We start from the raw sequence: 1,022,937 nt of genomic DNA, 5'->3' as shown, positions 1-1,022,937 counted from the left end.
AATTGCCTCCCCAGATGAGAGAAAGGGTGCCATGTAGCACTTGAGAAAAATCCAGAAATCCCAAACCCCCGCTCACTTCAGTTAATGAAAGGAGGAGGGGAGGGAAATTACTGGTTTGAATAATTTCAAACCCTAATTTGGAGACCTCGGAAGGACATCAAAGTCCCAAAGAGAGGAAAAAGCTTCCAATCCCAACAGTTACTCTTATTTACATAAGGTAAACAAACGTTGGCAAATTCAGCTTCCAAATGTAATATAAAGGCGTGGGCTTGGGCCTCGGAATCCCGCCCGCACTGAATCTAAGATGTTTAACTTCTGAGCTGTCCTCTCTGTGATGTTCCCTTTCTCCTTTTCAACGTATTAGAAACATCAGCGCCCTGCCTTCACCCCACCAAGCTTAAGTTGGCCTTAGCTCTTGGTCTGTTACTTGCCGGAGACATTTTCTAGTTATGCTGGGGACGGGGGCACTTTGGAGACCTGCCTCGGGAGCTGGACTGCGGGGAGCCTGCAGGCCCAGCCCCTGCTTTGTGGGCTTCTCGCAGTTCTCAGACCGCACACTCCGCCACCTCTGGGCGATGCGACCTGCCACCCTCGCGTTAGGACGCGCGCGGGTTGGCGGCCAGGACAGCTGGTTGCCAGGGAAGGCGGACAGAGCAGGACAGCAAGCGTCTCGAGGTGACAAGTGCAGATAGTTCTTCATTGTTTGGGCATTTTCCCTTCCTAGCGAATAAATCTCCTGTTGAGCCCGGGACCTAAAAGTCAACAAAGAAGGCCAGCCGCCTCGTTACGGCTCCTGCGGCCCCGGCGGCCCGCGTTGCCGCGGCTGCTCCCGCTGCGTAATCCCTTCCTCGGAAACCTGGACACACAAACACCCGGGCGCCCTGGCTGGGGCGCCGCGCCCCTGGGTCAGGAAGAAAACATCTGTGGTTCCGAGGGAGTGCGGAGACCCTGCCTGAGCGCGCCGCCTTCCTGCGGCCCCCACCCCATCCCCTTTTCGTCTCGGTGTTTCCACATTTCTTCACCTCGCTAGCTCCCGAAGACCAGGGCCGGAAAGGGGCTGCTGACCGTCCCGCCGCGGTGCTCCTGCTCGCTGGTCTTAGGAATTTCGCCCGAGATGGGGGAGGGGTCCCCGGGGAGGGGAGGGAGGGGGCGAAGAGGGGCGAGGAGGGAAAGCCTTCCTCCTGACCCAAGTGTACAGCTCCGGTGGCCCTCGGACCCACCAACGCTACCGAGCAAACATTTTTACAAAAAAGAAAAAAACAAATGTTTTGGGAGTGAGCATAGGACAGGGGGGAGGGGAGGTGCAATTGTTACTCTCACCTTGCATTTAGGAACGGCAGGTATGAAACATTTTTAAGGTGACAAAAAGAGAACCAAAGATAGGGAAGAAGAAAAGCTCACCAGTTCTATTCAGCAAAAACTAAACGACTCACAAGTGTTCGGAAGTAGAAGGCAGCTCCGTCCATTTTCTACATGATGGCTAATACAGTGTTTACATCAAAGGCAAAATTTAATTTCCATTGTCCCTTTGTGATCCCCCTCATGCAGGATAAACTGATGAGAATTATTAGGGAAGGAGGGATTAAAACAAACAAGATCTTAGTAAAGCTCCCAACCTCTGTTTTCATTTTCTGAAGGCTAGATACCTAATTGATTTCACTGAAAGCATAAAAAACATTATATTTCTTAGAAGTCTAACAGATTTGAACGAGCCATAACAGAAAAGAAGTCCTGAAGTGATAAAAATGTAAGCCCTTGTTTTGGCATTTTAAAAAAATTGGTCTCAATTCCACAAACATGCTTAAGTTTCTTTGCAAAAAACTGCCGAGATCAATACAAATTCCTTTCAATGCTGGCCAAAGTAGAAGACCTGTCGCCCAAATTAATTAACCTTTCCTCAAGATCAATTGGTTTCCTGTTGATTTAGCAGTAATATTGTAGAACATTTAGCTATTATGTATTTTAATGTGATCCCTCAATGTCAACAGGAAAAAATTCGTTGAAAAATAAAATAGCTTAAAGAAGTTAATAGACATTTTATACATTTGTAAAAAATATTTTGCCTTCAAAAATTAAATACCAATTGTTTATTTGAATTGTAATAAAGTGTGTTTTGCAACTAAATGGAGTTAAGAGCATGCCTAATTACTCCAAGATAGTTATATGCAAAAAGGTGATTGTTTTAAAGATACCTAGAACTAAATAGGTAATCAAATTATGCTGAAATTTAAAAACAAAATTTTCTCAAACTGAAAGAATCGTTAGAATCAATAGATTCTCATGAGAGTAAGAATGTAAGAAAATGAAATGAAAAAACGTGAGTATTTCACAATCTTCCTGTTTATAAATAGAATCGATTTGGAAAGGTAAAGCGTTTCTTAAAGTAGCCACTTACACAAGTTTTATTTTCATCCACGATGTTAGTGTATCCAAATAACATTTAACAACAGATTACCTTAAATCTTGTGTTTTTTCTTCCAAATAGTTAAGTTTGGGGGCATAATAATTCCATTGGTTTTTCTCTTTTAGCCCCAGCCCAGCATGGTTCTTTGAACTTTGGCCAGCTAGGACTGCAGCCCTCACCTTTTTGTTCTCCACCATCATTTTACCAAGCAATCTGGGGCTGGAAAATACCCATGCCATTCAATTTTAACTTGTAAAATGCATGAATTTTCCTATTATGAATATTTTAAAACACCTGACAAGGGGGAAATCCTCACTTGCCACCTTTCTTTTTCTATTTAACTTCCTTATTTCTCCAATTATGTTAGCTGTGACTACAGTGTAAGAGCAAAGCGCATGGTGAGAGTGAGCACCCCTCCCCCTTGCAGACCCGGGAAATAAGGAGTCCTCCTTTTTCTAGGTGCCACTCCGTGATCTTTTGGGGTTCTCTATGTTCCAGTCAACCTACAGGACAGAGGCAAGATATTCTCCCTCAAAATCCAGGAAGGAAAGGGCTTAAGTAGAATCGTGCTCGAAATACATCAGAATCCAGGTGGAATGCGGGTCAAGCCACTGGCGAACTCAAGAACCAGGCCGGTGACACCAACGGCAGGCCTGACTCAGAATTTAAGTGTGAGGTTGCCTTGGTTTAACTTTTTACGTCTCTCAACTCCCCTTCAAGATTACACATCAGGGGCTTTTTCTTTTCTCTTCTTTTAATTTCTGAAACCAAGAAAAAAACAACCTGGAAATTCCCCCCAAAGCAGTGCCTGGAAATAGGGAACCATGAATTAAATTGGAAACCTCCTTAGCCAACCCCCCCCCCCCCACCACACACACACACACACACACACCTTTAAAAAGGAGTACATTTGTTACTGTTTTGCTTGCCTGCTCATATCCCGGGTCAGTTTTTTGGTTTCTCTCTCTTACGCCAAAGATTGTTGTAAAACACAATTTAATGAAAAGTCTTTAAGGAGCTCTGCGGCGGTTTATATCCTTTGTATATTTAATTTTAAGGCCCATTATGCACCAGAGAGGAAGTAGGCGCCCTCCTAGTCCGGTGCTCCTGGAAAGCGGAATTTCTTTGCATGATTCAGTGACTAGGATATTATTGGAAAGTTCCCCTAGCTCTGGGTCGCACTTGGGGGCTTTGCGCTTCACTACCGCAGTCCAGTTATACACCCGTAACCCAACAGCGGCTCAACCCTGGGCGCCAACTACCGCTGCGTCCTCCGCCGCTTTTCGCAGGTGGAGGCCGATTCATGAGCTCAAGCCGCAATGAGCCGTATTGTAGCGCAGGGCCTCGTCCAGGTTTCCTCGCCTCTCCCTGGAGTCACACCGCCTTCTGCTGACACGCGCTTCCTTTGTGTCATGCCTGGCTAATATATTAATGGGGCGGATAACCCGGATCCTTAGCGGAGGGGAGGAGGGGGTTGGAGATGGGGAGGGCAGGGAAGGGAACCGAACAGCTCTGGTTGCTGACCCTTGGGCCAAAGAGCCCTGGGGCGGACCAGGAGCGGGGGAGCAAATCAAGGTGGGGAAAGTTCACATTGGGGGCACTGAAAGTAAACTTAAATGCCTGAAACAAGTTTTAGAAAAGGTGACCTGATGCTAATGCTCGGTCCTGGGCACAAACTGCGCAGCCAGACGCCGCGGACGCCGGAGAAACTGCCCCTCCGGCGGAGCGGGCCGCGCGCCTGCAGCGAAGTGTCCGCCCCCACTACCCCAGCCTGGGCCGAGAGCCCCGCCGCGCTGCGCTATGTGCAGAGTCACGGGTGAAAAGTCCTAACTACGTGTCGCACGAAGGCCTCTTGACTAGTGCACACCTTCACGGACTCAGACTCATTAAGTTCTAGCTGAGCCAGTTACCTTAGATGCTGGGTCCTAGTGCTTAAAAATAAAGACCAGCCCGCTCCCTGCCCTCAAGGAGAAGCCAGCTTTTCCAACCCTCACCCCCAAAGAGTTGTGCGGCCTCCCAGTCGGACTCATCAGCCACACAGGTGGATCTCCTGCGCTACGCCAGGTGGGCGGGAGGAACGGCAGATCCCTGGCCGGAGGCCTGAAGCCCAAGGGTCCCCGCGGCTGGGTGCCGGCCTCATTCCAGCCCCGGCCTCCCGGGCGGAACCCCCTCCCCACCGGGCCCTGGGCCCCGCCCGCCAGACGGTGCCCGGGTGCCCCGAGACATATGCTGCCCGCAGGCCGCGCGGCCCGACGTAGTGCTCATTGCCGAGGCGGTTCTCAGCCCATCAAAAGCCCAGGCTTTCTTCGGCCGTATGGGCCGCGAGGTGAACAACAATGCCCGGGCCCCTTCACTTCAAAAGCAGCGATCAGGGGAAAGGCTCCCCCAGAGAATTTTTTTTCCCCCTCAGCCTTTCATTCCTGGTTTGAAAAAAAAAAAAAAGGCATCAGCAACTCCAGGGCCCGGGCGAGCCTAATGCCCTTTGATGGGGATTGAATTCATTATCTCCAATAACACAATTGTGCTTGGCCAACGAAAAGAGCAAAGCAGGGCTCTATCCCGCCGGAGGGGCCTGGCCGGGCGGGGCTGGCCGGCGAGCAGCGCTCCTGGGGACCCGCACACAGGCGCAGTCCTGGCCCGCCCGGCCCGCTGCGACGCCCCCTGGGCTCGGGGGGCGCGGGCACGCCCGAGGCTGCGGGACCGGTGGCGCCGCCCGCCAGGACCGCGCCAGGAGGGGCGGGACGGCTCTCTTGTCTGATTTATTTTTCCTTTCTCCCTTCGCAACTATCCCCCGAGGGCGGCCCCCGCAGAATGGGTATTTACTCTCCTCCCTCCCGGCCTCCAGCTGCGAAGCCATCCCTGGTGCCCCGGGCGCGCTGGACAGAAGGGCCGCCCTGCGCCCCTGGCTGAGCACGCAGGGCTCTCAGCATCCCGGCCGCGCCGCCCAACCCCGGCGCGGAGCTGGCTGTACCCGCAACCCGGCAAGGAAAAACTGGGCCCCCTCTCGCTTCCACGCCAGCCATTGCGGAAAAGCGCCCCAGGAGCCTAGGCGGGGACCGCGGGACACCAGGTCCCGCCCCCGGGTGCAGGGATCTGGACGCGGGGCGTGATGCTTTGTCCCCTCGGCTTCCGGGCCCGTGGACACTGCCTGGGACCGCCACCTGACACGAATGTCGCGCCCTCCCGGGTTCCACCGCCATCCCTGCCCTTTCAGCCACCTCCAGCCCCCGCCTTTTCTGCCCTCTTGATTGTACGGAGGTGGAGGTGAAAACCTACTAAGACACTGCGGGTCTTGACCTCGTATGTGTGTGTGTGTGTGTGTGTGAGAGAGAGAGAGAGAGAGAGAGAGAGAGAGAAAGAGGAGAGAAAGGGGGAGAGGGAGAGAGAGAGAGGAAGAGGGAAGGAGAGAGATTATATTTTGAATTTCTCAGACTCACGATCAAAGAAGACTTCATAGCCTGGTGTCTTAAATTGCAGTTCAAGGCATTACTGAGATGCTTCCTACACAATCTTACTCCTCCCTCTTCACCCCCATTACTGGGGAAAGTTCGGATTGAAGTTTTATTTCAGTCAGATAAATAATAATAATAATAACAATTTAAAGTACTTTAAACAAACAGAAGACTTATTGAAATGCTCTGCGGTAGTAACTGTGGATTGGTCGTTCCCCACTGATGAGTTATGACTATCCCAACCTCCAAGCAATGGACTCTTCACCTTTCTCTTCAGAGAATTAGAGCCAGCACACACATGCTGTAGGAGGTATATAGACAGGTAGACAGCTATATATATATATTCACACAAATAGATATATCGACTTAGAGGAGCATCCACAAGAATTTCCTATCTATACAACTTTCCTGAAAGCAAGGAAGCAAGAAATTGAGTAATATGCTGATTTGAGGTCAACCGAGAGAAGTGTTTCAGATTTGACTTTCAGCGAGGCATTATTTTCATCAGGAGATAAGGGATTAATTATTTAATTCTCTTCAGCATAGAGTAACCTTTACAAATTTAACCCATTGACTCTGACTACAACCTTCAATGTTGAGGCCTCAACACTGGGGGTTCCTCTCCAGTATGTAAGATTAAAAGACTTCAGTTCTTCGCTCCAGGCTTTCTTTCTTCCCCTTCGTCTTATAGAGCAGCATCCTGAATGTAATTTACATTAAAATATATATTTACTTTTGTGAAGTCTTTATAGTTTTCATTTACCTCAGAAAGGATGTAAAACACTTACCTTGCAGATATTCTGAGTGCCTAATAAAGAAGTGTATGGGAAATTCTATTCTTTAGATGAGTTTTAAACTCTGGATTCTACAGGTTGTCAAAAAATGAATGAATTCTCTTTTGGACCCTTAGCCCATTTTTTATTAACTTATTAAAAATAGGTTTGAATCTTGGTGGCTGGATCATTTACACTGTGGTGACTTACTTCAGTCACCTTTTATAAAATCTCTTTTGCAACATCAAGTGGAGGTTTAATCTTTGTCTTGAATTGTGCCACACACATCCCACACCTGGTGGACTGCTGCGCTTCCTTTGCATATTCATTGTCACATGCTTAGAAATACTGGGAAGAGAAAGATGTTTATACAGGGTAAAGATGGCAGTGAATTAGATTTTACATATTAACAATTTGAATAAGAGTTTAACATAATATGTATAATCAGAATAAGTTATATGTAGGTATAGCTATTAAGAATTTATTTTTATGATATTTTGAGGACGTCAGAGGACTCAGGACCCAGGGTAAGAACTATTCCCTGCATAACAATATGTTCAAAACAACCACCACAAAAGCTTTAATTCTGACATATAGTCTACCTGACCACAGAAGATAGAGGACAGGCCTGTGGTTTATCACATAAACAATTTATCTAGTGTCTGAGCACACATAAAGGATTATGTGGCTTCAGGTGAGCAGGGCCCCATAGGATGGATGAATTACTAAACAAAAGCTACTGTGATTTTCATGTAGATGTCTTTGGCCATGGAACAGAATTAGGAAGGAAGAAGATGTGAAGCATTTCAACAGAAATGAAAATTCAGTATTATCTAAAGTGCAACCCCAATGCCCATTTCAGCCTTGAATCATGAATCAGGAAGCCATGGAAAATGGTGATGGAAAAGACTCTTTATGTCTTCTAATTCACTCATCTTAAAGATTATTCTCCTCAGAATATTCCCAAGCCATGGTTTGAATAGATTTAAATGTCAAGAATTGAAGGACTCCCTTCCACTTCCTGAGTTTCTTGGAGAAATTATATTCATGGTGCAAAACATTTTGCCAACTGAGTATTTTCTTGGTTATTTATTAAGGTAAAATTGTCTTGTATTTTAAATATGCCTCTTTGAGGATCCATTTTTATTAGCTCTCAAACCTGTTTCAGATACCTGAATGCTTGTCTCTTCATTTATTCAGCCAGTCTATACACACTTACTTTATTTAGTTCCTACATAAGATCGATCCAAATAAAACGCCCAGGTGGGAAACTTCCTTTAATATGTATTAAGCATTTGCTTTTCTATTCTTAATACTGAGAGGGAAATAATAAATTTAAATCTCCAAATTCCTTTGAATGATACCAGCATTATAAACATGAGACTTGATCCATTTGTGAGATGTCACCCAAATGCTAAGTCATGAAGCCTCTTTGCCTTTTAAGTATAATTTATGATAAGACATCACAGGACTTCAACTTCTTAAAATATGGTAAATTCTTAAATTAAAAGAAAGAAAAACTCGAAGCCAATTGGGAGTTGGTTCATTGAGAATACAGTTCTTCTTACTGGAGAGATTTCAGAGTGTTTTTTCCTTGTGACCCAGAGGTTTACATGTGTCCTATCAGGAATGTATTATGTCAGAGTTTTCAACAGCAAATAGGCCAAAGCAGTTCATTATAAAACTTCCAAAGAGAAGTAAAACTTTTATATTTCAATTGCAGAGATTCAGAAGCTGGAGCTGGAGCACTGCATTACGATTTGGCGTCCTAGACTCAAAACCAGACTCTGGGCTCCCAATGCGCCAAAGGAGTAGCCCGCCCTCTGGACAGTGAAAAGCCAGGCCCAGGCTTAACCCTTGAGTCTGCACCTGTCTTTTACACTTCAGCATTTACACTGAGTCAGGCAATTCGGAAGGAAATGCTCCTTTAGTCTGACAGATAATTCACTTTAGAAGCATAACCATAGCAAGAACAGATTGTGAGGTAAGCAGAGAGAGAGGAAATGAGAAATATTGAGAAATGATCTCCACTGCATTCCATTCACCTATCTCATCTTATAAAATAGAATAGGTGAACAGGGAGAATGAGAATTGTAAGCAAAATGAAAGATTGTAAGGTCTCTGATGAGTCAAAGAGTGACATTGAGAAGTTGTGTAATAATAGTATAATTTATATACATCAATTGAATACAAGATTGCACAGATATCAGCTTCCTTCCAATTTGCTACGGTGTATTGAGAGGAGAAAGTTCTATCCAATTCTTGATGATTCATATGATATAGCAAGTGACAGTGTTGAGTTTTATTTAATTCCCTGTACAATGAGTACTACCTTAAAATATCCAAAGAGCCTTCTTAAATAAAGTAAGGTCTGCTTTTTTTTTTCAGGATTTGTAGTAAACACATATTTTAAAGTCTTATGTTCACTTACAGTTGTTACCAGGTGATGTTGTTTGTGGAATAACCTGAGATTTTAACACTAAGCACAAATTAACTTTCCCAGAGTATAACAGACTCCTTCCTATTTTCATCTTACCCTCAGCAACAGAAAGAGTGATGTAGTAGCCAGTGTTCAACCTGAAATATAAAAAAATGTAGAACATAGTAAGATTCTTCTCAACTATATGCAAGACCCTTACAATTGAATTTATCATTAGAGATAATAAACAATGATTACCATGCTTTGAAATAACATTTTTAAGTGTTTTTAACTCAGGCGGGTAACTTGTTTTCAAGAGGAACAGAAAACAGAGATTCCCAAGGAAATATAAGTGATGAAAAGATGAGAGAAACGGAAGTACCATAGAAGCAGCAAAAGGTATTAGGTCATGTATAGACTCACAGCCCAGGGGACTGAGGGAGTGAGAGCTGGGACAGAGGCAAATTAATAGCCGGAGAGAGCTAGACAGAGTGTGCTGAGGAAGGGCCAGGCGTGAAAAGATTTGGTGTCGTCATAGCAACGGGCTCAGCCCTGCTCCCCCTGAAGCCCATTCAGCTCTGAGCTGCCGGAACACGTTTTTAATTAAAGCGTATAAAAGTTGTTTTGTAAGGACTTCTCATCCGATAGATTTCAAAATGGTTAATCAGGCTTCATCTTTTGATGCTCACAAGAGCATGGGCTATAGCATGCACAGAAACTGCTGCTGCTGCTGCCGTTAAGTGAGTTATCTCTCAATCACAACTAATACCAGGAATGAGCAAGGCGTCTATTTATTTAGATACACAAAAACAGAGGATTCAAGTGGGAGTGGGGAGTCCATTTTTATGGAACTCAGTCTTCTGGATGGCCATGGTCCCTGGTTGATGTTCTATTTAACTTTTGAAAACAGCAAGATTTTTTTTTTCCTTTGAGAGACACAGTCCAAAAGCCAAAATAAAGGTTATCAATTATTTGTATCAATGAATATTTACCCTAGCATGGGTATTTCAAATAAAAGGTTTGTACCACTACTATATAAAAAGATGGTAATCTATCTCTTTTTTTTTGAGAAAAAAAAAGAACTCTCACTCCTAAATCTTTCATAAATTCATGATATATAGCAACCGTTGCATTTAGCTCTTTAATAAAATAGATGACTTAATAGAAAATGGCATCTTTTGTTGATTCACTAAACAGCCCCTTAGATGAGTTAAACTTTCTCCAGGCTTTTTCATCTCCCTTTCTTCCCAATCTTGACTGATGACCTTGTTTCTAACTTCACTGAAAAAGAAAAAAAAAAAAGAAAAAGAAAAAGAGAGAGAGAGATGATTTTACCTGTCATCTATTTCTTCACCTACCCTTATCCCAACTGAACATTTCTACTCCTATACCAATGTATCCTCCATAAGGTCGTGGATGAGAAGGAGTCCTGTCTCCTCTCTGAAGCAAACATACCCACCAAACGATTTTATTGAACACCAACATCAGACAAGGCCACTCTATAACCAGAGTGAAGTGAGACAAAACCAAGATCACTTTGTAATTTTGTCTAAGCACAGATGAAAACAAGATCACTATGTAAACTACAATTCTAGCAAGCATCCCCTCACCCCAGCTAATAAGAGTAACTGTTGCTTATTTACAAATTACAGCTGTAGCCAAAGTCCCACTATCTTGAACTCTCCCCTGAATAACCTAACACAAGCCCCAATCCTCTAATGTCCTTTCTAACACCCTCTTACTGAAATGCCTCACAATTCTCCATGATGTGTAGTCTCCCTTATTTGCAACAAGCTACAAACCCAACTTATTCAACTATAGATATGCCTCTAATGGTCTGGTGTGAGAACATTGACATGCTTTTCGTTCCTTTGTTTCATGGCTTGAATTATCACACAGCACACTAAAAGTTAACCCCTGCTCTTTGAACAAAACTCCCTTCTGATTTCTATACCGGTCTGCAAGGCGTTTCCATGATTATTTAATATATTTAAATTAAAGAAACACATTTCTTTCAGTAACAGGGCATCCCTCCTGACTTTTATATTTCTCTCAAACCCTTAGTCACTCAGGCTTGAAAAATTATAGTCATCATTGACTTTTCTCTCTTCTTGCCCATATATCTCCAGTTGATTAATATGCCCTGTCAATAATTCCCATTCCCAATCTCTATTTTCTGAACATTACAGAGGTCACAATTTTAGTCCATAATACTGTCCATTATCTGTTAAAATACCCTCCAGATGCTCTTTGGCCAATCTTGTCTGTACAACATTTCTAGTCTAATGTTCCTGAACAACAAGCTTCCAGTGAGTGCAGTTAAGTTCTAACCTCTTGAGGCCAGAGTTTTCACAGAGGTAAAATTAGAAATTATACAGGAATAATTGGCATGCTTTTCCTCCCTTAGAAAAGATAATGTCATCTCAGGCTGCACACATGAAATGGGGAAAGCAAGAATGCACTAGTCAACACAGGGTCATGTTTCATATGTTAGGACTTATTCTTTGAGAACTATAGGCCAGGCATGGTGGTGGCTTACACCCTTAATCCCAGCACTTTGGGAGGCTGAAGTGGGAGGATTGCTGGAGGCCAGGACTTCAAGACCAGCCTGCAAAACAAAGTGAGACCCTGCCTCTATAAAATTTTTTTATACAATTAGCTGGGCACGGTGGCATGTGCCTAGTCCCAGCTACTCAGAGATTGAGGCAGGAGGATCACTTGAGCCAGGAGTTGGAGGCTGCAGTAAGCTATGATCATGCCACTGCACTTCAGACTGGGTGACAAGAGAGACCCTGATACAAAAGAAAAAAAAAAACAACACACACACACACACACACACACACACACACAAAGGAAAAGAAAAAAGAAAAATAGAGAAACACAGAAAAAGCAAGACCTTTAGGAGATTGTGAATATAGATGAGAACTAAATCATGCCTTGTGAACGATGGTTTAGAATGGGGATGTTTGGCCACAGAATAAAATATTTCTGTTACAGTTGAAGGATATTACAGTTATTTCAAGCATATGTGAGGGAGACTAGAACCATTTATTGTATGTGAGTATAGAGGGTACAATTAGGGCCAGAGGGTAGAAATTAGAGACTTACAGATTACAGCTCATATGAAGACATCCATAACATGGTTTTAGATTGAGTAGGTCACCTCAGGAAATACTGAGCTTCTCAACATTGAAGCTTCAAGTGTATACGAGATGACCACTTGGATATACATTTTCCTCAAACTTATGCTTTATTTACTTAGCTCTAGTCATTCAACTTTCAATTACAATAGATATGTTTGTTTTGAATAAAATGAACTTTTTATTTCATGTATTCTATTTTTAAAATGCAGTCAATGTTCATTTGCTTTATCCCACATATTTATCCTTCCTGGTATATACATTCTTTCCTCTGTCAGTATGATCCATCTGTGACCACCTTCCTTTTGCCTACTCGACTTCCTTTAGGATTTCTTTTAGTGGAGCTCTGCTTGTGATACTCTCTCACTTTTTGCTGGGAATTTAATTCCAGGTTGTTGCTGTTGTTTTACTTTCAGCCCTTTAAAGATGCTATTTCGTTTTTTCTGTCTTCTGTTTCTCTGAGAAGACAGACTTACTCCTACTCTTTGGAAAGCCATATGTCATTTTATTCTTTTTGTTGTTTCTTTCTTGAGTCTCTAGTAGCCTCTAGTCGTTCCAACTTCTGAGTCACATCTGGGTCTGGTTCTGCTGACTATTTTATCTTTTCACATAGGTCTTTTAACATTTTTAAATGTGTCTTTTTTTTTTTAATTAAATGCCAGGTATGTTGTGTAGAAGAAGAGAAGACACTGAAGCAAATGTTCAAAGTGGGAATATCAATCCTTCCATCAAGCTATTAGCATGGGGCTGTTAGTCGATTTAGTCAGCATTTGCGGTAAATTGGGTTTTGTTGTAGCCATGGTTATTTTCAGTGTACAACAGACTTGAAATCCCTCCGGTGGTGGGCTGGGCTGCTCCTATTTTGTGGTTAATGTAAGACCTGGAGTGCTGGAGAGTGGTTGTTGTTTCTTTCCTCTTTCCCTGCTCCATCCTTTCCATGCTTTTGTTCTTTCTCCAACAGTAGATGGCTGTTGTTACCTATTACTAGACACAAGGCTTCTGGTGGGGGAAGGGGAGGAGTTTCTCAGTTCTCCTGCTCTCTTCTTGATTTTAGGCAAGACCTGTACACCTAAGCATCCTCCAGCAGATGATCTTTGCTTCCTATTCAGTGCAGGCTTTCTAAAACTGATAAACAATATGCTACTGAAACATGAGATTCTAAAAACGTAAAAACACACAGGCAGGTTCCTTGCCCCTTCCTCCAAATTCTACCTTGTACTGGAGTGTCTTCGGTGTGTATGAGTTTCTTGAACCTTTCTAAATGTCACCAATCTTTACCTAGGCCTAAGGCATAGGTTCTTGCCCTTCTTCCTGTGCAGACAGCTTTTGCCTCATGTTAAAGCAGGGTTAGATCCGGTGTATGGGCAGATTTCTTGCCTCTCTCCACTTGGTAGATGCTCTTTGCCTCTAATCAGTGGAGGACCCAGAGTGTAGGTGGGTTTTATACCTGTTCCTAGATGGATACCTGCTCATAGCTGTGGCCATTCACCAACCTGTATTCAAGAGGTCTGGACCTTGGGTGTGCTTCTCCAGGCACTCCTGCTCTAGCCTCAAACCTTGGCAGGCCCTGCAGAAATCTGCCATCAAAAAGAAGACTCTCTCAGGTCCCCGCTTTACTCTCAATTTTTCTCGTAAGTACCCAGTTGGAGGCCCATGAAAAAGTGTTGGTGAGTGTGGGCAAACATCCTCTGTGCTCTGGGACTTCCAGGGATTCTGAACTGTCACGCTAGTCCACGGGTCCCTTTATGGTTTTGTTAACATTTTCTTTCCTGCTTACCCACTTTATGGCTACTGCCTCTTTCTTCCATGCTCTGCCAAAAAATGAGACAATTAGTGTGTTTCATTTCTCCTCAGAGGGACCCAGTCTTCTTTGGAATTTAATTCACCTGGTTGCTTTGTAATCTCAACTCTCTGATAGGCTAAAAAGTTATGATTTTATACATAATAATTTATTTTCCTCATTCTTAGGCAGGTGTGAGTGACACTTTCTTATGGTTTTCTACATCCTAAGTGGAAGTGGAGCTGTCTCTCTGGTTATTTTGAAGGTTTGTCTATTTGTATTTGTTTTTTTTAGCAGTTTTACTATGATGTGCCTAGGGGTGTGTGTGTGTGTGTTTAGGTTTTTAGAATCTCATGTTTCAGTAGCATATTGTTCATCAGTTTTAGAAAATTCTTGGTCAATATCTCTTCAAATATTGATTCTATCTATCCCATTTTCCTTCTGTCCTGGGACCCCAATTACACACACTAAGTCTATTACTATGTTCTATGTATCTTTTACAATGTTTTATAGGTTTTTCATCTTTTTTTCTTTCTCTTCTTCAATTTGGATATTTTCCATTGGCCTTTCAGTTCCTGAATTCCTTTTCAGGAAAATTTCCTTTGCAGGAAATTCAGTTTCTGAATTTCCTTTTCAGTTCCTGAGTTCACTTTTCTGCTAGGTCTAATCCACTAAAACCATCTATTGAATTATTAACTTAGTTCTTATATTTTTCAGTTCTAAGATTTCCATTTAATTTTTTAAAAATTTCCATTTAAAATCCACTTTTGAGCATATTTGATTACAGTGATTATAATGATTTTAAAGTCCATGTCTGATAACTGCAATATCTGAATCACATGTGGATTTGTTTCTATTTTCTGTTTTTTTGTTTGTGTTGGTTTTTGGTAATTTAGTTTTAATGTCTGCCATGTTTGATAACTTTCAGTTGAATGATAAATATTGTGTATGAAAATAGTGGGGGTTCTAGCTGATATTGTTGTTTTCTACAGAGATTTTAATTTTTTTGAGAGTTTGAGAAGATCACCTTGGTATAGTTGAGGCTAATCTAGTTATAATTTGTCCTTACTCTTATGATGTAGATTTTCCAGGGTGTGAATCAAAAGCTGAGTTTCTCCTCTTTGGTGAGACTTGCACTCCAACTTTTGTCTCCTCAGAATCATGGAACTGACAGATTCTCTCCCCAGTTTTTAAACTTCCTAATAGGTATTTTTTTACTTGTTTTTTCTGTGTCTTGTCTTGAGTTTAGCCTGCTGGATATCAGAAAATGCCTTGAAGGAAAAATGTACATAGAATGTTGGTTTTAACTGTCCATAGTACTTTTCTCTAGATCTTGGCCCCTCGTGTAATAATTGCTTAATTTACCTCTGAACTCCATTTTTGGTTTCCTCAGCCCAGTACAACTGCCACAGGCTCAAGAATGCGCCATTTTTTATGCCTCTATGCCCCAAGCCTTGAATCAGCAAACATTCCAAGGCGAAACAGCTGTACTCAGAGCAGTACTCACTTCAATATGTTTTCCTTCTCTCCAGGATCTTGGTCCCTGAGGTCCTGGCTGCACTAGTTGTTCTACACAGCTTTCAGATTTTGTTTTGTTTTGCTTTGTATTTTGTCCAAGTTTTATGGTTGTTCTCAAGTTTTATAGTTATTCTCAGTGGATGAATTCATCTGATTCTAGCGACTCTGTCATAGCCAGAAGCAGAAGACCTTTCCTTATTATACTCTAAACCTGAGTCCTTAGCCATCAAGTCCTGGTAATTCTTACAATATCCTCTTAATTACCTGTGTTCAAGCCTCAAATTCACTTTCTTACCCATATTTTATGCATTCGCATATATTTGAGTCACAGTTATGGCAGAATTTATTTTTTGTAAACTTTGTGACTAGACAATTAAGATCATTTGGTTACATATTGTAATGCTAGAAGAGTTGAAGATATTGGAATTATTTCCTATTCTTTCATCTTCTATTTGCCAACAATCTTTAGCTTAAAATGTTAGTCACCTCTAGAACATTCTACATCTTCACTTCCACCAGCACAGCTTACTACCACTTTAGCTCTCTAAAACCCAGCTTAAAATCCATTTCTCAAGACTAGGAAACACAGATTAACATCATCATGAAGAGCAAATCTTCACACTTAGAATATAGATCAGTGTACAGGATTGCTATTGGAGTTTGCCCAGTTTGGATTAGATAATGCCCATAATGGAGTACTCTTACAGAGAGAAAGTTGAATACAAATTTATTTCAAATTACTATAGTAGTTAAACAATATATAGTAATTGAACAATTAAGTGTAGTGATACACAAATCTAGGTTAATCAAAAAACTCTCCTGGAAATGGATTACGAACTGGGTTCTAGAAAGCTGAAGTAATAGTAAACTATGCTGGTGGAAGTGAACACATAGAATGTTCCAGAGGTGACTAACATTTTAAGCTAAAGGTTGTTGACAAATAGAAGATAAGGGATTAGGAAAGAAATGAAAGTGTGTTAGTGTTGGTATTATACAGTTTTTTTGTTTTGTTTTGTTTTGTTTTGTTTTGAGACAGAGTCTCACTCTGTTGGCCCAAGCTGGAGTGCAGTGGTGTGAACTTGGCTCACTGCAACCTCCACCTCCCAGGTTCAAACAATTCTCGTGCCTCAGCCTCCTGAGTACCTGGCATTACAGGTGTGCACCCCCATGACCAGCTAATTTTTGTATTTTTAGTAGAGAAGTGGTTTTGCCATGTTGGCCAGGCTGGTCTTGGACTTCTGACCCCAAGTGATCTGCCTGCCTCGGCCTCCCAAAGTGCTGGGATTACAGGCGTGAGTCACTGTGGCCGGCCATATTACAAAGTTTTAAAATGTGTGTTGGAAGAGAAGAAATTTGGAAAGGCATATAATCTGAGTCTATGTTCAAAGAAAACACATGTAGTGTCGATTGAAAGAAGGAAGTCACTGGGGCTGAGTGAATCTTTTTAGAAAGAAATTGTAGCATGGTCACCAGCTAAGTGAGGTAGTAATGGACATAAAGTGGAAGAATTTGATTAATACTATAACTTGCAGCATCTTTCAGTGGAATGACAGAGCTGAGGTCAGGGAAGAGGTTAAGAGAATAAATATAAGGAAGATAAATGCCATTTTAAAAAATGCCATATAAAGACATTTAAGCTGAGAAGTTGTCAAACAGTATTCTTGCAGATAATGGCAGGAGGGAAATTCATGGCAGGGAGGATAAATGATTTGGGTGCTATCTTTGCCTTACAGAATTTCAGGGATGAATCTCCATTTGAGATTAATTTCTTCATTAACACATTCAGCACATTTGTTGAAAACATGGGTAAAGCATTGTGTTAGCTATTTATGGAGTTCTGTTAGATGATGCTTGATCTGGAGGAATTTATAATGTGATAGGAGTGATGAGATAACACATGAATAATTAGAAGAAAAAGAGAAAATGGCCAGTTTAGTTTCTGACACATAGTAGGTGCCCAACACAGGTTTGTGGAATGAACGAATAAGTGAATGAATGAATGAAAGACATAGGAAGCACATATAAAATAGTAAGAGTTGAGAAGAAATGTTATTTATATGTAGAAAGATAAAAAAAGTCTGGGTGCGGTGGCTCATGCCTGTAATCCCAGTACTTTGGGAAGCTGAGGTGGGAGGATTGCTTGAGCTCAGGAGTTCAGGACCAGCCTGGGCAACATGGAGAGACCTCATCTCTATGGAGAAAACAAATAAACGACAAATAAACAAAACCGTTAGCCAGGAAGTTGGTGCACACCTGTAGTCCTAGCTACTCAGGAGCCAGAGGTAGGATGATCACTTGAGCCCAGAAGGTCAAGGCTGCAGTGAGCTATGATCATGCCACTGCACTCCAGCCTGGGAGACAGAGCAAGACACTGTCTCAAAAAAAAAAAAAAAAAAAAAAAAAAGGGCTTTTATAGAGAATATGACAACTGAGCAACTGAGTAAAACCATAAATGTCAGACAGGATCTAGGATTTAGATATGAGATTGCAGTGAGGGACAATTCCAGGTAGAGTTAACAGTGTAAGAAATTGGAAGCCAGAAAGTTCAGGGTGTATAGAGCCCAAGGTGACACTGAAGCATGAAAGGGGAGGTCACAGAAAGATAAAAGCTGAGAAAGTAGGTTGGAACAAAAGTCTGAAGGGCCTTAAATGCTCTAAGAAGTTTGGTGTTTATTCAGTTAATAATATTTAACATTAGAAAGATAATGTATGGATGATAAAATATTTGAATCCCTTGAAGATATATGGTTAGAGGTATAAGGAGAATTTATAAGAAAGATAGAAGAGAGGAAGAAAAGAGAAAATTTCATCTGGGTGTATTTGGCAATTGAGACTGTGAAGCTCTAGAGTAGAAAAAAGAAATAGAATTGGGAATCAAAGATGTTCATAATACAAAGGTGTAGATATGGCCCTCCTTCAAGTACTGAGGCTCTTGATGGAAGGATTCATGTTATTGAGCTTGTACAAGTAGAATGCCATTATTTCACTAACACCCAGAAAATAATCCATTGCTATAATTAGCACTTAATTGTGCTATGTAATATGAAATTCCTTATTATATCTTTTCAGAGGCAGCAAGTAAAAACAGGTAGAAGGCAATTTCCTGGGAAAAGTGGTCTATATTTACTGTCTCCATTTCTACATTTTTCATTTACCTCTCAGTGCACTGCAATCTGGATTTTGTCTCTCATTTCAGTAGAAAACACTCTCATTAAAGTCACCAAGGACTTCTTAATAACCAATCCCAATGGCACTTAGTTCAAACATCATCTCCTTTGGGAAACCTTCCTTAATGTCACAGAAAGAGCAAGATGCCCTTTCACCTGTTCTGAGCCTATGTCCGTCATGGCACCTAACACAATGTATTACAATTATTTAAAGCTATGTGAATTCCCTTTCAACTGTGATTTCCATGAGGTCAGAGACTATGTCTTATTCAACTTTGTATCCCCAGCACCAGGTATGGTATTGCCTAAATAATTAAGAAATACAAACAATAAACCCCCCTCTATTATTTCATTCAATCCTCTCTGCAGGATATACTTTTAGACAAAATATTGAAGACTCTTTTTTTTTTTTTTTTTGAGACGGAGTTTCTCTTTGTCACCAGGCTGGAGTGCAGTAGTGCGATCAAGACTCACTGCAACCTTCGCCTCCTAGGTCCAAGCGATTCTCCTGCTTCAGCTTCCTAAGTAGCTTGGCACCCGCCACCACATCCAGCTAATTTTTGTATTTTTAGTAGAGACAGGGTTTCACCATTTTGGCCAGGGTGATTCAAACTCCTGACCTCAGGTAATCCACCTGCCTTAGCCTCCCAAAGTGCTGCGATTACAAGCCTGAGCAACTACACCTGGCCAAGACAAAATACTGAAGATTTCTAAATATAATCAAAACACAAATTGTCCCAAGGACTTCCAAATAGAACTAGAATGGAAACATTTCCTCTGAGAGCATTACTTTTACCTTTCCTTGTACTGTACATTATTTGTAAATCATTACATGATTAATATATATTGATAAAGCTTAGATGTTTTACAATTGGTCTTCTTATCTTCCTACCCCTCACTCATTGCCACAGTTTATTATCCATACTTCTCATGACTCTATCATGTTGTGATTTCATTGGGTAAGGACTATTTTGATTTAGCTAAACATTTTAAAGTGTCTCTTATAAGATTCAAAGATAAATAAGAATTGATAAAAATAAACAACTCTCATGAACAATTATTATTTATTTCTAATTTTATCTAACATGGTTTTGTCTAGTAATATAGCTAATGATTAAGTAATATTCCTCATGATCAATAAAGAAATTCAGTGTTTTATTATTCTAATGTTTTGTCAAATATTTGCATCTTTGAAATTTAACATGTGAAGACCATTCTTGTCTATATTTTTTATAAACACACACACTATTAATCTCTTTTTCATCCAATTTTGCAAATATTTTGGAATTTACCAACCTGGATACATATGACAGTTTAGAGTTAGTTTGGTTCTTTCTCTTCCTTTTGCTCCTTTATTGCTAAATTGTTTCTTCTCATCACCTGTAAAGCTCACACTTTTTATTATTTTCTTTAATTCTGGTTAACATTTGCCTATTCAACCTTATACTTACCTATCTTCACTTCTCCCATTATCTTGTTCATCTATTATTTTGACCATTTTACTCCAGTGAAAGGTCTTCCTACGACCTTCCTATCATATGGTAGAACTATCTATGAATAACTATACAGGTATCTACATATGCCATGAAGAAAATCATCCAGATCATCCTTGGAAAAAATTGGGGACAGCATTTAGTAAGGCATCAAGAGGAATAGGGCTGTCATCTTTTAAGAAAGTTTTATTTTTTTAAATCAAATTAGTATCTAATGCAGCACAAAGTCCAAGAGAACCAAAAACTTAGAGTCTAAGAGATAAAGTATTCAAGTTGTCAGTTCATTATTACCCCATATGAGTTTATAATTTCCATGAAGAAACTTGATACATATTATGAACTTAAATAACAATGAATGTATATAATCATGTGCTAACAAGTAGTAGAGACTAAACTTCAATGATCATTATATGAGGGTTGCTTGGGGTGGAACTAATATAAATAGATGGAACTGAGGTGGGAAAACAATGATATCTTGATTTGATATTACTTGCGATAAATGTCCCAGTCCCTTAAATGCATTATTTATATATATTCCATATTTAAAAAATGTCTATCAAACTAATTTCAATATTACCATTTAAATAAAATATACTGTGAGATAATGAAGTATGTGAGCAAAGGAATCTGTAAATGCTTTGTTCTAAAATTATTATTTTTGTTTTTGCTACGAAATTTTCAATTTAATAATGCTGAGGATAGTTATTTTGAGAGGGGTTACATACAAGTATATTTTAAAATTATGTTCAGTTTTGAAGAATAAATTAATACCTAAACATATTTGAATTCAGTTTCTGATTTTTCTTTAATGTAACAAAAGTCAAGAAAGGAAAATCATTTGGATGATTACATGTTTGTTGGTAGACACTATTAAAATATATTAAGCATTTATATGAAGCAATGTTTTTAAAATGTCAAATAAAAGTATTTTCTTTTTTTTATTATTGTACTTTAAGTTTTAGGGTACATGTGCACAATGTGCAGGTTAGTTACATATGTATACATGTGCCATGCTGGTGTGCTGCACCCATTAACTCGTCTTCTTTTTGAAATGCTTTCTTTGATGCTTATTAAACAACCAGGCTGTTATGCTGGGGCAGCAGTAATGGAGGTTCTGCTTTTGCTTTTGAAAAGGAGCGTTGGAGCATCTCTGGATTTTAGATACATAGGAAACCCTTACAAAGACTTTGCAAACAGACTGAAGGAAAACAGAGATCGAAAACTGGTCTTTCAAATAGTACCTCATCATTGTTCCTAGTGGAAACTTTTCTTACTTTTAACTATTTTTTACTTCTAATAAGGTGTAAACTATGCATATGTAACAATGTTTGCTAGCCAGAGAAGATATGCAGGAAATAAAATTTTTAGGAAATAAAATATTCTTTACAATGTGCCTTAAAACAACAAAATGAACAATGAAGATGTATAAACTGGCTGTGCATTTACCTAACCTTAAGGATATTAGAATTAATACATTACAAAAAAAAATTCATTCTTAAAAGCAAAGTATAATTGTTTGCCACAATTATTTTAATTTTTTCCCAGGATAAATTTTAAACTCAGGAAAGCAAGGACTGGAATTGGAAGAGTTAAAAAAACACGAAGCAACAGTAACTCCATTTAGATAAGGGGATAGAAGGGTGGAGCAAGGGAACAATACACTAAAGTACTTTTCTTTCACAGATCTTGGTTCAAATTAAGGTTAAATTCCAAAGGAGGATGTGTTTTCCCCATATGGAGTCTTAAAGGACATGCCTTTGTTTCCAACTTCCCAGAGAAGATATATGTTAACACAAACAAAGCATTTCATAATAAATTTAACTTTTATAGAGTGACTAATGCCTTGTGGAGATAAGGCGGACTCTCAGTCACCTGTGTTTAATCCAGGCTGAAGAAATTATGCCAAGGGCACACTGACAAAACTTTATTTCTTCGGAGAAGATGGCAGTAACTTGGTAGGGAGCAGAAAGGGTCTTGGTTTTAAAAGTCTTGTTGGAATGACTCTCATTCTCACTGTGAACCCAGTTTAGCATTTATGTACTTTGGAAGGACAAAGAGGTGAGGTAAGCCTGCCAAAATTTGAATCTGTGTTTCTGGGAACCTGTTAGTAGGTCAACTGTTACAAATGTAAGAGGAACTGCAAAGGAGCGGTAAATACTAGAAATTTGGGAGTTGGCCTGCAAATAGCTTTATTAAAGCTTGCATACTGTTTCTTCTTCTAGATCTCAGGGCAGGTGACATGATATTTAAAATGTCACAGAGTATCACTATTTCTCGATCCAAACAGGCTTGGGTGCAGGTAGGGTGGGAGGTAGAACACCATGTAAAGACACAACTGTTTTCTGCTAAAAATATTTTACAGTTAACAGAAACTGAGATCTTTAAAATTTTACTTGGGATCTTGCTAACAATAATAATTTATTAATCTATCTCTTCCTCCTAAGAAAGACAAATGGTTTATTTATGAAAATAGTACTTTTCTTTCCCCTTTCCCTTGCTTTTATCTCTATGTTGTTATTAACTAGAGGCCTAATTGTGAAGTCTTTATTCTTGCAAAATGTCACTGAATTTGTGGTTAGGTAAAGTCACTCATTGAATATACACATCCCCTTTCCATGTGCAAATTCTATTGACTTCAATTGAAGAGTAAAAGTTAGTGCTGTGGCATGTGAGGAAGGAATTCCTTTTGAGAAAAGGAAACAATCTATTTGCGTCAATCATATCAAACACACTTGACTATACATTATACAAGATTTGATTTATTTTTTATATTTATATATTCATCCTTGATGAAAGGCTTAGGCAATCTATATAAAATTTAAATAAAATAGAATACCAGTCTCCCTTCCTTCTCCATTCACTAAAAAATGGAGACACGGACAAAGAATAAACTTGATTTAGTCGCTATATGAGAATTTTTGTAACACTTCTTTAGTTTATCAATCTGCAGGTCACTAATATTGATTCTAGACAAAATTAAGCATTGTCACTTATTTTATACTTCTTATTTCTTTATAGTGCTCAAATTCCTTCTTGTGCTCTGAATAAGAAAAAATACCTTTCCTCTTTTCATGTTAGCCAGTGGCTAAAAGAAGATGACTTTTCCGACTCTAGCCTACTAGACAAGGGTAATGAGGTTTCTCTTCTCAGGCTATGTAATGCCAAATCCAAATATCAGAAATTAATTAACTGTCCCAAATTTCAGAAATTAACTTCTCAGAGACGAACACCACAAGGGGGCAGGTGAATCCAGGCTAGGTCCTAGGTAAGAGGGTCTCAGTATTGGGAATCCTGGTCAAAAGATAGGGAAAGGTTAGGTGAGAATTAGAAACAACTCTAAAGATAGTATTTCTTCATGAACATAAGCATTGGATCTGGATCATCCAAGTGCAATTTTATTTAGAACATCTCGAAGACATTAATTACAATACAGCAAGAAAATAAGTGAAAGATATCAAACCAATGTAAACAGTCACAGGTTGAAAGTGCTTACTGTGTTTAAGAAGGTCAATGGGATAATTTTACCGAGAAAAAAAAGACTGTATGTGAGAAGAAATCCAAAATTTACTACAGAGCAATCGGGGTATGGCTTGAAGATAAATTACAACCAGATAGGCAAAGTAGCAAGTAATTAAAAGACGACATGAGAAGATATCTTTGCTTCAAGGTGATCTTAATAACGAACAATTTTGAACAGAAGCATAAAGTTTGAATAGAGCTATGCTAGTTTTTTTTTTCTGAACACATAAATTAAGAAAATAATCTGAGGCACTTTAGGAAAGAGAAAATCTGCTATTTAAAAAGATTAAAGAGTCTGTTTTGATTTTCATTAGAAATTAAACTTAGCCTATGAATAGGAGGCAAAAGTTGATATTTAAAAATTAGTTCTCCTAAACAAATATATTAAAGTTGATACCAGTTATCCCCTGTGAGAATGTCAATGACAGTATCTTCTATGGCCAACATATACGCATACCTTCTATGCAAAACAGCCAGGATGAATTCTGTTTGGCAAAGCTGGAAATTATCACCAGTTTCTCTTTTATACCTCACTAACAAAATACATTTAATTATTTGATGTGAATAAACAGTATATTATCTTTTATAGATTAACAAAATTAAGCACACAGAATAGTGTAGGTTAATGAAGTACACAAGTTTTGGCTGTTACTAGTAATTTCTATTTCATTTCCAATAGCAATTAGAATCTTTAAAATGAGCTCTTAAGTAGCTTCTTTTGTTTATGATAAAATTAACTTCTTTTTCAGGCCTATACAATAATTTTTTATAATGACAATGTACAAGTCATTTCTTTTATTATAATTTTATTGATTGATGAGGTTATCTCAAAATACACTTTAGGGCAAGCCAGGTTTTAGAATGTGGGACTCCAAATTGATCAAACTTTCTGTTGTACCATGATATATTTTGGTTTATTGGTATCATAGGACTTGACACTAGTTAAACTAGTAAGCCTATTTTTAACGCAAAACTCTGGACTGAAATGTGAATGCCTATTCCTATTATACTTTAACGAAGGCTATTTCTCTCCAAATTCACTCATTCTTCTCATTGTATGTATACACATATATAAACACACACATACTATACACGCATACACATAAACTCATGTGTACATACATACATGTTGCAGTCCATTGGTGATATTTTAGAGCACTCTTTCTCCTCTTTTCACTCTGCGAATTCTCTTCTCTTCCTTTACTCCAAGTACTTGCAAAGTCCTCATATGCTTTGTCACCTTAAGGACATGGAAGCAGCTTCTGCAATGCTTGAAATAATAATGCTTTGATTTGTTAATGTGAAAAGTTGGATGGCTTTTAAAAGCTGACCAGTCCAGGGCTATTTGCACATAGTAGACATTCAATAAATATTTGTTGATTTGATTTATTCTAGGGTAAAGAACTGAGTAACAACTCTTTTTGTCTTCACTGATGTGCTATGGTTGAGCCTGTGTACAAATCCATTTATGAGTAAATATTAATGGTCATGGTCAATGAAGATGTTTTAGAAAAAAATCTAGATCTACAGGCTGTTAGAAACAGCAATGATTGGGAGCGTTTAATAAAATAAGTAGTTATAAAAGAATAGATGACAGACACTATAAAATAGGGGCTCACTAAAGAGCATTTTGAATAAATTATCTGGAAACAAAGTGGCTATTCCAAGAGTTTTACATTTTTGTTTCCATATACTAAGGCAAAGGACCTTTTCATTAAAAAAATTAGGGATAACATTTTGGTTATAAAATTTAGTGAGCATATATAAGCTACATAATATTTCCTTTGGTAGATTCTCCTTTACAATAGTCACAGAAGTGTTAATGTATGGTTTTACTGACAACTGAGAGGTCCTGAACATAGAGAATGAGAATTTGTCCCAAATTTCAAGCAATGTATAACTTTTAAGGAGTTAAACTCTATATTCCTATCATTCAAAAGAGCATAATTGATTTATTTCCCTTTCTGATCACCAACAGTAAAAACTGTTTCTGAACTTACAACATGTTAAATTTTGGCTCAAGGCAAATTTACAACAGCAAGGTTTATGATAAAATCTGTCAAAACATTAACCATGATGGCACAAGTTTCAGCTCTAAACAGCAGCAGATAAGGAAGCAGTATGGCTGACAACCTGAACAGCTTAGGGATGGATGCACATTTGCAATTCTAGCTCTCAAAATGCCTGCTTATGTCACATTATAAATGTTTTTCAATTCCTCTGTTCTCATTTTTCACAAATGTGAAGGTTTTATATAAAAGGACAATGTTTTAATTAAGTGGTTTCAAAGTGATTTAGAGATCCTAGAATTAAAGATATAATTCTAAGTAAAAAGTTATCAGCTAAGAGCACTTTAGATGTTCAAGACAAGAGGTAGGAAGCAATAGCGTTTTCATTTCTTCTGTGATGAATCTCAAGAAAAATTAAGTATGAACTAAGATAGTATCTTAACCTTTTTGCTACTTTAAGGCAAATATGATTCATTTGGCCACATGCTAGCATTTCAGCAATATTCATCTATGTAATTTTAATTTTTCAACATAGAAAACAATGCTGGAAGTTTTGGCTTCCTGTTCCTTCATGGTAAAAAAGCTATATTTCCTGGAAAATCACAAGCAAAATACAGTTACTCTTATCAAAAGTGAATCACTCTGCCAGCAGTCAATTATAATCAAGATAGTTAACTTTGTGTATGAGGTACACACTAGAAACAATATTGGAGAAGGACATACTATATTGAAAAATGTAATTTGATTAGCCACAGTCAGAACAGATTTATGAGAAGAAAATCTTCTTTAAGGAACTTAAAGTGTGTTAATGTCATGGTCATACAAGTAAAATGCAGTGAATATTCTTTGCTTGAGTGTTTCAGAGAGTCTTTGATACAACTGACCTATTTGTTGAAGAATGGCAGGCATGTTTTTAAGCTTTAGGATCATCATTCGACATGATGTTACCTGATGAAAACTGGTGGAGACTGAATCAGAGACAAAATCATATTAGTAACCAAATATCAATTTTTGAAGCTGTAGTTTGGTAGGTAATATTCATGCACAATTTATTTTTGCTCCCAAATATCTTAAAATACGACTTGGGTATTGAAAGAATAATATAACCAGAGAGTAAAATCTCAAGAAAGTATATCAAAGTCATAAGAACTCATATAACTTTGGTTGTTTTTAGAAAATCAGGGACCACTGAATTTGAAATCATGATTTAAAGTACATGCAGCAACATCAGAGGACATCCAAACAATTTACACTGGTTTATACATTGTTTGCATTCTCCTTCTCCTTGCCTGAATTTGGACAAGCAATGTAGTTATCACTATTGTTCAATAAGGATTTAAATGGCCTATTTTCTTCTCTGGAAATTTTGTATAAACTCTGTAGTCAAAAAATAAAACCAGACTTCATCATGGAGTGAAATTTCAAACTTTGGACTGCATGGTACCAATATTTAACAGCTACACAAGAAGTTTGGATTAAAAGAACAAACCAAGGCTGGGTGTGGTGGCTCATGCCTGTAATCCCAGCACTTTGAGAGGCCAAGGCAGGAGGATTGCTTGAGTCCAGGAGTTTGAGACTAGCCTGGGCAATTTCAGAAGACCCTGTCTCTACAAAAAATTAAAAAAAGAAATGAGCCAGGCTGGTGGCACGTGCCTGCAGTCCCAGTTACTTGGGAGGCTGAGGTGGGAGAATCACTTGAGCCCAGGAATTTAGGGCTGCAGTGAGCTATGATCACACCACTGTACTCTAGCTTGGGTGACAGAGTAAGACCCTGTCTCAACAAAACAAAACACCCAAAACAAAAAACAAACCACAACAGACACACCACACAAACACACACACACACCCAAACCAAAAAAATTAAACAACATCAAACAACCCCACAACAACCCTTCACTTTAAATTGATTAATTAATTATGGTTAAAAAGCTGCAGTATTCAGGTAAATACAATGTTTTACCTGATAATGTGCCAGGTGCTAGATAATTTGACATAATTGTATATTTTAATATCACTGATACAGGAAAAATATTTAAATTTTAATCTTTTAATGTCATATTTTTAGAATGGCACATCACACAGATGTTTAGAAAGTTAAAATAGTTTGAAAATTTAGGTTTCATCATTAAATAAGGATGATTATTCATCAAGTATTTACCTGTGCAAAGAAATATGAACAAAACTGAATCTCTCATCTTCAGGAGCTTGCATTCTAATGGGAAATAGTAAAGGAATACTGAAACCAAGAGAAAACTTAATAACTGCCCTAATAGATGAAGAAAGAGCTATATGGCAAACAGAAGGGAGATTAACTACAACTTGGTGGTGGGGTGACGGTGGGGAATTAGGGAAAGCTTCACGTAGGGGGTGGTACATAAGTGTTCTTGATGGATGAATTGGATTTAAAAAGTGAAGGTGGATTTGATTGAGTAGAGGGTTAAAAATGGCAAATGACTCAAACAGTGAAAATATAGGGTAGGAACCGAAATGGAGAGTATGCCTGGAGTACATGGTCTCAGGTATTAGTATGTTATGAATAAAAGTCACTTTTATTAATTTTCTTGCCATTCATAAGAAAACAAAATGTGGCACAGAACTTCTATGTATAATGTGGGAAATTGGTTCTTTAAAAAAATGCAATATGAGCCCAGACAACTTTCCTAAAATATAAAGAAAATAATATCTGCAATATGTAACTAACTATATTCCTTGAAAAGTTGTTGCAATTTATAAAATTTTTTATTTATAAAAGCAGAAACAAATTATTGCTGTGATATAATTGAAGCTTTAACTGAAAGGAAACTTCTGATTTCAAAAGCTTTTCCTCACTTCTTTTTGACAACAATTACTTATTCACATTCCTACCTTCCTCTATGTCACCTAAATAAAATTATATAACTACTCTTTATAATATGATCACAGTTAAAGAAAAGATGCAAAAAGCAAATCCAATTTTGCAAAGTGCTAAGACTGTAACATACTAAGACATTAGTAATCAGTGTACACATTTAGATAAAGTATAATTCTTCAAAGAAATAACACTGAGATATTTTATGTCAAATTATTATATCATTGTTCAAAATATATTTGAATTTTCTCCCACAGAAGTATCTTCAGAACTGGTTTATGAGTTAGAGAAGAAATTCAGTCTCTTGTCTTTCAGTCACTTGGCTTTTAGTCTCAAGATAGTATAGTTAGAAGCAATATGAAGCTCAGCTATTTTAAAGAAAAACTTGTTCTTAGCAAGCCAATGTGTACCTAATCTATATGGGTCTGAGAGACATTCTTTGTGACATTATCAGGAAGATCTCCCTAAGCAACAAAAAACACTGGCATGGAAGAAAGGGGCCACATGAGATAAAGTATACATGACTGGTGCATTTGGCAGTTCTCACCTTTTAAAAGTATTATACAGTTATGGTTCCTCTATTTTAGGCAAAGTTCCTAAGTTTTAAAACAGGTATACTTTTTGAAGTTTCTGCCACAGTATGGATGATTTTTGAAATGAAAGTTACTTCTTAATTTTTGTTAGTGCACTTTGGCTTATTTCTTTACTTTTCATGTATATATTTTAAAGGCTACCTTTTAGGGAGCAGTTGGTCTAGGGAGGCAAGAGCATCTTAGTTGCATGAAGACATATAAATTATATAATCTTATTATAAAACCAAAAATGTTGATCGCTGCTGTTTTCTAAGTCTTGCTTTACATGGAGCCAGTGTTAAAAGTTCGTTAGCTAGAGCTTAACAACACAATGGCTTGAAGGAATGGAGTTACCACACAAGTGTTTAAATTCCATGCCGGATCCCTAGCTACAACGGAGAAGAAAGTTCAAACAACAAAAACAGAGTTGCAAGGTCTGAACTTGTGTGTCACGGATACCTCTTACTCATCACCAGGCAGCTCTTATTCAGGGCAACCAGGCCCTCCCACGCAACATGGTTAATTGAATAAGGATTCTGAACCTTTTGGCTGCAGATAAACCAAAGTGGTACACGGCTCATAACTCAAACATTTCATTTTAGGCAGCTGTTAATTTTCTTGCCCAGGCTAATTTGGATTATTCAATCATTCTCTTTTCTTTAATGAAAAACTGCTTGTAGTTACTGGTGGGGACAAAGAGCTGCAATTATGGATCTTGGAAGGTAAACTTATTATCTGCTCATTTTAATCATGTATACAAGTGATACTAAATTCAGAACATTTTATTAGCAGTGCAGTTCTCTCTCTCTCTCTCTCTCTCTCTCTCTCTCTCTCTCTCTGTGTGTGTGTGTGTGTGTGTGTGTGTGTTTAGATTTAATAACATTCAACCTTGACTACGGTTTCCTGCTATGATGGACCTGGTACCTCCTGCAGTAAGCAACTAAAAATGTTGGATAGAAAATGAAAAACATCTTTTCAAATTCATCAATATGTTGGCAGTCAATAAGTCAATAATACTCTGAGGCCCAAACCTAAGTAAAATGTAACCCTAAGTGGTAAGTAAAGCACAAAAGGCACTTTTCATCTTGAAAGTGTTTGTCTTATGACAGGGGTAAAGTTGAGCTTGGGTTTTCAGGGCCTTGTAATGTAGCAGGGGACAAAGTACAAAGCCAGAATCCATCCGGGGAGAGAAATCTTGAACTCAGGCGATGAATGAAGGATTAAAAAAAAATTTCCCCTATGAATTTTATAACCATAAGCTAGCTCTTCTGTGGATTTTCCACCCAAATTAACATTACCTAAGTGGCCTAATGAAAGTCAAATTAAGATTTAAAAGTGATCCAACATGTTTTCAAGTGACTGGCAGAAGGAAATGTAAAACTTTATGGAGGAACCCACCTTTAACCCAGGCTTTGAAAAACTCCATAGAGAATAGTTCTAAGAAGATATAAGCTCACATTAATGAATCACCAAACATCTAAAGAAGTGATGCAAAATAAAGATAGCTAGCAGAAATAACAGACAACAAAATCAGAGCAGCAAATTCTTGACATGTCAAAATTATTAGAAATTAAGTATGAAACACATGTTTAAAACATGTAAGAAAATAAAAAAAGAAATTAAAAATATGCGATAGGAACTCTAAAAATGATCAAATGCATTTGGAGATGAACAAAATATAACCTCAATAAATGAAAATTATAATAAAGGAAATTTAAAACTCATTGGATTCCTGCTTTGAGACAGAACAGAATAGTTTGTGATAGACCAGTCCTCCTGCCAACAACAACTAGAAAAGCTGAATAAAGTACAAAAAAACAGTATTTGTTTAAAAGTGTTGAAGAGGGCGTAAAATAAAGACTAATAGAGGGACTAAGATTTCAGAAAGGAGAACAACAGAGAGGTAAACTGATGATCTGCAGCCACTTTTCCCTTGGATGCATTTGCTGGTTCTGGGTGAAGATGAGGGAATTGATAATGCGGGCTCTGTCCTAGGAGAAGATTGCTTCTAGGTATAGGAAAACTAGCAGAGCTTTGGGCAATTTTGCAGGGCTGGAGTGACAGAATTGGAGACCTAAAGGGCGTGAAACACATATCAAGTTTTCGTTTCAAGATACTTGGCAAATTCTGAGATGTCCTAAGTGAAAGATTAAAAAAGCTAAAATGAGAATTTCTAAAAAAGTTCAGTGAAGATATCACTTTCACCACTGAAGGCCCTAGTGACCTATGCAACAACAAAGGAGGCAAACCAGAAACAACTGATCGTTATTCAAACTGGAAGCCAGATTCAAGTCAACACAGTACCTTACTGGATAAAGGTGACTGGGTTTCATTCAGTCTTCGCATGGGTTTCATTCAGTCGTCGCAGGAGAGTAAAGGATAAACCCTCTTTGGAGGCAGACAAAATTATCTGGAGGTTCAGGTTATATTACATTCAATCAAGAATTAATAGGCATGCCAAGAGACAAGACAGACGATAGAGAAAGACCCAGAGGTAATTCAGACATTGGAGTTAATAGGCATGGACTTTAAAGTAACGATGACCAGTATGTTCAGGAAAACAGAGGCAAAGGGGGAAGAAAATAGATTTAGAAAGATGAGTATTTCACTAGAGAATCAGAATGTACAAAAAAGAAAAAAGAAATTGTAGAATTTAAAAATTCAAAACCTAAAGTTAAGAATTCAATAGATGGCCTTCAAAGTAGAAGACAGGCTTAGTGAAATAAAAGACAGGTAATTTTAAAAACTCAAAATTGTCCAGGCTCATCCCTGTAATCCCAGCACTTTTGGAGGCTAAGATGGGAGAACTGCTAGAGGCCAAGAGACTGAGACCAGCTTGGGAAACCTAGCAAGACCCCGTATCTTAAAAAACAAAAACAAAAACAAAAAAACAAAAATCAAAACTTGCACATAGAACTAGAAAAAAAGAATAGAAAATATGGGAACACAGTGAAAAGGTTAACATATATGTAATTGAAGTCTCAGGAGAAGAAAGAGATATCAACTAAAGATTTCCTAAAATTGAGAAAAGAAAACAGAGCTTTAATAAGGTCTCTGAACTCAAGCAAGAAATATAAAAAGAAGACCACATCAAGTCATAAAATAAAACTGCCAAAAAAACAAAGTAAAAAAAAAAATGTAAAAAGCAATCAGAGAAACAAAAAAGTTTACTTCAAGGAGACAGTAAGACTGACAGCTGATTTCTAAACAGGTAAGAGAGAAGCTAGATATTAACAGGATGACATTTTAAAAGATCTACAGGAGGACCTACACTTCTGGCTACAATGGAATAACAGGGACCAGATTTATCCTGCCACTGTCCTTAAAAAACTAAAAAAAAAAAAAAAACAACAACAAAACAAAAACCAACACCAACCAAATAAAAAGCAATACTGAAAATACATGAAACAATGTTTTTGGACTTTGGACAATAGGCAGTCCAGGACAGTGAATCAAACAAATGAAGTGAGCCCTATGATTGCCCCAGCTTGTGGTCTGGAGAATTTACAGAGAGTGGAGTGGGGCAACCAAACAGAGCTCGGAAGTCTCCCTGAGTTGAGGACACAGAGTTGAGAATCTGGGGACACCAGGGCAGACAGAATTTACAGCTCAGTGTACTGGAGAGGAGAAATTCTAAGCAGAGGAGAGGGCTGCACAGAGAAAAAGAGAGAGAGAGAGAGAGGATACATAGGAGAGCGAGTTTGGCTCTAGAGAGCTGTAGACCATTCCTTGAGTCTTTCTCAGAGTATTGATCTGTAGACCATTCCTTGAGTCTTTCTGAGAGTATTGATCAGCACACATATGTGAGCAAACTAGCAAGGCCAGGGTAAAAATCACCAGGAAAGAAAAGGGAGAACAATGACCTAAACTTACATATGGTCATCATATACTACAAAGAATATAAGGTAATATATTCAGAAACTCAAAACATTTTAAAGAAATACAAAAATATTCAGCACCCAACAGGATAAAATTTACAATAACTGGCATTCAATAAAAAGTTACCAGCATGTAAAGCAGAAAAATATAACCTATGGTAAGAAAAAAAAAATCAATCAATAGAAACAGGCCTGGAAGTTGCACAGATGACATAATTAACAAACATGAACGTTAAAACAGTTATTACAGCAATCTCTTCTTATCCATGGGGGACACATTCCAAGACCCTCAGTAGATGTCTGAAACCAAGGATAGTACCGGACCCTATATATATTTTTTCCTATATGTACATTTCTATGATAATGTTTAATTTCTAAACTAGGCATAGTAAGAGATAAATAATAATAATAAAATAGAATAATTATAACAATATACTGTGATAAAAGGCATGAGAATGTGGTTTCTGTCTCTCAAAATATCTTACTGTACTATACTTACCTATTTTTGGACTGTGGTTAGTTGTGAGTAACTAAAACCAAGGAAGTGAAACCACTGTATATGTTTTATGTTCCTGAAGATAATGTAAAGCATGAACAAGTTAAGGAGAGCCATAAGAAATTTAAAAAACTCAATTCTAACTTATAGAGATGAAAAATACAATGTCCGTGAAGAAAAAGGCCCTGGATGGGTTAACAACACATTAGACACTGCAAAAGAAAAGATTAGTAAACTTGAAGACAAAGCAATAGAAACTATCCAAAATGAAACAGGGAAAAAAACTGAAAAGAAATATAATAAAAATATAGTTAGTTAGAACAAATAAGATCTAATATTTGATAGCACAACAAGGTGACTACAGTCAATAATAATTTATTGTACATTTAAAAATAACTGAAAGAGTATAATTAATTGTAACAAAAAGGATAAATGCTTGAGGTGATGGATATCCCATTTACCCTGATGTGATTATTATGCACTGTATGCCTATATCAAAATATCTCATGTGCCCCATAAATATATACACCTACTATGTACACACAAAATTCAAAATTAAAAAAAAGAACGAAGCATGAACAAGTTGTAGGATAACTTTAAGTAGCCTAATATCCAGAGAATAGTAGTTCCAGAGAAAGAAGAAAAGAGATAGGGAAAAATATTGGAAGAAATAATGGCTGAAATTTTTGATAAAGACTGCAAACTCATGGATCCAAGAAGTTCAGCAAACCACAGGCACAGAAACATGCAGAAATCGACACTACACATCAAAATCAAATTGGTTAAAGCAAGTGACAAAGGGAAAATCTTTAAAGCAGCTAGAGGACACATAATGTACAGAAAATAAAAATAAGAATGACAGCAGGAACAAAGCAAACCAGAAATATTAGAGCAACATCTTTAAAATACTGAAAAATATCCACAAAACCCTGTTAACCTCAAATTCTATATGCAGCAATTTTTTTTTTTCACAGAATGGAGGCAGAAAAAGAGTCACATTTTCAGACATACAAAAGTTGAACCAACAGTTCTTCACTAGTATAGATGATAAATACTTTGGGCAGAAGGAAAATGGTAACAGGTGGATACATGGATGAATATACAGAAAATAAGGGCACTAGAAATGGTAAATACACGAGTAAATATCACATACGTTCATTCTTATTTTAAAAATTTTCTTAAACATAATTGACTTTTTAAAGTTAAAAAAATTACAATTATGTGCATATGTAGAAGTAAAATGTGTGACAAATCACAAAGGTCATAGGTGATGAAACAATAATTTAACAAAGTAATATGATAGTTCAGATATTACCAGTTTATAGAATTTTTGCCCCAAAGACACCTACTGCCCACTTCCACTCCATTCCTCTTTTAGTCATGTACTCTAAGCTGTAAATTCTAAGTTCACTCCAGGTGATAGAGTGCTACACAGTCTGTTTACATTTACCTTATCATGATTGAATAATCAAATGCAACAGAAACAGTGTTTTTAGATTTCAGCTGTTGACAGCAAAATTCCACGTACATATTCCAAAATGAGTAGAGGTGCTTTATGGTAGATTTGAGTCAGTCTATTATTATTATTATTATTATTTTTTTTTTGAGACAGAGTCTCACTCTGTCACCCAGGCTGGAGTGCAACGGCGCAGTCTCGGCTCACTGCAAGCTCTGCCTCCCGAGTTCATGCCATTCTCCTGCCTCAGCCTCCCAAGTAGCTGGGACTACAGGCGCCCGCCACCATGCCTGGCTAACTTCTTTTTTGTACTTTTTTTAGTAGAGACGGGGTTTCACCGTGTTAGCCAGGATGGTCTTGATCTCCTGACCCTGTGATCCATCTACCTTGGCCTCCCAAAGTGCTGGAATTACAGGCGTGAGCCATCGCGCCTGGCCTATTTTTTTAATTAAAATAATTTGATCTCACCTCTTAGGTTCTTTCTAACCATATTCACTAAAAACGATATTTCTCTTCAATATTTTATTACTATAATTTTATTTTATATCTAAATAGTTTTGAAAGATTCCTAAGGTACCTAACAAATTTGTTCCTATTGACATTTATCTTTATTAAATTTGTTAAGGAAGTCAGTTTGACAGTGAACTTAATCTGCTTCCTTACTGCAATATATTTTATAGTGCATATCTAGTACACTGGCTTCAGGATTGTACATTTATAAATTTGATTAAGATCGATGTATAAGAATTGCATTGAAATATGTACAGGATTTGCAATAGGGGATTTTATTTGAGTACAAAGTGAATATATATTTTAAACATTTGAGTTTGTGCATTAAAATACATCTTTGTTAATAATCAGATAGTCCAGAAATTGGTGGCTTCCAAAATACCAGCATACACCAAAACTATATTTAGAAGACAATTAGATTAAAAATTATGCATATTAAGACTTCTGCAAAGGAATATCATTGTATACATTTTAATGATTCTCAAAAATACACATTTATCATTGTCAAATTCTATTTATGAAGTCCTACATTAAATAATTCAACTTTTAGAAGTTTAACTTAACTTACACTAAAACATATAATAAAAAAGAAAAGTTTTTTTTTCTAATTTCAGTATATATGCTGCCGAAAAAAGCACAAGAAAAACTCTTAAAAAAAGATTATTCTAGTAAAAGGATTACAAAAAATTTGGTAACTTGAGATGCTCTTCTGGAACGTATGCTGCTAGTTTAAATGTGCAAGCTCCAACTTAACAAATGTTTAAAATATTTGAGTTTTTAAAACAGTGCCAAAACAAACCACATCTTTTCTAGAGATGACATATTTAGCTAAGCACGAGTAAAATAAATCTTTCAACCATTCCATGTATTTGTTTAAAAGCCTAAGAAACCACGTGCATTTCCAATAAAACATGAACAAAACACTGAAATCACTGGAGCCTAACAGTTCACTTATAAATCATTTTTTTAAAAGGTAAATGTATCGGTGTGTGTGCATGCATATATATATATATATATATATGTAAAATATGAATACATAGGTTAGCTGTAAATACTAGTTACCAACAACACAATAAAATCAGTAAAAAATTTGGGTTCCAAACACATCATATGTGAAAAGACAAAAATGTATAAGCCATGGCTATTTCATCATAAAATGCCGTATTAATCACAGGTATTTGAAAATAGTTTAAAAATAATTGTGATCTTTAAGAATAGTACATATAAAATGTTTTTCTATGAAACTATATTCAATATTAAAAGTATAAATCTTTAATATCCTAGCTTTTTAATAAAATAAACTAATTATATAAATAAGCGACCTGATAAGAAGATGACCGAATTTATTTGAATAAGGAAATATACAAAGGATCAACTTTATCATTGAAAAAAATAAGCAAAATATTTTACTCCATATTTAAAATACTTTAATAATTTCTAACTTATTTATAAAATTTTAAATTCTCATGTATTAATAATTAATAACTTTGCTTTAACTGCTTATACCTTGCTTATAACCAATAACTTTGCTTATTACTGGTTTTACCTCTAAATTGCTCTAGGAGATAGGGCAAGCCTTGAAGTTTAGACTACCATGTTATAAAACTAAGCTGATAGGTTTTAGCATCAGGCCAAATTAAAAATAGTACAAAGAGACTCATGTTATGTTTTATTAGCAATGAATTGTCACAATATTCCTAATTAGTGAAGGCTGACGCAAAGCATACTGCCACTCTAATACGATAGAGAGGTGCTAATAATGTGATGCTGTTTACACATGCAATTCACATTATTGTACTTCACTGAAAAAAATGTGTACAATCTTTTGATTATTAGGGAATTCGTATGTAGTATGTGAAAGAAATGGTATTATCACAACAGAAATTGCAAGAGTAAAATCTTTACTTTGAAATTTTTTTCTTACAGAGAGATTTAGAGACTCATAGTCGCATGGAGTGTGGTTATAAGATCTTAGTTCTAGGTCCTAGCCAGTCCTTGGCAAATTCCAAGGCTTACTGAGTCTGTTTCCTCATCTGTAGAATGAATATAATAATAATTATAATGACAGTAATACTAAAATTATCATCACCATCGTTATTATATGGGTTATATATATAATTTATTATTATTATGATTGTTGATAGGATCAAATGAAAAGAAAAACAGATGTAAAAGGACTTTGTAAATCATCAAGTGCTACAAATGTTAGTACTAGCATTTTGCCTGTCCTGTAAATTACTTATTTTTACAAGAAGAAGTGAATTCTCATGTTACTATAGGATTTAGAGTTGATGATGTGTAAAGCAAACTCAAAGTAACATTTCTCAGCAGTGTGGAATACTTCTAAAGTTGCATTATTGTTGAATATATAGAGAACCTATCTTCAGTAGGCAAGGCTATTCCTTCATACAGAAAAAATATATAAAGACCATCTGACACACTGTTGATGGACACTTTTAAGTGTAAGAAATTAATTAAGATAATATTTGGCTGTAATACTTTGCATTTGAAATTTTGTAGACAATTCATTTTCAAGAGGATGTGATATTTTTGGGAGATTACCTATACTGAACAATAGTGGATGTTAGAATTATTTTGCAAATTTAACTTTATAATATCATATTCTATAAAAGTTCTGCATATTAATTATACGAATTGGTTTTTCTAATTTGATCATTTAAGTGTAGAAAGATTTGTTTGGAAATTGTGAAATGTCTTTATACTATATTTTGTGTATTCTAAAAACTCAGACAAAATAACTCAAGAAAAGTTCATCTGTTTTCAAGATTAAACTGAAAATTCAAATTTACTTGTGATTTATTTTAAGTGAGATCAGGAATGGACTACTTTGTGACAAAAATTGTTTCTCTTTACTTACCTGCACCTCCCAGATGACTTTAAAGATGCTGTTTCTTCACACAGGGAGCTGTTACACGTTTCAAATAGAGCCCAGGGACAAGACTCCATGCATGACCAAATCATTACATATTTCTCTATTATAGAGTCATTGGTCTATGAGAGGATATAATTCTCTTTAGGACTATAGAGCAAATTAAATCAGTTTATTTTTAACCCCTGTTGTCCCTTATTTTCTAATTCTCATAGTTAAAAAAGTTACTTTAATGGATACAGATTTAATAAGGAAGAAATAGAGTTTGTTAGCATTATGATTCTTTTGTCACCTATGACAAAGTAGCTTACATTTTCCTGTGGAGTAAAAAAAAATGGAAATGGATAATCTGCTATGGTATACGAAAGAATGGTACAATAAATTGTCCTGAATGTACTTATCCTGTAAATAGGCAATGGTAGATAATTTAGCTCAATCTTAAAGATGAATTAAAAACATATAGACTTAGAAAAAATTTTACTTGCCTACAAAATTTTCACTAATTAAATCTCTACTTGTCTATTTCATCCTGTTCCAGGCACAGTCATTTCCTCTTGGTCTTTCGTCTCTCTAATCTAAAAATATAAAAGTATTTTGCCTATAACTAATTACATAAAAATCTCAGTTCTATTCATAACTTCATATGACTGCTATGCTGTAACTATCTTATTTCTGAAATAAAATAAAAAGCAGGTAACCTTAACCAAATGGCAAGTTTACTTTTTTCTAAATTCTTATATTTCTACATTACAATTGTGTTGTATATTATATATTAGATCCTCCTCCTCCACAATAAAAATCAAATGGCAATTAAAAAAAGATAAACAATAAGAATACTTAATAGGTTTGATGGTCTCTTTTAAGACAGAGGCACGCTAATTTTCCAGCAAAAATGACAGAGACTTATAGCTTAAGTAGAATTTAGATAATTATTCAGACCCAACATTAAAAAATACTGACAATGTGAATTTATAAGTACACATTAACAGTCTCCTCTTTTTATTGAAAACAGTTTGCATTATTTGTAGTGAAACAAAAATCATGCCTTGATGAATGTAATTTTAATATATCCATCTCTTATTAAACAAATTATACATTTAATTCTTGGCACCTATATTTAATATCTTTTAATACTAACAAAGATTACATACATGCATTGAAGGAAGACTACACACTCATGTTTAAGCCTCTCTCATCAGTTAAGAAATATACCCTATATTGAAAAATGCATGTATTTGAAATTTTGACCTAACACAGTGGATTAAAGCTTAGACAATATTTACTTTGCTGCACTTTGATTCAGAAAGGGCCATATGTGAAGATATGATCCTAACCAACTTTAACATGTTTCTATAATGATCTCTCAGTAAAAAGATTTATATTAAAGATATTGAGATATAAAATAGTTACAAAATAAGCTGTAACCTTATAGCTACCCATTGATAAAAGTCTATAGTTAATGTATTTGGATAAATAACTCAAGTCAGCAGCAAAGTGGTTAAACATTTGTGATTTGATTTTATCTCAGCTTGGAATGTGGTTGGAGTGTCCCACTTCTAACAACTGTTTGCTAAGTTAAGGCTTTAGTGTTTACACAGTGTTGAATGAAGCAGCCTGGTCACCAGATGTGATCGCTTCCCCAGACTGTCATTTTTTTTCAATCAGATCACTGTCCTCACGGTCCCGGTTCCAACCTTCTTCCTCAGTACATCCACCAGCCTTTCCAACCTAAGTTGGGGTTGGGATGGGGGTGAGAAGGGGGAAAAAAAGGGCAATTATTGTTAAGAATGTCCTGGCTGATAAAGGACAGTATTTGCCTGTGACCAAGCAGTCCTCACAGTTATGTTAGGAAACAAAGCATTACTGTGAGAGACACTGCTACAGAGTGCCAAGTATTTGAGGTTAAAAAAAACCAGCAACGACACAAACTTTAACCCAGATCCTTGAATTATGTCAGCATTAGATGCCACACAAAGTTTATAAGACACTTATTTCAATACATTTAGCTACCTGCATTAAGGTTGTGAATGAATCATTTACTATGCAATGACAGGATCACATATTAAATGTAAAATAAACTGATTTTTACCTAAGAAAAGCACATATTTCAAAACACAAATACCAGCAATGTTTCATCTGTTACTTAGTTAGATAAGTGATTCATTGGTTGGTATACTGTGTAACTTCTATGTACTAAATTCCCATCTTTTCATAGAATCAGCTGATAAAAATAAAGCCAGAAATTATGTGGTTAGGTGGGAAAAATTTCAAGTTACAGTAGCATGGAAATAATTTAAATATACACAATGATTTGATACTAATAAAACCAGACTTTTTGTTCTAATTAAAAAAACAAGTTTCTATTTCTGAGTAGCATGGATACACTAGAAATCACCTACATAGACTTTTTAGTCAAAGAAAATGATTTTTTTAGTTGATTCAAAACTAGTCAATTAAATTGAAAAGAGAGTCGAAAGTTCAGAAGTCCATTCTGCAGTGTTCTTAGACTACTCTATGAGCGGGAGGTCACATTCATGTGGATCAGTAAGAGTTTTACTTGACAGAAGATGATAGAATCAGACCATTAATTGGTTTTCTTCTTTATTTTCTTTACTGAAAGCATAAAACCTCAACCAAAAATCTTGCTTGATGTTATACACATAGAAATCTTCCTTATAAGTAAATATCATGCCTAGCAGTTTTCATATACACAATCTTCCTCTCTCAAAGACTGGTAAGCGGCACAGTCTAGTCTGCTTCACAGTTTGCCTCATTTATATGGATCCATGCATGAGGGTCCTCTGCAAATAAACACAGCACAGAGCTAGACACTAAAGGAATGAGGGTATTCTTAGTGTCATACAAGCTAGTTTAGACGATTTGGAAGTTTCACTGAGGAATGGACAAATCAACTGCATATAATGCTGAAAACTAGCTGAAGTTTATTGGATGATTTTGTATCTATCAAGAATTCTGTTAACAAAAAACAGGAAAATAAAACAAAATTATTCAGTGCATCAAAAAACTTTAAGAACACAGTAATGATCTTAGAGTAAAAAGGCAAATCTTGTCTAAGTTTATTACTACAAACTTTTCTAAAATGCAAACTATACATAAATGTTGTATATCCACAAAAACAGTCTAGTGGTACAAATACCTGAACTAGAAGAGTCATCAGAAAATTCACTGTATTCTCAGATTAGTCTGCAATACTTGAACCTTCCCTAGTGGTTAAAAACTAGTGCTAACTTATACACTCTGAATATTATGACTCATAGGACTACATGAATCTTTTAAGGCAATGTTTAATTAACTTGAGTTGTACAATGAGGGGAAAGAAAAATGTGAGTATGAATTACAGAACTACACTATGAAATTTTAAGTTTATTGTTAAAATCTGATAGTAACTTGAAATAACCATTAAATAGCTCCCAGCAGAAATCACTATAAGATATAAGTAGCATTTCTTTGCATATATTGTTAAAAGCCAGAAAATATTACTTGCAAACTGGCTAAATGTATCCCTTCTCCATAATATAATTTATACTACTAACCAGGGATAAAACCTTCTTCACAATATAAAAGTCAGCTCTATTTTGTCTAGTTATTATTATTGTTACTACAAATTCAGAATCAGTGGAATCCCAGATTACTGAGATGAATCTGTGTTGTGTTTCTTCTGGCTTCTCTTTTACAGACAGGATCATCTTACTTTTGTTTCCCTTTTCTATATTAGGACATCTTTCCATTTAGAACTCTTATATCTTGTTAAGGTAAGAGATTAGGAGGAAACAGTTACATATCATGTTTTGCAATGTCCTCATTGTATTTCAACAATTACCAGATCAACTACATTCTCAATTTATCCAGGTCGAATGATTTATGAAAACCTGATCTCAGAAATGAGAAAAATGTCAATTACTTAGTTTTGTGAAAGCTTACTGACTTCTGTAACACAATGAAGCACCTATTCCTTCCTGTAAGGAATGGAATACACCTGCCAAACATGGGCTGTGCCAACAGGAAGGTAGACGTGTGTGTCTGTTGAAGCACCTTGCAGGATTTGCCTGCAGGCTCTTCTTACTGTCCAAATCAATAATGTCCTTAAAAAATTATGTAGCTCACTAAAATAGGCTCCAGCTGCTTTAAATATTACTCAGTGATATCTTCCCAACAGCTTCATGAAACAGGAAAAGGGCTAGAGCTAGGATTAGGATTTCTCCATTTTAAATATGAAGAAACTGAAGAACAGACAAGTGAATCCTTATACAAAGTTGTGAGGAGGAGGAGACAAAGTCACTAAAAATGCTGCACCTGGGGTTTGCCATTAGTATTAAAGATCTTGCCCTCTTTCAATCAGAAGGATGAGAAGACTTTAAATATGTTTTTTGTTTCTTTTATCACTATGGTTGTTGTTTTGTTGGTATTTTTCATGTTGATGTATTTTATTATATTTTCTTTTCATTTTGCTCCCTTGATGACACTTAAATGCTCATGACTTCCAAATCTAGACCCCTTTCTCAAAATTCTCTTCTGAGTTTTAGACTCACTTATCCAACTGCCTTCAAGAAATCTCCTCTTGCTTATACCATTGGCCTATGATACTCAGTATATTTAAAACAAAACTATTTTACTTCTTATGCATGTTTCAGTATTTCTTATCTTGATTAATGTTGCCATCCATTCACTCACTCAACCTTTCAGCTAAAATATTTAAGAAAAACTTGGTATATTGTATTTTTTTCTTTACTTCAATTTGAACCTGTGAAAACTTTGTGATGAAACCACTGATGTAGACAGGGGAACACAATGAAAGGGTTTTAACTCATCTAGTAACATCATTTGCATTTTAGAAAGTTCATATTGCCAAGAATGCAGAGATGGGATGAAGGCATGTTGACCTGTAGGTCAGAAGACCACATAGCCTTTTATTTAAAAAATATCCTAATGAGCACAATGGTGTGAATGTATTTACTGCCATTAAACTATACACTTAAAAATGGTTAAGATGATAAATTTATGTTATGACATTTTACCACAATTAAAAAATATGTCAGGCCAGACAAGGTGGCTCACACCTGTAGTCCCATCACTTTGGGAGGCCGAGACGGGCAGATCACTTGAGGCCAGGAGTTCGAGACCAGCCTGGCCAACATGGTGAGACCGTGTCTCTACTAAAAATAAAAAAATTTGCCAGGTGTGGTGGCACATGCCTGTAATCCCAGCTATTCAGGAGGCTGAGACACAAGAATTGCTTGAACCTGGGAGGCAGAGGTTTCAGTGAACTGAGATCACACCATTGCTCTCCTGCCTGGGCAACAGACCAAGACTCTGTCTAAGCAAAATAATAAAATAACTAAAAATAAAAATAAAAAATAATCCCAGTGAGAGTCAAAGGCCTGAATTAGAGCTGTACCAATGCAGATGGAAAGAAGGAGATGCATTTGAAAGATATTTAGGATATGGGATCCAAAGGACTTCATGACCTCTGAGGATAGAATGAGGTGAGGTGGGATGGGCAAGATGGCTGACTCCCAGGATTCTGGTTTTGGTGGCTATGTAGATAGTGATGCCCTAATCAAGATAATGGAGAGGAAGAACAGTAGATTTTCGCTGGGGAGTATGTGTGTGGGTATGTGTGTGGGGGGAATACGTGTGTAAGTTAAGTCTTATACATTTGTGGTATCAGTAGGACACAAAAGTGGGGATGTTAACCAGGCACTTGGATATAAGAGTCTGTGTTAAAGAGAGAATATTAGGTCTATTTCAGTTCAATCAACAAGTATTTGTTGGGCAATTCCTATGTGCCAGGCATTGTGCTGGGCTTTGATTATTCAAAGAACAGGACATAGTCCTTACTCATAAGAAGCAGTAAGGTGGGAAAGCAGATCTTTATATGGATAACTCTAGTAAGTTATTGATAAATGTTATAACACAAACACAGGTATTAACAGAACCTACCTTGGGTATGGAAGGAGAGGAAAGGTCTGTAAAGGCTTCCTGATGATGCCTAAGTGTTGAAGGATGAGAAGGAAAGAGTTACCTCAAGAAAGGTGGGAATGGAGACAGGGCATGGATGTGCATTCCAGGCAGAGGAAATAACATACAGGTATAAAAAGTTTGATGTGTTTCAAGTACTGCCAGTAGTATAGTTGCTCAGAACAACAAAATAAGAGGTGAAAGATGGCAGGAAATGGGGGTAGACAGGAAGGTCATACTACATTTTACTTTCGATTGCAACTGAAGCCAGAGGAGTGGATGGAAATGTTTAGAGAGAGAAGAAATAAAAAAGGAGAAGAGAGGGAGGAAGAGGATAGAACCAAAATGACAACAAATATATAAAGAAAAGAAATTTTAAAAATAATTTGAGAAAGAATGGTCAAAGAAGTAAAAGATGAACCAAGAGTAGGACAGTCACAGAATCCAGAGATGAGAACTCCAAGAAGGGAGTGATCATCAGAGTTAAGTAGGTGCTTAAACAAGATCAAAGTGAAGTGTCCATTTGATGTGGCAGGAAGTGATAACCTTTTTTGAGTGCAATTGTAATGGTATGATAAAAGCGAGATAAAGCATGAATGGAATGTGAAAACGTGAAAACTAAGTATAGGCTGCTTTATAAGAGCTTGGGTAGGATGTAAAGAGAATTGTAGTTACAAGGGGATGTATGGCTGAAGAAGTCTTGTAAGAAATGGAAAACATGTGAATGTGTTGATAGACTATGGGAAAGGAGTCTATCGAAACATGCTAAGGTATAAGGGAGGAAGGAAATGCTTTTTAAAATGGGCCTCTGAGGAATGGATCATAAGCATAACTTGTAGGATTATCCTTGAAACTACGACTGGTTAACTTTTTCTTGCAGACTAAAAGAAAGGAGGTGGAAAGAATGTATCTGTGGATAATTCTGTAGGTGTGGAGGAAGGAAATGACAGATCTCATACTTGCTAGATTCAATTTTCCTCATGGAATAGAAAGGTAAGATCTCTGCTGAAAGCATAGAGTGAGGAAAAAGGCTGAAGAAGAATAGTGAGGGTTTAATAGGACAAGAAAGGGAGGTGACCAGGGATATGAAAAAGGATTTTTAGGTGGTATTGATGATCTAGCTAAAGCTAGACACTACAGTCTTGTAGAAGACATAAACCATCATAGTGGTATACTTTTTTCCCCCATCGGCTCTATACTCTGGGGGTAGATTTGGGGAAAGCAAGTTATAGAAGTAACTCAGAGTTTATGACTTACAGGGCAGTAGGGTGAAAAAGACGAGGACACAAGGAAACTGAGTGTCTTAGGGAGAAAATGATTAAACCCAGACTCCAGACTGAGGGGAGAAGAAAGCAAGCCAACAAAGGGCTGTTACTCTACTGGGAGAATGGAGGGAGCAAGGGACTGGATATCTTGATTTGTGTTGAGGCTAAAAAGCAAGAAGAGTTGGAATAAGACTGTGATTCCTGTCAGAGAGGCAACTTTGACCTTAGGATTTCAGATGTAGAAAAGTTCTGAGTGACAAGAAGATCAAGAGTGAGTAGTTGAAGTGAAAAGGTAAAGGTCATTAACATTCAGGAGGCAAATGAATAATGCAGGTTATTGACATAGATATTGAAGTTTGTCAGCATGAATGCAGAAGCTGGAGTAGAGAGGAAGACGCTGAATGAGATGCCTGAAACTTATATTAAATAAATGGCATTGATCAGGAGATCAGAAGCAATTACTGAACAAAAGGGATAGAGAATGATAGAAATGGATGATGTAAACCTCAAAGAAGGGGTTTTACATGGATGCAGAAGGTATGAAAGTACTAAAAGGGAACCAGAGCTTTCCTTCCTATTATATGGGGTAAGGGAGAAAGGCTAGTGTCTAGTGGGCTACTGGGAAAAAAGTGTCCTTTGTAAATTCAAGTTTCAGGTAAAATGTGAGTGTGACACATTCAGTGCAGAAGTTGTGGATAGACACAAGTAGAAACAATGGAAAGAAGGTTCGTGAAGACAGATTAAAAGGAGCTGAGGTGTAAGGACAAAAGGAGAAGGAGGGAAAGATGGGGAGGAGAGGAAGCACAGAAATGTAAGGAAGAGGACAGGCAATTGATCGGGCTTATCCATTCCTCCATGCAGAAGCTGTAATTAATGAAATAAACTTCTTGCTCAGTTTTAGCCACAACCGAAAGATACATATACAGACTATAAGGCACACAGATACATATAAAAATGTACATATGCAGACATATTTATGAATATATACAGACACTACCATATAAATATGAACACACACAAATATGCTCACAAAAGTACATGTAAGACATCAGGGAATATTAAAAAATGAAATTGATAAGAGAAAAGTAAAAAGACTTCGTATCTGAAAAAGACTGAAGAATGAATTCATACGTGAAAAGGTGAAGGCAGAAGTAGATGGGAAAATGGGTTGAAAAGTCACACAGAAAGTGAAAACAAGAACTGTTAGAAAGTGGTAAGAATGGTGTATTAGTCTGTTCTCACACTGCCATAAAGGGCTGCCCAAGACTGGGTAATTTATAAAGGAAGAATGTTGAAATGACTCACAGTTCAGCCTGGCTGGGGAGGCCTCAGGAAACTTACAATCATGAGGGAAGGGGAAGCAAACATGTCCTTCTTCACATGGCAGCAGCAAGGAGAAGTGTAAAGCAAAAGGGGGAAAAGCCCCCTCTAAAACCATCTGATCTCATGAGAACTAAGTCGCTATCACGAGAACAGGAAGGGGGAAACTGCTCCCATGATTCATTTATCTCCATCTGGTCCCTCCCATGAGACATGGGGATTATGGGAACTACAATTCAAGATGAGATTTGGGTGGGGACACAGCCAAATCACATCAAATGGGGAGCTGAATAATAACTATATCGTCAGGGAATTATTCCTTATTTTCATAGAGAGTTAGCCTCCTTGGCTCTTCTACCTATCTGCCTACACGTACCCTTTAAATCATTACCCTACTTGATTTCCTTTATGAGGTGTTGTCAAAATGTTAAGAAAATTGTTGTATCTTTACTGTGTTTTACTTTTTCTGAGGCTAACACTTCCAGTCCTCGAAGGGCTTTGTATAGGTTAATAAATTGCTCACCATTATTGGTTACTCTCTCTGCATGTCCAGTGTCTTTAAAAACATAGCGTCCTATACAACAATCCAGTATGGTCATTACAAAGGGAAATGGAACTTATGTCTCTCTCAGTCTGGGAATTTACTTCTATCTTAATGCTGCCATGTTTCACTATGGGCTTAGACTGAGCGTTGGGGCAAAAGGCTCACCCACTAATACCTGGGCCTGCTTTGCCAGCAAAACCAAGGCAAACTTCTCTTTTTTTGACATCTACAATTAATATTTCCATATCAGAATAAATCACCCAAAAGTCAGTAGCTTAAAACAACTCTATTTTATTTAATCATGTCAATTTGGGCTTGGCTCAGCTGGGCAGTTCTTTTTTTTTTTTTTTTTTTTTTTGAGACGGAGTCTCGCTCTGTCACCCAGGCTGGAGTGCCGTGGCGCGATCTCGGCTCACTGCAAGCTCCGCCTCCCGGGTTCACGCCATTCTCCTGCCTCAGCCTCCCAAGTAGCTGGGACTACAGGCGCCGGCCACCACGCCCGGCTAATTTTTTGTATTTTTAGTAGAGACGGGGTTTCACCATGTTAGCCAGGATAGTCTCGATCTCCTGACCTTGTGATCCGCCTGCCTCGGCCTCCCAAAGTGCTGGGATTACAGGCGTGAGCCACCGCGTCAGCTGGGCAGTTCTATAAGCCTTGCCTGGAATCACTCAAGCAGCTGTAGTCCACTGGGGCTGGGTGGCATGTGCTAACAGTTGGTCCTGCCTTCTGGCTAGGACTCCCTCTTGATGTGCGATCTCACTCTCAAGTAAGCTGGCCCGGATTTATTTACATGGTGAGCGCAAGTCAGCAAGAGGGCAATGCCAGAATCAGTGAGGCCTCCTGAGACCTTGTTCAGAAGTTGTACAACATCCCTTGCTTTCTTTTGTTGGTTAAAGTGAATCGTGGCCAGCCCAGATTCAAAGGGTGGAGCACCAGCAGCTGAAAAAAATTTGTGGCCATTTTTTATCCCACTACACTATTGATCCTAAATTTAAGATTTTTACATTTATCCCTGTCGGATTTAATCTTAGTAAATATAGCTCATTTTCCCCAGCAATTCATATCTTTTGGCATCCTGAATTTGCTATCACTTTTTTTTTGTTCTTTTGAGAAGTCTACTCTTTATGTTTTTAACTTAGGTCTTCAGAAAAATGTTGACCGGGAAAGAACCAAGGATAAAGTATAGAGAAAAGCTCTTACAGGCAATTTTACAGAGTATAATACATATTCTTTTTCAATTAGCTATAAATTCTCAGAACTGTGCAATCATTTCTTGATCTTTTACAGAAAGTTATTTTGAGACAGTTTGTGAAATGACTCCTGAAATCAAGACATATTAAAGTTCATTATTCTTCATTATCTACTAGCTATAGAGGTTAATTCCTGAAATGTAGCTAGACCAGCAAGGCTCATTGTATGGCAACTAGGACTGGTTTGGCTGTCAGAGCATACTAAGTCCTTAGTGAGTAGATCACTGAGTTATTAGGTCAGTCTGCAACTAAAGAATCTGTACCAGCTACAGGGTATCATCCAGAAGCACTTATATCTATTTCAATTAGAGTATTAAAGGGCTTAATTAGGGCTTTTACAGATATCCAAAAAAGCCTAATAACCTAATTTCATGATCTGTGACACGGAAGCAGAAGTTTCTAGACTGTGATGATACTTGGCAAATATGGAGTGTTAGCAGACCATTTCTTGTTGAAGTTGATATTATGCCTCGTATGGCTCACAGCATAGAGCATTTACTTTATTTTTAAATTTAATTTTAATGAGTGGTCTTTCAACATTGAATATATATTCACTGGAAAGCTATACTGAAGAGTCCATGAGTCACTTTTATCAAAGCCAAATCATGAATTTCAAAATACTACCAACCTAACAATGCTGTGTTTGGTATCATGCATTTTGCCTTATTAAAAATATATTTTTTATTGAACAGGTTCACTAATAAATGGATAGGAACTTAAAAATTGATCTTGTTTTACACAATTTTGAGACTAAAACATTTGTAATCTTATTAATAGAAAACTCAATTTAATAATGGGTTGTGATTGATTTGGCTGTGGGCATAATGTATTTACCTAGAATTGGACATTACAACAGTAATAAAGTGAGATTTCAGCTATAATTATACTAGAGAATATGCAAAAAAAAAAATGACACTAGCAGTGATGTAGAAAGCCAAAGTAACTATCAACTATGACTTATATCATACATATAAGTGTCTTCCTTGACAAAGGATAGTGTTAAAAATCTTAGCCTCGCTAAGGTGTCATTGAAAGTTTACATGGATATCATAATTAGAATCAAGCATCCTTCTCTTTGTTAATCTTCATATCAAGATCTTTGAGATTAAGTAGAAACCAAAGAATGCATTTTAAAAGGCCCTCTTACTACCTACTTGATCCACTGTGTTCAGGTATCTCCAATATCTTGTGATAGTCATGAGATTTGAGAATTTTCATCAGTACTAAAATGTTGCTAAATTTAGAGCTTTATGTAAGTTTAAGCAGAGTAGATACCTAGGTTTTGTTTAAATACATTTCAGTAAAAAAGCCAACTTTCAGCAAAAGCATTGATTGCATTATCATTCTAGTTTTTGACCTAAAAATGATGACTCCCAATTCAATACTTATGTACACATTGTTTCCACTACCAACCCCCACTATCCCAAACACAAGGGGATATTCAGGAAATGAAGCTTAGAAAATTATTATGGTTCTTAAAATGATTTTGGGCCACATTTTTTTCTTTCTTACACCTGATATCAAATAGTCAAAGTAACAATTGTTTGGGCTAGTCATGGGACAGAACTGTGAAAGTGGAAAGTTTGTCTTTATTTCTCAAAGAGCAAAGTCTAAAATAATTTGGTAGTAATAATTAAAATAGAATTCCAATAGTAATAGGGAATTCTAGAGAGAGTGAGAAAAAACTCAAAACAAAAACTCAATGCTTAGCAGAAATTTACCCGAATGATACTTCACTCATTTCCCATCAAGAATCTAAGTATCCTCATATTCTCCTCCTAATGATGCTTAGCATTTGCCCTGAACTTTATGATGCTGTTACGTGATTCACAAAAAGACATATCTACAATTTATTACAGTACAAAGCTTTAAGTCAAATATGGGAATATCTGATGGAGAAATTTCAGGTATCAATTGATAGATATCAAAATAGATGTATTTTGGGATTCATATTTTTCTCTTAAACGACTCCTGGGATGTGACTATCATCTCTGTCTGCATATAAGATTGTCCCTTACATGTCCCTCTTATTGTCAACTGGTATCATTGGCTGGATATACATGTATTTTAAAAAAGGGAGAAAAGCAAGAAAAACTTTGAAGATACAGCCAACAATATTTAGTTTTAAAGCCTCATTACTAATCAGGTATGAATTAGTTTGTTGATTTCTACTATAACTTCAAAATTAGTCAAATCTAATTCAGCCCTTTCCCCCAAACTATTTCGCTATGTAAAAAGTTATCAGCCAGGTATGGTGGTGCATGCCTGTGGTCCCAAATACTAGGAAGGCTGAGGTTGGAGGATTGCTTTAGCCCAGGAGATTGTGGCTACAGTAAGCTGAGACTATGCCACTCACTGCACTCCAGCCTGGGTAACAGAGCAAGACCCTGTCTCCAAAAGAAAAGAAAGGGACAATAAAGGAAAGGAAAAAGAAATTGAAAAAAGATAAAGAATTACTGGAATAAAGGATACAAAGAAATAATGTAGATAAATTAATTTAGCTCCTAAGATATGTAATTATACAAAGCACTGTCATTCATTCATTTATGCATACGTCTTAGGTAATTATTTTGTGAATAGCACCTTCTAAACACTTGTTCTACACAGCCTTTTAAGTGTTTCTACTGTAGATATACATCACATGAAGTCTTTTTACAAAATTCTCTGTAGGGATGGATTATAAAAGGAGTTTTCATCCATAGCAAGTTATAATATAGGGAGTTTCACATTATACCTTTTTCAAGTGGCTGAAAGGTTTTAAATACTGTGAACAAGAGAGTGTGTTACATAGGAAAACAGTGAGAAAGTGAGAAGAAGCTGTACTCAGATCTCACAATTCCTGGGTCATTTTATTTACCATGCTGCGTTAAGCTAGTCTTTTAGATTTACATTAACATTAAGAAGTTACTTCACGCCTTGAAATTCAGCAAGAAACTTGGATTTATTGTTGAGATTAAATAGAACACAGAAAAAACTTGATATGTGTATATTCAACTGTGCTTAGATTAGATATATGACATTCCTTTTTAAATGTCATTAATATCAAAAGTAGACAAGGCACCAAAAAATTACCTATATTTTATACATCGACTAACTACTATCTTTTAGGTAACCTTGAAAAATGAAGCTCACCAATCATATCATCAATTAATACCTACTTAGGTGAATAATAAACATAAAAGTTGGATATAAAAATTAAAATATGTGAAACTTTGTTTACTTTTGTTTCACCTCTTTTAAAAATGAGAACATAGAGATAATTAAAGCAATATTTCCTTCTTTATAGTATCACTAAAGTAATTTTATTTCAAGTTTTGGATTTTAAAATCCTACCTTTGATATAATTTTACTCAAGGCTTAATTAACACTTTGTAAGTTAGATATCTAGATTAAAATACTACCTTTGGTATAATTTTACCCAAGGCTTAATTAAGGCTTTGTAAGTTAGATATCTAGATTGTCCCCTGGATTCCAGTTGGCCCATGGCAGCACTAAGTGTATTAGATGATACTATTAGGAAAGTACGTAACAGAAGATAATGGAGTTATTTTGCTTAATCCTCTAACAACATTAGGAAGTGATTGAGATAATAGAATAAATTAAGATTAAATTACAATTTTATTGGGCTCTTTCACTTTGTCTATCAGGGGATATTTAAATCATATGTAACATTACCAAGAAAACTCAATTCCAATAACAAGCCCATGAGGTTCTATAAGGGTACGGACAGTGTGTTTACCACTGTATATTTGGCAACTAGCCTAACAGGCTCTCAAAAATCAATAGAATATTGCTTATGAATAAATATCACACACATATGTTGGGAATAACGAGTACATTTACATTTTCTATTCTAAAGTAATGGGTTGAAATTTTGCTGCTGACCTCCTAAAAGTAGGTTTCAAGAATAAAAGAAAGTCAATTAATTAATGTGAAGATTTGTAGTATATATTTTGTCAATAACCTTTGCAGAAGAACATTAAATGATAGAGCAGTTATCTAAAAAGAACAGATTTCTCTCACTTTAAATCGAAGGAGTTTGGGAGACTTGGTAAGAAATATGTTAGATAAAATTTCACCCTAAGTAATAACTAAGTAAAGGTTAGCCTTTCTGTATCAGGAAGAATTTATTTAATGTGATAACAATGAATCACTGCTTCTGGAAAACCAGTATTTCAGATCATCATCTTCTTCTTCTTCTTCTTTTTTTTTTTTTTTGAGATGGAGTCTCGCCAGGATGGAGTGCAGTGGCATGATGTCGCCTCACTGCAATCTCCACCTCCTGGGTTCAAGTGCCTCTCCTGCCTCAGCCTCGCAAGTAGCTGAGATTACAGGAGTGTGCCATCATACCCAGCTAATTTTTTGTACTTTTACTAGAGATGGAGTTTCACCATGTTGGTCAGGCTGGTCTCAGCTCCTCTTTTGATTTCATAATTTGTCAGAAGAAAAAAGAAGCTTGCAACGGAATGAAGTTGCCTTGAATGTGGACTGCTTATGCATCTTCTATGGAAGAAGCACTGGAGTCAAAAACAAGCAGGCATGTGACAGAATGTAGGAAAAAACAAATTCAATGTCAACCATTTCAATGATCCCATTTAAAATTATTTGATTTCTTTAAAGTAGTTTTTTCCAATTCTGTGAAGAAAGTCATTGGTAGCTTGATGGGGATGGCATTGAATCTATAAATTACCTTGGGCAGTATGGCCATTTTCATGATATTGATTCTTCCTACCCATGAGCATGGAATGTTCTTCCATTTGTTTGTATCCTCTTTTATTTCATTGAGCAGTGGTTTGTAGTTCTCCTTGAAGAGGTCCTTCACGTCCCTTGTAAGTTGGATTCCTAGGTATTTTATTCTCTTTGAAGCAATTGTGAATGGGAGTTCACTCATGATTTGGCTCTCTGTTTGTCTGTTATTGGTGTATAAGAATGCTTGTGATTTTTGTACATTGATTTTGTATCCTGAGACTTTGCTGAAGTTGCTTATCAGCTTAAGGAGATTTTGGGCTGAGACAATGGGGTTTTCTAGATATACAATCATGTCATCTGCAAACAGGGACAATTTGACTTCCTCTTTTCCTAATTGAATACCCTTTATTTCCTTCTCCTGCCTAAATGCCCTGGCCAGAACTTCCAAAACTATGTTGAATAGGAGTGGTGAGAGAGGGCATCCCTGTCTTGTGCAAGTTTTCAAAGGGAATGCTTCCAGTTTTTGCCCATTCAGTATGATATTGGCTGTGGGTTTGTCATAGATAGCTCTTATTATTTTGAAAAAGAGCCCGCATTGCCAAGTCAATCCTAAGCCAAAAGAACAAAGCTGGAGGCATCACGCTACCCGACTTCAAACTATACTACAAGGCTACAGTAACCAAAACCGCATGGTACTGGTACCAAAACAGAGATATAGATCAATGGAACAGAACAGAGCCCTCAGAAATAATGCCGCATATCTACAACTATCTGATCTTTAACAAACCTGAGAAAAACAAGCAATGGGGAAAGGATTCCGTATTTAATAAATGGTGCTGGGAAAACTGGCTACCCATATGTAGAAAGCTGAAACTGGATCCCTTCCTTACACCTTATACAAAAATTAATTCAAGATGGATTAAAGACTTAAATGTTAGACCTAAAACCATAAAAACCCTAGAAGAAAACCTAGGCATTACCATTCAGGACATAGGCATGGGCAAGGACTTCATGTCTAAAACACCAAAAGCAATGGCAACAAAAGCAAAAATTGACAAATGGGATCTCATTAAACTAAAGAGCTTCTGCACAGCAAAAGAGACTACCATCAGAGTGAACAGGCAACCTACAGAATGGGAGAAAATTTTCACAACCTACTCATCTGACAAAGGGCTAATATCCAGAATCTACAATGAACTCAAATTTACAAGAAAAAAACAACCCCATCAAAAAGTGGGCGAAGGACATGAACAGACACTTCTCAAAAGAAGACATTTATGCAGCCAAAAAACACATGAAAAAATGCTCATCATCACTGGCCATCAGAGAAATGCAAATCAAAACCACAATGAGATACCATCTCACAACAGTTAGAATGGCGATCATTAAAAAGTCAGGAAACAACAGGTGCTGGAGAGGATGTGGAGAAATAGGAACACTTTTACACTGTTGGTGGGACTGTAAACTAGTTCAACCATTGTGGAAGTCAGTGTGGGGATTCCTCAGGGATCTAGAACTAGAAATACCATTTGACCCAGCCATCCCTTTACTGGGTATATACCCAAAGGACTATAAATCATGCTGCTATAAAGACACATGCACATGTATGTTTATTGCGGCACTATTCACAATAGCAGAGACTTGGAACCAACCCAAATGTCCAACAATGATAGACTGGATTAAGAAAATGTGGCACATATACACCATGGAATACTATGCAGCCATAAAAATGATGAGTTCATGTCCTTTGTAGGGACATGGATGAAATTGGAAATCATCATTCTCAGTAAACTATCGCAAGGACAAAAAACCAAACACCACATGTTCTCACTCACAGGTGGGAATTGAACAATGAAAACACATGGACACAGGAAGGGGAACATCACACTCTGGGGACTGTTGTGGGGTGGGGGGAGGGGGGAGGGATAGCATTAGGAGATATACCTAATGCTAAATGACGAGTTAATGGGTGCAGCACACCAGCATGGCACATGTATACATATGTAACTAACCTGCACATTGTGCACATGTACCCTAAAACTTAAAGTATAATAATAATAAAATTTAAAAAATAAATAAAATAAAATTATTTGATTTCTAAGAATTGTAATGGGATACATCAGTGGTATTTTTTTAAAAGGATGTAGATTAGTGGCAAAGTCCCTCTTTCTGCCTTATTCTGGTGTTTGTGTTTTACTCCTACTCCCCATATGAGCATTTGCTTAAGTTACAACTGAAGGCTTACAGAGTATCTTGATTTCTTTTAGCCAGAAATGGAGTTTGTTGGTTACAACACTGTCTTATCTAAAACATCACAGTTTCACTATTTTTAGAGTGTCTTCTGTTAAAAATTAAGAGTGATAAGTTGTTTCCTTCTTAAATATTGTTTTGAAACTGCTCAATTATACTGTCCTCACAGTCTTTTTCTTATGGGGAATCAATCCTTGGTTTCAAGATAAGGATATAATAAATAGAAATCTGAAGTATAATTTCATTCATGGTATTATTGGACTTTCAGATAGTCACTGCTTCTTTCTGTCGGTTTAAAACTGCATGTTATTGGGCTTAGACATTGTATAAAGTCCTAATTTTTTTACATGAATAAGAGTGATTCATTTTTCTAAAACATCAAATTTAGTTGTTATATAACCATGAAAAGGCAGATTGCTCTGAAATTGTTACGATGCATACTCATCATAGACTATACTTTATTTAATTAGTATAATATCACAACATAGAATATAGAAAATGTTATAAAGCCTATAACACATATGCTTATATTTTCATTTATCACAAAATAGTGTACAAACATATACACTTTTTTTGTATTTTATAGACAAGGAATTCTGAATGCAGAGAAAGATTGAAGAATTAAGAGGTTACTCAGAACCATCCTACTCTATGAAATAATAAATGAACAAGAAAAAACATATATTAATATGTTACTAGCATGATATATATACATAAGCTAATAAGCAAATATTTACAGCAACTACTCATATTATCTAGGTGATTTACTCAAAATAGGTATTTCTACCAAAGTTCAGTAACAAAACACACACCAAAAGAGGTAGATACTGCACATTGCCCACACCTAAACTAATCTAAGGAAAAATAACAAATTACCATGTTCACATGTTGTGTTTCGTAGAGTTTCTGAAAATCCTTGAGGATTTTACCAGGAGACAGGTTTGAGACTATTCTCTTAGTAAGACTGTAAGACTGACTTTCATTTTTTTTCCTGATTCCTGATTTTCACATGCCACTTGCAAATGTAATTTTCATTCTTTAATATCCATTCACTTCACAGTTAATACTTTTCAAGCACCATAGATGACTTGAAATTAAATCACATACATCTTTCTTTTATGTGTTAAAGTGTTAGTATTAAGGATTAATGGGCCTTATTCTCAGTACCTAGATTATTCTTTGGTAGTAAGTTAGTAACATAGGAACACATTAATTCTTTCGAACTGACAGGACACTAGTAAACTATATCAGGGACTGAGCTACAATGATCTTAAGTGTGAATTACACTTATGTTTAAATTTATTTACTGTGAGTGATCACAGAGATGGACTTTTCATGTGATTTCCTTTAGACTTACAGTATTTGTACTGTTAACAATATATATAGATCTATATATTCTAGAAAACATCTGGAAATTGGCAGCAAATAATTGAGGCCTCATTTATTTATAATGATTATGATTTAGAGAGTTATGGAAGACACTTTGTCAATTTACTCAGAAATGGGTGAGTAATACATAGTCACCCTCCATCCCTTAATGCCTCTTCCTCTCCTTTTGAACAGATGGGTAATGTACGGCAGGCATGGGAGGTGGAAAGGACAAAAGGACTGGCCCACCATCTTCTCTGTCCCCCAAGACGACAGCTTATAGAGCAGAGGAAGCATATAGGTCCCCTTCTCTCCCCTCAATGTACCATATAGTCACCTACAGCGCCAGCTCTGTAAGGCCAATGAAAATTATTGTTTCATCTTAATTAGTAGAACAATTCTCATCTGTGTGCTAAGAGAATCGCCACAAACCTGTCTCCTGATAAAATCCTCAAGGATTTTCAGAAACTCTACAAAACATGACATGTAAAAATTGTAATTTGTTATTTTTCCTTAGATCAGTTTAGGTTTGGGCGATATGCAGTTATCTGCCTCTTCTGGTATGTGTTTTGTTTCCCAACTTTGGTAGAAATACCTATTTTGAGTAAATCACCTAGATAATATGAATGAATAGTTGCTGTAAATATTTGCTTATTAGCTTATATGTATATATCATGCTAGTAATATATTAATATATATTTTTTCTTGTTCATTTATTATTTCATAGAATAGGATGGTACTAAGTAACCTCTTAGTTGTTCAGTACAGGTAATACAGAGAGAAGGAAGGCTTCAAGGAAATTGAACTTGGTCCTGTAGAATGGGTGGGATATGAATAAGCAAAGAGGAAATAAAAGAGGGTAACGTAGAGGAAAAAAGCAGCATAGATGAAGCACAGGTACAAGGGCGAATATAATCTATGAGAGGAACTGCATAGAGGTCAGTCTGGCAGGAACAAAGAGAGGCAAATAAGCAAAGATTTACAACAACTATTCATTGTCCATCCTCATCATGTGCCTTCTTAAACAAAATAATTAGTAAAATTCTTTCTGGCTGGGTGCGGTGGTTCATGCCTGTAATCCCAGCATTTTGTGGGGCCGAGGCGGGTGGATCACATGAGGTCAGGAGTTTGAGGCCAGCCTGGCCAACATGGTGAAACCCCGTCTCTACTAAAAATACAAAAATTAGCCAGGCGTGGGGGCGGGCACCTGTAATCTCAGCTACTCGGGGGGCTGAGGCAGGAGAATTGCTTGAACTCGGGAGGCGGAAGTTGCAGTGAGCCGGGATCATGCCACTGCACTCCAGCCTAGGTGACAGAGTGAGACTCCGTCTTAAAAAAAAAAAAAATCCTTTCTACATGCAGCCTCCAGCTGCTTATATCTGGACTTTAAAATATTCACACATCAGGCTACTTCTGATAATTCTCAATCTGAATGACATCACTTCAGAAAGTGATCTGCTGTTTGCCCAGTAGAGGAGTTACATATTATTGCCTTCTGAAGGATGATACCTCAAACTGCAGCCTTGACATCTGGCCTATCTTTGAACGGCTTGAGATACAGCTCTTATGAATAATCTTTATCATTCAGAATAACTTTGGACATTCTGACTTTTAGCACTAAACTCCATAGAAAGAGTTTAATTATTTGGGAAATGGGGTTATACAATCTAAATTGCTATCATTCCAAAGAAATTCTCATGGGTATTTCTATTATTCCCAGAGAAGAATCCTTACAAGCCCTTCCTTTCTTTTCCTTGTCAGTTTCTAGAAGCCAATTTTGATGAGTTTTATATCTGCCATCTGGCCGTACTTTTCTCAAACTCAACTTAATATTTTTTCTCATAAGTTTATAAGTTAGGGTTACACAAAAGAAAATGAAATTAGTTCTTAGTATTGAAATAAAGACGTTCTATTAATGGCACTGTGTTTTTCCTATCTCTTATGCAGAGAACCTTAAGATGCTGAATTCTTTACCCTTCACATCTAGTTGGTCATTAAATCACATTTTGTCGATAATATTTCTGATATGAATTTCTTCCTCCCATTCTCACTGCTACCAACCTACATCAGCACATCATTTGACTATCTTAAAATACTATACTATCATGACGGCTTCTTAGCTGGTACTCTTACCTCTAACACCAACCTGATTTAATTAATCTTCCAATGCTAAGTGAGAGATTGATGTTCCTAAAATGCTATTTTCATCAAGTAATCACCGCTGCTTTAAAAACTCTACAATGGCTTCTTATTTCCTATCACAGGAAATCTAAATGTCTTTGCATACTTTTGAAGGCTCTCAGTAATTCAGACTAGTCTCGCTTATCTGATCTCACGCTCCAGGAGCCTCTGCTCCTGCCAGGGTGACCTCTCTGCAGCTCCTCTCATAGATTATATTTACTCTTGTACCTGTGCTTCATCTCTGCTACTTCTCTCCTCTGTATTACCCTCTCTTCTTTCCCCTATGCTAATTCATATCCCACCCATTCTACAGGGCCAAGTTAAATTTCCTTGAAGCCTTCCTTGTCGCCATATTACCTGTACTGAACAACTAAGAGGTTACTTAGTGCCATCCTACTCTATGAAATAATAAATGAACAAAGAAAATTATGGTAATATATTACTAGCATTATATATACACATACATATACACAAATTACAAGATGCCAGATACTTTTAAACTTAATTCTATTTGCAGGCACTTGAACCCTCTCCAAATATTTAGGTACAAGTATGTTTACTGCAGCAGTATTAGGAAACAACTCAAAACCAGTGGTATAAACTTCTCGTGGGCAAAGGAGGTATGAAATGCTTTTAATATATCCAACCAGTAGTGCTAAATACATGACAAAATTTTTTTGATTAGCTGTCTTTATATCTTGTAATAACAGTAACAGAGATGAAAATAAAATCAATTTTGTTGCTTTTTTCTTACACTAGACTACATTTTCCACTAAAATCCTACATCTTTCCAAAAAGTGATAAAATGTTTTAAATTCCATCCCGTAAGTAGTCAGACTAACAAGACATTTTTTCTATTAATGCTTACAATGAAATGGCAACAAGAGGTGTTGCCAACTGTAAAAAGTAAGTTGAAAGAGTTATTCATACTTGTCAACTTTTTGCCAAAAACTTCCCATAGGCATAGCACTTCGAATGCTATGTTCATATACCTGAAGATATAAATCACTCACATTAATCGGTCAAAAACTCTGGTCCACTATTTTGACATGCTTACTGAGAACAGAGGATGACTGACTATTCTCAAGGAAGTTACTAACTTCTGTCCAAACCTTCTCTCTCAGTCTGTGCAAACTATAGCAGTGAAGCTCTTTGATGGGACACACACTGCCTTTTTCAGCTTCACAGCTTTCTTTTCTATTAGGTATCAGTGTTTTTGAAAGTTATTAAAAAAGCATATTTAAAAAGTACAGAAATTTTGAATATAGTTTCTCAGTATTTGTACCATAAGTAAATCCAAATTAAATTCTAGCTATTACTATATATCTTTACAGCTTTTGCAACTTAGATCACTCTAAGAGAATATTATGATAATACACTTTATAATTAGACGGCAAGATGAAATGTTATCTTTCTGCTATAAAAAAGTACTATATTTCTCTCTTTTCCATATACTTGAAAGGAGTTAAAAATACACAGTTCCTCAAGGATATCTCCATAAATAGCCTAATTGCTTTTCTAATTGATAGAAACTTTTTCTAACAATTCTAAATATTCTTTAACTCAAGAATTCCATTTGCACAGATATGTGTAAATATCTAGCTGTAAGTATTTTCACTGCAGTGGTATTTGAAAATAATTAAATTATAGTACAATCATATAATAGACTTAAAGCCATTTAAATTGTTTATTCTTCATATGTAAAAGATTATATACAATAACATAGAAAGTTTTTCATAATATGCTAAGTGAAACAATCAGGTCATAATATTGTATGTATTGTATGAAAACATTTTGTAAAAATGCCAGGTTGCTTAGCTATATTTTAAACTTTTTCTAAAATGAATGTGTATTACTTTAGTAATTTGTAAAAATATGTATGATGGATGAAAAAAGCATTTTCTGATTGGCCAATCAAAAAGATATTAATATTTCTTTTGATCACGATAAACACTTGTATATAACTACTAAAGTGAACAAGAGGGTATTTAAAAGGTTAAAAAATGCAACCTTTTTTTTTTCATCCTATTCGCATTTATTTTTTGCTGAACTCTCCGAGGGTTTTAGGATCTTATGAGCCTGACAGAGAATTAAGCTCAAAAACTACATGTGGCTGTGTCGCTACAGGGTTTATACTAAATATATATATTATGCAGGTTTTATAGTTTTACTTGTTCATAGCTAGACAAAAATTAAGGGGACATGTGGTATACAAAGATGTTATTTTATTGTTCTTTTCTAACATCATAAGTCAAGGCCCTACAATTTTGATAATTAAGCATTTACAATATTTGAATGAAAAGAAACAGAGTTCTTTATACAGTTAAGGCTATCTCAGAGGCTTTCCTTTAATCTGTCACATCCAAATGAACCCAATCTAGAATCTAAGGGTTCAAACCTCTCACTGTGTTTTGATCCTGTTTGTTCTATCCTTGAAGGATATTTGCATTGGAAGAGAAGATTTATGACTGAAGAACTATGACAGCTTATTTGTTAAGATAAACAAATCTGAATTAGTATTAAGTTATAAAAACTATTACCTACTGGACTAATTAATAAAAATAACTCTTTTAAAAGGAAAAAATAACACAACGGCTAAGTTTACAAATAGTTCTAATGCTTTCTCTAGGTAATCATAAATGATAATAATAATAACCTCAAATAAGCAACTCAAAAGAAGGCAAGCTGTTTGTTGCCATAAAATACCACAATTTAACACAATTCTGACACTGCAAAAGAAAAATAAAGCTTCTCTGTTAAAAAAAACATGCAAAATTGCAAACAGGAAAAACTGCTTACAGTGCATATAATAAAAAGCTAATTTATTTACTACTCAAGAGTTTTTATAAATCAATAAAAATTGATTTATAAACAATTTTTTGTCCAACACAAAAATGGGAATGGTCAGGAATAGGCAGTTCACATAAAAAGAAAAATAAACTGCTAATACAATATTTTTAAAAGCTTCATCTTATTCCTAATAAAATAAATGCATATTAAAACAATATAATTTTTTACCTTTCACACTGGAAGGCTAACAACTTAATAGTAGTGAATGCTTACAGAAATAAGCATTCTCTTAGACATTGTTGTTCTCAAATATTGTTCACATATCTTTTTAAAATAACAATTTGGCAATTTTTATCAAAATGAAAAGAACACACATTTTTTGAACCTCAAAATGTTCATTTCTAGGAATTTATCTTACAGATTTATCGAAAGAACTACAAAAAATACGTTTGAGGAAGGCTGCTCATTTACAGCACTGTCTGTAACAGCAGATTTTAAAAATTAAGCCAGGCCAGGTGCGGTGGCTCACGCCTGTAATCCCAGCACTTTGGGAGGCGGAGGAGGGTGGATCACGAGGTCAGGAGATTGAGACCATCCTGGCTAATATGGTGAAACCCCGTCTCTACTAAAAATACAAAAAATTAGCCGGGCGTGGTGACGGGCGCCTGTAGTCCCAGCTACTTGGGAGGCTGAGGCAGGAGAATGGCATGAACACGGGAGGCGGAGCTTGGAGTGAGCCGAGATCGGGCCACTGCACTCCAGCCCGGGCAACAGAGCGAGACTCCATCTCAAAAAAAAAAATGAATAAATAAATAAAACCAAATTACTTTCTTTTGTCACAGAACTTGCACTCTGGTCTACAAAAAATTATATGTATAGAATAAATTTTTAAGATTCAAATAATATTTTTATAATATTTTGTATTGTCTGGAAATTACTAATCTGTTTATAGTTTTGAAGTCTATAAAGAAGTCTATAAAGTGTTGAAGACACTAACATTTCAAAGTTAATTTTAGCACTATGAAGATACACACATTTGTTTTTATCTTTCTTGGGCATGTCAACAAAAATTTTTATTCACAAATAGGCTAAATACTTCCCTTAAGATAGTGATTACATTCACCAAATTGTAAAGAAAGATGCTATGGGGAGGAGTCAAAACAGCTTTCATTTGAGTTTCAATGAGAACTGAGGCTCTAAAACAATTTTAATTGTGTATATATTTTGTTTTCTCCATTAGTGGCCCATCCTTCAAAATCTAGCTCGGAGGCCGGGCACGGTGGCTCACGCCTGTAATCCCAGCACTTTGGGAGGCCGAGGCGGGTGGATCACCTGAGGTCGGGAGTTCGTCACCAGCCTGACCAACATGGAGAAACCCCGTCTCTACTAAAAATACAGAATTAGCCGTGGTGGCGCATGCCTGTAATTCCAGCTACTCCGGAGGCTGAGGCAGGAGAATAGCTTGAACCCGGGAGGGGGAGGTTGCAGTAAGCCGGGATCGCGCCATTGCACTCCAACCTGGGTAACAAGAGCAAACCCCCCCCCAAAAAAAACAACAAAACAAAACAAAACAAAAAACAAACAAAATCTAGCTGGAGCCTGAAGCAAAAGGACATCTTTTCCAGAAAAAAAAAAATTACAAATCTCTCTTTCAAAAAGACCTTTCATGTGTGGCATTTGACATTTTCTTTTTACTTAACCCAACTAATATGTGGTTTTGCATCTCACTAAAAATAAAACTGGCTTGTCAGATTCTAGAAAAAAACTTTAACAACAAAGAGATAAAGTTTTGGAGAAATGTTGAAATATAAAAAGTTCCCAGTTGGGATAAATTTTTAATAACAGATTCAGCCTTGTCTGTTAAGTTACTACATCAACTGGTATTATAAAATAGCATATATATGGCTGGGCACGGTGGTGGCTCACGCCTGTAATCCCAGCACTTTGGGAGGCCGAGACAGGCAGATCACAAGGTCAGGAGATCAAGACCATCCTGGCTAACACAGTGAAACCCCGTCTCTACTAAAAAAAAAATACAAAAAATTAGCCGGGCGTGGTGGCGGGCGCCTGTAGTCCCAGCTACTTGGGAGGCTGAGGCAGGAGCATGGCGTAAACCCGGGAGGCGGAGCTTGCAGTGAGCTGAGATCGCGCCACTGCACTCGAGCCTGGACAACAGAACAAGACTCCGTCTCAAAAAAAAAAAAAAAAAAAAGAAAAAGAAGAAGTAAAAGTCCACTTTGCCTTTCCAAGTGCCTTCTCAATGTATAGTACAGCAATAATTCTAAACGCAGCATAACAAATTCCTTATCAGGAATAATAGTCATTCTGTGTAAAATGCATTTAGTTGATAGGTTTTGTTGTGTTTAGTATTTCCAAAAAAAAAAAGCATATATACAACTAAAAAAAAAAGCATATATACAACTACACTGACTAGAGAGGCTTGATTATGAGAGACTAATATTTAGTCAAATTATTAAGAAATCATATTTTGAGTTATCTATCACATTTTTGGTGATTCTTCTGTCTCTATAATTTTAACAACGTTTGGTATGCCATACTCTCTTAGAAATACTATGATAAAGAAGCCATTAAGAGTATCCTCTACTTTTTCCCATTGATTCTCTCCATCATTGAGGAATATTCAATACACACCATAGAGGAACAAATCTAACTGAATGAGTTCTCCTTAATTTCAACAATTAATATGGGCATAAAACAATGTAAAATCTTCACTGGGTATCTTTATTGTTAATTTATCAGGTCCAACTTTTTTTATGGACAAGTAGGCTATATGCATAATCCTTTAATGTACAATTTCAAAGTTCAGAAAGCTCTGAAAAACAAAAAGTACTTTTATAAGTTTGCTGCACTCCTGTTGCAGCAAAACCTGACTTGATTTAGGGTGACAATTCACATATATCTCATTGCAGAAATATTCATGTGTTTGATTATAGGGTGCTTCCTGGAACAACATCCTTTTATAAGATTTGGAAAATTCTGAATTATGAAACACATATAAACCCAAGGGTTTTAAGTGAGGGATATGTATCTGATTAGGTTCTGTGTTATTCCTTTATTAGGTGAACAATATTGTTCATGTGCCATAGCAAATTCAATATTTTAAAATCATATTTTTGGAGGGTCTAAAATTGAAGATATTATACTCTATGGTAGACCCTAAAAAGTAATCAAGACTTACAGCAACATAACCCAAAGAGTTAATGGAATATATGGTTTTCACAATGATAAAACCTTCCTTGATTCACCCAAGTTGGAGACAGACGTCCTTTCTAAGTGTCCCCACAGTACTACACACTTCCCCTATTATGATTGCTTTTTACTGGTCAGTATCCTTTGCCAGACTGTACGCTCAGTGATGTCAGATGCTGCTGCCTTGAATTATATTTTACCAGTAATTCCCAGTGCTTGCCTTGTGCTTGGTGCATAGCACATGCTTGATTAAAATAATAATTGAATTGGAAGGCAGAATAAATAAGTTTCAAAGAATTCTCTAAGTACCTTCAAATAACTCAAGGTAGGACAGGAACTACTCTCATTCATCTTCTATCCTTTCATTATTTAAGGACCCCTTTTATTCTTATTTCGCCAAAATATTTTAGCAGCTGTCCATTCACTGACATTTCTATTGTGGTAATAATCATGCTCATTTTATTTCCAGTTTTTTTTTTTGTAGTCTTTCATGTTAATGATTACACTTCCTTTGTCTTTTTAAAATAAGCTTCAGGCCGGGTGCGGTGGCTCACGCTTGTAATCCCAGCACTTTAGGAGGCCGAGGCAGGTGGTCAGGAGTTCAAGACCAGGCTGGCCAAGATGGTGAAACCCCGTCTCTACTAAAAATACAAAAAAAATTAGCCAGATGTGGTGGTTGATGCCTGTAATCCCAGCTACTCAGGAGGCTGAGGCAGAGAATTGCTTGACTCTGGGAGCCAGAGGTTGCAGTGAGCTGAGATTGTGCCACTGCACTCCAGCCTGGGTGACAGAGTGAGACTCCATCTCAAAAAAAAAAAAAAAAAAAAAAAAAGAAAGAAAGAAAAAGAAAAACTAAGATGTCAAAAAGAACATCCACCTGGATGTTTTATATACTACTGAAATTTACATACTACTGAAATTCAACCTGCTAAAGATGTCATTCCATTTCACTCTGTTCTTCCTCCAGTCTTCCAAATCTCAGTAAATGGTATTCCCATTTATCAGACTGTTCAAGACAATTATCTGGGAGCTCTCCTCAACACCCTGTATCTTTCCAGAAAGTCTACTGTCCAAATTTATCTCATCTCACTATTTCTCTCAATCTCCCCCACCCCACATCCAAGTTATCACAATTTCTCATCAGTTCTATTACTTCCTAGTGAGTCTCTCTATTTCTACTCTTGTCTCATTCCAATTATCTTGCTCATAGCAGTCAGTGTTAGTCTTTTAAAAATGCAAATCAGAATATATCCCAGATAGAAATCCATCAACAACTTCCACTGCTTGTAAGATAAAGTCAAAAAATGGGAAATAACAGACAAAAACCACAATGAAAGTTAAATGGTTCTATAAGATCTGACTCTGCATACTACTCCATCCTCCTTTTTTGCTCCAAGCAGCCATTATTTTGCTGCAAAAATCTTCCTTCAGTTTCTCCAACAAGCCAAGTTATTTGCTTTGGCTTCCATACAGAAGGCTTTTTCTCCTGGCTAATTCCTATTTATACTTCTGGTCTCAGCTTAGAGAAACACTTCTTCCTTTACCACAAATCTAAATCTGCCTGTTATACTTTCCTAGCATTCCTAGGAATTTTTCCTCATCATATTAAACTAAGTTATAATTATATACTTATGCGTATGAATATTTTAATATGTCTCTCCTGAAAGATTTACTTTATGAGGTCAAGGTACAGTGAGGTCAAGATACAGTCTGAGTTTGTTCATCAGTGCCTAACACAGTGCCTGGAACACATAGCAGATGTTTTAAAAAAATCTGTTGAATTAGGACATGAATACAATTGATCAACATCTAACTATTATGAAATAGAAAAACATTTAAATCATGACCTGTTTTGAATGTGCAACAATCTTTCTTCTTTTATCCATTAGGAATTTCTCTCTTTCATCTTTTTTATTTGGAATGAAATAGATTTGTATTTGAGATCTGAGAAGAAAATCTCTAATATTTATATTTGGCTTAGCTATTATAACTCATCTATTTACTTCCTGGGATATCTGTAATGATTTGTGTTTAAATTTTCACTTTACGATAACTAATTAGGACACCTAGATCACCATTTAAAAATACAAACAACCACTTCCAGTAGTCAAAAGGGGATATTTTTAAACGGACAAAATCTATCACAAAACAGTATCAAAGCTAAGTTTTATCATAGAAGTATGGACTCATTAAATAATTAGGCAGACAGATGGGCTAGCTATTATACTTAGAACTTGGGCCAAATTCTAATGAGTAATGAAACTTGTTCATTAAGCAGGAATTTTAAAAAAATAAGCAAGGTGACATGACTGCTAACATAAATCTTTGATGCACTGATCTGATTCCTTTCTAAAGACATTTAGAGTTTATTGTGTTTAAATTGTTACTTAAATGATATTTTAAAGTTCTTTATTTTTATTTTCATATGATATAGAAAATGTATGAAACCAATATTAAATTCAATTACTAAGGATAAAAATTGTATTAATGGGTCCCAGTTTCACTCCCTAAGTAAGAAAATAGGATTCATATCTATTAATTTGCCACTAACATGTAGCTCTCCAGAATAACTACTTGAAATGTATTCCTAGGATATAAACATTTTTATTATTTTACTATTCACTGGATTCATTATTCAAAAAATTATGAGCAATAGTACAACCAATTTATACTACACAATAAATGATGTATTCTATGAAAGTCAAATGTTTTCAGAGTCAATATAATCACAACATACTTTTTTTGGATTCATGTGTTCATTCACAGTTTGCTTTTAACTACTTCACAGAGATGGGAGTTTAAACATTACAATGAGGATTTATTGATTTATCGGTTACAGAGTATAATAAGCATTCTCAGTAAACTGGAAAAGCTAGCTCTGAGGCTAGTATCATACAATAGTAAGTTGCAGAATACTTCAGAGCAAAATCAGAAGGTTGGCATAAGGGAAAGATATAGAGTGTAAACTAGACTAGCAAAGACTAATATTTAGTAAGTCCACTAACACAAACAAATTAGGTTTTTAAGTTGTACACTTTGTCCACGATGGGAAAAATATTTACTTAGTATTTTATGTTATATGGTCAACTATTTTGTAACAAACTATTAAATTTCCTTTTTGGGAAAATGTTTTCTTATTTGAAGACGTGTAAAGTAACATTTAACATTAATATGATGTAACACATATTTTTTCTAGCAAACAAGTCCTTTCAATAATGTATCTGAATTTAGCTAACTCAGATAATTTGACTTTTGCATGTATTTGTGGGGTGTGTTTTGTTAAAAAATTAGTAAAAATATTTAAAAATATGGTTTTTAGTATTTTAAAATGAATACTTTTAGACAATAAAATGTGTTAAATTGATGAGAGTAAAAGGGTTGAACAAAAACTACACAATGAAATTCTCTAAAGCATCATGTAAAAATTTTGTAATTTAAAAATGTAAAAATCATGTAGCCAAAGGTGGTAATGTTCTCTGTTCTGTTTTATTTTTGAACCCAAAGAATATATATATATATATATATATATATATATATATTTTTTTTTTTTTTTTTTTTTTCTTTAGATAAAGTCTTGGTCTGTCGCCCAGGCTGGAATGCAGTGGCATGATCTCGGCTCACTGCAACCTCTGCCTTCTGGGTTCAAGCAACTAAGAATAAAATTTTTATTAAACTTTTTTTGCTTTTTAAAATGGAATAGTTTGAGGACTTCTGAGAGCCTACAAATGAGCAAAGTGGAGTACTGGAAGAGATCCGCAGAGCAGTTCATGACTCAATCAGCTGACTGAGTTGTTTATCATTCAGCTGAACAGAACTGGCCAACATGTTGTTTTAGAGCATAATTTTTTTCTTTGGTAGTTGTAACTTGTTTAATTTCCATCCCTAATAGGCCTTTGAAGAAGTAAAGCAAGCAGAAAGTATATGGATGTTGAAATACAAATTAATGAGGAACATAAAAATAAATCTGTAAATTCACCTCAGGATTCTCTTCATGAGATCTATAAACTGTGTTCATTTGATCACACTACTCACATTACCTATTATGTAGCTGCTTCTTAAAAAATGAAGTTAAAGAGAGAACAAATTAAAAATATTCAATTTAGTTTTTCATATACTGGCATGAAGGCCAAAACACCCACAATGTGCTATTTGTGAAAATATTCTAGAAAATAGAGGCTCTATCGTTTTATTTTAAAAGTAAAATGTGGCTGGGCGCAGTGGCTCACACCTATAATCCCAGCACTTTGGGAGACCGAGGAGGGTGGATCACCTGAGGTCAGGAGTTCAAGACCAGCCAGGCCAACATGGTGAAACCGCATCTCTACTAAAAATACAAAAATTAGCCAGGCGTGGTGGTGGGTGTCTGTAATCCCAGCTACTCCGAAGGCTGGGGCAAGAGAATCACTTGAACCTGGGAGGTGGAGGTTGCAGTGAGCCAAGATCTCGCCATTGCATTTCAGCCTAGGTGACAGAGTGAGACTCTGTCTTAAAAAAAAAAAAAAAAAAGTAAAATGTTAAGAATTCCAAATATCATCTCACAAGCAGTTATTTAATGTCATAATATGTTATTAAATTTTAATCTACTTTCTTATTTATATTCAGTCCCTAAACCCAACTTAATATTTCATTATAAAATTTAACAAATTGTGATTTTTCTTATATAGCTGAAGTCAAACATCATGTGATGTTACATATTACAAGTATTAAAGATTGTGTTAAATAAAAGTTATAAAACAATCAATGTAAATTAACTTCTTTATCTTATACCAATGCAAAAAAAGATGTTTAAAACACTGCCTAGAGAATATATATTGAAGAGATTCAAGAGGCAAGAAAGGTTCGGAAATGTTGCTTTAACATTGCTAAGGGTTTTGATCATTTTAAACCCAGAAAAGTTTCAATTAATGATGGAGGAAGTGAGTCACTGATTTTTATACTGCCAATGAAATGCAGCAAGCTAGAATAACTGGTTAGTTTTATTAAGGTATCTTATTAAGATGGCTTATTAAGCTACTCACTGTTGTTTTCATAGGGCTTTAGGCAGATACTAAACTTTAAAATGTAGGATTCGTTCCTTCCTAACTTTCATAAAAGTCATATATAATTAGCACTGAATGAAATTTTCTAATGTCAACATTTCAAATTTTGATTAACAGGGAATACAAATCAACCTTACTCAAGTTTAATTCAAAAGACAGGCAACATCCTTTGGGAGACTAGTAGAGATAATATATCAATGCAACTTCAAATTTTAGACTAAGCCATGGGCCTACAAAGTAAAAGTAATATTCAACTTATTAAGCTGGCATCATCACAGTCATTTTCCCTACCTGATTTAACTATGATTCATAAAAACCATATTTCTCATATTTAGATCAACATTTAAGGTCTAGAAGGCAATCAGGCCCCTGTTGATAGATACGATGATTGATCTACATAGAGTACAAAAGATGATTGAAATAAAGATAAAGTAACAGTTGATAAAAGTGGTACAGGTTCCAAACATGAATTGAGATATAGAAATTTAGACAGTGGTAAGGTTTATAGACACCATATAATTAAAAACCTGGCCAAATTCTGCAAGGTGGAAGAACCACTATTGTTCAAGTCTACGATATCACTATCATTTCTAAACATAAAATACCATTCAATAGAAATCATACAAGTCAGGATAACTTAGCAAGTTATCATTATCATTATTACTATTCTTAAAGAGAATAAACTAGGAGTGTCTTTTGTTCCCCTGGATCAGTCTTTTTTTTCCCCTGTAACAGTGCCTTTTTCATCTTTTATAGGGTATTCAAGGCTAGAACTAGAGTGAGGTGAATGAGGCACTCATCTCAGGTTAAAATTTAAAAGGATGTAAAAAAAAGTAATCAAGATGAGTAATATGTTAAGAAAAATAGTTTTAAAATCACAAAACAAAAACTTCATGAGAAAAATATCAAAATTTTAAATAAGGAAAGGATCAGTACCTAGTCTAACACCGACAGTCTCTAAAGCAAAACTTCTTTACATCGTGGTTTCTTTAAAAGATGAATTCTGATAAAGGGTTGAGTGGTTTAGGTCTATCTGCCATCGCTTACATAAGCACAGAATACATGAGTGAGAAAAATACCCAAAGTAAATTTTAATAATAAATCCCTAAATACTGTCCTAAGGCAGTTGCTATCCTAAATCCCTATGTCTAAACCCACCCTGATTTGTAAGCTCTAAACTCCTTGGTTATACTAAGTAAGCTCTCTCAAACTATTTAGACTGATTGATTCTAGTACCAAGGTTGCTTCTTTTAACTAATTTTATAGCTGATTCATAGTCTTTGCTTGAATTAATTTTACTGGAAGTTACAAGGTATTGATTTTCTAATCATATCATTCTCTCTACATCTATTAACTGACACTATTCTGTACAAAAGGCTGTTTCCTCTTTATCCTTCATCTCTTGTTTTTGAGTATGTTTGTACACTCTAAGATGCAAAAGTTCAATATTTTGTAATCAAAAAATTTATTTTTTGATTCACGAATCATCCCAAATTAAGTCAGTGGGAACCTTTTCACACTGGCTTATGTGTCCTTTCTATATAACCCCCATTAAATCTTTGAGCATTTGCTTGTTTCTTGGCACAAAAAGACATCCCAGACTACTCTGTATTTCCCCTGACCCAGACGTAGAAGCTTGGTACTTTTTAATGGGAAATGGTGCTTAGAAACTAAAATCTGGATGCTAGATGTATGTATTGCTTTTAAGCCCTTTTCAGTGGACAGAGCTAAGAAAAATATGTATATATTTAAAACCATGCCAGGCGCGGTGGCTCATGCCTGTAATCCCAGCATTTTTGGAGGCCAAGGTAAATGGGACACTTGAAGCCAGGAGTTCAAGGCCAGCCTGGCCAACATGGCAAAAACCTATCTCTACTAAAAATACAAAAATGAACTGGGTGTGTTGATGTGTGCCTGTTATACCAGCTACTCAGAAGGCTGAGGCAGAAGAATCACTTGAACCCGGGAGGCGGAAGTTGTGGTGAGCCGAGATCCCGCCACTGCACTCCAGAGTAAGACTCTGTCTCAAAAAAATTAATAAACAAAATCATGAGATTCATTTTAATATTTCTAATTCAAATTTAACATTACAGTTTCTATTTCCTAATTCCATTTATTTTATGGTGGAAATCTTGGTTCCTAATAACATTTATTTCTTTATTTGCTCAATCCAACAATATGCATAAAATCATTTCAAAATGTTAATACCAGTAGGACTAATAACTGTAAACATAGTGAGTAAACTTTAAAATTTCATTACATGTATTTCTGTTCTTAGAATATATGCCACTAAGGATGTATAGTCAAAGTATGATGATCAAAAGATACTTTTCTGTATCTTATCAATTTGCTATACAGTTAGGTATGTTTATTTCTATTTATAGTCACTTTTAGGGCTTTCTTTTTATCTTTTTAATTTGATTTCAATTTCTAAATATGTAAAAGATTTACATGGCTCAAAAGTCAAAACTATACAAAAGGGCATACTCAGAAAAGTTGCACTCCCATCCTTGCCTGCATCTCTTTCCCATATACCTCCAAAGGTAATCATTTTAGTTTCTGGCTGATCTTTCCTGTTCCTTTTATTCTTATTTCTCACACAAAAGGCAGTATATGAGAAGCACTTGATTTTTTTTCAGTTAGCAATCTGTCCTGGAAATCACTCAATATCAGTTTATAGATATCGTCCTTATTCTTTTTTACAGCTGCATTGTATTACACTATGTGCATGTACCATCATTTAACTACTCTCCTGTTTGGGTTATTTGTATTTGCTATTAAAAACAATACTGTGATTCTTATGTTGGTTCATATGCACGGAGGTTTATATTCAGGATAGAGTCCTAGAAGTGATTCTTCCTTAGTCAAAGGGCAAATGCATATGTACTATTGTTAGACATTGCCAAATTCTCCTCCATAGGAGTTTTACCATTTCCCGTTCTCACCAGTAATGTATGAGAATGCACAGAACCTCTTTACTTCCAGTTTCAAGATCTATGTAAAGAATCCCTTTCAAAAGTTACATGGTTCTTATGTAGTTTCTGAGGCTACAATATAATTTTTCTCCCTTTCTGTTTCCAAACAGGTGATCATAATGTTTTAATTAAAAATATGTAAGTTGAAGATATTAAACCGCTTATGTTTACAGAGCACATTATACTTTTCAAAGCACTTTTATGCACATGCATTTCATTTGATCCTTATAGCCATGTTTTGAACTAGATTAGAGCAAGTATATCTTCCAGATGAGAACACTGAGAGCAAATTTAATGATTTGTACATACCTAGTTACTGACAGTTGAGGGTCCTGTTAGTTCACTAATATTTTTACTAGATACTAAGTTGCCTCCCCTTTAACTTTGAATTTTAGTGTCTTAATTTTCTATGTTAGTGTAACTTTCTAGATAAAAGTATTAGGAATGCAGACCTAATCATTATATTTACCTCATAAATGCCAGAAACAAGAAAGCTATTATTGAGTTATTTGAGCTTGTATTTTACGTTTATTTTGGATAATAAAGCTTCATTTATTTGGTTTAGCTTAAATATTTTATGAACTACAAAGTGCTAACCGAGTATAATATAGTTTATTCTAAAAAAATACAGCATATTTCAATTTAAAGACTTAGTAATGTAAAATAAGTAACAGCTTAAACACAATGAATTATCTTTTAATACATAAGCAATTGCTGTACATTTCTAAAGTCATAGCAAATAAAGTAAAAAGTAGCCAAAAGGTAATTTCAGGACTGAATTAAAGTTCAAAGTCTTCCTTTGTACTAAACAATGTCTCCTTGCATTCTGTGAAAAGGTGAGAGAAAAAGTTCTATTCTGAGAATAAAATGTTTGAACTAAATTTTAATTAGATTGATTCATCCTTGAGAATGGCAACATATATTTATCCTATCAAGTATACTTCAATAAAATATTAAAGAATGACATTAACAAATATAAACTGAGAGTCCTCAAATCAGAAGAAATGAAATCATTGAGCATAAATATAAACTCTAATTTTGGCCTCTTTTTCATAATGTAAACTGTACTCCATAAAACACAATCTGTATGTTAAAGATGCCACTTATTTTTGAGGTTGAAAAATAACAAAAAGACTTTAGACCCACATATAAAAGGTACTCTTTTTATCTTTTTCTGAGACACTGACCTGTGTACTCATTTAAAAATGAACACCACATCTTTACGTTATTAATTCTTTGTTTTGATCTATTAGTATTCACCAAAGTGCCATTTTATAAAACCCCACACTGAATAGACAAGGCTGGAGGTGACCATCTGCAGCTTTAGAGTCTGCGTTTGAATTGATGAAAAGAGCTTTGTGTTTTCATTGCCAAGTTTGATTCTTCCAGTCATTAGGCATTCCCCTCAGATCGCATCAATGAAGCCGGACTCTCTTACACCCATGTGTTAAATTCTCTTCTCCTCATGGTTTCCTTTACCAGCTCTACTCAAGAATGACTACTGGGTCTTAGCCACATTCTTCTCACAGCTGTGTTAAAAAAGAGCATCAGAAAGTCTTCCTAAAACCCATATGTGTATCTGATCAGTTCTCTGTCTTAGGGTCACCTCACATTGTGGTGTGATTATACAGAGATTCATTCTTGTTCTTGAACTGTGCTACTCCCATCATTCTGGGAAAGATTTAGGCCCTCTGAGAGTCAGTACTAGAGAACTTCTTGGACGTTATGTGAAATACACATAACTTAGCTAAGAAGACAGATTAGGTTAACTTAAGAAAGATCTTTCAAGATACTAAAAATGTTTTATGTTATTTTTACCATTATATAGCTTGTTGTATGGCACATGGTAACAGAAAGAGATATAACATATGCTTTCACATATACACAGGATAGTGTTGTATGAGGCAGAGGAAAAACTAAAAAGATGATGACGTTCCAAGAACTATTAGTTTGTATTGTATAAATGCCAAAGCAACTAAAAAAATTAAAATTAGTTTAGTAGGTTCCAAAATATCATTTACATGGAATTTGTAGAATCTTTTTTTTCTTTCACTTTTGGTCAGTCTTCCTACAGAAAGACCTGCTAAAGTAGTCTACAATAGTATAGCTTATGTTTTTTCATTACATTTAGGTTAAGAAGTGAAAAGTGCCTCTGTTGAGTCGTTCAAGAAGGTACAACACTGAAGGAAGAAAGAAGATATGCTTCAGCTGTAACTATATTCAATATTGTTATGGAAAGTTTTTTTCTCCTTAAATGTAAATGATCAAGAATAAAGTTAATCTATGGACAATGTTTATGATTTCACCATCAGACAAAGTTACACTGAAACAAGCAAAGGATTCTTCATTCTGTAAATTTACCAAGGGGCAAATATGGACATCGGCAAATCCCTGACCCAGTAGGGATAATTAACCAATTACGGAATCTTAGAATCCAAGTGAAATTCGTATTTCTATGTGCTCTTGGGTTCAATTGAGTTTCTCCCAATTATATTTTGGGAATAAAATCTATACCTAGTATACCTATGTGTCTATTTAGGATAGCTGCACAACTGTGAAATCAGATTTTAGATGAGTATACCTGACCAACATGGAGAAACTCCATCTCTACTAAAAATACAAAATTAGCCAGGCATGGTAGCACATGCCTGTAATCCCAGCTGCTGGGGAGGCTGAGGCAGGAAAATCGCTTGAACCCGGGAGGCGGAGGTTGCTGTGAGCCAACATGGTGCCACTGCACTCCAGTCTGGGCAACAAGAGCGAAACTCCGTCTCAAAAAAAAAAAAGTGTATATTTTCTATATTAACCAGTAGATACATTCTATCTAATCTGTGTGTTTAATAATAGAGACAACAAAGGGGAAAGTTTTGAGTGAGTTATATAAAGTATCAAGTTAAACGATACGTTACATCAAGTCTAATGAGATTGAGCAATGTTTTTGCAGGAATGACTAAAACTTCTAAAAATCTAACTTCTACGATACCTTCCTTTTCACCTATTACTATAAAAATATTTTAAAGTACACTAACAATTAGTGTCATTTAGTAACCTTTTCCTAGGGAATTCAAATCACTTTATACATCTTATTTTTATCAATTCTTCAATGAATCTCAGGTAAGGTAGTTGAGTACTCCTAACTTCACAGAAGTACCCAGGAGCTATGTAGCCTGTCAAGTGATAAAAAATTAGAAAGCTTTTGACTGCAGCTAAGAACGGAAGCAAGGAAAAGCATACCTCTTAGATCATATATCCCTCTAAGGAACTTATATTTCATATAAAAGAGTTATGTGAAAATCACATGTGTGTGTCTCTAAGGTATAAAAAATGTGGTATTTTTCTCTATCAAATTTTAGTTAAAATGTACATGATCATTGTAAGTAGATTCTATAATTTCCCTAAAATAATAAAAACTCTGGTATTTTACTTTTAAAATCACTGTAGTACTGGCATTAATAAAAACCAAAACCCAAAACTCTTGCATTTTATTTAAACTGAAACAGTATAGATATCTCATATTTTGTCTTTTGTTCTTTTTCTTCCATTCCTCTCTATTGTGTTCGTCTGAAACATGTTTTATCTATCTGAGTATGCAGCAACATATAGTAGCTCAGCTCTAGTTCTAATCACTGGAAGACAGTCTCTGAAATGAAGAAGTACATGAAATGCAAAAAGCCATGTTGTAATTTAAAATTTTGATTCCCACTTTTATGCTCATTTTCATTCATTCCATAAGGTTAGTTACAAAAAGGATCTATCTTATTAGGGAAAATACAGAGTCTAGGTTTAAAGAGCCCTTTTTCTTCTTTAGCCTGGATCCTTCACTTTGCACTCCATTGGAATTCTTATATTCTGGGTTAGGCGCCAATCCTAATAATCCTACATTAATCCTTTCCTGGCACAAAGGAGTTAGCCAGATAATTAAAACTATGTTTCTTCTTCATACCAACATGAGACATTCCCCATAGTTAAGATATAAGCCCAACTTCTTTAGTTTTTATAAACAAATGAATATAATTATGTATTTGTCAAACATGTAGGTATATCTATGTGTATAATAAAATCAGCTCTAAAGAAACCTACTTTATATATACATGGATGGGAAAGGTGATCCACTCTACAAGCATATAATGGAATTGATGATAATTTTAATGAAATGCTTGTTTAACAGAGTATGAGATGACATATTTCACAAGTTAAATACGTAATCAGATAATTTAACTTTTATGATTAACAAATTCAGAATATTAAATTCTTTAAAAGCATATCGTATGTCAAAGAATAAAAATTAAGCATGTTTAGATGTTGTACATCTTATGATGACTGTTTAGGAGCCATCTGAGTCCATCTTCCATATACAGAAGATAATAAAGCTATCTCTAATTAGATTTAGAAGGTGCCTTCCAAAGCTAATTAGGGAGGGCATTTGTTGATAAACTATTACAAATAACTATTCGACTTACTACTTGCTGAAGTACATATATTTCACAGCTTTTAAATTTCGAACACAAGAAAATATTTTAAGGAGCAATTTCTAGAAGTTTTAGGTCTCTCACTTATTGATAGTACTAATAAATCAAAGTAACTTTCAACATTATATAAAATATTGATTTATACCTTCTGCTCAGTTGAGGAATTATGAAACTTATTCTTTGATTCAATCAACAAGTACTTATATTGTTCGGATATGTCTAATTTTGCCTTGACACTTACAGTCCAACAAAGAATTTATAGGAAAAATATCACAGGTAAAGTTGACAAGAACTAGAATAATTTTAATGAAAAGACAAGGAAATTATAAAAAAAAATTAACTGAGGCCTTTCATTTTTTAGCATAATTATTTTTCATTATAGTTAAAATCGGATTCTGGAGCCAGCAACAAAAGTAAAAAATCTAGTAAAATCTATTGATGAAAATAGCAGGCTTTTTTTTTTTTCAACTGAGAAACTTTAGAAATGCTCTGTTCCTCTTCCCAGCACCCACAGTCATCTATCCTGTTTTATAATTCAACCTGCAAACAGATTAAGCAGCTGAGTTTGTGGAAAGTATGTTTGCTCTATGCTAAGAACCCTTGTGTGACACTATGGCGACTCCCCTGACACTTCGAAGAGAACTACAGACGGTTCTTACTCATCAGCAGGAAAACCAGGCTGAGAATTCACAATTTCTTTGTAACACCAATTTCTTTACAGAAATCAGTATTTGGTCAAAAAGCAGAAAAGACTTTAAACAGCTATGTGTGTGTGTGTGTGTGTGTGTGTGTGTGTGTGTGTGTGTTTGGTCAATACTGCTCAAAAGATATAGGGTACCGTATATTTCAAGAGACAATCTACAACTTAAGAAAACCTATAAATTGAAATGTTTTAACCTGATCTTTGATGTTATAATTATGTTATAAAAATTTAAGATGAGCAGAACTCCTGTAAATTTTAAATAATGGATTTTTTCTTTTTAGAAAATTATGGAAAGCATGAAAGTTCTTGAGTTGATACATCTTTCCTTACAAATCTGTTTAAAAGTTTACAATTTTTTCTATATCTCTTTGTCCCATCTATTCATTATATAGTTACAGTATATAACTCTTTATATAGTTTATGAGGGAATTTGAATCATATCACTGTAAATCTGGCCCACAGTAAAAATGACATATGTCAAAAGTTATTTCAGTGTAAAACCCAGATCTTTGAGAGTTCTAACCTTATAAGCCTGGTTGTAATTACTTTTACTTTAAGTAACTATGTGGAGCTTAGGTATGCTAAGTATAGCAAAATGTATTTTTAAAAGTCCTTTGGAACTTGTTCCAGGCCACAAGAAGCAAGCATACTTGTAGATGGAAACGAAACTATAGCATAAGGAATCACAAAGTTTTAAATCTCTCATGAATAATAAAAACATCTTTTAATGGATTGATCTGTCAGTTTCCTCTTTAATAAATGGGGATTAGGGATAGTCTTTGATAAAACTATTAAGATAAGTTTTTCCTACCAAGTTCCTGTGCTCTTAGCTGCTCTTTAGTTCCCTTTAACTCAACATAACCCCTCTGTCCAAAACCAAGCACATTCAGTACCAGGAAAAGGCCAATCTAAAAGCTAAATCACAATGTGCTATTCATCCACAAACATACACATTTTTCAATAAAAGTACATAAAGAAAAGAGAATGAATTTCCACTGATAAAAGATTAGGCTTTATAACACGTGGGCCAAGAAGATATTTTTTGGTGATGAGGTATGGCACGCACTGACTTTTTCCCTGTAAGTGATGATATGCCTATACTGGCTAGCTTATGGATGGTAATCCTGTACAACTTGTCTTTCTAAGAATACTCCTATAGGCTGAAATATTTCAGAAAATATTAAAAATTTTTATGACTCTGAAAGAAAATAAATTTAAAATTCTATGAATAGCAATAGTAGATAGTCTCTACTATTACCAAAGATTTCAGGTCTTCTAAATGTAATTAAATTTGATGGAAGTGCATGGTTAAAATCTGATCAACAGGAAGCAAGAACTGCCAACTCCTCGGAGAGTGAAAGGTGTGGTGGTGGCAGTGAGGAGAGGGAGGGAAGGACCAGCCATAGAAGTCATGCTTTTCTATGAAACTAGTAAACTCTGGGCTCTGGGTTGGGAGAAAAAGTATTTGTCATGGGCCTAAAGCAGAGGGGAGTATATCTGAAATTTTCCTGTGTATCTCTAACTTGACCTGCTTTTACTTTATTCTGTTATTCTCCCAAACTATTAAATTGTTACAGTTGATTTGTTCATCGATTTACAGAGTACTTACTTTACAGCAGGTATCTGCATGAGTTTTTAGAAGAGATGGGGAAACAAAGATGAATAAGACACGGTCAATGTCCTAGGAAATCTGGAAGAGAGTTCAGTAGGTAGAAAATAGATATAAAAAATATACCACCTATGCCTGGTGCAGTGTCTCATACCTGTAATCCCAGTACCTTGGGAGGCTGAGGCGGGCAGATTGCTCCAGCCCAGGAGTTTGAGATCAGCCTTGGCAACATGATGAAACCTCATCTCTACCAAAAACAAAACAAAACAAAACAAACACCAAAAATATTGGCCAGGCGTGGTGACACATGCCTGTAGTCCCAGCTCCTGAGGAGGCTGAGGCTGCAGTGAGCCATGATTGTGCCACTGTACTCCAGTCTGGGCAACAGAGCAAGACCCTGTCTCATAAAAACCCCCAAAACCAAAACAAAACTATATATATACACACACACACATATATGTATGTGTATATATATAAACCATATATATACAGAGTCTATATCTATATCTATATACATGTAGTTTATAGATATGTGTGTATATATAAGCTTTATATATAGACATATGTATAGTTTATATATGTATGTATTTATACATACATATAGTCTATATGTATATATAGTCTATATGTATATAGACTATACAAAGATGAATAGACTATATAGACTACGTGTATATATACATATATAAACTACATATTGTGTATATAAACTATGTATGTATGCATATTTTATATATATAGTTTTCAGGTTGAATTATAAAACATGATCAATGACTGTGGGTGCTGGGAAGAGGAACAGACCATTTCTACAGTTTCTCAACTTTAAAAATGCCTACATATATGTACATATACATAGTTTACATATGTATATACACATACATATATAGTTTATATATAAGTATATAGATATACATACATGTATATACACACATACATGTATGTGTATCACATGTGCATGTGATACATATATGTATAAATGTATATAAACATGATACATATATCACATATAAGTACATATACATATGTACATGCACATATATAAACAATACATGTGTATGTACGTATATAAACTATAATGTGTATGTATATATGTATCTGTACCATATATGTACATATACATAGGCTTTTTCTAAAATTGAGAAACTGTAGAAACGTGCTCTCTTCCTCTTCCTAGCACCCAGAGTCATCTATCCTGTTCTATAATTCATCCTGCAAACAGATTAAGCAGCTGAGTTTGTGAGAAGTATGTTTGCTCTATGCTAAGAACCCTGTGTGACACTATGGTGACTCCCCTGACACTTCAAAGAGTGATATATACATACCACTCTTTGAGTCTGTGTGTGTGTGTATATATACACATACATACATACATACATACATACATACATACATTATATATATAAAACTCTCAGAATTGTCAGGGGAGTCACTATATACACACACACACACACACAAACACACACACTTATACACTAGATCCTAGATGATTAGTAAAGGTACGGATTAAATACTATGAAAACATTAAAGACAGAGAAAATAAAGAAATAATTAACTGGAAGAAGCCAGTAAAGGCTTTATTGTAGAGGTGACATTTGGGCTGGACTTTAGGAAGTAACAAAAATTTGGCCAGGCAACAAGAAGGGACAACTATATTCTAAGAAGAAGAAATAGCACGTGCAAAGATGTTGTGGTATGTGTCGTGGGAGAAAATGATACTAGAACAATGGGAGAAGGCAAGTGATAGGCCTCATATGCCATGTTAAATCATTTAACTTGTAGGGAATGAAGGGACCCTGAAAAATTTTAAACAGGGAAATAATATGATACAAATTACATTTTAGAAAGATTAATTGGTGGCAGTAAGGAGGATAAATTTGAAAGACCCAACGCAGGTCAGCTAGTTTTATGATTATTGCAACAGTCTAGATGAGTGATGATGAGTGTCTGAATGAATGCAATTACCAAGAGAGGATGAGGTAGAGGGAATCAGGAGATATTTAGGCAGCAGGCAAAACAAAGATTCGTGACAAAGTGAATGTGAAAGGCAGAAAAAAAGAGCGAGGAAACAAGGACAGCGTGGAAGTTGCTGAAGTCCATTAATTGAGGCAGGAAATACAGGAGAATGGGCAGGACTTTACTTTCAGGGGAGTGAGGAGTGAAGAGTAAAGAGTTTTGGAAACATGAGACTGGATCTCAGGGGACAGGTGAGTACTAAGATAAGTGTTTGGAAGTTATTTGGCTAATAAGTAGTAGTTGAAGCTTAAGGAAATAGATGACATTCCCGGGAATTGTGTAGAGGTAGAAGGAAAATAAAATCTTTAAGCAACCATTATGTTCGGATAGCTGGGAGATGTAATCCCCAAAAGAAATGGAGTAGGAACAGTCAGAGGAGTCATAAAGGTAGAAAAAAATGGTGCTACAGAATCTAAGAAAACAAAAGGCTTCAGGAAGGAATGATGAACAGTACTAAATGATGAGAGTTCAAGTAGGATAAATATTCTAAAAGTTGACTGCATTTGTGATCGGATACTTGCTAACCTTAAAAAAAATCCTAAAATAACATTACGTGAGCAGAGGAACCAGTATACACAAAGGCATTTAGTCCTGAAAAGGCAGAGACCTTCTGAGGAATGAGATGGTACAGTGTGGAGTGAAATGCTAAGAGAAGGAGGAATTACGTAACACATATTGTTCTAAAAGCAATTCATGTATTAGCTCATCAAATTGTCATGGCAATGTTATGAGATAGAAGCATTATTGTCCACATTAGCATAGTGTTTTATATCCAGGTTCACATACCTATACATTCTGAATTCAAAGCTTGAGATTTTAAACCACTATGCTATATTGCTGAAGATACATGAAAGTCTTTATTTTCACCATAAACGCATGTTCATTGAACAATAAAAATATCATTTAAAATGAGCCATTGAATTTAGTAGTTAGAAAATTACTGGTGATCTTAAGAAAAATTTCAGTACACAAACTAGCCATACTGTACTGAGTAGGAGAGGAGTAAATGGGAATTGAAAAATTAGAAGATGGTGAATATAGATCAGTTATTCCAGAAATTTGATTGTGACGGGAAAAGAGGAAAGTTATTTAAGAAATTACATTGTGAAGAAAAATTTGATTGTGAAGAAATTCCTTTAGTTTAAATGTTAAATTCCCTGGAATACTGACATATTTTCAAAGAACTTTCTAAAACATTTGCTAATAATAATGATTTCAGATTTTTAAGGAGACTATGAATACCATCTTACGAAGTCTTATAAGTTGGTTTCCTTTAAGAGGATAACATTTCTCTTAAACTCAATAAAATAGGCTAATATCCTCATGAAGATACACTTTGCCGAATTGACGGCAATTAAATATGAAATACAGTGGATCAAATATGAAAAGGAAAACCCGATAATACTTCATCTAGCTCTTACTGTTGGAAATCAGAAGAATAAGAGATTTAACATTTAATTCTTTTAATGACATAGTTGTGCTTAAACTCTGATCCATGGATTAGTGCCATTCCATAAAAAAGTTTTCATCTGTCTACGGTTAAATGCAAAAACTAAGGGAGAGACAGTGAATTTTCCAGAGTTAAAGTTATTTTATGTATTAATTTTTATTATACTTTAGGCTCTAGGGTACATGTGCACAATGTGCAGGTTTGTTACATAGGTATACATGTGCCATGTTGGTTTGCTGCACCCATTAACTCGTCATTTACATTAAGTATTTCTCTTAATGCTATCCGTCCCCCAGCCCCCCAGTCCCTGAGAGGCCCTGGTGTGTGATGTTCCCCACCCTGTGTCCAAGTGTTCTCATGGTTTGATTCACACCTACAAGTGAGAGCATGTGGTGTTTGGTTTTCTGTCCTTGTGGTAGTTAGCTGAGAATGATGGTTTCCAGCTTCATTGATGTCCCTGCAAAGTACATGAACTCATCCTTTTTTATGGCTGCATAGTATTCCATGATGTATATGTGCCACATTTTCTTAATCCAGTCTATCATTGATGGGCATTTGGGTGGTTCCAAGTGTTTCCTATTGTGAATAGTGCTGCAGTAAGCATATGTGTGCATGTGTCTTTATCATAAAATGATTTATAATCCTTTGGGTATATACCCAGTAATGGGATGGCTGGGTCAAATGGTATTTCTAGTTCTAGATCCTTGAGGAATCGTCACACTGTCTTCCACCATGATTGAACTAATTTACACTCCCACCAGCAGTGTAAAAGCGTTCCTATTTCTCCATATCCTCTCCAGCATCTGTTGTTTATTGACTTTTTAATGATCGCCATTCTAACTGGCATGAGTCAGTATCTCACTGTGACTCTGATTTGCATTTCTCTGATGACCAGTGATGATGAGCATTTTTTCATATGTCTGTTGACTGCATAAATATCTTCTTTTGAGAAGGGTCTGTTCATATCCTTTGCCCACTTTTTGATGGGGATGTTTGTTTTTTTTCTTGTAATTGTTTAAGTTCAAATAAATTATGTACATTCTGGATATTAGCCCATTGTCAGATGGGTAGATTGCAAAAATTTTCTCCCATTCTGTAGGTTGCCTGTTCACTCTGATGATAGTTTCTTTTGCTGTGCTCTTTAGTTTAATTAGATCCCATTTGTCAATTTTGGTTTTTGTTGCCATTGCTTTTGGTGTTTTAGTCATGAAGTCTTTCCCCATGCCTACGTCCTGTATGGTATTGCCTAGGTTTTCTTCTAGGGTTTTTATGGTTTTAGGTCTTACATTTGAGTCTTTAATTCATCTTGAATTGATTTTTGTATAAGGTGTAAGGAAGGGATCGTTTTAGTTTTCTTCATATGGCTAGCCAGTTTTCCCAGCACCATTTATTAAATAGGGAATTCTTTCGCCATTGCTTGTTTTTGTCAGGTTTGTCAAAGATCAGATAGTTGTAGACGTGCGGTGTTATTTCTGAGGCCTCTGTTCTGTTCCATTGGTCTACATATATGTTTTGGTACCAGAACCATGCTGTTTTGGTTATAGTAGCCTAGTACTATTGTTTGAAGTCAGGTAGCATGATGCCTCCAGCTTTGTTCTTTTTGCTTAGGATTGTCGTGGCTATGTGGGCTCTTTTTTGGTTCCATAAGAACTTTAAAGTAGTTTTTTCCAATTCTGTGAAGAAAGTCACTGGTAGCTTGATGGGGATGGCATTGAATCTATAAATTACCTTAGGCAGTATGGCCATTTTCACGATATTGATTATTCCTATCCATGAGCATGGAATGTACTTCTATTTGTCTGTGTCCTCATTTATTTCATTGAGCAGTGGTTTGTAGCTCTCTTTGAAGAGGTTGTTCACATCCCTTGTAAGTTGGATTCACAGGTATTTTATTCTCTTTGTAGCAATTGTGAATGGGAATTCCCTCATGATTTGGCTCTCTGTTTGTCTGTTATTGGTGTATAGGAATGCTTGTGATTTTTGCACATTGATTTTATATCCTGAGACTTTGCTGAAGTTGTTTATCATCTTAAGGAGGTTTTCGCTGAGACAATGGGGTTTTTCTAAATATACAATCATGTCATCTGCAAACAGGGACAATTTGACTTCCTCTTTTCTTAATTGAATACCCTTTATTTCTTTCTCTTGCCTGATTGCCCTGGCCAGAACTTCCAATACTATGTTGAATAGGAGTGGTGAGAGAGAACATCCTTGTCTTGTGCCGGTCTTCAAAGGGAATACTTCCAGTTTTTGCCCATTCAGTATGATACTGGCTGTGGGTTTGTCATAAACGGCTCTTATTATTTTGAGATACATCCCATCAATACCTAGTTTATTGCATAAAGTTTTTAGCATAAAGGCTGTTGAATTTTGCCAAAGGCCTTTTCTGCATCTAATGAGATAATCATGTGGTTTTTGTCATTGGTTCTGTTTATCTGATGGATTACGTTTATTGATGTGCGTATGTTGAACCAGCCTTGCATCCCAGGGATGAAGCTGACTTGATCATGGTGGATAAGCTTTTTAATGTGCTGCTGGATTTGGGTTGCCAGTATTTTACTGAGGATTTTCACAGCGATGTTCACCCGGGATATTGGTCTAAAATTATCTTTTTTTTTGTTGTGTCTCTGACAGGCTTCGGTATTAGGATGATGCTGGCCTCATGAAATGAGTTAGGGAGGATTCCTTCTTTATCTATTGACTGGAATAGTTTCAGAAGGAATGGTATCAGCTCCTCTTTGTACCTTTGGTAGAATTCATCTGTGAATCTGTCTGGTTTTGGACTTTTTTTGGTGGTAGGTTATTAATTATTGCCTCAATTTCAGAGCCTGTTATTGGTCTATTTAGAGGATCAACTTCCTCCTGGGTTAGTCTTGGGAGGGTGTATGTGTCCAGGAATTTATCCATTTCTTCTAGATTTTCCAGTTTATTTGCATAGAGGTGTTTATAGTATTCTCGATGGTAGTTTGTATTTCTGTGGGATGGGTGGTGATATCCGCTTTATCATTTTTTATTGTGTCTATTTGATTCTTCTCTCTCTTATTAGTCTGGCTAGCAGTCTATCAATTTTGTTGATCTTTTCAAAAAACCAGCTCCTGGATTCATTGATTTTTTGAAGGGTTTTTTGTGTCTCCATCTTCTTCATTTCTGCTCTGATCTTAGTTATTTCTTACCTTGTGCTAGCTTTTGAATTTATTTGCTCTTGCTTCTCAGTTCTTTTAATTGTGATGGCAGGGTGTCAATTTTAGATCTTTCTTGCTTTCTCTTGTGGGCATTTAGTGCTATAAATTTCCCTCTTAACACTGCTTTAAATGTGTCCCAGAGATTCTGGTATGTTGTGTCTTTGTTCTCATTGGTTTCAAAGAACATCTTTATTTCTGCCTTCATTTCTTTATTTACCCAGTAGTCATTCAGGAGCTGATTGTTCAGTTTCCATGTAGTTGTGCAGTTTTGAGTGAGTTTCTTAATCCTGAGTTCTAATTTGATTGCACTGTGGTCTGAGAGACAGTTTGTTGTGATTTCTGTTCTTTTACCTTTGCTGAGGAGAGCTTTACTTCCAATTATGTGGTGAATTTTAGAATAAGTGTGATGTGGTGCTGAGAAGAAAGTATATTCTGTTGATTTGGGGTGGAGAGTTCTGTAGATGTCTATTAGGTCTGCTTGGTGCCGAGCTGACTCCAAGTCCTGGATATCCTTGTTAACCTCCTCTCTCGTTGATCTGTCTAATATTGACAGTGGGGTGTTAAAGTCTCCCATTATCATTGTGTGGGAGTCTAAGTCTCTTTGTAGGTCTCTAAGGACTTGCTTTATGAATCTGGGTGCTCCTGTATTGGGTGCATATATATTTAGGATAGTTAGCTCTTCTTGTTGAAGTGATCCCTTTACCATTATGTAGTGGCCTTGTCTCTTTTGATCTTTGTTGGTTTAAAGTCTGTTTTATCAGAGACTAGGACTGCAAACCCTGCTTTTTTTGTTTTCCATTTGCTTGGTAGATCTTCCTCCATCCCTTTATTTTGAGCCTATTTGTGTCTCTGCACATGAGATGGGTCTTCTGAATACAGCACACTGATGGGTCTTGACTCTTTATCCAATTTGCCAGTCTGTGTCTTTTAATTGGGGCATTTAGCCCATTTACATTTAAGGTTAATATTGTTATGTGTGAATTTGATCCTGTCATTATGATGTTAACTGGTTATTTTGCCCGTAAATTGATGCAGTTTTTTCCTAGCGTCGATGATCTTTACAATTTGGCATGTTTTTGCAGTGGCTTGTACCAATTGTTCCTTTCCATGTTTAGTGCTTCCTTCAGGAGCTCTTGTAAGGCAGGCCTGGTGGTGACAAAATCTCTCAACATTTGCTTGTCTGTAAAGGATTTTATTTCTCCTTCACTTATGAAGCTTAGTTTGGCTGGATATGAAATTCTGGGTTGAAAATTCTTTTCTTTAAGAATGTTGAATATTGGCCCTTACTCTCTTTTGGCTTGTAGGGTTTCTGCCAAGAGATCCGCTGTTAGTGGGCTTCCCTTTCTGGGTAACCCGACCTTCCTGGCTGCCCTTAACATTTTTTCCTGCATTTCAACCTTGGTGAATTTGACAATTATGTTTCACGGGTTTGCTCTTCTCAAGGAGTATCTTTGTGATGTTCTGTATATTTCCTGAATTTGAATGTTGGCCTGCCTTGCTAGGTGGGGGAATTTCTCCTGGATAATATCCTGAAGAGTGTTCTTCAACTTGGTTTCATTCTCCCCGTCACTTTCAGGTACACCAATCAAACGTAGATTTGGTCTTTTCACATAATCCCATATTTCTTGGAGGCTTTGTTTGTTTCTTTTTACTTTTCTCTAATCTTGTCTTCCCACTTTATTTCATTAATTTGATCTTCAATCACTGATATCCTTTCTTGCACTTGATTGAATCGCCTACTGAAGCTTGTGCATGCATCACGAAGTTCTCCTGCCATGGTTTTCATCTCCATCAGGTCATTTAAGGTCTTCTCTACACTATTTATTCTAGTTAGCCATTCATGTAACCTTTTTTCAAGGTTTTTAGCTTCCTTGTAATGGGTTTGAACATGCTCCTTTAGCTCAGAGAATTTTGTGATTACCGACCTTCTGAAGCCTACTTCTGCCAGCTCATCAAAGTCATTCTCCATCCAGCTTTGTTCCATTGCTGGTGAGAAGATGTGATCTTTTGGCAGAGAAGAGGCGCTCTGGTTTTTAGAATTTTCAGATTTTCTGCTCTGGTTTCTTCCCATCTTCATGGTTTTATCTACCTTTGGTCTTTGATGTTGGTGACCTACAGATGAGGTTTTGGTGTGGATGTCCTTTTTGTTGATGTTGATGCTACTCCTTTCTGTTTATTAGTTTTTATTCTAACACTCTGGTCCCTCAGCTGCAGGTCTGTTGGAGTTTGCTGGAGGTCCACCCAGACCCTGTTTGCCTGGGTATCACCAGCAGAGGCTGTAGAACTGCAAATATTGCAGAAGAGCAAATATTGCTGCCTGATCCTTCTTCTGGAAGCTTCGTCCTAGAGGGGCACCTGCCTGTATGAGGTGTCTGTCGGCCCCTGCTTGGAGGTGACTCCCAGTTAGACTTGAGGAGTGTCAGGGACCCACTTGAGGAGGCAGTCTGTCTGTTCTCAGAGCTCAAATGCCATGCTGAGATAACCACTTCTCTCTTCAGAGCTGTCAGACAGGGACGTTTAAGTCTGCAGAAGTTGTCTGCTGCCTTTTGTTCAGCTATGTCCTGCCCTCAGAGATGAAGTCTATAGAGGCAGTAGGCCTTGCTGAGCTGCAGTGGGCTCCACCCAGTTTGAGCTGCCTGGCCACTTTGTTTACCTTCAAGCCTCAGCAATGGCAGACGCCCCTCCGCCTGCCAGGTTGCAGCCTCACAGGTGGATCTCAGACTGCCATGCTAGCAGTGAGCCATGCTCCATGGGCGTGGGACCCACCAAGCCAGGCATGAGAGAGAATCTCCTGGTCTGCAGGATGGTAAGACTGTGGGAAAAGCACAGTATTTGGGTGGGAGTGTACTGATTTTCCAGGTACAGTCTGTCACAGCTTCCCTTGGCTAGGAAAAAGAAATCCCCTGACCCCTTATGCTTCCTGGGTGAGGTGACACCCTGCCCTGCTTTGGCTTGCCCTCGGTGGGCTGCATGCACAGTCCAACAGTCCCAATGAGATGAACCAGGTATCTCAGGTGAAAATACAGAAATCACCCATCTTCTGTGTCAATCACGCTGGGAGCTGCAGACTAGAGCTGTTCCTATTTGGTCATCTTGGCCATTCAGTAAAGTTATTTAATTTAAAACATTATCTGAGATGATATTATTTCTACTTCTCGGTGTATAAAAATTGTTTTTTAAATGAAATGACGATGATAGTTGATGAGATCTAAAAAATAAAAGGCTGATAACACATCCAAAGATTTTTTGAAAATCGAATTGGTCTGTGCAAACCACTGTTTTAGGGAATTATGGTCATGTATAGACATTAATGGATTATATATAAAGAAAAATTTGAAATTTGTATCTATTTGTAGACTTTAAGCAAACAGAGCCAAATCAGATCCTGTCAAAAGTTACTGATTGTGATTTACAATGAAATGAGATCTACCTATACATCATAGTGTTCTTAGAATATTAACGGACATTGTGAATAACTGCATATAGTTTCTGACTGAATATAAACCCCATCTTTAAACTTACAAATATATATAATACCTACATAAATCAAAAGTTTCAAGGTACACTGGTAGTAAAGATTAAAATGCACAATTTCTAAACTGTTTTAAAATGGTCTAATTTAAAACTACTGACTTAAATAACTTTGGCTATTAATCAAAATATAACTTCAGGGATATTGAGGAAATGTTCAAGATGACATTTTCAAATAAGAAGTAGTGGGAAGCAAGAAACCTTGATGTGAGCACTGCTTCATAGTGTAAAACTGACATAAAAATTGTTAAGGAAAAAGGTATATCTTTGAAATTGAAGGTGACTAGATATGTGAATGCTGTAGTGCTGTTAACAATACATAAAGAAGGTTAAAATATATTCTATTACATGTGTTCTATGTATTCTATTACAGTGGTTCTATTATATTAAAGGTGTCTCAGAAAATTCTGCTACAATGTTCAAGTCCATTAAATTAACAAGTGACTTCTTTGCCTGGTAAGCTATTTGTTAACATTTTGCTAGCTGTCAAAAGGACTGACAGATTATGCAGCTTTATTTAAATTTTAATAAAAATGCAAAGATCATTCAAAATAAACACATATAATTATGCACTGTGAAAAGCAGTATTGAATACTTCAGAAGAACAACACAAGAAAATTAATTTCACCCTACTGGTTTTTATGCACCTACAAGTCTCAGGTTGCAATGTCACAGATGATCTCAGCTCAAGCAGGATTATTGTAAAGCTGAATGAGTTCAGGTGGTAACTTGACTGCCTCTTCCCCTTGCTAATAACTTTGCCTATTAACTTGTGACTGTGAAATGATTTAAATAGTATGGCCTCCATGAACTGATGATCAGTTATTAAATACAAATGGTTTGCCCTACATGGTAACAATGGTTCCCAAGAAAATGACTTTTTTGACCCCATATTTGGGGTCCAATCTAAAAAAGTTCACTGGGTTAATTCTACTTTTGTTCTAAACTATTAACATGATCAATAAACACATATTGTTTAGTTCCCAAAAGAAAGTGTTTCGTTTTGTTTCATGTGTTTGAAGTATTACAAGATCATTTAACTTACTTTTGAACTTTTTCATTGGCCACTTGGGAGGCCTCTATGGCATGTTGAAGTTGTAATTCCATATTTGCTCGCTCTGTCAGAGCTTGTTGCAGTTGAGTAGCGAGTTCCTCATTTTGTTGTTGAGTGATGGAAACAATGTTCTCTCTGTTTTTTAAAGCTTCTTCATATGTACTAAGGGTATAGTTAAACTGATCCTTCAGATTTTCTTCTTGAGATAAAGATTTGTGTAAACTGAGAAAATATTAAAAAAAAATTTAAAGATAAGTAATGTAGACTGAGTGATCTATGATCTATTTAACAAAAACCTCGATTTAGAATCTCTAGTTCTAAAAATCAATAAATACTTAAAAATGAGCAAATGAAAATAATTTTTATGTCACAACATTATAATTGATAATTTCTCTGCTTCTAGGCTGAAAGCTACCCAGACAAATGACTATGCTACCAAAGCATACAAAAAGATGCTGCAAGATGTTAATTTAATTATATCAGTGTAAATATTACATTCAATTTTCTTTAAAAGGAATAGCAGAGAACTGGAAAATAAAGTATCTCTAGGCAAATAAAATAATGTAATAAGCTGAAAGACGTGAGAAGAGAATGGGCATTGGTTTAGGAGATCGAGGGTCTATTCTGCCAAGCACTTAATGAGAATGGATGAGGTTTATGCAAACACTGACCAGCCTTCTACACAGCATTTTCTACTTGATTTTCTACTTGTCACAGTTGAGATATAAATGAATTTAAAATCACTAGTCAGACTGCACAGAAATAAAATGTATTCATATATACGTGTGTACATATATATTTTTTGGCTAATGAATCTCATAACGAATACATCTACTCATTAAGTCATACAGAGAAATAGCATATAAATTAAGACTAAATGAATGCAGAAGAAAATGCAGACAAATAGAATCCTAAAATGCTAAAGGTCAAATCTTTGATATGTCATTACACCTACCACCTGAGGTTATTTTGAAATGGCACCAAGCACCTCACTCAATTAAATAAAGACATTTTGAAAATATAAATATTTAATAAGAGAAATTTAAACTCCACACAGGAGATGTTCTTTTTTATTAAATATCATTTCAGTATATGCATACAAAGGAAATGTCGATTGGAGACATTTGAAGTAAAACAACTTAACTATATAATATAGATTGATAATGGGAAGGAAAGCAATATCATTATTAAACCTGCAAAAAGCTAGTTAGTGAACTTTGGCATTGTCCTAATATCTAGCCTGATACTTTCTTTAAAACTGTTCAAACTAATTATAAATTTCCTCTTTTAGTTTAAGTTACCTATAAGCCTTTACAGTATGCTTATTTTGGAGAAGGCGTCCCATAGAACTAGGATGGACATGAAACAAGGACAGTCAGCATACCAAATGAAATCATTTCAGGATTCAAACCCCTTCCTAAGAATACAGACTGTTACTAAGCCCTGGTCAATTGGTTACTACACAGAAAATTAGAATGGTGTGTAGTGCCACATTTGTGGAGTGCAAAAAATACCTTTTTTCAGGGTTTGCACATTGTTATTAATCTAACTAACCCTACTTCATTTCTTCTCAGTTTTTTGTACCAACCCATATGCTTAAAGACTGTCTCTTGCCCATTTTCCTATTTTTTCTGTGTCCTCTCACTTTCTGCATCTTGTCTGTTCCAAGTTCCAATTTTCTTCAGCTCACCCTCTTTATCTCCTTGAAAGATGCAAGAAAGAAAGAAATTAAAAAGAAACAAACTAAAAGCTAAACCTTAAAAAAGGTACTTGTTTATGTTCTTTATATTTAAAACATTAGTTATATTTTAATTGTTAATTACATTTTAAATTACACAAAGTGCATATATACAAAGTATTCAGCTTGAAAAAATGTGAAGAACAAAATACAGAACAAATGCAGAAATCTAGAAGATCCCCCAGTGTTCCCTCCCATTTTTTCCCCTCCCCAAAAGGTAAGTACTAATCCAACCTTTATCAAAATGTAAACTGCCTATTTTTAAACTTTTTGTCTGGCTTATTTTCCTCAACAATTGGTATGTGAAGTTCACCTTGCTGTTGCATATAATTCATTGCTTTTTATTGCTATAAAGTATTCTGTTATATACATATGCCATAACCTATTTAATCGTTCCACTGTTGTTGCTATGAATATTCTTGTACATGTCTTTTGATGGACCTAGGTATTCATGTCTAAAGTAGAATTTCTCCACAGGGTATGCGTTATTTTCAGGTTTAGTACGCTGATAATAGATGCTGATTTAGATTTAGATGCTGCTAATAGTCTTCCAAATTAGTTGTATCAATTTGCACTCCCATCAGCAAAATATGAGTTTCAATTGCTTTATATCCTCCCTCAGAATGGCATTGTCAAGTGCTTTTAACTTTAGTTATTGTAATATGGATGCAGTGATGTTTCATTCTCTTCATATCGTCTTATGTACGTGTATATTGATTGATTGGTTGAGACAGGGTCTCACTATGTTTCCCAGGCTGACCTTGAACTCCTGGGCTCATACAGTCCTCCTGCCTCAGCCTCCTGAGTAGCTCGGACTATGGGCATATGCCACCATGCCTGACTCTTCATGCTGTCTTTTGATGAAGGTAAGTTCTCAATTTAAATAAAGTTCCATTTATCATTGTTTCTTTAATGGCAATGCTTTTTGTAAACTGTTTAAAAAATCTTAGCCTACTCCATTCCCTTATATTTTAACTTTACATATATGGCCTAATTTAAAACTCAGTAAGACAGCTTCGTTTGGGAATTCTGCATTTGCCTATCATGCCTAAAGCAGTAACCAGTATACTGTAACCAATTACATATGAAGAATCAATTATTAAGTTTTAAAAATCTCACCATTATTAAAATTACGAGCATCCTGATTTAATTTCCTAATCACTCCTCACTTTCTAGTCTTCTATCATTTAATTTTTAGGGGGCAAATTTATACCTGATTTTGATTTTTCTCTCAGATGGACATGTTTGGATTGTACCCACAAGTTCAAAAGCTACTTAGCATTCAAAATGCCTTGGAAACCTGTTAATTACCATCAAGGCTTTCCCAAACAAGGGACATGATCTTTTTAAAAAGATGGAAGTAGACAGTCACTTAAAAACCTGCAATAGCATTTCCTTGCATTCAGAAAGCAGTCTCTAAAAATAATAAATGCTATATGTTAACTCACTAAATGTCACAACTTGCATGAGAAGTCCTATTAATATTCCTTTTTTCCTGATAAAAAATGGAAACAAACAGAGATAAGTAATTTAATACATGTAGCAGAGCCAGAATTTGAACCCACAGTCTTCATGTCTGCACTGGAAACCTCTTCTATACTTGCTGTGGTCGATAAAGCCCTGCATCACTGACCTCTCTACCTCCTTCCTCACCTTTTAGCTAGGCGTTCAGATTCTCAAGCGTGTCAAGTTCTTTCTGCTGAAGGTATTTGTTTGGAATGCCTTTCCATCCATGCTTCTACCTGACAAAGTCTTACTCATCCAGTAAGACAAAGCAAAAATATCACTTTCTTAGATACAGCTACGTGGGTCTTCAATCTAAATCTTGATTTTCCTCTTTCTTAGTCTGTCTCATAGATCTTACTCTTCCTTCTCAGAACTTATAATTCATAGTTCTTTTTCCATTTCATCTTGTGGTTTTCTTCCCAATTCTAACACATTAATACTTCATTTATATATAGTAATTTTATTTTATGGGAAGAATACATTCCTTAAGAACATCAGTAAATCAAAACATCTATAATTCCAAGGAATTTTCCAATAGGAATAAAGGTGAAGCGGGAGAGCTATATTCCAAGCATTTATAAATCTGTAACCACTGAAGCACAATTTTTGATTTAGTACTTCTTCCTCAGAATGGTCTTTCCTTAATTGACAACAGGGCCCCCTTGTTTAGCTTTCTTCACAAAGACATATTACATTTACCCTCTTTCCAAAGTTACTAATTTTCAGGTGCATTTTCAGCATAGTAGTAGTATTATAACTCAAAGGCACTTAAGTTGTACAGGAACATATTTTAAGTTACAGTAAGCATAAATGATGAAATAACAGCCAAAGAGTCACTGAATCACTCTCAGAAATTCTAAAGCATGTAATCAATAGTGCAGCTTACACAATATCCACATAGGATGTTAACTATTTCTGTTAACCAGGAAGTTAATGAGGTAATAAGATAAGCAAAGTTTAAATTTACTCTTCCAGTTTTAAAATTATATAATTCTTTATAAATTTAATTTTTATAATTTAGTGTAGAAAGTAAAACTTTAAAAATATTTTTACTTACTAATGTTTGATATGATCATATTTCTAACTCACATCAAATAAGCCTGCACATTGTCTCCTTTGTTGCTCACCACATTGAGTCCAATGGCAGGCCAAGGTAGAAAATGTCCTTAATGTGTATTACTCCAGTGAGTGCCATGTAATAGATTTCCTTTCTGAAGCGGTTTCTGTCTTGGTTTCTATGTTCCCTGGTCTATTACTTTATGTCTGTGGCCTTGATTATTTTCCTGGTCCCTGACTCTCTATGCCACCTCAGCTAAATATAACTTGGAATTATAAGGTTTATGAGCTACTTATATGTTTTGCTTGCAGATATTTATATTCTCTTCAACTTGTCTGCCTACCTGCTCATTGAACTCTCTCTTAATTGTAATGTTACACATGGATTCAGCTTACTTTTGCAATTAGTATTTTTCCATTTATACCAAGTTTTGATGCTACTTTTCCTGACTTCCTCTCTTATCTCCATGATCAGGTACTGGCCAAGTCCTTACAGGAGATCATTGTACTCATCATCCTACAATATGCACTTATTATTCTGTTTATGCTTCATTTATTTTACAGTAATTGCTCAATCATTAGTGTGTTGTATATATGCTATTTATTTTAATTGGATAAATATTTTTGGATCAAAATTTAGAGATGAGGTACAACAATACAGATCAGTAGGTCCTTACCAGGAGTAATTTTGTTTCTCAGAGGACATTCTGCAACATCTGAAGACATTTTTGTCACAACTGGTGGGGGTGGCGGGGAGGGTGAGATGGTACTAGCATTTAGTGAATAGAAGCTAAAGATGCTGCTAAACAGAGGATAGATTCGTACAACAGAGAATTATCCAGACCACTATGTCAACAATGCTGAAACTGGTGTAGATGAAGAGATGTTGGGTTGAACTTAGAAGATAAAGATTCAAATTTCAGTCTTTTCATTCACTCTGAGTGACATTGGGAAAAAAACTTACCTACTGAATATTAATTTCCTCAACTTGAAACCCATGAGAAAAATATCATGGAAATCATGTAAGAATGAAATGAGGTGATCTACATATGTGAAAATAACTGGCACAATACCTGCCAAAGAATACGCATTCATATCTGTAAAATTTTTAAAAGGAGTTACTTATATCTAATTAACTATGTACAAAATGTTACACAATACTCAAGTATTTTATAAACATTTTACTGAGAAAAACAACTGCCTGTTCCTACAGGTTTTTCATGAACTGGGAGAAGGAAACTAGTTTTCTCAACCTTTGTTCACTTACTGATAACATTCTTAAATCATTCTTTTTTAAAAAAATGGGCAGGTTTGGCTTGTTTTACTGAATTAAAATAAATAAAACCTAAGCAAATATGAAATGTAGAAGTATGTGCTGCTTTTTCCTAAGAATACATTTCTGAAAGGATAATGTCTACTTTTATTTCCTGGTTTACTACATCAATTAATTTGCTAAGACCCTTTCAAGAAGATAGTTGAAGCTGAGCATGGTGGCTCATGCTTGTAATATCAGCACTTTGGGAGACCAAGGCAGAAGGATTAGACAAGGAGTTCTAGACCAGCCTGAGCAACACAGTGAGACCCCATCTTAAACATTATTTTTAATAGAAAAAAGAAAATCATTGACTTCCTCACTTATTTTTAAGGAAATCAGCATATGCTCCAGTATAATAGGCCTTAATTCTGAATGACATACAGAGAGAGGGAAATATATTCAGAATGGATAAGAGTGTGGATGAGGAAATTTAATCTGCAAATCAGACAGTCTAGTAACTTCAATGATTTGCTTCCACTGTTGCTGCAGTTGGTTTAGTTTAATAAAATAACCTGCTAAAGTACTTTCAGAGAAAAAATAATTTCTTTATTATAAAGTAAGCCAATTAATACTGAACTTAAAATTTCAAGAATTTTGAACTGGATAAGTTGTCAATATATTTATTAATATTTATTACAAGTTTTCTGGCTGCTACATTTCACAATATAAATTGGGTTTCACTAAATATCTGTTGAATTCATGTTTAGAAATGTAACAACCTATACAAATAATTCTAAGGAAGCATTAAAAAAATCTAAATTTTTGGAGGTTTTTTGAGACAGAGTCTTGCTCTTTCACCTAGGCTGGAGTGCAGTGGCATGATCTCAGCTCACTGCAACCTTCACCTCTGGAGTTCAAGCGATTCTACTACCTCAGCCTCCTGAGTAGCTGAGACTACAGGCACATGCCACCACACCCAGCTAATTTTTGTATTTTTGGTAAAGGCGGAGATTCGCCATGTTGCACAAGCCAGTCTTGATCTCCTGATTTCAAGTGATCAACTTACCTCGGCCTCTCAAAGTGCTGGGATTACAGGCCTGAGCCATTGCACCTGGCCAAAAATATCTAACCATTAAATATACTACAGCACTTGGAATTAATGTAGGGCCAGCTCCTGATTATCTAAGAGTATATTGTGTGCTTCATAAATTTGGTGATGTGGGAAGCAGAGTGGTAGGAGATTATACTCACAAAGCCACTTATATTTATATACCACTGTATAGCTCTCAGGCAACAAAGTTTATCTTGAATTTTATCATATAACACATAAATATTATTGTATGGGCATCACTAAAATGAAAAAATTATACTGTCAAATTTAATAGAAGGGAGACTTCTGCTTTTGAGGAGATGGAAGAAATAGAAGATGCAATTAAGAAACAAATGGAGGATTTGCTGGCAAGATGGCCGAATAGGAACAGCTCTGGGCTGCAGCTCCCAGTGAGATCAACACAGAAGGTGGGTGCTTTCTGCATTTCCTACTGAGGTACCTGGTTCATCTCATTGGGACTGATTGGACAGTGGGTGCAGCCCATGGAGGGTGAGCTGAAGCAGGGTGGGATGTTGCCTCACCTGGGAAGTGTAAGGGGTCAGGAAATTCTCTTCCCTACCCAAGGGAAGCTGTGAGGGACTGAGCCTGAATAGCAGTGCATTCTGGCCCAGATACTGTAGTTTTCCCACAGTCTTCGCTACCCACAGACCAGGAGATTCCCTCTGGTGCCTATGCCACCAAGGTCCTGGGTTTCAAGCACAAAACTGGGAGGCCGTTTGGGCAGACACCGAGCTAGCTGCAGGAGTTTTTTTTTCCATACCCCAGTGGCACCTGGAACGTCAGCAAGACAGACCATTCACTGCCCTGGAAAGAGGGCTGAAGCCAGGGAGCCAAGTGGTCTGGCATGGCAGGTCACACCCCCATGGAGCCCAGCAAGTTAAGATCCACTGGCTTGAAATTCTCATTGCCAGTACAGGAGTATGAGGTCGACCTTGGATGCACCAACTTGGTGTGGGGAGGGGAGTTCACCATTGCTGAGGCTTGAGTAGGCAGTTTTACTCTCACAGTGTAAACAAAGCCACAGGGAAGTTCGAACTGGGTGGAGCCCACTGCAGCTCAGCAAGGCCACTGTGGCCAGACTGCCTCTCTAGAGTCTTCCTCTCTGGGCAGGGCATCTCTGAAAAAAAAGGCAGCAGCACCAGTCAGGGGCTTATAGATAAAACTCCCATCTCCCTGGGACAGAGCACCTGGGGAAGGGGTGGCTGTGGGCGCAGTTTCAGCAGACTTAAACGTCCCTGCCTGATGGCTCTGAAGAGACCAGCAGATCTCGCAGCACAGTGTTCAAGCTATGCTAAGGGTCAGACTGCCTCCTCAAGTAGGTCCCTGACCCCTATGTATCCTGACTTGGAGACACCTCCAAGTAGGGGCTGACAGACACCTCATATAGGAGAGCTCTGGCTGGCATCTGGTGGGTGCCCCTCTAGGACGAAGCTTCCAGAAGAGGGAACAGGCAGCAATTACTGCTATTCTGCAACTTCTGCTGGTGATACCCAGGCAAACAGGGTCTAGAGTGGACCTCCAGCAAACTCCAGCAGACCTGCAGCAGAAGGGCCCAACTGTTAGAAGGAAAACTAACAAACAGAAAGGGATAGCATCAACATCATCAAAAAGGATATCCAGTCAGAGACCCAATCCGAAAGTCACCAACATCAAAGACCACAAGTAGATAAATCCATGAAGATGGGGAGAAATCAGCAGAAAAAGTCTGAAAATTCCAAAAACCAGAATGTTTCTTCTCCTCCAAAGGATCACAGCTCCTTGCCAGCAAGGGAATAAAACTAGATAGAGAAGGAGTTTGATGAACTGACAGAAGTAGGCTTTAGTAGGTGGGTAATAACAAAGTCCTCTGAGCTAGAGGAGCATGTTCTAACCCTATGCAGTGAAGCTAAGAACCTTGAAAAAAGGTTAGAGGAAATGCTAACTAGAATAACCAGTTTAGAGAAGAACATAAATGATCTGATGAAGCTGAAAAACACAGCACGCGATACATACACAAGTATCAATAGCTGAATTGATCAAGCGGAAGAAAGGATATCAGAGATTGAAGATCATCTTAATGAAATAAAGTGTGAAGACAAGATTAGAGAAAAAAGAATGAAAAGGAACAAACAAAGCCTCCAAGATATATGGGGCTATGGGAAAAGACAAAATCTACTTTTGATTGGTGTACTTGAAAGTGATTGGTGTACTTGAAAGTGATGGGGAGAATGGAACCAAGTTGGAAGACACTCTTCAGGATATTATCGAGCAGAAATTCCCCAAACTAGCAAGACAGTCCAACATTCAAGTTCAAAAAATACAGAGAACACCACAAAGATACTGCTTGAGAAGAGCAACCCCAAGACACATAATCATCAGATTCACCAGGGTTGAAATGAAGGAAAAAATGTTAAGGGCAGCCAGAGAGAAAGGCCAGGTTACCCACAAAGGGAAGCCCATCAGACTAACAGCTGATCTCTTGGTAGAAAATCTACAAGTAAGAAGAGAGTGGGGGCCAATATTCAACATTCTTAAAGAAAAGAATTTTCAATCCAGAATTTCATATCCAGCCAAACGAAGTTTCATAAGCAAAGGAGAAATATAATCCTTTACAGACAAGCAAATGCTGAGAGATTTTTGTCATCACCAGGCCTGCCTCACAAGAGCTCCTGTACGAAGCACTAAACACGGAAAGGAAAAACTGGTACCAGCCACTGCAAAAATATACCAAATTGTAAAGACCATCAACACTATGAAGAAACTGCATCAACTAATGGGCAAAATAACCAGCTAGCATCATAATGACAGGATCAAATTCAAACATAACAATATTAATCTTAAATGTAAATGTGTTAATGCCCCAGTTAAAAGACACAGACTGGCAAATTGGATAAAGAGTCAAGACCCATCAGTGTGCTGTATTCAGGAGACCCATGTCATGTGCAAAGATGCACAAATGCTCAAAATAAAGGGCTAGAGGAATATTTACCAAGCAAATGGAAAGGAAAAAAAAAAAAAAAAAGCAAGGGTTGCAATCTTAGTCTCTGATAAAACAGACTTTAAACCAACAAAGATCAAAAGAGACAAGGGCATGACACAATGGTAAAGGGATCAATGCAACAAGAAGGGCTAACTGTCCTAAACCTATATGCACTTAACACAGGAGCACCCAGATTCATAAAGCAAGTTCTTAGAGACCTACAAAGAGACTTAGACTCCCACACAATAATAGTGGGAGACTTTAACACCCCATTGTCCATATTAGACAGATCAATGACAAAAAATTAACAAGAACATTCAGGAATTCAATTCAGCTCTGCACCAAGCAGACCTAATAGACATCTACAGAACTCTCCACCCTAAATTGACAGAATATACATTCTTCTCAGCACCTATTGCACTTATTCTAAATCTGGTCACATAATTGCAAGTGAAACACTCCTCAGGAAATGCAAAAGAATGGAAATCATAGCAAACAGTCTCTCTGACCACAGTGCAATCAAATTAGAACTCAGGATTAAGAAAACTGCACAACTACATGGAATCTGAACAACCTGCTCCTGAATAACTACTGGGTAAATATCGAAATTAAGGCAGAAATAAAGATCTTCTTTGAAACCAATGAGAACAAAGATACAACGTACCAGAAACTCTGGGACACATTTAAAGCAGTGTCTAGAGGGAAATTTATAGCACTAAATGCCCATAAGAGAAAGCAGGAAAGATCTAAAATTGACACCCTAACATCACAATTGAAAGAACTAGAGAAGCAAGAGCAAACAAATTCAAAAGCTAGCACAAGGCAAGAAATAACTAAGATCAGAGCAGAATTGAAGGAGGTAGAGACACAGAAAGCCCTTCAAAAAATCAATGAATCCAGGAGCTGGTTTTTTGAAAAGAAGAACAAAATAGACTGCTAGCCAGACTAATAAAGAAGAAAAGAGAGAAGAAACAAATAGATGCAATAAAAAGTGATAAAGGGGATATCACCACTGATCCCACAGAAATACAAATTACCATCAGAGAATACTATAAACACCTCTACACAAATAAACTAGAAAATCTAAAAGAAATAGATAAATTTCTACACACATACACCTTTCCAAGTCTAAACCAGGAAGAAGTCAAATCCCTGAATAGACCAATAACAAGTTCTGAAATTGAGTCAGTAATTAATAGCCTACCAACCAAAAAAAGTCCAGGACCAGATGGATTCACAGCCAAATTCTCTCAGAGGTACGAAGAAGAGCTGGTACCATTCCTTCTGAAACTATTGCAAAGAACAGAAGAAGAGGGAATCCTCCCTAACTCATTTTATGAGGCCAGCATTATCCTGATACCAAAACGTGGCAGAGACAAACAAAACAAAAAAAGAAAATTTCATGCAAATATCCTTGATAAACACTGATGCAAAAATCTTCAATAAAATACTTGCAAACCGAAACCAGCAGCACATCAAAAAGCTTATCCACCACGATCAAGTCAGCTTCATCCCTGGGATGCAAGGATGGTTCAACATATGCAAATCAATAAACGTAATTCATCATATAAACAGAACCAATGAGAAAAAACACATGATTATCTCATCAGATGCAGAAAAGGCCTTCAACAAAATTCAACACCCCTTAATGCTAAAAACTCTCAATAAACTAGGTATTGATGGAACATATCTCAAAACAGTAAAAACTACTTATGACAAACCCACAGTCAATATCACACTGAATGGGCAAAAACTGGAAGAATTCCCTTTGAAAACTGGCACAAGACAAGGATGCCCTCTCATACCCACTCCCATTCAACATATTATTGGTATTATTGGAAGTTCTGGCCAGGACAATCAGGCAAGAAAAAGCAATAAAGAGAGGAAGTCAAATTGTCTGTTTGCAGATGACATGATTGTATATTTAGAAAACCCCATCGTCTCAGCCCAAAACCTCCTTAAGCTGATAAGCAACCTCAGCAAAGTCTCAGGATATAAAATCAATGAGCAAAAATCACAAGCATTCCTATACACCAAGAACAGACACACAGACAAATCATGAGTGAACTCCCATTCACAAATGCTACAAAGAGAATAAAATATCTAGGAATACGACTTACAAGGGATGTGAAGGATCTCTTCAAGAAGAACTACAAACCATTGCTCAAGGAAATAAGAGAGGACACAAATAAATGGAAAAACATTCCATGCTCATGGATAGGAAGAATCTATATCTTGAAAATGGCCATACTGCCCAAAGTAATTCATAGATTCAATGCTCCTATCAAGCTACCATTGACTTTCTTAAAAAAAATGAAAAAACCTACTTTAAATTTCATATGGAACCAAAAAAGATCTGCATTGCCAAGACAATCTTAAGCAAAAAGAACAAAGCTGGAGACATCACACTACCTGACTTCAAACTGTACTACAAGGCTACAGTAACCAAAACAGCCTGGTACTGGTAGCAAAACAGATATACAGATGAATGAAACAGAACAAACAGAGGCCTCAGAAATAACACCACACATCTACAACCATCTGATCTTTGACAAACCTGACAGAAACAAGCAATGGCGAAAGAATTCCCTATTTAATAAATGGTGTTAAGAAAACTGGCTAGCCATATGAAGAAAACTAAAACTGGATCCCTTCCTTACACCTTATACAAAAATTAACTCAAGAGGAATTAAAGACTTAAACATAAGACCTAAAATCATAAAAACCCTAGAAGAAAACCTCGGCAATATCATTCAGTACATAGGCATGGGCAGTGACTTCATGACTAAAACACCTAAAGCAATGGCAACAAAAGCCAAAATTGACAAATGGGATCTAATTAAACTAAAGAGCTTCTACACAGCAAAAGAAACTATCATCAGAATAAACAGGCAATCTACAGAATGGGAGAACATTTTTGCAATCTATCCATCTGACAAAGCGCTAATATCCAGAACCTACAAAGAACTTAGACAAATTTACAAGAAAAAACCAAACAACTCCATCAAAAAGTGGGCAAAGGATATGAACAGAAACTTCGCAAAAGAAGACATTAATGCAGCCAACAAACATGAAAAAAATCTCATCATCACTGGTCATTAGATAAATGCAAATGAAAACCATAATGAGATACCATCTCACGCCAGTTAGAATGGTGATCATTAAAAAATCAGGAAACAACAGATGCTGGAAAGGATGTGGAGAAATAGGAATGCTTTTACACTGTTGGTGGGAGTGTAAATTAGTTCAGCCATTGTGGAAGACAGTGTAGCAATTATTCAAGGATCTAGAACCAGAAATACCATTTGACCCAGCAATCCCATTACTGGGTATATACCCAAAGGATTATAAATCATTCTAGTATAAAGACACATGCACACATATGTTTACTGCAGCACTGTTCACAATAGCAAAGACTTGGAATCAACCCAAATGCCCATCAATGATAGACTGGATAAAGAAAATGTGGCACCTATACACCATGGAATACTACGCAGTATAAAAAACAATGAGTTCATGTCCTTTGCAGGGATGTGGATGAAGCTGGAGACCATCATTCTCAGCAAACTAACACAAGAACAGAAAACCAAACACCGCATGTTCCCACCCATAAATGGGAATTGAACAATGAGAACACATGGACACAGGGAAGGAAACATCACACACTGGGGCTTGTCAGGGGGTGGAGGGGAAGGGGAGGATAGCATTAGGAGAAATACCTAATGTAGGTGACGGGTTGATGGGTGCAGCAAACCACCATGGCATGTATATACCTATGTAACAAAACTGCACATTCTGCACGTGTACCCCAGAACTTAAAGTATAATAATAGTAAAAAAGAAACAAATGGAAATTTTAGAAGTGAAAATACAATAACTGAAATGAAAAGCCCAGAGGATAGGCTCAATAGCAGAATTGAAGGGACAGAGAAAGAATAAGAGAACTGGAAGAGAGAACAGTAAAAATGATTCAATATGAATAACTGAGACATGGACTGAAAAAAACTATCACAGCTTCAGGGACCTGTGGACTGTAATAAAAGATCTAATGGCTGGGTGTGGTGGCCCACGACTGTAATCCCAGCACTTTGGGAGGCTGAGAGGGGCGGATCATGAGGTCAAGAGATTGAGACCATCCTGGACAACATGGCGAAACCTCATCTCTACTAAAAATACAAAAATTTGCTGGGTGTGGTGGCGCACTCCTGTAGTCCCAGCTACTCAGGAGACTGAGTCAGGAGAATCTCTTGAACCCGGGAGGCGGAGGTTGCAGTGAGCCAAGATTACACCACTGCACTCCAGCCTGGCGACAGAGCGAGACTCCGTCTCAAAAAAAAAAAAAAAAAAAAAAAAGATCTAACATTTGGGTCATCACAGTCATGGAAGGAGAAATGGAAGAGGATAGAGCTAAAAAACAAGTACTTAAAGAAACTATGGCTGAAAACTTTGAAATGTGGCAAGACACAGAAACCTACAAGAAGTTGAGAAAACTCCATATGGGGAAAACCCACATAAATGAATTCAAAGACACATCACAATTAAACTTGAAAAAACTAAAGCCAAAGACAAATGACAGAACTCATAGCTTCTTTTCCAAGGTTGACTAGTATTGCATTGGATATATATATCACATTTTCTTTATCTGTTCATCTGTTGATGGTACTGATACTTAGGTTGATTCCATAACTTGGCTATTGTGAATAGTGTTGCAATGAACATGGGAATGCAGACATTTCTCTGAAAAAATAATTTCAGGACAGTTGTGGTGGCTCACACCTGTGAAATCAGCACTTTGGAAAACTGAGGTGGCAGGACTGCTTGAGGCCAGGAGATCAAGACCAGCTTGCACAACATAGTGAAACCCTGTCTCTACAAAATTTTTTAAAAATCAATGCCAGGTGTGGAGGCATACACTCGTAGTCCAGGTACTCAGGAGGCTGAGGCAGGAGGATTGCTTGAGACCCTGAGTTTGAGGCTGCAGTGAGCTAAAATCATGCCACTGCACTCCAGCTTGGGCCACAGAGCAAGACTCTGCCCTTAAAAAAAAAGATTTCAAATCTTTTGGGTAAATATCCAGAAGTGAGATTGCTGGATCATATAATTCTATTTTTAGTTTTTGGAGGAAGCTGCTTTCAGTTATCCATAATGGCTATACAGTTGGCCCTCTGAATATATGGACATACAGTTGGCCCTAGAATACATGGATTCTGCAATTGTGGATTCAACCAACCATGGATGAAAAATATTTTTTTTCTTTAACGAAAGAAAGATTGTTGTTGGCTGTGCATGGTGGCTCACACTTATAATTCCAGCACTTTGGGAGGCCGGGGCAGTTGGATCGCTTGAGCCCAGGAGTTTGAGACCAGTCTGGTCAACATGGCAAGACCTCATCTCTACTAAAAAATACAAAAAATTAGCCAGGCGTGGTGGCATAAGCCCATAATCCCAGCTACACGGGAGGCTGAGGCAGGAGAATCGCTTGAACCCAGGAGGCAGAGGTTGGAGTGAGTCAGGATCATGCCACTGTACTGAAGCCTGAGTGACAGAACGAGACTTGGTCTTAAAAAAAAAAAAAAAGGTTGTGTCTATACTGAACATGTGCAGATTTTTTCTGTAGTGATGATTCCCTAAACATATAGTATAACAACTATTTGCATAGCATTTACATTGTCTTAGGTATAAGCTAGAGATGATTTAAGGTATATAGGAGGATATGCATAGGTTATATGCAAACACTACAACATTTTACACAAGGGATTTGACTATCCATGGGTTTTGCTATCCACATGGGGTGCTGATACCAATCCCCTAACAGATACTGAGGGACAGCTGAATTAATTTATGTTCCCACTGAGAGTATACAAGGGTTCCCTTTTCTCCGTATCCTCACTGACACTTGTTAACTTTTGTCTTTTTGAAAACAGCTGATATGGTTAGGCTTTGTGTCCCCACCCAAATCTCATCTTGAATTGCAATTCCCCAGGTGTTGAGGGAGGAACCTGGTGAGAGGTGACTGGTTCATGGGGGTGGTTTCCCCAGTGCTGTTCTCACGATAGTGAGTGAGTTCTCAGGAGATCTCATGGTTTTATAAGTTTCTGGAATTTCCCCTGCTTGCACTTCTCTCTCCTGCCACCATGTGAAGAAGGTCCTTGCTTCCCCTTTACCTTCTGCCATGATTGCAAATTTCCTGAGGCCCCCCTCAGCCATGCGGAACTGTGAGTCAATTAAACCTCTTTTCTTTATAAAATACCCAGTCTTGGGCAGTTCTTGATAGCAGCGTGAAAATGGACTAATACTACAGCCATTCTGACTGGTGTAAGATATCTTATTGTGGTTTTAATTTGCATTTCCCTATAATTATCAATTAAACATTTTTTCATATATCTACTGGCTATCTGTATGCCTTCTTTTGAGAAGTGTCTATTCAAATCCCTTGCCCATTTTTAAATTGGGTGTTTTGTTTTCTTGCTATTGAGTTGAGTGCCTTACATATTTCGGATATTAACCCTTTATCAGACGTATGGTTTGCAAGTATTTTCTCCCAATCCATAGGCTGTCTCATCATACTGTTAATTGTTTTCTTTGATGTACAGAAGCTTTTTAGTTTCATGTAATCTCATCTGTCTATTTTTTTCTTTTGTTGCCTATGCTTTTTTGGGGTCAGATCCAATAAACCAACGTAATATAGTTTCCCTCCTATGTTTTCTTCTAGTAGTTGTATAGTTTCTGGCCTTTCATTTAAGTCCTTAATCCATTTTGAGTTGACTTTTGTGTGTGGTGAGAGGTAAGGGTCCAACTGCATTTTTCCGCATGTAAATATCAAGCTTTCTAAGCACTATTTATTGAAAAGACTATCCTTTTCCCATTGTGTATTCTTGGCACATTTGTAAAAATCAATTGATGATATACATGAGCGTTCACTTCCAGGCTCTCTATTCTGTTCCATTGGTCAATAGGTATATTTTTTGGCAGTATCATGCTGTTTTAATTGCTACAGCTCTGTTGTATTATTTGAAATCAGCTATTATGATGCCTCTAGCTTTGTTCTTTTTGCTCATGATTCCCTTGGCTATGTGGTTTTGTTGTGTGTGTGTGTGTGTTTGTGTGTGTGTGTGTGTGTTGGGGGGGTCCATATGAGTTTCATGATAGTTTTTTCTATTTCTTTTAACAATGACATTAGAATTCTGATAATTATTGCACTGAATCTGTATATCATTTTGGGTAGATCATTTGGTGTGACATTTTAACAGTATTAACTCTTCTAATTCATGAACATGAGATATCCTTCCACTTATTTGTGTCCTCTTCAATCTCTTTCATTGACATTTTAGAGTTTTCATTGTGCAGGTCTTACATCTCCTTTTGGTAAATTTATTCCTAAGGTTTAATTTTTTTAGGGGGTAGCTATTGCAAATGGGATTGTTTTCTTGATTTCTGGTTCAGATAGTTTGTTGTTAGTGCATAGAAGTGCTATGGATTTCGGGGTGTTGATTTTGTATCCTACAACTTTACTGTATTTGTTTTTTGTGTTTTTGTTCTTTTAGAGATCTTTCTCTGCCACCCAGGCTGGAGTCCAGTGGTGCAATCATAGTTCACTGTAACCTTGTACTCCTGGACTCAAGCAATCCTCCTGTGTCAGCCTTCCAAATAGCTAGGACTACAGGCATGTGCCAACACGCCTGGCTATTTTTTAAAATTTTTGAATAGAGACGAAGTCTCACTATTTTGCCCAGGCTGGTCTTGAACTCCTGGCTTCATGTGATCCTCCTGCTTTGGCCTCCCAAAGTGCTGGTATTACAGACGTGAACCACTGCACCCAGCCTGGTTTATTAGTTCTAAGAGTTTTTTTTGTTTGTTTGTTTGTTTTTTGTGGAGTCTTCAGGGTTTATGATCCTGTTGTCAGCAAACAATGACAATTTCACATCTTTCTTTCCTATTTGAATGACTTTTATTTCTTTCTCTTGCCTAATTGCTCTGGCAAGAATTTCCAATACTATGTGGAAAAGAAATGGTGAGAGCTGGCATCCTTGTCTGATCCCAGATCTTAGAGGAGAGGCTTTTAATTGTTTACTGCTGAGTGTAATGTTAGCTGTGGGCTTCTCATATGGCCTTTATTTTATTGAGGTACATTCTTTCTATACCCAGTTTGGTGAGAGTTTTTTTTTTTTTAATCATGAAAGGATGTTGAATTTTGTCAAATGCTTTTTCTGCATCTAATGAGATAATCACATGGCTTTTGTTTTTCATTCTGTTAATGTGATGTATCAAATGTATCGATTCGCATACGTTTCACCATCCTTGCATCCCAAGAATAAATCCCACTTGATAATGGTGGATTTATAATGTGTTGTTGAATTTGGTTTGATAGCATTTTGTTGAGAATTTTTACATTTATGTTATCAAGAATATTGGCCTGTAATTTTCTTTTCTTGTGATGTCCTGGTCTGAATCTGGGATCAGGGTAATGGTGGCCTTGCAAAAAGAGTTTGGAAGTATTCTCTCCTCTTTAATTTTTGAGAAGAGTTAGAGAAGGATTAGTAGAAGGATTAGAGAAGGATTAGTTCTTCATTAAATGTTCGGTTGAATTCAGCAGTGAAGCTGTCAGGTCCTGGGCAACTTTTTATGAAAGTTTTTTTTATTACTGATTTAACCTCTTTATAGTCATTACTGGTCTGTTTAGATTTTCTACTTTTTCATGATTCAGTGTTGTAGGTTCTGTTGTCTAAGAATTCATCCATTTCTTCCAGGTTATTCAATTTATTGGCATATATTTATTCCTAATAGTCTCTTATGTTACTTTGTATTTCTGTGTTAGCAGTTGTACAGTCTCCTCTTTCATTTCTGATTTTTATTTGAGCCTTCCCTCTCTTTTTCTTAGTCTAGCTAAGGGTTTGTAGATTTTGTTTATCTTTTTAAAAAACCAATTCTTAGTTTCATTGATCTTTTGTACTGTTTTTCTAGTCTCTACTTCATTTTTCTTCTGCTCTGAGCTTTATTATTTCCTTCCTTCTGCTAACTTTGGGCTTAGTCTGTTATTCTTTTCCTAGTTCCTTGAGGAGAAATCTTGTTACTTATTTGAAATATGTCTTCTTTTTTGATATGGGCATTTATTGCTGTAAAATTTCCTTAGAAGTGCTTTTCCTCTATACCATAAGCTTTGGTATGTTGTGTTTCAATTTCCATTTGTCTCAAGATATTTTAAAATTTTTCTTTTAATTTCTTCATTTTGCATTGGTTGTTCAGGAGCATGTTAATTGCCATGTATTTGTGAATTTCCTAAAATTCCTCTTGTTCTTGATTTCTAGGGTTCATACTAATGTGGTAAAAAAAAATACTTGATATGATTTCAATATTCTTAAATTTGCTAAGGCTTGTTTTGTGCTCCAACAGGTGATCTATCCTGGAGAATATTCCATGTGTGCTTGAGAAGAATGTGTATTCTGTTCCTGTTTGACTGAATGTTCTGTGTATTTCTCTTAGCTCCATTTGGGCTAAAGTGTTGTTCATGTCCAATATTTTATTAATTTTCTGTCTGTATAATCTGTCCATTGTTTAAAGTGGGGGTATTCTCCAACCCCACTGGAAACAAAAAAAAATAAAGTGGTATATTGAAGTCCCCTGCTATTATTATGTTGCAATTTATCTCTCCACTGATCCTTTAACATCTGTTTTATATATTTAGGTATTCTGATGTTGCATGCATATATATTTGTAATTGTTATGTCCTCTTGATAAATGGATCTCTTTACCATTATATAATGTCCGCTTTGTCTCTTTTTTTTTTACAGTTTTTGACTTAAAGTCTATATTGTCTAAAACAATATTTACAACCGTTACATTCTCTTGATAAACTGACTCCTCTATCATTATTATAATGTCCTATTTTTTACAGCTTTTGAATTAAATTGTCTAAGAATAGCTACCCCCACTATCTTTTGGTATCCATTTACATGGAATATCTTTTTCTATCCTTTCACTTTCAGTCTATGTGTCCTTAAAAGTAAAGTTAGTCTCTTGTAGATAGCATATAGTTGGGTCTTTTTTTTTTCATTCAGCCACTCTACGTCCTTTTTAAAGATTATTTAATCCATTTAAATTCATGGTAATTATTGATAGTAAAGACTACTGCCATTTTGCTAATTGTTTTCCGGTGGTTTTGTTGATACTTTGTGGTATCTCTTGCTATCTTCCTTTTTGGTTTGATGGCATCAGATTTTCATCAGTAATGTCCTTGGCAAATTTGTCAATGAATTTCTCTGCTGCTTTGTGATCAGATGTTTTATCACCACAAATCTTTAAAAATTTAATACCATTCTTTTTCTCAGTTTCTGCAACCAGCCTGTTGAATATTTGCAGTTTTTCAATTTTCAGTTCATTGTGCTAGATCTTTGCTTGTTTCATGACCAGTACGCTATTACGTGTCATATATTCACTTCAACACTGATGGATCTACTCTTTCAATACATGATTGAGGTCTTGATTTTTAGCTTTATGTAGTATTCTATTTTTCATCACTTTAAGCACAGAACTTCAATGGCTTATCCTTCTGTGACACAGGTCATATATGGTAGTCATTCTAGCACCATACTCTTGTAAGACATTTCACACTTACACTGCTGTCCAGTTTCTCCAATAGCATGACTTTCTGAGCTACGGATAAACATAAATGCTTCTTTTCCTTATCATTGTTCCCAATGGGGCATCTGCAGACCATTTAGACATTTTCAACGATATCTTCATACCACAGAGCAGAGAATAAGCAAAGCAATAGAAAACAAAAACACGCAGTGATCAATGTATGTAAATCCTGGCCCCATGTGGGGCATTATAGTGACCTGCTGTTCATGCATCCAGCCTGCACACATGCCATTTTATTACACTTTGTAGGTGTGCTTGTGTAGGGGAATCTGGGTATGCACAGAAAAGATATATTGCAGCTGAATGGGCTGGGAGGGTCTTTTTCTCTTGAGGATGCTGAGTAAACTGTGTGTTGTGTCCCTGCATTTTGAATGTGACTTGTCACATAAGGTCAGGTGTGTTATTTTATACTTGTGATGTCATGTCAGCACTCAAAAAGTTTTACACTTTGAATTTTCAGATTAGGCATGCCCAATCTGTACTGATCTCAGGGACATTAAAAGCATAATAGAAAAATGTTATGAACAACTCCATGCCTGTAAATTTAATAACTTACATGAAAGAGATCAATTCTGTGAAAGACACAAACTACCAAAACTCATACAAGGAGAAATATATAATTCGAATAAACATTTATGTATTAAACAAATTCAATAAAATAATCAATAACATTCCAAAAATGAAAGCACCAGGCCCATTGGTGAATTCTACTCAATATTTAAGAAAGAAATGATGTCAATTCTCTATGATCTCTTCCAAAAAAATACAAGCAGAGGAAACGCCATCTAATTCAATTAATGAGGCTAGTATTACCCTAATACCAAAACCAAGTTAAGAGGCCGGGCACAGTGGCTCATGCCTGTAATCCTAGCACTTTGGGAGGCCAAGGCGGGTGGATAACCTGAGATCAAAAGTTCAAGACCAGCCTGGCCAACATGGTGAAACCCTGTCTCTGTTAAAAATACAAAAATTACCTGGGCGTGTGGTACACGCCTGTAATCTCAGCTACCCAGGAGGCTGAGGCAGGAGAATTGCTGGAACCTGGGAGGAGGAGGCTGCAGTGAGCTGAAATTGCGCCACTACACTCCAGCCTGGGCGACAGAGAAAGGCTCCGTCTCAAAAAAAAAAAAAAAAAAAAAAAAAAAAGAAAAAAAAGACATTACAAGAAAGTAAAACTTACAAACCAGTAAACATAGATGCAAAAACCCTAAACAAAATATTAGCAAATTAAATCCAACAAAATATATAAGGAATTACACACTATGACCAAGTGAGACTTATTCCAGGTATGCAAACCTGGTTTAACATTCAAAAATCAATTAATGTACTCCATCACAAAAGAGTCTAAAGACTAAAAATCATTAATCATATAAAAAAGAATTAGAAGCATCTGACAAAATCCATGCTCATTCATGATAAAAACCTCTCAGCAACCTAGAAATAGGGAGGAGCTATCTCAATTTTATATAGAACATCTATAAAAACCATACAGTTATACTTAATGGTAGGATATTAGATGCTTTACCCCTACGATCAAGAGAAAGGTAAGAAGTGCCCTCTCACTATTTCTATTCAACATCATACTAGAAGTCCTAGCTAATGCAGTAAGACAAGAAAAGAAAGTGAAAGGTATAAAGATTGGGAAGGAAGAAATAAAACTGTCTTTTTCTGCAGATGACATGATTGGCTATGTAGAAAATCCCATGAAATTGAAAAAAACATTCCAGACCATCCAATCAACCAACCAACCAAACAAACAAATAAAACAACTCCTGGAACTGTAATAATTAGTGACTATAGTAAGATTGCAGGACATAAGATTATTTTAAGGTCAATTGCTTTCCTATATAGCAACAATGAACAATTTTAATTTGAGATTACATTAGTGCCGAAAAGAGAAATACTTAGGTATACATCCAATAAAATATGTACAAGATCTATATGAGGAAACCTATACAATTCTGATGAAAGAAATCAAAGATGTAAATAAATTGAGTCTTGGATAAGATAACTCAGTATTGTTAAGATGCCAGTTCTTACCAATTGATCTGTGCATGCAACACAATCCCAATAAAAATTCCAGCAAATTATTTTGTATTGACAAACTGATTTTTAAAGCTTTCGTGGGGAGGCAAAAGACCACAAATAGTCAACTCAGTATATAAGGAGAACAATATTGGAGGACTGACACCACCTAACTTCAAGACTTACTATACCGCTATGGTAATCAAGATAGCATTGTGTTGCAAAAGAATAGAAAAATCGATCAATGGAGGAGAAGAGAGCCCAGAAACAGATCCACACAAATACTGTCAATTGATCTTTGACAAAGTAGCATAAGCAACCAAATGGACAAAGAATAGTTTCTTTTTTTTTCAACAAATAGTGCTGGAACAATTGGATATCCACATAAAAAAATGAATCTAGACAAAGACCTTGCACTTTTCACAAAACATAACTCAAGATGGACCACAGGACTATAACAGCAAAACACAAAATTATACAACTTCTTAAAGATAACAAGACAAAATCTAGGTGACCTTGGCCTTGATGATCAGTTGTTAGATGTATCACCAAAAACATGATCTATGAAAGAAAAAAACAGGTAAGTTGGACATCATTAAAAGTAAAAATTTCTGTGCTACAAAAGGCACTGTTAAGAGAATGAAAAGACAATTCACAAAATAGGAGAACATCCTTGCAAAACACATACTAAGAAAGGACTGGTATTCAAAATACACAAAGAACTCTTTAAAATCAACAATAAGAAAATAAATAACTTAATTTAAAAAATGAGTAAGCCTGTGATCCCAGCACTTTGGGAGGCAGAAGCGGGTGGACCACTTGAGGTCAGGAGTTCAAGACTAGCCTGGCCCACATGGTGAAACCCTGTCTCTACTAAAAATGCAAAAATTAGCCAGGCCTGGTGGTGCATGCCTGTAGTCCCAGCTACTCAGGAGGCTGAGGCAGGAGTATCGCTTGAACCCGGGAGGTGGAGATTGCAGTGAGCCGAGATCACGCCACTGCACTCCAGCCTGGGTGACAGAGCGACTCTGTCTCAAAAAAATAAAAATAAAAATAAAAATAAATGAGTAAAGGATCTCAACAGACACTTAAGCAAAGAAAATATATAGATGGTTAAGTAAGCATATAAGAGGCTCAACATGTCATCAGAGAATTGTAAATTGAAACAACAATGATATACTACCACACTAATTATTAGAACGGCAAAAATCCAAAAACCTAAAAATACCAATTGTTGTACAACATCCTCATTCATCTCATTCATTGCTGGTGGGAATGCAAAATAGTATAACCACTTTGAAAGATAGTTTGACAGGTTCTTTCAAAGCTAAATATAGCCTTACCATATGTATTAGTCTGTTCTTGCACTGCTAATAAAGATATACCTGAGACTGGGTAATTTATAAAGAAAAAGAGGTTTAATAGACTCACAGTTACACATGGCTAGGGAGACTTCATAATCATGGCTGAAGGTGAATGAGGAGCAAAGGCATGTCTTACATGGTGGCAGACAAGAGACTATGTAGGGGAACTGCCCTTTATAAAACCATTAGATCTCATGAGACTTATTCACTATCACGAGAACACCATGGTAAAAATCCGCTCCCATGATTCAGTTACCTCCCACTGGGTCCCTCCCCCCCCACGACACATAGGGATTACGGGAGCTAAAATTCTGCATGAGATTTGGGTGGGGACACAGCCAAAGAATGTCACCATATGATCTAGCAATCATGCTCCAAGGTTTTTACCCAATAAAAACCTATGTCCATACAAAAACCTGCACAAGTATGTTTATACTAGTTTTATTCATAATTTCCCCAGATTGGAAACAACCAAGATGTCTTGCAATAAGTGAATATATAAACAAACTATAATGTGTCTATACAATGGAATATTTTTTAATGATAAAAAAGAACTATCAAGCCATGAACATACATGGAGGAACTTTACATGCATATTGCTTAGTGAAAGAAGACAGTCTCAAAAGGCTACATACTGTGTGATTCCAACAATATGACATTGTGGAATAAACAAAACTGTAGAGACATTAAAAAGATCAGTAGTTGCTAGGGATTCAGAGGAAGGGAAAGGAATAAAAAGTATGGGCATGCATAAGAAGCACATGGGTATTTTAGTATGGTGAAACTCTCTATGATACTGTAATAATGAATATATGACTATGCATTTTTCAAAGCCATAGAACTGTACAATATAATGAGTGAACTTTAATGTAAACTATGGACTTTAGCTAATGATAATACATCAGTATGTTTTCATTAGTTTTAACAAATGTGCCACATCAATACAAGACATTAATAAAAGGTGAAACTGTGTGTTGGGGAGGTTATGTGGGAACTCTGTGCTACTTCCTTAATTGTGCCATGAGTCTAAACTGTTCTAATAAAGAAAGTCTATTAATTGAATCCCTGCTCCACCCCTACTCCCATTCACACACACAGAGTAGGAGTGAAAACTGGCTAACCAAATTCGGTAGGAATGAAACTTGACAAGATACAAAGGAACAGTCAAACATGGCCAGCAATAGTATAGTGTCTGTGTTCATTTGCTTTGTGTTGCTATAAAATAATACCTGAGGCGGGGTCGTTTTAAAGAAAAAAAGGTTTATTTGGCTCACAGTTCTTATGTCTGGACAAGTTCAAAATTGGGCATCTGGTGAGGGCCTCAGGCTGCCTCTGCCCATGGTGGAGCTGGCTTGTACAAAGATCATGCGGTGAGAAAGGAAGCAGGAGAAAGGAGGGAGGTGTGGGATGCTTTTAACAACTATCTTTAATCGAGAAAGAACAAATAGAGTGGTAACTAATAGAGTGAGAACTCACTCATTACCATGAGAAAGGCACCAAGTCGATCACGCAGGATCTGCTCCCATAACCCCAACACCTCCCACTAGGCTCCACCTCCCAGCACCACCACACTGGGGATTAAATTTCAACATGAGGCTTGTAGGGGCCAAACAGCCAAGCTACAGCAGTGTCTAAATTGGACCTAATCAGACCTGAATTAAGTTATGCCTGTTACAATTTATAATAGGGATACACTGAAGCACCTTCATAGGAGGGCTTACCAGGTAGTGAGTGGTCTGTAAAACATATTAGGTTTTACGGAAAACTGCTGAGAAAACATACTGGGCAGGAAGTGAGAAGAAATTAAAGGTCTATGATAAGTCTCTTCAAGTATTTGAAGAGGCAGTTCACAGAATTATGTGTTGCTTCAGAGAGTAACATAACCCAGCTAAGAATAGGACTTGTTAGAATTGTACAATAGGATGTTGATGCCTTACAAAAAAAAAATAAGATGCTCTCACTATGTTGATGTATTCCTGCCTAGTATTGAAGGCTAGATAAAACTATCTTTACATGATTTTTCAGTGAAGACACTTAGTTAAAAATAAGCTATCATACCATTTTTCATCTTAATTCTACTTAGATGGGGGTACTCAGTCAGAAAAGAATAGTGCCATCTACATAAGGGTCAGTTCTAGCCAAAAGAATTTTTGAGGTGCTCTGCACACTCTCACTAGTTAGTTTCTCCATAATTGGAAATTATGCCCTATAACATCAACATGAATATATTTTTATACTAAAAATGTATAGGCTGGTGCAAAAGTAATTTTACTTTTGCAAAAATTACTTTTGCACCAGCCTAATAATAGCAAATAATCAACTGTTCTTACATAGGGCCAATATTTTTCAATTTTATTAATGATCCCAACTCCCTCAGGAAAAGTAAATCAAGTCTTGTTAAATACATAGTTTTATTTTACATTATATATAGCTTAGGGACAAGCACTGATGCTGATTTCAGATATGAGGTCTAAATAAACTCATTTTATGAGACTATTACAAATGTACAGTGCTTGTACACAGCCATTTCTAAATAGCTACTTGATTAATTGAATTGCTGAATATAGGGTTCAGCTGGTACATGGCTACTGTAAGCATATGCTTTGTTTTACTTGAAATTGGGTCACCGCATTGAGATACCTCAGGCCCTGCTTCCCTTCCTCCTATAAATGAGTGACTACTATGTGCTGGGCGCTCTGCTAGGGCTAGAGATGAGTACTGACTAAACACGTGTTTCAAATTATTATAAATGCTACAAAGCAAAGGAGGTGACATTTGAGTTGTGATTTAAAGATAAAAGTAGGCATTAATTTGAAGGAGGCTGGATGAAAATTTTTCAGGTACAGGGAAGAACACATACAAAGGCCTATGGTAAGAGAAAGGATGGCTGAAGAGCTAAATGAATCCCAGTTAGGCAGTGTTCAGAGAGCATTAAAAAAAAGTGGTTGGGATCAGATCACATAGAATTTTCCTGAAATATAGAATATTTTGGTCTTTATCATAGGGCAAATGAGAAACTACTAAAGGATTTTAAAGAAAGCATAAGAATATATATATATTTTTGTTTTATTTATTTTTACCATTTCTGCAGCTTTTAATTTTTTTTGCATAGATTCATGTTTCTGGCTGGCATGATATTACTCCTGACTGAATAATTTTATTTAACATTTCTAGCACAGGTCTTCCGGCAGTGAATTCTCTGTTTTTGTTCATCTGTGAAGGTTTTTATTTTGCTTTCCTTTTTTTTATTATTATTATACTTTAAGTTTTAGGGTACATGTGCACAATGTACAGGTTAGTTACATATGTATACATGGGCCATGCTGGTGTGCTGCACCCATTAACTCGTCATTTAGCATTAGGTATATCTCCTAAAGCTATCCCTCCCCCGTCCCCCCATCCCACAACAGTCTCCAGAGTGTGATGTTCCCCTTCTTGTGTCCATGTGTTCTCATTGTTCAATTCCCATCCATGAGTGAGAACATGCGGTGTTTGGTTTTTTGTCCTTGCGATAGTTTACTGAGAATGATGATTTCCAATTTCATCCATGTCCCTACAAAGGACATGAACTCATAATTTTTTATGGCTGCATAGTATTCCATGGTGTATATGTGCCACAAACCACAATGAGATACCATCTCACACCAGTTAGAATGGCAATCATTAAAAAGTCAGCATAAGAATATTTGCATTTCAAAAAAATTGCTCTGGCTAGGGAGCAGTTTGTATAGCTACAAGTGTTCCCACTCTCTAATAAGACACCAGATTTCTAACTGCTAAGCCTCACCTCGCCCTTCTCTGAGTAGGATAGCTTTGGAATTGTAAGAGAACACGGAGATATACTGAGGCTCAAATCCAGGATATATAACAAAGTTCAGGAACTTATTTTTTTAGTTAATTGGACCAGACACACTACTTAGAAGATTTTGTTGTCGTTTTCTATCAAGGATTTTTGACTCACTAAATTATGAAAATATTCCTGTTTATTCTAAAAGATGGGATTTCTCTTGGACCTGGTTTGGGATCATCTCATTTAGAATCAAATTGTCTATGTTTGCTGTCTTTATCTTCTCAACTTCAATTCAAGGGTCTATACTCTTCTCTGTCCCCAAGTGTTCCAATGATGTTACTAAATACAAAAGACACTTAAAAATTTATTTGTATAGATTCAGTGAGTACCTGTGCAGTTTTGCTACATGGATACACTGTGTAGTGTTGAAGTCAGGCTTTTAGTATACCCATTACTGAAACAGTGAACACTGTAACCAATAGGTAAATTTTCAACCCTCACTCACCTCCCAACATCCCTCATTTTGGAGTTGCCAGTGTCTATTACTCTCTTTTGCATTAAAAGACACTTTTCAAGTATCTTATTTGACCTGAGACCAATTCTTTCTAGAAATGCCTTTTTTCCCTGATTTCCATGACAATACACTTCTGGTTTCTGCTTACTTTCCTTGATGCTTTTCAATCTTCTTTGGGGGCTTCTCGTCCTCTCCTCAACCTTTAACTCGTGTCTTCTCATTCTACCTACTCTCTCCTGATTGCAACCCACGCTGATGGTTTATTAGTCTGTTATCACATTACTATAAAGAACTACCTGAGACTGGGTAATTTGTAAGGAAAGGGGTTTAATTGGCTCACAGTTCTGCAGGCTGTGCAGGAAGCATGGCTGGGGAGGCCTCAGAAAACTTACAAGCATGACGAAAGGTGAAGGGGAAGCAGGCACATCTTCACATGGCAGAGCAGGGGAGAGAGAGCAAGAGGAGGTGATACACACTTTAAAACAGGTGTCATGAGAACTCACTATCACGAGAACAGCAAGGGGGAAATCCGTCCCCATTATCCAATCACCTCCCACCAGGCCTCTCCTGTAACACTGGGGATCACGATTCAACATGAGATTTGGGCGGGGACACAAATCCAAGCCATATCAGGTGGCTTCACTTGATCATCTATACAACTAATGACCTTTAACTCTGAAGTATTTCTCTCCAGCTCAGGTTTCTATCCTAAGCAATAGATCCTCATAACCACCTCATAAACATCTCCATGTGACCCTTCTTCAAATATCTTAATGTCTAAAATTGAACTCATGATCTCATTTCATACCCGTCTGCAAATTGGCTCTTTCTCTTCTTCCTCCTTTCCTTAGGCATCACCATCTACTCAGTTGTTCATGCACGAAACCTATACATCATCCTTAATATTTATCTCTCACCTCACAGTCTAATCATGCCATTTTACACATAAATCTCCTTTGCATCTTTCAATTTCTTTCCGTCCCCATCTTAGTCCATTTTCTGTGGCTATAACAGAAAACTACAGACTGGGTAGTTTACAAATAATGAAGTTTATTTAGCTCTGGAAGCTGGAAAGTCCAAGAGCATGGCACTGGCAGCTGGTGAGGGTCATCCCATGGTGGAAGGTGGAAGGTGGAAGGACACACAAGAGAGAGAAAATGGGGGCTGACCTTATCCTTTTTTTAGGAGTGCACTCCTAAGATAATTAACCTTCTTCTATGATAATGGCATTAAGCAATTCATGAGGGCAGAGCCCTCATGGCTGGATCACCTATTAAAGGCCCACCTCTTAATATTGTTATAGTGGCAATAATTTCCAATCCATAAACTTCTGGGGGACACATTCAAACCATAGCAAGCCCCATTATCACTATCTTAATTTAGAGTGACTGCCATTATTCTTTCAAGTGAATTACCACATGATATGGTTTGCATCTGTGTCCCTGCCCAAATCTCATGTCAAATTGTAATCCCCAGTGTTGCAAGTGGGGTCTGGTGGGAGGTGATTAGATAATGGGGGTGGTTTCTCATGAATGGTTTAGTACCATCTCTTTGGTGCTGTTCTTGTGATAGTGAGTGAGTTCTCACCAGATCTGGTTGTTTAAAAGTATGTAGCACCCCCCTGCTCTCTCTCTCTTCCTCCTGCTCTGGCCATGTGACATATCTGCTCCCCCTTTGCCTTTGCCATGACTGGAAGCTTCCTGTGGCCTCTCCAGAAGCAGATGCCACTATGCTTCCTACACAGCCTGCAGAACTGTGAGTCAATTAAACCTCCTTTCTTTATAAATTACCCAGTCTCAGGTATCTCTTTATAGCAATGCAAGAATGGACTAATAAACCACAATAGTCTTTTCAGTTGTTCTTGCCTTGAGTGAGTTTTCTAAAGTACAAATATGAATATATTACTCCCTGGATTAAAACACTTCGATGGCTCCTCACTGTTCCTAGGATAAAGTCCAAATTTCTTAAACTTCATTTACAAAGCTTTTCTTGACTCTCTTTATAGCTCATTTCTCATCATTCACCTATTTACCTCTATACTCCAGTCAGGATGAATAACCTTCAAGTCTCCTAGAACACTGACACTATCTCCCTTTAGTTAACTAGCTCCTACATATCCTTTGGATCTCAGCTTGGATAGGCGAGTCTCCAAGAAATCTGACCTACTGTCCAGCTTAGGTCATCCCCTCATGTTCTCCCATAGTACTGAGACCTTTCAACTGGATTAAGAGTAAACCCCATCAGAAACTGTCTTTTCACCATTTAATTTCTATCTACTCCCTAGAAAAGGGTTTAATAAATATTTGTGAAATAGATAAATTAATAACTTGTTGGTTAAGCCTGTTTCATGTGGTTCTTAATTTTTTATGTTTTAGTGGATGACAAGAATCTATAATTTGCATATGCCCTGCAGAAGATAAGGTATGGATATTTAGGACTAGTCTATAGTTAACCAATGTGGATTACAGACTAATTACTTTGTGGACACTAAGAATAATTTAAAAATACCGCAAGATTTCAAAAGGAAATGAAAGAAAGAAAAGTAAGCAAAACTAACTTCATGAATTAATGTATCCTGGAAGGGGATGTTACATTGACTCTCATGACTATAATATCATTGTGGATTTCAGTGGTTTTCCTGGAATGCTGAAAAAAAGTGCTACTGGAAGCCCCCCTGGCAGTTGAGTAAACATTTACTTGTGATGAAATAATTCCTGAAAGGGGCATTCATTCAATAAACATTTATTGAGCAACTACACACACACAAATGCACACACACACACACAAGTATATGTAAATATATGTTTATATACTATATTGTAGCATAGAAAATGCTTGGGGATACAACAGTAAACAAAGCAGATCAAAATCTCTAATCTCTCTTTTTTTTTTTTTGAGATGGAGTCTCACTCTGTCATCCAGGCTGGAGCACACAGTGGCATGATCTCGGCTCACTACAACTTCCACCTCCCGGGTTGAAGCAGTTATCCTGCCTCAGCCTCCTGAGTAGCTGGGATTACAGGCGCCCACCACCACACCTGGCTAATTTTTGTATTTTCAGTAGAGACGGCTTTTCACCATGTTGGCCAGGATGGTCTTGAACTCCTGACCTCAGGTGATCCGCCGCCTCAGCCTCCCAAAGTGCTGGGATTACAGGCATGAGCCACCACACCCAGCCAAAAATCTCTAATCTTATAGAGGTTTTACTCACCATTTTATCTTTAGCACCTCAAAGAATGCTTAATATTTGTGAATTAGTTAATTAATGTTTCTTAAGACCTGCTCACAATCTGTATTTCCTTAAGTCTTGATGGCCTTCCATTCTAGATGTGCTATTGTATAGCAGATCCCATAGATAAGGAAGAAAGGCTGTGATTCTCCTGAAGGTAACTTCTACTTCCATTTATATTTCCTATTTTAAAATCACTTCACCATAACTTATTATAATTGCCAAAATGTTAGCTTGTGAAATTTGAAGCAGGTTTCTTTATAGAGAATAGACAGGGAGTTATAAAAAATGATATTTATCATAATTTTGTTGATTTTACCTACAGTAATTATAGAGAACTGTTAATCATTTACACCAAGATGATCCCTAATTTAAGCAAATTATGCAAGTGCTGTATGCACCTTTTTAAAAAGAAAATCAATTTGTTATTTATTTCATTATATTTTTCAGCAGTTTTTCTGTACAATATGTGAAAATTGAACAGTTGAACAAAGTCAACTCAAGGTACTATCAGATTGCTTTATCTATAGGTTTTAGGGTTATAAAGATAAAATTAAGGTTATTGTTTCTTTGAGAGCTAAAGCACTTCGTAAAACATTCATTGAGTTTCTTCTTTGCAGTCTGATAATGTTAAACATGCCTTATATCACATTTATAAGCAACAGAATTATTTCAAAAAATGTAGCTAATGATAAGGATGAATGTCATTTACTTTTGTTTTGATTGCCAGGAAATATTGTTTACTTTACTTTAAAATTTATGTGAGCCATTTGATTATATGCCTTTTTTAATTAGCTTGAAGGAAACAATCACTGGGGAGAAAGCGGAAATCAATTCTGATCCGATATTGATAGCTACCGTGCTGTAAACTGTGTGTCCTTTCTAATTAAATGTAAACATGTTCAGTTCTAAAGTCCAGCAGCAATGACAACAGTCGCTAGGAAAGATTGCCTAAGTACTGCTCAACTGATTTGCCTGGCCTTTATTTCTTTCAAAGTTGCGCTTGTGCAATCATTGGTGGGGTGAATGCTGGTTGTAACTGACTTTTTTTAGGTCATCTTCAGAGAAAAGATTTGACAAGAATGTAGAGTGCTCTACATGTAATACCTGAAGTTACTTATTAACTATGTCCTTCTGATAGCTAATCAATGGCATTGCATAGAGTGAAATTTGGTGCACTAAACTGCCCCCCTGTCCAAAGCCAAGTCTTGGTAAATATTTAATGGCTGTAAAGGTGTTTTGCTAGTTATCAAACTGATATGTTAAAGGATTCTTAAAAGCAACTTTATCTTGCCTTCCATTCCATAAATAATTTGCTCAGCAATATACTGTGTAGGTGTAAAAGCATTTGGATTATTTCATTTTATTATCTTCTTCAGAAAAAGAACAAATCAGAATTAATATAAAATCATGTTCACTTTAATCAAGTACTTTGTCACTTAAACATAAGGGGGAAAAATAACAACCACCAAACTTCTCTCTTGGTAAAATGTCAACTTAAAAAGCATAAAACAACCCAACCCCTTTCACTTTACTAAACACTACACTAGACTGGTTCAAAACCTGTTGTACAGCTGCTGTCATAAGGAAATGTTATAACATTTCTGTTGCAACACACTCTGGAAAAATCAGAAGACATTTGGATTTTTGCTTTTTATTTAACATAGTACAGGTTGGGCTTTGCCTATTTACTTTCTAAATTATCTGTTGAGCCCCTTGTTTTATCTAATTTAACTCCTAGCTAAGCAGAAAAACTAGCAGTTTTATTCTTTAAATAAATGAAACAAATACCCTAAGATTTAAGTTTTATTAGAATACTTGATAATTGCTTAGGTCCTGTCTAGAAACGAGTCTAATTTCTTTAAATTTACACTAATTTAATGCTTACAGATTGGGAAGGAAGTTAGTAGTACTTTTTTTATTATTCTGGTGGGAGAAATAGTTTAAATGTATTTCAATCTAAAATTTAAGACACTTACTAAAGATTGACTGACTTACGAGGTGGGAATTTTAATAGCCTAATTGTAGAAAGTCACAAATTACATTCCTAAGTATGAAATAAGTTCTGGTGACTGAAAGTACTACAATGAATTAATGACTCTGCAAGATGCATCCAATATCAAAAGGGTTAAAATTGAAAAAATAAAGAAAAAATTATTAGAGTAAAATCATTAAGGTTCAGTTTTCAGAATAAACAAATATTACAAATTTGCCAGATTTGAGGTGGTAATGGTGCATTTCTCAACACTAGGAAGACCTGCTTATTTTACCTTGTGTTGGTCTGAAAGGAATATTTATATATGTTTTTGCCTGCATAGCTGGTGTATGGAAGAGAAATAGTTTCCTACTATTAGTGACATATTAAGTTAGTTTTAAAGATGCTATTGATAGTCTAAGTGTAATATAATTGTTCCTAAACTCCTGTCTAAAGATTATTTCAATATTGTATCACTTTGAAAGAGTAAGGCACCATGTTCCACCATGTTCCAACTTCAAGGAGTTTCATTTTGTACATTGCTGACCACAGTATATCAAAGTTCGGAAAGGCAGCATAGAATATTCATGTTTTTAAATTGGTATTTCTGGTTGATGCCTCCTGAAGACATGTCTATATTGATTTTGATCTCTGAAATGTTTATTATAAAGGTATTTTCCTACTTCTCAAATTTTGGCCAGAGATCAACGTCAGATCAGAACAAGGGAGAGGCCAGCAGGTACATGTCTGGGGCTTCAGTCTAAAATGATAAAAAAAACTTCACTGAAATAAGTTGAAAATATGATGCTAGTTAACTCAGGCTGCACAGGTAACCAATTACTCATGGAAATCAAAAAATATAAATTTGGTATACTGATGCTAAAATAGGCACTTCAACAGGAAATTAAAATTTTTTTTCTGGCACTGAAACACAATTGCTTATATGTGAAAAGATAAGTTGCATTAACTAACCTTTACCAGCCAGCTTTTTAAAAATTTATTTTTATTTTTATGGATTCAGAGGATACATGGGTAGTTCTGTTACATGGATACATTGCATAGTGGTGAAGTCTGGGCTTTTAGTACACCCACCACCCAAATAGTGAACATTGTACCCAACAGGCAATTTTTCAACCCTCACCTCCTTCTTCCTCCTACCCCACTTTGGAATCCCCAGTGTCTATTATTCTCCTCTGTATTTCCACGTGTATCCATTGTTTAGCTCCCACTTATAAGTGAGAACACAGAGTAATTGATTTTCTGTTTCTGAGTTATTTCTCTTAGGATAATGACCTCGAGATCCATCTATATTGCTCCAAATGACATATTTTCATTCTTTTTCATGGATGTGTACTATTCCATAGTGTATATATACCACATTTTCTTTATCCAGTCATCCACTGGATGAGCACTTAGGTTCAGTCCACGGCTCTACTATTGTGAATAGTGTTGAGATAAATGCACAAGTGCAGGTGTCTTTTTCTTTGGGTAGATATCCAGTAGTGGAATTGCTGTGCTGAATGGTAGTTCTATTTTTATTTCTTTGAGAAATCTCCATACTGTTTTCCATAGAGGTTGTACTAATTTACATTCCCACGAACAGTGTATAGTGGTTCCTTTCCTCCCTATCTTTGCTACCATCTTTGTTTTCTGATGTTTTATAATAGCAATTCTGACTGGTGTGAGATGGTATCTTACAGTGGTTTTAATTTGCATTCTTCTTCTGTTTAGTGATTTGAGTATTTTTTTCATATGTTTGTTGGCCATATGCATGTCATCCTTTGGGAAATATCTGTTTATGTCCTTTTCCCAATTTTTAATGGGGTTATTTGTTTTTTTCTTGTTGAGCTATTTGAGTTTCTTGTAGATTCTTGGTGTTAGTCCTTTGTTCAATGCATAGTTTACAGCAAATATCTCCTCTCTTCTGTAGGCTGTCAGTTTAATGTGTTGATTATTCCTTTTGCTGTCCAGAAGCTTTTTAGTTTAATTGAGTCCCATTTGTCTATTTTTGTTTTTGTAGCATTTGCTTTTGAGGTCTTAGTTATAAAATCTTTGCTTAGGCTGATGTCCGGAAGAGTTTTTCCTGAGTTTTATTGTAGGATTTTCATAGTTTCAGATCTTATGCTTAAATCTTTAATCCATCTTGAGTTAATTCCTGTATACGGTGAGAGACAGGGGTCCAGTTTAACTATTCTGCATATGGCTATCCAATTTTTCCAACATTGAATAGTGTGTCCTTTCTCCACTGTATATTTTTATCAACTCTGTCAAAGATCAGTTAGTTGTAGGCATGCAGCTTTATTTTTGGGTTCTCTGTTCTGTTCCATTAATCTATATGTCTATTTTTCTATCTGTACTGATATAATTTGGCTCTGTGTCCCCACCCAAATCTCATCTTGTAGCTCACATAATTCCCATGTGTTGTGGGAGGGACCCGGTTGGACATGATTAAGTTATGGGGGGTGAGTCTTTCCTGTGCTGTTCTTCTGATAGTGAGTGGGTCTCATGAGATTTGATGGTTTTAAAAATGGGAGTTTGCTTACACAAGCTCTCTCTTAGCCTGCTGACATCCACATAAGATGTGACTTGCTCCTCCTTGCCTTCTGCCATGATTGTGAGGCTTCCCCAGACATCTGGGACTGTAAGTACAATAAACTTACTTCTTTTGTAAATTGCCCAGTCTCAGGTATGTCTTTATCAGTAGCATGAAAACAGACTAATACAGTAATTTGGTACCAGTAGAATGGGGCGTTGCTGAAAAGATACCCGAAATGTGGAAGTGACTTTGGAATAAGGTAACAGGCAGGGGATGGAACAGTTTGGAGGGCTCAGAAGAAGACAGGAAAATATGGGAAAGTTTGGAACTTCTAGAGACTTGTTAAATGGCTTGGACAAAAATGCTGATAGTGATATGAACAATAAGGTCCAGGCTGAGGTGGTCTCAAACGGAGAAGAGAAACTTGTTAGGAACTGGAGTAAAGGTCACTCCTGTTATGTTTTAGCAAAGCGATTGGCAGCATTTTGTCCCTGCCCTAGAGATTTATAGAGCTTTGAACTTGAGAGACATGATTTAGGGTATCTGGTGGAAGAAATTTCTAAGCAGCAAAGCATTCAAGAGGTGACTTGGGTGCTGTTAAAGGCATTCAGTTTCAAAAGGGAAACAGAGCATAAAAGTTTAGAAAATTTGCAGCCTGACAATTCAATAGAAAAGAAAATCCCATTTTCTGAGAAGAAATTGAAGCCAATTGCAGAAATTTGCATAAGTAGCTTAGAACCAAATGTTAATCCTCAAGACAATGGAGAAATGTCTCCAGGACATGTCAGAGGTCTTCACAGCAGCCCCTCCCATCAAAGGCCCACAGGCCTAGGAGGAAAAAGTGGTTTTGTGGGCCAGCCCCAGGGTCCCCGTGCTGTGTGCAGCCTAGGGACTTGGTGCCCTGCATCCCAGCCACTCCAGCTGTGGCTGAAAGGGGCCAAAGTAGAGCTCAGGCCATGGCTTCAGAGGGTGCAAGCCTCAAGCCTTGGCGGCTTCTACGTGGTGTTAAGCCTGTGAGTGCACAGAAGTCAAGAATTGAGGTTTGGGAACCTCTGCCTAGATTTCAGAAGATGTATGGAAATGCCTGGATGCCGAGGCAGAAGTCTACTGTAGGGATGGGGTCCTCATGGAGAACCTCTGCTAGGGCAGTGCAGAAGGGAAATGTGGGGTGGGAGCCCCTACACAGAGTCTCTACTAGGGTACCACCTAGTGGAACTGTGAGAAGAGGGCCACTGTCTTCCAGATCCCAGAATGGTAGATCTACTGACAGCTTGCACTGTGTGCCTAGAAAAGCTGCAGACACTCAACACCAGCCCGTGAAAGCAGTTGGGAGGGAAGCTGTACCCTGCAAAGTCACAGGGTGGAGCTGCCTGAGACTCTGGGAACCTACCTCTTGCATTGGCATGACCTGGATGTGAAACATGGAGTCAAAGGAGATCATTTTGGAGCTTTAAGATGTGACTGCCCCACTGGATTTTGTATTTGCATGGGTCCTGTAGCCCCTTTGTTTTGGCCAATTTCTCCCATTTGAAATGGCTGTATTTACCCAATGCCTGAACCCCCATTGTATCTAGGAAGTAACTAACCTGCTTTTGATTTTACCGGCTCATAAGCGGACTGTTTGGGGGACTGTTCTGAAGGCATGACTGGTTTTGAAATGTGAAGATATGAGATTTGGGAGGGTCCAGGGGCAGAATGATATAGTTTGGCTCTGTGTCCCTACCAAAATCTCATCCTGTATCTCACATAATTCCCATGGGTTGTGGGAGGGACCTGGTGGGAGATGACTGATTTATAGGGGAGGGTCTTTCCCGTGCTGTTCTCATGACAGTGAATGGGTCTCATATGATCTGATGGTTTTAAAAACGAGAGTTCCCCTGCACAAGCTCTCTCTTTGCCCACTGACATCCACATAAGATTTGACTTGCTCCTCCTTGCCTTCTGCCATGATTGTGAGGCCTCCCCAGCCATGTGGAACTGTAAGTCCAAAAACTTCTTTCTTTTGTAAATTGCCCAGTCTCAGTTATGTCTTTATCAGCAGTGTGAAAACAGACTAATACAAGTACCATACTGTTTTGTTTACTATAGCCTTGTAGTATAATTTGAAGTCAGGTAATGTGATGCCTCCACCAGCTTTGTCCTTTTTGCTTAAAATTGCTTTGGTTATCCAGGCTCTTTTTTGGTTCCAAATGAATTTTAGGAGTATTTTGTTCTAATTCTGTGAAATATGATGCTGGTAATTTGATAGGAATTATGTTGAATCTGTATATTCCTTTGGGGAATATGATCATTTTAATGACATTGATTTTTTGATCCATGAACATGGCATGTTTTTCCATTTGCGTCACCTAGAATTTCTTTCTTCAGTGTTTTGTAGTTCTCCTTGTAGAGGTCTTTCACCTTCTTTCTTGGTTAAGCATATTCCTAGGATTTTATTTCTTGTGTGGCTATTGTAAATGGGATTGAGTTCTTGATTTGGTTCTCAGCTTGAATGTTATCGGTATATAGAAATGCTACTGATTTTATACATTTACTTTGTATCCCGAAACTTTACTGAAGTCATTTATCAAATCTAGGCGTCTTTGGGAGACGCCATGAGGGTTTTCTAGGTGTAAGATCATGTCATCAGTGAACAGGGATAATTTAATTTCCTCTTTTCCAATTTGGATGCCTTCTATTTCTTTCTCTTGCCTGATTGCTTTGGCTAGAAATTCCAGTATTATGTTTAATGGGAGGGGTGAAAGTGGGTGTCTTGTTCTGGTTCTTAGGGGAAATGCTTTCAACTTTTTCCCATTCAGTAAGATATTGGCTGTGGGTCTGTTGTATATGGCTCTTAGTATTTTGAGGTATGCTCCTTCAAGGCCTAGTTTGTTGAAGGTTTTTATCATGAAGAGACGTTGGATTTCATCAAATGCTTTTTCTGCATCTATTGAGATGATCACATGGTTTTTGTCTTTAATTCTGTTTATGCAGTGAATTACATTTGTTGATCTATCTGCATATGTTGAACCATCTTTGCCTCCCTGGAATGAAACCCATTTTATTGTGGTGTATTAACTTCTTGATGTGCTATTGGATTTGCTTTGCCAGAATTTTATTATTATTATTATTATTATTTTACTATTATTTTGAGATGGAGTCTTGCTGTCATCCAGACTGGAGTGCAGTGGCACAATCTCAGCTCACTGAAACCTCTGCCTCCCAGGTTCAAGCAATTCTCTTGCTTCAGCCTCCTGAGTAGCTGGGGTTACAGGCACCTGCCAGCCACCATGCCCGGCTAATTTTTATATTTTTAGTAGAGATGGGGTTTCACCATGTCGGCCAGGCGGGTCTCCAACTCCTGACCTCAACTTATCTGCCACCCGGCCTCCTAAAGTGCTGGGATTATAGGCATGAGCCACCACGCCTGCCCAGCCTGTTTGCTAAAATTTTGTAGCGGATTTTTACATCTATGGCTTTTTAGGGATGTTGGCCTGTAGTTTTCTTTGTGTGTATGTGTCCTTCCCTGGCTTTGGTATTAGGGTGATGATGGTTTCGTAGAACGGGTTAGGGAGAAATCCCTCCTCTTCAATTTTTTAGAATAGTTTCAAGAAGATTGGTACCAGCTCTTCTTTGTACATGTACTAAACTTTGTCTGTGAATCCTTCTGATACTAGGCTTTTTGTTGTTGGAAAAATTTTCATTACTGTTTCAATTTTATTACTCATTACAGGTCTGATCAGGGTTTCTATTTCTTCCTGGTTCAATCTGGGGAGGTTGTATGTTTCCAGGAATATATCCATTTCCTCTAGGTTTTCTAGTTTGTGTGCATAGAGGTACTCATAGTATTTCTGACGATCTTTTGTACAATTGTGGTATCAGTTGTATTGTCACCATTATCATTTCTGATTTTCTTATTTGAATCTTCTCTCTTTTGTTATTGGTTATTCTAGCTAGTCATTTATCAATTTTGTTTTTGTTTTTCTTTTCAAATAACCAACTCTTCATTTTGTTGATTCTTTGATTCATTTTTTTCATCTCAGTGTCATTTAGTTCTGCTCTGAGCTTTGTTATTTCTTTTCTTCTGCTAGCTTTGGATTTAGTTTGTTCTTGTTTTTCTAGTTCCTAGGGGTGAGGTGTGGCATTAGGTTGTTAATTCAAGACCTTTTTATCTTTTTTATGTTGACATTTAATGTTATAAACTTTCCTCTTAGCACTGTGTTTGCTGTATCTCAGAGGATTTGGTACGTTGTCTCTCTATTTTCATTTGTTTCAATAACTTTTAAGTTTCTCCCTGAATTTTGTCATTTATCCAAGGATCATTCAGGAACAAGCTGTTTATTTTCAATTTATTTATATATTTATTTATTGACAGAGTCTCGCTCTGTTGCCCAGGCTGGAGTGTAGTGGCACAATCTCGGCTCACTGCAACCTCTGTCTCCCGGGGTTCAAGTGATTCTCCTGCCTCAGCGTCCTAAGTAGCTGGGACTAGAGGCGTGTGCCACTATGCCCAGCTAAGTGTGTGTGTGTGTCTGTGTGTATGTATGTGTGTGTATTTTTTTTTTTAGTAGAGACAGGGTTTCCCCATGTTTGCCAGGCTGCTCTCAAACTCCTGACTTCAAGTGATCCTCCCACTTTAACCTCCTGGCATTACAGGCATGAGCCACTGTGACTGCCTTCAGTGTATTTACATAGTTTTGATAGTTCCTCTTGGTATTGATTTCTAATTTTATTCCACTGTGGTCCAAGAAGAAAATACTTGGTATGATGTCCATTCTGTTGAATTTATTAAGACTTGCTTTATGGCCAAACATATTATCTATTTTGTAAAATGATCCATGTACAAATGAGAAAAATGTATATTCTGCCATTGTTGGATAGAACGTTCTGAGAATGTCTATTAGTTTCATTTGGTCTAGAGCTTAGCTTAAGCCCAGAATTTCTTCGTTGATTTTCTGCCTCAATGATCTATCTAATGCTGGCATAGGGATGTTGAAGTCTTCCACTATTACTGTATTGTTGTTTATCTCTTTTTGTAGGTCTAGGAGTATTTGTTTTATGAATCTAGGTGCATACATATTTAGGATAGTTATATCTTTTTGTTGAATTGAACCCTTTATTATTATATAATGACTTTATCTTTTTTTTTTACTGTTTTTGATTAATGTCTGTTTTATCTGATATAAGTATAGCTACTCTTGCTCATTTTTGTTTTCCATCTGTATGGTATATCTCTTTCAACCCATGTCTGAGTGTATGAGTGTCTACCCATGAAAAACATGGGGTTTTCAACCCATGTTTAAGTGTATGAGTGTCTATCCATGAAGTAGGTTTCTTGAAGGCAGCAAATGCTTCAGCCAGGTAACTTGTGAATCCCAAAAAATTTGTGGTGTGATACTACAGGTGATTTAGTTATATGTTTCCCCAGAAATTGTCTGATTTGGGTAATTACAAAAGACAAGAACAAGAACATATAGGAATACATACAAGGAGCATCTAACCCAGATTAAGTCTTGAAAAAGGAGTAAGAGTTAAACAAGGAAAAATGAAGGGTGTTTCAGGTAGAAAAGGTCACGTGTATCAGCATGGTGGTATTAGAAAATCTTTGCTGAAAATATTTAGTTCATTATGAGATTACAAATATGGCTAGTCCTAAATAGAAACTTGCAGAGTAGAGCACAAGTACCAACTTGTAGAGTAAGGTGAGTGAGGGAGAGAAGATTATCTTTAGGAAAGGATAGTGTCCTCATCTCACTACTGCCAAGTGTTTTGTGAAACCAAGAAAATAATAACCCATTTTCTGATTGCTGGAAACCCAATGGGTGGAAACTCTTGAGTCTGGTTGAAGGCACGTGTATTCTCATTTATTCAGAGCACCTACTTTGTGCCAGACACTGTTCAAGGCACTAAGGAAAGAGCAATGAATGAGAAAGATCAAGAACGCTACTTTTGTGGTACTTTCAGAATGAAGATTTTATCCAGATTTAGGAAACACCCACTTGTAGGTAAAGTCCCTTTCTGGAGAGCTCACCTACAGCCCTGGTCTAAGAGGCTCTTATCTCTCATGAATTTTCTACTCTGTAGTCTACACCAAAGTCCCCAGATGCCAATTCTTTATAACAAATGCTTTATTTCAAATTTTATCTTTTCATGATGAGTCTTTTTACATTATGTATAGCTCTAAAATAAATTATCAACAAAGTATATATTGCTGCAATATGTCCTTTTCAATAGTAGAGATATATCCAATTATTATGCAAATATTAAAAAGGATATTAGTTACAATTTTCAAGAACTAGTCAACTGTAAAAACAATTCCTTAAAGGCTGTCTGTAGAGTGAGTTTTCATATGTTCACACTTTATTCCAAAAGATTCTATATTTTTATAAGAAAATAAAATTAGAATGAGCTTTTTTCATATTAAGAAAAGGTCTGAAATGTAAACACTAGATTTTGTAGTACTTCAATATCTCTGTCTACCTTCTGGTAATCACTACCTATATGAAATTTACTTTTGGAAGTGACAAATACAACTATGAGATCTCTTTGAAACAAGTCAATAATAAACACACATAAGCCAATCTAACAAGCAAATTTAATTTAAATTAAATTTTAATTTTGCAGGGTAATGTTTATTGCCCTTATAATTCCATATTTACCTGGCTTGGGATTGAAATAGTGGATTAGGGCAAGATGGCAATGATGCTGAGCTTACAAAGAATGTTAGGGTCTTTTCACTAATAAAAATTGTATTTCCTTTATCTGAAAAATTCATAGGTACAATATGCTTGTTTTTCATTTAATACATGCCTATTATGGTTTTGTATGGAACTTACCCATAATATAAGTATGAACAGGGCCCAGGCTATAATTTGTTCTTCATCTGGGGAATATACTATGGACAGGTATCATTTAGCAACATTTATTTAGGTTGAGGAATATGTATCTGATCTTGTTAACTATTCAAGAAAATATACATTATTTAAAAGATAGATTCAATTAGGGAAAATATGAAAGAAGACTAATTTGGATAGGCAAATGACTGAAAACAGACCTATGTCTTATTTATTTTATTCCTGCAATGAGTATGATAACTTCACAAAAAAGTTACCAATATTAATATCATGTAGAAGAAACCTGTATTTTCTTCTACATGATATTGATAAGACCAAGGATTCTACAATAATGCTGTCAGCACATCGTATATTTTTGCAATTTATTGAAACACATTGAATAACAGAATATAACAAATAATTAATTTATTTAATGGGAAAATAACACATAAATATAATAAATCCAATTTGGTAAACATAGACTTACTAAATCTGAGATATTAAGGAGTTATTGACATCACAATGAAATACATTTTGAAAATTAAAATCATGTAATTTTCACAGAGCAACACCAAATTTCCAAAAGTGCATGAAGAAAAAAATTCATATCTATAATATAAACACATTAGTTGCCCTAGAGTTATAAACTGAATAAGAGCATCCTTGCCTTAAGAAACTCAAAGTGCAACTTGAGAAGGCAGATAATAATAGAATTTGGGAGCAGAGAAGCAGCACACCTAATTTGACTGGTGAATGAGAGGGGAGAGTGGCAGTAAGTTATTTACAAGAGAACAATTCCGGAAAAAAAGCATGAGGCAGCATGAGCAAAAGTATATTGGTGAGAAAAATAACAGTATACAGATAACTAAAGCAGTTTGGCCTCAAGTACATGACAAGAGCAAAAGATGAAGACAAAGAGGCAGTCATGGGTTAGATAATGAGAAGGCTTTAAAACTATAATATTATCCTGTGGAAATGCAAGACTATTATTGAATGGTTTTAAGGTAAATGGCAGTCAAGAAAGAGGAATGAATTTGAAGAGAACAAAATCAGGTGTAGAGAAATTATTTAGGGAGCTATTTCTGTACTTTCAAGTGATATATAATGAAGATCTGAATAGGATATTAGTATTAACAATAAAAAGAGAAAACAGATTCAAGAAATATTTAAGAAGTAAAATTGATGCAATTTATTGACTCATAGTAATTCAGAAGAAAGAGCAGTTTTAAAAAGGACATTGCTGCCTTCCATTTTATACATTTTGAATTGGGTTTACCATGAAATATCAACTGAAAATGTCCAGCAGATAGTTTTGATGTACAAACTGAAACTAAAGAGAGAGAGATGTGGCTTCTGCATTTGGGAGTCATCAGCATACAGGTTGGGGTTAAAAAATCCAGAGGAGTATGTAGAGGCAGTTCAAGGAAAAGACATATGATAATTATTATCACAAACAGTGAAAAGAATTCCTATAAGATGGTTACAATATATCATAGTAAGATTTTTTTATAATCGATATTGTCCTTTTTCTGGTATTCTAAATGAAATAATCAGAAACAATTATCAGCTACCTCCCATGTGATCAGTACTGAGAGAAAAAAGAGAGAAGTAAAATTTATTCCCTAGTTAACACTTTGACAATACTTTATTTACCACATGGATTTATACATACATGCTTCTTTATGCTTCATATGATGAAAGCTCTCATATCACAACAGGCACTTTATATGTTTTCATTCTGTTTTTATAATAGGATACTTTTGTTATCAACTGTCAGCAGCAGGATCATGAACCATGATTCAAAGTTGAAAACAATATGGGATTTGTAGTAAAAACTTGGGCTGCTTCATTCAATATCAGTATGACTTTGGGGAAATTACTTAACTGAATTTTAGATTTCTCAATTGTAAGACAGATAATACTGCTTATTTCACACAGCTGTTATGAGCATCAGCTCAAATTATAAATATAAAAGGACTGCCAAAAATAAGGTCTATGTAAGTGTTAGCTAACACTATCACTACACCTTCTGTGGTAGACTGCCTAGGCAGTACGGGAAATTGAGGGTTAGAAGATCCACATCAAGACTGCCAATGAAGATTGGCCTCAGAGACGCCCAAACTCAGGGAGCACCCTGAGGCCTGTAATCCAGTTGGAGTAAGGAATCTGGAGTCATGAGCATAGTTCTGGTCAGAGGGCACACAGATCATGAGCAGAGCCAGTATATAGAACACGACTCCATGAATCAGCAGATATTGACACTGGGGCAAATGTATGACATAGTGTATCAATTCCTTATTTATTCCAGGTCATGGCTAACTAGATCCACTTTGCAGAGTCTCATAAACAGCTGTTGAAAAACTTTTGATTATAAAAGAGCTTGATAGTATCCCTCTAAAAATGACCAGATTATTTAAATCACACACATAGAAAAACTTCTGGAATTCTGGCCTAAATGACAACCATTCAAATCTTGAATTTGGGGGATGAAAAAAGAAAAATGATGATACTGAACAGTGTGGTTTTCACTAATGAGCAACTGACTAAATAGCCTAGATAATTTCAATAAATAAAAGAATGCATCTGCAAAGAATATTGGTTTTGATTAGGATGCTTTGGTTCTAATTGCAAGTTTGTCACTAACAAATCATGTTACTTTGGCTAATTCTGTTTAACTTATTTTTTTAAGGTTTAATTCCAAATGTGTAGATAATATTAAAATGACACTAATTATTTTACTGAGTATCTTTTTTGGGCACTTATACAGATGGTATTCAATGTGCACAATAATTTTGAAAGGTAGTTACCATTCCATTTAAAATGAGAAAATGGAGCTAAAGAGGTCAAATAATTACTCAGAGTCAAGCAGGTAAAGGATGAAGCCAGGATTTCAGCCATAATACGCCTTCTTCCAAAGACCATATAACTTTTGTTTTTCAAAACATGATTTTCTCAAGACTTTTTCACCCTTAAAATTTTATAAGACAAATGTTTAATCAAATACAATGAGTATAAATATAAATTCCAGGTTCTATTAAGTACTGTATCAAAGGTTAGTTATGGGATCCTGAAAAAAACCACTAAGCACCTCCCTGTTTCACTTTTAAAACCATTTAAATAAAGATAATTCATGCTACTAATTATCTCACAAGATGTAGGAAGTGAAAAGTGATTATGGCCTTGAAGACACAAAGAATATGGCTAACAACATAACGGCCTATCATATGTCTAAGAAATCTCTTGAGACTTCTTGAAGTTAAAAAAAATCATACTTTTCAAGCTCTACGTATGACTTAATAATAAAGATGATCAGATGGGGATTGAAGGAAATTTCTTTCATTGGTAAATAAAATGCACATGCTAACATCATTCATTTTCCAATCCATTACTGCTGCTTCTTAATACCATTGCCTGAGGTTTCTAAAAGAAATTCCTTAGAAGGACATTTATCTAAAAATACCTAAGGAATAAAGCTTAAGGAAGAGAGAATGAACATCCTGCTACTTGACATTAATCCCATTAACTCTGAGTACCTAACAGACGACTCTGGCATTATTCCTAACTGGAAGACACTGAAGTTAAAGCACAAGGCTTTAAAGTTAATGGGAGTTGCAAAACTGAAAACACTGTATGTCAACTTGATAATATGCCCCTAAGTTATTTTTCATGGATAGTGCCATTCTTCTGTTTAATCAAGAGTTAAAGCATGTGCAGTAATTCCTTATTTTCACAATATTCTTTCTGACAATAAAGATAACAACTATGAGAACAGTTTTCAGCTGGCTAAACCTGATGTACTGGTTTTGTTAATAAAAAATTCATGACAATTAATGAAATGGATCTATTAAGACAGTCCCCCAAAGTAGTACAGCTGCCCCACCTACAAATGAACTTCTCATGACCTATATTATTCAGAAAGAACTGTAGTAACTTGCATTAAAAATTGTTGCATACAAAAGGTTCAAACCAAATGAAAGCATTACTCAGAAGCTGGCAAGATACTTCAAGCGAAGAATGCTTGATATGGCTACCTTTAATCAAGTTTTCATTTGTTGTTCATACTCATAAAACTATTTCTATAATTGATGCTTTTCTGCTATATTAAATTTTAATAAATGCAACATTTAAAAATCATTTTAAGATATTAATAACACTTGGCTGAGTCCCAGATTTCACACTTTGTTATTAGGACTGCATTGAAAAGAGAGACTTTTTAGTAGCCATATCTCTTTCTTTTCATCTCAAATCCTTAATGGTCAAGTGCTAGGCAAACAGAATAAACAAAAGAATCTTAAGGCTCACAATGATTTCTTTGATACATTTTGGCAAATACAATTCAGCAGAACATTTACTTTCTACAGGTTCCCCCTTAAAAATAATCCTTTAACTAACTCATGCTTTGATTTTTAAAATCAATTGGATGTCGATTCTTTTTCTACCATAAATGTATTTGTTCATTAAATAATCCTATGATTATGATGAGAGAGAATCAGCTCCATTTCTATGTACAAGAATCACCGTCTATAAAGAAAAGCTCATTGTTTAAGAATAACAGACCCACCCGAAATGGCATGTGAATGTGTTGTCCATAAAAAGAATATGAAACCTTTTGATGTACAATCTTTTCTAAACCAAAAAAGCCGTATCATATTTGAGACTATCTTTCATTTAGAAATAAAAAGTTATTTTTAAAAATTCACAAAAAAACACAAGTAGAAGAAACACTGGCTTCTGATACTTAATAAGGCCATCTCAATAGCTGCCTTCATTCTCTTCCACAAATGTTAGTTGAGCACCTACATCAATGTGCAAGACAGTGGAGATAAGGTACAGAGATGAAGTAGGGGGTGATACACAGGTGAACAAGGAAGAATATTAACTTGTACAAAGTAGCTAATATTGCCTTTGGGAAGAGGTGTCAATAACTCCATAGAAAATATCAATCTTGATGAATAAATGTGATATAGATCTTAAAAATAAATTTTTAGAATAATTTGAGTAGAGGAAACAAATAATATTCCTGTTTAAAAACTATAATATTATGACTGCATTAACTTTATAAATACAGTTGTAATACCACTTTATTAAATTTTTAAGTGAATACAGAATATTTTACATTATCAGAGTACAAGGCTTCTTAAAAATTTTTTTTATTCATAGACAACTTATTTCTATGCTAGAAAATGAAATGCTACTTAAAAACAATGAGGAAGTAGATACAATTTTATATTTATACAAATAAATATTTCAAATACATTGATAAAAAAGACTTGAAATCAAGTTGAAGAAATTTCTAAGTTTATGTTTCAGAAATTTAAAGATGAAAGAATCTGTCCAGAAAGTATAACATCTGGCTATTAGGATACCAGAAAGAGAGACATCAAGGGGAAAAACGAAAGAGAAAACTATCAAATAATATTAAGCAAAATTTCTCAGAGATGAAAGCCAAAGATCTTCAAGTTGCAAGCATCTATAAGTGGAGATCACAGTAAATGAAGGAAGAGCCATTCCTAGACACCTCCTTATGAGATTTCAGAATACCAAAATGAAAAAAAAATTGAGATTAAAAAAATTATCTTCCATGAGAAAACGTCTACAAAGAAGATTGATTCATTCTGAAATCAGTTATTAGAAGCAAGAAAAGAGAAAGAATAACATCTTAAAAGTTTTGAAAGGATGTAATGTTAAAATATGAATTCTATATTCAGAAAACTTCTCTGTTTGGAAATTACTTGAAAAGGAAATAAAGCAAGATAGAAGATACGGAATCCGAGACACAGAAAAACCAATGCAGAAGAGAAGACAAATCCTAGGATGAAAACTGTGCAGCAGACTAGAGAGCCACACACAGGTCTACACTGCAACAGGGAGACTGACCGCCCTGGCGTAAAGGGAGACCTCATAAAACAGAAATTAAGAGTGACAGGATGGGAAGAGCTGAAATAATGATGCACAAGATCCAAAAAAAAGAAAGGTGGCCAGGCATGGTGGCTCAGGCCTGTAATCCCAGCACTTTGGGAGACCAAGGATGGCAGATCAGTTGATGTCAGGAGTTCGAGACCTGCCTGGCCAGTATGGTGAAACCCTGTCTCTACTAAAAATACAAAAATTAGCCAGGCGTGGTGGCGCATACCTGTAGTCTCAGCTACTCGGAAGGCTGAGGCAGGAGAATCGCTTAAACCCAGGAGGCAAAGGCTGCAGCAGTGAGCTGAGATAGTACCACTGCACTCCAGCCTGGGCAACACAGTGACACTCTGTCTCAAAAAAATAAATAAATAAAATAAATAAATAAATACATAAATAAAAGTAATCAGAAATTTCAGGCAGGATAAACAAAATCGGTACAAGAAAGTCATGGCTCAAGTAAGAAAGAAACCCAAAATATGGTACAATTTTAAGTACTCGGTTAAGTATTTTAAAGATTCTTTTGTCTTGATCCAAAGAACATTCTATTTGGCACACGGTTGACAAATTCAATCCAAAGCATAGGAGCTACAATTTTAGAATACCACATGGTTAGCATGGTCAGCAATGTTGTTTCCTATTTTTCAAATCTTAACATCAACTTCTATAAAAGCAACGAATAATTTCATTACTAATTCCACTGAAGGACAGGTGAATGATAAAATTCAAATTCTTCATCTCCATTCAGTTTGTTGAATACTTTTTAGAACTATTTGTGACAATATAAATACTTTACAGATTTATATGTTTTCTACAAGTCTACATTATGTCAACGTTTATACTCATAAATATAATTACTTATAATCTGAGTGTATGTAGGTCTTATTTAAGTACTTTGGCAATTATTTTGTGGACTGTCTCTGCCAAAGATTTCTTCCATTTTTTTTTTTTTTTTTACTGGTAATATCAACTGCAGAACTTATTAACTGGAAGGTTAAAAGAAAATGGAAAAAGCTATTGATTCTTAGAAATGACTCTGACATGACAAAAATTTTAGCAACCTGTCTGATCAAGTACCCATGTATGGAATGTAAAAAATACTTCTCAAGTGACAGAAGGAAGAATGTGATCTTGCTGCCATTCCCTTCTTTGTTGGCATAAACCAGAAATTATTTTAAGGTAGTTCTTGAGAAGATACAAAGAGTCAAAAATGAGTTAGAAATGTTTGAAGAGTTATGTAAAAATAAATACCTGAAGAACTTAAACTTGAAGACATAAAGTGTCTGTCATGGAATTTGAACACATTATATGTTCATTAGAAAATACTGATTAATGCAAAAACTATGAGTGACCTCCATACATATGAAAGTCAGCAGAGTACTGATTTTGAAATTTGAGATTCTGTTTTGTTTTTTAGTATAATTAACAGCATGAAGTAAGACTTTTAGTTCTCTAAGATCTTTAAAACCTTCTCTCCCCTTGCACTCTCTTGCTTAACCCCACCTCATTGATTTTAAAAGACAACAGCACAGCAAACGATGACATTAACTTCTTTGTAAAGATTTTTCAGACTTTATGCTATGGAATAAAGTGAACTGTTAAGTCTTTGAAAACTGCCAGTTTTATTTTTTTGCTAGCTGTAATTATTTATTGGCAAATAAAACAATCCTTCAAGAATAAAAAAAGTCAATAAATATAGTTTGGCAAGCAAGAAGAATTTTGCTATGTATTAGAACCTATTTAAAACAACATCAGTGAAAACAAACAGGATTTCCTGCTAGTGATACTGTGGGCACTTTATAAATAAACTACTACAAATACCAGTTTCAAACTAAGTAGCATGTACAGGACATGCTGATTCACATTTCTTACTTCAGATTCTGTGCTGCCTTCTGCAACGATCTCTACACTCCTGCATTAGCCCACACTGGCTATGGCTGTTAGCGCTATAGTGCAGAGACTCCCTTTAAAGGAAGATTGGCAGGTATTGAAGGGTTATAAAGGACTATTAGCACCTAACTGGGGTTTTCTCACTAGTGCAGTGACTGAAGTAATAATTATGAAACAGTTTTGGAGAGAAATATTTTAGTTTTGGTTGATCAGACTTTATTTATTTTTGTCTTTAATTTAAGAGCATATCCAGTTTGCAGCCTTGTAATGAGAGGTACTCAGAAGTATGCACTCTTTCTGCTTGTTTTATAAAATCAGTCAAGAGTCCTGAACTTTGGCTCCAATCTTGCTCTTCTGTGTCAATGGCCAAGTCATTTGATCTCTTTAGTTCACCTACCAACATTCATAACTGCCTATCTACCCATACATTAAAAAGATAGGTACCAATATTCTCTAAGTTCTTTGAGCAAAATAAAAGTCACGTTACATCTGTATTATTAAAAGAAAAACAGCTCACTGGAATTAAAGTATTTAAGATAAATGTAGAAGTCATGTTGACTGTAGCTGCCAGTGGGAGTAAAATGCAAATGAGCACCATCAACAAATAGCATTGAATTACCTACAGTCACATATCATTGTTCTGCCTCTTGTTCCTCTATTTAAATTTAACATGTTCTTATTCTTACAGCTTGTAATACAAACAAATGCAATGATATAAAGAAATATCTGTGAAACTATAAAGCATTTCAGAGCCTGGTGAGTGCCTCAGGGAGCTATGATTGGAAAGCTACCCAGATTGACACAGTAAAATGAGGGAACCAGAACCAGTCTAATTTGGTTATATCTTTTTGAAGATGAAACATAAAAGTTTGCCTCCTAAAAGTGTGATGGGCATCTTTCACTGAAATTAGATTCAGAAACTAGGAGAACTAGAGTGTAGTTGTTTATTATTATACAAACCATTACTTAGCACCTACTATCAGCCAGATAGTATATTAGGTGTAGAAATAAAAAGTAAAATAAGAAAAAGCAACTGTCATGGTAATTTTTGTGAAGGATGTGAGGTTAGGGTTAATGTTAATTTTTTACATATAATTGTTTACATATCCACTTGTTTTATCACTACTTCTTGAATGGTGGCCTTTTCCCTATGAATTGCCGTGTCTTCATTGTTGAAGATAAACTGACCATGTATGTGCAGGATTCTCTTATCCTCTGGATCTATATGTACATTTACTCTTTCACCAGTATCAATGTCTTGATATCTGTGACCTTACAGAATATATCTTGAAGTCAGGTATTCCTCCAACTGTGTCTTTTATAAAATTGCTTTGGCAATTCTAATCATTGCATTTTATAAATTTTAGAATTACCTTGTCAATATCTACAGTAAAGACAAATGTAATTCTTATTAGGGTAATATATAGCCTACAGATCAATTTGGAGACAACTGATATCACAGCAATATTGACTGTTCCCATTTATGAACACTACGTAATTCTCCATTTACATGGGTCTTCCATAATTGTTTTCAGCAATCTGTATTTTCAGAGTACAATGTTAAATTCATCCTTAAATTTCTCATAATTTTGTATGCAACCTTTAAAAAGCTACTAGAATAAGTTAATTCAGATCAATATGTAAAAATCAATTGTATTTCCATATATTAGCAATGAACAATTAGAAAATGAAATTTAAAAGTTCAGTTTCTTTTAAAGAATCCTTAGGAATCCTTAGGTTGTGTACAACATATCACCTGCATATAAAAGCAGCTTTATTTTTCTAATTTTTAATAATTACGGGTTCCTACAGAAAGTTGAAGTGGGAAGATCATCCTTGCTTTGTTCTTGATCTTACATAGAAATCATTGAGCCTTTGTCATTAAATATAATAGCTGTAAATTTTCTCCTGATGTTCTTTATCAGTCAGATTGAACAACTGAATGGGTTTTGAATTTTATCACATGCTTTTTCTGCATCCACTGAAATGATTATTTTCTCTCCCTTATTCTGTTAACATGGTAAATTACATCGATTTTCAAATGTTAAACCAACCTCGCATTGCCACCCTTTGCACTGCAGTACCCTTTATATACGCTCTTGGATTTGGTTTACTAGTTTTACTAGTTTTTGTAGTTATTTAAGTACTTTGGCAATTATTTTGTGGACTGTCTCTGCCAAAGATTTCTTCCATTTTTTTTTTTACTGGTAATATCAACTGTAGAGGTTTTGTAGTTTTTTTTTTTTTTTTTTTTTTTTTTTTTCAGCCTATCATCATGAAGGACTTTGGCCTGAGTTTTCATTTCTAGTAATGCCCTCATCTAGTTTTCATACTAATGTAAAACAGATGTTATTGACTGAGCTGGGAAGTGTTCCATCCTCTTTTGTGTTCTGAAAATGTTTGTGTTAAGACTGTTATTATGTCTTTCTTATATGGTTGGCAAGACTCACCATGAAGACACTTGGGCCTGAAGTTTCTCTGCAAAATGTATTCAATTCCTCCTCCTCTTCCTCCTCCTTCTTCTTTTTTTTTTTTTTGTGAGACAGTCTCTCTGTCACCCAGGCTGGAGTGCAGTGGTGCAATCATAGCTCACTGCAGTCTCAACCTCTGGGGCTCAGGCAATCCTCCCATTTCAGCCTCCCCAGTAGCTGGAACTATAGGTACACACCACCATGCCTAGCTAATTTTTAAATTTTTAATAGAGATAGGGTCTCACTGTGTTTCCCAGACTGGTCTCAAACTCCTGGCCTAAAGCTCCTCCTGCTTTGGACTTCAATTTCTTTAATGGATATTGCACTGTTCAGTTTCTATTTCTTTTTATGTCCACTATGGGTTTATTTCTAGACCCCCAATTCTATTCAATTTCAAGATGTCTATTCTTATGCTAATATCACAATGTTTTGATTAGTGTAGCTTTGCAGTAAGTTGTGAAATCAAGAGGTATGCGTCTGCTTCCTTTGCTCTTTTTTTCAAGATCAGTTTGGCTATTCTGGATTTCTTTCATTTCCATATGAATTTGAGAATTAGAATTCAATTTCTACAAAGAAGTTAGCTAGCATTCTGATAGAAATTATGTTGAATTTGTAGATTCTTATCTTAACAGTATAAATAAAGTCTTCTGATCCACGAACACAGATGTTTTTCCATTTATTTAGATCTTCTTTAATTTCTTTAACAATGTTTTGTTATTTTCAAAGTGTAAGTTTTTGGAATAATCTTTTCTTACAGTTATTCCAAAGTATTTTATTCTTTTTGATGCTATTGTAAAGGTTATTTTCTTCTTTTTATGGTACCTTCAGTAACAATTTTTTAAAATTTTTATTTATTTATTTATTTTTATAATTTCAGCTTTTATTTTAGATTCGGGGGGACATGTGCAGGTTTAATAAGCTCTTGATAAAATTCAACATCCCTTCAGGATAAAAAACCTTAACAAACTAGGCATCAAAGGAACATAACCCAAGATAATAAGAGCCATCTATGACAAACCCATAGCCAACATCATACTGAATGGGCAAAAATTGGAATCATTCCCCTTGAAAACTGAACAACACAAGGATGTCCACTCTCATCATTCTTATTCAACATTGTCCTGGAAGTCCTAGTCAGAGCAATCAGGCAAGAGAAAGAAATAAAAGACATTTTAATAGGAAAAGAAGAAGTCAAACCATCTCTCTTTGTTGACAATATGATTATATACCTAGAAAACCCTAAAGACTCTGTGAAAAGGCTCCTGGAAGTAATAAAGAACTTTGCTAAAGTGTCAGGATACAAAATCAATGTACAACTATCAGTAGCATTTCTGTACAACAATAACATCCAGCTGACAGCCAATTCCAGAATGCAATTCCATTTACAATAGACACACACACACACACACACACACACATAAACACATACACACACACACCAAAGTAGAAATAGAAGGAAACTTTTTCAACCTACAAAAGGGCATCTATGAAAAATCCACAGTGGTGGGGCATGGTGGCTCACACCTGCAATCCCAGCATATTAGGTGGCCAAGATCTCTACAAGGGGAACTACAAAACACAGATTAAAGATACTGTAGCTGACACAAACAAATGGAAAAAAATCCCATGCTCATTGATCAGAAGAATTAATATTATTAAAATGACCATGCTACCCAAAGAAATCTGCAGATTCAACGCAGGCCCTATCAAAATACCAACATCATTTTTCATAGAATTGGGAAAAACAATCCTAAAATTTTTATGAAACCAAAAGAGAGTATGAATAACTAAAGTAATCCTAAGCAAAAAACCCCAAAAAACAAAAAACAAAACAAAACTAGAGGTTTTTTACAGTACATTATGTTACTTGACTTCAAATTATACTACAAGGCTATAGTAACGAAAACAGCATGCCACAGATACAAAAATAGACACACAGATCAATGGAACAGAATAGAAAACCCAGAAATAAAGCCACATATTTACAGCCAACTGATCTTTGACAAAACTGAGAATAACATACACTGGAGAAGAGACACTCTTTTTAATAAATGGTGCTGGGAAAATTGGATTGCCATATGCAGAAGAAACTGGACCCTTATCTCTCACCATATAGAAAAATTAACTCAAGATGGATTAAATACTTAAATGTAAGACCTAAAACTATAAAAATCCTAGAAGAAATCCTAGGGAAAACTTTTCTGTTCATTGATCTAGGCAAATAATTCATGACTAAGATCTCAAAAGCACAAACAACAACAACATAGACAAATGGGACTTGATTAAACTAAAAAGTTTCTGCACAACACAATAAATAATCAACAAAGTGAACAGACAACCTGAAGAGCAGGAGAAAATATGTGAAAAATATGCATCTGGCAAGGGCAAGAAACTCATATAACAACAGCAAAACCAAATAATCCCATTAAAAAGTGGCAGTTGATAAGAACAGACATTTTTTCAAAAGACATACAAATAGCCAATAGGTATATGAAGAAATGCTCAACATCACCACTCATCAGAGAAATGCAAATTAAAATCTCAATGAGACATCCTCATTGACACCGCTCAGAATGGCCATTATTAGAAAGTCAGAAAATAACATGTTGGTGAGTTGGCAGACATAAGCGAACTCATACACTACTGGTAGGAATGTAAATTAGGACAACCTCCGTGGAAAACAGTATGGAGACTTCTCAAAGAACTTAAGACAGAACTACTATTTGATCCAGCAATACTACTACTTGGTACCTACCTAAAGGAAAAGAAATCATTACATTGCACTCACATGTTTATCACAGCACAATCCACAATGGCAAAGATGTGGAGTCAACCTATGTGTCCATCACAGATAACTGGATAAAGAAAATGTGGTATATATAAACAATAGAATACTACTCAGCTATAAAAAAGAATGAAATCATGTTTTTTGTAGCAACATGAATGGAATCAGAAGTCATTATCTTAAGTGAAAGAAGCCAGACACAGAAAGACAAATATTGCATGTTCTCATTCATAACTGGGTGCTAAAAAATGTGTACCCATGGACATAGAGAGTGGAATGATAGACAATAGAGACTCAGAAAGGTGAGGGGGTGCAAAGGGGGTAGATAATGATAAATTACTTAATGGCTACAATGTACATTATTCAGGTGATGGATACCCTAAAAGCCCTGATCTGACCCTCACTTAATTTGCGCATGTAATGAAACTGTACTTGTGCCACATAAGTTTATATAGTAAAAATGTATATAAGTCAATTGCAATGTGTGGATTTTATTTAAATCTTGATTAAAACAAATTAGACATTATGACATGAAACAACTCGAAGTTTTAACACTGAGTGGATATTTGATGATATTAAGAAATTATTTTTAGGCCAGGTGTAGTGGCTCGTGCCTGTAATCCTAGCACTTTGGGAAGCTGAGCTGGGAGAAGCACTTGAGCCCAGGAGTTCAAGACCAGCCAGGATAACATAGTGAGACCTTGTCTTCACACACAAAAAAACCCCAACAAATTAGCCAGGCATAGTGGTGTGAGCTTGTAGTCCTAGCTACTCAGGAGATTGACCCTTGGAGGGGGAGTCTGCAGTGAGCTGTGACAGCACCACTGCACTCCAGCCTGAGCAACAGAGGAAGACCCTGTCTCAAAAAAATAAACTAATTAAATAAAATACATTATTGTTAAACCGTTTTTAAGTATGTTAATGGTATTGTGGTTATGCTAAAACAAGAGTCCTCATCTTTTAGATGATATATACTGAAATATTTTTAAGTAACATTGTACATGTGATTTACTTTTAAATAATACCAGAGAGTGGGGGTATGTGCATGAGACTGTGGATGAAATTTGATTGACCAGGGGTTGATGTTTTCAGGGGCAAGTGATGCGTACATGTGGAGTTCATTCTGTAGGCTGTTGTATATGTCCAAAATTCTCCATAATAAGCTTTTCAAAAATGTATTTAGGCTTTTAAGATGCTTTAAATTTTATATAAAGTATTGAAGCATTTGAGTATAAGTTTAATTTTTAATGCTTCAAAAAATAAGCTCTATATTCCCAAGGCTCTCCAGGAAACAAAGAATAAAAACTAAATACATGTTAACAATAAAATTCCAGCAATTTTCTCTCAATTCCATAATATAACACAATATGTTCATTAAACCTCCACTTTTGCTTATTCTGTTCTTCCAGGCTAGAATGCCCTCTTCCTCCTCCTATCAGAACCTTATTGGTTCATATACTTCAATTCTCAAGTATTCTATAAAATCTTGTGAAATTTATTCAAGCCTAGAAGAACCTCTCCCTTCTGTGACTTGCCATGGAAGTGTCCAATTATTTCATTTAACAGCACATAGTAACGTATGTTCATTTTTAGTATATATTTTTTCTCTCCAGTTAATTATAATCTACTTGAAGGTAGCAATTGCATCTTATCCTCTGTTAACTCTATGTTTCACAAAAGTCTGCACAGTCTTTAGTACACAGTAGGCTCTTAATAAATTCATATACAACTCAAAATAGCTATTTGGTTAATGGTTGCTACTAAATATGATTGTTGTTAGGTTAGTGATTGTGCTACAGCACAGATAAAACAACAATATTAATACCACAACATACTAATAAACATAAACTGTTATGATTGTATGGATAAAATTGCTGTTAGGCACAGTATTTAGTTTTTGTAGTCTAACATATGATATAATGCTAGAGCTTAAAGATTCAAAAAAAAATCAAAGGGCATGTATTTATAAATCCGGACATCAACTGCGGTTGTAATTTGTGCAGTTTGGTTGAACACAGACAAAGATTGTTAAACTCCAAAGCAGGTCAGATTCTTTTACTGTGTTAACCTACCTTTAACATGGTCTCAGTGATGTGTTTTGTGCAATAAACACGTCAAGCATATCCAAATTAGGGAAATAATGCTGAAGTATCAGTTTTGCTTCAGCAGTATTTCTGAGGGAGGCAAGAATAGAGGAAGGGGTCCAGTAGCAAAGTAAAAGGCCCAGCTAACAGGAGGATTAGATAATATTTACGCCACTGTCGATGGCCTTAATGTAACCTAGGGGATGTTAGTTTTCTCTCTGTTTCAGTTTTCTCCTCTCCAAAAAGGGATGATGCCTTACAAGGATGTTGAAGGGATTAAATAAGATAACATATGTATCGAACTCCAAGATATAAGACAGAAGGAATTACGAACATAGCTTTAAAAATTATATCTGTATTTTCTGGGGTAACAGTTTTAACACAAAACACTGAAGAAAATGTTATACTTTGAATTTGTTCTCTTTGGAAAACATGTTTTTCATAGGTTAGGGGAGAAATGATGAAAATTATTAGATTTGAATTTCTCAATATATTTTTGAACACTAAAATGTTGCTGTGTGAATAAACAACTCCTGAAAACAAACTGTTAATCAAAAAGGGCCAAATCTAAGTTCAAGCATGCCATTTTGACAAAATATTTTTTAAATGCCTCACAAGAAAAAAATCAACCATCTTAACTACAGCGAAAACTTGTTCCTAAAGAGAAATCAAATGATTGCATATTGTGTTCACAAAATACTGCATTTAATGCCTAAAAAGCTAAGAAAAAGTTATAAATGTATTAACAGAATCTCAAAAAAGAGCTAATGATAACAATAAAAACTCAACATTGGGATTATAATAATAATGGGTTACCTTTGTTACATACCTAAGTGTACCCAAGTACTGTATAAAGCATTGTACATGCATTATTTGATTTGGTTATTCTAAACCAATGATATGAGGCAGGTATAATTACAATTCTTATTTTGCAGGTCAGGAAATTGAGGCTTTGAGAGGTTAATTACCCGTTGATGGTCACTCAGCTAGAAAGGCAGAACCTGCACCATCTGTCTTACTGTGGTGTTAGCTTTGAATTAAAACACTGTATCATACAAAAGAATGAATGGAAAACAAAAGTTTTACAGGTGAAAAGGTGAAGGAAGACCTAATGAAAGTAGATTTAGAAATATATGACGTTTCCTTCATTATTAATTATAATTTAAGTGAACAGTGCATCCAACTTTCTAGGACAAAATCTAAATTTTCACCTTTTTTCATGTAATTTTTTCAAAAATTTTTATTTTTTATAGTTTAGAACACCTAACAAAGCTTGATAGAACAACTAAACTTTCCATGGGTTAAAATAAATGAAAATCTTTATCAGATTAACATTGAATAAAACTAAACTAAAAAGCCAATCCCTATCTCTAGGCTTTTGAACTTCTTGATTGCTTTACATAGTAACTGAATATTGTTCAGTTGTGATTCAATCAGAACCAGGAAGTTTTAGAAGATATTTTTGGGGAATAACTGGAACTACATTAATAGAATACTGATTGTCATAAAACCCTTTTAAGCCTAAAAAGAACAAGACATACTGTACAACAACATTTAAAGCTTAACAACTAAATAGAATAGTAAATTAAACCTTAATAAGTTCATAAGTTTCATAAACATCTTAGGTTTGGAATAGTCAGTGGGGCATAATATTTTTATACTGAACTGAGCTCATAAAATAATGTTTTTGGAATTATGGGGAAAACATTCAGTCAAGTCTATTTTGACCCTTGCAAACTTGTAAATCATTTAAACTTTAGAGAACAAGTTCATGATTTAAAGAATGAAAACTCTAGCTACCTCACATATAATTGAATCTGGAATATTTACACATTTAAATACCTAACTATAGGTAAACATTTATCCTTTTGGGATAGGGCCAGGTGGAAGGGCCTCATGGCAAAATAACAATGTTAAGTCCCGGATATCTGACTGTACTGCCAGTGCCACCCAGTCTTAAAAATACTGCCGGATCGTCATCATCATCCTCAGTCAATATTTACTAAGCTTTTTATGACAGCAGTGGCATTAGAAAGTTTATAGAAATCAAAACTAGCTTAAAGATCTCAGTTTATTAGATCTTGTACTGTATGTTTAACATTTATTGTTTTTGCAATTAATGAATCAGAATGTTCCTGAACAAAGGTCTTCAATTATTAGCTACTATTTTCATTTGCTAAATATTTTTAACTAGTTTAGAGTCAATAAAAATCTTTAATTCATTTATTAATGCATGTGTCATGTAAAGAAAAGGAAAACATCTATAATTAAAATATACTAAATAAACCTAATTAAACTGAGTGAAATTTATTGAAATATGAAGGAATTCTCTCCTCTCCTTATCATTTCTGACTATAGCTGGTGTTCACAGGACTGAATTATTTTAAAAAGACACCCTCGAGGAGGAGCCAAGATGGCCGAATAGGAACAGCTCCAGTCTACAGCTCCCAGCGCGAGCAACGCAGAAGACGGGTGATTTCTGCATTTCCATCTGAGGTACCGTGTTCATCTCACTAGGGAGTGCCAGACAGTGGGCGCAGGTCAGTGGGTGAGTGCACCGTGCGCCAGCCAAAGCAGGGGCGAGGCATTGCCTCACTCGGGAAGCGCAAGGGGTCAGGGAGTTCCCCTTCCAGGGGTGACAGACGGCTCCTGGAAAATCGGGCCACTCCCACCCGAATACTGTGCTTTTCCGACGGGCTTAGGAAACGGTGCCCCAGGAGAGTATAGCCCGCACCTGGCTCAGAGGGTCCTACGCCCACGGAGTCTCGCTGATTGCTAGCACAGCAGTCTGAGATCAAACAGCAAGTCGGCAGCGAGGCTGGGGGAGGGGCGCCCGCCATTGCCCAGGCTCGCTTAGGTAAACAAAGCAGCCTGGAAGCTTGAACTGGGTGGAGCCCACCACAGCTCAAGGAGGCCTGCCTGCCTCTGTAGGCTCCACCTCTGGGGGCAGGACACAGACAAACAAAAAGACAGCAGTAACCTCTGCAGACTTAAATGTCCCTGTCTGACAGCTTTGAGGAGAGCAGTGGTTCTCCCAGCACGCAGCTGGAGATCTGAGAACGGGCTGACTGCCTCCTCAAGTGGGTCCCTGACCCCTGACCCCCGAGCAGCCTAACTGGGAGGCACCCCCCAGCAGGGGCAGACTGACACCTCACACGGCCGGCCAGGTACCCCAACAGACCTGCAGCTGAGGGTTCTGTCTGTTAGAAGGAAAACTAACAGAAAGGACATCCACACCAAAAACCCATCTGTACATCACCATCATCAAAGACCAAAAGTAGATAAAACCACAAAGATGGGGAAAAAACAGAGCAGAAAAACTGGAAACTCTAAAAACCAGAGTACCTCTCCTCCTCCAAAGGAACGCAGTTCCTCACCAGCAACGGAACAAAGCTGGACGGAGAATGACTTTGACGAGCTGAGAGAAGGCTTCAGACGATCAAATTACTCCGAGCTACGGGAGGATATTCAAACCAAAGGCAAAGAAGTTGAAAACTTTGAAAAAAATTTAGAAGAATGTATAACTAGAATAACCAATACAGAGAAGTGCTTAAAGGAGCTGATGGAGCTGAAAACCAAGGCTCGAGAACTACGTGAAGAATGCAGAAGCCTCAGGAGCCGATGCGATCAAATGGAAGAAAGGGTATCAGCCCTGGAAGATGAAATGAATGAAATGAAGCGAGAAGGGAAGTTTAGAGAAAAAAGAATAAAAAGAAACGAGCAAAGCCTCCAAGAAATGTGGGACTATGTGAAAAGACCAAATCTACGTCTGATTGGTGTACCTGAAAGTGACGGGGAGAATGGAAACAAGTTGGAAAACACTCTGCAGGATATTATCCAGGAGAACTTCCCCAATCTAGCAAGGCAGGCCAACATTCAGATTCAGGAAATACAGAGAACGCCACAAAGATACTCCTCGAGAAGAGCAACTCCAAGACACATAATTGTCAGATTCACCAAAGTTGAAATGAAGGAAAAAATGTTAAGGGCAGCCAGAGAGAAAGGTCGGGTTACCATCAAAGGGAAGCCCATCAGACTAACAGCGGATCTCTCGGCAGAAACCCTACAAGCCAGAAGAGAGTGGGGGCCAATATTCAACATTCTTAAAGAAAAGAATTTTCAACCCAGAATTTCATATCCTGCCAAACTAAGCTTCATAAGTGAAGGAGAAATAAAATACTTTACAGACAAGCAAATGCTGAGAGATTTTGTCACCACCAGGCCTGCCCTAAAAGAGCTCCTGAAGGAAGCGCTAAACATGGAAAGGCACAACCGGTACCAGCCACTGCAAAATCATACCGAAATGTAAAGAACATCGAGACTAGGAAGAGACTGCATCAACTAATGAGCAAAATATCCAGCTAACATCATAATGACAGGATCAAATTCACACATAACAATATTAACTTTAAATGTAAATGGACTAAATGCTCCAATTAAAAGACACAGACTGGCAAACTGGATAAAGACTCAAGACCCATCAGTGTGCTGTATTCAGGAAAGCCATCTCACGTGCAGAGACACACATAGGCTCAAAATAAAAGGATGGAGGAAGATCTACCAAGCAAATGGAAAACAAAAAAAGGCAGGGGTTGCAATCCTAGTCTCTGATAAAACAGACTTTAAACCAACAAAGATCAAAAGAGACAAAGAAGGCCATTACATAATGGTAAAGGGATTAATTCAACAAGAAGTGCTAACTATCCTAAATATATATGCACCCAATACAGGAGCACCCAGATTCATAAAGCAAGTCCTGAGTGACCTACAAAGAGACTTAGACTCCCACACATTAATAATGGGAGACTTTAACACTCCACTATCAACATTAGACAGATCAACGAGACAGAAAGTCAACAAGGATACCCAGGAATTGAACTCAGCTCTGCACCAAGCGGACCTAACAGACATCTACAGAACTCTCCACCCCAAATCAACAGAATATACATTTTTTTCAGCACCACACCACACCTATTCCAAAATTGACCATATACTTGGAAGTAAAGCTCTCCTCAATAAATGTAAAAGAACAGAAATTGTAACAAACTGTCTCTCAGATCACAGTGCAATCAAGCTAGAACTCAGGATTAAGAATCTCACTCAAAACCGCTCAACTACGTGGAAACTGAACAACCTGCTCCTGAATGACTACTGGGTACATAACGAAATGAAGGCAGAAATAAAGATGTTCTTTGAAACCAACGAGAACCAAGACACAACATACCAGAATCTCTGGGATGCATTCAAAGCAGTGTGTAGAGGGAAATTTATAGCACTAAATGCCCACAAGAGAAAGCAGGAAAGATCCAAAATTGACACCCTAACATCACAATTAAAAGAACTAGAAAAGCAAGAGCAAACACATTCAAAAGCTAGCAGAAGGCAAGAAATAACTAAAATCAGAGCAGAACTGAAGGAAATAGAGACACAAAAAACCCTTCAAAAAATCAATGAATCCAGGAGCTGGTTTTTTGAAAGGATCAACAAAATTGATAGACCACTAGCAAGATTAATAAAGAAAAAAAGAGAGAAGAATCAAATAGATGCAATAAAAAATGATAAAGGGGATATCACCACCGATCCCACAGAAATACAAACTACCATCAGAGAATATTACAAACACCTCTATGCAAATAAACTAGAAAATCTGGAAGAAATGGATAAATTCCTCAACACATACACCCTCCCAAGACTAAACCAGGAAGAAGTTGAATCTCTGAATAGACCAATAACAGGAGCTGAAATTGTGGCAATAATCAATAGCTTACCAACCAAAAAAAGTCCAGGTCCAGATGGATTCACAGCCGAATTCTACCAGAGGTACAAGGAGGAGCTGGTACCATTCCTTCTGAAACTATTCCAATCAATAGAAAAAGAGGGAATCCTCCCTAACTCATTTTATGAGGCCAGCATCATCCTGATACCAAAGCCTGGCAGAGACACAACAAAAAAAGAGAATTTTAGACCAATATCCTTGATGAACATTGATGCAAAAATCCTCAATAAAATACTGGCAAACAGAATCCAGCAGCACATCAAAAAGCTTATCCACCATGATCAAGTGGGCTTCATCCCTGGGATGCAAGGCTGGTTCAATATACGCAAATCAATAAATGTAATCCAGCATATAAACAGAACCAAAGACAAAAACCACATGATTATCTCAATAGATGCAGAAAAGGCTTTTGACAAAATTCAACAACCCTTCATGCTAAAAACTCTCAATAAATTAGGAATTGATGGGACGTATCTCAAAATAATAAGAGCTATTTATGACAAACCCACAGCCAATATCATACTGAATGGGCAAAAACTGGAAGCATTCCCTTTGAAAACTGGCACAAGACAGGGATGCCCTCTCTCACCACTTCTATTCAACATAGTGTTGGAAGTTCTGGCCAGGGCAATTAGGCAGGAGAAGGAAATCAAGGGTATTCAATTAGGAAAAGAGGAAGTCAAATTGTCCCTGTTTGCAGATGACATGATAGTATATCTAGAAAACCCCATTGTCTCAGCCCAAAATCTCCTTAAGCTGATAAGCAACTTCAGCAAAGTCTCAGGATACAAAATCAATGTGCAAAAATCACAAGCATTCTTATACATCAATAACAGACAAACAGAGAGCCAAATCATGAGTGAACTCCCATTCACAATTGCTTCAAAGAGAATAAAATACCTAGGAATCCAACTTACAAGGGATGTGAAAGACCTCTTCAAGGAGAACTACAAACCACTGCTCAAGGAAATAAAAGAGGATACAAACAAATGGAAGAACATTCCATGCTCATGGGTAGGAAGAATCAATATCATGAAAATGGCCATCCTTCCCAAGGTAATTTACAGATTCAATGCCATCCCCATCAAGCTACCAATGACTTTCTTCACAGAATTGGAAAAAACTACTTTAAAGTTCATATGGAACCAAAAAAGAGCCCGCATCGCCAAGTCAATCCTAAGCCAAAAGAACAAAGCTGGAGGCATCACACTACCTGACTTCAAACTATACTACAAGGCTACAGTAACCAAAACAGCATGGTACTGGTACCAAAACAGAGATATAGATCAATGGAACAGAACAGAGCCGTCAGAAATAATGCCACATATCTACAACTATCTGATCTTTGACAAACCTGACAAAAACAAGAAATGGGGAAAGGATTCCCTATTTAATAAATGGTGCTGGGAAAACTGGCTAGCCATATGTAGAAAGCTGAAACTGGATCCCTTCCTTACACCTTATACAAAAATCAATTCAAGATGGATTAAAGACTTACATGTTAGACCTAAAACCATAAAAACCCTAGAAGAAAACCTAGGCATTACCATTCAGGACATAGGCACGGGCAAGGACTTCATGTCTAAAACACCAAAAGCAATGGCAACAAAAGCCAAAACTGACAAATGGGATCTAATTAAACTCAAGAGCTTCTGCACAGCAAAAGAAACTACCATCAGAGTGAACAGGCAACCTACAAAATGGGAGAAAATTTTCGCAACCTACTCATCTGACAAAGGGCTAATATCCAGAATCTACAATGAACTCCAACAAATTTACAAGAAAAAAACAAACAACCCCATCAAAAAGTGGGCGAAGGACATGAACAGACACTTCTCAAAAGAAGACATTTATGCAGCCAAAAAACACATGAAAAAATGCTCACCATCACTGGCCATCAGAGAAATGCAAATCAAAACCACAATGAGATACCATCTCACACCAGTTAGAATGGCAATCATTAAAAAGTCAGGAAACAACAGGTGCTGGAGAGGATGTGGAGAAATAGGAACACTTTTACACTGTTGGTGGGACTGTAAACTAGTTCAACCCTTGTGGAAGTCAGTGTGGCGATTCCTCAGGGATCTAGAACTAGAAACTCCATTCGACCCAGCCATCCCATTACTGGGTATATACCCAAAGGACTATAAATCATGCTGCTATAAAGACACATGCACACGTATGTTTACTGCGGCATTATTCACAATAGCAAAGACTTGGAACCAACCCAAATGTCCAACAATGATAGACTGGATTAAGAAAATGTGGCACATATACACCATGGAATACTATGCAGCCATAAAAAATGATGAGTTCACGTCCTTTGTAGGGACATGGATGAAACTGGAAATCATCATTCTCAGTAAACTATCGCAAGAACAAAAAACCAAACACCGAATATTCTCACTCATAGGTGGGAATTGAACAATGAGAACACATGGACACAGGAAGGGGAACATCACACTCGGGACTGTTGTGGGGTGGGGGGAGGGGGGAGGGATAGCATTGGGAGATATACCTAATGCTAGATGACGAGTTGGTGGGTGCAGCGCACCAGCATGGCACATGTATACATATGTAACTTACCTGCACATTGCGCACATGTACCATAAAACCTAAAGTACAATAATAATAATAATAATAATAATAATAAAAGAGAAAAAAAAAATAAAAATAAAAAAAAATATCTTCTCAAAGTTAAAAAAAAAAAATAAATAAATAAAAAATAAAAAGGCACCCTCTTCATCTCTAACCAGTCACAGAATCCTGCTTCTGTATCAAGTGGAAGAAGAATGTCAGGTTAATAGTTCTTTTAAAGTTGGTAGTATTTTTCTTAACATCTTATTTTACTTTTAAAAACTGCTTGAATTAGTGCCATGTAAAATATCTTCAAAAACAGTTAAAAATATTCGGCAAATATAAAATGCAAGTGAAGATATCATTTATATGTATATTTTCCATAACACAGGTGAATAAAGTCTACTCTGGAATTTAATTCCCTTATAAATCCCACCTTTTGTAAAGCACAACACTAATAAAATCTATTTTAAAAAAATTAACCACGTTGTCATAAATATACATATACCAAAACATGGTTCAGTTTTTCATTATCAATTCTAAGCATTAAGCTTAATTTGTGCAGGTTACCATGCATGAGTCTTTTCAAAACTTACAAACTAATTGCTATAATATACAAAAGTAATACATGTACCTAAAAAATTTTTAAATTCAAACACTTTATTATATGAAATGAAAGTTAAAATGTCCCCTTCTCTCACTTACCATGGATATAAGAAATCTGACTGCTAGACTCAGTCTCACTTCCCAGGCAACCTGCTGTTAAGTTTCTAATGCATCACAATGTTTAAGCATACACATATATTAATACATACTCACTCATTCAAAACACTTATTGAGCATCAGAGACGTGCGAAGCACTGATTCAGGTATAAGATTCAGTGGTTAAAAAAAAAATCCTAAAGGACAATCCACTAATACAGTATAGTGTCATGTAAGCATGTCTATTATGAAAAAAATAATAAAGGAGAGTAACAAATAGAGTGATGCAGTAACAGGGTACGCTATTTTAGATAGTGTGATCTTGTGACATTGAAGCAGGAAGTTGAACAAAGTAAAGGAACAGACTCATGTGACATTCCGGGAGTAGAACACTCCAGGCAGAGAAAACACATGGCAGGGCACTGGGATGGGAGGACACCTAGAATATTTGAGTTATTAAGGAACCTAGTGTGGCTGGAGTGAACCAAGAGTAGAAACATGTTAAGAAATAAGGTTAGAGAGGTAGCCAGGGGCCAGAGTATATGTATATGTGTACAAACATCCATTTTATAAGTAATATCACAACATACATCTGAGGTTATAAAATTAAATACCTACAGGGTCAAGGAAGATGACTTTAAATTCACAAAGTAGGTGGAATAGAAAGTGTGGTGAAATGGCAAGTGCATGCCCCTTTTAGAGAGGGTAATTTTTACCCAGCCCTAGTCAATTGTTCAAATGCACATGTGATGGTTAATTATATGTGTCAACTTGGCTAGGCTATGGTAATGAGATATTTGGTCAAACAGCAATCTAGATGTTGCTGTGAAGATATTTTGTTTTTTTTTGCTGTGATTAACATGTTTAATCAGTAGACTTTGAGTACAACAGACTGCCTGTATAATTATGAGTAGACCTTATCCAATCAGTGGAAGACTGAGATCCCCTAAGGAGGAAGAAATTCTGCATCTTGAGACTCAAGGCCACAACATCTGCTAAGTGTGGTGGCTCACTTCTGTAATCCCAACACTGGGAAGTCAAGGTGACAGGATTGCTTGAGCTCAGGAGTTCAACACCAGCCTGGGCAACATAGTGAGACCTTGTCTCTATTTTTTTTTTTTTAAATTATTGCTCATCTTGGGTACATATACTAAAATTAGAACCATAAAGAGAAGATTAGCATGGCCCCTGTGCAAGCATGACAGGCAAATTCGTGAAGTGTTCCATATTTTTGGGAGAAAATTTTTGCAATCTATCCATCTAACAAAGGGGTAATATCCAGAACCTATAAGGAACTTAAACAAATTTACAAGAGAAAAACAACCTCATCAAAAAATGAGCGAAGGATATGAACAGACACTTCTCAAAAGAAGACACTTATATGGCCAACAAACATGAAAAAAAGCTCATCAGCATTGGTCATTAGAGAAATGCAAATCAAAACCACAGTCAGATACCATCTCACACCAGTTAGAACGGTGATCATTAAAAAGCCAGGAAACAACAGATGCTGGAGAGGATGTGGAGAAATAGGAATGCTTTTACACTGGGAGTGTAAATTAGTTCAACCATTTTGGAAAACAGTGTGGTGATTGCTCTAGGATCTAGAACCAGAAATACCATTTGATTCAGCAATTCCATTACTGGGTATATACCCAAAGGATTATAAATCATTTTATGATAAAGACACATGCACACGTATGTTTATTGCGGCACTATTCACAATAGTAAACACTTGGAACCAACCCAAATGACCATCAATGATAGACTGGATAAAGAAAATGTAGCATATATACACCATGGAATACTATGCAGCCATAAAGAAGAGTGAGTTCAGGGTCGGGTGCGGTGACTCATGCCTGTAATCCTGGCACTTTGGGAGGCCGAGGTGGGTGGATCACCTGAGATAAGGAGTTTGAGACCAGCCTGGCCAACATGGTGAAACCCCGTCTCTACTAAAAATACAAAAATTTGCTGGGCATGGTGGTGGGCACCTGTAATCCCAGCTACTCGGGAGGCTGAGGCAGGAGAATCACTTGAACCTGGGAGGCAGAGGTTGCAGTGAGCTGAGATCACACCACTGCACTCCAGCCTGGGCAACAGATCGAGACTTGGTCTCAAAAAAACAAACAAACAAGAATGAGTTCATGTCCTTTGCAGGGATATGGTTGAAGCTGGAGACCATCATTCTCAGCAAACTAACACAGGAACAGAAAACCAAACACTGCATGATCTCACTCATAAGTGGAAGTTGAACAATGAGAACACATGGACACAGGGAGGGGGCCATCACACACTGGGGCCTGTTGGAGGCTGGGGGGCAAGGGGAGGGATAGCATTAGGAGAAATACCTAATGTAGATGATGGGTTGATGGGTGCAGCAAACCACCATGGCACATGTATACCTGTGTAATAAAACTGCACATTCTGCACATGTATCCCAGAACCGAAAGTATAATTAAAAAAAAAAAATTGGCATGGTGGCATGTGCCTGTAGTCCTAGCTACTCAGGAGGCTGAGGCAGGAGGATCATTTCAGCAGGGAGTTTGAGGCTGCAGTGAGCTATGATTGCACCACTGCACTCCAGCCTAGGAAACAGAGCGAGACCTGAGTCAAAAATAAAAAATTTTAAAAAGTACAACATCAGCCCTTCACTGGTTTTCCAGCCCAATGGCTTGCTCTGAGATTTTCAGACGTGCCAGGCCCCACAATTGTTTGAGCCAACTTCTTAAAACGAATCTCTTGCCCTATTTATATACAGTCTATTGGTTCTCTTTCTCTGAAGAACCCTGAATAATAAACATGTCATACTATAATCCTAAGGGTCCCGCATTGCCAGATCTCCTAGATCTCATTTTGGCAATGAATTTAATATATTTTTTCCAATGATATGCAGACCAAACAAAGCATCCACGGAAAATATTTTAATTTATTTTTTCATTCTAAGAATAATGCTGCAATGAACAGTGGATAATGATACTATTTCCTAAGTTTTTGTTTTTTATTCTAAATTTTAAGAAAGGTAAAATCCAAACAAATGTTTCCAATGATAGTTTTCAGATATGAACACTGTAGGTCTAAAAAAAAAGAATTTTTTTGGTAAGTGATATATTTGCTTTATTATATGGAGACCCCATTTTGACCCACATCCGTGAAAATAACTAACCTACATGCTGGACTAGGTTCATGTCATCTAAAATCATTCATTCATTTACACATTTGTCAATGAGTTCTTATTACATGCAATGCACACAAAAAAACATTGTGCAGGAGACACTTTACAGCTGAATAAACTTTCAATCTAGTGTTAACTTTGATTGTTTATTCATTTGTTGACATATATTTACAGAAGTCTTGCTATACATAAAGAACAGAAGCACTAGTAGGGGAGTGAAGACACATATTCATAGAACTATTGGACAAGAAGGCATGAGGTATGTATTGTGAGAGAGCCACTGTGAATAACTATGGTAGGAATTTTACATAGTGAGATCACTTCTAATGGACAAGATTAGAAAAGGATTAATAGAATAGCTGTTATTTAAATTATGATGTGAAGCCTCAATAAAAATGGGATAGGCAGAGATGGAGTAGTCCAGGAGGAAATGACGACATATGAGAAAGCACTGAAGTGGGAAATTGTTCGGTGTATCCATTGAATATTGAACAATCTATTTTGGGAGTGCACAAAATAGTCAATTCAGTGTAACAAATATTTGTTGAGCGCTTACTATGTGTGAAGCAGTATACCAGTGACACAAATATGAATGAAACTGGGAAGTAAAAAGATAATTGGTGAAATATTGAATTAGAAACAGGGCTGGGCACAGTGGCTCATGCCTGTAATCCCAGCACTTTGGGAGGCCGAGGTGAGCAGATCAGGAGGTCAGGAGATCAAGACCATCCTGGCTAACATGGTGAAACCCTGTTCCCACTAAAAATAAAAAAAATAAAAAAAAAATTAGCCAGCCGTGGTGGCGGGTGCCTGTAGTCCCAGCTACTTGGGAGGCCGAGGCAGGAGAATGGCGCAAACCTGGGAGGTGGAGTTTGCAGTGAGCCGAGATCGTGCCACTGCACTCCAGCCTGGGCGACAGAGCAAGACTCTGTCTCGAAAAAAAAAAAAAAAAAAGAAATAGAGATGGCAGCAATATCGAGGAAGTTCATGTATGTTACATTAAAGAGTTCGGACTTTATTATATATGTAATGTGGTATTGTTAAATACTATTGATGGCTGAATGACAGGGTGAAAATAAAGTTTCAGGAATCTTAAGGATGGAGAAGACAAGTAAACAAAGTAGCAAAAAAAGCTTGGGCACGAAATTATTCAGGTGCAGTCTAAGTAGGAAAAGGCAAAAGTGACAATGATTGCAAGGAAAAATCTAGCAAAAGCTGGTTATAAATTAAATTTAAGAAAGCGATGAATCAAAGATTACCTATGTAGGAGGCAACTGCTACCTGTGGACCTATAATAACAGTGATTCTGAGTGCCAAGACCGAGGGAAACACTGCACTTTTTTAATCTAACAAAATATAAAATTGTATTTTTCTCAAGCTAATAGAAACAATGTTTAGAAACATCAAATTCCAGGACCTATAATTAGCAAGCCCATTCTAATACAAACTCTGGGTCCTTAGCTAGGCACAACCATTAAGTGACAAAATATTTATTTTATTTTATTTTATTTATTTTTTATTATTATACTTTAGGTTTTATGGTACATGTGCGCAATGTGCAGGTCAGTTACATATGTATACATGTGCCATGCTGGTGCGCTGCACCCACTAACTCATCATCTAGCATTAGGTATATCTCTCAATGCTATCCCTCCCCCCTCCCCCCACCCCACAGTAGTCCCCGAAGTGTGATGTTTCCCTTCCTGTGTCCATGTGTTCTCATTGTTCAATTCCCACCTATGAGTGAGAATATGCGGTGTTTGGTTTTTTGTTCTTGCGATAGTTTACTGAGAATGATGATTTCCAATTTCATCCATGTCCCTACAAAGGACATGAACTCATCATTTTTATGGCTGCATAGTATTCCATGGTGTATATGTGACACATTTTCTTAATCTAGTCTATCATTGTTGGACATTTGGGTTGGTTCCAAGTCTTTGCTATTGTGAATAATGCCACAATAAACATACGTGTGCATGTGTCTTTATAGCAGCATGATTTATAGTCCTTTGGGTATATACCCAGTAATGGGATGGCTGGGTCGAATGGAATTTCTAGTTCTAGATCCCTGAGGAATCGCCACACTGACTTCCACAAGGGTTGAACTAGTTTACAGTCCCACCAACAGTGTAAAAGTGTTCCTATTTCTCCACATCCTCTCCAGCACCTGTTGTTTCCTGACTTTTTAATGATTGCCATTCTAACTGGTGTGAGATGGTATCTCATTGTGGTTTTGATTTGCATTTCTCTGATGGCCAGTGATGGTGAGCATTTTTTCATGTGTTTTTTGGCTACATAAATGTCTTCTTTTGAGAAGTGTCTGTTCATGTCCTTCACCCACTTTTTGATGGGGTTGGTTTTTTCTTGTAAATTTGTTGGAGTTCATTGTAGATTCTGGATATTAGCCCTTTGTCAGATGAGTAGGTTGCGAAAATTTTCTCCCATTCTGTAGGTTGCCTGTTCACTCTGATGGTAGTTTCTTTTGCTGTGCAGAAGCTCTTTAGTTTAATTAGATCCCATTTGTCAATTTTGGCTTTTGTTGCCATTGCTTTTGGTGTTTTAGACATGAAGTCCTTGCCCATGCCTATGTCCTGAATGATAATGCCTAGGTTTTCTTCTAGAGTTTTTATGGTTTTAGGTCTAATGTTTAAGTCTTTAATCCATCTTGAATTGATTTTTGTATAAGGTGTAAGGAAGGGATCCAGTTTCAGCTTTCTACATATGGCTAGCCAGTTTTCCCAGCACCATTTATTAAATAGGGAATCCTTTCCCCATTTCTTGTTTTTGTCAGGTTTGTCAAAGATCAGATAGTTGTAGATATGTGGCGTTATTTCTGACGGCTCTGTTCTGTTCCATTGATCTATATCTCTGTTTTGGTACCAGTACCATGCTGTTTTGGTTACTGTAGCCTTGTAGTGTAGTTTGAAGTCAGGTAGTGTGATGCCTCCAGCTTTGTTATTTTGGCTTAGGATTGACTGGGCGATGCGGGCTCTTTTTTGGTTCCATATGAACTTTAAAGTAGTTTTTTCCAATTCTGTGAAGAAAGTCATTGGTAGCTTGATGGGGATGGCATTGAGTCTATAAATTACCTTGGGCAGTATGGCCATTTTCACGATGTTGATTCTTCCTACCCATGAGCATGGAATGTTCTTCCATTTGTTTGTATCCTCTTTTATTTCCTTGAGCAGTGGTTTGTAGTTCTCCTTGAAGAGGTCCTTCACATCCCTTGTAAGTTGGATTCCTAGGTATTTTATTCTCTTTGAAGCAATTGTGAATGGGAGTTCCCTCATGATTTGGCTCTCTGTTTGTCTGTTAATGGTGTATAAGAATGCTTCTGATTTTTGCACATTGATTTTGTATCCTGAGACTTTGCTGAAGTTGCTTATCAGCTTAAGGAGATTTTGGGCTGAGACAATGGGGTTTTCTAGATATACAATCATGTCATCTGCAAACAGGGACAATTTGACTTCCTCTTTTCCTAATTGAATACCCTTTATTTCCTTCTCCTGCCTAACTGCCCTGGCCAGAACTTCCAACACCACGTTGAATAGAAGTGGTGAGAGAGGGCATCCCTGTCTTGTGCCAGTTTTCAAAGGGAATGCTTCCAGTTTTTGCCCACTCAGTATGATATTGGCTGTCGGTTTGTCATAGATAGCTCTTATTATTTTGAGATATGTCCCATCAATACCTAATTTATTGAGAGTTTTTAGCATGAAGCGTTGTTGAATTTCGTCAAAGGCCTTTTCTGCATCTATTGAGATAATCATGTGGTTTTTGTCTTTGGTTCTGTTTATATGCTGGATTACGTTTATTGATTTGCGTATATTGAACCAGCCTTGCATCCTAGGGATGAAGCCCACTTGATCACGGTGGATAAGCTTTTTGATGTGCTGCTGGATTCGGTTTGCCAGTATTTTATTGAGGATTTTTGCATCCATGTTCATCAAGGATATTGGTCTAAAATTCTTTTTTTTGGTTCTGTCTCTACCAGGCTTTGGTATCAGGATGATGCTGGCCTCATAAAATGAGTTAGGGAGGATTCCCTCTTTTTCTATTGATTGGAATAGTTTCAGAAGGAATGGTACCAGTTCCTCCTTGTACCTCTGGTAGAATTCGGCTGTGAACCCATCTGGTCCTGGACTTTCTTTGGTTGGTAAGCTATTGATTATTGCCACAATTTCGGCTCCTGTTATTGGTCTATTCAGAGATTTAACTTCTTCCTGGTTTAGTCTTGGGAGGGTGTATGTGTTGAGGAATTTATCCATTTCTTCTAGATTTTCTAGTTTATTTGCGTGAGGTGTTTGTAGTATTCTCTGATGGTAGTTTGTATTTCTGTGGGATCGGTGGTGATATCTCCTTTATCATTTTTTATTGCATCTATTTCATTCTTCTCTCTTTTTTTCTTTATTAATCTTGCTAGCGGTCTATCAATTTGTTGATCCTTTCAAAAAACCAGCTCCTGGATTCATTAATTTTTTGAAGGGTTTTTTGTGTCTCTTATTTCCTTCAGTTCTGCTCTGATTTTAGTTATTTCTTGCCTTCTGCTAGCTTTTGAATGTGTTTGCTCTTGCTTTTCTAGTTCTTTTAATTGTGATGTTATGGTGTCAATTTTGGATCTTTCCTGCTTTCTCTTGTGGGCATTTAGTGCTATAAATTTCCCTCTACACACTGCTTTGAATGCATCCCAGAGATTCTGGTATGTTGTGTCTTGGTTCTCGTTGGTTTCAAAGAACATCTTCATTTCTGCCTTCATTTCGTTATGTACCCAGTAGTCATTCAGGAGCAGGTTGTTCAGTTTCCATGTAGTTGAGTGGTTTTGAGTGAGATTCTTAATCCTGAGTTCTAGCTTGATTGCACTGTGATCTGAGAGATAGTTTGTTATAATTTCTGTTCTTTTACATTTATTGAGGAGAGCTTTACTTCCAAGTATGTGGTCAATTTTGGAATAGGTGTGGTGTGGTGCTGAAAAAAATGTATATTCTGTTGATTTGCGGTGGAGAGTTCTGTAGATGTCTATTAGGTCCGCTTGGTGCAGAGCTGAGTTCAATTCCTGGGTATCCTTGTTGACTTTCTGTCTCGTTGATCTGTCTAATGTTGACAGTGGGGTGTTAAAGTCTCCCATTATTAATGTGTGGGAGTCTAAGTCTCTTTGTAGGTCACTCAGGACTTGCTTTATGAATCTGGGTGCTCCTGTATTGGGTGCATATATATTTAGGATAGTTAGCTCTTCTTGTTGAATTAATCCCTTTACCATTATGTAATGGCCTTCTTTGTCTCTTTTGATCTTTGTTGGTTTAAAGTCTGTTTTATCAGAGACTAGGATTGCAACCCCTGCCTTTTTTTGTTTTCCATTTGCCTGTTAGATCTTCCTCCATCCTTTTATTTTGAGCCTATGTGTGTCTCTGCACGTGAGATGGCTTTCCTGAATACAGCACACTGATGGGTCTTGAGTCTTTATCCAATTTGCCAGTCTGTGTCTTTTAATTGGAGCATTTAGTCCATTTACATTTAAAGTTAATATTGTTATGTGTGAATCTGATCCTGTCATTATGATGTTAGCTGGTTATTTTGCTCGTTAGTTGATGCAGTCTCTTCCCAGTCTCGATGGTCTTTACATTTTGGCATGATTTTGCAGTGGCTGGTACTGGTTGTGCCTTTCCATGTTTAGTGCTTCCTTCAGGAGCTCTTTTGGGACAGGTCTGGTGGCGACAAAATCTCTCAGCATTTGCTTGTCTGTAAAGTATTTTATTTCTCCTTCACTTATGAAGCTTAGTTTGGCTGGATATGAAATTCTGGGTTGAAAATTCTTTTCTTTAAGAATGTTGAATATTGGCCTCCACTCTCTTCTGGCTTGAAGGGTTTCTGCCGAGAGATCTGCTGTTAGTCTGATGGGCTTCCCTTTGAGGGTAACCCGACCTTTCTCTCTGGTTGCCCTTAACATTTTTTCCTTCATTTCAACTTTGGTGAATCTGACAATTATGTGTCTTGGAGTTGCTCTTCTCGAGGAGTATCTTTGTGGCGTTCTCTGTATTTCCTGAATCTGAATGTTGGCCTGCCTTGCTAGATTGGGGAAGTTCTCCTGGATAATATCCTGCAGAGTGTTTTCCAAATTGGTTCCATTCGCCCCGTCACTTTCAGGTACACCAATCAGACGTAGATTTGGTCTTTTCACATAGTCCCATATTTCTTGGAGGCTTTGCTCGTTTCTTTTTATTCTTTTTTCTCTAAACTTCCCTTCTCGCTTCATTTCATTCATTTCATCTTCCATGGCTGATACCCTTTCTTCCATTTGATTGCATCGGCTCCTGAGGCTTCTGCATTCTTCACGTAGTTCTCGAGCCTTGGTTTTCAGCTCCATCAGCTCCTTTAAGCACTTCTCTGTATTGGTTATTCTAGTTATACATTCTTCTAAATTTTTTTCAAAGTTTTCAACTTCTTTGCCTTTGGTTTGAATATCCTCCCGTAGCTCGGAGTAATTTGATCGTCTGAAGCCTTCTTCTCTCAGCTCGTCAAAGTCATTCTCCGTCCAGCTTTGCTCCGTTGCTGGTGAGGAACTGTGTTCCTTTGGAGGAGAGGCACTCTGCTTTTTAGAGTTTCCAGTTTTTCTGCTCTGTTTTTTCCCCATCTTTGTGGTTTTATCTACTTTTGGTCTTTGATGATGGTGATGTACAGATGGGTTTTTGGTGTGGATGTCCTTTCTGTTCGTTTTCCTTCTAACAGACAGGACCCTCAGCTGCAGGTCTGTTGGAGTACCCGGCTGGCCGTGTGAGGTGTCAGTCTGCCCCTGCTGGGGGGTGCCTCCCAATTAGGCTGCTCGGGGGTCAGGGGTCAGGGACCCACTTGAGGAGGCAGTCTGCCCGTTCTCAGATCTCCAGCTGCGTGCTGGGAGAACCACTGCTCTCCTCAAAGCTGTCAGACAGGGAAATTTAAGTCTGCAGAGGTTACTGCTGTCTTTTTGTTTGTCTGTGCCCTGCCCCCAGAGGTGGAGCCTACAGAGGCAGGCAGGCCTCCTTGAGCTGTGGTGGGCTCCACCCAGTTAAAGCTTCCTGGCTGCTTTGTTTACCTAAGCGAGCCCGGGCAATGGTGGGCGCCCCTCCCCCAGCCTCGCTGCCGCCTTGCTGTTTGATCTCAGACTGCTGTGCTAGTAATCAGCGAGACTCCGTGGGCGTAGGACCCTCTGAGCCGGTTGCGGGCTATAATCTCCTGGTGCACCGTTTCCTAAGCCCGTCGGAAAAGCACAGTACTCGGGTGGGAGTGGCCCGATTTTCCAGGTGCCGTCTGTCACCCCTGGAAAGGGAACTCTCTGACCCCTTGTGCTTCCCGAGTGAGGCAATGCCTCGCCCCTGCTTCGGCTGGCACACGGTGCGCTCACCCACTGACCTGCGCCCACTGTCTGGCACTCCCTAGTGAGATGAACACGGTACCTCAGATGGAAATGCAGAAATCACCCGTCTTCTGCGTGGCTCACGCTGGGAGCTGTAGACTGGAGCTGTTCCTATTCGGCCATCTTGGCTCCTCCCCCGTGACAAAATATTTTGTTAAATGCTCTTAAAAGGAGGTTGAGTCACTTTGTAGAATAACAATTAGCAGTTGAGAGCTATACATGTTGAAATTTAGTTTTTTTCTTATAACTTAGTGTGTTGAACAAGGCGCAGAAAATTGTGAAAACTGATAATGCTTAAAAACGTCCTTCTGGATAGAAAGCTATAGAAGATATGAATTTACTTCAGTAGCAATAGCCTCTTTACTAATTTAATTGTCTTATGTCTCAAGACAGCAAACATTTGTAAGTGATTTTATAAATTACATTTATTAATATATTTCCTTTGCACAGTGCTTTACAGTTTTCAAAAACATTCAGATATATCATCTCACTGATTTTCATATTAAGCAGGTTAGATATTATTGCTGTTTACAGGTGAGGCAATCGACATTCAGAAGTTAAGTAACTTAGTAAATGCCATATTCTATAAGTTGAGTGAAAGAAGAGAGGAATGCTTAATAAATATAGTCGAAATCACTGGACATATAGAAAATGTATACTTTAAGTTTTTTTTTTTTTAAACTTTTAATTTTCTTTTTGTTTTACATTCCAGAGTCACCAATAAATAAATATATAGTGACTTGAACAGTGAAGCCAGCTGTAAAGTTTTAAATTTAAAGGCCCTGAAAATAGATACAACTTAATGGCATAAAAAGACTGTTTGACTCTAAATGTTACTAAATAAAAATTCAATCTACCTCATATAAAGGGGTAACAAATTTAATAAAATGTGAGAAATAGAAAAAGCTTTTCACGTCAAAATTAAAGAAACTGAAATCAAGCAAACTTGAAACTTGTCTACACTAATCCAAAAAAAATCTGATTAATGCCAAAGATGGAAGTGTAATTCAAGTCTTGTTGTGTTCTTTTTAATCATAGCTGTTGCAGTATGGTACCATAATGTAGCTCCGTAGATAGTTAATTATTAGAGAAAACAGAGGTGTGACAAAAATTTACGTCACTGGGTAGGCCAATTGACACCACTGATTAGAATATACATCTAATGAGGTCAGGATCAAGTGTTCAACCCCACTCTTGATGAGGGATTTGCATTGAGAAAAATACTGCTTCACGGCTATAGTTTGCATGCTATAATCACCAGTGACTTGTCTTATCAACTCATAGTTCTGACCAAGAAAGCATATGGTTCAATAAAAAACTATCACTACCATTAAAACAAAACAAAACAAAAAACCCCATGGATTCTAGTGACAGTCAGCAGTATTTCTGATTGTTAAGGATAGTATATACACAGACCAAAAAAAGTATATAAAGAGAAAAGGACCCATACTGAATAAAATTTACTAAAGTAATATAGAAAAAAATAAAGAATTTTACTTTCTTTTTGTGTATATTTCATCTGGCCTCTGTCTTTATGGTTTCTATGACTTTTAAATGTATACTACAAACCCAGTAAGTAGGGTTCATGTTTATCCCACTTTTCACTATGTTAAACACATAAGTATTTCATATAATTATTATCAAAAAATACTAGTTCAATCATAGGAAACAAATTACCCTAAAAAATGAAGCATTCTCTTCAACATTTTTGTTCTAAAATGTCAAATTTACCATATTCTGAATGGCATTACAAATTCACACATGGAATCACACAAAATATAACAAAAATTTAAAACACACTGACTGTTGTTAATTATAATATGTATAATACATCCTATACTACTGGCACCAAATAACAAGGTCTAATTCTTGTCTAAACACTTTAATTTACACTTTCTTTAAGTGAAAGGAAATATAAGGAAGCACTATAAAATCAGCAAACATTGAAACAGGCATTCCCTCAATTAGAAAAGAGTTTGTTATTATTATGCCTCCTGAACTTAGGAATGCAGCACTACAGGTTTATAACAACAGGAAAAAAATCATTACTAAATACAAAAATAATCCCTACAAGTTTAAGATTCTTTCTTGATGAAACTGTCTAGATTTAGATTAACGAAAGTGTTGCAAATGAATTTAGCGTTTGCTATAGCAATCAGGAGGTACTAATATTTACTAATAGCACTTTTATAATATGTGGAATTTATTTTAAATCTTGATATTGTTAGTCCTCTCCTGCTATCTTTTCTGTTTTAATGCAAAGAGCTATCAGCTACAGTGGTAAGTTTAATATCTCTACCCTGCATCTCACTGGCCACTGCTCCTAACTGCCAAAAGAAACAAAAGGCCAATGCTTCATTTTCTTAGCACTCAAAATATTCTACAACTCAAAGGAAACAAACAGAATAAAGAAACTCAAAATCTGTATTTCCATATTTCCATTTTCCTTATTTCCATACAAGGGAATGGAATGTTTTTACCAGCAGTAGCTCTTACACTAAACCAGAAAAAAAAAAAAAAAAGATTTTTGAAAAAACCCCTTTTTTTTTTTTTTAAAAAAAAAGAGGCCAGTATCACTAATTAGTAAAGAAGAAAAAAACTGGGGAGACAGAATCTCACTCTGTTTCCCAGGCTGGAGTACACTGGTGTGATCTCCACTCACGGCAACTTCTGCCTCTTGGGCTCAAGTGATCCTCCCACCTCAGCCTCCTGAGTAGCTGGGATTACAGACACATGCCATGCCTTGCTAAATTTTATATTTTTTATAGAGATGGGGTTTGGTCATGTTGCCCAGGCTGGTCTTGAACTCCTGGACTCAAGTGATCCGCTGGCCTCCCAAAGTGCTGGGATTACAGGCGTGAGCCACCATGCCCGGCCACTAATTAGTAAAATCAAAGGAAAGGCAGAATGAAAGCCATCATCATATTTTAATCTGCCCCTAAAACAAAGAGCTGATCATACATCCTCTACTGTTTTGGCTGTTGGAGAGTTGAGAGTCAGACTTGAAGTTTTCTCTTTTGCTGCTTCACAGTATACATGCCGGCTGTATTCTCACTTGCTCCTGGCTTAGCTACCTGTCCTAATCCTATATTTTCCTAGCCTTATTTTTTCTTAAATATTGGTAAACAACTTTCTCTAATATGACAATATACATGTATAAATGTATATGTAAGTGTAAACTGATTTGGATAGCTGTTAAGTATTGCTTGCCAAACATAATCCATTATCTATGAGTTCTATCTATCCATTTAATCTATCTGAAAATTAGAGTTAGTTTTAGGTTCCTTCACATAAAATGGAACCTTTTCATTTCCTCTATAACATAGGAAAATTGGTAGAAAAACCTAATATTTCTATGAATTAGCTGTGTTTCACATACAGATTTGTGAGCACCATTTACCAGGTGTGTAAGAAATACTGTTTACTTTCATTTAAATGAAATTAAAGTAGACTTTGAGCTTGCAGGAAACTTAAGCTTGGTTTTTCGGTAATTTCCTCCCCCGTCCTAGAGTTGTACATCCCAGGAATCTTATACTAATCCCATTTAAAATAAATTTCTGTATATCCTCACAGAGTGTTCTCTGTATCTTTAGAAAAATGTGTGGTAAAATGACAACATAAAATTTACTATTTTAATCATTTTAACTGTACAACTTACTGGCAGTAAGTACACTGACAATATTGTACAATTATCACCATTATTCATTTCCACAACTTTTCATCATCCCACTCTGTGTAAATCATATAATTTCCCATTCTTATAACTCCCTATTCCCTTTCTCCAACTCTGGGTAACCTCTATTTTATTTTCTGTCTCTATGAACTTGGCTATTTTAAGTAACTCATATAAGTGGAATCATACAATCTTTCTTTCTTATCTGGTTTATTTCACTTAGCATAATGTCTTTAGGTTTGTCCATGTTGCAGAATGTATCAGAATTTCATTTGTTTTTGAATAATGAATAGTTGGATAATATTCCATTCTCTGTATATACCACATTTTGTTTATTCATCTGCTGAGGGATACTTGGGTGGTTTCCACCTTTTGGTTAATATGAACAATGCTTTCATAAACATTGGTGTACAGTAACTGCTTGTCCTTACTTTCAATTCTTTTGGGTATATACCTAGGAGTGGGCTTGCTAGATCATATGGTAATTCTATGTTTGACTTTTCAGGAACCACCAAATTGTCTGCCACAGTGACTGCATCAATTTACATTCCCATCAGCGATGCAGGAAAGTTCTCTGTATCTTTTTGTTTTAGGAGAAACATGGAATCTCCCTGGAAGATGCAACTTCCCTTAAATTTTTGAGTGGACACCAAACATTCTTCCATGCATTACACATTGTGCAGGTCTCTTCTGAATGATATATCTTCATTCAACATGTACGATTTATTTGTTTTTGGGTCATGCTTAGAACTGAGTGCTTCACTTCATTTAAGCATTTCACTTAAATAGTAACATTCCACTTTTCGACTTCAATCTCCTGTCTCTTCAGCTCTTGAATTATACATATTTGTGTGTGTGTATATATATATACACACACACACATATATATATGTGTGTGCGTGTATTTTGAGACAGAGTTTCACTCTTGTTGCCCAGGCTGGAGTACAACGGTGCAATCTTGGCTCACTGCAACCTCCACCTCCCAGGTTCAAGTGATGATCTCCTGCCTCAGCCTCCTGAGTAGCTGGGATTACAGGCGTCCGCCACTACACCTGGCTAATTTTTTGTATTTTTAGTAGAGACAGGGTTTCGTCATGTTGGCTAGGGTGGTCTTGAACTCCTGACCTCAGGTGATCTGCCCACCCTCTCATGTTCAGAAGCCAACACTGACCCCTACTTTATGCAGGGGGTGGGGGTGCAGTTAATACTAATTGTGGCCTCAAATTTACAAATACAGCTATTCTTAACTCCTTTACTCCTGTCTCTGATCACAATTTGGCCAGCTTTTTGTTCAAGGTGAACTTTTCTGCAGATACTCTAAATTCCATCCCTTCCTACCTCCTCTGGAATCCTGCTCTATAAGAATTCTTTATTTTGGCTTCCTCAAATTAGCCATAAATATACTCAAGTATTTGCTATTTTTCAAAAACAAAAATCCTTAACCTACGTTTCCTCTCTTCTCAATTATCATTACCACCTTTCTTACTCAAGTTTCTTCAAGGACTGCTCTATTGACCAAATTGCTATGCTTCTTTACCTCCTAATTACTCTTCAATTCACAGAAAACTGATGTCTATATCTAATACTCTATTGACTAAACTACTCTGTGGAAGTCACTAATGGCCACTGAATTTCCAATGTAAAGGATACCTTTGGTCCTTATCATAGTTAACCACTTAGTAACATTTGATTCTTTTTTTCTATGGGAAATCTTCTTTGGTTTCAGTGATATATTTTTTGGTTCTACTCCTACCTCAATGATCTTTTGTTTTAAAAAGAAATATATCTTGACATTGGTTGATCAATAACAATAAACCAAACACTGTGCTAAGAACTGAATATACTTAAAATAACCCTATAAGTAGGTACTATTACTCTCATTTTAAAGAAAGGAGAGGAGCTTGGTGAGGTTCATTTATACACGACCACACATGGCACGGCTGTCTAATTGCAAATCCCAGTGGCTTTATTACATCACCAGAAATTTTTTTTAAGTAGCAGTGAGAAAAGTAGTTGTGAAGCATATCTTTGAACCAATAATTACTAACCTCTATTTAGAAGAGATCATATAATCCTACCAGACTTATGTAGATTTTAAAGAGTATTTGAAAAACAAGAATTTTAGCTTTATGATTTTCAAAAATGATTCAATCATCTTCCACAATTCAGCAGAGGAGCTTCAGGAACTGGCATCAAGGTTTGTTTGTTAGGAAGTAATGTCAGTTCATGCAACATTATCATATACCTCTTGGAATTCTCTGACACTGTCACTTCATCAACAGAGTACCTACTGTCCTGTCCCATAAATGTTACTGGAGAATGTTCCATAAAAACCTTCCCCATCAATAAGGTGAATCTGCTAATTACCAGACTGCAATGTCCATGGTCAGGGCACAAACCACATGGCATTCATGTGTTCATAATTGGTTTAATATCTGCCTCTTTATTACTTTACCAAGAAGAGACCCTAATTTAATGCAGCTAACTGAAATATGCATATAGAACATCAGCTCTCAAACTTGGCTGCATAAAGGAATTTTCTAGAGAGCTTTAAAAACACACTGATGTAATCAGCATGGGGTGGGCTAAGCGTCAGAATTTTTAGAGGCCATCAGGTTATTCTAATGGCAGCTACAGTTGAGAGTCATTGGTGTAAAAGACAGAGGAATGAGTATAATATTCATTTTATAGTCCAAAATAAAGTAGGTTGGTAGGATGTATTCATTCACCATCAGGGTTTTCCTTACCTGTATGCCCACTTATAGACACTAATTCTAATTGCAAAAGCAAATGATTCCCAACAGTCAGTGACCAACCAAACATACTTGATGTTTGATAACTGCATTAGTTTCCAAGGACAGCCATAACAAAGTACCACAAACTGTGTGGCTTAAAACAACAGATATTTAATATCACATAGTTCTGGAAACTATAGAAGTCTGGAATCAGGTGTCGGCTGGGCAATGTTCTTTCTGACAACTGTAAAGGAGAGTCCTTCCTTGCCTCTTCTAGTGTTTGGTGTTTGCCAGCAATTGTTGGCACTCCTTGGCTTGTAGATACATGACAGTCTTCTCCCTGTGTGTCTTCAGATTGTCTTCCCTCTGTGCATGTCTGTCTCTGTGTCCAAAATTTCCCTTTTTATGGGGACACCAGTAGTAGTGGATTAGAGCCCACCCTACTGACTTTATTTTAATTTGATTACCTCTGTACAAACCCTATTTCAAAATAAAATCACATTCTCAGATAGCAGGGGTTAGGACATCAGTATAACCTTTTTGGGGGGCATAATTCAACCCGTAACAATAGCCAACTACTGCAGATGTTAGTAATATTGCTCCAAACCAGGAGTGCTTAACTTGGGGATGGGAAAGAATTATATCTTTATTTTCACCAACTCTCACGGAACTACAGTATTTCCTACAATTATGAACATGAGCAACAAATTGCAGTAGTAATATCAGTGGTTCTTGAGAGTTTGCACCCATAGAAATCACTGGTATTTTCATGTCACATTTCAGCATTTGCAGTTATCCAAAAATACCACTTACAGTCATCACTGGCTTGAAATTAAAGTTGTTAATGGACTTGCTGCTAGATCTAGTTATTTTATCCATTAATAATGATGTATGTATATCATGATATATCATGACATAATATTTTCTTAATTGTACTTCAGTAAAACTTATTTTGATTTAATTGCATTTTCTGCATTTTAACTTTATTCTGAGAAAAGGTCCAAATTAAAACAAAAATCTTTCAAAAACTTAACAGTCCCCTTAGTGAATTCCTACATTTCAGACTTGAGAATTTTTAAAACTTAGTAATGAAAGAATTTACATGGCATTGTGCATCGGTGTGTTTTTTCAATGTTTTCTACCATGATCCACTGTAGGAATATGTGTTTTACCCATAACCCAACACACAATCTTTTTTCTCTTTCTCACATACAAACCTGAAACAAAAGTTTACCATTACTATAAGAGATGCATTCTGACATTTCTATTCATTTTCATTAAAAAATACCTACCTTATTAATTTATGTTATGGGGTAGTTGTGAATACTCCTGTAACATAAATTAATAAGTCTGTCATATTGAAATACATGAAAGTTTATTATTATTGCTACTCATGTGTTTTAAAATATATATTTAAATATATATTACATTTATATGTATAAGTATAAATATATGTATATTTTATATTTATATTTACAATTGTTTTAGAGGTGACATTTAGATGGGCAAATAGCTCAACAGCTATCCAGGCTTCATTTAGACAACTGCTAATGGATTATGTAAATTTCATAGTTACAATGAAAGTGGAAATTTAGACTTTACCAAATATAGTAAAGAGAAGAGGTAGAATAATAAATATTATAAGCCTGAATCTTTTTTTAGTTATAAAAATGCTTTAAGTGCATAATATTTAATTTCATTGAGGTATTTCCTCATTCACTATTGTAAACTCAGGTAGAAACATTTCCCAAACTAACAATATTTACTTAACCCCAGGCTAAAAAGAATTTTACCTGTAGTAAACTCGAAGGGTTTGGATTTCCTCTTCCAGTTTTTTGTACTGTTGAACTGCAGTTTCTCTGGCTTGTTGCATAGATAACAACTTTGCCTGCAAGTAATTAATATTTTAAGAAATTCAGTGTTCATTTTGGTATGATAAAATACAGTACTACAGTAAGAACAGTAGTCTTAAATTACTGACAGTTAGAAAAAAAACCTATGAATGTTTTTAGCAGTGCCTCATAAGTTACCAGAAAATAGTCTAAAGGCATTAATAATACAAACACTAAAAACTTGAACATATTAAATTTAGCAGTCTTGCTCATTACTAAACTTCAACCTTATTTATCTGTACCATCAGATATATGCCCTTCTGCAATGTTTAACTTTATACACAGAATTCAGAAAGTGGAACATGGGTTTCAGAGCAATATCTATAGTAGAGATAAGTACAATGGGTGTTTCACATACAAATTTAATGTGGCTCCACTGCCTGATCATACTAGATTTTCTTTTAACTTTATTAATAGGAAAACTCAGAAAATTCTAAATATGTTGTCAAGCCATCTTTGATACTGAATGTGAAAAAAATACAGCAGGCTACAGACTGATTCTTACAGTTATGATTTAACCTTTTCAATTTCTTCTCTGTGGGAGAAAAACAAATCCCGAGAGGGGAGAATGGCAGCAACCCTAAATGCTAGTGATACTTTATTAAAGGGGCATTATTGTTCCTTCCTGCTATAATTGTTGAGTTTTAAAGAACAGGTTATCAGTTTTTTTAAATGAGGTTCAACGTAGTAATTTAAAAAGAATTTGCCACCCTCCCACCATCATTCCCATTGGATTTCAAACAACACCAAAAACAATTTTCAACGTAACTTTGAAAATCTGGCACTGGTAAGTCAGGTTTTAGTATTGTTTATTCAAAGTTAAATTTTCATAAAATGGTTATCTTTCACTTTGCTTTAAATGGTGTTTGAAAGGTAACACAGAGCAAATTGTTGTCACAAACCTCACAAAGTAGGACACAACCAACAATTAAAAAGTAATAGAAAGTTTGGAGCCACAGGTTCAGAATTTTGCTGAATTCATATAATTTCACTGGAATTGTTTTATTGTGTAAGAAGTCATAAGAAAAATTGTAAATCCTGACTATAGGAAAATTAATCAATGTAATAAAAGTGAACTTTACAGAATGCTACTTTTCTATTTTGATAATAATTTTAAAAACATGCAGCAGTTTGGACCTTTGCATATAAGTTTTAGCATTAAGATTAATTTGTTCTCTGAACTGGTAAATTCTATCCAAGTGTTACTTTATAGTTAAATTTAAGATGTTTGAATGCTTGCTTTAACATGACATAGTCCATAATTAGAGATAAAACATTCTAAAAAACTAGGGAAAAGCATCTAAAGTAAAAATAGATGGCTGATTCTTAACGTCAAAGAATGAAAGCTTTTCCAATTTTCAGTATACCATAAAATGTGATTAAAATGGTAACTTGGAAGACACAGATACCCACTGTGACTAATGGCAGGTCAAAAAGAATCACACATATCACATTCAACTTTAAAAACTTCAGACTTCAGACATGCATTTAAGGAATATCAAATACTGAACGGGTAATAGAGGTTTTACTAAATAAATATGTGCCAGTGCTACGTATGTACAAATGCTGAAATAAAATGATTGTTTTGAAGTCTTTTACTTGGTACCTGTGCACAGAAAACAAAACCAAAACCAACCAACAAAACAAAAATTCTTGTAGGAAAACACTAAAATGTAGTTTTTGCCTAGAAATTTTCATAATGAAAATGGGACTGTGATAAGTTTAAATTCCCATGCTTAAGGTACTATTGAAAATTTCACTTTCTCCTCCCACATTTAGTTGACTATGAAGACTTGGTTGCTTTATAACAATTCACTCAATTCACTCAATTTCTTAATTCCGAGTATCTAATTTTCTTCCTAGGCCCTAGTGATTATGTTCAAAGCTATTATAAACTTTCTGGCTTTACAATATCCTTACTTTATCAGATGTATGCTTATCCAGCAGCATTTCTTTTTTCAGAAACACCCTTACCCTATGCTACAGTGATCTTGTTCAGTCTCTGTGGCTAAAATGAACTTCATCCCCCATCACCTCAGGTATAAGATCCAGGTTGTCTAATCGAAGTACTGCATCCCACTAGCCTCAGGAGAAAACCAAGTCCTGACAATATCATTTCTACTCTTGGATTCACATATGCCAGAAAACAGATCCAGATCTGCTTACTGGACTTCCAGGGTAGATAAATCCTTTGTTGGGGGGTAAGTTGGAGGGTGACTTAGGCTAGTCTGAGTTGGGTATCTGTTGCATGCATTGTTGAAACACTCAACCAATTTAAACGTGCTATTTACTTCTATAGTATTTCCTAGATTGATATTTACATCATATAATCCTATCATACTATATGTCAAAAATAAATCTCTTATCAAAAATATCAAGGAAATTAACAAACAAGATATTTTTCCTGTTTTTCTTTCGGGCATCCTATTCCAATATTTCTGGCAATTACTTTTATAAAAACTGCATGCATTCATTTACGTGTATACTTGCAAAAATAAATGCATGCATTAAACAAAAACTAACAAAACTTAGTGTAAGAGAATATACAATGTAAAGTAAATCTCCCACCTCCTACCCTCAGTACTGCAAATCCCTTCTCCTGAGATTACTAGTTCTCTGTCCGTTATACCTCCTTCCAGAGATAGTCTATACATATATAAGCATACACAGATACTTGCAAATAAATTACCCGATTTACAAAATTGATAGCGGTTTATACAGACTGCTATATACACCTTGCTTTATTTTTTTTTCAAAAATTGCTATTTTGCTTCACATAAAAAAAAAATTCAGCCAGGTACAGTGGCTTATGCCTATATGGTAGCTCATGCCTCATTTCCCACTGCTTTGGCAAGCTAAGGTGGGAGGATTACTTCAGCCCAGGAGGTTGAGATCAGCCTGCGCAACACAGCAAGACCTCATCTCTACAAAAATTTTTAAAATTAGCTGGGTGTGCTGGCATGCACCTATAGTCCCAGCTACTCAGAAGGCTGAGGCAGGAGGATTGCTTGAACCCAGGAATTCAAGGCTTCAGTGAGCTAGGATCACACCACTGCACTCCAGCCTGGTCAACAAAGTGAGACCGTGTCTCTAAAAAAGAAAAAAAAAAATCCCCTACCCCGTTCCATGTATCACACTCATCAGTCACATCCCTTTCTTCCTTCCCAGCCCCAAAGAAAAACACATCTATGAATTTGGGTTCATTATTTACAAGTACATTTTATACTTTTACTATAGTATAAACATTTTACACAAGTATAACACTTTTTCTTCTTATACTCATATTTTAGGTAAAATTTTATCAAAGTAAACATATGCAAGTAAGTACACATATGGATTTTTCAATGTCAGACTTATTGAGTCATAATTTACATAAGGTAAAGATTTACTGATTTTCACTATATACTTCTGTAAATTTTGACAAAGTTATCCAGTCTTGACACAGAATATTCTTGTTACCCCCAAATGGTCCTTGTGCAACGTTGGAGTCAATGCCTTCTTTTCACACTCAGCCTCTGGCAATCAGTGATGTGATTTTTGTCCCTACAGTTTTTCCTTTTTAAGAATGTCATATAAAAAGAATCATACAGTATGCAGTCCTTTGAGTCTAGCTTCTTTTACCTAAACATAATTTTTTGAGATTCATCCATATTATTTCATGTACTGGTAGTTTATTCTTTTATATCACTGAGTAGTATTCAATTGTATGAATGTATCACAATCTGTATATCCACTTACCTGTTAAGACATTTGGCTGATTTCTAGTTCTTTGGCAATTACTAATAAAGCTGCTATAAATATCTACATAGAGGTCATTTTTGTGGAAATATACTTTGTTTCTCTTGGGTAAATACCTAAGAGTGAAATTGCTGAGTCCTGTGGTAAGTGTGCATTTACACTATATATAGATATATGTAGCTATATAAAGTATATGGATAATAAAGTTATATACTTTATTTTAAAACGCCCAAACTTTCTGCCTATAATGATATCACTTTAAAGCATCCATGCTTAACTACAAATCAATGCCACTTTTTGACCACCTACTATGAGTTAGGCATTCTTTCAAGTGTTTAAAATATATTACTATAGTCTATTCTCATAACCAACCTATGAGGTAGTTCCTCTTATCCCTATTTTGCAAGACATAAAACATAGGTTCATAAAGCTTAAGTAATTTCTAATTATAACAGAGCTAGTGAACTCAAATAAAAATTCAAATCTGTTTGTTCCAAAATACATATTTTCTTTTTATACCACTGTATACATTATATATAAATTACATAATTCCAGGGGACATAATGGAATCAAATGATCATTTGATAACAGAGTTAACGACAATAATCAACATTCACAGAATAATCAGAATGTATTTTATTTTATTGTTTTTTGATTATTGAATGTTTTATTTTATTTTATTTTATTTTATTATTATTTACTTTAAGTTTTAGGGTACATGTGCACAATGTGCAGGTTAGTTACAAATGTATACATGGGCCATGCTGGTGTGCTGCACCCATTAACTCGTCAATTAGCATTAGGTATGTCTCCTAAAGCTATCCCTCCCCGCTCCCCCCACCCCACAACAGTCCCCATAGTGTGATGTTCCCCTTCCCGTGTCCATGTGTTCTCATTGATCAATTCCCACCCATGAGTGAGAATATGCGGTGTTTGGTTTTTTGTTCTTGCGACAGTTTACTGAGAATGATGATTTCCAATTTCATCCATGTCCCTACAAAGGACATGAACTCATCCTTTTTTATGGCTGCATAGTATTCCATGGTGTATATGTGCCACATTTTCTTAATCTAGTCTATCACTGTTGGACATTTGGGTTGGTTCCAAGTCTTTGCTATTGTGAATAGTGCTGCAATAAACATACGTGTGCATGTGTCTTTATAGCAGCATGATTTATAGTCCTTTGGGTATATACTCAGTAATGGGATGGCTGGGTCAAATGGTATTTCTAGTTCTAGATCCCTGAGGAATCCCCACACTGACTTCCACAAGGGCTGAACTAGTTTACAGTCCCACCAACAGTGTAAAAGTGTTCCTATTTCTCCACATCCTCTCCAGCACCTGTTGTTTCCTGACTTTTTAATGATCGCCATTCTAACTGGTGTGAGATGGTATCTCATTGTGGTTTTGATTTGCATTTCTCTGATGGCCAGTGATGGTGAGCATTTTTTCATGTGTTTTTTGGCTGCATAAATGTCTTCTTTTGAGAAGTATCTGTTCATGTACTTTGCCCACTTTTTGATGGGGTTGTTTGTTTTTTTCTTGTAAATTTGTTTCAGTTCATTGTGGATTCTGGATATTAGCCCTCTGTCAGATGAGTAGGTTGCGAAAATTTTCTCCCATTTTGGACACATTCAAAAGCTAGCAGAAGGCAAGAAATAATTAAAATCAGAGCAGAAATGAAGGAAATAGAGACCAAAAAAGCCCTTCAAAAAATTAATGAATCCAGGAGCTGGTTTTCTGAAAGGATCAACAAAATTGATAGACCGCTAGCAAGACTAATAAAGAAGAAAAGAGAGAAGAATCAAATAGATGCAATAAAAAATGATAAAGGGGATATCACCACTGATCCCACAGAAATACAAACTACCATCAGAGAATACTACAAACAACTCTATGCAAATAAACTAGAAAATCTAGAAGAAATGGATAAATTCCTCAACACATACACCCTCCCAAGACTAAACCAGGAAGAAGTTGAATCTCTGAATAGACCAATAACAGGAGCTGAAATTGTGGCAATAATCAATAGCTTACCAACCAAAAACAGTCCAGGACCAGATGGATTCACAGCTGAATTCTACCAGAGGTACAAGGAGGAACTGGTACCATTCCTTCTGAAACTATTCCAATCAATAGAAAAAGAGGGAATCCTCCCTAACTCATTTTATGAGGCCAGCATCATCCTGATACCAAAGCCTGGCAGAGACAGAACCAAAACAGAGAATTTTAGACCAATATCCTTGATGAACATTGATGCAAAAATCCTCAATAAAATACTGGCAAACAGAATCCAGCAGCACATCAAAAAGCTTATCCACCATGATCAAGTGGGCTTCATCCCTAGGATGCAAGGCTGGTTCAATATACGCAAATCAATAAACGTAATCCAGCATATAAACAGAACCAAAGACAAAAACCACATGATTATCTCAATAGATGCAGAAAACGCCTTTGACGAAATTCAACAACCCTTCATGCTAAAAACTCTCAATAAATTAGGTATTGATGGGATGTATCTCAAAATAATAAGAGCTATCTATGACAAACCGACAGCCAATATCATACTGAATGGGCAAAAACTGGAAGCATTCTCTTTGAAAACTAGCACAAGACAGGGATGCCCTCTCTCACCACTTCTATTCAACTAGTGTTGGAAGTTCTGGCCAGGGCAATTAGGCAGGAGAAGGAAATAAAGGGTATTCAATTAGGAAAAGAGGAAGTCAAATTGTCCCTGTATGCAGATGACATGATTGTATATCTAGAAAACCCCACTGTCTCAGCCCAAAATCTTCTTAAGCTGATAAGCAACTTCAGCAAAGTCTCAGGATACAAAATCAATGTACAAAAATCAGAAGCATTCTTATACACCATTAACAGACAAACAGAGAGCCAAATCATGAGGGAACTCCCATTCACAATTGCTTCAAAGAGAATAAAATACCTAGGAATCCAACTTACAAGGGACGTGAAGGACCTCTTCAAGGAGAACTACAAACCACTGCTCAATGAAATAAAAGAGGATACAAACAAATGGAAGAACATTCCATGCTCATGGGTAGGAAGAATCAATATTGTGAAAATGGCCATACTGCCCAAGGTAATTTATAGATTCAATGCCATCCCCATCAAGCTACCAATGACTTTCTTCACAGAATTAGAAAAAACTACTTTCAAGTTCATATGGAACCAAAAAAGAGCCCGCATCACCAAGTCAAGCCTAAGCCAAAAGAACAAAGCTGGAGGCATCACGCTACCTGACTTCAAACTATACTACAAGGCTACAGTAACCAAAACAGCATGGTACTGGTACCAAAACAGAGATATAGATCAATGGAACAGAACAGAGCCCTCAGAAATAATACCACACTTCTACAACCATCTGATCTTTGACAAACCTGACAAAAACAAGAAATGGGGAAAGGATTCCCTATTTAATAAATGGTGCTGGGAAAACTGGCTAGCCATATGTAGAAAGCTGAAACTGGATCCCTTCCTTACACCTTATACAAAAATTAATTCAAGATGGATTAAAGACTTAAACGTTAGACCTAAAACCATAAAAACCCTAGAAGAAAACCTAGGCATTACCATTCAGGACATAGACATGGGCAAGGACTTCATGACTAAAACACCAAAAGCAATGGCAACAAAAGCCAAAGTTGACAAATGGGATCTAATTAAACTAAAGAGCTTCTGCACAGCAAAAGAAACTACCATCAGAGTGAACAGGCAACCTACAGAGTGTATTTTATTATACCTTACATGATTGAAAAATGGGTTGGCTAACTAAGGTTAGTCTTATAGTTAGCTATCTTGATATCAGTCTTGACCAATGCCATCTAAATAGGACAGCCATTTGTGTTGGGACTGTATCAGAAATGAACTACATTGTTTCATTAGAGCTTAATCTAGTAACTCAGAATGACAAAGACCACACTGTTCACATCACTAAGCACTATTCTTAACCGGTATTGTGGATAAACCACTTTTATCTCTCCTTGAGATCTTGTTATGTTTAGTTTAAATGTGTTTTTAATAGTTATAGTCCGATACAGTTAAGCCTTGTTTTAGTAACTCCAAGACCATGAATGGAAATTGGTTTTAATCTTAGAACAGAGATATTTGATGTTATGTGTGATATCTGCTAAATAAAGAAGCATACAGTACAAATTAAATCACAGAAGCAAATAATTTTAGACTTGGAAAGGATCTCAAAGGTAATACGGAACCTTACTTTTATAGAGGAGGAAATTGTTGCTAATACAACATGTTCAGGGAAACATTTGGAAATTGTCCAAGGTTTCATAGCTGGTTAGAAAGAAAGTTGGAACTAACAAGTATCCAGAAAACATTGCTTATTTTACCATAGAAGACTACATTTCAATATGGTATAATTTAATATGTGTGATAGTTATTTTAACAGAGTTATTTCCAGAGTAACCATAAATATATATGATTGAGCTAGCACTATTAAACACATCTATAAAATATATAATTGGCTATCTTCAAACAATACATCAAGTTAGATGATTGCTCAAAGAACATGACCATAGACCTACTAGGATTTTAATTTTTAACCTCAGAAGAAGGTTAAGAGCCTAGTAGAAAAGAAACATAACTGAGTAACTTGTGTAAGGATACCCAAAAAGTTAAAAGCTATTTTCAAAAGGATAAAAATGACCAGGTTTCAATTAAACCTCCACTTCACAGGAAGGCTTGGGTTGCTTAGCATTGTGTATTTCCATAGTATATTGTTCCCTACAGCTGATTCCTTAGAGGTTGTTCTATTTTGTCCTGATGTCATGTCTCTCTGTTTATCAGACCAGAGATAATGAGGTTCCTCAGTCAAAAGTAGTCATATATATACTGTCGAGTGATATATGAGATAGTCTGACATGATGAGAGAGAGAAGAAAAGAGTTTGTGGTGGAAGCAGAACTCAAAACATTCACAGGCAGAAAATGATTCATGGGCAGTGAGCAGAAGCCATGGAGGAGAGAAAGGCAGGGGAGAGAGATGTATGCCAGAAAGACAGTGCAGCAATGGTAATTAAAAGCATAGTCTATGGAACGAGAAAGGCTGGGGTCACATCCCGGCTTCACCACTTACAAACTGTCCTATCTTGGCAAGTTAGCAAATCTTCATGTGCCTCAACCTCCTCACCTACGAAATGGGGTAACTGTATTTTATATCTTAGAGGGCTGATGTTAGGAAGAACTAAATTAAAAACTGTAAAACACAACAGCGCCTGGGACATAGTAAATGCTTTAATAAGTGATTATTAAATAAACAGTAGGAAAACAAAAACTAGCTGGATCGCTCAGCAGATGAAGAAGCAGAAGATGTGCTGCAAAACAAGTAAATAAAATAAAATCTAGTGTAGAACTAGCTGGTACCCTGAAAATCTTTCTACATAATGAAAGATGTCCAAGTCCCTGAGAGGTCTTGCTGTTTACGGTCTTCCTCATGATTCTATCTTCACCAGAAAGTCTTTGTTGACCAAGGTAATTAGGAGAGTTTTCTTGTTCTTTGTCATAGATCATGTAATTTTCCTTCCCAACAAAATTAGTACAGTCACACACAGAATAACAATGCTTTGGTCAACAACAGACCACATATAAGACTATAGTTCCATAAGAATATAACACCATAATTTTACTGTACTTTTGCTATGTGTAGACATGTTTAGATACATAAATACTTGCTGTTGTGTCACAGCTGAACATGCTGTACAGGTTTGTAGCCTAGGAGCAATAGGCTACACCATATAACCTAGGTGTGTAGTAGGCTATACTACCTAGGTTTGTGTAAATATACTCTATTATGCTCATACAATGATGAAATCACCTAAGGATACATTTCCCAAAATGTATCCCCACTGTAAGTGATATATGACTGTATACAAAATGTCATATTCCTCAAGAATCTCCTTTTACTGTATGTCATAGGATTTCAATGATCACCTGTAAAAAGAGAATACATTTTAAAGACTTGATTTTAATGGATATTTTTTATTAAGTATAGTTTAAGTTGGATTCTCTTTATCATTAACACCAATACCAGAATTTATAATACTTTAAATATGTATAGTGATGTGTGATGTATAAGACTTATACTATATTATCTAATTTGAGATAGCAGGAGCTTGAATACTTTCAAGTATGAATGAATGAATAAATGCTATTTCTATCGTTTTAGAAGAGAGGAAAATAAAAGACAGATTATCAACTACATAGATTGTCTGTTAATGAGGGGGCAAATCCTGGTCTTCTTTCAAGTCCTAACAATATGGTACTACAGTTATACATAGACACAGCAAAATAGGAAGACATGCCAGACACTATTCTAAGTGCATTCTATATTCATATATCATTTCTCACAAGATATTGTATAGTAGCTACTATTACTATTCTATTATATAGATGAGGAAAATGTTACATCACTTACTTGTCAGCCAGTTAATGAATGGTGGAGCAAGGGTTTGAACTCAGGAATTATGGTCCAAGTCTCTCCTTTTAACTACTATGCTATAAATACTAGATAAAATTTGGTGCTTTAAAAAATCTTTGCTAATTTTTTTTTTTTTTTTTTTTTTTGAGACAGAGTCTTGCTCTGTCGCCCAGGCTGGAGTGCAGTGACGCAATCTCGGCTCACTGCAAGCTCCGCCTCCCGGGTTCACGCCATTCTCCGACCTCAGCCTCCCGAGCAGCTGGGACTACAAGCGCCCGCCACCACGCCCGGCTAATTTTTTGTATTTTTGTTTTAGTAGAGACGGGGTTTCACCATGTTAGCCAGGATGGTCTCGATCTCCTGACCTCGTGATCCGCCCGCCTCGGCCTCTCAAAGTGCTGGGATTATAGGCGTGAGCCACCGCGCCCAGCCAAAATCTGTGCTAATTTTTATCAGTGAATTATATTACCTAATTTGATTTAAATAAATTAGTACAAGAATTATTTTTTTAAACATGACTCATATAGTTCAAGATGCCATCCAAACCTTTCTTGGAGGCACATATATAGTTTTTAGATGTTAGTCCATTTAGTGACAAAAGGTCATCTATGGTGTTTCCCTCAACTTTACGGACCCCTGGCAAAAAAGTAGTATTACAGCTTGTTAGAAATATTAGTAATAGTATATAATTTATTTTTAAGGAATAATAATGATAAGGATTTCTCTCTACTGCAATAACTAACTCCCAAAGAAGCCTACTCTGTTTTGGGGGCAGGGGTGGCTCAAGTTTCCAAGCATTCATCCATTTACACATATGCAGGTAAGGTAGAGCGAAAAAAAATCTCTACTGGATCTAGCAATGATTCAGCAAGTGTTCGTTCTGCTTGTTTTGCAAGTGTGTTTTTAAGACACTATTCTCAGTCAACTAGCCTGAGTTCCATTCTGTGCTTGTTTCCTAGTACTTGGCTTAATCTTGAATGCAGACCTGTGCCTGTTTACTTGGATTCGGTTTCTGCCTAAATTTATACCCTCCAAAGTATTGTATCACTTTGGCTTTTTCAAAACACTAAACACTAAGATATAGAAGCATAAACATGTAATTGTGCTACTATATCAGCAAAAACAAAGCAGAAACCTTGAAGCAGTAAAAGGTAAATGATTATTTAAAAGAGATTCTCAATAAGATTAACAGTGAATTTCTTATAAGAAACCATGGAGGCCAGGGGCAGTAAGATGGAATATTTGAAGTAATGAGAGAAAAGAAATGAAGAGATATTTCACAAGGGAAGATATCTACATGGCTGACAAACATGATACACATGCTCAACATCACTAGTTTTCAGGGACATAAGATTTAAATCCCGATATGCTGTCACTTCACCCACAATTGAAGAGGTAAAATTACAATGACTAATAATAGTAGGATATGCTGGCTAAGATGTAAAATGACTAGAAATCTCTTACATTTTGGGTGGGTGTATAAATTAGTTTCACGTCTTTAGGAAATGTTTGGACTACTGATAATGGATGGCCTATTACGAAAATATGTCATTCACTAAACTGGGAGAAGTCAACTTGTCTTTTCACATGTATTATGGGTATTATTAAAGATTATATTATGTTAGATTTGATTTTTAATAAAGTCATTAAAATTACAGGTTAATAATCCTTTATTCACAATACAAAAACCCCAACATTTCTGAAAACAAAAAAGAACTTTAAAAAAATTTTTGGTACTGAAATCAATTGATGTTAAACCTAGGTAAACTGATGTAAAGCTATTTATGGTCTTCCTTGATCTCACTAATTGTAAATATTTACATTTTGTTGCAGAAATACTGTGTTTGGTTAGTTTTTAACTTATATTTGACTCCCCCACATTGTTGCAGGCCTTTGAAAAGCCCGTAGCCTTGAGGCACTACGTTTATGGGATAAAACAGCCTAGTAAAAAAGCCTTTTAAACTAAGGTGTCTTAGGAACTGCCTTGTTTCTCAATCCCTCACTCCAACCAGATGTTGTTACTTGATCCTACCTGTGGTCTCATGCCCACATGTAATCTGGGAGGAGATCTTATCCTGGGCATAATAGGCAGAATAATGTCTCCCAAAGAGGCCCACATCCTATTCCCGTGAATATATGAATATGTTAGGTTATATGAAAAGAGGAGAATTAAGGTTGCAGGTGGAATTAAAGTTGCTAATCAGGTGAACTTGAGATGAAGATTATCCTAGATTATCTGGGTAAGCCCAATGTAGTCACAAGTATCCTTTTAAGTGGAAGAGGGAGGCAAAGAATAAGAACCAGAGAGATGGCAGTGTAGGAAAGATTAAACTGGCCATTGCTCACCTTGAAGATGAAAGGGGGCCACAAGCCAAGGAACATGGATAGCTTCTAGAAGCTGGAAGACTTGAGACAACTTTAGGCATATCTTCTCATTTTCTTTATGGAGTTCTTTTTTTGCTATTGCTATTTGTTTCAATATTTATATTAACATTTATATTTAAATGATTAATACTATTAAAATAATACATTAATATTTATATTCCTTTTTAAACTATGAGCTCCTTGAGAGTTTGAACTGTGCACATATGCATGCTTTTATAAATGGTACAAATAAAGATGTGTATTAAGTATTTGATAATATTGAAATTAGTATAAACCATTCATGCTGGCATTTAAGGCCTTCCACAATGTGGCATTGAACTCTCTTTTATTCCTTCACGCTCACTTTAGCCAAGGACCTGCCATAAATTCTGCCTAATTGTAATATTCCCTCCACCTAGAACACCAAATCTATGCCACGCTATCAAATCTAAATCAATCCTTCAAGGCCCATTTTAATTATTACTTCTTAAATAAAGTCCTTTCTTGATTATCTTCCCCACTCCAGAAAATTTTTCACCTGCAAAATCCTTAGTAATATTTTTTAAATTTTATTTTATTTTACATGAATGTTTTATTGAAGTATAATATACAAACAGAAAAGTTCAGGGCTCAATGAATTTTCATGAAGTGAACACACCTGTTTAACAGGAAACTAGATAAATAAATAGAATTATTTCCATCACCCTCAAACGTCCTCATGCCTCACCTAATCTTCACCTTCCCTAAAGGTAACCATCATCTTGACTTCTACTATCATAGATCAGTTGTGCCTGTTATTGAACCTTATATCAATAAAATAATATATATTCTTTTCTCTTTTTTTTTGCTCAACATTAATCTTGTGAGATTCACCCATGTTGTTTCTTGTTCCTTATTGTATACAATTATAACTGCTGTACAGTATATAATGAACATAAATATACCACAATTTATTTATCTATTCCATTCCAATGATAAACCTTTGGGTTGTTTTTGCCTTAGTGATTTTTAAAGCCTTTTCTTATGACAGCTATCTCAACCTATCTTACACCACTGTTATTTACATACATACGTGTCAAGGTAGGGACTATATAGTAGTCCCAAAACATGAATACAGTGCTCAGCACATACCAGATATTGGTAGATATTATTGAAGTATAGTATTACATATTACGTCACAATTAAAACAGATTAGTATTTCACATTTCCAAGGAGCTTCCACATACATTGTTTCATTCGAGATGATACGAGGTAATACCATGAGGTGGTTAAAGCAAGGTCTTTGGAGTTAAGCAAGCTTGGGTTAGGCTACCAGGAATCAGCTCTATGACTGAACAAGTTAAGGCTTCTGAACCTAAATTTTCTCATTGGTAGCATGAAAGTGATAATATCCATCTCACAGGATTATTATGCAATGATAAAAAGAGATAACTTACTATCTCATATAGCCATATCAAAGTGAATATGTAAGCTATATAAGAGGCACAATTGAACCTTTGATGTGATATTATTATCAAGTAACTGATGTCAGTAAGGAACAGCACTGTACTAAGTGACAGGCGAATAAGGTGAGAAAGGACTTAGCTTAAACTATAAGTTCAAGCCATGTGGTAGTCTAGACTAGGAGTTATTAAGGACCATAAAATAAATATTTTAGGCTTGTGGGCCACACAGTCTCTAGGACAGGGAAACAACTGCTATTGTAACAAGAAAGTAGCCACAGACAATATATAACTTAGCAGATGTGGCTGTGTTCCAATAAAATTTTATTTACGAAAACAAGCAGATGGTCCAGAAGCCATAGTTTACCAACCATAGAGAACTAGAGTGGCCACAGGTTTACATAGAGCCCAGAATCTCTGATGATCTTTATAAGCTTTTGGTTAGTTGCCAGATACCTGAAAACATGAGGAATGGAAAAACTGAGCACATTTTCAATACGCTTGGCCTGTCTAGAATGAACATGTTTCTAGGGACAATGAAAGAAAATATCTAAAATACACGCTGTTCTAGAACAGGTTCTTTAGAGTAAATAATGGTAAAATGAGGAAAAAAGAAATTCATACTGGTTGTGTGAAAGAAATCACGTGTTGTGTAACATCATTGCATTGCAACAGGAAACCATTCTGTCAGGGAGACATGACTTCAGCTATTAAATATAATGCAAAATAAACAAAATGTTAAGACCTCATAGCTTCAAATTGTATTTGATGTTAATATAGCTATAACAGCATTCTTTTGAATAGTGTTTGTCTGATGTTTTTTATATTTTTTAAATTTCAATCTATTTTATATGCCTAGGTTTAGATGTGACTCTTGTAAACAGCATATTTTTTCCAGTTAAACAATCTTTGTTTTCAAATGGAACATTTGATCCTTTGACATTTAAAGAAACTTCCAATAAATTTGTCTTTAAATCTATCATGTTGTTTTATGCTTTCTACTTTCCTCGCTAGTTCTATATTTTTAAAATAAAAAAATATAAGCTAACTTTTGAATTGAATCATTTATTATCATCCCATTTCCCCCTATTTACTTCTGAATGCCATACATTCATTTTCTATTCTTTTAACGGTTATCTCAGAAATTACAAGATATAGCTTGGCTTATCAAAAATTTAATATTAATACTCTTGGACAATAACAGGACCTTAAAATCCTTTAACTCTATTTACTTGCCTCCTAATTTATTTGCTATTTTTAAAATGTATTTTAATTATTTTTACATAGTTTTAAACCGCCCAAAATATTATTATTTTGTTGACCTAATATTCATTTATATTAGTCACTTTTCTTTTGTGCTCCGATTCCTTCCTGGTTGGGAGGTTCCTTATAGAACCATGTACCTGTGTCTAAACAACAGCTCCTGGAAGTTTCTTTAATACAATTCTGAAATTGGAAAAATTCAGTTTTTAGTTGTCTGGAAATGTCTTTATTTCATATTCATTCTTGAGGGATATTCATGTTGGGTATATAATTTTAAACAGGCAGTTATTTTCTTCTAGTACATTTAAAGCATTATTCTAATGTCTTCTGAATTCCAGTTCTATGTGGACGTCATCTTCAAGTCTAATTGTTGCTCATTTGAAAGGAATCTGTATTTTTCCTTTGGCTGGCTACTTTTATAATTTTATATTAGAATGCTAGATGTTTAGAATTCTTGCATGTTAGAATTCCTCAATTTGATTATGGTGTGATTGGGTTTAGATTTCTTATCTTTCTGTGGATAGATATCTTCCATTAGTTTTAGAAATATCTCAGTCATTTTCAGTTCTAATGATGCTTTTCCTGCATCGCCTGTATTCGCTCCTTTTCGGAGCCCAATTAAATGCTTGTTGAACCATCTCACTGTAAATCTCTTAATATTTGATTCATCCATCTGTGTTGAATTATGGGTAATTTTTTAGATATATTCCAACTTATATGTCTTCTAATGTATGAATTATATTATTATTTTGAGACAGAGTCTCATTCTGTCGCCAGGCTGGAGTGCAGTAATGTGATCTCGGCTCACTGCAACCTCTGCCTCCCAGGTTCAAGACATTCTCCTGCATCAGCCTCCCAAGCAGCTGGGACTACAGGCATGTGCCACCACGCCCAGCTAATTTTTGTATTTTTATAAGAGACGGGGTTTCACCATGTTGGCCAGGATGGCCTTGATCTCTTGACCTCGTGATTCACCAGCCGTGGCCTCCCAAAGTGCTGGGATTACAGGTGTGAGCCACCGCACCCAGCCACGAATTATTTTTTTGGCTGTGTATAATCTGATGGTCAATGTCTAACAGAGTGTTTTATTTCTAAATAATTTTTTTGTCTTTTTTTGTAAGAACTTGCAACTTTTTCTTTTCCAGATTTGCCTAGTGTTTCCTAGAAAGCACCTGTGGATAACTCAGGTTTGTGGTTCATACTCTATTTATTTAAATATCATTTAAGCATTTCATACATAGCTACTTATATTCTTTAGATAACTTTACTGTTTGTTTCTGTTGTGTTGTGTCTGCTGTCACTCATGATGGTTTTCTTCCTGATGTGCTTGATTGATCTTTAACTTTGAAATCATATTTTCCTGATAATAATCTTGGGAATCCTGCTGGACTAAACTGGGGGTGCCTTCCTCCAAGGAGTACTTGTGTCTGTTTCATGAGGGAGCCAAGAGAGACAATTCCTAAAGTTCAAGAGGCCTGAAATAATGCAGGAGTTTCTGGTTCAGCTCCCTAGCCTTGCTGCTGATCAAGGATTGGGACCAAAATGAAGATACAAAATATTCCTATAGATGTGTTTTCTTAGTGCAGCTGTGGCCGTTCTGTGTGCTTATCATGGGGAAGGGGGTTGCCTCTGGTTCAACTCTCATTTTTTGGCGAAGTAAAATGTTTAGACGTTTCATCTACTTTTTGTGAAACCAGCAATGCTGGCATGGATGAAACTGTTTCCTCCAGGACCTAGCAGTTTAGCAGCAGGAGGGTCCCTGCAGTATCTGCCTGCCACATGGCAGGAAGCAGAAGTCTATGTTGAAAGTTAACACATATCACAACCATCAAAAACAGATGAAACTGTTTATAATTCTCACATTTGGTAGATTAGCTTGGTTTATTTATTTATTTAAATAATTTTCCTGACTTGTTTTTTTTTTTTGTTTTGAGACAGGTCTCCCTCTGACACCCAGGCTGCAGTGTAGTGGTGCAATCTCAACTCACTGCAGCCTTGAACACTGGGGCTCAACAATCCTGCAACCTCAGCCTCCTAGGTAGCCGGGACTATAGGTACGTGCCACCACACCCAACTAATTTTTGTAATTTTTGTTGAGATGGGGTTTCACCATGTTGGCCAGGATAGTATCGAACTACTGGGCTCAAGTGATCTGCCTGCCTTGACCTCCCAAAGTACCGAGACTACAGGTGTGAGCCACTGCACCTGACCTTGTTTTTAAATAAAAAGTACACAACAAGCAAAGTTTCAGATTGACATTTTCAAGTATTTAATGTGGGGTTTTCTAGGCTAAAATCAAAATATATGAAAAGTAAAATAAAATTTTGGATATAATCACTCTAATAATATTGTTTTCTCTTAACATTGTTTTTTAGAAATACTAGAAGAGTTGAGTGTGGTGGCTCACGCCAGTATTCCCAACACTTTGGGAGGCCGAGGCAGGAGGACCATTTGAGGCCAGGAGTTTTAGACCAGCCTGGGCAACATAGTGAGGGCCTGTCTCCACCAAAAAAAAAAAAAAAAAAAAAAAAAAAAAAAATTAGCCAGGCGTGGTGGTGCACACCTGTAGTTTCAGTTCCACAGGAGGCTGAGGCAGGAGGACTGCTTGAGTCCTGGAGTTCCAGGTTGCAGTAAGCCATGATTACACCACTGTACTCCAGCCTGAGTGACAGAGTGAGACTCTGTCTCCAAACAAAAAATAAGAAGAAGAAGAAGAAGAAAGAAAAGAAAAAATAAAGTGTACTGGGAGATATAAAGATTGGTTAGATAAGAATTTTGATTAAATGATTAAGAATAGTACAAGGTAAATTTCCAATATTATCACTTTTAAGCTCAGTATTACCTGTGTGACAATATCGTTCCTGTCTAAACAGTGGTCTCTCATCTACCACATTAAACACTATATAATAATTATTTAAATAAGAACTATTTAGAGCAGTTTAATCACTAAAGCAGCTGGTGTGGTTCAGTTGAGTGGTATGTGTTATAAGTCTCTGATATCCAATAACTGCCACATACTCTAACTTACACATAGTTAGAGGTTATCATAGTGTCACTCTTTAAAAGGTAAATATGACTAATTATATAATTGATAAAATGTTCAAAAATAGAAATTGAAATATTCCTCCCAACTGCCTTTGACAATGTGAATCCTTTAGGGAAACAAATCCATGGTGTAGGAAAACCATTCACTAGGAAATGATCTATTTAAACACTCAGTGTTTAAAGTTATATAGAAAGGTCAGTGGCAGAACCAGAATTAGACTTTGGATTACTAGTGAGTCTATCTATGCATTAACTACTCTCCCAACTTCTCTAACCTCAAATGTGCCACTATATACTATTGTCATTAACTCCAGAGGTGACACTGTTTACTCCAATTTTTAGCTCTTGTCCATTTACTATCATTTATTTTAACAACTCTATATTTTTATTTTTAGTGTCTGATATAATTTACTTAAGCCTTTTGCAATTTAAAATATTTGTCTTGAACCATTTCTTAGAGCATTAATTTAGACTGTAGAGACTTTATCTTTTCTTTGTAACTTTTAAGTTGAATGAACCCCAGCTCAAAAGATACTAAAATCGTAAATCTATTGCTAGTTAGATGCCCGTTACTTTACTTAAATACTGAGACCTCTTGACTCCAACTCTGAAAGCCACTCTTACCGATATGTAAAAACCACTATTTCACTGGTTTCACTAGTAGTCTATTAATCATTTAATGAGATTTACCACTTTTAATGTCTAGAACAGAGACTAATCACATAGTATTTAATGGTCTTCAGAAAATATCTATTAAATTATTGAATTTTCATCTACCAAACCAACTGTTCTTGAGGTCATTTTCTCAGGAAATAAAAACAAATTATGCACAAGAAAACACTTAAAGCATCAGATGGAATGTGGGTTCCTCAAAAAAGTCCACTCTCCTTTTTCATGGCATGATACATTCCTTTCACTAAGCTCTCTGGTACTACCTAAGAACATGAGCACACAGAGAAAACTAAATTCTTATTTAAACTCAAGAAGCAAACATTTCTCAAAATGACGATATTTCCCTCCTTTACACTTGAGTCGTAAACATTTCTCTACATGCCAGTGCCCTTTTATTTAGTTAGAATTTTAGCAAGCAGTATTTTGTTTATTTGTTCAGGATCGTGTATGTTTTTCCACTACATCTACAGTACACTTCATCACCTGAACACATGCTGAACCAAACTTGTCTTGCCAGCAAAAAATTTTGAAATTATGCAATCTGCAATTCAGTCCATGACAAGCACCCAGGTAGAATTTCTTCTATACCATTTCAACATCAATTAAAGAACTGCCTGCATAGAAATATTGCCAAATGAAAAGTTAGTGAAGCAGGTTTAATCAAGTGAACTTGTCTATCATTTTAGCTAAGGACTTGCTGGATACTCAAATAAGCACCATAATAATTGTCTATCAAATTAACCATAAAATTATTCTAAAATTTTATGAATGTATTAAAAGGAAAATCAGTATGATTATGTTATCTTTAATTAATACAAACACATTTTTCATTCATCAGAAAGTTTTTTAGGTGCATAGGCTATAAAGAAAGTGTAAAAGAATATGAAAATGACTTGAAAAAACAGCCATGAAAACTGAAAAAAAAAAACTCTTAAAAAAGGAAAACATTTTAATCAATTTTGTTTTACAAGGAAACTTTTTAAATTGGAGAAAAATTAGCAAAATTTTTGGCATGTACACATTAATTCATATCTAGCAAACAAATATAACTGCAGAAACACATTAAGATTTATAATCAAGGCTATATGAAATACTTTTTTTTTTACTGAAACAGTTCACAATTAAATGAAAGTACTAAAAGTATTCAAATAAAAGAAATATTAATTTATAAGTCTCTCATTTGTGAACAGTTTTATTCAGGTGTCCATGTCCAAGCCGGCAAATATCTTATTCATTTATTATAAAAATAAACAAGAAATTATCAAAGTTATCTAATTTAAAACCAACTTTTTAAAAAGACCAAATCACATTTTAACGTAAAATAAACCAAGCAAGATTTCACAAATACACTAAAAGTTTTCTTAAATACTTTTAGTTGACATATAGGCATTAAAATGAGTAAACTGAAGTTTTTAAGAGATGACAATTAAAATGGTTTTTAACCAAAGGAAGAGGCCTTGATGAACCTGACTTCATTTATGTTAATCACATATGCAGTAATTTAAACAAAAATTCTGTATATGAATGTGGAAATTATTTGGGAATAGTGTCTAAGCATGTGAAAAGCATAAGAAAAAAGAATCCCCTGTTTCCTTTTGGATGCTTCAGACAACAGCAGCACAGCCTAGGGCACACTGCTGCGGATTTTAACTGTTGTATAGAACTACTCAAAATGCTTTTGATCCATTTTATCTTGCAAGTTAGCAAAGAAATGTTGCAATAAGAAACACCAACAAAGATCTAAAAAAGTTAAGCTCTGGATTACCATATTGTGTTCTCCTGCCATTCAATGCTTCATACAAAGGCAGTGGTGTTCAAAGTAAGAAAAAAAAAGTGAGGAGAGAGAAAAAAGAGAAACTGGTTTCAGAAAGTGCAAAGCACAAAGTAAATAATATTCTTCTACATCCCTTCTTTTTCACAGATTGGATGTTAAAAGAGTTGCAGCAATTAGGCTTTTGTTAATTACCAGCTGTTGAAACAGATGTGTTGACTATCCTTATTAGTCAACAGCTGGGTAAGAAGAACAATTGATGCTCCCTAAAACCAACAGCCAGCTGTTCTGAGGTAATTATCTCCAATTATTAATACAGGTGATAAAGACAAAAAGCTGCTATCCTTCTCTTTCTATAACTTTGACGGTTTCAGTAACTATAGCTTTATCATTACAAAGCAATAGAGAATGCATTTATTAAAACAAGTAACGGTGATATATTAGAGTGGCATTAAATCTATGGTAGTTTCCATTATGCAATTTCTGGAGAAGGAATCAGACAAGTGCTACAAGTAGAAGCAGACATTCTGCAGGCTTTTATTTATCATATTTCAAATGTCACTGCCAACTTACTTCTCCAGCACTAACAATAATAGCTAAGCACTTAAGTTCTTTGAAAAAGAGAAGCATAACTAAAATCTGTTCTTTCTGATTTCCAGGTGTTTTCACTGATCATGTTTTATATTCAGTTCACTGAAGCAATATATTTCCTCTTGGTATGACTAAATATCAGTGTCTTGTTCCCTAGCTTATATTTCCTAGGTGACTGGTAGAAGCAATTTTACCAAACCCAAAAAGAATTTATTTCATTGCAGTAAACATTTCATGTATACAGAGAAATCAGCAAAACAAGCAAGCAAACAAAAAATAAAAACATTTTGGTTTGTAGACACCACTTTCTGAAATATAATATTCAAGTTTCTAATTATGAGGATGTTAAAAAAGAAATACCATGTTGGACCATACTGATAAAATACCATTAATTACATGTTTTTAAATTACTTTTATATTTCCTATTTTAAATATTCATCTTAAATTTTTACTAACAAAAAATGCAAAACAAAGATTTAGACAAGCCAGGAAAACCATCTCTGTCCTACAAAAGAGGTGTCTACAAGAATTTACAACCATATCTATTCACTAATTAGAGAACACTTAAAGACACTGCCTTTCTGAAAACAAGGATTAGAGCTGGATGAATGCACCCCTTTCACAAACCTTCCTCATGTCCCTGTTGGGTCATCACAAGCAGCTTGTTCTTCCAGCATTAAATAGAAAAGCCTACTGCTTATCAGTTTTTAACACCTCAGTTAGACATCAGGACAATTAACAGGGACAGAAACTGTAAATAACATGTAAATAAATCATTTCACCAAGAAAGGTTGTAATAAAAAAAGAATGAACAGAACCAAACTTTCTAAAGCAGTATTACATAGGCTGTCACTAAAGTATTATGGGTGTCTGATATAAAAAATATTAGCTAGAGGCCAAGCACACTGGCTCATGCCCGTACTCCCAGCACTTTGGGAGGCCAAGGTGAGAGGATTGCTTGCAGCCAGGAGTTCAAAACCAGACTCTGCAAGACAGCGAGACTCCATCTCTACTTCCAAAAAAAAAAAAGCTAGAAACCTCTCTTATCACATTCTATGTAATTATGGCTCCTACAGTAGAAATTTCAACATTTACATAATTACAAAACAAGAGAGAGAAGCACATCACCAAAAAAAAAAATTATCCATCTCTATAAAACCAACCTCCCATGAGAATCTGTAATATTTAAGATTCTGTAATTTACAGGGAATCCCCTGATATATAGAAGCTAACAAAATGTGTAAACAGAGCAACAAAACATTAGAATTTATGTTTGAAAATCTCTATTAGGCCATATAATTATTCTGTGATTTCTCAATTTTAAAAAAAGATCTAACTTTCAGCATGGTAGCAGTGAGAGTAAATATCTTCCACCCTGATATTGGGCAGCCCTCCTTTCCCTTCGCACTAGGCAGGAATATTGGAAAAGTACACAAGCAATGTAACAGCTAATTATGCTTCTCTCTTCTCTGTGGAAAGGAACAGGTTGTGGCTACCACCTAACAAGCCCACCCATCTTATATAACCATGCAGAGCAGCCATGGCTACTACTGAAGCAAGAGGGCTGCCCTCTCCTCATTAGATCCTAGGTGACCTAAACAGGGAAGGGAGAAGTGAAACCTGTTTCAAAGTCACAGTTCCTAAGCTCATTGCTGTTTAAAAATAAGCCAGGAAATCTATGTGTTCCTTCCTTTGGAAAAAACTAATGGCAATATATAATGAACATCTGATTGCTACACACAATTCTTCTAAATGCTGCCTTTTTGAAATTTAAAAATACTTATGCCACAATTCCTCTAAAATTTAAAAATACTGGAACAAGACCCAAGCATTCAGAACTGCTTTCAATAGGCTGCACCTAAGATATCTTACTTTCACACCAATTTCAATGCATTTCAATTTAAGAATTTCACTGGATGGCTTAATTACCTGGGATAAACACCTGCATTTTCTCATCCATAACACAGGTGCCCACTGTTCAGCATGCCTTTCCTATTTTGCTCATTGGCAGACTCATAAACATCCTTACAGCTAAGTCTTTCACATCTTTTTCCTATTTCATTTCAGCTTCTGCATATATCTATTATAGTACTGATCTAATTTTATATGCATTTTGGGGTACGTTTATCTCCCAAAAAGGTGGCAAATTTTTTCCTTTTCCTTTCTGTGGTTTCGGACTGTAGTACGTAAGCTTTCATTAAATGTTTTCAATAATAAATATAAATGCATACCTTAAAATCAGGAAGATGTCTTCAATAATTGTTCTGAAAGTACATTTTAATAAATCATGTGATATATAATATCACAGAAAGATATTAATTTAGCTTTACCCAGCATGCATATCCATATGAATAAGAAAATTCATTCTCTTAACTGAAATAATCATCTTTGCTTTACTGAATATCATATTCAAGACACTAATTCCAGTTTTGCACCATCTCATAAGTGATATGCCCTATCAACAAAGGAAAAAATTTTAAAGCAAAAATAAGATTTTTAAACCTCTTCTATCCATACTCCTACTCCTATAGTGTATTTGGAATAATTTAAAACTGTAGTTCCATGCCATATTTTTTATTTTTCCTATTGTATGTAACATATTTTGAGAACTCTTCCTTAACACACATCACAATTAAAGTTATCACTGCTTTAAATTTATCTATAAATTTTAAGACAGACTACCTTCCACTGATTCTTATACAATGTTTTATCCTCTTTGGATATCTGTTTTAATTTTCTTTTAGCTATAATACTTCTTCAAGTAATTCCTCCAGGAAGAATGAATGGGTATATTCATAGTCTTAATTGTTTAAAAAAAGTCTTTGTTTTGCCCTCCTCTATAAATGATATTTTGGCTAAATATAGGATCCTTAAATTGCAGTCTTTTCCTCTAAGATTTATAAACATAGTTGCACTGTCTTGTTTTCCAATATTGCAAGTCAGGAATTCTATGCTGCTGTGATGCTCTTTCTTTTGTAAATAATCAGCTCTATACAATTTTACAATAAGTGTTATAAAGGTATAACATTTTCTCTTCACCATTAGTGTGCAGATATTTTGCCCAGATATGTCTATATATTTAGCATATGTATATAAATTTACAAGAGCAAAGACGTAATTTACTTATTCTACTCAGTCATTGCTATGGACTTTCATTTTGATAACTCAAGTTTTCCTTCAGCTCAAATGAGTTTTCTTCTATTATTTCTTTGAATATGGTTTCCCTTACATTTACTCCTTTTGCTCCTGCACTTACTCCATTTTCCACAAATTATGTTTTGCTTCTGATCATTTCACTCCATTTCCTTGTGTTTTTTCTTAGTGTTTCTCCCTTTGCTGTTCCAAATCATTATTTATATTTTTGTCCCTGATCATTGATATTAAAATCACCTATTATATTTTTTAAACAATGGTCGTTTTTATCACTCCTTCAAAATATCTTTGGTTCTCTATAAGAAGTCTTATTTTTGCTTTTAACATTTTCTTCTCCTTTAAATAAAAAAGACTCAATTGGAGCCAACTATGTGGTAGATGTGGTCTTTCTTCATGAACCAATCAAATTCTCTGAATTACATATGGTCCCTCAAGGCTATTCATATCAGATGGTATGGGTTCCCTGAGCACATTTCAAAACTGGCATATTTAGAATAGTGTTGATGCAAAGAAGTGAGTAGTAAGCAGTTTCTTCATTAGGTAGATTGGCAACTTTCTGTAGGGCATAACCATTAACAGGACAAGGGGTAGTTTCTTCCCAAGATCTAAGAAAACCTGGAGTTTAGGTAGTTGGAGTAAAAATAACCTTCATTCCATTGCTTCTTCTCTATTATTCATTGAAATGTTTAAAAATTGTATTTATTTTGCTTCCATACAAGTGGAAAATAGTCCTCCTTTTGGATAATATTGACTCCATAGGGAATTTATATTGGTCCCACAGAATGGTCAACTAGGTTTTGTACTATCCTTATCAACAAGCTTCAGTCCCAGTATATTCAAATACCAATCATATATCTTACTTATGCTTTAAGTAAGGCATTTTCTAAACTTAACTCACTTGTTTAGAAAAATCAAATAAACTCAATTTCACTGTCTTTGTTAGTGACATTATTTCTCTGATTAGTCTTAAAAACCTGAAGTTATCTTAAAACATCTCCTTCATTTCCCATATCCAGTGAGCGAGTCAATAAGTTTTGCTACTTATTTCAAAATGCCTCACATTCTTTCCTATCTCTTCCTATTGCTGTTATTTAAGGGGCCCCCCGCAATCTTCTTTACTTCATTCATGAAATACTTTAATAGCCTCCAAGTCAGTCTTTCCTATCTTCCCATGCCTGCCCTAATTAATGTCACTAAAACCTGTGAGATTACTGTCCTCTGACTCTCATATTACCAAGTTATACATATTACCACCCCTCCAGGCAAAATTTTATCTTCAGGGCTTGTCCAATTCCTCCTTCACCAAGAATAATCTTTGCTTCACTTTCAAGAGCCCACTGTACAATATTAGAGTTTTCCAGTGGGTGATCAATCATTCTGGGAAACTTCTCCATGGGATGTAAAAAGTCCCAGTCCTTGGCAATAGGTTTGGGGGAAAATGTACAAATCCATATGGTGGTACAAAAAATAGAGCTAAAACCAACACTGGTGTTAGTGTCTAATGGACATGGCATAGTTTATCTGCTTTCTGCAGTTGCTGTTTTTCCTGACCATTAACGTGAGCAAGCATAATTTATGGTTGACAATAATGGATCATCCATTGTTGCATCACTCCTAGTGATGTGACTTAAGTGTACAACTTAAGTGCATGGTAAATATGAAAGTTAACAACCCATCTTTGACTTTCTCTGTGGATTAACTATTGTGCTTTGAATCAAAAGAGTGCTAGTTTAATTTTTAACATTGTGAATATTATCACCATCCTTTCTAAGAGCTCAGATAATGAAAATGAGAATGACGACAACTCCAATGCCAGTATGACCCAGATATCATAAAAAATGAAGACTAAATGGAAGAACGCATCACTGGCTTAGGGAGATAAACAACAAAAACAGAATATACTGTACACTGTACAGAAAAGAATCTGGGATTGGACATACTGGAGAAGGAGATGTGAAAGCACATATGAAGATGGAATCTCACGGGGCAAGTATTTTTAACCAGTCAGAGGTTTGTTTCATTTTTCCTCCAAAATGGCACCAATACTAGCAGCTGCTGTGTTACCTTGGGTCACATGAAACACGCATTATTGTATGGTTTCCATGATTGGTCTATGAAACTGAGTGAAGTTATTAATATACACATTCATTCAGACGTTGCAACTAAATTGTCTTATGGACAAACAAATGAAAATTTTGATAAGAGACGCGTTGGCCCCTTATAGTGTAGAGCTGATTCTGTCAGCACTTAATCACAATCATGCTTTCTATAGTATATCAAGTGATGTGTCAAAATATGGCAACAAATATTCCCCTACTTATTAGGTATTCTTATTTCAAAAATGAGGTTTCACATTATCATCTTGATTTCTATGGTTTAAATAAAACCAAAGAAATCATAAAAAAGACTATTGATATCTTGTCCAAATAAAAACTAGACTTTCCTCATTTATCTGCCTTTTCTGGGGTACATAACATGTAGGTAAATTTTGGGAGTTTCCATTTAGTCTATAAACTTCATATCAAAGAAAAATGAAAAGATCTTATCCGTTCAATGTCCTGCACACTTTGTACATAGCACTGCTAGAAGGGGTGTGATTTGCTTACCTGTGATATTGTGGTTTTCATATTATAAGTTTTGGGTCACTTTTCAGTTTCCCAAAATATGCAAAACTGCTTAATGATTTTTCTTTTTTCTATAGAAATTGAGGTAGTCTCCTTAGAAATGTGCCTAAAATGGCTATCATTGTTGATGGCCAGAGAAGATACGAAAAGGTTGGCCTGGGAAGACAGATCATCATGGCAGATGGGAGGCAGGACTACATTGCAGCTCCTACTCGGACGGACAGAGCAGCATGCAGAGGCTCACATTGCGAATTTTAGCTCCAGAAAAACTGCAAGAACAAACCAGGAATCCTAAGAGGACCCACAGACCCTGTGAAGGAAGTGGAGTGCTCCTGCAGGGCTCGGGAGACACCCCAAATACTGTGAGTGCCCCAACTGTGGAAGTGGGAAAAGGAGATAATCCGCTCGCAAATACCAGCCACCACCGTGCCCCTAGTGAAGGTCTAGTTTGTGGGAGAAGTTTCCGACCTTACCTGGAGCTGAATCAATTTAGAGAGCTGAACAAAATACAGGGGTAGAGGAAGCAGCAGAAGGACCCTGGGAGCCTGCTGGGTCCCCAAGCAGGCCATTCCTGCCTGGCACCACAGGGATCCAACGAGAGGGCGGCCAAAGGCACAGGAGAAAACACCACAGGGAGAAGGAAATCTCCAGCTGAACTTTTTATCAATTTAAATGGGGCAAGAAGCCTCCTAGCCAGAACTCACAGGAGGGCATGAATTCAACATGCAGACTCCACAGGTTGGGGAAGAACCAAGCCCTTTTCTTTCGCAACTCAGAGGCAGGTAGCCTGGGGTAAGTTCTTAAGCCCGGCTCGCTCACTGCCTGGAAACAGACTTGGGGTTGTTAGAGGGGCCACAGTGGGAGTGAGACCGGCCCTTTAGATTGCCTGGGAGCTGGATGAGGCCTGTGACTGCCAGCTTTCCCCACTTTCCTGACAACCTGCATGACTCAGCAGAGGCAGCCATAATGCTCCTAGGTACACAACTCCATCAACCTGGGAACCTCACCCTGATCCCCTACCCAAGGAGAGTCTGAGCTCAGACATACCTAGCCCTGCCCCCACCTGATGGGCCTTCCCTATCCACCCTGGTAGGTGAAGACAAAGGGCATACATGTACTCTTGGGAATTTTAGGGCTCTGACCACTGCTGGTTCCTCTACATATTACCACAGCTGACGCTCTCTGGAAAGTGCCACCTCCTGGCAGGAGGCCAACCAGCACAAAAATAGAACATTAAAACACCAAAGCTAAAAACCCTCACAGAGTCCATTTTACCCATTCCCCCCCCAACCCCACCTCCACTGGAACAGGTGCTGGTATCCAGGACTGAGAGACTTATAGACAGTTCACATCACAGGACTCTGTGCAGATAACCCCAGTACCAGCCCAGAGCCAGGTAGGCTTGCTGGGTGGCAAGACCCAGTAAAAAGATAACAATCACTGCATCTTGGCTCACAGGAAACCACATCCATAGGAAAAGGGGCAGAGTACTACATCGGACACCCTGTGAGACAAAAGAATCTGAACAACAGTCTTCAGCCCTAGACTTTCCCTCTGACAGAGCTTACCCAAATGAGAAGGAACCAGAAAACCAACTCTGGTAATATGACAAAACAAGCTCTTAAACAACTCCCAAAAATCATACTAATTCACCAGCAATGGATCCAAACCAAGAAGAAATCCCTGATTTACCTGAAAAAGAATTCAGGAGGTTAGTTATTAAGCTAATCAGGGAGGCACCAGAGAAAGGTGAAGCCCAGTGAAAGGAAATCTAAAACATGATACAAGAAGTGAAGGGAGAAATATTCAAGGAAATAGATAGCATAAAGAAAAAACAATCAAAACTTCAGGAAATAATGGACACACTTACAGAAATGCAAAATGCTCTGGAAAGTCTCGGCAATAGAATAGAACAAGTAGAAGAAAGAAATTCAGAGCTTGAAGACAAGGTCTTTGAATTAACCCAATCCAACAAAGACTAAGAAAAAAGAATAAGAAAATATGAACAAAGCCTCCAAGAAGGCTGGGATTACGTTAAATGACCAAACCTAAGAATAACTGGTGTGCCTGAAAAAGAAGAGAAATCTAAAAGTTTGGAAAACCTATTTGGGGGAATAATCGAGGAAAACTTCCCCAGCCTTGCTAGAGACCTAGACATCCAAATACAAGAAGCACAAGGAACATCTGGGAAATTCATCACAAAAAATCATCACCTAGGCACATTGTCATCAGGTTATCTAAAGTTAACATGAAAGAAAGAATCTTAAGAGTTGTGAGACAAAAGGACCAGGTAACCTATAAAAAAAAGCCTATCAGATTAACAGCAGATTTCTCAGCTGAAACCCTACAAGCTAGAAGGGACTGGGACCCTATCTTAAGCCTCCTCAAACAAAACAATTATCAGCCAAGAATTTTGTATCCAGCAAAACTAAACACCATGTATGAAGGAAAGATACAGTCTTTTTCAGACAAACAAATGCTGAGAGAATTCACCACTACCAAGTCACCACTACAAGAACTGCTAAAAGGAGCTCTAAATCTTGAAACAAATCCTGGAAACACATCAAAACAGAACCTCATTAAAAAGCAAAAACAAAAAACAAAAAAAAACAAGATACACAGGAAACAAATAGCATGATGAATGCAATGGTACCTCACATCTCAGTACTAACATTGAATGTAAATGGCCTACATGCTCCACTTAAAAGATACAGAACCACAGAATGAAAAAGAACTCACCAATTATCTGCTGCCTTCAGGAGACTCATCTAACACATAAGGACTCACAAAAAGTAAAGGGGTGGAAAAAGGCATTTCATGGTAATGAACACCAAAAGTGAGCAGGGGTAGCTATTCTTAGATCAGACAAACAAACTTTAAAGCAACAACAGTTAAAAGAGACAAAGAGGAACATTATATAACGGTAAAAGGCCTTGTCCGACAGGAAAATATCACAATCCTAAACATATATGCACCTAACACTGGAGATCCAAATGTTATAAAACAATTACTAATAGACCTAAGAAATGAAATGGACAGCAAGACAATAATAGTGGGGGACTTCAATACTCCACTGACAGCACTAGACAGGTCATCAAGACAGGATGTCAACAAAGAAACAATGGATTTAAACTATACCTTGGAACAAATGGACTTAACAGATACATACAGAACATTTTATCCAACAACCACAGAATACATACTCTATTTAACAGTAAATGGAACTTTCTCCAAGACAGACCATATGATAGGCCATAAAATAAGCCTCAATAAATTTAAGAAAATTGAAATTATATCAAGCCCTCTCTCAGACCACAGTGGAATAAAACTGGAAGTCAACTCCAAAAGGAACCCTCAAAACCATGCAAATAGGCCAGGCGCAGCAGCTCATGCCTGAATTCCCAGCACTTTGGGAGGCTGAGGCAGGCGGATCACAAGGTCAGGAGTTCAAGACCAGCCAGTTTGAGACCAACCTGTCCAACATGGTGAAACCCCTGTCTACCAAAAATACAAAAATTAGTTGGGCATGGTAGCATGCGCCTGAAATCCCATCTACTTGGGAGGCTGAGGCAGGAGAATCACTTGAATCCAGGAGGCGGAGATTGCAGTGAGCAGAGATCATGCCACTGTACTCCAGCCTGGGCAACAGAGTGAGACTCCATCTCAGAAAAAACAAACAAACAAACAAACAAACAACCCATGCGAATACATGGAAATTAAATAACATGCTCCTGAATGAGCACTGGGTCAAAAACAAAATAAAGATAAAAACTAAAAGATTCCTCGAATTGAATGAAAATAATGACACAACCTATCAAAACCTTTGGGATACAGCAAAGATGGCGCTAAGAGGAAAGTTCACCGGGCGTGGTGGCTCACGCCTGTAATCTTAGCACTTTGGGAGGCTAAGGCAGGAGGATCACAAGGTCAGGAGATCGAGACCATCCTGGCTAACACAGTGAAACCCCATCTCTAATAAAAATACAAAAAATTCACTGGGCGTGGTGGCAGGTGCCTGTAGTCCCAGCTCCTCGGAAGGCTGAGGCAGGAGAATGGCTGAACCTGTGAGGCAGAGCTTGCGGTGAGCTGAGATCGTGCCACTGCACTCCAGTCTGGGAGACAGAGCAAGACTCCGTCTCAAAAAAAAAAGAGGAAAGTTCTTAGCCCTAAATGCCTACATAAAAAGACTGAAAGAGCACAAATTGACATTCTAAGGTCATACCTTAAGGAACTAGAGAAACAAGAACAAACCAAACCCAAACCCAGCAGAAGAAAGGAAATAACCAAGATCAGAACAGAACTAAATGAAATTGAAACAAAACAAACACGAAGGATAAATGAAACAAAAAGCTGGTTCTTTGAAAAGTTAAATAAAATTGATAGACCATTAGCAAGATTAACCAAGAAAAGAAGAGAGAAAATCCAAATAACCTCATTAAGAAATGAAACAGGAGATATTATAACTGACACCTCTGAAAGACAGAAGATCCTTCAAGGCTACTATGAACACCTTCATGCACATAAACTAGAAAACCTAGAAGAGATGGATAAATTCCTTGAAACATACAACCCTCCTAAAATCAGGAAGAACTAGATACCCTGAACAGACTAATAACAAGCGAGTTTGAAATGGTAATTTAAAAATTGCCAAAAATAAAAAGTCCAGGACCAGATGAATCCACAGCAGAATTCTACCAGACATTCAAAGAAGAATTGGTACCAATCTTTTTGACACTATTCCACAAGATAGAGAAAGAGGGAGCCCTCCCTAATTCAATCTGTGAAGGCAGCATCACCCTAATACCAAAACCAGGAAAGAACATAACCAAAAAAGAAAACTACAGACTGATATCCCTGATGAACATAGATGCTAAAATCCTTAACAAAATACTAGCTAACCAAATCCAACAACATATCAAAAAGATAATCCACCATGATCAAGTCGGTTTCATACCAGGAATGCACAGATGGTTTAACATACGCAAGTCAATAAATGTGATACACCACATAAACAGAATTAAAAACAAAAATCACATGATCATCTCAATAGATGCAGAAAAAGCATTCAACAAAATCCAGCATCCTTTTATGATTAAAACTCTCAGCAAAACTGGCAGACAAGGGACATAACTCTATGTAATCAAAGCCATCTATGACAAGCCCATAGCCAGCATAATACTGAATGGGGAAAAGTTGAAAGCATTCCCTCTGAGAACTGGAAAAAGACAAGGATGCCCATTCTCACCACTCTTCTTCAACATAGTACTGGAAGTCCTAGCCTGAGCAATCAGACAAGAGAAAGAAATCAAGGGCACACAAATCTGTAAAGAGGAAGTCAAATTGTCACTGTTTGCTGACAATATGATCGTTTACCTCGAAAACTCTAAAGGCTCCTCTGGAAAGCTCCTAGAACTGATAAAAGAATTCGGCAAAGTTTCTGGACACAAGATTCATGTACACAAATCAGTAGCTCTTCTATAAACCAACAGTGACCAAGCAGAGAATCAAATCAAGAACTCAACCCCTTTTACAATAGCTGCAAAATAAATAAATAAATAAATAAAATATTTAGGAATATACCTAACCAAGGAGGTGAAAGACCTCTACAAGGAAAACTAGAAAACACTGCTGAAAGAAATCATAGATAACACAAACAAATGAAAACACAACCCATGCTCATGGATGGGTAGAATCAATATTGTTGAAAATGACCACACTGCCAAAAGCAATCTACAAATTCAATGCAATATCTATCAAATACCATCATCATTCTTCACAGAATTAGAAAAAGCAATTCTAAAACTCACATGGAACCAAAAAAGAGCACGCATAGCCAAAGCAAGACTAAGCAAAAAGAACAAATTTGGAAGCATTGCACTACCTGATTTCAAACTATACTATAAGGCTATAGTCACCAAAACAGCATGGTACTGGTATAAAAACAGGCACATAGACCAATGGAACAGAATAGAGAACCCAGAAATAAACCCAAATATAGCCAACTAATCTTCAACAAAGCAGACAAAAACAAAGTGGGGAAAGGACACCCTTTTCAACAAATGATGCTGGGATAATTGGCTAGGCACATGTAGGAGAATGAAACTGGATTCTTATCTCTCACTTTATACAAAAATCAACTAAATATGGATTAAGGACTTAAATCCAAGACCTGCAACTATAAAAATTCTGGAAGATAACATTAGAAAAACCCTTACAGACACTGGCTTAGGCAAGGATTTCGTGACCAAGAACCCAAAAGCAAATGCAATAAAAACAAAAATAAATAGTTGGGACTTAATTAAACTAAAGAGGTTTTGCATGGCAAAAGGAATGGTCAGCAGAGTAAACAGACAACACACAGAGTGGGAGAAAATCTTCACAATCTATACATCTTAGAAAGGACTAATATCCAGAATTTACAATGAGCTCAAACAAATCAGTAAGAAAACAAACAAACAATCCCATCAAAAAGTGGGCTAAGGACATGAATAGACAATTCTCAAAAGAAGATATACAAATGGCCAACAAACATGAAAAAAATGCTCAGCATAACTAATGATCAAGGAAATGCAAATCAAAACCACAATGCGATACCACCTGACTCCTGCAAGAATAGCCATAATTCAAAAATCAAAAAAAAAAAAAACAGTAGATGATGGCATGGATGCAGTGATAAGGGAACACTTCTACACTGCTGGTGGGAAGGTAAACTAGTACAGCCATTTTGGAAAACAGCATGAAAATTCCTTAAAGAACTAAAAGTAGAGTTACCATTTAATCCAGCAATCCCACTACTGGGTAACTATGCAGACAAAAAGAAGTCATACGAAAAATTTACTTGTATATGCATGTTCATAGCAGCACAATTCACAAGATCTTGAATTTTGTGAATTCAATTTTTGCAAAAATCGTGGAACTAACCCAAATGCCCATTAATCAATGAGCGGATAAAGAAACTGTGGATATATATATATATGATAGAACACGGTTTTATATATATATATATGATAGAATACCACTAAGCCATAAAAAGGAATGAATTAATGGCATTTGCAGCAACCTGGATGAGATTGGAGACTATTATTCTAAGTGAAGTAACTCAGGAATGGAAAGCCAAACATCATCATATGTTCTCACTGATAAGTGGAAGCTAAGCTATGAGAACACAAAGGCATAAGAATGATACAATGGACTTGGGGACTTGGGAGGAGGGGTGGGAGGGGGCAAGGGATAAAAGACTACAAACAGGGTGCAGTGTATATTGCTCAGGTGATGGGTGCACCAAAATTTCACAAATTACCACTAAAGAACTTACTCATGTAACCAAATCCCACCTGTACCCCAATAACCTATGGAAAAATTAAAATAAATAAATAGGTAAATAAATAAATAAAAGGTTGGCCTGCCATGAAATTATATTTTCAAAGGATAGGACAAAAAAAGTCCTCTTTAATTTAGAAACACAATAAAGGTAAGTAATTTATATGCTTTTCTTTAAACCTGCTTGATGATCACTAAAAAACACTACAAGGAGCCTAGAAAAAGAAGAATGAACCACCCAAGTTTGATGTTATATGTATGTTGCAACAAGTATTCATATAGTAAAAACAAAACAAACCCCCACTCCCCCGCCACACACACACACACAAAAACAAAACCTTAGTTTTTTGGAAAATAAGAATGTTTTAGAACTCAAAAGAATGTTACCAGAAAAGGCACTGTATTAGTTTCCTAGGGCTACTGAAACAAAGAACCATAAATTGGGAGGCTTAAAACTCACAGAAATGCTCTCACATTTCTGGAGGCCAGAAGTTCAAAATCAAGGTGTCAGCACAGTTGCTTTCTTATGAAAGGTCTGAGAGGGAATCTTCTGTGCCTCTCTCCCGGGTTCTGGTAGTTGCCATCAATCTTTCACATTCCTTGGCTTGTGGACACACTAATCTCTGCCTCATTACATGGCTTTTTTTTCCTGTGTCTTTTGTATCTGTGTCCAAATTTTCCTCTTCTTATAAGGACCCCAGTCATTGGATTAGGTGGTATCCTAATCCAGTATAACCTTATTTTAACTCAATTATATTTACGAAGATCCTATTTCCAAATAAAGTCACTTCAGAGGTACTGGGATTAGGATTTGAACATATCTTTTGGGGGCACACAATTCTAACCACTACAGGCAGCCAGGTTGCACAAGACTTTAATTTCTTTAATAAACCATAACTTATTTGATATCTATTTTTTATTTCATAAGTTCAAATTACCTTTGTGCCCAACTGATGCTGAAAAAGCCTTCTACAGAGTTCAACATCCATTCACAATAAAAACTTTTAGCAAACTAGTCAGTGCCTAAAACTTTCTCATAGGGATAAAGGATATTTACAAAAAAACCACAGCTAACAACGTACTTAAGGTGAAATCCTGAATACTTTTCCTCAAGATAGAGAACAAGGCAGTGATGTCTGTTCTCATCACTATTATTTAATATACCTAAATAACTTACAGCCCATGCAATAAGAAAGGAAAAGGAAATAAAAGGTATACATAATGGAAAGAAATACAAATGTCTCTATTTGTAGATGACATGATTACATTGAAAATCCCAAGGAATTTTTAAAAAACAACTGTAAAACTAGTAAGTGAGTCCATCAAAGCTGTAGGATACTATTAATGTAAAACTGGAAAGCAAAACATTAAAATAATATTAATACCATTGTAATAGTGCTAAATATTAAATACTTAGGTGTAAATGCAACAAATGTGCAAAATCCATATGTTCAAAACTATAAAATGTTTATTAAATAAATCAAAGAAGACCTAAATAACTGGAGACACATACACTGTTCCTTGATCAGAAGTCTCAATGGTAAAGATGTCATTTCTCCTATCAAAAGCCCAATTGGATTTTTTTTGTAGCTACAGACTGGTTGATTTTAAAACAAATAAAAGGCAAGGAAAGTAGAATAGCTAAAACAATTCTGAAAAAAAAAATTGGAGTAATTGGAACATTTAGTCCACTTGGTTTAACAAATTATTCTTTTTTCAGGATTATGTTTATTACTTTAATATTTAATTTAGACTATTTAAATATATCCTATTATATCACTTTCCCCCTTCATTAGTTCCTAAATTCAAATTCTTGTCCTTTTCATGGTTATCTTAGAGATTCTAACTTGTTTTCCTGCCTTATAACAGTCTAATATAAATATATCACTTCTCCAGTAATGCTATAACCTTAAAACATTTTGAGTCCACTATCCAGTTCTAGGCTTAAGGGTTATTTTTCTCATGGACTTTAATTTATACATGGATTTGAAATGGCACAAGACATTATTATTAATTTTGAATAAGTGGCTGGGCACAGTGGCGCATGCCTGTAATCCCAGCAATTTGGGAGGCCGAGGCAGGTGGATCATGAGGTCAAGAGATACATACCAGTCTGGCCAACATGCTGAAACCCCGTTTCTACTAAATATACAAAAATTAGCTGGACGTGGTGGCATGTGCCTGTAGTCCCAGCTACTTGGGAGGCTGAGACAGGAGAATGGCTTGAACTTGAAAGGTGGAGGTTGCAGTGAGCTGAGATCATGCCACTGCACTCCAGCATGGCGACAGAGTGAGACTCCATCTCAAAAAAAAAAAAAAAAAAAAGATTAGGCTTCATTAGATCAATATTTTAATATTTCCAAACACATTTATCCTTCTGGCTGCTCTGAATTCCTTCTTACATTTCTGTGTTTGTGTTTGGTATCATTTTCCATTTGATTTAAGAACCCCCTTTACTATGTTTTTCAATTCACATCTGCATGTGACTAATTCTCTTGGGGTTTGTTTATCTGAACTACGTTTACATGTCACTATGTCACATTCCACTTTGAAAGATATTTAAACTAGGTATAGAATTTTACGCTGGCTTTTTTTTTTTTTTTTTTGGAGCTTTAACAATGTTATTCTAATCTCTTTTGACTTCTGTTATTTCTACTGAGAATTCAGCAGTCAATAGTGCTGTTCTTTGAACAACTTTTTTTCCTCAGTCTGCCTTTAAAATTTTTCTCCTTATCTCTGAGTTTATTACTTTAATTATATTGTGTCCATGTGTCATTTTCTTTTATTTATCCTACTTGGTGTACTTAAGAGCTTCAAGAATTTGTGGTTTGAAATTTCCATCAGTTTTTGGAGAAATCTTGGCTACTATCTTGTCAACTCCTCCTTGTCACGTTGTCTTTCTCATCTCCTTCAGAGACTCTAATTATACCTATATTGTACTGTTTTCAGTTTCACTGTCTCTCAGCTATGTCTCCTCTCCCCTAATTCCTTTTTATATTTGCTATAATTTAAAAATGTACTGTTGATTTGTTATCTAGTTTACTAATCCTGTTTTCTGCTAAGCTCATCTAATTTCAGATATTGTGCTCATTACTATTATAATTTCTATTTGATTTCCATTTGATTGTTTTATAGAGATTACAATTTCATAATGAAATGCTTAATATTTTCATCTATTTTCTCTCTTATTTCTCCTACCTTTTTGAATATTTTCATCATAGCTATTGTAAAGTCCCTGTCATCTAATGCCAATATTGGATCAACTTTAAGTCAGTTTATATAACATGTATTTCTCTTTGTTTTGAGCCTGTGGTCTCATCTTCTTGTGTACCTAGTAATTTTCAATGGAATGTCTTCAATTGTATATAAGTGACATTCCAGATATTATTTAGTCTTGAGGTTTAACCTTCATCTCTGCCAGGTAGATAAAGTGGGGCTGATCATTTTAATTAAGAACTGCAGAATATGGGGGTCAGTTAGCCCCTAGTTGTTTTTTGTTTTTTGTTTTTTTCTTGAGAAGAAGTTTTGCTCTTGTTGCCCAGGCTGGAGTACAATGGTGCAAACTTGGCTCACTGCAACCTCCACCTCCTAGATTCAAGTGATTCTCCTGCTTCAGCCTCTGGAGTAGCTGGGATTACAGGTGCCCATCACCATGCCTGGCTAATTTTTTGTATATATACATATATATTTTTTTGTAGTAGAGACAGGGTTTGACCCTGTTGAGCAGCTGGTCTCGAACTCCTGACCTCAAGTGATCCACCCATCTTGGCCTCCCAAAGTATTGGGATTACAGGTGTGAGACACCGTGCCCAGCTTCTTGTTCTTATAAAACAGCTGCAAAATCCATCCTGCTTTTCAGACTTTTTGTTTGTTTTTAATCTCCAAACCTGTGCAGTCACAGATATCCAGAAGGCACTACTGGATGTGTACTTAATGCTCCCTCCCCTCAATATCAACCAAAAATCTGTTTTTTTTCTTCTTTAAATACCAGACAATGGCTCTCCATGAGTAAAAAGCTAGAATTTTCAGATTTCTGCCTGCAGATAATCAACACATGTCTACGAGATAAAAGTGGCTGCAAAAATAAGCTCTCCTTTCAGGTTCTTCACTTCAATTGTTTTAGTCTCTCTAGTCTTCTTACTCCAATGAATAAAAGATTCTCAAGAATCCAAAATCAAGGCTCAGAAGATAGAACAATAAATATATAATATAAAAATTGACAGGAAAAAGAGTAAAGAAAGTCTCAGGTTACCAGAATGTCAGGAAATCCAGCTGGAAAACAAGAGATCTAATCTATATCAATCATGTGATTAGGTGCAATATTCATGTACATATATAAATATTATCTACACATACATGTTAACTCTGGGATTATCTTTCTTCCTTCAAGAGTTGAAAAGATAAGAAATAGAAATGAAGTCTGTTTTACTACATGCCAGCATACATTTTTTAGTCTTACGAAGAAGACATATTATTACAGTAAAAATCTGTTTTTTGTTTGTTTTTACCACCCTTCATTCTTTTTTAGTGTTTCTGGTAGGAAAATATTTCCAATTTCTTTTAGAAAATCATTCTTCCCCTATTCATAACATATCCTTAGGAGCAGACCTAGATTGTCCTAAGGCGGTCAGTATATTTCACTCCATTGGTCACAGTAATCATTTTAGAGATAAATGAATAAGCACATGACCTCTAGTAGTCCAATTCAAGTTTAAAAGACCCAATTCTAGAATTTCTGTTTTTATTTTTGATAAACAACTTTTTTTTCCTTCTAGCCTTCAACTGGGAAGTTGAGAAGGCAGAAGCTTCTACCTCATGAATGTTAAGCCAATACATAGAGGAGAGCAAACAAAACCTAGATACAGAACAAAAGTTTTGGGGTCCTACGCAAGAATTTGCTGAAGTTAAAAGAGAAATGGGCTACTATTACACATGACATGGATGAATCTTAAAATCATCATGTTGAAAGAAGCCAGACACAAAAGAGTAGGTATTATATGACTCTACTTGCATAGCATTCCAGAAAATGCAAGTGAATTTATAGTGACAAAAAAGCAGATGAGTGGTTGGCTGGGCTGGGGATAGAGGCTGGGAGGCAGCACAAAAAAAATATTTTGGTGGGATGATAGAAATGCCCTGTATCTTCATTACGGTGGACATATATGTCAAAATGCATTGAACTGTGTACCTTAAATGGATGAAATTTACTGTCAACAAAATTGATTGAAAAAAGTAAAAAAAATAAAATAAAATAAATAATCTCTGGAAGTTAGCCCTGTCCTTGGTCTTTTCAACTATGTGAACAATAAGTTTCATTTATGCTTGAGCAATTTGGGGTGTGGTTTTCTAACCCTTGAAACAAGCAAATACTATCCAATACAAATACATTCATTTTACAAAATTTACCATGGCAAGCAAATGTATTAATGCATTTTTGAAAGATAGTCAATAACAGTTGAAACAAAAAGGCTTACAGGTGCTTAAAGTCTCAGTTTTCTTTTAAACAAATAATTGTTAAAACCCCACAATTCTCCAACAACGCTGATTACCTCAAGTTTTTTTTTTATCCTAAGATGAGAGTCTGATGATGTTTCTTAAGCTCTTATATTGTTTAGGAATTGTTACATAATGTTTTTCCTAATCACTGATTAACATTTTTTTCTGGCTTGCACTTATAGTTGGACAAGAAATAATATATAATTTTCCAAGTAGCATCATCAAACATTTGCATCGTTTTAAGTCACATCTTTGGTTTTCCCTTCTCTTGGTTCAATTATCTTAATTTCTACCTCGTTTCCTTTATTTATTTATTTTAATACATCTTTTGGATCTTAGAAGTTTTCTCATTTCCTCCTTAGAATTACATATGAAAATATTAGTTTTAGAGAAGCATGATTGTAAAACACCCAATATTTTATAATAAATACATTCTAAAAACAAGACTGATAGCTTCCAGATTGAAAAAACCTGCCATAGAGAAAACTATGGTCTTATAAATAGGGAAGTTAAAAATGTCCTTGAGACAAATAGACATATCACATTTTTGTTAGAGAATCTTAAATTTCATATAATACAATAAAGTGAATATACGTAAATTAGGCTGAAAGTTAGGTCACAGGTATATAGCACTACCAAATGGGAATTGTTACCAGGACAAAACTGATACACTCAATGGAAATACTGTATCAGGTTTCATGATTTAAGCTCAACAATTTGAGGTTCTGGAAACAAAGGTCTTAATAGCCCTACGAGAATCCTTCCTCCCCTTTACTTCCTTCCTAGTCACAGAAAATAATGAAAATGGAACACTTGAAATAAAATTATTGTTTTCTTAGTAGTTGTTTCATCTGATCAAAACATTTCTTCTGATCCATGTTAAACTACATACAATACAGAACTATTATAAATCCTTACTAATATATTATAGTTATTTATGCCATTTAAAATAAATTTACCACTTTCCTTATATTCAAAAAATGTTTCCTAAATACTTTCATATTTTAAAAATTCAGTTTTTAGTAATTTTCCTCACAGTTTCATTATCTTCTAGGTAGTACACATTGTCATATATAATTCCTTTAAGGTACTGTCTGCAGCTGAGCATTCTTCACCTAGATGGATATCAACACCAAACTTATGGTTTTTGAATGGAATATTATTGAATATTATTTTTATAGCTTTTATGCAATGACACTCGTTGAATTTATTTTGAGATAATAGGTATAATAGATAGTAGGCATATTATCAATTGGCTCTGTTGGGAAAAATGAGATAACTATAATTTGTATTTCAAATCCATTGAAAAGCTGGGATTAAAACACAGATATACATGTAGCCATTATGGAGTATGAACTATATTGTTAAAATACTATTTATATTTAAAGCTAGTAAGATCAATTATTGCTTTATGCCTTTTAACACCTAACATGGTGACATATTAATTAAGCACTTAATTCTGTATTTGACTCAGTGATTTCTCTGTGATCTACTATATTAACAACTGTCTAAGCAACTATCTAAACAATTAACAATTATCCAAATAAAATAAGAACTAGAATACAGGTTCTTAACCTAGAGCTCATCAGTGAGCTTGGGAAGGACATAAACTCCTTGAAGTTCTATGCAAATTTCTGTAAACTTGTATTTTTTTTTAGGGCGAAGACTCGACATTTGCATTGGCTTCTCAAAAGGGTTTCAACTACACAAAAAGTGTTTAAAAATCCAGTTATATGAAGAAATAAGATTAATTTATTGTCAAAAGACAGAATTATTCCTTTTTTACATCAACCAGGCTTGACATAACTGTAATCTCACGGAAATGTCTGCTACTGTAATCAAGAATTTGCATGTAGAAGGAATGCATCATAGAATATATGACATCTTGCTATGTCTACTGTACTAAAGAATTAAAGAGGTTTGAAAATAAATACTGAAACAAACCAGAAAGAAACCTCAATTTTATTAAACTAAAATATCATAGCTAGGAACATCTCAAATTGAGAATAAAGTTTATATAATATTTCAGTGTCATATGAATGTCATAAAATAATAAAAATGTACCATATAATTATTTAAAAAGCACAAGTCTATAGATTGGAAACAATGACCAGCTAAGAGATGACAGGTAGGCTGAAACTCAACCTATTTCCAAACCACTAAAGAAGACATAAATAAACCTAAAGGGAAAATTACATTTGTAGGTTTATAAAAATATTTTTTAAAACCACTCCTATAAAGCAAAAGATATAAAAAGAAAACTTGAGAAATGATAAAAGGACAAAGGATAAAAAATTAACAAAGCTATATGTTAGGCCACTTTGGTTCATGCAATTTTCTTCGTTTCTCTTTAAAATGGTATATCAATTTTTATTTTTCACAAACTTCTATCAATTAAGAAAGAAAATACATTTGCACAGGAAAAAGCAGTTTTTCATCAGCTTTTTCTAATCAGTGAACAAAAGGCTGAGAAGAAATCGTTTTTTAAAAAATGGTTATAGTATAATGTATAGATTATATAAATCATGCATTATCTTACAGACATATATAAGAATGTATAGGGATAAAATGTATAAAATAAAAGAACCAAATGCTTGCAACAGAAAATAAAAGTGTAAAGTTTAGTTCTTTTTCTGTACTATAAAAAAAAAACCAGCCATCTTGAAGGCCTGTGCCATTCTTAGGCCACTTTCAGGCAGATTCTGAAAAGCTGGAAAGTAAACACAGGTGTTTTAAAACTAGAGCTGCTGTCACGGACAACCACAAACACCCTTAACTCTGATGTGGCAACGCCTCTTTCCCGCCCTCTGTTTTTTAAAGCAATACCCGAAAAGAAAATGTCAAATGTTTCACCTTTCAACACCTCAGAATAAGTAAGAGCTTAAAGTGTTGTTCTGTAATCTCTAGCAAATAGATCACTTTTTCACTACTTTTAAATGTAGCCAATTAAATATTAATTGCATAAGATAAAAAGTGGAATTTCTTTAAAAATTTCCACCACCCCAACCTTACACACCCTCCCTCTTCCACCATATTTTACAGCAGTTTCTTTAGTTTCTTAAAGCAAAATCTTTTGTTTGACCACATTTAGATTATTTCTTCTATCACATAGTTTTTACAGAAAATATCTGATTTTTTTCTTGGAAAGTTTAACGTACAACTCAGAAAAATGCACAGCTTTAATTGAAATACGTAATTCTCTTTTAGAAAACTGTATCCTAATAGGTACCTAAATAGGAGTAGAAATCATTTACAGAGAAAAATAGAAAACAGAAAGTAAAATAATTCCCAAACTGCTACAAAACATGGAACTCAGGTTTTGGAATCAACTCATAAATGGAATCAATTTTCAAACACTGAAATATCAATCTATTACTTTTAATTGTATAAAATTGCCCTTTAAAAACAGGGATAAAATTCATTAGGAATTGATAAGTTACAACCTAACTAGTAAATATAAGAACTAAAGAAAAATTAATTCTTTATATTTTACCATATACATCAAGAAACAGGTACTGTTAAGGGAATGGCCAAGTAAGTATCAATCAGTCCCCAAATTAATCTTGGAGGTTATTTTGAGAGGTTTAGTCCTACCCTCAGAATTTCACAAATAATTCCTTTGTGCAATCCATGTAAGAACTGCTCTCTGAAATCACACTTGTTTGTATATTTGATTATTTTTAATAAAAAACTGGTAGTTTCTTTGTGCTGTAAGCTTTATATAAAGAGATGTCTGCCTTTTTAAATAATAAAAATTAATGAATAGGAATAAAAATAAAACTGAATGACAATTTTATATCAGTAGCTATATTCTTCCCAAAATTTCCTCAGATATTTTATCATTTTCTATTATCTTTTTAAAAATTGTGAAGAACTAATATCAGAGCTATATAATATTTGGCTAAGCAGAAGCAATCAATAATAATTAAGAGAAAAGTAAACTTTTGCCATCTTTTTCAGATCCATCCATGCATTGCTTCGTCTCAAATGTGAATGACATTATATAGTATTGAGACAAAATAATAATGTTGTGACACACCAATGCGGTAAAGACATTTAGAATTAAGTTTGACAATTCTTAACTGAGTCCACTATACTCTGGTATTATAACATATGCATGTTATCTATGGGCACAAAAGAGCAAGGAAAGGGCAGTGTGTCAGTATTGAAGTTAATTTCCTTGCTTTTGTTGGTTTATATTACCATCTAATAGTACATAAACAATCTGTTTCTAGGCAATGAATTTCTTCCTCTGACATGATGAGCTGAGTTCATTTGTACGTTAAATATCTTTCAGCATATAAAAATCCAGTTTAACAGCAACAGCAACAAAAGCCAGTAAAGGAATGTCATTTAAAAATCAAATTTACAAAAATATAAGATATAAAACATTTGCTTAATTAGAAAGAAGGTTACTACTTACATTTTACAACCTCTCAAAAGGTGAAGGTAATTAACACAGCAGAATTTATTAAAAATAAATGATATTAATATATCTTAGAATACTCAAGTTTTGTTGGTAATTCTTTCTTGGTCTTTCTAAAAGTAAAGTACTTATCTGAAAACTTGTAGATCCAGATAAAAACAAGCAAATGACTAACACAAGTAAGATTCCAGCAACTATTACAGTAAGAAAATTTTTAAAAGAGGCACCTCAGACTTAAAACCTGACCATCATATAACGGAGCAAAAACACAATGGACAAATGTACTTTTTTGATGGCTGTGATCATGACTTAATTTCACTATCCTCCTTTCCTAGTAAAAATAATAGTCTTTCTAGTATTTAAAATGAATAATTTATGTAATAAAATTCAATGTAAAAAATTGTCACTTTTAAGAAAGAAGGACAAAAATGCTGATACAACTTGAGAATAAAATACACAAAAATGACTCCGGACTTAAACCTAAAATAGCAAGTATCAAAAGAAAGTGAAGACTAAATAGTCATAAATCACAAACAATACCTGAAACAAGATACTGGATTACACTGAAAACACTTGCATGGAATATGTAAAACTATGTTGCATGATTTTGTGAAATTATTAAGAACGTACAAATAGAAGATAATATAAATGCCATTTAGATACGATTATGGTTGTACATGATTCAAAGTTAACATTTTCTAAAGAAAAGGCTGTAAGTTATCAAAACTCCCAGAGGTTGACATTCATCTGAAAATACACGAAATTTTTTTCAAGACTGTGAAATATATTCTTAAAAAAATTTAATATAAATACAAAAAAATAAAAATCTTGGAAATATGCTTTTTGTATCGAATTTTAAATACTAAGTAATAAATTATAGGATCTATAAAATGTGTCTATGAGTCAGTAGGCAAGAGTGATTTTCCAAGATGCCTTTTTTTGTTTCAGTTAAAATTAAAATCCATGCTGTCTAATCCTTAGAGTCAATTTGTAATTAAGGGGATTTGATGAGAGACCAGGCACTGAATTAATGATAAAATTTAATATCTGTTTTAATGCATCAACATAACAGAAAAACTAACCAACACTGAACAACACAATAAAGTCATTTTGTTGTAGAGGACATATCTATGTCAGTCTGTGAATGTCATTTTTTTGAAAAGAAATATATACGCTAAAGTTCTTTAGATGAACTGGTAAAAACTGTATGTCTGAACATCAACACTCATGTCAAAAATATTAGAATAAAGATTAGTTTGGTATGAAAACTACATTGGTAAATGCAATTACTTTTACTGAGAATTTTATGTAATCTCTAATGAAGGTCTCAACTACTTTCCATATCATGTTTCAAAGCAGAAATACTTACTTAGTAAAGTAAATTAATTGCATTTGACAATAGTAAGTTTATTTATTAAAAATATATTTTTAATTTAGAAAGAATGCTTAAGTTTTAAGATCTAACAAATTAAATTTCATAGTATTTCAAGCAACCAATCTGGACTTTATGCTATGCTTTTCACAGCATTACTACACTGCAATTCATCAAAGAATTTAATATATCACTTATTCCAAATCACTTTAGGGCACAACTTTACATAGAATTCAGTTACTGGAAATAGTTAAAACTCAAAGAATGAAAAATTTCATTTGACCAGCATTCACCATGTAGCCTCAACCAATTCTTCCCCCTAAAATACCAAGAAAGCACTAAAAAGACATAAAACTGATAATGCTTCCAAAATACTGACATCATCCTAATATAAAAATCAACTTGAAAATCAAACAAAACTAAGGTTGAGGAACTATTTTGTCCTTACTTTACCTTCCAAACACAAAGTCTACACTAGGCAAGTTTTCAAATTCAGAGTAAGATATTCTAATTCAGGTCAGGCGCAGTGGCTCATATCTATAATCCCAGTACCTTGGGAAGCTGAGCTGAGAAGATAGCTTAAGCTCAAGATTTCCAGACCAGCCTGGGCAAAATAGTGAGATCTCATCTCTACTAAAAATGAAAAAAAAAAAAATTAGCAGGGCACAGAAGTGTGTGCCTGTAGTGTCAGCTACTTAGGAGGCTGAGGTGGGAGGATCACTTGAGCCTGGAAGATTGGGGCTGCAGTGAGCTACAACTGCACCACTGCACTCCAGCCTGGGTGACAGAAGGAGACCCTGTCTTGAAAAAAAAAAATTCCAATTCAGTAGACTTTGGGTCGGGCCAGATTTTATTATATCAAATACATGCCTTTGCAAAGAACCTTTAACCTGTATTTATTACCTAACCTGACCTCTGCTATGTATTGTCTTTAAAGCTATCCAGGACATTGTTTCCAAAAATATATCACAGACACCTGCTCTTCTACACGCTCTTGGCCATTGTAATACAAAAAGTCAATAGGTCAGAAAAAGAAGGGAGAAGATAATGAGCTCCTTAGAAAATAATTTACATTTTTCTACTTTTAAACTTTACATTTACAAGAGTCAAGGCTTCCACTATCACCAATGAGAGTAGAAGGTAAGGAGGAAGATAGTAAGGAAGGTACCTACTACTGATGTGGGCAGAGATAGGAAAGGCCTAGGAGGAAGGCCTGGGAACATTGAGAGTCTTACATATTCAATTTTTTTCCAGGTCAGTGAACATTTTCTTATTAAAACAATTTCATTCTACCACCCAAATTCCTCTCCCAGAAGTACTGTGGCCAAACTGAAAAAAGGATAAGTAGGTATTAGCTGAACAAAGTAAGGGAATAGACAATATAGAGCGTTTCCATCAGAGAAAATGCTGATACAAAGACCAGGTGACACAAAGGTTGGAAAAGCATTCCAGGATCTATCCAAAGTCAGTTAACATACTGATACATCTGCCTGTTGGGCCTAAAATTCAGTCTCCTACTAAAAATTTGTGCCATCATTCAAATATTCATTTTTTAAAGTTTGTGGCATATTACAAAATGTATAAAACAGTTCCTGTAAGGAAGCTTGCAATGTAATTTTATATTTCTATCATTACTTATCAAAATAAAGTATCAAATTCCTAAAACAACACTGACTATGAAACTCACAATTAGAAAAACATCATTAGTAACCAATGTTAAAAGCAATTATATGCAAGTATCATAAGTATTACATTTACATTTGTCATAAATAATCTCCACAGAAATTTCTCACAGTAATTCAGTATTCCTTTCATGGCAGAGGTTATAGTTCACAGTTGTTTCATCTGCATCTCATCAGTGTTTATTGTGTCCTGATGGACTTGATGAACCTGCATAGGCTATAATGATTTGACTATACCTGGTGTTATAATCCATGGAACCACCTTTCACTGTAGTTGTTCATTTTAGACAGCACATAATGAATGCTGTTAGAGCAATTCCACATTTGGTATGCAAAGACTGTAAACCTGGTCTAGCTGAGAGCCTTGTAAAGTAAGACATTCTCTTGAGAAAAAAATTATTATGTAGAAAACAAAGGCTGGCAAGGGAACAGAACGCTGTTAGAAACCAAGGCAGAATTTCTCCCCATCTCCCTTGTTCAAAAATTGGTGTTTTCTTTATATACTGACTTCTTTCTCTCCTCTTTTCCAACTGACTGCTTCATAACTTCAGATTGCCCATAGTCTATAGCTGTCCACATGGACCCAGGCCTACTTCATGATCATTTGGTTTAGCATTCAAAACTGACTAGCTCCCTTCCCTTTCAGTATCCCAATTCCAAATTACTGAAGGAGTAATCTGACTTACTAACTTTTCAAACCAGGCCATACAGCTCAAGGTCATTAGATGGCTTTGGGTTACATGGCCATGCATCAGATTTCTTATAGAAAGAGAATGGTTGAGGGATGGGTAAATGAATTTGAGTAGACAACAAAAAAGATGTTACACTCTTCATTCTTTAAAACAAATCTTCCTCAGCATTACATACACATTATACACTAAGCTTCCCACTTTTACTTAATAACTGAGCTCCTCAAAAAATAATTTACATTTTTCTACTTTTAAACTTTCCATTTACAAGAGTCAAGGCTTCCACTACCACCAATGAACTGAAATTGCAATGACAAAGCTACCACTGCCTTAGAAATATGCCTGTTCTGATACTTTGCCCATTTTTGAATTGGGTTGTCTTTTCTTTGTTGAGTTATAAGATTTATATATTCTAGATATAAGTTCCTTGCCAGATAGATGATTTGTAAATAATTTTCCCATTATGTGGGTTGTTTTTTCACATTTTTGATGGTATACTTTAAAACACCAAAGTTTGAAATTTTTATTAAGCCCAGCTTAACTGTTTTTTAGTTGTTGCTTGGGATTTTGGTTTCAATCTAAGAAAGCTTTGCCTAACTGAAGGACCCAAAAATTTGCAGTTATGTTTTTTCTTCTAGGAGTTTTATAGTTTTAGCTTTAACATTTAGATTTCTGAACAATTTTGAATTACTTTTGTATGTTATATGATGAGGTATGGATCCAAATGCATTCTTTTGCATATGAATAGCCAGTTGTCTTGAGACCATTTGTTGAAAATGCTATTTTTATCCCCATTGAATTGTTTTGTCACCCCTCTCAAAAGTCAATTGACCATAAATATGAGGTTGAGTTCTGGACTCTCAATTCTGTTCCACTTATCTGTATGTCTGTCCTTATGATATTACCGTACTATCTTGATTACTGTAGCTTTGTAGTAGGCATTACATCAAGACCTGTGAGTCATCCAAGTTTGTTCTTTTTCAAGATTGTTTCGGCTATATCAGTTTTTATATTAGGATTACTAGCTTAATGAATGATATAAATTTCTACCTTTCACTGTGGTCTTGTTTAGATTGCATTAGAATGATCTTGGCTTAAGTAGTAAATAGGATCCGTTTTTTAAATCATATAGTCTTAGTGCCTTTTTATACAGTGAATTTTAAATTACTTTTTCAGTTGTTTCAATATATCTATCTACTTTTCTGCTTCTTAAGTCAATTTTAGTGGCTTGTATATTTTGCTAGGAAAGTACCTTCTTTCCTTTGACTACCAGATTTGGTCCACAGAACTGTAAATAATTCTCTTATTTTATAATCTCTTCTAGTTCTCTATATTACTATCTCATCTTTATTATAGCAACTTCTTTTTCCTTTTCCTTAGTGCATAAATGATTGTACAGTGGGAAATACAATATCAGGAAATAGTTTGAAAAAGAAGAGAATGATATCAAATCTTGTACAGGTTGGATTCATACCATGGAAATGAGGTTGGATTCATACCATGGAAATGTATGGGAATATTCAGAGGTCAGATTTAGAAGGAGAAGAGAAATAAAAAGAAACAATAGTGAATGCCAACATTTAAGTGGTACACAAAAATAAGTGGTTCACAAAGGAGACTAAACAGTAATAGAAAGATAGGAGGATAACCAAGAGACTGTGTTATCACACAATTCAGAATAGAATAAAATTTCATGGAGTGGTTCAGTGTCAAATGCTGCAAACAAAAAATATAAAGTGTCCATTTGATGTGCCAGAAAACTGACATTGGTACAATGCTATTTAACTCAAAAGATATAGAACTTATTTGGATTTCACTCATTTTTATATGCACCCTTTTTCCCTCTCTCCCTTCTTCCTTCCTTATCTTTCTCCCTCCCTCTCTTCTTCCTTTCCTTCCGTCCCTCCCTCTCTCTTTTCTTTCATCCCTTCCTTCTTACATTCTTTCCTTCCCTCCCTCCCTCCCTTTCCTCCTTCCCTCCTCCCCGGCATATAAGTCTGTGACATTTCAATATCACCACAATGGGAATATGGAATGGTTACATCCCTATAAAGAAATACCCCTTTGTTACCTTTCAATAGTCATAGCCTGTTCCCAAACCTAACTCCTAGCAACCACTGATTTTTTCTCTATCACTATAATTTTGTCACTTTGGGACTTACATAAAAATGGAATCATATAAATTTAACCCTTTGAGAATGGCTTTTGCATCATGCCCTTGAGACCCATCTGAGTCATGGGTGTATCAATAGGTTGTTTCCTTTTATTGTTGAGTAATATTCTATTGTGTGGACATTCATCTGTTGACCTACTAAATTTGGCTTCTTTCTAGTTTTGGGCAATTATGAGTTAAGCTGCTATGATCATTTATGTACATGATTTGTGTTAAAATAAATTTGTATTTTTCTGAGATAAAGATCCAGGAGTGCAATAGCTGGGTTATATGGTAAGTATAAATTTAACTTTATAATAAACTGCCAGTGTTCCAAAGTAGCTGTACCATTTTACACTCCTAACAGCAATGTATGAAAGATTCAATTTCTCCACATCCTGTCAACATTTGGTATATCAGTATTTTTTCATTTTAGCCATTCAATTGGTGTGACATGATATCTCATTATGATTTTAATAAACTTGTAAATTTTTAAAGATAATTTTAATTTTAAAAAGTTTTAAAAATAGTGAAGTCAGAGTTTAAGATTTCAGCTACTTTTGTCAAACATTCTGCTTCAGTAATACTGGAACTGAGTCCAGGAATCTGAATTCAAATAGTCATACTGTTATTCAATTACTCTGCTCTTGGATAATCTATCTTGAAGAACTAATGCACACTCTTAAAAAATTTATCCCTCATGCATCCTTTCTCAGGAAATTACTAGAGAATGTGCTCCATCAAAAGGAAAGAATAAATCAAGAAGGAGAAAAACTGAATCCAGGAAACAGGGGATTCAAAAGAGAAGAAACTAAAGGAACCCACAAAATGAAGGTAGATTCCAAGACCAGTAATGTGTTGCAGTCCTACAGAGAAACTGGTCCAGATTCTATAAAAGAAAAAGTAATAATTTTAGGTTACCTAATGTACTTGAATGTATTAATAGAAAATTTATATGTCTAATAGAGAGTATATGTATGTATTAGTAATATAGAATATACAGATTAAAAATCTAGACAATAATCCTGAAAAAGACAAAATATTGAGAGAAAAAAAGGAAATCTGTTTTTTCAAGGACTGTAAAGGGTCTGAGAAAAAAAAAAAAAGCCTGCCACAGTTTCATGCATGTTGGCAAAAGATACAAGAATCCTAGGTCAAGGACAAAAGACTTAACTCAGGCACAGCAACCAGCATAAACTTTATGCTTGCATGGGATCCCTTTGCTCCCCAAGTCCCATGGGGGCAGTGAGGAGGGGCTCAAGGAGATACTGCAAACATGGTGGGTTTACATCACCTCCGAAGAACTCCAAGCTTAACGAACTCAAATCTTTTAAAATATGCTACAAGTAAAGCTGCCCAACCTTTGCCTCAGAGGAAGACATTTTTATCATGTTGGACAGTAAACATCTCATTTAAAAGTAGATGCTAGCTCTATCTTCCAAGGAATTCACTAAACAAAGATCCTTTAAAACATAATTTGGAACAAAGTGTGTTAGTGACTCTACAAGACATATAGAAACACACAAAAAAAACCATGGGAGAACTGACTCCAAACATGGTTAATTTAGAGGGTCACAACTAGCATTAGTTTTTAAAATATTAAATACAGTAAAAAGTGTATACATACATATATATCATTAGAGTATGTAACCTTTTCTTACTTTTTCTTTTTTTTTTTTTTTCAGACAGGGTCTTGCTCTGTCATCCAGGCTGGAGTGTAGTGGCGCCATCTCACTGCAACATCTTCCTTCCAGGTTCAAGCAATCCTCCTGCCTCAGCCTCCCGAGTAGCTGGAAGTACAGGCATGCGCCACCATGACCTGCTAATTTTTGTATTTTTAGTAGAGACGGGGTTTCACCATGTTGGCCAGGCTGGTCTCGAACTCCTGACCCCAAGTCATCTACCCTCATCAGCCTCCCAAAGTGCTAAGATTACAGGTGTGAGCCACTGTGCCCAGCCTCTAACTGGTTCTGATAGAAAATAGAATTCTTGCTGAGATGTCTGAATACTATATGGTCATCTATGAATATTTACCAATAATAATGTAAATACTAAACATCAAACAAAAAGGTGAGAAAGCTAAATCTTCATAGTAAGAAGTCAATAATAACTAAAAATGACAAATCAAGAAATGAGCTTTTTATTTAGACATATAAATGCAGACATAGAAGAGTTAAACAAGTTGACAATGATTTTTGTCTGTGGAGTAGAAATAAGGAATGGTAGATAAGGAAGCAAACCGCCATTTTTTATTACAACCTTATAGAATCATTTGGCTTTTAAAAATATGTTTTATTGGCCGGGCATGATGGCTCATGTCTGTAATCCCAACACTTGGGGAGGCCAAGGCAGGTGGATCACTTGAGGTCAGGAGTTTGAGACCACTCTGGCCAACATAGTGAAACCTGTCTCTACTAAAAATACAAAAATTAGCCAGGCTTGGTGGCAGGTGCCTGTAATTCCAGCTACTCGGGAGGTTGAAACAGGAGAATCGCTTGAACCTGGGAGGCAGAGGTTGCAGTGAGCCAAGATCACACCACCGCACTCCAACCAGGGCAACAGAGCAAGACTCTGTCTCATAAAAAAAAAAAAAAAAAAAAAAAGCTTTATTAAAAACCAAAATGTGAAAAACATTTTTTGTTTGCTAAATATGGTTAGATATTTAAATACAAAATGTTTTGCACAGAAGTATTCATAGTAGTGCAAAACTGCAAGCAAGCTAAATAATCAAGTTTAAAGGAAGTTAAAATTATGATGCATTTGTGCAATGCAAATTATATAGTATTTTAAGAGAATATTTATAAGAACACTTAAGTCAGTCAGGTGCAGTGGCTCACACCTGTAATCCCAGCATTTTGGGAGGCCGAGGCGGGTGGATCATGTGAGGTCAAGAGTTCGAGACCAGCCTGGCCAACATGGTGAAATCCCGTCTCTATTAAAAATACAAAAAAATTAGCTGGGCATGGTAGCAGGCATCTGTAATCCCAGGTACTCGGGAGGCTGAGGCAGGAGAATCGCTTGAACCTGGGAGGTGGAGGTTGCAATGAGCTGAGATAGTGCCATTGTACTCCAGCCTGGGCAACAAAAGCAAAACTCTGTCTCAAAAAAAAAAAAAAAAAAAATTAAGTATACTGGAGAATGCTTAAGAAGCGTTAAGCAGGGAAAGTAGGACACTAAACCACACGTGTGGTATTAATTCACTCAATAGATATTTATTTATTTAATGGACACCATGTGTCCGGCACTTTTGTAGGAAATTCAGCCAGGGCTAGTTTTCAGTTGGTATGTATGGGTACAGCCATTCAAATTGTTAACAGCTGGCATCTGTTGAGATTGGTCAGTACCTTTAACTTACTGAATATCAATGATTTTAAATGTCATCAGTAGATACAGAAGTGTACAAAGTAAACAAAAATCTCTAACCTAATAGAGCATTAATTCCTATCAGGAAACTAAACATAAAAGTATAATAAATAAAAAAAATTATCATATAAATTATCATCTTACAAAGTAAGATGTCAAGTCATCTTGATATCATATAAATTATCATCTTACAAAGTAAGATGATGTCAAGTACTTTAGAGTAAAAGCAAGGAAGGGGACAAAGAAAATGCTGTTGGGGTATGGGTTAAGACATAGAACAGGTTGGTCAGGGAGCCCTTACTAGGCAGGTGGCATTTGAATAGACTTGAATAAGATAAGAAAGTGAGCTGTGTGAACATTTGTGGGAAATGTCTTCCTTCGAAGTAGGAACAGGCAGTACAAAGTCCAAAGATAAAAGCATGCCTGGTGTGTCTGAGAAACAGTAAGAGTAGTGCACCTACAATGAAGTATGATATAAGGGGGACTGCCAGATCAAGAGATCATGTAGGTTTATCCTCCAGTGAAATGGCAGGCCATAGGAAGGTTCTTAGCAGAAAAGTAAGGTAATCTAATTTACATTTTAATAGGATCATTTTGGAGGCTGTGCTGAGAATAGAGAAGGGCAAGGAAAGAAATGGAGACCATTAGGAGGCTTTTGCAATAATCCGGGCAAGAGATGATAGGGACTTGAAGGATAGAAGTAGCAGTGGAAAAGGTAGTAAGTGGCTAAATTCTTGATATGTACTAAAAGTAGAGCCAAGAGAATTTGTTTACAGAGAGAATATGGAACACAGCAGAAAGACAGGAGTCAAGGCTAACCCTGGGATTTTTGCCTAAGCCACTGTTAGGTTAAAAGAATGTTCTATTCAGATAGAGTCTGCAGAATGACCAAGTTTGGGGGTGGGTAAGACCAGGAGTTTGCTTTCTGGTATATTAAGTTTATGGTGTTTATATACACCCAAGTTGTGATAGGCAGCCTCTAGCATGCCTCAAATGATCCTTGCCTCCTGGAATTCATGTCCTTATGTAACCTATTCCCTTTGAGTATGGGCTGGACTACATAACTCACATTTTAAAAGTAAGTTTGTATTTTGAAATCATTATAAATTCACAGGAAGTTCAAATGTCCAGGGAGGTCACAGGTACCTTTACCTGATATCTTCCAATGGTTTAACATCTTGTACAATCACATATAATATCTAAATACAACAGTAGAATATCTAAATCTGGCACTGTGACAGAGTCCATCGAGCTTATTCAGACTTCACCAGTCTTACATGCACTTGTGTGTGTGTGTGTGTGTGTGTGTGTGTGTAGTTTTATGCAATTTTATTACACGTAAATTGATACAACCATCAACACAATCAAGATACAGAACTCTTCCATCATCACAAGGATCCCTTTGTAGCCATAACCTTGTTGTCTTGGTGTAAATATTAATCATACGCCTTTTGCTCTCAAAAATGTCTTAATGATAAACTATATGGTCATTCTACCTATTACCATACTAGCTTGAAAATGACTGCTCTTAATTCAGAATCTGTATAGGCCTAAATTCAGATCAATTCATAAATATATATTGTTGAATAAATAAGTAAAACAATGATACCACACTACAAATTCATAAAATCACATTATTTTGTAATTTAAATGACAATGTTATTCAACCTCCTCATTTTGAAGATACAAAATACTTTGACAAACATCATACAGTTTGTTCATAGCAGAACAAAGACAAGAACAAAAGTCTTTGATACCTGCACCAAATGTAACATTGGCATAATGTGTCCTATTTTATAACAGATTACACATATATTTTATTAGCTGTAACACTATCTCCCTGCTTTTCTTATCGTAAAAATGTAGGAGCCAATATTCATGGAATTTCTGAATTTCCCAATGCTGCATAGCTAGTAAATGGTAAATTCAGGATTTTTAAATTAAAATCTGTTACTAGAATTATCTTATAAAAAATAACCCACGATCAGCCAGGTGCAATAGCTCACGCCTGTAATCCCAGCAATTTGGGAGGCCGAGGCGGGTGTATCACGAGGTCAGGCATTCAAGACCAGCCTGGCCAACATGATCAAACCCTGTCTCTACTCAAAATACAAAAATTAGCCGGGCGTGGTGGCAGGCACCTATAATCCCAGCTACTCAGGAGGCTGAGGCACAGAATTGCTTGAACCGGGGAGGCAGAGGTTGCAGTGAGCTGAGATCGCACCACTGCACTCCAGCCTGTGCAACAGAGACAGACTCCGTCTCCAAAAAAAAAAAAAAAAAATTAATAAAAAAATAACCCACAATCATACTCCATTGTCAATAGAAAGTATCCATCTGGGCATATCAAAGATAGTACATTAACAAGGCTGCTGTAAGAAAAAGGCTAATAACTCATCTCAATATATGATTTCATCTTTTTTTTTTTTTTTTGAGACAGTCTCACTCTGCTGTCCAGGCTGTAGTGCAGTGATGTGATCTCAGCTTACTGCAGCCTCCATCTCCTGGATTCAAGCAATTTTCCTGCCTCACCCTCCTGAGTAGCTGGGACTACAGGCACGTGCCACCACACCCGGGTAATTTTTGAGTTTTTAGTAGAGACAAGGTTTCGCCATGTTGGCTAGGCTGGTCTCAAACTCCTGACCTCAAGTGATCTCCCCGCCTCAGCCTCCCAAAGTGCTGGTATTACAGGTGTAAGCCACCATGCCCGGCCTCAATAAATGATTTCATCTTAACAAAATGTATTATTACTTACTATTAAGTAAAATAACTGGTGCTTGCTATTTACTTAGTCTCTTAAAAGAGCTTATCTTGCAGTATACTACAAACAGCAAAGGACAAAATGAACAAACAGAAGCTCTTTTATCAATATTTTTAAGCCAGTAGTAAAAACCAGAATTCCTGTAGTGGTATTGTCCAGTTTATAAACTGAGAAATGCTGGCACAAAATAGAAATCCTTCTATAGAGTTTTAGTTGGGCACAGGTAGTGATTATTAAGACAATATTATAGCAAAATAATTCCATGTTATCCATGTCTTGAACATTGTGGATAATAAATACCTTGACTTCAACTAGGATATATTAAAATAGATTTTTTATTTAAAAAACTGGTTGTATAATATGATATAAATAATGTGCTAAATTCCAAGGGACTAGCATCATAAAAGTTATGATCCCTTATATCCAAGAAGTTTCTGATTTACGGAAAATGACATTTAAATAATCAACTAATAACGAAGACAGAAAAATGTAAAGTCATAACAAAAGCAAACACCAGAAGAAATTAAAGAACATGACACATTTAGGAAACTCTTAGTAGCGGGAAATATCTGCAGTTTATCAAAGAGAGAGAAGTAGTTCAAGAAGAAAAAGAAAAAGAAAAGCAGGGTAAAACTATAGTATGGAGTCCTAAATTCCATACTTAGAGGAAGCTTGAATTTTCATTCCACAGGCAACAGAATGCAACCAAAGGTTTTTATTTATAGAACTGTTATTTCACTCTTGTTCTTGAGAATTACTCTCTCTGTAATATCTAATGCACTATTCTTCTTGTTCTCACTGTATTCAAAGTACTACTCCATTATTGCTGTGGAGAACTCAGTGAGTCTGCTATCTTTTATAAATGTCTTTCTAATAGGTTGCTTTTAAGGGCTTTTCTTTAATTCCTATGTTCTCCAGTGGGTTTTTTTCTCCTTTATTATAATGAGAATTTATTTGGAATTCCTAGATCTGAGGTTTTTGTCATTTGATAATTCTTAAAAATGTTAGTCCTAATTTCTTTGTATCTTGCCTTTTCCCCATTCCCTTTGCTATCTTCTCTGAAATTCTGAATAGATTTATTTTAGCTCTTTTCCTCTGTCTTTTGTGTCTTTTAACATCTCCTTTATAATTTTCATGTATTTGTCTTTCTGGCTTCCATTTTCATACTTGCTTCCAATCTTTCAGTTTACTAATATTTTCCTAAACTGTTTGTAATCTGCTGTTCAATCTATTTGCTACATGTTTAATTTTGGTTATTTTATTTTAAATTTCTATAAGTTCAATCTAGTGATTGAATTAGATTTGACTAAACATGACTGAGTGGATTTTAAGTCATTTTTAGTCAGTTTACTTGCTCTTATTTTTAAGCCTCTCTTTTTCCTAAAAGATAATAAACATGCTTATATCATATTGTGACAGAGACATTAAAATACCAGAACTATTTGTTGAACTATATGATTTTGCTGCCATATGTTTTTGCTGACTTACATTACAACTGCCTTTTTCTCTTATGTGTTTTCTGATTTCATTTTCTGTGAGCTCAGGGTCTTTGAAACTTATATATAGGAATTATTAGATGCTTAATGTGAAGACAGTTTCCTTTGGTCTGTTGTCTGTGGGCACCTTCAGGGCAGGACCACTTAAATTAAGTCCTCGGCTTTTAGAACCACACATGCAGCAAAAATTCAGGCTACCTGAATTTTTGTTTAGTGGTTCTAAACTTGCCTGAAAGCTGGCTGTGGATAATAAATTCTCAGAGATTTTTCCCCCTTCACAGTCAAGAAAGTCAAGTTCCCTTGCTATCTTATTTTTATGAAGGGCTTGCCTCTTGTTCACCTAAACACTAATGGTGTGACCATCAAGAATAGTAGTTTCAGAAGAGGATCGATCTCTCATTACAATACTCACTGGCATAAATGTGCTCCTAGTTCTAACTCCTATCTGTCTTGCCCTTGAAGCCACTAATACGGAAGATCAAATTCACCAAGATTTGACAAATTTATTCAGAGTGAAAGATAGCTTTGGGCAATTACTTATTTCCCATGGTTTTTTTTTTTCTACTTTCTTTGAGGCCTTTGCAGATTCCTTATTTTATGGCTTTCTCAAGAGTATATTTTTTCAAAAATCTTAAAATATAAATTATCGGGCCAGGCACGGTGGCTCACACCTGTAATCCCAACACTTTGGGAGGCCAAGGCAGGCGGCTGAGATCAGGAGTTCGAGACCAGCCTGACCAACATGAAGAAACCCCATCTCTACTACAAATACAAAATTAGCCGGGTGTGTTGGCGCATGCCTGTAATCCCAGCTACTCGGGAGGCTGAAGCAGGAAAATCGCTTGAACCTGGGAGGCGGAAGTTGCGGTGAGCCAAGATCATGCCATTGCACTCCAGCCTGGGCAACAAGAGCGAAACGCCGTCTCAAATAAATAAATAAAATAAAATAAATAGATAAATAATCACTGTCCTTTTTCATTATTTTTATAAGGAGGGTCACTCAAGATATCTATATCTTCTTACATTGCAGAAAATGCAAGAATTAGCAAAGGTTTTTGAGTAGAGAAGTGTCACCTATGTTTCAGAATGATAGCTGATGGCAGCATGACACTGCTTAAGAGATGAGAAACTGAGGACGAAATAATTAGTTAGGAGGGTACTACTATCATCTAGATCATGAATTTAACATAGGATAGACAATAAAAATGGCAGAAAAGTCTGGGCACAGTGGTTCAGGCCTGCAATCCCAGCACTTTGCGAGGCCCAATTAGGAGGCCTGGCTTGAGGCCAGGAGTTTGAGACCAGCCTGGTCATCATAGCAAGACTCTTGTCTCTACGAGAAATTTAAAAATGAGTGGGGTGTGGTGGCATGTACCTGTAGTCATAGCTACTAAGGAGACTGAGGCAGAAGGATCAGTTGTGCCCAGGAATTGGAGGTTATAGTGAGCTATGATCATACCACTGCACTCCAGCCTGGGCAAAAAGAAAGAGCCTGTCTCTTTAAAAAAAAAAAAAAAAAAAAAAAAAGGCATAAAAATAGAAAAGAACCACCGCATTCCTGTCAAGACTGATGCTGAATTGCTTTTTGGTGGGGGAAAGCTTGAAAGGATATGAAGATTATGTCAACTGTCTTAGCCTACATGTCTAGAAGGATGGTAGTACCATTAATTGATAGATGTTAATAGACCAATTTGGCAGTAAATAATAGAAAACCATAAAGAATGATTTAAAATATAGGGCTATTTTATCTTGCCCCCCAAAAAGTTGCTGATGATATAGTTGCTTAACGTTCTGTCAGTGGCTCATTGGCTAAGAGGTTCAATGGTGTTACAGCCAGCTACCCTTGGACTTTGTCTCATGACTATAAAATGAGTGCTGCAGTTTCAGACAGCACGTAATAAGAAGGGAGGAAGGAGTGATGTTTACTTCATCTGCCCTTATCTAAGGAAAACAAAAACTTTTACAAAGATGCCCCTTTCCTCCTCCCCTACTGTAGATTCGCTTTTATGTCTCACTGGTAAAAAGAAAAGCTGAGAAAGTATTTAACTTTTCCAGTGTCTATAGCAGAGTAATGCAAAGGAGAGTATGACTGGAAATAAATGTTGAGTTATAAAGTCAATAGTGTTTGACTCAGGTCCTGACTTCTTCCTGGGTAGAAGGCTTACACAGTCAAATTAGACATTTGGTTTCAAATTTGCTGTGGTTAAGCAGACATTAAGATATCCAAGTAGAAGAGCAGACATAGAGTCATTAGGACAAAAATGATAGGCAATGCCATAGGAAAAGATGAAATTGAGAAGACTACAAAAAAGAAACATCAACTGCTGGTGAGAATATGGAGCAACAGAAGCTCTCATTCATTACTGGTGGGAAAGCAAAATGGTACAACTACCTTGGAAGACAATTGGCAGTTTCCTATAAAACTACACATATTTTTACATATGATCCAGAAATTGCACTCCTTAGTACATACTCAAATGAGGTGAAAACACCTGGGTCCACACAAACAAAATGCACATGGGTGTTTATAGAAACTTTATTCAAAACTGTCAAAACTTGGAAGCAACAAAGATGCCTTTCAGTAGATGACTGAATAAATAAACTGTGGTATATCCACACAATTAAATGTGATTTAGCTGGTTCTAAGAGTTTAGCACCAGCAAACTTCTTAGCCCATGAGCCACTGACAGAACATTAAGCAACTATATCTTGATTTTTTTTTTTGAGCAAGAGAGAAAAAAGCCCTATATTTTAAGCACTTAAAAAAAGGAGCTATAAAGCCATCAAAAGACATATGGGAATTTTAAATGCATATTACTAAGTTATAGAAGCCAATATGAAAAAGCTACATATTCTATAATTCCAACTATATGACATTCTGGAAAAAGCAAAACTATGGAAACAGCAAAAAGCTGGTCAGGAGGGATGAACAGGCAGACCACAGAGGATATTTTGGGCAGTGAAACTGTCCTGCATGATACTATAATGACTACATAACATTATACATTTATCAAAAGCCACTCAATGTTCAACACCAAGTGAATTCTAATGTAAACTATGAACTTTTGGTTATAATGATGTGTCAGTGTAGGTTCACTAACTATAACAAATGTACCACTCTGGTGCAGGATGTTGATAGTGGGAGAGGTTGTATGTCTGTGGGACTAGTGAATATATGGAAACTCTGTGTTTTACAATTTTGATGTGAACCTAAAACTACTCTAAAAAGCAAAGTTTATTTTAAAAAACAAGAATAAGGAAATAACTAACCCAGAGAACATTTATTCTTTAGAAATAGATGAAAAAATAAGCACCAACAATTAAGACTAAGTAAGGAAGAGCAAACAAAGAGGGAAAAAAAATGGGGATATGGTGACAGAAAACTACAGAAAGCCAGTCACAGGAGTAACTGCCTGTAACTGCCTACTTGGCAAGCTGAGACAGGAGGACTGCTTGAGCCCAGGAGTTTGAGATCAGCCTAGGTAGCATGGGCAAAGACTTCATGACTAAAACACCAAAAGCGATGGCAACAAGTCAAAATAGACAAATGGGATCTAATTAAACTAAGGAGCTTCCGTAAGGCAAAAGAAACTACCATCAGAGTGAACAGGCAACCTACAGAATGGGAGAAAATTTTTGCAATCTACCCATCTGACAAAGGGCTAATATCCAGAATCCACAAATAACTTAAACAAATTTACCCCCCAAAAAACAAACAACCCCATCAAAAAGTGGGCAAGGGATATGAACAGACACTTCTCAAAAGAAGACATTTATGTAGCCAATAAACATATGAAGAAAAGCTCATCATCACTGTCATTAGAGAAATGCAAATCAAAACCACAATGAGATACCATCTCATGCCAGTTAGAATGGTGATCATTAAAAAATCAGGAAACAACAGATGCTGGAGAGGATGTGGAGAAATAGGAACGTTTTTACACTGTTGGTGGGAGTGTAAATTAGTTCAACTATTGTGGAAGACAGTGTGGTAATTCTTCAAGGATCTAGAACTAGAAATACCATTTGGCCCAGCAATCCCATTACAGGGTATATACCCAAAGGATTATAAATCATTCTACTATAAAGACACATGCACACTTATGTTTATTGCGGAACTGTTCACAATAGCAGACTTGGAACCAACCCAAATGCCCATCAATGATAGACTGGATAAAGAAAATGTGGCACATATACACCACGGAATGCTATGCAGCCATCAAAAAGGATGAGTTTATGTCCTTTGCAGGGACATGGACGAAGCTGGAAATCATCATTCTCAGCAAACTAACACAGGAACAGAAAACCGAACACCGCATGTTCTCACTCATAAGTGGGAGTTGAACAATGAGAACACATGGACACAGGGAGGGGACCATCACACGTGGGGGCCTGTTGGGGGTTGGGGCACTAGAGGAGGAGAAATGCCTAATGTGGATGATGGGTTAATGGGTGCAGCAAGCCACCATGGCATGTGTATACCTATGTAACAAACCCGCATGTTCTGCACATGTACCCCAGAACTTAAAGTATAATTTTAAAAAAAAGGACAGAAAGGCAATATATATGAATTTTCTTATTAAGTTTGATGTCTACGTATTTACATCTAATGCAAATTTATTTTAAAAACATTATATGTTTAAGGCTGGGCTTGGTGACTCATGCCTGTAATCCCAGCACTTTGGGAGGCTGAGGCAGGAGGATCACTTGAGGCCAGGAGTTCGAGACCAGTGTGGGCATTGTGGCAAAACCCCGTCTCTACTAAAAATACAAAAATTAGTCAGCGTGGTGGTGCATGCCTGTAATCTCAGCTACTCAGGAGGCTGAGGCCAGAGAATCACTTGAACCTGGCAGGCAGAAGTTGCAGTGAGCTGAGATTGAGCCACTGCACTCCAGCCAGGGTGACTGAGTGAGACTCTGTTTCAGAATGAAGAAACAAACAAACAAAATCAAATGTTCAAAAACATGTTCTTCCAGAAACCAATTTCTTAACATAAGTAGATAAAATTTACTTTAAACAAGAAAATAAGCTATTTTTTTAAAAAAGTAACTTTCAGAATATATACTAGTATAATTCAGTCCCTTATCCTATAGATACCACTGTGTTTTACTTGTTATTAGGGAAAACAGAAAACATAAAAGTAGGAGAAACAGTGTTATGCCTTGCAATTTTTTTTTTTTTTTTTTTTTGAGATGGAGTCTCACTCTGTTGCCCAGGCTGAAATGCAGTGGCACAATCTCTGCTCACTGCAACCTCTGCCTCCTGGGCTGAAGCAATTCTCCTGCCTCAGCCTCCTGAGTAACTAGGATTACAGGCACCCACCACCATGCCTTGCTCATTTTAGTATTTTTTAGTAGAGATGGGTTTTCATTATGTTGGCCAGGCTGATGTAGAACTCTTGACCCCAAGTGATCCATCCGCCTCAGCCTCCCTAAGTGCTGGGATTACAGGTGTGAACTACCATGCCTGGCCTGCAAAATTATCTAGTATAATTGCCTCCTACGTTAAAAAGAATGCTTACAAATGATCACCAAGAATCTCATCTTAGTCTCTACCATAAAAAGTCATTTAGAAAAAAATCTCTGGTTATTAGAACAAATAAAGACATTATTATTAAAATGACACTAGATTATTAAAAAGTATTTCCTTGTGTGATAACTGATTTTGCCATAATTGTTTTGGAAAGTTCCATGTAATCTATGACCATTAATTGTGATTGTTTTCCCCCAAATATATCTCTAGAACTGTTACCTTTAGGAATTTCAGTGTAATTCAATAAAATAAACCATGAATTGCTCAGTTTTTACCCTACTCAAGTTGAATTTAATAGTGATATTAATAACAGTACTATTTGTAATAAAATACTAAAAATATTATTGTCAGACTGAAAGCTTTAGAGACAGTGAATCGTTTTTAAAGAGTTGTTCCTGACACTTATTAGATACTAACTAAATATTAAATCAGTTAACCAAAAAATGATACTTACAAATAAGTTGCAAAAGATAAACATATTGCTCAGAAAGGAGGCAAACTGTTCACTCACCAGATAGCTTGGTAGTAAACTTATTATTCATAACTCATATGACAACTTAAAGGTACACAGTGCTATAATTAATGCATCAAATAAAAAACAAAAACTTCCTGGAAGGTAAGAGTAATTTTTAAAAAATGATTCAGAATAAAGCAAATGTTTTATAACTGATCTAATTTTCAGAACAAATTTAGAGCTTCTCATGAGGAAATATGGCATAAAATTAATAAAAAATTATTCAGTCAGTGTTATGCAAGACAGACCATTTTAAAACAAGCTTAAATGAACACAGGTGCTTAAAAAAGATTGAGTTGATGAGTTTTAAAAAATTAATTCTTCCTCTCATCTTCACCAAGAATTTCAGCTAGCTTACTTAATGAATGTTATGAAGGATTAAAAGACAACAGAAAAATTTGAGACTTTTGCAAAAAAACGATGAGCAACTAGAAAAGATTTTAATATAGTATATTTGTCAGGAGTGAAAATATAGCTACATTGTTTTAAATTGGATAGTAGTCTTCAGTTAGCAGAAATTTCTATCTTACGGGGGTTTAATGTTTGTTTTCAACTTATCTATTTCCAGCCTGGCCAACATGGTGAAACCTCGACTCTACTAAAAACACAAAAATTAGCCACGCGTGGTGGTGGGCACCTGTAGTCTCAGCTACCCGGGAGGCTGAGGCAGGAAAATCACTTGAACTCAGGAGGCAGAGTTTGAAATAAGCCGAGATCACACCACTGCACTCCAGTCTGGGCAATGGAGCGAGACTCTGTCTCCAAAAACGAAACAAAACAAAAATTATTCCATCTATCTCTTTATTTCTCTCCATAAATAGCAGCTATCATTTCATTAAATTAAACAGAAACACAACCAGAAGTGCCAGAATAAAGATCATGAAATTAATATATACTTAACAAACTAGAATTTTTATCTTAGGTGCTGTTTTAAATGGAGACTGCCATATCATATTAAGCCCATTAAATCTGTCCCCTAACACTGACAATAAATTAGCACACATTATGGAAGCTGCTTTTCAAATACTGTTTTCTATTTTGCAAGTATACATTTTAAAACATTATTATTAGTTTTCATAAAATAGTAAATTCCTTGGGGGTAATCAGAAATAATCACAGCAATCTATAATTTGTTCCTTTCTCATTTACTGTTTTCATCTATCTAAAACAGAAAAGTGCATTAAACAAATATAACAAAGTTATTATAAGCCTACCACTAAGAATATCAAAATGAAGTTAAATATAGTTTGTGGAAAAACCTGACTTCTACCAAATCTTATACATCTTAGATTAAAAATATTTTCTACATTAAAATGTCACCATTTTCCTCAATTTTGGTACATGATTCCAGCTTAGTGAATTACACAGCTAATGCCATGATATTGCTCTGTAATATGCAGCAAAAAAACAAATTTAAGACAGCAAAGTAGAATATAACATTCTTGGTAGCAAATCTTTTCTTATTGTACAATAAAAATAATGATGAATCTTTTCTGTTTCTCATGGATTTCTTTTTTTAAACCTTAACAGGTTAGCATGAGAATGCAAGCACCTTGAGAGTAGAGACAACTACTGTATACAGGCACTATACTGGGAACTAGGTAAAAGATAAAAAGTAGGATGAAAAGTCACAAGCACCTTAAGAAAAAAATATAATTAGTAGAATTAAAACCATGTCCTTTTTCATAATTAATCTATATTACAATGAGAGAGAACTTTTTGTCATGAAATGTGTATTTCACTTGTTTAAAGTTCTAGTTGAATTTATTATTTAACATCTTTCTTTCTCTTTTATTGTAACATTCTAAGTACCTCTTCATTTCCCAAACACATTCACATATTCTTCAAGGACTGTCAGTTCTGTGAATATTACAAGTCCTTTTAAAAATTATTATAATAAATATTGATGCAAAGCAAAGGCCCATGATTTAATTTTTTTTCTTTTAGTATGGTCACTTTTTATTAACTACAAAAGGTAATGATATAAAAAAGAAACAGAATAAACATGTACCAAAAGTTATTAATATACCACCACTCAAAATTCAGAAAATGTGTTGTTTTCACGTACACATACATGAAATAAAATAATACCATAACAGAAGGGTGCTGTATCTGTGTTTAAAGAAGGGGTTGTTGGCAAACACCACAGCTCACTTCTGCTGAAATGTACACAACTGATATATGCAGCACAGAAAGCTGGCACCAAGGGCTTACAACCTTAATTTGCCTGCAAGAAGGAACGGAGATTTACCTTCAGAGCACGTTCTTGATTGTTTTCAGCAGTCAGATGTCTCATGTTGTTTGCTGAAGTCTGGTTCTGCTCTTTCAGATGATGAAGCTCCTGCTCTAACCGTTTGCACTGCCACAGGGGAAGAATCCCATTAAGTAAAGGAGTTATAGCATTTTTTTCACCAAGCCACATGAATTAATGTAAATAATATCATTGTATTCTCTAAAAGACAAGGGTTTTTTTTTTTGCAACAAGAATGGTTAAGTAAAAGTAATGTTAAATACAATAAATAAAAACATTGCTTATAGTATTCTAAAAATTCAATTATAATTTTCAGTTAGTTTATTAATCTGAATGTTATATAAATCACAAAAATAGTTTTATAAAATTAAGGTCAAACCATATTTAAAATTATTTTCTTCTTTGACCAAATGGTTCTGATTATCTATCTGTTGGCTGAATAAAAGTGTGCTTCTAAAAATCATATTGGATTCTAAATAAACTACAATATGATATTGTATGATCACATTTTATTAATACTTAAAAATTATAAGGTATACGTTCAGAAATATTTCTAGTTTTTAGAAATATCTAAGGAAACAATTTTATAGGGAAAAAAGCAATAGCCAAAGAGTGCCAAGACTTCGAAATAGATAAAGAATTGAGTGTTTTTAATTTCTCCCATTTTGACCAAATTTTACTTTTAAGTAAAAGTGGTAACAGATATGTGAAATGACCACTTTCACCTATTTGGAATACAAGTAAAGAATATAAGAGAATATAAGTAAAAAAAATAAGTAAAAGTTTCAATGAGCCAATAGAAGCATCTATGTTCAAAAAATTTTTGAAATATCTTGCCATTTGAATATAAGATTTCAATATAAATATGTAAAACACTTCACATAATAATTACACAGGCTATAAAATGGGGTGCTGCAAATCAGGACAATAGGAAGATACATGGAGGATTAAAGAAATAAAGTACTAAACCCATCATTGAGGAAAACACTAAAAACCATTCCTTAATTTATCTATTTTAAAATTAGAATATTTACAAAACAACTAATAAGGACACATACTGATTTAAGATCTGGAAAAAGTTCTTTCTAGATTATTTGACAAATGGATAGTTGTCATAATGGATGAATAAAAAATCATTACTTATTATGTTACAATCATGAAGCAGCTACCATCCAAAATGACATTTCTTACTACTCTGATTTCTTCTGCCTCTGATCCAAATCATATTAGGCTGTACGTATCACTATTTCACAACTTTGAGTAATATACAAAATGTTTTAGAAGAAAAAGTCTTACCAGACTCCTGATATTGACTTAGATTGCCGAATGATGTTTGTGTACAAATATGAAATTGAGTATACACACTTCATGCATATATAATACAATTATAAAATCAAAACACACTTAAAAATAAATAAAATAACCATAATATCAAGGCATTTCTAATCAACATTAATTTAATTTAGCAGATAGTTTTGTTGAAACTAAATTCTCCAAATATGATAAAATACTGACTCAGTGCAGACTTTTTTACATTGCCATGTCTATTCCATCATGAGGTGTATGATAACTTAATTCACCTATCACATTTTTAAAATTTACTTGAAAATTTTGTGACACATATTATGTGGCATTTATTTTCAGGAGACACATGATCTACATATTAAACTATATCTCTGTATTTTATAGCCAGTAACAAAATATTTGGTCAGAATGCAATCAAATCACAGTGTGTGTTACTGAGGACACAAATTATGACCCAAGAAAATGAATGCGGCATAGCACTAACTGTCATGGTACAGTAGAGATATTCCCTACTAAATTATCTTTTACATTTTCAATTAAATTTAATACAAAATTATTAAGATTAAAATGTAATAACTAAGTATGATCTATAAGGATTCAAAGGTGGGGCAGATTATTTTGGCTATGGGAGAAAGAATGTTTCATGGAGCTGCTGACATCTGAGTTGGGCTTGTTTTGGGCATGTGATTTTGTAAGCTGACACTGGAGAAAGAAGAATACAGGGGAAAAGAAATGAAAGTAGAAACTTAAGAAGTGTATCTGAAGAAAAAGAGGAAGCATGGTCAAGAGTTGTGTGACCACCTATTATTTTCATTCCAAATAAATCAGAAATCACCCAGGAATAGGGATTTTTCCAAACTACATGGTAGAAACATAAAAAATTCACTCATTCATGCTCAAGAAATAAATGCTAAATGTTCTTGTATAATAAATATTTGTAGCATATTTAACTACATTAAATGTTTATTTAAATTTATGTAATCCTATATTATTTCTTCATTTGACATTATCCTTGAAAATCCTAACATATTCCCCACAATTGCATATTTATGTATAATTTCTACTGGTTTCTTTTTAGTTTTATTAAACTCTGTAATTTTGAAATTTATTTTGAAGCAATGGGATTGAACAGTTTATTCATCAGGAAGTGGCACACTATATTAATTACTGTCACTCTATAATTTCATAAAATAGTTATAAAGCAGATAAAGATCCTATCCTTTAATCACATCTCAAATTTTATTGATATTCTCACCAAATTAATTTCTCAAAATGTTTATATTTTTAATTGTTAAATTTGTCATTTAAATGATACAGAAAGGGCAGGAGTAGCTATGCTTATATCAGACAAAACAAATTTCAAGACAAAAACTCTAAGGAAAGACAAAGAAGGTCATTATATAATGATAAAGTGGTCAATTCAGCAAGAGGATACAGCAATTTTAAATATATATGCACTCAACATTCGAGCACCCATATATATATAAAGCAAGTATTATTAGAGCTAAAGAGAGATATAGGCTCCAATACAATAATAGCTGGATATATCAACATCCCACTTTCAGAGATGAACATATTTTCCATAAAGAAAATCAACAAAGAAACTTCAGACTGAATCTGAACTATAGACCAAATGGATCTACTAGACAGTTACGGAACATTTCGTCCAACGGCCGCAGAATGCACATTCTTTTCCTCAGCACATGGATCATTCTCATAGGTAGATCATATGTTAGGTCACAAAACAAGTCTTAAAACATTAAAAAAACTGAAATAATTCAAACATCTTCTCTAACCACAATAGAAGAAAACTAGAAATTAATAACAGGAGGAATTCTGGAACTACACAAACACACCAAAATTAAACAATATGCTCCTGAATGACCAGTGGGTCGATGAAGAAATTAAGAAGAAAATGGAAAAACTTCTTGAAACAAATGATAATGGAAACACAACATGACCACAGGATACAGCAAAAGTAGTACTAAGAGGGAAGTTTATAGCGGTAAGAGCCTACAGCAAAAAAGAAGAAAAACCTCAAACAACCTAACAATGCATCTTAAAGAACTAGAAAAGAAAGAGCAAACCAAACCCAAAATTAGTAGAAGAAACAATAAAGATCAGAGCAGAAATGAATAAATTTGAAATGAAAAAAAAAATACAAGGGATCAATATAACAAAAGCCAGACTAAGAAAAAAGGAGAGAAAATCCAAATAAGTAAACTCAAAGATGAAAAGAGATACTATAAACAATATGACAGAAATTCAAAGGATTATTAGTGGCTACTGTGAGCAACTATATGCCAATAAATTGACAAATCTAGAAGAAATGGACACATTCCTAGACACAAACAACCTACCAAGATTGAGCCAGGAAGAAATCCAAAACCTGAACAGACCAAGAGCAAGTAATGAGATGGAAGCCACAATAAAAATATCCCAGTAAAGAAAAGCCTTGGACCTGATGGCTTCACTGCTGAATTCTAACAAATATTTAAAGAAGAACAAATACCAATCGTACTCAAACTATTCTGGAAAACAGAAGAAGAGGGAAGACTTCCAAACACATTCTACAAGGCCAATATTATCATAATACCAAAACAACACAAAGACACATCAAAAAAAGAAAACTGTAGGCCAATATCTCTGATGCATATTGATGCAAAAATCCTCAACAAAATACTAGCAAATGTGTTCAACAATATGTTAAAAAGATCATGCATCATGACTAAGTGGGATTTATCCCTGGGATGCAAGGATGATTCAACATACGCAAATCAATCAATGTGATACATCACATCAACAGAGTGAAGGACAAAAACCATATGATCATTTCAATAGATGCTGAAAATGCATTTGATGAAATTTAACATCCCTTCATGATAAAAACACTCAAAAAAAATTGGGTATAGAAGGAATGTACATTAACATAATAAAAGCCACATATGAGAGATCCACAACAAACATCATACTGAATGGGGAAAAACTGAAAGCCTTTCCTCTAAGATCTGGAAAACAACAAGGATGCCCACTTGCACCACTGTTATTTAATATAGTACTGGAAGTACTAGCCAGAGCAATCTGACAAGAGAAAGAAATAAAGGGCATCCAAACTGGAATGGAAGAAGTCAAATTATCCTTGTTTGCAGATGATATGATCATATATTTGGAAAAACCTGAAGATTCCACATACACACAAAAAAACTGTTAGAATTGATAAACAAATTCAGTAAGGTTGCAGGATACAAAATCAACATACAAAACTCAGTAGCATTTCTATATGACAACAGTGAAAAATCTGAAAAAGAAATTTTAGAAAACACTCCCATTTATCACAGCTACAGATGAAATTCAATACCAAGAGATTAATTTAACCAAAGAAATGCAAGATCTCTATAATGAAAACTATAAAGCACTGATGAAAGAAATTAAAGAGAACACCAAAAAATGAAAAGACAGTCCATGTTCATGGATTGGAAGAGTCAATAATGTAAAAATGTAGGTGCTACCCAAAGCAATATACAGATTCAATGCAATCTCTATCAAAATACCAATGACATTCTTCACAGAAATAGAAAAAACAATCCCAAAATGTATATGGAACCAGAAAAGATTCAGAAGAGCCAAAGTTACCCTAAGCAAAAAGAACAAAACTGGAGGAATCTCTTTACCTCACTTTAAATTATACTACAGAGCCAGAGTAAACAAAAGAGCATGGTTCTGACATAAAAACACATAGACCAATGGAACAGAATAGAAAACCCAGAAACAAATCCACACACCTACGGTGAACTAATTTTTAACAAAAGTGCCAAGAACATACACTGGGGAAAAGACAGTCTCTTCAATAAATGGTGCTGGGAAAACTGTATTTCCATATGCAGAAGAATAAAACTAGACAACCAACCCTTGCCATATACAAAAATCAAATCAAAATGGATGAAAGACTTAAATCTAAGACTTCAGATTATGAAACTACTACAGAAAATATAAGGGAAAATCTCCAGGACATTGGTCTTAGCAAAAATTTCTTGGTTTCCGTTCCAAGATAGCCAAATAGGAACAGCTCCAGTCTGCAGATCCAAGTGTGATCCACGTAGAAGACTGGTGATTTCTGCATTTCCAACTAAGGTACCTAGTTCATCTCATTGGGATTGGTTAGACACTGGGTGCAGCCCACAGTGGGTGAGCCAAAGCAGGGCAGGGCGTTGCCTCACCTGGGAAGCGCAAGGGGTCGGGGGGATTTGCCTTTCCTAGCCAAGGGAAGCAGTAACAGACTGTACCTGGGAAAATGGGACATTCTGGCACAAATACTGTGATTTTCCCACAGTCTTAGCAACCAGCAGACCAGGAGATTTTCTCCCATGCCTGGCTCGGCGGGTCACATGCCCACGGAGCCTGGCTCACTGCTAGCGCAGCAGTCTGAGATCGACCTGTGAGGCTGCAGCTTGGCTGGGGGAGGGGCATCTGCCATTACTGAGGCTTAAGTAGGTAAACAAAGCAGCCCAGAAACTTGAACTGGGCAGCGCCCACCACAGCTCGGGAAGGCCTACTGCGTCTATACACTCCACCTCTGTGGGTAGGGCATAGCTGAACAACTGGCAGCAGACAACTTCTACAGACTTAAATGTCCCTGTCTGATAGCTTGAAGAGAGCAGTGGTTCTCCCAGCATGGCATTTGAGCTCTGAGAATGGACAGACTGCCTCCTCAAGTAGTCCCTGACAATCATGTAGCCTAACTGGAAGACACCTCCCACTGGGGCCGACAGACACCTCATACAGCTGGATGCCCCTCTGGGATGAAGCGTCCAGAAAAAGGAACAGACAGCAATATTTGCTGTTCTGCAATATTTACTGTTCTGCAGCCTCCATTGGTGATACGCAGGCAAACAGGGTCTGGAGTGGACCTTCAGCAAACTCCAACAGACATGCAGCTGAGGGACCTGACTGTTAGAAGAAAAACTAAGAAACAGAAAGGAATAGTTTCAACATCCACAAAAAGGAGACCTACACCCAAACCCCAACTGTAGGTCAAGAACATCAAAGACCAAAGGTAGATAAATACATAAAGATGGGGAGAAACCAGAGCAGAAAAGCTGAAAATTCTAAGAACCAGACTGCCTCTTCTCCTCCAAAGGATCGCAGCTCCTCACCAGCAATGGAACAAAGCTGGATGGAGAATGACTTTGACAAGTTGACAGAAGTAGGCTTCAGAAGGTCGGTAGTAACAAACTTCTCCAAGCTAAAGAAGCATGTTCTAACCCATGGCAAGGAAGCTAAAAACCTTGAAAAAAGGTTAGATGAACAACTAACTAGAATAAACAGTGTAGAGAAGACCTTAAATGACCTGATGGAGTCGAAAACCATGGCACAAGAATGTTGTGACACATGCACAAGCTTCAATAGCCGATTCAATCAAGTGGAAGAAAGGGTATCAGTGATAGAAGATCAAATTAATGAAATAAAGTGAGGGGAGAAGTTTAGAGAAAAAAGGGTAAAAAGAAACAAACAAAGCCTCCAAGAAATATGGGACTATGTGAAAAGACCAAATCTACATTTGATTGGTGTACCTGAAAGTGACGGGGAGAATGAAACCAAGTTGGAAAACACTCTGCAGGATATTATCCAGGAGAACTTCCCCAACCTAGCAAGGCAGGCCAACATTATTCAAATTCAGGAAATATAGAGAGCACCACAAAGACACTGCTTGAGAAGAGCAACCCAAAGACACGTAATTGTCAGATTCACCAAGGTTGAAATAAAGGAAAAAATGTTAAGGGCGGCCAGAGAGAAAGGTTGGGTTACCCACAAAGGGAAGCCCATCAGACTAACAGCGCATCTCTCGGCAGAAACCCTACAAGCCAGAAGAGAGTGGGGGTCAATATTCAATATTCTTAAAGAAAAGAATTTTCAACCCAGAATTTCATATCCAGCCAAACTAAGCTTCATAAGTGAAGGAGAAATAAAATCCTTTACAGACAAGCAAATGCTGAGAGATTTTGTCACCACCAGGCCTGCCTTACAAGAGTTCCTGAAGGAAGCACTAAACATAGAAAGGAACAACCAGTACTAGCCACTGCAAAAACATGTCAAATTGTAAAGACCATCGATGCTATGAAGAAACTTCATCAATTAATGGGCAAATTAACCAGCTAACTTCATAATGACAGGATCAAATTCACACATAACAATATTAACCTTAAATGTAAATGTGCTAAATGCCCGAATTAAAGGATACAGACTGGCAAATTGGATAGAGCCAAGACCCATCAGTGTGCTGTATTCAGGAGACCCATCTCACGTGCAGAGACACACATAGCTCAAAACAAAGGGAAGGAGGAAGATCTACCAAGCAAGTGGAAAGCAAAAAAAAAGCAGGATTGCAATCCTAGTCTCTGATAAAACAGACTTTAAACCAACAAAAATCAAAAGAGACAAAGAGCACTTTGAAAGGCCAAGGCGGGCGGATCACAAGGTCAGGAGCTTGAGACCATCCTGGCTAACATGGTGTAACCCGGACTCTACTAAAAATACAAAAAATTAGCTGGGTGTGGGGGTGGGCGCCTGTAGTCCCAGCTACTCGAGAGGCTGAGGCAGGAGAATGGCATGAACCCGGGGAAGGCGGAGCTTGCGTTGGGCCGAAATTGCACCACTACACTTCAGACTGGGCAAGAGCCAAAAAAAAAAAAAAAAAAAAAGAGAGAGGGAGAAACAAAAAAGGCCATTACATAATGGTAAAGGGATCAATTCAACAAGGAGAGCTAACTATCCTAAATATATATGCACCCAATACAGGAACACCCAGATTCATAAAGCAAGTCTTTAGAGACCTACAAAGAGACGTAGACTCTCACACAGTAGTAATGGGAGACCTTAACACCCCACTGTCAATATTAGACTGATCAATGGGAGAGAAGGTTAACCAGGAGAGAGAAGGATATCCTGGACTTGAATGCAGCTCTGCACCAAGAGATCCTAATAGACATCTACAGAACTCTTCACCCCAAATCAACAGAATACATATATTCTTCTCAGCACCACATTGCACTTATTCTAAAATTGACCACATAATTGGAAGTAAAGCATTCCTCAGCAAATATAAAAGAACAGAAATCACAACAAACTGTCTCTCAGACCACAGTGCAATCAAATTAGAACTCACGGTTAAGAAACTCACTCAAAACTGTACAACTACATAAATGCTGAACAACTGCTCCTAAATGATACTAGGTAAATAATGAAATGAAGGCAGAAATAAAGATGTTCTTTGAAACCAATGAGAACAAAGATACAACGTAACAGAATCTCTGGGACACATTTAATGCAGTGTGTAGGCGGAAATTTATAGCAGTAAATGCCCACAAGAGAAAGCAAGAAAGATCCAAAATTGACATCCTGCCATCACAATGAAAAGAACTAGAGAAGCAAGAGTAAACACATTCAAAAGCTACCAGAAGGCAAGAAATAACTAAGATCAGAGCAGAACTGAAAGAAATAGGGACACAAAAAACCCTTCAAAAAAATCAATGAATCCAGGAGCTGGTTTTTTGAAAAGATCAACAAAATTGATAGACTGCTAGCAAGACCAATAAAGAAGAAAAGAGAGAAGAATCAAATAGACACAATAAAAAATGACAAAGGGGATATCACCACTGATCCCACAGAAATACAAACTACCATCAGAGAATACTATAAACACCTCTACGCAAATAAACTAGGAAATCTAGAAGAAATGGATAAATTCCTGGACACATACACCCTCCCAAGACTAAAACAGGAAGAACTTGAATCTCTGAATAGACCAATAACAGGCTCTGAAATTGAGGCAATAATTAATAGCACACCAACCAAAAAAGTCCAGGACTAAACGGATCACATCCGAATTCTACCAGAGGCACAAAGAGGAGATAGTACCACTCCTTCTGAAACTATTCCAATCAATAGAGAAACAGGGAATCCTCTCTAATTCATTTTATGAGGCAACCATCACCCTGATACCAAAGCCTGGCAGAGACACAACAAAAAAAGAGAATTTTAGACCAACATCCCTGATCAACATTGATGCGAAAATCCTCAATAAAATACTGGCAAACCGAACCCAGCAGCACATCAAAAAGCTTATCCACCAAGATCAAGTCGGCTTCATCCCTGGGATGCAAAGCTGGTTCAACATATGCAAATCAATAAACATAATCCATCACATAAACAGAACCAATGACAAAAACCACATGATTACCTCATTAGATGCAGAAAAGGCCTTTGACAAAATTCAACAGCGCTTCATGCTAAAAACTCACAATAAACTAGATATTGATGGAACGTATCTCAAAATAATAAGAGCTATTTATGACACACCAACAGCCAATATCATACTGAATGGGAAAAAACTGGAAGCATTCCCATTGAAAACCAGCACAAGACAAGGATGCCCTCTCTCAACACTCCTATTTAACATAATGTTGGAAGTTCTGGCCAGGGCAATCAGGCAAGAGAAAGAAATAAAAGGTATTCAATTATGAAAAGTGGAAGTCAAAGTTTCCAGATGACATGATTGTATATTTAGAAAACCCCATCGTCTCAGTCCAAAATCTCCTTAAGCTGATAAGCAAATTAAGCAAATTCTTAGGATACAAAATCAATGTGCAAAAATCAAAAGTATTCCTATACACCAATAACAGACAAACAGAGAGCCAAATTATGAGTGAACTCCCATTCACAATTGCTACAAAGAGAATAAAATACCTAGGAATACAACTTACAAGGGATGTGAAGGACCTCTTCAAGAAAAACTACAAACCACTGCTCAACGAAATAAAAGAGGACACAAACAAATGGAAGAACATTCTATGCTCATGGATAGAAAGAATCAATATCATGAAAATGGCCATACTGCCCAAGGTAATTTATAGATTCAATGCTATCCCCATCAAGCTACCAATGACTTTCTTCACAGAATTGGAAAAAAAACTACTTTAAAGTTCATATGGAACAAAAAAGAGCCCACATTGCCAAGACAATTCTAAGCAAAAAGAACAAAGCTGGAAGCATCACGCTACCTGACTTCAAACTACACTACAAGACTACAGTAACCAAAACAGCATGGTACTGGTACCAAAACAGATATATAGACCAATTGAACAGAACAGAGGCCTCAGAAATAACACCACACATCTACAACCATTTGGTCTTTGACAAACATGACAAAAACTAGCAATGGGGAAAGGATTCCCTATTTAATAAATGGTGCTGGGAAAACTGGCTCCCTTCCTTATACCTTATACAAAAATTAATTCAAGATGGATTAAAGACTTAAATGTTAGACCTAAAACCATAAAAACCCTAGAAGAAAACCTAGGCAATACCATTCCAGACATAGGCATGGGCAAGGACTTCATGACTAAAACACCAAAAGCAATGGCAACAAAAGCCAAAATTGACAAATAAGATCTGATTAAACTAAAGAGCTTCTGCATAGCAACAGAAACTACCCTCAGAGTGAACAGGCAACCTACAGAATGGGAGAAAATTTTTGTAATCTACCCATCTGACAAAGGGCTGACATCCAGAATCTACAAAGAACTTTAACAAATTTACAAGAAAAAAGCAACCCCATGAAAAAGTGGGCAAAGGATATTAACAGACACTTCTCAAAAGAAGACATTTATTCAGCCAACAGACACATGAAAAAATGCTCATCATCACTGGTCATCAGAGAAATGCAAATCAAAACCACAATGAGATACCATCTCACACCAGTTAGAATGGCGATCATTAAAAAGTCAGAAAACAACAGATGCTGGAGAGGATGTGGAGAAATAGGAACGTTTTACACTTGTTGGTGGGAGTGTAAATTAGTTCAACCATTGTGGAAGACAGTGTGGCAATTCCTCAAGGATCTAGAACCAGAAATAACATTTGACCCAGCGATCCCATTGCTGGGTATATACCCAAAGGATTATAAATCATGCTGCTGTAAAGACACATACACAGGTATGTTTATTGCAGCACTATTCACAATAGCAAAGATTGGAATGAACTCAAATGCCCATCAATAATAGACTGGATTAAGAAAATGTGGCACATATACACCATGGAATACTATGCAGCCATAAAAAAAGGATGAGTTCATGTCCTTTGCAGGGACATGGATGAAGCTGGAAACCATCATTCTCAGCAAATTATCAGAAGGACAGGAAACCAAACACCACATGTTCTCACTCACAGATGGGAATTGAAAACTGAGAACACTTGGACATAGGGCAGGGAACATCACACATGGGGGCCTGTCAGGGGGTGGGAAGCTGGGGGAGGGATAGCATTAGGAGAAATACCTAACACAAATGATGAGTTGATGGGTGCAGCAAACCATCATGGCACATGTATAACTATGTAACAAACCTGCACATTGTGCACATGTACCCTAGAACTTAAAGTATAATTAAAAAACAAAAAAAGAAAAAAAATATTTCTTGAGCAATACCCCACAAGCACAGGCAACCAAAGCAAAAATGGACAAATGGGATCACATCAAGTTAATCTTCTGCACAGCAAAGGAAACAATCAATAAAGAGAAGAGACAACCCACAGAATGGGAGAAAATATTTGCAAACTATCCATCTGACAAGGAATTAATAACCAGGATATATAAGGAGCTCAAACAACTCTATTGGAAAAAATCTAATAATCTGATTTTTTTTTAAAAAAAGGCCAAATAATTGAATAGACATTTCTCAAAAGATGACACACAAATGGCAAACAGACATATGAAAAGGTGTTCAATATCACTGATCATCAAAGAAATGCAAATCAAAACTACAATTAGAGTATTGTCTCACTCCAGTTAAAATGGCTTTTACCTAAAAGACAGGTAATAACAAATGCTGGTGAGCATGTGGAAAAAGGGTGAAAAGGGTGAACATTTCTTGAGCAATATCCCACAAGCACAGGCAACCAAAGCAAAAATGGACAAATGGGATCACATCAAGTTAAAAATCTACGCAGCATAGGAAACAATCAACAAAATGAAGAGACAATATGGGAGAAAACACTTGCAAATTGCCCATCTGTTAGTGAGAATGTAAGCTAGTACAATCACTACGGAGAAAATTTTGGAGGTTCCTCAGAAAACTAAAAATAGAGCTACCATATGATCCAGCAATCCCACTACTGGGTATATACGCCAAAGAAAGGAAATCAGTATATTGAAGAGATATCTGCACCTCCACGTTTGTTGGAGCACTGTTCACAACAGCCAATATTTGGAAGCACCCTAAGTGTTCAACAGATCACTGGATAAAGAAAATGTGGCACATGTATACACAGTGGAGTACTACTCAATCATAAAAAATGAGATCCTGTCATTTGCAATAACATGGATGGAATTGGAGATCATTATGGTAACTGAAACAATCCAAGCACAAAGAGATCATCACATGTTCTCACTTATTTGTGGGATCTATAAATCAAAACAATTGAACTCATGGACACAGGGATTAGAAGGATGGCTACCAGAAGCCGGGAAGAGTAGTTGAGGGCTGGAGGGAAGTGGGATGGTTAATAGGTACAAAAAAAGAGTTAGGAAGAATGAATAAGACCTAATATTTGACAGTAAAATAGGGTAACTATAATCAATGATAACTGTACATTTAAAAATAACTAAAAGAATATCACTGTGTTGTTTGTAACACAATGGATAAATGCTTGAAGGGATGGATACCCCAAGATTATTGCATGCCTATATCAAAACACTTCATGTACCTTATAAATATATACATCTACTATGTACCCACAAAATTAAAAATTAAAAAAAATTGTTAAATACATAAGTAAAAAAAATAGGAAAGAAAGAAAAAGAAAAGAAAAGAAAAAGCAGAATGGGCTGGGCACAGTGGCGCATGCCTGTAACCCCAGCACTTTGGGGTTTGAGGCAGGAGAACCACTTGAGGCCAGGAGTGCAAGACCAACCAGGGAATCTTCCAAGACAACACACCTGCACAAAAATAAAAATTAAAAAATTTGTCAGGCATGGAGTCTTTCACCTGTAGTCCCAGCCATTAGGGAGGCTGAAGTGGGAGGATTACTTGAGTTCAGGAATTTAAGGCTGCAATGAGTTATGCTCTTGCCACGGCATTCCAGCCTGGTCGACAGAGTGAGACCCTGTTTCTGAAAAGAAGAAAAAGAATACAGAAAGAGACAGGAAATAATACAAACTGTTATACTTATCACCAATATTTACCAAATGTAAATTAATCTTTCATAATTCAGATTTTAAAAAAACAAAATATTAGAACTATGTAACTAATTTATCCCTGCTTAAATATCACCATTCTTTTCTCCTCCAAGGAACATCTGTTCTGAAGTGCATTTGTTTCAACCAATATTATGCAATGACTCTGTTCCAGGCAGCTGTATATGGTTGCGGATACAGCATCGAAGAAGCTAGGTAAAAATGCGCTGTCATGGAGTTCACATTCTAGTTGGAGAAAAGAGACAATACATGAAATACGTAAATGAAATATATAGAATGATAGAGGTGAAAAATGTTGAAGAAAAACAGGTTAAAGGCATACAGAGTGCCAAAAGAGTAAAGAAATACTTTGCAATTTCAAATAGAAAAGACATAATTGAGAAGATATTTGAATACAGAGTCTAAGAAGATATAGCAGTAAATCTTGCATATCTTTGGAAGGAGTGGTTGAAGCAGAAGGAACAGTAAGTGCAAAGGCCCCAAGGTGGGAACTTATTTGGCATATGTGAGTAATGGCAAAGAGAATCCTCTGGCAGGAATGAATGAAGTAAGCAAGGGGGAGGAGAAGAGTGGGAGATGAGGTCAGCAGATCCTTGAGATTCTTGTAAAGACTACGGCTTTTACTTTGAGTGAGATGGAATGTTTCTAAAGGGTTTTGAGTACGGAAGCCACATAATTGGTTTGATATTCCTGTACATTCACACTGCCTGCTGCTAAGAATAGACACAGTGGCCGGGTGCGGTGGCTCATGCCCGTTATCTCAGCATTTGGGAGGCCGAGGTGGGCTGATCACCTGAGGTCAGGAGTACGAGACCAGCCTAGCCAACATGGCAAAACCCATCACTACTAAAAATACAAAAATTAGCCGGCTGTGGTGGTGGCAGGCACCTGCAGTCCCAGCTACTCGAGAGGCTGAGGCAGGAGAATCGCTTGAACCTGGGAGGTGGAGGCTGCAGTGAGCCGAGATTCTGCCATTGCACTCCAGCCTAGGCAACAGAGCGAAACTCCATCTCAAAAAAAAAAAAAAAAAAAAAAAATAGCCAGGCATGGTGGCACCGCCTGTAGGAGGCTAAAGCAGGAGAATCCCTTGAACACAGGAGGCAGAGGCTGCAGTGAGCTTGAGATCATGCCACTGCTCTCCAGCCTGGGTGTCAGAGTCAGACTCTGTCCAAAAAAAAAAAAAAAAAGGAAAAAAAGAACAGACTAACGGAAGGGAAGGAGAAGGAAGATGCAAGAAGTCTAGTCTGGAGGTTGTTGAGTAGTTAATCAAGGAGAGAGATGAGATGGCTCAGACTAGGATGGTAGAAGTGGAGGTAATAAGAAAATTTTCCTTTTAGTGGTAGTCATCCTTCTCTTGTTTCTGACCTTAATATATAACGGTTATAATATATAACCATTAAGAGGCATTTTGGTTGGTATTCTGATCACATTAGGGACATTATTTTTTATTCCTAGTTTGCTGACCTGTCCCACTCCCCTTCTGTAATATTAATACTAGTGTGTTTAATTTTATTGCATGCTTTTTCCAAATGTCTTGCATTAATACGGTGAAGTATCTCAATTTTCTAATGTATAACAATCATTTGATTACTGTGATGAGTCCTAATTGATTATCACATCATTTTATTCTCTGGGACCATATATATAATCTATTTCTAGAATAATCAGTAGAAATCCTTTATCAAACCATCTAGCTTTCCTTCCAGGCTGAATGCTTTTTTTCAGAGGTACAACTTTTAAAAGTCATTTTAGAGGAAACCATGTCCTTTACAGCAGCAACATGTATGCAGCTGTTGGCTATTATCCTATGCAAATTAATGCAAAAACAGAAAACGAAATACCACATGTTCTCACTTACCAGTACGGGGCTAAACATTGGGTACGCATGGACATAAAGATGGGAATAACAGACACTAGGGACTACCAGAGGGGGAAGAGACAGAAAGGGGAATGAGGTATAAAACTACCTGTTGGGTACTGTGCTCCCTACGTGGGCGATGGGATCAATTGTACCCCAAACCTCAGTATCACGCAGTATACCCATGTAACAAACCTGCACATGTACCCCATGAGTCTAAAATAAAAGAAAAAGTTTTATTAACGAAGAAAAAAAAGTTATTTTACTGAGACATCTGGTCTTTGAAAATGTGATTCTTTTGTTCTCACACTCTTTACTGGACAGAACTGCTATGATAAATGGTACTTCTTTGGCACTTTGAAGCTATTATCCCATTTTAGTCTGGCATTGATTGTTGTTAACATAAAGTCACTATGAATTTCACAGTAATTCCTTTGTAGGTTGACTCACACTCTTTACTGGACAGAACTGCTATGATAAATGGTACTTCTTTGGCACTTTGAAGCTATTATCCCATTTTAGTCTGGCATTGATTGTTGTTAACATAAAGTCACTATGAATTTCACAGTAATTCCTTTGTAGGTTGATACGTTTTTTTCTCAATGGTTGCTTTAACGTCTTCCGTAGGTTAACTTTGATGTTCTACAGTTCTACAACAATATCTCTAGGAGTGGACTTACTTTTAACTTCTTCATACTCTTTGTGCTTGTTAAAGATGGAAAATCCACAGCTATCATCTCTTGGAATACTATCTTGCTCCCATTTTGAAACTCATATTGGCCATATTATATCTACAACTTATTTTTATTTTAATCACTTTTAATCTATTTTCAATCTCTATGTGTGAATTCTGAGCATCTATCATTAGTGATTCAAGATTCTTGATTCTATCTTCAGCTGTATCTGCTCTTCACTTATTCACTTATTTTTTAATTTCAGTGACTATAGTTTTCATTTCTTCTTGCATGCTTTTTCAATTCTGTCCATCTTTTTTTCACAGTGATCCTTTTTTATATGTCTATTCAATGGTTTCTCTGTTTACATGTATATATTGTATATGCTTTCATATTTTCCTGTTATCTCACTTTGCTGGTAGTATAATCCTTTTAATTATTTTTCATGGTGGATTTTTTATGTGGCATATACATTTTCACTTTGCCCATCTTTAGTAGACATTCCTTTTTTGGTATTAACTTGTGTGTGTAGATGAATTGCCAGATTGGTTTTGTATCTGTTGCTGCTGGACGACCTGAAGTTTTATTGACCTTCAATGTGTTCACTATACTCCCATATGAAGCAGGTGTGGCTCTTTAATTTCTCAGGATAATTTTTCCCCCTTTGCTATGTCTTGGCCAGAGACAAGCTTCATTATCACTTCTCTGAACCAGTAAGTTGTCTATTTTTTTCTACAGCTCCTTTCACTGAAGAGGTATTCTTTCTATGGTCTGGCTATATTCAAGGTTCTCCACTCAGTTCTCACCTCGCATGGCCATATCATCTCTCCTTCTAACAGTAATAAATATCGAAGTTCCTAGCCCTTGGGATCAATAACTGGTCTTATATCACTATTTACCCAGTATGTCTATAGCTCTTCAGGTTTCCTCTCAATTTTTAATCCTCATGGTCTTTCTCTTTCTTCAACTTTTCTAGAAAGGCTGTATGTGTATGTTTGTGTTGGCAGGGGGACTTTCAGGCCAATTTTTACATGAAATTTTGTAAATAAAGAGATAAGCATAATATAAAAATAATAAAGCTGTTTTACACTGAGGGCATTTATCCATATTTGCATATTTGGGTTGTTTCCATGGCTACCAGTATAAAAGGAATAGAAGGTAAGGCCCAGGAATACCCAAAGTGGCAAGTATCTGAAAGGGCCACACCTTCAGGTATTTTTTTATTTTTTTGAGATGGAGTCTCACTGTGTCACCCAGGCTGCAGTGCATTGGCACAATCTCAGCTCACTATAACCTTCGCCTCCTGGGTTCAAGCAATTCTCTTGCCTCAGCTCCCTGAGGAGCTGCGATTACAGGTGTGCACTACCACACCTGGCCAATTTTTGTATTTTTGTAGAAATGGGGTTTCCCTATGTTGGTCAGGCTGGTCTTGAACTTCTGACCTCAACTGATCTGTCTGCCTCGGCCTCCCAAAGTGCTGGGATTACAGGCGTGAGCCATCGTGCCCCTCCACATTCAGGTATTTTAATGATCTCCCCTACTTTGACAAATAAAAAGAGACAGGACAAATGCTAGAGAAGATATGTGTCCCTAAATCAAGTAATGTATTTTAAGTAAATGCCAACTGTATATATCATAGTATTCCGAAGAACTAAGATTCTCACCATAGGAGACAAAAGATACACATGTAAGATACGTTAAGTAAAAATTCTGTAGTTCAGAATTTGAAATATCAGTATGAACACACATAAGTTTTATTTTTAAAAAATACGAGTGTTTATGTGTGTGTACTTCCTAGTTCTGCCCACTGAAACAGACTAAAAACAACAGGAAATTCAGTAGCAATGAGGACCCCTAGCACCTGGAATATGGGCTCCAAGTATCATTTCCTACTGAAAATAAAGAATGCCATGGATGTTTGGCTGATTCCAGATCTGGAACAAGAAGTGTACAGAATGATCTGGGAACATTTAGTCATAGCAGATACCAAGAAACTATTGAAGAGACTTAGAAAAAACTCAGAGGCCAACTTGAAAAAGTTCCCTGCTATCTAAAGAAAATACAATTTCAGTATCAATAACTGATAGTAATGGAAGTGCACTGAACAAATAAAATTATTGAGTGTATAATGACAATTTAAAAATGTTAAAAACTTGGCCATGCACAATGGTTCTTGCCTGTAATCCCAGAACTTTGAGGGGCAAAGGCAGGAAGATCACTTGAGGCCAGGAGTCAAGACCGGCCTGGGCAATGTAGCGAGACTTTGTCTCTACAAAAAATGAAAAAATATTAGCCAGACATTGTGGTGTGCACCTGTAGGCCCAACTACTCAGAAGGCTGAGATGGAAGTATTGCTGGCATCCAGGAAGTCAAGGCTGCAGTGAGCTGCACTCCAGTCTGTATGACTGTACTCCAGCCTTGGTGACAAAGCAAGACCCTGCCTCAAAAAAATAAAATAAAAAACTAAAAATCAAATTATTAATGTTGGAGGATATTGGTAAACCAAGTATTTAAGTATTGTCCACTATTTTTTTTTTTTTTGATAAGAGTCTCCCTCTATCACCCAGGCTGGAGTCGTAGCTTACTGCAGCCTCGAACTCCTGGGCTCAAGCGATCCTCTTGTTTCAGCCTCTGGAATAGCTAGGACCACAGGAGCACACCGCCATGCCCGGGTGTTTCTAAAAATTTTGTCGAGATGAGGACTTGTAATGTTGTCCCAGCTGGTCTCGAACTACTAGCCTCAAGCAGTCTTCCTGCCTGGGCCTCCCTAAGTGCTGGGATTACAGGTGTGAGCCAACATACCTGGCCCACTCTTTATATATAAATTTTACCACTGGTTAATCAAACAATAGATAAGAAGATAGCTCTCTTTAGAGAAATACTCTAACAAAGATAATAGAAATGTTATCTTTAGAATATCACAATTTTGAAATTATTAGTATAGTAACAGATCTAGGCATTGAGATTTGCTAACAACATAGAAAGAAGCACAACTTGACATGTGCTTCCAGATGAAAGAACACAAAACCACCTATAAAGTAGTTTTGCTAATAAAAACAAATCTAAATCTTGTCAAGTCTCTAGGTCAAGTATCCATATTTGGATACTCGGGAAAAAAAAGTATATATATGGAAAAAAAGAAAACAAAGGAACATATTAAATGATACTACAGAGATGCAATGAAAAAACTGGAAAACTCGACAAGAAAACAGACTTTATTTTTAATTTATTTAAAAAATAAATTCCAGGGGAATAAAAAAGATGAAGGGGAATCTATAAATTAAAAGACAGTTAAGAGTCAATTTGATCATTTGCAATGTGTGATTCTTATTTATAGATTCAAAACAAACAGGTGAAATTATAATATTTATGAGGTATTGGAATTTGAAAATTAAACTGGATGCTTCACAATATTATAGATTTATTGTTACTCCTTTTGGTGTGATAATGATACTGTAGTTATGCTTTAAACAAGAGTCTATATATTTCTGAGATACACTATAAAAATTATAGATGAAAAGAATGTTATGTCTGGATTTCCTTCAAAATAATAGGAGTAAATGAATGGGGACATATATTTTAAAAAGATGGAAAATTGTAGCAGGCTGAAAATACCATAAGGATTCATGATACCAGCTCTCTAAGCTCACTGTTAAGGAATTTCTCACTGAAAACAAACAGAAACTAATTCTACAATGCTAGTGAACTAATAAAATCCATGACAGATTTTTAGAAAATAAATTTAGCCAATATTTACTATATGATCTGCAATTTCCTTTTATTGATCATTATGGATTCTGAAGAATTATATCATGCAGAAAATAAATCGTAATGATTCTGTTCTATGTTCTTTACTTTCTGAAAGATAAACATGCCTTAAGTTCCTAACAAAAAAGTTCCATAACATCATCTAAGTTTTTAATAGCTGCTGGTTTTCCTCCTGCACAATCTGCTTTGAGTCACAAATCATCTTGATTATATTATAATCAAACATCTTCCCACTTGGATGTGATACAACTCTTTCCTTTGCAGACAAAAATAATATTAGACTTTTCCAGTCAAAACAGAAACCAAACTTTGGTGTCAATGTGAATTATGTACACTGAACTGCAGATGTTTGAAAGTACTTAGGACTATAGAAGTTTTTATTCCTTTTCATTTAGAAGAGTTTTTAAAAATAACTCCATTTTAGATGTAAAAATAATAATTACAATGCTTTTTCCACATTACAATAACTTGGAATAAAGAGTTTTTTTAAACTTGAAAAGGTAACTTGTTTCTTCAAACTCTGGCAAAATATCAACAATTTAATTTAGATGAATACTTATACAATAAGAGGTTTACAAATACCAAAAATTAAGTGGATGAATCTCTGAAACCACATACACTACAGCTGATATGTATGTGTGTATATTTATACACTATATATAACATAACTAAATTATTCAATAAATAATTATTGAGCATCCATTAGGCAACGTATCAGCACCCACCAGGCAATATACGCCATGCAATGACATGTTTCTACATATTTATACATATATATAAATATATATTTTAACTACATATAAACATTCCTAATACTATATTAAAATAACTAGAGATTTAATAACAAATACAGTAATTTATATTCATATTTTAAACTATTAAATTATCCATAAAAGATTAATTTGAAGGAACATTTTAAGTTACAAAGAAAAATGAGTGAACTTAAAATTATTAAAGAAGATACCAAGATGTATAGCTATTTATTTAGTAAGCTGTGCTATTATCATTCTTTATAATACTATCTAAGATTATTATGTTAACTGTATTCATAAAAAGCTATTCATTTAAAAAATTGTGAACTGCAGCCAGGCGCGGTAGCTCATGCCTGTAATCCCTGCACTTTGGGAGGCTGAGGAGGGTGGATCACCAGGTCAGGAGTTCAGGACCAGCCTGACCAACATGGTGAAACCCTGTCTCTACTAAAAATACAAAACTTAGCCAGGCATGGTAGTGCATGCCTGTAATCCCAGCTACTCGGGAGGCTGAGGCAGGAGAACCTCTTGAACCCAGGAGGTGGAGGTTGCAGTGAGCCGAGATCGCACCACTGCACTCCAGCCTGGGTGACAGAGCGAGACTCTAAAAAAAAAAAATTGTGATTTGCATGTATTTCAGAATAATTCTTAACATGCTTTTTTTTTAGACAGAGTCTCACTCTGTCACCCAGGCTGGAGTGCGATGGCACAATCTCAGCTCACTGCAACCTCTGCCTCCCTCCCAGGCTCAAGCAATTCTCCTATCTCAGCCTCCCAAGTAGCTGGGGGGCACACACCACCGCGCTCAGCTAATTTTTGTATTTTTACTAGAGACGGGGTTTCACCATGTTGCCCAGGGTGGTCTTGAACTTCTGACCTCAGATGATTCACCCGCCTTGGCCTCCCAAAGTGCTGGGATTAAAGGCATGAGCTACTCTACCCAGCCAACATGCATATTATTTATGATAGTCAATCAACTCTTGGTGAGAAATAAGTGTGCACCAGGCCCTGTTCCAAGTATATGTATTAAATTATTTAATCTTGATGTGGGCCTTATGAGTTAGATATTGTTATACCATTTGGAAGATAAAAAAATCAGAAGCAAAGAATAATAAATAACTCCTCTAAAGTCAAGTAGCTAACAAGCAGGATTCAAATTCAAGCAGTATAAATCAGTTGTCAACAAATTTTTACTGTATGTATACATGTACAATAGCAAAAGGAACTCAAACAGCTAGAACTACAGAAAAAGTTAATGATATTTTAAAATTAGAACTTTGGGCTAGAGATGTTGGCTCATGCCTATAGTCCCAGCATTTTGGGAGGTTGAGGCAGGAGGATCGCGTGAGGCCAGGTGTCCAAAACCAGCTTGGGCAACACAGTGAGACCCCATCTAAACTTATAAAAAAAATTTTAAAAATAATATTAGAACTTTGAACAAACAGAGATACAGATATTTTCTAAGTAATACTTAGGTCTGATACAAGGAAATACTTAACAAAGATCAGAAAGTAACTAGCTGATATATAGAATTATTACCTTTTAACTCAGTTCCTTCATTCCTAACAATGTCTATGGTAAACTAATGAAAACAACCTAAGCAAATATTTCTCACCTTTTAATTTCACATTCTAAGGCTAGCATACTTGCTAAAATCAGAATGCTCTTTTTAGAAATATAAAACAAAAAAATAGCTATAGGCATAATGTAGCTTCATTTTATTACATTTTACAGATATGTTTTTTACATATTGAAGGTTTGTGGCAACCCCGTGTCAAGAAAATCCATTGGTGCCATTTTTCCAATGGCATGTGCTCATTGGGTGTGTCTGTGTCACATTTTGGTTAATACTCACGATACAGGAATACATTGCTTAACAATGGAGATACATTCTGAGAAATGCATAATTAGGCTATTTTGTTGTTGTGCAAACATGGCATGTACTTACACAAACCTAGATGGTATAGCCTACTGCACACCTAGGCTATATGGTATAGTTACCTGTACAGCATGTTAGTGTACTGAATACTGTAGACAAGTGTAACACGATGTTAAGTATTTGTGTATCTAAACGTAGAAAAGGTACAGTGAAAATATGGTATAACAGATAAAAAATGGTATACCTGTACCTTACCAAGAATGGAGCTTATAGCACTGGAAGTTACTCTGAGTGAGTGAGTAAGTGAATGTGAAGGCCTAGGACACTTTTGTACACTACTATAGATTTTATAAAAATTGTACACTTAGGCTACACTAAATTTATAAAAAATATGTTTCTGCTTCAATAAAAAATTAATCTTAGTTTACTGTAACTTTTTTTCTTTTTTTTTTGAGACAGGGTCTCTGTCACCAAGGCTGAGTGTGGTGGCATGATCATAGCTCACTGCAGCCTCAATCTCCTTGGCTCAAGCAATCCTTCCACCTCAGCCTCCTGAGGCAGGAGCTGGAACTACAGGCACACACCACCACATCCAACTAATTTCTGTATTTTTTGTAGAGAAGGGGTCTCACTATGTTGCTCAGGCTGGTCTTGAACTCCTGGATGCAAGGGATCGTCCGACTTGGCCTCCCAAAATGCTAGGATTACAGGAGTGAGCCACTGTGCCTGGCCTACTGTAACTTTTTTACTTCATAAACTTTTGTTTTAACTATTTGACTATTGTAATAAGCAGCTTAAAACATAAACACATTGTACAAATGTACAAAAAATCTTTTCTTTCTTTATATCTTCTTTCTATAAGCTTTTTCTAGTCTTCAAATTTTTATTTTTCATATTTAAGCTTTTTTTTTAAACAAAGACAAAAACACACACATTAACCTAGGGTCAGGACCAACTACATCACAGCAGCACTACAGTAAAGCAAGTGAGGCCAAAATAAGGATAGACAAAGTAGTAAGACACCAAGATTCCACACAGGAAAAAGAAAGCACACAAACCAGAGGAAAGAAGATGCAGGAGTAAAGAGAAAATGTATTAAACAGGGAACTTCTGAAATTTTAACCATACCTTATAAGCCAAATTATTATTTTATAGGGGTTTTATTTCAGGTAAAATTACATAGAGTAAAATGCACACATTTTAAGTGTAGAATTGATTGGCTTTTGACAAATTTATAAATCTCTGTTACTACCACCCTAATTAAGATGTAGACTATTTCTACCAGAAAATATCTTGGTACCCCCTCTTAAGCCAATCTGCACCAATCTCCACAGGCTACTACTATTCTGATTTGTAATAGCATGGGTTATTTCATCTCTTCTTGAACTTCATAAAAAACAATGAAACTTTTAAGTCTGTAATCCTTTGTCTGACTTCAATTCAACATATGTATTAAAGATTCGTCTATGTTTGTGTGTGAGACTGTGAGAGCAGTTCATGCTTTTCATGCTAAATAGTATTCCATTTTCATGCTAAATAGTATTCCATTTTATGCATATACCACAATTTGTATATTCATTTTTGATGAAATGACTTTCACATCGTTTTCAATAGTTGAATATTATAAATCAGCTCCTATAAACATTCCTTTAAATGTCTTACAGCATATCTATATTTTCATTTTTCCAAGGTAAAGACCTAGAAATGGAATTGCTAAGTCACAGAGTAGACCTACGTTCAACTGCCTAAGAAAGTACAAAGCAGTTTTCAAAACTGGTTGTACTATTTCACACTCCCATTAGCAATGGATGAGTTTCAGTTGCTCCATATCCTTACCAATGTTTGCTGTTGTCTGTCTTTTTAATTTCAGACACCATAGTGCATGTGATGTAGTAGCATATTTAAATTTATGTTTTCCTGATCACAAATGATAATTAATCTTTTCAGGTTGTCATTGGATGATTTTGAAGTTCTGTTCCAGTCTTTTGCTCATTTTCTTTGTTTCTTTTTATTATAAATTTATACATGATTAAATATGCATTTAGTACAAGTCCACTGTTTTATAAATGAATTACAAATATTTTCTCCCAGGTTATACCTTGCCAATTTATTTTCTTAAGGTTGGCTTTTGATGAGCTTTCACTTTTAATTTTGTTTCAGTAAAATTGATCAATATTTTCTTTATAGTTACAGCTACTTGTGTCTTTTCTTTCAAATCCTCCCTACCTCAAGGCAATAAAGGCATTTTCCTATGGTTTCTTTGACAGCTTTAAAGTGTTAGCTGTCTTGTTGAAGTCTATAAGCCATTTTGACTCATTTTTTAGTATGGTGTGAGGGAAGGGTCAAGGCTCTTTTTCTGATACCCAGCTATTCCAGCGCTGCTTGCTGAAAATATTTTTCTTTTTCAAATAGGCTGATTTGGTACCTTGATAAAAATGGCCGGGCATGGTGGCTCACATCTGTAATTCCAGCACTTTTGGAGGCTGAGGCAGGCAAATCACTTGAGGCCAGGACTTCTAGACCAGCCTGGGCAACCTGGCAAAAGCCTGTCTCAACTAAAAACACAAAAATTAGCTGGGCGTGGTGGTGCACACCTATAGTCCCAGCTATTCAGGAGGCTGAGGCAGGAAAATCACTTGAACCTGGGAGGCAGAGGTTGCAGTGAGCCAATCACACCACTGCATTCTAGCCTGGATGACAGTGCGAGATTCTGTCTCAAAAAAAAAAAAAAAAGGGGGGGCTGGGCACGGTGGTTCACGCCTGTAATCCCAGCACTTTGGGAGGCCGAGGCGAGTGGATCATAAGGTCAGGAGATCGAGACCATCCTGGCTAACATGGTGAAACCCCATCTCTACTAAAAAAAACTACAGAGAAATAGCCGGGCATGGCGGCGGGTGCCTGTATTCCCAGCTACTCAGGAGGCTGAGGCAGGAGAATGGCGTGGACCCAGGAGGTGGAGCTTGCAGTGAGCCAAGATCACGCCACTGCACTGCAGCCTGGGCGACAGAGCGAGACTCTGTCTCAAAAAAAAAAAAAAAAATTAAGCCACTGTCACACGCAAAAGACTGAAGTTGGACGCCTTTTGTAAACCATAGAACAAATGAACTTAAAGTAGGTCATACAACTAAATGTAAAGGATAAACTATAAAAATATTAGGAAAAAACAGGAGTAAATCTTAGTGACCATGAGTTAGACAAAGCCTTCTTTTGAGTGACCAAAGAAAAAATAAATTGGATTTTATCAAAATAAAAAACTTCTGTGCTGCATATGATATCATTAAGAAAGTGAAAAGATAAATTACAGAATGGGAGAAAATTTTGCAAATTATATATCTGATTAAAACAACTTGTATCAAGAATATATAAAGAACTCTTACAACTCAATAAGCAAAAGAAAAATAACACAATTTTAAAATGAACAAAGAATCACAATAGACATTTCTCTAAAGAACACATACAAGGCCAGGCACAGTGGCTCACGCCTGTAATCCCAGCACTTTGGGAGGTTGAGGCAGGCAGATCACAAGGTCAGGAATTCTTGACCAGCCTGGTCAACATAATGAAACCCCATCTCTACTAAAAATACAAAAAATTAGCCAGGCGTGGTGGCAGGCACCTGTAATCCTAGCAACTCGGGAGGCTGAGGCAGGAGAACCACTAGAACCTGGGAGGCGGAGGTTGCAGTGAGACAAGATCACACCACTGCACACCAGCCCTGGCGACATTGCGAGACTCTGTCTCAAAATATATATATATATATATTTACAAATGAACAATAAGCAAAGGAAAAGGTATTCAACATCATTAGCCATTAGGGAAATGCACATCAAGATCACAGTGAGGAGAGTGATTATCAGTAAGATAGCTGACAAAGAAGCTCCAAGCCCTAGATCCCCAATAGGAACACCAACTAACAACACAATATGGAACAACGTTTTGTGGGAATTCTAGAAACCATTTAAGAAGCCATAGCAACCAAGTGATACTACAACCAAGGGGGAAAAAAAAGACCCATTAGTACTCTTTTTACCTAGTACATCATGTCTAGCTGTTAAGATAAAATTACAGAGGCAGAAGCAGGCAGATAACTTGAGGTCAGGAGTTTAATACCAGCCTGGCCAACAATGGTGAAACCCCATCTCTACTAAAAATACAAAAAATTTGCTGGGTGTGGTGGTGCGTGCCTGTAGTCCTAGCTACTCGGGAGGCTGAGGCAGGAGAACTGATTGAACCTGGGAGGTGGAGGTTGCAGTGAGCTGAGATCATGCCACTGAACTCTAGCCTGGGCGACAGAGTGAGACTCAGTCTCAAAATAAAAAAATAAATAAATTTTAAAAAAGATAAAATTGCAAGGCATATGAAAAGGAAAAAACAAAAAACACAACTGAAGATACAGAGCAAGTATCAGAGCCAGACTCAGAAATGGCAGGGATACTGGAATTATCAGACCAGAAATTTAAAACGGTTGTGATTAATATGCTAAGGGCTCTAATAGATAAAGTAGACATCAGGGAAGACAGATTGGCAATATAACCAGGGAGACAGGAATTTTAAGAAAGAATGAAAAAGAAATTCCAAAGATCAAAAACACTATAACAGAAATAAAGAATGCCTTTGTTGGGCTTATGAGTGGAATAGACATAGCTGGAAAAGCAACTTAGAAGAGACAAAGAAGGGCACTATATAATAATAATAATATAATAATAAAAGAGAATGATAACATGAAAGTTTCACACTTACAAATTTCAAAATTACAAAGTTATAGTAATTAAAACAGTGTGGTATTGGCATAAAGACAGACATGTAGACCAGTAAAACAGAATAGTGGGGTCTAGAAGTAAACCTGTGCATATATAGACAAGTCATTTTTGATAAAGGTACCAAAACCATTTAATGAGGAAAGGATAGTCTTTTCAACAAGTAGCTCAAAGACAACTGAATATCCACATGCAAAAAAAAAAAAAAAAAAAAAAAAAAAGAATTTGGACCCTTACCTTATACCATATACAAATATTAGCTCAAAATGGATCAAAGACCTAAACATAAGAGCTAATAACTCTGAAACTCTTAGAAGAAAATATAGGGAAAAAATTTCATGACATTGGATTTGTCAATCATTTCTTGAATATGATACTAAAAGCGCAAGCAGCTAAAGATAAAATTGAACTATATCGAAATTAAAAAACTTGTGCACAAAAGGATACAACCAAGAGAGTGAGAAGACAATCCATGGAATGGGAGCAAATATTTGTAAATCATATGTCAAATAAGGAGTTTAATCCAGAATATACAAACAATAACAAATCCAGCTTAAAAATGGGCAAAAAACTTGAATAGAAGATATTTCTCCAATGAAGATATATAAATTGCAGCATTATTCACAATGGCCAAAGTTAGAAGCAACCTAAATGGCCATCAGCAGATGAATTGACAAACAAAATGTGGTATATACAAATAACAGAATATTACTCAGTCTAAAAAAGGAGGGAAATTCTGATATACACTTCAACATAAATCAACATTGACGACATTGTACATTATGAAATAAGCCAGTCACAAAAGGACAAGCACTGTATGATTCCACTTATATGAGGTACCTAGAATACTCAACTTCACAGACAAAGAAAGTGAAATAGTGGTTGTCAGGGGCCAGGGGAGAGTAGAATGAGGAGTTATTGTTTAATTTAAGTCTTGCAATATGAAACAGTTCTGGATATGGATGGATGGTGATGCGAACACTACTGAACTGTATAGGTAAAAATAGTGAAGACAGTAAATTTTATGTTATGTATATTCATGTTATGTATATTTACCACAATTTTTAAAAAGATAAAAAACTAAAAACCACAAGATACTACCTCACATCCACTGGGATGGTTATAATAAAAAGAATGATAGTAACAGGTGTTAGCAAGAATGTAGATAAATTGGACCCTTCATAAATTGTTGGTGGAAATGTAAAATAGTAAAGGTACTTTGGAAAACAGTTTGGTAGTTCATCAAAATGTTAGTTACCACATGATCTAGCAATTCCACTTCAAAGTATATACTAAAGAGAAATGAAAAATATGCTCCCACAAAAACCTATACATTAATGTTCATAGCAGCCTAATAGTCACAAAGTGGAAACAACTCAAATGTCCATCAGCTGATAAATGAATAAACAAAATATGGTATATCCATACAATTATTTGACAATTTAAAAATGATCAATTTTGCAATAAAAGTACTAATACATACTGCCAGATGGATAAATGATGAAAAAATTATATAAAATGAAAAATGCCTGTCACAAAAGACCCCATACTCTTATGAATACATTTATGTAAAATCCAGAATAGACAATTACATAGACAGATAGATTATTGGTTGCTTAGGGCTGGTGGGAATAAATTTGGGGGAAATAAATGGAGAGTGTCTATTAATGGGTACAGGGGTTCTTTTGGGGTTGATAAAAATGTTCTAAAATTGTAGTAGTGACTACACAAATCTGAATATACCGAAAAACATTATATTGTATACTTTAAGTGTATGAATGGTATATGAATCTCAATAAAGCTGTTAAAAACGTAAAAAACAATTAAGTAATTATATATGAATGAATCTATTTCTACTGTTGATACAGTTCCATTGATTTGCATATGGATAAGCTACAGTCTTGACTGTCCCTTATAGTTTTAGGGTCTTAAAATCAGATAGCATAACTCTTCCAATTTCATTCTTTTTTAAGATTGTCTGAACAGTCGAGGTCTCATATCTCCATAAAATTAAAAATATTCAATTGTCAGTATTTTTATTTCAAATGTATCTTAACCCAGATGAATAAATTCTTTGAAAATGCAATTTATCAAAACTTGCACAAGAAACGGAAAATCTAAATAGTTTTAGTAAATTTATTTACAGAGTTACTAAATGTATTAGCATGAAGCTGTGTATATTATTCAGTTATTATACTTTTTTCTAAATTTCCCTTTCTACTTTACATTGATCCTTGAATTATTTAAAAGGTGCTGCTTAATTTCCTATTCTGAATATCTTTTCTAGTTAATTTCTCATTCAGCTGCCTTGTAGACAGAACATATATGCCTGTAAATTCAATCTTCAAATTTATTGTGACCTATTTTAAAGTCCAGCATATAGTCTTATCTTTTTTATTGTTCTATGTGAACTTGAGAAGACTGTATTTCTATAGTTGTCAACAGGTGATTGCAAAGTCAAGCCTTCTCTAACGGTAATGAATTTTGTTCAAATCATCTGTCAATTACAGAAAGAACAGCAGTGATACCTCCAATTATGATTGCCAAATAGTGTATTTCCTCCCTTAGTTCTCTCAGTTTTTGTTTCTTGTACTTTGATGATCTGCTATTATTTATATATTCACTTAGAATTGTTATGTATTTCTGGTGATATGTCCCTCTTTATCTCTGGTAATACTCCTTGCCTTTAAGCCTACTTCATCTGATATTAATATAGCCATAGCAACCTTCTTATGTTTATAGCTCACATATTCTTTATTTCCACGTTTTACTTTCAACTTATCTGTGTCTTGTCTCAAGTATGCTTCTTACAGACAATACATATAATTGAGTCCTGACTTTTCACTACTTTTAATATGTCACAGTATCTGTCTTTAATTGGAGTACAGTTGGTCCTTGAATAACACAAATTTGAACTGTGTAGGCCTGGTATATCAGAAAAATTATTGGAGATCTGTGACAATTTGAAAAATCTCACAGATGAACTGTGTAATGTAAAAATATCAAAAAAGTTAAGAAAAAGTTAGGTATACCATGAACGCATTAAAAATGTGCATAGCAGTATTTTATTAATATAATTTACTACCATAAAATGTATACAAATTTATCGGAAAAAGTTAAAATTTATCAAAATATACACACACACACACACACAGATTATACACGGAACCATTTGCCATCAAGAGAATGTAAACAAAGGTAAAGATTTATTAATGCCAAAAACCACAACTACTTTTGCACTGACCTAATAGTATTAGATCACAGCTGCATAAAATTATCTGTAGCAATACTGTACTAATATAATAATTTCATAACCACCTGCTATTGCTATTGCAGTGAGCTAAAGTATTCCAAGTATCTCCTTAAAACACTCTGGGACACTACTCATCTCCACAACAGCAGTTCACGTCTCCAGTAAATTGTGTACCATAGCAAAATGATCTCTTGCAGTTCTCACGTATTTTTCACCCACTGCAATACTGTAACTCTTCAGTAACACCATGGGACCATACAAAGTTCTACTAGTGATGTTAGAAGTACTCCAAAGACGCAGAGAAAAGTCATGACATTACCAAAAAAAAGTTGAATTGCCTGATATGTACCACAGATTGACAACTAAAATTGTGGTTGCCTGCCATTTTGGATAATTCATCCTATAATCAGATGATGTAAATTTATGGCACTGATAAATACAGTTCAGTATTGTAAATGTATTTTCTCTTCCTTACAATTTTCTTCGTAACATTTTCTTTTTTCTAGCTTACTTTAAGAATACAGTATATAATACATATAACATACAAAAGATGTGTTAGACAACTGTGTGTTGTTAAAGGTAAGACTTACAGTTAACAGTAAGCTATTAGTAGTTAGGTTTTGGGGAGTCAAAAGTTATATGCAGTTTGATTCAACATGATCAAGTGAGATTAATCTCAGGGATGCAAGGATGGTTCCACATATGCGAATCAGCAAATGTGATACATTGCATCAACAGAATGAAGGACAAAAATGATACAATCATTTCAATAGATTTCAAAAAAAGCATTTGATAAAATTCAGCATCCCTTCATGATAAAAACTATCAACAAACTAGGTATGGAAGGAACACATCTCAACATGACAAAGGCCATATATGACAAACCTACAGCTAGAATTATAAAGAATAGGAAAAAACTGAAAGTGCCTTTTTTTTTTTTTTTTGAGAGGAGTCTTGCTCTATCACCCAGGCTGGGGTGCAATGGCACGATCTCGGCTCACTACAACCTCCACCTCCCAGGTTCAAGTGATTCTCCTGCCTCAGCCTCCTGAGCAGCTGGGATTACAGGCACCTGCCACCATGCATGGCTAATTTTTGTATTTTTAGTAGAGACATCCTGGCCAGGCTGGTCTTGAACTCCTGACCTTGTGATCCACCTGCCTTGGCCTCCCAAAGTGCTGGGATTACAGGCGTGAGCCTGAAAGTGCTTTCTGTAAGATCTCAAACAAGACAAGGACACTCACTTTCACCACTTTCATTAAACATATTACTGAAAGTCCTAGACAGAGCAATTTGACAAGAGAAAGATATAAAGCTTATTCAAACTGGAAAGAAAGAATTGAAATTATCCTTTTTTGCGGATAACATGATCTTATATTTAGGAAAACCTAAAAACTACACAAAAAAACTATTAGAACTGATAAATGAGTTCAGTAAAGTTGTAGAGTATAAAATCAACATAAACAATTAGTAGCACTTCTATATGCCAACAGTGAACAACCTGAAAAAAAAAAAACAAGAATGTAATCCCATTTACAATAGTGAAAAATAAAATATCTAGCAATAAACTTAACCAAAGAAGTAAAAAGTCTCTACAATGAACACTATAAAACACTGATAAAAAAACTGAAGAGGACATGCACACACACACTAAAAACTGGAAAGATTCCATGTTCATGGATTGAATGAATCAATATTGTTAAAATATCCATACTACTCAAAGCAACCTACAGATTCAATGCAATCCCTATCAAAACACCAATGACATTCTTCACAGAAACATAAAAAATAAACCTAAAATTGATATGGAGTCACAAGATTCCAAGAGTAGTCAAAGCAATCTTGAAAAAAAAGAATAAAGCTTCAGGCATTATATGACCTGACTTCAAATTATGCTACAAAGCTACAGTAATCAAAACAGCATGGTAACTGGCATAAAACAGATACATATGGAACCACAGGATAGACTAAAAAACAAAACCAAACCAAACACATAAACCAACAGAACAAAATTGAAAACCCAGAAATAAATCCACACATTTACAACCCACACATTTTTGACATAAGGAACTAAAAAAGATAAATATTCAATATATCCCAGATGTCTGCTCCATTTTAGCCCTTTAGATACAACAAATACTCTCCTGAACACAAAAGTCACAAAAACTAATTTATCACTTGTCTGTTTAACCCACCCCTCTCTGATCTCTCCTCCTGGCATCCTAATTTTCTGGCTGTGTACTCTGTGTATTCTAGTGGTAAAAGAAGGAAAGGATAGAATGATAAGTCTGAGGAAGTAATCTAAACAGGCTGCAAAAAAAAAAAAAATATGAAGAGGACACAAAAAGAAAAGCTACACAGTCCCTTAACTTTAGAAGTATCTGATGTTCTGAGAACAGCCCTTTTATCACACCCATGGCTTCTCAAGATCTCAATCTGCTGGGATAGCCATTGGGTTTAACAAGAGGAAATGGTAATCCAAACATAAAGGCGATTATATCTCACATTTAACGTATGAATTGTTAATTATATTGAGAACTGTTAATTATATGGAATCATAACTATACTTAATACATTAAAGTTAAATTAGAATTATGTTTGTATAAAATTTAAGAACGCTATGTTGGTATTTTCCTAGCTTCCAGGTGTTTAGAATATTTACCTAAAACCTCTTTGGAGACTAAATGGATTTGAGATTACAATTATAATGGCTGAATTAAAAGTTACAATTCACTAATAACACTTCCTCTTCAAAGTCAATAATAAATGTAAAAATTCAAGAACCGTTCTGAATTTTGTTTTGATAAGAATTATACCAGAAAAGTAATGCATTTCTATAGTTTAATATGAATAATCAGAATGTAATTAAAATGTAGAACAATATTTTATTACAAAAAATGACTAAAAGATAATTATAAAATTACCACATAAAAGGTCTGATTTGGCTTATTCCTTTCTTATAATCTCTTCAGTGCTGCAAAAGCATTTATTTCTAAGATGATGACTTTACTTCTCTGGCTAATACAACTACTCGTATGTGGTATTTTGATCCTTTTTGTACAGTTATAACCTTGTAATGCTGAACTCTGTAGTTAGCTACTGATCAGGAAAATAAAATTCAGTAAATAATACCATTGTAATGAGTTGGTTCTTAAGTAAACTTCAATGGATTTTCTCAAAATCCATAAACAAACAACAGTATAACATAAATGTTAAGTTGGCAGCTACTGCATAAAAGGACAGAGATGTTTCTTACACTATTTTAAAACACAAAGCAGAGTTCATTTACTGGATGATAGCCACAGTTTAATAGTTATTAAGCTCTTCTTCAGTTATTATATTTCTGGAATCACAGGTGCTTCCTCGTGGTTTGCAAACTTTATTTGCCATTATAAATGTTGTAATCTCAACAGAGCTGTCAATTACTTAAGTGCTCATTCTTAATTTTCTTGTATAATGTGTGCTGCCCAAACATTGTTAAATCCTAACAGAAGCAACTCTAACTTCTAAGATTACAACAAGGCTAAAACTAAAAGTTCGTATGACAAATCAAAGTATCAACAAGTTGACTATTATATAAAAAGTCATTCTCATTGAGACTTCAGACTCAAATTATTTCTGAACATGTAAGTATGATAACTAGTGTTATCTACAGGAAGCAAGTAAATATTTGTGTACTGATTAACCAACTACTGTAGCAAAAGCTTTAGAGACCTCAGACAGTTCTCAGGACACTTTCTAGTTTTTAATGAAGTCAATCATTTACCAGCATTCTTTTTTTTTTTTAATGTTCTTAAAGTTGTTTTATGGATGTGTATATGTAAGTCCAGGAACATCATTCAAACTATTGAGTGGTGATTAACTTAAGAGCAATCTTAGTGAAAAGAGTCCATCATTCAACTCCCTAAAGTCAACTAGTATTTTAAAACTATAATTTTCCTATGACTTAGCTCTTTCCCTTACCTGCCTGCCCTCTTTGTACTTTCGTCATCTCTGGCCTTTGGAAGTAATTTTTCATTGCCAAGATCTTCTATATATTCTTAAGCCTAATCCCTTTATTTCCTCAGCTCAATACAAAACTGCCCCACTTCCAGTCACACTTCTCTCTGAATCCTCTGTAACTGAGCATGCTCCTTCTCTCACATACTGTTACTTCAGATGCAGGAGAAAAGGAATTGGATTTTCCTGGTTCCCAACTGCTATTTCCAGTCCGCTAATACTTCATTAAATAATGCTTTCATTTTTGAAGTTTCTGCTATCTCATTTAGAGCAGTGCTCCTCAAAGTGTGATCCAGGGACAAGCACTACTCCAAAACTGTCTGTTACTGACATGATGCTAGTACTAGAATTCAGAGTTAGCAATTAAACATTTTATGGTAATCTGACAAAGAAATTTTACGGCTGTTAAAGCCAATAATTTAAAAACTATATGTTTGAATTTTGCATATTTTTTTAAATTTCATTTTTTGCCAATTCATTTTTATTATATGTTACAAAAGTAGTAACATATAATAAAACTTTTAAGAAGCTTTGAAAAAAATTTTTTAAAAATGGTCCTTCACCACAGCTAGTTTGACTGATTTGGATGACTAGCTTCTCATCTGTGACACTGTGAACTACTGACCACCAAGGTTACTTTCCCATATTTTAATGGAAAATTTTCTAGGCCGGGTGTGGTGGCTTATGCCTGTAATCCCAGCACTTTGAGAGGCCAAGGCGGATGGATCGCCCGAGGTCAGGAGTTCAAGACCAGCCTGGCCAACATGGTGAAACCCCATCTCTACTAAAAATACAAAAAAATTAGCTGGGCATGGTGGTGGGCACCTGTAATCCCAGCTACTTGGGAGGCTGGGGCAGAAGAACTGATTGAATCTGGGGGGTGGAGGTTGCAGTGAGCAGAGGTTGCATCATTGCACTCCAGCCTGGGCAACAAGAGCGAAACTCTGTCTCAAAAAAAAAAAAACAGAAAATTTTCTGCAAAAATTTTAGATAAAAGCAATGGTCACCAAACAACACTCTAACCTCCCATTTAACCCATTTTTTTTCCTACTGAAATTTACCTTCAAACAATGTCCACAACCAGTACTGTACCTTGCTCTTAGGTCTCTTTAATCCTTAATTCAAAATTCTTGCTCTTAGATCACAACTTTCTATTCTTCTGCCTTCTTATTAAAAATACTCTTTTAAGACGAGCAAAATAATAGTTTATTTTAAAAAGGATTATTTTTTGTCTGTGCTAGACCATCTGGTTCACTATTTTGGTAACAATGTCCCAAGGACCTTCAAATTCCTTACACTAGAGACCCTGTCAACTTCAACCCAGGATAAACCCATTATAATAGAAGACAAACACATATTTTCTCCACTTTCACTGTCAGCTAAAGACTGCTTGAATTGGCCGGGCACAATGGCTCACGCCTGTAATCCTGACACTTTGGAAGGCTAAGGTGGGAGGGTCACTTAAGCCCAGTTCAAACCAGCTTGGGCGACATAAGGAGACCCTGTTTCTACAAAAAATTTAAAAAGTAGCCGGGTGCGGTGGCATGCACCTGTAGTCATAGCTACTTGGGAAGCTGAGGCAAGAGGATCCCTTGAGCCTAGGAGGTTGAGGCTGCAGTGGGCCATGATTGTGCCACAGCACTCAAGCCTGGGCAACAGAGCAAGAACCTGTCTCGAAAAAAAAAAAAAAGACTTTGAATTTTATTATTTCCAACCTCATGTGGGATACTGCATGCTAATCCATTTCATTTTCTTACCTGGATTTCTTCCACACACTGCACAGTTTTACTGACCTCAAGACCCTAAATCCAACCTTCTATCTCCTAGGCTCAACAATTAAAGTACATCGAATAAGAAATAAGGGATTAAGCATAAACTTCTCTGACTTCATCTCTCTTCACTTCTAAATACAGCTACATATTTATTGGTTATTACTCTTGTCTGAGTTCATTTCTCCCTGCCTCCTCTAAGTCTTTGCCAAATCAAGAATTGTCTCTAGCTACACTTGTAGTTTTTTTTTCATTTTCTGCTCTTCCTTAGAATTAGTCCTTTATATTAATCACCAAGATTATCTTAAAGATAATTTACATTTCAAGATAAAGCATTCACATGGGAACACTAAGTATTTGTGTTTCACGTGAGTGCTCACCAAAAGGTGACCATAGCAGAGGAGGGCTTTAATAATCAAGTGGACAGCATGATCCATTTTGTGGATACCAGTCAGCCTATTTCCCCAGACATTCCTATCACTCCTCAATGAGCTCATGAACACAGTAAACATGATGGCAGGCACGGAAGTTCTGCAAGGGCTCGGCAACATGGATTTCCACTCACCAATGTTGACCTGGCTACAGCCACTGCTGAGTCTGCAGTCTGCCAGCAGTACAGACCAGCACTGAGCTCCCAACATGGCACCATTCCCTGAACAATCTACCAGGGGAATAATGGAAGGGTGATTACACTGGACCATTTCCATTACGGAAAGGATTGTGCTCTCTTCTTATTGGAATAGACACTTCCTCTGGATATGGATCTGCCTTCCCTACACACAATGCTTCTGCCAAAAAAAAAAAAACAAAAACAAAAACAAAAAAACCGTCTGTGAACTTACAGAATGCCTTTATCTACCACCATGGTATCCCACAGAGCCTTGCTTCTGATTCAAGAACTCACTTCACAGGGAAGCACACATGAGCAGTGAGCCTGTGCTCAAAGAATTCATTAGTCTTACCAAGTCCCCCATCATCCTGAAGCAGCTAGCTTCACAGAATGGCAAAATGGTCTTTTGAAGACTTGTTTACAGTGCCAACTAGGTGGCAGTCCCTTGAGGGGCTGGGTAAGATTCTCCAAAATAACATATGTACTCTGTATCAGAGTCTATTATACAATGCTTTTTTACCCATAGCCAGGATACATGGGCCCAAGAATTAAGGGATAAAAACAGGAATGACTCCATCCACTTTTACCCCTAGTGATCCACTAGTAAAACATTTGCTTCCTATCTCTGCAAATTAAGATGCTGTTAATTCAAGCATCTTAGTTCCAAATGGAGAAAAGCTTTAGCGGGAGGACATAACATGGATACCACTTGTCTGTAAGTTGAAATTACCACCTGGAATTCCTCATGCCTTTGAATCAACAGGTGAGGAAGGAGGCTGCTATACTGACTGGGATCACAGATCATCCTCACTACCAAGAGGAAACTGGGTTGCCACTATCCAATGGGGGTAAGGAGGAATATATGTTGAATACAGAAGATCCCCTAGGGTGTCCCTTATATTCATGTCATATATCTTATTCATATCTAGTGAAAATATCCTTTAAAAATGAGAGTAAAATGAAGATATTCATATAAATGAGAACTGAATTCAACAACAGCAGATATATACAGTATCAGAAAAAACAGAGAGAAGAAGAAGGAGAAAAGGAGAAGGAAGAAGAAAAAGAAAGGAAGAGGAGGTAGAGGAGGAGAAAAAGGAAAAAAGAAAGGAAGGAAAGAAAGAAAAGGAGAGAGAAAGGGAGGGAGGAAGAAGGAAAGAAAAGAAATAAAATGCTAAAAGGTAGTTATTTAAGTTAAGGAAAATAACAAAATTGAAATTTCTACACAAAGAAATAAAGTGAATTTAAAATAAATTTGTAGATAAAAGAGTATATTTTTGCTTCTCATAATTTCTTTGAAGGAAATTTTTTTATTTGAAGTAAAATGAATATAAAGTATATGTCAACATATCAAAAAGACGAGGGCAAATGGAATTTTGCTGTTTAAAGATTATTACAATTTAAACCATGTACTGCATTACTAATTTGGAGCAGATTGTGATAAGTGAAAAAAATGGAGATATGTATCATGGATTGAAAAACTAAAAATTATATGTCAGTCTCCCTCTGTTCCAATGATCTATAGATTCAACACAATGCCAATCATAAGCCTATCAGGTGTTTTGTAGAAATTAAAAATCTGACTCTTACGATTATAGGAAAATGCAAAGAACCTAGAATAACCAAAACAACCTTAGAAAAGAACAAGTTGGAGGACTTTCAATGGTTGTCTTAGAAATTTACAGTAATTAATGCAGTGTGACATTAGCATAAAGATAGATAAATAGATCATTAGAAGAGAATAGCACATCCATAAACAGACACACACTTACATGGTCGATTAATTTTTTTCAATGGCATGAAAGCCACTTAATGGGGGAAAATCATCTCTCAAATAATGCTGAAACAACTGGATATTCACCTGTTTAAAAAAATGAACTTCAATCTTTATCTAACCATACATGATAAGTAACTCAAAATAAATCACAGACTAAAAGCGAAAACTAAAACATTAAAGCCTGTAGAGGAAAACAAGCTGTCAGCTTTGCAATCTTGAAATGAGGAAAGATTCCTTAAACAAGACAACTAAAATACTGATAAATTAGATGTCATCAAAATTTAAAACTTCTTCTCATCAAAAGATGGTATTAAGAAAATAAATAAACAAGCAAAACTGGGAGAAAATATTTTAATACACGTATCTGACAACAGATTTCATCCAGAATCAATCAGAACCACATCCAGAACCACAAATCAGTAATAAAAAGTCAGATCACCCAAAATAAAATTGGGCAAAAGACATAAACAGATGTTTCGGTAAAGAAAATATATGAATGGCCAATAAGTATCTGAAAAAGTTCACAACAGCATTAGTCACTGGGAGGTGCAAATTAAAATCACAATGATATACCAATACATGCCTACTAAGATAGCTACAATTAAAGACAGTGACAATAACAAGTGTTGATTAGTATGCAGAGCAACCAGAACTTCAGTAAATTGCTGCTGAGAATGTAAAATAATACAGTCACTTCCACATAAAGTATGCTGATTTGTTTTAAAAATAAATACATCCCTATCTTATAATCCAGCAATTCCACTCTTAGGTGTTTAACCAAGAAAATAAAAATGTATGTCCACAAAAAGACCTATACAAGAATTCTCATGGCAGTCTTAATCATAATAGATAAAAACTGGACAAATCCAAATGTCCACCAACAGGAGAATGAACAACAAATGTAATATTAAACAATGAAGTATTACTTATCAATAAAAGAAACAAGATTACTGATAGGAAAATATCACAAATATCTTGCTGACATGACACAATACCACTTATATAAAATTCTAGAAGGAGCAAAACAAATCTGTAATTTAAAAAAAATCAGAAAAGTTGTTTGGGTGGGGAAGAGATGATTGATAGAAGGAAATATAAATGAGGGAACTTTCTAAGGCTATGGAAATGTGTATACCTTTAAAAGGATGTGGTTACATGGGTGTAAGAATTTGTCAAAACTCATCAAATTGCCGGGTTAATATTTATGTATTTCATTTGTGTATGTAAATTTTATCTGAAATCAAAATTGTGAGCAAATAAAAAGTAAACATTAACAATGAAAAACTCTCTGAATTTTCAATGATTGTTAAAACCAAAATAACAAAAGCACTCATAAAAATCTCGAATACACTTAACTACTTTAAATTTCATATGGAACCAAAAAAAAAGCCCGTATAGCCAAGACAATCCTAAGCAAAAAGAACAAAGCTGGAGGCATCACGCTACCTGACTTCAAACTATACTATGAGGCTACAGTAACCAAAACAGCATGGTACTGGTACCGAAACATATATATAGACCAATGGAACAGAACAGAGGCCTCAGAAATAACACCACACATCTACAACCATCTGATCTTTGACAAACCTAACAAAAACAAGCAATGGGGAAAGGATTCCCTATATAATAAATGGTGTTGGGAAAACTGGCTAGCCATATGCAGAAAACTGAAACTGGATCCCTTCCTTATACCTTATATAAAAATTAACTCAAGATGGATTAAAGATTTAAACATCAGACCTAACACCATAAAAATCCAAGAAGAAAACCTAGGCAATACCATTCAGAACATAGGCATGGGCAAAGACTTCACGACTAAAACACCAAAAGCAATGGCAACAAGAGCCAAAATTGATAAATGGGATCTAATTAAACTAAAGAGCTTCTGCACAGCAAAAGCAACTATCATCACAATGAACAGGCAACCTACAGAATGAGAGAAAAATTTGCAGTCTATCTATCTGACAAAGATCTAATATTCAGAATCTACAAGGAACTTAAACACATTTACAAGAAAAAACAAACAATCCCATCAAAAAGTGGGCAAAGGATATGAACAGACACTTTTCAAAAGAAGACATTTATGCGGCCAAGAAATACATGAAAAAAGCTCATCATCACTGGTCATTAGAGAAATGCAAATCAAAACCACAGTCAGATACCACCTCATGCCAGTTAGAATGGCAATCATTAAAAAGTCAGAAAACAACAGATGCTGGAGAGGATGTGGAAAAAATAAATGAATAAATGAGTAAATATTTTTAAAGAAAGAAAATCTAGGTCTACTTCACAAAATAAAAATATTTAAAAAAATCAATCCTTCGAGCAAAGTACGAGTTTAAAAAAAAGATACATTTCTTATCTATATAAGAACAGAATAAAACAAATAAATGTGGTCATCTTAGATATATTGTGATGTCAAACATGACTTTCTCAAAAAGATAAAACTAAAGAGTGATATAAAAATATCAGATCAGTGATTGCTGTTGAGAGGTGGGAACATGAATTGGTTGGATAGGGCATGAGGAAACTTTCTGGGGTAATAATGTAGTAATGTTCTGCATCTTGATCGTGGTGGTAACTATACAGTTGTATGCACTTGTCAGATGTACAGAATGTGCACTTAGTTTTCTATATTTCAATGTGCATAACTTTTAAATAAAAACAAAATAACCGCAATAATACAGAATTCCATCTAATGATATATTATGCTGAAGGATTTAGAAGCCAATGTATTGATGCCTGCATTTACATGAATGCATCATAAGTGAGATGAATTGATGGACAGAGGGATGCTTAATAAATACCTAGATAATGTGATAAATCAAGTTTAGCAAAATATAATAATAGATTCCAAGTGGTATGTATACAAACGTTCACTGTAAAATTCATACAAATTTTCCATATGTTTAAAATTTCTCATAATAAGATGTTGGGATCAAGTCTGAAAGTAAGGATGGAAAAGGATATAACATTCAGATATATAAGTACACATTAAGGCAAAAAGTTACCAGAAATAAAAGTGGGCATTTCATAATGATAAAAGTCTATTCTATAGGAAGATACAGTAATCGTAAAGACCTTAGTACATAATAAAATGGCTTCAAAATATATAAAATGAAAATTCACAGAATTAAAAGGAGAAAAATTAATCATAATCATTGAATACTTTAAACACCTCTCTTGATAACTGACACAACATATGAACAATACATCTATGCACAACAACTGGACAACATGATTAACCTATTTGGTCTAAATAACATACGGAGACAATACTACACTCAATAACTACAGAATATACAAACTTCATGAATTGTCTAAGAAACAGGGCCCATTTGGGGTCACAGGGCAAGTATCAAAAAATTTCTAAGGATTGAAATAGTATAGCTTATATTTTCTCACCACCAGGGAATTAAATTCCAGCTCAGTGACAGAAAGATAGCCTCAGAATTTCCTAATGTTTTAATATTAAGCAACATATTTTTAAATAATTCATGGGTCAAAGAATACAACAAAATTAGAAACTAAAAAATATTTCAACATATATAATAATGAGACACATATATAATAATGAGAAATGGCATATCAAAAATTTATGGGATGCAAAGCAGTATATAAAGAAAAAAGTAATCATTTTCATGAAAAGATCAATCATTTGGAAGATTCAATATTGCTAAGATGCCAATCTTGCTTTAACTATTCTTTAGAGGCCATGCAATCCCCATTAAATACTACCAGCTTGAAGAACAACAAGCTGAATGAAGAACTGAGAATAGCTGCAGAAATACTGAAGAACATTGACAGTTGGATCCTTACACTATCACACATTAAGACTTACTATAATGCTACAGAAATTAAGACCATGGAGTATTATTGCAGTGATAAAAACCTACAACAATGGAACAAAACAGAGATCCACACAATAACCTAAGTCATTACATGGGCTCTACTGCAATTCGTTGTTGGGAGGATGGGGAGACACAATTCATTAATTGCATGATGCTGAGACAAGTCGACTAGACATCTATATGAAGAAAATAAACGACTTTGACAATATAAAAAGTATTTTGAAACTGATCAAGACCTAAATGTGAAAGCTAAAATAATCAAGCTTCTAGAAGAAAGCACAGTAGAGCATGTTCAGTGCTATGGGAATGGCAAGGGTTTCTGAAACAGGATACAAAATGCATTAATCATAAGGAGAAAAAAATGATAAATTAGACTTCATTAAAATTAAGAATTTTTGCCATCAAAAGACAGCATTAAGAGAATAAAAATGCAAGCCACAGACTGTACAAATATATATAAATTACATAAATCAATAAGAAAAACAACCAAATTTAATAATGGACAATAGCCTCGAAGAGACATTTCACAAAAGAAGATATCAAAATTGTCAAAAAACATATAAAAAGCTACTAACATCATTAGTCATTAGGGAAACACAAAATACAAAATAAATCCACAATGAAATATGACTATACACCCATCAGAATGATTGACATTAAAACGAGTAATGATACGAAGTATTAACTCTCACAACTGGAACAACTCACTTACATTGCTGCTGTAAACTGGCACAACTTTGGAAAAACATTTGGCATTACCTAATAAAGCTAAACCTAAGACTCAACTATTCTTTTCTTTTGTATGTGCCTGTATATGTATCAAAATAAATAAATGCTTAGGCCCACCAAAATATATGTTCAAGAATCTCTATAATACTTCATTCATAATAGGTTAAAAATGAAAACAATCTAAATTTCTGTCATCTGTTTAATATGTTTAATATGCAAATAAATCATGGCATATTCACACAAGGGAACATCACACCACAATGAAAAAGACACATTATTAATAATTATTAGCAATACAGATCAACATACAGTAGTAACATTGGGTGACAGAAATTAGACACAAGGAGTATATAACATATGATTCCTTTTATATGAAGTTTTAAAACATGCAAATGACCCATGGAGACAGAAGTAAGAGGAGTGATTATCTTTGGTGAGAAATTCTGACTGGGAAGAGACAAGAAAGAGCCTCCTGGAGTACCAGCAGTGTTCCATATCTTGATCGGGATGCTGCTTTCAAGGGAACACACATATGTAAAAATTCATCAAATCCTTCACTTGAGATTACTTCCCTTCAAGTTATACCCTCATTTACAAAAATACAAGCTTCCATAGCTTTCAAATCTATTCCTCTCCTTATTTTTCTTGTTTAGAACCTCATCACCTCTTGCCTCAATTATAATAGGTTCCCATTATCATTGGTCTCCTCAGACTTATATTCATATTACTCAAGGCACTTGATAAAGTCTTGCCCAGAAATCTTCCTCAAGAGTAGCACTTTCTACATTACCAGAAAACTCAAAAACTGCATGTTTCACATTGCCTAGAGAATTAAGTCTACATTTCTTAGCATTTTATCTGCTTAAAGTCCCCAAATGAAATTTCAAATAATATTTCTAGGTACAACTTTTCTAAGAAGGCTATTTAGAAATATATATTTATTTTTAAATGTTTATATTCTTTGGTCAGTGCTTTTCATTCCTGGGAATTTTCCTTGAAGAAAGAAACATGGATGTACATAAAAATTTAGTTACAAAAATGTTCCCATTCTCAAAACTCTCAATGGCAGGTGAGTTAAACAAACCTTAACATGTCCACATTATCAAAGCATGAGACCAGGTGCAGTGACCGATGCCTGTAATCTCAGCACTTTGGAAGGCAGAAGCAGGTAGATCACTTGAGCCCAGGAGTTCAAGACAAGCCTGGGCAACATGGTGAAACCCCGTCTCTATAAAAAATACAAAAAAAATTAGCCTGGCGTGGTAGTGTGTGCCTGTTGTCCCAGCTCCTTGGAAGCTGAGGTTAGAGAATCACCTGAGCCTGGGACGTCAAGGCTGCAGTGAGCTGAACCACAGCCATGATCACACCACTGTATTCCAGCCTGGGTAACAGAGTGAGACTCTGTCTTAACTAACTAACTAACTAAATAAATAAATAAATAAAATGAAGTAAAATTATGAGAATGTCTAACAAAATGTCAAATCAATGTGAAAAATCAGGCTACAAAGTAGTATATACAATATAATATGTATTGAAAAAAGACAATCTACATATAACTTTTCAGGAAGTGAGTTTGGGGGAAATTTTTTCCTTCTTTTTGCTTATCTGTACTTTCTAAAGTTATATATACTTTCAAGAAGTTGTAAAAATTTCACAATAAGAAAAAAGTAATTATAACAGATGAACTATCAACAATATATTTTAGCAAGATTGACTGAAAAACATGTGTAAGCAAATAATTGTATGATAGGAAAGCAAATTAACAAACTGACAAGGGAAAAAAATTAATGAAAATCTTACAGCCACTGTAATTAAGAATATCAAATATGTTCCCTACTTTTCCTGAAAAATGAAAATGAAACTCTAAATGTTATGCTTTATTTTCCTTTCGAGTATAACCTTTTTGTCAAATTTCTAATATTTTAAACTTATCATTATTTTGTATCTATTACATGCTAGACACTATGCTAATTGTAAGAAGCACAAAGTGAAGGCAACACTAAAAAAGGAGAGATTAAGGCACTAGGATATTTGATTATTTCCTCTGCTAAAGTGAAAAGATAACCTTGAAGGTTACATCATTGACCAGGATTCTAGGTATGCTCATCAAGTAGGTTTGTTAGCTTATGCTGCACTCCCTAATCTCAATCTGCTTTATCACAGTGACTGCTGGTCATGCAGATGCCAAATGAGGAATTCATAACCAGGCTAGGAAAGTTCTAGCACCCATTTCTGAATCTTGAAATATGTGTCATTATATTATCTTCTCAGACCTTAATTTCTATACTTGTTACAACAAGAAGGAAACTGTTTGCAAGTTTTAAATTATTCATGCTTTCCCTTAGATATACTTCCTCTGTTTAACCACTTCTGAATCTGGCTTACTGACTGTGTGATAAAATATGTATCATTTAGGGTTTTTTTCCTATACATCCACATAAAAATTACACAGAAAAAAATCTGGAAATCACTAACCCTAATAATTGCAATACATTCAAAATCTTTATATCTAGTGCCTTTTTCTCTTGACTACAAATCACTATAGCACAATTACTTGACAAACCAAGAATTCTAATACATGGACTTACAAGTTTTTTACTATCTGGGACCTTGCCTTCTGTGATACCACACTCTCCTCAGTTTCTTTTTATGTGCCTCATCACTCCTCTTCCTCTTTACATAAGGGAGAGTCCACGGTAAGGGAGAGTCTGGGGTTCATTGCTGTAATAACTCTCTGGTCCCTCACCCATTAAAATCTCAATCTTAGTTAAAATCAAATATCTACTACACCACACTACTCACACCACACTCAAGATTGGAATACTGCTAAAAGAAATCACACAATTTCCCTGACACGTTTTTAAAAATTTAACTACCCTAATTCTTAAATGTGCATTCAGCTCTGCCTGGCAATCCTACATTTCTCTAGTTTTGTTCATTTATATAGAAACAAAGATAATGATTTCAAACTGTCTCTACATTATAAATCTTCAGCACCATCCACTAATCCACTGAAAATCTAAATTAATCTAACATTTTAATAGAGAACGACACTGCACCCCCAACTTCCCTTTACTAAATTTATCAACTTGCCAGCATCTGCATCTGTCCAAGTTCTTTGCATACATCTGTTAAAATGAAAGTAGTTTCCCTGTTCCTAACAAAAGCCAATTCTTATACTTATGTTCTAGAACCTATTTCCTATCAATTTACTCATCTACTCTAGGGCTTGGTACTGCAATTATCTTTTTTTGTTTGTTTGTTTGTTTGTTTAGATGGAGTCTTGCTCTGTCTCCCAGGCTGGAGGTGCAATGGCACAACCTCAGCTCACTGCAACCTCTGCCTCCCCGGGTTCAAGCGATTCTCCTGCCTCAGCCTCCCAAGTAGCTGAGATTACAGGCGCCTGCCACTGCGCCCAGCTAATTTTTGTATTTTTTAGTAGAGACAAGGTTTCACCATGTTGGCCAGGCTGGCCTCAAACTCCGGAATTCAGGTCATCCACCCACCTTGGCCTCCTAAAGTACTGGGATTACAGGCTGCAATTATCTTTTTTATCCCTGAAAACACCACTTTTCCTTTTCCCTGGTTCATTTTTATCAATACAACAACCACATGTGCTAGAACATCCCATTAAAAAAAGAAAGGAAGAAAAAAAAAAAACCTCCCAAGATATCATAAGCCCTCTCTCCATCTAATGCCAATTTTTCTGCCTACACTACAGGAGGGGGAAGAAAAGTTGTATTCACTGTCTGCACTTCCTCTATTTCCATTCTCCCCTCAAACACTCCAACGTTGCCTCTGTCCTGGACGGAACTCCTGTCAAAGCCCTCAACATCATCCATGTTTTCAAATCTATCTTCACTTTGCTTGAATTCACACCACTCAAGGGAACTGACTATGCTCATCTTTTAGAAACAATTTCTGGCTGGGCACGGTGGCTCACACCTGTAATCCCAGCACTTTGGGAGGCCAAGGCGGGTGGATCACCTGAGGTCAGGAGTTCAAGACTAGCTTGGGCCAACATGATGAAACCCCACCTCTACTAAAAATACAAAAAATAATTAGCCAGGCATGGTGGTGCAGGCCTGTAATCCCAGCTACTCAAGAGGCTGAGACAAGAGAATTGCTTGAACTCAGGAGGCGGAGGTTGTGGTGAGCTTATATCACGCTACTGCATGCCAGCTTGGGCAACAGAGCAAGATTCAGTCTCAAAAAAAAAAAAAATTTAAATAAATAAATAAACAGAAACAATTTCCCCTCTTGCCTTCCCTGACACCACACTCATTTCAGTGTCCTTCTACCCCATTCAACATTCCCTTCCAATCTCCTCTCCTGGCTCCTCCTCTTTTGCCCAACTGCTAAATGTTGACACACCACACAACTTGGTCTTGGCCCCTCTTCTCTTTGGTGAGCTTTCCCCAATTTCATCTAGTCCTATAGTTTTACTTATCCACATCCCAATGGCTGCAATAACCAAGTAACTGCTCAAAATTCCCCTTGAATTTTTAAGAATAATCTCAAATATACCATATCCAAAAGAGAATGTAATACCCCTCCCAAAATATGTTGATCCTACCCCAAAGAAACTTCCCCATCACAACAGATGGAGCCAACACAGTGTTCAAATCCAAATACAGAAGTTAGCCTTAATTCCTTCTGCTCCTTTATGTCCAAATCCAATGTCTTCAAGGCCTACTTATTGTACTTTCAAAATATTTCCCAAATCTGTCCACTTTTCTTGATCTACACTTGTTCCTCTGAACCACCATCACTTTCATCTTTTGCTTAGACTATTTCAACAGCTTTTTTCTTTCAGTCCCTTCTGTGTTTAGATGCAATATCTGCTCCTGACCATTACCTCCAAGATCATACAGACTTGTCTGCTGCCTATGTCTTCTGCCTTATCACTTATAACTATCTGCCTTGCTCACTGTACTTCAATCAAATGTAAGGCTGGCACATTTGATTTGACGCCTTAAACACCTAAGCTTGTTCACTCTCTCAGGGCACTGTTGATCTCTTCTTTTCTAATGGAATGCTCTTTCCATAGCTCTCTGCACAGCTGGATACTTCTCTTCTTCAAGTCTTCAAGTCTTAGAGCAACAATTCATCTTGAAAAATAGGCCTGCCTTGATCACCCTATTTAAAGTGACAATCCCACCCCCAGCTGCTGTCACTATACATTAACTATTTTCATCACACCACTACCTGAAAGTACTTTATTTATCTGTTTGTTCACTATCTACATTTCCATATAAAAATGTAAGTTCCATAAGAGTAAGAACCTTTTATATCTGGATTATTGCTGAGTTCCCAACACACAGCACATAACAGGTACTCAATAAAATGTGGATGAATGAATAATATTTCACTAAATGCTTTTAGTTTCATGTATCTTGAAATATCTAAAATAGCCAAGTTCAATAATTCCACAAACATAATAAGTAACTTCACATCCAAGGGACTGTGATTGACACAAATAAATAAACAGCTTCTATCTTCATGCAAGTTCACGATAGTAGGAAAGCCAGGCATAAAATCAATTAACTGTAATACAGTATGATAAGGCCTGTAACAGGATACAAGGTAAAATATGGGCACAAATGACATAGTTATCAATATTGCTTCATGTGAGTGATCTTTACAGAAAAGATGATATTTAAAATGGCTTTGAAGTATAATGCAGACAAGTGAGCAACAAGCAGAGAGGAAGTATGTTCTAGTAAGAGGGAAAAACAGGCTTAAAGGCAGAAAGAATCAAAAAGAACAGACCAATGCACTTTCCATGCATTCTTCAGCAGTCTTCCTAGAATTTTCTTCATTACATCACTAGATTGGATTCACGTCTTCCTCTTACTTAGTTTACTCCTTCAGCTTGGTGCTTGGTATAGGCTTGCAGCCTATATTGGTAAAGGAATCTGAACAGTGAAATGTTTAGCTGAATTTCTTTAATTACCCCTTGATTCTTCCATGGGTTTTCTATCAATGTTGAACATGAAAGATCTCTGGATCTGTACTTTTCATTACAATATTTGATAAAAAATGAGCCACTAAATTATCACAAAAGGTGTGCTCATTATATTTCATCTAAAGGAGCAATATAAGTATCTTAGAAATATTTTCAACAATAAAATCAAGAAACAAGAGTACAGAAATTAAAAGAGTGATAATAAATTTAGATATATAGAATGACTCATTTCTAGAAAATAGTGATGAGTTCAGATTCTCCATATGGTGTTCAGAAAACAGAAATGTAAGATCACTGATTTGGCCTTAACAGGCAAGAAGAAACTAACATCTAGAAGACACAAAAGTAGAAGGAAACCCAAGGAAAGGTTGAAGGATGCGAAAATACCTGAAAAGCAGAAACAGTGCTAGTTTCTGCTTTGCCTTGCTGTGCTTTGCCCCTAAATGTTTTTAGCCTGTATGCACCTTTTCATATAGTTTCTGAACTAATTATAATCAAGCCTGGCAATATAATCAAAGCTCCATTCTCATCAGTCGATGCCAATGAAATTAATCGAAGAGTCACAGCATATTTTCCATTATGCCTATAATAGATTCCAAACATGCATGTACATAAAGAATTTACCACTTTCTTCCTTTATCCCTGCTGTACTCTAAGTCTCTATGACAAGACTTTTGCCTTCTGTTTTGAGTGGTCCATTTGGTTAAAGTCCATAAAGTCCATAGAGTTACACCCATTCTCATACCTGACTTATTCAGGTCTCAGGGGTCGGGCCCCTCACTTAGGTACCAGCAAGGGTCCAATTAATGAAGAGCTCTACAATATTATCCTTCTAACTACAAATACCAATAACACCCAAAGCCTCCAGGTGCCAGGCCTTTCCCATTTATGTATACCCTTATAAGTAAAACATAGCCTAGAGCTAGCCTAATTTTGCCAGAATATCTAGGAATAATTACTTGAATTACTGTATCTCCCAATAAAGTCAGCCCTCAAAGCTAATAAATCACCAATCTTGGCTAGTTCAATAATTTTCTGTTGCTTATTGATGTGTGACCTGAGTCCAGTTGTGTTTCTCAGCCTAGCCCTCATGACTTAGGACATTACTGATAAATATTTGAATATATTTGATGCAATATGATTTATTTGTCAAATGTTCTGAGACCAATTCTAACACCAATGGCTAGATATTAAGAGAAGATGGGTATCTGACTAAATTGAAAATTAGTGACAGATCAGATTACTTAATTTGGTGAACAATTTAACTAGATAGTTCCTAAGGTCCTATGAAATTTAAAATTCTATAATTCTATAAAAATCTTTGCAATTAAAATTCTAAATTTTTTGTTTGTATAGAATAATAATCTGAAAGATCCTGGAAAAGGAGAATAGTGAAGAAATGGAAGTTCACAGCTTTATCTTCTGATTCCAGATATTTCTACAATTTGAATAAAATAGGGAAGTGTGAATTGGCCAAAAAAATGATAAAGAAAGAATAGAGGACTGGTTGGTAAGATAATTCCTTGATCAAACAACTGCTAATTATAATTTTTAAATTAATTCTATGAAAGACTTTAAGGCTTTTGGCTCTCAGTTTGAGACAGAAGAGAAATGAAAAAACAATTTGGGATAAATAAGAGTATAAGGATTTATCTGAAAAAGATAACATTTTTAACTAGGTCAATTAAAGTAAATAAATGATTCTGACTTGATTTGAAAAATAAAGTAAGATATCAAGTGTATCAAAGTCAACAAATTATCACTGAATCTGAAATTTTTAATATCTTTATGGAATGTGACTAAAGTTCTCCTAGCACTATACAGAAGACATAATTAGAAAATGTCTGATGCTAAATAATAGCTTTAAAATTAAGGCTGGGCACGGTGGCTCACAACTGTAATGCCAGCACTTTGGGAGGCCAAGGTGGGCAGATCATTTGAGGTCAGGACTTCTAGACCACCTTGGCCAACATGATGAAACCCCATCTCTACTAAAAAAGTACAAAAAATTAGCCAGGTGTGGTGGCGTCCGCTTGTAATACCAGCTACTTGTGAGGTTGAGGGAAGAAAATCGCTTGAACCCAGGAGGCAAAGGTTGCAGTGAGCCAAGACGGTGCCACTGCACTCCAGCCTGGGTGACAGAGTGAGAATCCATTCTCAGAGTAAGTAAAAAGTTAATTTAATTAAATTAAGGCAAAATCCCTGTGGTATTCTTTCCCAAAACTCAAAATCTCACTTTAATCATGAGAAAAACAAACAAACCCAAATTCAGAGATATTCCATAAAATATGTGAGCAGTACTCTTCAAAATTATTGAGCTTATGGAGGAAAAAAATACAAGGAAAGATGAATAGGCTGTCACAGACCAGAGACTAGAAGGACGTGACAATTAAATGCAATATGCTACCCTGGATTGGATCATGGAACATAAGGACACTAATGAAAACTGTTGAATTCTGAATAACATCTAGAGTTGAATTGATACTAATGTATCAATGTTGGTTTCCTAACTTTAACAAACATATCACAATGATTTAAGATAACAAAATTAGGGAAAACCAAAACTGGGTAATATATGGGAGCTGTTTATATTGTACTATTTTTGAAACTTTTCTGTAATCTAAAACTATTCCAACAAGTTTATTTTTAAAAAATCAAAGTTAAAAAAAGATTCCATTCAGAAATATAAGACAATAATTCAAAAGTGTAAGTATACAATGACTGTAACATAAAAATTAAAATGAGTATTTATTGAGCCAGAGGGCTTGCAAATAAGCAAATTAAAATAACTAAACAACTCCTTTCTCATAAAACATAACCATAAATATAGTGTGGTGGTATTTATACATAACAACTTGTCAGCAAATATTACCAAATGTTAACTTCTTATTTATTTATCCTTTTATACCATGAAAGTCAGTGGAGGGAGAAAAGATAGGAAGAGGGAATGAGTGGCAGTCAATTTAATTATGCTCTATGTGCTTATTTTTAGTTAACTTACTTCCATGTCTAGACAGCATGGAATCATTTGTGGTGAACCAACGCTTCATTCAAGAACAAGAAAAGCCAGATTTAATGCAAAAATCATCTGCCTAAAGGTATCAGAGGGCTGTTGCTGCAATAATGGCTTGAGTGTCTAAGATTCTGAAGAGGAGTTAACTGGAGAGGAAGGATTGGAGTATCTGCAGTTATTTTTTCCCCCCGAGAGTGTCATATTCTAGGTATGGGGAAAACACTGAGAAATCAGACTTTAACTAGGCAAAGAGCTCCTGCTGGAAGACAGAGAAACCACCCAAGCTTTTGACAGCTATTCAGGGCTGAAGTGACAAAATGGAGATTTGAGACTTGTTTCTGAACCAAATCATTTGCCAAATTCCAAACTTCTACAGGTCTCTAAGTTAAAAAGCTAAGCCCCCAAACCTCTGAAAAAATAGTTGAGTTTTCCACAGTCTTCCAGTGCTGAGGAAACAAACACACACTAGAATACAGGATTGTCCAGGAGTCGGGCCCTTGTAAATACTCAGCTCTCAGTTTGGGAGGCCTCATCCAAAATACAGGGGTGAACCACAACTAGGCCAAGACTTACCAAAACTCCCACTCAGCCTCTATGGGAGGTGGTAAGGCATTTTGGATAGCAATGGAAATGAACTAATATCAAACATTTTATGAAGTAGGAGAGAAAAGGAACAAGTGGTTAAGTGATCACCTTGTGAAGGCCAGAAAAGATGTGAACTAGTACGGAAATAGAGAGATTGTCTTTAAATAGAAGCATGTAGTTAGAAAAAAGTAAAGTAGAAAAGGCAGAGCACATGTGTGCAAATGCAGGTAGGCTGGTAGATGAAATGGCTGTGGGCATGCAAAAGTTATCTTTTTAACTGGGAGGAGAGGTGAGATAACTAAGGAGAAAGAAGAGATAAAATAGTCCTCTAGAGGGGAGAGTGAATAGACAAGCAAAAGGCAAGAAGTTGCCAGGCAACACTAAGAACCTAACTGAATATATTAATAGTTGATCATGGATTTAAGGTAAGTACAGTCAGTAAATTTGTGTGATTTTTCTCCTGCCTTACAAAGCTGTGAAGATACAAAACAGATAGATTCATTTAACTAGATTTTGATTTTGCTGGGTGAGTAGGACAAAGGAAGAGGGCCAAGAGAAATGAGGTCATATTATGTGCAAGTTGGCGATAATTATAATGGGCTATGGAATTTAAGCCAGATGTGTGTGTGTTGGGGTGGGGGAGTAAGGGCATAAGGGGTTTGAGGGATAGAAAAGAGTTAGTAAGATTGATAGAAATAAGTTGAGGCCAGGCACGGTGGCTCACATCTGTAATCCCAGCATTTTCGGAGGCCGAGGTGGGCGGATCACTTGAGGTCAGCAGTTCAAGACCACCCTGGCCAACATGGCAAAACCCTGTCTCTACAAGAAATACCAAAAAGTTAGCTGGGCCTGGTGGTGCACACCTGTAGTCCCAGCTACTGAGGAGGCTGAGACAGAAGAATCACTTGAACCTGGGAGGCAGAGACTGCAGTGAGCCAAGATCACACCACCGCACTCCAGCCTGGGTAATAGACCGAGACTCTGTCTAAAAAAAAAAAAAAAAAAAAAAAATGCTGGAGTCAGAGTTCTAGCATGAGTGAGCTAGAAAGATAGCAGCTGGTAGTCAGAAAGCGGGAAGCTTGACATTGAGACTCAGAATGACCAGGAACAGAGTATGACCACAGAGTAGATAGCAGATACAGTGTGCAGCACACAATGACTAAAGTAGAGAAATTTAGGAAATAAGAGGCTGCAATTTTTGAAAGGATTATCTACATAGGAATTTACATCACCAAGAATTATGACAGGAGTAGGCTGAAGAAAGAGACATTGGAATAGGCCCAAAAATTTTTACGAAAACAAGGTAAGTGACATAGAAGTGTGTACATGACTACAACAATAGTGTGTACTGGGTGGTACAGTCTGATGCATGAGTTTCAGAGCTGGAGGTATTTAGGGAGTGAAAAAGACATTGATCTGAAAACACTAACAAGGCCAAGTATGGTGGCTCATGCCTGTAATCCCAACACTTTGGGAGGTCGAGGCAGGAGGATCATTTGAGGCCAGGAGTTCAAGAGCAGACTGGGAAACAAGGTGATACCAAATCTATACACACACACACACACACACACACACACACACACACACACACACACAAGGTGATACCAAATCTACACACACACACACACACACACACACACACACACACACACACACACACACACACTAAATAAAATAACAAGAAACAAGCCTCCAAGCCCAGTGGTATAACTGGTATGAGAGAGAGCACAGCCACTAGTTGAAAGGACTGCACTGGAAGCAGTGGCCTAAGGGAGGGAATCAGGTTTCAGGTAGGGCAGGAAGGTGTAAGTAGCATTCAGAAAAAAATACATGAATAATTTTGATCCATTAATCAAGGTTTACTAAAAGGTACTGAATTAGGCACTGGGAATAAAACAGTAATACAGACATAGTCTCAGCCTTCAGAAAACTGTAATTTAAGTAAGAAGTCCCATATAAAAGTGATTAATTGAAAAAATATAACTAAATTTCTATAACAAGTTAGTCTGTAATAAAACAAGTTTAGTTTTATTAAGAAATGAGACTGCATTAAATTTTATTTAAAATGAGGTTTCATATTTTGAAAAGTAGTATAATAAAATACATAATTATTTTAACATAGCTAATCATTGTGGTATTAATTATGTGCTAAAAATTAATGTGAATTAAGAATATCTGGGCCAAAGTCATTTTTTAATGGTTAAAAAAAGAGAGAGGAAAATGGTAAGTATATGCTTTTACAGATATATGCAGAGTTACCTTAGACAAGGCAGCATCCCGTTCTTCTATTAGTGCACTCATTTCTTCTGCAGTTATTCTCATTTTACATTCCTTGGTCTTGTAGATTCTATCCACAATTATAGCTCCATTCTTCTGAATAGCTATCCCTGTGTCTGCATTGTTTATTCTGTTCAGTAATTCCTGTAATGTCTACCAACACCATTATATGTTAGTCAGACATGAAGTTTTAATATATTTTATTTAATATAGGGTTTTAATTAATAGGCACATGTGAATTGTAAATTGACTGAGTGAAGTTATTGAATTTTCATATTGCAGCAAAGATGTACATTATTAGTGTGTCAATTCTTCTTTTTCCCACATCTTAGTTCTTGAAACCCACTCAATTGAACTTAAGCCTCTAAGATATAAGACTGACATCAAGAAATCTCCTCAGAGAATGGCTTACCATGTCATTTTCTTCAGGGTTAATATTTTCTAGCCTAGAAAAAAGGGACACAGAAAGCCTGATCAGTAGCATTTCCTTAGTGCAGCAAAATGAGTTCGCTTTTTAAATCTTTAGAACCTCAAGTAATTTCATTCGACTAGTCTTTAGAGTCAACCATGACACTGAACATATTAAAGTGCCACCTGCTCGACTCCATCTTTCAATAATGCTCCATATCTTCTGCACTGACTTCAGACTGTTAAGTTATTAATGTTTACTGCTATATATGACTACAAGGATCAATTGTTCATATGTGCTTAGATGAAGAAAGTTCCCCAGTGATAAAAGCACTCATTCTCATCATTATATTTATTCCTGGACTTTCCATTTTTATCAGAAACTGTATTTCCTCTCTTTTTTTGGACACCATCATAAGTAAAACAAGGCTAATATTTTTATTACAAAGTTTAACTATGTTCCCTCAAAAGCAATGACAAATAATTACACTAAATTTGAAGTAAAAATCTCTTGCTGTTACCTATTTGTTATTATAAAACAAATGCACAGGAAGGCTGACCACAATTTTTAGATGACTGTTATTTTCTTCTTCATAATATATGTAGAATTATTCAACATAAAGACAAAAAATACAAACTGGTTCCCCTCAGAAATGCATTTTGTCTTTTAAGAGTCATAGTGGCTACTGAAATGTTTGTTGACGTTGAGAAATTAAAGATGCAGTAAAGGTAAAGAAAGTAGTTTTAAATTACATGGAAAATGTCTATAATATAATTTAGGCAACCATTCAAAGTAATTAAAAGAAAATTTGTGATATGTGTTAGTGAAAAATATAGATTCTAGAAAGGATCTCAATTATTTTAAAATTATACTAAAAAGTTTAGATATCCAAGTTTCTGTTTTCTCAAGTTTTCCCCGTTTCTGTGCTCCTATGATTTGACACTTACCATAAAAGAGGATACTAGCCAAAGATAATAGAAGACACCTAATAAATATGCCACAAAATGGTTCCAAACTTCACAACTGGATAAAATTACTACACTCATGGAAAAGTAGTACTTTTAGAACTTAGTATTTTAACAGAAAAAATATATACACATATATTAAAGAGCTATTTCTAGACATACTTAAATAGTATCAGTTAACAGGAAGGCAATTTTAAGTTATATATAATTCAATGTATCTCAAACAACTAACATCCACTTAGGTTTACATTTCAAGAAGCGTAACTACTTTCATCTCTTATCTTTTTTTCTTCAAAATAAATGAACAATTTTCAAAGATGCTGCCTAACAAAAGTTTGTTCTACAAGAATTGTGAAGATAAACATTTCTGTTCATCTCAATTGAAAAACCTAACAGAAAAGTATAAGATAATAAAATTCTTACGTTTATTTATTATCATAGTGAAAATATTTGAAGAAAATGAGTGGCATTTAACCAGAAGTAATTGGTTGGCTAAATACGATTTCTAAGGAAGTTATATGTGGTGAGAAATATTTACCTTGTTATCTTTTATTGCCATTCTTTTTAGGTAAAATCAAAGTAAGATCTAATTATGGCAGCTACCCAATAAAACCCAATTAAAATGCTTATAAACTTCACAATTACCTTGTTGACCTTGATAATTTAAAATGTGAACAGATACAGGACAATTAAACGTTTGGACTGGTAGCTTGCTCTGGAACCTTTGCAACAACAAAAGACATTTAGTTACCAAGGTTATAAATCTCTATTTTTAGTTTCAAAGAATTTTATATGACCAGGAAGGAAATAACAGTAGGTTACCTAGTCTATATATTCCAAATAATCAACACACACAAAAAAAGTGTATGGAATTTCTATGTAATATTTATAGGCTGTCTTCAGGCATTGCAATGTAAAGCATTACTTTAAGGAGAGGAAGACGAAGAGTTCAAACATTTTAAATTAACAGCTTTCAATAAGAAAGGTTTAAGATAATTGTATTTAGTCTAATATTAAAATTCCCTACTAATAATTTAAACATTTTTTAAAAATCAGAATCAAAAGTTCTTATCAAGGGCTATTCCAGATCCCTGGCACATGAATTTAGTATTCAGACTTTAAATAATTTGTGTGATTGCTGCTAAAAGCACATAATATATACTGACTTGTCATTTTGCTGATAAGTGAATTTCAATTATGTTTTTGGTAAGGCTACTGTGCTAGGTCTGACACACAGGACGTAAATGAGCTAAGTCAGCCACTTAGCATTTGGATCTCAATCTTATTTTGTTATTATTCTTTATAACTGATATAATTATAGTGATAAATGGCCACCAAAAGAAAAATATAACTTTAGTTAAAATAAAAAAATGATTACTTCAAGATGTGAAAATCTGCATAGATGCAAGTAACTTTCAATACAAACATGAGTCTGGAAAGAGAAAAAGTTGATACTTGTATTTCTCTACTTGTATTTTTTTAAAAGTTTCAGGAAATATGGATATCACAGATATTAAAGATAGATTATGTCATAATTTAGTCTCAAGTAGATTATATAGAGTAGGGATCAGCCAAGTTTTTCTGCAAATGGCCAAACAGTAATTATTTTAGGCTTTACCTAAAATAATTTTTACACTCTCTATCATAGCTACTAAATTCTGCCTCCGTAGTACAAAAGCAGCCATACACAATAAGTGATCAAGTGTAGTTGTATCCCAATAAAACTTTATTTACAAAACAGGTAGCAGGCTGAATTTCAACATAAGTTCTTACTTTGCAAATCCTTGATACAGAGTGTTGGAAAATGAGACTAGATCTTTGATGTTAATGCACTGTTAAGTGCCAATTTGGAATACTTGACATAATTTTCTAAGCTAGATCATTCAATATCTACTTAAAGATTAAGAATCAACAAAAATAATTTTCAGAAAATGAAATTCAGGTCTACAGTAAGTATATCACATACTGTGTCACTTAAAACAACACAAAACTTAGACAACTTGCCTTTTCAGAAAAGAGGTGATTTGAAACAGCTATACATGGCTTTAATTTTCTATTTAAAGTGACTTTGGGGATGGTACTAAGGTTTACTAGTGGTATGTACAACACATAACACTTTACTGATTTAAATAAAGACTTCAAATAATAGTTAGTGTTATATGAAATATATCTGATTATATGAAATATATAAATTTCATATAATGAAATTATATGAAATGTATAAATTATATATAATTTATATGAAATATATAAATTATATATAAATATATAAATTATATATAAATTATATATAAATATATAAATTATATATAAATTATATATAAATATATGAATTATATATATAAATTATATATAAATATATAAATTATATATATAAATTATATATAATATAAATATATAAATTATATATATAAATTATATTATTATATAAATATATAAATTATATATAATATATAAATTATATATATTATATAAATATATAAATTATATATAAATATATAAATTATATATATAAATTATATATAAATATATAAATTATATATATAAATTATATATAAATATATAAATTATATATAAAAATAAAAAGTTATATGAAATATATAAATTATATCTCATTAATATGGGGTTTACAATTAGACAAAAGAATTTCAACCTTTTGTAAACTTTAGATTATGCCTACAACAGTCTAACTTGACACAGTCATGGTAATTAGTAAGAATTTTGCTGAAGTAAATGTCTATGGGCTCAAGTTTCAATTGATTTCCTATACCATGCAAATTCTGACTGACATCCTTGCACTCTAAGTGAAAAGATCCATGCATGAAATGTCGCATTTCTTGATTTATCCCTAAATCAGTCAATATCACCTTTTCCTTTTCTGAAACTATAGTCATTCACCTTGTTCAATCCTAAGATGCCAAACGACCTCAAATGATAAACAAATTTCACATTTTTCTGAAAATTCTAATTTGTTGGCTTTTATTCTAATCAGAAAATTCTGATTTGTTTGCTTTTATTCTCTCTCATTTTCTACACACCACCACAGTTAATATGTTAAAAAAGTACCAACAATAGCAAAGAGACTGAAAAAAAGGTATCATGATCTGAAAAGCTGAAGTACACAAATGCAAACGTGTATAAGAGTATGTATACGTAGTTAATTTTAACTCAAATCCTTTTTTATTTTTTTCCCTAGTTTTTGATAAAAGCCAAAAAAGAAAAGAGAAAAAGCATTAAAGCCAAGGGGTAAAGAAAAGCAGAGAGAGGTAGAATAAGACAAAGCAGACACTGTAACAGAGATACAATGTAGATCAGAAGTAGCAAAGCAGATGAGAGAAAAAAGACAATAAAGGATCTGAAGATTACAGGAAGCAAAAATTAGGAATTTTTTAAAAGATGTGAACAATTTATATAATTTTATCGTATACTCGATGCCCCCAAATATACCTTTCAGTCAAGCAAAAACAGTTATGCATTGGTCCTGTTATCAAGATGTACTCTAAAACACACTCTTGACGGTTCAGAACCTATAGATTCAGCAGAAGAGAAAAGAACCTCATAGAACCATCTGATACTATGCTGACGTAATATTCTTTGTTGCTGTTGCTTTTCTTGCTTGGTATGTGTGGCCTTCCCTTACTCTTCCCCCTACCTGAACTCCTAGACTCTGATACAGAAGGAGTCCCTCTTATAAGCTGTTTCTAGGAACCAAAAATTCTTCAAATTAACTGTTAATTGTTTTAAGTATTTATATGATTACTTACTTATTTACTTAAGTCAATTTGACCATAATGCTGTGTCCCCAGCAACTAGCACTGTACCTGACACAGTATAGTCAATAAATATTTACTGAATGAATTAAAAAGAAAAGCCTGAGAATTGAATGCATTCCTTTTCTCCCATTCCCATTCTTCCCTTAATACTAATGCTTTAAAAGACAAAATGAAAAAGATTCCGTCTCAACGAACACTAATTTCAATATACTTTAATAAAAACTGTAACAAATATATGTATAAATTAAAGTAGATATGCAATGAAGGGTAAAAAAAAGGGAAGAATGATAGGCTCAATTTAAATATTTTAGTTAAAGAAATAGAATAAACCAAATAAGAGATCAGTTTAATAGGAGTTCTGAGGAAGAAGTGTTGGCTTGGATATGTAGGCAGATGGTTGTAACACTGATCAGAATAAGGGATTAAGGAGGAGGATCAGGTTTTAAGAATGAATTAATAAGTTTCATTTTGGATATGCTAAGTTTGAGTTGCCTGTGTAAATCTGAGGTAGACATTGTGACAATGTGTAATTGACTGACTTTGAGTCTTAGGCCAAGTAGTCTAGCCCTCTAAGCTTTTTTCATCTATAAAACATGAATATACCTACTTCAAAAGAGTTGTGACATTTTATGAAAAATTGATTTGTTGTCTTTTGGAGGTCAATTTGATTTTTTAAAAGCATAAAAATCTTTTTAGAAGCAAATCTCATGAATAAAATTGGTGACTGATTTACATAACCAAATGTATGGACATAAATTGCATGTAAATATAATGTACCACTGTTTGGTGCCTGATAAATTGAACATTATAGTACCTGCATATCTCCAAAGAAGAGTTCTAAAGTTTTAATGACTATATTACTGAAATTTTGTAAAATGGGTATCTAGAATAGCCAAAACAATTCTGTAATAAAAGAGCAAAGTTGGAAGACTACACTTGATTTCAAGACTCACTATCAAGATTATGTGATATTGACAAAGGGATCAACATATAGGTTAATGAAACAGAATAGTAAATTCAGAAATTAACCCACAGATATATAGTCAACTTATTTTTGACAAAGGTGCAAAGGAAATTGAATGTAGAAATGACAGCCTTTTCAACAAATGGTGGTAGAATATAAGAATGTCCATAAGCAAAAAAAAAAAAAATTTTTAATGTTATCAAAATTTAAGTGTTATCAAAACTTGAAACTTGTGTTCTGCCAAACACACTGAGACTCAAAAAAACAAGACATCGACTAGAAGAAAATATTTCCAACCCACATATCTGATAAAGGACTTACATACAGAATATAAACAACTCTTTTAAACAATAAGGAAAAAATAATCCAATTTGAAAAACTATCAAATACCTGAACACTTTACCAAAGAAGATATGCAGATGAAAAATAAACATTTAAAAAGATGCTCAATATGATTTGTCATCAGAGAAATGCAAATACAAATACCACTACACACCTGTTACAATGGCTAACATCCAAAACAAGAAACAAAACAAAACAAAAACAACAGTTCCAAATGCTTGGAAGGATATACAGCAAGAGGAACTCTGATTCATTGCTAGTATAGCCACTCTGGAAAAGAATTTGGCAGTTTCTTGTAAAATTAACATAGATTTAACTTATGATTCAGCAGTATTGCTACTGGGTTTACTCAACTGTAAACTGGAAAATGTATGTCCAGACAAAAACCTGTCTGTGAATACTTAGAACAACTTTACTCAAAATCACCAAAATAGAAGTAACCAAGATATCCTTTATACAAAGGAATGAATCAAAAACTGTGATACTTCCATACAATGGAATACTATTCAACAAGAAAAAAAGAACATTATATAAATTAATGCATTAACATGAATGCATTCTGCTAAATGAAAGAAGCCAGTTTGAAAAGGCTACATATTGTATGATTCCATTCATGTGACATTCTAAAAAAGGAAAGACTATTAAGGGAAGAAAGCAGGTCAGTAGTTGCCACAGAGTTGGAGAAGGAGGAAGGTTTGAGTAGAAGAAGCAGTGGGGATTTTAAAGTGGCAGAACTAATTTGGATACATGATACTACCCATTTGTCAAAACCCACAGATATTTACAGCACATAGTGAACCTTAATGTATACACACAAAGAAACCAACTAGGAGATCAAACGACACGAGGATAGAATGCAGACTACGATAAATAACTCTAATTACATTAAAAAATATGGCCTAAACTGACTTAAAGAGGTGGGGCGGAGGAAGGAGCCAATTTAAGTAATTTTGGAAAATGGTATCTTGAAACTATAAGACTAAACACTAAAAGAACTATACATAGTATATTCTCATTGCTAAAGTAATTTCTCATGGAGGTACAGGTTAATGATTCAGAAAGAGTTATAATCTATACTGGGTTTCAACAAATAAGTAAATAGATGGTGGTTGGTGGAGCCCAGTATTGTCACCATTGGGTAGAGTAATTTACAGATGAACAAAAGGGGAAGGCTAGAATAAACAGTGTGGTAGTGGATTAGAATTAAGAACATCAGTGTGAACACATGTTTAGCTTGATATAGATACAAATGGATAGGTGCATAAACAAGAGATATGTGTGTGTATACATCAGTTAGTATATATATAGTATCTATACAGATACACTATATAGTGTATCTGTATAGATACTATCTATACTATAGATATATACTATATATAAGTATATAGTATATATACTAATCTATATATCTATAGTATATATATACTATATACTTATATATAGTATATATAGTATATATATAGTATAGTATATATAGTATATATATAGTATATATAGTATAGTATGTATAGTATATATCGTATAGTATATATCGTATATATATAGTATATATAGTATAGTATATATAGTATATATAGTATAGTATATATAGTATATATAGTATATATAGTATAGTATATATAGTATATATATAGTATATATAGTATAGTATATATAGTATAGTATATATAGTATAGTATATATATAGTATATATAGTATAGTATATATATAGTATATATAGTATAGTATATATATAGTATAGTATATATAGTATATATATAGTATAGTATATATAGTATATATATAGTATAGTATATATAGTATATATATAGTATATATAGTATAGTATATATAGTATAGTATATATAGTATATATATAGTATACATAGTATAGTATATATAGTATATATAGTATATATAGTATAGTATATATAGTATATATAGTATAGTATATATAGTATATATAGTATAGTATATATAGTATATATATAGTGTAGTATATATAGTATATATATAGTGTAGTATATATAGTATATATATAGTATAGTATATATAGTATATATATAGTGTATATATACAGTATAGTATATATAGTGTATATATATATAGTGTATATAGTATATATAGTATATATAGTATATATGTAGTATATATGGTATATATGTAGTATATATAGATATGTGTGTGTATACATCAGTGTGTATATATATACACACACACATATATATACACACACATAAATATAGTATAAGATACTACTATATATATGTGTGTGTGTATTTCCTACTTTGCCTGCGGAAAGGGTCTAGAAGTAGTCATCCTCCCCCAACAAAGGGCACACCCCACATCCAGATCTTGGTTTCTAATACTATTTTCCAATAAAAGGATCTAGAGTTCCTTGGAGGAATGACTCAATCTACTGCAGGGGCACAGCTCTATACATCCTTACATAAGGTGACCCTGGAGCATTCTGCCATGCCAAAAAGAAAATGTTCAAAAATCAGAAGAGACCAGGTGTAATGGCTCATGCCTGTAATTCCAGAACTTTGGAAGGCTGAGGCAGGAGTATCATTTGAGCCCAGGAGCTTGAGACTAGCCTAGGCAATATAGTGAGACTCTATTTCTAAAAAAATTTCTAAAAATTAGCCAGGCGTTAGACAAGTGAGTGCCTGCAGTCCCAGTTACTGGGGAGGCTGAGGTGGGAGGACTGCTTGAGTCCAAGAGGTCAAGGCTGCAGTGCGCTGTAATCATACCACTGCACTCCAGCCTGGACAACAGAGCAAGATCTCGTCTCAAAACAAAAACAAATAAATAACAGAAAGGAATGGGGACATGTCAAAGAAATATAGGAGCTAACCTGAAAGAGCTTCCAATCCACAAAGGTAGAACATTTCAAGCAACAACATAAACAACATAGTATTAGATTATAATCCAAAGTATTAAATGAACATCTATGAATCCATACTGACACAAATGGCTGAATAAATGAAAAAATGGGAAAAGAGACAAATCTCCTGTATTAAAGTATTACATATAATGTATGTAAATATTCTCCCCTGCAGGAGGTGGAGCTCAACAACCTCCCATCTTCATTCTTTAGTATGGACTGTACTTAGTGATTTGCTTCCAAAGAGTAGAGTATGAACAAAGGAATGGAGGTAAATAACTTTACAGGGGAGAAACTTAGCAAACCATACCTTGGCCAGATGATCAAAGTTAATATTACTGGTAGTAAATCCTATTAGGAGAATATAACCTTGAAATGACGTGAAGAAAATGGCACTCACTTCTGCAGTCTTCATCCTAAAATCTCATAACCCCAACATAACCATGAGACAAACCGAAATTGAGAAACATTCTGTGTAAAATACCTTGATCAATATGCCTCAAAACTATCAAGGTCTTAAAACACAAGAAAAGTTAGAGAAAATGTCATAGCCCAGGACAGACTAGGGAGACATACAAACTAAATCCAATCCTGGATAGGATCTTGGAGCATAAAAAGGATATCTGAGAAAAATTAGTGAAATCCAAAGAAAGTATAGAGTTTAGTTAATAGTTATGTAACAATACTGAAATCTCCCCTGTGACAAAAGTATCATGGTAATGTAAGATGTTAACATTAAGAGAAAATGGGTGAGGATTATGCAACAACTATCTGTATGATTTTCACAACTGTTCTAGAAATATAAAACTACTCTACAATTTTTAAAAAATATTTAAAAAATTGGAATTCCAAGTAAAGATGGCACACTGAAATCTGAACACCAAAATCTACTTATCCCATCATACAGCCTCATGAACAGAATATGCAAATTAACCAAATGTTAAAGAAAGTAGGATGTTGTGTAGTAATTTTAATTTTTTTATTTTTTTATTTTTTATTTTTTTATTATTATACTTTAAGTTTTAGGGTACATGTGCACAATTTCCAGGTTAGTTACACATGTATACATGTGCCATGCTGGTGTGCTGCACCCATTAACTCGTCAATTAGCATTAGGTATATCTCCTAATGCTATCCGCCCCCCTCCCCCTTCCCCACAACAGTCCCCAGTGTGTGATGTTCCCCTTCCTGTGTCCATGTGTTCTCATTGTTCAATTCCCACCTATGAGTGAGAACATGTGGTGTTTGGTTTGTTGTCCTTGTGACAGTTTGCTGAGAATGATGGTTTCCAGCTTCATGCGTGTCCCTACAAAGGACATGAACTCATCATTTTTTATGGCTGCATAGTATTCCATGGTGTATATGTGACACATTTTCTTAATCCAGTCTATCATTGTTGGACATTTGGGTTGGTTCCAAGTCTCTGCTATTGTGAATAGTGCCGCAATAAACATACGTCTGCATGTGTCTTTATACCAGCATGATTTATAGTCCTTTGGGTATATACCCAGTAATGGGATGGCTGGGTCAAATGGAATTTCTAGTTCTAGATCCCTGAGGAATTGCCACATTGACTTCCACAATGGTTGAACTAGTTTACAGTCCCACCAACAGTGTAAAAGTGTTCCTATTTCTCCACATCCTCTCCAGCACCTGTTGTTTCCTGACTTTTTAATGATTGCCATTCTAACTGGTGTGAGATGGTATCTCATTGTGGTTTTGATTTGCATTTCTCTGATGGCCAGTGATGGCGAGCATTTTTTCATGTGTTTTTTGGCTGCATAAATGTCTTCTTTTGAGAAGTGTCTCTTCATATCCTTTGCCCACTTTTTGATGGGGTTGTTTGTTTTTTTCTTGTAAATTTGTTGGAATCCATTGTAGATTCTGGATATTAGCCCTTTGTCAGATGAGTAGGTTGCAAAAATTTTCTCCCATTCTGTAGGTTGCCTGTTCACTCTGATGGTGGTTTCTTTTGCTGTGCAGAAGCTCTTTAGTTTAATCACATCCCATTTGTCAATTTTGGCTTTTGTTGCCATTGCTTTTGGTGTTTTAGACATGAAGTCCTTGCCCATGCCTATGTCCTGAATGGTAATGCCTAGGTTTTCTTCTAGGGTTTTTATGGTTTTAGGTCTAACATTTAAGTCTTTAATCCATCTTGAATTAATTTTTGTGTAAGGTGCAAGGAACGGATCCAGTTTCAGCTTTCTACATATGGCTAGCCAGTTTTCCCAGCACCATTTATTAAATAGGGAATCCTTTCTCCATTACTTGTTTTTCTCAGGTTTGTCAAAGATCAGATAGTTGTAGATATGCAGCATTATTTCTGAGGGCTCTGTTCTGTTCCATTGGTCTATATCTCTGTTTTGATACCAGTACCATGCTGTTTTGGTTACTGTAGTCTTGTAGTATAGTTTGAAGACAGGTAGCATGATGCCTCCAGCTTTGTTCTTTTGGCATAGGATTGACTTGGCAATGCGGGCTCTTTTTTGGTTTCATATGAACTTTAAAGTAGTTTTTTCTAATTCTGTGAAGAAAGTCATTGGTAGCTTGATGGGGATGGCATTGAATCTATAAATTACCTTGGGCAGTATGGCCATTTTCATGATACTGATTCTTGCTACCCATGAGCATGGAATGTTCTTCCACTTGTTTGTATCCTCTTTTATTTCATTGAGCAGTGGTTTGTAGTTCTCCTTGAAGAGGTCCTTCACATCCCTTGTAAGTTGGATTCCTAGGTATTTTATTCTCTTTGAAGCAATTGTGAATGGGAGTTCTCTCGTGATTTGGCTCCCTGTTTGTCTGTTATTGGTGTATAAGAATGCTTGTGATTTTTGCACATTGATTTTCTATCCTGAGATTTTGCTGAATTTGCCTATCAGCTTAAGGAGATTTTGGGCTGAGACGATGGGGTTTTCTAGATATACAATCATGTCATCTGCAAACAGGGACAATTTGACTTCCTCTTTTCCTAATTGAATGCCCTTTATTTCCTTCTCCTGCCTGATTGCTCTGTCCAGAACTTCCAACACTATGTTGAATAGGAGTGGTGAGACAGGGCATCCCTGTCTTGTGCGAGTTTTCAAAGGGAATGCTTCCAGTTTTTGCCCATTCAGTATGATATTGGCTGTGGGTCTGTCATGGATAGCTCTTATTATTTTGAGATACGTTCCATCAATACCAAATTTATTGAGAGTTTTTAGCATGAAGAGTTGCTGAATTTTGTCAAAGGCCTTTTCTGCATCTATTGACATAATCATGTGATTTTTGTCTTTGGTTCTGTTTATATGCTGGATTACATTTATTGATTTTCGTATGTTGAACCAGCCTTGCATCCCAGGGATGAAGCCCACTTGATCATGGTGGATAACCTTTTTGATGTGCTGCTGGATTCGGTTTGCCAGTATTTTATTGAGGATTTTTGCATCAATGTTCATCAAAGATATTGGTCTAAAATTCTCTTTTTTTGTTGTGTCTCTGCCGGGCTTTGGTATCAGGATGATGCTGGCCTCATAAAATGAGTTAGGGAGGAATCCCTCTTTTTCTATTGACTGGAATAGTTTCAGAAGGAATGGTACCAGCTCCCCCTTGTACCTCTGGTAGAATTCGGCTGTGAATCCATCTGGTCCTGGACTTTGTTTGGTTGGTAAGCTATTAATTATTGCCTCAATTTCAGAGCCTGTTATTGGTCTATTCAGAGATTCAACTTCTTCCTGATTTAGTCTTGGGAGAGTATATATGTAGAGCAATTTATCCATTTCTTCCAGATTTTATAGTTTATTTGCATAGAGGTGTTTATAGTATTCTCTGATGGTAGTTTGTATTTCTGTGGGATCAGTGGTGATCCCCTTTATCATTTTTTATTGCATCTATTTGATTCTTCTCTTTTTTCTTCTTTATTAGTCTTGCTAGCAGTCTATCAATTTTGTTGATCGTTTCAAAAAACCAGCTCCTGGATTCATTGATTTTTTGAAGGGTGTTTTGTGTCTCTATTTCCTTCAGTTCTGCTCTGATCTTAGTTATTTCTTGCCTTGCTTTTGAATGTGTTTGCTCTTGCTTTTCTAGTTCTTTTAATTGTGACGTTAGGGTGTCAATTTTAGATCTTTCCTGCTTTCTCTTGTGGGCATTTAGTGCTATAAATTTCCCTCTACACACTGCTTTGAATGGGTCCCAGAGATTCTAGTATGTTGTGTTTTTGTTCTCGTTGGTTTCAAAGAACATCTTTATTTCTGCCTTCATTTCGTTATGTACCCAGTAGGCATTCAGGAGCAGGTTGTTCAGGTTCCATGTAGTTGAGCAGTTTTGAGTGAGTTTCTTAATCCTGAGTTCTAGTTTGATTGCACTGTGGTCTGAGAGACAGTTTGTTATAATTTCTGTTCTTTTACATTTGCTGAGTAGTGCTTTACTTCCAACTATGTGGTCAGTTTTGGAATAGGTGTGGTGTGGTGCTGAAAAGAATGTATATTCTGTTGATTTGGGGTGGAGAGTTCTGTAGATGTCTATTAGGTCTGCTTGGTGCAGAGCTGAGTTCAATTCCTGGATATCCTTGTTAACTTTCTTTCTCGTTGATCTGTCTAATGTTGACAGTGGGGTGTTAAAGTCTCCCATTATTATTGTGTGGGAGGCTAAATCTCTTTGTAGGTCTCTAAGGACTTGCTTTAGGAATCTGGGTGCTCCTGTATTGGGTGCATATATATTTAGGATAGTTAGTTCTTCTTGTTGAACTGATCCCTTTACTATTATGTAATGGCCTTCTTTGTCTCTTTTCATCTTTGTTGGTTTAAAGTCTGTTTCATCAGAGACTAGGATTGCAACCCCTGCCTTTTTTTGTTTTCCATTTCCTTGGGAGATCTTCCTCCATCCCTTTATTTTGAGCCTATGTGTGTCTCTGCACGTGAGATGGGTTTCCTGAATACAACACACTGATGGGTCTTGACTCCTTATCCAATTTGCCAGTCTGTGCCTTTTAATTGGAGCATTTAGCCCATTTACATTTAAGGTTAAGATTGTTATGTGTGAATTTGATCCCGTCATTATGATGTTAGCTGGTTATTTTGCTCATTAGTTGATGCAGTTTCTTCCTAGCCTTGATGGTCTTTACAATTTGGCATGTTTTTGCAGTGGCTGGTACCGGTTGTTCCTTTCCATGTTTAGTGCTTCCTTCAGGAGCTCTTGTAGGGCAGGCCTGGTGGTGACAAAATCTCTCAGCATTTGCTTGTCTGTGAAGTATTTTATTTCTCCTTCACTTATGAAGCTTGGTTTGGCTGGATATGAAATTCTGGGTTGAAAATTCTTTTCTTTAAGAATGTTGAATATTGGCCCCCACTCTCTTCTGGCTTGTAGAGTTTCTGCCGAGATATCAGCAGTTAGTCTGATGGGCTTCCCTTTGTGGGTAACCCGACCTTTCTCTCTGGCTGCCCTTAACATTTTTTCCTTCATTTCAACTTTGGTGAATCTGACAATTACGTGTCTTGGAGCTGCTCTTCTTGAGGAGTATCTTTGTGGTGTTCTGTGTATTTCCTGAATTTGAATGGTGGCCTGCCTTGTTAGATTGGGGAAGTTCTCCTGGATAATATCCTTCAGAGTGTTTTCCAACTTGGTTCCATTCTCCCTGTCACTTTCAGGTACACAAATTAGACGTAGATTTGGTCTTTTCACATAGTCCCGTATTTCTTGGAGGCTTTGCTCATTTCTTTTTATTCTTTCTTCTCTAAATTTTTCTTCATGCTTCATTTCGTTCATTTCGTCTTCCATCGCTGATACCCTTTCTTCCAGTTGATCACATCGGTTACTGAGGCTTGTGCATTCGTCACGTAGTTCTCGTGCCATGGCTTTCAGCTCCATCAGATCCTTTAAGGACTTCTCTGCATTGATCATTCTAGTTATCCATTCTTCTAATTTTTTTTCAAAGTTTTTAACTTCTTTGCCATTGGTTCAAACTTCCTCCTTTAGCTCAGAGTAGTTTGATCTTCTGAAGCCTTCCTCTCTCAACTCGTCAAGTCATTCTCCGTCCAGCTTTGTTCCATTGCTGGTGAGGAGCTGCGTTCCTTTGGAGGAGGAGAGGCGCTCTGATTTTTAGTTTCTGGTTTTTCTACTCTGTTTTCCCCATCTTTGTGGTTTCATCTACCTTTGGTCTTTGATGATGGTGACGTACAGATGGGGTTTGGTGTGGATGCCCTTTCTGTTTGTTAGTTTTCCTTCTAACAGTCAGGACCCTCAGCTGCAGGTCTGTTGGAGTTTACTGGAGGTCCACTCCAGACCCTGTTTGCCTGGGTATCAGCAGTGGTGGCTGCAGAACAGCGGATATTGGTGAACCACAAATGCTGCTGCCTGATCGTTCCTCTGGAAGTTTTGTCTCAGAGCAGTACCTGGCCGTGTGAGGTGTCAGTCCGCCCCTACTGGGGGGTGCCTCCCAGTTAGGCTACTCGGGGGTCAGGGACCCACTTGAGGAGGCATTCTGCCCGTTCTCAGATCTCAAGCTGCATGCTGGGAGAACCACTACTCTCTTCAAAGCTGTCAGAAACAGACATTTAAGTCTGCAGAGGTTATTGCTGCCTTTTGTTTGTCTGTGCCCTGCCCCCAGAGGTGGAGCCTACAGAGGCAGGCAGGCCTCCTTGAGCCGTGGTGGGCTCCACCCAGTTCGAGCTTCCCAGCCACTCTGTTTACCTACTCAAGCCTGAGCAATGGTGGGCACCCCTCCCCCAGCCTCACTGCTGCCTTGCAGTTTGATCTCAGACTGCTGTGCTAGCAATGAGTGAGGCTCCGTCGGCATAGGACCCTCAGAGCCAGGTGCAGGATATAATCTCCTGGTGTGCCGTTTGATAAGCCTGTTGGAAAAGCGCAGTATTAGGGTGGGAGTGACCCAATTTTCCAGGTGCTGTCTGTCACCCCTTTCTTTGACTAGGAAAGGGAATTCCCTGACCCCTTGCACTTCCTGGGTGAGGCGACGCCTCGCCCTGCTTTGGCTCACGCACAGTGCGCTGCACCCACTGTCCTGCACCCACTGTCCGGCACTCCCCAGTGAGATGAACCCGGTACCTCAGTTGGAAATGCAGAAATTACCCGTCTTCTGCATCGCTCACGCTGGGAGCTGTAGACTGCAGCTGTTCCTATTCAGCCATCTTGGCTCCATGTAGTAATTTTTTAAAGTAGGGAGGGGGTGCAGGGTGCAAAGATGATTATTTGAGCTAACAAAACAGAATTTTTCACTGATACCACACAGCTTAGAAATAATCTGAGAATGAGTTGAGTAGACAGCCTAGAGAAAAGTAACAAAATCTTTTCATGAAGAAAAGCCTTATTACCTAAGAATCTGTACAGAGGAAGCAAGAATCAAGGCTGGTTATGTTTTACTACAATAGTGAAACAAAAGCCCAAAAGCAATATCCCCATGAAATTAGGATATGTATAGAGGCCAGATAGCATGAACCCTTAATGTTTGGCACCAAACAAAATCACATAGGCAGAAGACAGAACCTCCAGCAAAAGGAGCATACAGTCCCACAGAGGTCTTACCAAACTCCATTCCCATCCCATTGCCCTAGGGTTATATAGAAAGGTAGCAAGAGCAATGCCTTGCCAAGAAATGGCAGCTCAAAGAAGGCAAACAGACCTGAAAATAAAATGTTTATTAGGCTGGGCATGGTGGCTAACACCTGTAATCCCAGCACTTTGGGAGGCCGAGGCAGGCAGATCACCTGAGGTCAGGAGTTCGAGACCAGCCTGGTCAACATGGCAAAACCCCATCGCTACTGAAAGTACAAAAATTAGCTGGGGGTGGTGGCAGGTGCCTATAATCCCAGCAACTCAGGAGGCTGAGGCAGGAGAATAGCTTGAACCCAGGAGGCAGAGGTTGCAGCGAGCCAAGATCACGCCACTGCACTCCAGCCTGGGCGACAAAAGCAAGACCTAAGACTCCTTCTCAAAAACAACAACAACAACAAAAAAGTTTATTAAGGAAATTCACTTGTACCATTCTGTTCTCCTAAAAGTTTTTGACAAAATTGCCTATTTCAAGTATGAGCAAGATGCAAAGAAATGATGTGACAACTATGAATACACCACAAATACAACACAAAACATGCAAAAGAAACTAGTTCATAATAAAACAAGAAAACATAAACCAATGTGCTATGATTTGAATGCTTGTCCTCTCCAAAACTCATGTTAAAATTTAATTGCCAGCTGGGCGTGGTGGCTGACACCTGTAATCCCAGCACTTTGGGAGGCTGAGGCGAGCGGATCATGAGGTCCAGAGACAGAGACCATCCTGGCTAACACAGTGAAACCCCATCTCTACTAAAAATACAAAAAATTAGCCGGGCTTGGTGGCAGGCGCCTGTAGCCCCAGCTACTTAGGAGGGTGGGGCAGGAGAATGGCATGAACCCAGGAGGCAGAGCTCGCAGTGAGCCAAGATTGTGCCACTGCACTCCAGCCTTGGTGACAGAACGAGACTCCTTCTCTTAAAAAAAAAAAAAAAATTATTGCCATTGTGATAGTATTAAAAAGTAAGACCTTTGAGAGGTGATTAGGCCACTAGGCTTCTCTCTTGTGGATTGAATTAATGTCATTATAGAAGGGCAAGTTTAGCTCCCTTTTGCCTCTTTTTGCCCTTCTGCTTTCCACCATGTGATGACTTGGCAAGAAGGCCCTTGAAAGATGCCAGCACCTCGATCTTGGATTTCAAGCCTCCAGAACTGTGAGCCAATAAATTTCTGTTCATTATAAATTACCTAGTCTCAGATACTCTATTACTGCGGCAGCATGAATGAAATAAGACACAAGGGAAAGAAGAAAATTTTCCTACCCATGGTTGGCATTTTATAAAGAAAAAGAAAAGAAAATCATTTCAATAAAATAAAAGAGAAGGGGCTACAACAATAAAGTGAAAAGAGAAATATAAAACTTAAATAAGTTGAGAATCAAAACTAAACAAATAAATAAAAATTACATATATTAATTAGAAAGACCATGGAAAAGAACAATGACAATTGGTATTACCAACATAAAGGAAAGATTTGCAATCATCACAGTCAATGCAAAAGCAGATTAAAATATTAATCATTATTGAACAGATAACACATAAGGACAAAAATGTCCCATATAAGTATATCTGGAGTCTCTAAAGTAGAAAACCTAAAAACGAAAACATTTGTAGACCTAAAATTTTCATGAGCCAGTTGTGATTGCTCACAGCTATAATCCCAGCACCTTGGGAGGCCAAGGAGGGAGGATTGCTTGAAGCCAGGAGTTTGAGACCAGCCTGAGCAACATAGCAGGACCCTATCTCTACAAAAAAACTTCTTTAGAAAGTAAAATTTCCATGAAATAATAGTATGGAACCATAAAAAAGCACAAGATCATTTCCTTCACAGGAACATGGATGGAGCTGGAGGCCATTATCCTTAGCAAACTAATGCCGGAAGAGAAAACCAAATACCACCTTATCACTTATAAGTGGGAGCTAACTTATGAGAACACATGGACACATAAAGTGGAACAACAGACACTGGGGCCTATTGGTGCGTGGGGCGTGGGAGGAGGTAGAGGACCAGGAAAAACAACTAATGGATACTAGGCTTAATACTGGGGTGATGAAATAATCTGTACAAAAAAACCCCACAACCCAAGTTTACTGATATAATAACCTGTAAATGTATCCCTAAACTTAAATAAAAGTTAAGTTTTTTAAAAAAGGTAAAATTTCCATGAAATAAAGGAAGAATCAAATAATCCTTTGAAAAGTATGCTGTGGTCCCCAAAACCTTATTAAAGAATGATGAACAATTGCCCTGATTCAGCCCTACTTTAAGAATAAAGGATGAATCCTTCAGGTATCCGACAAAAAAAAGACAGACAAACACACACACACACAGCTGGGCAGGGTGGCTCATGCCTGTAATCCCAGTACTTTGGGAGGCTGAGGCATTCCTCACTTCAAGTGAGGAACTTCACTTGAAGTCAGGAGTTCCAGACCAGCCTGGCCAATGTGGTGAAACCCCATCTCTACTAAAAATACAGAAATTAGCCAGGTGTGGTGGCACTCACCTGCAGTCCCAGTTACTTGGGAGGCTGAGGTGGGAAAATAGCTTGGACCTGGGAGGCGGAGGTTGCGGTGAGCTGAGATCACATCACTGCTCTCCAGCTTGGACGACAGAGCCAGACTCTGTCTCAAAAAACAAACAAACAAACAAAACCCACCCACACAAGGGGATGGAGAATCTGTCAAGACTTCTTTTCAGGCAAACAATGTCAGAAGACAAGAGAGTAACATTTTTACAATGTTTAGAATAAAAGGATATTTGACTCAAGAATTATATTCACAAAAAATTTGAATACAAGTATAACACACAGCCAATTTGAAGCATGTTAAATCAGAGAATAAGGTATTTATGAGCTCTCCCTTTGCAAGTGAAATTCATTCACCTGCTGTGATATTGTGAAATACATATTTGGTCATCATTCCACTCCCCCACCCCTTTCCTCACCTACAGGGAATCTCCAAAGTGATGTCTTTTTGTACGCTAATGATTAACTGATAGCTGGCAGCCCTTAGATACCTTCTGGATGGAGGCTGGTCATGAGGAGGGTTGCATGATTAAAACGTTGTGACTTTGAGCTTCAACCCTCAACCTCTGCAGAGGGACCTGGCAGTTAAGTTGATCACCAATGGCCAATGGTTTAATCAATCATGCCTATGTAATGAAGTCTCCATAAAAGGCCCAAAAGAACAGGATTCCTAGAGCATCCTAATAGCTGAACATGTGGAGGCTCCTGGAGGGTGGTGTACCCAAGAAGGGCACGGAAGCTCTGCACCTCTTCCCCCATACCTTGACCTATGCATCTCTTCATCTGTATCCGTTGTCATATCCTTTATAATACATGTAAGTAAGATTCCCTGAGTTCTGTGAGCTGCTCTAACAAACTAATCAAACCCAAAGAGGGGACTGTATGAACCCTAACTTGAAGCTGGTCAGTTAGAAGTTTCAGAGGCCTGGACTTAACAATTTTTGTCTGAAGCAGGGCCAGTCTTGTGGGACTGAGCCCTCAACCTATGGGATCTGGTGCTTTTTCCAAGTAGATAGTGTCAGAATTTAATTGGAGGACACTCAGCTGGTGTCCACTGCAGAACTGATTACTTGCTTGGTGTGTGGGGGAAATAACTACACATTTGGTCAAAAAAGGCTTCTGTGTTGACTGTTGTGTTGAATAAGAGAAAAGAAGCGCATTGAGTTTGTGTTTTTGTTTCCACTGACACACCCAGGGACTCCTCACAATAAAAAACTCAGGGTAAAAAAGGCATCTATGATAAAACTTCCAGCAATGATTATTCAATCCTTTTAAAGTTAAGATTAAACAACAGGGCACACTTTGGCGATAAAAACTAACATGGCTATAGAAATGAATACAACTTTTACAGATTTTTTAATGTGAAATTCATAATGAAAAAAGCGGAGTTTTAAAGTGCTTCTTTCTTTCATATGAGAAAAGAACTTTTATCTGAGGAATGCAAGCGCTTTTAATTATCAGGCCCAGAAAGAATGAAAATGAGACTGCAATCATGTCCTACTTGCCACCCTCTGAGCTATGTATTCATCTTTTTTTTTTTTTTTCTTGAGACAGGATCTTGCTCTGTCACCCAGGCTGGAGTGCATAGGTTCACTGCAGCCTCCATCTCTGGGGCTCAAGCGATCCTCCCACCTCAGCCTATAAAGCAGCTGGGACTACAGACATTTATCACCATGTCAGGCTAAATTTTTTAAATAATTTTTTTTGTAGAAACAGGATCCCACTATGTTGCCCACAATGGTCTTGAACTCCTGGACTCAAGCAATCCTCCTTACCTCAGTCTCTCAAAGTGTTGAGATTACACATGTGAGCTACCATGTCCGGCCTCTATTCATCTCTTCAAACTGCTTGCTATTGCCACAAGTAGCTATAAATTAACCTAATAATGCCATACCAGACACTATGACCCACACCCTATAGCTTAACAATGTATAGCCAATCACTAATTAATGTTATTTCTTGTAAAGTAATTACAGTTCCTGACAAACTTTGTATCAGCCCACTCCCTATCTCTCTTTTTTGCATTTAAAAATTCACTCCTGGCCAGGTGCTGTGCCTAAGACCTGTAATTCCAGCATTTGGGGAGGTCAAGGTGGGCAGACTGCTTGAGCTTAGGAGTTCAAGACCAGCCTGGGCAACACAGCAAGACCCCATCTCTATTAAAAAAAAAAAAAAAAAAAACCTTAAAAACTTAAAAAAAGAAAACAATTAATAAAAGTCCATTCTTAACTCCTGCTAATAGAAGTATATTTCAGGGCAACGTGAATCTGAGCTCCCAGGCTGCAATCCTCAAGCTTGGCCCCAATAAACTCTCTACTTATATTAACTTTACTTCAACTTCTTCTTTTAAGGTCAATTCATACCTTAGAGTCACATGATATTGTCAACTGAAACAATTAATGAGAAAATTCTGACCAGGCCTGGTGGCTCACGCCTGTAATCCTAATACTTTGGGAGGCTGAGGCAGGCAGATGGCTTGAGTCCAGGAGTTCAAGAGCAGCCTGGGCAACATGGTGAAACCCTGGCTCTATTCAATTTTAAAAAATAAATATAGATTAAATAAAATAAAAGAAAAAGAAAAAATTTTGATGACTCCAACACCTTTTTTTAGTGTCATTTGTTAATATTAGAAGAGCGTTTAGAAAATTAATATAGCTTATTGAGAGAAAATATTGCATGAAGTTCAAAATTTTCTTCAGTTTCACTTCAATTGACTATTACTCTTAAATTCAAGTTAACACTTACAGAGCACCCACTATGAGTCACATATTTTTCAATATTCAGTGATTTGGCTAGGTGCAATGGCTCATGCCTGTAATCTCAGTGCTTTGGAAGGCCAAGGTGAGAGGATCACATGAGGCCCAGAGTTTGACACCAGCCTGGGCCACACAGTGAGACCCCATCTCTACAAAAAACTTTAAAAATTAGCCAAGCATGGTGGCATGTGCCTGAAGTCCCTGTAGTCATAGCTCCTTGGGAGGCTGAGGGAGGAGGATCACTTAAGCCCAGTTCAAGTCTGCAATGAGCTCTGATTGCACCACTGCACTCCAGCCTGTGTGATATAGCAAGACTCTGTCTCTAAACAACCAACCAACCCATACATATATATATTTTTAAATATATATAAAATATTTTACATATATACATATATAGTCAACAAGTAATTTAGTCCTTATGACAACCTGTATAAGTCCTCATAACCTGCTCTATTATATACATTTTGCAGACCAAAAAATCCAAGCCTTAAAGACTTTGGGTAATTTGTCCATCGCTATACAGCAAGGAAGCAGCAGAAACAATATTCAAAGATAGATTGGGTTCAGAATCTGTGCTCTTAGTCTCTACATTACACTGCTTTTCAAACACAACAACATAATAGAGAATGAATTGATTTTTATCCAATTAATTTTATGGCTACCTCCAATCAACCCCAAGCCATCTATCCTTCTAGGTAATGAGATTTAAGTATATAAGAGAAAATATATGAAATAATGTTTCCTTATAGATAAAGATGGTTATTTTGGAATAGGCATTGTGGAATTTAGGTGAATTTTTTTGTTTCTTGATTTGTTTTTTCAATGAGTTTAATGCTCTACAATGAGCCTATCAATCTTCAAAAAAAACGAAGCCATTAATCTAAACAAAAAACAAATATTACCTAATCACAACTTGAACACATATTATTTATTATTTATGGCTTTTTGTCTCCACAGTGAACCATGTTTTAATTAGCACTTTACTCTGTTCCTCCACAGAGCATAGTACAACACTGGACAAAGTAAACATGCCATAAGTATGCTGATTGATCATTAAATATTAGATTACTGGATTCTATCTATCTGTACAGATAACATATTTCTAGATGTTCTAGGGCCTTTCTACCCAAAGCATATTCCTTAGACTAGCATCATGTGTAACATCTGGGAGCTTGTTATAAGTACAGAATCTCCAGTCCCAACCCAGGCCTAATGAACCAGAATCTGCATTCTGACAAGATCCCCCAAGTGATCGGATTGTACATTAGAATTTGAAAAGTACATATTTCTAGGGCATTGTTTCTCTAAGTGTAGTCCATCATTTACCTATCAGAATCACTTGGGTTGCTTTAAAAAATGTAGATTCTTAGGCTCCACCCTATTCAAGTATCACTCAAGTTTAAAAAACAAAGCTAAAAAAACTGCAAGTAAAAAGTAGTAAAGAACAGGAACAGGGATATTAAGCAGAGAGCAGTGAAAGACTCAGATACCTGAAATAAACTTTAAAAGTGATAATGAGGAGAAGAGGAGATAATAAAAAGAGGAGTCACATATGAAGGAACAACAAAACTATGAAGAAATAAAGAAAGTAATTGTATTGAGAGTGATGTGCATTTCTTTCTTTCTTTTTTTAAACTGACTGCTATTCCTGACAGGCAAACTAGCATGTCAAAGGTTTTAGAAAAAGGCTGGAGAGGCCAGGTGCGATGGCTCACGCCTGTAATCCCAGCACTTAGGGAGGCTGAGGTGGGCGGATCACAAGGTCAGCAGTTCGAGACCATCCTGGCTAACGTAGTGAAATGCCATCTCTACTAAAAGTAAAAGAGAAAATTAGCTAGGCGTGGTGGCAGGTGCCTGTAGTCCCAGATACTTGGGAGGCTGCGGCAGGGGAATCGCTTGAACCCAGGAGGCGGAGGTTGCAGTGAGCTGAGACTGCGCCACTGCACTCCAGCCTGAGCAACAGGGCAAGACTCCATCTCAAAAAAAAAAAAAAAAAGAAAAGAGAAAAAGAAAAAGACTGGAGATATGCAATTTCCTAGTGTAACACATAAGCATAAGTCACATTTTTGAATATGTAACTACCACCTAAAGCATGCCTTTTGTAAGTGTTCCTAATATCATACAGAGTTTTAAATGTGTACATACACTTTTAGAGACATTTCCATATGCTTGGCTCGTGCAATTGCTTCATCTCTCTCCTCAATGGCTAATTGCAGTCTAGACATAACAGCTTCATCACGTTCCTTCTGCGCAAAATACACTTCTTCAACCAGAGCTACCAAAATATATAAAGCGCACAATCAATCATAGAAAATAAAGGAGAAATATATACCTTTAGCAAAAATAAAAGCCATAAGTAATTATTATTGTAAAGACTACTCATTAAACTGAATTAATATCAATTAATCAATTCAGAAAATATTATTTTTAATAATAGGTACTGCAAAACTGGGATACCACTTCATACCCCTAAAAAATTTAAAGCAAAAATTTAAAGGTCTGATAATAGCAAATGTAAGCCTGTGAAATAAAGAAAACTCTCACACATATTGCAGATAGGCAGATATATTTCTACAACCATATGAAGAGCAATTTGGCAATGTTTATTGAAGTTGAAGACAGGCCTAGGCTAGTAAACCCCCTCTTTGGTATGTAGCTTACAGAAATTCATGCACATATGTAAATGTAAACATGTATAAAAATATTTACTGTAGCATTGTTTATAATAGCAAAAGCTTAGGCATAACCCAAATGTCCATCAACATTAACAGGAATAAATAAATTACATTCAGAATGGAATACTAACCAGCATTTAAAATGACTTGACTATAGACAAATGGACAAATCTCAAAAACAAAATGCTGACAAAAATAGCAAGTTTCAAAGTAAAACAACTCTACCAACTATTTATGAATAGACACAATTAGTAAAAATAATACAATGAGCAGGCTGGGCACGGTGGCTCACGCCTGTAATCCCAGCACTTTGGGAGGCCGAGGCAGGTGGATCACCAGGTCAGGAGATCGAGACCATCCCGGCTAACATGGTGAAACCCCATCTCTACTAAAAATACAAAAAATTAGCCGGGCATGGTGGCAGGCACCTGTAGCCCCAGCTACTTAGGAGGGTGAGGCAGGAGAATGGCATGAACCCGGGAGGCGGAGCTTGCAGTGAGCCAAGATTGTGCCACTGCACTCCAGCCTGGGCAACAGTGTGAGACTCAGTCTCAAAAAAATAAATACATAAATAAAAATAATAATAATACAATGATCACGGAAAGGATAAACACAAAATTCAAAATAGTAATTATCTCAGTGGGAAGGTGGAAGGGGAGGAAAGAAAATGGGTAAGGGAAGAATAAAATAGGACAATGCTGTGCTGTTATAGTAGTGCACATCTGCACAGAGCAGGGGGCACTGTTGATACAGATTTTAATACAAATGGCATCATCTAGATTTTTGCAGCACTATATCAGGAGCTTTAATGTTATCTAAAATTATCATTTCTTAGGCATAATTTTATTGTTTGTATGTTTGAAATCTTACATAATTTTTAAAACATTACTGCAATGTGGGCTGGGCACGGTGACTCACGCCTGTAATCCCAGCACTTTGGGAGGCCAAAGTGCTACAGAATATCCTTCCAGTAAGGGCAATAATAACAGCTTGGAGAAACCAACATGGTGCATCTTGCATAGTACGGAAAACAGTATGGTGTATGGAAGAATATGAGTTTTAACTGTGATTTAAGGTACTAAAGGTTAGCAAGCTTGTTTGTGTTAATTTCTTAAATTATTTTAGTTGAAGTTCAGGTATATAAAATGGGTAAAATACCACTATCCATGATGTTATGAAAAATTAAATTAGAAAGTATATGAAAGCTCTTGGCCAAATAAATAAAATACAGTGGATCATCAACAAATGTTAGTTCCATTCTACCACTACAGTAACCATACTCAAACCACAGACTCAAAATGTGACTTAACTCCTAGACATATTAATAATGTGGTTTTGATTAATTTGTACTACTTACATAGTAAAAATCTAAGTCAAAACTCGTCAATTTTTAGCCTTTTTCATTGGCAGGCAAAAATTATGTAAGAGACTGAAAGAAAAATTATTCAGAATCCATTCTATATTGTATGCTGCATACCATAATTATATTAATAATAGTTTATCAAAAATATTGGCTGGGTGCAGTGGCTCTTTCAAAACAGCATGAGGTGCCAGGCGTGGTGGCTCACACCTGTAATCCTAGCACTTTGGGAGGCTGAGGCAGGTGGATCACCTGAGGTCAGGAGTTGGAGACCAGTTTGGCCAACATGGCAAAACCCCATCTCTACTAAAAATACAAAAAATTAGCTAGGTGTGGTGGCGGGTGCCCGTGATCTCAGCTACTGAGGAGGCTGAGGCAGGAGAATCAGTTGAACCTGGGAAGCGGAGGTTGCAGTGAGTCGAGATTTCGCTATCGCACTCCAACCTGGGCAACAGAATGACTCTCAAAACAAACAAACAAACAAACAACAACATCAAAAACAAAAAAACAGCGTGAGGAATTGATACAGTAGTCCCGTCTTATCTGTAGTTCCTTTCTCCACGGTTTCAGTTATTCATAGTCTGAAAATATTGTGAAACATTTCAGAAATAAACAGTTCGTAAGTTTTAAATTACATATTGTTTTGAGTAGTGTAATGAAATTTTATGCCATCTAGCCCAGGGTGTGAACTGACTGGCTAATTAGATCCATGCTGAATACTCTACCACCACTTTTCCACTACTTACAGTTAAGAAATACAATCATAACTACCTTCTTTTTTTTTTTTTTTTTTGAGACAGGGTCTTGCTCTGTCTTCCACGCTGAGTGCAGTGGCACAATTACACCTTACTGCAGTCTCTACCTCCCAGGCTCCCGCTGGGTTTCACCAAGTTGGCCAGGCTGCTCTCAAATTTCTGGGCTCAAGTGATTCTCCCACCTCAACCTACCAAATTTTTTTTTTGTAGAGACAAGGTCTCACTATGTTGGCCAGGCTGGTCTTGAACTCCTGGGCTCAAGTGATTCTGCCACCTTGGCCTACCAAAATGTTGGGATTACAGGTGTGAGCTACCATGCTGGGCCCAATAACTATCTTGATTAACTGTATATTAATCTGTCACAATCCTTGGGCAGGGATCCAATGTGGTGGTGCATGCCTGCAATCCTAGCTACACAGGTGGCTGAGGCAGGAGATCGCTTGAATCCAGGAGGTGGAGGTTGCAGTGAGCCGATATCATGCCATTGCACTCCAGCCTGGGCAATGAGAGCGAAACTCCATCTTAAATGATGGTAATAATAATAATAACAATATTACTGCAATGTTAGACAAAGAGGGCCTCAAATACCTGAATTGCTGAATCAAATTTTATTTATACTGTCAAACTACAAAATAAACTTCAGAAAAATTTTGAAATGCTCTTTTAGTTTGTAACTGTTATATACAGAGGGCATCTTTGGTCCTGTGTGATCAAGAGAAAACACTTTTTTTTTAATGCTACTTCAAATCCAAAGATGTACATGTGCATTTAAAGGACATTACCATTTATGTATTCTAAGGTTAAAATTTAAATGCCAGAAAACACACATGCACAAACACATAAAATCTGGTTATAGAATTTATAAATGATAAGAATGTTTTTCAAATTAAGGTATTACTCTAAAGATTCAATGCAATCCCTATCAAAATTCTACTGTAATTCATCACAGAAATAGGAACAGAAATAGAAATAGAAAAAACAATCTAAAATTCATATGGAATCACAAAAGACCCCAAACAGACAAAGCAATTTTAAGCAACTACCATTTAAAATGTATCACAAAGCCAGAGTAATCAAAACAGCATGACGGCTAAGTGCAGTGGCATGCCTGTAATCCCAGCACTTTGGGAGGCTGAGGCGGGTGGATCACCTGAGGTCAAGAGTTTGAGACCAGCCTGGTCAACATGGTGAAACCCCATATCTACCAAAAATACAAAAATTAGCTGGGCATAGTGGTGCGTGCCAGTAATTCCAGCTACTCAGGAGGCTGAGGCAGGAAAATCACTTGAACCTGGGAGGCGGAGGTTGCAGCGAGCTGAGGTTGCGCCACTGTACTCCAGCCTGGGCGACAGAGCAAGACTCTTCTCAAAAAAACCAAACCAAACAAAACAACAAAAAAACAGCATGGTGTTGTCATAAAAGCAGACACACTGACAAATGGAACAGGATAGAGCACCCAGAAATAAACCCACACAATTATGGTCAACTGATTTTCAACAAAGGTGCCAAGAACACACAATGGAGAAAGTACAATCTCTTCAATAAATGGTGCTGGGAAAATTAGATATCCACATGCAGAATAAAAATAGGCATCATCTCATCCCTTATTCAAGAATCAGTTTAAAATGCACTAAAGACTAAAACATAAAACCTGAAACTGTAAAACTACTAGAAGATAACACAGGAGGAAAGTTCCATGACACTGGTTTAGACACAGACTTCTTGAATATGACCCCAAACGCAGAGGAGGCAATGGAAGTAAAAAAAGACTAATAGGATTGCATCAAACTAAAAAGCTTCTGCACAGTTAAGAAAACAATAATAAGAGACAACCTACAGTGTAGGAGAAAATATCTGCAAATGACACATTAATTAAAAGAATAATACCAAAAATATACAAGGAACTCTAACTATTCAATAACAATTAGCCTGACCAACATGGTGAAACCCTGTCTCTACTAAAAATACAAAAATTAGCCAGGCCTGGTGGCATGCGCCTGTAATCCCAGCTATTTGGGAGGCTGGGGCACGAGAATCACTTGAACCCAGGAGGTGGAGGTTGCAGTGAGCCAAGATCGTGCCACTGCACTCCAGCCTGGGCAACAGAGTGAAGCACAGTCTCAAAACTAAATAAAATAAAATAAATAAAAATGGGCAAAGAACCTAACAAATATTTCTCAAAAAAAGACACACAAATGGCTAACAATTATATAAAGAAAGCTTAACTTCTCTAATCACCAAAGAAAGGCAAACTAAAATCACAATGAGCTATCACCTCATCCCTGTTAGATTGGCTATTATCAAAAACACGAAAGATAACAAGTGTTGGTGTGGATGTGGAGAAAAGCAAACCATTACACAATGTTGGTGGTATTGTAAATTACTACAGCCATTTTGGAAAACGGTATGAGGTTCCACAAAAAACTAAAAGTAGAGTTACCATGTGATCCAGCACTTCCACTTCCAGGTATGTTTCCAAAGGAGTTGAAAGAGGTACGTTAAAGAGATGCCTACACTCCCATGTTCACTGCAGCATTACTCACAACAGCCAAGACATGGAAACAACTGATGTGCCAAACAATGGATAAATGAGTTTTTTTAATGTGATACAACGGAATACAATACAGCCTTTAAAAGCTAGGATTCAGGTTTTTCAGCTGGAAAAGCTAAAAAAAAGAAGGGATATTCTGTCATTTGCAACAACGTGGATAAACCTAGAGGACATTATGCCAGGTGAAATAAGCCAAGCACAGAGAGGCAAATACCTCATGATCTCACATATGTGGAATCTAAAAAAGTGGAACTCACATAAGTAGAGAGTAGAACAATAGCTACCAGAGGCTGGGGGTGAGGGTGGAGGAGGAAAGGAGAGATATTGGTCAAAAAATACAATTTTCAGTTAGACAGGAGGAATAGGTTCCGGTGATCTATTACACATCAAGGTGACTTATAATGAAGAGTAACATATATTTCAAAAAGCTAAAATAATGGATTTTAAACGTCCTTATCACCAAGAAACAATACGTATTTGAGGTGGTGAATACGTTAATCAGACTGATTTGATCATTTCACGATGTATGTACATGTACTGAAACATCACATTGCACTTCATAAATCTGCAAATCATACATCAATTAAGGGAATAATATATATAATTATTAGTTGTCAATTAAAAATAAAACAAAAAAACTCTCAAAACCAAAATTAAGGTATTTACTGCATGATAATTTTTAACATCTATTAGGTTAGATGTGAAATTTGTTGGTTATAAAAAATCCTGATTCTGGAATTCAGTACTTTCGAAGGATCAATATGCAACTCTCAAACATTTTTAGTAAAGAAAACTTAATTGTAAACACTGAGCTTTTCCAAGGTAGATGACTATTACAAAGTTCACTAGAAAATCAATATAGCATTTTAGTTGGAATTTGCTCATTAAACACCCACAGCTCTAATGCAAATTATGATGGAATGAATAAAGCAAATACGCATGCTTCTTTCTTTTTATTAAATGTAAAATCTACTGTTAATTGCATCTCGTATGTCATACAAACTTTTCTCCTTAACTGTTAAATAGAAGCTTTAACAAAAGTCATTAGAGATTCTCTTTCTTTGACTTGAATAAATTTCAATATTTGTTCAGTAAAGGTTCACAGCAGTTAAATTACATTAACAAATATTATTAGCTACTATGTAAGCCAACCAAGTAAAATACTTATATTGTAGGTAAAACAAATCATTGGGTGTTTACAATAATATTTGGATATCTCCATTTTTAAACACGGTTATCAAATATCCTATAATTCTTAGTCAAATGAGAAAGATTCAGAGAGGATCACCCATACCCCCCTCAACCAAATACTCAAATTTGTTTAGTAAGCTAATTGTTTTCTAATATGGGCAAGAGTAAATATGAAGAAGCTGAACCATACTAAGTATGAGTTTATTGAGTCAAGGCAGAGTACATATTTTCTTAGTAGACCCAAGTCTATTGACAAATCCATATTCCACACTTTTCAAACTACTTTTAAAATACAGTACGAGTGAGATAGTACCTTGGATAACATTCTAGTTTAAACATTGGCTCATGATTCTCTAAATAACATAATTTGGAGGATAGACATTTCGCAGGAAAAAGAATCCATCTGTTAACATCTTATGGTAGTTATGTAAATATAAAAGGCTAAATTAAAAAGAAGGAAAAAGAAATCATTAGGATTTTAAACATATTAAATAACTGGATAATAATTTATGTTGGAAAATTCTAAGCAATATAATATAGACAATAATTTTGTAAAAGACCGGACTTTACTACATACGAAAGAATCTCAAATCCTATGAATATCTACCATTACAGTTTTACATGAGAAATAACCATCTGGAGAAGAATTATAATGATGTTAAATTGATTTCTTGCAAATATGAGAACAATTAACATTTATAAAACCACCACATATATATTCTAGAACTACAAACATTATATATTTTAATTTCCTTAATAATTGTAATTTTTCCTTCTTTGCATAAACTGGCTATTGGAAATTTTAAAATAGATGGTAGATGCCCCACACCAGTAGAAAATTAACCAAAACCTACTCGAATTAGTTCGATGTTTCTGTTTTTGGCATAACAATGCTGAATTCAACTTATTACTCCAGAACTTCTTTCATAGACCGGACTATTTGTTTTTTTAAAACTGGACTTTGCAACATTTTATACAATTACTTTGTAAATAACTTTTTCTGATTAAACAGTAGTACAAACTCATAAAAATTTAAAGGAGAAAAATATTTAGTATAGCTTTGTAACTCTGTAATTAAAATAAGCAGCATATGTTCCTATATTCTTCAGTATTCTTAAAAAATATAAAATAGCATGTGAAATTTTATCACTTGGACATGCCATATGTGATTCAACTAAGATGCTCCTAAGATTAGATTGTACACAGTTTCCAACTATTGGCTATATAAACAACACTGTAATGGATATCTTTGTATACACATCTTTATGTATATACTTACCTAATTACTCAAGAAAATTACTAGAAGTATGATGGCTAGATTAAAAGTCAGCTTTTAAAACTCTTAATATATACTGTCAAATTTTCCTCTGTAAAGTTGCTGTAAATTTATACACTCAGTACAGAAAATGTTCAAGATTAATTGGAAAATTATGCAAAATAGTATGTTTCAGTAGCAAGACAATGAATCAAAAGCATTTTTTTAAAAACCCTCGATTACTATATACATGTATTTACTACAGAAAACTCAAAGACTATATAAAAAAGTTTTCTGAAAATATGCTCTATGCTTACATTCAAAGATTGAATATATGTGATATTGGAGCTACCTTTTCCAATGTGAAAGAGAAAAGTTTATCCCTGAAGCATTAAAATCAGTATTGATAATTGTATGTCTTTTGAAATATAACTTAAAAATTTTTTATTTACTAAACAGACTATCAGCCTTAAATTTGATACCAATATGAAAATTCTTTGAAATATAACTGCTATCTAAACATTTTCTAATCTCATTTCCTCTTTAGAATCATTAGACATGTGAAAAAGTCTTTAGATAACTTTCTGAAAAGTTTTATTTTTGTTATTTTTATGTTTTAAATACCTTAATTACATATATTTTCAAATGCTTGACATTATGCTAAAGTCCACTGTATGTTAAACCCAATAAAATATTTCCAGTTGTTGGCTATTCTTATGTATAATGGATTCTCCGTCTACTCCAATTTTATTGCTTTTCCAGAAAAAAAAAAACAATCTTTTCTAGAAAGCAAGGATACAAATTGGTTATATTCTTTCCTCAAGTATTATTTGACCTGGCACTCGTCAGAATTCATCCTGATTCATATCCATAGAATTCTGTAACCAAAGATAGTAATATAATCAATAGTCTATCAATATTTCTACCTGCTGTGTTTCACAGACATGGGCCTTCATGTTCTTATCTGAAATTAGTGTTCATATTCTTGAAATCCTTTTTCTTTTCAAATTAAAAAAATAAATATAGGTATAAATTTAATGTAGGATTACAATTTAATACTATTAAGGCATTCAAGTATTAGGTTAAAGGCTATCACATTTTACTGATGCCCATTATATACACAGAAAAATTAGATTCCAATGTGTATTATTTCTTAAAGATAAAAATTATGCCACTTTCTATTCTGGTAAAGAAAATTAACTCTTGTTCCTCTTAATTAGATGGTCAACATCATCTGAGATATGATACATAGTAACAGATATCTTTTTACAAGAGAATAATGTAAACATTTTCTATAATATAATTTTTTCCCATTTTAATCCACTGGGGTGTCTTGATATACTTGCTATAATGGTAGATTACAAATCTATATTTTTACCCTTTACATTTTAACCTGAATAGAAAAACTTAAGTTGTAAGTTTCAGGGATTCTGTGTACTGATCCTTTGAACAATCACAATTAAACTCCTCTTCTCCCTACCAAAAGAAAATAAACATTCTCTGTAATAAAAAATATATTGACAATATATTTTTTTAATTTACAAAATATCAGTCTAACTTTGCATGCAGAGAAATAAATCTACGTTTAAAGAGAAAAATCAAGTGCTTGCATCATCAGTACAAGTAAGCTAAGCAAATTATGTAACCATTGAATTACATGTTAAAATGCAGTAAGACAGATTAGATGATAGAGAGAGAGAGAGAAAGAGAGAGACTTAAAAACACAAGACTTAGGAACTAAGGAGTTCTTTTGGCTAAAACCTAATATTGGCTTTATTTCAGTTTAATTGGAAGAGGATCTCAAATTCATCTTCTCCATGAGATATCAGGAACCTGGATTTCTCTTTGTACCAAAGGTTAATAAGAAATGTGTCTGCAAAAGTCAAACAGCATTAAATACCAAAAACTGATTATTATTCTACAGGAGTTGTTCTGTCATTCATAATCTCTCCATGCTCCAACCTTCCACAGCTAATCTTTAATGGATGACATGCAAGAAAGAAAAATAACTAACATATAAAGCAGAGGCTCTAAAGTGAGCTTTTAAGAAATAGAAAAATAAGGCTTTTAAAGAAATACAAATATTTTAAATATCACAAAATAACATATAAAACACTATTTAAATACTTTTATGTAAAAATTCAAGCATCATCTGCATACTATAAAAGCAATAGAATAAAAGCAATAGAATAGAATTTAATAGAATAACAAAAATTAAAGAGACAAAAAACACTAGATAATGCCCACTGGGACTGTTTAGGAAAAATGAAAGGTTTAATTGAACAAGCTATTTTTAAAAGGCATAAAAACACATCATCACTGATATAAGAGCAAATTAATGGATGCAAATCAGGCCATAGCATACTATATCTCACTGTTAAACTCAATTTAACTAAAACAAATTTAAAAATGCTTGTGTTTTAATGACTTTTTTTTAGGTGAGAAGAGATACATACTTAAAGAACAAAAATGCAATGTTTCTTCTCTGCTTCGCTAAAACATCCCCTAGTATTTGAAGGTCATTCATACAATTTTCAAATAATATTACCCACATGTATAATTTAATGAGCTAAAACTCAGTAAAAAGTCTTAAACAGCTACAATGAAGTAAATCATTAACACATAAGGAGTGAGATGGTCATTTCAGCTTTCCTAAGACTAAATAAGACCTATTTATTACACATTGTAACTGTTTTTTAGAGATTTTAAATTTTAAAAAAATATTTTCACACTTTTGAAATAAGGTTAATTCTAAAAATCTAGGAAAACTCAAAACTGAGGATCAAATTAAATAATAAATAAAAATTCTTTGTAAACTATTTTAACAAAAGAAATAAAAAATCAATTCCTTGTGAAACAAAACCATATATAAACAGCTATCCCATACTTATCTATATAATTAGTATGGGATAGTAATTTACATAACCACACAATTAGGAACACTTTGGGTATGTCCTCTATTAGATGAAGAAGTCTTGAGAAAACAAGATGGTTACATCATCATCTTATCATCATCATTATTATTTATTGAATGCCTTCTATGGGTTAAGCACTTCGTAAACATTATCTCACTTAAGCATCACAACAACCTATAGTAGATTTTAACTAATGCTTAGTGAGGCTGTCATTACACATGATAAGTGTCAAAAAGATTAGAACAAAGGTCTGAATCCAAAGTCTGCGCATTTAACCACTACTTACAACATGTATGGTGTATTATGATTGAGAAGTAATACCAGGCAAAAAAAAAAAATGCCTGAGATCCCAAATCTGTCTTATATGCTGATCTATATTCAGTGTCTAACACAGTGCCTAGAACATAATGAGTCCACAATAAATATTTGTTTGATTTGTAAAGAAGTAAGCATAGTTCCTCTGAAACATTTAAGTGCTTAATAAACAGTATCAATGATGGTGACAATGACAATAATGATGGTGATGTGAGAAAGGAAAAGAAAGGTAAAGGAGTCAACCATCAGAGATTTTAACATGATAGGGGACACAGGTGAGTTTCAAACTATCATAAATCACATTAGAGTAACAGATTTGTGTTATGAAAAAACCAATGGGGAAACAAAGGAAAAAGACTTGAAGCTAAGTAACAGTCTACATGAAAGTTTATCATAGGTACACACTGCATAAAAGCTCAAATCTTTTGCATCTCATTTCTTTTATTTTGAATTCACATTTGAGTAAAATGTATTAGTGATATTAAATATCTATATCTCAACTGCAATTTTATTAATAATCCAATACTTTGTTTCTTCCTTTGTTTGTCCATTTTTCAGTTTAGTGCCCTTTCAAAATCTATTAAGAGTAGCCCATTAATTTCTAATTAAAAGCCAAACAGAATAAAATGTCTTTTCATAACTGCTGGAAATGATGACATCAAAGATTTAAGAATTTCAGAAACGTAAAAGCAATAAAATAATATTAATTTGAGACACAACTTACTGAGTACTAGTTATATACCATGTCCTTACATATATTAACACTAATCCTTAAAATAATCTGGTAAGTTGGTTAATATTCACATTTTACATGGGAGAAGATAAACCCAAAGAGGCTAAATAACGTGCCCAACGGTAGAGAATCAATATCAAGTGTCCAAGCTGTAATTTGAACCTGGATCAATGTGACTCTAAGGATTCTGGTCTTCCCAATTGCTCCAAACTGCCTACAGAGAACTGGACATCTTTTGTTTCATGTGGTCTTGACTTCTTATAAATTATACAATCTTATAAATTATACAATCACCTTGGAAGACAAGATGGACTAATGTATATATGATACATAATAAACATAAAGATATAAAAATAAATACAAGGAAAAGCTGAAAGACTAAAAAAAAGGTGTGGGTAAAAAATGGCAAAACTGGATCACAGCCATCATATGGTTTTCATAAAACCATACAGTCTTTATGTCTCAAATTTTAAGAGTACAAGTAATTTCTAAAAAAAAATCACATCTTTTGAAAGCAATGTTTTTTTTAAACACTAAATCTATGCTCATTATAGAAAATCTGAAAAAGGCAGAAACTGTTCACTGAAAAAGCAATAGTTTCACTTAAAGACCACCACCATTTGCCTCTTATTTTATATAATATACATGTATATATATTTTTATTTTTATAAAATCATACTATAGTTTTTCCCCTATTTCTTTCACTTAATAGTTATGAAGTTTTCCTCATATCCTCAAATATTCTTAATTATTACAAAATGTCTCAAATTATAAATGTATCATAATTTATTTAATAATTCCCTTATGGTTAGACTGTTTTTAATTCTCTTGCTATTGCAACTAATATTATATGAATATCTTTAAATATAAATCTCTATATTTTACATACTCTAAGAAAATGCCTACTATTTCTTTAGGGTACCTCATATTTTAATTAACATTTTATTTTTAAAATCTATAGACAGATTGTCTCCTATTTGCTGTTTCCAATGTTTAGTTCAGATGTTTTTATAAGTATTTCTTTTATTGTGAAATGGTTTGACCTTTTAAACATATATATTCTGCTTAACTACATTATAATACTTATGTATGTATGTGTGCTTATAACATATTTTGCCAAATACACTTTTTATTTCAAATATAAAAATGAGCAGTCATAGAAACAAACATCCATGCATATGTGGATTATTTGTTCTTTCACATTACAAGAAATAAAGAATTCATTAGATGTAATCATAGTCCTATACTGCTCTTTTTTCTGTTAAGATACTGACAAGGTAGTTTTTGTTGTTCTGTTTTGCTTTTTGACTGTACCTCCTATTCATCAGATACAAAATAAGTTTATTTAAGACAAGTTTATTTAAGACCATACATAAAATGGGAAAATATGAAGAGGTTCAAAAGTCCACCAAAGGGTCAGTTACCAAATTTTTTGTTGTTTTAAACCAATGAATTTCTTCAGTAATTCATATTTTTATTTTGACATAATAATAATAATTCTTTCTAATGTTATAGGCAAAATACTTTAAGTCTCTTCTTAAAATGAGATAGAAGTAAAATATTAAAGAGGAAAGATATACTTTGAAAATTTATACCTTAAAACAACTTCGGGAATTTTCATTTTGTGTCATTTTTATAAGCAAATGGTTGGACATATCTCTTTTAACTAGATTGCTTTGTTCCAGAGAAACTAAATAACACTGTTATTTTCATCAATTTAGAATGCTATAAATATTTTATTAAACATCTTTTAAATAATTGACATTTATTAATATATTTTGTTATTAATGAGAAATATAATTATAATAACAAAGTAATCAAATTATTTCCATGTTATGAATGCCTGATTCAAACTGTTCAAATGGGAACACTTAAATATATACCAATAAATGAATATTTGAAGTATCTGCTTAGCTACATTATAAAAAAAATTAAAGAGTAAATATTATTGCTTAATTAGGTTTCCCCTCCAAGAGATAAATGGGCTGGGCAGACACATTAATTCATGATTTTCAATAGGTTATGAAAACCCAAATTTATTAAGTTATTTCTGTAAGACATATATGCAAAGTTAACATTATGCAAATGCATCAAAACAAAATTCTTGTAATAGTATCCAAATTTCTTCTAATAGTATCCTAACAATTAGTATATTTATATATTTGATTATAAAAAGCCAAGACATTGCCAAATTGTTCCAAATTTATATTTGAAATACTTATTTTTAACAAACTATTAATTTTCCTTAAAATATGTTACTTTCATATTTTCCCACACACAAAAATAAAAACATTATGGTAGTTTAACATTAACAGAAAAGCAACTATCTAGTATTCAGCTGGTATATTTATTTATGGTCATCTTTGTTATATTTTCATAGCAATGTTTAGTTCTATTTTCCACAGTCATATTTTAAAGCAAGCTCTACTAGTTAATCATACTTCTGACCTAAAATAATTATTTCACCTATGTAATCCCATTAAGTGACTTGTAAAGCATGATTATAACCTCGGACTAATCACAAAATTCAACTGTTTCTTAAAAGCATTCCAAATGATATAAAAATGTTAAAATCAGTGATGTCCAAAATGGCTCTGAATGCTAATGTCTATTACTCCATGAAATTTCTCTTTCCTTAACATACTAAAACAATGTGAGAGATACATTCACAGGGGCATACACAGATGGAGATCATAGACTATTGAGAATCATTTCGTTGTATCTATAACATATCAAAAATACATTTAAAAATTTCTCCTTGCAAAGACCTGTGAGTAAAGATAGACTCCAGAATATATTTAAGGTAATCATTTATAATTTGAAAGTTTGGCAACCTTTCACTTTAATCTCAGGGAAAATATTATCTCTATTAGCAACTACATCATCAGATGAAAACTTATTAATTGCACAAAACAGATTTTTTAATCAAATGTAGGTTTCCATTGGCAATGAATATGTGACTATCTTCATACAAAGGAGAAGTATTTCCTCTCAACGAGCTAAAACAATAAGTGGTATCTGAACTGCTGGTTGAAAGGTAAAGGCACTGGTAATCATTATTTCCCCTTGTTTGTTCAGCCCCTTCCAACAAAACAAACAACCTTTTTGTGATTGGATTGACATGGTGTTAACAATGCATTTAATGCCCAAATCAGTATGAATACAGGTAAAGCTCTCACTAATACCAGTACCAGGATGTTAAAGCCACCTACTTTCTAAGCAGCCAAAAAAAAAAAAAAAAAAAGGAGAGCTTCCCCTCCTTTGGCAAATAAGCCAGCATGCTAGTACTCACCAAGACACATCATATAATAACCTTGTGTGTGATTCTTCAGGCCATGTGTTAATACCCCTCTACTATACCTGCTGTCTTTTCAGCAATTTTAGCTTCTGTTTCTTTCTCTTGGAGTTCCAGCTTAAACTTTAGTTTTCTCTGTTCTTTATCTTCTTTAGCCAATTTCTGCTGAAGCTAAAGCACATTGAAAAAAATCATGGATTCTTATCTGACGAATGCCTTGCAAAAATATAATTAATTTCAAAGTTTTTGGTTTTTTCTTAATTCTTATATTTTATTTAACTTCTTAGATAGATAACTCTGAAAAAAATTAAAAATTTAAGTTATTTATAAAGTAATAATTACCTTTAGTTATATAGAAATTGTAAAAACATCCCAATATACACTTAATTTATGTATATATGTGCATGAACAGGCAAATTAAATTCAGAGGACCAACATTATTCTTAAAAATAACTACTGCAGTTCAGATGTGGTTGCTCACGCCTGTAATCCCAGCACTTTGGGAGGCCAAGGTGGGCAGATCACCTGAGGTCAGGAGTTTGAGACCAGCCTGGCCAACGTGATGAAACCCCATCTCTACTAAAAATACAAAAAATTAGCTAGGTGTGGTGGCGGGCACCTGTAATCCCAGCTACTCAGGAGGCTGAGGCAGGAGAATCGCTTGAACCCAGGAGGCGGAGGTTGCAGTGGACTGAGATCATACCATTGCACTCCAGCCTGGACAACAAGAGTGAAAATTCATCTAAAAAAATAATAATAAAAATGACTACTGCAAAAGCAGTTTCATTCATCCTTTTCTCTTAATGCAAAATATTTGGAGGGGATTCGCCTAATAAAATAATAGATAGCACTGCTTTACAGTTTATCTTAGTAAATCCAATATTCTGAAACAAAATTAAGACAATAATCTTAATATCTGATACAAATCTCCCTTTGAGAATACTAGCCCCATCATATTCCATTTAAATTGGCACTGACAGCTGACTCATAATTGGCATGTAATAAAAAACTGCTAAATGAAAGTACAGAAAACATCTCATACAGAATCCCTCCACATGCTTTTTTAATTCCTTCCTAGGTTTTTGTCATTTTAGTTGTTTTCCTCCAAACATGATCAACATTCCTAACATCATGCTTCAGTTTGATTAGGTCACACAACTACGATATTAAAATCAGAGAAGTATGTAGAGGTTAAAAAAAAGAAGACACAGAAAATGCACATTATTTAATAAAATTATTTAATGATTACATGACTATAACTAGAATAAGAGTCAGAACAGATGATAAAACATAATGTGACAAATTGGACTGGACAAAATGCAGCAGTATAAGATTAACACAAGGTAAATGACAATATTGCCAAGCCTTGCTACTGAAATGTTTAATTACATATATTATTGAGGTCAAATATAGGGCACGGATACTAACAAAGAAAAAAAAATTAAGATAGTAACATGAAACCAGTGCATTCTATCTCTCATTCTCTATAATGCTGAAGTAGAGTTTTACTAAAACTTGAATGAATCTTTTTTTTTTAAAGATACATATACAAGAAACCAGGGGCTTATGAAAAAGGAAGTGCTAATGTGGACCAGCAAGGTAGGAAATCAAAAAAATGTTTTCATTTTCAACCCCTTAACTCAACCATACCCTGATGGCAAGGTATGGCAAAAACATAAAGCTACTGTTAAATGATTAAAGTGCAAAATAAAACCGAATTATGATGGGCAACAAAGGAAATTCAGAAGATCAACAGCTAAAACCATACTATACAATTATCAGACTTTCCATATTATACCTTTTTATTGCTTGTTCTGAGAATATCCAATTCTTTTAGAAGAAATGCTATTGTCTTCTCTTTATCTGAGTCTGAAGTAACTTGACAAGGAGTCATACATTCATAATGCATATCATTATGTCTATCTTCCATAATGCTGTAATAAAGAAACTGATTAACATTTCAGAGTAAGATAAACTAATTTTTTGACATTTTGTATGCTACTTGAGAACAGTATCAACTTGTAAGCAAACAGTATAAAGGAAGGGAAAGGAAAAGAGATGGGCTGTTTTTTTGAAGGCCTTATATTAAATTTGTAAGCATAGGTAAATTTTGGAGTCACTAAGAAGAAATTTAGTGACAGCTGGGACAGTCAGTGCAGCTCTATTTACCATGTATATCTCCTGTTGTAATTATACCAGATATCTCATAATCTGACTTTAGCCCAAACTCTACTATTTACTTTACCCATGTGGTTATAAAATGTTCATCCCTACTTCATTCTTCTGTGCTTCTACTCCTCAATAGGTATTCCAACCTACACCTTAGTAAGAATCTGAAAAAGGGATGGGAACATACCAATACATCTATTTCATTATATGTTACTATCTATTAACATATCTACTGAATAATTTGGAAGTAAGTAGAATAAAAGTTCCTATGCAAAAATATGTTAAAAATAGTATGCTGTAAAATATTATTTTGTCTAGACTGAAAATATATTAGTCACTGAAACTTCTTTTTAAATCTAATAATATTTTTCTAGCACATGACTAATTATCAAAGTTCCTTAATCTCATGGGTATCACAAATTCAAATCCTTTCATGAGCTAGGTAGGCAAGGTGACTGGGTAAAAGCTGAGAAAGTAAAATAATAAGGAAGGCAAATGGTAGAGAACAAGGCCCTTTTAAAAGCATTCAAATTCATTTAAATGAAAAATAGCGCTAACCCAAACCAAAATGCATGTTTGGGCTTACCTTGTCCTGCAGCTGCCAGTTTTTTACTTTCATGAATGATATGTCATGTATATCAATTTAACAGTTATTTCCAAATACATAAAGAAAGGTCACAGAAAATAATATTGAATAAAATAGAATTAAACCTCACTGTCTTTCTTCAGGGCACTTTGTGCCTTTTCACTTAGTTAACTAGACATATTATATCCATACCATGGAAACAGCAGAAAATCCTGGTAGATTCGCCAAGTTCTAATAAGTTTAGAATTAGCCAACACCAAAAAGAAAGAAGGAAAGAGGAAGAAAGGGAAGAAGGGAGGAAGGAAGAAAAAGTTCTTCCAATTCTAACTTTCTCTTTTTTTTTTCCTTCAGACAATCTCGCTCTGTCGCCCAGGCTGGAGTACAGTGGCACAATCTCAGCTCACTGCAACCTCTGCCTCCCAGGTTCAAGTGATTCTCATGACTCAGCCTCCTGAGTAGCTGGTATTACAGGCATGTGCCACCACACCTGGCTGATTTTTGTATTTTTGGTAGAGACAGGGTTTCACCATGTTGGCCATGCTGGTCTCGAACTCCTGACCTCAAGTGATCCACCCGCCTCGTCCTCCCAAAGTGCTGAGATTATAGGCATGAGCCACCATGCCTGGCCCCAATTCCTTCTAAATCCAAGGCTGTGAGCACTTACTTGTATTTTTCAGTAGTGCAGTAAACAGACTCATTATCTGGATAAGAACTGATGATCTGAAAATTCGTTGATCTCTGCCCTGGCCATTCTGTGTTCTCATATGTTATTTCATTAACTAATTCAGTGGATTTCCGATGCATACTTTTCTCAGAATTCATAGTCAGTTGCTCATCTGGCTGTGTACTTTTATTTATCCCTGTAGTTTCTTGTTCAAGATAACTGTGGGTTATGTCTGTATTTAAACAAATAAGTAACACATGATATATTAAACACCATAACTACATATTAAATCATTCAGTCAAATAAATATTTTTGGAAACACTCTTATAGCTTTAAACATAGTTTCTAGTCTTACTCCTACTGTAATCAGATAAGCATGGACAGTGTGGTTTTTGCCATCAAGATTTCCATTTCCACAGTCAATAGATATTTAGGATAGTAGTTCACGATTTGGCTGCATGTTGGAATAACCTAAGCAGATTTTTTAAAATCCTCAGAACTTCAGAAATTGTGAGTAAGACCTAGTCTATATTTCTGAAGATCCCCAAATGATTCCAGCATATGTTCAAGGCTGAGAACCACTGATTTGGAGGTATTATTTTCTAGATTAATTTTTCTAGATTTCTGAAAATAGTATACAATAAGTTAATGATTATAGTGAAGTGATAATGTATGTGGAACTCTGGTATTAGACTGCCTGGGTTAGAATTCCAGCTTTGCCAAGTGCATCACTTTGAGCTCAACCCATCCTGCCTCAGTTTCTTTTTTGTAAAATGGCTATGTAATATTGTTGTTAAGGACTAAATTAATGCATGCAAAAATACTTGGCCTAGTGTCTGACATATCAGTAAATATTAACTATTATTTTTGTAATCATCATCATATTAAAAGGGACACAATACAAGGAGAATTATTTCTAACCTCCATCTTATCCTATATGTATTATACATTAGAAAAGATACTTTGCAACGCCTATCTCACAAAAATTATCTTAAGCTACAGCTAGTACATAACGGTTATTTCAAAGGGACAATATGTATTTAATGACAAAGTAAAGTTTTGGGGAGAAAATGACACACAAATACATACACAAAGCAAACTGGTTCACTAGTAAATCAGCTCAACAGGCACCAGTACTGATTGCAACTAGTATTTTACTATTTAGAGCAGAAATATTTCTTGAACTTTAAAAGGCAGATGAACCTCACCTGATTTTTGGTAGTGCCTTCTGTAACCTGCCAAACTTAAAATCCTTGGAGGCAGAAGAGTCGTTTTATTTTATTTTATTTTTTAGATGGGGTCTTTCACCAGGCTAGAATGTGGTGGTGTGATCATGGCTCACTGTAGCCTCGACCTCCTGAGCTCAAGCAATCCTCTTGCCTTGGTCTTCCGAATGGCTGGGATTAGAGGAGCGTGCCACCATGCCTGGCTAATTTTTATGTTTTGTAAAGATGGGGGTCTTGCTATGTTGCTCAGGCTGAGAGTTGTTTTAGAATTTTTTTTAAAAAAGGGGGGTGCTTATAAATAAAATATCTCTCATAAAAATATTCATTCTTTAAGAAAAAATTATTTGCTTGTATATGCTGAAATTAGGTATAGCCAGTGATGAACTCCAGATCTCGGACATTATTCTTACTGGTAGCTGGAAGTTGGATCAGTATCATTTGTTTTTGGTAAATTACTCTCATATCACTCTGAAGAAATGAATTAGAAGAGAGAATGTGCTATCATAATTACACACTGTAAGACAGCTGTGAAATTTCAACATTATATTGTTTTAATTTAAATTTGACAGTTTTAGGAACAGATACATCTGAAGATTATTTGTTCATTCTTGACATCTCAAAATTCTTACTTGGTTTGCATTAGATGGTCACCATGCTACTTTTCTGTAATAGGCCGGCATTAGTATAATGAAACTCTCAAAATGTGAATGAGAAAAGTTTATAAACGGGCACTAAGGAAAGCCTCTATATCATTAACAGACCATGCTTTCTAACACTAACACAACATTGTAAGTAACTCAAATGAAAAGCAATCAGAAATAGTTACTGAAAGCATTATCAAAATAACAAAAATTGCCCCTAGGGACATATTTTTTAAAAACTCTTAGGCCTCTCATTCTTCTTCAGTTTATGAAGTGCCATGTTTCTTCAAAAGGAAAAACGATGGTCCATGGACCACTGCCAACTATAAAAGCCCCCAGGTCCCCATGACGGCCCCACGACTGCTTCAGACTCTTAAGTCCCAACTCTTTTTGGCCTGTTTGAGACCAAATTTACCATTATCTACAACTTGTCCCAAGTGTTGTTTTTTTTTTTTTTTTTTTTCCTTTTGAGACAGAGTCTTGCTCTGTCGCTCAGGCTGGAGTGCAGTGGCGCAATCTCGGCTCACTGAAACCTCCGCCTCCTGGGTTCAAGCGATTCTCCTGCCTCAGCCTCCCGATTAGCTGGAATTACAGATGAGCACCACCACACCCAGCTAATTTTTGTATTTTTAGTAGAGACAGGGTTTCACCATGTTGGCAAGGCTGGTCTTGAACTCCTGACCTCATGAACTGCCCGCCTCAGTCTCCCAAAGTGCTGGGATTACAGGCGTGAGCCACCGTGCCCAGCCTTGTCCCAAGTTTTAACCACCATATTTCGAGGTCTAATTCAGTATATTTTTCCTTTCAGTTTTTGATTCCTTACCTCCTGGTGTTTAGTTGGCCTTTTCCCTGCTATTTAAACTTGCTATTTGTTTACTAGTTTTATAGTTCTCTTTCTTTGGCTTTAACCTAATGTGAAATTTTGTGATCCCCTGAACTCTTGATAAATTACCACTATTTAACTTGTGACCACACTATCTTCTTCAATCTTAGAGGAGATGTGGAAGCTTCCCAATAAGAGCTTCCTAATAAGAAGACTCTGTGTTGAACCCTCCTGGGTCTTAGTAATTATAACCCCTTGAAGTTTTATTACAATAAATCCATCAATTTCTGACACACTCTAGACTTCCATTCTAAAATTTAATTATAAATGTTTAATATTTTTAAAGAACCCATACTGTGTGACTTGGCTCTATTTCTGGATATTTCTCATTTTGTTCAGTAGTAAAAGCTTTTAGACTTCTATTTTAAAAGGCTCATCAGAAATTTGGAGCCTGCTCTGCAAATCAGACTATCCATACTCTTCTACTGAAAATTTATTTAAAAAAATTTTTTTTAAGTCAGGATCTTGCAGTGTTGCCCAGGCTGGCCTCAAACTCCTGGGTTTAAGCAATCCTCCCACCTCAGACTCCCAGTCTGAGAATTTAATTTTACTTTAGAATACACATGGCTGATTTATAAAAATTTTCCTGTCTTGTTTTTTTGACCAACTATTTTGGCAAGTATGATTCCAGCAAATCAATGTTAAATCCTCTGAAGGCTCTCAATGCTCTCCTCTCTGCCATCCTGCATTACAATATATTAGTATTCAAACATTTGTATAAAAAGGTTGACTCCTCTAATTTATTTATTCATTAATTTACTGATCATTCATTGAAAACTTACAGTGTGATATGTCTTGTGGTAGCTACTGGGAAAACAAAGATGAATAAGAAACAAACACTCCACTCAAAGACTCTCTAGTACAGTGAGGATGGCAAACTCATCTAATGATCTGAATACAGTATAATAAGGACTATGCTTGGGCTATGAAGGCCAAATACATACAATATGCTAGACATACTAATGCTCACCTGGAAGACTCTAGGAAGACTTCACAAAGGCATTTGCTCCAAAAAAGGTCAAGTAGGGAAATGCGAAGTAGCAAACTGCCAAAGGGTAGCCAGAGTTAGATGAATAAAAAGTTAACAGACTATAAAAATAAGTAGAGAATAGGAAGAATAGCAATAGATATAGAGGAGAAGAAATAAATTTAGGAACAATGAAGAGACATTTCTTGTACTGAAATGACAAGATGTTATAGTCAGGAAGAAAATTTCTAAAATCAGTATTAAGGACAAAGTCCAAGGTATGGCTCATCTGGAAATGAGTTGACAAAATAAATTAAAAGTGAACATACTCGGAGTGGAGAAAATCAAAAAGTCAAAGTGCTGAAAGTACCACCTTTGAAGACATTGAAGTCATCCAGAAAAATGGCAGAAAATGGAGAGAAGAAATGAGAGCCAAATGTCAAAGATTTCAACGACTGCAGAAGCAAGCTAAATGAGAAAGCCGACAAAAACTGACATTAGATAATCCTTCATTTGTACCTTTTTATTTTGAAATAATTTGTCTCATAAGAAAGTTGCAAAACAAAGAATTACTGTATGTCCTTTACCTAGACTCCTCAAATATTCACATTTTATCATGCTTGCTTTATTAACCATTCTTTCTATAAGTATCTACACAATTTTTTTTTTGAGAGGGTCTCACTCTGTCACCCACGTTGGAGTGCAGTAGCACAATCATGGCTCGCTGCAGCCTTGACCTCCCGGGCTTAAGCAATTTTCCCAACTCAGGCCCCCGAATAGTTGAGACTACAGCTGTGTGCTGTGTTGCCATGCCTCACTAATTATTTTTTTCAGAGATAGGGTCTTGCCATGTTGCCCAGGCTGGTCTCAAACTCCTGGGCTCAAGCAATCCTCCAGCCTCTGCCTCCCAAAGTATTGGGATTACAGGCATAAGCCACCATGCTGACCTTACAATTTTTTTTTTTTTCTGAAACATTAGTGAGTAAGCAACAGGCATGATGCACTTTGACTTTTCAAGACAAATTTTAAGATACTGCTCTATCACCTTGCATTTTGCCTAATTTTCTTTACCTTATTCGTAGCCCAAATTTATTTCTGAATTAGTACCTTTTCCAACCAAGAGAAGATGAAAGCGTTAGCAACTCTAAGTTCAGACTTCAGTTATTTTCCCTAAACTCTCCAGCCCAGGAGAAGGATCTTTATGAAGCAATAATGAGATGAAGCTACTAAGAGCTTTAGCTGAGCTTATTTGTATTGCCCCATCACTTTAAAAAGAACAGCATACAGAAATATAAACACAAGCCAATAAAATGCCATTAAAGTGAAGCTATTGGTCTGTTTTGCATATTAGTCAATTTAAAAGATAAGATAAATGTTAAACAGAAAGATATTCACTTTCGATTCAAACTCTTATCTCTAGGCAGATGAAAACTTAAACCTAAAACCATCCTGTTGATTCCTCTATCTCTTTCATATGGTTTGAAACGGAAACTCTCTTTAGTAATCCACTTTAGTGTTTAATCAATGTCATTGTTAACTCTTCTAACATTATGACTAACTGAATTAATACTATTCAACTTCACTTATCCATATGGACTTAAAGAATAAACTATCAATCTCTTCTTCATCATTCAAAAGTTATGAAGTCTGACTTTCTTTTCTCAGAGTTAAACAACAGGAAAAAATGTATGATTACTATCAATCTCTTCATTTGCTTTTCTGTGGGCACGCTGTTTTATTTAGACATAAGAATTCGACCACTTCAAACCAAATATAATTCCCAACTTTTGCATTTACTGTCTCATACCATCACTACCACATAAACTTATCCTGCTATCAACTGAAAAATGATATTATGGATTACTACTAGGTATTACCCTAAAATGCCACCTACTGCTATTGCTAGACAGTTTCTTCATCTAGGCATAGAATCTTAATACATCTGCATAGACCAGCTGCATTATATGCTTTGAAGATCCTGTATCTCTCTAGTGACTTTCATGCTGTTTCCAATGAACCATTTTCATGATCTAATGAATTATTGCTTGCTTCTGGAGGTGTCAGTATTGTTAACTGTCTCATTGCTAATGCTCAATTCCTTAGTCTGGAAAATTAACAGTATTACAATACCATTGCCTGTTCTAGGAAAGAAAGCTTTGAGATTCCCTTTGAGTTCAATTCTTCAGACAATTATATATTTTTTAATATATACTATACTCAGATTGATGCTACCCAGTAAATCATGACGCATTGCCAAAAGTAACTATTATTTAATGACCACTATACAGAAGTAAGGCAGTGGCTACAATCAAATAGGGATTCTTAGAGGCTGGGAAATTCTGTTCTGCCTGGCTTTGTAAATAGTTTGTGACAACTGGTATCTGTGTAAACGGATTTGATGGTCCCCTGGGGGGTCAATACTGTTTACAGAGCTGTTTCTTCAGAGTGGTTGAGCTAGAATTGTCTCTAGGGTTCCTACTGGGGTTACTCAGAATAGCAACATCCCAGCTACCTGGGAGCTCAGGGACAGGAAAGAGAAAGGGGGGATAGAAGTATTAGGGGCAAATACATTCAAATAAATGGATCACCTGCCTCTTAAGATGAAGGTGCTACTTAGTGCATATATATCTAAAATGAACATAGTAAAGGCAGTTTGTTAATATGCTCTCTGACACTTGATAACACAACTTCACTACTTCCGTAAATTCTGTCTTTTGGGGGGTGAGAAAAGAAGGTTACAGCTTAGCATCTGATTTTATAAATATAAAAAGAAGCAAATCGCATGCTTTAATGCTTCTTTCCTTCCTATATGGTCCATCACCATATTATATAAAAAATCAAAATATAAGACTTCCTTTTCCTATTAGAATGCAAATTTGATATGATGACGGAATTTCTATAGTAGTTCCACATTTTAAACAAAAGATGTCTTTTTTCAATGGGTAAAAACTTTTTTTTTTAATGAACATTAGTTTTGAAATAATCAGAACAATGTCAACTAGTGATTGCTCTCAATGACTTCTACCAATTCCTTAAGTAATTTAAATATAGTATATACTCTGTGTGTGCACAAATAATATTTATTTCCATTACTAAATATTTCCAACTATGCTTCCCTTTTCTGTGGAATAGAGGGTTAGCTTTCCACACAGATGCATATTATATGTGCTCCCCCACAACATCTAGGCAATACAGATGCATATTATATGTGTTTTTCCCCCCACATAACATTATCGGGAACTTCTGTAACATTATAGTAGATCTGCCTAATATGTGTGTACAAGATAAAAGTTTAGACCATCCAAGTGGTCTAACCACTACACCACTGATATATTTAGACCTTCCAAGCAGAACCACAGTCAGTGCATGGATTCTGAAGACAGACTACAAGGTTTGAATTCTGGCTCCACAATATAGCTGTACAACCTTTAGCAAAATATTTAACCTTTCATCAATTTTCCTAGCAGTAAAGAGTACAAAATGATAGCATCTACCTCAAAAAAATGTTAAGAGAATTAAACTAAGTTACATAAATCTTTTAGAAAAGTGTTGGCACAAAATATACAATAAATATTAGCTACTATTATCTTTAGGATCTGCTTTGCTAAAAGCTAGTTTCTCTATTTTGATTTCTCTTACCTTTCTGTGAGATAACATCACCATCTTGGGACCACATTCAAACTTACAATTCAAATTTATATCTTTAATTTCTCTCAAATATTAAGAAAAGCAAGAAAGGTATCTATTTTCCTAGTTATTATTCTAGTTTTCATATTTTAAATTTTCTCAATTTCCTGAACAAATTTATTTGATGATCAATAGTCAGCATATAGTTGCACAGCTAAAATCAGTACAGCTGACCTAATCAACCAAGATGTTATCTAAACATTTACTTTTTCTTCCAGGAAATGTTAGCAACTATGGGGCAAAAATCTCTCAGAAATACTAATGTATCTAATACTTTCTCTTTTTTTCTTTTGGCCCAAATAATCTTATTCTGTTAACAATTGTATGTAATTCTTCTAAAATATCAGAAGAGGTGGAAATGAAAAATAAACAGAATGCCATCTAATTCAATGAGAAACATAAACACAAAGAGAAAATACTTAAGATGGTTAAAACTTGTAATTAATACATAATGGTTTAATAAAGTTTGTATCAGATTATAAAACTAATACATTACAGAAATAATACAACTTTGAAATTTAGAAATCTTGACATTCAGGAAAGATTCTGAGAGAAAATTCACTGTCAAAGAAAGAAAATTAACAGTAAATTCAATCCCATGGCAGGAAAACAAGAAATTTAAATAACATACTTCTATGTTATTAATTACAATCTCTGTTATTAATTACATATTCTATGATATTAATTACAATCAGGATCATAGCTGGTAGATCACAGGCTCCTATCTTCCCAAGAATCTAATTTAGAAGTCACAGGAAATTAAGTAACTTAGCTTAAAAAATGGAAACTTTTTACATGAATACCATATACTAGCTCTCTCAGGGCTTTTTAAATTTGTATTTTGGCTTCAACAGTCATAAAATAAAGCCATAATTTTACTTTCATTGGCCTACATAATTAATAACCTCTATCTGTGCTTTAAACAAACTTGCCAACATACATTTAGATTGTTTCTACAAACAGCATAAATGAAATTATAAGATAATCTTTGTTTGATCTGTTTTTCAGTATCATCACCAAGTTAATTACCAACCACAACTATGTAATTATTCTTCTATAATGTGTTCAACCACATTACATTAGCAACTATGTCCAACCACATTATAGAAGAATAGAGAATAGTTACACAGATGTGGTTTCTACAGTTCACGGCCTTCTCATCTATGTGTGCCTCCCTTTCTAGACTGTAAACTCCCTAATATACTCATCTTCCTAAAATATACTGGAACAAAACAGTGGATATATTAGGTCTTTCATTCAATGAAATGAAATGAATCAATGAAAGGAGATACTAAATTAGGTTTCCTTTTTTTTTTTTTTTGAGATGCGATCTCACTATGTGGCCCAGACTGGTCTCTCGAACTCCTGAGCTCAAGCAATCCTCCCATCTCGGCCTCCCAAAGTGCTGGGGTTACAGGTGTAAGCTAATGCATCTGGCCAGAAATACTGAATTAGAAAATCAGCTAAAGAATATATGGAGAGCAAACAAGTATTGAAAATGAGTACTTTATTCAACACTTATTAAATACCAACACAGTGCCAGGTGCTGTGTAGGATGTAAAGGTAAATTAAAAACTCTATCTGCTCTCAGGGGAAATGACAAAGAATGAGGGAGGAAGACAATATGAATAACCTTTGCAAACAAGTAAAGAAAAGGTTGGTGGCAGAATGAGGGTAGTCCCAGTGATACGTTTAATCATATAGATCAGCACTATCCAAAAGATATATTGTTCAAATTGCTTATACAATTTTTAATTTTCTCATAAGCTCATCAAACAAGAAATAATGAGTAATATTATATTTCTCAAATATGACCATTTCAACATGTAGTATTAAAAAATTGCTTTGAGAAATTTTACATTCTTTTTTGTACTATAATTACAGCAAATCTGTTTGGACTAGCCAGATTTTAAGTGCTCAGTAGCCACATGGTGCCCATAGCTACCATATTGGAAAGCACAGACAGTGATTTCTTATGTTTTTTTTTTTTTTTTTTTCAAGACAGGGTCTCACTCTCCCACTCAGACTAGAGTGAGGTGGCACCATCATGGCTCACTACAGCCTCAACCTTCCAGGCTCAGGCGATCCTCTAGCCTCAGCCTCCAGAGTAGCTATGACCACAGGCATGTGCCACCACACCTGGCTAATTTGTTTTTATTATTTGTAGAGACAAGGTCTCCCCTATGTTGCCCCGGCTGGTGTCGAATTTCTGGGCTCAAGTGATCGCGGGTCGATCCCATCTCAGCCTCCCAAAGTGCTGAGATTGTAGATGTGAGCCACTGTCCCCAGTGCATATGTAATTCTTAATAAGGTATATTGTACACATATTGAAGAGAAGTCAAAAACATATTTAATGGTGAAGGCTACGTGTAGCTATAAGATACTGAAATAAGCTTTTATTAAGGCTGAAAAACCAGATAATCACTAAATCTGTCAATATCACATAACTCATTCATTTGGACATTAGAGTTGGAGATACAAAATAAACTGCATCCTTTATACTCCTACGCATGGTTATATTTAGATAAACACACATGCCAAAAAGAAGTGGTGAGATTATTTTACCTTAGATACAACAATTCAATGACTCGATGTACCATGTTTCAAACTAACTATTGGCTATTCACGAAAATTCTTCTACTGAAATTTTATACTTTTTTTTTCAGATAAAACAGCTATTTAAAGCGGTGATACTACACCAAATTTTTTTTTAAGTTTTTGTTTGTTTCACCAAGTCTGAAGTAGCCACGAATGAATCAATATTCATCCTATTGAGGAAAAGTTCCGATTTCTATGTATGAACTATTTAAAGTACATAAGTATTTTGTGAAATTCTATCATATGTTTAAGCTTTCAAATTTCAATATCCTTCACCATATGAAGGCAATGAGCACAATATGATAGCGTAATATCCTACAGCTTAGGCTATATAATTAACTTATAAATCACATAAATTAAGGGTTTGTACAACTTCTATTACAAATATTAAAAACACTGCAAATATTATTTAGGCTGAAATGATTGTGAAAATTATCCTAAAATTTGATTAACATAACTCTTTTTGTTGTTGTTGTTCCCCAGTGATATGAGCTATTTGGCTATTTGTAATATATTTGTAACCTTTTCAGCCTTTCTCAAGTTTTCTTATTATTAAAATAATTTGTATAAGTTAATTAAAAACACGAGTGAACTGGAAAAGTCTTGGAAATTTCTACAACTGCAATAAAATAGGTTTAATAATTATGTATTTTTTGTTAAGAATGAAGACATACCAATTGTGAATTCAACAATTTCATAAATAATCTATAAAAGATAAATTTTCCAATAATAAAGAGGAAAAAACAAACTTTCTTTATATGTGCCACTCATTTTGTTTAAGAATATATTTAGATTTGGAAAACAAAATAGAAGAATCACCAGTCAGATACTAAGCGGGAATCACTGAAACACAATGTTAGTTCTAATGGATGGATGATTGTGTTTGGTCTTTTGAAACTTTGAAGTATAGGTAAGTCTTGATCACACAAATTAATAAATCCTAAAGCTGGAGTTAACAATAACCATTACACCCAAATTCTGCAGCTTAGCCCAGCCAATTTTTCAAAAGGTCAGGTTGTGAACTGGAGAAGATCAGGGAGGTCCACCGCATAGCTTTGTTGCCAGGCATCTCTCGTCTGGATTGTTGCAGGCATTTATTAGTATTCGTCAGCAGACTCAACAAAGCAAACAAGAAATTCAAGCACGAATAATAAAATGAAATGCTGCTATATAACCCTTTGTCATTCAGCAAATATGGGACTTTTTAGCTACATTGTTCCTAAACCTGGGTTACTACTTTAATTTTTCTCCACAGCGCTGACTGAATGAGTATGCATGTGTGTTAAATGCAGAGCTCCCCTAACAACTGCAGGACTGCCATTTAATCTGTTGGTAGATGGACCATTTCCTGTGGGAACCCTAGCTATGATTTCCAGATCCACCAAATAAATCTCAGATTAAGATTCCAAATGAAACCTGCCTTTGGCAGATAAAAAATGTCAAGATGGATATAAACAGTAAAATTATAAATTATCTAGGTGTTGCATGACAAACCAATGCTCAATTTTTTTTGTTGACATGTGCCCAGATATCAAAACTATATGAGACATTCATCAAATGTCACACTTTCATAATATTGGAGGCATCATTAAAACTGTTTGACTAAGGACCTCAAAGTGTTTAAGCAGTAGCTCAAAAGTATATTTGTGCAAAGTAGAAGAATAAATTTACATATCAGCAGCAGCTCATAAGGGATGGGTAAATATTCTGTTTATCTCTCATTGTAATTCAGGTTACTTTAAATACAAGGTTTTAGGAAATCATTATACTCTATATGGCATCATTACATAACTTTCTATGCAAATGATATATTTTATTCAAATTCCCCATTTGTTTCTCAAAAACACACACACACACACACAAAACAAAACCAAAAAACAAAAAGAAAAACATAAAAGGAAAAGGTAAGACTGCTATTTCATTAATCAACTATAACTGCTAAACTAGTCCCTTGTTAGTTACACTACAGCATCATCAGCCCCTTGTTAGATTCAGCATTTTAAACTTTTCAAAAAAGCATTAAGTACTTGAAACAAAAAAATAAAGCCTCAGAAAAGTAAATTTGTTTTTTGGTAATGTGTTCATTTCAAATGACTTGGGGGAGGGGCAGAGAGTTTTTTAAAAAAAATAAAGGGTCAATATAGAACATCATGGAAAGCAAAAGTCCTATTAAAAATGCAGAGGAAGTCTCTGACGCTGGTTTCTACTGCATTCTCAAGAGATCAAAGACTGCTTTTTTAATGAAAAAAATTTTTTGTCATCTTCTTACCTGGACTAGTGTAGCCTTGCCCTAATCTTTATACTGGTTGATTATAAAATATAAGCAATGAAGTTTTCCAAAAGGAAACAGATTTGCTGAACTGTAATCATTACTTTTTTTAACTTTAAACTCTTAAAAGCAATTGAGTAAAATAGCTTCAGTGACTCCAAATTTTGCAACATTTGGTTTTTTGATAAACATTTAAAAATCATCTGATCTACTTAAAATAGAAATTCTTTCAAATTATAACTTCTTTCCACTTTTATAATAATTCATGGAAAGGACACAGAATATCCATACTCCATATTCCAAATCTTAGGGTTTGTACACAGGCCTGAAACCTTAAGGACTACATATTTGTTCTGCCTTCCCTTATCATATTTCTTTCTTCCAAAACTTGTTGTTGGTTCAAGGAAACTAATGCTAAATGAATCATACCTACACTAATCTGCTAGGGATTAATATTAATCTGAAAATTCTGAATTTTCTGGAGCGGGGAGAACATTAATTAAAGAAAGAAATAATGGTATCTTGTGCTTGAATGTGATTATATTTCTATACTAAAACTGTTCATATCAATGAACATTGTTTGTTAACTGTGTTAATTTTACAGTGTATCAAATTATCTTGGTACAGACAGCAAAACTGTATTTAAAAGGAGCATTTAATTGTTAATTTTTAAAATATTGAGTAGCAAAAACATTGTTTCTACACAAGTATAATTTTATCAATACAAATCCATCAGTTTGTATTGTTCACCCATCAGCATCCTAATATTATAATACTAAATGGTTGTATGTAAAAACTAGAATCTGTCAAAAAATAAACATAAAAGTTTAAATACAATTTTTGAAAATAATTACTTTTTATTTGCATCTTTTCAACACAATTTTACCATACGGCAAAGTATTATCAATTTCATCCAAAAGCTACAGATAAGAATATTTTTAATTCAATCATTTACACTATAATCTACTTAATTTCAAAATTTTGAAGCCTGACTTGCTCTAAATTTGCTTTTTCATATTCCCTAAAATAAGCAGAACACAAATAAAAACTGTATCTGAAATTCTCCCAAAAAGATAATAACGTCCTACATGACAGGTTGTTTTGATTCAAATAAAACCAAAAAACTAAAAGTTGGAGTATTTGGTAAACTCCTCCAAAAGATTTTTATTCTACTACTATAAATTTATTTACATCCATAGAGTAGTAAGTAAATGTACACTAAAATATACAATTTTATCATTTAAGAAACTTTTTAAAAATGTATTTAAAATACCTTTAAGTCCAGGAAGTCACATCAGTCCTACCCTATAGTCAACCTGGACCAACCCTCTAAAGGGCCTTCAATTCAGTCTACATACCAATGTATATTGATCCAGGTCTCCTAAATCAACAAAATGCCAATGCACACTCAGATCTTTATATTAATCATACTATGGAGGTCACACAGTCATCTGAAATATGACAAGTTGAAATTCTCATGTGTAGAAAATTAAAGATTCAGCAATATTACATTAAGGTGCATGTTGTAAATATGTGTTACAAGAGGTGTTCTGGCATGAAAGGCCATAACCAGAAATAAATGAGGATTTTTAGCAAAGATTTGTTCAGAATCTTAAGGATGGAGAATTTAAAACACAGCAAAAATCTTCTGACAAAATCAAGTCATTGTTTTCTATTTCAAAGAAAAAAATCTTGTTTTCATGACCACAAATACATTTGAAAGAATTTGCATATATTAAAAGTAGAGTTTGTATTTCCTTAACCTAAAGAAATAGACTCACAAGTTCTACAAAAAGGATCATACCAACAGAATAGAAACGGGGGAGAAAAGGTCCTATTAAAAGGGAAATTTACCATTTTTCATGCTCATTCTTCCTAGAAACGATCATTTCTATAAAATGGAGGAACCAAAGATGTAAGAATTCCGCATGAAGGGTACAGTGTGAACTGATTTAAAACACTATAAATTAGTAAAAACAGAAAAAAAGAGAAAGAAATAAAGAGAAAGAAGGAATCCTATTAGCTCACAAACTTTCCCCCTATTAAGAATTTATGGAATAGTTCACTGGTTGTAACAAATGTACAACTGTGGTAGAGAATTGGCAGAGAGGGAGGTTGGGTGTTTGTGGGGGTAGGGGATGTATGGGAACACTCTGTACTTTCAACTCAATTTTACTGTAAATCTAAAACTGTTCTGAAAGATAAACTCTATTTTTTAAACTGCCAAAACATAATTTAAAAAATAATTTGTGGCATAAACTCACCAACATGAACCATTCATATTAGAAATTATGAATCTTAAAAGGGTTCACAACAAATGTCATAACCAGTTAGAAAACTAAGTTGCCCTTGTAAACATTTTTTGTTTTTTCATTCCATTTTTCTACTCAGTCCAAGAGTATTAACAGAATCATTCATATCAAGCTTAAAAAATAAAGAATTCCAGAATCATATTTAATAAACTTATTTATATTAAAGGAAATTTTTTAAAATAAAAGACTATAACCTCAATCATTCTTCTAAGAGTAGCCTCAGCATCTCCTCAGGAAATGAATCAATCCTTGCTGGCCAGCTGCCAGTATTCCTAAAACCACTCTCTCAAATATTCTAGATGGTCATGTGTGAGAAGCTACTAGCACTCCATTAAGCTAGGTCCTATGGAGATAAGTAGTAAATTTAATCAGCTCTCAGACATGTTCTTCTTTTAACCCCCAATGGCACATGGAAAATTTTTTAAATGCAATCTTAAATCCACTCTTGCCAAAAGGAAAAGGCACCTAAAAATACTCTGTGATGCCACTAATCTGGAGATTTTTATTGCAACTGGAATTTCAATACAGACAAAAATAGATTTTATCCTAAATGAATATTATTAATTATATATTATAGTCTATCAAATATACTAACTATAAGCATACCATTTTGAAAATTAAAGTTCCAGTGATATTCTGAACATTGTATTAGAAGAAAACAGACTTCTTAAAATACTATTACAATCATTTCAAATACTGTTATTAAGGATTCATAATACTTTTGAAACTCAGTAGAATGTACCTTCCATAGCTAGAAGGAATAAGAAAGACAATCACCACAATTTACTTAAAAGTCCTCTAAATTTGTCAACCACCTTTGTTTTTTTTTTTTTATTATTTTACTTATTTATTTATTTATTTTAGCATCTGTAACCTACCACCATCACACTGGTGGAAAGAATTACTCTGGTATGTGAAATACAGATTAAATAAATTTATTTCCTGTTTCAGACATTGTAGTAGGGACTTTACATATAACATTCCTCATCTTCGCAATGGTCCTAAATAGATTATATCTCTATTTCATATAAAAGAAAACTCAAGCTTACAAAGATTTATGAAACTTGTACCCAAATCCAAGTAGGTAGTAAGTGAAAGATTTAAAAACTGAAACTTATGTTTAGCTCCAAACCTGTGTTCTTTCCACCATAACATTTTACTGACATTATTGAATGTATTGGCTTTCCAACAGTCTTCTTTCTGCTTTAAAATATAGGCAATAAGCTAAAACCACTAACTATATTTCTTCTTCATGAAAAATATACCATCACTTACTAGAAAGCCAATTATTAAAATTTAAGTCCTGTAATTTAATACAGAATGATTAGTTATCTAGACATTTTCAAAACCTTTAATTTCAAGGAGTATATAATCATAATGTCTAGGAAATAGCTTTTTTTCTACCAGCTTATCTTGCTGGTAGCAATGAATGTCCATTCTAAGCAATTTGTCATTTCCTTCTTCTCCGCCTTAAACATAAAATAGTTTATAAAAGTGATATGAGATTCTACAATCATATTTTAGTCATAATGATCAACAACATTTAAAAGCATCAATGATGTTTTCCTACAGTGGTTCTTCAGTGTCTACACTTACAAATTGTCTGCTAATCATGGAATAGTTTTAGTTATAATTCAATTACAGAATTGCAGAGGGACAAAAGGTAAAACAGAATATGTACTTTGTGAACAGAGAGAAAGATAAATGAATCAATAATACAAGAGGTTGATGGTGGCACACAGGTTCAAAATGCCAAGGACAAATAAACATTATTCTGACTCAACAAGAAACTACCAAACCACTTGCAAGTTACCTTTCGTTAAGTTTCATTTATTTAAAAAAAATTTGTGTTACTCTGTTTTATAGAAAAACCGTAAGAATCATGGACACAAATGATACTTGCCAGTCCAATTCTAAAATAAGGAAGAAGACAACTGTTTTTTACTTAAATTCAGTAGGATAAAAAATTTTTAAATATTTACTAGCCTCTAATAAACTGAAAAATGTAAGAATTCTATTTACACAGCCATTCTATAAGCGCTTTTTCACCTTATTTCAAATAAGTACAATGATTCCTGATTGAGAATGATGATCATGTTTTAAGCTTAAAGATAAATTAAAAATATGTAATCTACATCTAAATTTAGATAACACATAAATAAAAATAACTCTTGTGTGTAAAATATATATTACATATGATGATCCCCCCAAATAATAAACCTAAAAACAATATTGAACAAACTCATTAAATTGAAAGGTTTTGGTCAAAAGCTTCTTCAAGGTATAATTCTCATCATTTCTTACCTTAAATTGGTAAAAAATATATATATATTTATAATATAGCAGATTTAATATTTAATTTTGGTAGGCACAGTAACCTTTTGTAACCTTTCTTAGGGAACACTGACCCCTAAAGGTTCTAAATTTAAATAAGTTTCACAATTTTCTAAATTTAACTGGTATCCAGATCTCATTTTTACCTACATAATTGCAAGTATGTATACTTAGGGCAGACATATTTACCTGTAAATAATATGTAAACTATTTGCAAAGAATCGTTGTATGCTATAAAACTACTGAACCATGTATGTGCTAATAAAAATCAACAACATTAATTTAAGAAATGATCAGGAATTTATAACAGTATTCCAAATAATTATTCATATAAGATTTATGATCTCTATGCCTTTTTTCTTACATAGTTATGTATATAAGTAAGTACAAAAAAGGGCTAAACAACAATAATATAACAACTCATTATTTCAGAGGGTATAAACTCCTTTGATTATGACATTTCATTTTTTTCTTTTTTTTTTCAAAAGAGAACCCTTAAACAGAAGTTTTCACAAAAAGGCAAAACATCACTTACCCCTTAAAAGGCCTGAAGATGGTAACACTTTTTTTGCTGGCAACATATGTTTATTCACACACACATTGTTTTTATCAACATACAAACTACATTCATTCAGGACTGTTTTTTTTTAACTCCTTAAAGAAACTTGCGGGCTAGATACAGTTGTTTTCGCCTGTCATCCCAGGGCTTTGGGAGTCTGAGGCAGGAGAATTGCTCGAGGCTGGGAGTTTGGGACCAGCCCGGATGACACAGTGAGACCCCCCACCCCTACAAACCATTTAAAAAACAAATTAGCCAGATGCAGTGACTCATGCCTGTAGTCCAAGCTACTCAGGAGGCTGAGAAAGGAGGACTGCTTGAGCCCAGTAATTCATGGTTACAGTGGGCCATGATCATACCACTGCACTCCAGCAAGGATGACAGAGTGAGACTCTGTCTTTTAAAACTATACATATAAAAAAAACCTTGGGTTTATTTTGTAGATGTCATCACCCAGCCCATCTACCAACCTCAGCTTTCCATTTTCCAAAATGTCTACAATGACAAAAACAAAGAAAAACATAAATGGTTATATATGTTACATTATCAATCTTATCAACTCTTTGACTTAAAATATTTCAGAAGTGTTTCTACAGTAAAGCTAGGAAAAAAAATGGTCACTTCAGCACTCTTTAAAATGAAATTTGTAAGATGAAATAAAGGCATATCTGTGTAATACAAGTTTTAATTAACTTAATTTCTTTTAAAATTAGTAAAATTATACTAAATAACTATTCAAAGGAACTGACTAGGAACATTTATGCAAGATAGAGCTTTGAAGCAATTTGTGATTTAAGATAAATCCCATGAACCCTCCCATCAGGGAGATGACGATGTGAGATTCTACTGTTTAAACATATCTGTTATCACAAGACTCGAAAGTTAAAATATTTATGTTTAATTTTATTTCTTAATATTATTTAATTTATTGAGACAGTCTCCCTCTGTTGCCCGGACTGGAGTGTGATGGCATGATCTCTGCTCACTACCACCTCCGCCACTGGGGTTCAAGTGATTCTCCTGCCTCAGACTCCCAAGTAGCTGGGATTACAGGTGTGCGCCAAAACACCCAGCTAATTTGTGTATGTTTAGTAGAGACAGGATTTCACCATGTTGGTCAGGCTGGTCTCGAACTCCTGACCTCAAGTGACCCACCTGCCTTGGCCTCTCAAAGTGCTGGGATTACAGGCATAAGCCACCACATCTGACCTTTTTCCTAATAATGTTTAATAACGGATCCTTATAAAAGGTAATGTCTTATTCCTCTTTCCAATGTCAAAAAGATGCCTGTAAAAATGTAGATTTTCTTAATGCTGTATCAGTCATGTCTGCTGTAAACTGTCTATGCATCTGTATAGTTTACTGTGCCTACTGTAAACTGTCTATGCATCTGTATCTTCAACCATAAAACTTTCCTTTTCATAAATGTCCCAGACCTTCATCAGCTCCTTCCTTGACATCCTTCCTGATTACTGGACATTTATCAGTAGTACTTCCTCTACAGTCTCTATCTCTTTAGATATATTAAAAATAACTCCTTTGACTCCTTAAAGACCGCTTGGTCTCTAATTTGAATATAACTCATACAGCCATATGATGTTTGAATGAGAAACACAACAGATGCATCATTATTTGCTTCCTTTTTGTTATTTTTTAACATAAATTGAGTAAAATGCTTTTGAGCTCTTTAAAAGAAGAGTATCTGCTTGCTTACTTGAATACATGAATAAACATAGCTATAACAAATTAGCTCCTAACTTCATACCAATACATTCTTATCCACAACTTGAATATAAAGAGCACACCAAAATTAAGTGTCACATAATACATGCACTATTAACTTTGCACAAAAAACCTTTAACTATCTTACCCAGATATTATATATGATTGTTTTATATAGAATTAAATCAGCTACCTGGATTCTAAACTCATAATAAGCAGCCCAGAGTGACAAATAAAATAAAAAGAAAAATTACTAACGGTGGGTGCAAACAGCAAGAAAATTTGTTAACAGTATAAAAATCAAAAACAAAATCCAGAAATCAGAAAAAGGCACTCAGATCTTTCTATAACTCAAAAGAATGTATAATTGTTAACTTATTCAGTACAATGATTATAGAACGGTCCTCAAAAATGGACTTTAACCTTCAAAAAAGGATAAAAATATGGCTGGACTATGCTGAACAGGAGCCCTGTTGGGGGAAGGGGAACCAAAAAAGGAAGAGATGCACACAGTGTTTTAATAAGAATCCCATTTTTTAAATTATAATACAAGAGGAAATTTTAAAAAATGTGCATAAAGGTTTAAGTTTTCAAATATATGTAATACCACATTCAGAAATAATCATTTCCCAAGGATTCCAAATTTTCAACATTTTACTGTAATAGATCTTAAATATCTCTTGCCCCCTCCCTTATGTCTGCTGCTCTTATCTGTCTGTCTGTCCGTCCATCCATCTACCCAACCACCCATCCATCCATCCATCCTTCCATTTGTTTTTCACGCCATATCTCAGTTTGTCTCTGTCTTCAGTCTTTCAAATTCTGTCTCTGACTGTTCTCTGCCTCTCAGGCTGTGTTCCTCCACATGTGCATACCTGTGAGTATCTTCTTCTCTGTCTCATATATGTGTCTTAATCTATTTTTCAGTGTATGTATCTTCTGATCTATGTCTTTCTCCTCTGTCTGCATATATACATGTCTGTCTCTCATTCTCTCTAGTCTCTCTCCTTACTTTATGTGTGTCTGTTTCTCTGGTGGATTTTTCTTTTTCACTCTGGCATTTCTCTCTCATTGTGAGGATATAGATATAGATATAGATATAGATATAGACATAGATATAGATATAGATATATCTTGTCTCTTTCACTATATGTCTGAAAGAAACATATCTTGTCTCTTTCACTATATGTGTCCCTTGTCTGTATGTTCATCTCTTTCTCTGTATCTGTTCGCATGCCTGTGTCTCTATCACTCTCAATGTGTCTCTTTTTTCTCTCTCCCTCACTATACATCTGTCTCTTTCTCACCAAGTCTCTTACTGTGGTATCTCTCTTGCTCTATGAGTCTCTGTGTATGCTTCTCTTTCTGTGTGCCTCCAGGTGTGTGTCAGCGCCTCTATGTATTTCCCTCTTCAAGTATCTTCCTTCCTGTGTCTCTTTCTCTGAGGATCTCCTTCTCTGGGTGTTTTCTTTCTCTGAATGTGGCTCTGTACATCTCCGTCACAGTCGTTCTCTCAGTCTCCTCTGTCTCTTTGCATGTAGGCGTGTTTCTCTTTCCCAGTGTGTCTTTTTTTTCTCCCTCTCTCAATGTCTTTTCTGTGTCTCCTTCTCTGTGTGCATGTGTATGTCCCTTTCTCTCTGTGTGTATGTCTCTTTTCTCTGTGTGTCTTTCTTTGTATCTCTTTCATAATCCCTGGGTCTCTGTGTGCATGTTTTGTGTGTGTGTGTGTGTGTGTGTGCACTTGTCTACCTCTGTCTAATATATTGGTTAGAACAAACACACTTCACTCAGTGCCTTGAACTAGAACAACACCTGGGGCTTGGTATTAATACCTTAAAAGTCCTTACCTTTTGACCAGTTCTCCATTTGTATTTCTGTTCTTGTTTGCTCTGGCAATGTCTCTGGTTTTTGCTCCAAGATTTGCAGCTAAAATAAAGCCAACTCTAGATAAATAAACTGAAAACAATATATCAGAACACACCTAAATCTTACCTTTGTTTAATAGAGAATTTACAGGATAAATGGTTTTCTAAAACATTTACAGTGGGACAATTAACTGAGAATTTCAACAGGCGAAATTAAATCTTTTTCTCAGAAAAAGGTTCTTTTCTCCACACTTGTATTTTAGTATATACAGTTCAGGTTAAGTTTTTTAGACATTCATGCTGATTTGGGTAGAGAATCATTTAATTTATTTAACTGAAATCTTCTTCAACTACAATTTTAAGCATTTAAGAAAAATACATTTTTACTTTGCCATAAATTTTATACCAAAAATTTCAAATTTACTGATTTGAATTTACTGTGTATATATTCATATAGATTACTTTCATAAATTTTACTTATAAAAGTAATTTAAGAATATTACTCTAATTTTAAAAAACATAAAGACCACCATTAACTTGTGGAATTACTGATACTCCTCTCTCTTATTTGTTTTTGTAGTAAACATGATAAAACACTATGCAAGTTTTTTTTTATGCTTTTAAGGAGAATAAAATTAGATTTACCTCACAGAACCCTGCGTTCTTTAAAAAGTCCTCAAATAAAGCTGTAGTAAGCTTCTCCTTTTCCAATTTTCTCTAAATATGTTGATTTGGAGTTGGCAATCTTTTTCTAAGTTTCTCATTTACTTTTGGATTAGCTGAAAATATAGGAAGTTATTAATATCAAAGAAATATGTTCCAGTCAATGAAGCCATTTCCCTACATATTGCCCAAAAAGGTTAATAATAATTGCAGTATTTTAATAAGAGATTCATATACCAAGACATGTAGAAAATACAGTCTTTAATAACCTCTGGAGTATTTTAAAACATGTCTTACAGGCCTTAATGTGCTTAGTAATATATTATTTAAAACCATAATTTTATCCCTCTGCAATATACAGTCACTCTTCCTCATCATTTACCCAGCTAATGAATGCCAGCAATTAGTAAAATGTAATCCCATTGCACAATCATTTTAATGCTTTTAGCACTCAGAAAAGTAAACACCAAATTAATACTGCTCAAGCCATATCAGATCCTAGTTGGAAGCAAGCAATTATAGTTCAGCTCCTCAGGTGTAATTAAATGATTGGAATGATTTAGTTCCATAAATGCAAGTTAATTCATAAGCAAGCAACAAATATACTGGGAGTAATTACAAGAAACATTGACAGTCTAAGCAGGGCAAATTCTTTTATAAGACTGATGTAGTAAAATGCTGCCCTCTCCTGGGCATTTAAGGGAATAACTCAGAGCCAAACAAAAAAATTCCACAAAACCCAACTTTTAGAAAGCCTCTAGACAAAATAACCAATATATCAATTTGATTCCATGACTTATAACAAAAATCTAAATTAATACCTATATTATGATAATTTATGGACAATTGAGATAATTAATGATTTGTCCAATAAAGCTTTGTGTCCCAAACTACATCTATTTTATATAGGCGATTTCTACACTTTTAATGAAATCAAATAATGCTTATGACAGACTGCAAGTGAAACTTCTAGTACCCAACGAGACTGCCACTCAACATCTCTGTTCTCTTAATGGCAAAGCATAACTTGACTGTTATGGACAATAACTAAACTATGATTTTATATGTAGTAAAATATGCATGGAAAATGTAAAACAAAATATTCAATACTGTTATGACTTTAAATAATGATCTAAAATTAATTTTTTAATAAACTTCAATAATCAAAACAAAAACCTGAGTACTATTGTAACTGTCATTATAGGCATATTTCAAAATGTAAAGAGTAACAAGTACTACACAAAAATGCATCCTGTTTTAGGTCATTCCCAACATTTTACCTTCTTAGGCTAAAATTCAGGACAAATATACTTATATACTAATTACTCAAGTGGTCCTTAACTTTTCACGCTAAACTTTCAGAAGCTTATTTATTATACTCTTAAGTTATGCTATAACCAATAAGCCTGTGTTAAAAATATGTATTAGTAGCCTTAAGCCCAAACAGTATCATCCCATTGCCTTTCTGTAATTTGAACATGTTCTCTGATAAAATATTTCAATTAGCACAATAAACGTTTACTTCTTCAAAAAATGCAAATGGTCCTTGGCAGAAGATAATGCTTAACATTACACCAATATTTTTGGAGACGGAGAGAGCAATAAATTAATGTCCTTTAAATTTGCTTTTAAATGCATTAAAATAACCACATTCTAAGTCATAAACAGCACAAACCATAAAAATAAAATAAATCAAAATATTAAAAAGTCCTGTCACTAAGTTTAAAATGTATAGCACATTTGCTTTGCCCTTGATGTCACAGTCTTATTTTTCAATTCATATCTTGTACACTGTAAGTTAATTGCTTTTGGAAAGTACTTATTATTCATGTAAAAATTAATGTGCCAATGTGTTTAAATCCTCTTAAATGACCATTCATGCATCTTTCTTCTTTAAGTACCAATGAAATCTGTCAAAAGACATCAGTGCAAAATGGTCTTAAAGGAAAGTTCTAATAGAGATTTTTTTTTTCTGCTAACAGAAGATATTCATATTCACCAACTTTACTTAAATTCCATTAATTTTTTAAACTACTTTTAATAAATTCACCAAGTAAAATTTTTAGGCTCCATAGTCTGTCATTTGTGTTCCAGCTGACATTATGAATATTAATAACAGTGTTATCCTGATTAAATAGGCTTCATATGAAATCCCTGTGAATCCTATAGCTCAGACATCTCATTTTTCCAACTCTTTATGAATTTGGATTCAGACATTAAACTGGAAAAATCTTAAAATACAGATTTAGTGGCACATTTGCATATTCTTCAGCAAAAATTAGACGTTTTAACGTTTCAAACAATTAAAACATATCTGCATATAATAGGAGAAGATTTCTGTAAACATGCAACATATTTATACTTCTATCTTTTTTAGGACAAAGGATTAAGACTAATAAAATACTAATTTCTGTCCTTACCTTAAAGATTTGATATCAAGAATTTGTTTTCAATCAAAAATTATATATTCACATTAAAACTAGTGGCATGATTTTACAGTGGACAATCAGATAAATTGGGTTTCTTAATCCAAATGCTAACTTATTACATTAAAGACAAAACATGTAAAGATTACGTTATTACTAATCTACACCAGGTTCAAGAAGCAAAGTAAAATCAATTTCCAACTAAAGTTTGTTTATAAGTTGTGATGGAAAAAATTACCTGTTTTAAAAAAAAACTCTACTACAACCAACAGAAGATATATGAGCAGCTGTTAAATTAAAATATTCTCCATAATAAATTCCTAGCCTCATTCCTCCAAGCTATTTTTAATTCTGAAAAATTTTCAGTATATAAAAAAGGAAGTGGCGGGGCATGGTGGCTCATGCCTGTAATCCCAGCACTTTGGGAGGCCGAGGCTGGTGGATCACGAGGTCAGGAGATCAAGACCATCCTGGCCAACATGGTGAAACCCCGTCTCTACTAAAAATAAAAAAAAATTAGCCTGGCTTGGCAGTGTGCGCCTGTAGTCCCAGCTACTCGGGAGTCTGAGGCAGGAGAATTGCTTGAACCCAAGAGGCGGAGGCTGCAGTGAGTCAAGATTGTGCCACGGCACTCCAGCCTGGTGACAGAGTGAGACCCTGTCTCACAAAAAAAAAAAAAAAAAAAAAAAAAAAGTGAGTCTTATATGGAAGAAAAGAAAAATAAATAATAATTAAGCAAACTGCACACCCTTCTCTCTCTCTAGGTACATAGGAATCTCAATATATCTGATAAAAGTTTCCTACATGCACTCACCAAAAAAAAGTAGGTTGAAAAAATTTAAACAAACATCCCTACGATCTCAAATGTGACTTGACTCTCCTATTTACTCAGCATTAAAACACTTCATGAAACAAAATTTGTTCTTTGACCAGTCTGAAATTTCTAATCTGCCTAAAAAATTGTAAGTAATTCTGACATTTACCCTTTAAAATTAAATAATGCCTTTTTGACAGAGAAGCATTTAAAAATGGGATTTCATTCCCCAATGTAACAGTATCCAGGATTTTAAAAATCATTTTAAATAGGAGATGCTCTTCCTACCTTCCTCCACAAAAGCCACACTTTAGCAAACGTTTTCAGCTGTCTTTGGTTTATGCCATATTTTTCATATTTTCTTAGCTTAATCACAAATTTGTGTAAACTGAATCCAAGTATCAAATGAGATCATTTACAATACTTCATTTTATCCAACTGTAATTTTAGAAAAACTCTGAATTTTGTATTTTCTAGCTTGAGAAATGTTGATAATTTCTGCATTAAAATAGTTTCATAAAAAGGAAAGCATGCTATTTCAGAGAGCCAAACATTTTATCACACAACACAATATAAGCACATGTCCTACTATTGGATTTTCATCTTATTGTACAAAAGACTCAAACATTTATAGCCCCTGACACATTCTCTCCCCAAAAGAATCTCTTTCACCCAGTGTGCCTACTGCTTACCAAGCTCCAGATAACTCAAGTTCCTCAGAGCTATGAAAAGCAAGAAGAGGTTCAGGAAGAAGGGATAAGGGGTAATAGCGGCCCTGTACCACAGCTATATGAATTTAAAAGGCATATATTTAAATTATTTGACTACACAGTTCCATTACTAAAAATATTTACAAAAATATGTAAGATTTTTTTATGTACAAAGATATTCATTGAAGCAGTTTTTATTTGTAAGAACAAATACTTATGCTCCAGTCATGCTGGTCTTCGTTCTGTTCTTCGAACACACCAAGCTTATTCTTGCCTCAGAGCTTTTATCTTGCTATTATACTCTATGCCTAGAATTCTCTCTTCTAGATCTCTAAGCCATTTCTCTCATTATGCAGGCCTTGCTCAAAAGTCATCTCTTAATAAAGGTTTTGCCTGGCCATCCCATCTAAAGTAGAAACTCTTTTCTCATCACATTACCTGCACTACTGCCTTCATGAAACTGATTTGTTTAGATTTTATTTCATTGTTTTTGATATATCTCAGCAACTTACATGTAAACAGGGCCCTTAATTTTTCTCCTCCATCTCTGTATCCTTAGAAGAGTATCTGGCATAAAATATGGACTCAGTAAACATTTGACGAACAGACAGGTGGATGGACAGGTGGAGGGACATGACTAGCAGGAAACTAGAACTAACGTAAATGTCCATCGATAGAGAATTGGTATAAATAAAATGTGGCTCAACCATATGGAAAACCTACATGGTTTATACCACAAATGCATGAGATCTATATATACTATGTGTATACTATGAGCCAGACATTATTATAGGAGTTAGATATAAAATGGTGAATAAGACAAATAGATTTCCTATACAAATATATCCTTGGTCAAAACAATACAGGCACAAAGTATGGATAAATTAAAAACAGAAAAATTATACTCACATATATATACATGCTTGAATAGGCACATTATTTTTTTACAGAAGTATACATAAGAAACTATTACCAGTGGTTAGTTTGAAGAAAGGGCCTATGAGTTGGGGTGGGGAGACAGAGAAAATGAGGGAAAGAAACACTTATATTTCATTTATATTTACATGTATAATTTGGTTTTTTAATTGAGTGCATGTATGACTTCTAATTTAATAATTAAATATTTATATATAATATGCAATTTAATAGGAAATCTTGAAGGACATTACATTACCACTGAGAGGCCCAAAATGAATAGAAAGACAGTGATCTTCATGACACCCTTGAAACTTTGAAAAAACTATTATTGCCTAATTAATCTTTTATAATTATACTTTGTTATGATTGATTGACTGCTTACTTGCTGGTGTGTTTGCTTGGATCAACTAGACTAAAAAGTTCAAAATAAACTAATACATATGGCAAGAATTTCTTGGAATAGAGAAATTCAAAATGTAAGAGTTTCTGAGAATTAAACAAATGTTTCTAAAAATCACATTTCTTAGTTCAATTAGGGACTATTTACAATTGTCTCAGAATTCAGGAGTCTAAATTCAGGAGTCTAAAGTTTAAAAAATTTATAATGAAAATAAATTGTTTTGTATTATTACATTTTACGTCTATCACAGATAGCTCCCCTTTGTTTATGCTTCAGTGTTCAAAAAATTACCATGAAAAAAGACTAATTACATCCCATCATTGAAGGTCAATGTAACGGTTTCCGCCCACGTCCCCACCCCCACCCCCTCAGCCCCACACCCTGCCGCACCCGTAACACAGACCAGTCCTCACTATCTTGCCCAGGCTGGTCTCAAACTTCTGGGCTCAAGCGATTCTCCCACCTCGGCCTCCCAAAGTGCTGGGATTATAGGCATGAGTCACTAAACCTAGCCTAATTTTATGTGTCAACCTGACTAGGCCATGGGCTGGTCAGATACTTACAAGCATTATTCTAGGTGTGTCTGTGAGGTTGTTTCTGGATGAGATTAACATTTGAATCAGTGTACTGGGTAAAGTGGACTGCCCTCCCTAATGTAGGTGGGCCATTTAATCAGTCAAGGTCCTGAATAGAACAAAAAGACTGACCTCTAGAAAGCAAGAGGGATCTCCTCTTGCCTTACTGCCTTTGGCTGGGACATCAGTCCTTTCCTGCCTTCAGACTATGAAATATTCACTCTTTTGGGGCTCAAGCTCGCTAGTCATTAAACTGGAAATATACCATCAGCTCTCCTAAATCTCAGGCCTTCAAACTGGCACTAGAATTGCGCTACTGGCTCTCCAGGGTCACCAGCTTTCTGACTGCAGATCTTGGGACTTGTTAGCCTCCACAATCACATAGGTCAATTCTTATAAACCTGTGTGTGTGTGTGTGTGTGTGTGTGTGTGTGTGTGTGTGTGTGTCACCTACTGGTAGTTTCTCTAAAAACTAACCATAAAAGGACATCAAATTAAGAGGAAATTAATACTTGGTGCTTCAAATATATGGCTTCCACATTTTCAAAATTTGGAGGGTAAGACAATATACTATTTTGAATACTGCAGTAGTCTTTAGTGCCAGCTGCAAAGGACACTTTGAGAATGAATATGGCACTGTAAAGCCTACTGATAAAAAGCAAAATTGTAAAACTAGTATTATTTTCAGAGGGTAATCACATACCAGGATTTTCTAAAATATCCTGAAACGTTTTGCCCTAAGCAAAACTAAACTGAATCACTTAATCTAGCACAGAACAGAATATAAAAACAAAGTCAGGTTATAGAATAGTTTCTCCAGGGAACAAATAGCCTGTTTTCTTAAGATCCATGTGGGTGCCAAGTTCTGATGCACTGATATGCTCCTTCATACAAAGGTTTACATTTCCATACAGCCAAGTGAAGTTCCTGGCAAATCAAAGGTGAAAATGTATTAGAGTAAGCTAAATTGATCTATAATGACAACTGTGATAAGTAGCCACTTGAAATCAAACAAAAGAATAGCTATCAGAAAATGTCTTTCAAAAACAAAGTTAAAAATAATCATTTAGGTCTTTAATTCATCATATATTATAATGCTTACTAACAGATTTTTCTCAAATTGAACAAAAGCCATTTAGCGATTTTCCATATTTTCTGTAGTTTAACAATGAATACTAACAAAGAAGACCGTAACAAACAGAGGCATATATGGAAGAATACATATATCCTAATAACAACTTATCCTTTGAGTTTTAAACATGTAATGACAATTTTATAATTGAGCCATAATTGCACGCTACACTCCAGCCTGGGCGACAGAGTAAGACATGTCTCAAAGAAACACCAAAAAATACAATATTTATCTATGTAATTTGCTAAAATTACTGTAGCTAATCAACCCCAAAGGACAGTGCTGCATGCAACCTACGTACTTCATTTTTAAAAACTGTAATATTAAAGTCAGCTTACAGGTTATAGAATACAATTACTAGAAGTGAAGATTTTAAAGATAGTAAAATAAATTAGACTTATAGTTCCAATTTCTTGTTCATTATCAAGAATGTCACAGCCTCCTCCATTCATTTTTCTGAGAAACTACAAAAGCTCATTTAATTTCTTGAGTCATTCTTAATAAATGTTTTCTTTAATGAAAAGCATGTAGTGAGAACATGATCCCAAAACAGATGTTCCATAATATGGGATAAAAATGCATTATGAAAAGAAAAAATAAAAGAAGCTGAACTATATATACAAATTTCCTTGAAGAAACAATTAGTTTTACTCTTCCTGCAACTTAAAATTATAATTTCAACTATAAATTATATGTAAGTGTTATACTTTTTTTTTTACCACATTATTCTTAGGATCCAGAAATATAAGTTTAACTACAAATTTGTTTCTGAAGACACATTTTTTAAAAGCTATCTCAAAATGACAAATCAACTGAGCTAAAAATATTATCTATAAAATTAATACTAATACAGTTGCACAGTGTTTCTGTCCAAGTATTAAGTAAATTAAGCAGGCCAGGCACGGTGGCTCACACCTGTAATCCCAGCACTTTGGGAGGCTGAGGCGGGCAGATCATGAGGTCAGGAGATCAAGACCATCCTGGCTAACACGGTGAAACCCTGCCTCTACTAAAAATACAAAAAATTAGCTGGGCATGGTGGTGGGTGCCTGTAGTCCCAGCTGCTCGGGAGGCTGAGGCAGGAGAATAGCGTGAACCTGGGAGGCAGAGTTTGCAGTGAGCCGAGCGCCACTGCACTCCAGCCTGTGCGACAGAGCCAGAATCCATCTCAAAAAAAAAAAAAAAAAAAAAAAAAAATTAAGCAATGTATGCTACTTTTAAAAGACTTTCCAAAAGACACTGATGACTTTTCATTTTTCATTAAAAAAAAAAAAAGAATATTACTTTTTTTTTTGAGACTGGGTCTCATTCTGTTGCCCAGGCTGCAGAGCAGTGATATGATCTTAGCTCACTGCAACCTCCAGCTCCCATGCTCAAGCAATCCCCCTGCCTTGGCCTCCTGAGTAGCTGCACCACTGGTACGAGCCGCCACACCCATCTAATTTTTTTTTTTTTTTTTTTTTTGTAGAAGTGGGGTTTCACCATGTTACCCAGACTGGTCTTGAACTCTTAGGCTCAAGCAATCACCAGCCTCCGCCTTCCAAAGTGTTGGGATTACAGGCGTGAGCCACTGCACTGAGCCCTGAATAGCACTTCTTTCAAGAAAGTTTCATCTCTATGATGTGGTGCTTTATATAATATAATCATGATTACTACTTGCAAAATGGCTGTATGAGTAACCTGACATTTTATATTATTAATTCTTTAAGAAATCTTTTCTCAAATTCAAATAAAATGAAGGGAAACCAAAACCGAATATTTATCCTGTCATAACTATTAAAACTATTACAAAAAGACAAACATTATATGCCTCCTGAGGGAAGTTTGTATCACTAATAAGTATTATCCTGGGGTGAGAATGGGAGATGGGGGGAAAAGAGCAGGATTCACAGGACAGGTAGAATATGGGATATATATGAAACAAGATTAACCAACACAAACCATGAAGGATAACTGTCAAACTTGGGTAATACATACACAGGCATTTGTGATTCTATTTCTCTACTTTTGTGTATGTTTGCAACCGTTTATAACAAACAGTTAAAATATATATTGTGAAATAAAAGAGAATATACAGCATTTACTTTCTTGTAAAATTCATTGAATAATTATTTCACAGAAGGGAGAAGATAGTGTTTGCCTGTAACTCTCAGCTGCTTAGGAGACCAAGGAAGGAGGATCGCTTGAGTCCAAGAGTTCAAGGTTACAATGAGCTATGATCGCACTATTGTACTCCAGCCTGGGTGACAGACTGAGACTCTGTCTCTAAGAGAAGAAAAAATTTTCAAAATTTCAAAAACAAAAACAAGCTCAAAACGAAGAAAGGGAAATGTTCACATACCAAAACAAACCATAACAGTCAGTGAGCAGGGCTTAACCAAGCAGTCCACAAGAATATGGAGACCAAACTGGCTCAAGGGTTAGAGTTCAACTACACAGATTCTCTCCTTCCTTAAACAGCAATCACATATCTCTGAGCACCTGCACAGTGTCTTAGCCAGACACAAACCACCCATTAAGTTGGGTGCAAAAGTTAACTACTTAAAATCAAAACTTCAAGGTGGCATGATCATTTAAGGCCAGAAGTTCAAGACCAGCCTGAGCAACACAAGACCCAGCCTCTACAAACAACAACAATAAAACTTTTTAAAGTCAGTGTGGCGATTCCTCAGGGATCTGGAACTAGAAATATCACTCGACCCAGCCATCCCATTACTGGGTATATACCCAAAGGATTATAAATCATGCTGCTATAAAGACACATGCACACGTATGTTTATTGCGGCACTATTCACAATAGCAAAGACTTGGAACCAATCCAAATGTCCAACAATGATAGACTGGATTAAGACAATGTGGCACATATACACCATGGAATACTATGCAGCCATAAAAAATGATGAGTTCATGTCCTTTGTAGGGACATGGATGAAGCTGGAAACCATCATTCTCAGTAAACTATCGCAAGGACAAAAAACCAAACACCGCATGTTCTCACTCATAGGTGGGAACTGAACAATGAGAACACATGGACACAAGAAGGGGAACATCACACACCGGGGACAGTTGTGGGGTGGGACGGAGTGGGGAGGGATAGCATTAGGAGATATACCTAATGCTAAATGACAAGTTAATGGGTGCAGCACACCAACATGGCACATGTATACATATGTAACAAACCTGCACATTGTGCACATGTACCCTAAAACTTAAAGTATAATACTAAAAAAAAAAAAAAAAAAAAAAAAGTCAAAGGGGGGAGATGTTAGCAAAATAGTGGACTAGAAAAATGTTTGCTCTTGTTATCCCAGAGAGAATTTTTTAAAAAACCAAAGCAGAAACTGTCTGAACCAACTTTGCTGGCTGGAGCTACAGAAAACAGTCAAAGGTTTATAGCAACCAAAAAAAACACCAAATCAAGAAAAAGGCATCTTCAAAATGATAGCACAGTATTATATCCTTTATTCACTTGCTCTTCCCCCATCCCCTACCCGGTGCAGTGGGAGTCTTGTACTTGAAGCAGTTCCCTCCCTCTAACTAGAGGGAGCAGAGTAGACCTGATAGACAAATTGTTGTGCATGTCTGTGCTGACCTGTCTAGGGGATATTTAAGGACTGACACAAGGCACTCCTCTGTTTCACCTAGCTCAGAACTCAGTAGGAAAAGTAGCAGGTACTGCTTGTACAGGCTGCAAAGTGACAACAGATCCACAGAGACTCAGGCCAAGAAATGACTGGGGGAGACATATGACAGACCATCTATGGCCTGAAAGAGAAGCTGGAGCAAGACTTTCTGGGAAATTAACATATGACCACATGACAAGCAGCCAAGTATACCAGGGAATCTAGAAAGCCAACACATGCCCAGGCAAGAGGCATGCCCAGAAAAGACCTGAGATCTTAAACTTTCACCTCAGGCTGATCCCCTGGAACAGATTAAGCCTAACTAAGGGCTAAAGGAGTGTCCCAGCACAAAGCAATTTGCAAAGACTGAAAGAGGCCCTGGCATTCAAGGAAAACTCTATAAAAACACACTAGCTGAACATGAGCTAAAGGAACAGCTGTCACTGATCACACACAACAAGGAACAGTGTGCACAAATAATTTGGAGGCCAGGCACGGTAGCTCACACCTGTGATCACAGCACTTTGGGAGGCCGAGGCAGATGGATCATCTGAGGTCAGGAATTCAAGACCAGCCTGGCCAATATAGTGAAACCCCATCTTTACTAAAAATACAAAAAATTAGCCAAGCGTGGCGGGGCATGCCTGTAGTCCCAGCTACTCGGGAGGCTGAGGCAGGAGAATTGCTTGAACCCGGGAGGCAGAGGCTGCAGGGAGCCAAGATTGCACCAATGCACTCCAGCCTGGGTGACAGGGGTCTCAAAAAAAATAATAATAATAATTCAGAAAAGCCTCAAAAGAAACACACTACTACAGCCTTCAACAGACAAAAAAATTTGGGGGGGGGGGTGCTTGATTAGACATTTCTCCAAAGACATACAAATGGCTAATACACACATGAAAAGATGCTCAACATCATGAGCTATTAGAGAAATCTATGTCAAAACCACAATGAGATATGACTCATACCCAGCAAGATGACTATTATCAAAAAGTTGAGGCCAGGTGCGGTGGCTCATGCCTGTAATCCTAGCAGTTTGGGAGGCCGAGGTGGGTGGATTTCCTGAGTTCAGGAGTTTGAGACCAGCCTAAGCAACACAGTGAAACCCTGTCTCTACTAAAATACAAAAATTAGCTGGGCGTGGTGGCATGCGCCTGTAATCCCAGCTACTCAGGAGGCTGAGACAGAAGAATCATTTGAACCCGGGAGGCGGAGGTTGCAGTGAGCCAAGATTGCGCCACTGCACTCTAGCCTGGGTGACAGAGCAAGACTTCATCTCAAAAAAAAAAAAAAAAAAATTGAAAATACCAAGCATTGGTAAGGTCATGGAGGAACTGCAACCCTTGTGTCTTGCTGGTAGGAATGTAAAATGATACAAAAGGACAAATACTTTATGATTCCACTTATGTGAGGTCCCTAGAATAGGCAGATCCGTAGAGATAGAAAGTAGAATAGAGGTTATCAGGAGCCAGGGGAGGGGCAATATGGAGATACTGCTTAACGGGTACAGAGTTTCTGCTTGGGATGATGAAAAGTTCTGGAACTTACTAACAGTAATGTTTGTACAACATTGTGAATCTACTTAATGCCACTGAACTATCCACTTAAGATGGTAAAATTTATGTTATGTACATTTTATGATACACATACACACAAACAAGAATGAATCCTACCTGTGATTAATAAATAGTCCTCTAACAGTTAGAGGACTATTATTATAACAATTAGAGTCTAACTATACCACACACCCATACAAAGTCAAGCATAATTCCTTGAAGATGGCCTCAAACCTATGGTTCTTGACCTGTGTGTCAAGGCATTCCCTAACACTGCACCAAACACAGAGGGATTAAATATTTTAAATTTTCAAGAGAAGCAATGACATCTGATGAACACTATGTGAACTACTAGTTCAAGAAGGTTCACTGTTGGATCATTAGATCTCACTACATTGTATTCAATGAATTCATATCTTTACAAATCTGGATTTACAGCACTTACTGGGATAAAAAGCAAGTAGCATGCAAAAATCAGTATGGAACAAGAGAGAACAATAGCTCAGAAGCAGCATAAAAATATTAAGAAACTAAGGGCACCATGAAAAAAAGTTTGGAAACATAGGCTTTAAGAATTCAGCTGGCTGGGCACGATGGCTCACGCCTGCAATCCCAGCACTTTGGGAGGCCAAGGCAGGCGGATCACAAGGTCAGGAGATCAAGACCATCCTGGCTAACACGGTGAAACCCTGTCTCTACCAAAAAAAAAAAAAAAAAAAAAAAAAATTAGCCGGGCATGGTGGTGGGCGCCTGTAGTTCCAGCTACTCGGGAGGCTGAGGCAGGAGAATGGTGTGAACCCATGAGGCGGAGTTTGCAGGGAGTCAAGATCGCGCCACTGCACTCCAGCCTGGGTGACAGAGTGAGACTCCGTTTAAAAAAAAAAAAGAATTCAGCTAAGTGGACCACATTAGACCTCTATCAGTACTGCAGGGACCAATAAATGAGTAGTAACTAGAATGGAAGCCTACTATATTTTTGGCTTTGCTAATACTTTAACAACAGCAACTGTCAAGAATTAAATTAAAAGTTTGGGGCCAGGTGTGGTGCCTCATGCCTGTAATACCAGCACTCTGGGAGGCTAAGACAGGAGAACTACTTGAGGCCAGGAGTTCAAGAGCTGCCTGGGTAACACAGCCAGACCTCCTCTCTACAAAAAATTTAAAAATTAAAAATTAAGGCGAAGCATGGTGGCTCATGCCTGTAATACTAGCACGTTGGGAGGCCGAGGTGGGTGGATCACTTGAACCTAGTAGTTCGAGGCCAGCCAGGGCAATACAGCAAGACCCCATCTGAACAAAAAAAAAAAAAAAGAAAAAAAAAGAAGAGACCAGACAATGTTGAAGACGAAGCTCACTGCAGCAGATTGTTCACCTCTATTTTCAAGAAAAAAAAAAAACTATTGTGACCATGTCCTAACTGAACAGGACCAATGATTAACAGCAGAAACAATAACTAACACCACAGACGTCTCAATGGAATCAGCTTACACAATTCTGACCGAAGAATAAAGTTGAGCAAACTTTCTACTCGATGGGTGCCAAAACCACTGCACCCAGATCAGCTGCAGACAACAGCAGAGCTTTCAATGGAAATTTTAAATAAGTAGGATCAAGATCCTGAAGCATTTCTTTGAAGACTGTAACAGAGATAAACATGGTTTTACACCAGTATAATCCTGAAGACCAAGTCCAACCAAAGCAATGGCTACCAAAAAGTGAAAGTGGTCCAGTCAAAGCAAAAGTGGACTGGTCAAGAGCAAAGGCCATGGCAACAGTTTTTTAAGATGTTTGAGGCATTCTGATTGTTGACTTTCTAGAAGGCCAAAGAATGACAACATCTGCTTATTATGAAAGTGTTTTGAGAAAGTTAGCTAAAGCTTTAGCAGAAAAATGCCTAGGAAACCTTCACCAGAGAGGCCTCCTCCCCCACAGCAATGCTCCTGCTCATTCCTCTCATCAAACAAAGGCAATTTTGTGAGAGTTCTGACGGGAAATCATTAAGCATTCACCTTATAGTCCTGATTTGGCTCCTTCTGACTTCTTTTTGTTTCCTAATCTTAAAAAAATATGTAAAAGGCATTCATTTTCCATCAGCTAATGATGTAAAAATGACTGCACTGACTTGGGTAAATTCCTAGGACCCTCAGTTCTTTAGGGATGGACTAAATGGCTGGTATCATCACCAACAAAAGTGTCATGAACTTGATGACACTTATGTTGAGAAATAAAGTTTATATTTTTTATCTTTTAATTCCATTTTTCCAAAACCTTTTTGAAGCCTCCACATATAGACTAAACTTTTTGAAAAAGTTAAAAGCTTTCTGAAAAAATATGAAAGTTAAATACAGCCAACTGACTGCTTCTTGGGGCCAATTTATATTTAAATTGCACTCAGGCCACAAGTACCTGATGTTAACATTTGTAGTGGCTGTATTAGCACTGGCCCCAACAATCAAAGAACGACTGGAAATTTTAGGGAGTATTGAATTACTGAATCAAGCCCAAATGGTGTTTTCAGTGGCATTTCATCATGATAAAATACAAGTGTTACCCCAAATAGTGACACTAGAGGGTGCTCTCTTCCAGAAGACTGGCCAAGACTGGCATCAATTTAAAAAGATGAAGCCATACATGCATGGAGTGGATGCCTCACTAAGCTGATGAAACAGTATACACCTCAGCTACACTGGAGAAGACTTATATGCTCACTTAGGACGACTACTGAATAGTTAAATCACTGTATAATCTGGGAATTTTAGAGTGGCCAGATTTTACTCTTTCTGCCTTGGCAGTTTGATATTGCAATGGGATTGCAGGTCCATTAAAAGAAGTAAATGAAAATCAAATTTGCTTGATCTCCAGAATTAGAAAATACGTTGGCAGGCTGATTTAAAGGCCCCAATTGACATGATACTTATGAAAAATTGAGAAAAAAAGTGAATTTGGTCTTAGAAAAGTGATACATGCAAGTAAATGCCTCCATCAATACTATAAAAAGGTAGAAGTATTGCTGAAAGAGAAGAAAAAATAATAGTCAAAATGGTAAAAGGATATTAAAAGGTACAAGTATGTGTTGACAGAAGAGGAAAAAGAATAGAATGGTAAGAGGACATTAGAAGACTTGTGAAGAGATATAGCTGCAATTTCCATTTTCCCATTGGATGGCTCAAGTCCTGGTGATCACTGGAATACTAGTATGTTTCTCCTTTTATATAAAATATTGGGAAAAAATGTGAGACAAATTATAAAAAGATGACTGAACATGTGTAGCAAGATACTAATAAGGGACAGAGAGTAGACTGTGAAGAAAAGAGTTAAGCCGATCTATACCTTAACCAAAACTCCTTATAAACCCTGATGTATGAAATTTATTAGCTGAGTGATAATTCTTTAATTAGTAACTTCTTTTGACTTGTATTTTCTAGGTATTACTTGTATTCACAGTGTATCTTTATATCATTGTGTGCTATAAAACAGTATACATTAAGTACACTGCAGAAGTCAAGCATGATTTATATGCCAAACAATAATAAAATATTTTTTATTTTTTATTTTAATTTTTTTTAGAGAAAGTGTTTGGCTCTGTCACCCAGGCTGGAGTGCAGTGGTGTGGTCATAGCTCACTGCAGCCTCAAATTCCTGGGCTCAAGTGATCCTCCCACCTCAGCCTCCTGAGTAGCTAAGACTACAGGCACATACCACCATATCCGGCTACTTTTGTAAAATTTTCTGTAGAGATACGATCTCCCTATGTTGCCCAGGCTGTTCTTTAACTCCTGGCCTCAAACGAGGCTCCCACCTCAGCCTCCTAAAGTGCTAGGATAACAGGTGTGAGCCACTACTCCCAGCCTGTAGGGCTTTTATTCAGTTTTCTCACTCACACCTCTTTGATAGTAATTTATTTTAGTGACTGACCTTTACTGATTATTCCAAAACATTCATCTTAGTTTTCCTAGAGAGAATGCTTTTTATAATGAAATTTCCATTAGCTTATTTTAATATAATTACATAATTATGATCACAGATACAATTAGTATAAACAGGTTTGAGAACACACACACCTGATACTACTTTTTAAGTATAGAAATCAACTGGTAAATGCAGAAGTATCTACAAGACATTCATCTATTAGCCTTAGTATCAAGCACACCATAGGAATCAGTCAGAATGTTAATATCAGCGGGAATGCAGAACTTCCATTATTTTGGCAAATCATTCAGTGGAAGCCATTTAAAATAATTTCAACTGTATATTGAAAATATTAACTGGGCACAGTGGCTCATGCCTGTAATCCCAGCACTTTGGGAGGCCAAAGCAGGAGTCTTGCTTGAGGCCAGGAGTTTGAGACCAGCCTGGGAAACACAGGGAGAATCTATCTCTACGAAAAATAAAAACATTAGCTGGGCATGGTGGTGAGTGCCTGTAGTCCTAATTACTCCAGAGGCTAAGGTGGGAGGATCGCTTGAAACCAGGAGTTTGAGGCTGTAGTGAGCTATGATCACACCACTGCACTCCAGGATGGGCGATAGAGCAAGACCCTGTCTCAAAAATAATAATAATAATAATAATAAAATCTTTCATATTTTCTTGGTCATTAGAATACTGACTGAAAGTATAAGGACAGACCAATAAAAACTCACTAACTCCACCAATCAACTGTACACTTTCTCCACAGATAACTGGAAAATAACATACAGATAGATAGATAGAGATATATGGAATAAAATTACATTTTGCCTCTAGTTACATAATGAATAGGTAAAATATTGAACTGTATTATATATCGGTTTACTTAAGTTTAATATTATTATCTCATCGGCTGCATTCCCTTGTTTGCCATGCAGTAGCACAATAGCATTAGTATACAGCGCCATCTACTGGAGAAATAGACTCACTTTGCAAAGCTTATGTATCAGTCCTTTTTATTAATTTTGCAGTAAACCTAACAAAACTGACTTTTAGAAAACCCAGCTTTCCATCTATAACATGTAATTACCCACATTTTTCCTAACCAAGATTCTGACCAAAATTTCTCATTTGATAAGTAATATTTATGAATACTTGGGATTTCTTCAACATCTTCTAAAATTTTCCCATAGGAAAAAGAAAAGTGGCAGCTGATTTCTCCAAGGAAAAACTTAGTATTCACGCTGTCCCTTTAAGGAAGATGATAAAATATACAAAGTTACTCCACAAGATAGAGATATGGAGCAACACCCTGCAAGCACCACTGTAAAACTCTTCGAAGTTCCACTGGTCACAACAACAAACAGCTGGAGACATATACAAAAGCAGAAGCAGGGTTTCTCAACACTTTGTTGACCTTTTCCTATTAATAAGTAACATAGTAAAAGATTTTTTTATTTCTTAAAAATTCGGTGAAAATTTTTAGTCCTGTTAGAGCAGGTTTAAGATTATCAAAATTCACCTCTTAATAACGATTTTTAAATGCATATTTATGTATTTTAATTGACAAGTCACAATTGTACATATTTATGCACAACATGTTGTTTTGAAATATACATTGTGGAATGGCTGCATCAAGCTAATTAACATATGCATTATCTCACATGTCTTTTTTGTGGTGAAAACACAAAATCTACTCTCATAGCAATTTTCAAGAATATAATACATTGTTATTAACTGTAGTCACCATGTTTCACAATAGCTCTCTTGAACTTCTTCCTCCTGTCGAACTGAAATTTTGTCTCCTTTGACCAACATCTCCCCAATCACTCCCATCCCCAACCTTTAGCTCCTGATAACCATCATCTTCCTCTCTATTTCTAACTCCAACTTTTTTAGATTCTACATATAAATGAGACCATGCAGTCTTTTTGTAACATATATATTTTTAATGTAAAAATATTTTAATCCTTAATGTAACTAAACTTTGAGTCAAACCCCATTTTTGAATCATGACATAATGTAAATTTAATTCAATAAAAGCCGCTAAAATCAATCACCAGCATAAAGAGGTATATAATCAGTAGTGACAGTAACAGATTTTTCCTCCTAATAGTTTTATTTCTACATCGCTGCATAAACTCAATATAGAATTTAAGTATATATCTCTTCATGTTGTTGATTTAATTTAATAATGTTAATTGGTCTGCTACTCTGTAATGTTAATTCATATAACCAATGGGCTTTTTGGTTTTTGTTTTGTTTTGTTTTGTTTTTTGGTTAGTTTAGTCTTAGTGGCAAGAATGAATAATGGGCTTGGCTGGGTGCAGTGGCTCACACCTGTAATCCCAGCACTCTAGGAGGCCGAAGGCAGATAGATCACTTGAATCCAGGAGTTTGAGACCAGCATAAGCAATATGGCAAAATCTCGTCTCTACAAAAAATACTAGCTGGGTGTGGTAGCACACACATGTAGTCCCAGCTACTTGGGGGCTGAAGTAAGAGATCACTTGAGCCAGGGAGGAGGTTACAGTGAGCCGAGATCACACACTGCAGTCTAGCCTGGGCAACAGAGTGAGACCCTGTCTCAAACACATACACACACAAATTAATCTTTTAATAATATTTATAAATTTAACAATGCACTCATTCATATCCCTAGTGCCTGTTTTGCACAGTACCTAGAAAAGTATATATATGTTTAAATAAGCTATATACTGTAAAGATGTTTGATGAAATTGTTGACTTATTTTAGAAACTTTACCATTTTCAATCTATTAACTTTTCTTTATTGGTCAGGATACTTATTTTACCAAATCAAATTTATTCATTTATTTAGAGACAGGGTCTCACTACGCTGACAAGGCTCGTCTCAAACTCCTGGCCTCAAGCAATTCTCCGGCCTTGTCCTCCCAAAGTGCTGGGATTACAGGCATGAGCCACTGTGCCTGGCCACAAATTGTTTTCAGTATTTCTTCTTTTGGGTGCCTTGCAACATTAATTACACACGAAAAATGTGAAGCAAAGTATTTTTGAAAAGTTGATTTTTTAATTATTGTTTCAGACCTTTAACCCGACCTGAAGAGAGAAGATAAAGATAGTATCAGTGGTTGAAAGAAAGATAATTTGCTTCCTAAAGAAAGAACTACATTTCATAGGTAACCCAATACAAAGTTTTCTGCTATTCTCTGGGTCATGCTGCCATCATGTCATCACCATCATACCTAGACCCTAGCAATAAACTGTTTGTTCTATTTATGAGGACAAGAAACTAAATGGTTTTTTAGGTAAGGTAAGGTTGGAGTTTTTGTCTTAAAAATGTTTTAATCAGAAGTCGGGAAGGTGTCCAGTTCCCCTTAAGACAATGAACTGCAAAAGGCTGCCGGTTCTCTTCCCCAAAATCCACCTGGAACTACTAAAAAAAAAAAAAAAGAAAAGAAAAGAAAAGAAAGAAATCATTGACCTGAGGAACCAACAAAAAACTTCAAGAAATCTGTGTGTCAACTGTCTTGAAATAGGGGTGGGGGCCACCTCAGGTGCAAGGCAGACACTGGTGATGCTGAAAGAACAGGTGAGAGAAAAATGTGTAATGTGTATGGTTCTTAAGTCCCCGATGTTGCCTTAGGTCAATCATTGTCTGTCCCACCAATACAGAAATCCACAGCAACAGCCCAAGCAGCAAGTGCCAAATGGTACTGTCAAGGCAGGGTAAAAATCTTGCTGGAGTAATGAAAAGAGATGAGATCTAACCATCATTTCCTCTTCTACTCTATCCCTTTCCAAATCCCCATCCTAGTTGGATTATAACCATAGCAGTTCCTATTAAATGTGCAGGAAAATCATATTTCCTAGCCTTATTTATATTTTGGTCACCTGAATTGTAGATAAAGTAGTGTGGGCAGATGTGACACAAGCCAATTTCAGGATTTACCATTAAAGGCATTCTATGAGCTCCTTTAGGCTTCTCTTCTCCCACAACAACCTTGAGAACCTTGTGATGGTGGCATCACAAGACAGAAGGAGCTTTAATCTCTAAGCCAGACTCTGTATGAGTGAAAAACTTGTGTTGTATTAAGCCATTATTTGGGTGTTATAAGTGCAAGATAGTATCTCCTATCCTGGTACAAAACTTAAAGAGATTGCCAGCCTACTTCCCTCAATGCTGACTAAAGGAGTTCCTTGTTGCAATAACAACAAATGTCAACAGTGATTCTGTGGTGCCTGAGACTCAATAACCTCCAGCTCACCCCACTTCCACTTGTGAAAATACACACACACATACACACATACACACACACAAAAACACACACACACCACACACTTCATGTTTTAGACCTTGGATGTGTCTCTGTTCCGCTGCACCACCATTTCCAAACCCCAGCTATGAGGAGAGATAGTATACAATGACTCTGTATAGGTTAAATAATTAACTACACTTAAGAAAATTCAAATTATTGAATACATGAATAGACTATACAGTGTTAACTGATCACCTCTTTGGGGGAAATGCACCATTTCATTTGAACAGTAAGCAGTCTCTAAGAAGCAGGAAAAGGCAAGAAACAGATTCTCCCTAAGAGATGCTAAAAATCCCCAGCCCTACTGCCATTTTCATTTTAGCCCAGTGAAAATTATTTCACATTACTGACCTCCAGAACCATAAGATAATAAATTTGTGTTGTTTTAAGCCACCCAAGTAGTGATTTTTTACAGCTATCACAGCAGCAGTAGGAAACTAATACATATGCCTTATGAGTTCCTAGCTCTCACAGCACCTCATATATTCAGAGACATTTTCAGCTTCTTACAAAACAAATTCAAAAGAGGCAGCATCACAGTCAAGAATTAACTGGACACTGAATTCTTAATAATCAGGAAGCTGCCAAAAATCTTATCTCCAAATTCCCAAGGAGTATTTCTCACACTACCCAGAAAGGAGTCCTAAGCCAGCATGTTAGCTGAAAAGTAAAACACTTTCCTTTTTTTTTTGAAATAGGATCTCACTCCACTGCTCAGGCTGGTGTGCAGTAGTGCAACCATGGCTCACTGCAGTCTTGACCTCCCAGGCTCAAGCAATCCTCCCATCTCAGCCTCCTGAGTTACTGGGACTAAAGGCATGCATGCACCACCACACCCAGTGATATGGTTTTGCTGTGTCCCCACCCAAAAGTCATCTTGAATTGTAGCTCCGATAATTCCCTCATGTTGTGGGAGGGACCCAGTGGGAGAAAATCGAATCATGGGGGCAGTTTCCCCCATACTGTTCTCGTGGTAGTGAATAAGTCTCATGAGATCTGATGGTTCTATAAAGGGGAATTCCTATTGCTTGGCTCTCACTGTCTTCTCTTGTCTGCTGCCTTGTGAGACGTGCCTTTCATCTTCCACCATGATTGTGAGGCCTCTCCATCCACGCAGAACTGTGAGTCCACCACATGGAACTGTGAATCCATTAAACCTCTTTCTTTTGTAAATTGCCCAGTCTTGGGTGTGCCTTTATCAGCAGCATGAAAGCAGACTAATACAGCAAATTACTACCAGCAGAGTGGGGTGCTGCTGTGGATACCCAAAAATGTGGAATCAACTTTGGAACTGGGTAATAGTCAGGGGTTGGAACAGTTTGCAGGGGGTCAGAAGAAGACAGGAAAATGTGGGAAAGTTTAGAGCTTCCTAGAGACTTGTTAAATGGCTTTGCCCAAAATGCTGACAGCAATATAGACAATAAAGTCCAGGCTTAGGTGGTCTCAGATGGAAGTGAGAAACTTGTTGGGAACTGCAGTAAAGGTGACTCTTGTTATGTTTTAGCAAGAGGCTGGAGGCATTTTGCCACTCCCTAGAGATTTGTGGAACTTTGAACTTGAGAGAGATGATTTAGGGTACCTGGTGGAAGAAATTTCTCAGCAGCAAAGCATTCAAGAGGTGACTTGGGTGCTGTTAAAGGCATTCAGTTTTATAAGGGAAGCAGAGCATAAAAGTTCAGAAAATTTGCCGCCTGACCACATGATAGAAAAGAAAATCCCATTTTCTGAGGAGAAATTCAAGCCGGCTGCATAAATTTGCATAAGTAATGAGGAGCCAAATATTAATCCCCAAGACTATGGGGAAAATGTCTCCAGGGCATGTCAGAGGTCTTCACAGCAGCTGCTCCCACTGCAGACCCAGAGGCCTATGAGGAAAAAGTGGGTCAGCCACAGGGTCCCCGTGCTGTGTGCAGCCTAGGGACTTGGTGCCCTGTGTCCCAGTTGCTCCAGCCATGGCTGAAAGGGGCCAACATAGAGCTCAGGCCATGGCTTCAGAGGGTGCAAGCCTCAAGCCTTGGCAGCTTCCATGTGGTGTCGAGCCTGCAAGTGCATAGAAGTCAAGTATTAGGGTTTGTGAACCTCTGCCTAGATTTCAGAGGATGTATGGGAATGCCTGGATGTCCAGGAAGAAGTTTGCAGCAGGGTGGGGTCCTCGTGGAGAACCTCTGCTAGGGCAGTGCAGAAGGGAAATGTGGGGTCGGAGCCCCCACACACAGTCCCTACTGGGGCACCACCTTGTGGAGCTGTGAGAAAAGGGCCACCATCTTCTAGACCCTAAAATGGTGTAAGTACTGACAGCTTGCACCATGTGCCTGGAAAAGCTGCAGACACTCAATGCCAGCCTGTGAAAGCAGCTGAGAAGGAGGCTGTACCCTGCAGGGACACAAGGGCAGAGCTGCCCAAGACCATGGGAACCTACCTCTTGCATCAGCGTGACCTGGATGTGAGACATGGAGTCAAAGGAGATCATTCTGGAACCTTAATATTTGACTGTCCCACTGGATTTTGGGCTTGCATGGGGCCTGTAGCTCCTTTGTTTTGGCCAGTTTCTCCCCTTTGGAATAGTTGTATTTGCCCAATGCCTATACCCCCATTATATCTAGAAAATAACTAACTTGTTTTCGATTTTACAGGCTCATAGGCAGAAGGGACTTTCCTTGTAACAGTTAAGGCTTTGGACTGTGGACATTTGAGTTAAGGATGAAATGAGTTAAGGCTTTGGGGGACTGTTGAGAAGGCATGCTTGGTTTTGAAATGTGAGAACATGAGATTTCGGAGGGGCCGGGGTGGAACGATATGGTATGGATGTGTCCCCACCCAAATGTCATCTTGGATTATAACTCCCATAATTCCCTCATGTTGTAGGAGGGACTCAATGGGAGATAATTTAATCATGGGGGTGGTTTCCCCCATACTGTTCCAGTTGTAGTGAATAAGTCTCACAAGAGCTGATGGTTCTATCAGGGGAAATCCCTTTCGCTTGGCTCTCACTGTCTTCCCTTGACTGCCACCATGTGAGATGTGCCTTTCACCACGATTGTGAGGCCTCTCCATCCTCATGGAACTGTGAGTTCACTAAACCTCTTTCTTTTGTAAATTGCCAGGTCATGGGTATGTCTTTATCAGCAGCATGAAAGTGGACTAATACACCCAGCTACTTTTTAAATTTTTGGTAAAGACGGGGTCTCGCTATGTTGCCCAGGCTGGTCTCAAACTGCTGGGTTCAAGCAATCCTCCCACCTCAGCCTCGCAAAGTGCTGGGATTACAGGCATGAGCCACCACACCTGCCTGGTAAAACACTTTCTAAACAGAGTTCTCTTTCACTCAGTCACTTTCTATAACCAGTTCAGAGATGATTCATGTAGAATCATAAAACAAATATTTAGATACAGGTGCTGCCATTTATTAACACTGTAACCTTTGAGAAGTCACTTATTTTTCCTGCTTTAGGGAACTGAGGAGATAAATGGTCATCAAAATGCTAGATTTCACAACCTAGTAAAATCTCCAAAATAAAACTGTTGCCAGGTTTTTATTTCATAAAGGAAGGACTTTAAAAAGAAGGAGCAGTCACCATCTGTTAAAACCAGCCTCTCATAAATTAAAGAACATTTTAGCAGTACATAATTTCAAAGAAGACAGCCTTTTAAATTCAATAAATTTAACTTTGTAAAAAACACCCAGGAGGGGCCGGGCAGGGCGGCTCACGCCTGTAATCCCAGCACTCTGGGGAACTGAGGTGGGCAGATCTCTTGGGGTCAGGAATTCAAGACCAGCCTGGTCATGGTGAAACCCCATCTCTACTAAAAATACAAAAAATTAGCCGGGCGTGGTAGTACATGCCTGTAATCCCAGCTACTTGGCAGGCTGAGGCAGGAGAATCGCTTGAACCCAGGAGACGGAGGTTGCAGTGAGCCGAGATCACGCCATTGCACTCCAGCCTGGGCAATGAGAATGACACTCCATCTCAAAACAAACAAACAAACAAACAAAAACCCAGGAGAATCCTGAAAAAGATTGTGGTAGAGGCAGTATAGTTTTTGAAACTCCTCGAACGTCTATACAGAGCAAAGCAACCAGGATAGTAGACCCAAACCCATAAACAAAATATTATATTTTTAAATATTAAATATTAATATCTACCACAAAACTAAGTAAACACCAGGCCAGGCATGGTGGCTCATGCCTGTAATCCCAGTACTTTGGGAGGCCAAGGTGGGTGGATCTCTTGAGGTCAGGAGTTCAAGACCAGCCTGGCCAACATGGTAAAACCCCAGGTCTACAAAAAATAGAAAAACCAGCCAGGTGTGGTGGCACATGCTTGTAATCCCAGCTACTTGGGAGACTGAAGCAGGAGAATCGCTTGAACCCAGGAGGTGGAGTCTGCGGTAAGCTGAGATCACACTACTGCACTCCAGCCTGGGCAACAGAGCGAGACTCTGTCTCAAAGGGAAAAAAAAGTAAGTGTAGCCCTCTCTGTCTCACTTTCACCCTTGCTTGCCTTTCCAGCTTCCACCTTCTACCTTCCACCATAGATGAAGACCCTCTCTTTATAAATTACCGAGCCTGTGGTATTTGTTATAGTAGCACAGTACCAAGGAGTAGGGCTGTTGCTGTAACAAATATCTGAATATCCGAACGTAGTTTTGGACCTAGGTAATGGGTAGAGGTTGGAAATATTTGGAGGAACAGGCTAGAAAAAGCTTAGATTGACATAAATGGAAAGCTTAGGACAATTCTGTTAAGGGCTCAGAAGATGAGCTGTAGGCCAAGTTTGAAACTTCTTACAAATAACTTAAGAGATCATGATTAGAATCTTGGTAGAAATATGGACAGTAAAGGCTATTCTGATGAGGTCTCAGATAGAAATGAAGAACAAGGCATTGGAAACTGGAGTAAAGGGAATCCTTGTTATAAAGTTGCAAAGAACTTGGTTTAATTATGTCCATGCCCAAAAGGCTTTATAGAAGGCAGAATTTAAGCTCAATGAACTAAGATATCTGGCAGAAGAAATTTCTAAGCAAAATACTGAAGGAGCTGCATGGTTACTTTCAACCAATCTGGGCAACATAGAGAGCTATAATCTCTATAATAAGTTAAAAAAAAAAAAAGCCAGGCGTGTTGATGCATGCCTGTAGTCCCAGCTACTCAGGAGGCTGAGGTGGGAGGATCACTTGAGCCCAGGAGGTCCAGGCTGCAGTGAGTTGTGATTGTGCCACCGCACTCCAGCCACCTGGGAGACAGAGCGAGACCCAATCTCAAAAAAAAAAAAAAAAGTTATGTTTTCTCTGTTAGGTTTTAGACTTAATTGGGACCAGTTATCCCTTTCTTCTTATCTATTTCTCTGTTTTGTAACAGTAATGTCTCTCCTGTGCCTTTGCCACTTGTATTTAAAAAGCATATAACTTGTTAATTTCACAGACTCACAGTGGGAGAGGAAACTTCCTTGGGATGATAGCACCTTGAGTTTCAACTGTATCTGATTTGTTTATTTATTTATTTATTTTTATATCTGATTTCAATAAGACTCTGGAGTTTGGACTTTTGAGTTTATGCTGGAACAACTTTTGGGGCTGCTGTTTATGAGAAGAACATGAGTTTTGTGGAACGAGGAGCAAAATGCTGTGGTTTGAATGTCCCCTCCAAAACTCATATTCAAATTTAACTGCCATGTGATATGGTTTGGATCTGTATCACCACCCAAATCTTACGTGGAACTGTAATCCTCAATGTTGGAGGAGGGTCCTTGTGGAAGGTAATGAGATCATGGAAGCAGACTTCCCATTTGCTGTTCTCATGAGAGTGAGTTCTCACGAGATCTGGTTGTTTTAAAGTGTATAACACTTCACCCTTTCCTCTCTCTCTCTCTTGCTCCACAATGTGAAGATGTGCCTGCTTCCCCTTCACCTTCTACCATGACTGTAGGTTTCCTGAAGTCTCCCCAGCCATGCCTCCTGTACAGCCTTTGGAACTGTGAGTCAATTAAACCTCTTTTCTTCATAAATTATCCAGTCTCAGGTAGTTCTTTATAGCAATGTAAGAAAGGACTAACACACCACGTGACAGTATTAACAGGTGGGACTGTTAAAAGGTGATTAGGTCATGAGGGTTCCACCCTCATGAATGGATTAATAACATTATCACAAGAGTAGTTTTGTTCAATGGGCCTGCTCTTGCTCTCATCTTTCCACCTGTTGCCATGAGATGACAAGCACAAAGGCCCTTGCCAGATGCCAGCACTATGCTCTTGGACTTTCCAGTCTCCAGAACCATAAGTCAAATAAGTTTCTGTTCATGATCAGTTACCCAATCTGTGACATTCTCTTATAACAACACAAGATGAACTAAGGCAGGTACATTTACATGTAGAACCTGAGCTTCCAGAACCAACCTGTTAGTAATCATGAGACAAAATATTTTCAAATGAGATTTTAATTCTTAAAAAAAAAAAATTAACAAACAAAGCATAGGCATCTAAATATGTGTCGGTACGGCTTAGGCAACACAGCAAGACCCCATCTCTATGAAAAACTTTTTTAAAACAATTAGCTGGGCATGGTGGTGCACACCTGTATTCCTAGCTACTGAGGAGGCTGAGGTGGGAGGATTGCTTCAGACAAGGAGTTCGAGGCTGCAGTAAGCTATGATCATGCCACTGCACTCCAGCCCAGGGGACAGAGGGAAACTCTCTATTAATAAGCAAATAAACAAATAGAGACATGTAGGTAGATTTTAATTTAAAATAAGATGAAAATTAATTACCTGCATGAAATAAAGACAATAGAAATTAAGATGCTGAAATCCTAAAACCAGTTTCTTACCTGAAAGGAATCAAAAAGAAATTTTGACAGTGCATTTTTGTACATGAACTTTCTAAGCTGCAGATCACTTACCCAAATGAATTAGAATAATCTAGCCCACTGTGCCAGCTCATGCCACTGAATAAAATGTTCTACTTTGGGATATCATAAGCTATAACACAAAATATCTGCAGCTCTCATGTTGGCAATAAGCTGTTTGACATAAATTAAGGAAGTGGCTTCGATTTACATTATACTTAAAAGATAATAAAAGTATTAAAGTACTAATTACTTTCAAGACATGCTGCTTAAAGAAGAAGTTTGTCATACTTCAAAAAATAATTCATTACAAAGAAGGAATTTCGATGTTTAAATTTTTTTTAGATTATATGTACATGTTTGAGACGATGCAAAACAGCATTTCAGCATTCAAATGCAAAAAAAAATCCACAGGAAATTACCTTTCGGATTCCCTCCAAGAATGTAACGTAATAACACAAAAGTTTTTCTAATTATGTGATGAACACTTATATCCTCATACCTTAAAATAAAATTAAAGGATCTTAGGTCACATTTGATAAAACGATACATTATAAAATCAAAATGTTATTTAAAATAACAAAAGGCACACAAAGTAAAAACATTCCACAAACTACCCTTTCCTAACTATGTCTTATTTAGGATAATAGAGCACAATGAAAAAAGCATGCAAATACCAATCAAAAGAAAGCAGGAGTGGCTATATTCATATCAGACAATATAAAACAAAGATATTACTCAAACTAAATAAGTACATTAAAAGTTTCAACTTACTAACTAAACATAAGCAATCCTAAATATGTAAGCATTTAACAAAACAGCATCAAAGTACCTGAGGTAAAAACTGGTGAAAAGAGAAAGACAAATCCATAATTATAGTTGGAAACTTCATCACACCTCTCTCAGTCATCAGAATACATGCTCAGAAAATCAGTAAGGATACAGAAGACTTAATACCTCAGTGACAGAGATCCTTGCCATAGTCAGATGCAGTGATTCACACCTGTAATTCCATCACTTTGGGAGGCCAAGGCAGGGGGATTGCTTGAGCCTAGGAATTCGAGACCAGTCTGGGCAATATAGTGAGACCTCGTCCCTACAAAACATTAAAAAAATTTTAGGCAGGCATGGTGGCACACGCCTGTGGTCCCAGCTACTCTGTAGGCTGAGGTGGGAGGATCACTTGATCCCAGGTTGAGGCTGCAGTGAACAGTGATCACACCACTGTACTGTACTCTAGCCTGTGTGACAGAGCAAAATCCTGCCTCAAAAACATAAAAAATAAATAAAAAGGATCTTGCCTTGACCAAACTTTAATGAGGCTCCTTTGAACCCTTTACTATACTAGCCCTCAACCTTTTGGGTTTCTGTGTCTGTCTCTGCATCATCCAGTTTTAGCAAGAATTCTGCTAAGTCACTTTACTGAGAATCCTCCATCTTTGATCACCGTGGCCTGACTTCAGCAAGAATCCTGTCAAGTTGGTTTAACCACTATCTTCTCTAACCCTGATGATTCCTGTTAGTAATTTTCCATCCACTGACCCCCTCCCTGCTCCTTAGCTGTAAAGTCCCACTTGCCTATGCTCATGGGAACCCAACCCACTTCTATATTGAGGTTTCTTTTCCCCTATTGCATTAGTTCCTAAATAATATCTGCTTTTACCACCTTAACTATTAATACCACCCAGCTCTGGTTTTCTTTTTTTTTTTTTTTTAAATAGGGTCTCACTCTCTTGCCCAGGCTGGAGTGCAGTGGTGCAATTATGGCTCACTGCAGCCTCAAATTCCTGGGCTCAAGCAATACTCCCACCTCAGCCTCCTGACTAGCTGGGACTACCACACCAGGCTGATTTTTCTATTTTTTTGTAGAGACGGAGTCTCACCATGTTGCCTATGCTGGTCTTGAATTCCTGGGCTCAAGTGATCTGCCTACCTCAGCCTCTCAAAAGTGCTAGGATTCTGGGTGTGAGCCATCACACACAGCCTCTGTTTTTCTTAAACATCAATCCATTTGACTTAACGTTTATTTAAAAACCCCATCCAACAATGGCAGAATACACAATATTTTCAAGTGCACATGATGCATTTACCAAAATAGACCCTATTCTGGGCCATCAAACAGACCTCAACACACTTAGAAGAGATAAAATCGGCCAGGCGCAGTGGCTCACGTCTGTGATCCCAGCACTTTGGGAGGCCAAGACAGGAAGATCACTTGAGGTCAGGAGTTCCAAATCAGCCTGGCCAACACGGTGAAACCCCACCTCTATTCAAAAAAAAAATACAAAAATGAGCCGGGGCATTTGGTGCACACTTGTAATCCCAGCTACTCGGGAGGTTGAGACATGAGAATTGCTTGAATCTGCGAGGTGGAGGCTGAAGTGAGCTGAGATTGTGCCACTGCACTCCAGCCTGGGCAACAGAGTGAGACTTGGTCTCAAAAAAAAAAAAAAAAATTTAAAAAAGATGAAATCATGAAAATTATGTTATCTTACCACAATAACTAAATATAGACAAGAAATAAACTAGAAATCAGTAACAGAAAGATAAGCTGAAAAATCCTTAAACAATCCCAAATAACCCATCGTTCTAAAAAGGAAGCTAAAAGGGAAACTTCTGAACGAGATAAAAACGGAAACATTTTGAACTAGATAATTTTTTTAAATGTGAGATGTTGCTAGATCAATGCTTAAAAGTAAATCCATAGTACTAAGAGCATACTTTTAAAAAGAAGGAAGGCCTCTAACTAGGACTTACAGTACTATGTTGAATAACAGTGGTGAAAGTGGGCATCCTTATCATATTCCAGATTTGAGAGGAAAGAATTTCAGTTTTTCCCCATTCAGTATGATACTAACTGTGGGTCAGTCATATCCGGCTTTTATTATGTTGAGGTATGTTCCTTCTATATCCAGCTTTGTGAGGGTTTTTACCAAGAAGGGAAATTGAATTTTATCAAATCTTTTCAGCATCAATTGAAATGACTGTATGGTTTTTATCCTTCATTCTGCTCATATGATGTACACGTTGATTGATTTGCATATGTTGAGCCATCATTGTATCCCAGGGAAAATCCCACTTGGTCATAATGAATGATCTTTCAAATGGATTGCTGAATTCGGTTTTAGTATTTTGTTGAGAATGTTTGCATCAATATCCATCAGAGAGATTGGACTGTGGTTTTCTTTTTATGATGTGTCTTTGTCTGGTTTTGGTATCAGGGTAATTACGACCTCAGAGAATGAGTTTGGAATATTCCCTCCTCCTCTATTTTTCAGAATAATTTGAGTGGGATTGGTATTAAGTTTATCTTCAAATGTTTGTTAGAATTCAGCAGTAAAGCCATCAGGTCTTGGGCTTTTCATCACTGGGAGACTTTTTATTATGGCTTCAATCTTATTACTTATTACTAGCCTGTGCAGGTTTTGAATTTCTTCCTGGTTCAAACATTGTAGGTTGTACGTATCTCAGAATTTGCCCATTTCTCTTAGATTTTCCAATTTATTGGTATATAGTTGCTCATAGTAGCCACTAATGATCCTTAGAATTTCTGCAGTATCAGATGTAACGTCTCATTTTCATTTCTGATTTGGATCCTCTCTTTTTTCTCAGTCTGACTAAAGTTTTGTCAACTTTGTTTAACTTTTCAAAAAGCCATATTGTTTTATTGATCGTTTGTATTTTTTATTAAAATTTCATTTATTTCTATTCAGATCTTTATTCTTTTCCTCTAGTAATGCTGGATTTGGTTTGCTCTTGCTTTCATAGTTCTTTAAAAGCATTGTTAGACTGTTCATTTGAAATATTTCCTCTTTTTTAATATAGGCACCTATAGTTATAAAATTCCCTCTTAGTACTGCTTTTGCTGTATCCCATAGGTTTTGGTATGTTGTGTTTCCATTATCATTTGTTTCAAGAAATTTTTCAATTTCCTTCTTCATTTCTTCATTGACCCCCTGGTCATTCAGGAGTATATTGTTTAATTTCCAAGTATTTGTCCAGTTTCCAAAATTCACCTTGTTATTAATTTCTAGTTTTATTCCATTGTGGTCAGAAAGGATGCTTAATATTATTTCAATTTCTCTGAATGTCTGAAGACTCGTTTTGTGAACTAACATATGATCTATCCATGAGAATGATGCATCTGCTGAGGAAAAGAATGTGTATTCTGTAGCTCTTCACTGAAATGTTCTGTAACTATCTATTAGGTCAATTTGGTCTATAATGCAAATGAAGTTTGATGTTTCCTTGTTGATTTTCTGTCTGGAAAATATGTTCAATACTGAAAGTGGGATGCTGAAGTCTCCAGCTATTACTGTATTGAAGCCTCTCTCTCTCTCTTTATCTCTAATATTTGCTGTATATATCTGAGTGCTCCAGTGTTGCGTGCATATATATTTTAAATTGTTATATCCTCTTGCTGAATTGACCCCTTTTTCATTATATAGTGACATTGTCTCTTTTCATCGTTTTCGTCTTGAAATCTATTTTGCCTGGTATAACTAGCTCCTTTCTGGTTTCTGTTGGCATAGAATAGCTTTTTCCATCCCTTTCTTTTTTTTTTTTTTTTTTTTGAGATAGAGGTTTGCTCTGTCACGCAGGCTGGAGTGCAATGGCATGATCTTGGCTTACTGAAACCTCTGCCTCCCAGTTCAAGTGATTCTTCTGCCTCAGCCTCCTGGGTAGCTGGGATTACAGGTGCCTGCAACCACGCCTGGCTAATTTTTGTATTTTTATTGGAGACAGGGTTTCGCCACATTGGCCAGGCTAGTCTCGAACTCCTGACCTCAGGTGATCTGCCTGCCTTAGTCTCCCAACATGCTTGGATTACAGGCGTGAGCCACCACACAATCCCTTTATTTTCTGTCTGTGTGTACTTTATAGGTGAAGTGTGTTTCTTGTAGGCAACAGATTAACGGGTCTTGTTTTTTCATCAATTCAGCCACACTATGTCTTTCGACTGGAGTGTTTAGTCCATTTATATTCAACATTGTTATTGATAAGTAAAAACTTACTCCACCTATTTTCTTATTTGTTCTCTGGTTATTTTACAATATTATCTTCCTTCTTTATCCTGTCTTCCTCTAGTGAAGGTGATTTTCTCTGATGATGTGATCTAGTTTCTTGCTTTTTATTTTTTTGTGTATCCATTTTATGTTTTTTGGTTTGAGGTTACCATGAGGTGTAGGGACCAGCCCCACAGGGCCGGTGGGTTTTTCTCCCCATGTGCGGAGACAAAAGATCGTAGAAAAAAAGACACAAGACAAAGAGATAAAAGAAAAGACAGCTGGGCCCGGGAGACCACTACCACCAAGACACAGAGACCAGTAGTGGCCCCGAATGCCAGGCTGCGCTGTTATTTATTGGATACAAGACAAGGGGGCAGGGTAAGGAGTGTGAGTCATCTCCAATGATAGGTAAGGCCACATGGGTCACGTGTCCATTGGACAGGTGGCCCTTCCCTGTTGGGCAGCCGAGGCGGACAGAGAGAGAGAGAGCGGACAGCTTACGCCATTATTTCTGCATATCAGATACTTTTAGTACTTTCACTAATTTTGCTACTGCTATCTAGAAGGCAGAGCCAGGTGTACAGGATGGAACATGAAAGCGGACCAGGAGCATGACCACTGAAGCACAGCATCACAGGGAGATGGTTAGGCCTCCGGATAACTGCAGGCGGGCCTGACTGATGTCAGGCCCTCCACAAGAGGTGGTGGAGTAGTCTCTAAACTCCCCCGGGGAAAGGGAGACTCCCTTTCCCTGTCTGCTAAGTAGCAGGTGTTTTTCCTTGGCACTGATGCTACCACTAGACCACGGTCCGCTTAGCAACAGGCGTCTTCCCAGACATTGGCATTACCGCTAGACCAAGGAGGCCTCTAATAGCCCTGTCCAGGCGTGACAGAGGGCTCACACTCTTATCTTCTGGTCACTTCTCACCGTGTCCCTTCAGCTCTTATCTCTGTATGGCCTGGCTTTTCCTAGGTTATAATTGTAGAGCAAGGATTATTATAATATTGGAATAAAGAGTAATTGCTACAAACTAATGATTAATGATATTCATATATAATTATATCTATGATCTATATCTAGTATAACTATTCTTATTTTATATTTTTTCTTTATTATACTGGAACAGCTCATGCCCTCGGTCTCTTGCCTCAGCACCTGAATGGCTTGCCGCCCACAATGAGGCTTGCACATACTATCTTATAACCCATTATTTTAATCTGAAAACAACACTATTCTCATTAACAAACAAGCAAAAAGAAAACTAATAAAAACTCTATGCCTTAACTTCATCTACCTGATTTTTAGCTTTTTGTTGTTTCTATTTACATCTTATTGTACTATGTCTTGAAAAGTTGCTGAAGTTACTACTTTTTTATTGGTTTATCATTTATTCTTTCTACTGAGAATGAGAGTAGTTTACACACCACAGTTACTGTGCCATAGTATTCTGTGGTTTTCCATGTCCTATTACAAGTGAGTTTTGTACCTTCAGGCAATTATTTATTACTCATTAATATCCTTTTCATTCTAATTAAAGTAGTCCCTTTAGCACTTCTAGTAGAACAGGTCTGGCTTTAATAAAATGCCTCAGTTTTTGTTTGTCTGGGAAAGCCTTTATTTCTCTTTCATGTTTGAAGGATATTTTTGCCAGATATACTATCCTAGGGTATAAGGTTTTTTTGCCCTCCAGCACTTTAAATATGTCATGACACTAACTGCTGACCTATAAGGTTTCCGCTGAAAAGTCTGCTGCCAGCCACAATGAAGCACCATTGCATGTTATTTCTATTCTCTTGCTACTTTTAGGATCCATTCTTTATCACTGACCTTTGGGAGTTTCATTATCAAATGCCTTGAGATAGTCTTCTTTGGGTTAAATCTGCTTGGTGTTCTATAACCTTCTTGTACTTAAATATTGATATCTCTCTTTAGGTTTGGGAATTTCTCCATTATTATCCCTTTGAATAAACTTTCTGCCCCTATCTCTTTCTCCACTTCCTCTTTAAGGCCAATACCTCTTAGATTTGCCCTTTGAGGCTATTTTCTGGATCCTGTAGGCATGCTCCATTGTTTTTTATTCTTTTTTCTTTTGTCTTCTCTGACTATGTATTTTCAAATATCCTGTCTTCAAGATCACTAACTTTCTCCTACTTGACAACTTCTGCTATTAAACGACTTGGATGTATTCTTCAGTATGTCAATTGTATTTTCAGCTCTAGAATTTCTGCTTGACTCTCCTTAATTATTTCCATATTTTTGTTAAATGTATCTGATAGAATTCAAATTCCTTCACTGCGTTATCTTGAATTTCTTTGAGTGGCCTCAACACAGCTATTTTGAATTCTCTGTCTGAAAGGTCTCATATCTCTGTTTCTCCAGGATTGGTCTCTGCTTCCTTATTTACTTCATTTGGTGAGGTTATGTCTTCCTGAATAGTGTAAATGTATATTTTCTTTGGTATCTGGGCATTGAAGAGTTAGGTATTTATTGTAGTCTTCACTGTCTGGGTTTATTGTGGCTGTCCTTCTTGGGAAGGCTTTCCAGATATTTGAAAGGACTCGGGTGTGACCTAAGCTATATCAGCTTTAGAGGGAACCCCAAGCCTAGTAATGCTGTGGTTCTTGCAGACTCACATAGGTACAACCTTGATAATCTTGGACGAGATCTGGAAGAATTATCTGAAATACCAGGCAGAGATTCTTATTCTCTTCCCTTACTTTCTCCCAAACACACAGAATCTCTCTCTCTATTCTATGACACGTAAATCTGGGGGTAAAGTGACATAAGTATCCCTGTGGCCACCACCACTATGACTGTTAAGGGTCTGACTTGAAGCCAGCACAGCATCAGATCTCACCCAAGGCCTGCTGTAGTAACTCCCTGGCTACAGCCTACGTTCGCTCAAGACCCTTGAACTCTACAGTCAGCAGGAGGCAAAGCAAGCCAGGCCTATGTCCTTCCCTTCAGGATGGTGAGGTCCCCCAGGCCCCAAGTGGGTCCTGAAGTGCCATACAAGAGTCAGGGAGTAGAGTCAAAAACGCGGCAAGTCTACCAGGTGTTCTATTGTACTGTGGGTGAGCCAGAACTCAAAGCACAAGACTCAGTCCTTCCCTCCCCTTTCCAAAGGCAGAGGCACCTTACCCCATAGCCACTGCTACCCCAGGCCATGAGGAGTACCACCAGACTACTGTCAATCTTCCTTTACAGCCCAAGTTCTCTTAAGTTAGCTTGTCATGAATGCTTTCTGGGTTGTGACTCACCCTTAAGGGAAGTGGTCTCCTCTGTGGCCCAGAGCAGGTCCAGAAATGTCATCCAAGAGTCAAGTTCTGGAATCAGGGACTCCAAGAGCCCACTTAGTGTTCTACCCACCTGTGGCAATGCTGGTATCTAAGGTACAAAACAAAGTCCGTCCTCTTTACTTTTCCAACTACTTTTCTCAGACAGAAAGACTTTTGCTTCATAGCCACCACAGCTGGTAATGTGCTGAGTCTTACCTAAAGCCAGTAAATCTCAGAGGCTCACCCAATGCCCTTGATGTACTACCTGGGTATCACTGCTGATTATGCAGGGCCCAAGGGCTCTTCAGTTAACAAGTGATGAATGCTGCCAGAAATGGGTCCTTTCCTTCAAGGCAGTGAGTTCCCTTCTGGCCCAGGGTGTGTTTACAAACGTCATCTGGGAGCTAGGACGTGGAGTGGGGCTCACAACTCTGACTGGTGCCCTGTTCTGCTGTGGCTGAGCTGATATCCTCAATGCAACATAACGTCCTCCCCACTCGTCCCTCTCCTCAAGCAGAAGGAAAGGGTCTCTTTTGGAACCGGGAGCTACGCAGCCTGGTGTTAGGTGGGGGTGATGCCAGCACTCCGTTGGTTGCCCCAGCTGGTGTCTCAGTATGTCACATGCTCCCCAACCACAGTCCACTGTTTCTGGGCCTAGTTTAGCACTAGAACTCTCCTACGAGTTGCAGTCCTTATGGCCTAGACTACCTTTCAAGTTTATATGCAGACACAGAGTGCTGCCAACCTCAGCGGCAAGGTTTGAAGGCACTCAAGTTTGGACCACTGGGATCAGCAATTCCCCTCTGGCTAGGGCTGCTTTAAATGTTCCCTCCGTGGGCAGGCATCAGCTGAGTCTGGTCTGCTTTTCCTTTCTACCCTAACAGGACAGTACTGAGTTCAATGTTTCACAATTGTTGTGTTTTCTTTCCCCCAGTTCCCAGAGAAACTCTCTGCACTATGCCACCCCTGCTGGGAGTGGGGAAGCAGTGGCAGTGACTTAGGATTGTTTTTTCCATCTCTTCAGTACCTCTTTCAGCAATATGAAGTTAAAACCAGGTACTATGTGTGCTCACTTGATTTTTGGCTCTCATGAAGGTGTTTTTTTCTATGTAGATAGTTAACTTGGTGTCCTTGTCTGGGGGCTGGGGGGGTGGGCAGTGGAGCTTTCTATTCCATCATCTTGCTCTGCCTCCTCATCTCCTATGCTTGTTTTCATCTTTATCCTTTGTAACATCTGAAACTGCCTTTGCAAAGATTATGACAGTGAAGGAAATCAAGCATGGCTGACTCCATCTTGCTTCTAGCTTCTCAGGCTGGCTGTACTCACCTTTCCTGGGTGTAGGCCAAGATAATCATGGCAGAAATTTAGTTTATAGTTTAATTTTGAAGCAAGGATGGTAATAGTACCTGCCTAAAATGAAACCCTACTTATTCAGGTACCAACACTACCTTTGTAAAACTAATGAAAGGCCACAAAATTAGGATTATAGGAGAGACCTAAATTCTGCTACAATGTAGCTGTAGTTAAATGATAACCAGACATTGTCCTCTCGCTTGCCTTTCTATAATCCCTTGCTGTCCGCAGTCATGTGGCCAGAGGTCACAAGGTTTGTGACTTCCCCTATTGCTCCTTTAGATGACTCAACCAATCCTGTGGCCCCCACAGAGAGGCCAACTCAGCACACACATTCTCCATATCCCTATGATTTCATCGCGTGTCAGCAAAACTCATTCTCTAGCCCCCTGCCCACCTAATTTTCAAGCCTTCGAGGAGACTGATTAGAGTAATCCCACCAGTCCACCTACTTGGCTAGTTCTGCATTGATAAACCTCTCTACTGCAACAGCACAGTCTCAGTGAATTGGCTTTGACTGTGCAGTGAATAGGAAGAACCCAATGGGTGATTAAACATCCTTTATAAATCAACCATTAAATGACTTTCCCTGAGTTCTGTGAGCCGCTCCAGCAATTTAATCAAAACTAAAGAGAAGGTAATGGGAATCCTAACTTGTGACTGGTGTCAAAAGGGATGAGCCATTAAAAAAAAAAAGGTGGGGCGATGGGGCAGTCTTGGGGAGTTAGCACCCAACCTGTGGGTTCTGACACTATCTCCAAGTACATAGTGTCAGAATTGAATTGGGGGATATCCAGTTGGTGTCCACTGCTTGTTGGTGGGGAAAAACTCCCTGACATTTAGTCACAGAAGTCTTCCATGTTGATTAGTGTGCTGTGAGAGAAGAGGGAAACACAGTTTGAGCGTTTTTCAAAAACACACACATACAGGATATTATTAAATTAAAGAGGGAAGCTACAAAATAATAGAGCACATCCATTTGGCAGGGTGCAGTGGCTCACACCTGTAATCAGTACTTTGAGAGGCCAAGGTGGGAGGATCGCTTAAGGAGCAGAGTTTAAGACTAGTCTGGACAACATAGGGGGACCTCGTGTCTACCAAAAAAAAAAAAAAGAAAAAAAATTAAAAATTAGCCAGGTGTGGTGGCACACTTGTAGTACCAGCTACTTGGGAGGCTGAGGTGGGAGGACTGCTTGAGCCCAGGAGGTCAAGGCTGCAGTGAGCCATGTTTGCACCACTGTACTCCAGCCTGGGCAACAGAGTGAAACTCTGTCTCAAATAAGCAAATAAACAAAAACCATGTGTATATATTATCTAATTTCTTTTCTTTTCTTTTTTGAGATGGAGTCTTGCTCTGCTCTGTCACCCAGGATGGAGTGCAGTGACGTGATCTCAGCTCACTGCAACCTCCGCCTCCTGGGTTCAAGCGATTCTCCTGCCTGAGTCTACCAAGTAGCTGGGATTACAGGCGAGCGCTACCATGCCCAGGTAATTTTTGTATTTTTTAGTAGAGATGGGGTTTCACCATGTTGGCCAGGCTGGTCTCAATCTCCTGACCTCAGGTGATCTGCCTGCCTGGGCCTCTCAAAGTGCTGGGATTACAGGGGTGAGCCACCATGCCCGGCCTTATATTATATAATTTCTAAAATAACAAAAGGTTAAGAAAAAAGGCAATAATAAAAAATACAAAGGGATAAAATGACCCAATTGCCAAATGCTCCAACTGGAAGACAGAGATATCTCACTGGATTTTTAAAAATCCAAATCTATGCACAGATTAATCAAAAGAAAGCTGACATAGCTATATCAAAATAGAAAGAAGTCACAAATAGGAAAAGACACTGGAAACATGACAACTAAATATAACATCAGCTCTGGATTAGTTCCTAGAATAGGAAAAGAACATTTACAGAAAATCCAGTGATATGTAGATAAAGTTTACAGTTTAATGAGTACTATTATTAATTAAATTATATTTTGTAATTTTATTCAACTTATTCAAATTTATGCAATATTTAGTGAATTACTCAGTGAAACCACAATATTAGTGTTCTGGTTTTGATCACTGCACTATGATTTCGCATAATGATAACATCAGAAGTAGAGTGACAAGGCCAGGCACAGTTGCTCATGCCTGTAATCCCACCACTTTGGGAGGCTGAGGCGGGCAGATCACTTGACAACAGGAGTTTGAGACCAGCCTGGCCGACATGGTGAATCCCCATCTCTACTAATACAAAAATTAGCCGGGCATGGTGGAATGCACCTGTAATCCCAGCTACACAGGAGGCTGAGGCAGGAGAATCACTTGAACCCAGGGGGCAGAGGTTGCAGTGAGCTGAGACTGTGCCACTGCACTGTAACCTGGGTGACACAGTGAGACCCTGTCTCAAAAAAATGAAAAAACCAAAATATTTTGATGGTAGCTACATGAATGCTCACTTTTTATTCATTTATTAAACTGTCCATGTATGTTTTACATACTTTTAATGTATTACTTGCTATGTTTTCTAAAAGTTAATTGATCTATACTATCTACATTAATTGATCTATGTTTTCTAAAAGTTAATTTCTCTATATTATTTATTTATATTTCCATTTATTTATTTTTTCTGCTTTTCAAAACTTGTTACTCAGCAGTAAAATCCTCAAAACTATGAAGATAGAAAATTGGTATGCTTCAATAGACAATAAAATAATACACAGCATTAAGGATTCCAGTAAAACGATTCTTCCTGTACTCAAGCAGCTTCCAAAACTTGTAAAACAAAGCATATTAAAAGTCATTCTCCAAGTAATATTTATACATAATCAAACCATCCTAACAGAACTGCAAATTCATAACAAGAATAGATTACCTGACTATATGCATCCAAAATAGTATAAAATCTAAATTAAAAATGCTTTCAATGCAGCCAATATCTGAATCAGAGATGCTCATGCCAACAGCCTAAAGCAGATCTAGGGTAAACATGTCTTATTGGTCATCTACTATAAAAAAACACCAAATCAATCCTTCAAAGTTATAATTTCTTTATGTTGCCAGCTTAGAAATAAAACAAACACCTAGCAATCAAATTATAACCAAAAACAAGTATGGGATTTATAGTTAAAACTGTTAATAATTGGTTTTTCAAGATATAAAAATAGCATGCCCTCAGCCTGGCATGGTTGCTTACACCTGTAATCCCAGCACTTTGGTGGGCTGAGGTGGGTAGATCACCTGAGGTCAGGAGTTCGAGACCAGCCTGGCCAATGTGGCAAAACCCCATCTCTACTAAAAATACAAAAATTAGCCAGTCATGACGGCACCTGCCTGTAATCCCAGCTACTCAGGAGGCTGAAGCACGAAAATCGCACGAACCTGGGAGGCAGAGGTTGCAGTGAGCCAAGATCGTGCCACTGCATTCCAGCCTGAGCAACAGAGAGATACTCCATCTCAAATAATAATAATAATAATAATAATAATAATATCATGTCCTCAAATAAGTTTAAATTGATAAAAACAGATTAAAGCTTTTCTGATATTAATGAATAGTGTAGTTGTCTATTGCTACCTATATTAGTCTGTTTTCACGCTGCTGATGAAAACATACCCAAGACTAGGCAATTTACAAAAGAAAGAGGTTTAACAGACTCACAGTTCCACGTGGATTGAGAGGCCTCACAATCATCGTGGAAGGTAAAAGGCACATTTCACATGGTGGTGGCAGGAGAGAATGAAAGCCAAGTGAAAGGGTTCTATAAAACCATCAGAACTCACCTGGACTTACTCACTACCAGGAGAACAGTATGGGGGAACTGCCCCCATGATTCAAGTATCTCTCACTGGGTCCCTTCCACCACATAAGGGAATTATGGGAGCTACAATTCAAGATGAGATTTGAGTGGGAACACAGCCACACCATATCATTTCGCCCCTGGTTCCTCTCAAATCTCATGTCCTAACATTTCAAAACCAATCATGTCTTCCCAACAATCCCCCAAAGTCTTAACTCATTTCAGCATTAACTCAAAAGTCCACAGCCCTAAGTCTCACCCAAGACAAGGCAAGTCTCTTCCACCTATGAGCCTGTAAAATCAAAAGCAAGTTAGTTCCTAGATACAATGGGGGTACAGGCATTGGGTAAATACAGCCATTCCAAATGGGAGAAATTGGCCAAAATGAAGGGGCTATAGGCCCCATGCAAGTCCAAAATCCAGCAGGGCAGTCAAATCTTAAAGCTCCAAAATTATCTCCTTTGACTCCATGCCTCACATCCAGGTCACACTGATGCAAGAGGTGGGTTCCTATGTCTTGGGCAGCTCTTCCCCTGTGGCTTTGCAGGGTACAGCCTCCCTCCCAGCTGCTTTCACAAGTCAGTGTTGAGTGTCTGAGGCTTTTCCAGGAGCATGGTGCAAGCTGTCAGTGGATCTACCATTCTGGGGTCTGGAGGATGGTGGCCCTCTTCCCACAGTTCCACTAGGCAGTGCCCCAGTAGGGACTTTGTGTGGGGGATCCAATCCCACATTTCCCTCATGCGCTGCCCTACCAGAAGTTCTCCATGAGGGCCCCATCCCTGCAGCAAACTTCTGCCTGGATATCCAGGCGTTTCCACATATCCTCTGAAATCTAGGCGAAGATTCCCAAACCCCAATTCTTGACTTCAGTGCACTCACAGCCTCAACATCACATGGAAGCTTCCAAGGCTTCGGGCCTGCGCACTCTGAAGCCATGGCCTGAGCTCTACATTGGCCCCTTTCAGCCAAGGCTGGCGTGTCTGGGACACAGGGTACCAAGTCCTTAGACATAGCATGGGGACCCTGAGCTTGGTCCATGAAACCATTTTTTCCTCCTAGGCCTCTGGGCCTATGATGGGAGGGGTTGCCATGAAGACCTCTGACATACCCTGGGGACATTTTCCCCATTGTCTTGGGGATGAACATTTGGCTCCTTGTTACTTAGGCAAATTTCTGCAGCTGGCTTGAATTTCTCCTCAGAAAATGGGTTTTTCTTTTCAATTGCAGAGTCAGGCTGCAAATTTTCTGAACTTTTATGCTCTGCTTCCCTTATAAAACTGAATGTGTTTCAGGCACACGTATGTTTATATGGCACTATTCACAATAGCAAAGACTTGGAACCAACCCAAATGTCCATCAATGATAGACTGGATTAAGAAAATGTGGCACATTTATACCATGGAATACTATGCAGCCATAAAAAAGCATAAGATCATGTCCTTTGCAGGGACATGGATGAAGCTGGAAACCATCATTCTGAGCAAACTATCACAAGGACAGAAAACCAAACACCGCAAGTTCTCACTCATAGGTAGGAACTGAACAATGAGATCACTTGGACACAGGGCAGGGAACATCACACACCAGGGCCTGTTGGGGGATGGGGAGCTGGGGCGGGGGACAGCATTAGGAGAAACACCTAATGTAAATGATGAGTTGATGAATGCAGCAAACCAACATGGCACATGTATACCTATGTATCAAACCTGCACTTTGTGTACATGTACCCTAGAACTTAAAGTATTAAAAAAAAAAAAAAAAACTGAATGTGTTTAACAGCAGCCATGTCACCTCTTGAAAGCTTTGTTGCTTAAAAATTTCTTCCACTGGCTGGGTGTAGTGGCTCATGCCTGTAATCCCTGCACTTTGGGAGGCCGAGGTGGGTGGATCACCTGAGGTCAGGAGTTCCAGACCAGCCTGGCCAACATGATGAAACCCTGTCTCTACTAAAAATACAAAAAATTAGCTGGGCGTGGTAGTGCGTGCCTGTAATCCCAGCTACTCAGGAGGCTGAAGCAGGAGAATCACTTGAACCCAGAGGCAGAGGTTGCAGTGAGCCGAGATCGTGTCACTGCACCCCAGCCTGGACAATAAGAGCAAAACTCCATCTCAAAAAAAAAAAAAACTTATTCCATCAGATATCTTAAATCATCTCTCTCAAGTTCAAAGTTCCACAAATCTCTGGGGCAGGGGAAAAATGCCGCCAGTCTCTTTGCTTTTGCTACAGTTCTCAATAAGTTCCTCATTTCTATCTGAGACCACCTCAGCCTGGACTTTATTGTCCATATCACTATCAGAATTTTGGGCAAAGCCATTCAATAAGTCTCCAGGAAGTTCCAAACTTTCCCACATTTTCCTGTCCTCTTCTGCGCCCTCCAAACTATTCCAGCCTCTGCTTGCTACCCAGTTTCAAAGTCACTTCCACATTTTCGGGTATCTTTTCAGCAGCACCCCACTCTACTGTATTAGTCCATTTACTGTGTTAGTCTGTTTACCGTGTTAGTCCGTTTTCACGCTGCTAATAAAGACATACTTGAGACCAGGCAATTTACAAAAGAAAGAGGTTTAATGGGTTCATAGTTCCACGTGGCTTGGGAGGCCTCACAATCATCGTGAAAGGTGAAAGGCACGTCTCACATGGCAGCAGCAAAAGAGAATGAAAGCTAAGCAAAAGGGGTTTCCCCTTATAAAACCATCACATCTCATGGACTTATTCACTACCATGAGAACAGTATGAGAGAAACCACCCCTGTGATTCAATTATCTCCCACTGGATCCCTCCCACAACATGAAGGAATTATGGGAGCTCCAATTCAAGATGAGATTTGCGTGGGGACACAGCCAAACCATATCACTACTTAACACATTAAACCCAAATTCAACAGCTTAAAACAATACACATTTGTAATCTCACAGTTGCTAAAAATCAGAAATTGAGTGTTGCTTAGCTAAGTCCTCCAGCCCAGGGTCTCTCAAAAGGCTGGAATCAAAGTGTCAGCCAGGGGTGCAGTCATCTCAATGTTCAACAGGGAGAGGATCTGCTTCCAAACTCTCTCGGTGGTCGTTGGCAGGATTAATATCCCTGAGGGGGCTGGGCGCAGTGGCTCACGTCTGTAATCTCAGCACTTTGAGAGGCCAAGGTGGGCGGACCACGCAGTCAGGAGATCAAGAGCATCCTGGCTAAGGTGGTGAAACCCTGTCACTACTAAAAATATAAAAAATTAGCTGGGTGTGGTGGCATATGCCTGCAGTCCCAGCTACTCGGGAGGCTGAGGCAGGAGAATTGCTTGAACCCGGGAGGCAGAGGTTGCAGTGAGCCAAGATCGCACCACTGCTTTCCAGCCTGGGCGGCAAAGTGAGACTCCATCTCAAATAAATAAATAAATAAATGCCTGAGGGTTTTTAGACTGAGAACCTCAGTTCCTTACTGGCTGGAGGTCCCCTTCATTTCCTTGACAGGTGGGCCTTTTCACAGGTCAGTTCACAACATGACAGCTGACTTCCTCAAGGTGAGTGAGCAAGAGAGTGCCAGCAAAAAGGGAAGTCATAGATTTTGTAATCTAATCTGAGAAGTGACATCACACCATTTTTGCCATATTCTAGTAGAAGTGAGCCTCTAGGTCTAGTTCACCCTCAAGAGGAAGGAACTACACAAGAGTGAATACCAAGGTCATTTTAGAAGGCTCCCTATCACAGGTAGTATAATGGAAAAAGCAACTGGAATAAAAATCAGAAAAAAAATAGGTTCTAGTAACTATGTGACTAAACTGAGAAGGTAGCCTAAATGACCCCTACGGTCTCTTGGCAGTCTTTTGAAAAAGATTACCAGAGATTAGAGATACTTCATCAAAATGCCTCATTTCACAAAAGAAAGCTGAGTTCCAGGAAAAATTAACACAAACAGGTAGTAAGCCACACTTATTTTGCTCTTATGCCCAGTGCTCTTTCCACTATAGTAAACTGTTTTTGTAATTAATGCTCTAAAACAGTTCTATCTTCTCTTTATGATAGTCTCAAAATCTAATAAATTCAATACAGAGAATAATAATACAATGCTGACAAAAGCAGCTACAATTGATTAATCTTGTGCATTATCTTTTTCTCTCATCAACCCTAAAGCCATCTCTAGATGGTACGTGATGTTGCAAGTGAAAGTGAGCCATCTGCCCATCCCCAGTCCCAGGTAGCTGGACGTACTAGTAATAAGATTTGCTGGAAATAAATTATAAAAGCAACAAATAAGCAATAGACAAATACATTCACCTTGAACACACAGTCACCCTAAATATGGTAAACAAGATTAAATGTAACCTAAATAAAGTATCTAAAAACTGCAACCAGAAAAGGCAAGGTTTGTTAGTAATGAAATCCTGGAAAATTGTCCCAGAAGTCAACAATGGCAATGTAGTGCAGGCAATACGCAGGGGAGAAGGTACTGTCGGAAGCTAATGACTACAGTTGGACTCACAAATACATCCTTACTAACATGAAAGCACCACCTAAGGATGATGGTACAAATTAAATATTTGTGCCACATAAATTCCCTATTTGCTCCCTTATGAAGTCTGAAGCCATGGAGGGAGGGGACTCCCTTGTCTGAGAATCCCTTCTACTGGCACATGCCCTCTATTACCTATAATAATTTGCAGTGACTCCAAGCTGATTCAAGGAGTGCCAGGAAAAACACTGCATATGAATACAATTGCTTTGTGTGGGACTCATAAAGCAGGAAGGTATTTACATTAGTCATTGTGTGTGTGTGTGTGTGTGTGTGTGTGTTTGTGTGTGTGTGTGTGTTTGTGTGTGTGTGTGTGTGTGTGTAATGAAATGCAGTATGTACTAGATCCAGAATTTCTATATCAGAAAAGCTTACTTAACTGCAATGAATTGATAGTGGAAGGTGAGGCCCATCTTAAATCTATCTGCATAACAATCAAGTAAGACTAAAAAAAAAATTATACATATCTAAGAAAGGATCACACTGATGAAATTACCCTCACACCCTTCATTAGTATTAGCATATATCTAAATCTGCACTAAATTCACCTCTATAAATTACTTAAAAACAAGAAAGGGGCTGGTGCAGTGGCTAATGCCTGTAATCCTGGCACTTTGGGAGGCTGAGGCAGGAGGACCTGAGGCCAGGGGTTGGATACTAGCCCAGACAACAAAGGGAGACTCTGTCTTAACAAAAACAAAAAACAAAATAGCTAGGTGTGATGTTGAGCACCTGCAGTCCTATCTACTTGGGAGGTTGCAGCGGGGAAGACAGCTTGAACCCGGGTCAAGGTTACAGTGAGCTATGATTGCACCACTGTACTCCAGCCTAAGTGACAGAGCAAGATCCTGTTTCTAAAAGCAATAACAAGAACAACAAAAACCTAGAAAGTGTTAGCTAAAAATGTTAACATGGATGGTGGGCTGAATGGTATTAAAGTAAAATTTTGGGCAATACTGAGCAAAAGGCAGGGGGCCAAGAGTAAAAGATGAACTGGGCAGCCCAAAGAGACATTTAAGGAAGAAAGGACCTCCATCCTGGGAAGAGGTGTCACAGTTGAGCTTCACAGCCCAAGTCAATGGCTATTACTTCCTATATCATGAGTGTACTCAATCACTAGATAAAAATATCAGAAAAGCCATCCCAAGATGGAACAGCTCAAAGGACAAAATGTACCTCAAAATATTACAATAAGTATATAATATATTTTTACATATTTTTACTCAAAATATCCAGAACTGTCTAGACGTTCATCCTTTTCTTTCCTAGCCTTTTAAATAATATCAAAGAAAGACTGTCTCTTCTTTCTTTTCTCACTTATTACCTGTCTTTTGTCCTTCAGATTTACAGGGTGAGGAGAAAGCAGTAGAAGTAAAAACAATTCAGACAAGAATCAAACTGACCTCTAATTAGTCTTAAGGTAAAGCTGGTAAACCAAATAAAGTATGTGTAGAGATCTGAAATTCAACATCAAAACACTATAACACATGCTGCTTTACAATACTGGCCAGGTGTGGTGGCTCGTGCCTGTAATCCCAGCATTTAGGGAGGCTGAGGAAGGAGGATCACTTGAGCTCAGGAGTTTAAGACCAGCCTGGGCAACACGGCAAAACCCCATCTCCACAAAAAAATATTAAAATGAGTCTGGGCATGGTGGTGTGTGCCTGTAACCCCAGCTACTTGGGAAGCTGAGGTGAGAGGATCACTTCAGCCCAGGAGGCAGAGGCTGCATTGAACTGAGATCACCCCACTGCACTCCAGCCTGGGTGACAGAGGTACATCTTGTCTCAAAAAAAAAAAAAAAAAATATATATATATATATACACACACACACACACACACACACATAGATAGATATAGTATTATGGATCTATATTTCTCTAATATAGCCCATCTCAGTTACTGATTTCACATCCAACCAATTGGCAAAAGATTGAACAAACATTTTTCAATAGAGCAGGGGTTACACACTATGGCCCACAACTCAAATCCAGCCAGAGGACTGTGTTAAAAAAAAAAACAAAAAACAAAACTAATTGAGAAACCATTAGGTTGAGACAGCTCCAGCACTTTGGGTTCCTATGTAAACAAACCAAAACCCAACTCAATGTAAACAGTAAAACTAAACTTGAGTTTAATCAATCAGAAACCACCAAACAACTTCTAACCAGAGACATTCCACTGTTACCAATCAAACATTTTCTTTGTTTCCATAAACACCTTATAAATGTTTTCCCCTCACACCCTCTTGGTGGAGTCTTGAATAACTTGTGGTCTGGTGATATCCAATTTATGAAATTGCTGAATGGTCATATAAACTCTAAAATTTCCATGTGCCTAAAGTTATCTTTTAACAACTGTTTTTGTATAACCCATGAGCTAAGAATGGTTTTTACATTTTTAAAGGGTTGGGAACAAAGAAAAGAGGAAAAAAAACAGGAAAGAATATGTAACAGAGACTGTAGAACCTGTACAACCTAAAATACAGGTAGTCCGAGCTTCACACATTACTTGGTTAACTGAAACTCTACAAAGCGAGGGCTGCCTACACTTATTGTCTGGTCCCTTACAGAAATAGAGGATATCCAAATGCCAGTAAACACATGTGTTCAATACCATCAGTCATTAGGGAAATTATGGGAAAACTCCAATGTTATCTCACTATATTCCTACTAGAATGGCTAAAATGAAAAAGACAGTGTGAAATGTTGCAAGCATTTGGAGGAACTAGAATTCTCAAGCTGCCACTAAAGTATAAATTGACACAATATGAAAAACTTTTCAGTAGTGTATACCACAAACACACATCTGCCTATCCTGTAACACAGTAATTTTACTAGTAGGCATATACGCAATAAAAATGTATACATGACCAGGCGCGGTGGTTCACACCTATAATCCCAGCACTCTGGGAGGCTGAGGCAGGTGGATCAGTTGAGGTCAGGAGTTCAAGACCAGCCTGACCAACAAGGTGAAACCCCATCTTTATTAAAAATACAAAACTTAGCCAGGCGTGGTGGTAGGCACCTGTAGTCCCAGCTACTCGGGAGGCTGAGACAGGTGAATTGCTTGATCCCAGGAGGCGGAGGTTGCAGTAAGCCGAGATCGCGCCACTGCACTCCAGCCTTGGCAGCAGAGCGAGACTCCATCTCAAAAAAAAGAAGAAAAAAAAAGTATACATAATTTCATCAAACTATTTCTAAAAATCTTTATAGCAGCCCTATTGGTAATAGCCAAAAACTAGAAATACTATACATACAACATGAGAATAACAAACTGCTACATAACTTGAATAAATCTCACAAATAAAATATTGAGCAAAAATCAGAAACTAAGGACTAAATACCATATTGCTCCATTTATATAAAGTAAATAATAGGTGAAATTCATTGATAATGTTTAAGTCCAGATAATGATTACCTTTGGAACCAAGAAGTGGGGCTTTCGGGATGCAATAATGCTCTTTCCTGATCTGGATACTGGATACATGGGTATTTACACTTTGTGAAAATTCACTGAGCTGTACACTTATGATTCATGCACTGTTCTGTCTTTATATTTTAAATATTAACGCAATAAAAATATCTCTATAAACTCTACGCCTTTGAAGGAAAACTGTATACATCTCCCATTCATTTTGCTGATTGCCATCATTACCTCCCATCAATGACATGTCTTGATTCCTATTCCTTACATTAAAAATTAAACTTTTAATTAATTTTATTGGCATACGATTGCATAGAATGATTATGTAATTGTCATTTTAGATTAACTCCATACCAGATCACAAGGAAAAACTTTGAAACGCCAGTAACTTGTGATAGTATATTCAAGTTATCTGAGGAAGAAAAAAACATCTCCTTGAAATGTAGTTTTGTTTGGCCCTTTGTTTTGGCTTATTTCTATCTACTACCACTGTGATTTAACCTGCATAAAATGCTCAAAGGAGCTTTTCCAAACGCGTGTGTTTGTGGAAAGTTGTTCCTTTCTACCATCCTTGTCTAATAATGCAGCTGTCTTGTTCCCTCCATCCATAGAGCTTAAAATACTTCCCAAACGTTGCACCGGGCCCAGGGACATTGTGAACCCAAAGAAAAAAAATTCTAACAGTATCTTTTTACAGCGTGGCTCAGGGCGCTTCAAGAAGCCCCTCATTCTTCGCCCACACTTCCACGTGTAAGAAATGAAATATAAAACGACTCTCTCATGGGCACAGAGTCGGTCAGAGGTTGAGCGAGGACTGGAACATTCTGACTAACCGCGACTTAAGAGAAAAAAAACAAAAACAAAAACAAAAAAAATACACCCTCGAATAAATGCTCAGCTGCTCAGGTCCAGTATTAGGAAACTGGAGACAATACCAAAACCATACCCAGAAAGAGCTGTCTGCCACCTGAGGACCCCACGACACTGACCTTCGAGAGAGCCCCATCACTCCCGGCCACGCGGGGCAGCATTCACTAAGTACAGACTCCGCGCGGCCCCTTCTCCTTCTCCAAGGAAAAGTCTGCGGCCGAAAACTCCAGGGCTGATCTGTGCCCACCACTATCATTCTCCGTCGCCCAAACCTCCCTGCCCAACCGTTTACCTGAGATGCGCCTGGCATAGCCCGGGGAGTCGACACCGGGCCGCTCGCCGAGTTTCTCAGGCCGAGTGCGCAGCCACCGCGTCAGCCAATCGCCACTGGCTCAGAGCCTCCTGGCTCGAGACTCACCCACAGACGATCCGGCGGAGGAGCGGTGCGGCGCGCTAGGGCCTACGGGGCGGCGGCGCGCCGCAGGGGAGAGCGCAGGCGGCGCGCACCGGGCATGCGCGTGCCGCGCTGCCCGGCCGTGAGGCGGGGCCTCCAGGCGAAAGAGAGAGCTTTGGGAAGAAGGCCCGGGAGGAGTTTGGAGAGAAAGTTGTCGAACTTAGTCTGCTGCGATGGCTGCCCTAACGGGACGCTTATGGTTGTCGAATCCAAAACGACGAGCGCACAACGCTCTTTCTCTTCTGAAAGAGCAAAACGTTGTCTGGACAAAACCTAATAGGATTAGAAGAGGGAGAACGCGGAACTAAAAACGGTGTCTTGTGGCCTCATACTTGGCCTCGTCGAGTTTTCCCAGGACCTGGCGAAATTGTGGTTTCCTTCTATGTATGTGGTTTGGGATGAGAGGTGGGGGGGGCGTGTTTCGAAGCGGCGGTCGAGTGAAAATGGCACCAGATCGGGCTCCGGTTGAGTGAGCAAAAGTACTATCTAGATCCTGGCCAAAGAACGTTTCGCACTAAAACCTTGGAGCTGGTGACTTTTATTTATTTATTTATTTTTGACTGAAGTGGTGGATGAAATTACGATATGTGAATCCTCTAAGAAAAAATGTCAAACCTTACAGAATTTAAAAATGTCCAAAGTTTTCAATTCGCCTACCTCCGTGAACTAAGAATGGTATAATTAACTGCTAGTAATTTAAATTTGGGTTTTTTGCTCCATAGTTCAGAATTGCTTTTATAAATGTCACTTTAACTCCTGTTACTCATGATTCCTTCAGACACCAAATACTTAGTAACCACATACTATGTGCCGGGTACTCTTCTGGGTGCTGAGTAACGAGCAATAATATTTTTTAATACACCCCAGAGAATAGGCATTATATGAGGTGCTGACGGGTTCCTAAATTTGTGGTTAATGAAAGGAACTTATACTTTAGTAAGTGTACAAAAGAGAGTTTAAAAAACTGAAAAAGGCCGGGCGCGGTGGTTTACGCCTGTAGTCCCAACACTTTGGAAGGCTGAGGCAGTGGGATCGCTTGAGCCCAGGAGTTCGAGACCAGCCTGGACAACATGGCGAGACCTTGACTTTATTAAAAATCAAAAAAATTAGCTGGGCATGATGGTGCATACCCGTAGTCCCAGCTACTAGGGAGGCTGAGGTGGGAGAATCGCTTGAGCCCCAGAGGTGGAGACTGCAATAAGCTACGATGGCTGGCGCCACTGCACCCCAGCCTGGGGGACAGAGCACGACGCTGTGAAAACTAACAAAATGGAAAAGTTGGATGTAAATTAACTTGGAACAACAGAGGTTATAATGTTCACAAAATTTTCGTTATGTATGCTGTAATGAACAGTGTTCTCAAGAAGTTTGTTACAGATTCAGCTTTGAAATGCTTTTTTTTTTTTTTTTGGCTTTACTTCAGTAAGGATTTGAATCATATTTATGAACATAAAGTACCATAAAAATCATGAGACAAAAACAAAGAGTGTACAGTTTATCAGAGTAAATACTCCAATCAGGAAGTATATAGCTTGTGCAAAGGCTTAGGGCCAAATCAAATTATGTGCAAAACAAAGGAAAAAGTTGATTTTCCTGGCTATGAAATAAGAAATAAAGCAGGATAGTGACTACCACAATGAGAACATTCAAACCATGTAATGAATTAGTAGAATAAATTTAGAGAAAAATTATAATATTTTTCATTGAGTAAAGTTCATTTCCTCCTTTTTTTAAAGCCCATTATCTGGGTGCTTACAGTCTCTGGGATAAAGAGAAACCTCATATTTTCTTTCCTTTTAGTAAGCTGATTTTCTCTCTCTCTCTCTCTGTTTTATGCAGTGAGTTCAAACATTAGGACTAATTCTCCCTATTCTTTTTCCTTTTTTCCTAACATACCTGAAGTAACTCATTAATGTTCTTTCCCTAAACTTTTGATACCACAACAGGTAAGTTTTCCCCTACTCCCCTCCACCACCACCATAACCAACATATCCATTTCTTCATTTTCTATTGTTCTAAGAGTTGCCTGTCTATAAGAAATGAAAGAGATAAAATGAGAGCTTTTTTCTTTTCTCAAAATGATTATCAAAGATATTGTCTATGTCCTCATCCCTCATATAAGCTGGGCTTTTGCAGAAATATGGATGAAGATGAGAAGAAGAAAATGAAGCACTCTTTTTGTTACAGGGAAAAAAAGAATGTCATATTATTAATATTATCAAGACTATTAATGTCAGATCATTAATATTCTCAAGTCTATAAGTACTAGGCTCCTGCAATGTGTCACACACTGATCAGTTCTGGAAATAAAATAATGAATAACAATTAGGCACACAAGTAGCTGAGAATACCATATGTATTAATCAGGGTTCTCCAGAGAAAGAGAACCAACAGGATACGTGTTTACACACAGAGACTACATAGAGAGAGGGACAGTGATTTATTGTAAGGAAATGGCTCATGCAGTTGTGGACTTTTAGTGAGTCCAAAATCTGAGGGAAGAGGCGGGCAAGCCTCAGAAAAGAATTGTAGTTGGACATACATGGAATGTAATCTGTTTTATTCAAAACCTGGTGATTTAAATGGTAATCTCATCAAAAAAACACCTTCACAGAAGCATCCAGGATAATGTTTCACCAAATATCTGTGCACCATGGCCCAGCCAAGTTGACAAAATTAACCATCACACTGTGTAAACTGAGAAATGGCTTTGGGAGAGGGGAGTTCAGGGGATGAGGAAGACAGAGTCAGGAAAATCTGAAGGAGATAATGCCTCCTGTAGTATGAATAAGAGTTAGCAATGTGAAGAGGTGAGGGTGGAGGTGCAGAGAAAACAGAATTCCTTATAAAGGAATCAATATGGGGGTGAGATACTGTAAGGAGCTATAAGCAATTTAGTATCACAGTATAAAATTTAACATGGAAAGTGGTGGGAAATGAAGTTGGAGAGATTATGAAAAGTCTTTTTTAAAAATAGAGTTGGGGACTCATTATGTTGCCGGAGCTGGTATCAAAGTCCTGGCCTCAAGCAGTCCTCCCACTTTGGCATCCCAAAGTGCTGGGATTACATGCATGAGTCACCATGCCAGGCAATACAAATGATCTCCTAATTAAGTACCTTGGACTTGATTCTATAGTCAATGAATATTGAAAGTTAAACAGGAGTGATGAGATTAGATTTACACTTTCATTCATCAATTTAGAAATACATTTCAGAATCAAAATTCTCAAGTTTGCAAGACTAGTTAATCTAATTGAAAAATGATAAAAATGCTGGGCTCTGTGGCTCATGCCTGTAACCCCAGCACTTTGGGAGGCTGAGGCGGGCGGATCACTTGAGGCTAGGGGTTCGAGACCACCCTATCCAACATGGTGGGACCCCCCACCTGTCTCTACTAAAAATACAAAAAATAGCCAGGCGTGGTGGCACATGTCTGTAATCCCAGCTACTCAGGAAGCTGAAGCATAAGAATCACTTGAACCGGGAGGTAGAGGTTGCAGTGAGCCGAGATTGCACCACTGCACTCTAGCCTGGGTGACAGAGTTAGACCCTGTCTCAAAAAATAAATAAATAAATAAATAAATGTATGCGGTAAAGCAGGATAGATGGAAACGGGTGGCTTGAAGAAGTAGGAAATAGTTTGCAAAATCTAGTAAATAACTAGTTGAGAAAGAGGAAAGCGTTGATGGTATTAAAGAAATTGGTGAATAAGTAACTTCAGTTTTTGATAGAATGAGTTTGAATTGCTAGGGAAGCATCTTAGAGCAGCTTTCCAGCAGTCACATTGCAAGAAAGCATTCTAGACTGGGCTAGACATGAGATTAATGAACATAGGTATGATGGATAAAGCTATTTTTTAAATTTTCAAGTCAGTCTCATAGCACTTTGCTTGACTATAGTAATCCTTTTAAAGGATATAAGGATCCTTTAGCTACTACCTGTCTAAAGGATCATGATTCATTTTTTAATAGGCTTTTTTGATACACTTTAAGTTCTAGGGTACATGTGCACAACGTGCAGATTGGTTACATCAGTATACATGTGCCATGTTGGTTTGCTGCACCCATCAACTTGTCATTAATATTAGGTATTTCTCCTAATGCTATCCCTCCCCCAGCCCCCCACAACCCAACAGGCCCGGGTGTGTGATATTCCCCTCCCTGTGTCCATGTATTCTCATTGTTCAATTCCCACTTATGAGTGAAAACATGTGGTGTTTGGTTTTCTGTCCTTGTGATATTTTGCTGAGAATGATGGTTTCCAGCTTCATCCATGTCCCTACAAAGGATATGAACTCATCCTTTTTTATGACTGCATAGTTTTCCATGGTGTACATGTGCCACAGTTTCTTAATCTGGTCTATCACTGATGGACATTTGGGTTGGTTCCAAGTCTTTGCTATTGTGAATAGTACCGCAATAAACATACGTGTGCATGTGTCTTTATAGTAGCATGATTTATAATCCTTTGGGTATATACCCAGTAATGGGATTGCTGGGTCAAATGGTATTTCTAGTTCTAGGTCCTTGAGGAATCGCCACACTGTCTTCCACAACGGTTGAGCTAATTCACACTCCCACCAACAGTGTAAAAGCATTCCTATTTCTCCACATCCTCTCCAGCATCTGTTGTTTCCTGACTTTTTAATGATCACCATTCTAACTGGCATGAGATGGTATCTCATTGTGGTTTTGATTTGCATTTCTCTGATGACCAGTGATGATGAGCATTTTTTCATCTGTCTTTTGGCTGCATAAATGTCTTCTTTTGAGAAGTGTCTGTTCATATCCTTTGCCAACTTTTTGAGGGGGTTGTTAGTTTTTTTCTTGTAAATGTGTTTAAGTTCTTTGTAGATTCTGGATATTAGCCATTTGTCAGATGGATAGATTGAAAAAAATTTTTCCTATTCTGTAGGTTGCCTATTCACTCTGATGATAGTTTCTTTTGCTGTGCAGAAGCTGTTTAGTTTAATTAGATCCCATATGTCTATTTTGGCTTTCATTGCCATTGCTTTTGGTGTTTTAGTCATGAAGCATTTGCCCATGCCTATGTCCTGAATGGTATTGCCTAGGTTTTCTTCTAGGGTTTTTATGCCTTTAGGTCTTACATTTAAGTCTTTAATCCATCTTGAGTTAATTTTTGTATAAGGCTTAAGCAAGGGATCCAGTTTCAGCATTCTACATATGGCTAGCCAGTTTTCCCAGCACCATTTATTAAACAGGGAATCCTTTTCCCATTGCTTATTTTCGTCAGGTTTGTCAAAGACTGAATGGCTGTAGATGTGTGGTGTTATTTCTGAGGCCTCTATTCTGTTCCACTGGTCTATATATCTGTTTTGGTACCAGTACCATGCTATTTTCATTACAGTAGCCTTGTAGTATAGTTTGAAGTCAGGTAGCATGATGCCTCCAGCTTTGTTTGTTTTGCTTAGGATTGCCTTGGCTATGCGGGCTCTTTTTTGGTTACATATAAAATTTAAAGTAGATTTTTCCAATTCTGTGAAGAAGGTCATTGGTAGCTTGATGGGGATAGCATTGAATCTATCAACTATGTTGGGCAGTATGGCCATTTTCACGATATTGATTCTTCCTATCCAAGAACATGGAATGTTCTTCCATTGTTTGTGTCCTCTTTTATTTCGTTGAGCAGTGGTTTGTAGTTCTCCTTGAAGGAGTCCTTGACATCCCTTGTAAGTTGGATTCCTTGGTATTTTATTCTCTTTGTAGTAATCCTGAATGAGCGTTCACTCATGATTTGGCTCTCTGTTTGTCTGTTCTTGGTGTGTAGGAATGCTTGTGATTTTTGAACATTGATTTTGTATCCTGAGACTTTGCTGAAGTTGCTGATCAGCTTAAGGAGATTTTGGGCTGAGATGATGGGGTTTTCTAAATATACAATCATGTCATCTGCAAATAGAGACAATTTGACTTCCTCTTTTCCTAATTCAATACCGTTTATTTCTTTCTCTTGCCTGATTGCCCTGGCCAGAACTTCCAACACTATGTTGAATAGGAGTGGTGAGACAGGGCTTCCCTGTCTTGTGCCAGTTTTCAAAGGGAATGCTTCCAGTTTTTGCCCATTCAGTATGATATTGGCTGTGGGTCTGTCATAAATAGCTCTTATTATTTTGAGATACGTTCCATCAATACCTAGTTTATTGAGAGTTTTTACCATGAAGGGCTGGTTGAATTTTGTCAAAGGCCTTTTCTGCATGTATTGAGATAATCATGTGGTTTTCATCTTTGGTTCTGTTTATGTGATGGATTACATTTATTGATTTGCATATGTTGAACCAGCCTTCCAACCCAGGGATGAAGCCCACTTAATCATGGTGGATAAGCTTTTTGACGTGCTGCTGGATTCAGTTTGCCAATATTTTATTGAGGATTTTCACATAGATGTTCATCGTGGATATTGGCCTACAATTCTCTTTTTTTGTTGTGTCTCTGCCAGGCTTTTGGTATCAGGATGATTCTGGCTTCATAAAATGAGTTAGGGAGGATTCCCTCTTTTTCTATTGATTGGAATAGTTTCAGAAGGAATGGTACCAGCTCCTCTTTGTACCTCAGGTAGAATTCAGCTGTGATTCCATCTGGTCCTTCACTTTTTTTGGTTGGTAGGCTATTAATTATTGCCTCAATTTCAGAGCCTGTTATTGGCCTATTCAGAGATTCAACTTCTTCCTGGTTTAGTCTTGGGAGGGTGTATGTGTCCAGGAATTCACCCATTTCTTCTAGATTTTCTAGTTTATTTGCATAGAGGTGTTTAGAGTATTTTCTGATGGTAGTTTGTATTTCTGTGGAATCGGTGCTGATATCATCTTTATGATTTTTTATTGTGTCTATTTGATTCTTCTCTCTTTTTTTCTTTATTAGTCTTGCTAGCAGTCTATCAATTTTGTTGATCTTTTCAAAAAACCAGCTCTTGAATTCATCGATTTTTTTGAAGGGTTTTTTTATGTGTGTGTGTCTCTATCTCCTTCAGTTCTGCTCTGATCTTAGTTATTGCTTGTCTTCTGGTAGCTTTTGAATTTGTTTTCTCTTGCTTCTCTAGTTCTTTTAATTGTGATGTTGGGGTATAAACTTTAGATCTTTCCTGCTTTCTTGTGGGCATTTAGTGCTATACATTTCCATCTACTTACTGCTTTGAATGTGTCCCAGAGATTCTGGTACGTTGTGTCTTTGTTCTCATTGGTTTCAAAGAACATCTTTATTTTTACCTTTATTTCGTTATTTACCCAGTAGTTATTCAGGAGCAGGTTGTTCAGTTTCCATGTAGTTGTACGGTTTTGAGTGAGTTTCTTAATCCTGAGTTCTAATTTGATTGCACTGTGGTCTGAGAGACAGTTTGTTGTGATTGCTGTTCTTTTACATTTGCTGAGGAGTGTTTTAGTTCCAATTATGTTGTCAATTTTAGAATAAGTGTGATGTGGTGCTGAGAAGAATGTATATTCTGTTGATTTGGGATGGAGAGTTCTGTAGATGTCTACTAGATCTGCTTGGCCCAGAGCTGAGTTAAAGTCCTGGATATCCTTGTTAATTTTCTGTCTCCTTGATCTGTCTAACATTGACAGTGGGTTGTTAAAGTCTCCCATTATTATTGTGTGGGAGTCTAAGTCTCTTTTTAAGTCTCTAAGAACTTGCTTTATGAATTTGGGTGCTCCTGTTTTGGGTGTATATATATTTAGGATAGTTAGCTCTTGTTGAATTGATCCCTTTACAGTTATGTAATGGCCTTATCCCTTTTGATCTTTTTTGATTTAAAGTCTGTTTTATCAGAGACCAGGACTGCAACCCCTGCTTTTTTTTTTTTTTTTTTTTTGCTTTCCATTTGCTTGGTAGATCTTCCTCCATCCCTTTACTTTGAGCCTATATGTGTCTTTGCACATGAGATGGATCTCCTGAATACAGCACACCGATGGGTCTTGACTCTTTATCCAATTTGCCAGTCTGTGTCTTTTAATTGGGGCATTTAGCCCATTTATATTTAAGGTTAATATTGTTATGTGTGAATTTGATCCTGTCATTATGATGTTAGCTGGTTATTTCACCCATTAATTGATGCAGTTTCTTCATAGCATTGATGGTCTTTACAGTTTGGCATGTTTTTGCTGTGACTGGTACCGGTTGTTCCTTTCTATGTTTAGTGCTTCCTTCAGGAGCTCTTGTAAGGCAAGCCTGGTGGTAACAAAATCTCTCAGCATTTGCTTGTCTGTAAAGGATTTTATTTCTCCTTCACTTATGAAGCTTAGTTTGGCTAGATATGAAATTCTGGGTTGAAAATTCTTTTCTTTAAGAACGTTGAATGTTGTATTGGTCCCCAATCTCTTCTGGCTTGTAGGGTTTCTGCCGAGAGATCTGCTGTTAGTCTGATGGGCTTCCCTTTGTGGGTAACCTGACCTTTTTCTCTGGCTGCCCTTAACTTTTTTCCCTTCATTTCAACCTTGGTGAATCTGATGATTATGTGTCTTGGGATTGCTCTTCTCGAGGAGTATCTTTGTGGCATTCTCTGTATTTCCTGAATTTGAATGTTGGCCTGCCTTGCTAGGTTGGGGAAGTTCTCCTGGATAATATCCTGAAGAGTGTCTTCTGACTTGGTTCCATTCTTCTCATCACTTTGAGGTACACCAATCAAACGTAGATTTGGTCTTTTCACATAGTCCCATATTTCTCGGAGGCTTTGTTCATTTCTTTTCACTCTTTTTTCTCTAAACTTCTCATCTAGCTTCATTTTATTCATTTGATCTTCAGTCACTGATATCCTTTCTTCTGCTTGATCGAAGTGGCTATTGAAGCTTGTGTATGCTTCACGAAGTTCTCATACTGTGGTTTTCAGCTCCATCAGGTCATTTAAGCTCTTCTTTACACTGATTTCTAGTTAGTCATTCATCTAACCTTTTTTCTAGGTTTTTAGCTTCCTTGCAATGGGTTAGAACATGCTCCTTTAGCTCAGAGAAGTTTGTTATTACTGATCTTTTGAAGCCTGCTTCTGTCAACTCGTGAAACTCATTCTCCATCCAGTTTGGGTTCCTTGCTGGCGAGGAGTTGTGATCCTTTGGAGTAGAAGAGGTGTTCTGGTTTTTGGAATTTTCAGCCTTTCTGCTCTGGTTTCTCCCCATCTTTGTGATTTTGTCTACCTTTGGTCTTTGATGTTGGTGACCTACAGATGGGGTTTTGGTGTGGATGTCCTTTTTGTTGATGCTATTCCTTTCTGTTTGTTAGTTTTCCTTCTAACAGACAGGCCCCTCAGCTGCAGGTCTGTTGGGGTTTGCTGAGGCTTGGCCTACTCAGCAAGGTCCACTGAAGACCCTGTTTGCCTGGGTATCACCAGCAGAGGCTGCAGAATAGCAAATATTGCTGCCTGATCCTTCCTCTGGAAGCTTCGTCCCAGAGGGGCACCCGTCTGTATGAGGTGTCTGTCGGCCCCTACTGGGAGGTGTCTCCCAGTCAAGCTACATGCGGGTCAGGGACCCACTTGAGGAGGCAGTCTGTCGGTTTTCAGAGCTCAAACACCATGCTGGGAGAAACACTGCTCTTTTCAGAGCTGTCAGGCAGGGAAGTTTAAGTCTGCAGAAGCTCTCTGCTGCCTTTTGTTTAGATATGGCCTGCCCCCAGAGGTGGAATCTAGAGAGGCAGTAGGCCTTGCTGAGCTGCAGTGGGCTCCACCCAGTTCAAGCTTCCCTGCCACTTTGTTTACACTGTGAGCATAGAACTGCCTACTCAAGCCTCAGCAATGGTGGACGTCCCTACCTCCACCAAGATCCAGCATCCCAGGTCTGTCTCAGACTGCTGCGCTAGCAGCAAGCAGGGCTCCATGGGTGTGGGACCCATTGAGCCAGGCATGGGAGGGAATCTTCTGGTCTGCCAATTGCGAAGACCATGGGAAAAGCACAGTATTTGGGCAGAAGTGTACCATTCCTCCAGGTACAGTCACTCACAGCTTCCCTTGGCTAGGAAAGGGAAATCCCCCAACCCCTTGCACTTTCCGGGTGAGGCGATGCCCCATCCTGCTTTGGTTAACTCTCCGTGGGATGCACCCACTGTCCAACCAGTCCCAATGAGATGAACCAGGTACCTCAGTTGGAAATGCAGAAATCACCCATCTTCTGCGTCAATCTCGCTCAGACCTGCAGACCAGAAATGTTCCTCTTTGGCCATCTTGAAAGCGACTCCAATAGGCTTTTTTTTTTTTTTTTTTTAAAGCAGTTTTAGCTTTAAAGAAAAGTGGGGCTGGACACAGTGGCTCATGCCTGTAATCCCATCGTTTTGGAAGACCAAGTTAGGAGGATTACTTGAACCCAGGAATTGGAGACCAGTCTGGGCAACATAGTGAGACCATGTCTCTATAAGAAAAAAAAAAAAAAAAAGCCAGGCATGGTGGCTCATGTCTGTAGTCCCAGCTGCTTGGGAGCCAGAGAGGGGAGGATCAGTACGAGCCTGGGAATTCGAGGTTGCAGTGAGCTATGGTCACAACACTGTGCTCTAGCCTGGGCAACAGAATGAGACCCTGTCTCTAAAGAGAAAGAAAAGTGATCAGATAGTACAGAAGTTATCTTATATCATGTCACCCCCAGAATTTCCCTAATTATTTTTTGTTTTATTTTTAAATTTATTTTTTTAATATGGAACACTTCACAAATTTGTGTCATGCTTGTGCAGGGGCCTAATCTTCTCTGTATTGTTCCAATTTTATGTGCTTTAGACCCTTGCATTAGTGTTTGTTACAACTGATGAACCAGTATGGATACATTATTAACTAAAGTCTGTAGTTTACATTGTGGCTTGTTCTTGGTGTTGTACAGTTTTATGGAGTTTGCCAACAGAACTCTGTCGTGTATTTACTATTAACAGTATCATACAGAATAGTTTCACTGTCCTAAAAATCCCTTGTGTTCATCTATTCATCTCTGCCTCTCCCACACCCCTCTGGCAACCACTCTTTTTTTTTCTTGTAATGTCTATATAGTTTTTGCCTTTTCCTGAATGTCATATAGTTGGCATCATACAGCATACAGCCTTCTCAGATGGGCTTCTTTTACTAAGCAATATGTATTTAAGTTTCCTCCATATCTTCTCAAGACTTGATAGTTCATGTTTGTTTATTTATTTATTTATTATATTTTATTTTATTTTTGCTAGAGACAGGGTCTCACTGTATTGCCCAGGCTGCTCTTAAACTCATGGGCTCAAGCAACGCTCCCACCTTAGTCTCCCAAAGTGCTGGGATTACACTGCTCCCAGCAGCTCCTATCTTTTTATGGCTGAATAGTATTTGCTTATTCATTCACATTTTTTCCTTTGGTTTTTTTTTTTTTTTTTTTTTTTAGACAGGGTCTCACTCTGTCATCTAGGCTGGAGTGCAGTGGCACAATCTCAGCTCACTGCAGCCTCGACCTCCTGGATTCAAGCAATTCTCCTGTTTCAGCGCCCCTGAGTAGTTGAGACTACAGGTGTATGCCACCACACCAGGCTAAATTTTTTTATTTTTTGTAGAGACACGGTTTTGCCATGTTGCCCAGGCTGGTCTTGAACTCCTGAGCTCAAGTGATTCATCCCCTTCAGCCTCCCAAAATGTTTAGATTACAGATGTGAGAAACTGCGCCCGGCCTCCATTCACCTATTGAAAGACTTCTTGGTTGCTTCCAAGTTTTGGCAATTATGAATAAAGCTACTATAGACATCTATGTATTTTTATGTGTGTGTAAATATATGTTTTATATTTGTGTAAACATAAGTTTTCAACTCATTTGGGTGAATACCAAGGAGTGCAATTGCTGGATTATATGTTAATAGCATGTTTGGTTTTGTAAGAAACTGCCATACTGTATTCCAGGGTGGAGGTAGTATTTTGCATTCCCCCCAGCAATGATTGAGAGTTCTTGTTTCTCCACATCCTCACCAGCATTTGTTGTCAGTGGTTTGGGTTTTATGCATTCTCATAGATGTATAATGGTATTTTCTTGTTGTTATAATTTGCAATTCCTTAGTGGAATACTGTGTAGTATTCAGCACCTTTTCACATGCTTGTTTGCCTTCTGTATTATCTTCTTTGGTGAGGTGTCCATTCACATCGTTTTGCCTGTTTTTGATTATTTGGGCCATAATTGGATTGCTGGTTATTTTCTGGCAGTGAAAATCCTAGCCCTAGCCCCTTTCTTTTTTTTTTTCTTTTCTTTTTTTGCCATCCAAATTGGCTTATAATTATATGTTACATACACACATTTATATCACATCCTGTTTTTTTTTTAATTATTCACTGCAAGGAAGTTAAGGTTAGATGGATACTCTCAAACACTGCTGTTAGACATATAACTTGGCTCAACCTTACTAGAAAATGATTTTGCGGTTTTTAAAATTGGCAGATAAAATTTTACATACTTCTCAGCCGGGCGCAGTGGCTCACACCTGTAATCCCAGCACTTTGGGAGGCCAAGACAGGCAGATGATGAGGTCGGGAGTTCGAGACCAGCCTGACCAACATGGTGAAACCCCATCTCTACTAAAAATACAAAAATTAGCCGGGTGTGGTGGTGCATGCCTGTAATCCCAGCTACTCAGGAGGCTGAGGCAGGAGAATCGCTTGAACCCAGGAGGCAGAGGTTGCAGTGAGCTGAAATTGCGCCACTGCATTCCAACCTGGGTGACAGAGTAAGACTCCATCTCAAAAAACAAACAAACAAACAAACAAACAAACAAATCTACTATAAATATTTTTCAAAAATACAATATATTGTCATTAACTGTAGTCACCATGTTGTACAATTGGTTGCTTGTTTTTTAATGTTGAGTTTTAAGACTCTTTATATTTGACATACATATCCTTCATCAGATATGTATTTTGTAAATATTGTCTCCCATTCTGTGGCTTGTTTTTTCATTCTTTTAATAGTGTCTTTCACAGAGCAGAAATTTTTAATTTTAACAAACAGTCCAACTTACCACTTGCTTCATTCATGAATCACGTTTTTGGTGTTGAATCTAAAAACTCATTGCTAAGTGAAGATCACCTAGATGTTCTCAAATGTTATAAAAGTTTTGTCATTGACTGTCTTGTATTTAGGTTTGTGAGTTGTTTTTAATTAATTTTTATGAAGGAATAAGGCCATTGTCTAGATCCATTTTTTTGCATGTTGATGTCCAATTATTCCAGCACCATTTGTTGAAAAGACTATCCTTTCTCCATTGAATTGCTTTTTTTTCTTTGTCAAAGATCAATTGACTGTATTGGTGGGGTCTATTTCTGGACTTTCTTTTTTTTTTTTTTTTTTTTGAGACAGAATCTCACTCTGTTGCCCAGTCTATTGTGCAGTGGCGTGGTCTGGGGTCACGGCAACCTCCACCTCCCAGGTTCAAGCGATGCTTGTGCCTCAGCCTCCTGAATAGCTGAGATTACAGGCGCATGCCACCAAACCTGGCTAACTTTTGTATTTTTGGTAGAGATGGGGTTTCACCATGTTGGCCAGGCTAGTCTCGAACTTCTGACCTCAAGTGATCTGCCTGCCTCGGCCTCTCAAAATGCTGGGATTATAGGTGTGAGCCACCGTCTCCAGCCTATTTCTGGACTTTCTATTCTATTCCATTGACCTGTTTGTTCTTGATTATTGTAGCTTTGCAGTAAGTCTTGAAGTCAGTAGATCAGTACTCTTACTTTATTCTCTATCTTCAGTATTGTTTTATTTTGGGTCTTTTGCCTTTCCATCTAAAATTTAGAATCAGTTTGTTGATTTCCACAGAATAACTTACTGAGATTTTGGCTGAATTGCATTGAATCTATAAATCCAATCGGTAAGAACTGACATCTAGTGACATCATAGTGTGCCTTCCTATTCATGAACATAGAATATCTATTTATTTATATTTTCTTTTCTCTCTTTCATCAGTTTTGTTAGGTCTTGTCCATATTTTGTTAGATTTATTCCTAAGTACTTCATTTTTTTGGTACGAATGTACACAGCACTGTATTTTTAATTTCAAATTCCAGTGGTTTATTGCTAGCGTGTAGGAAAACAATTGGCTTCCAAAATATTAAGCTGTATCAAGCAACCTTGCTATGATAACTTATTAGTTTTGGGAGAGTTTAAAAAATTGACTTCTTGGAATTTTCTACATAGATAATCATGCCATCTGTGAACAGTTTATTTGATTCTCCCCAATTGGTATCCTTTCATGATTCATTTTCAGTTATCACATATGTTAAAAAAAAAAAAAAAAAAAGGGCCGGGCGCAGTGGCTCACGCCTGTAATCCCAGCACTTTGGGAGGCCGAGGCGGGAGGATCACGAGGTCACCATATCGATACCATCCTGGCTAACACGGTGAAAACCCGTCTCTACTAAAAATACAAAAAATTAGCCAGGTGAGGTGGCGGGCGCCTGTAGTCCCAGCTACTCGGGAGGCTGAGGTAGGAGAATGGCGTGAACCTGGGAGGCGGAGCTTGCAGTGAGCCAAGATCGCGCCACTGCACTCCAGCCTGGGCGACAGAGCGAGACTCCGTCTCAAAAAAAAAAAAAAAAAAACTAACTCAGTCTCCTTCCTGATCTCAGCATCAGATTCTCTGCCCTCCACTATTCCCTGTCTTAAATATCTAATAACAGAGCTTCAAAATACATGATTCCAAGTGTTTTAGAACTACGGGAATAAATCCACAATTAATGATTTCAGCACTTACCTCTCAATAATTCATAGCACACGCAGACAGAAAATCAGTAATGATACAGAAGGTTTGAACAACAGTATCAACCAACTTGTCTAATTGACATTTATAGAACAGACCACCTGTCAACAGCAGAATACACATTATTTTCAGATTCACATGGAATAATTACAAAGACAGACCATAATCAAGGCCATAAAACAAACACGAATACATTTTAAAAGATTCCAATCATATAGACTATGTTCTTTGACCAGAGTTCAGTAAACTAGGTATTTATAGGAGAATGCTATTTGGAAAATCTCCAAGTTTTTGGAAACTAAATAACAAGCTTCCAGATCACCCATGGGACAAAGAATAAATCAAAAGGAAAATTTCTAAGCATTTTAAACTGATAAAAAGTGAAAGCACCATTTGTCAAAACCTAAGGAACTGCGCAACACAAAAAGTGAACCCTAATGTAAACTATGAACTTTAATATTAATGTATCAATATTGATTCATTAATGTGCAAAATGCACTATACTTATGCATGACGTTAGCAATAAGAGAAAACCCTATGGGGTGCAGATGGAAAGGTATATAAGAACTCTACTTTCTGCTCAGTATTTTGTTTGTTTGTTTGTCTGTTTTGTTCGTTTGTTTTTTGAGATAGGTTCTCCGTCTGTTGCCCATGCTGGAATGTGGTGACGCAATCTTGGCTCACTGTAGCCTCGACCTCCTGGACTCAAGAAATCCTCCCACCTCAGCCTGCCAAGCAGCTAGGACTACAGGCCTGAGCCACCATGCCCGGCTGTTTTTATGTAGTTTTAGTAGAAATGGGATTTCGCCATGTTGCCCAGGCTGGTCTTAAACTCCTGGGCTCAAGCGATCTGTCTGTCCACCTCGGCTTCCCAAAATGCTAGGATTACATGCTGAGCCACCACGCCCAGCTGTCTGCTCAATTTTTCTGGAAACCTAAAACTTCTCTAAAAAAGTAAAATCCGCCGGGCGCGGTGACTTACTCCTGTAATCCCAGCACTTTGGTGGGCAGAGATGGTTGGATTGCCTGAGGTCAGGAGATCGAGACCAGCCTGGTCAACATGGCAAAGCCCCATCTTACTAAAAATACAAAAATTAGCCAGGAGTGGTGGCAAGTGCCTGTAATCCCAGCTACTCAGAGGCTGAGACATGAGAATTGCTTGAACCAGGAGGCGGAGGTTGCAGTGAGCCCAGATCACACTACTGTATTCCAGCCTGGGAGATAGAGTGAGACTCTAAAACAAAAATAAATAAATAAATAGATAAATAAATAAATAAAATTAGCCGGACCTGGTGGCATGTGCCTGTAGTACCAGCTACTCCGGAGGCTGAGGCAGGAGAATTGCTTGAGCCCGGGAGGCAGAGGTTTCAGTGAGCCAAGATCGCACCATTGCACTCCAGCCTGGACAACAAGAGGAAAACTCCGCCTCAAAAAAAAAAAAAAAAAAAAAAAAAAAGGAAAGTCCTATAATTTAGATTAATGAAAAAAATCAAAATTTGTGGGATACCTATAAAGCAGTACTTAGAAGAAATTTATAGTACTAGACACCAATATTAGAAAAGCACAGCCTCAATAACCTTAGCTTCCACCTCAAGAAACTAATAAAGAACAAAATAAAATAGAGTAAATGAGAGAATGGAAATAATAATTATAAGAATAGAAATCAGCATAATAGAAAACAGGGAAGCAATACAGAAAAATGAATGAAATTAAAACCTGGTTCTCTGATAATACCAATAAAATTAAGTGATCAAGAAATAAAGAAGACATACCCAAATAAATGAAGGTTAATTAAAAAAAGAAAAAAAGACAGAAGACTACCAATATCCGAAATTAAAGAAGTGACATCACTACAAATTCTACAGATATTAAAAGAGGAGTATTATTAAAATTTTATGCCAATAAACTTGATAACTTACATGAAATGGACAAATTTCTTGCAAAGGTAAGCAAAGATACCATCTCAGCTATAGTTTAACCTTAGCCAGGTCCAAAGGCAGCCTTGGAGCATGAGTTGCAACACAGTACAGTAGTCTCTCATTATTTGCAGTTTTGCTTTACACAGTTTCAGTTACCTGCAGTCAACCGTGGTCCAAAAATATTAAATGGAAAATCCCAGAAATAAACAATTCATGAGTATTAAATTGTGTTGTTCGAGTGCATAATAAAATATTTGGCCATCCCATTCTGTCCTGCCTTGGATATGAATCATGCCTTTATCCAGCATTATCCATGATGTATATACTACCCAACTTATTAGTCATTGCTCCTGACATCCATGCACATCATCATTGCTCAATGACCCAGAATCACCAAGAAGCAGATGATCCTCCTTCTTATGTATGGTCAGAAGGTCAGTATTAGCCTAATGCTATGTCACAATGGCTATGTCATTCACCTCACTTCATCTTATCATGTAGGCATTTTATCATCTCACATCATCACAAGAAGAAGGTTGAGTACAGTACAGTAAGATATTTTTAGAGAGAAAGAGGCCATATTCACATAATTTTTATTACAGTATATTATTGTAATTGCTTTATTTTTATTATTTTTGTTAATCTCTTACTGTGCCCCTTGCCCAATTTTTTTTTTTTTTTTTTTGAGATGGAGTTTCACTCCTGTTGCCCAGGCTGGAGTGCAATGGTGCAATCCCAGCTCACTGCAACCTCCGCCTCCCAGGTTCCAGCAAGTCTCCTGTCTCAGCCTCCCAAGTAGGTGGGATTACAGGCATGTGCCACCATGCTCAGCTAATTTTATATTTTTAGTAGAGATGGGGTTTCACCATGTTGGCCAGGCTGGTCTCGAATTCCTGACATCAGGCGATCCACCTGCCTCGGCCTCCCAAAATGCTGAGATTACAAGTGTGAGCCACTGAGCCCAGCCTTACTGTGCCCAATTTTAAAATTACACTTTATCATAGATACATATGTATAGGAAAAAAATGTACTATTTGCTGTTTCAGGCATCTGCTGGTGGTCTTGAAATGTATTCCTCCCAGTAGATAAGGTGAGGGGGGACTACTGTATTGGTCCCAACTTAAGGCAAGGTAAGCATTTTGTTCCCCTTTTTATTTCAGTCAGTCATTGGCTATGGGGTTGCCTCCAGCATGGGGAAGTGGGAAATGATGACATATGTAACCTCCCAGGTAAGGTAGTGATGTGTGTGACTTCACAAGCTTCTGTTTGGCTGAGGGCATGATATGGTTTGGCTGTGTCCCCACCCAAATCTCATCTTGAATTCTAGCTCCATAATTCCCTCATGTTGTGGGAGGGACTCACTGGGAGATAATTGAATCATGGGGGCGGTTCCCCCACTGTGTACCATTCTTACGGTAGTGAATAAGTCTCACGAGATCTGATGGTTTTATAAGGGAAACCCCTTTCACTTTGCTCTCATGCTCTTCTCTTGCCTGCCTCCATGTGAAACATGCCTTTCACTTTCTGAGATGATTATGAGCCCTCCCCAGCCACGTGGAACTGTAAGTCCATTAAACTTCTTTTTCTTTATAAATTACCCAGTCTTGGGTATGTCTTTATCAGCAGTGTGAAAACAGACTAATACAGGACATTTCTCTAGAAAATAAATTAACTATGAGTCCATAGCCATCAACACTCACAGCAGCTGCTATGGGCAGGCCAGCTTGGTAAAGGGATCTGGGTGGGGCACCAACATCATCCACTACAATGACATTGAGACCTTTCTGATAAGAAGAATCAGCTGGGCATGGTGGCTCATGCCTGTAATCCTAGCACTTTGGGAGGCCGAGGCTGGTAGATCACCTGAAGTCAGGAGTTCGAGACCAGCCTGGCCAACATGGTGAAACCCCATCTCTAGTAAAAATACAAAAATTAGCCGAGCTTCGTGGCAACTGCCTGTAATCCCAGCTTCTTGGGAGGCTGAGGCAGAATTGCTTGCGTCCGGGAGGTGGAGGTTGCAGTGAGCCGAGATCGCGCAACTGCACTCCAGCCTGGGGGACGGAGTGAGACCCCATCTCAAAAAAAAAAAAAAGAAAAGAAAAGAAGAAATTAGCCATGGGAAGGGGAAGAATATTCCTGGCAAATAAACATCAAATGCAAAATCCATGAGGCAGATCAAGCTTGAAATATTCAAATTCAGAAAGAAAACCTTTGTGTTTAGATCAGAGGCAAAACAGTGTGAGACAAAGACATAGAAATGAGCTGTTCATACAGAGCCCTGAAAGGACCGTTATAAGTTTGATTTGGTTTTTAGGGCAACTGAAAGCCTTTGGAGGATTTTTGTTGTTGTTGTTGTTTGTTTGTAAAGCCAGGGTTCTACCATGTTGCCCAGGCTAGTGTTGAACTCCCTGGCTCAAGCAATCTGCCCCTACTTGGGCTCCCAAAGTGCTGGGATGGGCTACTGTGCCCTTTGGAGGATTTTTAAACAAGGTACTGTCATGATCTGCTATATGTTAAAAAATATGCTGATTACTGGCTGGGCACAATGGCTCATGCCTGTAATCCCAGCACTTTGGGAGGCTGAGATGGATGGATCACTTGAGGTCAGGAGTACGAGACCAGCCTGGCCAACTCGGTGAAACCCCATCTCTACTAAAAATACAAAAATTAGCTGGGTGTGGTGGTGGGTGCCTGTAATCCCAGCTACTGGGGAGAATCACTTGAACCCGAGGGAGAAGTTGCAGTGAGCCGAGTTTGCACCACTGCACTCCAGCCTGGGCAACAGAGCGAGACTCCGTCTCAAAAACAGAAAAAAAATGCTGAATACTGAATAGAGACTATAAGGGCCAAGAGAATAATTAGGAAATGATTCCAGTAGTCCAGGTAAAACATACTTTGGCTGGAACAAAGTCGGTTGCAATGGAGATAGATGTGAACAAAATCAGGATGTATTTGAAGGTAAAGTTTACAGGGTATGCTGATGGGCTAGATGTGGAGAGAGAAGAAAATCAGGCACGAGTACTAGGTTTTGGGCTAGAACTATTCGATGGATAGTGATGCCATTTTCAGATATAGGAAATATTTGGGGAAAAAAGGGTTTGGGGTTCAGCAATCAAAATTCTGTTAAACTTAAGCTATCTCTTTTTCTTTTCTTTTCTTTTTTTAGAGACAGGGTCTCTCTGTCGCCCAGGCTAGAGCGCAGCAGCGCTATCATAGTCATAGTTCACTGCAGCCTTGAACTCCTTTCCTCAAGAGATCCTTCTGCCGCATGGGGTGGGGAGCCATTGCATAGGGCAAACTATCTTTTATTTGATACCCAAGTAAAGATATAACATAAATAATTGGATACATAATTCTGGAGATTCAGGGACGTTGGTTATTTCCATGGCTGGAAATAAGAATTGGGGAGTCATCAGTGTATAAAAATTACTTTTAACTAAGGCCCTGGATGAGTTTACCTGAGAAGAGAATGTGGATAAACAAAAGAAGAGAGTACATACCCAACCTCTGGAGCACTCCAATAGAGATTAGGTATAGGAGGAGGAAAACAGAAAAAACAAGATCAGACCACACAGAAGTAAGAAACAGGAAAGTGTGGTATCATAGAAGCCAGGAGGAGAAAGTTTTGTTTGTTTTTTGTTTTTTTTTGGTTTTTTTGAGACAGAGTTTCGCTCTTGTTGTCCAGGCTAGAGTGCAATGGCACAATCTGAGCTCACCGCAACCTCTGCCTCCCAGGTTCAAGCGATTCTCCTGCCTCAGCCTCCTGAGTAGCTGGGATTACAGGCACGCGCCACTGCACCTGGCTAATTTTGTATTTTTAGTAGGGACGGGGTTTCTCCATGTTGGTCAGGCTGGTCTGGAACTCCTGACCTCAGGTGATCTGCCTGTCTTGGCTTCCCAAAGTGCTGGGATTACAGTCATGAGCCACCGTGCCCAGCCCTTTAATTTTGACACAATCAGAAAAGAAAGCTTTTAAACAAAGGGTGGTCAGGTTTTTTTTTTTTTTTTTTTTTTTTTTTTTTCAAATGTTGTTGGAAAGTCAAATAAAATGATATCAGAGAAGTGACCTTTGGAACACTTGGCAATGTCTGGAGACATTTTTGGTTATCATAATCGGGAGGGAATTGCTACTGGCATCTATTGGATTGAGGTCAGGGATGCTGCTAAATATCCAACAATGCACAGAACAGCCTCCTTCAACAAAAAACTATCTGTCAATAGTTCTTTGGTCTGACTTAGAAAATTCATGCTGGCCGGGGCTCACACCCATAATCCCAACATTTTAGAAGGCCAAGTTGGGAGGATGGCTTGAGTTCAGGATTCATGATTAGCCTAGGCAACTTGGAGAAATGCCCTCACTATTAGAATTTTTTTTTTTTTTAAATAACAACAGGCCGGGCCTGCAATCCCAGCATTTTGGGAGGCTGAGGTGGTGGATAACTTGAGGCCAGGAGTTTGAGACCAGCTTGACCAACATGGTGAAACTCCTTCTCTACTAAAAACACAAAAATTAGCCAGGTGTGGTGTGCGCACCTGTAATCCCATATACTCAGGGGGCTGAGGAGAATCGCTTGAACCCTGGAGGCGGAGGTTAAAGTGAGCTGAGATAGCGCCATTGCACTCTAACCTGGGCAACAGGACAAGACTCCATTTCACAAAACAGCAGCAACAACAACAATGACAATAAAAAACCCCCATAAATAGTAGCTTAATAATATAGCCTAATCATAGAGGGTCTAATAATAAACATAGCCTGGCCAGGCCTGGTGTGGCTCACACCTGTAATTCCAGCACTTTGGGAGGCATAGATGGGAAAATTGCTTGAGTCCAGCAGTTCCAGACCAGCCTGGGCAACATAGAAAGACCTTGTCTCTATAAAAGATTGTTTTAAAAATTAAAACAAAACAAAACAAAACAAAGCAAAAAACCATGGCCTAACAAATAGAGGGCTCCTAAATTATACTTATGTTCAAATTAATACCTTAGCTGAATACTCAGTGTTATTTTGGGGAAGTTACTTAATCTCAGTGACAGAGTTTCCTCCTTTGTAAAACAGGAATGAGATACTGGATTACAAAATGCTTAATTAGCCCAGTTCCTGGGAGAAGGTAAAGTCAATGAATGTTGTTATTACAGTTGACTAGATAGGCTGAATATGGCCTGAAGGTTGCAGATTGCTCTTTACTTTTCTAGAACCTCCCCTTTTCTCCCCAAACAATCCAATTATCTTTTAATATGTTCTTTCTAATCTGATATGAAGCAAGAAATCAGATATCCACCCTTTTAAAAACTGGTTCTAAAATTAGTTCTAAATGGATTTCTGCATGTTGATGGCTTAGAGGCTTTCTTAACTCCTAGATTCCCAGTTATGTTCCTGAAGGGTTTTTTTAGCCACTTGACAAACGATAGGGAAGTCAATAATCATGTAATTATCAACCAAGATCAGCTAAATAAATCAATAATTTAAAAAACATAATCTTCATACTTTAGCAGTTTTGCTCCTATTAGGATATCACATCATTATTCAAAATAATAATAGAACAACAATGTGATAGAGGCTAGGGAATCTGAAATAGGTCAAGTAAATATTACCATTGCTTCCCAGTACTAAATCTTCCAGTATTCCAATATTGGCCATGAGCAAATTTAGCTGCAGATAAGAATTACATTCCATTATCAGAGCGTTTAGCAGAGCATTTAGCACAGTGAGTACTTATTGGCTCTGTATTGACTGTTGTTGACTCCCAAGCTCTAGAATGTTCTCATGCCTAGGCCCCATATCCTCTAGTATTCTAGAGGTATAGGACTGGATTATATGTGATATCAAGTCTTGCTTTTTTCACTCAAAGATATCTCTTCTAGTTTGGAGAGGTTAAAAAGAGGAAGTAACTTTTTAACAAGGATAACTGGGAGTTTTCTAACTGAATCCATAGAGCTTTTTAGAGGCTGGGTCTTAGTGAGATACAAACTTGCTCCCACCTACCATGGATAAGATCTTCACAGGGGAAGACACTCATGGAAATAATTATGTCAAAAGATTGTCTTTAAATCTTGACCTAAAAGTATTATTGCATTTCCTGGATAATGTAGGGAAGGCAAAAATTTACTTACAAGGTGGTAGGATCTCCTCCATTAGTTTATAAGTGCCACAGGGGAGGGATTTGTAGTGATATTGTCAGTATCTAGGCAAGTGCTAACACTTAGTGAGCTCTCAGTGTAGAATCTGTTTCAGTGTGTGCATTGGGGTTTAACAGTTGTGACCAAATTTTTAAAAACTAAAATGGAATTAATTTGTGGGGGTATTTGTGTGACAGAATGTAGTTTGTTTAGCCTGTGGTTAATATTTAAATCTACAATCCACTGCTATCAAAAGGAATCCTGTGATGGAATCCCAGCTATACTATTACTCCTAGTGTGATCTTGGAAAACTCAGCTTCTGCTTTGAAAAATGAGGAAAACATTTTCTATGAGCTCTGAAATTCTGTTTCTATGCCTAGTATATAACGGGTTCTCAATATTTGTTGAATAAGTGATTCTATATTGCACTCAAGATTCCATATTTAATTAGTAAAAGTCTGAAAGATATTGCCCAAAAGCCTTTATTCTATGAAGTTAGCAAAATTTCTGAAAACTATTTCTTGGTAAACATTTTCAAACTTAGCAGTTTTAATCAAATATTTAATGAAATGAAAAACTTTATTTTTTATATCTGATCACATAAGCAGCAAGTCTCCCCAATTTCTCAAGCACTTTAAATAATTTTGCCAGATATCACTGATCAACTTTTAATGACTCAGCCTAAGTAATAAAAAATCAAGTATGAAACCAAATTATTGTACTTTGTACATTTGATTAGAAATCACATAAATTGAACCATACTAAATTGCTGATATTCAACGGTTTTTGACCTCCAAAAATGGCAATTTTTATATGGCTCACACTAAATATTTTTAGCATTAAATAATGTGTTTTAAGAAATATTACAATAGGGCTTCTAAATCCTCCCAATTCTCTCTTTTACTCTTATCATCTCCTGTCTGTTAGGGGTGTGGCAGGTATTTTTGGAAAATTTCACAATCTTATATCTTTCCTACATAACACAGGCAACTTGTAGTTTTAAAAGAGTATAAATTAGTAGTTTTGTTTTGGTAACTATCCTAAGGGGCTAGTAAGAATAATCGAACCTTTTATTGAGAGAATATACTGTAAGTTCCTTAATGTTCCCCAATTGTTTAGGTCAGTGGTTCACAACCTTTAAAGTTCATGACAACCAACAGAGAACTTGTTTCTGGGCCCTATCCCCAGAGATTCTGATTCAGTTTAGGTCGGGGTGGGACCCATGAATTTGACTTCCTAACACGTTCACAAATTATGCTGATGCTGTGGGTACTAAAACCACTTTTAAGAACCACTGACCTGGGTATAGAAGAAACTATTTGTAACCAGGCTTTTTCTTCTTTTGGTCCTTAGGTAAATAAAACTCAAGTTGATGAGGTATGATTTTACCTTAAATCAAAACCATTTTTGGTAAAGTACTACCTTAGCTCTATTGTAAAGTAAGTGTAAATTAGATTTGCTTTGACTTAGTTGCTACAGACCACAATTACAGGACAACTAACTGAGGAATTTATTCACTTGTCCCTTCTTTCGAACCTCACTGTGCTCTGGCTTGCGAGGAGGTGCAAGGGTCGTCCCCGCTTTGCACTTCGCGCTCCAGGCCTGGGTCACTTCACTTGAGTTATCAGAGGCAACGCGTCTAGTCTGACAAACTGCCGGAGGCTCCTGATAGAGAAGGGCGTGGGCGCCAGTCTAGGAGACAAAGCTGCGGTGAGCCAACCCAACCCCATCCGCGAGTCTTCTTTCCAGGGACATTTTCGGAGCCGAAGGCGCCTCTGCAAGAGCGCTGCGCACAGGTTTCGACTCGCCGGAGATCGCGCGACGAATCTGCGCCTCGAACCCTCGCTTTCCAGCAGTCGCCGGATTGCTGCTCCACAGGGAGCCAACGCGCCCGAGGACCAGCCCAGCCCGGGCTCTCTGAATCAGTAGGCAGTGCAGGCTGCGAGCTCGTCCACGCATCTCAGCCCACTCCCTTGTCCTCCCCGCTGGCGAAGATGTCCGCCAAGCCTGAAGTCGGCTTAGTGCGCGAGGCTTCTCGGCAGATCGTGGCCGGTGGTTCTGCAGGTAAGGCCACCCCGCCCTGCCCCGCCGAAGGCTAGTCGCTTTCCCCACCGCGTGTCCTGAAACCGTTTCCCAGACACGTCTCCTTACTGAAGTTTTGCCCTCTTCCTCAAAATTCCGCGCTCCGGGAGCAGTGCTTGAGCCCCTGGAGGCGCGAGAGCAGATGAGGCCGGGAGTTGACTGCGAGTAGTGGGTGCCCCAAGTAAAGTTGCCTCGGCGTCCGCGCCGGCCGCTCTTGGGTTCCCGGCATTGTCCGTTCCTAGCCTGTAAAGCAAGTGGGAGAGCCCCAGGGGCAGCGACTTTGAGGCGGTCTTTTTGCCTTGCTAACTATTTTACTTGAAAATGATCCAGTTCGGTCTGAGTTAGTTTTATCAATTGTGGAGTCTTTCTTCAAGCTCGCTCAGGTCTTACATAAACCCTGCATTCCTCATCAAAGTACTTACAGGACTCCACAGGACTTCTTATTGCATACTGTGCTTGCTTGGGGATATTCGTTCCTTAAATAAGGATATTAAAATTAAATGCATATGTAACACACATAAACACCTTTGATATAATGGGCTCACGTTAATTTATAGAGTTATGCTGTGGGGAAAAAGTAAACCTTTAGGAAAAAATGTAATTAATCTTGGAAATACTTTTAAATGTAGCTGGAGAAAGTTACTAACCACGAGATGTGTTATGTGCAAGTATTTTAAAGCTATTTTAAAATATAAATTATGATTTGGTTTGAAATTTAATCTTACAGTCATGCATTTTTATTATAAATATATAATTAAAATAATTGCCATAATTGGCTCATCACCAGAAAACATTTTATAAATCTAGCCATTCTTTCAATAAATTTTGTTACAGTAACTCTAATAAATCCTGTTAAGGCAATGACTAGAAAATGTTTAATGTTTAACTTCGACTAGTAAAAGTTACTGTATTTTCAAACAAATTTGGACTTTTTGTAAGGGACTACTGCAAATTCTGACTGGTTATCATTATGTCATGGTCTACTTGCATCTCAGGAGTAACATAAGCAGCCACATGTGTCACTCACAATCTGTACACTTTCTTAAAGATGGTATTTCATCAATATCACATTAGAGCCATTCATTTCTTACAGGAAATTGTAAAATCTTTCCTTTCCTTTCCTTTCCTTTTCCTTTTCCTTTTCCTTTCTTTTCTTTTCGATGGAGTCTCGCTCTGTTGCCCAGACTGGAAGGCACCGGAGCTGGAGTGCCATGGCGCGATCTCAGCTCGCTGCACCCTCCGCCTCCCGGGTTCAAGCAATCCTCCCACCTCAGCCTCCTAAGTAGCTGGAATTACCGATGCGCCTCTCCACGCCGGCTATTTTTTTTTTTTTTAATTTTTTTGTAGAGACGGGCTTTCACCATGTTGCCCAGGCTGGTCTCAACCTGCCGGGCTCAAGTGATCCTCCCACTGCAGCCTCCCAAGTAGCTGGGACTTACAGGAGCCCACCACCATGCTCGGCTAGTTTTTTGGGGAGGTGGAGGAAGGGGATTTTTTTTTTTTTTTGTAGAGACAGGGTTTCACCATGTTGCCCAGGCTGGTCTCCAACGCCTGGGTTCAAGCAATCTGACCCCCTTGACCTCCCAAAGCGGTGGGACTACAGGCGTGAGCCACCACCCATTATTATAATGGCAGTGGCCCCACTGCTTGCTCTTTCAGTTTTCCAATTGTGATGATGAATTTGCACCAATTTATTTACCATTTTTGGTCAAATTCCACAATGCCTAAGGTTCCTGTCTTCTATACCTGACTCGTTGATTTGTAGTCTATGACCCTGATCAAAGAAAACTCAGCTAGTCCAAAGAGAAAGTGAGGCCAATTGATTAACATCCTAAGCAAAGAATGGTGACTCATAAGCACCTGTATGCTAATTCATATGATCATACTATGTATTAGGCACAGCTAAACTCAAAGAATGTTAAAAGTAGATCAAACTCAGCCAGGTGCAGTGTCTCATGCCTGTAATCCCAGCATTTTGGGAGGCCGAGGCAGGCGGATCAAGAGGTCAAGAGATCGAGACCATCCTCCCCAACATGGTGAAACCCCGTTTCTACTAAAAATACAAAAATCAGCTGGGCTTGGTGGTGTGCGGCTGTAGTCCCAACTACTTGGGAGGCTGAGGCAGGAGAATCGCTTGAACCCAGGAGGCAGAGGTTGCAGTGAGCCGAGATTGCGCCACTGCACTCCAACCTGGCGACAGAGCGAGACTCCATCTCAAAAAAAAAAAGTGGATCAAACTCTAATCCTACTTATGCTGTTTTGTTGAGTGATAAGTATTTGGCATAAATATGTGTGATTCCATCATATATTCTTATAAATGTAAGTAATATAAATGCAAATTAGGATATTTATAAGATAAATTAAAAATAGCAACATAGTTGATTTATATAGTTAATACTATGGAGTTTTTAATAAATGATTAGAGTAACTTATACTTTCCTAATAGTAAAAAAGAATTATATTTTCTTTTACTTGGCCAAAAACATTTTCATAAAATTTTATCTTTATTGCACTGTAATACATGTGGGTTAATCATATTATATATACTTGGTCAAAGGCCAGATAGAAATCAATACACAAAGAGGAAGAATTTTAATAAAAACAGAAAATGGATTTGAATCTCTGGCACTGGAGTTCTAATCACTGATATTGTCCATGAATACAACACTTCTGTGTGTGTGTGTGTGTGTGTGTGTGTGATGACATTTTGTTTGTGAAGGCCAAAGATACATTCTGGCTTTCTTAGGTGAAAAAAAAAAGAAACTGGGAGGTTTATTGGAGAGATACCAGGGTATCTCGTGGAATTCAAGGTCTTGGATGCATTCCTGGAACAAATTGGAATAAGGGGCTGGAGTACTGAGGATAACTCAGGAAGTGAAGTCTCTCCATCTCTTCTCTTTAGTCAAATGTTCCTAAGGCAGCAGGGAGGCAGGTAATAATAGGGCCACAAGTATTACTACTACACCTGTCGGGATGGCTTGCAAGACTTCCACAGACACTCGCCTGGTAAGGAGTAAGCAGGCCCAAATGCAGTCAGATAGTTTATTAGTTATACAGACAGCAAAAGCAAGACATCATGGTGCCAGCTCCCTGTGCGCATAGCACCACAGTCAGCACTGAACAGAAGAGACCAGAGGATAGGTGGGATGAGTGGGTCACTCTGCTGTTAAGGATCTACCTCTAAACCACAGCCACGTAGTTTTATAGACTTAATGTTGAGGTCTGCAGCTGTAACCTACATGGGGGTAAGGTGGAAAGTCTTGCATTCAACTGAAACTAGGGAGATGGATGAGAAGTGGCCTTGTGGCAGTCTTCCACAAGATAGCAGCTCCTCCCCAGGCTGCTTATCTACCCTTTCACTTGGAGAAATCACAGGGCATTCTGCCAAGACTCAGTCCAGACTATGGTCTAACCTTGCCTGCCTGGTCCATGTGAAGATATGAGAGGTTGTCAGAGGGCCACACTGTGAAGCTATTTCCTTGTGCTCCCCTGGTGTCCTCCTTAGTCCTCTTTCTCACAGTTGACTGCTGTTTTTTTTTTTTGTTGTTGTTGTTGTTGTTCTTTAGTCTGTGTATCAGAATGTGATCCCCAACAGCTTCTGGGTATATATGCTCTTGACTTCTTTTTCCTGGAGAAAGTGAGAGACTAACTTGCTTTTTTTTTGGTTCTAGTCCAAAATCCTGGGGAAAGACTAAAAATAACCCAGCATTAGTAGGGGCACACCTCTGTACCAATCAACTGTAGCTAATTCCTATGCAGATTGGTGGGGCAGGTGAGGTAGGGAACCTCAGGGGAGATTATTTTCCAGAGAAACTAGATACACCATGAAATGGGCAATAGGTATTTTCTATAACGATATAGATCTGTCTTTTATAAGAAGATGGTTTGTAATATTTTCATTTAAAAGACTAAAGAGGTTGATGCACTGACAGTTGCCTGGACAATACATTACATGTACATCAGAAGAAACTGATGCATACATCTAAAGATTGGTCTTTACATGTAAATTTAAGATTCAGGTGAGAGAATCACAGTAGCCAATAATGAGAGAGTCAGAGAAACCAATGATGAGAGCTTCAGGAAGATCAACAAGGGACCAGCATTGCAGAGGGGTTAAAGATGAGAATGAGAAGAGGTTACTGTATCAGACCCTTGGTACTCAAAATATGGTCTATGGATGAGCTGCAGGAAGGAGTATGGTAGCATCTGGAAGTTTGTTGAAAATGTAGGATCCCAGGCCTCACCTACTGTAACTGCCCCAGCAGGTTCACCTTACCTGCTGCCTAGACCGAGCCGATTTATCAAGACAAGAGAATTGCAGTAGAGAAAGAGTAATTCACTCAGAGCCGGCTGTGTGGGAGACAGGAGCTTTATTGTTACTCAAATCAGTCTTCCCAAGCATTGGGGGGTGGGGGGGCGGTGAAACCAGAGAGTCAGGAGTGCTGATTGGTCAGGTGGGAGATGAAATCATAGGGAGTCGAAGCTGTCTTATGCTGAGTCAGTTCCTGGGTGGGGGCCACAAGATCAGAAGAACCAGTTAGATCTAGGTGGTGCCAGCTGATCCATCAAGTGCAGGGTCTGCAAAATATCTCAAGCACTGATCTTAGGCTTTACAATAGTGATGTTATCCCCAGGAGCGACTTGGGAAGGGTCAGAATCTTGTAACCTCCAGCTGCATGACTCCTAAACCATAATTTCTAATCTTTTGGCTAATTTGTTAGTCCCACAAAGGCAGTCTAGTCTCCAGGCAAGAAGGGGTTCTGTCTTGGGAAAGGGCTGTTATTCTTTGTTTTAAACTGTAAACTATAAATGAAGTTCCTCCCAAAGTTAGTTTGGCCTATACCCAGGAACGAACAAGGACAGCTTGGAGGTTAGAAGCAAGATGGAGTTGGTTAGGTCAGATTTATTTCACTGTCTCAGTTACAATTTTGCAATGGCAGTTTCACTACCATATCGGAATCTGCGTTTTGGGAGGGCCCCAAGTCATTGATTTGCACTTTAAAGTTTAGAAGCACTCTGTTAGAAGACCTTTGAGGAAAAGACTCTATAGAGGGGGAAGGTCAAAGCCAAATTGCAGAGAACTGAAAGTGAAATCTTTCTTGGTTTTCACTGCTGACCAGACAGGAGAATGAATTTCATACTCTCTATTATATGCCCTGAATTTAGCTTTCAGTCTTATTTTTCAACCCTCTCCTACACATTTTGTTCAGTTTCTGCTGAACAGGTCTGCTGACGATTCTTGACTGTTACCTGTACCTTACACCTTTATTCCTGATCCCCTAGAATGTCTTACCCCTTACTTTTTTTTTTTGAAGCTAATATTTTTATTTGTATGGGGATAAGGGAACAATCTGATTCATCAGGTTTTCTTAACTGAAAGACTAGAGGCTTTTGATCCCCGTTAGAATATATAGCAGGATTAGAGGTAACTGGTGAGATATTGTGCCAAATAAAATACAAATATTTCCTCTCACTAATTGTTTGTCTAATGGCTTCAAAACACCTAAAAAGAACTTTCCTGGCTTATTAAGAAGATATATCTCTACCTATTGAAATTCCATCCATTTTCCAAGGCCCAGATTGAAAATGATTTTCTGCATAAATGTTTCCCAGATGGACTCTACAGTCCACCCAACTTTAACATTTTCATTAGCATATGAATGATGCAAATAATAAAACAAGCTAATATTTATTGAGTAAATACTAAATGCTGGACCTACTTCTAAGCTTTACATGTGTTAACACTTTTAATCCTTACCACAACTTCACAAGGCAAGCACTATTATAATCCCCACTTACAGACGAAGAAACTGATGTGCAGGGGAATAATGAACATGCCATAGTTGCACATACATGCAACCATTTCTATAGGAGTTGGAAAGACGAAGTCAAGTCTACTCTTATAATCTCTGTAGCTGTAATTAGTTTACATTCCTTAAAATAACTGTTTTACCTACAAATACAATCCATACAGACTTTCCATTAAGTAGTATCTTGCTCACTCCAAATCATTTCATCTATCTAGGCAAACATTATCCTTTAGCCAAGAGAAAATGTAGTTATTTTACTTCTCCATCCATTTGGGGCCTCTACATGTAGTTGGACACATTGTGGACTGAAAAAGGGCTCTGGACATGAGAGCAAGTAGGAATTGAAATCTAGCACATGCTCTGCTCCGTGATTTGTGCATCCTAGAACAGACGTGTTCACTTGGGGGAAGGGACACCTTTTTCTGTTTCTCACAAAGACACCAAATGGATTGATATAAGGTCTGACAGAATTCCCCTAAACATGTTAGGGCTCCAAAGATCTCTGGTCTCAGCAGCCCCTGCATATGACATCATTACTCTGTCTGCATATCAACAGGGCTCTAGGAGGATCCCCTGTCATGTACTTGATCAGCTCTAACTTGGAGCTAGGAGCATGGGTCCATCTCAGACTTTCCCATTCTTCCTAATGATCAGTTTGGATCCTTCCATGTGTTCCCAAAGACCATGGGATAGTTCTTATTTCCCTTGTCATATAGGATCAGGCCCACTCAGATGGTCATTCTCCCCAGACTATCACAGGGATTTTGTACCCAACCTCAGAACCTCCCAGGGTCTGTGACAATGTTATCTTAGCCCCCTGAGTGGTCCTGCTCTTACTAGGACCTGTCAGGCTTCCTCCTGAGGTCACTCCTAGGCCTTGTCCACACTGAATTTCCTTTCATAGTGGCAACTCTAGGACCCTCCTCCTGCCTCCCAGAATCTTTTACTCATATTCCTCAAAGTCTGCCAGTCCCACTCTGAATGCCTTCTACAGCATTATCACCTTCTATATATCATGCATGTGAGATCACCATGCTGGCAAGACTAACTAATTTTCCAAAATTTCCAGGTTGCTGTTTCATCCTTTCCAGCCTTACCTTAGTCCCTGGTATCTTTTTTTTTTTTTTTTTTTTTTTGAGACAGAATCCCGCTTTGTCACTCAGGCTGGAGTACAGTGGCGCGATCTTGGCTCACTGCAACCTCAGCCTTCTAGGTTCAAGCGATTCTTTTGCCTCAGCCTTCCGAGTAGCTGGGATTATAGGCACCCACCACCATGCCTGGCTAATTTTTGTATTTTTAGTAGAGATGAGGTTTTGCCATGTTGGCCAGGTTGGTCTCAAACTCCTGACCTCAAGTGATCCGCCCGCCACAGCCTCCCAAAATTCTGGGATTACAGGCGTGAGCTACTGCACCCAGCCAGTCCCTGGTGCTTATAAGCACATCTCCATCAATTACTCTGTTTTTACTTTGTGCATCTCCCTGCAGTTCATTGCTTTCGTTTAAATTCATTGTTTTAGTTCAAAGTTTTCTGGAAACAAGTTTTCCAATCTTGCACTAAACACAGTTCAAGTACTTTGTGTAGTGTTATCTCATTAAATCACCTTCAAAGAGTCAAATAAGAGTGAAATGAAAGACTTTTTTGAGGGAGGGAAATCTGGAATTAATGAATAGGCTTTTGGGAGATTAATTATCTGAGAGTATATGCAAATGCTGTGATATTTCAATAGGGAGAGAGTCCAAGGCTTTTAACCTGAAAAGGCTAATAAAAAGATATAGGATGTTTTCAAATTTCTTACATATCTTCATTTTCACAAGATTACTCCCTTTTCTTACTCTAATAGTTAAAATACAGTTAAAATAGATGCCTTAATAGTATGTATACTAGAAGTCCTTTGGATTTTAATTTGAACTACATAATAAAAGGGCTGATACACCAGGGGGTAATCAAGGTTAAAATTTTGATCAAGGAAAATTCTTTTGCAAAATGGTGCAAAGGGGATGCACGTGTGATTTGGATAAATGCCACCTTTGGAAATTCAGGATTTGGGAAACTGTAATTGTTTGATAATAAATAGCAGGTTGTATTGAAACAGGTGAGCCTTTATGACACATCAAAGGGTGGCTGGAACCCATTATCTGGGTAATTAGGGAGAAAAAAATAACCCTTATTTCAAGCACATAGGAGGAAGCAACCCTATTGCTCAAATTAATTATAAAATACCTTTAAAGGATGTATTTTAAGTAAAATGTAATCTTGTCTCTCTTTAAGAAAATCTAGTTCTCAAAAATTAGAATTTAAGAACAAACAAAATATGAGTTGCATACCACATTTTAAAGGATTTCTTATTTTACTCTACCTTCCTGAAAGATGTTTTAAAAGTGCAACTACCCTTAATATGTGGCTATATGATTCAATTGACATAAAACTTAAAACAACTTTTACACAATATTTTAAAAACATGTGGTTAAACCAGCCCTTCCTCACCTCCCTTTTGCCCCCAGCCTTGACTGCAACTTCTTAGGGTGTTGAGAACCAGGTGTTTCAGAGTATAGCAACTAGGGGCTCAGAAATGTTTGTTGATCATATTAACAAATAAATATGAAAAGTCCAAGCCATAGAATATTCTTAGGTTCCTACTCTGAAGAGAGAAAAATATTCAGGGATTCTAGTCATTAGATAATACTTACAACAGTAGTGTATAAATGATTTATACATTTTAAAGTGTTATCATTCTACTCTGCTATCAAACATTGAATTTATTCCTTCGTCTTCCTGTATGTTTATACACTTTAACCCACTTTTATTCATCCTCCCCACTCCTCCCAACTCACCCTTCCCTGATGGTATCTTTAAAATGGCAATAAATGAAAGGAACCAGGTTAAAGGTGCAGGATTTTTACAGTTGTACTAGATTTTGATCGATTTTTCTTACCAATTTCCTTTTTTTGTTTTCATTCTCATATTGTTATTGTATCTAAATTGGAAGATAGCTATTTTCCAAGTGATTAATATCTTTATTATGTTTGTGTCAATTATTTTGACACTTTGATGTTATCATGGTTTATACACATTGTAAATATTCTATCAGATATGTATTTTTTCATTATTATTTGTAGTCCTTTTATAAATTTGCTGGGGTTGCCAGAAAAATGCACCACAAACTGGGCAGCTTAAACAACAGAAATTTCTTCTTTCGTCGGCAGGGTTGGCTCCTTCTGGAGGCAGTGAGACCCTCTGACCCACGCCTCTCTCCTAGCTTCTGGCAGTTGCCAGCAATGCTTGGTATTCCTTGGCTTGTGGACACATTACTCCAATCTCTGCCTCCCTCATTACTTGGTGTTCGCCCCCTATCTTTATTATTTTATTTTTTTAATATTAGATTTCTTCTTCTTTTTTTTTTTTTTTTTTTTTGAGACGGAGTCTCGCTCTGTCGCCCAGGCTGGAGCACATTGGGGCGATCTCGGCTCACTGCAGGCTCCGCCTCCCGGGTTCACGCCATTCTCCTGCCTCAGCCTGCCGAGTAGCTGGGACTGCAGGTGCCCACCACCACACCCGGCTAATTTTTTGTATTTTTTTTAGTAGAGACGGGGTTTCACCATGTTAGCCAGGATGGTCTCGGTCTCCTGACCTCGTGATTCGCCCGCCTGGGCTTCCCAAAGCGCTGGGATTACAGGCGTGAGCCACTGCGCCTGGCCGTTCTCTCCCTATCTGTCTCTATCTTTGTGTCCCTCTTCTTATAAGGACACCAGTCATTGGATTAGGGTTCACTGTAATCCAATATGACCATATTTTAACTTGATTACATCCTTAAAGATCCTATTTCCAAATAAAGTCATATTCACAGGTACCAGGAGTTAAAACTTCAACATGTCTTTTTCTGGGACCAACCCACAACAGACATTCTATTGTATTTTTCTCATATTGTGTTTCTCAAATTTACAGCCCATATCTCAAGCTGTGGTCCTGTGTTCCTCCTTTCATGGTCAACCTTTCTGAAAAGTTCCTCACTCAGTCTTCAACCTGCTATAATTGGCATATCCATGTTCACCTTTATGCCGAAACTGTTAACTGACATTTTTCATTCCTAATTTTATCTAATCTTTGCAGAATTTCACGTCACTGATCAGTTTTTCCCTTTAAAGTTGTCTCTGTGATTGATTTTTACCCTCTTCTTTTTATCTGGTCACTCTTTTTTCATCTGTGCAAATTTATGGAATATATGAGAAATTTTTTACATGTATGTCATGAATAGTGATCAACTCAGGATATTTAGGGTGTCTATTACTCAAATGTAATACATTTTAAGTATAGTCATCCTACTCTGCTATGAGACATTGAATTTATTTCTTCTCCTCCCTCCGCCCCCCTCCACCTCCCCCCTCCTTTTCCCCACCCCCTTCCTCTTTCTCCTCCTCCTCCTCCTCCTCCTCCTCTTCCTCCTTCTGTCTTCTTTGAGATGACATCTCACTGTGTTGCCCAGGCTGGAGTGCAGTGGCATCATCTCTGCTCACTGCAACCTCTGCCTCCTGGGTTCAAGCGATTCTCCTGCCTCAGCCTCCTGAGTAGCTGGGATTGCAGGCACGTGCTACCAGGCCCAGCTAACTTTTGTATTTTTAGTAGAGACAGGGTTTCACCATGTTGGCCAGGCTGGTCTCGAACTCCTGACCTCAAGTGATCTGCCCACTTCAGCCTCCCAAAGTGCTGGGGTTACAGGCGTGAGCCACCGCACCTGGCCTGAATTTATTTGTACTATCTCAATGTATGTTTGTACTCTTTAACCTACTTCTCTTTATCCTTGCCCTCCTGCCTCTCTCACCCTTCCCAGCCTCTGTTATCTATTTTTCTACTCTACTTCCATGCGTTCAAATGTTTTAGCTCCCACGTATAAGTGAGAACACGCAATATTTGTCTTTTTGTACCTGGCTTATTTCTCTTAAGATAACGATGTTGTTATCTTAAGTTTCATCCATGTTGCTGCAAATGACATGATTTTAATATTTTTTTAATGGCCAAATAGTATTTCATTGTCTGTAAATACGATATTTTATTTATCCAATCATCTTTTCATGGGCACTTTGGTTGATTCCATGTGTTTGCTATAGCGAATAGTGCTGCAATAAACATGCAAGTGCAGCTATCACTTTGATATGTGGATTTCATTTCCTTTGGGTAGATACCCAGTAGTGGAATTGCTGGATCGAGTGGTAATTCTATTTTTAGTTTTTGTGTGTGTGAAATCTCTGTATGGTTTCCATAGTGGCTATACTAGTTTACATTCTCATCAACAGAGTGTAAGTTCTTTTTGCTCTGCACCCTCAACAACATCTGTTAATTTTGTCGTTTTAATAATAACCATTCTAACTGGGGTGAGATGATATCTCATTGTGGTTTTGATTTGCATTTCTCTGATGATTAGTGATGCCGACCATTTTTTCATATATGTATTTGTGTGTCTTCTTTTGAGAAATGTCTATTCGTGTACTTTGCCTACTTTTTAATGACATTATTTATCTTTGTCCTTTTTAGTTGTTTGAGTTTCTTATATATTCTGGATATTAGTTGCCTGTTGGATGAATAGTTTGCAAATATTTTCTCTCATTCAACATGTTGTCTCTTCACTGTTGATTATTTCTTTTGCTATGCAGAAGCTTTTTAGTTTAAGTCCTATTTGTCTATTTTTGTTTTTGTTGCCTGTACTTTTGAGGTATTAGTCATAAATTCCTTGTTGAAAACCAATGTCCAGGAAAGTTTTCCCTAGGTTTTCTTCTTGTATTTTTATAGTTTTGAGTCGTATATATAAGTGTTTAATCCATTTTGAGTTGATTTTTGTATGTTGTGAGAGAAAAGGGTTCATTTCATTCTTCTGCATGTGGTTATCCAATTTTCCTAGTACCATTTTTTGAAGAGGGTATTCTTTCCCCACCCAACGCCTCTTGTCAGCTTTGTCAAAGATCAGTTGGCTGTAAATATGTGGATTTACTCCTAGTTTTTCTATTCTGTTCCATTTGTCTATATGTCTCTTTTTATACCAATACCATACTGTTTTGGTTACTATAGCCTTGTATTGTATTTTGAAATCAGGTAATGTGATGCCTCAGCTTTGTTCTTTTTGCTCAGGATTGCTTTGGCTATTTTGCCTCTTTTTGGATTCCCTATGGATTTTAAGATTTTTTTTTTCTATTCCGTGAAGCCAAATTTTTTATAGGGATTGCATTGAATCTGTAGATTGCTTTGGGCAATCTTGTCATTTTATTGTTATTAATTCTTCTCATCCATGAGCATAGGATTTTTTTTCCATTTGTTTGTGTCATGTTGAATTTCTTTTACAGTGTTTTGTAGTTTTCCTTGTATAGATCTTTTACCTCTTTAATTATGATTACTTCCAGGTATTTTATATGTTTTATAGCTATTGTAAATGGGATTGCCTTCTTGATTTCTTTCTTGGCTAGATAACTATTAGTGTATAGAAATGCTACTGATTTTTGTATGTTGGTTTTGTATCCTGAAAGTTTACTACATTCATTTATTAAATCTAACAGTTCTTTGGTGGAATCTTTAAGTTTTTTCTAGATACAAGATTATATCATCAGAAAATAGGGACACTGTGACTTCCTCTTTTCCAATCTGAATGCCTTTTATTTCTTTCTCTTGGCTGATTGCTTCGGTTAGGACTTCCAGTACTATGTTGGATAGGAGTTGTAAAAGTGGGTGTCCAGAACCAGTGTTCTGGTTCTTAGAGGAAAGGCTTTTAGCTTTCTGCTATTCAGTATCATACTAGCTATGAGTTTGTCATACATGACCTTTATTTTTTTGAGGTATGTTCCTTCTATGCCTAGTTATTAAGAATTTTTATCAAGAAAGTATGGTGAATTTTATAAAATGCTCTTTCTGCATCTATTGAGATGATCATATGGTTTTTGTCCTTCATTCTGTGGATGTGATAGAGCTTGATCATTGATTTGTATATGTTGAACTATTCTTGCATCCCTGGAATAAATCCTATTTGATAATGGTGTATTATCTTTTTGATGTGCTGTTGGTTTCAGTTTGCTTGTATTTTGTTGAGGATTTTTACGTCTATGTTCATTAGGGACATTGGCTTGTAGTTTTCTCTTTTTGTTCTGTTCTTTTCTGGTTTTGGTATCAGGGTGATACTGGTCTCATAGAATGATAGAAAGAATTACCTCCTCTTCAGTTTTTTGCAATAGTTTCAGGAGAATCGGTATTAGTTTTTCTTTGTATGTTTGGTAGAATATGACTGTGAATTCAGCAGGTCCTTTTTGTCATTGTTGTTGTTGGGAGACTTTTTATTACTGATTCAATCTTGCTACTTGTTATTGTTCTGTTCATGTTTTCTATCTTTTCTTGATCCAATCTTTGTAGGTTGTATGTTTACAGGAATTTATCAATTTCCTCTAGTTTTCCAATTTGTCACCATTTAGTTATTTACAGTCTCTAATGACCTTTGGTATTTCTGTTTTATCAGTTGTAATGTTTCATTTTTGATTTTTGATTTTGTATATTTGGATCTTCTCTCTTCTTGGTTAGTCCAGCTAAGTGGTTTATCAATTTTATTTATCCTTTGAATAGCCAACTTTTTGTTTTATTTATCCTTTATATTGTTTTCTTAGTCTCTATTTCATTTAGTTCTGCTCTGTTTTTTATTATTTCTTTTCTTCTGCCAATTTTGGGTTTAGTTTGTTCTTGCTTTTCTAGTTCCTTGAGGTGCACTGTTAAATTGTCAACTTGTAGTCTTTCTGCTTTTTTTTGCTGTAGTTATTCAGTGCTATAAGCTTCCCTCTTAGCATTGCTTTTGCTGTGTCCCATAGGTTTTGGTACGTTGTGTTTCCATTTTCGTTTGCTTCAAGAAATTCTTCCATTTCCATCTTAATTATTCATTGACCCAAGTGGTCATTCAGGAACATGTTGTTCAGCTTCCATGTATTTGAATAGTTTCAAAAGTTCCTCTTACTATTGATTTCTAATTTTATTCCATTGTGGTCTGAGAAGATACTTGATATGATTTTTTTTTTTCTTTTTTGAGTCAGAGTTTTGCTCTGTCACCCAGGCTGGAGTGCAGTGGCACTATCTTGGCTCACTGCAACCTTTGTTTTCCTGGGTTCAAGCAATTCTCGTGCCTCAGCCTCCCAAGAAGCTGGGATTACAGGTATGCACCACCACGCCCAGTTAATTTTTTTGTGTGTTTTTAGGAGAGATGGGGTTTCCCCATGTTGGCCAGGCTGGTCTCAAACTCCTGGCCCCAAGCAATCCACCTGCCTTGGCCTCCCAAAGTGCTGGGATTACAAGCATGAGCCACCGTGCTGGGCGTGATATGATTTTATTTTTAAAAATTTGTTGTGACTTGTTTTGTGGCGTAACATATGGTCTATCCTGGAGAATGTGCCATGTGTGGCTGAAAAGAATGTATATTCAGCACTTGTTGGATATAACGTTTTGTAAATATCTGTTAGGTCCATTTGATCTAATGTGCAGTTTAAATTCAATGTTTCTTTGTTGATATTTTGTGTAGATGATCTGTCTAGTGATGAAAGTAGGGTGTTGAAGTCTTCCACTGTTATTGTGTTGGAGTCTATCTCTCTCTTTAGATCTAGTTTTATTTGCTTGATGAGTCTGGGTGCTTCAGTATAGAGTGCACATATATTTAGAATTGTTATATCCTCTTGTTGGATTGATCCCTTTATCATTACATAATGACCATCTTTGTCTTTCTTTTACTCTTCTTGACTTAAAGCCTGTTTTAGCTGATATAATTGTAGCTACTCCTGCTCACTTTTGGTTTCTGTTTGTCTGGAGTGTCTTTTCCTATTCCTTTACTTTTAGTCTAGATGTGTTTTATTGATAAGTTGAGTTTCTTGTAAGCAGTATATAGTTGGAAGATAGTTTTTAAAAAATCTGTTTAGCCATTCTGTATCATTTATATGGATTATTTAATGTTTATGTTCAAGATTATTATTGATATTATTGATATGTGAGGCTTTGTTCCTGTCATATTAACTGTTTTCTGTTTGCTTTGTATACTCTTTGTTCCTTTCTTTTTCTCTTATTATTTTAATTAATTAATTTTATTTTCCCAATCTTTAGAATCTGTGAATCTTTTATTATTTGTCATTGCGGTTTGGTGAATTTCTGTAGTAATACCATTTAATTCTTTTCTCTTCCTCCTTTGTGTGATTGCTTTACTAGTGAGTTTTATACTTTCGTGTTTTTTTTTTTTTTTTTTTTTTTGAGATGGAGTCTCACTCTGTCACCCAGGCTGGAGTGCAGTGGTGCGATCTCAGCTCACTGCAACCTCTGCCTCCTGGGTTCAAGTGATTCTCCTGCCTCAGCCTCCTGAGTAGCTGGGGTTACAGACATGCACCACCATGCTGAGCTAATTTTTGTATTTTTAGTAGAGACGGGGTTTTGTCATATTGGCCAGGCTGGTCTCAAACTCCTGACCTTAGGTGGACCACTCATCTCAGCTTCCCAAAGTGCTAGGATTACAGGCACGAACCACCAGGCCTGGGCTACTTTTGTGTATTTTTGTGATGGTAAATCTAATCTTTTCACTTCCAAGTTTAGGACTCCCTTGACCATTTCTTCTAGGTCCAGTCTAATGGTAATAAATTCCTTCAGCATTTGCTTGTCTGGGAATGCCTTTATTTCTCCTTCATTTAGGAAGAATAATTTTGCTATAATTTTGCTGGGTATAGTATTCTAGGATGAAAGTTTTTTGGGTTTTGTTTTGTTTTTCTCTTGCCACTATCACTATATCATGCCATTCTCTTCTGGCCTATAAGGTTTCTGCTAAGAAATTCACTGTTAGTTTGATGGAGTTTTCTTTATAGATGACTAGATGATTTTCTCTTGTTATTTTTAGAATTTTCTTTTTATCTTTGACTTTAGACAGTCTGATTATAATGTGCTGTGAAAACTTTTTGGCATTGTATCTTCCTAGGTATTGTTGAGCCACCTGTATCTGAATATCCTGTTGCTAGACTTACATCTCCTGCTAGACTTATTTTATTTTGTTAAATAAGTTTTCTAATCTTTTCTTTGTTTCTTTGTCCTCTAGGATACTGATAATTTATAAATTCAGTAACTGTATGTTGCCCCAAATGTCATGAAGCCTTGCTTATTCTTTTTTATTCTTTTCCTTTGTCTGACTAGCTTATTTCAAAAGAACTGTCTTTTGTCTGGGCACAGTGGCTCACGTCTGTAATCCCAGCCCTTTGGGAGGCTAAGGCAGGAAGATCATCTGAGGTCAGGAGTTTGAGACTAGCCCAGGCAACATGGTAAAACCCAGTCTCTTCAAAAATACAAAAATTAGCCAGGCATGGTGGCACACACCTGTAGTCCAGCTACTTGGGAGGCTGAGGTAGGAGGATTGCTGGAATCTTGGAAGTGCAGGTTGCAGTGAGCTGAGATCGTGCCACTGCACTCCAGACTGGGCGACAGAGTGAAACTCCATCTTAAAAAAAAAAAAGAGCTGTCTTTTGGTTCTGAGATTTTTTCTTCTGCCTCATCTACTCTATTGTCGAAGGTTTCAAATGTATTTTTTATTTCTTTCAATGAATTCTTCAGGTCCAGAATTTCTATTTGGTTTTTAAAAAAGATATCAGCCGGGTGTGGTGCCTCACACTTATAATCCCAGCACTTTGGGAGGCTGAGGCGGGCGGATCACCTGAGGTTGGGAGTTTGAGACCAGCCTGACCAACACAGAGAAACCCTGTCTCTACTAAAAATACAAAATTAGCTGGGTGTGGTGGTGCATGCCTGTAATCCCAGCTACTCGGGAGGCTGAGGCAGGAGAATCGCTTGAACTGGGGAGGTGGAGGTTACAGTGAGCCGAGATCATGCTATCGCACTCCAGCCTGGGCAACAAGAGTGAAACTCCGTCTCAAAAAAAAAAATCTATCTTTTAGTAAAATTTTCTCTCGTATCTTGAATTGTTTTTCTGATGTCTTTGTACTGAGTTTCTTTAAAATCAATATTTTGCATTATGCTGGGATTTTGAAAATGTCTTTTTGATTAAGATCTGTCACTGGAGAATTGTTGTGTTCCTTTGGAGAGTCATATTTCATTGTTTTTTTTTTATGTTTCCTGTGTCTTTATGTTTATATCTGCACATCCCGTCTAACAATCATGTCTTCCTATTTTTGAACTTACTTTTGTAGGAGAGGACTTCTTCCAGAAGACCTAGCTTTAGTGTTTGTTAGGTAGGGTACTTTGGCTTTTAATTCTGAGTGCATGCAGCAGTGTAGTCTTTGTATGATTTCTTTGGCTCTAAACAGGATTAGCGATATCTGTGTGGGTTGGGGTGCAATTATTAGTGGAGTCTGTGGTGATGTTCTGCTTGGGGACTAAGATGCCAGGTGGGCCAGTCTCCAGGCCCCAGTGATGACAGTGGTGGGTTGAGTATCCCTATCTTTGTGCCCCAGGGTGATGTATGCTGCCACCTGTACTTGTGGTTACTAGAGATCTGATTTTTGGGCCTCCAGGTGGCTTGCTCAGATGTTGATAGTGGCAGCAGTAGACTGGGTCATAGAGTGTGTTTTCAATCACCTGGCAGCCAGTATAGCATGGATGACGGCAGAAGCTGTAGTGGGATGATTCTCTGGGTCCTGAGTGGTGTGTGTTCATGTTGACAGTAGATGTGATGTGCTGGGTGGGGAAGTCTCCAGTCCTGCAGGTGGTGCTTGCAGATAGGTCAGCTGAGGAGATAGCAGTCGAGACCCTGGGCTATGTGCTCTGTTAAGGTGGGAGAAGTGAAGGAGCGAAGCTAGGCTTGCGGGGCTTGTACTCAGGCCCTTCAGTGGTGAGAACAGGCACCAGCTATGGTGGGCAGGATGCTCCTTAGGCCTCAGGCTAAGTGCTTGTGTTAGAGACAGTAGCAGCCATGCTGAGGCCCCACCACTGGAAAGGGAGCTGCTCTCTTTGTGGCAACAGCCTGGGCCAGTGGGCAGGTAATGCACGTTTCTTTCTAGCCCCAGTCCTGGGGGTTCACTCTCTACCCTGGCAGTGGTAGCTGATGCTTAGCTTGTTCCCCCACCCCAGCTGTAGGAGCACCCACCCAGCTCACAACCGAGTCCCACCAGCAACTCATTCTGCTCACTCACATGCCAGTCCCTGTCCTGACAGTACCCGCTTCCTGGCACTGGCTGCTGCAGCTCATGTCTTGCTTGCTTCTTATCCCTGGCTATGGGAATGCGCCCATCTTACTCTGCATTCCAGCAGTGATAACTTGAGCTTTTGTAATGTCTCAGTTTTGGTGCTGCTGGCCTGAAGGACAGTGTGCAGTTTATGAGAAGCTAGCTTTGGAAATGGCATCTTCCTGTAGCTTCTTAGGTCTTATAAATGGTGTGGGAGCTCCCTCCCTGGAGCAGCCCTGTCCCATGGTCTCCCATCAACTTCCTATGTTAGTTTCAGGGCTTGGGATGGTCAAGGGGCTCTCCTGTGGCTAGGATTGCATGATCTGATGGTGGGGATGTGGGCTTCTGGAAGTCTATCACTCACCCTTTCCTCATGTTAGGAAGTCACTCCCAGCTCCTAGCCAATCCTGACCAGGGATGCTGCCTCTTTTCCTCCTTCCCCACTTTTGGTGTTTCCTGTTTCTTCTGTGTTGAGCATCAGCATTCCATCTTGGATAACATATTTGAAGTGTGACTGTCTATACACTATTCCAGTTCTTCTAAGTAGAGCCAGAAAATCCTACTCAACCATCTTGAACCTTTCTCCCCTATTTGATTACTCTTCTATTGTCTCCACTTTCCCTTTCCTCAGAAATCGATATTCTACGTGTTTCTAAGTTCTTTGCTTTACACAATCTTTTTAAAATTTATTTTTAATTCATTTTATTTAGTTTTTTTCTTCTTGTGCTTTACACATTCTAACTCCCCAAACAAACCCATCCACTCTTTGGCTTCAGTGTTGTCTATTTGCAGGTGACTTCCAGAACTGTGTTTCTGACTTCTCTGCGCTCTGCAGGCTCACATTTTTAAGGTATATAGCAGAAATAAAATGAAATTAACTGGGCATGGTGGCAGGCGCCTGTAGTCCCAGCTAGTCAGGAGGCTGAAGCAGGAGAGTTGCTTGAACCCAGAGGCAGAGATTGCAGTGAGCCGAGATCGTGCCACTGCGCTCCAGTCTGGGTGAGAGAGCGAGACTCTGTCAAAAAAAAAAAAAAAATTGAAATAAAATGAAATTGAGAGTCAATGGACTCTAATGGTTTTCAAAGATGTTTCAGAGATAGATTTTGAAACTAATATCAGAACTTCAAACAAACATCATTTTCTCTTCTTTGTACCATTTCTATTTTGAGTTCAGTCTTTTCATTCATTCTTTTTGTCATCTTTAGAAGTCACAATGAACTTTCTGGGATATTTGTTTGGGTTGGGTAGATCCTCGCTAACTATCATAGTCAATAAGTATGATAAGATTTTAAAAAGTAAGATAAATCTTATCTTTTGAATGCTAACATTTACTGAATGCTTACTATGTGCAAAGCATCTTACTTTGCTTAAATAATCTCTATTATTATTATTATTTTTGAGATGGGGTTTCTCTCAGTCGCCCACACTGGAGTGCAGTGAAGTGACCTCGGCTCACTGCAAACCCCTTCTCCTGGGTTCAAGCGTTTCTCTTGCCTCAGCCTCCCAAGTAGCTGGGATTACAGGCACATGCCACCCTGCCCAGCTAATATTTGTATTTTTAGTAGAGACAGAGTTTCACCGTGTTGGCCAGGCTTGTCTTGAACTCCTGACCTCAAGTGATCTGCCCGCCTTGGCCTCCCAAAGTGCTGGATTCCAGGCATGAGCCAATTTGTAATTTCTTGAAGATGAGGAAAGTGAAGCTCAGAGAAATTAAATATCTTGTTCAAGGCTGATGACAGACACAGACTCAAACTCTGCTCTTTGCTTTCAAAGCTTGAGCTCTCATCCATTACTCCTCCCTGCCTCTTAGTGTGCAGCATGAGAAATCAGGTAAGCAGCCCCTTCAAGTATTGCCCCCATAAGGCTTCTTTTTCCCTCTGGTTATGTTAAATATCACAGCTTTTTCTTGAACGTGAGTGTTAATGAACAAACAGGCTCTGCCCTTGTACAAAAGTCCATTTCTTGTTTTTGCAGGTTTTTAAATGCCAGCCATACTCATGGAGTATGAAATTCTCCATATTAACCAGCAGGGGCTGTCACCATTAATGCGGTGTCTTTTTTTCTGCCAGATGCTACAGGCAATTGGTCAGGAAGTGGGCCAAGCCTCCACCCTCACGTATTGTTAACTGAATTCACACACAACCAATAAGATACTGGTGTGACTCAGTAGAGTGAGAGCAACCCAAGAGTGGACAGGAGGGGCCTGTCTGAAAAAGGAGGGAATCTTAAGTCGCATGTAATTTAATGTCTGTAAAAACTAGAATAGACTACTGTAGGGAGAACATATAGCCTCCTCTTTGGAGAAAGGAGAATGAAATTCAATAGAATTCAATAGAATTGGATGACACCTAAAATAGAATCATTGCCCGAAATAATTTTGTAGAATGAATGAGAGAGAGAGAGAGAGAGAACCTACCAATGTGCTAATATTTCTTGAAAAGTTACCAATATTTATCGACCATCAAGTATGCCAAATCAGAATAATACAATTGTGAAAAACATTAGTTTTTGTTCTGATTGAGGCTTCTATTGCTGTTATTATCACTATCATTTTGGGGCATGATTGTAGAGATAGGTAAAAGCACTTTGGAGTAAATTGCAAGATCCTCTCCAGAGATCTGAGAATGAGCAGCATTATTTTGGAGCGTCCCCCTAGGGCAGCACATTTGATTGGCTAGTTTATCACAGCGGACGTTCATATCTGAATCTAAGATTACTATTCTGTACTTGTGCAGACCTATAGATGGCGCTGTCTTCCTATAATTTTGGTGAGTTCCTTTTTATTTTCCTTTTAAAAGGAAAAGCTTTCTGCAGATATAGTTAGATCTAGAAGTGTGTTAACTTCTGACTAGATTCCACTATTGCAAAGCATCTTTGCCTTGCATAGATCATAGAGAATTCTACACTTGAAAAATACAGACTGTACTTTGGGAATTAATTTTTCTTTTAATTATGATTCATACCTATGTATGTATGGAAAAATAGGTTTATGTATACAAGTAAGAAAGAGGGATGGAAGAAACTGTTTTTATTTGTATAATATTTATTTTCTTTATGTTGGTTCTTGCTGTAAAATTTGAATTAGAGTCCTGGATAAAATAGAAATCATTGATAAGCTTAGGATAAATGTCATAATTTCTTGTAGATCTTAGAGATTACCTGAAACTCCTAGATTCCATAACTTTGTTTTTCAAAGTTCTTAGGGCTAGGGTATGTATTATAGTAATAATAAATTATAAATATCTCTAAGCAGGAGCTACAGTGCCAAACGCATAGTTTTTATTTATGTATCTGAGACTCAAATGCCATTTCTTGTTTTAATTCAGTGGCCTTTAACATAAGAAATTGGGTATATGTAAGAATAATAATTTTTCTTGAATGTAAGTTCTAAATAGGATTTTTTTCCTTCAACCCTACTCTTTCTGTAAGGAAAATTTTTTAAGTATGATACATATTATGTTGTGGATTTGGTTTATGAATGGGAAATGCCAGAAGTGCTTGCTTCTGTAATCAAACTTTAACCACAAGATGGCAGTATAACTTTCCCATGTCTTCAAAAATTTTTTAAATAATTACTAAATTAAATTATTTTTTCTCTCTTAATGAGAAATGTATACAGCTAAGGGATTTCAAGATAGTTCTAAGGAGGATGAATATTGAAGGTACTGTACTAAATATAAGAAATATTAAAGACTATTTAGTGATTATTTATTTATTTATTTATTTATTTTTTGAGTCTTGCTCTGTGAGTCAGCCTGAGTCTGTGCCCAGGCTGGAGTTCAGTGGCGCTGTCTCAGCTCACTGCAACCTCTGCCTCTGCAACCACTGCAATTCTCCTGCCTCAGCCTCCTGAGTAGCTGGGACTACAGGTGCCCACCACCATGCCCAGCTAATTTTTGTATTTTTAGTAGAGATGGAGTTTCAGCTTCCCAAAGTGCTGGGATTGCAGGTGTGAGCCACCATACACGGCCCTAGCGATTTTTTTTTTTGATGGAGCAGTTTTTAGTTGCCCTAAGAAAACATTTAATTTATATTCTTTAAAGTTGAAATAGGAATATGATATGAAAATGGTAAGCAACTTTGTTTTACAGAGCAGTATAGTTTCATTGGGTTTGCCTCATAAAGCATCACGAAAGTGATAATAGATTTTCTGTTTCTTTCATGTGTTCATGGACATCTGCATTGGTGTATACCTTGTATTTTGAGCTCATAGCTGGAGATTAGAAGTTTAACAAAGAAGCAAGGAAGGGAAGAAAAAGAGAGAAAAGTAGAGGCACTGGCATCTAAATTAAAAAAAAAAACAGTGGTGATAATGATGTCTATGTGATTCTTGTTGGCTTCATATCTTCCATAGTCAAAAAATGGATCATCTGGGCAGGCACGGATAGCTCACGCCTGTAATTCCAGCACTTAGGGAGGCCAAAGTGGAGAGAATTGCTTGAGCCCTGGAGGGTGAGGCTATTGCAAGCCATCATTTGTTCATTCAACTTGGATATTTAAATAGCTGTCATCCAGCATTATATATACTGATAATATTTTCATTGGTATGCTTACATAATATGTAGTATTCCATTTCACTCTGCAAAGAGGCTTTTCACAAGCATCTATTACTTTTCCTTGATTTTTTGTGATTAGTTTAAAAGAGTGCATTGGATCTAGTTCTTGTTTTTTAAGTCTTATGAAGAGTAAGCCCCTCTAAGGAAGAGACCAAGTCATGTTTATTTTGTATCTCCAGGCCTACCACAGTGCTTTGAATATAGTAGCTGCTCAACAAATGTACATTTATTCAATGCATTTGCCACAAAGCAATTCAATTTCACTGAGACCTGTTTTGCTTATGTATCCCCATGTAACCATATAGAAATATGGCAGAAGTAAAGAAAATACCTTCTGATTTAGATGTTAAATACTTTGACCTCTTTCATAGCATCTTATTTTACTGATGGTGAAGGGACCGTTTCTTGTAGGAATCATAGTTTCTCAGAGCAACAATGAAGACAAAACATCTGTGTTTTGACCTATGGTGTATCTAAATGAAGATGATCTCATGCTAAATAGTATGATTTGCTTTCTATAATAGAAATCTGACATACAATCAATATAAAATGTACAATGTGTAGCTACACACAGAAATATTTTTTACCTTATAAACTCAAGGACATCTTTTACTTTCCATTATTTATATAAGTTAGAAATATATGACAGTATATATAAAATCACATTTGCGGGCAAGTTGAATGAAAAAAGACTCACAGTTACCATATGTAGGAAAAACATATAAGCAAAATACATAAGGAAAAAAAGGGCTGGGGGTGGTGGCTCATTCCTGTAATCCCAGCACTTTGGGAGGCCCAGGCAGACGGATCACTTGAGGTCAGGAGTTCGAGACCAGCCTGACCAACATGGAGAAACCCTGTCTCTACTAAAAATACAAAAATCAGCCAGGTGTGGTGGTGAGTGCCTATAATCCCAGCTACTCGGGAGGCTGAGGCAGGAGAATTGCTTGAACCCGGGAGGCGGAGGTTGCAGTGAACCGAGATCACGCCACTGCACTCCAGCCTGGGCTACAGAGTTGAGACTCTGTCTGAAAAAAAAAAAAAAAAGAAAAGAAAAAGAAAAAGAAAAAAAGGAAAAAGGAAATATAGTTACCATGTGTGAGAAAAAGTGTGGTCTCATATAATGCCCTAAACATATATGTCATGTTTCAAAAATCTGTAGTTTTAGGTGAGTTTGAGGTCAGAATGCATTTCCCCCTAGAACAATGTTATGCAATTCATGGGCAAGCCACAAAAATTTTCTTCCCTTAAAAAAAAAAAAAACAAAACCTGAAATAAGTGTGAAATACCAGTAATGGCAGCTCTGAGCCCTGGGGCATTTAGGATTCCTAAGCCGAAATATAGGGTCCTCTGTCCTTCTGAGGCTAGCTTCCCTGGAGGTTTTAAGAGCTCTAACTGGTGGAGAATGGGATAGAGATACTCAGATGTGGAGATAGTTTGGTGGCTTCTCCTTGACAATGAGATAGGAAGGTGCCAGCAGCCAAGAAGGAAAGGGTGACAGACAAGACCAGGAGGGCCATTTGAATAGGGCCTCATATTTCACAGAGGGCTTTATAAATTTGAATTTTTGACATTTCTTTCAAATATGGGCAGATATAAAGTCATTGCCTTTGTCATTGCAATTGGGTCTGTTAAAATAATTACTATGTGAAATGTAAGTCCTTAAAGTAAATTTTAATAACCCTGTTAACTGGCATTTCTTTATTTTTTATAATAGTATTTTGAGAGTTCCCAATTAGTAGAAGAGTCTTGTGTCTCTTTCAACTTCCAAGAGGCCCTAGTCCTGAGAGACAAGGGTGAAGGAGTTCTAGAGGGTCTCACTCCAGTGGTTCCTAGTACATATTTGTGCAATGAATAAATGGATGGTTGGTGAACAGTCCGACAGCAGAGAAGAACCAAAGGGCAAGTGCAAACCAAAGAGTTGGGAATAAGAAGGCATTAAGATTGGAGAAAATGGGAGCTGTAGTGATCATTAGTATGTACAGGTTGTTAGCAAATTAACTATTTCTAGATTGGAAAATACCTGCATTTTTTATGTTTTGTGCAGCTTATATGAATCTATGTATTCTCACATTTGAATAAACATGAGACATGTCGCACTTTTTATATATATTTTATCAACATTGCATAGCTGAGAAAATGGCTACATATTAAATTAAAATATCCTAGTTTTTAAATTTTATTGATCCATAAGTAACATTGACATGTTTATTTAAATGTAAGAATGAATACATAATACTAATTGTTGAATAAACGATGTAAAATAATGACATCATTTATTATATATTAAAACATGCTCTTCTTATCTTTATCAGTAGACTATTAGCTTCATGAAGGTAACACTCTTGGTCTGGGCTGAGTGTGGTGGCTCAGGCCTGTAATCCCAGCACTTTGGGAGGCCAAGGCAGGCGGATCCCTTGAGGTCAGGAATTAGAGACCAGACTGGGTAACATGGTGAAAATGTTTCTACTAAAAATACAAAAGTTAGCTGGGGGTGGTGCCACGTGCCTATAGCCTTAGCTACTTAGGGGGGTTGATGTGGGAGGATTGCTTGAGCCCAGGAGATCAAGGCTGCATGGAGCCATGTTTGTACCACTGTATATACTGTCACACACACAAAAAAGAAACTCTTGGTCTGTTTGGTACTCTGGTGTATCCCTAGTGCCTAAAAGATAACCTGGCACAGGACAGGCACTCAATAAACATTTGTTGAATGAATAGGTGAGTGAATAAATGTCAAGTGTTTTGTTTTATCAATTTTTAATGTGAATTAATTTAAAACTTCAAAACTTTTCATCAAGATGGTAGGGAGATATTTCCTAAACAATCTGAAGGAGTGGGTGCCATTTTCTTCATGCCCAGTGTCATTGGTGGTGAGGAGAATCATTGCTGTTTGCCTGCCACCAAATTTAGACATTACCCTAGGAACCGAATGCTGTAGACGATGTACTGTTCCATTTTATTCCTGATAGCTGCAAAAGGAAATAAAAAAGGGCTCTAGTTTTCCTGCCCTGGTTACTCTAAGTGGGAGTCAATCCAAGTCCCATTGATTCTGCGAACCTAGAAATTTGTCTTCCTGAATTTTGACTGTGTGTGGATGGAGACCTGTTTTTTCCTAATACCTGGCTTTCCAGGAATAGTTAGAAGAAGTATAGAGTATCTGATTGTTGAGTTGCTTACAGTTTGGAGGTAGGTTTGTTTTCTCAAGCTCAAATGTCATTGTATTAGTTGTAGTTTTTTCCAGCCCATCTTTCTACTTGCCCCACATGCCCTCAGGGATATCTGAGTCAATCCCACACATGTGGCAGTCATATGATAGGGGACTTACTCAGTGGGGTCATAGCAACCCAATCTTAATTTTCTGTTCTACTCTATTAAATTCCTACTGTGGTGTCCCAAAGAGTGATTTAGCTCATCTCTGTGTATGTGTGTGTGTGTGTGTGTGTGTGTGTGTGTGTGTGCTACAAAGAGAATAGAGGTAAATCTGGGCACACAGGCATGGAGTTCCAGCTACTCCTGAGGCTAAGGCATGAGGATTGCTTGAGCCCAGGAGTTTGACTCCAGCCTGGGCAACAGAGCGGGACCCCATCTCTTAAAAAAAATAGAGAATAGAGGTAAGAGAAGGAGGTAGTATTCTATGCGGATTCTGATGTCTTAATGCCTGATACCAGATCCCAACTCTAATACTTACTAGCTGTGTTACCTTGGGCAGGCAGCTTAACATCTCTGTGCCTTACCCGTAAAATAGAGATAGGATGCAATCTACTTCATTGGTTATTGGAAGGATCATATGGGTTGAGGCATGTAAAGTGCTTAGAATTGTGACTAGCACTTACTGAATGCTCTGTGTTAGTTATTATTAATGGAGAGGGAAAACATATGAGTAGTTAAGAATCTTCCAAACATTAAAAACAAACAAACAACAACAACAACAACAACAACAAAACCCAGGCTGGGCGTGTAATCACAGCACTTTGGGAGGCCGAGGCAGGCTGATCGCTCAAGCTCAGGAATTCAAGACCAGCATGGGCAAATATGGTGAAATCCCATCTCTACTAAAAATACAAAAAAAAAACAACAACAAAAAACCAACTTCACATATGAGTGACACATCTAATGAATACATGCATATATGCTAACTATAATTCTTTTTACTTTTATAATATAAACTGTATTTCTGTTTACATTCTAGAAACTTTATCTTATTTCACTTAACTACTGATTTGGGGCAGTAGAATTTTGTTTTGTGCTCAAACCTGGATTTCATTAACATGATCTTCTTTTTCATCTGATGAAGTTGTCTTCCCCTCTGCCACCCCTGAAAATGGAGTCATTACTTTGCTTCTGGAGACTTGCTTTCCAATATTCCACAGTGGGTCCACAGGAGTGGTTCTTAACTAATATTTTACTAGTCACTCTATCAAATAATTTGGTTCACTCCCCTCCTCTAAACCTACATTTTTTAAAAAGAAGAGAATGTGTATGTGTGTAGGTATTCTATTTATCATTCATAGTAACTTCTGAGGTGTTAAATTGCGTAACATTTTTTGGAACAAATTTGATCAATCATTATTAATAGAGATAAGTAATACAAAGTCTTTGTCTTTAATTTAAATAAATCATTTCCATATTTCACCCCAGTGGTAAAGAGACCACCTAATTGACAACTACTGATTTATAGGTTAAATAGAATCTGTCAGTCCTTTTCCCAAGATTTGACAGTGACATTATTACTCAAGTTTGTAATTAGCTGGCTCTCTTTTTCTCATTAGTTTCTGTATTTTTTTCTAAGCCTTCGACCCCAAGGATCAGTGCTCTCAGTCAAGACCTGTCCCGAGCTTCCCACCAAGGCACTGCATGCTTTTCTGACTCTTGTCAATAACTGCTGAATTTGACTTTCTAAAACCCCCATTTTATTCTAGGAAAACAGCAACTGCATTGATAAATTTAATTAATTATACTTTGTAATGTGTTAGATGTTTCCAACAATTTAACTGCTTTTGATAGATTCCAAACTGTGCCTTTTCCTCAGACAAAATATAAGCTATGATAGGAGAACCAGGAAAAAGAAACTTTGAACCACTTACAGAATAAACTGGCCCTGTCTGCTCCATTGCCCCAAATGTTGGGGAAAGCACAATAGGTATGTTTCATGGAACCCCAAATATCTGATCCATGCTGACAATGATGATGAAATCAGTCAAATGCCTTCTTCCCCTTTCATACTTGCTCCTCTTAAACAAATTGCAGACACACACACACACACATGCTAATGAACAGACACATTGAAATGCCTTTTACCTGGGCTTTAAGCAGCTGTTCTGTTGTTTACACGCTGACATTATTATTATGTTACTCTGTTTACAATCTGCTTTTCAAAAGTATTTTTAAAGTTAGTTCTCTCCAATGTCCACGAATTCCTTCGGAAAACATTTCTTGGGTGTTTTGTATAGCCAGCCCCTGTGACAGCAGGTATGTGTGGCCATTCTGATTTGAACCACGAGGAATGTGCAGTGCAGAAAGGGTGGGAGCGGTTAGCTAAGCCTGTTTGCCAGCAGGTGGGTGCTTACTTCACCAAGCTTCACTAAAATTTGATATTTTGCTTTCGTAAGCTGGTTAGAAGCGTTGCATGAAAATCCTGCCAAATTTTGTCCCTTTTTGTCCAAACTTTTTTTAACTTGAAAAGGAATCTCAGTATGTAAAACTTTCCATTATAAGGCCACCTGTAAACTTAAAACAGGCAAACTGTTTTTTCAGCTGCCTGCGGCTATGTTTCTCAGCTGACTAATACTGACAGATAAAGATGGCCTTCCCCTGAGGAGGACTGTTTTGTTTGTGGTTATTCTGTCACTACAAGGAGGGACAGCTCCCTTTGCCTATAGGGAATGCAGAGATGCAGTTTACAGACAGACTTAGATGCTGACTAGCAACTAAAAAAATAATAGTCAAATAATGATTTCATTGTTCCTTCCTGTGTCCTTGACAACTGAGAGGTATCCAGCTAGACTGGGCCACTGCCTAGGAGTGTTCTTTGCCTCAGATACTACTATTTCGAAGAAAATTTACAATTCATTCTGACAGTCAGGCTAAGGAGAAAAACAGCCATTTCTAATATCTGCCTAATTTCAGTGGTTGTGTATCCTCAGAGGTAATTCTTCTGTCACTTCTATTCATGAACACTATGACTTGCCCCTTTAAAAAAATCTTTTAGGCCAATCATGGTGGCTCATGGCCCTAATCCCAGCTACTCGGGAGGATTGCTTGAGCCCAGGAGTTCAGGATCAGCCTGGTAACATAGTGAGACCTCGTCTCTACAAATAATAATAATAAATTAACCAGATATGGTGGCACATGTCTGTGGTCCAAGCTATTTGGGAGGCTGAGGTATGGGAATCGCTTGAGCCCAGGTAGTTGAGGCTGCAGTGAGCTGTGACCAAGCCACTGTACTCCAGCCTGGGCAACAGAGCAAAACCCTGTCTCCAAAAAGGAATATAATATCTTTTTATGGCATGGTTTCTACCTCGATGATAGTCTGTGATGAAGAGCTACCACTCTGGAGTTGGACAGAGCTGTTTGAGTTCTGTCTCAGTCAATTATCACTGGTGGGACCTTGGACAAGTTTCTTAATCTTTCTAATCCTCATGTCTTTTACTATTTACTCATGTCTATTACTATTCCTAAATAGGAATAGTAACAGAATCTTTCTCCATAAGGTTGTTGTGAGTTAAATGAGATGAGGCACATAAAATGCTTAGCTTGCTGTTTGGCACAATTAAGCACACCATAAATGGGTTTGTTACCGTTATTGTTAATCTCCCCTACAAGACTGTGAGTTCCCAGAGCAGTGGTTCTCAGCCTTGACTACACTTTAGAATCACTTGGGTAACATTAAAAGATGCAGAGGCCACTGTCACAACCCACACTGACTACATCAGAACCACTGGGAATTGGACCCAGGAATCAGCATTTTTTACATCGCTCTAGCTGAGTCCAATGTGCAGCCAAGATTGAGAAATACTGTCCTTGAGGATGGAGCCTGTATCATATAAAAGTACTCAGACAAAAATGCAGAAATAGCTGATTACAGTGGTTATTTTGAAAAATAAAGTCGGTGCAATCTAGAAAAATATAAAAAGTGACATATAGTACCTTACATATTTTGTTTCAGGTATTTCAAGTAATAGAATAAAGAAAAGCAAAATTAAGTGATTTTTAATGGGGCAACTTGCTACTAACATTTACATAGTAGAGTAAATCTACTAGGAAAAAGATGGAAAATGATAAAATAGCCGATAACTCAAATTTGAATGTGTGAGATAAAGTTACACAAATGGAAGCTACACTAAAGCAAAATTATTTTTATATTTCAGTTTTTTTAAAAAAAAACGCAGTTAATTGAAAGAAATAATCATAGACAATTCTATGCTATTTTAATACAAAGGCCAGTATAAATGCAAAGATTTCCCACTTAGATCATGTCTGTGGTTGTTTAACCACAGATTTTTTGTGTGTTTTATGTGTTGGGGAAAACACTGGCAACACACAAAAACATGCTTTATATTGCTAATGCTGAACTAGCATCTTTATCTAGTCATTATGGTGTTCAGCTTTTGGACTGGGAAGGCTAAAGTTTGAGATAAACTCAATTGCTCACTTGTATTAATTATATAAACAAGCTTGAATTTCTTCCTCGTAATACAAAAGATGTTAATTATTAAGTTCCTAAGATTTTTTTTTTTCTTTTTTCGAGACAGTGTCTCGCTCTGTCACCCAGGCTGGAGTGCAGTGGCGTGATCTTAACTCACTGCAACCTCTGCTTCCCTGGTTCAGTGATTATCCTGACTCAGCCTCCCAAGTAACTGGGATTACAGTCCCGTGCCACCACACCTGGCTAATTTTTGTATTATTTGTAGAGAAGGAATTTCGCCATGTGGCAAGGTTGGTCTCAAACTCCTGACCTCAAGTGATCCACCTGCCTCAGCCTCCCAAAGTGCTGGGATTACAGGCGTGAGCGTTACCGTGCCCAGCCCTAAGATCTTATAAAGTTAAAAAAAAAAAAAAATGGTACCACCAGACTTAACTTTTCCAAAGGGATTTCTTAGCCTCCAGTCCTTTAACTGTATTTTCAAAAGAGAATTTCTCTGTTTCAACATACCACATTATTTTGGAAGCATGTTATTTCAATTTTGAGCTTCTTCAAAAGAATGTTTTTATAAATAAATACTTCATATAACATTCAGTATCTGTTTTTCTGCATATACAATTTAACCTAGATACATTGTCAATGATCAAAATGATTACACTAGTTTGCTACTGCTAGTTTTACAATAAATTTTTGTGTTTATGCTCTCGTTCAATTCTCCCAATACCTCAGTGAGGGTGCAGGGCAAGAATAAGCCTCATTTTATAGGTGGGAAAACTAAAGCAGTGTGTTAGTAGGCAGTTCAACAGAGCCAGGCAAAAGTTTTTGGTTTTAGTCAGATGTTCATTTAATCAACTCATTCATGCATTTACCAAGCATTATCAAGCTGCAGATATGTGTCAGATGTAGTTCTAGGGAATGGATATCCAAAATTAGTAAGACATAGTTCTTGCCCTTAAGGAATTAACTCAGAGACCTGTGAATACATTTTAAAGTTTTTATCCTGTATCTACCAAGGCAGAATATATGATCTGAAATTGCCATGGCCAAAGTTAGCAACTTCGGGATATAAGCAGAAAGAACAAATGCAGTGAGGTGGTTCAGAAAACCATAACTACCACCTACAGTTACAGTTTGCAACAGCCAACTAGATGTGAGACAAACCTGGACATTAATATTCTTTGCAGCTGGGTTCTTTGATGATTTCTGCAACATTAGGGGAAGCTATGGTGTTTTTCTAAGAATGTACTATTCAGTGATGCTTTAATTTTATTTCCTCCAGCTCTTCAACTGCTAATGTTCATTTTAGTTTTGGCAGAAATTGTTTTGATGATTAAGCATTTTGGTTTATTTTTAATGCTAATTCATCTCAAGTATTTAGCTGGTTTCTGAAGATATCCTGTTGGTGAATTTAAATACTCATACTTACCAGACACAAGTCAGGTGTAGAGTTTAATTAATCATTTAAGAAATACACCGACTTTTTGATGATTATAAAGTCTTGAAGGCAATGTACTGCCTTCACTGTCTTTTGTAATTAGCTACATTCTTTTATTTTAAAGCCTAACATAGGAGTCAGTTAAATGGATAGAACTATTTTAGTTCTTCTTGAAGATTCATAGTGTTGCCCTAAAGGAAGGAAAGTTCAGAAAGAAAATTGTGTTATTCATTTTTCAGTTACTGAGTGGAAAATTTTATGTCTTGAAATTTTTCCTTGAATATTTTACTATTGAAAATATATGGAGGGATAAAGGTATCAGTTTTTTTTTGTGAGTAAAAATTTAAGAGTATAATGTTGAAAAGTTGAAATATAAGCATTGTTATGCAGCAAATAAATGAAATATATCTCTTACTCTTGTATGAAACTATTTTAACTTAATGTCAATAAAGTTTAAATTAGTTCAGACTTTTCTTATTAGAATAAATGTTTCCTTTTAAAATGCATGATAATCATAATCAAGACAGAATTTGTCCTGTTATTTATTTTCAAAATGATTGTACATGTTTAGCAGACTTTTGATTTAAATCCCCAGTGATATATTGGAGACAGATGTTTAGATGACCTCATGTTTAAAGTAATGTTATATTTGGACACAAGATTAAATTTTCCTTAAAATCTTTCCTTATAAGTTAAATGTGTGATAGTATACAAAAACTAATCAATGATTTGCAGTGGATTAATGCGATTCCTGTATTTTAAATAAAATTTTCTATCTTTTATGGAATTCCACGTAGTACAAAAGAGCTGATTATGAAACAGCTGTTTACAAATGAAAATATTGTTTTTGGCTGGCCAGCTAAATGGGAAACAGATTTCAAAAGTTCCATGAATTTGAATGCAAATTTACCATATCATTTATACTGAACCAAAGAACATTAGTAAAAAACTGCAACATAGTTTACCAAAAAATTCAGTTGAAGACTATTTTTTAGGATAGAATATAAACATTTTAAATAGCTTTTTTCTTTTTCAGAACTAATTTTTTCTTTATGAAAATCAATGTAATTATAACATGTTAGTATATATAGAAGATTTTTAAGGAGCTCATAAATAATATTTAACATTTCAATGAAGGAAAATTAGCAGTTGGAGGTATTAGAAATGCATAGGAAATTGAGTGGAGTGAAATAGATAAAAGATAAGAGATATTGTCCAAAGACAATAAATTAATGTATATGAACAAATGAATTTAAGGCAGAGCTATATAAGTATTAACAGACTGTCATTTCTATCAGCAGCAAGAATGCTATATACTAAAAATCACTTTGCTATGGAGATTTTAATTTAAGAAAATATGGTCTACAATGAAAATCTTCACATTTTCTCTCAAATTTTAAACAGTTAATAAGAATTATTTGTTTTGGAACTTAGTTTAAATAAAAATAAATGGCATAAAGGCCATATCTTATAAATTTTGAATATGACTCCCTTTAATGCCAAAGTATATACCTTAATTGAGGCAGGTAAAACTTCTAGAACTAGTGTTTGTTGTTTTTCTTTTTCTTTCTATCTTTTATTGTCTTTCTCCTTGCCTCAGTTTTCTGAAAATGGGATCATATTTCTTGAGTTGCTTTTTAAATAGTCACCTGGGAATAAATGCGTGTTTAGGGGTGGGATATTACATCTGGTTCTCTTGTCACCATCTAACATCTTAAGTGATTGATAATGACTCAGGAGAGAAGCAAGTGGAATATGAGCAAATATTTTAAGAAACAAGTTTTGGGGCAAATTAAGGCAAAAAGGCATCTAGGAATGTAAGCAACATAAGTAAAAACACTTTAAAGGCAAATACTAATACTGTATTCACATTGATGAATGTGTCCTTAATGGATGATTCACCTTTAGCATACTTTAATTTTTTCTACATATTTTATTGAGTGTCAGTTGTTAATTAATACCTGTAGAACGAATTCATTGACATACAGACATGTTAAATGGTAGTAGACTATACATTTTAAGGAAGACTTGATGCCTTATGGCTCCATTAATGATATATGTTTTACTTTTGAGAATAGTGGAAATAATTACCACTCTGTAGATTAGGCCGACTACATAGTATTGATGGCTTATACATATCATATCATCCACATTCTTTTTCGCTTTATTCATGATCCTACAATGTAGTAATGTATAAAAGTCAGGCAGCGGGCACAAATGATGCATTTTACAGCTACTAACGGAGGTTTTCTTATTTACTTCATATTTTATCTTAATACAATCTTATACATCTTATAAACAATGACAAAATTCTGTAAGAAAATCAGCTGGTATCTATGCTTCTTTTTAAGCTGGCATATATGCTTCTAACAAGAAATTATAATTGTGTTTTTGCATGTTGGGCAAAATTAAATTTTGAAAAGAAATGTAATTCACATTATATTGACATAAATAATAATATTTAAACATAAACATAATACCATTATTTATATTTATTTAATACCAGCATTTAAAAGTCAGTGCCAGCCGGGCGCGGTGGCTCACGCCTGTAATCCCAGCACTTTAGGAGGCTGAGGCGGGCGGATCACGAGGTCAAGAGATCGAGACCACTCTGGCTAACGTGGTGAAACCCCGTCTCTACTAAAAATACAAAAAATTAGCTGGGCGAGGTGGCGGGCGCCTGTAGTCCCAGCTACTCAGGAGGCTGAGGCAGAATGGCGTGAACCCGGAGGGCGGAGCTTGCAGTGAGCCGAGATTGCGCCACTGCACTCCAGCCTGGGCGATAGAGCGAGACTCCGCCTCAAAACAAAACAAAAACAAAAAAAGTCAGTGCCATACAGATTTCAGACATACAGAATAGTTTTCACTGCTCTAAAAATTTCTTGTGTTCCACCTATTTTTCTCTCCCCATTCCCCCTGCCCTATATCCCCTACAATCACTCATCTTTTTACTCTCTGCACAATTTTTTCTTTTCCAGAATGTCATATAGTTGGAATGATACAATATGTAGCCTTTCCAGACTGGCTTCTTTCACCAAGCAATATACTTTTATGGTTTCCCATGTCTTTTTGTTGCTTAATAGCTTATTTTTTTCAATTGCTGAATAATATTCCCATGTATAAGTTATAGTATAATTTTTGTATCCATTCAACTATTTAAGGACATCTTGGTTGCTTCCAGATTTTGGCAATTATGAATAATGCTGCTATAAAGCTAACATTTGTGTGCAGGTTTTTAAATGGACATAAGTTTCCAACTCATTTGGGTGAATACCTAGGAGTATGATTTCCAGATTGTTGAAATATTAATAACAAGTTCTTAAAAGAACTTAATTATAACAACATCTCTGGCATGTAGGACTATCCACATCTTTAATTAATAGTGACAGGAAAAAAAAATGTTTCCTGGATTCATACAGCTGAATTCTGGATAAGTAAATATTTATTTTCTGTTTCTTTCTCTGTGCATAATCATACTTAGGCATGAAAGGCTATTTAAACTCATGCTTTTCTACTGTTTCTTCTTTTTGACTTGATTTCAAGGTGAGATAAACTCGTAATTTGACAAGACCATTTTAATTAATAGTTGAGAACAGTTCATTTTAAAGACAGAGGGGAAACTAGCACATACTAAGATAACTACTAGAGTACAGTCAGGAGATCAGAGTGTCTCCCTAGTTTATTGAATGTCTATTTCTAATTAGTTGTGATGTTTAGTTCTGTGCTAGGTATCATTCCAAACCTTTGATTAGATGTCCATCTTTCCATTCCCATAGACAACCAAGGAATTTATAAGCTAAGACAGATAACATTAATACAGATAGTAAGATGGACTAGTCACTGAACTATCACTATATAAGTGATAATAATAGTTATATCATAATACATACCATTTATTGAGCACTTACTATGTGCAAAGTACTGTTCTAAGATTAGAGCAGAACCAGGTTTTATGGGACCTGCCAACAATTTCATTTAACAAATTAGGAAACTGAGGAGGTCAAGTAACGCATGGTGATGTTGTCAGTGGCAGCACTGGGATTCAAACCGAGGTAATTTGGCTTCAGAGCTCTCACAAAAGATCGTAGCACTCTACTATTTTTCCCATTCAACAAAATTGTTAAAATGTGTAGGGAAAAAGTAGTGTCCTTGTTAGATCAATGATGAGGATGCCATAGGATTCAAATTCAGGGAAGACATACAATGAAATGGAATGGAGGTGGTCCAATAAAAATGATGTCAAGTAAATTTGCCAAGGGCAAGAATTGTAGAGAAGACATAGAATTTTTAGTTTTTCTGCTGGACGTGGTGGCTCATGCCTGTAATTTCAGCACTTTGGGAGGCCGAGGTGGGGGGATCTTTTGAGCCTAGAAGTTGGAGACCAGCCTGGGTAACTATTAAAATGGTTTTTATTGTATGTTTTTAGAGATAGGATCTTGCTCTGTTCCCCAGGCTGGATTACAGTGGCACAATCATAGCTCACTGCAGCCTCAAACTCCTTGGGCTCAAGTGATACTGCCATCTCAGCTTCGTGAGTGGCTGGGCTACAGGTGCACACCACCATTCCCAGCTAATTTTAAAAGATATTTTGTAGAGGCCCAGCCGTGGTGGCTTACGCCTGAAATCCCAGCACTTTGGGAGGCCAAGGTGGGTGGATCTCTTGAGGTCAGGAGTTTGAGATCAGCCTGGTCAACAATGTAAAACCCCTTCTCTACTAAAAGTACAAAAATTAGCTGAGCATGGTGGCGTGTGCCTGTAATCTCAACTACTTGGGAGGCTGAGGCAGGAGAATTGCTTGAACCTGTGAGGTGGAGGCTGCAGTGAGCCGAGATCATGCCACTGCACTCCAGCCTGGGTGATGGAGCGAGACTCGGTCTCAAAAAAAAAAAAGTAGAGATGAGATTTTGCTATGTTGCCCAGGTTGGTCTTGAACTCCTGGACTCAGGTGATCCTTTTGCTGGGGTTTCCCAAAGTGCTGGAATTACAAGCATGAGCCACCACACTTGGCCAAGACATACAATATTAAGGTTGATTGTGAAGCTCCGTTTCAAGGGAATTCATCTGGTAATTCCCTATATTTCAACATTTTTTCTGGAATAGTCAAGTTTTTGTTGTTGCTGTTTGTCTTTTTGTTTTCTTTCTTTCTTTTTTTTTTTTTTTTAGAGATGGAGTATCACTCTGTCACCCAGGTGGCTAGAGTGCAGTGGAGTGAGCATGGCTCACTGCAGCCTTGACCTCCTGGGCTCAAGCTGTTCTCCCACCTCAGCCTCCCAAGTAGCTGGGATAACAGGCGCAAGCCACTGTGCCCTGCTGAAACAGTCAGCTTTCAAGTCCGGAACTTGAAATCTAAAGAGTCAGGATACTACAGTGGAAAAAGTACTGAGTGTCAGGATACTTGATTTCTAGTAATAACTCTGCCATTGAGGACGTAAGGATAATTATTTTACTTAGAGGCTCTCTTAATTCTACAATTATTTGAAATAATTTTCACATAGTTTCTACATAATTTAAGCTGATATAAAAGGACCCATTGTAGGGAATAAATGTTCCTAATTTCTTTAGTACTATTCATGAACCATCAACCTTCAACTCTCACAAGTACAAAAATATTGGTTATTCTGATCTTTATTCTGATTTTGTATACTTTATTCTATTTTGTATACTCCTCATCAAGACTGTCGCTAACCTCTCTGGCCCACCTCCCTCTCTCCATTTTGATCACCATTATTTTCATAGTTTATAGCTTTTTGATTAGATGATCTCAATAGCTACTTATCTTCCTGGGATGTTTCTCAGGTCTTCATTGAGCAAAAACATTGACTGTATTGAGTTTTTTCCAGTTGCCAGATACTGAGCTTGGGCATGAGAGGATATCATGGTATAAGTTGGGTCCTGCACCTGCAGGAGCCTCCCAGTACTGTGAGACCTAGAAAAGGGAGCCAGGAATGTTTTACTGAGGAAGTAAATAATTATGTTGGGTATTGAAGGGTGAGTAGGAGTTTTCTGAGCAAACAAGGACATGCTAGGCAGAGGAAGTAGCACTTGTAGTAGAATGGAAGCATGAAAGCTTATTGTCCACTCATAGAGGGACAACAGGTTTAGCATGATTGATGTGTAGGGTCTGGAGGAGGGGAAGGAGACAGGGAACAGTGATGGAGTTATAGAGGTGGGTTAGGGCAGGTGTTGGTGGTTTTTTTTTTAATGGTGTATGAGGTATTTGTTTACAAGGGGGGATGTGTAGATTCTATTTAGGGGAGATAAATTGGTGATACAGAGGCTAAATTAGCATAAGGGGACTAGTTGGAAGGTTGTTGCAGTTATTTAGAGGAGGGTGGATGAAAACTTAAGTTAGGGTAGTGGCAGTGGGAAAGAAAAAGAGGACTGTATTTGAAGGAGAATCACATGGATTTGGTGGTAGATTGGATTTGGGAAGACAGTGGAGAAAGAGCCTCACAGAGACTGTGAGAAAGTGGAGACTGTGAGAAAGTGGGAAGACAGTGGAGAAAGAGTCTCACAGAGACCATTAGGCATGAAAGGGAATGTCAACAGAGGGACTGGGGAATAGTTATCTATGATTTATGTGTCTAAGGTTGGAATTGTTCAGTAGGTGGTTGGGAAATAGATGCGGTATCCAAAAAAGTTTGATAGTCATCAGCATATTTATAAGCCAGTGATTCTCGTGTTGGTGTGTTTGCAGGAGTGTGTGTGTGTGTGTGTGTGTGCACGAGTGCACACAGTAAGGTAGGGTATGTGTATCAGGACCACCTGATGGGATTTTAAAACAACATCCTTATCTGTAATACTTAAAGATCCCCCCATCCATAGCCCTGTTAAGAATCATAGCTATCTGGGTCATGCCTGTAAACCCAACTCTTTGGGAGGCTGATGCAGGAGGATTGCTTGAGCCCAGGAGTTTGAGACCAGTCTAGGCATCATGGTGGAACCCTATCTCTAAAAAAAATACAAAAATTAGCTTGGTATGGTGGTGTGTGCCTGTAGTCCCAGTTAGTTGGGAGGCTGAAGTGGGAGGATCACCTGTGCCTGGGGAGGTTGAGGCTGCAGTGAGCTGGGTTTGTGCCAATGAACTCCAGCCTGGGTGACAGAGTGAGACCCTGTCAAAAAAAAAAAAAAAAAAAAAAAGAATTATAGCTACGAGAGAAGCCAGAAAGGTAGAAAAGGAGCACATTCAGAACCCTGAAAAATGCCAGAGAAAATGGAGAGGTAAAAGAAAGAGACATGAATTTGAAAGATGAATCATCAGAGTGGTAGAGAGAATAGAAGAAAAGAGTGCCGTGGAAGCTAAAGTTACAGAACATGTCAAGGAAGTCAGTGGCGTCAGAAGCTCTTCCAATCCCTCCAGAAACAGTTACCTGAAAAGTCTTTCTATTTTACCTCATCTATGTCTATCACCAGCAAGGTAAAATTCTTGGCCTGTTTTTTCAGACACACCTTTAAATTTGCACTTTCAACCTATGCCATCCTCTCCCAGCTTTCCTATGAGTCTAGTGGTTAAGACAGAATCAGGCTGCCGGGTTTTGAATTCCAGCTCCTCTGCTTGTGAAGTTCTCCTTCACCCTATGCTATGGTTTGAATGTGTCCCCCTAAAGTTCCTGTGTCCAAAACATAATCCCCAATACAACAATGTTTGGAGGTGGGACCTTTAAGAGGCAAGGCCGTCATGAACGTATTAATGGCGTTTGCGTGAGAGTGGGCTCCTGATAAAAGGATGAGTTTGGCCCCCTTTTGCTCTTGCATTCTCACACGTGTGCCCTCTTGACCTTCTGCCTTCCACCATGGGATGATGCAGCAGGAAGGCCCTCAACAGATGTTGGCATCTTCATATTGGACTTACCAGCCTTCAGAACTGTGAGAAATAAATTTCTTTTCTTTATAAATTACTCCCCATGGGCTGGGTGCAGTGGCTCATGCCTGTAATCCTAGCACTTTGGGAGGCTGAAGTGGGAGGATCACCCAAGCGCAGGAGTTTAAGACCAGCCTGGGCAATATAGCAAGATCCTATCTCTCCAAAAATTTTAGAAATTAGCAGAGTGTGGTGGCGTGCACCAGTGCTCCCAGCTACTCAGGAGTCTGAGGCAGGAGGATTGCTTGAGCCCAAGTATTGAGACTGCGGTAAGCGTGTTTGCATCACTGCATTCCAACCTGGGCAACAGAGAGAGACCCTGTCTCAAGATAAAAAACAAAGACTGTTGCCAATTCTTGGAGATCCTCTTTAATTAAAATAATATAGATGTTTAGTCATTCTTCCTTTAGCACTTATAATTTAGTATGAATTGTATTATTTTATACTTTTTACTTGTGAAAAAAATCCACAAGTCATTTTAATCTCACTGTGTGCAGAATACTTCTCTTGCCACAATGGCCAGTGCAGACAGTGCTGTGTATCTATGAGGACCTCTATATCTGCCTGCTGACAGGCAACAGCATTGGTTAGTACCAAACAGTCAGAGAACATCTTGTTTAGTATGCAGCAATGAGTTTGGACTAATGCCACAACAGAATGTTCACAAAGGGACACAATAAGATGAAATGTCACCACAACAACATGTGTCTCACTCAATGATATGCCTTAGTGTTAACATTGAACAAATTCCTTTTTGTTACTTCTTTCACAGAAACCCACAGATTCTGAGGTTAGTCTCTATGAATCTCAGTTAGGGAGTCCGGCATTTAACTTCCTTTCCTTTAAAAAAATTTAAGTGTAACATATATATGGAAAGGTGCACAAATTATAAGTGTAGAGTCTGCTGAATTATTAGAAGTGTGCAAACGTGTTTAGTCATCACTAGCCAAGAAATAGATTACCAGCAACTCTGAAACACCCCTTGTTTTTCTCTCTGATTATTATCTTTTCCCTCCTTCCCAGTGGTGGGGCATTTAACTTTGACTTTTTGTTTGTAGTGGCCAGATCCCCTCTAACTTCTTTCTCCACGAGGCATATTCTGCTAGCCCATTAGGAGAACCCTTTTACAATTTGGCCAAAGCCAGCAGTTCCTTTTCTATGGTTATTTTCCCCATCTGTTTAGAATTCACATCCACATTGTACTGTTGCCTCATCTAATCAAGCAAGGGAATGTCTCAAGAGTCTGTGCTCCATAAACTACTTAATTTTCTGAAATACTCACTGCCAGGGGCCTAATGAGAAACCACCAAATCTTCTCTGGCTGTAAGTCTGTCTCAGGGCCTGTGTGTCTCAAAGAGCCATGCACTGCACACAGGCTGCTGCAAATTTAAGAAATAATTTCCATTTATTTTTGCTTAGGTCAGAGTTCTTGTCGTAGTTGTAGCCACAGTAATGCACTTTATTGTTTTTCCTTATATTTATGCTCTAAGCATTATAACATGTTGCATATGCTTATTGTAAGTAGAGAAGTTAAAAACAATCATGGGATGGATCCAGTTTCCATGTTAACACAGAACAAGCATGTCTCGCAGCTATCTTCAAGGATGTATGTTGTGGAATCTAGGTTGCTTTAATAGCAACACTTAGCTTTATTTTTATTCTTTGTCATTCTTATATTAGGAATACTGAGTCCTTGTTTAAAACGAAAGTCTTTCAAAAGTTAAATTTTTTTTTAAATTTATTAATCTTTTCAGAACCAGAGTTTTTCTCTGTCACACAGGCACGAATATAGAGGCCCAGTCATAGCTCACTGCAGCCTCTAACTCCTGGGCTCAATCAATCCTCCTGTCTTAGCCTTTCAAGTTAGCTGGGACTACAGGCATGCACCACCATGCCTGGATAATTTAAAGTTTTTTTTTTTTTTTTTTGTAGAGACAGGGTCTCACTATGTTGCCCAGCTGGTCTTGAACTCCTGGCCTCAAGCGATTCTCCCACCTCAGCCTCCCAAAGTGCTGGGATTACAGTTGTATGCCACTGCACTAAGCCTAAGAGTTTTAACATAATGCTAAAGGCATTGGTTTTGAGAAAAATTATTCAAATAATTCTCAAATGAATTTGGAGACTTCAATTCAGGCAAGAATTAGGTAGAATGAAATAATTAGAATAGGCTAAATATAAATAAATATAAGTTAAATAGAATACGTATAATTGAGGAATTAATCATAAGAACTTTGAAGCCCTATAATATAGTTTAAAAAGACTCTAAACCTATTTTAAGGGCTGTAGGCACCCAATGGAATATTGATTATCTGCCTCCTGGGGGGACTTTTTTTTTTTTTTTTTTAAATAACTGTTACTTAATGGTTATTTAACACAATGTTTTAACACAATATATCTCAATGAGAGAATATTGGACCTGCGGCAGTTCACAGCTTTCCTCTATCTAGGATCAATCCTTTTATTATCTTGAGTTACTATGGTTATTTACAAGTGTAGGATTACAGTTGGTATGAAATGCACTTCATGGTCACATAGGAACAATCCCAAAAGGAACATCGGGTAAATCGGGGTCATTGCTGAAGGGGGAACATCATGTTTTCCATTTTCTCACCACAACTGTGTTCTAATCCAGACAAATGGAACTGCACAAGATAACAGTTGCCAACAGAAAGGACAATAGCATCTCCAAACTAGATGCTGACCTGCCACTGTGCATAATAAAGTGCCAGTTGTTTGGTTTTTCTAGGTTGTACATCAAAGAAAGTGATATTTATGAGACTGTGGAGTATAGCTGTTATTATATGAGTGTTATGAGTCAGTGTTGGATGAGAAGCCAGGAGTTTCTTTAAATGGAAGCAGTAGTTCTTGTATCTCATCCTTCTAACCTAGTACTTTCCGGCACACCTTTCTGCATTGATGGAAATGTCCTGCATCAGTCCCATTCAATACAGTAGCTACTGGCCACATGCGACTGTTGAGTGCTTGAAATGTGGCTGAGGAATTGAGGAAATGAATTTTTAATTTTATTTAGTTTTAATTAATTTAAGTAGCCACAGGTGGCTAATGCTTTTACTGTATTGAACAGCATCATTTAGATTATGAATTTGTGCTAACCAAGAAATCATAATGCAGGGCCGGGTGCAGTGGCTCACACATGTAATCCCAGCATTTTGGGAGGCTGAGGTAGCAGATCGCTTCAGCTCAGCAATTTGAGACCAGCCTGGGCAACATGGCGAAACCCCATCTCCACAGAAAATATCAAAAAATTAGCTGAGCATAGTGGGGCGTGCTTGTAGTCCCAGCTACCTGGAGACTGAGGTGGGAGGATCACCTGAGCCTGGCAGCGGGGGTCAAGGCTGCGGTGAGCCATGATCACACCACTACATTCTAGCCTGGGCAACAGAGTCAGACTGTGTCTCGAAAACAAAACAAAACAAAACAGAACGTGCACACACTCACACACACACACACACACACACACACACACAGAGACAGAAAGTAATGCTTAACATGCAGAATAATGGGCCATATTGACTTGTATTTAGAGTTGAAAAATCTCTTTGTATTAACACATCAAAATAACACAATTTAATGTAGCTTATGCTTCACTCTCAGAAATAAAATTCTTGCCAAATAACATAATATCTTTCTGGCTTAAAACAACAGAAAATATGTTGTCTTACAGCTCTGGAGGCTAGAAGTCCAAAATCAATGTGTTGGCAGGGCTAGTTCCTTCTGGAGGCACTAAGGGAGAATTTGTTCTATGTCTCTTTCCTAACTTGTGGTGGTTGTCAGAAATATTAGGCATCCCTTGGCTTAAACAACATAATATTTTTTAATCCATTGGTTTGGGCATTTCTTAAAGACAAATGCCTATTGACTTGGAAGTAAGGAGATGAACAGGCATTTCTGTTTTTATAGGGATGGTTGTATTTACCACACAATAAACAAAAAAGTACCTTCCAGTTGTCTAAACACAGATTGTAACATAACTTTTCTTGTATAAGTTTTTGCTTATTGAATTCTTAGGTTTCTTATCTGAGAATCACGTTCTTATTGCTTCTTGACTGAAAGATATTTGGCTTCTCCTAGTCCTTATATTTCTAATAGTCTCTTCTCTTTATGACAATTTGATATAGCCTCTGAGTGTCAGCATATTCCATCTTACCAAACTAATTCCACCACCATCTAAAACTGGAATGAAAAATTATGTTGGTTGAAGTCCAATTCTGGCTTCCTGACCAGATCTTTAGTTTTGAGGTTTCCATATGTTAGTTTATATTATTTGAGACGAGACAATTGAATGTAGCAGTCAGTTAGAGACCTGGTCTTTGTGCTCTTGAAACCTGACTTTGCTTTCGATCAATGAAGGGATTGGATTTTATGCTTATACAAGTAAGAAAGAACAATTGGAAACCTATTTCAACTCTGTGCCAACAGTTAGTAAGTGTTACACACTCTTTCGAGCTTTCACCATTGACTAAAGAAAAAAAAAGCACTAGAAGTCAAAGATAAGGATCTAGCTATAGAGGAAGTTTAAAAAGAAAAAAACTGAAAAGGTGCTCGTAACACTTTGTGCAGCATTAAAGTTAAAGTCAAAGGTGTTTGTTTTGATCAAATGGTAGATACCTGCATAAGTATCTATCATCTTTTCGTAGAGGCAGCTGATGAGTGGAAATTTGTGGTGTTTGGAGTGAGACATCCCTTGATTAGAATCCTGGTTCTGCCGCAACATGGCTGTGTGACCTCAGGCAAATTTCCTAAGCCCTTTGAGCCTCATTTGTTAAATAAGGATAAAAATGCCCTCTTTGAAGTGTTAATAAGATATGTTTCTGACATGCCTGGGGCCTGGTTGTTATTCTCTGTCCAGTCTAACCTAGGGCTGTTTACGTATAACAAATTCTATCTCTATCACTTTCTTCTTTTTCCTTTTCCCTAGGTGAACCCAGTGTTCTCAGAACCAGGCTGGGGATGGGCAAGCAATAGCCACATAATATTTGTGTTGTAGAAACATATATTTCAGTATTTTCAAGTAGATCCTGGCTATTTTCTTTCAAATAAGATCAGTTCCATAGTCCTCTTTCCAAACACAGGCTGGTAGCAAAAATATAGTTCCTTAACTTCCAGCAAAACCTCTTACCAAGAACTCTATAAAAAATGAACCATTGACCTAAGGGTTTTAAGTGCAAGGGAAACTAAAATGTCCTTGTAAGCCCCTTGAGGGCAAGGAAATGATTAAAGAATGCCCTGAATGTTTTCCTGTGCCCTGTACCTAGCAGCTACTTTGTAAATGTTTGTTAGGCAGAATCAGGTTGACATGTTCATGTAGGCTTTTTGCTATAATTGAACATAGTAACTTGTGGAAATCAATGTGCCAGTAGCCTCCTATTTTTATGGTACATTGCATGTATTATATAATTATGCAAAAATAGATAATTACATACCTATACATTCCTCCTTGTTACAAATGTCTTTCAATGACTCAAAAACTTGTAATGTAACATGTACAGTTGCAATGTTTATCTAGTATCACAAATAGAAATTAAAGGGTAAATATTATATGTGTAATTAAATAAATTCCACAAAAGCCTTTAATTTAGGTATATTGGCTGGGCATGTTGACTCACACCTCAAAAAAAAATTAGGTATATTATAGTGAGGGCATTGATATTGGCCAAATTCCATTTTGGTGGCTTTGGTAAATCACCAATATTGTCAAGCCTTGATGATGGTTTTGTAATGTTGTGTTGTTGATCTAATCTCAGTGAACTGCCAGGTCTGTGATAGTCAGCACAACTAATGCTCAAATCAGTCCTTGTTCATGACAAAGCTGTTTGACTCCCGAGTGTGGTATACACGTAGCACATGTGCAGGAAGGAAAGCTATTGCCAGGCCACAGTGCAGCAGTGTCCTGAGTTATGATCAAAATAAAAATGTAGGTAGTATTTTTAACTTGAATTGTGTGTAGGATAAAAAGAGATGTGATGAAAGACTTTGGGACCACATCCTTATATATTACCCATATCTTTGAAAATCATTATATCATTCAGTACTCAGACTATAGGTGGAAAGCATAATTGTTTCTAATTTATATGAGCAAGGAATGTGTCTTTTGAATTGCTATGTACCTAGGATTCCTTTTGACACTTAACTCAGTACAATGAAATCTTGCCATAGCATTTGGACAGCCTTAAAAGTAACTGAAATGCTGTGTATCCCAGTTGACTTCCTCTCGCTGTGCTAGACAATAAATACATAATGGTGTTTAATAGGTCCATGGACTTGGAGTCTGCCTTATTTTAACCTAATCATAATGCTTTTTTAAAGAAATAATTGATATCCTACCATCTACTAGAATATAGTTGTTACTCTCACTTAACCCTCTACCAAATAGCACAATTAAAGAAAATCTAATCCTGTATAAAAACAAGGGAAGTCAGAGAATTTAATGTTTACTTTAGTCATTTTTTAAACCTGATTTCTCTTTGTCCTATCTAGACTCTTCTTTGAATTCCAAATAATAAAATTTAGCATTAGAAGGGACTTGGAGATCATCTATTCCACCTGCCTTGTTTTACAGTGGTCCAAAGATATGAGATAATTTTCAGAATCTCATACATTTAGCTAATGGAAGACCAGGGACTTGTGGATTGTAGACTCTGGACCCTTGGAGAATATTTTCATAGCTGTTTATGTTAACCGAAGTATCACTCCATTCTATATGTGACTCCATAATATTTACTCATTTGCAGATGCCATTTGTTCTTTTATCAGAAGATTCCTTAGACAAGTAGATCCTTGAATTCCCTAATTTTACATATGTGGAAACCGACACTCTGAGTTATAATTTACCGAGGTCACTCAGCTATTTTAGTAGCATAACCAGGACTAGAGCCTTGGTGGCCTGGCTTCTACCTAGTGCAGAGCTCTTTCTGTTGGGCATCCATTCAGATCCTGTATTGTTAGTCTGTCCTCACATTGCTGTGAAGAAATATTTGAGACTGGGTAATTTTTAAACAAAAGAGGTTTAATTGGCTCATGGTTTAACAGGCTGTACAGGAAGCATGGCAGCATCTACTTCTGGGGAGGCCTCAGGGAACTTTGGCTCATGGCAGAGGGCAAAGCAGGAGCAGGCATCTTCACGTCGCTGGAGCAGGAGCAAGAGAGAGAGGCAGGGGGTGCTACACACTTTTAAATAACCAGATCTTGTGCGAACTCTGTCATGAGAACAGTACAAAGTGGGAAATCTGCCTTTAAAATCCAATCACCTCCCACCAGGCCCCACCAACACTGGGATTACAATTTACATGAAATTTGGGCGGGGACACAGATCCAAACCACATCAGATCCCATTCACAGTTTATTTTTATGTTTGCATTTGGTGACATCTGTAACCAAGAGAGGTTACTGATATTTTCAGCCTTGGGAATCAAACCATCAAGCTTAAGAGAGGAATCGTTATAGCACAGCCACATGCTTAGGAATAGATTTTTATCTTTGCTACAGGTAACTGGGAAAATCTAGTTGGTGCTGTATATGCTGTGATGTAACCCTAAGTATGCATCTCAGGTCTGCAGTCTTTAAACTAGATCTTCTGTTTACAGGACTGCTGACAAATATTCTCGGGAAAGGATGATATGAAATAGAATATTCTGTTTACTATTTAAGGCCCTAAAACAGTGCCCTCTGAAGGAAAAATAAAATAAGAAGGAAGTATCTTAAAGAGGATATTATTTTTTCTTTATTTTAAAACCAATGTGGCTCATGCCTGTAATCCCAGCACTTTGAGAGGTGGAGACAGGAGGGTCACTTGAACACGGAGTTCAAGACTACACTGAGCAACACAGGGAGAGCCTGTCTTGGTGTGAACCCGCGAGGCGGAGCTTGCAGTGAGCCGAGATCGCACCACTGCACTCCAGCCTGGGCGACAGACTGAGACTCCGTCTCAAAAAAAAAACAAAAGATAATGATAAGAAAATGAAACCAACCCAACTTAAATTGAAAAATGGAGAAAAGCATAGCGAAGAAATTAAAATCACTAATAACTCTATCCCCAGTGATAATCACGATTATGTTGATATATTTCCTTATAGTATTTACTTATTTAATTTTTATTTATGGAGAAGAGTTCTCACTATGTTACCCAGGCTGGTCTCAGACTCCTAGGGAGCTCAAATTATCTTCCTGCCTTAGCCTCCCAAAGTGCTAGGGCTACAGGTGTGAGCCACCATGCCTGCCCCTCCTTATAGTCTTTAGTTTCTGTGTTTAAAATTGCATTTATAGGATTGTCATGATTTATGTTATACAATTTCATATTTTTATATTATATTCTAAGAATATTTCTGTCATTTTATATTTTGAGCATAAATACCATTTTTAATGAAGGTATGCCATAATTTATTTAATTAAAACCCTGTTGTTGGCTATATGATTGTTCTTTCTAGTTTTTTACTGTTTACAATATATTATTATATTAAATGGGAAAACATGAAGTCTCAGTCAGAGGGAGTATCTGGCAGGGCAAACAGCATAGGTGACACATTGGTTGTTGCTTTCTAGTTTTAAAAATTGCTTCCTCAGAAGAAAAATTGCATTCTTCTCTTTCTGTAGATCTGAACATTCTTTTCTTGTCAGTTATAGGTGCTTGTTTTCATTTAGTTGTTGGTGACTGAAGTAGAGGAATTGGAAGAACAATTAGTCCACAGCAGGTTCACCAAGCCTGGCTCCATTTAAATGTCACTCCTTTCTACCTCCATCTCCCCAACCCTGTAGGTTAAAGTAGTCCAAGAAATCACTTATAGCATTAAGCAATAATCTTGAAGTCTTTTCTTTTTCCAAATGCTGAAGATGCTAAAGTGCTTTAGAAAACAACCAATTTACATTTTTAACATTCTTCTCATTTATAATATTAATAAGTAATTTCCACTTATCTGTGAATACAGGTCCTAAGCATTCATAGAGCATATGTTTCATTTCAACTTTTGAGAAGCAAGTATCTATTTGATATTGGATTTTAAATGCCTAAGATATAGTAGCAAATTGTTATCAGCTATATAGACCTATATTTATAAGCATACAAATTGTGTTGCAAAAGGAGGAATTTTTGGTTGATTTTTAGATGAGTGATACTTTAATTTTTAGTATTTTGGTAAATAATTCTCAGTTATTGAGGGACAAGAATGTCAATAAAACATTTGCACCACTGTTAGTGATCATGGAAGAGGGAAGGAGGATACAGCTCCTCTTTTGTGAATATTCCCTGATATATCCAAATGGAGTTAAATTTCTTTTTGTGTGGAGTGTAAATTTTGTGTAGTGTTCAAATGTTTTACTCATCATACTATATCATATTGTTTCTTTACATGTGTACATTCAAAGCTTCCACATGAAGCTACTCTGGTTGTATACAGCACTACCATGTGAGGTGAGTCATAGCTGTGGCAATGTGTACAGTGTGTGATTCTGTCTACATCCTCCAGAAAACAGTGAGCACTTTGACAGAAGTAATTAATTGAGTTCTGGCCATTTTTGTGTGCCCAGCACTTAGCATAGAGCCCGACTCATGGTAGGTGTTCCCTACTTTCTTTTGAACGAATAAGGGAAGGAATGTGCTACTGTTAAGCCACATTCCTCTCTGTTTTCCAGACTATGTTTGGGTAGTTGGTTTCCCCAAGTAAAGAATTTAGATATGAAAATCCACTTGCACAAGCACTGTGGGATAGATGTATAACTGATTAAACAGACGCACTGAAAAATATTAAAGAGTTGTTCTTAACCTAAAGTAGTATTTTCCAAAGTGTGTTTGGTAGGACATTAGTCCTGCAAGGTACACTTTAGAAAAAAGTTTGTAGTTAAATAAGTTTGGGAAAAAAGGTACACTATATCCTCCTGTTAAAGATTAGCAATGTATGTTAGCATATTAAAGGTTCTGGAGTTAAGGTGGTTGAGTACCTCAAGAAATAAAAATGTTATATAAAACTGATAAAAGGATAGAGAGAGACTATCATCAGGGGAGATGGGTTTATTTCTGTCTCTGGGCATTAAGGGACACTTGATGAAGGACTCTCGGGAGATGGTTCTTGAAAGAAAGGATTGGAGCATAAGATGAGATGGGATGAGTTTCTCCGGCGTTGAATTCCCCACTCATGGCATTTAATAGAATCAACACTTTTTGCTTTGGTTTTTTTGGTTCTTTTTGAGATGGAGTCTTGTTCTGTCACCCAGGCTGGAGTGCAGTGGCGCGATCTTGGCTCACTGCAACCTCCACCTCCCAGAATAAAGCAATTTTTCCTGCCTCAGCCTCCCAAGTAGCTGGGATTACAGGCACCCACCACCACACCCAGCTAATTTTTGTATTTTTAGTAGAGATGAGATTTCACCATGTTGGCCAGGCTGGTTTCAAACTCTTGGCCACAAGTGATCTGCCCACCTTGTCCTCCCAAAGTGTTGGGACTACTGTTGTGAGCCATCGTTCCTGGCCAGAATCAGCACTTAAAACAAAATAAAAAACAAAAACAAATTATACACTGGTATCCACATGTTGATAACTTGTTTTGTGCCTCTCTCATTCTTTACATTTCCCTCCCCTATCCGCACTGACATGTCATTGTGTTTCCACTCAATAGGTCAGTGAGATTAGGAATATTAAATTAATTGAACTCATGTTCACACAATTTACCTCAGGGGAAAAATCGTGCCCTGTCATGTAATCAGCCAAAAGAAAGGACCAAATAACTGGATGTAACCATTCTAATAAGGTAGCATGAAAATTCTGGACTGATCTTTTCAATAATTTTCATGAGCTGTGTCTAGGAGCAAGTGTGGTTGTTAAGCTTTTTGCCTGGCACAAGTTCTGAAAAAGTTTGAAAGTCACTTTTAAAGGGTACATTGTCACTTTCAGTTTGCCCTTTGGGACATTTCTTCAGGTCACTTAAGGTTAAAAGACCTTGGTCATAATACTTTTTGCAAAGAAATGTTTACTCGGCCCATTTATTAGCTTCAGGTTGTCCTCAATTAGCAAGTGGCCTCAGTTTTATAGCACCCACAACAGCTGTCTCAATTTTTCCTTTATAAGAGGAAATAGTGGAAGGATGTGGCTGGCAGTACTTATACCAATTAGAACATTTTCTCTCTTCAAGGAGCAGATATGTCTTTCTACTGATTTATATATGGAGAAACTTCTGGGTACTTTTCTCTCGTTGCTCAGCTTTCCAATGGTAACACCACCAAGAAGAGGGCACAAGAGAAAACATCCCAGCTCTGAATGTTTTTATTTCACCACCTTTTTCCCCACAGTTGAGCTGACATGCCCGGTAACTAAGCTTAGGAATGGCCCACAGCTTGTAGTGCGCAGTGTCTTTTGGTTCAAGGGCCCAAGGCAAAGCAGTCAGATCTGGTGCTCCTTATGCTTCATGGGTAGTCTCTCCCATCCTCTGCATTGTGGAGTTTGGCAGCTGTTTTGGTGTTCTTTCTTTCTAACTCTGGATAAAAGGCAGAAAGGACTTAAAGTCACCACTGATTTATTGGAGGACTGAAGGCACTATTGATGAACATGAAGTAAGTCCCCTTTGGTCATTTAAAAACATGTCATATTTACTTTTTGCAACACATTAATAGTAACTTTGTAAGACATATTCTTTCAAATGACATTACATACATGTACAATATATGCTTTTTATGAAAAGGTCTAAAGCCAAAATGTTTAAAACACATATTGATTAAAAACTTGGAGGTGGTGGGTGAGGAGATAATTTGCTCCAGTGACTTTTGTATAAAGATTGGCAGTTATTAAAGGAAGGGAAAACTTCTCCTGAGCCTGATTTCATTTCATAGTTTACTTAAAGAAAAAGCTGTCTTGACATTTTGAATTATTAAATTTAGAAGGTATAAAAATATTATGATTATTTTATTTCTGTGGTAAAATTTTAATATAATTCTTATGATTTATGTAAAGTATGTTCTTCTTTTGATAGATTCACAGAAATGTTTCCATCTTATTTTCTATTTCTAAAGTCTGAACATCGAATCTCCTTCTGCCACTCATATCATTGGAACGTTGGCTCCTTTCACCTTTATCTCCTTGAGTCAAAGGTCCTTCCTGAGTTTGGACCCTACCCTTAGGAATGCGGGCTTTTTGTGTATCAGTCAGGGCAACAGGACTGTTCTATCAATGAGTAACATATCCAACAGCTAACAACTTTCCTTGTTGAAGGAGTGCCTTGTGAATCCTCCTAGGGTTCACTGAAAGATTTCAATATACCAGAGGCAGGAAAGGTGTTTGCCAAACAGGGCCAGTATTTATAGCCAAACAGCGCCTCTCCTGAGCCTCTGATTCTCTCAGGCTGAATCTATATGTAGTCTTTGCTTTGGATCTGAGAAATGGTAGTAACAGTGGTACTACAGTAATAGTAATGATAGTAGTTATTAATTGTGGGAAGAGAGATTCCAAATTAGCATTTTTTTCTTTTGCAAAAGTATAAATTGCTCGAAAATTTAGTGATAAACTGGTGCTTTAACACACACACACACACACACACATATGCTAAATATATATTTTACTGTTGTCAAGATTGTGTTGCATTTCATACTATGTGGGTTTTTGTCTTTTAAGTCCTATAAAGGTAACACCTAAATGATTCCCTGAGGAGTACTTTTCCCCTCAATTTTCCCAATCTATTTCTTACTCAGTTGGTCATGATCCCTTATTTGCCACAGTGGTCTCCCCTCTTCCACTAAATCCTACTCTGAAGAAAGGAACTAAGATGAGAATAATCATAAAATTTATCAATATTAAAGGAGTAGTTTTGATAATTACTCTTGGACAACAGGCATAAACCCACACTGTCCAGGAACTTGCTGCCACCCTACCTGAGAACAATGTACAGTAAGATCTTTGTAGTTGATGCTGTATTACGTATTTACCTCTCTGTGAGCTATTTTCATTTTAATAGAGCTGAAACGGTTACCAGAAAGGGGTCCCAATCCAGACTCCAAGAGACGGTTCTTGGACCTCACACAAGAAAGAATTTGGGGCAAATCCATAGAATAAAGTGAAAGCAAGTTTATTAGGAAGTAAAGGAATAAATAATGGCTACTCCATAGGTAGAGCAGCGGCTTGGGCTGCTCAACTGATTATGCTTATAGTTCTTTTCTTTTCTTTTTTCTTTTCTTTTTTTTTTTTTTTTTTTATGGTGTCTCACTCTGTTGCCTAGGCTGGAGTATAGCGGCACTATCTCGGCTTACTGCAACCCCCTCCTCCCAGGTTCAAGCAATTCTCCTGCCTCAGCCTCCTGAGTAGCTGGGATTACAGTCCCATGCCACCACACCACCACGCCTGGCTAATTTTTGTATTTTTAGTAGAGATGGGGCTTCACCATGTTGGCCAGGCTGGTCTCGAACGCCTGACCTCAAGTGATCCATCTGCCTCAGCCTCCCAAAGTGCTGGGATTACAGGCATGAGCCACCGTGCCTGGCCTAGTTATTTCTTGATTCTATGCTAAGCAAGGGGTGGATTTATGAGTTTTCTGTGAAAGGGGCAGGCAGTTCCTGGAACTGAGGCTTCTTCTCCTTTTTAGACCATCTAGGGTAACTTCTGGATGTTGCCATGGCATTTGTAAACTGTCATGGCACCAGTGGGAGTGTCTTTTAGCATGCCAATGCATTATAATTAGTGTATAATGAGCAGTGAGGATTACCAGAGGTCACTTCCATCACCATCTTGGTTTTGGTGGGATTTGGCTAGCTTCTTAACTGCATGCTGTTTCATCAGCAGGATCTTTGTGGCTTGTATCTTGTGCTGACCTTGTATCTCATCCTGTGACTTAGAATGCCTAACCTCCTGGGAATGCAGCCCAGTAGGTGTCAGACTTATTTTACCCAGCCTATGTTCAAGATGGAGTCACTCTGGTTCAAATGCCTCTGACAAAACCTTTAAATTAAAAAAAAATTATTGTAATGGTGGATTTTCAGGAATCAATTACTAGGTAAGGAAACCATGGGAGTCAGGGAATGAGTATAAAAACCCTAAAGAAAAGATAGTCCAGGGAATTACTCTGCTTAAATTTAAGGTTGGTTTTATCTACTTCCTTAGTAGTTGTCTCAATCCTTAAATATCTTTTAAAATAAGAAAAATAAGTTGGACTATTATCAATAATAGTGTAACCACTCAATGGGTTCTTCTTGCCCACTGCCCAGATAGAGCCAATTTATCAAGACAGGGGAACTGCAAAAGAGAAAGAGCTTTACATATTCAGAACCAGTTAAACAGGAGAGCAGAGTTTTATTATTACTCAAATCAGCCTCCCTAAAAATTTGGAGGCTAGAGTTTTTCAAAGATAGTTGGGAGGAGGCAAGTGGCTGGGGAATGGGTGCTGCTGATTGTTTGGGGGTACAATCACAGAGCTGTGGAAAATGGTCTTCCTGTTTGCTGAGTCTACTTCTAGGTGGGGCCACAGGACTGGTTGGTGGATCTGGGTGGAGCCATCAGTTGTCAAAATGCAAAAACCTGAAAAGACATCTCAAAAGTCCCTTCTTAGGTTCTAACAATAGTGGTGTTATCTGCAGGAGTAGTTGGGGAAGCTGCAAATATTGTGACCTCTGGAATAATGGCTGGTAATCCATTACATCTGTACGTTAGTATAATTCGGGTTCCTACCATCCTTCTAACTTGGTGGTCTTTCATTAGTTTTGCAAAGGTGGTTTAGTTTTTGGGAAGGGCTATTATCATTGAAACTATAAATTAAGCTTTTTGAGAGGAGGGGAATCCATACAAAAAAGAATCATTTTGTTGTTTTAAAATATTTGTTAATTTAATAAAGCTTTTAAACTATCTTTAGTGATTGGATTTCCTACCAAAATGACAAAAAAAAAAAAAAAAAAAAAAAAAAAAACTATGTTTGGTGAATTTTTTGTATCCAGTAACTACTTTTTGCTTTGTGATCCTGTATTTTTATCCTCAGATTGCTTATGTATTTCTGCATTTAGGAAGGAGATGGCAGTATTGAGCCTTGGCACTGACTTAACCCCACTATTTGAAGGAGCTTGAAGTTCTTCGTAGAGAGATATCAGTTTCATCTCTTGGGATTTTATTTTCTACACTTCCCCCCCTCCCGCTTTGTATTCCCATGTGGAGAGTGAAAAACGTACTCTAGTATATGTTATATTAGATCTGTCATACCAGGATACTATTAAATTACTTATTCTCATTTCTACACATCTAAGAATGCCGACTTAAGGGATGTATAGAAAAAACTCTCTTCTAAAATAAAGAGAGCGAGCTCTAAAATGCAAAAGTATGTTTACGATGTGCCTGTTTTCCTAAGGCTTTGACAGGAAGAATTAACTTTACATTTCCAGCACACAAAACACTTTACTGAGCCACATCTTATAGTAAATAAACTGTTCTCTGGGAATAAATTTTTCACCATTTCTTTTTTTAGGGCAATAAGCTACTGCTAAGAAAATGACTTTTTCTAGTGCTGATGCCCTGAAAAAAAGTTTAGATGATGAGAGGAATTATTTACTTAGACTCCATTCACAGCCACTGTTTTGCCTGCATTCCAAATTTCAAAAGGATGATTCATGTACCTTTTAGCTCTATGTTGAAAAATAAAATGAGTCACAGTGCCCTTTGTCAATATCAAGAGTAATTAAAGAGTACATTTTTCAGCTATAAACTATAAGAAAAACAGAATGCTACCACGTAAAGTTGTAGTAAGTTGTTTTTAAAAGTATAAGCCAAGATTAGCAAACTGAGCCGCCATGTCAAAGGATCTGAATTGGTAGTTGGAATGGCACCCAATACTACAAGTTATGTTTTGAAAAGCTGTCCTGCCGTGCTTAAAATAAGAAAAAGAAATATTTTAACTGGTGAGATTATGTGGCTCTCTTTGAAATCTGGGCAATTAAATCACATGCAAAAAGGTGTGTAGTTGTTTAGTTTGATTATCATTGACAGTGGGATTTTCTTTGGTACCTTAACTTTTATATGTTCAAAATTGTTGTTGAAATGTTATGTGACAAATAATTTGTGGATTTAACTAAGCCAGCAAGCATATTTGGTTTCTATTATAAGTGAAGGACCCAACAACAACATCTTCATTTCATATTGTTCCGATAAATTTAATGACATTATTTTTTTTTGAACCGAAAGGAAATTTCTTCTCAGCTGGATTCTTTCACTGTAGGTTTTAATCACAAACTTTGAAAATGAGAACATAGCTATTATTTTTTATTAAAAGGATATGTTCTGGTTAGTTTGGAAAGGTCTGCCTAGTAAGGGCTTTCAATAACATGTCCAAGGACTAAAATGTAATGCTGAAGTTAGAGAAAGTCACATATGCCTTTTAGTACCATTGTATCTTAAGTGTTGTAAGATGCACACAAGGTGAATGTATAGGCATTGTAAGGTAGTAAATTGTAAATTCCAACTGAGAAGAGGCCAGTGAAAGATTATCTACCCAGAGTGGACATAGGTCTATACATGTGGTACCAAGCTCATCTTGAGAGGATATTGTAAATGTGCTGTGTGTTATGAAAATTGAAGTTTACAGTGTCTTACATATAACATATACTCGCTTAGTGTTTGCTGAGTGATTTAAATTTTATGACTATTCTTGCTTAGTAAGTTTTAGATTTTTTTTTTAAAGCCAATACTTCAAAACTCTGAGTTTTCTTATCCTTTCTGTTAAAGCAGGATTGTTCCCTGGGACAAGTTCAGTTTTATATAGATAAATATAATGTGAATTTCTTTAAAATGTATTTTTATTTCATGTATTATTTGTATTTTCATTCTTAATGTAGTTTTTAAGTAGAAGAAACATTTAATCTTTAAATACTTTAGCCAAAGTGCTGAATATTACAGTTATGGGATCTGAAACATTCATTGGTTTTTAGCTCAATTAAAATATTTTAGACTTGCTATATATGAAATCTTACACTAGTTTGAAATGAAGCAATTCATTGAAGTTGATGTTTTGGTCATGCTTTAGTTGTCTCACCAGTATTTTAGCCTTGTGAATATCTTTCAGGCTGCTCCTCTCTTTAAGGAGCATTTCTTTAATTCTTTTCTCAGCAGCTTGAATAGGCACATATCAAAGTCAAATACATCTCCTAGCCCTAGATGGATTTCCAGAAGGAACCACCACTGTTAGCAATATTGAATTGTTAGTGTTTTTGCATAAAGTAAATAAACCCTGAGGAGAGCCCTTGAGTTCTTTGGAGTTACGCTGGAATGAGATTAAAAAATCAGAGTTTTCTCTTTTTCCTCTCAGTCTTTCCTGTGTCTTTCATGCAGGGGCCATCCTCATGTATTTTTGCTGGTATGTGTGATCCTTATAGAAAACAAATTCCTGTTGTTGTTTATTCATTCAGATATTTGTCAGACTCTTCTGCAAACTAGTGATGCAGAGCAGGAGAACTGACAGGGCCCTGTCCTGTTTTCAATACTCCGTAGCATCAATTCTTGGCAAACTTCGGTGGGACCTTGGCAGTGCTGCCCTCCTGGGCCTGGTCTTCATTATGGTGTGTAAAGAGCCACCTTTCTTAGCCAGGCTTGTAGGATATAGCCCCGGGCAAAAGACGCCAGAACGTCTAGGACACTTGGTCTTAAAGAAACTCTCTTTGATTGAGTGGTCATGGTACATATATTAGCCAAAGACTTGATGATATTCTGTTATCTGGCCATCCCACATTTGGAGCCAGATATTTTGGATACAAATGTCACTATTTCAGTCTCCTTGGAGCCAGAACAATTGTTATCTTTAGCTGAAATGCTAAATCTGTGTCTAGGTATGTACGTAAGAGGATTCAGATGACATAATTTTACCTGAATTTTCTCAGACTACCATAGAAACTTGATTTGAATCCAGGGAGAAAACATCGAAATTCATCTTTTTGAAAAACAAGAATGAAAACCACCAATTCCCCCCCGCCATAAAAATGACTCTGCACCACTAGTTTGCAGAAGAGTCTGGCAAACATTTGAGTGAGTAAACAACAGGAATTGGTTTTCTGTAAGGATCACACATACCAGCAAAAAAAATGTTATCTCACACTTTCTCACAGCGATTTCATACTTCTACATGCTGCTAACTAGAAAAAAATTCTATGACATATTGATAATGTGAAATTAAGCAGATTGTTTATTCCCTCTTAAAAATAGCATGTTTTATTAGAACAACCTCAGAGGACTACTAAAGAAAATGATTTAAGTATTGTGCAGCAACAAATGATTGAGTTCAGTAAAATGGGATTTTTTTTGCCTTCAAAGTTTCTAATATACTTGGTCTATTTAGAAAACAAACACATTTAATTGCTTCCATCTCTTAAATATGTCTAGTGAGTTCAGTTTTTAGTTGCTGTACAAATAAATTGGTCCTAGTTGCATTGCTTTCTTTCAAACATCATTTCAAATTAGGGCTTAATGTGGTTTGAACATTTTGCCAGAAATAGTCATCCTACTGAGGGTGGTTGATTACATCTATCTTTTCCAGCTTACGAATGCCAATATATTTAGAGGAATGCAAACCCAACCCTGAGACCATTTGTCATCACACGTTGATTGTAACTCTATGTTTTATTATAGTGCGTAGGAGGAAAAGCAAACAAATAAAAATCTGAAGAAAAATGGAATGTCAGAACATGCTATTCATTTTTGTTGCATCACCATGTTTAAACTATTTTTCTCTACTACTTTTAATGCTTGATTACCCAGATTATTCAAATATTTGTAAATACTTTTTAATAGTAGACTCAAAAATAGCTTTCAATATTTTAGTAGCAAATATACAAGAAGAATAAGTTATAACAAATGAGGGAGAAGTTTAACATTATTATTTCTTTTTTTTTTTTTTTTTTTTTGAGACAGAGTCTCGCTCTGTTGCCCAGGCTGGAGGGCAGTGTTGCAATCTTGGCTCACTGCATGCTCCACCTCCCAGGTTCAAGTGATTCTCTAGCCTCAGCCTCTTGGGTAGCTGGGAGTACAGGCACATGCCACCACACCCAGCTAATTTTTGTGTTTTTAGTGGAGACAGGGTTTTACCATCTTGGCCAGGCTGGTCTCGAACTCCTGACCTCAGGTGATCTGCCTGCCTTAGCCTCCCGAAGTGCTGGGATTACTGGCGTGAGCCAACACTCCCTGTCTAACATTATTATTTCAAAGCATGAGTTGCAATAATTGTATATGATATTTTCTAAAAATACTGGAGAAAAGACTCTGGGGAAAGAAAGCATTCTCAGTGATATAATTGTTTAGTATCTACTCACACGATGTGTATCCAAGGTCTGTATTTGCCCAGTTTGTGTACACAATCTTGTAATCTACTCTATCACTCTTTATTTTATTGTCATGAGGAATGCAGCTAAAGAGTGAAGAGGCTAGAAATATTTCCTATTTAATCAATTCCATGCCAAATCCATCCTGCTAAGCAAAATAGCAAGGTAGAGATGTTTGTATGATAGGAAAAAAGGTGTTTTTTTAAGTTCCGTGTAATAAGAAGCTAGCAGATAGCCAGCCATCGGTAGAATGTGACTGTGGTGAATGACTTCAGCATCCTGCTGAAATTTTTTTGGACTGTTGAAATCTGACCTGCCTGAAGCGTCTATGGAAACTCTCAGAATCATTTTACGAAGCTCTCTTAGTGTGACTTGACCGAACTAGAGTTAAGACTCCCTGAAGATTCTAACTCTTGTAACAGAGGCAGAGGCACTTAATGAGTGTCGTTTCTTTGCATCTATTCCAATTTTTTTTGTTTGTTTCCATCTTTTAGTCATTAACAAAGTAGAAAAAGCTTATGTTAATTAGGGTATAATCTAAGTTGCTGTATCATAGACACCCTAAAATACAGTGACTCAGAAAGGAAAGAGGGCATAGAGGAGTTTTCATTCCATAAGGTGAAGGAATTCATGTTACTTCTGTTTTTCCCTTCTTTCCCTAAAATATGACTCCCATCTGATAGTAAAGGCGGATTACCACAACTCTGTTCTTGTCCTAGCCTCAATTGATGGTGGATAGGCATAAGAATGGAGGGAAAGCCACTTCCTTAATACAGATATGACCTGAAATTGTTTACATCCCTTCCTTTCTTTCATATGTCATTGGCTGGAACTTAGTTATATGGTCACACCTAGCTGCAAAGGACTCTGTGAAGTATAGTTTGGGGACAGGCAATTATGTGTCCAGCTAAAAGTAAGAGGTAATGGGAGATATTCTATTATTACAAGGAAGGAAGAGGAGAATGAATATTGGAGGACAATTAGTGGTCTCTGCCAAAGCACTCTACTTAAAATTTCTGGTTTTTGTTACTTCATCTCCCATTTTCTCTTCTTTCTCCCTCTTTATTCTTACTCTTTTGTGCTTATTGCCTCTTCTCCCTTCTTTTACACTAGAGTATTGACAATGAGAATGTTCAATGTAAATAACTAATGTTCTCCAGTGGTCCATGTCCTACAAAGGGGCCTGTTGTATTTTGGTGGCGGGGGCGAGGGGACCTGTTAACTATAGGTTAAATGTTTTATTCTATGGAATGTGTTGCCCTATCACCTTTAATCCTTTCTAAAATAAGGTGAATATAGAAAAGAGAATAATGAAGGAAGGAAAGAAGAAAGGAAGGAAGGAGAGGGGGGGAATAAAATAAAAAGAAAATGAGAATATAAGCTTCATGAAAGCAAGGATCTTTGTCTGTTTTGTTCACAGCTATACCTCTAGTACCTACAGTATTGCCAGAATCATTATTAGTGCAAAACAATTTATTGAATGAACAGTTAATTTTTCCATTTCACGATTTGTCCTCAAGTTTGTTTTAAACTCCAGCTCATTGATTATACTAGTTTTCCATTAGAAAAGTCTTTCATAAATTCTGAATAGTAGGCTATCTACAAATTCAACTTGGTATTGGCTCATACTACCTCATAATAACAGACTTAATTTTGTTTTAGGTTGGATTCCATCTTTGAATAAGATTATAATTAGTTATTTCTCTAAGGGATGTTTGACATAGAATTATGACGAACAAGAGTAAATATATAGTAGCAATCGCTACCTTAAGCATATTTTGGTGCTCCTTAGAGGAGAGTGAACTGGTATAGATGAGAAATATGAAATTTATTACAATAAATGTATTCTTTTTAATTCATTCTATTATTTGACTCTTTGGCTTTTCAAACCAGAAGTGAATGATAATAAAATAAAAGGAATTCTCTAAAACAAGGCCCCAGTAGCCAGAATGTAGAACCACTGAGAGAGGACCATCAATTCCTTCCCCTTTTATTTTTCTCTTAAACTCTTTTCCTGAGCCTCAGACAGCTCAGTATCAGTATTTAAAAACTAACATCCGATTCATTTATTCTCCTTGTTATCCGTCCATAATCACCGAAGTGATCTTAGAGATGTCAAAGCTTAGTGGTTTGCAGTCTGGATGGGGGTGAGGGGACAAGACAGGAAGGTTGTTGGTGACAGTGTGGATTTCTTGCCACCTTTTTATCCACAGCAGTGTCATTTTATCAGTTTAACAGGTTGAATTCATTAGTAAATTTGGTTAAAAAAAGGATTCTCATTCTAACAAAAGTTTAGAAACCTTCAAACCTTTAATTTAGAAACCTTTCTTACTTTATGAGAAAACACTGAGGCATTGAGAGAAGGCATAATTTTTCAAAGGTTTCAAAAGCAGAATTCATGTCTTCTCATTCCTGGGCTAGGTATTATTCCACTGTATTTTGCATTAACTTGCTCAATAGCATTATGATATCTGTGATTTTTTTTTTTGTTGCTATTCAAAAAATGAGTACTTTTTTCCTCCTCTATTTTAGAACGATAGAATAAGGTTTGGCATAAAATAGGAAACCAGACAAGTTCTTCCAATAGTTTATAGTCTCTTCAAAACCAAGTAACAGGTAAGATAAGTGCTGGTTCAAGCAGGCTATTCCTCTGTTGTGAATATTATGTTATCAGTCATTGATAAACAGTTGTCTGGGAGTGAAAGAGTTTCATTGCCATGAATTTAACTGAAAATAGCACAATATGGTGGTCCCTTATGTAACTGAGTTATAGTGCTGGGGAGGTTGTCTAGGTGGAGTTGACCCCAGCTTACTGCAAGGACTGGGTGACCTGGAGAGAAATGAGTTAGAAATGACCTCATTGCTCTCTCTCCTGTGCTCTTCAATCCAAGCAGGCAGTGCCTTCATTGTATCTTTATTATAACTTGTGTCTGTACTTGCTAAATTTTTGCTTCTGAGAAATCAAAGAATACAAAGATTCCTTCATGCTTGGAAGAGGCTGTGTTTTCTGTATTTCAAGTGGATGTACTTAGTACTCTAGAATGGAATGATACTCACCTGTTCTCCATAAGCCTATTAGGTAATTTTGGTAAATGTGAAAGTTGCCTTCATCCTGCTATTTAGTGGCTTATTTTACATTTAATAATGAAGCAAGTGCTCAAGGGACTAGTTTTCTGGCTAACTAATGCCTCTGCAAACCAATGCAGCCTCTTAACATAAAACATAAGTAGTAGAAGTTCAGAGGAAATGAGCTCTTGTGTTCCCTCGAGCATGATTAGAAAGTCTGAAATAGTGTTCACAAACTATTGTTTTACAGCAATTATACATTTTTTTCACAAGTATGAAACTGTTCTTTATGGAAAGCACAGGTCAACTTAAAGTCAGAAGCTCTGGTTCTTGGAATACTATGATGTTATAAAGAGTAACCATAAACTATTTTAATAATATTGTAATAGTTTACATTCATTATGTACATTTAAGCTGCAATTTAGTTTTGACATGCCATGTTAATAATTTTCTCATCTTTGTGGGAAACATAACTGGAAAATATTACTCATTAAATATTTCCCCTTTTTAAATCCTACTTTATAAAGACCTCAGGTTATCTATAGAAGAGAATTGGTCAATGTATGGCAGTTTTGCAATGTAAAAAAAAAGTTGTAAAGGACCAGAGATATAATCTTCTCCATTATTTCTTATTCCGAGACGCCTTAGGAATCATGACAATGTCCAGGCCTATAAAAATTAGGCGACTAGATTGTGCATGGGCAGTTAATTAGAAGTAGGGCTAAAGCTAGCACATAGGTCTCCTGACTGCACAACATCATTCATTAATACTTTCGCAACCACTCTCTGTGACAGGTAAAGATAAAAAAGATTTTTTAGAAAGCCAAATTTGCATTTATATAACTTGGCTTTGTATTTCAGATTCTCATGACTAACAAAACAACTTTCACTGAAAAAAGAAATTATGTAAATGCTACAAATCTGGCATTTTTATGTTTTTATATACCAAAAAGGTTTTCTTTCCTTTCCTTTCCTTCCCTCCTTCCCTTTCCTTTCCTTCCTTGATTCTTTCTTTTTCTCTATTTGTCCAGAGATTCATTGCTTAAATGAAGCAGGGTTAGTTGTTATGATGATCCCTTCACGCAACTTTCCAAAGCAAGATAGAATCACGCACACCATCGTAATCTCCATCCTTGTTTCAGTCTGAAGTATTTATTAAGCTCTTCCATTCACATGATATAGTGCTGCATGATCTACAAAGCTGTGCATTTCATGGGGATCAACTAATTGAAACTTCTGACTTTACAGTTAAGAGAATTGTAACAAAATTCTGCTGTTGCAAAGTAGGACAAAATTTTAAAGAAAAAATAAACACGGGAGGAGCCAAGATGGCCGAATAGGAACAGCTCCGGTCTACAGCTCCCAGTGCGAGCGACGCAGAAGACGGGTGATTTCTGCATTTCCATCTGAGGTACCGTGTTCATCTCACTAGGGAGTGCCAGACAGTGGGCGCAGGTCAGTGGGTGAGTGCACCGTGCGCCAGCCGAAGCAGGGGCGAGGCATTGCCTCACTCGGGAAGCGCAAGGGGTCAGGGAGTTCCCTTTCCAGGGGTGACAGACGGCACCTGGAAAATCGGGCCACTCCCACCCGAATACTGTGCTTTTCCGACGGGCTTAGGAAACGGTGCCCCAGGAGAGTATAGCCCGCACCTGGCTCAGAGGGTCCTACGCCCACGGAGTCTCGCTGATTGCTAGCACAGCAGTCTGAGATCAAACAGCAAGTCGGCAGCGAGGCTGGGGGAGGGGCGCCCGCCATTGCCCAGGCTCGCTTAGGTAAACAAAGCAGCCTGGAAGCTTGAACTGGGTGGAGCCCACCACAGCTCAAGGAGGCCTGCCTGCCTCTGTAGGCTCCACCTCTGGGGGCAGGGCACAGACAAACAAAAAGACAGCAGTAACCTCTGCAGACTTAAATGTCCCTGTCTGACAGCTGTGAGGAGAGCAGTGGTTCTCCCAGCACGCAGCTGGAGATCTGAGAACGGGCTGACTGCCTCCTCAAGTGGGTCCCTGACCCCTGACCCCCGAGCAGCCTAACTGGGAGGCACCCCCCAGCAGGGGCAGACTGACACCTCACACGGCCGGCCAGGTACTCCAACAGACCTGCAGCTGAGGGTCCTGTCTGTTAGAAGGAAAACTAACAGAAAGGACATCCACACCAAAAACCCATCTGTACATCACCATCATCAAAGACCAAAAGTAGATAAAACCACAAAGATGGGGAAAAAACAGAGCAGAAAAACTGGAAACTCTAAAAACCAAAGTACCTCTCCTCCTCCAAAGGAACGCAGTTCCTCACCAGCAACGGAACAAAGCTGGACGGAGAATGACTTTGATGAGCTGAGAGAAGAAGGCTTCAGACGATCAAATTACTCCGAGCTACGGGAGGATATTCAAACCAAAGGCAAAGAAGTTGAAAACTTTGAAAAAAATTCAGAAGAATGTATAACTAGAATAACCAATACAGAGAAGTGCTTAAAGGAGCTGATGGAGCTGAAAACCAAGGCTCGAGAACTACGTGAAGAATGCAGAAGCCTCAGGAGCCGATGCGATCAAATGGAAGAAAGGGTATCAGCCCTGGAAGATGAAATGAATGAAATGAAGCGAGAAGGGAAGTTTAGAGAAAAAAGAATAAAAAGAAACGAGCAAAGCCTCCAAGAGATGTGGGACTATGTGAAAAGACCAAATCTACGTCTGATTGGTGTACCTGAAAGTGACGGGGAGAACGGAAACAAGTTGGAAAACACTCTGCAGGATATTATCCAGGAGAACTTCCCCAATCTAGCAAGGCAGGCCAACATTCAGATTCAGGAAATACAGAGAACGCCACAAAGATACTCCTCGAGAAGAGCAACTCCAAGACACATAATTGTCAGATTCACCAAAGTTGAAATGAAGGAAAAAATGTTAAGGGCAGCCAGAGAGAAAGGTCGGGTTACCATCAAAGGGAAGCCCATCAGACTAACAGCGGATCTCTCGGCAGAAACCCTACAAGCCAGAAGAGAGTGGGGGCCAATATTCAACATTCTTAAAGAAAAGAATTTTCAACCCAGAATTTCATATCCTGCCAAACTAAGCTTCATAAGTGAAGGAGAAATAAAATACTTTACAGACAAGCAAATGCTGAGAGATTTTGTCACCACCAGGCCTGCCCTAAAAGAGCTCCTGAAGGAAGCGCTAAACATGGAAAGGCACAACCGGTACCAGCCACTGCAAAATCATACCGAAATGTAAAGACCATCGAGACTAGGAAGAGACTGCATCAACTAACGAGCAAAATATCCAGCTAACATCATAATGACAGGATCAAATTCACACATAACAATATTAACTTTAAATGTAAATGGACTAAATGCTCCAATTAAAAGACACAGACTGGCAAATTGGATAAAGACTCAAGACCCATCAGTGTGCTGTATTCAGGAAACCCATCTCACGTGCAGAGACACACATAGGCTCAAAATAAAAGGATGGAGGAAGATCTACCAAGCAAATGGAAAACAAAAAAAGGCAGGGGTTGCAATCCTAGTCTCTGATAAAACAGACTTTAAACCAACAAAGATCAAAAGAGACAAAGAAGGCCATTACATAATGGTAAAGGGATTAATTCAACAAGAAGAGCTAACTATCCTAAATATATATGCACCCAATACAGGAGCACCCAGATTCATAAAGCAAGTCCTGAGTGACCTACAAAGAGACTTAGACTCCCACACATTAATAATGGGAGACTTTAACACCCCACTGTCAACATTACACAGATCAACGAGACAGAAAGTCAACAAGGATACCCAGGAATTGAACTCAGCTCTGCACCAAGCAGACCTAATAGACATCTACAGAACTCTCCACCCCAAATCAACAGAATATACATTTTTCTCAGCACCACACCACACCTATTCCAAAATTGACCATATACTTGGAAGTAAAGCTCTCCTCAATAAATGTAAAAGAACAGAAATTATAACAAACTGTCTCTCAGATCACAGTGCAATGAAGCTAGAACTCAGGATTAAGAATCTCACTCAAAACCGCTCAACTACATGGAAACTGAACAACCTGCTCCTGAATGACTACTGGGTACATAACGAAATGAAGGCAGAAATAAAGATGTTCTTTGAAACCAACGAGAACCAAGACACAACATACCAGAATCTCTGGGACACATTCAAAGCAGTGTGTAGAGGGAAATTTATAGCACTAAATGCCCACAAGAGAAAGCAGGAAAGATCCAAAATTGACACCCTAACATCACAATTAAAAGAACTAGAAAAGCAAGAGCAAACACATTCAAAAGCTAGCAGAAGGCAAGAAATAACTAAAATCAGAGCAGAACTGAAGGAAATAGAGACACAAAAAACCCTTCAAAAAATCAATGAATCCAGGAGCTGGTTTTTTGAAAGGATCAACAAAATTGATAGACCGCTAGCAAGATTAATAAAGAAAAAAAGAGAGAAGAATCAAATAGATGCAATAAAAAATGCTAAAGGGGATATCACCACCGATCCCACAGAAATACAAACTACCATCAGAGAATATTACAAACACCTCTATGCAAATAAACTAGAAAATCTAGAAGAAATGGATAAATTCCTCAATACATACACCCTCCCAAGACTAAACCAGGAAGAAGTTGAATCTCTGAATAGACCAATAACAGGAGCTGAAATTGTGGCAATAATCAATAGCTTACCAACCAAAAAAAGTCCAGGACCAGACGGGTTCACAGCCGAATTCTACCAGAGGTACAAGGATGAGCTGGTACCATTCCTTCTGAAACTATTCCAATCAATAGAAAAAGAGGGAATCCTCCCTAACTCATTTTATGAGGCCAGCATCATCCTGATACCAAAGCCTGGCAGAGACACAACAAAAAAAGAGAATTTTAGACCAATATCCTTGATGAACATTGATGCAAAAATCCTCAATAAAATACTGGCAAACAGAATCCAGCAGCACATCAAAAAGCTTATCCACCATGATCAAGTGGGCTTCATCCCTGGGATGCAAGGCTGGTTCAATATACGCAAATCAATAAATGTAATCCAGCATATAAACAGAACCAAAGACAAAAACCACATGATTATCTCAATAGATGCAGAAAAGGCCTTTGACAAAATTCAACAACCCTTCATGCTAAAAACTCTCAATAAATTAGGAATTGATGGGACGTATCTCAAAATAATAAGAGCTATTTATGACAAACCCACAGCCAATATCATACTGAATGGGCAAAAACTGGAAGCATTCCCTTTGAAAACTGGCACAAGACAGGGATGCCCTCTCTCACCACTTCTATTCAACATAGTGTTGGAAGTTCTGGCCAGGGCAATTAGGCAGGAGAAGGAAATCAAGGGTATCCAATTAGGAAAAGAGGAAGTCAAATTGTCCCTGTTTGCAGATGACATGATAGTATATCTAGAAAACCCCATTGTCTCAGCCCAAAATCTCCTTAAGCTGATAAGCAACTTCAGCAAAGTCTCAGGATACAAAATCAATGTGCAAAAATCACAAGCATTCTTATACGTCAATAACAGACAGACAGAGAGCCAAATCATGAGTGAACTCCCATTCACAATTGCTTCAAAGAGAATAAAATACCTAGGAATCCAACTTACAAGGGATGTGAAAGACCTCTTCAAGGAGAACTACAAACCACTGCTCAAGGAAATAAAAGAGGATACAAACAAATGGAAGAACATTCCATGCTCATGGGTAGGAAGAATCAATATCATGAAAATGGCCATCCTTCCCAAGGTAATTTACAGATTCAATGCCATCCCCATCAAGCTACCAATGACTTTCTTCACAGAATTGGAAAAAACTACTTTAAAGTTCATATGGAACCAAAAAAGAGCCCGCATCGCCAAGTCAATCCTCAGCCAAAAGAACAAAGCTGGAGGCATCACACTACCTGACTTCAAACTATACTACAAGGCTACAGTAACCAAAACAGCATGGTACTGGTACCAAAACAGAGATATAGATCAATGGAACAGAACAGAGCCGTCAGAAATAATGCCACATATCTACAAGTATCTGATCTTTGACAAACCTGACAAAAACAAGAAATGGGGAAAGGATTCCCTATTTAATAAATGGTGCTGGGAAAACTGGCTAGCCATATGTAGAAAGCTGAAACTGGATTCCTTCCTTACACCTTATACAAAAATCAATTCAAGATGGATTAAAGACTTAAATGTTAGACCTGAAACCATAAAAACCCTAGAAGAAAACCTAGGCATTACCATTCAGGACATAGGCATGGGCAAGGACTTCATGTCTAAAACACCAAAAGCAATGGCAACAAAAGCCAAAATTGTCAAATGGGATCTAATTAAACTCAAGAGCTTCTGCACAGCAAAAGAAACTACCATCAGAGTGAACAGGCAACCTACAAAATTGGAGAAAATTTTCACAACCTACTCATCTGACAAAGGGCTAATATCCAGAATCTACAATGAACTCCAACAAATTTACAAGAAAAAAACAAACAACCCCATCAAAAAGTGGGCGAAGGACATGAACAGACACTTCTCAAAAGAGGACATTTATGCAGCCAAAAAACACATGAAAAAATGCTCACCATCACTGGCCATCAGAGAAATGCAAATCAAAACCACAATGAGATACCATCTCACACCAGTTAGAATGGCAATCATTAAAAAGTCAGGAAACAACAGGTGCTGGAGAGGATGTGGAGAAATAGGAACACTTTTACACTGTTGGTGGGATTGTAAACTAGTTCAACCCTTGTGGAAGTCAGTGTGGCGATTCCTCAGGGATCTAGAACTAGAAATTCCATTCGACCCAGCCATCCCATTACTGGGTATATACCCAAAGGACTATAAATCATGCTGCTATAAAGACACATGCACACGTATGTTTATTGCCGCATTATTCACAATAGCAAAGACTTGGAACCAACCCAAATGTCCAACAATGATAGACTGGATTAAGAAAATGTGGCACATATACACCATGGAATACTATGCAGCCATAAAAAATGATGAGTTCATGTCCTTTGTAGGGACATGGATGAAATTGGAAATCATCATTCTCAGTAAACTATCGCAAGAACAAAAAACCAAACACCGCATATTCTCACTCATAGGTGGGAATTGAACAATGAGAACACATGGACACAGGAAGGGGAACATCACACTTCGGGGACTGTTGTGGGGTGGGGGGAGGGGGGGGAGGGATAGCATTGAGAGATATACCTAATGCTAGATGACGAGTTGGTGGGTGCAGCGCACTAGCATGGCACATGTATACATATGTAACTTACCTGCACATTGCGCACATGTACCATAAAACCTAAAGTATAATAATAATAATAATAATAATAATAATAAAAAAGAAGAAATGATGAATATAGGAAAAAAAAAAGAAAAAAGAAACACAACAAATATATTTAGTTTTCTTGCCTTATTTTCAATAAAGAGATGAGTACACTTAGTGAGCTGATAAATTAAAGAGGAGTAGGAAAGTAACAGGTTGTAATGGAACTGCAATATTTCAGCAATTAGAACGTGGGGAGTAGGTGGATGGAAATCGGGGAACAGAAAATTGAAAACTGAGGAAAGATACAAAAAGATAAAAAGAATATAATATATTTATCCATTTTAGATATTATGACTTGTCATATTTTTGTGAATTTCCAGACTGAAAAGCCGAAACACAAAGGGATTGAGGCATACAACACACACATACACACACACACACACCCCCCTAACAAAACTCACATCTTTTAATTCCCAATATGTAGGTGATTTTCCTGAATTTCAACTCATTACTGTAGCAGCAAGGTCTCAATGTACTTTTTCCTTTGTAAAGTGAAGCTATAGCTTTTCTATCTGATGAATTACTTATCAGTACTAGCCTTTTAAACTGTATTTTAAATAACAAAACAGTGTATTCTTTTCATTCTGTTCATTTTTCTTGCTTAAGTGGAAATAATGAGTCAACCGTAAAGTGGATGTTATATAATGAAATTAGCAAAGCTTCCTTTTCAAGTTTCTTGTAATAGTTTCTGGTTCAGTAATAATGGTTAATAGTGACTTAATGATTTGTTTGTACTCTATCCTAGGTTTCTATCATAAATGTTTTTTTGTAAGAATAAAAAAGGCATTGTGTACTCATGGGCAATGAATTCATTAGCAAATGTAAAGCACGTACCTTTGTGCGCTACACATGATGGCAGCTTAGAAGTTGTAGAAGTTCCCTTTACAGCTATCTGACATATATAACGCTTGAAAATACTGCACCGTACATTTACATTTTTCTACATAATGCCACAATAATATCATCTTGGGAGGCAAAAAGAGAACAAACATTAGCATTTCTATTTCACAGGTGGGGGAATTATGGACAACAAGGCTTAAGAGCCTTGCCCATGGTAGTAGAATAGGGCACTTTGAACAGGTTGACTATACAATGTATTGTCCAAGCTTGGACACTATTGAGAATGACAGTGGATACTATTGATGATTCTACTGGGACAACAGGCATAAACTGGAACTGTCTCAAGGAAACTGAGGCCTATTGTCATTTTTACTAGGACCCACAACTGATTTTCACATGCTTCCACTTCTCTGTGCTTCTCAGACTTCCCCTGTACTCTTGCCAAGTATATACAAATACATGTAATAGGTATAGGAGTGGGAATGGCTGGGCTTGAATCTTGGAGCCTTTATTTGTTAGCTGTGAGCTCTTGGTCTTACAGTTTACCTCTGTGCTTCAGTTTCTTTTTCAGTGAAATGGGGATGATAACAATAACAATATTTACATTATAGGGCTATGATATGGATCGAATGAGTAAAATGCTTGGAACAGTGCCTAACAGTAGACATTGTATATACCTGGTAAATAAAATATGAATATTCATCCTGATAATGCTTTTTAAAAATAGGAAATGTGAAAAGCCACTTAGCTAAGAAGATACTTTTTGGCCAGATATGGTAGCTTACATCTGTAATCCCAGCACTTTGGGAGGGAGAGGAGGGTGGACCGCTTGACTCCAGGAGTTTGAGACCAGTGTGGGCAACTTATTGAGATCCCATTTCCAAAAAAAAAAAAAAAAAAATTAGTCAGGTGTAGTGCCCCGTACCTGTAGTCCTAGCTACTCCGGAGAATGAGGTGGGAGGATTGCTTGAGCCCAGGAAGTTGAGGCTGCAGTGAGCCATGATCATGCCACTGTGCTCTATTTTGGGTGACTGTATTTCACCCACTGCTGTATTTCAGAGGCTATGCAAGAGATCACAGATAAAGATCCTGCCTATAAAAAAAAAAAGTAATAATTAATTTTTTAAAAAAAGAACATTCTCTTTTTATTCCAAGAACATTTTTTGGAATAATTTCTTAGAACATTGTCTACATTTTGGTGTACTTTGAATTTTGAATATCTATACCTGAAATTACTAATGACTGTGCCAATACCATTGAGTGACACTGTCACAATAGTGAGTTAATTATTTGTTTGTTTGTAAACTATCAGGGGAACCTGCCCCCAATATTTCAACGTAGGTTCTTTCTATTTTCCATAAGTGTTGGCTGGCTGAGAAATAAAGAGAAAGATTACGAAGAGGAATTGTACAGCTGGGCTGCCAGGGGTGATATCATGCATCGGTAGGACTGTGATGCCTGCCTGAGTCTCAGACCAGCAAGTTTTTATTAAGGGTTTCAAAAGGGGAGGGAGTGTGAGAACAGGGAGTAGGTACAAAGATCACATGCTTCAAAGGGCAAAAAGCAGAACTACTAATAAGGCTCTAACAAAGATCACATGCTTCTGAGGGAAAAGGACAAAAGGCAAAAGCAGAACTACTGATACAGTGGTGCATGTATTGTCTTGATAAACATCTTAAACAACAGAAAACAGTGTTTGAGAGCAGAGAACTGGTCTGACCTTAAATTTACCAGGGCAGAGTTTTTCCCCACCCTAGTAAGCCTGAGGGTACTGCAGGAGACCAGGGTGTATATCTCAGTCCTTATCTCAACCACATAAGACAGACACTCCCAGAGCAGCCGTTTATAGACCTCCCCCCAGGAATGCATTCCTTTCCCAGGGTATTAATAATAATATTACTTGCTAGGAAAATAATTTAGCGATATCTCTCCTACTTGCACTTCTGTTTATAGGCTTTCTGCAAGAAGGAAAATATGGCTCTTTTTGCCCGACCCCACAGGCAGTCAGACCTTATGGTTGTCTTCCCTTGTTCCCTAAAAATTGCTGTTATTCTGTTCTTTTTCAAGGTGCACTGATTTCATATTGTTCAAACACACATGTTTTACAATCAATTTGTACAGTTAACACAATTATCACAGTGGTCCTGAGGTGACATACATCCTCAGCTTACTAAGATAACAGGATTAAGAGATTAAAGTAAAGACAGGCATAGGAAATTATAAAAGTATTATTTGGGAACTTTTAAATGTCCATGAAATCTTCACAATTCATGTTCCTCTGCCATGGCTCCAGCCGGTCCCTCTGTTCGGGGTCCCTGACTTCCCGCAGCAGTAAACAATATGTAGCATTATTGGCATGTACATGAAAAAAATGGCATTAGCAAGCTTACCTCATCTTGGAAGCATTTTGGTTATATGATGAAATGACAGACTCCAAACTAATCTACCATTTTCTGAGTTCTACTACTAGAATTCTACTAATTCTATTCTATTCTGCTAATAGACCTTTATGTCTTTCTTTATGATAAGTGATCTCCATTACAGTTGAGATAACTTGGTTTCTTCATTTTAATACTACTAACTCAGGATATCTGCTTTCACCTTTTGGAATGGATAGCCATGATTTATCCCCACACTGACCCTCTTTTCTTCTTAAAATTAAAAATAAAATTAAAAAGCATATTCTAAGATGGGAAATATGTAGAAAGGCATATCTCCCGCAATTTCCTTTGTGGTGATTTGGCCCTGGGAAAAAAGGCCCACACCTCCATCCCCCTGGGATACCTTAGGCTTCTGTTTTGTATTCAGGATTAGACACCACATTTTCTTAGCCCTTTTGGCCTGCACCTCCTTAGTCAGGACTTCTCTGACTAAAGTTATTGCTGATTGGATGTCCAGAACACTGTTTATTATCTGTTTTATTTGGTGTATCAGTGATTTCAAGTCTAACACTTTCTTATGCTTCAGAGTTTGACTTCACATTTCATTATTTGTCCAGCATCAGTATCATTGGCATTATTACTTATCTGCTTGACACTCAGATAAAAGCACTTGTTTATATTGGAGGACTAAGGTCTACCTCTGCTGTTCATTCATTTCAGCTCTGACTTCTATCTGGAATTCTAACGTTATGATCTAGACCAAATGTTTAAAAATGTAGGTGTGCCAGTGATGATAAGAACATAAAGAAAAATAAGTTGAATCAACACCTCTGGACATGCTTATGGATCATAATAGTTACCTGACTGAGGCTGACTGTTGTCCATGAATATATATATTGAGAATAAATATACATTGAACAAATATAGATCTGCTGTATTTCAGAGGCTATGCAAGAGATCACAGATAAATGAGATGGGTGGGCTGTTCCCTTCTTGGATTTACTAGAACATTAGGAGTAAGTGGAAAACTAATGGTTAAGAACACAGCTCTTGTTAGCTTCGCTTAGGATAAACCTTGGGCTGGGCCACCTCCTACCTGTGTGATCTTGAGCAAGATAATTAATTTCTCTAAGCCTTAGTTTCATTATCTGTAAAAAGAGGACCAAAAATACTTTCCTAATTTGTTTTGTGTGTACATTCAATGATATATTGCATGTAAAGCCCTTATCACAGTATCATGGTATATGCTGTTAAGTTTGTGCTATGGGCCATAGTAATGTAAATATATAGCTATTTTCATATTATGTTGATTAGAACATAATGCCAAAGGAATGGCTTTGATAAAAACAATGTATATTTTTAATAAGTTACTCATTACTTTAAACCTTTGTCTTAGTTTTATTTCCCTATCTTAGTTGGTTCATGCTGCTATGACAAAATACCTTAGACCAGATAATTTATAAACCACAAATATTTCTTGCTCAATTCTAGAGGCTGAAAAGGCCGAGATCAAGGTGCCAGCAGATTCTATGTCTGATGAGAGCTAGCTCTCCACCTCATGGATGGTACCTTCTTGCTGCTTCCTCACATGGAAGGAGTGAACAAGCTCCCTTGAGCCCCCGTTATAAGGGCACTAATACCTTTTATGAGGTTAATTATTTTTACATCCATTTCTAGTAAAGTAAATTATATGTTAGTGTTCTGATTTGGTAGCAGAATTAAACCATTTCAGAACTCCCATTGATGTCCATTTCTGAAGAGGAGAGAAGTTTGTCATATGGCATTTATCTGTTATCTTATGTGATGGCCTCCCCTGACTGCAGTGAGAGTGGTCCATGAGCCGTGGGAAGCACAGAAATGGTCCTTCTCTCTGCATGTACTCTATACAGATTTGGGTTAGGATCACTTCCGATTTGCCTTGTAAAGGATATGAGTGGGTAACAAGTATCTTGAGAAAATTCTGGCAAACAGCAAGTGCTTGGAAAGTGCTTTATGACTGAATGGGTGACATGATTCAGTACCAAGCTCATCCTGAGAAGCAGGTAGAAGTGAGTGGATGTTGTCTGTCTGTTGTGTGCCATGATAATTGAAGCACAGTTGAGGCTTGGGACTTTTGGGTGGTCAGATTAGTATGAATATCCTGGTTGGTTGTCTAGACAGCAAGGAAAGAAGGTTTGAGATTTGAAGTGGCAGAAAAAGAAGAATGTAGTGGAAAGAACATGGATCTTGGAAGAATTTGAATACCCGCTCAGCCTGCTGTGAGCTCTGGAATGTTAGGCAAGTTACTTAATTTCTATGATCCTTAATTTCTTCATTTTCAAAATATAGAAAAATTATACTTGCTTATTGAAAGAGTTAAATGAAGTAACATTTATACAAAGCTCAAAGCATGGTAGTTGTCCCATGGTGACTATATTTATTCTGAAACCAAAACCAGACCATGCTTTGGAATATTGCTTAAACCCCTGATAGATGCTCCTGTGATATTTAGAATTCCTCAATAGGTTAAGAGATCAGGCCCAATTTGGAAGCAAGGCATCAGAAACCTCATCTGTGCATAATTTAGTGTAATCCCTCTAAGTCTCTTATCCTTTGCTGGAGGAAGAGTTATGCAAATCTTTTCTCTGCCTATTCCTTTTCTTGTTACTCTCAGTGGAGGTGCGATAAAATATTTATTACTTGCAGTATAATATTTCCTATAGCACCTTAAACATGCATTCCAAGCTAATGGGATATTCTGTTTTACCTAGAAGAGCTTTCAGTTTTTGTTATCCAGTAGTCATAAGTATTGTTGGGATTGATATGATATTTATTATTAAACAGTATGGTTTGACTTTGATTAATTTTTTTTTTTGAGACACAGTCTCACTCTGTTGCCTAGGCTGGAGTGCAGTGGCATGATCTCAGGTCACTGCAACCTCTGCCTCCTGGGTCAAGCAATTCTCCTGCCTCAGCCTCCCGAGTAGCTGGGATTACAGGTGCCTGCCACCATGCCTGGCTTATTTTGTATTTTTAGTAGAGACAGGATTTCACCGTGTTAGCCAGGCTGGTCTTGAACTCCTGACCTCAAGTGATCTGCCTGCGTCAGCCTCCCAAAGTGCTGCGATTACAGGTATGAGCCACCATGCCCAGCCAAATTTGACTAACTACTTTCTGAGAGCACACTGGTTTTTCTGGAAGCTGGCAAATTTGGTTAAAATAGGGGCATTCAGTTCAGAATTTTTTATTTGATCCTTTTTCTGTGTTTTGGGTAGACAAACTACCACCCTTCTTAACATTTCCCCAGCCTTTCCAGTAATAATGCAACAGCTAGGAGAGGTAAAGAACAGGGAAACCTAGGGGACTAGGAAAAGTCTCAGAAGAAAGGGATAAACATTTATTACTTTTTTTTTTTGAGACAAGGTCTCTCTCTGTTGCCCAGGCTGGGGTGCATTGATATGATCTCAGCTCACTGAAACCTCCACCTCCGTGGTTCAAGCGATTCTCCTGCCTCAGCCTCCTGAGTAGCTGGGATTAACAGGCATGTGCCACCGCATCTGGCTTTTTTTATTGTATTTTTAGTAGAGATGGGGTTTCACCATGTTGGCCAGGCTGGTCTTGAACTCCTGACTTCAAGTGATCCACCTGCCTCAGCTTTCCAAAGTGTTGGGATTACAGGCATGAACCACCGCGCCTGGCCATTATTACAATTTTACATCTTTTGAACAAATGCAGTTTCCAGTCCTAACTGCTGTTAACTTATACATATAATAAAGTTATACTGTTTTCCAATAATTTAATATTTAAACATTACATTAAAATCTGTTAATTATTTTTATGTTCATTAACTCATGTGATGCAGCATAATATTTGTGAAACATATATTCTCATTTTCTTCATCTTACAGATGAGGAAACTGAAACGAGGGGAATCACAAAATGCATTTAACACAGTCAATAAAAGTCAGAACTGGTACAGTCTTCTTTATCAAGAACAAAATAAAAATCACCCATAATTCATTTAATTACATAGGCATAACCACAACTAAAATGTTAACATTTTAGTGCATTTTCTTTCTATTGCATTTTCTATACATATATGGGCTTTTGTATAAATGTGTTAAATGCATATCATATATATGGTTCTATATTCTGCTTTATAAAAAGTTATTATAGTGTAATTTCACTTAAAAATATTTGTAAACCATCATTTAAAATTTATTGCATGACTATAAAATTTGTTATACCATTATTCCATTACTGAACATTTAGTTTTATCAATTTTTTAACAATTAAAATAATATTATGACAAATGTCTTCATACATGAATATTTTTCATTTATCTGGCTTTTATACTATAAAAAATATCTGAGTTTTTAAAGCATAGGTTGGCATCTTCATCCACTGGCATTTCTTGTCATAAATGGTTTTCATTAGTAACATTGGCCAAGATTTGGGGTATATCTCACAGCTATCAAACAGGGAATAGGCTGACTTGCAAAGGGAGTGAGTTTATGACCTTGGTCTCATAAAACTTTTGTGTGCTCACAGAGTCACATAAGCTGACTTAGAAGAAGAAAAAAGAAAAATATAAATAAAAATATAGACTGTTTGTAGTGGAAATTTTAGAGGTGAAAAAGAAAAGTTATATCTGTATTGGGAGAAATTACAGAATCTGCTCAACTAATAATTGTGTTTTGTATAAAAATTATTACACCTCTTTGGCCTAGGCATTTTAAAGTTGGATTAACACATTATTTTTCAATACACAATAAAAGGATTTTAGTCAGCCTATTCCCTGTTTGATAGCTGTGAGATATACCCCGAATCTTGGCCAATGTTACTAATGAAAACCATTTATGACAAGAAATGCCAGTGGATGAAGATGCCAACCTATGCTTTAAAAACTCAGATATTTTTTATAGTATAAAAGCCAGATAAATGAAAAATATTCATGTATGAAGACATTTGTCATAATATTATTTTAGTTGTTAAAAATTTGATAAAACTAAATGTTCAGTAATGGAATAATGGTATAACAAACTTTATAGTTATGCGAGATAGTATATCTGCAAAATCATCCTATTAGATTATTTTATTTAATTTCTTAGTTTATAATTTCTAGGTAAGTCGGCTGTCAGCAAAAGAGAAACAAATGGGCTGGGTGAGACAGAGAATGATAATAATAGCTAATATTTATTGAACCCTAAGTTTCAGGCACTATTCTAAGTTTACATGTAATGTCTGCAATATAAATTGTGTTCTACAACCCCCCAATCACCCAATAATAGGTATTATTTTCCTAATTCCATTCATATGGAATCTGAGGTTAAGTAAATTGCCCAGGCAGGTGGACTGACTCCAGAATCACCCACTTGACCCACTACATTGTGCTGTCTCCATGTGCAGCTGTTCTCTACTGATCTGTCCTTCCAAGAGGATATCTACGTGTAGTCCATAGGGATGGAGAACTTGGCTCTAAACCTGAATGGTGTTGGGTGTAGGAAGTGATCTGCTTGTTTTAACTTGCCATGTTCCTAGTGCCTAGAATTAATTTGAATGAACCAATGAATGACATTTCTACCTCAGTCTTAAGTAAGAAATATTCCAGTTGAGATACCTCAATTAAACATCTACTTTGGGTTGGGTGTTAGGATGATCTAGATGAATGAGAGTAACCCTGAACACATGATTATATTGAAGTGTGGTAAGTGGGACAAAGAAGGATGTGTAAGACAGCAAAGGGGGAAGCCTTCATAGAGGTGGTGGCAGCCAGGCATGGTGGCTCACACCTGTAATCTCAGCACTTTGGGAGGCCAAGGTGGGGAAACACCTGAGGTCAGGAGTTCGAGACCAGCCTGGCCAACATGGTGAAACCCCATCTCTACTAAAAATACAAAAATTAGCTGGGTGTGATGGTGCATGCCTGTAGTACTAGCTACTCAGGAGGCTGAGGCAGGAGAACCTCTTGAACCTGGGAGGCGAAGGTTGCAGTGAGCTGAAATTGTGTGACTGCACTCCAGCCTGGGCAACAGAGTGAGACTCTATCTCAAAAAAAAAAACAAAAGAAAACAAACAAACAAATAAAAAAAACATAGAGGTGGTGGCATTTGAGCTGGAATGAATAGAAATTGCCAGGGAGAGGAGGATGTGAAGAACAGCTAGCAAGGCCTCCAGCTGTGGAAGTTGGAGTACCATTTGTTTAAATTTAATTTTAAATATAAATTTAATATATAAAGAGTAAATGTGGTATTTGGAGTTAGTAACACCTAGGTTCTTACCACCCATATGATTTTAGGAAAATCACTTACTCTCTCAGAGCTCCGGGTTCTGAATCTGGAAAAGGAGGAAAATATTATGCTTACCTCACTCAATGCGAAGGTTAAAGATACATTTAAAGTTCCCGGTATGGAGCCTGCCATTGTTGGTGCACAGCAAATAGTAACTAACATTCTTATTCTATAAATAGAAGAAAGTAAACGTGTATTAGAACAAAGACTTTCTTACCTGGGTGAGGGGGAGTCGGTGTTGAGGGGGGGGGGGAACATCCTGGCAGGGTCTACCAAAATGGGTGAGGAATAATAAGGATAAGGAACTATCCTTCTGGAGTTCAAATTCCATTTTTGACTACTAAATTGACTACTAAGAACAAAAGCCCTTGAAAAGACCCAGGGGGATGATTGAGACAACAAATGACTGTTACAACGGAATATTTTGATGTGTTAAGTATAAATTACTCAGAAGCATATGGATTAAATTTCCTTCCAGCAAAGTACGGGTTTAAATGTTAGGGGGAAAGAGATGTGAGAACAGGGCCCTCCTTGGTTAGAAACTCTCTGATGGTCGCCCCAGGAGGATTTTAGGTAGACACACAAAGAAAAGGCTGAGAAATGCTCCCTGGGGAAGGTAGGGAGGAGAAGGTGCAAGAAAAGGATTTTATATGCTCTTGGCTCCTGACTTTGGGGAAGCCCAAATTATTACAAATCAATGTGGTCTCAATTCCAGAGGTTAAAAAAATTTTTAAGTCCGGCTGGGCATGGTGGCTTATGTCTGTAATCCCAGCACTTTGGGAGGCCGAGGCAGGCAGATCACTTGAGGTCAGGAGTTCAAGACCAGCCTGGTAACATGGCGAAACCCCGTCTCTACTAAAAATACAAAAATTAGCCAGGTGCAGTGGTGCATGCCTGTAATCCCAGCTACTCGAGAGGCTGAGTCAGGAGAATTGCCTGAACCCAGGAGGTGGAGGCTGCAGTGAGCCGAGATCGTGCCATTGCACTCCAGCCTGAGTGACAGAATGAGACTTTGTCTCAAAAAAAAAAAAAAAAATCTATCTATCTATCTATCTATCTATCTATCTATCTATCTATCTATCTATCTATCCATCTATCTATCGTCCTATTAGGAGAATCAATTAGGTAATAGTCATCAGCCCAGGAAATAGCAAATCATCTTTTCTTCATGTGAGCTATACAATTCAGAAGAACTCTTCCTGTTAAAGCAGATAATATCCTGGAAAACCAAACTTCTTTTATAGCAAAAATTGGCTTGGAAAGAAATCATGGTTAACTTCTTATTTTGTAGACTCTTAAAAGACTTGAAGCCCAGAGAGGTGAAATATCCTGCCTAACATTTCCCAGTGAGTTAGTGGCAAAGCTGGGACTAGAAACCAGATCTTTTAAGGAATTCCACACCCTGAGTAAAGTGGGAACTGACAGGATTTCAGCCAAGATCTATCTGTCTCCAAAGGCTACACTTTCTAGGACTCTATACACTGCTGTTTTAAAATTAATTAGTCATTCTAATTACAAACTTAGCTCAGGCTAAGTTATGACAGTAGAGAAAGACATTAGATGAAAGCTGAGTCCCTCTGCCTCTCAACAATCTTACTCCATCCCACCTGCCAAAAGCCCTCTATCCCCATTCCCTAGAGGTAAATACTGTGAACTGTTTTTGGTATATACTTCCTGAAATTGCATGTATATCTTTAAAAAAGATTTTATTTGGAAAAACATTGAAACTTACAAAAAAGTTGTAAGAACCGTAAAAGGAACTTTTTACCTGGATTCACTGCTGTTGACATTTTGCCCCATTTGCTTTATCATTTCTTCTCTATAGCTACCTATCGATATATCCATCCATCTATTGATTGATTTTTTTTTGAGATAAATTTCAGTCTTGTTGCCCAGGCTGAAGTGCAATGGTGTGATCTCGGCTCACTGCAACCTCCACCTTCCGGGTTCAAGCGATTCTCCTGCCTCAGCCTCCCGAGTAGCTTGGATTACAGGTGTCTGCCACCATGCCTGGCTAATTTTTTGTATTTTTAGTAGAGATGGGGTTTCACCATGTTGGCCAGGCTGGTCTCGAACTCCTGACCTCAGGCGATCCACCTGCCTTGACCTCCCAAAGTGCTGGGATTACAGGTGTTAGCCAGCATGCCCGGCCTGATATTATTTTTGTCTGAATCATTTGAGAGTAAGTTGCAAACATTGTAGCCCTTGACCCCTAAATATTTCAGGGTGTTTTTCCTGAGAATATGGATATTTATGAGACAGAACAAGATGGCCAAATAGAACCCTTCAACAATTGCCTACCTCCCCCAGGAACATCAAATTGAACAACCCTTAATGCAAGAAAACACTTTTGGCCAGGTGTGGTGGCTCACGTCATAATCCTAGCACTTTGGGAGGCCGAGGTGAGCAGATCGCTTGAGCTCAGGAGTTCAAGACCAGCTTGGGCAACATGGTGAAATGCTGTCCCTACTAAAAATACAAAAATTAGCTGGGCAGGGTGGTGCACACCTGTAATTTCAGCTACTCAGGTGGCTGAGGCGGGAGAATCTCTTGAACCCAGTAGGTGGAGGCTGCAGTGAGCCAAGATAGCGCCACTGCGCTCCAGCCTGGGCAACAGAGTGAGACCTTGTTTCAAAAAAACAAAAAAACTAAAAAAAGTTAGAATAAAAAAAAGCACTTTCGTAAGAACCAAAATTAAAAAAAAAAATCAGCCCTTTGAATGACAGGTACAAACAAGGGCAGACTGCAAAGACTGGAATAAATACCTAGCTCTTCAATGTCCAGACATTAACAAATGTTCACAAGCATCAAGAACATTCAGGAAAATATGACTTCACTAGACAGACTAAATAAGCTATGACTGACCAATCCTGAGGTGACAGAGATATGAGACCTCTCAGACAGGTAATTCAAAATGGCTGTTTTGAGGAAAGTCAACCAACTACAAGATAACACAGAAAAGGAATTCAAAATTCGATCAGAGAAATTTAACAGAGATTGATATAATAAAAAAATCAACAGAAATCCTGGAGCTGAAAAAAATTCAGTTGACAAACTGAAAAATACATCAGAGTGTCTCAGAAACAGAACTGATCAAGCAGAAAAAAAGAATTACTGAGCTTGAAGACTGGCTATTTGAAAATACACAGAGGAGAAAAAAGAAATTAATGAAAAGGAACAAAGTGTTTACAAGATCTAGAAAACAGCTTCAAAAGGACAAATCTAAGAATTATTGGCCTTAAAGAGGATGTAGGAAAAAGACATCAGGGTAGACAGTTTATTCAAAGAAATAATAACAGAGAACTTTCCAAACCTAGAGAAATATATAAATATCCAGGTCCAAGAAAGTAAAAGAATACGAAGCAGATTCAACCCGAATAAGACTACCCCAAGGCATATAATAATCAAAATCTCAAAGATCAAGGACAAAGACAGTATACTAAGACTGTTTATAACTACAATTCTGTTATCAACTTCAGTAAATCAGCAATGCATTTGTCATTGATGCAATACTTTTGTAAGATTGATCCAATAATGCACTTTATAGTATTTTTTTCCTCTCTGTACCTGTTATATAGTCTAGAGTCATGTATAGCATTTAGTTGGTATATTTCAATTAGTCCCTCTTAATCTGGAACTGTTCTTCACTCTTTTGTTATTATTTATAATGTTGACATTTTTGAACAATTTAATAGAATATTTCTCACTTTGGGTTTGTCTGATGTCTCTTCCTAGTTAGCTACTGACTATGCACTCTTTGGTGGAGTATCACATACATAAGTGATGTGTTCTTTTAAAATATCCACAACCTGAGGCCCATGATGTTTATATACGTTTCATTTATGATGCTAATTTTGATCACCTGGTCAAAGTGTTTTGTGTGTGTGTGTGTGTGTGTGTGTGTGTATATATATATACATTTTTTTTAAAGACAGGGTATCTCGCTTGGCTAACTTTTTTATGTTTTAGTAGAGATGAGTTCTTGCTATGTTGCCCAGGCTTGTCTCAAACTCCAGAGTTCAAGCAAGCAATCCTCCTGCTTCAGCCTCCCAAAGTGCTGGGATTAATAAGTGTGAGCCACCATACCAGGCATTTATATATTTTTTATTCATGCCTTTTCTGAAGTTTGTTTTTACTGAATAGTGTAGTTATTTATTTATTTATTTGTTTGTTTGTTTGTCGAGATGGAGTCTTGCTCTGTCACCCACGTTAGAGTTCAGTGGCACAATCCAGGCTCATTGCAACCTCCACTTCCCAGGTTCAAGTGACTCTCCTGCCTCAGCCTCCCAAGTAGCTGGGCTTACAGGCGTGCACCACCATTCCTGGTTAATTTTTGTATTTTTAGTAGGGACAGGGTTTCACCATGTTGGCCAGGCTGGTCTCGAACTCCTGACCTCAAGTGATCCACCCTCTTTGGCCTCCCGCTGTTCCAGGATTACAGGCATGTGCCACCACACCTGGCCGAATAGTGTAGTTATTCAAATTCAGCTATTTATTGAGTACATATGTGACAAACCTATTCTAAACCATGGTGATATAGCAGTGATCAAAACAGACAAAATTCTCACTCTCATAGAGCTTATATGTTTTAAATAATATTTATTTTAATTGATAAAAATCATTTATCATGTACAATATGTTGTTTTCAAATATGTGTACATTGTGGAATGGCCAATTTAAGCCAATTAACATATATATCACTTCACATACTTACTTTTTGTGTGTGTGTGTGGTGAGAATACCCCAAATTTAATCTCTTAGCAATATTCAAAAATACAATGCACTGCTATTAACTACAGCCACCATGTTGTACAATAGGTGTTGTGAACTTGTTCCTCCTATCCAACTGAAATTTTGTACCCTGGGTACCAGTATTTGACTTCATTCTGTGTACCATATACCATAGTTTATTCAGCCAGCTGCTACTGGTGATATTTAACTTGTTTGCAGTTTTTTTTTTTTTTTTTTGGCTATCACCAACCATGCTTCAGTGAGCACCCTGTAAAGCGGACTATTCATCTAGAGTCACATGTGTGTGTATCTGTGTATAAGTCTGCATGTTTGCATGTGATTGTGTGTATTTGTGTATATATATGTGAATGTGAATGTAAGTATGTATGTGTATGTGTACAAACTTGCTGCACAATTTCTCCTAGAGGAGAAATTGATGGGTCAAACACATTTGGTTTTACATTTTGACAGATACTTCCAAACTTCCCTCCAATTTTTGTTCTCAGTACAGAGTATGTGAGTGCTGTTGTCTCCCCATTCTCCTCAAACTGAGCATTATCAAATATTTTAATTTTTTCCATATTAATAGGCATCATCTTAGCTGGATGGCAATAAAGAATCCAATTATTTTCAAGTCTGGTGTGTAAGGCACCTTTTTGTGTCTGATTGTTGCTATGCTACTAGTCTTATCTTCCAAGAGACCTGACTCTGGTGAGTGGAGATTGATCACAGGATGACTATCTAGATCTTTAGAAAAATTATGTAATTCCTGATTAAATTCTGTCATGGAAGGAAATCTTTAAAGTCTAAACTCCACACTTGTTCACATTGCTATGATGTAGCAATGTTATCTAGGGCTTAGGGACATTTTAATAGGAAGCTAATGACATTGCATAACCGCAGATAATGAACTTTTAAAAAGTACATTCAGACATGACCCATTTATGCTATTTGCTATATGCTCTGAGGAATGGGCTAAAATAGAGTCTTCAAAATTGCCACCATGTCACTCAAACCTTTCTGAAATGTGTATGATAAGCTAAAGAGAAAACATGGGATCGTGCCAGATGACCTTAAAGTTATTTTAAATGTTTAGCAAATGGCCAGACCTCTCTTTAAGTTACTACTTAGGTTTTAAGGGGGCTGGGAGGGTGTTTGGGTAGAATCCCACCACGTTGGAGAGAAATTCAGATTAAATGGTTTGTTTGTTAAAGAAATCATTAATTTTTCCATCTGCCCCTTATTCCTTCATCCTCCCCCCACTTTTCTCCATGTTAGTTCTCTCCCCTCCATTCATCCCCCAAAAAGTAGGTGTGGATATTTTGAAAAGGAAGCCTCTTTCTTACACGCAATGAATTTTGCCCACAATGGGCTAATTGCCAAAGCAGTTGGCCACCTGTGGGAGTAATTAGTCACGTGTCAGTCTTCTGAGGTTAGTCAATTGCAGTTGCAATTTATTATACACACAGTTTTGCATCCACAAATAATCATGGTTGTGAAAACCACCCATAGAGAAAGAAAAGACTAGGCGGAAACTTTAAAAAGTTGCCATATTGCTTTATATTTATGAATGAAGCTTGGGTAACATTCAGTTCTATTCATTTTCCTAATCCAGAGAAACTGGAGTTAAGGATACTAAAGAAAAAGTATTCATAAATTATTCTGCATTGTGGGGTGAGCAGGAGAAAGATTATGTTATATTTGTAATTTTATTTGATAAACTAAAAAATCGTTCTTGATTGGATGTATTAACATTTTATCCTTGAAACACTTTATACTTAAGGTGAATATAATGAGAACTTTGTTCTCATCAGTGGGCAGCAATATGATAGCAGCCATCTTAGCTAATCTTACTCTGGTTAATGTGGTACACTCTTTATTATTTTACATCCATGGAAGATGTTCCCCCTTGAATTGAATTCAATATATTTATCAATAGTTGCTATATATACATCAGTCATGATAGCAGGAAGTAGAGCATTTAAAAAAGATGGACAAAAGATAATTCAAGGAATTCTCTCTCTCTCTCCCCGTGTGTGTGTGGGGGGGGCGGGGGGTCGGGGGGGGGGTGTGTGTGGTGTGTGTAAATGTCATGGAGCAGGCGGGAAAACTAGCATGTAAATATATCAGAATTTTCTTGGGTACAAGAAAAACAGAACCTCACCCATGTTGCCTTAAACAATGAAGACTACTTATTATCTATTTAATTGAAAAATTAAAAAAATAGGTGAGATAAATTTGAGTCTTTTTCCAGTAGCTCAGCAATATCACCCAGGACCCATTTTCCTTGTTTTTCTGCTCCACTTTCCATAGTGCCTGCACCATCCTGAAGCTGGCTCCACCATAGTTCTCCCAGAGAGGAACCATTTCTTTCCAGAAATGGCTTAGCAAATATCTCCTTATGTGTCATTAGCCCAGACAGAGTCATGGGCTCATCCCTAAAGAAATCCCTGTGGCTTAGGGATGACATGCACTAATTGGCTTAAAAGCCAATAATCCACCTCGAGAAACAACCCTACCTAAACAACACTGGGGGGAAATCAGAAGCCTAGGTAGGTAGGAGGAGGGAGGAGATGGATACCAGCAACAACTACTGTCTACTACAGCAAATAACAGTAATCCAAGTGCTTCAATAGGGTATAGACATGGTACTGTGTAGGATTGGCTGTAATGTGCATTCATACTATTACTGCAGTAGCTATAGGTGCCATTAAGGTTTATATTTCTAGGATGCTAAAGAAAAGGAACATATTTGAAAGGCTTTTTGGCTTACCATGTTACAAGGAATTCTGTGGCTACCTACTTTATAGTTAGCTTCTGAAGACTTGGCTAGGCTTTCAGACAATGACCCTTGCTATACTTAAAAAAAAATAATAATAAGAGAGACAGGGTCTTGTTCTGTCACCCAGGCTGGAGTACAATGGCATGATCTTGGCTCACTGCAACTTCCACATCCCAGGCTCAAATGATCCCCCCGCCTCAGCCTCCCAAGTAACTGGGACTACAGGCATGCACAACCATGCCTGGCTAATTTTTGTATTTTTATAAAGATAGGGTTTTGCCATGTTGCCCAGGCTGATCTCAAACTCCTGACCACAAATGATCTGCCCGCCTTGGCCTCCCAGAGTGCTAGGATTACAGGCGTGAGCCACTGCGCCTGGCCAACCCTTGCTTAGTGAGGGAAATAACTCAGAGGCTTTCAGTGGGAAATCAGAGAGGAGAAAATATGTATGAATGTACACACAGTTGATGCTCATTATTTGCAGATATCATGTTTGTGAATTTGCCTACTTGCTAAAATTTGTTTGTAACCCCCAAATCAATACTTATGGTTCTTTCTCAGTCATTCACAGACGTGTGCAAAGTGATGGAAAATTTGCATCACCTAAGGCACATGTTCCCAGCTGAACAAGGTGATACTCTGCCTTCCTGTTTCAGTTGTCATACTGTAAACAAGGTCCTTTTTGCAGTCTATTTAGTGCTATGTGTTGGGGCTTTTTTGTTCATGATTTTACTGTTTAAAATGGCCCCCAAGCCACTGTGCAGAAGTGTTGTGTATTGCTTTTTTTTTGAGACAGAGTCTCGTTCTGTCATCCAGGCTGGAGTGCAGTGGTGCAATCTCGGTTCACTGCAAGCTTCACCTCCTGGGTTCAAGCGATTCTCCTGCCTCAGCCTCCCAAGTAGCTGGGGCTACAGGTGTATGCTACCACACTCAGCTAATTTTTTGTATTTTTAGTAGAGATGGGGTTTCACCGTGTTAGCCAGGCTGGTCTCGATCTCCTGACCTCATGATCCACCCGCCTCGGCCTCCCAAAGTGCTGGGATTACAGGTGTGAGCCACTGCACCCGGCCCATTGTCTATTGTTTCTAAAGGCAAGATGTGCCTTATGAGAAAATCTGTGTGTCAGGTAAGCTTTGTTCAGGCTTGAGTTATAGTGCCATTGGTTGTGAGTTCTATGTCAGTAAATCAAAAGTATATATTAAGTAAGGTGTCTTTAAACAGAAACAGAATATATAAAGTAAGATTATATATTGATCAATTGATGAAAATGTTGTGACCAGAGACACATAGGAACTTAACTCCTATTTTCCCTAGGAGCAGTGGGTTCAGTGGTGGCTAATGCAGTGTCCACCACAACTTTATTGGACCTAACTAGTGCGGATAATTAGAATCAACTGTACATGTGACTATATTTAAACAATAAAGAAAACACTATCTTGGTTTAATATCAGGACAGGGCTTTACCCACAGAGGTCTAGTATGTAAAGGGGTAAACACGTTGTTTTTATTTCTCTTAATTGAAAGGAAAGAACTCGGTTTTTAAGTACTGTTTGAGGGGACATGCCTAATCTTTTGGAAAGCTATGTTTTTCTCAACTGGGACCCTTCTAACTGTATCTTTTCTAGCTTCTCTGAAATGATAGGCCAAGATTTATTGGCTTCAATGAAATATTGAAAGCTAAGTAGCACTAGCCTCATAGGATGTAGTGAAAAATAACACGTTGACATCCACAGTCTTGTCACCTTCCTCTCCTTTATTGTCCCCAAACCAAACTAAGCACAGCTTTGAGCTGCAACAGCATGTCACCAGTGTTGAGACCCACCAACTACAGGGCGATGGGAAGTGCGAGGAGGCATCCTCCACATCCAGGGCGCTGCTTGCATCATTCCATTTTACTTTTGCTTTGCTCAAGCTTGGTGCTGTGTTGCCAGCAGCAAGTATGCTGACTGAAAACTGTCACAACAGCAATCATTACAATCCGGGAGTTGAGTTTGACTGGAACATATGTCTTCAATTTTAATAGCTCAGCTTCCCAGATGCCCTAAAGGAGAATATTGCCTGAGAAGGAGCTTTTCATGTAAGAATAATTTGTGTTAAGTAGCTCAGTGATCTGTTTGTTAGGTTACAGCTGACAGTTTGTTTATATTTCTAAAGGGGTATGATGAATGGGGGAGAAGTTGATGCTAATTAGCCTAAATTGTTCCTAAGAATGTAGAGGGGTTTGCCAGTTTCATTGTTTCTGTTTCTTTGCACATTTTAAATAATTGAATAGAGCTTAGACCATTCATCATAATTTCAGGCAAGATGAAATAAATGAATTTAGCACGGGTCCACATGTGCGATGGAAGATGTCACTTTAAAGGGCAATTAGATAAGACATCAACTTGGGGCTAAAGCAGACTATTTTAATCCATTTGCATAAAAATATCAAACATGAATGTTTTCATTTACTCCATTAGTTATCTCTGTCATCATAGGAGGCCACAGCCCTTCTTTTTGAAAACCCACCTATTCCCACTGAAGAAGTAGTGCTGTGGTATAAAATTTGAGCCTTTGCCTTCTGACGAAAGATCTGTGGCCTTACTCTCTAAGAAAGTCTCCTCCCCTCCCCTGATGTCATCAAATGGCTCCAAGAAACCTGTTTGGGGATGGGCTCAGTGTCTGGCCAGGTGGATAACAAAAAAGGCAGCAGAAACGTTTTTGAAAGTTGGGATTCATATAGTAGTGTGAGTTCTACAGTAAGAGCTAATAACATACCAGTGGAATATATTTTAGATATTTCTCAAGAGTTCTCCTATATGTGTTTTTCACATTTGCTGGGTTACACGGTGACGTGGTCTTAAACTTAGGATGTAACTTCCTATCTGAGTTGCTCCAGCATTTCCCCTAGGTAGGAAAGTTAATGTGAAAGGATTATTTCATAAGACTGCAGAAAATATATATATATATGTTTTGTTAACACACATATTTTGAGAGTTAAAATAAGAAAAATGAACCTAAATTTAGAAAGTCTATGATTTTTTTCAACCTTTTAATCCTCATTGGAGGCCATTCTTTTTTAATTTATGCACATAAAATACCACAGGAAGAGATGGTATAAATTTGTGGACTGTGGAGAATGAATGAACATTTTTGAATCAGGATCTTTAAAAGGGGTGAAATTTGAGTATGATTAAGTTAGGAAAAAGCCTCGCTTACAGCGGAAGTCAGAGACTCTGTATACATTATGGGCATGTCATGGCTTTTAAAAAGTTATGTTAGACTTCTATACAAATTGTGAAGGAATTTGTGTAACCCCAAACAAAATTCTGTGTGGTTCTGAACTTTTCCTAAGTTGAAAAGAGAGAGAGAGAGAGTGAGAAAGAAATAATGCTGGTTAGTATTCTGATCAGGGACAAGCCTTACTGTCGGGTGGGCCGGTTGTTTGCACTGCCTGGGTGTTTTCTTGGTTACTAATTTTCTCGGAAGGAAATGATCCTATGGCTTATGCTAGCCACGTTTGTGCATATATGCCCTGTAATTGGCATTTATTAAGGAGACCTTCAGTTTGATGGATGACTGTCAGAGCTGAGCCTGCTGGCTTTAAAGACAGTTGACTTTGCTTGAATTTTGTTACATTAACTCATTAGAACTCTGCACTGCTTCAACCCACTCTTTGTTTACTTTCTTATAATTAAGATTTTTGAACAATCGATTTTTAGATACCTGGCAGGAGCCCATTCCACACTTGGAGACTTGATCTGACAGAAAAATATGCAACAGAACAAATATTCATAATAAAAACCTGTGAGTATTAAAACTGAGGTTTTTGTAGTCTCTTTAATTGCTGCCCAGTTAATTAGCAGCTTTTAAACATAAAATTGCTTATTACTTATCTTTACTTTGTATAATTAGGTGTCTTGTTCCTCTACTTTCTTTAAAAGTGAATCCTATAAAAGCAACAACTGTAGAAATATTTTCAGTTCAGGATATTTTTAGAGCTTTTATGCATTATGATACATTAGCAACAATGTAAGCAAATAATTAGGAAAATGAAAGGCCATCTGACTCTAAAGATACAATTTTAAGAGGAAAAATATACTGTATATACATTTAAACATTTGATTGTAAATACATAATGCATCCCAATTTTATTTTTAATTTTATGATATAAAAATCTCCCAAGCTATAGTGACACATTTCAAGTTACAAGTTGTATTTCATTTTCTCCTTTGAAACCACCCTCCCACAAAGGTGCACATGAAAATGCCAAAAATGAGATATCCTTTTCCAATAAGCATCCGTAGGATGAACCTTATTTCTTGTTAGGCTTGATGTACCCACTCACTCAAGAGGCACACAATCGTGATGTGTTTGGTGTGTGTGTTTCTTGCAATATTTTTAAGCTGACCTCTACCAAAAACTAAATGCTTGAGGGGAAAGGATGCACTTTCACAAAAAACAAACATGGTTGGAGAGTGTTTGCACTAAGATTACAGACTCACTCATGGTTGTCTCTTTTCTGGCTTGTCGTAACTAGCTGATAAGTTGATTTATCTGTGAGGTCTATTTACCAAAGATGATAGCTTGGTGAGTAGATGCGTTCGTCACATCATCCCAATATCTAGATGAGCGAGAAAGGAAAATAAAGAATAAATGAAGAAGGAAAAATAAATAGCATCTACTTATGAAAATACTGTGCGGGGTTATAATTTTTAGTTAGTGCTCTAAGAAGTTTTTAAAGTAATCTTGTGTGTAGTGCTACTGCAGAATGGTACGAGCTCCCTTGACTAGCCTTCCCAAAGGGAAAAGGAAAGTGAAACTCAGTTGGTTTCAGGTCACAGATAACCCAACTTTCTTACTCTCCAAAAGGAACTTGAGTTGGCAGAACAAAATAGACTTCTTTGCCAATGAAGACAACCTTTTAAGTTTAGTGATGAAGTTGATTTATTCTTATTTTATTCAGATGATGGAAAATACAACTAATTGGCTCCTTATTTGGTCCATGATGCTTAGTTAATGTATTCAAAATTGTTACTGGATTGAAAAAATGAATTCACAGGTCAGAACTTCTTTTATTGTGGAGGAAACTGGCAGTCATCAAAAGGGCCATTAAAAAACAGTTTAATGAAGAAAGATGTGACTGTTCACGAAAAGCGTCTAGTCTAAACTTAGCAGGAGGGCCATGGACTCTTTTTTTCGCCTAGGTTACAACAGTATAAGAAAACAATCTTGCATCTATTAGGCTTCTGCACAAATGTTACCCTCGCAAAGTCATTTCTTTGTGTGAATAAAATATAATTATACATGGAAAGCTTGAAGTTGAAATGAAGTCTTCCTACTAATTTTATATTAAAATGTATGAGATTGTATCCTTTTATTTTTAATTGGTGTATTATGATGACTAAGACTAATTTTAAATGGCTTTCCCTTTCAACTCAAAAACAATGGCTGGCACTTTTTGGTAGTGTTCCGTGTAACAAGCTCTGTTCTAAGTACTCCACATGGATTAACTCATTTAATTATCACCATCTCTTGATGTGGGTACTATTATTATCCGCATTGTAAAGGCAATAAAACGGAGGTATTGAGAGGATAAGTAACTTGGCCAGTGTCATGCAGCTAGTGAGTGGTACATTGGAGATGTGAATATGGGCATTCTACCTGCAGATTCAAGGCTCTACAATCCAGCCTTTAGTTTGGTTAAGTAGTTGAGGATCCTTATACAAACACCTAAATTTACTGCATTTATTATTCAGAAGACTCTTTGGAACAATGTTCCAAAGAATATTTCATTATGTTGGAAGCCTAACATGAATATTACACAAACATATCTGTACACATAGTAATATCCTTTTATCTTAACTCTCATATCCTAGCACATGACTAACAAAGGAGTTGAAGGCTAGCAGTATGGTCAAGTTTATACCATGTGTGATTGTCATACTGTGGAGGGAATGGGATTTGACCTGTGGCCTAGCCAAACAGTTGTAATATTGAACCATATTATAACAGAATTCTACTTTGTTTTAAAAATACAATTATTATTGTAAAAAGGAGATAAAGCAACAATAATAAAAAAAAAACCCCAGGCCCCCAGAAGTAGTTTCTATAAAAATTTGTCAAATTTTCTTTTCTTTTTTTTTTTTTTTGAGACGGAGCCTCGCTCTGTTGCCCAGGCTACAGTGCGGTGGCGCGATCTCAGCTCACTGCAAGCTCCGCCTCCCGGGTTCACGCCGTTCCCCTGCCTCAGCCTCCTAAGTGGCTGGGACTACAGGCGCCCGCCACCACGCCCAGCTAATTTTTTTGTAGTTTTAGTAGAGATGGGGTTTCACCGTGTTAGCCAGGATGTTCTCAATCTCCTGACATCGTGATCCACCCGCCTTGGCTTCTCAAAGTGCTGGGATTACAGGCTTGAGCCACCGCGCCCGGCCAAGTTTTCAGAAGTAAGCGTTTTGAAGTCTACTTAACAAAGTCCAGCAATATTTAGGTTCAATAAATGAGGCTGGTTTTTATCACTAGACTGGAATAATTAATTCTGGGATAATCTACACTTCAGTCGAGTGAATTACAGCTCATAATGCTCATTGAAGATAATGCAAAGGTATAAAATGTCATACACAGTTTTTTGAATTTCAGACTCGTAGACAAAAGGGTTTTGATTATTCTGACATCTTTGAAGTTTCTAGCAGAATACAATGCCCATACAGGAAATACTCTGCTGAGAGGATTGAGAATCAATGTGTTCATCTCACTGATGAGAAAAACAGAAATTATGCACAAAGATAAAATTATATAAACTTTTATGTGAATAAATTGAACCTATATATATAATTTTTAGTGTTTGTTCACTAAATATTGATAGAATGTTTACCGTACATTGAGGATACAGGGGTGAGCAAGACAGACAACTCTTTAATAAATTAACATTCTAGTAAGGAAACAGCAATAAATAAATAATATAACGTCAGATAATCATAGAGTTGGAGAAAATAAGGCTGGGGAATGGGGCAAAAACTGATGTCATCCAACGAGCGTGGAGTGTTGTCTGTTTTAAATAGAGTGGTTAGGGAAGGCGTCTCTGAGATGCCACTATTTGAGCAAAAATCTAAATAATAAGGAGCAACAGTGGCATTTCTTGTATATTTGACACATAGGATAAATAATTGTTAACACCCTTCTCCACTTCAGACACAATTATTTTTAGTAATAATCACGCAAGAAGAAGAATGATAATAAGCCCAGTTAAAAAAAAAACAGACAATGAAAAAAGAATTTATTGAACCTCATGTGTATTATCATGCCAGTTACAAAACTGATGTAAAAGGTAAAAATAAAATAAACATTATGGTACAATAAAGGAAAAAGGAATAGATTAGCACTTTTAAGTTGAGGTTTGTTTTTGGACTCTCAGTTCTATCCTGACCTATATGACTGTCCTTATGCCAGTACTACACAATCTTGAATCTATTGTTTGTGTAGGAATTTTGAATCTGTTTTTGATGTAGTCTATTGAGTATATAGCAACTAAGGAGTTGGAGACACAAACTGTACCCAAAGTGACTTACAACTATTCTGAATCTATTAGGAACTTACTCTTGAAATGCATTCAAGTATTTATGACTGTGTCTGTTGGGGGCCGACTATATAACTAGAGTTCTCCAAATTAGCTTTCATGTAGAATATAATGTTTATTGAAGGACAAATAACAACATATTTTGGTAGAAAAGCATATTTTGGTAGAAACAACATTTTATCACTAACATTATTTAAAATTGCTGGTGCAGAGTGATAAATAAAAAGTAGACTGAACTGACTTCAAGTTGGTTTTGTTACTGTTTTACAGTTCTCTACCAACAGTACATCTCAAAATTGCCTATAAGCAGGGCCGACTGCTCCTACCACCAGCTCATCCTCAGGTACCATTAAGGAGGAGTATATCATCTGAGATCTAGAGGAAGAGCCTCCTAAGAAGAGGGAACAGAAATACTAAAACCTTATATCACAAGCGAGTTTGAGATTTTGAAGGAACCGAGAGAAGGCCATTATTGTAGCTAGAGCATAGAGGTGAGGGTGCATGGTAGGACATAAGGTGGGGGGAGGGACTGCCCTTATAGTAGTGCCTTTTAGCCAGGACCACCGCAGGATTAATGGTTCAAACTGTGGCACTTCTGAGAGTGAAAGAGACCAGTGTTAATAATTACATCATGACAGCAGGCTTAATGGGATTGTCCAGGAAGATTAGGATGAATAGTCGCCATGCTTAAAGGATATGGCACAGAGTTGAATTTTAATTAACCATAGAATTCGACCAAAAACTCAACTGTGATGATGGTTAAATGCATTTATTAAATACAAGTGAGCAATAATCTGACTTAACACCATTAGTAAGTTATGAATTAGGGAGACTGAGTAGTATGTATAGTGTAGTGGTTTAGAGCAGTGCTTATCAATCTTTAGCATGTGTAAGAGTCACATGGAGGGCTTGGTTAAACTTAGATGGCTGGGTCCCGCTCCCTAAAAGTATGATTCAGCAGGTTCTGCATTTCTAGCCAGCTCCCAGGTGCTGCTGATGCTTCCAGTCTATGGAGGACCAGACTTTGAATAGCACTGGTTTAGAGACAACACTTTAGACACATTAGACAGACTTCATTTAAATTTCAGCTTTCGTGGTTATTGACTGGGTGGCCTTGGGCAAGCTAAATATCCTTTCCGCGTCTTTTCTCCTCATCTGGTAAAATGGTGATTATAATCCTTTCTTTATATAAATGTTATGAAGAGTAAATGTGATAAAACAATTGGCACTGTGTTTGGCATTATTGTAATCACTGAACATGTGTTATTGTTGTTAAAGAGAAGAATCATGGTGAGTAATAATTATTAGATAAAACTATGAACATGTTTCAGATACTGCATTGTAAATCAACCCTAGAAGTATATAGCTGCAACTACATACCCTAGAAGAGTGTATCAATACCTGGAAAATAATAGGCTGTTAATGCTTGTTGACTGAAAAAGCAATTGGTGAATTCACTTAATGAAAAAGCAATTGGTGAACTTACTTAACTGTGTGGATAGAAATAATTGATTCTCATCCTATTATACCTCTTTTATTCTCAGAGCTTACATGCAGCATAAACCGGAGCACACAAAACTCCTGCCTCTCAGCTGTGAACAATTTGATTTCTTAAGTCAGTTAGGATAGATTTAAACTTGAAATTGATGAGACAGTTACAGTTGAGCGTTTTCTGGTGTGTGAATGTGGAATGAACTTTAGACAATAATACTAGTGCTATGTTCAGATAGAGATGTGTTAGTTGTAGAAGTATCTACTGAAAAAATTAGGTTTACTTAGTTTGCTTTACTGAGTTATAGCAGTGTTGAACACAAAGTTCGAAATATCCTTCTTTAGTATTACTGAAGAAACACTTTTAAAAAATCCTAGTTTCTATAGGAAAAATAATAGGCCAAACTACTGTGAAGAGGAGCCTACAGAAAGGAATCTGCTAATATTAGATCTGAATGATTTCTCTTTTGTCCAGTGGCCATCTGATTTCCACATTGGAAAATAGGTACTTCAGGATGGGTAGGGAAAAGGAAGTAGGAAGGGAACTAACATTTTTTGAATATTTGCTATGGGCTAGGCACTCCACTGTGTGCTAGGAGATTTATATATTCTAATTAATTCGTTCTTCATAACCATCAGGTATTATCACTCCACTTTCATTTCTGATGACTAAAGGTTTAGGAAGACAAAAGGAGAAATAGGTGGTGTCCCTGTAAAGCCCACTCTCTCTTTTTAAAAATAATATGTGTAGTGCCTAATGCTTAATCTTCTTTTTTAGGTTTTTTAAAAATTTCAACTTTGATTTTAGATACAGAGTATACATGTTTAGAGATGAGATTTGTTACATGGGAATATTGCATGATATGAGGTTTAGAGTACGGATCCTGTCATCCTGAACACAGTACCTTATGGGTAGTTTTTTTCTTAAACCCACTCCCCCTACCCTCTAGTAGTCCAGAGTATCTGTTGTTCCTATATTTATGTCTATGTGTGCTCAATGTTTAGCTCCCACTTATAAATGAGAACATGCTGCATTTGGTTTTCTGTTCCTGTGTTAATTTGCTTAGGATTGTGACCTCTAACCCCATCCATGTTGCTGCAAAGGACATGATTTCATTCCTTTTTTGTGACTGTATAGTATTCCATGGTGTGTATGTACCACATTTTCTTTTTTTACCGCTATCTTTGGAAAGGGTACTTCTATAGGTGATCACTATTATATGTGGTTATACAGTTTTCTATCAATGTGGAAGATTTGCTACATTTGTTGTAGTTTCCTAGCTTGTTACTAGGACAACTTAGGTACTGAAGAGATTCTGGTGTGGTAACTGAATATGACAATTCTTGCTGAGCCTTTTTATGTTTATTCAGACTTGAGTTAATTGTTTCCATAGTTTTGTCTTTATTGCAGCATCTTACTTAATAATTCCTATGCTAGAATTTGAAGCTTCAGTAGTTGAAGTGCACAATAAAAGAGAATATCCAAATATTTTAATTCCTAATTGTTACTGTCCCTAACAGTCTTGGGAGACAGGGACCATTTGGAGACAGCCACATTCTGATAGACAGAAACAAGAAGCAAATCACTGTAAGTGTATTGAGTGCTGGTCATGAGGTGAGGCCACTGTAGGTGGCGTGCCTTTTGTTTGCATCATGTCTTGAGACTCACCTTTGCCACAGTTGAGTCATTTTCTATGATGTGTCACTAACAACACGTCTTCTCAATTACAACTCTCTCAAGAAGTTACATCTGATATTACATCTAACATTAGAGGAGATGTATCCAAGTGTTAGAGATGATTAAATAGGCCATTTAAAAAGTGTTCTAACTTAGGTAACATTATAATGCCTGTATTAACCTACGGTTTTTCTCATGTTCCCAAATAAAGTTGAGAAGAGTTCACAAAAACACTTTACAGGCATCATGATCAGGGTCTTATAATGTCATTGGTAGTAACTACCCTTAAAATTAGATTCAGGGGATGGGTAGAATATTCCTCCAGATTAATAGCATCTTGATTGTCCCCCTAGCTCTCTCCAAACTAGGTGATAGGATTAAGGAGAATAGATAGAGGTAGTCAATAACCATTTAACAATTTATTTATTCATTCTACCTACAACTTTTGGATTAGCCAAAGACAATTGTATATTTGGGCCTGGAATTTGACCCTGCCACCGTCCTGTTATCTTGGAAGAATTTAGGGCAAATGATGGCATAAATTCTATGAGATATCTTGATTATGGAGCATGCTGAATCTTAATTCTATCTGGAATCTCATATTGCCTCTGTGGTGAATGAGCCAGTCACTTATAAGTATACAGCTGATCATGTGCCCTGTCATCCTAGTGAAAGAAGAAATATATAAATAAATTCATTCATTTGTTCAATTAGTATTCATTAAATACCTACCAAGTACTAAGTAGTAGTTTTTTTCTTGTTTGTTTGTTTTTGAGGCAGGGTCTTGCTATGTCACCCAGGCTGAAGTGCAGTGGCACGATCATGGCTCACTGCAGTCTCGACCTCCTGGGCTCAGGCGATCCTCCCACCTCAGCCTCCTGAGTAGCAGGGAACACAGGTGCACACCACCATGCTCAGCTAAAATGTTTTTTTTTGTACTTTTTGTAGAGACGGGGTCTTACCATATTGCTCAGGCTGGTCTTGAATTCCTGAGGTCAAGCAATCTGCTAGCTTCAGCCTCCCAAAATTCTGGGATTACAGGCATGAGGCACCGCTCCTGGCTGTGAGTGGTTAATAAGACAAAAGTAGTCTGTGCCCTCAGGGACACTGAGCACAATTACAACAGTATATGATGAATGCTACAGTAGAAGTTAGGGTTTTTTTTGAGCATTGCCAGGGCCTTGATCTTACTTAGAGTAAAGAAAGATATCTCGAGTTTAGTCCGTTTGAGCTGCTGTAACGAAATATCATAAACTGGGTAGTTTATAAACAACAGAAATGTACTTCTCAGTTCTGTAGGCTGGGAAGTCCAAGATCACTGACAGTTTTGGAGTCTGGTATGGACCTTCTTTCTGGCTAACAGATGGCAGCTTCTAGCTGGGTCTTCTTAGGGTAGAAGGGGCAAAACAACTCTCTGGGGCCTCTTCTACAGGGGCACTCATTCCATTCATGAGGCTCCACCTGTGTGACCTAATCCCCTACCACAAGCCCCACATCCTAACACCATTACCTTAGTGATTAGCTTTCAGCCTGTGAATTTGGCAGGGACACAAACCTTCAGACCATAGCACTGAGAGAGTGACATTTGGATTGGGGATAGGCAGTGATAATGGCATGTTCCAACTGAATGTTTGTCAGGTTCCAGGAACTGAAAGATGCTCAGTGTGACTGGAAGAGCATGCGAAATCTTTGGCCTGAGTGGGAGGCACAGGCTAGATAGTAAGAGTCTTTCAGGGCATGTTAAGGTATTTAGACTGGATTATAAAGATAATGAGACATTACTGAAGAGTTTTAACCTGGAGCATCATGTTCAGATTTGTGTTTTATGATGATCACTCCGGTGAATCCAAGGGTTGTGTGGAGGAAACATGGATTGGATAGGAGAAAGGTTAAAGTGATAATGAGGAGGCAGATTGACAGAACTTGATTATTTATAAAATGAGACAGAGGAGTCAAAGAAATTCCTGGATTAGTGATTTGAGCTACATGGGTAGACACCAAAGACGAGGAGCATTAGGGAAAACCTTGGGGGTGGGGGTGAGAGGTAGGGAAGAAGGAAATGAGTTCAGTTCTGAACATGATGCATTGGAGGGTGTGTGGGATACCAGGTAGGCTGTTGTTCACTAGGCAGTTAGAAAAGTGGGTCCAAAGATCCACAGATCTGGGCTGATGATAAAAATGTGAGGGTGACTAGTTGTACGTGGATGTGAATTAAAGTTCTGCAAGTATATAGAATGAAAACAACAGAGGGCCTATGACGGGGCCCTCAGAGGAGCACTGACATTTAAAACATTTACATTTTGAAGTGATGATTTAAAGAAACTATTAGATGAAAACATCTTTAAAACGTTTTTTTAAGGAAAAGAGAAATGCTTGTGAGCCTGGGGTTTTCCTTTCTTTCTAGAACTGATTTCTAGCTTACTTTTACCTCAAGTGAAGTCATACAAATCCCAAATCACAGTCTGTTCTGTTGTGGTTAAATTGATTCTCGAATGCAAACCATTTTAAAACATGCAATGCAAAAAAAAAAAAAAAAAAGGAAAATAAAGGAAAGCCAAAGCAACAAATTATCCTTAGCTAAAACTTTATGAACATAATGCATAATCAAAGCAACCATAAAGGCAGTGTTGCCAATATTTGATGATGGAGAGAAGGCCCTTGTTTCTTTTCCCCCTTTATACCACTGCCTTCCAGTATCTTTCCATTTTTCAAATCCTTTGGAGATAGGGATCTTTGTGTTCTGTCTCGCATCTTGATTTCACAGGTGTGTGGCAGAAACTAAGAATAATGGCTCCCAACTTGCTCTTTTTTTAACTGCTTATTAAGGGCCTTTAACTGAATGGCAAAACCACTCTTCTTTTTTATGTGGACAAATGCATGTCCACAAAACCTTGATTTTTGGTGTGATTGCAGTGGAACTCTCCTTCCTTCTTAAACACATGGTGGACCTATTCCTTATCCTGACATATCATCCAAGTTTGTTTCTGTTTTCCCCTGTGGGGAAGATAATGTGGTTTGCATTCTTTTGGAAGTCTTGGACACCAAGAACTTTGAGGTCAGCTCAACTAGGGAAGTGAAGGAAAGAATGTCAGCTAACCCAGCAGTGAAACCTCAGGAGTGTGTGCCTTAAAGGCCATTTTCTCTATATTTTTCTTTTTTTCCTCTTGTGTATTAACCACAAATAACCACAGGCTTTAAACCAGCTTCATAAGAAGCCACCAACAAATGTTTAAAGCATCTCAACAAGATTTTCAAGAAAGTCCTGGATAAAATTGTGTTTGAATGATGAGCAATATGTCATCTTTCTTTTTTTTAATCCACTGTCTCTAGTTTATGTTAAATTAAATCTCAAATTTTAAGAAATTAGGAGATGTAACTCTCACTGAGCATAGAGAAACGTCTTTTGTTTAAAAATTTAAAAAAATATTTTTAAAATGTCTATAGATTTAAGTCCTTTTGATTTGGAAAGAAGGAAAGCAAAAGCCCCACGGAGTGGATTAACATTAAGGATATTGTTACCAGCAGATTTTAGTGCCTTTTGTTTTATTTTGTTTTTGGTTAAAACCTTAACCAAAAACTGACCGTTATATTATAGGGATTTACTGACCATTATATTAATATTCTCATTTGAATTTCAACAAAGCACACAAACATACTCATGTATACACACATATGTAAAAGTCTTTTTCTTTAGGAAATATTTTTACAACTACCCATCTAAGATTGCTAATGACATGTAAATTACCCAGTGTAGGGTGGTATGAAATAGAATGATACAATGTTTTGAGTATTTTTATAGAGGGGTCTGCTCCTTATACACCTTACGTTTCTTTTGAGGTGTCTTTCCATGTTCTATGTCACATGTTCTAAAATTCAATTGTTATACATAACATAGGGATTTTCATGTAGTCATAGGTTGTGTCCGGGTGTATAATCTAGTGTGAAGGTAGTGAAGTAAAGGGATAGACAAAGAGAAAGCAAAGTAATTCACTTAAAATCCAGAGAACTTTACAATGTTGAAAAGTAACTAAAAGCAGATGTTGTAAAGTTTAGAAAATCAAGACATTATTTTCCTGTTTCCATTGAATTTTTTCTAAACACATTATAAATAAGCTTTGAAGTAATACAAAGTCTTCTGTTTATTTTGCTGATAGCATCTTCTGTAAAAAACTTTATCAATGCTTGTTTAAGTTATAGACTAAATGATATCTCAGCGTGGTGCAATTATTGACTATATCTTCTGGCAAATACAGTGCTACAGTGCTGAAATTACTTACAATATCTGAGTTACTCAGATATCTATTTGATTAGGTCTTTGGGGTTTAATGTTAAACAGCTCAAATTTTTCATGCTATCAGAAAATAAACACAGAACCCCAATATTTCATTATTCACATACTTTACATTAATTTTATATTTTATGGAGACTTTATTTTATTCTGCAATAGAGAGACTTTGCTTTATTAGTCTGTGTAATTGTTCTGACAAGAGCGGTCTAGGAATTTGAAAATAATGCTCTCCATGCTGTACCCTTCCCCATGTTCCATGCTCTAACTCAGGCTCATATTAAACATTAAAAAGTCTTACAGGGGCCAGGTGCAGTGGCTCACGCCTGTAGTCCCAGCAATTTGGGAGGCCGAGGTGGGCAGATCACCTGAGGTCAGGAGTTCAAGGCCTGGCCAACATGGTGAAACCCCGTCTCTACTAAAAATACAAAATTAGCCAGGCATGGTGTCAGGCACCTGTAATCCCAGCTACTTGAGAGACTGAGGCAGGAGAATCACTTGAACCTGGGAGGCAGAGGTTGCAGTGAGCCGAGATCGCTCCACTGCACTCCAGCCTGGGTGACAGAGCAAGACTCTGCCTCAAAAACAAAAACAAAAATAAAATAAAGTCTTATAGGCTGGGTGCGGTGGCTCACACCTATGAACACCAGCACTTTGGGAGGTCAGGTGGGCAGATCACCTGAGCTCAGGAGTTCGAGACCAGCCTGGGCAACATGACGAAACCCCCATCTCTACTACGTCTCTACTAAAAATACAAAAATTCGCTGGGCCTGGTGATGCACGCCTATAATCCCAGCTACTTGGGAGGCTGAGGCAGGAGAATCACTTGAGCCCGGGACGTGGAGGTTGCAGTGAGCCGAGATCACTCCACTGCTCTCCAGCCTGGGTAACAGAGCTGGACTCCGTCTTAAAAAAAAAAAAAAAAGAAGAAGAAAGAAAAAAAAAGTCTTACAATGTGGCCTCTATGTATGAAGACTGTTTCAACTGAATTGTCATTTTTTAGAGTTGCTCCTAAAATTTAATATGTAAAAGAGCTTAGGGGAGAGCCAGAGCAAGGTGTTTGCTAGCTCAGGGAAGCATAGGCTTGGCTCCAGGGCAGGTGCCCATCCTCACAGCTTCCACTGGCCCTCATCATTTGGAGTCGCCAGATGTCTTCCAGCTGTTAATGAATGTCCCAGGCTCAAAACTGCATCCCTTTGGAGGATATTTTCAGGGCGTAAGCCAATTCTGGAAATGACTGGCTGTTAAAATACGGAACGAGGGAAATCAGTTCATATCAACGACATAAACCATCATCTGTCTGTTATTACATTCATTCAGCTGGGTCACATATGACTCAATAATCAAATTACCACCCTATATATCTTAAGTCCACATGTGTATTCGACGACCATGTGACATGGGAAAACAAAGATAAACTGGGATGTCTTCTCTTTATTTTACTTCTTTTAAATGTGTCTTTTTTTCTGCATACATAAGTAAAATTGCTTGTAAATTTTGAAGATTATGTAATATGGAAAGTAAGTGTCCACAGTGGATATCCCTCCTTCCCCCATCACTCTATGTACACTGTTTACAGTTTGGTGTGTGTATCATTGACTTCTTAATCATAAATGGAAGTTTCTATTGTTAATACTGTACCAATACAATTGTGACCTTTTAAAATTAATTTAAGTGAAAAATTGTCTGGGCCTATCAATATGAAGTTTCAAAGGTAGATAAAATTTAAGTGGGGAAAAATAAAGCAATCTGTTTTTCTGTTATTTATGCTTCAGCTTCTTTCAAGAAGCATTTGAAATAGCTTCCAGTAAAATCTAGGGCAAGGGAAAATACCACCAAGAACCATTCATGAAGTGTAAATCAGAGAAAGAAAGGGGAAATGTTGAAAGAAGAAGGAAAACGTTAAGTCAAGAGGTATTAGTGGTAGAAAGCTATATTATTAGGTGTAAAACATTGCATGTGGTTTCAAAGTGGTCTTCATAGTTCAGTTTTTACTGGGTTGCAAAAGGAAGCCAGTTCCTTTGAGAAGTATTTGCACAGGAAACCTTCATCTATGGTCAATATATTAACTTCACAGGGACCATGTAATTAACAATGATGCTTTCAGGCAGGGACGATGGCTTCTACAACTTTGTATTTCCAGGACCTAGCACTGTGCTCTCCAATACCAGGCCCTAAACACATTTGGTAGGGTAATGAATGAGTAAAACAGCAAATGAAGCAATGAGTGACGAGTGTAATCATTGGCCATTTATTTTTATTTTTATTTTTTTGAGATGGAGTGTCACTCTGTCACCCAGGCTGGAGTGCAGTGGCGCGATCTCGGCTCTCTGCAACCTCTGCCTCTCAGGTTCAAGCAATTCTCCTGCCTCAGCCTCTCGAGTAGCTGGGATTACAGGCGCACACCACTATGCCTGGCTAACTTTTTGTATTTTTAGTAGAGATGGGGTTTCGCTATGTTGGCCAGGCTGGTCTTAAACTCCTGACCTCAGGTGATCCATCCACCTCGGCCTCAAAAAGTGCTGGGATTACAGGTGTGAGCCACCATGCCCGGCTGCCTTTTGGATTCTTGTAGGTGCTTCCCATTGGCTAAACCCAATAGGAAGCCAGAAGGCAAAAGGAAGTATAGTTGATGAAGTTCTTAGAATTCAGCCTTCTGGGAACAGAGCCAGGTTGAAAGAATAGAAAAGAGTGGGTTTGGAGAGGCAAATGAAGAATGTCTAACATAACTGAAGATCATGATTTCTAAATCCATGAAGGAAGAGCGGCCCCATTTTCAGTCAATAGTGGTATAAGTTGTATGTTATGAAATATAGACAACATCAGTTTCAACCCTAGAAGAGTACCACATCATTAGAAGCAAACTATTGTGGAAAAACAGTTTTTTTTTTAACTGCAGTTGATTTGCTTTATTGTTGACAATGCTAAAGAAACGATTGAAGATACTTGTTCATTTATATTAAGTAGTATGTATGGAATAATAGCTCTTTCTTCTTTCCTTTTGTTCTTAAGTAAAATATTACCTGACCCATTTGAACAGAGACGAACATCATTCCTGGGAGGTGGGAAGACTAGTTCTAGATATAATTGACAAGGTGAATTTCTGGACCTCTTTCTAGAGCTTTGTAGGGATGTTTTTTCTCAGATGCACAAAATGATTTCTTTTTTTGGATCTAGAAGAAAGGCAGAAAGCATTTTGGACACTATAGATATGTTCAAAGAGTACAGAAATATGTGAAAATGGTGAAGTTCCTTGGTCAATCAAGAAGCAGTGGGATCACAGGAGGCTAACCTGGGTTATGCCCAAATAGGTAAGTCAGCATTTGGTCTTAAATTGATACCAGAGTGCCTGGCAGAGCATTTAACCTGGACACAAGACAAGAGGGCCTGTTGGCTTCAGGAATGATGCTAGGAGAAAGTCCAGGGTAGCAGGGGCAGGCTGGAGGGGGTCAAGGCAGAAAAACACCTCCATTCTCTTAGGGTCCCAGTTGGGTCTGAGAGTTAAATTACATAAAATAGATTAATAGCAGAAAAGCATAATACAAATTTTACTTGGCACAGGAGTCCTCATAAAGTATGAAGACCCAGGCAGGCTGTAGTGGCTCATGCCTGTAATCCCAGCACTTTGGGAAGCTGAGGTGGAAGGATCGCTTGAAGCCAGGACAGGAGCAGCCTGGGCAACAAGGCAAGACACTGTTTCTACAAAAAATTATATATGTAGATATATAATGAAAAATAGAGAAAGAAATGATGACCCAAAGAAGCAGTTAGAGTCAGTTACTTATATAGTGGATTGGAAAAAGAATAGGGAACTGTGAAAAAGTGACTAAGGAAGGATTAAAAGCTAAGAGTTATTCTAACAAGGTCTGTACAATATTCTCTTGGTCTCAACTACTCACCATTGAAAATAAGGATGTTGCTTTTCGTTCTTAGGATAGGAGGAGTGTCTGTCACATGGAAATGTCATCTTCTGTTTTTGAGAGACAGCGTGAAGGTCAAAGTGATCTATTTGCACTAGCTGTTTTTTCAAGTGTTCTTAACTTAAATAGTCAATATGCCAGAATAGAATATTTTAGCCCTTTAAACTGGATGAATCTAGGAACCAAGATAAAGAGTGACATGTTGTCCCAGAACCTATGTGTCACATAAATGTATATAGCTTTTATTATTGTTGATTTTTAGAATTTAAAGATGATATATCTGATGGTGACTATGTTATCTACACATGTATATGTGGCTGAAAGGGCTACTTCATAACCTGCGGTTCTTTTAAGCCTGCTAGATTGTTTACTGATTCCTTGTTTTAAGTGATGTTTCTAGAAAATATTTTTCTTTTTTTTCTTTTTTGTTTTTATTTTTGAGACAGAGTCTTGCTCTGTCACCCAGGCTGGAGTATAGTGGTGCCATCTCAGCTCACTGCAGCCTCTGCCTTCTGGGTTTAAGCAATTCTGTCTCAGCCTCCGGAATAGCTGGGCCTAGAGGTGTGCACCACCACGCCCAAGTAAGTTTTGTGTTTCTGGTAGAGACAGCATGTTAGCTAGGCTGTTCTTGAACTCCTGACCTTGGCCTTGGCCTCCCGAAGTGCTGGGATTACAGGCGTGAGACATTGCACCCAGCTGAAAATATTCCTCTGAAGACTGTCTTTGGTTTGTGCTCAACCAGAAGCCTTACCTCACATAAGACCCTGCACATCCCCTACTTTAGAGTATGAGGCTACCTGGTAGAGATACAGTTTCCCAACATTCACTGATTTGAAGCTGCCTTTGGCACAGCCTGAGGCTATGTGGAAATCAGAGTATGGCCCCTGGATGCGGAGTCCTCTCAGAATTTGAGATTGATTAAAGAACAATACAATGAGAATGGAAATGCTGTTTTACAAATTTCAAGATGTATTTCCTCCACTTTTTTTTTTTTTTTTTTTTTTTGAGACAGTCTCACTCTGTCACACAGGCTGGAGTGCAGTGGCACAATCTTGGCTCACTGCAACCTCTGCTTCCTGGGTTCAAGTGATTCCCTTGCTTCAGCTTCCTGAGTAGCTGGGATTACAGGTGCCTGCCACCATGCCCAGCTAATTTTTGTATTTTAAGTAGAGATGAGGTTTCACCACGTTGGCCAGGCTGGTCTTGAACTCCTGACCTCAGGTGATCCACCCGCCTCAGCCTCCCAGAGTGCTGGGATTATAGACGTGAGTCACTGTGCCCAGCCTACATTTTAACATCTCTGAATAAGTGTATATTTAACATTTACTGTGGCCTTCTAACTAATTAGTAGCATTTTTCTTCTTCAGCAGCACATGCAAATGATGATGCATTTGAGGAATGACTGCATCTTAGATTTGACAAAATGCAGAGTAGTTTAAAAAATTGAATCTTGAAAGCATGCTTATACATACAATTCAGGTGTTTTTCTAGTCTGTCTTGAGTAACCAGAATGTATCTCTGGACCTAGAATATAACTGAAGAAAGTTGAAGTCTAGTTAATTGCTTTCTAACTGAATATATAGCAAATAGATTTTGTCTTATTTTTCAACTAGATTTGATTTGTAATGATTATCAAAAACATAGTGTTAAGAAATATTCTGAAGCTACCTTCTAGCTCAGGGCTGGTTCTGTTTATAGGGGTTTTAATGGGTAGAGGAATTGAAAAATGGCAGCATGTAAGCCAGGCATTTGTCTTCTTTTCTATAAACTCATTGAAAAGGAATGTCTTCATTGAGTTTGCATAAAAAAGAGAACTGGAATTTAATGACTAATAACTGCTTATCCAGTATTGCTCCAGTCTCTAAAAAATAGTAACTGATGAACACAAGTTGTCTGGCAGTAACACTGATGTATTATATTCTGCAGTGGGATTAATTTAACATTTTTAAAAATTTTCATCAATACCATGTATACATCTTTGCTTTGATTCTGTACTTGCCAAGAAACCTTCTGAATTAGCTTTCCAGGGGATTAATGCCCTTGACGATCTATTGGATATTTTACAAATGCTAATCACTTTGGAATGTGGCTTCATGTCAGCATAAATGGACAAATAGCCCAGTGTCTTTCTCCTTTCCCTTTTGGTGCTGTACTTTAGTTTGTCTTGCAAAGTTATTTGAAAATTCTGCTTTCAAAGGAACTCTCAGTATTTCAGGACCTTGCGTGATGAGTCCTTCCCCTGGGGAAACTGATGTGACAGCTTGTCCAGTGAGCAAAGCAGCCCCGGATTAAGAGGAGGTCAACCTGACAGGGGCAGAGCGCTTCTCACCTCTGCACCCTATCTTCATTGACAAGCACCATTTCACCCAAAGCCCTTCTTGATTCCGGTGTATGTGGTGATTCCACAAGTATCTTAATCATTTCCAGGCTTGCTTAGAAATTGTTTTAGAATAAACAATCTCTTTTTGTACCTTGTAATGCCCTGCACTAGGAACATGGTGTGCAATTCTGGTCAGCAGCCCTCAATGAAGACATGATTAAAGTGAGAGGGTACAGAGAAAGTTAACTAACATGAACAAAAGAATAATAATTAGCTTAAGTTGGAGAATTAATCATTAAATATATTTTTTCTGAGTATAGCATCAAAGGGGGGGGCTATTTATAAAGGTAGAAGACTGAGAAAGGGGATGTGAATACAATTTATAATATCATACAAACTATGCTTTCTGATTTATTGAATCCTGGCATACTAGGACTTAGGGCATTTGCAGAAGTTTAAAAGAGGTCTACAATGAATAGAAACTTGTGGAGTGCATTATCCTAAGATGTGATGCAGATTGAAAATATGAATAGATTTACTAAAAGTTTAGATAAGCTCATGGATAACAGATTGAGGAAACAATGACAATTTGGAGTATGTCCACAGCACTTGAAGGAAATCAGACCTCTTCCTCTGTCATATGTCTCTTGGTGAGCCCATCAAAGAAGGTAAATGGGCATAGGTAGGATATATATTAGAGTCCAATTAGGATGGTAATACAGTTGCCAAAATGTAAAGAACAAAACAAAACCCTGGATCCTGGATTCGTTAAATTACCCAGGTTCCAAAAAGAGACACATGAATGAAATAACTGCCCGTGAATTCTAGGGCACAGGTATGGAGAGCTTCTGTGAAAGAGTGTAACTTGTGCACTAGGAGCATCTGATCTTTGTTATCAGTGGAGTGAACAGTAATGTGCACGTGTTGAACACAGGCAGAATTAGGGATCATATAGCCTTCTTTTTCATAGACCACCATGTTGCTTGTGTCAAGCCTTTTCTTGAGCAGAGAACCAGGGTTTTGTCTGCAAATTAATGCATAATAAATGGGACCCAGCCATTTGTATAAAAAGCAGAAATAAACGTTTCCTTTAAGCTATTTCCTTTCAAAATGTTCCTGGAAAAGGGCCTCTATTCTTTTATTTAGAATAAAATTGGAAATGTGGTAGAAATATTTTTGTAGTAATTTTTTTTACAAATAAATTTTATTGGCATTCTTTGCTGTCTCTCTCAGTATGAATTAGTTCCTTGCATGATTTACTTCTGTTTTCAACGAAGAAGGCTGAAACTGATTTAAATTAAAACAGCCCGCAGTTCTATTAGGATGCATGTGGTACTCTTTCTCACCTTCTATCTTCTCTGATGATAATCATATACTTTTTCTTTCACAATATGCTGGCATGTTTTTAAAGGATGTCTACGCATATGTTCCTAAACACATATTTGTACACACATCAAGGATAGAGACATAAATATTATGAGGGCATAATCTACTGTTGCCACAGATACTCTATAATTTATCACAACCATGTTATACTCTCAGTAATTTATCTTATGAGATGGTGGGTGCAGATGGGTGCTCTTGAAAACCACACCCCTGAATCTGAAAAAGAATCAACTAATATGGTCATACGTTTCAGTGTCATAAACAATAATAAAAGAAGTACCTTAAGTTTTTTTTTTTTTTTTTTCTCTTTGAGATGGAGTCTCACTCTGTTGCCCAGGCTGGAGTGCAGTGGCATGATCTCGGCTCACTGTAAGCTCCACCTCCCGGGTTCACGCTATTCTCCTGCCTCAGCCTCCGGAGTAGCTGGAACTACAGGCTCCTGCCTCCATGCCCGGCTAATTTTTTTGTATTTTTAGTAGAGACGGGGTTTCACCATGTTAGCCAGGATGTTCTCGATCTCCTGACCTCGTTATCTGCCCGCCTCGACCTCCCAAAGTGCTGGGATTACAGGCGTGAACCACCGTGCCCGGCCAAGTTGTCTTTTTAAAGAGAAAAATTGCTTTATTTAGATTATAATGTTTGGGGAGTCTCAAGAATTGGAAGAAAATATGATTGTGCTCATAGATCTTTTTCTGCCATATTATTTCTTTATGATCTTTATGCCTGTTACGTGGGATGTACATATCAGGTGTTAATAAGTCAATTCATATAAATACATTCTTCAATTGAGTACTACCTTTTGTAAGCAAATAAGCAAAGAATTTGCACTGAATTATTAGCATCTAGCAATGTTTTTCCAGACAAGTGACTAAAATAGATTTAAATCAATTTACAAAATTACATTGCATTAAATTTTGATACTAAATGAGTTCAGTATAGCTATGTGATACAATTATACAAAATGTGTTAATGTCAAAGAATACAACCAAAATTACAGCAAAACACATATAACTCTTTCCAAAACATTCATTTAATGAAAATCTACTGCGAATAAAGTCATCATACCTTGAATTGTTATAATGCTTTCACAGTTAAGACACACTTTCTTTCCTTTGACCCACAGAGAACTTTGTGTGGATTATCACACCCATTTTATAGACAGAGAACCTGATCTCAGAGAGGAAAAGCACCTTAATCACTGTCACAAAATATCTCCTAGTTGGCTTCCCTTTCATCAGGCATCTTTCTTCTGTTCCATTTACCACGTGGCTGCCAGAATGACCTTTCTCCTGCTTAAAATCCTTTGGAACTCATCATTCCCGGTATGATGGACAAGTCCACAATGTGGTGACTATGAGCCCTGACTCTGCTGTCGCGGCCTATGTTGAAGTCTGGGGGTTGGCAAACGTTTCCTGTAAAGAACCAGATAGTAAATATTTTGGACTTCATGGGCTATACATCTATGCCACTACTATCCAGCTTTGCTGTTGTAGGACAAAACAGATGGTGGGCTAGATTTGGCCTGCAGGCCATAGTTTGCTGACTCCTAATTTTGTGATAGAATCACTTAGAATACAGGAATAAGATATCAGAAGTTCTATTTATATTTTGTTCTTAATCCTATCCTTTTAAATTATTTTTGTGCACATTTTATAATATACATAATATTTTCGTAAATAAGTAAATCTACATGTATTCTGAGCACATGCTTAATTTTAGTTTTTACTGGTAGGATTTGTATTTGATAGAGTTGAAAGACTAACTCTCTGCTTCACCAATCTACAGCCAAGCTGCTGGCAATTCCCTGAACACACTAGACCATTTTCTGCCTCCATACTTTTGTTCATGGAGTCCTCTCATATATTTACTGCTTTTTTTGCTTGTCATTACTTCTTGCATCTCAGATTTTCCATCTGGGATCACTTTCCTTCCACTTGTAGTATATCCCTTTGGAATCCATTTTGTCAGGGTCTGATGATAGAAAAAAAACCTCTTTATTTGTCTGAAAACATGCTTATAATAAGGATACATTTTCTGGGTATAGAATTCAAGGTTGGCAGTTACTGTCTCTCAGTACATTTAATACCTATGTATATAATTTCACAGCATCTTTTGGCTTTTGCTGTTGTTTTTGTGAAGTCAGCTGTCAAATTGATGCTCTTTAGGAATAATCTGTCCTTTACTTCTGGCTGCTTTTACTTCGTTTTTTGGAGTAATGCAGTTTTACTCTGATGTTACTACAGGTTCGTTTCATTTTATTTGCCTATTCAGAATTCACTGGGATTCATAAATTTGTGATTGTTATATTTTAGTAGTTCTAAAAAATTGTTAGTCAGTTCTTCAAATTTTGCCCCTCCTCCTTCCCCATTATTTTTCTCCTCTTCTTCTGGAACTCTAGTTAAATATATGTTACTCCTTAGCCCGTTAAGCCTGATCTCTCTTTTGTATTTACGTTTTTTTTCCCCACTGTACTGTATTCTGGATAATTTCTTCTGCCCCATTTTTTAGAGTACTAGTATTTTCCCTCATCTATGTCTAGATTGTTGTTGAATCCATTCATTCAAGTCTTTTGTTTTCTTTTTATCTGAAAATAATTTTAAACATTTAAAACTTCTAGATAAGTTGAAAAAGTAAAACAGTACAAAGAATACTTCTAAACTCATTATTCAGGTACATCTATTATCAATATTTTACTCCTTTATCTTCATTGTTTGTTCTCTGTCCTTCTCTCTCTCCCCGTGTGTATATAATTTTAAATGTAAATATACATACATATATACATGTATATACACACATATAATTTTTAAATGAAATACAGTTATTTATATGTGTACTTTTTTATGAGCCATTTGTTGTAGATTACATACATCATGGTCCTTAACCCCTGAGTACTGCAGTGTTTATTTCTGAAGAGTAAGGATATTTTCATATAGCTACAGTACAAGTATCAATGTAAATACTTTTTGCATGGTAAATTTTAATTTACCACTTAAAAAGTATTAGTACAATGCTTTTTATTTCATGTGCTCACATAATCCATTTTTTCAATTGACTCAGTGATGTCCTCGATATCGTTTTGTTCCTCTCCAGTGCCATGTACAGTGTAGAGTCAGGTATTGCATTTAGTTGTCATGTCTTTGAAGTCTTTTTAAATCTGGAGCATTTTCTTAGCCTTATTTAGTTTTTCATGGCATTTACCTTTTGAAAGACCGAAATCCCCACTCTTACCTTTTAGAAATAGAATATTTCTAATTGGGGGTTTGTGTGATGTTCCCTCATGATTAGATTCAAGTTACACATTTTTGGCAAGAAGACAGCCTTGGTGATACTGTATTTTTCTCCGAGTGTCATATCTGGAAGTATGGATGCCAATTCTGATCAATCGGTTAAGTTATCTGATTTCTCCACTATCTAATTTCTTTTCCTCTCCTCTCTTGAAACTAATAAGCAGCTTGTGGGTTCGCACTTTAAGATTATACAAATATCCCGCTCCTTATACAAATTTTCCCTTAGATTTGGCATTCACTGATAATACTTGCCTGATTAATCTTTACTACAGTCATTGTAAAAACCATTCATTTCAAATTAGTTGTATTTCTCAATTCAAAAGAGTGTTCAATTCCTTTCAAATCTGCTAAGGCACATTTTGTTAATTTTTTTCCTCTTAAATTTTATCCCACTTTTTATTTCTATCTTTAAATATAGTATGCATAATTGTTTTACCATATATGTCTAATGATTCAATATCTGAAGTGTTTGAACGTACCCTTCTTTAAGTGATGTAAATGCAGTCTGCACATTGGCTCAAGGACCACCTTTTAGTTACAACTTCTCAGGGACATTCCTCCTTAATCTGCTCAGCAATAGAGAAATTTCCTTAAGTCCCCTGGTGTTGGGAATGGAATGGAGTAGGACTTCTAATTTGCCCTTTCCGTGAGGGTGTAACCCTTTGGGGAAACAGTTTAATGTAAAGAAGCACTTCAATTTGTCTCCTCACATGCATGAACTGAGCTTTGATGTTGGTTTCTTCTCAGCCTGAGAGGTCTACAATTGACAGATGTCTTGAACCAAAATAATCCAGAGCTCGGTTCACCTCCCTGAGCTCCTGCTTCACTTAGATTTTAGCCTGGTTAAAATACTTTCTTGTAAGCTTTTTATTATTTTAAGAAGATGCTTTTGTACCTTATCCAGTATTGTTTTCAGTGGCAAGTCTGATCTGAATAACCTAGGCTACTATGTTTTGTCACAGTATGATCTCTGCATTCAGGGTTCTTCTCTACCCCTCACACACTCCTCAGCTTTCAAATCTCAAGTGTCACCTCATCCATAAAGGCTTCTCTGAACAAATCCTTTCCCCAAAGTACCATAGATTATTCCTACTCCAGTTGGTCCCAGCATATACATATATACTGTATTTCACTTCATTGTATGGTTTGTTTGTTTTGTTTTCCTGTCAGTCTTTTCCAAATAGACCATAAGTTCCTTAAGAGCAGGTAATGTGTCTTATTTACTTTTGTATCCTGGGGGTTTGGTAGAGTAGCTGGCATATATTAGGCCCTTAACAGATGTGTGTCGAAGGAAGGGATGAAAGCAGATCTGCCTTCCCAATGTTCTGTACTCTTATGAGAATATGTATGCCTTGTCTTTATGTCCCTAGTGCTTACTACAGTGTCTGTCTCATAGGTGTCTAATAATTATTTTTGGACAGGAGGTTTTGTCAACCTGGAAGTGACAAACCTGGAAGGGACAGAATGAGCAGTACAGTAAACCAATCGAGAGACACAAGTGAGTTAATTCATAGAATGGGGTGTTGGTGATGGTGGTAGCAAAAATGATAGAATAACTGTGAGTCTTGAAGGGGTACAGTCTGGTTTGTGTATCCAAACAGAAGCAGATTTGGACGGTTGTGAATTCACAATTCACAGTTGTTTGGGGATCCAGGCTAGGAAGGAGGATCCAGATAGAATGCAGAGTTGAACCAACTCCAGAACTAGAGTAGGTAGATGGTGACTGTATTAGTCAGGGTTCTCCCGAGACAGAACAACAGAAGATAGAGAGAGAGAGAGAGACAAGAGAATTTATCAACTGGCTCATGCAATTATGAAGGCTGAGAAGTCCCACGATAGGCTGGCTGCAAGCTGGAGACCCTGGGATATGGGTAGTTGGCTCAGCTCAAGTCTGAATGCCTCAGGGAAGGCAATGGTCTGACTCTCAGTCCCAGACCAAAGGCCTGAGAACCCAAGGGGCCACTGGTATAAGTCTTGGAGAGCCTGGAGTTCTGATGTCCAAGGGAGGAGAAGAAGGGTGTCCTAACTCCAGGAGGGAGGGAGAGATAATTTGTCTTCTCTGTCTTTTTGTTCTATCTGGGCTCCCAGCTAATTAGATAGCACCTGCTCACATTGAGGGTTAATCTTCCTCACTCAGTTCACTGACTCATCCATCAGTCTTTCCTGGAAACACCCTTACAGACACACCTGAAAGTAATGCTTTACCAGTTATGTAGATATTCCTTAACCCAGTCAAATTTACACCTAAAATTAACCATCATCCTGATAGTCAATGGCACAAGGGGTGGTGGTTTCAGGAAAAGTCTTGTTTGGCTTGCATTTTGTTTTTACTGCCTAATTGTTATGTGGGATCATTGTGTGTTTTGAGTCTAGCAACACATGGGCTGCTCCTTAGGGCAAGGCCAACATCTTTTGGGTTAGCTGTTGGATCAAGGGATCAAGAGTCAAATTCTCTGGAGAGAGATTTTTCTCCCAGGAGGCCCGCTTTCCAGACTTCAGAATTTGGCTTCTTGTAACCTGATTCATCTGACTTCCCCTTTCCAGTAAGTGCCAGTCAAGCTGAAGTGCCCACAAATCCACGGTAACTATTACTCCTTACCCTCCCTCCACAACATGCACCTCAGTTGTGCTTTTGCAGTAATGTTTTCCCGTTCTTGTATGCCTTTCTCTGTGCTCAAGGATACCCAGGTGACATGATTTACATAGTCTCCCTTCTGTCACCCCCAAGACTGGAGTGCAGTGGCACAATCCTGGCTCACTGCAACCTCCACCTCCTGGGTTCAAGCGATTTTCCTGCCTCAGCCTCCCGAGTAGCTGGGATTACAGTCTCAAGCCACCAGGCCTGGCTAATTTTTATATTTTTAGTAGAGACGGGGTTTCACCATGTTCATCAGCCTGATCTTGAACTCCTGACCTCAAGTGATCCACCCATCTCGGCCTCCCAAAGTGCTGGGATTACAGGTGTGAGCCACCTCACCTGGCCCCAAATCTCATCTTGAATTGCAGTTCCCATAATCCCCACGTGTTGTGGGGAGGGACCCGGTGGAGATAATTGAATCATGGGGGCGGTTTCTCCATCCTGCTTTCTTGATAGTGAGTTAGTTCTCATGAGATATGATGGTTTTATAAGGGGCTTCCTCCTTTGCTGGGCACTCATTCTCTCTCCTGCTGCCCTGTGAAGAGGTACTTTCTGCCATGATTGTAAGTTTCCTTACGCCTCCCCAGCCATGTGGAATGGTGAGTCAATTAAAACTCTTTCCTTTATAAATTACCCAGTCTTGGGTATTTCTTCATAGCAGCATGAGAATGGACTAATACACCAGGGTTCAAGGTACCCTGTGTTCAAGGGTACCCAGAGTCAAGGCCTAAATAATGTTTCACTTCTGCTAAGATAGCTTCGCTATTACACCAGCCCACTTATCAAACCCCTATAACTTATCTAAACCTTCAGTATTTTAAACTGATTGTTATGCTTCTTATTTCCCAAGGGTCACTCCCCTGTCCCAATCTTGATGGTTGGCTCCTTGACTTCAGTGTTCACCCTGACAAGCTGTTGATCTATTTATGGTCCTGGTTATACACTTAAGTGTATAGCCACCTGCAAATACTTGTTGACCTGTAGTGCAAACAGCGAGCATCTGAATACCTCTCAAGTCTTCTACTTATACTGCTCTTCATGTGATAAAATTTCAGAGGTTTCTAGGAGTTGGGTTAAATAGAGAGTTCTTTTTTTTAAAAAAAAATTTGTTTTGCGAATATGAGTGGAGGTCACGTGGTTTGCATTTAGAGATTTGAGTCTGAGCAGCACAGCTAGAATTACAATCTCAGCATGATGCCTGCAGTTTAGGACTTATTCTTCTCACAACTCTTCTGTGAGAACACAGGCATAGCATCATTTACCCTATAATAGGTAAAGTACCGTGGGGATGTGGTATGATTTTCCTTTCCTGACTTCCAATGCCTATAGAATTTGGTTTAAATCAACACATTGGTGAAAGTTATACCAATTAGATTTGCTTAATCCATATGTAGTTAAAATGAAAGAATCACCAAAACAAAGTATTTTATTACTTCTCTTCTGTTTACAGGTTCTTTTCAGTGTTTTATTTAGACTGTCACAGCTACTCTGCATGTAGCAGAACCTATCAGTGGATTATTGTATGTGGGGTTTCTGCAGGGGGGCCATGCTGTTTGGACCATTTTCCCATGGAAAGCTCTGCCAGCCCTTACAGTGCCCTGATGCTTTAAGTCTACTTTTGGAGGTGGCCTCCCCTTAGGCGGTCATTCTGAAGAGCCTTTCAAGAACCTGAAATGTTGCCATTGGAGCGTTTCCCAGAAGGAAATTGAACCACAATTTTTTGAAGTGCAGGGAGCTCTCTACCAGGAGTATGTCATGTGTCTAGACATATTCTGATGTGTTTTTCATTATAATAATGCAATAACATGGGCTGCACCAAAATGATAGGGTAAATTCATTAAGACTGTTTTCTTGTCTCAGGGAAAAGGACACTATGAACTATGAACTACCTGTGTGTGGCATCTGCCTTTTTTGTTTCTTCTCCCTTCTAATCTCTTTGTACTTGATTTTTTTCTCTTGCCCTATTATTTTTTTCCTCATTGTTCTCCAAATAGAGTAGAACAGTAAGAGTTTATCAATTCTACTATATTTCTCAGCTGACTAGAGAGGGGAAAAAATCATGTTGGCTAACAGAGAGCCAGGGAATTACAAATAAATCAGCAGTTGCATAAGGGAGAAAATGAAATTTAACTAAGGAAATTGGGGCCTCTGCTGCCATGAAGAAAATAAATGAGACAATGTAGAGTCATTACAAGAAGACTGGGTGGTCTACAAGAAAGAGGGCAGATTGTGCAAACTGACATTTGAGGAATCAGCCTGAATGCTGTTGCTTGGGACCAGTTGCTGTTCGTTGGTGTCATAGCAAAATGTGCTTTATTTGTGGAACACTTGAGGAGGCTTGGCAGACGAGGGGGCCTCTGAAATATAGGAGGGCTTAACCTCCTAGTCTCTGAGGTGTTCTTCCTATTTAGAATGGAAAGTTCAGGGACTGTTACCATAAGAATCTCCCTGGAATCCCAGCTGGACTGTCCCTGCTCCAGCAGGGATCAGAGCACACCTGCAGGGACAGGGCTTTTTCTTCCAACCACCTGCATTCACTTCCTGTGAGAACTGTAATTCCTGGGACAGCCACCCACTACCAGCTTCAGTTTATAGCAAGAAGTATTAAGGACAGCTCTATTGGGCAGAATGTCCCCTGGATGTTCAAATCCAAACATCTGTGGTTTGGATTTCTGGTACCATCATCTTAACCCACTGGCTTCCGGGTTCTCCCCTGCTTTTCCCTTTGCTTCTCCTCACCTTGTCTAGTTTTTAAATAATACTCTTTTTAAAAATTTCTGACTACAAGTAACCATGTCTGCCCATGTAGTTGTTTTCTAAGTGTTGGAGAACTTGGAGCCTCTCTTCCGAGGTTGTAAAGATGGGCAATGGGCCAAATCTGACTTGCAGTTATGTTTTATTTGGTACATCTAGGGTTTATTTACATTTTGTGTGTGTGTGTGTGTGTGTGTGTGTGTGTGTGTGTGTGTGGTGTTTAATGGAATCAATAACTAGTGTTGTAAAAATTGGAATATTTCACATTAAAATCTGGATTTTTTACTTCCCATGAAAAATTGAAACATTTGGCAACCAATTCCTGGATGAGTGTTTCAACTTCTGTTAATTCTCTACAGTTTCCACCATGCCCTACCTCTCTTGGCTTACATTATTATTATTATTATTATTATTAGAGACTAGTGTGCCTTAGTCATTTCAGGCTGCTATGATAAAATACCATAGACTGGATGGCTTATAAATAATAGAAATTTATTTCTCATAGTTCTGGAGGCTGTAAATCTGTGATCACAGTGTCAGCATGGTAAGATTCTGGTGTGGGCACTCCTCTGGAGGGAGGACCAGAGCATTCTTTGGGTTCTCTTTTATGAGGACACTAATCCCATTCATCAGGACCCTGCATTACCTAAATTACCTGCCCAAGGCTCTACCTCCTAACACGGTCACAGTGAGGGCTAGGATTTTTTTTTAAAAGGGGCTAGGATTTTAACGTGAATTTGTTACATTTAGTCCGTAGCACAGAGTTAAGGGGGAAATGAAATATAATTTGTTACATTTAGTCCATAACATAGAGTTAAGGGGGAAATGAAATATTTCTCTTATCTCAGTCTTTATAATTTTTCTTAAAAATAAAAAAAGACCTTTATTCTTGTTAGCTTGCTGCCTTAGCTCCTTAATGAAACACACTTTTGTTTGTGCCACTACTCAGCCCTCTGCTGGAGTGGAGCTTGTTAGTTGTTTCCAGGTTTGGATCTAGAACTGTTGGTTGATACTCTCTAGTGCGGACTGTACTGACTCCACCCACGCCCTCATCTGGCCATTCCAGACTAGCTAAGGCACCTCAGATGCTGACATTGACACCAGACCCTGTTTATGCTTGTCAACTCTGTGAAGACTTCCATTATAGAAGAAGTTGCCTGCAGGTGTGCCTTTGTGGGCATTTTTCTCTTGGTGGTAAAGACTCAAAAGTCTGTTTCTCATGGTTTTGTTGTTGTTTGTTTCTTTCAGTTAACCTTTCCCAAATGGAATTAACAATGCATTTAAAAAAACCCAATTCTGCTTTATATAACTGAAGATATCATCTGGAGGCCCAGGTTAGCAAGAAATTCCTTATCTCAGAAGAAGGGGAGAATAATTTGAGTGACAGTATATGACAGTAACATAATGAAAGGTGATGTCATGCAATAATTAACTACCATGTAATAATTAATAGTACAGACTCTGTTACCAGACTCTTTGGGTTCATACTCTCGCTCTGCCACTGTCTAGCTGAGTGTAACCTTGGACAGGTTACTTAACCTTATGATTGTTTCTTCATCTGTAAAATGGTGATGATAATAATAGTAAGTGCTTCATAGGATGGGTGTAAGGGATAAAAGTTGATACGTATACAGTAGCTGCCACTTAATAAACACTCTGTAAATGTGGGCTATTACTGTTATTTGAATTTCTTCATGTGGAAGACACTTGTGTTAGATACAAAGATAAATAAGACATGATCCTTGCCCTGAAGATGTATGTTCATGGTTTAACATAAGAAAAGATACTTGAATAATTATGGTGTAACAATAGGTGCATTTAAGTTAGAATGGTAGCCAGAGAGAAAGGGATTCCTACCTGGAAAGGACGTGGAAGTCTTCATGGAGATTCTTAACCTTTCTTAAGGGAGGAGTTTGAGGGAGAGGGAAGGGGTGACCATCAGTTCAGATGCCACTCATGTTCATCTGATCCAAGAGGGCAAGACCAAGCAAGGTTCTAAGTAGCAGACCAACCATGGTGCCACTTTGTACATTCCTGAGTGGAAAAGGACTGATTTCCTAGACCAAGTATCAGCCTCAGCAGAACTTGATCACAAATGTTACAGGCCATTCCAAAGAGCTTGCTATGACCTTCAAACCCTAGAGTCCCCAAATTCATTTGGTATTTCAGATATTGTAACAATATGTGTCAGAGAACCTTCTGCTTAGACTAAATAATGCTCTTTCTCATGAGTGGCAGAATAGAATCTATGTGCCCTAAAATGGAAAAGGCCTTAGACATCATCTTGTCCAATCCCTTCATCTTATGGCTGAGAACATGAAAACTCATGGAGGAAAATGAACTTTTATAAAACAATTAATTTCCATATCTCACAGATCTGGATTTAAAAGAAATATTGAGATGCTTTTATTATTTTATATTGTTAGAAGTGATATAAAACAAAGATTGCCACCAGATGTCCTGTTTCAATAGTTGCATACACAGATGTGTCAAATGAGTTGCATGTTTAACAACTTGAAATCTTCCAAAAGAGTGAGGATCATCCTAATGGTAGAAGAGATACTATAAAGGCTTTGGTAGGTAGTATGAACTGTGTTTTCATCACTAAATTCCTGGCATTTAATAAATATTTTCTGAACTTATTTCAACAGATTACATTGAATTGTATTAATATCTGAATAAGTGCAGAAAACAATTTTCCATTGATAAGCTTCATTCATTTTTTAAATTGTTTAATAAAATTTTGAACCTTTTGGATCAGTATACTGTAGTTTTACTGTGATATGAGCCTGGGAAAGTGCTGGCAATAAGATCTCATGAACACATTCCAAATTCAAAATTGCACGGATATGATTATTGCTGGGTGGGCAGAAACCTGTTCATATGCCAAATGTAAAAATGCAAACCATTCTGGGTACTGTGAGGTAGGGGCTGAAGGTCATTTCTGTGATCCATGTCAGTATTTGTGTTCTAGATATTAATTTATTAAGGTGTTAGTGTTCTAGATCTTAATATGCATATGTTGTTAAAAGGGAAAATGCTCTCAAAATGACAAAAGGAGGCACATACTGATAAGATAGAACTAAAATTCTGGAAATAAAATATTTTACCAAAGGAAAACTTCTACTTCTATGAAAATTCAAGTTAACATAGCAAAATAAAAAGTGACAACATTGTAATCATCAATAAAGGAGAATAAAATTGGTTTACTGTCAGTTGTACATATTCAGTAGAATCAGTCAATGCTATATGCCATTTATTTTTTAAAAGTTGTTTTTTTTTATTACTGTTGCTGAATGTCTAATGATTTAACTGGGAGAACTTCACGTGATTTTCAGATCCAGTCACTTTTTGGCTGAGGGTATGAAAAGGGAGCTAGAAAACTCAAAAGAAATTGTGAAAATCCTCCAATTATAACAATTTGTCCTTTTTGTAGCTCAACTTGCTAAAATTTTCTGATTTAAATTTATCATAAAATTTACTGGCCAGAGGAAAAATATACTATATAAATGACAAGGCACTCAGGACCCACCTGGAATATTGCTTTTAGGATTCCAACTGTCACTGTATCATAGATAAAAGCAAACCAAAATTGTTTCAAAAAATGAGCTGGGTGAGGAATGTCAAGACTACAAAAGCTAAAAATAGTTAGGGAGCTGGTGACTAAATAGAGATTATTGCAGCCATGTAACATACTTGAAAGTCCTAAATTCAAAGGGAAGGAAATGGTAATGCATTCCTTTAGATATAAAGGTTAAAATTTAAATGAGAATTCACATTAAACCCCAAATAAAAAGAGTAACACGTTTGTGAAATCTTATTTAAAGTGGTCTTTGGCTTTTTCGTGTGATGAGGTTTAAAGAAACCAAACAAATCCAATTCTCAGTGTGTAGAGATTTATTTAAAGGCTTCTAGGGAGAAAAATGAGAAGATTTTGAAGTGTTTCTAGTCTTTATGGATCCAGGTTTAAAATCAATACCATGTCCAGATAAAGATTTTTGGAAGTTTGTATGGGAGAAAGAAAAGCCTGATGGTTTGGAAAGGTGTGATGGATATGGATGAACGTTTGCCCCTTGTATGTAAATATAAATTATCTTTCAGTGCTGACTTGGCTGCAGACGCCAAGTCTGTGTGTAGTTGGAGGTCAGTGCACAGCAGGGTGGCCAGAATGTAAGGAGGAAAACTGTGGCAGGCTCACTGTGTGTGGATCTGGTGGGAAAGGGTGTGAGTCATTTCACAGACTTGGAGGATGTGTACAATATGGAGATGCGTGTGTCTGCATCAGTATTAGTCCATTCTCATGCTGGCTCTAAAGACATACCTGAGACTAGGTAATTTATAAAGAAAAGAAATTTAATTAAAGGCTATATAGGCTTCTGTTTCTGGGTAGGCCTGAGGAAACTTACAATCATGGCAGAAGGCACAGGGGAAGGGGACACATCTTCGCATGGCTGGCAGGAGGACGAGAGAGTGAAGGAGGATGTGCTGCACACTTTCAAACAAGATCTCATGAGAACTCTATCATGAGACTGCACTAGGTAGATGGTGCTAAACCTTTAAAAACCACCCCAATGATCCAGTCACCTCCCACCAGGCCTCACCTCCAACAATGGGGATCAGAATTCAACATGAGATTTGCGTGAGGACAGAAAGCCAAACCATATCAGCGTCATTTTATGGATGTACATATTAGATATGTTATTTTCTAGAATTTATAATACTTGTGAAGTTTTATAATGTCTTCACTGGAGCTATTACATACTCTTTTACAAAACAGAGTAAAATAGGAATCTTTGTCTCCAATTTACAATTCTGGATGGTCACTCACATGTCTGGGGCCTTGGTGGGGATGGTTGAAAGACTAGGCTCAGCTAGACTGTCATCTGGAGAGGCTACATCTTGCCTCTCCAACATAGACACCTTGGGGTAGGTGGACTTCCATGTACGGCAGCTCAGGCCCACCAGAAAGAATGTTTCAAGAGGCCCAGGTTGAAGCTGTAAGGCTCCCAAGTCATAAGAAGTTCTATGGTGTCTCTTCTGCTGCTTTCTTGGGTCAAGCAAGCCACTAAATCCAGCCTAGATTCAAGGGAAAGAAAATGAGATTCCACCTTTCCATGAGTGGAGCAGTGAAGATATCTGGCCACATATAATCTACTTCAGGCTGCCCTCTGCCACAAAGCATTTACATTTCGGCCAAGTGTGAAATATAGTTATTTCCTTCCCCAGTCCTCCAAAGTTTCATCTCATCGTGACATCTGCTCAAAGTCTAATAGTCATTATTTAAATCAATTCTAGATGCAGGTGAAATTCCTTGGGTTTAATTTCTCAGGTGAAGCATTCTCCAGCACAGTTTCTTTCAACCTGAAGGCCTATGAATTAGATAATTCTCTGTTCTTTCCTCTCACACCCCCATACACCTAACATACAATGGTGACAAGGGTATAAGATTTCCACGGTTGACACTTGCAGTCACAAGGGGGTGAAACAGGAGCATAGCCATGAAGGTCTATAGCAATTCTGAATTCCAGCTGGGCAGAAGTCACTAGTTTCTTGATTAGGGCCTCATCCTTCTCCCTGGAAATGTTTCTCTGGCCTTACCTTCTGTGCATTTTTTTCTCACTCTGTGTCATTCTTTCTTTTCCTTTTCATGTTTGCAGAGTTTGGATTTGATCTTTGCTCCAAAGCCATTCATAACTTTGAGAATATTTTGCTGCGGGGATGGAAACTGTTTTATTTAAGCCTAGAAAGTTCTAGATCTTTTTATTTCCTCTAAATTCTGTTAAAAAATGGAACAATTCTTTTTTTAGTTTTATTTTCCAAATTACTGAAGGCCACAGTCTTGTCAAACTTCCCAACACCTTTTTTCCAGCCTCTATTTAGCATTTTCCTCACTTTCCTTTACCTCCTCACCAAGTCTCCTGAGAGCCCTTTATATGTCACTACCACTCTCCTTGAGGCTCTTCTAGCCTCTGCCACTACTTAGTCTCAAAGCTAATGCCACATGTTCTAGGTTTCTGTTATTGCAGAACTCTATTTCCAGATACAAAAATTTGTTCTAGTTTTCTATTGATGTACAATAATTTATTCTCAAACTTCGTGGCTTACAACAACAAAAACATCGTATTTTATATCACATGATTGTATAGGTCAGGAGTTTGGGCAGGGCTCAGCTGGATGGTTCTTTTGCTTCATATGGCATTGACTATGGTCACTTGGTGATATTCAGTTGTAGATAGGCTGGTTTGAGAGATCCTAGATGGCTTTACTCACATGTATGATGGCTTGGTGAGTGTGGCTGGGAGGCTAGGCTCAGCTGAGACTATCATCTAGGACTATCTTATAAGGACAGCTCAGGTCTTCCACAGAGGATGTTCCCCAAGATTACCAGATGGAAGTTGCAAGGCTTATTGTAACCTAGGCTTTGATGTTACTTTGAAGAATGTTGTTTCCACTTCATTGTATTGCTCAGGCAAGTACCCAAAGCCAGACCATATCAGGCAGAAGGGAAATACATTTTACCTCTCAATGGGAGGAATAGCAAAGAATTTGTGGCCGTTTTTAGTCTACCACGTTTATAGTTCTAAGGTAATTGATTTTTTAAAAAGTATTATCATTTCATTGTTTTAAATATATTGATGTGCTTTAATCCATTGCAGCTATTATTTTTTATTGATGCTCAAATTGTCTTATCTTTGGCTAATGTGAGCCTCCTTCAGTTGACTTCTGAATCTTCTGACATGACCCTAATATCATTTTTTTTCTAATCTATTCAGAGGAAGATACCTAATAGCATTCAGTAGCTTTTTTATTACATGGTATGACAAACTATTTCAGGTTTTATCTTGCACATTTCCTCCCTGAAGCTAGAAGGGAAGTTTCTGGTATCTTTTAGTGGGAAATAGCATTTTAAGGCTACAAATTGGATGCTTCCACCAGAATGACTATGAGATGAGTTAAGAAAATTATTTTTGTATATGTTTTCTCCATTTTCTCCATTAAAAAATTGTTCTACTATATCTGCATTGTCAGGGGATGTACATTATATAGCATTTAACCTTTCTTTCCTTTTAACCTGCCTTTTAACTCTTATTTGGTCTTAGTTCTAAAAATAGCCTCATATTTAATGTTCATCACCAGTTGATGTCTCTCTAGTAATTTTGATTGCATGAAACTTGTTCTCTAATAGATTCTTCTGCAAAAGCTCATGGAAGCAATAGTTCCTGAACTCTTATATGTCATTAATGGCTTATCGGTGGCTTTCATACTTGAGTCTGTTAGGCTTTATACAAAATCCTTGGTTCTCATCTCTTTTCCTTTAGTATCTTAAATGTTACTCTGTTTTCATAGGATATAAAACATTGCTATTGAAAAGCCTAACAACAATTTAATTTTATGTTCATTATAAGTCACTTGGTCTTTTTGCTCATACACTCAAAGGACTTTTTTCTGTCTCAAAATAAAATAGATATATTGACTTGCAGTTTATTCTGTGTGATTATGCTTCAATAAAGCTGTCAAAAATCATATATTTAAATCTTCTTAGTTTATATAAGGACAAATAATCTTAAAATTAGGCTTGTGTTGGCCAGGTGCAAAGGCTCATACCCATAATCTTAACACTTTTGGAGGCCAAGGCAGGTGGATCACTTGAGGCCAGGAGTTCGAGACCAGCCTGGCCAACATGGTGAAACCCCATCTCTACTAAAAATACAAAAATTAGCCTGGCATGGTGGAGCGTGCCTGTAATTCCAGCTACTCTGGAGGCTGAGGCACAAGAATCGCTTGAACCTGGGAGGCCGAGGTTGCAGTGAGCTCAGATTGCGCCACTGCATTCCAGCCTGGGAGACAGAGTAAGACTCTGTCTTGGGGGAAAAAAAAAAAAAAAGTTCATGTTGATAAGTCTTTTATTAAATGTATATAGTTATTAATTATTTTGCTGATTGGTTTTCAAAATTTGAGTTAAAAAATGGTTCAGATGAATACTTAATTTAAAACAGCACAGAAAGAAGCATGCAAAAATAAAAACACTTTTAAAAGAACAAAGATATTTAACATTTGAAAGGGAAATTCTAAAACATTAGCTCCAAAATCTGTGTCATCAGTTCCTATGCCCCTTCCCTTAAAAGTCAGTGGTGTCGAGTTGGGTGCATCCGGGAACCTGCAGTTTTAAATACTCTTCAGCAGGTTGTGATGCATAGCCCGGTTTGGAACTACAGGCCTAAAGTTTATACTATCCATTTTTCAGTCTTCCATAACTGTCTCTTTTCAAGTTAGATAATAAAAAATACTTGCATCCCTGGATCCCATTTCTTTAGTTCTTCATTTAAATGCTTTAACAGAACTGTACTTTAATGCTGTGAATTCAGCTTTTATCCTATTAAAGGAAATTTATTATGCATATAACTTGCCTTTTTGAATGCAGCAGCAACAATTGTGTGTTTAAATAATTCAAATTATGGTTTTAACCTAAGATTGGAACATGAAGCTGCAGTATAAAGCAAACCGCCTTTTCACACTGCATTTCAATTCCACAGGGTGTGCTCGGGCCCTTCGGGTCCACTCTTCCCTCCTCTCCAGGCTGCTCTGTGTGCCCGCCGGCTGCTGTCTGGACTGCTCAGTGAGTTCCCTGGCTCTCTGGCTTCCAGTTAAGTTCAACCAATAGGAGGCCCTGGTGGGAGATCAGGCAGGTGGAAGGAGAATGAGGTCAGAGTATTTTCCACTGACTCTCTCCCTACCTGGTCACACAGGTTTCTTTGTGTCCCTTGGACAAAGACCACAGCAACTATCAGGTGGCCTTTTCCATATGACTGTCCTTGCAGAGCTCTGGCCCTCTCTTGCCCTTTTAGATTCAGGGGTGGGAAATGCTTTGCTCATCCCTCGGTATTGAGGTAGCCACTGTTGGTTTCCTTCAACCCTGCACCATATTTGTAAATAGTCCCTTTGTTAAACTCTTTTCCAATTGCCCAAGTTGCCTGTGCCATCTGTTTCTTACATATTCTGATTGAATAGGTAAGAATAGGTCACCATTGCCTAGGAGTTCAGTCTGGGTGAATTAATCTACTCTTAAAGGAAAAACTTTTTGTAAATGATAGGCTATTTCTAGTATTGTCTTGTAGCTGTGAAATGAGTTCTTCCCTCTCCTTGCACTGAAGCCAGTATATTCATGAGTCACATTTCCCATTTGTAGTTTCCAGAACCAGTCATGCTGTTCCAAGCCCCTAGTCCATCACAAACAATATTCCTTCTGCCCCGTCTCCCTCAGGTATTCTTTAATGATAGATATTTTGAGATTTAGAGTTCTGGAATACTTCTTCAGAAAGTTACTTTTAAAAATATTTATGCAGTGCTTAGACTTACGGAGTGAGAATAAAACAGTGAACAATAGACAAAGTCCTTTCCTCATGGAGCTTATATACAACTGGAGATCTTTGATATTAATGATGTAAACTAATACATGAACAAAGTCATTTAAGATAGCACTAAGGCCAATGGAAAAAGATAGAGTAGGGTAAACTGACTGAGAGTAACTGGGGTGTAAGATGTAGTTATTTTAGATGTATTAACCTGAAAAGTAAATATTCTGTGCTATTGTCTGAAATGAAATCAATGTACTTTGAAAACCAGGCACATAAGTAGAAAACCTGATTTTTTTTTTTTGGTTAGGAAAACTGAAATTATTATTCGCTTTATGCCCAGGGAGTGGACCATTCAAACTTTTCACTAGTAGAAGCTTCAGGTTAATAATTTTGTGGGAAGCTACCTTAGATCTGAGACGTACTTGGTTATTGTTTCAAAGTTTTGCATTGTTGAGTATTAGCAAGGAAGAGATGACTTTGGCTTGGAAGATATGGAGAATGGGCCAGATCTGTCAATTATTTTTACTTGAATGCATTCTAATAAAACTCCTTGCACTTGCAAGGCTCATGACATTCACTAGAATACGTGGTACTGTTTCGCTTTATTAGAAAAAAGTGTCCCTCTAGGCTGATGAGTTGGAAGAATCCAAGGTACCCCACCCACTTGGTAAGCAGAGAGAGAAATGGTTTTCAGCCCCCACTCAGCCTCTTGTGCATGCAAAACTGCTCAACTCTGTGTGCTGCATCCCCAGATAATTACAGGTTATTTATCAGGTTGAGTTACTTACTGTATACGTGAGTATACATGAAAGATACCAGATTTCCTATGAGAATCAATGTTTATTTTACTATTACATACTGTATTAGATAGAAAATGCCATGTATGGAATACACAAACACAACACAAATATGTGTGTGTGTATAATGTTCTTATTTATGGATATTAATTTTGAAACACTTCACTTAAGGTATAGCATTTTTGCACTCATAAATAATTTTGAACACACTTCACACTAAAGGCAAAGTACTGCAGTCCTGCCCAGTAGCAGCTTTTGGAAATAGTGATTGCCTTTATTACTTCATATGACAGCCAGTCCATGTTGCTGTTGTAGAAGTATGAAAAATTATATTAGTGTAGTCTTTTCAGGTGTTATAAATATATCAGGCACTATATTCATAGGTACACATGTATATATTACAGTCTATAGCTCTACTGTCCAATATAGTAGCCATTAGCTATATGTGGCTGTTGACCATTGGACTTGTTGCTTGTCCAAATTGAGCTGTGCTCTAAGTGTAAATACATGCCAGATTTTGAATACTTTGTGTAAAACAAGAATGTAAAATATCTCACTAATAATTTTAATAGTTGTTGAAGTGATAATATTTTGGATACATTACATTAAATAAAATATATTTTTAAAATTAATTCCACCTATTTCTTTTTTTAGTGTGGCTACTAGAAAATTCAAAATTACAAATATGGGCTTACATATGTGGGTCTCATTATATATCTGTTGTACAACATCAGTCTGAAGTGTGTACCTTTTAATAATTATTTTCATAATTCTATGATATGTTATTCCTTTCCTTTTTGAGACAAGGTCTTACTCTGTTGCCCAGGCTGGAGTGCAGTGGTGTGATCACAGCTTACTGCAGCCGCGACCTCCTGGGCTCAAGTAATCCTCCCACTTCTGCCTCCCTAGTTGCTAGGACTGTAGGCACGCACCACCATGCACAGCTAATTTTTAATTTTTGTAGAGATGGGGTCTCACCATGTTGCCCAGGCTGGTCTTGAACTCCTCTGGGCTCAAGCCATCATCCCACCTTGGCCTGCCAAAGTGCTGCGTGAGGCACTGTGCCCAGTCAGTATGTCATTCTTGATCTGTGATGGCTCTCAGTCTTTTTTGTTCATTTTATTTTTTTGGTGAAACTTACTGACTTGATTCATTCATTTACTATGCATTGAAATATTGGAATTTCAAGAACATTTCAAGAACATTTCAAGGCTATGTGAGTAGTTCTTAACTCTGGCTGCTTCATAATCTTCTGTGAAGATTAAAAACAAATAAATCAAGATTACCTTACCTCCTGTAGTTTCTGATTCAGAAGGTTTTGGGTGGGAGCAGGAGAAGTAGTTCAGCATTGTGTTAAGAAACAGAAACAAAAGCAAACCCCCCACAGGTGAGTCAGAGTTGAGTATAACTAGCCTATGAGGTTAGAACATGACACATTATTTGAAGTTAAGCCTGCTTTGGCAAAACTAAGAGTCTTTGGCAAAACTAGTCTGCTCTAGTTATTGGTCTCAGTGGCTAAATCCAAGGCTCCCTTTGAATTTCAAGTCTGCAAAAGGTTGAGTGCTCACTATACATTAGCTCCCTTGATTCTCTCAAGAACAATCAGACAGACTTGCTCACCCATGTTTTACAGGTGAGGAAGCTGACTCAGAGAGTTTAGGTATGTACTTTCTCTTTAACACCAGAGTAAAGTTTTGGACCTTTATGCAAAGATTTATAATATAGGCTCCTCCAAGCTGTCAGATGTCATAGGCTTATGACATCTCTAAGGTTATAGGCAAGTTACATTTTTGAGTCTGTTGAATAATGTAGGTTTATTTAGGTGGTGCCACTTTCTCCTTAAAATGTAGAGGTACATTTTTTTTTTTTTTAACTGAAAAACCAGGAAGACATAGGAATTTGGTACTGCCTCTTCCCCTCTACCAGTCTCATAGCTTTCCTTAGGAAACAGTTGATTGAGATACATAACCCAGTTTATGATGACAGTAATTTCCTACCTATCTGTTATTAGAAAGTGGTGGTCTTGCATATGAAAAATGACATGGCCACTGGGAGAAATATGTATTCGTAGGGTCTGTCTTAATCTTGCAAAATCTAAATGTGTTACTGTTCTCCTGAATTCTCAGGAGGCGGCATTTTTTCTCAACATTTTTCTTGGCTTCCTTTCAGATATGTTGAGGGCGGAATGGACATAGTGGTCGTTTTTCAAATGAGCCTAAATAGGTACACAAACATTGTAGACAATGGAAGAGCTTCGTGAATGGACCTGGAAAGGAGCTTTTGAACAATATTTTTCTGTCTAAAACATGAAAGAATCTTCATTCTTTGGATAGCTGTGATGGGTTCTGCATTAATTTTAAAATTTTCTTTTCTTCCTAAAAATATAATCAAAACATTTACATGTATAGATTCCTTTTATGAGTGGTGTAAAATCCAACACCTACACTTCTATGCTGTTAATATGTTCTTGTTGTTTTCCCTGATAAGCCTGTTAAAGATAACTTGGCGGATGGCATGGAGTGGGTGATGCATTGGAAATCACATCTACCTTGCATGAAATTCAAGAAAGGTTTTGTTTTCTGTCACAACATGTGGGTATAGATAAAACACTTTTGTTTTCTAGGGACAAAACAAGTCAAAAGCACCAAGACTGCATTTTGGTTTTTAATCAATGTGAACTTCTTTACTGACTCATTTCAAAACTCTGCTGGGACTGATTTAATAGTTCTTGTTATGTCACATACTTTCTGTGTTTCTGGAATGATCGTGCTGTTTGATAAAGAATTACTCAGCATTTACTTAATTACTTTTGCATTACCACCTGGGTTTGGTGAGCAGGGGCAGAACCTCCTGCTTTTGCCTCTTAGCAAAGTTCCAGAAATGGACCATGGTCTGCTGTTTGCTACATTGCCCCTTTAGGTCATGTTTTTCTTATTGCTCTCATACTTCCAACTTTGGTCTGGTTTCACAGCAGTTGATTCATATCTGTTATCCTTGTGTTAGTGTACAAAATGTACATTTCAGAACATGTCTTAGACATCCTGGACGGTGTTTTATTTGCATGTTCCAAGGATCTGGACTTGACACCGAGTCCATGTTCCCTTCAGCATGCAGTATACTCTTGTAAATTTCATGTGAATTGCTGTCCAGATTGGTTTTGAGTCAATACAACCCCACCAATGTGCGTTTCCTTAGCCCCATGTCTCTCCAAACCGTTTGACTCATTGTGACTTTTAAAAGTTGTAGAAGTCTCAGAAGGAAGACTCCGGTTAAATTGTTTCATAGTTCTGTCTGTGTGAGAGATTTCTTTGTGATCAGTGCAACTAAGTAGTTGCTTAGAGGCTTTTGAACTGTGATGTTCTAAAACAAACTATGAAAAGGACAAATGTTCCGGATGCCATTGTCCTGTTTGGCTTGTATTTAAGACAGACTCAGAGGATCTTTGGGGAGAAGGAACCAGGGGTGTTATGTGGGGTAGAAACAGTTCAACATTTGCAGCTGTCTTCCACAACCCACCACACTTTTAATTGTTTTCTTGTTTCTGCTGGGACCTAAAAATCCCCTATCCTGCACAATCTGGTGATAGAACTTCTAATTGGTGGAGGAAATAAAAAAGGGCAGAGCACAGTCATGAATGAGTATACAAGGTTTAAGAAATCAGTCCAACATCTACTTCATGGAAACTTGATCAGAGAATATCTGCAACAGGTTTCACTTTTCAAGCTGTTATCTTGTTGACACTTTGATATTAATTGCAAAGTATCAGTAACAGAAAGTTCAGGATTTAACAGTATTATCAACATGACTGTAGGGAGTGGTATTTAACAAAATTTTCAAATCAAATCAATTTTTATTCTAAATACATATATATTGAGAGATAGGCCAATTCAGTTAAAAATGCTGTTTTGGAGCTACTTAATCCTTTCCCTGCCCAGCTACCTGCTTCACATGAAGCAGTCACAGCCTTCTTTGGGGGATGGAGGAAATATAAGGCTAATATATGTCATACTCCATGATTGTGTGAGAGCAGACCTGCTTAATCTGATTAGGTAGGCAATTAAGAGATCATATATGCTCTAGCCTTCCCATTCCTTCCCCTCATAGCACTAGATCTGGGAAAGCTTGAGAGCGTCCAAAAAGAGGGAGCATTGCAGCATGGTGAAGAGCAAGAACCCTTGAGGCAGATTGCCTGCCTTGGAGTTCTGGCTGTTCCCTTGCCCAGCTTTGTGACTTTGGGCAAGTTGCTCAACTTCTTTATGATTTTGTGGCCTTATTTGCAAAATAAGGATCATCATATTCCTCACTAATAGGGTTGTCATGAGGTTTCTGCAAGTTAACTTATGTAAAACACTGAAAACAGGTCCTGGCACAGAATAATCCCTAAGTAAGGTGGGAACTTGTTTTTATGCATTGAAACAAAAAACATTGTTAATAGAGTATTAGCAAAACCATCCTTAGCATATTCCCGAGTACTGCGAGACAACATAATCTCCATAATTGCTCCATCATCCAGAAGGAAAAGATCATTTCATGGATGCTCTAGAGTGGAGAAATTGTCACTTCAAAACCCTGGAGTGAGTCAATCACAAAATCAGATAGAGGACTCAGGCTTCTAATTCCTTGTCAGGTGCTAGACCCCGATCAGGATGAATGATGCTGAACAATGGCCTGGCTGTTCAGAGCCTGACCTTCCAGGTCCAAACGGAGACTGCAACACAAACAAACATGAGTTCTTGTTTTTGTTACCCTGGGGTGGAAACTGCTTGAGACTTTGGAGAATTATGCTCATTACTTTGAGTCACTGACTGTCTTGAGCTTTCTTGAAACTGAGTTCCTGTCATTACTTTGTGGTTCTCAAAGAAACCCACTCTTTTCACTTCCAATTTTGAAATATTAGTGAAGTTTTTTTTTTCACCAGCAGTTTGTCTTTTCATTCAACTATATGTGATCTCACAGGGTCCCTTAAATAATGGAAAGTAATAGATTTTTAAAAAATCATTACAGAAACGTTATAGGATCTACTAATTCTATAACAATGTCCATAACTGTAGTCATTTAAAACATACCTATACTGTATTACACCATAAACTTTTCATATTCTCTGGAAATTTACAACATAGAGAGTTCACTGTCTAGCCTTGCTTTTCTAGATAATTGCATACTCAGAAATACTGATGTATTTTAGAATCATGTAACTTTAGGTTTGAAAGAGGTCATTGTGGATCTCACTGACAAGTGGTTTTAAAGTCATGGTGTGTGGAATTCTTGGCACTTTAGAAGCAGCAAGGGTGGGAAGAGGAGAGTGGGAAACCAGACTGTCTCCCTTTTTCATCTCCAACAGAAAATGTTTTTACATTTATGTATATATTGATCACCGCTAAAATATTTATTTTGAAAAGAGAAAAGGTTTCTTCAGTTGGAATAATGTTGGGGAGACATTGATCTAGAGCAATTTTGTCCAGGAGGAAATAATGGCAATTTAATACCTTAATCTTCAGGTTTTGGAATTTTGCCACAAATTTAGAAACCAAAAAAGTTGGAGATCACTTCTTAATTTAAGTCAAGACAGGGTTAGGAGAATATTCTTCATTATGTAGCTTCCAAATTTAGCCTTCTTTTCTTCACAAGCCTGAACTCTTTCTTAGTTTTTAGTGTTCCATGACTGTATCTACCTTAAGAAAGCCCAATAATGTACATCAAAACTCAGGTTTGTAAAACTAAAGAGAATGATCAATCACTTTATACAAAGCCAGTGTTCCTATAGGAGGGGCAGAAGTTCCTGTGGTACATTCAATATTGATATTATTCCTAAAATATGCTTACCTATAATCTTTCAGGATTTCCTTTTTGTTACATATCAAAGTATATTTGCACTGAAATGTCTATGAATAGATAAGAGTAGCTTTAGTTTGAAATAATAGTCTACTATTAGTTTTCAGGAAAAGAAATATGCTTATGTTTGCATTTAAATAAGACAAGTAAGCTAAATATTTTGTATTTTTCTTTTCTTTTATATAATTTTGTATATATTGGTAACCTAAGATTATAAGGCTATTAAAAAAGGAAAGCCAAACACATTGAGCATTAAAAAATATTATTAATAACAAAATGGGGAAAATTTCCTTGGCTTGTGTTACTTTACATACTTTTATTTGTTCCTTTATCTGCTTGAGTGTTTACTATGTGCCAGACTTTGTTTTTGGTGCTGGGGATGTAATGGAAAGCAAGACACACTTCCTTTTCTCAAGAAGCTTGAGAGGGCTGGTTGTGATGGCTCAAGCCTGTAATCCCAGCACTTTGAGAGGCCGAGGCGGGAGGATCATTTGAGGCTAGGAGTTCGAGATCAGCCTGGTCAATATATTAATAGAAAGACCGTGTCTCTACCAAAAAAAAATAATAAAATAAAATAAACAAACAAAACAAAAAACAAAAAATGTAGCCAGGCATGATGGTGCACACCTGTAGTTCCAGCTACTTGGGAGGCTGAGGCAGGAGGATCACTGGAGTCCAGGAATTTGATGTTGCAGTGAGCCATGATTGTCACTGTACTCCGGCCTGGGAGACAGCACAAGACCCTGCCTCTTAAAAACAAAGCAAAAAAAGAATGGGAGAAGTGACCAAGCAATTTGAATAAAGAAAGGGTGCTGAGTGCTGCAGTCTTTGTAGGTACAGAGAACTTCCAGAACACATGAGAGGGGCACTGTCTTCTATCTGTAAGGGATGGAGACTAGGGCAAGCTTCCTGCAAGATGGTAGCCATAAAATGCAAGTAAGCAAAGGCAATTGGGAAAGTTTAAGAGGGTGGCAAAATCATATCAGGCAGGACAAATGGTGCTTGCCAAAACCCAGAGGTGATAGTAAGGAGGGCTCACAGAGGACTGCAGGTAGCACTGTATGATTGGAACTCAGACTTGAGTGTGTGGAGGAGTGAAAACAGGTATATCCTGAACGGTCTTTTGGGCCATGCTAAGGAGTTTGGCCTTATTCTGGGGAGTTCTTCAAGAATTGAAGCAGGAATGGTTTGCTCAGAATTGCAGTTTTCACTTAAATCATTGGCTGTGATATGGGGGATGGATTACAGAAGGGTACAACTGGATAGTTAGCTGTACATTTGTATAGAGGGAATGGGTCCTGTCTGAACTAGGTGAAAGGTGGAGAGGGAGAGATATGAATGTATTTAAGCAACATTAAGAAGGTGGAAACAACAGAACTTACGTTGTGTCTGTGGCAAAAGGTGGGGAGGATTTCAGAATGAACCCAGTGGGGTCCTGACTTGTGCCACTGGTGGCTGGTTCAGCAGTTTCCTGAAATAATGAATTGGAAAGGAAGCGGTTGGGAGATGGAGTGATGCTGTCTGTCCTGAATGCATCAAATTTGGATTTCCATGGCCTCAACAAGTGGAGATGTCTCATAAAGAGTTTAGTATATGGACCAGGAGTGCAGGAAAAAGATTTAACCTGGTGTTAGAGTTGGCAGGCTCCGGTTTGTTAGGAGAAAATTGAATATGTAATGGAAAAGGTAAGAGAATGATAGCTTGGTTAGCGTGGACCCATTGTTGTTTTAAAAATTCACACATGCCCTGGTTTACACAATAGATATGTTTTCCCAAAGGCTGTGTGAACCAAACTTTAATATATTGATTTTTAGAAGTTCACTGAAGAGATTAGTATGTTGATGAATCTTGTAATGTCAAGAATGCTTTTCTAATACAATTAATGCCTTTGTAATTTATCTTCTTCAGACATATTTTACATATAAAATTTTTAAATCAAGTTATGTCTAAACAGTATTTTTGTAAAGAGTCAGGAAATGTGCCTGGATCTTAAACTACACTGTTATTTTCTATTTTAAAAAAGAAAATGGGAGAGTCTAAGAAATTCCTTTGAAAATTGTTAGACATCTTTTGGAGTCAGTAAAATTAAGTTTATTGTTTTTATTTCATTTGCAAGGTTTTCCACTTAGAAGAAATTGGAGGGTGTTTTGGAAACAATTTTGATGATATCAAATAACAGATTTCCCCCTCCCCAACATAACTTAATATTTTTGCTGTTGTTGGAAGTCCAGATAGAAAGTTTGCTATGTCCTGAACTCGGCTTCCAGCTAGCCATGTGGCAGCAGAAGCAAAAATGTTCACATTCTGCCCTCTGTTTGCTCGCCAGCTTTGAAAACATATAAACAAGCTGAGAGTATCAGATTCACATGTCTGTTTTTCTGTGGCAAGTAAAGGTTACCCCGTAATGTATTACGGGGGAGATCATGGAGGGAAAAACTTACACGGGAAGCACTTTTCCTAGCAGAAATTGCTTAAATCACAGCTTCTCCACTTGATATGGTGAGAAAAATGAGGATTGATTCATTGGAGCTTTCTTGACCTCCTTACACCCATTTACCTCAAGTTAATCTAGTTTAAAGATGGAATAATATTTACAATCTTTAGATTTAATTTGGATTCGGAAGGCTTTCCTAATCTTTGTGGAAGTGCTATTGAGAGAACTGGAGTTCCTAATCATTTAAGCAAAAATGTATCCACCTTGTCATCTGCTAAATTCTATCTACATCATGTTCAGAAACAGCAAGATGTTCTGTCTGAATTTTTGTTTAGCTACATATTTAAGCACACGGCTGGACTTGACTGTCATGGATTCTGCTCTAGGCACATTACTATATTTGCAACTAGAGGCACTCTTCTCTTTTACATATTTAGTTAAGTATTAGAAAGTCCTGTAACTAGGAATTTTTGCTCTTACTCAACAGAAATAGATCACACTATGTGCTGCTGATAAGTCATGCCCAGGCACTTCTAAACCAATTGCTGTAACATTTTTTTTTTCTTTTTAGAGACAGGGCCTTGATATGTTGCTCAGACTGGACTTGAACTCTTGTACTAAAAGTGATCCTCACTCCTCAGCCTCCAGAGTGCTGGCACTACAGGAATACACCACTGTGCCCAGCTTTGTAGCATTTTAATAATGCACATGGGTCACTTTAACAGATGGCTAATTATAGCTCCAGATTGATTATATTTTTAATTTCAAATATGCAAATAATGAATTAGTTTTGAGCCCCTTCTCTGTTAGAGGCACTTTGTTACTGAAAGTTTAAGGCACATCCCCTCCACCGCCTTCCTTCAGGAATTTGCAAACAAATTAAGGAGTAAAATTAAATACATTATAAGATATATCAGCTATCTTTTTCCCCACAAAGGCAGCATTTCCAAAAACTGAATTTTAAGCTTTTTATTCTTTTTTACTCTCTATCTTCTTCCTCCTGCAAGCCTATAAATATGAGGAAAAGTATATCATTATCTCCAAACTCCTGCACAGTTACATCCATCTAAATTCTGGACGTTTTTCTCTGAACGTCTCACGCAACGTCAAACTCACAATATTAGAATGATTTTATCATCTTCCTCAAAGCTACTTTCACTTCTTAAGCTATTTTCTATTTATCTAGTTGCTCAAGCCTCAAACATGGAAATCTTTGCGACTTTTTCCTGTTTCTCACCCACACATTTATCAATCACTTTTAGATTTCTATTTCCTGTCTCTGTCACTTTCTTTCTCATCTGTCCACTTCCCCAAGTCTCCACAGCCACCATCTGAGTCTAAGGCTCTATCCCCTCTCATCTGGGCTACTTTGTTAGCCTCTTAGTTGGTCTCTTTGGTCTTGTATTCTAATTCACTCTACACAGAAAAAGTAAATTTAATTATGTCATTTTTTATTGTTATTTAGATGTCTTCAATAAGTCTCACGATATAATTTACACTTCTTACCCAGCATGAAAGGTCCTTCTCACTAGCTTCGTCAGCTCCCTCTACCCATGCCAGTCAACGTAGAACTGCTGGTAGCTCTTTGACCTCACCCTGTAACTAATTTCTTTCTTTCTTTTCTTTTCTTTCTTTCTTTCTTTCTCTTTCTTTCTTTCTTTCTTTCTTTCTTTCTTTCTTTCTTTCTTTCTTTCTTTCTTTCTTTCTTTCCTTCCTTCCTTCCTTCCTTCCTTCCTTCCTTCCTTCCTTCCTTCTTTCCTTCCTCCCTCCCTCCCTCCCTCCCTCCCTTCCTCCCTCCCTCCTTTCCCCTTTCCTTTCCCTCTTCCTTTCTTCCTTTCCTTCCTCTTTCTTTCTCTCTCTCCTTCCTTCCGTCCTTCCTTCCTTCCTTCCTTATTTCCTTCCTTCCTCCCTTCCTCCCTTTCTTTTTCTTTTTTTCTTTCTTCTTGGATTCTCACTCTGTTGCCCAGGCTGGAGTACAGTGGCACAATCTTGGTTCACTGCAACCTCCACCTCCTGGGGTCCAGCAATTCTCCTGCACCAGCCTCCCAAGTAGCTGGGATTACAGGTGCCTGCCACCACACCCAGCTAATTTTTTTTTTTGTATTTTTAGTAGAGATGGGGTTTCACCATGTTGGCCAGGTTGATCTTGAACTCCTGACCTCAGGTGATCCACCAGCCTAGGCCTCCCAAAGTATTGGGATTACAGGCGTGAGCCACAGCGCCCAGCCCCCTGTAACTAATTTCAACTCATCCACCAAAACCTGCCTCAAGCTTAGCCTCAAGTCTGATTTACATGGTCTTTAATAAGGCTCCCAAACCTCCATGATTATCTCCCTCATGGCATAGATTAAGCTCTACGGTAACTGTCAAGTTACTTATTGTCTCTGTGTTAAACACCAAATAAGATCCTTGAGGGCTGGCACATAGCCTTTAGTGACTGTATATTCCAGTGTCTAGCACAGTACTTGTCACTTAGAAGAGGCTCAATAAATGCCTCTTGATAGACACATCCATACAATGAAAGACTACAGTAATAAAACAAATGCAATAGTGATACGTTCAACAACATAGATGAATCTCAATTATGCTCAGAGAAAGAAGTCAGACAAAAAAGTATATACTGTATTATTCCACTTATGTAAAGTTTAGGGAAATGGGAAAACTGGCTAGCCATATGTAGAAAGCTGAAACTGGATCCCTTCCTTACACCTTATACAAAAATCAATTCAAGATGGATTAAAGACTTAAATGTTAGACCTAAAACCATAAAAACCCTAGAAGAAAACCTAGGCAATACCATTCAGGACATAGGCATGGGCAAGGACTTCATGTCTAAAACACCAAAAGCAATGGCAACAAAAGCCAAAATTGACAAATGGGATCTAATTAAACTAAAGAGCTTCTGCACAGCAAAGGAAACTACCATCAGAGTGAACAGGCAACCTACAAAATGGGAGAACATTTTCGCAACCTACTCATCTGACAAAGGGCTAATATCCAGAATCTACAATGAACTCCAACAAATTTACAAGAAGAAAACAAACAACCCCATCAAAAAGTGGGCGAAGGACATGAACAGACACTTCTCAAAAGAAGACATTTATGCAGCCAAAAAACACATGAAAAAATGCTCACCATCACTGGCCATCAGAGAAATGCAAATCAAAACCACAATGAGATACCATCTCACACCAGTTAGAATGGCAATCATTAAAAAGTCAGGAAACAACAGGTGCTGGAGAGGATGTGGAGAAATAGGAACACTTTTACACTGTTGGTGGGACTGTAAACTAGTTCAACCCTTGTGGAAGTCAGTGTGGCGATTCCTCAGGGATCTAGAACTAGAAATTCCATTTGACCCAGCCATCCCATTACTGGGTATATACCCAAAGGACTATAAATCATGCTGCTATAAAGACACATGCACACGTATGTTTATTGAGGCATTATTCACAATAGCAGAGACTTGGAACCAACCCAAATGTCCAACAATGATAGACTGGATTAAGAAAATGTGGCACATATACACCATGGAATACTATGCAGCCATAAAAAATGATGAGTTCACGTCCTTTGTAGGGACATGGATGAAATTGGAAATCATCATTCTCAGTAAACTATCGCAAGAACAAAAAACCAAACACTGCATATTCTCACTCATAGGTGGGAATTGAACAATGAGAACACATGGACACAGGAAGGGGAACATCATACTTCGGGGACTGTTGTGGGGTGGGGGGAGGGGGGAGGGATAGCACTGGGAGATATACCTAATGCTAGATGACGAGTTGGTGGGTGCAGTGCACCAGCATGGCACATGTATACATATGTAACTTACGTGCACGTTGCGCACATGTACCATAGAGCCTAAAGTATAATAATAATAATAATAATAATAATAATAATAAAAAGAAAAAAAAAAAGAAAATTAATTTATAGTGACAAAAAGCTGATCAGTGGTTGCCTAGGGAGAAGCAGGAATGGGAGTGGGATGTATTGAAGGGAATGAATACATTTTGGGGGTGATGAATATGTTTATTAGTATCTTGAATTGTGATGATGTTTTCACAGAAGTATACAAATGTCAAAAATTTTTTCAATTTGTACGTTTCAAATATATGCAGTCTGTTGCATGTCAATTATACCTCAGTTAAAAATAATGCTTATAAGACAGGCTGCATCAGTGAATGCCTTTCAGTATTTTGCAACATACTGTCAATGACTTAGGCGAAAAGGCAGGATCCTATCTGCTAACAACAGGGTTGTCTGACAGTGGCACCCACCCCTCACCTTACCATCCTTGTTCCTCACTTGATAGCTGCTTAGCAACTGTTCTCTGCTCCTAAGGTGGTGTCAGATGCAATTGTTTGGGGTATTGGAAGTAACTAAAACTTTGGATACTGTGATTATGCATGACATTCTAGAAGGAGCAAAGAGGGGGCTGGGGAAGGGCATGCCTTTGTCTATGTGGCCTGTGTGGTGTCGGGGATGATGGAGGTATATGAATGACAGTGAGGCTAGGAGACCCAGGCTAGGAGACCCTGGTCGGCTGGGGCCACAGGACGTCTGGCTTCAGCAAATCTTAGGCACAAGAATCTTGGTATCAAGGAAAATGGGAAGGAAGATACTCACTAGTCCCTTACTAAGCAAAGCACCCCAAACAACTAAAGCAGATTTAGTCTGTATTCTGCAAAACTGGAATTAAATGCAGCATAATTTTAGGGCCAAGGAAAAGACTATCCCCCTCTCTTTACCTCCCAACAATGTTCTTCTGACTTCCTGAATTTGTGCCAAATTCCTCTATCAGGAGATAGAAACTTTTATTTCATAATAGGAAATTCCTATTCCTTAAATAGGAATTTAAGAGTTAAAACAGAAAACTCTTAAAAGACTGAATGTATTCATGAAAATTAATTTTGAAGTAGAAATAATATGTCACATTTTGCTGTTTTTATTTGGAGGAGTTAGAAATTAAGAAGGCACATAATAACCTGAGTTTGGGAAAGGGGAGAGGGCTCTCAGAAATGCTAAAGGAGAGGCTAGAGGCAGAAAGACAAATTTTTCAAAAGTTATAATTTTGCCAACCCTATTATTATTCATTTTTCTACCAACAAATATAAGGTAGGTATACCTTATGTCACCTCAGAAACTCTGAGCCCCATGGAGGTAACCAGTATGCTTAGATAAGAACAAAGGACAATGAGTGTCATTTAAGATATGTTTAGCTACCCTACATCAAAGGGCATGGCAGCCAGAAAAGCAATTTCGGACTTCAGTTCAGTAAGGTGGTCATTTGTCTTGATCCTTCTCCATGTAGCACAATAAGCGCTGAACTGAGAACTTTAGAAACACACAAAAAGTATTTGGGTATAAAGTTATTCCATACCCACAGGGAGCTTTAAGTTTAAATAAGGGCAAAATGCAAAGGAAAGAACAAAAGAACAGAAGCAGAGGAATCTTCAGAAAAATATAAACATCTGCAGAATACAGAACCATTTTCCCAAGCGATTTCTCCTGTCAATGTGCAAACAGGACTGTTGAAGTGATTCTGGTTGAGTAGAGCCATATGGGTTTAGTTTGGGAGATGATTCCTGGCAGCATTCTGAAGAAGGAAGGACATGATTTGACATCAATGATCTGTGAAGACTTCTGGGCTGGGGAATGTAGAGGTACAAGCAAGAGACTAAAATGCTCCTCAAATGTGAAATATTTCAAGAGTAAGATACTGCTGAAATGTGTCACTCGGGAGGGCAGAGTTAGAACATAAGCAAGAAAAAAGAGGAGAAATCAAATTCATCACTGAAGTTTGGTGAAAAAAAATTTTAAATAGGATAAAAGAAAACAATGAATATAAATAGCATGAAAAAGAGAGAGAGAAAACAGGAGGAATTCTAAACTCAATTGATGAATTTCAAGTAATGGCTTCTTCCATATGAAAGCAACCCTGGTGATGTTAGGCTTTTCTTGTGTAGAGGATTCAGGTGAAACTCAGAATCAAGTTGAAAGAATGCTTTTTTTAAAAGACTGATCATTAACAGCAAAAGTAAGAATCATGATGATGCTTCCAGGAAACTCAATAGTGGATACTGAAGAGGATCCCTTGAAAAGATGAAAGTCAGCTGCAATGCAAGAATAACCAAAACTTAGAAATTCTGCCGAGGAAGAGGATTTGGAGTGGAATGTTTGCCAGGCTAATGAGTACAATGACTCATCTCTTAGTAAATTGTGTGAAAATTTAGAAATAACTTGGAAACAGTTTTTTTCTCTTCCTGACTCACAATCAGGGTCCCCCCACACCCGCCTCAGCCTCTGCTTTATTTGAGATTGTCTTTGGCCTCCAACCTGTCATGACGCATGTACCAGGGCACATTGTAAAATAATTTGATGTTCATTTATGAAGAGAAAATATTTCCTAAATCTTCTTTCCAGGCCACCTGTAACCCAGTGATAGGGCTAGCTAAGTAAACAGGAAAGCCAGCATCCTCCGCTTCAGAAACTAAACACTCACACAAGGACTGATTCTCCGGGTAGATGATGGGTCAGTCATGATCCACATCTGAACATCTGCTTTTCTCAGCCTTTCTTCTCCCCTGATGTATGTAGTCCTTCACTTTATTCATGTTGAAAAACCACTTCCCCTTATTCATAATGGAATGGAAGAAGATTTAGCAGATTTGGGTGAATTGAACTTCAAAATTTTGGAAAGTGTGGGGAATGGGTAGAAAAAGAAATCCTATCTATTGATAGTGGAACATGCAAAATAACACATTATGATAAAGGGTTAGGCATTTTGGAATTTTTATTTATTTATCTTTAAATTTTAACAGAGACGGGTCCTCCCTATGTTGCCCAGGCTGGTCTCAAACTCCCTGACTCAAGCTACCCTGTCTCGGCCTCCCAAAGTGCTAGGATTTTAGGTGTGAAACACCGCACCCAGCCAGGAATTTTTTTTTAACTCAGAAAATGTAACATTTTGTGCTAAGTTTTAGTGTGTGTGTTAAAAGGCTTAACAGAGCAGGTGAAATTTAAAACTGCTTGCAGCAAGCAGAAATAAAGGTAGAAATTCACATATCATTGTATGGGAAGAATTGGCTTGAACCTCCAGGTTTCACTTCATATTCTTGATCTGCAGTTACTTTTTGATTATAGCACAGCCTTGGCAGAAGAATCCAACTTGCTAAAAGTGTTCCAAAAAAGAAAAAAAAAGTCTCTGGCATTTCCTGTTGGTTGGAAGATGTTTGGCTTTCTGCATTTGTGTTTAGTGTTATCATTGGCCAGGCACATTTGCTGGGTAGAAAAATACTGGTGCAAATTTTACTGGCAAGGTGGGAATAAAAGCCATAAAAATTCTCAATTTTCCTTTTAAAAACTTAACTCATTTGTCCAAGAGAAATGAATACAGAAGGACAAGAGATTTTAAACTTCCCATACATCTGGGTATAGCAGTGTATTTTGACTCCAAGCACAATAAAACAACCTTACTTGCTGGTGGTATATGACATAATGACCCAAATATGTTTTTAAAAAATCATTTATTGCTGTACATAAACAGCAAAGTTAGCGCAAGGGATGATAAAATAACATGGGTAATTCTTCCTTTAGCTGGGAACCATTGGCGGCCCATTAGGATTCCAGATGTAGCTGTGTGTGCTTTTCCATTTGTTTTCCAATGTCTAGTGCTTATGCCCTTGGTACCTTGACGGTGGTTGTCAGGCATGTTGGCTTTTCAGCTTGAGGTCTTCCTTGGAGAAACACAGTGATCAGGCTCTGGGCTATAAAGCACGCTATTGTCTTGGGCCCAGTTTGTTGAGAATATAAGACCCAGGGCAGCCTCCTGCCAAAGGTCAAATACCAGCTTGACCCAAGTTCCTCAAATCAACACTGGACCTCCCCAGACAAGAGACACTTCAACTCTTCCTGATGAAAAAGTGGTTTTATATTTTTATCACTCTGTAATAACAGAGATTGTTAGCTCAAATGCGTTTTGATAATCCATTTATTATAGCTACTCTCGTGAAGAAAACAACTCACAGGGCCAGAACCTTATAGATTAAAAATGATAATAATAAAATGTGTTCCAATGTTTTCAGCACTTAAAAAGGAAGCAAACTCCTGTATTTCCCAGTCCAAAAGATGGACTAATAAGCAGCACTAGAGGACTGAGTTGTAAAACTGTACTGTCCAGATAGAATCATCGTATTTTCGGCAGAGAAAGAAAGCAGCTAAAAATAGAACCATAGCTAATTTAGCAAGTGCCCTGACTGCCAAAAATGCATGTCTGAAATCAGGTGGGTGTTTCTTTATGAGTCACTTCGCCAAATGTAAAATTTATAGCCCAGTCTTGTGCAGACTCTAGCAAAGATTCAGAGCATCAGTTTATTACAGGGCTACTATTAAGGATGCTTAAAATTCCCCAGCTTTACACTCCTCACCCCAGGAGTCTAGCCTTAGCTAGTTATGATTGGGCCTGGCCCAAATGCTCCTATTAGGCAGGGATTTAAGTATTCAACAATACAGTTAGGCCCTTTCTGTGGAGCTGAATGCTCTTCCTCGTGGGGAGCTCAACTCACCCCTCCTGTGTCCATCAACAACAGCTCCCCTTTGCTTCTTACCACTTTTCACCTGTGCCCTGGCTTAGCAAATCGACGGAAATAATGATTAAAGAAAACAAAATAAATAGCAGATGGTTGAGTGTACTCTGGGATGAATAAATTGTGGCTGTGGAGGCGAAGAGTGAGTTGGTGGATGCACGTGGGTATATTTGTCGCTGACATGCAGGATGCTCAGCACGCTGACCTCCACATGTACCAGGCCCACTGCCATTAATCACTCCACATAATCCAAGCCAGAAATTTAATGAGCCCAGGGGATTGGTGATCCTTTGGAGTGGGAGTGGGAACTGAGAAAGTGAACTAGAGGTAAAATACAAAGTACAAAAGTGGATCCAGATAAGATAGCAGAGGTTTCTCAGTGCCTAAGTGATTTTGGATGGACTTTATCCCATATAGGATCAGACAGAGAACGATCATCCAAAGAGTTTCATCCTTTATAGTGGGTTTATTCTCTGTAATAAATTATAAAATCGGCCGAGCACGGTGGCTCACGCCTGTAATCCCGGCACTTTGGGAGGCTGCGGTGAGTAGATCACTTGAAGGTCAGGAATTCGAGACCAGCCTGGTCAACGTGGTGAAACCCCGTCTCTACTAAAAATACAAAAAATTAGCTGGGCGTGGTGGCAGGCACCTGTAGTCCCAGCTACTCAGGAAGCTGAGGCAGGAGAATTGCTTGAACCCAGGAGGCAGAGGTTGCAGTGGGCTGGGATTGCGCCACTGCACTCCAGCCTGGGCGACAAAGTGTGACTCCATTTCAAAAAAAAAAAAAAAAAGCAAAATAGTGATTTCCCCAGAATCCCAGAATATCACAGTGCCATTTGGGAACCTTATTCCAAGTTGCTAAATGGAACACAAGTGTTCAGCTTCTTGGAAATCAAATGGTTTATCAAATCCATTACCAAAATAAACCATGGAATACCTGTAACACCAAGTTCCTTTTACAAATTTGAGATGTAAACATTATTTTTATTAATCAAAAAAATTAAAAATCTGAATAATTTGGCACCTTTCTAATCCTCAACCATCCATGTACCCTCTTCCCGTCAAGCTACATCTCTTACAGCCATATCCCTAGACTAAGGGAATAAAAATATATTCATATCCATCAATATCCTTTGAATAACTCCATCAAAAAGGAGTACTAAAATAAGGAGGATTAGAAAACAAAAGTAGATAAATAACAAATTTAATCTCTTACAGACCCATAGACTGGTTTTCACTAGGTGTGCTAAGTTTCTTCTAGGCCCTGGAGTGATGGATATCAAGTTGATAACAGCTGATGGATGGACTTTGTTCCAGTTACTGCATATCCATTCTTTATCATTGCTGCTTAGCTGAATTTTTCTTACAGTACCTTATACTTCAGTTTCCTCCAAAAATATTATGTTATGATGAAGATTTTCAGGTGAAAGTAACCCAAATGTCCATCAACTAATGAACAAATTTAAAAAATATAGTATATACGTAGGATGGAATGTGATTCAGCCTTTAAAAAGATTAAAATCCTGTCACATGCTACAACATGGATTAACCTTGAGGACATTATGCTAGGTGAAATATGCTAGTCACAAAAAGACAGTATGATTCCACTTTTATGAGGTGTCTAAAGTAGTAAAATTCATAGAAACAAAGTAGAATGGTGGTTGCCAGGGGCTGGAGTAGGAAATGGAGAGCTGTTGTTTAATGGGTATAGAGTGTTAGTTTTGTAAGATGAAAAGGTTCTGTAGATATATTGCACAACAATGTGAATCTACTTAACACTACTGAGCTGTACACTTAAAGATGGTTAAGTTGGTAAATTCCATATGATGTGTTCTTTTTTAATAACAATTTTTTTAAAAAGATGGAAAACTTTAGTTGAAATCTCTAACAGTCTGCTTGTGTACATTGAAACTTAGGAATTGTTTCTCTTCCAAAGGGCAGTAGGCAGATTGGTAATCTGAATAAACATTTTATTAGGAAAAATGCTAAATTTTCCTGAATAGTATAGTAAACTCCACATATCCATTGCCAGTTCTAATTTTATGACAATTATAATTAAATTATAATGACAGTTACAAATTTCCACATCTTGTTTCATCTGCTCTCCCACTTTTTTTTTTTTTTTTTTTTTTGCTTTCTGGAGTATTTTAAAGAGTAGATTCTGTTTTTTTTTTTTTTTTTAGACAGAGTCTCACTCTGTTGCCCAGGCTGGAGTGCACTGGCATGATCTTGGCTCACTGCAACCTCCACCTCCCGGGTTCAAGCAATTCTTGTGCCTCAATGTCCTGTGGATTCATTTTTGTTGTTGTTGTTGTTGTTGTTGTTGTTGAGACAGTGTCTTGCTCTGTAGCCCAGGCTGGAGTGCAGTGGCACGATCTCCGCTCATTGCAAGCTCCAGCTCCCGGGTTCACGCCATTCTCCTGCCTCAGCCTCCCGAGTAGCTGGGACTACAGGCACACGCCACCACGCCCGGCTAATTTTTTTTTTTTTTTGGTAGTAGAGACAGGGTTTCACCATGTTAGCCAGGATGGTCTCGATCTCCTGACCTCGTGATCCACCCGCCTCAGCCTCCCAAAGTGCTGGGATTACAAGCATGAGCCACCGCGCCCAGCCTGGATTCATTTTTAATTATGGCCTAAGCACTTATTTTAGGAACTCAGAAAGCTTTGTTTAAATATCTTATCACATAAAAATAATCCTTGTGATTTATATGTAATATTTTCTGTAGTACTTTAATTTCTTCAAATATAACATGCAGATAGCTATATGGGAAAAATGATGGGGAAGGCCTACAATGAAAGAAATAGGAATGTTGAATGGGAATGAGCAAACGCTGTGACTGAGTTTGGTATTGCTTAAAAGTGCTAAAGAGGAGAGGACTGAAATGCTTAATTTTAGGAACTGGGAATTCTTTAAGGAGCCCATCTTTGTCTTTTCTACGTACAATGTGAGATTAAATCTCTTTTAAAATGTGGTTGTTTTAGCATTACTTCCCAAAGAAGAAGAAAGAGCCAGTCTGGGCTCATCTCCCAACCAGTTGTGTGACCTTGGGTGAGTCCTTTCATCTTTTAGGGCCTCAAAAGCCTCATATGTAAAATGATAGATGTGGAATGATAGTTTCTAAGGTCCTTTCCAATTCAAGAATCTTAAAATTTGAAAGTAGGAGTTAATATTTTACTACAAAAGATTCTGATAGATTAAATTTGTGGCTGAACTTAATCTAGTAAAGGCCCTTGCTTTCGATATGGTTACCAGTATTCATAGGATATGAAAGCTGAGAAATTGTCTCACATCTCTGCCAACATCAAGTAACGAGATACCTGTGATATAAAGTAAACTGTAAGTTAGTGTGGAACAAATACTTCCCTAAAGAGCTTTGCAAGGTCTTCTACTGAAGTTTTGTTATAGATGTTTGTATGATAAGCCACATTTTATATTCTAAATTTTAAAAACCTAACATGAAAATAATATTTAAGAAAATAACTTGAAGTAAAGATTTACTTTGCTGCTTTGAGCCAAAGATTCTTTTTTAAAATTTTTTCATGAAAGGATTTAAGAGGAAAAGGAGAAATGAATGGAACATATGCTTTGAAATGGTTGACTGCAAGGGTGTAAACAGTGTGATTGTTGGAACACTGTTGAACACTGTTCAACTTTTAAGTGCAAATATTCCTTAGGATAGCCTGTTATCTTGTCTCTATGCAAAGCTTCATGCCATTCTTTAGTAAACATGCGCAGAAGGGCTTGCTGCCTTGAAAGGCTGTAGGTTGTTGGAAATTGCTCTGTTTTAGAGTCCTGAGGAAAATGGGGTAGAAGGCAAAGGAGTGGCTTAAAGATTGCCAATCTTTGGAAATTCCATATCCCTTGAAATACCAATCTTTGGAGATTCCCATTTCCTGCACAATCTCAGGGTAAAAGTAAATGATAAAGGAAACAAAGGAGGTAGAAAAGCATCCTTGGGAGGGTTGATTCCTTGGGCCACCTGGTGCCAATTGACTGCTACAATTTAGAGACCCTTGACTAAACTCAGAAAATCCAGGACTGCAACCTATATTCAACCTGATCAACTAGGGGTTTCTGTGATTTTAGGAACACTTACCAACGAGTACAAACTGATGATATGAGGCCCTTAGTTTTTATAGTGTGTTCTTTATAAAGCTCAACACTAGGTCACAAACATAATCTTTTACACCAAAAAATTAATCACTTATGCTCATTTCTTAGATTCTACTAGATTTGTCCTGGGAATTCTGTCAAAAAGAAGGAACTAACAAGGTATATAATATCTTAAGAGGCTAATCCAGAAAAAATGGGAAGTATGTACTTGGTGCAAGACTTTTTCAGTGTAAATTCAGAAAACATTTGCTCTCAAGCTGGAACTCATGAAGATGTGGCAACTAAAAGATTATTCAAGGGGTGATACCCCAGGTGGAGGAATATCATGAGTAACTGAGAGCTAGAGAGACATCAGGGACTCAAAAGAAGTACAGTTGACCCTCAAACGACCCGGGTTTCAATTGATCAGGTCTATTTCTGTGTGGATTTTCTTCTGCCTCCTGCCACCCCAGAGACAGCAAGACCAACCCCTCTTCCTCTTCCTCCTCAGTCTATTCAACATAAAAATGATGAGGATAAAGACCTTTATGATGATCTACTTCCACTTAATGAAAATTAAATGTATTTTCTCTTATGATTTTCCTAAAAACATTTTCTTTTCTTTATATAATACATATACAAAATATGTTAGTCAACTGTTCATGTTATTGGTAAGGCTTCCAGTCAAGAGTAGGCTATTAGGCCAGATGCAGTGGCTCACGCCTGTAATCCCAGCACTTTGGGAAGCCAAGGCAGGCAGATCACTTGAGGTCAGGAGTTTGAGACCAGCCTGGACAACATAGTGAAATCTCATCTCTATTAAAAATAAAAAAATTAGCCGGATGTGGTGGCACACGCTTGTAATCCCAGCTACTTGGGAGGCCGAGGCAGGAGAATCACTGGAACCTGGAAGGCAGAGGTTGCAGTGAGCCGAGGTCATGCCATTGCACTCCAGCCTGGGTGACAGAGTGAGGATCTATCTCAAAAAAAAAAAAAGTAGGCTATTAGTAGTTAAGTTTTGGGGGAGTCAAAAGCTATATGCTAGTTTTCATCTGTGTGGGGGTGTTGGTGCCCCTACTCCCCATCTTGCTAAAAGGCCAACTGTATTTCAGAGTAAGGCAAGTGACTTCCAGGGAGGGATCCCCTCTGTTCAGCAGAGAGATTCTGTCTGTACGTACTGTGCTAACACTACTGGTGGAAACATGGCTACTGAAAACTGAGTAGAGTTTGACCTTATATTTTGACTCAGAAATTAAAGATGCACTGTTTAAGTGGCACTGAGTATGCCCAGCTTTCATTGTAAAATTGAGTTAATTACATTTGCCTATTCACAAAGACTTATGCAGTAACAACAGCAGGCTTTATATTTCTTGAAAAAAAGAAATATGGACTCTGCAAAGGGGGAGGACCATTCCTCTTTAACCCTCCTCGGATTGCAGACTGCTAAGAATGTAGACTGGCTTCATGTGCCCTATCATTTTTGAAGATCTCAGTTAGTAGAATTTACATTAACTGTCTGAAAGGAAAAAATTAAACCTTCCTTTTAAATATTGCTTGTCATTGAGTTCCTCTCTAATCCTTAGGCAAATTGTGCATTGTTGATCTAGTTCTACAAGACAATTTCTGAATCGAAACTCTGAATATGATATAGCCACCTATTTAAGGAACATTGACGCCAAAGAAAGATCATAATGTGGAAACATATTGGAGAAATAAAACATTTAACTCTGTTGTTTCTGTTATTCTGATGTGCTGGCATGTACTAGTTAGAATAATTGGCAAGGACTAGTGAGAAATGCTATTTAGACTTAGGAAACCTACAAAACTATATCCCACTGGAAAGGTAAATATGTCATGTTTTGTGTCCAACAATAATAACTATAACAAGAACATCTGAGACTTTTCCCTGGGCTTTAAACCACTTAAGTAATTTTCTTCAAAATATTAATTTTCTGATGTAATGTTCTCTCTCTGTCACTCTCTTTCATTGGGAACTAAGTTGAATGTACCCAAGTGCATTAAAATGCTCTAAAGATGTCACTATTGAAGGAACGTTACCCTATAATTTAAATATTTGTTGTTCAAAAATACTTTAATGTTATTTTTTATTCATACATCTAAGCATCCATCCAGGGATGTAATGGTGGTTAACAGCCAGAGAAGGTGACCAAAACTTACAGTCTTGTTTTCTTCAAGAATTCAATCTTGCATCAGATAATATTTTTAGGTTTTTATTATTTAAAAATAAATACTGGAACATCAATAAAAAGATACCATCACCAACCTACTATTGATTTGTCCTTTGTTATAATTGGCAAGCTAAAGCAGAAATAAAGTGCTTTTGCATATGTTTGTTGCGGCACTATTCACAACAGCAAAGACTTGGTTGGAACAAACCCAAATGTCCAATGATAGACTGGATTAAGAAAATGTGGCACATATACACCATGGAATACTATGCAGCCATAAAAAATGATGAGTTCATGTCCTTTGTAGGGACATGGATGAAATTGGAAATCATCATTCTCAGTAAACTATCGCAAGGACAAAAAACCAAACACCGCATGTTCTCACTCATAGGTGGGAATTGAACAATGAGAACACATGGACACAGGAAGGGGAACATCACACTCTGGGGACTGTTGTGGGGTGGGGGGAGGGGGGAGGGATAGCATTAGGAGATATACCTAATGCTAAATGAAGAGTTAATGGGTGCCCCACACAAGCATGACACATGTATACATATGTAACTAACCTGCACATTGTGCAAAGGTACCCTAAAACTTAAAGTATAATAATAATAAAAATAAAAAAGTGCTTCAATTAGAGAGAAGTGACACTAATGATGGTGTCAGAAGAATGAAAAGCAAATAAGAAGTAGAATTTGAAGTGACATGAATAATTTTACTGACTAGTGTTAGATACAGAAACCTCTTCCCCAATGCTATTGCTTTGCTGTGCTTTTTCATTATAATTTTTTTTTTCTTCTCAACCACTATTGGTATACTAATGTTGAATTAAAAAAAAGATTTACACTCTAAGTATAGGCTTCTTTGGGGGCTCGGAAAGTAGCTTTTCATTGTTTGCTGTTTATACACACGTCTCCTTACAAAAAAAATTTACAGTTATTTAAGAATTTGGATATATCACTTCAGTAAAATTTGAAAAAATTTAGCATTTTAAAGTTAAAATATTAAAATATTTTCTTAGTTTAGATACTAAAGATTATTACTATAATGTAATTGTGTATCATGTAATTATGTCTTGGAAGATTGAATCAATTGGTATTTGAAAAGGTTTATAGGTAAAGTTTTTAGAAGATTACGTTTCTGGAGTTTTTTATGAAGTGGAATTTCTGATGCTACAGTAAATTAAAAAGTTGGATGATTTTCATGTGATATCTTATTTCACTAATACAGAACAACCTTGAACCACACTAGAGCAATAATTACTTAACCTAAATCAGAGACCAAGCCAGGCCAAACAGCTGTTTTCATTTTGTTAGGAGATCCATTTGATTTACTCTTTTAGTCAGCTTTCATTACTGTAGAAGACAAAACTTCACTTGAGTTTTTAACCCTGAATTCTCTGCCTTGTTTGCTGCCTGCTATAAAATTGCATGGTTGAGCTGCCACAGCCGCTGAGCACACTCCGGAGCTACTGTAGTATTGTGGGAGCCTCTGCTTCAGCTCAGGGACAAGAAGAACTTCCACAAAGAGATAAAATCTAGGTCCTTCCCACTGCCCTTAAAAAATACAAAAACAAAAACCTCAAAGCTTATCATCAGTATTCTGATTATAAGAATAGTCTTCTGAGGTCAATGCCTGATTTGAGTTTCTATAGTAGCAGAAACGGTCATCTAACAGTTGTCATCAGCTGTATCATCACTAAACCATCTTGGAAACTGGGGAAGTGAATATCAGAGACACAGATAGGAAATTTGAATTCAAATATGATTTACAAAGTAGCTAGATACAGATGTATTAGCTATCAAGTCATTATCCCTAGAAGTCTCTGACATGCTATAGTATGTTCTCATTTAAATTGTGAATCCAGTTCCCCTAGAATTAGTAGAAATGAGATTGCACCAGTATTTTGTTGTTTGTAACCTGGTTCTTATAATTCAGTAAACACGCTGTCCCTGCTCCCCTCAATGAAAATAAGGTGAGACAATATTAGGACCTTGTGACTTCATGGGGAAAGTAGCTTAAACAATTTCCTAAGATTGCTGTTACTTGGGAGAAAAATTCTTAGAATTGTTAGCACCGTTTTTTCTCCTCTCAAAGAAGTCTGTATGTAGTCTTTACATAAATGGAGCCTGGCAAGACAGTAGGTTCTCTGTGGCCACATGGATTGGCATAAGTAGAATTAGCCACACACAAGACAACTATTATTTAAATAACAATCTCTTTGACATGTTTTTGCCATATCATAGACCAGCACTTCTTAACTGCATCTCTTTCAGGTTTTTAGAGTCCCTCGAATAAGAGTTTCATGGTCAAATAAATTTTGTAAATACTTTTTTAGACTGTCACAATACATAATAGCATTTTGCAGCTCTGATAAATTCAACAGAAAAGAAATGTTTAATTCATAAGTGTTTTCTAAACTTACTTGAGTTTGGGACACTTTATTTTCCTTCACATAATACCACAATATTTCACAAAATAGTTTTACTTTGGACGCTGGTTTGGGCTGGGGTATAAGCTACATAGATGATCTAATCTCATTGTTTATTTAGATGCAAAAATATGTGGAATTTACAGTTGGTGGCGACAAGGAGCTTCTTTTGGCACCTATTTTTTAATAACAAGCTAAGTTGGAGGTTTTGTTACCAGTAAGAAAGACATTTGGGAAATTACCAGCTTGGCCAAGAATCTCCATAAATACCTTTATTGGAGAATAATCATTTTTAGAAAACCCAGAGAACTATGGTGATGTCTCTACCTCGTCTAGCCAACTTATAATAGTGTGGAAAAAGAGTCTTATTGAAAATAATTGAAAACTAATGATATGTAGAAAAACAAAAATTGTATCTGCTGGTGTGACAGAATCTTTACAAAGAGCTATGGCTTGAAGCTAAAACTGCATCTTGTATGTTAGTAGTTCACAAAAGGGAAAGCTAGTTGAAGATTGCTTCTTTATTTAGGAAGTCTAGTCTTTAGGAAGATGACTAGTATCTTCTGGGTGCTTTCCTGTTACATAAAACATAGTGGATTATACCTGGGTTAGCTCCCGACTCCCATCGTAAAGTGTAAATAAGTGCACGCCTGGTCTAGGGCTTTTTCTCTTTGCTATAGGTTCTGAAATTTACCACCTGGTTTTATCCACACCAATTTGAATTGATGCACTAATCACTTTATCTTTTCTTTTAAGAAAAAAAAAACAAAACTCCTGAACAGGCATTGCTAAATTGCATCTCCAGCAAGGAACTCAAGGAATCCCATGGCTGAAAAATATCTATTTCTGAAGTTCAGCCTTTTCACAGTCAATTTAATAAAATATGATTGACATTTGATAACAAGTTTGCCCTACACGAGTGAGTAGGAAGTCAGATGAGAAAAGAACTCTTTTAATTTGAAGGGATGTGCACTAAAGTCTTTTTCTGGCACAGCTTTTTAGTATATATATTCGTTTATATTTTCTATTTAAATTGATATAAGTTGTTCACTTGGTGTCAAAACAAACATTTCAGCCTTGCAAGTGACTGAATCTGAACACAAATTAATTTGCAATTATAATAATCACGTTTATTAACAGCAGAGCATTAGCGACACATCTCATGGCAAACATCAGACCCTTGCTTCTGTCGTTACCATCAACAGGCACATGCCAAGATAACAATAATAATGTCTTTGCATTGTGTATTCTCTATAGTTCCCAGAGTTCTTTCATTTATGTTATCTCATGTTCTCTCAAAACAATCCCAGGATTAGATGCAGGTGGAGCTATTATTTCTATTTTAGAAATGAGCAAAGTGAGATTAAGAATGTTTCAGTGACTTGCTCGATGTCACAAAAAGCATAACTGGCGAAGCTCAGACTCAAACTTAGATTTTTCTAATTTCCACATTCTTTCCTACTTGTTTATTCTGGCTACAGTAGTGTAGCTCTAACTCTGTCTGATTGTAAGTTGTCATTAAATATTTTGCTTGCCTGTCACTATTTTTTTTTTAAAAGATACTTGTCCCCCACTTTGAAGCCTGTACAGAATAACAAATTCTAGACAGTGTTAATTTTGAATATTACATATCCAGTGTATCTTTTTTAGTTATTTGCAACTAAATCGTTGTTTATAAATTGAAAGATTTAAATTGACAAATGGAAAGTATTTTCCAAATATTGCACTTTGTTATGAAACAATAAAAACCTTTTTTTCTCCATTTCTGAAGCTAGATATATATAAATAAGGAAATTAATTATGGGATCACAGCGTGATAAAGGATTAAAAGCCAATTATTTAAAATTCTAATCTGTTGCTTTGTTGTTTGAGTAATTTGTTTTTCCTGCTTAGACCAAGTACAAGTGAGCCAGAAAAGGAAAGATGCCAACAAATATGTTCACTATAAATAATAAAGCTGTTGATCTGTTTTTTCTTTTTTTAAAGCAATATTATCTTCTGCCTCTAATAATCATTAAAATCCAGTAAGGATTTATCTTCCTCCCAAAGAGTAAATGTATTGAGAGACCTACCTTACTTTTTGTATATAGGACTATGCAGACTTCAAGTGGAGAAACCATGTGCTAAAAAGTTGAATTTAGTTTTGCAACCTGCTGACTTTCGTATATAAAGAAGATTCCAGTGACTCACTCTATTAGTGGGGTGTGCTCTTCAAAATATGGGTCCAATCAGGGGTTTCATAGAACCATCAACACACTGCCCTCTGTTGTCCCTACTTGGAACCAATGACACTACCATTAGACAGTTGACAAGGATTAGGATGCAATTTTTGTCCTGTGTGTAAGAGGTGTAGGGTATGTTCAGCATCAGTATTAAACAGGTGGCTCAGTTATAACACAATGCAAGGAGAGAAAAGGACTGCCCAAGAGAGGTCAAATTTCCATTAGGAAAGCTACGCATTGCAATGAAATGATGGATTAGTTCAGTTAGGCAAAATTTTGCTTACTCATTTTGTCCAAATTCACATTTTATTCCTCAGTGATCTGGATAATTACTTCACTTCACTGCCGTCCTCTGTGGAGGCCTGGCCTTAGCCAGTAATTAACATGTCCTGAATTGCAATTTGTCAGTACAGTTCAATTCAGGAAATCAATTTATGGAACACCTAGTATATGTTAAATACTATGCTGCAGTTTGAAATTCAAAGGTGAATAAAACATGGTCCTTTGTCTCTCGGGAGCTCAGAGGCTAAGCTGGAAACAAACTCATGCAACCACTGTAATAGAAAGTGGTAAGTGCTCCATTCTCAGTGCAGGGGAGAGGCAGATGGTGGTGGGGAGACAGTGTTCTGTGAGACCACACATGAGAGAATTGTTAATTAGAAGCCAAAAAAATATTATTTGAAGTAAGCCTAAGTAGGAGCAAAGAATGTTTGGAAGGGTGTTCTGGAGTTCGGTATTTATTATTTGCACTTGAGATTGTAAATGCCAAATAAATAGGGAATGAGGCTCTTGGATACAAAGGCAAAGATGGTTTTAGAAGAAAGTTATTGATGAATCAATAGATGGAGAAAAGGAATCCACTGGTCTTAAATTTTTTGCTTTTGCTAAGGTAAGTTAATGCTCTTTCTAACAGAAGTAGCTAGCTATGAACCCTTGACCAAAAGTACAAGGAAATTGGATCTTTCAAACACTGATTTTTTTTTTAAGTTCCTCTTGAACTTTAGCAATGGAGCACCAATTTCAAACAAACACACCATTCTTAGAGCAGCAAATGGGTGTCCAATTGTGCCCTAAGGCTTTTTCTTGCATTTTAAAAAGTTTAGTCTGAAGTTTCCTGGCAGCACAGAGGAGTCCCTGCCTAATAATCTATACTAGGGGAAAAGACTGACTTTGAGAACACTTTTGGAGTAAAGATTGACAGCTAGATCCATTCCTGAAAACCAGTTACAGCAAAGATGGTTATAGAATGTCACTCAGCTTATGACCAGAGGAGCCAAACTGAGCCAAACTGGAGCCAAACTGTCCTGGAGATGTGTTCAGCCTGTTGGTAATCACAGAAATCAGAGGCAAAATTTGAGAGCTGTGTTGTGTTGACGGCCTGCAGAAGGCAATGGACCCTATAGGAAATTACCTGAAATGGACGGTCATGTCTGCATCAAGAGTTTTCTTAGGTTATCTCCTAAAACCTCCTTCAGTTAAATAATTATACGCTTTGTTTTTATACTAAAAGGGAAATGTTGACTCACAATTCAATGTGCTTGCTTGGAGAGGATTGTGTGGTAGAAATGATTTGTCCTAATTCATTCATTCTCTCACTCCTTTACTAACAACAATATTAGTTTTCAGAACATTTGGGCATAGTCAAAGGTTGTTCCCTGAGACCACAGAACTGAGTAAATGCAAATATTTTACATTCCAGACTTCATTAATTAATGATTAGGGTAATATTTTAGGAGGATTAATCTGCACATAGGCCGAAGAGCTGGGAAAAACTCAAAGCAAAATGCATAGACAAAATAAAATATGGTGATCTAGGATTGAACTGATGAGACTTCGTACTAGGATGATGATTGGGAAGAACTTTGCTAAGAGGTTGTTGAGAGATCTCATACATTGATAATAACAATAAAAGGTAGTTTGTTAACCCCAAGTGACTGGATTTTTACATGGAATTGACTTTCAGAAACAATTGGGTTGGGGATATAGCGTTGCTGTCTCTGTCCCTATTCTCACTATTGTTCTATTTCAGTAACAGCTCAACTTGAACATAGTGTTTTCTTTTTTATTGTGAAACATTGAAAACTATACTATGTTATATTTTTAATAATGGAAATATGAAAGTCTGTTTCCTAATGTGATCAGTGTTAGTATAATATGTGTAAAATTATTATTACAAAGTTTTTTATGTAATTAGTTATACTCTACATATTAGCTGTACAAGATGTATTATACAAAAAATAATGGCAGTCTCTCAAATTTCATGTATGTCATCAATGGATTTCTAGAGGACTTTTCATTTTTTGAGTAATAAAGGCATATTAATCCTCATAGGAAAAAAAATCCCTATGATTTTTAATTCTCAGAGGCTTATTTTATAAATAATGCCCCTGGTACATCTTTGTTATAAAACTTTATTTCTTCAAGATGCTCTAGACCATTTAAATATCTTATCTCCAAGGAGGCATTAGTACAGTTTATGTTTCTGATACACTTTGTTGGGCTTGTCAGAATCACCTGCAAATGTTCTCCTATGGTGAGAATCTCCTTTGTATATACTTTTTTCAATACCTGCTATTTCTAGAACTCCCCTGTTCTACATCAATGCACAATAGTTACTGGGGAAGACAACAAAAACAAAAATTGTGTTATAAGCTCTTTTCCTGAAACTTATTCTGATACCAAACTCTCCTTCCTCCCCTGCCCCCAACTTTCAGACCAATTTACAAGTTGAACCAACCTAACTCAAGCAGGGATTTAAAATCTGTTAGAGAGCTCAGCCTGTTGATTTACAGAGCTGAAGTCTGCACAGGAGAATCATCTGTAATGGGATTCTTTGCTCCCAAGAGAGACATTACATAGCAGAGTTGTAAATTACTAAAGAAATAGAGGAGGGGAAGAGGAGGGTTAGGGACTTTGTTTCGTAAAAATAGAATATACTATTGATGAGAGCAATTGTCTTTTAGCTTTTTATTTTTCATCATAAAATGAAGAAGTTGCCCTGAGAAAAAGAAAAGTGGATGTTTAAGAAGTTAAGTGTGCTGTATTTGTTGTCCTATTTACTTGGTGTAAGAGGTTGTCATTTGTTTGGTTTGGCAGTGGTCTCTTGGTAAGTTCTGCCCACTCCCCACTCCCGCTGGCCCTAGGATTTTCTTCTTTAAAGTCATTAGTTTTCTTTACATCTATATGACAATGTAGTGGAACCCTATTTGCATCCTGGAGTCATCATCACAATCGGCCCTTTGCCCACTATGCGTTTTCCCTGAATCAAACTATAACACTGGCTTTGAACAGGGTAATATATAAGTTGTAGGAATACAGAGTTCAAATGAAAATGTCCTAAATACATTGCCAGTGCAGTGAGACTAGCCAACAGAGAAAATAGATGACCTCAGGAAACGTCTGGCTTAACAAATGTATACCTTTAAATTGGAAATCTAATTATTTGCCTTAGATTTGCACTGCTGGGAACCTAATGCAAGACCATGTTAAATAAACTTATTATTTCCGTTTTTCATTTAACCTGTGGGTTGTAGTATGACCAATTTGTTTTATATCCTCAATCAACAGATGATTGTATTTGGTAATAATTTATCAAGAATAAAAATCTGTTTTTGAAACTAATCACCTCATGTTAGGTCTGCCCTTTTTCAAAACCACCATCTGATATTCATTTTGTCCGCAAGACAAACATACTGATGAAAATGCATATACCACAGGATACAGCCAGTGGAATGGAGCATTTCCAGTCTTTGTATATATTTAGAACATTTTCTGTTTTCCCAACAGATGGACCAAATTTTAGTATTAAAGAAAAAAAATCAATTTTATATAGTACAAACAAATTGAACAAGTACATTGTGTATTTCTGATTATTTTGTAACAGAATGTCCAGTGGAATTTGGGGTCAAATCAGGTCACATCTAAACTCTGTGATTTGAAAAAAAAAAGTGACTTTTTCATATTTACTGTAATTTTTTTTAGGTGATTAGGTGAATCTCTAAATGGGAAATACTAAGTTTCATGTATTTTGCAAGTCGTTAAGCTTCTCAATCTAATGACTTATGTACTAGTATCTTGAAATGTTATTGTTTGTTTTTCTATAAATCCAGAAACCTTACTATGTACAGCTTACCAGAGTGATATATGGATTATAATCCTCAAAATTTTTTATTATTTAGGGCAAATAGCTCTGCACTTACTCTTATTAACTACGTTGAGTTTTATTTAACACAGTGTTGGCACTGGTTTCTTTGGAAAATTAGCTGACATTCTCAAAACTACATTATTTATAAGAGTTTAGAATGTATTTGAATTTATACTAAATGTTTACGTGTATTATTTTCTTATATATTCAACTTTAAATAAAAATTATACTTATTTTATCCCTCGTGTTTAGATTGCCTATATTTATTTTATTAGTGAGGAGAGTTAGAACTACAGATTTGTCTTTTAGGAGGTTATCTCTGTCTTTCCTCCTTTTATTCCATCTATATCTTACATCTTTAATTTCACTCTTTTTTTAAAAAAACTTGCTGTGGCTCCCCAGTGTTCAAGGATGATCAAAGCCTTCTTAGTCCTTCACCATCTGGTCTTACCTGTCTTTCCAGCCCCAATGTCCTTTTCTAGCCTCAGTGGGCCGTTACTCACTTCCCTTTTAGGCCCCAAATATCTCTTGCAGTCTCCTGGGATTTGACATCCTCTTACACACTTTTTTTTTTTTTTTTTCCAGTTGTCTCCTTGACCTGGAATGACCTTCCTCATTTCCCCTCCTAACACATTTCCTTCAATTCAGGACTTAATGCTATATTCTGAAATGTCTTTCTAACTCTTCAGGCATGCCCCAGAGCTCCCACTACTAATGCCTTTATTATTGCTATGTTGCATAGAACTTCCAGAATATTGAGAAGACAGAGGACAAACAAGTGAACTATTTCACTTGTGATATGTGATATTAAGGAAATGAAAAGGGTGCAAAGAAAGAAAAACTGGTCAATGAAGGCCTCTCTGAAAAAGTGGCTTTTAAAATGAGACCAAAAATATAAGAAAGAGCCAGCCATATAAAGCCTAGAGGGCAAAGTATTTCAAGCAGAGAAGCACATACAAAGTTCCAAGATAAGGAAGAGTTTGGTGTGTCTGAGGAACTGAGAAGAGGCCACATGGCTGAAGTATAGTAATCAAGGAACCAATGGCATGAGATGAGGTTGGAGAGCTGGTGGGCAGGGGCTGGGTCAGGCTGGCATTGACCATTGAAGGCTCTTAAGCAAAGGAATGTCATGAATATATTACTGATGTAAGATGACCTTTGTTGATGCTGTGTGGAGAATAGATTGGAGGGGCAAGAATCTCAGGGAAACCACAAGGATGCTACTGCAGAGGATGGGGCAAGACATAACTTTCAAACTGTAGATCCTGGGATAAACCCACAGCTATATTCAGAGTATTTTTCTAATAGTTCTATCTTTTAAACCATATTTTGAAACCTAAGCAAGAAAATAATAATATTTGGCAATATTATTATTGCCATTATAAAAATAATGTCATTAGTCAGAGAAGTCATTTGTGTTGAAATTATGTGGGTGGTGTATGCCAAGAAGTGTAGATTTTTTCTAAGTGCAAAGGGAAGCCACGCACTTAGAGTGCATGAAGGGATGTGATCCAAATTGTGTTTTAAAAACAGATGTGAAAAATGATGAGAAATTAGCAAGAGTAGACAAGAAATCAGATAGGAAATTATTGTAATAGGTAAAATGTGGTGGAGACTTAGACAAGGGTAATGACAATGGAGACAGTGAAGAGTAGACACATTTGCAACATGTTTAGGATTGGATTGGAGATAGGGAATATGAAAAGAGATGTGCCTGATTTCTTCCCCCAACACTAGCTTTATTGAGGTATAACTGACAAATAAAAATTGTATATGTATATGGAATACAATGTAGTGCTTTGATGTATTGTGTGCATTGTGAAATGATTCTCATAATCAAGATAATTAACAGATCTATCACCTCATGTCACTGGTTTATTGAATAAGCAGGTGAGTGGAGAGAGGTGCCAATTTGTAAGATAGGTAACAGTGTTGAGGGAAAGATCAGTAGCTCAATTTTGGAGGTATTAAATTTGAGACATTTGTCTGTAAATAGAAGTTTTTATGTAGGCAGCTAAATTAATTTGACAATGTATATGTACATGTAAAGAAAAGATTATACTATAAGCATTATTTTACTATTTGTTCTTTTTTATTAAAAAATACCATGGGGATTCCTTCATATTTGTAATACAGATTTACTTTATTTTTTTTAAGTTGGGTGATAATATAGCTCTACCATAATTTAATCAATTTCCATATATGACATTATTATGCATATCATTGCATAGTTTTACAAGTATTTCTATAAGACAGATTCCAGAAAGTGGAATTGCTAGATGAAAATTTATGTACATAAAAGGGATTGCACCATTAACCATGTATTAGAGTGTCAATTACCCCAATGCTGGATTCCTTCAATTTTATATTTTCCCATCCAGAAGGGGAAAATGTTATTTTAGTGTTATTTTACCTTCCCTTTCCTTGATGCATGTTGTTGAAAATCTTTTCATTTGTTCATTGGCCATTCTGGGTTTTTTTTTGTTTATTCATATTATGTGAAAAAAAAATAATAAGTGATTTTAGAAATGAAGAAGCAAAAAACATTCAGATACAGGCATACTTCATTTTATTATTGCACTTTGCAGATACTGTGTTTTTTTACTAATGAAGGATTGCGGCAACCCTGTGTCCAGCAAGTCTATTGGCACCATTTTCCCAATAGCATGTGCTCACTTGGAGTCTCTGTGTCACATTTTGGCAATTCTCACACTATTTCAAATGTTTTCGTCATTATTATTACCTCTGTTATGATGATCTGTGATCAGTAATCTTTGATGTTACTATTGTATTTGGTTTTGAGCACCATGAACCATGTACATGTAAAACAGTGAACTTAATCGATAAATGTTGTATGTGTTCTGACTGCTCCACTGACAGTCTGTTTCTCTGTCTACTTCTCCTTGGGCGTCCCTATTCCAAGAGACAAAACAATATTAAAATTAGGCCATTTAGTAAGCCTACAGTGACATCTAAGTGTTCAAGTGAAAGGAAGAGTCAGAGGTCTGTCACTTTAAATCAAAAGCCAGAAATGATTAAGCTTAGTGAGGAAGGCATGCCAAAAGCTAAGACAGGCCAAAAGCTAGGCCTCTTGTACTAAACAGTTAGCCAAATTGTGAATGCAAAGGAAAAGTTATTGAAGTGAGTAAATGAAAAGTACTATTCCAATGGACACACAAATGATAAGAAAGTGAAACAATTTTATTGATGATACAGAGAAAGTTTTAGTAGTCTGGATAGAAGAACAAACCAGCCATGGCCTTCCCTTAAGCCAAAAGCTAATCCAGAGCAAGGCCCTAACTATTTTCAATTCTGTGAAGGCTGAGAGAAGTGAGGAAGCTGCAGAAGAAAAGTTTGAATCTAGCAGAGATTGGTTCATGAGGTTTGAGGAAATAATCTGTCTTCATAACAGAAAAGTGCAAGGTGAAACAGTCAGTGCTAATGTAGAAGCTGCAGCAGGTTATCCACAAGATCTAGCTAAGATCGTTGATGAAGGTGGCTACAGTAAGCAATAGATTTTTGATGTAGATGAAACAGCCTTTTATTGGAAGAAGATGCCATCTGGGACTTTCGTAGCTAGAGAGGAGAAGTCATTGTCTGGCTTCAAAGCTTAAAGGACAAGCTGACTGTCTTTTTAGGAGCTAATGCAATTGGTGAGTTGAGGCCAATGCTCATTGATTATTTTGAAAATCCTAAGGCCCTTAAGAATTATGCCAAATCTGCTGTGCCCTGTAAATGGAACAACAAAGCCTAGATGACAGTACATCTGTATACAGCATGGTTTACTGAATATCTTAAGCCCACAGTGAAGACCTACTGCCAAGAAAAACAGATTTCTTTCTTAATATTATTCCTCATTGACAATGCACCTGGTCACTCAAGAGCCTTAATGGAGATGTATAAAGAGATTCATGTTGTTTTCATGCCTGCCAACACAACATTCATTCTGTAGCCCATGGATTGAGGAGTAATTTCAATATTCAAGTCTTGTTATTAAAGAATTATATTTTGTAAGGCTGTAGCTCCCATAGATAGTGATTCTTCTGATGGATCTGGGCAAAATAAGTTGAAAACCTAGAAAGAATTTATCATTCTGAATGCCATTAAGAACATTTATGATTCATGGGAGGAGGTCAAAATATCAACATTGACAGGAGTTTGGAAAAAATTAATTCCAATTCTCATAGAAGACTTTGAGGGGTTCAAGAGCAGATTTGGTAGAAATAGCAAGAGAATGAGAATTAGAAGTGGAGGGTGAATTTCTTCAATTTCAGGATAAAACCTGAATGGATAGTAAGTTGCTTCTTATGGATGAGCAAAGAAAGTGGTTTCTTGAGATGGAACCTACTCCTGGAAGAGATAGGGTGAACACTGTTGAAATGACAACAAAGGATTGAGAACATTTCATAAACTTAGTTGGCACATCAGTTGCAGGGTTTAAGTGGATTGACTCTAATTTTGAAAGAAGTTCTACTCTGGGGAAAATGGTCTCAAACAGCATTAGAAAATAGAAAAATCTATAGAAAAATCTTTTGTGAAAGGAAGAGTTCATTGATGAGGCAAATGTAATTGTTGTCTTATTTTAAAGAAACTGCCACAGCTGCCCCAATCTTCAGCAAGGTCATCTCTGATCAGTCAGGGCCTTGCCTTCACCAGTGTGAAGGCAAGACCCTCCACCAGCAAAAAGATCACAATTCACTGAAGGCTCAGATGATCGTTAGCATTTTTTCCCAGTAAAGTATTTTTAAAATTAAGATCTGTACATTATTTTTATACATAATGCTATTTCACAATTAATAGAATATATAGCCTACTACTAATAGACTTAATGCTGTGAACATAACTTTTATATGTACTGGGAAACCAAAAAATTCGTGTCACTTGCTTTATTGCAATGATCTGGAACCTAACCTGCAATGCCTCTGAGGTTTGCCTGTACTTCAGAAAAAGAAAATAAATAAAAAGTAAAGAAAAGAAGGAAGGAAGGCAGTAGGAAAGAATAAGGAAATAAACTCTGGCCTACTCACCATTTGTTACTTGATGACTTACGACAATTTCAGAGTGGTGAGTGGGGTGAGGGGCAAATATTTTACAAAAAATCACCAGTTATACTTTTGTATGAAAGTTGTGCATTAACAAAATATTAGATGTAGTTTTTGGAGGGCAATTTAGAAATCAGTGTTTTGTTGTCTATTTGTGTTACTTATATATTAAGAGATTTTTGAAAACAAGCCTGCAAATGCTCAAGAAACTTTGATGGTTAAAATACAGAAAGCTAAGGAGAAAACTGATGAAGCATTTTCCCCCTTGGAGCATCCTGGTGTACTTCACAGAGCAGCTGTACTTTGCAGGCTGCTACAATAGTCATAGCAAACCCAGTCAGAGGTCACCCATAGCCATGTGTATGCTGTTCTATTAATAAAGGAAATGTCGACTAGAACACTGGGGATTAGACACAACTAATTTTCTAAAATGCCATTGAGTTGATCTTTATCTGTAAAGCCAACATAGACATACGAATAGTTAAAACAAGCTCCGTATCTCTTAGATTTCAGTGGGAGAAAGCCTGGTGTTCGGTGTTCTATTTCACACCCATAGAACAGCGTTTCTCAATGGCAAGAAGTCTTTAAAAATTATATTTGTTGAAGCTATTATTTTCAAATGCTACTCCAATTATTAGGGTTCTTGGAGTACATATTTTTAAATAAACAATTTAACTTTTGTTTAGGTAGACTCTGAGCTGCGCACTCCACTACTCTCCCTGAAAGAAGTCTGATACCATGCTCTCCGAATTCTAAGTTCACGGTGGTTGGACCAGGTTGTTGTGTCCCCAAAGCACACTGGCCTTCTTTGGAGACTATTTATGATCAAATCAGTTTTGTCATTCTGACAGTGGGAATGACAAGTTAAACACAGCCCCACACTGTGGATTCTTTGTGGTGATTCTTCTAACTTCAAGAGCAGTTGTTCTACACTGAGTGTCCTAAGTGTTTGGTCTATTATGCAAATTGAGTCTTTTAAGCCAAATCGCTATTACTAAAGTTGGGGAAATTCGGCTTACCACGCACATTCAGACACGGTTTGGAAAACACTGTAATGTGTATATTAAATGATGGAATCATGAAATAATGAGTCAGAATTTGCCTAAAATTTATCAAAATCCAGAAAATACTAAACTTTCTGTTAATGACTTGAAACTGAGGTTAAATTTTCTGTGATAATTGAGATTTATTCCCTACTTTCTGCGTTTACAGGTTATACTATTTATGGGCATATTTTTACTCAGACATACAATTCAGCTTCTAATTTTATAATAATCTAATTTTAAGGGAGCTTGAGGCAGAATTTGCAGCGCTAATTTTTCTTATAGTGGGTTAATTTCAAGTTTGATGGAATATGTGAATAACATAAAAAGAACACATTTGACACATCAAGATAAAAAGGAAATTTGATAGCAGTGGTTTTAAACCTTTATTCCTAAATTTTAGAACAATTTTTATTATATAGACTACATATCATGCTGCCTTCTAATTTCAGCGGTGATACACAATAGCCTTTGGATTTATTACCTTTGATGTCACTCCTCATGTGTGGTTCCAAAGTCCTGACAGGTATTAATTTGTCATTTTGCTGAAGCGTGGATTTGAATTATTTGTACTGGATAGGCATAGTCAGAGCATAGCCCAGCTGACTATCCTACAGAACTTTTCAGGGTAACTTGGTTCTTCCAGTCTGGTCATCAATATATTGTAACTCTTGAGAAGAATAAAAACTTAGTTTGTCTGTGAAAAGTAGAGCAGAAAAGAAAGCTAGAGCTCAGTGGTGGGTATAATATGAAGTAAAAGTTCAAAGACATCTATAAAAAGGGATGTCTCCACAGAGAAATAAGAAATGATTTGTAAACCTGTGCTTGGAATGCTCTAGCCAATGTAAAAATTGCTTATCAAGTTAGAAAATTTCAGCAAAAATTGAAAAAAGGTCATTGACTTTTGGTATGAGAATGTATTTATCATTTTGGGAATAAATAGGTTCCTATATATCAAACGCTTGCAACAGTGCCTGGTGCATACACTCTATAAACGTATTAGCTGAGGTAATGATGGTGGTAGTGATGGTGATGATGATGTGATTCTGGATGGAATTTTTATTTGAGAGAACACCATGAACCTCTGCAGGCAATTCCTTACACCAGACATCAAGGTGCTGCTGTATTGCCTCCCAGTTAATAACAAATATGTAAAAGTAGAATGTTTGATATGGTTTTATCGATTTATTCCTATCAATGCTTATTCCTATAGACGTTTTTCTCATGAATCACAAAAAACATAAATCTTTATCACTTTCGTTATCTCAATTAGAGTCCTTGGAAAAAAATGGAAAAAAGTATACAATGATGAGCGTTTTAATATGGATGTATAACTTATAAGGATTTAGAATTTAGGTCAGGTGTGGTGGCTCATGCCTGTAATCACAGCCCTTTGGGAGGATCTCTTGATGGCAGGAGTTTGAGACCAGCCTCAGCAACATAATAAGAATTTGTCTTTACAAAAATTTAAAACGTCAGGCTGGGCACGGTGGCTGATACCTGTAAGCCCCACAGTTTGGGAGGCCGAGGTGGGCGGATCACTTGAGGTCAGGAGTTTGAGACAAGCCTGGCCGACAAGGTGAAACCCCACCTCTACTAAAGATACAAAAATTAGCTGGGCAGGGTGGCGCACACCTGTAGTTCCAACTACTCAGGAGGCTGAGGCAGGAGAATTGCTTGAAACTGGGAGACGGAGGTTGCAGTGAGCCAAGATCGCACCACTGCACTCCAGACTGGGTGACAGAAAAAGAAGTCAGCCAGGCTTGGTGGTGCATATCTCTAGTCCCAACTACTTGGGAGGCTGAGGCAGGAGGATTGCTTCAGCTCAGGAGTTCAAGGCTGCACTGAGCTCTGATTACACCACTGCACTCCAGCCTGGTAGAAAGATCAAGACCCTGTCTCTAAAAAGTAAAAAAGAAAGAAAGAAAGAATTTAGGATTTATATGCATTCAAAAATGTTAAATATACATTTAAACATTTAAAAGTACTTTAAAGTTTGGAGGTCATTCTTTAGGTTCTGTCTGGAAGGCCTCTTGCTCACTCTCATAATTGATAGACTCCTCTGACCCCTAAGCCTGAGTCCAAGTCACATTTCTCTCCAAAGCCTCCTGAGCTCCTTCAGGCTCATGTCCTCCTCCTCTTCTGCCTGCTGCCAGTTTAGCACCAGCCTGCTGTTTAGTGGCAGTTACACCCAGGAGTGTAATCGTTTGCATTTCTCTCTGACTGTTAGACTGTAAGCCTCTTGAGGAAGAAAGTTAAGTCCTCAATAAATGTATGAGTGAACTTCAAATCATTTCACCTATGGCAATAGGAGGTAGGAGAATCCTAATATTTCAAGCAAGGCAGATGTCGGGCAGTGGTCATTTCAGAAAGAATATTAGTTTCTTCACACACATACAAGGATTTTAAGTTATGGACTGAAGCACACAAGTTTAGTGTAGGAAAGTTGGTTGTGTGAAATGTTTATTGAGTGTCTACTGTGTTCTGTACTGTGCCATTTGGTTATACATGTTTCATCTTATTAAATCTTAAACAATCCCATTATATATGTAGTTATGTTTTCCCAATTTTCAGATAAGGAAATCAAGGCTAAAAGAGGCAGTAGGTCCAAGGTCACAGGTAATAAATAGCACAGTATAATTTGAAGCAGATATTCTAACTCTAAACTTTCTTCCCACCATTCTATCCACACACTTGCGTATGCCACCTAGATTAGACAATTATTTTAGCTCTGGAGGCACTTTTCACACTTATGTCAAAATATCTTAAGTTTTTTAAAGCTTGCAAAGCAATGTCTCCTGAGCCCTGTCTCTCCCCACTCTCTATAATGAGAATTTATAGTTGATTGTGCCTGTCCTGTCCTGTATGGTGAACATTAACACCTGAACTAGTTGGACCACTAGATGATGTCAAGATGTTACTCCTTCTGTAGCATCCACTGAGCATTCTATGGCTAGGCTTTTGCTTTTATTGGAAAAAATAATTTGCTCGTAGGGCAACAAATAAGTCAGAGGATTTTCTTTTCATTTAAACACTACACACTACTTCAGAAATGTCACCAATGAGATAAGACAACATTTAGGGACATATGGAAACTAGCTTATTTTCTTTCTTCTCTTCCCCTGGTCTTTCTGAACTCAGATTTTTCTTACAAAACCAAGCTATCTAAGTTCTTTTTTTTTCTTGAGATGAAGTCTTGCTCTGCTGCCCAGGCTGGAGTGCAGTGGCATGATCTCGGCTCACTGCAGCCTCTGCCTCCCAGGTTCAAGCAATTCTCCTGCCTCAGCCTCTCGAGTAGCTGGGATTACAGGCATGCACCACCACACCCAGCTAATTTTTGTATTTTTAGTAGAGACGGTTTCACCGTGTTGGCCAGGCTGGACTCAAACTCCTGACCTCATGTGATTCACCCACCTCAGCCTCCCAAAGTGCTGGGATTACAGGTGTGCCTCTGTGCCCAGCCCTAAGCTATCTAAGTTTTTTATTTCTTAGTATTTCTTAGTTTCAAAGAAAAACATGAAGTCTATTAATAAGATAAATGAATAGAATCGAGGCAGCTGATGATGTGAGATTAAGAATAAAGAGAGAGATGGAGGTGTAGGGGTAGGGGAAAAGAACTAAGAGAGGGCTTTATGTTTGCTCTAATGTGCTCTTGTCTTTACCTGGGACCCCGGATTCCTCTCAAATAATTTATCCCCATGCACTTTCTTCTGTAAGTCATGTTACTCTTCTGAACTAAGATGGGTTTTCCATTTCAAATTATTGTTTGCTGGGATTTATTTGATCATGCACAACAGAAGTTGGATTGGAAGCAGTAAAATACATTTGTAGTCTTTTGATACAAAATTATTTTTTGTTGCACATCATCCTTTATTTAACTTCACTGTAAGATCATTGAGACATAAAACTTCAGAGAAAAAAAAATCTATTAAAAAGGAACAAAAAATTAGCATTTAATCAAAGTGTCTCTCCCTTCTTCACTAACATTATCTCCTAATTGGTAGTGAGTGCTGTACCTCTTTGTAAGGCCATCTCTGCATTATACCAGGTGGTTAAAATTATGGGTGCTCCTCTAACAGGTGGATTGAGTAGTTGTGACTCTTCATAATAGGTAGTTTAAAAATCAGTGCCTATATTGATAATTGAGTATTTATTATAGAGGAGGTACCTTTGTATTGATGTGGTTCCAATTGCTGCAGGAGTGTGTGAGCTTTGGAGTTTCACATCCTCTATTGCGATGGCTGGAACTCCTCCTTTGTCACTTTCTGTAGGGACAGAGCCATGTCATGACTGTATTTATTTGACCTGTACATTTTTCATACAAATCTGGATAAAGATAGTTGAGGCAAATGTCCACAATTTTGTTCTGTAATTCATCAGAATGAACCCTTGTTGTGGAGTAAAGAATACATGCGGTGACATTTAGAATAAGAGGAAGCCTGGAAAATTAGTTGGATAGTCTCTTTCAACCATGAGTTTTAGGCAGTCTGAAAATCTGTACAATCTTTTTGCACTGGCACAGTGGTTCACACCTGTAATCCCAGCACTTTGGGAGGCTGAGGCAGATGGATCGCTTAAGGTCAGGAGTTCGAGACCAGCCTAGCCAACATGGTTAAACCCTGTCTCTACTGAAAATACAAAATTAGCCAGCCATAGTAGCGGTTGCCTGCAATTTCAGCTACTCGGGAGGCTAAGGCAGGAGAATCGCTTGAACCTGAAAAAAAAAAAAAAAATTGTGCGATCATTTTGGATTGGTAGTTTACTTGAGGATGATAAGTGCAAAATGATGTTGAAAGTTTAAGTGGAAATTGTATGACAAATTTTTTATAATTAGCAGAAGTAAATGCAGAATCCTTGAAATGGGAGAGTTTTTAAATGGAATTTAGTCTATTTTGAAATATGCCTATCATACTTTCATTGAAAAAATGAATAAACTATTGATAGTTTCTTCCCGTAAAGTGTGCCAATAAAATCAAGATCAATGAACAAGCTTTTTTTTCTTACCAAGAGAAATAGATTTCTTGAGAAAGTGGCCTAAAAGTTCTGAATGGTCTCAAAGTTCTTCATTATTATTATTATTATTATTATTATTATTATTATTATTATTTGAGATGGAGTCTTTTCTGTGAGGCTGGAGTGCAGTGGCACGATCTTGGCTCACTGCAACCTCCAACTCCCCGGTTCAAGCGATTCTCCTGCCTCAGCCTCCTGAGTAGCTAGGATTACAGGCAATCGCTACCATGGCTGGCTAATTTTTGTATTTTTAGTAGATACAGGGTTTAACCATATTGGCCAGGCTGGTCTCAAACTCCTGACCTTAAGTGATCACCTGCCTCAGCCTCCCAAAGTGCTGGGATTACAGGCATGAAGCCACCGCACCTGGCTAAAGTTCTTAATTTTTAATGCCAATATAAGTTCCAGGCTATCAGACCTAATTTTTACCTAAGGCTTTTGCATGACTAGTTTCTGAAAGTACAGCAGGTAATCTGGCCGACTATTGTTAAGACCAATTCTTGGAATAACAATGTGTTATATTATCAGAGAGTTCCTCCATAACTGCCAATTTGGCAACTATCACTTTTCAGTAAGTTTTTGTGTCTCTATCATCTATCCTTCTAATATCTTAATCACTCTCTGGTGTCTTCACATTGGTGAACTGATAAAATATCTTAACATTAATTGACATTGTAGAAAAAAGTGTTAAAAATTGATTCGTTCCAGGATTATGCTGGGGTTTTTTGTTTGTTTGTTTTAGGAGATTGTAAAGATTCCATTTTGAGTGGGGTGAGTAGTAACTTAGCAAATATTACTGGAAGAAATTTCAAATTAAAAAGAACAGAGTTTCCCTTGATGAATAATACTATATTTAATATATTTCTGTGCTTCTAAATCTCCATCACTTACCAGATATGACATCAATTTAATATAGCTTTTATTAAAAGGGTAACTACCATAAAATATATGCATTATTTGTAAGATAATCCCAATTTTAGAAACATTAAAATGTTGGGGAAAATAGGAATTAAGGAAATTAAGGTGTTCTGGGATTCTGGAGTAGCATTTCAGAAAATGTTGATAGATCGGGCAGTATGAAATTTTTAAGGCCCCTCCTTTTTTTTCCCCCAGCTGGTAGAGCAAAGGATTGAATGGATATACTAGAGGTTCTATTCTTACAAATCTTGGTTTTGCACAATTTTGGCAAATCTTTTCACAGGGACTTTATTTTAGCAAGTTGTTTGATAAATAGGTCAATACGTATGTTGACATATATATATATATAATATTTTAAGATTAGGATATATTTGAGGCAAAGAGAGGAAAATAGGGCTATTATACTTCAAAATAAAATACTGAAACTAGTTTTTATTTAACATTTACAAATATTATAAAAAGTTAAGAAAAGGGTGCCAATGAGCACTCTATTATTAATGAGACAACAATGGAAAAAGCCCATATATTCATATTTAGACATATGTCTGTTTGAATGTTACATTTTATTTTACATAATGATGTTTATTTTTTATTAAATATCTTTGGAATTGTTGATGGGCTGGAGCCAAGAATGTGATAAATTCATCATTACTTAGAAAATTATTTTTTATACCTTGTATACATTTAGTTTGCCTTGTCACATCTAAACTTGTCCTTGGCTTTTAAAGTTTGTAATAGCATCTTTATTAGGCATAAATGCAAGTACGCGTGATTCTTAAGTCCAAAAAGAGGTTACGTGCAATAAAGTTTGTTTGATAACATGAAAAAAAGTTATTTTTTAGAGAACTGTATTGTTATTTACCCAAATGGATAATGGGCTCTATTTTTTATGAAGAGAAAAGAAAAAATTCTAGAGATACAAAGGCCATATACTTTGTTTCACATTCATAGGCAAGTACATGCTGTGTTTTATGCTATAGTTCTTTCCATTTTGTGTGTGGTGCATTTTAATTCCCCATGCACTTATTTTGCATGTATAGCTTTGAAAAATCTTAACTTTGAATCACATCGTGTGTGTGTGTGTATCTACACATGAAAGATATACAATATGTTGATCCATAAGGGAATGTAAATTGCAAGATGTACATAAAACGAATCTAATCCATAAGTGCAGTATTTCATAACTATAAAGTATGATAACTATATAAGTGAACTCAATTTTTAACAGATGCTGTGTTGTGTTTTATAGTTTGTACAAACCCTTTTTATTTTCTAAAAAATAAAAAAAGTGTATCTTTGTACTATCCAATTATAGCTATTTAATAAAGTATAATGGACAAATACTGACATAGCTCTGAGAGAATCAATAAGGGAAACTGAACAAGATGGCACATTGGCTACAGATGGGAACCAAGAACCCAAAACAGGAGGAGGTTAAACTTGAAGAGCTGCCTGAGCTTCCTGCGGATGCATGTCCAAATGCAATGGAATCCTAAGGGCTTGTTTCTCTGACTTTCATTGTCTACAGCATTCTTTTTATCGTAGGGTGTGTGTGTGTGTGTGCATTTGCATGTGTGTCTGCGCTCTTGTGCACTTGTGGTACAGATGTATGAAGGTTGGCTGTCCACTTAGCTGGAATAATTTGGAAGGTAACTTTCTGGAAATCAGTATCCTTAGGGGATTCGATTATTCCAGGTGAGTACAGATCACCGGAAGCCCTGCCTCCCAGTGGGCAGCTGGTTGAGACCCACAGCTGGGCTCTGAAGTGATAGATATGGATCATAAAGCCACTGCACTCTAGCCTGGTGACAGAGTGAGACTCCATCTCAAAAAAAAAAAAAAAAAATTCCTTCCCTGCCATTCTTCTTATTCCTCCTTCTGGTAATAGGGCAAAAATAGGTGTTGAAAATTAGGAAGCTGTATGCAGCAATAGCTATGAGATTGGGATTTGAAATCAGTAAACCTGGTTTGAGTCTCGACTCTGCCCCCTACCAGTTTCTCCACAGCAGGTGCTTCTGACCAAGCTGGACTCTACAGGGTAGGAGGGAGGATGTGCCCTCCCAGAGACGCTGAAGCTGCTCCCTGTTCCAGAGGAGCCCTCAGCAGGCTGATGGCTGCTCACACCTGATGCAGGAGGTGGTCAGAGAACGGCTGAAACAATTCTGGATTTTGTTTTGCTCAGAGGTGTTTACCTAATCATTAGCCACTTGGTGGCACAGAAAATGTTCAATCCATCTGTCTTCCTGTCTAGTGGATTTTTCAGTTACTCCATGAATTACATCTTTTCACTGACTTAACACATAACCTTGGCCCAGGTGTCCTCAAATACAGCATTAACATGAAATGCCTGTGTTGACTCTGCAGCCATTTTTATTTCTGTCTGAGACAGGTTTTAGGTTAGTAGATAAAACATTCTTGACATCTTTAATAGCCTTCATAGGGTCTTTTATAAATAATAGATGTCAACTGATAGTTTTTTTCCCCAACCACTGATGACATTTCCAAATAGAATTTGGTGGGTGGCTGCAGGTTGCTTTTGGAAAATAAAAACTATTTGTTTGTTTTTACCATCAAATGGCTCTTTCATTATTAATACTTTGCCATTTTAAAAATGTTGTCTTAATGCCACAGAGAACATGTGGCACCAATGAGCTAATTATAGTCAAAGAAAACATTGATTCTAAGAGTGGTTTGCAGCAGTAGTCTCTACTGGAATGATGCCTGTGGGGGGAAAGATTATTAAAGTTCAAATCGGGTGAGTTCTCATTCCCACCAAATTGGCTTTGGTGGGAGTGATATACCAAGCAAAGAAACCCATGGCTTGGGTGTTAGGCAGTGAAGGGGATCTGCAGCATTTTGGAAGGGAAAACTTTATTGAAGAATAACATACATTAAGAAAGTACCTATCTTCAGTGTACAGTTTGATGAATATTTACCAATTGTACATGCCCATGTGACTAATACCCAGAGAAAGAAACAGACATAACTGGCACTCCAGAGTCTCCCACATGTAACTTCATTTAAGAAACCTAAGAAACCACTGTTCTAACATCAGAGATTAGTTTTGCTGTTTTTTAAACTTTGTTTAGGTGCGTCTTTGAGTATATACTGTTTTATATCTGGCTGCTTTGCTCAACATGATGTCTATGAAATTCATCCATGCTTTTGCATGCAGTTGTGATTCATTCATTATAACTTCTGTGTAGTGTTGAATGAATATATTCCAACTTGTGTTGATGAGCATTTGGGTAGTTTCAGTTTTTAACTATTACAGATAGTGCTGCTATGAATACAATAGTCCCCCCCTCTTATCTGCAGTTTTGCTTTCCATAGTTTTAGTTTTCCATGGTCAATTGTGGTCTGAAAATATTAAGTGGAAAATTCCAGAAATAAACAATTCATAAGTTTTAAATGCTATATTACAATGCCTGTAGCATTCACCTCACTTCATCGTGTCATGTAGGCATTTTATCATCTCACTTTGTCACAAGAAGAAGGCTTAGTGCTGTACAAAAGGATACTTTGAGAATGGGATTGGATTCACATAGCTTTTATTATAATATATTCTTATACATGTTCTATTTTATTGTTCTCAATTTCTTACTGTGCCTAATTTATAAATTAAACTTTGTCATAGGTATGTATGTATAGGAAAAAAATGTAGTATATAGTATATATAGGGTTTGGTATTTTCCGTGGTTTCAGGCATCCGCTGGGGGGTCTTGGAACATATTCTCAATGGATAAGGGGAGACTACTGTATTCTTAGAAATGTCTTTTGGTGAACACATGACCGTTTCTGTTGGGTCTACCCTAAGAAGAGGAATTACTGATAACCTTAGAAATGTTCAGCTGTAGCAGATAATGCCAGACAGTCTTAAATTATACCTGTTACCTTTTACAAATGTAAATAATCACTGAAGTGCTGTTGCTACACCATCATTTCTGAACTGTGGAGTTACTGGAAAGAAAGCACCAGAATATCATGGACTAGCCCTTCCCGCTAGTAAGTACACATGGCTGTAGATCACAGGAAGATAATTCACTAGCACTGTTTTGTACAGTTTGTAATCATTTTACGTGAATGTTATTGCATTTAGTTTTCTGAAAACAGTTCTCAATTTTCTTCTTGTTTTTTAATCATCTTTTTATCCTCAGCACCTATTACTATGCTGTATGTACTCCTATTAACCCCAGTTTACAGACAAGCTACAGAGCAATTGACTCACTTGCTCAAAGTTATATACGTAGGAAGGAGGGAAGAACGTGTGCTCCTTCTTCATATGTAAGTCATATAAGAGCTTTAAAAATCTGACCAGGGTATAATCCTGAAAATCCTACATGCAGAGAAAGCTGGTAGGGTTGGTAGAGTCCTCAACAATTCCACAGAAGCATTTGGATAGTCTACATTAAAATGGCTAAGATGAAAACTTTCTACCTTATATTATTTACCAATACTAAATTCACACCAACTTCTGTGAACATAGTAGAGAGATATGGTGGAGAACAAAGACCCTGGAGCTGGGCTCTCTGTGTTTAAATCCCCACCACTCCAGCTGGAATTATCTGCCGAAAATACATCATGGCCTGTACTTTCCTTCTGGTGCTTTTTGCTTGGTTTCATGCATTATAATTATTTCTGTGTTCCTCCGCCTAACTGTGAACTCATTGAGGAGAAGGTGCCATGTCATATTTATTTTAATCCCTCCCAGTGCCTCATGCTGTGCCTTGAGCATGATGAATATCAATAAGTTTTGACTTAATAAATAAAGAAATATTTAATATTTTATGTCACTTACTATTTATGCCACATTTTCTTTCCAAATAACCAGAAACAACTTGCAGATAAATAGAAAGTGCAAAATAGAGTATTTACCTGTTTTGGGGCAATTGAGATAAGATTACAATATTTTAGGCAATGACATTGACAAAAACTTTTTGGAAGTTAGTGCAAAGTGGAAAAGATGTTGAGTTAAATGATTTTCCATTTTTCTAAAATAGAAAACAAATAGATATCTTGAAATTATTTGTTTGTATGTTTGCCTTCCCTCTGGCCAAGCCAGCTCTTTGTGAGTAGGCAATGTGTCTTACTTAAATTTGTATCCCCCGTGACAGAAATAGCGCTTAGCAAATATGCCCATGAAGGAAGGAATGAACAAACAAATGAAAGAATGAAAAAAAGGAAAGAAGGAAGAAAAAAAATGAAAGGTTGCATGAAAGAAAATACATGTCTGGGAATTATCATAAAAAATAAGGATATTAGAATGACTGACATATGCTCACCATAGCAATAACAGCAGAATGAAGAGCACAGTGGTTCAGAACCAGAGTTGGCCTGCTTGGATCTAAATTCTGACTCATTTACTTGCTCAGTGTGTGCCCTTGAGCAAACTATTTAACTTCTCTGGGCATCAATTTCTTCACTGATAAAATTAAATCGATAATACTGTTTCTTACAGATCCCATGAAACAATGCATTTAAAGGGCCTGGCATTTAATAAGCACTTGGCAAGTGCTAGTAATTCACTCATTGAGCATATTCTTATCCAGAGCTGTAATGTACCAGGCACAATTCTATGTGCTGAAGCTACAATAGTTAAGCTACTTAGTAAAACAAGTCCCTAGTTTTATGGAGTTTGCATTCTAGTAGGGGATAGGGACAGATATTAAATAGGCATATAAAATCAGAAAGTGGCAAGTGCTATGAAAAAATATAGCAAGATAAAATGATGGAGTGATTCACGGTGGTGGTGAGGCTGCTATTCCAAATAGGGTGGTCAGAGAGGGTGTATTAATTTGTTTTCACACTGCTATAAAGAACTACCTGAGACTGGCTAATTTATGAAGAAAAGAGATTTAATTTACTCACAGTTTCACAGACTTAACAGGAAGCATGACTGGGAGGCCTCAGGAAACTTACAATCATGGCTGATGGCAAAGGGGAAGCAAGCACCTTCTTCACATGGTAGCAGGGAGAGCAAGACAGTGAAAGAGGAAGTGCCACACACTTTTAAACCATCAGGTCTCATGAAAACTCACTATCACAAAAACAGCAAGGGAGAAACCCACCCCCATGATCGAATCACCTCCCACCAGGTCCCTCCCCTGACATGTGGGGATTACAATTTGATATGAGATTTGGGTGGGGACACAGAGCCAAACCACATCAGAAGATCTCTCAGATTGGATGGCATCTGATCAGAGACCACAAAGCAGGAGAGAATGGAGGGTCTGGGTGGAGAAGCAGTGAATGTAAGGCCTTGGAGTGTGGGTGGCAATGGATGTATCAGAGGACAGCAAGGAGGCCACTGAGCCTGGAACACAATGAGTAGGAGGAGAGCTAAGGCTGAATTCTGAGTTTGGTGGAAAGCCATTGGAGGGTTTTGAGCATGGTGGGTGATGGTACCTGCAAAGGATAATTCTGACTATTTTGTAAAGAGACAGTAGCCAGGTGTGAGAGAAAACAGGGGGAATATTTAGAAGGCTATTGAAATAGGCCAGACCAGAGATGATGGTGGCTTGAACTATGGTGGTAGCAGTGGAGATGGGAAGAAGAGATCAGAATTGTAATACATATAGAGGTAGACTTGATTTGGTTTGCCGACTGATTGGATGAGGGTATGAGAGAAAGAGGAGGCAAACTTGAAAGGTTTTTGGCCCAAGAAACTAAGTGAATTGGAGTATTCATTGACAAAGGTGGAAGAAATGGGGAGAATTTATTATAGGTGGTAGGAGAGATCAAAGATTCTGATTTTAATATGTTAGTTTTCTTTTATTCATTTATTCATTCACTATTGGTGTATCTGCTGTGTGTGTCAGGCATTGTTCTAGATTTTTGGAGTAGATCAGTCAGGGTTTGTGGGGGATGACACAAATCTCTTTCCTTGAGAAGTTTTCATTCAAGGGTAAGAAGACAGACAATGGATAATAAATAATACGTAAGCATTGTAAATAATGGCTCACTCCTCTTGTGAGCCTTCAAGCAATCTGTTTCTATTTGGTCCCCAACTTTTCAGTTGTCTCTGATGTATTTTTTACTTTACAACTTGCTTGCTTTCTCTTCAGCTCTGAGGCAATAATTAGGCTTTTTTTTTTAAAGACTTTACTTTTTAAGAGCAGTTTTAGGTTCCCAGCAAAATTCAGCAGAAGGTACAGAAATTTCTCATATACCCTCTACTCCCACTCATGCATAGCCTTCCCCAATATCAACATCCCCCTTTCCCAGCTGTACATTTGTTACAATGGATGAACCTACATTGCCACATCATTATCACCTAAAGTCCCTAGCTAACATTCACTCTTGGTGTTGTACATTCTATGGGTCTGGAAAAATGTATAATGTTATGTATCCATCATTATAGTAACATACAGAGATTTTCACTGCCCTAAAATCCCTGTTTTCTGCCAATTAATCCCTCCCCAACCTCCAGTTTCTGGCAACCACTGATCTTTTTACTGTCTCCATAATTTTGCCTTTTACAAAATGCTATATGATTAGAATCATGTATTTATGTAACCTATTCAGATTGGCTTCTTTCAGTAGTAATACGGACTTAAGATTCTTCATATATTTTCGTGGCTTGATAGCTCATTTCTTTTTACACTGAATAATATTCCATTGTCTGTATGTACCACAGTCTATTTATCCATTCACCTACTGCTTCCCAGTTTTGGCAATTATGAATAAAGCTGCTGTAAACATCCCATATAGGTTTTTGTATTTCCAACTCATTTGGATAAATATCAAGGAGAGAGATTGCTGCATTATATGGTACAAGTATGTGTACTTTTGTAAGAAACCACCAAACTGTCTTCTAAAGTGGCTATGCCATTTTGCATTCACACAGTGAATGAGTGAGTGAGAATTCCTGTTGCTCTCTATCCTCTCCAGCATTTGGCATTGTCGGGGTTCTGAATTTTGGCCATCCTAATAGATGTGTAATGCTATCTCGTTGTTTTAATTTGCCTTTCCCCAATGACATATGATGTGGGACATTTTTTCGTAGACTTATTTGCCATCCATATATCTTCTTTAGTGAGGTGTCTGTTAAGGTCTTTGGCCCATTTTTCAATTAGGTTTTTTTTTTTTTTATTGTTGAGTTTTAAGTGTTCTTTGTATGTTTTGGATAATAGTCCTTTATCAGAAGTGAATAGGCTCTTCTTTGTCACACATTTCACATCAAATGTTATCTATAGACATTATTTATATCTGATTTCTCCATAATGAAATACACTTATCCAGGCTTAGAGTTTCCTAGATATTTATGGAGTGTGGTTGTCCAGTTTAGTGGCACCAGCCCCTTTCTGCTTAATGGCAAGCTGTTCCAAGTGGATTATTTATTCCAGATTCATCTTGTCATGATTCCTCATGATTCATGAGGTAGAAGAAGAATCACATTTATATATCTCTGTCCATATTCCAAATCTGTCAAACTTGCTAAACTCAGTACACATAGGTGGAGTATTTTCCAGCATATTTTATGTTACTCTAAATTTCAGAGACAATCCATGAAATAAGTGTTCTCTGATCAAATAAGTAAGAAACACCACATTCTATATCCCTCACTTGGAAATGATCGTTTTTAAGGCTCTGAGAAATCTCACAGTAAGGAACCTGTTTAACTCTCTTTACCAGCATGTCCAAGACTTATTTTACCATAAAATAGAAACTTAAAATAATAACACTGTGCAGAACTAGTGTTCCAGGGATTGCACTTTGGGAAAATGTTGGTTGGGCTGACATCCTCTTGGCAAGAAATCTAGACAAATGAATTCTATTATTGAAGCTGGCTTTGTTTGTGTAACCTTGGGCAAAGAAGTTAACCTGTCTGTTCCCTAGATGTCTCATTTGTAAAACAATGATATCAGGTTCTCCTAAGGTTATAATAGGTTTCATTCAGTATCTCTAAATGTATGAAACATGGATGAAAGCACTCTCTGAAAGTTTAAATAATAGAGTTTTTTTTTTTTTGGGACAGAGTCTCACCTTGTCACTGAGGCTGCAGTGCAATGGTGCAATCTGCAACCTCTGCCTCCCAGGTTCAAGTGATTCTCCTGCCTCAGCCTCCTGAGTAGTTGGGATTACAGACACCTGCCACTATGCCCGGCTAATTTTTGTATTTTTTGTAGAGATGAGGTTTCACCATGTTGATCAGGCTGCTCTCGAACTCCTGACTTCAGGTGATCTACCCGCCTTGGCTTCCCAAAGTGCTGGGATTACAGGCATGAGCCATTGTGCCCGACCTAAATAATATACTTTTAAATATTACTTTTAATGTCTCTTCAGTCAAACATTTACTTCTCATCTCATGCATATTTCTGAAGTAATATTTATTCTTAACTAGCAGTTATTTTATTGCCACATTCAGCTGCCCTCACCAACAGCCTGATCTGTACTTGTTATCCTCAGCTGAACATAAAGCATCTCCTCAGTCTCACCTCTTCTCTTCTCTTTTGATCACCTGTTGAGAAAGTGTCTCTCCTTTAGAGTATAGCTCCATGGGGGCATAGACTGTATCATCAGTGCCTGGCATATAGCAGGAGTTTAATTAATATTGAGCTGAATCTCAAATTGTTCCATTTCTAAGAATTATGTCATCCTGTTTTCAATTTTTGTACCCACAATATTGGTGGGGGAATCCCTCTTTCTTTTATCCTGAGTGTGTTTATTATCAGGGTTCCCACATCGTAATCCTTGACTGACTTTTCTTTGGTTCTCGTCCTAAGAACAAATTGTCCTGTGGTTCAGGGCACAGCCGACTCTCCCACCAATATTTGGGCTGTCTCTTGCCTCTCATTTCTTCCCTGTCAGTCTTCTCTTACCCTTAGTGAAGTCAAACACTAATGAGTAGAAGTAGGTAAAATTCCAAGGCTCCCCTCTTTCTTCTTTCTTTTGAATTAATTGTTCCTGACTTTGAACCTCTTCATTTTTTCCTCATCTCATTTACTCTGTACATATTTATCACCACATTCCTGTTGGAACGCACTCTGAGGAGACAGGGCCGTGGCTGAATCACTTCTCCTGTGAGAATGTGCTGACTCCTCGGCTGACTCATCTCTAAGGCCACTCTCCCTCTCCATCCACTTTTTTTTCTGCATTTATTCCTCCACCTAATTGTTCCAGTTTCATTGCTTCTAGGTGTTCTATGAGGCCATTTTCTCATACCAGCAGAAAACTTTAGGAGAGGAGATAAACATTCAAACAGTATAAAGAACAAACAGAATGTAGCAAGTCAATGTGCTTAATCAACAACTTACTTTTCTGCTCACAAGAACACATTATTATCCCTATTTTGTAGATGAGGATTTGAGGCACACAAAGGTTAAGTAACTTGCCCAAGCTAGAAAGTAGAGAATCTAGGCTTTGAAACCTGGTCATCTGGCTCCAGAGACCCTTCTTTTAACCACTGTATTATTCTATTACCATATGCAATAGAAAGTAATTCTTATCTAATGCCGACCAGGTGAGGACCTAGTTGAGGCTGGCAGACATGACTTAGATACTATGATCAAGTGAAGCACAGAGAACTAAGATAATGAAGGTTTGCTGGACCAGGAGTTGAAAGTTAGCTGAATATTAGATACAATCATTTCTACTATTAATGAGGGCATTAACCAAAAGAAGGCACAAGGGTTGTGATATACCCTGAGGAAAGGGAGAGTGGGAGCCAGCTATGGTCATGGTGAAAACAGGATAGTTGGAGAGGTAGTATAGGAGGAGGGTCACAAACTTTGGCGACCCAGGTTGGAAAGCAGGTTCTGCCAGTTTTGGCTGGCTTTGGTCAAGTTACTTCTCTGAACCTCAGTTTTCATCTTAAAATGAGTATAGTGATAGCATTTGCATCATAGAGTTATTGTGAAGATTAAATGAATGCCTGGTCCAAGGTAAGTGATACCAATTGTTAGCTACAGTATTATGTTGTTGTTCTTCAGTAGGAGCAAAGGAGTAAGGGAGTGGATTGCCTGGGTATCAAGACTTTTAAAAACTCCCCAGCTGATTTTAACGTAAGTCTTGATACCTGGGCAATCCACATACCATTTAAATCAGAATCTCTGGGTTGAGGCCCATCAGTGTTTTTAGGAAACTTCCAGGTAATTCCAATATGTAGCCAGGGTTATAAGTTTTATAAGCTTTAAAGTGTGTGACTTACATTTTTAACTTGGGCAATGACAAGTGGAAAGTTTTTAACATTAGACTTTTCCATTGTAGGTGTGCTTTGTGTTGAATAACTTTGATTTGTAGAATCTTAATAGATTGGTGAAAAGCAGGTAGTTTCATTTATCATCAGCAACACATGACCTATAGTCAAAGACTCAAAGGCATCACAGAATAATTTGCATTTTTAGAATAAAAGAAGTTACTTTTTTTTGTCACGTTCTCTCTGCCAAAGCCTTTACTATTATAAAAAACAGAAAAGCATTGACATTATAGGTCTTATAAGGAAAACGACCAACAGACCAACCAGATATTAAAATTGCAGAAAATAGAAAAATGATTCACAAATGAATAATTTAGGATAAACATGTATGTAGAATCCACATTTGTAATTAAGAAATTGTGGAATATTTATTTTTTGTAGCGTGACATTTTGATGATCCTAACATTTGCCAGCCAGTTATTGCTTTAAATTGGATAAATCAGCACCACTTCAACAACACACTTTGAGAGGTATAAGGAGACATCATACAAATCATCTCAAAAGAAGACTCAGGCCAGACGTAAAGGGGATCAATTCAGACAAACTTGAGGAGCCAGTTGACCCAGGATCAGGGAAAACGGAAAGAGAATTTCAGTCATTTGCTTATTTAATTATTTTAAAAGACATAATTAGTTCTATTGAATTATTGCAGTGGAGGAAGGATAGAAATATGAGAACTAGTGCAAGGTAAGAAGGGGAAATAAAGGCAATGGTAACTCAACTTGAAATTTTCAAGAGCTAAATAATGTTGGAAACGAGGACTGCACTGGTTTAATGCCACATTGCCTTTTGTTTATTGCTGTGTGCTAGGCAGGAGGTTCGTGAGTCTGTGATGGAAGAGGTGTTGTTAGGTTCAAGGTACCTGCCTTTCACTAGATCTGGGTGCTGCTTAGGGTCCGTTAAGGGCAGATTGAAACAGATGTGCAATATCGCTGGCCTCTGTGTTTGTTCTTAGTCAATGATGGGTTCACCTAATAACCCCAGGCTCCCACTCTGCCTATGGTAAACTGAATTTAGTCCCTTTTTTAGAGTGTGTAAAGCTGCTTTGAGAGAGAACAGCAGGGAAGGGTCCAACTGCAGACAGAATGTTGAGACTTGTTATTTTCTTCTTTTAAGTAAACATGTGGAAACAAAAATGCATTTTCCAGCCATTTATTGAATATATGCAAAAACTTCCAAATTCCTAAGGACCAGTGAAAAGGAAATGTCTGATTACCTTATTCTCTTCCTTCCTACAAGGAAATCGATTCCTCTCTTTTTCTATACCTTTTGTCCTGTCCTCCTTCCCGAAGGGAATAAACAAACAGAAGAGAATCCTGAATCTTGGGACCATCTTCAAGATAAAATGCATTTTCTTTTTCTAGACTTCTCTCCAAATTGTGAAGCAGGTAACAAGTAGTTTGGGGAAAGACATCTCCCCATCCCTAATGGCTGGCCAGTTAGGCTTAATTTACTAATCATCACTCAGAGTATACTTGAGATAAATCAGTTCCTAGAAAGTGAAGTGTTATCTTTGTAGATAACTCATTATCTAGGTTACTAATCTCTAGGCTTACTAATATTGCATATAGCTCATTTATCATTATGTGTATGTGAAAAAAATGCGCCTCTCTTTACCAACACAATGCAAAAACTCTCATCTCTTCCCAGTAAATGGAATGTTTTCCTTGCAGACTTATTTTGTTGTTGTTTTTGTAATTCTCATCGAATGTAGTCATTTTCTGGGTTTATGGAAAACTTAGGTGAAGGATTGTCAAGTGGCCACATTTAAGAGATTGATGAGGTGATCCTTTCCCTCCTTATGAATTTACTCTGAAGTATACAAGTTTTCTGGGGTTCTTTTTCTATGCAGAGAGCTGTATTAGTCCCACACTAGTTAACATTTATGATGAGAATGATGATAAGATGTATTGTCTGGAAATAAAAATATCAATCCCTCATACTCAATTTGTCCCTTGTGTTTTGGTACAACCTCAATCAAAATGGAGTTAATCAGGAGTGACCTCACAGGGTCACTAACTCTAAAATTAATTCTGGTTTTAATGATATATGTCTCTAATTTATACCTAAAAAGTGTGGACCACCTGTGTTGTTGACTGGTTGTGATCATCTTGAGACCTAAGGGATTTGTATCAAGAGAAAACCCAGACATGCAGGATACATGTTTCTTTAAAGTGATGCTATAAAAATTATTTTCTCAATTAAATCTAAGTGATTCACCTTTTATTTTTAAAGCCATAAAACTCGTGGCTTTGAAACGACTGAATATTTGCTTGAGATTTGTTTTCACTAGCCTCTTTCCTTATTACCTCTCTCCAGCGACACCATTCATGTAGCATAACCACAAGTCTGAAAGCACATTTCATAGACAGGGCCACACTCGACACTGGGTTGTAGCTTGCAGTAATATGATTTTATAGAAAATAGCAGTATTAATTAGATATATTCTGGTGAACTGGAAGTAAATGTTTATGATTATTGTACGAAACAGAAAAATGTAAAAGCAATAATAAATATGTTCGCTGTCATTCCAGTATACCAGCTTAGGCAAATTTTTGGCTGGAAAAGCATAAGTGAGTAATTAGATAATTGCTGCCTTGATTGAGCTTAATAGGAAACATTTCAATTAGGCTAAAACTACACAGAAAGGAAGTGGGTTTTTTACAAAGGGAAACATTCCTTGTCATGCAACTGTCAGCTTGTGCCCACACTAAGAGATGGGATTAAGTGGATCTGGGCAAAGGAAACAAAAAGAAATGATTGCAGTAATTAGACCTATACTTAAACATTGTGTCTTCTGATAGAATTTCTTGATGATTCTAGCATTGATAACGCAGCCCCTATAAATGTCTTGCCTGTAACAAATTACTGCCTTAAATTTATGGCAAAACAAGTTCCTGGAAAAAAAAGTTATGATTTTCTCATACTACAAAAACTAACATTCTAGAATTGCAGTCCTCTTCTCCAAGCCACCTGCATGCAAACAAATAATCAGAAAAGCCATTTGGGGCTAGTTTGCATGGTTAATAATTTCTCCTTAGCATACCTAGAGTATATGTTTCCAGTTGCTGACTCAGGGCTTGAGCCAGATGTAAAAAGGCGCCTTTCTTAGAATTAGTGTCTATTCTTTAAAATTAGTGTCTATTCTTTCTAAAATTAGTGTCTATTCTATAATTTCTTAGAATTAGTGTCTATTCTTTAAAAACCGTGCTATTCTTTAAAAAAATTTTTTTATTTTATTATTTATTTATTTTTTATAGAGATAGGGTCTTGCTCTGTCTCCCAGGCAGGGGAGTGCAGTGGCACGATCATAGCTCACTGCAACTATGACCTGGACTCAAACAGTCCTCCCACCTCAGCCTCCAGAGTAGCTGAGACTACACAGGCGCATACCACTACCAGGGCAACTCTTAATATCTTGGGGATTGGGTAGTGATATGACATCTCCAGTCTGTCCGCATGGGAGTTTTATCCATTTGGAGGGTGCATGGGTCCACCCACAGATAGATTCTCAGGGATGACCCAATTACTGATGCCGTTTAGTGGCCTGCAGCAAGTTGCAAAGTGCTCGGCCTGAAGCCTCACACATATAGTCACTAAATAAATCATTTATGTTACTGTGAAATTATGCGCTAAACAAGAAATAAAGAAACCACTGATAGAACCCCAAACTACTGTAATACCTCTGTAGAACTGTGATTATGTCACCCAATCTCATAAGGATCTTGTCAAGACAAACAGAGGTGCCATTTAAGATACCCTGAGTGAAAGGCACTGATCTTACTGAAACAGTCCAAGAAGCACTTGATTCTTTCTGTCTATCCTGAGTGGGTATCCTTCTACCTCAGCGTATCTGCCCTGCAGGGGAAGCAGCATGAACAGCCCAGGTTAGTAGATGGCACTGTTGAAGAGACTGTTAATTTCCCTGTATTGTGTATTGGTTATGAGCATGGACTTTGGAAACAGGTAGGCCCAGTTTTTCATGTGGGCTCTGCTACTTGCTGTGTGGTCTTGGACAAGTTATTTAACTTTTCAAGCCTCGGTTTCTTCATCTATAAAATGGAAATAATAATATTACCTCCCTTCTCAGGTTCTTGTGAATGCTTTAAGGCCTTAATACAATTACGCATTCAAAAATACTTGGCTCCTATTATTACTAGAGGATACTGGTTCTCATAATTGAGCACAGGGCTCCAGTAATGCTCTCTGAAGTCCATGTTACCCAAGGTTTGCATCCATATGCCCTTCTCCAGGCAACAGCAGGTCCATAAGTGTTGAATGCTGTGTGCCGGGGCTGCTGCTTCTCTGCTTCACCGTGGCAGAAAGTAAAGATGGTGTGAAGCTTGAGGAATCAAAACCAAGATGGGCTAACACCTTGAATCAGGTGGTCACCATTAACAGTCCTCCCATTCTGTTGAGTGTTATTCAGCAACCTGAATGGGTAATCCACTGTGGTCAACAGCTTTGTACAGAAACCAGCACTCTTTGCTCGTACCCAGGTGAAGCAGTCAGGTGTGTGATGTTCTTTTGGTGCTAATGACTAAAAATGCTCCATTGGACTATTTACAGTATCAGGACTTTAACATAAAACAGGATTCAGAAGTATTTAATTTTTGCATGAGTCCATTGGAAAGGAAAACTGTAAGCTGTTTAATAGAATTATTTGCATTGATTTGTTTTCCAGCACATGAAAGTAAGAACTCCAAGCTGACTGATGATAAAATTAAAGAGCTTGGGAACATGACTGATTTTGTTTTTTGGAGCAGGGTCTCACTCTGTTGCCCAGGCTGGAGTTCAGGCTGGAGCGCAGTGGTGCAAACATGGCTCACTGCAACCTCGACCTCCTGGGCTCAAGCAATCTTCCCACCTCAGCCTACCAAGTAGCTGTGACTGCAGGTGCACACCACCACCACACCCAGCTAATTTTGTTTATTTTTTGTAGACACGAGGTCTCACTACATTGCCCTGGCTGGTCTTGAACTCCTGGACTTAAGCTATTCTCTCACCTTGGCCCCCCAAAATGCTGGGATTACAGGTGTATGCCGCCGCACCTGGCCTGATTTCAGATTTTTAAAATTAGATTACTATTTTGTACTTTGGAAAGTAGCCATGGCAGTGAAGGCTTTTTTTAGGGGATAAATTTATAAACATTTCATTTCCACATACAGAATTATTTCTTTTTTTTCTCTCCCCAGAAGCAGTCATGGTGGCTTAAACTATAAATAATTTCAGAGTCTCATGTAATGTGTAAAACCTTAATTAGTTTTTCTTTATTTGGGGAAGTAGTGTAATCAATGAATATCTGCAAAAAGACCCACAAATCAGTTGCATGGAGAGAGCTGGGGAACAGCACTGCTGGGGCTGGGAAGGCTTGCATAGCTTGACAGGGCTTTGCTTGTGGGAATTGCTGATAGAGATTTTCACATCCGCTGTCTTAGACAGCTTAGACTGTTTATGAGCACTTTTCCTTTCCAGCCTGGAATCTCGGGTGGCAGATTCCACTTTTGTGGTAAGACTTAGGTGTCGTGTGTACCCTAAAAAATAGAAAATGCTTGTCTTTTTTCATTCAGCTCTTTCTTATGTGGTTGTGCACTCAGCGCAGCATCTTTTCTCTAGAAACCCGTCGTACTTAGAGTTCTACTTTATGACAGCAGCTTGACTTGCTGCCAGAGAAGCTGGAAATGAAGGAGGTTTAAGATAAATATCAATGGTGATTTTTTTTCTTGGTCTCTCTCTCTTGCTCTCTTTCTCTCTCTCTTTTTTTTTTTGAAAAGGAAAGTCATATGCTCATATCCTAACTTGTCCCAGTAGAGAGTCAATTACAACCAGTTGGCCATAAATCCAATCCAAGAAAAATACTGAGGGAAGGAACTGTAGCAGTAGATACCGAGGGTCTCTAGAATCACTATAAATGTTAAGAACGTGTCAGCTGTGAACCCAGGGCCGTTAAGCAATATTTTAGGACTCAGTGTTTCCCAACATGGCCCCAAATGAGTAAAAATTAGCCAGGCATTTTTGTCTGGGTAGGCATTTTTTTCCTGGAAACCTTTAAAAGTTAAAATAGTGTTATAGTTAAGACTTCATAAATAATGTGATTAAAAGTTCATTAACAGGCTGTCTGTAGTTAAAATTAAACAGCAAAAAAAAAAAATGATTTAGTTAAGTCCTTTTGTCACCCAAGGTCTTTGACATCATCATACCTCCACTACTGTATACCTAAGCAATTTTTAACATCTGCCACCCCCCTCCCAATATTTAAAGAAGAAACAGTATTAAGGGGAGTGAGGGCATCTTCCCAAAGTTCATGGCAATATAAGAATTACACTTTAGAAATTAAAAAGTTTTAGAGGGGCTGCCAGTGGAGGACCTTTTTCACATCATCTACACCTTGATCGTTGCACACTCAAGTAGTTCTAAAAATCAGAAAAGAGGACTGAATGTACTGTAGGAGAGGAAACAAAGACTGCATTGCAGCCAGGGGTGCTCACTTCCTGGGGGAGAGCAAGCGGCAAAGCCAGTATTTTTTGGCCCTTTATCCAAGTGAGAACTGAGATCTAATTTTTTCATCCTGCATATACATACAACATGAAATATGATAATTCTAAAAAGAAAGCGGTAAAGTCTGTTTGCCAAGTGGCAGTAATTGCTTTCAAAAAATTAATTTTTGCTTTCTAAGAGATTTGTCTTTTTAGTACTAAACCTCTTAAATATATTCTGTCAATGTGCTGTAATTCTAGATTTTCATCCCATCATTATCAAACTATGTGATGTTTGGCAGGTAACTGACAGACTTCAAGCTTGAGTTGCTAATCCGTAAATCAAGGGTGTTTAATTAAAGGTTTGGATGTCCATTCCAAGCTCTCACATTCCAGAACCTATGAACCACACTATCCATTAAATGTAAACTGTGGCCATGAATCAGAATCGGCTAGGGAGTTTTTAAAATTACAGATACCTGGGGCCCATCTCACAGAGATTCCAGCTCAGTTGATCTGAGTGGAGCTTTAAAAAGCTTTACAGTAGTTATACAATAGGGGGTGAGATCCATTTTAATGAACAGTTAACTCCATGCCAGTCACCTCTGTGTTCTAGAGAGAGCAACCATATCTTATCAGTTGAAATATCGTGAAATAAATCTTATGAAAATTTCCCATTTTGGCTTCTATATTCCCAGATGTTCCCTCCCCAAAGCTGGTCTTTCGAAGGCCCCATACTTTCACTCTGCAAGATTACAACCATGCAAGCGTTTAATATCTCAACTCGCCAGTCAGATAAATGATGGGAGAGTGTATATGCTGTGACCTGTTGAAGACACGTACCCTGTTTTATCTAGCTCTTGAAATAGTCCTTAATGTTGATAGGAAAGACTAACCAGGGGCAAGGAAAAATATCAGGCACTTTCACATTTAATCCCTGCAGCAAGATAGGCATGAATATTTCATTTTACAGATAAGGAAAATAAGTCTCGTGAGGCTTACCTCTCGCCTCGATACTACACAGGTGATGGGTAGATGGGAATGGGACAGGTGTGTCAAATGGCAGAGACTGTGCTCTCCACAAGGCCGTGTTGCCACAGGGAAGGGAAGAAAGGCCGCAGGGCTTTTCAGGTGCTCCTCTGGTCATCTTTACACAGGTCTATCTACTTGGAAGGCTGTCCATAATACCCCCAACCCCCACTCCATAATTCAAAAGCCCTTTAACTTCAAACTTTAGAAACATAATGAAAAGCAATACTTGAGAATGGCCAAGCCCATATGAAAGAACCATGGTAAGGACATGATGAAATGAGCTCTCTGAAACCCAACTACAGGTAGCATAAATTGATATCATTTTTCTGGAAAGCAGTTTGACAGTGGATCCTTTGACCTAGTAAATCCTAAGGAAATAATCATTGGTGTGGACTAAAATTGATGACAAAAATATCCTTTAGAACATTATGTATAATAGGAAAAATGGAAACAACCTAACTATTTAATGAAGGTGAAGAGGTCACGGTATTTAAGTACATCCATATGATGAAATATTATGTAGCATCAAAAATAATGCTTATGAAGAGCTTTTAATGAGGTGAGGAAATATTAACAATATATTATGTGAAAAAAAGATACAGAACTGTATGGTATGATCTCAGCTATGAAAATAAACCATATAAGTGTTAGACACCCCAAAATGTTAATAGTAGTTATCTCTACGTAGTAAGATTATAAAGTTTATTTTCTTTATACTTTTTGTACATTTAAATTTTTTCTAAAATGATCATGTATTATTTTAATAAGTGGAAAACATATTAAAATGTACTTACGAAAAAAATTGTAGTGTTTGGTTAGAAAAAGAAGATCGGTTACAAATAAACTAGGGATTGTAGACCAGGGAACTTAATTCTAAATAAATCTAAGCAATCCCACCAAAATGCCATTTACTTTGGTAGAAAACCTTCCTCTCTGGTTGGGCTGCCTTTTTCCCATGTGTCAAATTAAGGAACTGGATGAAAGGAATGTTAATGTCCGTTTTATCTTTAAGATTAAAAAAATACTTATTATAACCTTGCTATAAATAATTCCTACCTTCTGATAGGAACAAAATCAGAGTGCTGCCCAATAATTTCTCTAGTCTCACTTGTTTTTCTGCCTTGAACCAATAACCAGGCTGTAGCAGAGAGTCTCATCGTGTTTCAAGGACATTAGTAGTTTTGTAATGTAGGGAAAAATCAGTACAGATAAGCATATAGACACATAAAGACAAAATATGGTTGATTCGATACTCTGAAGGACTCTACTGCTTAGTACAACTTAACTTGGATAAATCATAAACCCAATATTCAAAGCAATCTTGAGATTGCAAGACCCAGGGAGAAGTCATTAAGGGCAAAAAACAAAGAAATAAACAAAGAACACCTAAACATAAAAAAAAGAACACCCCACCTTCAAAAACAATTCCTCCCCTAGACCCCAGAGAACTGAGATCAGAAAAGTCAGCAGTAAATGATGAGATCAGGAGATTCCACTAAGGCTTGCTGTAACAGGAGATTGCTAACCTGAGACTCCTGAATTAACTAAGATCCTCTATAGGAGGAGCTAACATGGTCTCACATTGGAAGTGTTCTAGGCTCTGGGTAGAAGGAAGTACAAATTCTTTCTAAAGGAAAGTAACCTCATTGTGGGAAGTCTTCAGGATTCCCACAGATTAATTCATATTAAATATGAATTTATGAGGGTCAGTTAAGCAGTCAAGTGGAGTGGAGGTTCAATAGGGTCAGGACACTGGTTACATACAGGGGAATTGAGCAAATAAGTGAATAGACTTAGGATAATGGAAATCCAATTCCCACTTTGGAACATGGAGGTTATTAATATGAAAAGGAAGAAGACAGAATGTGGTGTTGGATTGCAATTGAAAATATTGCTGTGAATTTATGGTTTTTAATATACAGATAGATTATAGAAATAATTACACATGTAAAAATATGTGTCTATAGATATGTGTATATATATGATGCATATGTTTTATTGCTCTGTCCATTGAGAATGCGTGAGAGATTTCAGTTGTAAAGAGCCTCCCTAATACCTAAATCTTGATGTCTAAATACCATTTTCACTAAAAGGAGCTAGACCTCCTTGGAGAAATGGATGATTTCAGAGTTGGGGCAGAGATAATATAAGCTTGTACTGTCTTATATTAAATAGTAAGGCCATAGTCAAAGAATGGTGGAGACATGTGAAAAAGATATAAAATAATTTGAAGGAACTCTCACTGACCAAATCTGGGACAATTTGAGTATTAAAATAAATAATGATATTAATTATATCACATTGAATATAATGGGAGTTGTTGAGTTCTCTCTGATACAAATAAGTGAATAAATACATGGAGGTAAGAAAAGGATCTTTTTACATAAGAATGCTGACTTTTAAATGTAGAAGGAGTGACACAATCAGAAAATTATGACAACCATTATAGCAGGAATTAATTAAATCAAGAAACAGCAATGTATGCAAACATTTGACATCATGGTCCTCCTGATATGTTGCCCTGAGGTCATAACATAGTATTTTTAGTGTCTGAATCTAATCGTAAAGAAAGACTATAGAAACCCAAATTGAGATGCATTCTGCAAAATCACTGGCCTGTAATCTTAAAAAAATAAGATAAAGAAAGGATTGATGAATTATTTGAGATTAAAGGAAACTGAAGAGACAGAAGAACTAAGTGCATTGTGTGAGCTCAGATTGGATTCTTTGCTATAGAGTATATTATAAACTGGGACACTTGGTGAAACTCTTGGGGTCTGTGGGTGAAGGGTATATATAGTTCTTTGTATTCTTTCAGTTCTTCTCTAAATTTGGATTTATTTCCAAATAAAACATTTTTAAAAGTCATCACAATTTTTAAAAATCACCAGATAAAAAATGAGTCAGTAGAAACAAAAAAGCAAAAGGCTTAAACCTACAAAGGTTTTAGATATTTGAATTATAAGATTTAAAAACATAAAATATTATAAAATATTTAAAGAAGCAAATGATGACATTTTAAAAGGGCACAAAGAACAAGAGACTTTCAAAACTAGACAGGTTTGAAAAATAAATTTATCTTGTAAAAATAAAGAAGTTGAAGTTAAAAACTATGTATACGTAGAGTTTACATCTTCTCAATGTAAATGGAAGATCAAATGAAATGTAACACTTTCCCCCTTTTGGGGGCAAACTATTTCATACTTCCCCTTAGTCTTTTTTTTTCAAACAATATCTTGAGCAGCTTCACATAATGTCAGTGTCATTGCAACTCTTTGTTTACAACATTGTCACATAAATAGCCTTATTGGGGCAAATAACAGGAGAGGTAATAGATAATCCAGAATCCAATTGCCACTATTCTAGAATTTTGTTGTCGTTGCTGTTACTGTTATTGTTGTTATTTCATTTTATTTTAGATTCAGGAGGATACACGTGCAGGTTTATTACATGGATATATTGCATAATGGTGAGCTTTGGGCTTTTAGTGAACCTATTATCCAAATAGTGAATATTATACCCAATAGGTAATTTTTCAACCTCACTCCCTTCACCCTTTTGGAGTCTCCAGTGTCTATTACTTCCGTCTTTATATCCATGTGTACCCCTTGTTTAGTTCTCACTTATAAGTGAGAATGTGTAGTAATTGATTTTCCATTTCAGAGTTATTTCACATAGGATAATGCCTTCCAGCTCCATCCATGTTGCTGCAAAGGATATGATTCCATTCTTATTTAGGGCTGCCTAGTATTCCGTTGTGTATATATACCACACATTTTATCCACTTAACCATTCATGGACACAGGTTGATTCCATGACTTTGGTGTTGTGAATAGTGGTGCAATAAACATTCGAGTGGAGGTGACTTTTGATGAAATTATTTCTTTTCCTTTGGGTAGATACCCAGTCATGGGATTGCTGGATCAAAAGGTGGTTCTGTTTTAGTACTTTGAGAAATCTCCATACTGTTTTCTATAGGGGTTGAATTAATTTACATTCTCACCAGCATTGTGTAAGCATTCTCTTTTTTCCACATAGTTTTTGTTTGTTTCTTTACTTTTTCATAATAGTGTACTGTAAATATTGGGGTAAGAAAGATAGAAGTAATGTAAGCTTCTGGGGGGAGGTTTTTAGCTGTTTTGTTTACTGCTATACATTAGCACCCACACTAATGTCTGGCATATAGTAGGTACCCAAATATATTTGTGAAATAAATGAATCAGAAGCATAACAGCAAGACTATGGTTCCTTCCTCCCATATCTAATTTTAGAATAAAAGTAAGTGAAAGAAAGAAGCAATGCTATGAGAGTGAACCCAGGAATATGGACTACTCATTGAAAATGCACTTCATAAGTGTGTGCTATCTAGAACATCTTTATATCATGTTTCAGAGTTTTGTATTCAAGACTCTTGAATGTCAAGTGAAGAGAAAAGTAACTTTTCTTTTTAAAAACTTTATAGGATTAATGTCTAGAGATAGTTAATATCAAATGAAAAGCCAACTGTTAATTTTGGAGCATTATTCAATCATATGTTATGGTTATTAGCCATTCCTTTAGCCTATTTTGAAAAAACTCAAAGGAAATTATTTTTAATCTTTAATTTAGGCTTGGGAAAGTAAAGTAGGACAAACAAGTGTGTTCCTCTTGAAACACACTTGAAGAGGAATATTATTTAGTAAGATATATCTGCATTAGCCTTTTGTTTTGTTTCGTTTGTTGTTGTTGTTGTTGTTGTTGTTTGTTGAGATGGAGTCTCACTGTATGGCCCAGGCTGGAGTGCAGTGGCACCATTTTGGCTCACTGCAACCTCTGGCTCCCAGGCTCAAGCGATCCTCCCACCTCAGAGTGGCTGGGACTACAGGCGTGTGCCACCACGCCCAGCTAATTTTTGTGTTTTCTATAGATACAGGGTTTTGCCATGTTGGTCAGGCTGGTCTTGAACTCCTGAGCTCAAGCAATCTGTCTGCCTTGGCCTCCCAAAGTGGTGGGATTACTGCACCCGGTACAGCCAATTAAAAAAAAATCAGTCCACTTAATAAATACAAAAACCTTTCATGGTTAAAAATTCTACTGCTTAGATGGCCCTGTGCTTATTTTTAAAATTTTGTTCTTTGTTCCATGTGTGCAAGCCCCAACAGGATGAAAAGGAGGTTACTATGTGGTGATATTTGAATAATATTTTACTATTTTTGTACACTGCAGGTTTACTCATTAAGGAATGTTCACATGAAGAATGTTATTCATAATACACAATGAATAATTTGGATTCTCAATGAGTCACACTTTCTATGATGGAATATTTTGAAATAACTTCCTCATAGCATAAAACTTACTTGAAAATGAGTTTAAAATCTGTTCTATAGTTTGATTCTATTCTGAAATCTGTTCTATAATTTGGTGCTGAACTTTTACTTGTAAATAATGAGATCACATCATGTTGACAGTGATAGATATTCTCCATGTTTTGCAAGAACTTCCCAGATACTTGACTATATGGGATCACTGTAGTCATACCTTAAAGGACACAAAATCATAGGCATGGCCAATGGAAAACTTAAGCGTGTTGTGTGCATGACACCAAAACAATCACTCAGTTTAGTATAATTGTGAGGATTAAAATCAGTAAATACATCAAATCGCCTGTTAGGTATTGAGTGGATCAAATAATTCAACACTTTTTTATTTATTTTTTTAATTTAATTTTATTTTTATTATGATACTTTAAGTTCTAGGCTACAAGTGCACAACGTGCAGGTTTGTTACATATGTATACATGTGCCATGTTGGTATGCTGCACCCATTAACTCATCATTTACATTAAGTATATCTCCTAATGCTATCCCTCCCCCTCCCCCCCACCCCACAACAGGCCCCAGTGTGTGATGTTCCCCACCCTGTGTCCAAGCGTTCTCATTGTTCAATTCCCACCTATGAGTGAGAACATGTGGTGTTTGGTTTTCTGTCCTTGCGATAGTTTGCTGAGAATGATGGTTTCCAGCTTCATCCATGTCCCTACAAAGGACATGAACTCATCCTTTTTTATGGCTGCATAGTATTCCATGGTGTATATGTGCCACATTTTCTTAATCCAGTCTATCATTGATGGACATTTGGGTTAGTTCCAAGTCTTTGCTATTGTGAATAGTGCTGCAATAAACATACGTGTGCACGTGTCTTTATAACAGCATGATTTATAATCCTTTGGGTATATACCCAGTAATGGGATGGCTGGGTCAAATGGTATTTCTAGTTCCAGATCCTTGAGGAAGCGCCACACTGTCTTCCACAATGGTTGAACTAGTTTACAGTCCCACCAACAGTGTAAAAGTGTTCCTATTTCTCCACATCTTCTCCAGCACCTGTTGTTTCCTGACTTTTTTATGATCACCATTCTAACTAGTGTGAGATGGTATCTCACTGTGGTTTTGATTTGCATTTCTCTGATGGCCAGTAATAAGGAGCATTTTTTCATGTGTCTATTGGCTGCCTAAATGTCTTCTTTTGAGAAGTGTCTGTTCATATCCTTCACCCACTTTTTGATGGGGTTGTTAGATTTTTTCTTGTAAATTTAAGTTCATTGTAGATTCTGGATATTAGCCCTTTGTCCAATGGGTAGATTGTAAAAATTTTCTCCCATTCTGTAGGTTTCCTGTTCACTCTGATGGTAGTTTCTTTTGCTGTGCAGAAGCTCTTTAGTTTAATTAGATCCCATTTGTCAATTTTGACTTTTGTTGCCATTGCTTTTGGTGTTTTAGTCATGAAATCCTTGCCCATGCCTATGTCCGGAATGGTATTGCCTAGGTTTTCTTAAATCAGAGTGCCTCTTCTCCTCCAAAGGAACGCAGCTCCTCGCCAGCAACGGAACAAAGCTGGATGGATAATGAGTTTGATGAGTTGAGAGAAGAAGGCTTCAGACGATTGGTAATAACAGACTTCTCCGAGCTAAAGGAGGATGTTCAAACCCATCGCAAAGAAGCTAGAGACCTTGAAAAAAGATTAGACGAATGGCTAACTAGAGTAAACAGCATAGAGATCTTAAATGCCCTGACAGAGCTGAAAACCATGGCACGAGAACTACGTGACACGTGCACAAACTTCAGTAGCCGATTCGATCAAGTGGAAGAAAGGGTGTCAGTGATTGAAGATCACGTGAATAAAATGAAGTGAGAAGAGAAATTTATAGAAAAAAGTAAAAAGAACAAAGCCTCCAAGAAATATGGGACTATGTGAAAAGACCAAATCTACGTCTGATTGGTGTACTTGAAAGTGACGGGGAGAATGGAACCAAGTTGGAAAATACTCTTCACGATATTACCCAGGAGAACTTCCCCAACCTAGCAAGGCAGGCCAACATTCAAATTCAGGAAACACAGAGAATGCCACAAAGATACTCCTCGAGAAGAGCAACTCCAAGACACATAATTGTCAGATTCACCAAAGTTGAAATGAAGGAAAAAATGTTAAGGGCAGCCAGAGAGAAAGGTCGGGTTACCCACAAAGGGAAGCCCATCAACAGTTTTTTAATTGTCATTGTGTACACCCAGCCTGTACTTTAGTAAGTAAACAGAGGATAAATAACAATGTTGTTATTCTATGATGTTCTCATCCTACAAGCCATAAAAAAACTGTCAGTGACCTTAAGGCTTCCCTGTAGGTAACTACTACTATCATTGAAGCACTGGACTAGGTCTGGAGACTAGGCACTGGACTAGGATCCTGTCCCTGCCTTTCAGGATTTTATATGGGCAGTGGCTTAAGAAATATGTTTTATTTAACTTGAGTCTCTGTGGTTGTACAAATTGCTGGATTATAGTTCTGCAGATCCTTTGCCCTGCAGAGGATACTTCTCTTTCTTTAGAAAGTCAGAAACAAGGATGAAAACACCATGATTAATTTACACACAAATTTTTTAAAGTTGGGTTTTCAGGGTCTGGGTTTTTCTTCATCATCTGCTATTTATGTAACCAGTTAAAAAATTGTTCATATTTAGACAGTGTTAGCAAAGTTTAAAAAATACTACCTTTGGCTAGGCATGGTGGCTTGCGCCTGTAATCCCTGTGCTTTGAGAGGCCAAGACAGGTGGATCACTGAAGGTCAGTAGTTCGAGACCAGCCTGGCCAATATGGCAAAACCCCATCTCTACTAAAAATACAAAAATTAGCAGGGTGTGGCAGTGCACACCTGTAATCTCAGCTACTTGGGAGGCTGACACAAGAGAATTGCTTGAACCCAGGAGGCGGAGACTGCAGTGAGCCACTATCACACCACTGCACTCCAGCCTGGGCGGCAAAGAGAGACTTCATCTCCAAAAAAAAAAAAAAAAGTAAAAAAAAAAAACAACACTACCTTAGTTAGTTATTTTGATTATCTCACAGTCTTCTGTATTAATTTTTTACTGATTTTTGACTGACTTGTTTTTCAATATAGGAATATAAGCTATCAAGACAAAGACCCCATTTTCTACTTTGTTTGAGTACTTCAAAGGACCAGGAAATTTCTTGGGTTTGGCAAGGAACAGCATCATGCTGTCTAACCTGTTAAAGCATACTGTTGTCTTTTTTTGAGACAGGGTCTTGCTCTGTCTTCCAGGCTGAAGTGCAGTGGTGCCATATCGGCTCACTGCAGCCTCAACCTTCCGGGCCCAGGTGATCCTCCCACCTCAGCCTCCTGAGTAGCCGGGATTGCAGGTGTGTGGCAGCACGTCTGGCTAATTTTTGTATTTTTAATAGGGACAACGTATTGCTATGTTGCCCAGCTCAGTAAACTTTTTTTGAAGACTTAGAACAGCGGCTTGATATTAGTGCTCCTAGCAATGTGCCTGATTTAGAGTCAATGAATGGCTTAGGTACTGAGATCATCTGACTCTTTAAAGGGCATTAACTTCTAATCTACTTGAGAGTAACCAAGTCTAAATGGTGTACAATATGCAAAACAAAATCCTCCAAGTTAAGTAATTGTAGTATTTTAGAACATACTAAAACTATGTGAGTATTAAATTATTGTAAAGTTTTATATTAGATTTTATACTCTATTTTGAGGCAGGAGTATCATCATAAAATAGAATTAAGTACAGGCATACCTTGTTTTATTGTACTTTGCTTTGCCATGCTTTTCAGATACTGAGTTTTTAACAAATTGAAGGTTTGTGGCAGCCCTGTGTCCAGCATGTCTATCAGTGCCATTTTCCTAGCAACATGTATCTACTTTGTTAGCATTTGTTAGCAATAAAATATTTTTAATTAAGATATGCACATCATTTTTTTTAGACATGATACTACCACACACTTAATAGACTATAGTGTAGTGTAAACATAACTTTTATGTGCACTGGGAAACCAACAAATTTGTGTGACTCACCTTATTGTAGTAATCACTTTATCGTGTAGTTTAGAAGCAAACTCATAATATCTCCAGGTATGCCTGTATATAGATAGGAATTATCCATCAAAATTGCTGCCTTAGAATTATTGTAGCAGTTCTGCCACTTCTAAGAATATTGTTGTTGTGCCTTAGAGCCAGTTTGAGTCACTGAAGAAAATCACTAACCACTTATATATTAATAGCACTTTGTAATCACGTCTTGATTTTATCCAAGTGGTATCCAGCCTGATTGTGTTATTGCCAATGGTTGCCTCCAAATGACAGTCCAGTATTTACAAAGTTCAAACTAATTGTTTTTTTTAAAAAAAAAAAAAGCTTTGTAATCACTGAGGAGTGTGTGAAAAAAAAAGAGAGAAAGAAAAATCTCTGAGTGCATATCCCAAAGAGGAATTCCTAAAGTTCCATGTGCAAATAGAATGCTGATGGTATGTGTTTGTCCTAGTAAGAACACAACTTTGAAGGATATAAAATCTTTTTCAGCTTTGAAAATTAAGTAATGCATTAGTTCTTTCTATCCCTTTTTGTCAGTAATATGTGATATAAATAATAGTGTCATATACTGTTATATAATTGCTAGGATAGAAGAAAACACACTTTTTTACAAGACCCCACTTGCATTAGAACATATAGAAAATTAGGGTGTGGTGACATCTTCCTCCTGAGGCTGTCTTGCTGTAACAGAGAAGTATGACCAACCATTCTGTTTCCCCAGGAGTTTGGTAGGAGGCCATGGCAGTTATTCCAGAGCTAGGCCTCCACCAGCATTGGTGTTTCATTTTTAGAGAGATTCTGTATTATTTCTGGTGGTTTTATGTTATAGCAGACATTTTCAATCAGACGTCTCCTGAAATTCCTTTTTAACTTATTCAAACACAAGCATTTACTATGTACAGGCAGGTCTGCTAAGCAAAGAATATGAGACAAGAGTCCTCCTCTCTGGTCAATGCAATAAGCCTCCTTCATAGCAGGAAGGGGAAAGAAGTGTTCATAGAAAAATGAGCCAAATCTCTCTCCTTCCCCCAATAATTGCAAAACCAAAACACTGAGGATAGATTAGGCAATAGATCCCCAGATCAGAAAAATAAATTAAAGAGGATAGAACAAATAATTGAATCAAGTTAGAAAAAAATTAGTGCCTTGAAAGCAAACTCCTCAATAGAAAAATGTAACATGTTTAAGAGGAAATACACGGCATGTGAATGTTTTGTTCTGCATGTCCACAGAGGGAAAACTTATGGTTTTGAAAAATTCTGCATTTCCTGAATAGCATTTGCTCCTGAGTACACCTGTGTTAGGGCTGAGAAAATTACTTGAGTGGATGAACTGATGATTAGCTAGTAGGAAATGGGGTCCAAGGACTTGTGTCCAGCCAAGTGGCAGGACAAGATGACTAGCACTTTTCAAGCAAGGCTCTCAAAGCAAGAAGATGAACTCGGATAGGGTGGCAGTTGTGGCCACAAAGCAAGAGGAGCATGCTTGAGGTGCAAATCCTAAATGACACTTGGTTCCTTCTGAGGTCAAGCTTCTGCTGTCTCAGCCAGTGGTTGGCAAGTGACTCAGCAGTTTCCAAGAGTTCCAGCTTGCATCAGCCTTGCTGCGGGGGTGAGGTCCTCTTGGAGCTCCTGGTAGTAAGAGAGGTGAGACACAAATCCTTTCCCCATGTCCTGACCTCATGTTGCACAGGCACTTTGCATTTGTTTTGTTTTGTTTTTTCATCTAGAGGCCATGGCTTGTTCTTAAGGAACTGCTAATCATCTAATTTCAGTGATGCCTAAAATGTAGGCTAAACAAGATCAAATTATATCATAGGCAACAATAGAGAGAAGTCTGAGAAGTAAATGTGAAGCTCTGAGCCTTTGAAGATATTTGAAAGAAGTTAGGGTTTGACCACTGAAATTACTCAGGTCCACAGACAACATTTTGACTGCCCCTTGCCCAGTACTGATCTTGGCTTATTTGTTCTATAACATGTAGCATGAGGGGCCCCTACCACTTGTTGGGGACCTGCCTACCATTATTTCATGGGTACACTCCAGGTTCCTTCTCTCCTATGCTGCATGATTGGTGGTCTGCTGTACACTGTGCAGATGCTTCTCCTGTGCTATTTCATGATTATTTTTCAAGTGGCCTCTTAGTCAAGGGATGGCAGGTCAACACATGGAAACATCTGCTCTTACCATTTTTCTAAGCAAACAGCAGATGGCATTGCTGCTGTCCTTTTGATCTGAAGCAAAAATTCCCATGTCTGAGGTGTTGGTTTACATTGACACTGCCTGGCAAGGGACTGCCTGAGAGTCAGCCTCCCGCAACAGTAGCACGCTTACAGATGTTTTCTCTGCAATGCTCATTTTTAGTTTGTTTCATCCTGTGACTCTACTTCTGCAGGGTGTCTTAAACTTTGATTCTTCCTCCTGTGACTGTCGCTCCATCACCTCACTGATGTCAAGTATGGTCCTCAGGTTTCCTACCATTTGTCACTTGGGATCACCATTAGAGTTGCCAAAGAGGAGACAGTAACCTGCCTCACATCAGAAAGTAGACACTGGCTATGTGTGTGTGTGATGGACTATACAAGATTATCTTGGAAATAGCTGAACCACCAACCTTTTTCTAGGTGATTCCTCTGCCAAACAAGACCATCTTAAAATTACATTTTAACAGTTAGATTTGTAAAACTTTAATGTATGTATTCTGTAAGATTTGTACTCCTCGAACAACTGTTATCTTTACAAACAGTGCAAATATGCAAATGAAATTTCCACTTCAGTGTTATTTTCTAGATGGAGTGGTAGCCTGTTAGAAGAAAAAAAAAATCTTTCTTACATTTTTCCTTGGTTTATATTAGATTTCAATGACTGTTTTTACAATTATTATTTTATCTTTCCATAAGTTATTGGGGTACAGGAGGTGTTTGGTTACATGAGTAAGTTCTTTAGTGGTGATTTGTGAGATCCTGGTGAAACCAGCTCAAATACCCATCAATGACTGTTTCATTGTATGTAACCTTTGGTCATCCACAGTGCTTCCACACCCTCTAAGCATCTTCCTTCTGTAGGTGTTTCTTCTTTGACATCATCGGTTAAATTCTTTATATATGTCTTTACTTCTTCTGCTTAGTCTTGTATATCCTGTCAATCGAGAGTTCCAGGAAGCTTCAATTTCCTTTATCTGTGAAATGAGAATAATAGTTTCCTCATGTGATTGTTGTGAGGATTAAATGAGATAATGTGTGCCTACTGAGTGCTTTAAAAATGGAAGTCGTCATCCTCTTGTTCATCACCCTCATCATTGCCATCACATCATTCATAGGTCAAGGAGTCAGAGGACCCAGCTTGAGCATTTCCTAGCTGAAATGTCAGGCACTGTTACCATCTCTTCTTTCTCATCTGAGGTCCAAGTATATTGCCTGTTATTGTGCTACTTGGTTTCTTGTTTTATATATTCAGGCTCTGCATGAATTTTTTGTATTCCTAGAAAACTATACTCAGATAGTGTTCTTCAACTTTTTGTTTTCTTGTGTTTTACTTGACATATATATTATAGCTTTTTGGCTCAAAAATTTCCAGGTTTATACTTGTAACTTTAACATAATATAGTAATTATCAAAGACGCCCAAGGTGCAGAATCCCTATTTCATTTGAATTTCATGCAACTACTGATGTCTGTTTATATTCTTTTTTTTTTTTTTAATTTTTTTTTTTTTATTTTTTTTATTTTTTTATACTTTAGGTTTTATGGTACATGTGCCCAATGTGCAGTAAGTTACATATGTATACATGTGCCATGCTGGTGCACTGCACCCACCAACTCGTCATCTAGCATTAGGTATATCTCCCAATGTTATCCCTCCCCCCTCCCCCCAACCCACAACAGTCCCTGAAGTGTGATGTTCCCATTGAATTTCAAAATGGCCCAATTTTCTAGGGCAAGTAAGTTTTCATAGCAAAGTATTTGGCGCCTCAGAAAATATGAGTTTTCAGAATATTTGGTAGCCACCTAAAGTGATTAGGGAAAAAAGATATAATACATGTACCTACTGTTTCTTATGGCAAGTTCTTGAATGTAGAAGAGTTGCCAAAAGGAAGGTATGTGTACACACCACCCTTTCAGAATTATATCAGCAAATAGAAACAAAGGAGTAGAGAGGATATTTAAGAGAAAGCATGAGTCATATTTCTAACAAGAAAAGGCAGTCACTGATGTTGTGTGGAAACAATGCTGGAGCATGTCTGTTAACATCTAAGTCATTCTAGAAGTTGGGATTACTGAGAGTCAGTAAACTTTAAATACTGGTGATTAGTTTATGTAACACTGGAAAAACAAATCTCCTTCCATCTTTCAAACAAATATTTCTGGTTAGCCCATCCCAGTGTCCTTTTATTTCACTTTTACTCAATTCTTTTGGAGTTTGTCAAATCCTTTTATTAAAATGTTGCTCTTTTTTTTTCCCTCTTATATGTAGCCTTAGTCACTAAAATAAATAGAGCTGTCCCAAACAGAGTCGTAGCCATTCTTAGCTGACTTCCTTCTTAATATAGCAACCCATTTGACTTTGTCCTTGCAAATTTTTTTTATTTGAAAATTGAATTTGCCTCACTTCTCATTCTGCCTCAGCTAGGCTCCCAATTTTCATCCTTTAAATGAATTATCTTGCTGTTTTCTTTCCCCCCTTTTCTGTGAGCTTTCAGCTCATTTCTGCATTCCCTTTTATTCCTTAGATCTTTAAAACTCATTTTACAACCTAATTGGATTGACTTAACCACATATGAGAGTTTGTTGTACTTTAATTGTCCTAGTGAAAAACCTTTTCTCTTATATAATGTTTTCTAAATCTGTAAGGTGTTTGCTTTTCAACTCTAGGAGATTGGCTCCAAAATAGGCCCCAGCCTCTCTGGTGAGCTCAAATCTGTCTTCCTCATTCCCTGCTGAACACCTTTCCATCGGTGTCCCTCTAATGCAATAAATTCATCATGTCTCTCTTTCTGGTAATGGAAGCAGCCAGTCATCCTAGCTGCAACTTTTCTTGTTTTCTTTACCTTAGGGCTTCTCCTTGCTCCATATGTAACTGGCCACCACACCCCACGGAGGCAGCCTCCGCTATGTTTCTCACGTGCCTTTGCTCAGTTCCATGTTCACGTCACTACAGTTGTTCGCCCCTTTTCTCCTCCTCTGTTCCTGGAATATCACTCGTCTCCCCACCATTGCCATCCCCCTACTACAGTTGCCACCTCCAGCTTCCCTGCTTCCTGCCATTCCTATCTGTCTTACATACACTGCCAGATTTTTCTAAAATGTGGCTCTAACAGTTGTTTATTTCTGCCCTAAATCCTTTAGTGTCTCTCTACTGCCTACTGAATAAATGTGACTCTTTCCTTCATGATTAAGATCTTGCAAGCCTGGAAAACATAGCAAGACCCTATTTCTAATGAAATGAAATGAAATGAAGTAAAGTAAAATAAAATAAAATAAAATAAGAAATAGAATAAAATAAAAATTAGCCAGGCATAGTGGTGTGTTCCTGTAGTCCCAGCTACTTGGGAGGCTAAGATGGGAGGATCACTTGAGCCCAGGAGTGATCCTCCCATGATTCATGGCAGTGAGCCATGATTGTGCCAGTATACTCCAGCCTGCATGACAGAGAGAGACCTTGTCTTTGTCTCAAAACAAACAAACAACAAAAAACCCAAACAAACAAAAAAGTTCCACATTCTAACTCTAATTTATTCTTCTATTCTTCCCTCCACACCACTCTCTATACCCCATATACTCCAGGCTTTTGGATTTCTCTGATCTTGCTTTGCCTTTATGGTCTCTATTGCTTTTTCTCATGTTCCTTTGCTTTGAATTCTCTAAACCTCCCTCACCAATTACTACCTGCCAGGGTACTGGTCATGGCCTTCTCAGATATGATTTCTCCGTAAGGCCATCCTTGAATCTGCTGCCTTGCCCCGTAAGCCGGCTGGCCAGTGTTCACTTTACTTGATTTTCTTTCCTGGCCTGTTAACCTTTGCCTCCCACTAAAGTTTGTTATGTTTACTTCCCTCTTTGTGGCTAGAATTTAAGATCTATGAAAGGGATGACCATGGCCTTAATTATTTTCCTTAGTATCCTTAAATATTTTCCTTAGTATCCAGCATATTTATACATCCTTGATGATTGGTAAATATGTATGTATTGAAATATAGTCATGAATCACTTAATGATGGGAATACATTCTGAGAAGTGCTTCATTAGGCGCTTTTGTCCTTATGCACACATCATAGAGTGTACTTACAAAAACCTAAATGGGATAGTTTACTACGCACCTAGACTATATGCTATAACCTATTGCTCCTAGGCTACAAACCTGTACAGCATGTTACTGCACTGAATACTGTAGGCCACTGTGACACAATGGTATGTATGTGTGTATCCAAACATATCTAAACCTAGAAAAGGTACAATAAAAATATGTTATAATCTTATGGGACCATTATCATACATATAATCTGCCATTGACCAAAATGTCCTTATTTAGCACATAACTGTATATATGTGTGTGTATATATACACACAATTAAAAAGTAATCCCCAATAGTATTTGTGTCTTCTTCTTAACACAGTATTTACAGCCAGTATTTCTTTACTTTTGCTATAATAGTCCAAGACTCAGGACTTGCCTTTCCCAACTAGTACTTGTACTTTGAGGAAGAAAGTAGGAAATAATCTCTCAGAAGCCTATTACCACTTCTACATTAATGGGCATATGAAGTGGCATCATTGTCTGGGGTAAATACCCGAGGTTCGTGTCTGGCGCCAAGAAGATTAGGACATGGACACGTGTGGGTGGGTTAAGGAGTGGAAAGTTTAATAGGCAGAAGAGAGGAGAGAGGAGAGCAGCTCTCTCTCTCTTTCTCCTTTTTGAGAGAGGGGTGCCCGAAAGGGAGCAGCGGACCATAGCAGATTTTACAGGGAGGCTTGAGGAGGTGGTGTCTGATTTATGTAGGGCCCGCAGATTGGTTTGACCAGATGTGATATTTACACAGGACACAGGAAAGGCTGGTCACCCCACCCGAATCTTATTATGCAAATGGGCTTTCTACTTGGCCAGCGCCATCTTGTCTGCTCCTTACTGTACACATGGCTGGCAAAGAAAAGAGAAGATGGAGCCGCCAGTTAGAACATGCCTGCTTCCAGGTAGCTTTTTCTATTGGCACGACTGCTGGCATTCACCTGTGCAAGCTTCTAGCTTGTTTGTCTATGTCTGCAGCTTAATTCTACAGGCTGCTCTTTGTTAGAAAAGAAAATGATGTGGGGGCTGCTTTTCATTAAAAAGAAAACCTTACCAAGGACTTCCTTACCCCTCAGTATCTGCCTAAATAATTTCATTTTAACTCCTGTATCACAAATACTGAAGGAACTCGGAAAGTTCATTTCAGTTTGCCTCACATAATGACCTCACATGTTTACCTGAACTGTAAACATTTAGAAGAGCTTTATTTGCTTATTTATCTCCTCTGCTAAGAAATCTTTGAGTCCCTATAGGCAGGGATTGATTCAGTATATTCAAGGTGTAACTATTTTGTACAAATGAATATATAAATATAGACTCTATAAATGTAAAAAGGCTAGAAATTTTAACAAAATTTCTAAGAGCTCTTCAAAGAATGGAATATTAGTAATATTCCTAACCTGTAGTAATTTCTTACATTTACTTGTAGTTCAGGACAAGGACACCTACATGAAAATATTAGATTGAGCCATAGAAAACTGAAGATGTTTGAGTATTTTAACACAAACAGCAATTTCACATGGCTCGACCTATGCAGGCATGGAATGGGAACAGTCTTGAATCTTAGAACTTAATGCTAGTGCTCAGGATCGGTGTGCAGCTGGATTTTTCTTCACCCTAAGCTGGCTTGTTATTTTACTTTTGACCCAGCCCATGGGGATAGAGAGGTAATTAGTAATGCCATTCTTTCATCATTGCTGGTAATTGTTGACTTAATTCCCTCTAGTTATTGGTTCATATTAGTTCATAATTAGTTAGGTTTATTATACTAGTAATTAAAATATAAAATTAATTGGATATTTCCTTTACTTTGAAGTTGGCCTAAAGGTATATACATGCATGACATGACCCTGACTCAGTAACTTTCATGTGTGTTAGTGAATTTTGCTCTTAGGCTCATCTATTCATTCACGATTCCATCAGCAAATGTTTCTTGAGCACCTATTTTGGGTATACCATCCTGGACAACCACAGGGTTCCAGACCTCAAAGAGAGAAGGGATGAAAAGTGCCCAGCCTATGATCTTTGTTCAACTGATGGTCACAGATAATCATTATTATGGCGGTGATCACAATCCTGACTGAGAGCTAGCTATATTTTTAAGTTTTCTCTTCATAATTAAAAAAATCACTGATACATTGTTTGTTTTTTTCTTCTGAGACTTTCATGTCTAAGGAAAGTGAGTAGAATCCAAAGGAGATGGTTTCATTAAGAAAATGCTCAATTGTAACAACTTTATAGGAATTTATCTGGGTCTTTGTCTAAGATAGTCAGAGACAATGGAATCTGGAGCCTTGCTTCCCTTTCTGCTCTTCCCCTATCCTGAGGCTCTAAGGCACCTGAGATGCATTTTACCTGGGAGAGCAGGACTCAAAACCTGTGCCACCAGAACCCTCCTGCTTGCATCTGCCTCGATCCCCTGCTTGGGCTGGAAGAATTGAAGTATAAAAGTAAGTGTCTGGCTGGGTGCAGCGGCTCATGCCTTTGATCCCAACATTTTGGGAGGCCAAGGAGGTAGGATGGCCTCAGCCCAAGAGTTTGGGACCTGTATAGATAACGTACCGAGATCCCATCTCCATAATTTTTTTTTTTTAATTAGCCAGGTGTGGTGGTGCATGCCTGTCATCCCAGCTCCCAAGCAGGCTGAGGTGGGAGGATCATTTAAGCCTAGGAGTTGGAAGTTACGGTGCTCTATGATTGCACCACTGCACTCCAGCCTGGGCCACAGGGTAAGACCCTGTCTCTAAAAAAATTTTTGCTTTTTGAAAAGCAAGTTTCTAGGAGTTCCTTGGGCCCTAATACTCAGCTCAGTTGATAGCAAAAGTCAGAGTGTGATTTCAGGCCTTCATGTGTCAGGTAGATTTACTGTGGCCTGTAATCACAGCCCCTCATTTCACGCAGGTCTTCCACAGTCCATGGGAGGACCAGGCTCGAAGACAGGATCTAAGAGCTAAGCACATCTGTTCCTGCTCTTGGAAAAGCAGCTCAGCACACAAGCTCTATTAACAGGGGGTCTGGAACATCAACTTTGGTGGGCATCAAAGACAACATATTTATTTATTTCATTAATTTGTGTCTGTTTTGTACATAAGAATTATATTTCCTAAAATTGGGATTGTTATGAAAATTATTCAGAAGAGGAAAAAGCTGAATTTTCAGATATATTTTCTTAATTTCCAAAGTGCTTATTTCTGACATCATCTTTGGATTTTTATGTCTCTGCAACTTCATAATTAAAAAATTAAAGGCTGAATGAACTCAAAAGGCCTTTGGTCTTATTAGACTTATTAAATCTGCTTTATTGAGAAGACTTGACCCCTTGGCTGCATTATCTTGGGATTGTACTGTATTTCACTTTATTTTCTTTGATACGTGTACAGTAAAATACCAGACCTTAAAATAAAAGTCCCTTGCTGAGCCTCTTCTCCCTGGGAAAGAATACACTTTCTGGCCAGATGGAATGGCATCATGTCTCACTGTTGGGGTAGCACAGAAAAGACAACATCGCTGAACACTTTCCATTCTCATACGGGAGAGGCTCCTTAGTTTAGTCAGGTGCTGTAACTTGGACCCAACGCTGAGCTGCAGCTCAGGAGACAAAACAGTTGGAAAACTTGGAGAAAGGCTCTAAGGGTCAGTGAAATTTACTGTGGGCAGCTGCTGCTTCAAAGCCACTCTCTGTGCAGAAGCCTATTAAGAAGTAGTAGGTTACGTTCCTGCCGTTTCCCCAGCATGATGGATGATGCTCTGAAAAGAGAAAAGACTTCCTGTTCCATGGAGGTGGCTTTCCTCTAGGCTGCCTCACTGCCTTTCTCAGGCTCTCTCCATTCCGTTTCTAACCATTGAATTCACTGCTCCACTACATTTAATAATAAGCTGGGCTTGTCAGGAATGACTGACTGTGACTCACCAGTGACTGCTTGTCAATCAGCAGGACCTCCCACTCTCAGTAGAGGGGCTTAGCTATGCTGTCGTTGCAGGGGAAGAGGCTACGAGGGAAAAGAATCAGGTTGCATGTGGACCAATAACAGGAGTGACTTTAGAGTTTGCTTGATCTTTTTTGCTTTCAGAAGCGTTTTCACTTTACCTCAGGTTAAGAAACTATTCCTCACTGGCCCTCTCTTAGCTTCCGGTATTTGCCAAGCTCTCTTCTACTAGCACTTTTGTACATGCTGTTACCTCCACTACATGTGCTCTTCCCTGTTTGCTTTGCTTTGTTAACTGCTGCTCTCTTTCTAGTCTCAGCCTGTAACCCAACCTTCTTGCTTAGGTTAGAGCTCTTAAGTTGAGGTGCTTATAGGATGGTGTCCTTCCTTTGTGGCACTCATTTGGGTGACCATTTGATGAATGTCTTTTTCACATTCTGCATTATTGAGGATTGTATTACACCCACACGCATGCACACAGACACACACACACACACACACACGTGCATGTGGCACCATGTGCAATGTCCATCCTCCCTGCCTCAGCTGCAGTCTCCACACAGGCAGGGAGTGTGCTGTTAATCTTCATCATTGTACCTCCAGTACCCACTACCCAATGCACATTTGTTACTGCTGGATTCGGTTGACATTTGATTTGTATATCCTTAGGCAAGTGGAAGCTTGTTACTATATGCTTTTCACAGGCATAGAGATACAAGGCTAATAGTGTGAGGTGCTTTTAGGAGCAAGGCTGAGTTGCTTGCTTAGTAACAAGCATCATCTGCTTAGCAAGCCCTCATTTTGGGTGTGGGGAAAAGTTTTTCATAATTAACAGGTGCACAAAAACTCAGCATTTTCAGGTCAAATGACTATACATACTTCTAATAAAGTTCTTCTCTATTGACCCCATCAAACACTGATTACTAAGTGCTCAGGTATGGTTAGAAGAGTCTTTTGGTGTTTGGTAGAGATGACTAACACAGACAAGACCCCTGGCCTCCTGAGGCTTATCATATAAATAGGGGACATCAGGTAAAGACCAGAGAAGAAAGTACTCACTTGTGGGAATGTGGGAGAACCACAAATATGAAGGAGAGGAAGGTCTGTTTCTCCCCACTTCTAGAGGATCAGGTCTGTGGCATCATGAAGGACAGAAATACCATTGATCTTCAGTTAGTAGTGATGTATGTAGACCTACAACCCATAAATCTTGTGATTTCATTCTAAAATTAATTCACCACTCAAAAGAAGGAAAAATCAAGTTCTCATACAAGAGTTGGTGGTGGTAGCAGGTACATTTTGTTGACTGTCATATTTAGATGGAGCTAAGGGGATATACATATATATATATTTCTATGTAGAGAAATAAAGTATACCTATATTTCTTTATAGAGAAAAAAAGTTCACATGGAAGTTTCCTTTTGCTGCCTAATTCAGAGGTTTTTCATTCCCTGTAGAATCCCTTCAGGGGCTGCTAAATGAGGTGTCAAGAAAGAAGGAAATCAAGGGATAAAGTTCTGGTTCGCCAAGTTCCCCAACCATAAGGGCTCCATGTAGAAACATTTGTTTTAGAATGCTTTAATTTCAATAGAAGAAAGAATTCTACTGCCACAATTTGCTAACTTTTCTTTAAACTGCGGAGTTCAAGAAACCCTTGCACAGGACAGATAACAGTTGTTATTCGATGGGAATGTCACAGAGGACCAGACTTAGTGACCTGGGAGGTGTGAGTACAGTGTGCAGATAGGGAAAGAAGCAGTGACATTTCCTATTAGAAAATCACGGATGGTCTTTGGGAAACGATAAGATCATGATGCTGATTTCCTGATCAAATGGGACTTTAGATCAGGATGTGCTGAGTCCACTCCAGGACACACAAGGGCTCTTCTCTGAGGTGTCTGAGTTGAATAGATAAAAAAAGACTCTAAACAATTCCACTGATCGCCTCAAGAATTTCCTCTAATTGGATACAAACAAATGGAAGAACATTCCATGCTCATGGGTAGGAAGAATCAATATCGTGAAAATGGCCATACTGCCCAAGGTTATTTATAGATTCAATGCCATCCCCATCAAGCTACCAGTGACTATCTTCACAGAATTGGAAAAAACTACTTTAAAGTTCATATGGAACCAAAAAAGAGCCCGCATCGCCAAGTCAATCCTAAGCCAAAAGAACAAAGCTGGAGGCATCACGCTACCTGACTTCGAACTATACTACAAGGCTACAGTAACCAAAACAGCATGGTACTGGTACCAAACAGACGTATAGATCGATGGAACAGAACAGAGCCCTCAGAAATAACGCCGCATATCTACAACTATCTGATCTTTGACAAACCTGAGAAAAACAAGAAATGGGGAAAGGATTCCCTATTTAATAAATGGTGCTGGGAAAACTGGCTAGCCATATGTAGAAAGCTGAAACTGGATCCCTTCCTTACACCTTATACAAAAATCAATTCAAGATGGATTAAAGACTTAAACATTAGACCTAAAACCATAAAAACCCTAGAAGAAAACCTAGGCATTACCATTCAGGACATAGGCATGGGCAAGGACTTCATGTCTAAAACACCAAAAGCAATAGCAACAAAAGCCAAAATTGACAAATGGGATCTAATTAAACTCAAGAGCTTCTGCACAGCAAAAGAAACTACCATCAGAGTGAACAGGCAGCCTACAAAATGGGAGAAAATTTTCGCAACCTACTCATCTGACAAAGAGCTAATATCCAGAATCTACAATGAACTCAAACAAATTTACAAAAAAAAAAAACAACCCCATCAAAAAGTGGGCAAAGGACATGAACAGACACTTCTCAAAAGAAGACATTTATGCAGCCAAAAAACACATGAAAAAATGCTCACCATCACTGGCCATCAGAGAAATGCAAATCAAAACCACAATGAGATACCATCTCACACCAGTTAAAATGGCAATCATTAAAAAGTCAGGAAACAACAGGTGCTGGAGAGGATGTGGAGAAATAGGAACACTTTTACACTGTTGGTGGGACTGTAAACTAGTGCAACCCTTGTGGAAGTCAGTTTGGCGATTCCTCAGGGATCTAGAACTAGAAATACCATTTGACCCAGCCATCCTATTACTGGGTATATACCCAAAGGACTATAAGTCATGCTGCTATGAAGACACATGCACACGTATGTTTATTGTGGCACTATTCACAATAGCAAAGACTTGGAACCAACCCAAATGTCCAACAATGATAGACTGGATTAAGAAAATGTGGCACATATACACCATGGAATACTATGCAGCCATAAAAAATGATGAGTTCATGTCCTTTGTAAGGACATGGTTGAAATTGGAAATCATCATTCTCAGTAAACTATCACAAGGACAAAAAATCAAACACCGCATGTTCTCACTCATAGGTGGGAATTGAACAATGAGAACACATGGACACAGGAAGGGGAACATCACACTCTGGGGACTGTTGTGGGTTGCGGGGGGCAGGGAGTGATAGCATTAGGAGATATACCTAATGCTAAATGACGAGTTAATGGATGCAGCACACCAGCATGGCACATGTATACATATGTAACTAACCTGCACATTGTGCATATGTACCCTAAAACTTAAAGTATAATAATAATTAAAAAAAAAAGAATTTCCTCTAATTTGCCTTCACATTGCATGGAGGCCCTTTCTCTATGGACCATCTGGTAGGGAGTTGTTGGGATGGCTATGGACTAACAGACCACTGTGTTGATGGCAACTCCCCACAACACACCTTTTTAGGGGACACTTCCTTGAACTACTTCTTTGGGGATAGCACGTGTATTAGAAGAGCAGAGGGAAGAGAGAAGCTACCTTGGAAATGGAAATTTTGCTGTTGGTCATGGCTGTGACTGGGATACCAAAAGTGGACAGTGCTAGCGAATTTCCACTGTGTGTTTCTTATGTTCCATGTAGCTTTTTGTTTGTTTGTTTAAGAGGTTAATTCATTAATTTTTAAAAACTTTTAATTTTGTAGGTACATAGTAGCTGTATATATTTATGAGGCACATGAGATATTTTGGTACATGCATGTAGTATGTAATAATCACATCATGGACAATTGGGTATTCATCCCCTCAAGCATTTATTCTTTGTGTTACAAGCAATCAAATTATACTCTTTTAGTTATTTTAAAATGTACAACTAACCATGAAGCTCTTATCTCAAACCAAAGTTTATTCACAAACTGTTCTCAGATGATTAGGGCTCTCTTATGGACTGTGATTTATTTTTTAATCTCTTTGTCATAACTTAATGAGAATCTGTTAGGATGAGAGAGTAGAGAATCAACCTGGAAAGGAAATATTTCTGGCCTAGTATTCTCCAAGAAATATTGAACTCACTCCAGAATATTCTACTTTTATTTCTAATAGGAATTAATAAGAATGCTATAGTTCTTATTTGGAAAGTAGGTCTACATGGTTTGTGTGTATTTATATGCCAAAAACAAAATGAGACTCTTCAAGCATTGGAATGTTAGAAACTATAACATTGTCTGCAAATATCGCAGTCTCATGAGATCTATTTTGTTAAACATGAAGAAATTTAAGTTTCTTTTGAAAATTCTTTAATAAAAATCTGAATCTTAATTTTATCAAAAATTATAACCAAGATTCACTGATATGATTGAGACACTTATTAAAAAACGTAAACCAAGACTTTAAATTTAGTGGAGTGTGAAAGATTGATGTACTTGTGGAATTGCATATTTATTATTTTTATGTGGAAAGTCATGGTGATTATGATATGAAACGTGATGTTGTTTGATTAAAGCGTAAGTCTACTCTGTAGGTCAGGATCAAAAGGGAGCATTTTTAGTTTGCCTTCAATTTGATCAATTCTGGGGATTCTAAAAGGGAAGTTAAGTTAACAGCTATTTACAAAAAGAATGAAATTAATATGTCAGTTAGACAATGGGTCCAGATTCTTTAAAAATAACCACAAACCTTTAAAATTGAACATGGAACAGAAAATTTAAAGACAAAGTCAGAGTCCAACCGAACCATTCCTTCAGTTAACTTAGAAAAGTCTATCATCTATTTATATAAAAATCCACATAGAGGGAAAAAACAAACTAAATTAATAAAACAAGTCAGAACTGAATTGGTGAGACAAATATAGGAAGATTGTTACCCTCCCCATCACAAGCGAGTTTGTAATTCTGATATAATAAAGTTGAATAGATGCGTTCATGTTGAATCATTTGTCTTCTTGGAATGTGTAACTAAATTATAGTTCTGGATGAGTACACAGACTGGGATTATGTGATTATACTGCAGGCCCTGATTCTGCTTATATTTATAGTCACTGCTTAATACCTAAATGTATTGTTTGAGTGTTGACAAGATACCAATAATATTACTTTGTCCTTTTACTGCACTCTCACAAGAGGATCTTTAAGAGCTTTACTCACATTAGTGTATTATTCCCAGGATTATTCTTCCTGTTTTATAACTGAAGAAACTGCTTCTCATGGATATAAGTAACTTGTTCAAACCAAGTTTCTAATGTTGCTACAAAGCCTCTCCTGATTCCATAGTTTGACTGTTCCACCCTGGAGATTAACACTTGAAGTATGCATTCTGCAATGGCTGTGGCCCAGAGAATGGTCATATAGACCCATATTAAATTAAGAATTTGTTAACATACATGAGGGATCCACTTTGTTGAGTCTATACAGAAAGGGTTTGCTGAGCAAATGAAATAACACAAGTATAGAGAAAAATTATTAACTCGCTGTGTAGAAAGTTTGCCAAACTTTTCATCTGTGTTGGCTTACAATCAGTGTGCCAATTACAAATATGCTATTGGTTCATAAATCAGGATGCATATACTTAGAAACATTTTATTAGTATTTGGTTTGAATCCATGATAATTAGTATTTATGAGAAAGTAATAAAACTATATTCATTTAAAAATATATTTACCCATTTTGGTTTTTCATGGATTCAGACTGGGAAATTATATATGTGCATAAGAAATCTTGGAAAATGAAGGCACTAAATAGCCTTTGCAAATATAGCAAACATACAATTTCAAAAAAAAGGTTTCAAGGGAGAGATGGAGAAGAATATTGTGGAACTGTGAAAGCAGCAATTTTAGTAGACAGGAGGAACCATTCTTTACCGAGCACTTTGAGCATCCTTCCACTTCAGTTAGCAACTTTCTTCACAAGCAAAAACAATGATGTTCTAGCCATGACCCCTCTGGGTTGCGCAGGGTAACAAGGGGTCACTGGGTACTCCTGGCACTCATTGAGCAGGCTTGTGAAGTCGGAGCAAGCCTGGCCTGGCTCTAAGTAAGGATAGATGCACTTCTCTGCATGAATCTTTGGCAGCTCATGTTGCAGATAGGGTTAAAGGTTGTAGCGGCCCCGTGTTCCACTAGCAAAACATCAAAACGTGCCTTCTACTGAGAGGGTTCGGAATACCGGGTGGAATAACCTCTGTGGCCTTGTAGGTTGGTTGAACTGTCTGTTTTGATCATAACCCCATGCATGGTCTTGCATCTCTTTGTGCTGATGGCAGATAGCACTATTATGGTCCCTACATGAATAATCTATTATTTTCAAATATAAATTCTCCCATTACTCTGTCAGCCATAAATACCTTCTTTGCTAACATGCTGTTCAGAATCACCATAATCTGGGGAGGGCCATTTTATATTCTCTGTTCACATGATCTAAGCAGCATTTTTGCATGACTTTGGGGAATAAAACAGGAAAAGGGGGAAAATTTTAAAAATAGAATAAGCTTAATGGCTTTTTCACTTATCGTTTCTTTAACCTCTTTAATATACTATGGGGGGATAAGCACTAAGCTTTTGTGGAAAGGGGGTCCTATTTTGTAACCAGAGGAAAGTGAAAAATATTTCTGGAACATTTTGACTTTCTTTCAACCTCTTTAATGACTCAAAAAGATATGGAATAATAAAATAAAAACTCAAAGGCTGCCAACTTAGGTCTCACAAGAACTTTTCTGCCAAAAACTAAAAATACTGCTAGTCATACAAAGAGTTCTACCCCACTACCAAAAAGAAAATTTCTGGCTTAGTCAAAACAACATACCTACTATCTCTACCTCAAATTCTAGAGTCAAGGAAAGAAGTAAAATTATAAATTATTAAAAATGAATTTCATGTGTTTGGTATGCCTAACCCCTAAAAGAGACTGTTATCCTTAAAGGCAAGAAAGAATGGCTCATTACATGGTATTTTATTATCTTGAATCAAACTGGGGAATAATTTCTATATTACTTTCTGAATAAAACATAAACTATTATCCTTTCTGGCTATTTTTCCAGATACTCTAGCAACATATTTAAATTTGATGCTGTTTGATTGTGTTTTTAAAAACACAATTTTTATGGATGGATCTATAGGACATTATGCTAAGCGAAATAAGCCAGACACAGAAAGGAGAGTATTGCATAAGTGGAATATTGGAAAAATAAAAAACAGAGAGAATGGAACAGTGGCTACCAGGGGTGGGGTTATGGGGTGGCAGGGAGAGGAAATGAGGCGACTGGGGAGATGTAGATCAAAGGACATAAAACAGCAGATATGTAGGATGAACAAATCTAGAGATCAAAAGTACAACATGAAGAATAAAGTTCATAAAATTATATTGTGTCAGAGATTTTTGTTAAAGAAGTAGCTGCTCTTGTCACACACAAAAAAGCAACTGCGCGATGATAGATATGTTAATCTGCTTCACTGTAGTAACTATTTTACCATCAGCATGTATCCCATAACATCATGTTGTAAACCTCAAATACTCTAATTTTTTAAAGATATTTAAAAACATTATACCAAGGAATAGCATGGGACCTAGTAGACAGAAACAAATATATTAATGAAAATAATTTAAATGTGAGGAAAATGATTTAATAGCAGGCTAGAGAAAGGATGAGTGGTTCAGAAAGAACCACCTTGGAAGTCGCTGCAGTTGTCCAGACAGAAGGTGAGCAGAACTCAGACTGGGGCTGTGGCAATGCAGTTGAAATATTTCCAGGAAGTGGCACCCCTAATTGCCTGTCCTGGGGCTCTAATTCTTCTTCTACCACTGTTTTTATGGGAAATTATGTTTTAAGACATACAGGCAGGAGGGACGCATCTGTCCTGGAGATAGCTCTCACAACTGCTCTAGCTCCTGGAGGATTTTAGGAATCAGAGAATACTTACCTCCCCAGGGTTAGGGAGGGGTATGCCTCTCTACTTTCATGTGCAAAGGGCATTTGCAAGACACTTGAAGTTTCATAACTCTGAAAGGACTATATTTCCCTTGCTCTTCCCCAACATAGACCATAGCCTTGGGTGTCATCTGGAGAGCCCAGTTGCCATCTACCCCTCACCAGCAATGGAGCATGGGTGGTGGGAAGAGGAATGGACAAGACTGAGGCTAAGGACAGTAAGGGAGCCAGCACCAGGCCTGGAGCTAAAGTGACAAGTCACTCTTGGGACCATGACTTTTTAAAGCACCTTCCAGGTCCTGTATAATAGTGGTCACTTTCTCGCAAAGCCTCAGAGCACTGTTTTTGAAAATGTGGGCCTTGGATGTCCTTCATTAAAAACACGTGCGGCGGTGAAACCCCGTCTCTACTAAAAATACAAAAAATTAGCCGGACGCAGGGGCGGGCGCCTGTAGTCCCAGCTACTCAGGAGGCTGAGGCAGGAGAATGGCGTGAACCCGGGAGGCGGAGCTTGCAGTGAGCCGAGATCGCGCCACTGCACTCCAGCCTGGGCAACAGAGCGAGGCTCCGTCTCAAAACAAAAACAAAAACAAAAACACGTGCAGAAGGCTTGCTAAAGCTATAGATGCCTAAGTTTTACCCCAGACTTTCAGAATCAGATGCTCTGGGGGTGGGCTTTTTTAACTGATTGTGGTATCCAGGTGTGGGTTTTTGCCAGCTCACTCACGTCATTCTGTAGATGAAAGTTTGAGAACCAGCACCTCAAACCTCCTCACTCATCGTAACAGATTGTGATTAGTTGGAGAACTAGATCTTTTACAGTGGCGACCGCATGACTGCTGTTGAATTCCATATGAGCAATTAGGTCATTGTGCATACTGTGTGCACTTTCATTTTTCTGATTATTGGCAAAAAGCAGAAGTTCCATATAATGAGAGTGGCACCCTGCTTGGGGTGGCTTGGAGAGTGGACTCACCACTGCTGTTTAGATAGGTGTTCCCTTGGACTTTCTTTTTTGTTTTGGCTATGACTGTGTTTGATGCTGCTGAGTAGGGCTGTGCATAGAACTACAGGCCACAGCTTTACATTTCTTGCTTTAGAGGGATTTGCCATAAAGGTACCGGCCAGAGAATAACAATGAGGCCACCTTTAGGCAGAAGGCGGGGCGTGGGGGAAGGACTGAGGTGGCAGGTTGGGGCAAGGAGGATTAATTACAAAAGAAAAGGGATGGCAAGAGAATGGCGTCAGCACAGAATTTGTATTATAAGATAGGAAATTTATATGAAAAAGGCATCCTTGAGGCCGGGCGTGGTGGCTCACGCCTGTAATCCCAGCACTTTGGGAGGCCGAGGCAGGCGGATCACGAGGTCAGGAGATCGAGACCATCCTGGCTGACGCGATGAAACCCCGTCTCTACTAAAAATACGAAAAATTAGCCGGGCGTGGTGGCAGGCGTCTGTAGTCCCAGCTACTCGGGAGGCTGAGGCAGGAGAATGGCATGAACCCGGGAGGCAGAGCTTGCAGTGAGCCGAGATCGCTCCACTGCACTCCAGCCTGGGCAACAGAGTGAGACTCCTTTCAAAAAAAAAAAAAGAAAAAGAAAAAGAAAAAGAAAAAGGCATCCTTGAGAAATATAAAGAATTATTACCTGCAAATCTTACTGTGATTTGAAAAACATAGGCATCTGTCTAGTATTATCTCTACCTCCCTCCCTCAGTTCTTGCCACCCCTCACCACTAACCCCAAATTTAGAAATCCTAGTTCTCAGTTTGATGAAAGCAAATTTTCTCAGTCCTGAGATATTCGCCATTGTTATCTTAGGAATTCCAGATAATTTTCTCAGTCACAAACACATGTCTATGTGTGTTTTAGTGGTCAAGCTAATGAAAAGAAGTATAATTGGATAGGAAGAGGATTCCTGTGACTAAAAATAGGAACAACATAAATTGGCCAGTGAAAATAGATGAATAGACAATCATGTTTTGTACTAAATGATTAGATTCCAGTTTTTCCTTCTAAACTAAAAAACAAAAACGTACATCCATGGACCTTTGCACTGTAGGCTTTTGTGGGTTTCATGCCCACCTCATCTCATTTTATAGAGAACAGTCCTACAGAGAAGCAGAAAGTGTATTCTTGTCCTAATTGGACAGATGGGGTATCTAACAGGTGGACATTATATGATCAGCAAGAGGCAGAAGGAGGACTCCAGCTTGTTTCTTCTGGCTCTAAGTCCAGTGATCCTTATTTCAATATTCTGTCTTAACTCTTTTCTTAATATTCCAGGAGAAGATAGATGTTTGAGCCACTTTTTGATTGCTGATAATATTATTACAAAAAAGCATGGGAACAGCCATCATGTGTTGGTCTGTTTACCAGGAACTGGCAGAGGAATTGTGGTCTACATTGTGGAATCTAGATTCAGGAAATTCAGAGATATGAAAATAAAATGAGCAAAAAACTGGGTTGCCTTTTCTTCCTTTCATTTTTTCCTTTTGGTGTCTCAGACCCCTTAGTGACATGAGACCAGTGCCCTTTTTTCCCCATTTCTTTGGCTTTGAGAAGAGCCTACCCTCTCTAGGAACCCTCAGGCCCTGGAAAACTTGGGCAAGGACTGGGCATGCTCAGGTTTGCAGATTTTATTTCTCAGGTTGTAAAAGCAGGTGAAGCAGCACCTCCTCCACCTGCAGTCAGTGGGAGAGTATTGGGGATTAGAATGTTTAAAGACATTTCCTGGGGTTTGTTTTTAGAAATGGTAGATAGGAGCCTGTCCTGATTTGAGTGAGTAGGATCAGATAAAAATTAATGGGGATCTATCAGTCAAAGCAGGCAACCCCACTTTCCTTCACTGCATCATAGGGATCCTAGTAGAGTGGATGAAGGAAGGAGAGCTGTGGGCAGGCAGAGAAGGGAGCAGTGTGTCAGAGTGTCATGGAAATGTGGGACAAATCCATTATGGCAGCAACACCCACTGAAAGCAAAATGAGCCTTGAATTCATACCACATACTCTGTACTCCTCCATAAGACATTTTCACCTGATAGTGAAGGCAACCACGAGAAGCACATGCCAGTGTTTTCCTCCTTCCATGCTTGAATATGGTGGAACCATTATTTACTCCTAGCAACTAGAAGGCTAGGAGCTTGTGAGATCAGTATGCACAGTCTCACCAGACAGCTTAAACAAACAGGCCTGCAGAAATGTGTTAATCTTCCAGGAAGCTGGTTGTAGAATACAGTTTTAGAGTGTGGTCTTGTTTCTGGAGGCTCTCTTCAGGCAGGCCTGGTTCTGTCCACTCTGTTTTGATTCATCTTTTGGCTGCCTCATGTAAGTTTTTAATAGCCAAGTGGCCTTGCTCTGTGTCCCCCTCCCTTCTGGCTCTGTTGCATGTGTGTGTGTGTGTGTGCATGTGTGCTTGTGTGTACATCTGTACACACATGTGTGTGAGCCAGTGTTCTGTGGGAGGAGATTGCCAGTCTCCCATATCTGGGTAAGGCCTCAACACCTGGGGACAAGGCTGGTTTCCACAAGGAACAGTTAATAACTTTTAATATCTCTGTGAAGTTGGGAAGCTTGTCTCTGACTAGTGCTTGGTGTTCATTGTGTAAAGAACCATGATGAAACACATACCTGCAGGATAACTTCAAAGGAGTTTAATCTTTGAGATTCTTAAAAGGACAATTTTCTAAATGGCTTGTTCAGACTCACTTTACTTTTTATAATGTGAAATAAATGCCAATTACATGGGACAAAACTTGGAATTGAATGTTGCTGGAGCTGTAGTTGTCCATGTTTCTGTGTGAATCTTGTCTGTCCTAGGAGGGCCCAGGGTGTTGAGTATGATTACCTATTTGTGCTCTTTGGTTCATAGGCAGTTAGGCATCATCGGATGATGGAGGCAGTGGCAGGCTTGTTGGCAGTTTGGTTGTCTAGGCAAAGACCTAGAAATGGCTTAAAGTATCCTCAGCAGCTGTTCATGTGTATGATAAAGGCCTAATGGTTGAGCTAAAAAAAAAAAATGAGCCTCAAAAGGTAATTTCTGAAATATTCTTCCTTTATTTTCTGCTAACATGAACCCAGCCATGTCCTATGTTATATATGTTCAAGTTAATCGCTATATTTTATCATTTCCATTGGAAAGATTAGGCTTTTGCCTAGAGTTACCCAGGAGAAAAAGATATATAGAATAATGACACTAAACAAAACCATATATAAATGAATATCATTATAAGAACAAGTTCCGTATAAATAAAACCATTTTCACGACCTGGCCAGAAGCCTATTCTAATGCTAATTATTAAGTGGACATAGTGAGTTACATTGAAAGGGAAATCATGTAGCATCCACTTTTTTCTCATCAAAAATATTGCTGTTTCAATGCACTATTTACACCAGTGGCTGCATTTGAAATCCTCATCAGTCAAATTTTGTTTAGGCAATGTGATTGATTTCTCAAATGTGGGGATTTTACGTCATTTTCATTGCAGTTGATGAAAGATGCTTTCTAACTTGGTGCTTGTCTGAGGAGAGGACTGTAAAGTCATAGAACTGTGAAGCAGAAAGAATCTATGGGGATCAACTGAGGTACCCCATCCTACTCCCAACCCACTTATGTTATAGATGAGGACACTGAAATCCAGACAGCTGAATTTCCTTATCCAAAGTCACACAGCACATTAATGGGCAAGCCAGGACTGGAACTCAGGGTTCCAGCTTCAGTCAGCCTGTTTCACCCTAGCATCAGCTCTGAACGCTTTTCCCAGGCATCCCAGTGAATGCTGATTAAGGCCACTCTTCCTCCCTAGGGTCTTCCTGGGTTTGCATTGCCTCTTCCTTGAGTCTCTGGATCTTTGCTAGCAGCTGCACCAGGCCAAGGAATGAGAGAGAAATGGGAAGTGGAGGAAAGAAGGGCAGGGGGAAAATGACCTTGGAAGAGTAACCTGTGTCTCTAAAGTAATGAGGTGGACTTTCTTTTGTGACCCACAACATTTCTATGATGGTCATAGACAAGAACCAAATACACTTTGGCAACAAACAGCATCATTAGAATCTGCAATCAGCTTTTCAGTGTGGTACCACTGAAAAACAATATGCATTTGGATGAAAAGCTCTGGTTGTTTTCATTTCTATGCATATAGATAGATGAATTTGAAGTACCTAGGAATTTTGGGCTTTTTTGAATTATTTGTACGTACTTCTTTATCATCATGGCCAATCCACATGACACGATATATAAATGAAGGTGTCTCTTTTTGTCATACTGAAACATAATTGCTAGATGATAAAACATTTAGCACAAACATTTCATAAAATCAAATTTCAGTTCTGTTTTTTTTCCTTCAGCTTTGATGGATATCCCCATTATTCGTAAGTTAATTCTGCCGAGACTCTTAGAGGAACTGATAAATATTGATAAAAGTGGTTTGAAGTTCCATGTATCTAAAAATGAACCTAATCTCTCTCCAGCTATTTAAAGTAGGTATGTGATAAATACTCTCTTTGTCAAAAAAATAAACGAATGAATGAATGAGTAAATGCTAGGGAGCTAAGAATGGCTGATTAAATTAACAGAGATTGGGCTGCTTTTTAGAAAAAACATTCCACCACATTGGCCTGATGTTATTTGGTATACACAGTAAGGTACAGTATGCATTACTAACCTCATTAAGTTCCAAATAAAACTCTATACTTTACACCATTTCTACGAGAGGTTTTATTAGATTTCCTTAACTGGTGTCATATTTTTTGGTCAGGGCATTTTTAACCAGCTTCACATAAATAAAGTTCTATTTTGTCACCGTGTCATAGTAAAATAAACTGCGTGTACTATGCATCTCTGCCAAAGCCAGAGCAGACGGGGAAAGGATATAAATGTGTCAGTATTCGGGGAGAGAAAACACATAAATGCACATGGCGACTCTCTTAACTCCGAGGCTCAGCGTGATGCTAATTCATTTGGGTGACATTTAGAAAGCTACTCCCAACATAAATAATACATATATAGTGGGGGGTATCTCTGACAGACACAAAGTTGAAAAAAATGGCCTGAAAGAATGCACATCAGATTTTACAGGTGCTCAGAACATTAATGTACAGTGATGGATGACCTTCTTGCTGAAGGTTGACATAATGTTGAATGGAATGTTTTGTTTATATCTGGTACCAAGTTTATTGACCAGCACCAAAGGGTAGGACCAAGCTGGGATTTGAACAGTCTCTACTTTTTGTATGTGTATGTGTGGAAACTGTTTTCTATGTCTCACCTCCTCACAGGCAATAGTTCTTAAGTTGTTTCACAGATATCATTCCACAAGATGAATTACTCTCTTCAATGAAAAAACAAAAAACAAACAAAAAAAACCTTAGGCCTATGTATTCCTTACCAGAGGTGCAAGTCTTGATGTGTAGATGTGAAAAATCAAGAGAGGGGTTTTTACCACATTTATCATACATCTTTAATCTTGGTTTGTCATCTCTACTGTGCCTACAGTTAAAATCTTCATGACTAATGGTGAGTTGCTACTAGCAGTGCCTGTGGCTAAAAAAAATCAGAAAATCCAGAAATATAAGAGACCAACAAGTCAACTAGGCCATCTAAATGACAGGATAGACTTGTCCCCAAGTGTCCTTTCCAGTATGAATAAAAAGAGTTATAACAAAAAATAGGAAAACCTTTGGTATCAGTCCAAGTGATAATTTTCTTTCATTACTAAGTGGGAAATTATCACTGTACAAAAGTAATCCTTTGGGAAAATTTTCCAAGTACTTAGCATAAATTATTTCTTTCATAATGTCAGCCATTATATGTAGTTATTATAACCTCTTGAGCAATGGAGTGCATTCTTCTTTTTTGATGATTATACCATTCAAGTGAACTTTACCATGTCCATCTTTAGTTATTTTTAGTTTGTTTGCTCATTCATTCTTTCATTTATTCACCCACTTAACAAGCATTTATTGAATGTCTACACTAGGCCAGGTTTTGAGGAAGGTACAAAGACACATCAGACAGATAACTTTCAGGTGGCTTCAAAGTAGAGTGGAGAAAAAACATGCAAAAACTCCCCAAATATGAAGTAGAAAGTGACTCATGTCCTTAGAAAGTTACATATAGGGTTGGGAGGTACATATGCAGAAGTAATCATTGGTTCTAGCTGGATGGCTCTGGCTAAACATCCTAGGAGTGGCAATATTTGAGCTGGGCCTTAAAGGATGCCTAGAATTTGTGCCTCCCATGAATAGGTGGAAGTAGAGGGAAGTCATTGCAGGTACGAAGAAAATGAAGAAAGGTAGAGGAAGGAAAGGAAAGGACAAGTGGAGGAATCAGAAAATAATGGAATGGCTCAATCGAGCTGATTAACATTTGCATTAGCCCACGTATTTATCATTTTTTTGTGTGGTGACAACACTTAAAATCTACTCTCTTAGCGATTTTGAAAATACAGTACATTGTTATTTACTATAGTTACCATGCTGAGCAATAGATCTGGACTATTTCAGAACATCATATTGTACATAATACATATATACAAATTTTATGTGTCAATTAAAAACATAATTCCAATTAAATATATATTATTTCTTATATATATGTATGTATGTGTTTTCTTTATAAAGAAAATAATGGAAACCTAAGTTGGGGTCAGATCAGCAAGGACCTTGGGAAGTCAAGCTAGAGATTTCAGGCCTTCTTCTGTAGTTAGTAAGGAGAAATGGAAAGTCTTTAGCAGATGAGGATTATGCTAAGGAGGACTTCTCTAGGATAGGGGGAGGATAAAGACAACAAAGGTGGAGAGGCCAGTTGGGAGGTCCTGATGAGAGGGAGAGAATTCCGTAAAAGGGCATGGAGAAGAAACATGAAGCAGAAATTACAAAGGACAATCAGAGACATTAGAGACATTTTTTACTGGGGATGATGCATCAAGATTGACTTTCAGGTTTCAGCTGAGTGACTAGGATAATTAATAAAAATGAGAGCAGGTTTAGAAGAGATGGGACGATCAGTTTGGTTGTGGCCACCAGTATGATAGTCTGGTTCTACAGAATCATGTTGTATTCACTTTTGACTCTCCAGTTTCTAATACATTGTAGATGTCAAATAAAGTCAGAATGTTATTGAAAAAACTAATTATTCCATGTGAAGATGTCCAGTAGGCAGTTGGAAAACCAAGCAATTTACAATTTCTTTCCCTTCAGAGTGTCTGGCACGTAATATACACTTAAGCATGTATTAAATATCTAATAAATTTAATATTTCTTAACCACAAGAGTGTCTAAAATGCCTATGTGGTAAGTATTTTTGAAGAAATTCCTCTATTGTGATGATAATTTCCAAAGTGACAGATTTATACTCTGTCTTTCCAATTAATAGCAAATGTAGTATTTGAAATACTGTTTATGGTCTTATGCTGAAAAAATTTTTATGTTGAAAAACTTTGTGCCAAAATGAGTTTCTGCCAGTAAGGAACGCTAACTTTTAGCCATTTGTTTGCGATATGAAATAAAGAAAATTATCTAAGAATTTTTACCTCTGTTCATTTTGTCATCCACTGAATGTTAACCTGCATTATGCAGGAATTCATATTTTTTGTTTTGAGCTAACCACTTATAAACTTCACAATCGTGTTTTGTTCTGTTTTGCCTTTTTCTTTGTATTTCGTATTTCCGACTATACATGCTATCTATATGACTATATAGTGAGATGTATGACTCAATTTTATTAATATCATCTGTTTATGCCATCTTTATGTTATAAACAATGTGAATCTTTTGGGCTACATAGAAAAATATTAATATGAGCTTTGTTATTTAGCTTAGCCTGCCATTTACACAAAGCAGCCCAAAAGTATCTTGCTATATTTATATGAAGTTCAAAAGTTGATGATTAAGAAACATTTTAAAGTTCAAGCACATTGCTGATTAGTAATAGCTTATAGTACATCTTGTTATCATTAACTAAATATTTTCTGATATTCAACCCTTGATAACCAAAAGCCGTGTTTAGACATGGACCATAATACGGCAATTGATACCTCAAAACTAAATAGATAGAGGCAGAGGTAGAATAGCAAAATGATAAAAATCAAATTCCACAACATCACTGAAGGATCCAGAGAACACTGGATAGCCACAGCTTGATGATAGATGAGTAACCATATCTAAATGCTCTGTAAATACCCCGTCATTTGAGAGAAGTCTTCTTGAATATCCCGTTCTTCATTCCTGAAACATGACAACTTGGGAACCAAACCCAAGCTACAGAAGGTGTAGTCTTTTTGCCCAAGGCCACACCCTTGCTGACTGGATAAAAATGGGACCCTTGTATTTGGGGATTTATTGTCACAATGCTAAGGAATCACTGTTTTTGTTTTGTTTTGTTTTTACCCTTAGTTATTTTATCATGGCATTCCCAAGAAGTGTCAGTTTAAACCCCAAGGATCTGGAAAATGGTGGGACTTTTTTTTAAGTCTAGACTTCTTCGGTCTACAATTTGTTTCTAATACAATGCCATTTGTGCTTGCTCAGGATGAGACTCCTACATTTAGTGACCATTTACATGTGATAATATAGTAATAAAATTAAGAAAAGAATTCTACCTTTTAAGAAACTTATCCACAGAAACAATAGACATGTAAATATAAGAATCTTTAAGAACAAGAAATAATAAATGACTTCCTCCCCACAAATTGAAATTGACAATGTAGATATTTAAGCAGGAAATAGAAATAGAAATTTATATGTAAATTCTATGTAAATTTATATGTAAATTTCTATTTCCTGCTTAAATATCTACATTGCCAAAAACCAAAGGAAAGAAGACAATCATTTATTCTGCTCTGATTCTTTGTTTCTTTTTCTTTTTTTTTTTTTTTTGAGATGGAATCTTGCTCTATCACCCAGGCTGGAGTGCAGTGGCGCAATCTCGGCTCACTGCAACTCCACCTCCTAGGCTCAGGTGATTCTCCTGCCTCAGCCTCCGAGTAGCTGGGATTACAGTCACGCACCACCATGCCCAGTTAATTTTGTATTTTTAGTAGAGACGAGGTTTCACCATGTTGGCCAGGCTGGTCTTGAACTTCTGACCTAAGTGATCCGCCCGCCTTGGCCTCCCAAAGTGCTGGGATTACAGGCATGAGCCACTGCGCCCTGCCTGATTCTCTTTTATTGGCCCAAGTTTACTCTGCTTTCATTGTACCTGAAGCAAGACTACCTGAAGCATGGGCAAAAATGAAGTCATTGCAGGAGTCCTCTACTTGTAGTATATGTAACCAGTGAATCATTTTGTGGGCTTTCAGAATGCAGGGTCTTAGCAGTTGTGATCTCTGGATAACCTAGAAGCCTGTATTAGAAGCTCTGCGTTGATTCTGTGTTGTTTGTGTGTAGAATTGTGCAATATTTCCACCAGCCAAGCCTAGACTGGATCATCTTAATAGTTATTGAATTGCTTTAGTACTATTATTTTAAATTATTTGTTGATGCTTTTTCAAAACAATTCTTTGCAAAAAAAAAATCCATACCTTGCACAAATATTTAGACATAAGGACTTTGTTGAATGGACATGTCTGTGGATAAGAGAGGCCCTATTTCTTTTATTTGCTTCAGCAACATGGCTAGAATAATCAAGCTCTGTTCATTGGTTTGTAAGGGGTTTGGCTTTGAGATGCAGAGAGTTCAATAATTTAGAGACAGTGCTGTGGAAAAAATAGTTGAAATAATATAACTAATCAGCAATCCCTACATTTCCTGTTTATTATTATTTTTTAACATTCTCATTCTATTTTAAGGTATTATGTTGCTTAAATCCTCTTTCTAAACAGAATTGATTGCTTTAAAATAGGCTATTTGGTGACAGGTTTTTTTTTTGTAATGGCAGTAGAGAAGGCAAACTATTGTTAAACTATTGCTCATTTTGTGTATTTTTAAAGAAGTAGTGAGTAGTTTTTGGTTAGTGGTTTGGTTACCAAAACATTGTCTCTGAAACAGATAGAGAAGACTGCCTCTAGGGTATATGACAGATGGGGTTGACTTCAGATTGCTTCCTTTTTCTTCTGGAGGGTTAGGGGGCAGAGAGGGCTCACAGTGTGGTTCCTGCAACCATAGCTGAGGAAATGGAGGGTGTAGACCCTTGAGCTCCTGGAGAGCAGTTGTGGAGGGGAGCCTAGAATATGCATTTCTTGCTGCAATTCCAGGTTTTTCCAGAAAATGAGAGAGAGGTAAGAGGTCCAACTGGCTCATTTCTTCAACTAGGAATTTGCAAAACAAATAATTTGAGTATTCCCCTGCAATAAGAATTTCAGTTGGATGTTAGGTTGTGGGGAAACAAGCTGCTGACTCTATATCAAGTAATTGATTAGCTTGATATAAGAAATTACTCAGTGTTTCCTACTCTGCCCTTGAACTAGAATGCAAATTCCCAGTAGCCAAGGGCTGTGTCTGTTCACCATTTGCATCTCCTAAACATAATAGGAATTGTGCATTCATTTGCTAGGGCTGCCATAACAATATACCACAGACTGGGTGGCTTAAATAACAGAAATTTATTTTCTCATAGTTCTAGAGGCCAAAAGTCCAGGATCAAGGTGCCAGCAGGTTGGTTGCTGGTGGGACTTTTCTTCCTGGCTTGCAGATGGCAACTTTCTTGCTATGTTCTCATATGGCCTTCAGGAAGAAATATATCTTTGGTATTTCTTCCTCTTCTTATAAAGATATTAGTCCTATTGGATGAAGGTCCTTCTTGTGACCCCATTTAATCTTAATTACCACCTTAACAGCCCTATCTCCAAATGTAGTCACATTAGGATTAGGATTTTAACCTATAAATGGGGGGGCACAGTTCAGTCCATAACAAGCTAATCAAAGTTTATTGGATAAATAATGAACAAAATCATTGGTGTTATTCAGAAATAATATAAATGTAAAAGGTGACATGTGGTTTTATAAAGGTAACTTGCAACAAATTACATGATTCAAGGTTTCCCAAAATATGTTCTATGGAATACTAGTGTCCTAAGATGCTCTGTCAGAACAGGATTCACAGTGTTTAAACAGATTTGGAGAACTCTGCATACTACATCCCCTTCTTGGAGAGTCGGACTGTACATTACCATTATAAAGTCTCTGATATGTACTTTGGAAAAGAATACTGCTTAATTGTATTTAACGCAGAGTTTTCTTGTACATGTTGGATGCAGAATGTGTCCAGAGCCCCTTCCCCCACCTTTCTGAAGAAACCCATTGTTGTCTTTTTGCCTGCTTTGAAAAATGCTTCAACCCATACTGAAGGCTAAAAGTCTCAGAGTTGAGAGAAGCATCTCTTGTTTCTTCTGTTTTCCATTTACTGTCCCAATTCAACTCTAGACTTTTAGAAAATAGGAATCTAGAAATGGACATTAATATATAAACTTAAACTTGACATCATGGCAATAACAGTAAAAATAAAAAGTGAAAGTTGTTTAACGAAGGAAAAAAAAAATCCCATAAATAGGGAACTGACTGTAGAAAGGAGAAGCCTTTGTGTAGGCATGGGGCCAGGCAGCAGGGAGGAAGTGTAGAGGAGGCAGGGGACAAGGTGGAGAATTCCTGAGAAAGAAAACTAGAGCTCATGGGAAAAATGACTTAACCTTTATTATGCTTTCAAGACAAGTTTAAAGTTTATTTTAATTTGGTTTGGTTTACAAATGTATTCACTTTCTAAATAACTTACCTTAATAATGTGAATTAAAAATCTTCATTGGGATACATACAAACAATTTTCACAGTATATAAAAGGGATGCCTTGGGGTGTGTCCATCACCAAGGTCAAGAGGAGAATGAAGATGATTACATAGATGACTGTAAGTCAAAATGAAAGCTTCTTATATGTATTACATTTCCAAGGATGAGAAAAGGGTTTTGAAAGGAATGTACTTTTGACTGTGGTGACTGAGACAAGTCATTATCTCTCTTTTTCTTCCTCAAAGAAAGCTGGACTGATATTCAGACACTGGCCTCTGAGAGAATCCAATTCTAATTCTGGCTTAACCAAAGCCCATCACTCGATCTCTGTAAGCCTCACTTTCCTTGTTTGTCAAATGCAGCAGACTGGGCAAGATGATTTGTAAGTTCTCAACTGGTTTTCAAATTCTGTGACTTTATCTTTTAGACCAAGTGTTGCCCTATAGGGATATAGACAAATCCAAACTTTTGAATAGCCACATTAGAGAAAAGTAGAAACAGGTGGAATTTATTTTAGTAATACATTTTAACATAATTTAAAATATTAACATAATATTTAATTTAAAATATTAATGAGGTCTTTTACATTCTGTTTTTAGTATCATGTCTTTGGAATTGGTGTGCATTTTGTATCTACAACACATTTCAGTTCAGCCTAGCCATATTTCAAGTGCACAATTGCCACTTGTGGCTAGTGGCTGACATATTTGGCAGCATAACTTTAGTCATAGAGAATTAGAAAGCCAAACTTTTCATCACAATTTGATACTGTGGAGTAACTCTACTCTGCTTTTTAATGTTGATCATTTTATGATGTTCTTCTACTAGATGTCTTTTTACTTTCATTATCTTCAAGCAGGGTCTTATTCAATGATTCTTTATTATTATTTTTATCTGTTCTCTGCTTATCACTACAGAACAGTTTTCTTTGAGTACAAACTTGTTAGCTATGCCAAACTATCTGTGACAGATTTATAACTTATGCCTGCAGAGAATGACAAGCATAACTGAATCCACTTGTATGCTAATTTAGCATCGGAACTCATGCTACCATTATATCTAAGGAAAGTAAATAAAGCTATATAGCAACTAAGGATTTATTGTTTTCTGACTTGTATTATCCAAGTTAATTAGAGTGGCAAATAAAAAAATTGAAGCCATTGACTTTATACATATAGTCTGCACACCTAGGTATGTCATAAATAAGGCAGTACTTCTAGTTACATTTGTCAGGGAACGTGTACATGGTGTAGATTTGAAGTCAGAATTGCATTCTTAAGAACTAGGATTTCTAAACTGATGTGTGCACGCTTCTATCAAAGCTAAAGCCCCTTATAATGACATATATTTTTCTGTGCTGTTATAAAATATTCATACTTTGGAATAATGACGGTCCCTTCTTCAAGGAAAAAGAAATATCTGGTTACTAACTCAACATTCCTTGAGAAGCTTTCACTATTTATTTCCACATACATATCATTTAGAATCGAGTAATGCCTGAAATGTGTTTTGGGTGAAATACCTCTAGGTCTTAAAGACAGTTCCTTCTAAGAGGAAAAATGAATATCAGATTACTAACCTAATAAAACCTGAGATGCTTTTGCTGTATATGTTCAGATACATATGGTTTAATATAAAATACCCCCTAAAATGTGTTTTGAGTATCATATTGGAGAGAGAAAATGTATGCAGGTGACCAGAACACTCTGGTTTCAATGGCACAAAAGTAAATCAGACCTAAAATATCATCAGATGTATGTGTGTCTGTATATGGGAGAAGCCATTCTGAAGCAGTGTGTGTCATGCATTACGGAGCAGACATGGTAAGTCATCATAAGCTGAGGACCAGCTCTGTGTTTGTGGAGCAAAAACCCAGCCTTTCTTTGCTGGATAATAAATGACCCCAGGGCTGGAAAGGAGTCAGACATTTCAGACCAGCTGAAGACAAACTATCTTTGAGGCCAGTCTTCTTAATTCACCTGTACACATCCCACATTATTACTCAGGTGCTAAGCAGAAGTGCTTTTTGTCTTCAAGACTGAAAGACTCTTTGGTTTAAATTATGAACCTTCTCTGGTTTTCTTTCAGAAAGTAAAATAAATGCTGTAGTGGTTACTTGTTGTTAAAAGTTGTTAAAATACACAAGTTCTGCCCCATTTCCAGTGAAATGCTGTGACTTAAGAATGCCTGTTTATTGTTACTTGGTGTGCAGCTGAACTATGCAGGTAGATGTAATTGGATTCTGTTTCTCATTCCTTTATGCATTTCATTATCACTTATGGGCTGTTTCAAAAGGCTAGAGTTGAAACCGCCAAAGAGTAAAGTAGTTGATGACTTTTAGAAACTTTTGCTGAACACATGAGGTGGGCCTAGGAGAGTTGGAGGATATAGAATAAAGTAATTTCTTGGCATTAAAAACAATTATTACTAAAGATAAATAGTGTCCAGAATGAACTGCTACAAGACAGACTGAAAAAATACTATAATAGTATGCCAGATAAACACATATAAAATATTAAAACATGGTCTGAGCACAGGTTGGTTTGTAATAGTAACTCACTTCCATTATCTGTCAAGTTATGTTTCATGGTCAGGCCATGACAAGCTGACATCCTGGAGGAATTATTGAGATTATGGGGTGGCCATCATTCACTGAACTGCTAGGCTGGACATTCGTTGAGCAAAACCGACTGTTACCTAGATTTTAATTAATTGGTCAGCTGAGAAATGTGACAACACGCCTGGAGAAATTATTTAGGGAAGAAAAGTTTCACCTACCTGGTATTTAACATTAAGATATTTTTCTTAATTCTATTTATACCAGGCAGGCAAAATAGAATTTTAAGGGCACGTGTTAATGCCATTGAAAGATTTAAAGACACAAACACTAAACTTTCATTGGAATTACTATTGCTGTTATTTACGTACGAAATTATTTATTTATTGGTATTAATAGTCTATCAAATATAAGTTTACTCATGGTAAACTTAATTAATTACATTTAAACTAACTACCTTCACTTTCTTTCTCCTGTACAAATGATGGCTACTGGATACTAAATACAGAAATTATTTAGAAACAAGAGGACTTAATTCTTGAACATACCTATGGATTGTGAGATCCTTGACGCTTTAAAGCTTTTAACATTGTATTTTAATGATGTAATTTGTACTACACTAGTACAGTATGACAAGAAGTAAATTTGCATTTGCAAACTTGTCTCCTATGTGTTTAATATTTATAAGTAGTTGATAACATCATTCTACTTGCTTCTTGCTATAAATCTAAAATGTTTCTACTTACATCCTTGAGGTATTCACTAATTTATCTGATCCTTTTTTCTTGTGCTAACAGAAGCATTCACATAATAGGTACATCATAGGGCTAGAGGTTATATTGCTAGCTTGCTTATGTTTATATATTCAAACTCTTATTTTGGACTTTGAATGGTGAAATTTTTTCACCTTTTTTCTTCATTAAATAATGTTAGTTTTTTATTGTGGCAAAATACACATAACATAAAATTTACCATCTTAACCATTTTTAAGTGTATAGTTCAGTGGCATTAAGTACATTCACATTATTGCACAGCCATCTCCACCATTCATCTCCAGAACTCTTTTCCTGTTGCAAAATTGAAGTTCTGTACCCATTAAGCATTAGCTCCCCATTATCTTCTCCCCCAGCCCCTGATGCCAGCATTCTATTTTCTGTTTCTATGAATTTGATTATTCTAGGTATATACCATATATAAGTGGAATTGCACAGTATCTGTCCTTTTAGGACTGGCTTATTTCATGTAGCATAATGTCCTCAACATTTATTCATGCAGCATGTGTCAGAATGTCCTTCCTTTTTAAGGCTAAATAATATTCCATTTGTATGGATATACTTTATTTTGTTTTTCCATTTATCTGTCGATGAACACTTGGGTTGCTTCTACCTCTTGCCTCTCATGAATAGCGCTGCTGTGAACGTGTGGGTACAAATATCTCTTCAAGTCTCTGCTTTCAGTTCTTTGGGGTATATGCCCAGAAGTGGGTTTTCTGGATCATATGGTTAAAATTTGTCTTACACAGGCTAAACATGAGATGTCTCACTTGGGCACATGGTATCAACTTGTATTTCTGCCTCCATTTGTGGCAATATTCTTTACTTTTATGTCTCATTTCTTCATTAAGTGAAGATAACATACCTTATTTCTCAGAAGTTTGAAAGGATTATGGGGACATTTTGCTGGGGGACTGGGTAACCACTTCTTCTTATCCTCACAGGTAGTCCTGAAGAACTAAAAATAATAATAATCTGAGTCAGGGGAAAGAGGTTTTTGCTTTGTTTCGATTTTGGCTTTTGGCTGTCCTGAGAAGACTGACTAGGATGACACTCCTAGAAAAATGAAGAAATCAACATGATTTGGCATGTTCTCAGCAACTGTACCAGCGGTGTTATGAAAAGGTCAAAATGTTGATAAACCATCATATATTTCAGTTCGAAAATTAGAATTGATTCACACAACAAAAATGAACTGTGATGGGATGAGTCAGCTTCAGGCAGTGGACCTAGCTTTAGGGCATCTCATCTTGGGTCAGTGTTTGTTTGGCTTTTGAGGTAAGGTTCATTCTACTCAATAAAATGAGAGAAGATGGGACAAACTGTGAGAAAGGGAAAAATGTGAAATTTATCTTTGCTAAGGAGGCACATATGAATTCTGTGGCTTAGAAATGCTTTACAAATGTTCATGGGTTTTCTTGTGTATTGAATAGGACATTTGTAGTCACTTGTTTATGCTTACACTGGAGCCGGCCCTTGGAGCCCCACCCTTCAGGGAGAAGACTGTGGAACAGATGTCGCTCTCCACAGGCCGTGTGGATGAGGGAGAGAGGAGATCCTCTCACTATCTGCAATGTTTCCTCGCCCAGCGTGGTTTACTAAGTGTTAGTCATCTCTCAAGGCCCAGCTGCCTCCTTCAGAAAGCCTTCCTTGATACCCTATGCCCTCCACCCCCAACCTGCCAACTCCTACCGCAAGCTGAAGGCAGTTTTCTTCCTCTGGACTCCCATAACGATTTCTCAAAGCCCACTGGGACAATCACTTTTGTCTGCTATTTGTCCACATGTCTTTCCTCCCCTATTAATGGCAGGCTCTGGGTTTGTCCTTGTCCGACAGTATGCTGGGCTATGGTCCCAGGTGTTGACAGGATTCAGGATATGACCTTGACAACTGGCCAGAGGCACCTACATTTACCTCTGGTCACTCTTCAGTACAGAGGCCAACACAGGACCATGGCTCTGTGATGTAAATGGAGAAGGATTAGAGCAGAATTTTTATGAGTGAATTTGGGATTTCAGAGGGAATTGGGTATCCTTTGATGGAAACCTTTTCTTGGAGTGAATTAGGCCCAATCTGTTGCCTTTTATCTCCTCTAATAAATTTAGTGGTGATAATTTTATATTTAATATAAACATCTTTTACTATATATTTTTTCAATTAATTAATCAAACTTGTTACAGGGAAATGTTACTAGGAGGTTTCTTAGCCAGCTTTTTAAACAAAGGCTTCTTGCTAACTGGAAGGCCCGGTCAGGTGGTACAAGGCTCATACCCTGTTCTTATTTCCAAGCCTTGCGAAACCTTTCTGACCTGACTTTGCAGTGCTCTCTCAGGTTTGGTACTGTGTAAGCTACAAAGAGCCAAGTGGGACTGTCACTGGGTTACCTGGCATTTCCCCAAACTTTCACAAGGACCAATTTACCAGGGGCAGTTCATCTTGGTCTCACAGAGGGACAGAAGCAGCCCTCCAATAGTGTGAATACTTAGAATAGTTCATTTGTGTGCTCTGAAATAAACCCCTACATGTCTAAGACATGATATAAAACAAGCCTAGGGCCAGGTGCGGTGACTTATGCCTGTAATCCCAGCACTTTTGGGAGGCCAAGGCGGGCGGATCACATGAGGCCAGGAGCTCAAGACCAGCCTGGCCGACATGGCGAAAGGGTGTCTTTACTAAAAAGACGAAAATTATCCAGGTGTGATGGAGCGTGCCTGTAATTCCAGCTAGTCGGGAGGCTGAGGCAGGAGAATCACTTGAACCCGGGAGGCAGAGAGCTGCAGTGAGCTGAGATTGCACCACTGCACTCCAGCCTGGGTGACAGAGTGAGACTCAGTCTTAAGGAAACACTTACAGGGACAGTGACTAAAATCTATCTCCCTATGTAGGAAAATATAATAGAATTCTTTCTTCAGCAAATCATAGAGTCTCACAATTGGGAAGACTAGAGAGTTCACTTGGTGGACTTGACTGATGTGTGACTCTCTCTGGCATGTAGTAGTAATTCCGCCTTTGCTCAGATTTGCGTTTCTGACTCATTGCCTTCTAAGGCAGAAGCAGCTCTCTACCGGAACCATACCTTCCCCAGTCCCAAAAGATGGGGGTGGACTAGGGGAGGGGCTCAAATCTAAATTTACCCTCCCACTAAAAAGTGCCATGAAGGAAAAATAACTATACCTCTGCATGTAATATTTTAGTTTGAAAATTCCAAATTTAGTGTATAAATAGTATAAGTACTATTTGGTTACTTATGTCCCAAATACAGACTAAACTTCACAAACAGCCGGTCACTCGATTTCATCAAAATTCTTTGCTTGATGGAGAACAGACTAGTGTGACCAGGTTTGGCAGAACATATCAAGGGAGAAGAAAATTGCACAAGTCTTTTCACCATGTTATATTTTTCACCACAGCTGGTCTTGTTCCTCTCCACCACTTCTACCCCTCCAAATTTTCTTTCTGTCCTTGAATAAAATTAAAATCATAACATTTGGTTGCATAGTTAGGATTAATTACTCCAGATACTTTTCATTTATCTTCCTTTCAAATATGTGTGATAGAAAGCATAGATTAAAATAATTAAAATGTGTTCTCCCAACGTGCCTGAGAGCCAAGGTAGGCAACTGTCCTACCGCCGTCGGCCACTAGGTGCCAGCACGACTCTGCTCCCTGCTTAGTTCTTGTCCCAAGATAGTTCAGCGAAGCTTCCAGCTTCTTTAAGAACGTGTACCTTGCATGTATGGCATATTTTTGTTTATTTATATTGTTTCAGAAATTGGACTAGATTTAAGCAAAAATATTCTCAGGACACTTGGCTTTCTAATCTCTAAGAATTTCAGTTTCAAAAAGAATTCAAGGTATAATGGATTTAAGTCATTAGAAACAGCTGGGTGATTTTTTTTTAGTTCAAACTCTTAAGCTCGGTGTTAATTGTAAGAGAATGAATAATAGTCTAACTAATTGAAAATTAAACACATGTGTAATAAAAATAAATATAAAGTGGTGATGGCATATTTCCAGAGTCATAAGAACAAAATTTTACCAGTTTTATTATTTTAGGTTTAGCTTTTTACATTGATACAATTATTTCTCCTCTGATGATGTGTATGTAATTTGATGTATCATTGATTTTGCTTCACCTAATTACATGTTCTAAGTTTATTTGAAAAAAATTTATTTAAACATTTGAAAAAATGTTTATTTCAGAATATTTCAAATAAAGACATTATTTTCACACAACCTCTAAAATTATGTATTTAAGTATTTTATTGTATACTTTTAAGTTTCTGTATTTTTAATTTACTTCTTGAAATAAAAATTTGAATTTTTCAATAATTAGCAGTTAATATTTTGACCATTAATGAAGAATAGCATTTAAAATTATTCTGTGAACAAAAGTATAATTATATTTAATTTTGTATATTCTAAACTACATAAGAAAGTACAATAAAAAATTCCATGCCATAATTAAATATGCATCAGAGATTTTCTGTGTGGAAAATACTGTTGAAATGCAAATTAATGTGCTAAAAACATTTATTAAATGTTGAGACTTATCTGATTCAAGATTTATATCAAAATTATATAAATATAGTTTGAATTTATTTAGTGTAGTTTTCTTGATAATGTAAATTAAAGCTACAATCAATGCTATTGCTACAATCACTCCTATATTTAAAAAAGTCAATGTGTAAGTCAAAATACTCTCTGTACAATTTTGTGCAGCATAATCTTTGAAAATGAGGAAGCCACAAAATGTTGACTGCCAAACTATATATTTGAGCTAATAAGAGCATGATTTCTAAAAATATGAGATGATTTTTTTCCACTGTTTTGTGATATATTATGGGATAAGATCATTGCTGTCCCTGATCACATGCATTGTAGGAAAGCCCTCTGTGTGCTCCCAGAGTTTGGTTTGATACTAAATAGTGTCAATATTTTGAGTAAAGCTTGAGTAAATTTCAGGAACTTTCCGGACCTATAGATATAATATATACTGCATAATTCTTTTACTTCCATTCTGATGGTTTCTTTTAATCTGTAGGAGTATTTTTGTGTGAAAAAAAAAGAAAAAAGAAAGCAATGAATTGCTGTTTAATCTGAAACAGGTTTTTAAGTTCAGTCTCAGAAGCAAGATCAAATGACCTATCCAGTCATTCTATATCTGCAATTCCTTCACAGTACTTTTCTTCAGTTTCTCAGATCAGCCCAAATCTTGGTTGGAATACTGGATTCTGTACTTTGTCCTTTTTCAGTATCAGAGAATCATAATATGGTCAGAGTTCTATCCAACTTCAAAGATGGTCATCTGCAAGTCTGAAATTCTTTGTTGCTGTGAAGTTCAATGAAGAGATTTCAGTGTTGAATTCAACCCTGACCACAGAACGATTAAATTCATTGTTTTTGATATGTTGCATGGTAAGATATTGTGTAATCGAGTTGCTTGCAACTTTCTGACTTATTTTATTTAAAAAAAAATGACCAGGCTATTAACTATATATGGCAATTAAAGGAAAGTGCATTGAACATCCTGGCAACACATCACTTTTTTCTGTATTTGATTTAGGCCTCTGTAAAAGGACACCCTCATGCCTTTAAAGTTAAAATACTGTCAATTCCACCATAAACTCCTATTTTTAAGAGTTTTGATTTATAATGCAACCTTTAAAAAAAATCCCAACCTACATTCAGAGTAGTACATTTTTTTAAATCTTAGAGAAAATTTTATTAAAATCTTGGAATAAACATAGTGTCATTTCCTTTAATTTGGAAGAAAATGAATGAAAAAGAATCAGTGGTTTCAAACACATTTTTCTTCCTTTTCAACTCCAAACTAGCTTAGTTGTATGGAAAAGTAATGTTTGAACAGATTAATTGAAAGGGGCTGCTGGTAGTCGTCGTTAAAGTTGACTGAGTTCAAGTCTAATGATGAAGCTTTGCAATAAGCAGTTTAGAATATACACTTAACATTCTTTATTAGATTCTCATTCTATAATACTTACATGAGAAAGGAGGCTTGTACATAACTAAGGTGATTTTTAAACTCTGCTCTGGTATATGCAGACCGCTATTGACGACGAAGATCTCTTTAGCAAATATGAGGTGGAGGAGAACGCTGAATATAAAACAGATACGTGAAACAATTAGAAACCAGATCTTCTTATTTCTGTGAGTTCACATTTGCAGTGACTAAAATTGTGCATGTTTTCCATTCATTCAGTTTTGATTCTGCTCAAGTTGTTCTAATGGTGCTGATTTTTAAGTTTCTGTGTCTTCTGAATCCATTTTATCCCCTTTTAATGAGCTTCATAAAACATAAGTAGAACGGTTTGTATGCCATTTATTTTTATATGTATTTAAATATTAAATACATTTCCCTCAAATAAATCATTGGTCTTTCTGATATAAAAAGCATTAAAAAATAAAAGGTTTCTCTCACATAGGACAACAAGAGGCAGATTTTCAAGAAGTTGGGAGAAAAGAGAGAAGTTGGGTTCTGGGAGATTTGACAAAGCTCCAGGTAACCTGGAGATAGTATGTCACAAAGATTTAGATGGACAACAAGATTATGGGTAACAAAAAGGGGACATAAATCATGTTTATTTGACATAGCCATTTAACAAAAAAGTGCTGTCTTAACAAGCAGTGCACATGAGTATATTCTATTTAATCGTATTGCAGTCAAACCCCTCACAAAAGAAAATATGCATGATAGAGAATTCATATTTACATTCCCCCCCACCCCTGGCTCCAACTTATATGATTTGGAAACACAAACTGCTCCCCCAACCCGACTTTTTTTAGAATACAGAAATAAGACTTTCTTTTGTTTTTCCATGGATGAGTCTGACCACAAATTTAGGTTTACTAACGATTGTTACAAATTAGCTGGGAAACACAAAATTTTGCAACAAAACCTGCCTTTTAAGTAAAGCTCTTATATGAAATTCCAACTCTGCATCAGAGACATGTTTGAGAAGACTTCATTAATTACAAACAGATTTATAATTTAAGCAATAAATTAATGTATCTGAAATACAATTCAGTTTACACAACTTTAGTTTACATAAAACTTTTCAGAAACACAAGCTGAGAGTAGTGAACAAGAGTAAGCATAAGAGGGTTAAATCTGAATATATTAGAGACTGATTTATTTCAGTGATGCAATAAGAAATATAGATTTCTGAAGTGTTTTTTTGTTTTTTTTGTTTTTTTACAAATTTATGTTTTACTTATTACATATGCCATGTTTGTATACATGTGCCTTAAATTGATTGGTTTTCATCAGGTTTCTGTTTGGAAGTTTATGAGTCTAAGTTATTGTTCAGGAACGAAAATTCTTTGTGGTTGGTCCTGTTTGTTCATTAAATGAATAAAATAACCAGATGTGAACATGATGATCAGATTGGATTGTCTGTGCAATGATCCAGCTGATTGATTGGCAATCATTTATTATGTATGGAAATATCAAAATCAACCAAGCAGAAGAAAGCGTATTTGATTCTGCACATAGACTAAGGCTCAGCGAGATGCAGACTTAGAAGGCCGTAACACAGAGATGACAAGGACACTAAACCTGCTGCTCTGCTAAGGCTGTCCAGAGACTGAGTCTCAAACAGAACTTTGCCCTAATTAATGCACAAGGTGGTCTTTGCCTTATGAAGAGCTGTGTCATCCTGCAATGCGTGAACTCCACCTAATTAGAGTCCTAGATCAGTAGACGCCTGTGGAATCTTAGTTAAAGGCCCGGCACAGTCCACTCTGTGCCTAGGGGAGTTGATTTGTTACCATACATGAGTCTGTTTAAATTGAAATCTAGGTGTTGCCAGGAGAAAGCTTCTCGAAGAAAGATGAAAAAAGAAAGGATTCAGCACTAGGGCTCTATATGTAGCTTAACAGCATGTGTTCAGGGAGTATGTTTGAGAAAACAATCTAAATCAAGAGTTAAAATGCAGACCATTTTTGCAGCATTTTGCTGAGCACCCAAAAGAAAAAATAAGCCAAACATTATATCAAGTTGCCATTAAAAAAAAAATTTAAAAAAAAGTTGTTCTTCTCTCCAGAAAATGTCTGAAATAATAGATGGATTTAAAAAGCAAACACATTAATTAACCTATACTTGTTTATTGTATACTTTTGTTCCTTTATTTCTCGGCTTTCCAATACAGACTGAATCATCAAACAACAGTAATGGAAACACAAGAAAACTCTTTCCTCTCTGCCGTGAGTTACTGAGCATTTTCTGTTCTTTCTTGCCTCATGGCCTTTGCATTTGCTGTGTCCTCTGTGGGGATGGCTTCTCTGGCTCCCTGTGTGGCTGATTCTTCCTCCATTCCCACATGGACTAACCGTCCGTCTCCTCGCAGCCCTATTAACTCTATCTGATCTTTGTTTGTTTTCTTCACAATCCAAAATTATGTTGGAATAGTTTACGTCATTGTCTCCTACCTCTCAACCACTGTAGTTCCATCATCTTGAGCAATGCCAGGCACAGAGTAGGTTTTGAACAAGAAAGACTCAGATGAAGTGACTGCTACCCTTTTAAATGTACACATCACATATTTATCGCCAATAGGCCACAATGAAAACCAATGTCACTCTCTACTACGTTGCCTCAAAAAAGGCTGTTCCAGTCACTGACGTTTGAATATGGTTAAGCGTAAGCATTTTTATTTTCCTCCTTGCTTTGTTTGTGAAGGCATTCCTAATTCAGTCTGATGTCTTCTGGGAGGAAAAGGTCAACTAGGGAGTACTTGTTCACTCCTTATCAACCCAAGCGAGAACAACGCTGCTAAGAGCACCTCATTGGCTATATTATTTCTAGGAGCCCAGACAATGTGGAGAAATGTGGGGCAACGTGCCTTCAGCATCGCCCGGCTTAGTTAGACACAGCAGTTGCTGCAATGCAACCTCAGGGTTTTTTCAGCAACAGGCTTTCAATCAACAGCCAAAGGAAACTTAGCATGGCTCTGAAAAGAAGCAAATATTTAGCAAGTCTTCTGCCTTATTTTCTCTTTTAGTCTCTCAAGCTGAATTATAATATCCATCTGTCCTTGTTGTACCATAGACAGAGACCCTGGCCATGACCTTATGGCTCCAGGTACACTGTTATACATGAGCCTCCAGCAGCAGGAATACACACGCAGCAAAGTGAAGGGACAGCATTGTGCATTGATCTCCTCCTGTGTGGGGATTTACCATGTTTCTCAATGAATATCAAATTTTGTAGTTCTTCTAGGATATCAGATTTAGAGACTATATGATTTTCTTCCGGATCTACAAGGACAAAGTGTAAAAAATAAAATTCATTTTAAAACTATCGTATTGAAACAGAAAACCCCAATACGTTTACTTATATTACCGTTCTTGGCATTCCTGCTGATTAAAACCCAATGAAATTCAATCTTACCTTAAAAGTCACACGTGTTTTGAACAGAACTGTGGAAGGGGCTCCCAGAGAACCTTTGGGCGATTTCCATTTATTCTGAGAGGTTCTGGTCTGTGGTTTAGTTCTCGCTTTACATTGTCAACATTTCTATCACACATTAGTTACCAAACATGGAAAAGTTGTTAGTGGCTTTGAAAGCTAATGCAGGGTGGTAGTAATCATTTCAGGAGCTTATCTATCTGTCTTGGGCAACACAGAAACTGAGAAAAGGCAAACAGTACAAACGGTGGCCCGGGCCGGGAGATGGAGAGGGGCGGTGGGAGGGGGGCTGGTGGAAAGCATTCCAGTCTGTTTGGTTCCTTCACAAATCCTAATGAGATAATAGCTCATCCAGTCAAGCCCATTCCTTACTGTCAGGAAGTGCCACACAAGTAAATGAAGAAATTATTTGAAGAGGGATCAGGATGGGTGTGGACTGTTTGTGATTCAGCTTGGGAGAAATGCAGATGCGAGTTTCTTTAGCTTGACTAGGTTGATTTGCCTTCACGGTGCTGTCTCAACTTCTGTGATTGTTGGCCTGAGGTTTGCAAAGCTGATAGTACTGATAGATAAAAACCCAGTACCAGTAATTAAAGGAAATGTGGAATAACTTAGCCTGGAGTAACTATTCTATCATTTAGAAACAAACTTGTTTCTTCCTTGACATTCAAACCACATAGAATTTTACTCTAAACCTGCAGGACTCCATAAGGTTCCCCTCTTTAATAGAGAATCCATACATATGCAAAGGAAAGTTTTAAAAATATGTTATTTTATTGATACCCTGTAATTAAAAATGGAGAGGATGACTGAAAGGAATGTGGGACCATATATACACTTTTGGGGAGCAGAATCTCAGAATTAGATATGAACAACATTTGTCACGATAGTACTTGAAAGATGCTCATCCTAACCCCTAGGTTCCTTTGCTAGACTTGCAAGAATGTTTTATTCTGCTTCAAATACGCTGTAGCCTGATATATTCAAGGAGATGACAGTGAGGACAACTTAAACTATCGAATTGGTCAGATGTTGAACAGTGCCAGTCAGGAGATCATGTGGATCTGCTCCACTAAAAATAGTCATGATAACTATAGACATTAGGTGGCTTCCACAGAAACCTGTTTGCTCCTAAAAATTAATTAAGTCCCAATTGCTAAACTAAAAAGAGAACCACAGTGTGCAGACTCAACTTGCATAGTCCTTGGGGGAGAATTCCTTCAAAGAGTTGCCACATTAAACTTGGGCTTAGGGACAGAGAGATCTCTCAAATCAAGCTCTGGGTCAGTCCCATGACTGGTCGCAGCTTGTTCCATGCCAGGATAAGTTGAGATGGAAAGACATGGGTGATAAAAAAATTCAATGATGATTCAAGATTATCCTGTTAGGAGATTCCTGTGGAACGTTAAGGGGTTTAGACAGAGCAGCATTCTGGATATTGTGTGGGCAGTTAGAAACTCTCATCACTGGCCATCAGAGAAATGCAAATCAAAACCACAATGAGATGCCATCTCACACCAGTTAGAATGGCAATCATTAAAAAGTCAGGAAACAACAGGTGCTGGAGAGGATGTGGAGAAATAGGAACACTTTTACACTGTTGGTGGGACTGTAAACTAGTTCAACCATTGTGGAAGTCAGTGTGGTGATTCCTCAGGGATCTAGAACTAGAAATACCATTTGACCCAGCCATCCCATTACTGGGTATATACCCAAAGGACTATAAATCATGCTGCTATAAAGACACATGCACACCTATGTTTATTGCGGCACTATTCACAATAGCAAAGACTTGGAACCAACCCAAATGTCCAACAATGATAGACTGGATTAAGAAAATGTGGCACATATACACCATGGAATACTATGCAGCCATAAAAAATGATGAGTTCATGTCCTTTGTAAGGACATGGATGAAATTGGAAATCATCATTCTCAGTAAACTATCGCAAGGACAAAAAACCAAACACTGCATGTTCTCACTCATAGATGGGAATTGAACAATAAGAACACATGGACACAGGAAGGGGAACATCACACTCTGGGGACTGTTGTGGGGTGGGGGGAGGGGGGAGGGGTAGCATTAGGAGATATACCTAATGCTAAATGACGAGTTAATGGGTGCAGCATACCAGCATGGCACATGTATACGTATGTAACTAACCTGCACATTGTGCACATGTACTCTAAAACTTAAAGTATAAAAAAAAAACAAACAAACAAAAAAACTCTGTACCAGCCAGGGTTTTGGGATCCTAAATAGTTGTTTGGAGGTAGCAGTGGCAAGATATGAAATTTAGAGTGGATTGAAACATTTCTAGGATCTTTTGAGTTATCTTCTACATTTGAAAGAGTGAAGTTTCAGTTGCCTGGTAACAGACCTCAAAAAAAAGATGAGGAACCACAGGTTTTAGCTGTTGGATTTTTTTCTTCTTTCTTTTCTTTCTGTGGGAAAGGTAGTACTTAGGGAGATCATCTGAGGTCTCTAGTGGAATGAAACTCATGAAAATGAAAAAGCAAGGCAACTAAGATGGAAATAGTACCTGGAAAACATACTAAGTGCTTAATAAATATTAATGTTTCTTGAATAAAGTTTTGGGAACAAAAGACACCAACATATAAAAAGTTTTAAAAATCTCGGCCCTTCTTTTTTTTCTCTCTCTCTCTCTTTTCTCTCTCTCTGTGTGTATAACTCTAAGGAGCAAAAGTGAGAATTTTAACAACTATATTTCATAAACTAGAAGCAGAGTCCTACCACTTTCTTTTTACCCCATAAGTACTGGTGAATTGGAAGTTAAGTGGAAATGGCATAGGAACTAGGATATTAATTTCAGTCAGTGCTTGGTGGCTGGTGATTTATAGCTTTAATATAAATGAAGAGTTAATTCCCAAGGGATGGCATGCTTTTTATTTTTTTATCTCCCAAGATAAAACAGATACAGATTAAGTGTAAGGAAGAATTTGATTCCAGGAATTTTAAGGCCCTGGAGTATGTTGCTTAGAAAGTTGTGTTACTAACTAGAATTTGTGGGTTTCCTTTTGCTTCAGCACTTCAATTATAGAGATTCTCCTTTCTAAGATTTTTTCACCTTTCAAGAAAAGCCTGTGAGGTCCCCTGGATTATAGTTAATAGTAAAAGGCATGTACTTTGCCTGAGATTCAGACAGCTGTTGTTTACTCAAGTCCTAAAAGGTTAATAATAATGTAATTTCTACTTATTATCCAAATAAACTTCTTTTTAAAACAATTTGGGCTTAACCAAATACGGATTATAAAAACGCTGTTTTGGAACTTAAAAAAATCTACTTAAATTTGGATATTTTTTCTAATTAATCATTTCCTTTTATCCACTCTGACTGAAATCTAGTCTGTAGTCAAAACCATTCCTAGAGACTTGCATTCAACTTTCAGCCATGCTTAGCATCAGAGAACCTTATGGTGCTGAAGTCTTGGGAGTCAAAAATCCTCTCATCTGTCTCTACTGTGTATTCCCTTATAGCAACTGAAAGAAGAATAGTTGTGAGTAAGGTAAAAAGAGAAAGGAAATTCTACTCTGCTCTCTTGTATCCGGCTATCTATAGTGCAGAACCAGAAAGAGAAAGAAATACTGTGATCTAGCAGAGAGTTTGTTATTTCCCTGATCAGGAAAATTCTATCCTGGAGCTGAAGGAGGGGGCTGGACAGTTTCCTGATTCCTCTTGCTCAGTTTAGAGAGAGTTCTGATGTGGAGGCTGGTGGGGGTTTTATTAGTTTAGCTCCTCTGTTTGGTCTTGGTGTCTGCTTTAGCTTTGAGTATCTTAGCCAAACAATTTTCTTGAGAAAGTATCTTCTTCGAGGGCTTGGATCTTTTATAACAACATTTTGAACACAATCTAAGTAAAGCTTTTGATAACAAACGAATAAATTTCATCACAGTTGACCTCTCAAGGTTAACAAATGGCTCTGCTGTTGAAGCCGGCATGCATCAAATATCCCGGTGGTGGAAATGTCTGTGTCTGGTACTGGAGACCTGGTAGCATAGCCTTCAGGGGATGCATGATCCCCACCAAGTAGGAGTTCCTCTCTGAAAACTGCAATCAAAAGAAGATTAATTTTTAAAAATCCAAGAAGGTTCAGCTTAGGTGGGGCTCATGTTCACCTTCCCTTTGCACTTAATCCAGCTTTATAGACACAGACTGTATATCTTGTAAGTTCTGTCCTGTGTGAGGAACTGTCTGTCAGTCATGCAACTAATTCCAGTTTTAATTTTAGTTGTTACCTAGATCTAACTAGGGTGTGCCCTTATTTTAGTTATTCATCTCACCCTGCTTTCATCTTGGGATTTAACCTTCCATTAAAATAACTACAGTAGACTTTTGACTTTAATGTGATTTTATGTAATGCTACCAAAAACAATGCCTAACATTTATTTAGTTCTTTTTTTAAGGTTCAGAGTAATTAATGTGCTTTTACTTATTTAATCCTTATAATATCCTATGAGGAATACCAGAAGTAGGCCTTATTATTCCCATTTTATAAAGAAATGGAGTCACAAAATAGTCAAGGAGCTTGCCAATGGTCTGTGAGTTCCAAGTACACGCATGATGATTTTTCAGTTTTCCTGCCTTCCCTTCTCGGGGGACTTTGTTGCCTTGCTATATACTATAAATACATTATACAGTGTATAGTTTTACTATTCTCAGGTCCATCAAGTTTAATGGGGTAGCCTGGCATGGTTCCTAGAGCAGGATCATGTATATGATAAATATTACTTTATGAGACGATGTATTTTGGCTTGAATATGGCTTACAGTTAACAAATGCAACAAAATGGAGCATGTCTCATTTAATTTTGTTTCACCAGCACCTAAAATGGTGCCCAGCACATAGTAGGCATTCAATAAATATTTGTTAAACAAATGAAAACACCTCATTAAAAGATAACATGATAAAGAACAGAAAAACATTAAAACAAGTAAAAGGAAGTACTACTTCACTCAGCAGGAAGTGCTTAAATAAGACAACCTACCTCCACCGTAAATCCCTTGGTTCTTGTTGAGTATCAACCACTGACCTAAGCAGAACGTGGGCTCCAGCTGAGTGCTCTGACTTATGGAGCCATTGATTTTTGGAGCTGAAGGGGCCATTTGAAATTATTTAAGCCTTCTCGCCTTTTAATTCTTTTTTAATAGAGGAGTAAATTAAGGTTGTATTTCATATTGCCTTTAGGAAACAGAAATTACCACATAGTCAAATTTACTTTTGAGTTACTTTATTGACTTACCTGAGAAGCATATATTTTTTTTCTTATGTATATGGAAGAATTTATAAGACTGAAGCACAGAAAGGTTAAATGACTCTTTGGGATCACACAGAGAATCCATGGTATAATCCAAAAGGATCATATTTCATGACTATTTCATAGCAAATGGACACTAGTGTCGTAATCATCTCTTTTAAGCACTATACCCCTTGATTTGCAAAATGTCTCTAGCTCAAAGTTCATTATGAAATTCTCAGAAATCCTTGGAAATTAATTTAATTTTATTTTAATTTGCCATCTCCATTCACATAAGTACTCAGAGCAAAATTCTGAGACGCCTCCTAGTTGGCCGTCCCTTATATCCTGTCAGTTACCAAGTCCCATCTATTCTAACTCCACGTCTTTTGAATTTACCTGCTTTACTGCATTAGATTCTTGAGTGCTCTTCTCTGCTTTCTGTCTCTCCTTTCATCAGTTCTCCATCTAAGTCCTCTAACACGTAACCCCAATAATGTTCCCCTTCCATTTAAAATCTTTGAATGGCTCCCTGTTGTCTACACAAGAAAATATAATGTCCTTCTCAGAGCATGCAGAGCCCTCTCTTTTCAGGCTTCTGCCTTCCATACCACCCTCACATTTTGCTCTTCTCTTTACACTCTAAAGCAATAGCCACATTTATCCAGGCTTCCCAAATGCTCTCCATTTCTCTCTCACCTCGACACCTTGGCAAAGACTTCTCCTCTGCTAGGACCTTCATACCACCTGGTGAGCTATCTGCATCCTTGCCAAGGCTCAGGTTAAAGTGAGTGCCTCTGAGAAGCCTCTCATTCACTTTTAACTTGAATTGTATGATCTTCCTCAGAGAAACAATTTCCTACTTGCTGTTGGGAGTGATATTTATGATTTTTCATCACATCAGTGCAAATATTACAGCTTTCAATAAGTATTTCTTTAAAGAATATTTATTGAAGGCCTAAGAAATGTCAAGCATCCCAGCCTCCCTTACTTTAAATAGGGGGGAGGAAGAAAATTAACTCGAGTGCACTGAACTCACAAGTGAAAAAGAACCCGAGTCTGTGGGAGCCCAGAGGAGAGGTGTCAGAGGGGCCAGTTCAGGGAAGCATCTCAGAAGAGGTCATTTCTAAGCTGCATTTTGAAGCATGAATAGGAGTTAGATACATGAAGAAACAGGGGGATGGGTGTTATAAGCAAAATAAAGAGCATTTGTGGAAACAAATACTGGAAATACTTAACTCTCTCAGCCAGTTACAAGAAGGTTGCTGTGATTAGGTGGATATGTGGAGAGGAGTGAGGTAGGGGATGACACTTGAGAGGTATGTGGATGCCAGACTGTGAAGGCCCTCATGTGCCAGACCAAGGAATTTGAACTTCATTGTAACAGTTAGTGAGAGCCATTGAAGGATTTTATGTAGAAAGGTGAGAAGCTTGAATGTGCTGTGAAAAGATTATTATGGTAGTGGTGTACACTATAGATGTGAGTCTGGGTTATAGATGATACAGCAGGGGCTGGGGGTGGGGTTAGATGATCTAAAGAAAGAAACACTAGTATAATCAAAACAAGAAGTTACAGATGGATACAAGGCAAGGGCAATGTGGATGAAGAAATGGCTAGAATTAAGAGAGGTTAAGGGGTAGACTGTGGAGAACTTGGTTACTGAGTGGGTGAGGGGACTGAGTGAAAAAGGAGAGTTTACCATGACTCCTAGGTTACTGATTTTAGCAACTTGTGGAATACTGAACATTAATTAGGTTCCTACCTTACATTGTTTTAAAATCTTACTGGCTTTAGCAATAGAATGATATTAAACATCATTCTGAAAACCTGACTAATGTTTTATTTTTGTGTGATGTTCTTTAGCTAGCCAAAACTTGGTGGCTTAAGACAATTTATTAATATGTCTGGTTCTGGGGTTGATAGGCTCAGCAAGGCAGTTCTTACTTGGAATTCCTCAGCCAGCACACCTAAATGGAGCTGTGGCTACAGCATCTGAAGGCCTCCTAACTCCCGTGTCTGGTGCCAGGCTGCAATGACTGGCTGGAGAGCTCTCTCTTGGCTTGGCCTCTTCACATGACTATCTTGGGTTTCTCAGAGGAGTCAGCATTCTCAGAGAAGTCGGACTTCTTATATGCTGATTGGCTTCCCACAGAAGTGAGTATTCCAGGAGACCAGGTGGAAGCTACACGGCTTCTTATAACCCAATATTGGAGGTAATATGGTGTCATTTTCTATTCATCAAAACAGTCACCACCCAGCCCATATTCATCAGGGTGAAAGGACAGACTGACTGTCAAACGGGAATGGTTGCTTATCCAGGGAAGGAAAGAATTGATGGTGGCCTTCTTGGAGACGAGCTATAGTACCACCTTTTGCCACTGTTCTTTTTAAGTAAATCAATGTGACTCAATAATTATAGGACCACTTTTTATTTAAAACACAGGATGTTTTTCAACTCTTGGGAATATTTATTTCCGTGATGCTTACTCTATTTAACATTATCGCCAAGCCTGCTACTTCGAACCATGCGATTCCTATCACTTTTCCATAATCATACACAAAAAAATCTTCTTTTCCCTAATATTCTCTAATTGGAAACAGACTTACCTTTTAAGTAAAAAAAAAAAAAAAAAAGAAAACAAAAACAAACAAAAAAAAAATTGCAATGTTTACTTTTCCTATTTTTCTCCAAGTCAGGAATAGCCAATGAACTAAAGCAATAAAAACACATTAAAAACATTATTAAACCTAATAGAGGATCTCTATAAAAGGCTCTGTTAAAAACTAGTTAAGGTGGGAATCAAGTTTTCTATCTTTTTGTTAGAAACAAAATTCCATGGACTGTGAGTGGGACCCTCCAGTATTCATTCAACAAATATTTGTTACAGATCACTGTGTTCTAGGCATCATGCTAAGTGGAATAGTTTTACCCTTTTCCAGGGACCTCAGTATGTGCTTTGTTGTTCAGAGCAGATGATTTTTTTTCAATTTATTTTTATGGAGATCTTACATGGTATTAGTTATGAAATTACTAGTTCTTTGAACTTCCTGTGAAACATAATGATATTAATGTAGCTAGTCCTTATATCACAATGGAGTCATATGAGACCATTTTCTGGTGACTTGAAGTTTTCGAAAAGTGTTCCAAAATAATAAATACAACATTTCTATTTTCTATTTGTAGTTTTTTATAACAAGTCTGCGATTATGCACAATGAGGGAATTCTTTCTTTAATTCCCTTTAAGTGCTATTGATGCTTATAGTGTTAGTTTTTCTTGCAAATAAACTCTTTAAACAAGTAGGCAAACTGTTCACATTTCTTCAGAATGATTTTTTAGCCAGGAAAATGGGGTACATTTTAGGAAGAGGATTTTCTTTGCAGGGATTTTGTTCTGACTGAATAACCAAATAGAGAGTCACGGATTTGAAAACGTTTAGCTGAGCAATTCGGCAATCTCTACTGGGTTCCACAGTAGGATGCCAAATAAAAATCACAATTTAAGCTGTTATGAATTAATGAGAGTCTACAATACACATATGCACTCATTGTAATCCAGACCTAAATGTGCATGCATTGTGGATAAATACATTTGAGGATAAGCGTAGATCCATAATGTACAACTTTAACCTCCCATTAGTTAGCTGTGGTAAAGTTTAGAAAAGTGCTTCCATTATTTAAAACAAAACAAAAAAGAAATCACTCTACTTAGAAGCTTAATCCTGCCATAAAAATTGATTGAAATTTGGCAAAAAACAAAATAAATAGTAATCAAATTAACCACATTTTATTTAAAAGCAAAACGATCATGTTTAATGCTTCTGGCATTATTCCTTAAGTAAATCAGTCCTCTTTGGAGTACCTGTTTATTTTTCTTGTGTGCTGATTATAAATTCTTATGCTGCGACTCTTGCAAGACAAATTAATAATTTTGAGTTGTTTTAAAGATAATGGTATCAACTTGATGTTATAATGAGCCAGACTATATGAAGGAGGGGAGACCTCTTCGAGGGAAAGGCCAGATGCTTTAGGAAGTCAGCATGACTTCTACTGTGCCTCCAAGGTAATATTAAGAAATCACTGCTTGTTCTATTTAGCATTGTAGCCGTATTTAACATTATAACTTTGGGGGCCCTAGCTACCACTGCCTCAGTTGTATGCTAGGCACCAGAAATTCCTAATGAAGGCCAGTTGATATACAGCAAATGGAATGGGAGGTTTTTTCCTCTCCTAAGTAGTTGCTCATGCTCTGTTATTGAGGCTATTAGCTGTTGGAGTTGTTATTTCAGAATCCAGAATCCACAGAGCAGATATTTCATTATTCTTATTTTTAGGGACATGTACAAAATTGGATTTAAGTCAGCTGGTTGTGATCTCCATGCTTGAATTAGGTGAGGGCCCTGTGGATATAAGTCTACTTTAAAATATTAAATTTTTTTCACACAAACCACATACTGGATTGACTCTCCACATTAGTAGAGTTGCCTCTTTCCTGATCATCCAGATAGAGATAGCATTATACTGAATAAAATGGAGACACGGTCACCATTTTCAAATGCATCCTATGGCCACAGACTCCCATGGGAAATGCCTAGCCCTGCTACAAACATATCAATATCCTTAGTGTTTCTGAGGAAAAAAAAATAAGAGAGAAACCATTTCGTCCCTTCACCTTCAAATCTTAAGAACACCAACTATAGAGGTGACTCTTAGAAGTGAGAATAAGTGATAAAGAATAGGTTCAGGTTATCGCTCTGTTGAAACAGTTAAAGGTTTATTGAAAGCATGCAGATTTGTTCATATGTCTAAAATATGGTTTTATGAATTCAGTAATTTGAATTGGTTTTCATTGTCAGTAGCATTACCTCCTGGGAATATACATTTAGGGTTCTTGTACCTTTGCCAAAATGAACAAATGAGACATATTTTACAAGAGCTTGGTTACTATAATTTTTCTTTTGTTTTAAGATGAACTCTTGTCCTGTTGCCCAGGCTGGAGTCGAGTGGCTTGATCTCTGCTCACTGCAACCTCTGCCTCCCGGGTTCAAGCGACTCTCGTGTCTCAGCCTCTTGAGTAGCTGGGACAACAGGCACACACCACCATGCCTGGCTGATTTTTGCATTTCTAGTAGAGTTGGGGTTTCACCATGTTGCCCAGGCTAGTCTCAAATTACTGACCTCAAGTGATCTGCCCGTCTCGGCCTCCCAAAGTGCCTTATGCCTCCCAGGCATAAGCCACCAACACCTGGCCTGGTTACTATTACTTTTAAGTGATACAGAATTGCTATAGAAATGCCCTCTTTAGATTTACTTGGAAACACAGCAGATAGCTTTCACAATCAATTGTTTTGGTGGTGAGAGTAGAGGGAGCATACGAAGTTTAAGAATGTGTTTCACAGTATTTAATCTGCAAGTGTCAATATAGTTAAATACCCAAACTACTGTGGGATTCAGAGTTATAAGTAATTTCTTCCAAATGTACTGAGTGTCCTCATCCAAACGGTCTTTCACATACTAATTTTAGTGAGTTTCATCACCAGTGTTGTCCTCTCTGCTTTCTTTTACCTGCACTCTTGGCTTTGCTATTTGGCATCTTATAAGATGTCACTCCATCTTAAGAAGTTCGTTTTTAGTGTCCCACCCACCTCTCTGATTTATCTTTCTTCTTCTTCTTCCTAAGGTCTTTTTCCTCTGTTGTCTCTCAAATGTCTTTGTTTAAATGTATCATTTTTTTTTCTTTTATTCTTAATGTTTCTTGTGTCCTATCTAAAGAATTGTTGCCTAGTCCAAGGTCAAATTTTGATAATGTTGTGTTTTCATTGTCATCCAGCTAAAAATATTTTCTAATTTCCACTGTGATTTCTTCTTTGGATATGTCTAATTTTAAACTGTGTTCTGTGATTTCCAAATATTAGGAATTTTCCAGATCTTTTTTGTCTACTATTGATTTTTAATTTAATTCTGTTATGGTCAGAAATCATATTCTGTCTAATTTCAATGCCATCAATTTTCTTAAGATTAATTTTATGACCCAGCCTATGTTCTATTTTGGTAAATGTTTCATGTACAGACTTGAAAAGAATGTGTATTCTGCAACTATTGAGTGGAAGATTTTATACATGCCAATATGGTCAAGTTAGTTGATGATGGTTAGGTCTTCTGTAGACCTCCTGATTTTCTGTCTTCAGCTGACAACTGTATTTGTGGGTTTGTCTGTCTCTACTTCTTTCAGTTCTCTTCATTATTGCTTCATGTATTTTGAAGCTCTGGTTTTGTTTTTGTTTTTGTTTTTGTTTTGAGATGGAGTCTTGCTCTGTCACCCAGGCTGGAATGCAGTGGCGCGATCTCGGCCCACTACAACCTCCGCCCGCTGGGTTCAAGCAGTTCTCCTGCCTCAGCCTCCCTTGTAGCTGGAATTATAGGCGTGTGCTACCATGCCTGGCTAATTTTTGTATTTTTAGTAGGGACAAGGTTTCTCCATGTTGGCCAGGTTGGTCTTGAACTCCTGGCCTCAAGTGATCCACCTGCCACAGCCTCCCAAACTGCTGGGATTACAGTCGTGAGCCACCACGGCCGGCCAGAAGCTCTGTTATTAGCTGAATACACATTTAGGGTTCTTGTACTTTTTGATGAACTGTCTCTTTTATTATAAAATATCTGTTCTAATTTCTGATAATGTTCTTTATTCTGAAGTTGACATTGTCTGATTAACATGGCCATTTATGGTTTTTTATAATTAGTGTTTACACAATATATCTTTTTTGTTCTTTTAGCCTATCTCCGTTTTTATACTTAAAGTGGGTTTCTCCTAGACAGCATATAATTGGGGTTTACTTCTTAATTTAATTGGACAACCACTGCCATGTAATTGCAATCTTTAAACCTTTTACATTTAATGTAATTATTTGATATGTTTGGGTTAAGGATTACTATTTTGTAGGTTGTTTTCTGGTTCTTCCACCTTTACTTATTAACTTTTCCCCCATCCTTGCATTCTTTTGAATTATTTTTTACTATTGCATTTTAATATCTTTTATTACCCCATTTCCTTGCTTTATTTTTAAAGCACTTGCTTGGGGTTTACGATATATATATTTTTAACCTTAAGTTAGTCTACCTTCAGCTGACATTGTACCACATTCCATGTTATGTAAGAATCTCATGGCAGAATACAATTGTCCCTCAATAACTGTGGGGAGTTGGTTCCACGATCACCACATGGATACTAAAGTCTGCAGATGCTCAAGTCCCTAATATAAAATAGCATAGTATTTGCATATAACCTATACACTTCCTCTGCTATACTCAAACCATCCCTAGATTACTTATACTACCTAAAACAGTATAAATGCCATATAAATAGTGTAAATACTCTGAAAATAGTTAGCGTAAATACTATGTAAGTAGTTGTTATACTGTATTAGTTTTAACTTGTATCTTTTTATTGTTGTATTGCTTTTTTTTATTATTATACTTTAAGTTCTAGGGTACATGTGCACAAGGTGCAGGTTTGTTACATATGTATACATGTGCCATGTTGGTGTGCTGCACCCATTAATTCATCATTTACATTAGGTATATCTCCTGATGCTATCCCTCCCCCCTCTCCCCACCCCACAACAGGCCCCAGTGTGTGATGTTCCCCACCCTGTGTCCAAATGTTCTCATTGTTCAGTTCCCACCTATGAGTGAGAACATGCTGTGTTTGGTTTTTTGTCCTTGCAATAGTTTGCTGAGAATGATGGTTTCCAGCTTCATCCATGTCCTTACAAAGGACATGAACTCATCATTTTTTATGGCTGCATAGTATTCCATGGTGTATATGTGCCACATTTTCTTAATCCAGTCTATCATTGATGGGCATTTGGGTTGGTTCCAAGTCTTTGCTATTGTGAATAGTGCCGCAATAAACATACGTGTGCATGTGTCTTTATAGCAGCATGATTTATATTCCTTTGGGTATATACCCAGTAATGGGATGGCTGGGTCAAATGGTATTTCTAGTTCTAGATCCCTGAGGAATTGCCACACTGTCTTCCATAATGGTTGAACTAGTTTACAGTCCCACCAACAGTGTAAAAGTGTTGCTATTTCTCCACATCCTCTCCAGCACCTGTTGTTTCCTGACTTTTTAATGATCGCCATTCTAACTGGTGTGAGATGGTATCTCACTGTGGTTTTGATTTGCATGTCTCTGATGACCAGTGATGGTGAGCATTTTTTCATGTGTCTGTTGGCTGCATAAATGTCTTCTTTTGAGAAGTGTCTCTTCATATCCTTCACCCACTTTTTGATGGGGTTGTTTGTTTTTTTCTTGTAAATTTGTTTGAGTTCTTTGTAGATTCTGGATATTAGCCCTTTGTCACAGAATGGAAGAAAATTTTTGTATTGCTATTTTTAAAAAATATTTTTGCTCTGCAGTTGGTTGAATCTGAGGATGCAGAACCCATGGATATGGAAGGCTGACTGTATTTCCATTTTTCACATCCCATCCTTTGTGCTATTGCTGTCAAGCACCTTGCTTCTACATATATTATAAACTCCACAACATGTTGTTATTATCTTTGCTTTAAAAAGTCTATTGTTGTTTAAATGAATTTAAAAGTAATAAAAATGATTTTACATTTACTCTCACATTTATCATTTCTATTGTTCTTCGTTTCCTTGTGTAGAAATTTCTATCTGGTATCATTTTTCTTCTGGTTGTAGGACTTCTTTTAATATTTCTTTTCGTGTACAGATGCCGACAATGAATGCTCTCAGATTTTGTCTGAAAAAGTCTTTATTTTACTCTTGTTTTCAAAATATATTTTTCTCTGGCATATTTTTTTATCAGTATTTGAAACATGTTTTTCTATTGCTTTTGGCTTAAAATTTCTAAGAATTCTGCTGTCACTTTTATCTTTGTTCTGTTCATAATGTGTGGATAGCTACATTAAGATTTTCTCTTTATCATTGCTTTACAGCAATTTGAGTATAATTTTTCTTGTATTGGTCTTTTTCTTTTTTCTCCTTGGAATTTTTTTTCAGCTTTTTAAATACATGATTTATAGTTTCCCCTTAAATCTTTGACTATGTTTATTATAGCTGCTCTAAAAGCCTTGTCTACTAATTTCCCCACCTCTGTCATTTCCGGGTCTGTTTTTGTGGGACTGATTTTTCTCCTGGGTCTGCGTTGTGCTTTCCAGTGTCTGTATAATTTTCAGTTGAATTCTAGGCATTGTAAATTTTACTTGTTGAGGGTCTGGATTTCACTGTCTTCTTTTAAAGAGTTTTTCGTTTGTTTTGCAGGCAGTTAAGGTACTTGTAGGTCATCTTGGATTCTTTCAAAGCTGGTTCTTAAGTTTTTAAGGATGTGTCTAAAGCAGCCCTTATTCTGGTATTAGTTTGAACCTGTGACAAATGTGACCCCTCTGGAGTCTGTACTGAATGTTCCGTGTTTTCCATGAGGTCTCCCTACCCTGGCTATTCACAGCACATGAACATCTCCCAGCATTGGGTGAGCTCTGAGGATATTTTAGCTCCAACTCCCTCATAGTTCTTTTCCTGACCTTGTAGAATTTTATTCCACAAGTGTGCAGCCAACAATTTAACAAAAAAAACAAGAGGGCCTTTCTGAGGATTTCTGAAGCTCCTCTGCATAGCTGATTTCTCCTCTCTATTATTCTGTCCTGCAAATTAGAGCTGCCTTGGCCTTCCTGAGCTCTAATCTTTGTCTCAATTCAGTGAGACCACAGTACTTTGGATGGGTTGTCCCTTCCTGTTCTTCAGTTTAGAAATTGCTTCCAATTTCTAATTGGAATGCAGGAGTGATCATAGAGATAACTTAGGGAAAACAGCTCTGAACTGCTGCTTATCCATTTTCTGAAAATAGTTGCTCCATATTTTGTCCAGTTTTCTAGTTGTTTATGGTGGAAGGAGGGCAAATTCAGTTGTTTGTTTATATTGGGATGCCAAATCATGGCCAGAACTGGAAGTCTCTATACTACAATTTTTTATTTATTTATTTATTTATTTTTTTAGGCAGAATCTCGCTCTGTTGCCCAGGCTGGAGTGCAGTGATGCAATCTTGGCTCACTGCAACCTCTACTTCCTAAGTTCAAGCGATTCTCCTGCCTACCAAGTAGCTGTGATTACAGACATGTGCCACCATGCCTGGCTAATTTTTGTATTTTTAGTAGAGATGGGGTTTCACCATGTTGGCCAGGCTGGTCTCGAACTCCTGACCTCAGGTGTTTCACTCATCTCGGCCTCCCAAAGTGCTGGGTTTACAGGTGTAAGCCACCATGCCTGGCCTATGCTATAATTTTTAAAGCAACTTTTGATCAAAGTATGGCACACATTCAGAATGGTGAACAAGTCATAAATGTTCAGCCTGAGAAAGTTTTCACAAAATGAGCATACTTGTATAAACTAACATCCCAGAACATAATCAGCACCTTGGAAGCCTGCTCTTGTCCCTTTCAAGTCATAACTTTCTCCTCAGCAAGGATAACCACTATTCCAAAATCTGCCACCCTTGATTAGTTTTGCTTTCTTTTGAATTTTATTGAAATGGAATCATACTAAATGGACTCTTTTGGGTCTGTCATTTTAAATTCAACATTGTATTTATGAGAGTCATCCATTTTGTTTCATATAGCTGTAGTTTATTTTCACTGTATTACAATGTAAATTAATTTATTCATTCCATTTCTAATGGCCTCATTTGAGGATATTACAAGTGGTACAGTTATGAATGTTCTTATTCATTTAGGATAAAGGGCTCTATTATTTTTTCATCTCCAGGGCCCAGGATGTGCCTTTTATGTACAAAGTGCTCAATATATGCAGTCCGTATGAACAAATGAACTATGGTACTCTTCAGTGTAAAATCATAGCTACTAATATTATCTCCTTTGAGTATGGTACAGAGTATGACTTGCTGAAGTTCATATAGGAACAGGATCAATTCACTATCAGTGTAGGGCAAAGTTCATTGGGCCACAATTTCTAGCTTATATATTAGGAGAGGAAACCACTAAATAACCTTAAAGGAGGATTCAGTTTTTATGAACCAGGCCTAAAAATCCGTGAGTTGTTTTATGGGATGGTTAAAAGCAAAGAGATCCACCCTCCCATATGATTGATTGTAAATCATGAATCAATAGTTATCAGTGTAATTTGTTTTCCTAGCATATGGTTAATATATAAACAATATTTGTTGAAGAAATAAATGATGAGTGAATTAACTGTAGTTAACTTTAGAATTTCTTTTGGATTTAGTACCTTTTTATACAACTAGTTATAGCATTAGTGCTATAACTTTGGCCATAAGATATGTGAAATTGCCAGTGTTCCTCTTTTTCTGGGCATTGTGAATGTTACTTGTTGAGTGTCTGGATTTCACTGTCTTCCTTTAAAGAATTTTTTAGTTTGTTTTGCAGGCAGTTAAGGTACAAAAGTTTTCTGCTTTTGTCTACTGTAGTTATCTTTGAAACCCAAATTGCAAGAATGGAGGTAAAAATAATAAAAATGTTCATTCAGTATAGCATCACTATACAAAATACTTTTGTCTTGCCTCTCTTGGGACACTTCTAGGGACGTTTAAAGGAGATGTGGTGGGAAGTCTCTGCTTAGGAATGGCCCAATATTTTTAAGATACACAGCACCTTCTCAATATGTGGAATCCCCCAAATAATATTTACATGAGTTTGTTTAGAGGTTCTATAAGAGTGACTCTCCTGATTACTAAGAATATTTAACTTGCCATGATTTAAAAATGATGTAAAAGTAAACATAGTTAAACTGACTCTAATCTATATGCTTAAAAATATAACCACATTCTTGTCTCCTATGTGTGAATATAAAATTTCAAAAGGAGCCTGACAGAAATAAGACTATAATTGTAACAGAAAGTGTAAACTAAGCCAAGAATTATTTTACCTGAATCCTTAGTTTTTCCATATATGTGTCTCTTTAATAGGATAGAGATTAAGAGAACATTTTGTACTACCGTAAGTGAAAAATAGAAAAAAAAATCTTAATTAACACAGCATCTGGAAGAAATGTTACTGGACTACTTCCCTGATACAGAAAAACTTCAAAACTTGCTTCTTCAGCTACATTTTGTGTTTGTGTTTATTTGACTGATTTCCAGAGTTAAAATTAGCAATCAAAAGAAAAGTTTGGAGAATTGACAAAATATCTTCAGGACACATCTATATACAAAACGAGAGCTTTCATGGTAGTGTAATTTCACTTACAGAGAATGAAATTTATTGGCAAGATCTTTACTTTCGTTCATCACCATTATTTGTCTTTTTGTCTTTAAGTAAGTGATATAATAATGTGGTCTGTGGTCTTTAGTAAGGAAACATTTTGATTGCAAATCAAGTGAGTGTATAACTTTGATTCAATCAAAATTCCTACTGTCTGTTCTTCAGCCTCTTGAGTAATTACCCAAAACTTCAGCCTGTGGATATTTCAGGTCTTTGGGTAGATAAATAGACATAGATAGATAGATAGATAGATAGATAGATAGATAGATAATCTTGGATTTTTCAAGTCTTTAGATTGATGTATATATATATCTATATCTATGTTTATGTAGCTATAGAATATCAAGAAGAAAATTAAACATTTCAGGAGATAGAGGAATTGCTTTAAATGTAGGAAGTGCCATTATGGAATTCTGACCCTGGAGCAATATTTTATCCAAATGTCAATTTGCATACTTCTTATTTAGCAGGGGTTCACACAAAGGTTAAAATGGCTTAGAATTCACTCATTGCTCCTAAAGATAGCTCAGGAATTTTTACCCAAAAAGATGGCTCCATCAACAAATCATGTCCAAATATGGGCAAAGAAATCTAATAAAGACATAACCTAATATACAATTTCATAATTTCTAATATAGAAATAGCTGTTTAAATTTTATTGTGCAGCAATTTAAAATAAAGTATCTAATGCTGTAATAGATATGGTAAAGAAGTTTGGGTTTCAAAGGATTTAGAGAGGAGTGTAGTATTTGAGGTTATAAGAATACATCATTCATTCATTCATTCATTCATCCATTCATTTATTTTATATTAATGTTCCTAGGACCAGTGGGAAGAACATGAAATCTCAGTTTTGATCTCTGTGGCTGGACTCTATCTCTATTTACTGTCTGCTTCCCTCTGTTTTAGTGACTATCTAGAAGTTCTGACTGATCACATAAAACCATTTTTCACAGAGGAGGGTTGTTAAAAAAGAGAGAGAGAAAGAAAAATTTATGTGTCTTACACTTAAAAGGATCTTTTGGGCTTTTCCTTTTATAGCTTCTCTCTTTTTCTCCCCATTTGGTCTTTTTTGTGAATGTTTTTCATTAGTTATTTTTAAAGGTAGTAAAGATATGTGACAAAGTTATAGCTTCTGCATTTTTTTCTATTTTTATAGTTGGGTTGGTTTCTGATCATTTACAATGAGAAAGTATGAAATTTATTTGTATTAAATTGAAGGTGATTTCTTAAAATGGCTCTAGATTCACACAATTATTGTGGATAATTATTTCCTTGCCTTTGGTGAAATCCCTTTAAATCCTTCTGTGTTGGGCTTTCTCATCCTGCAATTCTGAAAACAATTCTGATTCAAGTCCAGCCAATTCCCTAGATTCAGGTAGGGAGTCTGTAGTAAATTTTGGTTTTCAGGAAGGATTTAAATTAACTTAAGAATGATAGCTTTTCAATAAGTTATTTAGGAAACTAGGATGTTTGAGAAATACTTGCTTATCATTTTAAGTTTAACATTACAAGGGAAAATCATGGCATTCCATACACCAGCCCTTGATCACTGTAAGAACATGTGATTCTGGGATGGGTGACCCATGAGTCTGATGCTATAGCAGGGCTGTTTGTGGACATCTGGAACTCAAAGTATGTCTACCATCTGCTATACTGATGTTTCAGGGTTTTTTTGCAATTTTTTCAGCTCAATCTCTACAGTAAATCTTATGGTATAACAAAGCCTGCCTGAGGGAAGGAACTTAAGGAGCTTTCCATTTTATATTCCTTTTTAGAGAGCAGTCATCTGCATCGCAGAGTCACATAAAGTGTCTTTATCTCTTTCCTGAGGCCTAGTGCCTTGAACGCTGTAGATATGCATATACAAAGAGTGATGCTAAATCACTTACCTATACCATGAAAACTCTTATAATCATGACATGACAAAAAGTAATAGGATTATGATGCCAGTTTCAGTTTTTCAGATGAGACCATTTAACATCCCCTTCAGTTGTAATTGACTGAAAATAAAAATCTGCATTTTCTGAATCTTCAGCTTTCTCTGTAAATATTTTTAATCTTTTCTACTGGTGATAAAATGTAAATGTAAGGTGCCTCCTGGTTTTTTGTATGATTTGCATTATCATTTGATTTTCTTTTTTATAAATAATATTTTATTAATGTTTGCTTAGGAACTATTCAAACCATAGATGCCAGCAATTGACTTTATATTTTTTGTCCTATTGTTGTAGCTTTGAATCCAAGAACTGAAGCATCTTTCGTGGCTCAATTGTTCTGTTTACTTATCTTTCAGCATTATTAAATTGCCTCCTATGCATCATGCATGTGGTAGTTGCTGAAGAAAAAAATATGAACAGCACATGTATTCTGTTTTTGAGGAGCTCCAAATTTGGTGGGAAAGGGCACAGATAGATACAAAATTATTATAAGACAAAGATATAAACAAGGATGTGGGAAATGTGCTTAATTATGATGGGAATCACTCAGATGGCATTCGGGAGGCAGATAAGAAACATGGGCATTTCAACCCTGTTGTCCAGAGGGCCAGGGTCAGATAGGGCCTACGATTACTTTTTTAGGCTGGAAGACATGAGGCTCACTTAGAAGAAAGAGGCCAGGGTAAGGGTGAAGGCCTGGATGAGGGGAATGCGGTTTGATAACTCTTTCTTCTATGGGTAAGTGTTTGGCAACCACTGAAGGACGATATGTAATGGAACAGTAATATCAGGTATGTATGAAAAATAAAAAGAAACTGGAAGCAGAAAGAGCCATAGTGGAGAATATTGCTAAAATCCAGGCAAGAAACAATGAAAGCATGACATTTGACAATAACAGTAGAAATGGAGAGGAGGAAAGAGTTTGAGAGAAACCCGAGAGTTAGAAATCCTAGGCTCTAAAGGCTGCTTGAATGAAAGGGCAAGGACATCCAGGATGAAGTGCAGGCTTCTGATTTGAATGATTGCATATGGAATGTACAGGCTGAGCACGCATAGGAGCAGATTTAGGGTGGGGTAGGAAGAGAGAGGAGAGACTCTATTCTGGTCAGATGGAGATCCAGGTGCGCATGTAATGTCCAGGTGGAGCTGTCCAGGGGGAAATGTAAAAGCTGGGTCTAGGCCTTAGAGAGATCAGGCCTAGATATATAGATTTGGAAGTCAACAGTGTGGAGGCAGTAGTTATACAGTAATTACCTTAATGGTTGCTATATTTCTGTCAGGGTCTGTACCCGTTCTTTCAAAATCAATTGAACTTTTAAATTTATGTCATTTAAACAAAAGCAACAATTTATGCTGTTATGACACATAATTAGATCACATCTTTTCATGTGTTTCAGTAGACTCCATCGGCATATTTGCATTATCTACAGTTGTTAAATAGTGGATTTAAATGAAGCCTCAATCAAAACTATGTTGGAAATACATTGCATTTGTTTGTTTTGTGCTAAAACAGTATGGATAGCTTTGAACTATATATGCATGAGAAAAAATGAGTAATAGAATATATTTATTCTCCCTGATAGTCAGGTCTAAAATAAGTTAGTTTTGAGAAGACAAAGGATAAACAGCCCAAATGAGAAGTGACCTCCTCAAGAGACAACATCTGAGCTCCTTTCTATGTCATTTTATTATCCCTGGGATACTATTAGCACTGTCAGAGGTCACTCGTATTGACGACAGTCCAAATCTTTAGATCTCTGTTCTTTTCTCCATGAAATTTTCTTACGTTGCTGAGAATCTAGGAAATGCTTTAATCAGTTGTTGCTGTTGTTATTTTTAATCTGAAAACCACATTTTACTTCTTTGTTTTCTCAAGTCTTGCAAAAGTTTTGAACATCTCTTTTGTACTTCCATGGTTGTTCCACAGAAATCCTTGTGGATCCACTGTGATCTGAGAAAGATTTCAGGTATGCAGCAGCCATGTCCTTCCAGTGTGTGACTTGTGGTCATTTTGACTCTGACAACTTATTTAGAGATGCTGATTAGGTTACATGAGGGCCATGTCCTTCAGGGTCTTTTCTGATTTGTCATATCGTTACTGGTCATTTTTCAAGGTTACGAGGCAGGGAGCAGTGCTAAGAGAAGCCATCATATAGCACGTAATTTGGCTTGAGACAGAATGTTGACCTCTCGTTACTAAAGGGGAGATGGGGTGGATCACAGCAAATCTATTGCCTGAAAGTGTGATGATACCTCTAGGATGTCACAGCAGGAACCTCAATAACTCTTCAATTAAAGTCAGATGTTCCACTGGGGGAAGGCACATGTATCACAGCGAGCTAAAAGGCATGATCCTTTCACTTCGGAGGGATAGAGAGCCTTACTCAGATGACCATATGGTTCTTACTTAGAGGAGTTTGTGCTCTAACAAGATGGACAGTATTATTTTCTGGTTCCATGGCGAAATGTTCATGATAGATTTTGTGTGATTATCTTATCTTTTGGCTATAGAATTGTTTCTAGCATCCCCGCATCCAATTGTCTCCACCCCTTTTGCTGTGCTTCTGCTATAATTAAGTTTTGAAAGAGAAGAGAGAGTGTGGGAGTTTGCCCTTGTTAAAGACAGGTTAATTCTAGACATGGCTTTACATGTTGACATTTCCCAGTTAGCTCACAGCTCATAGTAGAATTCTGTTGAAACTGTGCCATGATATACTGCCAGCAAGTGGGAGTGGTGAAAAATACTAGGAAGGCTAGTGATGGCTAAAATAACACAAAATAGTACCGCTGTCATCACCTGTTTTGACAACACAGACCTTACCAAATGTGCAATAAGAAGACCCCTACATATTTGATAGTATTTTAAGGAGGAATAGTTAGCTTGCATCATTTTGATCATTTTTAGGTTAAAAAAAATAGTAAGTTTTTTTTTAAAGGAAACTAAATCTTCTTATATTAAACAAGCTGGCCACCAATGGTTTACCTACCTCCTTTATTTATTTTTATTTAAAATGCCTTGTCTCTATTATTCCTTGCAGTTTGAAATCAACTTTCAGTTTCTTTCCTTCAGGGAAAAGACAATCATTTAGTCCTTTAAAGTACTTGCTTTGTGTAATAGCCAAATTTTAGGGAAATATAAATTAAAACCACTTGCTGTGATTAAATCTGAAACTAACAAATACTTCCATGCCTGAAACATAACTACTTTTTTTTACTGACATGACTATTTGGTGCAAGATACCCTATTTGCAAATGTTTGCACTTGGCTCATCATAAAAGGTGTTTCCTTTTTTTCTCTGAAAAATACCAATTAGCCCTGATTATGTGTTGTCACTCACTTTATGTTCTTTTTCCAATGCAAAGAAAAAATAAACAAAACACAGAAGTTGGTCTTAAATATCAAAGATCAAACAAGATGAAGGAAAAAAATTTATTACCCTATGGACTCTTGGAAATTAAAATACAAAAGTCTCCAGAAACAGCACTGCTTTATGTAATGTTGCTATGCAGCAGGGGCAAAAGCCTGTTTATATTAATCATCCTTTTCTGTAGCTTCCATTGGCAATCAACTGCTGCATTTCAGTTGTCAGAGTTTACCTTACCAATGTTTTCTGTCACTGGGTAGTACTGGAAAATGTTTCACAAACTCCAAATATACCAGATGGAGACTTCCCTGTCTCCTAAAGCACTGACGAATCATTTATTAATTTTCGTTATGGTGATTAAAACCAGTTAGGTAGAAGGGAATCTGGAAGTAAATTAAACACATATTTATTCTAAGCTTTTCTTGACGTCTGATTTTTAGAAAGTTTATGTTCATTTGTTCTTGTTCAACCTCTGCTGATTTCAATGTATTTAGCATTTAGCTGTCAGGTAGATTTGAGTTGGAAAAGTTACTTGTTAAGGGAAATTCTTATATAATTGCAATAGTTCGATGTTATATGACTTATGATCACACAACTTAGCAATTATGCTATGTACTCAATCACATATTGTAACAGCCCAATATTTCTTAGTCTATTCATACTAGAATATTCCTCAAGCTTTATTTTGATAATTCAAAATTTCCTGACTTATTCTGAATTTCTACATCTATGAAAGACATACCCATGTGGTGCTTACCATTCATGTTTTAATATTTAACTTGATGATAAGATAATTAATACTTAATATTTGCTATGATTAACTTACTCTGACAATTAAATGATTTATGAAAGGTTCTTTTAACAACATATCATTTGTCATAGGCTTGGAAATCTTTTCACTCAAACTTAACCCTTGTCTTACCCCAATTAACAGTGGAAAAGATTGTAAACATCTATTCAAACAACTCGCTCTTATCCTTCCAAACATGCCTGGTGTGGTGGCTCACACCTGTAATCCTAGCACTTTGGGAGGCTGAGGCGGGAAGATCACTTGAGCTCAGGAATTCAAGGCCAGCCTGGACAACATAATGAGACCCTGTCTTTACAAAAAAGTTAAAAATCAGCTGGGTGTGTTGGCCTGAGCCTGTGGTCCCAACTACTCGGGAGGATGGCTTGAGCCCAACAGGTGGAGGTTGCAGTGAGCCGCGATCATTCACTGCACTCCAGCCTGGGCGACACAAAAATCCTGTCTCAAACAAACAAAAAATCTCAGTTCACACATGACTACTTCTACCTCTAGTTTAAGGAATTTTTTTCCTCTCCACATAGATTTTGGATTTTAATTATCTAAGTAATATATAGGCTTATACTTTAGCCTTTGTATTAGGAATTTTCTTTTTACATCATTTTCTGATTCTTAAACCCGTACTGTGTAAGTTAAACACCTTTTGAAATGAAAAAGAAAAAAGTGATTTCAAAATAATGAAAACTTAGTTTTCTGCTGTTGTCTTTCAAAAGAACAAATTCTCTCAGTCAATGGCAGGTTGAAGGACAGCTCTAGTGAGTGATTGCTGGGAAAAAAAAAAAAGGAGAAAGGTTGGAGGGAGGAACTCATTTTTTCACTAAAGGTGGTATGACAGCATAGATAAAATATTTCTTATTCTCAAGGTACTCATAGCTCAGAATGGGTGGGAGAGCCTGGAAAGGTAGACAGGTTGGTAGAAAATAAGAATTGAATGTGATGCATTGTATGCAAGATAAGATGGGCACCTAACTTGACTGGGTTAGTCCAGGTTAGGTGGAATTGAGCTAAGAATTTATAGACAGACTTACCTAGACAGAGGCTCAAATTCTTGGCGAGTCTAACACTTGGGCAAACTTTTACTCATGTGAAAGAACTTTATACATTGAACATTAATTTATGTTTGTGTATAAATTCTTAACTGATTTATAAATTTATCTAAAATTGTAGACTCTATCAGTTGACATTGAGACTAGGAATAGGCACTTTTGGATACCTTTCTAATGAGACTAGCTCTTCAATAATGCCTTGAGTCAGGTTATAAGACCGTAATTGTTGTAATCCACTCAGATTTGTTTAGTGCCTGCTGCTTGTATAGCAGCACCAATTGTAGCAGAATGAGGGCAGGGGTAGACAGGGACCCTGAAGTTAGACTGACTTGGGCATGGATTCAGGCTCTGCCACTTACCTGCTCTGCCACATGACCTCAGGCACAGTTCCTGGTACATCCCATTCTCATACCCGGTGGCCGTGAGGAACAAAAGTATGTAGACTGCTTAGCATGGTTACTGCAACATAGTATTTGTGCAATAACTGCTATTTGTTGAATGATTGAATAACTGAGTGAACATCATTGCCATAAATTTGTAGCAAAGTTAATGAAATAGATCCTTTCTACTTTTCTTCGCAATGGATAGGCAGTCTGTTAGTTTTTAATCCCCAAAATACATTTTGGATTTAAGATAGAAATGTATAATAATGAGTATATGAAGTATACTACACAGAGAAAACATTTTATAAATATAGATTTAAAAAATAAGTAGTTATAATTAGCACACAGCAAGTAAATGCTCAAAAATGATGTATATTTTTATGATTAGGAAAGTAACTTCAGTTTAGGCTAGAAAGTGGTTAAGAGCATGCACTTTATAGCCAAGCTGATTGGGTTTTGTTTTGTTTTCTACTGCTATGTAACAAATCATTCCAAAACCTAGGAGCTTGAAGTGACAACCATTCTATCATCTCTCACGATTCTGTGGGTTGCCTGGGCTCATGCGGGTCTTGATTGGGGTGTTTCATGCAGTTACAGTCAGATAGTGGCTGGGGCTTCAGTGGCCAAGACTCCCTTGCACAGCTGGCAGTTGATGCCAGCTATTGGCTGGGACTAGAGAGCCTCAGTTCTCCCCCATGAGGCCTCTGCATGTGACTTGTGCTGGGTCCCTAAAACAAATGGACTAGGCAAACACCAGTGTGAAAGTGGCTTTTCAAGTCTCTGCTTATATAACACATACTACCGTCCTGTTGGACATAGCAAGTCACGTGGCCAAGCCTGGAGTCAGTGCAGGACGGCACCCCATCAGGGCAGGAATACGATTGTTGGCTGGGGACCTCCAAAATAACAGTCTTCCCCAGGACGGGATCCGAACGCTGCCCTTTAATGGCTCTGTGAGCTTGGGCAGTTACTCTTCTTCCTTGGGGTCTAATAAAATATGATACTCATTGGTACTCTCTTCAGAGTGCTTTTGTGATTACTGTTGCCAGCAGTGAGTTAATGAATTAATACATGTAAAATACATGTAACAGTTTCTGATTCATGAAAGCACGTAATAAAGTAAGCCAGTTTCAGTAGTGGTAGTGGTGACAGTAGTAGTTATAGTAGTAGTAATAGAATTAGTAGTAGTATCAGCAGTAGTAGGAGTAATACAAGAAATGCCATCATAAGAGTAAGGTCCCTGCTTCATGGCCACTGCTGAACTTTAAGAAATCTGTGGTATGATGATTCTTGTGAGAAAACTAACAGGCTGGGTTTAATTTCCTTTTGATCATATTAAGACCTAATAAACTTTTTTTTTTTTTATCTATTTTATTTTATTTTTTTTTCTTTTATTATTATTATTATTATTATTATACTTTAGGTTTTATGGTACATGTGCGCAATGTGCAGGTAAGTTACATATGTATACATGTGCCATGCTGGTGCGCTGCACCCACCAACTCGTCATCTAGCATTAGGTATATCTCCCAATGCTATCCCTCCCCCCTCCCCCCACCCCACAACAGTCCCCAGAGTGTGATGTTCCCCTTCCTGTGTCCATGTGTTCTCATTGTTCAATTCCCACCTATGAGTGAGAATATGCGGTGTTTGGTTTTTTGTTCTTGCAATAGTTTACTGAGAATGATGATTTCCAATTTCATCCATGTCCCTACAAAGGACGTGAACTCATCATTTTTTATGGCTGCATAGTATTCCATGGTGTATATGTGCCACATTTTCTCTAATAAACTTTTTTATCACAATACACAGGAATAGAAAGCACACTGAAGGATAAGTAACAATTCATTTAGCGAAGCAAATCAGAATTAACAGAATACAATAAAAACATCTTTGATTTAGAGAATTAATGTAAAGAACTCTTCCTGGTTCAGTTAAGAATTTTACAGTTCATTAACTACTTGACAGGGCTGTTCAGTGACAAAATGACTGTAATTCCGAAATAAGCCACTAATGAATGCTTAGCATTTTCATGATACTTCTAGGAGAAGACCACAAATAGAGGCTATGAAATGATTAAAATCGTTAGAGATACCTCATATGATCAAAACCATCTATCGAATTCCCCCAGGTAATAACCTCAAAGTTATTTCTCCATTTCACATCAACTTCTAAATATATTTCTGATTAATTCCTTTCTCTCTGTCCCCAGCACCACTTCCAATTCCAGGCACTATTTTTTTCTCATCCAAGCTAATGTTATGAAACCTTCCCAAATAATCACAACTTTTTGCACTCTAATTCTGCTACAAGAGTTCTCCCTTTAGAAATATGATAAGGTCCTGTTGCTACCATACTCTATCTCATCTCCCATCACTTTAACACCTTCCTTTTTCATACTTGTAAAGTCCAAACTGCTCACCTTGACACTCAAAACCCCCTAGGCTTTGATACTTTATAGACGCTAAGTAATAGAGGTCATTCAATGAAAGAATGACCCAATGCAGGATCTGTTATAATCTATTTATGGAGAAGTGTCTGTTGAATTCCTGAAATAAGAGTGATCCATGATGATCTCTGTACTTAGACTTGCATCGGCTCCTAGTTTTTATAAATATGTAAGGTATAGCAATTAACATCTCAGTGAATTTATTAGGTCTGCTTCCCCAAATAAGAGCATTTGACAGTCTGATACACCTGAATAATTGAGAGTAGCACTTATATCCCTTTACACTTCGTGATTACAAGTGTCATGTAGAAGCACTGGCACCCTCTTTAATGCTCTGATTTGTGTAGTAAAAACTGCTAATAAACTACAGTTCTTTGGAATGGTACTGCCAGTGTTCGTATTTAGGTAGGAGAGTTTGTATTATGCTTCCACTTAAAAAAATCCGTATATTCCCTTGTTTCATGTTGTGATTACTTGTTGGTGGTTTACTGATGTAGGAGGGGCACTGGACATTTGTTTGATAAAAATTTACAGGAGAGAAAAGCACTGGTGGATTTTTTCTTGACAGCTGTTTTCTTATTAATTTATTTTAAAGCATATTTAGTTAATATAGGTTCTGTTACCGGTAAATTTTTCTCTTTTGCATTCAAGTCTATTCTGCTTTATCTGACATTATGTCCTGAATGAGAAGAAAAACCCATGAATCTGGAATAATACTTTCTGTATGTCAATGTGTCCTAAAAATGTGGTTGACAGTGAGGAGAGAATCCCAAGGACTTGCCTATTTAGAAAGAACTGTGAGGTTCTGCGACTGTGAGTTTGGGGATTTTATTTAAAAGGCTTATATCCAGTGCAGTTGAATATGCTTTACTATTTGTCCTGAACAGAAGTGAAAATGAAACTGACTTAAAAGCAAACAAATCATATCAGGGAATTGGTGTTCCTTGGGGTTTTGTCCTTTGCCATCTTATCTTCTCACTTTCAGACTTAACCTGGAGGATCTCATCCCCTTGCAAGGCTGCAGTGGCCATCGTATGTGCAAGGCTTCCAACTGTGTATCATCCCGTTTGGTTGCCTACCAGGCCCCTCGTACTCAAAGCGTCCCTACTGGTTTCACGGATGTCACCTCAAACCTGTTTTTCAGTGCATGGCACCACCATCTACCATTCTCAAGTCTCACATTATCTATTCCTTCTACCTCCCTCATTCTTCCAATGCATCCTCCTCTTTATCTCTAAAATGTCCCTCAAGTCTCTCTATTTCCCCTGCCACCTCCTATCCTTGTTATGGACACTCTTGCCTGGATTATTCAACAGCCTCTTCCTTGGAACCTCTGCCTCCAAGTAAACTATCACCCCAAACCTACACCATTCTTTTCACTGAAGCCCTGAGACTCAAAGCATAGTAAATCAATTATGCTAGTTACCTTCTTCATTTTTTTCTTAGTTTCTCATCTTCATTGGGGGTAAATTTAATGCTTTTTAACATAACTGGAAGCTCTTCCAGTATCTAGCTACCACCTACTTAACCCTCCGTCTGTATTTCTCATGACAACCACCATATCACTCTGTGCTCTGCCCTGAGCTATCCAATATAAGTATCCACAACCACAGCCATGTGGCTATTTAGATTTAAATTTATTAAAAGTAAATAAAAACAAAATATTATTTCTTCAGTCATACTAGCCACATTTTATGTGCTAAATAGCCACATGAGGCTAGTGGCAACTGTATTGGATAGGATGGAAATCGTAAAAGATTTCAATTATGGAAGAAACTTCCACTGGATAGTGCGGTGCATAATAAAATACTCTCGTTTCTTGGGACTTGGCCATCTCTCTCATTTAGTGTTTTATCCTTTGCTGGGAATGCTTTCTAATTCTTCTTTCATCTCATTCCTCATCAATGCTGTATGCTTTCCCACCATCATTTTTTAAATAGACTTAACTTTTTAGGGAAGTTTTATCTTCACAGCAAAATTGAGCAGGAAGTACAAAGGCCCATGCAGAGATGCCCCCACTGTCAACATTCCATACCGGAGTAGTACATTTGTTACGATGAACCTGCATTGACATATCATTATATCAAAGGCCATAGTTTACATTAGGGTTCACTTTTGGTGTGGTATATTCTATGGGTTTGGACAAATGTATAATGACATGTATTCACCATTATAGTATCATACAGAGTTTTCACTGCCCTAAAAATCCTCTGTGCCCCATCATCATTTTTTACATATCATTCCGCCTCCCTGAAATTCACTCTTTGTCTGTTCTCCCAACTATATCTTCTCTGTCCTTTAATAACAAATCTGAATTAAATTGTAAAGCTTTTCCATATTTCCCTTCTCTGAAGTCCTGTGCAATTACAAAGTGTGAATATAAAGTAAGCAGTACTTTTTAAATAAAGAAGAAATCAGAACTTATTCACTCAATTCAATATTATTCCTTGAACTGTACCTTATTTCAATGTGCTGCCCTAATACAAATATTTTTGGACACCCACCCTTGGAACATTTTTTAGAAATAACTTACCCTACACACAGTGATCAGTTTCATTATTCTGTGGCCATATCTCTTTTGGCATCTAAGGTAGTATCATCCAGTCTGATAAGCTTCTGTATTTACCACTCTTAGTTCCATCTGATGCTTGGTTCGTTCCAAAAACCTAATCCATCTTCAAAAATGCCTATTGGTTATTTAAGATTATATACCACAAGCTCAAGGGAATCTTACAAAGACCAAAAATGTTTTAGATGGTGGCAATGTATTTTTAATATGTTTGTAGATGATAGCCAAGGTGACAACTTTAAAAGGGTAGCACTCATTTGTGTCGGTTAGTTCTGATAGGTTTTTTAAAGAAAATAAGCATCCACAATGTATACATACTTCAAAAAATATGTTGTACATGGTAAATACACACAATTTTATCTGTCAATTAAACAAAACCAACCAACCAACCAGCCAACAAAACAAACAAGCCAAAAATATATGCTCTTTACTTCATAGCCTCTTCTCAGATTTTTGCAGTTGATTTGATGTGTTACCTTGCACACATCTTACACTGTAAAGTTGAACTTATTTTCAATTTTTTATTGATATTTTATTTTTATATATATTGTTCTTCCAAGTACATGATAAAAAACTCTCAAAGGTAGGTCCTTATTGACTTTGGTGTCCTCCACAGCATCTCAATTATTGCTAATAATAGATAATAAGTATTACTTTGCAGTTTTCAAAGCCTTCCTAGAGATACAATCCCCCTATTTTCTTACACAATGCTATGAAGCTGGCATTTTTCCAATGATCCCCAGTCTCCATAGAGGGCATGGTTTGTGTTCTTCTGGGCCTCTAGAAAGTAAGTTAACAGGCAGAGACAGGAGCTGTCCAGTTGCTTTGGAGATCATACAAACTGCAATGGCTTTTCTTTTGTCTATGCTGGAGATGCATTTTTAAGGACCAGTGCAGACCCTCACAGCCATTTTCCTGATGCTGATAGAAATTAAATGACTTCCCAGCTGGGCGCAGTGGCTCACACCTGTAATCCCAGCACTTTGGGAGGCTGAGGGGGGTGGATCATGAGGTCAGGAGATCGAGACCATCCTGGCCAACATGGTGAAACCCCGTCTCTACTAAAAATACAAAAATTAGCTGGGTGTGGTGGCGCATGTCTGTAATCCCAGATACTCAGGAGGCTGAGGCAGGAGAATAGCTTGAACCAGGCAGTCGGAGGTTGTAGTGAGCCGAGATCATGCCACTGCACTCTAGCCTGGCGACAGAGTGAGACTCCATCTTAAAAAAAAAAAAAAAAAAAGGAAAGAAAGAAATTAAACAACTTCCCAGAATCTAGACCTGTTGCTTTATCATCCATGCATTAGAGTCATCTTGGCCATCTACAACCATAGGCACTGTGCTACTTTGCTGCTTTTTTCACTACCATTTGTATCCCAAATATTTTTCTATTGATTTAAATATAAATCTTGACAGAATTCTCTCTGATTTGGGGGAAATTTTATTTTCTTACATGTTTGTGGAATTTTTTATTTTTTGAATGAACATATATTCCTTTTAAACTTAGAAAAAGTCATTGTTTTACTTAAGTGCTTTAGATTTGAATCACTTTTTAAAAATAGGAACAGTTATAATGCTTGAAAAATTCAAATAGTGCATACTGTAAGAGTATTTTTAATTCATTTTCTTTCAAATCATAGGAGAATAAGTATTAGTTTCACCTCCCAAATAGTACCTTTTATAATCTGATTATCTACATTTACCTCTTTATGACAAATTATTTTGAATATGGGAAAGACTCACTGCTTTATAACGGAAACCCTGGGTGACTTCTGCATATCGCCAGTCACTTCACTGTCATTGTGTTCTTCTGCCACGTTACCTCCTCTTTCTTAAGCCACACCCTGAATATTCCTTCCCTTTTTCCATTTGTATATAACTTGAGCCGTATCCATTTCTCAGGTTTGGCGACAGTTCAGGACCAAGGGACAAGGTCACAGAGATTATAGACTGTTGAATGTGTGACAGGGCGGCTCATAAAGAATCTGGTCAGATGTCCTTCATTTGCCTTTAATTAACTACAGCTGCTTTTTGTGTTGCGAGCTGATCTTTGATCTGCTTTCCCCTTCAGACCTCTGTGCACAAAGTAGTTAAAAACAAACTAGGAGGCCAATTTTAAAGACAAAAAAAAAAAAATCCCTTCGGGGTAATCAAGTGACAGTCGTAGCAGCCATAAGCTGTTAGCTTTATTCATTAGAGAACTTTAAACATGTCAAGAAATAGAATAATGTTCCTGCTGTTAGATCAGCCTCAACAATGAAGATTACAACAGCTTTGGGATGCATGAGTGGGCAAGCTTCTTGTGAAAACAAGTTTATTGAGGAGCATTTTACTACAGTGGCACAGAATCTAGCTTACACAGTTTCATAGCAAGAATATTGATTCAATATGCATTGAGAAAGTTGGCCCTCTAAGAATGGCAGATTTACAGTGCAACCTCACTCTAACCCAAATGGCCCCTGCAATTAGGTTTAGAAAAACTTCCTACAGCCTATCCTGCTGAAATGGATGGCCTCTGTTACACCACATAGCTTTTGCTGAAGCATTTACTATAGTGCATGATCCAGCATAAATTTTAGTTTGGTAATGACTGTATAAATCTTGAAATCTTTCACAGGTCAAGGTAATTGTTATAGTCTTCTTTGGAATCAAAATTCTATTGCCAGTAGCACCAATTTTAGAAAAATAGAGTGTACCTTAGAACAAATAATTTTGGCCTAGAATTTAACAATTATTTTGGAAGGGAGTAGGATTCATTCTAATCATATCTAAATAGGTTTACCTGGGCCAGTTTTGCTACTTCATTGTAATCCACAGTGGCCTCCTCATAATTTGGGGGCCCTTCTTAACACGAGTGATATGATTTGGCTGTGTCCCCACCCAAATCTCATCTTGAATTGTAATCCCCATAATCTTCACATGTCCAGAGAGGGACCTGGTGGGAGGTGATTGGATCATGGGAGAGGTTTCCCCCGTGCTGTTCTCATGATAGTGAGTGAGTTCCCAAGAGATCTGATGGTTTTATAAGTGTTTGACAGTTCCTCCTCTACACACTCACACTCTCTCCTGCCACATTGTGAAGAAGGTGCCTGCTTTTCCTTTTGCCATGATTGTAAGTTTTCTAAGGCCTCCCCAGCCATGTGGAACTGTGAGTCAATTAAACCTCCTTTGGTTATAAATTACCCAGTCTCATGTATTATCTTTACAGAAGTGTGAGAACAGACTAATACAATGAGAGAACATTTGATTGAAAAGGGAGAAAAATCAAGAACTTCCCTAGTTATATTTTCCATACATTTTCAATTTTCCTAGAGTCTCTTTCTCCTATTAAGTTCCAGAGAAATTAGGCTTGCAAAAATCTCTTGCAACCTTTGAAATTTAAGGGGAAAACCATTCTGTATTTTACAATTTTCTTACCCTTAAAAGTGGCATTTTTGCTCAAGACAAAACTAGATGGCCCTTTGAGTTGCTGATTTATTTCAGAGTCTCCCAAATGATATGTGAGCAACCCATTTATTTCTCCATATCTATTGACTTACCCATGGTCAATTTTTGAATCTGGGTCGGGATTTCCCATTGGCTAAGCCTATAGCTTCCCCCTCAATCGCATCACCTGCCCCTTTCTTGGATCTTATAATTATGTAATGGGTCTTGCCATTCACTGTGCTTGTTAGAGGATGCTCTTTCAAAGGACAAGAATTCAGTCATAGGAAAAGCAGTATTCATGGAAAATATTGACAGTTTGTCCTCAATTGCCTGAGTGTTTATTCTAACTATTCTGTATTTGAAGTTTGAAAAAACTTTCTAAGAACAAAAAAAGGCAAGAGTGACACTTTCTTGTATATATTTTCAAAGCAAAGTGATTGTGCTCAGTTCAGATTTAGAATCAGCTTTCAGCTTGGACACTTACATGGCTAATCTGAAAGTCAGAGGAGGGAAGCAAGGGAGCCGGCTTCAACTGAGGAGCACATGTTCCTAAACTCAGCTCCAGCCGGTTGTTGAATGGTGGGAGAGTGACTCAAGGAAGCCAGATATTTATTTTAGTTTATCAAGCAATCTAGAACTCTGATTTTTTTTTTAATGTGAAAACTCCTGATTTTTAAATTTTGGCAACCAATTTTTTTTTTTTTTTTTTTTTTTTGTCTGAGACAGAGTCTTACTCTGTCACCCAGGCTGGAATGCAGTGGCAGAATCTTGGCTCACTGCAACCTCCACCTCTTGGGTTCAAGTGATTCTCCTGCCTCAGCCTCCTGAGTAGCTGGGATTACAGGTGCGCACCACCAGGCCTGGCTAATTTTTTGTATTTTTAATAGAGACAGGGTTTCACCATGTTGGCCAGGCTGGTCTCGAACTCCTGACCTCAAGTGATCCACCCACCTTGGCCTCCCAAAGCAATTTATTTTTAAAAGAACACCATGTGAACTGAACAAAACACATCTGTGGGCCATTTTCTGGATACAGGGCCTCAGTCTCCATTGCTGAATGCTTGGGCGAGCTATGAAATGGCTCTTGAAAGAAAGAGAAGATTTTGAGTTCCTTGTTCATGACATTGTGTAAGCAGAAATGTTCGCATAAACTGATAAAAACATAATGGCAGCAAGGCTAGTTATAGCAGATGTTGGTACAGTGATGATTTATAGTGTATTTCTACACTCTGTTTAAATTGGTTCTCAAGGCAATTGTGTGAGGCCAGTAGGACCACTATTATTTTTATTCCCATTTACAAAGAAGAAAACTGAAGCTCAATGAGTCAGGTTGGTTGTTGTTGTTGTTTTGGTTTTGTTTGTTTGTTTTGCCCAAGCTGGAGTACAGTGGTGCAATCATGGCTCACTGTAGCCTCAACCACCTGGCCTCAAGCGAGCCTCCTGCCTCAGTCTCTTGAGTATCTGGGACTACAGGCATGAGCCTCTATGCCCAGCTGATTTCTTTTCTGATTTTTTGTAGAGATGCCCAAGCTGGTCTAGAACTCCTGGCCTCAAGCAGTTCTCCCACCTCAGACACTAGATAAGCTGGAATTACAGGCATGAGCCACTGTGCCCTGCCACAATAAGTAGTTTTTGAACATTTTGGGAATATAGAAATTTTGAAGAAATTGTCAAAAGTCATGGCCTCCTCTGCCATAAAAATTAACACTAGCACAAACCAAAATAAACTTAAAAACAAATTTATCATATAATTTCTAGTAGTTTATGAACACTTTCCTTTTTCCAAAATCCAACCACAGGTTAAGAATCCCTGGAATATGTGATTTGTGAAACTTGATACAAAACTCAAACCCAGATTTTCAGAGCTCGTGTGTGTGTGTGTGTGTGTGTATGTGTGTGTTTTACTGTACAATACTTCCCTCCTTAGAGAATGGCACAGTTGAGACACTAGCCACCAGAATAGAGCTAGCACAGGCTGAATAGTCATCTTTGACCCTACTTGTGTAATCACTGGGATGGCTGGACTCTGGGATAAGACTGTGACTGGCAAGGACAACCTAAACAGCATAGCTACAACCCTCATCAGAATAGTCTCTGGAAAGCTTCTCAAGGTTGTCTGAGGAATCCAGTATTTCCACACATTTGGGGAAATAATACAATATGGATTTACTTTCTTCCTTCTTCCTGCATAGTGTTATATGTGTCATGTAAAATGAGATATCTGCCAAATTTAAATGGGTAGATGCCAAACGTAAGTAACTTACACAAGGTACAGAGTTAATCATATTTTTATGTGGAAAACCCCAATACTCAAAAGTATATCCCCTTAAAAGAATGCATAACTTTTAATGAATCATGTAAACCTCTTGTTAAATGGATGACCTTGGAGTTCATGGGACTTGAATGTTTGTCATACACAGTGCATAGAAGATTAATTGGCTATGGAGATGACATTTGATGCAGAAACTTAAGCTTTAAGTGAACATTCAGAATGAAGAACAGGAAGTTTTAAAAAATAGTTTACTGTTATTTAAATTATAGAAAATCTAAATAGTCTTTATTTTGCCTTTCTATATTCTTGGGAGTAATTTTCACTTAAACTGATTAGGTTTTAAAGCAGAATTCTATATTATGGATTCAGTTTAAGTACTGCAAATGCTCTGTTATTTGTTAGATACAATTTTCCACTAACTGGTACTTTTACAACTAAAAACAAAAAAATAATAATATTTTTATGGTTTCTTGAAACCAAGCACGATTCTAAAAGTGTATATTCTAATTGATTTGTGTTAGTATTAAATATGTTTTATAAAATTCTATTTATTTTTAAATGCAGTTCATGTATAGAGTTCATGCTTATGAAGTTAGCTTTAAAAGTACATCTTATCCTCTGATCTATATAGGTAATAGTTTACCATAGTTCAGATTAACTCAAAAGACAGAATATTATTGCCTTTATTCCATATGACTATGTGATTACTAATCCATCTACTTGTGCCACTATTTGGAAGGTTTATCAGTCTTTACCTCATACTTTTTCTGTTTATTTAACCTCTTCTACTCCTTTCGATTATATAAAAAGATTGTCTCGCAACATTTTCTAGGGAAAAGAGTGTCTGATGTATCTTCAACTCATCAAAGATCCATTCCTAAATCTTGCAAATTAATGTGTTTCCTTTCTTATCGGTCTCTGCTCTTCTCCCTCTTTCCAGCTCTACTGGTCCTTACTCCTAAGTTCTCCTTTGGGTTTTCATCTCATGACCTAATGTCTTAGATTTTTTTTTTCCATGAGGCAATGTTTGCACACAGCTGTTCTGTAATGTATAGCGTATATTGGCTTGAGAATGGAAATTTCACTTCTGTAAAGTGGTTTGGGATACACTTTTATGCAAGATGCTATGCCAAATTGAATTGTGGATTGTAACATGCAGCCAAAGTTACCTCTATTTGCCCTTCCAGGAAGCAGTTCACAATTTTAATAATCAAAATGCCCTATTGCAATGGCTTTCAGAGTTGTTATGTAAACCTTTCAAGCAGAGATTATGTCTTCCCTATTTCTGCACACCTTTCCTGACATGATAAATACTTTATAAATGACAAGTTTAGGTGAGCCAGGGCTTTATCCACAAGTTAACATAACATCTTATGAACTAAGTGTGTATTTAAAACTCAAGCCATTTCATTTCCATTCCAAGTTTGCTAATCTCACGGGAACATAGAATAAACAAACTATAAATTAGAATTCCTAATAGGAAAGGTGTTTTTTGAGATGAAGTGCAATTAGTTAATCCCAGTACCATTGTCATTGGGTTGTTAGTAGTGTGGAAAGGAGTCAGTTAATTAAGATTAAAAGTTAGATAGGGTAGGAAGCAGCAAAAGTGTCGTTTGAATATTCCAAATCCAGTCTTATCATTTTTCAAATTACAAAGAAAGAGATGTTGCACAGAGATTTAAAGCTCTGACCTTCTCAATAGTCCTCCAGGCAGGAGTACACATGTGCCCAAAACTCTACCAATCAGATGTCTCTATCCTCCTGGCCACAGCAATTGGCCAGGGATTCACATGTGACTAAAGTGAGGCCAATCGAAGCCCTTCTAGGGATTTCTCTTCTGGAGCAAGCAGAATTCTGCTTGCCTCTTGCATCATAAAGATGACAGGACAGGAGGTGGAGGCTTTCAGAGGCAGTGTGCTTCTCTGAAGCAGGAGTGAATAAAGCAAGCAGGGACAAGCAGATGAGGGCATGCGAGAGAGAGTCTTGGAGCCAAGCATCCCTGCCATTTCCGTCAGTTCATTTATGAGCCAACAAATTCCTCCTTTGTGTTTAGGCCAGTTGGTGTTGAATTTTCTCTCAAACAACCATAAGAGTCCTGACAAATTATTTTTGTTGGAATTGACTACCTGGATGAATAAGAAAGCATTGTTTCTCTCATACAAATTCCTCCAGCTTTTCACTAGTAAGGTAAAACAGAAAACATGAAATATGTGTTCACCCCAGAAAATGCCATTTTAAAACACAATTATCCCCTTTTAAGAGTATCTTTTAAGTTGCCTGAAATAAATGCTGAATAAATTAAACCCTGCAGTGGAAGAAACAGTATTGTTTCAGTTCTTGTAGACAATGGCATTTCAGATTCTGCTCATTTTAATAATTATATGATGGTCTAACTTGAACTGTATCTTCCACAGTGAGTTTAAATCTCACATACTTGGACTCAGTTTTCAGTTACGATGTTCCCAAATCCATTGCAAGGCAAGAGAAACCTCAGATGCAGCTTGAATGAACCCAGTGAAGCCTCCTGGCCCTGGTCTCTGCACACTTCATGATGCTACCATTCTCCCTGTAGGCAAGAAGGGCCAATCCCATTTCTTCCTTGGTGTAAGTTGAATTTAGTTAGAGATGGTGCCATTTTGTCAATTTGCATTCAAGAGTAGGTTGAAACCCTATTTTGTATGCAGATTTGGTTATTTATAATTTGTCTTCCTTTATTAGACATCATGATATGCTTTGGGATCCTCTTTCCAGAATGTTGTGTTTTGATGTTGAATTCTACTTAAAAAATTTTTTTTTCTTTTCATTTTCATTTATTTTACTTCAATTTTAGTTTTTTTCTCAAATAGAGACAGGGTCTTGCTATGTTTGGCTGGATTGTCTTGAGCACCTGGCCTGAAGCAATTCTACTGCCTTGGCCTCCCATAGTGCTGGGATTACAGGCATGAGCCACCATACCCAACCTTAAATTTATTTTTTAATTGACAGATAAAATTGTCTGTGTTTATTGTGTACAACATGGTATTTTGTAAATTAGTACAAGTGTACTAATTTGTATTAGATACATAGTGGACTGACTAAATCTAGCCAATCAACACATACATTACTCCACATAGTTACTGTTTTTGTGTTAAGAACACTTTACATCCACTCTCTTAGCATTTTCAAGAATACAATATTTTGTTAATTATAGTCATCGTGTTCTACAACAGGCCTTTCAAAATGTATTCATCCTGTCCAAGGACAGGCTGGGGAAATGGTGTATCCTTTGATCAACATCTCCCTGGCCACTGCACCACCCCACACCCACTGGCAGCTCTGGTGGCCACCATTGTACTCTCCACTTCCATGAGATCAACTGTTTTAGGTTTCTCATATAAGTGAGATTGGGGGGTGGAGCTAAGATGGCCGAATAGGAACAGCTCCAGTCTACAGCTCCCAGCATGAGCAATGCAGAAGACAGGTGATTTCTGCATTTCCAACTGAGGTACCGGGTTCATCTCACTGGGGAGTGTCGGAAAGTGGGTGCAGGACAGTGGGTGCAGCACACTGAGCATGAGCCGAAGCAGGGCGAGGCATCGCCTCACCCAGGAAGCACAAGGTGTCAGGGAATTCCCTTTCCTAGTCAAAGAAAGGGGTGACAGACGGCACCTGGAAAATCGGGTCACTCCCACCCTAATACTGCGCTTTTCCAATGGTCTTAGCAAATGGCACACCAGGAGATTATATCCTGTGCCTGGATTGGAGGGTCCTACGCCCACAGAGCCTCGCTCATTGCTAGCACAGCAGTCTGAGATCAAACTGCAAGGCGGCAGCGAGGCTGGGGGAGGGGCGCCAGCCATTGCTGAGGCTTGAGTGGATAAACAAAGTGGCTGGGAAGCTCGAACTGGGTGTAGCCCACTGCAGCTCAAGGAGGCCTGCCTGCCTGTGTAGACTCCACCTCTAGGGGCAGGGCATAGCCAAACAAAAGGCAGCAGAATCCTCTGCAGACTTAAATGTCCCTGTCTGACAGCTTTGAAGAGAGTAGTGGTTCTCCCAGCACGCAGCTGGAGATCTGAGAATGGACAGACTGCCTCCTCAAGTGGGTCCCTGACCCCCGAGTAGCCTAACTGGGAGGCACCCCCCAGTAGGGGCAGACTGACACCTCACATGGCCAGGTACTCCTCTGAGACAAAACTTCCAGAGGAACGATCAGGCAGCAACATTTGCTGTTCACCAATATCCACTGTTCTGCAGCCTCCGCTGCTGATATCCAGCCAAACAGTGTCTGGAGTGGACCTCCAGCAAACTCCAACAGATCTGCAGCTGAGGGTCCTGACTGTTAGAAGGAAAACTAACAAAAGGACATCCACACCAAAACCCCATCTGTACGTCACCATCATCAAAGACCAAAGGTAGATAAAACCACAAAGATGGGGAAAAGCAGAGCAGTAAAACTGGAAACTCTAAAAATCAGAGTGCCTCTCCTCCTCCAAAGGAACGCAGCTCCTCACCAGCAATGGAACAAAGCTGGACGGAGAATGACTTTGATGAGTTGAGAGAAGAAGGCTTCAGACGATCAAACTACTCTGAGCTAAAGGAGGAAGTTCGAACCCATGGCAAAGAAGTTAAAAACCTTGAAAAAAAATTAGATGAATGGCTAACTAGAATAACCAGTGCAGAGAAGTCCTTAAAGGACCTGATGGAGCTGAAAACCAAGGCACGAGAACTACATGACGAATGCCCAAGCCTCAGTAGCCGATTCGATCAACTGGAAGAAAGGGTATCAGTGATGGAAGATGAAATGAATGAAATGAAGTGAGAAGAGAAGTTTAGAGAAAAAAGAATAAAAAGAAATGAACAAAGCCTCCAAAAAATATGGGACTATGTGAAAAGACCAAATCTACGTGTGATTGGTGTACCTGAAAGTGATGGGGAGAATGGAACCAAGTTGGAAAACACTCTGCAGGATATTATCCAGGAGAACTTCCCCAATCTAGCAAGGCAGGCCACCATTCAAATTCAGGAAATACAGAGAACACCACAAAGATACTCCTCGAGGAGAGCAACTCCAAGACACATAATTGTCAGATTCACCAAAGTTGAAATGAAGGAAAAAATGTTAAGGGCAGCCAGAGAGAAAGGTTGGGTTACCCACAAACGGAAGCCCATCAGACTAACAGCTGATCTCTCAGCAGAAACTCTACAAGCCAGAAGAGAGTGGGGGCCAATATTCAACATTCTTAAAGAAAAGAATTTTCAACCCAGAATTTCATATCCAGCTAAACTAAGCTTCATAAGTGAAGGAGAAACAGAATACTTTACAGACAAGCAAATGCTGAGAGATTTTGTCACTACCAGGCCTGCCCTAAAAGAGCTCTTGAAGGAAGCACTAAACATGGAAAGGAACAACTGGTACCAGCCACTGCAAAAACATGCCAAATTGTAAAGACCATCAAGGCTAGGAAGAAACTGCATCAACTAACGAGCAAAATAACCAGCTAACATCATAATGACATTGATCAAATTCACACATAACAATATTAACCTTAAATGTAAATGGGCTAAATGCTCCAGTTAAAAGACACAGACTGGCAAATTGGATAAAGAGTCAAGACCCATCAGTATGCTGTATTCAGGAAACCCATCTCACATGCAGAGACACACATAAGCTCAAAATAAAGGGATGGAGGAAGATCTACTAAGCAAATGGAAAACAAAAAAAGGCAGGGGTTGCAATCCTAGTCTCTGATAAAACAGACTTTAAACCAACAAAGATCAAAAGAGACAAAGAAGGCCATTACATAATGGTAAAGGGATCAATTCAACAAGAAGAGCTAACTACCCTAAATATATATGCACCCAATACAGGAGCACCCAGATTCATAAAGCAAGTCCTTAGAGACCTACAAAGAGACTTAGCGTCCCACACAATAATAATGGGAGACTTTAACACCCCACTGTCAACATTAGACAGATCAATGGACAGAAAGTTAACAAGGATATCCAGGAATTGAACTCAGCTCTGCACCATGCAGACCTAATAGACATCTACAGAACTCTCCACCCCAAATCAACAGAATATACATTCTTTTCAGCTCCACACCACACCTATTCCAAAATTGACCACACAGATGGAAGTAAAGCACTCCTCAGCAAATATAAAAGAACAGAAATTATAACAAACTGTCTCTCAGACCACAGTGCAATCAAACTAGAACTCAGGATTAAGAAACTCACTCAAAACTGCACAACTATATGGAAACTGAACAACCTGCTCCTGAATGACTACTGGGTACATAAGGAAATGAAGGCAGAAATAAAGATGTTCTTTGAAACCAATGAGAACAAAGACACAACATACCAGAATCTCTGGGACACATTCATAGCAGTTTGTAGAGGGAAATTTATAGCACTAAATGCCCACAAGAGAAAGCAGGAAAGATCCAAAATTGACACCCTATCATCACAATTAAAACAACTAGAAAAGCAAGAGCAAACATATTCAAAAGCTAGCAGAAGGCAAGAAATAACTAAGATCAGAGCAGAACTGAAGGAACTAGAGACACAAAAAACCCTTCAAAAAATTAATGACTCCAGGAGCTGGTTTTTTGAAAGGATCAACAGAATTGATAGACCACTAGCAAGACTAATAAAGAAAAAAAAGAGAAGAATCAAATAGACGCAATAAAAAATGATAAAGGGGATATCACCACCGATCCCACAGAAATACAAACTACCATCAGAGAATACTACAAACACCTCTACGCAAATAAACTAGAAAATCTAGAAGAAATGGATAAATTCCTTGACACATACACTCCCCCAAGACTAAACCAGGAAGAAGTTGAATCTCTGAATAGACCAATAACAGGATCTGAAATTCTGGCAATAATCAATAGCTTACCAACCAAAAAGAGTCCAGGACCAGATGGATTCACAGCCGAATTCTACCAGAGGTATAAAGAGGAGCTGGTACCATTCCCTCTGAAACTATTCCAATCAATAGAAGAAGAGGGAATCCTCCCTAACTCATTTTATGAGGCCAGCATCATCCTGATACCAAAGCCTGGCAGAGACACAACAAAAAAAAGAGAATTTTAGACCAATATCCCTGATGAACATCGATGCAAAAATCCTCAATAAAATACTGGCAAACAGAATCCAGCAGCACATCAAAAAGCTTATCCACCATGATCAAGTGGGTTTCATCCCTGGGATACAAGGCTGGTTCAACATACACAAATCAATAAACGTAATCTAGCATATAAACAGAACCAAAGACAAAAACCACATAATTATCTCAATACATGCAGAAAAGGCCTTTGACAAAATTCAACAACGCTTCATGCTAAAAACTCTCAATAAATTAGGTATTGATGGGAAGTATCTCAAAATAATAAGAGCTATCTATGACAAACCTACAGCCAATATCATACTGAATGGGCAAAAACTGGAAGCATTCCCTTTGAAAACTGGCACAAGACAGGGATGCCCTCTCTCACCACTCCTATTCAACATAGTGTTGAATCAGGCAGGAGAAGGAAATAAAGGGTATTCAATTAGGAAAAGAGGAAGTCAACTTGTCCCTGTTTGCAGATGACATGATTGTATATCTAGAAAACCCCATCGTCTCAGCTCAAAATCTCCTTAAGCTGATAGGCAAATTCAGCAAAATATCAGGATACAAAATCAATGTGCAAAAATCACAAGCATTCTTATACACCAATAACAGACAAACAGAGAGCCAAATCATGAGTGAACTCCCATTCACAATTGCTTCAAAGAGAATAAAATACCTAGGAATCCAACTTACAAGGGACGTGAAGGACCTCTTCGAGGAGAACTACAAACCACTGCTCAATGAAATAAAAGAGGATACAAACAAATGGAAGAACATTCCATGCTCATGGGTAGGAAGAATCAATATCGTGAAAATGGCCATACTGCCCAAGGTAATTTATAGATTCAATGCCATCCCCATCAAGCTACCAATGACTTTCTTCACAGAATTGGAAAAAACTACTTTAAAGTTCATATGGAACCAAAAAAGAGTCCACATTGCCAAGCCAATCCTAAGCCAAAAGAACAAAGCTGGAGGCATCATGCTACCTGACTTCAAACTGTACTACAAGACTACAGTAACCAAAACAGCATGGTACTGGTACCAAAACAGAGATATAGACCAATGGAACAGAACAGAGCCCTCAGAAATAATGCTGCATATCTACAACCATCTAATCTTTGACAAACCTGAGAAAAACAAGCAATGGGGAAAGGATTCCCTATTTAATAAATGGTGCTGGGAAAACTGGCTAGCCATATGTAGAAAGCTGAAACTGGATCCCTTCCTTACACCTTATACAAAAATTAATTCAAGATGAATTAAAGACTTAAATGTTAGACCTAAAACCATAAAAACCCTAGAAGAAAACCTAGACAATACCATTCAGGACATAGGCATGGGCAAGGACTTCATGTCTAAAACACCAAAAACAATGGCAACAAAAGCCAAAATTGACAAGTGGGATCTCATTAAACTAAAGAGCTTCTGCACAGCAAAAGAAACTACCATCAGAGTGAACAGGCAACCTACAAAATGGGAGAAAATTTTTGCAATCTACTCATCTGACAAAGGGCTAATATCCAGAATCTACAATGAACTCCAACAAATTTACAAGAAAAAAACAACCCCATCAAAAAGTGGATGAAGGATATGAAGAGACACTTCTCGAAAGAAGAGATTTATGCAGCCAACAGACACATGAAAAAATGCTCATCACCACTGGCCATCAGAGAAATGCAAATCAAAACCACAATGAGATACCATCTCACACCAGTTAGAATGGTGATCATTAAAAAGTCAGGAAACAACAGGTGCTGGAGAGGATGTGGAGAAATAGCAACACTTTTACACTGTTGGTGGGACTGTAAACTAGTTCAACCGTTGTGGAAGTCAGGGTGGGGATTCCTCAGGGATCTAGAACTAGAAATACCATTTGACCCAGCCATCCCATTACTGGTATATACCCAAAGGATTATAAATCATGCTGCTATAAAGACACATGCACACATATGTTTATTGTGGCACTATTCACAATAGCAAAGACTTGGAACCAACCCAAACGTCCAACAATGATAGACTGGATTAAGAAAATGTGGCACATATACACCATGGAATACTATGCAGCCATAAAAAATGATGAGTTCATGTCCTTTGTAGGGACATGGTTGAAACTGGAAATCATCATTCTCAGTAAACTATCGCAAGGACAAAAAACCAAACACTGCATGTTCTCACTCATAGATGGGAATTGAACAGTGAGAACACATGAACACAGGAAGGGGAACATCATACTCTGGGGACTGTTGTGGGGTGGGGGGAGGGGGGAGGGATAGCGTTAGGAGATATACCTAATGTTAAATGACGAGTTAATGGGTGCAGCACACCAACATGGCAAATGTATACATATGTAACTAACCTGCACATTGTGCACATGTACCCTAAAACTTAAAGTATAATAAAAAAAAAAGTGAGATTATGCGGTATTGGTCTTTCTGTGCCTGGCCTTATTTAACTAACATTATGTCTTCTAGGACCATCCATGTTGCGAATCACAGGATTTCCTTCTTTATATGGTTTAATAGCATTTCATTGTTTATATATACCACATTTTCTGTATCCATTCATCTACTGATGGGCATTTAGGTTGATTCCACATTTTGGCATTATCGGAGCATTAGATATATCTCTCTCAGAATGAACTGCAAGAAACATTGGAGTGCAGATATCTCTTCAACATACTGATTTAATTTCTTTTGGATATATATACTCAGTAGTAGGATTGCTGAATCAGATGATAGTTCTTTATTTGATTTTGTTAGGAACCTCCATACTATTTTTCATATTGGCTGCACTAATTTACATTCCCAGCGTGTGTGTGAGGGTTCCCTTTTCTCCACATCCTTGCCAACACTTGTTGTCTTTTGTCTGACAAACTATGTTTGGACACATAATGTGGTTAGCAAGTCTGTGATAGCACCGTTTGATCAGGGTAAAGCTTAACCACTACATCAGAGATCTAACAATATAGTGGCTTAAGGAACAACAAGCTTATTTCTCTTTCATGTAGCAGCCCTGATGGTAATTTCCAGGTCAGCACAGAATCTGTGTTCTTCATGGTCACTATGGGACACAGGTTCCTGCCACTAGTTGCTCCACCATCCCCTAGACTATTCTTTGTCATTTGTAAGGTATAACTTAAATCACTGCCTCATTGAAGTTCCAGTTAGTGGGAAGGAGAAATCGGGTATTGAAGAGACATATTCATAGTCTTAGGCGCTCTGCCTCTCCTATCCATAGGTGAAAAGTTAGTCACATGGCTACACTCAAGAAATGCTGGGAAACGCCATCTTGCTGTGACATCATGAAACATGAAAAAAAGAGGGAATAGATTTTGCTGGTGCTACAGTATTGTTCCCAGGAGTATAAATACTCCTTTTAGTTTCCGCCATTGTGTTGCATGTTGCCTATATATACTTCAGCGTGTAAGAGAACAAATGAAGAAATTGATCCTTGTAGCATCAAAGCAGCACATGAAGAAATCAGAGTTATAATAGAAATGTTGCTCTTCACATTTTGCTCTATTTATTCAAAAATTACCTGGTAGCTAAATCTAGTCACTGAGTGAATACAGAATTCATACCTCTCCTATGAAGTCATCAACAGATTATGAAATCTGGAAAATAGATAAATGTTAATTTACTTTTTTAAGGATTGACAATGCCCTTGGTGACATTATGTTTATTCATCTATGTTTTACGACTTTGTAGTCACCCTGTAGAATTCCAAGGGAGATTGTCAGTTATAATTTTCATCCATCAAGAGATTCTTTTAGTGCTGATACATTTTATATTGATTGACAGAAAGTTAGGGCCACCTTTCCTAGAAAAGATGATTAGGTCGTTTAAAATAGGTTTTTCATTCATTGCTATCTAACCTTGTCTTGGAATATGAGTATGAAATGTATCAATTTACTTTTGAGGACTTAATACTGTCGATTACAAGTCTTTCAAGGCAGTTGTATTTTGGTTCTTAGAAAAATAACCCGTCTTTGGAGGCCTGTATTTGTATACTTGTTTTATTCAGTGTTTCAAATTTTTTGCATTTCTTTAAGACATGCATTGACTATTAGGTATATTGACTACTTAAGGTGTACATACTGTGGTCATTATAGGATATTACTTAAATAGTTGTTAAATCATAAACTCAAGTGAACCTTGGAGATCCAATCAAAAGAAAGAGAACATCTCCTGAATCTAGTTCAGGGAATGGTGAATGTGTTACTCCTCCACGTGGTTGCTCTTCAGGTACTTGATATTACTCAATTATAAATTCAAACTTTTATTTATTTGACATTTTCATTTACTTCATGGATGTTGTGGTGTACCTTATCCTGGACATTGAGGATACAGTGAAAAAATCCAAATGTTAGTAGTTACTGTAGATGAATACAAGTGGGACTTAGTAGTTATCTTAGTGTTAACTTCATCTCTTATTTTCTGCCTCTCTCCCTCCAGTATCCTGATTCCAGCAGGACCAACAAGCCTCTACTCTCAACACCATGTTCTCATCCCCATCATGTCCTTAGTTCCCTCCTTGCAAGCCTAAGTTCCTTGACCAATCATTATAATTACCTGCTGCCACGCACTCACTCCTTTGCCCTCTGTCATTTCCTCATATTCATTTGGCAAAAGCTTAACCTGGTTAAATGTCAGTCTTCCTAAACCCACACAGCTGAATGTCAATAGACAAAAATGACACTTTACATGCATGATGATTGGCCTCAAATGGACTCTCAGTGCTACTCAGTAATTTTATGATGCTTTCCTGGCCCAATCCCTTCCTCCCTCCCCCTGCTCTCTCCAAATCCCCTTCCTTATCCTCACTCTAGGTTGACAACCTTGCTTCCTATTACCCTGTGAAATTATAAGCAAGAAGAAAACTGGCATCTAGAACTATGCTGGAAGAACCATGTACACAGTAGGCACTCAAAAAATATGTGTTGAATGAAAACTGTCCTGGACAAGAGCTTGTCCAAGACCTAGAAAAGAGAGATAAAGCATATTTAATGTTGAAAAAGAATTTAATGTTGCAAAGAAGCATCCCAAGGTGCTTGTTGGGATGAAGGCCATAGAGGCAAATATTGTTTAGTGAGCTAGTAATTTAAGAATATTAACTGAAATCAAACACTAATTTTTATTTAAGGCTGAGTGTTGTGGCTCACACTTGGAATTCCAGCACTTTGGGAGGCTGAGGTGGGAGGATTGCTTGAGGAGGAGTTTGAGACCAGCCTGGACAACATATGGAGACCCTGTCTCCACAAAAAAATAAAATTAAAAAATAGTTGAGCATAGTGGTACATGCCTATAATCCTAGCTATCTAGGAGGCTGAGGTGGGAGGATTGCTTAAGCCCAGGAGTTCGAGGTTGCAGTGAGCTATGATTGCACGACTGCACCCCAGCCTGGACAGCAGAATAAGACCCTGTCTCTAACATCAATCAAATTAATTAATTGATTAAGATAATGTTTCCCATCAGTACTAATGTATTCAATGTTATTACAACTAAATATGTATGTTATGAAATGTATCTGCCTTTGTATTTCTGTAATTTCTTATACTTTGGTATCCAAATATTGTTCTTCAGCTGGCACTTATTTTACATGACATGCAGTCAGTTTCATTTTGTTAAGTTTTTCATGTGGAAATAAAGATTAGCCTAATTAATCCACACCTAGTAGAAATCTTGTGTGATTAAACTACATGGCTGCCTATAAAAGGAATCTGTGAAATGGAATCAACCTTCTCCCTCTTTTCCCCCACAAGCCAGACCATGATAAAGGATATATATGTGTATGGAATTTACCTGGAATACTTGGCTCAGTAAGTCAGAATTCATGGGAGCATGGCAAAGAGGCCAGTGTAGAATAACAGTTCTAAAAGAATTTGTGTAGCTATGGTTCCAGGTCATCAGCAAATATAAAATTAAAAGCTGACACCTAAAGACAAGTATTGTAGCAGTGTGATTAATTAAACGCAGGCAATCTTGGCTACATATTAAAGAAAGCTAATGGTCAGAAGTCATTTACTCTGTCAAGATGAATATGATTGCAAGAAGTAATGCTAGTTAGAGTGGGGAAAAAGCATTATGATTTCATTTTCTTTTTCTTTAGTGGTAACAGGTGTCAGTGGGTAATGGGAAGAAAAGACCTGGCTACTTGTGACCTACAAATCTGAATTCTTCGTTTACTAAGATAATGTGTATTTGCTTGAGGTCTTCTACCAGTTTCTGTACATCTAATGAATGACTAAAGGTTGAACAGACTTTGAAGCAACACTTTCTCTTTCTTCTTGTAAGACACACCATAGGAAGGGCACAGAGGGAGGAAGCTATTTTCCTGTGCACACATGTGGACACATTACATATCTCACATATTCATACATATTTATATGTATAACACATATATGAGTATATAGACATTACAGAACATATATAGATATAATCTGTATAATTTGCTCTCATTGCTTAATCTCTATGTGGTCAACATAATAGAAACATCTGCACAATAGAGTGGCAAATCACAGGCATGTTGGGTGGGTTGGCAAGTCCCTTGGTTTTCTTGAATATCACTTTCTAAGGAATTTTTTAAAATTCTGATGTAGGATCATAATTTTTCTTATTAAATTGTGATGAACAGAGAATATAAGCTAAAGATTAACTTTATGGCACCTTTGGAAATTTGCAATTAGCAAAGTTAAAGAACTACTGGAGATTTTTAAAAACGACCCTCCATATACTATAATTGTAAAGCTATTTGAACCTAGTAGGCTAAGCAACAGAATTTATGGTCAGATTTGGGCAGTAGCATGCTGGTAAGTGTTTCACAATTGCCTCCCTGGAAAACAAACCGACAAAAAACCGCGATTTGTAGCATTTGCCAGCTTCCTTAGTGTAAACACTCCCACCATGGCCAGTTTTGAGCTACTTACATGATGCTGCTGAATGCAAGTGAGAAAGTGTGGCGTGCACCCTGGCCTGTGAGAGTCAGCTTCAGCACATCTCTGGAGGGGTCGGCAGGGTGGAACACAATCTGTTCCTGACTCTTGTGTCAAATTGAGAGCTTCTTTTTAGGCAATTAAATCAAAGAAGAAAGGAAAACTAATTCTATAGAAGTTGTGAGAGAGAAAGAAGAAATTCTGAGAAGAGAAAAATGTATGTATCTTTCTGGTTGATAGAGAGGTAGAAAGCAAACAGAGTCCCCAGAAATGGGCAAGTCTTCTGTGGAGTCGAAATAGAGGTCCTGGTACTCTATAAGCTGCCCTCTTCCCCAAGCCATAGAGCTTAAACCCCTCCTTCAGCTGCCTTTCTGGATTTTAATGACCTTCCAATGTTGAAATGTTGGTCAGCATGAACAATTTTTTTCCTTTTTTTTTTTTTTTTTTTTGAGATGTAGTCTTGCTGTGTTGCCCAGGCTGGAGTGCAGTGGCATGATCTCTGCTTACTGCAACATCCGCCTCCCAGGTTCAAGCGATTCTCCTGCTTCAGCCACTCAAGTAGCTGGGATTACAGGTGTGCACCACCATGCCCAGCTAACGTTTGTATTTTTAGTAGAGATGGGATTTCACCATGTTGGCCAGGGTTGTCACAAACTCCTGAGCTCCTGTGATCTGCCCATCTCGGCCTCCCAAGTATTGAGATTACAGATGTGAGCCACCACGCCTGGCCTTTTTTTCACTTTAGATAAGCAAAATACAATACAAACTTTTTCTGAATGAATATATACATGTAGATACACACCTGCATGCATTACATATCTCACATATTCATACATATTTATATGTAATATATATATGAATATATAGACATTACAGAACATATATAGATATAATCTATAAAACAAGTGGCCCTCTATTTCTCTCTATTTTCTTCACATTTCCTTCTCTTTAAAGACATTTTATATACTCAAAAGAATTTTTCCTTCTGTCAACTAATCCACACCTTATTTTCCCCCTGGTGTTTCTCGTTGCATTGCTGATTGTGGTAAAAGCCCACATACAGCAGTTAGCATCCATAAAAGACCAACACATCTGAAAATTGGTTCACTTACCCAAGTGTATGTGGAGCTTGTTTGGGGTCTAAAATAGAGTTAAATAACAAAGATGAAGAAAAGAATAACTTCTATTGAGTTAAAATACCAAACGATATTTTTTAAAGACATTATATTGAGCTGAAATTGACTTACATAAAAACTTTGTTTACAAGTGAGATTTTCATTCGTTTAATAATTTTCAGCCTATCTTTGCATTCAAAGTGTGAGTTAAAAAAAAAAACTCACTTATTTTAAAATTCTGCCTCAACTTTTCTTCCTCCTTTAGACATGCTCCATTTACCATGATTTCTAGACCATAATGTGTGCATATGGTTTATACCTCTGAAATATATTTCCCTAAATTCTTCAGTGAGTTAAAAGTAAACTCTATGAGAATAGGGAGTATACAGTGAGGAAAACTGCATTCCCTATAGACACATGCTAACAGCCATTGCTTAGTGTTAGTTATGTTTAAAAAATATACGCACATGGTAAACTTATGTGAAAGTATTTGCTTCAAGTTTTTCAAGGGAGGCTGTGGCTTGCTCAAACGCATAACTTTTAACAACATCTTTCAAACCTGCCAAATCACATTGCCTACTTGGCCAATTTAGTGTGTATAATATTAATTTACTGTGCCACAAAGGTAGTGCACCTTAACTATTATTAGGGGAGAATATAATATATTTGATTTCCCTTTATGAGTCTCACATTGCTTATAATTGAGTAGGGCTACTACATTTTCTGGGCAGGCTATCAAATAGGATGTTGTAATGATTTGCTTGACTAGTAGAGAAGATGAAAATATATCAGTTCTGTCTGTAGTTGCTCTATTTTTGAATTTGAAATCTGCACAGTTTGAAACCATTCATTCCTCTATGGTTCTCTTTAAAATATAAAAGTATTTTTTATGTTTTAAAGACTTAAGAATATTACACAAAATCAGTTAAGTAAATGGTTAAAACAGTGCGAACTTCAGAGAACATAAGAGAGGTGTTGGATTTAATTCGAAAATATCAAGGAAGTGGCAGTAGTACAATGCAAAGATATGGGCCTGATAAAACAGGTTTCACTTGTAACTGGCATCTCGGGGAATCCTGAATGCTCCAATTGTTGGTCTGCACTGCTTTGCAGTTTACTGAGATGTTGAGATATTTTGTGCTCCATGAAATACTACTTACCAAAATTATTTTGGACATATAATTCCTCTATTTTGCTTACAGGATACATACAGACTCAAAACGTATCAGTAGACTTACTTCCTCTTTTAAACAGTATCATGAAGACAATACAAGTAAACGGAAAGATATCCTGTGTTCATAGGTTGGAAGAATTAATATTGTTAAAATGTCCATACTACTCAAAATGATATACAGATTCAATGCACTCTCTATCAAAATTCCAGTTTAATTTCCACAGAAATAGAAAAAAAAATTCTAAACTTTGTGTGGAACCACAGAATACCCTGAATATCCAAAGCAAATCTTGAGCAAACATGACACTGAAGGCATCGCATTACCTGACTTCCAAATCTATTACAAAGCTATAGTAATCAAAACAGCATGACACTGGCATAAAAACAGACACATTGATAAATGGAACAGAACAGAGAACCTGCAAATAAACCCATGCATTCATGGTCAATTGATTTTCCACAAAGGTGCCAGGAACATACAATGGAGAAAGCACAGTCTCTTCAATAAATGGTGTTGGGAAAACTGGATATCCACGTGCAGAGCAATGAAATTTGATCCTTATCTCACATCATGTACAAAAATCAACTCAAAGTGGATTAAAGACTTAAACGTAAGACCTGAAGCTGTAACATTACTAGAAGAAAACATAGACATGACATCTGTCTGGGCAGAGATTTCTTGATATGTCCCCAAAAGTGCAGGCAGCAAAAGCAAAAATAGACAAATGGAATCGCATCAAACTAAAAGGCTCCTCCTGCACAGCAAAGCACATTATTAAGAGAGTGAATAGACAACCCATGGGTTCGGAGAAAATATTTGCAAACCACATCTGACAAGGGACTAATATCCAAAATATATAAGGAACTCAAATAATAGGAAGAAAACAGATACCCCATTAAAAATGAGCAAAGGACTTGAAGAGATGTTTCTCAAAAAAAGACATACAGGCAGCCAACAGACATATAGAAAAATGCTTATCATCAGTAATCATCAGAGAAATGCAAATCAAAACCACAATGAGATACCACCTCACACCTGTGAGAATCACTGTTACTAAAAAGATGAAAGATAAAAAGTGTTGGCAAGGTTGTGGAGAAAAGGGAACCCTCATACATTGTAGGTGGGAATGCATATTAGTATAGCCATTATGGAACACAGTATTGAGGTCCCTCAAAAAACTAAAAATAGAATTACCATATATGATCCAGCAATCCCACTTCTGGGTGTATATCCAAAGGAAATGAAATAAGTATATTGAAGAGAGAACTGCACTCCCATGTTAATCATAGCATTATTCACAGTAGTCAAGATATGAAACCAACCTAAATGTCCATCAGTGAATGAATGATAAGAAAATGTATACAACGGAATACTCTTCAGCCCTGAAAAAGAAGGAAATCCTGTCATTTGTGATACCATGGATGAACCCAGAGGACAACATGCTAAGTGAAATAAGCAAGACACAAATAGACAAATACTGCATGATCTCACTTACATGCAGTATCTTAAAAAGTTGAACCCAGGCCAGGTGCGGTGTCTCACGCCTGTAATCCCAGCACTTTGGGAGGCCGAGGTGGGTGGATCATGAGGTCAGGAGATCGAGACCATCCTAGCTAACATGGTGAAACCCCATCTCTACTAAAAATAGAAAAAATTAGCCGGGCGTGGTGGCGGGCGCCTGTAGTCCCAGCTACTCGGGAGGTGAGGCAGGAGAATGGCGTGAACCTGGGAGGCAGAGCTTGCAGTGAGCCAAGATCACACTGCTGCACTCCAGCCTGGGTGACAGAGCAAGACTCCTACTCAAAAAAAAAAAAAAAAGTTGAACCCATGCAATAGAGGCTAGAATGGAGGTTGCCAGAGGCTGGGAGAGAAGAGTGGATAGGGAAAGGGGAGATGTTGATCAAAGGGTACAAAGTTTCAGCGAGGCAGTAGAAATAAGTTTCCATGACCTATTGCACAGAATGGTGACTATAATTAATAATAATGCATTGCATATTTCAAAGTTGCATAAAGATTAGATTTTAAATGTTCTCACTACAAAAAGTTTGTAAGTATATACAGTGATGGATATGTTCTTTAGCTTGATTCAATCATTCCACAGTGTATACATGTATCAAACATCACAGTGTACCCCATAAACATATAAAATTATTGTCATTAAAAAATAAAATAATTTTTTTAAAAAATAAGTAAGATCAGTTTAAAAAATTATCATCATGGATTCTTTGGACTGGAATAGTTCCTTTTCTGTACACTAAATTTTTAAAACCTTATCCTCTACATAACACTGAAATGGAATCCCATAATTGTAGCAGTTTTATTCTTTTATATAATTCAGTTTCTTTTTCAACAAAGATTTATTGAGCACTACTAGGTGCCAGGCATGTTCTGGGTACTTAGTGCATATCGATGGATAATACGAAGGTCTCTGCTGTCATGACGTTTATTTCTATCAGAAGAGACAGATAGGAAGCAATAAACACAATGAATAGATAAATGATATAGTATGTTAGAAGTTGGTACGCACTAGAGAGAAATGAAGAAGCAGAGCAGCATGAAGACATTTATCAGTGCTGGGCTAAGGAGGGGCAGGTCTGTGTTAGAGCGGTCGGGATTACTCTTGGTCCATGTGAAGGATGTTGACCAAGTGGAATCTGGGGGAAGAGCATTCTAGGCAAAGTGAATAGCTAGACCAAAGGCCTGTTACTGAAGGCCTGGCAAGGTTGGGAAACAGCAGAGAGCCAGCGTGGCTGGAGTAGAGCCGGTGGAGGGGAGAGTAGTAAGACAGCAGGTGAGAGGAGTAATGAAGCCGGGGTTACAGGTAGCTTTCGTCTGAATATAGTGGGGAGCCATTGTTGACCAGAAGAATGACACGAAATTACTTCTAATTTAAAAGGATCGCTCAGGCTGTGGGGTGAGAACAGATGGGAGGGGTCAAGGGTAGATGGAGGGATACCTGGTAAGGGCCTGCTACCGTTGATCTGCTGAGAAATGATCATCATGACTTGGACCAGAGTGAGAGAACTAGAGGTCATGAGGGATGGTAGAAATCTGGATATATTTTGAAGTGGAGTCAAAGAGATTTCCAGATAGATTCGAAGAGGGTTGTGAGAGAGACGGAAGCATCCAGAATGATTCTAAGGTTGAGCATGTTGTTTCCGAAGGGGATGGAGGTGTGTAGGGTCAGGAATCCAGTTTTAGACTGAGTATCTAGGCTACTAGATATCCAGGCAGAGATGTCAAACAGGCAATCAGATATTTAAATCTGACTTTGAAAGGGAAGTCTGGACTAGAAATGTAAATTGGTGAATTGGTTTTTGGCATAATTGAAACCATGGATTTGGATGAGATCACCAAGAGAGTGAGTGTAGGTAGAGAACTTCTTCAGTGGGTTTCAGGTATTTGATGTAATTTATTCAGTGAGTATATAAAGATAAATGCTCCCTCTTCTCAAAGATTTCATCATTTGTTTTGGCTACACAGATTGTTCACAACCTAGAGATACCATTCACATAGACTACAGTGTCTGGTGTTGAATACTGCAATGGCTGGGGAATCGGGGAGCAGTGTGGAGAGACAGAGTATTGTATGATAAATGTTATTCTTTTTGTTTTGTTTTGTTTTGTTTGTTTTGTTTGTTGTTGAGATAGGGTCTCACTCTGTCACCCAGGCTACAGTGCAGTGACATGATCTCAACTAACTGCAACCTCTGCCTCCCAGTTTCAAGCAATTCTCCTGCCTCAGCCTCCCAAGAAGCTGGGACTACAGGTGCACATCACCACGCCTGACTAATTTTTGTATTTTTTGTAGACCAAACTGGTCTCAAATTCCTGGCCTCAAGTGCTCCACCTGCCTTGGCCTCCCAAAGTGCTGGGATTACAGGTGTGAGCCACCATGCCCAGCCAGATAAATGCTGTTCTTGATATATGTGATACAATGTAAAATAATTAGTGCATGCAATGGAACTGTGAGAAAGAAGCAGTCAATTGATTTCGTAATAATAAAGCAGAGTAAATTTAGAATACTCTGTTCTCAAATAATGTATCAGAACAGAACAGTGTATAATAACATTGTGTATAGTAAAATAAACTGTACTAAAGGATCATTCAACATTGTCCTTTAATTATGTTTATGGCTACTACTCTGGGTCACCCAGCTTGTCTTCTATATCCCTTCTTCCTATTGCTGAAAAGGTTACTAAAGCCCATTGCAACACTGTTCGTAGGTAAAGGCAGAGGTAGAGTGGGAAGGAAAGCACAGGAATGACATCAGCATTCTACATTTTTGTACCTATGGGTTCCATTAGGAGTTGGCAGGGATGAGGTATGTTCCACAATCAATCAGTCCGTCTATGTAGTTATGCACTCACTATTGTCTCTTTTCTGTGACCTAGGTTGTAAAGGAATGGGTAGAAAAAAGGGGCGGGGGTAGAGATAAGATCTTCTGCTTTACGTTGTAAGCATTCTAAATCTCTGAAATGAAAAAGAGCAACCTCATGTTTTCTGGGAAGTGATACTTTTGATGTGGTTTTTCCACTCCTAGCTCATAGGAAAAAAGGATGTTGTTGAGTTATGAGATATCTATCAGTGGTCATGGGCAAAGTTGGCGACAATTTTAAGAACTACTTCCTCATGTGTACACACACACACACACACACACACACGTACACATTTACATTTTAAATGGTCTTTACTTGCCAGAAATCAGCCTTGTGACTTAGGGCAAGTAATCTCAAATATAAAGAATATGCAGACCACAGATGATGTAACATTTTAATTTTAAAATTTTAAATGATTATCTGTGTTTTCTGTCATTAGTTCTTGTCAGAACAATAACATAGTTCCTCAAAGAAGGTAGATAATTTGGGATAAACGTAAGCAGTTATGTAAGACTAGAATTGATGCAGAACATAGGTAACATTTCACACTGTCAACAGCAACACTAAATGACTAGGCCTGAACCATATTTTTATGCGTATTGCTATTTTCTGCTCAATGTCTTCCCATTACACGTAAGGCCTTTCTCAATGTGTCCCTTCTGTGCTGAGCTTTGAAATCCTTCAGCCTTTCAAGCATCCTTGTTGCAGCATCAGGCTGTGTTCTCCAGCACCTAGCACGTTACTCTGCATGCACACAGCTCTCGACAATCATCTGTCAGTCTATTAGATGCTGATTGATTAGTTGTTTTCTAACATTTACATAGCAAGATATGTGATTAACAATATTATACTTCTGTATTCAGGTACTTACCGTGCTTTATTTACTATCATTTTATGAATGTTTCTCTGTCCTTATCTGCTTATTTATATAAGGTTCAAACTAATGAATTAAATGCAGAATAAATAGGTGCCAGTTCAATTTATCTTGAGAATTAGCTGACCTAATGGCATCGGCAGAAACCCTAATGAGCATTAATTTGCTTATTCATCAAATACTTATTGAGCATACTGAGTACCAGCCATTGTGCAAAGTGGTGAGGATACAAACATGAAGAGGGCAGATGGAGTCTCTGTCCTCATGGAGTTTCTAGATAAGAAAAGAAACAGTGGTAGCATAATACAAGTTGTACATAATACAAGCACAATAATACAAGTTCAGGAAGCACAATAATACAAGTTCAGGAAGCTCCTGTATCAGAGTTAGATTAGCATATGTGGTAGAAAACCCAAATCACAGTAGTTTAAGGAAAATAGAAATTTTTCTCCAACATGAGTGTCTGGAGGTAGATAACCCAGAACTCCACTATGTCTGTCTTGTTGCTGTGCTGTGTGTGGCCTCTATGCCCAAAGTTACCTTTTTGTCTAACAGGGCAGCCTGTGTCCATATTCCACTAGTAAGATGGGAGAAAGAGAAGAGCAGGCTCCTTCTCTTTAAAAAATTTCCCAGATGTTGCTCAAACCACTTTCCCTTACTTCCCTTTGGCTGGAACTTAGTCACATGTTGATGCTGAGCAGCAAAAGAAGCTGGGAAATGCAATATTTATTCTGGGTGGCCAGGAAGAAGAGGAGATGCCTACTAAGAGGACAATTAACCTTTATCTTTGCCCCAGGGTTTCTGGGAAAATGGTTGCCTAAATTGAGGTCTGAGGGTTAGTAGGATTCTCAGAAGTATATGTACATGTGTCCTTACAGAAGAAAAACATTCCCGAGTAAAGAAAAAGTTCTAGGAATTGAACACTGAGAAGAAACTGGTCTCTCACCAATCATGATTAATCATTGTGTGACAATGTTTGTACTTTTTTTTTTTTTCTGGAAAAGAGTGTGGTGCAGTTTATTTCAGAGGAAGATGGGGGTGGTGGTAATGATCAGTGAAGTTTTGTGGTTGAACAGGCTGACCAGGAGATCTTCTCAGAAAAGATGAAGTCTGGGAGAAGAGTTTATGACATGGTGGTGTTAATTTTTTCCCAATATTGGCTCAGGCGAAGGCATGTACTTGAGGCAGTTTAAAGGCCAGGGCATTCAGGGGCTATCCCAAGGTAAAAGTTCAGGAGATAACCCATGCATTTTTGTGCCTGTGGTAGGGTCAAATTACCAGTTTCATTCAAATCTTAGAGATATAGTCATGTTCACTAACATGACATGAATCTGCAGAAACAATGAAAACATTTACAATATATTAAATTTACAGTGTCAGTCTGCTTTGGGGCTTTTCTAATTTTTATAATGTTCAGCCTTATAAAATCAGTATTTTGTCTAGTTTAAACAAATCTAATAGTAATTCTTGTTTACTTGTTATTGTGATAAATCAGCAGTTGCCTGAAATAAAAATAACATGTGGAACATTTTTAACTTTCTGAAATATAGTATGTTATTTGAGAAAATATATGTTTTATGTTTTTCTAATTATTTTCATACTGTCATGTGGTTATGTTTTGATTCTACTTTTTATTCCCAAAATGAATGGAAGTTACAAATAGTCCAACCCACTTAAAATTAAGCATGACTTGAAGACATTTTATCTCTAAATGGCTTTTTTCTGGTTTTAAGATCAAACACCAAATTTAAATCTAAAATCAGCTAGAGAGTCTAAGAAAAGCACTGATCTAAATTTATATTTAGGTTCTTTTGTATTTTTTTTCATATTCCTTCTCAAATACTATGAAGTTGTAACTTTTTTCCCCAGAGAAAGTGTTACTATGGTTGGTGGTTGGCAATACAATTTTTATATCATGCATGAGTAGGGGAGATTGAATCATTTAATTCCTCTGTGGCTGGCGAGTTTAATAAATGCCAGGTTGGTAAAAGCGACACTTCTAGGTCTTATTTGTCTTGAGATCAGTGTGTCTTAAAATTGCAATTAGGATGGATTATTAAATGGAAGCTGATATTTCAGAGTCATCTTCTTTTCTATGTTAGATTTTTAATTTTATGAGAATAGAGAAATTATTAAAATTTGTGCTCACTAGCTCATCATTTAGTTTGTGCCTTCATAGTAGGTCGTAGTATTGTCAATAAGCACATGGTACCACTCAGTTTCTTGAGGTCACTTCTAGGCCTATGTGACATGATTAATCTGATTCTATTTATATGGTTATCTTCATAAATAATAATCAGGGTCTTACAGTCTTTAGCTGTCTGTGGAGGACAGCAAGCATCCATTCCCACTCTGAGTGAATCCAGATTTAACTCTAAACTCTGATTAAAGTCACAACTTCCATATAATTTCCAACATTTCTGTTCTCTCTGCCTGTAATGCATTTTTTCACTAACTTAAATTCTACAAATTACTTGTTTTGATTAAAAACAGTGAATAAATAATCACAGAGAGATCCTGGACCAAATATGTTATATTTCACCATTTAGGTCCCATTTTCCTTTTGGCCACGTCACAGTTTTGCAGGTAGTTTCATAGATGGCATTGACTCTCAGATCTAGAGGTGCATGGGACACCAAGACATCTATGCTATGATCAGAGAAGATGTTTTTACTGGTAAACTGTTTACCAGTGGAGAGAGGGCTGGGACATCAGTGCTGTTGTACTTGCAAGTGAATAACTGTGATTGGGAGCACTGCGGGGATTAAAGGCAGAAGATGATTAGATTATTGGGAGAGCACATTAGCAGAGGTCAATACCACTCCTCTGCTTACAACTCCTCGAAATGTCTTCAATAAACATGGAGTACATTGGTAATAAGAAAAAACAACCAAGAGCTATTAAAAAAAGAAAATCCTTCACTGGCTCCTCGTGGCCTATGGGATAAAGTGGAAGTGACTTAACATGAACTTGAGCCTCACCTGCACACTTCCAGCCTCATCTCTTGCCATACCCTGCCTTCAACCCTAGGCTGCTGTAATGTTCAAGTGCTTCTTGCCTCTTTTCTTCTTTTTTCTGTGCAATATCTTTTCTCTGTGCCTCATGCTCATGCTGCCCTCTCTCTGCCTTGAATCCCTTTCCCACCCCTCACCTGATCCCATGCTAGGTCAGGGGCCTGTCTCTGATGTGCTCCCATAAACTCTGAGCATCGCACCTCCTCCCATGCATTACTATTTGTTCTTATGTGTCTGTTTGTTCCCCTCACTAGACTCTATCCTCAATACCAGACACATAGAGGGCAACCAGTGCAAGTGTGTCGAGTGAATAAATGAATGTTTTGGTGCATACTAGGGGACCATCATAGGGGACTGAAAATAATTTTAAGTAATCACAAAATTATAATAATCTAATCTATTACCTGTTTACTACCAGAAATGCGCATTAGCACATAGAAAACTGAAACAATTTTGCAAATAGGTAAACAGATTTATATAAATGTGGTCTGATTCTCCAAGTCTTGCTGTAAGCTTTAATAAATTGTTGGTATTGTGGGTTCTTTTGGTAAACTTTTTGAGAAATGTACCAGCTAGCGCTATTTGGTGTGTGTTTTTTGCTTCTACTCTAATGTCAAGTCAGTGGGAGAAGCTTTGTGTACTTGCTTTGGTAAACTGATTCTGAGTATCTTATTTCCTTATGTGCATGAGGTGCATGGAAGTGCACTTAATGGATTTCTGCTACAGTGTGTGGTAAGGATGCTATTTTTAAAGTCTGAGTTCCCAGAGTAAATTTTTTAAATAGGATTAGGGTTTTATGTTATAACTAATATAATAAAGCTTAAATTAGAATTATAAATAATATATGTATATGTATGTGTATGTGTGTGTGTGTGTGTGTATATATATATATATATAAAATCCCATTATGAGGGCAAGACCCTCATGACCTCATTTCATATATATATATATATTTCATACATATATATATTTCATATATATATTTCATACATATATATTTCATATATATATTTCATACATATATATATTTCATACATATATATTTCATACATATATATTTCATACATATATATTTCATACATATATATTTCATACATATATATTTCATATATATATATTTCATACATATATATTTCATATATATATTTCATATATATATGAATCAGATTCAAAAACAGCAACAAACGTAGAATATTAAACCTCAAAGTTATTCTAGGCCATTTAATCTTTTGCTTTACAGATAAGGAACTGGTATCATCATGGGTAAATGATGATTCCATGAAGGCACCAGAACAAAAATTCTGGTCACCTGATTCTTAATTTGGGGGTAAATGTGAATTCTCAAGCAAGGAGAAGTATATGGAGACCTTACAGTTGGCAAGGAAGATTTGTGCTCATGCTACCTTGAGTAACAGTGCTTAATAATAAAGCTAAAACAGTACCTAGAGGCTTTGCTGTCGTGTCCAGCGATCCTGTGGCCTCAGCTCACCTGAGCCTGTCTCCTCCTGTCTCTAGGCAATGAGACTCCAATTGGGTCCTTGACTTGGGAAGCCTTTGGCACAAACATCATCCATATTGGATCTTATTAGTTGTAGCCAAAGTAAGACAGTTTTGGTCAATACATAGGACTTTGCAACCTAGAGCAGGCATATGCAGGGAAAACTTCCTAAGGCTTCTGCAGAGGCAAAGTTGGCCTTCAGTTAGGTACAGGCCCTTTGAGCTTTCTGGACCTGGTCAGTATGGGAAGGAAAAGACATTTGTGTGGATAAATATGGGATGGGGAAGATAAACTACAGCACGGCTAAATTCAAGTTGAGTTAGTTTATAAATGGAGGTAAATGCTCTGCCTATAAGAAACTACTCACAAATACTGTTGTATGGCCTTTGGGCAAACCAGTTGAACATTATCAACCTCAGTTTTCTTATCTTAAAGGAAAGATGATAATGATACTTACCTTGTCCACTCGTTGTGCATATCAGTGACCATGTATGTTAAATGACCATCCATATATAGGTAACTATTACTGTTATTACCTCTATAATACCATAACGATGACTACTATAATTATTTTTACAACTACTGGTACCTAATACTACTGTACTACTCCTATTGTTACATGCCAGTAGTTTGTATTATAATTGAGTAGTCTTCTCTGCTCAGTTGGACGATAGGAGAGAGAGTGTTACAATTTATTTGCAAGAAGTTATAGTTCTTTCATTGTGCAATGGTTAAGATCAGGGCTTTATGGGAATTAAAACTACTTCTTAGATGTAACATCTTAGACAAGTTATTTAACTTATATGCTTCAATTATCTCATTTGCAAAATGGGGATACTACATTCTATCACATAAAGTTCTTGTGAAGATTAAATGAGGTAATCTAAGTACTGCTTAGAACAATGCCTAGCACACAGTGATCTCCCAAGAAATATTCTCTATTAAGCTATTAATGTGTTGATATGTATTGTATTTTCATAACTACTTTGGGAGAGAAGAGGCATCATTATCTTTGTTTCATGGATACTGAAACTGATGTTTCTGATTTGCTATGTTTACTAACATACCAAAGCTGGGAGAGATTCAAAGAGCCTCCTGCTCTTCCTTCCTTCTTTTCTTTCCTCCCTTCCTTCCACATATCCTTATTATTGGGTTGGAATGGGAAGCCATAACTCCCATCCAGATGATTTGAATTAGCACATCTGATTATTTTTTAAATTTTCTTTCCCCTCCAGCCCTACCTCCCTGCCAGAGCACTTGTAAGAAAGTACTCGCTCACATATCTTGCTCCCATTGAAATAAAATCATATTATGCTTCTGTCTTTTGCCACTAGCCTATTACTATTAGCTGTCATATCCAAAGTCCCAAGTTCTTTATCTGAACCCTCATACTCGAGAAATCGACAGGATCAAGGAAATAATAACCAGTGTTTACATAAATGTTTATTGGACTTTTCTTTATCATCTTTCAGGTCTTGTAGAAATTTGCCTGATGCACCCCCTAGATGTGGTGAAAACCAGGTAAGGTTCTGCATGAACAAGTTTTATTGACTTTGGCTAATATCCAAATTAAGATCCGTCAGAGCACTAAATGCTAGGACTTGTCCCAGGCCGGTAGCTTCTCTCTATAATGGCAGTTATATTTGCTTCTAAAGAAAGTACTATTTGACAGATAAAATGTGAACAGTGAAAAGCATTTCTGGATGAAGGTCATCTGAAGTATCTAATATTTTACTGCCTTTGCATGACAACCATAAGGTATGATTTGTAGCTGTATTGGTAAATGAGGTAAATTTATCAAAATGATGTAAAAACTAAACTTTATCCAGTGGATTATGACAGCACATTTTCATTTGGCATTGCCTAACAAATCTCTATTTAATAGTCAGCATTTTGGTATGAGACTTCAAAATTTCAAGTAAGCTTTTTACATAGTGCTTAAAGAATTTATTCCTATTACTATTTGCCAATGCAAAATGCCATATTTTCAGGAAACTGCAGGGGCATAATATGGTCAATGCAAGCCAGGGCAATGTATTAAATCTATTTACCAAGAGGGAAAAAAAGAAAAATAACAAAACTTTGTGGGGTATAATATGATCTAGAGCATTTTTAAAAAGTTAAACCTGTGGCTGAATTACTGAACTTTCTATTTTTTCAAATTGGAAGCTCTTGGAGTCTAGTGAAAATTTCCATTTATTTGCACTATATGAAACCCAAAAGCACCATGCCTAGGTTGCAGCCTAACAGCCAACAATGCTATGCAAAAGTGGTGGTTAAAGAAACCATTACTGCCTCAATTAGGAAATATTTGATAATTCAGGCTGGTCATTGGATGGATGTGTTACTTACTCTACCTAAAAAGGCAGCAGAATCTTAGGCTGGTTGCTGAAAGCAAGAGAAGGTGACTGTAGCGTGCAAAAATAATATTACATTTCTAATAGAGGTAGGGAAGATGGGAATTTGGCCTCTGTCTTAGATGGAGCTGCTGTAACAAAATATTATAGACTGGGTGGCTTAAACAACAGACATTCATATTTACAGTTCTGGCGGCTAGGAATTCTAAGATTAAGGTCTTGGCTGATTCAGTTCTTGGTGAGGGCCCTCTTCCTAAGTGTAGAGGGTCTCCTCCTTGCTGTATACTTACATGACAGAGAGAGGAAGCTCTGTTGTCTCTTCCTCTTCTTATAAAGCCATTAATCCCATCATGGGGGCAAGACCCTCATGGCCTCATTTAAACCTAATCACCCCCCAAAGACCTCACCTCCAAATACCATCGCATTGTGGGTTAGGGCTTCAACATACACATTCTGGAGGGACACAAACATTCAGTTTGTAACAGCCTCAAATCACTAAACTCAAAGAGAAAGAAGAAAACCAGGGGCCCTGCGCAGTGGCTTATGCCTGTAATCCTAGCACTTTGGGAGGCAGAGGGAGGTGGATCATCTGAGTTCAGGAGTTTGAGACCAGCCTGGCTAATATGGTGAAACCCTGTCTCTACTAAAAATACAAAAATTAGCCGGGCATGGTGGCACACCCCTGTAATCCGAGCTACTCAGGAGGCTGAGGCAGAAGAATCACTTGAACCCGGGAGGTAGAGGTTGCAGTGAGCGGAGATCGCACCACTGTACTTCAGCTTGGGTGACAGAGCAAGACCCCATCTCAAGAAAAAATAAATAAATAAATAAATAAAAGAAAAAAGAAAAAGAAAACCACAAATTATATTCAAATGCAAGATATGCATACCCCTGGGCCATCTTTATTACAAGATTCTGAAACAGAAAGCAAAACTCCCTGGGATTTCCTTCTTAGATTCCGCGTTAACCTTCTTTGAGAAGCTAGATTATTGTTGCTAATGTCACTGAGAAAATAATCTTTTTCATTTGAGGGTAATTTCCTAACTTAGTAAACTGTTCCAATGAACATAGAGGAGAAATAAGAATGATTTAGTCAAGACACAATATTAGAATTATGGTCACTCATTCACTCAGTGTTTTATTCATCCATTCCACAGACGTGTATTGAGCATCTAGTGTGTGTGGGTTTCAGGATAGCTCTGCCCTCAGAGAGCTCACAGCCTCATTAGCTAACAGGTCTCACCACAATGAACTTCAAAAGCTGTATCATTTTGTTGTACTGGAATTGAATTGAAAACTTCTTGAAATGGATATAACAAGTTACTGGGGCTTTATATCTTCTTTGTTACATAGATATTTTAATTAAAATGGCATTCATTCATTAGAGTTAGTCACATGACTTTGCCTAACTTCAGCAGGGAGGAAGATACAGTCCTTCCAGGTGCTCTGAAGGAGAGGGGAACTGGATACTGGGTGGTATTTGCCCTGCATAATGAAAAGTATGTTGAATAAAGATTCACAATCATAGAGTAAACTGAAAGCCACAAATATGGGCAAGTGACACTGCAACAGAAGTAGAATATGCAAGATTGATAGGATTTATCACCCAGGCACTAACAGAGAGGTGACATCAAGTAGGCAGGAGCAGACTCACATGTGGGAACCTCTTCACCATCACATTATACAGGAGATGACTATGTTTCTAAACAGAAACAAATTCATACCCAGGGAATAGTATTGATCATTTTTAGAGTTTTAAAAATCCACTTTAAAGAGGAGTTTGGAAGTAAATTTTTAGAACCTGTTGTTATTCATTCAGCAAGAAAAAGATTAGGCACAAATAGAACCCCAAAACAAGACTTGACTCCAGAAAGTAGACACATTTATTTTGCCGTACTCCAGCACATGAGATATTGTGGAAAATGAGCCATATCCATATTTGGATTAATTCAGTATACTTCTCCTTAAGTAATAAAATCCAATTAAAAAAAATTGTGAAGTAAGGTTTAGGTTCATGTATCCCATGTCCCACTTTGACAATGCCTGCCACAACTTAGAATCCAGTACTCTTGGAATACTGTGTCATTTAAAAAGTGACCTGCTAAAATCACCAATGCTAAGTGGTTTCATGTATTATCTCTTACAGTTTATGGTTTATGTTATTTATTTTAATATTTATCAAAATAGTACATGTATGTTGTATCAAATTCAAATAATACTCCAAGCCTTGTGTCAATTAAGACAGGCTAGGTTATGTGGCTGTAACATCAACAAACTTTAAATCTCAGCAGATTACAAAAACAAAGATTTCATGTCTGATACAACTGGGTATGTTCATCTGTCCAGGCTGCTATAACAAAATATCATAAACTGGGTAACTTATAGACAACAGAAATTTATTTCTCACCATACTGGGGGCTGAGACATCTAAGCTCAAGGTGCTGGCAGGTTTGATGTCTGGTAAGGGCCTGTTTCCTGGTTCATAAGGGGTGCCTTCTTGCTGTGTCCTCACATGGTGAAAGAGCAAGGCATCACTCTAGGGTCTCTCTTATAAGGGCACGAATCCCATTCCTGAGGGCTCTACCCTCATGACCTCCTAAAGGCCCCACTCCTGATGCCATCACCTTGGGGGGTTGGATTTCACCGTATGGATTTGGGGCGGGGGTGGGGGCACAAACATTCAGACCATAGCCAGTGGACACTGCTCAGACTGAAAGAAGCTCTGTTTGAACACGTGCTTTCCCCATCCCTGTGGTAGGAAGAATAGAGCTGAACGGTCTCACCCTGGTGGTTAGAGCTTTGACCACACATGTCCTTTTCACCCAACCTATCATTAGGAACTAGCCACTTGACCACACCTAAACAACCAGAAGGAGAAGAAATATGATACTCCTACTGGCCTGAAGGAAGGGACATGGTGTCAGTGTGCCATAGGTATGTCTTTTCCAAGCCTTATAAGCATGAACATCGTTCCCCTACCGTGTCCTCTCCACCCACCAGTTCCCATTCCAGAGGCAAGGACCTTTTACTTTTAGCTGATTCCGTTGTAATTCACTTCAACATTTCTGAATATTATACTTATACTGGTTGTATTGAGTTGAACAGTGTCCCTGCCCCAATTCACATCCTTCCCAGAACCTCAGAAGGTGACTTTATTTGGAAGTAGGGTCTTTGCAGATGTAATTATTCAACTTAAGAGGTGGTCATATGGAATAGAGTATGCCCTAAGTCCACTATGACTGGTATTCTAAGAACAAGGAAAGAGACTCACAGAAAGAGACATGCTGTAAAGATGGCCAGATGCCATCTTCTCTGACGGCAGAGATTAGAATTCTGCAGCTACAAGACTGTGAATACCAAGGCCTGCTGACAATCCCCAGAAGCTCAGAGAGAGGTATGGACCAGATTCTCCTTCAGAGCCTTTAAGAGGAGCCAACACTGATGACACCTTGATTTTGGACTTCTGGACTTCTGAACTGTGAAAGAATAAATTTTTGTTGTTTTAAGCCACAGGGTTTGTGGTAATTTGTGATGCAGCCCTAGGAAACTAATACATCACTCTTTCTTAATTTGTCAGTTTTAAATGTTATTTATGACATCTAGAATTACACACTGTCCCCATTTCCTCTTCTTACATCTGTCCCATTATTGATCCATAATCAATTGTTTGCATTATTTTGACTACACAAACATTGTTCACTGCTGAACCAAGTAGTGCTCAAGGATTTATTTTTCTGGAGTTAATTATTGCCTCATATTTTCATTATTTAGTTCTCTATAAGGCTATTGTTAATTGCAATGTCTTCCTAAATGTTTCTTCAGGTTCCTTTTCCCTACTATTTCCACATTGTCAAACTCTTAGCAGATAATATGGTGGGGCTTGTTGAACATGGGATTTTGGAAATTACTTGGCTTTTTTGTTAGGTCCTCTCTCATCTCTCTTCCAGTATCAAGATTTAAATGTCTTTTCTGGGGATACTATTTCTCCAGTGAAGAATCTTTCAATCAAGATTGTGTGTGGGGGAGGGTCCCACTGTTAAGGATGAAAATATTATTGTCATCCTCTTGTTTCTGGTATGGGGCCACTCTCCTACCCTCCTGTGCCTAGTAGCTCCCAGTTTGAAGCTGTTCTTGCAGTCTCCAAAGAGTAAGCCTCAGGTCTTTAGTGTGAGGTGGGAGAGAAAACATACACGGACTTTCAAGCAGTGCTCTTGCTTCTAGTTACATATTCCCACTTTTCAAGTTATCTGGTACCTCCGAGGCCTGAGGCATCCCAGGGATATCCCAGGGTCTTTCCTGGCAATCCCTTCTTTAGGTACTTAGAGTGCCACCTTCTCTTCCCTGTTAAGGCAGTGACCATTCCTCCATCTATTTCCATCTTGCAAAAATGATTTGACATTGCACATTCACTGTTACTGCCTGCTCCATCCTCTTTGTCTATGTGGGTTTATGCTTATTGATAATTATTATTCTTTCGTGGCCTGTGTTAGTCATGGCCCAATCAGGAGAATACACCCACTCTGAGTATTTGAAACTACGCAAAGTCAATGCAAGGGATTCCAGAGGTAAGGACCTTTGACTTTTAGCTGATTCTGTTGTAATTCACTTTGATATTTCTAAATATTATACTTATATTGCTTTGTACTGAGTTGAATGGTGTCCCTGCCTCAATTCTGTCCAGATTGTAGAATTGCTAAGGAGCCAGCAAAGGACTGTGAGGCAACCTAGAGATTAGCAACAGCACCACCACCCCAGGCTGAAGGGACAAAGGGAGGAGGTGGTGCTGCCAGAGCCCAGGGCCTGGTAACCCTGCTGGAAGCTAGAATCATGGTAGGTCTCTCTAGTGGGAGATGGAGCCTTAGGACGCAGCCACTGCCTGCCTGAGGTAGAGAGGGATGGGAGAAGTCCTCTGCTTTCTCCCTTCTCTCCCTACCTTCAGAAACCCACTCACCAGTGCTCCTATTTGCTGAACCCAGGGAAGTCTGGGAAACCAGGCTTGCAGAGGTCAGCCCCTTCACATTACAGAGCAGAGCAGGACAAGGCTGGAGTGAGAAATTGATTTGAAGATAAGCAGAATGGAGACTGACATACTGTCATTTTTGAAGGGTTTGGAGAAAGCACTAAGAGAAACATGCATTTTCAGTTCAGCATGTTGAATTGCCAAGAGGCTTGCTTCAAACTCACTTTGTATTTTAAAAGATGGTTAGAAATTACCATTGATACATATTTTATGGCGAGATTCCAGACACTGTGGCACTTAATATAGGAAAAATGTTTATTCTGCTCAATGCAAATATGGCACCAGGGATAGACCTAATGTTAGCAGAGGCCAGCCGCATGACAAGTGATGTGTTATAAGGGTCCCCAGCTAATTTTAGCAGAGGATATTTGACTAAGAAGCTGTACATATGGCAGTTATGTAGAATCAAGGTCTCCTTTGAGAACCTCCCCAGAGACATCTGTATATATTGTTTTATAGTTCTGTTTATACACAAACAGAGCTGTGTGTACAATTGTGAGTGGACCCCTCATTAAGAACCTATGGCTACAAATGACCAAAGACCCCATTCACTTGTATAAATGGGAAGGCCAAAGGGTAGTTTCTGGCTTCATACTCTCCAGTGGTTCAAATAAAATAATCTTTAATTATATTTCTCTGATATACTCTTTCTCCCTCTCTCCCTCCTTTTCTCCAGCTATCCTTTTCTTATATAGGCTTCATTTTGGGGTAGCTTGTCTCATTTGGCACTAGATAGCCTTGGCAGCTTCAAGTTTGCATGGTCCTTGGTGTTTGTGTGTGTGTAAATAGCTTTGGCTCTACAGTTAGGCTGCCTGGGTTCAAATCCTGACTCCTCCACTCATTACTTGTGGGACCTCATTAAGTTATGTAACTCCTCTGTGCCTTAGTTTCCTCATATTTAAATAGGAGCAATAATGGTATCCACATTATTATGAAAAATAAATGAGCACACACACACACACACACACACACACACACACACGAAAGCATGGTGTTTAATCCTGGGTTAGCAAAAATGGGGGGAATACAAAGACAAATGGAGTCTACAGGGTAGTGAAGAAACCTGAGCGAGGATACAAGTGTGGGAGGGGGAAGTGTTTACTATGCAGTAAAGCAGTTACAAGTTTCTAAGCTACAAGACTTATGTGTTATGTAAGCACTACATTCAAATCCTTCCTCAGCAAGGTGTTTGCAAGTAGAGCATCCTTCTGGGCAGAAGAGCCTTGGTTTAGTGTCTGTGTTCCTGCTGGCCTCGTGCCACACATCATTTTGGGGCTGTGTGCTGACATTATTCAGTATCCTCTAGAGCTAGCACCATGCCTGGCCTTCAGGAGGTGCCCAGTGAATGCTGTTGAAGAGATGAGTATTTGGTAATAATCAAAATAGTAACCTCAATAGTTCTATAGCCAAACTGAAATGTCTATGAAGTGAATAATAGGTAGTCTTCATTGTGTCGTCTTCATTGAAAAAGGGAAGATTTCATGAAAAAGGTGGGAATTTAGAATCTGTTAAGATGAAAAGGGAGACATTACTTGACAGGATGGTGAGCAAAAGATTACAAGCCTGTGGTGGAGTTTCAGGGACTGGATTGGGAAAGAACTAGGTAATGTAAGAAGGTTCCCATTAGCTGTGCCTCGAGCAGAGGTGGGTGGACTAAGTGGAGAGAGGGATCGAGGGTGCTGAGGGAGCGTGTGGAACAAGCTTTGAGATGGGAAGTGAAACCCCAGACTCCGTCTAGAGCAGCTCTGGCTAATTGAAACAAAATGCACCACACACATGTAATCTTAAGGTTTCTAAGGACCACATTTAAGGAAGTAAAAATGAAACAGGTAAAATTAATTCTAATAATAAATCCTATTTAACCTCATAGGTTCAAAACATTACCATAGCAACATGTTAATCAACATAAAAACTATGAATATTTTCCATTCTTTTGTTTTTCATACAAAGTCTTTGAAATCTGGTGCCGATTTTACACTTTGAGCACATCTCAATATTGACTAATAAGCCACATTTCAAATGCTTCATAGCCACTTGGGGCTAGAGGTCCCTGGATTAGACAGCACAAGCCTAGAATGCAATGTGAAAAGGAAGGTCTTTACAGAGAAGGACAGAGTCCAGTGGTTCTTTCCTAAGAAGAATACTCTTGCTTGGAATGAGTTGGTGGTTGCAAATAAGCAAGGTCCTAGGTGGGGGGAATTTTGCTACATGGGCATTTCAAGGTTTGTACCTGTGTGGAGAAAGTGGCATTCAAAAGCCCCAAGGATTTATGGAAGTCACAATCTGAGAGAGTTGTAGCTTATATCCCTTTCATATTTTTAATCCCAGGAAAGGAAATGGCCCATTGTGCTTCAGGAAGAAAGAATTACTGAGGTGTTTGTTCTGTTTCGCCCTGAGTCATTTTTTATCATTTTTATTTTCAGTTTTGAACAGAGCATAAATCAGGTGCATACTACATAAACTGCCAATCCTACAAGCACTGATCTTTTCAAAAGTGCCCCAGAGGTACAGCAGTGGGCCTGTAGTTCCAGCTAGTCAGAGGGCTGAGGCAGGATTCCTTGAGGCCAGGAGTTTGAGAGCAGCCTAGGCAACATCGCAACACCCCATCTCTAAAACAAAAAGAAACATTTTTAAAGCAACCCCGTGTCAAATACCTCAAAGAACTGGAGAGCATGTTTTCTGCTGGTGCCGGGGAATGGGAGAAAGTGGGGTGGGGGGCATTTTCACATCTGCTCATAGACATATAGTTAAAGACTAGTGGTGAGTGGATAGGCCAATGCATACTTTGGCTGTCATCCTTCTCACCCCCCATCAGGACTTGCACTAAGAAATCTTTTCATACTTCTCTCAAAACATATTAATCACTGGGTGAATTCTGAAGACTCACATGGGTTGAAAATTTGGCATCCACGTGTTGTTATATATGCACTTATGGGGCTTTTACTCAATCCGTGGAGATTGATTTACACTCTGTATTGGTGGCTCCCAAACCCCAGACTTCTGAATCAGAACCTCTAGGGGTGGGTCCCACCAATATTTATATTTAACAACCTCCCTGGTGATTCTTATGCAACGAACCCAGACTGGTCACTGGGTCAGACTTTCGGAACTACTGCTGAATACCCTGTAGGCAGTTTTGTAAAAAGTCATGTAAATAATTCCTTTTTTTTTTCTTAAGGGTTGAACCTTTCATTAACCTATGATTCTCATTGGTTTTATTTATGTAAACTGCTGCTTTGTTCGCCATGAGTGGAAGTGGGAGGACAAAATGGTTGCCTTGCAGAGCTCATTCCGTGGTTTTTGAGAGCGATATGGAAATATCCACAGCCAGAAACAACACATTCTGTCCTACTGAGTGGGGTACTAGGGCAGAAATCAGCACCAGAGGATGGGAAAGGAGTGAGTATATTGGTTGTTACAGAGGGAAGGTAAATGGCTCTGATGGGTGAAAATGATTTAGAGGCATAAGCCCACCACAAACTTTATTAAAAAGAGAAACCTGAGGATGGGGTATGGTGAGAGGCTGCTTTGTGGGGAGCCCAGCAGAGAGTGTGAAGCCAGGGTCTGGGAAGTATCCACTGCTTCCTGTAGCAGGGAGGAGGGGAAAGAGCCTTGAACTTTAAAGTGAATGCTTAATTTAGAGGTTGGAGAGGGGATGTTGGGCCAACGGAACAGCAGGGTGGAAACACGGAATGAAGTCTCTTTTCCCCAATAGATCCTTTAAAAAAAAAAAAAAAAGAAAGGAAAGAAAGGAATCTTTTTAAAATGGGGAGAGAATGCAAGGAAAAGGTTAGGATGGGGTATAGACAAGAGGCAGTAGAACCTATAGGATTCAAAAATAAATAAATAACAGAGCAGCTGGGAAGGTTATTTCCATATGTTAATGATTTGCCCGTGGTATAAAACATTAAGATCACATTCAGGGTTAGAACATGGTTATGCCTGATTTCTCACCATGGATAGAAATTCAGGGCTAGACCACTGTCATGGCTTCTTTCTAACCATGGATAGAATGTGTCTGAAGTAAAACAAACAAGGAGTAGAACCACAGTTTTATAAACTATATTTTTATTGGGATTTTGTCATGTAGCTAAATCAATCCATGGCAACATATAACGGTGTGGAATGGTTACAGGATCCCCAAATACATTGTGAGTGCAACTTCAACTTTGCTTTTGAAGTTGCATGATCATAATAGGGTTTCTCTGGCATTTGTTTCATTTAACTGAAATGTCTTTTTGTAATTTCTGAGCCCAAGCAGGAAAGTACTGCATAGTGGGCGGACCACAATACTGTATTGATTAAGTCATTCTTTTCCATGCAGTCATTAGTAAAGATTTTGTTTAATAACATAATCAAAAAAAACAGGGCACAAGATAGGTAACATATTTGGAAGGAATAGAGGTGCCAGTTGGCCAGGCTCCACTTGGCACATTATAGAGCTGCAGTGAATTATGTGGTTTTAAATGAATTAATATGTGCTTTAAAATGCCACTTGCTCCAACCTAAGTGCATTAATACAAATTAAATTCATCATTGCCTATGAGTTCATAGCAAACTTTGAAAGGTCTCACATTTGTATAGTGACTAATATAACCTAGGAATGACCCTAAAACGAAGAGAAAATAATCTTATTTTTTGCACTATTACAGAAAGCTGCATGTCTACATTCTAGATGTATGGGACCCTCTGGAGAAAGGCAGAGGGTTTGAGGATGATAGGCCATGACCCTAGGAAGAGATTTCATTGGTATTACTTCTGAGATTTTTGCTTTGATAATGTTCTGCCTCTCTTTGGGCTAGCAAGGGTTGTAGCCAAACTCTGGAAAGCTCAGAAGAGTCCACAGTAGAAAGTCTTGCCCCTGCATCTTTCTCACATGTTGGAGGTCCTCCCACTGAACACAGACCCAGGCCCTAGGCCGAGTTGGTTGCAATAACTGCCTTATCCATAGGTAGTGCTCCACGCACGCCCACTTCTGCTGCTGCTGTGACCCAGGAAAAAGGAGGAGCTGAAGGATTCATTACCTGAGGCATTGGGGAAAAAAATTGGTCCCCAAGATTATGTGCAGAAGAATCTTGCTGCAATAGACTAAAATTAGTTTTTAATCTTATTAATAAGGAGAAAATCCTCTTTTAAAAAAATCCAGTCAGTTCTCCCCACGTAAAATAACAAAGTTCTATTATGTTAAATCAACTGTAACTCACTTTATAATCTGGAAAGGCCGTTTCTAAATTTATTTATTTATTTTTTTGTAAATGGAATTCTTTTTAAAATCACTCCCTAGAGGAACAAGCTATTTTTATGACTCACATTGCAGAACCTTTGTAAACTGCGTAATCTCTCTTTAATTTGTGTTTTGTCTAAATTTTAAAAATAAAGATTTAGTGTTTGTATAGAGTACAGTAGCTATTATTCCTTGACTAATTAAATGGTCTTAGAAGATTCTCCCTTAGCTAATAAGGAAAGGTGTGTTCTGTTTGGATACTTCTTGCTTCTCTTCCCTGCTTAACTGCAAAGGCTTCTCCTGTGCCTACCCCAACCTGAGGATGAGATGGAAGAGCGACAATGCATTCTTCATGCCTGTCAGTGGGGTTCTCCAGACATCTTTTTTTCTCTTTTTTAAGCTGAGAGGTAAATAATTCTTAAATGGCCTTCTTATCTTTGTCATGGGAAAGTGAATTATTTCTAAAATGAGCATCAGCATGATGACTGTTTCCTTCGTTCCTTCCCCTAGTCCCCGTTCAGGGTTTTACCCCAACTGCTTTCAAATTTCCAGCAATTTCATTAATCTACTTATTTAGCCAGTGCCCATCACAAGTTTCCCTATGAGATAGTTTGCCTAAGCTATAGCTTAGATTCCAATTTGGGGTTACTATAATTTAATATGACTATATAATATGCAAATAAAATAAATTGATGTGGGATTATATTGAATCAAAAACAAACAGGATATTTTTCTAAGTGTTTGTTATGCCATCATAAACTTTTCTCAGATAATCTCCTTTTTTTAAATTATACTTTAAGTTCTGGGATACATGTGCAGAACGTGCAGGTTTGTTACACAGGTATACGCATGCCATGGTGGTTTGCTGCACCCATCAACTCGTCATTTACATTAGGTATTTCTCCTAATGCTATTCCTCTCCTAGCCCCACAGCCCCTGAAAGGCCCCGGTGTGTGATGTTCCCCTCCCTGTGTCCATGTGTTCTTATTGTTCAACTCCCACTTATGAGTGAGAACATGCGGTGTTTGGTTTTCTGTTGCTGTGTTAGTTTGCTGAGAATGATGGTTTCCAGCTTCATCCATGTTCCTGCAAAGGACATGAATTCATTCTTTTTTATGGCTGCATAGTATTCCATGGTGTATATGTGCCACATTTTCTTAATCCAGTCTGTCATTGATGGGCATTTGGGTTGATTCCAAGTCTTTGCTATTGTGAACAGTGCTGCAATAAACATACATGTGCATGTGTCTTTATAGTAGAATGATTTCTGATCCTTTGGGTATATACCCAGTAATGGGATTGCTGGGTCAAATGGTATTTCTGGTTCTAGGTCCTTGAGGAATCGCCACACTGTCTTCCACAATGGCTGAACTAGTTTATACTCCCAACAACAGTGTAAAAGCATTCCTATTTCTCCATATCCTCTCCAGCATCTGTTGTTTCCCGACTTTTCAATGATTGCCATTCTAACTGGCATGAGATGGTATCTCATTGTGGTTTTGATTTGCATTTCTCTAATGACCCGTGATGATGAGCTTTTTTTCATATGTTTGTTGGCCGCATGAATGTCTTCTTTTGAGAACTGTCTGTTCATATCCTTCACGCACTTTTTTATGGGGTTGTTTGTTTTTTTGTTTAAGTTCCTTGTAGATTCTGTATGTTAGCCCTTTTTCAGATGGATAATCTCCTATTTTAAGGGCATGTTTTTGGAGAGAGAATTTGGAACTAATACCATGCCTATTTTCAGTGTCTATTCAAGGTCTATCTGAGATTAGCTCTAGCTTAAAATTCAAGAAGTGAAGCAAAAGTTCAAAATGTTTGTTGTTTATTTTGCTATTGTAACAGTTTTTAAAATGTTTTCTAGTTAAGCTCTAAGAAATCTGCCATCAGTGAAAGTAAAATTATCTTTATCCAGAGTGTTTGCTCCTTAGCTGCCTCTATAAAGAGCAGGTGCCTGTCTCAAAAGGGCTGAAATATTCCTGAAAAGTCATGTACCATGGAGAAAGCACTTTAGGATTCTTACTTGGGCTCTCCCTTCAGCATGAGAAAACCTGAAAGTGCTGAGAAACAGGCTGCTTGAGAGAAGAAAACTCTGTGAGCTGAACCTTAGAACCTCAGGCTAGGTACATGGGAAAGCTGCTTTTGAGTCGAACATATGGGAATCAAGCCGAATGAAATCTAAATTGTTGAGATTCTAGCACAGCGGAAGGCTATGGCTATCATGAACATTCTAGAAGATTGTTTTTCCTTTCTGTGAATCAAGAGTAAAATCATAAGTTTCTTTAGACAAACAAATTTGAGGCTGATAATATAATATCATAACTGTGAACCTTAACCAAAGATTGATAAAAAGTGTTTAACATTCTTGGAAAATCGATTAGTTCTCAGAATATTCTTGTTGAGGTGGCTAAAACAGCCTTATGCTTTTGCTTTGCAGTCAGGGCACAGCTGAGATTTAGTTTTGACATAATGAAGAAGTTTGCAAGATGATAAATAGAGCTGGATGCAACTCTGCATACTCTGGGCCAAGTTCTTACAGGATAAATTTTTCCCATTTGGGGGTTATTGAATAATATTTTCTTCAGTGAAACTTTTGTGAGAGCTTAATAGGTTACATACTTCCCTATTATAGCAAAAACCACACAAAATTATTGTGAATATCATCCATTTTTGGTAATCAAAATCTATCTGGGATATGCATTTCTGTTTTTTATGAAATAATACAACATTGCGATGAACTTCTCATTATATGATCCAACATAGTGCTTCAAATACTCTCAGAAAAATGTACACGTTAGAATTTCTTATCTCTGTATTTGTGTTCTTTTGAATTTTGAAAAGTAAGAAGTACACATTAGAAAAAGTTTGACGTTTTCCTAAGATGCTCTCCTAAAGTGAGAACTGGTTAGAATTCTGACCCAGTTTCATTTAGAAAGGTCAGGCGAGCAGACATGGTTCCTTTGCGGACAGGCTGTCAGTGTCCGGGGGGAGTGTAATTAACACAGATCCACTAAGGCAATGGATCATGTGGGAGGACACACCCACTAAAGACAGGAGACCAGCATTCTAGTTCAGCGCTGTTGGCCCCACTGTGCAAGTCAATGGAGCTGCTCTGGGACTTCACTCCCCAACCTGGAAACTGAGGGCATTTCCCTACATGGTCTTGGAGGCTTCTTCTAATCTGATATTCTGTTTCCAAGGCAGTGTTTTCATTGTTTAAAAATAAAGTGATTGCAAGTAAATATCTCTCCTGTCTCAGGACCTGTGTTCTTGGAATCCCTTCTTCCTGGAGTGACTGGCTTCTTCTCGACCTTCATACCTCAGCTCAGCTGTCATCTCCTCAGAGAAACTTCTCTGGCTGCCCCATCTCCAGTGGCCTCCTGTGTGTCTCTCTTTTTTTTCATTACCTTATTTGGCTTTGTTTTAGTCTTCTGACCTTATCAAAGTTATTTATTTGTGTACATGTTAACTGTTTTTGCCCACTTCCATTGGAGTGTAGGCTTCCTAAAGGCAAGGGGCCTTCCTTCATTGATATATATATATTACATTTATAATATATATATTTATATATACACATGTATATATATATAAAATATATATAAACGTGTATATAATATATATACATGTATATATATTTACACGTGTAAATATATATATTACACATGTAAATATATATTTATATAAATATATATTTACATATATATAAATATATATTTATATAAATATATATTTACATATATATAAATATATATAATATATAAATATAAATATAAATATATATAATATATATAAATAAATATAAATATAAAATAAATATATATATTAGATATATATTATATATATTATTTTATATATATAAAATAATATATAAATATATATAAATAAATATAAATATAAAATAAATAAATATATATAAATATATATAAAATATCTATAATATATATATTTTTATATATTATATATAAATATATATTATAGATATTTTATATATAATATATAAATATATAAATATATATTTATATAAATATATATATTTACACATGTAATATATATTTACACGTGTAATATATATTTATATATATATTACACAGTGTCTACAAGAGTGTTGAGCACAAAGTAGGTGCTTAATAAACACTTGGTGAATGAATGATTGAATAAATGTCATTTAAAATGGGCACAGCCATGTGTATTTTCAAATTATGTATTTGGAAAAATAAAATACAAACACACTAAGCCTGTTTTTACTATCATGAGCCAGGTTTCACACAGAATCAATTCACAGATTTTTTTTTTTTATATTTCTTTGGCTACTTAGCAATCTGGACATTTTATAAAGCCTAAGTTGCATTTGTGTGGTTTTACACCACAGAGAATGAGACATGATATTTATATATTCACCGTGTGTCAGTGAATTTTCCAGGGTCTGTGCACCAGCTGCCCCTGTACTTATTCTGATACCTACAAACTGTCATCTGGACCCAGGACAGTTGAGCCTCTCCCAGTCCTGTTCATTGTCAGCTCAGGTTCATGCCTCTTAACTCCAGTCCAGTGCATGAATGACCCTCCGCCCTAGACTAGGAAGAGAAGACTCACCCTCCTGGATGGTGCCTGGATGGGCGGCTTGATGCTGGTGACAAGTGGGCTTCATGAGCCCAGCCTGGATGCTCCTTGAGGAGATGTTTTTAGTGCACACAATATCTTATTTTTACTTGCACAACTCATGAAGTAGTTATTTATTTTTAAGGAATCATGCCAAATGGAGTAGGCAGAGTCTGTTGCATTCCTGAATGTAATTCTTTTTGTTAGCTTAGTAGATTGGCCTCTCATTGAATTAAAAGATGTAGAAATCTTTTTATCAAGATTGTTTAGGTATCCTAAGCATTTTCTTTTTAAAAGACAACCAGGATTAGCAGAGTAGTGGTGTCAAGCAGGGTGTCAGCTTCACTTTAAAGCAAAAATAATGCTTAACTTCAAAAGTTATATTTTCCAGCTTTTTATTCTGAAATCTGAAAAAGAAAAGGAAAGGGAGAGATTTTTTAGGAAAATGTTAACCACAACTTCTGAGGAGATGATCTTGGAATAACTTTTGGATCAAATTAGAGTTTCTATTTCCTTGTTACATTGAAAACCAAAGTCGATTATTTATTTGATTTCCTCTTAGTACTAAAATGGAAACTCATGTTAAATAGGAAGGAAAAAGAAATGACCCTAAAATTTATCTTCAGGTTGAAGAATTGGAAAAGAGCTATTGTTTTATATTTTGATTTCCCAGAGTGTGAGAAAACTGTCCCTGTATAGATGCTTGCCAAGTTCTGAGAGAACACTTAAGAGTGTTTTTGGGTAGCACAGGGAGATAGTCAGGGTCTTGTTTGCGGGTGTTCCAGGTTTCAAATGGTAACAGGGGAATGGGAGAAAAGAGGGAAGCGTTCCCAAATCAAACATAACTCTCAGGAAATGAGCCAGAACACCTGGGAGAGGTCAGGGGTCAGCAAATACAAACTCAGGGTTCAATATTTTGCTCTCATCACACAAAAGAAAATGGGTCATAGACGATAGACAGAAGAAAATCTGGGATTTTATAGAAAAGTTAGGAACTAAGAATCCTGTCATTCTCATATCATTCTGTCATTCTCCCATTACTCTATGATGTTTCAAAAAGTATTTTCAGAATTGAGGCCGACACTTTCTGGTGGTTTCTTGTTGCTTAAACATCAGGTTGAGAAGTTATTTATCTCTTTCTCTCAACTCCCAGAGGTTCACTTCTGAGAACCTTCTGAGGCAATTCTTTGGCCAGTGCTTACAAGGCTCTGGAGGGTGGGGGTAGAGGTGGTCCAGCAGGCAGAGATGGAGACACCACAGCCCTGAATCATGGGTCATTCACTTCTGGGGAGAGAAAAGAGGTTTTGCAAACGTTACTTCATGGGACCTCCTAGGGAAAAAGAGGGTGTTTTTTCCATCTCATTTCCCAACTCTAAGTTCTCTGAAATCTACTTGATTTTTGCCAGGTGTCAAATTATAACCCTCCTTGTCAACCACAAATGACTAATGACTAATGATTAGCCTAATGACTATGCAACGTTTGAAACTCACATTCACATTTTAACTTACTGGCTGTATTGTGTTTTCATTAATCGTGAAAAAAAAAATTCCCCCCGAAAGCCAATAAAAACAAAGTTTTAGAGTCTTAGTTGCAATGTTCACTTGCAATTGTTGACCCTATAGATGCTCTAGGAGAAACAAGATGGGGGCTGTGGCCCGCCCATCTTCAGGCCTGTGGCCTCAGCCCAGCAAATGACGCCAATGCCCCTCTCCTGGGGAGAGTTAAGTGATGTCAGCACCTCTGGGCAGAGTAATATTTGACCCTTAAACTGCTTCATATACAAGCAGCTGTTTTCCTCTTTCCACCATTCCCTGAAGGACGCAGGAGGGCTGAAATATCTGATACTCCTTTTCATCACCAGAGATAAAGTAAATTTAAAACTTGAATTAAATGATGACCATTTTGTTCACTGGTCATTTAGTGATAAGTCATGATTCTCAAAAGCCTCGGCATGATTTTCTTTTCTTTACGTTTTGTGGAAAGGGGGGCAAGGTCTCAGCAAGTTTTCTCCATATTTACGCCTGGCCCCCAATGTGTGCCTTGAGAGCTCATAAAAACAAATCTGCCTCTCAGCCGGGCAGTCAGTAATGGGATCTGGAGCCTCTCTCTGCAAGGTCACCTGTTTAAATAGAGACTCCTGCAGTGCTGCCTGAAAGGTGTTTCCATCGGAGGGTTGCTCGCCGGCTCCCTTGGTGTTTAGGAAGTGAGCTTCCAGTGTTGGGCCTGCCCTCCAGAGGGGTCTTCCCATTGCAGAGCTCCACTGCAGCTGAGGCTAAGAAACGCTGGAGACCCAAACTCAGGCAGACCAGACCCCAGGTCTAAGATAAAGCATGTCTTAAGCTTTAAATACACAAATTTCCATTAAAATAAAAACAGGACTTTATTTCATTTGGCTACTAGAGTGTATTCTAGAGTCAAACAGTGGTAAATGTGAAAAGGCCCATGGAAGTATGAGGGCTGTAAAAATCATTACAGAAAAAGATGCCAAGCATTGTTTGCAGGAATTAAATGTCCTTTTGCACCAGCAGTGAGCTTCCTTGGATGGCACAGCAGACAAGGTTCCCAAATTACATGAAAAGAAAGCAAGCCAGATATTCATGTCAACCGTAGCTCTCATTCATTCTTTCCATCTGATTGCACGTTTTCTACGTGGGATGTGCTTCCAGGCTCCATAGATCTGTCTCCTTCATGCCCCTCCACCCCACAATCAAGCCCAGTTCCTGCCTCATTCAGATTCTAGCAGAACTGCTCAATGGATAGCCCTTGTGTGCCGGCCTCTGCTATACCAGCAACGTGCCGGGGCAGATGGAGCTTCCACACATCACTCACACATGTGTCTGTCACAGCCCTAACTAGCTCCTCTCCAGGGTGATGCCAGTGGCCCCCTTTCCACTGGCCTCTCCCAGTCTAAAGGGAAAGCAGTCAGTGGGAAATCATCAAGCACTCTCTGGTATCTTGGCTTTGGCCAACCCCAAGTGGGGTTGTCCTCCCCAGTCCCCACTCCCAGAATGAGAAGTCTCCAGAATCACCATTACTCCTCCTCCCTTACAAGCCATGTCTGAGCTACCGGGACTTAATGCTCGAGATCCAGATCAGGACTGGCCTGACCACTTTGGAATCAAAGAATGAGGTCAGGATAGAAACAATATACAGAAAGACAAGCTCGAGAGAGGGAGAGCAAACAAAGCCGGCAGTTCCTGGTTAGGGTCATAAAGCGCCTACTTCCTTTACGGACCAACAATAAACAGAGTCAGTCACCAATCAGTAAACATTCCTGCCTCAGGAGCGAGGATTTGTGTTCAAAGACACCAGATTGGATGCCGACTTCCCCACCCTGCTTTTCCCTTCCCCCAGTGTAATGGAGATCCTCCTAAAAAATACCTTTTTCTTGGTAAGGTTAACCAGGGTTTCTCAACCTTGACTCTATTGACACTTTGGTCCAGATAATTCTTTGTTGCAAGGGCCTGTCTGGAGCATTGTAGAATGTTTTAGCAGGATCTAAGGCCTCTACTCACTAGATGCCAATAATACCTTCCTTTCAGTGTGACAACTGAAAATGCCTCCAGACATTGCCGAATACCCACCTGGGAAACAAAACCACCCTTCACCCCTGTTGAGAACCACTGGGTTAAGGGAAGGAACTATTCGAGGCATACATATTGATATGTGACAAATGTCATAAATATTAGTGAGGCATCAGAATATGATATCATAACCCAGAGGATATAGTGCTGTATTTAGGGAGTTGCTAATCACAGATGGGGAGACCTGTGATTCTCAAACTTTAGCATGTATCAGAATAACCAGGAGGGCTAGTTAAAACCCAGATTGCTGAGCCCCACCCCACAGTTGCTCATACTGTTAGTTCAGGGTGGAGACCAACGATTTGCATTTGGGATATGATGATGCTGATGCTGGAAGTACTGAAAACCACTGGACTGGATCTTTCTGGATTGGTACTTGCCCCACCAATGGTGAGGTAGCCACAGATAAGGAAGGTGTATTGTTGTAAGCCTTCTCCCTCCCCTCCTTAATTTTCTGCATCTGTGTCTATCCTCTTCACTACCCAGTATCCAGTGTCATTGCCTCTTTTTCTCAGGATACCCCTGAGGCTGCCTCCCACTTTGATTTTTTCTCCTCAGGAGGGACCCTAAACTTTTCCTACTACTTGGCCCCTCTCAAAACTTTGTGTTTGGCTGTTTGCTCCTCAGGCCAATTTCCTAGTCCTGAATTAACCCATGCCTAAGCGTCAGGAAGTCCTTACAGGGTACTCAGCTTCTGAGTGCTTGTTAATCCTCCTTGGAGTTCTCAAAACAAACTACCAAGCCATGGCATGCCAAGGGGTGGCTTGTCCAACAGGGAAGAGCACATTACTTTACTGACATTGTTCAGAATTATCAGATTGTGGTGATAATATAATGCAAACTGATGCTTATTATTTTTAAAAAATTTTTTACAGACAGTGCAGCCCCTTATTGCCTCCACCTTAGGCAAACTGCTGCCACCACTCCAATTCCAAGGATGGCAGAATGCCTCCCCCTCCACCTCATGCCCCAGAAAAGAACAAAAGACACCAATTACCCTCCTACACTGCAGGTTTCTGTACACTGTCGGTCTCTTAGCAGGTGTCATCTAAACTGTATGGGCATCCCTGATTTCCTTTTGTTGATGATATCAAGTCCAGAATTTTTAGAATGACGTACAAGGCCTTTCATATGGGATCCCAACCAGTCTTTTCCAGAATCCACAATATGTGCTAAGTCTAACGCACTTTCATTCTATCTACACCAGACTACCATTTATTATTTCCCAAACACAACTTGTAAAAACACATCATAGTGATAATGGTAATAAAAATCACTAGCAACTATCTTCTCGAGCATTTGCTGTGTCTATGCATTGTTCTTTACCATATTGTCTACTTTAATCTTTCTAACAAGCCCATGAAGGAAGTACTAGTATTATCTCCATTGAACAGATGAGGAAACTGAAATTTAAAGAGTTCAAGAAATGAGAAAGGAGAGAGCCAGAATTCAAATACAAGCAGTTAACATCTATTACACTACTTGTGTTTGCTACAATTACTCTCACCTAGCTCCATCTGGGGAGAAGTCTCTCATCCTTCAAGGCCCAATTCAACTATAACTATTTTTGTGAATCCTCTTCTATATCTTCAGAGTGAATCAACCATTCATTTCTCTGACATTGTTTAAAACTCTGTGTGTATGTGTCTATAATTTATTAATATATCATATGCATGTTTTACATTTTAATGTTAGGTTTTTATGGTTCCTTCTCTTAAAATGTGAAATCATGTCGCATTTATATTTTCACTCCCAGTATCTGGTACTGTGCCTGGTATCAAATAGATATTCTGTAGGTGGTAACTGAATGAATAAGTGAGGGAGGGAGTGAAGGAATGATCTATCCCAACTTTAAATATTGCTTTAAATGTACACAGGTCACATGGATCTACTAGTTGTCAAACCTGAATTGAAATTAACACTTAAACATATACTTCTGGTTTCTATAGTTTAAAAGATTTTCACCCTGCCTACTTTTATATAGAAGGGGGAAAAATAAGAGACTAGATGGACTGTGCTCTCTAATCCAAGTGAAACAAAAGCACTGGATGCATAATGCAGCAGTGTTTGTTGGACAGTCTCAGAGGACAAAGGCCTCTAAATAAATAGGGTGTTGGCTGATGAAAGTCCCAGGGGTCAGACCATTAAAAAGCTGTGGCATTTGTCGCTGGTCCAGCAGAACCAAGACTAGCCAAGTTGGAGCAGTTGCAGCCGTCAAAACATGTTTTTCTGTATGACAAACTATTTAGTAGGGTAAGCGCATGTTTGCATGTCCAAATGGGCTGAGGAGAGGGCCTCTTGGGTGTGAGAGAGCAGCCAGGCCACTCACAGGAACGGGGAGCTGATGACCCGGGTTGGTAGCAGGAGTCCTGGGAGGTGAGGCAATCAAGCTGGTCCTGGGTCTGCCTAGCAGCTTAGGAAATGATTTCTAGAAGTTAGAAACAAATGCTCAGATTAAAAAAGCGGAGTGTGTCTTAGCAACCATACTCCTATGTGAGAGAGGGCTTAAGCATTTGTTTATAAGAGGTTGATAAATTGGAGTAGTGTAGTGTTACGATGAGAAGCGTTCAGACAATCTGCTGTAAAATGCTTTACTTAAGTACAGCATTCACTGGGACAGCTCCTCTGATTTTGCAACTTTAGGATTGTCCTTGGGAGATGTCAGTGGAAGCATGGCCCTGCCAAAACACTTATCTAGGATATGTGATTCATATCTTATCATTACAGTCTTCAAATGAATAATTTAATTATCCCATTTCCCCCTTGAACAATTGTTGTTTTGGTCTTAGTGCCAAATTCCTTAGTAATATTCGGTTTTATTTTGGCTACTGAGACAAGCTGACAGTACAAGTATTTTGCAAGCACTCCTGGTTTTCACAATAAGAATGTCACAACTTATTACCAGGGACATAAGTTCTAGCAGATTTTAAATGTTCTTGTTTCGGTGTATGGAAGCAATTTGATTCCATTTCACATTTATGATATTTATTATATTCAAATTCAGTATATTAAGTTTCTATGTAAAATTTTAGTAGTGTTTCCTGTATGGCTTTTAAATATATATATTTAAACCTAAACATGGTCAGCTGTGTGTTTGTCTTGGAACTATTAGAGTAACAATTTTCTTGACCAAAATTTTAAGTATTGTGCCTAACTCCAAAGAAAACCATGACCATGCTCTAAACACACACACACACACACAAACACACACACACATATACACACGCCAATAAGAATTTTTGTTTACATGAAGGTACACTTCATTTTTCTAACCTTTTATAATTTTGTGGAAATTACATCTTTCACACTACCTATTACTTTTTGGTCCTTGAAATGAGTGGAATCTAGTTCCATAAGGCTAAGAACTATAATTATACTTTCAGCTGTGATAGCCACCTAATGCCTAGGAATTCCATTGACATTTTAATATGCTGTCACTGTAAGATACAACATGAAGTGTGAACAGGGCACAGGACACTTTAACCAGGTGTGTCTAATTGTTCTGTTCCCCTTCACCCCCCAAATAGCAATGGTATAGTTAAGAAAAGATGTAGAATCCAGGAAGCAGGTTTAGAGGCTAAAGTAAACTTACCAGGTTCACTTTTGCTGGCTGGTGGAAACAGGTCAGACTATGCTGTTGTTCTGTGTGTAGGTAGGTGGTTTTACATTTTGGCTATGCCTTTTTCTTGTTAGGTCTTTCCTGCTCCATGCAATAAAGAAAAGGATACATAGAATGCTCATTTGGATCAGAAAGGGTATGTTCCCAGCACTTTTTGGATTTGAAGTTACAGACTACAACTTAAAAAATAATCATAAGGTTGGGGATGGAGGTATGTAGATTAACTATATTATTTAAAAAATAATGTAATGGTGTTTTCATTAACACTTCCAGATGTTTAATATGATTGATATCCTTCCGGAGTCCCATGTTCATTATTTAGAAATTAGAAAAACCTCCTTAAAGTAGCTGATCTGTCCCAGCAAAAGACTTTTTTGAATGTGTTCATATACTGTCAAGCAAGCAAGCAAGCAAGCAAACATCAGTGTGTATCAAGCAACCTTTCATAGGGTTCTGGGGATTAGCTTCAGTGAAAATGCTTAACTACTCATTTGGAGAACGTACATTAAAATTTAAGTCTTAAAAAAAAAAACAGGAGACCCAACATTTTGAATACCCAGACATTATGCCGTTGAGAGTAATAGTTTGCAGTTTTTCTAATCCCCATTTTTTGTGTAGCTTATTGTCAATTTATTTTATAAGCAGCCACATTCAATGGATTAATTCTCCCAACACCTGGATATAACATTTTGTTACCAAGCATATTATGTTATTCATAAAAATAGTCTGCCTTATCCCAAGCTAACAGGTGTCCCTGCTCCTTAAAATGACAAAGGTTGGAGCTATTGAATATTCCAAGGTGACTTGTGTTTCTGGGTTCTTAAATTCTTGCTGCCTGATTATAGAAACTCATGTGTATCAACTTGTTAGCCAGCATCTTGTTAAGGTAAAGGAATTCTGATCAATTTTCTCAGAATTGTCTCCAGCTGTGCAGGTTTCCGTCCTCAGTTGAACAGGAGCTCACCAAACTCTCCCTTAATTGCTTGGCTCTTTTTCTTCAGCCACTGAAATTAGGTGTGATTGGGCCCCAACAAATCATGTGACACATATGGCTCCCAGGTTATCTTACATACTTTATTTTGGGCATAAAAAAATACCAAGTTTAGTAAACTATTAGTGACTGCAGCATCTGAAGCCTATTCATAACAAGAATATTTTCCTTTAAATAGAGATACCAAGCAATTCCCTGCACAGAGCATACAGTGTACTTTAAAATCTTGAGTTGTATCTCTTATTTAAAGAGGACTGTAGAATGTCATAATCTTTAGTGACCATTTCTAGGACTAACATTTGCAGTAGAGGAAAAGAATAGGTAGAAGAAAGGACTCTCTGTTGCCAGCCATGGTCCCAGAGTGCACTCCCTGTATTATGCATTAAGTCTGAATTTCTAGTAGTGAATGATGGGGTTGGATGGAGCATAATCAAGACCAAAATATTGCTTCTTAAATAGATGCTGAATCCCTGCTCTTCTTGGCTGGGTAGTGTTAAAATCCATTTGGAGACTTTAGTCAGACTTTCATGCCCTGTGCTACAGATCAAGAGATCTGTAGATCCTAGATGCTGGTAGAGTAGAGGTAATATGGAGAAAATAACATGTTATAACATGTAATGGATTATCAACTACTTTTCCAGGATGGTTACAAGGTATGCTGGTAAACATCATTTTTGAAAGATTGAAAGAAAAGACAGTCAAATCTGAGGTCTGATTAAGTAGCTTTCTGGGATCATAAGCCTTTTCTCTAAGAGACCATGGATGGGACCTTTCTTTTTTTTTTTTTTTTTTTTTTTCTTTTATTATTATTATTATTATACTTTAGGTTTTATGGTACATGTGCGCAATGTGCAGGTAAGTTACATATGTATACATGTGCCATGCTGGTGCGCTGCACCCACCAACTTGTCATCTAGCATTAGGTATATCTCCCAATGCTATCCCTCCCCCCTCCCCCCACCCCACAACAGTCCCCAAAGTGTGATGTTCCCCTTCCTGTGTCCATGTGTTCTCATTGTTCAATTCCCACCTATGAGTGAGAATATGCGGTGTTTGGTTTTTTGTTCTTGCGATAGTTTACTGAGAATGATGAGGATGGGACCTTTCTTTTACCTTCTTGCCCTGCTTTCTATACCTGGCAAGCTAGTGTATAAAAAAAAAAAATTCAGCTTTGGAGCGGAATGAGCCTGGGTTTGAATCCTGATTCAGTGTGACTTGACTGATCTCCAGTTTTCTAACCTGTAAAATGGAAGTCATATCTACTTCATGGAATAGTTTTATCACGTACTATTATATATGTAAAGTGCCCTGCAACTTCTGGCAAAGAGTCAATTATTGGTTGCAATTATTACTTCTTTGCAAATATGAATTGATATGATTGGAAGCATGTATGAAAAGCTTATTTGCTCTACTTCACTCTTTCCCCCTTCCCATGGCCAACTCTTCATCCTTTAGGTCTCCCTTTATACATCTCTTCCTCTGGAAGGGATGCTACTATATGCACCCCATCCCTAAATTTTCTCTTATCACAGCACTTCACACACAAAGTATTGCCAATTACCTGTTCACTTACCTGTATTCACATGACAAGACAGTCTGTGACTGAAGGACTGAAGGAGTCTGTGACCTCCTTCACTTGATCCCCAGGGACTGACACATAGCTGGAGACCGATAAAGATTTGAATAGGCATATTAATTAATTAATTAACAGTGAGTTAATGAGTAAATAAAAGTAAGTAAAGAAATTCATTTTTAGAAGTTTAAGTCCTAGATTCTGAAAACTTAAGTGAGCAAGATGAGAGATCCTAATGAATTCATTACTGTTCTAGCATGAGTTTTAGCAGGAAATAAGCAGTGGGTAACTGATTTTCAAGGGCCACCAGAGATCTAGATAGACTGTCTCAAATATTGGCACAGCTTCAAGCTTTAGAAATGGCATTTCTATCTAATTTCACCTTGTATTACTAAAGAGTTATTAGCTGAGCATTTTGTGTATGATAGGCAATTCAGAAATTTGTATTTTATTGAATCGAACTGTGAAAGGAAATAAGTTCTTTCTTTTCCCTTGAGGAGGGTTTCAGTAAAATAATTTATGTCAACTGGAGTTTAGATTGTTTTGAATTTTTCTCAGACTAGTAGTGATAGTTTTTGTTCATTATGAAACATAAATATATAAGCCTTTTTCATCACGATTTTTTCCTTAACATCAGATTTGTTGAATCAGGGTGTCATTTCACAAACGTGTAATTCATTCCTCTGCTGTCCAAAAGAGCTATGCTTTAGAAATAAAAGTACTCAATATGGAAGTGTTTCATAAAATCATTCCCCAAAGTCCTCTTCCTATCAAACGAAAGGGGAACAAATACAGATGGGCATATGGGACAGGAAGAAATCAGAGGAGAGTTATCTAGGGATGTACCCTGAGCAGCCCATAGCAAACTCAAACTCCCGCATTTTATTTTTAAAGTGTGCTTTAATGTTAAATCACATGCCATAAGATATCAATTTTTGTACTTATCTCAAACTTTTGAATATATTAGAAGCTCCAAGAATCTTTACCACCTTGATTTTACAACTTCGCAGATCCCCTGTACTCCTTAGTTGGACAACACAGAATTAAGAGAATATCCTGGAAAGTTTACCATGAATCATCTGGGCCTGCACTAATAGGGTGAGAGATGGAAAGTCAGAATTTTATCAGGTTACAAAAACAACTCCTCAAAAAACCCAAACTTAGACCAAAACAGAGTGGATTTTAGCACATGAGATTCCAGACAGCCTGATTTAACTTAATTCCACAGTTTATTAATCTCTTAATGTGTGAACAGGAAATGAGGTTCTGCTTGAAACCACCATCCCCTTATCAATTATTAAATAAGTCATTGCCAAAGAAATGTAATTTGAAATATGTAATGGATCTTCCTAGGCACGAGACTAGTATTAATTTCCATTCACAGATATATTTTATAAGGCAGAGAAATCTGCTGATCATTTAGGGATAAGAATGGCTTTACTGCATTTCTACCGAGAGTAGATGAGACCCTGTTCTGGGCCAAACTCCATTTTGGGGAATTGCATTCCACAAACCTAAATGCTGCGAAGAGTTCCATGGAGAATCTGCGTCCTCCCTCTTGCTCAGTCCCTGTTGCAGAGTGCTGCTGACAGCTGTTGGACAGCTGAGGCAGTTCACCTCCAAAGTTGCATAATTTGGAAAGTGCTTTGGGATCCATTTGGTTGAAAGGTTGTTAATTATGATGATTTATGACACTGGAAACAAATCTGAGCCTTGACAGTATGGAGAATATGCATAACATATAATTCTTTTGCTTGTCCCATTGGAAAGTCCCTAAGTACAAATTTTTTAAAAAATCTTATTGTGCCTTATGAATAGGTTCCACAGTTGTGTAAGACAGAGTATCATTGACTTTTGAGTTAGGGTGATAACCTAAAAAGAGAACATCTAGAGGCTGATGGGTAATACTTAGCAGCACCTTATGATTATCCCAATTCGTGTTTTTCTCCACCTGGTTCTCTCCACTCTGACTTTTCCCTCCCCCTCACTGCACACATCTGTTGGTCACCACGCCATTCAGGTGGTGACCCAAATCTGCCTTCTCATCCCCACTGCCCTTGCCTCTCTTCAGTGTGTATCATCTCTTCCTTAGGGCCCCCCTTCCACTGTTGGTCTATATTCAAGCCTAACCTTCATACCGCTTCCAGAGTTACTTTCCTGAAATTATCAATGAAACAAGGTAAAAGGCTGAGTATTCACTTACTTCCATGCCTAGAAACATCCTGTACAAATGTCCAACTTCCTTTGCAAGGCTGCAGGCAGCCCTTTTTACGACTCCAGTCTTTCCCACCTCATAGCTGTTTACCCCCATGCACCCTCTGCTGCGGCCACAGTGACCTTCTCACCTTTTCCCCAAACATGGCACGCCCTTCTCAAATTCTAGGAACCTTTGAACATAGAAATCCACCTCCCAGAGGGTCCTCTCTCACCTTCTCTGCCTGGCAAACACCTCCTCATCTTTCAACGCTCCTCAGATATCACCTCCTCTGCCCGGCTCTCCCAGGCAGAATAAGGTGATTGTGGCATTTATCACAGTGTGTGACATTCTTCTGTTTTCATGTCTATTTCCCCTACTAGACTGTAGCTTGCAAAGGCAGGAACTATGACATATTCATTTTAGCCTCCTCAGTAGACAGTTGCTTCTAAAAAATGAACCAATGACTGTTAGGGCCAGTAACTGCCAAATAACCTAGTTTTAGGCTGTAGACATTGAAAAATGTATACATCTCTGATGGCTGGGTATTTTAATGGAATTATCTGATTCACCTGAAAAAATAATTCTAAACATCTGTTTACTCACCCATTCAACCATGCATTCATTCACTGCCTGATGCTATGGTATATAGACCTAAATTTCTTAACCAAAATTCTTGGGGACAGATACGTTTCAGAATTCAGATATTTTGTATTTTTAAAAAGTAATATGGTGCACTCATCGTGTATGTTACAGAAGACCCCAACAGCGTCTGGGGCAGCATCCCATAATCAATAATTCTGTGGCTAGACGTATAAACATTCACATTGAGTAGAATAAAGACTACAAATAGGCCACGCTTCTTTTCAGGTAAGCTTTTGCCACCAAATGAGTCTTCCACAAACTTAGGAGAAAATCATAGTTTTGGAAGTTTTTTGAGTGTTTGGATTTGGGAATTGTGGAAAGAGACTAAGACCCGTGTACATTATTTGCCTGCTTGTTTGTTGTTCATCTCCTTCCATGGAATGCAAACTGAGTGGGCCACAGACTTTGTCTTGTTCACTCCTGTGTCACCAGGACTAGACCTGTGTCACCAGGACTAGACCTGTGTCTGACATTTGCTATATATTCAACACATTTTTGTTGAATGGATGGATGGACAGATATGTAAATTAAAAGTCTGGTTTCCTGTGGCAGGGCACAGTAGCTCATGCCTGTAATTCCAGCACTTTGGGAGGCTGAGGCAGGTGGATCACCTGAGGTTGAGAGTTCAAGACCAGCCTGGCCAACATGGTGGAACCCTGTCTCTACTAAAAATACAAAAATTGGCTGGGTGTGGTGGCAGGCACCTGTAATCCTAGCTACTTGGGAGGCTGAGGCAGGAGAATCACTTGAACCCAGGAGGCGGAGGTTGTAGTGAGCCGAGATCACAGCATTGCACTCTAGCCTGGGTGACAAGAGCAAAACTGAAAAGAAAAAGTCTAGCTTGCTATAGAAATAATCTGAATAATGGAGATGATGATGGGTTTCTAAGTATTTATTTTTTTCATAGACTGTAGATTCTTATGGATCAGGGATATCAATATGTTGTTCTGGTCATATCTCATTCTCTCATGCTTTGTATAGAGTTAGTCAGGGCTGTCTCATATAAGGAATTATAAATTCTTTCTCAACTGGAAAGTAGAAGTTTTAATTTTTTAAGAAAATTAAAATTCCTTCTAGAAAGTTCACTAAGTTGCAAGGCGAAGTAATGTGGTTTGGGAGTTTAAATGTAAACACTATCAGTCACTCTTCACTGGAGCTCTGGGTATAAAGGAGCAAATAAATATCCTAATCACCATGTTTTAGAAATCTATTGCCTTACACTCTGGTTTACTATCCATGTCCAGTGCTGAACTATAAACTTTTATTTCCCTCAAATAAACCCCTAAACATTTATCGCATTAAAAATGAATCATCTGTTATACTCCAACCATAAACTGAATAATAAACAGAGGCAGGAATTATGATCTCTGGAAAACTGGAGAAGCGCTGGTGTGCAATCACAAGATCCCGCCCCATAAATCTTCAAATCCATGTTTACATTGAATTCCCAGACTTGCCTGTCAAGAGTATGTCTAAAATCCCAACTAATTGTTTTAAAAGAATAGATGGAAGCTGATAGCAAGTCCTATTTGTTGAAAGAAGAATTTGAGGCAAAAATGATAGTTTGTCCATCAATTGGATCATATTCATCTACAGAAATGGTATTTGAAATAGTTCAAAGTAAGACTTTTTAAAATGTGGAAATGTTCTTTGCATTCCCGAAAATCCCAGTGCCTCATGCAATACTTGGCACATTTTACACATCTGCTGTGTGTAAGTAAGAACTTTTTTAGAGTATGACTTGACTTATGGCATCTAAGTCTGTGTATGAGGTTACTGGAATATCATTTCTACTGTGTTTTACAACGAATCTCAAGGATATAAGGTGTGCATTGTGCATGAAAATAGAATTTGATCTTTGTATCTTTCAATCCAGCTTTTTCACATGCTCTGAAAATACTTTTTTTTCAGAAATCCATCAATTTCTATATTGTTATTCTATGCAATTGAATAGTCATATTTTAAAATTAATATTTAAAAATCCATGCGTAATTCTTCAGGAGAGGTGATTTTTTCCAGGGTGAGTTTTAGTTAAATTGTTAGCCTGCCTTACATGTATATGCCCCCAGAAAAATGGAGAAGCTACTTTGCAGCCTGGCTTTATACCGTGTTACATGATTGCAGTAGGTCAACTCTGACATGGCGTTGAAAGAAAGTTCCTTTTGCAGATAATTAATGAAATGCAGCACAAAGCATGCCATCACCTAATAAAAACACCAGTTTGCAAGAAATGTTTACTGCCCTTTTCAAAAACTTCCCCTTGGATTTTGGCATATGGAATATTACATTTCATGTACGCCTCTGGCTTCCCACGCAGCTTGAGAGTTCTTGCTGTGTCCCACCTAAAGGAGAGATTCTGTAAGGAAACTATTAGCCCCTGGCCAGTCTCTCAGGCTCATGATTCAAAATGACCAGCATTCATTAAACTTTATTACTGAGCTGCATGAAGTTTCTTTGGATTAGGATCCAGCATGACCCTCTGTCCAGATTTTCGAATGATGCTGAAGCTTTTCATTAACCTGGAAGCCTTCTATTTACATGGTTCACAGCCTGGTCTCAGCTCACTTGGAGGTAACAAAGGGTGTTGGGACAGGAGGGCAGTGGGGGATCCCACTCCTCTAAGGCTTCCATCTGAGTCTGATCAGGTCAACATTTTAACTCCTGCCTCATTAGGTAAAATAAAATGGAAATGATTGAGTGCCCAGGGAATCATGTTTCAGATTTGTCTTTTTTTCCTTCCTCATACCTCACCTTCTCTGGGTAATCCAGTTTTATGTGACCTGGTTTGCTGGGTTCTCCCCTTGTGTGCTGCTAGCACTGCTGGTACTCACTTGTGCCCAGCTTCCAGCAAGGGCAGGGGAAGGGAACAGCAGTGAGTCTGTGCCAGCGTGTTACCAGGAGTGGGTGCAAATTGTCGGACAATTTCACTCTTATTTCTCTAATTGAAGGGGAGCCGTAAATTAGGTAGGATGTGTTCTCACAGTGTGACAAGAAAATGAATGCTGAGTAAATTGTTACTAACCTGATTAATGCTGGATTAGCATGCTCATAAATTAGATGCCTTTGAAACAGCTGACTTTAGTACTGTAGAGCATTAAAGTCTGCATATATGCCCACCTAAATTGAGACAGGCTGGCTTCGTGCCTCCTAATGTGACACACTGAAAAGTGCACACATCACCTAACAAAATTTTTTATCTATAAATACACAAAATGGTAAGGAAGCATTTTGGGGGGTCAAATTCAAATGTTGGGGATTTTGTACATAACTGATCTGTATTCTTCAAACAGGTCAATGTCTTGAAAGACAACAGTTTAGGGATCTCTCTGAGATGAAGAGATACTAGAGAGATATGACAGTTGAATGCAACATGTTGTACTGGATGCAAAAAACAAACTACAAAGCACATTTATTTGGACAATTGGGGAAATTTGGATGTGTACTGAATATTAGGTAAATTACTGTGTACCAATGCTAATTTTATGAATGAAATGATAGCGTTTCATCAATTTTGTGAATGAAACGACAACATTTGGTTACGTTGGGGAATGTCTTTACTCTTAGGAGACATGGTGAAGTATTTAGGATGAGGTGTCATGATGTCTTCAACTTAGTATCAAGTGATTCAGCAAAATATTGTCGTGTTATATATCTGTATGTATTAATAGATGTACAGAGTGAGAAAGAGGAAGAGAAAAATGCATGGCAAATGTTAAAAATTGATGACTCTAGATGAATTTTATAAATGAGATTTATAATATTTACCTTGTAGGACTTTTAATAACAAAATAGAAATAAGGTAGGTGAAGTGAATACGCTGACTAGCTACCTACCTGATTAGGATTCTCCCCCTGAATTATCAGCTCTCGTGCATGTCCTTGCTTGACAATGGACTTTTTTAACCAAGGATTTCTGTATCATATTAGCCAGGCTCCAACCCATTGCCAAATATATCTTCTGGCAATCGAGTTTCTTCCTTCTCTGGCACGATGGAGAAGACTGAATCTCATGCATCTGTCCCCTCGCTCAGGGGTCCCCAAAACCCGGGCCAGGGAGCAGTACTGGTCTGTGGCCTGTTAGGAACTGGGCTGTACAGCAGGAGGTGAGCAGTAGGTGAGTGAGCATCACCACCTGAGCTGTATCTCCTGTCAGATCAGCAGTGGCATTATATTCTCATAGGAGCATGAACCCTATTGTGAACTGTGCTTGTGAGGGATCTAGGTTGCACGCTCCTTATGAGAATCTAACCAATGCCTGATGATCTGAGATGGAACAGTTTTATCCTGAAACCCTCCTGCCCCTTCCCACCCTCCACCCCCTCCATATGAAAAATTGTCTTCCACGAAACCAGTCTCTGGTGCCAAAAAGTTTTGGGACCGCTGCCCTAGACACATCCTCCTGCCTCCCCAGTCTGAGTTTCCACTTCTGTGGCACCAGGATGAGAGTGCCATGTGAGTTTTCCCCTTGAAATGCCATGTCTTTCTACCCAGTTTTCAGACCTTCCCTACTCTCTCTTTTTCCTGCCTATATCAAAGGTGGTGATTTTCTCCTCTCTTTATGGCACCTTACACTCAAGTCTCCTTCTTTATTGGCACCAATGTAAGTTAGAAATTGTTGTTTAACTGCAAGTAATAGGCAACTCACCTCCTTCACAAATAAACCAGGAATGTAGTTCTGTAGTATCATTTGAGACCCAAGCTCCTTCCATCTTACGGCTTCTGTAGCCTTTGTGACTTTGCAAAGTCACTTCATGGTGCAAAATAGCTGCCAGAACTCCACCTATACATTCAGCTTCCAGGCAGGAAGTACAAGGAAGGCAGGCAGGGCAAAAAGAACATGTCTCTCAGCTGAATCAGCCCCTCTAAAGTCATCTCTTGGAAGCCTCACCTAATTATTTCTGCCAGGACCTCACCAAATTACAAAGAAGGTTGAGAAATGTAACATTTTTCCCTGGGGCATATCGTTGCCCCAGGTAAAATCAGGGAATTGGTTAGGCAGAAGACGAGAAAGAAAATTGGAAAGCAACTAAGAATCTGTGTGCTAGCATCTGTTAGTTTGTCATTGAATCAGATGTTATTGTGTACAGATGCTGGGCTGGGGGAAAACATAAACAAATCGGGCACGTCTCCCACACTGCCTCATCCACTGTGAGCTTACACTTAATTTAAGGAGGCAAACCACGTGGAAACATGGGAAGAGAATTTAGCATTAATCTAGATGGAACTTAGAGAAGCAAGGGGACCAAAATCTTCAGGTAAGGTTTCTGGCTTTGCATAAGATTTAGATTTAGTTTTGGTAAAAAGAATTTTCCAAGAGGCAGAAACAGCACAAATAAAGCACAGAGGAAGAAATGAGCAGGGTAGTCTGCAGGTGAGTGCCTTGGCCTCACTTGCCTGCACAGGGAGTATGGGTTGGAGGAGAGCTAACATGATAGTTGCAATGGGGATAGATTTTGGAGGTTGTTGAGCCCACGACATGTGTTTGGCCCTGATGGACTAGGCAATAGGGAACTACTCTACGTTCTTGGGCAAGGTATGCATAGGCGGAAGTGGCACACCAGGAAGACTATTGGTAGCACACAGGAGTAAGTCAAGAGGCTGGAGTCAACCAATGAGCACAGCTGTGAATTAATGCAGCTCCTGTGTTAGGAAATCAGTGAAAATGGAGAGGAAATGTCAAATCTGAAAGATGTTTGAAAGGAAGATCAATGGGTGATAATCGAGCAATGAAAAGAAAGGGGGAAAAAAAATACAGGAGGATTGTGAGGTTTCTAGCCTGGCAGAATAAGTGGAGCCTTGGCCGCAAGGTGAGAGTTGTGAATTCTGGAGGACTGTGTACATTTGAGGAAGAACTCTAAAGAACGGATAGAAGAGATATATGTAATAAAAGTTGTAAGCAATTCTTGTAGAATTGGAAGCTCCAGATTTATTTCTACTGTGTTGAGACCTGAATTATATGCTTTTGTGTTTAGCTCTGTGTATTTTTCAGTTGGAACATACTCGGTAGATTTTTTTAAAAGAGGATAATGTCTTAATGAGACAGACAACTGATGTTTTTGAAATCCTTACACACTACATTTAATCGACAAACTAAGGGCATGTTGATACTTCAGTTATACTCCAAGAAACTCAAGGCTATCTGGGTTGATTTGTCATAAAAGGAGAAAAGCAAATTTCATTTACTCAAAATTTCAAAAAGAAAAATAATTAACATTTATTTAGTGCCTGATTTATGGCAAACATGTTGCTGTACATATTTTTATTCTGTCCTTCAGCTTAGACTCAGAGTGGGTAAGCACTGTTCTTGGTTACAGAGCTAAGTGGTAGAACCAGTATTCAAACCCTGAAAAACAAATATAGCAGCTGCCGCTCTTTTCCGTGATATCCCATGCATTCTTAGTTCTTACTCCCTTCCTTCTGACTCATCGGATATCAGAGCTATTGAAAAGTTATTCATCTACAAATTTTGGAAGTCACAACTTACTGAAATTTAGAAAGACTAAGAAGCTTGTGTGTTACATGATTCCATTTTATAATATTAAACGGGAAAACTTTTAGATAGCAACATTTGGTTGTTCAAAGACTAGTCTAAGGAAATAGATGTTATCAAGCCATTTGAAGGATGATACATTTTAAGAAAGTTTGTATGAGTGAAGTCTGTCCAAAACAAACTGATTCTTCTGCTCTTATTAGTGAGACTAGTAAGGAATTTGTTCGGGTTACCCATTTGGGGAAATGTTTTTGTTTTTGTTTTAATGATGTTGAGAACACTGAAACCTTTGGTAGATAAAAGATAATTCCAACTAGGAATAACATAACAGTTATTTTGCTGCAGAAGCAATTCATTCCAAAAGATAAGGACAAATATATTTGTGGTTGAAATAAACTCTTCTTTTTGTTTTCAATTGGAAAAGTCTCTTCCCTCTACTTACACTGAAGGCTTGACGCATGTGAGTTTTTCCCAATGACACCTTTGATAATTATTTGATAAAAATAATACTGTTTAAAAAAAAAAACCTCGCTTTTATTCTTAACCATAGTTCAGTTTTACTCTGAGATATGATAATGAAGCCTATCAAAGAATGTTCTCAGGGAGTTAGTTCCGTGAGCCCCGATTTCCCTGTGGAAGGCCACCTGTGTGCTGCTGCTGTGGGAGAATGTAGGGTCATCTGTTTCCCCTCAAGCTGCCATCCATTTCTCACCAACTTTTGACCACCTCCCAGAAGTGAGCTACAGTCATGCAATGTTTTGGTCAAAGACTAACCACTTATACAATGGTGGTCCCATGAGATTATAATACTATATTTTTACTGCTTCTTTCCTTTTCTTTCCATGTTTATATATTTAGATACACAGATACTTACCATTGTGTTACAATTGCCTACAATATCCAGCAGAGTAACATGCTGAATAGGTTTGTAGCCTAGGAGCCATAGGCTATTCCCTATGGCATAGATGTGCAGTAGGCTCTACCATCATGGTTTGTGTAATTACATTCTAAAATGTGTGTGCAATGAAGAAATTGCCTATTGATGCATTTCTCAGAACATGTCCCCATCATTAAGTAGCATGACTGCAGATATGCCTTGATCTCCAGGATACACATCTCCTTTTGTGTTGGAACCTTTTCTCCAAATTGTATTTGTCTCCATTTGACTGGATTCAAAGCTAGATTGAGAAAATAGTTTCAAATATGTCAAAATAATTTTTTAGAGCAAAAGAGTGTCACTTAATGTTATAGTGTGGTGTTTTACTAAATCAAGCCATAGGAAAGTTAATTTAGTCCCTTTTGCCCAATATTTCAGTTACTGAGATGATTTAACAGTCAAAATAAAGTCCATTACTTAAATGAAACTGGTATGTTCACAGTTCTGTGTTCACTAGAAACAATACCCACCTTATAGTAGATATTGAATGAATGTTTCTTAATTGCCCCCTAGAATATACAAATGCAAATGTTACTTGCTTCTGAAATTTGGTTTCAGAGATGAGTTAAGTGTGTTAATCCTATGAGGATTTCTAATACAATTTGTCAATACTATTTGAATGAGAGTCTGTCATAATTGACTGTAAATGCACTTTAATTACAGTTTAATAACCTTCATATGGAAAATGGTAAATAATTGTAAGTAAGTCATCTTGGATAAACTTCCAGTGACTCCTTTAAAAGAAACATCAAATAAAAATAGAGTAAATGTAGTAGATAGTAATTATGTAGATTAAAGAACTTCATTCAGCTAAATGCTTTTTGGCAGGTTGTGGAATGCACACTCCACATTAAGTGGGGTGTTGAACAAGATAATGATACTAACCTTGTAACAACTTGAAATTTCCATTAAGAGGCTGGTAGATGTACTGGCATCATATACTTAACCAGCTAAAATTCTTATTAAGGGAGAAAGGTGTGTTTCTACTGGTGACTACTAAGAAATAATTAAGACTTTCCACTCCATAACTGTAAAGGGAAGCATCATTTCACGTTACCATGAACAGAAATATTGGCGAATGTGCCAAGTAGTAGCTCTGTGATACTGTAGCCTAGACTTCAGGCAAAGCAGTGTAATAATCAACATTTCCCCCACTCCCTGCCTCCACAAAATTCACTTTTTCCTGTCTCTAATGTTGATTTTCTGTAGCCCAGGCCATCTTTCTGGCATCCTGTTCTGCATACCCCAGGCATATTAGCTCAAGTAGGCTATGGCTTGGCAGGAACAGACCATGAAGTCACATTCTGTAAGTCCATATTGCAGTCCCAATTTATTTAGCAAAAGATACACAATCTTAGTAGAAGCTAGGTGGTCACACACAGGAAAAGCAGGTGCAGTGTGTCCCAGTGTGCTTCACAAAGACCCCAGTAGGACTAGGCAGCTGCTAGCACTGGTGTTTGAGAAGGTGTCATGCTGTACTACAGCTCTTTTATAAAGTGTACTTATTTCACTCTTCCAGAAAAAGGCAGAAAATCTGTACAGACAAGTGACCCCTCTGTTCTCTAGCTGAACTCCGTATCAGCAAGCCCATATCCTCACACCGAGGAGAAAGCCGAGTGAGGCCCTGGCAGCCGTGTGCACTGTGCCTGCCTCTGGCCAGCCCCATTTCCTTACATTTCACCTCCTGACTCTGACTTAGTTCCCTTCATGATTGACCTGGGTGTTTCCGGTACAAGATTCAAGGACCATGACCATGAAAGCACTTGCCCACATCAGTCTTCCACAGGGGAAGGTGCCACAAACCTGTAGCTATAATCACTTCCACGGGCTCTGCGGTGATGACTTGGTTCCTGGTGCTGATGTGAAGTGTGGAGCCCATCTTCAGACCCTACTGTCCCGGCACTGGGAGGTAGAGACAGTAATGGACACTGGATCACAGGACTGGAGAGCTCATTCACCAGTAAAAGTAAAGGGGCAAGACAGCAACAAGGCAAAGTTTGAGATCATGGGAGTAGGAAGTCTTTCAGTGTGAAGAGTTTGAGCGTTAGCTATACAAGTGAGTTGTAGGAGTGTAGTATGGTGTTGAGAGAGTCAAGCGACTGCAAAGCCAAGGTGTCATTGCTTCCTTGAGCTCTCCAATCCCAGCCTAGGTCAGCCCTACTTACTCCAGCTGTAGCCATCGCTCACCAAGCCTGCATCGCTGACTGGACATGGCCCCACAGCCCTCGAGGACTCCAGGGCCTGTTCTCTGGCAGCATCACCAGGCTTTCAACCTCAGTGTCACCCATCACCTAACCTCTTGTCTTCACAATTGTTGCTCCTCCGCTGTCCTTCCTCTCTGTGCTCTGTATTGGCAAAGCGACCCTAAACGCAGCCCCTTCTTGGAATCCCCTCTGCTTGGTCTTGCCCTGCTCCCCTCTCGTGTGTGTGCCGCACTTCCTCTGCACTGTTCGGCAGGCTTCCCCTTCACCTCCTCCTTCTCCTAGTGCTCCCCTCCCTTCTCACTGCACTTGGGTCTCAGTCTGGACACCCCCTTGGCCCTTTCAGTCACATTTAGCCCCAGCTCAGTGTTCTCCAGTCTCCTTGCATCTTGGCAAAATCTGTCATTAATTTCTTTGAGAGTCCCCACCTCACTCCCCACCGTGGCTTCTCTAGGTTTCCTTGCCACCACAGCCTCCAGCCACACACCTTCCCATCACTCTGCAGGTGGCATGCCTTCCTGTCTACTAAGGAAACTGGGGACATATGACACCATTTTCCTAAAATTCCTCTACTCTGGCTCACAGTCTGTGTTCCTTCTCTTGTTTTTCTTTAGTCTTGCCTTTAAAGAGGGCGTATCCGGTCTCTTTTCTAAGACGAGTCCCTCCTAATCCTACTCCTCTATAATTTACTTTATCTCTTCTCCCCCTTCAGTTTTTCCTCTGATCTGATTTTCTCCTCTAACTACAAATATGTTCATCTCCTGCATCTCTTAGAACAAAACCAAAAAGAAAAACTTTCTGTTGATTCCCCCTTGTTATCTTGTCATTGCCTATCTTCCCTTTTCTTAACTACAAACTTTTTGATGAAGAATGCTATATTTACTGCCTATATCCATTTTCTCTGCCACCTGCTCATTTTCTTACCTAGGTACCCTGATGCCTACCTCCACCATTCTACTGAAACTGCCTCCTGAACTGTGGGCTCATGGAGTACCTTAGTGTTGCAGAGCCCAGAGATCAACACTCACATCCCTCCACCTTCGTTACATAATGCTTCCATGTTAGCTATCAACACGTTTAAGTAGAGAGCAATAGATTTTATTAGTCTGATAATATACCTGAAATGTAAAGACACCATGGGCTCAATTCTAAAGGCTTCAAGCTGACAAGTAAAACCTTGAATTTATAAAAGCATTATTTACTCATCACAAGACAGTATTTTGAACAGAAGTGCACTAATATATCATAAGAAAACTATATTTTGCTTTCCTATAAGATTCCTGGTTTGAACCAAGTTGGGTTGTAGCAAATGCCAATGATTTCCTGACTATTCTACGTTTTCTCCACCTGCTGCTTATTAGCAAGCAACAGAAGTAGCTGTTCTCACTTGGGCAGCAGTTTGGCCACTCAGTAGCAGGACAGCTTTTTAAGAGCACTCCCATTTTATACTTAACACTTCTAAATTATAACTTGCTAGATAACCAGGCCACATATTCTTCATACCTGTTAAATTTTCTTTGCCCCACACATTGTACGGTGGAATCAGGAGGGAGATTGCCAAATGGAAAGACCAGGTAGATTTAATTTTGACAATAGTAGCTGACTGTTCACTCAGTGAAAGATATTTGGTTCAACTCTGGAGGGGAGCCAAAGGTAAGAAGAATGAAAATAAGACAAGTGGCTAGGTATCATATTTGAAGGAAGACAATCGTGAGTGCCACTCAGGAGAGAGGGTCCACCCCACAGGAAAGGATCTACTTTTGGTCATGTAGGAGAAGCTGGCCCTCTGAGAAGGAAGATGGAGAAAAAGCCAGCAGATTTGCCATCCTTGAACATGCCTATTATTTTAGGAAAAATCTGTTGAGGACAGGATATATTTATCTGAAATATAAGAAATCTCTCTGAACATGTTATATTTTCACAAATGCTAAGTCACTAAGTTCTTATTTAGAAGATATTAGGGTCCTTGTATGTTTGTAAAAAATGAATTGTATCCTTTGTGTTTTGGGGAGAGTGCCTCTTCTGTGGGCTAAATGTTTGTGTTAAGACTTCCTTACCTTTTGGTTTTGTGGCCGTTTAGAGGCTTTATGACCAATGAAAGGTTTCTGCAGCCCAGGCAGGGGCCCTATGGAGATAAAATGCCTTGTGTTTCCCTGCAGGAGGTCCAGCTCTCTCAGACAAGTTTAATAGCCATTCATGCACTGAGAAGATCTTATCTCGTGTCCTATTGGTTCAGGGTCACTTGCTGGCTCACATTATATTGAAATGTGGGCAGAGAGAGGGAGTAATTTGTTAATGTCATGTAGGATGAACTTGGTTAGAAAGGGAAGTGTACCCACTTTATAATAACACAAGTGTTTCCTTGCTAATCCCTTGGCAGGTTCATTATCTGTGCAGCCTCAGGCAATGGTTAGCCTATCGTGAAAGTGAAATTTAACCCTCAGCATGAAATTAATCCTCAAAGACTTATGTCTGCTCAGTCTAGAAATAACACATTCTAAGTGATTTTATAATCCCTGACTCTTTCTTTATGCATGGGTGCTAAATTGTTATCGAGATGTTATAGACCATGCTAGGAAATTGATTTTTGTTTACTTTAGAAAACTGGACAAATCTATAAGAACAAAAAGTCTGATTTCCCAGTTCACGTTTGCAGTTGTAAACCTGACATGGTGGGATGACTATTTTTTAGGCATTAATAGGGTTACCATTTGTTGGTGGTCATACTTGTGTTTATGCTATTCTTTACCTAATATATCTAGGAAAAGATTTTTTTTTTAATGTCACTTGACAAAAAGGCCCTTTCGTTGATCTCACTGACATTTGACATGGAAAAACTGGGAAGTACCATGAGAATGTCAAACCAGTGTGAATGGCTCCTTGTAGAGTCAGAAAACCTTTAACAAGAGTAAAAGGAAGTGAGGCTGTGTCCCTTTTCCTGTTTCACAAGACAGGGCTTTATTCTTAGCCTTTTCTTGTATCTTTATTTCCAAAGTGTAAGGGCAGTTGGGAGGGAGAAGTTGGGAGAGAGGTCAGGATTGAGAAAGGTGCGGAAGGAAGCCAATATTTACTGAGAAATCAAAGTACCGAGTATTTTATACACATTATCTCATTTAATCCTCATTGCAAATGGCAAAGTAGGTATCATTTTTTCAGATAAAGAAACAGAAAGGCTTAAATTTCCTGCCCAAGTTCATGCGGTAGGTAGGTGGCATAGCCAGGATTTGAACCCAGGTCTGTCTGACTCCAAAGCCTTTTTATTTCCACCATATTCCAGAACTTAATCCTAAGAAAAGATAAAAAGATTTGAAAAAGCAATTAAAACCTTGCCTGATGGAAAGTCAGTTTTCCCCCCAATATACAAGAGGTCTTTGCAGTTTACCTAGTTGCAGTTTAGAATATTAGTGATCTTCTTGCTAATCGTGTTTTATTTATGTGCATCATGATGACTTATTTTTACTATATTCTTAGGTTGCTATTATTTCCCTTTGCTGCACTATTACAAAATTAATCCACCCCTTCACTTATAGCGCTTTAAAAGATGGTTGTGAGACAAATGACCGAAAGGTCCACAGGTAGGGGATAGGTGTACACTAGAATTTACAGAATTTTTTATTTCTAGATATTTCAAAGAAATCAAGAGTCTCCTGAATTTAGGCAATATATCTGATTTTCTGTTTTAATCCAGCACATGCACATTTCTTAGATGTCTACCTACTGCTTTGCTATCTACCTGACACAAGTTTAAGTACTTTTTCAACAGGGGAAGTTGGACTTTTAGAAGAAGCAAAGCTGTACCTGCATATATCCTTACCTTGTCAAATCCCTTATCAAATTTGCATTCCAGATTTTGGTGTTCTCATGGCTGACCTATTGTAACATTCTTTTTTACTATTACTTCCTGTTGGTTGACATAACCTGTCCCTCTACTGGGAGAGGAAATTAAATTGGTCTGGCACAATTTTCTCCTCACAGAGCCAAGTTCAGTAGAAGCCAGTGCCCTTTCCTAAGTAGATACACAACAACTATTTGATAATTTACTCTTATTTTGGCCTGTTATTTAGGTACTTACTTCTGTTTGAATCTACAGCTACATTTCTTCTAAACTTCTAGAACATTATTCCTAAGCGTTTAAAGATCACAAGTTTAGTTCTTAGAAAAATGTTATCAGCCCTGACCGAGGTACACATCTCTCCTTTTAAAGCTCTCTAACAAGGCCCTTTCCTGTGCTGGTTGAACTTCCCCTCCACCCAGGGAGCACCTTGCTCACTGCCCCAGAAGCTGCCTTCCTGGCATCACAAGGGAACTGCTTCAAATTAGTTTTCTCCATTTAACCCCATCTATTCTATCGTCCATCAACTCAGTTGGTATATCCTATGTCCTCTAAGCGTTTATTGATTTTCTCTCTGTGTGTATATATATAGGATTTATTTTAATAGTGCTGTGTATTTACTTTGAATTCCCTTCTCATTACCTCTGATTTTTAAACTTCCTTGTGTATCCTCTTTTTGGTATCCTTAATGCCTGATATAGCTTGCTATGCACTTTATAGATAGACTGAAAATTTAACCATAATGAACTTCTGTGGAAGTTTTACCTTTTAATGAAATCCAGGGTTTTTTTCCCAATTTTAAGCAAAATGAAATTATTTAAATGCTGATAAACAATGAGAATTTATTTTAATAAAGTACAAATAGATTCTGATACAATATTCTTTATTGCATAATCACAAAAAAGGGTGGAATCCACTTTGTTTTCTGAGATTTGTTTGGGTCATTATAGAGAGTGCTAAAAGATGTCCCTTTGAAGTGATAATTTTCACAAGCGTAGAAACAGTCATTTATAGTGTTTAAAAAATAATCTTAAAAAGGCATAAAGCTGCAAACAGGCAATAAAATTTTGTTGCAAAGTAGATTCTTTTGAGTACCCAAGAATGTCTTTCTGTTGGCATTTGTTTATAATCTTGTTTGTTTTTCTAGTTACTTCCAAATCATCAGCCTGCAGAAAGCATGAAAAGGTGTAATAACCACACTTCAGATTCATTAAGTTAATATGGAATATTATGGAAAATTGTTTTAACTCTTGAAAATCTCTCTACAGCTATAAAAGTGCAAAAAAGATTGTCCCTGCTGTTTTAGTCAGGACTGTGAGCCTCAAAGCAATAGGATATTTATGAGAAAATTCCAGACATTGCAGTGCTGCCATGATCCATACGACCCAAACTTTCCAGTTTTTGTCTCTTGTCCTGTCTAGGGAAAAACAAAGAGGCATAAAATTTATATGGGAAGATCTCAAATCATTGTTATAACTCATAACTCATTATAATGAAGATGTATATATATATATTATTTTGTAGAATCATTAGGTTGATTTGGAAGAAAAACATACTTTTTGATTTCCACTATACTCTTCAAGTCACTGTCTCTTTCCGTAAATAGCTCCAGCTTCTCTCTGACACTGTCCTGAGAAACCAGCCATTTCTGTTTTCCACTGAAGGATTTGGTTTACTTTAAGACTATACTGACAGTCCCTTATGTTTGGAAGATTCTATTTCACTTTTATCAAACTAACAAAGACACATGCATGGAAATGACTTGAGCATATCTATGTATTGATCTTTCTAAAATTTTATACTTGGAACGGACTACACTGATCTTTTCTGCTGTGACTAAAATAGCTCGAAGGAAAAGAATGTTGTATATTTAAGAGTCTTTTCCATGTTCCTAATTTGGTTTGAAATTTAATTCAGTAGACTCCATTTTTGATTTCTTAGAACAGTTTGCTAGATTGCTAGTAGGCATGACATCTTCATTCTAAGGTTTGATGCATCTTATAAAAGAATGTTTGAAGAAACAGCAAATGAAGGATTTTGATCTTTTCAGTTCCAACCTGTCATAATAAAATTATCTTGCTCTGGAGCCTTTTTTATTTTAAACTTATATTAATAACTGAAGTAATGTGGGACTGTACAGTCAGTCACGAAGTTTATATGAGGAGAACTGAATTTGGAAATTCAGGATTCTTCCCTAATTCTTATACCTACTCTATGTACTAGAGAAGTCTCCCCATATACCCTGATAATGCTACATATATCTGGGTACAGCTATATACAGAAATACTAGCATTTTAGCTTTAAAGAGCTTTTCAACCAGAGCTCTTCAGTAGAAATATAATGTGAATCATACATATAGTTTTACATTTGCTAATAGCCACATTTTTAAAAGTACAAAGTACAGCTTCCTACAATACAGTGTCTTACAGGATGCAATGATTAAGTAAAATGTAGTCCTAGAAAAACAATGAAGTTATGTTATTGGAAAAATACTTTAACCTTCTTTAGTTCTTAAATTTAAATCAAATTAATTAAAATAAAATGAAATAAATCCATTTCCTCAGCTGCTCTTGCCACATGACTGCTTGATAGCCACCTGTGGCTAGTGACTGCCATATTGGACGGTGCAGTCTTAAATCTTTATGGATTTTACTCAAAGCTCTAGTGCTATTTTAATGATATTTTGTATGTAGTCATTGTTTAGGAAAAACATGATAAAACAAATATAAATTGCTATCTACAGATCTGCTAGAAATCTGGGTAAATAAAATCAGGCTTTAGCCTGATTGCTAAGCACACTTATTTCCCTGATTTTAGCTATGCAAGTATGTGTGCTGGGTTTGGCAGGGAGCTAAGAGAGAGTGGAAACTGGGGCCATTTGATCAACCTATGACTTTTAAAAACAGATAACCCTCTGCCACTTTCAATCCCATGATGAAGTCCTAGTAAATCTAAGCTTTTCTATATCCCAAGCCATGAAATTGATAATATGGGATATTGAGGAGGGGATGATGTGGGTTTCTATGTGTGGTGAAGGGCAGCAGTACTAGGCCTTAGGAATATATTAATTTTGAAAAATAAATATCTTGTTACTCAAACTTAATGACAGTTTACATACAACATGCATCAGACACTTCTCAAAAGAAGACATTTATGCAGCCAAAAGACACATGAAAAAATGCTCATCATCACTGGCCATCAGAGAAATGCAAATCAAAACCACAATGAGATACCATCTCACACCAGTTAGAATGGCAATCATTAAAAAGTCAGGAAACAACAGGTGCTGGAGAAGATGTGGAGAAATAGGAACACTTTTACACTGTTGGTGGGACTGTAAACTAGTTCAACCGTTGTGAAAGTCAGTGTGGCGATTCCTCAGGGATCTAGAACTGGAAATACCATTTGACCCAGCCATCCCATTACTGGGTATATACCCAAAGGACTATAAATCATGCTGCTGTAAAGACACATGCACGCGTATGTTTATTGCGGCACTATTCACAATAGCAAAGACTTGGAACCAACCCAAATGTCCAACAATGATAGACTGGATTAAGAAAATGTGGCACATATACACCATGGAATACTATGCAGCCATAAAAAATGATGAATTCATGTCCTTTGTAGGGACATGGTTGAAATTGGAAATCATCATTCTCAGTAAACTATCGCAAGGACAAAAAACCAAACACCGCATGTTCTCACTCATAGATGGGAATTGAACAGTGAGAACACATGAACACAGGAAGGGGAACATCACACTCTGGGGACTGTTGTGGGGTGGGGGGAGGGGGGAGGGATAGCATTAGGAGATATACCTAATGCTAAATGACGAGTTAGTGGGTGCAGCACACCAGCATGGCACATGTATACATATGTAACTAACCTGCACATTGTGCACATGTACCCTAAAACTTAAAGTATAATAATAATTAAAAAAAACTAAGTAGAGTGAAAATAGATATTTTCTCCCACTTTGTCTTTTTCCAGAGAGAGGAATATGATTGCTTTCTAGTACCCCTTCCCCTGAAAAAAGAAAAAGGATCCATGTGTTATCACCAAAGACGTAGTAGTGTAGTAGGAAACAATAATTAGAGAAAAAAAAAAGCCCTTAAAATGGAATGTTTGGATTCTGTCCCTGGATATTCACACAGTCTTTGTTACACCTTAGGTTAGACAATTTACTGAACCCTCCCCACTTCCGCGAATGAGGCATTTTTCACACTGAATAACAGTGATGGGATGTGTGGAGTAATAATTTCTCATCCAGATGGGTGCTTAGATAGCATCTTTTGCTGTGAACTAATGCCAGTAAAACAAATATGAACGATTTTCAAAAAATGTGAAAGAGAAAATTGTGATTAGTTCTTTGGATGCAATACTCTATGGCGTATCTAATGAATTCGTTTGGTACAAAGATTTTTTTCTGCCTAAGAAGTAATGTGGTGAAAATCTGATTCTGTGGTTATTTCTATGGTTTCTCTCTTATTGTTTTTATGAACATTTTCATTTTTAAATGAAATAACTTGGATTCTGCATGGTGTTGTACTAGAAATATGCACTAGTCACAATATACAGTCATGTAGAAAGCAATAGTCAGCTCTCTCAGTGGTGAAGCAATCCACCAGAAAAAAAAAAAAAAAATGCAACAGCAGACAACATCAGTCATCTAGCTGAGGAGGAGTGAAAAGAGGGAAAGTTTTACCAGAAAATATGAAGGTGTACTATTTGTACACCACTTGTTTTGAAGTATCTGCAAATGTCCTCGTTGGCAAGCCGCCACCACTCAGCCTCTGCTGAAGGGGTTGGGCTTGGTAGCACGTTTGCGTGATGTCCTTATCTCCTGGACATGGTTAAGGGAACCAGCATTAGACAGCTGACCCAAGGATAACCTCCTAGAGAATTGTAACTGTGATATGGTTTTGCAGCGAGAGAAACAGATGGCACTCCAAAAGTAGGATACATTGAAGACAGTTTATACATGAGTTAAATGCAAAGGTGTGGGCAGGGTGAAAGAAAACCACAAGGAATAACTCAGGATCCTGGAGCTACCAGCACCAGGAGGAGTTAGAGCTGTCACTCCAAGGCATGTGTGAAGAAGGTGACCAAAACTTCAAAGATGAAAACTCTTTATCTTTGAGAAGGCTCCTTGATAGGAACAGTGAACTCCTGTTGACAGAGCCAGCAAGCCTGAGGAAGCCTTGTGGGAAGGAACCAGATGAATAAATATCCCAAACCCATTCTCCTGCCTCCTGTCACCTGCCAGCGTTCTTCATTAACCAAATTCAGCTGGAAGTAGGATAACACAGGAGTCTTTTGAGGCAATCAATTCAAATCACCTCTCAGGGGAAAGAACAGAGTAGAAAGGGGTAGAGAGTGACTGGGTGCAGTGGCTCACACCTGTAATTCCAGCACCTTGGGAGGGAGAGGTGGGTGGATCACTTGAGCTTGGGAGTTCAAGACCAGCCTGGCCAACCCCATCTCTACTAAACTAAAAAACTAGCCGGGTGTGGGGGGCGCCTGTAGTCCCGGCTACTCAGGCAGATGAAGCATGGGAATCGTTTGAATCCATGAGGTGGAGGTTGCAGTGAGGTGAGATTTCACCACTCCACTCCAACCTGGGGGACAGGGTGAGACCCTCTCTTAAGCAAATAAACAAAACAAAGAAAGGGGTAGAGAGTGGATCTGGAAGAGCTGATGAAAGATATTTGGCACACGTGGTACAGAAAGGAGTAAGTGGTAGGCACTAGGTTTGCATCATAGTACACCAAGACTTGGCATCAGTCTATCAAAGTCAGTGTGATGAGGGAGCAGGAAGAACGAGGACCAGGAGGAACCATCTTTAAAGAGGACTTGTAGAGAGGGAGAGTCACAGTACAATCCCAATCCTGGTATCAGTTAAGGCACACCCAATGCAGTAACAAAAATCCCTAAGTTTCAACAATTTAACCCGTAGAAGTAGAGTTACTTCTACAATAGTACAACACGGGTTTTCCTGGATGGTAGCCGGTTTTCCTTAGTGTGCGATTTAGGGATCCAGGCTCCTCCCATCTGTGGCTCTGCACCCACTAGGGCTTTGGAACCCTCTGCTTCCATCTTGTGAGTGATACAGTCTTGATGTGAGATGTGTCTCGTAAGATGTATCTTGCAGGTGAAACAAAAAAGAAAACGAAGAAGTGCCAAATACTTCTTAAAAGCCTCAGTCTGGAAGTGGTACATGTCACTTCTGCTTATATTCCACTGACAAGAGCTAGTCACATGAGCTATCCCTGGATGTACAGGGAGCTGGGAGTATCCCTGGATGTATCTAGCTGGGTGCATGTCTTCTAGAATCAACTTTATATGACAAAAAAGAGAGCAGGAGGTTTTAGTGGACAGTTGATCCCATCTGCATAGTTCCTCATGGATTTCCATGCCTCAGTCCCAGTTCCAGAAGACCTCACATGGTCCCAGAAGACCTCACATTGCCACGCATGATCTCTGTCATAAATCACCTCCCCCTTTATGTGAGTCACCTTGAGACACATCGGTCCTAGCCACCAAATCCCTTGATAAAGGCATGAAGCCACACTCATTTAGGATAAGGTGTTGCAATGTAACAAAAAAGTCATCTTGTGCCTTTAACTCTCTAGAATGTTTAAACTTGGGATTTGAAATTGTTTTTCCTGTATTGCACTAGAATCTAAAAGTGTGGTATCTTCAACTGTGTACTTGCTTATCTGTGGTAAATTTTAAAAACATTTTCAGAAACCTCATAGCTTTTTTACATTTATTATTGATTTAACAAAAATTGTATATATTTATTGTATACACCATGTTGTTTTCATAGCCTTTTAACTCTCTTAATAGTTAACTGAAACCTAACCTGACACAAGTAATACCACTAACAAATATTTATTTGAACCAATCTTCATTGTAGAAAGTTATCTTGGCATTACATATTTAAAGTTGTGAATATACTGATTTCACCACTGAAGGTATTCATTTCTTCCCTTGCCTTATTTCAAAAATTGTCTATATTAAAGAAAATTAAAACACAAAAAAGGAAAGATCTGCCAACTACTCTAGAGAGTGTATCAAGATTTTTTTGAGATTTCGAAGTATGAAGTTGCAGCTGTCCCATGATTTCAGCCAGAATTTGACCTAATGCACATGAGTAAGAGTGGGCTTAGTAGGCCCAGAAGCAGTTGTACTGGGAAGCAGAACACTTTGTGGTAGTGTTTTCTTTCTTTCCCTTTTCTTCCACCGAAAGGGATAGTGCATTACCACCAGAGCCAACAGAAAAACCACAGTGATTCGGTCTGAATTCTGAAAATATAAAGGTTTTTCAACAGACATTTTCATACTTTTGTCAAACTGTCAAACTAAACATACATCTATGAAAATCTAAATAACAGACAATACCACATAGTCCATAATGCAGAAGTGAGAAACAAACATAAAAAGCACAGAAGGGCATTTTATTTGAAGAAGCAAACAGAAACACAATCCACAAAACAAACAGGGGAACAAAAGGAAGAGGGAATCATTCAGGCTGGCGTCAGCTGTGTTTTGTGTCACCGTCCTCATCCTCGTCCTCATCCCCATCCTCATCCAAAGTTGTGATTAGATCTTGTTTGGCTTCTGGGACACTACTAAGCCCTTAGAGGAGAGGGATCCAGAAGGGACAGGCGCACATAGCCACAAGCCATTGATGGCACGTGAGGGGCTATACCTGAGAGTGACCACCTGGGCCTATGGGAGAGAACACTACAGGAAAATGGAGGCCGTTTGACTCCTCCTCCCCCCAGGACAGCCCATTCTCAGGGAATGTTCGAACTTAGCCAGAGGCCACTTATCTTTGAACCTCAACTCTCTGACGTGGAAATGAGAAACAGAACACATACAAAAATGATCTGTGAACAGCCCATACTGATGTTGCAAAGGCCAGACACTGATGTTCATGGACTACACTCATGGTGTGGCCCCTCAGGACCTCACGAAGAGCCATAATCAAGCTGGGTTCTCTGGTCCTTAGTCCACTGCTAATTTTGAGTGGTGAATTAAAGCACATAGGAGGAATGTGGCTGAGAAAGAGTGGGAGGAGGCGCCCAGAGCAGGGAGAGTGGCTTAGAGGCAGACACACTGATGGGCAAGAAATGAGACCTCACTGTGTAGGAAAAAGAGAAAAAACAGCACAAAACTATACAGGGAAACAACCAGAAAAGCAATGTGAGGCAATTAGTGTAGGGACTCACCTGCCCAACTCTTGCCAAGCTGGAGAACACTGCAGGAGAACAGGAGGGTAATTCCCATTCAAGAGGTCCCCACTGACCCCAAAAATGCTACATTGGGCTCCTTGTGTACTATTCAAGGAGGCAAGCAAGAATAAGACAAACCTGGGAAGACTTGCCTGTTATTAATGTTTGAATGCTACATGTTTGTCTCGTATTGTAATGCAAACTTCTGTGAGAGGGTTGGTGTCTTAGTAAAGCAGAGTTTAACACTTAGGTGCCCAGTACAGAGTAGGCATTCAATGAATGTTCGTTGGCTTGAATTATCTGTAAACTCCACTATTTGAGAACACTTTTTGCTCTTTTATACTCAATAATAAGATATTACTTGGGAGTGACTGAAATTCCAAATGTTTAACTCTAATCTGCCCAGTTAAATTTCAGGAGGATTCGTTGAATGAGAATGAGGGGAGTTTCATTAGATATGACAATTCACCCCAGCAGAAATTTAAAGGAGGAGATTTAACTCTTATGTATTCACTGTAGATTTCTAACTTGGGTCCCATTTTAAAAGCATGCAGTATGTTTAATTTTTAGTATTTTAGGAAACCTAGGTTTCCCATGACACCCAATTATCTAGATCTCAATTTATAGAACCGAGAGTTATTTTCTAAAGGTAATTATGTTTTAAAATGCAAAGTTACATTTGCGTAAAAGCTGCTAGCTAAAGTCAGCATTTTGTAAAATTAAATGACTTGGACTGTCTTGTAGTGTTTTTGCAACCCAGCAAAGCACCTGCCTATAAAACTGCCAAACATATGAGTTAGTTTTATTAAATGTTTGTTAATTAGTGAAGCATAGTTTTCTTGTTCCAGTTCTATGGACAAGTTGGGCCTGCTACTAGGTTGGATTAATTCATGCATCTCTTCTGTTGCCAGTATTCTAAGTGATTTTTAATTATTTTTAACATGTAATTTGATGATAATGAAACCACACCCTTCCACTGGGTCTCTTTTGAGTATGCGTTCATGACATAATGGGATGTTTATTATTAAAGGCATTTAGTTAAGAGAAAGAGAAAGAGGAAGAGATCATGAAAGAGAGAGAAAGAAGCTACAGAGCTCATTAGTTTGTACTGGCCTTGACGATATTCCTCAGGCATTCAGTATGCACTTAAACACTTGGAAGTAAGTAAGCCCCATGGAATAGATGAATATAGACAGATCTTTTATTGTTGTTGTTGTCCAGAATGTATCAATGCAGTTAGCTATGAAGAGAAGGCTAAAAGAGATCACATGAGATCACGTGATGTCTTTTGCTCTCCAAACAGACCTGCATCTAAAACCTCCTACAAAGATGTCCATCTACCTGCATCTAAAACCTCCTACAAAGATGTCCATCTCTTCTCCCCTAAGGGAATATCTCTCTCCATTCATAGTCTATACCCCTGGCAGTGAGGAATCAAATTAAATGGACACAGCTTCTTGGAAGGCTGGCTGTCTCTCCCCGTCACAGTTCATTGAGGGCTTTTTTTTTTTTTTTTTTTTTTTGAGGATTCCAGAGATAAGCTTCATTGTCAGCTGGGGGCTATGATTCTCTTTTTACTAATGAAAAAGCTTGAGTTCAGAGAAGCACTTTTACTGGTCACTCACCGAACTAGAGATGAAATTTTTAGTACAGTACCACTGGAAGCAGAAAACTGCTTCCTCTAGCCTGGTGCCCTTTTAACTCCAAACTGGCACTTTTTCTTTTCTAAGTGATCTTAATCCTACAAACATAAGGAAACTGTGAAACTAGAGGACACACTGGGATAGATTATATATGTAACAATGCTCTCAACATTGAAAATGATATAAAAGTAAACAGTATGACTACTATTTGTTTGTCAGTTTGGGGTTCGATCAATCCATGAAATGCTTTTGAAAATTGTGTCCTTATTTGAAACTGGTAACAACCAATCCAAATCTTGGTAACATGTGAGGTCAATCTTGATATAAAAATAAAAACCTCTCTTGAAATTTTCCTCAACTATGATAAGAATAAGCATATTTTCTTCCTTATTAGCCAAGCTTAGTATCTCCATTCCTCCAATTTTTTCCTAGTATAAGCAATTATGGTTATGAATGCAAAGCAACCCACATTCTTTTCATCTTTCTTTCTTTGATATTATTGAAAAGCATCCATATTAGTGCTAAATAAGCTATACAGTAGTTACACTTGATCACTTAAAATAAAATGGAATAGTATATTAGGTCTCCAGAGATGCCATATTCTGCAACAGACTCCTTCACTGGGCCCCTGGCTCCTGTTCTCTAGTGCATAGTTTCTGTAGAGTGGCTCAGTTCCCAGGGCCAGTGAGAGGGTTCTAGCAGATTTAACTACATTCAGATTCCCTGTTCTGGAAATCCGTTATGGAAGCTAGAAACCAAGAACTTCAGTCTCATCCTGAACAATGAGCTAAGGTTCAACAGGTAAGGATGGTGTTTTGTGCTTCTTACTCACTAGGCATTAGATGCTATTGGTGAATACAGGAAAAGCTTGTGGACTCAAGGGGGTTGCTTGGGAGGGTCGGAGAGAGAAGATGCACAGGTAACTTTTTTGGGTTGGGGGGTCAAATTTTTAAAACTGCAATTACTTGGAAAATGCAGGAAAACTATGATACTTGTCTTGATTTTGTAATTTTAATAGTTGATTGCTGAGGTTGGTGTGATCCTCTCTATTCTCATTACCTTGATAATGGGTTCTGTTTCCAGTCTTTGATTCAGCCTTCCCCCATTTCCCAAATATGAGTTGGTTTTTTGGTAATTAACCACTATAATGGCCAGCCTAGGTCAGTGCAGGTGGGACAATGTAGTAAGAGCATGTGGATGTGAAGTCATTTGTTAGCATTAAATATGAAGTTTAAATATGTGTATACATACATACATATATTCAAAGAGTGGTAGCACTATAATATGATATTAAGCATAGTTTTATGATGTGACATGTATTTTACAAAGCAAAATAATTGAAAGTTATGCTAGTCAAGCTTTTGTTTAATGGAGACCAGTTTATGCTTGGAGCATTTTAATTATACAGCTATGTTAGTTAGCCTATTTTATTACTTGTGGTTTAACATTATTAGATTTAGGTTGTAATCTCTAATGATCATTTGCCTCTGACTTGTTAACTAGCATATTGTCATTAAAATAAATTTTAGAATTATATTGTCAGTGTAGTTAGTTATTATCCCATAAGTAATATAAACAAGTAGAAGAACTTGTGCCAGATGGTAGAATAAGCTCTCTTATCACAATTCATTTTGCAATGTCAAATTTTACATAGATTCTAAATACTAGAGATACCATATGTCTTGTAATTGTGAAAGACGTACAAAACTAGATCTATTTCACCATACTCATGAAGGATATGTAAGTAAATGTTTATTGTAATGAAATCTGTGGTTGACAATGACGAACTATTTATGGGATATTTAAGTGTACTGTAAGACTGAATTGTAAAGTGTACAGACACAAAATATCAGTCTTTAAATCTCCTTGGCTTGTGAAAGGAACTGCAATTAGATGTGTCTAGGATCACAGGAAATTACTTAAAGTATATTCAGACTATCAGGGTTGATCTGATATTTCAGAGAGATAGTATTTTTGAGGCTTTGTTAAAAAACATGTTCAAAATTACATAGCACAGAAGATTTTCCTTGTCTTTGTGGCCTTGCCAAGATGTTGTTATTTTATCTGTAGTAATTATCTAGGCTGACTGAGCACTCCAGGTTACATATTTTTTCAAATTATAAACTGTTTTATAATAACATAGAGACATTTATTGGTCTCCTTTACAGTATATAAATGTTAAGCCAATGCATAGCCCTGCCCACTTACACCTAATAAAGACATAGATTTTAAACAGGCAAAGAACATCTTATTTTTAACCGGGTATAGGTTTCTGTGTCCTGTGGAAATGACTAAGCAACAATCAGGAAAAGTATCTATCTTTCCCTAGATTTTTAGAATAATTTGATAAGCAGCCAAATATGTATGAGTACTAATTTTGAACTTCAGTTAGTGATCACTGCTTGGGCAGAGCCAAACTCCATGACCCCGGTGGACTTGTTAGCATTATTTTGGAGTGTTAATTGATGCCAGGCCTAGAATGTGAAAGCAACAAGCAAAGGCAATGCTTAAATTGCAGGTGAACCAAGTTCCTAGAATCTCTATTTAACATGCATATTCTACCTTGTTTTATAGTTAATTACTAACATCTCCTGTCCCCCACCTTGGTTTGTTCTCTTCTATAGGGCAGGACCTGGGTGTTATTCATCTTTGGGGCCCCCAAACCCTTAACCTTGTTCCTTGTACAGATGGGGAGCTCAGTAAATGCTGAGACAAACGTTCATGTCTGGAACTATAAACCACACCCTTCGAACACGATTAGAGGCCCTGTTGAGCTCAGTCAGTGCTAAGGCATTGTTATGTAGATATTATTATTATTTTTGGTTTGGTTTGGTTTGGTGTTTTATTTTGTTTTGTTTTGTTTTTGAGACAGAATCTCGCTCTGTCGTCCAGGCTGGAGTGCAGTGGCATGATCTCTGCTCACTGCAACCTCCACGTCCTGGGTTCAAGTGATTCTCCTGCCTCAGCTTCCTGAGTAGCTAGGATAACAGGTGTCTGCCACCACGCCTGGCTAATTTTTGTATTTTTAGTAGAGAAAGAGTTTCACCATGTTGGCCAGGCTAGTCTTGAACTCCTGACTTTAAGTAATCCGCCTGCCTCGGCCTCCCAAAGTGCTGGGATTACAGGTGAAAGCCACCACACCCAGCCGGTGTAGATTATTATTATATTTAATCTGAAGTGAAAACAAAATACCCATAGCTAAATTTTTTTTAAAACTACCATTCACATTACAAGATACTTCAACTTGGAAGAGTAAAGCTATGGACATAGAGAAGTGTTAGAAGGAAGCCATCCCCCACCCCACCCTGCCCAGTACTTGCTAAAAAAAACTATCTTCAAAACCAGCAGTGTCATCTTTCCACCATCTGATGTGCTCTTTCTGGAGGGATGAGAAAGGCACAGTCCCCAGTGGTTATCTTCTGTAGGAAGGTGCTATTTCTTCTCTTGGGTGGTGATTTTTCAGAAAATGGGAAACAAACATAAATGGTGGGAATTCTTCTGAAGATGTGCTTTCTAGGGTCTTTGCCCAGAGTTGGTGAGGTCAGTGTGTACACATAAATTTCAAAACCTCAGACATGTCTTTGCATGTTTGGTCTGACTTTGGCTATGCTCAACCAACTCATAAGAAAGCAAACATACTCTGTAGGAGCAACATCTAATTTCAGTAAGAAAGGCTAATTACAGTGAATTAAAATCTTTATTTATTTAATCTTCCTACAGTTATCCTTTTAATGTGTTCTGTAATTGCAAACCTTTAGTCTGTTAATCTCTGATTCATTAGTGGGCTTCTCAAGTGTTTATTGAGGAACACGTGTAATATTCAGGTAATTACTAATAATCTTTGTTCATAGCACATTCACAGAAATCTCTGCAGGGAGTTTCATTAGGCTCATCACCACTTATTATCAGTATACAACTTTTTCTAGCAGTCTCCCACCTCTAGAAAGGATGGAATTTGGGGCCTTTAGAATACAAAAGGCAAGGTCTATTCTCTCTTATGGCTAACAAACTCAAATATTAAGTCTGTGTGCTGCTCTCCCTCAAATCAAATTGTCCCATTTTATTGCTGAGGAAAAAGGCAGAGGGATTAAATTACAAATCTCACCAGTTTACACTGTGAGTCAGTGGCAGCACTGGAATTATAACCGGTGGCTCCCAGTCTGTGTCTCAGTTCCTCAAAGTGCTTCACCTCCTTTGACACGAAGATGGAATTATTATATAGCCTAGTGCATTGTGGCATAAATTGCCAGTGAAGGGGAAAAAAGTGGCACTTAGGGCTGGCTTTGATGGTAAGGATCCCCTGCATTTTCATCCTAAACAAAAACAAACCTTCTTATCTCCTTTTTGATAGCTGAAATCCCTATAAGAGAGGACACATTTTGACGGATGGCAGATTAAAGTAAAAGTCACAATAAGGATGAATGATGGATGTGAATGTATTTCCAAAAGCAGAGCTGAATGGGAGAAGGCAGAAGAGAGCACAGGAACACCACTGAACTAAGAAGTGATCCAGGGGTGATGCCAGAAATGCTCTTTACCTATCTCACTGATTTGCTTAGGGATTCGTGGCAGTGCCAAAGGGGTGGCTTGGAATGGCTTCCCACTGCCAGTCTCCATCAGTTCCCTCTCCCAAAGCACCCCAAATAATCATATGATCTAACTAAAAAGCAGAGTGTGTGCTATGCAAATGTAGCCTCAGGACAAATCCTATCATCTACCCCAATCCAACCCTTTGCAATTCAATTACTGCATATTCATATAAAGATAGGAATATATAAGTTATATTAGATTGGTGCAAAAGTAATTGCAGTTTTGGCCATTAAAAGATTGGGTGTTAGGCAGCATTAAAAGTAATGGCCAAAACCACGATTACTTTTGCACCGAATGTATAATATATGTTATGTATGTATATATACTATATATGCATATATAGTATATAGTGTACAAATATATTTCTAAAGCCTCCACTCCCCAGAATAGACTCGTTCAGTATTTGTTAAGAAGATGATAGATGTAAAATTACTTTGGAAATAAAGGCACTGCATAAATTTGAGATTTTAGAATTTTCAAACACCCTTGTCTTGAGACTTTTAAGGCAGCAAAGCCATTTTATTTCTTACAGACGTATCTTTCTTTTGGCCATATCTTCAGAAGTTACTCAAACAAGTGGAAGTGGTATATCTATGCTGAGACTGAGTCACATACTAGTTTAAAATAGAATATCACTGAGCACACAACGAAGACAGTGTGAAATGCTGCAGTCATGATTCTCAGCTAATTTAGAAAAAAAAAATGCTTCAATCAGTGCAAACATTTTTTGTCTTTAAAAAATATGCTTGTACATTTGTTTGGGAACATTGAGAAGCCCTTCCTTACCCTGGTGGCTACCACAGTAACTCACTCAGTATTGTGGCTGGTGAATGACAGGGCCTGTTTCCTCCCATTTGTTAAGTGTGTGCAGTCCTTCGGCTATGAGAACAGCGGCAGATAGGTATCTGGCTCCTTTGCTATGTAGCCTAGGGTTTGAGCCACATTCCTTTCTCTTGTGTGTGATTCTGATCGGATGTTAAGCACCAAATATGTCCCAAGTGTTACTTCATTGTCCACTCTGTCAGTGTGGCAGCAACTTTCCATTCTAATAAAAGAAGTTACTCAGATGGATATTCCAGATGTATTTAAGCTGCTTTTATTAGGACAATGGAGAAGTCCAACCCTTTCTTCTAAATGCAATCAAGAGTGGTGTGGCTTTGCCTTTGTAATTTTACAAGGGGTTGTATTACGTAACTGGAAAATTGTCTCCCTGAGCACAGAGAGAATTTGTTAGCAGAAAATGCAGCTTGGAACATGCTGATGTAAAGCTTCAATCCAAGAGAGAAACCTTTTAAGTTGCTGAAATGTAGAGCAGAGGAAGAAGGAAATTGCTGTTTTACATGATTGACCAAAATGCACTATAATTATATCAACTTGAAACAGATTCCTGAGAAGAACTGATAACTCTGTGATCAGAATAAGTCATGTGTAATGGAACAAAATACTGCAACCGAATACTGCAAGTGCTTTCCCTGCGAAGCGTAGACATGATGTATGTGAGATACACAGTAGAAGAGACAATTGTTCTTACCTTAGCCTGTGTAATGGGGCCTCTCACTGCTTTAGCATAGTTAAGAATGGAAGGGAGGCTTTACTGGGGCATTAGTAGTTACCATGCCTCCCCATCCTTTTGCATTGCTCATGCAACACAGTTTATGGACTCCGCTCCTGTAATGTTATTTTGATGTTGCCGCTCCTGGTTGTAATTAACTCAGTGTCACTCATCAGACAGTCAGCTCCTAAATGAAGCACTCCTCAAGGATTTCATGGACTGCCCTTTCTTGTTGCCTGTTCTAAAATCTGTGGGCAAAGTTTAATTGCAGATATGTAGCTCCAAGATAGTCTTTCTTTATTTCCCCCCTCCCTTTCCCTTCCATTGTCTCTGCAAAGTACTATTTCCCACCCATAAATAGCCGATCATCCCCAATAAGAGTGGTGCTAGCATCTGATACTCTGAAACACTATTTCTAAACATCTGATACTCCGAAACACTATTTCTAAACAATAGTTTTTGTGCATGGTAATCATCTATTTGCACATCTCTTTCACCTTACTGAAAGCTTCTACAAGGCAGGGCTTTTTCTTATTTCTTTGTAAGCCCCCAAATAATAGAGTGTGTAATAAATAATTGTATTCAAGAACTCTTATTAACTGAATGAACAATAGATTGGAAATTTTATCTATTTGGTTCTGCAAAGAGAAAAAGAAATTGCAACTAGTGAGTGAAGTGCCTAGACTTGTGAAATCATCATACTCTGTATTCACGTTTGCACAAGCTGTCAGAAAACCCACCTGGGAATTACCTGAGCATGCAGACATCATAGGCAAAGCTGAGGTCTCTGACCACAGAAGGGAAGGAAAGGCTAAGGCTGAATATCTAGACATAGGACATGCTTGCCTGGCCCATCTGCTGACTTGTTCACAGACCCATCTGGAACCAGGGCCATGCAATTGTGCAATGGCCATCCTGAGGTAGCTGAAGTGCTGAGCTGAGCAGCAGAAAAGGTCAAATGCTTTATACTGGGCTTTGACTTTAGCTCCTGTATACCTTCTACCAAACCACTTCAGGTCTCCATGCACCCTGATCAACTAAGTGCATGCAGCAAGCAGAGTACTGTAATATTTTCCCAAGGGAAACACGGGGTAGGCGGCTGTGATGTTCGCTTCCCCGTTAGAAAGGACAGCTTTCCCTCACTGGCCATTGTTCCTGTCATCTCCCCACCTGAAATGCTTCCTCCTGATTTACTCTCTGACTCCCACGAGGAGTCAGCTCAGATCCTTCTCTTCCCTGAAACCCTTGCTGACCCTCTGCAGAAAGCAGTAATTGCTCCCCTCGTGAACACCTGGACAACCCAGTGCCGATGCTACTTCACATTTTGCATATTTCCTCTTATATAGTTTTTTTTTTCATATTTCTTTCTTGTGCTTCTTGAGGTTGAAGGTAATACCCTGGGTGTTTGTAAAACCTGTAGCATCTTAAATCATATGGCACACATTAAGAAAATATTTGGTAATTTGGGAAAATGCATCTAGAAAGAAATTTGCTGAGATAAATAAACTTAATTAAAGCTTATTACGGATATTATGAAAAACATCTATGCTTATATAATGCTTTCATAATATATCAAACTATTTTGAATGATTTTTTTAAAGAACAGTTAGAGAAGAGTCTTGGTTTTTCCCGCTAGATGTAAGAAAGGATTTTATACTCAACAATGAATATAGGTTACAAATATGCAAATACAGAAATGAAGATTCTTATTTGAACTGAACCAAAGTCATATTTTGGAAATTGCTCTGTATGGTTCAAAGCTATTTGTTGTCTAGGGGTAGTGGCTCATGCCTGCAATCCCAGCACTTTGGGAGACCGAGGCGGGAGGATTGCTTGAGCCCAGAAGTTCCATACCAGCCTGGGCAAGAAGGGGAGATGACACCTCTACAAAAAAAAATTTTTTTAAATTAGCTAAGCGTGATGGTGCATGCCTATAGTCCCAGCTCAGGAGGCTGAGGTGGGAAGATCCCTTGAGCTTGAGCCTAGGAGTTCGAAGATGCAATGAGCTGTGATCGCACCACTGCACTCCACCCTGGGGATAGAGCAAGCCCCTGTCTCAAAAAAAAAAAAAAAAAAAAAAAGAAGAGAATATGTTAAATGTGTCATTTTAAAAAATTAAGGAGAAAAAGGACTACCCAACAAGCTTGCACCTTTCGTTATATTCCTGTTGCCTTTATTTGTATTCTAGCACCATTATTTCTCACCCAGATTATTGTATCTCCTTCCTAACTGTTCTCCCTGCCATACTCCCTTTCTAATCCATCCAATTGGTCAATAGATGTTCATTTAGAGATTTTTATTGCAAAGAGCTCTGCTGGAAGACTGAACTCCCGATTCTCTGAACAGTACTGTTCACAAAATTCTTCACAGTACTATTCAGTACTTCTTCACAAACACATCTAGCAACTTTCCACTTTACAAAACTAAATGTAATTCCAGCCTTGCTTTGCTTTTCAGTATTATACCACACTCACTCTGGCCATATGCCCAACTGCTTCAGTCAAAGCAGTACACTCATTCTTCTGTCTCATATGTGTCAGTTTGTAGCATAATTCTGTGAGGCCTAGAACTATAAAATATATTATTCCTAGAAGTAGACGTTGTGTTCATATCATCAAGCCAACAATCTAAGAAAAGCATTTTGAACTAAATAATATCAGAAGTGTTTTTGAAAAGTTCTTTTTAAAAAGCAGATAAAATTGTGGAGGGAATTCCCTCCCACAAAAGGAACAAGAGCCTTAACTTACAACAGGAACAATAAAGTAAAGCACAAGGAATAGGCAGGGTAAAGAACCCAAAGTATAGAGAACAACTCAGGTATGGGAGAAATGAGAGTACTTGTTATAAACCTCTTTAGAAACAAACTCCAGAGCAAATACAAGACAAAAAGATAAGACCCTAGTACTGGAAACTTCCACATTTGGAGGGCTAAGAGTTCAGAGATGCATGATCACATGCAAAAAGAAGAAAAAAGAATTTACCTTTCAAAAATGGGGCACATGTTTATTGAGCTCTAATTATATGCAGGGCAGTATGCTTCTGTGAAGATCCGGGGAGCCTGAACTACCCAGAATGATCAGCCTTGTTCCATCACCGAGTAGTGATAGTAAACTGTAGAGTAATACAACCTCAATATACAACCCCACCTCTTGCTTCAAATGCAGACTCCTGCCTGCCAGAATGAATTCCAAATTTACAATCAGGATCAATATTAGGCCCTATTAGCTACTCTGTATTCTTTTTTTTTTTTTTACTTTAAGTTCTGGGATACATATGCAGAACGTGCAGATTTGTTGCACAGGTATACATGCACCATGGTGGTTTGCCACACCTATCAACCCGTCTTACAGGTCTTAAGCCCCACATTCATCTGTTATTTGTCCTAATGCTTTCTCTCCCCTTGCCCCACAGCCACCGACAGACCCCGGTGTGTGATGTTTTCCTCCCTGTGTCCATGTGTTCTCATTGTTCAACTCCCACTTATGAGTGAGAACATGCAGTATTTGGTTTTCTGTTCCTGTGTTAGTTTGCTGAGAATGATGGCTTCCATCTTCATCCATATCCCTGCAAAGGACATGAACTCATTCTTTTTTATTGCTGCATAGTATTCCATGGTGTATATGTGCCACATTTTCTTAATCCAGTCTATCATTGATGGGCATTTGGGTTGGTTCCAAGTCTTTGCTATTGTAAATAGTGCTGCAGTAAACACACATGTGCATGTGTCTTTATAGTAGAATTATTTCTAATCCTTTGGGTATATACCCAGTAATGGGATTGCTGGGTCAAATGGTATTTCTGGTTCTAGATCCTTGAGGAATCACCACACTGTCTTCCACAATGGTTGAACTAATTTACACTCCCACCAACAGTGTAAAGGCGTTCCTATTTCTCCACAGCCTGGCCAGCATCTGTTGTTTCCTGACTTTTTATTAGTTGCCATTCTAACTAGCGTAAAATGGTATCTCATTGTGGTTTTGATTTGCATTTCTCTATTGACTAGTGATGATGAGCATTTTTTCATATGTTTGTTGGCCACTTAAATGTCTTCTTTTGAGAAGTGTCTGTTCATATCCTTCGCCCACTCTTTGATGGGGTTGTTTGGTATTTTCTTGTAAATTTGTTTCAGTTCCTTGTAGATTCTGAATATTAGTCAGGCTACTCTGTATTTTTAACCTTCGTACTAAATTGCCGTCAAGGAACACTTATTAAGATAAGAAATAGCACTACTGACTTTTTTCATATGCATCTTCAGAATTCTGAATTCTACATTAAAACAATCTACGATATCTGTGTATGCTTTTCACAAAAGGAAAAAGCACAAATGCCTCAGGGCAAATCTGCCTGGCTAAGAAATAGATGAAAATACATTTTTTTCTATAGATTTCATTAAATTACAGAGAAATATAATTTGAAAGACTATGAAAATAAGGTAAAGATTATATAAGGCTAATAAATGAATAAAATCCATACCGAAGCAGTATATTCTGGATTAATCTGAAAAGCTGAGGTTCTAAGACTTTAAAAAATGAGAAAAGCCATTTGGCAAAATCTTTAACTTAGAATTTTTGGTTTGATTTTGCTTCTAGGTTTCAGATTCAGAGATGTGCAACCGATCCAAATAGTTATAAAAGCTTGGTAGACAGCTTTCGAATGATTTTCCAAACGGAAAGGTATGTATATTCTTCATATAGCCATTTTAATATGTTTCTACTTAACATGTTTTCTCATTTCGAATGGTTTATTTTCCTAGTCTTACTAGGGGCAAAATACTTAAATGGGTACCTTTCTACTTTGTTATGTTTTTCCTAATAATGTGATTGAAAACTGAATGTATATATGATGGAAACTACCACAAGAAGATATTAATAACTAGTTTAATGACTAGAGGACAATTCTTAATTTATGCCACTAGGGCTGTTTAAAGTTTCTATAACTGAGGCTATCTAAACTCAATAGTTCTTTATTTTGGTACTGTAATATAATGTCCAAATTCATTCCCCATTCACACTCTAGTTTATGGATATACAAATAAAACAGATCTGTATCAAAAATTGATGCATCAAGGCTGGGAGCTGTGACTCACACCTGTAGTTCCAGCTACTTGGGAGGCTTAGGTGGGAGGGTTGCTTGAGCCTGAGAGGTGGAGGTTGCAGTGAGTTAGCATTGTGCCACTGCACTCCAGCCTGGGTGACAGCAAGACTGTCTTTAAAAAAAAAAAAAAATTGATGTGTCCAATTAGTTATCTAATCTATTAAATGATCAAATAAATAGAATATTTTTTTACATAGGCTAAAATTATCTTCAATGTGTAGATTCAGTTAAAAACTGTATCCAGTAAACATATGTGTGCGTGTGTCTGTTGGAAGCGAGGGGCTAGGGGAGGGATAGCATTAGGAGAAATACCTAATGTAGATGACTGGTTGATGGGTACAGCAAACCACCATGGTATGTGTCTACCTATGTAACAAACCTGCACGTTCTGCACATGTATCCCAGAATTTGAAGTATAATAAAAAAATTTTTTTAACTATCCAGTATAATTTTTCAAAGAATATTATATTTGCTTTTGGAAATTGTTTTTATAAGAAAATTCACTGAAAATAATAATCTTTCAAAAATGTAACAGTAATAATAATAACTAGTATATATTTAGCTTCTATTATGTAGTAGGGATTCTTCTTACAACTTTATGATGTAGGTTCTGTTGGGTTCCATTCCAGTTGGACAGATAAAGAAGACTCAGAGAAGTTAGTAAGTTTCACATTTCTGGTGAGTAGTGGAGTTGGGAATCAAATCTAGGTCTGCTTGACCCTAAAGCCCATGCTCTTAACTGCTGTAGATCACTACCTGTCTTGCCAGGTTACACTATAAATACTATTCTGCTAATCATTTATTTCAGTTAAACTTGTATTATGGATATCTTTCCATGCCAGTATATTCTCTTTAACAACATAGTAATTTATTTTATCTATATGTTGCAATTTATTAAATTAATCTCTATGGTAGACCTTTAGGTTGCTTCCAAATTCTTGCCATTATTAACAATAGTGCAATAAATATTTTCATGCTATCTTTGCACATTTGTGTGTATCTATATATTTTAATATATAGTATATATTGATATAGTATATATTTGCATAACTTTTATATATTTTTATAGTTTTAATATATTGGTACAATAAAGTACATTGCTAGCTATGGACTTACAGGATCAAATGATATGCATGTTTTATATGACAGATGTTGACAAATTACCTTCCAAAAAGTATGTACTGATTTTATACCCTTAAGATTTGAAAGTTCTTATTTCTTCACACACTCTCAAATATATTATAAATCATTATTTGGTATGTCTGTCACTGATATGTATCTCCTGTTTACCATCTGATAGATGAAAAATAAAACTGTCCTAAGTGTATTTCTTTGAATGTTATTGGAATTGAGCATACTTTCATATCATTAGGTATCATTTCTTTTGTGAATTGCCTATTTTGTGTCCTTTACCCATTTCTCTTAGATTAGATTTTTAAAATTAATTTGTAGGTACTTATTATGTATTATAGATACTAATCCTTTGACTATTATGTAGATTGTAAACAATTTTTCCAACTTGTCATTTGTCTTACAACTATAGTGTCTTATACCTTTCAGAAATTTGTGATTTTTAAAGATTGTGATTTTATATTATCTATCTTTTCCATCCTGATATCTAATGATGTCACATTAAAAAAATTCTCTAACCCTAAGATTATAAACATTTTCTTCTGGTAGTTTTTTACATTAGAATTTTTAATCCACCTGATAATTTTTTAATGCACAGTGTGGGTATATAGAAATTAAATTTCATTTTGAAATGGTCAGTCAATTGTCCAAACACCACTTGCTGAAAAATCTATCCTTTACTCACTAATTGGAAATGCTGCCTTTTTTTGTTTTGTTTTGTTTTGGGGTTTTTTTTGAGATGGACTCTCACTCTGTTACGCAGGCTGGAGTGCAATGGCACAATCCCTGCTCACTGCAACCTCCGCCTCCTGGGTTCAAGCAATTCTCCTGCCTTAGCCTCCCAAGTAGCTGGGATTACAGGTGCCCACCACCACACCTGGCTAGTTATTGTATTTTTAGTAGAGATGGGGCCTCACCATGTTGGCCAGGCTGGTCTCAAACTCCTGACCTCAAGTGATCCACCCTCCTCGGCCTCCCAAAGTGCTAGGATTACAGGTGTGAGCCACCACACCCAGCCAATGCTGCTGCCTTTTTCACATATTAAACTTCTGCACATATACCCTCTAATTTTCCATTTTGATTCTCCATTTCCTATTCTGTTTCATTCATTCATCTAACTATAGCTATATCAGCATCGTACTGTTTTAATTATTTTATCTTCAGAGTATTTGGGAAATATATAAAAATATACCTCATGGTATGGAGTTCAAGCTTCTTGTCATGGTCTGCAGAGCTTTCGTGGCATGGTCCTTCTTCATACTCAGATCTGCTCTAGGAATAGCAGACGGTTTGCCACACTCTGGTCGCTCACATGCTCAGGGCTGTTCCATGCTCTTCCTTATTCCTGAAGGACCCTATCCCCAAACCTCCCCTAGAAACTGTCCCTCTTCATTTAAAAGTGACTTCATATTTCACCCTCCCTGACCCTCTTTTCTCTATCATATGCGAATTATTTCCCCCACTCTTTAATTTCTCTACATATGCTATATAAAATATAGCATGCGCCATCCTGGTTTATGAAGTTCATTTTCTATCTTCCCTTTCCCACCCCAAGAATATATTTCCTAAGGGTCATGTCCCAATTAGCTCTGTATTCCTTATACTTGTGTTTGGCACTGAGTAGAGACACTCAATAAGTATGCTAAACAAATGAATGGAAGTCATCACACCAACATCATAATGATGCAAAATGAAACGGAGATGATAACTCTTCTATAGACTAACCTCTCTGAAGTTATGATAATGATCTTGATGCTTGATTAAATATTTTGAGGTCACCTAGTGACAAAAGTCAACAAGTTCTTCTTGCTATTACTCTGGTGATGTGGTACCTAAATGCCCTACGTTGATAATATAAACCTTTATATTATGACAAGAAAGTTAAGAAAATCATAGTGTATTACATAGCCAATGAAAGTATCCCTTTCCTGCAAAACAGTAATGTCAGCATTACTGAGATCTGTAAGCTGTAACAGATATCCCTGAATTGGATGTGGCAGTTCCTTAGCCAAGATCTTCAATTCATGTGTGTTTTGGGAAGAATTTGATGTTTCTGCTTCTGCTTTGATATCAAATAATATAACAAACATACAGTATGTGTGGTCCTTATATAGTGGAATTGGCCTTTTTCTATACTGTATGTATAATTGCTTCTAGAGCAAATTGACATTCTTCCTGTGATACCTTTAGATCTGGACATGCTGTTAGCCAAAAGCCAAAGAGCTCTAGTCTTAGAGATGGAAATATTTTTAAAAATACAAAATAAAAAGCTCCCTGTTATTTTTTATACAGAGCAAGAGCATTTCATAGCCTTGGGTTAAACAAAAGAAAAAACAAAACAAAAAAGAAACAAAAGAGAAGAAAAGAAGACAAAAGCCTTTTAACACATGTTGTGGTAAATTTTTTCCCTAGTCAAAGAAGTTCTTTTGACTTTCTTATTTAGTTCTTAGAGTCACTCCGTTTTCAAAGATGTCTTTCCTACTCAGGTGCGTAGAGGCCAGTTTGGCCTGTGGCCTGCAGGGAAGATAGCACTAGTCAATTTTGACTGTTGACATAATTAGGAGAATTCACCTCTCCTGGTTTTTCCTATCTCCTCCAAGTTAAAGGTTTTGAGAGCTTGTCCTTTTCTTTTATTTAAAAACGTTAAAGTCTGTTAATACACTTAAAATCTACACAGATCTCCCATTTCCCCAGCATTAAGAAAATGAAATGGTTTTCTCCACCATTCTTAGAGGTGATTCTTAGAGGCAATTCCTCACCTCTCTGCTCAGAATTCACTTGCTTTCAAGAGACAATAGCTCAACCACATGAGTCCAAATCCCTTTACTGTTTCTAAAGTTCTTTTTCTTCTTAAAAAGCATAGATACATTGTACTTTTTAATAAAAACCATGTCTTATGAAAGACATGGTTTTTCAACACAGCTTTACAGAGGTGAGGTTAAAGCCTAAAAAGAGAGGCATTCCAAATTCCAAGTAAGGATTTCTATCATATGGAATCCTCATACTTAGCTAGTTTTTACAAAAGAGGCTGTTTTGTCTAACACAGAAGAGAGAACTCATAGAAAATGAAGGCAGTAAAGAAATATCACTGTTGAGAGTACCTTCATCATCACCACAACTTTTCATCTGTGTCTGGTTTGACAGAAATAAACTAATAGGTCCATCTACTGTAATAAAGTGAGCCCAGAAGACATAAAGATACAGCCTAGTTAATTAGCTGCCTTTAAAACCAGTAGGGTTGGTTTTGTAAACTCACCTGGCAAACAGTGGCTGATATCTCTATTTACCATGTATCCATGCATCACGCCTCACTTCCCCTTTACCTCAGAGCATCTTATGAAAGTTGGCCTAGTCTCTTTTGTACTTGTTGTTCCTTTAAAAAGAGTGATTGAAATGTTCACAGGTAAGTGAGAGGACTATACATTATGTCAGTGTAAACCCAGAACGGTCTTCCCATCTCTCACTCTGCCTCCTCTGAAAGTGCTTGAATGGCCATTCTTCCTGAAATGAGGCAAAAATAGGAGTTAAACCGAACTCAAGATACTCTGGTGATGTAGGTAGAGAAAGACATACAACTAATATTTATTTTCTTCAGTGTACCATGAACTATGCTAGAATTTTTTTGCATACATTTTTATCAACACAGCACTATTAACATAACATAGAACCCTCATGCACATGTTTTGTATAAGGTAACTGAAGTTAAATAACTTACCCAAAGCCATGCAGGTATAACCATGGTTTTTCCGTTAGACTGTATTTGATCTTTCACTGAAGATCAAATTTTGTTATTTATTGGCTGGAAAGAAGATAATATGGAAATAATGGCTGTAAATGGCTAATCTTTAAATGGCTATTCTGAAGCCTTTGATATTCCTAGCCTCAAATCACACAGCAACTTAAAGCAGCTTTATATCTTCCTTCAAGTAATGTACAAAAGCTCTGAGACCAGTATATGTTCAGTCGAGCAAATCTTGGTGATTCTGAGGCAGCACTACAAAGCTCTGGCAACTCAAGACTCAATCTAATCATTGCCCCATCCTTTGTAATTAGCTCTGTATTTCTGATAAGTTCATGGTTTTCAGTCAGTCGATTTTCATCCTGTTTGTTCCTTAGCTCTCTTATGTGAAAAATTCTTGGGCATTGGTTTGCTCAAGGCAAAGAACTAGGAAACAACTAGGCCAGATTAAGCTTAGCTTCAAATGAGAAACATGTTGATTGCTGGTGCCTTCAGAAATATGGTATTCTTCAGAAAGTATTGCTGTAGAAAATATGTGGTTGCATTTGGGGGGCATTTGAACTGTGTTTAGTTTCACGATTTGTTTTCTGTAACCACTGATGCTGCCCCAGGTATCATCTTACAATCAGACCACTTGGTGATTATAATATTTTCTAGTTAAATGACATTTAAGGCCTCGTTTTATGAGCTCGAGCATAATTGGCTAATTTGGTAAACTCCAGATGTGTGAGATAATGTGCCACTCATTTAAGTGCCTTTCAGACGGCACAAATGGCACAGCCCCAGGAGGTATAATCACTCCCTCTTGTTTTCATTAAGAAGGGGAATGAGTGGCTTGTGACACAGACAAAGGAGGTGGGATGCCCACAGCTCTGCAACTTAGTAAGATTTGGACATTTTCTTTTTATCAGGGAACTCACTCCAAGGTGTTTGGCTCAATTCAGTGTCTTAGTGGGTCTACTTTTCAAAAAGTGGTTTACCTAATCTAACATGGCTGGGTGGTTTTAAAGCTATGAAAATAGGCTGTCTGAAAATAGAAAGACCTGTCCCTGTAGAAAACCCCCTGAATAAAGTAGTCTCTGGAAACCGTCCCTCACCCTCATGTGGAAGTGTGGGTGGGGGGATGTTGGTTTGAAGAAACAATGGAAGAGCTGACTCTTCCCACAGCCATGAATCTAATTATTTGACCAATCATCATCCTCCTCCTAAACTTCCAACTTACAAAATTCCAACTTCATGAAGCCCAGTGGTTGCTGCTGCTTTTTCTCTCCCCTCTCAACTCTCCTGCACCATCTAACAGAGACCAGTTCATCCACCCAGCATTGCTAAGCTGGAATGCAGTGGATGGTTCTGACATCACTGTTGCCTGATCCTGGGGCTGGTTGCTTTTATCAGACTATAGATCCAGTGGAGTTCACATCTGGCTGAGTTTTCACTCGGATGAGGTCTACATCTCAGACCCCTGAGCAGATAATCTGCCATGCAGATTCATTTTGTGTCGATTATTGGGTGTTGATTGAGTTTGTAAGCCTGGTTTGCCCAAGTGAGTTCCTTTTATGGTAGGCACCAAATGTGCACTGTGACTTCTGTGATGAGTTCCGTGAGTGGTGCCTTGACTGCCTTCACTCCCCTTCTTTTTGTTTTAGCAAAGAGGCCCTTCCTGGTACCCACTGGACCTCCCTCAAGTGCTCCCTTGTTTTTATGTGGTGATGACAAGGAAAGCAGAGAGTCCCAGCTGCTCTTGCTCCCACACTGCCAGAGTTCAGCCATGGCATGTCTGGGCTTTTTAATGATGCTACAGCAAGTTTCCTCTTTAGCTAGAAAAAAAGGGGTTGGGGGTTGGGGGAAAAGAAAAAAATAATAGAATAAGTCAGAATTTGGAGAATAAACTATAGCAAATTTATCTAGCATGTCTTAAAAGCGATGGACCTAGGTCTAGAATATGGCTTCCATAGGATGAAGACATTTTCTTCTTCCGAGTCTTCTCCTGATTTGGAAAGAAAATGTGAGAAGAAATTATCTTAATTCAGGCATGGACATACTACTATTATTCTTAAATAATCTGTGTTTCTTTTAAAAATGGTTTGTTAACTTTAGTGTATCATACTCATACATTTTAATTGATTTTTTAAATTGACATGATTGTACAGATTTATGGGGTATATAGTGACACTTCAATATATGCAATGTATGGTGATGAAATCAAAGTAATTAACAGATCCATCACCTCAAACATTTATCATTTCTTGTATTAGAAACATTAAACATCTCTCCTAGCTATCTGAAAGTATATAATATATTATTGTTAGCTATAGTCATCCTACAGTGCTATGGAACACTAGAATTTTTCATCCCACTTAGCTGTAATTTTGTGCCCATCAACCCACCTCTTTTTTAAAAAATAAAATAAAATAAAAATAAAAATAAATAAAAAAAAGCTCTGTCACCCAGGCTGGAGTGCAGTGGCACAATCTCAGCTCACTGCAACCTCCACCCCCACCCCCACCCTGGTTCAAGCAATTCTCCTGCCTCAGAGTAGCTGGCACTACAGCTGCCTGCCACCACACCCAGCTAATTTTTTATATCTTTAGTAGAGACAGGATTTCACTATGTTGGCCAAGCTGGTCTCAAACTCCTGACCTCAAATGGTCCATCTGCCTCGGCCTCCCAAAGTGCTGGGATTACAGGTGTGAGCTACCACACCCAGCCCTTTAATCCACCTCTAACTGTTCTCCCCTTCTCACTACCTTTCCCAGCCTCTAGTAACCATTATTCTACTCTCTGCTTCTATTAGATCAACTTTTTTAGCTTCCACATACGAATATTCATAAATTTTTAGTCATCAAGTATATGTAATCTCTTTTTACAGAAAGGTTATGCTATGTAGCTAAGAACTTTAAATTTAGATTATTTAGCAATTCAAGGTTGAAAATTAAAGGATGAAGGGTAAGGAGAAAGAGTACCAAAGAAGAACAGGCAGTGACTTATTTCAATAGTTTTAAAAACAACAGGCAGTTGGACCATGGATACATTATTTGGCATTTCTATCTTACCAGATTATTCTGTACCACCGCTAAGCCACACAGTTGCTGGCAGAAGCTGTATTGGGTTGTAAAGTAACAGTTCCTCCCCAGTCTTCACAATCAGGGAGCAGATGATGAATTTGCAGAGTGCTCAGAGGGCGGCATCCCAGGGCTTCGATGGCCCAGAGTTCTGTTTCCTTTTCTATATCAGAGGTCTTTTGTTCTGCCACAGAGTGACCTTTAAAATGGTTTCAGCTCCTAGATCTCCCTGCTGTCATCACCACAGACTGCTAGCTGACACTCACACTCCAACTCCCCCAGCCTCTCTCTCACAACGCTTTCTGACTTACTGACTGGCCTTTGGCAAGGATTTAACTGTTGCCAAAGAGTAAGTGAAAACGTTTGCAGTGATGTCAGCCCGTCAGCAAGGCCTGATTAAGAGACCAAACACAGCCTCCCTCAGCGTGTGGTGCTGACAAGAAGGCAAGGAGGACCAGTTGTTTGAGTGGAAATTGTTGTCTTCTAGGAAGGTTGATGTCTCAGTTCAGAGCCTGAGCAGATATTCCCCATGTTTGTGGAGTGTTAATCAAGGTGGAGGGGGAAGGTGGGATTCCATAGCCAATGGGGGATATCCCATTGGAAATATTTTTAAGCCTTACTTTTAATTTATTCTGGCTTTCTTATGGGCTAGAAGTACAGTCACATTACGGAGAAAGTATGGCTTTACCAAAACCAAAATTCTTTTTGTAGTGGTTGTTAAAACAGAACATTTTCGAATCAAATGGAAAAAGAGAACTTCCTAAAAGCACTCTTCTACCCATACCTGATTATCTTATTGTAGAAAATAACTTAGGCATGATTTGACATAGACAAGGTTAAAGGAGTTCATAGTTTATTTTCATCAATGACTTTATGCATTTTTGGGCTGGTTTCATGATTTTAGCTTTGCCTTTCCCGCAGGTCTTCCAGGTGGTTTGGAATTGGAGGAAGGGAGAAGATTCTGGCAGTGTTGTTATGATGGTCATTAGGTTCAAAACCACTGTTACCATTTTGGTCCTTTATTGTTTGTGAAATGTGTCCATGTATATGACCTCCTTGATACTCATAAGAGCCCTAGCAGGTAGGAGGATGAGGAGTACAGTTCTAGTTTTCTGGTCAAGAAACAAGAGTTGTTAAGGGACTTGCCCAACATTCCACAGCTGTATTTGTTGGGGCTGGGATTCATCCGATGTCTTCCTCATCCTCTAATATGCTGCCTATTTTGTCAATAACAAAAGAGTGGTTCTAGCAATCGCAGAAGCAGCACCTCACATTTACACCATTCCCTCTTTGGGTTCAAAGCCTTGTCACATATCTCATCTCAGTTGGCTGAATTTCATCTAGGGAGGAAGGAAAGGGATGGTATGACTGCTGACAACTTTTCTGGTCTATGTACAAGAAAACTTCGGCAGAAAGGGGTTTAGTGGGATTCCCAGAAAAATTGATCTTGATATCAACACTCAAAGAATGCAGAGATTTAGTTGTTTTTTTTTTAAAAAAAAAGGTATTAGGCAAATGAAATTAGATTACACATGTCTTCTGACATGTGGCACCATCATTCTATGAGACCAAGCTTTGGACCTGTGGTCCTTAGGACAGAACCATCTCCAAAGGTAGTTACCAGACACAGTGTGAGGTTAAGACTCACTGAGTGAACTTAACTCGGTTATTTCACCTGTTAGAGTCTTGGCCTAACTTAAGTTGAATTGAGTAATAACCAGGAAAACCTCATGAAACATGAAACAAGTCGTTTAACCAAGGTTCCTTGGATGAATTGTCAGATGGGAGTGAAGAATCATCATATGGTCACAATATATGTAAATATATAGTCACCAAATCCTAGAGAAAATGCCAGCCTTATACAGTGGCTTGGTTGTCCTACTGATAAACAGTGTTTGTCACTCTCCTTGTGTGGCTACAGAGAACTCAGAGGAAAACAAGATACCAAAAAATCTAACATAGTCACAGTCTCAGTGATGACAAAAAATGAGATAAAGTGTTAGATACGTTTTTGGAAACTCTTAAAGAGAGGTTGTGAGTTTATTGTTAGATGAATTAGTTTTTTAAATTTTTTTTACATAAAACCTCTCCTATATTAGAAGAATCAAGAACCAAAAGGAGAATTACCATTTTGTATTCTATACATTTTCAGTGAACAGGTCAACATACATTTTGAAATTCAAATAATAAAATTTCCAGAGATTGACACTATTTGTAAAGGAACCAAAATTAAAAGAATGTTGCAATATAACTCATTAAGCAATAAGACATATTGATAACTAGAGACCTGGCTTCATGTGTAAAATAAAATATGTGTTACATTTCAAAAATGTTTCTTAACTGCCTGTTCACCCCTTAATCCCATGAACTGGCTCTGTCTACCACCTTGTTTTCAAACTGTTCTCCCAGAGCCTGCCACAGACCTTCTAACTTTTTCCACAGAATCTGAGATACTGACAAGTGTAAGGTAAGATATTACTTCATTAGAGAGAAAAAATGCTGAAAATTAAACTCTTTACAATGATTTGACAATGGATGTGGGTGATGAGTAAGAAGAAATTTCAATAACTTTCTAGTGTTTGGCATTCCAGAGGCACCTAGCTAAGCAATGCGCAGGTTCCTGATCCATAGATATTATATGATGATAAAATTTTGCCACTAAGTGTTGGAAAAATTTTTACCCTCTGGTTTGAATCTTTCAGGCTTTATCTCACCCAATATCATTACATACCTCTTATGTTCCAACCCTTCTGGGACAATTATAACTCCTGAAACAATTTGTCTGTGCATATTTCTCATGCAAATTCATTAGCCAAGAATGCCCTTTCCTTTTTATCCACCTGTGGAAATTCTGGTCATCCAAAGATGCCCAGCTCATATGCTGTTTTCTCTTTGATGCCTTCTCTCATCATCCAAAGGGGAAATAATTTCCCCCTTCTGTTCTTCTATAGCACTTTGTTCCTCTATGACAACACTTACCTTGGGGATCAAAGAGACCTGGATTAGAATTCCACTTGGAAGTTTTGGGACCTTGGACAAATTACTTAACCTCATTGTACTTCAGTTTTCTCATTTGTAATATGGAGACAATAACCATACTTACTTTATTGTGTTGCTAGCACTCTGTATTAATATATGGCATATAAATATACACATAATGATTGTTAGCTAGTTTTATTTTTAGTACCTTATATTGTAGCCAATTACTCGTAACTATTCATAGTTATACAAATATGTAGAACTCTGATGAAATAATATTTGGGGCTCCTATAGTGTATCATATAGTTCTTTGTATATAATCATATACAATCATTACCCAATTTTTGTTTGCTGAATTTAATTGAATAATTACTAGTTTCATATAGTTAGCTATTCTGGACGTACTAATATTTAAAAATGTATAATCAAATCAAAACAAATAGCAAGAAAATTTATGACACCCATGGTATCATTAAGACCAAGATTCTAAACATGGTAATTTGTCTATAATCCCAGAAGGGTAACAACTTTATAACAATCTCAGGAATACAATAGAATAATTTTCACGGCTACGCAGGTGTCTGAAGGTGAGGCATTAGATTTTGGCATGTAGTTTTTAGATTCGGGAACTTCACCACTGGCAAATGATGCTGAATGGCACTGAGAGGGTCTAATTAGGGAAACTGTGAAGGCTTAGGAAGACCAAAGTGAAACGCAAACTGTCTGCTTCCATGCTTTGAATGTGTTTTCTCTTCACTACTGTTCTCCTTAAAGCACTTCCTGTCTAGAGTTTAATAAGCAGAGGGACAAAAACTGTGTACATAAAACCCAAATACTCTAGTCAATTAAAAAATGAAGTAAGTAAAAGCAAAAGAACATTTAAAGTGAAATAAGAGGCAGGTTGAGTTAAGATTTTGAAAGACAATATTATAGAGACTCTTGGTTTCAGACACCACAGAGTAGCTTGCATCAGAAGAACCTTCCTGCTGAAAATAACAGTAAACAATAGGCAAAATACACAAAACTACTTTTGAAGGCATTGTAGAGCTACCGAAGCAGGCAGAACTGATGAGAGGCTACAAGATCTGAGGGAAGGAAGCGTAGAGAAGTAAGTTCTACATTCACCCAGGCTTTTTACTTAAAGGCTTTGCTAAGTCTTGTGGGAAGTGTTGGAGGAAGGAGTCAAAGCCACGTCTGGGCTGAGGAGGGGGTTGTAGGTTGGTGTTCAGGGATGCCAAATGGCTGAGACCTGAGGAGTAAAGATCCTGGTGAAGAGGGAAACTGCTGAAAAGAGAGCCCAAAGATCTATATGCAATTTCCCCTTGAGGCATTTGCCAACTCTTGAGCCGCATATGAGCAGGAGGAAACTCCAAGAAACCCAGGGGGAAAAACTCCAGCAGTTGGAAAGCTATGGAGATGAGCAGAGACTTCAATAGCCCCTTGATGCTGAGGAGGCAAGGGTTGGAGGTCAAGTCCAGCCAGGTGGAAGGGCTCTGTAAGCACCCCAGGTCTTCAGTTGAGGCCCAGAATGTTCACTACCAAGAGTAAGAGCTCTGCGTTAGGAATAGGGACAAAGCATAGTACATTCTGCCTAACAAAGCCTAAAACCCACCCTCAGCAAAATGAAGGTGTGTTCTGTAATCTGTTTGCTTGCTGAGAAAAAAATGTTTCCATCTTTGGAGGAAAACACCATCATCCAGGGGCTTTTCAATGTTTATGCACAACGTCCTCTACTCAATAAAAAGTTACAGGGCCCTAGAATAAAAAAGACCAACTAACTAAACATCAAGAGAAGCAGAGACAATAAGTCATTCAAATTTTGGAATTACCAGACTGGGACTTTAATTTTTTTTATTTTTACTTGGGTAAAATATACATAACATAAAATTTACCTTTTTAAGCATTTTTTAAGCATACAGTTCAGTGGCCCTAAGTAAAGTCAATGTCGTGCAACCATCAATACTGCATCTTCAGAACTTTTCATCTTCTCAAACAGAAAATCTGTACCCTTAAACAGTAATTCCCCATTTCTCCCTCCCCACAGCCCCTGATAACCTCCATTCTATGTTCAGTCTCCATGAGTTTGACTACTCTAGGTATCTCATATAAATGGAATCATACAATATTTGTTCTTTTGTGACTGACTGGTTTATTTCACTTAACATAATGTGCCTTCGAGGTTCATCTGTATTGTAGCATGCATCATCATTTCCTTCCTTTTTAAGACTGAATAATATCCCATTGTATGTATGCACCACATTTTGTTTATCTGTTCATATCCAGGTGTCAGTGGACCCTTGGGCTGCCTCCACCTTTTGGCTCTTGGGAGTAATGCTGCTATGAACACTGGTGGACAAATATCTGTTGAAGTCTCTGCTTTCAGTTCTTTGGTGTATATACCCAGAAGTGAGATTGCTAGAGCACGTATGATAATTCTATGTTTAACAGAGAACGACTTTTTTAAAAAAGCTATAAGAATTATGTTCAAGAAAGTAGAAGATGGAAAATTTCACCAGAGACTTGAGATCTGCAAAAACAAAATTAAAAAAAAAGAATTCAAATGGAAACCCTGAAAATGTCAGATTGGTGCAAAAGTAACAGCAGTTTTTGCCATTAAAAGTATGACTTTTAATGTTTTATCCTTCTAGTGTTCGCTGGTAGGTACTCAATATTGTACTTAGTTAATCAAGTTATTTGAGGAATAATAATGATACATATATTTTTGGTTAGAGAAATAACATTTTTAAAATTTTATTTTAAGCAACTAAAACAATAACTTACCAGGTGCTGAGTGCTTTGCTAAGTGCTCTAACTCATTTAGTCCTCAGAACAATCCTATAGGGGAAGAACTACAATTCTTCCTATTTTATTGATGAGTCAGCCAAGGTCAAAATGTTTGTGTAACTTGTCCAATTTCTCATAGGTTGTAGGAATTTTAACCCAGGTAACCTGGGTCCAGATCTTAACCTCTATTTTGAAAGATAAACTTAAAAAAACATAAATTCTTCTTTTTTCACTGAGTGGCTACTTTATAGCTTTAGAAAATAAATGGAAAACTGAGAAACCAAATTGGTTGGTGACATCAGTTAGGGCACTAAACTCTTCTTATAATATGACCTTTACGTTTTTTCAAATGTTTCTTCAGGATCCCAGGGCACTACTTGATATATTTTGGCATGAGCTCTGTTATGCATGTTTGACATATGAGAAACACCACCATGGTGAATAGAATGTTCCATCTTTCTCCTTAAACTCCAAATTGCTCAGGGCCACAAGATACAAACCATGGGTTTAAGTTTGACACCCTCAATTTCCTTCTTTCATGTTTGTGGATCTCATTCTCAGAATGCTGGCATTTTACCTTTCTACATCCTTGTCTTCACTCCTTCCTCTACCCATCATCTGTCTTAAATGTTTAATCTCTTTGCTACACCTCCTCAAAGCATGATGGCTTTTGATGGCACATCTCTCCTCCAGTGATGGGGCATTCTTGGGGAAATCCATTTTCTTTCAGCCTTGGCAGGGAAGATCATACATTTATTGTATAGAACAAAGGGAGTATTCATTCAGACCTGAAGATTCCCAATATATTTGCCTTTAGCTCTCTTGTCCTCAAACTCTTTATTCACCCAGGTTACATTTCTAAGTCCCTCATATCCTATTTTAATCTCATTTGTTTAATCAATTTCTCTTTCTCTTTCTCTCTCTCTCTCTGTCTCTCTCTCTCTCTCTCTCTCTCTCTCCCTATTAGAAGAAAAAGAGCTGCTCATTTCAGACAGAAAATTAAAATGAACAGCTCCTTTTGTAATGCTGGACAATCCCATTATTAAATATTTCTTAATCTCTCTGGTGTGAGACATAGTTCCCTGAAGTGTACAAAGTATTTTGATATAGAAGGAGATGAAGGGCAAACAACATTATTCCAGCTAAAAAAAAGATATCTGCATCTTTTCTGTATTGATGTCATTTTCTTTACCAGCCTTATAAGAATACTTATGACCCAGCAAGCAAATGGTATTTAGTGTCTGCCCATGCGTACACAGTCCTCTGTTAGGCAGCATACCAGTTACATAAAAAAAAAAAAAAAAAAAAAAAAAAAAAAGCCAGCTCTGGCCTTCTAAACACTTAATTCTGCAATAAAATGACGGTATGAGCAAAAACAAGTGTTTCAGTCACATGATTCTATTAGCCTTTGTGGAAAAAATCCTTCTGAAAGCAACTGCAAAAATGTTAGAGATTTGACCAGTTGAAAAATACATTTGCATTTTCAATACCTACAGGTTTCTTCACACTTCTTATATAACCATTCTCAATTACAGGAAAAAAAAACCCACCAAAACTATGAAGGGACTTTCCAGACAGAAGTAAACTGTCCCCATAGGAAATAAAATCTTCAAAGTGTCCCTTTCATTGAACTTGTTTTTCTTCCTAGAACAAATGGATACATCAGACATAAAATTTAACAGAGAAACTAAAGTAGGGGTCTGGCTTACCTGAATAGGAGAGGTTACAGCATTCCACTAAGAGGACACCAAGGCGCTAACAACGCACTGACTACTTTCTATCACATTTTATTGAACTTCTAATCACCATCGACTATATGAACCATCATTTATTTAGGATTTCAACAGCCTCCAGTTAAACTCTATTTTACATTTCTTTTTCTGTGTGTTTGTTTTAATTTAAGAGCCAGTATACATATTGACAATTCTTTGACAGCAAAGGTAAAACCACCAGGAGTATATCTGTTTATTGAGGACTGACAGCTTTATAGCTAACATAAAAATAATCTAATGTTTATTGGGGCAAATGTTTGGACTGAGGATTAAGTGAAACTACTGAATAGAGAAAACCTTTTCATCCTATTCAGGCTTTTCAAATAAGGTTTGGGATCAACTACATAAAAACTTTTTGTGTTGATTTCTTTAATGCTCTTCCCTTAATTTGTCCCACTACTCACTCCCTTCCACTCTGCTACCCCAAATTAGGTTTTACAACAAGGGTTTTAAAGTAAGTAAAACCTTGAAAAGGAAGATGCTACTGTTCAGAGATTCATTGCTATAGAATTTACATGGACCATATGAACTTTCTAGATAACAGCAAAGCAAAATCTAAAGCATACTGCTTATAATATAAACTGTCTTTTTCTGCTGTTTCATGTAGCTTACATGTAAGAAGAGCCCTTGAATTTTTTTGTTTGTTTTGCTCCTTTTTAAAAAATTCATTATTAGAGATGAGAAGCAGAACTTATTTTAAACTCTTCTGAAACTGGTTTTAAGGAGTCTTAAGGAGCCTTTTTTCCCTCTCTTTTGCCTTCAGCCACATATCAACAGCGTTAGATTGTTGTCTTTATTTTGAATGTCATGTTTGGAAGGTCTTAAAAAACCTGATCTTTCTATGAATGGAAAATTACTTGTTTAAAAAGAGTTAATCCAACTATGAGATTAAAAATAACTAATGAAACTATTGTTAGATTAACAATGCTTGACTTTAATATTTTGAAATTTGATGTTAGTCATAATTACCACTAATATTTTTTTCCTAACATCTTTCCTCCAATAAATAAAGAATTTTGTACTCATCTAACACATCTTAGCAAGGTTCAGATCAGCTATTGCTACTTCTCGCTTTCCCACACTCCTCCACCTTAACCCATCTCCTGATCCTAGGTCCACTGAGTAAAATAGATAGAAGGAAAAAATTAAGCAGCTTATTAAAGGCCGCTAAGGAGTGGTTGCAGAACTAGAAATGGAAGCCAGGCTTACTCGCTGAGTCCAGCTCCCTGAGGCAGTTAAGTAAAGTGCATTGGCTCTTTCCCTTTGAAAAGTCTGTTTATCTTCCGACAAAGCCGATGTGTGAACATTTGAATAGCTCAGTTTTCAATTTCATCACTGAAACTAAGTGTCCACATGGATCTTGGCAGGTTTTTGTGACAGTGTGCTGCGTGTCATACATGTGAATAGACCAAACAGGGTCTGGAAATGTCAGAATCTTGCCGCCACTGAGAGTTAGTCTTAGCAAGGAATTTTATACCAGGTGTGCATCTAAAGCTAATTCACACTTTACTGGAAGGCAAGTAGTGAGCTCCCCAAGGTCAGAATCCTATTGTACACATCTTGGTGTCCCTGGGATCTGATGGAGCGCCTGAGTCCTAGATGGAATTCAACAAAAGTTTGTTGAACTAAACTATATTAAAATGTTCAACACTGTTTAAAGATAGATTTGGTCCTTTTTAAAAAAAGAAAGAAAGAGAGAGACAAAGAAAGAAAGAAAAAGAAAGAAAGAAAGAGAAAGAAAGAAAGAAAGAAAGAAAGAAAGAAAGAAAGAAAGAAAGAAAGAAAGAAAGAAAGAAATTACCATACTGTCTTTTTTATTTACTGAAGTGGAAAATGTGATCTATTCCTCAATAGATTTAACTTATTCTTAATTCCTTTCTGCATCATGTTCATGGTGGTGATGATTGCCTGCATTTTAAGGCACTGTAATGCTTTGACATGCAGAGATTGCCAGTAAATTGGCAATTATGGTATCTATGGCATTTTCATTCTTTTCCTAGAACATCAACCTGTTAGCTCTTCTTAGAGACTTGTGGGACCTTTTTCTGATTTCCACTGTGCAACATTTCATTTTCTTAATAAATGAAGTAAGACATTTCATCTCTCATCAGACACCATGGTTGTCCTTTATCACATTTCCCATGACTTTGATGAGCTGGAACAACTCCTTGGCATTTAGGTTATTCTTGTTCTGAGGTGGTTACATATATGCTGTGTTGCATCTGAACTCTAAACTTCCTCTACCCGCAATCCTCTTGCCTCTTGCAAGCTAGTCTGCATGAACTGCCTGTTACTTTTCAGGCACAGCTTAGAGTACTGATATGGTTCTCCGATTCATACCATGGGTTTGGTTCCTGCTTCCTTAGGGGTTGTGACAGGAGTCTCAGCCTGACAAATAATCAGCTCCCACCTGTCATTGTAAGGAAGGATGACTTATTTAAGGCCTGTGAGTAATACTGCACAGACACTTCACAGAGCCACACTGTCCATCATGGATCCACAATAGCCCCAGTAAGAAATAAGCCCTTTCTCAGCCTTGGGCTTCTGTGACTAAAAGTCTAGAAGTTATGAACAACCTCTTATAAATCCATCCTTCCTTTAAAACTAAACACAAAAATGTCAAGCAACACATGTCTAAGTGATTGACATTTTATTTTACACTTTCTGCAAGCTGTATGGACCTTTGTTGGTATCTGTTAGGCAAGAAGAATGATACTGCTAGGTATGCTACATTCTCATCTCAAACAAGCTGGACTTCAGAAGTCAGCCTAAAGAATCATGTGGTACTACAAACCTCTGCCCTGAGCAACATGATGATCAAAGTGGACTGGTTTACTTGTAACTTGAAATTGACCAAAGGGGCTACTTTACTTATGATCCTTAAGACCTTAATAACAAAGTTAAAATCATTTTTTTAGTGCTGTATACCTTTCAGTAGCATTTTAAAATCATATTCTAATTTTGATTTTTAAAGAGAAATGTTCTCTAAAGCCTCCATAACAAAAAGAGCATTTGTATAGACTTTCTTTTAACAGTATCTTTAAGGTTATTATAAGGTCTATACTCTTATTAGGGTGGTCTGGGAATTCCCTCATTTCCCCTTAATTGACAAAGTCATAATAAATAAAGTTTTTACTAGCATGGTCTAGTGGCCCCCAAGTCATAAAAGCATAGCAAATGATAAAAATGCATGTAGTAAAATCCATAAATTGATCCTGTAAGTAAAATTTCAATTATTTGAAATTTACGAGATTTTAATATTTTTACTTTCGAGTCCATTTCATATATGCCCTGAGCCATTAACGCAAACAACCTTTTAATTTTTATTCCTTGGAGAAGAGTCTTATTTACTATGATTTTTTTTTTTTTTTTTTTTTTTTTTTTTTTTTTTTTTTGAGATGGAGTCTTGCTCTGTCACCCAGGCTGGAGTGCAGTGGTGTGATCTCAGCTCACTGCAACCTCTGCCTCCCGGATTCAAGCGATACTCCTGTCTCAGTCTCCCAAGTAGATGGTATTACAGGCGCGCGCCACCCACACCTGGCTAATTTTTGTGTTTTTGGTAGAGACAAGGTTTGACCATGTTGGTCAGACTGGCCTCAAACTCCTGACCTCAGGTGATCTGCCCACCTTGGCCTCCCAACCTGCTGGGCTTATAGGCATGAGCCACCACTCTCAGCTTGAGATGTTTATATATATATCATCAATAAGCAGCTATACAATAAAATGTTTGACACATTACATAGTCATATTTTCTAATCCTGTTTCAGTCTGAAACAGCATTTACATATTGGTGGTGTGTCTATTAAAAGACTCATTGCAATTCATGTTATTAAAACTTTATTAAAAGTGAGAGTTAATTTTTCCCCTTCTTTTGAGGAAATAAAAACACTCCTGGAGAGAACTGAAAAAGTGAACATCACTAACTAGGAAACAGCTTCTTACTCATTTCTGCTCCCTTGTTGGCACTCTGTACATCTGCCTCTGATCATATGTGTTCATTGCCTGCATGGTACTTTACCTACACTAGCCTGGGCCACAGACCTTTATTTATGCAAGTGCCTTATTGCTTGCTGATTGACAACTTCATCTCTGTTAACTATGTATTTTCCACTGAATTTTTCTATGCATATTATTCATATTCACTTTCCAAGTCTGTATTCTTTTCATAGCCCAATAAAATAAATGTGTTTCATGAACTTCTTGGATTTGCTTCTTCTTGCCAAGTTTTTTTTTTTTTTCCTGATCTGCAAAATGAACATTTCACTCTAGGTTTCTTGAAGGTGTGTGTGAGTTGACGAAGTTTCATTGTATAAAAAGAACCAAGCCAAAACTTGCCATTCAAAAGAAAATGCCAGAGGAGAATAAAGGCCATATGTCAATACAGAGAAAAAGACTGACTGCAGCTATTTTCTTATGCTTGGTGTTTATAGTTATTTCTATGGAAACTGCACGTGGATTTCTGAGGATTGAATTTGACCCTGGGGATGTACACAATCAACTTTGAAAACATTTGATTCATTAACTTTGGGTTCATCATGTGCTTGTCCTCCTTAACTCCTAACTGCAAATAACATGACATGTATGAGACCATCATGATATTCATGCTGGGTTTTTTTTTTTTTTTGGTTGTATTTTCTGGGAGGAGCAGAGGGGAGAAGGCTCATGGGAGAGGCTTCTTCTACTTACAGATGACTGCAAGGTACAGGAGAGCATGTTAGCTTCCTCCTCACGTTTCCTCAGTGCTTAGAGGCATGAATTGGAGCTTCTTCATTTATTCTATTAATTCATATTTTTCCATTATTCATATGTTTCCATATTTTCCAGGGACAAAAACAATTTGTTTATCTATTTCTTTATTCCCCCAACATCCCATTTCTGTTTTCTCTCAATAAATAGCTGATTGGGAGATTTCAAATTATGAGGAAATTCTCCTGTTGCAGTCTGCACATGGTATACAAGATGATCAGATCATAATATATTTTCCCATATTTTTGCCTGTTTGAGTCAGAGCTTTTAGCTTTGTTTGTGCTAAACATGTGCACCTATGTATGTGCTTAAAGATGATATTTTTGTTATATTCAGCTTAGGAAAAATAATAAAAAAGTAATGCCAGTATAAGATGCCATTTCAGAGGGTAAGGGCAGTAGAGGAAGACAAAGATTAGCAAATAAGAACCAGAGAGAGGTGTTTGAGGAAGAGATATGTGGCGAGGACTGCTTTTAAGATGTGGGCTATAACATGTGGTAGGATCTGTGATCATTGTAAAATGATTTTTTCTTGATGGAACTTTTGGTGGCGCTGGGCACCTGAGTGCTCTTTCAGAATGCATGATACCCAAAATTAGTTCTATAAATTGTTTAACTTTTTTAATGAGAGAGGAAATATCATATTGAAGAAATGGAAGTAGTAAAGGTTTTTAAGCTGATGGATTAAATGTTAGAGTTTTAAATACCAAAATTCATGGAGTAAATGTACAAATTAAGCTCTTGTCACATAAAGGTATCCACTTAATGTGTGCAATTTGAGATTTTTCAGGGAGTCATTAGCTAGATGGTGTCCTTTGCGTGCCCTGAAGTTGCCTGCACTTTGGACATTTCACAGTTTATTAGCAACTCTATCGCAAACCAATCTTTCTATTTATTTAATACTTGGTCCAACATTTTCATGAGGGAGGGGTATGTTACAGCTCTTGACTGTGGGTTTTCAATTACCCTTGTGGTCTGCCTCCCATTAACAGGAATAATTGGGAACTGGATGTATAGAATACAGATTCGCAGCCATTGAAGAATGCTGCTAGAAACATGAATTTTACAGGCCTCTGTTAAAATCCCTTCAAAAGGATCAAGTTTTTGTAAAGATTTCAGATAGCAGACCTCAGATACACTTTCTTTTTCTCTCTCTCTCCTAAATGGAAAATATTGCCCTATTCTCTCCTTCTTTAGGACTAGCGTGGGACACATCATGAGCCACTGGCCTAATTTTAAGTCCTCTAATCATACAGTTCTGTGGGGAAATAGTTGATGGTCTAACTGTCCCTCAGAGTATTTCTAAAAAAGAGCATTTATCTAGTTACACTAAAAAATGTTTTCATGCTGTTATCAAAGACAATTTGTAATTTCTTTTTAGAACTCTTTACTGAAGTGTAGTATAACACAGAAAAGTGTACCTAAGTATACAGTGAATTTTCATAAGCTAGAAAAAAAAAGAAACCCATGTATCCAGCACTCAGACCAAGAAATAGAATGTTTTTGGCTCCCAGAGGCCTCCCAGTGCCTCCTTCCAGTCTGTTGTGCCCCACTCCCACCAAAGGTAAGGATCATCCCAAAGTTGGCTCCTAAATTTTCAAATATCACATCATTTTCTCACCAGGTTTATTGGCTGATTTTTGTGAGAGAGCAAAGGGGGGTGGTTAATCCCCTATAGCTGGCTTCTTTGCATTGTGGAATTTTCCTAGCTGTTAATTATTAACTTTTCCTTAAAATAAAACTTTCATTGTATAAGGAGAAAAACTCCATGAGCACAGTACATGTGATATAAATCACTTTTATGTCTGTGAAACAGCTGAGTTTACATTTTTATTACATTGTTTGAAAAAGTATCTTTTCATCTGGAAAGAATCAGTTTAAAATGTGATTGTCAACACAACTAAACCAGTTTTCTGTTTAAAATGGCTGCTGGTGGGGCTAAGAACTATAATTAAGCCAGGTTTCTCTGCATGGACATTAGTGACTAAAACCTAGAAGTTTTCACTGAAGTTTGCAAAAGAAATTTCTTTACTTTAAAAAGCAGGTAGGGTGTTTTTGTTTAGGTAGAGGAAATAAATAAGTAATGAATAAATATATTACCGTAAAGTGCAGAATGCTTCCTGTGAAAGGTGATTTAGTGGTGTGGTTTTAAGTTAAAGTAATATATGCATTTATAATGTGTTGCCTAGTGGGAATACGTTGGTTTGAAAAGATGTTTATGTATTAGATAATTAGCAACTTACAGCATAATTTTCTCCTGAAATGTTTTAGATTTAAATAATTCTGAAAGGATCCTTCTAGAAATATATCACAATTCAATTGGATTACCCATTCTAATATAGGTATAAACAACAGCTTTGAAAGCCTGTAGCTATTGCTTATATTCACAAATTTCTTGCTATTTATTTTGAAACAATAAAAAAAGAAAGATATTTTGCTGAATTTAATTTGGACTCTGTTATTAAATGAAAATTGATATATGCCACGTTCCTTTTATTACTGAAATACTTTGGAAAATGTAATAGAGATTTTGACTGCACACTCCCCTTTTTTCCAGTACAGCAGTGCTGTGATATATGTGGTTTTATAACAGTCCAACCTTCCCAAATTCCTGCTTTGAATAGTTTATTTTTCAAAACATAGAGCAATCATCACTGTGCAATTGTGTGTGCCAGCTAACCTTTCATCTTAAACAGGATTTCCAAAATCTCATTATTTAATGGCTTTCCTAAAAGAGGACTTATTTTCATACCTCAAAAGTGTTGCAGGCTTTGGGGAAAACAAAAATTCTCAATAATCCATCACTGAGTGAACTGGGAGAACTGTTTAAATAGTATGAGTAGAACAGAGAACATTTTGAGTATTTATCCAATATAGGTTCAAAATAATTTTTTGAATTCAGAATGCTGAATCCATATTTTTTTCTGTGATCTAAAGCAAAGTAACTAATTATTCAGCATTTTACCTGGCAAGAGCAGATGTGGCAGAACTTTGAAGGCAGAATGAGAGATAAGGATGCTGTATGGATTTAAATAGGATAATGCACCAACTCTCAAAAATTAGAATTAATTGAAATTTTTGCACAGGTCCGAAACTTTGATGATGATTTATTATGGTTTGGACATTTCCTTTGAGCTAATCATTATTATTCTGCTTATTACCTTTGAATTATCACTGTAAATATACTTATATCCTAAGATGCCACGGCACTTCAGAAAGGACACTTAACCTTAACAAGAAGACTTGTAGATGCTGGGGCCAACAGACATCATATACTACCCCATGAAGCCTACAAACCTCAAGTTGAAAGCTCATAACCAGTACTTTATGCATACCTTTCTCTTTTTATCAATTATTTAGCTGAAGTACTCTTCTCCACTAGGAAAAAAAAAAAAATATATATATATATATATATATATATATGTAACTACGGTAAGAAGATGAGTTTTTATATAGTCAGGATGAAAAGCATTTTTCCTCCTTATGTTTTAGGTTTTTATGTTTTTCTTAAACATTTTATTTTTATCCTACCTTGCCTACAAACATGTTTGTGCTAAAAGACAGGCATAGGATGTAATGAATACTGCCTGTTTTCTTTGAGGAAGATTGACAGAATTGAATTTTCAGGAGAGAAAGGTGATAGAAAATGAAAGCATAATCACCACTTTAAATATATATGTATATCAAACTACCAATGGTTTTCTTAGAAAGAAATAGCAAGTTCTTTCTTCATTCTAATCCTTTTCCTTTTTTTTCCCTGAAGATACCAGTTTTTTTTTTTTCTCCTCCCGAAAAAATCTATGAAATACTTTAAGGAAAACCAGAGTCTCCATAGCAGAACTTCAAACGTCAAATGACTCCTCCTGTTCATTTCACTGCACTTATTTACGAGAAATTATCATAGTAATGCAATGTCAGTATTAACTCCAAATAATTCAACTCCCTGAAAAGTTATTTATTTCTGTCATCAAGTTAATATTTGTATGTATTTTACCATCAGCTTATAAATAAAATTAAGTGGACAATATTATAGTCAAATGTTAATGCATAATTGAAATAAAATACAAAAACAACAAGGAGACATTAGTAAATATGTTTTTTTTCTGGGAAATCTGCAGATATTTTATTTGGTTGCAGACACAGTAAAAATGAATAAAACCAAATCTACAAAAATCCTGTTTTCACCAGAAATTTGTAAATTTGACAAGTCCTGTAAGCCATAAACCCTGATAGTTGGAAAACTGATCTTTTCTAGGTGAGTAAAATAACTAGAGAGAAAACGGTGACTTACTTTTCATGAGGGCCAAACCAGTAAGACAAGTTTAGTTCCCTGGAAGATGAGGTTCTCTTAGGAAGGAGAAGACAGATAGATGACAGCAAAGCACAGACTTTCAATATCGTCAGAATCCAAAGATTTCCACCAGAACTGTAAACATGTGTACAGACACATGCCTTAGCTGGTTGTGAAATCAAAGATGCAGTTTAAGTGCTAAACAAGAGAATAATATTTGGAGCCTTTTTGTTTTTCAACACACACAGATCTGGGATGCCTGTCCTCAGTTGCTGTGGTTTTCCACAATTAAAGGGTGGCGTGGTGCTTGGGCTCAGGTGATCCATAAAGGGGGTGGGTTATGGAGAAATGGCATACCCAGCCGCCTGCCTCGGTGGCTCAGCCTTTCATGACCGCCACTCTTTGTTGAGAATTGTTGGCAGTGGCAGCGGTTTGCAGCTTCAGATAACAGCCGCCGTTCTCAGGTAATGCCTTCGATCAGAGCCCTGATGACAGACTGTGGAGTGCAAGTTTTTTCAGGTGCTGTGTTTGCTCAGTAATCCTTCAGTGCCAATTTCCTCCAAAGAGTGAGCAAGACCCATCCGTAATGGACATCAGCCATTAAGCTCATAGTACTTGTCATCTATCAGGTTACTGCTTTGTTACTCTCCAGTGATGAATGGATGCTGTTATGGTTTAAGAAAATAAAGCAATGCTGTAAATATGTCCAGATTTACAAAAGTGGCCATTTTATTCCTTCCATTTCTTGAGAAATAAACAGAGTACTCCTGAAATGCTAGCCTTTTCCTTGCAAAGTATGGGGAGCAATGTGCTTTATGTTAGTGTTTATAGTTGCTTAGCGTCCGCATCAAACAAATTACTCTTGAGTGTCTATACCGTATTTCACCTTGGTTTGATACAGCTGAGTTTATACTTTGCACAAGCATTCTGATTAAAACAAGCATGCTTGCAAAGAACTAGTCACAGAAACTATTTGTACTTGCATGAAAAAAACCCAAACAGGGAATTTAGGTATTAAAAATAGCACGAGACCAAAGCACCTCTCCATCTTAGTTATTTATATTGGCTGGACATGTTTCTGTATCGAAGGAAGAAGTAATAATTTTTAAAGACTTCTTATTATATTTCAGTTAGAAAGTTTCTAGAAAGCAATATTTACTCAGTATTATTTTGTACACAACATTTGCATCCATTTTATTATCATTTATACAGTTTTTTGGAATAAAATGAATTGTGTTTAATATAAAATGGGCTGTGTATATTCACTCTTTTCATCTTTTCTAAATTAATGTTAATTTCAACATTAATTTTGAAAGTCTTTAAGCAAGGCTATCCTTTTTAAAAGTGCCCAGAAATTAAATTCTAGAGCTAGCATGCTAAGTATGCTTTAAAACCATTGGCATTTCATTCTATTTTGTAATTCTTTTCAAAAATGACATCGGCCCTTTTGCAAATAAAAGGAAAATTAAAGATGACAGTTCTGAGGTAATATAATAAATGAGGACCCCCAGCCAGGTTTGGTATAAATTACTGCTTCCCCACTTCACCTTAGTTTTCATGGCTTCTCAAGATAATTCTGAGTAGAGTATATTTCAAGAGCCATTTTACCGACTCTATCTCAATGGCCTCATCCCTCTTTTCCTCTTCTCTGCTACTCTTGCCAACTAATGCAAAAGTCTTTCAAGCACCTGAGAGCAGGTGCCTGGCATTATGTGTGAATCCAGCTCATCCAGGGCCACTGCAAAAATGTTAAAGAGCACCACCCCAGTCCCCAGTCCCTAGTCTCACTGTTGCTTCTGCAACCCTCAAGCAAGAAAAATCATATGGAGGACAGTGGCTGTGTGTGTTTATTTTATTACCACAGGCTCATAATTGCCAGAGAGGTGAGAGGCCTCACCTCCATCAGCTCTAATTGCTGTAAAAGACTGTGGCCTCTCCCGAGGCTGGGCCGGGAACATTTCCTGTACAGAGGCTGGGGCCTGGGGTGCAGTGCCATACGCCAAACTCTTTCAGATTTTCCCCACCCCACCCCCATTTTCATGCCATATTTTTTGGTCTTCTTTCTTAGATGGTCCTTAAAAGACATTTTACAACGCGGGGACATTTAATCAAATAAAGGCAGCAGTTAATTGCACAGGACCTCTTTGCTTCAAGAGAAAAAAATTTAGAGTGATTTCAGGACTCAAAGGAAGAGCCTTGCAAAGAGTTGGGAGGATTAAACTCTATGGATTTAAGCTCTGTCTGCAAAATAACGTCGCTGGGAATTTAGACACAAATTAGGAATATTCTGGAATTCATTTAGCAGCAAATCTCCTGACTAGTTGTCAAATGGATCTGTTCTAATTGGCCTGTTCTAAATGGGCCTGTCCTAATTGCAGAAATATTGCAGAATATGTTTTTAGTAGGCTCTCTATAGAAAGTCACCTCTGAGTTGCTCAGCGTTTAGATTCAAATATTCAAATGTTTTTTTAAAAATGCCAGCGTATCAATTATATTTGAAGAACAGTATAGAGGCTTGAAACATGCCAAACAGCAGGGAACAGGAATAACCTTTAATGAGTGCCTACTCTGGTGCAGGGTCCTTTACACACATTACAGTATGTGATCTTCACAACAACCTTTGAGGTAGGTTTTATTGTCCCCATTTTATAGGTGGAAACCAAGGTGCCCGAGGTCCCACAGCTAATAAATAAATCCAGGCGTTTCTGATTCCAGAGCCCACACTCTTGCTTATACACTAGGGTGCTTCCCAAGGATCAAACCCATGGGCAGGATCTGACTAGGAATATCACATTTGTCCCCAAGAAATAATGTTCAGTGATACCATATTTTTTGTTTCTATCAAAATGCTTCACTTATCAAAGCAAGATTTCAGTATCTATTTCCAGCTGGTCTCAGGTCACATAATCTGTACATTAAGCACTTGACTTGTAAGAGTCCCCCAACTTAACCATGGTGGGACTTAGTAATATAAACACACATTACAGAAATGAGAGCTCAAACATCAGTTTTCCACAGGTGTTACCTGTGCATGTCTGTTCTTGCACTGTCATTATTCTTCTTGCAAGGTGACTACATCTGGCCCCCTGAATGTGCTTTCATCAAAAGAATGCTTTAATATAGTGCCTAAGCATGCAAAGACAGCCAACTGAAATTGAACTTACATTATGCAGGATGCTGACACACTGATCTATATAACCCATTTTTCATATTGTAGTTTTAAACCACATGACAATGATCATGCTAATAATAATTTGTATTTCAGTAGCACCTTCTGGTAAGAGGCTCAAATAGCTTTATGGCTATTGTCTCAATAATCCTCTCTCCATCCCTCCAGGGTAGATGAGAGAAAATATATACATCTCTACTATTCACATGCAGAAAGTCAGGTACAGTGAGGTTGCTCCCAGGGTGAGTGGCAGAGGGATGCATTAGACTATTAAATGCATGGCAATGAATTCATCAAACATGCTTTTTGTTTGTTTGCTAGTTGGTTTGGTTTAGTGTGGTTTTGTTGTCAAACCCAAGATCCAAATAGAATCAGAATTCTATGGGGAAAAGATGAAGCAGTTGGAGAGCATGTGGTTCACTTTGCCCCATTCACAAGCATCCACCTGTGTGCCAGAGAGAAAAAGTCAGGCCTCACATGGATTTCCCTGACCCATTCCAGTAGGAGGACTGACTGTACTTCGGCCAATTTTGTCCTCTATGAGGGTACAGAAACACATTATGACATGATGTTGGACCGTCTTCCCCTGGCTACCACCCCTCTGGTAGAACAACTGATTAATCTATCCTTACATATGGGAATCAGGGACAATAAGGATAGATTACATTGACACAATATCTAAAAATTTATTTTAGCTACCAGTTCTAATGTTGCAATTCTTTGCTCCCTACATTAAATATTTTTAAAAATAAACTGCCAAATATATATAGTATGGTAAGCGTACACAATCCTGGGGTCTCCTTATTTGTAAAATGGGAATGCTGGTAACTGACTCATGGAGTAAGATAGCAAGTGTCTGACACATGCTAAGACTCACACAGTGTTTCCATTCCTACCTCTCCTTCTCTTTGGTGGAGGGAAGACAGATACAAAGCCTAACCAATCCAGTTTGGCCTTTTACTTAAGCTACTCCCACTCTTGTCTCCTAGAAGTTGTCTGGTTGGTCTTAGCATAGAGCTCTGTTTCTAAAAGGAAGAGATGTGCTCTAATCTAGGGACACCTAAGGTTACTGCCCTTAACTGAGATCATTTATAGCCCAGCTCTCTCAAACCCTGAGAGAGATTATGGTTAGCCTTAAATCTCACTGGGGCAGGTGAGGTCAGCTCTAGAAAAGACTGTGTGCTGCTTAGAAGAGATCTCAGGCCACTACCAAATTGAATCAATGCTACAGAAGACCTAACTCTCAAATATCTCCAGCTAGAGAATAAAGAAAAAAAAAAAGCCAATGTTCTGGTAGCATATGGATCATCCAGACTGCATGAATGTGTAAGTTTTTATCAGGAACTATTGAACTTCTTGCATAGCAAGCCTGATTTAAAACACGATTTCTTGTACTAATAGTCAATGGAGATCAAATATGTCAATTGAATTATGTGCTGGAAAATACCTCAAGCCACAGCTTGATCGAAACATTCCTCAAATCTGCCATTAAGAAGTCAACTATGGTGCCTGTGCTCCTTTGCTTAGAACTAATAACTTTCATCAGTAAAATACCTGATGACCTAGGTAATCATTTTGTTGGTACAGAGACTTTCAACACAAAATGTGAAAAGAATGTCCAAGCCCTTAAATTTTCTGTCATATTTTAGTTAGTTGAAAAAAATTGTTCATCTCAGAAATGCAATACAAGTTTGGGCAGTGTGCCTCATTGACTGAAGGCTCTTGGGGTGGGAAGTGGGGTACAGAACACAGAATGTAGTTCCTGATTTGCATTAATTCACACTGACTCCAGGTGAGTGACATCAGCAAGATGGCAGGACAGGAATTTTCTACCGTATCTCCCCATAATGCACTGATTTTGAACACCACTTACAGACAAGTATACTTTGTCTTCTCAGTAGAGAAGCTTCAACACACTGTTAGAGCAAAAAATCTATCTAGAGAATAGACACATTGAAGAGGATAAGAATAGTTTCATTTTACCCATGTCCCCCTATCCCAAGGTGGCACAGCTCAGTGCCAAAAGAGACCCTGTTGGTCTATGAATCCTCCCATAGAGGAAAGCGAGAGCATACTGAGTGAGTGCCTGGCTCTCCCAGCTATGTGGGATGCTGCCAAGGAGGCCAACCTCTTTCTTGCCCCCCACCAGACTACTGAGGATATCAGCATCATTGAGTAGCTGGGAGAGGCTGAGACCAAGGAAGACAGGTGGGAACTCACAGTAATCAGGGCTCAAAACTCAACAAAGGGCCATGCATGCTACTAACTGCTTCATGGACTCTATCAGGGGGCTTGCTGATGAGTCACTTGGTACACCTCACCTGTGGACCACCTACAACTGGCCCACTGGTGCCCCTAATGCTCCACGTGCCTCACTCCCCACCCCAACCCTGTAGCTGGCTCCCCACAAATTCCTCCTCCGCCCCCCCCCCCCACCCCACCCCAAGATAGTAAGAGCATTTGCAGATGACTTGAAAGCACACATAATCAGCTAGTTCAACTCTGCAGGATTGAAACAAGGCACATTGTCTTGACCATATCAGGGCACCACCCTAGAGAAAACCTATGAAAGACTCTCAGCACCTGACATGGCTTTGCAGGATCAAGGGAAGGCATGCAATCTTAAGAACTCCCCCTAACAAGAAGTAACAAGAAGTAACAAGAGAGATGGAACAGGTACATCCATAGAGAAGGTCTGAGAAAGCCTCAGAATCCCTAGCTGGGCTGACTGGTGAGGGTGTTTCTTTCCGAAACTCAGTTACTAAAGACTTGAGGAGATGACTGCATCTTCAAATGCAAAGACAGCAACACCAGGCTTCAAGAAACATAACAATCCAAGGGAATATGACACTACCAAGAGAACACAATAATTTTCCAGTCACTGACCCCAAAGAAAACAAGAAAAGAAAGTTTACAGGATTTATGGGGCACCATCAAGAGAAATAATATGCAGATGATAAGAGCCTCAAACGGGGAGAAGAAAGAGAAAGAAGTAGAAGTTGATTTAAAGAAATAATGACTAATAACTTCCCAAATATTGGGCAAGATGTGGATATCCAGGTATGGGAGGCCCAAAAATTCCAAAACAGCTTCAACTCAAAGAGGACTTTACCAGCACGCATTAGAATCAAATTATTAAAAATCGAAGGCAGAGGATTTTGAATACTACAAAAGTAAAGAGATTTGTCAAATACAAGGGAACCCTCATTAGACTTTTAGCAGATTTCTCAACAGAAACCTTGCAGGCCAGAGGAGAGTGGAATGATGTAGTCAAAATGCTGAAAGAAAAATCTGCCAACCAAGACTCTTACCTGACAAAGCTATTCTTTAGAAATGAAGGAGAAATGAAGACTTTCTCAGATTAAAGCCAAAGGATTTCATCACCACCCGATCTGTCTTACCAGAAATGCTAAAAGGAGTTCTTCAAGATTAAATAAAAGGATGTTAATTAGTAACATGAAAGTATAAGACTCACTGCTAAAGGTAAATATATAGTCAAATTCAGAATACTCCAATACTGTAATGGTGATGCATAACTTACTTTTAACTCTAGTATAATGGTTAAAAGACAAAAGTGATAAAAGTAACTATAACTACAATTATTATAACTACAATTATTTGTTAATGGATACACAATAAAAAAGAAATAAATTGTGACTTTAAAAACTTAAACTGTTTGTGTAGAGAAGTTAAAGTGTAGAGTTTTTGTATGTGATAGAAGTTAAGTTGCTATCAACTTAAAATGACTAATATGGTTATAACTATAAGATTTTTTGTATAAGCCCAATGGTAACCACAAAGCAAAAACCTACAGTAGATAAACAAAAGAGAAAGATAAAGGAATCAACACATATCACTCTAGAAAATAATCAAATCACAAAGGAAGACAGCACAAGATGTAAAAAGGAACAAAGGAAGTATAGTCAGAAAACCACAAAATGGCAGTAGTAAGTTCTTTCCTATCAATAATTACTTTAAATGTAAATGGGCTAAATTTTCCAGTAAAAGAATGTAAAGTGGCTGAATGGATTTAAAAAAACTATAAAATAAGACCCAACCATGTGCTACCTACAAGAGATTCACTTTAGCTTTAAGGACACAATAAGCTGAAAGTGAAGGGATGGAAAAGTTATAACATGCAAATGGAAACCAAAACACAGCAGGGGTGGCTATCCTTACACAGGCAAAATAGACTGTTAGCCAAAATCTATGACAAGAGACAAAGGTCATTATATATAATAATAAGGAAAATTCCTCAAAAGAATATAACACTTGAAATATATACTCAGCCAACATTAGAGCATCTAAATACATAAAGTAAATATTGACAAACATGAAAGCATAGATAGATAGCAATACAATAATCATAGGGGACTTCAGTACTCCACTTGCAACAACGGATAGATCATCCAGAAAAAGAATCAACAAGGAAACATTAGACTTGAGCTACACTTTAAACCAATTAGACCTAACAGACAAGTACAGAACATTCTATCCAACAGCAGCAAAATACACATTCTTCTCAAGCACACACAAAACATTCTCCAGATAGATTATATATTATGCCACAAAACAAGTCTTAACAAATTTAAGAAAATTGAAATAATGTCACATATCTTTTCCAACCACAATGGTATGAAACTACATTTCATTAACAGGAGGAAAACCAGAAAATTCACAAATAATGTGGGAATTAACACACTCTTGAACAACCAATGAGTCAAGGAATAAATCAAAAGGGAAATCAAAAAATATCTTGAGACAAACAAGAATAAAAACACATCACACCAAAACTTATGGAATGCAGCAAAAGCAGTTCTAAGAGGGAATTTTATAGCAATAAATGCCTACATTAAGAAAAAAGAAATATATCAGTTAAACAAATTAACTTCATGTCTCATGGAACTAGAAAAAGAAAAGCAAATTAAGGGCAAAAGTAGTAGGAGCTATGAAATAACAATGATCAAAGCAGAAATAAATGAACAAGAGATGAAAAAACAATAGAAAAGATCAATGAAGCTCAAAGTTAGTTTTTTGAAAAGATAAACAAAATTGAGAAGCCATTAGCTAGACTAAGAAAAATAAGAGATGACTCAAAATCAAAAATTAAAGAGAAGACATTACAACTGACATCACAGAGATGCAAAGAATCATAAGAGACCACTATAAACAATTATATGCCAACAAATTGATAAACTACAAAAAAGTGGATAAATTCCTAAAAATTTACAGCCTACTAAGACTGCAATATGAAGAAATAGAAAATTTGAACAGATCAATAAGTACGATCAAATTAAGGAGACTGAATTAGTATAACAGTCTGAATTAAAGAGGAGAAAATAACTCCAAATTCATTTTACAAGGCCCGCTCTACTTACAACAAAGCCACTGTTGGTAGAATATAAATTGGTACAACCATTACTGAAAACAGTATAGAGGTTCCCAAAATATTCAAAATAGAACTACCATGGTATCCAGAAATCCCACTTCTGGGTATATATCAAAAGAAAGGAACTCAGTATCTCAAAGAGATATCTGTACTTCCATGTTCATTGCAACATCATTCACAATAGCCAAGATAACAACCTAAGTGCCTGTTGATGGATGAATGGATATAAAAAATGTGGTATGTGTGTGTGTTTGTATGTGTGTATATATACATATATATGTATACACATATACATTCCTTCTTTCTTTTAAAAGACTGGATAATATTCCTTATAGATATAAGAATACGTGTATTCTTATAAGAATATGTGTATTCTTATAGATGTAGGAATATGTTTATTCCTATATATATATGTGTACATATATATATATATAATTCTTTTTTTTAAAGCCTGGATAATATTCTTTATATATATAAGAATATGTTTATTCTTACATATATGTGTGTGTGTATATATATATATATATATATATATAAAATTCCTTCTTTTTTTAAAAGGCTGGATAATATGCTTTATATATAAGAATACGTAATATGTAATAATATGATATATAAGAATATATAAGAATTCTTATATATTCTTATATATTATATATTATATTATCTATATCTTATATATAAGAATATGTAATATATATATTATATATAAAGAATATTATCCAGCCTTAAAAAAAAAAGAAGGAAATTCTACCATTTGCAACAACATGGATGAACCTAGAGGACATTTGGCTAAGTGAGATAAGCCAGGCACAGAAAGACAAATACTGCATGATCTCACTTATATGTGGAATCTTAAAAAGTTGAACTCATAAAAACAGAGTAGAATAGTGACTAGCAGGGATTAGTGTTGGGGGAGGATAAATGTTGGTCAAAGTGTACAAACTTTCAGTTATAAGGTGAATACATTCTGGAGATCTAATGTACGGCATGGAAACTATAGTTAATAAAGTATGGCATACTTGAAATTTGCTAAGAGATTAGATCTTAAGTGTTCTCACTACAACAACAACAAAAAGTAACTATGTGAGGTGAAGAATATGTTAATTAACTTGATTTTGGTAATCATTTCATAATATATACCTGTATCAAATCATCATATTGTACATCTTAAATATAAACAATTTTTATTTGTGAATCATACTTCAGTAAAGCTGGGGAAAAATTTAAACTGACTCCTTCGGCCTAGGGTTAGTGCTGCATGTTCTTGGGCTTCCATTCTAATCAATAAAATGGGGGTAATGACAAGGCCATCTCCTCACCCCCACCCTGTGGTTTGAATGTATCTTTATTGAATCTGGTCTTCCTCTGGACAATTAGAACTGATTATTTTAACTAAGAAAGTGATGGTGAGTTATGTCCTCTCCCACCCTACCCTGGATTTAAGTTTATGCCCAATTTAACTTAAAATGATTGAGCACAATGGGAAATGTTTCAGACACTGCAATAGTTTACGTCATCCCAGAGTCAAGAAAGTTACCTAATCATTTTATTGTGACAACTGTTAGGAGGCACACAGAATGGCCCCGGAGTGCACTTTTCATGTGTGTGGGGACCATGGGTAGGCAGTGCTGCTGCTGCTGCTGCTTAACCATACTTTTGTGCCTACTCAAAGATTTGTGATGCCTAACTGTCTTCTGTGAGAGCGTCCTTAAATGTAAGTGTGCACCTTTCACTGGTGCCAAGATCAGAAACCCTGAGCACTTCATTAGAAAATGAAGTGGAGCTATGTGAAGCCAATAGAAATGCTAGTGGGCATTATTAATGCTGCTATTAATGAAAATGCTTTAGGAAGCACAATGAAAACATGACTAATGATTAGATGCTGTTGCATTAAGAACAGATTCTGTACTGAGCACCATATGCTGAGATGATTTTCTGAGATGTTTTCAATGTGGGCATTTTGATGTACATCCTGGAGACATTATTCATGCATTTATTTCACTTAATAGAGTTTGGTAGAATGGTCTGGAAGTTCTCTGGGAAGCATGTTGGATATATATACATTGGTGTCTGGTTTAGACTGTAAGTAGGTAAAAGGAATGACTGTGCTTGGTTTTAGGCTGGTGTACAGCACACCGCCCTGGTGAGCAGGATATCACCAGTGGTTTTTCCCCTGCTTCACTGGTCCGCATATCTTGCAGGCTGTTTTCCACCTTAGATCCCTTAATTCATCCATCACAAAATCTTGGTCTTTTTTTAAAACGTTCCTTCACTGCTTCTCCATTCTCGCTGCCACTTGGTAGCTCTTGAGCCAGCCTTTCTGCTGTTTCTCTCTTTCTTCTCTGTTTCTTTCTTCTCTGTTCTGTGTCCACTTGTCTGACATCAGTTTCATCATGTCTTTCCTCTGCTCAGAAACATTAACAGCCTCCTCATTGTCCTCTGCGCCAAGTCAGATTTGATACTACCTTTCTACATCCTTTTCACTCCTCTCAAGTGTGCTCTTACATCTCTTCAAGCAAATCACCTTGTTGTCCTCCACATCTCTACACCAAACTTTTATTTATGCTTTTCTTCCTGCCTTTAAAATCCTTGTTTCTCCTCTACCTATGCAATCTTACCCATCCCTTAAAGTCAAGATCAAGCCCTATCTTAATTGAATCTTGCCAGTTGATTTCTTTTCTTCTTTCCCCTGATAAACAGAGGAGCTTTTCATTTACAATCACTAGGGTTGGAGAGTAGGGAGTAGGGTGCACGTATACTGAAAGTCCAGCCTCAGACCAGTGCTCAGACAGCAGAGATCTTAACTTAGAGTTCATAGACCGTCTAGGAATAGGAAGCTATCAGCCAATTTTTGTTGGGTACATGTGTTTTTCTGGGGAGGGTCCATAGTTTTCATTAGATTCTCAAAAGAGTTCTTGGCATGAGGGAGAAAGGGTTAGAATCATTGTCAGAAGTTATGAAAGAAATGTTAGGGCACAGTCCTTGCCCTCAGTGCTATTGGAGTCTTAATGAGAACTAAACTTAACCCCACATAGGACAATGGAGTTGTTCTCAATGGAACAGAGTTTTGATTAAGTGCTTGATTAGATGGAGCTAAATGCAGAGCTACAGGTTTAGAGACTTTCATAGAAACCCAAGGGTGAGGCATGTGGGCTGCACTGGGTGCAGGTGCTTGGGGAATATAGATGAGGGGCCTGATGAAGGACTATCAGGAAGGGAGAAATTAAACGGCCTAATTGAGGAGGGATAGGGGTAACAGGGAAGCAGGCATAAAGTGATAGAAGATATAAATGAATCAGCTGTGTGGTGCCACAGGCTTATACCAGGGTGATGAAGAAAGAGATGGTAGCTTCTGAGAGCAAAGAAAACTTCTGGGAGAGAGGGGATTTTGGATTGAGTTGAAGGAGGAAAGTGGAAATCAAAGTGAACATGGTCCTTGGGTCATCAGAAGCACAGTACTGGAAGTTAAGTGAAGGACTTAGACATTGCCCATGCAGTCTTGTTTTGGAGATTTAGTCTTTACCCTAAAACTAGTCTTTTAAAGTCTTAGAAGACAGACACTTCCACTTTTCTTGTTCCTGGGTAATGGGTTCACATAATCCAGGTTTAAGTCATGGCTATACTATTTGTTGCATATGACCAAAAGGCACATTGTTATCTCTAAGCTTCTATTTCTCCCTCTGAAAACAGGGGTACCTATTTTATCAGGTGAGTGTGAATATCAAATTGACAGTGCATGTATATTAGTTTACTCATGATGCCATGACAAAATACCCCATACTGGGTGGCTTAAGCAACAGAAATGTATTTTCTAACTGTTATGGAGGCTGCAGTTTGAGATCAGGATGCCAGCCTGGTCCGGTTCTGTTAAGGGCCCCCTTCCAGGCTGCAACTGTCAATATCTGGCTGTGTCTTCATATGGCAGAAGAAGCAAGGGAGCTCCCTGGGGTCCCTTTTAGAAGAGCACTAATCCCATTCATAAGGGTTCCACTCTCATGACCTATTTACCTCCCAAAGGCCCCACCGTCTCCTATGCTTACCATGGGGGTGAGGATTTCAACATGTGAATTCTAGGGGGACACTCAATTCTAGGAGGACATTCAATCCATTGCAGATAAAAATGTAAATCTAACAATGTTCACCTATGAAGCCATTCCCAGTCCAGTCAGGGGGAAGATAAATGAATTGATGATAAGTGCTATGATAGATGTGGCCACAGGGTGTAAAGGTGGTTGAAGCGTTAAGAAGGAGATGACACCTGAGCTGAGGCTTGACTAAATAGTATAAGTAGCCAGGCAAGAAGAGGAGTAGGAGTGTGTTCTGGGCAGTGGGAACAACATACACAAAGCCATTGTTTATGAGAGAACATGGCATGTTCTCAGACAGCAAGTGATCTGATGTGTTCAGAGGATGTGGTATATGGCAGGGGTTGGGGGCAGGAGTAGAAAGGGAGACAGGAGCAGATGATGAAGTAGCTCACACTGTAATCCCAAAAGTCCTGGGGAACCATTGAAGAATTTAAGGTAGGAGAGTGACACATTTCAGATTTATATTCAAACCCCACTTCTTAGGTTCAAATCCCAGCTCCATCACTTACTGTCTTTAGGACCCATGAAAGTTAATGAATCTCTTTGGGTCTCATTTTCTCATCTGTTAAATGAAGATAATGGATTAAAAATATCTACCTCAGGAGTTTGCTGTGATGTGATCAACTTGGTTGATATATGCAAGGCACTTGGTGCCTGGTACATTTGATATGCTCCATAAATGCCATCTATCCTTATTCTTTCAACATGATCACTCTGGCAACAATAGGAAGGATTTGAAGTGACAAGAGACCTGCAAGGGCAGCTCCTTTCAGAAGCAATACAAGCATCTACATGAAAGATTTCAGCTTTCCCTGCTTGCGATATGCCAGATGTGCTGGTCTCCTTTCTGTTCTCAACAGCACTCACTTCCACCTCATTCCTTTGCACTTGCAGTCCCCTCTGTCTAGAATGTTCTTTCTCCAAACTCTCTGCAGGGCTGCCATCTTATCATTCAATTTTCAGCTCAAATGTCACCTTTTAGAAAGAGATTCCCTGGTCACCTTAGGGTACACATCCTTCCTGATCATTTTCTAATACACCAGGCTATTTTGTTTCCTTTATAAAAATCATCACTGCCTGATATGTTCTTCAGTATTCATGTGTTTATTTTCTTTTTTCTTCCTGGAATGTAAGCTACCTGTGTGCTAGTGTAACTAGAATAGGCTTGTTCGTGGTAGTGCTCAATATTTTAAGAGTGAATGAATGAGTGAACCCTTGAACTAAGGAGATGAAAGTGGGAAGAACTAATACATGTTGAGTACCCACTGAGTAGTTGCTGTACTACATATTTCTCATGTGATAGCTCATTCATTTCTTGGTGCAACCCTACAGGTTGGTGGTCTTGTTATATTAATAGCATAGAGGAGGAAGCTGAAGCTCAGAGAGATTTGTAAGTATTTGCGTTTCTATGCACCATCCCCTTCTGACTGCATGATTGCAGTGGTGGGGAGTAAAGATTTCATGTGAGATACATGTAGGAGATGAAGTCAAAATGCCTTGGAGAAGAGGGTCAAGGAAGAAGCTTGGGTATGCTGTAATTAAGACAAGAAGGAAGGGAGTCCACTGAAGGGATCTTGAAGGAGTAACCAAAGAAGTAGGTGGTAGCCCAGGGGAGGGAGTATCCTGGGGACCAAAGGAGAAGACAGCTGTGAGGAGTCAGCAGTGTGGAACAAAGCAGAGAGCTCAGGGAGGTAAGGAATGGGAGTTCTCATTAGACATGGCAGTTGAAAGATAATGACTGTGAGGGGCACCTTTAGTGTTATAGTCAGGATGGGAGACAGTATAGTGAATATAGATTCTTCTCATGGAAAGGAATTAAACAGAAAAAAAATCATTAATAAGTAAAGAGGCTTGTGGAATGGGGGATGTACTCATTTCCTAGGACTGTTATAACAGGTTACCACAAATCACATGGCTTAAAACAACTGAAGTTCATTCTCTCACAGTTCTGGGAACCAGAGTCCAAAACTAAGATGTCTTCAGGGTTGGTTCCTTCTGGACTTTTTGAAAGAGAAACCATCCCATGCCCCTCCTGCTTTGGGTGACTTGTGGCAATCCTTGGCACTCTTTAGCTAATGACACCATAATTCCAGCTCTGCCTGCATCTTCACATGGCCTTCTCCTCTGTGTTTCTTTGAGTATCTTCTCATTTTCTGTCTTCTGTAAGAATACCCAGCATCAAATTTAGGGCCCAGTTTAATCCAGGATGATCTCATTTTGAGATTCTTAACATAATTACATCTGCAAAGACCCTGTTTCCAAATAAGCTCACATTCACAGATACCAGGAGTTAGGACTTGGACGTATCTTTTTAGGGCCACTATCCAACTCATTACAGAGGTCATTTTGTTGTTGTTGTTTTTGTTTGTTTGTTTGTTTAAGATGCGATGGACTTAAGCTAGGCTTTTTGTTTTTGTTTTTGTTTTTGTTTGTTTTTTGTTTTTGTTTTTTGAGACAGAGTCTCGCTGTGTCGCCCATGCAGAAGTGCAGTGGCATGATCTCAGCTCATTGCAACCTCCGCCTCCCAAGTTCAAGCAATTCTCCTGCCTCAGCCTCCCGAGTAGCTGGGACTACAGGCACCCACCACCACCCCCAGCTAATTTTTGTATTTTTAGTAGAGACAGGATTTCACCATGTTGGCCAGGATGGTCTCAATCTCCTGACCTTGTGATCCGCCCACCTTGGCCTCCCAAAGTGCTGGGATTACAGGCGTGAGCCACCTCGCCCAGCCTTAAGTTAGGTTTTATGTGAGAAAGGGGATAATTGACAGATCAAGACATCTCAGGAAGCATGAGCCAACAAGGTCAGTAGAGAAAAACATTCTAGCAGGGGAGGTATCTCTAATTCTCTGAGACAGGATGTGTGAAGATAAATAGATTTGAAGGTGAGGAGCTGGGTGTTGACAGATATCCTTCTGATAATCGCTATTTACTCTGTGAAATAGAAGGCAATATTATCTGCTGAGAGTAAAGAGGGAACTTAAGAAAAGTGGCATGAAGGTTGCAAATAGCACCTGGAAGAATGGAAGACAGGACCAGGAAGTCATAGCAGGGTTGTCAAGAGTCACTGTGTTTCCAGATGACAAGGGAACCCTACAGTTGGGGAGGCACCAATCTTCAGGTCATGTGATATTCTCCAGTGATTTTAGGAATAAAGAAAGCAGTTGGGGCCGGGCGCGGTGGCTCACGCCTGTAATCCCAGCACTTTGGGAGGCCGAGGCAGGTGGATCACGAGCTCAGGAAATTGAGACCATCCTGGCTAACCTGGTGAAACCCCGTCTCTACTAAAAATACAAAAAAAAATTAGCCGGGCGTGGTGGCGGGCGCCTGTAGTCCCAGCTACTCGGGAGGCTGAGACAGGAGAATGGCGTGAACCCGGGAGGCGGAGCTTGCAATGAGCCGAGATCGAGCCACTGCACTCCAGCCTGGGCCACAGAGAGAGACTCCGTCTCAAAAAAAAAAAAAAAAAAGAAAGAAAGAAAGAAAAAGAAAAAAGAAAGTAGTTGGTGGGAAGTTTCAAAGTTTCAAGAATTGATGGATTGAGTGTGGTTGTGAAAAAAAAACAGAATATACCAAGAGTACAAAAAGAGGGATCCCCCTCTTCCAAGAGAAGTTCCAATAGACTGGAATTAGTGGGAGAGATTAAATGAGAAAGTGTGGATGAGGTTGAAAAGCAGGTATTATTGAACCGAAGCAGTGAAGGTGGTAGGGCAAGGATAGAAAAATGAGGTGGTGACCCTTAGTGTCTCCAGGTGTCTCAATTCCAGGTGATCCAATGTCCAGGCCTTGGGAACAGGTTGCAAAAATGAGGTAGTGGTAAAGAATTTTGAAATTAAGAGGTCAAGGAAGTATTAGGCTAGGGTATTTGGGTGGGGGTAGGGTACCTGTTAAATAGGATGGCTAGTATTGATGAGTGCAAAGTGGAAGAGCTTAAATCCTCATTAAATGTAGGCAACTGGCACAAAGGTCACTCACAGTCTTTAACAATGGGAGAAAGTAGAATGAGTGCCCCTCTATTTGGGGACAGGCAAGTATAGTTATTTGTTGGTTGCTCGGTTATGAACTATAAAAGATTCTCATCCTTTCAATGGGATATTGGATTTTATACCCACCCATTATTCGAAGTCTTGCTCTTGATGTCTGTGCCAGGGACTCTAGCAGTGAAAGACCCCATGCTCAGCAGATCCCCTCCTCCAGGCAGCCCAATGCTCAAATCGGTGTTTCTTTGTTTTTTTTTTTTTTTCTTTTTTTTTTTTATTACTATACTTTAAGTTTTAGGGTACATGTGCACAATGTGCAGGTTAGTTACGTATGTATCCATGTGCCATGCTGGTGTGCTACACCCATTGTTTTGTTTTTTTTCTCTATAACCACAGTTGACTGTGTTTGATTTGGGAAGCCCTTAACTATTTGTCAATTTGTAATATTATATAAATTAGCTGGGAAACTATTTTTTTCGGGAGGGCTGTACAAACTTCACTTCCCTGGTTACTTTAGACGGTTCTTATTATGTGTAGCTCATAAGAGTGAATCTATCTAAATATTCTGGGAATCAAGCTTAAACACAGGACTGAGTTTCTATTCTTCCCCTTTTCTATGTTGATTTCCTGAGTGGCAGGCACTCACCCGTTCAGTAAAGCGAACATACTTCTTTTTATAAGTCCTATGGGACTAAGTTCTACTCAAACGGTTCTTTGGAAATAAACAATTACAGAATTCTCCATATGCAACTATTGAGTGAAGGGAATACCATCTCATGAAGATAAGAATGAGTGTGTAATTACTATTGTTATACTTATTAATTTTATTATGCTATAAAAGTGATTAAAATTATATTGTACATAAGTACCATTGGAATTAATTCAAAAGTTTTTAGACTTTTATTAAAATATTTTACATTGTCATTATTTCTAAAATAGAAACATTAGCTTTTTGCTTTAATTTGTATCAGTTTGTGTAAATAAAATGACAAGACAGTTGACACAACACAATATATATTACTAAGGTAAGAAATCCGAGTCCTTATTTTACCTCTTTGTTTTTCATTTAAAAAGAGTCTCTACAGCCTGGGCAACATAGCAAGACCTTGTTCTCTACAAAAAATAACAAATTAGCTGGGTGTGGTGGCACATGCCTATCGTCCCAGCTACTCAGGAGGCTGAGGGGGAGGATCTTTGAGCCCAGGAGATTAAGGCTGCAGTGAGCCTTGATCACACCACTGCCCTCCAGCCTGGGCAACAGAGTGAGACCTTGTCTCCAAAAAAACAGTCTCTAAAATAAACTCAACCTGTGTTAATAAGATGGATATAAAGGCTTCTGTTCATCTTAGAATTTGGAGTCCAGAATGTATTATCAAAATCTACCTAATGATCTATCAGTTCTTTTCCTCATACTGGCTTTCCCAGAAGTAATCTCAGGAAAAGTACTGAGAAATAAATTTTTCGAATAGTTTCTGCAATGTCACATGGAATATTTGCTAACATATAAGCTGAAGCACTTTGCAGAAACTTATAATATAATCAAAGAAACCAAGAGCACATGTTAGGTGACTACTCCCCATACCTGCTGAGTAATTGATTAGACCACTAGCATTTACAAATGTCAAGTTTCTGTTATATATAAAACACTTGCTAAATATTAAGAAAGCAACCAAATCCTTTTTGTACAAGAGCTTGCAGTCTAATAGAGAATTATAACAACTACATAAATCACTGAATAAATAGTAAAAGGAGACGTGCTATTGGGAGAACACAAAGAAAGCACTCCTGGAAGTTCCCTCCATAGAGGAAGGAGTGTGGCATTGGAGCTGGTATCTGGGAATTCCTCTCATCTGCTCAGCAGAAGTAGACATATTAACTCAAGACATCTACAAATGTCCATCAGATGGACATATAACATAACTCATGTGTATTCATTACAAAAAGCATCCGTGAATACCTTTGAACCATCATCTTGTTGCAATTCTGTTTTTCCCTACCATTATGAATGGATGTATATATCTATAATGGATAATGTAATGGGCAAGAGCATGTGCTTTGGAGTCATAGAGACCTGGCTGGGTAAGTTATTTAACTTCTCTAAGCCTCTGTCTTCTCATCTCTATCCTGTTGACAACGTGAGAACTCTCCACATAGGGTTATCATGAGGATTAAGCAAAACGGCAGTGGTGGATCTCTGCTGAGTCAGTAAATAGTAATTCAGAAAATGTACTATTATATTTGCTGTTAGTAGCTGCTTTTTGTCAACACAACTAGATTTTGAGCTCTTTTAAGACAAGGATCATTTGTTTTTCTTCTTTTATACCTTATTCAAAATACAGTTCTAGATTTCAAATTAATACTCAATAGATCCATGTTGTTTTTGCTTTTTAAACTTTTGAACATATTCTCTCTGAGAGCAAAGAAACCTGAGGATGAGACAAGCACAGAGTCTTTCTCCATCACATATTCTATTTGTGGCTTACCAGTTATAAGCCTTTAGGGGTCCTCCCAGATGAATGTTAATTGATATGGCTTTGGTAACGTGAGATGCCTTAGATGGCAGGCCCATATCACAGCAGGGTCTGACGGGACTGACTCATCACTCACAGCTGAGAAGACACAACATTCTGCATTGTTGTTTAGCCACCCAGTGGCTGGTAGCTGATTTTTTTTTTTTCCTTCTCGAAATCTGTCATCGTGCCTGCAACCAAGCAAAGTATTTTAAGTTTATTTTGAAAAAACATGAAATCCTCAAGAATGCTGGTAAATGTGAGATATTTTTTCTTTAGCATAGTACTGCAGCAGAAAAAGAGAACTTTCACCATCTTTTTCTTCTGAACGGTGTTCAGCAATCTCTCAATCTCTTAATTCATAATATCCATTTATCACCATGCCATTTCATAGTGAAAATGAGGCAATTTATATAGGCAATTGGTATGTTCATTTTTAAAAACATATTATGCTTTTTTTTTACTGTGCTTAGAATTGCAACAAAGGAAGATGTCGTTATTGATTGTTACCATTCCCAACAGCAACCTGGGTTTCTCACCCCAAATTATGTAACACTGAACTGCCAGAGAACTATGCAGGAGAGCCTTGGTATCACAGATTTAACACTCTAGGTTTTGAATATTTGCGATCGACCATGAAGGTTTGTGATGTGTTAATTGGCAGTTTTGCTGAGGTTCAAATTCGAATCATATGTACTTTGAAGCTAGTGTTAGGGAGTGATTGAGGAGCTAGTGTGTTAGCCTAGTCAGCCACCCAACATCCCTCTCCAATCAGATTTTTTTTGTTCTCTACTCTTCACATAAGCACTAACTCTTAGGGTGATTAAAAACTTGATTTCTATGAAAAAGAAAAGTAGTCATCCTATGAAAGATAAAACACAAATAAATCTTTCAAAAACATTGACTTGGTGTGGGAAGAGATAGACTTTGGAATTGCATATGTTTCAAAAGAAATCATTCTTGGAAAAAGCCAGAAGCCTATGCAAATATCTCCATGTTCACGGATTTGGAGATTTTTTTATATCTTAGGATTTAGCCCTTGCAAATATCAAGGATTTACAAACATGTGCTTTGGAAGGTCTGAATGAGATTTTAAACTTAAAATTTTCCCTTGTTTTGCTTCTGCTACACTTGAAATATGGCTGCTGAGCGCCAGGCTACAAGAGCTCTCCCTTTTCACTTCCTATGTAGGCTCTTGGGGCAAAACTTGCTCCTGACAGAGTCCATATGGCTGTAAGCAGTGCTCTGTGGCCCAGCCGTGGCCGTGAAGTGGCACAATCTAGGAATGTGAAATCTTAGGGTTTGGCAAACTTCCCTGTTCGTTGGCCCCAAGGAAAATGGTGTGCCCCACCTTATGCTGCTCGCAAGCTCAGACCTCTGCTCGTTGGTCATCAGCACTTATCAGACACAGAGGAGGCCCAATGAGCCCAGACACCAGAGTCTGTGTAACAAAATGTTCTTTGGTACAGGGCAAAATGAGAAGATGGAGGTTTTTTGTAAAGCTCAGATGTATTCAATTTAAAGGGCTATTCCTTATTAATATTTTTATGTTAAAATGCTCTTTTAATAAAATGATGGAGACAGTAGTTTTGTTTTTTTATGTTTCTTGCTTGGCAAGATTAAAAGTCGGCAACTTTATGTAAGTCCCCCAAATGTTTTGAAATTTTGCTTGTCTGGGAAATCTAATAAACTATATACAGTTCTAAGACTATATGGTTTAGCAAGAGAGAAACTCTTCTCTAGAGAGTTCAAGTTTGTCCTCATAGTCAGGAGTAGACAAACTGTGGCCTCTGGGCTTTTTGCACAAAAGTGTCTGAGTCCTTGTGTCACCCATGAACCCATCTCTTCTGTGGCACTGTATTTCATTGCCACTCAAGCTATTGGACCAGCTGTGTTTACATATCTTGAGCCATTCAAAGTTAGTGATCTTTGTTCTGATAACAATGGAAGGAGTTGTACTTTGCATTCATAAGTGCCACCAAAAAAAACATCTATTCTTGGCTATCATCCAAAAATGACAATTGCAAAAATAAGATTAAATCAGTGATTTATTTTGTATCTTTTTTTTTTAGTTGTAGTGTTTCTGTTTTTGTAAGACTCACACAGTACTTGAAGAATGCTGAGGTTTACAAATTAAAGGAAATATTAGGCAATAATTCTTTAAAAGCATATTAAAGATTTAAATATTTCAGCCAGGCCAAAGACCAGATGGGCTGTCAGATAACAAAAGTTGATCTAACAAGAGATTATTCTTGAAAACCTACATCTTCACCTCTTGTTTATCACAGTGGAATGTTGACATATCAGTTACTGTACTGTGGAGTCAAAATGCAGCATCTTAGATCTGATCCCAAGAAGGGCCTTTGTATTTACACTTCTTGATAAAGAGGAGAGGTGTAATAGTATTACATGTAAGCATAAGGTGGACACCAGAGTATAAGTTAAACAACGTCTAAATAAAACAGATATGCACAAAGTCAAGAAGGCTACAAGAGTAATAGAATATGGCCAACAAGTTTTTAAGACTGATTATACACATAACATAATTATATATGGCAAAATGAAATCCAGGCAGTCTCCAAATCTTCCTACACTCCCAGTAAAGGTAACCTAAGTAAGAAAGACACAAGTCAAGTCTGATTTCCTCATAGAAACAATTGTAATAGGGGATTATATGCCTCACCAAGAGCCTGATGTCTAACGTTTTATAGAAATCACCAGAAATCACAAATAATCAACAACAAATGCTATGTATATATAGTGTAATGCTTTCTGAAATAGATGTAAACCAAGCAGGACTATTCTTTTTTTTTCTTTTATAATTTCAACTTTTATTTTAGATTCAGGAGGTACATGTACAGGCTTGTTACATGTGTATATTGCATGATACTGAGGTTTGTAGTACACATGATCCTGTCACCCAGATAGTGAGCATATTATCCAACAGTTTTTCAGCCCTTGCCTCCCTCCTTCCCTCCCACCTCTAGAAGTCCCCAGTGTCTATTGTTGCCATCTTTTTGTCCATGAGTACTAAATATTTAGCACCCACTTATAAGTAAGAACATGTGGTAGTTGGTTTTCTGTTCCTGTGTTAATTTGCTTAGGATGTTGACCTCCAGCTCATCCATGTTGCTGCAAAGGACATGATTTTGCTCTTTTTATGGCTGTGTAGTATTCCATGGTGTATATGTACCACATTGTCTTTATCCAGTCCACCACTGATGGACACTTAGGTTGATTCCATGTCTTTACTATTGTGAATAGTGCGAGCAAGGCTATTTTTCTATTTTTTATGTTCCAAGCTTGGTCTAGACTAGAGCCCATTGATTGGGGAAGGATGGATTCTAGGTGGCTTACTACAGATATGTGGCTGCTGCTTTCAAAGATACCAAAGTCTCTGACTTGATGGGAAATGTGGATTGTGCCTTCTTCACACAAGGATCCATGATAGGCCCTGTGAGGATGCAACACTAAATATGGTAGAAAATATTTGTAGTTCCCAAAGAGGTGTAAGAGTAAGAAATCTTAATTAAAGAAACGTAAAAATAGAAATGACATTAGAATTTAAGTATTTCAGTGACATTTGAGGTTTCATATTCTCAGAGATATCTTCAGTTTTCTTGTCATGAATTCTATTTTTGTAGGAAAAATATGAGTCTACATATTTTAAAAAGAATTTTAAGCAAAAAAGGAAAGTTAAAAATCCTAATACACCCTTGGGAGGAGAAAAATGTAAACATGGACCATGCAAAGATAAATTGCCATCCTTGTTAAGCATTTGTAGAATATGGAAAAAATAATATGAAGAGAGTAGATTCTTCTCGGGATTTTTAGGGATTTTTAGGAATTTAGCTTTGTTTTGTAATCACTAGTATTTTTAATTTAAATCCTTTTCCAATGGTGCTACATAAAAATTTTCTAAATTCTGAACCGCCTTCAAAATTGATAGTTTTTAAAACAGCAATACTTGAAGAGCTATTGACAATTCTTTCAAGAACAAGTTCTTCCAGTCGTGAGAATATTGAAGGGAGAGGAAGAACATGCCTGCCCTGACAGTTCCCAGAGGGAGAAAATAAAATTGTCATTGTTGGAAATAGGATAGAAATATTCAAAAGTACCAAGATAGAAAACTAAGACAAATAAACTTGAATTGCATTATCTGAGGAGGAGCCCCATGATCACACTGCCAAATAGACTGTGTTATCCCTTGACACGTCAGTAATGCCACATCACCTATGTCCCTTATCCACAGCTGCAGCAATACCAGGTGGCATTGCATCAGGCAATGTCACATTGCTTTGTGAAGGCAGTATAAAGACAGTCTAGCACATGAGTTTTTAATTACCTTGAAGTGATTGTTACAGTATATATATATATATATATATATATATTTTTTTTTTTTTTTTTTTTTTTTTTTTGGTAGAGACGGAGGTCTCACTTTGTTGCCCAAGCTGACCTTGACCTCCTGGCCTCAAGCAGTCCTTCTGCCTCAGCTTTCCAAAGTGCTGAAATTACAGGCTTGAGCCATGCCACCCAGCCAGTAGCTATCCTTTATCGGGTACTTAACCAGGTCTTGTGCTAGCTTTGTCCATGCATTAACTCATTTTCTCTTCTAAACAACCCTATAATATGACTTCTATTGCCGTATTACTTTGCAGACATGGAAGCTAAGATTTAGTGCAGTTAAGTAACCTGCCTAATGTCACAGAACCTGAAGAGATTTGGATCTAGGTCTGTCTGAAAGCAACTTTCAGTCAGCTGAAAGCAATTTGTGGCTTATTGCCCCAGCCTGAGAGATTACATACATAGTAGGGATGCTGCAGCCACAATTAGAAAGCCTGTGTATGTCAGAAGAGGTGACGGTGGGGTGAGAATGACAGAGAGATGCAGTGCTATTAAAAAGTTTCATTGAAATCATTTTAATAAAAATTTTAATAATTAAAAAAATTGGTAATCAAACTCGAGTAATTTTCAGTTTACTAATTCTGGTTTTCTCTTTATTGTTTTAAGGCTAATAGAAAGTGGCACAATTGCTTCTCACTTTGTTCGTTTTGACACTGAAACTGATATTAAGTGTATCTCTAGCTTGCTGGTTCTCAAACTGCACCTGGCTCCCTTCTTCCACCCTCTCTTGGTCAACAAGTTAGGCTTCTGCCTGGGCCTCTCCTCTGCTATTTACAATATAAAGCCCAAGTGTACTGAAGCCAGTAAGCAAAAGCTATTGCCAGTGGGTGATTCCAGGGCCACAGAAATGTGAAGAGCCAATTGGAATGCCGAAGATTTTTAGAGTACAGAGCTGCAGGCAGCGACATGTTTTTCCATGCTGCAAAATTCAATGAAACTGTGCCACGGGAGCTGGCCCAGATGTGGGCCAGGATTACAACAGCCTAATCACAGCAATATTTGCAGGGCCAGATGTCCAGTCAAAAAGGGTTAAAACTTCAGATCCAAAGCCTGTTTTGCCACCTCCTCGCTGGTGAGACAATCCTTTGTGATTACCTCATTATTCATCACCTCCCAGTAGATACCAGCGGGCCTGAATTGCTGGGCTAGAAATCCATTTGGGTGTTATGTGTCAGCTAACCAGGCTTAGTTACAATAGAGCCTGATTCATTTTCACCTTGGCCTCATAAAATGTGGCATATGTATTAGCATAATGGATTGGGAGGAAAAAAGCATTCACTACAAGAAGTGAGTAAGTGCAGGCCTGGGATTTACACATTTGATCTTTGGTGTATTTGACTCACTCCAACTTTTCAAGATTTGATGGTTCCCTTCTCCCTAAAATAACTAGTTTCAGATTCTTGCTTTCTACTTTTACACTGACTTTCCCAAAGTACCACACAGAATTTATAGACTTGATCTTCCTAGCTTTTCTCTAAGGCAAATAATAATGCCAGAGTTTATTTTCCACTCTAAGAAGAGATACTCATGGGTACAGAGACTTTACATGGTGCACATGCAGCCATCCTGTGAGTTCAAAACAAAATCTGAATAAAGAGTCGGGATTCACTTTCGTAGATTTATACAGGACTCACAGATGTAGAATTGTTTTCTCTGGCTAGGATACAGTGTGGTAGCATTTCTGCTTTCAATTCCATTTAATTTTTTGAGCACTTTTAATATGAAAGCCAGTTTACTAAGTACTGTGAGAGATACCAGATAGCTTTAAAAATTTCGCTGATCTAGGAGTTTTAAGTCTGCTGGAAAATTAACAAGCACAAGAATCACTGAATATAAAATAGAATAAAATTAGAAAGCTTGTAGTAAGACAAAAAAGAACATTTTAGTGTTTTCCACAAGCCTGATATTATGTCATAATTGTCTATACTTATAGCAATGTAATGGTGGTATATGGTCATGAAAATAGATGTTATTATATCACACAATATTAGGCACGTTGGAGACACTGACCGCAGTAGAGGCTGAAGAAGATACTACTGCCTGCCACATATTGTGCTGAATGCATTATGCGCATTATCTTGTGTAATCCTCATGCCAATCCTAACGTCCTCCTCTTAGAAACAAGAAAATTCAGTCTTTAGATTATATAACTTGTCCAGAAAGTAAGTGACAGACCCTGGAGTCAATTTCCGGTTGGGGCGACTCTAAGGCCTAACCGTTTCCACCATGCCACACTGCCTCTTGGGTGCTGAAATGAGAGTCGATACATGGAGAAACCAGAGCAAATGGAACAGCTTAAACAAAGACCCAGAGGCCAGAAAGCACGGGGCATGTTCAAAGAACAGCCAGCAACCCACTCTGGGTTGCAACTTGTGAAGAAAAGGAGATAAATTGGAAAAAAGGATTAAGATCAAGTCAGTAAGGTTGTAGGACCCAGTGTGAGAGTGGCCACTTCCTTTGGTTGGCAGTGGGCAGCCATCAAAGGCATCTGAGCAGGAAAGAAATCTGACCAGGATTATACTGTAGGAACTTCAGTCTGACGGGAATGTGTACTTCAGATTAGTGTTTTTCCACCTTTCTGTGATCACAGCCCACAGTAAGAAATACATTTGTCATTGCAAACATATTTAAAACATATTTTTAATTAAAATGATACTGTATAAAGTAATACCTTCCCTGGATGTAAAATGTGAACACTTTCTATTCTGTTTTATTCTATTGCATTTGTTTCATATTTTAGATGACTTTCATAACCCACTGATGGGTTGCAACCACAATAAGAAAAACTCTGGTGTAGATCGTAGTTGAGAGAAAGAGAACAAAGTGGAGAAATCAACTATAGGCTATTGCAGAGTCTAGGCAAGAACTAGAGAAACAGGAGGGGTGTGTAAAAATGATATTTCATTCAAAAAAAAAAGAAGGGAATGACTTGGCAACTCGAAAGGCTCCAAGGCTGATGACCATTCCTAGAAGTTGGAAAGGTGGGTGGGAAAATTAGCTCTGTGTGGGAAGAGAGTCTTTGAGTTTCAGGTTCCAAGAGGTATCAGTGGGCAGTCCAGATAGGTAGGAGCCTGTACTCAGGATATACTTTGAAACTAGAGGCTTAGACCTGCATGTATTGCCATCTGTATGGAGGGGCGAGAAGGTGAAGAGAGTAAATAATATCCAAGTGAGAGAAGGGAAAGTCCAAGGGCTTTGATCCTTTGTTTCAAGATGTTTCAAGATCCTTTGAAACATACAGGTTGAGGGTAGCAGAGGAAAAGGACACACAGAGGAATGCCAAGACAGTACAGTGTGGAACTTTCTTCCTGTCTTTAACTTTTCATCTTTTCTAGTATAATCTGAGTTTTCCCAGGCCACAACAGACTGGAAGGACAACAGTAAGCCATGATATACAATGTTGGCTTCTCTCTCTGGCAACCATCTTCTAAATCATTGGTGCTTGTACTTTTCCTTCAGGCCTCTGTTTCCAGTCATCCTCTGCTGTGTAGCAAACTACCCCAAAACACTGGGGCTTAAAACAACCATGTTATTTTGTTTACCCTTTTGATGGTTAGGAATTTGGGAAGGGCTTGGCTGGGTGCTTCCCCTCTGCTCCATGTAGTCAGCTGAGGCAGCTGGAGCTAGATGATCACTTCCAATGTGGTCTCTTTACTTGCGTTTCTGGTCCTGCAGTGCTCCTTGGCATTTCGCTCTCTCCACGTGAAGTCTCATCTTCCAGGGCCTCTTCATGCAGCCTGGGCTTCTTAGAACATGGCAGCCTCAGATTAGTCAGACTTCTTAGCAATGCAGGACACTAAGAACAAGCATTTCAAAATATGGAGCTGGAAGCTTCTAGCTGCATAAGGCCTGGGCCAAGTGACTGGCCCAGCATCACTTCTCCCATATTCTATTGGTCAAGGAAATCACAGAGCCCACTGAGATTTAAAGAGAAGGGACTTAGGCCCTCCTGGCCTCTCAACTAGTTTTGGAAGTCTGCTCAAAATGCTTATCTGTTCTTAAAAGCAAGATGTCCCGTAATCTTGTGGCTCACCATGTTCTTCCTCCCAGTTCAAATCCTCTGTGCAGAAGGATTCCTGCAATACACGTAGCCATATGAGGTGTCTCTCCACAGACCCTGCTGGGGACCTGCCATCAGAACAACAGTTTAGGGGCACTGCCTCCCATTACTAAGATTACTAAGGAAGCTGTGGTTGCTGCCTCCCCTGCTGATGGAGTACTTGACATTGGGCCACTGGCTGAACTGCAGGAGCTCCAAACCCTTCAAAGCACGCTGGGTCCTAAGCCAGAGAAGGGATGTGTGCGTGTATGTGGGCATGCGTGTTTTTTTTTTTTTTTTTTTTTTTTTGGAGTGTGTGTGTGTGTGTGTGTGTGTGTGTGTGTGTGCATGCATGGTTTTTTTTGTTTTGTTTTGTTTTGGAGTGTGGGTGAGTGTGCATAAATCTGGAATCCCTTCTGTTACTATTACCTCGTTCTTCACGCACGGCAGCTTGTGCTTCAGTGTCTCATGGAGCCTATATATGAAAACCACTCTCCTTGGGCTGGCTTTTTTTCTCCATGGTTTCTGTTTGTAATTCATGGCTGCCTTCCCCAGGACACAGACACGGTTTCTACTGGGGGCTAGGCCAGGGGAGCCATCTCAATGAAAGGCAAGGCTGTGACTCAGAGAGGTGGCATTGTTATTGGACCAAGTGAGTGTTCCTAGCTGACTCCTCCCTTGAGATGAGTTTTGTCCTGGGAAGCTAACAGTTTCTTTCTTTCTTCTTTTTTTTTTTCTTTTCTTTTTTTTGACAGAGTCTTGCTCTGTCACCCAGGCTGGAGTGCAGTGGCGCGATCTCCACTTACTGCAACCTCTGCCTTCTGAGTTCAAGCAATTCTCCTGCCTCAGCCTCCCGAGTAACTGAGTTTACAGGTGCCCACCATTGCACCTGGCTAATTTTTGTATTTTTAGTAGAGACGGGGTTTCACCATCTTGGCCAAGTTGGTCTTGAACTCCTGACCTTGTGATCCACCTGCTTCAGCCTCCTAAAGTGCTCGGATTACAGGCATGAGCCACCTCACCTGCCTGGGAAGCTAAACAATTTCTAATAATGGGCTTGATAGGCTGCCTTTTCTGGTCTTCCCGGTGTGCTCTACTGTGTCTGATTCCTACATGAGCACCCACATCAAATCAAGCAAGGACCCCTCTACAACAGCAAAAAGCCATTTCCAGACCCCCTACCACCACCACCCAAATACCTGATGTGGTCCAGTAAGCATTTCTTATCCAGCACAAACAGTTCAATGTTCTTCCTGTTTCCTTTCCCTCCAGTGGCAGAGTGATTAAGAGGCACAGAGTTCTCTTTGAAAGCTTTCATCCCCTTTGTAATAGTGTAATATCCTCTCCCTCCCAGTGGACTGGAAACCCTACAAGGACAGGGAAAAAGTTTATGTGATTCACCCCAATATCTCCAGCACTAACTGAGCCCAACTTAGCAGCACTCAATAAATATTTGTTACACAAATAAAAGAGAATGATTTAATGAGTGAGCAAATAGACAAATGAATGTTCTTACAGTTCTAAATCCTTCCAGAGAAAAACTCAGATCTGGGCCTCTGTGATAAGAATTAAACACTATCTCAGAATCAGTGTTTTCATTTTTCATTTGTGTTTGGGAGTCTGCATTGGATATAATTTAGTTAGCATGTTTTGCTTGTTTTATAAAACAACTCTTACTTTTTGAAATTCCAAGACCTAATCTCTTTGCTTTTCGTGGTTTAAGGCAGGCATTTTAAACTAGAGGAAGATAATTATGACATGATGTTCACCTTCTTATGGTAGTTGTAAGCTCATGTATCCACATAGCTACCAGGGCCTATATAATTTAGGTAATAGGTTTATTTTTGCTAAATTGTCTCAATAAGTATGTTGGATTAATTCAAGATAATGACGTATTCTTAAACTCTGCTTTGTGCTAGAGAGATAGGCTAATACTAACATTTACTGAGGGCTTACTTGGCACCAGGCACAAGTGTGAGCTCTTTACAAACATTCCCTCAATGAATCCCTATACCAACTCAAGGAGATGGGCATAACATACCATCCCATTTTACAGATGATGACACTAAACTTAGAGAGATTCATTTCCCCAAGGTGACACAGCTACTAAGTAGCAGAACTAAGAATTGAACTGGGATTCAGTTCCAGATTTAAATGCTTGATAGCCACATTATATTAGAATTGATGATAGTTTATATTTTCAAACTCAGATTAATTTGCAATATTCAGGGAAGTATGAGCCTTTTAAATATCCCATGATTGTGTTGTCACACACTTAGTTTCAAATTCTTGCTATCTGTGTGACTTTGGGCAGATCTCATAGCTGCCTTTCCCAGAACCAGTTTCCACAGGGGGCTGGGCCAGGAAACGAATGTTAGTGGAAGGCAGCACTGTGACCCAGAGCTGCCTCTCCCCTCTGCCAGGCACTGTTCTTGAGCCCAGTCTCCTCATGCAAAAAAATAGAATCAGGAAACTCTTCCTTGGGGTGATCATGAGAATTCAATGAGATAATATATATAAAACAACTAACCCAGTGCCTGATAGTAAGCATCCAATAGGAATTGTTAGTGATATGATCATTATTACTGTTGAGATACAATTTTCGGAATACATACCGGAGACATTCTATATTAGCACCTCATTTCTGTAAGAGGTCTGGCTAGCATTGGTGGTGTTGCCTTCGCTATGTTTATCCCTGCGTGGTACCTGCTCACATATGCAAATAAGTCATATGATTGAAATCTACCTATAATCCCTTGTTTTGAAAGATTTTGACAAGATAAAAGTGAATAGATTTGAGCTATACATTTTCTTCTTTCTTGTCTAATCCCCATTTTTCAGCAATAGTATAAGCAGAAATCTGGCAACAGGAAGGAAAAAAGAACAAAAACTAAAATTAAACCCAAATATTATCTATACAAGATGAATAATTAGCTCCTAGTATCCAGAGGTAACTATGTCCTCAAAGTTAGCCAATCTATTATACATCAATATGCATATCTTTATAGTTGATTTGATAATTTGATCAAATTTTTCTAAATACTGTAATAGTCCATATATTTATATATCATTCGGTATCACTACAGATCTATCCCATGTTAATTCTTAAATTACTTATATGCAAATATATCCTAAGGTCAAGAGACCAGTGTAATAATTCACAAACTGAGCCCTTAAGCTGGCTCCAGTTAAGATTACTGGCTTGTTACTTTATCAACAAAATGTAGTTTATGATCCTCTGTGGAAATTTGTGCAGATTGACTGACTTTCAGTAATTGTTGCAAATCATTTTTAAATGCTCTATAGCAGTCTCTGCAACTCAATCGAGTCAACTTTAAAATAAGCCAACTCTATAGAGAGAGAGGAGCAAATATTTTCCTGGTTTGCATCTTCTGAGAGAGAGGAGCACAGTCACAGCCCCTTCAAGGAAGTGGCCTCAAGTGAATGCTCTCGTGAAGAACACATCTGGCACAGAGCAGGCCACTAATCTGATAAGTCCTCAAGAGGAGAACAAAAGGCAGACGGGGAGAGTAGTAGAGTCACACCCCACAGGCCGGCCGTGCCAACCAAAGCCAGGAGAAAATGCTTCAAGGCTTCTGTTTGGACGCACAAACTGAATAGTGATGTGGCACGGATAACCTTTCACGAGAGAATGGGCAGGAGCTGAGCTCCTTAGAGGCCCCAGATGAAAGGGAAGAGGAACATCTCTGTGGCTGTAATTAAAGAGATGCTTTTAAGCCTGGTCATGACATCCAGTTGGTTTTCAAGGAACATGCTCTGCAGCCTCTAAGAATCTGCCAAGCAACTTTGGCAAGAATGAAAATTAATAATGAGGCAAAAACCACTTTACACCCTTTTTCCTTTCTTTCCTTTCTTCCTCTCTCCTTTTTTTCCCCTTTCTCTTTTCTTGTGATCACTTTTTCTCCCTACCTCTTTCCTTCCCTTTTCCCCTCCACTCTTGATGTGTTATTTGGGAGGGAGCTAAAGCCCTCTCCTGGGGGGTTCCCCTTAAACACGCACGCTGGCATTCCATATCATCAGTAAATACAGACATGAGTGAGGGAGTTAGACAGGAGATGAAAAAATGTTCAAAAGTTACAATATGTGTGCAGTAGCATTTTGCCCGTCTATATCTCTGAGTAAACGATTTGTTTCAGAACAGAAAAATCTTGTGTGTGAAGACAAACTCAGGGAGTGCCAGTATGGAGCTGGCAGGACCCTCCCCATGACAGGCAGTGAATGGCAGTAAGTCTGGTGTTCAATTTTTCTCTCCCACTCAATTTGAGAGGCCTTCATCAGTAGGGACCAAGCTTCTCCTTGCCTACCTAAGACAGAGCAATAAAAAAATTACTATCTGTCTTCTCCAGAGATTTTCATCATGAGGCCTTCCTTCCTTCCTTCCTTCTGCCTAGCTGCCTAAATCAACATGGCAATAATGTCACAAGTTATTATTTAGTTGTGCCTTGTGAAATGCAATTTGGGTTGGCCTTGCCATGGTCTGTGATGATGCAGAACAAAGTAGCATCTTGAAGGCTGTATCACAAGAGAGGCAGTTCCTGCTGCCCCTGAAACCGTAGTGTCCATATACATCTCTTGGGCACATCCCAGGAGTGAAGTCCTCAGCGACTGCCAGTGAACAGCCAGCTTCTTCCCTCACTTAACCAGAGAGAAAACATGCATGGGAAAGATGTACACTGATTCATTTATGAAGATGACTTAAGGAAAAATGTGCCCAAGGATGGACTTAGCAATTTCTTTCTATTTTTTTTTTTTTTTTTTTTAAGATGGAGTCTCGCTCTGTCACCAGGCTGGAGTGCAGTGACGCCATCTCAGCTCACTGCAATCTCCGCCTCCTGGGTTCAAGTGATTCTCCTGCCTCAGCCTCCTGAGTCGCTGGGATTACAGGCATGTGCCACCACACCCAGCTAATTTTTGTATTTTTAATAGAGACGGGGTTTCACCATGTTGGCCAGGATGATCTCGATCTCCTGACCTCGTGATCTGGCCTCCCAACATGCTGGGATTACAGGCGTGAGCTATATAACTGCTTGAGTCACTATCCACTGGAGATGAGAGCTTTACCGTGTGAGGAGGAAACAGGTGATCTTTTTCTACTGGTATTAACTCAATTATTCTGTGATCCTGGCCTTTGCCCTTTGGGGACTTGGTTTTCTCCTCTGTAAGACATAAATGAGATCATCTCGGCCAAGGAGAGCTCACTTGTAACCAAGGGTTGTCTCAGCAACACAAAACATTTAGAGCTTGTCTGCTGGATAGTTTGTAAAATCAGGAATTTGAAGAAAAGAATAAGCATTTCTATGTCAGCACAACAAAATGTCCCTCATAAGAACGACAAAATGGAGATGATATTTACAGAAAAAAAGGTCTCCTGGTTTTTTCAGAAGGAAACTAGATACACATTTCAAGATTGCTTTTCCTAGATTTAGATGGCAACCTTACTTTCACACAAAAGACGCTGAGAGCAGAAAGGGTGCCCACTCAAATGAGCATATTCAGAAGGAAAAGAAAACATTTCTGAAGGAGATGTGAAGGCAGGCCTGCTGGGGCAGGTTTGCACTCAAAGGGCTCTTTGCAGCGTTTAAAAAAAAGAAATCCTACAAGAGTTATGCATTAGGGGCTGGCAGGTCACTGATGAAATGCTGAACCTGAGTTCTCTCCCAGTGTGGGCAATACCTGGGACTCAGGGTTTCATCTCAGAGCCCAGAATGAACATGAGCTGAATAACGAAAATGCTCTTGTGTCTCTGGGTTGTTGCTCAAACCCCTCTGCAGCCTCCTTTGACATGGATAATGCACGTTCCAGAAGCAAAGCTAAATCATCCCTTGCTGAAATGCATCCTTTCTCGATGTAACTCACACTCGATTGTTCTCCTGGACGCCTCTGCTCTGGGCTGCTCTCTTCAGGAGTATTTGCTTGAAGTTTTATGAGAACCAAAGAATTCGGTTCCCTCAGGATGCATCAAGTCCCCACACAAGAGGCTTTCAGGTCCCTATCAGTCTTTGGGGTATCTAAGATCATTTTTCTTCTTAACTGAAAATGCAAAGGGGAATCATTGCTGCTTCCTCCCATTGGGGTTAACGAAAACCAAGTTGATGAATTTCATGGTACAAACCTAAAACCTCCTTTTTTTTTTTTTTTTTTTTTTTGACCTGGCTGACCCAATATAGAAAAGAAAGCTCATCTTTCTGCTTGAGCAGTTTTGCCTTCAGCACAGAATCCTTTCCAGTATCTCCAAACATGCCCGGAGACCTGACTAATTGGCTGCATTGTTGGAGACATCTGAATTATAAACATAAGAAACACTACGCCCCTCTCCTGGGTCATGCCCTGGGCCCAGAGGGAGTCTTCTGTGGCCAAACACTCAGGTTCATCTTGACTAGACCTGCCTGCCTGGAAGTGGTTCACACACAAAGCTACCTGCTCCCATAATCAGCCACTTGAAGCCCTAGCAGTAACATGAAAACTCATGCAGGAGATCATGTAGAGCCCCAGTTCACTTCTTCTGGAAAACACTGAAAAAAAGGAATTGGGAACTAAGCTGAGGTTAGTCACCAAGGCTGACCTCCCTTCATGCAGGCTCTGTTGATGAGGTCTGAGCCACCAGGGTAAGAGTTCACCATTGGCTGAGTGGCTGCGGTGTGCTTTCAGCTTTCTGGGGCCCCTGAGCCAGTCTGCATTCATTGCTGCATATTCACTTTTCTGCTACTTAAAGGAAAATGCAAAGGCTCCCCTTGAAGAATTAATCTCCATCCTCTTGCAGTAGGCACCCAGCCCTCACCTCTGGAGGAGGGTGTGCCTTATGCTATGCATGGTGACAAATGCTTGTTCCGGTCATTTTAGCACTGGTGTGACTCAGAGTGCTCAATAAGCTGGTTTGAAGGAAAGGAAACTTTGGGCTGCAAAACATTTTGCTTTTGTTCACAAGGAAGAAATTCTAGCAAGTGCTGGTGGTGACTTTGGCATCAAAAGGTAAACGGAATGAACACCAGTCCATTTCTGGAGGTCATGCCATTACATTTTCAATATAAGCAGAATGTAGAAACCACCTGCATGTCCATAAATATTGAGACTAGTTTAAAAAAATTCTAGCACCCTCATACAATGAAATACAAGACAGCTATGAGAAGGAATGAGATAGATCTTTAAGGGCCAGTAAGAAAGATATCAATTAAGTACAAAAGGCAAGTAATGGACTAATCTGTTTAGTATGATTCCTCTTATGTTGATAAAAACGATCTATGTGTTCATATATTTGATATATATAGATTTTTTTTTAATTTCCAGAAGAAAATGAGTGGTCAAAATGTGGTTCACAATAAGCACAGAAATTGAGAGTGTTTAGAAATGTTAAAGCAATTTGATATTACCATAGCATCCAAGTGTGTGAGCTGTTGAACTTTGTATTGTTTCTAATGAGTTTGTACTTTATATGTATTTGGGTACTTTTTTGTAATTATTTCGGTAATTATTATTATTATTATCATTATTATTATTATTATTATTATTATTTGAGACAGGATCTCACTCTGTCACCCAGGCTGGAGAGCAGTGGTGCAATATTGGCTGCCTGCAATCTCTGCCTCCCAGGCTCAAACAATTCTCCCACCTCAGCCTCTGGAGTAACTGGGACTACAGGCACATGCCACCACACCTGGGTAATTTTTTTTTTTTTTTTGTAAAGATGGGGTTTTGCCATATTGCCCAGGCTGGTCTCGAACCCTTGGGCTCGAGTGATCTGCCCACCTCAGCCTCCCAAAGTGCCAGGATTACAGGCGTGAGCCACCACACCCAACTCAGTAATTTTAATAGATTTTACAAAAGTATTGGTCTATGAGGATTGGAATCAAGAAAGTGTTATTTCTACAGCAGAGAATGTTTGGGAAATAGTGTGCTCAGAATGTGAGCAAAAAGTCCCGTTTACACTTTTATTTCAGACTTTCCATCCTTATGTATTGTTTGAATATTTATCTTGAATATGTATTGCTTTTATGATTAAACATTTGGAAATGTTTAAATTTGGTTCTAAGGAACTGTACCAGGTTAATTGTTTTATTTGACTCATTTGTCCTAACACCTCAATCATAGCATCTCTTGAGCCTTCCTCATGCTCAGAAATTGCCCAAGCTTCAAAAAGAAGCATTTCTTTGGGAGGAAGGCCCAAGGGTGCCAAGGGAAATGGGTAGGCAGTGACCAATCAAGAAAGACCACCCGAATTTTTCAAAAAACTGTTTTCCACATCCTTGAGCACAGCTGGAGTGAGACCTTCTCCCACAGATGAGAACACTTGGCTCAAATCTCGTTAAAATCTCCTCACCGGATTACAGATCCAAAACCTCTGGGGAGGCTTGTGAACTACGTCATGCTTCTCGCTTTGCATCTTCAATTATGCATCTTTGATTTAGCTGACAGATGTGAAGCCGCATACATAGCCAGGCAATCCCCTGGTGGCCACACATGTGCAGAAGGAGGAGGCCGAACATCGTCTTCCAGCTCCAACTGGCACCAGCTTCCAATTGCTCAGAACTTTTCTTCTTCATCCACCTTCCCTCAGCTGCCCCCGCTTCCCTTCTCCACCCAGGCCCTGGCATGGATCACATGGACACACCCACTTTTACTTAAGCCCCCTTTCCTTTTGGAGGGACTCCCAAGGCAAATGAGAATGGTGTGCCAATCTGAGGGAACCACCTCTTTTATTATGGGATGGCACCACCCCAGCATTCTATCAAGCTTTTCAGTGCAGAAATCAAGCCAAATTCTGGCTCTATCCTAAGCCATAGCTGCCAGGACCATATAGAGAAACATGTGGCTGGACGGTTGGAAGCACTTGGCTCAGCCATGCAGAAAATCCACTTTATGTGCTGAGTCCCAGCCTCTCATCTGCCATCCTGGTACAGATGCCAGGCCTGTTACATGGACTCCACTTGGCCTCCAGAGGGAGAGGTAGAGCTCTGAGGCCTTCACCAGGAACATGCTGTGGAGCTGGTGGCCAGTAAGAAAGATATCAATTAAGTACAAAAGGCAAGTAATGGACTAATCTGTTTAGTATGATTCCTCTTATGTTGATAAAAATGATCTATGTGTTCATATATTTGATATATATAGATTTTTTTTAATTTCCAGAAGAAAATGAGTAGTCAAAGTGTGGTTCACAATAAGCACAGAAATTGAGAGTGTTTAGAAATGTTAAAGCAATTTGATATTACCGTAGCATCCAAGTGTGTGAGCTGTTGAACTTTGTCACCATAGCACAGATGCATTGCCGTGCCCCATGGGAGTTTGGGTCACATAAAGATCAATGACCGCCACCACAGGACACTGACAGGGATGAAGGAAAAAAATCACCTTGCATGTGAGTGTGTGTATGTGTGTGCACACATGAGTGCTTGTGTGCATACATGTATGGTTCATGGAAATGTTATATGTGCAAAATGCCCACTTTCTGAATACAGTGTTGGTTTTACATGGTGAGTGATACCTGAATTCTTCCCTGATATCACACTATTGCTTCCTCAGTGAATAGGGAACCTCCATCCCTATAGCTGGATAAAAACTGGAGTCAGACTTTTCTAAAATGTTGTTGGATACCAGATTTGTCCTCATTCATTATTATTTAATATAAATGGGAGTGTGGTTTTAGATCATGGTTTTTCAAGGGTCCAAACTAAGTGGAATTCTTTGTTTCATTTTCTTTTCCTCTTTATTTTAGAATTGTAGATTGTTTGTGTGATTTTAATTTTAAATTTTTATTTTCCTCTACTATTTTCTGAGCATTTACAGTTTTCATCATAATTCAGACTTTAAAGATGATTATTAACTGTGTATTGAGTTTTCTAAATTCAATTTTTCTCATCCCTTAGCTCTCCTGAAAACAAATTAATTATTCCTCCTTTGCCGCCGATTTTGCTACTGGCAGTGAAAATGCATTACTATGAAAATTACTGAATTCTGTAGGAAGACAAAGTACAAGTAGATAAATTAATAACATCTCTTTCCTATTAAATTTAACTTTTCCTTGTATTATACTTTTATCTCTTTTTTTTTCTCTTTTGGGCACTGTCTTTTATATGTTCATGCCATCAACTTATATCATTCTGGAAATTCTTTCAAGTGCCCACAGTATGTATGCCGTGTGATATGGCACAGGGGACAGACCACAGGCTTCAGGATCAGAGAGATCTGGGCTTCCATCCCACATCAATTACTTCTAAACTATGTAGATAAGCTACTTAGGTTCCAAGAATCTTTGTTTCCACATCTGTAAATAAAGATGAAATCAAGTTATGTGTTAAGCAACTCTCATTGAATCTTATTTCCCTTCCCTTTTCTCCTTTAATGTACTTGGAAGATATTTATCCTCACCCACCCACCTTATTTTTTCTATCATATATAGCCTTAAGGAAGTAGAAGACTGGTAGGTTTGCAGTCTGAAGACTATAAGCTGCTATAGAACTAGAAGAACTGATATCCCAGTTTAAAGGCTGAGCTCAGGTTGGAGAATTTTCTCTTTCTCCAGGAAAGGTCAGCCCTTTGTTCTACTTAGGCCTTCAACTGATTGGATGAGGCCCACCCACATTATGAAGGGCTATCTGCTTTATTCCATCTCCTGACTTAAATGTTACTCTCACCCAAAAACATCCTCACAGAAACACTCAGAATAACATTTGACCAAATATCTGGGCACCCTGTAGTCTAGTCAAGTTGATACATAAAATTAGCCTGGTGAATAGAATCAGGCAAAACTTTCCAAAAAATGGATCTGGGATCAAAGCAGGAGCCTGTGCTCTCTTTCTCTCTCTCTCTCTCTCTCTCTCTCTGTCCCCAGTGAGAGAGCCATCTCAAGATTGTATGGAAACCCTGAATGTTCTGAGATCCTGCCATCTAGAGGTGCCTCATCAGAAGCCAGGTAACAACTTGGTGGATACACTATAGAGAGAAATCAAGCTTCAGAGGAGAGGACTAAAGAGCTGTGAAGGGCCCTTTCTAGTTCAGAAGTGCTATGGTTCTGAAATTCTATAAATATTGGCTTTGCTTCTGGTGGATTTTATCAAATGATTTAGTTTTAAATCATCAATGTCTTTACAGTATGCATCTACTATGCATTAAGTTCCCTTTAGGGAGAGGAATGAATCTAGAGAACATGAAATATTTTTTCAATTAAATTTTAGAACATCCCAAGAAACTGCCTTTGAAATCATGGTTTCTCTATGCCCTTTACATGGAAAGGAAAGCTAAAGCTTATAAACTGATGGCTGAGATTCTTAAGATGTAGTGATGTGTTCCCCAAACTCTCCATTTTTAAATTTTCTCTCTCCTTTTGATAGATTGTACCTCTTCTAAACACAAGCCTTCCTAGCTCAGCCAGTATCTTCTCAGTGGGTCCTTTCCTGGAAACCTAATTGGAATTAGTAGCTTCCTTCCATTCCGAGAGCAACCAGTTCCCCTCCTGTTTTATTTTTCTTATATCTTTTCACTTTCTGTTATTTTTTATTATGTCATAATATACATAACATAAAATTTGCCATTTTAGCTATTTTAAGTATACACTTCAGTGGAATTCAATAATTCACACTGTTGTGCAACCATCACCATCATTCACCTCCAGAACCTTTTCATCTTCCCAAACTGAAACTCTGAACCCATTAAACCTCTCTCCGCTGGCCACTGGCAACCACCATTCTACTTTCTGTCTCAGTGAGTTTGACTATTCTAGGTACCTCATAGAAATGGCATCATACATTTATTAGTTCATTCTCACATTGCTAAAGACATACCCAAGACTGGGTAATATATTGACTTATAGTCAGTATGTCTGGGGAGGCCTCAGGAAACTTACAATCATGGTAGAAAGGGAAGCAAACACGTCCTTCTTCACATGGTGGCAGGAAGGAGAAGTGCAAGCAAAGGCGGGGAAAGCCCCTTATAAAACCATCAGATCTCTTGAGAACTCCCTCACTATCACAAGAACAGCATGAGGGTAACTGCTCCCATGATTCAATTACCTCCCACCAGGCCCCTCCCACAACATGTGGGGATTATGGGAGCTACAATTCAAGATGAGATTTGGGTGGGGACACAGCCAAACCACGTCAATACAGTACTTGTCTTTTTGTGTCTGGCTTATTCCATGTAGCATGATGTCCTCATGTTATAGCATGTATCAGAACCTCTTTTAAGGCTGTATAATATCCATTGTTTATATATGCCACATTTTCTTTATTCAGACATAAATGGATATTTGGGTTGTTTTCACCTTTTGGCTATTGTGAATAATGCTGTTATGAGCATGGGTGTACAAATATTTGTTCAAGTCTCTGCCTTCACTTCTTGTGGGTATATACCCAGAAGTAGAATTGCTAGATCATATGGTAAACCTATGTTTGATTTTTGGAAGATCCTCCACGCTGTTTTCCATGGCGGCTGCACCACTTTACATTCCCAACAGCAATGCATAAGGGTTCCAATTTTTCACATCTTTTCCAACACTTGTTATTTTCTAGGATTTCTTTATTTTTGTTTTGTAATAACTGTCCTAATAGTAGTAAAATGGTATCTCATTGTGGTTTTGATTTGCATTCCCCTCATGATGAGCAACGTTGACCTGGCATTATTTCATTCATGTGTTTTCTGCCTGTTCTTCACCTGGCTCCCCAGCAGGATGTAGACTCTGTGTACATGAGAAGTGTGTCTGACTTGTTCACTGCTCTATCCTTAGCCCAGAGATGCATGCCTGGCACATATCAGATACTCAATTATTTGTCAGATGAATGCATGAATGAATTTACTGGAGAGAAAAATTCACATTCCAAATATAGACTCCAAATCTTTAGGTGCTCAATTATTTGCCTGAGGCAGTAAGTAAAGATCACCTTTCCATCAATCAGTGTTGCTTGAAAATTGAGAGAAAAATATACTTCTGCCTCATGGACAAACTATCCACATTGATAAAATATTGTGGCTGGATCCCCCTAGCTTCTGGACTTGATAATTGACAAAATTGAAGTATGTTTGCTATTTCAATGATGAAATTAGAAGTACGATTGATAACTAGTACCAGGCTCATGAAATACTTGCCGATAAATAAGTGAATGGTCCTGAAAACAGTAATGAAAAGTATAGATTATATCTGAGGGTTGTGGAAGTGCTTGGGGAAAAAGAGCCCCAGAAAGTTAGTGGCTTTGGTGGGAAGTGTAAACACCAAGATTAGTACGTAATTCTCAGGTCCTTTTTCTTCAAGTTTGTAATCAATTTAGAAGCTAAATCTGGAGCCAGACTCCCCATGCAGTGTTGCTTCTGTAAAAATCAATCACCTGCAGAACACCAGAGAAGCCTGACTTCTTTGTTGGTTCATTGCATAAAGCATAAGGAAAGCATTTTCCTACATTCTTCAGCTCAAACAGCCGTAGGTGTGGTCCTGCTTGCTTTACAGCAGGGGCTACTTCCTGTTGTACCTGTTCTGCAAAGTGCATGACTCTTAGCAGAATGAGAGAGAAGTATCCTCATTTAAATGTTGTTCTAGCATTTAAACAGTGAAAACATGCTTTATCCCAACCCAGATTTCTACTAGTCTTGATAGACAGAGGTGGAATGAAATATTAATCTCTTTTGAGAAGATGTAGGCAAGACAATAATCTGATTTTGACATATCTTAGTGTTGTTCCTAAATAAACAGTAGAGGAAACCAAGACATAGCCCTCAGAGGAACAAAGCCCCTCTAGCCTGCCCATCTTCGGGGGTGTGAACTAGTAGTCAGTGATCATGGCCAGTGGGAATATTTGTAGCTCCCTGGTCTCAGAGGCCAGAGATGGCCAGAGCAGAGGCGTGAAGCACTCCCACAATCAGCAGTCTCTGGCTCAAAAACAGTGAAGACCCTCAATTAGAAAGTGAGGGATGATCTCATGAAATTCCTGGGGAACTGCCTGGCAAAGGTACTGAGTCCTTTGGTCTGCTTCCTAACAGATAGTCATCTGGGTAAGAGCAGCCCTACTTCATTAGCTTGATAGAGTAGTTTTGGTTTTTTAAATATTTTTAATTTTTCAATGTGAAGTTAGGGGTGAGGTTAAAAATACAAATTTTCAAACTTCCCCTCAGACCTACCAAATCAGAATCTCTGGAGATAAGGCCCAAGAATTCATGTTTTCAGGAGGGAAATAAACATCTCAAAATCCCCATCAAATTAGACTAAAATTAAGTCATCGGCTCTTGTCTCATACAATGTCTCATACAACCAGGAGAATAAGACCAGGTGGCTTAACCAGTCATATCAGGCCTGGTGATTTCCTGAGCACATGGCCTCAAAGGTGTGAACACTAGGATTACGTTCTGCCTCCATGGAGAAGGGATGATGTAGATTGGGTGAGTAAAAATGCCTTCATTACCATAGCTTGGTAGTTGATGAGGGATAAGAACTCCTAGGAAGTCTTGGCTTCCTCAGTGGCCATTTATTGAAGTCTACATTTGTTCACTAGATCAAATGCGCAAAACTTTCCCCATGGTTAGCCATTTTGGTAAGAAACCAGAAAAAAATGGACATTTGATAGGAATGTGAAAGAGATTGATCTTAGAATAGTTCAAAATGCCAGATACAATTTTCTGTTCACAACACTAACATTCTGCATCAGTGGGAATATAACTCATTTATCCTTCCAGTCAACAAATATTTACTGAGTGCCTCTTTTATGTCAGATCCTATATTTGGTCCTGGGGAGACATCAGTAAATAAAACAGACAGAAATCCCTGCCATACCCTCATGGAGCTGACATCTTAGTGGGAACAACAGAGAGTAAATAAAATAAAATAAGCAAGTAAATGATAAAGCATGTTCCAAGGGATCCATTCTATAAAGAAAAATAAAGTAGACAGAAGGAATAGAAAGGACTCCGATGGGGGTGCTGCAACATTAAATAGAATAAAGGGGAGGTAATGAGAAGTTAATGTTTGTGCAAAGATATGAAGGAGGTGAACAGTGAGCCCTGCGGCTTTGTGAGGTGAGGATCCCAGGCAAGGTGCAGCGTGTGTAAAGGCGCTGGAGTGATGGTGTGCCTGGGCCAGGGAACAGGAAGAAGGCCAGTGGGGTTGGAGAGGGATCCCAGACCAGAGCACGAGGTGATGAATGGGAAGGTAGAATGCGGTAGGAGGGGAGCAGTGTGCCTGCGCTCTTTGAGGAGACTTTGGTTTTGCTCTGAGGGAGATAGGAAGCCATTGAGAAATTAGGCACAGAGGAGTGACATGATCCATTTTTTATTTTAATAGGACCATTCTGGCACTGCTTGGAGAAGAGACTGTAGGCAAACCAGTTGGGAGACTATTGCAATGTTTAGAGTAAGATATGATCAGGGCTTACACCAGGATAGTAGAAATGAAATAGAGAAAGAACTCAAGCATGATTTCAAAGATTCTGGCCTGAGTAACTGGAAAGATGGAGTTGCAATTCACTGATGATAAAAATAAAATACTTTAGCCAAATTAAATTTAGAAGAATTTAATTGAGCAAAGAACGACTCGCAAATCAGGCAGCCTCCTGAGCCAGGGTAGGCTCAGAGACTCCAGCGCAGCCACATAGTAGACGATTTACAGACAGAAAAAGGAAAGTGACATACAGAAAACATAAGAGAGGTACAGAAAACAGCCAGATTGGTTATAGTTTGGCATCTGCCTTATTTGAACACAGTTTGAACAGTTGGCCACATTGGATTGGCCAAAATTCAGTGATTGGCAGAAGAGTAGGCTGCAGTCTGTTTACACTTCCCTTTAGGTAATAGTTCATGATGGACAGAGAAACCTTAAGCTGAACTTTAAATATGTAAAAAGGCAGCCTTAGGCTAAACTTGATTTAACACTGATCTGGAGAATATTGTGGGTGAAGCAAGTCTGTGGAGGGAGAATCTGGAGTTTGTTTTGAACATGCTAATTACAAGATGCCTGTTAGACATCCACGTGGAGATGGTTAGTAGGTGACTGGAGGAACTGGAGATGTATGACAGTTATCAGCATATGGTGGATAACTAAAGTCATAGGACCCGATGAAATCACCAGGGAAACAGACAAAGTCCACAAACTAAGCCCTAGCGTTGTCTTCTGCATTGTTTTTCAAGTGTTTTGAATCCTACTTAGTTTATCCAACTCATAGGATATTGACTGAAGGAGTTAGGTAGGGAAATAGCTAACCCTTATTTATTCATTGATAATAATGTGGTATGAAGGAACTAATTTTTCAAAATGATCTGGAAGACTGTGCATATGCAGAAGTCTATAAAGTACATGTAGACGTTGACTCAATAAATCCAGAAAGCTCAGTGACTGTTTATTTAACTTGTGTTTTAGTCAGTTAAATAAGGACTTGGGCACTTTTTTAAAAAACTGATGCAGAGGACTGAATGACAAAAGAGACGACAAACCTTGGGTCAGCCGTTCCTCAAAAGCCAGCATTTTAGCTCCATGCAGAAACCAAACAGAGCCTGAGGTGGAGGCCTTCAGCCAACATTAGAGGCATAGTCAGGGAAGAAGCGTTAGAGCCAGGAGGTGGAACCCAGTGGACTTGATAGCGACTCCTTGAGAACGTGGAAGTCATACGGTGTTCAAGAGCTGAGGTTTTGGAGTCAAATAGACCTTTGTTATTGTCCTAACTCCATCACTTACTAGCTGTTTCACTACTAGGAAAGTTGCTTAACTTCGCTGAGAGAATAGTATCTATGTCGTGTAAAAAATTGAATGGGATAATAATTGTAAAGCATTGTGCACAATTGCTATTTTTGTTTCTAACATATCCCTCCCTCAATAGTCTCAATTCCTGTAGAAATCCAAACGGTCACCACACTTTTCCCTTGGAGACTAATTTAGTGAATTGAAAGTCCACTAAATCAGACTGTAAATTGTAACCTACAAAATGCGTGAGTCCAAAGCTTGGGTATTTGGCAGGGTTGGGACAATGGATGAGCTGCTTTTAACTCTAATACCACTAGGGGGCACCTCCAGAAATTAATTTTGGAATGTACTATATAATAACCAATGGCCATAGTTAATGCACTTCCAAATGTGACTTATACTTGGGGAACAGTCTGCTTGGTGCACTTAGTGCACGGCATCTTTGGCTTCAAACGTGTTTGAATTGGTTGCAGCAGAATTCCACAACAGGGTGTGAATTCCTGAGGCACTGGGTCACACACTTAGTTAAGGTTCCTTTTGTGGAGGACATCTCTGAATTCTGAGGCTTTCTGCCCCAGCTGCCATCATGTTAGCCCTGTAGCTAGGTCAAGCTGTTAAATCAGGCAACTAACAGCAATGTACTAATTCATTTCCATAAACACTAGTACAGAGAACTAGCATAGACTCCATCTTTCTTCCACTAGTAATGCAGTGGAATTAATTTGCTCACTTTTTGTACAAGAGTTTTCCATGATGGGTAAACAGCTAACATGTGGTTGAGCCAAAATTTAAGGCCAAAGAGTGTGGCTCCAGAGCCCACACTCATATTGCCTTTACTGACAAATAACATCAAATTAATGCTAACTGCCAGAGAGTGGTGATTAAAAACAGGAATGGCCGTTAAGCAGTTTATAACCTGGATTAAATATGGTAATCATGTGACTAATACATATTCAATTCAGTGAAAAATATACAAGTCATTCTGACTGTTAATATGGATACTGAGTCATGTCTGGGTATATGAATTTATATATATATATGTTGATGTATACATATAGATGTATATGTATAACAGTGTGTGTGTGCATATATGCATTTAATATAATGTTATCTGGGTGTTACTATGTGTCAGACCTATAAGGTAATATGAAAGGCAACATCTTGGTCAAATAATGCAGGCAGGTACAATATCAACATTTTGTCTACTATGTCAGAGAAAGGTCCTTGGAGAAAATTAAGGTCTTAGTTGATTTCAGACAATAGGATCCTAGAAAAAGGTGTTTATCCTAGTGCTTGGCACAAAGTATATTAATGGAAGAGTGAGTTAAAATGTGAATGATAGTTACTTTATGAATGGGAGGGACAGAAACTAGAAACAGGAGATAAGAAAAGGGGAGCTGGTGAGAAGATGAGAGTGATCAGAATGGAGCAAGGAATTTCCTCAGCGAGACTTATTTATCAATGAGCTGTCTGGTGAAGGACTTTATAAAAAATAGATTTAGGGGTACTAGCACAACTGGGTTACATGGATATATTGCATACTAGTAAAGTCCAGGCTTTTAGTACCCATCACCCAAATAAATGTACATTATACCCAGTAGGTGGTATTGTTTTCCTCACCCCTCTCCCATCCTTCCAGTTTTGGAGTCTCCAAAATCTGTTATTCTACACTCTGTATGTCCATGTGTACCCCTTGTTTAGCTTCCACTTATAAAGGAGAACACGAAGTTTTTTGACTTTCTGTTTCTAAGTCATCCCACTTAGGATAGTGGCATTTATAGCTGAGTAGTATTCCATGGCATACCACATTATTTTATCCAGTCATCTGTTGACGGACACTTAGATTGATTCCATGACTTTGCTATTGGGAATAGTGTTGCAATAAACAGATGAGTGCAGGTATCTTTTTGATATGATGCTTTTTTTTCTTTGGGTAGATACCCAGTAGTGGGATTGATGGATTGAATGATAGTTCTATTTTTAGTTCTGTGAAATCTCTATCCTGTTTTCCATAGAGGTTGTAATATTTTACATTTCCACCAGCAGTGTAGAAGCATTCTCTTTTTTCTGCATCTCCATCAACATCTGTTGTTTTTTGACTTTTTAATAGGCATTCTAACTAGTGTAAGGTGATGATATCTCATCGTGGTTTTAATTTGCATTTTTCTGATGATTAGTGATGTTGAGCATGTTTTCATATGTTTGATGGCCACGTGTATGTCTTCTTTTGAAAAATGCCTATTAGTGCAACCTACAGAATGGGAGAAAATTTTTGCAATCTATCCATCTGACAAAGGGCTAATGTCCAGAATCTACAAAGAACTTAAACAAGTTTACAAGAAAAAAACAAACAACCCCATCAAAAAGTAGGCAAAGGATATGAACAGACACTTCTCAAAAGAAGACATTTATGCAGCCAACAGACATATGAAAAAATGCTCATCATCACTGGTCATCAGAGAAATGCAAATCAAAACCACAATGAGATACCATCTCATGCCAGTTAGAATGGCAATAATTAAAAAGTTAAGAAACACCAGAGGCTGGAGACGATGTGGAGAAATAGGAACGCTTTTACACTGTTGGTGGGAGTGTAAATTGGTTCAACCATTGTGGAAGACAGTGTGGCGATTCCTCAAGGATCTAGAATCAGAAATACCATTTGATCCAGCCATCCCATTCCTAGGTATATACCCAAAGGATTATAAATCATGCTACTATAAAGACACATGCACACGTATGTTTATTGTGGCACTATTCACAATAGCAAAGACTTGGAACCAACCCAAATGTCCATCAATAATAGACTGGATAAAGAAAATGTGGCACATATACACCATGGAATACTATGCAGCCATAAAAAAGGATGAGTTCATGTCCTTTGCAGGGACATGGATGAAGCTGAAAACTATCATTCTCAGCAAAATATCATAAGGACAGAAAACCAGGCAGCGCACATTCTCACCCATAAGTGGGAGTTGAACAATGAGAACACATGGACACAGGGAGGGGAACATGTTGGAGGGTGGGGGGGCTGGGGAGGGATAGCATTAGGAGAAATACCTAATGTAAATGATGAGTTAATGGGTGCAGCAAACCAACATGGCACTTGTATACCTATGTAATAAACCTGCACATTGTGTACATATACCCTAGAACTTAAACTATAATTAAAAAAAAAAAGAAAAATGCCTGTTCATGAACTTTGCCCACTTTTTAATGAGGTTATATGTTTTTTTTCTTGTTGAGCTGTTTGAGCTCCTCGTAGATTCTGGATATTAGCACCTTATCATATGCATTGTTTGCAAATATTTTCCCTCATTCTGTAGACTGTCTGTTTACTTGGATGATTATTTCTTTTGCTGTGCCAAAGATTTTTAGTTTAAGTACCATTTGTCTATATTTGGTTTTGTTGCATTTCCTTTTGAAGACTTAGTCATAAATTTTTTGCCTCAGCCAATGTTCAGAAGAATTTCTCCTATGTTTATTTTTCTAGTATTTTTATAGTTTCAAGTCTTATATTTAAGTCTGTAATCCATTTTGAGTTGATTTTTGTATATGGTGAGAGATAGGGGTCCAGTTTCACTCTTCTGCAAATGGCTCTCCAGTTTTCCCAGAACCATTTATTGAATAGAGTATCCTTTCCCCAATATATATTTTTGTCAACTTTGTCAAAGATCAGTTGGTTGTAGATATGTGGCTTTATTTCTAAGTTCTCTATTCTGTTCCATTGATCTGTCTGTTTTTGTGCTAATGCCATGCTGTTTTGGTTATTATAGCCTTCTAGTGTAATCTGAAGTCAGATGATTTGATACCTCCAACTTTATTCTTTTTGCTTAGGATTGCTTTGGCTATTTAGGCTCTTTTTTGGTTCCATACGAATTTGGAGATTGTTTTTCTAATTATGTGAGGAATGATATTGGTAATTTGATAGAAATTGCATTGAATCTGTAGATTACTTTGGGCAGTATGGTCATTTTAGCAATATTGATTCTTCCGGTAGATAAGCATAGGATTTTTTCCCACTTGTTTGTGTCATCTATGATTCTTTTCTCAATCTCTTGCAATTCTCCTTGTCAAAGTGCAAATTCTCCTTGTAGAATTTTTCACCTCCTTGGTTAAGTATATATATTCCTAGGTATTTTATGTAGCTATTTTAAATGAGATTCAGTTCTTGATTTGGTTATCAGGTTGATTATTATTGGTATATAGAAATGCTACTGATTTTTGTATGTTGATTTGGATTCCTGAAATCATGTATCAAATCTAGGAGTCTTTTGTGGTTTCTAGGTATAAAATCACATTATCAGTGAGAGATCATTTGACTTCCTTTTCCAGTTTTGATCCTTTTGTTTCTTTCTCTTGCCTGATTGCTCTAGCTAGGACTTCCAGTACTACGTTGAATACGATTGGTGAAAGTGGGCATCCTTGTCTTGTTCCATCCTTGTCTTGTTCTTAGGGGAAATGCTTTCAGCTTTTCCCCATCCAGTATGCTGTTGGCTGTGGGTGTGTCATATATGAATGGCTTTTATTATTTTGAGGTATATTCTGGTGAAGGACTTTTTTTGCTCCATGATTGGGTTGTCTTTCCTGGTTTTCAGTGTGAGTCCAAGAAATAGAGTTTTGTTTTTTTTTTCTTGAGTCCTTTTCCTCATAATGCCACCCACCTAAGTGAAAAACTGCCCTTCAATGATTATTATTTCCTAGTGGAAAGTGTTCATCTTTATAAGCAAAGTGATCTGCTGTCACTGAAAATTAATACACTTACCATACAGTCAGTTATAAATAAGTTTCTTCACTTATAGATTAATGGGGCAATGAACACCCACATTTTACCAGTACTATTCACCTCTTTGGTTGCTTCTCAAATATCTTTTTCACTTTTTCTTTCCTTAGTGTTTTCCATCAGGGTTCTGGTTCTCATATCACGCTAATGCCTTTCTTGGGCTGAACTGAGCAACATGTTTAGTGCATTGAGCACCCTGCCAACTTTCCAGGGAATGGAGCCATGGACTTACCTCCTAAATGATACTGACAGCTACAATAAATTTTTGTATTTTAGAAAATCAAAGTTGTAGTTTATTTCAGTTGCACCCAAAAAAATTTCATTGTTGTGGTAAAATCATACTAAACATTCAGTTTGAAAAGTGTGTTCAGGAAAACTTGAAAGAATTCCTCCATACAGCGTATAATGGAAGTGGTATGGTTTGGGGTAACAAATAAATCCAAAGACCATATGCAGAAACTTAATTAAATTAATTCTCAGTAATGAATGATGAAAACTATATTGTCTGTGCCTGAAGACCTGATATGAATTGAGTAGGCAAAACTTTTGTTAGTTTTATGTTAGAATGTTAGCTAAAGCTTATGTGCACTTCCTTGAAATTTATTTGCTGCTTTTAAAGGAAGAATCTGTGTCACTTACTCTCTTTTGAACTGTTTTTCCTCTCCTCTAAAAGATATGTGGTTTTCCCTCCCTCTTTTGCCTCAATGAAAATGGCCCCAAGATGCATGCAATTTTGTGAACTTGAGATTATAGATTCTACATAATTCAAATCACAGAGCCATGAAACCCCACTCTTTCATTTGGATTCTGTGAACTGCTGACACTTGTGGAGTGCAAATGATGTCAGAATAATGCCCTAAAGGTGTAGTGTGTAGTGTCAGGACCAGAATTCTGCTCTGGGATACACGATCCATCAAGCAATGGAAGCCGTGCACTCATAACCCAGGGTTGAGCGTGGACTTCGTTGTTTTAATTACAGAACCACAGCATGTGGGTAAGAAACTTGGATCTGACAGCAGAAGAAGAAAGAGGATATTGTATGCCTTCAATCAGCTTTGTATTAGGAGATCCTTAAAGGAAAAAATTGTGAAAAAAAGAAAGAAGAAGAAAACAACAAACTAGCAAGATCTGTATTTCAATATAATTTGGAGAAAATGACTGATTTGGGTTGGTCATGTTGCCAGAACAGATGACTCAAGGCTTCCATACAAGAAATGGAAATCAGGAGGATGCCTGAAGCCTGAAAGAAGAACAAATTGTAAAGATATGATTGACTGTAAGGCTTCAAAATCAACTGTACCAAAGATGAGCTTGAATCATTGCCCAGAACAGAGCTGAATGGTGATGTTCATTTGGGTTCTGACTGTTGAAACAAAATAAAATGTACTAATTGTACTCTGTTAGGTATACAGACGTGTTAATGCTTTCCAATTTCCCTAACTGGGGATCTGGTGTCACTTTCCCTGTCGCTCCTATTTCATGCTTCATTGGTGAGTATTATTGCTGCTCTGGATGCTTACTGAATGCCAGGTTTTTGGCAAAGAAGTGGAATCCAGGTGAAAGCATCCTTCTCATGCTGTGTGTGAGTGTGTTGCAGGTGGCTTGGAAAATGGCTTTTCAACTCGGAAATCATTTCTGTAATTGATATTTTCAGGCTCAGATAATGTGCATCTCTATCCTGGCTTTCCCAGTGTGATGGTTGCTGGACTTTGGTTATGAATATCAGCAGTTTGGATCCCAAAACACTTCATCCCTGACAACCAGGGAAAGCCCCAGCTTCCATGAGCAGCAAATTTACACATGGATCTTTTCCTCTCTTAGGAGGAAAAATGTCTTGTTCACAGATTTCTTTATATGCATTTTCTCTTTAATGTATCAGTTTAGTTTTATGGTAACATTTCTGATAGATAACAAGGTTGACTCTTTCTAAAAGTCAGTTGTGAAGCAGCTACACTGTTTTTCTTTCTCATTGGGAGCTACAAAGAAGAAAATATTCCATGTTCTTGCTCTTAACACCAAAAACCTAATAGCCTAGTAACTTAGGAAGTTTCTCAGCCTGCTTGAAAGAGGAGTTCAACTCTATGGTACAAATGATTCCCAAACACATATTTTCTACATACTAAATTAGAAAAATACCAGCAAAACCAACAATGGGGGTGACTCAGAGGGTTAAAAGGAGGGGCGGACAGGACATGTGATTTTTCCACTCCTTTTTAGTTTCTTTACCTGAGTCAAATTTTCAGAATGTTAAGCCTTCTCCTGTCTACCCACTGTTTACCACAAAGTCTTCAGATTTCAGTAGCTAACTTAAAGCAAGGAACTTTTTTTAGTCATTCAAACTGACTGAAGATATCAGGTACACAATGTTTAATTAAGGCTCTGTCTGGCTGACTGGTCTCTATAGGTGTCTAAAATTAAGACTTAAAAACAGGGTAACCTAAAACTGGACCCTACTAATGAGAGACAATAAGAAGGCATCTTTGAGGGTTTGCCTTGCTCTACATGAACCACAGAGACTGGACACAAGCTGGAACTCATAGGAAATTTCACATTTCCTTGCTTCCATACAATCAGCATCTTTTCATTGGTTGCTCTGTGACCTCGTAGCCACCCATATGTTAAATAGCTTCACACTTTTAAGATGGGGGTGTGAGGGGGTTGAATGAGGGATAAAATTATTTTGTAGGGTTTGGCAGAAATCTGTATTTCAAATAAGCTATGTGTGAGCTGTCTTTGAGAAGAACACGTGAGATGTTTTTGATCTTCATTTTAAAGATGTACATAAGTAATACAATTAAAAACAAATGTGATCCAATATTGTAGCACTGTGTATCTACTTAGGTTTGTGAACAATACCTCTCATTAGTCTATAAACTATCACAATCTAGTGGCTTTGGAGTCCTGGTACCCCCTCCTCATATTTGCTGTGTGACTTTGATCTGCTAGCTTCTCTGTATTTCATCTGTGGTAAGGGGTTCTTTCACAGACAATCACACTAATGGGGTGGGGTTTTATGTGTGATGGACTCCCTAGCATAAACAGTCTGAGACCATTTCTTAAGAATAGTTCTCACAGCTTCCTTATAAATGCATTGCTTAAGATTTAACAATTATCTTTAATATAATTATGATTTTAAGAATTTCAATTTAAGGCTCTTTGTTCAGAAAGGGATGTGCTCCATCCTTAGCTTGGGAGCAATGATGTCTCACTTGGCTGCAGTCCACAGGCATCTCACACAGCTAGGAAACACCTAGCAAAGAAGACAGGACTTTTCTTCCTGTGGGCTTCTTTGCCTTAGACTGGAAATCCAAGCCTTCCAGCACACCATTCCCTCTTGTCTCTTGGGCTAGGTTTCAGTCATATGTCCATGCCTAACCCTCTCACTAGAAAAGGAATGAGCCCACCATGATGGGCTTGAACAATTCTGCTTTATCCCTTGGGCTGGAGGAGGACTCTCCTCCCTAAGCATGGAGTGTGGGGATCACTTATACTCTGAGGAGCAAGTGGAGTGAGGAGCATGTATCTATTGGGTCAGTAACCAACATTCTCCCACATTGACAGAATTATCCTGGTGTGCCTCTTTTTTTTTAGACAGAGTCTTGCTCTGTTGCCAGGCTGGAATGCAGTGGCATGATCTCAGCTCACTGCAACCTCCACTTCCCGCGTTCAAGCGATTCTCCTGCTTCAGCCTCCCGAGTAGGTGGGACTACATGCGTGCACCACCACACCCAGCTAATTTTTGTAGTTTTAGTAGAGAAGGGGCTTCACCATGTTAGTCAGGCTGATCTCGAACTCCTGACCTCATGTGATCCACCCACCTCAGCTCCTCAGCTTCCCGAAGTGCTGGGATTACAGGTGTGAGCTACCGTGCCTAGCCTCCTGCTGTGCCTCTTAAGGGCGAAAGTCTATCTTGGGGAGGAAAAAGTTTATCCTAGGGCTCATTTTTTCTCATCCTAAAACAACTAGAAAATATTTAATCAATATCCCAAAAACTTTCACAAAAATGATTTTATTCATCTTAGACCAGTTCTATCAGTTATATAGTATTTCATGTTACCTTAAAACAGAACTGAATAAAAATTGGAATAGAGACCTGTTTTTAATGGCCTTTTCTGCTTCCTTCTAAAATAAGAAATGATAAGGTATTGTTGTAACATAAACAATTTTTCAAAAGCTTTTATTAAAATAGTTGTTTAAAAAAAAGCTATATAGTATAGCCTAGTGGTCAAGGACATAAAGAACTTGATTTAGGTTGCTATATCTTATTTGGCAATGACATGGTGGTAGTCCTCACCAGCAAAATGAGGAAAATAATTATAAATATGTTAAAGGATTGTTGTGAAAGTTGAATGAGATTACTATGTGTACATATACCTACATGTTTTTATTCTTAACACAAAAGCTATTACATAGTAAGATTTCAACAGATTTGTCTATTTTTACTTACAATAATATTTACAAAAATCCATAAACATACAAGCTAATACTTTTTTATATAGGATAGTTAAAATCAAACTCGCATCTTTTAGAAGTAACAACTTTGAGAACAAAATATAAAGGCTGCCATGTAGTTCATAATACAGTTTTATGGGAGGTCTTGTAGTAGCTCTCATGCCTCTTCCAAAGATTCTTCTAGTTGGCTTGATGCGAGTCAAAACTTTAGAGTAGAGTGGTGCCTTTGCCATCATGTCAGAGAGAAGAACTGCCTTTGGTGTACATAAACATTTAGAATCCCACGATCCATTCATCCAGCAAGTAGACTGAAAGCAGCTCTTGGCTGCTCTTGACGTAAGCGGGATGACACATGTTAGCAATGGGTGTCACCAATCTCTTAACTTCCCGGATTATGGTCCTGGTAAGCTGTAGGCTCTGCACAGCAAGCCAAAACCACATGAAGGCAGAACGGACAGTGCATGTGAGTATAAACATCAGTTCTTTTGCAGAAAAAAAAAAAAAAAGTACCTGCTTCGTAAAACATCACAATTCCTTTTTGGTTTTTAGAAAGCTGCATATAATATTTTGCGTTGGGAAAACTTTCAATAATTATCTAGTCAAGAATGGCTATCAGCTTGAGCCCTTAACCACATGCTCTTACCTGCATTTTATATGTGACTCTTCTGGTCGGCTCAAGGGCCAATTTTAACTGAGAGTGAAGCTATTCCTATGATTGGACATGGCACGGAGGTTCTACAGCAGCCACTTTGGCTGGAGGGACTATGATGCTTACTTTCTGGATCCAGGGCTCTGGGTTATAAATGATGAATGCAACTCAAACTTATTTAAGTAAAAAAGAGAATTTAATGGAAATGTTACTGAGCATCTCATAGAATCAAAGGCAGAGACAAATACCAATATTTGAGAAAGGCCAGACATAACTAGGCTTAAATTCTGGAAGCAGGGCCACACTCACAAAAACAGAGCTTCTCTTCTTGCTTCTGTGCCTCCCTAAATGGTGGCTTCTTTCTTTTTTATCACTGCAGATTGACTTTCTCCAAATGACTAAAAGCATGGCTGCCATTGAAATTCTAGTTTTATATGTTACAGTTTTCACCAAGCAGAGCAAGACTGACCCTGTATCATATTATATCATATTGTATGAATGTGTTTAAAACAACTTGATGGGGCAGTCCTCAGCAGAAGCAGTGCTGACCTGAGTGTTCCATAGATGGCCCCTATTGCATGGGTATATGGTAAAAGCAATGCGAGGAGGTAGGTAGTCCTAGCTTCCATTTACCAACAAAGGCTGCCTATGGTCTTTGAGAACTTCTTGTTAAAATTGCTCATTCTCACTTTGGAAGCTCATGATGGTGGTATGGGAGGAGGGGAATGATGGCACATGAAAGTAGCTGAGCAGAGAGAAGGGAAGGAGGGCACGTCAATGAAGCATCGTCAACACAAAGCAGAGGGCTCTGGACCTCCCAGCTCTTTTCATATTAAATCCTTATGCTTCTCCCAGCTGCCTCTTCTTCTCTCCTGCATCACACCTCTTTTTAATATTTTACCCCATCACTTTTAAAATGAAGACCTTCTGTGTACTTATAAGACTTTAGTCCGCTTCCAGAGAAGCAGTGTAAGATTTGATGCAAAAGTCTAAAGTATGGCAGATTCTGTCTCTTCAGAGAAGTGCTTGCCCATGTCTTCTTGTTCTTTTTCTCAGAATAACAGAATCTGAGGATTGAAACAGATCAGCCTTGAGGGCCATCAAATGCATGGATTTGCTGTGTACCTCCCATTGCTGGTATTCATGACAAGTGGCCATCCAGACTGCTTGATCACATACCAAAGGGGAACTCACCACTTTTCAGGAGAGCCCATTCTATCTTTAGACAGTTCTGACCATTAGAAGTACTTCATTGTGTTAAGCTCCACCTGGGCCAAAAATATGTCTTTTCTTGTTGCTTCCACCTGTTGGTCTTAGTTCTACCGCCTGGAAACAAAGAGAAAAGTGTAATGTCTTTCCTTCACGCACACCTTTCAAAAGATCCATCATGTTCACCATATTTCTCCCTAAGATCATTCTTCTCCAGTTGAAGCAACTGTTCTTCCTATAACTGTTCTCTGTAGTGTGGGATTTCAAGTTCCCCCGTTGATCTGGACACTCTGTTTTAAAAGCTTTACTTATTGAAGTGTTTCTCTTTATTTTTTTTCCTACAATAATCAGGCATAGTCTTCCAGATGGGGAAAGATCAACACAGAAAGAACGGAACTAATAACCTTTTTCATTTTATATATAGAACTTCTGTTCAAGAAAATCATGTTTATCTTTTGGGAAGACCAACCTATGCTTGGTCACTCTTTATGCCAAAAATTACATAGTGATTAATTTATAATGAAATTTAAATGAGAAAAGTATTTAAATGTTATTAGTTGCTAGAAGAAATTCGTGTTGATGTGAGAATTTCAGGCATCAGTAGTTCAAATTGGAATGGAAAAGGGGTGGAGACAAGTCATGAATTGCCATAGCTCTCCAAATCACATATCTGCTTTACTTCCTATTCATAATGCTAGCACTATCCATTAAGTCAAAAATCGTGGGCAGGCTGGGCGTGGTGGCTCACGCCTGTAATCCCAGCACTTTGGGAGGCCGAGGCGGGTGGATCACGAGGTCAGGAGATCGAGACCATCCTGGCTAACACGGTGAAACCCCGTCTGTACTAAAAATATAAAAAATTACCCGGGCGTGGTGGCGGGCGCCTGTAGTCCCAGCTACTCGGGAGGCTGAGGCAGGAGAATGGCGTGAACCCGGGAGGCGGAGCTTGCAGGGAGCTGAGATGTGCGGCTGCACTCCAGCCTGGGCGACAGAGCGAGACTCGGTCTCAAAAAAAAAAAAAAAAAAAAAAATCGTGGCCAGAGTAAGCCCATATCAGGTAATAATTTGATTCCTTTCTTCCTCTTTATGAGATCCATAAGCTTAACAAATATTTGTATCCTGGTTACATACAAAAAAAAAAAAAAAAGGATTCTGGGATAAGAACCCCAAAGGGTGCGCTGCCCTCAAGTTTCTGTGTAAGCCACTGAATTGAGGCTGTGTAAGCCCATGAATTGAGTAAAGTAGGCAAGTGCTTTAGTCCCCTCACCAAAAGGTACCGTGTAAGCCAGTGAACTGAGGGAGAATAAGAGGTCGCCATGTTGGTGTCGGTGGTACAGTGGGTTCGCTTGAATAAATTCTCAACTTCTTGTTCCCAGAAGCACAGCTAGAAGTGGACCCAGTTTAAGGGAATTGGAGTGAAGCTTGGTGGGGTGAATCAGAGAAGCTGCGGCCCCATGTTAGCTGGATATCCTAAATTAGGGACATGTTGAGCTCTGCCCTTATCTGTAGTCACTTATGGACTCATCAGGAAAAGTGATTACTCAGAAAATAATGCATAATATTCTCTTCTATTTATATATTTTAAGGTTTGAAATGAAGATATGGCATATATGTGAAGATTCCAGGACAAAAGAATTTAAAATTTTGAATTCTAAAAATATAATAAGAAATAAATGGTGACTTGTTATAAATCTAACCATATGTCACTCATTCTTGTTTTTTTTTCTAAAAGTATCTGACTATATTGCCCATCAACACTGGCAAAGAAAACCGTCTCATGCCCTGTGATTTTGCATATCAGCAAGGGAGTCTGACATTTCTTCTGTTGGCGATACATAGTCCTATAACCGGCCCTCTGTGACCTTCTTCCACCTCCATCAAGGAAGCCTAAAAATTATGACTAATTCAGGACGGGGCTGGAAGCTCTAGTACCATACCCACAGAGCTTGTTAGTTCCCTTGTATTAGTAAAGCTAAAATTGAAAATTTCATCACTTCCTTAGCCTCAGAAAGGTACAGTCTAATGGGTTCAGGTATAATCCTAACCTCATTTGGTTACCACAAGGGAGGAAATGCAGGACTGTAGATAGCTTGAAGCTACCTGCCACACAACTGAGAAAATAAACTCAAGAGCCCTTAGAGTAAGGAGGGTCAGATTCCTCGTTAAGGTACAACTAATGGTCATGCTTAGCAACTTATCTAAGGGATCCCTGTCTCAGTATCACGTATTCACCTTCTGAATATCATAAAGCTAATAGACATAAAATTTATTTCTTTATTTTAGAATGAAAGGAAGACTTCATGATTGGCGTGCTATGTTGAATAATCGGGAATACTTTAGGATTATCTTAACAAAGTCAGAAATACTTGTTTCCTAATTTCCTTACTCATAGGAAATCTTTTATTTCTCCAACAGGTTATTTGGTTTTTACAAGGGAATTCTGCCACCTATCTTGGCTGAAACCCCAAAAAGAGCAGTGAAGGTAAGCATTGCATGTGTTCGCACCAAGCAAAAGTAGGGTACAGTAACAGCTTCAGCACAACAAACTCTAAGACATTAAAATGAATTATATATAAAGCACTAAAAATTTTAATGCAGAAATTATAGCATAATTTTTATTATAATTAGACTTGGTCAGTCTCTCAAATATGTGGATCAATTTGTAGATTTTTTTAATCAGGTAAAAGCATTCCATTCTAATGGGAAAATTATTCAAAAAACAACATGGTGGATAAAATTCTAGTAATCAAACCAGAAAATAGCTTGGACCTTTCTTCAAAGCAACTCAGAAATTTTCCTTTGGAGAAATAATTATTAAAGAAAGAGAGACGGAGGGAAGAGGAAAGAGGAGAGGAGGGAAAACTTTTCTCCCTAAATCATTCCCATTTCATAAACAGAGTAAACCAATATACCATATTTCTTTATATATGATTCTCATATAACATAATTTTTTGGCATGCCAACTTCATTTTCCCCCTTAGTCTCCTCTGTTAAAATTCTCTATTCTGGTTCTTACAAAAATTATTACTTCCACTACCCGGATTTCCGTTTACTTAACCACATAACTGTAGAGGTTTATATACTACTTGCTAGTTCAGTATCTGAAGAGGAACAAGGAGATCCAGCAGAATGTCCGGGGGCAAAAGAACTCAATCTGACTACTGTCTTCTCTCAGACAAAACTCCTGATCATAGCGACTCTGACAGGCATTGCTCCCCTCCCCCGCACCACCAACATCACCAAATAAGGCTTTGTCCTTCCATAATAATGATAACCTAAACTTAAAGACTTACTTTCCAAGCAACATAAGGCTTTTTTTCACATACATTACTCATGTGTGTGAAATGTATTCCCAGTACTCCTGAAAGACAAGAAGGAACAGTTCATATACTTTTACTCAGTAAGTTCAAGAGGGTGACTGGGTTAAAAATTATGATAAAATCACCCACATATATACATGGACATCCAACCTTTATATTATGTCAAAATGGCAATTTAATAGGATTGAATTCAAGTCTAGAATTTGGAAAACAAAGCTTTAGAACATACTTTCTCTATAAACTCACCCTCTTTGTTGGTATAGGTTTTGTGATTTTATAGTATCACTTCAATACAAATTTTGTTATAAGGATCTGAATCACAGTAAAGAATCTGGAATAAGTTCACCAAAGTACACAAAAGAACTGAATTGAATTATGAAATGGCTTTACTTGATAAAAGATTGCCCAAGTAAACAAATAGAGCAGAGTTCCTGTTCAAAAGGGAAGTCACTTTGTCTGCATGGAATAATATATTCATCTGTTCAGTGATTTACATGTATAAATAAAGTAAACTAAAATTAGAGTTTTTCCTGGAATATTTTTTTTCTTAATATTATGTGTTGGAGACAATTTAAACTTTAAGAGGATTAAGACTTATCAACATTAAGCAATCTTTTACAGAAAAAATAGTTTAGCTTTATAAAACAGAGTTAGTCCCTATTTTACAAAAGCAATGTTCTGTGCCAGAACAATGGTTAACAGATGAACTTTTGGGCAACTGAATATGGTGTATGTGTCCCAGACATCTTGTTTCAAGTAGATTTTACCTTAAAATTATTGAGACATATGGTAAGTATGTTGGCTTTTTAAGTATAACTTGGAGTTAAGTGTATCTTTGCCAGATGGATAGCACTAGTTTTTCAACACAATTTGTGAAAACATTCATTTTATAGATATTTATCTCAGGATTTGTGAGGAAAGCAATCACCTGATTTTAACGATTTCATACATCATAAACTGCTTCATTGTATGTCATCAAAGAAAAAAATATTCAGAGACTGGGGGGGAGGGGTGTGTGTGTGTGTATTCTTTGGTACTGACACTTTAGTTAAAATCATTACCATAATCAGAAACAGACAATCTTAAGTTTTTATGTACTTAATTCTTTGAAATGAGCTTTATCATTAAAGTAATAAGACTTACTGATGCTAAATAAATGAAACTTCTTTCACAAATTAGACAGAGTTAGTATTGTAGTTAGCAAAAGGAAAAGAAGACTTCAGAGAGACCAGCTGATCCCTCACAGATGGGCGGCACCATGGTTCAGGCTTCAGGGTCCAGTCTTGAGCTTCACACGTGCAGAAATACCACTTTTCCTGTGTGCAGTTTCTCAAGGACTGCCTTATGCTAACTAAGTTCACAAGAGATTATAAACTATGAAGGCTAATTAGCTCACTGCGGTATACCTATACCAATCATAGTATCTACACATAGTAGATGTTCAGTTGATATTAGATGAATAAAGAAAACATATATAAAAAGAAAACTTAAAGAAAGAAACAAAGAAATATACATAGAGAGAAAATTCCCACATCTACTGTTCAGAGTATCTGGAGGGCCAAGACTTCCACTCCTGGTGGAGATAGAGTAACAGGACCAGTATGAAATAACAGTTTTCAAGACACTGGACATCAGATGATGAAGGCTGGAAATACCTGAGAAATGGAAAACAAATGAAATGAGCCCTGTGATGCCACAGCTTACTGCCTTGGGATACTTTCAGGCCCCAGGACAGGGAGGGGAAACTGAGGCAGAGCTCAGGGGACTCCCTGGGTTGAGAAGGAGCTGAAAGCCAGGGGAGAGCAGGGCAGCCAGAGTCCACAGGACAGAGTACCAGGGAAGAGCAGGCTGCACAGAGATAGAACTCCTGAGATCTGTAGAGGGATCCCTCAAGTGTTCAGCTGAGTACTGACCAGTGCACGACTGCGAGGAAACTACCAATGCCTGGGAAAGAACCACCCAAAAGGCTTCGAGGGAACAGTGCTCAGCAGTCACATGGGGCTGGGAATAGTGCCTGTTCCCACCAGCCAGACTGGAAAGCTTCAGCAGCCCCAGAGCATTGAGAGGGGTGCTCATATGCTTAAAGCCTCTATGATTCCTTTGGTAACCTAAGTTACAGGGAATAAAAACTAAGATTTTTCAAAAGTCTCACTTGTGCCAGTCCTGTCAGGGAATCTTACTTAAATTATCTTATTTAATGGTAATCTAAAAGGTAAATTTTGTGTTCTTGAGAGTTAGAAAGGTTAAGCAGCTTTCCTGTGCTTTCACAGCTAAGCAGCATAACCTGGATTCAGCTCTAGGACTGCTCATTTCAAAATGCCAGCAAGGTGATTGTCAAAGTGATGATGATGATAATCACAAAAATGAAGAAAAATTTTAAAATTATTTTTAAAAGCTAAGATTGCCTGTAATCCCAGCACTTTGGGAGGCCGAGGCGGGCAGATCACGAGGTCAGGAGATGGAGACCATCCTGGCTAACATGGGGAAACACTGTCTCTACTAAAAATAAAAAAAAAAATTAGCCGAGCGTGATGGTGGGCGCTTGTAGTCCCAGCTACTCGGGAGGCTGAGGCAGGAGAATGGCGTGAACCTAGGAGGCGGAGCTTGCAGTGAGCCGAGATCGCACCCCTGCACTCCAGCCTGGGCGACAGAGCGAGACTCCATCTCAAAAAAAAAAAAAAAAAAAAAAAAACCTAAGATTATAACACTTTTCATTCCATGGTTAATGGTTTCTAGTGGTTAATGGTTTCATCAGAAAAGTGGTGGTCCCTGGTGTTTGCTGTTGAGTACTATTTTAACACCAGGGTAGTTTCAGGGCTTTCACTAGCCACTAGAATGTTAGCTCAAGTAGGCAGAGGTTTCTCTTTGTTTACTGTTGCATCCCCAGTACCTAGAATAGGAGGTCTCTAATAATATTATTAAATGAGTGAATGAATGAATCCCTGTTCTAGAAAATTCTACATTCATAGTGCATTTAAAAGACCATGGCACAAAAGTAGTTCCTGAGTGTTGAAAAGAATCAAAATTTATCAGTTAGTAAAACGATTCTTGGGCTGCCCAAACACTCATTGAAGCCATCTATAAGGAGCTACTTCTTCCTAACAACAGAGTATTTGTGGCTCTGAAGTCTGGTTTTGCTTTCTTGCCCCATTTTACTGGGCTATAAAGTAATAGAGTAGAAAATATTGGGGACCATATAATACCCACACCATTTTTGGGGTCTGGAGAATCAGACTCTAGCAGAACTTAAAAGCATGCCTTATCAGTGGTGTTGACAGCTACCTGAACATGCTACCCAGGAGCAAAACATGTTCAAGCACAGTTGTTGCTCAAAAAGTAGAATACAGGAAGAAAAAAGGGGGAAAATGTATTATATGAAGCAATTGATTAGATTTGCCTCCACTGAAATTTGTTTGCAGAGAAAATTATACTAAACATTGTCTACTGAAGAAACCAACAATACCTTCACCATCTTCATCACCATCAGTTTTGAAGGAAGGAATTAGCAGCTTTCTTTCTTCATTCAGGTTGAGGACAGGCTTGCTTTATGGCAGGGGATGGACTAGATTACCTCATTGGGTCCTTCCCTAGTTTATCATGGCATCTTCATAATTATTTAGTGTTTTCAATTCCATGGAGCAGTGGGGAGACACCACAATAGAAATGCAAGTTAAGGCTGAAAAGTGGATGTCTTTTACAAATGTGTTAGAAAATTGGGCTTTCACTGGGAAAGCAGTTCATAGAGAAAACATAGGAGACCAAAGATGTCAGGTCTCTAGGCCTATAATGTTGAATCACTGCCGTATATTGATGTCTGGGGAAACTGAAAATGGTCATGGTAAATGGAAGTTGTATGGTTCATTTACTGCTCTAAAGAATTTCATCAGCTCTTCTGTAGGTTATTATAACTGCATTTGAAACTGTGAATGTTAAAGAAAGATCCAATAGCAACTACCCGAGACAGGATTAAAAACTGTATTAGATAGTTTATCATTTTTTGAAATGCTGGTTAACATAATGATTTACCAAAGAAATTTGAGTCAATTAAAGAGTTTGTTGCAGGAAAATTGTTATAAATCTGTGAGTTTGGTTTTGTTTCACAGTTTTTCACCTTTGAGCAGTACAAGAAATTGCTGGGATATGTGTCACTGTCACCAGCATTGGTAAGTGAGAGTATTTATTATACTTAAATGTGTGTGTTATTTCATAAAGCAAAATCTAGAAACAAAAACTCTTTTGATTCCCAAGCCCAGCTACTAAAATATGAATTCGAGTTATTCAATGTTCAGCTACTTGTTGAAAGCCATCTTCCTAATAACTCACAATTTGGCTATTTTATAGCTCCCAGTGATGAATTTATGATAATAGTGATATGTCTGGAAAGGCCCCATATGAGATATGGTCAAGAATATGAAATAAAGAGTACATTTATCAAAGACTCTTTTTAAACCAAGACATGCATGTATTTACATACATACTGCATATATCTATGCAAAAGTCAACATGCCAAACAGGTCACTTTTCCAGCTTTTGCGCCAGCTGTGGTAAATATAAGACTTCAGATCTATCCCTTGGGACAAAGTCACTCTGTGGTCAGATGCAGACTGAAGGGCCTTTTATAGGAATGACTGTAAACAACTCAGCTAAGGAGAATTGTGATATTACAATGACATATCTCATGTATCACACAAAATTCGCTTGGTGATTTGAACATTTCCCTACGCCATTCCCCTCCTTCTTGGTGACTTTGCTGCTTTTCACAGAAGTTAATTGTATTGACCAAATGGGTTCTACAAATGTATGTGCAACAAGAGCCCCCGAGAGAGCAAATGCACTAATTTCTCCTTCCAAGTCTGCAAAGCAAAGCAAAACAAAATCTGCATCGGCCCTCCAATTGGCAATGTACTCCAGCCTCTAGGAAAATGCCCTCATTTGTCCAATAAAATGGACAATGTTTGAGAATATGCATTCTGCCAAATAGGCTATCCAAGAAGAAGTATCTGTTATTTTTAAAAAATCATACATGCCCCGTTTCTAGGAAAAATCCTGTTAGGAAACCTAATAGCATCACTTTTTGTTATAACAAAGCAATGTCTTGTCCAGCCCTTGCCTATACAAGATAGCTGGGAGACATGGCCCCCTAGAGAGGAGCAGTGATACTATGAATCTCGTAACTAGCTAGGATTTTTTCCTTTTAATTCTTTGGCATCTTCCCTTAATGTCATTCTTAAATTTGGAAACAGCTTGGCAAAAAAGAGGATTAAAAATTTCCTAGTGAGAAACAATAAAATATGGTCTCCAGAGGGCCAGCTGGCTGTTCTTGTGTCAAACATTGGTACCATGTGAGAGACTGTAGGTCTTCGGACTCTTGAGAATTGAAACAGAAAAGCATTTGGTCACTGCAGCTACTATAACCAAATGCATGCCAACTGTGTACGGTTCTACTCTTTTCTTGAACTCATTTATTTCAGTTACTTTTTTTTATATGGCTAGACATTTAAACAGCTGTTAAATGTCCCCTGGTGCTCTCACATGAAAAGCCTAGGAGACTGGAAACCCAACAGTAAATGTAGGTTTCTGGAACAACCTACGTAACATGATCTGCCGATATCTGATCAATTCTTTTGACAAGGGACTGCTGAACACTAGTTCTGACAGCAAATGTAGCTGAGTTTTACAGAAGAACAAAAAAGTGAATTACTTGGAAGATTGCATAGAGTAAGTAATAAAAACATGGACATCTGGATTTTAGCTTTCCCAGTCAAAAGAGTTTGGGACTGGTATTTTTTTTTCCACTTTTGGCTTCCATGATGGAAGTCTGAGATAAATGAATAAAATATTTGATCAGTTACCCTATACAAATATGTTTAAAATTATAATGAAGGGAGATGAAATGGAAACATCATCAGTGAGTCTCTCTCTCCTAGAATCTGTATGCAATTTCTTCCTTTCTTTTTCTTTCTTTTTTTTTTTTTTTTTTTTGAGACAGTCTCGATCTGTCGCCCAGGCTGGAATGCCGTGGCACAATCTCGGCTCACTGCAACCTCCGCCTCCTGGGTTCCAGTGATTCTCGTGCCTCAGCCTCCCTAGAAGCTGAGATTACAGGAATGCACCACCAAGCCCGGCTAATTTTTGTATTTTTAGTAGAGATGGGGTTTCACCACGTTGGCCAGGCTGGTCTTGAACTTCTGACCTCAGGTCATCCACCCAACTTGGCCTCCCAAAGTGCTGGGATTACAGGCGTGAGCCATCGCACCCGGCCCATTCTTCCTTTTTTATGCGCAACAAGAACAATGGTGTTTGCATAGCACTCTATGAAATGGTTTCACACATTATTTTGAGCCTTAAAATAACTTTAAAAGCAGAGAAATTCCATATTATTATCTCCATTTTACAGATGAGAAAACTGTGGCTCATCAGAGATTCAGCAATTTATACAACAGAGCCACAACTAGCACCCATGGCACCTTTGTGTGAATAATGAAAAGATGCCCCTTCTCCTGACCGATGCCTCTCCAGGGCTTCTCTTAGCAAGTGAGAGGCAAGCTGGATTCCAGCTTCCAGGCATCCTTGGTTGGGCACCTTTGTCTATGCACAGGCTACTGTGTGTTACAGCTCTAGTCACACAGCCAATAAGTGCTAGAATTGGACCTAAACCCAGACCTCCTGTCTCTGGATCCTGCCTTTGTGCCTCCCTTTCTAAGGTTACACAACATTCCTTTCTCCCTCCTTCCTCTATTTTAGAAGATATTCCTTTCTCCCTCCATCCTGTCTTATTTAGAAGATATTAGAGCCCATTAACAAGAGTTACCTGTTATTTACTCTTCACTGGTTTTATTCTTCTCTTGGTTGTCTATAGTACTGCCTCTTGTCCTGGAATTGGAGGTTCAGAACTAAATAATTACCTTTTTTCCAGCATCTGTTTTGGAGATTGGGGCTTTATTTCATTTTGTTCTTCTGTCTTGTGTGTGCATGTTTTAATTGTTGTGCTTATTTTTGATGCAGATTTTCTGGAAAACACATAAGCATTCTACCTAGAGGAAAATTCTAGAAAATTGACCTTTCCTATTGCAGAAATTCTTAACAGATAGTGAATAAGAACTTGACATACAGTCACCTTTTAATAAGTTTTCTAGATTTTATTTGAGCCTTTCAGAATAACCTAGTCATTTCTTTGTCTTTGTCTTTCTTTTCTTCTTTTTCTTCTTCTTTTTTTTTTTATTTTTTTTATTTGAGACAGGGTCTCACTCTGTTGTTCAGGCTGCAGTACAGTTGTTCAATCATAGCTCACTGCAGCCTTGAACTCTTAGGCTCAAGTGATCCTCCCACTTCAGCTCCCAAGCAGCTGGGACTGTGGGTGTACATCTAGCCATTTCTGATCTCAGCTTTTAGGTTTAGAAGACTGCGTCAATTGCCAGTGTTTTTTAAAATAGGGAAAAGATGAATAAAAAATAATTTTTGTTGGTTAATAGTCCAGAATAGTGACTCTAAAAACATAAACGTAGAGTTAAATGTTTCCAGCTATGTTGTTACCTGAAATTTAGCTTTTTAGAAACATTTTATTTGTGGTTCTGCTCCTTGAATTTCTTATATGCTCAATAAAGGAATTTAAGTAGATGTTTAAAAATGAAGCTCTCCTTTTACAATTCAAATTCTCTTAATTGTTATATGTGCAGATGTTTTAGTATCCACCTTTAAGTCAGTAAAACAACCTTGCTTTTTGTTAAAGGAAAGAGTTGTTGTTGATGGGGCTTTGACATTTTATTTTGAAATTGTTAGGATGTGGTTTGTGGCTTCTGTAATTTCTTCTTCATGAATTATCAGCATCTAATCAAGAACTAAAGCTGTTTAGTAATGGAATATGGTGCGTTTATGTAGGTTTCTCCATTCTCTTTATAACGTTCAGCTGCATAGTGTAATGAATAGGATGTTTAACCCCATACACATGATAACTTGTTTTAAAGTATTGATTGATTTAATTTTTCTAGACATTCACCATTGCTGGATTGGGATCTGGACTAACAGAAGCCATTGTAGTTAACCCTTTTGAGGTAGTAAAAGTTGGCTTGCAAGCAAATCGGAACACATTTGCAAAGGTAACCATTTAATGTTTTTCTATTGTTAGGGGCATGTAAAAATTTATTTATTTATTTATTTATTTTGAGACAGAGTTTTGCTCTTGTTGCCCAGGCTGGAGTGCAATGACGCAATCTTGGCTCACCGCAACCTCTGTCTCCCGGGTTCAAGCTATTCTCCTGTCTCAGCCTCCCTAGTAGCTGGGATTACAGGCATGCACCACCATGCCCAGCTAATTTTGTATATTTTTTGTAGAGACAGGGTTTCTCCATGTTGGTCAGGCTGGTCTCGAACTCATGACCTCAGGTGATCCACCCGCCTTGGCCTCCCAGAGTGCTGGGATTGCAGATGTGAGCCACCACGCCCGGCCATAAAAACTTATTTTTAATGTGCATGCGAAACAATGGACACAACTTTTATCCACTTATTAAAGCCATAGTAAATCACTGTTAAGGAAATAGCATAAGAAAAAATCAAATATCTCCTGCAAGTAAAGTGTTAACAAAAATGCACTGAGATCTAATGGACAAACACTTGTTTATTGTTTATTCGTTTTTTATTTTAGAGCTCTAATATAATCTGAAGTGACTTATTTGGAAATATTCTCCCAGCTGCTGGCAAAACTTCTTTTCAATTGCTCTAGAATGGACTATAGCTAAACCACTGAGGTGATAACATTATTTTGCTTTTAAAAAAAAACTGAGTCATTTTTTTAAAAAATGACCTCACTCCTTTCCCCACTACACCCACCACCCACCCTGGAAGATTCTGATAATCTGTCAAATTTGTCTTTTGGTTGAATCTGAATGACCACTTGGACAATGACAGGTCTTGACATTTCATCATTGGTACATGACGTTTCGTGCAGATAGCGTTCCTTGGTGTGTGCTGCCTTCACTTCCTTCCAGTTACCTAAAAATTCCCTTTCAACTGCCAAATCCAGCTGTTTCTTGTTTTATTCTTTTGGGTGCCAGGCACAAGGTAGGAGGAAAACAAGGGGATTGGCATTCCAGGTCCCTTCTTAGCATTTTAATTTAATTCCACAACTAGGTAGCATGTGGTAGAAATTGGTTTGGAGTATCTGCTGACCTGATCTTTCTGTAGGAAAGTTTCCCTGCCTACTGCGTAAGCAGCTGCTAATGGGTGGAGACCCCCTCACTCCCACCCTACTTCCTGCCTGCTGATGCTGCCTGAGAGCTTCCTGGCAGTTTCTCAGGCAGGGGTATGGGGAAGGAGGGGGGCCCTACTCACCTTTAGCTGCCAAGACCTGAGGGGACAGGGTTGGGCTGTTACAGCAGATGGTATCTACTCAGATGAAGTCAATCCTAATTCAGGGGGAACTTTTTTTACATTTCAAAAGATTGTCTTAAATACAGTGATATATAGCATCTTATAAAAAGTTGAAAATCTCTGTATTCTAGTTTTCGTTTCTCTTTATTCTTTCTTGAATAAAGGAAAAAGATGGTGAGGAATAGGGGGAGGGGAAAAGAAACATTTTTTAAATGGCTTATTAATATGGAGCATTTAAAACAGTTCCCATGGAATCTGCTTAAGGAAAACTTGGTTTGTTGGACTGGGAGAATTACCAGTTAGAAGAAAATTGCAGAGATCCCTTCCCGGTGTTCTATCTTACCCCTTGGGAAGCTTGTCTTGAAGCAGCAGTGAGTAGGCAAAGGAATAAACAGGACTTGAGTTGCAATTCTTTATCTAGGCAGCATGTAACCACAAGGACTCAAATAGGACAGAGCATCAAGGGGCACTTGCAGGAATGAAAATCATGAGTTATCAGGGCACCTCGGCTCATACTAATGTTCTTTTTCTCTCCATTGCCCTCAAGGAGGCTCTGCACTGAGGCCAAGTAAGAGCTGCTAATGTTTTGCATGTGCTAATGACTTGCTAGAATGCAATAAACACCCTTCCTGCCCAACAAAAGAATGTGCTGCATGTGTACATGCTTCCAGTTCATCACTTACACAAATGCAGTCGGTGTAAATTATGTATATTTAGCCATTTTTTAAAGCAGGGGCCAGGGGATAGTGGGAGCTTGTTTGGGGTCATTTCTTTTGCATTATCCACTGAACTGGACATTATCATGTATTTACTTAGAATAAAATCAATTAGATGCATTATAAAATATTTAAAAAGTGACTTTATTTAGAATTTAGCAAAGTAGTGATTACATAGGTAACATGCATCAGCATTTATTTACAGCAACTAGCAGAATTCAGTAGCTGAAATGAGGTGGTATTTTGATGTGGCACATTATGGGCAGTGTTCATCAAATTGAAGCAATAGGTGCTTTTACTCAACCGACGGTAATGGGATTGTGCCTATTGTAGAAAATGTCTGAGAAAAAGAGATGACATGATAAGAATAGAACATTCGGATCTAGTTATTTAGAAAATAATTGCTGGTCATTTTTGCTAGTATCTTATAGGTCTTTTATCTAGGACTCAATAATGCCGAAGCCTTCTTCATTGACTAGCTCCTTCTTTTATCCAACAAGGGGATAGACACCCTTTAGTTAACCTGTGCCTGTGTTGATTTAACTCAAATATTAGGTATGCTCACCTTGGCATGTGTATGGCCAGGAATACTTCTTGCTTTCTTCACTCTAAGGCTTTGTGGGTTGTTAAGTATAAAAGGGAGATGTACAGGAAGAGGAAGAAGAGGAGGAAGAGAAGTGGAAGAAGAAAAGAATTAATTTAATGTCCACTGCCTTTAAAGATTTGACTTAAAAAAATTAATTCAAGCATAAAAGTAATGCATATTTATGTTATAAAGCACCAAAATATATATGTATTTCTTAAATATGCGTGTGTAAGTGCACTAAAAATGATCTAGACTCTAGAACAGTGCTATCTAATAGAAATATGTGAGCCACATTTTTAGTAGCTACATTTAAAAAATAAAAAGAAACAGGTGAAATTAATTTAATAATATATTTTATTTAACCCAGTATATTCATTTTTCTTGACTATTTTTAGAGCAATTTTAGGTGCACAGCAAAACTGAGCAAGAGGTAGAGACTTCCTATGAACCCCATGCCCCCACACATGCATCATCTTCCCCATGATCAACATCCCCCGTCAGAGCAGTCCATTTGTTTCGATTGATGAACCTACATTAACATGTCATTATCACCCAAGTCCATAGTTTACATTAGGGCTCACTCTTGGTGCTGTACTTTCCATGAGTTTGAACAAATGTATAATGACATATATTCACCATTATAGTATCATACAGAGTAATTTCACTGCCCTGAAAATCCTCTGTGTTCTGCCTATTCATCCCTCCCCACCCCACTTAATCCCTGGCAACCACTGATCTTTTTACTGTCTCTGTAATTTCTCATTTCAATGTGTAATTGATATAAAAATTATATGAGATATTTGCATTCTTCTTTTATGCTAAATTTAAAAATCTGATGTATATTTTATGCTAACAGCACATCTCAACTAGGACATTTCAGGTGCTCAGTGGCCACGTGGGTAGTAACTTCCAACATGTGGGTAGTAACTTTCATATAGGGTAGTTCAGGTCTGTAGGAATTCATACCAGAATTCATACCTCTAGAGAGGAGATTGGAATAGAGGAGGAGAAGGTGAGAGTTTAAGAGAAGGGCTTTGTGATGTTGAATGTTTTAACATGAGAATGCATTCATGTTTTGTCTGTGAACATTTACTTTCAAAAGTAATGCATGCTCAGCGTAGAAAATTTAGAAAATATAGAACAGTTTAAAGAAAAGTATGTTATCCAAAGGAAATGCTTCTAATGGCTCTGCCAAGATCAAGCCCTGCCTTCAGGGAAGACCTTCTCAACTGATCAGGTGGGAATGATTTGCTGGCCCATCTTGGAGCTCAACCCTGCGTAATTCAGATGCCATGATTTCATTTATAGGAGCAGAACCCATATTTTTTCCTACTCTGTAATTTCTAACAGAGTTTAAACTTTGTTTACCAATTACTGAAGAGCATATACAATCAGAGCTGTGTAGAACAGGAAGAACAATCTTGTGGGGAGAGACACACCGAAGTTCTCATTACACTTTTTACCATTATCCAACAGTGTGGCCTTGAATAGTGTACCTGCAGTTCCCTCATTGGTAAAATGGTAGTGATGATCAGTCCATCTCCTTACAGCAAGGCATCTGTGTAGTGGTTGGAAGCACAAGACCTGGAGGGAGATCTTAGTTATTGACTATGTGACAGCCTCACATTTCCTACCCTGACCCTAGCCCAGTTTCCTCATTTGTTAGGAAAAAATAATAGTAATAGCCATGTCAAACAGTCAAATGAGGGTTAAATGAGACTATATAAAGCTGTCAGTATGGCCTGGCATGCAGTGATGGTTCAGTAAATGTTAGTCATTGTTATTACAACATGATTGTTATGAGGATTTTAATGTGTTAACATATGCAAAAGTCTTAACACAGAGCCTGGCAAATGTTAGGCATTCAACCAATGATAACTATTTCTAGATGCAAGGTGATCTTACAAATCCGTAAGTTTAAGTAGAGACAGATTTATTTTGAGATACTACCCCAATTAATATTGAGCAGTCACAGCTGACTCCAGTTGTGGGCACCAACACAGCTCACTGAGCAAGAGTCTTCTCTCTCAGTGTGCCTTAGGTCGTTATCAGATGCCACTGCCATCCATTCAGCCTGAATTCCTTATCAAGGCTTATGGACTGGCAGCCTGCTTACAGTGCCTGTTGATAAGGTCTCTAAACTCAGATTAGGTCCCATTATCATAAATAGCAGTAGCTGGATATCTGTTTACTGTAAATAACTAGCACTTAGCAGCAGAAGTTAGAGATGAAACAAAACATTTGAGGCCACTTTGGGAAGAATTCTACCACAATCAAGAGATTTCTTCCTCTGGAATAGCTGTATAAAGTTAACATGAATTCTCGATTAAGCTTTCTTAATCACTTCACATGGAAGCTTATGAACTAAGCTCATTTTCAGCCTTTTCAGTCAGCTCCTATTTGTGGTGGAACACCAAATGGATGGGCTACATGCAGAATGGCCATCTGGCTTGACAACACCTTTAAGAAAAGCAGAGCAGGTACCCCGTAGATGCTTATTTTACAGATAGGTAGCTCTTGTCCTGCCAATTGGGAGAATTTCTCAGGCAGCATGTCTGCTGTTCAACCTGTCTACCCTAATGTCTTGGACATAAACCACCATGGTGTCCAACACAGCATATTTTGGGTTTTCCTATTTCTTCAGCCTAAGGTGGCGAGTCCGTGGGGTCTTTTAGACATGAAATTTCCAGACAACTTCCAGCAAGAAGTTGCTGCAGCTGAGAGGGGCACTGCAGCAGAGGACAGCCGAGGACAACAGTAGCCAATATGATACTTAATATAATACTGAAAGTCTTCTGGGTAAGGGGAGAGATAGTGATGGAACAAAGGAACTGCTACAGTTCCAGGTGCAGAGAGCATGGTCTAGAAGAAGGTGTGGGCTGTAGGTGGATGTCCCTTTGGCCATGTGGGGTGGGCCTGGCCGGCAGAGGGCCAGAATGGTGCCCTCTGAAGCACAGGGTCCAGAGCAAGGGTCCCTGTAGCCGGGATCCAAGTGCAGCACTGGCACAGAGCTGAAGTTCCTTCTGTTAGGTTCATGGCAGCCGAATAGTAGGAACTGGAGTCCTGGAGCTGCAAGTGGAGTTCCCATCAAGAACGACAGGTACTGTGCACGCTCCAGCTGCCCCGGGCTCTCCTCTCTGATCCTCTACCCAGTCAGAAGTATGTTACCCACAAAATATGCCTTCTGCCCAGTTTAGCCATAAACTGTTTTTTAAAAATGTGAATTTAAAATGTGGTGAATTTAGTTCCTGATACTGCCCTCATATACTTCCAACTTATGTATAAAATATTTTAATAGGTGCGCTTGTCTTGCCTACACTTCTTAAATTACCACCATATTAGTCAAAGACTATAATCCTTGCCACACTTCCTCCAACTCTAATACCAGAGTCTTGGCCAGTATCTTAAACTTCACAGTGAATAAAGAAAACCAGTCTGTAATTTAAATATGCTTGACCTTCTGTGGGGAGCAAAGTAATCATAGCTTTGTCATGCTCTGGTTTGGTTCACTGGGTGTAAAAACATGTGTGGATAAAATTGGGATAGACCCAAATTTCCCCCCATCCTTCAAACTAAACCCAGGCAAAGAGTTGTTCTGATCTGTTGTCTCTTTGGCTTGGGACTAAGCTTGCCCGAGGATTTCCCTATTGGAGATGGTTTGCACACCAAGTCTTGCCAATGTGACTTTGTAGCTTGCTGTCCTTACAGGACCTCCCCAAACTGGGTGCATTGGTTTTTAACTGTATATTTATAAGAACTAGAAGTCCCCTATCAGTTGTGCTAAGGCAAGTGGTGTTTGGCTGGCATGCTCTCTGCTAGCCTGGAAAATGTGAATTTCTCCCCAGAAGCAAAATCTTGTATGAATTGTTTCCCAGTTTTCCTCTCCACTTTGAAATTTACTTCAAAGTTATGATTTGGCTAAAGGGTTATGTTTTCCTTCCCTTGAGGTCTATAGGATTTGCCTCTGATGTGTGGCCGGGGCACAGGTTTTCCTTCTACTCTGTCATTTTTTATCTACGTTACATATGAACATAATCATTCTCACCCCAAATATGAACCTAAACCTATAGGAAATTGTAAAAGCCAGTTTTACCTCCATTTCTTCTTTAAAGATGTTCAGCCCAAAAAAGAAATAATTAGTGTTCTATCTTGCTCTGATTATAATTTTAAGGATCAATGAACAGATAGCAAATGTGTAACTGATGGGAAAATCTTTAAAGATAGGGATTTTTTTAAAAAATTAGCTCAGGGTTTGGTTCTAGTTTGGGGTAACACCAATAAATATAGTTCTACACACTTTATCCTGGGAGCTTAATAATCTAATGGAGAACAATTAGATCATGTATGATATCACAAAGCTTAGTATGTTCTCCATAGAAAATCAACAAATGTTTAAACTTATTATATTACATAGAGTCAACTTTATGTTGATAAAGTAAATTGAAGTGCTGTATTTTGTGATCATCTCTTTTGAGAGAGAGAGAAGTTGAGTTATACAGCGAGTGAGCGTGTGGCTCTGTTTACAGATAGTGGGAGAAGCCAGCTTCAAGGGCATGTCAACATTCATGATGATGTATTGGGTTAAGTTCAAATTTTTCCTGCATTACTGTGTAAAACACTGTCTGGCAACAATTCAGGACAGAAATTATTTCTTTCCAGTCTACGATTCCTGTGGGCAGAAAAGAAAATTATGCATATGAATCCATTCCTATAGTTATCTTTCAATAACATCTAAAGCAGCAGCCAAGTTGTCTCTCTATTATCATTTACAGAAAATAGACTTGTCTTCCATTCAACTGTGCCAGGAACCCTAGATTTTTGTTTTCAGAATCAAGACTTTGAAGTAATGATAATAGCTACCATTTACAGAATACTCTCTACTGTATATCAGACACTCTGCAAGTTGCCTTACATGAGTTTTTCCCTTTATTTGATTTTTTAAAATATTTATATAATTTTGTAAATTATTAACATAATACTTTTTTTAACAAATCAAGTAAGACAGAGCTATATAAAGAAAAATTAGTTGATTTTTGCCAACATCTCCCTCTAACCCTATCCCACTGGTTGCCACTGTGAACCCTTCCATTTTTCCTGATGCTCACACTCAGTTGATATTTCAAATCCTCTTCTTTATAAGGTTGGTGGCTTTATCCACATTTTATAAGGTAGAGAAAATAAAGCCCAAAAAAGTTAGCTCTAAGAAACTGAACATTAACATAGATGTCTCTTTCTAGTCAACCGCACTGTTTTCATTGGGATAAAGAAATCTGGATAATTAAGAAGCTCAAGGGAAAAGCAAAAGAAAGTGTTTATGAGACCATGAAGAAGCAACGCCTCCTCTTTGTTGCCAGTCTTTCCTGAGTCGTAACCCATGTGGCCACAGCACTGTCACCTTCCTTCCTCCCAGCTCTGCCATTGGGCAGGGGCAAGGCACAGCATCAGCGTCTCATCACCTGCAGGGCGCTGTGCTCCTCCAGGGCTGGCTATTGAATAGCAATTTGATATTGACATAGCTTTCTGGTTCGGTATCTGGGAGGGGTTTTTGACAGCAAATTCTTCTGCACTCTCCGGTTGTTTGCAAATAGACCTGTTCATCCAACATACACTCTGGATAGACTCTAATTATATCTGGGTATCTTTTTTGTTCATAATCATGCCCTATTAAAACAAACTGTAATGATGAATTTGTGAAATAGCTAAGCTAAAAGAACTATAAATGTGGACTTTTTAAGCCCGATTCTTCTCCTTTCACTTACATTTTGTTCTCAAATAAAAGGAAGTTTTTTTCTTTGATTTTTAAATTTTTCAAATGTATGAAAATGCTTCAAGACCTCATTTGAGTAATGAAAAGTATGGATGATCTTCATTTCCTGAAGAACAAGCATATTTTCCTACCTTGGTGGAGCAACAGGGTCCCCTCTTTTTAAACAAAGCAGTGTTTTTCTGAAGGCCCAGATATGGACACTCAGTCCATTGTGTAGTCTCATCCGGTTTGCTTTCCAGCCATGTGATGAAATCCGGTACAACACCCGTATTCCATTGGCTTTCAAATGCAACCCGTTCACCTTTCCATAGGAATGCATGTGGAGCGTGCTTTCTTTTGACATGCTGTGCCTAGAACTCTTCTTTGGCCTTAGAGATGGAGGAAATCCACTGACACACCCAAACCTGTACCCACTGGCCGTACTCTGACTGGTATTTACCTAGGGAACAATGCCTGCTGCCTAAAATCCTGCCTGTGATCTCATGAGCTGATCAGCGCCAGGTATGGTCAGTAGTCAGATGGAAGAACTCCAGAAAAAATAGTTCGGGCTGCCACAGGTCATCTCAGTGATTTGTTGGTAGTACTGGGCTCTCAGAAAGTAAGGATTCAGTGCCCCAGAGTGGTGCCTGGGAGCTTCATTTACACCAAGGATCTTCTCTCTCCCTTTTTAACATTTTTTGTATTTTAAAATATATTTTATTAGATATATTTGAGGTTTACAACATGATGTTACAGGATACAGATAGATAGTAAAATGGTTACTATAGAGAAGCAGATTAACATATGTATCATCTCACATAGTGACTATTTTTGTGTGTGGCAAGAGCAGCTAAAATTTACTTATTTAACAAAAATCCCTAAAACAGTACAACACAATTTTATTAACTCCAGTCCTCATGTTGGACATTAGATCTCTAGGCTTGTTCATCCTGCTGACGCTTTGCACCCTTCCACCTGCATCTCCCCACCTCTCGCCGCTCCTCACATCACCCCTGGTAACCACTGTTTTATTCTATCTACGTGTATATTTGACCTTTTTTGTTTTGGATTCTACATATAAGTGATCATATGATATTTTTCTTTCAGTGTTTGGCTTATTTCACTTAGGATCTGCTTATTTATTTATTTATTTATTTATTTATTTATTTATTTATTTATTTTTGAGATGGAGTCTCACTCTGTCTCCCAGGCTGGAGTGCAGTGGCACGATCTCTGCTCACTGCAACCTCCACCTCCCGGGTTCAAGGGATTCTTCTGCCTCAGGCTCCCAAGTAGCTGGGACTACAGGCCTGCGCCACCATGCCCAGCTACTTTTTGTATTACTAGTAGAGACAGGGTTTCACCATATTGGCCAGCTGGTCTCGAACTCCTGACCTCGTGATCCACACTCTTTGGCCTCCCAAAGTGCTGGGATTACAGGCATGAGCCACTGTGCCCAGCCAAGGACTGCCTTTTTAATTAAACCTCTTAATAACTTTTTAAACAGAAATTTGATTCCATTTCCCATAACCATTGTAGAATACTCTCATAGGTAAATATAAAAATTATCAGCATATCTCTTCATGTAAAAATTAAAGCAAAAAATATTTGTTAAGTCTCATCCCAGTCCTCTTATTCTTCCATGCTTTTCAGATTGGGTGCAATCAATGAAGGTACAACCAGGAAAGTTAGAGTGCAATTTGGCCCACAATTGGTAACTAAATATGAAAATTGGAGTGAATCTAAATAATAAAAGGAAACTGAGCTAGTGGGTGACCTGCTGGGTTAGACAGTATTGGAATCATTTGGCTGATGATGCTAATCAGTTACCATTTTGTTTTTAAATGGAAGCCCCATAATCAAATAAGTTTAGTAAAATTCCATGTGTTTACAGAGATCTAGTCAAAATGATTCTATATTTTCCTATTTAAGCATCCTAGTGGAAGTCATGTTTTGCCTTTCTAATTAAATATTTGCTTACATATGTGTGAAACAATGTCCCTGAATGAAGAAAGAAAGCACACTATCATACTATTACTTCTTATTTTTATAGGCAATTGAGTTCTGGTTTTCTTTATCCCAAGGCCTCCATTTGCCAGAAAAATATATTTGTACTATTATGCATCTGTTACTTCTATCAGTTGGATTGTCAGACTCTGAAACTCTTATTACCTATGTACAATAAGAATGAGTGTGTAAAGAAAAGCATTGGATTAGATGCAGAATTCTGCTTAACCCATTTATCAGCAGCATTTTATCTTAGGCATGTAGCTTAACAATCTTTGGTTTCCTCACCTGAAAAATGAGATATACCAGCTGCCCACCTTACAAGGTTGCTGAGAGAAGCAATCAGATATGTTAGGATGGCAGAACCATCAAGAGTGTAAAAGTACAGATTTGGAGTCCAAGGAACCTCGGTTGGAACTCTGTTGTTACCACTTACTCTGTAATCTTGGGTGAGTAACTTAACTTCTAAGTCTTAGTTTCCTTGTGTGCAAAATAGGGGTCATGATATGTGTGAGATGTATCTCACACAATTACTGAGAGGATTAAATGACACCATAAAGTACTGACCATGTATGATAATGGCTAAAGGTGTTGAGCACTCCCTGTGTTCCAGCTACCTGATCACGTATACAAATGTGTTCTCTAGGCTGGAAAGCCATATAGAGGGGGAAGCCCAATTCATGTGCTTTTCCATTGCCAGCCTTTCTTCCCATATGGCCTTACTTCTACAGCCCACAGACTTGCCATATGCAGAGATCTTAGCCAGGGTACTCACTTTGAGGGATAAGGAAGAGGCCAATTTATAGGATTTACTGCTCCAGAGAGGAAAGCTCCTGGGTGAGGCACTATACCTGGAACAAGATCTCTACCCCAAGTATTGAATTTGGTTGGGTCTCAGAGGAAGCAGACCTGTTATCTTGCATTCTGCATGTATTTCTGGTGGACTTTATCACAAAGGTCTGGGACTCTGGGAAAAGGAAAGGACAGCCAGAAGGAATGAAGAAAAAAAGAAGCTTTCTCTCCCTCAAATCAGATTCCACCTTTTGGTTGCCACTGCCTTCAACTAACAAAGAAATCACCCGTCATTTTATTGTTATAACTGTTTTTATGATTGTCAGCATAATTGCCATTATCGTTAACACCTAAATGTATAGTGAATGTTTAGAATGGACTAAGTTGCTTACAGTGGACTAAGTTCATTGACTTCTTTCAACAATCTCAACAATCCTGTGAGGAAGATTTTTTTTTCTTTTTTTTTTCGAGATAGGGTCTTGCTTTCACTCTGTCATCCAGGCTGGAGCCTGTCACTATGCAGTGACAGGATAACAGTTCACTGCAGCCTCACCTTCCAGGCCTCAAGTGATCCTCCTGCGTCAGCCTCCTGAGTCAGCCTCCTGAGTAACTGGGATCACAGGCTTGCCACAGCGCCTGGCTAATTTTTTAATTTTTTGTGGAGACTGGGGTCTTACTATGTTGCTTAGGCTGGTCTTGAACTCCTGGGCTCAAGCGCTCCTTCTGCCTCCGCCTCCCAAAATGCTGAGATTACAGGTTTGAGCCACTGCAGAAGCCACCGACCTCAGGAAGATTCTATCATTGTCCTTATTTAGAAATTAATAAAGTGAGAATTAATCGGAGAGGATAAAATACTTGCCAAAGTAGCAAGTGGTATTGCTGAGACTCAAACTTGTAACTGTCTAGCTCTGAGCTCCTATTTCCAATTACTATGCTACTCTCCAATTAGTTACTGACAACTAGAGTTCGAACTCAACAAAGCACTTGAGTTTAAAATGATGCATTACATTTTCTGATACACACACAGCATCCAAGCCAGTGAAAATCAGAAAACAGACAATTAGCAAATGCCACCTGAATATTTGTCAGCTCTCACCAAGATCTAGGAGAAATCTTCTCTTTTCAAGATGATGAGAAAGATGCTATCCAAATTAATCCTTAGTTTAGTCATCCTGATTCTAATGACTTAGCAAACTAAGATTTTTAAACAATAGAAACATCTTTATACTCATTTTTTTAGGGAAAGCCATTGTTATTTGCACTTTATTTTCGGGCCGTTGGTTTCTCTGCTGCTCTAAAACTTAGATGGCCTCGGAGCTCCTCCTCCCTCATGCCTTCAAGACCTCAGAGGAGTGAGGATGGAGAAAAGGTTTAGGTTGGGTGCAGGGAGAACCTGTGTTAGTCAGGCAGCCTCACCTCTGTCCTGTTCTTCCCACCCCCAGGAAAACTGCCCTCTCCTTCCCCCACCCCTAGACTGCCTTCCTTGAAGCAAGATAGCAGTTCTTGGGCAGTTTACTCAGCACTTCCAGGGTCTTTCCAACAAAAATGAGTTTATGCTCAACTTCTCCTATCTCTTTTGAAAACCAAAAAATAATGATTTGGGGGTGAAAGTCAATGTGCTGAAACACAAAAAAAATCTCATGTTGTCAAACAGAAAGTGAACTTTAACCTTCAGAAAATTGTTTGGTTTTCCTGTATGATATGTCTTACTGTTTTAAGATGTATTCTAACATGGTTTTTTCATATTACAAAGAAGGGTTTTCTTAAGCTTATTGTAATTGATTGTAATTAGTTCCCTTAAATTAATGGATGAAGTTGAGTGTAGAATTGTAGCTAGAGTCTTCAAAACATTTATCAGCAAAAACTATAGGATTTACTATATAAACAACCTCATTTAAATGTTTCACATTAATTACATAGCTATTATAAATGCAGATTGGAAGAAAAGCCTTGATGAGATTTGTTCTATTCTATTCTGCTGATGTAGCCTTAATTGCACATGATAAGAAAATACTTTTAGTCTGAAAGTGTGCCAGACTGCCACAACCACACTAACAACCTGCTTTAGTGAAATACCAAACAAATGTCATGTCGTTGTGTGCCTCATGGGTGGAAAAAAAAAACAACACTGAACAGTTTCCCCTGTTAACTATTCAGTGAAAATATGAGAGAGATATATTTTGTACAGTACCTTCAAAAAAGAAACAACCACTCATACATTTTTTTTTAAACCCATGTGAATTGTAATTGTATTGTAATGAATTGTAAATCTCAGGGTAAACAGCAGTGAGCTCTTCAGCCAGACTAGATTCTAGCAGTCAGGACATTTCAGCCTTGGGTAATCAATCAGGGGACTGGAAAGGAGTAATTTCAAGGTGGTAACCGAGTACTCCCAACACCATTTATGTATAATTTATCACAGCAGTGATACACACACTGATTGCATATCTGCTTGAGGACGTGTACAATCAACAGCTATTTATTTATGGCCAATTTATAACATAGTGCCAGCTTCAACCACTGAGGCAATTGAATCAAGACTGTAACATTAGCTTTAGAAAAACATAATTAGAAAGGTAAATACACTGGATTCAGGAGCCAAATATAAATTCCTTTTGGATAATGTACAGTTATGGATTACCAAAATATCTATATGGTTAATCTCCTTCATTAGTGTGAATAATCCAGAATTGGATGTAGTTACTTACATGTCGAAAGTGATGCTAGTTATTATATAACATCAGTTTCACTAATCCTATCAAAATGGTTTGTTCTTTGCCAACATTCTTTTCTATAAAGCCTGTTTTTATGCATGCAATTTTGTTTGCTTCTTGGGTTTGCTGATTTTAAAAAACACAGATCTAGGCATGATTATTCATATCTGGGGGGGAAAAGGTCCCTAATAATTCTGGCTTGAAGGGAAATTAATACTGTAATTTACTGTATTCCACAGTCCCAAAGATGATCATTCTGGCTTTGCTTCTCTCTTCTGCAGCAACCATCCACTGTGGGTTATGCAAGACAAATCATTAAGAAGGAAGGCTGGGGACTCCAAGGCCTCAACAAAGGATTAACTGCAACTTTGGGACGACATGGAGTTTTCAACATGGTTTATTTTGGCTTCTACTACAATGTCAAAAACATGATTCCTGTCAATAAGGTAACTATTTAATAAATTAAAATCCTGGAGGAAAAATCCTATCAGTGATGATAGCTCCATTTGTAGAATGTTTATCCTGTCCTGGTCACTGTGCTGGACACCTACATCTACTATCTGATTTGATCCTTACATCTGCATTGAGTGCTGTTATCCCTGTTTCAAATCCAGAAGTGGAGTCTTAGAAAGATCAAGGAAATTGCCCAGGCGCACATAGTAAACAGTAAAGTTGAGGACTGAACCCAAGTCTGACACCAAAATTTATCTTCTTGAAGAAGCCATTGTTACACCTGAGTGCTTTCCCTTTATTACTAAAAGGAATTTCTAGAAACTATATTATTACTTAATTTTTATCTCAGGAGCATAACTTTCTCAAGAAAGTTGAAAGCTTTGTATTTTAAAAAACTTTTGAACTCACAAGGAAAAATTGTTGGCCTAAAATTTAAATTTCACCTGGATATTAATTTTTAATCTAGGTTAATTAGGGTAGTTAGTCAATCAATTCTTCTAGAATCATTTGCTTTTGAGGCAAAATAACAATGATGATAATTATTATCATCGTCTTCAATATTATTATTTTGAAATGATAGTTTATAGGCTGGGTACAGTGGGTCATGCCTGTAACCCCAGCACTTTGAGAGGCGAAGGCAGGAGGATTGCTTGACGCCAGGAGTTTTGAAACCAGCCTGGGCAACACAATGGGACCTCTCTCTACAAAAAATTTAAAAATTAACCATGCGTGATGGTGTGCACTTATAGTGAAGCTACTCGGGAGGCTGAGGTGGGAGGAGCGCTTGAGCCCAGGAGTTCAACACTGCAGTGAGCTGTGATTGCGCCACTGCACTCCAGCCTGGCAACAGAGTAAGACCCTGTTTCTTTCTTTTTTTTTCCCCGTTTCCTTTTTTTTTTTCTTTTCTTTTTTTTTTCTTGGAGACAGAGTTTCACTCTTGTCACCCAGGCTGGAGTACAATGGCGCAATCTCAGTTCACTGCAACCTCCGCCTCCGGGGTTCAAGCAATTCTCCTGCACCAGCCTCCCGAGTGGCTGAGATTACAGGTGCCCGCCACCACACCCAGCTAATTTTTTTTGCATTTTGGCACCACGATGGCCAGGCTGGTCTCAAACTCCTGACCTCAGGCGACCCACCCGCCTCGGCCTCCCAAAGTGCCAGGATTACAGGCGTGAGCCACCACCCCCAGACAAGTAAGACCTTATTTCTAAATAATAATCATCATAATAATAACAACTTTTTTAATGGTAATTTACAGATGGGAACAGCCTTTTTCAGTGTCTACAATATAAAAGTAGCACAGGATGTGCTTTTAAGACATAGTATCACAGAATTTTTCCCTACCATCAGATTGCTTGCTTGCAATTAAAGCTGCAGTCCTGGATGTACCAGTTGGGGTAACATTTTTCACGAGCAGGCAGTTTCCTTTAGAGGTTCAGTTCTTCATTTTTCTTAGTAGAAAAGTATTGAAGGACTTTTTTTAAAAATCATAAAACTATTTCTAGTATGGTTAACCAGACTCTTCAGTAAAGTTAGTTGTACCTGTCTTTGCCCAGCCGTCCCCTATATTCTAGTAAAGGCCAGGACTTTTCTCAAATAACAGCTGAATCTACACCCTGTGTTCCACATTAACCACCTGTTGGCATTGCTTCACTTCACTAACCAAAGTTGTTAACCAGGTTTCACTGTATTTGGAAATCTCATTTATTGAGTAGAAGCTTATGTTTTTTTGGTCTGAAATCCTTGATTGGCCACAGTGTATATAGACCCCCCTAGTGACTGACAATTCTGACTCCAGGGACCCTCAGAGCTCTTCTCTTGTCAAGATATAGAAAATGAGTGCAATAAACACTTTGGTTCTGGATGACACGAAGGAGCTCTCAATACACTGAGATTTTTTTTAGAGGAACCTGCTAAATAATTTGTAAGGCCCAGAACAGAATGAAAATGCAGAGCCCTTTGTTCAGAAATTATTAAGAATTTCAAGACAGTGACAGTAGAGCATTAAATCAATCATGGGGCTCATCTCTTCTAAATGCAGGCCCCGCACGACAGCACTGTCACACACCCATGAAACCAACTTTGTTTTTCAGACTGTAAGACAACCACTCTACAAAAATACAAAAATTAGCTAGGCATCATGGCACATGCCTGTAATCCCAGCTACTCGGGAGGCTGAGGCAGGAGAATTGCATGAACTTGGGAGGTGGAGGCTGCAGTGAGCCGAGATGGCGCCACTGCACTCCAGCCTGGGCAACAGAGCGAGCCTCCATCTCAAAAAAACAAAAAAAAAGATTAATCAGATGTATGTATGGTCATATGCTAAAAAAGAAAATCCACAAGCACAAACTTTATTCTACAATTAATCAATACACTTAAGTTATTAAATGTTCTGAATTGTTTAAAAAAAAAAACCTGAGCTGGCACAGTGGCTCAAGCCTGTAATCCCAGCACTTCGGGAGGCTGAGTCAGGAGGATTGCTTGAGGCTAAGAGTTGAGACAGGCCTGGGGAACATAGTGAGACCTCATCACTACAAAAAAAAAAAAAATAACGTTAGCCAGGTGTGATTGTGCACATCTGTAGTCCCAACTACTCTGCAGGCTGAGGCAAGAGGATTGGTTGAGGCTAAGAGTTCAAGACCAGCCTGGGCAACATAGTGAGACCCTGTCTCTACAAAATTTTAAAAATTAGCCAGGTGCTGTGGTGAGTGCCTGTGGTCCCAGATGCCTGCAAGGCTGAGGTGGAAAGATTGCTTGAGCCTGGAAGGGCAAGACTGCAGTGAACCATGACCATGGCACTACACTCCAGCCTGCGTGACAGGGCAAGATCTTGTTTTAAAAAAAAAATGTTGACATGTGTCTGCCCAATTTTTTCTAATGATATTCAGTGAAATGTCAACCAGCACTCTTCCAAACAAATTATCTATTAGATAGCACTTCTCACATCTAGATTATACTAGTAAATAAGTGATTCATTTATTAATTAGGACCCTGAAAACTATCTTCTAAATCTTTAAATAAAAGATACATTTTGCTCATCATAGTTTTATAATTAATTTTTTATGTTGTTATAAGTTTTACCAAGCTGAGAACCTGTGACTAGAATACCTCATTTCCTCACTCCCATCCAAAGTATCCTACAGTAGGGAGTTTACTGAAATATGATTTGTCATTATTTTATTTTATTTTCATTTATTTAGTTAGTTTTTTTGAAACAGTGTTTCATTGGAGCCTCCACCTCTTGGGCTCAAATGATCCTCCCACCTCAGACTCCTGAGTAGCTGGGACTACAGACATGCGCCACCACACTCAGCTAATTTTTTGTTTTTTCTGTAGAAATTGGGATCTCCCTTTGTTGCCCAGGCTAGTCTTGAACTCCTGTGCTTCAGTGATCCTCCCACCTCAGCCTTCCTAAGTGCTGGGATTATGTGCATGAGCAACCATGCCTGGCTTTCATTATTTTAAAAAGTGAAAGTTGAATAAATTCCACTGTAATCTTCTCTGTACAGTAGTGTTGCACCACTGAAGAATGTTAATGCATTGCTTTCTATATATTTGACTATTAACAATTTTAAATCACAAACTTCCTTTGACAGTGCTAAAATGTGCCATGTGGCTCAGAATTTCAGCTTTAGCCTCCAAGCTAAAAGCACTGATTCCTTTGCCAAATGAATTCTCTATTAGATAGCACTTCCCATGCCCAGATTATACTAGTAAATATATACTAGATTGTACTAGTAAATAAGTGATTCATTTATTAATCAGGACCCCGATTTAATGATCTAGGCACTGGGGCTCCTTAGGTTGGGTGCTGGGAGGAATGCTGTGCATAAAATGTGGGGTCAACAGGTCTGAGTGTGACTCCTGGCTTTCAGTCATCATTGAACCCATATTTATTGAGTGTCTAACATGTGCCAAGCCCTGTGCCAAGCACCAGGAGATGCAATAATGAGAAGCTGTCCCAGCACTTTCAAGGCAATGGAGGTAACAGACAAAAACAAGTAAACAAACAAACTCACATTTAGGAGCGGTAAAGGAGAAATTCCCCCAGTATAAACCTGATGGTCAGGGAAGGCTTCCCTGAGGAAGTGACATTTGAGCTGAAGAATGAGTTAGAAATTAGCAAGGGACAGCAAATGGGGAAAAACATTCCAGACACATGGAACATCTAGCGCAAAGGCTCTAAGAGAGAGAGCTGGGTACCTTGGATAAAATGAAAAATAGCCCAAGTGGTGAAAGCAAAAAGGTGAAGGCAAGAATGTGGCTAGAGAGACACAAGGGGATCAGATCATACTGGCCCTTGTAGGCCACACTAAGGATTCTTATCTTCATCCAAGATTCTTATCTTCATCATTTGGAAGCTGACAAATGATTTTAAGCAGAGGAACAGCCTGATGACTCTGGCTGCAGTGATGACTCTGGATGGGGTGGGGATGGGAGGGGAAAGGCAGAATGTATACCTGGAAATGATTGCAATACAAAGTGGTGGGGTCTTGGACTATAGCGTCCATGGGGAAGACAGGGAGAAGTGGGCTGATTTGAGAAGTATTCCAAAGGCAGAATCTGCAGGATGTGGTGATGGACCGTATGTGCATGTTGAGAAAAGTAGGGGGTTCGGAAGGATGCCTAGGTTTTTGGCTTGAGCAACTGAAGCAATTGTGGCACCATTCACTGGGAAAGAAAACAACTGAAAGAGGAATGGGCTTATGGAGGAATATTATGGGCTCTTCCTGGAAACTCTAACTGCATTTGGGACTGCAAAGTGCCGACGTTAAGTCCGTTGGTTGGATGTGGATCCTGTGGCTTGTGAGGAAAAAGCTGAGCTGGAGATAGATGTTTAGAAGTCATCAGTCTACCTCAATGAGAAGTGAAGTCTTGTCCCTTACTGGTGGAATGACCTTGAGCCCATCACTTCACTGCTCAGAGCTTCAGTTTTTTTAATCTATAAATTGAAAAACAATGTTTTTCTATCTGACAAGATTGTTTTGAAGATTAAAACAAATAATATGCAAAGTAATTTGTGAATGTTAAGGTGGCATAAAAGTGTGAAGTGAGATGGTCCCGATGATGTGATGAGGGAAGGAGTAGTGGAGGTCGTTAGTATGCAGAATTGCAGGAGGAATTTTTTCCCCCGAACTATTCCTTGTGTACTTAAATGAACACTGGTGGGTGTTTTGTTTTGTTTTTTTTTTTTCCTGGCCTAGAACAAAGTCATTGATTTTATGTGTTCTGTAATCTAAGCCTGATTCAAAACTAGGAATCCAGTATTCTTTAAATTTAAACCATAATAAATCAATCCTTTGTGAAGGGGAAGGTATGATAATCATTAAAACATGTTGAAGAACGTCATCAAGTTGTTATAAACCCTGATGAGGAGGTGGTGTTCCTTGAAGGCCTTATTCCGTCTTTGCTGTAGGCTGTCTCTGGCCATTCACTTTGGACAGTTTGTTTACAGGATTATTGTTTCAATTCCCTTACCCAGCAATTGGTCATTCTGTTGTTCCAAGGAAATCTGAGATTTCACGAACTCTGACTGGCATGGGATAATTCTAGATTTTTCTTTAATTTAAAAAAAATCTATAAATGTCTTACAGTGTTTTTCATCTTCAAAGTACTTGGTTTTACAAGAAACTGTTCATAATGTTTTTCTCTGGGGAGTGGAAATGGGGAATTGTGTGTGAGAGAAAGAGAGAGACAGAGACAGAGGCAGAGACAGAGTGATTAAGTGGGAGAAAGTGAGCAGTGGTGGAGGGAAAGTATTTATTCTTTATATTAATACCATTCTAAGCTGTTGAGAGCTTTTACATTTTGTATGCATTAACTTTATAATAGGAAGTAAATCACTGAAAAATGTAGCAGAACCTCATAAAATAGATCACCTAGTTTACATTTTCACATTTACTTAATTCTAAGGCTATGTTTGCAGAGGTAAAATAGGAACTTAAAACAGTAAGCCGCCGGGCGCAGTGGCTCACGCCTGTAATCCCAGCACTTTGGGAGGCTGAAGTGGGTGGATCACGAGGTCAGGAGATTGAGACCATCCTGACTAACACAATGAAGCCCCGTCTCTACTAAAAATACAAAAAAAAAAAAAAAATTAGCCAGGCATGGTGGCGGGCGCCAGTAGTCCCAGCTACTTGGGAGGCTAAGGCAAGAGACTGATGTGAACCCTGGAGGCAGAGCTTGCAGTGAGCAGAGATTGCACCACTGCACTCCAGCCTGGGCGACAGAGCGAGATCATCTCAAAAAAAAATAACAGTAAGCCCCGGTAACTCAGGTCAGCTATCCAACCTTGAAGTTCTTGACTTTTTAACTCTTCAGATTAGTGATCTATGGTACATACATTTTTTAAGTTATCACAGAAAAATATCCTGACTTTCTGTGCCACTTTATGCTATTAAAATCATTTTTATAGACTCCATGATTTTGCCTGATTCTTGTCACAATAACTGCCATTTTCAGATAAGGAAACCTGACAGGAAGTTATGGCCCAGAGATGAGTTACTGAAGTAATTCACCTGAAGCCATATGGCAGGGGTGGGGAAAGAAGCAGAGACCGGAGCTCTTTTGACCGTATCATGTAATGCTTTCACTCTACATTTTACCTTGTTTTTTTGGGGTTTTTTTGGTTTGTCTTTTTTTGTTTGTTTGTTTTTTGTTTTTTGAGACGGAGTCTCACTCTGTTGCCCAGGCTGGAGTGTAGTGGCACTATCTTGGCTCACTGCAACCTCCGCCTCCTGGGTTCAAGCGATTCTCCTGCCTCAGCCTCCTGAGTAGCTGGGATTACAGGTGCGCACCAACACGCCTGGCTAATTTTTATATTTTTAGTAGAGACAGAGTTTCACCATGTTGATCAGGCTGGTCTCGAACTCCTAACCTCATGATCCACCCACCTCACCCTCCCAAAATGCTGGGATTACGGGCGTTAGCCACTGCACCCAGTCTTACCTTGTATTTTGTCACACATAAATTATCTCTTTAAAAGTGGTTACTAAAATTTAAATAAATGAAGTGTCTGAAATGTCCAGATAACATAACCGGATTATCCGGATTCTCTCTCTGCCATGTTCAGACCCCTAACCAGGTCCTCCCTTTCGTATCCTCAGTCTGTAATCCATAGAAACACCGAATTATGAGACACAGCCCTGGAAGAACAGGTCATTACCAGTTTGAAAATGATGCCCTATGTTATGTTCTTTCAGATTTATTTTTAGGAGCTAGCTGTTCCTATTGAATGGTGAATAAGTGACTACAATAGAGGAAAGAGTGCTTTGGATATTGACTGACCATGCAATTCACTTAGTGGAGGCATTCATTTACATCTTGTAGTAGATGGAATGGGGTGTCAGGATAAAGAATTATACTTTCTCCCCAGAAAGAGGCCATCACTTCTCAAAGCCCACTAGAAACAGATACTGATTAACTTAAATGCTGACATCTTTTTCGAATATCCGTGGGAATAAACTCTCATTGCAAAAACAGTTTCTTTCATTACCATTCCAAGTTGGGGATGTTTAGAGTATATTATTTGTGATGTTGACATGCAAATAAAAATCATTAAAATATTACATGTCGTGAATAATTTTGTCTTCTGGTTCCATATTTATTTCTTTTCATGTGTTTCCATAAATAAAATAATAGTGGAAACAGCTGTCTAAAGCTAATGGCTGTCAACAGTATTAAATGGTGCTTTCAGTTTGCATTCTAATTAAGGATGTTTGCAGGTTATTTTGCAAAAAACAATAGACCTTTTGTGTTGAATTTTGCCATGATATAAATTACATGTGTGGGTTAGAAATATTTTAAAAGAGAACAATTTTTCAAATGTTCAATTTTTCTTATTTAATAAACCATTTAGACCTGTCCCTGTGGTCATTCACTACAGACAGCATTAAGTCAAACATATTTATTTTCTTCCAAGGTAAATTCTGTAGACTGTCTGAGGGTGGTGCCAGACCCACTTCAGTTTATCAGAAGAAATGTGGAAATGTGTTAGTTTCATGATTGAGGGCTACATCCTCCCCTAAGGTGTGCCCTGAGCTGAATGAAAAATGTACCTTTGGGTTAAAAGAGAGAACTTAGACAGAGCTGTTTATATTTTGAAAAGAAGAATCTCAATAGAATTAGAGCATAGTATGATTTAATTTATGACCATTTAATTTTCTGATTCTCTCTTCCTCCATCATTAGTCTTACCAATCATCCGGTAATGGGAATGTTCTTAAAGTTTCATTAAGAACAACTCTCCTTTCTAGAAACCACTGGGGAAAAACTACAAGTACCTATTATCTATAAAATTCCAGGATATGTGACAAAATTCTGTGGTAAAAAGGGGTATCTTTCATTGGCAGTTTGCACAGACTCCCTAGTGGGGATATGTAACGGGGAGGGGGTATGGGAGAGGGCAGAGAGCAGAAAGCCAGGGGTTCAAATACTTCCTTAAATAAATTTCAGGCCAGTCAGACACTCCCCAAGTGGATGGAAATGAGGTGCAAGTAGCTTTAGGTGTTCTCAGTGGGTCTATTCTATTCATTCATTCCAAAAGTATTCATGGTGCATCTACTGTATGTTGGGCACCCTCTTAGGAAGCATCAGCATTGCTCCTCCCTTAATGACGTTTACAGTCTAATAGAGGAGACAGACAATAAACAAATCATTGCACAAGGAACTGAATCATTCCAATTGTGTTAAATGTCATGCAAAATAACTATCAAGCTGTGAGAATTTATAAACAAGGATTCTAATCTAGACCCATTATGGGGCAGGGAGATGGTGTAGGGAAGTCCGTTTTCTTTTTCTTCTTTTTCTTTCTTTCTTTTTTTTTTTTTTTTTTTTTTGTAGAGACAATCTCCCTGTGTTGCCCAGACTGATCTCCAACTCCTGGGCTCAAGTGATCCTCCTGCCTCGGCCTACCGAAGTGCTGGGATTACAGGGATGAGCCACCGAGCCTGGCTAGAAAGGTCTTTTTTGGAAACAATGTTTGGGCTTGGTCTGAAGGATGAGGACAAACCACGCCAACCTGAAGAGGTTGAATGAACCAGGCAGAAAGAATAGGAATGTGACTATCCTGAAGCAGAAAGAAACTCAAGGACCCCAGAGAAGATTAAGAATCAGTGTTGCTGGTGCATGGAGAACCCGTAGAGAAGGAGAAATGGAGGCTGCAGAGGTTAGCTTGACCAGAATGTTTTAGGCACATAATATAAGGCAACTTACTCCCCTTAAATTATTTAACTGGGGGTTATATGGAGCAGACATATTACATAAGTGGAACTAAATGGGCGTGGGAAAGTTCCATGTATGGAAGTTCACAGGTATAATCTCATTGAACTAGCTTGGTTCAAAGACTTCTTCTTGATTATCTCCCTACCTCCATGTTGAAGCATCTCAGTGTGCCCTCCCTCTGGTTTCTGAATCTCTAGAGTTTTGTTTTGGGAACCTGGCTTGCTAGTTCCTTGGGGTCAGTGCCTTTATTGAGTCAGGGAACAGAGAGAATACACTACAACAGAAATATCCTACTGGGTTCCCAAGGAAACATATAAATACTTCCCTGTATTCTGTATAATACTCAATACATAATTAATTCCTAGGTGGTATTATCTAACCACGTGAATATATAGGTATATACAATACATATTATATCTGTGAAATATATACAGGAGATGATATAATCAAGAGATAACTATTATGCCTAAACCATAATCCATTTTGACATTATATATATGTATATTTTATAATTTGAGCTAAGTGGGTAAAACCTTTAAAATTATTCTACATTTTACAATACTTTAAAGAACAGACAACTTAGAGGAAAAAAAGGAATTTTCATGGCTATTTTCTGAATGGCTACATTTAGATGCAGAGGTTTTAACAAGACTTTGATTTCATTCCAAAGCCCAGAGCCCTGCAAGGATAGGATCTTAGGAATACTCCACATTCCTTAAAGAATGCTTATCAATTGAAGCATCTCATTTGAGTTAGTGACCTTCTGTGGAGTGGGGAGCTAGCATTTCCCTAAATTATCTCACATGAAGAGAAAACAAACACTGTAATAGATTCCTCTGATAGCAGTGAAGTAAAAACAAATGTATTTTTTAATTAAGCTCCAATAGCAGATATTTTCACTGGGGACAAAATAGCAGGATACCATGACATCGGGAGGAAAATGTTTTTGTCAAAGTTTATGAACAAAACAACAAAAGAGAGCCAAGGTTAGAAGGAATGAAAGGTGTATAGTGAGAGCTGACTCTACTTGTAAGCTGACTTGGACCCATTTGAACTAACAATAGCTAAAATGCAAATTTCCTCTTAAAAAAAAAAAAAAAGGCAGTTCACTCTCACTTAAGCTGCCTCCTTGTTCAGTTACCAGGAGGCAACTATGATTCCAATGCACCACATCATTTTCATGACCACCATACCCAGCTTGGGCAAGACAATGATAAGCTGCTATTATTTGCCTTGCGGTTGCTACCAGGTGCTTAACCAGTGTGTGTATCTGCCTCCTTTGTAATTTGCTTGGTTCTTTGTTTATTATGTTTTTATAAAGGAAGCTAAGGCATTTATTACATACCTATGATGTGTCAGGCTCAGTAAATACACAAGAGGAGGGTGACATGGCATATCCCTTTTCTTTAGAGATTTTGAACAAGTCTTCACAAACAGTGTCAGAGCCTGGTGCCTGTCTCCACTAACTCCTTTCAAAGGCCTGACCCTAGGCAATCTGACCCCAGGGCCCATGCTCTTAATCATTGTACTCTACATACTTCTTCAAATATGTGGACACATGACCCTTTGGGTCTTTCTTTCTTCAGAGTATACCCACAGCTGCCCATTCACTCTTCTGGTGACATGGCTTCCAGTCTTCTGAGCAGCCCATCTGTCCTACTATGGTGCATCAGATTTGTCCATATCAATGTCATATCAAACAGAATACTGCAGTTTTTCATTGATCAAATGCAGAGTACACTAGGATCAACCATTCCTGTGACATGAACACACACCTTTCTTAAATGCAGCCAAAAACTGTGCACAAATAGATTGTGGGGGATTTGTTGGAAGAAGGGGATGGAAAGGAAGGGAGGAAGAATGTGTTTTATTTTTACATCAAGAAGTTGGCATGGTCTGGGCACAGTAACTCATGCCTGTAATCCTAGCACTTTGGGAGGCTGTGGCAGGAGGATAGCTTGAGGTGGTATTGTATTAAATTTTGGTGGAACTTGGTGGAGTGTTCCAAGATGGCCGAATAGGAACAGCTCCAGTCTGCGCTCCCAGTGTGATCAACTCAGGAGACGGATGATTTCTGCATTTCCAACTGAGGCACCTGGTTCATCTCATTGGGACTGGTTGGACAGTGGGTGCAGCCCACGGAGGGTGAGCTGAAGCAGGACAGGGAGTCGCCTCACCCGGGAAGTGCAAGGGGTTGGGGAAGTTCCCTTTCCTAGACAAGGGAAGCCATGACACACTATCTGGAAAAATGGGGCACTCCTGACCAAATACTGCACTTTTCCCAAGGTCTTAGCAACCTGCAGACAAGGTGATTCTCCCTCATTCCTGGCTCGGTGGGTCCCATGCCCACAAAGCCTTGCTCACTGCTAGTGCAGCAGTCTGAGATCGATCTACGAGGTGGCAGCCTGGCTGGGGGAGGGACATCCACCATCACTCAGGCTTGAGTAGGTAAACAAAGCGGCCAGGAAGCTTGAACTGGGTGGAGCCCACCACAGCTCAACAAGGCCTCCTGCCTCTAGACTTCACCTCTGTGGGCAAGGCATAGCTGAATAAAAGGCAGCAGACAACTTCTGCAGACTTAAACGTCCCTGTCTGACAGCTCTGAAAAGAGCAGTTGTTCTCCCAGCATGGCGTTTGAGCTCTGAGAACAGACAGACTGCCTCCTCAAGTGGGTCCCTGATTCCTTTGTAGCCTAACTGGGAGACACCTCCCAGTAGGGACCCACAGACACCTCATATAGGTGGCCATCCCTCTGGGTTGAAGCTTCCAGAGGAAGGGCCAGGCAGCAATATTTGCTGTTCTGCAGCCTCCGCTGGTGATACCCAGGCAAACAGGGTCTGGAGTGGAACTCCAGCAAACTCCAACAGACCTGCAGCTGAGGGACCTGACTGTTAGAAGGAAAACTAACAAACAGAAAGGAATAGCATCAAAATAAAAAAAAGAAGTCATCTACACCAAAACCCCATCTGTAGGTCACCAACATCAAAGACCAAAAGTAGATAAAACCACAAAGATGGGGAGAAACCAGATCAGAAAAGCAGAAAATTCTAAAAATCAGAGTGCTTCTACTCCTCCAAAAGATCGCAGCTCCTTGCCAGCAACAGAACAAAGCTGGACGGAGAGTGAGTTTGACAAGTTGACAGAAGAGAAGTAGGCTTCAGAAGGTCAGTAATAACAAACTTCTCTGAGCTAAAGGAGGATGTTCGAACCCATCGCAAGGAAGCTAAAAACCTTGAAAAAAGATTAGACGAATGGCTAACTAGAATAAACAGTGTAGAGAAGACCTTAAATGACCTGATGCAGCTGAAAACCATGGCATGAGAACTTCATGACGCATGCACAAGCTTCAATAGCCAATTCGATCAAGTGGAAGAAAGGGTATCAGTGACTGAAGATCAAATTAATGAAATTAAGTGAGAAGACCAGGTTAGAGAAAAAAGAGTAAAAAGAAACGAACAAAGCCTCCAAGAAATATGGGACTATGTGAAAAGACCAAATTGGTGTACCTGAAAGTGATGGGAAGAATGGAACCAAGTTGGAAAACACTCTTCACAATATTATTCAGGAGAACTTCCCCAACCTAGCAAGGCAGGCCAACATTCAAATTCAGGAAATACAGAGAACACCACAAAAATACTCCTCAAGAAGAGCAACCCCAAGACACATAATTGTCAGATTCACCAAGGTTGAAATGAAGGAAAAGGTGTTAAGGGCAGCCAGAGAGAAAGGTCAGGTTACCCAGAAAAGGAAGCCCATCATATTAACAGCAGCTTTCTCGGCAGAAACCTACAAGCCAGAAGAGAGTGGGGGCCAATATTCAACATTCTTAAAGAAAGGAGTTTTAAACCCAGAATTTTATATCCAGCCAAACTAAGCTTCATAAGTGGAGGAGAAATAAAATACTTTACAGACAAGCAAATGCCAAGAGATTTTGTCACCACCAGGCCTGCCTTACAAGAGCTCCTGAAGGAAGCACTAAACGTGGAAAGAAACAACCGGTACCAGCCACTGCAAAAACATGCCAAATTGTAAAGACCATTGATGCTATGAAGAAACTGCATCAATTAACGGGCAAAATAGCCAGCTAACATCATAATGATAGGATCAAATTCACACATAACAATATTAACCTTAAATGTAAATGGGCTAAATACTCCAATTAAAAGACACAGACTGGCAAATTGGATAAAGAGTCAAGATCCATCAGTGTGCTGTATTCAGGAGACCCATCTCACATGCAAAGATGCACATAGGCTCAAAATAAAGGGATGGAGGAAGATCTACCAAGAAAATGGAAAGCAAAAAAAAAAAAGTAGGGGTTGCAATCCTAGTCTCTGATAAAACAGACTTTGAACCAACAAAGATCAAAAGAGACAAGGCCATTACATAATGGTAAAGGGATCAATTCAACAAGAAGAGCTAAGTATCCTAAATATATGTGTACTGATAAAACAGACTTTGAACCAACAAATATCAAAAGAGACAAGGCCATTACATAATGGTAAAGGGATCAATTCAACAAGAAGAGCTAAGTATCCTAAATATATGTATACCCAATACAGGAGCACCCAGATTCATAAAGCAAGTTCTTAGAGACCTACAAAGAGACTTAGACTCCCACAAAATAATAATGGGAGACTTTAACACCCCACTGTCAATATTAGACAGATCAACGAGACAGAAGGTTAACAAGCATATCCAGGACCTGAACTCAGCTCTGCAACAAGCAGACCTAATAGACATCCACAGAACTCTCCATCCTAAATCAACAGAATATACATTCTTCTCAGCACCACATCACACTTATTCTGTAGTTGACCACGTAATTGGAAGTAAAGCACTCCTCAGCAAATGTAAAGGAACAAAAATCACAACAAACTGTCTCTTAGACCACAGTGCAATCAAATTAGAACTCAGGATTAAGAAACTCACTCAAAACTGCACAAGTACATGGAAACTGAACAACTTGCTCCTGAATGACTACTAGATAAATAACGAAATGAAGGCAGAAATAAAGATGTTCTTTGAAACCAATGAGAACAAAGACACAACATACCAGAATCTCTGGGACACATTTAAAGCAGTGTGTATTGGGAAATTTATAGCACTAAATGCCCACAAGAGAAAGCAGGAAAGATCTAAAATCGATACCCTAACATCACAATTAAAAGAACTAGAGAATGAAGAGCAAACACATTCAAAAGCTAGCAGAAGGCAAGAAATAACTACAATTGGAGCAGAACTGAAGGAGATAGAGATACAAAAAAAACCCTTCAAAAAAACCAGTGAATCCAGGAGCTGGTTTTTTGAAAAGATCAACCAAATAGATGTACGGCTAGCAAGACTAATGAAGAAAAGAGAGAAGAATCAAATAGATGCAATAAAAAATGATAAAGGGGATATCACCACTGATCCCACAGAAATACAAACTACCATCAGAGAATATTATAAACACCTCTATGCAAATAAACTAGAAAATCTAGAAGAAATGGATAAATTCGTGGACACATACACCCTCCCAAGACTAAACCAGGAAGAATTTGAATCTCTAAATAGACCAATAACAGGCTCTGAAATTGAGGCAATAATTAATAGCCTACCCACCAAAAACAGTCCAGGACCAGATGGATTCATGGCTGAATTCTACCAGAGGTACAAAGAGGAGCTGGTACCATTCCTTCTGAAACGATTCCAATCAATAGAAAAAGAGAGAATCCTCCATAACACATTTTATGAGGCCAGTATCATCCTGATACCAAAGCCTGGCAGAGACACAACAAAAAAAGAGAATTTCAGACCAATATCCCTGATGAACATCAATGCAAAAATCCTCAATACTGGCAAACCGAACCCAGCAGCACATCAAAAAGCTTATCCACCACGATCAAGTCAGCTTCATCCCTGGGATGCAAGGCTGGTTCAACATACACAAATCAATAAACATAATCCATCACATAAACAGAACCAATGACAAAAACCACATGATTATCTCAATAGATGCAGAAAAGGCCTTTGACAAAATTCAACAGCCCTTCATGCTAAACACTCTCAATAAACTAGGTATTGATGGAACGTATCTCAAAATAATAAGAACTATTTATGACAAACCCACAGCCAATATCATACTGAATGGGCAAAAACTGGAAGCATTCCCTTTGAAAACTGGCACAAGACAAGGATGCCCTCTCTCACCACTCCTGTTCAACATAGTGTTGGAAGTTCTGGCCAGGGCAATCAGGCAAGAGAAAGAAATAAAGGGTATTCAATTAGAAAATGAGGAAGTCAAATTGTCTCTCTTTGCAGATGACATGATTGTATATTTAGAAAACCCCATCATCTCAGCCCAAAATCTCCTTAAACTGATAAGCAAATTCAGGAAACTCTCAGGATACAAAATCAATGTGCAAAAATCACAAGCATTCCTATACACCATTAATAGACAGAGAGCCAAGTCATGAGTGAACTCCCATTCACAATTGCTACAAAGAGAATAAAATACCTAGGAATCCAACTTACAAGGAATGTGAAGGACCTGTTCAAGGAGAACTACAAACTACTGCTCAACGAAATAAAAGAGAACACAAACAAATGGAAGAATATTCCATGCTCATGGATAGGAAGAATCAATATCATGAAAATGGCCATACTGCCCAAAGTAATTTATAGATTCAATGCCATCCCCATCAAGCTACCAATGACTTTCTTCACAGAATTGGAAAAAACTACTTTAAAGTTCATATGGAACCAAAAAAGAGCCCGCATTGCCAAGACAATCCTGAGCCAAAAGAACAAAGCTGGAGGCATCATGCTACCTGACTTCAAACTATACTACAAGGCTACAGTAACCAAAACAGCATGATACTGGTACCAAAACAGAGATATAGACCAATGGAACAGAACAGAGTCCTCAGAAATAACACCACACATCTACAACCATCTGATCTTTGACAAAGCTGACAAAAACAAGAAATGGGGAAAGGATTCCCTATTTAATAAATGGTGCTGGGAAAACTGGCTAGCCATATGTAGAAAGCTGAAACTGGATCCCTTCCTTACACCTTATGCAAAAATTAATTCAAGATGGATTAAAAACTTACATGTTAGACCTAAAACCATAAAAATCCTAGAAGAAAACCTGGGCAATACCATTCAGGACACAGGCATGGGCAAGGACTTCATGACTAAAACACCAAAAGCAATGGCAAGAAAAGCTAAAATTGACAAATGGGATCTAATTAAACTAAAGAGCTTCTGCACAGCAAAAGAAACTACCATCAGAGAGAACAGGCAACCTACAAAATGGGAGAAAATTTTTGCAATCTACCCATCTGACAAAGGGCTAATATCCAGAATCTACAAAGAACTCAAACAAATTTACAAGAAAAAAACAACCCCATCAAAAAGTGGGCAAAGGATATGAACAGATGCTTCTCAGAAGAAGACATCTATGCAGCCAACAGATACATGAAAAAATGCTCATCATCACTGGTCATCAGAGAAATGCAAATCAAAACCACAATGAGATACCATCTCACACCAGTTAGAATGGCAATCATTAAAAAGTCAGGAAACAAGAGATGCTGGAAAGGATGTGGAGAAATAGGAACGCTTTTACACTGTTGGTGGGAGTGTAAATTAGTTCAACCATTGTGGAAGACAGTGGCGATTCCTCAAGGATCTAGAACTGGAATTACCATTTGACCCAGCCATCTTATTACTGGGTATATACCTAAAGGATTATAAATCATGCTACTATAAAGACACATGCACACGTATGTTTATTGCAGCACTATTCACAATATCAAAGACTTGGAACCAACCCAAATGTCCATCAATGATAGACTGGATTAAGAAAATGTGGCACATATACACCATGGAATACTATGCAGCCATAAAAAGGGATGAGTTCATGTCCTTTGCAGGGACGTGGTTGAAGCTGGAAACCATCATTCTGAGCAAACTATCACAAGGACAGAAAACCAAACACCGCATGTTCTCACTCATAGGTGGGAATTGAACAATGGGATCACTTGGACACAGGGTGGGGAACATCACACACTGGGGCCTGTCAGGGGCTGGGGGGCTGGGGGAGGGATAGGATTAGGAGAAATACCTAATGTAAATGATGAGTTGATGGGTGCAGCAAACCAACATGGCACATGTATACCTATGTAATAAACCTGCACGTTGTGCACATGTATCCTAGAACTTAAAGTATAATAATAATTTTTAAAAAATTTTTGGTGGAACTTTTGTGGGGCTGATGGGTTTTTTATTTATTTAAAGACCAGCCTAGGCAACGTAGTGAGACTCTGTCTCTCCAAAACATTTTTTTTTTAATTAAAAAATTAGTTGAGCATGCTGGCTCACACCTGTAGTCCAGCTACTCGGGAAGCTGAGGTGGGAGGATCGCTTGAGCCCAGGAGGTTGTGGTTACAGTGTGCTAAAATTGCATCACCGCACTCCAGTCTGGGCGACAAAACAAGAGTCTGTCTTAAAAAATAATAATAAAATAAAAATAAATAAATAAATAAATAAAAAATAAAAAAACTAGATATGTGATATGTATAAATCTTTATGATCAATTAAAATCCCTGGATTACATGAACTATAATCAAGTCACCTCCCTCATCTTAAACTTGTATAGTTGTCTAAATTCAAAATTTTACATTCACTATGCTTAAATTTAATCTTGTAGGTTCAGTCTAGTGCTAAAGCCCATGATGATAATTTTTAATGTTGAGTCTCTCATCTGTCATCCTAGCTTCCCCTCCCAGCCTGTCATCAGCAGATCCATTGAGCAAGCCTTCCACATTTTCTCCCATGTTCATCCAACCTTTCTTCAGGCTACCATATGTTCACATCTTTCACAGCAGAGCCATTCTGTTTAGCCAGAGGAGAATCCCTCTAACCACGCTCTCATCCATCCTCCATTCAGTGCCTTGTTCAGCAGGATAAAATGGGAAATTTTCAAGTGATTTTCTGAAATTAAGGTGTGCAAAATGATTCAAAAAAGTGAAATTTTCAAAAATGTATTACTACAGTATATCTTCTGCAGTTCCTTCATCCATGAGCTTCATGTAGGTACCACCTCCGGCTTGCAGCCTTAAGAAAGTGAAGGACTGCATTGCAGCCTCCACTTCACCTATTGTGATAGTGATGTGCTACAGAGGGCATGGGAATGAGTCACAGAATTGAGTTCTGCAAAGAAATACTTTTGTGATACCCCCAAATCATGTAACTCCTTGTAGGACCACCCTATTTGGTACAGTACCAGGAGGAATTAAAGGGTGACTTAATTGCAGAGATCAAAGAAAATGTGATTTGGGCTGACATGAGGTGGGAAGATTCTAAGATTAGATTTTAATGCTGAGTTCCCTTAAATGAAAAGCCCTGTTGCTGTCCTCTACTCAACCTTGTCTTTTGCAGAGAAGCAGGCTTCCTGCCCTGTGTCCCTCATCACCCCCACTCCTCACTGGCTGATAAATCCTGTTTTCTCATCTTCCTTAACCTCCTTCTTCTGGCATATCCCTGGGTGAAACGCCTTCTTAAAGACCCCAGACCCTAATCACAAAGACCTCTGAGATGGGCGATGTTTCTGTTTATCAAGCTAGCAGCCAGCTGGCCAGCTAACGAAGCCAGGTGTCAGAGGCCATGCCAGGAAAGGTAAAAGGGGAGGCATATGCCTCTTTCAATGGACATATTTTATCTCCTCAAGTGCCATTGCCTTAAATTACTTATGCTATCTTTAGCTCTTGGCTGTATAGTTTGGACTGTATGGTTAAATTAGCTACAAATATGTAAGGTGTCAACTGTTTTGGGTCATATGATCACGTTTCTGATGTTGAATTTTTAGAGGTTGTGGGACGTCACAGCCGCCAGCATTTTGGGATCACTTCTTAATGTCTCTTGTTAAGTCACAAAGAGTCTATAAATAATATGTTCTGTCAGAGAAACTCATTGATCTCCCTGAAGAGGGGCTGGTAAACACACCTCTTTAGCTGTGCACTCACAAAAAGATCACACAGTGTGACAGAAATAGCCAGAGAATTCCAGCAAGAAAACCTGGTGTTAATTCTCAATTCTAGTATTTACTAGTTCCATTTGGCAATTAGTCTTTGGCAAACTTATACCTTCTCTCTGTCTCAGTTTTCTTATTTGTGAATGGAAATATTAATTTCAGTGTTAAAATGTTTGCAAGGGAATTAAACTATTTTTAAAACCTGCATGAATTGTTTTCCATATTATTCTCACAGAATAAAGTCAATGCATGCAATATTCATTAATATTTCAGACTACTCAGCTCCAGTTTAGTTATATCACATGATTTATAAGAAAAATCAGAAAATATTTAGAAGAAAAGATCCATAGATGAGGAAATAATACATACCACTTATAAATAAATATTTAAAAGGAACTTTTTTTAAGTGTACTGGAAATAAAAGGCTATTGCAGTAACAGAGATATTTTATTTTTATTTTTATTTTTAATTTTTCTAAAGACAGTCTCACTATATTGCCAAGGCTGATCTCAAACTCCTGGCTTCAAGCTATCCTCCTGCCTTGGCCTCTCAAAGTCAGTAACAGTTTTTAAATTCCAGTGAATTACATCAAGTTAACAGTTGCTTGCCCTTGCAATTGAGCAAAGTGTTGGAGTAAAATGGTATAGGCTTATTGGTGAGGAACATCAGTTAAGTACAAGAAACAGTTCCTAACTGGTGACAGTTGGAGCTAATTATGGAATTAAGTTGGAAATTTTTAATAACATAATAGATTTTTCATCAATATTAATATTCATTTACATAATTTATATGTGATCCATTCAAAATACTTGACTTAGGCTAGGTGGCATTCTGAATTCACTTCTAGTCTTGTGATTCTGGGATTTTTATTTTCTGTCACTTAAGTCTTCTCTTGGCCTAAGAGGTGCTCTCCTTGCATGTTGAATTAGGGTGCAGCCCTGAGAGGCAAGTGTACATGTCTCTAAAACTGGTTGATGTGTGGCAGTCTCAGAGTCACCAATACTTTGGCTTCTTCACTTCTAAATAATAGAACTTCAGCTCTCTTTTGACTAATTCGAGATTATATCCCTTTGTAAAGTAGGAAATTTCTGTATGGGTCAGGTACCTCGTCTGCTCTGGGGTGTTGTGGGGCTTAAATATACAAAGGGCTTAACCCAGTACCTGACTCAGAGTGAGTGTCTTCTCATTCTCATCTTCTTCCTCCAGTTTTTAAAATAAATTAATGGAAAAAGGCAAAATGATACTCCAGGTCATGTGATTCTCAATTCAGAGAGCTAGCCATTCAGCTAATATGGTGACTCACTACAATAATATGTCTTCTGTTGACTTCCTTAACAGCCAACGACCGGCCAAGCTTTAAGAGGCAGAAGCTAGATATCATCTTACAGGACTCAGATAGTGAAATCCCAGGAGCAAATTCCTCCCCATACTGTATGTTTGCCCTCCATTTTTTTCACACCCCCACTTCAGTACTAATCACATTGAACTAGAATAGTTGCTTAGACGCCCACTCCCAGTCCCCTCTCTGGACCATTTACCTTCATATCCAACTCTAGCACCCAGTGTAGGAATCGACATATAAAGACATCCAATAAATCTTTTTTGGCTGGATTCACAATGAATCAGTCACAAGAAGCAATATGACTTAATGGTTAAGAAACATAGGCTTAGGAGTCAGAAGGAGCTGGGCTCAAATCCAGGCTCCACCTCTTACAAGCAGTGTGATCTTGGACAACTGACTTAACTTTTTAAGTCTCATGTCCTTACCTGTAAAATGGTGTTATATGCCTAACTCATAGGGTTTGTTATATCATATATACATTTTGTATACACTTTTTGCACATGACATTGTGCCTGGCAATAAATATTATTAATAATGGCATTATTACTCATAATAGTATGAAAAAATACAAATATTATAACATGTGTAGCATTTTTTGTTGCTATTTACTTTTGCTATTAATTTCCTTGTTATTTATTATTATGGTTATCAGCAGAAATGCTGTACTTGCTGCTAGCCAGTACACAATGACCCACTCGAACTATGAGATAGGTATCACTCAGATCAGGTGACCCCACTGATAGCCATTCTGGCTTTGGACTGAGCTAAGGATAGGAGAGGTTGAACAGAGTTAATATCATTGCCTTCAGTTGTGTAGCCTTGAGGAAACAACCCGTTTCCACCAAGGAAAGTTTCAAAATGCTTCCCAACACATCCAGAGCCACTTAGGGTCAATGATTAAGTTGAATCTTAGAGCATCAATTATCCAGCCCAAGGATCCAAAGAGGGTGAATGATCAACTTAATTAAGCAGTGGTTCTCAGACTTTACTATCCATCAGAATAACTTGGAGGACTTGTTCAAATAGATTGCTGTAGCTGGGCTCCATTCCCAGATTCACTGGTCTGGGGTGGAACCTCAATTTTGATTTCTAATAAGTTCTTTCATGGTGCTGATGGTGGTGGTGTGGGGAACACACTTTGAGAATCACAGAGTTCATGGATATGGTTGAGATGTGAGTAACTCACAGACTCCAGAGCAGGAATGTGTGTGGAAATCATTTCACTTAGGTGGATTGCCTGAGAACCCCTGTGGAAATTAGGGCTTCCTATTTTTAGCCTCTTTGTTTTCAACCCTGCACTGCCCTTTCCTTACTTCATAAACATATTGGTAGGGAAAATGGTCTCATGAAATTGTTTTCAAGCTTCTACAAGCCTAGTAAAATCAACAGACACACTCCCCAGGAAAGCTCATCTACACAGACACAGAAGCTGATATGGTTTGGCTTTGTGTCCCCACCCAAATCTCATCTTATAATTCCCATAATTCCCACATGTTGTAGAAGGGACCCAGTGGGAGATGGTTGAATCATGGGGGCGGATTTTCCCATGCTGTTCTCGTGATAGTGAATGGGTTTCATGAAGGCTGATGGTTTTAAACACAGGAGTTTCTCTGCACAAGCTGTTTTTTTTGCCTGCTGCCATCCACGTAAGATGTGACTTGCGCTTCCTTGCCTTCCGCCATGATTGTGAGGCCTCCCCAGCCATGTGGAACTGTAAGTCCAGTTAACCCTCTTTCTTTTGTAAATTACCCAATCTCGGGTATGTCTTTATCAGCAGCGTGAAAACGGACTAATACAGAAGCATTGCTTAGAATTTCAGAAGGTTCGTAGACACCTCCCTCACCAACCCACCCACTAACTCTTAGGAGTATAAGAAGAAAAACTATGCCTTGAGGCAAAGTCTTGGGTTCACGCGGATGTAACAAAAAATCCCTTCTTATACTTAACCTTTCAGTTAACTCATTTGTAAAATAGGAATAATAATAATAGTCCGTACCTCAAAGGTTGTGAAGATTAACAGATGTAATGCTTAGACATTTGCACTTAGCAGTATCTGGCACAAAATATGTACTTCAATCAATGTTTATTTTTATTAAAATTGTTACCTCTTCTGTGAGCTGGGGAAGGCATGTTTTAACCTGGAGTGAGTTGCTTGCGGGAAGAGAGGAGGCCAAGAGAAAGGCTGGAAATGTAGGGTTCTGGGCTGCTGGAGGTGGGGCGGTAGGACTGAAGGCAGCAGGCAGCCATCCTGATGCTGCCTGGGTACCGCCCAGGGGCTTGCAAAGGCATCCACAGGGGTAACAGGGGTCTGGGTAGAGGGGACAGCCCCACTCAACTTGCTTTCTTCAGCTCCGAGCATCTTGGTTTATTTAGCACCTATAGTGTACTCTGCAAAACAGGTGACACAAAGAGGAGTAACACATGCTCCTATGCTGTGCAGACTCACAGCCCTGCAGGGAAGAGAGATACATGCAAAAATATACTAAACACTAAGTGGGCCATAGCAAAGGTGAGGACTGTTGTTCAGACAGTATCTCGGGAGTAGGGGAGAGGATAAATCAATTTTGACAGGGGATCTGTAAAACTTTCTTGGGTTAGTGGGATTTAAGCAGGACGTTAAAGGGCAATGAGATTGCTATAGGTGAATATGATGGAGAAAGACATTCTAGGCTGCAGGCATCATTTAAAGAAAAGCGTGGAGTTGGGAAAGTGCTTGGTATATTTGAGTAATTATGAATTAACCAGTGTGACTATAGTATGGATTCGGGGTAGGGTGTAGAAGTGGAAGCTAGAAAGATAAGTTGGAAGCATATTGTGGGTGTGGGAAAGAAATCAATGGCCAAGTGAGGCAGTTTGTCTTTATTCTCTGTGCATCCAGGAAGTATGGAGGGTCTTTGAGTAGGGAGATACCAAAAGGCAGTTTTTCTAAAAAGAGAACCCTGATATCACTGTGAAGAATAAATCCTAGCAGGCAGGAAGGAAGCAAGACTTGGTAAAGGTAACGGGAACTTGATCTAAAGCCAGAGAGGTGGCAGTGGCCAGGAGAGGCTGAACGGGAGAGGCATCTGAGATGCTGCATTCATTCGAGGATGGCTAGCGGCATGAGACAAAGAAAGCAGAGGTGAGCTGAGAGGGTTGTCCTCGCACACACAGACCCAGCCTGGGATGCTGGATTCAAGCAGGCTGTGTGGTCAAGGAAGAAACTGACTACTGGCCCAGAAGCTGGTGGTCAGTGATAGCCTCATGGCCATCCCAAGCAAATTCTTTTCCTCCCTAGAATGCCCACAGGGGTAGCAACTGACCATCTGCTTTGCCAGTGTGGAACATCAAAATCACTGATTCCTAGACTTGGGTCCTTATCTGGCAGCCTCAGGAGCCCTGGAGAGCTTTTTAAACAACTTGCAGGCACCTTCTTCTCACCCCCGAGATGGGTCTGCAGCGGGACCCAGGCATTTGTATTTTGTAAAATTGCCAGATGATTCTGAAGCACAGCTGGATTGGGGAACCACTGTGGGATCTTACTGTTGTGCTGGGAAATGTATAAAAAACAAAGGTGGGCCGGGCACGGTGGCTCATGGCTGTAATCCCAACACTTTGGGAGGCCAAGGCAGGCAAATCACCTGAGGTCAGGAGTTTGAGAGCAGCCTGGCCATGTGGTGAAACCCCATCTCTACTGAAAATACAAAAATTTAACTGGGCATGGTGGCACATGCCTGTAATCCCAGCTACTCAGGAGGCTGAGGCAGGAAAATCAACTGAACCGAGGAGGTGGAGGTTGCTGTGAGCCAAGATCCTGCCACTGCATTCCAGCCTGGGCAACAGAGTGAGACTCCATCTCAAATAAATAAATACAAACAAAGGTGGACACTTACTCCTGCTAGTGAACACTATGATATGATGGCCTGGAGACCTAACCTTTTGGTTTCCAATGCCATGTCTCAAGCACAATGACCATCACTGAGTCTGTTTGTTCACCTTCCATCCCCAACTCTAGTCCTCAGCAAACACATCAGCCAGTCTCCCAAACTTCCCAGAAGGACAACGTGTATACAAATCATCATTTCTATTGTTGTCCTTAATTGAAAAAGAAAGAGAGCTTGGCAATGTCACGGGGATTTCAAGAAAGCATCTTTTCACAGAATGTTTTGCATCTTTAGAAAACAGGCTACGTAATAATACTATTCATTTTCTGCCAGGTTTGTGCAACACTTATAACACTTTTACTTATATTATTGTTTTTATTTCTCAGAAAAATGATACAATTTAGAGGTAAGGTAGGTGTCAAAAACTTCCCTTGGATACACTGGGCTCTGGGTGATTCAGTGACTCATCAGAGGTCAGACAACCAGAGCTGGTCTAGAATTCACTGTCCTCCTGAGCTCCAGTTCTGCTTCTGTGCCATAATGGAGAGGAGTAACATAAAGGCATTTTTCTCTCCTTGTAAAAGAGAAAAAATGGGGGGAGAGGGAATTATTTAAACACACCTCACTCATACTGCAATCACTGCATTGTTTTTCCTGTTGAAACACCCTGTTGGTTTTCAAATCCCTTTAAACCTCCCCGGCACCTGTATGGCCCAGATCCAGGAATTATTACCAAACCCTTGCTTTTTATGTTTAGTCACATAGGAGTTTCTGTGATGGTAACTGGCTCTTGGTTCAGCTGAAAATTTCAGAGCCCTCAGAAGTTTTCTTCTTTCATAGAGGCTGGAAGCATGTAATGCTCAGACCTGAATTTTCTTGTTTAACTGAAGCATGGTATGCTTCCCCTCTGAATAAAATAGTGTTGTGGCACAGCCCTATATTATTCCTCTGTGATGATCCCTCTAAAATATTGATCAAAAGAGAGGGCAGGGAAAAGATGGGGTGAGGGGTCAGAGTCAGCAGCTTATAGTATGTGATATGACCTCTCTTCAGAGAACAGAGGACTGAAAACATAGAACTGAGGCTGGCAACATAATGAGAACTTCCCAGCAAATTCATTATAACAAATCATAATGTGAGCTCACAGGGCACAAAAATAGGCCAAAGGAAAGTGACTCCCACATAAGACCTAATTAAATACTTTGATGTCAGAAAGCAGTGCAGGGAGGGGTGGAAAATCAAATCAGACCAACGTGAAGGGCCTAAATTCTAACAGAAAGAAGAAATATTTCTCTTTTACTCACTCTCGCTCTCTCTCCGTTTCTTCCTTTGCCATGGAGGAAGAACAAGATTCCGAAACAATGGATTGTAAATTCTTCAGCCAATTAGTCCAGTGACTTACTACTGTTTATAATGCACAGAATGTCACAGGCTGTTTTGCAGCCGCCCCAAGTTGGTTTGTTAGTAACAGGAAGCTAGCACTTCTCAGTACAGTGGATCAGCTACACGTGAAAATAAATGCAAAAAACCTGGTGGGGAATAGCAGCAGACCGCGAGTAGCCTTGATTTAATTTAACATTTGGGGGTCCACACACAAATGAGCATTTTAGTAGGCTTCATGGTGGAAGTTGCTGTCATTTGTAAAATATTCTGGCCAATTAGCTAATAGTGTGCTTGGATTTCTCCTGTTTTGATACAGTAATACTAAGTACATTGTGAAGCCCAATTATACAAATCATCCCCATATGCCATACCAGTCTTTCTTTATGAACTGTGTTTATAAATCCTGTGTGAGGAAATGTGTACTTCAGCAATTTAGACCATGTGTAAAAACATAGCCAATGGGATTGTCAAGAAAACAAGTTCCAGCCTAGGAAATCCTAATGTGTTCCGCTGGAATAACAGGAGGGTGCCGGGAGTGCAATGCTCTGCTTAAATACATATTGCTTTATAGTGTTTAACTGATTTAGGGGCTTCCGCTCCCCTTTATGTTATATTATTCTTCTTTTCTTTTAGGATCCAACCTTGGAGTTTTTGAGAAAATTTGGGATTGGTCTTCTCTCGGGGACAATAGCCTCAGTCATTAACATCCCTTTTGATGTTGCCAAAAGTAGGATTCAAGGGCCTCAACCAGTTCCTGGAGAGATCAAGTACAGAACCTGTTTCAAAACAATGGCAACAGTCTACCAGGAAGAAGGGTAACATAACACATTCTTATTTTAATAAATGTATAAGGCTCACGTATTGTTAAAACCGTATTGTCCTTCCATTTAGATGAGAACAAGTAAGCCCTCCTAAGTGGAACTTGTGTCTAAGAAACTCTGCGAATATATATGACAAACTTTCCAAGACAACACAATAATAAGATGTTGTAAACATGTGCTTACACCATCAAGTGACAATATGCTGCGTGTTTGCCTTAGAATGCCAAGGTGAACTTTTTACTTGGCAGTTTGCATAATATAGTATTGTATATGTCCTTCTAATATATAGGCAGGAGAATAATTGTCTTCTGGCTGTAAATCCCATTAAATTGCCACTTAATTATATTCTTCTGGGAGAATTATGGAGTTCTGTAAAAAACAGTTTTAAAAATTTAAAGTATGTGCATTTTTCTGATTTTTTTAAATCTTACTTTCTGTTTCTTTGCCCCTCTTTTTCTCAAGTAAACAAGTAATATTTTATTATTTTGATATAAACTGCATCCTCTTTCCTAATGTAAAGACTGAGTTTGTGGTCTTTTAAGTTCAATTACAAAAGTCATTCTGTCCATATACACAGCTGTCTTGAAAGTAAGACCTGTCTTGAAAGCAAAAACCATCTCACTGATGAAAGTCATGTTTCTGATTGGACAGGACCAGCACAGTTGGGTAATAAAGAATTCATTAACTCTTTCCCCACATCCAGTTTGCTGCAGAGAATACTAAGATGCTGTCTGCTTTGAGGTGTGTGTAATTCCAAATAATTTATTTTTTTAAATGCTGGGCCCCCATCTCAATAAAGCTAAGGTACAACTCCATTTATTTTCAGAATAAGAACGTTTCTCTTTCCCTTCCCATTACAGGATTTTAGCTTTGTACAAAGGCCTGCTTCCCAAGATTATGAGACTTGGACCAGGTAATTATATTTTGATTATTTAATCCTTCCTTGTTTATTGTTCTAGTGTCTCCTTTTTTGATATTTTTGTCCATTAGCAACAAAATATTTACCACTTTGTAAAAGACAGAAACCTTGAGAATATAAAGTTGTCTATGAGTATTTGAGATACTGAAGACATCCATTAGAAATGTTCTACCTTTGTTTATTAAGTACTATTTATGACCTTGCTGGAGGCTGACAGAAGCCAAAACCCAGCTTAAGTCAATAGGAAGAAGCCACAGGCAGTTGGAGTTTGAGTGAGAGCTGAGGTGTGTGCAGCGGCTTCTGGCTGAAGGGGAGGATTTTCACTGAGTGAGGGACCAGCCCAATCAAACGTTTCCTCGTGCTCCTAATTCATTCTTGCTCCTGCCTCAACTTCATTTCAAAAAGAGAAAAGGAGGAAAGCTTGCCTCCATGAACAGCAAAGCCACTCATCTTTACAGTCACCTGTGGGGAGTGGTGACACCGTAACTAGCTGCTTACCTCTCCTGGGCTTTGTCAGCATGACGTTGGAGGCTTCTGGCTCAGGGCCTCACTTCAGGACGCCTACCCACAAAAAAAACCGGCTGCCATTCCCACAGGGAGAATCGGCTGCCTCTGTGTAAACAGATAAGAAAATAACTTCTGCAGACTCAACTGCCAGGGCAAATAGTCTCAGATTATAAGCAACCTTGTGAATAAGTACAAAAGTATACTCTAGACCACACATAGATTTTTTTAATCAGGCTACACTCACCTACTTATACATACTGGTAATATTTCCTAGAACCTTCTCCTACACCTCCCCTCTCTCCCTTTGCAGTTCCTCCCTTTTAACACTGCTGTCCTCCTACCCTGCTACACAAACACACATGCACATTCACCTTTAGATCTCAGCCCAATGAACCAACATTTCTATTAATCTCAGAGAGAGAACAAGAGTCTGTAAATTGAAACTGGTGAACAGCTCACACTTTCATATATTTAGGAAACACTTCCACAATTCCCAACCCATCTATCCAATCTTCATAGGCTTTTACACACGGATTTTGTTTCATATTTGGGATTCAGACCTACCTTCCGTTAGTCATTGGCCTATGTGTAAAAGCTAACCCAGTAATAGAATGTGGGGAATTTTGTGCATCTCTGCCAGTATGTGGTGTTTTTCCTTCACCGCAGAGTAAAAACCTACTAGTAGACCTAATATGAGAGGAAATCACAGCACCAGCCCTCGACCAACATTCTCAGAAAGGGATGGGCCTAAAAAGGGTGGTGACAAGGGAGAGGTTAGCTAAAATGGTAATTGACTGGAACCTTCACCCAAAACTCTTAAATAATCTGACCTCACGTTTTGTTAGAGGCTTGCAAATGTTTGGTTGGCTTTTTTAATGTTTTGCATGAGGGGTCCTGAGTTGCTGTGGTGTTAGACTCAAAGAAAAGGGTTCTTGTGAACTGACTGTCCAGGCTAAGCCAAACTGTGAATATCTGGAAACCACTCACAGACCTGCCCTCCACTTCATTCCAAATGTGTGCATCCCAGTGACTTCAAAGCAAAGAAACCTAGAAAGAAAGGTATCACTGAGTTAAAGATTAAGACTTTTGAATGAAGGGTGAAATTTTTTTCTTTAAAGAATAAGAGAGAGAGAGAGAAAAAAAAAAGAATGAGAGAGACAGTAAAAAAAGAAAAGAAAGGTGAGCCTGGAATTTTTGTTCTTTGTTCTGGAGAAGCATCCAGCATTTTTACAATAGCCTTAGCAGCTCAATGTGGCTAACAATCATGTACCTGCCATGAAAGAATCTTGAAGTCTGTGATTTAAACTTCAACTGTTACTAGGCCAAAAACTAACCCAACTCTGCATATTCTTGTCTTACCTTGTGAATGGTTAGTAAGAATAAATGCAGCGATTACCTACATATTAATGACCTTCTGTAGTGCAGCTCTTTTTGTTTGCCAGAGTTCCAAAAGGCCTAGAGCAGCTGAGGGGGACTAATAGAGTATCTTCATGGGTTAAAAATGAAAATTACAGGCAGATAATTATCTTTAGTATATGGTTACACAAACATGTGCAGCCTGTAGATTAAAAAAAAAAAAGTATATGGCAGTGTGTTCAAAATAACTAAGACCCAAATCAAGTTCTATTTCTTTCCATCAGAAGTCAATCTTCTATTCATGCAACCAAGTCTTCTCTAAGTTGTGTTCAGGATATTTGTCCAAATTTTGATTTTGTAATTTTTTTCACACAGTTAGACATAAAAGGATAAGAAGTGATTATCCTGAAGGGCACAGGACACATGCTATTTACTGCATCAAATAGAACATAAAATGATCCATGTACAAATGCTTCTTCCAGTGGCTAGGTATTCAGCAGCCTCAGTGCCTGCTTTTCTGTATCACATTCCTGTTGACATAATACAGAGCATGTCTCTTCACAGCCAGTTATGTAGCTCTTTTCTTCCAAGACAAATGGTGGTCTCATGCCATCCAACCCCCACTACCAAATTTTCAAGTTCAAATCCATATACAGCTGAAGCAGATAAAAGGAATGAAGGTCAGCTTTCAACCTCCTTTTGTTAGGTTTTGCAATGCAGATTTTTTAAATATTCAGAATCTAATTTCCACGTTGCAATGCAGTTTGAAAGCTATGACAGAAAACTAGACTCATCCATCAAGCACCATCTTAGAGATTTTCTTCTTGAATGCAATTAAGACTGCTAATTACGGACTGAAAAAGATAAATCCTTTGCCTACACATGAAGAATCTGAAGGTTTCTGTTCGCAGGAAAGCCACATGCCCTTACATGACTAAATATGCCTATATTTATTTACTTTTAAAAATTAAAAGTGCTTGAAAAAGAATCTGATGACAAATGATGAAAGTTGCAAAAACTCATGGGGAAAAATGTATCTGGAGACTCAAGATGGTCTTGATTTTATCCTGAGAATTTTCCACAGTAGTTTATATCTTTGTATTGAAGCTCCAGAACTGTTGATTCCAAACAGCCTCTGCCTGACAGGCTGTGCGAGACATCATGGCTTCAGAAACCCAGTGGGAAAGCCAGTGCTATTCCAGAGGATTTGCACTAAAAAACAGCTCTTTTCTTTTCTAGGTGGTGCAGTGATGCTGCTGGTTTATGAATACACCTATTCATGGCTTCAGGAGAACTGGTGATTGTCTAGGAAGTGTTTTTCCCCCTTGAGATAATGGATATTTGCTATGCAGCACCATGAAGAAGAGAGACTATCGATCGGCCAGGTGTATAATTATGAAGGAGAAAACTGTTCAAGAACAAAATCTATTTTAATACTTTAAAAAATGTCTATAGGCAACTTGAGATTATAGTTTTGGCTGTATAAATAAAACTGTGAGAAGAAAAAATAATATGAAACAATGAGGTATTTAAAGTGAATATAGAAAAATAGCATAGAAATCATATATTTCATAAAATAAATAGAAACTTTGTCTCCCATGTTCCTCTTCAGTGCTTCACAATGAAAATTCATTGTATTGATCAGTATTTTTCCTAAGAGGTTTAGAAATGCTTAAACTCTTGAAAATAAATCAAATTATTCAAAGTTAAAAAAAGTTAAGCCAAAATTTAAGCAGTTTTTATAATGAATTAAATTATTCCATAAATAATATTTAAAGAGCACAAGAAAAATTTTTTAAAGTGCACTAAAATGACCTTTTAAGAATGTTTAATTTTATGAATACTATGTTAAAATGTAAATCTGTTGGTTTTCTTTAGTAACTATGAACATATCAGATCTATTTTCCTACATCTACTTTATATCTCATATTTGCTGTAAGATAATAAATAGGTATTTTAAAACATTGTTTAAAACAGAATGTTAAAACACTGTTGTTTAAGCATGTTTAAATCATGATATCCCAAATCTCTTCTAACAAGTAGGAAACATGAAATAAAATTTACTTTCCTCCACATAGTTCTCTTTGAAGACAAGTTTTGTTGATGAGATATTTTCATGTTAAATCACAAATTGGAAACACCTTTGGACCCATTTGTCAGCCATCAGTATTTGCATCCAAATACCTTTGTTCAGCATGCCTACCTGTGCCATTTTTAGGAAGAATGTATAGAACAGAACTGCATTTTCAGGTTATTAGTTTTAAACGACAACTTCAGGTGGGAAGTCAGCTGTCTGCAGTATTAAAATATGTATGATGAAGAGGAAATGTTCCGAAAAAGAAATACACTTAGCATTTCTAAGGATTACTATACTAACATGTATCAACAAAAATATCTCCTTGGTCTTGATGTAACCAAACTTGATTTTATATCTGCATCCAGAGATGATGCTGATTCAGTAAAGTCAACAAGAATAACTGAAAGTCCATATGACACCTGTCCTAAGTTACTACTGTGGGCTATTTCTACTATGGGGCTATTTCACTAAAGCATTTTGAAAATAAAAAGTAAAAGATAACATGGTAATTATTACTTTTTATTAATTTAGAGCATTTGAAGTATAAAAATAAAAGGCTTTTGACATACTGTATATACATACATAGCCTTCTGTTGTACATCCTTTCCAACGTGTTTTTTAAAATTTATATTTCAGTCCAATATTCAATAAAAGGGTCATTAAAAACAAAACAAAATTGTTAAAAAAGAAATAAGAATGTGTCTCTGTTGCACAACTGCATTCTATCCTTGCAGGTAATATTCTTACATCCAACGAGAGCACTGCCTGCCCAGAGGCCATGAAATTGAACCTTTAACATCTCCATGTGGATCAGATAGAAAAGGATTTCTGAAGAGTGCATTTGCCAGTTTAAAAGCAACACTTTTACCATCTATGAGATAGAGGAAATATGTCAACATTAACCAATAATAATAATCTTTAAAAGTTAACCCTTTAATCCATCCTATTTTCCTTCTTGTATTTTAAAAAGTGGCTTTAAATCATAATTTTCTTTGAATAGCAAATTTTATCTGTTATCTTTTAAAATTACTCCATGTGAATTCACTGTTAAGACCTAGAGGGAGAAAAGGAAACTTTGATACCATTAATATTAGATTTTTTAAAATACAAGAACCAGAAAAAAATTATAAATAGCACAAAAACAAGAGATTTCTTAATTTAGATAAAGAAAATAACATTATTTGCATTTCCACACAAGCAAGTAATATTTTTTAAAGCCCCCTAACAGCCACCTAAAAACATTTGATAAAGAATAGTTCTGTACCTTACATCAGTTTTTCAGATGACAGGAGAGTCCCTGTATGGTATGGTTTTAAAGTCTCCACCAAAATAGTGGATTGGATCTTTGTTCCATTCAGTTTATAGTCTATTTTCTCACCAGACTGGGAACTCCAGATGTCAATGGGAGTTTTACAAGATCAAAGGAAGACTATGGCCCTGAGAGTTCATCTGCTCCTTCTGCTTATTCTTCTCCTGAAGTTATAATCCTCTATTTGTAGCACTGAATTTCGGTTGCTTTAGAAATAAATGCAGTTCAAAGCTCTCTATAAAATATCTGCTGTCTGAAAAAAGCAGTTACTCTAACATAATTCGTGTGTCAGAAATCTGCTTACTGTTTACATCCTAGTGATTTGAAAACCGAACTAATCTAGCCATCTGAGTTTTAAATGAAGCCATGAAACCGATGTGGTGGAACTGCATTGCCATGTAGACTGTGCACAGCACAGACGGGAAGAAATTAAAATCACCTAGGGAATCCATCTTCAACATCCATATCCAGTGAGGTGCTCTTTTAGTTATTGCACAGATTTAGTACCAAAAAACCCTCAATATATTAATTTTCCAATAGCTGAATTGTACCAATGTCCTAAAAACATATTTTTAAGCCTATATTGCCAAACAGGAAGAACTTCCTAAACAGAAGGGATTAAAAACTGTAGAATTTTGCCCCAGAACATCAATTGTTTTAAAATACAACACATACTCACATGCTCACACACACATATACTCCACAACTGTTATTAACATTAAAGTGAAAAATAAATTGGTCTAGAAAGGTTTATGAGTTAAACTGTGTCCTGTAATTTCAGAAATGAATAAAGGGAATTTGTTAAAATTAAATAACATTGTATTTCTAGTACCACCACCAGTTTACCTACATGCGAAACATGCTTCTGTACAACAATGTAAACTTCACAGCAAGCCATTGTTACATTCATTAGAGCAGAATTTTCCATTTTCTTTAAATTACAACATAATTTGGGGCTGAGATTGCTGAACACACAGGTAAGCCAACAATAATATACAATTTAGTTTCACAGTGGTTTTCTTAACACAAAGTTCATTTTAAGCATCTTTGCAAAACATTTCACATTAAACTTAAGTTTCTAAGTGACTTCCTTTAGCGCCTTCTTGTTCAGATATTTTCCACCCTCTTGTCTTTATATGCTTGGCATGTGTGTTGTTTGATTAGGTACAAAATGGGAGACTGGCTTGTTTTATCTGTTTTTCGTGTCCTCTGCTGTAGAAAGAAAGTGTCCTTCATGAGATGTTGAAGCCTTCACTGCATACACAAAATTTGGGGGCAAGTCTAGGTCCAGGAGCCCGAGCAGCCCACCACCAAACAGAGACAAAGACGTTGCCAGAAAGTCACCTTTGCAAAAAAGAAAGAAAAAAATAGAGAGGGGGTGGGGCTGGGGGGAGGGGAATATCTTACGGAATGAAGACACAAATGCACCATCCAGAGTCCGTATTTACAAACTAATAGAAAATATAAACATTATTGTATTTGGAACCAAGTCAAAACACCAGGGAGAGCTAGATTCAGATACTGCTTGGGTTCTACATATATTTTTCAACAAAATAGGTCATGTCTTAAAGATAAACAAAAGATCACTCAAACAAGTCATTTATTGATTTGTTTCCTAATGATGAATTAAAGCTTACTTGGTTACCATATTTGATTAGAGGGTGTAGCATAATTTTTTCTATAAGTATTTTCCTTTATTGATTTTGCAAAATCTCAACAATTGCACATTTCAAAAGTTCAGGTTGATTTAGAATAAATATACACATGTGGTTTTACCAAAGACTAGTTTGTAAAGTTCCTTAAACCCTTTGAGGGGTGTAGGTTTCTTTGCTATGTTAAGACAGTATGTGGGCAACACAAATGTCTCATTCAATGCTTATTGTTGCTCTTGTTTTTAAATCCTAAAGTCATGTCAGTTTTTCTGCAAGAGAAAAGTTATGGCAAGAAATATGTAAGTGTCATCAGCACAAAGGATGTGAGTCCGTACAGCCAGCTTTCAAGGCAGGAGGGTTGGAGGGTAGGAGGGGTGGGATGTGAGACCTGGGAATTGGGGGAGGAGGTGCTGAGACAGGGAGACCCGGGTGAAGCTGCTGGAGATGGAATTTCCCATCAGAGCGCAGAAGCCGTGACAGAATGACTACCTTCTCTGGCTGCCTGCATTCCCTTGAACGCCAGCGATGCGGGAATGTCACAGTTGTGGGGAGACAACGAGGTGCTGCCAGCATGTTGCCACCCATGTCCAGCAACATAACCAGAAGGAGCAGCGCTGTAGGTCATGTAAGGCGACACTTGGGCTGGGGTAGGGTAAGGAGCCATGCTGGATGCTGACACAAAACTGCCCACAGCTGGGAGACCATTTGGTGCCTGAGAGGAGTAGAAAAGAAGTGAAAAATAATCACATTATAGGAGTGAACATCTCACACGTTCTTAGAAAGAAGCAGAACTTAAGTCTGAGTAATCCAGCAATGCTCTGACTCTACTCTCCCACTTTTTAAAAAAATTTGAGCTTTATTATATTCTAAAGACATTCACAGTCTTGCCACTTAAACAAACATAATGGCAAGATATTATTCTTTCCACAAACATTTAGAGAAAGCTGCAACCAGAAAATTCGTAGTATTTGCTTGTGCCACTTGGAAGTATAGGAAGGAGGTGCAGGGTGAGGAAAGAATTAATGGCAATTAAATTCTCTTAGAATCTGTTCGGCTGTCCTCATTGCCTTTGTCAACCTTCCTGGGACTTGGGTTTTGTTTGGCTCTTTTGTTGAGGCACTTGTGACAGGCCTGGTTGGTATAACTTTCATTTTCAGTAAAGAAGGGCAGAGACTACAGGCTGTCATGTTAGAAACGCACAACAAACACGACCTTCATTAAAGAAAATATAGACCATATTTTAAGAGATCATATTGAAAATGCCCGCTGGACAAAGGACATACAAAAATCAGGCACTTTGTCTTGTAAGGATTTTTTAATGAATATTGCAGGTACCTTTTCCAGGACTGTTTTATCAGAAAGGAAACTGTCTTTCCCCATGTAAAAGAACTGCATATGCCTGGTTTTGAAATTGGAAATTTTGCTTGCAAAGTTTTTGGGCCCTGTGATGTGAGTTTTTAAAAGCCATATGGATAAATCTCTTGAAGTGAATTTAGAAGTTAAAATCTTTGTTTGCAAACACAATGCAGCAGTCCTGGCAGGCGAGCCTGCCTAGAAACCAGTGCTCTCTTGGCATCCAATGAATTATTGTTGGTATCGTTACTATTAACAACACTAAAAACACCCTGATTTTTAATCCCGATTCTGGCATGAACACTGGGCATCCTTCTTCAAGTAGTCTAATTTTTTCCCCTCAATTTGTATACTCTTTAGAAATAAAGCGTAGATCCTGTGTCCTGATAGTGACATGAATGAATTACCATTTCAACATATTTCCTAGTGAAAATATGATGTAAATACTAGAATTGTATTAGGAAAATTGATTTAATCCTTAGAATTAAATTAATCAGGTGTATGTTAGCTAGGTACTTTTTCCTGTTCAATTGCAACACAGGAATTACTTCCTAATTTAATTTATTTGGGCTATTGTTTTCACTTCTATATCTATGAGAATGCAATGGTGGGGTCTCAAAAACTATTTTCTCAATGCAGAGTAAATGAATATGTACATGGAATAGAATATATACGTGGGTATGACAATATTACTCATGCATTTCTGACAAAAAAAGGAAAATATTAGAGGGGTTAGCCTTGTGTCTATGCTCTGTAAGAACAAACACCTCATGTTGTGTTTTTCAATGTTGGTTCTTTGAAAATAGGGAAAGAGAAAGGAAGCTAAAGTTTCTTAAGTGTGTCCTATGTCCCAGGCACCAAGAAATATCCAACATATTTTACTGAATAATGAGGATTAATGAATTATATAGTTTATTATAAATGATTGAGTTTATCATAATTACAAGATAGTGTGTCACAAATACAATACAATGTTCAACTGAAATTAAAGTGTATTTTAAGGGTTCCAGAGAATGATGCTGCTGCATTTTTTTAATCAAGAAACTACTGCACATAACTGTTGAATACAAATGAAATCTTATCCTCTTTTTATACAAGGATATAGATTAAGAGGTTTAGCCGTGTACCCTCAACCAATTGGCAAGTCAGTGGCCATGTTTTAAAAGAATTTATCACCCCTGCCCAATGCAGGGTCTTCTGTAGCATATCATACTGTTTTTCCTGAACACTTAAAAGATAGATGCAATTTAATTTAAAACTAGTGCATCTTTTGAGATAACATCTGGTAACAAATTCTTTCTCTCCTAGAACATGATTCTCATTGTTAGATCCTCATCTGTTTCTTAGCTTCTTAAAAAAAAATAGTTTCTTCCACTTTTTGAGAATGGCTGATTATGTCTCAAAGGAAACACATTTTAAGGCTCTCAGGAGATGGGTATCAAGATAGAGAACTATCAGATCACAGGGGAAAAAATCTACTTTTGCATAGAGATTATAGTTTTAATCATTTTTATTTAGAATTGTCCCAATAATCTATGATAAATGAGTTTGGAAAGAAATAAATCCAATTCAGTTATGGAAAGGTGTTCACATCTGTATGTGGTGTTAACTAATATTTTCATTTCCAGCATTGACTAATATTTTATACTACTGATGCCAACGTGAACTAAGAATAATGAAATAAGAATGCTAACATTAAAATTACTTCTAAAATAATAAAAATCTTTGGCCAACATCATATAGGGACATAAGGTTAAAAAATTTAATATTATACATGGCAGAAACAATGTTCTAGTTAGCAGAACATAACTGTTGGTGAGTTCTATTTTTCATCACAGCTAAATTTTTCCTACCCATTCTTTTTTCTTTGTATTTTATCTATCATTCAAAATTACAGTTCTCTCTGAAATCCTTGCTTAGTCATCTTCTCTTTTCTTACACCTTTGCCCTTGGAACTCTTGCTCATTGATCTGCCCCATTTACTTGGACTCTTGAGTTGTTTTGTTGCAATGTCTATGGTCCCCTTACATGGACCCACTTCTTTTTGCCCAGAGATGTTCCCCCTGGAAGATGGCCCTCAGAGACATGCTGCTTTGAACTTTTATCTTAGATAATGTTCCTGGAATTTAGGGGCAGGCAGGACATCGGATTTAGGCCTGTATTACCTTCTATTGCCTTATTTATTCCATGATTACATTCATTTATCAAGTGTAAAAAAACGAGCAAATTTTTCCATATTTGTCCAATTTCTCATACTTAATTCACAAACTTGCTTTATGTCATTATTCTTAGTACTAAATATTTCAAAGTTCTCTTAAATCCACAATATTTATTTAGTATCATTTTAGTGATGCAATCCCTTTGTACTGCAGAAAGACAGGGTAGGAAGAGAAGCTCAGAGATGGTTGATTTCATCTCATAGAAAAAGGCAGCCTGGCACGGTGGCTCACGGCTGTAATCCCAGCACTTTGGAAGGCTGGGGCAGGCGGATTGCCTGAGGTCAGGAGTTCAAGACCAGCCTGGCCAACATAGTGAAACCCCGTCTCTACTAAAAACACAAAAATTAGCCGGGTGTGGTGGCAGGTGCCTGTAATCCCAGCTACTTGGGAGTCTGAGGCAGGAGAATTGCTTGAACCCGGGAGTCGGAAGTTGCAGTGAGCCGAGATCGCATCATTGCACTCCAGCCTGGGCAACAAGAGTGAGACTTCATCTCAAAAAAAAAGGAAGAAAGAAAGAAAAAAGAAAAAGGCAAGGAGAGGCTAAAGTGTTTGCTTTAAAAAAAAAAAACAAACAAAAACAAACAGAAATCTTTAAACTTAAACAGTATAAAAATAGCCCTTAGTTTTCTCTCAGGTTAAATTATGACCTAGCTTGGGGGTCTGGAGAGTTTTGTCTTAATTTTACTTTTTACTTTTGAAGTTCAGATTTATAAATTTAGAAAAAAAAGAGCAAGTAAATGTGCCTTAAAATTTACCTGCCTCCTGCCACCTTCATTATTTATTCATTTTAGTGACTCAATAAACACATCAATTTTCTCACTATTAATTCTGACACATAACATTAGTAAAAGATATAAATCTCTACTGGGTCAAGTAATTGTTATTTATGAAGCAATCACTGAAAGAGTAAAATTTTCCACCGCAAAGGAAAACAACTACAGGTAGCATTGATGTTTGTTTATTCTTTCCAGTAAAAGAGTACATGACTTAAACGCCCCAAATTGGTTTAATGTTTTCAGTGAAGGCCATGTAATTAATCTGAAAAGCTAGTTAGGCTGAGTAGAGACTACCAAATGTACACTATAAATATAGTGGGAGCAAACATGCTAAATTACTCTATTTAATTGGATTGTAAATATGATTTATAAATCATCCAACATATGGAATCCCCAGGGAAGAGTAAACAAATTTTCCAAATGAAACCCCAGAAATGGGCATGTAATGGAAATCTCATTTTTGAAAATGACTTTACCTAAAGATTCCATAAATAAGACTTCAATCCATCAACTCCTTTCTCATGTGGATCTTCCATGAAAGGCATGAGAATTCTTTCCCCTGAAAGAACTGTGCAAGGGTGCTCTCTATAGCAAACTACCTTCTACCTAAATTTGAGAAGGAGATTTACTAATACAAAGCAAAATAGACTAAATTGCATACCCTAGAAAAAGTAAGTTACTGCTTTGTTTTAATACTTTTAGGAAAAGACCAACTTCATCACACTGACATTAACGGAAATAGTCTAGAAAAAAATATATAAGATGCAATGTAGTTCTTCTAGTTAAGGTTATCACAAGAAGAATGAAAGTGCAAGTTTTAATTTCATTTGTTCCGAATGTTCGAAATACGGATTTACCAGTTTTTAAAAAGTAACTTTGGTGAATATGTTGAGGAACTGTATTGGCAGAGGGCTAGATTGTAAACTGTTTGAGGACAGGGACTTGCCTTAGTCATCTTGTATCCCCACAAAACAGGATACATCATAAGCATTCCACAACCATATGTATACTTAAGATAGTATAGGTTTGTGAAAGCAAAAGATGTGACACTGTGGCTTAAAAACAAAGCAAAAAGGTAGGCACCATTTATCACAAAACAAGCATTACACTTTAAGCAAGCAAAATGAATAAAGCTGTTGAAAAAAGTAAACAGAAGTTCTAACCTAGCCATTTATTATTTGATTTATGGTTATTCCATTTATCCTCCCTCCTCCAAGTAAATGAAAATACATTAGTAACAAAACACTTGTGACCACCATAAAACTAGTATGGCAAATGTCTGGCAATTAGAGGTTATAGACCATTATTCAAATTCTGGGAATTGTCTACTCAACATTTTTTATCGTGAAGATAAATGCAAATAACAGTGCTAGGTCCTCTACCCACAATCTGCTTTCACTTATCAGTTCAACCTGGTCCTCCTCTTATGATAAAATGAATTTACCTTGGCTTTATAATAAAGTAGATTTAGCCACAAATAGAGATGTGCTTCACCTAGAATTTCAACCTCAATATCATAAGCAAGAACAAGTTTTGGATCTGAAAATAAACAAGATTTTCTCTTTTTTGGTGAACTCATTTTTCTGTCATTCTTCTGTTTTTAATTCATTATGCAATGACCTAGTAAAACATACCTGACAAAATGAAATGATGGTTATAAACATGGTTTCAACATTCATCCAACAAGATCTTAATTATGCTTACTTATCATATTGTAGATCTAAATAAATGTCTCTAAGAAATGGAAAGCCGCTATTTAAAAGCTTTTCTAAATTTTATAATTTTCCAAAATATTATTAAAATTGACATAGCCTTGAAAATTTTTCAATTACCCTTCCCTGCTATTTTATACAATACATTTTACTGATATATGATCATTAATTTTATTTTGAAATACTACTGGTTAAAATGTAACCAGGTCAAAGAATGTTTTTCATAACAGATAACATTATGAATTTCAAAGACACTCTGCTGGCACTTGCCTAAGATTTCATTGTCTATAAATCATAAATTATTTACAAAAATTAATTTTAATATGAAGAAAAATTTAGTCCAATATCATTTATATCTTCCTGAGAATAGTACGTCCATGAGGACAGCCAGTTTTTAAAATAATACACTAGAAAATCACATTCAGGATTCTAGAAGACTATCTTCACTTCAAATGCGTGTACAAGTAAATGCTTCATAAGAATTTCAGATTATATCTTTAAATTCAACAACTTAATTCTGAACTTTTAAAAAGTTTAAGTATTTATAGACTATTCTCTATTTCTGACATCTCAATTTGTAGCTAGTGTTATATTAAACTTGCCAAATTAATATCTGCAATCCCAAAATGAAGATACCCAAAGCTTATAAATCTGTCACTCCAATTACTTTAGAGTATCAGATATGCAATGTATTTTTCCTGAGACAGTATGCCCATTTGTAGAAAATTTTTCAAGAACTATACAATTATTTATATATAGTTTGAATAAAATTGAGGCATTAATTCATGAAATACTTCCTAAAAGGGCAAATGTATTCCAGTCCCTATGATTCTGTATGTAAGGTTTTTTGGCCACCCCAATTTTATTCCATTGGAGTTTTATGCTTTCAACAGAAGAGAACCAGCCATCAGGAAGCAGAGAACATTGTTGCCATTCAGAGGTAAATGGAATTAAGTACTTCTAGCCCCAATATTAACTGTGGGTATAAAAAAGCCAAAATAAATATTCTATCCTCAGAGACAATAAGAACTTCTGAATGGCACTGCAAAATATTAATTACAATGTAATATTAATATGTAAGACAAGTTGGAATATTCTAAACTGAATTTTCAAAGACAAAAGATAGGTATATGCATAGCTGAAATGTGCATACAGTTTTAATTACTAGGAATCAGGACACCTGTCTTTACAGTTTAAGCTGAAAATAGAAACTCTAGATTATGGTAATCAATAGTATCTATACTCAGTTGCATAGTTTAGCCCTTTGGTAATTCTACAGATGTCCTCAAGAAAAATATGCTTTAAGCTCTATGATTCTGAATTCTCAATTTCCTTCTTTATATAATAAAATTAAACTAGTATCATATAATTTTGCACTATTTAATAACAATCACAAATGCCCTGAAAGTGGGAAAATTTTTAAAGCTTTTTTTTGGCCAAAAACATTCAAGTTTTTGTCCATAATATAAGCAGAGGGAAAAATATGTGTTACCTGAGTTTACATTTTGGTTGAAATATGCTGATTCCATTTTGAAAAATAACTTTTAAAAATAAATCTGCCCTTTGAATATTGGTAAGAGAAATGCACATATATGGGCAACACTTTACCTTTGTATGTGTATAAACAAGTATTAATATGTAATTTAACCTTACATGAAATCAACGTCTAAAGTTCAAAACTGCTCAGAAAAATGGCACAGCTGAACTTGGCCCATCTTCAACATTAAGCACTATTTTGATAATTATCATAGAGTAGCCACTAATTTATATTATTCTTAGAAAATTTTCAGGTTTTCAAATTTTATATCATTTGAATTATCTAACTATTAAATACATTGCAATGCAGAAGATTAGCATATTGCAATTAAGAACTTGGCAAATGTAAATTTGATATAAATATTTTTATTCTGAAAAAATAGCTTATTAAGTATTTAGAGCAATATTTATTTGGTTACTTATTTCTTTAAATTATATTCTTTTATAAATGTGATAATTTAGTGATTTAAAAGTTAGTATATAAAATGTAATCTATTTTTAATAATCAGAATATCAATTATTTAAAACTTCAAATTTTTTATTTTAAATAATTTGTCAGTTTAGTTTTGAAGTGTATTATAAATTAAGCATTTCCAAACAAATTTCAATGCTAGATCTGTAATTCAAGGAAGAGAAAATAAAAATAACTGGCCGGCGCGGTGGCTCACGCCTGTAATCCCAGCACTTTGGGAGGCCGAGGTGGGTGGATCACGAGGTCAGGAGATCAAGACCAGCCACGCCAACATGGTGAAACCCTGTCTCTACTAAAAACACAAAAATTAGGTGGGTGTGGCGGCGCGTGCCTGTAATCCCAGCTACTTGGGAGGCTGAGGCAGGAGAACCGCTTGAACCCGGGAGGCAGAGGTTGCAATAAGCAGAGATTGTGCCACTGCACTCCAACCTGGCGACAGAGCTAGACTCCGTCTCAAAATAAATAAATAAATAAATAATAAGTATAAAGGGTTTTTTTTGGATTATGACTGCTTGATATATAAACTGGGTTCATCAATGACATGTGGGAATTAGAAACTTTTTCAACTCTATACTTCACAATGTTATTCCAATAAATGATGACCTAATAAAAAGCACTGAGCGCCTATTAAATGCTTGCTTCTATGGTAGGCACTTTATATACACTCTTTCTATTGTTTGTAACAAAATCCCTTGAAGCTTTTTGACTATGGTCTCTCAGAACAAAGTATACTCTGATAAATATTACTTGCTTTTACACGTGTCTCTTTAACTGCCACTTAGAACCACAGGCAATACTAAATAAATGCTTACAATGTGCCATATGGCTGCATTATCTCATTGAATACTCATAACATCTCTGGGTTGGGAGTATCATTTCCCTGTTTTAAAGACGAAGAAATAGAGACTAAAAAATTAAATATTTTCCTAAGAAGTCGTACAGCCAGAGATCGGAGCTCCTAACCATTGTACTATTCTGCCTTTTCTTTGCAAATTACGAATTAAGGGTGGGTCGTTTAGTAAAAGAAAATGACAAACTTCCTTATCATTTCTCATTGACATTCTTCACAGTAGAAACAGACTAAGGAAAAGGGCTCTCTTTCCTTGCTGCTATTTTCTGTGTTATTTGCCATTGGAGAGCCACTAATATGTATTCTGATTCTATTTCAACAAAATAAGAGAGGGAAGAGGAAGTGGAAATGGGATTTGTTACAGAAAATAATGACTAAGATTTTTTTTCAAATGAATAAGAGGAACAAATTCCACTTAATTTTAAAAGCTGATTTTGACAGATAAGAAAACATTAAAAAATTTAAGGCTTCAAAATAATAAAACGAAAACTGAATAGCTTGAGTCTTTGGAATTGAGTTTGGGATTAAGAGATTTGCAAACCTACTGGGGTCTGCTGGGGAAACCTTACATTGCCTTAAGGTCCGGTTTCCGAGAGTTTTGAACTCTTGACTCCAGGACGGTGATGAATTTAGACTTAAATCTGGGACTTTTGTTGTGGTGGTTGTTTAGCTTTTCTCGGGGGGAAAATAAAAACACGAGTGTTTTAAATTTTCCTTTGGAGACATGAGGGAGGGACGGAGGGAAAGAAAAATTAAACGGTCCACAGCCAGTCCGTATAATTTGAGGTTTTCTCACTAACTTCCTTGGGAGATTACAATGTGACCTTTAGTCGAGAAAATGGTAGCTTTGTTACGTTTATCTGGGTGCCCTTCTTCGCAGGATTGGCCAAGCGGGTTTGTCCGAGAGCCACGGGAGAGAAAGTCCGAGCGTGAGGACCCCGCAGCCGCCGTCGCACCGTGGCACCAAGACCCGGGGCGCGCGTTTCGCGGGCGTGAAGGCGCGGCTCTGAGGCCCCAGGGCTGCTCCGCCCGGCCCTTCGGAAGCGCCTTCTTTGGTTAACTCTACCCCCAATGAGGGCCGCCGAAAGGGCTTCGGGAGCCGCCTCCCCAAGCCCCCGGAGGCCGAGAGGCCTGGAGGCTCTTCCCAGAGCCGCGCCCCGGGGAGCTGCCGCCCCAGAACCCCCGCGCTCCCGGGGCGAGCGCTCCCGGCCCCTGGCGGGGGTCGAGGCCCCAGCTCCGCCTTCCAAGGCCCAGGCCTCTGCTTCGCCCCAGTCCACGAAGGATCTGGCTCGTAGCAGCAAAGGGGCGCCAGCCTGGGCTTCTCTCGCGGGAAGCTCAGAAAGGGACCCGAGTGTTCCATCGCCTAAATCCCCGCCAACACGCGGCCCACCTGGCCGGACCCTGGCCTCCTCACCTGACCGTACTTGGCTTCCTGCTCCAGGGCTCCCTTCTCCAACCCGTTCACCGCGTGCGGGGCGGCGGCGGGGAAGTTGTTGCGGCCCAGGCTGCTCCACTCCTCCACCTTGGGGCTGTGGTAGGGGGAGCTGTCGCTCACTGCTGGAGAGAAGAGAAGGTGTCAGGCCGGAGGCCCAGCCCGCGCGCCCCACTCTTGTGACGGGACACAAACCCGCGACGCAGAGCTGGAGGGCTTAGACCTTGGGTCGGCTCCCTGCCCTTGGCCTCCTGAGGGCGCTGGGCCCAGCCGCGACCTCCTGTGCTTCCAGCCCAGGGCCTGGTGAAGTTTTACTCGCCTGAGAGTAGGCCTTTCCAAATTCTCTGACCCACGCCTGAGGGAAGATACTTTTTTCTTTTTCAACCGCTTTTTGGTTTGCCTCCGCCCCTTTGCTCTCCCAGGGCAAAGGAGTGGAAGAAACCTAAATCGGAGAAGGAACTCTTAAGGCTGCACGTGCCATTCTCCACCTCCTCATTCTTAACCCAAGGCCGACTGGGGGTTGACAACGATGTGACAGTGGGGCTGGCTGAAAAGAAAGAGAGGAGCATCTGACCTAAGGGTGCCTGCCCTGGTGCTCACTGCACTGTGGGGATTTGGTACTTATGTCAATAGAGAACAAAAAGACCGCACTGTCCTTTGCAAACAAATAACTAAATTATTCCCACGATACAGTGCAAAATATACGTGCACAGATTTCTGCTTTGTGTGTGCATAGGGTTCCCCTTGATACTCTATCTCTACACATTACGTATGTGATATGTGCATATAACTTAAAAATAAATCTTGCAATTACCACTATACATGCCATGGGTGTTAGTGGCAGGGTTTTCCTGAAAGAGTTTAAAATATATATATACAAGAAGGAGAAAATGAAATAGGTTAAGAAAATGAAAGTAAAATTAAGTGTTAAGGTGTAATGCCATCAGTTATTCTTTCTGTTCTTGGTGGAGATGCAAAGAAAATTGTATGGTGTAAAGTAATTACTATAATACCTGGGGTTGAGAATATTGAATTATTGGCATTTTTCATTGACCAGGTATAGTTTCAAAGAGATATGTGAAGGCTACAAACAATGTATGTTTGTCTTTGGGTCCCATGGGTGAAGGAGCGAAGTTTGGCAAAGCCATTGTAACTTGATTTTAAACACTTTCATCTAACACAGTGCTTTAAGAGAGTGAGCATTTTTGTAGAAATGATCATTTTTATAATCACAAATTTGTCACAAACTGGGTTATTTAAAGCTGGCATCCAAAATCACAACAATATCTAAAAGGAAAAGTTGCTCCTTTCCATTCTCCAATACTTTCCCAACTGACATTTGCTCTGATGGTAGGATCCCTAGGCAGGAAAAGTTTTCTTTTAAACTCTGTCAGCCTTTTTTTTTTTTTTTTTTTTTTTTTCCACTATGTCTCCTCCTCTACCACCCCCAAGAATTAGATTGAGTCCCATTTGCACCAGGAAACTGTGTTTTGGTCCAGAACTGCCTGTCTGTCTTTGCCTTCCCAGACAAAAGGCAGTCGGTGGGCACAAGCCTGAAGTTATCTTAAGAAATTGAGATCCCCCTGTGAGCCCCCATTTCTGCTGATCTCACACTTTCCCATGAACAGGGGCTTCCTTTAAATGTCAGTGAGGTCAGTTTATCCTATAAATCAAGGGCAAACTCTCTCAACGACGGCTCCAAGTAGCTCCAAATAAGACAAAACTGGGCTCTTGTAAACTTGCAGTCAGAAAACAAGAAGATGAGAAATCAGAGCCCTGCTTTAATTACTTAAAAAGATAATTGTGCCAATGTGGTGGCAACAAAGAAAGGCAGGAAGTAATTAAAGCAACTATTTCCCCCTTTCCTATTTAATTTTTCCTCTACACTTTTAAAACTTTAGGCTGAGAAATTAAGAAAGTGGACTATCTACACATTATTTAAATTCTGCATCTAGGTCATTTAGACTTTCTTTTCTCCCTACCAAGAAAAAAGTTAACGCCTTAAAAAAAAAAAAAAAAAAAACTCAGTAAAAGAAAACAAACTCAGGTCTCCTGCGGAAGCCGGACTGGGCAGGAGGGCTCGGGGAATCCTTCTGACAACGCAGAAAGGACGCTTAGGACTAGGCAAGGTCAGCGGTGAGAAAGGAAAGGAACAGTGGGGTGGCACTGCTGAAAACATGCAGGAACTAGATAGATATCCACTTGCATTCTCGGGGAGCCGGGGACCCCAAAGGAAAGTGGCAGGCTCAGAGAAAACTGAAAAGAACAGTAAAAGGACAGCATGGAATTGCCTGCATTTTATCTCCATCACTGCAGTGGCTGATGCCACTTCCCTTCCTAAGATATATACAGTGAAGTCTGTTAAGTTAGAAAGTGAATGGAGAGAGAGAGACAGAGACACAGAGAGAGAGAATGTGAATATGACTTCGTCTGGGAATGAGTTACATGCAAGTTACTAGTAGTAACTTCGGGACCTCCATTTCCGAGGAAAATGAAGTGAAGCATAAGAACGAAACCAATTAGGTGACATTTGAACTTCCTGCCTGAGCAAATTTGGCCCGATTACCAGAATCAGAGAATACTTCAATTTCTACGGCGTGCTGGACTCCTCCTGGCCGGACTCCTCCCGGCTGTAGTGATCCCCAAGCAAGCTGCTCTGCCCGCAGCGGCGTCTGCAGCCGGCAGCCCCAAGCAGGCTCGGGCCTCCCCGGGCTGCGCCCCAAGTCCAGCCCCGGCCGCACTCTCCAAGTGAGCAAGCCGGGCTGAGGCTGCCTCCGCGCGAGAGGCGGGGGAGGGTGGAAAATGCGAACCATGTGTTGGGGATGGGGGGATGTTATGGGTCTGGTAGTTTGAGATGAGGCAGGAGACTGTGTGTGGCAAGGAAACCAGGGGCATGAGTTTCAAGTTAATGAGATCAGGACACCCCCTAGGAAGACTCCTTACGTTTCCAAAGGAAAAAAGCCTCAGGTGGTGGGAAAGACAGTGTCCCTGAGGCCGCAGATACTGGGACCTCCGCGAGAGTGCGGGGGCAGACGCTGCACATCCACACGCCCAGCCTCTGAGCCCCTACCTTGGTCGGTGATGGAGCGGATGCCCAGGATGTCGGTGACGGAGTGCGAGGAGGGCCAGGTGCGCGGCATGGCCACAGAACCGGGGATGGCAGGCACCCCGGGTGGCGTGGGCACCTTGGCGGCCGCCGCCGTGATAGGGCTGGGGTACGAGTAGATGTGGTTGTAGGGCAGCGCTGGCTGCGGCGTCGGCTGGTGCTGCTTGTATGAGTCGTAATGACCCTGCTGGGCCAAGTTGCCGATCTTGTTGCGCAGAATGCGGCTGATGGAGCTCACGGAGGGCACGTTGTACTTGTCGCACACGCCGTCCGCCAGCAGGCGGTCCCGGATCTCCCAGGCGAAGATGCCGGGGTCTCTCTGCTTGTAGGTCCGGATGTGTTTCACCACGGTGGGGGTAGTGACCCGGGGCTTGCTGCCCCCGATTGCTCCTGGCAAGATCGAGCCCGTCTCGTTGTATCGCGCCAGGATCTTGCTGACGCAGCCGTGCGAGACCCGTAGCTGGCGGCTGATGTCACACGGTCGGATGCCCAGTTGGGCCAGTTCCACGATGCGAAGCCGGATGGCGTTGGGCAGCGGCCTCCCGTTCACGAACACTCCTCCCAGCTGGTTCACCTCCCCGAAGGCTGGCTCTGCAAAATGAACACACAGCGCGCAGGGACGCGCACCCGCTGCTTGGGACAGCCGCCTGCCACTGGGCCTCCCTACGCGTCCGGGGACTGGGCGAACGCACCGGTCCCGTACTAACGACTGGGGCTGTCCGCAAACCATATGGTCCCTGAACATAGCCGAACGGCCCCAAACCGTCACGGTCCAGTCGGATCCCCTCCCTCATTCCTGCCGTGCCGGAGGCCCCTACAGCCAAGTAAAGTGGTGAGATGCCGGGCCTCTCCGAGCGTTCAAAAGTCTCCCGAAGCAGGAGAAATCGGTCTTGACACCTGAACGCGCTCCTTCTCGCCTGCTCCTCACTAAAGTCCTTGAGCCGCTCCCTTTCTCCACCCATCCCATCCCCAGCGTTCCTTCTGGAGACCCGGCCAGTTAAACAAAGTCTAGGGGAAGCTAGAGGGTGTTTTATTTGTTGTTGTTGTTTGTTTTCTTTTCTTTTCTTTTCCTGTTTTGTTTGCATGTGTGCGCGCGTGTGAAACAAAACTTGGTTTGCTACTCGGGCTGCGGGGCTCGCTGATGCCACAGCTCCCTTCTCTTAAAATCAGAAAATGGCATCAACAGCCGCCCAGTAGCCAGCGTTCACATTGAACTGCTGTGCGCCGCTGACCCTTAGCGTGTTCCTACAACTTGTAGGAACACGAGCAAAGTCAATAGAGAATGTGAGCGCTTAGTGGCGCGCGCCCTCGAGCTCCCTCCCTCCCTCTCTTGCCCGCTCGCTCCCTCCCTCCCTTCCCGGCTCTGACAGAGTCCCCCGCCGCCACTCACCCATTGCTCCGAGCAGTACACCAACCCGGCCCCAGTTCCGCACTCCCAGACGGAAACTTTCCGCACCGCCTCAGCGGCCCGGCCTGTTGCTATCCCGGCCGACCGCCGGCGCCTCCGCTTCTTCCCAGGAGGAGGAGGCGAGAGGGCAAAAGGAAGAAGTAAAAGGAAGTCTGTGCCCCGATGAAAGAGGCTTGAGTTCTGCATTTCAATCTAAGCAGCAACGTGGGCTGGGCTGAGCAGGGCAGGGCGGCTCCGTCTATCACTCACTGGGGACACGCCCTAAAAGGGGCGGGTCCGAGGGCAAGCTGCGTGGTGATTGGTGCGGGTCAGTGAGCGACAGCGCAGTCCAGGAAACTCCTTCCGCTGTCTCTCTCAGGCTGGCTCCCCACCTGGGTGACTAAATACAATGAAAATGGGTGTTTGACATCTTCCCAGAAGCGGCCAAAAAGACAACAAAATCAGACTGGTGAAATGCTGAATAAAAAAATGAAAGCGTTTGGTCTGAATATGAATGACTCGAAGGGAGAAGGGGCCCGAGGAGACCTCCTCCGGGGAACGATGGACGTCTCAGAATTGAAGTTAAGACTATAGGTGGGAGGCGGGCGCCACCGTGCACAGGGGTGAGGGAGTTGTCTTAGCAAAATCTGTCATGCGGGCCTCTGGGGACTGTCAGGAGAGGATCTGTGTCACCTGCCGATTCTACCTCACTTGGGTCCGTGCCAGGTGGCGAGAGCGCAGGTGTGAGAAGACAGGCCGGCCAGAGAAACCAAGAGGTTGCGGGGAGCCCGAGCCACAGGTGGGGGCCACTGTTAAGGCCAGGGAGGTTCCTCCTACCGCCAGCTTCCTGCGGCGACCCCCCAGTCCAGATGGACCGGCCAACCACTAACCACGCAGGCTCGAGTCAGGGGCCACGACGTGTTCGGGGAACTGAACCACAGACGGCTAACGCTAGCGCACAGCCCCAAGTCGACCGATTGCCAGCGCGTGGGGCACTCACTACGGAGCCCAAGGCTCCGCCACATTCAGCCACTATCCTGGGCCCCTGGCCCTCGATGCCAGCGTTTGTGAGGGTTCTCCAAACCAGCGAGCCCTCTCGAAAGAGTTTTGTTTAAATGTGAAAGAGACTTTTCCCAATACAATGGACACCGACGCTGAACGTGGATGTAATTCCCTCGTCTTCCATTAAGCTCCCAGAGGCCCTGTGGTTCTGCCTACTTCTGAATTTTCACTTATGTTCACTCTAAGTCTAATCTGAAGTGTACCGTATGCTTTTTTGCAGCCAAAGTTATTAATATTTGCAGTTAGGGTTGTGGAGAATGTGAATCAAAATAATAAACAAGAAGAGAAATATTTTCGTGAATTTGGGAGTTTGTACTGCTTGGGGTCGTGAACTCTGTTACTGCTACTTGATAATCCAGAAGGCTCCTTGTGCACACAGGATTCAAGCTGCTTCCCCAACAGTCCCCAGGGATGTGTGTGGCTCCGGTCTACACCCAGGGAAGCTGACTGGTCCCAGATTTCAGGCCAGTAAGTTGCAAGAACCCAGGAAAAAACTATGATCATCCATGCTTCTGCAAAAGAACAGATCTCCAGATTCCCACTTCTTTGGTTAGGATGCACTCTAAATTCAAAATTACCTAACAGAATGGAGGATGTGAAAGGTAAAGATGAACTAAAACACCACTCTTTGGAATCGGAATCTTGGGGAAAATCCCACAACTAGACATACCTGAACTTGTCTCTTTTTGTTGGTTGGTTCCAAATGTTTAAAATCTTCTTGAAGTTTGACTTAATAGCAGTTTCACCCTGGTCTGACCTCCAATACCTGTTGGGTGACATCGTGTGGCACCGCCTGGCATTTTTACGCAAGGAGAGCCTTCGGAAATCTAAAGATTTTAGAAGCATCAGCTCCTTCTTAAGGCTGGTAGATAAATTAGTTGAGACTTTGACGCATCAGAGGGGAGCTTATGACTTTGCCTTAGGCTTGCGGGAGGGAATGAACACGCCGGGCAACTTGATCAGGAAGGAATCCTCCTCCCCCCTCACAGACAGACAGTGAGTATCGACCTCTGCGCCGAATCTACTCTACTTCCGTGCACCCAGGGAGAATTTGCAGTCTGCAGGGCTGCTAGGCAGGTACAAGGATGTTCACATACCAACAGGCAAGACCTAATGTCCGCGGGGGGTCTGGGGACTCTGCGAGAGCTTTAGCAGTTCTGCAGCACCAGCCTAGACTGGTTCAGAAACTGATATGGTTTAGAGCTCTGGTTATATGCAGGCAACATACAACTCCCTCTTGTTCCTACCAACTCCTTCAGCTGTCACACATCTCCCCAGTTCTCACATAGGTTCAATGCCATCTCTCCCTTTCCACCTGCTGAACTTAGCTGTGACCATGTGGCCTTAGCTGCTGCGGATCCCCTGGGTGTGCCAGGGGTAGCAACTCACTGGGCAGGGGGCCTGTCCGCAGCTCTGGTGGCTCCCTGCAGGCCCCACTCATGCCGGCGGTTGCAGGTACTGGGTGCTCTTGGCATTCTCAAGAGCGCAGGAAGAGTCAATTTTAGGTGCTTTGGGCCACTAAGTATCCGCGGCAAGCCGAAGATCCCGCTCTGGGAGCAAGAGAAGCCGAAGCTGCAAACAGGGTCAGCGGGATCCCAGCAGAAGAGGGTGATGCTGAAGGTTTCCCGGGGCGCTGGCCGAGTGCTGGGGCGAGGTAGTCAGCGACCCGCTGAGACCGACCGAGAGACGACGGATCTGAGGCAGAGAAAGAGGATGAAGGAAGGAAGACAGAGAACACTAAGGTCTGGTCAGTCCCGATGAATGTAAGGATGCAGGACTTAGAGAAAGAACAAGGGTCAGCTGGAGTCTGCCCCCTGGTTACACTGCTCACTCTGGACCCAGAAGATCACAAAGAGATCGGAAGAATTTCGACTAAAAGGAGAAATTTAAGACCAAAACCAAAACACAACCAGTAAGGCCTGCAGCTGGCTCAGGCCAGGGAGAAGCCAAAAAGCCTTTCCCTAGCCGCGTCGAGGCCTCCTCCGAGGGGCGACCCGCTCTCTGGATAAATATTTACTCAGTGGGAGACTGGAAGCCAGCCGGGCCGAGAGTGTGAAGGAGGGGGCTACACCGGGTGGGAGGAACCAGTACACTCGGCGCTGGTCAGATCCTGGTGTACACCCGCCCAAGGGGAGCAGGGGCCGGGGACTCTGGGGGCGACTCGGCCCAGGCGTGTGGCTGGGGAAGCTTTAGACCCCAGCATCGGATCGACCGGACTCCGCCCTGCCCTCGCGGACCCCAGCCAGATGCTGTGAAGTCTCCATAAATCTGTCAGCCGTCCCAGTGCCGCGGGCAGTCACCTGCGGCGCCCCTTCCCGGCACTAGAGCGGCCGGCGGAGAGACGCGGAGAAGCAACAAGAATCTAGCCCGGCAGACTGTACCCGAAGGCTGCCGAGGTCAGACCCAAGCACTACAGGTTGTGAGGAACGCGAGGACCCCTCCCTGTATCCCCAACCTGGACCGACGCCCGGAAGCCTGCTCCTCCGGGTCTACAGGTCAGTGATGACTGCGGATGGGAGGATAGGGCGAGAGTGGGGGGTGCGTATGCGCGGGAGAGAGGTTGTTCTATTCCGAGTTGCAGTTATGACAAGCAGAGCTAGCAGAAAATATTAAGGAGCTGATTCCTCCAACTTGCCCCCTGCTGGGGACAGGAGCCCCCCACCAAGCGAGGCCCAGGCGACGGTGCCCTCCTCTTGTCCACTCGGAGGAGTTGCAGGGATTGTAAGACAGCCAGAGTCCGAGGTTCGGGACTGGGATTTTCACAGTGCATTGACTTCTAGCCGTCTGGGGGCAAATGCAGTAAAGGCAAGACCTTTCAGGGTCAGTTGGGGCGTTGCGCGCGGTGCAGAGAGAAAAACAGGCCCAGCTCCTCCAGAACTCGGCCCTCTGCTATGTCCCCGTCTTGCAGGGTAAGCGGCCAGCTGAGTTTCCCAGAAACTGCAGCGGCAAGTGACAGCCAGAAGCTCGCCCCGCGCCCAGGGCGAGGGAGGGTCCGCCCTGGACCGCTGGCCCTGCAGGATCTGCGCTGCGGGAAGGGATGGCGGCTAAAAGGAGCAGTCGCGGGGATTGGGGATGGAGACAGCCCTCAGGGGTCCTCTGGTGGGAGAAGAGGACAGGAGGCGCCCGCACACTGACCTGCGGCCTGGACTTGGAGGGACGGCGGACGCGCCAGCCCAAGGAGAAACCGCAAGCGCACCGAGAGGAGCAGAGCGCGGCCGGAAGATGCTCGGAGAATAGCCCCGCAGCCTCTCCACCTTCTCATCAAGGAGCCTCGCGGTTCAAGAGTCTCTCCGCGGCTCCACTAGGTAGCTAGAATGGCAGCGGATTGGGTCTGGCCGGAGCTCGGAAATGCGTCCCGGCGTTCTGCGGGTCCGACAGCGACGCGGCCAGAGCCCTGCGGGAGGTGGGATCAGCCCCACGGGCTGCGAGCGCTCGTCGCCCGCTTTCTCCTTGCGAGGGCAGGGGAGGGGCCTGTTGCTGTCTGAAACCCACTTTTAATTCTCCGCCTGCCTGTTTCCGATCACCCGGGGTTGGTTTTTCTGTTTGCTCACTCCTTCTATTACAATAAAAACAATCGACATTTCTTTTCAGTTTCCCCATATTAGCGTCACTCAGTAATTGTTCCCCACCCCCCTTACCCCACGCGTTGAAGGCGAGCGGGATTGCTGGTATTCTCGCATTTGGAAGTTTTCCGAGCATATAAGCAAATCTTTCCTAAAGACTTTAAAGTAAAAATAAATAACGGCCCGGGAAATTGCCCTGACCCTAACATTACTTTCTGAACGCAAATTACACCCATTTTTCAGTTTTCAACAGCGGAATTGCTTTCAGAAGGACAGTGTGGAGCTCCATGTGATATGGTTACGTTTGTTTATTAAATCTGCAAATGAAAGAGAACATGTTTTAATGTAGGGGGCAAAACTCCGGGCTGCGGGATTGCAAGAGCGAACAAGGATCAGATCCCAACAGAGGAAGGGGGGAGCAGCCTAGGGGTAGGGAGGGGCAGGGAAGGTCCCTGAGGGGAGGCTGGGCTGATCTAGCCAGAGGGAGGGGGGTTTCGTCTTGCCAGGGTTGCGTGCGGCATTAGCAGAAGTTGCGCAGCTTGGTGAGGAGGATGCAGTCCATGGTCACTATACAGCCATGAGCTGCAGCGTTCAGGAGAGGTGCAGCTGCGTGTGGGAAAAGCAAGATTGCCGGTTCTTCAAGCACAGCTACTTGAGACTCTGCCCTCAGGTGTCGGCGTGAGGGCTTTGGGGCTGCCTCCTTCCAAAGACCCTGTTGGCCTAAATGCTGTCTGGAAAATATAAACGAGAACCAGGCCGCGCCTCTAAACTCTGGTTTCGGGACTCACATGAAGCCCTTCGGGGGCTCCCACTGTGGTCTGAGTTATGTTGAATGCAGCTTTATTGCAAGGTCCAGGTTGCCTGCAGGCTGCCAGGCCCAGCCCGCTGTCCTCTGATCAGAGCCGGACGTCTGCCCTCTAGGCCCCAAGCTTCGGCTGGGCCCGAACTGCTGACGGAGGGACCAACCCCTCTAGACCCAATTTCTGGCTTCCGAGGAGTCTGAATCAACCCGCAGGCCGGAGTCATCTTGACTGACACGAACGTTCTCCCATTTACAGTGACTCAGGGCTCACTCACTGCGCGTTTCCCCTAGGTGGCATGATGCCCTTGCGAGTCGCCCCCAGTCCTGTGCCGTCTGGCGAGTCCTCGCACCAGAGCAGCTGACGGGGCGATAGGGGGTTGGTGCGCTGCAAAGTCGAGGCGCTGCGTTTCCAGCCTGTCGCCTTCCCCGAGTTCACCCCGCCACCCACCAGCCCCGTGCCGACTCCGAGAGCGGAGACTGGTGTTGCACAGTCCTAGCTAATCCCTCGAAAACAGGAAGCGGAGGCTGGGAGCAGAGGGTTAGAGTCGGAGTCGCAGAAAATTTCCCGCAGTCTTCGAGTCCCCCAGCCGCCTCTCCCGGCCACCGCATCTTGTCACAGCGCCACCTATAGGAGCCAGATCAGATCGCGCACCCGCTGTAGTTTTTGACAAGGTTGGGAACCGCCTTTGAAAATCCACAGAACTTCAAAGCCCGATATTTTTGGTTCCCCCTTTCAGATCCCTCTGCACCCTCAACTCTCCATTGACCCCAAGGCTCCGCATCATTCTCCACCATGCTCCAAGGGAAACCCGATCATGTCTTTTCACGATTCACCGAAAACCCATCTTCTATGCCCTACTGGGCTGGATTCTCTTGCGGCCCCCAGGGGCTACTCAAGGACACTGGTTGTGAGCTGTCCTTGCGCCAGGGCGGGAAAGCTGGAGACAGCAGAGAAGCTCTGCAGGGAAGGGTATGGGGAGTGATGGACCCATTCTTCTCCACTTCATCCCACCATTTGCTGAGGGCTCACGTCAAACACAACAAGCACACCAAGGAGGTATTATTCTAGTTCTCATTTTACAAGAGACATTAAATAAGAGCACAGAAGACACTTGAATTAAGCGAAATCATATTGTTAATTAACAGGGGGAAATCTGAATTCCACCATGTCCCCATTGTTGTTCTCTCCATTTCCCTAATCTGCAGGAGCAGCTCACTCTGGAGCCCCCAAAGAAGCCCCCATACCGCAGGTGTCTACACTGAAAGTGGACACTCTTCTACCCACCTCTACACTTTAGAAGACAGAATGCCGCCCAAGGCTGGACCCAGAACCCGCAGCAAAGAGGATCTGCAACCTTGTCCTCCTCACTGCTGGCCAAGAGTCCACGCCGCGGAGGTCACAGCTGACTGGGTGAGGGCGGGAGACTGCCTGCTCGTCTCCTCCTGGCCCCGGCTATCCAGGGCGTCGAGGTGAGGTCCGCTGCCATTGGGGCGGTGCACAACATGTTCCAGGAGCCCCGCGGCCGAGCGGCGCACAGAGGAGCAAGGAGAGGACCGGAAGAACCCTGCTCTTGGCTGCAATTTGTTTCCAAGAGTGCCAAGACATGCTCGAGACTCTCAGCGCGCTCTCAGAGCATCAACTCAAGCACCAAAAAAACCTACCTTTGCCTTCCCGGGGATTCATTCTGGGGTATGCCTGTGTGTGTTTCTTTTTAAGACCACTATAGTGGGAACAAACCAGGAGGTGCCGAGTTGCAATAAAATTAGAACCCATAATTAACACAGCTAGCTGGGCCCAAGTGGCTCGGAAGTGCACGTAGTGGAGTCAGTAGGCCTTCCTCCGCGGAGTCCGGGCTACAGTTGCTTTTTCTTTCTTTGGAATGCATCTTGGAGTCAGGATCAACTCCTTTCATTCCCTGCAAACAGCGAATAAATAAATCATTTCATTTATAAAAACGATAATGATTAAGAGATTTCAGCGCACCCTGGGAGAGGTGGTAGCTAGGAGAAGAGAAAGCCCAAAGGTTGTTAGGTGCAGGGGTCACTTTTACTGCCTTGGGAAAATGCATTTTAGCCGCGGCCTACGCGGAATTCGTTCCGTGGGGATTGGGGGTGCGCCTCCGAGGCGGGCCCGAGGGCCAGAACTGCGAAATCCCAAGCTAGTGTTTTCAGGTTTCGGACAAAAACTGCGATCCATACCAGGACCTTACCGTTCGCGTCTTGGCGGGGATCACTAAAGCTCTACAGGCCAGCAGGAACCTTGCGGCTAGCGGGGGCATTCCTGTAACCTCCTGCGCAGGGATCCTACGCCTCAGGTCTTCTTCCTGGCCGGGGTTGGCCCTCCCGGGAACTGGGCAGGCTCTAATAGGCCCCTCTACCTGCAGGCTGTTTGCTCCAAGAGGCGGATTTGTGGGGTCCAGGGCGAACCCTCTCCTCTTCCCTTTGCCAGTCAGTGCTCCTACTGCCTGACTAAAAATTTTACCCTCACCAGGACCAACGAAAGAGCTGACCTCTCACCTCCTCCACAGGGGCTGTGGCTTTCTAGACAAGCTGCGTGTCTGAGCCACTGGGAGAACTGAGTATAACCACCTCTCCATGGACACGACTGGAAGGCAGTTCTGGGAAAATTGTGAAAGGACCCAGCAATGTTTTCAATGGACACACAGAGGCTAAGGGAGAGAAATGTAAAAATGAAATAAATATAATTTCAAAAGTGTTTAACTCTTTAATAAGCCAGGAGGGGTAAAACACAGTACCATCCTTGCAGAGGAAACCAATTTTGCCAGCAGGTACAAACTGTTGTGTTTTTTTCTAACGAGAGAGGGGGGGAAAATGCTGCTGGCATATGATTCACATTTTTCATCAACAAAATGTTTTTAAATTAATATGAATTAGCCCAATTTTTTTTGTTGGTGAAATCAAGCAAGTGTTGCTGGTTTTGTTCAATAGATGCATTGTCCTTTGCACAGAGGTAAAAAATAATTTGTAAAGTGTTGTTTATTCAGTGAAGCTACCTACACATTTTTAAATCTTAAAGATGTTTAAGTTCACAATGTCATCGCGTAATCCATTTTGGTAGTGCATTTAATAAAAATCATATTACTGGCAGGACATTTAATAAAAATCAGACTAATTAGCAAGGAAGGGCATAGTAGACAAAAAGGACAAAGAAATCTCTTGAGTAGAAAATTTAGAAAAATAAAGAAGGGTTTTTAGACAATACTAATCCTTCATGTATTATTCCAATTCCTACAGTTCTGTTTACTGCAGTTCTTATGCATTAAAGTGCTACAGTTTGGGTTCTGTTTCTATGCCATATTCAGACTGTAAATTTAATGGCTGCAGGGGGAGAGGAAGGATTGCAAAACCAGAGATTAGCACCAGAAATGCTGGACCAGTGTCCTATGCATGATGCAGCCATACCACTGAGGCTACCATTCTTGTCAGGCTCCTAGGGTGGATATAGAGGATTGGGGAAGAAGGCTTGTTCTATTTCCTGCAGGATCAAAATGCCAGCCCAATACATTGGCTGATCGGTGAGCCACTTCTTAGAAGGATAGAAAGCCAAGGTCATGGCCACAGGGGACCTTTAAAAAGCCCCATAGCACCTTCCTGCAGGACCAGAGGTGTGAATCTGATGTTCTGGTGAGTTGACAACACAGATTCCCTTAGCAGTTTTTATTGCCTGAGTGATTCATATTCAATTCCTCTGGGACTGAGTTCTGCCCTGCCACGTGGTTCCATTCTTGGAGACACCCCTTTCACTAGGGAAAGAAATAATGATCCCATTACTCCATGTAAAAAACCTTCATAATACCAGTTTAAGGCTAAAAATTAAATCCCTGAAAGTCAGAACATAGAAAAGTCAAAATTCTTTTAGTCTGTCCAAATCACCCTGCTTCCCGGGCTGTATAATGCATGGTACATTTACAAGCCTCCCCAGCAAGGCCAACAACCAGTTCCAGCAACCAGGCACTGCTGCTGCTGTATTTTAAAGGGGAAATGCTGGAGCACCACCTGACTGGGCAGATTTTCCATTTGCAGTTTGAATTTTTCATGTTCAGCATTTTCTTGCTAGATGAAAGTACTATACTGCATGCATTGGCAAATGGATTTAAAACTTAAAGAAAGCAAATTAACTTATAGGTAACCAAAAGCAATTCAAAACATGAGAGAGACACTGTAAATATCTCGAAGATTTTCCAGGTACCTAAAACTCTCTAAATCCAGCTGTATCATTCTAGATCAGTGCTGTACATTTCCCCAACTCTGACACAAAATGAAGTTCTTCAATGGTAATTGATGTAAGTAGGTATATTTTCTTCAACCCTTCCCCAATTTTTATTTTAGAATTTAACATCTATCCATCCAATTTTCCCAAGAGGAAAAAATACAGTCAGTAGAAAGATGTGTTATTTAAATTGTATTCTGAAAATTCAGACATAGCTCATATATGGATTATAACTTCCAGAAAAAACTCCCCTATCTCTTCTTTCAATTTTAAAGTAGCTAAAAGTATGAGTTTTCTTTTACAACCAGACTTATCTATAATATTTTGGCTGTGAAACAAAATTACTTAAGACTTTCTGTTTCTCTTACATCAAAGCGGATATATGTATATATAGAGACAGAAAACAGAGGGTTAACCTGGTAGAGTTGTGTGTAAGTTGAGCCATGGCTTCTGGCCACAACATGCACATGATCTGTGTGTTTCATCATGGAACTGCTAAGGCACATGAAGGTTTTGGGGGATAAAGGTATTAGGTACATAGGAGACTTCATTATTTCTATTAGAGCAATTAGTCTCATGGAGAAATATATACCCTTAGGGCAAAATATACATTGAGTTCTGTAAAAGGAATGAATAACATACACTTGGACATCACTACATAAAAGCTGCACTTCTTTTCCTCTACAGGAACATTTTTTGTGTCAATAAAAATGATGAAGGCAAAGCTTGGTAGCCTGGACGTGTCACCAGAACTCAAGGCATAATTTGGGATTTCACAACTGTATCACCCAGCTGTCCAAAAAAAATCTCAAACATATATTTTAAAGCCCTCCTGAAGACATGCTTCTCATTATACAGCTAAGCCTCAACTAGATAACTCAGGAAAGTATTTGAAGGAGGACATGGTTTCTCATGAACATTTTCTAATATCTTTGAACAAAATAGAATATAAGAAAAGGAAGTGTGTGCATGATGTACTGTCCCTTATGATTTTTTGACATGAAAAACACTTTAGAAATCAACTCAGCTCATTTCCATGCTTTCCCCAGAATATAGTATAAGAGGGGTAGTTCAGAAAGGTGAATCCAAATGGATGCTTCTTTGATAACCACACCTTTCTGGTAAATATAATACTTAGGTAGAGCAGAATGGGGATCATTATATATTAATGTGACAACAGTGAAAATCAAGATAGAGAGTCTGAATAGCTGGTTCTTGGGTGAAGAACAGTATTTTGAGAAGGAGGATGAAAAGGGAAGAGGGAATTGTTTTTGTCAAAGATTAAAGAGAAGACATTTTTTTCTCCCTTACCTTACTCCACCCCCACCACTCCAGGCATCTATGGAAACCCAAATGAACGCTGGGATTAATAGCAGTGGGATATAAACATTGTAAATTAAACTCATTGCTATTTTTGCTACAACAAATACTGCCAACAAGTTTGCATATATATGTGTGTCACAATACATTTAATCAACTCATTTTTAAGAAAAATTTGTCAACTTATCTCTGAAGATAATCCACAGGATGAGATTTTCAGAAACATGTCAAGCTCAAGGGACTGAATTTAGACCCCTTATTTGCTTCTTAAGTCTGCTAAAGATATGTGTTCAGCCTATGGGCTGCACTGTAGGTCCATAGGCCCTTTCTTCCCTGTCCTTCCTGGAAGTCAGTACTGACTTGGGGAAACACAAAATCTTTATTTTGATGCATGTTATCACTTGTATCTAAGAACTTGGCATTAAGAAATGGTAATGAAAATTACTGCAAACTGTACCAGCCAACTAGGGAAAGTTATGGACACTAGGAGAGTTTGCTTTTTATAGTACTTTATCCTATACTTCTCTCTTCCCTTAGCTCCATCCCTACTCCTTTCTCTGAGATTCTTTCTTTCTCTCTTTCTTTCTTTCTTTTTCTTTCTCTCTCTCTCTTTCTTTCTTCTCTGTCTCTCTCACCCCCCTCACACACACACTCTGCACCCGTACACTCCCTAGAAGAAAGCAGCATTTTACATAAGATTTTGGTTTTTAAAATGTTGTTTTCTCGTTAAAATTCCATGAAATACTTGAAAGCACACCAGGAAACTAAGCATAACATTACCAAGAAGAGTTCCAGCGAGGTTCTAAAGAGTTAGCTTTCTTCATCTAGTTTCCTAAACCCATCATAAATGCATATATGCCTGGATCTATCTTGGAGCTTATATTTTAAACAATCCGTGAAAAAGTATATCCAGACTTTTACATGTTTTGGAGAAATCACCATGCAGCGAACACAAAGTCAACCTTTGCCATCTGTACTTGCTCACAAATCCCCAAAAGCAGGTAGATTGACCTTAGCTACACAGCATTAAGGAAACACGAGCTTCAGCCAATCCAAAGCGGAGTTTGGAGCGATGAGAAGCCACTCAAAGTTGTCAGTGTTCTGTGGCTGTTCTCTGATCCATGGTTTAAGTCCACTCATACAGTTGGACCAGAAATGATGATTTTGACAAACTCCAGTTTATCTCCTGGAGCTTTCTTGGAACATCAGTTTGGGTTATTTTCTGTAGTATAGTTGTACGTGCCAATCTCAGGACAGCTGCCTTTCTTTAAGCTCATGACTGAGGGTGGCGAGAGGTACTGATTAGTCATCTAACCTCTCAATAGCTGTAAATACCAATTGAATATTTTGAACAACTAACTCTTCAGGTCACATGACAACATGTGGCCATTTGCTTCTTAGACTTCTAATGCATAGCTCGGGGAGCAAATATTCTTTAATAATTGTTAAATATATCTTACAAATCTTCCAAAGAGGAAAAAGTCTCCATCCAAAATTAAACACAGGTTATGTGCTAAAAATGGACAGTTGGAACTAAAACATAGCTGTTATTATCTTTTCTACAATAACATTTACACACTATTATCTTTTCTGCAATAACGGAACATTAAAGAATAAAATGTAAATTTTACTGCTTTATTTGCAGGGATGAAGGTCAGAGTATCAAATTGCAGATTTTGGATCCTCAATAATGGGCCGCTGTGTTTAAACTCTTCAACTTCTTTTCTCCACTTATAAGAAGGAACAAAATAAAATGTTTTGTGGAAGTTTATATTGAAATGAGGTCAGGTAAACTAATGACTGCTTGGTATTTTATGACAAGTTTTATAACCTTGGAGTTGCCATAACTTTCAAACGATCATCAATAAAGTTTTATTGCAAAAGGGTCGCCATGTGTCTGAATGCTTTTGCACATAGTAAAGCTATGCTGCCCCACTGGCGTAGCTCACCAGCCCCTTTTCACCCCAGCCATAAAGTCCTCTTCTTTTTTATTGGAGGTTGAAAAGTCCTCGGGTCTGCTCTCCTCCATCAAGTTGGCAATGTGGGAACGACACAGAAATTACACTACATGATTAAATGATCGTACACAACCAAATCTTCAGGAATATGTAATAAGACTGCTTTTTAATAATTATAAATTTGGATTTTAAATGGGTTCCATTTAATAAAATAAATGACAGTGGGCGGCGGGTGGGGAAGGGTGAAGTCAGATGAGAGTTTCCTCCAGAAACTTGTGTTTGAATGCTAGATAAGGCCTATCAGTCTACCCGATATACCCAGAGGGCTGCCATTAAATAATTAGGTGCTTAGGGACCGATAATGGTCTCAAGACAAAACAACGAATTGCTAAAGACTCTTCGAGCTGACCGGAGGATCTTAAAGATTTAAGAGGCCTCGCATTGCGTCCTAACCTGAATTTTCCCACGGAGGGAAGGGTTAGGCTACAGCTCTTGCTTGCCCGATTGCTGCCTAACACATTCCCTAAACGCTCCCTAAAGCCAAACCAAGAACTTCAAGTGTCCAATTCACGGCATCAGCTGTCAGGTTCAGGTTCGGGTCCGCCTACACCAGCTCTTCCTTGTCCACTGCCGAATGCTATGTGGAAATGAAGCCGAGAATAATGTCCTGCGATTTAGATGAAGAGAACAGTAAGAAAGATAGTATGAAACGAAGCTTCTACTGACGCGCCCTTCAGACAGGTATTCCGCAGGCGAGGGTTGTGACCCAGAGAGAGAGCGCAGGAGTGCTAGCAGAGCGGCGGGAGCGGAAGGACAGGCTGGACGAAAGTTGGAAAATCATCCCATCTCGGGACTCGAGTGCGAGAGCCTGCCCCGGAGTCGGGCAGGTCTCCAGGGTGAGAAGGCCCTAGCTCCAAAGTTTTTTGTCCCGGCTCAGGCAGGTCCCCCACCTCTAACCTTCCCCGATTTGCCTGGTTGCTCTCGGGGAAGGGACTGGTAAATACCGCCCTCTCCCGGATTTCCTGAAACTCTCACCAGCGCGCTGAACCCGCTGCTTCCCACATTCGGCGCCCGGCACTCTGCGTCTGCGCCCACTGCGCGTCACCTTCTCTCCGGCCGACACCACTAGAGCCCTAGATCAGGGATATGCGGAGGGAACAGGACCTGAGCCCCTGCTGGACCCTGCAACTTGGCTGCGGAGAGCGCGCAGCCACAAGCGTCGTTCCTCACTGGGCTTCGCGAGAGCTGGCTCAGCCCCGCGGGTCCCCGCCAGTCCTCGCCAGCCCCGGTCGGCCCCACGCTAAGTCCGCAGCAGGCGGGAAACCCCGCAGGCCTTCCCGGACTCACGAACTGCCTACTCCCACCCCTAAAGAGTTCAGACCTGAAGGTCCTCTTATGGTGCGTGGCCGCAACCCCGGAGCGGAATGGGGGGGCCTCCATGGCTGAGGAGACGCCGTGGGCGAATCGGCTCCCAGCTCGCCCCTCATGTCCTACAGGTCACTAGCCGAGTCCCTACCCCGGGCGCTCCCATGAGGCACCAAGAGCAGCCACGGCCCAGGGAAGGGCCTGGGTCTTCACTGCTGGAGCGGGCCCCAGTCGAGGGCGCGCAGGTGTCGGGGTCCCCAGCAACCTCCTTATGCGCAGAAAGCCGTAAACCGGGTTCTGAGGCCGGCGCCAGGCACATGGATCACCCCGCGCCACGGGCCACGGCTCAGAGCGCCCACGAAGCCCGGCTGCCAAGTCCAGGCCGCGGCCGGGCGGGGCCCACTCGCTCCCCACGATGCTGGCGCGGCGGGAGTCGGGCTGGATAAGGTGGGCGGCCGGCACTGCGACGGGCTGTGGCGCCCCCTCCCGAGGACACCTCGCCGGAAGTGCGGCTCCCGCGTGGCAGGCGCTGAGACTCCTCGGCTGTAGCGCGAAGGCCCCCGTCCGCGCGACTTCCCATAATAACGCCGCGAAATGCCTCCAGAAATGCCTGTGGTATGGTGACTGAGCCAAGGCTTTCGTCTTCCCCAAGTGCGGAAAGGAGGATCCCAGCTCCCCGGGATGAGCTGCGTACCCACACACGCACGCCGGCCCCTGTGCCCCCGCCAGGGGAAGCGCAGAAAGGCGAGGACTCCCCGGGACGCGACTGCCTAGTATCACCTACCAAGGGAAGTTACTTTTTTCCGGGATCACAGAACCCCCGCTTCACGTCCCCAAGTCTCCAGCAAGAAGTGGGAGAGGACGTGTGTGGCTCCCCAGAAGCAGGCTCCAAGTTGTCCGGGGGGCAAGCCCTCTGGAAGGAACCTTGCTCTGCTGACCCAACTTGAGCAGGGCCAGCCTGGCTGCGGTCATCTCCACTCCGGCCTCAGGGACGAACCCAGCAGCTCTCTACACCACCACTGGAAAGGAGAGACCCTTTCCTCTTGTATATGCCAAAGAGGTTAGACCTTCTTTTTTCAGAGTCACATTTAAAAAAGAAATTAGATCAGACAAAGGGAACAAAACTTCTCAGAAATATAGAAAGCACAGTTTTCTGAGTTAGGTTTCTGATGGTAATTACAGTCAAGACTGTTGAGGGGAACCTCGTTCAGGAGTTATTTTCGATGGCTTCATCTTTGACTCAGTTTGAGAACTTGGGCTTCTCTGTCATTGAGCACTGAATAGAAAAATAGCAGAGTGCTAGGTAATTTCTGCCTCTGCACTCCTGTAAGCTGCTGTAAGCCCATCTTATTAAGATCAGCTAAGGCTGTGAAGGGAGAATCTCAGTGTGGAACGCAGGAGATGGATCCTCCTGTCCAGTTAGCTCTGCAGAACAACTCTGGGTTTCTTCTTGCTGTAATTATGCAGCCACTTTAATGCTGAACTGAGGAGGCATAGCTGCCCTTTTAAAGCTTTGCCGAAGGAGCCATAAGTACCCATTTTCCTTAGTCTAGAATAGCACGCTCATATATTTAACACATATTTATTGAGAACTTGGTATGTGTCAGGCACTGTGTGAGGTGCTGGGGTACAATGACAAAGGAGAAAGACATGGCCTCACAGACAAGATGAAACATCTGGCTGACAGGATACTCCTCTTGGTTCTCTGTAGGGCTGGCTGTTTCTTGCTGGCAAAGGCAGATTTTTTTTCCCATGCTTGAGGACACTGAAATACAAATCCTCTTTAGAAGTCTAGGAGAAGGAGGCCACAAGGGAAGTGGATTTTCCAGCCGAGCTGAAACCTAGCTTCCAGATTCCTGAACCCAGGTGGCTGAGGACCCTTCTCTCGTTTGGATGATTCACCTGATGTGGTGTGGTCTTCCTTCCTTCTTGTAGCTTCCTTCCTTCCTTATAGCTTGAGGAGGACAATAGTATCATCAAAAGGCAAAAATACCCAGCCAGAAAAAGAGATGTCCATAAATAGTGGCAGGCAGCTGGTACTTCACAATGATACCCTGTTGTAACACAGCAAACCCTGCACGTGCTGGTACCCAGTCAGTAGGTCAGGGCCACCTGTCTATTCATCTCTCTGCTTCCTTCTTTCCTAAAGACAATTCCCCATTCACACTGTGTACCCTTTGATGTCCTGCTGAAGATGTTCAACAGGCCCACTCAAACAAGGATTGGCAGGAGACCCTCTCTGGATCCTTCAACACCGAATTTGGAAAACCCCAAAGGCCAGCCAAAAGGAAAGGTCCTGGATAACAGGCATCAACTTTCATATGGGGAGGGGGGCTGGAGGAGAGGAGTGGGAAGTGCGTTAGAGGCTGTGGAGGGGGTTGTGGTGGATTTGGCTCCAGGCTTTATCCCTTTAACCTTTCCCTGTCACTCTTTTCAGAGGCCTTGCTTCCTGCCTTTAAATGAAAGCCACAAACCACAGCTCTTGCAAGGCCAATAAACATAATTTCCTTTTTTGATAAGGCTGCTAGAATGAGGGGATGCTTATATCTTACTTTTGCACATGTTGCAGTTTTGTAAAGCATGTTTACATTTATTATTTCATTTATTAATCTTGATAAACTTTCACTGTCTGCATATGGGGAATTGGAGACACAGAGAAATAAAGTGACTTTTATCTAAAGTGGAAGGTAGCAGAGTTGGGAGAGCTACAGACTTGTGTTTCAATAAGGCATTTGATGAAGTATTTTATGGTAACCTTGGGACCGATGTGGCCTGGGTGACATAATGGTTGAGTGGCTCATTCATTCATTCTTTGAAATAAACAGCTTTTCTTTTGAGCATAGCCTATGTGTCAGGAACTGAGCTTAATAGTGGAGATACAAAGATAGATAAGCTATTGTGCGCTTAATGGAAAGATAGATAAGCTATTGTGCTTAATGAGCTCACAGATAAGTGAGAGAAGAGACATGTAAAAATATAATCACAGTAAGGCAATAATATAATGTAATGGAGTTAGATACAAAATGCTATGGAATACAAGAGAGCACCAAAGGGTGGTCTTAGGCTGATGAGAGCTTGTTGGAATGCTCTCATATGTAGAAAACATGACATTAGAAAGGACTCATATGTAGAAAACATGACATTAGAAAGGATAAGAAATTTGAAGGCTGGGTATGGTGGCTCACATCTGTAATCCCAGAACTTTGGGAGGCCAAGGCAGGAGGATTACTTGAGCCCAGGAGTTTGAGACCAGCCTGGCCAACATAGAGAGACTCTTTCTCTACAGATATATATATTTTTTTAATTAGCCAGGCATGATGGTGCATGCTTGTGGCCCCAGCTACTCGGAAGGCTGAGGTAGGAGGATTGGGCCCAGGATGTTGAGGCTGTGGTGAGCCATGATGGTGCCACTGCACTCCAGCCTGGGCAACAGAGTAAGACCGTGTCTCAAAAAAAAAAAAAAAAGAAAGAAAGAAAGAAAAAAGAAATTTGAAAAAGGACGCAATCATACAAAAACAGCTTAATAGGCAGAATAATTGACTATAAATAACACTAATCAATATATGAGTAAATATAGGATTCTACACTCAGATACAAAATAATTGAACCAGTGTATGAATATACTGTCAGGGATGGCAGTTTAGGTAATCTCAGGGCCTACTGTTGATTGTAAACTCAGCATGAGCCTAGAATGTTAATGTTCTTAGTTTGTGCAAATAGAAGTGGAGTATTCAGCATTAGGGTTATTTTCTTTACCGGGGTGGGAGCGAGTCTTGTTTCTGGTCTCCCCAAACATTGATAGGTTGATGGTATGTATGTGCAAAGGGAAGCCACACATGGTAAAGGATTCTAACCAAAGTCATACTATATGGCTTATGGAACTAGAATTGTTGATAGAGACTGGAAGGCTTAGAAAGTATGGCATAGCTGTCCTCAAATATTTGAAGGGCTCTCAGGTAGAAAAGATGTTGAACTTACTCTGTCAGAGCTCAGCAAAGCTTTTCTCGGTTTATAATACAGAGCCTGATGGAGCAAAGTCATCCTCTATGAGTTTGACTATCCTTTCCTGCTGGATTCTAAGCTCCATGAATGCAGGAACCAACAGGTCTGATTCGCTCTGAAACTCCTGTGTCTTGCACATAGAAGTTAATTTTTTTTTTTTTTTGAGACAGAGTCCCATTGCCCACTTCCCAGGTTCAAGCAATTCTCATGCCTCAGCCAACTGAATAGCTGGGATTACAAGTGTGCACCACCATACCCAGCTAGTTTTTGTATTTTTAATAGAGACGGGGTTTCATCATGTTGGCCAGGCTGGTCTTAAACTCCTGGCCTCAAGTGATCCTCCCACCTCAGCCACCCAAAGTGCTGGGATTACAGACATGAGCCACCGCACCAGACGAAAGTCAATGATTTTTTTTTTTCTTCTTGAGATGGAGTCTCACTCTGACACCCAGGTTGGAGTGTGGTGGCACGATCTTGGCTCACTGCAACCTCCGCCTCCTGGGTTCAAGGGATTCTCCTGCCTCAGCCTCCAGAGTAGCTGGGATTATAGGTGTGTGCCACTACACCTGGCTATTTTTTGTATTTTCAGTAGAGACAGGGTTTCGCCATGTTGGCCAGGCTGGTCTCGAACTCATGACCTCAGGTGATCCGCCCAACTCAGCCTCCCAAAGTGCTGGGATTACAGGTGTGAGCCACCGCACCTGGTGGAAGTCAATGAAATTTTGATGTAGGAATGAATCAATAAATTATTCCATGTGGTTCCAAAGGAGAGAACTGAGACTCAACGGCAAAAGTGTAGAGTTGGATGACAAATGAACCCAACTAATTTGGCTATTAATTAGGATCATTGGTGTAAATAAAGATAGATTGTTTAGATGTTTAATTTCAACCTTTGCTCACCTGTTCAGCAGAAGCTTTTATTACCCTTAAACCTTTTCTTCCAGAAAGGATGCTAACTAAAGAGGTACATGGGCTTTAATGGCCCTTAGGTGGCATTTCAGTCCCATGAGAACTGGAGGACACACCATACATAGGTTCTTAAGCATGGGAGGAACATGAGGGGCTAGATCAGATCTTATTTAATTTTAGCTGCAATTTAGATCTGTTAAGTTGTGGTCCCCAGAGTACCTAGGTCATTTAGGTACCCCAAAATGTTGTTGGGGTTTGGCTAATTCAGTGGGTTTTGAACATTTTCAATTTCCTAATTCAGTGGGTTTTGAACTTTTTCAAAGGGACCACCTGCATGTTGTATAAAGAAGATAGCAATGAACCCTAGTTGTGGAACTGTGGAACCTCTGAGTAGCCCTAGGGTTCTGAAGGGCTCAGTCCCTGAAGCGCTGGCCTGTTTTACCCGAGATGTGATGGCCATATGCCCTGACCAAACTGCAGTACAAAATTAAGCTTATGTGGAATGACTTCCAGCTCTTATCAGACCCCAAACTCCTAATATTTTTTAGTCATCAATTATACTTTGCTGTTTTTTGTCTACTGATCTGTATCCACAGTTTTAGCAAGTAGCATCTTCCTTAAATAATATATGTTGGTCAGCAGATATTGGAGGCTTGCTAGTTCTTAGAGCTCATGAAGACAAATGAGAGATGATGAGGAATGTCACTCAGGTGCCAAAGGATGCCAAACTCTGGCCTTTAGAATACTTAATTTTTCCATAATCAAGAAGCCACACATCAGTCCCCTCATTGCCTGTTGCCTACAGCAATAGCATTCTCTTTTTACTGAACATCTCAAAATACTTGTGGATTAACATTAGATTCAAGGAAGAGAAAGGAAAGGCATCATTATTGCTACTTTGCTGAGGAGGAAACAAGTTATTGTCCTCTCCTTCCCTACCCCTCCACGCATAGAATTAGTTATCTGAACAATTGCTTAAATGTTGCATGTAAATATCTCAATGAGAAGGCATATAAGTAATAATAATAATTATTATATCCTCTGTGCAAGGCATTGTGCTAAGAACATCTCTTACCTTATTTCATCCTCACGATAATCTATGAGAGGCTATTATGATCCTTATTCTATTAATGAAGAAACTGATGTAGGAATGTTAAGTAACTTGCTTGAAATTACATAGGTGTTGTGTGGTGGACTCATAATCCAGAGCATCTTCATAGCCAGGTAGAGTTATATGATTTATCTCTCTTATCTGATGCTAGCATCATGGAGGGATGGAAACCAAAGGAATGCAACTTATTTTTTTATCCAGCACTACTTTTATTTAAGAATTTATTGTGAAAAGGTATTTTTGCCTGGGAGAGTTCATCTTTTACTCCAGTTGGTTTCAATTACTTAGATTTCTTGGTGATCCAACTGCCTTGAGAAACAACATTCTGTAACACTTAGTCCAGAAAGTGTTGAACATGATCAAATAATATCCAGGTTAATCACATTTTGTATCTGATTCTGTCTGGGTCTTTATTATAGAGTTAGAAAGGCTATAAGACAGCCAGACTGCTTTCCAGTTTATCTTCCAAATCCTAAAAATAGTACCTACATCTTGTTAATAATAAGAATAGCTAGCAATTATATAGTGCTTGCCTTATGCCAGGCACTTCTGAGTGCAGTTCTAAGCCAGGAATTGCAAAATCTCTACTAGATCTTATCCATTTTAGGAATATTTAGTGACAAAATGAAAGGTTCTAATCTGGAGTTCTGAGTAACATAATTCCTTGGTGAACATGATAGATTATCTCCTTGAAAGGGAAGAAAGAGCCATTCAAAAAATGTGACTGTGCCAATTTACTCATTGACCTAAAGTCATATGTTCTTTCTCTTCTGTGCAGGGGGTAAAAGGGCAAAGAGATAAATTTAATTTCCAAGGGCTTACAACACATGGGAAGGAATAGCCATGCAAAAACTAATTACAAATAATGCAATGAGGAATGCAAAACGTTGGGATGATAAAGAATGAAATTATCATATTAAAGATACAGACTATTAATGTGCTAAGTGCTTATGTGAGAGAATATAGGAAGATATCATTAATTCTGTCAGGCTAAAATCAAAGACCTCTATACTTTATTCTAAGGATGTTTGCATGTTTAAGTTTTTATTGATACAGATTATTGTGGCAGAGCCTTACAGTTGTCCTTAAGAGAAAGGTTGGTTGGTTTGTGTATGAAGGTGGGGTGGAAGGTGTGTGTTCTTGGGATTTTGTTCAGTTTTGTTTTGTTTTGCTTTGCTTTACTCAGAAGAGGACTAAATTAAGCACAATGTAAGATATTTCATCTATAAACGATTGTTAGTATGTGCGGCTCATTGTAAGTATTCTGGACTTAGGATTTAGGAAAGCTGAATTCAGGTCTAGATTTTGTCACTAGTTACTTTGGGAGGCCATTTTCCCTCCCTGGATCGTCTGTAAGACTTGAGGCTTATAACAAATGATTCATAAGGACCCTTCAAGCGCTAATGCCCTGAGATTATTTGGGGAGAAAGATGAGGGAAAGCAAAGCTTTTCACTAAGAGGCATTTTTATTTTGTAAGGCCCTTAGACTTGATTACTCACGTTGAGAATGGAGATAAAGATGGAGGAGCTGGAGATCAGATTACTAACTGTGGTAATCCGTGTGGATGAACTGTTCTACCAAGGCTTTCCTGGATGTAGTTGCAGTAGACTGGCTCACGATGCACCTGAATCATGGCACAACCGATAAAGCTATAAAAGAATCCGAATTAACTTTATTTTGCCTAGCTCTTAATTCTTTGGAACTGTATGTTACAATTGCAGACAAGGGCTATGGTGTACAAGAGCTTCTCTAAACATGAGGATTTGGAAAACCTGTCTTTTACTGTTACTCTTTCTCATCTGAAATGCCTATTTTCACTTGGACTTAAATTTCTTAAAATTTTTTGTTCATTCTCACCCTCTCTATCCTTTCTGGTCTCCCAGCTGTCCAACATACATGGTCCAGGGATCATTATGTGTTGCTGCTTCCACTGTCATGATTTCACTTACATAAATTCCCAGAGAGGCAAACAGGATATCATGAAAGATTACAGATCACTTTTTCCTATCTTCCCCCGCCCCATGTGGAATTCTCATTGGTTGCAAAGAGTTACAAATACACTTGTTCTTTGTGTCTTTTGTGAGTAAAGAGCAAAAGATACAAAGGAAAGAGCTGTTTCAAAAAAACTTACCTTTAACATCCCTGGTGTTGGAAATGCTTAGGGGTCAGACTCAAGTGTGGGTGCACATGTGCAGCTCACATTGTGAGGCGAGAGGGGCTTCTTGCTAAGTCTCACATGCCACTCAGAACTCGTGTTATTTTTTGTGACAGAGGAAGCCTTAAGGTTTTGATCAGCTATTTGTCAGCAAGAACACAGGAGATGTTAATATCCATCTTAACTTGGGTGCGTTGTTATGGTCTGAAAAATGACTGTGCTATGTCTTGACCCTCAGATAGTCATGTATCTCCCATGGTGATGCTGAGAAATTAAAAACACAAGGTGTGCACGCGCATGTGGTGTAGGAGTCTACCTAAAACAGGGTGAATTTGGGAAGACTCTCAGCTGTGCGACTCACTGGCTTTAGTCAACCAGCTCACTTATTTATACAGCCTCTGTATTTCCAAGAACAAAATACTGATGGAGAGAAGGGAAGCCTGTTGGGAGGACCCATTCTGTTCCTCATGGATTAAATGTTGATAGAGAAGGAAGGAATCCAAGATCAAGGCAAAGACAATAGAGATGAGAGTTCATAAAGTAAATTCACAGGGGAATTTTATAGTTCTTTTATTATTACAAAAGCAGTACATATGGCCGCAAATTAGAAAATAAAGACAAACATATTTTAATAATTAAAACATCATATTCCTAAGCAACAAGAGCCACTACCATTAGTTTTTATTGTATATTATTCCAGATCTTTCCCTCTGTGTGGGTGTTTGCTAAATGAGTTCATACTATACTTGCATTTTTTAGTCATTGTATTAGTCCATTTTCATACTGCTATAAATAAATACCCAAGACTGGGTAATTTATAAAGAAAAAGAGATGTAATGGACTCACAGTTACACATGGCTGGGGAGGCCTCACAATCATGGCAGAAGGCAAAGGAGGAGCAAAGGCACGTCTTATATGGTGGCAGGCAAGAGAGTTTGTGCAGGGGAACTGACCTTTAAAAACTATCAGATCTTGTGAGACATATTCACTATCATTAAAACAGCATGGGAAAAACCCACCTTCATGATTTAATTACCTCCTACTGAGTCCCTCCCATGGCATGTGGTGATTATGGGAGCTACAATTTAGGATGATATTTGGGTGGGGACACAGCCAAACTATATCAGTCAATAATCTCCACCTTTCCATTGGGATATTTTCAGTTTTTATCCCATACAACAACTAGATCAAGATCAAATTTCCCAGTGACCCTAAAATGTCCTTTACAGAATCTAACGCAGAACCCTGTGGCATCTTGTTGTGTCCCTTAAGTCTTAATTTGAACCTAGCAGCAACTGCAACGTAGACTAATTGAAAAGACAAAACCAGTTGTCCTGCAGGCTGTCACACCTTCAGGATGTGCTTGGTTTTTCCTCATTATGTTGTTTACCCTCTTCCTATACCTCCTGTGCATTTTCTACATTGGAAGTTTGACTTTTGATTTGGAAGTGTGGAGTGGAAAAAAAAGAAAGTCTGCAGTGGGAGACAAGAAGTACTTGAAGATCTTTTAAAGATAAGAAATGATGACTGTCATTAAAAATGATGTGCAAGTATACATCAAGTGCCAAGAAGCAGAGGAGAAAGAACACAGCAAAAGGGACCATGGTGGCTGAAGCTGAAAGATATTTCTATGCCTATGTGAGAGTGATTCTTTTAGGGGCCCCAAGAAATAACTGGGAGGCACTAATCTACTCATCTGACAAAGGGCTAATATCCAGAATCTACAAAGAACTTAAACAAATTTACAAGAAAAACAACCCCATCAACAAGTGGGTGAAGGATATGAACAGATACTTCTCAAAAGAAGACATTTATGCAGCCAACAGACACATGAAAAAATGCTCATCATCACTGGCCATCACAGAAATGCAAATCAAAACCACAATGAGATACCATCTCACACCAGTTAGAATGGCGATCATTAAAAAGTCAGGAAACAACAGGTGCTGAAGAGGATGTGGAGAAATAGGAACACTTTTACACGTTGGTGGAACTGTAAACTAGTTCAACCATTGTGGAAGACAGTGTGGTGATTCCTCAGGGATCTAGAACTAGAAATACTATTTGAACCAGCCATCCCATTACTGGGTATATACCCAAAGGATTATAAAGCATGCTGCTATAAAGACACATGCACACGTATGTTTATTGCGGCACTATTCACAATAGCAAAGACTTGGAACCAACCTAAATGTCCAACAATGATAGACTGGATTAAGAAAATGTGGCACATATACACCATGGAATACTATGCAGCCATAAAAAAAGGATGAGTTCATGTCCTTGTAGGGACATGGATGAAGCTGGAAACCATCATTTTGAGCAAACTATCACAAGGACAAAAAAACCAAACACTGCATGTTCTCACTCATAGGTGGGAATTGAACAATGAGAACACTTGGACATAGGAAGGGGAGCATCACACACTGGGGCCTGTTGTGGGGTGGGAGGCTGGGGGAGGGATAGCATTAGGAGATATACCTAATGTAAATGACGAGTTAATCGGTGCAGCACACCAACATGGCACATGTATACATATGTAACAAACCTGCACGTTGTGCACATGTACCCTAGAACTTAAAGTATAATAAAAATATATATTTATATATAAAAGAAATAACTGGGGGCACTAACTGGGAGCTAAGTTCCTGATGAGCAAAGACTTAGCACCATTACAATTTGGGCATAAATATAAATGTGATTTCAATTATGTCCACAAGCTGGTAACATTTGGGTTACACCTGGAAATAGGTTCAAGATATGTAACTGTGAAGGTAATGCTACACATGATTAAAACAATCACACTGTATAGGGATATGTGAAATGAAAGCTAAGTTTTCCCTTTCCCTAATCTCCACTGCCCCCTCTCTATGCTGCTAATGGTTTCTGCTTCTGATTCTAACCGTTTTAATTGTAACTTTCAAAAATAATTATACTTCTATTTCTTGTTTTTATCAAATTCAGGCATTATCCATTGGCCTCTAGGTAAAAAATGTGAGGAATTTAGAACTTGAGTGGCTTTTCATCTTTCCTTCTGTTGAACTCCTACTTTTTATTGTATCAGCATTTATAGTCATTGCAAGCTTTTAAACCCATAATTTAGTATTCTGTTCTTTGTCTATAGGTTGAGTATAATAAAAAAACCTATGTGAAACATTTATAAACATTATTACCATTAGCCAGGCACGATGGCATGTGCCTGTATTCCCAGCTACTCGGGAGGCTGAGGTGGGAGGATCACTTGAGCCTGGAAGGTTGAGGCTGCAGTGAGCCATGACCATGCCACTGAACTCCATCCTAGATGACAGAGTGAGACTCTGTCTCAAAAAAGAATTAAAATAAGTATTACCTTAATATAATCTCTCTAGAAATAAATATGATTGAACCTATAGAGAAGAAAATATAATCCTTAATTTAAAACATTTATCACTCAAACAAGAATAGTACGTGTATCCCTCTCTAAAGGATGACCTTTAAATTTCTTTTTTACCTCTGTAAATCTTTCTGGGTCATTTCAGGTAACTGAAGCTTCTTGTATCTCATCTTTTTCTGCTTTCTTGGCTTATTTTTTGGTTTTGCTGGGTTACTTCACAAGTAATTTTTTCTTATTGTGTGTATAGTTACTAAACTTACTGAATTCTTATGTGTCTACAAGTGCTGTATTTTACCCTCACACCTGATTGAAATTTGGCTGAATATAGACAAACTAAGTTCAAAATTGCTTTCCCTCAGACCTTGGGGTACACTGCTCTGTTGCCTCCTGGAGCTCTACAATGCTGGGGTGAGTCTGTAATCAGGCTGAGGTTCCTCAAAAGTTGCCAGAGTCAGGATGACTTACCTCTGGGGTGAAGGTCATCAGGGTTATCAATGCTGGGTGGCTCTGTCTTTTTTCCTGAGCTGTTATGGGGGGTCCAGATTATCTCAAACTCGAGTCCCTTTTTTTGGCCCACAACTCCCTCATCAGTGGCCCTCCTAGACATATTTCCTACATCCTTTGGAAGGCAAAAGCTGCCTCACTAGTTATTCTATCTATTGAGAGAGAGACCCCACCCATCCCAGCTATCCCAAATGCAATTCTTTAACATTTTCAGGCTAATTTGTAATTTCTGAACTAGGATTGGTTTGGGGGCAGTGGGGGTGGGGCTTGCAAAGGTCGGCCTTTATCTCTGGAGTTTGGGCTTCTGTCACTTCTGCCACAACTTCTCTACTTACCAAATGCCTTTTCTTTTCTATGGATGATAATCCTTCAAATTTTCTGATTCATTGATCACTCTCAGTTCCATTTTTCACTGCTACAGTGGTTTGAATTTAAAAATGAATCTTTTAAAAATCGTTTCAAAGGAGCCTTAGAGACAGTGGGCAGATGTGTGCAGAAATGCAAGACACATTTTTAACTGAACAGTACAAGATAATATGGATATACACACACATACAGAAATAATAGGATGATAGTGCAGCTAAACTTAATACCAATGATCATAGGTAGTACGAAAAGGCTTATTTATGTTTACTAAATTTTTTGACTATGTGCATGTTTTACTTTTGTAATTATAAAAAAAAAGGTGTGGGTGTGTGTTTTAAAGAAATAAATGAAGGGCTTTATTGTGTGAAGATAGAAAGCAAGGGTGTAAACCTAAATAGGAATGGAGGTTTTTCAACTGGTTTTGTAATTGTCTGCCCCCCTTACCATGCAATGGTTATATCATGAAATCCAGTGCAAATCAAATTGTTTATATCACATGCAAAGCACACTAACTTTAGGCTCCTCAGCAAAATTAAATCAAGAATACGAAACCTTTACTGAGCACTTTCTATGTGCAGTGCTAGGCAATGCAACCTAAAGGGGCTGCCATAGATGGGGGTAGACCTCAGGAGGTGATGGAAGCAAAAGCTGGCTCTGAGTTAGATCCATCCAGCAAGGTCCAGTCTGCTTTGTACTAGAAGGTCCCCAAGAGACTGGGTAAGTTCTGGGCCTCCTTCCAGGTGTTCTAATCTTTGAAACTATAAATGTCATGTTACCCATTTAATCAGATTCTAAAAGGGCTTCTTGGCAGAAAAATATGGGAACTACTGTGGCAGATCAACTACAAAGACAAGCCAGTTTATTGGTTCAGGCTTCAGAAGAAACACTAGATGAAACTAAAATTTGCTGCTAAGAAAAATGTGATAAATCTAGTATTACTTAAAAGCTTCTAAAGCAATGGCAAATAATGATAACAATAAGTTGCATACCTCTTCCACATGCACAACTTCTGCCCTGTGACTTCAAAGAAAGCTCCTCAAGTCCAGGGGGAGACACACAGCTCTGCTGAGGAGATATTTATGGGGCTGTTATGGCACCTAGGATGTTTCTATTATACTCACCATTCAAACCTCCAGATTTCCAGGACCACAGCAAACAAAAGACTTGAGGCATTTTAAGAGGGGTTTTGCTTTTTCCTATAACACAAATGATCAGGTTTGCATTGTTGTCATTAATTTTGAACTCTTGTCATTAAGTCTACTCATGTTATGCTTCATCTATTTTAAAATACAGAGAAACAGACCGGAGAAGTCGTTCAAGCAGCCTTAAGTGGAGTAGAGAGCTGGTAGCTATGTGGCTAATTTAATAAATGTCACCACACAAAGAACATCACAATGGAGTTTAGCAGAATAAATGAAATCTGATAACCTGGTTTGGTGCAGTGAAGGCTATCCCTTCAGTACTGATTTAGATCTGCAAAGTCTGAAGGCATCAAATCATTTGTGAAGCGGTTTGACTTCCTTTACCCCTTTCCACCCACTTATCCTTTGCCCCTACCACAACCTTGCAACCATACAAAAGCCAGATGCAGTGCCAGAAGCACCCAAGCTTCCTCAATCACTCAGTTCAAGGCTAGCATCTATGAATTTAATGAAATCTTATTACAGAGAAATAAGTGTGGGAGCTTCCTTTCCGATATTCTATGTTTACAGTTTTCTTTCCTCACCCCAAAATGAACTTAATTACAAGAAATGTTTCACCTTCAAAGAGTTGTGTAATCGATTTTGTGTACCAGAGGAAAGGGGAAAAATGAGTAATGCTGGCTTTAAGATATGGTTGTAAAATATGTCTATATGTGCACACTTTTGTTGACTTCAATTTTTTTCCTTTTATATATAATTCATTCATTTTTATTTAGTATTTTATTTTATAGCAATCTCAGATATTAAGTCATTTCTTTCTTCTTTTTTTTTTTTTTTTTTTTTTGATAGAGTCTTACTCTGTCACCCAGGCTGGAATGCAATGGTGCAATCTCAGCTCACTGCAACTTCTGCCTCCCGGGTTCAAGCGATTCTCCTGCCTCAGCCTCCCGAATAGCTGGGACCACAGACACGTGCCACCATGCCCAGCTAATTTTTGTATTTTTGGTAGAGATGGGGTTTCACCATGTTGGCCAGACTGGTCTCGAACTCCTGAGCTCAAGCGATCCACCTGCCTTGGTCTCCCAAAGTGCTGGGATTACAGTTGTGAGCCACCGTGCCTGGCCACATTAAGTCATTTCATTCTACAAGTGCTAAAAAAAAAAAAGAGACATTTTATATAAATGTATATTGTTATAACACCAAACAAAATTGTCAATATTTCCTTGGTATCATCCAAAACACCAACAATATTTAACTTTCCATGATTATCTTAAAAATATGTTACAAGTGGTTGTTATATCCAAAGTCCACACGTTATTTGGTGGTTTTATCTCTTAAGTATCTGCTAATACGCTCTTTCTTTCCCTTTCTTCTTTATGCCATTGACTTGTCAAGTAAATCAGATCAATTATCCACTAGTCCCTCTTGCAGTAGTTTTAATCAGCCAGATGTAGTAGGGGCATCTCCCCACATTTTTTTTTGAGGTGGAGTTTTGCTCTTGTTGCCCAGGCTGGAGTGCAATGGTGCAATCTCAGCTAACTGCAACCTCCCCTTCCCGGGTTCAAGCAATTCTCCTGCCTCAGCCTCCCGAGTAGCTGGGATTACAGGCACATGCCATCATGTCCAGCTAATTTTTGTATTTTTTAGTAGAGTCGGGGTTTCACCATGTTGGTCAGGCTGGTCTCCAACTCCTGACCTCAGGTGATCCACCCACCTCGGCCTCCCAAAGTGTTGGGATTACAGGCATGAGCCACCGTGCCCAGCCACCTCCCCACATATCTTGAAAGGAAATCCTTTGAAGCAGGTAGAACCTATACTAGCACAACCTTACTGATAGAAAAACAGAGCCACAAAGACTTTGAGTGGTTACCTAAGAAGATCTGAAACATAATCTTCTTCTCTAATTGTTTATCTAGTTATTTTTGTTTTTGTTTGCTTTGAGACAGGGTCTTGCTTTGTCACCCAGGCTGGAGTGCAGTGGTGCCATCTGGCTCACCGCAACAGCTGCCTCCCGGGCTCAAGCAATCCTTCCACCTCAGCCTCCTGTGTAGCTGGGACTACAGGCACGTGCCACCATGCCTGGCTAATTTTTGTATTTTTAGTAGAGATGGGGTTTCACTAGGTTGGCCAGGCTGGTCTCAAACTCTTGACCCCAAGTGATCCACCTGCCTCAGCCTCCCAAAGTGCTGGGATTACAGGTGTGAGCTACTGTGCCTGATGTGTTTATCTCATTATTTTTAAACTAAACTTTCCTGACTCTTGTTTTTTGTGTTAAGGGTAAGTATGGTAGAATGTTGTACATATATATGGTTTCAAAAAGTGGGCTTGCCCATTTCACTTTGCAAATACTTTGTTAACAGACTTGACTATAAGTTCCACGAAGACAAGGCCAAGTCTGTCTTATTCACCATAATATTCCTAGGCCTTGACAGGGTCAGGCATAGCTTAATGCTCAAATGTTTGTTGAATAAATAGCGAATGAATGAGTGCATGTTGTGTTGCACCAAAGTGTGACCACACCTTAAGTTTGAATAGCTCCTCACTCTTTACAAATCTCTTGTGTATAGTCTTTTACTTGATCATACAACAACCACATAAAACGAATACTGTAATTCCCTTTTAACAGGCAAGAAAACAAGGTGAGAAGCATTCCTCAGTTATGTGTTAGGCATGGAAAAAAGTGAGCCTAGGTTCCAGGATGTTTTAATCTCATCAACTGTCTTTTTTAAAACTTTTTTTTTTTAAGTTCAGGGGTACAAATGCAGTTTGTTACATAGGTACACTTGTGTCATGGGGATTTGTTGTACAGATTATTTCATCATCCAGGTATTAAGCCAAGTACCCATTAGTTATTTTTCCCGATCCTCTCCCTCCTCCCACCCTCCACCCTCTGAAAGGCCCCAGTGTGTGTTGTTCCCCTCCACATGTGTCCATGTGTTCTCCTCATTTACCTCCCACTTATAAGTGAGAACATGCAGTATTTGGTTTTCTGTTCCCGTGTTAGTTTGCTAAGGATAATGGCCTCCAGCTCCGTCTATGTCTAACTGTCTACGCAACTTCACCTACTCTGATAAGGCAGACATGCATGTTACTTCACAACTTGCAAAGCCTCTTAGCTCATTTGGTCTCTTCAGCAACCATTCAAGGTAGGAGTGACTGTCTCAACTTTGAAGATGAGGAAACTAAGTCCGAGTCACATGACTAAGATGAAAAGCCTATACTAGACCCCAGATTTTCTGACTTCAAATGTAGTTTGGTTTCTACTACACAACCGATTATGCTGCTCCCTTGTCTGTCCCCTGCCTTATTCCACTGTACAGGCTCAAGCCCTTTCTTTTTCCCACCTCCCCAAGTATATTCGTGTCTCTCTGGGTAGCCATGGTGGCTGTTGGTGTGTTCATATATTACATCTTCCTCCCATTTATATCACATCAACCAGTTTCCTATCATTGCCCACTACCCCGCTTGAGGCAGAAGCCGAGTTTTCTCCTTCATATGCCTAATTCTAACCTCTTAAGTAGACAAGGCCCAGCAGTAGTTGTTGACTCACTGGGCATTTAACTTGTCAGCATTTTGGATGCCCTTTGCTTCTAATAGAAATCTAAAAATGAATGAACTAGGGAATTTTGCTATTTGTCAGGCATAAATTATCATACTTCAAAAGTGAATAGCTGTTCGAAAGTTAGACATTAAATAATTTCTATTTCTAAAATTAAATTTAAAAAAACAGCATTAGCGAATGATTGGAGAAGGAGCCATTGCCTAAATGTAAACAGGATGACAAGAATCTGGCCATTTGGAGAAGACATTCATCACTCTGGGCATATATTTACACACACACACACACACACACACACACAGAGAGAGAGAGAGAGAGAGAGAGCGACCTTGTGTTTTTCCTTGTGAGAAAACACTAGCTGTTCACTAGCTATTTACAACTTACATTTTTTTCTGGATTTGTTTTAAAAGATTATTTTTAAAGGGGTTGAATACATGTACTTCCTCAATTTGATCTTGAACTCAGGTCTCAGTGATGTGAGAATATAGGGTTTGGGGTATCCACCCCCATTGCAGCTTTGGAAAATTACTTTAAAACATTTGGAAGGTTTGCATTGAAGGGAGGATTGGCGGGTGGGAACAGTTTTATTATGCACGCTCTTTTATGGGTTGTGGCCAGATATTTTCAATGTGCTATTATCCTAGGTTTTATGGAGTTCTTTGACCCTGTGGATATAAACATCTGGGAATAAATGGTTGAATGTGAGCAAAGCTACATGCTATTCTGCCAGGGAAGAAATACATTTGTGCAGCATTTAAAATGTAATGAATTATCCACAAGGGAAGCAATAATTTAATAAGTATACTAACTACCAATAAGCCAAATAAAAGATTTTTTTAAAAAAAAGCTCTTCTACTAGCTGTATTCAAATGTTTTATATGTGTTTTATCTATATGCGTATGATCAAATCATACAGATTCTTGTCTTCACAAATTGTCACATCTACCATTGGAGGCTTGGTGAAGGAGACTAATTGGCGAATGAAGGAAAAGATTCTGCCACTTAATTTATTTCAGGGGTAAGGCTGAGATAGGACATGAAATTGGATTTCATGGTACTCACTTTAGGAGAGGAGAAAATCAATATGTCTATGATGAATTCTTCTTTTATTTTTTTTCTGAGGTGGAGTCTTGCTCAGTCACTCAGGCTGGAGTGCAGTGGCGTGATCTTGGCTCACTGCAACCTCTGCCTCCCGGGTTCAAGCAATTCTCCTGCCTCAGCCTCCTGAGTAGCTAGGATTACAGGTGCCCGCCACTGTGTCCAGCTAATTTTTGTATTTTTAGTAGAGATAGGGGTTTCGCCATGTTGGCCAGGCTGGTCTCGAACTCCTGACCTCGTGATCCACCTGTCTCAGCCGCCCAAAGTGCTGGGATTACAGGCATGAGCCACCGTGCCCAGCCCCTATGAATTCCTCTTTTGAAAGTCTTCTTGATTCTATTCTTTCTCAGACTTTAGTGCTATGATTAAATAACAATATTCTTTTAGTACTGATTTCTTTTCTTCTTTTAGGCTTATTTTCTCCCTCTCCCCCTTTCTATCTTCTTTCCTTCCCTCTTTTCTTGAACTCTCTGTGAGAAGCTCTGACACAGCTCAGCATGCAGAGGATGAGAACACTGGCTCCCATGTCACTGCTGAGCCCACATACTCTACCATTGTGGGTTCCAGCTGTGTTCAGCTAGTCTCATTTCTGTGATAATTCTGATTTGAGTATGGACAGTGATCCCTTTTCAGCTCTGTAGCTCTTCAGGCAGAATGATACTCTGGCCACTTTATCTGCTGTCCAAGGAACAATACTCTTCATGTTTGCACTTGGCATGGGACAGGCCATTGAGGATGGAGCTGGAAGAAAGAGTTACTCCTGTCTTTGGTGACTGGAGCTCTAACAGGGAGCTATCGTCATATAATAGATCCCAAGATAACAGGAGCTCAGATACTTATGGGAGAATTGAGCCTGGGTTATATATCCAGCTTTGATTTTGCTCTTCAAATTGAAATTGATCCAAGCTGAGGAAAGCAAGGAGTGATAGAGGGAAGAAAAAAGAAGAAGAGGGAGAGAGAAAAAAAGGAGGAGGAGAACACATGTGCATGTTCAAAACCCTAACAGGATTGGGTGAGAGCCATTGAATACCTGGTCCACTGCAATTGTAAAGTCTGCTTTCACCATCAGGAGTGGGGTTTAGCATCTGGAAGTGATTTCATTCTGTGATTACCTTTGGACTGCAATGCTTGTTGGTTCTTTACTAACAAGCAAGCACAGACCCAGGGCAAGCCTTTCATGCTAACAAGCAAACAAGCCATCAGGCTGCAGATTTCAAAACCAGAGGCAGGAGGCGGATGTGAAGTAGGTCAAAATCCTGTTGCTTCCCAGGGGAGAAAAAAGTTGGGAGAGAGAAAAAGAAGTGGCTTTGCCCTCCTAAGCCCTTTTTCAAAGCACATGGAAAGTCAACAATTATTCCATAGATCATATATCTGCCCATGTATTTCAAAACTTTTGGAATGCAACTAACATTGCCTCAGGCAAGTAGTAAGAGGCATTCAGCTCTGTTTAACTCCACAATGTAACATTGGGGAGCAATGTGTCTGTGGGCTATCTTCCCTCTAAAACACTTGGACCCTCCAACCCTAGTAAGAAGATCTGAGACCATATTCCCCTTCTCTGTGCAGATTCCCTCAAATTTGCCAAATGTGCCCAAGTAGCCCTTGGTTATTCACATTCACAGAATGTCCCTTTAAAATGTGTGTGATGATTAAAGCAACGAAATGTGAAAGATCAACTTTGCATCTCCCAATGTGTAATGTTTTGTTCCATGCAAACTTTCTCAATAACCTGTTCTATTAATGATTTTGAGAAGGCTTATTTTGATGGAAGCCAATTACCAGCATTAGGCCTCCAAAGACTGATTATAATTTACATATATTGGTGCCATAAAAAGCTGTCCATAAGTTTTTAGCATTGACCAGCTTTTAGAAATCCTAAAAGGAGGCAAGCCAGGTTTTAAGTGCAGAAGTCTTGAAGGGCAATACATTAGATTAAAGAGTAGCGATGAATAATAATGATAATGATAGGCACCAAGATTTCTTTAGTACCTAGAATGTGCCAGGCACTCTGCTAGGCCCTTGTATATGTAATCACTGTTATTTAATCCCACTACAAACCCAGTGATATGAATTCTATTATTACCCCTCATTTACAGATGAGGCAATGGAGACGTAGGGAAGTTTCTTGCCCAAAGTCCCACAACTTAGAAAAGGCAGAACCAAAACTGAAACCCACAGGTACCAGGACAATATGGAGAAAATATTCTGTTTTTGTGTTCTAGGCTCACTCTTCTCAATAAGCTACAATGGGACTCAAATTTCCCTAGGATTTGTATATAAGGTGTATGTCCACGGTACATGCGTGTAAGTACATCAGGATTTAACTTTTGGAGGAAGATGGTAGCTATCAGACAATTATGTGTACTCCCAGCTTCTTCAAAGAGATGAGCCAGAGTTATGTTCAGAGTGAGATGACCATTTCATTGCTGCTTGTGCCCCTTGTGGCCACTGAATAGCAAGGCTGGATTAAAACTGCCAATGGTCCTCACCTCCTGGCATTCAAGCTTTGTGGCATCCCTTCCCATTGAATGTGGGATGGACAAAGGGACTTCCTTCTAATTAATATAATAGGGCAAAATCAGTGAGACGTCACTATAGAGATTGGGTTACAAAAAGACATGCTTTCTCACGGGTTTGTTCTGAAGGAAGGCATATTGTGAGCTGCCCTTTGGAGAGGTCCACGTGGCAAAGAGTGATGTCTCCAGTCAACAGCCAGGGAGGATGTGAGGCCTGGCAACAGACAGGAAAGCCAGTTTGGAAGTGGATCTTCCCCGGGTTGAGCATTGAGATGACTGCAGCCTTGTGAGAGATCTTAAGTGGGACATCCAGCTAAGCTGTGCTGGACTCCTGATAATCAGAAACCTAAGATAGTAACTTTTCTTTTTCTAAACCACTAAGATTCAGGGTAGTTTTTTACACAGCATAGATAACTAATCCACTTCTGTAGTGTGAAGGCAAGAGATACAGCCTACCCTCTAGGAGGAACCACTAGGATAGCTGACTGAGAACCCTGGTTCAAGAAGTAGGGTAAGTGTCTTCTTCTGGCTGTTTCCTGTCACTAGAACACCAGCATTGCTGGAGCAAGTTCGGGTTGCAGCCTCAAGAGAAGTCCACTCTATCTTTGCTAATTGGTGGATTTCTCAGCTTGCTTTCACTCTGCCTATTACATTGTGATGAATTATGCTGACTGGCCCAGGGGAAAGTGAAAGTGAGTTAAACTAAATTTGTCTCTCTTGAAAAAGGAAGCAGGACTAAGGCAGAGATATTCATTCAACAACTAGTGAGAAGCAAAGCATGCCTTCACCCTGCCCTCAGGTATGATGGGAGGACACAAACAATAATCCTGCGAATATGAGCATCCGCAGAGAGTCCTGGCAGCCACATGGCTCTGTGTGACACAGGCTCAACTCCAAGCATCAGAGTCTGCCAACCAAAGAATAACTGAGAGAATATAAATCTTTATTCAGTTTCTCGAGGTAATATCCAAATGCAGAATTCATTCTCAGTGTATCGCAAAACATCTTTAAAAACCTCTCCCAACTTCAGCCACTCTCAAAATCCTCTTTACTACTGGCCGCTGCTCCTAATTCCCTCCCAGTTGGGGGTTCTTTTAATGTAGCTCTTTACCCTGCTGCTCCCTCCCTGTTTTTCCAGGTCCTCTTCTGATGCATACCCTCTTGCCCAGAAGTCACATACCGGCAGGCGTGGGCCACAACCGGCCTGTAGATTGTTTTGTTTGATTTCCACGATCATCAAGAAATTTTGTATAGACTACCAACTTGGGGGCTTGAGTTGAAAGCTGGTTAGATATAGCCACATGGGGCCTACATCCTTGCCTCGCAACAATTGGCCACACTGAGCTTAGCTCAGTGCTTCCCCTTCTTTTATGTAGTGGGCCCCAACTCTCTGCTGCTTCTCTCACCTATCACATCCCTGCTCTGGAGACCCAGGGAGTCTGGAGAGCGCAGTCAGACAGCATTTGCTCTGCGGAGTGTCAGGGCTCTGCTCTGTTTGGAGAAGGAAACCGGGAATGAGCTGATGGGTTTGCTCTGGCAACAAGATGCGGAGCTGGCTTAGGAAAGGAAGACCAAGGTTTATTATGATTGGGCAAAGCCCTTAATTGCCACTTTGGATGGAGCTTAGCTTTTAAATTCATATTCTGTAGCTAAAGAGCCTCTCTTTATACAGAAGTACTGCAGCTAATTAGTGGCTGGCCATCTTGTAAGAAATGGCTATTTGCTTTATTTTTAGTAAAAGCTTCTTGGAATTTTCCTGACTCCTGCCTACTTTCAGTGCCCCTGGCTACCAGAGGATGTTGACAGAAATGAGCAGGGTTGAAATTTGCTCACTGCCAACTGGCCTTTTCCATTGACCTGGGTTTTTTTCCTCCCTTTTGGGGAAAGAGCATAGCTTCTAGCCCTTTCTGGTCTGCTCTGCCTGGTGGCCCAGTTGTTCTGACAGAGCCAGATCCCAGTGATTGGCTCCTTGCCTCCACTCTAGAGAGGGCGAGAACTTAAGAGCTTTTCCTCCCAGAAAACAGATGCCAAGATAGGCATGGAGAGATGCATTTGTCCTAGTGAAGAGGGCCTGGAGGTATGGAAAAAGCCCTGAGGTTCATGGCTACTCACTAGATGTCTTCCTTTATTTGTCCACTGGATCCACTCCCACCCTCACCCACCCTGCTCTGGGCCTTAGGGGGCTCCACATGTGGACCACATCAACTGGCTCCATGGTCCTCTGATTTCCCTTTGGGTTAGGCCAGTGTGGTATACCAGTAGGAGATAGAAGAAGGAGGTGTATTTATTCCCTGGCTCCCATACCATGGGATCTCCTCTGTATATAAATATGCATACACATATACATATACATATACATATACATATACATATACATATGCATATGCATGCTCCATATAGGTTCTAGAAGCCATGTCCTCCTTTTTTTCCCTTCAAGCTTGAGGCAATAATGAAACCCCACTAGTGCTGGCCCTTGCGTGGTATCCACACACCCTGCTTGCATCTACTAAACTCTCCTCAGATTATCCTAATTTGAGTGTGCCATCTGTTTCCTGCAAGAATTTTGATGAATACAGCTCTCCTACCCTAACCAGATCTTTAAGAACAAGATGGTCTCTCCTTGGAAGCAAGAAACGAATCAACTAGAATAGGGGCCTGAAATGCTGTGCACAGAGAAGATGCATACTTCCTCATGCCAGAGGGAAGGGATGGACCCCACTGCCTACATCAGTGAAGTTGAGTGGGCCCAGATCCCCTTACCTCTGGCAGGACACGCCTTCCCTTGACTAGATGAGAGCCACTCTAGGACTGAAACCAAATCTTCTGATTTGAAGACAAGTGTTCTTTCCCTGGCCTGAGCCATAAGGCCCACGTTGGTCCCTGTGGGTGACCTAGGGAATTTAGACATACGTCGGTAAAGAATCTTGAGGGCATATGTATTTATTAATGCTTCTTTCTGCTGTTCTGCCTTCACCAAGAAAGGGTAATTTGTAGTATTTGTCCCCCTAAACGAATCTCAGCTGGACTCCCATGTGCTCCCCAGCAAATCTCCAAAAAGAAATCCCATGTATATGGCTTTCCTCCATGGGTTTCCTCTCTACCATGAAGAGAGAGGCAGGAGGGTGAAAGAGGATGAAGTCAAGGCTTATACAAGGCCCCTTCCCTTTTGATCCTCTTCAATGGCTGTCACTAGCCTCATCTCTGCCAAGTTTTGAGACAATAGCAAAAACAGATGGATTCTCTAAGGACTGACCTGTGTATTTAATCTGTCTTTGAATATAAGTTTGTTCCAAGCCTGAAGGGTTTGGTCTCGCTGGAAAGTTTATTTCAAAGGAGAAGGCTCTTGAGGGTAACATGAGTGGATGGAATCACACTTAGAGAGCAGATATGAAGTTTTTCTTTGGTACCACAAGCCCTTGTCTTGCTTAAAGAAGTAGCTTTTGATATAACTTCCTTCCCTTCTGGTAATAAGCAGCCATTGTCCCTGTGAAGCTGTGACACATGGTGCCTTTTGTTGGTTTCCTTCAAGGCTTAAACACCATTCCCTATTTTTATCTCATGTCATACAATCATTCCTGAAAAGAAGCACAGGACCTGTGGAGCACGAGTTTTCTAGATGTTAGTCTCCTATGGTTGAATGACATGTTTGTATCTTTCCCTGGGCAAAAGGTCTACTTCTTTCAGGCACTCTGCTTCTGGGCTCTTATTCCAAGATGAATTCTGACTTCTCCTCATCTGCTTCATGGAAAATCTGGGCAGCTCTTCTTCCCTAACACACACATACATACAGACACACACACACACACACACACACACAAACAGACACACGGTCTTTTCAGGGCCTTTGAACTTCTCCTGTATGTAGATAATCTTTTTCTTCTTAGTTCAGTAAAGACAATTTTAAAGTATTTCAAAGAATCATGTACAAAGGAATTGAGGTAAGGATGGAGGAGCAGGGGCAAAATGAATAGAAATAAATGAGTTTTCTGATGCAGGTTTTACACAAACTCTTCCAAAAAATAGGAGAGAATACTCATTTTATGAGGCAAGTATTACCCTGATATCTAGACCAGACAAAAGATCTTACAAGAAAACTACTGAACAATAAGACTCGTGAACATACATGCAAAATCCCCAACAAAATATTAGCAAATTGAATCCAGTAATATATAAAAATAATAATGATCAGGACTATTAATAAAGGGGATTTATCACAGGAATGCAAGATTAGATCAACATTTGAAAAATCAATATATGCAATTCACCATATTAACAAGTTCACAAAGAAAAATCATACAATCACCTGAGAAGATGCAGGGGAAAAAAAACACCTGACAAGTCCAAAATCCACTCATAATGGAAACCTTCAATAAACTAGCAATAGAAGGAAACTTTCAACTTGAAAGAGGGCATCTACAAAAGCCTACAGTTAACATCAGATTTAATGGTGAAATACTGAATGCTTTACCCTAAGGTTGGGAACAAGGTAATCACTTCTAGGCAGATTATGCTGGTGGTCCTAGCCAGTGCAATAAGGTAAGAAAAATAAATAAGATCCATACAGTTTGAAAACAAAAATAAAACTATCTTTATTAGCAGATGATATGGTTATTCATCTAGAAAATCTCAAGGAGTTTAACAATTACTAAACTACTATACAAGTTTAGCAAGGTCACAGGATATAAAGTCAGTATAAAAATGAATTAAATTGCCATAAGCTATCAATGAAATTGGAAATTAAAGTAAAAAATACTGTTTATAATAGCATCAAAATGACATATTTGGGAATGAATTTAACAAAACATGTACAAGACTTGTACGATTTACATGACTCAGAAAAACCAAAGAAGACTTAAATAAATAGTTATTTACTGTGTTTATGACCTGGGAGTCTCAATATTGTTTAGATGTCAATTCTCCACTAAATTGATCTGTATCTCCAACATATTCCAACAAAAACCCTAGAAGCCTATTTTTTTTTTTAGAAATTGACAAGCAGATTCTAAAATTTATATGGAAATGCAAATTCTAGAATATTCAAAACAAATTTGGAAAAGAGGAATAAACATGTTAAATTCATACTATTTGGTTCCAAGGCTTACTCTAAAGCTACAATAGTAAAATAATAAAAACAGTATGGTGTTAGTGTATGAGTAAACACAGATTGATAGAGGGTTCAGAAATAGATACACACATACATAGTCAATTGATTTTTTATTTTTATTTTTATTTATTTATTTATTTTTTTGAGACGGAGTTTCGCTCTTGTTGCCCGGGCTGGAGTACAATGGCGCAATCTTGGCTCACCACAACCTCCACCTCCCAGGTTCAAGCAATTCTCCTGCCTCAGTCTTCCTGAGAAGCTGGAATTACAGGCATGGGCCACCATGCCTGGCTAATTTTTGTATTTTTAGTAGAGACGGGGTTCCTTCATGTTGGTCAAGCTGGTCTCAAACTCCCAGCCTCAGGTGATCCACCCACCTCGGCCTCCCAAAGTGCTGGGATTATAGGCGTGGTCCCCGGCCGGGCAATTGATTTTTTTACAGAGGTGCTAAGGTAATTGAAAACAGGAAAGAATAGACATTTAAACAAATGGAACTAGAATAATTGGAAGAATTAGGTAACCACATGAAAAAAAAACCTCAACCCTTACATCATACAAAAATTAAAATGAAATGGATTACAGACCTAAATCTAAGAGCAAAACCTATAAAGGACTTCATCAAAATTAAAAACTCTCCTTTAAAAGACATTGTTAAGGAAAAGAAAAGCCAAAGGCTAGAAGAAACTACTTGCAAAACACATAGCTGATAAAGGACTTGTATCATAAATACACAGAACACTTACAAGTCAATATTAAAAAGACAAATCATCTAATAAAAAACACAAAAGATTTGAACAGATACTTTACCAAAAAAGATATATAAATGGCAAAAAAAAAAAAAGTACATGAGGAGGTGTTCAACATCTTCAGTGTTTAGGGAAATGAAAATTAAAATCACAGTAAGATATCACAACATACCCACTAGAATGGCTAAAATGTAAATGATTGATAATAGCAAGTGCAGAATGTGGTATCCCTAGGAAACTCATGCATTGCTGATAGCAATTCGAAATGGTGTACCCACTTTGGAAAACAGTTTAATAGTTAAACGTCCACTTAACATGCAGTCCAACCATCTCATTCCCGGATATTTATCCAAAAAAACATGCAGGCAAAAATTGGCGGAAACTATTTATAAAATTCAAATGTCATCAACTGGTGAGTTAGTAAACAAGCTGTGGTACATTCACATATGTGAATTCCATCCACTGTGGAATACTACTCAGCAATAAAAAAGAATAAGAACAATTGATACATTCAACAACATAGGTGAATTTCAAAAGCATATGCTAAGTAAAAGAAGACAGGCACAAAAGACTACATACTGTGTGAGTCACCTTATATGACATTCTAGAAAAGGCAATACTATGCAGTTGCCAGGATTTGGGGGTTGGAAGGAGAGGATTGATTGCCAAGGGAAAGAAGAAAAACTTTTGGGGTGATGGGAATATTCTGCATTTTGATTGTGATGGTGGTTACATGATTGTGTGCATTTATCAACATTCATCCAACTATACACTGAAAATGGTAAATTTTATTTCCTCTGTAAACCCAACTTGAAAAAATAATAAAATACAAGTTTCTGCCTGTTACTCAACTGAAATCTAGCCACACTGGCCAATCTTCAAGCGAAAGAAAACATAACCCCTAGTTCCTTTCTCTTTCTTCAGCCCTGTGTTGAAAATCCAGTAAAATATTTCTTTTTAGATCATCTTTATTCTTGTACTTCCATCTCTACCTCTTGTCTAAGCTCTACCTTCCACCTCCAAAAGGGAGAGGCACATGATGGTGGAGCTATGCTCACTTATTCAGCAAGACTGACAATAATCTGTTAAATGGCTAAAGGGTCCCACTCATTTCCAAGTCCTCATCTCTATTGGAGAAATGAACCACTGAATTCTTATGGGTACATGTCATATCAGCTCAAACCCACAGGTCAGTGACTCTGAGGAAGGGTAAAAGAGCACCACCCCACAGAATTGGCAGCTGGGCACAGAGAAACAAGTAAGGGCTTTGGAGTGTTCTGGTCCGGGCTCTGTCATTTACTAATGTAGCCCTTGAGCAAATACTTTAAACCTCTTGAGCATTGGTTTCCTTTTCTGTAAAATAGGGAAATAGTATCTTCCTTGATGGGTGGCTGTAAAGACTAAATGAGATAATATATATCAATAATATGGCACATAGAATCTCTCAACCAATAGTTGTTATCATTATCATCATTATTAATCATTTAATCAGCCTTGATAAACAGTGCCCTAAAAAGTCAAATGAAATGTGTGGTTAGGCAAGAAAGAGGTGAAATTGGAGTAGAGATGGTTATTTAATTTTATCTATAACCAAGCCTTGTTCTATGAAGGATTTAAAGCAACTAACAACAATATGTACAAATTACAGGGTAAAAATAAATAGAAGGAGCTTTTGAGAAGAAAATGGGTAGAAAATAGAAGAAATGAATTAATAACAAGAAATGCATATCCAAAGATATTGGTAGTTGCTAGGGGTAAGTCACAAATTTGACTTTGAAATTTTTTGATAATTCAAAGTAAAGAAAAATATACACTGAGCTTCAAGATTCCCACTCTCCACTAGCTATAACCACAAATTGGGTCATGAGGTGAAGCATGTCTTTTCCTACACCCAAGAGATCTCAGGCAGAGGAAGCATAGTCAAGAAGTGGATGGTTTCTCAACCACAGCCCTCATAAATTCAACAATGAGTCTCTCATAAAATCCTTCAATGTCAGCCAAAGCACGGATCTACACTTCTACAAAATATTGGAGACTCATGTGATCTGGTATAATCCTAAGGTAAAATTTAAAAATATCTAAAGGAATGTCTGACTGTTCTTTGAAGCCAGCCTCTATAAATATGTCTTGAAACTGGCTTTTGATGAGCATTGAAGAACAGAAAGTTGAAAATGGTAATATCTGGCAAGCATCTGAGCAGTAAATATTTTTAATTAGTAATTAAGGGGAAAGAATCACTGGACTAACAGTAGGTTTAAGATCTGAAAGTTAAGGAGTCTAAGCAAACCCTGCCACTGCAGGGAGGTAGATGAGGGACAAACTATACATGGGATTGAAAGAGATAAGAAACAGTCCTGGGGCCTCTGACACACTGAGGAACACATCATTGAGAACCAAAGTTCTAAGCCATAGCATGAGGCCATCATGATTTCAGCCTGGCAAATTTTCAGTGCAGATGTTAGCAATCACCCACCATAGGCACTGAAAAAAAAAAACTCAATAAAATACACATAGCATTTCTAATTTTAATTTTAAGTGTTTGATCTGGTCAAACACTTCAAGATGAATTAGTTTCAAATCATATTCTCAGATAGTGAAATGATTTGACCAGTGGCAGGGAATTGTTGGATATCAGCCACATGAAACATGGAGCACATCTGCCAAGGATGATGAATTTGGGTTAGAGTAGTTGATCTTTCCTTCTGGCAACATTTAAATAGCAGGGTCAGTTTTTTTTGTTGAGGCCACTTTAGTAATGCCAGAAAAATCTCTGGAAGAAGCTGTACTCGGTCATCTTGAGAGAGGCTCAGCCCAACAGGGCTACCTGGAGGGGTGAGGAGACCCCAACAGAGAAGCAGACTTTGAAAGGAAAGCTGTCAGACAGCTTTAACTAGAGGAGACATCACCCAAGTCTCTAAAGAATCAATAAACCCCATGCAAGATAAGGAATTGGCATTTGGAATCTATCACACCCAAAGGGTACTGATGTCCTATTGCAACTATACCAGTTGTAGTGAATGCTGTTGTGCCCTGCCCAGACTCTCCCAAGGCACTCATTCCCCAGCTCACAGTTGAGTCCTTCCCCAGGAATTGCTCTTGGCAAATGGTGACGTCCTCTCCTTGGAGGCCGCTTGAACCCAACTGCCTTTACAAGCAGTGTCTGGTCCCCATGGCATACTTGAAAGGCCATTCCAGCTTCAGAGCTCCCCTGGGAGGGGCTGCGACCTCTGTGGCAACTGCACTGCAGTTCACCACCTCCTACTGCCCAGACCTGCTTCTCTCCCTCCCTTATGGTGTGTTCCTGAGAACACGCCTCACAAAACTCTCCTGTGCCAAAACCTCAGTCTGTTTCCCAGGGACTTACAACACTAGGCAACAAAGACTTTTCCCGACCCCTGCCTCTCCTCCTTTCCCTCTGCTCCAGCCCAGGTGGAGCCATGAACAAACAGTGGCTGCTGAGTGGGGGAAGAGGTAGAATAATAAGACATGAAGAATCAACCATAATTTTCTTCCTCACTGCAGGCTCTCAAAGCTGAGATAGTCCTGAGTTGGGTGAAGAGAGGCACTTTAATTAGATGAGCTTTTGTTGTTATGTGATTACTGTGTCAGACTTTATAATAGTTAAATGTGATTGCAAAAACTATTGAACTACTCAGAATTTCAATCAGGAGCAGAGAGAAATGGGCCATGTAGGAGATCACTACATAGAAGGCAAGGGTGCAAAAAAGAGTTGCTTTCCAATTATACCCTATCTCGTCCAACGCATTCAATCAGCTAGTGAGACACACCAGAGGCATTGGGGTGCGGGTGAAGGCAAGAGGAGCCTTTGTGATATTGAGAATTCTTCAGGTCCTTGAAACAGGGGAAGAAATGAAGTAATTCTGACACAGATCTGAAAACTGGCCAAGAGGCCTGCATAGCAGTGCTGATGAGTGGTGGGTGTTTCTTTGTTTTTGTTTTTAATTTTAGGGACATCTGCTCCAAGTGCCTTTTAGTCCTGAAAATATTTTTGACTTCCTCATGACAATTTCATTTCTTGAAGCAGCAGTATATAACCCTTGCTTAAGTCAGAGAATCAGAGGAAAACACATGCAGCAACATGGCTTACAGGATGTAATCAGAGAGCGACTTTCTTTGTATTCCCTCACTTCTTTTATGCCCACCTTCTGAGGCTATTTCTTTCATTGCCCTAAGATGAAAATTCAGGCAGGTCTTGTGATTTTTCTGGCCGTGCAGTCACTTTAACCCATTTATGCCTGGGGTTGCAATTTTTTGAATTTTTGCAATCAGACCTCAGCGATGACCTTGATTGGTAGGATGTAAATAACTCCCACATGCTTAACGTTCCAATAATGAAACACTAGGCATAAGTTTAAGCACAAAGCACCGTTTCAATTCAGTAACTAAAATCTTCATCTCCTGACTGGGCGTAGTGGCTCAAGCCTGTAATCCCAGCACTTTGGGAGGCCAAGGCGGGCGGATCACTTGAGGTCAGGAGTTCGAGACCAGCCTGGACAACATGGGGAAACCTTGTCTCCACTAAAAATGGTGCACGCCTGTAGTCCCAGCTACTCGAGATTCAAGGAGAATCGCTTGAACCTGGAAGGCGGAGGTTGCATTAAGCTGAGGTTGCGCCACTGCACTCCAGCCTGGGCAACAGAGCAAGACTCTTTTTAAAGAACTTAAAAAAAATATTGTGGTAAAAAACACTTAACATAAATTCTAACCTCTTAACTTTTTCAGTGAACAGTACAGTATTAACAATAAACAAAATGTTGTACAGCAGATCTGTAGAATTTTTTCATCTGGCATAACTGAAACTGTATGCCCATTAGCAGCAACTCCTCGGTTTCTTCTCCCTCCTGCCACTCTGCTTTGTGCTTCTATGAGTTTGACTACTTTAGATAACTCACGTAAGTGGAACCATGCACTATTTCTTCTGTGACTAGTGCATTTCCCTTATTTGGTTGGTACAAAAGTGACAGCAAAAACTGCAATTACTTTTGCACCAACCAACTAGTATAATGTACTTAAGTTTCAGACACATGCTAGAATATGACAGGATTTTCATCTTCTCATGGCTGAACAATGTTCCACTGTATGTATATAATGGTAAGATTTTCTTTATCCATTCATCCATCAAAGGACATTTATTTTTGTTTTCACCTCTTGACCACAGCGAATAATTCTACAGTAAACATGGGAGTGCAAATATCTCTTCAAGATCCTAACTTCAATTATTTTGGATACCTCAGAAGTGGGATTGCTGGATCACATGTAGTTCGAGTTTTAATTTTTTAAGGAACCTCCATACTGTTTTCTATAGCAGCTGCACCATTTTATATCCCCACCCAAATTGTACAAGGGTTCCAATTTTTCCACATTCTTGCCAATACTTGTTATTTTGTGGGGTTTTTTTTTTGGTAATGTCTATTCAAGATTGGATTATTCATTGTTGTTGTTCTTGTTTTGCTATTGAGTTGTAAAAGTTATTTATGTATTTTGGATATTAAGTCATACAATCGCTTTGGTTTTTTTGTTTTTCTTTTTTTTTTTTTTTTTTTTGAGATGGAATTTCACTTTTGTCACCCAGGCTGGAGTGCAATGGCATGATCTCAGCTCACTGCAACCTCTGCCTCCCGGGTTCAAACGATTCTCCTGCCTCACCCTCCCGAGTAGCTGGGATTACAGGTGCCCACCACCACACCCAGCTCATTTTTGTATTTTTAGTAGAGACAGGGTTTCACCATGTTTGCCAGGCTGGTCTCAAACTCCTAACCTCAAGATCTACCCACCTCAGCCTCCCAAAGTGCTGGGATTACAGGCGTGAGCCACTGTGCCTGGTTTTTTGTTTTGTTTTGTTTTTTGTTTTCAGAGACAGCATCTTGCTCTGTCACCCAGGCTGGAGTGCAGTGGTGCGATCATAGCTCACTGGAGCCTCAAACTCCTGGGTTCAAGTGCTCATCCGACCTCAGCCTCCCAAGTAGCTAGGACTACAGGAATGCACTACCATGCCCAGTTCATTTATTTTTGTAGAGATAGGGTCTCACTATGTTTTCTAGTCTGGTCTCAAACTCTTGGCCTTAAGCAGGTCTCCTTTCTGTCTCCCAAAGTGTTGATATCACAGGCATGAGCCACCATGCCCAGCCCCACAATTGATTTTTAATAAACTTTTCATTTAGAATAGTTTTACATATACGAGAAATGTCAAAGATAGTAGAGTTCCCATATATCCCAAACCTAGTTCCCTAACCCATATTTATATACATATCTATAAATATTTCTATATGTAACTGTCTTAGTCTTTTGTTTTGCTGTAAAAGAATATCTGAGGTCAGGTAATTTATAAAGAAAAGAGGTTTATTTGGCTCACAGTTCTGCAGGCTGTACAAGAAACATGGCACCAGCATTTGCTTTTGGTGAGACCTCAGGCTGCTTCCACTCATGTGGAAGGGGAAAGGGAGCTGGCATGTGCAGAGATCACATGGCAAGAGAGGAAGCAAAAGAGGGAGATGGGAGGTGCTGGATTCTTTTTAACAACCAGCTCTTACAGGAGCTAATAGAGTGAGAAATCACTCATTATTTCCAGGGCAGCACCAAACCATTCATGAGGGACCTGCCCCCATAACCCAAACACCTGCCATTGGGCCCCATGTTCAACATTGGGGATCAAATTTCAACATGAGATTTGGAGGGCTCCAACAAACCAAATGATAGCAGTAACCATCTGTATTTAGCTAAACATAGTTTATAGTGGTTCCAACTCTAACCCATAACCACACAAATCAGTCTAGACTCGTCCCCTTGCTTCTCTGCAACCTCCCACTCCGACAGTGAGAAACCTGGTTCCTCTTGTATTTTTGCAGGTTTTGTGGGGGTCCCTCCCAATTGTTAGGGATCTCTTGCCTGGGATTCCCTTGGTGAGGGCATGTGCTTCTTCAATGGCTGGTAACACCCCTTCCTCAGCACTAGGTTTTCAGGATACCAGGAGCTTCTCCTAGATGAGTTTGAACAATTCTCCAGGAAGTTCTCCAGACTGAGCCCAGCTGTCTCTCCTTTGCATGGCCCACAGCTAGCCACAGGAAACACTCACACAAGTTTACTCTAACAAACCCAGGCAATGTTGGGATCCAAACCAGGCCCCTCTCTTTTACGCTGTCACCCAAGAGGGTACCCAGCCCATCTCTTACCTTGTAGATCTTACAGATAGGATTCAGACTGGGGAGATCAGCTCTGTGAGTGTTCTCTTAAGGAGTCCCTCTCGATTTGAAATGAAAGATGAAGCAATTTCTGTTCCTGCTTGTGGAACAGTGCCTCAAAGCACACAAATAGGCATCTCCAAATATTCTTTCCTAATATCACCTTTCTCACCTATCACCCTCCAACCTTCTGTATGTGCCTGAAGGATTTAGAGTTGTTTAACCAGTTTTTGGGCATCTCCTTTGGGAGACTTCTTCCTTACTTTGGAAGATGTTGTCTGTGTCATGGTGTTGAAACTTCCATTTTTAACACTGTGTGGTCTGTCATTCCAGAAAAATGCCCATAGACTTAAATTTTTACATATAACTTCAAGGGGTCTTTTGACCCCTTGAAGGTGAACTTAAAGGTTAAGAACCCCTGTCTCACAGGGTAGGAAAATAACTAATGTCCCTGATATAATGGACCTTACTAATTCTACCAGCAAGTAGGAAATTACTGGCAGAGTAGAAGTTACAGAAACCTTGAGAGATGACCATGCTCCCTCTGTGTGTGTGTGTATGTACATTTAATTGAGGTTAAATTTATATAACATGAAATTAACCATAAACCATTTTAAAGTGTACAATTCAGTGGCATTTAGCACATTCATAATGTGCAACCATCACTTCTGGTATGTTTTGGATATAGTTTATTTGTCCTCACCAAAACATTTGTTGAAATTTGATCCCCAGTGTGGTGGTTTGGGGAGGTGGGGCCTAGTGGGAGGTCTTTGGGTCATGGGGGTGAATCCTTCATGAATTGCTTGGTGTCCTTCTTGCAGTAATGAGTTCTTGCTCTCATGAGACTAGATTAGTTCTCTAGGAATGGGTTAGTTCCTTGAAGAAAGAGTTGTTAAAAAGCAAGATTCTCCTCGTTTAGTCCCTCTTGGCATGTGTCTGCTTTCCTTTTGACCTTCTCTGCCATGTTATAATGCAGGACAAAAGCACTCACCAGAAGCCAGGGCCATATCCTTGAACTTCCAAGCCTGCAAGTCCTTGAGCTAAATTAACCTCCTTTCTTTATAAATTCCCCAGTCTCGGGTATTCCGTTATAGCAACACAAAACAGACTAAAACAGCTTCAATGTAGTTCTAAGAAATTTTCATCATCACAAAAGTAAATCTTGTGTTCATTAGGCAGTCACTTCTTATTCCCTCTTCCCCTGCCCCTAGCAACCATTAATCTGCTTTCTGTCTCTATGGAGATACCTGTTCTGAATATTTTATATAAAGGGAATTATACAGTATGTGACCTTTTTATCTGGCTTCTTTCAGTTAGCATAATGCTTTCGAGGCTTATCCATGTTGTATCATGTATCAGTACTTCATTTCTTTTTATGGCTGAATAATATTCCATTATACAGACATACCACATTTTGTTTATCCAGTCATTAGCTGACGAACACTTGGGTTGTTCCCACCTTTTAGTTATTGTGAATAGTACTGCTATGAACATTTTGTACAAGTATTTGCTTGAATACTTGTTTTCAGTTATTTTGGGTATATAGAGAGAAGTGGAATTGCAGAGTTATTTGGTAACTCCATGTTTAGCCTTTTGAGGAACTACCACATTGTGTTCCACATCAGCTGCACCATTTTACATTCCTACCAGCAATAAACAAAGGTTCTAATTTCTCCACATCCTTATCAACACTTGTCATTTTAATTTAATTTTATTTTAAAGTTCTGGGACACATGTGCAGGATGCACAGGTTTGTTACATAGGTAAATGTGTGCCATGGTGGTTTGCTGCGCCTATCAACCCATCACCTAGGTATTAAGCCCCTATGCATTAGCTAATTATCCTGATGCTCTCTCTCCCACTGCCCCCCCACGACAGGCCCCAGTGTGTATTGTTCCCCTCCCTGTGTCCATGTGTTCTCCTTGTTCAGCTCCCACTTTTAAGTGAGAACATGCAGTGTTTGGTTTTCTGTTCCTGTGTTAGTTTGCTGAGGATAATGGCTCCCAGCTCCATCCAGGTCCTGCAGAAAACATGATCTCATTCCTTTTTATGGCTGCATAGTATTCCATGGTGTATATGCACCACATTTTCTTTATCCAGTCTAACATGGATGGGCATTTGGGTTGATTCCATGTCTTTGCTATTGTGAATAGTGCTGCAGTGAACATACGTGTGCATATATCTTTACGATAAAATGATTTACAGTCCTTTGGGTATATGCCCAGTAATAGGATTGCTGGGTGAAATGGTATTTCTGGTTCTAGGTCTTTGAGGATTGCCACACTGTCTTCCACAATGGTTGAACTAATTTACGTTCCCGCCAACAGTGTAAAAGGGTTTTCATTTCTCCACAGCCTCACCAGCATCTGTTGTTTCTTGACATTTTAATAATCGCCATTCTGACTGGCATGAGATGGTATCTCACTGTGGTTTTCATTTGCATTTCTCTAATGATCAGTGATGTTAAACTTTTTTTCATGTTTATTGGTCACATAAATGTCTTCTTTGAGAAGTGTCTGTTCATTTCCTTTGCTCACTTTTTAATGGGGTTGTTTGTTTCTTGTAAATTTGTTTAAGTTCCTTGTAGATTCTAGATATTGGACTTTTGTCAGATGGATAGATTGCAAAAAGTTTCTCCATTCTGTATGTTGTCTGTTCACTCTGATGATAGCTTCTTTTGCTGTGCAGAAGCTCTTTAGTTTAATTATATCCCATTTATCAATTTTTCCTTTTGTTGCAATTGCTTTTGATGTTTTTGTCATGAAATTTTTGCCCATGCCTATGTCCTGAATGGTATTGCCTAGATTTTTTTCTAGAGTTTTTGTAGTTTTGGGTTTTACATTTAAGTCTTTAATCCATTTTGAGTTAATTTTTGTATAAGGTATAAGGAAGGGGTAGAGTTTCAATTTTCTGCATATGGCTAGCTAGTTTTCCCAGCACCATTTATTAAATAGGGAATCCTTACTCCATTGCTTGTTTTTGTCAGGTTTGTCAAAGATCAGATGGTTGTAGGTGTGTGGTCTTATTTCTGAAATCTCTATTATGTTCCATTGGTCTATGTGTCTGTTTTGGTACCAGTACCATGCTGTTTTGGTTACTGTAGCTGTGTAGTATAGTTTGAAATCAGGTAGCATGATGCCTCCAGCCTTATAGTATAGTATAGGCTCTTTTTTGGTTCCATATGAATTTTAAAGTAGTTTTTTTCTAATTCTGTAAAGAATGTCAATGGTAGTTTAAAGGGAATAGCATTGAAACTATAAATTACTTTGGGCAGTATGGCCATTTTCATAATATTGATTCTTTTTCTCCATGAGCATGGAATGTTTTTCCACTTGTTTGTGTTCTCTCTTATTTCCTTGAGCAGTGGCTTCTAGTTCTCCTTGAAGAGGTCCTTCACTTCCCTTGTTAGCTGTCTTCCTAGGTATTTTATTCTCTTTGTAGCAATTAACACTTCTTATTTTAAATTTTTATTTTTTTATTTTTTAGACGGAGTCTCACTCTGTTGCCCAGGCTGGCACGATTTCGGCTCACTGCAAGCTCCATCTCCCAGGTTCATGCCATTCTCTTGCCTCAGCCTCCCAAGTAGCTGGGACTACAGGCACCCGCCACCACACCCGGATAATTTTGTTTTTGTATTTTTAGTAGAGATGGGATTTCACTGTGTTAGCCAAACTTGTGGATATGAAGTGGTGTCACATTGGGTTTTGATTGATGACTAACATATTGAGCATCTTTTCATATGCTTGTTGGCTTTTTTTATATCTTTGGTGAAATGTCTAAAGTCCTCTGCCCATTTTCAAATTGGGTTGTTTATCTTTTTGTTGAGTTGTAGGAAATGTTTATATATTCTGGATACTAGACCCTTATTAGATATATGACTTAATATGATTTGCAAATATTTTCTTCCATTCTGTGAATAGCCTTTTCATTCTCTTGATAGTGTCCTTTGATGCACAAAATTTTGACAAAATGCAATGTGTCTTTGTTTATGCTTCTGGTGCCATATCTAATAAACTATCTTTATATCTAAGGTCATGAAGATTTACTTCTCTTTTCTTCTAAGGGTTTTCTAGTTTTAGCTCTTTATTTGGGTCTTTGATCCACTTTGAGTTAATTTCTACATGTGGGTAAATGTCCAACACTGTTATTTTGCATGTGGCTATCTAGTTCTCCCAGCACTGATTTTTGAAACGACTGAATGTGTATTTTTGAGGACATAACAGGACAAGATTGAGTATGGTTTGATGTGTCCCTAGACCAGAGGTTACCACATTTTCTTAGTTCATAATGCCCTCAATGTCTCAATGATTTTTTCAGTTCCATGTATTACAAATATTTAGGATCAAACAACTTAAGAAGTATTTATGCTCTAACAACTTAGTCATTTTTGGAAAAAATGTTACATATTAATTGAAAGAAAATGTATTTATTTCATTTTTAAATAACCAACAATTACTAAGTGTACATATTTGGCACTGTACAACTTCTCAAACTCTGGACTCATATAAGACACTGCCACCCTCATTTCTTGCTCTACATTGATTTCCACATGACGCTTGCTTTTTATGACAGCAATCACTGAAAACCCAACCAAAGATATGATGTCAACAAAAGGAATAGAATGTGATCTAACGCTGAAATTGTAAACCATCTTGAGCCAGTAGTTCTTACCATGTCTGATAGATGTTGGTATCCTTGTGTTTTCCTCTGAACTTTGCTGTAGTGTCCAGGGCATCTCAGCACACAGTTTTGGAGCCATGGTCCTATTCTTAAGGACAGCTGATTTTAATGCATAAAAGAACCACGCAAAAAAAGGCGTAGTTGTATCACACGAAGCTCTAAAAAGGAAAGCTTCTTAAGAATGTTGAGAACTCTAAAAAATGCAGTTGTTCAGACCCCGACACAGAATAAAGGGGAGTTCAGAAGGAAACCCTGGTGAGCCCAGACTTGAAAACATGTACAAATGATGCAAAGTAGCGGCAAGAGGAGGCATGATATTAAGTACAAACTTAAGAGGGTGGCACAGACATGTAATGGCAGGGCTGGAAAAGCTGATATCCCTGGTGAGGCAAGTCTGGCAAAAAGTACAGAAGATCGCTAAAAGGGAATTTAATTTTTAGAGCTAGGAAATAATTTTTGGAGCAAGATATGGGTAAGCCGAATAGTTGGGCTGTTGTCATGTTTCTCAAGATCAGACAGAAATATGAACTTCTGATTGTTTCTGTCTCCCTTGTCAAAGAGAATGATGTTCAGACTGAAGAGATTCATTTTACAGGAGCATGAAGGCATATACTGATCAAGAGAGCCTAGGTACGCTGCAGTAACAAACAGTGCCAGAACATCAGTGGCTTAAACAACAAGGGTTTACTTCTCACTCATGTGAAGTCCTTTATGGGTCCCATCAATGCTCTAGTAAGCTGTCCTTTGCATGGTGGCTCAACACTCCAGGTTACTCTGATCTTGTAGCCTTGCTGCATTAACATGGTCTCCCATGCAGGGCATGAGGGGCATTGAGAATCTTACACAACTCGTGAATGTTTCCACACGAAAGAGATAGTTTTCATGTCCTCTCACATTTCATTGGCCAAAGCAAGTCACGTGGTCACTTGACTTGGAGGGAATGAGGAGGGGCAATCTTCATAAGCACTTGGAAGAAGAGGAGACCTGGAAAAATCACAAGTAGCAGTAGTGTCTGCCATAAGGTATCTCTATCTCTGCCTCTTCTTTCAAGTCTGCTACAAACCTACATTTCCTGATGCTTGGAACAAGGTTTTAGGCAATGCACAATGCAAAGATACAGTAAACAGAGGGTTCAAATTCCACCCTTTTCTGCACAGACAGATTGTGTCCGTGGCTTGCTTCTCCAGTCTGTCCTCCTGAAGTCAGCATGGTCTAGCTGAGTAGAATGAAGGATGTTCCCCTAGACCGTGCCAGGGAAAATGGGCCAGACTCTGGTGGGGTTGGGGGTGGGACTGGGGCATAAAAGCAGAACACATGGCCAGCAACAGAGAGCAGGTTCTTGCAAACAGGCTAGGTTACTTGATAGTTTCTGTTCCCTGATGATTTAAAATATGCTTGACTGAAAAATGGAAACTACTATGATTAGGCTGACCCAGTAGCTGCGTTATGGGTAAGTAATAAAAGCCAAATTTAAGGGCAATCCTTTTAGAGTTATAATAAATACTAATAATTTCTTAAGATTAACCATTGCAAGGTCCTTTTATGACTAGAAACAGTAAAGAACATTTACAGCTCTGCAAATATTTTCTCTGATGCTTCCTTCATTTCTTGATGCACTGGTGCCTAAAAACTTTGTGTAGTCTCCACTGTGCCTGGCTTCACACTCTGCAGGGGTCTGACCCTGGAGTGGATTAGACTTTGAATGAGGCTATAGATTAGGTAAGGAGTCTTGGGCCTCCTCTTCAGCAGTAATCCTGAAAGGGCCTTTGCGTAAATTCTAGGCATCTTCAAACTGATCTCATTCAGTATTTGGGTTTACAATAGGTCACTATCACACTTTTATTTCTGGCATAAATTTTGAAACAGATCACTGCTGTTTTACACTGTTGTTTGATCAACAGCACGAGTCCCACTCAGGGAAAATCCCAACTGAACAGTACTGTTCTTGCCTAAAATGGAGATTTTGCCAGAGTTAAGAAAGATGCAGCTGGCAAAAGGCACTGTTGCCACTTTTCTCCAAATTTTGCTTTAGGTACAGCCCAGCAGATCGGATGGATCACAGCTTGGCTATGGTTCTGCAGTAATTCAGAACTAAAACATAACTCCAAAAGAAAGACTCAAAATGTGGCTTCTCTCACTAGTGTAAGTTTAACAGCTCACTAGGCTGTTAAACTTACACTTAGCTGTCCTGTGTTTCTTTGGCAGTTTTGTAGCAGAGTTCTTACTCTGTCATACAGCGGGCGGGGGCTTTGGTGCACACATTTCTTGGAAATGACACAAGAAAAGAAGCTGGGATTACTTTTTATAAGCATTGGATCCAGAAATTAGAACAGATAATCCTCCTTAGTGCCACTGTACAACTTAATCAGAGGAAAAACATTTATGGAGCAGAAGATCCTTTAGAAAACTTGGCCCCTTTGTCCAAATAAATGGTGTGGATTTTACTTCGAACAGCAGAAAGCCATAAACAGGGAGAGTTGGGAGAGAACTCTGGAATAAATGGTTGAATTGAACTAAATTGTATCAGAATATGTGTATGAAGCAGGAATAGAAGGAATGAAGAATATGCTGCAGAAAAAAAAATGTGCCTTGAACTTCAGGGAGCTGCCAGCCTCCAACTCTTAAGCAAGGAAGCCTCTCATTGGGGGATTTTTATATAAAATCCATGCAGTTTTCAGGCAGAGCTCTAGAGGGCAGAAAAGATATAGGTTCCTTGATGAAGAAAGTCACATTCACAAATTCAGGGTACCAATATTTTTTGCATACTGTGCCTTTTTTTTTTTTTTTTTTTGACTAATGGCTCGGTTTAAATAGACTCTAGTTAACTATAGAATCACAAAATTTGAGGTCTTAGAAGGCTTGTAGTGTTGACAAGTTAGTTCAGTCCTATCATTTTATAACAGAGAAACAGTCCCTAAGGGGTTAAGTAATTTTCCTAAGGTCATCCAGTTAGAGAGCAGCAGTTAAGACCAACCCTACGTCCCTGACCATCCCCCACACACTTGAACTCTTACACATTTAGTCAAGGTTTAAGAATGCCAATTTTTTTTCATCCTAAAACAATCTGGTCATAATGGAGACTTGAGTTCAAACTCATATTCTTGTCCTGTGAAAGAGGACTGACTGGATTGGTAAGACTGAAGCCGATGCTGTCATTAAACTTGGACAGAGACATTTCTCCAAGGAGCCAGATCTATCTGAATTTCCTCAGCCAATACTTCCAGGCTTTGGACTCTAGGTGGCAACATAGGACCTTCGTTTTGCTTTCTAGGGAAACTGGACAAACCCTTCAGGAAGAAACCTGATTATTGCAGTTCTTCTTGACCCAAGGCAGACTGACAGCATTTTCTCTTAGCTAAGCTAATGATCAGGGCCTGGGTGCTCACTTATCAGATGCTATAATTATTTTCACTATAATCCTGTGACAATGACTGTTATTTAACAGGTCTTCCAGTTGTGTCATATGTTTGGCAGGGTCATACCTGGAGAGAAGAGCATTTTTATTGCTTTTTAAGCTTCACAACATTCTTATGGCAGCTGCCCTTCCTTTTCACTGGGCCACCTCTGCCTCTTCTCTACTCTCCCCAGCCCAGTCACGCTGCATGACCTTACCTGCCTCCAACCGCCACCAAACATACTATTCTAGTGGAACTGGCTTTAAATGAGCATAATGAACCACTCTGAAAGAAAAAAGGATTCAGAGGGTGGTCTGTTGTAAATTGAGAAGGGAGGGGGTGGCACTTCACGCATTTGATTTCTGGCTCCTTAACATCTCTAGAGCAAGCTGCTTCAAGACATGGTCTAAGAATGACATGGGACATTTTCTTGTAAAAATGCAGAATTTGTGGGTGCACTCCAGACATCCTGGATCCCAGTCTCTGGGGGTAGGCCTTGGAATCCATCTGTTTAGTTCCCAAATAGACTGTGTTGTGAACCACAGCTGCAAAGAAGCTGCAGACCTTTTAAAATCAGCTGATGGTGCTGTCTCCCTCACCACCTGATTTGCTGGCCTGATGCCTGATTTCCATTGCTGAACTCAGAGCCTTACTATTTCTTTTCTTTTCTTTTTTTTTAAATTATACTTTAAGTTTTTGGGTACATGTGCACAACGTGCAGTTTTGTTACATATGTATACATGTGCCGTGTTGGTGTGCTGCACCCATTAACTCGTCATTTACATTAGGTATATCTCCTAATGCTATCCTTCCCCACTTCCCCCACCCCACGACAGGTCCCGGTGTGTGATGGTCCTCACCATGTGTCCAGGTGTTCTCATTGTTCAATTCCCACCTATGAGTGAGAACATGCGGTGTTTGGTTTTCTGTCCTTGCAATAGTTTGCTCAAAATGATGGTTTCCAGCTTCATCCATGTCCCTACAAAGGACATGAGCTCATCCTTTTTTATGGCTGCATAGTATTCCATGGTGTATATGTGCCAAAGGACATGAGCTCATCCTTTTTTATGGCTGCATAGTATTCCATGGTGTATATGTGCCACATTTTCTTAATCCAGTCTATCATTGATGGACATTTGGGTTGGTTCCAAGTCTTTGCTATTGTGAATAGTGCGCAATAAACATACATGTGCATATGTCTTTATAGCAGCGTGATTTATAATCCTTTGGGTATATACCCAGTAATGGGATGGCTGGGTCAAATGATATTTCTAGTTCTAGATCCTTGAGGAATCACCACACTGTCTTCCACAATGGTTGAACTAGTTTACAGTTCCACCAACAGTGTAAAAGTGTTCCTATTTCTCCACATTCTCTTCAGCACCTGTTGTTTCATGACTTTTTAATGATCGCCATTCTAACTGGTGTGAGATGGTATCTCATCGTGGTTTTGATTTGCATTTATCTGATGGCCAGTGATGATGAGCATTTTTTCATGTGTCTTTTGGCTGCATAAATGTCTTCTTTTGAGAAGTGTCTGTTCATATCATTTGCCTACTTTTTGACGGGGTTTGATTTTTTCTTGTAAATCTGTTTAAGTTCTTTGTAGATTCTGGATATTAGCCTCTTGTCAGATGGGTAGATTGCAAGAATTTTCTCCCATTCTGTAGGTTGCCTGTTCACTCTGATGGTAGTTTCTTTTGCTGTGCAGAAGCTCTTTAGTTTAATTAGATCCCATTTGTCAATTTTGGCTTTTGTTGCCGTTGCTTTTGGTGTTTTGGATGTGAAGTACTGTTTCTTAATAAAGACAACCACCCCATCTCCCAGTCCCTGCTCTCCCCTCCTTTTTCCCTCACAGGAACCTGACCCCATAGCACCTAGGGACACGTGACTAGAAAGGCAATATGGAATGGAAGGGATATGAATACTGTAATCATTTCCAGTATTTTTTCTCCCTTCTTTCTCCCACTCTAAATTTTTAAAATGTGATCTTAAATTTCATAATATACATATAGATTCTTATTACAGAAATTCAAATTATATAGAGGACATTATAGCCCCTTTCAACCTTCCCCATCCAACATTCCCCCCAAATAGGATTGTGCTGTACATTATTTTGAAACATGCTTTCATGATGTAATGTCAGGTTTTAGGAATCTTCCCATTTGAGTAGTTAAATTTACTTCATTCTTTTGAACTGCTGCAGAGCAGTCTTTTCTCTAGGATACCAATTATACATGTTAAAAAATACCAATTATATATGGATACCAATTATATATGTTAAAAAATTATACACACAATTTCGCATACTACTTTTTACATTTCATAGTGTGTCATGAACATTTTCCCATCTCATTATATGTTCTTCATAAAACATGGTTTTTAATGATTACATAGTATTCTAGCATATAATCATACTAAAATCAATAATTAATTTAATAATTCTCCAACTCCTGCATTTTTAGATTGTCTCCATTTTCTTTTTTCTCGAGACAGGGTCTCACTTTATTGCTCAGGCTGGAATGCAGTGGTGCAATCACAGCTCACTGCAGCCTCAATCTCCCCTGGCTCAGATGATCCTCCCACCTTAGCCTCCCAAATAGCTGGGACCATAGGCACACACCACCACACCTGGCTAATTTTTGTATTTTTTTTTAAATAGAGTCATGGTTTTGCCATGTTGCTTGAACTCCTGGTTTCAAGCAATCCGCCTGCCTCGGCCTCCCAAAGTGTCTCCAGTTTTTGATAATTATTCCTTTTCAATAATGAGCTCAATGTCTCCTTACGCTCGCCTTCCCACTACTCCCTTACTTAGGGATTGTAACCAACCAAAAAACTGAGGTCCCTGAAAAGTGGCTGATGGGGACAAGATTATTTTGTAGTTTCTGTGCTCCCTTCAGGCATGAATTGCTGTATTTATGACTGTGAATGGGTGCTGAATTTTAACTTCTTAAACTTCTGCTGAAACTCCACTCTCCTCACTTAAATAACTGAAGCAAAATGAAGGTATCTTTCCCGAACTGTTTACTTTGAGCAGGTGAGCATTTTCACAATTAGAAGGGAAGTTTGCAATCAGTTTCTTTAATGGGTACTCTTATAGAATTAATCCATGCATGGCTCAGGGGAAGTAAGTAAGAATCTCTGCAATTGATTGGATTAAAGGGGCTCCTTAAAATCAGAAATACTTGGGCACTCATCGCCTCTGCTGGGTGATTGACAGGGGTCTTCAAACCATCCTCCTTTGTGGGAGGTATTTGGCACAGAATCATGATTTCAGAGCCTTCTGGATTAGAATCAATTAAATCCATAAATAGAAATGAGCTGTCATTATTGTCCCTAAAAGGATACACCAATACCTCCACCCAGCATGTTCCTGTATCACGCCAGAGTTTACAAACAGGCCTGCTGCACCTGAAGGGACACAGCCAAATGCAAATTCTGGGAATAATTGTTACAGGAAGGCATGTGCTGAGTTTTAAGTGAAACATAAACTTGAATTTCCGTTTTGTCCCTCTAAAAATACAAGGCGAGCCAAAGATGTAGCCTCTGCTCTTGATGACATTTTAATCAAACATCACTGCACTACAACAACATTTCTAGCACTACACTAGAAGCCTTTACAGGGAAAATAAAGTGCTACAGTGACTAAAACTAGCTGCAAATTAAAATGACATTGAGAAGGAAATGAATAGTGTTCCTATTTGTCACATGAGAAAAGGATGTGAGTATTCCCAGTATCCAATGTTTCTCCTACAATTTCAATGCCCTTTGACTTAGAAGTATTTAGAGAATTTGCAGTTCGGTTTAGGCTGTAGGATTTCCATTATATAACATCTGCTGTATCTGGGAGTGTGATGAGAGGAACAGGTACCTCAGCAGAGAGGACACTGATGTCTCTCTGCTTCTTTGTCTCTGTATCTCTCTTTCCCTACACCGCACCCCCACCAGTTCCACCTGGCTCAAGGAGGAAGACGAATAGGCCTTTGGACACTGGATTTATACAGCACACTCACTCACAGCATCTGTGGTTCTCCTAACACCCTCCATGATGTGGGGAACAGGCATTGCTCTCTCCATTTTACTGAGAGGAAAATGAGGCTCAAAAGGGTGAATGGCTTGCTGGCCACCCAGCAAGACCACAGTAAAGCCAGGATTAGGACACAGGGCTTCCTGAATTTCACAGTCCTCCTCTTTTCTCTTTACCCCCTTTTATAGTTTGGGCCCAAAGCTTGCTTGCTTGCTTTCTAGTCAAAAACATTTCTTTCACTTGTTTTTAAGCATAAGTAAAAAACCTACCCTCTGCCCATGTCCTGGGTGGAACTTTGTTTTTAGTCATTCACTTCTAACTCCACAGGGTGGTAAGACACTGAGTCTCCAGGGAGTCTGTGCTGGGAGCCTGAGGGTGAAAGGTCAGACCCCCTCTAGCCTCTGCTCTTCCTTTGGTGAGTTGTCAGGCAGCCTCTCAACCACAGATCAATCAACCTCCAACCCTGACTGCCTATCGTGTGGCCAGAGCTGATTTCTGTCAAAACAAGGGTCTTCCTCCCCAGCCCATGGCCTCTCCCAGCACCTCCATGCCTTTCCCACCATTCTTTCTCTATTCAAATTTCTTCTTTCTACTCCCAATTGCACTAAATCTAAGCTCAGGAATTAGTCACTAACTTTCTGCTGATGTTGATTTGGCGGTTTCCATAAATTCTCACTCAGCACCTCGTGCAGTGCTGCCAGATTATCTATAAATTAGGGTGCTATGCATCTGAGATAAATAGTGGATACATCAATGGATAAAGTCCTCCTGACTTTTTAGAGTCAGGAGGAAACTCAGGAATCATCTGATTCAACCAATTTGTTTCTACAAATGAAGAAACATAGACAAAGAGAGGCTACATGACTCTCCTGGGTTATACAATTACTAACATAAATATTATTAACTAAATCTTCTGATATCTAATATACATTTTTCTCCCCATGAAACCATCCAGCTTCTACTTACCATAACTATTTTTATATTCATCTAATTCCATACATTTTTAAATCTTAATGGTATTTTTTGTTTAATTAAGAAATTACATGTTATCTTTCAGCTTTGTTCACTTATAATATCTTATATCTCATACAGTATTTTAAAAACCTAAATTTGTTTTCCAAATACTTAAATAAT

General features: G+C 37.8%; 3 protein-coding genes, 1 non-coding gene and 1 pseudogene across 25 annotated transcripts; 2 read left to right on the top strand and 3 right to left on the bottom strand.

Annotated features, from left to right (window-relative positions):
* Positions 1-6,757: 6,757 nt before the first annotated feature.
* MIPOL1 (mirror-image polydactyly 1) lies at positions 6,758-412,813 on the bottom strand. Of its 19 annotated transcripts, XM_063651561.1 has the most exons (15): positions 412,031-412,208; positions 390,480-390,618; positions 389,945-390,024; positions 362,307-362,440; positions 361,644-361,722; positions 340,599-340,830; positions 338,978-339,113; positions 337,245-337,350; positions 322,280-322,409; positions 298,405-298,438; positions 297,975-298,145; positions 242,922-243,029; positions 176,653-176,747; positions 91,188-91,418; positions 9,038-9,206 (listed from the first exon to the last, which is right to left on the bottom strand). In XM_063651561.1, exons 5-15 carry the CDS (start codon positions 361,660-361,662, stop codon positions 9,053-9,055), a joined length of 1,416 nt encoding a protein of 471 aa, XP_063507631.1. In that variant the 5' UTR covers positions 361,663-361,722; positions 362,307-362,440; positions 389,945-390,024; positions 390,480-390,618; positions 412,031-412,208; the 3' UTR covers positions 9,038-9,052. The 19 variants fall into 19 exon arrangements, with proteins under 19 accessions (XP_054304502.1, XP_054304498.1, XP_063507629.1 ...); XM_054448527.2 differs by lacking the exons at positions 389,945-390,024; positions 390,480-390,618 and adding an exon at positions 6,758-6,977 and having other exon boundaries at positions 9,166-9,206; XM_063651559.1 differs by lacking the exon at positions 389,945-390,024 and having other exon boundaries at positions 8,819-9,206; positions 412,031-412,813.
* LOC129013505 (U6 spliceosomal RNA) lies at positions 159,021-159,125 on the top strand. Its single transcript, XR_008493964.2, has one exon. It is a non-coding gene; the product is annotated as a U6 spliceosomal RNA (small nuclear RNA).
* Positions 412,814-422,808: 9,995 nt separating the features above from the next.
* LOC129013360 (U6 spliceosomal RNA) lies at positions 422,809-422,906 on the bottom strand (annotated as a pseudogene).
* A 12,471-nt stretch (positions 422,907-435,377) lies between these two features.
* Positions 435,378-945,756, top strand: SLC25A21 (solute carrier family 25 member 21). The gene is made up of 10 exons (XM_054448733.2): positions 435,378-436,965; positions 743,846-743,894; positions 806,257-806,340; positions 889,017-889,083; positions 894,025-894,084; positions 897,910-898,017; positions 912,130-912,294; positions 938,765-938,946; positions 939,813-939,865; positions 942,974-945,756. Exons 1-10 carry the CDS (start codon positions 436,896-436,898, stop codon positions 943,033-943,035), a joined length of 900 nt encoding a protein of 299 aa, XP_054304708.1. The 5' UTR covers positions 435,378-436,895; the 3' UTR covers positions 943,036-945,756.
* Positions 945,254-962,015, bottom strand: PAX9 (paired box 9). 4 transcript variants are annotated; one of them, XM_054448731.2, is made up of 5 exons: positions 961,619-961,797; positions 960,193-960,819; positions 957,105-957,247; positions 947,262-947,484; positions 945,254-946,464 (listed from the first exon to the last, which is right to left on the bottom strand). In XM_054448731.2, exons 1-5 carry the CDS (start codon positions 961,620-961,622, stop codon positions 946,310-946,312), a joined length of 1,152 nt encoding a protein of 383 aa, XP_054304706.1. In that variant the 5' UTR covers positions 961,623-961,797; the 3' UTR covers positions 945,254-946,309. The 4 variants fall into 4 exon arrangements, with proteins under 4 accessions (XP_054304706.1, XP_063507627.1, XP_054304707.1 ...); XM_063651557.1 differs by having other exon boundaries at positions 957,105-957,244; positions 961,619-961,696; XM_054448732.2 differs by lacking the exon at positions 945,254-946,464 and having other exon boundaries at positions 946,704-947,484; positions 957,105-957,244; positions 961,619-962,015.
* Positions 962,016-1,022,937: the final 60,922 nt, after the last annotated feature.

The sequence above is a fragment of the Pongo pygmaeus genome, chromosome 15 (genome assembly GCF_028885625.2).
Source record: "Pongo pygmaeus isolate AG05252 chromosome 15, NHGRI_mPonPyg2-v2.0_pri, whole genome shotgun sequence".
Taxonomy (NCBI): Eukaryota; Metazoa; Chordata; class Mammalia; order Primates; family Hominidae; genus Pongo; species Pongo pygmaeus.
Note: the sequence above shows the minus strand (reverse complement) of the source record. Positions and strands in the feature narration are given on the sequence as shown.

Excerpts from the sequence above, each read along its gene's own strand:
- MIPOL1 (XM_054448522.2), bottom strand. Across the intron at positions 337,351-338,977 it reads TCAGAACAAGCAATAAAAAG|CTTCAGCAGAAATTGGCTAA; the intron begins GTATAATATGGA and ends AATGTGCTTTAG. Across the intron at positions 243,030-297,974 it reads GGGATGCTGCCTTGTCTAAG|TGCAAACGGTTAGAGCAGGA; the intron begins GTAACTCTGCAT and ends CCCCTGTGGCAG.
- SLC25A21 (XM_054448733.2), top strand. The coding sequence starts at position 436,896 with ATGTCCGCCAAGCCTGAAGTCGGCTTAGTGCGCGAGGCTTCTCGGCAG. Across the intron at positions 743,895-806,256 it reads CTAGATGTGGTGAAAACCAG|GTTTCAGATTCAGAGATGTG; the intron begins GTAAGGTTCTGC and ends TTTTGCTTCTAG. Across the intron at positions 898,018-912,129 it reads ATCGGAACACATTTGCAAAG|CAACCATCCACTGTGGGTTA; the intron begins GTAACCATTTAA and ends TCTCTTCTGCAG.
- PAX9 (XM_054448731.2), bottom strand. Across the intron at positions 947,485-957,104 it reads AGGAAGCCAAGTACGGTCAG|GCACCAAATGGTCTCCCAGC; the intron begins GTGAGGAGGCCA and ends TACTCCTCTCAG. Across the intron at positions 946,465-947,261 it reads AATGCAGGCAGCCAGAGAAG|GTGACTTTCTGGCAACGTCT; the intron begins GTAGTCATTCTG and ends TTTTTTGCAAAG.